The sequence below is a fragment of the Dysidea avara genome, chromosome 3 (assembly GCF_963678975.1).
Source record: "Dysidea avara chromosome 3, odDysAvar1.4, whole genome shotgun sequence".
In the NCBI taxonomy this organism is placed as follows: Eukaryota; Metazoa; Porifera; class Demospongiae; order Dictyoceratida; family Dysideidae; genus Dysidea; species Dysidea avara.
Window position 1 is genome coordinate 41,217,370 of NC_089274.1, and position 1,153,433 is coordinate 42,370,802.

General features: G+C 37.8%; 32 protein-coding genes, 5 long non-coding RNA genes and 1 pseudogene across 48 annotated transcripts in view; 18 read left to right on the forward strand and 20 right to left on the reverse strand.

Annotated features, from left to right (window-relative positions):
- Positions 1-9,094: 9,094 nt before the first annotated feature.
- LOC136251028 (E3 ubiquitin-protein ligase rnf213-alpha-like) lies at positions 9,095-185,072 on the forward strand. 2 transcript variants are annotated; one of them, XM_066043409.1, is made up of 54 exons: positions 9,099-9,500; positions 18,478-18,515; positions 19,024-19,164; positions 19,218-19,423; positions 23,085-23,380; positions 35,778-35,989; positions 40,275-40,511; positions 57,537-57,726; positions 59,130-59,203; positions 73,967-74,240; positions 77,502-77,615; positions 77,685-77,804; positions 78,894-79,056; positions 82,111-82,419; positions 83,225-83,820; positions 86,100-86,268; positions 86,330-86,541; positions 90,853-91,215; positions 91,279-92,114; positions 92,159-92,268; positions 106,804-106,878; positions 106,942-107,048; positions 108,480-108,618; positions 111,947-112,142; positions 113,108-113,354; positions 113,409-113,543; positions 113,596-113,695; positions 121,673-121,847; positions 132,914-133,091; positions 143,340-143,560; positions 143,676-143,867; positions 143,916-144,047; positions 144,102-144,222; positions 144,273-144,499; positions 144,552-144,634; positions 144,690-144,823; positions 145,931-146,011; positions 146,074-146,190; positions 146,241-146,410; positions 146,454-146,676; positions 146,734-146,949; positions 160,331-160,452; positions 160,507-160,653; positions 160,711-160,894; positions 160,947-161,014; positions 161,066-161,198; positions 174,847-174,954; positions 177,689-177,774; positions 177,825-178,004; positions 178,057-178,189; positions 181,824-182,155; positions 182,200-182,711; positions 182,772-183,200; positions 183,833-185,072. In XM_066043409.1, the coding sequence occupies exons 1-54, from the start codon at positions 9,222-9,224 to the stop codon at positions 184,144-184,146; spliced, it is 10,956 nt and encodes a 3,651-aa protein (XP_065899481.1). In that variant the 5' UTR covers positions 9,099-9,221; the 3' UTR covers positions 184,147-185,072. The 2 variants fall into 2 exon arrangements, with proteins under 2 accessions (XP_065899482.1, XP_065899481.1); XM_066043410.1 differs by lacking the exons at positions 174,847-174,954; positions 177,689-177,774; positions 177,825-178,004; ... (3 more) ...; positions 182,772-183,200; positions 183,833-185,072 and adding an exon at positions 161,266-161,369 and having other exon boundaries at positions 9,095-9,500.
- LOC136251034 (uncharacterized) lies at positions 23,462-29,702 on the forward strand. Of its 2 annotated transcripts, XR_010698884.1 has the most exons (4): positions 23,462-25,497; positions 25,554-25,756; positions 27,362-27,913; positions 27,967-29,702. It is a non-coding gene; the product is annotated as an uncharacterized lncRNA (long non-coding RNA). The 2 variants fall into 2 exon arrangements; XR_010698883.1 differs by having other exon boundaries at positions 23,489-25,756.
- An 11-nt stretch (positions 185,073-185,083) lies between the features above and the next one.
- Positions 185,084-220,325, forward strand: LOC136251030 (E3 ubiquitin-protein ligase RNF213-like). The gene is made up of 26 exons (XM_066043411.1): positions 185,084-185,286; positions 198,172-198,359; positions 198,412-198,511; positions 198,567-198,670; positions 199,111-199,350; positions 203,642-203,744; positions 203,802-204,254; positions 204,314-204,427; positions 204,484-204,591; positions 204,649-204,705; positions 204,770-204,967; positions 205,021-205,099; positions 205,153-205,187; positions 205,315-205,409; positions 205,464-205,614; positions 206,403-206,589; positions 206,641-206,784; positions 215,178-215,344; positions 216,972-217,101; positions 217,151-217,231; positions 217,285-217,465; positions 217,514-217,799; positions 218,884-219,072; positions 219,121-219,207; positions 219,262-219,437; positions 219,948-220,325. Exons 1-26 carry the CDS (start codon positions 185,221-185,223, stop codon positions 220,111-220,113), a joined length of 3,885 nt encoding a protein of 1,294 aa, XP_065899483.1. The 5' UTR covers positions 185,084-185,220; the 3' UTR covers positions 220,114-220,325.
- Positions 220,326-223,566: 3,241 nt separating this feature from the next.
- LOC136251027 (E3 ubiquitin-protein ligase rnf213-alpha-like) lies at positions 223,567-325,479 on the reverse strand. The gene is made up of 80 exons (XM_066043408.1): positions 324,892-325,479; positions 323,195-323,235; positions 313,840-313,977; positions 313,601-313,791; positions 305,608-305,912; positions 298,013-298,233; positions 296,332-296,568; positions 287,678-287,867; positions 286,740-286,813; positions 284,632-284,917; positions 272,034-272,147; positions 270,819-270,938; positions 270,614-270,773; positions 266,313-266,615; positions 265,664-266,259; positions 265,454-265,616; positions 265,203-265,402; positions 263,728-264,102; positions 262,738-263,633; positions 262,568-262,665; positions 261,989-262,063; positions 261,833-261,939; positions 260,088-260,226; positions 257,873-258,074; positions 254,020-254,278; positions 253,827-253,961; positions 253,455-253,566; positions 251,659-251,821; positions 251,415-251,595; positions 250,194-250,594; positions 249,942-250,133; positions 249,597-249,728; positions 249,429-249,549; positions 249,030-249,256; positions 248,896-248,978; positions 248,708-248,841; positions 248,574-248,654; positions 248,405-248,521; positions 248,164-248,354; positions 247,879-248,101; positions 247,607-247,822; positions 247,351-247,472; positions 245,665-245,808; positions 245,422-245,605; positions 245,304-245,371; positions 245,113-245,245; positions 244,020-244,127; positions 235,625-235,710; positions 235,402-235,578; positions 235,203-235,335; positions 234,818-235,149; positions 233,893-234,410; positions 233,395-233,841; positions 233,044-233,198; positions 232,780-232,992; positions 232,436-232,617; positions 232,282-232,381; positions 232,089-232,192; positions 231,787-232,023; positions 230,979-231,081; positions 230,481-230,933; positions 230,322-230,435; positions 230,156-230,263; positions 230,051-230,107; positions 229,795-229,995; positions 229,668-229,746; positions 229,575-229,609; positions 228,003-228,097; positions 227,800-227,950; positions 227,558-227,744; positions 227,360-227,503; positions 227,143-227,309; positions 226,725-226,854; positions 226,588-226,668; positions 226,356-226,536; positions 226,017-226,302; positions 224,408-224,596; positions 224,265-224,351; positions 224,039-224,214; positions 223,567-223,938 (listed from the first exon to the last, which is right to left on the reverse strand). Exons 1-80 carry the CDS (start codon positions 325,438-325,440, stop codon positions 223,758-223,760), a joined length of 15,396 nt encoding a protein of 5,131 aa, XP_065899480.1. The 5' UTR covers positions 325,441-325,479; the 3' UTR covers positions 223,567-223,757.
- On the forward strand, positions 279,914-282,330 carry LOC136248286 (zinc finger MYM-type protein 1-like). The gene is made up of 2 exons (XM_066040085.1): positions 279,914-280,214; positions 280,323-282,330. The coding sequence occupies exons 1-2, from the start codon at positions 279,924-279,926 to the stop codon at positions 282,267-282,269; spliced, it is 2,238 nt and encodes a 745-aa protein (XP_065896157.1). The 5' UTR covers positions 279,914-279,923; the 3' UTR covers positions 282,270-282,330.
- Positions 325,480-338,017: 12,538 nt separating the features above from the next.
- Positions 338,018-564,615, reverse strand: LOC136248518 (E3 ubiquitin-protein ligase rnf213-alpha-like). The gene is made up of 62 exons (XM_066040292.1): positions 564,101-564,615; positions 563,767-563,807; positions 563,602-563,708; positions 550,074-550,212; positions 538,818-539,019; positions 518,312-518,552; positions 512,782-512,916; positions 512,614-512,725; positions 507,247-507,409; positions 486,851-487,031; positions 462,765-462,822; positions 462,463-462,712; positions 461,677-461,868; positions 461,449-461,577; positions 461,092-461,212; positions 460,247-460,473; positions 460,115-460,197; positions 459,925-460,058; positions 459,222-459,302; positions 459,052-459,162; positions 458,859-459,001; positions 458,577-458,799; positions 458,290-458,508; positions 442,027-442,148; positions 441,836-441,979; positions 441,604-441,787; positions 441,485-441,552; positions 441,307-441,439; positions 429,624-429,731; positions 402,806-402,891; positions 402,587-402,763; positions 402,407-402,530; positions 400,907-401,238; positions 400,348-400,847; positions 399,845-400,291; positions 376,910-377,061; positions 376,638-376,856; positions 375,455-375,636; positions 375,285-375,384; positions 373,444-373,547; positions 373,106-373,348; positions 364,165-364,267; positions 363,652-364,104; positions 363,484-363,597; positions 363,326-363,433; positions 363,228-363,281; positions 362,985-363,176; positions 362,852-362,936; positions 362,752-362,786; positions 362,427-362,524; positions 362,224-362,374; positions 360,926-361,112; positions 359,383-359,526; positions 355,980-356,146; positions 355,791-355,920; positions 355,648-355,731; positions 355,412-355,592; positions 355,066-355,351; positions 340,223-340,411; positions 340,091-340,177; positions 339,865-340,040; positions 338,018-338,336 (listed from the first exon to the last, which is right to left on the reverse strand). Exons 1-62 carry the CDS (start codon positions 564,613-564,615, stop codon positions 338,189-338,191), a joined length of 10,404 nt encoding a protein of 3,467 aa, XP_065896364.1. The 3' UTR covers positions 338,018-338,188.
- Positions 481,724-485,299, reverse strand: LOC136251035 (uncharacterized). 4 transcript variants are annotated; one of them, XR_010698888.1, is made up of 8 exons: positions 483,662-485,299; positions 483,454-483,613; positions 483,227-483,331; positions 482,907-482,971; positions 482,818-482,846; positions 482,635-482,767; positions 482,157-482,221; positions 481,724-482,097 (listed from the first exon to the last, which is right to left on the reverse strand). It is a non-coding gene; the product is annotated as an uncharacterized lncRNA (long non-coding RNA). The 4 variants fall into 4 exon arrangements; XR_010698885.1 differs by having other exon boundaries at positions 483,227-483,613; positions 483,662-485,298; XR_010698886.1 differs by having other exon boundaries at positions 482,635-482,743; positions 483,227-483,613; positions 483,662-485,297.
- Positions 521,845-523,320, reverse strand: LOC136251619 (uncharacterized). Its single transcript, XM_066044077.1, has one exon. The coding sequence runs from the start codon at positions 523,318-523,320 to the stop codon at positions 521,845-521,847; it is 1,476 nt and encodes a 491-aa protein (XP_065900149.1).
- LOC136251032 (uncharacterized) lies at positions 530,104-531,434 on the reverse strand. The gene is made up of 2 exons (XM_066043413.1): positions 530,893-531,434; positions 530,104-530,817 (listed from the first exon to the last, which is right to left on the reverse strand). Exons 1-2 carry the CDS (start codon positions 531,360-531,362, stop codon positions 530,421-530,423), a joined length of 867 nt encoding a protein of 288 aa, XP_065899485.1. The 5' UTR covers positions 531,363-531,434; the 3' UTR covers positions 530,104-530,420.
- Positions 564,616-598,360: 33,745 nt separating the features above from the next.
- LOC136248519 (tigger transposable element-derived protein 2-like) lies at positions 598,361-599,032 on the forward strand. The gene has a single exon (XM_066040293.1). The coding sequence runs from the start codon at positions 598,361-598,363 to the stop codon at positions 599,030-599,032; it is 672 nt and encodes a 223-aa protein (XP_065896365.1).
- A 3,124-nt stretch (positions 599,033-602,156) lies between these two features.
- LOC136248520 (E3 SUMO-protein ligase ZBED1-like) lies at positions 602,157-604,131 on the forward strand. Its single transcript, XM_066040294.1, has 3 exons — positions 602,157-603,048; positions 603,417-603,761; positions 603,830-604,131. The coding sequence occupies exons 1-3, from the start codon at positions 602,157-602,159 to the stop codon at positions 604,129-604,131; spliced, it is 1,539 nt and encodes a 512-aa protein (XP_065896366.1).
- Positions 604,132-633,117: 28,986 nt separating this feature from the next.
- Positions 633,118-634,592, forward strand: LOC136248521 (uncharacterized). Its single transcript, XM_066040295.1, has 2 exons — positions 633,118-633,338; positions 633,548-634,592. The coding sequence occupies exons 1-2, from the start codon at positions 633,118-633,120 to the stop codon at positions 634,590-634,592; spliced, it is 1,266 nt and encodes a 421-aa protein (XP_065896367.1).
- A 27,967-nt stretch (positions 634,593-662,559) lies between these two features.
- On the reverse strand, positions 662,560-746,799 carry LOC136251031 (uncharacterized). Its single transcript, XM_066043412.1, has 13 exons — positions 746,230-746,799; positions 734,217-734,260; positions 720,007-720,147; positions 719,724-719,920; positions 719,305-719,600; positions 697,504-697,727; positions 690,104-690,322; positions 689,059-689,248; positions 687,796-687,857; positions 667,916-668,198; positions 662,936-663,049; positions 662,757-662,842; positions 662,560-662,695 (listed from the first exon to the last, which is right to left on the reverse strand). Exons 1-12 carry the CDS (start codon positions 746,740-746,742, stop codon positions 662,789-662,791), a joined length of 2,337 nt encoding a protein of 778 aa, XP_065899484.1. The 5' UTR covers positions 746,743-746,799; the 3' UTR covers positions 662,560-662,695; positions 662,757-662,788.
- Positions 746,800-756,562: 9,763 nt separating this feature from the next.
- LOC136248522 (gamma-aminobutyric acid type B receptor subunit 2-like) lies at positions 756,563-757,666 on the forward strand (the record flags this gene model as incomplete). Its single annotated transcript, XM_066040296.1, has 5 exons — positions 756,563-756,578; positions 756,868-757,000; positions 757,046-757,289; positions 757,344-757,476; positions 757,527-757,666. Coding segments are annotated over 5 exons (534 nt in total), but the record flags the coding sequence as incomplete, so codon positions are not given.
- Positions 757,667-757,689: 23 nt separating this feature from the next.
- LOC136251033 (gamma-aminobutyric acid type B receptor subunit 2-like) lies at positions 757,690-758,967 on the forward strand. The gene is made up of 3 exons (XM_066043414.1): positions 757,690-757,844; positions 757,895-758,041; positions 758,702-758,967. The coding sequence occupies exons 1-3, from the start codon at positions 757,695-757,697 to the stop codon at positions 758,813-758,815; spliced, it is 411 nt and encodes a 136-aa protein (XP_065899486.1). The 5' UTR covers positions 757,690-757,694; the 3' UTR covers positions 758,816-758,967.
- Positions 758,968-767,649: 8,682 nt separating this feature from the next.
- Positions 767,650-768,425, forward strand: LOC136251038 (uncharacterized). The gene is made up of 2 exons (XR_010698889.1): positions 767,650-768,243; positions 768,296-768,425. It is a non-coding gene; the product is annotated as an uncharacterized lncRNA (long non-coding RNA).
- LOC136251037 (PH domain-containing protein DDB_G0287875-like) lies at positions 768,375-769,744 on the reverse strand. The gene is made up of 2 exons (XM_066043415.1): positions 769,366-769,744; positions 768,375-769,305 (listed from the first exon to the last, which is right to left on the reverse strand). Exons 1-2 carry the CDS (start codon positions 769,622-769,624, stop codon positions 768,467-768,469), a joined length of 1,098 nt encoding a protein of 365 aa, XP_065899487.1. The 5' UTR covers positions 769,625-769,744; the 3' UTR covers positions 768,375-768,466.
- Positions 769,745-786,424: 16,680 nt separating this feature from the next.
- On the forward strand, positions 786,425-934,637 carry LOC136251039 (E3 ubiquitin-protein ligase rnf213-alpha-like). 4 transcript variants are annotated; one of them, XM_066043416.1, is made up of 80 exons: positions 786,425-786,984; positions 792,840-792,880; positions 818,364-818,504; positions 818,564-818,751; positions 825,615-825,919; positions 826,367-826,587; positions 827,432-827,662; positions 836,796-836,985; positions 838,107-838,180; positions 851,694-851,979; positions 852,508-852,621; positions 852,690-852,809; positions 852,860-853,013; positions 856,000-856,302; positions 856,407-857,002; positions 857,050-857,212; positions 857,273-857,466; positions 862,049-862,420; positions 862,508-863,406; positions 863,458-863,555; positions 863,625-863,699; positions 863,750-863,856; positions 865,504-865,642; positions 866,363-866,564; positions 867,844-868,090; positions 868,146-868,280; positions 869,165-869,276; positions 892,874-893,036; positions 893,097-893,277; positions 896,399-896,799; positions 896,896-897,087; positions 897,945-898,076; positions 898,123-898,243; positions 898,293-898,519; positions 898,566-898,648; positions 898,706-898,839; positions 898,896-898,976; positions 899,020-899,130; positions 899,174-899,364; positions 899,416-899,638; positions 899,693-899,911; positions 903,255-903,376; positions 903,428-903,571; positions 903,631-903,814; positions 903,874-903,941; positions 903,989-904,121; positions 905,351-905,458; positions 906,069-906,154; positions 906,200-906,376; positions 906,427-906,559; positions 911,443-911,774; positions 911,829-912,346; positions 912,398-912,844; positions 916,458-916,612; positions 916,672-916,887; positions 917,810-917,991; positions 918,056-918,155; positions 918,227-918,330; positions 919,007-919,252; positions 920,494-920,596; positions 920,645-921,097; positions 921,156-921,269; positions 921,320-921,430; positions 921,482-921,538; positions 921,590-921,790; positions 921,851-921,929; positions 921,986-922,020; positions 929,489-929,583; positions 929,638-929,788; positions 929,849-930,035; positions 930,104-930,247; positions 930,431-930,597; positions 930,645-930,774; positions 930,831-930,911; positions 930,967-931,147; positions 931,194-931,479; positions 933,637-933,825; positions 933,875-933,961; positions 934,018-934,193; positions 934,276-934,637. In XM_066043416.1, the coding sequence occupies exons 1-80, from the start codon at positions 786,469-786,471 to the stop codon at positions 934,463-934,465; spliced, it is 15,354 nt and encodes a 5,117-aa protein (XP_065899488.1). In that variant the 5' UTR covers positions 786,425-786,468; the 3' UTR covers positions 934,466-934,637. The 4 variants fall into 4 exon arrangements, with proteins under 4 accessions (XP_065899488.1, XP_065899489.1, XP_065899490.1 ...); XM_066043417.1 differs by having other exon boundaries at positions 930,834-930,911; XM_066043418.1 differs by having other exon boundaries at positions 899,180-899,364.
- Positions 812,257-813,963, reverse strand: LOC136248287 (uncharacterized). The gene is made up of 2 exons (XR_010697749.1): positions 813,817-813,963; positions 812,257-812,548 (listed from the first exon to the last, which is right to left on the reverse strand). It is a non-coding gene; the product is annotated as an uncharacterized lncRNA (long non-coding RNA).
- A 7,163-nt stretch (positions 934,638-941,800) lies between the features above and the next one.
- LOC136248294 (gamma-aminobutyric acid type B receptor subunit 2-like) lies at positions 941,801-956,581 on the forward strand. Its single transcript, XM_066040091.1, has 15 exons — positions 941,801-942,068; positions 942,165-942,311; positions 946,039-946,209; positions 947,593-947,700; positions 948,865-948,930; positions 951,348-951,557; positions 951,686-951,946; positions 952,129-952,192; positions 952,245-952,358; positions 954,365-954,497; positions 954,547-954,790; positions 954,845-954,976; positions 955,027-955,344; positions 955,395-955,541; positions 956,304-956,581. The coding sequence occupies exons 1-15, from the start codon at positions 941,856-941,858 to the stop codon at positions 956,415-956,417; spliced, it is 2,442 nt and encodes an 813-aa protein (XP_065896163.1). The 5' UTR covers positions 941,801-941,855; the 3' UTR covers positions 956,418-956,581.
- A 12,980-nt stretch (positions 956,582-969,561) lies between these two features.
- LOC136251041 (WD repeat domain phosphoinositide-interacting protein 3-like) lies at positions 969,562-985,716 on the reverse strand. The gene is made up of 10 exons (XM_066043421.1): positions 985,557-985,716; positions 985,427-985,501; positions 982,361-982,462; positions 982,215-982,302; positions 982,072-982,166; positions 981,593-981,780; positions 978,805-978,890; positions 975,299-975,400; positions 974,755-974,879; positions 969,562-969,795 (listed from the first exon to the last, which is right to left on the reverse strand). Exons 1-10 carry the CDS (start codon positions 985,630-985,632, stop codon positions 969,695-969,697), a joined length of 1,038 nt encoding a protein of 345 aa, XP_065899493.1. The 5' UTR covers positions 985,633-985,716; the 3' UTR covers positions 969,562-969,694.
- LOC136251040 (lysophospholipid acyltransferase 7-like) lies at positions 985,670-1,000,525 on the forward strand. Its single transcript, XM_066043420.1, has 4 exons — positions 985,670-985,933; positions 998,365-998,494; positions 999,021-999,739; positions 1,000,079-1,000,525. The coding sequence occupies exons 1-4, from the start codon at positions 985,722-985,724 to the stop codon at positions 1,000,440-1,000,442; spliced, it is 1,425 nt and encodes a 474-aa protein (XP_065899492.1). The 5' UTR covers positions 985,670-985,721; the 3' UTR covers positions 1,000,443-1,000,525.
- On the reverse strand, positions 993,426-994,983 carry LOC136251043 (uncharacterized). Of its 3 annotated transcripts, none has more exons than XR_010698892.1 (8): positions 994,780-994,983; positions 994,659-994,725; positions 994,502-994,613; positions 994,353-994,453; positions 994,064-994,303; positions 993,952-994,008; positions 993,839-993,900; positions 993,426-993,782 (listed from the first exon to the last, which is right to left on the reverse strand). It is a non-coding gene; the product is annotated as an uncharacterized lncRNA (long non-coding RNA). The 3 variants fall into 3 exon arrangements; XR_010698893.1 differs by having other exon boundaries at positions 994,775-994,794; XR_010698891.1 differs by having other exon boundaries at positions 994,659-994,983.
- A 674-nt stretch (positions 1,000,526-1,001,199) lies between the features above and the next one.
- Positions 1,001,200-1,007,857, reverse strand: LOC136248523 (uncharacterized). The gene is made up of 7 exons (XM_066040297.1): positions 1,004,499-1,007,857; positions 1,004,294-1,004,449; positions 1,004,165-1,004,246; positions 1,003,658-1,003,747; positions 1,002,135-1,002,389; positions 1,001,728-1,001,926; positions 1,001,200-1,001,285 (listed from the first exon to the last, which is right to left on the reverse strand). Exons 1-7 carry the CDS (start codon positions 1,004,531-1,004,533, stop codon positions 1,001,200-1,001,202), a joined length of 903 nt encoding a protein of 300 aa, XP_065896369.1. The 5' UTR covers positions 1,004,534-1,007,857.
- LOC136251044 (B9 domain-containing protein 1-like) lies at positions 1,005,232-1,006,953 on the forward strand (annotated as a pseudogene).
- On the forward strand, positions 1,007,503-1,017,202 carry LOC136251045 (lysophospholipid acyltransferase 7-like). The gene is made up of 4 exons (XM_066043422.1): positions 1,007,503-1,007,753; positions 1,015,533-1,015,629; positions 1,016,033-1,016,330; positions 1,016,673-1,017,202. Exons 2-4 carry the CDS (start codon positions 1,015,588-1,015,590, stop codon positions 1,016,741-1,016,743), a joined length of 411 nt encoding a protein of 136 aa, XP_065899494.1. The 5' UTR covers positions 1,007,503-1,007,753; positions 1,015,533-1,015,587; the 3' UTR covers positions 1,016,744-1,017,202.
- Positions 1,017,203-1,018,136: 934 nt separating this feature from the next.
- LOC136251046 (uncharacterized) lies at positions 1,018,137-1,025,439 on the reverse strand. Of its 2 annotated transcripts, XM_066043423.1 has the most exons (9): positions 1,025,285-1,025,439; positions 1,022,498-1,024,104; positions 1,022,290-1,022,445; positions 1,022,161-1,022,242; positions 1,021,663-1,021,752; positions 1,020,119-1,020,373; positions 1,019,712-1,019,910; positions 1,018,983-1,019,158; positions 1,018,137-1,018,843 (listed from the first exon to the last, which is right to left on the reverse strand). In XM_066043423.1, exons 2-9 carry the CDS (start codon positions 1,023,283-1,023,285, stop codon positions 1,018,229-1,018,231), a joined length of 2,361 nt encoding a protein of 786 aa, XP_065899495.1. In that variant the 5' UTR covers positions 1,023,286-1,024,104; positions 1,025,285-1,025,439; the 3' UTR covers positions 1,018,137-1,018,228. The 2 variants fall into 2 exon arrangements, with proteins under 2 accessions (XP_065899495.1, XP_065899496.1); XM_066043424.1 differs by lacking the exon at positions 1,025,285-1,025,439 and having other exon boundaries at positions 1,022,498-1,024,294.
- On the forward strand, positions 1,023,280-1,024,896 carry LOC136251047 (B9 domain-containing protein 1-like). Its single transcript, XM_066043425.1, has 7 exons — positions 1,023,280-1,023,426; positions 1,023,486-1,023,554; positions 1,023,606-1,023,717; positions 1,023,775-1,023,871; positions 1,023,928-1,023,990; positions 1,024,374-1,024,441; positions 1,024,654-1,024,896. The coding sequence occupies exons 1-7, from the start codon at positions 1,023,346-1,023,348 to the stop codon at positions 1,024,800-1,024,802; spliced, it is 639 nt and encodes a 212-aa protein (XP_065899497.1). The 5' UTR covers positions 1,023,280-1,023,345; the 3' UTR covers positions 1,024,803-1,024,896.
- LOC136251048 (centromere protein V-like) lies at positions 1,024,896-1,027,987 on the forward strand. The gene is made up of 3 exons (XM_066043426.1): positions 1,024,896-1,025,032; positions 1,027,549-1,027,618; positions 1,027,664-1,027,987. The coding sequence occupies exons 1-3, from the start codon at positions 1,024,938-1,024,940 to the stop codon at positions 1,027,907-1,027,909; spliced, it is 411 nt and encodes a 136-aa protein (XP_065899498.1). The 5' UTR covers positions 1,024,896-1,024,937; the 3' UTR covers positions 1,027,910-1,027,987.
- Positions 1,027,988-1,033,422: 5,435 nt separating this feature from the next.
- On the reverse strand, positions 1,033,423-1,037,131 carry LOC136251050 (thialysine N-epsilon-acetyltransferase-like). The gene is made up of 5 exons (XM_066043427.1): positions 1,036,835-1,037,131; positions 1,036,727-1,036,781; positions 1,035,252-1,035,428; positions 1,035,153-1,035,193; positions 1,033,423-1,033,763 (listed from the first exon to the last, which is right to left on the reverse strand). The coding sequence occupies exons 1-5, from the start codon at positions 1,037,003-1,037,005 to the stop codon at positions 1,033,578-1,033,580; spliced, it is 630 nt and encodes a 209-aa protein (XP_065899499.1). The 5' UTR covers positions 1,037,006-1,037,131; the 3' UTR covers positions 1,033,423-1,033,577.
- Positions 1,037,132-1,038,033: 902 nt separating this feature from the next.
- On the reverse strand, positions 1,038,034-1,047,015 carry LOC136251051 (thialysine N-epsilon-acetyltransferase-like). The gene is made up of 6 exons (XM_066043428.1): positions 1,046,949-1,047,015; positions 1,046,855-1,046,906; positions 1,046,752-1,046,806; positions 1,040,141-1,040,314; positions 1,040,051-1,040,091; positions 1,038,034-1,038,307 (listed from the first exon to the last, which is right to left on the reverse strand). The coding sequence occupies exons 1-6, from the start codon at positions 1,046,996-1,046,998 to the stop codon at positions 1,038,125-1,038,127; spliced, it is 555 nt and encodes a 184-aa protein (XP_065899500.1). The 5' UTR covers positions 1,046,999-1,047,015; the 3' UTR covers positions 1,038,034-1,038,124.
- A 2,750-nt stretch (positions 1,047,016-1,049,765) lies between these two features.
- LOC136251052 (thialysine N-epsilon-acetyltransferase-like) lies at positions 1,049,766-1,054,861 on the reverse strand. Its single transcript, XM_066043429.1, has 5 exons — positions 1,054,731-1,054,861; positions 1,054,631-1,054,685; positions 1,054,412-1,054,585; positions 1,054,319-1,054,359; positions 1,049,766-1,049,985 (listed from the first exon to the last, which is right to left on the reverse strand). The coding sequence occupies exons 1-5, from the start codon at positions 1,054,836-1,054,838 to the stop codon at positions 1,049,812-1,049,814; spliced, it is 552 nt and encodes a 183-aa protein (XP_065899501.1). The 5' UTR covers positions 1,054,839-1,054,861; the 3' UTR covers positions 1,049,766-1,049,811.
- Positions 1,054,862-1,055,200: 339 nt separating this feature from the next.
- LOC136251053 (transcriptional repressor NF-X1-like) lies at positions 1,055,201-1,066,718 on the reverse strand. The gene is made up of 18 exons (XM_066043430.1): positions 1,065,305-1,066,718; positions 1,063,004-1,063,283; positions 1,061,874-1,061,980; positions 1,061,349-1,061,469; positions 1,061,061-1,061,269; positions 1,059,967-1,060,064; positions 1,059,329-1,059,545; positions 1,058,973-1,059,092; positions 1,058,794-1,058,876; positions 1,058,504-1,058,737; positions 1,058,003-1,058,079; positions 1,057,509-1,057,601; positions 1,057,118-1,057,162; positions 1,056,969-1,057,058; positions 1,056,848-1,056,914; positions 1,056,241-1,056,383; positions 1,055,444-1,055,569; positions 1,055,201-1,055,383 (listed from the first exon to the last, which is right to left on the reverse strand). The coding sequence occupies exons 1-18, from the start codon at positions 1,066,557-1,066,559 to the stop codon at positions 1,055,305-1,055,307; spliced, it is 3,444 nt and encodes a 1,147-aa protein (XP_065899502.1). The 5' UTR covers positions 1,066,560-1,066,718; the 3' UTR covers positions 1,055,201-1,055,304.
- LOC136251054 (thialysine N-epsilon-acetyltransferase-like) lies at positions 1,066,623-1,071,075 on the forward strand. The gene is made up of 5 exons (XM_066043431.1): positions 1,066,623-1,066,870; positions 1,066,953-1,067,004; positions 1,070,455-1,070,628; positions 1,070,678-1,070,718; positions 1,070,780-1,071,075. The coding sequence occupies exons 1-5, from the start codon at positions 1,066,781-1,066,783 to the stop codon at positions 1,070,939-1,070,941; spliced, it is 519 nt and encodes a 172-aa protein (XP_065899503.1). The 5' UTR covers positions 1,066,623-1,066,780; the 3' UTR covers positions 1,070,942-1,071,075.
- An 836-nt stretch (positions 1,071,076-1,071,911) lies between these two features.
- LOC136251055 (uncharacterized) lies at positions 1,071,912-1,098,395 on the reverse strand. The gene is made up of 3 exons (XM_066043432.1): positions 1,098,261-1,098,395; positions 1,084,747-1,088,544; positions 1,071,912-1,072,180 (listed from the first exon to the last, which is right to left on the reverse strand). The coding sequence occupies exons 1-3, from the start codon at positions 1,098,266-1,098,268 to the stop codon at positions 1,072,075-1,072,077; spliced, it is 3,912 nt and encodes a 1,303-aa protein (XP_065899504.1). The 5' UTR covers positions 1,098,269-1,098,395; the 3' UTR covers positions 1,071,912-1,072,074.
- A 6,055-nt stretch (positions 1,098,396-1,104,450) lies between these two features.
- Positions 1,104,451-1,129,451, reverse strand: LOC136251056 (uncharacterized). Its single transcript, XM_066043433.1, has 3 exons — positions 1,129,369-1,129,451; positions 1,105,192-1,108,983; positions 1,104,451-1,104,686 (listed from the first exon to the last, which is right to left on the reverse strand). The coding sequence occupies exons 1-3, from the start codon at positions 1,129,374-1,129,376 to the stop codon at positions 1,104,614-1,104,616; spliced, it is 3,873 nt and encodes a 1,290-aa protein (XP_065899505.1). The 5' UTR covers positions 1,129,377-1,129,451; the 3' UTR covers positions 1,104,451-1,104,613.
- Positions 1,129,452-1,135,577: 6,126 nt separating this feature from the next.
- On the reverse strand, positions 1,135,578-1,146,319 carry LOC136251061 (gamma-aminobutyric acid type B receptor subunit 2-like). Its single transcript, XM_066043438.1, has 15 exons — positions 1,146,085-1,146,319; positions 1,145,788-1,145,931; positions 1,143,879-1,144,049; positions 1,142,988-1,143,095; positions 1,141,865-1,141,930; positions 1,139,584-1,139,787; positions 1,139,151-1,139,378; positions 1,139,000-1,139,063; positions 1,138,851-1,138,949; positions 1,138,220-1,138,352; positions 1,137,920-1,138,163; positions 1,137,722-1,137,853; positions 1,137,355-1,137,669; positions 1,136,576-1,136,731; positions 1,135,578-1,135,830 (listed from the first exon to the last, which is right to left on the reverse strand). The coding sequence occupies exons 1-15, from the start codon at positions 1,146,283-1,146,285 to the stop codon at positions 1,135,780-1,135,782; spliced, it is 2,316 nt and encodes a 771-aa protein (XP_065899510.1). The 5' UTR covers positions 1,146,286-1,146,319; the 3' UTR covers positions 1,135,578-1,135,779.
- A 6,385-nt stretch (positions 1,146,320-1,152,704) lies between these two features.
- Positions 1,152,705-1,153,433, reverse strand: part of LOC136251060 (gamma-aminobutyric acid type B receptor subunit 2-like) — an 8,641-nt gene continuing 7,912 nt past the window's right edge. The window contains exons 14-15 of the mRNA XM_066043437.1: positions 1,153,339-1,153,433; positions 1,152,705-1,152,970 (exon numbers count right to left, since the gene is read on the reverse strand). The exon at positions 1,153,339-1,153,433 is cut by the window's right edge and continues 64 nt beyond it. Of these exons, the coding sequence (XP_065899509.1) occupies positions 1,152,884-1,152,970; positions 1,153,339-1,153,433 (182 nt within the window). The 3' untranslated portion in view covers positions 1,152,705-1,152,883. The remainder of the gene's footprint in view (positions 1,152,971-1,153,338) is intronic.

A 1,153,433-nucleotide genomic window follows, 5' to 3' on the forward strand; every position in this document is an offset into this window, starting at 1 on the left:
TTTTAAGAAAGAACATCACATCATTTACATCAAGAATGTTCATCAGGGGTAGCATATGGAGATTAATAAGATGAGACTTGTAGTCAGTAGAGTAATCATTTAGAATGTATTTAGTTGCACGCCTCTGAACACGTTCGAGTTGCTGAATGTGCTTAAATAGGTGGGGTTACCAGATGATCGAGCAGTAGAAAAACTGGGATCTAACAAGAGAAGTATATAGTCGAGATTTGGCTTGGACATAATTTTGTAGGGAGAAAGATCTTCTTAGAAGTCCAAGTACCTGATAGGATTTGGAGATAATGTAGTTATAGTGAGCATCCCATGACAGGTCGCTTGATAACATAATTCCTAGATCTTTGTATGTATCAACACAAGAAATCTGGGAGGTGCCGATATTGTAAGATGTTGGAGATTTCCTTTTAAAAGATAGCAGAAAGATTTTTGATAGACCGAATAGAAGATTCCAGTGGGTACTCCAAAAGTTTAAATTATTTAAGTCTTCTTGAAGTTTAAGTGAATCTAGTGGTGACTTGTAATGTTCTGAATCTCTATAGTGATATATTTGCTTAACTCTCCACATGATGACTTGCTTCTTGCTGAACTGTCTATAAGATTAACTGTTTGCAGCTGAACACCCTACAGAATAACTTGTGATGTAATAAAATTCTATAATGGAGTAAATAAATTAGCCGAATGCTCTATTAGGGTGACTGTTCTATTAGAGTATCTCGATCTCGCATTTGCTACACGGAGTTGGCTTTAGAATCATAACTCAATGGTTTGTAATCCGATTCTTCTGTACTACTGCAAGGACTTTCTATGAAGATTATTCCAGCTATACACCGATTTTCAGCTCATTGCTCTAAGCGGTTTGCCTAGTAGGCGTGAAAACTAATACTTTTTTTATTCATAAAAATCGATCGTGTAATTGTGACACAGGTTGGGTTTTGTGTCATATCTCCATGGTCTTTATCTCGATTCCTTTCAAACCACCAAAAGGCACTCCTACGATGGTTACTCCATCTACATAGCAATTTTGAACTCATTCCATGAAGCGGTTTACCCTGTAGGCGTGACAACAAATCGATCTTGTTTTACGCGGAATAATCGGTAATAACTCCTGAACCATTCATCGGATTTGTACCAAATTTGATGCTAGGATTCGCCTTTGGACTCCCTTTCTGTGTGCCAAAATTCATGGCGATCGGAGTACGCGTTTGCTTGTTATAGCAATTTTTGAAAGTGTGCGAAAATACGAAGAAAAAAGAACGAAGAAAAAAATACGAAACTTTGGCAGCTCGTATCTCGGAAATGGCTGGAGCGATTTCCTTCAAATTTGGAATGTAAACTCCCCTGGCTGGCGGGAAACTGTGTAGCAAGTTTGGTTCCAATCGGATAAGTGATCACTGAGATACAAAAGTGTGAAAATGACGTTTTCGTTCTTCCTGTCAATATACTCACGGGTGTGGCGCGCCGGCTTCTTGGGCCGCACGATACATTACCGTGTGTCTTGATATGGATTTGCTTTTAGTCATAGTTTTAACTAATACATATTTGTCGCAGTACAGTTTCATTCTGTGCTTTGTTCCATCTGTAGAACATATGTGAACTCAATATAGTGTTGTTTTAGTAAAGCAGTGGCGGATCTAGAGGGGTTTCTTTTTTTAATTTAATTTAAATTTAATAATTGCTTTACAGAATTGGAATTACATACAGTAGAGGCTATAGTGATTACAGAGACATACAATTCTGAAGGACTACCAGTGTCCTGCACTGGTAGCCTAGAGCACTAACTACTTAACTACAAAAACTATACATGCATACATTTATATAATAGTTACAAATAATTATAGTTGGTTGGTGCAGGAGTCTTGGAGCAGCGGGTACAAGGACACAGGTAATGAAAAGTACAGGGGGTATTATCAAAGTTAGCTAAAAAATGATTCCATAAAAATGCTTTCAACTTTGGTTTGATTACATCTAGTGATTGAGATAGGTCAATTATTGGTAAAGAGTTCCATAATCTTGGTAAACGATAAAAATATGAGTTCATGATAGGGTTGATATGGGCTGTCTTGGGGTATAACTTTGTGCCAGCAGATCTTGTTGAACCTGTAGTAAAGTTGGTATAGTTCAAGATGTCAAATTTATCTGATGGATTTTTGATGGATTTGATAAAGAATAGTATGTCGGCAATTTCGTAAATGTACATTAGTGGCAACATACCAGTTTGTATTAGCCTTGTTTTATAGTCTGATTGATAGTTTGATAATATGAATTTGGTGGCTCTTCGTTGGACTTTCTCAAGTGATTCAATGTCTTTTAACAGGTATGGCCTCCACAGGGGGGAACAATACAGTAGCTTTGATCTAACTAAAGTGATAAACAGAGATTTTCTGGCCTGGGGACAATTGGAGTCCTTGAAGACCCTACGCAATAAGCCAAGAGATTTATAGGCATTAGAAGAAATCATTTCATAGTGTGCTTGCCATGTTAGCGAATTAGTAAAAACAATCCCAAGGTCTTTACAGCTGGAGGACTCATCAATTGAATGACCGTTGACATGATATGTAGAGTTGAATTTGCGATGGTAGCTCATAAACACAAACTTTGAAAGATTAAATGAGAGAAAGTTGTTAATGGACCAGTTGAATAATGAATTGATGTCTTCTTGGAGATGCTCAATGTCTAATGTTGATGTGATTTGTCTGAATAATTTTGTATCGTCAGCAAACTCAAATAGATCTGATGTGACAATTGATGGGAGGTCATTGATAAATATTAAAAAGAGCAAAGGACCCAGAATACTCCCCTGTGGCACGCCGGAGATAACAAGTAAAGTGCCGGATAGGTGGTTGCCCACAGAAACACACTGGGTTCTGTTGTGTAGATAGAAACTAAACCAATTCCATAAGGTGCCACACTGGGTTCTGTTGTTTCTGGGGTTTCGACAGAAACCCCCTTTTAAATTTGGCTCAGTGCAAGTCTAAATGCATAAACATAGTTGTACTGACAATTTGTAATATCAAACAACTATAATACCACTGTATTTCAGTAGCACGCATGCAGCTGCACTTAACTAACACCATTTATAGCTATTAAAACCTCAGCAACACTTCATTTTTCATCTCCCACTGCAGTAAAAACGATCGAGATACTCTAATAGAGCAGTCAAGTAACTACTCTAATAGAGCAATCAAAGCTACAGCTTATAGTCACCATTTTTGCCTTATAGTTAGCTATGGTATTCACGCATTGGATTTCTTGTAGCTAATTGCTAACTAAAAGTAGCCTAAAATCCAATCTCAGAGCTTCTAAAATCTCAAAATTTTCTGGAGAAATGTCATTAGATGCCTTATTCAGCTACACCAACTTTTAGAAACCCCCTTTTAAAAATCCTAGATCCACCACTGTAAAGAGTTTTAGTTTTAGCAAGAGTACATAATATATATATATTTAGTTATGAACTCTTGGTTTTAGTTATAACTCTTGGTTATAATTCATAGCTAGTTTCTTCAATAATTTTAGTTTTAGTTTTAGTTATAGTAATCTTTCTTAATTCATTTTAGTTATATCGTCTCTGTTGTTTTAGTTTTAGTTATAGTTTTATTGTGCATAAGAAAATCTTTTGGGTTTAGTTATAGTTTTAGTTATCTTTCTTAGTTTTAGATTTAGTTTTAGTAAATTATTCTGCTGTTTTTTAGTTATAGATTTAGTTTTAGTTAACTATTACATATTTGCCTTACTAAAATTAGTTTTAGTTTTAGTTATAGTTAACTAAAACAACACTAATTTGCAAGTGCAATTTACTTGTCATACCCACCACCCAAAATTGCTAATAAAAGCTAGTTTTATTTTCTTACAGACTTTGGAAAATTACAAGGTACTAACCCTTAATGACTGAATGGGAATCTTATCAAATATTAGAGAACTATGCCATGAAAACCAAACATATAGTAAGCATACACAATATACAATCGTGGAACTCTTACAAAGCATTACTATATTCTAATACAACAATCAGCAAATAGTTTGTCAAAATGAAGTTTAGTCTGGGAGTGTTAATTGCATATTGCGCAGCCACTGGACACTATGGATGCCCATAAAAATGTATTGAAGCCATTGGGAACGGACAATAAATTTTCTTTTACTTACAAAGTACACGGTATGCTCCCCCATGCTGGTGCATGGATAGAAACTGTTTCATTTCATGATTGTCTGCTGTTAACAGAATGCAGAATGAGCTAGTTATGGAGTTATAAAGTTAAAGATTTTAGGAAGCAATGTTTTCCATGGCTAAAGTTTCTACCTCAGAACTGAGCTTATTAATAGATCATTTCATTGTTCACATGGAATATGAATGTGTACAATTGACCAGATGGGCCGGCAAGCAAACATGATGTTTAGCAAGTCAGTAAACAGTATCCAGGTGATCCCAATGCTTGTTCTTGTTTCTTCAATTAAAACATAGAACTTCTTCATTTAAAACAGAAACAAATTTCTATTTGTGTGCTTCGACACCAGAAGGCGTTTTTGTCTGGTATTTTCAACTTCAGTAACTTGTAACTATCCAAACACTTTACGTATGATGAGCAGACAACCACCAAAATGTGTAAAAATCAATGTAGTTTCCAGTGATGCTTAGACAACTCGAGTATCTCTTTTAGTTTTCTGTATAACAAAGGTTTTAGTGTCCATATTCATGTTGGTTTCTGTGCATTTTATGGCTAACCACAACATCCAGTGGTTGCACAATAGCAATTAACAGAGCAAAATATTTCTGCTTATGATAAACTCCACTATTGATGCAACTTAAAAATTTTATAGTTCTGTTATTTATCTGGAAACAATAAATAAATCTAGTTCCCAAAGTTGGGCATTGGGGTTTGCATGTATAAATATGCCGAGTTACTGCAACCTCCAAAAAAGGCTAGTATGAAAAAGATGTGATAACAACAGACAACTAAATGACTCCAATGATGTTAATGTAAACAAACACTAGCATTTCTTGCAGACTGCATTGCTTTTTAGAAGCTTGGCCGTGTGGAGTAGTATAAGCACATACGTACATATAAATACCTTACACACTACAGAGTATATACTTTTAAATTAACTCTGGCAGTGTTTGATGAAAATAGTGTTGTTTTAGTAAGGCATTTGACTTTTAGTTTTAGCTGTAGATAGAAAAAAGTTTTAGTTAAAGTTTTAGTTACCATCATTAATATATTTTATTTACAGTTTTAGTTTAAGATGTTAGACTTTTATAGTTTAGTTAAAGTTTTAGTTTTAGTTGCCATCTTCAATACATTTTAGTTATAGTTTTAGATCTTAGATTTCAAGAGTTTTAGTGTCAGTTATCCATACGGTACCATTTAAAACAAGTACCATAGTACTAAATATGATCATTTGATCTTTTCTGGCCAAAAATATCACTGCTGCATGTATACCCACATGGCGTTTGGATTTAGATGCAAATATGTAAGTCAGTTTAAATGTTTGTTGCAATGATGTATTTAAATGGAGTTTAATGTTGGGAGGTATGCAATAATGTTGCTTACTGACAGCTTGTAGTTAATGACCAGGTAGATGCAATAGGGCAAATGGATTCCACAATGCAAAGTAGGCAGGAAATGGTGAGCATTATAATCAGGATAACTTTCAAAAGCATGTGACAGAAAAGAATGCACAGATGGCCACATGGAAAGTTGCAAAAGGTTTGTCCCCGCCCAAAGCCCACCCCTAGATCTAGGAGACTACATTCAAAATATGTGTATATATTGTGAATATATAAACAGTGCAAATAATAATAAAACAAACAAAAATCATAAGCTAAATTAATAAATAAATAATAAATAAATAAAAGATACATGTTAGGCTGGCAGAGTATATGCACCCACATGCAAGTCTCATGGGGTAGACTTTTACCCCATTCCCCAACTCAAAGGTTAGCTGGAGGTGTGATAGTGCAAGGTTTCATTAGGATTGGTAGGATGACGTTAGAAATTTAGGAGAACTATGGAACCCTGCACAACTTACCAAAACAACCACCATCACTAGACAGTGGTGGACAAGTGCCACATGGCAAACAGTGTTTGTGTTATATACTATTGACTATTGAGTGATATAAATTACACACCTGCAAATTTAAAAGCATAATAAGTCTGCTTGTTTGTTGCAGCAAAACATATTCTAAATGTTTCTGAAAATACAAGATACACAATGTGACAATTAAGGTTCCAAAACAGACATGGTAAGCACAAGATCAACAGAATGTATATACTAAGGTACCAAAATCAAAATAATTTGCTGTAGCAAGTGCCAAAACAATTGTTGTAAATATGAAGACTAATTTAGCAGTCAGTGCATACCACCCTTCAATAATTTGATGCAACCCATCGTGTTTAGTTTATGAATGCAGCAGCTTACCTGCATGATTCTTTTTCAAAGAACAAGTATAATACAGTGCACATGATTTCACTAATTTTAAAAGAGCTTTTATTATTAAACTCTGTGATAGTTTAAGTTAGCTATGTCCTGCTTGACAACGTCGCAGTAGAAGCTTTTTTAGCATTAAACCATTGTGATGATTATGAAATATCTTTATAGCAAAACACTTTTAGTTACTTTTATATACACTGGCAGATAGTATGTGTATAGTGATAATTAGTTACTACAATATAGCAAGGTACTTTTAGTTTTAACAACTTTTATAATTGTAGGTGGTAAGTACTTTTAGTTTTAAGTATTTGTATACTTGGCAAATACTTTTAGTTTTAGTTATTTGTAAACATTAAATGATATTTTAGTTTTAGTATAAGTTACTGCGTAAAAATTGAGGCACTTTTAGTTTTAGTCTTTTGACATATCAGAAAAACTAAAGTTTTAGTTTTAGATAACTAAATAAAAGCCCTAACTAAAACTACTTTTAGTTTTAGTAACTAAAACAACACTAAATGAAAACACAATAACTGACATCAAGAGTTCATAATATTATAGGGGGGAATATCCCACCATCAAGAGTTCATAAACTGTTTTGTAATATGTCACACCCCCTTCCCCACAACTCACCCACTTGTAATGTTGTACCACACACTCTTTTTGAGGTTCTGCACATTATAATATATAATAATATTATAGTGGGGAATATCCCACCATCAAGAGTTCATAATATTATAGTGGGGAATATTCCCCTATCAAGAGTTCATATAATATTATAGTGGGGAATATCCCCCTATAATATTATAAATTCTTGCTGACAAGTTGTCAACCCTGCAGTGGGACAGTTTGAAGAATAGATGAGTTCTATGTGATCTTTATATGGTTTACTAGATTTTTCACTCCCAGGGTGCATGATCAAAAATTCTCTTAATTATCACTAGAGGTCACAACAAAACATTCATTACAATATCCTCAACAGTTGATAGCTACAAGTTCAGCTTTTTTTTCAACCTCAATAAAATACTTTGCCAAGCAATACTGTCGACGTACCAACTCTAGAGCACTTTTCAACACTCATATTACACCAGCTGTAGTGCACGATCACTTACTTAACTAATAATTTTACTTATTACAAATTACTAATCATTGTATTATACTCACGTATAGGTTTACATATGTGACCAGATTTGCAAAAAGGGGTCTTCCACACACATCCAATTTATGACCTTTGACAATTCATAACTTGAGATTGGAAAAGTCATTGACTTGAAATTTAGTCAGAAGTGAGTACCAACATAGGTTAATGGATGGAGAAAATTTCAGGTTTGTATCTTTTTTGAACAGTAAGTTATGGTCTTCCAAGTTCATAGAATTGGATGTGCGTGGAAGACCCCTTTTCACAAATCTGGTCACATAATAATGCCTCATGTATGTATAGGCATAGGGGGCAGGGCTGAGTAAATTAAATTCCTGGCTTCATTACTAAGCTGGGATATAGCATGGTAGTTGCAAGTATTACAACCATAATTTGCTATATAATAATTATATTTTGGCTTGATTTCCTCCTTCTATGATAAAAATCTATGTGATATGGCAAGGTGGTTGTGATTTGAATATAGGGAATGTTCTTTGGAAAGTACCCACATATTTTGTGGTCAGTATTAAAAGAGCCAAAACCACCTGATATGTGGTTTTTAAGTTTTCTATTTCAACATAATCATATACTTGTAGACCATAATGATCTCACTTTGGAAGTGTCACTTCTATAATGGTTTTATTTTTATGTGACGCAGTCCTAATAATAATAATCTACAAGTACACAAAAAAAATTTGGAAATTTCAACTATCATAATGGAAATGCACCATAGGGAAATAACACTTCTGAGAGAGAACCATCATTATTAAATGAGGAAACATGTAAATACATTACAATATGATGAGCCCTCGATCTCGTGCGACCACAGCCAGACTCTTAAAAGAGATCTGTGTGAGCACGGCAAGGTTAAACAAACAAACAAACAAAAAAATGACCCCTAAACCTACATACAAAAATAGAAATTTGTTACATTATTACACATAAACTACGCTGTCCACTCACTGCAATTCCTGGTCCAGAAAATTTTCTATCTTTTATTGTATTTATCTGCTATTGTACTGTTTTATTTGTTGTTTTTGTATTTGTGTATTGTCCTTGTATCTTGTACTGTTTTGTCCTTTTGGGGAGCACGTTTGCAGGCTCAGCCTTTTGTGCAACCCTTGTCATTTGACTAAAATTGATAATAATAATAATTGAGCAGATTGAGTCAGCTATTCCCACATACTATTTCGTTACTAATGACAACCAACAAGAACCCACAATCGATCCTTAAATTCGTTTTATCTTTCTTGGGGTACGTTTGATCATAGATATACTATAGATATACTAGTTTAGTATATCTATGGTTTGATTAACTGCTGGAAGCGCCACCGATAACTTGTACAGCAATGGTAAGCTGTAAGCTTCAATTTGAGAAAGCATTCTGTTCCGTAGTTTAGTCCATCATTCCGTTCCGTTCCGTAGAATAGACCCCACCTATAAATCCACTTTACGTAATGCGGGGATTTCGGTGGTGACGGCAGATTCCCCTTCCAAAAGAAACTATGACCGCTATGTGTAGTCCTTTTCCATAAAAAGCATCAAGTCTATTAAATTATTTAGAATATGAACTGGAGTTGAATATTGCCGGTCAGTAATGATACTCTCTGGTGGAGTGGAAAGGGTGCTCACAATCTGATATAGAAATATGTCGGAAGCAGCTGCAAAAGCGGACGAAGAAGATTCATCGTCACTTACATTAAGTGTACCTACACAGGCTACTGATAGTGTAACCTTCACGGCTGTAATCCGCACACAGTCGCATTCTCCAGAGCGTCCTGCTGCTTTCTCCGATCATGTCATCACGGATGCAGGTCACGTAGCTACTGGTTTGTCTGAATTCACACCTCAAAGTCAGCAACTTGGTCCTCCTCAGAGTCCTTTGGGTGATTCACGTTTAGATACCCACTCTACTGTGACGGCCGAGGTACTTGAATGTACAGATATTATAACAGTACGACATCAGTGTTATAGATAGCTAGCTATCTCAGTGATAGCTATCTAACCGGGGGGTCCTTCACATACAAAATCCATCTTCGAAATGTGGAAATTTGCCAACCCAAATTTCTAATTTCTGGATAAATTTCTACCAAATTTCCGAAGTTTTGTCTTGGAAATTCTTGAGTGCTACGAAGTTGTAGCTTGAGTTGTAGTACATTCTGTGCCTTAGGCTACTGTATTATGGTTTCAGTATGGCCGGTTCACGCCGAGCCTAACGACTGATGATTCACTAGCGGTCTGGTAAGCCGTCGTGACTCCATATATGTTTGGGGTGAGGTAGGAATTTGAATAAAACACTCACCAGTAATCCATGGCACACCAAAACGACTTACACTGTGGCCTTTGCACTGTGGGAATCGAATCAGCTCGAAAGTATACAACAAATTTACGAAGCAGATTACGGACAAATGTTAGTGCGTATAGCTAATCTAGATGGCACTCAACTTGATGGCACTATACGTCTTCTATTGATAGTGACCCCTCTTCCTTGCATCTGGCCTCGTGTATATATACACACATAAATCCATGCAATGTAACTTACACTAATGAAATAATCAAATTCAATGCCAAACATTATAACATTTTTAATCGTACGGATTTATGTATTTAAAATTTCAGTTGATATTTCTGAATTCCCAACAAAAATTTCCACATTTCTAATAAAATTTCCAAATTTCCATGGTCATCGACGACATTTCTGGAAGTGAAGGACCCCTCGTATCTAACACTGATGTTGTACTCATCAGTATTAGTCTCGCACCGCCCGCCCCTATATCCTATTCTTTGTATAGGGGCGGGCGGCGCGAGACTACATCAGTATCAAACACACTTATACTACTTATACTAGCTGTAGTGTAGAAGAACGAGGAGATGAGTTCAAAACGTGCTAAAACTGACGGCTTGGAAAAGGAATTTTCCTACAGACAGCACACCTCCAAAACTCTGGCGAATTTTGGTGCTAGCCTACCTGCCTACCAGGGTGGGCTTGTTATTGCAGCTTGAAATGGTGGTCGTGTACTGCCTCTAGCTTTGTGACTGTGGTCAGTCAGTCAGGCAGGCAGGTAATCAGACAGGTGCATGTGCCCGATGACTGCTTTACCTTTTGTCTTCACTACCCCTGTAACAAGAATGGAATTCTTCTATTATGATTAAGCCGTCTTGCTCTTAATGATCAGAGCACACCCAGCTGAAATAATCTACTTTTTGCTGTAGAAAACTAGACATAGCAAACCATGCCCTATTGCACAACTCACTTGAGACAATCATGGAGACTGAGATAGTAGTCACAGTCACATGTTTATAACATAGCTATGCTAAAGCAAAGAGTCGACACACTAGTGCTATTAATTTAAAATGAACTAGGGTTCCAGTGATAAAAATAATGAACAAGATATGTGAATAATGGTAGCTATTACAACATAGCTATGTGGGAAAATCCCTACTTTGGCATTGAACACATGGTTTAGTGTGTACAAGTTGAGCTGAATCCTGAAAAACAGCTAAAAGTGAATTTTTTTCTCAACAGAATTAACATTTCAGCCAACCAGATGATTAGTGGTGACAGCAAAGGTGTCAACAACAGACATGTACGGTTTGGCTCCATTGCAAGTTCGGGAAAAGAATGTAATGGACACTGTACTCATATGGCTTCTCCATAAGAAATGTATTGTGAAAATTTTGATTGGCCATAAATATTATGTCAGACATTTGAACGAAAGATTTCAAAATTTTTTAGTGGGTCAAGTAGTACTACAAATGAGCCAAATTTCAAGATCATGTGTAATTGCATCCATGAGTTATTAAATGTTTTTGAGAATTCAGCTCAATGCGTAATACTATAGTATCATGCCAATGTAGGGATTTTCCCACATAGCTGTATTATAATAGCTGCCATCAAACACATACTGTTTTTATCACTGGAACCCTACTCCATAATAATTTTAATTGCACTACTTTTTGTCACATTATATCATGGCATTCAAGGCCACTCTGGGTTTAACTAGTCCATTGCTTGGGCAATATCTAGATTAGGGATCAAAGAATAAAAAAAGTAGTGAAACAAAGGAAAAAGTAGTGAACAAGACAGGTTTCCCATACCTGCAGATATACTGATGGACATTTAATCCCTAATAAGTTTAAACCATGACTGATTAGGAATTAAATGTCTAATCTATCAAGACACACGGTAGTGTGTCGTGCGGCCCAAGAAGCCGGCGCGTAACACCCGTGAGTATATTGACAGGAAGAAAGAAAACGCAATTTTCGCACCTCCGTAGCTCTGTGCTGCCTTGATGAAACAAGACGATTTTTGCTGTGGACACTCCCTCCACCTTCAGTACTTCACATTCCAAATTTGAGCGAAATCGCTTCAAGCGTTCCCAAGATATGCGAATTCAAAAATTGGCTTAGTTTCTTTGTTTTTTTTCTTATTTTTCTTCCTCTTTTCACACACTTACAAAAACTGCTATAAAACGCGAACGCCATATCCGATCGCCTTGAAATTTGGCACACAGAAGGGGGTATAAAGGCACATCTCTGTACCAACTTTGGCTGGAATACGATAAACAGGCAAAGAGTTATGAGCGATTATTCACGAAAAATAACACCAATATGTTGTCACGCCTACAGGGTAAACCGCGTATGGGAAGAAGCTGAAAATCGGTGGGTGAATAGGTTAACTATTGAACCTCAAACCTTTTGTGGTTTGAAAGAAATCGAGCTAAAAACCAGGAAGATACAACGAAAAAACCAACAGTGTGTAATAATTACGCAATCTGATTAGCTAATAAAAAACGACTGCTTGCCACGCCTACCAGGTAAACCGCTCGGGGTAATGCTTTGAAAATCGCTGTATAGAAGGAGTAATCATCTTAGAAAGGCTCTTCAATGGTGTAGAAGAATCAGACTTAAAGCCACGGAGTTATAACACAAAATCCAACTTGGTGTATCAAGTGCGAGATCGAGATACTCTACTAGAGCAGTCATCCTAACAGAGCAGTCATCCTAATAAAGCAGTCACCTGAAGAGAATTCAAGAGATCAGTGTAGAGACGTATAACTGAAACACTATATAGGTATTGTATGCTAGGCACTAGTTAGAATATATTGTTGTAAGATCACGTGAGTGTAGTATTGTCAGTACGCGTGACGTGAAATTGTATCCTTCTCCCCTACGCCAATCGCTTGTCGCAGTGGACGAGATTCATCACAGTCAACTCCGCCCATCCGTATATGCTGGTGCAGTGACCAGGGATTTTTATTTGCTGCCATATTTCTAACTGCTCACCCAGACGTTGTGGTACCGTCCGTGGCATTCGAACGGTACCTTCGAAGGCAAGCGAAATCCCTGTTAGTCCACTTGTTTGTTTGTTCTGTTTCGTAGGAAGAGATGGAAGATTTCAAGCACCTGTGCGACTCCCGCAAGGGCTATCGACTTCACATGAAAAAACTCGTTGCAAAGGCAAACGACATTGTCGAACATCACCGTAACAATGATAAGGAACTAGATCTGATCACCATAACTGATTTACGTGATCAATTGCAACGCAAGGACACAATCATATCGGAACTCAACTCTCAGATATCAAAGCTAATTACAGACGAAGAACAGCTTGTGGAAGAAATTTGTGAAACAGAAGAGGTAAAAGAGCTTCTCTCCACCTCTATCACTAGACTTGCACACATTAGTGAGACACTATCAAAGCAACCAGTCCACAGTGTAGCTGAATCCCACACAGAAACTGACAAAGATACTCAGTCATCAGCCAGTGCAACTGATACAACACAATCCAACACAGCTACTGCAGGTGAACAACCACCTCATGCAAATTCAATGGCCATTCCCAACTCAGGTTTTCAGAGTATTACTCACCTCCCTAAATTAAGCATACCATTGTTTTCCGGTAATACCTTCCAGTGGCAATCGTTCTGGGACTGTTTCGAGGCTGCAGTAGACCACAACACATCCATCACAGGGGTACAAAAGCTCAATTACTTGTGGGCACAGCTCCAAGGAAGTGCTTTAAAAGTTATCACTGGACTTCCACTAACCAACCCCAACTATGACCATGCTGTACAACTCCTCAAGAAGAGATATGGAAAGCCAGATAAGCTCATCGAAGCTCATATGCAAGCACTAGTGGAGCTAAACAATCCTAACAACACACTGTCCTCACTACAATTATTTCATGACTGTTGAAGGACACGTCCGAAGCCTGCAATCACTAGGTACCAGTCATGAACAGTATGAGTCATGCTTGTCCCCATCATCCTAAGAAAGCTACCTGCAGATGTCTGCAGAAACCTAGCAAGATCCCATGGCACAAACCAGTGGACCCTGAGTGAGCTGCAGGGTGAAATCCTTAATGAATTACACATCCTTGAGACAGGCATAGATCACACTAACAATCCCAGCAACTCTCACATACCCACTGCAGCCTTCCTGACTGGTGCAAGCCGGAAATCAACTCAGAAGCTTTCAGAGCAACAGAGACGACCCTCCTGTGTCTATTGTGGCGACCCACATGCATCCAACAATTGCAAATCCGTCATAGATCAGCAGAAGCGAATGGACATCATCAAGCGAGATAAGTTATGTTTCAACTGCTTGGGCCACCACAAGCTTTCCCAGTGCAAATCACGATATCGTTGCCGCCACTGCAATCGCCGTCATCATACCAGTTTGTGCAACAGTGCGATACAGACAGATGGTTCCACTGTCCCCACGGACTCTACTACACAAGGAAATACCAATCCCCAAGCAATGTCTGACACAGCTTCTCTCACAACTCTCACCTCCAATAAGACCAAAACAGCCAAGAATTCAACATGTTTATTAAAACAGCAGTTGCCACAATCACGTCCATCAAGTCAGAAGCTGAAGCCTATATTTTATTTGATGAGGGCTCCCAACGATCCTTCCTCACTCAGGAGCTAGCAGATACTCTGTCACTCCAATCACACCACCAGGAAAACATATGCTTGTCCTCGTTCGGCTCCACACACCCCCTCACTAAGAAGATGAAAGCTGCTAACATTCATATCAAGACTAGAGATGGAAACCTTCTACCACTTTCAGTGCTCATTGTGCCAACCATTGCTGCTCCTCTGCGGAACACTGCACAGACAGAAGTCACCAAGCTACCATACCTGAGTAGCCTACCATTAGCCCATCCTGTCATAAGTAATGATAGCTTCAAGATCTCACTACTGATCGGCACTGATCACTATTGGGACATAGTAGAAGATCACATTGTACGTGGACATGGGCCAACAGCCATGAGTTCCAAACTGGGTTACCTACTTTCCGGTCCCCTGCCAATTGACAAGACCACCGTACCTATATAGTGTTTCAGTTATACGTCTCTACAATCAGTTAGAAACAAGTAACCTGTATAGAGATCAGCTACAAACAAGTCACCCTGTAGAAAGATCAGCCACAAACAATTCACCCTGTAGAGAGATCAGCTAGAAGAAGTTACCTTGTAGGGAATTCATGCAACTATAGAAAGAGATGATTCAGCTAGAAGAAATCACCTTGTAGAGTTCAGCTACAAAGAAACCACAATGTAGAGAGTTCAGCTACAAACAAATCGCCCTGTGGAGAGATCAGCTAGAAGAAGTTACCTTGTAGAGAGTTCAGCTACAAAGAAACCATCATGTAGAGAGTTCAGCTGCAAACAAATCACCTGTAGAGAGTTCAGCTACAAACAAATCTCCCTGTAGAGAAATCAGCTAGGAGAAGTTTCCTTGTAGAGAGTTCAGTTACAAAGAAACCATCATGTAGAGAATTCATTTACAAACTAGTGACCCTGTAGAGACATCAGCTAGAAGAAGTTACCTTGTAAAGAGTTCAGCTACATAGAAATCATTCTGTAAAGAGCTCAGCTGCAAACAAATCACCTGTACAGAATTCAGCTACAAGCAAATCACCCTGTAGAAAGATCAGCTAGAAGAAGTCACCTTGTAGAGAGCTCAGCTACAAAGAAACCACCATGTAGGGAGTTCAGCTAGAAGAAGTTACCTTGTGGAGAGTTCAGCTACAAAGAAACCATCATGAAGAGAGTTCAGCTGCAAACAAATCTCCCTGTAGAGAGTTCAGTTAGAAGAAGTTACCTTGTAGAGAGTTCAGCTACAAAGAAACCATCATGAAGAGAGTTCAGCTACAAACAAATCACCCTGTAGAGAGATCAGCTAGAAGAAGTCACCTTGTAGAGAGTTCAGCTACAAAGAAACCACCATGTAGGGAGTTCAGCTAGAAGAAGTTACCTTGTAGAGAGTTCAGCTACAAAGAAACCATCATGAAGAGAGTTCAGCTACAAACAAATCTCCCTGTAGAGAGTTCAGTTAGAAGAAGTTACCTTGTAGAGAGTTCAGCTACAAAGAAACCATTCTGTAAAGAGCTCAGCTGCAAACAAATCACCTGTATAGAATTCAGCTACAAACAAATCACCCTGTAGAGAGATCAGTTAGAAGAAATTACCTTGTAGAGAGTTCAGCTACAGTAAAAAGAAACCACCATGTAGAGAGTTCAGCTGCAAACAAATCTCCCTGTAGAGAGTTCAGTTAGAAGAAGTTACCTTGTAGAGAGTTCAGCTACAAAGAAACCATCATGAAGAGAGTTCAGCTACAAACAAATCACCCTGTAGAGAGATCAGCTAGAAGAAGTCACCTTGTAGAGAGTTCAGCTACAAAGAAACCACCATATAGAGAGTTCAGCTGCAAACAAATCACCCTGTAGAAAAATCAGCTACAAACAAATCACCCTGTAGAAAGATCAGCTAGAAGAAGTCACCTTGTAGAGAGTTCAGCTACAAAGAAACCACCATGTAGGGAGTTTAGCTAGAAGAAGTTACCTTGTAGAGAGTTCAGCTACAAAGAAACCATCATGAAGAGAGTTCAGCTGCAAACAAATCTCCCTGTAGAGAGTTCAGTTAGAAGAAGTTACCTTGTAGAGAGTTCAGCTACAAAGAAACCATTCTGTAAAGAGCTCAGCTGCAAACAAATCACCTGTATAAAATTCAGCTACAAACAAATCACCCTGTAGAGAGATCAGCTAGACGAAATTACCTTGTAGAGAGTTCAGCTACAATAAAAAGAAACCACCATGTAGAGAGTTCAGCTGCAAAGAAATCACCCTGTAGAAAATTCTGCCACAAACAAATTGCCCTGTAGAAAGATCAGTTAGAAGAAGTTATCTTGTAGAGAGTTCAGCTACAAAGAAACCACCATGTAGAGAGTTCAGCTAGAAGAAATTACCTTGTAGAGAGTTCAGCTACAAAGAAACCATCATCTAGATAGTTCAGCTGCAAACAAATCACCTTTAGAGAGTTCAGCTACTAACAAATCTCCCTGTAGAGAGATCAGTTAGAAGAAGTTACCTTGTAGAGAGTTCAGCTACAAAGAAACCATTCTGTAAAGAGCTCAGCAGCAAAATAATCACCTGTACAGAATCCAGCTACAAATAAATCACCCTGTAGAGAGAACAGGTAGAAGAAGTTACCTTGTTGATAGTTCAGCTACAAACAAATCACCCTGTAGAGAGATCAGCTAGAAGAAGTTACCTTGAAGAGTGTTCAGTTACACAGAAACCACCATGGACAGTTCTGTAATAAATATATGTATTATATATATAATTCGTACATTTACTGATAAAATCAGAAATATTTAAGGTACATCTGCTTCATCTTTTCTTCTTCCTGTGGTAAAGAAAAAAAGATAGGTTAAAAAGTCCCAAAGCAGGCCATAGGCCGGCTTTGGGGTATACAAATACAAAAAGAAGTGAAATCTAATCCAAAACAGCCAAGCTGTATAAAAAGAGTGCGGCCCTCAAAAAAGGCTACGGTGAAAAAAGATGTGAAATCCAAGGTGGCGGCCAAGAAATGGCTCTGATGGTAGGTTAATGGTAAAAATTCTAATAACGACAATTCAGGTGAATTTTGTGCCAATTGACCAAGCGGCACCAAAATTCACCTGAATTGTTGTTATTAAAATTTTTACCATTAACCTACCATCACAGCCATTTCTTGGCCGCCACCTTGGATTTCACATCTTTTTTCACCATAGCCTTTTTGAGGGCTGCACACTTTTTTTACAGCTTGGCTGTTTTGGATTAGATTAGTATATCTGCAACCTCTCTTTGTGTCTCTGCAGGTATAGTCAACCTCTCTTGCCCACCTTAAGGCTGGCCTCACTACTTTTTATTCTTTGATTAACTTGACTTGTTTGTTTACTGTTTTAATATTTTTATAACATAGTTATGACTATAATGAACCCACACAGTACCGCATTAAATGGCACCAGGCATACCATATAAAATTAATTTTGCATTCGAACATGTGCCCCAACAATCAATTATACTGAAATGTGCAGTAGCCATTATGCTTTGTCTTCAGCTGTGTTCTGCTCATTATACAGTGATAGGGCTCCAGAAACACACCCTCCTTTGAAATTTAGATTTCTAAAATTTCAGCAGGAACCCAACACACACTGAGTTTGGCAGTGCAGCAGCTAATAGTAGCAGCATGCAATTTACAGTAGCATATAAAAGTTACATCCATGTAATTCTCAGGAAAGGATCCACAGATGGGACATAAAGTCATAAACCCTCTTGAGTGTTTTTAAAGTCAAGGTACTATAGAGCAGTCAAGTGTACTCTAATAAATCATTCATATAAATAGCCTTGCTTAACAGATTTATTAATGTGAGAAGTAACTGGAAATGATGTAGAGTGCTGAAGTTTAAGGGCTTTTCATTGAGGAAGGAGTATTTCTATACTTTGTAGCATTATAAATGTCTGCCACTCTATTTTAAATTATCAATGTCTTGTCAATACTCAATCATACTACTTGCATACCTTGTACATTGCATATATTCATGTGACACTTCTTCAATTACTTTATATAGCTGGATCAGATAATATCAAGTTTCAATCAGGAAAACCAGTAAGTGTTCATATTCGTTACTCCTGTATAATTAACCTGCATGAATAAGCTACCTCAGTAAACCGTACAGTTACAATAGTTTGATACCAGCCCTTCATTTCCTTCCATTTCTATGTACTGGCTTCTTTTAACATAAAATATTTGCCCACTTCATGACTTGCATGGGAGTGGACAGACATATTTAAAACATGTAAACGCAAACACACACACACACACACATGTGTTTCAGAAAACAATTTCAGGAAGTCAAGTACATAGCAACTATCAGCCAGCCTGAAACCACCTCTGAGCACACGCTTGGCCTTGGATAAAAATGACATATTAAGGCAAGCCCCTTCACCACCTATATAGGTTGTTTTTGGAGCTTGTAAATGCAACAACGACACAATACAATAGATCAATCTGTGAGTAAGATCTTCAAAAATATCTGAAGATGTGATATTATAAGTGAAAATTGAATTTTTTGCCAAGAACTTACATGGCATTTATTTTAGTTTCTTTATTTTAGCTTTCAGGTTACCATTCATGCCCTTATTCCATCTTTGATGTGGAATTGGCAAAACTATTCTCATCTACAACTATGGCACAGAGGCAATCAGAAAGTTAACTCTTGGATACAAATTCCACTTCATGATGCAACATACCAGCAGTATGTGTTGCTAGTCTGTGGTGAATGTTAATATTCATTGTGTACATTTACAGTAATGATAAATGCAATGCTGTTGAGGTAACAATGACTGTGAATCTTCCACTAGATTTCCTGGGCAGGAAAATTTCATACACCTATGCTGTTAATTATCATCAAAAGTCTCCAGGTGTTTGGGAACATCTGTATGATTTTCCAGGAAATTTCCATTTCAGCCGTTGTTTGGATTTTAGTGCTCAACATTCTACAAATACAAAACCAAGTTAGTTAAATGATATTCATGCAGTAGGTCAGGGTGGATCCAGGGGGTTCAAAGAGTTCCATGGAACACCCTGTTTTGGAACATTATTTGATGAACTGCTAACAAGTTTTTCTTACATTTAGTATAAAATCAGTTTACCAGTCAAAGAAGCACTTAATACTTATTGCAAATGCTTATAGTGGAAAAACACTTATTTTACCTCACTTCACTGCAAAATCACTCAAAACTGCTATCCCAGCACCTTCATATGAACACCTCTAATGTTTTGCTGTTTTGAAGTTAGGTATATACATCTAAAGGCTTCAGTTGCATTTCTAAATGTCTACTGGTAAGATTTAACAGTGAAACATTAGTCAAGAGTGATTATTTGCTATGAAATATTACTACCATGTAGCTATAGACTGGAACTACAATAAACCATGTTCCAAAGTAGAATCTCCTTTCCCCTTAGTATTTAACAGATTGACATACTCATCTAAGCATTTGCAAAAGTGATGATAAGTAATGAAGGAAATAGTTATCTCTGATAGATTTCTGTTATGCGAGGTTACCTTTAGTCACAGTTTACCAAATATTTTATAGTCAATTTATCATACATTACAATAGTACTGTATAGTGGGGGACCACAAAGGAGTAGGTGTGGCCCACGAAATAACATCACCCAAAAGCAGCCTCAATTTTCCCTGATGACGATGAGGCAGTATTGGATAGGTAAAACCAAGTCCAAACAAGCTTTCAGATAGACCCGAAACACTTTCAACAAGTTGCTACGGAATTTTAAAAACATTATTTAATGGAATTTTCTAGTGACTGACTGACTGACTGATGCCTTCAGGCAAGCGTAACTTGATAACGGCTAAGACTACGGGCTTGATTTTTTCACTGTTCGACATCGCTTCGGCCCGAGTGGTACCTTTTGGCATACCACAGTATGTACAATGCATTCTTCATGGACTTACCAGTGTCCTCCTTTGTGTCTCATTCATCTTTGCTGACAATGAAAAGTGTCAATTTGGTGGTAGCATGTGATGGCTTCCCTTTGTAATGGAAATCATCTGCATTTTTCACAGTGGCTATTTTGATTTCAGAGGTGCTTTTCAAACAGTTCTTGATTCATACTGTTGCATAATGGGTTGAACATAGCCGACAATGAAGCGTAGTGGATACTTCACTTTTCAGATGATAATTGATATAACTGAGGTGCGCAGCACCATTTCTTTCTTTCAGTATGCGTGGATTGCAGAGGTGCTTTTTGAACAGTTCTTGGTTCAAAATGCTGTGTAACGAGTTGAGCATAGCTGACAATGAAGCATAATGGATGTTTCACTTTTCAGACAATAATTGATATAGCTGGGGTGCGTGGTGGCATTTCAGATGTAGTATATGTGGGTTCACCAGTCATAATAATTATGTTAACAAACAAGTACACCAGCACGGTAGGGATATAACACTTCTTACTTCTTATTGTTTTACTGTGATTTAATATCATGCACTACTCCAGCTTGTTTCAGTACTTTTTATCGATGTGCTATGGTCCCTACTCTAGTTGAAAATTTCACATTTTTTGTGGAGGTGTACCAATATGGGTTTTTGGCATGTACTGATATCCGATATTGATGCAACCAAAAGAAGCCGATAACCGATAGTCGATCCGATATTTGCATTAATATTTTAAGCAAACAAAAGTGTACAACATGTGCATGTATTCATTGCTATACTCTGCCTGTGGTGGTATACAGCTTGGGTTTCTATTGTGTTTCTATTGTGCAATCCAGACAATTAGGTACCCACAAACATTTTTATGTATACTCCCATGAAGCCTTAAATGGATATTTCTGCATTACTCCGCGCATTCTAATGGTCTGTGAGAAAGCTGGCAAGTTTCCGTTATCCTGTGATCCTTCTTTTATTACAAAGGTACTCTATAACTGCTTCATTTGAAAGACTGTGATAAGCTTTCCAGCAACTAACTAGAATCGTGTGTATTTATATGGCTTCTCGTAGTGTAGCGCTTGTTGCAGAGTGAACAATAAGCCAGAGCCACATGGATAACGTAGAAAACCAATGTATAATCCGTTTATGTACAAACTATTGCTACTGTATAAATATTGGTAGCGATATCGGTCATCCTGCTGTTCTGTACCGATACCAATATTGGTAAAAAAATACCATACCGGTGGCCGATATTGTAGCCGATCCGATTATCGGTACACCTCTAATTTTTTGTGTACTTGTTATACACAAGTACTATTATGTTAATTAAAGTGTTGTGCAGATTAATGGGAGAGTAGCTAGCACTGCAGAAAAATCGTGCACTTTGTGAAGCATGAAACACATAGTCACTACACCTGATTACATGAAATTTGAGAGATGGAGCCATCACAAATTTGACCCATGCAGCATTTAAATTGTTTAAACTGGTCTAATCAATGTCTTTATCTTAGAAACAAGTTGATACTTAATGCAAGTCCATAGCTTATTTTATTACAAAGTTGCAGCCATTATTCACACAAAATTGAATGTCTATACAATTACTTAGATTACATTCATTGTATACATACATTCCTTGATTTTTAGTTAAATATCAAACATTATTTAGCTAACCATTTAGAATCTGTATAGGGAACCTGTGCAACTAGAGAGATTGAAAAGAAATCCAGGGGTTTGGCATAGGACATATGTACACCCTTCTCTTAATGTGTAGTTCAATGAAGGTCTGTATCATCAGTTTGAATCTAAAATCTGTGGTTGCTTATGGCTTAATTTACTTCTATAATAGCATATGATTTATAAAAGTCTGTAACTAAGTGAAGGCCACATGCTACTATACTTTTAGTGAAGGTTTTAGATTAATTAAATTTATCATCCTTTTAATGATTAGAATAAAGTTGCTTTGGTGAGGTGGCTAGTTTTGATGACTTCTGTAATGAACGCCTCTACAAAACTGTTCAGGAAATGATCGCGATATTTGTGATGCTATGGAGATGAAAGAACTCTATACATTGAGGCACCATAGAAACATCAATGTGTTTTTTGACTGTCACCTCATGACCTCTCATACATGAATTCATTATGATCTGTCCTCCATTTTCTTCTCCCTCCGTATCAGTTATGTTGGGTATGGTTTAATGCTAGCTACTCTGCCATAGATGCATACTACAATTCAACTTCTGCACACTTCCATTTACGTATGTAACATTCATATGTCGTTGTCATCAAAGTTAAACAGCTTTACTAGTGCTGCACTACCCCTTTAAGCTTGCATAAATATGTCAGCCTTTTGCAAATCCGGTCACATATCTTTCATTTAACACCCAGTTTGAAAATTTTGAGTGCTTTGTGGGTGATATATGAATAAGGGTCACTATAATGAGCTACAAGAACACCGAAAGTCATATTATGGCTCCACCTACCAAATTAATGTCATCAGGAAAAGTAACCATATGGAAAATCTCTCCTACACATTAGTCCTTCATGAAAATTTGTAGTAAGGAAAGTTTATTTAATTTGTCTTCAACTGATTGTTGTTTAGTTTCAAAGTCATGATTGATAATTGAATTTTATGTAATTATATATGATTGTTATAAATACCCACAATGCACATGTACATATACATGCTCACACATTTACACATGTATTATATTCATATCGATTCTTGCAGAGGAATCATGTCATATTTATGATGGCTTCATATTTCCACCTGAGACCCACCTTGACAGAATTCAGCGGTATGCTAAATCTACAGGAATTCACACTAAAAATTCATGGAGTTATGCAATGAGTGTGTTCTTGCATCAAGTAAAGGTGCTAGAAACAGAAGAAGATAAATTTGACATCTACGCTGTATGTGAAAATGTCATCGAAATTTATCATCATATGAAGCAGAAAAAGTTCATTCCTTCCAAGGGTAAAGATGAATCTCTTGATGAAATTGTACTCACAATTGGAGTTCAAATGGTATGTTGTTTATGTATGTACGTATATATGTATGTATGTATGTATGTATGTATGTATGTATGTATGTATGTATGTATGTATGTATGTATGTATGTATGTATGTATGTATGTATGTATGTATGTATGTATGTATGTATGTATGTATGTATGTATGTATGTATGTATGTACGTATGTATGTATGTAGATGATCAAGTATGAAAAATCAGCCTTTGCGATTTGGCTTTAATCACATGTTTGAACTTCACAAATAAAATCAAATGGCTGCGGGTTCGAGGCCACCCAGGTCCAGTCATGGATTTTTTTTTCACCTTTTCAAACACACTTTCTGTAACAACTTTAAATAGGACCAGGAGTCCTACAGACCTTCAGCACTTGTGCTGTAATGTCTTAATAAATAACATAAATAAATTTAAAAATCAGTTGTGTTTTCCTAAGTTTTTCTTTGAATAACCAGTATAAATCCTTTTAGTGGAAGCTTTAATTCTATGACTACAGGTTGATACTGTAATAATGCTGTCATAGTTGCGGATTCGATACCTTTGTAACCATCAACCAGCGTAATAGTCCCCATACCCCCTTCTTCTTTAAAATGTTTGTCCTCCCCATGTCACTCACCAACCTCATGAAAATGTACAGAAACCATTGACTTTCTATGTAGATACAATGATGATTAATGAATCAATACATAATGAGAGTGATACAGGATCGATTCAAATTTAACTGAATCAATACATCGATGTATTGATTAATCGATATTTAAGCATGCGCACTCGAACCAATTAATGTATTTGCTGAGTTGTTAAATATGGCGTCTGGCAGTGATACATGTGACAGAATAGTTCGAAACCCTACGGGGAAAAGCCACGTGTGGAAGCATTTTGGGTTTTTCACTAATGAAGAAGGGATTCTGGTAAGAGAGAAAGCTGTTTGTCGATTTTGTTTGGCAAAAGTTTTATATTCTAAGAATACAACTAACCTTTGTACTCATTTGGAACGGCGCCATCGAAATGAATACTCACTATTGTTAAAGGAGGAGGGAGTCAAAGACAAACTTTTAGAACAAGCGCAGCCAACGCTACTGAAGATTTTAGAACGAAGTCAGCCACTACCAAAAGACAGTGAACGATGGCAAAGTTTGGTTGAAGCAGTTGGTAACTTCATTGCGTCTGATATGGAACTGTTGTCCGTGGTGGAGAACGCTGGATTTAAACAATTGATGCACACAGCTGAGCCATGTTTTAAAATTCCATCAACCTTACTAAATTCCATTGCGACCTTACTTTACAAATACGGTGATTCCAGCTATGTATACCCATAAAAGAGAGAAAACTGAGAAATTGTTATCTTCTGTACAGTACTGCAGTGTGACTATGGATATCTGGACAGCTCAGCATAGCACAGAAAGCTATATTAGCCTCACTGTTCACTGTGTCACCTCTTCGTGGGAACTTGCGAGCTACTGTTTATCAACAAAGGAACTACCAGGAGAGCATGCAGCTACTAATATTAACACTGCAATTCAACAGACGTTGAGTGACTGGAACATCAACAATGAAAAATAGTGGCTGTAGTTACCGACAATGCCAAAAATATGATAAATGCAATCAGTGATCTGGATTTGTTCAGCTTACCTTGTATTGGCCACACGCTGCAACTTGGGGTGAAGAAAGCATTTGATGTGCCAAAAGTCCACTCGGCACTTGCTCGAGTTGGAAGACTAGTGGCCCATTTTCATAGGTCACCAAAATCTATGTCAAAATTAAGAGAGAAGCAAAAGCTGTTGGGCTAACCTGAACACCAGTTGATAAATGACTGCATCACAAGATGGGGTAGCACAATCCTCATACGAAATGTTAAAGGTCATCTCCAGTGGAAAGTTTACCTATCAATTTTATTGGTTTGATATGTTTGTATAACTGTACAATGCACAAAAAAACATTTTTAATATTAACATTGTTGTTATTCAGCGAGATAATAAGCCACAAAGTTGCAAAAACGTCACTTCCGAAGTTGTAACCACAGAACTCGTGACGTAACAGCGTGATCCGTAAGAATTGTTGTGATGCGAGTTGGGTTGAAGAGTAAGGTCTGTGACCATAACTTGGAACCGTAGATGGTAAGAATAGGATGTGGCGTTGCTTACCCACTTACAAATTTTTCTCCTCTGTGAAGCGTGATCGAAGTGCGCAAATTGTACAGGTAGTGATCGAGTGTCAGTGAAAATGATGGTCACCGCTCCCACTTTCCGTAAGGAATCTTCCCAGTCTAGAGCATAGAAAGGGACTTTGTGATTACTGTCAAGAGTTGCGTTGCAAAGGCAGTGGCATTGCTCCTATGGCGGAGTATAGACACGGACAAATTAAGGATATGTACTGGTAAGCCATATATTTTATAAGTGTAGCTACCGGTACATTTGTTATCAGTTGTTCTAGTATCGATTCAGGCAATATATGGCCACAGTGCCTTACGTAAAAAACACCCAATTGCAAACGTAACTTGAGAGAGAAAATGTAAGAGATTTCCATTGAGTCTAAATATATCAATCATTATATCATGAAAATTCAGGTATTGTGTCTTTGTCTGGATGCATATACTGGCTTGCTAAATGAGGAGGGGCTTTAGGTAACTGAGGTGGCTTTCTGTGCGACCCTTTATCTTCCTCTGCATTTGTTAAACATAGTTTTATTGCTTTCACCATCAATTCATTTGCATAGTCTGTAATGAGTATGTAACAAACAAGATGAATACTTTGACCAACTTACTGTAAGTTTTCGGCACTGGGACTACTTTGGGTGTGCATTCCCCTTGCTTTGATTTTGGAAAAGTCAGCCGTCTCCGCTTTTTCCCATCTCTTGTGAATGCCTGTGGCCTCTTATAATTTTCATTAAAATGCATTGCAGCAATCAATAACCTGTGATATTTATCACTTCAATTTTACTGTATATATACCATATAGCTACCTGTTCTTTACCTGAAATGCATTCCATGATAACAAAAAGCCATCAGTTTAGGAGCAAAGTGGTTGATTACACTGTGATAGCTCTCAATGCTGCTGGTCTGTTGGCTAGGGGAGAGCTTTTTAATATCATATATTAATTGAGGGTTTCCAATGATATCACTGAGTTTCTCCCATGCTTTAGTACCTGTTATACATGTGCAAGGTTGAGTTTAGTTTAGTTTTATTGTCTTTACCTGGTATAAACCACTTTTTATGCCTATTGCCCAGGTCATTAGTGTGGTAACAGTCTTCATGTTCATCACACAAATCATTCATCAAGGACTTCCAACAAACTGCCATTTCATTACCACTCGGAGCTGATGCTGTACACCAGTACATATGATTGGTTATATATACTTTTTATCCATTCGTTAATAAGCTCGCAGTCCTTGTATTTTGCTCCCTTGTTTAATTTCTTCTTTACCCCTATACATAATAAACTACATACAATTCTCCAGAGCAACTACCTTACCTTTTGACACATGCCACACATCATAGCAATGTTCAATGTCTGGATACTGCTTACTGATAAACTTATTGATTTGCTTATGCCTATCAGTAACCAATGTGCCCACTTGCAAAGACTTAGCATCTAAGAATTTAAGAGCCCTGGATAGTCCCTCTTTCTCCATGTGATTACTAGACGTTACTTGATTACTCTGGGAACATATCCAATCACATATGATATAAAACAGTGTGCAAATTTTATCTGGACTAGTTCCATGTGAATAATTTTGTTACTATCAAAATCAATAAGACTGTAAGAGCCGTACTTTGCTGAGTGTCCAGGGCTGTCAGCTCTCCCATCACCTCCTATAGGCAGGGCAGTACCACGATTTCTGCACTCTGCCAACAGCTTTGTTTGATGGCTTTCCCATACTGAAACCACTGCAGGATAAAGGTAAGCTGTCTGGTGGTTGTAGAAAGTACTGTCAAATACATGCTATTCGCATCTCATTCATTAGTCACAATATTTTTCCAGGAGTACTACCACTGAAGAGAATGGCAGCAGAAAGCATCACATTTCCAGCTGGTGTATCCTCGATCATTGGTTGACTCATCCATATCCTTTTGTGGCCACAATGGGAACAGAGCTGTTTTACACAGATAAATGTTCCCTTGGGTTGTGAGATGGTACCATTGCATATGTTGTGGCATGATGTACATGATGTGAATAGCTCCAATAGTGATGACTTAAAGACTATGTACTTTATCTCATCTAGTGTTGATCCTGGATCCATTTGCTGCTCAATTTCATCACTAAGGTGTGGATGTAATTACTAAAGGTGTGAGACTACTGTTTGCTTACTCTGTTGTGGTATCATCCTGTGTGATATGAAATGATGAGTCTAGATCAGTTTCCTCATGATCACCCATGTCAGTGTCTTCTGGATCAGTGGTAAATGACTCCTCAAGGGCATTTGGTACCTTTGAAAGTTTCTTCAGTGGTGGAGCAGCCAAGAGGTTACATTGTACCCCTATAGAATCCACGCCAGGCAGGTGCGTAACAGTCACAGGACCTAAGATTGATGTGGTTAGGTTTGCTGCGATTGTGTTATATTTTTACATCATTACTTTTGTGTGCAGGTGGCTCAGGAGTTGAGGACAACTGGATCGATGAAGACTGTGAATCTACACTTAACAACTGAGTCGATGAAGACTGTACACTTGACAACTGGGTCAATGAAGGTTGTGCATCTAGACTTGCTTCCAGTTCTTCTGTTGTTGGAGTTGTTGACATAGCTTCATAAACTAGCTATATTTTATTATATTAAAATTAAATTGACATGGTGTGTATAAATTACTACATTACTTGCTTACCGCTTTTCGCTGACACTTTTCAGCAGCTGGTCTAGGTGGTGGAGTACTGGAATGGCAGAAACGTCCGTGCACAGGTCGTGGAAATATTGTTGGGACAGCATCAGGTTTTAATCGCTTCTTTATTGGCAATCCCATTTCTTCGCAATACCGTGATCCTTCAATAGCAAAGCATTCAGGCTCGAAATGCTTAGAACAGAGCAGTGAGGTGGGTGTCGGGCCATCCCAATCCTTTCGCTGGCGTTTCACGGCCCTAGTCCATTTAGATCGAACGCCTTCGTCGCAGGGCCAACCATGAAGGCTATACCCCATTCCGCTGACCGTGTTGCAATCAGCAGCTACACACTTTCTTGGCATTACTGGAGAACAGATGTATACCTAAGAATCGAAGCAAAGAATACTTTACCATAGGTAAAGAGAACATTATTATAAAGCGTTGCACACCCGTGATTTAGATCACGATGTGACGTATAGTGATGCTACTTCCGGAATAAAACCACAACTTCATAGATCGTGAGCTGCTAGCTATATAATGCATGTTATGTTAAAATAATACACACCACTCTTCATTATTATCAATAAGATGTGTTTTAAGCAAAAACAAATTTTCCATTGGAGATGACCTTTAAAGAGGTTCTTAGAGCAACAACAAGCTATTTGTACTATGCTGTTGGAAGATGGAAATAATAGATCACTCGTGCCTTCTACAGATGAAATTGCTACCATGGAGGAATTGGTTAAAATCTTGGAACATTTTTACCAGGCAACAGAAATTTTTAGTGGAGAATTATACCCAACTATTGGTGTGGTATTCCCAATACTAAATGTCTTTTAACAGTGTTACTAGTTACAGACAGCAGTGATAAAGATATTACAAAGAAAATTAAGGAAAAATAAAGCAAGATTTGATAACCAGATACCAAGGTGATGAAATTGAAAATGTACTTCATGTATCCATGTACTTGGATCCCAGATTCAAACAGCTTCCAATGCTTACAGAACGACAAAAAAGGCGGTGCAAAGTGCAGTCAAGGTTGAGCTAACATCTACAATATTACAAGAAAGGGAAGATAACCTAGAGACAGAACAATCAGAAAATCAGTCTGAATCTACCACACGCTCTTGTGCTGAACAATTAGAGGAACCACAACCTAAGCGTACAAAGTTAGAGAAGTTTTTTGATGGTGCTTTTAGACCAAGGGCAGGAGAAAATGGTACTGCTTCAGAGGTTGCTGAAACAGAACTACAAAAGTACAAACTTGAGGAACCAGTTGGTTTAGAAAACAAACAACCTTTATTATGGTGGAAGGAATGCGAGTCATTATACAAATATCTCACCTTACTTGCCAAAAAGTTTTTGTGCATCACAGCCACTAGCGTACCTAGTGAGCGACTATTCAGTGCTGCTGGAAACTTGGTTTTTGAAAAAAGATCTCGTTTAACATCCAACAATATCGACAAACTCATTTTCCTTTTTTGAAAACAAAACTGCATAAACTGTCTAACATGTATATAGTAGTAGTAGTAGTAGTAGTAGTAGTAGTAGTAGTAGTAGTAGTAGTAGTAGTAGTAGTAGTAGTAGTAGTAGTAGTAGTAGTAGTAGTAGTAGTAGTAGTAGTAGTAGTAGTAGTAGTAGTAGTAGTAGTAGTAGTAGTAGTAGTAGTAGTAGTAGTAGTAGTAGTGTGATCACGTTTTCTTTTACATGCTTTTATTATATCATCAACAATTATCTTTAACTAGTGAAGATCATACATAATCATTATAGTGTTCTTTAGTTGATTCTGCTGGAAAAAGCTACTCATCCAATGTCTGCTAAGTTACTATATGAAAACAATAGTAATAAGTAAGCATGTACATAATACAAATATTACAAAAATGAGTGCACTGCAGCAAGTCTACTATATAGGTTACTAGTTGACCTTTGCAGTAGACTTTATCAAACTACATATGTGTATCGTGTGATATATTGCTGTATCGTGATATATCAGAGACAATATATTGATATGTTTATCTACCGTATCGTTGCAACTCTACAATCTAGTACTTCTATTGGTAGATCTATGAAATTGCAAACGTTTGATTATAAGCAGATTTCAATTAGAAAATTCATTTATAAAGCAGAAATTAAGTGAGGTGATCAGCCAAGGTAGCAGTGGTTCAGTGGTTAAGGATGCAGGTGTTAGGTATGGATCGAACTCTGGTAAGGTTTTTTCAACATTTTTTGTACACTTCTTTTACCCATGGTGACTGCTCTATTAGAGTATCTCAATCCCATATTATACATTTGTTTGGTTTTTGCTTTATAACTTTGTTGCTGTAATTCTATTGCTATTCAAACTATCAAAAGGCACTTCTACGATTATCAGCCTATCTACACTCCAATTTTCACCTCTATACTTGGTTTACCCTGTAGCCGTGATAGAAGCTTTTTATGTGAATAAATGCTTATAACTCCTTGGATATTCCTCAGATTCACAGCAAACGTGGTATGTGAATCCACCATTACACGCTCTTCATTTGTGCCAAAGATCGAGGCAATTGAGTTACATGTTTGCATTTTATAGCAATTTTTAGCAATTTTTGCAAAGCATGCAAAAAGAAAAATCGAAGCCCCCGTAACCCCCATACGCATAAGAAAAAAATGAAGAAATTAAAATGAAACTTTGAACACCCACATCTCACAAATGGCTGTTGCAAATTTATTCAATTTGCTGTGTGGTGTACCCTACCTGGCAGACAGCTATAATGCAAAAATGGTGTGCTTTGGGTGAGGGCTATGGAGTTATGCACGCATGAAAAAGTTATTTTCCTTCTTCCTGTCAATATACTCATGGTGTGGTGTACTGGCTTTCTTGGCTGCACGACACACTACCGTATGTCTTGATAAGTATTTTTTGTAGTACTCTGATAGAGCACACATATTTTCATCAGCACCTCTAATACAACACACAGAGTGTTCTAGAACAATGTAGAATTTTTCCACTGATAGATCTACAAGATTACAAACTTAATGTACCAAACTAGAACTTTCGTTAATAAGGTAGAAGTGAGTAACTAGCAGTAATGGCGGAGTGGTAAAGAGTTTGGGAATATAGGTGCGAGGTCCCTGGTTTGAATTGAACCCTGGAGAAATTTTTTCGGACATTTTTGCACACATTTTTACTTCTAAGTGACTGTTATGTTAGAGTATCGCAATCACTGACGCTTATTTCACATGTTACTTTTTTGCTTTATATCTCCTTAGCCAATGGCTACTCTCAGTACCTTGCAAGCCAGAAAAGATTTGCACTATGATATTACCTCATGTACAGACCGATTAGGCCTAAGTCAAATATACTCAAAATTTTGCCCAAAATCAAGACACATGGTAGTGTGTCGTGCGGCCCAAGAAGCCGGTGCGCAACACCCGTGAGTATATTAACAGGAAAAACAAAAATGCAATTTTTGCATCTCCGTAGCTCAGTGCTGCCTTGATGAAACAAGACAATTTTTGCTGTGGACACGTCCTCCAACTTCAGCACTCCACATTCCAAATTTGAGTGAAATCGCTTCAAGCGTTCCCGAGATATGCGACTTCAAAAATTGGCTTAGTTTCTTCGTTTTTTTTCTTCTTAATTTTCTTCCTTTTTTCGCACACTTACAAAAACTGCTATAATACTCAAACACCATATCCGATTGCCTTGAAATTTGGCACACAGAAGGGGGTATAAAGGCACATCTCTGTACCAATTTTGGCTGGAATACGATAAACAGGCAAAGAGTTATGAGCGATTATTCACGAAAATAACACCATTATGTTGTCATGCCTACAGGGTAAACCGCATATGGGAAGAAGCTGAAAATCGGTGGGTGAAGAGGTTAACTATTGAACCTCAAACCTTTTGTGATTTGAAAGAAATCGAGCTAAAAACCAGGAAGATACAACGAAAAAACCAACAGTGTGTAACAATTATGCAATCGAGATTAGCTAATAAAAAAAAACGACTGCTTGCCACGCCTACCAGATAAACCGCTTGGGGTAATGCTTTGAAAATCGCTGTATAGATGGAGTAATTATCTTAGAAAGGTTCTTCAATGGTGTAGAAGAATCAGACGTAAAGCCACAGAGTTATGACATGAAATCCAACTTGGTGCAGCAAGTGCGAGATCGAGATGCTCTAATAGAGCAGTCATCCTAATAGAACAGTCACCCTGAAGAGAATTCAAGAGATCAGCTAGAAACAAGTAACCTGTATAGAGATCAGCTACAAACAATTCACACTGTAGAGAGATCAACTAAAAGAAGTTACCTTGTAGGCAACTATGGAAAGAGATGGTTCAGCTAGAAGAAATCACCTTGTAGAGTTCAGCTACAAAGAAACCAGAGTTCAGCTACAAACAAATTGCCCTGTAGAGAGATCAGCTAGAAGAAGTTACCTTGTAGAGAGTTAAGCTACAAAGAAACCATCATGTAGAGAGTTCAGCTGCAAACAAATCACCTGTAGAGAGTTCAGCTACAAACAAATCTCCCTGTAGAGAGATCAGCTAGAAGAAGTTTCCTTGTAGAGAATTCAGCCACAAACAAATCACCCTGTAGAAAGATCAGCTAGAAGAAGTCACCTTGTAGAGAGTTCAGTTACAAAGAAACCACCATGTAGAGAGTTCAGCTACAAACTAGTGACCTTGTAGAGATATCAGCTAGAAGAAGTTACCTTGTAGAGAGTTCAGCTACAAAGAAAACATTCTGTAAAGTGTGAACAAATCACCTGTACAGAATTCAGCTACAAACAAATCACCCTGTAGAAAGATCAGCTAGAAGAAGTCACCTTGTAGAGAGTTCAGTTACAAAGACACCACCATGTAGAGAATTCAGCTACAAACTAGTGACCCTGTAGAGACATCAGCTAGAAAAAGTTACCTTGTAGAGAGTTCAGCTACAAAGAAACTATTCTGTAAAGAGCTCAGCTGCAAACAAATTACCTATACAGAATTCAGCTATAAACAAATCACCCTGTAGAGAGATCAGCTAGAAGAAGTTACCTTGTAGAGAGTTCAGCTACAAAGAAACCATCATGTAGAGAGTTCAGCTGCAAACAAATCACCTGTAGAGAGTTCAGCTACAAACAAATCTCCCTGTAGAGAGATCAGCTAGAAGAAGTTTCCTTGTAGAGAGTTCAGTTACAAACAAATCACCCTGTAGAAAGATCAGCTAGAAGAAGTCACCTTGTAGAGAGTTCAGTTACAAAGAAACCACCATGTAGAGAATTCAGCTACAAACTAGTGACCCTGTAGAGACATCAGCTAGAAGAAGTTACCTTGTAGAGAGTTCAGCTACAAAGAAACCATTCTGTAAAGAGCTCAGCTACAAACAAATCACCTGTACAGAATTCAGCTACAAACAAATCACCCTGTAGAGGATTCAGCTAGAAGAAATTACCTTGTAGAGAGTTCAGCTGCAAAGAAATCAACCTGTAGAAAATTCAGCCACAAACAAATTGCCCTGTAGAAAGATCAGTTAGAAGAAATCACCTTGTAGAGAGTTCAGCTACAAAGAAACCATTCTGTAAAGAGCTCAGCTGCAAACAAATCACCTGTACAGAATTCAGCTACAAACAAATCACCCTGTAGAGAGAGCAGCTATAAGAAGTCACCTTGTAGAGTGTTCAGTTACGAAGAAACCACCATGGAGAGTTCTGTAATAAATATATGTATTATATATGTATAATTTGTACATTTACTGATAAAATCAGAAATATTTAAAGTACATCTGCTTCATCTTTTCTTCTTCCTGTGGTAAAGATAAAAGATAGGTTAAAAAAGTCCCATATCCAGCCATAGGCCGGCTTTGGGGTATACAAATACAAAAAGAAGTGAAATCTAATCCAAAACAGCCAAGCTGTAAAAAAAGAGTGCTGCCCTCAAAAAGGCTATGGTGAAAAAAGATGTGAAATCCAAGGTGGCGGCCAAGAAATGGCTGTGATGGTAGGGTAATGGTAAAAATGTTAGTAATGACAATTCAAGTGAATTTTGGTGCCGCTTGGTCTTGGCACAAAATTCACCTGAATTGTCGTTATTAAAATTTTTACCATTAACCTACCATCACAGCCATTTCTTGGCCGCCACCTTGGATTTCACATCTTTTTTTACCATAGCCTTTTTGAGGGCCGCACTCTTTTTTTTACAGCTTGGTTGTTTTGGATTAGATTAATACTTTCAGAAATTTCCCAATATTTTCACCTATCATGCTCTTCAGTGTTCCCATTATGCTTGCATTATGCTCCTAGGTTAGCAACATTTCATACTTTTATCTTGGAAATTTTGATCTGCGAATGCTCTACTGCCGGTACATTATTGGCGTAGCAATGGCACAGTGATGTGTACACAGTATACCATATGAGCAGAAATTTTGGCATTGAATTAAAATTGGCAAACGCTTGCAAAATTGCCAAATTAAAATCTCGCCATTAGTGTTTCTAATATTTTAACCGATTAAATAGGCGAAAGATCAAGCAAGAAGCAAGGTGGTGTATCTAGATTGATGTACTACTGGAGGTCAGCCTGCAGTTAATCAAACAATTCTACGATTGTCTGTATAAATATCACAGGTCCTATACTATTTCGCCAAACAAAGATACCGCTTGAGGAAGATATACCTCAATAAACACACAGCATAGCCGAATCGTAACTAGCTACTTGTCATGGAGAATGTTCCCAATCACTTTGTTTCCTTTTGCTACACTGTCATGGATTCTCTGTGTCACATGAAACTCTCTCCAGTATGCGGGCCAACGAAGTAAACGTACATATATTTTTGTAAATGAGAAGCCAGCTATACAATTTGCTACCACATGGGACTCCACCTTGCATTTCCTCAAATTAAACTCTCGCCAAATAAAATTGTTAAGCAAATGCCAAATATTCTGCTCACCTAAATTCTGCTTATATGGTATATGCATACAAACATACAGGAGAGAACTATACATTATTGCAGTATTGTATGCAGCAATGCACTACAAGTGACTACTCTATTAGAGAGTATTGCTTGCTCAATAATTTGAAATATACACCTAATATGCCAGCATAGCACTCCAGCCTATTATGGTTTTTATTATGCTGGCTTATTTGATGCAGGCCTAAGACCAATTTTCTGTCAAGTGGATTACCCTGTAGCATGACAAAAAAATAACTTCTATGTTCTTACTGCCCCCAAAAATGTGAAGTCAATCAACTAAAGCATGCATTAATTATTGCGATTTTTCTAAAGTGTGTGAAAAAGAAGATTAAGAAGAAAAATACAAAGAAAATAAGACAAACTTTGAAGGCACATATTTCAGTAATGGCCAAGCAGATCCTACTTAAATTTGGAATAGGAGATTCCCTACCCTGAGGGTGCTTCCACAGCAAAATTAGTTAATTTACATTCAGGAACTACTGAGCTATGAATGTATGAAATGGTGTTTTCTTAGTTCTTTTAAATGCACACTTGTCATGTCACGTGTCTGCACTAGTTGTACTTGGCCACACAACACACTATAATGTGTCCTGATATAAAAAGTACTTGTTTCAAAATTGTACATGTTAAGTAAGTTTTTTGTTTGCAGTGGATACATGATGTCATCACTCGCCTCACTAGTCGCCAGCATGCTAATCAAATTTGGGGTGCTAAAGTTGTAATCGCATTAGCTATTATTATGAGTAGAACTGATCTTCCATGGTTACAAGAACCTGGTGATTTGAAAGTTGTGTTGAATTACTTATCCTTGGATAAGTCACTGTGTTGTTCTGTTGTTGGAAAAATAGATGACACGTTAAGGTAAACATATTTTGTAAACATGTTGCATCGGTTGCTTCACCAGCTAAACAAGCATATTGTATGTGTAATTGTGTAAGTACTGATATTTCATATGGGCACATTTCTTTAATTAATGTAAAATGTTCACCTGTGTATATTCTATACCAATCAACCGAGTTGTGCAAAAGGATGCAACCTTTAAAAAGCAAGGATTAAAAAGGTTTATAGGAGTCAAGAGTTGTTGCAATGTTGTGTGAACCTATTGACGGCTAGCAAATTGTGGCATAACCACTAACTTGCATCATATGCTTCTTGTGTTTACTATCACAAGCAAAAATAAATTCTCTGTCAATCACACCTGCCACAGTTGAAGTGAGTAAGTTACGTGTAATAGATAAATTTCATAATGAGGCATTATTATGCATAATAATAACCATTTCGTCTAGCAACTTTGATTTTATAGTGTTTGTAGGTGTCACTGTCTAAAGTAACTTCTCCTTTATTAAAAGGATACTGTATAGTGTGTTATTTCAAGGAGGAAAGTTTCACAGATTGGCAGCTATCCATGAAAATTTCCTATTTGAAATTCGCAGCTTTATCTAAATGACATTGTAAGTGTATCCTACAGAAGCCAAAAATTTCCCCCCCTCAACATTTTAGATGGTGGCAATCTGAAAAACTTCCCCTTGAAAAAACAAGATAGCATAAATAGGTCATGAGATATAACATTTTGAAGTTTATAGTTTTGAGTATTTAAAGTCCACTAGTATATCTGCAGGTATAGGCAACCTTCCTTGTTTTGCCACTTTTTAGCTATTCCCTTGTTTCACTGCTTTTTTCTTTTTTCTTTGATCCCTAATCCAACTTAAAACTCCTAATTTATCCTTCTACTTAAGATAGCATAATATATAGCTCATTGCTCCCACTCACATACATGATGTATGAGATTCGATAATATCATATCTTATGACCATATACACTACCCATTTAAACTTGAAGAGTCACATTCACACTTGCAAATAATGTAAACTTGAGATATGACATTTTTCGAATTTGTGATTTTTCCGTACATTTACTATCCATGTCCACTATTGCACCCTCATGCAGATAATGTATGGGTATAACCATGACTGAATCAGAGATTAAATGTCCACTAGTATACCTGCAGGTATAGGCAACCTTCCTTGTTTCACCAAAAGTGGTGAAGGGTGGTTCTATGTGTACCTTGTCCTTAGAATGCATCATCATTACATCATTGCGCTATTAAGTAGTAACAGTGGTGTGTAGTTAATAGTAGTGGTGGTATCATGGCTAATATATGTATCTTGGATAACATGGGTATCACTGGCAACACTGGTAACTCTGCTATTCACTACTTTTTTTCCTTTGATCCCTAATCCAACTTAAAATCCCTAATTTTACTACTACTTGTTTGTTTACTTTCTTTATAACATAATTATGACAAGTGAACCTACGCATACTGCATTAAAAGAATGACACCAGGCATGCTTTGAAAGTAATTTTGTTTCAGAACGTATGCCCCAACAATCAATTACATAATGGAAAGGGAAGTGGCCATTACATTTGTTTTCAGCAATGCACCACCCATTACACAGTGTTACAAATGAAGAAAAGTACAAGAAGTGTCTCTGCAATCAGTCCAGTTGCTACTGAAAATACAAGCAATAAGCATAATAGCCAACACAACCACAGGGAAGCCGCATCACGCTATCACAAATCGACATCTTGTGTTGTCAGCAAAAAGAACTTGAACACAAAGGAGGACAAAGGCAAGTCCATGATGTGTGTATTGTATATACTGTGGTGGGCAAAAAGGCACATCTCAGGATGAAGTGATGTCAAATGGTGAAGAAATCAAGCCCATAGCCATATCCATTGCTTGACTGGATGTATCAGTTAGTTAGTTGGTCGGCATAAAATTCTGTTGAATAGAAAAATTTTAAATTCCATAGAAAATTTTTGGAAGGGTTTGGGGTTGGTTTGGAAGACATTTTTGGGCTTGGCTGTGCCTACCAATGCTGCCAAGCTATCATGAAGAGAAATTGAGGGAATTTGAGGCTGGTTCTAGGGTGCTATCTTTGGCTGGAAAAGTCCAGTTCTTCATGATCCCCAATATACAGTACTACCATATTGTATGATTACAGAAGTTACTTTAGACACTGACACCTACAAATACAGGTTGCTAGGGACAATGATTATATTTATGCATAATAGTGAAATTTGTCTATTGTAGCAAACTTTGTACACTTTTCTTCACACTGTTGTAATGTTTAGCTCAGTATCTGACACGGTGTGTTTGCTAATTCTGTATGTCATCACATGAGCCAGCTTTACAATACATGTTACATCGTAGGAAACACATACTCATACCACACTCAAAAAAGAAGCAAAGCCTTTAGCTGCCATGCTAGCACTATGCAGTGAGTCAGCACTGGTGCTTTAAGTCAGCAAAGGCAAATAACCCACAAGAGTACCATGTCTCACAAGTGAAGGTGTGGGCACTGAAGTCCCACCTGGGCCTTCACCCACAATGCAAGACATGGACAGTTGGCATTTGTTTCCCCAGTTTACACCAAGTACCCATTGATGTTACAGCTGGGTGGGCTGCAATTCCAGTTGACACCAGGCCACTAGGTCCCCATTTAAACAGCTGGGTATACTGGGTAAAGTTTCTTTAAGGAACCCACCACAATAATTTGGTATAATGAGGTGTTGAACCTGGATCCTTTCGATTACTAGGCCGATGCTCTAGCACTTGGCTATGATGCCCCGATCACTCACTCACTCACTCACTCACTCACTCACTCACTCACTCACTCACTCACTCACTCACTCACTCACTCACTCACTCACTCACTCACTCACTCACTCGCTCACACACACACACACACACACACACACACACACACAGAGACAAACAAACAAACAAACAAAACAAAAATAGCTATAAAGAAATCAAACACTTATCACACAGGCATATACGTACATCTGTACCAAAATTATACAAACACTTAACAAAGAAAATGTTGTCCAGTTTAGCTTAATGGCAAATGGTGTTGCATCCACCTTGGTTTTTTGTTATTTGACCCAAACTTTGTGGAGCTAAAAGTGGCTCTGGCCATGTAGTTTCAGATAGTATGATTTGCCCTTCAAGTGTCAAAAATTTAGCTTTACTTTGGTAGACAAGTGCACACTCTGGGTTTGACACTTCATCTCCAGGTGAAACTTGCTGTCCTATTGTTTTGGTATTGAATGTTCTTCAGTAGAATCAAAATATGTTCAATATCAGATGCTGCTAATGCATTGGTAACAAGTTTCTTCTACTTGGAATTTGCAGCTGCAAGGGCCTACCAATCCTCAGGTTGATTTCCCAGACAATTTGATTTGAGTGAAACAAGTGAGGCCACCTACTCCTGCGGATGTTTAATCACTGTTTCTGTTTACACCTATAATTGAATTAGGAATGTCCACTAGTATATCTGCAGGCTACCTTGTTTCACTACTTTGTATGTCTATAATACCTAATCAAGTTAAAGTTCGTAATTTTTCCTTGTTTACCTTTCTGTAACATAGTTATGACTGGTGAGCTAGTGCGTACCACATCAAAAGAATAAATGGTGTCATACTTAATGTCTTCATTTGAACAATCACCCCAGGTGTCAATTACTGAAAAATAAAATAACAATTATGATTCACTTTCAGTTGCATTCAGCCTGTTACACAGCATTCAGGTGGGCAGGCAGGTAGGGCAGGCAGTCAGTCAATCAATCAGTCAGTCAGTGAAAAAAATAAACTATTTCAAAATTCCATAATAACTTATCAGAAGTATTTTTGGCCATTCTGAAGACAATTTTGGACTTGACTCTACCTAACCAAAACTACCAAGGTGCCATGAAAGTATTGTGAGGCTGGTTTCTTTTGTGAGAAAGTGCAAATCTCCATGATCCCAAATATACAGGATGATTATATCCCTACTGAAATGTGAAATTTCTACATTTGTTAGTGTACATTACCGAATCTCACTCATATGAGTGCATTTGACACATTTTATATTTAGTTCCTAAATAGAACCAAAAGAATATTTGAACAAAGAAATAAAAGGCTCTTCCCAAAAAGGAAAGCTTGAAGACTGGCCTACCTGGATCCATCTCTGCATCATTTTGATTAACTACAGCATGTTTAATAATGCACCACTGTTAAAGTTATTGATTTTACGTAATGAAAGTAGCCCACTATGTAGTACATGTCACATAAATTCATTTTATTTTTTGCTTTTTAACTTTAGGTTGGAAGCTATTAACGGTATTGAACATATCTTTAAGCTGTCAATGATAACTGATGAAAAACTTGGCTCACCTTATTGGGAATGGCTGGCACTTGTTCCACTTTATCACCAACTCCAGTCACAAACTGGAGGAATCTGTGTTAGTCAGGATACTGATCCTCAAAATCCTAACTGGTTTACAATTGGAATAGATGAAAAGAAATTAAAGGAGTTTAGAAATTATGCACAGAGCAAAAGGTACATGCACAGCATTCATACTGTATAAATTAATGAAATAGTTGAAAGTGATAAAAAGTAGTGAAAAAGAGATGAATGATGGTATTGCAGCATATATATACGTATATATATATATATATATCTAATCCAAAACAGCCAAGCTGTAAAAAAAGTGTGCGGCCCTCAGAAAGGCTATGGTGAAAAAAGATGTGAAATCCAAGGTGGCGGCCAAGAAATGGCTGTGATGGTAGGTTAATGGTAAAAATAACAATTCAGGTAAATTTTGTGAAGCGGCACAAAAATTCACCTGAATTGTCGTTATTAAAATTTTTACCATTAACCAACCATCACAGCCATTTCTTGGCCGCCACCTTGGATTTCACATCTTTTTTCACCATAACCTTTCTGAGGGCCGCACACTTTTTTTACAGCTTGGCTGTTTTGGATTAGATTTCATTTCTTTTTGTATTTGTATACCCCAAAGCCGGCCTATGGCCAGCTTTGGGACTTTTTTAACCTATGTTATTTTTCTTTACTACAGGAAGAAGTAAAGATTAAGTAGATATACTTTAAATATTTTATCAGTAAATGTACAAATTATATATATAATACATATGTGACCGGATTTGCAAAAAGGGGCCTTCCACACACATCCAATTTGCCAACTTTGACAATTGATAACTTCAGATTGGAAAGAGCTATTGCCTTGAAATTTGGGCAGTGGTGATTTCTTTGCAGCTGAACTCTCCACATGATGGTTTCTTTGTAGCTGAACTCTCTACAAGGCAATTTCTTCTAGCTGATCTCTCTACAGGGAGATTTGTTTGTAGCTGAACTATCTACAAGGTAACTTCTTCTAGCTGATCTCTCTACAGGGTGATTTGTTCGTAGCTGAATTCTGTACAGGTGATGTGTTTGCAGCTGAGCTCTTTACAAAATGGTTTCTTTGTAGCTGAACTCTCTAAAAGGTAACTTCTTCTAACTGATCTTTCTACAGGGTGATTTGTTTGTAGCTGAACTATCTACAAGGTAATATCTTCTAGCTGATCTCTCTACAGAGTGATTTGTTTGTAGCTGAATTCTGTACAGGTGATTTGTTTGCAGCTGAGCTCTTTACAGAATGGTTTCTTTGTAACTGAACTCTCTACAAGGTAATTTCTTCTAGCTGATTTCTCTACAGAGTGATTTGTTTGTAGCTGAATTCTGTACAGGTGATTTGTTTGCAACTGAGCTCTTTACAAAATGGTTTCTTTGTAGCTGAACTCTCTACAAAGTAACTTCTTCTAACTGATCTTTCTACAGGGTGATTTGTTTGTAGCTGAACTATCTACAAGGTAATATCTTCTAGCTGATCTCTCTACAGGGTGATTTGTTGGAGCTGAATTCTGTACAGGTGATTTGTTTGCAGCTGAGCTCTTTACAGAATGGTTTCTTTGTAGCTGAACTCTCTACAAGGTAATTTCTTCTAGCTGATCTCTCTACAGGGAGATTTGTTTGTAGCTGAACTATCTACAAGGTAACTTCTTCTAGCTGATCTCTCTACAGGGTGATTTGTTCGTAGCTGAATTCTGTACAGGTGATTTGTTTGCAGCTGAGCTCTTTACAAAATGGTTTCTTTGTAGCTGAACTCTCTACAAAGTAACTTCTTCTAACTGATCTTTCTACAGGGTGATTTGTTTGTAGCTGAACTATCTACAAGGTAATTTCTTCTAGCTGATCTCTCTACAGGGTGATTTGTTTGTAGCTGAATTCTGTACAAATGATTTGTTTGCAGCTGAGCTCTTTACAGAATCGTTTCTTTGTAGCTGAACTCTCTACAAGGTAACTTCTTCTAACTGATCTTTCTACAGGGCAATTTGTTCGTGGCAGAATTTTATACAGGGTGATTTCTTTGCAGCTGAACTCTCTACATGGTGGTTTCTTTGTAGCTGAACTCTCTACAATGTAATTTCTTCTAGCTGAATTCTCTACAGGGTGACTTGTTTCTAACTGAACTCTCTACAGGGTGATTTGTTTGTAGCTGAACTCTCTACAAGGTAACTTCTTCTAGCTAATCTCTCTACAGGGAGATTTGTTTGTAGCTGAACTCTCTACATGATGGTTTCTTTGTAGCTGAACTCTTTGCAAGGTAACTTCTTCTATTGATCTCTCCACAGGGCGATTTGTTTGTAGCTGAACTCTCTACATGGTGGTTTCTTTGTAGCTGAACTCTACAAGGTGATTTCTTCTAGTTGAACTATCTCTTTCCATAGTTGCATGAACTCCCTAAAAGGTAACTTCTTTTAGCTGATCTCTCTACAGGGTGACTTGTGTGTAGCTGATCTCTATACAGGTTTCTTATTTCTAGCTGATCTCTTGAATTCTCTTCAGGGTGATTGCTCTATTAGGATGACTGCTCTATTAGAGTATCTCGATCTCGCACTTGCCCGCACCAAGTTGGATTTCGTGTTATAACTCCGTGGCTTTAAGTCTGATTCTTCTACACCATTGATGAGCCTTTCTAAGATGATTACTCCATCTGCACAACGATTTTCAAAGCATTACCCTAAGCGGTTTATCTGGTAGGCGTGGCAAGCAGTCGTTTTTTTATTAGCTGATCTCGATTGCATAATTGTTACACACTGTTGGTTTTTTCGTTGTATCTTCCTGGTTTTTAGCTCGATTTCTTTCAAACCACAAAAGGTTTGAGGTTCAATAGTTAACCTATTCACCCACCGATTTTCAGCTTCTTCCCATGCGCGGTTTACCCTGTAGGCGTGACAACATATTGGTGTTATTTTTCGTGAATAATCGCTCATAACTCCTTGCCTGTTTATCGTATTCCAGCCAAAGTTGGTACCGAGATGCACCTTTATATTCCCCTTCTGTGTGCCAAATTCCAAGGCAATCGGATATGGCGTTCGAGTTTTATAGCAGTTTTTGTAAGTGTGCGACAAGAAAAAGAAAAATAAGAAGAAAAAAAACGAAGAAACTGAGCCAATTTTTGAAGTCGTATATCTCGGGAACGCGTGAAGCGATTTCGCTCAAATTTGGAATGTGGAGTGCTGCAGTTGGAGGGAATGTCCACAGCAAAAATCGTCTTGTTTCATCAAGGAAGCACAGAGCTACGGAGGTGAGAAAATTGCGTTTTCTTTCTTCCTGTCAATATACTCACGGGTGTTACGCGCCTGCTTCTTGGGCCGCACGACACACTACCGTGTGTCTTGATATATATATATATATGAGAAATTATATATATATATATATATATATCTAATCCAAAACAGCCAAGCTGTAAAAAAAGTGTGCGGCCCTCAGAAAGGCTATGGTGAAAAAAGATGTGAAATCCAAGGTGGCGGCCAAGAAATGGCTGTGATGGTAGGTTAATGGTAAAAATTTTAATAACGACAATTCAGGTGAATTTTTGCGCCGCTTCACAAAATTTACCTAAATTGTCATTATTAAAATTTTTACCATTAACCTACCATCACAGCCATTTCTTGGCCGCCACCTTGGATTTCACATCTTTTTTCACCATAGCCTTTCTGAGGGCCGCACACTTTTTTTACAGCTTGGCTGTTTTGGATTAGATTTCATTTCTTTTTGTATTTGTATACCCCAAAGCCGGCCTATGGCCAGCTTTGGGACTTTTTTAACCTATGTTTTTTTCTTTACTACAGGAAGAAGAAAAGATGAAGTAGATGTACTTTAAATATTTTATCAGTAAATGTACAAATTATATATACTGTATAATACATATGTGACCGGATTTGCGAAAAGAGGTCTTCCACACACATCCAATTTGCCAACTTTGACAATTGATAACTTCAGATTGGAAAGAGCTATTGCCTTGAATTTTGGACAGTCGTGAGCACCACTATAGCTGAATACGTGGTGAAATTTTCAGGTTAATATGTTACTTGAACACTGAGTTATGGTCTCCAACGGGTACGGAATTGGATGTGTGTGGAAGACCCCTTTTCGCAAATCCGGTCACATAATATTATATTGATTACAGAAATCTCCATGGTGGTTTCTTTGTAACTGAACACTCTACAAGGTGACTTCTTCTAATTGCTCTCTCTACAGGGTGAATTGTTTGTAGCTGAACGATCTAGAAGGTAACTTCTTCTAGCTGATCTCTCTACAGGGTGATGTGTTTGTAGCTGAATTCTGTATAGGTGATTTGTTTGCAGCTGAGCTCTTTACAGAATGGTTTCTTTGTAGCTGAACTCTCTAAAAGGTAACTTCTTCTAACTGATCTTTCTACAGGGCAATTTGTTTCTGGCAGAATTTTCTACAGGGTGATTTCTTTGCAGCTGAACTCTCTACATGGTGGTTTCTTTGTAGCTGAACTCTCTACAAGGTAATTTCTTCTAGCTGATCTCTCTACAGGGAGATTTGTTTGTAGCTGAACTATCTACATGGTAACTTCTTATAGCTGATCTCTCTACAGGGTGATTTGTTCGTAGTTGAATTCTGTACAGGTGATTTGTTTGCAGCTGAGCTCTTTACAAAATGGTTTCTTTGTAGCTGAACTTTCTCCAATGTAACTTCTTCTAACTGATCTTTCTACAGGGTGATTTGTTTGTAGCTGAACTATCTACAAGGTAATTTCTTCTAGCTGATCTCTCTACAGAGTGATTTGTTTGTAGCTGAATTCTGTACAAATGATTTGTTTGCAGCTGAGCTCTTTACAGAATCGTTTCTTTGTAGCTGAACTCTCTACAGGGTGATTTGTTTGTAGCTGAAATCCCTACAAGGTAACTTCTTCTAGCTGATCTTTCTACAGGGCGATTTGTTTGTAGCTGAGTTCTCTACAGGGTGTTTGTTTGCAGCTAAATTCTCTACATGGTGGTTTCTTTATAGCTGAACTCTCTACAAGGTGACTTCTTCTAGATGATCTCTCTACAGGGTGATTTGTTTGTAGCTGAACTCTCTACAAGGCGATACTTCTAGGTGATCTCTCTACAGGATTCCTTGTTTCTAACTGAACTCTCAACAGGGTGATCTGTTCATAGCTGAACTTTCTACTGGGTGATTTGTTTGCAGCTGAACTCTCTAAATGGTGGTTTCTTTGTAGCTGAACTCTCTACAACGTGACTTCTTCTAGCTGAACTCTCTACAAGGTGACTTGTTTCTAGCTGATCTCTCTACAGGGTGACTTGTTTCTAGCTGAACTCTCTACAGGTGATTTGTTTGTAGCTGAACTCTCTACATGGTGGTTTCGTTGTAGCTGAACTCTCTACAAGGTAACTTCTTCTAGCTGATCTTTTTACACTGCATATTTGTTTGTAGCTGAGTTCTCTACAGGGTGATTTGTTTGCAGCTGAACTCTCTGCATGAGAGTTTCATTGTAGCTGAACTCTCTACAATGTGACTTCTTCTAGTTGAACTCTCTACAGGGTGACTTGTTTCTAGCTGAACTCTCTATAGGTGATTTGTTTGCAGCTGAACTCTCTACATGGTGGTTTCTTTGTAGCTGAACTCTCTACAAGGTAACTTCTTCTAGCCGATCTTTCTACAAGGTGATTGAGTTTTTTGCAGCTGAACTCTTTACATGGTGGTTGCTTTGTAGCTGAACTCTCTAAAAGGTGACTTCTTCTAGCTGAACTCTCTACAGGATGATTTGTTTGCAGCTGAACTCTCTACGTGGTAGTTTCTTTGTAGCTGAACTCTCTACAATGTGACTTCTTCTAGCTGAACTCTCTACAGGGTGACTTGTTTTTAGCTGATCTCTCTACAGGTGATTTGTTTGCAGCTGAACTCTCTACATGGTGGTTTCTTTGTAGCTGAACTCTCTACAAGGTAACTTCTTCTAGCTGATCTTTCTACAGAGTGATTTGTTTGTAGCTGAATTCTCTACAGGGTGATTTATTTGCAGCTTAACTCTCTACAAGGTGACTTCTTCTAGCTGAACTCTCAACAGAGTGATTGATTTTTTTTTGCAGCTGAACTCTCTACATGGTGGTTTCTTTGTAACTGAACTCTGTACAGGATGATTTGTTGGTAGCTGAACTCTCTACAGGGTGATCTGTTCATAGCTGAACTCCCTATAAGGTAACTTCTTCTAGCTAATCTTTCTACAGGGCGATTTGTTTGTAGCTGAGTTCTCTACAGGGTGATTTGTTTGCAGCTGAACTCTACATGGTAGTTTCTTTGTAGCTCTACAATGTGACTTCTTCTAGCTGAACTCTCTACAAGGTGACTTGTTTCTAGCTGATCTCTCTACAGGGTGACTTGTTTCTAGCTGAACTCTCTACAGGTGATTTGTTTGCAGCTGAACTCTCTACAATGTTTATTTCTTTGTAACTGAACTCCCTGCAAGGTGACTTCTACTAGCTGATCTCTCTACAGGGAGATTTGTTTGTAGCTTAACTCTCTACAGGTGATTTGTTTGCAGCTGAACTCTCTACATGATGGTTTCTTTGTAGCTGAACTCTCTACAAGGTAATTTCTTCTAGCTGATCTCTCTAAAGGCCGATTTGTTTGTAGCTGAACTCTCTACATGATGGTTTCTTTGTAGCTGAACTCTCTACAAGGTGATTTCTTCTATAGCTGATCTTTCTACAGGGTGATTTGTTTGTACCTGAACTATCTACATGATGGTTTCTTTGTAGCTGAACTCTCTACAAGGTAACTTCTTCTAGCTGATCTCTCTACAGGGTGATTTGTTTGTAGTTGAACTCTCTACATGATGGTTTCTTTGTAGCTGAACTCTCTACAAGGTGATTTCTTCTATAGCTGATCTTTCTACAGGGTGATTTGTTTGTAGTTGAACTCTCTACATGATGGTTTCTTTGTAGCTGAACTCTCTACAAGGTGATTTCTTCTATAGCTGATCTTTCTACAGGGTGATTTGTTTGTACCTGAACTATCTACATGATGGTTTCTTTGTAGCTGAACTCTCTACAAGGTAACTTCTTCTAGCTGATCTCTCTACAGGGTGATTTGTTTGTAGTTGAACTCTCTACATGATGGTTTCTTTGTAGCTGAACTCTCTACAAGGTGATTTCTTCTATAGCTGATCTTTCTACAGGGTGATTTGTTTGTAGTTGAACTCTCTACATGATGGTTTCTTTGTAGCTGAACTCTCTACAAGGTGATTTCTTCTATAGCTGATCTTTCTACAGGGTGATTTGTTTGTACCTGAACTATCTACATGATGGTTTCTTTGTAGCTGAACTCTCTACAAGGTAACTTCTTCTAGCTGATCTCTCTACAGGACAATTTGTTTGTACCTGAACTCTCACATGATTGCTTCTTTGAAGCTGAACTCTCTACAAGGTGATTTCTTCTAGCTGATCTTTCTACAGGTTGATTTGTTTGTAGCAGAACTCTCTACAAGGAAACTTCTTCTAGCTGATCTCTCTACAGGGAGATTTGTTTGTAGCTGAACTCTCTATACATGATTTGTTTGCGGTTGAATTCTCTACATGATGGTTTCTTTGTAGCTGAACTCTCTACAAGGTAACTTCTTCTAGCTGATCTCTTTACAGGGTGAATTGTTTGTAGCTGAACGATCTACAAGGTAACTTCTTCTAACTGATCTCTCTACAGGGTGATTTGTCTGTAGCTGAACTCTCTACAAGGAAACCTCTTTTAACTGAGCTCTGTACAGGGTGAATTGTTTGTAGCTGAACTATCTACAAGGTAACTTCTTCTAGCTGATCTCTCTACAGGATGATTTGTTTGTAGCTGAACTCTCTACAAGGTAACTTCTTCTAGCTGATCTCTCTACAGGGAGATTTGTTTGTAGCTGAATTCTGTAAAGAGCTCAGCTGCAAACAAATCACCTATACAGAATTTTATAGGTGATTTGTTTGCAGCTGAGCTCTTTACAGAATGGTTTCTTTGTAGCTGAACTCTCTACAAGGTAACTTCTTCTAGCTGATGTATCTACAGGGTCACTAGTTTGTAGCTGAATTCTCTACATGGTGGTTTCTTTGTAACTGAACTATCTATAAGGTGACATCTTCTAGCTGATCTTTCAACAGGGTGATTTGTTTGTAACTGAACTCTCTACAAGAAAACTTCTTCTAACTGATGTCTGAACAGGGTGAATTGTTTGTAGCTGAACTCTCTACAGGGTGATTTGTTTGTAGCTGATCTCTATACAGGTTACTTATTTCTAACTGATCTTTTGAATTCTGTTCAGGATGACTGCTCTATTAGGATGACTGCTCTATTAGAGTATCTTGATCTCGCACTTGCTACACCAAGTTGGATTTCGTGTTATAACTCCGTGGCTTTAAGTCTGATTTTTCTACACCATTGAAGAGCCTTTCTAAGATGATAACTCCATCTGTACAGCGATTTTCAAAGCATTACCCCAAGTGGTTTATCTGGTAGGCGTGGCAAGCATAATAATAAAAATAATAATAAAAAAAAATAGCTAATCTCGATTGCGTAATTGTTACACACTGTTGATTTTTTCGCTGTATCTTCCTGGTTTTTAGCTCGATTTCTTTCAAACCACAAAAGGTTTGAGGTTCAATAGTTAACCTATTCACCCACCGATTTTCAGCTTCTTCCCATACGCGGTTTACCCTGTAGGCGTGACAACATATTGGTGTTATTTTTCGTGCATAATCGCTCATAACTCTTTGTCTGTTTATCGTATTCCAGCCAAAGTTGGTACAGAGATGCGCCTTTATACCCCCCTTCTGTGTGCCAAATTTCAAGGCAATCGGATATGGCGTGCGAGTTTTATAGTAGTTTTTGTAAGTGTGCGACAAGAAAAAGAAAAATAAGAAGAAGAAGAAGAAAAAAAACGAAGAAACTGAGCCAATTTTTGAAGTCGCATATCTCGGGAACACGCGAAGCGATTTCGCTCAAATTTGGAATGTGGAGTGCTGCAGTTGGGGGGCATGTCCACAGCAAAAATCGTCTTGTTTCATCAAGGAAGCACAGAGCTACGGAGGTGCGAAAATTGCGTTTTCTTTCTTCCTGTCAATATACTCACGGGTGTTACGCGCCGGCTTCTTGGGCCGCACGACACACTACCGTGTGTCTTGATATATGAGAAATTATTTATAAAAAATTTGTTCAATGAAAAAGTACAGTGTTGGGCCGCCACTTTTAAAAAGTAATGTATTACTTATTACTTGTTACTGCCACTGTGATGAAATGCGGTACAGTTATATATTACTTCAGTTTAAAGTAACTAGTAATGTATCATATTACACAATGTATAAAGGTACTTCGTTAGGTAATAATATTACAGTAACGCGCTAGTTAAGTAACGCGTTAGTGCTTTGTTTGGTAATAATATTATAGTAATACGCTACTTTAGTAATGCATTACTTACATTTACTTCGTTACTGCATTAAGTAATAATATTTTGCAACGTGTTACGCCCAACACTGACAAAGTGGCCACTGGACTATGCTGCAATACCATCATTCATCTCTTGTTTCACTATATTTTATCACTTGGATCTTTATTTCATTTTAAAATTAAGAATATACTACTAGTCTGTTTAGCATACATCTATGCACATATGACTGTTCTATTAGAATAATTATCATACATGACTGTTGTATTAGGGCAACTGCTGTAGTACAGTATCCCTTCGAGTTACCTTTTTGTCTACCAAGGGGCATGGTCACTATTCCATGTTTTCACCATGCTACCATAGGTAGACCAATATAAGGTGTGAGTTCACCATGTTTGAGTGATTGTCAAACAGTACGGTAGTACTGTTTAAGTAGGAACCCCCTGCCAAAAAAATGATGCATGCTACCTAAAATCTGCCTTCAAAAATCATTCTAGAGACATCTTACATAATGAAAGTCACCTTTACGGATAATATTAGTCCATCTAACATCAAATACTGCATTAAACACAAGAAAATACTAATAGACAGTTGGATATAGAAAAAAATGCTAAACTCAGATTTTAGTCTGACTGCCTGCCAGTCTGCCTGTCTGACCCCGTCATAAGGCTGGAGGCGAAACAAAGCAGCACACAACCACCATTTTACACCACGATAACAAACTCAACAGTGGGATGTGCTTTTGGAGGTTCTGGCGAGTGTGTGCCCTCTGCGCCTTGACTAGCTACACGTATTAGAAACAAGTTGATGTTGTGCTACCTCTGAAAGTCAGGTGCCCAGTTAATACTATCCCTGCAATTTTTACAGCACTTGTCTTTCCTTTTTTCTTTAATCAGGCTAACCTTCTTCCTTCTCCATGCAATGAAACCATATTGAGGCATTAATTTTTCCTATCAATGCTTTCTTTGAGCAGCATATTTAGACACTGCAAACTTATTGAAGTGCTTACGTAATTTCACAATAGATTCTATTAACGCAATCTTGGTTGATTTATAATGATCAAGCACTGACCCTTGACAATCTATCATGATGACACAACCCATTTTTATTGGTCTGTCACAATGAAATAGTAATACACCCCCTGGTAGGTGAAAGGCTGACTCGAGATACTCTATACTCTAATACAGCAGTCACTCTAATAGAACAGTCACACATGTATAGCTGTATGCCATATAAAAATGAAGTAGGGATCCAAGCAATAAAAGTTGTGAAAAGAGATGAATGATGGTGTTACAGCATAGCTTGGTGGAAAAATCCCTACTTTGGTGTTAGCGAAATCATTGTTATAACATGCCAATGTAGAGATTTTCCCTATGCTGTAATAACATCATTCATCTCTGGTTTTATTACATTTTATTGCTTGGATCCCCACTTCGTTTTCATATTAATAATTTTAAATATGTGACTGGGCTTGTAAAAATAGGGCATGTGGGCACAAGCTCAAATCTTCATGATCCTTACATATCAAACAGTATGGTAGTACTGTTTAAGTAGGGATCCCACAAAAATGATGCACGCCATCTAAAATTCCACCTTCAAAAATCATCCTAGAGACATCTTACACCACGAAAATCACCTTTATGGAATAATATTAGTCCATCTAATATGAAATACAGCATTTAAAACAAGAAAACACTTACTGGTAACCTGTTATAGAATTTTTTTTAAAATTGCCTAAACTTGAAATTTGGTCTGCCTCACTCACTCACTCACTCACTCACTCACTCACTCACTCACTCACTCACTCACTCACTCACTCACTCACTCACTCACTCACTCACTCACTCACTCACTCACTCACTCACTCACTCACTCACTCACTCACTCACTCACTCACTCACTCACTCACTCACTCACTCACTCACTCACTCACTCACTCACTCACTCACTCACTCACTCACTCACTCACTCACTCACTCACTCACTCACTCATTGACCACAGTTGCAAGCCTAGACGCCAAGCGAAGTGGTGCACAGCCATCATTTTACGCCACAATAATAAACTCAACAGTGGGATGTGCCTTTTGGGGTTCCGATGAGTGTAGGCCCTCTGTGCCTTGTTGTTTCTTTTATCTTCAATCAGGCTGCTTGTCTTCTTCATCCAATGAAACCATATCAAGGCATTAATTTTCTGTATCAACACTTTCTTTCAACAGTATAATTTAGATGCTGCAGAATTATTTCAGAGCTGAATTTCAGAAGCGCTTCAGTCCTGGTGTTACTGTAAGAGGTATACTAGCTAGATATCTGTAACTTCGTGATTGGGATCCCGTTCGCGATAGGTTCGTGACTATACCCATCAAATAAAGATCTAGGTGGACTAATGGTGTTAGAGTGTGGAGACCTCACCTCTTAACAATCTAGCTATTTATTTAACAGTAAACAAAATGACCTCACCCCTTATTGGTCTAGCTAGCTGCACACCCCTTTGTTGACTAGAGATACGCTAATAGAACAGTCATTCTAACACAACAGTCATATCTGATATTCTAATAGAACAATCACAAGTTACACTGTAACTAGCTATGCTACAACAAAAAACTTAAACTAGTAGTTTAAAAATTGTTAATTTAAAAATGAAGTAGGGATCTATGCAATAAAAGTAGTGAAACAAGAACTGAATGATGGTATTACAGCATAGCTCGGTGGGAAAGTCCCTACTTTGGCATAGGGACTTTCCCACTGAGCTATGCTGTAATACCATCATTCAGCTCTTATTTCACTACTTTTTATTACATAGATCCCTACTTCATTTTTAAATTAAAATACTAGTAGCACTATCATACCAGGAGCTCATCGAGTCCGTAGGATGAGGGAGCATTTAACTCCGCATACTCACAACGTAAACAGCAAAATTCAAACATGGCGGACATTTCTTAACATAGTATATTCCTTATATAGTAAAAGTTGTATCGTAGAGTAAAGAATTACGTAATAATCATGCCACAAATATGCAGCGCCTGGATTAATTCGTGAAAGAAAGAGATGGCAAGGAAGGAAACGTCGAGGAAAGGGCTTAACTAACGGAGTGAAATAGTGACAAGATGTTTTGAAGACTGCTAGGAAACACTCTTGCTTACCGCGCTTGAAAATCCATCCCTCCTGGAGGAGACTGAGTGTGGCGCTCGACTAGACATTGGGTGGCCTGCAGTTCGAATCCTGGGGTAGTAGGGATTTTTTTCCTTTCTTTGACCCTTTTCTGTTTCACCTTATTGTTAGCTAGGCCATGTAATCTTTAAGTCTCCAGTTCCAGTGTGTTAGGTTAGGTTAATCCAAAGGCTGCAGCGTATGTTGCTGTCAGACCTTCAGTGCAGGCCACTGTAAAGCTTTAATAATAATAATAATAGTAGTAAGTGGGCCGGCTATCAGTCCACGGCGGCAGCACAGAGCATCTGCAGTAAATACTGACGGAATCGAGTTTCATCGCTCACTGCTGGAGCAAGAAGACTACAGTATTGTGCCAGTAGTAATGGGTTTAGCGAGCATGCGCGGTATGTGTTTATCCTTATACGGTTACTGTTTAAATTACTGTTAATAAATTGCGACACCATGTTTGAATTTTGCCGTTTACGGAGTTACATGCTCCCTCGTCCTACGGACTCGATGAGCTCCTGATCATACTATATGATGTAAAATCCAAATTGATTTTGTGATACTCCTCGTGAAATTTACTGGCTACCAAGAACCACCACTATAAATTAATATTGAATCATGTGCATCATTAAAACTCTCAGGCCTAATCTATTTCGCGGACTGGACTCATGGACTGGACCTGCGGACTGGACCTGCGGACTGGACTCACGGACTGGACCTGCGGACTGGACTCACGGACTGGGCTCATGGACTGGACTCATGGACTGAGCTGGAAACAGCTTTTAAACAATTATACAGGCATTATCCATATCTTGCACACTGGAGACACCACTATCGAGCTACAGCTGTTGGTTCTGCTCTTTGTTACAAGTCATGAAATTAGCGCATACACTAATAAACTTACGATAAACGTGTACTAGTAGCGATAAAGCGTGATAGAGGTTATTGTTGTAGTGATATTTTCTTTTGTTGTTTTAGCACTGGTGTTAGGTCTGTAGAGATGAGCCAGTAAATATTCTTAGCAGGTATAGCCGAGGTGGCACCATCGGGCAAGGTGATGGGGCTAAGCAAACAATCTGGCTCATTATTACAGTCCTAACACTAGTGCTAAGTACTGAAGCAACAAAGGAAAACATCTACGCTACATCAGTAGCCTCTGTTATGCTTTATCACTGCTGGTTGACATGTATCATAAGTGCATTCTAATAAATTAGTATATCTGCTAGTTTCATGACTTGGAATGAAGAGCAGTACCAGCAGTAGTAGCTCAATAGTGGTGTCTCCAGTGTTGCAAGAGAAGGATATGCCTGTATTATTGTTTAAAAGCTGTTTCCAGCTCAGTCCATGAGTCCAATCCACAAAATAGATTAGGCCAAACTCTCAAGGGGCTTGGTTCTCAACTAAGGTGATTCATTAAGGATATCATGCTGTAAATTAATGCGTGATAGAAGTGATAAGTAGCTTGTTAGAATCATACTCAACACATGTGTATTGGCTGGTTTTAATGATGAAAGGGCTATAATACTACTGAATTGTATAGGGATCATGGAGGTTTACACTTTCTCAAAAAAATGTTAATAGTCTCACAATACCTTCATGGTACATTAACAGTTTTGGCTAGATAGAGTCAAGCCCAAAAGTGTCTTAGAGTGGCTACAAGTGCTTTCAATAAGTAGCTACAGATTTAAAAAAAATTATTTAACAGAATTTTCTACTGACTGACTCACTAACTGAAACCTGATGCCTTTAGATAATGGCTATGGCTACAAGCTTGATTTTTTCACTGTTAGATGTTACTTCAGCCCGACAGGTGCTTTTTGGCATACCACAGTAAGTACATTGTATGCTTCATGGACTTACCTGTGTCCTCCTATTTATCCCTTGTTGACATTGCAAGGTGTTGATTCACGGTAGCTAGCATGTGATAGCTTCCCTATGTTTGTAATGGAAATTGTCTGTAGTGACTGGATAGATCATGATTGCAGAGGCACTTCTCATAATGCTATTTGTTTGCAACACCGTGTAATAAGCTGAAACATAGCTAGCAAGATGGCTACTCCATTTTCAGTCATTGTTGGTTGGGGCACCTGTTCAAATAAAAGAATTAAGTACAGCACCATTTTTTTCTTTTGATGTGGTATGTGTTGATTCACCAGTCATAATTATGTCGTAAGAAAGCAAACAAACAAGTAGAAGGAAAAATAAGAATTTTTCTTTAGAGATCATAGACTCAAAAAGTAGTGAAACAAAGGGAGGTCACCTACACCTGCAGATATACAATGTACTAGTGGACATTTTTTCCCTAATTCATTCATTGATGTAGACTGTAATAGAGGGATTGCATGCAAAACGTGTTATGACGTATTTTTATAAAATACTTAACAACTGTTGCTTTTCAGACATTTGTGAGGTACGCGAGTGAAGGCTACAGCCATTCTCAAAGGTTCAGTGTAGAATGAAAGAAGTTTGCTAGGTTAGTAACTTGTATAAACAAAGATAGCCGCAGTCAATACTTTACAAAGTGTTAACATTCCTGACTAATCTATGAAAATTTGATATTATGCTTGTCCAGCTTAGAGCTACTATTTAATATTTGTTTCGAACCTTATCCTAGCTTTTGATAGAGATAATCATAGTTGGTAAAGCGTGGTGACCTAGTAAGTGTATTCGCCCCATTGCATACCATAGGAAGTATACCTCACAAATGTCAGACTAGCAACGGTTGTTATGTGTTTTTGTAATATGCGCCACAAACTATTCACGTGCAAACCCTCTATAGGGATTAAATGTTCATTTGTATAACTGCAGGTGTAGGCGACCTCCCTTGTGTCACTACTTTTCATTAATGGAACTTAAAATTTCTATTTTTTCTTCTACTTGTATATGTAGAAGGAAAAATTAAGAATTTTAAGTTGGATTAGGGATCAAAGAACAAAAAAGCAGGGAAACAAGGGAACAGCTAAAAAGTTGTGAAACAAGGCAGGCTGCCTATACTTGCAGATATACTAGTGGACATCGATTCCCTACTCTTCACTCTATAACCATGACTAAATTAGGAATTACATGTCCACTAGTATATCTACAGGTATAGGCAACCTCCCTTGTTTCTCAACTTTTTAGCTGTTCCCTTGTTTCCCTGCTTTTTTTTGTTCTTTGATCCCTAATCCAGCTTAAAATTTCTACTTGTAGTATATACTTTTAGTATATACAAGTAGAAGGAAAAATAGAAATTTTAAGTTCCATTAATGAAAAGTAGTGATACAAGGGAGGTTGCCTACACCTGCAGTTATACAAATGGACATTTAATCCCTATAGATGGTTTGCACGTGAATAGTTTTGTGGTGCATATTACAAAAACACATAACAGCCATTGCTAGTCTGACATTTGTGAGGTATACTTTATATGGTATGCAATGGGGCAAATACACTTACTTGGTCACTATGCTTTACAAACTATGATTATCTCTATCAAAAGCTATGATAAGGTTAGAAACAAATATGTGTCCACTAGTATATCTACAGGTATAGGCAACCTCCCTTGTCTGGCATCTTTTTAGCTGTTCCCTGTTCCCTTGTTTTTTGTTCTTTGATCTCTAATCCAGCTTAAAATTCCTAATTTTTCCTTCTACTTGTTTGTCTACCTTTTTAATAACACAATTATGACAACTGAATCCATGTGTATCACATTAAAAGAAAGAATGACACCAGGCATTCCATAAAATAATTTTGCATCTGAACATGCGCCCCAATAATCAATTACGCACTGAAAAATTAGGTGGCTATTACACTTTGTTCAACAAACAACAATCAATGCACGATAAGAAACAAAGGATGAGAGCAACGTAATACAAGCAACATACAAGCTTTAAGTACCAAATAATGATCAATGCATGATGAGTAACAAACAAGAAGCAACAAATTAATAAGTGGTCCATTACAAATGAAGAACAGTACAAGAAACTTCTCTGCAATGAATCCAGTCACTATGGAAAATGTGGGCGAAAAGCATGACACAGCCAGTGGGAAACTGTATCGCACTATTGAAAATTGACACCTTGCATCAGCGAAAAGAACTGGAACACAAAAAAGGACAAAGGTAAGTCCATGATACATGCATTGTACATACCGCGGTTGGCGAAAAGGCATGTCTTGGGACAAAGTGACGTCGAACAGAGAAAAAATCAAGCCCGTAGCCTTATCCATTGTCAAGTTATGCTTGGCTGAAGGCATCAGTTAGTTAGTTAGTTAGTTAGTTAGTTAGTTAGTTAGTTAGTCAGTCAGTCAGTAGAAATTCAGTTAAATAGAAAATTTTTTAAATTCCATAAAAACTTGTTGGAAGGGTTTGGGGTGACTCTGAAGGCATTTTTGGGCTTGGCTATGCCTAACCAATACTACCAAGCTGTTATGAAGGAAATTTGAGGCTGGTTTTAGGGTGATGCATTTGGGCAAGAATTTAAAGCCCAAAACTGCATAATCCCTAATATACAGTACTACCGTACTGTATGATATTTTGTTGATGCTTGATATTGTGAGTATTTGTGATGTGGTTGATGGATTTCATGATGTTTGTGGTAATTGATTATAAAATGCAATAGCTAGTATTTCACTGTGTGATAATTATTTGTATATGTTTGCAGGCTAATTAAGAAGTTGTTCACTGAACTTCACAGTCACTTAAAAGATGATAAATTGTTATTACGCTTGTTGGTGTACTTGAGTTCTGAAGATGATGCTGAAACTGTATTAGACCATGCACCAACGCATGTTTATGCTATTCATATCTCTCAAATATGTTGTGAGACATATCATATATTAACCAAAGAGAAGGTAATTAGTATAGGTATAATACTAGATGACTAAATATTAATACCTTTGATATGATTATTAATTATGTTTCAGTACAAAACAAAATGCTATCGTCAGGCTATAAAAATACATCTAGAATTTCAAACCAAAGGCCTCAGTTACTTTGATAGTGGCAAGAATAAATAGAATCCAGTCAATCCATAAAACTATAAGGATCTGTTGATCTGTTTGAGCATATTTGTGTGACCTCTTGAGTTGGTTGTTTGTAGGTACTCCAGCTATCAACAATGAGTCATTAACCTATATGTTGCAAATCGTGAATTGTCCCTCTTTTGTCTCATTTTCAACCACTTAATGTTATTTATCATTTTTTTCTGTAACACTATTATAATCAGACAGACGCAAACCTGGCTGCCTAATAGCTGACATACATGAACTTCATTGCCGAGCAGACCAGGTTCTTAAATGGCACATAGCTTTGATAGGTTGAGATCATTGTATGATTGGACTTAGGTCTATTTATGACCTTCTCTCTTTATAAAATGTATACCTTCTTCTTGTCTGTGATTATATGCTTAAATAGACAGTGCACAGAGTTTACTCAAACAGTATTCTTGGATTATGGTTTGAAATAATTGATAGTTTGCTGTTATGGTACTTCCCAAGCACTAATGTTTAATAAGTTAAGGCTTGTTGCTTAGTGTTGCTCTGTACAGAATTTTAATTTTTATATTGTGGTTGCTGTGCATATTCACCTCGGGGTTTATCAACAGTAAACTTCCTCTGACTTTGGGGCATACATAAGTGCTGTACACTAAAGTGAGCCATGGTTCATATAATATATACCATGTTTCTAAATTAACTACACAACATACTAACAACAACCCATACGTACACAAATAAACTTAATTACTTTGCTATAGTTTGGCATGGTAGACACATCGGTAGCCTTCCTCTCATTAATTAGCCTTCTTATAATGATAAGGAAATTGTGGTTTGAGGACTATATGCCAAAATATACACCTGGCGGTGCATTTGAAAGTTTCACATGGTTATGGTATATATAATTCTGTAAAGTTATTTGTCAGTACTAACTACATAGCTTCAACACCAACACCGTTCTAGCCAGTACCTCTCTTAAAATGTCGTGGGCTCATGTAGTGAGGTGTTATGGCTTTAGTCAGTTACGTAGTTCACATATTACAAACTTTAATGCTGAACATGTCAGTCAGTATGATTCAACACAGGTAAAATGTACAATATATCATGTATGTCAATAGAATATTTACATGTAAAATGTTTGCATGTGATATGAAAAGGTTTATGGGGAAATGTATTTAAGGATGACATGACTTTTCTTGATAGTTTTATGGTCTATGGTGGTATTTTTCACATAATTGTAAACATGTTCTATCCTATTATAGAGGGGCAAACTATGTAATGCTGTGGCTAAGCTTCTTCAGAGCACTGTGAAGTGTGTGGAACCAGATATCTTCAGGTAAAGTAAATATTTACTGAATGCTAAAGATGTGTGTTATTAAGCTATGATGTACACATGCTCAATAATTTTACTAAATTTAGATGATTTAGTAGGACTAATGGTCCTTAGATACAACCCCTGTCCTAGGATGGTGGTAAGTGTACAGGTTCCCAGAGTCCCAATGTGACACTTCCAGTGTTCTCAAAGTCCTTTCTGCCTTTCTACTGGTATAATACTGCAAACCTAAATACCACACTGGTTTCATTTACCAACCAACCTAATGGCTTGGGGATGACCTGTCCATATTTACTAGTGCAAACAAACAAAAGATTGTAGGAGGATTACCACAGCAAAAACCTATTGGGATCCTGTACTGTCACATTCCACAAGGCAATAGACAGGTTTGCAGCTAGTTGCTATGCAGCTGCTGACCTACTACAGCCTCATGGATGACCATATGACTGTATTCTTGTTTTACTCTACCGACATGTATTTGTGCAACTATGTTGCCATGCAACTGCAGTCCTGCGTATCACAGCTACACAGAACCTTTTTGTGTTGCTGGTATATACCGTATAGCGGAAAATTTTGGCGGGAGAAAATTTTGGCGAATTGATCATAGACAGAAATTGGCGAATAATAATTTGGCGAATACATGGCATTACTTTGCCCACGCAATTTTAATCTGACAGCGTTGGCGACGAACTTTGCGATGTCTACGTACAAAGTTCTACAGTTCAATGCCTCTGATTCGAATCGACGCACTCTTATGTTAATAGCTAGCTGAAATAAAAACAACGTGCAAAGTCAGTAATCGAGACTGGAACGCTGGCATGTGGCAAGCGAGGCAAGGCATTTGCACATGATGGGCACTGAGCTGAATTGCTCGAGTGAATTGCCCATCTGCCTGAACTATTAGTCTAATACTGGCTGTGGATACTTGCGGAAGATTAACTAGTCTCGCGTGGCCAGACCCTTTCCGCGCGGCCGCTTATCGATTAGAGATTATAAGTGGCGCGCTACAAGGTAACCACTCACCGCTGTAACAGTATTCACAGAATAAATTAATTCACTCACCGATGAACAGCGTCTACTGCACTTTCAGTGTTTATAAAAATGGCGAATAAAATTTTGGCGAATCCATGCATACTTGCCAAATTCGCCAAAATTTTCTCCTGCCAAAATTTTCCGCTATACGGTAGCTAGTTTTAGTGCATTATTCTAAGGGCTGAACGAGCGCACAGCCACTTGCACCTATGTTGGCATGAAGCTGCAGACCTACATACCACAGTTACACACAATTTTTGTGTAGCTGGTAGCTAGTTTTATTACATTATTCTATGGGCTGAACAAACACACAGCCAATGTTTCCATGCAGCTGTGGACCTACATATTATATACAATTTGTTTTGTAAAGTTGGTTCAATTCATAATTCTATGGATAAGTTAGCTGAGTGCACAATTATGCAAGCCATTTGCAGCTAGAATAGCAGCAAATAACACACACACACAACTGGGTAGCAGCAAATAATGAACAACAGCAAGTAGGCTCATGCAGTACCAGCATCAACATTAATAACCATTTAATATATACATATGATTTTGTGCCTGTAAATATACAGGTGTCATGCACTTATTACACATTATATATATGTATATATGTCTGGCATACATGCAGTTCAGCCATTATATTACCAAGCAGGTACCTAGGTAATTTGTTTTTTCCTTGAAAAACTAACAGCAGTGGCACACACAGAAGCTGGTAGCAGCACATGATGAACAGCAGCAAGCAACGTACATAGCAAATCAATAACCCTTTATATATCATTTGTGGTGTCATATACAAGTTCTGTGTTGCTATGTTGCCATGTAGCTGCAGATCTACCATTGATAAGCAACATACACTTATGCATAAAAATGCACACACACTCTGATAGTGGCAAGCAATGAAAAGTAGCATCACAAAATAGAATTCTAATTCTTTTTGTTTGTCTGTTGGCATGAAGCTATTGTTTTTCTTGTCATAAGGCAGATGCCATGATGAGACACACCACACGTATTATTGTAGTAACAGAAAACAATAGATAGACAGCTGCAGTAAAAAGTCTCTGTGAAAAATACTTTTATTATATGGAGAATATACATGCTATCATTGTGATTGCTGATCATACCTGTACACACATCTACTCAAAGTGTACCCACCTTCATGTAGCACTCATATATACACCTCTTTATGTACACATATTACCCAATGTAATCCATACAATACATCCCATACAACACAATATACAATAAAAATTGCACAACACCATCATGAAAGTGCCTAGACGAGTGAACTTGATAAAGCCCATTCATTAACATACAAAGCTGTGCTTGACTACTCTAATAGAACACCGATACCAAATTACTCTAATAGAACAATCATTTATATTGTTAGGATAATCAAGGGTTCAAATAACGTTTGAATGATCAAGGTCCCACTGTATTCATATGCCCTGTATATTTATTTATTACTGCTTTACGGCACAAGTGCTGAAGGTCTGCAGGACACCTGGTCCTACAGCCTGTTTAAAGACTTTAGCTACATAAGGTATGTTTGAAAAGTTGGAGAAAGGAGAAAAAATCCATCTAGGTAGCCTTGAACCTGCAGCCATCCGATTTACACTCAAACGCTTACAGGAGTCTACCAGGTGATCAGGATGCTTTCTCCTTGTTATTTTCATGTAATTATATCCATAGGAATTCTAGAGAGCAACTCATTATCTTTAATTACCCCAAGTAGAACCAAATGGACACTAGTTTATGTATTAATGCTTTACAGCACAAGTGTTGAAGGTCTGTAGGACACCTTGTCCTACAGCCTGCTCAAAGACTTTAGCTACATAAGGTGTGTTTGAAAAGTTGGAGAATATATTTGGCATACATACGCATTTCATATGTACTGTATGCTGTTAAATGCTATTATGATAAACATTTCGAAGTACAGGGTTTAAAGCTGGTGAAATGGGAGGTGGGTGGGCAGATCATGAGCTGTCTTTACTCCAGGCCACTGCTGTGACAGATGGTGGTACTTATATTCTAATAAGTGCACACATACACATGTATGCATTTGATGTAATTGCAATTAGTGACACTGACTCCCTCAACTGATGGATTACTGTTTAACTACAGCCCTACCGACATTAACTTGGTTTAAGGTCTTAAACTTCATTATTTCATAGTATAACCATTTGTAAACAAAATTACAATACCAGTAGTAGTCTCTAATCTACCTATACACTATAAAATTGTACTTCTTTTTAATGCATTAAAGCGGTGCTAATTACCACCCACTGCAACTTGCTATGTCTAAATATCCTCACAGTAGTGTGTCATGTGACCAAGAAATCCAGCTTGTCACACCGTGCATATATTAACAGGAAGAATAAAATACATATGCATATAGAGCTCCATGGTCACCATTTTTGCATTATACATATATAGCTGTCTGCAGGGCAAGGCAGGTCTCACTTCAAATTGAACAAAATCACTCCAGCCATTCCTGGCCAGAGCTTTCATATTTTTCTTGAGATGTCTATGGGGACATAAGTTAGATTCTCCTTCTTTTTGCACACTTCACAAGCAGAAACCCTTTACTCAATCACCTTAAAATTTGGTGCACACAGAGGATGTATAAAGGTGCTCCATAAATCTGATTAAAATCATAGTGTTATGGATGATTATTTACAGTAAAAATAATTAATTTTTTGTCACAGCTACAGGGAAAACTGCTAAGGTAATAACTTAAAGATAACTTAATAACTTTCATACATCAAACTCATTTAATGGCCATGACTTTTTTGAGTTGGTGTGCTTTTAACTGTTGAAAGCCTCAGAGGACTGGTCAGTTTTGTTTTCTTCACTTGGAAGTGATAAAGTGCAAGGAGAGTCCCTATATTGGACCTTTGGATTTCACTCATCTTCTTGCTTTATTTTATACTCCTACTTCTTTTAAGAAGTTTAATTACAACAACAACAATATATAGCTAATCAGAAGGTCAGAAGGTAATTATGACAAGTAGACAAAAGCATCAGGAATGCTTAAGTTGGATCAAAGATATATAAAAGTAATGAAACTAGGGAGGTCACCTACACCTGAAGATATACTAGTGGACATTTAATCCCTAATTCAGTCTATACCCATGACTAAATTATGGATTAAAGTTCCACTAGTATATCTTCAGGTGTAAACAACTTTCCTTTTTTATTACTTATTATTTCTTTGATCCCCAATTGAACTTAAAATTCCTATTTTTTATTTCACTTATTTGTTACTGTTTTGTTACATTATGATGACTGGTGAACCCACTCATACCACATTAGAGGAAAGAATGGTTCCAGGCTAGTTATTTTTGTCTGTACATGCACCACAACCATCAATTACCAAAATAGTAAGTGGCCATTATGCTTTGTTTTATGTTCATTCCATTGCACAGCGTTACAAACAAAGAACACTACAAGTAGGAGACCTCTGCAATCAATGGAGGGAACCCATCATGCAGTGCTCTCTGCAAATTGACACTTTGTGCTGTCAGCAAAGATAAATGGGACACAAAGAGGGCACAGGTAAATCAACGAAGCATGCATTGTATGTACTGCAGCATGCCAAAAGGTACCTGTTGGGCTGAAGTAATGTTGAACAGTGAAAAAATCAAGCCAGTAGCCTTAGCCATTATCAAGTTACGCTTGTCTGAAGGCATCAGTCAGTCAGGTAGTCAGTAGAAAATAATTTTAAAAAATGTAGCAACCAAATGGAACCATTTCAGGTCTTAGCCAGAAAAGCCCAAACCCTAATATTGCACTGTATGATAAGATCCTTGCTGACAAGAAGTAAAAGTTTAGGTTGGATGTAAACATATAGAGATTTTGCCAGCATAATTAAGGACAAAATAGGTAGGAAAAAGTATTGAGCAGAATGTCAGTATGATAAGTATAATTTTGTGTATTGGATATCAAAGGAGTTTCGCTTCCCATTGGTGGAATGCTATGCCATCCATTTCATCCTGTCATCTAGGACCTCCGTTATCAGCAATTCCGTAATGATTGTCATTCTTATTTACTTAATGTATTGTGGTCTGGATTGCACACTACGTAGTTATTTTTTTGCAAGTACTTATCTGGTGATGTGTATTTGTTACTGCTCTCTACTTCCATATTATTATTTTTTTTGTGAATGTTCCAGTTTACAGCCATAACTTACAAACCATGCATCACAATCCTTATAATCAAATCATTATGGTCGGTGTGAAACAAGGAATCAATAATTAAGTTATTTACACAATATTAACCACAAAATGATTATATAGTACATCAAGACACAAAAGCCAGTTTTACAGCTTACCAGTCTAATATGAGCCACAATATTAGGAATTGGCCAGAAATTTTTAAAACTCTCTAATAGAACGCATGTCAAAAGCAAACTTCTAGGTTCTCAAGTATGTTTTAAAAACTTTCTAAAGCTTTATTAAGGCTGAACAATAATCAAGACTCACGGTAGTGAGTCGCGCGGCCAAGGAAAGTAGGGCGCGTGACTACCTTGAGTTATTTACACGAACGACTAACTCTAATAGAACGCACACCTAAAACCTACCTTTAAAACTATTCTTTTGTAAAAAAAACCTCGTGATACAACAAAACCTTTGGTATATTGTTATATAAGTGTATTACTAAGTAAGTATTCCCTGTTATATTTTAGTAACACCACATGAAATTTTGCTGAAAATGTCATATTCTTCTCCTTCTCCTTCTTCTTTGCATACTTGTTAGCACGAGCCACCCATTTTGTTTACTCTTATATCTTAGACTGTAATAGTTCTACAGCCTTGGATTTGTTATCACAAGTTCTTTGGCTAGTTAAGTTTCTTCAGTAAAATCTTGGAACTCCACCTCTCTTACAAGAGCCACCATAAGAGATTTTCTCAAAGTTTGATTCATTCACTCTTGTACTTCGTGGGACAATCTTTGATATGTAGTTAAACATATGGAGTAGTTTCGCTTGATTATGACCTGCCGTTTTTCTGGAAAATGATGAGTTAATTTCCATACATGCGCTCATAGGATAATAACGTCGCCTACGCTAATTACTGATTTATTTTGCAGTCTTTTAGAACCCTATCTTAAATGTAAGACACTGCTAACTACAGTAGTGTTTATTTACAGTCGTGAACTCAGTGAAAATTCGGCCGTAAGCGTCAACGTTAGGTGAACATGATCTGTGTAATAAACTCACTGAAGTTGCTATCGCTCATGCTATTCTTGTAAGCGTTTGTTATTCAGTTGTTAGCTATTTAATAATGGGTCTGAAGTAGCTAACGCAGCCCACAATACAGCTTTGTTTGTGCATTTCAAGGGACAATCCAGTAGACTATAATAAGAAGTTTGGGGCACATTCTCACCTGCTGGGAAATGGCCTTTACTCAGTCTGTTCACTGATGGTTTTAATGGTGCCTAGAAGCCATCTGAGGTTGCAACACTGACAAGTACCTGCCTACTTGTACCAAACTACATTCTAGTGGTGTGCGATATCAGGATTTTCGTTTCGATATGATATCTATACGATAATAGGGTAAATATCGAAATTTCGATTCGATTTTTGTTAATTTTGAATTGTGTGGGTAGTGTAATTGCGTGGGCGGCCGAATTTATAAGTATGCTTCACATTCTTTGGTTTTGCCGCTTCATGTCCCAAGCTGTGATGCAGTACATGTAAAAACTGTTGAAGTTGTTGTGTTATCCAAAGGTGGCTTGTGTAAAACTAACTATTAGCTTTATGCATTAATTTTTTGGTCTTGCTCAGTGACAAAAATGTGTGATATCCTAAAACAAAAACAGCCTTGGGCTGTAAAAACAGGGCGCTGCCAAGCAAAATAGGATCAATCAAACAAGCTTATTCAACATGACTGGTAAGAACAAGGACTGATATCAAGTTGCCACCAAGTGAATGCAGCATTACCCATTCTCTTTGTATCTAGCTATAGCTATTAAGACACAAGGTAGTGTGTCGTGCGGCCGAAGAAGCTGGCGCGCTACACCGTGAGTATATTAACAGGAAGAAAGAAAATGCAATTGTCACACCTATGTAGCTCTGTGATCCCTAATCCAATTGGAACCAAATTTGCTACAGAAGTGTCGACCAGTTAGGGGAGTCTACATACCAAATTTGAAGAAAATCGCTCCAGTCATTTATGAGATACGAGTGAATAAAGTTTCATTTTAATTTCTTCGCTTTTTTTCTTCTTCATCTTCATTTTGCACACGTCACAAAATCCGCCATAAAACATGAATGCGTGCTCAGATCAGGCTGAAATTTGGCACACTTAAAGGACTCATTAAGGCGGATCTCAGTACCAACTTTGGTAGGAATCCGATGAACATTCACGGAGTATGACCAATTATTTGCATAAAATAAGGGTTGAAGGTCTGTCACGCCTACAGGGTAAACCCCTTGGAAGAATGAGTTGTAAATTGATATGTAGATGGAGTAACCATCGTAGGAGTGCCTTTTTGTAATTTGAAAGGAATTGAGATAAAGACCATGGAGATATGACACAAAACCCAACCTGTGTTAAAATTATGCGATCAATTTTTATGAATAAAAAACTATTAGTTTTCACGTCTACCAGGCAAACCGCTTAGAGCAATGAGCTGAAAATCAGTATGTAGCTGGAATAATCATCATAGAAAGTCCTTGCAATAGTACAGAAGAATCGCAGTACAAACCACTGAGTTATGATTCGAAAGGCAACTACATGTAGCAAATGCGAGATTGAGATACTCTAATAGAACAGTTACCCTAATACAGCATTCGGTTACGTTTATAACTTACTCCATTGTAGAATTATATTACATTGCAAGTTATTCTGTAGGGAATTCAGCTACAAACAGTCAATCTGATAGACAATTCAGCTACAGGCAAATCACCTTGTAGAGAATTCAGCTACCCTGTAGAGAGTTCAGCTACAAACAAATCACCCTGTAGAGAGATCAGCTAGAAGAAGTTACCTTGTAGAGAGAGTTCAGCTATAAAGAAAGTACCATGTAGAGAGTTCAGCTGCAAACAAATAACCCTGTACAGAGTTCAGCTACGAACAGATCACCCTGTAGAGAGTTCAGTTAGAAACAAGTCATCCTGTAGAGAGTTCAGTTACAAAGAAACCACCATGTAGAGAGTTCAGCTGCAAACAAATCACCCTGTAGAGAGATCAGCTAGAAGAAGTCACCTTGTAGAGAATTCAGCTACAAAGAAACCATCATGTAGAGAGTTCAGCTGCAAAAAAATCAATCATCCTGTAGAGAATTCAGCTATGAAAAGATCACCCTGAAGAGAGTTTAGCTAGAAGAAGTCACCTTGTAGAGAGAAGAGTTCATCTACAAGCAAATCACCCTGTAGAGAGTTCAGCTACATTTCAAGTCACCCAGTAGAGAGTTCAGCTGCAAACAAGTTATCTGTAGGGAGTAATTGACATGTAATAAATGTATGTATTATATATATATAATTTGTATATTTACTGATAAAATCTGAATTAGTAATTAAAAGGATAGGTTTAAAAAGCCCTAAAGCCAGCCATAGGCCAGCATTGGGGTATACAAATACAAAAAGAAGTGAAATCTAATCCAAAACAGCCAAGCTGTAAAAATAGGAGTGCCGCCCTGAGAAAGGCTATGGTGAAAAATGATGTGAAATCCAAAGTGGCGGCCAAGAAATGGCTGTGATGGTAGGTTATTTTAATAATGACAATTCAGATGAATTTTGTGCCAAGACCAAGCAGCACCAAATTCACCTGAATTGTTGTTATTAAAATTTTTACCATTAACCTACCATCACAGCCATTTCTTGGCTGCCACTTTGGATTTCACATCTTTTTTTACCATAGCCTTTCTGAGGGCCACACTCTTTTTTTACAGCTTGGCTGTTTTGGATTAGATATAATAAAACTAGAGCAAATACATATGCAACTGTTATTAGATTGTCATTTGGCCGCTTTTTTTTTTGTAGTGTGTGATATTAAAAAGCGGCCAAATGACAATTTAATAACAGTTGCATGTGTATTTGCTCTAGTTTTATTATACAGTTATAGCTAGAGACAAAGAGAATGGGTAATGCTGCATTCACTTGGCGGCAACTTAATATCAGTCCTTGTTCTTACCAGTTGTTTAACAGATTGATCATGGTAATTATCCAATCTACTTGGCTGCAACTTGATATCAGTCCTTGTTCTTACCAGTCATGTTGAATAAGCTTGTTTGATTGATCCTACTTTGCTTGGCAGTGCCCTTTTTTTACAGCCCAAGGCTGTTTTTGTTTTAGGTTATACATCAGGAGAGTGGTTTTAAACATTTTTTCGAACTTTCCAAAATAGTCCCAAATCCCCATCTTCTCTTTGTTTCGTGTTTCTACAGTTATTGAGTCAAATAGAGATTTGTGGTTTACATTGTTACCTCCTGTTACTTCTTGTTTATGCATTTATGATTATACAACTAACAATCCCTATTCTTCTTATACAAATTTACATTGTTTTGTTTCCCCAGTATAGTATTATTTACAAGTATAAGAAAAAAATTAGGAATTTTAAATTAGAGTAGGGACAGTGTATAGTGTTGCAATAAAAAGTGTTGTAACATGCTGGATAGGAGTAGTACGTAATGTCCAAATACTGTAAAACAATAAGAAGTGAATAAATGCACTGAATATCCCTACTGTGCTACACTAAATGCACAGTAGGGATATTCACTTCTTATTGTTTTACAGTATTTGGACATTACGTACTACTCTGATCCAACTTGTTTCAGCACTTTTTATTGCAGCACTGTACACTGTAATTTAAATTTTCTAATTTTTCTTAAACTTGTTTGTAAACTTTTTTTGCAAGCTCATGACCACTAAATAGCCTGCTTTTCACAAAACCAGTCACGATATTATGGTTAATCACAGCACTATTATACTAGATTATGACTCATACAATAACAACTGGTTAGTGGGCATTGACTCTACATAAGTCTGCAGACAGACGTAGATTCGTGATAAATGGGCGTAGCTACCATATGCCTACAGACAGTTATTTACATAAGTGAGTGTGGCTCATGAAAGAAACAAGCTATGCCATGATGTGTTACTACACGTCCATATCATTACACTAATTAATTTAGCATGTGATCCAATCCGGGTCAGACCCAGATAACCTGTAAAGCGGGTCCTAATGACCCGACTCAGTTTTAACGCTGTTACTATATTTATGTTTATTGACTTACATATGGCTAGTTCACCGCGAGTTGCTCTCACTGATCGATATCAACTACCAACTTCGTAAACCGCCACGTGTGTTCAAATAGTTTGGTGCAATGCTAAACTAACTACATGTATTCGAATAGTTTGATATACCTGTAGATGGAAGCCCTAGTGTAGTCTATTAACACTATCAATGGTAGAACCTTGACTGATGGCCGTGGTAAAGAAGATAAAAGGTAAGACAATAGTGCAAGCATTGTATGTTTATCAATATACCAAAGGTTTTTTCTTCATCGAATTAGAAACGTTTCTTTGAAAAAATTAAGGCTGTAGCTGTAGCCAGTTTTCCACTATGCTTGACTGAATGTGTCAGGTAGGCAGGAATTAGAAAATTCCGTTGAATAAATTTTTCTATAGCAACTTGACAGAAATGTTTCGGGTTGATCTGAAGACACTTTTGGGCTCAATTTTACCCAACCAATACTGTCATGTCATTGTGAGGAAAAATTGAGGCAAGTTTGTGGGTTATATTATATCACTGGCCACGCCCACACCTTCGATGTCCCTACTATACAGCACTATTGTACTGTATGATAATAGTGCAGTAAACATCTCAAACTTATGTAATTGTAGGATGATTATGTACAGCTAGTACTAAAATATAAGGGTTGGGCAATATTGAAAAAGTGCACCATGATATATCGTGAATGTATTTATCACGACATTCAATATTATCCCAAGTAGAAGGAAAAAATAGGAAATTTAAGCTGGATTAGGGGTCAAAGGACAAAAAAGCAGGGAAACAAGGGAACAGCTAAAAAGTTGTGAAACAAGGAAGGTTGCCAATACCTGTAGATATACTAGTGGACATCTAATCCCTACTCTTCAGTCTATAACCAGGGATTACATGTCCTAGTATATCTGCAGGTATAGGCAACCTCCCTTGTTTCACAACTTTTTAGCTGTTCCCTTGTTTCCTGCTTAAATTTCCTAATTTTTCCTTCTACTTGTTTGTTTACCTTTTAATAACACAATTATGACTACTGAATCCACATGTACCACATTAAAAGAAAGAATAGCGCCAGGCATTCCATAAAATATTTTTGCGTCTGAACGTGCACCCCAATAATCAATTACGCACTGAAAAGTGAGGTGGCCATTACGCTTCGTTTGTAGCTATGCTCCACTCGTTACACAGCATTACAAACGAAGAACAGTGCAAGAAACTTCTCTGCAATGAATCCATTTGCTACAGAAAATGCAGGCGAAAAGCATGACACAGCCAGAGAGAAGCCATATCATGCTATCCCAAATCAACACCTTGCATTGTCAATGAAAAGAACTGGAACACAAAGGAGGACAAAGGTAAGTCCATGATATGTGCATTGTACGTACTGCAGTTGGTGAAAAGGCACGTCTCGGGATGAAACGACGTCGAATAGTGAAAAAATCAAGCCTGTAGCTTTATCCACTGTCAAGTTATGCTTGGCTGAAGGCATCAGTTAGTTAGTTAGTTAGTCAGTAGAAAATTCAGTTAAATAGGAAAATTTTAAAATTCCATAGAAACTTGTTGGAAGGGTTTGGGGTGACTCTGAAGGCATTTTTGGGCTTGGCTATGCCTAACCAATACTGCCAAGCTGTTATGAAGGAAATTTGAGGCTGGTTTTAGGGTGATAGTTTTGGGCAAGAAAGCCCAAAACTGCATGATCCCTAATATACAGTACTACTGTACCGTATGATAATATTACATGAACTATGTAATATTAATAAGTACAAGTTTTTCTCTTTACTTGTATTGTTGAATCCATCCCAAAAACAATCCTTAAGCTATGCAAATTACATACAACATGTAATTTGCTGCATTTGTAAGACACAGGGGCATGTGGAGGGGCAGGGGCGGATCCAGGGGGGGGGGGGCTTTAGGGGCTGAAGCCCCCCCCCCCTTCATATTTAGGCTTTACTTGATCAATATGCTGAGTATTATAATGAAATTTTGTCTTAGCATAATTATATGATCAGTAATAATACAAATACTCATAAAACCACCTTATAAACATCTTTCCAAGGTATTAAGGTATTATCAGTGGATTTATGCTAAAGTTTATGCAACAAGGACCTGGGTCAGCATTGGAGGTGTACAAGATCAAGATACTCTAATAGAGCAGTCAGCTAACTACTCCAATAGAACATTCACTGGAAACATGTAGTTGGTTCTGTTATGGAATTTTTCCACTGCACCTATACATACAATGAAGTGCATTGGTCTGTTTAAAGGGCTTCATTCATCTACTTGTGTAGTTAATATGTATGGCAATACTTAATTCAGGTACACAATTTCCATTGAAAATGCTCTCAGATTCAATCTTGTATTGTTCAAATTTCAAAATTTTTCACTTTCAACATTATTATTCTAACATGCACCTATTCAGTGTTGTGCAATTGTGAGAGGGGTGCAGCATGTACTTGGTTGTCTGTGCCTACTCAAACTTTTCCATTAGCAAAATGCTTCAGAGAGCCATACCTATAACCTAAAGGCAGTATATAAAATATCTACAGGCAGAAAATATTATGAATTTTATATAGGAAATATCTCCAAATTGCAGTACTTTAGCATCTATTTTTCAAAATTTTCCTGGGGGGGCATGTCCCCAGACCCCCCTAGTTCCAGCATGTAAAGTGTACTTTGCACACCTCTACCCAAGCGATTAGTACCTTGAGTTAGCCCCCCCCTTTATAAATCCTAGATCCGCCCCTGAGGGGGGTTTCCAGGGGTTTCAGGAAACCCCTTTGGATTTTACACAGTACTTGAAACATTAAGAAATTGAAACTTCAGGTTTCCAGAATCTGGAATCTATCATGGAACAGGACACATTTTAACTTTTATCTTTGTTAAATAATAGTTTCTCACATGATAGCAACACTTATAGCATTGTTCTGAATTATGAATTTGGTGGAAAGATTGAGATACTCTATAGTATGTTCACGTTGAGCTAACCCTGAAAAACAGCTAAAAATTAAAAGTGGATTTTTCTCAACAGAGTTAACATTTCAGCAAACCAGATGATTATTGGTAACAGCAAAGGTGTCAACAACAGACACGTACAGTTTGGCTCCATTACATATTCAGGAAAGGGCCGTAATGGACACTGTACTTATATGGCTTCCCCATAGGAAATGTATTGTGAACATCTTAATTGGTCTTAAAAATTATGTCAACCATTTGAACAAAAAGATTTTGAAATATTTTTAGCGGGTCAAGCAGTACTACAAATGAGCCAAATTTCAAGATCATGTGTAATTGCACCCATGAGTTATTAAATGTTTTTGAGGATTCAGCTCAACGTGAACATACTATAATAAAATAAATAGTCAGGCAATTTAAACTACTCTAAACCCCTTTTCAAAATTCTTGTGTATGCACCTGAGACAGCTACATTAATGGTATTTCATTTTGTAAGCAATATATCACAGTGTATTCATGAACTCGATATATCACAATGTGTAAAAATATCCTCGATACAGTTATCATCTCATGCTTTTATCATGATAGCTCACAGAAGTTGCAGAGCACCAATGAACCGATGCTACAGATGTTAATAAGGCAGTTGTAGTGGGATTTTTAGTGTTAGCATCCTGCCATGAGAAAGCCTTCCTTCTTATCCTTCCATTTCAGCATGTATAACAACCAATTAAGGTGTAACTTAGGGTTGGGAAATATGTAATAGTTGTAACACAGGCATGAGGGCTTTGCCTGATATGTTTGCCTGACTGCCTGAGGGCTGCAGGCCCAAGGGCAGAGAGCATACTTACCAGGCAAAGCCTGAATTCCCCATGTTACAGCTAATATGTAACACTTATCAGGCTGATAGCCTGTACAAGGCAATCAATCACCCAAGCCAATACGAGTGCAGCCACTGGATGTATTATATATGCATACCTAAAATTTTTGATTATGGGTCAACAGCTAGTACGTTCTGGTTACGTTTGGTTACGATGAATGGACATATCCTAGACATATCACAGAGAATTTCAGTTATGCGAGTTTAATGCTTTAATCAGTGCTATTGAATCATTTATGAAAAATTATGAACTTCACTAAAGGCCTAGATAACTTCACTAAAGGCCTAGATAGGTAAGCTTGCTTGTAGAGTGGTTCTCCGTGCAGAGTGGTAGCTTCATGATGGGGGCATGTCTGCATTCAAAAATGTGTGGAAACAATTGGTGAATAAGCTATAGCACTAGTTCTCACCTTAGCCCAATGTTTTTCAATTCATAGAATGGCGAGGATAACAAAATGCTCTCTGTCTGAGTGGTTTTCATGGCAAAATCCAAGTCGTACATCCTAATCACATGAGTATTAATCGATCCCCACAATTGATTTTGGCCTCAACGTCTATATAATCACTGCCCAGTTGTAGCCCGGTCTACATACAAAATGTAGCTCGGGCAGCTCCTTTGATCTGAGGTGTGAAGGTGTTACATAACGATATATTATATGTATGTATCATTGGATACAGGTACATAATGGATGCTGTTAACAAGATGCTCTGTAAACTTTTTAATATTTGCAAGAACACCCTAGATGATACTGCTGTCCTCTTTGTTACCATTGAGCTTTACCTTTGTGCTTTGAGTGGATACTTCAAGTTTTCTCAAGTAGTCTCAAGAGATGTTCAGGAAACTATTACTGATGTCCAGATTCTGGTCATGAAATGGATACAAAAGCCTACACTTTTCTTTGGAGAATGCTTTGGTGGTAAGAATGGAGAAAATGCAAAGAATGAAATTCAGGTTTGTGAATTACACAATGTGTAGGGCGTGAGGTAATTGCTCTGGTTTGTGCAAAAATAGAATGACTGTTCTGTTAGAGTCAATATACGTGAGGCTAAGCAGACCCACTGGCTAGTTGTGGGACATGCTTATGCACAAAAACAGTTGATAAGAAAGGATGTGGTAATTATTTTGGCAGCTGAGAATTGGCTGCAACGTCTATATTTATTGACTTTTTTACAAAGCTGCAGCCATTTTTTGACTACCACATTTAATCCACTAGTGCAATAAAAATGTTAATCTAAGAATGAAACAGGGACCAAGCAATAAACAGTAGTGAAACAAGAGATGATGGTAGTTATGAGTGCATTGTAGTAATGTGGGAAAATCCCTAAATTGGCATGTTTTCACTATCTTTTCAATGCCAAAGAAGAGATTTCCCACATTTCTACAATTCCAAGTAAGAGATTATCCCTCATAGCTACCATAATCTCTTTTTCACATTTTCTGCCACTGTAACCTACTTCATTTTCTTAAATTAATTTTTTATTGGACCAGTTATTAACTTTTTTGTTAGAGTATAGCTATAAAATATGTGTGGTTGTGACTGCTGTTTTAGAGTATCTCAATCTCGCTACTCATCTACGTAGTAGATTAAGCCTGGGTGCTTAGTGCAATACCTTTCTTTTCTAGACTGTTGAGTGGTGTGGCCTCAGCAATGATTATTAGAGGTGTAGTGGCATGTTCAGACCATTTAAGGGGTATCGTTTTATAAGCCCAGCTTAGCTATGGCTTCCTTGCATGAAGAAGATGGCCATTAATAAGGAATGGCAAAGCACAGAAAGCAAACATTCATCAGAATCACAGAAGGCACATCCCACCAGTGAGTTTGTTGCTGTGGCAGAAAATGTTGGTCATATGTTGCTCTAGCCTTCTGACTGCAATGAGGCAGGCAGGCAGACCAAAATATAGGTTTTGACAATTTTTTTATTTTGAAATTCTATATCCAGCTGTGAGTGTTTTGTTGTTTTTAATGCTCAGCCTGTATTTGATGTTGAATGGAGTAAGACTATTCTGTAAAAAAGTGATTTTCATTGCGTATGATATTTCTGTGATGAGTTTTAGGTGCGGCATTTTTAGCAGTGCCTGTCACTTTACGGGGACCCTACTAAACTGTACTTCTGTACTGTTTAATTTTCACATCTGCAACGTTGTAAAGGTTTCATCTTTTCAAAACTCAATAAATCCATGATTTACCCTCCAGTACACTCATGTACTATGTGTGTTGAGTTTTGACTAAGAAATTTTGAAGCGCTAGTCAAGCAGTTTAGATCTGCAATGCACAAAATGCTGCTTATTTTCATGAAGTTCTGATATCTCTTCTATTAATTATTAAAAAGTTTGAAACTATGCTGCTCTCACAACACACTATGTATATCTTTATATATAATTATGGTAATATCACTGATTAAGATTATGCTGGCTTGAAACAAAATTTGTAACTATTCTATCATGCTACTAAAAATATGTCAATGCACCTTTAATACTTATGTTCACCACTGTACTACTGAGTACTACTACTGCCATATTTAGACTATTTCTCTCATATACTGTAACAAAATACAATCACCGACTGCTCTATTAGAGTGTTTCAGTAAACCGTTGCATTGAAAACAACAAGTAGAATAAATTGGATTAGGGATCAAAGAAAAAAGTAGTGAAACAAGGTTGGAATAGCTAAAAAGGGTGAAACAAGGGTGGTTGCTTATACCTGTAGAATCATCATATCCGTATATTTCAGTCCATAATAGTGCTGAAAAGAATTATTCGGTTATTCGACTATTTGGTCGATCATTATGACATTATTTGATTCAATAACACACTATTCAAATATTCATTTGCACTATAGTAAGCTGTGATCAGATGGATGAAGCCAACCTAGAAGCTTGAGACTGAAAAAAATATCCATTATAGAAGAGATAGAAATAGCTCTCATGCTTCACCTTACTTCCCAACAAAGATTTTGGTGCCTATTAATGCTTGAAGAATAATCGAATAATCAGTCATTTGTTCCCAACTATTCAAATAGTAAAAATGCTATTCGTTTCAGCGCTAGTCTATAACCTAATCTAGTTTGAAATAAATTTATCTAACCAAATGGATTTGGTCACAATGTGCTGAAATTGGTTGGAAAATTAAGTCAATCTCCAACTATTACTTGTATCACTGATATATCAAACAGTATGGTAGTGCTGTTTAGTAGGGTTCTCCCCTAAAATGAATGGCACCTGTCAAAAAATGCTGCCATTACAAACCACCCTAATATATGTATGAAAATCACTTGTGTGAAATAGTCTTGCATCATCTATCACAGCCACAAATGTATGTCACAGCTATGCTATATAACAAAATATAACAAACTAGTGCAATTAAGTTTAAAATGAACCAGTGATAAAAAGTAGTGAAACAAGATATTTGAGCTATCCAATGGCAATAATAGAGATTTTCCCTCTAAACTGTGTTGTAATAGCTACCTTCATCTACTTTTATCACCGGAACATGTTCAATTGTGGGGTAACTTAATTCTTACAGCCTACAACTACATATTGATTAAAAGTCTGTTGACCGGGCTACTTGGAGAAGGTTAATTGAACACTGCAACTACATTGGCTTACTCGTTATGAATCGATGAACAGCAGTGAGTCATGATCACGTCTCTGTGTTTCAAAATTCTTGCCACGTGTTTAATTTTGATTGTGGGTTTACTGCATTTCAAATAAATAAAAGAAAAAGAAAGTCTTAAAGCTCAAACTGTGGGCAGAGAAGCAAACTCTGCCCAATCCTGTGTTGAATGAAAGGTTTACTTATGTGAGTCATATATGGCCTGATACAAAATTTAACAGTGAATCGAATGGAAGTTGTTGCAAAGTGATAGGAGTAACCACCATCGAGTTATCAACCATTTTATAAAGGTATGTAAAGGTTTTTGCGTGTTTCCTTACTGAAAGTTATTTTGTGTTAGGGTAAAATCCTTGGTATCATTTTAATCCTTGTTGCATCACAAGTAAAATGACGTAAATTGCATAGCCATAGGATGGGAGCTTCAAAAGTTACAGCGCTTTGTGCAAGGCATGCATATTTATTAAGTTTAAATCCAGTTTTTTCTGGTTTAAGGGTTGATTGCATCTGTTGACCTTGTACATTAGGAAGTTTGTCAAACAAATTTTGCGTTGCATGGTTACCGTTTCATGTGTACCCTTTAAACTTTTCTTATGTACATAGCTCTGGGATGGGTTTCTTAAGTTGGCTGATTCTGATCACATCTCGAGTTGTATTCAACAAGAGTGGAAATTGCAGATACAACATCTTATAAAGGAACGTGTTTATCATGATCACGTAAGTTGAATGTAGCAAGTACCTGTATTACATTCTTTATTTTCATGCTCTCAATTTCTTTTCCCATAGATGAAAGTACCGGATAAAATCAAGCTTGCTATGGAAGTTTGTGATTATGCAAACAACTACAAATTAGATTCTATTATTTGTGATATCAGTTTTAAAGCTGTTGCAAATGTCATGGAAAATGTAAGCATTGCTAAGTGCAGTACTTCTTAACCCAGTCAAGTTGTGAAAAGGGTATCAGACATATGCGTGTGTCAAGCACTTAAGCACTTGTGCTTATAAGTACTTTAAGCATTCGCTGACAAGTGTTTGCAATTGTGCAGCATTTATGCTTGTGCTAGTACTAAAATATTTCATAAAAAATGTGCGCATAAGCACTTTAAAGTACAAAAGCTGCCAATGTTTTAACAGTCAAAAAGTGTTAGTACACAAAGTAGTAGTAGTAAGTGTTCTAGGAATTCCCACATCCTGTAGAATGATTATTAATATTGCAGGGAGGCTGTAGAGGTGCAACATCTTATGGAGTAATTTTTGTTCATTGTAACAATAAATACTTGAGACGCTAGGTTATTATGCTGATGTAAATTGCTCCCTAATTGCAAGCAAGAGTATATAATGTGGGAGGTCAGGCTGGCAGGTAGACAGACCCAAAAAAATGTTTTGGGTGATACTTTTAAAATTCAATATTAGGGCTTATACAGAGCTTATACGGCTTATACAGACAAACTTTTAAGTGAGGGAGCTAAGCAGGGTGGTGACTGGTTGGTACAATTTGTACAATGTATAAAGCTTTCTCAGTATGCAAAACACGTACTTTCTAGGGGGTCTGGGGCATGCTCCCACAGGAAAACTTAGCAATTTGAAATCGAATTTTGTAATAATTTTAGCTAAACTTTGTTTTATTTAGTACAAGACTGCTCTATTAGAGTATATCAGTCTTTAAAATGGAGGGGATAATCCCCTTCTAAAATAAGGGTGGGGTTCTAGCCCCCATAACCCCTCTGTTGCTATGCCTGTAGGTTTATATATATATATATGTATATATATGGATATGGTTTTTTATATAGGTTTAATCCTATATTCGATTTTAAAGATACCCTAAGACTCTTCCATAATGGTACTTTTTACCCCTTGAGATGTTTCTAGGGTGATTTTATAGGCAGAATTTTGGTGGGCAGCATTCATTATTGGGGTAATCCCTACTTGAACAGTATTACCATACTGTTGAATACTTTACTTATCTTTCACCATTATAATGTATTTGGTGTGCAGGATGCTGAAATAGAAGAAACAAGAAAGACATTGGCTACGCAGAAAAAGGAACCTCTTGGTGCCATGCTTAGCACTTTGCTGATGAAGTACTATGCAAAGAAGGATGATGAATTGTCGACAACACTCAGCTTCTGTTTGTGGCCTCAATATCTTCGGCATTATTGTAAGCATAGTTTTAAGTGTAATGCATAGTATATTATTAATGCTGATTTAAAATACTTTTACAGAAAATATCATAGACCCAGATAACATAATCTAAAGACCAACATGTGTGTATGTGTGCATGTGTGTGTGCATGTGTGCGTGCGTGCGTGCGTGCGTGCGTGCGTGCGTGCGTGCGTGCATGCATATGTGTGTGTGTGTGTGTGCATGCATGCATGCGTGCATATGTGTGTGTGTAAGTGTGTGTGTGTGTGTGTGTGTGTGTGTGTGTGTGTGTGTGCGTACATATGGCTAAAATGGCAGACACAAGGTACCCAAAGAAGCTGTTGTTAGTTTGGCTCCCTCAAAAGCATCCTACACATGGTGCTTAGCTTTGATGGAGGGACAAAGTCTGCCAAGATTCAAAGAAGTATGTATAAGAGATCATGCCAGATGGCATTCACTTTGTAATGAGGGACTTGACCTGCATGTGATGACATCACCTTTAAACAAACCTTATATATGCACCAACTGCCATCGCTCTTTTAGAAGACTACAGGATATTGCAATGTATAAGTGTGTGTGTGTGTGTGTGCGTGTGTGTGTGTGTGTGTGTGTGTGTGTGTGTGTGTGTGTGTGTGTGTGTGTGTGTGTGTGTGTGTGTGTGTGTGTGTGTGTGTGTGTGTGTGTGAGGCAGCATAGCCAAATGGTTAGGGCATTGGCCTGGTGATTGAAAGGTCCCAGGTTTGATTCCCAGTTATGCCACTTTGGTGTTGTTTCCTTGAACAAGAAACTTTACTCACATTTTCCAGCTGTAAAATGGGGACCTAGTGGCCTGGTATCAACTAGGGAAGTAGCCCACCCAACTGTAACATCAGTGGGTACCTGGTGTAAACTGGGGAAGCAAATTCCCAACTGTCCTTGTCTTGCTTAGTGGTGTTGAGGTCATTGTGGAACTTTGGGTTCTGCGATCTCTCTCCATGAGACCTGGATAACCTTCCTGTGGGTTACTAGTCCTAGACTCGAGTGCCTGAGTGGTGCACAGGCAACCAGTGCTGGCTCACTGGGTGGCAATAGTAGTGTTTCGCACGGTTGCCAGAGGCTTTGCTTTGTGTGTGTGTGTGTGTGTGTGTGTGTGTGTGTGTGTGTGTGTGTGTGTGTGTGTGTGTGTGTGTGTGTGTGTGTGTGTGTGTGTGTGTGTGTGTGTGTGTGTGTGTGTGTGTGTGTGTGTGTGTGGGTGTGATAAGGAAGCAAAAAGTAATATGAATAAACCTCAGGTAAAGGAAACCTTACCTGTCATTCTCCTTTTTCACTTGAATAACGAAGTGATCATGATGTAGTGGGATCTTGATTATCTGAATGTTGGTTATCTAAACCCTCGATTATCCGAACGATATAAGTGCTTGCTCTATTACAGTATTTCATTAGGTGAACGTTCTATTAGAGTAAGAGTTTGTTCTATTAGAGTAGTTAAATGGAATTCTATATAAATAAATAGGCTTCATTTATTTAAACAAAAATCACTATCTGAACACTTTTATGATTGAAATGGCACACAGGTATTTGGATAATGGATCAAGCAACAGTGATATGTTTATACATATAGTTCATAAAATGCAACCTTAGTTATCCAACCCCTGGGTACCAACTACAGTTCAGATAAATGAAAGGTCCATAACTTTGAAATTTTGTGTAAAATCATCATAATTTGTGAAAAATGAATGTTTTATAAATTCTAACTACTCTAGTAAAAGACTCACTACTCTAATAGAGGAATCAGTTTAGGCATCCAGTTGAAAGTTTGGATAACTTAAGTTTGAGATTACACTGTGTTTACTTGTAGTTTGTGCTAACTATTTCTTATTTAGTACGTATCATACAGTACTATCATACTGTATAGTAGGGACCACAAAGGAGTGGGCATGGCCCATGAAAAAAAATCACCCAAAACCAGCCTCACTTTTTCCCTGGCGACGATGAGGCAGTACTGGTTAAGCCCAAACAAGCTTTCAGATCGACTTGAAATGCTTTCAACAAGTTTCTATGGAAAAATATTATTAAATAAAATTTTCTAATGACTGACTGAGTAACTGACTGAGTAACTGACTGACTGATGTCTTCAGACAAGCATAGCTCGATAACGGCTAAGGCTACGGACTTTATTTTTTCACTGTTTGACATTGCTTCTGCCCAAAAGGTGCCTTTTGGCATACCGCAGTATGTGCAATGCATTTTTCATGGGCTTACCAGTGTCCTCCTTTGTGTCCCATTTGTCTTTGCTGACAGCGAAAAGTGTTGATTTGGCGGTAGCACATGATGGCTTCCCTTCGTAATGGAAATCGTCTGCTACTTTGATTCCAGAAGTGCTTTTTGAACAGTTCTTGATTCGTAATGCTCTGATGTATTCCTACTGTGCATGGTATCTCGAGCACAGTAGGGATATAACAGTTCTTATTGTTTTACTGTGATTTAGCATCATACATTACTCCAGTACTTTAGTACTGAAATCTTTAGTACTTAAAGTAGTGAGCTTGTTTCATTAATATAGGAGGTAGTTACTTCCAGGAATATAAATATTTTTGAAACACAAGTTCTATGCATAACTACCTCACAACATATACATTTTTCCTCTTTTGTGAGGTTGTACATTAAACTAAAAGTAACCTATCTACAAACCAAACTTCAACTTAACTTCAATGTGGTTTACCCTGTATGTGTGATAAAATCAGTCTTTTAAAACTTTGAGTATGGGTGGTAATATGTAACTCCATGACCACATGTTGAATTCAACGCCTCAAATTATGTAAAACTTGTTTATGAGATGTGTGATAAATTCAAAGGAAATACATTTTTGGAAGCATTCAATAATTATAATGAAGAATAAAAAAAAATTTAACTAAATTTTGAGGATTCATATTTCTGAAAGTCCTGGGGGAGGGTCTGATATGACAACGTAGGTCCTGGGAAGACTGCTGAATCAAAATATCAAAATATCAAAATTCCATTGATAAATTTTACTTAAGATATTTCACTGACACTTCTTTAGTACAGTATGTATTTTCCTGTTTTCCTGTAGTGACTCATGATGGGCTAGCTAATGAATACAGTAATGATGTTATTTTGAAGTGCAGAAGAGCATGCGTAAGTATCCAGGATGTTTCTAGAAGATTAGAGGAAGGAAAAGTTGCTATTCATGAGCTCAAAAGTCTTACTTCACACCAAGAAACCGTCATAAATTTATTTCCACAAGTTGTGTGTGGAAACCAAATGAATGCAGAAAGTATCAAAACACTTATTTACAAAAGAAATTCTGAAGTTGATAGTTTTAAAAAATACTGTTCAGCAGTGAGGCTGTTATTGCAGTACTGTGAAGATATTGCAGGAGGTAAGTACTTATAGTCTGTTATCCAACAATGTATGTGTATTGGTTGGGTATAATAAAGCCCAAATGTACATTCAGTGTAATCTGAAATGCTTCTACATTTGTGCCATGTGTAGAAATCTTTCTAGAGGTTTCCTACAAACTTTCTTAATATAAATCTACAAGTGTAGAAACCATTTCATACAAGCAGAAAATCCTTCTTAACACTTTATCCCAAAATTTTGCAGGTTATTTGCTGCTTTTGAAATTCAACACTTAATCAATTTTACCAGCTTCCTTAATAGCTTGTTCCAAGCTAGTGGGTTTATCACATGGTATTGGCCCAGTCAGGAATCTCTGGTGCGATTAGCTTGACTAAATAACAACTTCAAATCACCAACAGCAGCATACACAGTTTCATCATGCATATTCATGTGATGAACTTCTAACCAACTACCAATGGATTACAGATTAAACCCTCCTAGATCATCAGTACTTTTTTCCCTCTGGCTTTAATTGCCTCATTTAAATCTATGCAATGCATATATCTGTGATTATATACTATACTCTCCCGTGTGGGATATTTCAATCGTCAAACTTGTAGATAGGTGGTTTCATTGGCACTTTAACTTGCATGATGTTCTCAGCTGGATAGACAGATTACCATGTCTTAATCATAATAATTTTATCAGTATTCCATATGCTAATTGCATTATATTGTATATAAAAAATGTGCTCTAAACAGGCAATACAAATGTTTTATGTGCTTCTCACCTAGTGAATTCTTTTGTTGTGTGTTGAGCTGTACACATGCTTTGCATTCTAATAGGAGAGCATGTTGATAGGTTGAAAGATGGTCTAAAAACCATTGATTCAGAGGAGTACTTGGAACTAAAAATAGTTCAGTTGTGTGAAGTTGTTAATGGGATAGAAGTTCATCGTATATTGTGTGTAAATGAACAGGAGGTCATGGATATGCTGCATCCATTTTCATTCATAATGGAAGAAAGCAAAAGTGTTATATCTTCTACCATATGGAATCACCATATCACCAGTAAAACAGTTAAAGATGTTAAACTATCTTTATGCGATATTGCCACAAAACTCTGGGCCCCATGTCTCAAGGAAATCCAAGGAATCATCGAGAAATTTCATGACAGATCAGTTACTTTACAGGAACTTGATTATTATTTGAAAGAGATTTCACTTGAAAATTTAGAGAGTGAAGTTCTTGCATTGGTTGAAGGCTGTAATAAGTGCTTTAATTTAACAGCACCAACGACTTGGGTTTTTCAGTTTGTGATGTCTGTGGACAAATATAGGGTTGTGTGTCAGGCAGAATGTGCAGCTGAGCTTGTATTAAATGTAAAGGAAGCATTGATGTTAACAGGTGACTTCAAGAAATTAGAGAACTTTCAGGAGAAGGTACATATATATGCATAGTACTGTGCTTAGTCTGTAAAACTTGCCTTGAAGATTTCATCCATTTGTGCTATATACATCCTTGAAGAATGCATTATGTGCTCAATGTTGTGCTGCATAAAATCATCGTCATATTTAACACAAGAATTAAATTTGCACCAGCCATTTACAAGATATCGACATTCAAAATTTCAGGTTTTTTCTTCGTAAGCCGTAGGGAGTCTACGGGAGACAATTTCTTTTCATACACTTTGCAAAAATTGTTACAAAATGTAAATGTGTACTTTGATTGCTGTGAACTTTGGTGCAAATTAAGAGTATATAAAGGTGAACTAATGTTCTAAGTTTGCTATGAATCTGATGAATATCCACGGAGTTATGAAAATTTTTTTACATAAAAAAAGATCAAACTTTACTCACAGCTACAGGGTATGGGAATAACTTGAAAATTGGTGTGTACATAGGCTGATCATCATAGGAGTACCTTTTGATGGTTTGAAAAACAATGGAAGTACAGCTACAGAATTATAAAGTAAACAAGTGTAAAATCAAGGGATCAAGAGACTCTAATAGAGCAGTCACTGTGAGGTAAAAAAGATACACAAGAAATGTCAAAAAAAACTTACCAGGGTTCGAACCAGGGACCTCCATACCTAACATCCACATCCTTAACCATTGAACCACTGCTATCTTTGTTGCTTACCTCACTTAATTTCTAACTTGTAAATGAATATTCTACTTATTGGTATTCTAGGTTGTTCTAGAACATTCTATGTATGTTCTATTAGAAGTCCTCAAAAAAAAAACTGTGCATAAAAAATGTCGAAAAAAATCAACTGATCATGATCAGACTTTGAACCAAGAACCTACATACCTAACGTCTGCATCCTTAACCACTGAACCACTGCTATCTTGGCTGATCACTTCACTTAATCTCTACCTTATAAATGAACATTCTAGTTTAATAAATAAAACTGATCTATCAATAGAAAATCTAGATTGTTCTAGAACATTCTATGTGTGTTCTATTAGATGATTTCAGCGAAAGCAAAAACGTGCACTCTATTAGAGCATTAGCACCATACTATTGTTGCAACACTTTGAGGCTCAGTTTAGTAGCTATTTCATCAAATCAGAGCCATTTTCATATCAATCAGTGGTATACTTGTAGTATTAACTTAGTTTCGCCCCCAGGCGGTCTGTGAGCAGACTAGTGTGATCGACTTACACCAATCATCATCATCATAATCATCATAATAAGTGCTATACTAGCAAAACTTGTGATACAACAGCCTGGAAATCATATCCCAAGGTGCAGGATTTGCTTTGTTTAAAGTTGAGCAACTGCATCTTTTCATGTTTGCATAAAAAATTGAGATACTCTAATAGAACAGTTACTGTAAACTATGATTGAATGCTCTGATTGATTGATTTGTGACTGGGATAGGCAGCTTGTTGCTGATAGTACCCCAGGGACTGAAACATTACAACTCCAGTACAACAATGTACAATAACTGAATAGGTAGCTACACAAATAAGACATAATTATAATTAATATACATAAAATAATAAGTAGCTAGGTCCAGCCTTGGTTGTCAGTGAAAATAATCAGAAAATTCATGAGTGAATCAGATTCAATTATTCAGTGGGGTAATTTGTTCCAATCCCGGATGGTCTCTAAGGTCTATGTCATTAATGTATAGTAAGAACATTAGGGGTCCAAGGACAGTGCCCTGCATGGGGGACACCAAACAATACTTTCTTTGTGCTAGATGTGCAACCTTCAACTAAGACTCTTTGTGTTCTGGAAGTGAGCCAGGTAGATATCCACTTGCTCTAGTCAATGCTATGGCCTGACGTGCGACGTAGCATCAAAGCCTTGGTTTTGAAAATACAAAAAGAAGTGAAATCATTGTTAAAATTTATTAGCATTAACATCATTGCAGCAATTTTTTGACCTCCACCTTTGATTTCACAACATTTTTCACCCAGGCTTTTGAGGGCCGCACTCTTTTTTTACAGCTTGGCTGTTTTTGAGTGGATATACTATACCGTGCCATTTTTCATCACAAGATTGCATAACTTACTGCCCATCAAACAGGGTCAGAAGATAGTAACCAGAATCTGTAAATTTACATATTTTGATGGCACACATCATGCAAAAGTGGGAACTGTGCACACGACTTATGGTCCCTTAAAGTTATGATTTATTATTCATTATGTGTAAAGCTTTATACCAGTAATTGTTCAGCAAATTTTTGATATGAATCATTATTTCATAGATAATTGAGCACAAGACTATGTCATTAGAGAAATTTAAAGAGGATGGTTATTATGTGGAAGAGGTTGAGTGTTTACAGGAAATTTTGTCTAGCAATGACAGAATGGACTTTCTCAGGGTGTTGTCAAACAGTTATCCTATAATTGCTTGGTTGCGACAAGAGACAAATGGTAAATATTATACACTGTAAAGATAATGGTGCTTTATTTTGTACGTTGTATGTTGTTGTAGACGCTACTGAATTGCGTAACTTGATTGAGCTGTCAACATTTGAAGATAATGTTTGTGCTATGGATCGTATTGCACGGTTGCACACAGTAGGAGCACAAATAGCTCCACTGGTTTATGATTTGAAGGAGAACAGTGATTTTGATGCCTTCATGAAAATTTGTGAAGCTGTTTGGCTAGTTTTGAAAGCTAATAAAAGCCTTGCTAAGTCACTTGTAAGTTGCATGCTTGGAAATACATACATACCTACTATACTACCTTCATATCATGTGCATCACTGCATACAGGATTTGAAAAGTAGAAAAAAGTTAATGAGATGTGCATCTAAAAGAATCAGTAGTTTTAATACCAAGTGGGTGACTACTTTATTAGGGTACCTTAATTTTGTGCAACAACTGGATACCTGGTAGAAGCTATCCCACATTATACATCATACATCATTAAGAGGTGTGGTCATAGTGCCCTTTTCTGTAGAATATAGCATAAGCACTCCAAATAATTGATGACATCAATGTGCACATAATGCTTTAAAGTAAAGTGCCAATGAGAGCAATTTACATACTAGCATATTAAAAAATATTAATTTAAAAATGAAGTAGGGATCCAAGCGATAAAAGTAGTGAAACAATAGATGAATGATGGTATTACAGCATAGCTTGGTGGGAAAATCCCTACATTGGCATGTTATAGCAATAATTTTGTTCAATGCCACAGTAGGGATTTTCCCACCGAGCTATGCTGTAATACCATCATTCACCTCTTGTTTCACTACTTTTTATTGCTTGGATCCCTACTTCATTTTAAAATTAATTTGGGACAAGCCTGAGTGAGCCCCACACTAGCAAGTCAGCAGTGTAATGGACATGTTTACAATAAAACAATGAATTACGATATAAAGCAGATACCTTACACGTGCTTCCAGTGTTAAATTAACCATTTTCCTTATACGTTTTGCATGGATCTTTGAGCTTCCATATGAGTGCATGTAATGGTTCATGTCACGGATAATTTAATGGCATAAATTACTGCTTTGCCATATTTGGTATGTGTAATGGTTCATTTCACAGAGGAGTTAAATGGTTAAACATGTAGATTGCTGCATTGCCATATTTAGTATGCATAATGGTTTTCATTTCACGGAGGAGTTAACGGCGTAGATTACTGCTTGGCCATATTTGGTATGTGTAATGGTTCATATCATAGCGACTTATCGGCGTAAACTACTGTCTTGCCATATTTGGTGTGTGTAATGGTTTATGTCACCGGCGACGAGTTATCCGAGTAGATTACTGTATCACACGTGTCTATGATTGATGGTGCAGTACTAAATCCATTGCTCATAGGGAGGAACGCCTTTGATGTAGGAGGGAGCAGTAACATCTGAAGAGAGGTTGCATAGAAACAGACACTATATGCGATGTCGAAGGGCTGCATTGATGAGGCTTGAATGAACCTGACGAACCTTCTCTGTACAATCGTAAAGTTCCTTTGTTTGATGATCCCACCATTATTAGAACAATTTACAACAGCCTGATGTTCCTTCCGTCTGCCGGAGTTCAGGCGTTTCTATGAACGTCTTTAGAGAATGCAGTAATGATAAACATGTACCTGAATTATATTCAGGTGACAACAACATGGATCCATTCTGTAGGCAGCATAGTGATAGTGAAAATAAATGGCACAGGGGAAGCTTCTTGGAGGATGATGACCTGGACTCAAGTGGTGACCATGAATCAGACTGGATAATCTTAGAAGATGATGAGTTGCTAACAGTCATACACCTTGACTCACTACACCTGCGAATTACATCACTGTATTTTATTGTAATTATTGTTGTACACATACATGCCTATCTGTACCATATAAGCGCTAGTAAAACATTTTTGATCAACTTTTGCATGAACCTTTTATGTATGCAATTCATATAAGCAGATTTTTGTTGCTTTTTACTGCAGTCAATAAACTTCAAGAATACACACTCAGGCTCACCCCACGATGCTGTTAGCATGGCATCTGTCGTAATTTTAGTTTGTTTGGTGTTTTGTTATAGCATAGCAATACATGTGTGACTGTTCTATTAGAGTGATTGCTGTGTTAGAGTATCTCGAGTCAGCCTTTCACCTACCGGGGCATGTCACTATTTCATATTAATTTTTTTTTTACTGTGCTAGCATTATAAATGCAGCTAGATTAATATTAAGGGATGTGGTCATCATGATTGCATAAATAGATTGTTAAGAGTAGTCACTGTGCTAGATCCTATTAATTCATTAATGGGAATGGCCTCAATCCAATTGTATTGCTATGCTGTTTATTTCATAATTCATTGAATACATTATCATGCATCACTAATGAAGTGTAACTCGGACAAACCACTTTTAGCCACAAATTATACACAGAAATATTCTGAACTGTTGTATAGTTTGTCTATTTTGTTTTCATATGCACGTTCTATAGACAAAGCCTTATGGCTGCTCTTAATATTTTGTTTGCATACAAGGGGGACATGTCCCTTTCAACTCAAAAGGATACACTATTCCTGGTAGATTTCAAGGTCTGTAATATTGTTTTTTGGTCATTAAAAATGCCTGTTACAGAGTGTAGGTTAGCTCTCATTCTCCAAGCCACCCCTCTTGGTGGGGGGACCTATAAACAGTTAACTGTATCATGTATATGATGGAACACAGCAACCTTTAGAAACCTGTACTGACAAGAATGCACAAAACACTTATCCACACGTTGATGTACTACTGGCAAGTAATGATAGCATGGAAATATGCTGATCTTTACAAGCAGTAAGTGGGACAAATTTATAGTACAGGTATGTAATAGGACAATTGTGCCTGTTACATGTGGCCCCAATGTACAGTAAACAGCAAGTACCTCCCTATTAGCGATAGACAGAGTTTAGCTATGGTGCACAATTCAGCAGTAGTGAGGATATATTCCCAAGACCTGCTGTTCTTCAAAAATAAATCCTAACGGTTAAAAGTAACTTACCTTCATGTGATCAAAGATTTTGGCATATACACATAATCTTTCATGTTTTAGCTCAGTATTAGTGATGGTGATGGATAAACAATATCATTACTACATAAGAACCAGTAAACAGCTGATCCAGAGCTGCTATTGTTGGGAATTAATACTATGATGGCAATAATTCATAATATATATATATTTTAGGGAGAGCATCCAACACCTGTATTGCCCTTTCAAAGCACACTGCATTACAGCATTGCATCATATCCGATTATTTTAGTATAGTTTTAGTAAACTTCAGCACAAGGCTCCACCACAAAAGACCGGTTGATAGGCATCGATATATCAAAGGGAAGATCTGCTATCACTTTAAATGTGTTCTTTATTAGCTACTGCGCTTGTTGATAGTGCTAATTATAAGCCACAAACATTGTGCCACTGCAATCAAATGGCAGCTTCAATGACAAATCAGTGGAGGTGGGACAGATCAAGATTCAAATGGACAAGCATTTAGCAATGGTGATAATTGGCCCATTTCAGGTAAAGTACGTAGTGATTCATCTCCCGTACAAAACCTGTATGAAATAATTTCCATGTAAAGGGAAATAATTGCAAAAATTTAATTTACGGTATCTCTGTAACAGTTTCACAGTATTTAAAAGTTAAAGCATGCATGACTGAATGTGGATTGAAACCATGGCTAAGAATAGTAAATCCAATAAGTTGTTAATTGTTATACATACAGTTTTATTGATGATGGGAGGTCTGAAATTGCTATTCATAAGCATGCATTTATACTGCCATGAAAAAAAGTAAGGACTCACAGTAGTCATCTTAGCATAGCAACATTTACTGACTGACCAGTAGTGCTGCACTGTATCATCAATATTTTTGTTGACCATCGCTGTCAACACTGCAAGTTTAATAGCCTTAGCTGCAACTATGACATAGGAGTAGAGTGTCCAGTGAGGTTGATATCTTGATGCATCTCTTGAAATCAGACGGTGCCAAAATTCTTGTTGAGGCAAAACTATTGCTGACTGTTTCTTTGTCATGATAATTAATGACTGCACAGAGCCTCCTTGTCCTGGTCTGGAAAGCCCAACATCACTAAACATTCCCTGAGATCAGACAGATTTCCAGCTGTCTTTACTCAAACCCGCTGCTGTGACACATGGTGCCAATGATTGCACACATGTAATTCCAACAAGCACACACATGACATACTGCCATAGTTGTACTTTAAAGAGTTTGATACCAACATGAGCGCATTTCACACTGTAATAGTACTTCAGCATGTATTTGTCACCTAATCGTTCTGCTACAAAGTTCTATTATGATATTTGTAACACAACATCTATTTAGTAATGAATGTCATTTGTTTACAAAAAGAAATTGCATTTGCTTCTTGCATTTGGAGTGGGTTGAACAATGGTTTTTACATATTTCACAGACTACCACATACAATATTGACTTGTTTATATTTCTTTGCTGCATATAGTTATGTTTAAACTATTATTTACTTGCATATTATGTTTGGTGTATAGGAAGAATGTTGCCAAGACCTCCCATTTTTTAGACAAATCAAAGGACTACGTATGCCAGTTGAAACTGGTACATATGAACAAGTCAAGGCTATAATGGAAGGTGGAGAGTGTTGCATTGGTAGCAAAGTGCATTTTACTTTGTTGCGAGTTGAAGAAGTAGTGAAGATCAAAACTAAAGGGGCAAAGCATTCGTATACACTTATTGATTTAAAAGAATTGGAGAGTAGAGTTGTTCTTATCAGAGATCACAGCAATTTAGCCATGGACACTCCTGATATAGCAGATACTACAGAAATTGCAGGTGATCATTCTGCAGCTATTGGTGGCAAATTAATGTCAAAAGATGTAGAGAAATTCCTGAATGTAAGAAATATCTAATAATCATGAGTATTATGTATGTATAATGTGTTACTAATTGTTTTACAGATGTTACATTTTATTGTACACATTTCTGATACACTAATATGCCTCCAAAGAGCTGGAAATCCTCAATATGTGGTGTGGTTTGAATCATTTGCGTGTAACTTAGTAAAAGATGATGATTTGAAATGTTTAAATGAAAAATTGAAAAACGACTTGCAGGAATGGGTAGCAACAGTGTCAGGCCTAAGAAAAACAATTTACCCTTTAAACTATTTCACTTGTTTACAGTTACTCAAAATCAGTGGAGAATTTTATGATTTGGTAAGTAACTCAGAATATCAACTTAGCAAGGAAGTTTTATTGTTGTTGATGAGTATATCACCTGATTTAACAATTGAAGACATACGGAGTGTTATGTCTTCTTCTGATGCACACCGCCTTGTTTCAAAAAGCATAAATATTTCATCTTCACTTCCAACCCAAAATGAAGACCCTTCTATTGTTGGGGGAGTTGATGAAGAAGTACTAAAATTAACTGAGGAAGAGAAAACAATCTTTATTGCTGCAACAACAATTTATGAGTTTAAACCACATTTGGTGCTGGCAGCACTACGCTGCCATGGTGCTGATGTTGATGAAGACAGTGTGGTAGACTGGTGCTATCACAATAGTAGTGTAGAGGATGAATACATCACTGAAACCCCTAAAATTGATGGCGATAATTTGACTGTTAAAGAGTTAATTGAGTATGATTTTCCAAAGCAATTAGCAATAAAAGCAGTAGAAGAATGCGGAGAAGATGTGGTGAAATGCATGGATTATTGCACTCAATTTATCCTGGAAAAGAAAAATAGACATGACGAATCTCTCAGTGAAACTTCAGATACTTCATTGTCAAGGTACAGATTGCTTATCTTTTTAGTTGTGAATGGCTGTTGTTTAGGTCTAACTCTGTTGAGAATGTAGCACTTGACTTTTGTGAAAAGTTAAATTATATAGATATAAAAGGAACCGGGGAACTATTGAACTTACTGATGAGGAAAGTCCAAAGTTGTAAGTTCATATTAAAAGTGTATTAGGAGATTTAAATGCTACTATCTACAATCACAGCAATATAAAAAGTACTACCATAGTAGCTAACTACTAGTACACATCAAGACACATGTCATGCAGTTAAGTACAGCCAGTGCAGGCGCGTGTACAGACAAATGTATATTTAACAGGACCAAGAAAACATTGTTTTCACACATCCATAGCAGTAGTGCCTGAATGAAAATTAACCATGTTTTACTGTGGAAACTCCCTCATTGTGGGGTACCTCCTCTTTCAAATTTGAGATGAATTGCTCAGCCAGTACTGAGATTGTGTCTTCAAAATTTGTCTTAGTTTCTTCATACTTTCCTTCATCTTCTTTTTTTGGATTCTTCTTTTGCACCACTTAGAAAAATTGCTATAACTTGTGCATGTTTTAGTCGATTAACATACAATCTGAGTTTCATACACATACAATCTGAGTATCATACACATCAGACTAAAAATCATTGAAGAACAACCAACCAGGCATATCAACAGCATGATCAAGATGCTCTAATAGTCAGTCACCCTATTAGAACATTCATCTATGCTCAATTAAGCTACAATCACGTTGCCAAGTAGAGTCAACTATGAACAAGGCTGTAAAGAGTTTAGCCACGTAACACTGTCATTCTGCGGTGAATTCAGCTACATAAAAGTCACCTTGTACTAGATAGAATTCAGCTACAAACAAGTCACCCTGTATAAAGTTAAGCTTAGGGCTAGGTGATAGTGAGTTATTCAATGTCCAAATTATAATAGTATAATGATAGTGAAAATTCACCTATTTCATACTTATGGCCTTCAAAGTGAGATGCAAGGAGGAATGCACTTTTGGATATGTTTATGACTAGAAAAACAGCTTTTTAAACAATATTCTGATATGTTCATACTATCCCCCAGCCCTATGTTTCAAGTCACCTTTGTGAGAGAACAGCTGCAGCCGAATTACCCTGTAGAGAGTTCAGCTACAATCAAGTCACCCTGTAGAGCATTTATACATGTACAAGTCACCCTAACTATACATCTTTTACAGGGTTTACTTATGGGCAGTTTTGAGGCTTCCTTTCAACTTTTTTCTTTACTACAGATATGGTTGTACAAGAAGAGTTTTGTGTGCAACTATGTGTCTATTGTAAATTTGAAATGATTATCATGTAGCCATTAGAGTGATTTGTTATGTTAGGCCAGCTTTGGGGCAAAAATAGCTTAGGTGGTATGGTGAACTCATATATATATATATATATAGACAGTTTCAAGAGAAAGAATGGTGTAATAGGCTTAAACTTGCTTGTATGAGCAAACAAGTGCTACAAATATGAACTGATTATATAGTAAAGTAGCTAATTTTGCTGTTATGACAATGCTTCGCATATGAAGAGCAGTAAGTGAAGAAGTGAAACATGTGTGCAATATATTTGCTGCTTGAACTGTAAGAGAGAGAATTTAATTCCTGTTTCATTCTTACATGATAGTAAGGCCAATGAAACTTGATTAGCAGTTTCGCGTCATCACCCGCATGCTTTTGGTATATCCGCATGCAATTTCATTATTGGTATTTCAGATCGAAATACTCTAATAGAGCAGTCACTTTTACTCTAATAGAGCAATCAGCTATACTCTAATGGAAAAATCATTTGTTTAGGAGTTACAGAAATAGCTAAATATTCTTATATGGATTAGTAACGTACTTTAAGAGTAATCAATGTAGATCTCACTGTTTTTTTGGCAGAAATTTTCATGTTTGGGATGTGTGTTGTGCTTTTGGAAAATAATGAATAATGAATAATAACCGCCCGCCCGCATCAAATTTTCAAAAATCTGAGCGAGAAACTGGTATTCAAATTTCATTGGCCTAATGATCACAGCTCATCATTTTCGTACTAAAAGAGAAAAAATGGGGATAGCAATATAACTAGTATCCACAGTTTTACAGTACTATTTATGTATTATTAATCACTACCAGTGCTTTTACACTATATAGGTTCTGCACTATGCTAACAATAATAATAATAATAATTATTATTATTATACAACCAAGTACTAAGGATAATAAGAAATGCTGGGTTGAGATTGTGTCACAAATAGAATAAATAATAAATTACTGTTTGAGAACACTACAAGGTCTAGGGCTGTGCTCTAACCGGGATTATGATCTAAGACACAAACATATAATTATTGTGCTGGTGAGTGAAATGGTATGACGATTCTATTTAACACCCATCAAGATAACTTAGTATGTGACAAGCATTCCATAGCAGGAACATGTTCACTCCTTGGTTTGCTCATCAATCCAAGAGAGATGGCAGGTTCTAGATCTAGAGAGATGACGGGCTGGAAAGGAGATGTACAATGGGTTTAATTAGTCAGGTTGCATTGCATGTGTTTTATTGCAACTGGTTCTTTACAGGTGACTTGTTAATGCCTGGTTTTGCCAGTTCATCAGCCTATTGGAGAGAGGGTGCTTGCAAGATAATGTAAGAAGGCTGGAAATTAGTCTCTTGTCAAATACTGTACAATCCAGATACTCTAATAGAGCAGTCACTTAGCTGTAGTAGAGCATACACTTATACTTACCCAAACAGTGGTTAGTTAGCTGTATACCCTATAGTTCATGAAGTTATATCAGTTAAGGAATTAAAATCACTAAAGTAGCTAAGTTGTGTGTGCTCATTTTGCAGATGCACTCAGATTGATATACTCTAATAGAGCAGTCACTTACCCTAATATAGCAGTCAGTTTCAAACCCCTAATTCTGTTTAAGCAGTCACATCTACAGTTACCAACTTAGAAAATCATGCTGATCTATTGCAATTGCTTAATACGTACTGTTGCACCACTGGGAGTAGTTACCGTTTGTACTGTTACTCCTGACTGCAGTGTGCTACTGTACACTGTAGCTACACACTATATATGCCTTGCCCTGTTGTTAGTAGTGTTGCACCGATAGCCAAATTAGCTGATTATTCCGATAACTGATATTAAGCAACAGAATTAGCCGATACTGATAACCAATCCGATATATCAAGCGGCTCAAGAGCCGGCGCGCCACACCGTGAGTATATTAACAGGAAGAAAGAAAACGCAATTTTCACACCTATGTAGCTCTGTGATCCCTAATCCGATTGGAACTAAATTTGCTACAGAAGTGCCGGCCAGTTAAGGGAGTCTACATATCAAATTTGAAGAAAATCGCTCCAGCCATTTCCGAGATACGAGCGAACAAAATTTCGTTTTAATTTCTTCGTTTTTTTCTTCTGCATCTTCTTCATTTCGCACACTTCGAAAAATTCGCCATAAAACACGAATTCGTGCTCGGATCGGGATGAAATTTGGCACATGTAAAGGGCTCATTAAGGCGGATCTCAGTACCAAATTTGGTAGGTATCCGATGAACATTCCCGGAGTTATGACCGATTATTTGCGTAAAATATTAAGGTTGAAGGTCTGTCACGCCTACAGGGTAACCCCTTGGAGGAATGAGTTGAAAATTGATATATAGATGGAGTAACCATCGTAGGAGTGCCTTTTTGTAGTGTGGAAGGAATCGAGATAAAGACCATGGAGATATGACACAAAACCCAACCTGTGTCAAAATTACGCGATCGATTTTTATGAAAAAAACTATTAGTTTTTACGTCTACCAGCCAAACCGCTTAGAGCAATGAGCTGAAAATCAGTATGTAGCTGGAATAATCATCGTAGAAGGTCCTTGCAGTAGTACAGAAGAATCGGATTACAAACTACTGAGGTATGATTTGAAAGGCAACTACGTGTAGCAAATGCGAGATCGAGATACTCTAATAGAACAGTCACCCTAATAGAGCATCCAGCTACGTTTATAACTTACTCCATTATAGAATTATATTACATTGCAGATTATTCTGTAGGGAATTCAGCTACAAACAGTTCATCTGATAGACAATTCAGCTACAGGCAAGTCACCCTGCAGAGAGTTCACCTAGAAATAAGTCACCCTGTAGAGAGTTCAGCTAGAAGAAATCACCTTGTAGAGAGTTCAGCTACAAAGAAACCATCATGTAGAGAGTCAGCTGCAAACAAATCATCCTGTAGAGAGTTCGGCTACGAACAGATCACCCTACATGTAGAGAGGTCAGCTACAAACAATTCACCCTGTAGAGAGAGCAGCTAGAAGAAGTTACCTTGTAGAGAGTTCAGCTACAAAGAAACCATCATGTAGAGAGTTCAGCTGCAAACAAATCACCCTGTAGAGAGTTTCAGCTACAAACAATTCACCTTGTAGAGAGATCAGCTAGATGAGGTCACCTTGCAGAGAGTTCAGCTACAAAGAAACCACCATGTACAGAGTTCAGCTGCAAACAAATCACCTGTAGAGAGTTTAGCTAGAAACAAATCAGATCAGCTAGAAACAAGTCACCCTGTAGAGAGTTCAGCTAGAAGAAGTCACATTGTAGAGAGTTCAGTTACAAAGAAACCACCATGTACAGAGTTCAGCTGCAAACAAATCACCTGTAGAGAGTTTAGCTAGAAACAAATCAGATCAGCTAGAAACAAGTCACCCTGTAGAGAGTTCAGCTAGAAGAAGTCACATTGTAGAGAGTTCAGTTACAAAGAAACTACCATGTAGAGAGTTCAGCTGCAAACAAATCACCCTGTAGAGAATTCAGCTACAAACAAATCACCCTGTAGAAAGATCAGCTAGAAGAAGTTACCTTGTAGAGAGTTCAGCTACAAACAAATCACCCTATAGAGAGAAACAAGTCATCCTGTAGAGAGATCAGCTAGAAGGATCACCTTGTAGAGAGTTCAGTTACATCCTGCAGATAGTTCAGCTACAAACAAGTCATCCTGTAGAGAGATCAGCCAGAAGGATCACCCTGTAGAGAGTTCAACTACAAAAACAAATGACCCTTTAGAGAGATAAGAACTCTGTAGAGAGATCAGTAAGAAACAAATCACTTTGTAAAGAGTTCAGCTACATTTCAAGTCACCCAGTAGAGATCAGCTGCAAACAAGTTATCCATAGGGAATAATTGACATGTAATAAATTATAATTTGTACATTTACTGATAAAACCTGAATTAGTTAAAGTATTTAAAATCTGCTTCATCTTTTTCTTCTTCCTGTGGTAAAGAAAAAAAAGATAGATTAAAAAAAGCCCTAAAGCTGGCCATAGGCCGGCTTTGGGGTATACAAATATAAAAAGAAGTGAAATCTAATCCAAAACAGCCAAGCTGTAAAAAAAGAGTGTGGCCTTCAGAAAGGCTATGGTGAAAAAGATGTGAAATCCAAGGTGGCGGCCAAGAAATGGCTGTGATGGTAGGTTAATGGTAAAAAGTTTAATAACAACAATTCAGGTGAATTTTGTGCCAAGACCAAGCGGCACCAAATTCACCTGAATTACCGTTATTAAAATTTTTACCATTAGCCGCCACCTTGGATTTCACATGTTTTTTCATTATAGCCTTTCTGAGGGCCGCACTCTTTTTTTACAGCTTGGCTGTTTTGGATTAGATACTAATAACACTAACACTTATTCTCATCATACTCATATTAGTAACATAACCATTGATATACGGCTCATTCTAGGCTAAAATGTAAAGTTAGATGTATACCACAAGTAAAGTTACTCATGGCAAACAGGTTTTAAGTACATTTTACTACTGCTATACAGTTGAGACAAATGGCTGGTACAACATAGAAACCTAAAACCTCTGTTTACTGTTGGGCACGGTCTAAAACCTGACAGTTTATTAAGAGCATGGCTTGTAGTCACCGCTAAACCATCAACACATAACTTGATTAAAATTCCAAATAACTTATTTCTGGCCTCCCCCACATCATTATACTACACAGCGCAGTGGAGATTGACATTGGCTTTAGATTTAATCAACACTGATTAATCGGCTAGTAGCCAACATTGGCCTGATCAAGACACACGATAGTGTGTCGTGCGGCCCAAGAAACCGGCGCGCCACACCGTGAGTATATTAACAGGAAGAAAGAAAACGCAATTTTCATACCTATGTAGCTCTGTGATCCCTTATCCGATTGGAACCAAATTTGCTAGAGACGTGCCGCCCAGTTAGGGGAGTCTACATACCAAATTTGAAGAAAATCGCTCCAGCCATTTCCGAGATACGAGCGAACAAAATTTCGTTTTAATTTCTTCGTTTTTTTCTTCTTCTACTTCTTCATTTCGCACACTTCGCAAAATCCGCCATAAAACACGAATGCGTGCTCGGATCGGGCTGAAATTTGGCACACTTAAAGGGCTCATTAAGGCGGATCTGTGTACCAACTTTGGTAGGAATCCGATGAACATTCACGGAGTTATGACCGATTATTTGCGTAAAATAAGGTCGAAGGTCTGTCACGCCTACAGGGTAAACCCCTTGGAGGAATCAGTTGAAAATTGATATGTAGATGGAGCAACCATCGTAGGAGTGCCTTTTTGTGGTTTGAAAGAAATCGGAATAAAGACCATGGAGATATGACACAAAACCCAACCTGTGTCAAAATTACGCGATCGATTTTTATGGATAAAAAAACTATTAGTTTTCGTGTCTACCAGGCAAACCGCTTAGAGCAACGAGCTGAAAATCAATATGTAGCTGGAATAATCATCATGGAAAGTTCTTGCAGTAGTACAGAAGAATCGGATTACAAATCACTGAGTTATGATTCGAAAGGCAACTACGTGCAGCAAATGCGAGATCGAGATACTCTAATAGAACAGTCACCCTAATAAAGCATTCAGCTGCATGTATAATTTACTTAGTTATATTACATTGCAAGTTATTCTGTAGGGAATTCAGCTACAAACAAGTCACCCTGTAGTCAGATCAGCTAGAAGAAGGTACCTAATAGAGAGTTCAGCTACAAAGAAGCCATCATGTAGAGAGTTCAGCTCAAATAAATCACCCTGTAGAGAATTCAGCTACAAACAAATTTCCCTGTAGAGAGATCAGCTAGAAGAAGTTACCTTGTAGAGAGTTCAGTTACAAAGAAACAATCATGTAAAGAGTTTAGATGCAAACAAATCACCCAGTACTCAGAAAGTTCCGCTATGAACAGATCACACTATAGAGAGTTCAGTTAGAAACAAGTCATCCTGTAGAGAGATCAGCTAGAAGAAGTCACATTGTAGAGAGTTCAGTTACAAAGAAACAATCATGCAAAGAGTTTAGCTGCAAAGAAATCACCCAGTAAAAAGTTCCGCTATGAACAGATCACACTGTAGAGAGTTCAGTTAGAAACAAGTCATCTTGTAGAGAGATCAGCTAGAAGAAGTTACCTTGTAGAGAGTTCAGTTACAAAGAAACAATCATGCAAAGAGTTTAGCTGCAAACAAATCACCCAGTAAAAAGTTCCGCTATGAACAGATCACACTGTAGAGAGTTCAGTTAGAAACGAGTCATCCTGTAGATAGATCAGCTAGAAACAAGTCACTTTGTAGAGAGTTCAGCTACAAACAAATCACCCTGTAGATAGTTCAGCTAGAAACAAGTCACCCTGTAGAGAGATCAGCTAGAAACAAGTCACCCGTAGAGAGTTCAGCTAGAAGAAGTTACATTGTAGAGAGTTCAGCTACAAAGAAACTACCATGTAGAGAGTTCAGCAGCAAACAAATCGCCCTGTAGAGAATTCAGCTACAAACAAATCACCCTGTAGAAAGATCAGCTAGAAGAAGTTACCTTGTAGAGAGTTCAGCTAGAAACAAATCACCCTTGTAGAGGGTTCAGCTACAAACAAGTCACCCTGTAGAGAGTTCAGCTAGAAGAAGTTACATTGTAGAGAGTTCAGCTACAAGAAACTACCATGTAGAGAGTTCAGCAGCAAACAAATTGCCCTGTAGAGAATTCAGCTACAGACAAATCACCTTGTAGAAAGATCAGCTAGAAGTTACCTTGTAGAGAGTTCAGCTACAAACAAATCACCCTGTAGAGAGTTCAGCTAGAAACAAGTCACCCTAGGCCTGTAAAGTGATCAGCTAGAAACAAGTCACCCTGTAGAGAGTTCAGCTAGAAGAAGTTACATTGTAGAGAGTTCAGCTACAAAGAAACTACCATGTAGAGAGTTCAGCTGCAAACAAATTGCCCTGTAGAGAATTCAGCTACAAACAAATCACCCTGTAGAAAGATCAGCTAGAAGAAGTTACCTTGTAGAGAGTTCAGCTACAAACAAATCACCCTGTAGAGAGTTCAGTTAGAAACAAGTCACCCTGTAGAGAATTCAGCTAGAAGAAATTACATTGTAGAGAGTTCAGCTACAAAGAAACTACCATGTACAGAGTTCAGCTGCAAACAAATTGCCCTGTAGAGACAAACAAATCAACCTGTAGAAAGATCAACTAGAAGAAGTTACCTTGTAGAGAGTTCAGCTACAAACAAATCACCCTGTAGAGGGTTCAACTACAAAAAAGTCACCCTGTAGAGAGTTCAGCTAGAAGAAGTTACATTGTAGAGAGTTCAGCTACAAAGAAACTACCATGTAGAGACTTCAGCTGCAAACAAATTGCCCTGTAGAGAATTCAGCTACAAACAAATCACCCTGTAGAAAGATCAGCTAGAAGAAGTTACCTTGTAGAGAGTTCAGCTACAAACAAATCACCCTGTAGAGAGTTCAGCTAGAAACAAGTCACCCTGTAGAGAGATCAGCTAGAAACAAGCCACCCGTAGAGAATTCAGCTAGAAGAAGTTACATTGTAGTGAGTTCAGCAGTTTAGCTGCAAACAAATCGCCCTGTAGAGAATTCAGCTACAAACAAATCACCCTGTAGAAAGATCAGCTAGAAGAAGTTACCTTGTAGAGAGTTCAGCTACAAACAAACCACCCTGTAGAGAGTTCAGCTACAAACAAGTCATCCGGTGGAGTGATCAGCTAGAAGGGTCACCTTGAAGAGAGGTCAGCTACAAAGAAATCACCCTGCTTCATCTTTTCTTCTACCTGTAGTAAAGAAAAAAATGACAGGTTAAAAAGCCCTAAAGCCGGCCATAGGCCGGCTTTGGGGTATACATATACAAAAAGAAGTGAAATCTAATCCAAAACAGCCAAGCTGTAAAAAAAGAGTGCGGCCCTGAGAAAGGCTATGGTGAAAAAAGATGTGAAATCCAAGGTGGCGGCCAAGAAATGGCTGTGATGGTAGGTTAATGGTAAAAATTTTAATAACAACAATTCAGTTGAATTTGGTGCCGCTTGGTCTTGGCACAAAATTCACCTGAATTGTCGTTATTAAAATTTTTACCATTAACCTACCATCACAGCCATTTCTTGGCCGCCACCTTGGATTTCACATCTTTTTTCACCATAGCCTTTCTCAGGGCCGCACTCTTTTTTTACAGCTTGGCTGTTTTGGATTAGATACCAATTACTGAATCGATTATCAGTGCAACACTAGTTGTTAGGTTGTCCCGCTTGTATATGTACTTCATTGTATGTGACCCTGTCCTACTAGTATATGTTAAAGCATAGCCTTGCTCGTGCTATATGAAAAATAAAGTACTCGGCGCTTGGCCGAGATGCTAATAAAGCACTCGGCTTCGCCTCGTGCTTTATTAGCATCTCGGCCGCGCGCCTCGTACTTTATTTTTCATATAGCACGAGCAAGGCTATGCTTTAAATGATTTATGGAACTTTCTAGTCGTGTAGCTTCACCATACACTAGGACTCGTAATTAACAAGCGTTGCATGAACTATTAGCAGCCTGAACGCACACAAACTAGTTTAACAAAGTAACTCATGCGTATTTCATCATAGTTTGGCATAGTAGACGTTCATTGCGTCTTGGCAGGTTTTGCTCGCAACCCACAATCGATTCTATTGTGAGTCACATGGTGAAGTATTTCCGTGATATCTCCAGGACTTGTCCGTTTACATTAACAAACGTAACAGCAACGTTACCTTCTCCCACCCATTATCGAAGCATTTAGGTATGTCTATAAAAGCAATCCAGTGGTGGAACTCGTATTGTCTGGGGTGATTGATCATTCAGCGCGGCGAGGCTATCAGCCTTCACCGGCTTGAGTGATTAGTCGTACTGGCGCGAGCCCCGTAGGCTATTAGCCTACACTAAGGCACGTGGGCAACTGTGCTTTATTGCTCGCAAAGAGTACTTTATTGCACCGCAAAGAGTGCTTTATTGTGAATAAAGCACTCTTTGCGGTGCAATAAAGCACTCTTTGTGGTCGATGAAACAGTTGGCCGGCTGAAAGAGTGTACTTTATGAAATTTAAAGTACACTTTTTCCTTTGATCTCGCCCACGCAAAGTTCTATAAATAATAACAATGATAATGATAATGATAATAGCTTCTTTATGAGTAGCAGAAATTGGTGTCCACTAACTTCAGAAGACTGTTGTTCTACATGCTGCTACCATCTTAAGTAGACACATTGGTCTCCCTAATTCAAATCCAGTAGTATAGAGTTGCCCTTCAGTCGTTGTCGTGGTATGCCAGTTTGTGGTCTTTTTCCACTTCCTTTCTTCATTCTAAGCTCCCTCAGGAAAATCATGTCATCACTCAAGCGGTCCCACTGCTCTTAAAATGCCTGATGCATGTGTCGACCATTGCGCATGTGTGAACTCTGATTGTTGCTCACCTGACACTCTTATTAATGTCCAATGCACCTTTCATCACTCCTCCATTAACTTGGTTTTAAATATGCTATGTAAACCTTATTTACTAATATACCAAACCCACCACTATCAATTGACAGTGATGTATCAACTGATCAATGTTGAATATGTTGGAGGTAAGCAAACTACATTAATAATCCATAAATTCACCACAGGAATGTTTAATTGCTTTGAAGGTACATTTGTATACTTGTTGTGAAAGAAATGTGAGACTGGTTATTGATTGTTATTTGTTTTGTGGAAATAATGCAAACTTTTAATCCCTACTGTTATGTAATACCATCCTTAATGATACTAGTACAGTAGGCTGCAAAAAAAAGTTTACGTTTCGTAATTGTAACTACGCTGTAGTAGCGTAATTACAAAGCGTAATTACGAATTATGCTCTATTGGTAACTATGAATATATTGTATATATGGCTGGTGAAAAACTACTTTTTTGCATAATTACGGATTATGGTCAAAATGTAATTACAGTACAAACATGGTAATTACTTAGTAATCACACCGTAATTACAATTACGAAACGTAAACTTTTTTCTGCAACCTACTGTATATTAAAAATTATAAATTTAAAAATGAAGTAGGAATCCAAGCGATAAAAAGTAGTGAAACAAGAGATTAACAATGGTAGCTATTACAGTATAGCTCAGTGGGAAATCCCTACTTGGCATTAAACACAAAATAATTGTTATACCATGCCAAAGTAGGGATTTCCCACTGAGCTATACTGTAATAGCTACCATTGTTAATCTCTTGTTTCACTACTTTTTATCGCTTGGATTCCTACTTCATTTTTAAATTTATAATTTTAATACACTACTTTTTAAAGTTTTTTTGATAAAGCATATAGCTAGCTATAAACATGTGACTGTTCTATTAGGGTGACTGCTGTATTAGAGTATCTCGAGTCAGCCTGCAAAGATGTGTGCTTGCCCCAAAAGGGGTGTAGTCATCGTGGTTTCAATTGATTCATAGTATTAGACTAGAGTATCTTGAATCAGCCTACCAACTTGAAGGTGTGTGGTCACAAATACAGCTAGCGTAAAAGGGGCGTGGTCATTGTGGTCTCAATCGATAGATCGATAATACGTAGAATAAAGAATGGGCGTGATGTTGTGACCTATCATGGAGTACCGGTACCTCCGTACAGTAGCGTAGTCTAAGCGCCTTAAATAATTTTGTGGCCCGATTATGAAAGTGTTGATATGGAAAATTAACGCCTCGATATGGTTTCGTTGGATGAAGAAGAAGACAAGCAGCCTGATTGAAGATAAAAGAAAGGACAAGGCGCACAGGGCGTACACTCAATACCCATTGGAACACCAAAAGGCACATCCCACCGGTGAGTTTGTTGTTGTGGCGTAAAATGGTGACCGTGCGCTGCTTTTTTTGGGCTCTAGGCTTGCGACTGTGGTCAGGCAATGAGTGAGGCAGTGAGACTAAAATTGGCGATTTAAAAAAAATTTTATATCCGGCCATCTGTAAGTGTTTTGTTGTTTTTAACGCTACATTTGATGCTAGATGGATTAATATTATTCTGTAATGGTGATTTTCGTCGCGTAAGAGGTTTCTAAGTTGGTTGTTAAAAGGCGATATTTTTGGTGGCATGCGTCATTTCGGGGGGGGGATTCCTACTTAAACAGTACTACTGTACTGTTCGATGACAATAGCTTGTGCTTGTATCATATTATATGATATTGTTAATGAGTTTTACGCTCCAAATTCAAGATAAATTTTTCCATGCAAGACAGCCAAGCTGTATAAAAGGGTGCGGTCTTTAAATGCCTGGGTGAAAAAAGTGAAATAAAAGGTGGCGGCCATGAAATGGCTGCAATGGTGTGGATGATAATAAATTTTAATAATGGCCTTTGTGCATTAATAAAATTTATTATCATTAACATCATTGCAGCCATTTCATGGCCACCACCTTTGATTTCACAACTTTTTCACCCAGGTTTTTTTGAAGGCCACATCTTTTTTATACAGCTTGGCTGTTTTTGCATGGATTTCACTTCTGTTTGTATCAAATGGTATGGTAGTACCATTTAAGTAGGGATCGTGGTGAAAATTTTGCGTGCTGTCCAAAATTCCACCTTTAAAAATCACCCTAGGGACATTTTACACCACGAAAATCACCTTTACAGAATAGTACTAGTCCACATAATACATAAAGCAGCATTAAATGTAACAAAACACTTACAGGTGGCCGGATATAATTTTTTTAAAAATCGCCAAAACTCGAATTTTAGTCTCACTGCCTCATTGACTGCCTCACTGCCTCACTGACCACAGTCACAAGGCTAGAGGCCAAGTGAAGCAGCACATGGCCAACATTTTACGCCACATTAACAAACTCACCAGTGGGATGTGCCTTTTGGGGTTCCGACGAGTGTAGGCCCTCTACGCCTTGTCTTTTCTTTTATCTTCAGTCAGGCTGCTTGTCTTCTTCTTCATCTAACAGAACCATATCAAGGCATTAATTTTCTGTATCAACACTTTCTTTCAGCAACATAATATAGACGTCACAGAATTATTTCAGAACTGGATTTCAGAAGTGCTTCAGTCCTGGTGCTACTATAAGAGATATACTAACTAGATATTTGCAAGTTTGCGATTGGGATCCTGTTCGTGATAGGTTCGTGATCACACCCATCAATTAAAGATCTAGGTGGATTAATAGCGATAGAGTATGGAGACCATACCTCTTAACCAATCTAGCTGTTTATTTAACAGTAAGCAAGATGACCTCATCCCTTATTGGTCTAGCTAGCTGCACACCCCTTCTCTTGGCTGACTTGAGATATACTCTAATACAACAGTCACTCTAATACAACAGTCTCAAGTTACATTGTAGCTAGCTGTACTACAACAAAAACTAAACAAACTAGTATTTTAAACAATTGTTAATTTAAAAATGAAGTAGGGATCTATGCAACAAAAAGTAGTGAAACAAGAGATGAATGATGGTATTACAGCATAGCTCAGTGGGAAAGTCCCTACTTTGGTACATTAGCTGTAGCAATTATTTTACTCAATGCCAAAGTAGGAACTATCCCACTGAGCTATACTGTAATACCATCATTCATCTCTTGTTTCACTACTTTTTGTTGCATAGATCCCTACTTCATTTTTAAATTAACAATGTTTAAAAATACTATTTTAAATATATACCCAAAGCCAACCATAAACTGACCTTGAGGATATATTAATATGACTACTAATCAGATTTGCACCAAACTTGGTACGTGATTGTGCTGCAGTACATTCTTAAAGTGTATCAAAGCTCTAGAAAATCGAGTTACGCATTTGCACTTTATAATGATTTTTGAAAGTGTGTAAAAAGAATGATTTAAGTCCCCATCCCCCTGCTCCCCAATCCACCTAAACAAAGAAATTAAGCCAATTTCTGAAGGATTATATTTCACAATTGTGTAAGACAATCTTGCTCAAATTTGGTATGTGGGTGCTGAAGGTGGAAGGCATTTGCAGTATAAAATATTTCCAATTTGAGAAGGGAGCATGGAGCTACATATGCGTGAAAATCACATTTTGTTTTTTCCTGTGAATATACTCACAGCTTGACGTGCCAGCTTTCCTGGCTGCATGACACACTACCGTGTGTCTTGATATATGGATTATTGCTTGCTAATAACAAATATACCAAAAACAGTATCAAAACTCTTGCTGTTTTTCAAATAAGCAAATAAACTTTTAACTGTAGCATAAGTTTCATATGTTCATATTGCATTATAGCATTATTTCTACTTATATTTTATGTTAGCATCTAGATTCTCTTTGTTTCATTATGGTGTAAATTTATCACCACACAACTTTTTACTTGTACAGTCTTAATTTAATGTTGACTTGTTTTACACACATGTTAAATTTTACTAGCTACTGTTCCAATATCTCGACTATTTGCAAATTGTTTTGAAAAGGGAGCTCCAAATTTAGTGATTGTCTCACCTTGTAAGTTGAATTACGGAAGACATTAGTACTAGAAATTCAAAATATGTGCTTGCATATTTGTAGGTGATGTTTTGAATGCAGTGATTTCTCTTTATGTCCATGATATGCATTCACCTCTGCCTTCACTAGAAGAAGTACTTATCTGTAATCACAAAACTACTGTTGAAGAGGTATGTATATGTATGCATCTGTGTTAATATTGTTGTTGTACTTGTCATGATGTGCAGCAAATTTTAATGGAAACTTACCCTTACAATGCCAGAACGTTTGTGCAGTAGCATTAGTTATTGGCAATGCACTTATTTTGCAGTGATCAAATCCTAGCAAGATTTAAGATTGAAAGCTGGAATCAACAAATCCCTTATACACAAACAGCTGTAGAGTAGACACTCTAGATGCTCGAAATGTATACTGTATAGCAGGAATTTTAGCAGTGTCGAATTTGCAAATAGCAAAAAAAAACTTTGGCAAGTTGCCATGTTTTGTCACATGTCACTCACTACACATTGCATATAGCTAGCAATGGCTGGTAATATACTTTAGCAGAAAAACTTTGGTGAAATAAAAGACAATTTGCCAAATTTGCAATGATTTTTCCATCAAAGTTTTCTACTATACAGTAATCTGGTTATGAAAACATTAAAGATATTTTTAATTCTGCACTTTGACAAAGTTAGCTCCTACTGCTGCATGTTGTTAACACAGTTCAGAAAGACAGTATCAAACATTTCAAGAAAGCAAGTATAGGAAGCTACTCAATACCTGTCATACTGTTTAAAAGAGTCCCCCTATAATGAATGGCACCTGCTAAAATGCTACCATCATAAAAAAATATTATACACTACAGAAACAAAAATCACCTTTACAGAATAGTCTTAGTGCATTCAACATTTAATCCAGCAAGGAAACAGTTACAGAAGACCAAATATATATATATATATAATTGTCAAAACCTGATTTTTGGTCTGCCTGCCTGTCTACCTGCCTGCCTGCCAGCTGGCCTGCCAGCCAGCCAGTCAGCCAGCCAGCCAGCCAGCCAGCCAGCCAGCCAGCCAGCCAGCCAGCCAGCCAGCCAGCCAGCCAGCCAGCCAGCCAGCCAGCCAGCCAGCCAGCCAGCCAGCCAGCCAGCCAGCCAGCCAGCCAGCCAGCCAGCCAGTCAGCCAGCCAGCCAGCCATCCATCCAACAAGCCAGCCAGCCAGACCACAGTTGCAAGGCTAGTAGCCAAACAGAGCAGCGTATGACCACCATCTCACGCCACAATAGCAAACTCACATGTAACATGTGCATTTTCTTTACTTAAGCCTAATATACTCAAAAGTATGCAGACAAAATTGGAGACCTATAATTCTCAAAATTATTCTGGCATGTTAGGCGCAGGCCTAGTTCCAACAAGTGGCTTCCTTCTGCACTTTGCCTTTTCTTTTATCTTCAATTACATGATTGCCTTCTTCATCAGTCCTCCATCGTTTTCCATTGGGCTACTTTATTTCGCATGTTTTTTGCCCCAAGACATTCACATTGTGAAGCATTACAAATTATAATCATTGTACATTGTTGCTTATGATAATTCAAATCTGATACTAATGATTTTTATTGACAGCTCAGCTTGTTTTGGTATAAAGCAGTAGGAGATCCTGACCACAGGAGAATATTTTGTTTGGTTAATGGAGAGAAGCTATCATACCAAGTCTGTACTGAAGCTCTAGATGAAATGGATAGAGTTTTGAAAGGAGAAACAGGTAATTTTATTTACTTGTACTACAAGTGGTGCTCAGATCCCTTAGTGCAACTCTAGGCTGTGGCACTCATAGTTAGGGACTCGGCAGTGATTAGTTAAGTGTACAAACCTCATTTGTGAGTGCTATGATGACTAACATTTAGGTGCCTAATTTTTATGTTCCTAAAACTCAAATTCCTGCATGGAAATGAAGGTGGAAACACACTGTTCATGCTCAAATTTAATAGAAACAGTGAAGAGTGAGTGGGTAGTAGTTGAAAATCACTTTTATTAGCTACACTGATGTAAATTCTGTTGTTCCCAATACATATTTAGAAGTAGATCCTTCATCACTGTGAGTTGGCAATTGCAAACATGCAACATAAATTATAGTTCATAGCTGGTTCTTAAGTTCATTTCAGTTACTCAAGAGAAATACTTGTTGCCTTTTGTCTTATTGGAATTCAAGTGTGGCTTGAGCAGTATACTTTTACCTGTATACGAGTGCAACGTTGCATTAAATCTTACCATAGTTAAAACTAAGGTTTATCAGTTATAATCCTATGGTGTTCGGATTATGCAACCAAAATGGCATTTGGAATTGCTTTACACCAAATTTTTATGCCAAATTTCTAAAAAAGCTATAGATTATGAAGCACTTGTTCTTTAGCAAAGAAAACCCTGTGGATGAAAGAGGCTTGTGAGGATATTGGTATGTATCAAGACATGTAGTATGGCAAAAAGGCTGATGCATTACAGTACATCACTGTGTTATTAACAGGAATAATCATGCAAATGTAACTTTGTACTGCTTTTACTGTTTATAAAACGAGATATTTTTGCAGGAAAATTCTCTCTAGATACCATCAGTAGTTTAAAATCACTCCAGCCATTCCAAAGATACAAGCCTTCAAAATCAGCTTGTATCTATATTTTCATTTTTAAAAAAAATTTTCATCATCTTTTTTGCACACTAAAAAAGCTACCATTAAAATTTGAAGATGCTTTGAAATTTGGCACACATAAGGGGACTTTAAGGTACATCTTGGTTCCAAGTTATGGCTCAATATGTTAAACAATTGTGGAGTTACAGTATTAACAATTATCCATATAAATAGAATGGATATGTTGTCACTCCTACAGTGTAAACCACTTATGTATGGGAAGAAGCTGAATAATTGATAGGGTAATCATCATACCTTTTGTGATTTGGTGTAAAGTTAAGTTAAAAGATATGGAGTTATAATGAAAAACAAAGCACGAGTATCTAAAGTGTGATCAAGATTTGTAAGCAAGAATGATGTCATGCTACCTCTAAAAACCAGGCTCCCATTAATAGCTATAAATAGGGACTATCTAGTTATTTGCAAATTCCATGCAATTAAACATCTTAATATTAAAAGCTACCTGTTCAATTATTGTAATTAAATATATTATTTCATAATTCACTAGATATGCTGCTATGCACTGCTAAGGAATCGTAACTTGAACAAACCGCATATTATACACTTGAAGTTCTCAACTGTTTTATAGTCTGTCTATTGTGTTATCTCACACAAATCATTTTTGAGAAAGCCTTGAGGCTACCATTTATTTCTTTTGCATAAGAATTAACATGCCTCCTTTCAAGTGCTATCTAAATTGGTAGCCTACATTGCCAGCAATGTTGTTATTCAGTTGTTAAACATCTGTAAAATACAAAGGGAAGGTTCACAAAATCTGTAGAGAGTCACTGCACCCATATTTCAGACCACCGAAAAAGTTTAGAAGTTTTAATACAAACTTCATTTGACTTTCAATTCTTACATGCCAGCTGCTATTATCATTTAACAGGTTTGCTCATGTGGGTGTGTATGGACAAACATAGATAGGTATGTGCAAGTTGAGCTGAGCCCTCAATAAAATTTATTAACTCATGGATAGAATTGCACAAGTTCTTGATATTTGTAGTACTGATTATATCTATTTATCTATCTATGTATCTATGTTTGTCCGTATAAGCAAAACCATTAAATGGTAAAAGCAGCCTGCATGTTAGAAGTATAAGCTAAATAAAGTTTGTATTAAACTTCCACCTTACTCTGAGCTGATTTATTTTCGGCAGTCTGCAGTATGGGTGTGCTGACTCTCTTCAGACTTTGTTTAGCTATTTGCTATATTAGAGTATTTTATTCTACAATGACTGTTATATTAGAGTAGTAATATTGTATGACTGTTCTATTAGAATTTCCGACTGCATTATTAGACTATCTTAACGGAATTGTGCAATTTGCAGATATTCCCATTGTTGTAATCACCTAGTTTCCCACACATACTTATTGTTCCTGAAACCTTTCTAAACCTTGCCAGCATAATCGCCACATCCCTACATGAATGTAGAAAAGCCTTTCTTTGTTGACATGAGCCTGCATAGTGTAATCGAATACATGAGTAATGACCAGGAATAAAATACCTCTAATACATTAGCAGAAACGCTGTTTATAGTTATTTATAAACTTAAATAAATTTATTGGCTAGATATAGCATGTATTGGTCATGTATATTGCTATTAATATTCTATGGACTGAATTATATGTAATTAACAGTGACCCAACATATTAAACTACATACAATCATCTGAATTATTCTGTCCATTTATTTCTGATGTCCCAGTAGTAAAGTGGTCTATGTTTAAACTATATGTGCAAAACTTAGGTGCTTCAACCCCATTCCATGCAAACTAGTTATTGAAGTGATGCCTAAAATCAGAATCATGGAGAGGGTTACATACAAATAGATGCCTTAGAAACATAGTGCATGGATGGAAAACCAACCCACAACAGGTGAACTACCTTTCTATGACCATTTAAATTGATTTATTTGAAACCCTACAATAGCCTGTTTTACGTCTAAGTATTATGTTCCTCTGTAGTAGATAGACAGTTTACCCTGACTCAGTAGGCTTCCCTGCAGCTAGAACCTCCTGTACACCTGCCAAACAACCACCCAGTCATTTAATTGTGTACCAATATACTCCAGAGACTGCCCAATGTCCATGAACTGTGGTGGAGATGGCATGGATTAAAGCAAGGGGAAATATTTAATGAAAACTGCTTGCTTCCACTGATATGCATTGGTTTCTGGTGTTAGCCATTACTGAGTGGGTTACACTTGTCTGAAGGCATCACTTAGGTGTTGTCAATCAGTCAGTTAGTACATAGAAAATTCCAGTTTGTAGTTTATACAAAGGCTTTTTCGTTTACACTGACGAAAAGTGGATATTGCAACCTTTGTGATCCCTACCTTACTGTACTATCTTGCAGTACGATGATATATGCTATATTGGTTACATCTGCTTGTGTATTCTACAGATTATCGTTTGGTGGTAGTGTGCGGTAGTAAACACAAAGAGGAGAAATCTTACATAATAGATCATCTGCAGTTGTTCCGTAGGGATGCCTCAGCTGTCATAGCTAAAGATAATGTTATTTCTCGCTATTTACAGCAGAACATGAAGGCAACTAGCTATAATAAGCAAATTTTTGCTTCAGATGTAGATCCTGACAAGTAAGTTATGTGTCAGTGTAGCAGAATTCTTTGAAGGGACATCGTCACAAAGACAAGGTGTATTGTATTTAACATGGTATGCTAAAATCTAAAACTTCTGACAAACAAAGTCAATTACAAAAAAAGTCAACAAACAGCTTTATCTCTCAATGGAATTCCTTCTTCATTAGTACAATATCTGAAATGCTACCATGCATGTACCTGTAGGGTTAAATGCACTATACTGTCACAGGTGTCAGATGCCATTTTTACAATTCAACAAATACTATGAAATTAAATATGCATGTACAAATATTGATGTATCGATGCATCAATTCACTCAAATTTGAATCAATCCTGTGTATCACTCATATTTATATATCAGTTTATATTGATACAAATCCATGCAACTCTAATACACTGTAAAAAAAGGACTTGTCATTTTAACAAAGAACTTGTTATCCCTGCTGCAAAAAATGGCAAACACATCATTTGTTAAATTAACAATGGGGAATTTTTGTTGTTGTAACATCATTTTCTTGTTAAAGTGAAAAATTATCATTACACTAGCAGTTGCTTTTCGTTAAAACATCTAGAATGTTAAAATAGAAATTAACAGTTCTAACATATCCTTTTTGGCAATTTTTACAGTGTATAACATTAAGTTGTGCTAATCTGCAAGCTGTTTTTAATTATTCATACAGTCAACTATATAGTTGAAATTTCAAGTTGAAAAAGACACCCATAGGAAGATTTTAGGTGCTTTGAAGCCGTAATTATATAGGCTTGATTGTACTCAGCCAGGTCACCTGATGTATTATTTTGGTGGGATCTATACTTTAAAATTACACTAACATTCATTATTCTTACTATGTACTACTGCTGTTTTTGTATCATAAGTGGTATGACTCTGCATAGTTTGTATTCAAAACCAAATTTGAGAGACAGCGGCATCATACTCTTAAATATCTTGTTTGAAATTACAGATGCTGTGCTCGTATAGTAAGATCAGAAAGATCTGGAATGGGAAAATCTCTGTACATCAGCCGAATTGAAGAAGCATTGCAAAGAAAGCTTGACATGTCAACAGAACATCCAATTAGAATTACTATTCCAATTCATGGACCAGATGTAGATTTTGATGTCGTAATGACATGTTTGCAGGATCACCTGAGTAATATTGACCCAACCAATCCTTTACCACAAATTTTTCATTTTGATATAGCACCTTCTGTAAGATACATACCTGTAAATTAAATTTGGCTATATTGTGCTCATTTTCTTCAGGCACTCAATAATGCAGGTGCTCTTATTTTCAGTATGTTAGTTTTAAAAGGTTTTAGTGACAGTTCTGGCAAAGTGTGGAGGTGTTTCAAGCAACAGCTGTACATAATAGAGGCAACTTATGCAATAAATATTCAGGTATGATGTGCTGTCCTCATTGTGTGTGTTTTTTCATACCTTTCACATTTAGAATTCTGATTGGAATAATTCAAACAACACATATAATTTTTTAAAGTTTATTCCTACTGTTACATGCTGTAGTCCTAGAGAGGCTATGGTGAAACAGGATGGTATGTTTTGCTTTTATGCATGTGTTTTTGTCATGCTGACTTGAAGGGATGAGGCATACTTCTGTAACCTTTACATATGTACAAGTACCATCTACATGTAGTAAAAAACTTTAATGGTAAAAAAGTGTGACGAAACCCCTCTGTTGAAAAAATCGGCAGAAAAAAACTTTGGCAATTGAAATAATATTGCCAAAGTTTTTACTATACGGTATGGTAAGGATAACGACTAGGTGTCAACTCATCAGTTAAGTAGCGTATTAAATATATAGGTAGCTAGCATTGTTGTTGTTGTAGCAGTACTTTGTAATATCTAACAACGTACTAGCAAAGGCGTGCTTTGCTATCTCCTGCTATGCCCATGAGTGACCGCACGTATTTACTTTTTCAGTGAACTCCAGTAGCAGAGGTTATCATGTATGTCAAAGTATTGGTCAAATCCATCGTGAGACGATGAACTGATGTGCGAATGGGAAGTTGGATATGCTATCCGAAGGAGCCACGGTGCTTACAACTGTGGGACACATTCCTAGGAAGATCTCCAAAATCAGGTTGATCTTTATTGCATGGTGGTACGAGCTGACCTTCATCTCTAGTTCAATCTCAGTTTAGTGTACAAAATATCCATCAAGTGGCTCAACTCAACAACGTCAACCTAGTCACTCTTGTGTGATCATCTAAAATAATTGGTGGAAAAAACTTAGGTGAATTGAACGCTATTTGCCAAAGTTTTACTGCCAAAGTTTTTACTATACAGGAGAAGGAAAAATTAAGGGATTAAAGAATGAAAAAGAAATGAAACAAGGGAAAGCAAAAACGAAGTGAAAGGAAACAAGAGAGGTTGCTGATATATGTACATTTAATCCCTAATTTGGCCATGGCTTTTTTGCTTTCCTTTCTTTCACTACCTTTTTATTCTTTGTTCCCTAATCCATCTTATAATTTCTAATTCTACTTTCTTGTGTTACTTTATTGTGATGTGGTTATAACTAATAACCCCGCACATACTACATCAAAAGAAAGAATGGTGCCAGGCATACCATAAAATCATAAAGTATGATAGTACTGTATAGTAGGAATCACAAAGGTGTAGGCATGGCCCATGAAAAACATCACCCAAAAACCAGCCTCACTTTTTCCTAATGATGATGAAGCAGTATTGGTTAGCTAAAACTAAGCCCAAACAAACCTTCAGATCAACCCAAAATGCTTCAACAAGTTGCTATGAATGTTTTTGTAAAAAATTAATAAACGGAATTTTCTAGTGACTGACTGACTGACTGACTGACTGACTGACTGACTGACTGACTGACTGATGCTTTCAGACAAGCGTAACTCAATAATGGCAAAAGCTACGGGCTTGATTTTTTCACTGTTCTTAACAAACAAGCACACAGAAAAATTTGGAATTTTCAACTAGAGTAGGGACCATAACACATTGATAAAAAGTACTGAAACAAGCTGGAGTAGTGGACAATATTAAGTCACAGTAAAACAATAAGAGGTGTTATTTTCCTACTGTGCTCAAGATACAAATGCACAGTAGGGATATAACACTTCTTATTGTTTTACTGTGATTTAATATCGTGCACTACTCCAGCTTGTTTCAGTACTTTTTATTGATGTGTTATGGTCCATACTCCAAACTTTTTGTGTACTTGTATATTTTGCATTTGAACTTGCACCCTAACAATCAATTACTGAATAAGTAGAGTGGCCATTATATGCTTCATCTTCAGCTATCCACATGATATGTATCAAGAGCAATATAAAAAGTGTCACTGTAATCACTAAGTAGAAAATTCAGTTGAGTAGGAAATTTTTAAAGTTCCATAAAACTTGTTGAAAAGATTTGGGGCTATTCTGAAGGCATTTTTGGGCTTGGTTATGCTTACCCGATACTGCCAAGCTGTTTTAAGAAAACTGAGGCTGTTTATCAGGTGATTTTGAAGGGCAAGAAACCCAAAACACCATGCTTCCTAATATGCAGTACTACCGTACTGTATATGATCTTTTGCTGTTACAACGTTTATAAGAGTGAACACTTGCACTTGACATCGCATCAAAGTTTTGACTGGGAGAGCAGGATCTGAGATTATACTCTGTTAATGGTATTCTTTGTTGGTGAATCAACCTATAATGTTCTTGGCTTCTAGATCTAAAACTTTGGTTGACCATTCCTTTGGCTATCTAGATAAAGGCAATATAATAAAACAGAATTTGAAAATATAAGGTTCTTGCAGATCCGGTTACGTATTTGTTATACAGGTTTCTCAGTCTCTATAAGGGCCATGCATTATTACAATTAATTGGAAGGATGCATGCAACTTACATTACCATTTGTACTGTAAATCATGCAATATGCAAAAAAATGATTAATTCTCACACTAGAACAATTAAGCCTCCTGTTTTGTGGTAATTCAAACATCAGTATGATGAGCTAAACATCACCAAGACTACGCCTCCTAACAATCTATTTACTCGATCACAATCACACACACCCCATTATTATTGGCGTAGCTGTATTCATAATGCTAGCGTGAAATAGTGACACACTCCCTGGTAGGTGAAAGGCTGATTCAAGATACTCTAATACAGCAGTCACCCTAATAGAACAGCATGTGTATAACCGTATACTATAACAAAACCAAACAAACTAGTGTATTAATTTAAAAGTGAAGTGGGGATCCAAACCATATAAAGTAGTGAAACAAGAGATGAATGATGGTATTACAGCATAATATAGCTTGGTGAGAAAATCCCTACTTTGGCATGAACCAAATGATTGTTATAACATGCCAATGTAGGGATTTTACCACCAAGCTATGCTGTAATACTATCATTCATATGCATCTCATGTTCTATTACTTTTTATAGTTTGGATCCCTACTTCATTAATAATTTTTAATGTCAAGACATACATAGTGTGTCTTGCGGCCCAAGAAGCTGGCTCGCCACACCGTGAGTATATTGATAGGCAGCAAGAAAATGCACATATGTAGCTCTGTGATCTCTTATCCGATTGGAACCAAATGTGGTACAGAAGTGCCTGCACAGTAGGCAAGTCTACATACGAAATTTGAAGAGAATCTCCTCAGCCATGTTTGAGATACGAGCAGCTGAAGTTTTGGGTTTTTTCTTTGTTTTATTTTCTTCTACTAGAGATTTTAAACCTATCAAATTTTCATGCATGTTCGACAAGCTACTATTATAGTGTGATGTAGCCAAAGCTTCATACTTTGTAATGCACTTTACTGAATTAAATTTCATACAGTTTTTTTTTAAATATGTGAAATCAAAGTTGGATCCCCCATAGGGAGCCCATACAAAAATAACTGTTTGCAGAATTCTACGAGAGTTTATGGCACCATTTATAGTCAAAAGGTGTCGAGTTTTCTGTGAGTTTCTGTGGCCGGTGAAACTGAAAGAAGTGACCCTGGGCAAAGTAGATATGCTGATTTAAAATTTACCATCTGTTTTTGGTGAAAAGACGAGTCATTTTTCGGTGGTTTACGATGAAATTACGCCTTGTAAAAAGGTATACCACCATCTAGGATTGTTTAGAATCCTGCATAACAACCACCCTGGAATTCAAGGCATCCATCAGCATCAATCCAAGTGTAGTTTGAAAGTGAGCAGTGTGTTGTGTTGTGCGGAATTGCTTTATAGCATGCAAGGTCATGGATAACTGCTGAGAAAACAGTGTTTAGCATGTAATACAAACCTTGTAAGGCTTTACAACTACCTGTTGAGATATATTGATGTACCTACTCCTGTTATTGTCTATTTATTGTGGCTACAGTGACTGTATTTTTGGTTAGAGACAGTTTATTATTGCTCTTGATTATGTAGTGATGTCATCATAATTATATAATAATTACCATCCTCCATACTTTTATGTGGCAAATAAAGGAAAGTGGTATCCAAAAAATGCAACCTTACAATAATATTGAACTTTACTGATTGCATATGTTGTAATATGATTGTCATGTTTTATAACGTAGTTGTTAGCTGTGACCTGTGATGCCAAAGTTCACTCTGTTATGCAACATCACTTGTTAATTATCTCTGAATGTATGTCGTATACGTGTGTATTATGAATTCTACACAGAACATGCAGTATTCTTAGCAAAATCAAACATTTTTTTTATGTTTGTTAAACCTCATTTATACGTACAGTATACATTACTATGCACCACATCATAACATCATAATAGTTCTCTGAATGTCTTTTAAAACAATTCTCCATCCCCTACAGTCACCTTGTAACAGAAGCTCGGTTAGGATTAAGTCCCACAAAGTTACTATTGTTACTTGCCAACTACAGCGAAAGCGGTTCAACGTTCGAAAATTACAGGGGCTCTGAAAACAAAGATGGCTGGCCGGATCAAAACTGTATAGTCCACTAGATAATCTGTGTGCTGTTGTCTTAAATGATAGGCAGAAAGTTTGAAGGTTGCCTCGCCCTTCACCATCCAGGAGACGACATGTAAAACCCAAGATAGAGGCATTGCGATGGTCAGTCACATATTACATTTGGTCATTCTACAGAGAAGTGGTCATTCTTGAGAGGTTTCACCTAGCTCATGAATTTTACTGCACTAAGTGGTTCTGTGGTGAAAATTTCATGTCATTAGGAGTAGTGCTGGGTAGTATTGAAAAATAGCTAACGGTATACCTTCCATAAAAAGTATCACGGTATTTCTAAATATCGTGGTAGCCATTAGTATTAAAGTAACTGCCATTTACCTCAACAAAAGCACCAGATACCCATGGTAGGTCAGCAAACCTTAGGTACAAATTACCACAAACAAACTTGTTTATATAGTTTGGTTAGCTGACTACATCAGCACCCGCCTACAAACATTGTTACATGTCTGGTTGCCTTCTAAATATGGGATGAAACAAGTCCACAGTGTCCAGATGGTAAAGTGGTATTAAAAAAACAGGCGGTATCAAAACCAGTATGACTTAAATATCACAGATTACTAACAATACTAGTATATCGTCCAGCTCTAATTAGGAGTTTCATATTCAACTTTATGACACTTATGATATTGTACTTGGTGCCATATAATGTACAGGAAATCCCTGAAAATGCCGTATTCAAAAATCACCGATCTATCAACTTTTTTTGCTAATATCTCTTGATAGCAACCATCAATTGAAATCGGGCTTGTGCTAAAATGATTCTAAAAGATAGCACAATATTTGCCATAGCAAAGAATTTAAGGAATGCAAATATTTTAATTTGGTTGGAAATTCCTACTTCTACTTTTCGCGCACTTTGCAAAATCTGCCATAAAATAAAAATACATACTCTGATCAAACTGCAATTTGCTACACTTAAAGACCTCATTATAGCACATCTCAGTTCCAAGTCTGGTGGGAATCTGATAAAGAATCATGGAGATATTACCAATTATTCTCATACAATAAGATCGAACTTCTGTCATGCCCACAGGCTAATCCCCTTGAAGGAATGAATTGAAAATTGCTACACAGATGGAGTAACCATCATAGGAGTGCCATTTGGTGGTTTGAAAGGAATCCAGTTAAAGACCATCCACAAAACCAACCTGTGTCACAATTAAGCAAGCTAGTTTTATGAATAAAAAAAGCTACTAGTTTTCATGCCATACCAGGCAAACCACATTGAACAATGTGAAAATCAGGTTGTAGCTGGAATAATTATCATAGAAAGTCCTTGCAGTAATACAGAAGAATTGGATTATAAAACACTTGCAAAAGCCAACTACGTGTAGCAAAAGCAAGATTGAGATACTCTAATAGAACAGTCACCCTAATAGAGCATTCAGTTGCTGAGATATACTCTAATAGAACAGTCACTCTGTAGAGAGTACAGCTACAAATAATTTGCTCTAGAGATTCAGACCATTACAAGTCACCCTGTAGAGAGATAAGCTTGGGACCAATCACCCTGTAGAGAGTTCAGCCACAAACAAATCACCTTGTACAGAGTTCAGCTACAAGTAAGTCACCCTGTAGAGAGCTTAGCTAAAACAAATCGCCATAATAGTATAGAGAGTTTAGCTAGAAAAAATTCACCCTGTAGAAAGATCAGCTACGAACAAGTCACTCTGTAGAGAGTTTAGCTAAAAACAAGTCACCTTGTAGAGAGCTCATCTACAAACAAATCACCCTGCAGAGGGTTCAGCTACAAACTAGAGAGAACAGCTAGAAACATTACCCTGTAGAGAGTTCAGCTACAAACAAATCACCCTGTGGAGAGATCAGCTAGACACAGGTCATCCTGTAGAGAGACCAGCCAGAAACAAATCACCCTGTAGAGAGTTCAGCTAAAAACAAGTCATCTTGTTGAGAGTTCAGCTAAAATCAAATCACCCTGTGGAGAGATCAGCTAGAAACAAGTCACCCTATAGAGAGATCAGCTAGAAAAAGAGAGTTCAGCTGCAAACAAATCACACTGAAGAGATATCAGCCATGACATCAGCTAGAAACACGTTACCCCTGTAGAAAGATCAGCTAGAACCAAGGTACCATGTAGAGAGTTCAGCTACAAACAAATCGCTCTGTAGATGGAAACAAGTCACCCTGTACAGAGTTCAACAACACTTCAAATCAACCTGAGCTAAAAACAAATAATCCTGTAGAGAGTTCAGCTGCAAACAAATCATCCTGTAGAGAGATGAGCTAGAAACAAGTCACCCTGTAGAGATATGAGCTAGAAACAAGTTACCCTGTACAGAGTTCAGCTACAAACAAATCACCCTGTAGAGAGTTCAGCTACAAACTAGTCACCCTGTAGAGAGATCAGCTAGAAACTATTTACCCTGTAGAGAGATCAGCTTCATACAAATCATCCTGTAAAGAGTTCAGCTTTAAACAAGTCATCCTGTAGAGAAATCAGCTAGAAATAAGTCACCATGTAGAGAGTTCAGCTACATTTTATGTCATCACATAAAGAGTTCATTTCAAGTCACCCAGTGGAGATCAGCTACATACAAGTTATCCTGTAAAAAGATATGGCATGTATTGAATTCAAAATTTGTATAATTACTGATGAAATCAAAAATACTCTAGTTAATATAAAAAGGTCTGTTTTGAATGTCTTTCTTCTTTCTCTGTGGTAAAGAAAAAAACACAGGTTAAAATAACCCCAAAGCTGGCCATAAGACGGCTTTGGTGTATACAAATAAAAAAGAAGTGTTATCTAATCCAAAATAGCTAAGCAGCACCAAATTCACCTGAATTATACTTTTAAAATTTATACCATTAACCTACCATCACAGCTACTTCTTGGCCGCCACCTTTTGGTTGTATTGTTATTTGGTCATTAAACAACAGTTGAGCCCACTGGAAAGGATGACAGTTTTATGATCAACTATTCAGCAGTTTATGCTAAACAGGCACACCATCAGTTAAAGTCCACTGTAGCTACTGCCTTGTAAATACAGTGGTCCCTCATTATCCAGCCATTGATAATCCAAATTTTCTGTTATCCAAACTATGGAAGTGACTGTTCTATTAGAGTATTTTGCCTAAAGTGTATGTTCTATTAGAGTATTTTAACCGAGCTCTGTATGTAAATGTATGGATTTCGTTTTTCCAAACTTTTAACATAACTATGGTCTAATGAGTTTGGATAATGTAGGGGCCACTGCAGTTCAGAGGGATTCCATGCAGAACAGGGCATCATGTATACTACACATCAAATCAATACCTGACTTGTTCATTGTTCATTCAACATTATTATAGTACAGTTTGATCCTCAAGAGTACCATAGCTCTGAGCTAAAAAATAAGATAGATTTTTTTTAAAATTTGCCACTGTAAAGGGATACATCTGAAAGGGTGTATCTCCAAACCATCCAATACTCCCTGCCTATGCAGCTGAGGTATATTGTTTCCTTGCATAATAAATTTTTAATGGATGACAGTGTTAGTTGATGAGTGTTGTGTTTACTGCTTGTAATGATTTTGTGATTTTTCTTTGCAGATAAACATGGGATGATATATGGAGATACTGAAATGCTTTCATCTGAGCAATATCAGAGACCCTATCAGTATCTCTCAAGATTGACTGATCATACTGTTACATTAGATCGGTATTCGTATACACAAATGTTAGGAAACAATGCTGATTTTCATGAATTACTTCACATTGTTATACGGTAAGGCTATCAATATTGTGTGTTAGTGTATTCCATTTTATCTTGTGGCTGTGTGCATGTATCTGTTAAGGCTGAACCGTTTTATTATGATAAGTATATTATCTGATGTTTGTAGCATGGATTAATCATCAGTTTACAAAACACTTCAAGTGTATTTTGATGCACAATTATTACTATAGAACATCACAAGTACGACAAAAGGTAGATCTCAACCCATGCTCAACCTGATCCATGCTCAACCCTTGCTCTGTAATAATCACATATTTAATAATAATAGTACTTCCTCAGTATTTAGTACATGATCATGTGATGTTTTGTGTTCTGTGTATTAATGGTGTGTTTGTCAGTCCGTATGCATGTATGTGCAAGTATATATTTATTTGATTCTATCAAACAGTATGGTACTACTATTTAGTAGTGTCCCCCCCCCCCCCCCCCCCAAAGTGATGGGTGCCACATATAAAAACCATCATAGAAATATCATTTGCAATGAAAATCACCTTTACGAAATAGTCTTGCTCCATTCAACATCAAATACAGCATTAACAAAGGAAAACACAGACAGCCTTATATATCAAGACACATGCTAGTGTGTCGTGCGGCCAAGAAAACCGTCGACCACACCGTGAGTATATTAACAGGAATAAAGAAAACAGCTTTTTCATGCATGCATAGCTCCATGGCCCCTTCTTCAAAGCACACCATTTTTGCATTATAGCTGTCCCCCAGATAGGGTACGCCACACAGCAAATTTGATTAAATTCGCAACAGCCATTTGCGAGACATGGGCATTCAAAATTTCATTTTAATTTCTTCGTTTTTTTCTTCTTATGCCATACTGGAGCTACAGGGGTTTTGATTTCTTTTCTCACACTTTGCAAAAATTGCTATAAAATGCAAATGTGTAACTCGATTGCATCAATCTTTAGCACAAATGAAGAGCATGTAATGGTGGATTCATGTACCAAGTTTGTTGTGAATCTGAGGAATATTCAAGGCATTATGAGCATTTATTCACATAAAAAAACAGACTTCTGTCACGGCTGCAGGGTAAACGGAGTATAGAATTTACTTGAAAATTGATGTGTAGATAGGCTGATAATCGTAGCAGTGCCTTTTGATAGTTTGAATAGCAATAGTGTTACAGTGACAAAGTTATAAAGCAAAAACCAAGCAAGTGTAATATTGTGGGATCAAGATACTCTAATAGAGCAGTCACTGCAGTGTAAAAAAGGTGTGCAAAAAAATGTCGAAAAAAACTTACCAGAGTTCAAACCAGGGACCTCCATATCTAACGCCTGCATCCTTAACCACTGAACCACTGCTACCTTGGCTGATCACCTCACTTAATTTCTGTTTTATAAATGAAATTTCCAGTTGAAATCTGCTTATAATCAAACATTTGTAATTTCATAGATCTACCAATAGAAGTACTAGATTGTTATAGAACATTCTATGTATGTTCTATTAGAAGTCCTCAAAAAAACATGCATTCTATTTGAGTATTACAATACTATTATCAAATATTGAATTAAATCATGCAAAGAAATCTATATATATATATATAAAACTGAAAAGCCGTCTGTCTGTTTGTCCCTCTACAATTCTGATGGCATCCAACAATTTACTCACCAGCTGATACGAAGCATTTTTTGTGCCAAATGAAGTGCTCATCATCTAAGAATTACCTCGTTTTTAAATGAAGCTTCTAACTGCTGCCGTTCATCATTTGCAGCGCGATTAGTGCAAAGGTATAGACAAAAATTCGCTCAAATTCTTTCTGTAAACCACATGCAAACTGCAAGTAAACATCTATTCCATTCAATTTAAGCATGCCTTTATAAGCAACTTTTATAGAATTTTTGACCACAAGTGACATTCAGTCTATGTGGTAGAGCGTTAGGCTTAGACTGGTATCTATGTGGTAGAGCATTAGGCTTAGACTGGTAGAGTGTGAGTTCAAATCCCAGTTGTATCACTTTTTTTCTTTTTCCAAACCTTTTGGTTACAACTTTTCTTCCACAACCTTTTTTGTTACAACTTTTTTTTTGGCAGCTTTTTTGGTAACAGGTTTTTCTGTTATGTGTTCTTTCATGATTTTCTCACTCTACAGTAAAAGCTGTGTATTAGGGACTGACCAAAAGTGTCCTGATTATCAAGGTTTCCTGAATTTTCAGGTCAGTTACATGCTAAGAGATACTTTAGGAGCATTACCAAGTGTCCATATTATGCAGGTGTCCTCGTTTTCAAGTGTCCTGATTAACAGATTCCACTGTATTAGTTGATAATAGTTAGTAGTATAGCCACTAATTTTACTATACAAAGGTGATGATAATAGGTGATAATAGTCAGTAGTAGCTTACTCATACTGTACTGTAAATGTGGGAATCATGGAGGCTAGAGGTGATGACAATAGGCATAGGCTGTAGTAAAGAGAACAGGAGGGAGTGTTGTAGGATTGTTAACATATATACAAAGCTCAGCCTGCACCGTAGGCATGTACTGCACCCTACATTATGTAGTTTCTTTTTGTTGTCAGTAAGTTAAATGTCATATGTATGGTATACATGACAGGTACTATACTAACCTCACATAATAATTATGTAGTTTGTACCTGTGTGGTATTGACATAATATTATAGGTATGCACAGTAGTACAATATTACACTTGTCTTTACATATGTAGCTACACACACTTTGCTGTTTAAAATTATCTGTATGCTCACATCATTCCAGTGTACTTGCAGGATGGCCAGATGGTCTTTAAAAGTGACATTCATTATACATGCAACATAGTTGCATGAATTTTAATGCATGCGGGTTTCCATTACATTATGTGTCCACAATATAATATGCAATATGGCAACTTCTGCATTGTAGGGCAGGTACCAATAAATTAATGTCTTTTGTGGTCAATCTTTTATCAAATGATGCTACATGTATAGCCTGCATAATAGGACAGGTACCACTAGAACCATCCACAGTGTTCACACCTGTGTGCTGTAAGCATACACATCACTACAGTAGTTTAGCTATGGCAGTTCTGCAGGTTCAGGAGTACCTGCATGCTTCCCATGATTTTGGTACACTTTGCAAGATATTGGTATTAAAAATGATACCACCATGCATGCTGCAGGGCATGAATGGAACTGATGTTTAACGCTTGGTTGTTATTATAATGTGGTCCCTACATGTAGGACAGATACTAATGCTAGTGAATTTATGAGTCTGTCTTCAATAATCATCATTGTATCTACGTACATAGAATAGAAAAAATGTGAGTAAAAACAAACCTCAAAGTCAGCTATAGGCTGGTTTTGGAGTCTTAAAAAGAAGTGAAATCCACACAAAAACAGCCAAGCTGTGAAAAAATGGTGCGGCCTTAAATATCCTGGGTGAAAAATTGTGAAATCAAAGGAGGCAGCCAAGAAATGGCTGCAATGATGTTGATGCTAAAAAATTTTAATACTGGCTGTGTGCATTGTTAAAATTTATCAGCATTAACATCATTGCAGTCATTTCTTGGCTGCCACCTTTGGTTTCACAACTTTTTTCACCCAGGCTTTTGAAGGCTGCTCTCAATTTTTACAGCTTGGCTGTTTTTGAGTAGATCAAGACACACGGTAGTGTGTCGTACGGCCCAAGAAGCCGGCGCGTAACACCCGTGAGTATATTGACAGGAAGAAAGAAAACGCAATTTTCACACCTCCGTAGCTCTGTGCTGCCTTGACAAAACAAGACGATTTTTGCTGTGGACACTCCCTCCAATTCAGTACTCCACATTCCAAATTTGAGCGAGATCGCTTCACGCGTTCCCGAGATATGTGACTTCAAAAATTGGCTTAGTTTCTTTGTTTTTTCTTCTTATTTTTCTTCCTCTTGTCGCACACTTACAAAAACTGCTATAAAACGCGAACGCCATATCCGATTGCCTTGAAATTTGGCACCAAGAAGGGGAGTATTAAGGCGCATCTCTGTACCAACTTTGGCTGTAATACGATAAACAGGCAAGAGTTATGAGCGATTATTCACGAAAAATAGCACCAATATGTTGTCACGCCTACAGGGTAAACTGCGTATAGGAAGAAGCTGAAAATCGGTGGGTGAATAGGTTAACTATTGAACCTCAAACCTTTTGTGGTTTGAAAGAAATTGAGCTAAAAACCAGGAAGATACAACGAAAAAACCAACAGTGTGTAACAATTATGCAATCTTGAGATTAGCTAATAAAAAACAACTGCTTGCCACGCCTATCAGATAAACCGCTTGGGGTAATGCTTTGAAAATCGTTGTACAGATGGAGTAATCATCTTAGAAAGGCTCATCGATGGTGTAGAAGAATCAGACTTAAAGCCACGGAGTTATAACACAAAATCCAACTTGGTGCAGCAAGTGCGAGATCAAGATACACTCTAATAGAGCAGTCATCCTAATAGAGCAGTCATCCTAATAGAGCAGTCATCCTAATAGAGTAGTCATCCTAAGAGAGCAGTCATCCTAATAAAGCAGTCACCCTGAAGAGAATTCAAGAGATCAGCTAGAAACAAGTAACCTGTATAGAGATCAGCCACAAACAAGTCACCCTGTAGAGAGATCAGCTACAAATAATTCACCCTGTAGAGAGATCAGCTAGAAGAAGTTACCTTGTAGGGAGTTCAGCTACAAAACAATTCACCCTGTAGAGAGAGCATCTAGAAGAAGTCACCTTGTAGAGTGTTCAGTTACAAAGAACCACCATGGAGATTTCTGTAATCAATATAATATTATGTATTATATATATAATTTGTACATTTACTGATAAAATATTTAAAGTACATCTACTTCATCTTTTCTTCTTCCTGTAGTAAAGAAAAAAAGATAGGTTAAAAAAGTCCCAAAGCCGGCCATAGGCCGGTTTTGGGGTATACAAATACAAAAAGAAATGAAATCTAATCCAAAACAGCCAAGCTGTAAAAAAAAGTGTGCGGCCTTCAAAAAGGCTATGGTGAAAAAAGATTTGAAATCCAAGGTGGCGGCCAAGAAATGGCTGTGATGGTAGGTTAATGGTAAAAATTTTAATAATGACAATTCAGGTGGATTTTGTGCCGCTTCACAAAATTCACCTGAATTGTCATTATTAAAATTTTTACCATTAACCTACCATCACAGCCGCCGCCACCTTGGATTTCATATCTTTTTTTACCATAGCCTTTTTGAGGGCTGCACACTTTTTTTACAGCCTGGCTGTTTAGGATTAGATAGAATGTTCTAGAACAATCTAGGTAGATCTATGAAATTACAAACGTTTGATTATAAGCAGATTTCAACTAGAAATTTCATTTATAAAGCAGAAATTAAGTGAGGTGATCAGCAAAGGTAGCAGTGGGTATGTTGTTTTTTTTTGACATTTTTGCACACCTTTTTTACCTCGCAGTGACTGCTCTATTAGAGTATCGATCCTGCGATTTTACACTTGCTTGGTTTTTGCTTTATAACTTTGTCGCTGTAACTATATTGCTATTCAAACTATCAAAAGGCACTGCTACGATGATCATCCCATCTACACACCAATTTTCAAGTTATTACTATACTCAGTTTACCCTGTAGCCGTTTGATCCTTTTTTACATGAATAAATGCTCATAACTCCTTGAATATTCCTCAGATTCACAACAAACTTGGTACGTGAATCCACTGTTATACGCTCTTCATTTGTGCCAAAGGTCAAGACAATCGAGTTACACATTTGCATTAATTTTTATAGCAATTTTTGTAAAGTGTGCAAAAAGAAATCGAAGCCCCCTAGCCCCCCGTACGGCATAAGAAGAAAAAACAAAGAAATTAAAATCAAACTTTGAATGCTCATATCTCGCAAATGGCAGTTGCGAATTTAATCAAATTTGCTGTGTGGCGTACCCTATCTGGGTGACAGCTATAATGCAAAAATAGTGTGCTTTAGAGAAGGAGCCATGGAGCTATGCATGCATAAAAAAGCTGTTTCCTTTATTTCTGTCAATATACTCAGAATGTGGTCGCCGGCTTTCTTGGTCACATGACACATTACTGTGTGTCTTGATATCTTAATATTTTCTATAAACTTGTCAAAATCTGTATTTAGGTCTGCCTGCCTCACTGCCTCACTGACCACAGTTACAAGGCTAGAGGCTAGAAGAAGCAGCACATGGCTACCATTTTATATCACAACAACAAACTCACAGGTGGGATGTGCCTTTGTGGTACCAGCGAATGTCTACCTTCTGCAGTTTGTCATTCTTTTTATCTTCCTTTTAATCTCAATTAAATGGTTGTATTCTTCATGCCAGGAAACCATACCAATGCATTAATTTTTCATATCAACACTTTCCACGAAGAGGTATATTTAGACACTGGTATTGTAGTGAGATCAAGATACTCTAGTACAGCAGTCACAAAACCACACGTGTATTTTACAGCTATGCTTAAATTTAAAAAGTTAATAAACTATTGTAATAAATTTAAAAATGAAATAGGGTTTCAGCAATAAAAGTAGTGAACAAGAGGTAACAATGATTGCCATGTAGCTATGAGGGAAAATCCTTACTTGGTATTGTACCAATGTGGAAAAATCTCTAAATTGGCATCTTTTTAATGCCAAAGTAGGAATTTCCACATTGCTATAATGCCAAGTAGGGATTTTCCCTCATAGCTACCATCATCTCTTGTTTCACTACTTTTTATATCTCTGGAATCATACTTCATTTTAAAATTAATATTTTACAAGTATATCAATCAGCTGATTTGCTCTATATATCTAAAAGTTCAAGGAAAATTAGTTCAATTAGGGTTAATAGAAACAAAAAGCAGTGAATCACCTGCACTTGCAGTAAGGAGTGTGGTTGTCATATCTTGTTTGCAACGATATTTCAGTTGATTGCAGTTAGACCACTAAGGGGTGTGGATATCATGTTCTAATTGGTTCATCATGCTTTATTCATTTAAGGGAATGATTGCCATGTTCTGTTTTCAGTAGCAATTTGATTGCTTTATAAGTATACTGCAGGTATCTACTCCCTCTTATAGTAGCATTATAAGACTTTCAAGTAGTTTTGTGTTATCTAAGTCCACTTCTCCAAAGAAAAGTGTTAATGTGGATAATGTTTGCCTCTTGCATGAAGAAAAAGACGACCTTTTAATTGAAGAAAAACAGGAGGACAAAGCACAGAAGACAGACATTCTTCAGAACCAAAAAAATACATGCCACACATAAGCCTGTTATTGTGGTGTGAAAGGGGGTTCATTATTATACGGAACGGAACGGAATGGAATGGAACAGTTCCGTTACATTATTTTAGGGAATGGAACTAATTTTTGATCATGTGCTATAGATATGTTACGGGTAAAGAATATATAATCTATGGTTCTAATCTATAATCTATGTCCTAAAGTTGTTTGTCACTACATTTAGGACATGACTAACGTTCTTTGTAATTCACGACGGCAGTGTTGGGTACATCTGTAAGGCAGACTTCTGAATGGAACCATGATTCACATATTGTGCAACATATCATCTTTGGCTGCTTTGGAGCTATTAGCATTTGCATATGCAAAACACTTTCACATCTTCCTTGCTCACAATCTTCAAGCCATGACGTCATTTGCTTCTAACAGGGAAAGTAGTAAACTTCTGAGATTCTAGAAGTCTGATCAAATACACAAGCACAGATTTCTTCTGGCTCATCACTTTCAATATTGGCTATAGTTATCCAGTGATTCCGGTTATCATCATAGATTATTTGTATAAACTGGCTTGACTCAATTTCAAAATCCATAGTTAAGAATCCTGCACCAGAAGTACTGAACCAAGCCCCAGTAATTATAGTTGCTTTGTCTAAGTTTAGCAAGTTTTAGATTTTCCATCCACTATGCTGTGGTGGTCTATAACATCATTCTTTGTATTGGTTGCTTCTTCTTTAATTTTGGTAATGTTGCTTGATTGACAAAGGTGCACAGATTCTTACAATAATTGCTTTTGACTTTCTTGGGGAAGTTTGCCTTAGGAGAACTTGCACTAGAATCAGTGAATAGTACATCATCCCATAGTGGTACATCATCCCATAACCAATTACTGTCCATTACTGTGACTGTAAAAAGAAGCAATTATCACACAGATGTGGAGCACAAAAAGTAAAATGATGATACATGCCAAATTATTTGTCACTGATGGAGTGTGTGCACTGTTAAGTCAAGTTCCACTGCCTTGCCTTGTAAGCCAACTATAACATGCATGCACATCATGTTTTTTGAAAGAGATATTGACCAGATCACTGATCCAGGCATTGCTACTCTCGTGAGGCCCTTGTGCTGTACTGGGAGTTAGCTCACCTGTAGATGGGTTAGTCAGTATCTCTTGGTCAAATGAGTAGCTTCTTTTTGTGTGTGTCTGTGTGTGCACGTGCATGCGTGCATGTATACATGCGTGTATGTGTGTGTGTGTGTGTGTGTGTGTGTGTGTGTGTGTGTGTGTGTGTGTGTGTGTGTGTGTGTGTGTGTGTGTGTGTGTGTGTGTGTGTGTGTGTGTGTGTGTGTGTGACAGAGAGAGAGAGTGCGTGCATATACAATAGTGAGTATTACTCACCAAGCAATGTATCTATACTTCTCAAACAAGAGCATATTATACAGTGGTATATATAGTGGACCTTCAACAGCTGTGTTGTCAAATTGACAAAAATTTGTTCAGACTATTGAATTTGTTTACATTTGTGACCCATTGATTATGTACAGAGCTTAGTTCAATAATGCCAATAGATCTGTTGACAAAATATTCATAACAGATCAGTCATTTCTGCTGTTCAGATTAGTAAAACGTTTGGATTACTAGAGCTTGGATTAGTGAGGATCTACTGTATATAGCAGAAAATTAATCACACATCTCATCACAAGCCTCTGCAATCACAATTACCATGCAGTAAGCAGCAGGGCTATTTTCAACCATTATTCATTTAAGTTAAAAAGTCAGGCTTGTCTTCTATCACAAAATAAACATTATATGTACATACCTGATGGGCTTGGCCCATAAAGAGTGTTCCTGGTCCGCTGACAGAGGTTATAAAAATGTTCGCTTGAAAAACTAATGTAATGTTTCCCACTTCCTGAACAAGCAAGTTTTGTATCTTCATGAATTCTATGAGTAGCAGGTTAGTCAGCACCAAAGACCCTTAGTAGTTTTGACAAAAAAGATTCTCTAAATTTATCAAACTCTTGTCTGTCTAAGGAACTTGCTAAGACATAATTTCCCACTTTCTGAAGAGTTGTCCTTCCACAGGATTCTCATACTTCCATACATATGTATAAATCCAGACTGTCGTACCTCAACAACAACCCAGACTTCTAAAAAAGGAACATTTGTTGTCAATTCATAGTTTGTTCTTAATGTCTTGACAGCTTCAGGAACTGACAGGGGTTCTTACAAACTCTATATACATCAATATTACCTTGCCAGTAACTGCCTTGTGTTACTCACGTGCTAGCTCACATAGGTAATTTGCTGTTTTAGGCCGACTATGTGAAGAACTAACAGGTAACTGTGGTTTCATACTCGGGATGCATTACTAGTTTACTACTATACAGGCACACATTAAATTTTATGTTAAGAAGTAAGCACATGAATGTTCCGTTCCGTAAAATAATGTAACGGAACTGTTCCATTCTGTTCCGCTCCGTTTCATATAATAATGGACCCCTGTGAAAATGGTGGCTGTGCACTTCTTCATTTAGTCTCTAGCTTTGTGACTGTGGTCAGGCTGACAGCTGGGTAGCCAGTCACACAAAAATTGGCTTTTGGAAACTTTAAAATTCCATATTTGGCTATAGGATAGTGTTAATTTTGCAGGAATAATTTTTGGAGTAATAGGAAGGCACATAGAGCAAAATCCTGTCATATTAGGATGAAACTTTAGCAAAATGTGCTTGTACTTGAGAAAATTGGAAGTAAATGTGAAATAAACACATCAAACTATTACGGTAATCAAACCAAGACATGTATTTTAATTCATGCCTCCAAAGAAACATCAATGGAGATTGATAGTGCAGTCACAATTGCATTTACTCCAATACAACAGTCATCGCAAAACATCAAGAACTTTGACCAGCATGTGCTAGTAGTTAATGAATTCCATATAAAGTGCAATACTTCAGACAAAATAATGAGCACAGCAGACTAAAACTATCAGTGTTTTCTTGTTTTTAATGCTGGATTTGATGCTTCTTCCTTAAACATTACAAAACAGTATGTGCTGTTTATCTACCAATTGAATTTTCAATGCAACAGCTACAAAACAACCAATAGAGTTGCACACTTCAAAATGATAGGTCTGCAGTTCATAATGTTGATGTCAATAATATTGACGTGCCAGAGTTGCATTCAATTCTTTGACACACAACACATTCATGTCTTACAGCAGTGGGTCAGGTTTTCTGAATCATTTGGGTCACATTTTGTCCTAGTCAAATGGGTCTCGGTATCTTTATTGAATATGTAGGTCTGACCCAAATGAGATTACACATGATCATAAATTAAGGTCAATTGTATTGATGGAAATGCAGTTGTACATACTCAAGAAACTGACACAGCCACACCCATCATTCACCAATGTGTTATACTGTTTGTATAGGAATATGTGTAGCCTTGTCCACTTATTGGTATTGCTTGCTCCTCCCTGTCATGAGTATGCAAAGCGTCACTCTCACTTATCAGGATTGTGTGTTGCTGCTTGTAGTCTGATAATCAAGCAAGCCCAATTATGGAATTTGTGGTTTGTTATGTATTAGTGGAATGAAAATATTGACTGTTAATAATGTGTGCTAAGATACCCTTTGGTAGCTATTTTTTTTGCAGACAGTCTATTGTATAAACCAACTAGCAGAGCATAGGACTTCCCTTGATGTAAATTCTAAACAATGATCTATTTCCTGTTCAGAATTGCACCAATCATTGTGTATATATATATTAATGTAATATAACGTATTTCAGTTATTCGGTACTGCTCAGCTGACATCAGGAATTATACCTGACCATGCAAATGTCCTTATATCAAATGCTTATTTTTATGTAGGAATTTTTCTGATTGTGATGTACATGATCCTTCATGGATGGAATTTAGGAATTTTTTGTATTTCCTTAATGCTCAACTGGAAGATTGTGAAAACTCAGCATTTTGTAAAGTTGAAATTGAACGGGATCTACCTGGTTTTAAGACTTTTGTTGTACAGTTTATGCTTAAAATGGCAAAGGTATAGTTACTGCAGCAGTAGCACAGAACATTGGTACATTGTCTGTTTACTTAAATGTGAATGTTCTTTGCAAGTTATACACACTGCAAAAAATTATCATTACACACCGTGCATGTATTTACAGGAAGAAATAAAACATAATTTTCACGCATGCATAGCTTGTGTTGCCTTCTCAAATTAGAATCATTTTTGTACTTCAAATTCCCTCCACCTTCAGCACCCCACATGCCAAATTTGAGCAAGTTTGCCTCACGCAATCATGAAATGCAAGCCCTCAAATTCAGCTTAATTTATTTTTGTTTTGTTTGTTTGCTTGTTTAGAGTGCTTGGGGGTAGGAGGTGCTTAGGTTATTCTTTTTGAACACTTCACAAAAACTATTATGAAATGCAAATGTGTAGCTCAACTTTCTCGAATTCTGGACACTTTAAGAATGTATTGCAGCAAAATCATGTTACAGTACCAGGTTTGGTGCAAATCTGATAAAAGGTCATAGAGCTATGGATGATTATTTGCATTAGAAAAGGCTGACTTTTTGTCATGCCTACAGAGTTAACCGCTTATGGGAATAACTAAAAAAATTGGTATGCTTATTGGTTAACCATCTAAGCTCAACTTTAAAAAAATGCATTGACAGCTATAGAGTTACAAGGCAAACCCAAACAGCTGAAAATTGTGGGGTTGAGATACTCTGTCACCATGGGTTAAAAATGTGCATGAAAAATTCTGAAAGAACTTACCAGCATTTAAACCAGGAACCCCATACTGAACACCCAAGTCCCTAACCATTGAATCACTACTATTACAGCTGTTCACCTCACTTAATTTCTGCTTTATAAATGAAAACTATAACTAACAATAGTAAAAGTTTATAATTTATCCATGCAAAAAACAGCCAAGCTGTGTAAAAAGATGCAGCCTTTAAAAATCCTGGGCAAAGAAGATGTGAAATTAAAGGTGGCGGCCATGAAATGGCTGCAGTAATGTTTATGATAATAATGTACAAAGCCATTATTAAAATTTGTTATCATTAACATCATTGCAGCCATTTCATGGCTGCCACCTTTGACTCCACAACTTTTTCACCCAGGCTTTTAAGGCCACACCTCTTTTATTCAGCTTGGCTGTTTTTACATGGATTTCACTTCATTTTGTATTTTAAATATATACCCCAAAGAAACTGGATTTGAGGTTTGTTTTTACACAAATCATTGTCTTTTTTAATCATTGTTTTTTTTTAAATCTATGGATGCAATGAGAATGATATAACACAAACTAGTGTTCTACCAATACCTATCAATCCAATACTAAATCCAAAGAATCTATGTCAATACTGATAATTGCTCTATAATTTTGTGCTTGCTTGTTCATGGCTATATAAGGTTGTGTTATAGTGCCTGTATTTATTAGTAATATAGTGTTTAAAATTCCTTTCAAGTTAAGTATGCATGATTGCACTATTTGTCTATTGGAATTTTGAAGTGACTGCTCTATCACAGTATCTTAATATATATTTCATGCAAAATGTGACAAGCTGCAATTGCTAACAAAGCAAATCCTGCACCTTTTATGCTAGAATACAATTTCTAGCCTGTTGTCATAAGTTTTATTAGCACAGCACTTATTATGATGATTATAATGATGACACAAGTAGGTCTTAATAGTAGTGTACTACACTGCTAATTGGTACTGAAATGGCTATAATATCGGCTTTGATTTGATGAAATACTAGAGAAGTTACAATGGTATTGTATTGCAGAGTTTATTTGCCTACTTTTGTAATGCTCTAATAGAATGCACATTTTTTTTGCGGATTTCTAATAAAGCACATGTAGAATGTTCTAGATTTCCATTGGTAAATCTATGAAATTATGAACTTTTTGGTCATTCAGTATGGAAAGTCCTTGGTTCTAAGATTTTTTATGCATCTTTTTTACCGCATGGTGACTGTTCTATTAGAGTATTTCAACCCCACAATTTACAGATGTTTGGTTTTTGGCTTGTAACTCTATAGCTGTCAATGCGATTTCTTTTGAACCACAAAAGATTTGAACTATAATGGTTAACCTATATAAGTTATTGACATTAGTGTTTTACCATAGGCATGACAACAAGTTGGCCTTTTTTAATGAAAATGATTGTCCTTATCTCCATGACTATTTATCAGATTTACACCAAATTTGGAACGTGATTGTGCTGCAATACGTTCTTAAAAAGTACCAAAGCTCAAGTAAATCAAGCTATGCATTTGCATTTTATAATGGTTTTTATAACATGTTCAAAAAGAATAATCTAAGCCCATGAAAAAAAAAGAAGAAATTAAGCCAAATTTTTGAAGGCTTGTATTCACAATTGTGTTAGGCAATCTTGCTCAAATTTGGTATGCAGGGTATTGAAAATGGAGGGAGTTTGCTGTATAAAAATGATTCCAATTTGAGAAGGGAGCATAGAGCTATATAGGTGGAAAAATTGCATTTTGTTTCTTCCTGTAAATGAAGAGGCCAGTGGCAAAATGAGACAAGTTCCATTTGAAAATTTACATGAACACGTGGTGGAGATTAAACAGACTTTTGAGACATAATTGAATTATTGTAATATTTGCTAAAATTTTATTTGTGACTGCCATGAACTTTTAAATTCTGTTGTTTACTTAGCAACAGCATTATTCACATGCTTAAAACAAGCCATTCTAACTTTTAGAAAATGGAAATCGCAAATAGCACATGTCCCCTTTTCCACTGACCCTTTCAAATGTACTCATGGTGTGGCACACCAGCTTTCTTGGCTGCACAACACACTACCGTGTGTCTTGATACATAGATCTAATTTAGTTGTTCTATCATACAGTATGGTAGTACTGTATATTAGGGATCATGAAGATTTGGGTTTTCCTAGCCAGAAAGTTCACCCCAAAACCAGCTTCACAACTCCATCCTGGCACCTTGGCAGTATTGGTTAGGTACAACTAAGCCCAAAAGTGCCTTTAGTACGATCCTAAATGCTTCCAATAAATTGTTATGAAATTTAAAAAAAATACTCCATGGAATTTTGTACTGCCTGCCTGCCTGCCTGCCTGCCTGCCTGCCTGCCTGCCTGCCTGCCTGCCTGCCTGCCTGCCTGCCTGCCTGTCTGCCTGCCTGCCTGCCTGCCTGCCTGCCTGCCTGCCTGCCTGCCCCCTGCCTGCCTGCCTGTCCGCCCGCCCGCCCACCTGCCTGCCTGCCTGATGCCATCAGGCAAGCATAACTCAATAACAGCTAAGGCTATGGACTTGATTTTTTTACTGTTCGACGTTGTTTCGTCCCGAGACATGCCTTTTGGCATACCGCAGTATGTACAATGTATGCATCATGGACTTACCTTTGTCCTCCTTTGTGTCCCATTTCTTTTTGCTGATAGCTCAAGGTGTCGATTCGCGGTAGTGCAATGCATGGCTTCCCTACAGTACATTTGTAAACGGGAATCATCCATTTTTTCTATGGTGACTAGATCGATTGCAAAGACAACTGTAACACTATTCTTCATTTGTAATGCTGTGTAACGTGCTGAAAATAGCTGAAAGCGAAGCGTAATGGTGGCTGCATTTCGAGGCAGTAATTGATATTGGGGTGCGCAGATCATCGTATTTTCGTGGTGACTGGCTTGTTGCAGAGGTACTTCTTCTACTGTTTTTTTTTGTCTGTAGCACTTTGTAACGGGCTGAACATAGCTGAAAGCGAAGCATAATGGCCACTGCGATTTTGAAGGAAGCATTTGATTCTTGGGGCACGTGCCATTCAGATGAAAACATTTATTCTGGCACCATTCTTTCTTTTGATGCGGTATGCATGGGTTCACCAGTCATAATGATGTTACAAAAAAAGTAAACAAACAAGTTAAAGGAAAAATTAGGAATTTTAAGTTTGATTAGGGATCATAGAAAAATAAAGTAGGGAAACAAGGGAGGTCACCTACACCTGCAGATATACTAGTGAACATTTAATCCCTAATCCAGTCTTGATCTTGGGATATAGACTGAATTAGGGATTAAATGTTCACTAGTATATCTGCAGGTGTAGATGACTTCCCTTTTTTCCCAACTTTTTTTTTCTATGATCCCTAATCAAACTAAAAATTCCTAAATTTTCCTTTAACTTGTATAGAATATTTGGTTCTACTATAGTATAGTGGTACAACACAAAAATCATTCACTTTGTCATAAAACCGTGAAAGTTTCCACATAATATAGTACATACTCCACATGAAATGTATATTTTTTGATGTGGTGCCATTGCAGATTTGACCTTTGGTGACCTTTATGGCCATTTTTGTACAGAAATTTGATCATTTATGGCTTTGTCTCCCTGAGATAAAGGTCTTGTTGAACTAAACAATGTGGTTTTTATTTGAAGTTAATAGGATGATTTCATTCCAAAGTTATGATTATTTATTATATATTTACCACTCCACAGGTAATTTACACCTCAAGGGCAGTTAAACTCAAAGAATTTTGCAGCTAATAAAAGCATAACTTCAAAATGGAATTGCCTATTAACTTAAAGAAAACATGTTTGTTTCATTCAACAAGACCTTTACTTTGATACCAGATCAAGACACACAATAGTGTGCTGTGTGGCCAGTACAGCCAGTGTAGGCATGCAACAGACAAGTGTGTGTTTTACAGGAACCGCCGTATTCATGCATCTGTAGCTTGATAATGGCTGGATGGAAATTAACCATTTTTACTGTGGAAACTCCCTCAGGGTAGGGCACCTTTCATTCCAAATTTGAGGTGAATTTTCCCATCCATTACTGAGATACGTGCCTTCCAAGTTCGTATTATTTTCTTCATATTTTTCCTCTTAATCTTTTTCTTCTTTTTCTTATTCTTCTTCTTTGTCTCGCACACTTTAGTAATAACTCATGCATGCTTTGGTCAATTTACTTAAAATTTGGAGGGCTGTAAGATCTGTAAGAATGTAATACTGCACATTTACAATCCAATTTTGGTACAGATTAGAAAAAGAACAAGGGAGTTATCTGCGATTTTTCAAATATCCAAAGGCGATTTGTTGTCACACCTCCAGGATGAACCGCTTCACAGAATAACTTGAAAATCAGTCTATACATGGAGTAACTATCATAGTGTAAACCTTTTGTGGTTTGAAAGAAATAGTACTAACAGTCATGGAGTTATAAAAAAATGCCAACCATGTATAAAATCGCCTAAAAAATTGGAGAACAAATGTGGCTGAAATGTAATAAGGTTGAGAGCTATGCATCATCACACAAACTTATCAGCTGAAAGCTGTGTTGGTGTTCTCCACACAATGCCCTGCCAGGCCCAATGCAAAACTACTGGTAGCCATAGGTGGTGGAAAGGGGGGGGCTAAAGTCACCCTCGGTCTGCTGAGGGGGGAATGATATCACGCCGAAATTATCCTTCTTGGAGTGGGGCTGAAAACCGCAATAAAGATAGAGATACTCTAATAGAGCAGTCATTCTAATAAAGCAGTCACAGTATTAGAGCAGTGTGTAGTGAGCTATGTAAAAATTTTTATGTAGTTTATCAGCTATAAATGCATAGCTGGTGAGGTGGGCAACTATTGTCAGCTTGTTGTGACCTTTTTTTTTTTTTTTGGTCTCACCTTACCAAACCAGAGACAATGTAGTGCCTCATTTCCATAAGTCTGGGTCAGCCCAGCCCCCCTCATATCAACTACTTCCTCCGCCCCTGCTGGTAGCTGAGTGCCAGTACATCAATGGTGTGGCAATGGCATAATGATGCGTAACACAATACTGTACAATATACAGGAGATGCATATACAGGAGATGCACTTTATACTGTAGAACTTTATGCAACAATCTATTATTAGCACTGAACACTGGAGATGGAAATAATTCAGCTAGCTGAAGCCAGGTAAAGGATGAACAGAAGTATACAAAATGATACAAATACACAACAAACAAACAAATAATCTTGTTAACATGAAACCATACTTTTAACCTTGTTCATCACATGCAGAGCGTGTCCACTAGCATCTGGCATGGCGACTTGGAACTCACTGTGCACCATGAAAACAGCTTAGAAACATACTTGTAGTCTTGAGTAAAGTGGCCTCTGGCTCTCCTGCAATCACTCGCAGTGGTTTGCTAATCTTCTCCTTTGTGAAATCCGAAATTAAAGCAAGGGTGTGGTACTGGGCATTATATAGAATTACACGTATGTTTAAGTCATCAGCACAGACAGGTCAAACAATTATACATTTGTGCCAGGTGAATCAATCCCCGGTTAGTTTGTGTCTCTAGGCCTCATAGTTTTCTCAAACATTAATTTTTATTTATTTATTATTCATTATTTAGCTATTATTATTTATGATGTAATTTTAACCGCATTTCTTATTATCTTTAGTACTTGGTTGTATAATAAGGCTTTACAGCACAAGTGCTGAAGGTCTGTAGGACACCTGGTTCTACAGCCTGTTTAAAGTTGTTACAGAAAGTGTGTTTGAAAAGGGAAAAAAATCCATGACTGGACCTGGGCAGCCTTGAACCTGCAGCCATCTGATTGATGCTGGAATGCTTACAGGAGTCAGCCAGGCAGTCAGGATGTTTTCTTCTTGTCAATTTCATGTATATGTTTAATAGGGATGATAGAAATAAAAGCTATACTAGTGGACATTTATTGCCAGACATACATGTGACTAGCTAGCTCAGAAAAACTGGCCATTTTTGCACATTCCTCAGATTCCATTTTCTCTGTTATCTGTAGTAAAAAAAGAGTAGATAGCCAAAATTTCAGCTTTATATGATGGGTAGCACTAGACTGTTGGAACAGCAATATATATACAGCAATGATACGGCAAATAAATTTCATGTGCTTAGTTAATCAATCACAAATCATGACTGAAACAAGCTACAAAGATGGGACATGGCTCAATCTGTTCACTGTGAGCTGGCAAATCCAACAGGGTCTAGTGCTTTCCTTGTACTCATTCGTGTGGATAAAGAAGAAGGCCATTTTAACCAAGAAATGACACCAGTAAAGTTTAATTTATTTCTGCCACATTGCATCGTAAATAAGCACTCATAACTCATGTCCCTTGTGCTGTACAAACATGAAGATCTTCTTATTCTTTGTATTTGTACCCTAAGTTTACGTAAACATGTTTTTATAGCAAAATAGAATTTTGTAAAAACAACCTCAGCCCATCACATATTGTATGACTGAAGTAGGAATTAATGTCCACTAGTGTAGCTACAGATGTAGATTTCTTATTTTGAGTAAGGATTAAAAGCCGTAAACAAGAGATTCATTTACACCTGCAGCTGTACTGGTGGACATTTATTTAATCCCTACTTCAGTCATGGATTTATACTATTGTCAGTCTATTATGACTGAAGTAGTCATTAAATGTCTATTAGTATAGCTGCAGATGTTTCATATAGCTTTTCATTTCTACCATCCCAGCTGAAATTTGAATTTCTCATTCTTCTTTACACTTGTAGTTTTATACTGCACACATGCTTCATTTACAATACTTATTGCAATGACAGCAAGTTTGTTATTAGTAAGCACAGTGAGTAATGTTGGCTTCCAGAAAATTCTCTGTACATTTGAGCCTTGATATGTTTTGCCAGTTTGGAACACTATTACTAATTGTTGCATGCCTGAGGTATATATACGAAAAGTCAAAAGGTGAAGAGCAAGATATGCGAAGACAGAAGCTATGCAACAGAATACAGAAGCTATGTAACAAGGTCTCATGGATTTTTGCTCACAACAGATGCTTGGACATCCAGAGCTAACCAAAGCTACATGACCCACACAGTGCATTACATTGATGAAAACTGGAAACTTTGTTGTCTTGTCCTAGACACATGTAAAATCACAACAGTTCACTTTGCTGTAAATCTTGCTGATGAACTTCAAGAAAGTTTACAGAAGTGAGATCTTCCCAATAATATTGTGAACACAACAGAAAGTCTTGATTTTGGTGCTTTGCCCAAACATTGCAGTTGGGAGTTTGAAAAGTCATGCAGGTAGCACAAGTATCTAAAACACTTGGGTGTGATCACAATTTTACTAGTATCAGAAAAAAAGATTTGCATTCTGATGATCTTAGTTTAATCCAGGATTCCATTACTCATTGGAACTTATCCTATTACATGGTTGAATGTATCATTAAGCTCCAACAGCCACTATTTTCTGCCCTTATTGAGGTATGAAGAACCAACTTAATGCCAAGTGACACAGAGATATCTACCATGGAAATATTCATTGAAGTTCTTAAGCCAGTTGTGGAAATAATGGAGGTCATAGATAGTAAGAAGTCTGAACCATTTCAAAAATCAGACCACTTGGTTGAATATCTATCAGATACATTTCTTGCAAAAACACTAAATGTGTGATGTTGACTGATGTTAGAAATGGTATGCATAAAATGCTTTGATTTCTGGGAGATAATGAGGACTTTAAAATCCACTAAAAGACCTGCTATAGCAGGTTCTTAAAATGGTTACAAAAAAGACCTAAAAGCTTACTTTTGATCATTGATTTGCTATGCTCTCCCAAGTATATTACAGGCTAATTGCCTGCAGTGGGTAATGTTACCCAACAGGAGTTTGACCACTCCATTCCTTTTATATGCATGCCTAAAGCAAATCAATCATGGGAGGTACTGTTTAACGTTGTGGCTATGTTTGTCAGGATGAACAGAGAAGTCCAGCGATATCATGTTTAGTGCCAATCTGTTTTCTAGAGAGTGCTTTTTAGCATGTTTTGTCTTCAATTAAACTGTAAATGAACTTTACCAAAAAAGACATTGATGGGTAAACTTCTTTTTCTTTGTAGAATGGTTATTTTGCATTGTTTGTAATGTGGGTGTGGTCCATGTGTGAAACTGAGCATGGTCTTTTCTACTGCTGTTGCACCATAAATACTACGACTTGTCATCATCGTAATCACTCAAGCCAAAAGTTACATTAGTTCACCTGTTCTTCACACTGTTATGATACCATGGCATGTGCAGTGGCAGCAACTGGTCAGTTTCCTTGTCGAGGCAATTATCTTTACTGACATCCAGGCAGTGATGAGGTGCTAGCTTCAATTTCTCATCAGCTTTTCAATGAAAATCTGTTCCGTTTTTGCACTCATGTTAAGATAGTGTTGAAACAACATCTAATCCAATTCCATCTATGTGCCCATATAAAATGCTTTCATTTTTCAAGTTGGTTAGAGACCACACTTGTAGATCTTTGTGTTTTAAAAACCTTGGCTTCACCTTGGTTTTTAAGTCCACAAAAATCTTCTAATGTACACTTTAAGGCTGCCAAGATTCTAAACAAGATTTTCTAAACACAGCATGTTTGTTGGATCCTCTTTGTAAGGCACTGCCTTTTTTCCACATAAAGAATAATAACACCCCAGCAATCTCAGCCATTTCTTGAAGCTGATGTAGAAGTACAGCCTCTAGTAGTTGATGTACCTGCGGAAGGATCTGATGTCCTTACTAAGAGATGGAGTGAGGCCACCTGAAAATCCTCTTCTAGATCATGGGTGTCATTTTCCTATTCTGTCTTGTACTGCTAAGAAATGTCTTTGTATCTCTGCAACATGTCACACAAATTCACAATAATAAAGCACACATTTTCGCCTTTAATTTATATGCTTTTATCTGCACCAAATATTTAGACCATTAAGATAAGCATTTGTGTTTTGTAGTAATTTTTGCAAAGTGTGCAACAAGAAAAAATATTTGAACTCTCTAAGAGGAAAAACTAAAGAAAAAACTGTGGCTGCTCATATTTTGGGGGACAACTGGAACTATTCCAATCAAATTTGTCTGTCTTACCTGGAAGGCAAATAGAAAACAAAAATTTTAGAAGGGCCACTGAGCTATGCAAACATGAAAATCATGTATTTTTTCTTTCTGTTACTTTATCCATGACTTTTTTGTGCTGGCTTCCTTGCTGCATGACACACTATCGTTTGTCTGATTTTACATACATTCTATATAGAATCTAAAGTGTCCAAAAGACATATTATACTTTGGGTTGGATGCAAGAAAATGACAAAAAGAGTAATAGTAGTGTTAACATATATTGGGTTAACTTTGTAATTGTAAATTGCAAGTATTCAAGATATTGTAGCAGTGGGATGGTTACTTGAAATGTAAATTAACTTTTTTACATTTAAAAATTGTATACTCAATATTGATTTTCTTGAAGTACATAATCATACTGGTCTTTAAATTTTCCATTGTGTTGTATAGGATTTTGCTGTGCCATCATTAAACATTGCTATGAAACATGCTCAACTAGTTGGTAAAGATCTATTACCATATCTGCCAGGTGTATCACATCCTAATATTCCAAGTGACTTATTAAGCCGTTGGCTAGTAGAAAGAATGAGTTCAGATGTACCTGATGACACTGAAGACCACACAATAATTGAACAACTACAGTGTCATCCTAGTAGAGTGTGGGACCGAAAGTTAGTGTTCATTGTAATACATGTAAATTACTTCACATAATGTTAGAATGTACATTGATGACTCTTATTACTGGTACATATTATTATTATTATTATTATGTTTGTTCTTTTCTAGTTTTCACCCGTACATATTTTTCAACCAAGATCATGATTCTTTGACCTTTATTGGGTTTAGTATTACAGAAAATGGTGATTTAATTGATCCAGTCTCTTGGAATGTACTGATAAGAGGAATAGTTTCTCCTAAACTCAGTAGAAACCTGAGGGCTCAGGGTGTAGGAGTCTATGGCCATAACTCAGACAGGCAGTAAGTTATGCTTTTATTCCTTAACATTGCATAACCATATCATCATAGACGAACCTTGCTTGAGGAACTTTTCAAAGTGATTGGGATTGATACTGAAATGCTTTCCAAAAGTCCTGATGACTCATATGTATTGACACCTGACAATGCAAAGAAAATATTAGCCATATTGATGCGTTTTAGGTATGGTAACAGGTGTTTACTGACTGCCAACCATTAGTGTTATGTATCATGCAGGTGTAATATACCAGTCATATTAATGGGTGAAACAGGTTGTGGTAAAACCAGATTGATCAAGTACATGTGTGAGCTGTTGTCTCTTAGTTCACCACACAGCAACATATTACTGACATTGGAAGTAGGCATTTTAAACAGTACACTGCTCTATGTTTGTAACTGTATTATTAGGTACATGGGGGTGTTTCAGAAAAAGATGTAGTCAAGAAGATACATGAAGCACAGAAACTGGCTAGAAAGAATGAGAAAGATGGCTTAGAGACAGTGTTATTCTTTGATGAGGCAAACACATCTAAAGCAATAGGTTTGATTAAGGAAGTGATGTGTGATAAGCGAGTGATGGGTAGACCTATAAAAGAAAATATTAAGTTTATTGCAGCTTGTAATCCATATAGAAGGTAAGCTAAGAGTTACTATTTGTAACCAATTTGGAATACTACTGCACCACAGGCATTCTGAAAATATGATTAAAAAGCTAGAAAGAGCAGGATTAGGGTACCATGTTAAATCAGAAGACACTGAACAAAAACTTGGTAAAATAGATTTGCATTTATTCTAGCTGGTTGTTTGCATTTAATTTATACACAGGTGATGTTCCTTTGAGAAATCTAGTGTATCGTGTTCTAGATATTCCATCCAGTATGTGCTCACTAGTTTATGACTTTGGACAACTTAACAGTGAAACTGAGAAAGAGTACACTCTGATTATTGTCAGAAAATATGTATGTAGTATAATCAATCAATTAATCAATCAATCAGTCAATCAATCACTATTGTAGCAATCAGTATGTTTACAGATATTGCCCAAAATCACCCTTACCTTGTATTAGGTTGTTATAACAACATATAGCATTTTAAATGTCCTGAAATTCAAATAACTTTCTGCAAAATTTGGAATTTCTGAAGCTGCCCACTAAATTTATGCTATCAAATTAAAGTAACTGACTGTTTACCACTGATTGACTCACTATTGCTTGTAGAAATTGTTGAGAATGTTTTCCATTACTTAACTATTGTGATTTTGAAACATACATACTTTTGCATACTACAGTGAATAGAATATCTGCATTATGAATACAATACCTACTTTTCAATATTTGGTCAGAGGTGTTACAGGTTTGATGTACTTTTCTATGTCTGGTTGCTTTGAAAAATTTTAAGTGGATTTAATAGTAATGTAAATCATGATTAGTAAATGTCCTCTATAAAGTAAAGTCACAATTTATCCGCTAGCATTTAAGCTTACATCCATAATACTTGTTAGACCACAGCAAGATGAAATACTCAAATTTCATTAGTTACTTACAGGTATCTAAATCCTGTAGATCCTTTGTTTATATCATGCTGTCTCTCAAAACACGGCAATTAACATTGGTAATGCATGGGCATTTAACTGGACAGCAAGTGCTGTAGTAATTACAGGAAGCTGTAATGGGCTTATGAACATTACTCATTCTCATGTCATTAGCAGCTGTGAAGATACAACAATGAGCTGTAGTCTATATAAGTTAGACATGGAAACACAGGGTTCCACGGAAATTAGAAACCCTCAGGTCCTGTAGTAGCACCCTCACTTTGCTCGGGGGCCACAACACAGGGCCTTTCGGTTTACTATATAAATTCCATAGAACCCCATGTTTCAATGTCTAACTATTAGTTAAAGTCACTTCTTATTTATGTCTAAAACTAAGAATAAAAGTATTCATTCTGGCAGATACAGATAAATTTCTTACTTAGGTATTTGTTAATATTCCTTAATGATTATATACACAGCAATAAAATTAAAATTTCCACATCTGCTTACATATATTTATTATGTATGCATATAGGTGGAAAGAGATCTGTCTTATGACGCTCATGAGGTGACGTCAGTATTAACTGCTTGTCAGGAATACATGAGAAGTAGAACGGTATATATTATATACAGTGTTAAAGTTTAATGTAATGTAAAATTATTGTAATGATTTCATAGGATGAATGTAGCTTTGTCAGTTTAAGAGATATTGAGAGAGCTATGATAGTGTTGGAGTGGTTTAACTTTATATTACCTGAAATTGAGAAAGATCCTCTGTATCAAACTGATGATGTTGTATGTTACCATGCATAGTGGTTAATGCTATAATGATGCATTTTTTACAGTTGCAGAGATGCAATCGTCAAACACGAGCATTAATTTTATCTATAGCAGTGTGCTACTATGCTAAGTTACAGTGCAGGGAAGAATTTGAAGAATTCATCATTTCACAGTTGTATTCTGCACTGTACATGCCAATGCATGATGATGAAATTTTCAAAAAAGAAGTGATACTGTATGTTTTAGTGTTTATTCACATGTCTAAACTATACAAATAGGTGTCAAGAAGTGGTTTTAAACAACATGAAGCTGCCACCAAATATTGCTCGCAATGGTGCTCTAAGAGAAAATGTTTTCATGATGGTGGTTTGTATTGAGCTGAAAATTCCTTTATTCCTGGTGGGGAAGCCTGGCAGTTCTAAATCTTTAGCTAAATCTATTGTGGCTGATGCAATGCAAGGTGCTGCATCACGTTCGCCATTATTCAGAAAACTTAAACAAGTAATTATTAAATACCATAGTGTGACATTTTGTATATTTGTTAATGTTGCTTATTAGATTCAGCTGTTTTCATACCAATGCAGCCAGCACTCTACTTCAGAGAGCATATTGGAAGTGTTTAAGAGTGCTGCAAAATTTCAAGAGAAAAAAGAAAGTCAAAGTTCCGTCTCTGTAGTTGTATTAGATGAAGTTGGATTAGCTGAGGATTCACCAGCACTTCCTTTGAAAGCTTTGCACCCATTACTTGAAGATGGAACAGCTGGAACTGGTGATGTATGTTATTTATCTATAATTTGTATTAATGCTACTGATATACTCCAGGATATGTATATAGGTAACTAAAATTATTAATTTAAAATGAAGTAGGGATCTCTACAATAAAAGGCAATGAAACAAGAGATGAATAATGGAATTACAGTGTAGCATAACTTGGTGAAGTGTCCCTACTTTGGCATTGAACAAAATAATTGTTATAGCTAATGTGTCAAAGTAAGGACTTTCCCACCGAACTATGCTGTAATACCATCATTTATCTCTTGTTTCACTACTTTTTATTGCATAGATCCCTATAGCTACTTCATCTTTTTAAATTGACAAATTTTTAAAATACTAGTTTTTAGTTTTTTGTTGTGGGATAGTTAGCTACAGTGTAACCTGTGACTGTTCTATTAGAATATCATGCATGTATGACTGTTGTATTAGAGTGACTATTGTATTAGAGTATCTCGAGTCGGACAAGGGGTGTGCAGCTAGCTACGTAGATCAATAAGGGGTGAGGTCATCTTGTTTACTGTTAAGTAAATAGCTAGATTGTTAAGAGGTGTGATCTCTGTACTCTATTGTTATTAGTCATGCTAGATCTGTGTGGTCACGAACCTATCATGAACAGGACCCTGATTGCAAAGTTGCAGATATATCTAGCTAGTATACCTCTTATAGTAGCACCCATACTGAAATGCTTCTCAAATCTAGCCCTGAAATAATTCTGTGGCATCTAAATGTGCTGCTGAAAGAAAACGTTGATACTGAAAATTAATGCCTCGATCAAGACACACGATAGTGTGTCGTGCGGCCCAAGAAGCCGACGCGCCACACCGTGAGTATATTAACAGGAAGAAAGAAAACGCAATTTTCACACCTATGTAGCTCTGTGATTCCTTATCCGATTGGAACCAAATTTGCTAGAGACGTGCCGCCCAGTTAGGGGAGTCTACATACCAAATTTGAAGAAAATCGCTTCAGCCATTTCCGAGATACGAGCGAACAAAATTTCGTTTTAATTTCTTCGTTTTTTTTCTTCTTCATCTTCTTCATTTCGCACATTTCGCAAAATTCGCCATAAAACACGAATGCGTGCTCGGATTGGGCTGAAATTTGGCACACTTAAAGGGCTCATTAAGGCGGATCTCCGTACCAACTTTGGTAGGAATCCGATGAACATTCACGGAGTTATGACCGAGTATTTGCGTAAAATAAGGTCGGAGGTCTGTCACGCCTACAGGGTAAACCCCTTGGAGGAATCAGTTGAAAATTGATATGTAGATGGAGCAACCATCGTAGGAGTGCCTTTTTGTGGTTTGAAAGGAATCGGGATAAAGACCATGGAGATATGACACAAAATCCAACCTGTGTCAAAATTACGCGATCGATTTTTATGAACAAAAAAACTATTAGTTTTCGTGTCTACCAGGCAAACCGCTTAGAGCAACGAGCTGAAAATCAGTATGTAGCTGAAATAATCATCATAGAAAGTTCTTGCAGTAGTACAGAAGAATCGCAGTACAAATCACTGAGTTATGATTCGAAAAGCAACTACGTGCAGCAAATGCGAGATCGAGATACTCCAATAGAACAGTCACCCTAATAAAGCATTCAGCTGCATGTATGATTTACTCAGTTATATTACATTGCAAGTTATTCTGTAGGGAATTCAGCTACAAACAAGTCACCCTGTAGTCAGATCAGCTAGAAGAAGGTACCTAATAGAGAGTTCAGCTACAAAGAAGCCATCATGTAGAGAGTTCAGCTCAAATAAATCACCCTGTAGAGAATTCAGCTACAAACAAATTGCCCTGTAGAGAGATCAGCTAGAAGAAGTTACCTTGTAGAGAGTTCAGTTACAAAGAAACAATCATGCAAAGAGTTTAGCTCCAAACAAATCACCCAGTAGAAAGTTCCGCTATGAACAGATCACACTGTAGAGAATTCAGTTAGAAACAAGTCATCCTGTAGAGAGATCAGCTAGAAGAAGTTACCTTGTAGGGAGTTCAGTTACGAAGAAACAATCATGCAAAGAGTTTAGCTGCAAACAAATCACCCAGTAGAAAGTTCCGCTATGAACAGATCACACTGTAGAGAGTTCAGTTAGAAACAAGTCATCCTGTAGATAGATCAGCTAGAAGAAGTCACTTTGTAGAGAGTTCAGCTACAAAGAAACCACCATGTAAGAGAGTTCAGCCGCAAACAAATCACCTGTAGAGAGTTCAGCTAGGAACAAGTCACCCTGTACAGAGATCAGCTAGAAACAAGTCATCCTGTAGAGAGTTCAGCTAGAAGAAGTTACATTGTAGAGAGTTCAGTTACAAAGAAACTACCATGTAGAGAGTTCAGCTGCAAACAAATTGCCCTGTAGAGAATTCAGCTACAAACAAATCACCCTGTAGAAAGATCAGCTAGAAGAAGTTAACTTGTAGAGAGTTCAGCTACAAACAAATCACCCTGTAGAGAGTTCAGCTAGAAGAAGTTACATTGTAGAGAGCTCAGTTACAAAGAAACCACCATGTAGAGAGTTCAGCTGCAAACTAATCACCCTATAGAGAATTCAGCTACAAACAAATCACCCTGTAGAGAGTTCAGCTAGAAACAAGTTACACTGTAGAGAGATCAGCTAGAAACAAGTCACCCTGTAGAGAGTTCAGCTAGAAGAAGTCACATTGTAGAGAGTTCAGCTACAAAGAAACTACCATGTAGAGAGTTCAGCAGCAAACAAATTGCCCTGTAGAGAATTCAGCTACAGACAAATCACCTTGTAGAAAGATCAGCTAGAAGAAGTTACCTTGTAGAGAGTTTAGCAACAAACATATCACCCTGTAGAGGGTTTAGCTACAAACAAGTCACCCTGTAGAGAGTTCAGATAGAAGAAGTTACATTGTAGAGAGTTCAGCTACAAAGAAACTACCATGTAGAGAGTTCAGCAGCAAACAAATTGCCCTGTAGAGAATTCAGCTACAGACAAATCACCTTGTAGAAAGATCAGCTAGAACAAGTTACCTTGTAGAGAGTTCAGCTACAAACAAATCACCCTGTAGAGAGTTCAGCTACAAACAAATCACCCTGTAGAGAGATCAGCTAGAAGAAGTTACATTGTAGAGAGTTCAGTTACAAAGAAACCACCATGTAGAGAGTTCAGCTGCAAACAAATCACATTATAGAGAATTCAGCTACAAACAAATCACCTTGTAGAAAGATCAGCTAGAAGAAGTCACATTGTAGAGAGTTAAGTTACAAAGAAACTACCATGTAGAGAGTTCAGCTGCAAACAAATCGCCCTATAGAGAATTCAGCTACAAACAAATCACCCTGTAGAAAGATCAGCTAGAAGAAGTTACCTTGTAGAGAGTTCAGCTACAAACAAATCACCCCGTAGAAAGTTCAGCTAGAAACAAGTCACCCTGTAGAGAGATCAGCTAGAAACAAGTCACCCGTAGAGAGTTCAGCTAGAAGAAGTTACATTGTAGAGAGTTCAGCTACAAAGAAACTACCATGTAGAGAGTTCAGCAGCAAACAAATTGCCCTGTAGAGAATTCAGCTACAGACAAATCACCTTGTAGAAAGATCAGCTAGAACATGTTACCTTGTAGAGAGTTCAGCTACAAACAATTCACCCTGTAGAGGGTTCAGCTACAAACAAGTCACCCTGTAGAGAGTTCAGCTAGAAGAAGTTACATTGTAGAGAGATCAGCTAGAAACAAGACACCCTGTAGAGAGTTCAGCTAGAAGAAGTTACATTGTAGAGAGTTCAGCTACAAAGAAACTACCATGTACAGAGTTCAACTGCAAACAAATTTCCCTGTAGAGAATTCAGCTACAAACAAATCACCCTGTAGAAAGATCAGCTAGAAGAAGTTACCTTGTAGAGAGTTCAGCTACAAACAAATCACCCCGTAGAAAGTTCAGCTAGAAACAAGTCACCCTGTAGAGAGATCAGCTAGAAACAAGTCACCCGTAGAGAGTTCAGCTAGAAGAAGTTACATTGTAGAGAGTTCAGCTACAAAGAAACTACCATGTAGAGAGTTCAGCAGCAAACAAATTACCCTGTAGAGAATTCAGCTACAGACAAATCACCTTGTAGAAAGATCAGCTAGAACAAGTTACCTTGTAGAGAGTTCAGCTACAAACAATTCACCCTGTAGAGGGTTCAGCTACAAACAAGTCACCCTGTAGAGAGTTCAGCTAGAAGAAGTTACATTGTAGAGAGATCAGCTAGAAACAAGACACCCTGTAGAGAGTTCAGCTAGAAGAAGTTACATTGTAGAGAGATCAGCTAGAAACAAGACACCCTGTAGAGAGTTCAGCTAGAAGAAGTTACATTGTAGAGAGTTCAGCTACAAAGAAACTACCATGTACAGAGTTCAACTGCAAACAAATTGCCCTGTAGAGAATTCAGCTACAAACAAATCACCCTGTAGAAAGATCAGATAGAAGAAGTTACCTTGTAGAGAGTTCAGCTACAAACAAATCACCCTGTAGAGAGTTCAGCTAGAAACAAGTCACCCTGTAGAGAGTTCAGCTAGAAAAAGTTACATTGTAGAGAGTTCAGCTACAAAGAAACTACCATGTAGAGAGTTCAGCTGCAAACAAACAAATTGCCCTGTAGAGACAAACAAATCACCCTGTAGAAAGATCAGCTAGAAGAAGTTACCTTGTAGAGAGTTCAGCTACAAACAAATCACCCTGTAGAGGGTTCAACCACAAACAAGTCACCCTGTAGAGAGTTCAGCTAGAAGAAGTTACATTGTAGAGAGTTCAGCTACAAACAAATCACCCTGTAGAGAGTTCAGCTAGAAACAAGTTACGCTGTAGAGAAATCAGCTAGAAACAAGTCACCCTGTAGAGAGTTCAGCTAGGAGAAGTCACATTGTAGAGAGTTCAGCTACAAAGAAACTACCATGTAGAGAGTTCAGCAGCAAACAAATTGCCCTGTAGAGAATTCAGCTACAAACAAATCACCCTGTAGAAAAATCAGCTAGAAGAAGTCACCTTGTAGAGAGTTCAGCTACAAACAAATCACCCTGTAGAGAGTTCAGCTACAAACAAGTCATCCGGTAGAGAGATCAGCTAGAAGGACCACCTTGCAGAGAGGTTAGCTACAAAGAAATCACCCTGCTTCATCTTTTCTTCTTCCTGTAGTAAAGAAAAAATGACAGGTTAAAAAGCCCGAAAGCCGTTTATGGCCGGCTTTGGGGTATACAAATACAAAAAGAAGTGAAATCTAATCCAAAACAGCCAAGCTGTAAAAAAAGAGTGCGGCCCTGAGAAAGGCTATGGTGAAAAAAGATGTGAAATCCAAGGTGGCGGCCAAGAAATGGCTGTGATGGTAGGTTAATGGTAAAAATTTTAATAACAACAATTCAGGTGAATTTGGTGCCGCTTGGTCTTGGCACAAAATTCACCTGACTTGTCGTTATTAAAATTTTTACCATTAACCTACCATCACAGCCATTTCTTGGCCGCCACCTTGGATTTCACATCTTTTTTCACCATAGCCTTTCTCAGGGCCGCACTCTTTTTTTACAGCTTGGCTGTTTTGGATTAGATATGGTTTCGTTGGATGAAGAAGACAGGCAGCCTGATTGAAGATGAAAGAAAAGACAAGGTGCAGAGGGCCTACACTTGTCAAAATCTCAAAAGGCACATCCCACTGGTGAATTTGGTATTGTGGCATAAAATGGTGGCCATGTGCTGCTTTGTTTGGCCTCTAGCCTTGTGGCTGTGGTGTGTCAGTGAGATTAAAATTTGAGTTTTGGCAATTTTTAAAAGATTTCTATATCTGGCCAGCTGTAAGTGTTTTGTCAGATTTAATGCTGTATTATATATTATATAGGCTAGTACCATAAAGGTAATTTTCATTGTGCAAGATGTCTCTAGGATAAGTTTCAGAGGTGGAATTTTGGGTGGCATGTAAAAGTTTTGAGGCAATCCCTACTACCGTTTGATATTTAATGTATTAATTTAAAAATGAAGTAGGGATGCTAGCAATAAAAAGCAGTGAAACAAGCAATGAATTATTATTAAAGCATGCATGGGTGTGGTACTGGGTGTTATATAGAATTACATGTACGTTATAATCATCAGCACGAACAGGCGCACCAATCGTACAGTTGTGCCTTCATTCACAGGTAAATCGATCCCCGGTTAGTTTATGTCTCTAGGCCTCGTAGTTTTCTCAAACATTAATTATTAATTAATTTATTTATGTAATTTTAACTGCATTTCATATTATTCTTAGTACTTGGTTGTATAATTATTATAATACATGTACAGCAGCATTAGTACAGATGAAAAAAATTACTTGTGCGTGTATTGAAGGCCTACTGGCAACCAGTGCCAGTAGCCTGAGTGCAATTAATTTAAAAGTACATTATTTTGCATGTATGTAAGATTAACTAAAATCAGTTATTGGACCACGGTTACAACAATTAGTACATGGACAAAAATAATGATAGGTACAAGGGTTGTCAGAATCAAAATTAAGTACAAAATGATGCCATAAAACATTTCTAACTTTATTCTTAATTACATTGATTGGAAGGGATAGATCAATTGTAAGTAAAGAGTTCGAAAGTCTGGGTAATCTTCTGAAATAAAAATTCATTATGTAATTTCTTGGAGAGAAAATAGTCATTAATTTGTTGTGTGACGATGATCTGGTGCTGCTAGTAGTAAATGATACGTAATCTAAAATATTGAAAGCTGCACTAGGATTTTTTAAAGAGTTGATAAAGAAACAAATGTCATAAAAATCAAGTTGGTACATTAGAGGTAACATATTCAGGTTAAGGAGATGTTGCTTGTAATCAATAATGTAGTTATTAAGAATAAATTTAGTCGCTCTTCTTTGAAGATTTTTAATAGTAGTTATGTCTTTCAGTAAATAGGGATGCCAGACTTGTGAACAGTAAGTTAGTTTGGATCTCACAAATGAAAAATATAATATTTTCTTAGCATGAATTGGAAGGGAAGGGGAACTTTTGAATGTTCAATGGATAAGATTGAAACTTTTGTAAGCTTTACTAAGAATTTGGTCATAGTGTGCAGACCAGGATAAAGTTGATGTGACCATGATTCCTAGATCTTTATGAGTTGCTGTTGTGGCAAGTCCAGTGTCTCCAAGCTAGTATGAAGTAGGGGTCATTCCATGTCAAATCAACCAGGAATTTAGGGTCATCTCTCAGATTTTGACAAAACTTGGTGTGTTTGTAGTACCTGTGGTGCTTATCACCCATACCAATTTTTAGCCCCACACACCACATAGTTTCTGATTTACAATCACAAATATTTTGAATATTTCATGGTCCATCTGTAGATACAAAATCAATCGTAACTTTGCACTGTGTCAATATGTTTAAACACAATTTTCACTGATGGAAGACTGCTGATTGACCTTTCCAGTGATCCCTAAATTATGGGATATCTACTTAATTATGATTTGAAAACTTTAATCCTTTATATGTCAAAAATTGCTACTTGAAATTCTTCGAATTTTTTGATGAAATTTTTGTAGTGGGACCACAATGGGCTTAAGAGTTATAATAAATTATGTTGTTGTATGCAGTGGAAGTTTGTAGTCTATTATTGCTGTATGGGAGTGTACACCTCCAATAACCACTCACAACAAGGTCATGACAAGTTTGTCTTACAGAGTGAAGGTGTCTAGGTACAGTGCAGCCTGTATTAGTGACCACCTGTATTGAAAGACCACCTATGTGCTGCAGTTCTATAAATGGATATTAATGTATGGCACCAAAGTATCAACAGTTTCTAGCAAATCCAAAAATGGTCCTTATTAGACAGGTGGACTTTAAATTACAGATCTAACCACCATGTGTCCATATAACATAGCATGTGAATGTTACATGATCTCTTTAGAAATACCTTCTTAAGTTGAATCCCACAGTATTTAAGTTGCATATGTGGCTGCATAGGTACGTATACAACAGAACTCAAAAAGGATACCAGGACACCTTGATAACCAGGTGCCTGTTTATAGTCCCACTCTAGTAGTACAATAATATATATAGACCAAGATGCTGCTGTGGCTTCTGTGATATGAACACTTTATTATTATGGTCCTAGGAATGAAGTGGGTTTTACCGTATACTGTACATGCATTACTTGCACCTCAATATGTGAAATTAATTACTAACTTACTTTACATTCATGACCACTTTGAAGATCAAGTCATAAATTCATGTACATACTCACACAGGGGAGGTGAACATGTTGACCACATTTTCATGTGTATTTAACATTTGCTTGTACTGATCTTCAAAGCGTGAATGCAAAATACTTTGAAAAACCATTTTTAGTAATGACAGTACTATAAATCACACATTGAGACACTTCATAGTATAAAACTTCTTGGTACAAGTAATGAATCTACTGTATACAGCGTATTCCTTGGACCATAGATAAGGTGTTTATTTTTGAGAAACCACAGACTTTCCTTGGGTCCAATTGTATCTAGAATTATTAAGTGAGATCATGAACACATAAGGTGTCCGTGTATCCTTTTCGAGGAGGTCTGTTGTACCTACGCAGCCATGTACGTAATTTGAATAGTGTGGAGTGGGGCTAAGTATGTAAGTGCACTATGGTGGGATTTGACTTAATAAAGTATTTTCAAAGGGATATGTTTTTGGATACATCATTTAAAGTACACCTATCTAATAAGGACCATTTTTGGATTTGCTGGAAAGGGTTAATGCTTTGGTGCTGCACATTAATATCCAATTAGATAAACTGCAGATAGGTGGTCTTTCAATACAGGTGGTCACTAATACTGTACCAAGACACCTTCACTCTGTAAGACAAACTTGTCATGGCCTTGTAAGTGGTTATTGGAGGTGTACACTCCCATACGGCAATAATAGACTGCAAAATTCCACTGCATTCGACAACATAATTCATTATATATCTCTTGAGCCCATTGTGGTCCCACCACAAAAATTTCATCAAACATAGACCATGATCCAATCATTATTCATAAAAGAATTCGAAGAATTTCAAGCAGCATGTTTTTAAATATAAAGGATTAAAGTTTTCAATAAAGTACTTTCAAATCATAATTAAGTAGATATCCCATAATTTAGGTATCACTGGAAAGGTCAATCAACAGTCTTCCATCAGTGAAAATTGTGGTTAAACATATTTACACAGTGCGAAGTTATGATTGATTTTGTATCTACAGATGGACCAATTTTTCATGAGATATTCAAAATATTTGTGGTTGTAAATCAGAAACTATGTGGTGTATGGGGCTAAAAATTTGCATGAGTGATAAGCACCACAGGTACTACAAACACACCAAGTTTCGTCAAAATCTGAGAAGTGACCCTAAATTCCTGGTTGATTTGACAAGGAATGACCCGTAGGCAATTTAAGGTGGTAACGTAGTAAAAAACATTTGGGTACACCAAAGTATAACTGATTGTTGAGGCTCCAGTGGTAAAGCACATTTAGGTCCTCCTGTAACTTTGCAGAGTCAGAGGTGTTACATATCCTTCTGTGGCACTTGGTATCATCAGCAAACAAAAACATTTTGGTAACTTAACAAGCAATGGGAGATCATTAATAAATATAAGAAATAACAGTGGGCCCAATATGCTTCCTTGTGGCACTTCTGTGAGGACTGGTAATACATCTGATAATTGATTGTTAATTCTTACACATTGTATCCAGTTAGAAAGATAGCAGTGAAACCATTTCCATAGATTACCAATTATGACAATATTGAAGAGCTTTGCTAGAAGTTTATGCATGAGGAATATATTAACTATAAGTCTAGCATTGTTTGTGTGACTTCAGAGTGTTATCCCCGTATGTATATAGAGCTTCTCAAGACCCTACCTGTTCTATTGATCTAATTTTTAGCCAAATAAATTTATATTAAAGTATAATAGTTCTTGATATATAATTGGACTAAGTGACGTAATAAATACACCGGCAAACCTATCGACCAATTAATTTTCTAGATTAAATACAATTGGATGCTAAGAATCGCTCACACATTTTGGTAGAAATGTTACACTGTGTACAATATTGTAACACTAACTGAATCAAGATAGGAAAAAAATTTTTTATTTGAATAGAAATTTCTTGTGTAGGTAGCAAAGCTATGAATTCTATAAATTGAGGAAATTTTGTACATATGCAGTACTGTTTCTTTGTAGTCTATTTCAAATACATAGCAATAAATTATAATCTAATCCAAAACAGCCAAGCTGTAAAAATAGTGTGTGGCCCTCAAAAAGGCTATGGTGAAAAAAGATGTGAAATCCAAGGTGGCGGCCAAGAAATGGCTGTGATGGTAGGTTAATGGTAAAAATTTTAATAATGACAATTCAGGTGAATTTTTGTGCCACTTGTTTCACATCTTTTTCCACCATAGCCTTTTTGAGGGCCACACACTTTTTTACAGCTTGGCTGTTTTGGATTAGATTTCACTTCTTTTTGTATTTGTATACCCCACTATGGCCAGCTTTGGGACTTTTTTAACCTATCTTTTTTTCTTTACCACAGGAAGAAGAAAAGATGAAGTAGATGTACTTTAAATATTTTATCAGTAAATGTACAAATTATATATATAATACATATATTAATTACAGAAATCTCCATGGTGGTTTCTTTGTAACTGAACACTTTACAAGGTGACTTCTTCTAGATGCTCTCTCTACAGGGTGAATTGTTTGTAGCTGAACAATTTACAAGGTAACTTCTTCTAGCTGATCTCTCTACAGGGTGATTTGTTTGTAGCTGAATTCTGTACAAGTGATTTGTTTGCAGCTGAGTTCTTTACAGAATGGTTTCTTTGTAGCTGAACTCTCTACAAGGTAACTTCTTCTAACTGATCTTTCTACAGGGCAATTTGTTTGTGGCTGAATTTTCTACAGGGTGATTTCTTTGCAGCTGAACTCTCTACATGGTGATTTCTTTGTAGCTGAACTCTCTACAAGGTAACTTCTTCTAGCTGATCTCTCTACGGGGTGATTTGTTTGTAGCTTAATGATCTACAATGTAACTTCTTCTAGCTGATCTCTCTACAGGGTGATTTGTTTGTAGCTGAATCCTGTACAGGTGATTTGTTTGCAGCTGATAGGGACCCGCCGATTATGCTGGCATAATTATGAGCATAATAGGTGCCTGAAAGCATTGAGCATAATGCTAACATAATAGGTAGAATATTTGTGCAATAGTATGAATTCTTGCTTATAAAAATAGCTATCACAAAAAGATCGATATACTCTAATAGAACAGTCAGTAACCCTAATAGAACAATCATATAACTGACTGTTCTATTAGAGTATATCGATCTTTTCTGTGATATACATTTTGACAAGTAAGTTTGTGCTTCAGCCACTTATTATTTATCCATAAATTGGAAATTATTACTAGAGCATGGGAATTGAAGCATAAATAATTGGGCATAATTTGAGCATAATGGGTAAGTATTGAGCATATATTTAAGCATAATAGGTAAATTTTTGAGCAGTGCAGCATAGCATAATAGGTAAAATTATGAGCATAATCGGCGGGTCCCTAGCAGCTGAGCTCTTTACAGAATGGTTTCTCTGTAGCTGAACTCTCTACAAGGCAACTTCTTCTAACTGATCTTTCTACAGGGCAATTTGTTTGTGGCTGAATTTTCTACAGGGTGATTTCTTTGCAGCTGAACTCTCTACATGATGGTTTCTTTGTGGCTGAACTCTCTACAAGGCAATTTCTTCTAGCTGATCTCTCTACAGGGAGATTTGTTTGTAGCTGAACTATCTACAAGGTAACTTCTTCTAGCTGATGTCTTTACAGGGTCACTAGTTTGTAGCTGAATTCTCTACATGGTGGTTTCTTTGTAACTGAACTCTCTACAAGGTAACTTCTTCTAGCTGATCTTTCTACTGGGTGATTTGTTTGTAGCTGAATTCTGTACAGGTGATTTGTTTGCAGCTGAGCTCTTTACAAGATAACTTCTTCTAGCTGATGTCTCTACAAGGTCACTAGTTTGTAGCTGAGCTCTCTACATGGTGGTTCTTTGTAACTGAACTCTCTACAAGGTGACTTCTTCTAGCTAATCTTTCTACAGGGTAATTTGTTTGAAGCTGAACTCTCTACAAGGAAACTTCTTCTAGCTGATCTCTCTACAGGGAGATTTGTTTGTAGCTGAACTCTCTACAGGTGATTTGTTTGCAGCTGAACTCTCTACATGATGGTTTCTTTGTAGCTGAACTCTCTACAAGGTAACTTCTTCTAGCTGATCTCTCTACAGGGCGATTTGTTTGTAGCTGAACTCTCTACATGGTGATTCCTTTGTAGCTGAACTCTACAAGGTGATTTCTCCTAGCTGAACTATCTCTTTCCATAGTTGCATGAACTCCCTACAAGGTAACTTCTTCTAGCTGATCTCTCTACAGGGTGAATTGTTTGTAGCTGATCTCTCTACAGGGTGACTTGTTTGTAGCTGATTTCTATACAGGTTACTTGTTTCTAGCTGATCTCTTGAATTCTCTTCAGGGTGACTGCTCTATTAGGATGACTGCTCTATTAGAGTATCTCGATCTCGCACTTGCTGCACCAAGTTGGATTTCGTGTTATAACTCCGTGGCTTTAAGTCTGATTCTTCTACACCATCGATGAGCCTTTCTAAGATGATTACTCCATCTGTGTAACGATTTTCAAAGCATTACCCCAAGTGGTTTATCTGGTAGGCGTGGCAAGCAGTCGTTTTTTATTAGCTAATCTCGATTGCGTAATTGTTACACACTGTTGGTTTTTTCGTTGTATCTTCCTGGTTTTTAGTTCAATTTCTTTCAAACCACAAAAGGTTTGAGGTTCAATAGTTAACCTATTCACCCATCGATTTTCAGCTTCTTTCATACGCGGTTTACCCTGTAGGCGTGACAATATATTGGTGTTATTTTTCGTGAATAATCGCTCATAACTCTTTGCCTGTTATCGTATTCCAGCCACAGTTGGTACCGAGATGCGCCTTTATACCCCCCTTCTGTGTGCCAAATTTCAAGGCAATCGGATATGACGTTCGCGTTTTATAGCAGTTTTTGTAAGTATGCGACAAAAGGAAGCAAAATAAGAAGAAAAACAAAGAAACTAAGCCAATTTTTGAAGTCGAATATCTCGGGAACGCGTGAAGCGATTTCGCTCAAATTTGGAATGTGGAGTGCTGAAGTTGGAGGGCATTTCCACAGCAAAAATCGTCGTGTTTCATCAAGGAAGCACAGAGCTACGGAGGTGCGAAAATTGCATTTTCTTTCTTCCTGTCAATATACTCACGGGTGTTGCGCGCCGGCTTCTTGGGCCGCACGTCACACTACCGTGTGTCTTGATTTAGACACATATCTCTCTGTGTATTTTTCTTGTATAGAATTCAGAAAGAGTGGCTTTTGTTGGAATTTCAAACTGGGCTCTAGATCCAGCTAAGATGAACAGAGGAATCATGGTAACACGAGATGATCCTGGTGTGAATGAATTAGTTTTGAGTGCTAGGTGAGAGATAACAGTACATGAATGTTCAAATAATGAATTAATTTTAATTTTTAGAGGAATTTGCTGTTCAAGTGATAAAGAAAATGCATGCGAAATATTGGAGACTTTTTTTGAACCTTTTGCTACAGTGTACATGAAAATATACAGGGAACAAACAGAAAATGCTGCAAAGGAGTTCTTTGGACTTCGCGATTTTTACAGGTATGTACATCAGTGTGAAAATGAAGAGTTTAAATTAAACAGTTGTGTATTTCCTAGTTTAATCAAAATGATGTATGGAATAACTCAGAGAACTGGAAAGTCTTTGACTATGAACCAACTTCAACATTGCTTAAAAAGAAATTTTGGTGGAACTAATGGTGTAAATGAAATTGTTGAGCGGTTTCTGAAGAGTATTCCAGCTAGCTTAATAAGAACTGAGCATTATGCTAGTGATGTTGAAGTAATGTTGTATAACTGCATTTTACTTAAAGTGATAATGTACTCTTTTACAGAGCTATCCATGTGATTCGTATGAACTAATAAAAACTAGTCTTCAATTAAAAGATAGATCTTGGAATGGGTAAACATAACGTGATATATTTGACAATGTGTGCATACAACTTTTACATAGGGAAACTCGATATGTATTGTTTCTCACGGAAAACTATAGTGCACTGAGAATATTACAGCAAACTGATCTTCTGGACCATGATCCACTGATTCTCTTTGGTAGCAGTTTTCCAGAAGATGTCAGTTATACACAGGTAATTGCTTCATAGCCATATGCTAGTCATTCTGTGAACTGTATTTATATGACAACAAATTAAACAGGTTGTGAAAAGGGTGCAGCTTCTTCAAAAAACCAGGGTAAAAAAGATGTGAAATCAAAGGTGGCAATCAAGAAATGCCTCGGACTGTGATAGTAGGTTAATGGCATAAAATTTAATAATGACAAATCAAATACTGTAATAACAACAATTCAGGTAATTTGTGTTGCCTCCCTCAAGTTTTACTACTTTCAACACCAAATTCACCTGAATTATCATTAAAAATTTTCTATTAACTCACCATTTTTTGGCTGCCACTTTCGATTTCAGATCTTTTTTCACCCTGGATTTTTGGGAGGGCCACACACTTTTTCACAGCTTGGCTGTTTTGGTGTAGATATCACTTCTTTTTGTAATTGCACCTAGGTTTGGGGCAACCATTTTACTTGTTTTTTATCTTTACCACAGGAACAAGAGAAAAGATTTGTTATCTATTTTGCGTGTCTTTATTTGAACTGTTTTGTTGTCTATGTAATACATTAACCATGGCTATGAGGTGTATTACACTTATATACACCCCGACCCTGGAATCAGAGAAAGTTTACTATTGATAAACCCTGAGATGAAGCCGAGGGATTCATCAACAATAAATTTCCAATGACTGAAGAAGAGGGGTGTATATTTGTGTAATACACTAAAGTAAACTATGGTTCATATAATATATACCATGTGTCTAAATTAACCTGCACTACACATAGTACTAACAACCCATACGCATACAAATAAACTTAATTAAAAACTTACACTTAATTTGCCATAGTTTGGCATGGTAGACATTCTGGTAGCTTTCCTTTCACGATAGTTACAATCAATTGTGGGACTTAGCAATTTTCATATATCCTTAGAACTTGGACTTAGTAATCTCCATATATCCCTAGGACTTGTCCGTTCATATCAACAAATATAGGAACAATGTTACCTGCTGCCATTCATTATTAAAGTCATCAGGTATGTTTATAAAATGAATCCAGTGGTTGAACTCTTGCTAGTTGGGGTGATCAGAGTAGCAAAGGCTATTGGCCTGAGCTGGCTTTGACAATTAATTGTACTGGCACCCACCATAGGCTATTTGCCTACTTGTAGGCATGACAAGCATTTTTTTTTAAAGTTTGCCTTGCTCAAACAGTGGCGTGAGAAGCAAACTCTGCCCAATCCTGTGATGATGAAAATGTTGCTATTAATTGTGCAGGGGCGGATCCAGGACCTGGCAAGGGGAGGGGCACAAACGGGCAAGTCACTTGTAGGTGGTCACGTTTATAGGCCAGATCATCTTGTTAATTGCTGCATTTTTGGAGCAGCAAATAATACATCTCTTAGTAGTATCTCACTGTTGATTTTTTACCATTTTGGCCTTTGCAGAAGGCTGTGAAGTCTTTCTTAAACAACAGCAACACGATAATTATTTTTAGAGGCTCTTAGTACGCACAAAGGTGCTGGGTGACGCATTTCATAGTTAGTTTGACTTTGGTTCGCTTTAGTAGCAGGAGAATTCGTAATAAATGCTAGTAAAATGTGTATATTTCGTGAGTTTAATAAGCTGATCTTGCCTGGCATAAAGTTTAGTGTTTTAATCAGAAATATGGCTCCTCCACAAGGTGAGTGGGGGGGGTGCATTTGCCCCAAATGCCCCATCCTGGATCCGCCATTGTTGTGGACATGCATCGGTGCCATGTGCCTCAAACCACAGGTGAATATGCATAGATATTATATACTACATACCCAGGATTGCGTACTAACTTCATTAACACTTATCAACACACCACTTCACGTTGTACCTCAATATATGGTCTTCTTTTAGTTGTTGTAAACGCTTCCTGTGAAACTGTCTGCCTCCTGGCATTTTTATAATTTTAACCTCTTCAAAGTTTAGTAGCCAGTAAAAGGATACACTAGAACACCACTCAATAGATTGAATTACCATTAAAATGCTTGAAATAAAGCATGAGTGTTGTGAAAGTGATTTTACAAGCCCGGGGCCAAACTTAGTGATATTTCACCACCATATTTCATCAGGTAATGACTCAGAAAACCAGGCTACGATCATCATGGCTATCTTAAACTGTCCATCTGTATCCACTTAACCAACAGTGTCATAGTAAGTGACATCTTTAGCAATTTAACAATAGCTGAGAGCCCCAAACACCTTCCGAGCAACACGAAGTGGGTACCACTGTTGTACCATTCAACTCGACCCATTTACCGGCTTTGTTAGAGGGTAGCAGATAAGATGCGGTAAAGCCCCAGTACTATGCCACCTAGGAAAACTCACTTGAGCTGTAGACATATATACAAAGGAAGGAGTACAATGCGGAATGTTCCTTTGAAAACTGGTGGTACACAATCCCAGGTATGTAGTATAATCTATGGTATATATATATCTTACCTAACTGGAGGTGAGTATATATGTGAGTATATGCTCACCTGTTTCCAGGTAGGTGTAAATATATGTACTCACCCGTGGTTTGACCTAAATATATACCTGATGGCACGTTTGAAGTTTTGGTATGTATGTAATAGTTATACCACCAGCATGAGTGCTTTGCCTGATATATATGCACGTGCCTGAGGGCCGCAGGCCTGAGGGTAAGTGTGTATATACAGGCAAAGTACAAGTGCCGTGGTATAACTAATATGTTCTACTTTAACATGCAGACTTAACTATTTGACAAAATCTTTAGTTGTTATGCTCTCTTCTTATGTAGGGAACCAAGTAAGCTGTGATTGTGGGATTCAATTTTAATGCATCAAACAGTAGTTTGATTTTACTTTTGCTAATATAACAATTTTAAGAGACTAGTGTTATTATGTTACTTTAATTACTACATTACAAAAGTAGAAAAAAAACTACTGTTGATGTATTAAAATTGAATCCCACAATCACAGGTTTTTGGCAAAATTCAATCCCACAATCACAGCTTGCTTGATTCCCTATATAAGAGAAGAGGATAACAGTATAACATCAAAGAAATCCGATGATTTCTGGATATAGTGTGCACTCCTATTAGGTGTGCAATGTCTCAAGTTAACAAGATATCTAATCCAAAACAGCCAAGCTGTAAAAAGTGTGCGGCCCTCAAAAAGGCTATGGTGAAAAAAGATGTGAAATCCAAGGTGGTGGCCAAGAAATGGCTGTGATGGTAGGTTAATGGTAAAATTTTAATAACAACAATTCAGGTGAATTTTGGTGCCGCTTGGTCTTGGCACAAAACTCACCTGAATTGTCATTATTAAAATTTTTACCATTAACCTACCATCACAGCCATTTCTTGGCCACCACCTTGGATTTCACATCTTTTTTCACCATAGCCTTTTTGAGGGCCGCACACTTTTTTTTACAGCTTGGCTGTTTTGGATTAGATTTCACTTCTTTTTGTATTTGTATACCCCAAAGTCGGCCTATGGCCGGCTTTGGGGCTTTTTTAACCTATCTTTTTTCTATACCACAGGAAGAAGAAAAGATGAAGCAGATGTTAAATACTTTAAATATTTCTGAATTTATCAGTAAATTTACAAATTATATATATAATACGTATATTTATTACAGAACTCTCTGCATGGTGGTTTCTTTGTAACTTAACACTCTACAAGGTGACTTCTTATAGCTGATCTCTCTACAGGGTGAATTGTTTGTAGCAGAACTATCTACAAGGTAACTCTTCTTCTAGCTGATCTCTCAACAGGGTGATTTGTTTGTAGCTGAACTATCTACAAGGTAACTTCTTCTAGCTGATCTCTCTACAGGGTGATTTGTTTGTAGCTGAATTCTGTACAGGTGATTTTTTTGCAGCTGAACTCTTTACAGAATGGTTTCTTTGTAGCTGAACTCTCTACAATGTAACTTCTTCTAGCTGATCTTTCTACTGGGTGATTTGTTTGTGACTGAATTTTCTACAGGCTGATTTGTTTGCAGCTGAACTCTCTACATGGTGGTTTCTTTGTTGCTGAACTCTCTACAAGGTGAATTCTTCTAGCTGATTTCTCTACAGGGTAATTTGTTTGTAACTGAACTTACTGAAGTCTGTACAAGGTGCTTTTTTGTAGGTGATCTCACTGCAGGTTGATTTGTTTGTAGCTGAACTCACTAAAGGGTGATTTGCTTGTAGCTGAACCCCTTACATTGTGTCTAGTTTCTAGCTACTAGCTGATCTCTCTACAGGGTGATTTGTTTTGTAGCCAATCTCTCTACAAGGTGATTTGTTTGTAGCTGATCTCTCTGCAGGTTGATTTGTTTGTAGCTGAACTCTCTATAAGGTGATTTGTTTGTAGCTGATCTCTCTGCAGGTTGATTTGTTTTAGCTGAACTCTCTACAGGGTGATTTGCTTGTAGCTGAACTTACATTGTGTCTAGTTTCTAGCTGATCTCTCTACAGAGTAATTTGTTTGTAGCTGAACTCCTTACATTGTATCTAGTTTCTAGCTGATCTCTCTACAGGGTAATTTGTTTGTAGCTGATCTCTCTACAGGTTGATTTGTTTTAGCTGAACTCTCTACAGGGTGATTTGCTTGTAGCTGAACTCCTTACATTGTGTCTAGTTTCTAGCTGATCTCTCTACAGGGTAATTTGCTTGTAGCTGAACTCCTTACATTGTGTCTAGTTTCTAGCTGATGTCTCTACAGGGTGATTTTTTTTGTAGCTGGACTCTCTACAGGGTGATTTGTTTCTAGCTTATCTCTCTTCAGGGTGATTTGTTTGTAGCTGACCTCTCTTCAGGGTGATTTGTTTCTAGCTGATTGCTCTACAAGGTGATTTTGCTTGTAGTTGAACTCCTTACATTGTGTTTAGTTTCTATCTGATCTTTCTACAGGGTGATTTGTTTGTAGCTGATCTCTCTACAAGTTGATTTGTGTGTAGCTGATTTCTCTGCAGGTTGATGTGTTTGTAGCCAATCTCTTTACAGGGTAATTTGTTTGTAGCTAAACTCTCTATAAGGTGATTTGTTTGTAGCTGATCTCTCTGCAGGTTGATTTGTTTTAGCTGAACTCTCTACAGGGTGATTTACTTGTAGCTGAACTCCTTACATTGTGTCTAGTTTCTAGCTGATGTCTCTAAAGGGTGATTTTTTTTTGTGCCTGAACTCTCTACAGGGTGATTTGTTTCTAGCTTATCTCTCTACAGGTTGATTTGTGTGTAACTGATCTCTCTACAAGCTGATTTGTTTGTAGCTGATCTCTCTGCAGGTTGATTTGTTTCTAGCTGATCTCTCTACAAGTTGATTTATTTGTTGCTGATCACTCTAAAGGTTGATTTGTTTGTAGCTGAACTCTCTGCAAAGTGTTTTGTTTGTAGCTGATCTCTATACAGGGTAATTTTTTTGTAGCTGAACTCTCTCCACAGTGACTTGTGTGTAGCTGAATTCTCTAGAGAGTGACTTAAGAACTCTCTACAGGGTGCATGACTTGTTTATAGCTGAACTCTCTTCAGTGTGACTTGTAATGTTCTGAATCTCTACAGTGATGTATTTGTAGCTTAACTCTCCCAGGGTGACTTGCTTCTTGCTGAACTGTCTATAAGATTAACTGTTTGCAGCTGAACTCCCTACAGAATAACTTGTAATGTAATAGAATTCTATAATGGAGTAAATGAATTAGCTGAATGCTCTATTAGGGTGATTGTTCTATTAGAGTATCTCGATCTCGCATTTGCTACCCGGATTTGGCTTTCGAATCATAACTCAGTGGTTTGTAATCCAATTCTTCTGTACTACTGCAAGGACTTTCTATGAAGAGTATTCCAGCTATACACCGATTTTCAGCTCATTGCTCTAAGCGGTTTGCCTAGTAGGCGTGAAAACTAATACATTTTTATTCCTAAAAATCAATCGCGTAATTGTGACACAGGTTGGGTTTTGTGTTATATCTCCGTGGTCTTTATCTCGATTCCTTTCAAACCACCAAAAGGCACTCTTACGATGGTTACTCCATCTACATTGCAATTTTCAACTCATTCCATGAAGCGATTTACCCTGTAGGCGTGACAACAAATCGATCTTGTTTTACGCGAATAATCGGTCATAACTTCTGAACCATTCATCGGATTTGCACCAACTTTGATGCTAGGATTTGCCTTTGGACTCCCTTTCTGTGTGCCACATGTCAAGGCGATTGGAGCACGCGTTTGCGTTTTATAGCAATTTTTGCAAGTGTGCGAAAAGACGAAGAAGAAAAAAAAAACGAAGAAAAAAACGAAACTTTGGCCGCTCGTATCTCGGAAATGGCTTGAGTGATTTCCTTCAAATTTGGAATGTTGACTCCCCTAACTCTGCAGCAAATTTGGTTTCAATCGGATAAGGTATCACCGAGATACAAAAGTGTGAAAATGACGTTTTCTTTCTTCCTGTTAATATACTCACGTTGTGGCGTGCCTGCTTCTTGGGCCGCACGACACACTACTGTGTGTCTTGATATGTGCTGGTGGCAGTGAGTATATCAAGATATACGTACTGGTAGCAGTGTGTATATATCATTCACATTGTGAGTCAGTGCAATATGTGATATATGTGCATTGGCTTTCCTTTGATCTGAGGTGTGAAAGTGGTACATATATGTGACCGAATTTTGGAAAACCATCAATATATGCACAGCAGTACTTTTCAATAAAACGCATTTAAAAGCTATGGGCAAAAATGCAAGCTCCAGAAAAAAAATGCAAGTGTTTATTGCCTCGCTGGCAGTGGCGTAGCCAAGGGGGGGGCAAGGGGAGGCATTTGCCCCCCTGTCACTAAGTGATGTTTTTTAAAATTTCCGTCACAAGCTTTCCAGTAACTGACACGCATCCCAAATTACTGTTTGTGCGCTACTACACGAGTGCACACAACATTCAACTCGTTTGTGAATGGTGATAATAATACGATGATTTCTTGCGCGTTACAAGCAATTAATAAAACGATGCGCTAAAAATAAGATATGCCCCAATCCCCAGGGATTCCCCGTGTAGACTATGCTTTAAGGCGAACGAAAATATTAGACACAATTCTATATTTAGCCTACACTATTCACGTGATAGTGCATTTTTTGAATCTAAAGACAGATCAGGGATGACCCGCTCAAAGTGACTTGGCAAGAGTCGCAACTCAGAAGTGACAAGTCATATGCAATGATGCTACAAACCTACGAGGTGATAAAGTGTTAACTTTATTTTCCCGAGTTAATCACACTGGATCTTCGTACAGTGTAGTGACATGCCAGGTTAATTTTGTTCACTTTGTCAGTCAGTCAGATGATCCGTCACAAGTTTACAAATTCTGCTAACAGGAAAGGTATAGAGTTGGGATTTCGTGCCAATACATGGCGTTTGAATTTCGCCCGCTGAAGTGAGTGAGCTCGTCATACTATGCCAGTGTACTAGGACTGTAGCACAGACTATGGCTGACGTAAGTAACTGCGACACATTGTATTTGTACTAAAATATTCACAATATAGTTCTACTGGATTTTGGACGAATTTGTTGGAGTACAGTTGTGGCACGTGCGATGATGCTCGACGAAAATATTTCCATTGATAAGTGATAACTGCATGGTAGCAATCAGTAATAAAGTAGTTATGTAGCTAGTTACATAAGCTGTATAATAATACAACACCATATGTTGGCTAGCCCGTCATTGGGTCATTAGCCTTTTGTGCAATTATGAACAATGTCGAGTGTTTTGTGGGGGATGCCTGCCCCCCCACCACCGTCTGGCTAGCTACGCCCCTGCTCGCTGGTGGGCGAATTAAGCCACCAATGGATAAATCCTAGACATCATCATGTTCGCCTGCCCATGGAGAGTACAAAAATCTTTGTTTCATCTCCATATATGAAAAGATTCCAAAGTTACAGATGTTTGTTTACGTTGCAGTGATAAAAGAATTTAGTGACGATCGTTTTTCAGTGAATTTACCTTCCTTCTTGAACAAGGAAGTATGCCTGGGGCAAATTCATGGCAAACACAATGAGCCAAGATTCAATTCTGTATGTTGTTGTATCAGTAGGCTATGATGGTTTATGTAAGCGCCTGTAGATCCTTTTCTTGATAGCTTCAGAATCTGTACATATCAAATTATTTGCTCGTCCGGCTGTCTAGTGCCGTATTTCCAATGCTGCTTAACTTAGGAAGCTGAAACTTGGATAGTCCATTCCTCTGTCCCTGTAGAAAACAAAGAACAAATAAAAGTCATTTTGAAAATTGTGTGGATATCGACGGTTTTCTAAAATTAGGTCACATATATACAAGTACACAAAACATTGGAACTTTCAACTAGAGTAGGGACCATAGCACATCGATAAAAAGTACTGAAACAAGCTGGAGTAGTGCATGATATTAAGCCACAGTAAACCAATAAGAAGTGTTATATCCCTACTATGCTCAAGATACCATAATGGAGTAGGGATATGACACTCCTTATCGTTTTACTGTGATTTAATGCCATGCACTACTCCAGCTTATTTCAGTATCTTATCGATATGCTATGGTCCCTCCCTACTCTAGTTGAAAATTCAATTTTTGCGTACAGTGGAACCTCAGTTATCTGGACCCCACTTATCCGGATTCTCGGTTAACCGAACCATGGAAGTGACTGCTCTATTAGAGTAGTGACTGTTCTATTGGGTAGTTGAAAATATAGATATTTTCAAAAATTTTCTTCATACTATTATAAGGTTATTTATACACAGTTTCAGAGATATGGACTTTTCAGACTTATGGACTACCTCTGGTCCCAAGGGGTCCAGATAACTGAGGTTCCACTGTACTTGTTTGTTAACTTTTTTGTATAATAAAATTATTATGACTGGTAAACCCATGCATACCGCATTAAAAGAAAGAAATGGTGCCACATGCCCCAGCTATCATTATCATCTGAAAAGTGAAGTATCCATTATGCTTCGTTGTCGGCTATGTTCAACCCATTACACAGCATTACAAAGCAAGAACTGTTTGAAAAGCACCTCTGCAATTAAAGTAGCCACTATGAAAAATACAAACAGTTTCCATTACGAAGGGAAGCCATCACCCGCTGCTGCCAAATTGACACCTTTCACTGTCAGCAAAGATAAATGGGACACAAAGGAGGACACCGATAAGTCCATGAAGAATGCTTTGTACGTACTACGGTATGCCAAAAGGTATTTGTCCAGCTGAAGTGACATCTAACAGTGAAAAAATCAAGCCAGCCTCAGCTGTTATCAAATTATACTTGTCTGAAGGCATCAGTCAGTTGCTCAGTTAGTCAGTCACTAGAAAATTCTATTTAATAAAGTTTAAAATTTTATAGTGACTTATTGAAAACATTTTGGGTCGATCCGAAGACTTGTTTGGGCTTAGTTTACCTAACCAATACTGCTTCATTGTCATCAGGGAAAAGTGAAGCTGGTGATGTTTTTTCATGGGCCACGACCAAACCTTTGTGGTCCCTACTATACAGTACATATATGATACCATAATCATGTGGAACTTCAAACATGCCATGGCCACCAGGTGTATATTTAGGCATATAACCCTCAAACCACAGGTAAGTACATATATGCCTACTTGTGAGTATATATGTAGTAATTGTAACATGAGCACGAGTGTGGGCCATCATGCTCATGCGCATATTTTAGGCAAATCACAAGTGCCCATGTTACAACTAATATATTCCACTTGGGTGACTCACTTGCAAGTGTGAGAAACTGCAGTAATACTTTCCAAGTGTATCATACACTATGATAGTAGTGTATAGTAGGGACCACAAAGGAGTAGGCATGGTCCATGAAATAACATCACCCAAAAACCAGCTTCAATTTTCCCTGATAACGATGAGGCAGCATTGGTTAGGTAAAACTAAACCCAAACAAGCTTTCAGATCGACCCGAAACGCTTTCAAGAAGCTGTTACAGAATTTAAAAAAATAGTTTATTTAAGGTGGCGCTGAACCGATTAAGGGCAGCCGCACAAAGTTAATTGTACAGCATGTTTGTGGTAATGTGCGAACAAACGCGGAAATTCATAGACCACAGCAAAGCATCTTAGTTGATTAACAGAACAAGCTCTTTCAGACCACCCAGCTACTTTCGTTGATACAACTAACGTTATTCATGCTTTAAAACTATTAGCTTGTTACAACTCTGGTTAATTCACTGGCGAACGGCACCAGATGCCATCATGCGATTACTGTTATACGGACCGCGCCCTGATTAGCCACACCGTCTCCTTTCTCGCTAAATAACTTCAAAATTATGCACCACAGACCATCAAAATTTGGTATAGGCATTGGGTAAGCAATACTCTACAATAGTACACTTCGGAATTTTGTGATTCGGGTTTGATGGAGTTGTTAGCCAATGTTGTAGCCCACGGGTGTGCGTTTTCACTACTTTCCATGTTGTTATCAGTGAAAAGGAAAGCATAGAATTGTTCTACAAGGTGATAAATGGTTGGAACAGAAGTGGCTTAGTGCTAGGTTGTTCATTGGTCAAGTTATTTAAAAAAATTGGGTTAAAACTTCAGAATTTTATAGGTGAAAAATGAAGGCGTGTTATTTCATGAAACTTTGTATCCTAAACTAAAGCATCACAGGCTATCACAACAGCTTTTAAGGTGTAGATTAAGTTGTACACTAGCAAAGTTTTGGGCCACCCTAAAATAGCTCATTAAGTGTGTGGGTTGAAACAAATTGTTCTGTGCGGCTGGTCAACGCCACCTTAACAGAATTTTCTACTGACTGACTGACTGATGCCTCCAGACAAATGTAACTCGATAATGGCTAAGGCTACAGGCTTGATGTTTTCACTGTTCGACATCCCTTCGGCCTGAGAGGTGCTTTTTGGCATACCGCAGTACATACAATGCATTTTTCATGAAGTTACCAGTGTCTTCCTTTGCGTCCCATTCATCTTTGCTGACAGTGAAAAGTGTTGATTTGGTGATAGCACATGATGGCTTTCCTTCATAACGGAAATCATCCGTATTTGTCATAGTGGCTATTTTGATAGCAGAGGTGCTTTTCAAACAGTTCTTGATTCGTACTGCTGTGTAACAGGTTGAAAATAGCTGACAACGAAGCGTAATGGATACTTCACTTTTCAGATGATAATTGATATAACTGGTGTGCATGGCACCATTTCTTTCTTTCGATATGCGTGGATTGCAGAGGTGCTTTTCGAACACTTGTTGATTCAAAATGTTGCATAACAGGTTGAACATAGCTGACATACCATAATGGAAATGCACAGTAGGGATATAACACTTCTTATTGTTTTACTGTGATTTATATCGTCCACTACTCCAGCTTGTTTCATTACTTTTTATCAATGTGTTATGGTCCCTACTCTAGTTGAAAATTCCAAATTTTTCTGTGTACTTGTTTATTTGGGACTATGTGAATTTTGATTGTGGATAACAATGTAAGAGCAACAACAAGGCATTGCTGAGAGGTTGAACATAAGTGTATCGACACAGGCATGCAGATCGCTTCAATTGTGGGTATGCAATTAAACACAGGAAGCCCAAATGCGAGTTGAGCAGCTCATAATGAAGCTTAAGTGCACTATAAAGTACTTACTATACTAGCCATGAATAAACTAAAGAAGTGAATATGTTTACAGCACTATAATGGCCTAGTCAATTAAGCACCGTGCCCAGTCACTATGGGTGCATGCCAGGTATCAAAACAGCAATAATTATGAAGACGATTCGAGTGCACAAAACGACTTACTTTACTAGCCATGAATAAACTAAAGTAGTGAATATGTTAATTAAATGCTACACCCAGTGTCTGGACATTGCCACATGACTAGAATGTAATCAAAACAGCAATATAAGCTAACCTGTGAGCTTCTTCATTCAGTAAAACAGTGAACTATCTTCTTCTCCAAGTCTACAACTTATCTCAAAACTAAACCCACTATTGATCCTGTGAAGTGCCACTATATCAAAGCAGAGGAGATCACACAATTTCATCAAAGAAATCAGATGATTTCTGAGAATGCTTGGAATGCATTAATGAGAAATGGAGGCAGTTATGTCCCTCCTGGGAGGGATATATCTTGTATATACTACCTCCATTTCTCGTGGAGAGATATAACTTGTATATACTACCTCCATTTCTCATTAATGCATTCCTGAACACTGATAGCAGTGCTATTATACCACTTATACCCCTTCTTTTCCCTTTGAAATGAGATGTGAAAGTGGTATATAGATAAACTCACCTGTAGTTAGGTAAGTATTTATATATTCATCTGTGGTTTGAAGCACATGACACTAATGTGTGTCATTCCTATTACCAGGTAAATAGCCCGCAGCGGGTGCCAGTACAATTAGTTACCAAGCCGGCTCAGCCTTTGCCATGCTGGGCAATCAATCACCCCAGCCAGTAAGAATCCAACCACTGGATTCATTTTATAGACATATGCTATGACTTTGATGATGGGTGGTAGCAGATAATGTTGCTCCTATGTGTGCTGATATGAACAGACAAGTACTGGCTATATACGGGGATTACTATGTCCCACAATTGACTGTCACTACCATTTTGAGCAAGCTAACTCACAAGCAAAAGACTACTAGGGTGTCCATACCAAACTATGGCAAATTAAGTGTAAGTAGTTAATTTAGTTTGTGTGTATGGGTTGTTAGTATGCTGTGTAGTGTGGGCTAATTTAGACACATGGTAATATAGCTGAAATCTCTACAGGATGACTTGTGATAGAGCTGAAATCTCTTCAGGGTAACTTGTAATGTAGCTGAACTCTCTACAGAGTACTTGATAACACAGCTGTACTCTCTTCAAAGTGACTTATTCATAGCTGAACTCAGTATAGGGTGACTAAGTTGAACTCTGCAGGGTGGCCTGTATCATAGCTGAGAGTGACCTTTATGAAGTTGAATGCTTTAATAGTAGTCACTATTAATAGGATGACTCCACTATTAGAGTATCTCAATTACACACTTGCTACTCATAGTTGGTTTTGTAATATACGTAGCTCACTGATTTTGGATTCAATTCTTCTAAACAAGAAAGAATAGTGCCAGGCTTATCATTTTCACACCCCAACTACCAATTGCTGAAATAATGAGGTGGCCATTATGCTTTGTTTTCAGCTATGTTCAGCCCATTGCACAGCATTACAAGCAAAGAACACTACAGGAAGGACCTGTCTAGTCACAATGGAAAACTAGCCCATTACAAATTTAGAGAAGCCATGACATGGCATTACTGTGAATTTGCACCTTGAGCTATCAGCAAAAATAAATGGGACACAAAGAAGGACACAGATAAGTCCATGAAGCATGCATTGTACGTACTGCAGTATGCAAAAGGAACCTCTCAGGCTAAAGTGACATCAAACAGTGAAAAATCAAACCCCGTAGATTTAGCCATTATTGAGTTATGCTTGTCTGAAGGTATCGATCAGGCAGTCAGTCAGATAACTAGTAGAAATTCCACTGAATAAGAAAAATTAAAAATTATGTATCAACTTATTGGAAGCATTTCAAGTCAAACTGAGGAACCTTTGGGCTAGTCATACCTAACTAATACTGCCAAGGCACCATGAAGGTATTGTGAGGCTAATTTCTGGTTAATATCTTTTTGTGAGAATGTACAAACCTATTCTTTCTCTACATAGGTGTGTAGAAACATCAATCAGATCAAGTTTTGTATGGACACAGGGAGAACTGTGATACTTCTTAACCTTGAGCACCTTTATGAAAGTCTATATGATTTACTGAATCAGGTATATTATGTATAAAAAGTGTTATTTTTTAAACCAGACACTTGATCACAACCAATCACAGGATGACTATGGGCATGTGCCTGGTTTATTGACTAAAACTGTGTGTATGCGTGTAACAAAATTTTTGTCAATAAAATTAATGTCTGTCTATACACACAAAGTTTTAATGGCCAAAGCATTTAGTTAACCAAAACTTTATTCAAGTAACCTAAATCCATTCATAAACAGAACTCCTATTCAGCTACTCTAATAGGACATACCTTTACTCTAATAGAACAGACACAATATTATACAATTGAATCAGATAAGAGTCCATTGTGTACCATCCATATGTGTTCCTATCCCATCCTCTAAAGCTTATTCTCATACATGTGGAATATATACATACCATTGTATTGTGAACAAATGATAGGTTGTTTTGTCCCATTCAGTACTCATTGGCACTTTTTCAAACTCAGTGAACAAGCTCACTGGCACCTTTTCCTCTGTAATGCACTCGACCATTTAATGCTACAAAGGCACTGGTGGACCACTACATTGCCAATTCTGGGATACTAGTGGGCCCCAAAACCAAAGAGTGTCCATCATCAATGGGCCCCTCACCAGAGGTAGACATTAAAATTTTGCTGTTTGATACCAGCTACTACTTCAATGTGCCACTGTCTACAAGCTTCAAGAATCTAGGAACGGAGGTAAATGAGCTGATTGATTTCACAACTGATCCAATCAAATGAATAGTACATCAAATAAAGTACTTATTGTACTATGCTTTGCCATTTGAATTAGTGAATATGTTGGACTACTATTGATACCAGTGTTTCCTAGTGTCAATTACCAACCTGAGTAGCAAAAATAATGGTGTAACAACTATATTTGAGTTAATCAGTACAATACTTTATTGGCTTTGCTCACCTAGACATGTATTAGTCACATCAAGCATGTATCCAGCTTGGAACTTAAGCTAAACAGCACGCATTTCTTACATCCTTCACATTGCTGTCACACACCCATACAAATTGGGTAACATCTTCTTACGTAGAATTGCTTTTGAAGACTACCTAATTTAATGTGTATTATAGAAGCTGTGCTGGGTAAATACCCTCAACAGTTTTAGATGGGACATTTTTGTAGCTCCCAACACTAACAAGAAAAGCATTGATGCATGCATACAACCCAACAATTACACACATGGAAAGCACTCACCGGGTACTGAGATGATTGGTCAATCCACTGGCCTAGTATTGAGCAACTTATATCTCCAGACTGACCATATGTATGCTTCTGTTCACTTCACGGTGGCACTTATAACTTCCAGACTGGTCTCTCTGGAACTTTCCCACTTCACTACTCCTTTTTGTTCATCAATAAGTACTTGACTGACTTTTATTCCACCAGCCATACAGTAATTGATACAACTTATACATGCTGTATTTTTATGACGCTTTCCAATTAATACCTGCTGTTCTATACTGATAACCCTAGTCCTGTGATGCAGTGTTCTACTTACATGCCTTTGAATACTCTCTCATGCTTCTAACTGCAATACTACTACACACAGAATTAATGATCTAATATGTCCAAAAGCCAGCCTACAGTATTAGCTTTCCAGACTGCAGTCAAAAGATAGGAGCTAAATGCTGTATCACAGGATCTCCAGTTTACACAAACTTATATATTGAGTTTAACCTGTTAGACAAAAATGGAGGGAAATAATAATTTGTGTGTGCTTGCATATAGATTTGTTGATTTCTTATGGAAGGGTACCAATAAATTTTAGAGAAATCTACTGTTTCTACAATTGTCACAAAAGTTTTGTTGGCCACACAAATATACATACTTACATGCATACATACATGTGCATTCATGCTTTTTGTATATGTATGTATGTATGTATGTATGTATGTATGTATGTATGTATGTATGTATGTATGTATGTATGTATGTATGTATGTATGTATGTATGTATGTATGTATGTATGTATGTATGTATGTATGTATGTATGTATGTATGTATGTATGTATGTATGTATGTATGTATGTATGTATGTATGTATGTATGAATGTATGAATGTATGTATGTATGTATGTATGTATGTATGTATGTATGTATGTATGTATGTATGTATGAATGTATGAATGTATGTATGTATGTATGTATGTATGTATGTATCATGCATGCATGCATGTATGTATGTATGTATACATGCATGCATGTACATGAATACCTGTATGCATTTATACATCCATACATACCTGTTTATACATGCATACATACATACATAAACACATCTTGTCTTGTCTTGACACTGCTCATTTGGGTCACATGGTCCTCCACCACAGCGGAGAAAACAAGAACTTGTTGTCACACTGGTGGAACACACTTCTTTAGGTGGACTTTCAGGCCCCCAGCACTCTTCATCCATTGATGACAGTGTTGGTATTGAACAGCTCCATGCTGTTCAAGACATAAACACACACACACACACGCACACACACAAACACACACACCCCCCCCCACACACACACACACACACACACACACCCACACACACACACACGCGCACGCATGCACGCACGCACGCACGCACGCACACACACACACACACGCACGCATGCACTGCCATACTGCCATACTGTATGATAATAATTACAAATAATGTTAAATAATCTTTTTTGTGCAAGCATTTATGCTAATGATTTTGTGCCCAATTTTATTCTTTCGTGTTTTTTCCAGTATTACATCACCTTGTCAGACAGAAGATATGTTGACCTTGGTTTGCAGAGTCACAGAATAAAGTGCAGAGTTCATCCAAACTTCAAGTTTGTTAGCTAATTTATTTTATTTTTTTGTTTTCAGTTTGTTCATACAGATTAGTATTGATCGCTAATAAAGATAAAGTGTATGAAGAATTTCCTACACCACTAATCAATCGACTTGAAAAGCATTACTTGGTGATTTCAAAAATTTTGTCTACAAAACAAGAAACTTTAGTGAAGAAAATTGAAATATGGGTTGATGATTACTTACGAGTAGTATCCCCTATAACCATGTTAGTTTCTCACAATAACTTGCTTATGCCTTATCTGTTACATACCTTGTAGTGATGCTGGCAAATTTGCTGCAGGAGATAGTTTCGTTGGTTATCAGCTTGACACACCTGCCTCCATTGCTTTTAAAGTGTGTCAAGAAATAGAGGACACAAAATTGAATGTTGGCATTCAGTGGGAAAAGGAGGTTAGAATTAATTGCATTTGTGCCATTCTTACATGGTAAATCTTTTTCTTCACCTTTTTCTTTCGTTGTATCATTTAACTGCTCCATTGAAGAGGACACCTATGCACTAAATATATACTTCTTTATATTTCTTCCGGTGTAATATTATAGTGCGAGTTTTAGCCTAATATATATATATATTTCTTTATCTTATGTTAATTTTCTTTTCACACCACTTACAATAATTTCCATAACTCACACAAGCCTTGTTAGATTCATTTCATATTTGGAGGGTATAAAAAGAGCATAGTATGCAGATTTAATTTCCAATTTGTGTATATACAGATTGGTAGAAGTGGTAAACTACTGACAGAAACAACTTAATAATTGATATGCAGATAGGTTGACCATCGTAACACAAACCTTTTGTGATTTGAATGTACTGAGAGTATTAGCTAAGGATAAAGCAAAAAAAATAAAAAAATAAAAATGAAGCAAGCATGATCACAATGCTCTAACAGAACAGTCACCAAGAAGTAAAATAAGCGTGCATGAAAAACTGTTGAAATAAATTGTTCAGGGTGTGAACTCCACACATATACACCCAAACCTTTTACCACATTGCCACTGCTGTCAATTGCTCAGTCAGTGATTTGTTGTCACTCCTACTGGCTAAACCATTTATGCAACCTAGTTGAAATTTTTGCATGTGTCAGTAAACTATCAAGGTACAAGCATTCAGTAATGTAAAGGGAATCTATGTTAATATTAATGAGTTGCAATGTGACAACAAACCATACAAGCATGCATGTATCAAGAGTGTTTCAAGATTCCTTAATACATGCAAGATTTAGCAACTAATATAGTAAGCAACTGATTAATGAACAAGTTTGGTCCCTCATTGCAGGAATGTCCAACAAACTTCCAGTTTTCACCATCTTCTTTAATGGTCCTTGGGCTATCCAATGGTGACAGTGCAATTTTTGTAGACTGGTTGTTTAAACACTCTGCACACTTTACTGAAACCATGCAAACATGTATTATCAACCACCGACATGTGTTATCGACCACACATACATTGTACAAATGCTAATTACCTACCATGTGTTAATATCCAGTTACTGAATGACTCTGCCTCATTCTGCCATGGATGATGCAATTCAGCATGTAATAAAGACCACACCCACCAAGATTCATACTTTTAGCATGATTAATATATGCAATACATTCGCAACCAGTTTAAAACACACAAAGTATCAACTTTATCAATGAAACTAGAGCAAAACGTACTATATAGTCCTTAAATTTTTGTTGCCCATACTCCTCTTAAACATTGACTATATTTACATGGCTGCTTCCACTAGTTCATTACATGTGTATGCAGTTATGGGAAAATTCATTATTTTCCTTTAAATTGTCTAGTCGATATTAGATGCTGGTGAATAAATGGTTGCTTACTATATGAAGTTACAGAAATTACTTTCAAAATAGTACAACTGTCATTTAAAATCTATATAGCAATTCTTGTGCTTAAAGTAGAAAAATGATAGACAATAGAGCCTATATATATACAAATACAAAAAAATGATATTCAATCCAAAATAGCCAAATGGTGTGGCTTTCCAAAAATAGGCCTGTGTGATATCAAAAGTGGTAGCCAAGAAATGGTTGCAGTGGTAATTATCATGTCAATTAATTTGTAATGTCACAAATCAAGTGACATTATCAAACAGTACAGTAGTACTATTTAGGTAGGGATTACCCCAAAAGAGACATGTGCTATCTAACATTCTACCTTAAAAATCATCTTAGAGATGTCTTCCACAGTCCATCTAACATAAAATACACAAGAAAACACAGGCGGCCAGATATAAAATTTAAAAAATATCACCATAACTCAAATTTTCGTCTGCCAGCCAGCCAGCCAGCCAGCCAGTCCTGCCTGCCTGCCTGCCTGCCTGCCTGCCTGCCTGCCTGCCTGCCTGCCTGCCTGCCTGCCTGCCTGCCTGCCTGCCTGCCTGCCTGCCTGCCTGCCTGCCTGCCTGCCTGCCTGCCTGCCTGCCTGCCTGCCTGCCTGCCTGCCTGCCTGCCTGCCTGCCTGCCTGCCTGCCAGCCAGCCAGCCAGCCAGTCCTGCCTGCCTGCCTGCCTGCCAGCCAGTCCTGCCTGCCTGCCTGCCGGCCAGCCAGTCCTGCCTGCCTGCCGGCCAGCCAGTCCTGCCTGCCTGCCGGCCAGCCAGTCCTGCCTGCCTGCCGGCCAGCCAGTCCTGCCTGCCTGCCGGCCAGCCAGTCCTGCCTGCCTGCCGGCCAGCCAGTCCTGCCTGCCTGCCGGCCAGCCAGTCCTGCCTGCCTGCCGGCCAGCCAGTCCTGCCTGCCTGCCTGCCTGCCGGCCAGCCAGCCAGCCAGTCCTGCCTGCCAGCCAGCCAGCCAGTTCTGCCTGCCTGCCTGCCGGCCGGCCAGCCAGCCAGCCAGCCAGCCAGCCAGCCAGCCAGCCAGCCAGCCAGCCAGCCAGCCAGCCAGCCAGCCAGCCAGCCAGCCAGCCAGCCAGCCAGCCAGCCAGCCAGCCCTGCCTGTCTGCCAGCCAGCCAGCCAGCCCTGCCTGTCTGCCAGCCTGCCCGTCCACCCACCTGCTGGCCAGCCTGCCCACCCACCCGACTGCCAGCCTGCTTGCCTGACCACAATCACAAGACTGGAGGCCAAATAAAGCAATGCACAGCCACCATTTTATACCACAATAACAAACTCATATATGTACCTTTTGGGTTTCCGATGAGTGTGTGCACTCTGCACCTTGTCTTTCCTTTTATCTTCAATCAGGCTGTTTGTCCTCTTCTTCATGCAATGAAATCATATCAAGGCATTAATGTCCCTATCAACACTTTCTGTGAGCAGCATATTTAGACACCACAAAATTATTTATAGTGCTTATGCTTGGTAGATACCTGTAACTTTGCAATTGAAATAAGGCCACACCCATTAATGAATTAATAGTGATCTAGCATGGAGACTACTCCTCTTAATAATCTATTTTAGTGATCACGATGACCACACCCCTTTACTATTGATATAGCTGTATTTATAATGCTAGCACAGTGAAATATGAAATAGTGACATGCCCCCAGTAGATGCTGACTCAAGATACTCTAATACAGCAGTCACCATCACACTGGCATAGCTGTATGCTATAACAAAAAATCAAACAGGCAAAATTATTAACTTAAAAATGAAGTAGGGATCCAAGCAATAAAAAGTAGTGAAACAAGAAATTTATGATGGTCTTTCAGCATATAGCTCAGTGGAAAATCCCTACTTTGACATTGAACAAAATACTTGTTATAAGTTGCCAATATAGAGATTTTCTCACAGAACTATGCTGTAACATCTAAATCATCTGTTGTTTCACTACTTTTTATCACTTGGATCCCTACTTCATTTTAAAATATATTATAATATCATTACAGCCATTTCTTGGTTGCCACCTCTGATGTCACATCATTTTCACACTAGCTTATTTTCAAAGGCCACACCCTTTTCACAGCTTGGATGCTGTAAGAATTAAGTGAGCAACTTTACTTTTTAAGTACTGCAGACTGTGTAATTAATGATTACAAAGTATTGCTAAAATTAATGTGGTATAATGTCAGTGTTTCTTCTAAAGGCTCTATCAATAAGCAGAAAGTGCTTATTACAGCTTGCCACACCAGACTCCATTGCTAGGAGTAAACTTTCTAAACTTTCTGTAGATTGGGAGAATTTATTTACAGAATACTTCAAAATACATTCGTATTCTTCTCTGGATGGTTTATTGAAGAGTTGTCTTAGCCATTCCTCAGGGGAAGGTTTGGTGGTGCAAATAACAACACATGGCTCTCTGTTGCAACGCAAGGACTTAATGATTCTCCAAAAGAGCATTAATTTTGAAGTACATCAGATATCTTTTTTTTCACTCCAACAGTTTAAAACTGAAATGGAATTTTGCAACAAAATCAGGTATGTATGTTATGTTATTAGCAATAGTTTTACTCTTTTCTTAGGTCAGTATTCCGAAGAGTATCCCATGATGACCACTTAATAATTATTCAGTGTGATTCTGGTTATAAATATATTGATCTCATAGCATGTGCACGATATCGTGTACTTGATGAAAAAATTCAAGCTTCTCATCTGAACCGTATTACACATGTTGTGTTTATAATTGGCTTACCTAGAAGTAAGGGTGGTACAAAGTTTGTTGGCTTTCAAGGTGGTAGGTGGGACTCTTATCATGTGGATAGTTTACTACCACCAAAGGATTTATTCTTTACTGTGGAAGAAGCTCTCCATACCCCTGTCAATAAGTTACTGCTAGACTGCTGCAATCATAATGCTGAACTGTTTCTAAAAAGACTGCAGCATTGCAGTTCTCCTACACACCTTTTAAAGTCTAAGACAGGATCAGTTGATCAAGCTATAGAGAGATCTAATGTGCTTTCACAGTGTTTTATCGCAGTGGACCATGTGAGTAAGGATAGCCAGGGTTTACCTAAAGATTTCCCCCAGCAACTTTGTAAGTTTCACTTAATGGTATATAAATGTATAATCATGTATGTACATATAACATTTGTAGCAGTTGCAAATCAGGATAACTTTAGAAAAGCACTGTTACAACATATGATCAAATATTTCAAAAGTAAAGAGAAATTTCAGCTTCATTCTCGTAAACAACCTTGGGCAATTAAAGAAGCTCTGAATGCTGAAGCACTTCATGAAAATGGATCCTTCATTAATGCGCTTGTTCTTAAAATTGACAATGTTATTGCTGCTGCACTTAATAATATATTGGACATCGTAGACAGATATTGCAATATTCGTTTACTTATTACAGAAAAGCACACAATTACCACCATGTGGTTGAAAATATTTGAAGAAGCAAAAATTGTAGATGTGACTTTAGAAACAGTTTCTGATGTCGACATTTCATTTCAGTGTCAATTCCCATTCTTTTGGCTGCTCATTGACAATATTGAAAGTCAGTGGAAAATCTCAACAATTGAAAGTAAGAATTGTACATACAGTGTTTGTACACTTTAAATCGTCATTATAGTCAATGCATACTAGTTTGCTTTTACAGTGGAACCTGTTAATCAGAACACTTGAAAATGAGGACACCTGTGCAATCTGAACATTTAGTAATAGTTCCAATATATTTCTTAGCATGTAAACTGACCTGAAAAATGAGGACACCTTGGTAATCAGGACACTTTAGTTGGTCCCGAAGCATTCTTAATACACAGTTTTTACTGTAGCTTAATGTAAACTCTTACATCACTAACATGTTAAATTGATCCACATGTTTATTGTAGATTTATGAGTGTTTTTAATAGGTTTGCTGCATTGTTATTAGAGGAGTTTGTCTTATTTTGAGTTTATATCCCAGTGAAGCCATACTTCAAAGAATGTACCGGAATTCTATGGTAGTTATTGCTTGGACTCATGTCAGTGACTAAGACACCTGCTGTGATATAAGTATAACATACAAACCAGTTTGTAAGATAAACCTGCGCCTTATTTTATACAGCTTATTTTGTTTTGCCTTAATTCTTATATAAAATCTATTTTGTTGTTCAGTCAGCTGCTGCCTATCTGGAATTGTCATTGCTATTGTTGTTACATGTGTGTATCATTTAGGAAGCATTGATGTCTACACCATTCTCAAATCTAAGTCTATTGCCAAAATATTGCTGGATATTGATGACTCTGATAATGCATTCAAGTGTTATCTTCATGATTTCATATTGTTTTTCTCTGGTTTTACACAAGATGATGATGCTGCTGAGGTCATGTACCACTTGTTACTGTACATATCAAAAAGTTTAGAACTTTTACCGTACTTTATTATTGAAAAGCCTACGCCCCCAAAAATACGTAAATGCATAAAATGGTGCAAAATGACCGTGATTCTAGACTATTTTCGAAACGCTGGCAACATTGCGAAGGGATAACCAACTAATACGGATGGATTATTACTCACATACCTTTTGGGAATGCTTCACATGAATTTCACATTTGTAGCAGTAGTAGATATTCTGCTTTTTCACACTTTCCGCCATTGATTCATCAATTTTTCCAATGCGCAATGTATTGTGGGATTCACCTGTTACCAAGGCTATGGGAATTTAAACTAATAAAGTTTATGACCTAATACGGTCGGATATATCATATATATTGATTAATCATCAATATTTCGTAGGAATTGGACCAAGGCCTATTTCCTGGGGTCTGCTTTTTCAGTTTGTTTACAAGATTTACGGCTGAGTCACCCTTGAAACTATTGCAGGAGTTAAATTGTTGATGAAGATGTTGTTCTTGATTGTTGTAGCCCATTTCATTATGATTTATGTTTCCTAGAGTTCAGTTTGGTATGTTTTTGAGCCTTATTATGTGTGCTAAAATACGGGATCCCACTAAAATATGTAAAATTATCTTATTTTTATTAGTTTCGTAAATCCAATGGTTATTTTTGATATGGCTAATTAAGTGTAGACACAAAGAGTATTTGTATACTATAATAGAAGTACAAAGATTTTTAGGTATGACTGAATTAGGGATCAAACATCTACTTGTGTAGGCAGTTTCCCTTGATGCACTACCTTTTGTTTATATGATCCCTAGAATTCATATTACTTTTGTGAACCTATGGTTTATAGTTAATATTTTTTTTTGTGAAAAGGTACAACCTCCACACTTCTTAAGTATAGTACTTAAATACAGTAATATGGTACTGTGTTATATAATTTATGGACAATTTTTTTGTCAGTTTTCCTGATATTTGATATAAAGAACCATCAACATGTTTTCTATTGTATGTTACATAAACCTTTTTGCTACTTATTATGCATTTGTGATCCTTGCCCTTGAAATAACTTTTTGATGAACAAGCAGTTAATTGTGAACTTGAAAAAATTTCACAAGATGAAGATGATTCTAATATTGAGAACAAATTGCTCTATAAAATAATACTCTTGCATGAAGCATATAGGAAGATTGAAAACCAACTGCAGCGTTTAAAGCAAATTATGATTCTGAATCCTGCTATATCTAGTAGATTGCCAGCCTATTTTGACAAAACAGAGAGTGACATTGTAAGTTAACCATTAAATTCGATTCTCCTATATAATTGAGATGATGCACTCATTACAAACTCTATAGTCATAATACATGAACTGAAAATAGCATGTTATATAACTTACTTAATGATATTTAATGTTGGTCAACAGCCAGTGGCACAAGGCAATATGTGGTTCTCTTTTTAACCACCATCTAATGATGGTGGTATTTTGGTAGTTTGTGAGCGTTCCATGGTATTTTTACAACAGGACCCCTGATATGTATAGTTACAGATTGCAGGCCCCCTGATTGCATGAAGCTTAGAGGACAATCACTTGAGGATTCCCAACTTTGAAGCCACGTAGAATATGCAATCTATTAACATGACATCATTTTTTGGTTTATTCTTCAAGATTGCTAAACTAGTATCCAGAATGTCGCTTTCAGTTAATCATGCTGTGATAAGCCACTAAAGGCTGGATTGTATTTTATATTCCTAAAGTGTGTTAGGGGTCATCCATCATTTTCAGCATTTACGCAAGAGTACAAAGAGTACGCTAGGGGGGAGGGGGTTAAATCACACGTACGCTTATAAAATGATGAATAATCATTGTGTATATACTGTACATAGTATCAACATTTATACAGTATGCTTTGTGAAGGAGGGAGGGGGTTAGGAAAAAGAGTACTCTTTGTACGCTTGCATAAAGACTGAAAATTATGGATGGTCCCTTAGTTTTATTTATTGTGGTACTGTAGTTCGTTATTCTGTGCCCATACCAGCATAATTATTAGTATATGTAATAGGACGGATGGCTGTGGTATTTGGGATTAATAGTGCGAACATTGTAAACAGGAAGCACTATTTCCTTCCTGTTTACAATGCGAGAACTATTAATCCCGAATACCACGGCCATCCATCCTATTGCAAATTTATCCGACAACTATAGCAACTGTTACTAGGCAACAGAAATTCAAAAAAATAACTACCGCAAAAGATCAATCACGCTTAGCAACCGTTGCTTAGCAACTGTTGCTATGGTCTCAAAACGACTTTTACCTTAGCAACGGTTACCTAGCAACCCACATATTATTGTTATGCCTTGGGCATGTATCACTATGGTAACAATAGTTGTCAAGTTGGACATTTACTTCTAATATCAAGACACACGGTAGTGTGTCGTGCGGCCCAAGAAGTGGGCGTGCCACACCGTGAGTATATTGACAGGAAGAACGAAAATGTCATTTTCACACCTTTGTATCTCGGTGATCACTTATCTGATTGGAACCAAATTTGCTACACAGTTGCTCGCCAGCCAAGGGAGTCTACATTCCAAATTTGAAGGAAATTTCTCCAGCCATTTCCGAGATATGAGCTGCCAAAGTTTCGTTTTTTTTTCTTCGTTTTTTTTTTCTTCTTATTCTTCTTCTTCTTCGTCTTTTCGCACACTTGCAAAAATTGCTATAACAAGCAAACGCGTACTCCGATCGCCTTGAAATTTGGCACACAGAAAGGGAGTCCAAAGGCGAATCCTAGCATCAAATTTGATACAAATCCGATGAATGGTTCAGGAGTTATGACCGATTATTCGCGTAAAACAAGATCGATTTGTTGTCACGCCTACAGGGTAAACCGCTTCATGGAATAAGTTGAAAATTGCTATGTAGATGGAGTAACCATCGTAGGAGTGCCTTTTGGTGGTTTGAAAGGAATCGAGATAAAGACCACGGAGATATGACACAAAACCCAACCTGTGTCACAATTACGCGATCGATTTTTATGAATAAAAAAGTATTAGTTTTCACGCCTACTAGGCAAACCGCTTAGAGCAATGAGCTGAAAATCGGTGTATAGCTGGAATAATCTTCATAGAAATACCTTGCAGTAGTACAGAAGAATCGGATTACAAACCACTGAGTTATGATTCGAAAGCCAACTCCGTGTAGCAAATGCGAGATCGAGATACTCTAATAGAACGGTCACCCTAATAGAGCATTCGGCTAATTTATTTACTCCATTATAGAATTTTATTACATCACAAGTTATTCTGTAGGGAGTTCAGCTGCAGACAGTTAATCTTATAGACAGTTCAGCAAGAAGACAGTCACCATGTGGAGAGTTAAGCAAATATACCACTATAGAGATTCAGAACATTACAAGTCACACTGCAAGTTCAGCTATAAACAAGTCATGCACTGTGTAGAGAATTCAGCTACAATTAAGTCACTCTCTAGAGAATTCAGTTACACAGAATTCAGCTACACACAAGTCGCTGTGGAGAGAGTTCAGCTACAAACAAATTACCCTTTAGAGTGATCAGCTACAAACAAAACACTTTGCAGGGTGTTCAACTGCAACAAATCAATTACCTTTAGAGCGATCAGCAATGAACAAATCAACACAAATCTACCTGTAGAGAGATCAGCTAGAAACAAATCACCCTGAAGAGAGTTCAGCTACAAAAAATCACCCTGTAGAGACATCAGCTAGAAACTAGACACAATGTAAGGAGTTCAGCTACAAGCAATCACCCTGTAGAGAGTTCAGCTAAAACAAATCAACCTGCAAAGAGATCAGCTACAAACAAATCACCTTATAGAGAGTTCAGCTACAAACAGATTACCTGTAGAGAGATCAGCTACAAACAAATCAACCTGCAGAGAGATCAGCTATAAACACACAAATCAACTTGTAGAGAGATCAGCTACAAACAAATCACCCTGTAGAGAGATCAGCTAGAAACTACACACAATGTAAGGAGTTCAGCTACAAACAAATCACCCTGTAGAGAGATCAGCTACAAACTAGACACAAAGTAAGGAGTTCAGCTACAAGCAAATTACCCTGTAGAGAGTTCATCTACAAACAAATCAACCTATAGAGCAATCAGCTAGAAACAAATCACCCTGAAGAGAGGTCAGCTACAAAAAATCACCCTGTAGAGAGATCAGCTAGAAACAAATCACCCTGAAGAGAGGTCAGCTACAAAAAAATCACCCTGTAGAGAGATCAGCTACAAACAAATTGCCCTGTAGAGAGATCGGCTACAAACAAATCTACCTGCAGAGAGATCAGCTACACACAAATCAACTTGTAGAGAGTTCAGCTACAAACAAATTACCCTGTAGAGAGATCGGCTACAAACAAATCAGCCTGTAGAGAGTTCAGCTACAAACAAATTACCCTATAGAGAGATCGGCTACAAACAAATCAACCTGCAGAGAGATCAGCTACACACAAATCAACTTGTAGAGAGATTAATTACAAACAAATCACCCTGTAGAGAGATCAGCTAGAAACTACACACAATGTAAGGATTTCAGCTACAAATAAATCACCTTATAGAGAGTTCAGCTACAAACAAATCACTCTGTAGAGAGATCAGCTAGAAACTGGACACAATGTAAGGAGTTCAGCTACAAGCAAATCACCCTTTAGTGAGTTCAGCTACAAACAAATCAACCTGCAGTGAGATCACCTACAAAAAAGCACCTTGTACAGAGTTCAGCTACAAACAAATTACCCTGTAGAGAGATCGGCTACAAACAAATCAACCAGTAGAAAGATCAGCTACACACAAATCAACTTGTAGAGAGATCAGCTACAAACAAATCACCCTGTAAAGAGATCAGCTAGAAACTAGTCACAATGTAAGGAGTTCAGCTACAAGTAAATCACCCTGTAGAGAGTTCAGCTAAAACAAATCAACCTGCAGAGAGATCAGCTACAAATAAATCACTTTATAGACAGTTCAGCTACAAACAAATTACCTTGTAGAGAGATCGGCTGCAAATTAATCAACCTGCAGAGAGATCAGCTACACACAGATCAACTTGTAGAGAGATCAGCTACAAACAAATCACCCTGTAGAGAGATCAGCTAGAAACTAGATACAATGCAAGGAGTTCAGCTACAAGCAAAATCACCCTTTAGTGAGTTCAGCTACAAACAAATCAACCTGCAGTGAGATCACCCACAAAAACGCACTTGTACAGAGTTCAGTTACAAACAAATCACCCTGTAGAGAGATCAGGTAGAAGAATTCACCTTGTAGAGAGTTAAGCAACAAAGAAACCACCATGTAGAGAGTTCAGCTGCAAACAAATCACCCAGTAGAAAGATCAGCTAGAAGAAGTTACCTTGTAGAGAGTTCATTTACAAAGAAACCATCATATAGAGAGTTCAGCTACAAAGAAATTACCCCGTAGAGAGTTCAGCTGGAAGAAGTCACCTTGTAAAGAGTTTAGCTACAAAGAAACCATCATGTACAGAGTTCGGCTACAAAGAAACCACCTGTACAGAATTCAACTACAAACAAATCATCCTGTATAGAGATCAGCTAGAAGAAGTTACCTTGTAGATAGTTCAGCTACAACAATTCACCCTGTAGAAAGATCAGCTAGAAGAAGTCACCTTGTAGAGTGTTCAGTTACAAAGAAACCATCATGTAGAGAGTTCAGCTGCAAACAAATCACTCTGTAGAGAGTTCAGCTACAAAGAAACCGCCATGTAGAGAGTTCAGCCTCATACAAACCACCTTGTAGAGAATTCAACTACAACAAATCACCCTGTAGAGAAGAAGTTACCTTGTAGAGAGTTCAGCTACAAAGAAACCACCATGTAGAGAGTTTAGCTGCAAACAATTCACCTGTAGAGAGTTCAGCTAGAAACAAATCACCCCGTAGAGAGATCAGCCGGACGAAGTCACCTTGTAGAGAGTTCAGCTACAAAGAAACCATCATGTAGAGAGTTCAGCTGCAAACAAATCACCCTGCAGAGAGTTCAGCTACAAAAAAATCACCCTGTAGAGAGTTTAGCTAGACGAAGTCACCTTATAGAGAGTTCAGCTACAAAGAAACCATCATGTAGAGAGTTCGGCTATAAAGACACCACCATGTAGAGAGTTTAGCTGCAAACAAATCACCTGTAGAGAGTTCAGCTACAAAGAAACCATCCTGTATATAGTTCAGCTACATTTCAAGTCACCCAGTAGAGAGATCAGCTGCAAAAAAAATCCTGTGGGGAATAATGAGCATGTAATAAATATATGTATATAATTTGTATAATTACTAATAAAATCAAAAATAATTGAAGTACTAAAATTCTTCTTTAAGTTCTTTTCTTCTTCCTTTGGTAAAGAAAAAAACACATGGGTTAAAAAAGCCCCAAATCCAGCCATAGGCCGGCTTTGCAGTATACAAATACAAAAAGAAGTGATATCTAATCAAAAACAGCCAAGCTGTAAAAAAAGGTGCGGCCCCCATAAAGGCCATGGTGAAAAAAGATGTGAAATCCAAGGTGGCGGCCAAGAAATGGCTGTGATGGTAGGTTAATGGTTACATTTTAATAACGGCAATTCAGGTGAATTTTGTGCCGCTTGGTCTTGGCACCAAATTCACCTGAATTGTTGTTATTAAAATGTAACCATTAACCTACCATCACAGCCATTTCTTGGCCGCCACCTTGGATTTCACATCTTTTTTCACCATGGCCTTTATGGGGGCCACACCTTTTTTTACAGCTTGGCTGTTTTTGATTAGATAGATACACCACACTATTTTGGCCAATCAAATTAGTATTATAGATTTTTGTCATGGGACCTTGACAAACAAGTGTAATACTAATTCTATTGGCTAATCGCTTGACGTATTCAATATAATACGTCAAGCTGCTATTGAGAGTATTATATAGTTACACATTCAGTTGTTGGATTAATTTCATTTTATTTCATTACATGTAACACCTATGTGTGTTGTCATCCCCTAATAAGGATAGCTAATTTGCTCACTTGTATTTTGTCACATCATCATTCCATGTGTTTATAATATCCACTCAAAAACAGCCAAACTGTAAAAAAAGAGTGCAGCCCTCAAAAGCCTGGGTGAAAAAGTTGTGAAATCAAAAGTGGTGGCTGTAGGAACTATGTAATTAGAACATGAACAATGATAATCATAGATGCACACACAGTTGTACACATGTCCATATTGTATGTACTGTCACGTGATTTAATGATATGCCTCGTGTCAATCCTACATGGCGCCGCGAGCAGCTACGACTCTATTGTAACCAGCTGATTGATTCCCTGGTGCCGGTTAGAGGCACCCGCTAAAGTGAACCCATTGTATTAGACTGTGTTTTGGGCATTTCCTCTCCGCAGCATTCCACTGAGATGCCATACACCTTCAGACTTAGCGATCTCCCGAAGCTCGACCTCCAAGTGGACAGAGGCGCCGACTTCGTTGCTTGGAAGACCCAATGGAGCTCATATGTTAGTCTATCCGGATTAGGTGAGGAGTCAGCTGAAACACAAGTGCACGCATTAACACTGTGCTTCTCACGTGAGACACTTAGTATCGTCGATAATCTCGGGCTAACTACAGACCAGCGTAAAGACACGCAAGCTATTATCGCCGCTATTAAACGATACGTTGACGGCCACATCAACGAATCAGTCGAGCGTCGCAACTTTCGGAAACGGATCCAACAGCGTGGTGAAACCTTCGATGACTACCTGGTGGCTCTTCGTGAATTAGTTAAGACTTGCAGCTTTTGCTCACCCGCATGCACAGCAAAGAATATCCGAGACCAGATCATCGAAGGTATCCTAGAGGGTGACACGGTTGAACACTTGCTCCAGCGACAAGATCTTACATTAGATACTGCCATCACGACATGTAGAGCAGAAGAAGCTGCAAAGAAGCAACGCTCTGCAATTTCTCAGCCACAATCAGACACCATCCTTACCTTACGAAAACAAGGACCATATCACAAGAGAGCTGGCCTTCAGCCCACCAGTCCCGATTGTCCAGGATGTGGAGGCAAGCCGCACCAAGGAGGCCGCAGTCGCTGCCCAGCTTACTCTTCCACGTGCCACAACTGTCAGAAGGTTGGCCACTATGCACGTGTTTGCCACTCTAAACAAGTTCAGCCACCATCTCATCCTAGCCTCCCGCCATCAACAAGGCAAATTCAGGTACACACAAACACAGGCTTTGAGACGCAACCGTCTACGTTATCCACTATCAAACAGGTAGCCACCAATGACCCAGTTCCGACCATTCCTATTCACCTCACTTCACTGAATGGTTCTTGCTCGACAAACGTTCTGCCAGACTCAGGAGCAGATATCTCAGCTGCTGGCCCACCACTGTTAACTCTTCTTAACGATCATGTTCATAACCTCATCCCCTCGGATGTCGTCCCTCACACTGCAAATGGCCATAAGATGTATCCCCTTGGATACTTACCTGTCACTTTCACACTCGGCAAGAGACAATGCATTAGCAATGTGCACGTCTATCCAAATATCACTGGTACTATACTTTCATGGAGAGCTTCCAAGGACTTAGGGATACTACCAGACTGTTACCCACGCCCTAGTAATGTAGAGCTTCGCCCACAGCTGAATGTACATGCTACAACCTTCCTTCCACAGTCAAGTCAACCACAGTCGCAAACACTAATCACAGAATTCCCATCCATCTTTGATGACCAGATAAGAACCATGGATGGTGAGCAATTTCACATTAGCCTCACGCAAGATGCAAAACCCTTTTGCATTAAGACACCACGTTCAATCCCATTCGCTTACCGCGACAAGTTGAAAGATGAGTTGGACTTACTGTTGTCACAAAAGGTCATTGCTCCAGTCACTACAGTCACAGAGTGGTGTGCACCAATCGCGGTCACCCCTAAGAAGAACAGCGATCGCATCAGGATGTGTGTAGACTTATCTCACCTCAACAAGTTCGTGCGTAGAGAACGCTATCAATCGTCCACACCTGCTCAAGCTGTGGCCGATATAGCAGCAACAGATGCAAAAATATTCACTGTACTAGATGCACTGAAAGGATACGACCAGTGTCCACTAGATGAGTCCAGTCAACTCTTAACCACGTTCATAACCCCTCAAGGTCGTTTCAAATATCTCAGGGCCCCGTATGGCCTATCATCGATTTCTGAACATTATGACCGCAGAATGGCGGAAGCTTTTGCTGGTTTACAAGGCTTTCGTCGCATAGTTGATGACATTGTTATTTATGACAATAATACTTCAGACCATGCTGCTCATGTGAGACAGTTTTTACAGCGGTGCGTAGAGAAGAATATTGCCCTTAACCTGGATAAATGTCAGTTCTTTCAATCAGCAGTCACTTTTGCTGGCTTTCGGTTATCTTCTGATGGATATCAAGTGGACACAACGATTACTACGGCTATTTCGCAATATCCAAAGCCAAACACCAGAACTGACCTTCGCTCCTTTTTTGGCTTAGTAAACCAATTGTCCTCAAGCACTGACGCCCTAGCCGCACTCCTGACACCACTAAGACTACTTTTGAGTACTAAAAACGATTTTCTCTGGTCTAGCGATGATGATGAAGCCTTCGCAAAGCCAAGTACTGATGCCAGTAGACAGGGTCTTGGATTCATCCTCCAACAGCAATCCAATAACAAGTGGACCCTCATCCAGGCTGGGTCCCGGTTCCTCACCAACACAGAGTCTAGATATGCTGTTATTGAACTGGAGATGCTAGCTGTCGCATGGGCCATCCAAAAGTGCAAACTATTCCTTTCCGGCCTCCAGCATTTTTGCCTCTTGACTGATCACAACCCTCTAGTCCCTATTCTCAACAGCCGCCGCTTAGATGAAATTGAGAACCCACGCCTTCAACGATTGAAGTCTCGCCTGATGTCTTATAACTTTACGGCAAAGTGGATTAAGGGAAGTGTTAATGATGGCCCTGATGCTCTATCCCGCAATCTTGTATCTAATCCTCACAATAGTGATGCCCTTGCAGAGCATGACTCGCCTAATGAACCAGCCTTATCTATTACAGAGTTGAGAGCTATCACCACTGACGCCCACGAAAGCTTGAAATTGCAAGACGTCCGCTACCATGCTTCTCAGGATCCAGAATACCAACAGCTGTACAATATAATACTCAACGGCTTCCCAGATCACCGCGGCCAGCTTCCACAGTCATGTAGACCCTACTGGAATGCACGTGAGCACCTTTCCATTGATGACAATTTGATAGTTTACGGATGCCGTCTACTGATACCACCTTCTATGCGTCACACCACACTGTCACATCTTCATGAATCGCACCAGGGCACTGTACGCACTAAACAACAGGCGCGCCTTACGGTTTATTGGCCAGGAATGGACAATGACATCGACAACATGCTCACTTCATGTAAAAAGTGTCAAGATCTCCTTCCCTCCAATCCTCGAGAACCTCTTGTGTGCAAAGACAAGCCAAGTAGACCATTCCAAGAGATCTGTGCAGACTTTTGTTGCTATGGTGGTCAGGACTACCTCATCGTTGCTGATTGCTTTACAGATTGGCCTGACATAATCCCAATGGGCCACAACACTACCAGCTCCCACCTTGTTAGAGTACTGAGACAATGCTTTTGTCGCACTGCCGTGCCAGATATACTGTGGTCAAATGGCGGGCCACAATTCACTTCAAAATGCTTTCACGACTTCTCCAGACAGTGGGGCTTTATCCATAAAGTGTCGTCACCATATTACCCACAAAGCAACGGCAAAGTCGAAGCCATGGTAAAATCTATGAAAAAACTCATTGCCACTTCCTGGAACAAACGTTCTCTCAATGAAGATGCGCTTTGCCGTGCACTCTTACAGTACCGAAACACCCCATCTCGCAAGGATGGATTATCACCTGCTCAAAAACTATTTGGTACACCAGTGCAAGACTCACTCCCAGCTCACCACCGCTCTTTTCTACCATGTTGGCAAAAAGCAGTCACGGAAGCAGAAACACAGGCTACAAATTCATTGGAGCAAACACAAGCATATTACAATCTCCATGCCCACACACTACCAGACATTGGAATAGGCTCACGCGTTGCACTGCAACATCCACAAACGAAAATGTGGGACATTTACGGAACTGTTGTTGACATTGGTCCTCACCGCCGCTATTTTATCAAGACTCAAAATGGCAGAATCCTGACAAGAAACCGCCGGTTCCTACGACGCAGAACTGCAACATCCTTGCTCCCATCAACAACACCAGCACCCCCTGAACAACCACAGCAAACCTTTCCACAACAAAGTACCTCAGCAGAAGTCTGTTCAAGTCCACGACATTCAACTCGCACCCACCAGGCACCCAAAAGACTTATAGAAGATCCAAACTGGCCTTAATTATCGTCAGCATTGTGCCCCTCACAAATGCTTGGGGGGAGGTGTAGGAACTATGTAATTAGAACATGAACAATGATAATCATAGATGCACACACAGTTGTACACATGTCCATATTGTATGTACTGTCACGTGATTTAATGATATGCCTCGTGTCAATCCTACAGTGGCCAAGAAATGGCTGCAGTGATGTTAATCCTAATAAATTTTAACAATGCACACTGCCATTATTAAAATTTTTTAGCATTAACATCATTGCAGCCATTTTTTTGCTGCCGCTTTTGATTTCACAACTTTTTCACCCAGGCTTTTGAGGGCCGCACTCTTTTTTACAGCTTGGCTGTTTTTGAGTGGATTTCACTTCCTTTTATATTTTCAAAAACCAAATCCTGCACCTTTTTACTGGGATATGGTTTCCAGGCTGTTGTATCACAAGTTTTGCTAGCATGTAGCACATATTATGATGATTATGATGATGATGATTGGCGCCAGTCAGTCATATTAGTCTGCTCGCAGACCGCCTGGGGGTGAAACTAAGTTAATACTACAAATATACTACTGATCAATACGAAAATGGCTCTGCTTTGATGAAATAGCTACTAGATTGAGCCTCAAAGTGTTGCAACAAAAGTATGGTGTTAATGCTCTAATAGAGCGCATGTTTTTGCTTTCGCTGAAATCATCTAATAGAACACACATAGAATGTTCTAGAGCAATCTAGATTTTCTATTGGTAGATCAGTTTTACTTATTAAATTAGAATTTTCATTTATAAGGTAGAAATTAAGTTAAGTGATCAGCCAAGGTAGCGGTTAAGGATGCAGGCGTTAGGTATGGAGGTCCTTGGTTTGAACTCTGGCCATGATGAGTTCATTTTTAGACATTTTTTATGTACCTTTTTTTGCCCCCCCCCCCCCCCCCCCCCAGTGATTGCTCTATTTGAGTATCTCAATCCCACGATTTTACACATGCTCAGTTTTTGCTTTATAACTTTGTCAGAGATGCCAACCTCTCAACAATTTTAGGAGTGAGACCTCAAACACTACCAGCAAGACTCAAGTGCAGCTCCAGAATTTTTGGTAGTAAAGACCAAAAAAAAAATAATAAAAAAAGGTCGCTGCTTCCTCAAAGTACATAAATAAGCACAGGGCTGTCCAATTTTAAGCACAGGGCTAATGATGAAGCAGATCAGGCGTGAGAAATGCATGAGAACTAAGCTGAAAGAATGAGAAACAGATGGTTAGGCGTGAGAGCATGAGATTACTAGCCAAAGAGTGAGACTCACGCCTAATGCGTGAGAGTTGGCATGTCTGTTTTGTCTGTTACTGTTCTAACCACCAAAAGGCACTCCTACAATGATCAGCCTATGTACACACAAATTTTCAAGTTATTCCTCTACTCGGTTTACCCTGTAGCAATGACAAAAGTTTCATCTTTTTATGTGAATAAACGCTCATAACTCATTGGATATTTATCAGATTCATAGCAAACTTGGTACGCGAATGTACCTTTATATGCTCTTTACTTGTGTGCCAAATATCGATACAATGGAGTTACAAATTTGTGTTTTATAGCAGTTTTTGCAAAGTGTGCGAAAAGAAATTGAAGCCCCAGTACCCCCCTATGGTGAAGAAAAAAAAACAAAGAAATTAAAATGAAACTTTGGCCACTCATATCTCAGAAACTGCTAAGGAGATTTCCTTCAAATTTGGTATGTGGCGTGGCCTACCTGGCAGACACCTCTGCAGTAGTAAAACTAGTTCCAATTGGATAAGGGATTATGGAGCTACAAAGGTGTGAAAATCGTGTTTTCTTTCTTCCTGTAAATATACTCATGGTGCAGTGCGCTGACTTCTTGGGCCACACGACACACTACCGTGTGTCTTGACCTGTAAATATACTCACGGTGTGGCGTGTTGGCTTCTTGGGCCACACGACACTACTGTGTGTCTTGATGTCATAACCATTGAATGGCTTCATAAACATTTCTGTTGTCTGATGAAAGGAATGCAATAATGCAACTTGCTTTACTCAATTTATTTACTGTTTGAAGTATGCTGTATTTGGGGTTACAGGAGCACAGTTGGGAAAATATACAGAACAGTTGAAGCAATACAACATGTCTTACTCATTGTATAATATAGAAATAAAAGTACACTATTCACTTTGACCTCAAAAGTATGATAATTAACCTATTGTATTTACTGTGCATATCGTATTACTAAATTAAACAATGTACTGTATCCATCAAAATTAATAATAAAAGAAATCTAACTGAATTTATAAGGGTGTATGGTGCTACCAATGAGGAACCAGCACTTCATCACACCTCCATATGTGACCAGATTTGCAAAAAGGTACCTTTTTCACACATAAAATTTGACCCATTTTTTCAACTTTCAAACTTTGTAACTTTTGTATCATTGCAAGCACGTGTCTGTAAGTTTCCATGAGTATGCCTACAATATGTGGCTACATCTTGGTACAAAAAGAAAGTCAATCAGTGCACGGAGTCAACAGTTATGAGACTTTGTTTGCTGGTATGTCTAATGTGTGAAAAAGGTACCTTTTCGCAAATCCAGTCACATATTAAGATATACATACAGTTGAACTTAAATGGTTTCAACATGTGAAATTTATGTCACCACTATGTACCACAGTACTTTTAATGACATATTTACATTGAGTGCATCTATATGACCATTGAGCTTATATATATAGCTGTTATGAAGTTTCTTATAATAGGACGTTGGCTTATATGGTGTGCAAGAATTGCTAACCATTGTAAAGCCAGATTTTAAGGAGAGGGAGAAGTCACCAAATAAGTGTAGGCAATGGCTATCTACCATTCACAATTGTGAGAATACCATTGATGCTACCATCAGTGCAGCAGCGTCAGCTGTCCAAGGGTCATCTACCATCAAGCAAATCAGGTGTACCTAGCTACATTATAATAATGCACACTAATTATCATTACATTTTTAGAAGAAACTGGCAAATGTTGAAAGTTCTTCAAATATTTTTGGAACACACCCTTGATTATATACCAGCCAAAGCTATACAGTGTGCAGCAGTGATGCATAGGGTACACTAGTGGTAATCTTTGTTATTCTAAGTGTTTGAATCATAATTCATTTTAGCAACTGCAGCGCGACAATGATTTTTCTAAGTTTGAGGTTTATGACAGGATTAAAAAAAGGATTAACATGTATGCGAGTGATGAAACCATAGTATCTAAATTCAGGTTTGTTTTTATTGTACTGTATAGTTGCAATGGTAGCGGAAATTTTATAGCACAATATACATAACTACAAGTATATGCATGGAAATCATGTTATACTGACTGCTAGTGAACATACTAGCAGCCAAATTAGTTATGATACAAAATTAGTGATTGGGGAAGGATTACAGCAATTATGACAGGAACAATGAAAGTAACGAGTGCACAGATTGTTTTGGTTAATAAAGAATTCCAGGAGTGTTCATACTTTGATAGACTTAATTGTTGAGGATTATCATTTTTGATAGGGGAGTGCTTTCCACAATCTGAGGTGACAATTATGAACAACTAAAACATTCAAATTATGTCATTGATCATACTATGTCTTAACTTAATGTTTTGATATAATTTGAGTTACTGTGCTATATTCATAGATTAAAATAAGTTAAACTTTTATCTTTAAGAGATCAAGCCAGGGATTCCTGTGACCAACTTTTTATGGAGATAATATCAGAAGTGATATTTGCTGTATCATCAGCATCAGCAATGAATGATCCACCAGAAGAAAAACTTGTTTCTAAGCTGATTGAGACAGTTCTTCCTAGTACAGGGCCTACCCAAGAAGTGTCAGCCCTGAAAGATAATTTACCTGACACAATTCCAGTGATCCGATCATATGTTCTTCAAATACTTTTGGAGTACAAGTATGTAGATTGGTTTTATGTCTCTACCTGTAACTTTCATATTAAAACAAGCTTGAATTGTTGTAATAATAAATTTAAGCCAAAAATTTTGTGTGCACATTTACCAAGCAGCCAAACTGTGAAAAGGGTTGGCCTTCAGGGGTAAAAATGTAAATCAATCTGTCATAGTAGTTATGCTTCTGTGGGGCAGAAAATGTTTAGACTCTATTGGATCATAAATTTTCTTCACCTCAGGTTTGTTGAAGTTGTCGAACTTTGACCACGTTATTAGCAGCAAGGAATAGAAGTGCTCGTCACTTTGATCTGTGCTGGGTGATGATGTGTGAAACTTTGTTAGGAGTCCCATAATGATTATATCAACAAATCAACATACAAAAGCTTCATTCTTTCTCATTGTTTGGTAACAGTTGCTTTCTGAAATTGAGCCCAAAACAACCATTTCTTCCTTTAATACCTACCTGATGTTCAAATAACATTGACTGTGGTCTTTTCCAGCATCTGTTCTATATCCTGTGTAACTTTCATGGGGAATAGATCACCAGAAGCTGAGTTGTAACCTCCTGAAGGAGCCACACCATTAAATTTGCCCCACAGAGTTCAATTGCGCTTGAGCATTTTATTGTAATTTTGTGACGTAAAAATATATATAATAACACAGTGCATGGCTGCTTTATTTGCAGTTCATCACTTGCCCAGGCTAGAAGTGCATCGATATGGGATTTTTCAAATATACTGATAACCAATATCAAGAGTTATATTATGAACTCTTGCCAATATATTAGCTTTAAAATTACCAATCGGTTAGGTTGCATCTGAATGTTAGCAAGTTTAGCTTTATGCTCTACCCACAGTGGCTACAAGATCAAGTACACATAAAATTGTACTTTTAAGTGAAAAGTCAATACAGATATCGCGATATCGTTACTGATACCAATACCAATATTTATATCTGCACCTATAGTCCAGGCCACATTTGAGCAATGTAGTCTGGCTAGCCAATTATATAAACTTAAGGCTGAAATAGATTGTGAGAATTTATTAATACTGCCATTCAACTTGAATCTTTCCATGAAGCCAGTCAGGCAATCCATTTTTAATTCTTACTATAATTTGTTCACATACCTAAGCCCTAATTTGTTTGTTACATTGGCCAGCTGTCCAAACATTTAGAAACACTGTGAACTGAAACTGTTCATCAAAAAAGCACTTTGATATGGGCAAGAACAATCAATGAAGCTAAAAGAATACACACTCCTTAAACAACTCAAAAGCCTTGATTAAAACACTGACATCTTCAATTAAAATTTTCCATGCTGTCCTTAGGTCTCACAAGTTGACACTGAGATACTCTAAGAGTCACCTACTCTAATGCATAGAATAATCAGAAGAAGACTACTCCGTTACAATAGTCACTAAGCAATTGTATATCAGGAAAATTTTGAGGGAGAAAAGTTTGATGAATTTTGCAAGTGAGCAATGTTTTCCTGAACTAAAACTTGCCAAATCTTAAGTCCAATACAAATCTGTATTAGCTACTAACAAATTTGCCAAACTTTTTCTTGCCAATATCCTATCATTGCAAAGTTTCCTCTTGTGCTATAAGGAGGTGTCTAACAAAACAACATTGGTGCGGGGGATCAAGTCACCACTGGGTCTGGGATATTTTTCTACATTCTTCACATTTCAGCTACATGTTCCTGACTCCCTGTATTTACAGGCTGTAAGCCTTCTCACAGGGGATAGCATTCACAGAATAAAACTGTTTGCTGGTGAGAAGGCGATGTTTAAGTACAGGTTGAATGCAGAGAAGATCTCAAATCTCAGCTGTTGTGGCTTCTCTGGCGCATGCCTAGACTGCATGTTGTGGGGGATCAAGTCACCACTGGGTCTTGGAATTTTTTTTGCATTCTTGTTTCAGCTACATATTTCTGACTCCCTGTATTCACAGGCTTTAAGCCTTCTCACAGGTCCCTAGTGGGATAGCATTCACAGAATTTATATTGTTTCAAAGTCTTTCTAAGCAATTCGAATACAAATACAAAAACATTTACATGCACTGTTTTGAAATTACATTTTGTGAATAATGAATGCACAAGTCAACTTGATCAAAGAAAATGTAGAGTGATAATGAAATTTTGAGAATTCTCACTGGCCTATATAGTCAAGCACTTTTAGCAGCTTGGCTGATGTGGTATATAATTCTTTTCAAACCCTAAATTTAAAGTTTGTTTTATGTACATTTTGCTATGCAAAACAACTATCACCTTTGATAAAACTCTGAACAAGGATGAAAACAAGATGTATCGACTTGTACTATATGCCTGTTTTACCTTCTGGTTCTTTCCCATAATCTAGGGCCATATACATTAATTTTATTATTCAGGATAGTGTTGATCAGTGCTGAAAAACCATATATTTCTTTCTAACCATAAAACAATAATGTAGATTGCTTAATTTTGTGTGGAGAATTGCTCTTGATTAGTGCATATAGGTCTTATAATAGTTCTCAAGTTATTATATAATTGTTTAATTAATGACTCCTAACTGCATTTCTGATAGTATTGTACTTGGTCATGGGTGGCTCTAGGGGTTTTGGTGACTGGTTTCTGATCCAAAATTTTTGTGATACCAGAGCCTAGCTATACATTGCATTATCATGCAGAAAGGAAAGCATACACCAAGAGGAGGTTGGTCACGCATTACAATTCTGTGATATATGATTGTTATATATGCAACCAAGCATTGTTCCCGATGTTTAGGCTTGAGTCTATTATGCTCCAAAATTTGCCTATTATGCTTTTTGGCATTTCCCCAAATTTTTGCCAATTATTCCTGTTTTTATGCTTTTTAGAAATGCATTATGCTTTTATTTTGTGTGCTTTTTCTTTGTGCAGAGAAGTTCTTCATATGATAGAATGCAAATGGAGAATTGTCAATTCAACTGCAACATACAAATAATAGCAGTAGCTTGAAACTGGGATGTACGTTGGTAGGCATATTAGAGCAGGTGCTTATCTATAGTCCCTCAAAACCTATAAAGATTTTCTTGTCTAATATCTTTGTAGCTTTGTATGCAAATAATTATATATGCATGGTTTCTGATTGATCTTCTGATTCGTAGCAATTGGTATTCAAAGGACAGTAACTGCTCAGTATAATATGTGACTTGCATTTGCAGCTCCATGCCTAGTACATATTAGCCTCCCGGGGACAAACACTTTAATTGGTTCTTATTCTCTCTGTTGCATGCGATGACTGTTCTATTAGAGTATTTGACTGACTTCTATTAGAGAATCTCGATCATTTTGAAATATTTTCCTGGTTTGATATTTACCCCAGTCTCACTGGAGACCTGCAGGGACTTCACTATTTTCAATGTCCAGACATTTACTAGCTATACTGACTCACTAAACTTTACTATCATCAGAGCTTCTATTGTGTTGTCTCCAATTGAGCTTTCAATAATCATAATCATCATATTATCACATTTTATTCGAAATCAGACAATGAGGCGCTTTATATAACACCAAATACAATCACCTAAACTGCTTTGCCATGCCTTGGTACTAGTTGGCACATGACTATACATGTATCCTATAAAACTCAAACCCACAATGAAAAGCATTCATTCCGTCGAGTGCAAACTTGTAGTAGCTACGACCGTAGTGCATTTTTCTACTCGTTGTCAAAAATCACTTCACCATCCAAAATAGGTTAGCCATTGAATTTGTGACTGTTTTAGCAGAAGTTATACTTAGTGTGGCGGAAATTTTCCCATCATGCTCTTAATTATGCTCCATTATGCCAGCATTATGCTTTATGCTTTTCATCCCCTATTATGCCAAAAATTATGCTAGCATAATCGATGCAAGCTTACTGATGTTAAGGCTTGTGTAACAGCTAGGAAAGCAGCGTTGTACATACTGAGAAGGCTTGTGTAGGTCTTGAGAAGAATTGGATATACAATCCATCCTATAGAATATTAGGAAGTGTCAATGTTAAATTAGTTCAACATTCACTTCAACACTTCTTTGAGATCATGAGATAAATGATGACATGTGACCAACCTCCTCTGGCATACACTTGTATGCCAGTGTATATCTGGGGACTTAATCCTCTGAAATCAAAATTGAAAAATAATTTAACTATGCTTGACTGTTGTATTAGGGTGACTGCACTATTGGGGTATCTTGATCTTTCTTGATCAGTTTCTGGAAACGTCTCTCTAGAGCTGTCCTTGCTGGTTGTATAATTACTTGAGATTAATCTGTATTTTTATTACATATTATAGCATGGATCAAGTTAAAGTATATCTTCAACAATACTTCACAAAGTCATGTGACATCATTCAAAATGATATGGACTTCTGTGTATTGTGTATCCAGTGTTTTGAGGTATACATGATCATTGCAATATGCAAACAAATTTACATTTGATTTCATACACTTTAGGACTCTTTTCTCAAGAAAGCTAGACAGGGATCTTTTATTGATGCTTTGCAGTTGGCAATAGAGTCACTTGAGTTTGGCATTCGATACATATGTACTGACACGCCCGATTTTATGTCTTTAAATTATGTAGAAAGTGTTGCAAAAGTTAGGTATTCACTAGTCCTTGTGGGCAAAGTCCTTCATGACTATTATCTTAATTCAATGAGTCTTTCCAAGCTGTCTCAGAATGAGATCAAGAATGTTGACAGACTTTTAAACTCAGTTCAGAGAATGTGTTTCACAATAGAAGAAAATGCTAACCAGCATGAACTATTGGTGGTTGATTTTCTAGTGAAAAACATTGTTCGTAAATATGGAATATCCACTTTAGTGTCTGTTTATCATAGCAAGGAAATCGCAGATTTCTCATGGGTAATACCAAAACACTTGAGACAGTCTCAAAGTGAAGATAATGTAAGGTGTTACATATGCACGTATTTAGCAGTGGTTTTACGAATACAATTATCTTACAGGAAGGCACCATGGTTGATCCATTTGTGATTTATGGAAAGCGTTATACTGACTTACGAGACAGCATTACTACCTCTCTTGAGGAAGAAGAAATCACAGCATTTCAAATGTTTAATGTACGTTCACTATAAAAGTTGACAATTTTTATCACTACAATGTGTATACACAACAGCCTACACCAGATGATAATGTACAAGTGCTGTTAATATTATTACGTACAATCAGTCTGGGTTATTTGAATAATTTACAAGATGATGTATCACAAAGTTTTGATGTTGAGGTAAGCAAAATTTGAGCTAATCAATATACTGAGTAATGTTGATTACTGTTGTCACAGGTCTTGGAAAATCTCAAAGAAAATATCCAGTTAAGTATTTTTGATACTGACACTGAAGTATGGTTACATTTAGTTTTTGTAAACAAACTGCTATGCAAATGTTTGTTTTCGCAAACTTTAGCTTACGCAAATAGCAACTCAACTGATTTATAACTTCAAAGAATGCCCTTGTCCTCTACTGACTATTATGCAAGGACAGAGTCTCAGTGACCAGCAAATTCATGCCATTGTGGTGCACACAGCTGTAGTAGTTATGTGCAGTGACAACCCAATTTTGTCTCCACTGAAACACTTTGTGAAGTCTTCTGCAACACTGCAAGTAAATATACATGCTTTGATCATTACATTTGGCTACTATTTTGTAACTCTTAGGACATGTATATCCCTTCAATGCCACATGATGAACTATTTGAGCATGCAGAAGTTACAAGAAGAGCAGGAAGGATTTATAGTAAGTGGCTGTCTAATTAATGCATGCATTCAGAGTTATCATTTTTCCAACAGAGTGTAAATATGGTCATCCTTATGTTGTTACTGAGGTATGTTTTAGTGTGTATCACATTGGTTGGGCATCACTGATTTTTTTGCTCTGGTACATGCTGTAATTTTACACTAACAATAGTATTTTGGCATTTTATCATATAAATTATTATGATTGCTTTGCAGTGTGGAAATCCTGTAGAGACTAGACAATGTGAGGTGTGTGGTGAACCTATTGGAGGATCTTACAAACTAGCAGAAGGGAACACTGAATATAAAGGGTAACTATGATTACACCTTTAGCAATTATTCTATGCTCAACAATAAATTGTTAGAGAAGACAGCACTGAAACTGGACATCTGTTAGGGCCTGCTTCTCACCTTGGCAAACAGGCAACACCAGAAAGAGACTTGTCACCACTGTCATGTACTATTCTTAGACTTATCATACATGCTGCATTTACATGGACCAGTGTTTGTGTAACAGTAAGTGCATTTCTTGTTGGTTACATAGTTAACTTCAAATCACAAGGTTCTTGTAATTTTAGTAACCATATATATACAGTGGAAGATCCAAGGGGATCGAGTGCCCCCTCCCCTTCCCTTTCCAAAAAAAAATTGATACAACATCAAGATACTCTAATAGAGAAGTCAGTCAAATACTAACGGAACAGACTGAACAGTCACCATACATAATATCACTATTGAAAATCCTCCACATGCAGTTGCTGAGAATAAAACTTGCACTATCCCATGGGCACACTTAAAAATACTTTGCAAATGAAATGCACATGGTCCATTGTACATCATATATGAGCTAAACTATACTCATTCTCCTACAACTCTTAATCAATGCAATCCACTTAGAAAGCAATAGTACATAAAAACATGTAAAATACCTTTAGCTTCTTAGAGAGTGTGCCCTCCAGACCCCCTGCTTCATATACCTGTTACCCTGGTGTACCCACCCTGGATCCTCCCCTAATGCAATACTGTTTTTGCTCACCTACATAGAATGAGGACACTAATAATCCTGTGCCTGAAGTATGTATATACCCCATTAATCTGAATGTGATTAATTTAAACCAATGTCTTTTACAGCAGCAAAATTCTAGCAAATATTACCTAATACAGTGTAAACATGAATATTATGTAAATGTGGGAGGGTCCACTTTAGACAAGTCCAAATTTTAAATAGATTCAATTGAATAGCTATGGTCACTTTCATAACTACAACATGATACTATTAATGTAATGTATATATAATATTTTAGGATAGCACAGAGATCTTGACAAGAGTAGTGCATCCTTCTGTTACACCCGAACACTTACCACAATTTTTTTGGGAACATGTGGTACATGATGTTGAGGTGATTGCAGAAGTGCAAGGAATTAGTATAGATGATGCATATCTGATTACTCACTTGGTTTTAAATGAAATGCATAATCATCCCAAATTAGGTTAGCAAAGATTAAAATTAAATAATTGTAATTTAGTATGCATTGTTAAAGGATCATATTGTGACTTATTGTCTAAAGAATCCAGGAAAGAATGGGAAAGGAAATTTGATACACTATATATTCTTCCTGTAATTAATAAACTGACTTCCAAGTTACAATCTGCTCAAGATTTACTCATTAGTGATAACAGACAAGGTATATATTATAAAGGTGGCATTAATGTGTGTGTTTGTGTATGTAATAATTATCTAATCCAAAACAGCCAAGCTGTAAAAAAAGAGTGCAGCCCTGAGAAAGGCTATGGTGAAAAAAGATGTGAAATCCAAGGTGGCGGCCAAGAAATGGCTGTGATGGTAGGTTAATGGTAAAAATTTTAATAACGACAATTCAGGTGAATTTTGTGCCAAGACCAAGCGGCACCAAATTCACCTGAATTGTTGTTATTAAAATTTTTACCATTAACCTACCATCACAGCCATTTCTTGGCCGCCACCTTGGATTTCACATCTTTTTTCACCATAGCCTTTCTCAGGGCCGCACTCTTTTTTTACAGCTTGGCTGTTTTGGATTAGATTTCACTTCTTTTTATATTTGTATACCCCCAAAGCCGGCCTATGGCCGGCTTTAGGGCTTTTTAACCTGTCATTTTTTCTTTACTACAGGAAGAAGAAAAGATGAAGCAGGGTGATTTCTTTGTAGCTGACGTCTCTGCAAGGTGATCCTTCTAGCTGATCTCTCTACCGGATGACTTGTTTGTAGCTGAACTCTCTACAGGGTGATTTGTTTGTAGCTGAACTCTCTACAAGGTAACTTCTTCTAGCTGATCTTTCTACAGGGTGATTTGTTTGTAGCTGAATTCTCTACAGGGCAATTTGTTTGCAGCTGAACTCTGTACATGGTAGTTTCTTTGTAGCTGAACTCTCTACAATGTAACTTCTTCTAGCTGAACTCTCTACGGGTGACTTGTTTCTAGCTGATCTCTCTACAGGGTGACTTGTTTCTAGCTGAACTCTCTACAGGGTGATTTGTTTGTAGCTGAACTCTCTACAATGTAACTTCTTCTAGCTGATCTTTCTACAAGGTGATTTGTCTGTAGCTGAATTCTCTACAGGGAAATTTGTTTGCTGCTGAACTCTCTACATGGTAGTTTCTTTTTAGCTGAACTCTCTACAATGTAACTTCTTCTAGCTGATCTTTCTACAGGGTGATTTGTTTGTAGCTGAATTCTCTACAGGGCGATTTGTTTGCTGCTGAACTCTCTACATGGTAGTTTCTTTGTAGCTGAACTCTCTACAATGTAACTTCTTCTAGCTGAACTCTCTACAGGGTGACTTGTTTCTAGCTGATCTCTCTACAAGGTGATTTGTTTCTAGCTGAACTCTCTGCAGGGTGATTTGTTTGTAGCTGAACTCTCTACAAGGTAACTTCTTCTAGCTGATCTTTCTACAGGGTGAGTTGTTTGTAGCTGAATTCTCTACAGGGCGATTTGTTTGCAGCTAAACTGCTGAACTCTCTACAATGTAACTTCTTCTAGCTGAATTCTGTATGGGTGGCTTGTTTCTAGCTGATCTCTCTACAGGGTGACTTGTTTCTAGCTGAACTCTCTACAGGGTGATTTGTTTCTAGCTGAACTCTCTACATGGTAACTTCTTCTAGCTGATCTTTCTACAGGGTGATTTGTTTGTAGCTGAATTCTCTACAGGGCAATTTGTTTGCAGCTGAACTCTCTACATGGTAGTTTCTTTGTAGCTGAACTCTCTACAATGTAACTTCTTCTAGCTGAACTCTCTACAGGGTGACTTGTTTCTAGCTGAACTCTCTACAGGGTGATTTGTTTGTAGCTGAACTCTCTACAAGGTAACTTCTTCTAGCTGATCTTTCTACAGGGTGATTTGTTTGTAGCTGAATTCTCTACAGGGCAATTTTTTTGCAGCTGAACTCTGTACATGGTAGTTTCTTAGTAGCTGAACTCTCTACAAGGTAACTTCTTCTAGCTGATCTTTCTACAAGGTGATTTGTCTGTAGCTGAATTCTCTACAGGGAAATTTGTTTGCTGCTGAACTCTCTACATGGTAGTTTCTTTGTAGCTGAACTCTCTACAATGTAACTTCTTCTAGCTGAACTCTAAACAGGGTGACTTGTTTGTAGCTGAACTCTACAGGGCAATTTGTTTGCAGCTGAACTCTCTACATGGTAGTTTCTTTGTAGCTGAACTCTCTACAATGTACCTTCTTCTAGCTGAACTCTCTACAGGGTGACTTGTTTGTAGTTGAACCCTCTACAGGGTGATTTGTCTGTAGCTGAACTCTCTACAAAATAACTTCTTCTAGCTGATCTTTCTACAGGGTGATTTGTTTGTCTCTACAGGGCAATTTGTTTGCAGCTGAACTCTCTACATGGTAGTTTCTTTGTAGCTGAACTCTCTACAATGTAACTTCTTCTAGCTGAATTCTCTACAGGGTGACTTGTTTCTAGCTGAACTCTCTACAGGGTAATTTGTTTGTAGCTGAACTCTCTACAAGGTAACTTCTTCTAGCTGATCTTTCTACAGGGTGATTTGTTTGTCTCTACAGGGCAATTTGTTTGCAGCTGAACTCTGTACATGGTAGTTCTTTGTAGCTGAACTCTCTACAATGTAACTTCTTCTAGCTGAACTCTCTACAGGGTGACTTGTTTCTAGCTGAACTCTCTACAGGGTGATTTGTTTGTAGCTGAACTCTCTACAAGGTAACTTCTTCTAGCTGATCTTTCTACAGGGTGATTTTTTTGTAGCTGAATTCTCTACAGGGCAATTTGTTTGCAGCTGAACTCTGTACATGGTAGTTTCTTTGTAGCTGAACTCTCTACAATGTAACTTCTTCTAGCTGAACTCTCTACGGGTGACTTGTTTCTAGCTGATCTCTCTACAGGGTGACTTGTTTCTAGCTGAACTCTCTACAGGGTGATTTGTTTGTAGCTGAACTCTCTACAATGTAACTTCTTCTAGCTGATCTTTCTACAAGGTGATTTGTCTGTAGCTGAATTCTCTACAGGGCAATTTGTTTGCTGCTGAACTCTCTACATGGTAGTTTCTTTGTAGCTGAACTCTCTACAATGTAACTTCTTCTAGCTGAACTCTCTACGGGTGACTTGTTTCTAGCTGATCTCTCTACAGGGTGACTTGTTTCTAGCTGAACTTTCTACGGGGTGATTTGTTTGTAGCTGAACTCTCTACAAGGTAACTTCTTCTAGCTGATCTCTCTACAGGGCAATTTGTTTGCAGCTGAATTCTCTGCAGGGTGATTTATTTGAGCTGAACTCTCTACATGATGGCTTCTTTGTAGCTGAACTCTCTATTAGGTACCTTCTTCTAGCTGATCTGACTACAGGGTGACTTGTTTGTAGCTGAATTCCCTACAGAATAACTTGCAATGTAATATAACTGTGTAAATTATACATGCAGCTGAATGCTTTATTAGGGTGACTGTTCTATTGGAGTATCTCGATCTCGCATTTGCTGCACGTAGTTGCCTTTCGAATCATAACTCAGTGATTTGTAATCCGATTCTTCTGTACTACCGCTAGAACTTTCTATGATGATTATTCCAGCTACATACTGATTTTCAGCTCGTTGCTCTAAGCGGTTTGCCTGGTAGACACGAAAACTAATAGTTTTTTTATTCATAAAAATCGATCGCGTAATTTTGACACAGGTTGGGTTTTGTGTCATATCTCCATGGTCTTTATCCCGATTCCTTTCAAACCACAAAAAGGCACTCCTACGATGGTTGCTCCATCTACATATCAATTTTCAACTGATTCCACCAAGGGGTTTACCCTGTAGGCGTGACAGACCTTCGACCTTATGTTACGCAAATAATCGGTAATAACTCCGTGAATATTCATCGGATTCCTACCAAAGTTGGTACGGAGATCCGCCTTAATGAGCCCTTTAAGTGTGCCAAATTTCAGCCCAATCCGAGCACGCATTCATGTTTTATGGCGAATTTTCCGAAGTGTGCGAAATGAAGAAGATGAAGAAGAAAAACGAAGAAATTAAAACGAAATTTTGTTCGCTCGTATCTCGGAAATGGCTGGAGCGATTTTCTTCACATTTGGTATGTAGACTCCCCTAACAGGGCGGCACGTCTCTAGCAAATGTGGTTTCAATCGGATAAGTGATCACCGAGCTACATAGGTGTGAAAATTGCGTTTTCTTTCTTCCTGTTAATATACTCACGGTGTGGCGCGCCGGCTTCTTGGGCCGCACGACACACTATCGTGTGTCTTGATACCATGGCTGTGAGGGATTTTGCTGTTATATACACCCAATGCAGTCATGGTATAAGTGACATATATCACTCTAGGTACACTCACTTGATTGGTGAAAGAACTATAGAGCACTCACCCTGTTTATTTTGTATGTCAGTATCTGATAATCGAAAGTGGTTTAATTTTTAGCGTGGGCTAATAGCCTTCAGAACATTATTCATCAATGCATTACACACAATGCTGCAATTGTGGGATCTAGATTTTCAGTTTTACCATTTTGTGAGCCATTTTGTACTACATTAAGACTATTAACTTTACTATTGGGACAGTAATTAAGTTAATATACTAAGTACTTAAGAGTATAAGTTACTCACCGATTTAAATCTAGTAGTCCTCTTTGTGTTGTTCCGTGGTCTGCTCAATGAGTGACACATGGTGGGTAGAAATATGCATCCATGCACTGCCCAAACTATTTATTTTACTGTTGTTTAGTAACTATCAACTAATTGAAACTAAGCAACTACACTGAGCCTAGCCTAACCTATAAACCCAATGCCACAGTTTAACTCTCCATGTCGCTCAATATAACTAGTCAAAGCATATCATATCTTTGAACTAGCCATAAGCGAACTGTTTTCCTATGATATTGCCCGGGCAACATACAGTACAGTATTACTGTATATTAGGGATCATGCAGAACTGGGCTTTTCCAGCCAAAAAATATCACCCTAAAACTAGCCTCATTTCCCTTCATGACAACTTGGCAGTGTTGGTTAGGCACAGCCAAGCCCAAAAATGTCTTCAGACCAACCCCCAAAACCCTTCCAAAAAGTTTCTATGGATTTTAAAAGTTTTCTATTTAGCGGAATTTTATTCTGTCTAACTAACTGATGCCTTCAGCCAAGCATAGCTCAACAATGGATATAGCTATGGGCTTGATTTCTTCACTATTCGATGTCGCTTTGTCCCAAGATGTGTCTTTTCGCCAATCGCAGTACATACAATACATGCATCATGTACTTCTCATATGCACTGTGCTTCGTTTGTAATGCTGTGTAATGGACTGAAATAGATGAAAGCGAAACATAATGGCCACCATTCAACCTCAAGTAATTGAGGCTCGCGAATCTTCCATATTTTTTCATGGTGACTGGATTGATCACAGAGGTGCTGTTCTTTGTTTATAGAGCTGTATAGTGGGGTGAACATAGCTAATAGCAAAGCGTAATAGCTGCTTCACTTTCGAGTCAGTAATTGATATCTGGGGTGTGTGTGTTCAGATGAAAACATCAACTCTGGTGCCATCCTTTCTTTTGATGTGGTATGCGTGGGTTCACCAGTCATAGCAATGTTGCCAAAAAATAAACAAACAACTATAAGGAAAAATTAGAGATTTTAAGTTTGATTAGGGGCCATAGAAATAATAAGTAGGGAAACAAGGGAGGCCACTTACACCTGCAGATATACTATATAGTGGACATTTAATCCCTAATTCAGTCATGGGTATAGGCTGAAGTAGGGATTAACAATGTCCACTAGTATATCTGCAGGTGTAGGTGACCTCCCTTGTTTCCCTACTTTTTATTTCTATGATCACTAATCAAACTTAAAATCCCTAATTTTTCTTAAGATATTGCCCAGGCAATATGTGAGTTAGACCCCAAACAGCTCCTTTGAATGCCCACACTGAAGTGGTAAATGTAATATACAAGTAGAAGGAAAATCTAGTATTTTAAAAATTTATTAATGCTTTACAGCACAAGTGCTGAAGGTCTGTAGGACACCTGGTCCTACAACCTGCTCAAAGACTTTAGCTACTAGACTTTAGCTACTTAAGGTGTGTTTGAAAAGTTGGAGAAAGGAGAAAAAATCCATGACTGGACCTAAGTAGCCTCAAACCTGCAGCCATCCGATTTACGCTCAAACGCTTACAGGAGTCTACCAGGTGGTCAGGATGTTTTCTCCTTGTTATTTTCATGTAATTATATCCATAGGAATTCTAGGGAGTAACTCATTATCTCTAAGTACCCCAAGTAGAACCAAATGGACACTAGTTTATTTATTAATGCTTTACAGCACAAAAATTGTTAATTTAAAAATGAAGTAAGGATCTTTGCAATAAAAAGTAGTGAAACAAGAGATGAATGTATTACAGCATAGTTTAGTGGGAAGTTCCTACTTTTGCACTGAACAAAAGCACTGAACAAAATAATTGTAATAGCTAATGTACCATAGTAGGGACTTTCCCACTGAGCCCAAAGATCAATCCCACAATCGAAAGTTCCTGGCGTGTGTTGAAACATAATGACATAAGAGTAACGTTCTGAGAGCTATTTGCTTGTGCAATTGAAACCACAATCGATCATCAGATGCTAGTGTATAAAATAAATAGGGTGAGTGCTCTGTAGTTCTTTCACCTATCAGGTGAGTGTGCCCTGAGTGATTATATATCACTTATACCACGGCTGCTTGGGATTTTGCTGAATACTCAGGCTTTGTATATATCAGCAAAATCCCTCGTAGCTGTGGTATAACTATTAAATATACAGTGCAGCCAAGAAAGTCAGCACACCACACCATGAGTATATTTACAGGAAGAAACAAAACACAATTTTCATGCATACGTAGTTCCATGCTCCCTTCTAGCCATTCTTATACTGCAAATGCTCTCTACCTTCAATGCCTCACATAACAAATTTGAGCGAGACTACCTAGCACAATCGTGAAATACGAGCCTCAAGATTTGGCTTAATTTTCTTTGTGTAGAGGGCTTGGGGGGCTTAGAGTATTCTTTTCGTACACTTTACAAAAAAACCCATCATAAAATGCCAAATGCATAGCTTGATTTTCTTGAGCTTTGGTACAATTTAAGAATGTATTTCAACACAATCACATACCAAGTTTGGTGCAAATCTGATAAACAACCATAGAGCTATGGATGATTTAAAAAGGTAGACTTGTTGTCACGCAACCGCATACGGGAATAATTTAAAAATCAGTCTGCGTATAGGTTAACCATCATAACTCAAACCTTTTGTAGATTAAAGAAATCACATTGACAGCTATAGAGTTACAAGGCAAAATCCAAATAACTGCAAATCATTGGGTCGAAATACTCTTAATAGAACAGTCACCGTGGCGTAAAAAGGTGCATCAAAAATGTTGAAAAAAATTACCAGCATTCGAACCTGGGACCTCCACAAACTGAACACCCAAATGCTTAACCACTGATCACAGTTGTTCACCCCACTTAATTTCTACTGTATAAATGAAAATTCTAGTTAAAATTTACTCAATAGTATACAAAAAAGTTCATAATTTTATAGATCTACCAAAGGAAAATCTAGAATATTCTGTGTGTTCTATTAGAAATTCTTGAAAGAAATGTATGCTCTATTAGAGTATTACAAAAGTAATCAAATAAACTCTGCAATACAATACCATGTAACTTCTGAAGTATTCCATCAAAGCTGATACTATAGCCATTTTGGTACAGGTTGGCAGGGTAGTACACTACCATGACCTACTCATGCCACTTATCATCATCATAATATTCATAATAAGTGCTATGCTAATAAACTTGTGACAACAGGCATTCTAGCATGAAGTTGCTTTGTTAAAATTAAGCAACTGTAACTTGTCATGTTTTTTTGCATGAAAATCAAGATACTCTAATAGCACAGTCACTGCAAAATCCTAATAAACAAATGGTACAATCATATATACCTAACTTGGAAGGAATTTGCTTTCTTATATATATAACACTATTGCAAATATATGCAGGTACTATAATACAACTTTATAAAGCCATGAACAAGCAAGCACAAAATTATATATCAGTATAAATTGGCTTTGGTATCAGATCGGTACATATTTTTGTATTGGCAGATCACTAGTTTGTCTTATATCATCATAATTGCATCTGTAGTATAAGAAGAACAATGATTTGTGTAATACCTCAAAGCCACTTTATGGTTGGCTATATGTAATAAAAAAACAAAAAGAAGTGAAATCCTTGCAAAAACAGCCAAGCTGTAAATCCTGGGTGAAAAAAAGGTGAAAAATCAAAGGTGGCGGGCATGAAATGACTGCAGTGATGTTGATAATGAATTTTAATAATGCAGTGAAATCCATGCATGCTGTATAAAAGGGTGCAGCCTTCTGGGTGAAAAAGTTGTAAAATCAAAGGCGGTGGCCATGCAATGATGTTAATGATAATAAATTTTAATAATGGCTTTCACTTTACAACCTGAAACACTGTGCTTTTAAATATAATTGAAAATAAGTTTTATATATGATTCACATTAAATGAAATAATTATGGTGCATTGTTTGTAGTTCACAGTACATTGCTTCAAACTGTTTATGAGAAGAACTCAGATGATAATCCATCTACAGCAATGTGGAGATATCGACCTTATATTACAGTGGAACATGTCAAGTTGTTTATTGAGCGGCAAAAAGATAAAGGAAAGTGTCCCATGCTGAAGGAGTACTTAACACAGGTAAATTTATCATAGTTATCAATAGCAGGAACATTGCATGCAAGATTACTTAGTATTAGTGACATTGCTTTGTGAATACTGAATACTTGAAAAACGTTGTAGTGACTACAAAATCAACACTTGAATCACTCAATTTAATAAGTCACCAAAATATTTAGCAGTGATTTGATGGAACTTTTCACTAATAGTCTTCTTGCTAACTTTGTGTCCTGCACAACAATCTGCTAAAGGGTAGTAGTGCTGATGGTAGAAATTATGAAGGCTTGTGTCTTTTATCAAACCCTTAACAGATACCTTAAGCTGTTGGTTGGATCATGTTTAAAATTAATTAATAAATTAATTTGCTGGCAAGTGATTTCCTTTGTTCAGTACCTTTATTGCATCATACACTATGGTAGTACTGTATATTAGGTAGGGATCATGGAGGTTTGTATCTTTCTGGCAAAAAATATCACCCAAAAAGCCAGCTTCACAAATACCTTCTGGCATCTTGGCAGTATTGGTTAGGTATAACTAAGCCCAAAAGTGCCTTTAGTGTGACCCTAAATACTTCCAATAAATTGCTACGAATTTAGTACACAGTAGTACAAATGAAGAACAGTAGAAGAAGCTCCTCTGCAATCAATCCAGTCACCATGGAAACATGGACAATTTACATTTACAAAGTAGGGAAGCCATCATGTGCTACAGCATATCAACACCTTAAACCGTAAGCAAAAAGAAATGGGACATAAAGGAAGACAAAGGTAAGTCTATGATGTGTGTATTGTCCTTACTGCAGTATGCCAAAGGGCACTTATTAGGCAGGCAGGCAGGCAGGCAGGCAGGCAGGCAGGCAGGCAGGCAGGCAGGCAGGCAGGCAGGCAGGCAGGCAGGCAGGCAGGCAGGCAGGCAGGCAGGCAGGCAGGCAGGCAGGCAGGCAGGCAGGCAGGCAGGCAGGCAGGCAGGCAGGCAGGCAGGCAGGCAGGCAGGCAGGCAGGCAGGCAGGCAGGCAGGCAGGCAGGCAGGCAGGCAGGCAGGCAGGCAGGCAGGCAGGCAGGCAGGCAGGCAGGCAGGCAGGCAGGCAGGCAGGCAGGCAGGCAGGCAGGCAGGCAGGCAGGCAGGCAGGCAGGCAGGCAGGCAGGCAGGCAGGCAGGCAGGCAGGCAGGCAGGCAGGCAGGCAGGCAGGCAGGCAGGCAGGCAGGCAGGCAGGCAGGCAGGGCAGTAGAAATTAAAGCATAGCGTAATGGCCACTTCAATTTTGAGTCAAAAATAGATAGTTGGGGTACACGCTCAGACAAAAACATTATGCCATTCTTTCTTTTGATGCAGTATGCGCTGGTTCACCAGTCACAATTGTGTTACAAAAAGTTAACAAACAAGTTTTAGGAATTTCAAGTTTGATTAGCGATCATAGCAAAAAAGTGGGAAACAAGGGCTACACCTGCAAATATACTAGTGGACATTTAATCCCTAGTTATGGGCATAGACTGAAGTAAGGATTAAATTTCCACTAAATATATCTGCAGGAAAATGTAACCTCCCTTGTTTCCCTACCTTTTTGCTATGATATCTAATTAAACTTAAAATTCCTATATATTAACTACTGATTTCTTCTTGCACTTATATATGTATGTATGTCTTACAGGAGATTAAGTTAAGAGCAACACAATACTTGCCTGACATAATTCAGCTACAACAATTTCTGTTTAAACGATATAATTACAACCTCGATGAAGAAGAAGCTAGTCAGTTGACAGTGGAAGACCTGCTAAGTGGTAATTACAATTTAGTACTTTGTGCCATAAATTATTTGATTTCTTACAGAGGAAGGCAGTAAATTAAAAGAAATGGTAGAGAGCTTTTACAAGGCTTGGACATTAGTGAATCCATTTCTTACCAAATATGGTAAATTTAACTGCTATGACAATACTGTATTCTTGTCTTATCAAAATCCACAGGTGCAAAAGCTATACCTAAAGAACTTGTCATGGAAATACCTGATAATGCACTTAAGATTCCATTGGTGTATGTTATTCCAACCACAACTGGGAAGGGTGTGTGCAGTACTAGATTGGTAGACTTTCTAGTTACTACTCATAACAATTTCATTGATTTTTATCATGAAAGTAGTAAAATTGAGTAAGTTACTGTATTTCTCTAAAGGTGAATTTTATACTCACTTGGTAGACCTTCAAAACAAACCGTGCCTCTTAAGAATTTACAGAAATGCTACTTGGTAGCTGATGAGCAACAAGTCATGTCCGTTGTGATGAGTCATTGTCACTATTCACTTACACGTGGCAAAGGAACGGAAATAAATTATGACCTCCCAGCTCTAGAAAGGCATTTTCGAAATCGCTGTGTCCATGGTAGACCACTGTTTGATCTCAACACTGCTTGTGTGGTAATTCAACATAAAAACTTACATACTTCTGAAAATTTTGCTGCTGTCAGAAGAAATATATCACCACAGGTACATTTAATTTACCCTTTACATGTATGATGAAATTTTGGTTAAAATGGTGCCTGCAAGTGTAAAGACAATTAAACTTTTTGTAAGCTAGTATAGGTCATTACAGTAAAGACAAGAGAGATCATACCTGATATGAAATTCATATTATAACTAAATTGCAATGAATAAACTAGCAAGGTTATAAATTTGCATAAAGGTGATGATCTGCCATCTTTATCACATTAAATTTATTGTATTATCCCTACTAGCTTATTATGAAATACTTAATTTTTTATTGAGCTTGCTTGTTGAAGTTTTGTAACACATGTAGGTGAAATTCTGCATGCTGCATCAGGGGAAAATGGTGCCAGACATACAAGGCAATCATTAGCATGACAACAAATGTGCCTCCAACTTAGTTACTAGTGCGAAGAAAGCATTTTGCTTAGTTTTTGGCTATGCTCTAGCCATTTCACTGCCTTACATATGGAGAACAATGCGTGAGAATCAACCCACTTGATTCAACTGTTGTAGGCATGGTGCAAAAATAACAATTGTTTTATTCTTACATGAAAGAAAAGCACATGAAGCCATCAACACATTGAATAGACACAATCATGTAATTGTCACTGTAATTTCTTTCAAACTACCATGCTATCCTATGTACACACCAATTTTTCAAATTATTCCCAGAAGTAGTTTACCCTATACCCTGTTGCCATAACAAAAGTTGGCTTTTAATGAAAACTAACATCCATTAATACTTTGATTATAATTATCAGATTTTCTTTAACCTGGTGCATAACTTTGCCTTTATACACTCTTTATTTACACCAAATACAAGTTAGCAGTTGTGTTTATAACAAGCAAACTACACATAAAGTGGAAAATCTTGGTCCTTATAAACTCCTTAAAAAGAAGCAAAAATATGACCATCCATATCTTAGGAATAGCTGGAGCAATTTTGTTATGGGCTACCTACATACATACCAGGAAGCAATAATGTAAAGATTGCATAATTAGGAGAAGCGATACCTTTTCCACATATTTTCCTCAAGGTGTTTCTTTGTGCATTTTCTCTACAGTTTTTATTCTCTTGATGTAGAAAACAGTTGAATCCGAAACTAAAAGAGCAATTGTAGAGGAATTGTCTGATTCTACTAAGCTACGTGAAGTATTAGAAACCATAAACACTGTCCTAACCATTTTGGCTAACCTAACAACCAATGATGATCCAAAAAAGCCACTTGGTAAATATACTGAAGAGGTATTGAGATACAAGCTGCCACCAAAGGTGAAATATTGTGATATTATTTACAACACTGCATCACTTTTAAAATAGACCGGGGATTGTACAATAGATAATATGATTTCACTTTGGGAAACACTAGCAGTAGAACAAGCAAAAAGAGCTGTAAGCGATAACCAGGTATAATAATAATAATACTTTGAATGTACTGATCAACTACAAAATTTATGTTAGGATCCATTTAAGGACATCAGCAATAACTTTAAGAAAGAACTTCAATTATCAGCTGAAGAAGAATGCACATTTTATGCCTCATTGAACAGATTTCATACAGATCAACTACTGGGTTCACTGTATCAGTTCATTGTGATATACATTAGAGATTGTCCACTGCATAATCAGGATTGGCCGTAAGTGTGTGTGTGCGTGTGTGTGTGTGTGTGTATGTGACTACGTGTTGCATGTGTGTTTTGTGTAATGTTTGATGAATGTGTAAAGGCCTTAGTCAAATATGCTCAAAAGTTTGCCTAAAATTCTTTCAGGAGTTTTCCAAAATTTTCACCTATTATGCTCTTCAGTGTTCCCATTATGCTTGCATTATGCTCCTAGATTAAAAACATTATCTTGGAATGTTTTACTCATTGAATGCTCTATTAGAGTATTTCACTACAAAGTGACTGTTCTATTAGAGAGTATCGATCTAAGGAGCTATACACACACAATGCTTTGTTCAGTTTCCACTGTCTGCTCTATCAATATATTTTCATGGAATTAAGCTCCATAGTTTGAGATATCCATCTAATGTGCTAGCATTATGCTGACATAGCACTCCAGCCTATTATGCTTTTTAGTATGCTGGCATATTTGACGCAGGCCTAAATGTGTACATCCTATTGGTAAATCAAGTTTCCTTTCAATAGATTAATAGACACCTTTCCTCCATTTTTGGAAAAAGAAGAATTAGATGTACCTGGACTTGGTGACTTAGTTAAGGGCTCGATGCCAAAATCTATTACACTTTGTCATGTAGTAGATACCTTCAAGAAGATAGTCAAGAGTGAAGCTATTAAAAGAAGCACAAACTAAATAAAGAATTACTTTGCTGAAACTGCACATGTAAAACATTAGTTAGTTATGTTGAAAGCTGTACATGCACACATTATTATGTAGATGCTGGTAACTACTTGCAATGCATATATGTAAGTAAGCTTGCTGTAAAAGTTTTGCTTTTATTTACACAAGCATAAAATATTTAGATGATACAAAAAGAAGTGAAATCCATGTAAAAACAGCCAAGCTGTATAAAAGGGTACAGCCTTCAATAACCCTGGGTGAAAAAGTTGTGAAATCAAAGGTGGCAGCCATTTCCAATGATGTTGATGATAATAACTTTTATTAATACACAAAGCCAGCTTCAGTTGCCAACGTCCACTCCAAGAACCGTGCACGTCATGATTTACATCATACTCATGTTGATTATTGGTAATCAAAATTTGAGACATTAACTGTTCAAAATAATTTTTAGACATTGTCATGTCCTTTATGGAAGAGATTGATGTATGACCTCCATGAGAAACAGTTGTCCTTCTTGCTACATGCTGGTTGTGATACTCTACCTACTCCTATGAACCTGGCTAGGTTAAGCCTGTGGGAATTATGTCGGAATAAGTTTGGGTATTTTGATTGCAGAAGCTATACTGGAAGTATTCTAGCATAATTTGGGAATAATTACGAATAAATGAGAGAATAATCAGCACATTCAACTAAAATCAGACAAACTAATTAACAGAAAACAATACATTACAGTCATTATCAGCAGCATCTGAGTGAGTCTTTTCACTGTTGAAGTCTTATATTTCAACTCCCAGCAGTAAAGTTCATTTCAAGACTACATAGAGGTGTGCTTATTAAAGCTGCAGTATAATAGTTGTCAAACTTTACCTATGAGCAAATTGGATGGCTGCAGGTTCAAGCCTGCCCCAATCCAGCCATGGATGTTTTTCTCAACTTTTCAAACATACTTATTAATGAAGTAAATGTGTTTGTTTGTTAATGAAGAGCAGGCTGTAGGACCAGGTGTCCTACAGACCTTCAACAACACTTGTGCTGTAAAGCCTTAAAAATTATACTATTATGTGTATAATAATGCAGTTATTGACAGTTACATAAGAAATTAGTATGCAGTGTTTTGCTGGACTTCTTTGCATGTGTTAGACTGTTTTACTATGTTTTGGTGAATATACTAACTAACTGTAATTCAGTGGGGAATAATGATAAAATCAGAAGCATAAAAAGAATAAAAATGAACATATTGATGAAATTTTAGGAGAAATTCAGCATAGAATAATGATGGAAATTTGGAGCATAATTCCCACAGGGGTGGAACATCATTACTAACCCTAAATGTGCCCTTTGTCAAGCTCTCCAGCCACATATCTTGACTGGATGTCCTGTTGCTCTTGATCAAGCAAAGTATACCTGGAGACATAATTCAGTCCTACAGGTTAATTATAACTCATTTATGGACTCCAACAGCACTTACCAGACAATTTTAAACTCTATGCTGACCTTCCACGATATCTTGCTAGTGTCTGTCCGTCTGTCCTCCTAACACCATTCCAACCAATCTTTCCTCCACCCTTAGCAGACCTGACTTAGTATTAGTTTCCAATAATTCCATCTGTTTGTTTGAACTAACTATCTCCAGCAACATCAATCTTTTGGCTGCTAGAGTTCGGAAGGAAGATTGGTATGCATATAGCTGTTTACAATAATTATGACCTTCAGCTTTCTGGCTTATCTGTTATTAATCTCATTTCCATTGAGATTGGTTGTCTAGGCCATTTTATGCCAGACACAATTGCCCAAGTGGCAAATGCTTGTGAAGTGAAAAAGAAGACTATCAGATCCCTGTTTGAGCAGGCTGCTCGCATTGCTGTCTCCTGCTCATACTAGATTTTTATCTAATCTAGAACCTCCCCAGACTGGGATCTATTGGTTTGCCTAACTGAACTTTTCTGCATGCTATAATTATTTTTTTGTATTGTAATTTAAGAGGTAGTGTTGTTCCAGTATCAGCTAGTTATTACAGTTCTAGTTCTAGTTTTGGAACCATAATCTTTAAAATTACAGTTTTAGTTCTAGAACCATAACCTTTAGAATTACAGTTCTGGAACCATAATTTTTAGAATTACAGTTCTAGTTCCAGTTCAGGAGCCATGACATTTACTTGATATTCTAAGACAACACTTATTTTAACTCAAGTATTACCAAAAGCCCGTAATGAAATATGGAGACTGACTATAAACTAATATGCTACAGGTTTACTTGTTTCATATATGTAGCTAATACTGTATAGTATGTAGCCAATACTGTATAGTAGTTATCAGCATTATTACACTAACAACTATAACCCTAACACTCTATAGGGTGGTACTAAAAGACTTGTAGCTACATGTAATTATCAAACACTGAACCAGACATAACATGTGACTGAGCCAACATTTTGCATTCTGTTCTAATATTATAGCTTATCAGTTGTTTCAAGCAGTTTTTAGCACATTGATGTATACATGGTTGTAATACATACATCTTTTATGAAGTTATATACTACATTAAGTGGTTTTGTCTGCAGATAAATTCTGGTCTTATAAGAACATAAAATCTCATTGGCAAAAGCTGTATGGTTATGACCAATTCCAGTTCCAATACTTGATAAAATTTCTTTATAGTTCTAGTTCCAGTCTTGAAGAAAGTAAAATTATAGTTCTAGTTCCAGTCTTAAGAAAAGCAAAATTATTGTTACAGTTCCAGTTCTAGTTCTAGAACTAGAATAAAAAGGGCAGAAACTGGAATTATTTTAGTTCCAGTACTGAGAACTGGAACAACACTATTAAGAGGTATGTAATGGAAATGTTTTTGGCAATAATGCACATTCCTGAAAGTTGCCACTTTTGGAAACTTCTGGAATGTGCATAATTGCCAGATTTGGCAATTCCAGAAATTGCCAAAATTGGTAATTTCCCAGAAATGCTAAAATTTGGCAACTTTCAGCATGTGCACAATTGTCAAATTTGGCTATTCCTGTACAGCTTGTGGTAGCTTCACAAAGTTACCATTGGAACTTATAAGCAGTAGCTGAAAGTTTCCAAGTTTGGAATTTTACCTACTCTCTTTACATAATTCCTGATATAAAGAATTGATTGTGGGTTTTAGAGGTTACTGATCCAATAAAACTGTATAATGCAGATAACCACTAAACTATTTATAATTATCTTAGTACATAATGTGTATAATGTCATTTACTATTGGAGGGAAACAAGCAGCAGATTTAACTGTAAAGACAAAAGTCAGATAGAATTATATGTATGTCTGTATCTAGAAGTATACGGGAAGTAAATGGGCCTTTCTTTGCTGCTAAGAAAACAGCAAGTTCTACATGGCCTTGGTTGGCAAGCAGGATAACTGAAGGATCAGTCATGCAGAAAAACAACCATCTACATACAGTACAATACATTATTTACCCCACCCTGCATAAAATCAATGCAAATAGCATGAAAGGTGAATGTAAACATATCCATGCATGCAGGGTTGAATATTAGCTTTTGCAGCTATTAAAAATGTCTATCTCATAAAAAAAAACCATTCTTGCTTTTAAGTTCTAAATTATACTATAGCAGTCTCTAGCAATTAATCTACATGTATGCATAAACAGTTTTTATAACACATGGTTATGTGTGAAGACTGGTACTTCTTTTGTCAGTAGCTGTAGCCTTTGCCTCATTCTTCACTATCCTCTTAAACATGTCCACCACATGACAAAGTGTAATAGATTTAGGCATTGAGCTTTTGATCATGGCACCAAGCCCAAGCTGCTCTCGTTCTAAAAATTCTGGAAATGTGTCGATCAATCTGTAATAACAAGCAGCACCCTCAACATCAGTTGTTTTTTGACTATAGTAAGAATATACTTCAAAGAGAGTAAGCTAAAACTCAAAACAAGTACACTTACGGCCAATCCTTATACATCACAGGACAGCTTCTAATGTAGATCACGATAAACTGATAGAGTGAACCAAGCAGTTGATCTGCATGGAATTTCTTTAGTGAAGCATAAAACTTGGTTTCTTGCTTATCTGGTAAATTCAGTTCATCTTTAAAGTCATCACTAATGTCCTTGAATGGATCCTAAATGAGATATGGTGTTTTGACAACAGCTGGTAGCTATGCAAATATACCTGGCCATCAAGTACAGCTCTCTTAGCCTGCTCTACAGCTAAAGTTTCCCACAGTGAAATTGCATTGCTCAAAATGCAATTTTTAATCTGAAACAACAAAATTATTAATATTGCAAACTTTATAACTACATTCTACACCATACCTTTGATGGTAGTTTGTATTTTAATACTTCTTCAGCATATTGACCAATTGGTCTGTATGCATCATCTTTTGTTGTCGGATTGGCTAAGATTGTCAGGATGGTATTGACAACCTCTAGTACTTCACGTAATTTATTTGAATCACTTAGTTCATCAACAATAGCCCTTTTGATTTCTGGTGGAATGGTTTTCTAAAAACGTTATTAAAATATTACTACACAATTAATTTCTTTGTAAAGGTTCTAAACTAAAGTTGTGCGAGTGTGTACATTATAAGGCTTTATATAGCACATTCTGCAGGACAACTGGTCCTATAGCTTGTTTATAGAAATCTATGATTGAGCCTTGGCAACCTCAATCCTGCAGCCATCTGACATACACAAATTAAATTCTGTATCCTGTATGAAAGCTGACAAAAAGTGTAAAGATGTAAGATGTAAAGTAGGGCTGAAAATGTGTAGTATGAGCATATCAAAGTATCAGGAATATTCGGTCACCCATTAGCTTAGAAAATTTGTAGACATCACAAATGCAAAACTGTTAATTTTGATCAGACCAAAATATTTATGATTCAATAATAGATTTACAAATGGATTTTTGAAGGTTATGTATTATGTACTGCATAGCACAAAAACTTGAAGACAGAAAACTTTAATGAATTGGATGATCAAACATTTTGACAAGAATTTTGATCAAATATGTATAATATTGTATAAAAGATGTGAATTTTTGAGGGTGAAAATTGATTGTCAATTTTTTTCCCATTAGACTTTAGGTAAGGTACTTTACATCCAAAATAAAGCACTAGAAGTCAAAATTTTCCTATGATCTGATCTGCATGTTCTCTTTAAAACAATGAGTTGAATTTAATGACATTGAAATATACACCAGCGTTGTAAGTGGGCCGGGTCATCCGGGTCACATTTTGTCCGGGTCAAGTGGGTCTTATCCACTTCACTGACCTGGATGAGCTCACGTGTGACTATAAGTTAACAAGCTCGATTGTATTGATGGAAATGCAGTTGTAAACACTCAAGAAACTTACGTGGAGCCACACCCATCATTCAGGAATATGCTTTGCTGTCTGTGCGGCGTATGTAGAGCCACGCCCACTTATCGGAATTGTACCAGCATTGCTCTGTGGGCATGCATGCATCACCAGATCTGTGTTGCTACTTGAAATGTAGGTAACTAACTTCTGGAAATTCTGTAGCTGCATGTAAACTTACGTGGAGCCACTCCCACGTAATAATATGTACATGGAACCATGCCCATTTGATAATACATAGCTACTCACTTCTTGCAGACAATTTTTATAGTGTAAAAAAATGTAGGGCTGACTAGTGGAACTTGTGGACTTTTAATGTAGCTCTTGGGGCACGCCTCTATTTTAATTAACCGGGTCACATGTGGGTCAGCCATCCGGATTACTACTCGGGTCAGTGGGTCAACAATACTGACCCACTTACAACGCTGATATACACTACCAGCACACTACATTTCCTCTAATTTTGTTAGGTATAGAACTGGTTGAGAAGAACTGTGAGTTTAGACTCTACAATACTACTAATCTATGAGTAATATGGTATGATTACATCAACAAACTATTACCTGTGGAGCTATGTTTTTTCTGATGGCAGCAAAGTTGGTGGAGTTGTGTACATTTTTACGTTGAAGTACAACACAAGCAGTACTCAGATCAAACAGTGGTCTTCCATGAACAAAACGATTCAGGAAATGTCTCTCTAGTGCTGGAATATCATACTCCACTTCAGTTCCTTTCCCACGTGTCAATGAATAGTGACAATGACTCATTACGATGGACATAAACTGCTGCTCATCAGCTACCAAGTAGCATTTCTGTAAATCCTTCAGAGGCAAAACTTGCTTCAAAGCTCTAGTTGTTATATTTATGTAGCAACTTATATTTAATGATAACAAGTAACTTACTTTATCTTAATTGTGCCATGATAGAATTCAATGAAGTCATTGTGTGTAGTGACTAAGAAATCTACTAATGCAGTACTACAAATACCCTTCCCAGTTGTGGTTGGAATAAGATATGCCAAAGGAATGCTCTGTGGTTTATCTGGCATTTTTATGATCAGTTCTTTACGTACCCTTCTTCTTCCTATGTATGCATACCACATATGTATAAAGCCACACCAAAAAAAATTGTTACCATGGTTTGGAAGAAATGAGTTTACTAGTTTCCAAGCTTTGTGGAAACTCTCAACCAGTTTGATTAATGAAGCATCTTCCTCTAAAGTAAGATCAGTACTTAATTCATGTAGTAAGTTACAAAGCAATTTTATTTACCACTTTTCAAATCTAACACTGTCATCTTGCTGGCTTCTTCCTCATCAACGGTATAATTGTATTGTTTGTAAAGAATTTGTTGTAGTTGAATAATGTCAGGTAAGTATTGCGTTGCTCTTAACTTGATCTCCTATATGATACAGTTTAAGTACTTCCATTAATACATGTACATATGAGTGCATGGAAGGATCACAGAGCTATGCTAATAGTAGCTAAAGCACATACAATAAGCACTTAGAAATGCATCAAATTACTTATAACTAATCTTCCTTACCCTATTTGTGCAATATGACCAGAATCAAATTTTCCTACTATATTATTGTTAAGTGACAGTAATAGAATATATATGCAGTGATAATCAGCTTAATAGCCATGGTTCACCTGGAATAAACAAGCTGTTCTACTACAACATATTAACCTGTTTTAAGAATTCCTTCAATAATGAGCATTCTGTTTTGAATTTTTGCTGTTCAATGAAAAATCCAAGGTGCTCAATTGTGATTCGGGATCGATATCTCCACATTGCTGCAGCTGGGTTATCATCTGTGTTCTTCTCATATGCAATCCGAAGCAATGCATTGTGAGCTATGAAAAGCAAATTATACCATATAAATTATTTCTCAAAGATTAAATACCTTGTCCGCTATTGTCAATAACTAATTCTTGAGCCCCTTTTAGTTTTGAAGTCATGTCATTTAGAATAGGAAGGATATATGTTGTGCTAAACTGTTTTTCCCAGTTTTGCCTTGAATCTTTAGATAGCAAATCAAAATTTGATCCTGAAGATAGGGTAAATAACTTCACTACACCTTGTTATGTTCTTTAAAGCAAACCTGACTGTGGGAAATCATGCATTCCTTTTAATATCAAGTGAATGATCAGTGTGGCATCATCTGCACTAATTCCAAGTACTTTTGATAACAGGTCAAGACCATATGTCAAATGTTCCAGAAAATATTGTGGCAAGTTTCCAGGTGTTACAGCGGGATGTACCACTTTAATCAAAACCTCAGCACTACCCTGAAACAGTTCAGTGCAGTATGTATTCATGAATACAACACAAAGAAATTCTTACTGTTACACAAACACTGCTCCATGTGAGGGCAGCATGCATGATCAGCCTGGTGATAGTACAAGCTACTGGTGACAAGTCTCTTTCTGGTGTTGCCTGTTTGCTGAGATGACAAACAGGTCCTAGCAAATGTCCTGTTTGAGTTGTATCTTCTCTACTCGTTTAGCACATAGATAACTAAATAATTAAATTTCAAATTTAGTTACCTTTTGTATTCAAAATTTCCTGCTGTAAGCTTGTGACGCTCACCACCAATTGGTGCACCACATTCACAAGTTGTAAGTTGCATGGGTCGACCACACTACAGCATGCAAAATATAGTTATACAACATCATCACCACATTTTATGTGATACAAAACAGTCATACAGGCTTGTTAATGGCAAGTATCACAAGTGCTTCTAACATGCATGGGCAAAAGTACACTTTACACCTTTTAAAAACTTTTCTTTACAGGAGTCGATACATGCTTGCACATGCAGTACTTTATTGCATTTAGCTACAGAACTTTGTGTGAGTGAGATCAAAGGAAAATGTACAGTTCATATTCAATAAATAATACAGTTGAGGTGTGAAATGTACTTTATAGACCCCCAAGTGTACTTTTTCGCTGCTGATTACCGAGTTCCAATATTCTACCAAGCTGTCCTGGGAGTTATTGACAATAAACTACAGTATAATTACTGTCATCATCATAATTTCATAACTGTACTTTTTATATGCTGTGAGTGCTATACACATAGTAAAACACATGGTGCTTGACCAAGTACGGAATGCTTTATTATTTGTATAGCACAAGCATGGCAATGCTTCAAATTATTTATGCTATGCTGTAATGGATTGAAGCCTAGTACATAAATGGCAACGTATACCGGTTGTGAACTTACACTACTATAGCCCAGGTGAGTGTCCAGTTGTACATTATGGCTAGTGTTTCAGCTTCCTTGTAGTGAACAACAAGCGCCTGTTATAGTTATGGTAAAACTTATTGATTTTCTTTGTACGCTGGTGGGTTGTTGACAACAAGCCGCTGATGCCTGCATTTTAATTACTACTTAATGCATTAATCAATTCCCTGACATCTACACCTTCTCCTACCTCTAGGGCTTTCACAGAGGAACTCAAGTTTGATGAGGCAAAATAATTTTTATTGGGTCGATCATATCCCCTATATAACCCATATAAAGAGGTAGAGATTTAACCAGCTTCTTTGCGTCAGTACATTGTGTTTCAAATCCTTTGCATTGCACCACCACACCCAGGGGTAGGGCATAACATCAACAAGTGCATTATTAATTTGAAGTTTTATCAAGTACAACTGGTGGGGTCACACCTCAACTTTGCTTTCTGGAAAATAAAGTGAACTTTTTCTTATGACACACATTCTAATGAATTCTGTATTCTGTAAAATTGGCTTGTGCAATCACGTTTAATTTTCAGATATACAATCACACATACATAAAGTATAAGACATATGTGGTGGATGACATGTACAGTGGGTGGTGAACATATAGGACTAGCAAACACATGCATAGGTCATCAGGGCAAAACATTTTTAGCCGAAAAAGCTCAGTGTTTACAAAGACACTGCAGTTGCTAGTTTTAGAAAAAGCACCATAAATGCTGCTTTAATGAGTTATTTAAATGAGAGGCAACCCTGTGCAATCTGATGTCAGAGTATTACTCAAACCTACCAGCATAGTAGATATGAATATCAAACAATAGAAGTGAAAGTTTAATTAACAAAGTTCATGAATCTAGTAATACACAAAAATTTACCTCAGTAACAACAAAAGGGTGACCATTTTTACATTCTGAAAAAAAGGAACAACGTTATAGCTAGCATATTCACTATAGTTCACTGCCACTTACTGTATATCCTTCCAACCTTTCCAGTTATGTCTGCAGTTTCAAACAGTTCATCGTGTGGCATCGTAGGAAAGTACATTTTCTAACAGTTTGCACAAACTAAGTATGTACAACACAAAAATAAAATTACTTGAATGGTTGAAGAACAGTTTGCAAGATGATACAGTGGGCCCAGTAATGTGTTATTTCCACTGTACATGAGCACAGTGGCTGTGTGAACCACAATAGCACAGAGTTGCTGGTCAAAGAGTTCCTTCTTTGGTGTAATTGTCAGCAGTGGGGAGGAGCACCCTTGAAAGTTGTAGATAAACTTAGTAGCCAATTTTGCAAGCTAAAAAAGAACAGTAATAAAATGATTCTTGAATACATACTAAATGAGTGCATACATCAGAGCCAGTATCAAAAACAGATGAGCAAATATGCTCCTCGAGGTTTGCCAAGACCTGTGATGTACATAAAGTAACATACAGTTGTCTCTCACTGTCATTTACCTGAACATCAAAACTTTCTGCAGCATTAACTTGTGGGTCTGTTAAATGACTCAAACTAACTGTGCTAAATAGAGACAGTAGTACAGGTCCCCCATCATCACTTGTAGGCTATTGTATACATGCATAAATGACTATACAACATGACTAATAATGTTCATTGACATACCTTCAGTGCTAACAATGCTGTGATTGCATTTTCTTCACGGGATGTAGTTAAACTATCTCTGATGTCAACGTAGCGTTTCCCATAAATCAAAAAGGGATCAACTGCTTTACTATCCTATACAACATTAGCTAATAAATGTAACAGTCATTATTCTTTTACCTTCATTTTGTCACGATCCTGTTGTATATGAGCTGGCATTACCCATGAAAAATCTAGACTTTCAACTTTATTACAAAGGGTCATAAATGTAGACATTCCATATTTACGCACAATGCTTTTCAATAGAAATTCAGCTACAAGCTGTGTTTCTTGATTAGAATTTTCATCTATTGCTAGACACAGTCTTTGAACTGAGCTTAAAAGTTTACCAGCAATTTTGGTATCATCTTGTGAGAGTATTGAAACACTTGCTGGATCAAGATAATAGTCATGAAGGACTCGAGCAACAGTAACTAGTGTGTACCTAAACTTTGCCACACTTTCCACATAATTTAAAGCCATTACGTTAACATTTTCATGAAAAATGTATTCTTTGCCAAACTCTAGTGAGTCCAATGCTAATTGAACAGTATCAGAAAAGGAACCACGACTGGCTTGTTTATGAAGAGAGTCCTAAAAATATGTAATCAATTCACAATTGTAAATGGTTATAGTTACCTCGAAGCACTGGACACACAACACAAGGAAGCTGGTGCCTTCTTTTACAACATCACAGGAGTTAGTAAAGTATGTGTGAAGATATCCTCGGATTTTGTCCATACTAAAAATATGAGACAGCACATATATAGTAGTACTTTACTAAATTGTACTTTTAATAGAGTTATTGTTTTGTCACAATACACATTATTTCACATATAAAATGCAATAAGTTTTGGCGCCTTCCACTTATGTAAATGTGGCCAGCTGAGCAAAGACCTGCCATGTTCACACATTCCTCAAATTTCTTTTTATTAATGAAGAGCAACAAAGATGTGGACAGCCAACATTTCAGCTAATTATGTTTACTAGTCCTGGAGCAACATGAAATTTGATTGTATGTACAACTACATGGAATAATCAAACAATAATAACTCACCACCGTATCAGACTATATACAAAGATGGAACATGGCTCAATATGTTCACCATGAACATTCAGATTCGTCAAAGTGCACAAACGGCAGTTTGAACAAAGAAATGAAACTTTATTTCTACTACGTATAATTACGTATCTCACATGCAGTTGGTGTACAAAAATAAAACAAAAACTAGTTTAATAGTTTTACACTTCACGATATGATGGTATATCTATTTAAGCCTTGTTTTTCAAAGAATTAAAATGTACACAGTTTTTTTTCTGTAGCACATGTGCTTTTCCCTGCATGATTAATTAGCAACTTTGGCAAACATGGCAGGATTTTACTTACATAGGTGGTCACATACAATTGTTGAACCATAATAAATTATGACACTTTCAACTTCCTTACTCATAATCCAACAACAACTGTAGTAAATAAGATCGAATTACTGGAGTGCTGTCAGCTTTGTTATCTTTTAAAGGTGATATCTGTTGGGTAGACCCTGAACTAGGAATGACTGTCTCAATCAGTTCAGCAACAAGCCCATCCTCTGGCACTGCTGACGTTGATGATACTGCAAATATCACTTCTGAGACTATCTCCAAAAACAGCATGCAGCAGGAATTTCTGGCTGGATCTCTAATCCTATAAATGAAAGACTTTACTTATACAAAGTATGTCAAAGTGTATGACTATAGTATATATCAAACCTTAGATCAAGGTGTATGAGATCATCACATGCATAACAGTCTATTGTCTTTTTCAACTTGTTGTATACTTGGAGCTTTGAAAAATCATGATCCTTTTGTAGGAACTAAATGCAGAAAGAATACACTGCAGTAAGCTGTACTGTATAAAGATGTATTATACAAAAGTAGCTACTACAATATTTAATAACAGTACCATATGCATGCGCAATGCATATCGTATCGTTGCTGCTGGAACATAGTCAATAGTGTATTCTACAAATATTTGTAGCACTCTTAATAACTGCCAATCTTTCCTAATAAAAAAAAAGAGAAAGTTAGATAAATGTGTTAATTACATTAGTACTTACTTGATTTGAATGCTAGCAGGTGACGATGCATGATTTTGAACTGCAGCACTGATGGTAGCATCAACTGTATTCTGATAATTACTAATGCTACGCAGCCATTGTTTGCAATAATCTGATGATGCGGACTTGAAGTTTGGCTTTAGTAGAGCCAAGACTTCTTGAACTGCATATAAGTCAATTCCCTGCCATACACATAAATCATTGTTAGATAAATATTCCATACACCACACCTAGATACTAAACCCATTTTCTAGACCCTTGCTCTTATCAGATTTATGGATTATTTATAGACATTTACGTTATCACCAAAGCACCTATTAAATCGACCTGCCATTTGCACTTACAATGTCCATCTCCTTTGCAGTGAAGTATGCTTGCAATCTACTGGACACAGTATTGTTAAGGGTTGTGATTTGCTTTAGATGCTGCAGCTGATCCTCAATTCTGTGATAAGCTTCATGTAATAGTATAATCGTATGTAGCAACACATTCTCAAGATTAGGTAGCTCATTCTGGACCATTTTTTGATGTTCATTATGAACAATCTGTTCAATTAACTGTCAATGTATTGCAGATGTGAGATAAAGGACAACAAATAGAAGTACTACCTTAGTGTCATCATTTTCTTGTGACAACCCACAAGTAAACAAGACAAAGTCATGAATGTAACGGTTGAATACTCCTTGAATATCATTACTACCAACTGTCATCAGTTTCTCAGCAATGGGCTTTGATTTGAGAATATTGTAGACATCCAAACTTCCTATATGTAAACATGTTTGCATACATTGCTTAACTAGTAATGATAAAACTATACAGTGCATGTACTATGCAATGAGGCTACGGTATGTAGTAACTAAAGTTTGGAAGAATATTCTGATATTCTATGTAAATATTAAACTGCAGTATGCTTCATAAATCATTAAGTATATTTACAAGCATCACAAATATATGCTTACTCTTAACTGCTGAGATTTTCCACTGGCTTTCTATACTGCTGATCAACAACCAAAAGAAAGGGAATTGGCATTCAAATGTAGCAAATATAGCATTGTTACTGTCAGAGTCAGCAAACTCTATCACAGTTGATACATCAACAATTTCTGGATCTCCAAATATTTTCAACCAAAGTGTAGTAATGACAGTATCTTCTATTAGTAGTAAATGTAGATTACAATACCTGTCTACAATGTTTAAAATATTGCTCAACGCAGTAGCAATGACATGGTCAACCCTTAGGGAAAGGGTATTGATGTAAGATCCACTCTCATGAAGTGATTTAGCATCTAATGCTTCTTTGATTGCCCAGGACTGCTTATATGACTGAGGTTGTATATCCTTTTTAGCTTTCAAATATTTAAAAATGTGCTGCAACAATGCTTTACAAAAGATTTGGTGATCAGTTGCTACAACAGATATACATCACATGTAAAGTATGCACTAAGATATCAACTTACAAGTTTGCTGGAGTGAATCTTCAGACAGGGTCTTATTAATTTGGCTATCATCACTGATCTGACCTTCTTTAACTAATTGTGATAATACATTAAACCTTCCCATGGCTTGTTCGACTGAGTCATTGCTGGATGGCAAAAGATATGGAAGAGAAACACAATGTTGTAATCTCCTTTGAAGCAGTTCTGTGTCACGACTGTAGCAGTCTGATAACAACTCATTCATTGGAGTGGTTAGAGCCTGTTCAATGGTGAATAGTGAATCCTTTGGTGGCATCAAGCTGTCCACATGATATGACTCCCATTTTCCACCTTGGAAACTGACAAACTTGGTACCACCATTTCTTCTGGGCAAGCCAATTATGAACACAACATGTGTTGTGTTGTTCAGATGAGCTGCTTGTGTTTTTTCATCAAGCACACGATAACGAGCACATGCAATAAGATCAATGTTCTTATGACCAGAATCACATTGAATGATTATTAAGTGATCTACTCCTGATTCTCTCTGGAAAACTGCCCTAAATATTATGTAAGTAAACATTCAATGGTGATAATGCACATTTTAAAGAATTAATTGTTTAGTATGTATATGCTATACTGCCTAGAGGGGGAATTGCTGTGCTACAGCAAAAATTTATGCATACTGAGAAAACTTACAGGTGCTAACTGACTTTCAAATATCCCAGTTAGCTAATAGTGGACTTCATCAGATACGTACATACATACATATTTTGTAGTAACTCATCAGAAACATTTTGGGTTGTTCTGAACTCTGAAACCATGTTAGATCTTGATTGTAACAAATACTGCCAAGTCATCATGGAGGAAGGTGAGTATTTTTTTAGTGATATATTATGGTAGAAAGTGTAAATCTTTGATGAGCCCTACTATACAGTACTGCTATACAGTATGATAAAGAACTTACTTGACTTTGTTACAAAAGTCCATTTCAGTGTTAAACTGCTGGAGTTTGAAAAAAGAAATCTGTTCTTTTGTAAAGTTGATAGACTTATGGAATGACAATAAGTCTCTACGCTGTAGAAGGGCACCATGTGTTGTTATCTGAATCACTATTCCTCCATCTGAAGAACAGCTGAGACATTTACCTAATAAACCATCCAGTGAAGAGTAGGAATGTATTTTGAAGTATGCTGCAGAAATTTTGTCCCATTTTGTAAACAGTTTAGAAAATTTGCTTCGAGCAACTGCATCTGGTGTGGCAATTTGTAGTAAGTAGTCCCTGCTTTTCAAAAGAGCCTTTAAAAATTACAGTAAATAATATACAACAACTTTATATGCAGAAGCATTACCTCTTTTTCCCACTGATTATTATCACTGAACTTTGTAAAGTCCACTTCTTGAAATACTTTGAAAACAATGGAGGCTGGGGTGTCCGCCTGATAACCAACAAAACTATCTCCTGCACTAAATTTACTAGCATCTCTATGAAGTATATGTGTGAGAAAATTAATACATGTGCATCTTGAAGATGATACAAAGTGAACTTACATCATTGTAGTTGAAATTTGTAAAAACTCTTCAACCCAATTTGTAATGTCCTTCAGTAAACCTTCTTGTTTATCAGTCAATATGGTTGAAGTCACAAGGTAATGTTTCTCAAGACGATTAATCAGAGGAGTAGGGAATTCCTCATATACTTTATCCTTTTCAGCAATTAGGACCAATCTAAATAATAACTGAATAACAAAATACTAGCATACAAATAACAAACTTGAAATCTGCATGAACTCTGCACTTGATTCTGTGGCTTTGCAACCCCAAATCAACATATCTTTTGTCTGACAAGGTGATGTAATACTAAAGAAATAGAGCATGTAGCAACAGTAAGTGCATGTATGAACAGAAATGAGTACCTTTGAATGACTAGTATCATTCTACTGAAAATAGTTTATAGACAAATTAAATAAGTACTAGTGAGCTGGATAATTAATAAAATTACCAGTGTGATATGCTGTCAATTAGCTGAATTTAAGTACATACCTCTTTTAAAGAAATGAAATGAGATAAAAGATCAAGGAGTTATATGACCAAAACCAGACATACAGAACTGTTTTACTATTAAGGTACAGCATTTTAGGCAGCATGCATCACTTTTGGGAGGATCCCTACTTAAACAGTATGGTATTGATAAGCACATTGTGGAAGGAACTCTTACATAACATTATTAAAGTATAGACGTACGGTTACCATGAACGCCACTATAGTGGCTCTAAATAAACAGACATGTACAAACCTCTGTAATATTTGCATATTTCAATGTACAGAGATGGGGTAGCATTTAATGGAATTCTTGATGAATAAGCTTTCAAAAGTGTTAGTAATTGAGTGAAGGGGAAGGCAGTAAAGGCCATTAATACTGATGCGCGTAATTCTTCTTCGAAACATTGATGCCCATATATTCTGCATACTTTGGTGTATGGACTTAAAATAAAATTTAACTGATTTGCCATGTCAAGATGGCAGCTAGTTTCTTTTAATAGCCCCACTTACTGCCAAGTCATGGATGATTTTCTACAACTGTGTAAAATTGTAATGGCGGAAAGTTCCAAAGTGTTGCTGGCAGTGCTCAGGTCTCCAGACGACGGTGATAGTCTTTGAAGCAATGATTCTGTTTAAGAAACGTGTAACAATGGTGAGCGATTCAGGCAATACAGGGCTAAAACTAACAATATAACAAACCGGAAGTATTTTTAAAGAATTTCCCAGGAGCCACAGGGTTGCATATTGTGCAGCCACTGGACGCTCTGGATGCCCATAAATGTATTGAAGCCATTGGGAAAATGACAATAACTGACTTTAAATATTCCATTACTCACAAAGCATATGGTATGTTCCAATTTTCTGTAGATGGATAGAAACTACATTGATTTTAATTTCGTCTCATGGTTGTCTGATGAAGGATGAGTGAGTTATGGAATCAAAAATTTGAAACAATGCTTTCCATGGCTGAAGTTTCTTCTTAACAGAACTGATTGCCAAAGGTTTTTAACAGATCATTTCATTGTTCACAATGCTACAATCGACCAGATGGGCTGACAAGCAAACACAATGTTTAGCAAGCCAGTAAACAGTGTCCAGATGTTCTTGCTCTTAGATTCTCACAGGTCCCTAGTGGGATACCATCCACAGAATTAAAAAATAATAATAGAAACAAATTTTTATTTGTGCGCTTCGACACCAGAATGCTTTTTTGTGTTCGACTTCAGTAGCTTGTAACTATCCAACCATATAACATACGATGAGCAGACAAGCACTTGATACAAAAACATGCTTAAAATTTAAATTAGTTTTGTTATTCATCTAAAAACAAGTTCCCAAAATTGGGCCTTTTGGGCTTTGGGCTTGCATATTTATGTGAACGCATCTGCGAAAACCCAACACAATAGCGCAAGCCTAAATTTACAGTATAAAGCATTGAATGCAATGGGTGAAATGTTTGAAAAAAATTTCTGTAAATTTTTTTGAATGCCTCTTTTGTAATGAAAGAAGGGACTAACAATGAAAGCCTGGATATCAGCCTATTCACCTAGGAGTTGCAAATTCTTTGTTTCGTTGCAGTAGACCCAAGTTATGAGCATTTGTTTATGTCACGTTGAAGCATTTGTATGCAATCAATTTTTCTTCATAAATTTTGCCTTTGTATACAGTGAAAAAAGGTGATAAAAGAACAAACTTACCCAGTAAATGATTTCCCTATTCATGGCAAACACAATGGTGAAAAGTTCAGCCCAGTACGTCAATCCGTTCATAAGTTACAACCGTTTTAGTAAGCACCTGCAATTTATTATCCCTATAACCTTCAAAAAGGCTAGTATGAAAAGGATGATATCAATAAAGCAACAAAATGGCTCCAATGATATTAATGCAAACAAAAATCTATTTCACACTATTCTGTCTTGCAGACTATATTATTTTTTTAACACTTGGCCATTTTAGAGTAGTATATGCACATACGTACATATAAATACCTTACACACTACAGAGAGGACCACAAAAGAGTAGGTGTGGCCCGCAAAATAACATCACCAAAAAACCAGCTCAATTTTCCCTGATGACGATGAAGCAGTATTGATTAAGCCCAAACCAAGCTTTCAGATCGACCTGAAACTTTCAACAAGTTGCCACGGAATTTTAAAAAAAGTATTATTAAATTTTAACAGAATTTTCTGACTGACTGACTGCCTGACTGACTGATGCCTTCAGACAAGTGTAACCCGATAACAGCTAAGGCTATAGGCATGATTTTTTCACTGCTTCACATCGCTTTGGCCTGAGAGGTGCTGTTTGGCATACCATAGTACATACAATGCATTCTTCATAAACTTACCAGTGTCCTCCTTGTGTCCCATTCATCTTTGCTGACAGCGAAAAGTGTCGATTTGGTGGTAGCACGTGATGTCCTTTGTAATGGAAATCGTCCATATTATTCATAGTGGCTATTTTGATTGCAGAGGTGCTTTACGAACAGTTCTTGATTCGTACTGCGTGTAACGGGTTTAACATAGCCAGCAACGAAGTGTAATGGATACCTCACTTTTCAGACAATAATTGATACAGTGGAACCTCTCTTAATGGTCACCTGAGTTGGGCGGTCGCCTCAGCACAACAGCCACGTGACTATGGTCCCAACCAATTCCCAATCAGTTTGTACAGAAATAGCTTGCATTAAGCAGTCACCTCTATAAAACGTATAACAGCCAGCTTTTGGAGTCCCAAACAGCACTTCATTATACAAAAATCCTCTCACAAAGCGGCCAGCAATAGCCATGATGGTGAGTAAGGGATGGTCTACAATTATCAGCTTTTTTGCAAGCGTACAAAGAGTACTCTTTTTTCTGACTCCCTCCCCCTAGCCAAAAGTGTACTGTATAAATGTTGACACATGAATGTATTGTATAGCAGAACAAACACATGGATATTTGCAGAATTGATGTATGGTGTTTGTTTTGTCTTTTAGGCAACTTATCATTTAGATGCTTTTGAAGCTGATACCCTGAAGGAAATGTTCCTACACACAGCAGGCATTAGTATTAACTTGATGCACATTTGCAAATGTGTACATACACATCATAGAAACAACTTGTTCTTGGCTATCTTTGATGTGTTCATACAAAACCATATCACTGGCAGTAGCAACAACAGTACTAGTCTGTAGGGTATTTTCACCATAGTCTGAGGTGGACTGGAGTCAGATGTGGGTACACTCTGCAGACAGGTTTTCTCTATGGGCAACCCACAACTACAACTATGTAGTGTGAACATTAATTAGTACCCACATAATCCAGCCTCCCATACCCAATAGTATTCCTAAACCGACAACAACACCTTCTGCAGGTACAAAACAACAGCAACAACCAGTGCAGCTAGATGCTACTCAATTGTAATCGTTTATCAGTGTTAATTGCTAGACTAAGACTAAAGAGAAATAAGTAAGTACTGTTACAAAAGGATATAAAGCCTGTAGTATGTGTTATCACGCTGATAACTGTTCTTACCTGTAGTTTGAAACATGAGGTTTATCTTTGCTTCAGCTTATAAAACCTCATTTCATTGGTAGCTAGCTAGCTAGCCCTGGCACCGTTTTCCAGAGTTCGCCAAAGTACACGTGTTGGCTTAGGCCCATGCATTAACAACATGAGCTCGCTTAGTCCACTGTTTAATTGGACACTGAATTGCATTAAGTAGCAGTAGGGCTTACTAGAACCTTATCACTGCATTCGGATTTCTTGCCAACTCACGTGATCAGCTTTTTTAGAAAGCGTACATGTGATTTTACCCCCTCCCCCTAGCATATGGTTTGTATGCTTGCAAAACGGCTGAAAATTATGAACCACCCCTAAACTAGTTACACTACTTTATACTTCCATAACGTTTTTATCATACAATACGATAGTACTGTATAGTAGGGACCACAAAGGAGTAGGCGTGGCCCACGAAATAACATCACCCAAAAACCAGCCTCAGTTTTCCCTGATGACGATGAGGCAGTATTGGTTAGGTAAAACTAAGCCCAAGCAAGCTTTCAGATTGACCCGAAACACTTCCAACAAGTTGTTACAGGATTTTTTATTTAACGGAATTTTCTACTGACTGACTGAGTAAGTAAGTAACTGACTGACTGATTCCTTCAGACAAGCGTAACTCGATAATGGCTAAGGCTACGGGCTTGATTTCTTCATTGTTTGACGTCGCTTCGGCCTGAGAGGTTCCTTTTGGCATACCGCAGTACATACAATGCATTCTTCATGGACTTACCAGTGTCCTCCTTTGTGTCCCATTCATTTTTGCTGACAGCAAAAAGTGTCAATTTGACGGTAGCACATGATGGTTTCCCTTCATAACAAATATCGTCCGTATTTTTTATAGTGGTTATTTTGATTGCAGAGGTGCTTTTTGAACAGTTCTTGATTTGTACTACTGTGTAACAGGTTGAGCATAGCCGACAATGAAGCGTAATGGATACTTTACTTTTCAGACGATAATTGATATAGCTGGGGCGTGCGGCACCATTTCTTTCTTTCGATATGCGTGGATTGCAGAGGTGCTTTTCAAACAGTTCTTGATTCAAAATGCTGTGTAACGGGTTGAACATAGCTGACAATGAAGCGTAATGGATACTTCGCTTTTCAATTGATATAGCTGGGGCGCGCGGCGCCATTTCAGATGTGGTATGCGTGGGTTCACCAGTCACAATAATTATTTGCAAAAAAGTTAACAAACAAGTACACAAAGTTTGGAATTTTCAACTAGAGTAGGAACCATAGCATTGAGCACAGTAGGGATATAACACTTCTTATTGTTTTACTGTGATTTAATATCGTGCACTACTCCAGCTTGTTTCAGTACATTTTATCGATGTGCTTATGGTCCCTACTCTAGTTGAAAATTCCAAATTTTTTTGTATACTTGTACTCAGAGTTGTGTTCTGTATAGATAAGCTTATAGCCACTCCATGGCTTTGTCTCATCATGTTATTCTAATTATAAAGCTCACCTCATGATATGTTGATTTTCTGAATTTACAATTTTGTAGTTACCAGCTAACTGTCTTTCTAGTCTAAAATAACAGTTAAACCACAGCTTCCCTGGCTTTGTGGCAATTAAGGTAGCCTAGTGATAATGTCTCCATACAGTGGCTTCTGGCTCTTATTGCTCATCCTTTCCACTACTTTGTTTATGCTTGCTATGGGTTGAAGTGTAGGCATGTGTGAGGAGAACCTTTACAAGCCTTGGTTTGTGGCCTATATGGCTGCTTTATAGAGGTTATTGAGTTACGCTTTAGACAGATTCCACTGTATAACTGAAGTACGCGGCACCATTTCTTTCTTTTGGTACGCGTGGACAGTGTTGGGACAGTTACTTTTTAAAGTAACTAGTTACATATTACATGCAACCGAACTATTTAGTTAGTTACATATTACCCATAACTATAATAATATTACTTACATCCTAGTGCGTGGGAGTATCAAAGTGCCGCGCTGGGTTATAACTACCATACAGCTAGACAGAGCGGCGCTGCTACTGTACGATATATTAGTTATCACCCAGTGATAACTAACTTATCACCCTGTTGCGGAGCCACTCAGTCTCTTTCGTGACATCATAATAACCGCGAATGGCATTGTTTACCAATGGAACAAAGACCCAAATAAGGAAATATTGATACAAAACACACCAATACAGCACTTAAAACTAGCTAAATCTTACAAGAAAACTGTTAATCCTTTACACAATAACACTACAAGTTACCAATACGATAGTTTAACAAATGTCAAGAATAGTCCGTGACGATTTTCGCTTCAGCAATCACTCCCAACGGTCACTATGGTGAAGAACTAATTTCCTCTAGCTTCATCGTTCTATCTCGGACTATGGTAGCCACTTGTTGGTCTTTATTTTTCTCTTGCACACCACGCGACACCACCATACCAACTTCTGACGAAGGCGAATCGTACCTGGAACCGCTGCTTCATAACACCGCCCTTCGCTACAGTTTGTAGGCAGTATGTAAGGTCTCTCTTGTAGCTATGGAGTAGAATCTCCACACAATTCGGACGAAATCTTGAGCACAGTGACAGCAACTCAAACCGGAACTTAATTTACTATCCGTAAACTTCTGCACACTCCTGCGCACTGGGATATAAAATAGTTATATCCCGTATACTCGGATGATATCATTGTTATTACACTCGTCCTCGGCTCCGCTTCGGACTTGTGTAATAACAATGATATCACCCTCGTACCGGGATATAACTATAACATATTATATTACTTTGTGTCCACAGCCTTAAGTGGGTTATTGCAAAAAGCGGCCTTGTGGCCTTTGGCCTAGTGGCTTTATGGCCTTAGATCTTGGTGATAATGAGTACATTAGTAGAGTGTGATACAGCTACTATATATATGCATTATTGTTGCCTTGTGTAGGCTTGTGTTAGACTCCATGCCAGCATAGAACCATAAGAGAGATTGATACTCTCTATAAATGCACCTATCAATGTTAGGCCCCTACCCCCCCAGTACGGGCCGGGGCCATGTGGCGACAAGGTGGGGATTTGACACCCTACAAGAGCAATAACCCCACTACTGGGGCCTAAGTGTTTGTCTAATCCCCTACCTACCCCCTATATTCCCCGAGGTATTCCCCCACTCCATGATCAGTTGACCTTGAAATTCAGTAATATATAGTTTTAATATAGATATAGCACATGCATGTCAAATTACAGAGATACACTCTCTTCTGTTCTGCCATGCCTGCAGACAATACACGTTAAGGTTTGGCTACGGGTCAATGTCACGTGATTTAACTAAATATAGCTACACAATTCGATTGTTATAAAAATGCTTGTCAAAAGCCCCACCACTGGGGGTAACTTTGTAGGTGAACTCCCGTATAAACCCTCTACAATCCCCTATGGATCCTGCACTGGGGGTACTGGGGGTTACAATTGATAGGCGCATGATACAACAGTCACCTACATGGTTTCAATAAAATACTCTAATAGAGCATTCATAAGTTAAGCTGTATGGCTGCATTTATATATGGCAAGAAATAACAGCCTGGCTTGTTTACTCAGTTGAATACTGCTACTGTGACTACCCATAGGTTATACAATCTATGGACTACCTTACTGAACCTCTACAATCTACATACCATGCTCTGTAGCTAGCTACTAGATGATCCATGAAACAGGCAGGCTGCAATATGAACAGGCCAACCATATTGACTCTACGGCATGTGTATATAGCTAGGATTCTACGCAAGACTACATTAGAAATATCACATAGTCTGTATGTCATGCTTAATTTGCGAATGCTCTATTAGAGTTTTTATCAGTTATTAAAACATGTAGATGACTGTTGTATTAGAGAGTATCGATCTCCCTTATGGTTCTATGCTGGCATGGAGTCTAACACAAGCCTATGTGAGGCAACAATAATGCATATAGTAGCTCTACTAATGTTCTCGTGATCACCAAGATCTAAGGCCACAAGGCCATAAAGCCATAGGCCACAAGGCTGCTTTATGCAATAACCCGCCTTAAGCTGTCGTGTGAAACTACCACCTTATCACGTGACATGATTACATTATTGGACAATGTGCAAATCTTGGTTATAAGTAAGAAGCTGGTGAATAAGCTTCATTCAGTAGACTTCATTACTTTGTTGTGGCTAGGCGTTACTCAGTGGATCACTAACGAGATTAGTAACTTTGTTACTTGTACTAATAATTTTACGTAATATTAGACTCGTTACAGTAACTATATTACTTAGGTAATGCATTTCATTTGTAAGTAAAGTAACTTGAGTTATATTACCTGTTTTTATAGCATATTTTGTTATATTACTTAATTACCACAAAAGTAATAATATTACGTAACGTGATACTCCCAACACTGGCATGGATTGCAGAGTTGCTTTTCAAACAGTTCTTGATTTGAAATGCTGTGGAACCGGTTGAATATAGCTGACAACGAAGCGTAATGGATACTTCACTTTTCAGACAATAATTGATATAGCTGAGGTGTGCGGTGCCATTTCAGATGCGGTATGTGTGGGTTCACCAGTCATAATAATTATTTTAAAAAGTTAACAAACAGTACTGTTTACCTGATTTAGTACATCATACAGACTTTCATAAAGGTGCTCAAGGTTAAGAAGTATCACAGTTCTCCCTGTGTCCATACAAAACTTGATCTGATTAATGTTTCTACAAACCTGAGTAAATATTAAACAACGGAATGATCAAATTACAAAAGAAACTATACAAATACAACTTTTCATTTTTAGTATGCAATTACCGTAGAGTCGGGTTGTTAAGCGCATATTATTTATTAAGCGCATACACATTTCTTGTAATTAACCATAGACGTTAAGCGCACACCGCGAAATCGATGATAGAGCTGACACAGCAAGAAAACGGCTAGAAAAGCTGAAAGTACTGAAAAATCAATGTCTCCTCAAGTGCTTATGCCTCCCTTGAGGTTTCTCTTCACTATGTATACAGCAAATCAGCCATCTGGATTGTGATAATCTCGTTCATCATGAAGGATTTCACCCAGAACTGGAGTCAAATATCCTTACATTCTGGCATGGTGATTGGCACAAACTAGCAACTACTCAATCACAATGTAGTGATTCCATGCTACATTCACCATAATTATTTATTAGGCATATGCGCCTAACAGATAGTATGATTTTTACAATATGCTTTCTCCGAAAATTATAAGCACATGCATTTAACAACCCGACTTTACGGTATACCACAGTAATGAAAACCTTAAATAGTAAAATTTAAGCTAAGTCTGCATGGTGTTTGTAGAAGCCCATTGTTTGCAAGGGCATATAATGGTGGAAGGGTGTTAGAGTTGGGGGTGCCCAAAATTTGTTGGTAGTAGTAGGTGCACAACATAGCTATAGGGGGTCTGGAGGCATGCTTCCCCCCAAGGAAAATTTTGAAAATTAGGTGTCAGGATGTTTGAATTTTTCAGTGGTTTTACTTAAGTACTGCTCATTTTAATGCATGCTTGACTGTTGTATTAGAGTGACTGCTCTATTGGGGTGACTGAGTATATCTCAGACCAGTTTCAGGAAACATTGCAGTTCACGTGATGACTATTGTACAATCTTTGAATTGGGGGTGATGGAGCACCCCCACTGCCACCTCTTCCGCCGCCTATGATGTGTCCATACATGTGGTTACCTGTGTATAGTTTAAGTCTTCAGGAAAACTGCTACCAAACAAGATCAGTGGATCATGATCTAGAAGATTAGCTTGTTGTAATATTCTCAAAGCACTGTAGTTCTCAGTGAGAAACAATAAGTATCGAGTCTCTCTAAACAACACATCAAACTTAATGAAGCATGTATTAACACATAATAATTTCTTATTACCCATGCCATGATTTGTCTTTAGATTGGAGACTTGTTTTGATCAATCCATGTGAAGAACAGCTGTAACTCTGCAAAACAATGACAATAAACAAAGCAACAAGAATCAATCTTTATGTACTTCTATATCACTAGCATGCTGCTCAGAAATTATCAAGTTGGCTGGAATATTTATCAAAAATCTATCAACCATCTCATCAACATTCTCCTTTCCACCAAAATTTCTTTTCAAACAATGTTGAAGTTGATTCATAGTTAAGCATTTTCCAGTGTTCTGAGATATCCAGTACATCATCTTGATTAAACTAATATGTAATGACATAGAGATGTCAGCCCTGTATTGTACACAAACATGTAAACGTACCTGTAAAAATCACGAAGTCCGAAAAACTCTTTCTCAGTTTCTGCCTGTTTTTCACATATTTTTGTGTATGCTTTGGCAAATGGTTCGAAGAACCGTTCCAATCTTTCGCACACTTCGTCACTACCACTTGAGCAACAGATTCCCCTAAAATTACATTAATCACAAATCACCGCATAGCAGTACTTGTTAGTAAGAATCACAATAGTTTGCAATTTCCCTTAAAAGTTATCACTAGAACTCAAGTTTAACCCATTGACAGTTGAATTTCAGGCAACCTATAACCAAACTGTTTTAAAATACTCAGCACACATATCCTGCAATTATTTATCATAACCTATGGTTTATATTTTTACAACAAAGTTAGTACAAAACAAGCTCTAAAATTGGTATAACCGACATAAACAAACAACAGAATTCCAACTAGTTTGGGAGGGGTCTGATTATCCGAGAAATGGGACCTCTCTTGGTGTGTCAGTTTGAGTACTGCTATGAACCACATACATGAAACAACTTGTTCCTTGTGTGATCTATGATCCCACACGTCACCATATGATGGCTATACAACTGTTAAAGGGTTAAATCAACCATCCATCAGTTTGATGCTACTGTTGGACAAAATCAATTAAGTCCCACATAACTATCCAAAGAGCATATGTACATGGATTCAAAAACATCACTACTTCAATGAATGGACCTTCTAGCGTGACTGTCTTCTATACCGTATAGCGGGTTATTTTCGAAACAGAAATTTTAGCACAAGAAGCAAAATCTGAATTTCGAAAGATTTTAATTTCGAAGAGTGCATATTTCGAAGTCCGGATGGATTTCAAATAAACGGAAATCTGTGTCACAAATTATGAAGATGCGTGAATGTTTTCTGAAAACTGACTATACTGATGGAACAATCCCCATTCCTGTCCACCGGAGAGAAGACTGAGGGAGTCTCGGGTGGAGTGAATTCACTGGCACGATCACGCTCTATCATAGCTAGCTATCCTACCATAGATTTTAGAGCAGACGGCATCAATTCCCATTCTGGAACCTGTTTTCTGGTTATTGGTACAGTAATGATACAGTTTACCCATTATCATCAGCAATACAACTCGAAGAATACACGAATGAATCGCCGAAAGTTGGACGGTTGCTTTCACTTGTGGGAATTTATTTTCGGAAAACAACCGGACGTGGGAATTTATTTTCGAAGAGAAGGGCCTCTTCGAAATATCCGAAAATAAAAACCTTTCGAAAATTACCAGCTATACGGTATAACACAAAAAATGCTTAGGACTTAGCTTTCTCCACCTTTCGTGCCAACATGCACATTTTATTAAGCTATTGGCACAAGTTGTGTGCCAATAGCTTCATCAGTATTGTAACAAAAATAAATCCACAATTTGGACCACACTTACAGTTGAAACAAGTGCAGTGATAGCAGCTGTGTATCTCCATACCATATAGCAGGAATGTTTGTCAGTAGGAAACTTACGTGATAAGATTTTGGTGAGAAAAGGTTTGGCTAATTTGTTAGTAGCTAATACAGATTTGTAATGGACAAACAATTTTTAGTGTGGGGAAACACCCCTTACTTGCCACCAAACTTTCCTACTGTATGGTATTTATACATAGTCACATGCAGACGCTGTAGTTAACAATTACTTTTACACTTGCAATAAAAATATAGCCTACTTTGCACTTAAAACTAATTCCTCTACACCAGGATCATCTCTTGTTACCATTATTCCTCTATTCATCTTGGCTGGATCTAGTGCCCAGTTTGAAATGCCAACAAAAGCTACTCTATCTGCAATCTAATGGAAAGAATTACATTAAAATTAGTCTAAGGTTTCTGACAATTAAACACACTAACAATACAAATTTGGTTTTATAAATGAATGTAAATTGCACGTAATATAGTAGTAATGTATTCATTAAAACTTATTACATCATTAGATCCAGTGGTTCCATCTTCAAGCAGAGGGTGCAGAGTTTTCAAAGGAAGACTGGGTGAATCTTCAGCCAGTCCAACTTCATCTAACACAACTACAGAGACACAATTTTGTCCTTTCTTTTTCTCCTGAAATTTCGTAGCATTGTTAAACACTTCCAAAATGGTTTCTGAAGTAGAGTGCTGACTGCATTGATATGAAAACAGTTGAACCTAATTTATTAAGCATAAGAGATGATACAATTACACTTATTTGATAGCTCTTGTACCTGCTTGAATTCTCTAAATAATGGTGAATAAGATGCAGCACCTTGCATTGAGTCAGCCACAATAGATTTAGCTAAAGATTTAGAACTGCCAGGCTTCCCCACTAGAAACAAAGGAATTTTCAGCTCAATACAAACCACCATCATAAAAACATTCTCTCTCAGAGCAGTATTGCGAGCAATATTTGGTGGTAGCTTCATGTTGTTTAAAAACACCTCTTGGCACCTAATTAAGGTTATGAATTAACAACTTTTAATTAATATACAGTACAAACAATACACCAGTACTTTATAATTTCTTTCTTGAACACTGTATGTGGATCATCCACATTAAGAATGAACAAGGTAGTCATTAAAAATGAAGAAATTAAAAGCGGTGAAATAAAATCTTCAAATTCTTCCCTACGCTGTAATTTAGCATAGTAGCACACTGCAATTGATAAAATTAATGCTCTTGTTTGACGATTACATCCCCGCAACTGTGAAGTAGTTATATATGTTTATATTGGCATAAACCAATGTAACATACGATATTGTCTTTCTGGTACTGAGGATCTTTCTCAATATGAGGTAAAACTGAATGGAACCACTCCAACACTATCATAGTTCTCTCAATATCACGCAAGCTGACAAAGCTACACTCATCCTGCAACAGACAGTTGTATAGAAATAAAAGAATATACAAAATTTATTGTAACCTTTCGTTCTCTCATGTAGTTCTGACAAGCCATTAAAACTTCAGTCACCTTGGTAACATCAAGTGATTTAATCCTTGTTTTCTATAAATATTCTTCACATGATTCATGTACATTAATATACAAATACAACATACATATCTTTCAACAATTTTCTTAGTGTACTGTTGCTCAGTTTTGCTGCTCAGCTGACCAAAGTCATACACCAGTGACTGCATGCTAGATGGAAGGTCAAGAACACGGTACACCAGATGTCGTAAGGGAATACATCCTGTGAAACAGCTGAGCTTGAAAACAGGGAACATGGAATATAATTAAATCATACCAAGTTTCTGCTTTGTGTCAACTGACTGGATAAAATACCCTAAACCAGCATTTTCCAGTTTGGTAATCATATCTTGGGAGTGTCTGAAAAACAGCAGTATAATAAGCAACAAGCAGGTACATGGTACTGCTCACCTTCTATATGGATTACAGGCTGCAATAAACCTGACATTTTCTTCAATAGGTTCACCCCTAATTCGTTTATCACACATCACTTCCTTTATCAAACCTATAGCTTCAGTAGTGTTGGCCTCATCAAAAAACATTACAGTCTCCAAGCCATCCTTGACATTCCTCTTAGCTAGTTCTCTGGCTTTATTCACTTCTTCAATTATATCATCTTCTGTAACACCACCATGGACCTACCACAAACATTACAATGCAACTATCATAGATTTATCAGTCATGGTGGGCTTGATATGATGCACATTCAGTAAGCAATTTGAAAGTGTGCTCTTTCATATCGTAGGGACTGATGCTCCCAACCTGACCCGATCCCCTACACCAATACCAGGTTGCTACACCTACAATTACCTTCATTATCACTAATGTTCTAGAATCTGGGGAATTCAGAGACAGTAGTTCACACATGTACTTGATCAATCTGGTTTTCCCACAACCTGTTTCACCCATCAATATGACAGGAATATTACACCTATGGAAATATAAGCAAGTTGTACATATTTTCAAATATATACATACCTAAAGCGCATCAAAATGGCCATTATTTTCTTGGTGTTATCAGCAGTCAACACATAAGAACTGTCAGGATATCTGTAAAGTATTTCAGTGTTGATTCCCATAACTGTTAGTAGTTTTATCAGCAGCTCTTCCCTGTAGAGGGAGATATATACATCAACATAGACCTAAAGTGATTAATCATTGGTTATTACTGTTATTGTGAACAAAGTTTCTTTGTTGGTCAAAGTTAGCATATTACATCATATTTTGATAGATAAGGTACTGTATTGAAAATACTCCACATCCATCATATCTTTGAGTATTACACATTTTATGTAATTTTTGCTACCCTAGTACAGTACTTACTGATTGTTGGAGCCATCATCTTTAAAAGTTACTTGCTGTGCTCGAAGTCCTTTACTTAGGTCAGCAGATAATATTCCTCTGTGAAAGACTTCCTTAGTGACCGGGTCAATCAAATCACCTCTATCTGTGGCACAGAACCCAACAAAGGTAAAAGAAGTATGGTCTTGGTTGAAAAATATGTAAGGATGAACACTAAAAAAGGTACGAAAACACATTAAATTTTACCAATTAAACCACACTGTTCGTTCTCACTTGCGATTCCAAATTCTGCTAGGATGAAACTGCAACTGCTCAATAACCATTGTATTCATTGCAAAATAGTTTGCATCTTCAGTGTCACTAGATTCAGTTGATGCCACGCTGCTTGGAATAGCACTTAAAATACTTTCACTATGTGATATAGTTTCTTTATATTGATGTGAGTCAGCTGGAATAGAAATAGCTTTTGTTGGAGTAGAAGTGGAAAGCACTTCATTTTCAAATACCGAAGATGAATCTATTGAAACATTAGAAGTTACTATTGGGTCTATTGGAACAGTATCAGATGTTGATGGTACAGACATACGATCATGTGGAGACTGTTGGTAAAGCATACCAACACTGAAAACCTGGACACTCCTCATTGCGATTCTTAAAGATGGCACTGCAAAGTCCTAGTAATAAATATATTTGTTGGTATGTTAAACTATTTATTGAATATATTTCAATGTACAATTGTGACTGGATATGCTAAAACATTATACATAATAGCGCAAGATTAAATTTTACAGTATATGCGTATAAAGTATTGTTTACAAAGGTTAAAATATTTTTGGAAAAATAGGGCTGAAACAAGTACTGCAAATTCTCAAGTACTCATTAAGGAATTTGGTACTCAGATAATAAAATTGGTACCTGGATACTCTTTAAGATCATGTGACCCAGCTCACATGATGTATTTGTCACCAACAAGGCTGTAGAGTTTAATTGGTTTCTTAATAGAAACACTAACATCTAAGGATGCAGCTATAGGCAGGTGAAGCAACTACCTAACCAAAATTAGTATTGGAGACTAAAATGAGAAACTAAAGTTGGACATTTTAGATGCATTGAAACAAAGTTTATAGAAATTTATATGCTATTTAGCTCAACTTACCATATACATTAGTAAGAGTCCATCCAGGGGCAGCTCTAGGGTAAACTTATCACAAACTGGTAAAGCAAGATCGAGATATCCTAATAGAGCACTCACCCTAATACAACAGTCAACCACATTTTAATAATTGTTTTTTCAAAAACTGCTGCTCTCAACCTCATAAGGGTCTAACATTCACAATTTCTCTAAGGGAGCATACCCCCAGATCCTCTAGACTGATAGGTCTTACATGCTATATAACGTGATTAAGCATTTGTATTGCATACAACATTATACCATTCTTTTCAAGAACCATCATTGCACATCACTATACTATACTACATACATCGTCAAAATACCTTTGCCATCTTCAGCATAAACTCTACTACAAATTTCTTAAAGCCAGGTAGAGCATCTTTAATGTATGCAGCTTTGCAAAAAATAGAACTTTCACAGTCTTGAAGTTGTGCATTAAGGAAGTACAAGAAATGTCTCAATTCCATCCATGATGGATCATGTACACCACAATCAGCAAAATGCCTATAATATTAATGCCAGATTTTATAGCAAGATGGTGTTTAAAATTATGTAACTAATGTGTACCTTAGAACAGTGCCAAAAAAATGTTGAATGTCAATCTTCTTTGGTTGTGAGTACGAATATGTGTCTAATGTAGCAGGGTGATCAGATAGCTGTATCAGATATTGATATGGTCTTTGAAACTGTTCAGATGATATTTCTGTATCATCTTCATAAATCATCCCCTCTGAAACAGATTCCTCACATGCATAATATATACTACACACACTTGCTTGTGCACACACCCACATATACTACTACTACAATTATTAATTTAAAAAGTGAAATAAGGTTACGGCAATTAAAAAAGAGCGAAACAAGAGATGAATGATGGTAGCTATTACAACATAGCTATGTGGGGAAATCCCTACATCGGTATGTTACTACCATATGTTCAATAGGGATTTTCCGACATAGCTTTGTAGCAATAGCTACCGCCATTCATATATCTTATTCACAACTTTTAATTACAGGAACCTACGTACTTTATTTTAATTATATTAGATACACATACATATGTGTACATAAAATGAAAATATCCTAAGTTTTCCTTTTTTCCTTGTAGTTGTTTGTTTACTTTTTCACTGCATAATTATGTCTGGTGAACCAACACATACCACATCAAAAGAAAGAATGGAACCGGGCTTAATATTTTCTTCTAAACATGTTCCCTAAATATCGTTTAATGGGTGTGGTCATTATTCTTCATTTTCAGCTATGTTCAGCTTGTTACACAGAATTAAAAATGTAGAACATTATGAGAAGAGCCTCTGCAATCAATCCAGTCACTATGAAAAATATGGACGAATGATAAATAAATATGGATGATTTCCAGTACAAATGTAGGGAAGCCATCATTTGCTAATGTGATTGATACCTTGCACTGTCAGTGAGAAAAAATGGGACACAAAGAAGGACAAAGACAAGCCCATGATGCGTGCATTGTACAGTATGTACTGCGGTATGCCAAAAGGCACTTGTTGGGCTGAAGTGACATCTAAAAGTGAAAAATCAAACCTGTAGCCTCAGCCATTATCGAGATACACTTGTCTGAAGGAATCAGGCAGGCAGTAGTAGAAAATTCTGTTAAAAGGTGACCGTCTCAGCAAAAACCTGACTTATTCACACAACTTATGATTTTTAAAAATTTTACACGTATATCTACAGTGTCCAATGAATTACCAAAGCTTCAGCTTATTGTGGTGAGTAGTTCTGGAATTATAGCACCAGACAGTAGGAAGAGCAAGAAAATCGATTTGTACAGTGACTATACAGTGAATAAACAACAGGCACTTAAATTCACAGTCATAACTTCCATTTGTATTAGTCTACAACAGCTTAAAATGTTCACCATGGATTAGCAAATCAATCAAGGTATAGTTTTAGCCTTGTAGTCATTTACATATTTATATTTAGTTGAAGAAAAGGCAACGATCTTATTTACATTTATTTCATCATAAACAAATGTACGTGACACCCATACCGATGGGGCTACAAAATGAAACAATGAACTCTCCATAAGCAGGCAAATAAGATGGTATATAGCTATAATCGATTTGAGTATTCCTTCTCTGCCTGATAAAAACTTGCATGTTTTTTCTTTGCAATGTACAGCACTAGCGTACTGTATGATATTTAATCTGGAGACTTAAACTTTGTTGTGACGTGTTATGTTCACAAGTCACATGAGTAGTTTATACACACTAGTTTTTCTTATAAACAACTTCTGTAGTCAATTACTTCATTCAAACAGTTGTGTACTAAGGGAATTACAGTAGTATATGTACATTGGATTTTGTTTTAACAACTAATTAACAAACCTTCCTTTATTGCAGTCAAACTAGCTTGCTTGGGACCACAGCAAGTGATAGTAGGAACAAATTTCAGAAATTCCAGAGTGTTTGAATTCCTTGCATCATCAGTTTCTTTATTCTAAATTAAGAAATTTTAAAGCATAAAGTAAATCAACAAAATAAAAAATTAGAGGAATAAAAGTTGTCTGTTATGTATTTAGCTGTCTCTATAGTTTTCATCCTTGAATTTTGCATGCCAAAGGATTCACAATTTAACTTTTACAAACACTCTTGTTCTAGGTTCTAGCTGTCATACTATACGTATTCTGTATGTACAACACCTCTAGAGTGCATAATTTTACAATAAATCGCACTAGAGCACAATACATGCATGCATACCTGTTTTGTTAATCTATAGGTTGCCTCCACTAAATACAGCTGCTGGGGAAAGCACCTCCATACTTTTCCAGAACTATCAACTAAACCTTTTAGCACTAACATACTAAAAAGCAGAGCATCTACATTATCTAGTACCTGCATGGAAAACCACCTGATTTAGTACAGATAGCTCATACCTGTAAATCAGACTTACAGAAGGTGCTACGTCAAAATGAAAAATCTGAGCAGGTGGATTTATAGGATCAACATTGATCATGTGATGCTGTAAATGTCTTAGTACTGCATCAAGATCAACATCTGGTCCATGTATTGGAATGATCGCACGGAGTGGGTACTTTATTTCTTTCTTGTATTTTCTCTCCAACCTTTTCTCCAACTTTTTTTCCAGTCCACTAATGTACAGTGACTTCCCCATACCAGTTCTTTCAGATTTTATTACACGAACAGAACACCTGGAGGGATCAATGCATGTACACATCATTAACAGATACCTACCAAGGCTACTGCAAGAATCTCCCATGCTAAAAGCTTTGTAGTGTTAAAACTGACAACAATGTGGATATGTAGCTGGTTTGTTGAACACTACAAACAGTTTAATCTTACAATATGTATATACATACAGTGTACATGCATGTTAGAAATGTATCTAATCCAAAACAGCCAAGCTGTAAACAAAGGCTGTGGCCCCCCAAAAGGCCAGGGTGAATAAGTTGTGAAATCAAAAGTGGCAGCCAAGAAATGCTTCAACTGTCTGGTCCCCCCATCAAGTTGAAGATATAAACAGAATCAAAATAATCCAACGTCGCTCTGCGAGATTTGTGCATAACAACTTTAACAGAACAGCTAGTGTAACAACAATGTTAAACCAACTGAACTGGCCAACTTTAGAGCTTAGAAGAAACCAAGCTAAGCTAAACATGTTTTACAAGATCATCAATAACCTTATCTCAGTACCACATGACCATCTTACCCAGTCATCTACAACCACCCGGGGTCACAATAAGAGAAATATTCAGCTAGCAGCTAGGACAAACACATATCTGTACTCCTTCTTTCCATCTGTCATCAGACTTTGGAACTCCCTCCCTGAAGAAATTGTTAATTCGACAGACTTTATCAATTTCAAAACACTTTTAGAAATTCACTTGTTTAATTAGTTTTAATCTTTACATGTACGTTATACTCAATTCTGAGTTTTGTACATTATAAATAAATAAATAAATAATGACTGTGATGGTAGGTTAATGCAATAACAACAAATCAGGTGAATTTGTGTTGCTTCCTCCAAGTTTCAGCACAAAACTTACCTGAATTGTTACTATTAAAATTTTTTCCATTAACCTACCCATTCCTTGGCTGCCACTTTTGATTTCACAGCATTTACACTGGAGGCCACACCATTGTTTTTTACAGCTTGCAGGAATTGTTGAACAAGACAAAGAATTTTCTATGTATTTGTGCGTATAGATTTTTGTCTATTATTTAAAGCTGAATAAATGATACATAGGTAATAAGGTGACTTGTTACCTAACTGAACTGTAACTGAACTCTCTTTGTTTGCAGCTGAACTCTCTACAGGGTGAATTGTTTCTAGTTGATCTCTCTACAGGGTGACTTGTCTCTAGTTGAGCTCTCTACATGGTAACTTGTTTGTAGCTGACTCTCTACAGGATGACTTGTTTGTAGCTGAACAGTGTACAATATAAGGGAAAAATTATTGCTCGGACAGAATGGCCAATCAAAAGTAAAATTGATTAGCCATTTCTGAAATTGCATGGCCATAAAATAGAGGTGTACTATCCTGGTATGCGAAGTACACCCTGCAGTGTGAAGCACAAGCCTTCTAGGGGGGTCTGGGGGCATGCCCCCCCAGGAAATTTTGAAAAAGGATTACTCTGAGATTGAATCTGAGACCACTTCAGCTACTTATCACTGAACTTTATGCACATACATTTTACAGAGAATTAATTGTGTTTATTAGTAACACATGTACAAAATTTGTATTGCTGTATACATAATTTACAAAAAAAAACAACTATGAATCAATGTATTGTACAGCCAGTTTGCAGACATAGCTGGGCTAAATGCTTTGTTACAAGTGGCGTTGAGTCAACACACATTGAATTATAACTATCCGACTAGCTATTTCTCTTGTGAATTGCAATAGATCAAAACTTACTCTCGAACCTGCCGTGTGCAGAACACTTTTATCACCTGACTTTCATTCCACTCTCTCCAGCCAGTGCATTCCTTACACATTCTAACCACAAAATGGCCATCTTATACTTAATATCATACCTCCACTTTGCAAATATTACTTTCTTTTTTTCTCCTGGAAAGCAACACTCGTGTAGTCAGTGTAGTGATCGCTTCTTCACAACATAGACTGCAACCCACAATCGATAATTGGGGTAAACACGAGGTGTAGTGCTCTAGCTTACACATGCGCATCGACTCGATGCTTCGATGGGATCAAGACTTCATGCAGCGATTAAACAGCTTCAGTAAGGAAAAGTAATGATACGATAATAATAATAACTATCAAACGGTACGGTCGTACCGTTTAAGTAGGGATCGTGGTGAATGTTTCGAGCGCCGCCAAATTTTCCACCTTTAAAAATCATCCTAGAGATATCTTACGAGACGAAAGCCACCTTTACGGAATAGTACTAGTCCATATAATACATAAAACAGCATTAAATACAACGAAACACTTACAGGTGGCTGGATATAAAATTTAAAAAATCGCCAAAATCTCCAAATTTAGTACAACTGCCTCACTGCCTCACTGCCTCACTCACTGACCACATTCGCAAGCCTAGAGCCCAAACGAAGCAGCGCACGGTCACCATTTTACGCTACAATAACAAGCTCACTGGTGAGATGTGCCTTTTGGGGTTCCGACGAGTGTACGCCCTGTGCGCCTTGTCTTTTCTTTTATCTTCAATCAGGCTGCTTGTCTTCTTCTTCATCCAACGAAACCATATCGAGGCATTAATTTTCCATATCAACACTTTCTTTTTAAGCAGCATAATAGACGCCACAAAATTATTTAAGGTGCTTAGAATACGCTACTGTAGCTACGGAGGTACCAGTACTCCATGATAGGCCACAAGATCACGCCCATTCTTTATTCTACATATATCAATCTATGGATCGAGACCACACCCCTTTTACGCTAGCTGTGTGCTTGTCCAAAAAGGGCTCGGAAAAAGGGTGTGTTCATCGTGGTTTCGATCGATTATTAGACTAGAGTATCTTGAATCAGCCTACTAACTTGAAGGTGTGTGGTCAAAACCACGATGAACACACCCTTTTTCGAGCCCTTTTGGACAAGCACACATCTTTTACAAGCTGACTCGAGATACTCTAATACAGCAGTCACCCTAATAGAACAGTCACACGTTTATAGCTAGCTGTATGCTTTAACAAAAAACTAAACAAACTAGTATATTAAAAATTTTGAATTTAAAAATGAAGTAGGGATCCAAGCGATAAAAAGTAGTGAAACAAGAGATGAACAATGGTAGTTATTACAGCATAATTCAGTGGGAAATCCCTACTTTGGCATGGTATAACAATTATTTTGTGTTCATTGCCAAAGTAGGGATTTCCCACTGAGCTATGCTGTAATAACTACCATTGTTCATCTCTTGTTTCACTACTTTTTATCGCTTGGATCCCTACTTCATTTTTAAATTCAAAATTTTTAATATACTAGTAATAATACATGTTATAAAGACTGATAATAAAGAATTATAGTTGTGAAAATTTTGATCAGCACAAATGGCCAACCAACGGCTACATTGATTGTCAACAGCATCACTTGGTCGGCTGACCGTTATATTGTACTCTGAAATGTGCAAAAAAATTTCTTGGTTGGGAAAGGGGCCATTTTCTAAACCATTAGTTTGGCAAGGATATGTGAATTTTCTATTGACTTTTTTGGTGGGTTGTCTATAATCACCGAAATTCCCACTACAACACTCCACTACAATCACATACAAAACAAGACGTACATAGTCACAATGGTACAAGATACATACTTGTTGGGGTCTACATCTGAAGCAAAAATCTTCTGTCTTTCATATGTGACATTTTTTGACATGTGATGCTTCAGATAACTGTAAATAACATCATCTTTAGCCATAACAGCTGCAGCATCTCTATGAGATAACTGCAAGTGCTCCATTATGTAAGACTTCTCTTCTTTATGTTCATTGCTACACACGATCACCAAACGATAATCTGTAATGAACAAATGAAATGAGAAACATACACGGTAAAAATTTAAAATAAGGAATAGGGATTGCTAAAAAAACTCAACATGGTTCATGGTTGTAAACCCACAAATCCCTATTTTGACAATACCTACTTTCAATTGCATGACACTAACAAATGAGTAAAAATAGGGATTTGTGGGTTTACTTGATATAACCATGAACCTTGTCAGCAATCCTTTCTCGTTTCATGGGTTTTTCACCGATCCCTATTCCTTTTACAATTTTTTTTTGATATGTATATATTATAAAAATCTATTTATGGATTAACTTGTTAGAACTACAATAGCTTTAGTAAGGGTGCAACAATATATCGATATATCGCAATATTTTCTATCACAATACAATACAATATGTGTGATGAAACATATCGATATATTGTGTAATGCAATATATTGCTGTGTTACAATATATTGTGTAATATTGCAGGGTTGTAATGGGCTGTGGCTTGTGGATAATTAGCCTATTCAGCTGCCACCCTCCTGGAGGGCGGGCATCAAAGCCACCAGAATGTAACTGTTGATGTTTTAGAAGCCACACATCCTAAACAAACAGCACTGGTTGTAATACGGGTAGGTAAAAACAATGGACCCGGGACCCACGGAAATCCAACACTTCTTGGAATTTTATACACTGCACAGTATTCTATACTTGTACTAGGTACCTCTGCAAGTAGTCTTGCATTGCCAATCCACTTTTCCCCCCCTCGTGGCGTCTCGCACGATGTTTACACCAATTAGAAATTATGAGCGCCTCTGAAAAAGTGTCTGAAGCTGACTGCATTAATTATAGGTCACTCGCTATTTCCCCAGAATATTTGTTTGCACAATGTTTCTAAACTTTAGTAGCTAGGTGACATAATAGACTAGCATGCTCATTGTGCAGTAGGCGAGCAATTACTAGCTAAGCCAAGCTAAGCAAGTTCCAGCAGCTCTTCATACGTTATGGTGCATTTGCACAATGTTCCTAACTACTCTAGTAGCTAGGCAGCAAAATAGACTAGTGCAGCGGGCAGTGGCCTATAAATGCAGTGAGCTTCAGACACTTTTTCAGAGGCGCTTATAATTTCTAATTAGTGTAAACATCATGCGAGATACCACGAGGGGGGAAAAAGTGGATTGGCAATTCAAGACTACTTGCAGAGGTACCTAGTACAAGTATAGAATACTGTGCAGTGTATAAAACTCCAAAAAGAGTTGGATTTCCACGGGTCCCCGGGTCCACTGTTTTTACCTACCCTTGTAATACTGCCTACTTGTACTGTAATACCTATTTAATAACTGTTGGCCATTATAAGCAGCTTTTGACTGGTGGGTGTACACCACATGACACTAATGCTATCTGTTGTATCATATGAAGCTTAAATCCACGAGTTATTACACAAGTATAGCACTTCAACATCACCAAAGGCCCTAATCCAAATATTGTAATACAGCAATATATTGCAATATTTTTTAAGGCAATACGCAATATGGTATTTACCCGTATTGTTGCAACCCTAAGCTTTAGTATACGGAACTGTTCCAATGCAGTAGTGCAAAAGCAAACTTAGAAATGTATCAAGTGGTTAGCGATCTATGGAATACGAGTTTATCAATAGGCCACAGAGATGCAGAAGGACTCATTAAGCATGGCTTTATAGTTTTTATCATGAAAAAGTGGATCAATTTTGCTGTAGGTCTTTGAAACAACATGACAAATTTCAGTTTTGTCACAAATACGTACACATACTGTTTCCTTTTCACTTGATGCTCCTTCTATATTCATTGCACAAAAAACCATCAGAACATTGTTTTGAGTTGTTGGATGTTTTCCAAGGTGGTTTTTACATATGTGTTCTATTAGGATTTTTGCAGAAAAAACAACAAACATGGGCAATCCTTATTATGAACAAACTATTGTGGTTCATTGTATTACACCTATGCACATACATACGTCTATATTATAAACAAAATATCAAATTTAAAATATGTACAATTACCTGTTTCTCCTTTTATTGCCTTGTCCATTTCATCCAAAGCTTCAGTACACACTTGGTATGATAATTTCTCTCCATTGACCAAACAAAATATTCTCTTGTATTCAGGATCTTTTACTGCTCTGTACCACAGCAAACTGATCTATAAGTACACAGCACTTAGCACCATATAACTTTGGTACATACTGTACATACAGCATGCAAATGTGCAAACTATAGCTCTGTGTGTGTTTATGTGTGTGTGTGTGTGTGCGTGTGTGTGTGTTTATGTGTGTGTGTTTATGTGTGTGTGCTTATGTGTGCGTGAGTGTGTGTGTGTGTGCGTGAGGCGGTCCCAGGTTCGATTTCCGGTTGAGCCACTTTGGCATTGTTGTTGTTTCCTTGAGCAAGAAACTTTACTCACATTGCTGTGTCAACTGGGGAAGCAGCCCACCCAGCTGTAACATCAATGGGTACCTGGTGTAAACTGGGGAAGCATATGCCCAACTGTCCTTGTCTCGCTTAGTGGCGTTGGGATTGTTGTGGAACTTTAGGTTCCACGACCTCTCTCCATGAGACCTGGACAGTCTTCCTGTGGGTTACTAGCCCTACCCCAGGAGGATTTGCCTGCACAAGGCTTAAGTGCCTGAGTGGTACACAGGCATCCCAGTGCTGGTTCACTGGGTGGCAATAGCTATGTTTCGCATGGCTGCCGGAGGCTTTGCTTTGCTTGTGCGTCTGTGTGTGTGCGTGTGTGTACCATGTGATGAATAAAACAATGTTAGTGCAATTCTTGCGTAGCTGATTTTATTACAGACATATGTACATATGCAAAGCTGATACAGATTTAACACAACACTCCCTATAGTTCAAGCAGACCTGCTCAATGTTCATTGCTGGATATTTTCTCAGTGTTGAACAAGTCCATGTAACTCATGCAAGTACTAAAGTGATATACACTCCAATGCACAACAGGTATTGTAATTAAAATTTTTACATACAGAGAAGTGTTCATAATAAACTTGATGCATGAAGAAGCCAGCCAGAATATTCTAAAGATTATCGGCAAGCAAAGAAACTTATTTTGTATAGATTTCAGCTATGTTCAGCTTATTACACAGCCCACACAAGGACAATAATGTACAGTATACTGCAGGAAGTACAATGCACTCCCCGTTTTATTTCATCCCTTTTACATTCAGTACAATGGTGTCAATTCATAGTAGGATATGAAGACAGCGGCGGCTTTGTGTGCTGATAATCATTTGTCTCAACAGTTAAAGAAAAAGTAGACGTACTGTCTATAGCAAGTAGGTACAGTGTATGCATTTCTTTCATTCCATTTTATTCCATCCTCCCCCTTTTGCATTGAGTGTAAAGGTGTCAATTCATGGTAGCGCATGATGACAGTGGCGGCTTTGTGTGTTGATGACCATTTGTATCAAGACTCAACAGTTGAAGAAAGTGTAGTCTAAGGCAGCCCAAAGTAACATGTAACTTTGAACAAATTTTGCTTGTATTGTTAATTGAATCTGAAAGAATCAGTTACATCCAGTTGATAGACATTTCTGTAATCAATTTTTTTATTAATTTGTAGAAATTCTCAGAAGCATTCAAATTTCTTAGAGGCATATTAAGATTGATTGCACCCTATCAACACTGCCAAAACATTGTGAAGGTACAAGTAATGTGAGGTTGAATATTTTTGGTGGGAAATGCAAACCTTCATGATCCTTACACATATGTAGAAATTCATTTATCTTTGATACCTCTTCAACAGTAGTGTTGTGGTTACAAATAAACACTTCTTCAAGTGAAGGTAATGGTGATGTTTTGTCTCTGACATAAAGAGAGATCACAGCCTTGAAAACATCACCTACATATACGAATATTCAAACATTGCAGCTTTTTTTACATTAGCTTACACGAGGGAACACTGAGAAAGTTGGGAGTTCCCTTTTCTAGATTTTTTGGAAATGATCGAGCACTTTGAAGTTTGCCTATGAAAGGTAAGAAATATATTTAGCAAGGCACATCTATATATATTGTACAAACAATGCAGTGGCATTAGAGCTGAGCGATAGTTGTGATCTATCGATTATTGTGATAGTGAGTAACAATTGTGATATGATAGTCTACAATCATACTATCGTGATATATAAACACGTCTGTGCTTAGTCAAAAAGCATGGATAACAGAAGCAAACATGATAGTATTGAAGTTGAGGAAACTGTGCAAGTCTAGTTGATCATGCACAACAAAGATTACAATTGTAATACGTAACAATGTTTACCAACCAAGTGTTAAAAAAGCAGATACGCGGTATGTAATTGGATTATTTATGTGCTATTTACATGAGGTTAAGTGTCTTTGATAACTGCTAGTATTATCGTGATACTATAGTTATCGCGATATAAAAGTTACTATAAATCATGATAGTGATAGTTGTACTATCGCTCAGCTGTAAGTGACATTTCAGCTATACATGCGTACTGCAGACGTACCGGCAATTTTACCCAGTTCATTTAGTAACATTCCTGTGCCTTCCAAATCAATATAATTAGAGAGAACCTCTGGTGATAAATCTTCAAAAGAATTGGAGCTGTAGAAAGTATAGAGATGCAAAATATCCAAACAGCATTACTATTAGTACAGTTGCCACATACATACACACCTTGACAAAGAAGAATCTGTAGCATCATCAGATGTTGTATCTGCCTTTGTTGGTAGTTCTTCATTTGGAGCAGCATCTGTAGATTCACTAAAGCTTTTGTCTAGAATTTGAGTGCTACAATGATCTATGCATTTTTCAATATCTTCTCCACATATTTTCACAGCCTCAATTGCCAAGGCTTCAGAAAAGTCCATACCAACCAATTCCTTCACAGTTGAGTTCGATGCATCTATTGCAATATTTTCTTGCTCAACGATGGGAGGGTTACCAGTAGGGGGTTTTGCTTCATACAATTTGTCATTATCCATACACCATTCTATTACTGCATCTTCATCACAGCCTTTATGATGCAAGGCTGCTAATACTAGACGTGGATCATACTCATAAGTTGCCGTTGCTGTAGTAAAAATTTCCTTCTCTTCCTCTGACAATTTTTCCACCTCTACATCAACTTCTCCAATGATGCAAAAGCTATCATCTTGAGTTGAAGGCAGTGGGGCATTAAAACTCTTCAAAGCAATGGCTTGTGCTTCAGTGGAAGACATCACCTTCTTTACATCTTCAATGGTTAAATCAGGTGATATACTCATCAATAGCAAGAAGACTTCTTTGTTAATTTGGTGGTCTGAATTATTTATCAGATGGTAAAATTCACGACTGATTTTTAGCAACTGCAAGCAAGTGAAGTAGTTCAAAGCATATAATCTTTTTCTAAGACTAGATACATTGTTTAGCCAATCTTGTAATTCTTTCTTCATGAGTTGATTTAAATCTTCTAATTCCTTTTTGTCCACTGCACTACAAACGTATGATTTGAACCAGTCAGTGTACTGTGGGTTTCCAGCTCTTTGAAGGTGCAACAGTGAATCAGCAATGTGCACAACAAGATGAAAAATCTAGAAAAAGACATTTATTAACAGTTACATATATGTACATGCAAAACATTTGTATTGATCATACCTAAAGAACATGCAGGTATGTATGACTTACATTCAAAAACTTTTCAATATCCTTTGATGCCAATTTATCATTGATAATTGAAGGATGGTGATCAGAAGTCAACATCCCTTCTGTCACATCATGCTTTACTTTTGCAGCTGAAGAACTATGGTCCCTGATTAGAACCACTTTACTTTCTAACTCCTTCAAATCATTAAGAGTATATCTCTGCTTTGTACTTGAAGACTTCTTGATTCTAAGAGTCACTACTTCTTCTACACAGTGAAAGATACATTGCTTCTTGCTACCAATTTGATACTCTCCATCTTCCAATATAGCTTTGACTTGATCATAAGTACTAATTTCAACTGGCATCCGAAAATCTTTGATTTGTTTAAAAAAATGAAGATCTTTAAAGCAAGTTGCCTAGGTTAAAATAATATGCATGTAAGTAATAAAAGTTAGTTTTGGGGATTTCTTACATTTTCTTGATCAATATTCTAGACTTTCTAGTTCATGCTTTTGAACTAGTATGTACATAAAGATAAAAGCTATGTATCAATGTACCACTCTATGTGAGAAGTTCAAAGGTGCCGCCAGTGCCACAATTCATGTATGGTATCGCTGCACATTGCAGTGAGTACATTATAACTTATAACGCACTGGTTGCGGTGGAAAAACACTTTACAGTACAATTCTTTTATAGTCTAACATGCATTGGTTGATTGTGGGGCTGCTGTAATTATACATATGCATGTATAACTAAAAATTATCCATCATTACAAACTTCATAGTTTTCCACAAATATTATACACAATATTACCTAAGATCAAAATTTTGCCCTATAGCAACCATACATTTAAAGAGTAGCACTATAAGGGATACTTCCGGTAACCACCAGTCAATACATGATACCCAAGACAGTGAAGGCCGCTTCAGCAAAGAATGTTAAGAAATCTTGGTATTGTTCACACTGCACCTACAGTTGATTTGTTTCATGGATGTGAATGGGTGTGAGCAGATGTTCAAAAGGGTTTCCACAATTCCACTGCAACAAAGTGACTGTTCTATCACAGTAATCCATATTGTCTGACTGTTTAGTTTGGAGATTTAGTCATTGCTACATTGATAACTATTAGACTGATGCAATACACTACAACATTGATTTCATTAGAGAAACCACAGATAAAGTTTTGACATGCCTTCAGGATCCCAGATATAGGAATATTCAAAGTAGCTTGTGTGTAAAACTTAAAGATTTCTTCAGGAAATATACCTATACTGTATTTATCCACATAGATGCCTGGGCTTTAATTTCTTATCACCATTGCCTATAAATTAAGCTATTGTAATCTTGTATACAAGTCCTTGTATTTGGGAATTAGGACTTGGCATATATTTGTGCTTCGCTTTAATAAATACAGTAGTACCTAGATGCTAAATTTCTGTGTTTTATAATTACACAGTGAGACCTACAAATGTGAAACCTACATATTTTCATTGCTATATATCCTATCATAACTCACCAACAAAGAAGTTAGCTTGGCATTGATTTTTAATAAATTAAACGTCTCCAAGAACACATCAAGATTACTGTCTTTCTTTAGATCATACACTAGTGGAGCAATGGCTGATCCCACTGTGTGCAGCTGTGCAATTCGATCCATTGTACAGGCATCTTCTTCAAACATCGACAATCCAATCAGATTTTGCAATTCTATAACATCTACAAAAAAACATTAAATTAATATGAATGTATTGAACCTTGTAACATTACCAGTTGTTTCTCGTTGCAGCCACTCAATAAAAGATTTACAATTTGATAATACTTTAAGAAACTCCATCTGGTCATGGCTACTTGCAATACTCTCCAAACCTTCAATCTCACAATATCCCTCATTCTCAAACTTCTCCAAAGACAATACCATATGCTCTGATATCTGCAATACATGGTAAATGTCATAGCATAGTATATAAACAAAGGTACCTTTTCTCTTAGGTTTTCCAATTTATTGAAGTTGCCAGTCAACATTAATGCATCCTTTGCTTTTAGTACAAGCTCTGCTGCACACTGTGCCTGACAAATAACCCGATATCTGTTAACAGACATCACAAATTGTGAGATCCAACTGTTTGATGCTATTGTGTTCAAGCATTTATTGCAACCTTCTACCAAAGAGAGAACTTCTTGTCGTAGGTTTTGTGGTGAAATATCCCTCAGATAGTAATCAATTTCTTGTAATGTCACTGATCTAGCATGGAACTTTTCAACAACTTGTTGCATTTCTTGAAAGCACGGAGCCCATACATTTGTGGCAACCTCAGTAAGAGATACCTTAACCCCACTGACTTGCTTTTTAACATGATCATTCCAAACAGAGTGGGATATGATAGTTTTATAGTCCTGCATCATTATGGAAAATGGTCTCAACATGTCCATAACATTCTTATCCTCAATATTCAAAATGGCATAAACTTCTATTCCATTGACCACTTCATATAATTGGCATATTGCAAGTTGAGAATATTCTTCTTTTGAGTCAACTGTCCTACAGCCATCTTCTAAACTGTCTATTAGATCTCCTATCAGTAAAAGTGAACATGTGATTGAGTGTCAAAACTGTACATATACATACCTTCTGCAATATCTCCACAGTAATACAACAACAATTTTACAGTAGAATAATATCCCCTAAACATCTGAACATCCAAATTCCTCCTGTCAATCAATGCTTTAACACCATTAGCATCAAGTTTTGATGTAACAGCAGGTAATAGCTTCATTGCTTTGTCTTTGTGTAAGGTAAGCATGTGAAGTTCATAAATTGTGACATTGCCTTGTTCCAATTTCTCTACAACATCTTTTATGACCATAGAGGCCTCTTTACACTTTTTGTTAGATTCATCAGTAAATTCCTCAGCCAGCTCATCATTACACACTATTCAGAAACAAATTCTTACATACAGTGTTCCAATAAGACATATCTACACTACTCAAAAAAGACTAAGCTGGGTGCACAATGGATCTGTGCTGTACATAGTACAAATAGACAAAATATATACCAATAGGTGCGTACTGCCTCCTTACTGCATGAGTACATTAAGACACATGGCAGAGTACTGTGCAGTCCATAGCAAACAAATATACTACAGACCACAGCCAAATTTATGGGTATGTTCATACATACATATGTATATATATGTATCTCTATGCACATTGCCTCCACATATAACAGAGGAACTCCCTTTAGTGTTTAATAACTGAATTTCAGCAAACCTGCCTAAGGGGCATGTACATTCACATGCATTCATATATCAAGTTATGAAGTTTATTTAAAATTCCGTATTTCTATTCAACACTGAACAACTGTCATTCAGCCATAATAATCAATGTAATTTGGCACAAAGTAGATACATGCAAATACATGTAGACTCTCTATACAAACATATACCCTCAATGATTATACCAAGGCCGGAGGAGACGGTCCGGTTGGTCAGGCCTGAGCCGGACCAATAATCTGGAGTTGAATCAACTAGCTGACCAGCTCGAACTACATTACTCTCATGCAATCTTTGGACGATCACATCTACATGTAGCTACGTACATTTTACAGATGTTATTGAAAATACATGACACGAGTAGTTACCTAGTTTCTCAGCTTAACTATAGCACAGAACTACACGTATAGTACCTCCAATTACCTTACAGTACAGCATAGCATTCGTATCGTTTTGTAAAGAAATGATTGTGGGTTCTACGTACAGTATCACGTGTGCTGACAGTTGGCATTTATCACGTGTAAGGCAGGTGCCTTCTTTGATTCTAAACCAGCACACTTATATCACAATTCAATCTTCATAAAATAATCATTAGCATTCCTTGGCTTGTTTCTCTTGGCTTCTTTTACTGGGCGAAGGGCTGGCAGTGACAAACCAGATGACTCACCGAGGCTCCGCGGCAAGAAGCTGTACACCCACACATTACATGGTGGCCATCTGGATGAGATGTTGAGTAGAAATCACTCCTCTTCGACTACCCAATTGTCCTGTCGAGATACTGAGCAAACTGTCAGTCTCACCCACATCGCGCCATTTTCGAATACTGATTGATCTCGTGACTGTCCACCAGTATATTTACGTGATGATCCGTTCACCTCATACAAACCTGAATTCACTGTATAGTAATTATACCCTAGCTAAAGGGGGCCATGCTGCATGGGTTCCCTGTGAAATTTGGGGGGAAAGTTGCAAGTTGCTAGCTAGTTTTACTTTAAAATTTGCATCAATTTTAAATTTTAAGGCATTTTCAAGCCTTTAAATTGCAAAAATTCTGCAGCTCCTGGGGGTTGCACCCCCAGACCACCCTTGAACTTCTAATTGCTAGCTATAACTAAATGAACCATACAGCAAGTTTCATGCTGTGTCCCCTGTATGTCAGGTCTACAATTATACATAGTATAGAAAGTCTGAAGAACAACAGATAGGCTTGAGCATATTTATATGGCTAGCTAGCAGTGAAATATCACTAAAATTACATATCTGAGTGCCTAATTTTCAAAAATTTCCTGTGGGGCATGCCCCCAGACCCCCCTAGAATGTTCGTGCTTCGCACTTCGCAGAGTGTGCTTCACACACTGTGCAACAGCTCCTCTCTCATTGGCATGTATATAGTAGCAATTTCAACATTATAGTCAATAGCCTGACCAACTCAATTTTCCCTCCTCCGGCCTTGTATACACTAGCTGTCTCAACAACAGAAAGTTTTATACAATTCGAGCACAGACATATACATGCTACACTCACACTAGACATGCATGAATCCCAACATAAATGATCAACATCAGCAGCCATTTTTTGGTTACTATAATAATTCTAAAGTCATTTTGGTCTGTTCTTTAATCAAGACACTCTATTTTTTTTAAATTAGAGGAAGTTTAGTCTACTATTATATTAAAAAATTAGTAATTTAAAAATGAAGTAGGGATTCAAGCAATAAAAAGTAGCTAAACAAGAATGATGGTATTACAGCATAGAAAAGTAGTGTTGTACCAATTCCCACTTTTTAGGAAAAACCGATATCCGGTGTTTTTTTTACCCTATTTTACCGATAGCTAACCAATACTCGATTATAGATCTCTACAAGTTACACTTGTGGATACTCCACTAAAAGTAGAGCTAGTAAAGTGCTGTGAGGTTGTACAATTACCTCAACTCAAAGCTAGTCAGACAAGTGGGCTAGAGCTCCAACCATCACTGTTTATTATTGTGGTTACCACAAAACATAAACAAATTACTTAAGTACATGCCAGAGCATTTGACACCAGCCCTCCAGCTGATAATCTGCTGGCCACAGCCCATTACAACTGATTTCCAATTATGGTAATAATCACATAGTGATTTAATTTGCCATACATTAGTCTCAATAGTAGGAGTGCAATTAATCCCAAATCGCATGGCCTTGTTTCTGTAATTGCACTGTAAAGTAGCCAATAAAATAGCAGAATAACAGAAGCCTTTTAAGTGCAACAAGAAAGTGATATAATGAATAGCCAATCAAAGAAACTGACAATAGAAGTCTTTTAAGTGCAACATATGTAGTAGCCAATCAGAATTGCTGACATGTGAAGCATTTTAAGTGCAACAACAAATGATGTAATACAAAGAAGGATGATGCAATCACCTGGTAGAAGTTAATGGCCACATAGAACTGGTACTACAAACCACGAAGGGCGGTCACTATGTGATTAGTAGGCAATCACACGCATTTTCGTGCAATTATGGAATAGTTGTACTCGTAACAGCCAAAATTGCACTCAAATGTGTGTGATTACCTATACAAACAGCTAATTATCAGCTTCTATCGGATGATCATTGGTACAACTCTAGAGAAAATCCCTATCATTGCCATGCTAAAACAGTGATTTTGTTCAATGTCAAAGTTGGGATTTCCCACTGAGCTATACTGTAATACCATCGTTCTTGTTTAGCTACCTTTTATTACTTGCATTCCTACCTCACTTTAAATGACAAATTTGGTAATATACTAGTTTGGGTTTTTTGTTATAGCATGCAGCTTTATACGTGTGACTGTTCTAATAGGGTGACTGCTGTATTAGAGTATCTCAAGTCAGCCTTTCACTACCAGGGGGGGGTGTCACTATTTCATTGTGCTAGCATACAGATGGGCCAATAATAACGGGGTGTGCCACCATGATAGATTGTTAAGAGGGTATGGTCTTGGTGCTCGATCATTACTGATCAACCAGATCTTGTTAATTAAATAATAGGTGTGGCATTGAACCCATTGTGAAGTTACAGGTATCTACCGATAGTGAGCACTTTGATAAGTTTGCGGTGTCTAAATATGCTGCTCAAGGAAAGTGTTTTGGTGATAGGAAAAATTAACACCTCAATATGGTTTCATTGCATGGAGAAGGAAGAAGACTAGCCTGATTGAAGATAAAGGAAAGACAAGGAGCAGAGGGAACACACTCATTGAAACCCCAAAAAGCACATCCCACTGGTGAGTTTGGCGTAAACTGGTGGCTGTGCACTGCTTTGTTTGGCCTTCAGCCTTACAACTGTAGTCAGGCAGGCAGGCTGGCAGTGAGACTAAATCTGAGTTTTAGCAAATTTTTAAACTTCTATATCCAGCCACCTATTAGTGTTTTCTTGTTTTTAATGCTATATTTGATGTTAGATGAACTAATGTTATTCTGTGAAGGTGATTTTCATCGTGTAAGATGTCTCTAGGATGACGTTTGAAGGTCGCATTTTAGACGACATGCGTCATTTTTTGGGGGATCCCTACTTAAACATTACTACCATACTGTTTGATATATTATGGCAAACTGTAAAACAAGAACATAGAGTAATGCATCCATTGTTACTATACCAATAGGCTTATTTCATACATGTATATATTTCAAATCCATACCATAATGCTGAAGATATTCTGGCCACAGCCAAAAACCAAACAAAGTTGATAGGTTTATTTCCTTTGTTTCTAGGTATTTAACCAACAATGTGCTAAACATTACACCAACTTGTTTGCCAGCTTTTTTAGCTAATGTCCTAGCTTCCTTTATAGCAGCATCCTGTATGAAGCACATTGAATGATGAAACAACATACATTAACTCACATCCTCCATGCTGTCTCCAACAGACTTCCAAATAATGTCAGAAAGTATACCATTTAGCAAATGGTACTCCTTAGAATCACAAGCTTCTAATGCCATCTGAATTTTGGTAGTTATTCCCACCTTTGTATATAGAAGTTCCACTTATGATATGCAAATACATGTAATAGACAAATTTTATAATAAGGAAAATCGTAGATTAATTGTTGCTACTAGCAACCTAAATTTTACGCTATTTCTAAGTGTCAGTGTCTAAAGAAATTTCTCCAACTTTTAAAAGGATAGCATATACATATATATACACACACGACATTTTGAAGTCCCAAACAATTGCCTTTTTGTGCAACTGTATGGGATTCAAAAATGCCGTATGTATGTTATGACCTATATACACTATCCATTTAAAACTTGGAGAGTTTTTTTGGCATTTACACCTACCAGTGTTGGGACAATTACTTTGTAAAAGTAACTCGTTACACATTACATATTACTTGCAACTGAACTATTTAGTTACAGTTACATATTACCCATAAAATAAAGTAACTATAATAATATTACATATTATATTACTTTATGTCCACATCCTTAAATTGTCATGTGTGCAACTACTACCTTATCACGTGACATGATTGCGTTGCTGGACAATGTGTAAATCTTGGTTATAAGTAAGAAGCTGGTGAATAAGCTTCATCAGTAGGCTTCATTACTTGGTTGTGGCTAGGCGTTACTCAGTGGATTACTAACAAGATCGGTAACTTCGTTATTTGTAGTAATAATATTATGTAATATTAGACTCGGTACAGTAACTTCATTACTTAGGTAATGCTTTACATCTGTAAGTAAAGTAACTTAAGTTATATTACCAGTTCTTATAGCGTATTTTGTTATATTACTTAGTTACCACAAAAGTAATATTTATTATATAACACGTTACTTATGTAACGCGTTACCCCCAACACTGACACCTACAAATTGAAATATGACATTTTTTTAAATTTGCAGCTTTTCCATACATTATCTATTATGTGATTGTCCAGAAGGGGTAACTGTTACCCCCTCACATAGATAATGGGAAAACTACAAACTTCAGAACATCACATCCTTTTAAAATTGGAGGACATTGATGGCTACAAATAATGTAAAATTCAGGTTGCTAGGGGCAACTGTTATTATTAAGTACCACATAAATTATGAAATTGTCTATTTACAGTTGTTTACCTGTGCATGATAAATACGATCTTTAATAACAAGCTGTAGTTGAGACTGCCATTCTTGTTCAACACAAGGCATCACTTGATCAGAATGACTGACATTAAGAAGTTCATTCCACAACTGTGAAGTATACAAGTATGACTTAAATTAAAAATAGTACAGATCACTCCATTTAACAATATTTATGTGGGCCAGGTAATAGAACCACAACCAGCCATTTGTTTCAAGCTGATATTATATGACGGTGGTTGTTTTGGTAGGTGTACAGGGTAGCCACAGGTATTGGCGATCATTGCACAGTGCTACATAACTCAATCTACAGTAACATATGGCTTATCTGTTTTGACTGCATTACACCTATATCCTCCCCACACACACACGTATCTATTGTTTGCTCTTCACGCCTTGTTATTTCATGATACAGTACCTCTTTGATATGGATGGATATAAGTCCAGTTTTCCCCATTCCAAGAGTAGCTCTTCCATCCCAAGACTATAACTTGGGATGTGATAGTGCAGGGTTTCATAAGGATTGTTAGGATGGCCTTAAAAATCCGTATGGTGGCTTCAAAACCGAGAATCCACCCCCCCCCCCCCCCCAAGTCTGATGCAATTGGGAGTCACAATCTGTGGCTGATCATATCGCTGGTACTATTGCATACTCAATAATGAACATTCCTTATCCTTATAGCAATATAAATATAAGCACAGTTTTAAAAGTGGATATGTACACCCTCAACCATATCACATGAAGGATATCAGCAGTTTACAGAGTTTATGACCATCTGCCTAGCCAGGATTAAATTTTACAAGCGTCACATATATGGACATAATGAATGATCAAATGTGGTGATTATGGTATGTACGAGTGTCACATTTACGATGATGAACAAGACTGTGGTGGTCTAATGTACGTATGAACGTCACATAATATATGGATACCTACTAGTGTGCAGAATTCAGTGGCGTAGCCAAACCCGGGCAAGCCAGGGCATTGCCCGGGCATCAGACTTCTTTGCCCCACCATCAGCTCCTAGAGTAATTATAAAGACGTGGGCTGGATAGCTCGAGATTTTGCTAAAGTTACTTAACTAGTCACTGTACAAGAATAAGTATAGCACAACTTATACAACACTCACCATGCCATTTTCTCCGATGGTTTCCTTCTTTTGGCTAAACAGAGATGGGGTTATCCAAGGGATTTTCCCTACGAGTAACTTGATTGTGCACAAATAGAGGAGGCAATAAATAGAAGCAAGATCACGTGATTACAAAAACCGCGCAGCATTGTCGCAAGGAGTGAAAGACAAAGAATGGACGGTTTACATTTGGATTAAGTGATCACGGTAGCTATTGGTGTGGTAAAAACTCGGGAGGCAAAGCAGTCTAGAGGTATTTGTGAAATTAGCACTCATCTATCCGTGTGGATACTGCTCAGTTCAAACGGTATGGAGTACTTGTTCAGTCAGCAATTCTTTTCTTTTTGTTTCCACTTTTCTAGGCTAACAACTGTAGTGGCAGAGCATAGTCATCACGTGATAGAGCGCCTTGTGCTTTAAATCAAGAATCTTTGTAGTCTGGTATTAAGACACATGTAGCTAGATGTAATATGTTAGAAGGCCAATAGCTAGCTAGGCGTTCGCTTCTATTAGGTTGATATTAGTCATCTTGCATGCAGTAGTGTAGGATGATACATAATGCATTTTAAAAATGTTATATTGATGTCCATATGAAGATGGGCATGTGTACGTGTGTTGCATGGGAAATGGCTTGCCCACCCATTGCCCAGGCATGGCGAAAAGTCTGGCTACGCCACTGGTGCAGATTGTGCCACATTGCGACTAATCCAACTAATGTAGAGAGGTAGCATGAGAAGAGAGGCTAGGAAGAAGGAGAAAACGTGATTGAATAAGAGAAGCACCTGAACCAAGAAAGAGATGCAAGGTATAATGATATCACTTTACTCTAGTAGAGTTACTCAACCACTTTGTTATAGCTGATTTATTCCCATTTAGTTTTTTTAATTATTAATATAAAAATGAATTAGGGACTCAAGCAACAAAAAGTAGTGAAACAAGAAGTGGATAATAGTATTACAGCATAGTTTGGTGGGAAAATCCCTACTTTGACCACCAGGCTATGCTGTAATACCATCATTTCATTACTATTTATCACATGAATCCCTACTTCATTTTAAATTAATAACTTTTTTTTATTTTCTGGTTAGTTTATTTGTTTTATTTTGTTATAACATACAGCTATACATGTATGACTGTTCTATTAGGGTGACTGCTGTATTAGAGTATCTCGAGTCGGCTTTTCACCTACCAGGTCATTATTTCATATCTTCACAGTGCTAGCATTATGAATACAGTGTATGTGCTTGAGCAAAGATTGTTTTAAGAGGTGTGGTCTTGGTGCTTGATTGCTATTAATCAACCAAGATAACATTAGTCTTGAAAGTTACAGGTGTCTACCAGCATTGAAACCGGGTCACTACTGCTGACCCGGATGACCCATTGTGCTATCCAGGTCAGAAGAAGGGAAACTAGTGGACATGTTTAATGTCTTACAGTTTTTCTAATGATTAATGGGAAACTAGTGGACATGTTTCATGATCCTAAGCGTGTTCAAGTAATTGTTTTAGTGACTGAGCAAGGAGAGGAACTGTCATTGAGAGATATGGATGGAATATTCCTGGTCATTCCACCATTGTCTAAGATGGTAAGTAAGTCACCTACTCCTGGTGAGGGAAACTGGAGTGAGGAAGACATGGACTTAAGTATTGAACTTACTCAGTTACGCCACTTATTACAAGGTTTGGAGGAAGGAAATGTGGCTCTAAAAGTAGAGATAGAGTCAACCAAGGATGAAGTAGCTCGATTGAAGGCTGACCTCAGTAAGGCTAATGAACATGTATTGGAACTCTGGCAGGAAAACTGTAAGCAGCTGATAGAGTATGACAATGCTGTAACAGAGAGAGACAGAGAGATGCAACTAGTCAGGGAACAGTTGCAAGGGAGTTAGAGCTAGCCAGATTGAAGTTGTCAAACTTGGGAAAGACAGAACTCTCAAGTGAAGTGACAAAATTAAACATAAAGAGCACTGAGAGCAGTGGTGCATTCAGAGAAGGTTATCAGGAAAGGCCTGATATTTCATGTTCTCACCTTCCCATTTTAAGGGTTTCAACATTGTCAGACCATACTAGAGGTCATGTGTTTGTGCCTACAAGACCAACGACAACAACAGCTGATTTCTCACCTTTGGAACATCTGTCTACAACAAACATCACCTGATATTTTACCTTTACAAGGTGTGATCACAACTAGCAACCCTTTTCAAGGAGACAGAGATCAGTTATTGTCAACAATGACAAGCACCACTCAACCACTGATGACTAGCCATATACCACCAATAGATCAGAGGCATTCAAGAGGAGCTAATGTGCCAATTAAGTGTCAATCTAGCCAACAGGTAACCAATTTGAGTACATCGTTATCTGATGTCCTTTATGTTAGCAGGCCAATAAGTTCTACTGGAATAGCTAGTGGTAGCAAGTTGACCACTGAAAGTCAGGCTTGTGCTCCTCGTCGAGGTAAGGCACCACCGGTAGATCCTTTCACTGCTGAGGATGTGAGGATAACTTTTGACGACTGGCTACTGACCTTAGAGAGGGCATCCAGATGGAATGAATGGACACCTGAAGAGTCCTTAAAGCAGCTAGCTGGCTACTTGAGGGGAAGAGCAGCACAAGAATGGAAGCTACTGCAATCAGAAGATAAGAAATCATACCAGGCTGCTACTAAGGCACTGAAGGAAAGGTTAGATCCAGGTAACCAGACCTTAGCAGCTCTTGACTTTCGTCATATTTCACAACTACCTGATGAATCTGTTTCAGACTTTATAGGTCGATTAGAGCAAACATTTCAGATTGGGTTCGGCCACGAACGGCTATCCAATGAGACCAGAGAGATGCTTTTTTATGGTCAACTACAAGAAGGGTTACTGTATAGTTTGATAGAGTCACCTGCTGTTTCTGGTGCTCGGAATTACAAAGAGTTGTGCTTAGCAACTAAACGAGAGGAAAGAAGATTAAATGAGCTCAAGAAGAAACAGCAATACTTAATGAAAGCTGGGAAACCTCAGACCAATTTCCCTACCAAGTCTTATCCACCATCACAAAATTGGCGTACAACATATAGGAAACCAGGAAATAAGTTAGAGAAGGAGGAGATACAACAGAAGCAGAAACAGCTTAGATGCTACATATGTGATAGCCCAAATCACTTGGCTCACCAATGTCAGAAATCAAAAACAGAGTGCAGGTGGTAAGTTAACACAAACTAAGACTCCTTCTAAGACTTCTGGACCAGGTACCAATTACGTGATCAGAGATAATTCTCACAGCAATATTAAGAGTGGTTCCCGTTGTGTGCAAGTCAATATAGAGGGTGTTCCTATAAACGGTATTATTGATACTGGATCTGATATCACCATTTTGAGAGGAGATGCATTCTACAGCATAGTTTCAAAGTCTGATCTCAATGTACACAATCTCAAGGCTGCAGAGCAAGTTAAAGCTTGTACTTATGATCAGAAGCCGATATCTTTAGATGGACAATTGAATATATGAAGATCAGTTTTGGTGAGAAGGTAATTAATGCTACTGTTTACATCAAGCTAATTGCACCAGATCAGTTATTATTGTCAGAGGAAGTGTGTCACATGTTAGGAATAGTAAGCTACCATCCCAGTGTAAAGTTTGTTGATAAAAGTCAGCCGGTTGTTGATGTGAGTTGTGCTATGCAGCCAAAGGGGCCTATATCTTGTAATAGTGAAGCATCAGTGGGTGATCACAAAGAAGCAGTGAATTGGCCAATCACCAAGTATCAGCCTTGGATGGAAATAATTCTGATACTACCACTGTTAAGATTGCACTATCAGGTGAGGCTAGCAGACAGTTTGGTGGTGATGAACAAGCTTCTCTAAATGTGTCAAGCAAGGGAGTCAAGGTTACTCAGACTGCAGTGGTGAGTTTAATTAGAACTATACGTTTACCTGCATATTACTCAGCAGTTGTACCAGTGAAGGTTAAGGATATAAGAGGATCATCTGTTTTGGTAGAGGCAGACAAATCCCTTGATGATCGTCTACAAGTTGATGACTCATTAGTGATGGTTGATCAAGATGGCTTCTCAACCATTATGGTTTCCAACAACAGTAAATCAACATATCAACTGAAGAGTGGTATGGAGCTTGCAGGTGCAAGTGAGGTGGAGCCAGAGGTGACTAATGGAAAGGATGAAATGTTAGATCAGATAATTTCTTCCGAGGCGGATATTTCCTGCTCATATCAGAGCTCAACTGATGAACATGAGGTAGTTGTAAGGAGAGAGGACCCAAGTAATCATGAGACAGCACAGGGACAACTTCCAGAACAGTTGAAGCTTTGGATGGTAACTCTGTCAAATGACACTGATTGTTCTGTTGAGCACAAAGAGTGGCGTCAACAACAGCTAAGGAAAACCTTTATTCAACCCAGGAGACAACTGTCAGAGGAAGAATCATTGCAAATGAGTGAGTTACTGGGAAATTATCATGATATATTTAGTCTAAGTGATGATGAAAGAGGAGAAACAGATTTGATGGAATTTAGCATTGACACTGGAAGTGCAAGCCCAAAGAGACAAGCTGCCAGAAGAATTCCATTTGCAGCTCACCAGGAAATAACCAGCCAACTAGATAAGATGCAAAGAAACAATGTGGTTAAGCCATCAGAAAGTCCTTGGGCGAGTCCTGTTGTATTAGTAAGGAAAAGGGACGGAACACTGAGATTCTGTGTGGATTACAGAGCTTTGAATTCAGTAACAAAGCCTGATCTGTTTCCACTCCCCAGGATAAATGACTTGTTAGATCAACTTGGGAAGTCAAAGTTCTTCAGTACACTTGATCTAAAATCAGGATACTGGCAAATTAGGGTCAGTGCTGATAGCCAGGAGAAAACAGCTTTTATTACTCACCAGGGCTTGTATCAGTTTAGAGTCATGCCATTTGGGGTAACCAATGCCCCAGCTGTATTCCAAAGGTTGATGCAGCAAGTTTTAACTGGATTACAGACTTCATCTGGAAATGATTTTGTATCTGTATACCTGGATGATGTGATAGTATTTTCAGAGACTTTACAAGACCACACTGAACATCTTAGAGCAGTTTTTGACCGAATTAGAAGAGCAGGATTAAAGCTTAAGCCAAGTAAATGTAAGATATTGTGTGAAGAAGTGCAATCTAGGCCATATTGTAACACCACATGGACTGCAACCAAATAACTGTAATTTGGAGGCTGTAAGAAGTTTTCCCCAACCTTCTAATTTGAGGCAGTTGCGTCAATTCTTGGGCTTGACATCGTATTATCGTAGGTTCATTCCAGCTAGGGTATGCCAAGTTGGCACATCCATTGCATGCCCTTACTAGGAAAAGAGCAATGTTCAATTGGTCAACAGAATGTGAGATTGCCTTTGATACATTAAGAGACAAATTGTCAACATCACCTCTACTAGCTTATCCTAACTTTAATAGAGACTTCACATTAGAAACTGATGCAAGTAAGCTTGGACTGGGAGCAATATTGTCTCAATATCAGGTAGATCAGAAGCTTCATCCAATTGCTTATGCAAGCAGATCTATTTCTAATGCTGAAGCCAACTATGCTGTCACAGACTTGGAAACTCTGGCTGTTGTGTGGGCAGTTACACATTTCAGATATTATCTTTATGGTCACAGTGTTACCATCGTTACTGATCATACCGCAATTAAAACCATTTTAGGAGCACCAAACCTTACTGGAAGACATGTAAGGTGGTGGAGTAAACTTTATGGCAGTGGCATTAAACAGATTGACATAGTTCATCGTTCTGGTAAGATGAATCTGCATGTTGACTGTCTTTCTAGACAGCCAGTCATGACTATTCCTTCTGATGAAGATTCCAATACTGAGGTTCAGATAGCACAGATGTCCTGTGATGCATCAGATACCATTGACACTTTGTTACAAGAAGAGCCTAGAGCAACTGATTGCTGTAATGATGAAATTTCTGATGAACAGTTCAAGGATCCTGAACTTCAGCTAATGATTCGTTATCTTATAGAAGGGGTACTACCAGAAGACACCAAGTTAGCCAAGAAAGTTGTAACTGAATCTGTTATGTATGCCATTGTCAATGATATACTTTATTATGTAGGTCCCAAACAAACGGAGACCTCAAGAGTTGCAGTACCACAGCAAATGCGTCAAAGAATAATGCAGGAATATCATGATGGACGGCTGGCAGGTCATTTCTCAGGTCCTAAGCTTTACAAAACCTTGGTACGAAGCTGGTGGTGGCCACGAATGTATTCTGATGCTTTAAAGTATGCTAACAATTGCCCTCAATGTGCCATTGTGCAAGGTGCAGGGAGACGACAGAAGCCACCACTATATCCAATTTTTACTGAGCGTCCTTTTCAAATAGTCGGGGTGGACATAATGGAATTACCCATTACTTCCAGAGGTAACCGCTATGTGATTGTATTTCAAGATTTGTTTACAAAATGGCTGATGGTTTTCCCCACACCAGACCAAAAAGCAATTCGAATAGCTCAGTTGTTGGTAGAAGAAGTTATACCTACCTTTGGGGTTCCTGAGGCATTGCTATCGGACAGGGGTACTAACCTCTTAACATTTTGATGAAGGACATTTGTAAGATGTTGGGAATTAGCAAATTGAATACTACTGCAAGTCATCCCCAAGGCCGGATCTAGCAGTACAGCCGGTACGGTTTTGGCCGTACCAATTTTTGGACAGGCTGTATTAAAAAAAAAACCTGCACGTGCGATTAATAAAATGCACACGTGACTTTGATGGTGAGCCTCGTGTCAGTAAGTTCTTCCTCCAGTTCGTCGTCATCATCGGTGGATTCACGTTTTGATTTGCCAGATATTCCCTTGCAGCCACACCAGCCAACTAATTTTTCTTTTCCGAAAAGACGTTTCGGCCAAACCAAGGTTGTATATCGATCATTTCAGCCGTCGTGGTTTCGACAGTGGCCATTCCTCCATTACAATGAAACCAATGACACTGCTTACTGCCATACATGTGTCACAGGATTTAAGGAAAAGAAAATAAGAAGTCCTCATGCTGATGCTGCCTTCGTGAGTTGATAAAATTAACTTGTAATCTGTACCTTTGCTAGCTAGCTATAGCTGCATCAGTTAGATTCATGTTACCTGTCTGTAATAATATTTATATATTATTAATAGGTTTCAAAAGGATTTTCAAATTGGAAAGATGCAACTGTTATTTTGAAAAAGCATGCAAATAGTGCTTGCCATCGTGAGGCTGTTGAAGTTGTGATCACTCTCCCAACTACTACTGGAGATGTTGGTGAACTGATTTCTGCAAATCATTTAAGAGAAAAGCAGCAGAATAGTACCATTTTGATGAAATTATTGTGCTCAATTCGCTTCTTAGCTAGACAAGGCATGGCGTTACGAGGTAATGGAACAGAAGACGATGGAAACTATTTACAGCTATTACAGCTTTTGTCTAGTCAAGATCCGTTAGTAGCTGGATGGTTGCAGAAGAAGAGGTACAGATACACTTCACACAAAATCCAGGATTATTTCTTAGATTTAATGGGGAAGGAAATTTTAAGTAACATTTCATCCCGTTTGCAGCAATCCAAATTTGCTACATTGATGATAGATGAAACAACTGATGTGTCCAATGCCTCTCAGGAAGTTGTTGTGCTGCGATATGTGACAGATGTCTTTGATGTTTATGAAGATTTAATAGGTCTTTATAAAGTGCCATCAACTGATGCAGCTACTCTTGTTGCTACAGCCAAGGATGCATTGAAAGATGCTGCTCTACCAATCAGTAAACTCCGTGGCCAATGTTATGATGGGGCTGCAGCTATGAGAGGAATAAGATCAGGTGTAGCTAAGCGAATCCTTGACGAAGAACCTAGGGCAGTGTATACTCATTGCTACGGCCATTCTATCAACCTTGCAATGAAGGATTCAATAAAGGCCTGCAAGCCTGTCAAAAAGTCCCTGGAAGTAACTCACGAAGTCACGAAATTGATCAAGTACTCCCCACGCCGTGAAGGTATTTTTCAGCAATTGAAGGACAACCATGACATCTCTGTTGGTTATCACACACCTGGAGTAAGAGTGTTATGTCCAACAAGGTGGACAGTATGTGCCAATGCTCTTGCAAGTGTTATTTCGAACTTTGAAATTTTACTCAACACATGGGACGAGGCTGCAGAAATAGTTTCAGACACAGAATCTAAAGCAAGGATTAATGGAGTTGCATCTCAGATGAAAACATTTGAGTTTATGTTTGGCGCCATTCTTGGTGAGATGATCTTGCGTCATTCTGACAACCTCAGTCAGTGTCTTCAGAAGAGAACTATATCTGCTGCTGAAGGTCAGCATGTAGCCAAAATGGTTACTGACACATTGCAAAGTATTAGGACTGAAGAGTCTTATGACTTGTTCTGGCAAAAGGTTGTTCATTTCTGTGAAGATCACAACGTGGAAGAAGTAACATTGCCACGACCTAGAAAATTGCCAGCCCGTTCTGATGATGGCTTGTCTAGGGGACACACTGTTTCCTCACCTAAGGACCATTATGGACAAATCTACCATGAGGCTATTGAAACTGCAATTGGCTGTTTGTTGAATAGATTTAATCAGGAGGGGTATAGAGTTTATCGCAACCTTGAGGACTTATTGATCAAGGCAAGTCTGAAGGATGAATTTGACCAGCAATTCCTATTTGTGTGTGAATTTTACAAGGATGATATTATTCCAGATGACTTGCATTCTCAACTTGTCATATTTGGAAACAGTTTTCAAAGTATCCCTGACAAAGAGAAACCTACATCACCTACAATTTTTGACATCAAAGATTACTTTGCAAAACTATCAACAGCTCAAAAAGATCTATTGGGGCAAGTTGGTTTACTTCTCAAGCTTATTTTAGTAATGCCAGCCACCAATGCAACATCAGAACGTTCATTTAGTGCTTTACGTCGAGTTAAAACGTATTTGAGAAGCACAATGACACAGAATAGGCTGAACAACCTTTTGATACTTCATGTCCACAAGGAGTACACGGACTCATTGGATTTAAAGAGCATTATCAATAGGTTTATTGCTGATTGTCCAGTAAGGCGTACCATATTTTCTACAATGTAGTTATAATAACAATATAATGTACAGTGTATACACAAATATGATCTTGAATTTTACATTATTCTCCAATAATCACTGTATAGTATTTAAACATCATGTTTTGATACTGAAAGTGCTCCAGATGCCATTTCAGAGCACTCAATTTGCAAAAATTTCCTGGGGGGGGGGGGGGGCATGCCCCCAGACCCCCCTAGCTTTAGCCTGCTTGTGTTCTTCACAGTACCATTTGAGAGCACTAAGTTCTCAAAAATCTCCTGGGGGGCATGCTTCTACATTCCCCTGCTTCACAGCTCTATTCCTTCAAAACAGCTGCTTGTATTCTGCTCAGATGGCCTGACCACCATTAAAATGCTAGATCCGGCCCTGATCCCCAATGTAATGGAGCAGTTGAGAGGTTCAACAGGACTCTTAAGATGATGCTAAGGAAACAAGCAGCAAGGTTTGGATTGCAGTGGGACCAGTACATCAGTGGTGTTTTGTGGGCTTATCGAAACACACCCCACAGTTCAACAGGCGAAAAACCATCTTTTTTGCTGTTTGGCTTTGATTGTCGGTCACCAACAGAAGCAGCCTTGCTACCAACCAAGTCAACTAAAACTACTGTTAACATTAATGACTACAGAGAGCAAGTAGTCTTGTCCCTTTCGTCAGCAAGACATTTAGCAGAGCAAACTACTAAAAAAGCTCAGAGACAATACAAGTACCAGTATGACAAGTCAGCAACAACAACTAAGTTCAAGATTGGAGACTGGGTACTAGTTTACTTCTCACAAGAAGAGACTGGAAAGAATAGGAAGTTGTCTCAACCTTGGCACGGACCCTATCGGATAGTATCCCTTAGTGATCCAGATGTTGTAGTGACAGATCTATTTTCCTGAAGACCAACAGTTTCAGGTACACCAGTCAAGAATTCAACATTGCCCACCATCATTCCCAGTTGGATTCTACTGGTATGGCAATAAAAGAACCAGGCCTGGCAGGCCACCCAAGCATGTCCTCAACCATTTGGCTGCTATACAAGCAGACATGCACAAGTCAACTGAGACAAGTGATTATAATCAATCTTTACAGGCAGAGACACAAGACAGTGATGAAACATCTGACCATTCAGGATCTAATATGACAGATGATCAACAGACTAATCATCAGGACCAAGATATATGTCCCTACTCCTTGAGAAGCCGGCAGGCTAAAGAAAATGCTCGGGTCGAGCTCATTCAAAGGGGGGAATGATGTGAATCAGAGACCTTACAATTACTTTAATTATGATGTAATGTAATTATGATGTAATTTTGGACTATAAAAACAGACTTTTTGATTGTAATTGTGCTGCTGTTTGCTGCTGTGAATAAAGATTGTTCTCTGCCTGTGTGTGTTAAAAACTGCACTTTAGAGACTATCCTACCAGGAGAACCCCTTTTACATAAGGATGATTTTAAAGGCAAAATTTTAGATGGCGTGCATCACTGTTTTTGGGAGGGAGGGGGGATCCCTACTTAAACAGTACTACCATGCTGTTTGATAGGAGTATAACACAGAGCAATAGAAAGCCAGAGGTCCAATTTGGGCTCTCCATGGACTCTCTAATCATTTCCAACTCAGTACAGAAGAATGAGCTCTCCATGGCTCCTGAGCTCATTAACCACCATTCCAACAAAGCCATGGCCATTGAATGACACTAACCTCTATTTGTGGTTTTCACAGAATATGAAAACTTCTACTACAGAACATAGAGGAATATGGTAATTCTTCTGTTAAATAAAAATGAATTGGTTGACAAAAAATTGAAATTGAATTTGTACACTACAATCAGCTTTATTCTAAACAAAAGTGTGCTTGTAGCAATGAACAGAACTAAACTTCATCGTATAAATTTTTAGTGACATAATCTTTGTATTATCACCAATCAAATCATAACCATGTGCTGAGACTAATGGCAATTACATGTTTAATGCCATGGGATAAAGAACAATGAAGATATGTAAGACCATGAAAATTACTGGTGTAGAGTAACTTGTGGAAAAGGTTCTTTCACTGGGCAGAGATGTTCTTCAAACATAGCGAGCTTGACATCTAAATAAATTCATGGTGAGTAACATGGTGATAGCAAATACTTTCTAATGTTAATGATAATAAAGTTATGGGAGTTTATGCAAGTCCATGCAAATGTTTTGGACATTGGCAGTCAAAAAGTTAATGCTATTCCACAAGGGACATGTGAAAAGTAATTTGATATTAAATACATGACATGTAAAATATTTCTACAACAGGTTTTAATGGAGGGGTTACAGGTTACATCTTCTTTGCAAGGGGGAGGGGATCCTTACTATGCAGTACTACATGGTAACACATGATTTACACAAACCTTAATCTCCTCCTTTGTTTTTTTACCATTCTTGCCTCCAAAGTAGTCACCCAGGCCTATTTCAGGCTTAAGCAACCATCTTATCACACAAACTTGAGCATCAGTGATATAGCTAGTCAATTGTACATCATTATTAACTAGTTGAGAAGATTTGTAGTAAGCACTCAATGCAGAAAGGTACAGCTTAATGGTCATCAAAAGGATTGCTGTATGATCAAAAGTGTTGTAGCAAATCTCCACAAGTTTGTTAAGAATGTTACTTGTTGCAAACATTAGGCAATGACACCTACACATATGTACACACATAAACTCATAAATATAAACAAACTCAATACACACAATATTTCACTATTACCCCTATAAATATCTATAGCAACACTATTTGATGTTCTTGTGTTTAGTACATCATACAACAAACAGGCACCCAAGTAACTACTAAGTCTATTATCAATTACTAAACAGTGTATTGTATTGATTGTGTAGTCTACTTCCCAGCAAAGAAAAAAAATTGAAAACATGGTTTAGCAAAACTGTTTTTGTATAAGTGTGTGTGTGTGCGTGTGTGTGTGCGTGCCTATCTACGTATGTTTGTTCATATACACCCACGCAATCAAACCCATTAAATGGTAAAAGCAGCCGACATGTAAGAATTGAAAGCCAAATAAAATCTGTATTAAATTTCAGTACAGGTAAACTTTGTTCTACAGGTGTGGGCACTCTCTGTAGACAACCTTCCCTTTGGGTTTTACAGATGTTTAAGAACTGAAAAACAATGTTGCAGGCCTTGTAAGCTACCAGAGATGGAATATCCTTTGAGTCAAAAGAGGGCACGCCCCATACTTATGGAATGAAAATGAAGGGCAGCCTCAAGGCTTTTCAAAAATTTCAGGTACTGTAGCTATTATTACTAAAACAGATGATTCCATTGTATTTGTAAATAACCAAATAGTTGATTAATTCTTTATTTGGCTATGAAGTAACTGCATGGGCACCTGGTTTTTAGAAGTACATAACTTGTTTTTGGTTCTAAGGTACAAGAACTAAAAGTACTTTTAGTACAGCAAGTTCTAGTACACTAAAAATTATGAGGTGTTTGGAGCTTGTTTGACTCTTGTTTCTTTACCTTTTTCAATGATCTCTATTCTCATGTTTTAATTTTTTAAACTACTTTTACACTAGTTTGTTTACTCTTTATAAATCCATTTATGAATAGCTAACCTAGATAATAAGAGGTGGTGATGGTGGTGCTTGATATTACACAGTACTAAACATGTATATCAAGTTAGTTATCATGTACAGTAGCTGTTAAGTAGTCAGCTAATATTATCAGAGTTAGCAAACACCAGCGTATTGTTTCCTTAATATGAATGTACTTTGTACTACACAGCTTTGACATATCCAACTATAGGCAGTGTATAGCATGTACTGATCAGCAATAGTATGGCTTCTGATTTATCATATACACATGCACACTTGTGCAGCATGTGATTACAATAAGTCAAATCTGCAGTGGTACACAACAACTTTGCTGCTCTGGTATGAACATAATGTAATGTGGTTAAATGTAGGCAATGATATAGGGTTTCTAAATGAACATGTTAACATATTTGTTTGAGAATACTGTAGGTGTTATCATTGTAATATGCATTTAAAAATAGGTCATGAATGTGAAGAAAGATATAGGAAGAAAAGTTATGTAGTTTTTATCCTCAAAATTACTCACATAAAAAAATATAAGATGAGCAAAAATGGCATATTCCAGTTATTTTAAATATATTTTTATCGGTTCCTTTTGACTTTACATTATCCAGTGGATTTATACTTCTTCCAAATTAACTTCTACGGCTTCTTTTGTGGCTAGGGGAACTTCCTAAGGTGGTGTTTAGGTGTGTGTTCTATTAGGATTTTGGCAAGAAACATAGGCAATCTCTATTATGAACCATACCATGGTCCATGCTAGTACATTCTAAAAGACAAAGACCACTACCAATTATCACAATTTATTGAAGTTGCATGTCAGCAAGTGAAGTCATAAAAATCTTCATACACTTTGTTGATACCCATTTTACCTTATCCCAACAGTCATTACACACTAACAAATAATTCACCAGAAAGCATTCAGGTCCACACACTCAGTGACACTCTGAAATAATTTCGTCACAACGTAGTTAAGCTTGTCCCTCTATAGAATAAATAAAGTATGCACACATAAACATGTTGACACCATATTACTCTACATACATACTTATACATATTTATGATACACGTGTTTAGGAGGATTGCAATGCCAGAAACTTCCACAAGTGTAAATATCCTTATGCTCATTTATAATAGAATGGTTCATTGGCATAAGCAAATCTCCAAGATACAAATGTGACTGAATTTGACAAAACCCGGCTTCGACGCACAAAGCTTCATTAGGAGATATGGCGATTTTAAGTAATCATTGTGTAATAACTTCCCAGTGCCTACAGCTGTGCAAACAAAATTTGCACCAATTATTCATCTATGTACTAGCTATCACTGAGTGGGTGTATAACTTTCTGATACCCAAATTTGCCCTGTTTTGGGCAGCTTTTTATGAGCGGGTAATAATATCACAGGTGGTAGTAATAGGGTGGGAGGTGATGGGTGGGCTTAATATAAGAGTATAAAATGAAGTAAGAAGACGAATGGAACCCAGAGGCCAAGTTGGGCTCTCCATAGCTCTCCATGGCCCTCAAATCACTCCAAATTGACTGAGAACACTATTGGCGAGCTCTCTGTGAAGTCCCAGCTCACTACACACCATTATCACAAAGCCATGGCCATTTAATGGCACCAATCTCCCACTCATGGCTTTGATAGGGTCGGAAGAAAGCTGCTACAGAAACCAGACTTGCCAGTCCTGAAGGAAGCACAGTGTGGAATATGATAGTGTATTAGACCAGCAATCCATTTCTGGTGAAAACATAAGTTTGATTTTGTGTGTGTGGAAGCCTGGTTATATGAAATCCGGTCACATATAAACATAAAAATTGACAGTTGAACTACATGACTTTATTACCTTATCTTTAGATAATCTGTCGTAACTTCCACAGCATACTTTAGAGATATGAATAGCATAAAAATGTGCAGGTGCATGATCTAACACGATTTCAACATCATCTTCAGAACTCAAGTACACCAACAAACGTAATAACAATGGATCATCTTTGATGTCAACTTTAAGGTCAGCAAACAATTGCTTAATTAACCTACACAAAAATTTAGACTGTATACCACACAAAGTTTAGGACTGAATATGTAGCAGAGCACTATCTATGTATACTTGTGATGAAAATAACAATTTTACCTAGCATGATAAAAGAACTAAAGCTACTGTACTGTTCATTAACAACAGTTAAATGGTAAACTTGTGACAAAATGATCGAACATGGTTATCATGCTCATAAAATTGCACTATGGTTTTGAACAGTGCTCAAAAATCACTATTATGTTTGCTGGAAATGTCTACAAGTTTATGCCACCACCTATTATCAATAATTTAATGTGGTTTCTGGATTTTAGCATTTGTGACCAGATCTGCGAAAACAGGACATAACTGCATATTTTTCGAATTCCTGTTCATTAAATATTTATAATCTACTTAGCCAAGTGTACCCACTGGCAAAGTTTCAGCTTCATACGCCACTAACTTTGGGAGTTACAGCCCTACAAAGTAGGAACAACAGAAAAATCAATTTGTACAGCAAATATAGGGAAAATAAATTATAGGTGCTTACAAAAACGGTTGTAACTTACCAACGGATTGAGGTATGGAGCTAACAGTTTCACCATCATGTTTGCCATGAACAGGGGAATCAATTACTGGGTACCTTTTTCGTTTACTCACCCTTCTTCACTGCATACAAAGGTGAAATTCGTGAAGAAAAATTGATTGCAAACGATCGCTTCAACGTGACGTAAAAAAATATTCATAACTTACGCATCCCTGGGTCTACTGCAACGAAACAAAGATTTTCTAACTCCTCTTGAGCAGGCGGATACAATGATATCCAGGATTTTTATTGTTAGTCCCTTCCTTCACTAAGAAAGAGACGTTCAAAAAATTTACAATTTTTTTTCAATAATACGCAAGTATTTTACCCAATGTATTCAATGCTATATACTGTAAATTTAGGCTTGTGCGATTATGTCCTATTTTCGCAGATCCGGTCACATTTATGGTGAGGTTTTAGACAGTTACTATATTAGAGTGTTTCATTTCGTAAGTTTGCATAAGCCACTATATGACTGCTATATTAGAGTAATCCATCACTGCATTACTATTCTTGATTGCAGAACAATCCACTAAAACATTTGGTTTGATTACTGCATTGTACCACTGCTTCTAATCAAGCCAGGTCACCATGGCCAAATCAAGAATTCATTATTAGAGCTTACTAACAAGAATAGGCTGTTGTAAAACTAACTTGTGTACTGTAATTTGAGTAATACGAAGGCTTTAACTAGCTATGGTCTTTTAGTTTACATTACTACTTTTGGTGGTGTCTGTTAATCTTGCAATTCAGATTAGTTGCAAAATATGGTCACATTAAATGCTACCACAGACAAGTATAAGAAAAAATTAGGAATTTTAAACAAGAGTAGGGAATATAGCGCATCAATAAAAAGTACTGAAACAAACTTGAATTATTATATTATGACAACACAAAAAGAAGTGAATTCCATACTGTGCTGTGGAGTTTACGTAATTGAAATGCACAGTAGGAATATCCATTTCTTATTGTGTTACAGTAATTTGCTGTCAACTCAAGCTTGTTTCAGTACTTTTATTGTCGCACTATATTCTAGTTGATCCCTACTCTAGTTTTATACTTGTTTATGTTCTTTTTATAGAACTAGTGATCAATCTACGAAACTAGTTTGTTTCATAAAGATGAATTGATGTAGCTATGTGAAGTCAATCAAAGAAGACACCATCAATTTTTTCGTTGAACATAAACTATAATTTTGCACGTAGATTGGCATACTGATATTCTACAACAATTAACAGTGTTCATAGAATGAAATATCTTAGGATTAAACCATGTCAACTAGTCAGCATGTTCCTGTTCTACTTTGCTATGAACGAGTTCTTATTAGTCCAGCCTGCCAACAGTTTGATCATGACATGCTGGTCCAAAGCACCAAATTTGGCACACTGAGATAATGTGCCACTCTGGAATCCCTTGGAAATCCCTTGGTTCCACAGCCTAAAACGTGTTCAACCGCGAAAATAAAACCCGCTATATTTATCATACCCAAGCATTGTTCAATTTTCCCTACCATACAAGCAGTGTCATTATATTATTTGTAGCAAAAGTATCCAAGGTAAATAGTGTAGTAACATAGTTGTAATTCTTTCAGTAGGAACACAAAGCACAAGTTTTAGCAAAAATTAAAACCACTAAAATTAAACACAATGATAGCTTGCTAGTTACTTCATTTTCTAAAACCGCATGCACATTTTCCACTACATTGGCAAAGAGCTGAGCAAAGCAGGCCTGCTTCATGGCATTTGCACTTCCTAGAACACTAAGACTTCACTTTGCATCTATACACTTACATAGCATGTACAAGTTGAACTGGATCCTGAAAAACAGCAAAAATTAAAAGTGCTCAAGGGAGTTAACATTTTCAGCCAACCAGACGATTAGCGGTGACAGCAAAGGTGTCAACTACAGACATGTATGATTTGGCCCCATTACAAGTTCGAAAGAGTGGTAACGGACATAACACTTTTATGGCTTCCCCATAGGAAATGTATAGTGAAAATTGTGAATGGCTGTAAATACAGTATCAGACATTTGAATGAAAAGATCTTGAAATATTTTTAGCGGATCAAGCAGTGTTACAAAAAAATAAATGAGCAAGATCCTGTGTTATTGCATCCGTGAGTTACTAAATGTTTTTGAGGATCCAGCTCAACGTGTACATACTATAATCAAATCTCAACTGGTGTTCGCTATTTCTGGAAGTAGTATTCATACTAGTACTTTGGAAATGTCATTTCTTTTCCATCCAAATCCTTCTGGGGATTGTACTGTTCCAATGCTTACCTGGTATAGTGTGTTGTAGAAGAGTGCACTTTTTGAAAGAGAAAAAATAAAGATAAATAAATGTTATTTTTACCTGTGTTGGAGGAATGGCCTCCATTATCTTTTACTCCTTTGCAAAACAGTTTTTTTCTTAGTTCATTCACAGAGCTTAACGGTGTAGTTTTATCATGTACGTAGCACACACACACGTATCTTTTCAGCATTTCCATTGCAGAGGAGCCAAGTTTTAGCACCTGGAATGGATGTTCTACAGCATAAAGAAAGGCTGTAGTAACTTAGTAGCTGTGTTTCTAACTTCGAAATCCTTAGCAATGTTTGGTTCTTTTAGAACTTTCTTCGACTCTTCATTAGAAACAATCAAACAGTTTTTTCCATCAGATTGCTCTTGACACATGCCAGAGAAATGATCAAGTAGCTGCTTGTTTTATTCATACTTTTACCAATACTAAAAAATTGCAACGGTTTTTGATATAGGCGATAGTTTAAATCATTCTCTACAATATTTTCAGTATAACACACAAGCTCAGCTAATGGTCTAGCCAATAGCAGCTTTTCTTCTTCATTTAGACTGCTGAAAACCCGCTAGTGGCAATTCTAGACCTGACTTACAGGGGGGCCAAGTTATGACTATTGTTATATGGCTGTAATATAAAGTAGGATTTCAGAGAGGTCTGGGGGTGCAACTCCCAGAAGCTACAGGATTCTTTCAATTTGAAGGCTTGAAAACAGCTTAAAATTTATGCTAAAAGCATGAAAAATACTAAAAATAACAATGCCAATCTATACTGCAACTTTTCCCCAAGATTTTCAAAACTTATTTTTCAGAAGAGGAAGGGGGGAAAGGCTCCCCCCCCCCCCCCCCCCCTTTATGCTATAATTGTAGTAATCTTCTATGATGACCTTTAAATGGTGAAACGCACACACATTTGAAGTGATAGTTGGCTTCAATTGTTTTGCAATTAAGGCAGAATCTTGTAGATCTTGTGCCATTTTGCGAAGTTCGTGATTTAGTTCAATTGATGTAATTTACCAAACAGATATTATATGCAACATTGTTCATTTGTTAAGAAATGACGCTTAGACTTAATGACCACTAGATCCACATTCAAGCTTCCCGGCTCTTTTTTTGCAACTCAACTCTCACCAGTTTGGATGCTGAGAATTATAAATGCTATTATTTGTGCCATTTGGTTTTCTTTTGGTAAAACAACCCTGCAAGATTATCGCCCTCAAAATTCATATTGACACGCAATGTACCTAAATTACACAAAGTCTTGAGCATTTTCAAGAAAGTTGCTATATATAGTTATTTCAGTTCCATTATTTAAATGGCTATCAACAGGGCACTTTCATCATCATGCTTATTGCATATAATGCATGAACTCCAATCTATGCTTTCCACACTTTCTAATCAGTGTAAAATTTAAGTCTGTAAACCGTAGAGTCGGGTTGTTAAGCAGATGTGTCTATTAAGTATCATTTGTTAAGTACATACATATTTCTTGTGATTAACCATGGCTGATAAGCGCACATGGTCCAATGCAAGGCTTACATGTGACAAAGCTACGCACAGGAAGTAAAGCTGGAAAATGAATCTCTCCTCAAGTGCTTATGTCTCCCTTGAGCTATGTATACAGCAAATCAGCCTTCTGGATTGCAATATTCTTGTTCATCACGAAGGATTTCACCCAGAAAAGGAGTCAAATATCCTTATACACTGGTGTGGTGACCACAAACTATTCTATTACAACGTAGTGATTCAGTGTTAGGCACACCATAATTATTACTTAGGCATATGCGCCTAACAGATAGTATTATTTTTACAAAAGTTTTCTCCAAAAATTATAAGTGTATGTGCTTAACAACCTGACTTTATGGTATAAACAGCTAGCTCAAGTAGTGAAGAAATCAAGCCTGTGGCTATAACCATTGTTGAGTTATGCTTGGCTAAAGGCATCAGTTAGTCAGAATAAAATTCTGTAAACAGAAAATTTTTAAAATTCCATAAAATTTTTTTGGAAGGGTTTGGGGTTGGTCTAAAGACATTTTTGGGCTTGGCTGTGCCTAACCAATACCACCAAGTTGTCATGAAGGGAAATTGAGGGTGGCTTTAGGGTGATATTTTTGGCTGGAAAAGCCTACTTCTGCATGATCCCTACTATACAGTATTACCGTCCTGTACGATATTAAAAGGAAAAATTGCTTAGGGTTCAAAGAAAAAAGTACTATACAGTATTACCGTCCTGTACGATATTAAAAGGAAAAAATGCTTAGGGATCAAAGAAAAAAGTAGTAAAAGGAAGGTTGTCTATACCTGCAGATTTACTATTGGACATTAAATCCCTATGTATATACCCATGATTGAATTAGGGATTAAACGTCCACTAGTATATCTACAGGTGTAGGCAACCTTCTTTGTTTCACCACTTTTTAGTTCAGTGTGCGAAATAATGTTCGGTCACTGGACAATTTCCAGTCAATTACACCAGGTGTCAGCCTATATTTGAATTTGTTCGGAAATACTTTCCTTTCAAAGTTTATAGTGTTAGGATTGGGCTAGGAGGGAGGCCAGACATGATGGTATTGATATGTAATTAAGTTATGTGTTTTTGGTTTGTACTGACTACAAAGGCATGCCCAATACTATGTTGTGCCAGCCTACTTGTATCAGTCACCTGTAGTGCAGTAGTAAAATGTATTTATAATCTGATTGCCATTAGTACTTTTACTTGTGGTATTCATGATATCACCTGCACAACCAGATTTTAAACTAGAACGAACATCAGTGCATCTGTTCATATTAGAGATAGAGCCACTATATATTCTAAGCCTAAGCTAAGTTTGACCATACACAGGGTAGCCGTATCATTCAAAGGCAAGCAGAAGGCCTTGACTGAAGTCCTTATGACTCCTTTCCTACAAAGGCCCAATTGATTCCATAGAAGCCCTTTCATGTGGCCAGTAGCTACTCTTTAAAATGCTGTACTATCAGTATCAGTGAGTGTTTGACAAGTAATCAGCTCTACAATACATTGGTGGCCCCAATGTTTGAAACAAACATACAAGTGGTAGAAACACAGGAAAGGAGAAACAATAAAAGTTAAAATGTCCGGTCAAATTGCTTGATGTCCACTCACATTTCATAATTCTCTGACAGTACGACAGGACACGTCTGAAAAGTTATTTCGCACACCGTAGTTATTCTCTTATTTCACTACTTTTTTTTCTTTGATCCCTTAAAATTCCCTCTACTTGATTAATTACGTTTTTATAACACAACGATGACTACAGAACCCATGCATATCACATCAAAGAAAGAACACTTGCACCAAAAATCAATTTCGTACTGAAAAGTGAGGTGGCCATTATGCTTTGTCAAATGAAAAACAGTACAAGAAATATCTCTGCAATCAAAACAGTCGTAATAGAAAATACAGGTGGTAAGCATGATAAGTAGAAGGAAGCCATATCATGCTATTGCGAGCACTGTCAGTGAAAAGAACTGGGACACAAAGGAGTACAAAGGAAGTCCATGATGTGTGTATTGTATGTGCTGCAGTTGGTGAAAAGGCATGTCTTGGGATGAAGCAATGTTGAACAGTGAAGAAATCAAGCCCGTAGCCTCATCCATTGTTGAGTTACAATATGTTTTGCTGGAGGCATCAGTCAATCACTTAGCAGAAAATCTAATAGAAACCTGTTGGAAAAGTTTGGGATCGGTCTGACTCTGAAGACATTTAGGGCTTGGTCATACTTAACCAATACTGCCAAGCTGTCGTGAAGGAAAAGTGAGGCTGGTTTTTGGGTGATATTGAAGGGCTAAAAAGCCCAAACCTTGCATGATACATTTTATATCACATTTCTCATTATTACATAGCTATAGTATACAAAAACTTTACAGTTGAGTAGAAATCATAGAAACAAAAAGTAACACCAGCAATTACATATACTATGGACATTTAATGCCATATACATACAGCCTGTCCACAATATAGCCATGACTGAAGTTGGGAGTATAATTGTCCATTAACATAGCTGATGACCTCACTTCTATGATCCCTACTCAAATTTAAAATTTCCTTATATCTGTTTGTTTACTGTTCTGTAATAATATAATTCGTTACCAGTAAAATACTACTACAAAGGAAAGAATAGTGACAAGAATTAATAGCATAACTCCCTACTATCAATTGTTGAAATGCAAAGTGGCCATTCCATTACATTTTTACTATGTTTCACCAGTTACACAGTGATACAAATGAAGAATGGTATGCTCTGCAATCAATTTAGTCACTCTATGGAAATTACAGCGCTGAAGCTATGACATACTACTGTGAATCAACACCTACGTGGTAGTGGAGAAAGAAATGGGACAAATAGTAGGGCAAAGGTAAGTCCATGATACATGCACTGTGATTGGTGAAAGGCTTATCTCAGGTAAAAGCGAGATTGAACAGTGAAGAAATAAAGTCCGTAGACTTATCCAGTTGAGTTATGCTTAGCTAAAGGCATCAGTCGTCAGTCAAAAGTAAATTCAGTTAAATAAAAAATAGACACTTGTTGGAAGCCACTCTGCAGGCTTGATTATACATACCTAACCAATACTGCCACACTGTCATGAAGGAAAACTGAGGCTGGTTATAGGGTGATATTTTTGGGCCAGAAAAGCCCAAACCTTCGTGATTCCCATTACCATACAAATTACATTTCATAGTCTGCATAAATTATAGCTACAGTGTTTGCTTGCATATGTCAGACTTGGGGTCAAATACAGTGCATAGTGACAAATACAAATAACAGAAAATTTTCCAAAATATAATTGCAAATACTTTTGTCAGGACATTATTTAAATAAATACTTTCCAAAGTATTTAAATACAATTTTAAATACTTAAATGCTTTGTTGTTATTAGTTATTCAACTTATATAAGTATCTATCTACACTTTATGCATGTTATCTTCTGATCTATGCACATAATATCATTATTTTTGGTTAAACATTAAATTATAAGGCAACATGCTAGCTCTATGTATGTACCCACGGTGTATGTGTATTGTACGCAATTGATTGCATCTAATGAATATCAATCTTTTATCCGTTAGCCTGCATCTCTCGGATTGAAATATTTCTGTACAATACTGAGAAGTCTTTCAATGGGTGCATACGAAGTCAGCACACACAAAAATTGGGTTGCTAGTTTAGTCAACAGGAAATATTTAATTTCCATAACCTAAGTAGATTCTTTTCTTGTGGTAGCATGGTGAGTCAGTAAATATTTTTCGACCATTGAAGTAGATGCTGCATGTCTCACCTATAAATTGTTGAAAAATGTCACTTTCTTGGTTGGAGGCTCTAACTCCTGACATTCAAATGACATCACTTATGATCAAAGATTCACTTAATATAATAACCTTATTTTGATAAAAGCATTTGAAGTATTTAAATATATTAGGAAAGTATTTAATTACAAATACAAATACATCCAGTTTCTAAACTACTACAAGTACAATTACAAATACAAGTACTCAAAGTTGGCATTTAAATGCAATTAAATACAAATACTCATGTATTTGACCCCAAGTCTGGTCTAAATGGCATTGTGAAGCTACATACTTACTTTTTGAATTGCACAAAATTTCTAAACTCCCAAAGTCTATCTCTGTTCAATCCATTCATACCCCAATCAGGTTTTACAGGATCAATATACATCTGATCAACCTGTGCTTCATCTGATGACTGTAGTTGATGTAAAAGTGGAACAACTCGCAACCACTCCCAGTATGGTGTACCAAGTGTTTTGTTAGTGGTCATGGACATGGAGCAGAGGTTTGCAATACTAAGAGCAATTTCTTTCCTGCATTGTAAACAAATAGACAATAATTAAAACACAAATAAATGCATGCAAAACAATTAGTTATATGTGCTTTGATATGCCATGCACTTTTTGGCAAACACATTCCATTTGCAGACCTAAGATTTTCAAAAGGAGGCTTTTGAAAATTTAATGAAGTAGCATTTATAACTGAGGAATTAAAATGAAAGGGTTTGGGAACATACCCAGAATGAATTACTGTGTAAAGAGTTCAGCTACATTACAAGTCACACTGTAGAGCGTTCAGCTATGTAACAAGTACCTGTAGTAAGAGAGTTCAGCTACAAAACAAGAACGTTCAGCTACATAACCAGTCACCCTGCAAAAAGTTCAGATGCATAAGAAGTCATCCGTTAAAGCATTCAGCTATGTCTTGTAGAGACTTTAGCTATGTAGCCAGTCACTTTGTATAGCATTCAACCATATGTAACAATTCACTATATAGAGTTTAGCTATGTAAACAGCAGAATTCAGCTACGTATAGCCAGTCACACTGTCAATGTCTAAGGTGTGGTCATATGTTGTGATTTAATCATTATAAAAGGACAGCTCCATACATGGACTCAGTGTAACTCACCATGGTACCTTTACTCTTTAACATGATGTGTGCAAGACTAGAAGTTACTGTGACTTCTTTGGTCTACTTCCTCGTACAGTTATGCTTGTACTCAAATACTTTTGTAGCATCTAAGTATTTTTCTCTAAGGAAAGTGTCAACACGGAAAGTTCATGCCTTGGTATGGTTCCTTGAGATGGCTATGTAATTGAAGATAAAGGAAAGGCATAATGCAAAAGAGAGACACTCCAGAAAGCACATGCCACACATGAGTTTATTATTGTGACATGAAACAGTGGAAGGGGACTGCTTTGCTTAACCTCTAACCTTACAACTGTAAGGCAGACAGGCAGATACGTAAAAAAATTGGGATTCTTTTTAAAGTTAATTGTAATAAAAGTGAGTTTCATTGTGTATGATACTTAACAGCAGCATTTGGTGGGCACCCTTCATTTTGGGAGGGAACCCAGTACTACCATACTGAATGATACTGTATGATATCTGGAATTTCAATTATTATAGATGGTCAAAAATGCACCGGACAATGTCCTACTGAAATTGAAATAGAGATAAATACCCAGCTATGAGAGCACTAGTAATAAGCATTAGAGTAGCATAATTTTAGCAAATACAGTAATTATTGTATTCTTAAACATAACCACAAATGCTTATGGCGTACAAAACAATGAAAAGATACACTACATAGTAACAATCAATTCAATCAAACACTTCACCAGTACTTGCAATTATTGTAACTCATGATTTTTTTACATTATACCAGCTATTGCTTGAGTTATTTGCATTTGGTACATGTTAAATTAAAGAATTCTTAACAAATTGTGTTGGGAGTTTCATTTATGTACAATTAACCTTAACGATTCATCCATGGTAGCGACAACATGCTCACGCAGGTGTTTTTTCAAACACAAATAAGTCAACATCATTTTCAGTGCATTGGATTCAGATGGAGGTGAGACATCAGTCTTTCTCATGATAGTAGCAATTGCCATAACTACCCGAGCAGCCCAAACTTTTGTGTAATCAGAGTGGTGATGGTGACAATTGAGATATTTCATGGTTACCAGTATCCACTACATATAACAAAGCAATACATAACACATAGTATTACTTAGTGTAATGTATTTCGCGGACTGGATTCATGGACTGGACTCACGGAATGAGCTTTTAAACAGTAACCCAGGAATTATCCATCTATTACAACACTGGAGACACCACAATCAAGCTACAACCAGTGGCACTGCTTTTCCTTACCAGTAATGAAAGTAGCACATGCAGTAATTAATTAGAATACACTTACAATACACATGTACTAGCAGTGATAAAACATGATAGAGGTTATTGGTGTAGCGTAGATGTTTTCATTCTGTTAAGGCTGTAGAGATGAGCCAGCAATTATTCTTAGCAGACAGGCACTGACGAGGTGATGGGGCTACACAAATAAACTGGTTCATCACTACAACGCTAACATTAGTCCTAAGTATTGAAGGAAAACATCTATGCTACAAACAATAGCCTCTATCATGCTTTATTACTGCCAAAACGTGCCGTAATTTTATTCTAATTAAATAGTGCATGCGCTACATTCATCACTTGTAAGGAAGAGCCCGGAAAGAGCAGTACCAGCAGTCATAGTTCGATAGTGATGTCTTCAGTGTTGCAAGAGATGGATAATGTCTAGATCATTGTTTAAAAGCTGTTTCCAGCTCAGTCCGCTGTTTCCAGCTCAGTCCGTGAGTCCAGTCCACGAGTCCAGTCTGCGAAATACATTAGGCCATATTACTTATGTCAAATAGAAACTGTATATCCTCAACAGTTTCTATCATATGAAAAGAACAGTGGGTGCTGGAGGTAATGGATGGATGTAATAACTAATCTACTCCTACTTTCCATCCAAGTGATGCTATACCACTAGCACAACAAGCACATGAGCATTGACTATTAGCATAAGAAAAAACATCAACAGTAATACATACAGGTGTAGAAGAGGTCACATAGGAAGTTTGATGTATTATACCTAATGGAGATCAAATAAAATGTATTCTTCAGACAAGAAATCAGAATTAAGCAGCGTGCTCTTTGTTGTATTGTTTATTAATCATGCAACTCTGTGTGATTTGTATATATGTGTATGATGGATTTATGGTACTAATATTTCTAATGTTGTGTGATATGGAAAATTTTGTATATTGCCTATCACGATTATTGCTCCCTTCTTTTATCACGATACGATATACAAATTGCATGAAGTTATGGTAATAAATTGCTATAGTATTTGAGTATAAACCATGTAAAATAGTCCCTTACATGCACTTTCCTCTGCAAGTACGTAAGTCTGTTTTAAAGAAATTAATACTGTCTTGAACATCATTTTCTGATGAAATTGCTACACCATCATATATCACGATATAACAATATTAAAAAAAAAAGTATCACGATAATCAATATAATTGATATAATACACATCACTAAATATTTCTAGTCTTTAGATAGTCTTTTTCATATAAAGTTAGAAGATCTGTCATTTTATGGGTAAAAGGTGCAGTGTCCCTAACTGAAAGTGAAAGATGAAGCTCAAGAGTGAGAAAGAAAGTAAAGTCACAGCCTCTCCTAAATTGTCCAATATGACATCACAACGGGCTACAATTCATGCAGTCACTGTCACCATAGGCACCTGTTATAGAGGCTGCTACATAGCCTGGTAAAAGCAACTACCCATGGAAAGTAAACTGCCTATATATCTTTGGCAAAAAGATTTACAGTGAAAATGGAGAGAGCATTAGTAAAGCTCTGGATTGTATTTTAAAATGGTGATAAATTTATAGCAGTTTTTGTCCTCACATCCCCAGTTCTGGTACACCCAGTCATTAAGCATAAATTGCCAATTACTGATAGGTACCATTTATCAGTGCCTGTAAAGTATACAGACTATGGAGTATATAGAAGCTACCTATTAACACTGTGGGCTGTTATACCCACCATAGATAATAGACATTCCTAACTGGATTGGAAGCACAAGTATAGTGCCCATACAAAACTACGGTTCTATCCGCGTTTCGCGCCTGAAGTTTTCAAACACTCTTTTTCATTCGAAGATTCTGTTTTACTGTCTGGATACAGCTGGGTTGCTTTAACTAGTAAGTTTAGTAGATTGTTTTTGGGTGGCGATTGGCCTATTACTGGTATAGACGCTTTCCGTATAAAAAGTATTTGAACATGTTTGTGAAAATGGCGGCGGGGTGAACAAGTTTAGTTTAAGGCTGATGCTTATTACTAACTAATGCTACGTGTACTGGTATGTGTTTCATGGTATATTCGCTCCAGTTTAGTCAAGAATCAACCTTTCGCGCTTGTCAAACTTCTAGCTAATACACATCAGTACACCCACTATGAATAGGCCAAACCTTATATTCCATAGCAGTAGGTTTACTACTCACCAGTAAGCAAAACATGTTCTTATAAAATATACTCCCGGTACTGTGTACAGTATAAGGGGCGCGAAGTGCGGATAGATTAGGTGGCGCTTAGAAGTTTCCAATCCAGTATGGGGTGTCTATTATCTATGTACCCGCTAAAACATTTCTTACAATCACTTTCATTCAATTATCAAGACACATGGTAGTGTGTTGTGCGGCCCAAGAAGCCGGCGCGTAACACCCGTGAGTATATTGACAGGAAGAAAGAAAACGCAATTTTCGCACCTCCGTAGCTCTGTGCTGCCTTGATGAAACAAGACGGTTTTTGCTGTGGACACTCCCTCCAACTTCAGCACTCCACATTCCAAATTTGAGCAAAATCGCTTCAAGCGTTCCCGAGATATGCGACTTCAAAAATTGACTTAGTTTCTTCGTGTTCTTTTTTTCTTCTTATTTTTTTTCCTCTTTTCGCACACTTACAAAAACTGCTATAAAACGCGAACGCCATATCCGATCGCCTTGAAATTTGGCACACAGAAGGGGGGGGGGGGGGGGGGGTATAAAGGCGCATCTCTGTACCAACTTTGGCTGGAATACGATAAACAGGCAAAGAGTTATGAGCGATTATTCACGAAAAATAACACCAATATGTTGTTACGCCTACAGGGTAAACCACGTATGGGAAGAAGCTGAAAATCGGTGGGTGAATAGGTTAACTATTGAACCTCAAACCTTTTGTGGTTTGAAAGAAATCGAGCTAAAAACCAGGAAGATACAACGAAAAAACCAACAGTGTGTAACAATTACACAATCGAGATTAGCTAATAAAAAACGACTGCTTGCCACGCCTACCAGATAAACCGCTTGGGGTAATGCTTTGAAAATTGCTGTACAGATGGAGTTATCATCTTAGAAAGGCTCTTCAATGGTGTAGAAGAATCACACTTAAAGCCACGGAGTTATAACACGAAATCCAACTTGGTGTAGCAAGTGTGAGATCGAGATACTCTAATAGAGCAGTCATCCTAATAGAGCAGTCAAGAGATCAGCTAGAAACAAGTAACCTGTATAGAGATCAGCTACAAACAAGTCACCCTGTAGAGAGATCAGCCACAAACAATTCACCCTGTAGAGAGATCAGCTAGAAGAAGTTACCTTGTAGGGAATTCATGCAACTATAGAAAGAGATAATTCAGCTAGAAGAAATCACCTTGTAGAGTTCAGCTACAAAGAAACCACAATGTAGAGAGTTCAGCTACAAACAAATCACCCTGTAGAGAGATCAGCTAGAAAAAGTTACCTTGTATAGAGTTCAGCTACAAAGAAACCATCATGTAGAGAGTTCAGCTACAAACAAATCTCCCTGTAGAGAGATCAGCTAGGAGAAGTTTCCTTGTAGAGAGTTCAGTTACAAAGAAACCACCATGTAGAGAATTCGTTTACAAACTAGTGACCCTGTAGAGACATCAGCTAGAAGAAGTTACCTTGTAAAGAGTTCAGCTACAAAGAAACCATTCTGTAAAGAGCTCAGCTGCAAAAAAAATCACCTGTACAGAATTCCACTACAAACAAATCACCCTATAGAAAGATCAGCTACAAGAAGTTATCTCATAGAGAGTTCAGTTACAAAGAAACCACCATGTAGAGAATTCATTTACAAACTAGTGACCCTGTAGAGACATCAGCTAGAAGAAGTTACCTTGTAAAGAGTTCAGCTACATAGAAACCATTCTGTAAAGAGCTCAGCTGCAAACAAATCACCTGTAGAGAGTTCAGCTACAAACCAATCTCCCTGTAGAGAGATCAGCTAGAAGAAGTTTCCTTGTAGAGAGTTCAGCCACAAACAAATCACCCTGTAGAAAGATCAGCTAGAAGAAGTTACCTTGTAGAGAGTTCAGTTACAAAGAAACCACCATGTAGAAAGTTCAGCTACAAACTAGTGACCTTGTGGAGACATCAGCTAGAAGAAGCTACCTTGTAGAGAATTCAGCTACAAAGAAACCATTCTGTAAAGAGCTCAGCTGCAAACAAATCACCTGTACAGAATTCAGCTACAAGCAAATCACCCTATAGAAAGATCAGCTAGAAGAAGTCACCTTGTAGAGAGTTCAGCTACAAAAAAACCACCATGTAGGGAGTTCAGCTAGAAGAAGTTACCTTGTAGAGAGTTCAGCTACAAAGAAACCATCATGAAGAGAGTTTAGCTGTAAACAAATCTCCCTGTAGAGAGTTCAGTTAGAAGAAACTACCTTGTAGAGAGTTCAGCTACAAAGAAACCATTCTGTAAAGAGCTCAGCTGCAAACAAATCACCTGTAGAGAGTTCAGCTACAAAGAAACCACCATATAGAGAGTTCAGCTGCAAACAAATCACCCTGTAAAAAAATCAGCTACAAACAAATCACCCTGTAGAAAGATCAGCTAGAAGATGTTACCTTGTAGATAGTTCAGCTACAAACAAATCTCCCTGTAGAGAGATCAGCTAGAAGATGTTACCTTGTAGATAGTTCAGCTACAAACAAATCACCCTGTAGAAAGATCAGCTAGAAGAAGTCACCTTGTAGAGAGTTCAGCTACAAACAAACCACCATGTAGAGAGTTCAGCTACAAAGAAACCATTATGTAAAGAGCTCAGCTGCAAACAAATCACCTGTACAGAATTCAGCTACAAACAAATCACCCTGTAGAAAGATCAGCTAGAAGAAATTACCTTGTAGAGAGTTCAGCTACAAAGAAACCACCATGTAGAGAGTTCAGCTGCAAAGAAATCACCCTGTAAAAAATTCAGCCACAAACAAATTGCCCTGTAGAAAGATCAGTTAGAAGAAGTTACTTCGTAGAGAGTTCAGCTACAAAGAAACCATTCTGTAAAGAGCTCAGCTGCAAACAAATCACCTGTACAAAATTCAGCTACAAACAAATCACCCTGTAGAAAGATCAGCTAGAAGACGTTACCTTGTAGATAGTTCAGCTACAAACAAATCACCTTGTAGAGAGATCAGCTAGAAGAAATTACCTTGTAGATCGTTCAGCTACAACCAATTCACCCTGTAGAGAGAGCAGCTAGAAGAAGTCACCTTGTAGAGTGTTCAGTTACAAAGAAACCACCATGGAGAGTTCTGTGATAAATATATGTATTATATATATAATTTGTACATTTACTGATAAAATCAGAAATATCTAAAGCACATCTGCTTCATCTTTTCTTCTTCCTGTGGCAAAGAAAAAAATATAGGTTAAAAAAGTCCCAAAGCCGGTGCCGGCTTTGGGGTATGCAAATACAAAAAGAAGTGAAATCTAATCCAAAACAGCCAAGCTGTAAAAAAAGTGTGCGGCCCTCAAAAAGGTTATGGTGAAAAAAGATGTGAAATCCAAGGTGGCGGCCAAGAAATGGCTGTGATGGTAGGTTAATGGTAAAAAAATTTAATAACGACAACTCAGGTGAATTTTGGTGCCGCTTGGTCAATTGGCACAAAATTCACCTGAATTGTCGTTATTAAAGTTTTTACCGTTAACCTACCATCACAGCCATTTCTTGGCCGCCACCTTGGATTTCACATCTTTTTTAACCATAGCCTTTTTGAGGGCCGCACACTTTTTTTACAGCTTGGCTGTTTTGGATTAGATTATTATTCCTAAAGCACTCTACAAGCTATGCTAGCTAATCATGAAGTTGTGTAAATAAATGCAGATAATGCACAAACTTCCATTTCAGGCTAATAGCAATATGATTGTAACCAAGAGTATATAATAGAAACTAAGAGTGTTGAACAGTGCATTAGCCCGTGATTAATGTAGCGAGTAACACGGATATTTCAGTAATTGTTTGTTTACGAGAAATGGTAATTTGAAATGCGTACATGGCAACAGGTCTTTGTTCGCCAATTTTCCATGTTATTCAACCAAGTATTCAACAGTTATTGTATAAAGAAAGTGTAGTAAGGATCCAAGATAACTCCAGCTCGCTAAAACAATGGTTGTACAAACAAGCGTGTTGCCACGCCTTCAGGGATCCGCTTGGTAGTGCCAGAACTTTAACATTAGCCAATTCCCTTTAACGCCATCATGTTTTTGTTAGGTTTAGTGGCCGAATTGGGCTAAATACAGCAACCCTTAATGGTAATGAAAATGAACAATTACTGAAATATCCATGTTACTTTACGCAATCATTAATTACGTGGTAATACACCCGTTTGATAGTCTTGGTTTCTATTATATACTCTTGGTGGAACTACTGGATTTGTTTTATATGCTTGCCTGAAAGATTCGATTATGGCTAGGTTGCACGTAATGTTGTAGCTGTGTTTGTTGTAATGAACAGACAAGTCTTAAGGACATCACAGAAAAAGTTGAGTTGGGAGAATCTCGGGAAATTTGTAAGTTTTAATGCTATTACATTGTTTAAAGACTAATTACAATGTATCTAAGGGTAAACTTCATGTTATCTGTAATGTTGGTGTGGTACGTGAATGCACTATAAGACTAGTTCTCACCTTTAACTAATGTTTCCCAACTCATAGAATGGCAAAGATATATACTGAAACGCCTTCATCTGTGTGCTTCTTGTGGCAGACTCCAGTTAGTGATAATAGTCACATGAGCATTAATTTATTCCAATAACTGATTTCAGTCTGAGTCTTTATATAAACAAACAGGGCGGTACCACTGTACCTCATCCACGCTTGTATTGATGAAAGTGGCTTGCTCTTTTGAATTGCAACCACTTTCCCGGGATACATCTCAATGTACACCAGTGTACATTTAGTTGTATCTCTGTGAAGAGATATACATGGCAAACGTATCCTCTGGAATTTGGTCTGAGGTGTGAAAGTGTTACCTAGTTGAATACATGTGCAGTGGCAGCAAACAACAAAAAGGAACTTTGTTATTATTTGAGACCTTAATGTAAAATCTGTTATAGCATAATTGAGACCAGAATTTAATCTTACACAACTTTAATGTTTCATTCATTTACTGCTTATACGTTGCAGTTCTTTGTACAGTATAACACATAGAGCTAACACATCACAAACCTTTCGAACACCATTGTTGAGATGCTCAGTATCAGAAAGTGAGATAGGTTTATTTTCACCTTGAAAAGGCAGGAAGCTTTTATACTTTATATGAAAATAAATATCACAGATGGTTTCACATGTTCCAGAGATATCAAAGTCTTCTGTTTCAAAGTGGTTTAATTTAAAATGCTGCAAATATATGGTCAGTGCATTTCCCCAAGCATTTTTTGTATTAATTCCCGTGTTGCTGGTATATTGATGTATCCTTTCCACCCACTTCTGGGATGGAAAAACAAATCCATCATAAACATGGTAGGATTTTTCTAAAATTAAAAAAAAATACACACACACACACATGATAAATGCTAGTAGTTGTGTATGCACACAGATACAGTATGTAGGTAAGCTCAACGCATCATTGTAAACAACATACACATTCAACTGGACATTATGCAAATTCTAAAACTAGCTATTGTATGCCAATACAGTACGTATAAACTTCATGTGTACGTATACAAACAAATTAAGCCTACATATGGCTATGAATAGACATGCGAACATAACATTTTCCATAACATTTTTAGAAAACCAGCCCACAAGGTGTACAACTAGCTCAAAAAATAAGAGCAAAGCAAAGAAAACCATATCAAAAGCAAAGTAAAAATGAGGCTCATTATATATAATCCCCAAGCCAATTTCACCAGAAACCGTTAAAAAATGTAACCTACTTATTATAGTTAAACGCCACTGCTTGTACACATGAGTACAAAAAGTAGTACCTAATGGTGATGCACCGATACCAATACTAGTATCGGTATTGGCCCTATTTTGGCAGGATCGGATTTGTATCGGTAAAGTTATTAATGCCTGATATCAAAGGTTGTTTGGTGACTTTAGTCCACTTTATTGGCCCAAGTGAAATATTGCTACAAACGTGTTTCTTGTGTTTATTCATGCTTACATTCAAATGAATAAACTTTTCATCCGCTTAAAGTAGCATTACTTTATGAAAATCGCAGGAGTAACTAATAAATGCTTGATGTACGAAAATCTTCTTAGCATTTGACTTAGTACAATAATCAACGGCGAAGAAGACCTTTAGACAACTACTAAGCCAGTTTTTCAGGTGTATACTTCATCAATGCACACCTCCTGGGCCAAGTAATGTCACCAGACAACCTTCACATGATCAAGTGTGTGGGCAGCTGGGGATGAGACAAGTGAGAAATGCCTGTGGGGCAAAGTATTAGTATTGGATCAGTATCAGTCATTTCCACCTCAAATGTATCAGTACCAGATCGGTAGTGAAATATTCAGTTGAAATTTGATTAACATATACTGTACAGCTCACAGGTAACATCGCGAGTATACACATGCGAGTAATGCTCATGTCTTCTCGAGGGATCGTTATTTTGCAATTTACTATAAAGACCTGTGGAACACTGCATGGATAAGCACTAGCCATGTGAGAAACTCACCGCGCATGAGAACACACGCCACTGATTATACAACACTTAAATTACATAAACATTTGTGACCAGATCTGCAAGAATCTCATATGTTCTTGGAAGCCTAGCTAGCTAATTTTACTATAGAATGCAATAAACGCACGGCCTGCAGAACGCAATGGGTGAATTACAGCTTCCGTTTGAACATTTGCGTATTGCGGTAACATGATTACATTATGTGTAACATGGTTCACTCAATATGCAAGTGTTCAAATGGAAGCAAAAAGTTTGTATTTACAAAATTGAAAAAAAATCCGTAATTTATAAATATCTTGTTTCACAATGAAGGAAAGTGGTAACACCAAAAATATTGGTAGCATCATGATCCCCAAAGCAAGAGGAGTTCCAAAATCTTTGCTTCGTGTCAGTACTCTCAAGGATATGGAAGATATGAGCAATAGTCTGCCTTGTGTTGGAGAGCAGTTCACTATTGCTTTTTTCTCACGTTTTTACCTTCACTGGTTCACCCTGGTCATACGAAAGGTCTGGAAGACACAAATTACCCAGCAATGGATTTACTTGTTCATGAAGAATCCAATGGTGTAACTTGCATCTTGGTAGAGGACTGCATTCATAAGTTATGATCATTTTATTAAGCGCCTGTAATTTTTATGGTTGCTGCATGTACAAATCGTTGTTGCCACTTTGTAGCGCTGTCGAGCAAGTGCTGTAGCTAACTTTGAAAGTTCATGGCTTCTAGGGCTGAAATTTCGGTTAACTATTACGTGAGTCCTGATATCTTGTCTTGCGTGACGCTAGTTTGCTATCGTGGAGCATTACCGTAGCCTTGCTGTATCCACGCGGGTCACTCAAGTACACCTCACGTACGTCGTGCGTGTACATGCGACATTACCTGTGAGCTGTACTGTATACTGAGCAAAAACCCAACCAGCTTGCATAATTCTGCGTTTTGCATTGAATCCATTAAGTAAAAAACATGTTGTACAAACACTGTGCACATTTCAACTGCTTCAGTAAACAATAAAATAATACTTGGATTGAAATATCTAATAAAACACAGAATTTGCCTCTTCATGTAGAGTAAGAATATTTTTGTTTCTTTTCTCATGAAACAAATGTGAGTTATGTGTTTGTTGACATAGCAGTAAAACGCTATTGTTGCCATTTCTCAGCCTTCCTTGCTTGAAAGCATGTGTGAATATAAGCCAAAAACTGCACCTTAATGAATTTCCCAGTTCATGGTGAACATAATGAGACAAGTTGACCCAACTCCATAACTTGTTGCACTTGTGACTCATGATCGATTAAATGAGAGCCTGTAGTAGGGATCTATGCAACAAAAAGTAGTGAAACAAGAGATGAATGGTGTTCCGTATAATCACTGTACTAATCAGTGAAGTTCGAGAAAAATAGGTATATGCAAACTAGTCAGATGAAGAAAGAATGGTGCCAGAGTTAATGTTTTTGACTGAATGCACGCCCAACTATCAATTACTGGCTCAATAGATTACAATCACATATAGTCCCACAGAGCAAAACCTGACATGCACACATAGTTTTCTTTATCAGTTCTTTAGTCATCTATTTTAGGTAAGTAGTACAATAGGACAATTATCTGAACCCTCAATTTTCTGAACAGTAGCAGTGACAGTTCTATTAGAGTATTTTGTCAACAGGTGTAGGTTCTACTAGAGTAGTACATTAGAGTAGATAAACACAGCTCTGTATATAATCAATTGTCTGAACAAATTCACTTATTTGAACACTTTTGTTATTTAACTGGCATACAGGCATTGGAGGTCCCACTCACAAGGTCAACTTTGTGATTATCATACTTGAAATGATACTTGCCTTTCTTGATAAAATAGCTGCATATAAGAACAGCAAATAGTTATGTGATTAATTAATTGGCAAATACACTAACAATAAGGCTTCCTCGTTTCAGGAGCTATTTACATAGTAAAGTAGTCAAGTAGAAAATATATGGTGAGCATTATATGGAGTTTACACATGTGAAACATTCAACATAGTGACTCATCACCCAGGGAGAAATGACTTGCAACGCTCTTGCAAGACATGCAAGCGGCTTTCAAGAAAAGGGACATTTTCCATGCAAGATTCTTGAAAATAAGACTGCAAGTTTCTTGCAACACTGCCAAGAATCTTGCAAGAAAAGGGACATTTTCCATGCAAGAATCTTGCTTGCAAGACTTGCAAGTCTTGCACATTCATTTCTCCTAGGCAGTCTCCTTTCTTTTGTTGACAGCCCAAGGTATCAATTCGCAGTAGTGTAATGGCTTTCTTTTGTTTGTAAATGGGAGTCATCCGTATTTTCCATCGTGAGTGGCACTTCTGCTGTTCTTCATTTGTAGTGCTGTGTAAAGGGTTGAACATAGCTGAAAGCATAGGATAATGGCCACTTCACTTTCAAGTCAGTAATTGATAGTTGGGACACACATTCAGACAAAACATTATTCTGGCGCCATTCTTTCTTTCGATGTGTTAAGCGCGAGTTCACCAGTCATAATAATGTTACAGAAAAGTCAACAAACAAGCATAACGAAAATTTTTAAGCTTGATTACGGATCATAGAAAAAGGGTAGGGAAACAAGGGAGGTCACCTACAGATTTATCCATAATTCAGTCATGGGTACACATTGAAGTAGGAATTAAATTCCACTAGTATATCTGCAGGAGTAGGCAACCTCCCTTGTTTCTCAACATTTTTCTATGATCCCTAATTGAACTTAAAATTCCTTATACTTGTATAATATATTTAATGTATGATACCATCTAATTTCAAAGGAGAAGTGTGCTTTGTTTTCTATAATGTTCCAAAGTGTGCTGTACTTTCCACAAAAAAAGTGTGCTTGCTTTCCTTTGTACGGCAATAAACCTTGCGTGAACATGACAGAACATAAACACAACCCACACGGAGGCATTGGAATGATCACAATCACCCCCAATAACAAAGCTGTTAATAATTTACCATTGCAATTAAAACAAATTAATAGCTGTGCATACAAATGTTAATAATTGGACTAAAATAATTATATTGCTTAGTATTAAATTTTTCACTAAATTGTCCACCATTGTACTGTATATCCAGAGAATTTTGGTTAGATTCAGTGGCCGCTTGATATTGATGCCTTAAACTTCACAGCATCGATGGCCACACCTCAGACCATACTCGTGAACAATTATTAGTGAGCTGTACAAACTGTCCATTATTCAAATACACTGTAACTAGTCATTCTCCTCATCACTACTAAACGAATTCTGGATCTCAAATTGTGTGATAACTTGACTACAAATTAACCTTCTGCTAATCACAAGTAGGTACTAGCTTTCTTGCTACCATCATGGAATTCAGGTCATTGTATTAATTGCTACTTTCTTCTTGATCACAACTCCAGATTTATACACTAAACCAGTAAAAGCACCACGAATGGTTGTGCACTATGGAAAATATGGCATTCGGGTGTGGTTTCAAGCACTCGGTTTTGCCTTGTGCCATATTTGTCGGTATTGCACTATCTGTAGTGCTTTAACTAGTATATATATATATATATATACATGCACACACAATAATATCCAACACTTCTATGCACCTGTACAGTAAAGCCTGTGTACTATGAACATGATTGGTCCTGATTATTACCCAGATAATCCCTTATTATTTAAACTGGCCTGGGAAACCAGGATACCTTAGGTGTCAACATTAACAGATTTCACTGTACTTCACTGAAGATTAGTCTAAACTCTATTCTTGTACTCTAGCTCTTTAATTACAAAAGACTCATAGAAATACTTGCCTAAAATACTGGCTATTGGAGTCCAAGGCTAATGCACAACACAAATCAAGATACACGGTAGTGTGTCGTGCGGCCCAAGAAGCCGGCGCGTAACACTCGTGAGTATATTGACAGGAAGAAAGAAAACGCAATTTTCGCACCTCCGTAGCTCTGTGTTTCCTTGATGAAACAAGACAATTTTTGCTGTGGACATGCCCTCCAACTGCAGCACTCCACATTCCAAATTTGAGCGAAATCGCTTCACGCGTTCCCGAGATATGCGACTTTAAAAATTGGCTCAGTTTCTTCGTTTTTTTTTCCTTCTTATTTTTCTTTTTCTTGTCGCACACTTACACAAACTGCTATAAAACTCGAACGCCATATCCGATTGCCTTGAAATTTGGCACACAGAAGGGGGATATAAAGGCGCATCTCGGTACCAACTTTGGCTGGAATATGATAAACAGGCAAAGAGTTATGAGCGATTATTCACGAAAAATAACCCCAATATGTTGTCACGCCTACAGGGTAAACCGTGTGTATGGGAAGAATCTGAAAATCGGTGGGTGAATAGGTTAACTATTGAACCTCAAACCTTTTGTGGTTTGAAAGAAATCGAGCTAAAAACCAGGAAGATACAACGAAAAAACCAACAGGGTGTAACAATTACGCAATCGAGATTAGCTAATAAAAAACGACTGCTTGCCACGCCTACCAGATAAACCGCTTGGGGTAATGCTTTGAAAATCGTTGTACAGATGGAGTAATCATCTTAGAAAGGATCATCAATGGTGTAGAAGAATCAGACTTAAAGCCACGGAGTTATAACACGAAATCCAACTTGGTGCAGCAAGTGCGAGATCGAGATACTCTAATAGAGCAGTCATCCTAATAGAGCAGTCACCCTGAAGAGAATTCAAGAGATCAGCTAGAAATAAGAAACCTGTATAGAGATCAGCTACACATAAGTCACCCTGTAGAGAGATCAGCTAGAAGAAGTTACCTTGTAGGGAGTTCATGCAACTATGGAAAGAGATAGTTCAGCTAGAAAAAATCACCTTGTAGAGTTCAGCTACAAAGAAACCACCATGTAGAGAGTTCAGCTACGAACAAATCACCCTGTAGAGAGATCAGCTAGAAGAAGTAACCTTGTAGATAGTTCAGCTACAAACAAATCTCCCTGTAGAGAGATCGGCTAGAAGAAATTACCTTGTAGAGAGTTCAGCTACAAAGAAATCATCATGTAGAGAGTTCAGCTGCAAAGAAATCACCCTGTAGAAAATTCTGCCAGAAACAAATTGCCCCGTAGAAAGATCAGTTAGAAGAAGTTACCTTGTAGAGAGTTCAGCTACAAAGAAACCATTCCGTAAAGAGCTCAGCTGCAAACAAATCACCTGTACAGAATTCAGCTACAAACAAATCACCCTGCAGAGAGATCAGCTAGAAGAAGTTAACTTGTAGAGAGTTCAGCTACAAAGAAACCATCATTTAGAAAGTTCAGCTACAAACAAATCTCCCTGTAGAGAGATCAGCTAGAAGAAGTTACCTTGTAGAGAGTGAAGCTACAAACAAATCACCCTATTGAAAGATCAGCTAGAAGAAATCACATTGTAGAAAGTTCAGTTACAAAAAGAAACCACCATGTAGAGAGTTCAGCTACAAACAAATCACCTTGTAGAGACATCAGCTAGAAAAGTTACCTTGTAGAGAGTTCAGCTACAAAGAAACCATTCTGTAAAGAGCTCAGCTGCAAACAAATCACCTGTACAGAATTCAGCTACGAACAAATCATCCTGTAGAGAGATCAGCTAGAAGAAGTTACCTTGTAGATAGTTCAGCTACAAACAAATCTCCCTGTAGAGAGATCAGCTAGAAGAAATTACCTTGTAGAGAGTTCAGCTACAAAGAAACCATTCTGTAAAGAGCTCAGCTGCAAACAAATCACCTGTACATAATTCAGCTATGAACAAATCACCCTGTAGAGAGATCAGCTAGAAGAAGTTACCTTGTAGATAGTTCAGCTACAAAAAAATCTCCCTGTAGAGAGATCAGCTAGAAGAAATTACCTTGTAGAGAGTTCAGCTACAAAGAAATCATCATGTAGAGAGTTCAGCTGCAAAGAAATCACCACTGCCCAAATTTCAAAGCAATAGCTCTTTCCAATCTGAAGTTATCAGTTGTCAAAGTTGGCAAATTGGATGTGTGTGGAAGACCCCTTTTCGCAAATCCGGTCACATATGTATTATATATATAATTTGTACATTTACTGATAAAATATTTAAAGTACATCTACTTCATCTTTTCTTCTTCCTGTAGTAAAGAAAAAAAACATAGGTTAAAAAAGTCCCAAAGCTGGCCATAGGCCGGCTTTGGGGTATACAAATACAAAAAGAAATGAAATCTAATCCAAAACAGCCAAGCTGTAAAAAAAGTGTGCGGCCCTCAGAAAGGCTATGGTGAAAAAAGATGTGAAATCCAAGGTGGCGGCCAAGAAATGGCTGTGATGGTAGGTTAATGGTAAAAATTTTAATAACGACAATTCAGGTGAATTTTTGTGCCGCTTACCTGAATTGTCATTATTAAAGTTTTTACCATTAACCTACCATCACTTGGCCGCCACCTTGGATTTCACATCTTTTTTCACCATAGCCTTTCTGAGGGCCGCACACTTTTTTTACAGCTTGGCTGTTTTGGATTAGATAATATATTACACACATACATGCACAACACAGCATGCCACTAACTAACTTGATGATGAGCTTTGATGATCAAATTCCAAACAACGATTAAACAAGCCTGGAAGATTATACAAATATTCCCAATAATGAATTTGAAGAGAAGGATAATGAATGTTATATTTGTATGGAAATTTCTTGCTTAGGAAACATATTGGAAGCTTCACCCAAGCTGTCACCTCAACTGCTTGAGAGTCAGGATCACTGTAAAATTATCATTTAAAGTAATACATTACCAAAATATATACTTACAATTGATACCGCCATCCATTAAAGAAAACAACTTCCCACTCCTTATTTTCATAGTATCCATGACGAATGCTCAGGCAACAATGGTCATTCCAGTTCCAAATGTAACTTGGAACAAGCAGGTGAAAAGTTACCTGAAAACTAGAGAACAAAACAGCCACTAAAGTGTGTATAGTAACAGTTATATTAGTTGGGTCAACAGATCACTAGCACATATTAAATTTTTAAGTTGGATTAGGGATTAAAGTTTAAAACAAAAGAATAGCAAAAAAAAGTAGTGAAAAAAGAGGGGTTACCTATAACCTATCTGCAGATACACTAATGGATATCTATATCTAATCAAAAACAGCTAAGCTGTAAAAAAAGGTGCGGCCCCAAAAAGGCCATGGTGAAAAAAGATGTGAAATCCAAGGTGGCGGCCAAGAAATGGCTGTGATGGTAGGTTAATGGTAAAAATTTTAATAACGACAATTCAGGTGAATTTTGTGTTGGTGGCCTTTTTGGGGCCGCACCTTTTTTTACAGCTTAGCTGTTTTTGATTAGAGTTCACTTCTTTTTGTGTTTGTATACCCCAAAGCTGGCCATAGGCCGGCTTTGGGGATTTTCTTTTCTTTACCACAGGAAGAAGAAAAGATGAAGCAGATGTTAAATACTTTAAATATTTCTGATTTTATCAGTTAATGTACAAATTATATATATATATATATATATATATATATATATAATACATATATTTATTACAGAACACTCTACACGGTGGTTTCTTTATAACTGAACACTCTACAAAGTGACTTCTTCTAGCTGATATTTCTACAGGGTGATTTGTTTGTAGCTGAACTCTCTACATGATGGTTTCTTCGCAGCTGAAGTCTCTACATGGTTGTTTCTTTGCAACTGAACTCTCTACAAGGTGGCTTCTTCTAGCTGATATTTCTACAGGATTTGTTTGTACTGTAGCTGAACTCTCTACATGATGGTTTCTTTGCAGCTGAACTCTCTACAAGGTAACTTCTTCTAGCTGATGTCTCTACAGGGTCACTTGTTTGTAGTTGAACTCTCTACATGATGGTTTCTTTGTAGCTGAACTCTCTACAAAGTAACTTCTTCTAGCTGATGTCTCTACAGGGTCACTAGTTTGTAGCTGAACTCTCTACATGGTGGTTTCTTTGTAACTGAACTCTCTACAAGGTGACTTCTTCTAGCTGATCTTTTTACAAGGTGATTTGTTTATAGTTGAACTCTCTACGTGATGGTTTCTTTGCAGCTGAACTCTCTACAAGGTAATTTCTTTAGCTGATCTCTGTACAGGGTGAATTGTTTGTAGCTGAGCTCTCTACAAGTGACCTCTTCTAGCTGATCTCTCTACAGAGCGATTTGTTTGTAGCTGAACTCTCTACAGGTGATTTATTTGTAGCTGAACTCTCTACATGGTGGTTTCTTTGTAACTGAACTCTCTACAAGGTGACTTCTTCTAGCTGATCTTTCTACAGGGTGATTTGTTTGTAGCTGAACTCTCTACAAAGAACTTCTTCAAACTGATCTCTGTACAGGGTGAATTATTTGTAGCTGAACTCTCTACAAGGTAACTTCTTCTAGCTGATCTCTATACAGAGTGACTTGCTGGTAGCTGAACTCTCTACATGGTGATTTCTTGTAGCTGAGCTCTCTACAAGGTGACTTCTTCTAGCTGAACTCTCTACAGAGTGATCTTTTCGTAGCTCAAACTCTCTACAGGGTGATTTGTTTGCAGCTGAACTCTCTACATGATGGATTCTTTGTAGCTGAACTCTCTACAAGGTGACTTCTTCTTGCTGAACTCTCTACAGGGTGAATTGTTGTAGCTGATCTCTCTACATGATAGTTTCTTTGTAGTTGAACTCTCTAAAAGGTAACTTCTTCTAGCTGATCTTTCTACAGAGCAATTTGTTTGTAGCTGATTTCTCTTCAGGATGATTTGTTTGCAGCTGAACTCTCTACATGGTGGTTTCTTTGTAGCTGAACCCTCTACAAGGTGACTTCTTCTAGCTGAACTCTCTACAGGGTGATCTTTTTGTAGATGATCTCTCTACAGAGTGATTTGTTTGCAGCTGACCTCTCTACATGATGGTTTCTTTGTAGCTGAACGCTCTACAAGGTAACTTCTTTAGCTGATCTCTCTACAGGGTGAACTGTTTGCAGCTGAACTCTCTGCAGGGTGATTTAAACGCTTTACAGGGTGATTTCTTTGTAGCTGAACTCTCTACATGATGGTTTATTTGTAACTGAACTCTCTACAAGGTAACTTCTTCTAGCTGATCTTTCTACAGGGCGGTTTGTTTGTAGCTGAATTCTCTACAGGGTGATTTATTTGCAGCTGAACTCTCTATAGGGTGATCTTTTCGTAGCTGAACTCTCTCCAGGGTGATGTTTTTCAGCTGAACTCTCTACATGATGGTTTCTTTGTAGCTGAACTCTCTACAAGGTTACTTCTTCTAGCTGATCTCTCTACAGGGTGATTTGTTTGCAGCTGAACTCTCTACATGGTGCATAGTTTCTTTGTAACTGAACTCTCTACAAGGTGACTTCTTCTAGCTGATCTCTCTACAGGGTGATTTGTTTCTAGGTGAACTCTCTACAGGGTGACTTGCCTGTAGCTGAATTGTCTATCAGATTAACTGGTTGTAGCTGAATTACCTACAGAATAACTTGCAATGTAATATAATTGTTTGATGGAGTAAGTTATAAACATAGCCGAATGCTCTATTAGGGTGACTGTTCTATTAGAGTATCTCGATCTCGCATTTGCAACACGTAGTTGGCTTTCGAATCATGACTCAGTGGTTTGTAATCTGATTCTTCTGTACTACTGCAAGGACTTTCTATGATGATTATTCCAGCTACACACCGATTTTCAGTTCATTGCTCTAAGCGGTTTGCCAGGTAGGCATGAAAACTAATAGTTTCTTTATTCATAAAAATCGATTGCGTAATTGTGACACAGGTTGGGTTTTGTGTCATATCTCCATGGTCTTTATCTCGATTCTCTTCAAACCACAAAAAGGCACTCCAACGATGGTTACTCCATCTACATAGCAATTTTCAACTCATTCCTTCAAGGGGTTTACCCTGTGGGCGTGACAGACCTTCAACCTTATTTTACGCGAATAATCGATTATAACTCCGTGAATGTCCATCGGATTCCTACCAAAGTTGGTACTGAGATCCACCTTAATGAGCCCTTCAAGTGTGCCAAATTTCAGCCCGATTGGAGCACGCATTCGTGTTTTATGGCGAATTTTGCAAAGTGTGCGAAATAAAGAAGTAGAAGAAGAAAAAAATGAAGAAATTAAAACGAAATTTTGTTCGCTCGTATCTCGGAAATGGCTGGACCGATTTTCTTCAAATTTGGTATGTAGACTCCCATAACTGGCCGGCACGTCTGTAGCAAATTTGGTTCCAATCGGATAAGGGATCACAGAGCTACATAGGTGTGAAAATTGCGTCTTCTTTCTTCCTGTTAATATACTCACGGTGTGGCGCGCCGGCTTCTTGGGCCCCACGACACACTATCGTGTGTCTTGATCTGCAGGTAGGCAACTTCTCTTGTTTTGCTACTTTTCTGCTATTCCTTGTTCCACTACTTTTTAAAAAACTGTTTGATCTTCAACCTTTCTAATCTTTCCCTCTACTTGTTTGTTTAATTTTATAATTAGTTATGACTAATGAACATTATATGGCATCAAATGAAAGAATGATGCCAGGCACTCCATAAACTTAATTTAGCATGAGTGCACCTCCAACAATCAATTACTAAAAAGTGCAGTGACCATTACGCCTCATTGTCAACTATGTTCCACTCGTTACACAGGGATGCAAATGAAGAACAGTACCAGAAGTGTCTCTGCAATCACTAAGGGGAATATGAGTGATAAGCATAATAGCTACTACAGCCGCAGGGAAACCATATATTGTCCTACTGTGAATCAACATCTTTCATTCTCAGCAAAAAGAAAAGGAGGACAAAAGTAAGTCCGTGAAAAGTGTATTGTATGTACTGCAGTTGGCTAAGACACATCTCAGGACGAAGTGACATGGAACAGTGAAAAAATCAATGCCCGTAGCCTTCGAGTTATGTTTGGCTGATGACATCAGTTAGTTAATCGGTTATTCAAGAATTTTTTAAAATTTCATAGAAACTTGTTGGAAAGATTTGGGGTTGCTCTGAAGACATTTTTTGGCTTGGTTATGCTGAACAAATACCACCAAACTGTTTTGAAGGAATACTGAGACTGTTTTTTTGGGTGATTTTGAAGGGCATGAAAGCCAAAACTACACGATCCCTAGTATTAGGTATTTTAAACTAGAGTAGGGACAATGTAGTACCGATAAAAGTACTTAAACAAGGCTGGATTGGAGTAGTACGTAATGTAAAACAATAAGAAGTGAATATCCCTACTGTAATACGGAGATCCTATAATCAAAACACACAGTAGGGACCAGCGTTGAAACCGGGTCACTACTGCTGACCCGGATGACCCACTGACCCGGATAGCAATCCGGGTCAGACCCGGATTTGACCTGGATGTTACCCGGATTAATTAAAGCCGAGGCGTATGATAAGAACTATGTTTCAGCTAGTCTTGAGCGAGCAAGCGAGACTACGTTTTGAGCATTTGATTCGTGTTGAGTAAACAGGGCGGATCAAGACTTTTAAAAAGGGGGGTCAGGGGCGGATCCAGGAGCTGGCAAGGGGAGGGGCACAAACAGGCTAAGTTGCAGGTGGTCGGGGAGAGCCAGATTCTCTTGTTATACTTGCTGCATTATTGAAACAGCAAATAATCACCTCTTAGCAGCATCTCACTGTTGACTTTTATCGTTTTGGCCTTTGCAAATGGTTTTGAAGTCTTAACACAATAAGAGGCGTTTAGTATGCACGAAGGTGCTGGATAACAATTTTTCACAGCTAGTTTGACTTTGGTTTACTTTGGTTTCAGGTCAGTTTGTAATAAATGCTAAATAAAATGTGCATATTTTCATGAGTTTTACAAACTGACTCGGATCTTGGCCTGACATAAAGTTTAGTATTTTAATCAGACTCAAGTATGGCTGGCTCCTCCACGGGGGGGGAGGGGCATTTGCCCCAAATGCCCCATCCAGGATTCGCCATTGGGGGTTCCACTTTGGAATTGCAACTTCACCCTAGCTGTAGGATGAAGACCAAAAAAAGAAGAAAAAAAAGGTCATCACCTACTGACAATAACTATCCCTCACCACAGATACCCTCAGTTTCGTGCTACATACTGCACTTACTAATAAATGGGCATGGCTGAGCGTATGTTGGTAATGCAATAAGTGGGCATGGCTCACGAAAGAGCTACGCAATAGCATTTATAAGTTCCCACGTCGTCAAACGAACAATTTCATTTCTCACGTGATCCAATCCGGGTCAGACCTGGATAATTTGTAAACCGGGTCGGACCCGGATGACCTGGAAAAAATGTGACCCGACCCGGTTTCAACACTGGTAGGGACATTCACCTCTTATTGTTTTATAGTATCTAGACATTACATACTACTCCAATCCAGCTTGTTTCAGTACTTTTTATTGTAGCAGTGTTATATTGTCCCTACTCTAGTTTAAAATTCCTATTTTTTCTTACACTTGTTTGTGAACATAGCTACCCACACATATGTAATACAATTCTAGTTTTAATCATATTCATGAGTGAGGTCATGATCTGCAGCAATCATGAATCTAATAATCCAATAGTGTGAATTCATGATTAATGAATAAGAATTAGACAGATAATGGTACAGTGGGCATGTACGTTATTTAGCAGATTTCACCATGGATTCAGACATCAAAGACAAAGAAAATACCATTTTTTAATGTGAAGAAGACATACCGGATTCTTCCTTGGGTGGTCAAGATGTAGCAGCATCCAAATTGAAGCGATGATTACGGTGCAGAAGAGCATCAATAAAGGCTGTTTTAGTGATAAGGTATGGTTACTAACATGTATAATTTGTGCATTACACATATACTAGATGTTTCTGATGAAGTACTTCATCACCTAGCTGCAACAGAAGGTGCTTGTGTGCCATATGGTTCATAAGCTGTATGAATACTATGTGTACTGAAAATAGTCTTGGAAAGCTTATCATGTTGTTGGGTGTTTATTTAGGGTGAAAGCATATATAGAGAATGGATGGGCTCACCATATAATAAATCCAGATGGCCACAGTCAAAGCAGACAAACATCAGCTGAAGTTGACTGCAGTGTTTCACCACCGATAACTGGTTGGAAAAACATCAAAACTACATTTCATTCATCTACTGAAGTGCCCAACTTTTCTATCAGCAACACTGAATTATTTCATTAAAAGGACAGCTGTCGATGGTAAGGCTACCAATGACTTCAAATCTATGAACTCTGGTGAAGGTCTATTCTGATGTCGCCATGTGAAAGCTTTGTCAGTTACAGACAAGGAGGGTTAGGGCTGATTGCCATCCTGAGATGGAGAAAGCCAAGATGTACAAAATGGTGATGTCACTTTGCAGAGGGTCTTGGAAGGTTAATTCTGCTATTTGTGGTTGCCCAGCTGGAAGGGGACCTGCAAACATGTAGGAACCTTGTGCTATGCTGTAGCTAACTTCAGTTTATTTTGGACAGTTACCAGATTTTTTGGCCAGTAAGGTGTAAAGCAAGCCAGCCCCAAAGAAACACACGCCAATAACTGTTGACCAACTCAAGCTCACAAGGAGAGATTTTAAGCAAACCACCCAGCCAATACCTGGTATGTACAATCTCTGCCCTCTTTCTGTCCTTCACTAAGGGTGGTTAATCCTCAGGACAGTGTAAATCTACGCTTATGTTTGTTAGAGATTGATCATTCCTGTGACATACTTCAACAGCTAATTTCATCAAAAGTGTACTCAAAACATGACCACACCTGCTGCCATGTTGATTTAGAAAGACTGAATGATCCCCCTCCCATAAGTGACCCAGTTGCAGTGAGTCCAATACCAGCAGTGACAACTGAATAGACAGCCAGTTCTATTGTTACTGCATCAGAACATTTGAAAATTGAACGTTTGAAGATTAAATCTTTAACTCAAAGTCAATCTGACTATGGAATGAAATACAAGCAAAGTGCATCACTGGTTCCAAATGTGGTAAAATACGTACTCTGCCAATATCCTAAAACAGATGCACTTTTGAAGTCAGTGCTGTACCCTAGTCTCATGATCAACAAGCCAGCTCCAATAAAACAAGTAATCGAAAATGAAAAGGTAGCTAGAAAGTAACAAGGACACAAGGGATGATTGTGGATTTATTATAAGCGTATCAGTAGTGGATATATATGTATGATATTAATTCACAATCTGAAACGTCAAGCGTGAGGTTTCTAGGGTATCTGGGGATATATTACACCATAAGGATTTGCCTGATATACACACCCAAGCCCAAAGGCTGCAGGAAGGGTGTAGGCAAATGACATACCACCCGGGGCTGATTACTAACCTAATAGGTGAAAGATGATTGACCCTATTAGTTTATACAAAAGTATCTAAACATCAGTTGTTGGATAAAGGCGTGGGCTATGGTACTCATGAAACATTTTTCATATGCTATACAACCTGTAAACAATGCTTTTCTAAACAAGCAATCATGGGTTTCACTAGAATGGAAACCGGAAACGGAGAGTGGAAATGGTCGAATTGTTATATATGTGTATCCTAGAGTAAAACCTCACATAGCAGTAACCTCTTAAAGACCACCTTTTTACAAATATCACCTCTGTACAAAGACCACATTGTAATTGGGTTCTAAAAGATAGTTAAGGCATATGTGATGATTAGACCACTTCATGGTCACCTTTATAAAGTCCATCTCTTTACATGGTAATATTCAAACATGTATTTCGTCACTCACAGAAAGGGGTCGGGCAGTTGGAAACTGGAAATGGAAACGAAAAGTGGAAATGGAAAACAGAAATGGTTGAATCATTATCTCACATGGTGGTAACCTCTTAAAGACCACCTTTTTCAAGACTACCCCTGTACAAAGACCACATTGTAATTAGGTTCTAAAAGATAGTTAAGGCATACACTATGATTAGACCACTTCATGGTCACCTTTATAAAGTCCACCCAGCCTTTTCACAAAGACCACCTCTTTACATGGTAATATTGAACCATGTATTTTGTACTCAGGGTCACCCATATTTTGGTCCACACTTCACTCAAGTCATCGCTTAGTTTGTACCAGAATGTGTCATAACAAAAATAGTCCATGCAAGGGAAATATAGCTAGTCACTACAACCTACTGATCAACAAAAAAGAAGCCTCATAAGAAGATGATGACTTTTAGAATTATTTTAGCTGACCTATCATGAAATGACTGATGTTTGGAACTTAGCTATTATTACAATGTGAAAAGGTGGTCTTTGTAAAGCGGGTGGTCTTTATAAAAGATGACCATGAAGTGGTCTTATAAAGTCAGTATGCCTTAGCCATCTTACAATGTGGTCTTTGCATGGAGGTGGCCTTTAAGAGGTAGCCGCTAAACAAGGATTTCACTCTAGGGTACATTTACATGACGATTTGACTATTTCCGGTTTCCATTTCCACTTTCAATTGCCTACCTATTACTGACCTGGAGATATCTTGTCACGTGGTTGAAATGTGCTATATAGAAAAATGATCCCCTCATTGTGAGAATGATTACTCAGTGATAAACTATGAATACTAAGCCACATAAATACTTATTCCTTCAAGAGAATGCTATAATGGGACTAAACCTAAACCCAAACCCAACAATGTAAAACCTTAAGCAGCACAATGTATTTTATTGGTTTACAGGTCCACTGGTATCTTGTACCATATACAATCAAAGGCGGCTAATGCTTGGTGCTTCAACATCAAAGGAATTTGTGGGTCAGAGCAGTATTATGATATCACCCTGTAGTCAGGGAAATAAAAAAAAATTATGTGAAATATAACCCTATGGTTTCCTTTGATCTGAGGTGTCAAAGTGATATGATACGTCAAGATGCAAAATTACAAATATGAATGGAAATAATGATCAAGAGTTTACCTGTAAAACACAGAGTACGGAAGTGTACTTGCTTGTGGACACATGTACGCACGCACAGTGACTGACTCACACACACACACACACACACACACACACACACACACACACACACACACACACACACACACACACACACACACACACACACACACACACACACACACACACACACACACACACACACACACACACACACACACACACACACACACACACACACACACACACACACACACACACACACACACACACAATCAAACTTAATTATTATGCTTACTGATTTGTCACTCCACTTTGACACTGAACAGGTATATGAACCTAGAAAATTAAATTTTAAAAAAAACAAAAAAAACATAAGACACGTTATTACCTTATAGTTATAATGTATAATGTAAGCATTAATGCAGATCCATGTTCAATGTTGCTTGCTGCATTAATGTTGAGTATCCATATGACATCACACTGTACAATTTCCAGGTTATCTTTGTGAAAATGGGAGAACCAAAGAGCTCTGGCAGCAAGAAGAAAGTTATGCTACCATTTTCGTGATCAGCCATAGTAGTGGCACAAATGGAATAAACAAGGCCACTAAGTTCATTGGTTTGTACTAGAGTTGCAATGATACAGTGTTTAGACGTATCGATATATTGCCTCTGGTGTATCATGATACAGAGATATATTGCACGATACAAAGTGGATTCTAAACAATGGTCTGTATCATTTTTTAAGGACATAAGTGAGTTTTTATTTCTTTGAGAAGCATTACATACAACCATTATGTACAATATTTTGATTGTAAGCCATGTTAACAAGCCATGGTATGCCGATATATCACGATATGCGATATATCGATACGGTTTGACTTTGTATCGATACAGCAATATTGTCTTAAAACGATACGATACGCGATATATTGTTGCATCTCTAGTTTGTACTGCTGAGTCAACTCAGCACCCTTTATTCCACTCTTCAAATCAGTATAGCACAATTGCATAGTTTCATTTCCCTAATTGGGGATCTTCAAGGTTTTCCTCAAAAACATGACATCTAGTAACCATTACTACTTTAGAGGAAATAAAAATACCACCCTGACCTGAGGTATACAGAAAAGAGAAGCTCGCATAACGAGGGGTAGCCAACGCCCATGCAAAAACTCTACATGCTATATGAGAGTCACAATATTCAAGTATTTCAAAAATTAAAAAATATTCGCATATACAATATAATTCTAATTTTGATTATCATGTTTTTGCTAATACTTGTGCAGAAAACACCTAAGAGAGTAGCTGAAAGATCAGAGGAACTTTAGAAGAGATGCAGGTGTACTTTGCACTGTTGATTTGAACCATTGTATAGAGCAGTGGCCGTAATTGAATTTATGAAGTGATGGAAAATGCAAGGTTCGGGATTTAATGGATTTCTAATTGGATTTCTCAGATAGTGTACGAGAGTCCCAAGATGCCTCATCTAATTTTTTTCCCTGGCTAGATGGACTGCCCTAGCCCCACCACCCCCAGCACTAGGTGTTAAAGTACTGGGCAGCTGGAAACACCAGCAATCAAACAAGGCCACCAGACTCCAAAAAACCCTCGGAGCAGGCCAGATCAATATTTGATGGTGATGGACCACAATTCGAAGAGCGATGACCTCTCAAGCACATCACTGAAGATCTTAAATAAGTAATGCTATGTTTCTCAGCCAATATAGAAGCAAGCTTCCTAAAAACTGCTGTAGCAGTGGGCCCCATGCCACCAGTAGCTGCAAACAACAATGGTGAAAAGCAAGCTCTCTCAACCCCTCTAACACGCTCATCATATGCCCGTCGTTTCTCATGTTCATGAAGCTGATAACGTCTGGACAATTAGGAATGAAAATGGGAGCGCTCAAAAAGGTTAAACACCCGGACATCAAAAAACGCATGCGACCCCAAAAGTCCCTGGCGACAACATCAATAATTATGCATTCAAATATTACCTTGTCATCATCACTAGTTGCAGTACTCTCAGGGTGGCTTTTCCCATTTCCTGTAGTTGGTGAACTTGAAGGATGAGATGCTGTACTGTTATCATGACTACTAGTGGGTGGAGGCGACATGCCAGATTGCTGGGTGTGTTTCACACCAGTATCATGCCCAGATTGAGATTGTGACAATGCCACTGAATACAATGAGGGAGTTGAAGTACTTCCCTGTTGACCTCCATCTGAAGGCACAACGCTCGTGTTCGTTTCAGAGTTTGGTACAGACGAAGTCGTGACAACAGGTGGTGCTTTATTTAATGCATTACTTGAGACTTCTTCATTGCTCCCAATCGTGCTCTCAATATTAGAGGGAACACAGTCAGAAACTTGTACTGGCGGATGAGGTTCGCTATCAGCCGCCTTGCTAGCTGGTCCAGTGGGCTGGGTAGTTGAGGGCTGGGTGACGATGGCTAATGGTGCTGCGCACTCACAACAAAACTTTTTCCGTGGAACAAGTTCTTTACACCGGGAACAAGTTATTAAATTATCTGTTTCTTCAGACATTTTTATCCTATCGCTACCGTTTAACAGAAGGTCTTCCGAGTATCCTCCATTCCGGTACAAAGTCTAGTTTTGGGAATACCCTCCAAACTTCCTAGAATTCACGTCAAATTCCGACAACGCAATACGATGTCATCACTTTCATTAAAAAGATCAACATTCGTTTTACGGTAATTTTAACCTTCATTTAGCCATATGATTTAGCAGTCAACTTTAAATGTTATCACTTGTAGTCTGAAGATATGCTAGACAACTCCATAGGTTAATTACCGGTATGATTGTCTTGATAGCTAGCATACACAGTTCAGTAGTAGTCTACGTAGCTAAACTAGTCAACCAGAAGAAATCATGATTGATGAAAATATGAAAAGTGTGAGCATGTGAATCCTTGGGCAACATGCAATCACAATCAGGACTATGAATGGAATCAATGTGGGCATGGCAAGGAAGAACAAAATACAAAAATATATCATAAGCTACAATATTATACATACGTACTTAATTAGTGTGCCACTCTTTACATTCCCTTGCTAGAAGAATTCTTCTAGAAGCCATTATACTGGCAGAGGCAGCATCAATCATCTAGACATTTCTTGATGGTAGACTTTGATGTATTATCTTAAAGTATATGGAGCGCTGGAGTAGTGTACGGTATTGAAATACAGGGTGATTAGCCTTAGCAGTAGGCTATTGTTTTGTTCACCCATGTAGAGTCCATAAGTATGGTGGCCGGTTCCAGGATATTTCTCGGAGATTTCTTGAAACTTTCTCAAAAATTTCCCAAAACTTTCTCAAAAGTTTTACAAATTCTCGAAAGTTTCTCAAAACTTTCTCGATTTATAAATCACTTCCCAAAAGTTTCTCAAAAACTCCTCAAAAATTTCTTGCTCTTTACTGGGCAAATAGCTATGAAATGTAGGGAACAGAGAAACGACCAACTGACAAAAGTCATCTTGCATCTTTGCAGCATTGCTCAGATCCCTTCCCCTAAATGTTTTTGGAAGTATGTCAGCTCCCACTTTCAGACTAATTTCCCATTAAAGATTTGACTAAATCTGAAGGTTGTGTGGTTGAATCCGACAGAGACAAAGCTAACACCTTTAATAAGTTTTTTCCAAGTGTTATTACTGTGGAAGACTGCAGTTCATTTCCTGAGTTTAGCATAAGCATTGATGCTCCTGTTTTAGAATATGTACCAATCTCACCTGAGGTTGTGTATACAAAAATACGTGACTTAAATCCAAACAAGGCTGATGGTCTTGATAACTGGCCACCCAAAGTCCTCAAGGAAATGGCAGATCAGTTATGTATTCCTCTGACCGTATTATTCACTAAGTGTCTAAGTTCATCCACACTACCAACTTCATGGAAAAGAGGTCATGTTATACCCATCCATAAGAAAGGAGACCATCATCTGGTTGACAACCACTGTCCTATAACGTTGACCTCAATTATTGGTAAGATATTAGAATTCATCATTAAAGATCATATCCTTAACCATTTTATTAATAATGATGTATTTACATCCAACCAACATGGCTTTATGCCTGGCAAGTCTTGTGTTACACAATTACTTTATGTTATGCAACTCAGTGACTTTGGACTAAATTTCTTGACCTTGGAAATCCAGTTGATGTGATCTATTTTGATTTTCGGAAAGCTTTTAACTCGGTACCTCATGCTAGGCTTCTATTAAAACTTCAAGCTTATGGAGTTAGAGGTAATCTATTGAAATGGATCGAAGATTATTTGGCCAGTCATCAACAGAAGGTGATTGTGAGAAATGAGGAGTCAGAGTGGTGCGATGTGATTAGTGGCATCCCTCAAGGGTCAGTTTTGGGACCTCTTCTGTTTGCTATCTATGTTAATGATTTACCCGAGACAGTTAAGAGTTTAATTTTTCTTTTTGCTGATGACGCTAAACCTGGTCCAGCGCCTAAGCCACAAAACCATTCACTTTTTGATAAAAACACCAATTTTCTTATGGGATTGTAGCACGTGTACTAAATGATTTTAGAAGGAGAGGCATGTAAAAAGTCCTTTGGAACCATATTTTTTGGACCTTGACAATAAAACTATTAGTTAAGGTGCTAAGACCTTTTTTTGTGCACTTTTGGATAAAAGCATGAAACTTGCCACATAGTTTGTATGTATCATAAAGGTTAATTTTTGATAGGGAGCCACCTCAGATTTGACATTTGGTGACTTTTACACCCAATTTAATGCTTTAAAATGGTCAGTTTTTTATCTGTCTCACCTATAAATGGTTCAAAATTCACAGACTTGGTGTCAAATTAGTGCTCTTGCTCTGAAGAGTATACACTAAAATTTAAAGAAAGTCTATAGCTTTTACTATTGCAAAGTTATAGCCATTTATAAGAGCAAAAAGTAAACTTAATTTCTCCTGTCCACACACATCATGCAGTATGGTATTTATACATAGTGCATGTTTGTATTTACAACATAATTATTAGTTGCTGAGTTAGATATGTGATATCATTTACAAATGTAAGATGGAACCTGTCATATAGTGACCACCTAGCTTTGTTAAAAGACTAAGTTAACTTCAAGATATAGAATACAGTAAAGCACACTGCATACTTGTCTACATAAGATAGAACACTTGGCTAAAATGGTGCTGATGCCTATGGAATATAAAATAGCCAGTAGCTACACTGAAGCATGCAGTAAATGTTTAGTTGTCACCCTATAACAATGCCCCATTCTATGTGTATTCTTAACACCAAGCATTATTTTGGTGTGTTGTGATTGGTAGTACAAGTAATGCTTACTATATAACCTGATGCAATAAGATAGTAAAGGATATGGTGGTTTATTTAAAATAGCAGTATAAACATCACTATAGCCAAACAGCATTATAATATCTGCACATATTGATCACTCTGCACATATTGATCACTCCTATTGACATTACATAGTAAACTGTACAAATAAGAATTAAGAAAACTACTAAGTTACTACATTCCAGACAATTTATTTTAAAATGTACACCATAAATAGTCACACTACTTTAATTTTGGATAAATGTTTTGATTTTAAAACTTGCACCATAACCAGTACCTATATATGGTATGTATGAGCAATAAATCAATTTTACTTCATTTAGTTGCCTGTGTAGAATTTTCCTGTTATATATCAGTTACCGTATCACCCATTATTTTGCTCAAAAACCTGTGTGCGGATGTTGGATTATCAAGCAATATCAAACAGACAAAGTCTTATTTCATTGGTGCAGCAAACGGTGTCAGATTACAGAGATATTCTGGATTAGATACAGGTGTTGAATTAGAGAGGTTTCACAGTAATAGTTTTAAAATATATAATAAGAACAATGTTTATATAGTATGATATGCACTAATATACGTACTAAGTTGCTATTGTCAGGGGCGGATCTAGGATTTCAGAAGGGGGGTGCTAACATGGACATTTATATATGTGGCAAGAAAGTTGATACAACTAGTGTGCAAAGCACACTCAGCATGCTCTATCTAGGGGGGTCTGGGGGCATGCCCCCACAGGAAAATTTTGATAATTTGGCCTACTGAGATTGAATTTGGTAGTAATTTTGAGTGAAAAATGATGTTACTTTGTTTATGTGATACAATCAAAGGGAACAGCCAGTAGATAAAATTCAATCTTAGTCTAACATCTTAAAGAACTAGTAGTGGAAACGTATGGGTATCAACTGCACATGATCAAATTTAGTGTTTTGAAGCAGCGTTGAAACCGGGTCGGGTCATCCGGGTCAACCGGGTCACATTTTCTCCGGGTCATCCGGGTCTGACCCGGTTTACAAATTATCCGGGTCTGACCCGGTTTACAAATTATCCGGGCCTGACCCGGATTGAATCACGTGAGAAACGAAATTGATCGTTTGACGACGTGGAACCTATAAACGCTAGTCGCGTAGCTCTTTCATGAGCCACGCCCACTTATCGCGTTACAAACATACGCTCAGCCACGCCCATTTATTAGTAAGTGCAGTCTGTAGCATGAAACTGTGTCCGTTTCTGTCTGCAAGCTTACGTGGAGCCACGCCCACTAATCGATTAATGTATGAGTTGTATGTAGTCTAGGTCTAGTCTTGATTATGATTATGATGTGATTTGGGTTGAGGCTTAGAAGCCTTTACACCCTACACCCATTCAATTACATATATATATATATATATATACATACATAAATTAGATGCAATGAACAAAAATTAACTATGAATATAACTTGCAGCAGGATATTAAGTACTTTTGTGAGCCACACCCATTTTAATATATTATTGGGAAATTGCAATACTAAGTATGTATGAAGCCACACCCAATTGCTGTCTGTAAACTCACAGTAGCTACGTGGAACCAAACCCACTGACTGATTTTAAATTATAAACTTACCGGCTTAGTTATCACATAACTACTCGTTTACTCAACACGAATCGAACGCTCAAAACGTAGTCTCGCTCCCTCGAGAATACCCGAAACATAGCTCTTATCGCGCGCCTCGGCTTAATTTAATCCGGGTCAATCCGGGTCACATCCGGGTCAGTGGGTCATCCGGGTCAGCAGTAGTGACCCGGTTTCAACGCTGTTTTGAAGTATAGCATAATTTACAGTGTCATGGCTCAAACTACACTAGCTGCCCAAACAGTAGAGAGGGTAAGTATGAGTGGAGAGGGCAAGTAGACTCACTAGTGTGTGGGGTGCATGTGCACTCAGCATGTATAAAATTCTCCGGCTAGGGGGCTCTGGTGACATACTCCCCTAGAAATTTTTGGAAAATGGCTATCACAAGATTGAATCTAGAAGCTATTTTTAACCAAATTTGGGTACAAGATGAATGAGTTCAGTTGGACGTAATTTAACTAATTTTAAATAAAAAAACATAACTATACATGGTTTCTTGCTATTGGATTTTAAGAAAATGTATAATAGTGGCTTGCATGTCAAAGAGTGTGTAGTTAATTGAATGTAAAGTCATGGAGAATATTTCAAACACAGGATTCAATATAGCCACTGTTCTAGATCTGCAGTGCAGGTTGCTATTTCAATCTAACTTTTAAAATGACGGATCCATCCATCACCATAATTGTTTTGCAACTAGTCTACAAATACAACTAGTTATTGGCCACAACTAACCCCTTTTTAGCACACAATGATCATGAAATTAACATAAATGCTGCAGTATCATTTGAGCTTAAAATTGATCATGAACTTCAAGGGATTTGATAGTGCAAACTCCAGAAGCTGCTAGATTTAGATAAATGTAGCATGGGATTTGATCAAGCAAGGGGAATGAAAACAAACAGCTCTCAGATGTAGGGATGCGGCGATTATGCCGGCATAATTTCGGGCATAATAAGTATGTGTGGGAATCAGGAATTATGCTAGCATTTTGAGGTGATTATAAAGCTTTAACAGTAGGAACATCTGCAGATTGCACAATTCCGTTAAAAAAGATCGAGATACTCTAATAGAGCAGTCAGAAACTCTAATAGAACAGTCACTGAATATTATTTACTCTAATAAAGCAGTCACATTGAAATGAAATACTCTAATACAGCAACCAGCTAAAGAATTCAAGACTATTGAAGCTTAAACATCAATGAAAATGGCCTGATACAGCAATGAACTGGCATTATTAGCCAATTATAGTGGCATAATTTTGGGAATAATGGGCAATTCTCAAAAGCATAATAGGTGATTTTTTGAGCACTGCTCAAAAGCATAATGCTCAATTTTTGGAGCATAATAGCCTCATGCCTACTCAGATGTCACAGCCTTGTGAACGTTATAAATGCTAAGAAATTTACTATTACATAAAACTATTGTTTTACTTGAAAGAGAAGCATTTTAACCAAAGAATCAAGTTTGTAGCAGAGCCTGAAAACACTTAAACTATTTGACAGAAAAGGTTGTTTTCAGAATAGATTTTCAAGTAATGATGTTTATACAATTTAGTACATACATTAAAGGTATAAATCTTTTACCTAAAGTGATTGGTATATGGCAAGATGTTTGGTACAATGGTGAGGGTAGCAGTGCACAGGTCTAGAAGAATAGCTTTAATTTTAGCTTACACTCTGGTAACTTCTTGAAATTATAATTCTAATGCTGGATGTTCTATTAGAGTAGTTGACTGTTCTATTAGATTATTTCGATTTTAGCAGCTTCTAAGGTAAGACTTACTCCAAAAGTATAACATTGAACCCTTCTTAGTAATTCTTGGATATAAGATTAGCTATTCCCCTTGCTCTTTCCATCTTTTCATTACCCATATATGTGTATAAAATGCAACTGCACCTGTACTACAGCTTCTGGAAGCTTCCTAGCTTGCTCATTGTAATATTTTGGATGGGGGGTGCTTCAGCCCCCAAGCACCCCCCTAAACCCACCCTTGATTGTATAGGGTGGTTTCAAATAATCATCAGTGATAGATACTAAACATTAGTGATACTAAATATTCATATTAAATCTAAATAGTCTACAGCAGAAATTCTGCAATTGCGAACTTTAGTCTACAAAGCATAAGCAATTGTCTTCACTATGACAATTCAATAAAAGTAGAATCCAGAAAGCTTAGTCAAAATGTGTGAATTCATACAAAAACATGCAGCTAAAATTTAATGGATCAAGAATTTGCAAAATTTACAAAAATTGTACCTCGTACATAAACCCGCTATTCAGAATGATGACCTGCATGGGCATGTAACCCATGGCAGTCAATTGATCTATCCCTAAGTATCATGCCTATTTAACATGTCAAATTGTTATACAGAATAAGTACACTTTATGTAACAACTTTAAACAGGGTGTGGGACCAGGTGTTCTACAGACCTTCAGCACTTGTGCTGTAAAGTCTTAATAATGTCCATTTGGTTCCACCTGGGGTACTTTGAGATAATAAGTCACTCTCTAGAGTTCCTATGGATACATATACATGAAATTGAACATCCTGGCTGCCTGGCAGACTCCTGTAAACGTTTGAGCATTAATCGGATGTCTGCAGATTTGAGGCTGCCTAGGTCATTCCTGTTGTTTGAAAAGGTGGAGAAAGGAGAAAAAATCCATGACTGGATTCCAGTCATTGATTTTTTCTCCTTTCTCCACCTTTTCAAACAAAACAAATTTCAACAGGCTGTAGGACCGGGTGTCCTATAGACCTTCAGCACTTGTGCTGTAAAGCCTTAATAAAAAAATTAAAAAAAGTATTGATAAAGTAAACCTTTTTTCTGTACATATTTCAAAATTGTGCATGGGTGGGAGACAATAGTGGCTTATTTTAGTTTAGTTTAGTTTACCACAAAAAAAAAACATTTTAAATTTAGAACAGAATAAGCTATAGACTTTCTGTAAAAACCAACTTATTCATTAGGGCCAATGCTTCACTTTGACACCAAACTTGTGGATTTTGGATCTTACAAACATAAAATAGAGACAAAACTGACAGTTTTTAAACATTAAATTGCCTGTAAAGGTCACCAAAGTTCATATCTGAGGTGGCTCCTTATCAAAAAATAATCTTTGTCATATGCACAAACTTTTTGCCAAGTTTCATACTTTTATCTAAAAGTGCACAAAAAGGCCTTTTTAAAGGCTTACAACCCTGACTATATTTGTTTACATGAAAAACAATCAAGTTTAAAGGCTGGATCTAGTATTAGCTAGTCCAGTACAAAGCCTGCAGCTGTGACATGATGGCCTATTAAAATTCCACATGAAACAAATTGTTTTCTCAGCCTGGCAGTAAACAAAATGACTGAAAATGCTATTTTCAAGGGGTTTATTAAAGTTTTGTATTTCCAATGCACACAATTCTGTAGTATTATGTACAAGGATCATCTTGATGTGTATTGTTTCTTTTCTAAGGTGTATAAAAGTTTAATTGGTTACAGGTGGACATAAAATTATTGAAATCCTGTATATGCATAAATCAAGCAATTATCCTTGCAGTGTTGATCAAGTCTAATTAGTATTATCCTTGTTGTTTGGTCTATACTCTGATATTCCAATGATTTTATGTCCACCTGTAACCAACTAAAACTTTATCATTTGATAACTTTTGTTATACACCTTTGATAAAGAAACAATACACATCAAGATGATCCTTGTATATAATACTACAGAACTGTGTGCATTGGAAATGCAAAATTTTTATAAAACCCCTTGAAAATAGCGTTTTCAGTCATTTTGTTTACTGCCAGGCTGAGAAAACAATTTGTTTCATGTGGAATTTTAATGGGCTATCATGTCACAGCTGCAGGCTTTGTACTGTCTAATACTAGATCCAGCCTTTAAACTTGATTGTTTTCCATGTAAACAAATAGTTTTGTTGTCAAGGTCCAATAAGTAGGGTTCCAAAGGACATTTTACATGCCTCTCCTTCTAAAATCATTTAGTGCACGTGCACAAACCCCATAAGAAATTTGGAGCTTTTATCAAAATGAAAGATTATTTCAATTAGAGGGTCTTAGGCACTGCACTAACTGTTTCAAAGTATCACTTGTGACTTAGATATTATTGTTCAACTTCAAGCTGATGCTGACAACTTTTTTGAATGGTCAAAGACCTGGTTATTGAACATTAATAACAGCAAATGTAAAAGTATGAGAATTGGGTTATCAAGTGGTACATCTCACGTACTTTATTGATGGCAAACCCCTTTGTAGCACTACTGCTGAGAAAGATTTGGGAGTAATGGTTGACCAAAATCTCAAATTTCACCAACATGCTGCAGCTGTAGCTACTAAAGCTAATCGTATTCTGGGACTTATTAGTAAGTGCTTTGAACACCTTGATGTTGACTCTTTACCAATTTTATATAAGACTCTTGTTCATCCTATTTTAGACTTTGCAAATTCTGTTTGGGGGCCTGCATTATATCACAGATCAGAAAATGTTAGAAAAAGTATAGAAGAGAGCCACCAGACTTGTACCTTCTTTGAGGGAATTGCCTATGCTGAGTGCTTATCACAACTCAAATTATCATCCCTGTACTATAGAAGGAAGCAAGGAGACATGATTTTAGAGTATCAGACATTACATGGTCTAGTTAATGTTGATTCTTCATTTTTCCTCTCCCCAACTACTTACACAAATACAAGAGGTCACAATTTCAAATTACATAAGGAGAAATTTGCAAAGGCTTACACATTTTTGAACAGGGTAATTGATGACTGGAATAGTTTACCTGATTACATTGTTAATGCTGATTCATTAACTCCATTCAAGAATCTCTTAAATAAATATTGGACTGATTATCATTATTTTTACAATGATTGATTTGTATGTATGTATTGAGCAGGATTCACAGGCTGTGCCTTTTTCCTGAAATTAATACTAATACTAAAGCAATCGAAACACTCTATTAAAGCAGTCACACTAAGGTATATACTCTAATAGAACAGTCATGCACTCTGCGTGAAAATACCCTAATAAAGCAGTCACTCAGTACTAAAATATTCTCAGTCACTCTGGCAGTCTCTCTGCACTACTTACAGTACTCCAATTGATCAATGTTCATCATAGTTATAGGGCATGCAGTCAATATTACCAGCCAGTAGAGATTAGTACACTGGTTACTCAGCCAGTCTAGACAACATAAATATTTAACAATAACAGTAAGCTATGCTAGCATGGTTCTTGATTCTCCAATCCACAACACAATATAGTTATCACACATGTTGCAAGAACACCTTTGCCTAACCTGCAAACTTGTCATCTCTCATCTACTAAAAAGTTTTTCCATTTATCTTCCACTTCTTGGTGAATTCTCTCACTGCTGCCAAACGTGTTACTTGTAATATAATGAATCATTTATATCTTCTGTTAAGGACTTTTACTTCAATAAGCTGGTGAGGTGTAGCTATTTTGTACATGTAACTATGTTTAGCATGGTTGTGTAGTGGTTGTTTTTTGTATTGTGTTATATATTCATGTGACACTTTATTATTTCATCTAAAGTTGCATGCTAGTAAAATTGTATTCTGTGTACAGCTAGTCATAGTAGGGGGACCAACTCCAGGAGGTTGTAATCAATTACAGCACTATCCATGACATGCAGTAGCTGAATGTCTATAGATTATCAGTGTAATTATGCCATGTACAAATTAATGTTAGTTGGAAGTACACTAAAGATGTATATAGTAGAAATGAAATTACACAGTGACATTAGAATAATACAGCAGATGTGGATGCCATTCTGAGGTCTAGGGTCATACTCTCCTGGAATATTTTAGATTATATATAGAAGGTCTGTTATAGCATTTTAGACTGTGTTTTTACAAACACATTATTAACTACAGCTTTTAAAAGGAGATTTCTGTTAGTGGTATTAGAACAGCCAAAACTGCTCTAATAGAACATTCATATAATGAAATCTGAAAATATAATTTAAAATGGGCTTTGATGAATAACATAAATTGTAACAGCTAAATCAGTTTTTCATTTCATTGGATCACTACAATGTCTGGCCAGCCATAAAGCATAAGGACTTAAAGGGAACCAAGCATGTAAAAAATGTATTTATGCCATCCATGAAATCATAAATTTGAAGCATTTTAATGTACATAATTATTGGCCAGCAGCTGGGGACTGCACACGCAAATCCCTGCACCTATAACTTGTACCTAAATCTGGAAACCATGCACCTTTAAAAAATTGTGTATACATCTGCTGCTTCTAAAAATGGTCAAAATGCTTCAGAAAAAATGGTGCTTTTATCTGCTTCATAATGATTTTGATGCTAAGCTACCTTACTATAACATCTATTTGCTCAAAAGTCTTGGAGCACAACATATACCACAACATTATAATTATGAACCATTTAAACAGTAATAATAGAGATTCATAATGGATTCATTCCTGTGTCACCCAGTAACAGAAGACATATAATATGCCCTCCATCACAAGAAACAAATTTACATAATCCTTCTTGATTTTGACAAGTTAAAGGAAAAATTTGAAATTTTTAAGTTCGATTAGGGATCAGAGAAAAAAAAAGTAAGGAAACAAGGGAGATCGCCTACACCTGCAGATACACTAGTGAACATTTAATCCCTAATCCAGTCTTGGTCTTGGGGGTATAGACTGGATTAGGGATTAAATGTTCACTAGTGTATCTGCAGGTGTAGGCGATCTCCCTTGTTTCCTTACTTTTTTTCTATGATCCCTAATCAAACTTTAAATTTCCAATTTTTCCTTTAACTTATTTGCTTACTTTTTTTTTGTAACATTATTATGACTGATGAACCCACGCATACCGCATCAAAAGAAAGGATGGTGCCTTAATTAATGTTTTCGTCTGAGCGTGCGCCCCAGCTATCAAAACTGCTTCGAAAGTGCAGTGGCCATTACGCTTCGCTTTCAACTGTGTTCGGCCCAATCCACAGCGTTACAGATGAAATACAGTAGAAGTGCTTCTGCAACAATCCAGTCATCTCGAAAATACGATGATTCGCGCCTCCAACTATCAATTACTACCTCGAAAGTGCAGCGGCCATTACTCTTCGCTTTCAGCTATGTTCAGCCAGTTACACAGCGTTACAAGTAAAGAACAGTGTTAGAATCGTCTCTGCAATCAGTATGTTCACCACGGAAAATAAGGACGATTCCCATTTACAAACGTACTGTAGGGAATCCATGTATCGCGCTACCGCGAATCGACATTTTAGGCTGTCAGCAAAAAGAAATGGGACACAAAGTAGGACAAAGGTAAGTCCATGATGCATGCATTGTACGTACTGTGGTATGCCAAAAGGCACGTCTTGGGACGAAGCGACGTCGAAGAATGAAAAAAATAAAGCCCATGCAATTGCAGGCAGGCAGGCAGGCAGGCAGGCAGGCAGGCAGGCAGGCAGGCAGGCAGGCAGGCAGGCAGGCAGGCAGGCAGGCAGGCAGGCAGGCAGGCAGGCAGGCAGGCAGGCAGGCAGGCAGGCAGGCAGGCAGGCAGAGTGAAGCGTGATGTTGGTTTCATCTGCCATGCATGCTGAGTTCACGTGATTTTTTTCTTCAGAAAAGTGAAATTGTTGACCCGCCGCATCCAAGAAACATAAAATTGTGATGGCTTCCTTTCCTTCACTAAGAAAGAGCTGAGGGTTATAAAAGATAAGGAATTTTTTTTATTTTTTCAATAATATGCAAGTATTTCGCCCAATATTATTATTCAATGCTTTATACTGTAAATTTAGGCTTGTGCGATTATGTCCCTTTTTTGCAGAACCAGTCACATATTATTCCATCATCTCAGACATTTGAAGAGAGCTTTATGCTTATATAAAAATCTTGGTCATTACCAAAAGGAAGTTATCAATGAATAATGGAGTCTATGGTGATTGCGAATATACATCTACACACTGTATCATTGCAACTCTACTACATAATGTACATATGCTATTGAATAATTGATGCATATAGCTAGGTAATTAGGAAGTATAGTACATACTTAGTTGCTTGCAATAGTTAGATGCATGTGTAAGTTAGCTAAAATAATTTTTCAACCAATGCTAATTTATAAAATGTCAATGTGTGCTTTAGTTTCCTTTGTATGGTACACTAGTAACTTAGCACATATATACTTTTACTCTTTCAAGTGCCAAATGTTATAGTATAAAATCACAATTACAAACTCATTAAATAACAATTTCGTATAATAGATACGGTATCCTCAGTATTATCACATTTTCTAGAATATATATGTGCGCCCTAGATGTGTATGCATGCAAATTATATGTTTCAGCAGAGAATTAGCGTTCATTCTTGACTATTGTGGTGAATGTGTTCACTATATGAGACAGAGCGATAGACTTGTGCATTGAGGTTTTAATTTTATCACCGAGCCCAGGTACATCCAACTCCTCTTTCTCCAAAAATGTTGGAAATGCATCTCTTAATCTAAATAGACATAATAGGACATAAATAATACATGAATCTAGATAGCAGCTTTTAATTTTACATATTATGCTATGATGCAGTCAGTGTTGGGAGTAACGCGTTACGTAATATTATTACTTTTGTAGTTACTAAGTAATATAACGGAATACGCTATAAAAATGGGTAATATAACTCAAGTTACTTTATTTACAAATGTAACGCGTTACCTAAGTAATATAGTTACTGTAACGAGTCTAATATTATTACTACAAGTAACGAAGTTACTAATCTCGTTAGTTATCCTCTGAGTAACGCCTAGCCACAACGAAGTAATGAAGCCTACTGAATGAAGCTTGTTCACCAGCTTCTTACTTATAACCAAGATTTTCACATTGTCCAACAACGCAATCATGTCACGTGATAAAGTGGTAGTTTCACACGTAACAGCTTAAGGCTATGGACACAAAGTAATATAATATGTAATATTATTATAGTTACTTTATTTTATGAGTAATATGTAACTGTAACTAAATAGTTCAGTTGCAAGTAATATGTATCTAGTTACTTTCACAAAGTAACTTGCCCAACACTGGCTGTAGTGTTCAAAAGTTCTTCCTATTATATACTCATTATCATGCTCAAATTCATGCTGTGTTTTACTATAAATTTACATATTGAATGGATAATAATAGCTTTTGACTACTGTTTAAATTTTTTAGAAGTGCGTAGATTAGGCACCGGCCGATTATGCCGGCATAATTTAAAGCATAATAGGTGACCAAAAGCATCAAGCATAATGCCAGCATAATAGGGACGATGTTTGAAAAATTAATTAAATGCGCAATACGCGCGCCTGAAAGAAAGCAAATATTCACTGCCAATAGTATTATTAGTGCATTTTATAATAAAAACACGTAATATAACTTATTAAACCGTTTCTTTGTTGGTTATTCACACTTTGCAGAAATAAGATCGAGATACTCTAATAGAGCAGTCACTTACTCTAATAGAGCAGTCAGGAAAGGCTGATATACTCTAATAAAACAGTCACTTCTAGAGCATAATCTTGATTTTGAAAGTATAATTTTGAGCATAATAAGCTTAATTTTTGAGCAATGCTCAAAAGCGTAATAGGTAAAATTTCGGGCATAATAGGCCGGTGCCTAGCGTAGATCATTACAATGAATTTTTAATCAAATTGGCTGCTTCATGAAACATATATGCTTAATGAAACAGTTGCATCAAATAGCTACCTGCAAGTTGCACAACTGTGTTAAAACCTAATTGAGCAGTCAAAAATTCTAATGGAGCAGTCACACTATTTATACTGTAGTCAGATAGGTTGATGAAGCAATGAAATAAAAGGGAAAAAAGTTGAAACATCAAATAAGTGACATATAAGTGACATTACTGATCAAATAATTTTAGGAACAGGAATTTCTTGTGAGCACAAGAGGTGCATATTATTGAGCACTGCTGAAAAGTGTAATGTTCAATTCTATGAGCATAATAGCCTCATGCCTATATTGAGAAGTATTCAAATACTTACAGCCAATCGCGACTGTCAACAGGGAAGCTCCTAATACCGATTACAATAAACTGATATAAGGAACCAAGTAGCTCATCAGCACGGAACTTCTTTAGCGAAGCATGGAAAGCTTTGTCTTCCTTAGGTGGTAGGCACAACGGCTGCTTAAAATGGTCACTGATGTCTTTAAAAGGATCCTATATTATAGATAGAACGCTGATTATACTGTTATCAATACAGGACATACCTGGTCATCAAGTATAGCTCGTCTGGCTTGTTCAACTGCTAAAGTTTCCCAAATTGATATCAAGTTGTTCAAAGAGCAATTTTTAACCTACATAAACAGTTATTTACAGTTGTATATGTTCCAAGAAATTACCTTTGACACAACTTTCTGATTTAATATCTGATCAGCGAATTCTCCAATTGTTCGTTCAGACTTATCCTTTGCTGTTTGATTGGCTATGATAGTTAAAATGGTATTCACAATCTCTAACACTTCATTCAGTTTATTGGAATCGCGTAGTTCATTTATTATCGTTCCTTTCACTTCTGGTGAAATAGTTTTCTGTAATAATGCAAAATACTTTATGATGTGTGTACATGTAGTATGTGTGCATTTAGTGAGTTTGTGTGTGCATGCATGTTGCTTATAAGATACACTATATAGAAGATATTAACTGGTTGTATCAGTTATGATTTACATATTTGCCTATACATATGTAACTTCACTAAACCAGTACAAAGAAAATTAGAAATTCTAGTATAGATTATAGACAAGGGAGGTCGCCTACACCTTCAGCTATACTAGTGCATATATTTATTTTATACTTCAGTCTTATAGCTTGACAACTGATTTAAGTAGGGATAAAGGTCCACTATAGTATAGCTGCAGTTGTAGGTGATTCAATTTCTATCATTGGCCTACTTGAATTAAAATTCTTTATTTTTCCTTGTTTACTTTCTTTGTAACATAATTGTGGCTGGTGAATCTGCACATACCACATCAAAGAATAGAATGGTATCAGACATATCATAAAACTAATTTCATGTCTGAACATGTGCCCTGGCTATCAATTGCTGAAACAAACTGGCCATTCCACTTTGTTTTCAGCTATGTTCTGTTTGTTACACAGTGCTACAAGCAAAGAGCAAGACAAGAATTGTTCAATCTGCAATCAATTCAGTCACTACAGAAATTAATTATGATTCTGATATAAATGTGACAGTCAGCACGAGAAAGCCATTATGTACCACATGCAAATCAACATCTAAGCAGTACAGCGGAGAAAGAAATGACATACAAAGGAGGACAAAAGTAAGTCTATGATGCAGCTAGCTACTGCAGTAGGTTACAAGGCATATCTTGGGCCGAAGTGACACCAAAGCATGTTTGCATTTGATTATGCTTAACCAATACTGCTGAAACTGTTGACTGGTAGACAGTGTATTGTCATTTTGAAGGTTCACTAAAATATTGAAAACTGTCCAAGTATTATCCCCCAATCAATTATTGACTTGAAAGTGAAGTGGCCATTATGCTTTGCTTTCAGCTATGTTCCTCCTATTACACAGCATTACAAACAAAAAACAGTAAGAGAAGAACCTCTGCAATCAACCCAGTCTCCACAAAAAATATGGATGATTCCCGTTTGCAAATGTAGGGAAGCCATCATGCTACTGTGAATCTACACCTTGGGATGTCAGCAAAAAGAAATGGAACACAAAGGAGGATAAAGGTAAGATACGTGCATTGTATGTACTGCGCTATGTCAAAAAGCACCTGTCAGGCTGAAACAACGTCAAACAGTGAAAAAATTAAGCCTGTATCCTTAGCTGTTATCAAGTTACAGTTGCCTGAAGGCATCAGTCAGTCAGTCAGTCAGTGGAAAAATTCCACTATAAAATTTTTTGTTGTTGCAACTTTTGGAAGTGTTTGTTTCAGGTCATACTTAAGGAACTTTAGGGCTTGCTTTAGTACTATAAAGGTGCTATGAAGGTATTATCCCATCGAAAAACAGCTTATAGCTGTAAAAAAAGTGCGCGTCCAAGTAAAGCAGAGTTAACTGCGGCAAAAAGTAATGATATCATAATGTGGCCATGTGTGAGGTGTGCAAGTTGTAAAATTAATATTAGCTAATCAGATAATACAATGTTATTGTTAAAGTGTTAATGAGAACTATGTGATGCAGCTAGTTTTTAAGTGTGTGAGCATCTTCATAAATGCCACATAAATTTAATTCTCAATTAAGCAATGTGTATAGATTCTCTGATAGCAATAAATAGTTTGAGTTTGGCCACCTTTCCTTTGTTCGTAGCATTGCCGTATACAGGAAAGGCGGCCAAACTCAAACTATTTATTGCTATCAGAGAATCTATACACATTGCTTTATTGAGAATTAAATTTATGTGGCATTTATGAAGATGCTCACACACTTAAAAACTAGCAGCATCACATAGTTCTCATTAACACTTTAACAATAACATTGTATTATATGATTAGCTAATATTAATTTTACAACTTGCACACCTCACACATGGCCGCATTATGATATCATTACTTTTTGCTGCAGTTAACTCTGCTTTACTTGGACGCGCACTTTTTTTACAGCTATAAGCTGTTTTTCGATGGGATTTCAATACTTTTTGTTAGAATAAGCATGCACTGTTGATAACAGTAGGTGAGTTTCCATAGTTTTGACAGAAACCCCAGATTACAGTGACAGAATATTAAATAACAGCAATTTTAGTGGCCAGGGTCACCCACATGGGGGGGGGGTAACTGGGGTATTTTGCCCCCGACTCCAGCCTGAAAAGGGCCCCAGGAGGCCCCTTGAATACCTGTTTAAAAGAAAGATCAATATACTCTAATAAAGCAATCAGTATCTAGATACTCTAACAGAGCAGTCGCAGTATTCTCCAGAGGAGCAGTGTAGCAAGTTAATTAAGGAGATATAATTGGTGATGGGAAGCTATTGTCATTGTCAGCATGTAATGACCTTTTTTATGGTCTTCTACTTACAGTTAGGGTGAAGTTGTGATTCATTCAGAGTGGAACCCTTCCTTGCCCCTGGGCCCCCTTTTAACTCTTGCCCTGGGCCCCCTAATTTCTCTGGGTGGCCTTGTCAGTGGCATGCAACTGCAGTCAACTAACACCCATTTTAACTAGTAAACCCTTAGTAACACTTTGCCTTTCGTCTTGTGCTGCATCAAGAAACTCTATTAGAGCAGTCACAAAACAGCTGTAACACAGCAATCAATATTTAGCATAGTTACAACTTCTGCCTAGCATCGGATTGTATAGTTTAAATTACTAGCTACTTACAGACTTTACAATATAAAAATATAGCACTTGTAGAAAAGTGACTGTTCTATTAGAGTATCTCGATCTACTTCAAGCAATGACTAATTCAAGCAAAGAAGCCACGCCCCTTCCCATATCAATAAGAGATCTTGTGAAATGAAATGAGAATAGTAAAGAAAAGGGAAGTATGTACAGAGACAACAGAGGGGCATGTAATTATGTCCTGTTGTAAATAAACGCCCTTAAAATTTATATTACTACTAAATAAGCGCACCAGAATAGGCTTGCGAGGCTGCTGTCTCTTGCTTTTCTTTACGTGTTAAAGGGATTTAGTCACAAGTGGTGAGTTTAACTATACATGTATTTGTGTTGTAAAACTTAATTGTGTAAAGGCGATTAGCACATATCATGATAAAACATGTATTTGTTGCAGGGTAAAAATTTATGGCTATATTTAGAGGTTGTAGCGTTTGTATATCTTAGTATCTTAATAAATAATCCTCCATGATCACTAATCACTAATAGTACAGTGAGAACTGGTCATTATTCAGGCCGTAGCGTCAAATTTTTCTGACCTAGCTTATTAAAGATGTAGCTGCATTTTGCGGCCTTAAAAAAGGGTAAGAAGCATGCTGTTCTAACTGGCTATGGACATGGATTTAGTGTGTGACAACGTATGAGACAGTGAGTACTGGCAGCAAGGGGGCAGCCAATCTGTTAGAGCACCAAAGGCACTGCTTCAGACGTAGGCAGTTGGCTGTCAGCCCAAAGTGTAAAAAAGCTTCACTATTGGTCCTTATAAGCTCCTGATGAAGAAAGTGATGAAGTCATTATCCATAGGAAATATATTTTTCACAGTATCCATTTCAGTTCTACAATATAGTAGCCAAGCATAAGATGAACATAACACAGCATACCAGTGGTTTAGTGGCGATCACAACACTGCCTGAGTTAAACTGTGGTGAGATTTGAGACTACCAGAAGCCCTGAAATGCCTTCAACACATGAAATACCAAATATCTAATGCCTGGCTTTCATCCACAGTGGACCTGTCTTGGTGGCAACTTGTACAGAAGGGAAACAGCTGCCACACAGTCTTGCGAGCGAAACAGCTAGTTGCCACACCCCTTAATTATCAATTTTAAAATCTTGAGCAAAATTGTGTGTGCGAGCAAGTGTGATGTTGCGCATCGGCAGTGCCATGTATATGGTTGCTGCCTAGCAGTGACACAACATGAGTATTGAAGTCACAATACGTTACTGTATCATCCATCTAAATACAATCCCTGAATGTGTCATTTTGTGTAGAGAGCAATCTTCCACAAGAAGTGACCTGCAGGTTTCAGTGTATATTGTTAACCATTAATATTGTTCACCATTGTGAACTGTATGTAAAGTGAAACCTCACTTAGCGCCCACCTCTTTAATAAGACCACCTCATTATATTGGCCACCTCTAGTAGGTCCCAAATATAGCTATATATAAGCATTACTGTATGACCTCATAAATAAGGCCACCTTGTTATTCAGGCCAAATTTTTTGGTCCCACAGCTGGCCATATTAATGAGGTTTCATTGTACTTATGTGAATTTTTATTTTTCGTAACTTTTCTTCAGGTTTACTGATGGGCACTATGAGGCATTGTTGACTGGTAAATGCATAATGTGGTGACTTGAAATGCTAAAACAGTACGTAGCATGACTTGTATGTACATGTAATGTGTTGTAATGTGTCCATAAATCCACACATCTTAGAAATAAATATAATTGTATTCTCTATAAATACTCAGTTCCATTGTGCCACTGGGTCATAAGTGGGTTGAGTATGGATCATCCAGGACTTTTGAGTCACATATTGTCCTGGCCAAGTGGATCTCATCCACTGACAGAATATACAGGATCAGATCATGTGTATAAACTACGGTGGAACTTGTTTATTGCCACCTTCACTCAATAATCAGGTAACAGTGTATAAATTCTCAATTGGAATTGGCTTTTCAAGAGAGGTTGTCTTTCTATACTGGTGGCCATTAAGACAGGTTGTACTGATAGAGTGTACATACTAGAGATGCAACAATATCCTCCACTTAGTGTCGTTTGATAGTGATGCAATGGAGACTATGTATTGTTGCATTTAAATACCATACTATTATATTGCAACTCTAGCATGTATTTATAACAGGAATGTTTGTTAACTGTTTAGATGTACTGGAGTCACACCCACTCATCTGGATTCTACAAATGATGGAGTCATACCAACTTGTTGTCATCGTACTTACTCGTTACTCCCATTGTGTTTGGATGAATATACATGCCGTCATGTGAGACTTGCTACCATGGCGGGCCACTGGAAAACATTTTCATAGCAGTTATATTACAGTCATTATTGTACAATTCTTACACTATTGTTGTGAAAAGTGTTTGGTATTCATGTGTCCTCTGTATGTTGTAAATACATGTGTAATTTTGTGTGGGGGTGCTATAAAACGCAATAATGCATGGTGACAATTGTAAGGTGGTTTTGCACACTTCCTTTTAGGCTAGCTACATGTGCTAATTACTCACAGCTTATGTCAACAACTGGTAACCACAGTTGTACTTTGTGTCATTCTTTAAGCCGCGTCCTTAGAGGGACAAATTACGTGGGGGCGACTAAGTTCAAATTTCAAAACGAACGATGATATGCAGCACCATAGATTATATCTATAGACTATATTCTATGGCAGTACACTTCTTTGTGGTTATATGTACTGATTAACTACATAGAGAGCCAGTTCATCAATATCCATTGACCGCAGTTGTGCTCTGCATCATTCTTTAAATTCTGAGTAAAATTCTTACAGAGAGCAAATTATGTGGGGGCGACTAAATTCAAATTTCAAACTAGCCATTCTTGAAAACATATGTTTCAATCTGAACGAAACTTTTAGAATAGTTTAAAGACACATTGCCCTACATGCCAAGCGAGTATTGCAGAAAACAACAATCTGGGTTTTGTATTTGGCCTCTAGGTCGACTGAGGACAACTGAAACTTCGTTTGTTGCTGAACTTATGACTGTAGGGTAATCATGTATGATGAAATCGATGATGTGAATCTTGAGGCGATTGAGTGAATACTGAAGCGATAGCAGGACAATCAATGTTTGGAATGCACAAAGGAACGCAAGGCATACACCTGCGGTTGCGTCTAACCGCATTCGGAAAAAAAAAGAGAAACTTCCCCTTTGATGTCGGCAATCTCGATCACGAAACAGTCGGCATGGATTTGCTTCACTGCTTGTGTGGTAGATACTAGTGACACGATGAGTTCAACTCTAGAGTTTCAGAGGGATAGCGTAAGTGACGGGTGAGTTAAAGGAAGGCCGAATTTGACAACGTTTGTTCCTGTAAAATCCTCACCTGTAGTGGTCGCGTCATTTATTGTCTGCGGCGTGCGTTTCTGCTTTACTGGCTGCGCTGATGAGTCTAGTTTTAGGGTGATATTTTTGGCCAGAAAAGCCCAAACCTTCATGATCCCTAATGTACAGTACAGTAGTATGATACCTTATACAAACTGATGAAAATGCTAACAGTGAACACACATATATAACAAGACACATGATAGTGTGTTGTGCGGCTAAGTACAACCAGTATGGGAACATGACAGACAAGTGTGTATCATACAAGAACCAAGAAAATTTCATTTTCACGCATTCATAGCTTGAATGGAAATTAACCATATTTGTTGTGGAAACTCCCTTGGGGTGGGGCACCTGCTGTTTCACATTTCAGTTGAATCTGCCCACCTGTCACTGAGATATGTACTCTCACAGTTTGTTGTGTATTTTTTCATCTTCTTTTCACAACACTTAGGAAAACTGCTATAACTCTTGCGTGTTTCAGTTGATTTACTTTATATTTAGAGTCCACATCGGATAAATAACAAGATAGCTATGTGCAAATTTTGAAAATACGAAAAATCGTTTTGTTACAGCCACAGGGTAAACTGCTTGAAGGAATTGCATGAAAATTAGTCTGTATGTGGAGTAACCATCGTAGTGCAAAATATTTGGAAATTGCACTGATAATCGTGGAGCTATAATAAAAATGCCAACCATGTGTAACAAATGCATGATTAAGTTTTATTATTAAAAAGTATCACTTACCATGCCTACAAGGTAAAGCAGTTAAAGGAAAGAGCTGAAAATAGGTATATGTAGGTAGATTAGTGGTTTGCAAGGAATCGGATTAAAAACCACTGTATTATACTATGAAAGTCAACTAGGTGTAACAAGTGTGCTTTTGAGATACTCTAGTAGTGCAGTCACCTGTTACTATGCAATAAGTCACTCTATTAGAATGTTCATCTACAATCAAGTCACCATGCAAAGAGTTCAACTACGAACAAGTCACCCTGTAGAGAGTTCAGCTACAATTGATTCACCATGTAGATAGTCCAGTTCCATCACCTTGCAAGTCACCCTAGAGATGTCAGCTAACAACAAGTGAGAATTTAGCTACAAAAAACTCATCCTGCTGAGTTTAGCTATGATACAAGTCACCCTGTAGAGAGATCAGTTACAATTAAGTCAGTCCAGCCACAAACAAGCTACTCTGTAATAAATTAAGCTACAAACAAGTCATCCTGTAGAAAGTTCAGCTACAATCAAGTCACCATGTAGAAATTTCAGTTACGAACAAATAATCTTGTAGAGTTCAGCCATGCTACAAGTCAACCTGTAGAGAGATCAGCTACAATCATCTCACAATATAGCGAGTTCAGCTACAAACAAATTATCCTGTAGTCGCTTCGACAGACAATGGAACAAGACTCAATTGATTAAACCTAATTGTATCCAAAACACCATACTAACTAGATTTAATATGTCATGGTCTTGACTTGATTTATGAAAACAGTTTCAAAGCACTACTTTGAATCAGCAAAATAAATACTTGCAAGGATCACACAGTTTAGTATCTTAGTAGAATATTATTGTTTATTACCACCTTGAGCAGTAAACTGTATCCTACCATCATTAACAAATCATGTGGTCCAGATAAATTCCACCCATGGGTGCTGAAAAATGTAAAAGATGGACTTATTGTACCACTTTATTACCTTTACAACAGATCCTTAGAAGAAGCAACTTTGTCATTAATCTGGAAAGAGGCTACAATAACACTAATATTTAAAAAGGGTGACAGAAAGCTCCCAAACAATTATTTCCCTGTTAGTCTAACCACCATCTTCTGCAGAATTTTAGAAGCCATCATTAGAGACAAGATAATGCCATACTTTGCATCTAGTAACCAATGAACAGTTTGGATTTAGAAGTAAAAGATCCTGTGAAACTCAATTGTTGACAATTATGGAACATTGGAGTAGAATTATTGAAGATGGTACAAGTATTGATGTAATCTATTTAGATTTTCAAAAAGCATTTGACACGGTGCCACATAGACATTTAATGACTAAATTGAAAGCTTACGGGATTCAAGGTAGTGTGCTTAATTAATTAGAAATATTTTTGTCGAACAGGAAACAAAGTCTTAGTTTGTGAATCTTTTTCTGACTGGACTAATGTAATTAGTGGTGGTCTTCAAGGTAGTGTTTTAGGACCTACCATTTTCATCATTATACAGTACGATAGTAACTGTATAGTAGGGACCACATAGGTGTGGCCCACGAAATAAAATCACCCACAAATCAGCCTCAATTTTCCCGGATGACCATAAGGCACTATTGGTTATGTAAAACTCAGCCCAAACAAGCTTTCAGATTGACCCGAAACACTTTCAACAAGTTGCTATGGAATTTAAAAAAATTTATTCAACGGAATTTTCTAGAGACTGACTGAATGACTGATGCCTTCAGACAAGCGTAACTCAAAAATGTCTAAGGCTACAGCCTTGATTTTTTCACTGTTTGACGTTGCTTTGGCCCGAGATGTACCTTTTGGCATACTGCAGTACATACAATGTATTCTTCATGGACTTACCAATGTCCTCCTTTGTGTCGCATTCATCTTTGCTGACAGTGAAAGGTGTCGAATTGGTGGTAGCACATGATGGCTTCCCTTCGAAATGGAAATTGTCTGTATTTTTCATACTGGCTATTATGATTTCAGAGGTGCTTTTCAAACAGTTCTTGATTCGTACAGCTGTGTAACGGGTTGAACATAGCCGACAGCGAAGCGTAATGGATACTTCACTTTTCAGACGATAATTAATATAATTGGGGTGCGTGACACTATTTCTTTCTTTTGGTATGCGTGATTGTAGAGGTGCTTTTCGAATAGTTCTTGATTCGAAATGCTGTGTAACGGGTTGAACATAGCTGACAATGAAGCATAATGGATACTTCACTTTTCAGACAATAATGCGACCCAAGAAGCCGGCGCGCACACCGTGGGTATATGACAGGAAGAAAGAAAACGTCATTCTCACACTTTTGTATCTCGGTGATCCCTTATCCGATTGGAACCAAATTTGCTACAAAGTTGCCTGCCAGCAAGGGGAGTCTACATACCAAATTTGAAGGAAATCGCAACAGCCATTTCCGAGATACGAGCTGCCAAATTTTTGATTTTTTCTTCGTTTTTTTCCTTCGTGTTTTCGCACACTTGCAAAAATTGCTATAAAACGCAAACGCGTAATCTGATCACTTTGAAATTTGGCACACAGAAAGGGAGTCCAAAGGCGAATCCTAGCGTCAAATTCGGTGCAAATCTGATGAACGGTTCGCGAGTTATGACCGATTATTCGCGTAAAACAAGATCAATTTGTTGTCACGCCTACAGGGTAAACCGCTTCATGGAATGAGTTGAAAATTGTATGTAAATGGAGTAACCATCATAGGAGTGCCTTTTGGTGGTTTGAAAGAAATCGAGATAAAGACCACAGAGATATGACACAAAACCCAACGTGTGTCACAATTACGCGATCAATTATTATGAATAAAAAAGTATTAATTTTTACACCTACTAGGCAAACCGCTTGGAGCAATGAGCTGAAAATCAGTGTATAGCTGGAATAATCTTCATAGAAAGTCCTTGCAGTAGTACAGAAGGATCAGATTACAAACCACTGATTTATGATTCGAAAGCCAACTTCGTGTAGCAAATGAGAGATCAAGATTCTCTAATAGAACAGTCACCCTAATAGAGCATTCAGCTAATTTATTTACTCCATTATAGAATTCTCTTACATTTATTCTGTAGGGAGTTCAGCTGTGAACAGTTAATCTTATAGACAGTTCAGCAAGAACAAGTCACCCTATAGAGAGTTCAGCTACAAATATATTGCTGTAGTGATTCAGAACATTACAAGTCACACTGAAGAGAGTTCAGCTATAAACAAGTCGTGCACCCTGTAGTGAGTTCAACTACAAGCAATTCACTCTGTAGAAATTCTGCTACAAACAAGTCTTCATGCAGAGAGTTTAACAACCAAAATCCACCATGTAAAGATTTCAGCTTTACTAAAAAGTTACTCTGTAGAGAGATCAGCTAGAAATAAGAGAGAGCTTAGCTAGAAAACATCACCTTGTAGAGAGTTCAGCTTCCAACAAATCACACTGTAGAGAGATCAGATAGAAGAAGCCACATTTTAGAGGGTTCAGCTGTGAAGTGATCACCCTGGAGAGAGTTCAGCTACAAAGAAACCATCCTGTAGAGAGATCACAAGTCACCTGTAGCGACATCAGCTACAAAGAAACCATCCTGTAGAGAGTTCAGTTACAAACAAATCACCCTGCGGAGAGTTTGGCTACAAAAAATCACCATGTAGAGTATTCAGCTACAAACAAATCACCTTGTAGAGTGTACAACTAGACACAAGTCACCCAGTAGAGAGATCAGCTACAAGAAGTTACATTGTAGAGAGATCAACTAGAAGAAATCACTTGCAGAGAGTTCAGCTACAAAGAAACCATCCTGTAGAGAGTTCAGCTACAAACAAATCACCCTGTAGAGAGTTCAGCTACAACCACATCAGAGTTTGGCTACAAAGAAACCATCATGTAGAGAGTTCAGCTGCAAACAAATCATCCTGTTGGGAATTCAGCTATAAACAAATCACCCTGTAGAGAGATCAGCTAGAAGAAGTCACCTTGTAGAGAGTTCAGCTACAAAAAACCATCCTGTACAGAGTTCAGCTGCAAACAAGTCACCCTGTAGAGAGATCAGGTACAAAGAAACCATCCTGCAGAGAGTTCAGCTACAAACAAGTTACCGTATAGAGAGATCAGCTAGAAACAAATTATCTTGTAGGGAGTTCAGCTACAAACAAATCACCCTGTAGACAGCTCAGCTACGAAAAGATCACTGCGTAGATAGCTCAGCTATAAGAAGTCACCTTGTAGAGAGTTTAGCTACAAACAAACCACCCTGTAGAGAATTCAGCTACAAATAAATCGCCCTGTAGAAAGATCAGCTAGAAGAAGTTACCCTGTAGAGAATTCCGCTACAAAGAAGCCATCATGTAGAAAGTTCGACTAAAAATAAGTCACCCTGTAGAGAGATCAGCTAGAAGAAGTTACCTTGTTGAGAATTCAGCTATATACAAAGAAACCATCATGTAGAGAGTTCAGCTACAAACAAGTCACTGTGTAGAAAGATCAGCTAGAAGAAGTTACCTTGTAGAGAATTCAGCTACAAAGAAACCATCAAGTTGAAAGTTCAGCTACAAACAAGTCACCCTGTAGAGGTTCAGCTAGAAGAAGTTACCTTGTAGAGAGTTCAGCTACAAAGAAACCATCATGTAGAGAGTTCAGCTACAAATAAATCACCCTGTAGGGAGATCAGCTACAAACAAGTCACCCTGTAAAGATATCAGCTGGATACAAGTTACCTTATAGGGATCAGCTACAAACAAATCACCCTGTAAAAATATGTGTTGGAAACAAATCACCATGTAGAGAGTTCAGCTAGAAACAAGTCACCCTGAAAAGAGTTCAGCTACAAACAATCAGAGTTTCAGCTACAGTTCAGTTATGTATAAGAAGTCACCTTATTACCTACAGTATGATCTTCTTTCATTGTTAAATATACAAATATTTTTAATCAGACAAAAAACTGTACACAACATTTCTTCTTTTGTTCCACAGTTCCTGCAGAAAAGAAAAAAAAACAAGTTAGAAGGAAGCACCAAAGCCAGTTAATGGCTGGCTTTGTGGCTTGCAATACAAAAAGAAGTGATATCTAAACCAAAACAGCCAAGCTGTAAAAAAAGAGTGCAGCCCCCAAAAAGGTCAGGATGAAAATCCTTGGCACCAAATTCACCTGAATTGTCGTAATTAAATTTTTGCCATTAACCTACCATCACAGCCATTTCTTGGCCGCCACCTTGGATTTCACATCTTTTTTCATCCTGGCCTTTTTGGGGGCCGTGCTCTTTTTTTACAGCTTGGCTGTTTTGGTTTAGATTGATATAGCTGGGGTGCACAGCTCCATTTTAGACGCAGTACGCATGGATTCACCAGCCATTAAAAAAAAAGTAAACAAACAAGTACATGAAAAAATTTGGAATTTTCAACTAGAGTAGGGACCATAGCACATCGATAAAAAGTACTGAAACAAGTTGGAGTGGTCCACAATGTTAAATCATTGTAAGAAGTGTTATATCCCTACTGTGCTCAATTTATCGAGTATGGATATAACACTTGTTATTGTTTTACTGTGATTTAATATCATGGACTACTCCAACTTGTTTCAGTACTTTTTATCAATGTGCTATAGTCCCAACTCTAGTTGAAAAATTCCAAATTTTTTCGTGTACTTGTATATGTTGAAGACTTGCCAGATGCTATACTAAGTTTCTTAGGACTGTTTGCTGATGATACCAAACTATATCGTCCTATCACCTCAACTGTTGATATTGATCTGTTGCAACAAGATTTAAACTTGTGCTTGAGAGGTGTGGTACTTAGCTGTCATTTCTAAATATCCTTAAGTGTAAGCATGTGAGTATTGGCCCCAAATCTACATCAAGGCAGTATTACTTTTATGTTGCACACCTTATTAGTACTGTTCAAGAGGAGAAAGATTTGGGTGTCACATTTGATAAAAATTTACATTTCAAGAGACACATATCAACCAAATAATACACAAAGCCAACAATGTGTTAGGCACCACTAAGTGAAACTTTAATTCCAGAGACCCTGTTGTAGTAAGATTACTTTACACCACACTTGTAAGACCAATAATTCTAGATTATGCCTCTACCACATGGAATCCTCATCAACTGGGAAACATCCGTGAGCTGGAAAATATTCAAAGAAGAGCCACAAAGTTGATACCTACCCTTCAAAACTTACCTTATTCTGACGGACTACAAAGCCTCAACTTATCTAGTTTATCTTACCGTCGAAATCATATGGACTTAATTATGACATATAAAATTTCGAATGGAGTAGTATTAGCAGATAAAGAATACAACTTTACAATGAATACCAGTTACAGTCTAGATCTCATGGATTTAAGATTTATAAGAAAGTTAACAAGACTTCAACATAACTTTTACATTTTCTGGAATTCTTTACCCTATGAAATTGCCACTTCGCCTAATGTATTAAGCTTTAAGACTAATTTAGATCCATTTTTTGTATAATCAATATTTTTCTTATATGTATGATTTGATGGAGATTGGTTTCATAAGACTCTGTCTTCCTTTTGACCAATTATACATACGTATAACATCTATCAAATAAGTGTGCCTAGTTTCCTTGTCCTGATCTAGTTTTAGTTGACAATGAAACTAAGCACACTTATTTGATAGATGTAGCCTGTGTTATGGATAGGAACGTATTGACCAAAGAGAATGAGAAAGTGGAGAAATATTTAGACTTAAGTATTGAATTACAGCATTTATGGAACATTAATGTGCAAGTCATACCCCTTATTTTTGGGGCTCTGGGGTCAATTTCTAATTCAATTACACTTATCTTGCTACTCTACAAGTTGCAGAAATTGGTGTCCACCAGCTTCAGAAGGCTGTTGTTCTACGTACATAAGAAGACACATTAGTCTCCCTAGTTCAAGCTGAACTCAAGAAGTAATACCTATTTTTGTAATTAATCCCATTAATGTATGGTGCTAATGAATAAATAATAATTACACCACTTTGCTTTAGTGTTGATGGTATACTTGGCGGTGAAGCAAATTTCTTTTTAAAGTGTATAGCTAGGGATGAGCCTATTTTGCTTTTTTTCCCACCTATTTTTCTTTCCAGCAATTCTTTTATTTTTCACCTATTTTGCTCAATATTTTGCTCGGGTTTTTTCTATTTTGCTGAGCATCAGTAAAAATTAATTGCAGTATCTCAAGCTTGCAAGCATGTGTGACTGCTCTATTAGAATATTTTGTACATAGTGACTGCTCTATTAGAGTATCTCGATCTTTTGTCACCATTTCCTATGAGCTCATGTTATCCTAATTATGCTAATACCATGCGTGACTGTTCTATTAGAGTATCCCGATCTTTTTCATACAAAATGTGCTAAGCTGCCATTCCTTGGTGCCCATTTTTCCAATTTTCCACCTATTTTTCCAGCATTTTGCTCTTTGCTTTTACCAACGTATTTTTCCAAAAAATTTGCCGGCAAAATCGGCGCATCCCTATGTATAGCTGATCATTTGGCTGCTAAGTGGGAAAAGTCATATAGTGTTGTCATGGGCTGGGTAAAAGAAAGACACTCCTTTGAAATCCTTCGTGCTACTATGCTTTGTGTTTGGGGCTCTTGGGAAAGATGGTGGTCATTGGGGGTGGTTGATGGAGCGTCTATGTCTGAAGCACTGTAACTGAACAATTTATTTCTTATTGCTATGTTTTAGCTTTGTTGTAGAATAAAAATAATAAAATAATAATAATAATAATTAGCAATAGTTTAAAACTGTATGTAATCTCTTCTACATGTGTATGCTTAGTGATATGCAAATTACCTGTGAGATGTTTCTTCTAATGGCAGCAAAATTTTCAGAATTGTGTAAGTTTTTACGTTGAAGTACAACACAAGCAGTACTCAGATCAAACAGTGGTCTGCCATGAACAAAACGATTCAAGAAATGTCTCTCTAGTGCTGGAATATCATATTCCACTTCAGTTCCTTTACCACGTGTCAATGAATAGTGACAATGACTCAATACAATGGACATGAACTGCTGCTCATCAGCTACCAAGTAGCATTTCTGTAAATCCTTTAATGGAAGAGTTTGTGGACTCAAAGCTCTATTTGGTACAAACATTATTAAACAGTATATTTGATGTACCTTTATATGTATAACTTACTTGATTTTATTTGTGCTATGATAGAATTCAATGAAGTCATTATGTGTAGTGACTAAGAAATCCACTAATGCAGTACTACAAATACCCTTCCCAGTTGTGGTTGGAATAAGATATACCAAAGGTATGCTTTGTGGCTTATTTGGCATTTTCATAATTAAATCTTTAGGCACCCTTTTTCTTCCTATGTATGCATGATATATAAGTATGTAGCATTCCACAAAGAAAAAAATTGTTACCGTGGTTTGGAAGAAATAGCTTTACCAATTGCCAAGCTTTCTGGAAACTCTCAACCATTTTAATCAACGTGGAATTTTCACCTTCTAAAATAAAGACAGTGTCTACAATACACTATAGTTAATTTAAATAAACTTTGAATTACCGCTTAGTAAAACTTCCACTGTTAAATGACTAACTTCATCCTCATCAACAATGTAATTAAACTTTTTGTAGAGAATTTGTTGTAGTTGAATAATGTCAGGTAAGTACTGGGTTGCTCTTAACTTTAACCCCTACAAGACAATCATTTTAATTTGTTGACAAAAATAATGCTAAACAGTAGAATATTAACCTGATTTAAAAATTCCTTCAATATAGGACATTGTGTTTCATACTTTGGCTGGTCCATGAAGAGTTGAAGGTGTTCAATTGTAATTTGAGATCGATATCTCCACATTGCTGCAACTGGGTTTTCATCTGTGTTCTTCTCATATGCGATTTCAAGCAATCTCAAGTGAGCTAATAAATGCATAATATGCAAGCAATGGAGATTACTACTAATGCACATGGTAATTCACAGTTCCATTAGATACTGAAAAATAGCAAACGGTATACCTCCTGTAAAATATACTTTAAGGTACAAATTACCCCACAAACTTGTTTACATAGTTTGGTTAGCTGGCTACAGTACATCAGCACCTACTACTTTTGATTTTACACCCTTGTGTTTTTAGAGACCACATATTTTTCACAGTTTTGGTCAAGATATCACTTCTTTTAGTATGTGTAAAGTGCTAAAGCCAGCTTGTGGCCAGCTTTGAGGCATGCTTTTGCCAAGAGTATATAATGGGGTGGAGAGTGTCAAACTGCGCTATGTACTGTGAAAAATGAGCCTGTGAAGCCTGTGAAGTCCTACAGAATTGTTCAAATGACTCAGTGGTTTGTGTTGATTGCTGACTAATTATAAGTGTAGTGGGCACATTTTGTGGTGACTCCTGAGTGAAAGAATGGTGTACTCAAGAAAAGTATAGCACATCGTGCAGAGGTACTTGCCATGCAAACAGAGCGACACATGTAGCTAACCTGGAAATCAAACATCATGAGATTTCATCATGATTGAGAGATGAACCATCATTATTGAATATTGAGACACCACAAATGAGTCCTTAGTCGCATGTGAACACCAAACAGGGTTTACATGTATGAATGTGCTTTAAGATCCCTATTTCAGACCAATTCAGGCATATATGTAACTTTTGCTAGTAGAACTGATGAGGCAGGGGATGGTGACCATGATGAAATCTTGACCATGACAAAATCTTGAAAGAAATGTCACTTTAACATTTGCAACTATTACAAAACTCTCAAAGTTAGTGTTTTGGGCCACTATCACCATTTTGTGTAAGGAACCTGCTATATTTTATACACCAGGATACACTAGTGTCAAAAGCAGCACTAAAAAAAGTTCTGGATGACGCTTCATGGCAGTGTATTACGGCTTTCCAAACAATATTTATGGCTTGGAATTGTTGCAAGTGGCTCCCGACCTCCCCAGACTGACTTTCTTTGTAGTTTAATGTACATGCATGCATATTTATTTATTATTGTATTCTCTTCAAGTTTTGCATAGATACAAATCTTTTTAGGAGTGCTTTTAAACAGCAATACACTGTCATTCCTAATAGTAGTCTTCAATATATGTACCAATACTGCGACAATTTTAGCTATGTTGTATTGATAGCTAAATATGCTTGTAGTTATTGCACTGAAAATAAAATATTGCACACCTGTCCACTAATTCCTACAAAGTAAACCTGCAGTTGTATAAAGCAATTTGATTTGGATACAGATAGTCCAATGACTTTCACATATCTGAAACTATTGCGGTTACATACACTAGATAAAAATGGATCAAGTTATTAAACAGTATGGTAGTACTGTTTAAGTAGGGATCCCCCCAAAAGTGATGTACAAAAATATCACCGAACTTGAATTTTTGCCTGTGTGCATGCGTGCGTGCGTGCGTGCGTGCCTTCCTGCCTGACTACAGTTGCAAGGGTAAACAAAGCAGCACACGGCCACAATTTTATGTCACAATAACAAACTCACCAGTGGCATGTGCCTTTTAGAGTTCCAATGGGTATGTGCCCTCTGCACCTTGTCTTTCCTTTTATCTTCAATCAGGCTGGTCATCTTCATCCTAATGAAATGAAACCATATTGAGGCGTTAATTTGCCCTATCAATACTTTCCCTTCCTTGAGCAGCATATTTAGATGCCACAAAATCACTTAAAGGGCTTACGCTCAGTAGATACCTGTAACTTCATGATAGCCTTGATTCTATCAGGAATCTACTAATTGAGTTTGGTAGCCGATCATCTTATTTCATGAGGACAAAGCTGTTCTCTGCCAATCTTACCAGATGACATCTGAGCTTCACACAGAAATTATTTTGCCATCAGGCTACCAATTTTAAAGAGCAAATTTCATTCACCAACTTTTATAATGACTCAAGGGTTCACTTCGTAAAACTTTAATGTTTGATCTGTATTTACTGTATTTTTTACTGTTATTTTTTATTGTTGTTACTGTTGTATATTGTGCTGTTTTTGTTACTGTACTGGTGTTGTTCTTTTTATTGTTTTTTTGTACTCTAACAAGGAGGAATGGCTTTATCCGATTGTTGTGAGTTTAAATTATAAATCAATCAACAGGTTCAGGTAACCATGTGGTGGGTATTAAACAGAATTTTGGGACATAATTAAATTATTGTAATATTTACTAAAAAAATATTTTGAGACTGCCATGAACTTGAAAATTTCATTGTTTACCTAGTGACAACATTATTCACATGGCTAAAAAAGCCATAAATTGCCCTTTTCCCACTGATCCCTTCAATTGAGCACGGGAACCATACCTCTTAATAATCTATTTACTCGATCACAATGACCACACTCGATTATTATTAGTCTAGCTGCATTTATAATGCTAGCGCAGTGAAAATTTGAAATAGTGACATGCACCATGGTAGGTGAAGGCTGACTCAAGATACTTTAATACAGCAGTCACCTTAATAGAACAGTTACAGTTGTATAGATAACAAACAACCAAACAAGCTAAAAATTTAGGAATCCAAGCAATAAAAAGTAGTGAAACAAGAAATGAATGATTATATTGTATTACAGCAAAGCTTAGTGGGAATATCCTACTTTGGCATTGAACAAAATGATTGTTATAACATGGCAATGTAGGGATTTTCCCACTTGTAATACCATCATTCATCTCTCGTTTCATAACTTTTTATTGCTTGGATTTACTTCATTAATTTTTAAAATATGCTAGTAGCTGTGAGTCTCTGAAAATAAAATGTTATACTTTATATATTATTACTATAATTACATATACATGTGTACACATGTATCATTAAATTGTTGAGAAAGTGTATATATACAAAACACAAAATACTTGAAAATGGAAACAATTGACCTACACTGCTTTATGACCTAAGAACTTACATAGCAAGCATCCCTTTCAAAAAACAGTAATATTTAAAAAAAAGTTGTGGCAAATTCTTCATGACAATATATTATTTATCACCATTTACATTCATTGCAACCATTCCTTGGCTGGCACTTCATTTGTAACACACTGCTCTTTTGAAAGTAATCACTTAAAAATTCTATGGTAATTACTTCAAGGTATGCATATCAATTCTGTGCGTGTGCTACTATTTTCTAATGTTGCGTCTCCTGTACCTTGCCTGTTATCACTAACAATCAGATCTTGAGCAGCTTTCAATTTGAAAGGCATATCAGTTCTTAGACGGTGGATGTATGACTCACTAAACTGTTTTTCCCAGTCTTTACGACATTCCTTAGACAGTAAATCAAAACTTGATCCTGAAATTGAAAGGTATAGCAATCTAATATTCATACCAAATTAGGAACATTGATTACAGCAATTGATGCACTATGGGATATAGCATATTCACATGCCATTATTGCTAAGAAAACATTACTGATAAATATTAATATTTATACAGAAGTGATTCTTCAATTTTATAGTATTAGGGGGATATCAACTCAGTAAAAATATATGCAATCATGCTCATTAACAAACAGCATAAGGTAGTACTATTTAAGTAGGGATCCCCCCAAAAATGATGTACGTCGCCTAAAATTCTGCCTTCAAATATCATCCTAGAGACACCTTACGCCATGAAAATCACCTTTACGGAATAGTAGCAGACTATCTAACATGAAATACAGCATTAAAAACAAGAAAACACTTAATGACGACTGGATATAGAATTTTTTTAAATTGCCAAAAACTTGAAATTCGGTCTGCCCACAGTCACAAGCCTAGAGGCCAAATGAAGCAACGCATGGCCACCATTTTAAGCCACAACAACAAACTCACCAGTGGGATGTGCCATTTGGGGTTCCGACAAGTGTAGGACCTCTGTGCCTTGTCGTTCCTTTTATCTTCGGTCAGGTGCTTGTCTTTTTCTTCATCCAACGAAACCATACCTAGGCAATAATTTTTCGTACACTTTCTTTCAGCAGCATATTTAGATGCCACAGAATTATTTCGATTTCAGAAGCGCTTCAGTCCCGGTTAGCTAGATATCTGCAACTCCACGTTTGCATGGGATCCCGTTTGTGATAGGTTAGTCACCACACCCATCAATTAAAGATCTAGGTGAACTAATAGCAGTAGATTGTGGAGATCAGACCTCTAACAATCTAGCTATTTACTTAACAGTAAACAAGATGACCTCACCCCTTATTGGTCTAGCCAACTGCACACCCCTTGGCTGACACAAGATATTCTAATAGAACAGTCACTCTAATACAACAGTCATGTATGATATTCTAATAGAACAGTTACAAGTTACACCGTAACCACTGTAACTAACTGTGCTACAACAACAAAAAAAAGAGTAAACAAACTAGTGTTAATTTAAAAAAAATTGTTAATTTAAAAATGAAGTAGGGATCTATGCAATAAAAAGTAGTGAAACAAGAGATGAATGATGGTATTAGAGCATATTTCAGTGGGAAACTTCCTACCTTGGCATTAAACAAAGCTAATGTGCCAAAGTAGGGACTTTCCCACCGAGCTATGCTGTAATACCATCATTCATTTCTTGGTTCACTCCTTTATATTGCATAGATCCCTACTTCATTTTTAAATTAACAATTTTTAAAATATGCATACGAGTAATTATGCACTATTTATCTAGTCACTGTGCTGCAATGTGTTAAACAACCTCTGTTAGATATTAAAAATACCAACCTGAACAAGGTTTGTCATTCATTTCTTTTAGTATGAGATGTACAATCAGTGTAGCATCATCAGTACTTATCTCCAGTATCCTTGACAACACACTGAGGTCACGTGTCAAATGGTCCCAGAAAAACTGTGGCATTTCTTCACGTTCCATAGCTGTATGCACTACATCTCTTAAGACTTCCAAACTGTTCTGTAAAAAGCATACAAGTACATACTTATTATGTCTAAAACTTATTTGTTGTCCTATTGTGCTCAATTTTTACCCATTATTTTGAGCAGCATTCAAAAATCAAGCCTAATATACTCAACATCATCCTTTCAAAATCAAGATTATGAATTGGTTGACTAATTAGAGTACATTAGTTATTCCTAACTGCTGTATCAGATTAAGTGACTGCTCTATTAGAGTATCTCAATCTTATTTCTGTGAAGTGTGAAAAACCAACCAAGAAATGCATGTTTTTAAATATGAAATGCAGTAATAATGATTATTATTTGCTTTCTTTCAGGCACACACATGTGCATTTAAATTAATTATTCCCTATTATAATTAAGTATTCCCCATTATGCTGGCATTATGCTTGATGCTTTTAGTCACCTATTATATTTTAAATTATGTCAACATAATCGACTGGCTCCTAATCTGTTGTATCAGAGAGTAGGACACAGAGTAAATTGTGACTAAATGTGACAAAACCTGGCTTCAACGCACAAAGCTTTGCTAGTAAATATGACAGTTTTAAGCAATTATTGTATACATGCATTTAACTTCCCAGTGTTTGAAGCTATGCTAATAACTTCATACCAAGTGTCTCATTATTTATTAGCCGTCTTTTGACACCCAAAGTACACCCTGTTTTGGGCAGCTTTTTTATGCGGGTAGTAATATTACACGGGGTACTTATGTGGGTAGTAAGTGGGGGTGGGGTGGGTGGGCTCCTTGTAGGAGGAGTATAAAATGGAGTAAGAAGGCGAGTGAAGGATAGAGGTCAAATTTGGGGGTCTTCATGGACTTTGCTTGTGCCCTAACTGAATATAACAAAACTAAGTACCCCTTCATGGTTTCTCCAGCTCACTTAAACACCATTCCAGCAAACCCTTGACCATTTAATAGCGCCAAACCTCCAATTCATGGTTTTCACAGGGTCTGAGGTCCAGTTCTGAAGAGAGAGCTAAGTCTTTTAGACCAGCAATCTGCTTGTGGTTTAAGTTTGTGTGTTTGAAAGTTGGGTTATCTCCAATTTGGTCATGATTACAAAAGGTGAATGACTTATGAAGAATCTATTAGGTAACAAGCTTACAGTAACACACAGACTACTCCATGTGAGAGCAGCGTGCATGATCAGTCTGGTGATAGTACAGACTACTGGTGATAAGTCTCTTTCTGGTGTTGCTTGTTTGCTGAGGCGATGAGCAGGTCCCAGTAAATGTCCAGTTTGAGTTGTATCCTCCCTATCAACAAGATTATACGTAGTAATAAAAATTCAAACAAGTACACAGTTACTTTTTGTATTTAGTATTCCCTAACACAAGTTTGTGTCGTTCACCTCCAATAGGCACACCACATTCATGACAGGTTGTTTTTTCCCATGGCCGACCACACTGTGAAAATAACAAATGTACAATTAACACTTATACATATAATGTGTTCCACTTGGGAATTATTGGGCAAATCCATCAATTTATATAAATCAAGATTTTTTACTTTCATACATAGGTGGAACTTGAAAAACAAAATTTAAAAATACATTAATTATGTCACTAATAACCTATTCAAAGACTTGAAAAACAATGCATGCATGCACCCATGTACTATTTAACAGTTATACCTCAGTTATAACAAAAGGATGTCCATTTTCACACTCTAGTAAAAAACAATATAATCAAGTAATATATACTCATGATATGACTGTACAATAAATAACTTACCATACATTTCTCCAGCATTCTCCGAGGAAAAAACTTCTGAAGTTTCAAATAATTCATCATGTGGCATTGTAGGAAAGTACACATTCTAAAGAGATTTTGTTGCATATCTTGCAAAATAGTCTTGTTTACTTACCAATAAAGCTCTGGAAGGATTTGCAAAGTGCTTCAAAGGAGATAACAACAGGCTGTTGCTGCATGCAAGTACAGCAGCTGTGTGCACAACAATGGCACAAAGCTGATGGTCAAAAACACCTCTTAAAGGTCTAACAGGTAGTAATGAACTGTAAAAGTTGTCAATCAGTTGAGATGCCATTTGTGCTATTAACTACAGGAGAATACACATATTCTTTTAGAAACATAAAGACAATATGCATACATCGGAATCAGTAAAAACAGATGAACAAGTGTACTCTTTGAGACTTGATAGGACCTACAATGAATATATTAGGCATTTCTTTAAGTACATTCACTTACCTCAGGAGTAAAGTGTTCTAAGCCACTAGCTTTTGGATCACTCAAATGACTCATAGTGACTGTACTAAACAGTGCTAGCAATATTGGTACATTGTCATTATCTGCATGCTGTGTAAAGTTAAATTAAGTATATGATCCAGCACTTTTCACATGCATACCTCAAGCTTTTGATATGTTGTAATCACATTTTCTTCTTGTGAAATAGCTAAACTGTCTCTCACATTGGAGTATGCATTTCCATAAATCACAAATTGATCAATTATAGCATCCACCTATACATAAAAGTATGTACTGATTATTGTTATCCACGTGTATACAAGTCTTACCTTCATTTCACTTTTATTCTGCAGCAAATGTTTTGGCATTATCCACGATAAGTCTGCATTACTACTATCTTTGTTGCATAGGGTCATAAATGTGGACATTCCATATTTCCGGATGATAGTTTTTAGTAGAAAATCAGCTACAAGCTGTGTTTCTTTGTTAGAACTTACTTCTATTGTTAAGTACATTTTTTGTACAGAGATTAACAGTTGACGAGCAATTTGGATTTCATCTTTTGAAAGCAATGAAAACTTTTCTAGATCAAGATAAACATGACTGATCCTAGCAACTATTACCAGTGCATATCTAAGCCTTGCCACACATTCCACATAATGCAAGGTCATAACATTAACATTTTCAGAAAAGATGTGCTGTTTGTCAGATTCAATCTGCTCTAATGCTAAATGGACCGTGTTAAAAAAGGTACCACCATTGGATTTCTTGTGAAGAGAGTCCTAAGGTAAGTAGCAAACATACAAATAGCACATATATCACAAATATTGCATGAACTGTACCTCAAAGCACTGGACACATAAGACACAAAAGTCCATGTCCATTTGAACAATGTCACGTGAATCAGTGAAGTACTTGTCAAGATGAGGTTTGATTTTGTCCATGCTATATAACACATTAAAAAAAACAACTTAACATACGTATTAAATATCTACTTTCGCATTACAGTGTCTACAATATTCAATAAGTGCACTGTACTATTTCAAAACTAGAATGTATGACCTTGCAGATTCAGTTATAACTATACTCTCCAACAATAATAAGCACACTTACATGATTAAGAACCCTAAAATTGCCACAAATAATTTGTTTCCTATGCTGTACAGCATCTAATTCATTAGCACATAGCAATTTTTATCTGGATATGCCTTTTGCCTACCGCAGTAGCTACATTATATAGTTATACAATGGCCACGAGTGCTCTGCCTGATATAAACGCACGAGCCTGAGGGCCATTAGGCTGGAGGCAAGTGCGTTTATACAGGCAGAGCACGAGTGCACGTTGCATAACTGTTATGTACCACTCACCTAATAGGTGGGGAGAGTCTCACAAGACAGCTGTAACACTTATAAAGGCCAGGTTTCTAACATCGATTGTGGGTAACCAAGCCGGATGTTGCGATGACGTTCCCCCTGCAGTACTGCAGCCACCTGAGATATTGAAAGCTAGTACGCTATGGGTTATATCACTAACCTGCATTCGCTGTTCGACTCTCATCATGTAGTGTTCAGCATGCCATATAGACTAAGCACCAGACTAATCGCCAGTGATTCTCTTGAGCGAAAAAAAAGCAGCTAAATAGACGGTTTAAGTAAACAAAACCTAACTACTAAACGATACTAGTCTAATTCTTACTATTCACACTGGCTAAACTCGAATCTGGTGGCATGACAAAACTGGTTACCACAATCAAACGTAAAGGTTAGTATTATTTACAATATGTTTGTTTATTGAGTCATTGTCGAAGTGGACTACAGTTTAATCTGGGCTAAGATGGCACCAGACTAGTAAGGTGTATAAGTACGTTTATATATATGTAGACTAGAGTTGTGGCCACCCGCGTTGGCTTTTTCGATCGCCATTGGCTGCTTGTAAACATTATACGTATTGGTGACGTTATGGTCCACAATCGACCTTTACATGTCAGGCTATGAAAGTATTCGAGTGATCTGTGAAGTGTCTTTCCACCTATTAGGTGAGGTGTCGTAGTGGTGTTCGCCACCGGCACTTGCATGCTGCACAAAACCACAGCCAGTGCAATATCTGTATATTGCACTGCGGTCGGTGCATTATAACTTATAATGCACTCATTGTGGTCTACAAAACCACAACCAGTGCGTTATAAGTTATAATGTACTCGCTGCTGTCTACAGCAGTGCAATATACAAATTATGGCACTGGCGGTGAATTTGAACTGCCCACGCAGAGTGGTACATATCTTGATTTTACAATGCAATCTGTTTACAATTAGAGGGGTGTAGAAGGAGGGTGGTCAGGTATCAAACGGTACGGTCGTACCGTTTAAGTAGGGATCGTGGCGAATGTTTCGTGCGCTGCCCAAAATTCCGCCTTTAAAAATCATCCTACAGACATATTACATGGTAAAAATCACCTTTACGGAATAATACTAGTCCATATAATACATACAACAGCATTAAATACAACAAAACACTTACAGGTGGCCGGATATAAAATTTTAAAAAATCGCCAAAACCTCCAATTTTAGTCTCACTGCCTCACTGCCTCACTGACTGCCTGACCACAGTTGCAAGCCCAGAGCCTAAACGAAGCAGTGCATGGTCACCATTTTACACCACAACAGCAAACTCACCGACGGGATGTGCCTTTTGGGGTTCCGACCAGTGTATGCCCTGTGCGCTTTGTCTTTTCTTTTATCTTCAATCAGGTTGGTTGTCTTCTTCTTCAAGCATCAAAACAATACCGAGGCATTAATTTTCCGTATCAACACTTATCTGTAGATACCACAAAATTATTTCAGAAAGCGCTTATGCTGCTGAAAGAGCGGGATGCTTATAATTTCAAGTGTTGCATGTGAAACTTTAAGGCTGCTGAGTTGTCATCTCGACTTTTGCCAATGCATGGACTGCAATCGACAAAGAGATTTGAGATGAACTGATACTCGACGACTTGTTCCTTTGAACACACTAACTCAGCCACTCAGTGCTGGACGGAGAGATCAGCAAGTGATTCATGTGATTGGATAGTACTTGAGTAGAAATTGTATTACTTCATCCTGTAAAACTTCATCCTGTATTACTTCATCCTGATAGGATATTACTCGAGTGGAAATTGTATTACTTCATTACTTACTTTTTCTTCATCCTATTACTTCAGCCATTAGGGCTGGAGGAAAAACAAATAACTTCATCCTGTTAGTTGAGACTAAGCTCCAGACAACTGAAAGAGCCTGTTCATTCAAACAACTTCCGGCCGGGGTGAAAAGAATGCGGACCATTGAACTGAGACAGGTCATAGATTTGAGCACCACTGCTACTACAATCAAAGGTAAGCTATGCACGCTGCTATGGGCCTTTGTGCTTCCAATTTTGGCACAGTACGTACTTTAATAAGCTGTAACTAGCTAGCTGTGCGCTACTTTAAAAAAACTAAACAAACTAGTATTTTAAAAACATTGCTAATTTAAAAATGAAGTAGGGATCTATGCAATAAAAAGTAGTGAAACAAGAGATGAATGATGGTATTACAGCATAGCTTGATGGGAAAGTCCCTACATTGGCATATTAGCTATAATTTTGCTTAATGCCAAAGTAGGGACTTTCCAACCGAGCTATGCTGTAATACCATCATTCATCTCATGTTTCACTACTTTTTATTGCATAGATCCCTACTTCATTTTTAAACTAACAATTATTTTAGAATACTATTGTTAAACTGTTACAGAAACCTGTGTGGTGTGTGTTGAATGTACATATGCTGTTGTAGATCTTACTGTCAAACTACATAGTAGCCATTTCAACTTCATTTTAACATTATACAATCGAAGCACAATATGAGAAGTATGTCTACAATCAGTCCAATCACAACAGAACTGAAATAAATACCCAGATACCAGGAATAGAACTAATAAAACTCCCCCTAAATTGTACTTCAGTAATTGATAGTCAGGGAGAATGTTCGGAAACAAAAACTAACTTTATTGTATGTCTCCCTTCCTTTGATGTGGTATGCATGGAAACTTATGTTACAAAAAAGTAAACAAACAATATAAGGAAAAATTACAAATATGGGTAGGGATCATAGAAATAAACTAATGATCCCTGGAACTGTAGTAGTGGACATTTAATCCCTACTTCAGTCATGGTTTATACCATCAGCAAACTACAGTACATGTATCAAATGGTTTGGTTAAGTAGATATCCCCCAAATATGATGTGTGCCACCTAAAACGCTGCCTTCAAAAATCATCCTGGAGACATCTTACGCGATGAGAATCACCTTTACGGAATAGCAATAGTCCATCTAAAATTAAATACTGCATTAAAAACAAGAAAACACTAATAGGCAGCCGGATATAGAATTTTTTTTAAAAATGTTAAAACTCAGATTTTAGACTCACTAGCTGCCTGACCACAGTTGCAAGCCTATACACCAAATGAAGCAACCTACGGCCACAATTTTATGTTACAATAACAAAGCTCACTAGTGGAATGTGCCTTTTGGGGTTCTGACAAGTTAGTGCCATCTGTGCCTTGTCTGTCTTTTTATCTTCAATCAGGCTCATCGTCTTCTTGTTGTTGTAATGAAATCATATTGAGGCACTAATTTTCCCTATCAACACTTTCCTTGAGCAGCATACTTAGACACCACAAACTTATATAGGTGTTTACACACCTGTAACTACCTGTAACTTCACAATAGGTTCAATGCCATGCCTATTAGCTAATTAGTTAAACGCAATCTTGGTTGATTAATAATGATCAAGTACTGAGACCACATCTCGTAACAATCTATCATGATGACACACCCCAATATTATTGGCCTAGCAGTATTCATAATGCTAGCACAACGAAGATATGAAATAGTGGTACACCTCCCGGCTGACTTGAGATACTCTAATACAGCAATCATCCTAATAGAACAGTCACACATATATAGCTGTATGCTATAACTAAAAACCAAACACACTAGTATATTAATAAAAATGAAGTAGGGATCCAAACAATAAAAGTAGTGATGAGAATGATGGCATTACAGCATACGAAAACACCTACTTTGGCATTGAACAAAATGATGTAATAATATGTGACCAGATCTGCGAAAACCGGACACAATTGCTCAAGCCTAATTAAAGCAATGAATACAATATGAAATACTTGTGTATTATTGAAAAAATTCCCTAAAATTTTTGAAGGAAGGGGCTAACAATAAAACCCTGGATATCATCCTATTCGCCTGCTCAAGAGGGGTTGGAAAATCTTTGTTTCATTCAGTAGACCCAAGGATATGTACGTTATGAGTGTTTGTTTATGTCACATTGAAGCGATCGATTTTTCTTCACGAATTCCGCCTTTGTGTGTAGTGAAGAAGGGTGAGTAAAGGAAAAACTTACCCAGTAATTGATTCCCCTGTTCATGGCAAACACGATGGTGAAAATGTTAGCTCCATACACCAATCCACGTGTCAGTCAATTTTGTTGGTAAGTTACAACTGATTTTGTAAGCACCTGTAATTTATTTTCCCTATTGAGTTGTTTCAGCACGTGATCCAGGTTACGTAATTCTTGTAAAAACCCACGCATCCGCCATTTTGGTGCACATATGTAATGCAAGCACGAGCGAATCAATAGGATCAGTATATTTGAAAGACGTGTAGAAGCATGAGATCTAAGTACACTGAAGGCTTGGAGAAGGAAGCAAAGGATCTTTAGAGAGAATCTTGCTGATAAACTGATGGAGTGACCCACTTTTCCGAGCCTAGTGAAAATAAGCCGGGATCCTTTCAACTTGGAATTCATCCTGCCAGTGATTGTGACGCATGTGAAAGACTGTTCTAGTGTTATTTCTTGTTCTTAAGGCTAGCTTTATAACTATGGCACAGTTTAGAGCCATGCAGGAATAGTCTCGCGTGGCCAGACTGCTTTTTTCTGTGTATTGGGTGGGAAAAAAAGGATCTGGTGCAACTAAAATAGCTGTCTACTACTAAGCCAGTCTGGGGATGCTAATTGAATAACATTGGCTGCAAAGGAGGCGCTATGACGTTAGTAAAACAACGAAATATTTGTACACTCTGAAATATTTGTACACTCCTGCTCCGGTTGTGAGTCTTGTTACACAATGAGGATGAACTTTAAGACACCATAAAAGACATCGGAGCAAATTAAGATTCATTTAAAGGATAAGCAGATTGAAGCCATCTTGAGTTTACTTACTGACGTCATCGGCACCTCCTTTGCAGCCAATGTTATTTAATTAGCGTCCCCAGTGTCTGGGGATGGCTCAGAAGTAAACAGCTATTGGAGTAGCACCAAACCCTTTTCTCCCCACCCAATACATGGAAAAAAGCGGTCTGGGTATGTGAGACTAATGCAGGAAAGGCTTAGAGGCATACAGCCAATTACTGTGGTCGGATCAGTGTAGTTAAGCACAAGAATGACTCAAGATATTTAGTTGTGTCTGCATAGGCTTGTCATTTTCAGCAATGAAACTAGCTTTGCAAACAGGCCAGGGTGAAACTGGTGTCCATGTTGCATTGCTGATTCGGAGGCAGGAACTACAGTGTGATAGTCTAACTTACTGTTCCTTTTACACAGATTGATGCATACAAGCTTAGTTTCTTTCCAGCTATCATTACATCATGAAACAAATTACCAAATGAAATAGTTAACGCCAACATATGATACTTCAAACTATAAATCCATATCACTTCACAAAGGGTATACGGAAACCTTTTCATCCACACTGTCTAATGTTTCTTCACTGAATGATGGTGCACATCACAGATTGACATTTACAGTAAATTTCTTGTTCCATTTCACACGAATTACTTGAGTTGTATGTCTCTAAACCTTACCTTGCTTTAAACTACCTTACCATAGTAATACAACTAGTCTTAAGGTCTTAAGAACAAGATATGACACTAGAACAGTCTTTCACCTGCTTTCACTGGCACTGAGGATGAACTCAGTCCGAGTTGAAAGGCTCCTTTTCCACTAGGCTGGGAAAACAGGTCAATCTCATCAGAGATTCTCTCTATAGACCCTTTGCTTCCTTCTCTAAGTCTTCAGTGTACTTAGATATCATGCTTCTACATGTCTTTCATTCTATTGATTCACTCGTGCTTGCATTACGTATGTGCACCAAAATGGCGGATGCATGGGTTTTTACAAGAACTACGTAACCTGGATCATGTGTTGAAACAACTCTATACTTGCTATACAAAAAGATTTTTCAGTTGTTGCTTTTTTGTAGGGCTGTAACTCCCAAAGTTATTGGCATATGAGGCTGAAACTTTGCCAGAGGTACACTTGGTTAAGTAGATTACAAATATTTAATAAGGAGCAACTTGAAAAATGCATGATTGTGTCTGGTTTTTGCAGATCTGGTTACATATGCCAATGTACGAATTAGCTATGCTGTAATACTATCATTTATCTCTTGTTTCACTATTTATCGCTTGGATCCCTACTTAATTTTTAAATAAATAAATAATTTTAGTGTAATAGTTATACCAGGTATACACACCTGAAGCACGGGGTGCCAAAGGCAGCTAAGGGTGTATAAATCAGCAAAACCCGGAGCAGTTGTGGTATATACATATCACTCTTGGCACACTCACCTGATAGGTGAAAGAACTACAGAGCACTCACCCTGTTTCTTTTATACATCAGTACTTCATGATCGATAGTGGTTTTAATAGCGTGGGCTAATAGCCATTAGAAAACATTGTTCATACATTATTATGCTTTACATACAGCACCAGAAAAATTGCGATTGTGGGATCCAGCTATTTTTTAGTATTTTGTACTACAGTGAGCCTACTAACTTTGCTATTGGGACAGTAAGCTAGTAGAGTTAAGTAGTTATAAGTTACTCTACCTATTTAAATCTAGTTGTCTTCTTTGTGCTGTTCCGTGGTGTGCTCAATGGCTGACATGTGGTAGGTAGAAATATGCATCCCACACATTGCCCAAACAACTATTTTACTGTTCATTCATTGATCAAGACGCACAGTAGTGTGTCGTGCAGCCAAGAAAGCCGACAACCACACCGTGGGCATATTGACAGGAAGAAAGAAAACAGCTTTTTCATGTGTGTATAGCTCCATGGCCCCTTCTCCAAAGCACACCATATTTGCATTATAGCTGTCCCCCAGGTAGGGTAAGCCACTCAGCAAATTTGATTAAATTCGCAACAGCCATTTGCAAGATATGGGTGTTCAAAAATTTCTTAGTTTTTTTCTTTTTCTTATGCTGTACAGGGGCTATGGGGGCTTCGATTTCTTTTCGCACACTTTGCAAAAATTGCTATAAACTGCAAACATGTAACTTGATTGCCTCGATCTTTGGCACAAATGAAGAGCGTGTAACGGTGGACTCATGTACCAAGTTTACTGTGAATCTGAGGAATATTCAAGGAGTTATGAGCATTTATTCATGTAAAAAAAGATCAAACTTCTGTCACGGCTACAGGATAAACCGAGTATAGAAATAACTTGAAAATTCGTGTGTAGATAGGCTGATCATCATAGCAGTGCCTTTTGATAGTATGAATAGCAATGGAGTTATAGCGACACAGCTATAAAGCAAAAACCAAACAAGTGTAAAATTGCGGGATCGAGATACTCTAATAGAGCAGTCACCACGGGGTTAAAAAGGTGCGCAAAAAATGTTGGAAAAAAACCTTACCAGAGTTTGAACCAGGGACCTCCATACCTAACACCTACATCCTTAACCACTGAACCACTACTACCTTGGCTCACTTAATTTCTACTTTATAAATGAAATTTTCTAGTTTAAATCTGCTTATAATCAAATGTTTGTAATTTCATAGATCTACCAATAGAAGTACTAGATTGTTCTAGAAAATTTGATGCATGTTCTATTAGAAGTCCTCAAAAATGTGCACTTTATTAGAGTATTACATTAATATTATCAAATATTGAGTTAAATTATGCAATGAAATACATTTATAAGTCTGTCTTCACTAATCATCATTGTATCTACATAGAGAAGGAGAAATGTGAGTAAAAACAAACCTCAAAGTCAGTCATAGGTTGGTTTTGGGGCTTTATAAAGTACAAAAAGATGTGAAATCCACACAAAACGATGTGAAATCCACACAAAAACAGCCAAGCTGTGAAAAAATGGTGTGGCCTTAAAATACCTGGGTGAAAAAAGTTGTGAAATCAAAAGTGGTGGCCAAGAAACGGCTGCAATGATGTTAATGCTAAAATTTTTTAATAATGGCTGTGTGCATTGTTAAAATTTATTAGCATTAACATCATTGCAGCCATTTCTTGGCAGCCACTTTGATTTCACAACTTTTTTCACCCAGTCATTTTAAGGCTGCACCATTTTTTCACAGCTTGGCTGTTTTTGTGTAGATTACTATCAACTAGTCAGAATTTGGTAACTACTAGCCTAACCTGTAAACCCATATATATCCATAATTAAATGTTCCATGTTGCTTCAACGTGTATTGTATCTTTGAACTGGTTGGGAATCAAAGCCATGAGCAAACTGTGTTCCCATGATATTGCTCAGAAAATGTATGAGTTAAACCCTGAGCTGTGCCTTTGAATTCCCACGCTAAAGTGGAATATATACAAATTAAATATAGCTGCAAGTGCAGGTTCATTGCTTTTCATTTACGATCCCAATCAAATTTAAACTTTCTGATTTTTTTGCATGACTACAACCAACATGCATCCAGTGCATAAAATTCTATCTAAAAGTGACATACTTGTAATCCAATAACATTTGCAATAAATTAGATCGGACTACTGGAGTTTCATCAACTATGTTGTCTTTTAGGGGTGATAGCTGTTGAGTAGAACCTGTGTTTGGAATTACAGTCTCTATTAATTTAATTATAAGCTCATCCTCTGGTGGATCATTAATGGCTGATGATGATGATGACACAGCGAAGATCACTTCAGACACTATCTCCAAAAATAGCACCCGGCAAGAATTCTTGGCTCTGTCCCTGGCATTGTATTATAAAAGACAGTAAACAATTAATGAAAAATTAATGAAAATTTACCACCTAAGTTCAAAGAGAAAAAATATAAACATATGTACCTGTTGCTTCGGCTAATGTCCTTGTCCTTTGAATAAGCATCTATTGTCATTTTCAGTTTGTCATATGGGGCAAGTTTGGAAAAATCATGATCCTTTTCTAGGAACTAATATAAAGCAAGTAGTGTAATAAGTAACTACCTAACATACTGGTTATATACATGATATTATTACAAGTAGAAGGAAAAATTAGGAATTTTAAGCTGGATTAGAAATCAAAAACAAAAAAGCAGGGAAACAGCTAAAAAGTTGTGAAACAAGGGAGGTTGCTTATACCTGCAGATATACTAGTGGACATCTAATCCCTACTCTTCAGTCTATAACCATGACTGAATTAGGGATTAGATGTCCACTAGTATATCTGCAGGTATAGGCAACCTCCCTTGTTTCACAACTTTTAGCTGTTCCCTTGTTTCCCTGCTTTTTTGTTCTTTGATCCCTAATCCAGCTTAAAATTTCTAATTTTTCCTTCTACTTGTTTGTTTACTTTTTAAATAACACAATTATGACTGCTGAATCCATGTGTACCACATTAAAACCCTTCGAGGAACGTATTAATTTTCAAGTATGGAGGAACGCGTAACTCTTTGTTATAAGGAAGGCAGTGGTCTTCTGTAAAACGAAGACGGATTATTGTTTGGCATTGACTTAACAGTAATTCCATACACAACAATAATATCATAACAGTTTTGTTCTACACAAAACAGTACTTGTGATATGAAGCAATGAACGGGCGATGTCATCTCCACTGAATGTCTGCTTCATTATTTCTTTATCACAAATTCATGAGATAGTCATGTGATCTTTTGTATACAAATTGAATTGCCATCATGTGCTAAGTCTAATGGCGTTTAATTTGATGCGCTAGGACAAAGTGCTACCGAGATATGGCTGATCAAAGTAGCAGGTGTAGAGTAATGGTGGACGATAATGGAAGAGCTACTTTTTCTTGGCAGCCTGGCAGTGGAGATTGTCCTCAAACAAAGCGATACTCGGTGTGATTTTGTCAGGAATTTTATGGTGAGTATCATGGTGTTAGCGAATTCTTTATACTGTGTACTGATACGTAGTTATAACGGCTTATACCAGCCCATGTACTTGCGCCCAATATATTGGGCTTTGGTCTTCGAAGGGTTAAAAGAAAGAATGGTGCCAGGTATTCCATAAAATAATTTTGCGTCTGAACGTGCGCCCCAATAATAAATTACGCATGAAAAGTGAGGTGGCCATTATGTTTTGTTTGTAGTTATGTTCGGCTCGTTACATAGCGTTACAAACAAAGAACAGTACAAGAAACTTCTCTGCAATGAATCCAGTCACTATGAAAAATGTGGGAAAAAAGCATGACACAGCCAGAGGGAAGCCATATCATGCTATTGCAAATCAACACCTTGCGTTGTCAGCGAAAAGAACTGGAACACAAAGGAGGACAAAGGTAAGTCCATGATACGTGCATTGTACGTACTGCAGTCGGCGAAGAGGCATGTCTTGGGATGAAGCGACATCGAACAGTGAAAAATCAAGCCCATAGCCTTATCTATCGAGTTATGCTTGGCTAAAGGCATCAGTTAGTTAGTTAGTTAGTCAGAATAAAATTCTGCTAAATAGAAAATTTTTAAACTTCCGTAGAAACTTGTTGGAAGGGTTTGGGGTCACTCTGAAGGCATTTTTGGGCTTGACTATGCCTAACCGATACTGCCAAGCTATTATGAAGGAAATTTGAGGCTGGTTTTAGGGTGATATTTATGGGCAAGAAAGCCCAAAACTGCATGATCCCTAATAATATACAGTATTACCGTACTGCATGATCCCTAATATATAGTACTACCGTACTGTATGATTACCTTATGCATACGCATTGCATGTCGTCTTGTCACAGCTGAATCGTATTCAAAAGTGTGCTCAACAAAAATTTGCAACACCCTTAATAACTGCCAATCTTTCCTATACATTCAACAAGAATACTAAAGTTATCAACATTGACTGTCACATTATAGCACAGATATATACATACCTGATCTGAACACAAGTTGGTGATGGATCATGAGTATTAACAGCAGCATTAATTGTGGCGTCAACAATATTCTGATAATTGTTGATCTCATGTAGCCACTTACTGCAGTCTTCAGGTGACCAGTTTTTAAAGTCTGGCTTAAGAAAAGTAAGCACTTCTTGTATAGCAAACAGGTCAATATCCTACATAATATAGTACATTGTACAATATCTGACAATAATCCACACTATACAGATCACACATGGTGCAATTATAACAATTCACAATCATGTAACTCATATTATGTATACCAAGCTTCTATTGAGCGATTCAAAGCATAATGTAGAATCCTATGAAATTTTGTTGCATAATTCCACAAAGTAATTAATTCTCTTAGGCAACTTATACATGTGTTAATTATGCTAGCATTATTTGGGGCATTGTATAGGCTGATAAGTATAATGTACAGTTGTTTGTAAACTGGATTGTGACATCCTTGTACATTTTGCATAAGTGATTGAGGTGCTCTAACAAATAGTTCCATGCTGTCCAAGAGGATTTATATTGTACTATATTGTAAAATATCCTAATAGAATGGTCACACATATGCCAGTACTAAAAGTGTACGTTAGATTTAATCCAAAAATTAATTGGCATTAATATCACTGCAACCATTTCTTGGCTGTTACCCTTTGTGATATCACATCCTTTTCAAACTAGACTGTTGTTCAACAGATAGCCGCACTTTTTTCAACAGCTTGGTTGTTTTTGGATTCAATGTTATTTATTTTGTAATCATATAAGCAAGCCCCTAAGGAAGCCTATGTGCTGCAGCTGTTGCAGATATCTGCTACTGTGGCTGTTTACCACTACTGTTGAGTGCTTGCTGCTTTTAAAAGAAATATTGCTGTATCCTCTAGCTGCTGCTGTAGCACTTGTTTTCTCCCAAACCGATTTCAGGTAAACATGCAGGTGTGCCCATAGTCAGATTATGGCAAGTTGTAGGTACATGTCTGGTTTAGTAAAAACAAGACATATGTACTGCCTGAAGCAATAGCCTCCTGTGTTCTCCACCTTTGATAGCGACAATAATTTTCATTATCACTTCCATCAAGTATCACTTCCATTAAGGGCACAAGCACACATTCAGCAATTGTAACAACATAACATATTAAAATGCACTGCAGTATATAAATAAACTTACAATATTCATTTCTTCATCAAAATATGGAAGCAATTTTGTAGTCCAGGATAGTTCAGACTTGAGGGATATTATTTGCCTCAGACGTTGTTGTTGGCTTTCAATTCTATGATGAGCTTCATGCAATATTATTATTTTATACAATAGCATGTTAGAAATATCATGCAGTTGATCTTTAGCCAGAATCTTTGCATGTTCATGATAGACCATCTCTTCAAACATCTGCAGTAGCATAAACTAAGCGGTTATGGAATATATGTAAGTAACTAGCATACCTTTGTATTATCATTTTCTGGTGACATTCCACAAGAAAGCATGACAAAATCATGAATGTAACCCTTGAATATTACTTCATTAGTATCACCAATTGCCAACAAATTTTCTGCAAAAGGCTTTGATTGAAGACGCTTGTAGATATCCAAACTCCCTAAACAATTGTAACAGATGCTAGGTATGAACTTAATATATCATGGTTAAAATATCATGAACCACGATAGTGGGTTCATAATAGGGATTGCATATTGCAAAAACTCTAATAGAATGCACGCCTAAAATCACCTTGGAAAGCATCCTCCAACTCAAAACCACCCTCTTGTGGTTATTTGCAATGAGTATTGGTACACTAGTAAGTATAAAGTGAAAAGGTAACAGTATGTGTATTTGGGACAAAACTGAAATTTGCTGTTTTGTTCATCTTCATATTATTATTATTCTCATTGTGTTTCACTCATGTACAGCAAAAGTTATCTGCTTTTTTGTGCTAATAACTATATAGCCATGCTTACTGAGTCCTTCCGCATGTCCATGACCTATTAATAAGGCCGTATTCCACAGATCGCCAACCACCCTACACCTCAAAATTCTCTCTTCGCCATTCACTATTAGCAACAGCCCCATATACTAAAGAAGCCATATAACAACAAAATTATGGGATTCTGTTGTGTGAGCTTCTTTGGGCTTTGTTGTAGCGTTCAAGGTAGCATTAGTCAAGGCTGAAAGCTATAACAGCACTTCATACACTTAGATTGCACATAGCGTCTCTGCATGGTGAGTCAGTCTACTTCTTCCTGTAAGCACATGATTGCAATTTGCTACAAGCGACCATAAAAGTGCTCTCTCAGAGACATAATGAAGTGATAGCACTGATACCAGAGATTATTCATTGCTATGAATATAGTTTCTACAGACACTTTCCTACTCCTTACAATTTCGGTAAACGTCCAAAGTGAAAAGTGTGATCATGTGACAGTATGGGTGATGTTTGCTTGGCATTTATAGTACATATTTTTCGCACACGAGTGAATATAAGGACATCTGATAATGAGACAGCTTTAAGGGAGGCGAGGAGTATGGATAAGCAAAGATGTTTTCATGAATTGCACTTTATGGAATTAAATTGCAAGTTGTAGAAAAGTGTCTGTATAAACCGTATTTCCTCACGCAAAGCCTAAAGTTGGGTGGAGTCAGTATTAGTTTTGTTAAAATTAAAACTAGCTATTTGTGAGAGCCATAAATGTCTGACCACATTGTGTAAACAACATGGCTTCATGTTGCTGATAACCGCTGGTTTACAATAGACATTGCAGCTACACAGTATCTGACTTTGTTGATTTGAATGATGTGTGTGTGTGTGTGTGTGTGTGTGTGTGTGTGTGTGTGTGTGTGTGTGTGTGTGTGTGTGTGTGTGTGTGTGTGTGTGTGTGTGTGTGTGTGTGTGTGTGTGTGTGTGTGTGTGTGTGTGTGTGTGTGTGCATGCAGATTAGCTACTGTACAGTTTACAAACTAACTGTATATGATGTAGTATGTGCAATATATTTATTTGTAGATGCTACATATTGTTTGTGTGAAGCTATATTATATATGCGTTCATACATGTCCACAGCATAGATTTCAGTGTGGTATACCCAATGGATACAATACAACATACTCTGTATTATGTATCTCTTTTCTGACATTATATCTACTGTACACCATAATTATTCTCAGTATAATAATTGTAGTCCATGCACCCCAGGAAAATCTACATATGATTCTTATTGTGTGCAGTCTTGGCTGAAATGATAAATGGACAAACACTGAATGTTTAACTTATAATAGTCAATTTCCACGCAAGCTAAAGTATTTGCAGAATCTTAATTAACACCAATTTACACGGATTGCACAACAACTGGTGTACTTCAGGAGGCCCTAAAATGTATTGAATACTATGAGCTTGAAACCTTAAGTATTCTGGGTGCTCAAACTGTACCGTTTTTCTTAATTATAACAAGTATTGATAAAGCGATTCATGGACGTGTTGTTCATCTTTGGATGGCAGTGATGGGACGTTCCAGTAACCAGAAAGTTGCGATTTCATGGGGGCTGTGTACGTTTTATTAGTTGCTTGTATATTTGTATTGATTTGTGTTCTTGCATTGCATGATGCCTGGCCAGCATTGTGTTGTGTGTGGCAAATAACTTACAAAAGGACCCGGACTGTTCATTTCATCGATTCACAACAATTGCAGTACAACAGAAGCGCTGGCTTCCACTGTTAGAAATGACTGAAGAACAACTTACACCTCATTCTCATATATACTCTCGACATTTTCTGGGTGGAGATACCAGCAAGAGCCACAACTAAACTTGGGCAAGTGGTTTTCATCTCCTATTAAAAAGAAACTACCAAGGGCAAAGAAAGCAAAAGCTAGAGAAAGTAGAAAAGAGCTTTCCACTATTAGCACTGCATCTAATATTGTTCCAACACCTGCAGACACAACACCTGCAGACACAACACCAGAGCATCTTTCACTCACTGCTATGACAGGTGAACAATTCTGCATTGATTACAAAGTACATGAGTTGTCAAATGAAAATGGTGATGGTTTGTCTGATGTACAGTCTACTTCGGTGCTTCCATCTGATATTTCATCTCTGATTGAATCTGCATCTTCGGTGGAAATTGGTACATCAAATGCAGAGGTGTTGGTGAACACAGCCTTGTTGGCTAGGATTGAAGTACTTGAAGCAGAAAACAGAGCTCTACAGTGGCAACCAAGAAATGGCTGCAATGATGCTAATGCTAATCATTTCTAATGATTATAGAGCTGAACAATAGTACAACTATCACTATTCACGATTGTAGTAACTTTTATATCACGATAGTGATAGTATCACGATATTGCTACTAGTTGTTAAAGATACTCATGAATAATCCAATTACACACCATGCATCTGCTTTTCTAACACTATATTGGTAATGTATTACAGTTGTGATCTTTGTTGTACATGTTCTACTGGACTTTTGTAATTACTTTAACTTTAACAATATCATGTTTACTTCTGTTTTACTAAGCACAAATTATCACGATAGTATGATTGCATACTATCATAATCACGATTGCTGCTAAATATCACGATAATTGATAAATCACAACTATCGCTCAGCTCTAAATGATTACATCATTATCATTAAAAATGAGTGGCAATAGTATGATTGCAGCCATTTCTCGGTTGCAACCTTTGATTTCACAGCCTTTTCATCCAGGTGGTTTTGAAAGCTGCACCCTTTTTTCATAGCTTATGTTTTTGTATAGATTATATTCATAATCTGATAAGTAAGTGTGATAAAATTTAACACTTTCATACCTCAGATCAAAGGAATTCCAGAGGGTATGTTTGCCATGTACAGTAAGTTGGAAAAAAAGTTTATGTTTCATAATCAAGACACACGGTAGTGTGTCGTGCGGCCCAAGAAGCCGGCGTGCCACCCGTGAGTATATTAACAGGAAGAAAGAAAACGCAATTTTCACACCTATGTAGCTCTGTGATCCCTTATCCGATTGGAACCAAATTTGCTAGAGAGGTGCCGGCCAGTAAGGGGAGTCTACACACCAACTTTGAAGAAAATCGCTCCAGCCATTTCCGAGATACGAGCGAACAAAATTTCGTTTTAATTTCTTCGTTTTTTTCTTCTTCTTCTACTTCTTCATTTCTCACATTCGCAAAATCCGCCATAAAACACGAATGCGTGCTCGGATCGGGCTGAAATTTGGCACACGTAAAGGGTTCATTAAGGCGGATCTGTGTACCAACTTTGGTAGGAATCCGATGAGCATTCACGGAGTTATGACCGATTATTTGCGTAAAATAAGGTCGAAGGTCTGTCACGCCTACAGGGTAAACTCCTTTGAGGAATCAGTTGAAAATTGATATGTAGATGGAGCAACCAGCGTAGGAGTGCCTTTTTGTGGTTTGAAAGGAATTGGGATAAAGACCACGGAGATATGACACAAAACCCGACCTGTGTCAAAATTACGCAATCGATTTTTATGAATAAAAAAACTATTAGTTTTTGTATCTACCAGGCAAACCGCTTAGAGCAATGAGCTGAAAATCAGTATGTAGCTGGAATAATCATCATAGAAAGTCCTTGCAGTAGTACAGAAGAATCGGATTACAAACCACTGAGTTATGATTCGAAAGGCAACTACGTGTAGCAAATGCGAGATCGAGATACTCTAATAGAACAGTCACCCTAATAAAGCATTCAGCTGCATTTATAATTTACTCAATTATAATTTATTACATTGCAAATTATTCTGTAGGGAATTCAGTTACAAACAAGTCACCCTGTAGTCAGATCAGCCAGAAGAAGGTACCTAATAGAGAGTTCAGCTACAAAGAAACCATCATGTAGAGAGTTCAGCTCAAACAAATTGCCCTGTAGAGAGATCAGCTAGAAGAAGTTACCTTGTAGAGAGTTCAGTTACAAAGAAACAATCATGCAAAGTGTTCAGCTACAAACAAATCACCCAGTAGAAAGTTCCACTATGAACAGATCACACTGTAGAGAGTTCAGTTAGAAGCAAGTCATGTTGTAGAGAGATCAGCTAGAAGAAGTAACCTTGTAGAGAGTTCAGCTACAAAGAAACCACCATGTAAGAGAGTTCAGCTGCAAACAAATCACCTGTAGAGAGTTCAGCAGGAACAAGTCACCCTGTACAGAGATCAGCTAGAAAAAAGTCACCCTGTAGAGAATTCAGCTACAAACAAATCACCCAGTAGAAAGATCAGGTAGAAGAAGTTACCTTGTAGAGAGTTCAGCTGCAAACAAATCCACTGTAGAGAGTTCAGCTAGAAACAAGTCACCCTGTAGAGAGATCAGCTAGAAACAAGTCACCTTGTAGAGAGTTCAGCTAGAAGAAGTCGCATTGTAGAGAGTTCAGCTACAAAGAAACTACCATGTAGAGAGTTCAGCTGCAAACAAATCACCCTGTAGAGAACTCAGCTACAAACAAATAGCCCTGTAGAAAGATCAGCTAGAAGAAGTTACCTTGTAGGGAGTTCAGCTACGAACAGATCACCCTGTAGAGAGTTCAGCTACAAACAAATCACACTGTAGAGAGTTCAGTTACAAAGAAACCACAATGTAGAGAGTTCAGCTGCAAAAATATCAATCACTCTGTAGAGAGTTCAGCTGCAAATAAATCACCCTGTAGAGAATTCAGCTACAAACAAATCACCCTGTAGAAAGGTCAGCTAGAAGAAGTTACCTTGTAGAGAGTTCAGCTACAAAGAAACTACCATGTAGAGAGTTCAGCTGCAAACAAATCATCCTGTAGAGAGTTCAGCTATGAAAAGATCACCCTTTAGAGAGTTCAGCTAGAATAAGTCACCTTTTAGAGAGTTCAGCTACAAAGCTACCACCATGTAGAGAGTTCAGCTGCAAAAAAATCAATCACTCTGTAGAGAGTTCAGCTAGAAGAAGTCACCTTGTAGAGAGTTCAGCTGCAAATAAATCACCCTGTAGAGAATTCAGCTACAAACAAATCACCCTGTAGAAAGATCAGCTAGAAGAAGTTACCTTGCAGAGAGTTCAGCTACAAAGAAACCAGAGTTCAGCTGCAAAGAAATCACCTGTAGAGAGTTCAGCTAGAAGAAGTCACATTGTAGAGAGTTCAGTTACAATGAAACTCCCATGTAGAGAGTTCAGCTGCAAACAAATCACCCTGTAGAGAACTCAGCTACAAACAAATATGCCCTGTAAAAAGATCAGCTAGAAAACAAGTCACCTTGTAGAGAGTTCAGCTAGAAGAAGTCACATTGTAGAGAATTCAGCTACAAAGAAATCACCTGTAGAGAGATCAGCTAGAAAACAAGTCACCTTGTAGAGAGTTCAGCTAGAAGAAGTCACATTGTAGAGAATTCAGCTACAAAGAAACTACCATGTATAGAGAGTTCAGCTGCAAACAAATCACCCCGTAGAAAGTTCAGCTATGAACAGATCACCCTGCAGAGAGATCAGCTAGAAACAAGTCACCCTGTAGAAAGATCAGCTATAAGAAGTTACCTTGTAGAGAGTTCAGCTACAAAGAAACCAGAGTTCAGCTGCAAAGAAATCACCTGCAGAGAGTTCAGCTAGAAGAAGTCACATTGTAGAGAGTTCAGTTACAATGAAACTCCCATGTAGAGAGTTCAGCTGCAAACAAATCACCCTGTAGAGAACTCAGCTACAAACAAATATGCCCTGTAAAAAGATCAGCTAGAAGAAGTTACCTTGTAGAGAGTTCAGCTACAACAAAACCATCATGTAGAGAGTTCAGCTACAAAGAAATCACCTGTAGAGAGTTCAGCTAGAAACAAGTCACCCTGTAGAGAGATCAGCTAGAAAACAAGTCACCTTGTAGAGAGTTCAGCTAGAAGAAGTCACATTGTAGAGAATTCAGCTACAAAGAAACTACCATGTATAGAGAGTTCAGCTGCAAACAAATCACCCCGTAGAAAGTTCAGCTATGAACAGATCACCCTGCAGAGAGATCAGCTAGAAACAAGTCACCCTATAGAGAGTTCAGCTAGAAGAAATTACCTTGTAGAGAGTTCAGCTACAAAGAAACCACAATGTAGAGAGTTCAGCTGCAAACAAATCACCCAGTAGAAAGTTCAGCTATGAACAGATCACCCTGTTGAGAGTTCAGTTAGAAACAAGTCATCCTGTAGAGAGATCACCTAGAAGTATCACCTTGTAGAGAGTTCAGCTACAAACAAATCACCTGTAGAAAGTTCAGCTACAAACAAATCACCCTGTAGAGAGATCAGCTAGAAGAAGTCCCCTTGTAGAGAGTTCAGCTATAAAGAAACCACCATGTAGCGAATTCAGCTGCAAACGAACACCCTGTAGAGAACTCAGCTACAAACAAATCGCCCTGTAGAAAGATCAGCTAGAAGAAGTTACCTTGTAGGGATTTCAGCTACAAACAAATCACCCTGTAGAGAGTTCAGCTACAAAGAAATCATCAAGTAGAGAGTTCAGCTGCAAACAAATCATCCTGTAGAGAGTTCAGCTATGAAAAGATCACCCTGTAGAGAGTTCAGCTAGAAGAAGTCACTTATTAGAGAGTTTAGCTACAAAGCAACCACCATGTAGAGAGTTCAGCTGCAAACACATCACCCTGTAGAGAATTCTGCTACAAACAAATCGCCCTGTAGAGAGACCAGCTAGAAACAAGTCACCCTGTAGACAGATCAGCTAGAAGAAGTTACCTTGTAGAGAGTTCATCAGCTGCAAACAAATCACCCTGTAGAGAATTCAACTACAAACAGATAACCCTGCAGAGGTTCAGCTAGAGTCAAGTCACCCTGTAGAGAGAATCCTGTAAAGAGTTCATCTACATACAAGCAGATCACCCTGTAGAGAGTTCAGCTACATTTCAAGTCACCCAGTAGAGAAATCAGCTGCAAATTATCCTGTGGGATTAATTGACATGTAATAAATATATTCTCTCTTTTTATATTATGAACTCTTGATATATGCATTATATATATAATTTGTACATTTACTGATAAAATCAGAATGAGTTAAAGTATTATAAAATCTGATTCATCTTTTTCTTTTTCCTGTGGTAAAGAAAATATATAGGTTAAAAAGCCCCAAAGCTGGCCATAGGCCGGCTTTGGGTATACAAATACAAAAAGAAGTGAAATCTAATCAAAAACAGCCAAGCTGTAAAAAAAGGAGTGCGGCCCTTGAAAAGGCTATGGTGAAAAAAGATGTGAAATCCAAGGTGGCGGCCAAGAAATGGCTGTGATGGTAGGTTAATGGTAAAAATTTTAATAACAACAATTCAGGTGAATTTTGTGCCAATTGACCAAGCGGCACCAAATTCACCTGAATTGTCGTTATTAAAATTTTTACCATTAACCTACCATCACAGCCATTTCTTGGCCGCCACCTTGGATTTCACATCTTTTTTCACCATAGCCTTTTCAAGGGCCGCACTCCTTTTTTTACAGCTTGGCTGTTTTTGATTAGATTGTAATTACAATGGGACGCATGTTTGCACTGTAATTACATTTTGAGCGTAAACCATAATTTTATGCAAAAAAGTGGTTTTTCACCAGCCATATTTACAATATATTCATAATTACCAATAGAGTATAATTCGTAATTACATTTTTTGTAATTACACTACTACAGCGTAATTACAATTACAAAACGTAAACTTTATTTGCAGCCTACTGTATACCTCTTCACAGAGAGACAACTAAATCTAATCCAAAACAGCCAAGCTGTAAAAAAGTGTGCGGCCCTCAGAAAGGCTATGGTGAAAAAGATGTGAAATCCAAGGTGGCGGCCAAGAAATGGCTGTGATGGTAGGTTAATGGTAAAAATTTTAATAATGACAATTCAGGTAAATTTGTGAAGCGGCATAAAAATTCACCTGAATTGTCGTTATTAAAATTTTTACCATTAACCTACCATCACAGCCATTTCTTGGCCGCCACCTTGGATTTCACATCTTTTTCACGCATAGCCTTTCTGAGGGCCGCACACTTTTTTTACAGCTTGCTGTTTTGGATTAGATTTCATTTCTTTTTGTTTTGTATATCCCAAAGCCGGGCCTATGGCCAGCTTTGGGAATTTTTTAACCTATGTTTTTTTCTTTACTACAGGAAGAAGAAAAGATGAAGTAGATGCACTTTAAATATTTTATCAGTAAATGTACAAATTATATATCTAATCCAAAACAGCCAAGCTGTAAAAAAAGTGTGCGGCCCTCAGAAAGGCTATGGTGAAAAAAGATGTGAAATCCAAGGTGGCGGCCAAGAAATGGCTGTGATGGTAGGTTAGTGGTAAAAATTTTAATAATGACAATTCAGGTGAATTTTTGTGCCGCTTCACAAAAATTCACCTGAATTGTCGTTATTAAAATTTTTACCACTAACCTACATCACAGCCATTTCTTGGCCGCCACCTTGGATTTCACATCTTTTTTCACCATAGCCTTCTGAGGGCCGCACACTTTTTTTACAGCTTGGCTGTTTTGGATTAGATTCATTCTTTTGTATTTGTATACCCCAAAGCCGGCCTATGGCCAGCTTTGGGACTTTTTTAACCTATGTTTTTTCTTAACTACAGGAAGAGAAAAGATGAAGTAGATGTACTTTAAATATTTTATCAGTAAATGTACAAATTATATATACTGTATAATACATATGTGACCGGATTGCGAAAAGGGGTCCAATTTGCCAACTTTGACAATTGATAACTTCAGATTGGAAAGAGCTATTGCCTTGATATTTGGGCAGTGGTGAGCACCACTATAGCTGAATACATGGTGAAATGTTCAGGTTAATAATTATGTTACTTGAACACTGAGTTATGGTCTCCAACATTTACGGAATTGGATGTGTGTGGAAGACCCCTTTTCGCAAATCCGGTCACATATATTGATTACAGAAATCTCCATGGTGGTTTCTTTGTAACTGAACACTCTACAAGGTGACTTCTTCTAATTGCTCTCTCTACAGGGTGAATTGTTTGTAGCTGAACGATCTACAAGGTAACTTCTTCTAGCTGATCTCTCTACAGGTGATGTGTTTGTAGCTGAATTTTGTATAGGTGATTTGTTTGCAGCTGAGCTCTTTACAGAATGGTTTCTTTGTAGCTGAACTCTCTAAAAGGTAACTTCTTCTAACTGATCTTTCTACAGGGCAATTTGTTTCTGCAGAATTTTCTACAGGGTGATTTTACAGGGTGATTTCTTTGCAGCTGAACTCTCTACATGGTGGTTTCTTTGTAGCTGAACTCTCTACAAGGTAATTTCTTCTAGCTGATCTCTCTACAGGGAGATTTGTTTGTAGCTGAACTATCTACAAGGTAACTTCTTATAGCTGATCTCTACAGGGTGATTTGTTCGTAGTTGAATTCTGTACAGGTGATTTGTTTGCAGCTGAGCTCTTTACAAAATGGTTTCTTTGTAGCTGAACTTTCTCCAAGGTAAGTTCTTCTAACTGATCTTTCTACAGGGTGATTTGTTTGTAGCTGAACTATCTACAAGGTAATTTCTTCTAGCTGATCTCTCTACAGGGCGATTTGTTTGTAGCTGAATTCTGTACAAGTGATTTGTTTGCAGCTGAGCTCTTTACAGAATAGTTTCTTTGTAGCTGAACTCTCTACAGGGTGATTTGTTTGTAGCTGAAATCCCTACAAGGTAACTTCTTCTAGCTGATCTCTCTACAGGGTGATTTGTTTGTAGCTGAACTCTCTACAGGTGATTTGTTTGTAGCTGAACTCTACAAGGTGATACTTCTAGGTGATTTCTCTACAGGATTCCTTGTTTCTAACTGAACTCTCAACAGGGTGATCTGTTCATAGCTGAACTTTCTACTGGGTGATTTGTTTGCAGCTGAACTCTCTAAATGGTGGTTTCTTTGTAGCTGAACTCTCTACAATGTGACTTCTTCTAGCTGAACTCTCTACAAGGTGACTTGTTTCTAGCTGATCTCTCTACAGGGTGACTTGTTTCTAGCTGAACTCTCTACAGGTGATTTGTTTGTAGCTGAACTCTCTACATGGTGGTTTCGTTGTAGCTGAACTCTCTACAAGGTAACTTCTTCTAGCTGATCTTTTTCACTGCATATTTGTTTGTAGCTGAGTTCTCTACAGGGTGATTTGTTTGCAGCTGAACTCTCTACATGGGAGTTTCATTGTAGCTGAACTCTCTACAATGTGACTTCTTCTAGCTGAACTCTCTACAGGGTGACTTGTTTCTAGCTGAACTCTCTACAGGTGATTTGTTTGCAGCTGAACTCTCTACATGGTGGTTTCTTTGTAGCTGAACTCTCTACAAGGTAACTTCTTCTAGCCGATCTTTCTACAAGGTGATTGAGTTTTTTGCAGCTGAACTCTTTACATGGTGGTTGCTTTGTAGCTGAACTCTCTAAAAGGTGACTTCTTCTAGCTGAACTCTCTACAGGATGATTTGTTTGCAGCTGGATTCTCTACGTGGTAGTTTCTTTGTAGCTGAACTCTCTACAATGTGACTTCTTCTAGCTGAACTCTCTACAGGGTGACTTGTTTCTAGCTGATCTCTCTACAGGGTGACTTGTTTCTAGCTGAATTCTCTACAGGTGATTTGTTTGCAGCTGAACTCTCTACATGGTGGTTTCTTTGTAGCTGAACTCTCTACAAGGTAACTTCTTCTAGCTGATCTTTCTACAGGGTGATTTGTTTGTAGCTGAATTCTCTACAGGGTGATTTATTTGCAGCTTAACTCTCTACAAGGTGACTTCTTCTAGCTGAACTCTCTACAGAGTGATTGATTTTTTTTGCAGCTGAACTCTCTACATGGTGGTTTCTTTGTAACTTAACTCTCTACAGGGTGATTTGTTTGTAGCTGAACTCTCTACAGGGTGATCTGTTCATAGCTGAACTCCCTATAAAGTAACTTCTTCTAGCTAATCTTTCTACAGGGCGATTTGTTTGTAGCTGAGTTCTCTACAGGGTGATTTGTTTGCAGCTGAACTCTACATGGTAGCTTCTTTGTAGCTCTACAATGTTACTTCTTCTAGCTGAACTCTCTACAAGGTGACTTGTTTCTAGCTGATCTCTCTACAGGGTGACTTGTTTCTAGCTGAACTCTCTACAGGTGATTTGCTTGCAGCTGAACTCTCTACATGATTGTTTCTTTGTAGCTGAACTCTCTACAAGGTAATTTCTTCTAGCTGATCTCTCTACAGGCCGATTTGTTTGTAGCTGAACTCTCTACATGATGGTTTCTTTGTAGCTGAACTCTCTACAAGGTGATTTCTTCTATAGCTGATCTTTCTACAGGGTGATTTGTTTGTAGTTAAACTCTCTACACGATAGATTCTTTGTAGCTGAACTCTCTACAAGGTGATTTCTTCTATAGCTGATCTTTCTACAGGGTGATTTGTTTGTACCTGAACTATCTACATGATGGTTTCTTTGTAGCTGAACTCTCTACAAGGTAACTTCTTCTAGCTGATCTCTCTACAGGACAATTTGTTTGTACCTGAACTCTCACATGATTGTTTCTTTGAAGCTGAACTCTCTACAAGGTGATTTCTTCTAGCTGATCTTTCTACAGGGTGATTTGTTTGTAGCAGAACTCTCTACAAGGAAACTTCTTCTAGCTGATCTCTCTACAGGGAGATTTGTTTGTAGCTGAACTCTCTATACATGATTTGTTTGCGGCTGAATTCTCTACATGATGGTTTCTTTGTAGCTGAACTCTCTACAAGGTAACTTCTTCTAGCTGATCTCTTTACAGGGTGAATTGTTTGTAGCAGAACGATCTACAAGGTAACTTCTTCTTACTTATCTCTCTACAGGGTGATTTGTTTGTAGCTGAACTTTTTACAAGGAAACCTCTTTTAACTGAGCTCTGTACAGGGTGAATTGTTTGTAGCTGAACTATCTACAAGGTAACTTCTTCTAGCTGATCTCTCTACAGGATGATTTGTTTGTAGCTGAACTATCTACAAGGTAACTTCTTCTAGCTGATCTCTCTACAGGGTGATTTGTTTGTAGCTGAATTCTGTATAGGTGATTTGTTTGCAGCTGAGCTCTTTACAGAATGGTTTCTTTGTAGCTGAACTCTCTACAAGGTAACTTCTTCTAGCTGATGTATCTACAGGGTCACTAGTTTGTAGCTGAATTCTCTACATGGTGGTTTCTTTGTAACTGAACTATCTACAAGGTGACATCTTCTAGCTGATCTTTCAACAGGGTGATTTGTTTGTATTTGAACTCTCTACAAGAAATCTTCTTCTAACTGATGTTTTAACAGGGTGAATTGTTTGTAGCTGAACTCTCTACAGGGTGATTTGTTTGTAGCTGATCTCTATACAGGTTACTTATTTCTAACTGATCTCTTTAATTCTGTTCAGGGTGACTGCTCTATTAGGATGACTGCTCTATTAGAGTATCTCGATCTCGCACTTGCTACACCAAGTTGGATTTCGTGTTATAACTCCGTGGATTTAAGTCTGATTCTTCTACACCATTGAAGAGCCTTTCTAAGATGATAACTCCATCTGTACAGCGATTTTGAAAGCATTACCCCAAGCGGTTTACCTGGTAGGCGTGGCAAGCATAATAATAATAATAATAATAAAATAAAAATATTAAAAATTAGCTAATCTCGATTGCGTAATTGTTACACACTGTTGATTTTTTCGCTGTATCTTCCTGGTTTTTAGCTCGATTTCTTTCAAACCACAAAAGGTTTAAGGTTCAATAGTTAACCTATTCACCCACCGATTTTCAGCTTCTTCCCATACGCGGTTTACCCTGTAGGCGTGACAACATATTGGTGTTATTTTTCGTGCATAATCGCTCATAACTCTTTGTCTGTTTATGGTATTCCAGCCAAAGTTGGTACCGAGATGCGCCTTTATACCCCCCTTCTGTGTGCCAAATTTCAAGGCAATCGGATAACGCGTTCGAGTTTTATAGCAGTTTTTGTAAGTGTGCGACAAGAAAAAGAAAAATAAGAAGAAGAAGAAGAAGAAGAAGAAGAAAAAAAAAACGAAGAAACTCAGCCAATTTTTGAAGTCGCATATCTCGGGAACGCGCGAAGCGATTTCGCTCAAATTTGGAATGTAGAGTGCTGCAGTTGGGGGGCATGTCCACAGCAAAAATCGTCTTGTTTCATCAAGGAAGCACAGAGCTACGGAGGTGCGAAAATTGCGTTTTCTTTCTTCCTGTCAATATACTCACGGGTGTTACGCGCCGGCTTCTTGGGCCGCACGACACACTACCGTGTGTCTTGATATGTGACCGGATTTGCGAAAAGGGGTCTTCCACACACATCCAATTTACGAACTTTGGCAGTTCATAATGTCAGATAGGAAAATAGCATTGCCTTGAAATTTGGACAGTAATGAGTAACAACATAGGTTAATGCATGAACAAAATTTCAGGTTAGTATCTTCTTTGAGCACAAAGGTATGGTCATTCAAGTTCATAGAATTGGATGTGTGTGGAAGACCCTTTTTCGTAAATCCGGTCACATATAATACATATGTGACCGGATTTGCGAAAAGGGGCCTTCCACACATCCAATTTGCCAACTTTGACAATTGATAACTTCAGATTGGAAAGAGCTATTGCCTTGAAATTTGGGCAGTGGTGATTTCTTTGCAGCTGAACTCTCTACATGATGGTTTCTTTGTAGCTGAACTCTCTACAAGGTAATTTCTTCTAGCTGATCTCTCTACAGGGTGATTTGTTTGTATAGCTGAACTATCTACCAGGTAACTTCTTCTAGCTGATCTCTCTACAGGGTGATTTGTTTGTAGCTGAATTCTGTACAGGTGATTTGTTTGCAGCTGAGCTCTTTACGGTTTCTTTGTAGCTGAACTCTCTACAAAGTAACTTCTTCTAACTGATCTTTCTACAGGGTGATTTGTTTGTAGCTGAACTATCTACAAGGTAATTTCTTCTAGCTGATCTCTCTACAGGGTGATTTGTTTGCAGCTGAGCTCTTTACAGAATGGTTTCTTTGTAGCTGAACTCTCTACAAGGTAACCTTTCTAGCTGATGTCTCTACAAGGTGACTAGTTTGTAGCTGAACTCTCTACATGGTGGTTTCTTTTTGTAACTGAACTTTCTACAAGGTGACTTCTTCTAGCTGATCTTTCAATAGGGTGATTTGTTTGTAGCTTCACTCTCTACAAGGTAACTTCTTCTAGCTGATCTCTCTACAGGGAGATTTGTTTGTAGCTGAACTCTCTACAGGTGATTTGTTTGTAGCTGAATTCTGTACAGGTAATTTGTTTGCAGCTGAGCTCTTTACAGAATGATTTCTTTGTAGCTGAACTCTCTACAAGGTAACTTTTCTAGCTGATGTCTCTACAAGGTGACTAGTTTGTAGCTGAACTCTCTACATGGTGGTTTCTTTTTGTAACTGAACTTTCTACAATGTGACTTCTTCTAGCTGATCTTTCAATAGGGTGATTTGTTTGTAGCTTCACTCTCTACAAGGTAACTTCTTCTAGCTGATCTCTCTACAGGGAGATTTGTTTGTAGCTGAACTCTCTACAGGTGATTTGTTTGTAGCTGAATTCTGTACAGGTGATTTGTTTGTAGCTGAACTATCTACATGGTAATATCTTCTAGCTGATCTCTCTACAGGGTGATTTGTTTGGAGCTGAATTCTGTACAGGTGATCTGTTTGCAGCTGAGCTCTTTACAGAATGGTTACTTTGTAGCTGAACTCTCTACAAGGTAATTTCTTCTAGCTGATCTCTCTACAGGGAGATTTGTTTGTAGCTGAACTCTCTACAAAGTAACTTTTCTAGCTGATGTCTCTACAAGGTGGCTAGTTTGTAGCTGAACTCTCTACATGGTGGTTTCTTTGTAACTGAAATTTCTACAAGGTGACTTCTTCTAGCTGATCTTTCAATAGGATGATTTGTTTGTAGCTTCACTCTCTACAAGGTAACTTCTTCTAGCTGATCTCTCTACAGGGAGATTTGTTTGAAGCTGAACTTTCTAAATGATGGTTTCTTTGTAGCTGAACTCTCTACAAGGTAATTTCTTCTAGCTGATCTCTCTACAGGGAGATTTGTTTGCAGCTGAACTATCTACAAGGTAACTTCTTCTAGCTGATCTCTCTACAGGGAGATTTGTTTGTAGCTGAACTCTCTACAGGTGATTTGTTTGAAGCTGAACTTTCTAAATGATGGTTTCTTTGTAGCTGAACTCTCTACAAGGTAATTTCTTCTAGCTGATCTCTCTACAGGGAGATTTGTTTGTAGCTGAACTATCTACAAGGTAACTTCTTCTAGCTGATCTCTCTACAGGTTGACTTGTGTGTAGCTGATCTCTATACAGGTTTCTTGTTTCTAGCTGATCTCTTGAATTCTCTTCAGGGTGACTGCTCTATTAGGATGACTGCTCTATTAGAGTATCTCGATCTCACACTTGCTGCACCAAGTTGGATTTCGTGTTATAACTCCGTGGCTTTAAGTCTGATTCTTCTACACCATTGATGAGCCTTTCTAAGATGATTACTCCATCTGTACAATGATTTTCAAAGCATTACCCCAAGCGGTTTATCTGGTAGGCGTGGCAAGCAGTCGTTATTTTTATTAGCTAATCTCGATTGCGTAATTGTTACACACTGTTGGTTTTTTCGTTGTATCTTCCTGTTTTTTAGCTCGATTTCTTTCAAACCACAAAAGGTTTGAGGTTCAATAGTTAACCTATTCACCCACCGATTTTCAGCTTCTTCCCATACGCGGTTTACCCTGTAGGCGTGACAACATATTGGTGTTAATTTTCGTGAATAATCGCTCATAACTCTTTGCCTGTTTATCGTATTCCAGCCAAAGTTGGTACCGAGATGCGCCTTTATATCCCCCTTCTGTGTGCCAAATTTCAAGGCAATCGGATATGGCGTTCGAGTTTTATAGCAATTTTTGTAAGTGTGCGACAAGAAAAAGAAAAAGAAAAAAAAAACAAAGAAACTGAGCCAATTTTTGAAGTCGCATATCTCGGGAACGCGTGAAGCGATTTCGCTGAAATTTGGAATGTGGAGTGCTGCAGTTGGAGGGAATGTCCACAGCAAAAATCGTCTTGTTTCATCAAGGAAGCACAGAGCTACGGAGGTGCGAAAATTGCGTTTTCTTTCTTCCTGTCAATATACTCACCGGTGTTACGCGCCGGCTTCTTGGGCCGCACGACACACTACCGTGTGTCTTGATGTACATCTGTGTACATTGAGATGTACTTCAAAACAGCAAGCCACTTTCATCAAAGCAATATGGTATGGAGTAGGCATAGTGGTACCGCCCTGATTTTTTTTACAAAAGCTCAGACTGAAATTGATTATGGGAATAAATTAATGTTCATATGACTATTATCACAAATTGGAGTCTTGCAACAAGAAGCACTCAGATGAAAGTGTTTCAGTATCCTTGCCATTCTACGAGTTGGGATATGTTAGTTAAAGGTAAGAACTATTCTTATACCACATACACAAACACTCCGGCATGTTTTCAAATTTGGACCACACCCACATTACAGATAAAACAAGTTAACCACTCTATTTTACCCTTTAGTATAAAAGAGATAGCATTAAAACACTAGCAAATTCCTTGAGATTCACCCAACTCAACTTTTCCCGTAATACCCTTAGGACTTGTACACTCACTATAACAGACATAGCTACAATTTTGCATGCTGCTTAGCCATAATTGAATCTTTCAGGCATGCATATAAAATGAATCCAGCGGTTATACTCATTTGGCATGGGTGATTACTCACCTGGCACAGGATATTAGCCTAAAACGCAAGTGATACATGTTAGCTGTAATATGGGCACTTAAGATTTGCCTGATATGTATGCTTGCAGTCCTTGGGCCTCAGGCTTTGGAAATACATATCAGGCAAATCCTTCATGCCCATGTTACAACTATTACATCAGGACACATGATAGTGTGTCGTGTGGCCAAGTACAGGTGTGACAGACAAGTGTGTATTTTACAGGAACCAAGAAAATGCTGTTTTCACGCTTTTGTAGCTCAATAGTGCCTGAACAGAAACCAATTTTGCAGTGGAAACTCCCTTAGGTAGGGAACGTTCTATTCCAAATTTGATTTGAACCTGCCCAGCCATCACTGAGACATGTGCCTTCAAAATTTTTATTTTTCTTCATCTGCTTTTTTCCCCTTCTTTTCGCTCCACTCGCTATAACTTGCGCATACTTTAGTTGATTGATTTCAAATTTGGAGGGCAGTAAGAGCATAATATAGCACATTTACAGCCAAATTTTCATAGACATTGAGCTAAGAACAATGGAATTATGCACGATTTTGAAGTAATTTGTGTGTTGTCAAGCCTACAGGGTAATCTGCTTGACGGAATAACTTGAAAATCAGTCTGTACTTGAAGTTACTATTGTAGTACAAGCCTTTTGTGGTTTGAAAGTATTAAGAGTATTAGCTAAGGAGATATAAAGCAAAACAAAACATATGAAAAACACGATTGAGATACTCTAATAGAACAGTCACTAAGAAGTAAAAAAACATGCACAATAAAATATCCTCCACGTTTTGAACCAGGGACCTCCAGAGGAGGTAGGACATGACGTCACAATAATTGCGTGACGTGTGCATACTGTACATTTTAAGCACAGGGTATAGTTCTAGTAACCTGTGAAGTTTAGCGCTGGATTGATTGTCAGAAATGGTAATTCACTAGTGTAGAAATCGTTTCATGTGATGAGCTTCATCAAGCTCCAGCGATTTTAAGATGGATTTTGCAATAGAGCGTTATTTAGACTACATTCTGATCTTATTTTCAGGTACCTGTGTTATTGGTCATTGTATTCTTAGTCACTAGTAGTAAATGCAATTGACTTCGGCGTCTACAATGATGTATGTAGCTAGTATCCCCCCAAAAACACCTTTGCTGTAAAAAAAGGTGCATCCAAGAAACTAAAAGTACCTGTAACCCCATGTAAAACAGATAAGTTGTAGAAAAACACTCCATGAAATTAATGGGTAACTGAAAGAGCTGATATTTAGAGCAGCCAAGAATCAATAATGTCACTACAACTGACTATGATTACCAAAGAATACCTTGGCTGTAAAACAGGCAAATAAAAGTAACTGGCAACCAAAACAGCTGATATCTGAAGCGGCCAAGAATAAAAGTTAAGTTGATACAACTTACTACAATTATAAACTTGCAACATTGAATTCTAATCATTCAACTGTGTTCTATACATTCACCCTTGCTACATCCTAAATTAATTCTTTGTAGCTCTAATTGGCTGGTAATTTGGCCGCCTTTTTTTCTTTACTCTGACTATTGAAAAAGGCGGCCAAATTACCAGCCAATTAGAGTTACAAAGAATTAATTTAGGATGTAGAAAGGGTGAATGTATAGAACACAGTTGAATGATTAAGATTCAATGTTGCAAGTTTATAATTGTAGTAAGCTGTATCAACTTAACTTTTATTCTTGGCCGCTTCAGATTTTAGCTGTTTTGGTTGCCAGTTACTTTTATTTGCCTGTTTTACAGCCAAGGTATTCATTGGTAATCATAGTCAGTTGTAGTAACATTATTGATTTTTGGCTGCTCTAGATATCTGCTCTTTCAGTTACCCATTAATTTCATGGAGTGTTTTTCTACAACTTATTTGTTTTACATGGGGTTACAGATACTTTTAGTTTCTTGGACGCGCCTTTTTTTTTTACAGCAAAAGTGTTTTTTTGGGGGGGGGATATCACTAATTTTTGTCAGTTATATAATTTACAGACCCAATGTTCAAGCCATGGAGGGTGTATGATGAATTCTGGCTTGTAGAGGTGTTGCAACCAAACACAAATCTGCTGATAGGTGGTGAGCATATAACATACATTCCTATGGTAGCTGTTAATTTTTTATTAGGACAAGGGCCAGTGGAAATTACTGGTCATGCCAAGCAATAATGGCTACAGTCAGGGTTACCAAAGATGTGTGTAAAGCACTTATTTGCAAACCATGTTTTTCTAGGTGATCTTGGGGAATGCCACCATCTTGAAATAGCAACTCTGAGATTGCATCTGGGATCTGGGAGTGTTTTCAGACAGAGATGTAAATATTCAACTATATTGTTCAATGACTGTTCTATTAGAGTATTTATTGCTTGACTGTTCTATTGGAGTATATCAATCATTTCGTACTTGTCAATGAATAAAACCTGCTATGACCACTGCCATAGTGCCCTGAGGACGACCTATCAACTTGGTTTGCCACTTGTAGAGCTAGATGCTTTGCTAAGGGTTATGAAAGAGATCACAAACATCATACTATTATTTTTATTTCACTACATACAAACACACGCTTACATCATATACAAGCACAAGACGCATACAAAATGTGTAAACACTATACACACATGTTCACAAACATACACCACATATTGGTTGTACTCAAGTTAATATCACATCTCTTGTGAAATGCTCTTGTAGGAGAGATGGTATTGCCTTTACTTGGTGCTAAAAAGTTCTTGCAGAAAAAAAAATTGTGTTGTAGATACTGTTTAGTGCCGGTTAATTACACATGTCACTCCATAGTTAAGCCATGAGGATATCCAAGCAAGTGTCTTTGGTGTTGCGACTGATGTTCCAGGTTAGTTGCATGTGTGTTTAATTTAAGGTTAAGTTCAGTGCCTGCTTGTTCTTTTACAGGTCTCACTTAACCTTGTGTCATCATGCAGACATCTGAATATTGTGCAAGCTCTGTGGAACAACCCCAACTCATATACACAATCATTGGCAACCACGAACCACATGCATATGTACATTCAAGCAATCTGTTACAAAAGTTGAAAGTCACAACACAAGCTCATACCGGCAAACCACGAACCGCATTCCAGCAATTTGTTACAAACTTTGTTGCACCATGGTATGTGCATAATGATCAATTAATGAAAGCTACAACACAAGCTCCATGGTGCATTAATGGAAATAAATAAGTTTCACCTGACTGACAATTATCACGTGACCTATTTAGGGGATATCCCTTGGAAAGACCCTGCACAGTAACACTTCAAGTGAAAAGTGAACACACTTGATACGTGATTTATATTATTATTGATGGCAGTCCATGTCTTGAGAGGGAAGCATAATATTATTAAACTCTAAAATACATTAAAGTACGAGTACCTACTTGTAGAGCCATAACTAAGAACAAGTTCCACTTGACTGACAATGATCACGTGGTCTATTTAGGGGAAATCACTTGGAAAGTCCCTGTAACACCTCAAGTGAATACACGTGATACGTGGTTTACATTAATTATTGATGGCAGCTAATGTCTTGAGAGGACTGAATGCTACTAAATATTTGTTATATTGTAACTGGATTTCAATGGAGTGGCGAAGTGTGGGTAATGCTATGTAACAAGCTGGTTTGAGCACCACCAAAACACACAAGTTATTTTAATACACCATGTGTGGTGTGGCAACAAGAATTATGCTTGGAACACCTTCTCTAGTGACACTACGTTCTTGACGCTTTCACACTTGTTTATAAGACATCTGCCAATTATCAAGGCATGGCACTAAATGGAGTTTAAAAGATTTCTACTTAAAACACCTTCCCTAGGGAACTTACGGTTCTACACGCTTTTACAATTTGTTTATCAGACATTAGGGCTTGTGTCCACATTGTGTCTTTAAAAGTTATTGTAGGGATTAGAGGTTTGATCGAAGAAAATACGCATATGAACAAACCAGGATTAGATAATGTCAGTGCTAGATGGACTGTACAAACATGGGTAAGTTGACTGGTATAAGGTGATGCTAGGTGTAACACAAAGTTGAGAAATAAAGTGAAATATGTCTAAATACGCATTTTAATACCGGTCGCAAGAACACTACTACGAAAAAAGTTTTTTTTAATATGTAATGCAATACAAACTTATTGAGAGATGTTGGGCTAATATTGCAAAACCGTCCCTATACGTAAATAACTCACAGTAGTGGCCACGCGTCTTTTAATTGGGCATGCACTTTGTAGTTTCTTGGCCGCACCTCATTACCGTGAGTCTTGACATTAGTTTTTCACCATGCAATTATCATTGAAATTCAATTACATTACACAAAAATTGTATGCATTATGACCTCCACACCTATATACCCAAGCCCTTACCACTCTGCCACTGCTGTCAGTTGCTCACCCCACTTAATTTCTACCTTATAAATCCCTACTCTAGTTGAAAATTCCAAAGTATTTTGTGTACTTGTTTGTTAACAATAAAATTATTATGACTAGTAAACCCATGCATACCGCATCAAAAAAAAAATGGTGCCACACTCCCCAGCTATCAATTATCATCTGAACCATGAAGTATCCATTGCACTTTGTTGTCAGTTATGTTCAACCCGTTACACAGCATTACGAATCAAGAACTGTTTGAAAAGTACCTCTGCAATCAAAGTAGCCACTATAGAAAATACAGACGATTTCCATTTCAAAGGGAAACCATCACGTGCTACCGCCAAGTCGACACTTTTCACTGTCAGCAAAGATGAATGGGACACAAAGGAGGACACCGGTAAGTCCATGAAGAATGCATTGTAAGTATTGCAGTATGCCAAAAGGCACATGTAAGCAATGTTGAACAGAGAAAAAATCAAGCCCGCAGCCTTACCCATTATCAAGTTATGCTTGTCTGAAGACATCAGTCAGTCAGTTACTCAGTCAGTCAGCCAGTAGAAAATTTAATATTTTGTTTTTAATTCTGTAGCAACTTGTTAAAAGCGTTTCGGGTTGATCTTGGGCTTAGTTTTACCTGACCAATACTACCTCATCATTGTAAGGGAAAAGTGAAGCTGGTTTTGGGGTGATGTTTTTCATGGGCCACACCCACACCTTTGTGGTCCCTACTACACAGTACGATATATGATAACGTTAATAGTAAACATTTTCATGGAATTCATATATGTCACAGGATGGTTGGCATGAAATTCAGGATTAATAGCATGAGCACTGTTACCAGGAAGATCAATATAATGTATATAGAATGTTCTAGAATTTCCGTTGATAAATCTACAAGTTATTCTAGTGTACTAAACCAGAACTTTTACCATAGCACATCAGTAAAAAGTACTGAAACAAGCTGGAGTAGTGCACGATATTAAATCACAGTAAAACAATAAAAAGTGTTATATCCCTACTGTGCATTTCCATTATGGCATCTTGAGCACAGTAGGGATATAACATTGCTATGATTTAATATCATGCACTACTCCAGCTTGTTTCAGTACTTTTTATCGATGTGCTATGGTCTCTACTCTAGATGAAAATTCCAATTTTTTGTGTACTTGTTATTAAGGGGGTAATTATGTAGTGCTGCATCATCTGTATATACGTACAAGTAAATAACATATATGTATGTAAACATAAAACAGACTGCATATCTTACCACTATGTGGTGGAATTTTCCACTGGCTTTCAATACTATTAACAAACAACCAAAAGAATGGAAATTGACAATTAAATGCAGCAAATACAGCACTATTACTATTAGACTCGGCCGGCTCTATTCTAATATTTATATCAACAATGTCTGTATCACCAAATATTTTCAGCCATAAAGTTTTGATTGTAGAATTTTCAGTTAATAGTAATTGCAAATTGGAGTATCTGTCCACACTGTCAATAAGATGGTTTACTGCATCTGCAATGGCATGATCAACCTTAACAGAAAGTGCATTAATGTAAGATCCACTTCTGTATAGAGCATTAGCATCTAGAGCTTCTCTAATAGCCCAGTCTTGTGCATAAAACCGTGGCTGGATATTAGTTTTAGCCTTTAAGTAATTGATAACATGTTGCAACAATGCTTGGCAAAAGATGTGCTGATCTGTAGCTACAAATATCAAACATACATTACATGTAAGCTTCCATTTTGTATTAGACAAATACCTGTGGAATCATCAAGAAGGCTCTGATGGTTCGTAGGTAACTGAGTCTTCTTCAACAACTGTGAAAGCACGCTAAATCTTTCCATTGCCTTTTCAACCAATTGATTATTGGATTTTAAAAGAAACGAGGGTGAAATACATTGTTGTAGTCTTTTGTAAAAGAGCTCTCTATCGTGATTGTAACAACATAATAATAAATCATTTTTAGTCATTTTTAGTGCTTCTTCAATGGTAAATAGTGAATCTTTTGCTGGCACCAAGCTGTCTACATGATATGATTCCCATTTTCCACCTTGAAAACTGACGAACTTTGTACCACCATTTCTTCTTGGTAGGCCAATTATGAACACAACATGTGTTGTGTTGTTTAGATGTGCTGCTTGTGCTTTTTCATCAAGCACACGATAACGGGCACATGCAATGAGATCACTGTGCTTGTGACCAGAATCACATTGAATAATTATTAAGTGATCATCTGCTATTTCTCTCTGGAACACTAGCCTAAATGTAAATTTAAGCAACCATATGTACGTATACACAAATCAATATAGTATAAATACCTAATTTTGGAGCAAAATTGCATTTCAGTGGTGAACTGCTGAAGTGGAATAAAAGACACCTGGTCTTTACGATACCCAGTAGACTCTTGGAGAGATATCAAGTTTTTGTGCTGTAATAGTGTACCGTGTGTGGTTATTTGAATGCACATGCCTTTATCTGAAGCATGGCTAAGGCATTTATTCAGCAAACCATTCAGGTAGGCGTAAGAATGCATTCTAAAATAAATTTCCGAAACTTCTTTCCAATCAGTGAGTTGCTTGCTAGATTTACACCTCACCACTGAATCTGGCGTGGCGATTCGCAGTAGGTACTCCTTACTTTTTGATAAAGCCTACAAAGTACATAACATAGGTTACAATTATGGCACATATATTCACTATATGTACGTATATGTACTTCCATAATATATGTGTGAAACCTACATAGTTTGCACCAGTAGTAAAACAAAACATGAAACTATAAAACGGATGAAATTATGCATGCTATAAAATATACAAGTATTACTCAGAAAAGCAAGGTCTCAAGTCAATTAAATGTTATTTGACTGCTCATGGAGAATTCTAATATTTTGTTTTGTTCTCATGGATTCAAAAGTAAGCATGTTACATGTGTTTGGTTGCGCTATAAAAAATTGTCAACTGAAATACCTTCATACTTGTATGCACAAGTGAATGTGTGGCTACAACTATACTTTGGTGGTTTAGTCAATTCTTCGTGAACATTTTTAGCAAAATGTCAACAATGTAGAACAACATAAACAAAATTTATGTGACTGCAATTTTAAGCATGTAGTTTATTTTCTGTATACAGTGGAACCTCAGTTATCTGAACCTCTTGGGTCCATAAGTCTGAAAACTCCGTATCTCTGAAACTGTGCATAAATAACCTTAAAATAGCATTAAAAAAACTTTTTTTTAAAAATATCAGTATTTTTAACTACCCTAATGGAACAGTCACTACTCTAATAGAGCAGCCATTTCCGTAGTTCGGTTAACCGAGAATCTGGATAAGTGGGGTCTGGATAACTGAGGTTCCACTGTATATAGTTACTGCACAAATTGATCTTTTTGCTCTAGTGCTACACTGTAATAGTAAATTTCACTGCTAATTTCTGCCACAACATGCACTATTTTTACATAGTGATATTCACTACTTTTGTAGTGACCCTCACTACATAGTAGCGATTTTCACTACATGGTAGTGAGGGTCACCACAAAATTAATAGTGAACATCACTACACTAAAATGGTGAGTATTGTGGCAGACGTTAGTAGTGACCTTTACTGGTTGTGTATAATTTCACCACAGTAGGATGAAACTTATTCCTTGATAAAAATACTGAGATAATAAAAAAAATCCGGCAATTGTGTGATATACATATACTATGTCTAAGAGATATTGCGCATTTAATAAGGTAAAGAATACATAATAACATAGGGTAACCATATACATGTGTGTAATAGATGTGTACTGTTTTGTACAACAGTTATTAAATTATACCTGTTTTTCCCAATCATTGTCACTAAACTTGTCATGATCTACAACCTGACATACTTTGAAAACGATAGATGCTGGTGTGTCAGGTTGATAGCCAACAAAACAATCTCCAGGCTTGAATTTAACACTATGATAGTAAAAAAAAAAAGTAAGTGAAATTAATTAGATGATGACACAACTTACGTTTTGTCGGTGGACACTTTAATAAACTCTTTAACCCAAGAGTCAATCTTTTCCATTACAGTTTTTTCTTCATTGGTCAATACAGTTGAAGCAACTAAATAATGTTTCTCAAGACGATTAATTAATGGAGTAGGAAATTCGTCATACACTTTATCTTTGTCAGCAATTAGTATCAATCTAAACATGACATAAAATTATAAAATGAATGATGCAACAGACCTGAAATTTTGATGAACTCTGCATTTTATTCTGTGACTTTGCAATCCCAAGTCAACATATCTTCTATTTGATAAAGTCATGTAGTACTAGTAAAGAAAAGAGAAGATAAATGCCTTATATGTTACCAATCTGCTTAAATGCTATAAGAGTATGGAGTACAGTGCACATAACACATTTATGTCCATGTTTAAAATACAAATTTACCTAGTAAATGAAAAGTTAACAGATCAGGCACTTGATGGGGGGGCATGGGGCTGTATATGAGAACTAACAAGCGCATCCTAACTGGAATGTACTAATGAGGTATTGCATCATTGTCTGTGCACTATGGGATAGTGGCCCCCACTGAAAGTCCCAGCTGCTTCTACAGTAGTTTGGCAAGTCAACTGCTCCTCTTCTCCAGTTGTCTCTACTATAGTACACTTAGTACTATTAAATTCTGTGCTTTCCCAGCGTTTCAACTATACTTACAATGCTGTAGACTTCCCATTTACCATCTGCTGATGAAGCTATCAACAAAGTGCAGTACTCAATCCAGCAACTCACACGGCTGTCAGCCGAAGTTCTACAACTCCACATAGTTAACTAGTTAAACATCCCAATACCTTGGCTAGGTGTGGGATCTCTGTACCAGTTTTAAATAGTAAGTATATATGCATATCTTCCATTCTACATAATTATATGGCTGTGTTGCTTTACGCTGGATTGAAAACCAGTTACCAAAAATTCTTTTGCAACTTAGCTATGAATGAAAATTATGTGTAAACAAGGCCAAAGGATCCAAACATATAAAGGTGCCTCACTTGGGCAATTTGAAACAGTGGAAATTAAAACAGAAATAGAAACACAAAGTGGAAGTGGTCAAATCTTCATAATAATGTATGTTTGTTGCAGTAAAACCCTTGTGCACCCCTGTACACATGTTGGAGTAAAATCCACGTCTAGTGGTAACCTCTTATAGACAACCTTGTTACAAAGACCACACTCTTTGCAAAGACCACACAATAATGAGCCTGTAGATCCCAGACACATAATTCACGTCTTATTGATCTCATTAATAAAAACCACCTCATAATTATTTATGTCAAGTAGACCCCAAACATACCTAATATTTACTTCATGCGTGACTTTAGTATTAATTACAGTGTATAGTGACTATGTCAAATGTAGCAATAAAAGTGTGTGGCGAGGTTAAGAATTTGAGGATATGGAAGAGATGTGATCTTGTCCATTGAAACAAGTTGACTATACTGAAAAAGGCTGCTGGAGGGGCAAGTATACAATATTGGCAAGACAAACGTAAGTGACATAAAAAGAATGAAGATAGGTTAAAGAAGTTTAAATTCTTCAATTACGTTGCTATGCACTGCTAAGGACGTGCCTGTTAAACAAACTGCTCTAATGCACAAAAGTATCTTCTAAACTGTTTTATAGTTTGACTATAGTGTTTTTTCCCACAAATTCTCTTGAAAAGCCTCAAAGCTACTCTTCATTTTTGTTCGCATATGTTGGGGATACGCTCCCTTTCCAACTCGAAGGGATAGGCTATTCCTGGTAGTTTACAAGACCTGTACTGTTGTCTCTCAATTGTTAAACGCCTGTAAAACGCGAAGGGAAGGTAATTCACAAAGGCTGAGGAGAGTCGCCACACCCGTATTTCAGACCGCCAAAAAGAAACCACCTCAGAGCAAAGTTTACCATTGCGTAAGTTAATACAGACTTCATTTCGCTTTTATTTCTTCAGTAAAAGCTGCTTTACCATTAACGATTTTGCTCACGTGGGTGCGTACGGACAAACATAGATAGGTAGATAGATAGGTAGATAGGTACACACACTTCTATGAAAACAATTTCAGTAAACCAGGCGTGTGCCCACAGCCAGCTGTGTATAACTGTGATGAAATTGATGTGTACTATCAAAATTTGCCAGCTAAAAGTCTTGCAGCACCATCAGAGAAATGAGCTGCTGAGATGAAGAAACAAAAGGACCATGTGACATTAATGGGCTGCAATAATGTTGCAGAAACTCACAAATTTCCACTGATGGTAGTGGGTGAGGTTCTTAACCCAAGGTGTTTCAAGCATGTCAACAAAAAGACATTGCCAGTTGTTTACTACAACAAAAGGAATGCTTGGGTTGATTGTGAAATGGATTTATCGCCATTTCATTCCAGGTATCAAAAAGCATTTACAAGATCAAATCCTCCAGTCAAGGCATTGCTGTTGCTTGATAATGCTCCAGCTCATCCTGAAGCTGAAAGTCTGATGAGTGATGATCACTGTATAAAAGCTATGTTTCTATTACCCAATACAATAGCACTAATTCAGCCAATGGACCAAGGTGTACTTGAGGCTCTAAAGAGAAGGTACAGAAGATGTTTACTACTGTTGGAAGACAAAGGTGGGCAGTCAGTGTTTGAGTATGCCAACCTGAAAGATGTGGTTTATATAGTGGCTAGTGCAAAGGTCAATATTTCTGCATCAACTTTCAAAAAATCATGGAATAAATTGTTGAAGTTTGGAAAACAAGGCAAAGATCAAGGAGCCACTGATACAGCAATAACTTCACAAACTGATTCTGAGGAAGTAGATGCTACCACTGAGAATGATCATGCAGCATGCCAACAGATGTTGCATTTTCTAGTTAATGATATATCAGATCAGGAGATTTCCAAATGGTTGAGTCAAGATTCTGATGACCAAGGATATCAGTATCTTACTGATGCAGAAGTGATTGATCAAATCATGACCACTCCAGAAGAAATGGTGGAAGCTGATGTGACTCTTCTCGTTCTCAACAAGTGATAACATATGAAGAAGTGACCAGACTTACGGACAAGTGTTTAACTTGGTATGAACGCCAAGATGAGTACACTGCCACATCATTAATTGTCTTAAAGAATGTAGGGACTTAGCTGCACAAAAGATTTTAGTAATTCTAAGCAACTTACTCTTGACCACGTTCATTCAAATTAACTCCAGAATCATACTCTAAAAGCTCTTTGCCATGTTAAGACCACATAGTTATATATACTTAGTTATTTGATGATTCGCAATCTGAATGTTTCACCAGCCTTTAGTCCCATGGGGACAGATTTGTGAGGGTCCACTGTACAGTATTTTCAAGATCTCAGTGTAGAAAGATACTTGATAAAACTGCTGGAGTATCTATTATTACCTCTAGAAGAGTATGGTTGGTAGAAACATAAGACTTTTTCTTTAAATGTTGCTGTTTGTTTTTTTTTTGTTTTAAGTTTTCTCCTTGCCATGCCCACCTTATGGTTTCCATGTTGTTGCTTCATGTGTCTGAGGATGCACCACAATTTAGTTTCTGTATGTCGTACATTACTTTCATCATCAATGATGGTTCTCTCTCTAGACACCCTGAATTTTCATATTACTATTTAGGTGACTGCTCTATTAGAGTGACTGCCCATAGCGTATCCCAATCTTGTTTCTAGAAACCATCGTTGAGCTGGCCTTGTCCATCCACTGTTACTCTACATGTAGCTATAGTAGGGAATCCTGACTGTAGCCCTGCTTTCCCTTGTCCCTAGTATCCACTTTCACAGTCCCTGTCCTGGTTTTACCTCTCTTGTCCCTGTCCCCGTCCCAGTTTTATTGTACTCCTCTGGTTGCAGGAGGGTGGCAGTATTGACGATTGTTGTCACTGGAGGTTGGTGATGGCTCTCGGTGTCTGATGACGGAGGTGGGCAATAGATTAACGCTATGTAGAGAAGTATTGCTTACTGAAGTGGTGTTATGCAGCAATTGTGCCATTAGGGATGATAGTTGGACCTGCTGTTTGGTATTCAGGGTTAACAATGGTGCAGCTGGATTGGAGGGCAATGGAGTAGCTAGGACACTGCCTTGAGTTGGTATAGGAGCAGACGACTGGGTAGCTGATGCTGACATGTAGGTGGGTGCAACAGTAGTTGATGTAAGTACTTGTAGGGGGTGTTATGAATAACATTGTAAAGATGGTGAGCCATGATGGCCAAGGCGTCAGCAGTGACGAGATGGCATGATGATATTGTACAATACTTGAGTAACATCGCAGAATATTAAAAGTCCCTATCTTTTGAAGCAGTGGTATCACTGTATCATCTAAATCCAATGTCTTCAACCATTTTGAAAGTCAAGAGCAACAGAGCCCAATGCACCAACAACTATGGGAACTATAAAAATTGGCATGTCCACAACTGTTGAATCACAATCTGTAAGTCACGGCAAGCTTTTCTGTAGTTTTCATCTTTATATGGGAATCACCAGGTATGGTAACATCAATAAAGTAGCCTTTGTTATTCTGCTTATCTACAACAACAATAACTGGGCGATTGTGGCAGATGGGTTGATCAGCAATAACAGGCAAATCCCATAAATCTTACAACTAGAATTTTCTACAACTGGGTTTGGCTGATGTTTCCACCAACAACTACAACATTGTAGTTAGATGATAGTTTCCAATGGATGAACTGTGCAACTTTATCATGCCTATGTTTCTATGCAGTTTGAGCAATGAAGGAGCAGGAACTTGTTGAGTGGTCTATTGTTTCATCTGTTTTCCCACACTACTGACAAAGTGGGGAAATATCTGTCTGCCCACAATTTTGTTTTTAATAACATTAGTTGGAATTGCTTGCTCTTGGGCAGCAAACAGAAAATGCTAATAACATGGCTCTTAGTTCACCTTCTCCTCTCTTGGTTCACCTTCAACTTCATTGTTTTCTGTTTCATCTGCTGTTAACTCTACAGCAACTGGTGAAGCTACAGGGATATCACAAAAGGCATCTGCTAAATTCACAGCATCTGTCTTACCATTACCATTGTATAGGTCAGCAAATGTCTCTGGGTGGTTTACTTTCAGCCATTCCATGTACTTTTCATCACATAAATTGTACCCTCCTTCAAGCCTTCGCTGGTAACATGACAGTGTTTCTGGTGACATGCTGGATGAGGTACTAATGTGTTGCTGAATTTCTCCACTGCAGTATGATCACTTGTTACTACAGTATTCTCCTGTTGCAGGCTAGCCTCAGAGTTAACAACACTGATGCTACAATCAATGGCATTTGGGCTAAATGGGTACATGCCACATTTTCGAAACCCATGTGGCTGGATTCACTGTCATATCCCAAGCTTCATTGAGAAACCCAAAAAATTGGTATTTTGTTATAGCCAGACTAGGACTTGACTAAGTTAAATGATGGCATACTTGCTGCCAATTCTGCTTGAGTGATTTGAAAACATTTGCATCTAGAGGCTGGCTCTCGTGTGTGGTGTGCGGTGGCAAGCAGAAAACGAAGACTCCATATTCCTTAGCATATTCTATTAGTTGTGGCTGATAGTGGGAACTATGCCCATCCAGAAGCAAGAGGATGGGTCGAGCACCAACAGCATGAAATGCTATACAAGCCAGCCTCAGAAAAGTTCTGAATCCACCCAACCTTTAGTGCTTAATCCATATGCAGTCCCTACCACTTCATCTTTCCTCCATTCTATGTGTAGTTGCTTCGCATCAAATAACACGAAAGGTGGAATGCAATGACCACTAGCACTGACACATGCAATCACAATGATTTGACTTTTATTTCCACTGGTTCTGTATCTCACTTTCTTTTGTCCTTGTTCAGCAACTACTTTAGGAGCATGGCCATCTAAGGTTATGCCTATTTCATCCACATTGTAAATGAATTCAGTAGTCTGTTCTCTGTGAGCACATCCGGAAAAATAATCAGATATAGCTTCTTTGTTAAGTAGTTCATTCTTACATTTGCTGTGGGATCATCCATATGGTATGATAGTTGCAGCTGCTGTTGCAAAAACCTTGAAACCATCCATGTGATACTTCTAGTGTATTCTTTTTTCCATTTTGTCAACAGCTACATTCCCTGCAATGTACCGTACTTCTTTTCTGGTCTTTCCATACCCAGCCTGTGCTACCTCCACCAAAAAGTTTGCAAACTCGACTACTGACAGCAATGGCTTGGGCCCTGGTTTGACACCATGGCTTACTTTACCAGAAATTCTGTCATGCAAAGTGGATTTTGGGACACCACGCTTCTTCAGCTTGTAAAATAGGGATGTTCTCATCAGTCACTGCCTTCATTGCAGCCTCCATATTCTTGTCTGTTCATTGTTTCCACTTTTTACCATGCATCTCAGTGTTGAAAGCTAGAGGTGCTGATCTTTTTAGTGGTATACCTTGTCTTCTCTCATTATTCTTTGGCAGCAAAGGTTGGAGCGGTGGTCAAGATCTAAATGTTACTATTTCTGGTGGTGATGTTCCCACAACCATTGCTATAGCCTGACAACAGCCCTTCCAAACACTATGATAAAGCAGTTACACTTACTGACTAGTCATAGTTTTATTACAAACCTTATCACAATATCAGCTGTAGTTAAAACAAACCAATGCTGAGGTCAATGTCAGTCATGTGCTTGCCAGTTATTAATACACGCAATGATGTCAGTTACTGTAGTACAACACGCATCCAATATTTGAAATACTCATTGCTGTTTATTGAGTCATTCCGATAATTGATTACTTATGCCACTATTATTATATTTAGGGTGACTGCTCTATTAAGGTGACTGTTCTATTAAGGTGACTGCTCTATTAAGGTGACTGCTCTATCAGAGTAACTGTTCTACTATGGTACCTCGATCTTGGATGGTTTCTGATAAAGGATGGATGGAAACCACTCTAAAACCATCCTTGAACCAGCCCTGTCCACCCACTGTCACTCTACATGTAGCTATAATAGGGAGTCCTTAGCCTGCTTTTCTCCTGGCCCTAGTATCCGCTTTCACCATCCCCTGCCCCATCTCGGTTTGACCCCTCTTGTCTCCACTTTCATCCTGATTTTACCCCACCCCCAACAATTGTCAATACTGCTCTACAGCAATCAATCGACCATGCCTCTCAGCCAATCATCAACACTTCTTCACAACTATCTATAGCAACCAGCCACGCACTGATGATGACTGTCCACACCTTTTAGCAACCACTGATGATGATTGCCCACCACACCCCCTTCCCCCATTGGCGAATGCCACTACAGCAACTACCTATCTCCAAGCCACCTTCCCCTGACTCTGCAAGCAACCGCACCATTAACTGCTACTGTACCAGTGCTGCCATCCATTGTGCCACACCCACCATATTGCCACCTACCTACCCAGCAAGTTACTTGACCACCGCACCACAAGCCTGCCAACTAGTCAGTGATAGTATGCCACCAGTACCCACACAGCTATGCCAAAGAATACTGCGAGGTGAGTTTATTGTGTTGTTACATAAGGCCTCGTTCCTGGATGCTAGTGCTGACCCCTCCACATCTTTGCAAACCCCCATTACAAGGATTTCTTCCTTCACCATGTGAATGGAAGCATGGAATATATATCTATCTGTTATAACTAGTCACAACCTCTCCAGGGCTCTAGAGATATTATCATATCAATATTATGATTAGCACAGCTAACAAACTGCTGTCTCTTCATAGCTGGCGTCAATATGATGCCAAATTCTGCACATTAGCAACTGCCCAACCTTCCACCCAATGGGACTGCAAACACCATGACTTTTGGATGGAAGGTTATTTTTCAGTTAGTAACCACCAACAATGGCATTGGTCTTGCCCATTTCTGTAGGTCAACTTCCTATTTTCCTGAAAACTGCCCTAAGTTTCCCTTTCGTGATGGCAAACCAGCTTCTATACCCTCAACCTTCTGAACATGAATGACCAATACGTGGAGAATTCAATGGGGGACATTGCACAAGACCTGTCCACAGGTATTGCCATGTCTGCCTGTCCTACAAGGGCAATCATCTCCAGGTTATAGATGTCCTAGAAACCAGGTTCTGAGGCTTCTGGATGACCACTCACTCTCGGGTGTGAATACAGTGATAGACAATTGCATAATTTCAGCATGCCAAAGCAGACATCAAAATTATGCACAGCACAAGATAGCATTGTCACACAATCCATGCACACACCCTGCAAAGCACATCGTTCCAAACCAATTATTAGGGCTGTACCGTTACTGATATTATATCGGTATCGATGCCAATATTACGAGTATCAGAATCGGTTAATTGTCTACAATACAGATATTTCACTTGTGTTATATGCATCATTAAAAGTAGTATAAGTACCATAAAAGTGCCTTATTGGTTAAAGTGACTTAGTTGTCAAATGGTAAAAGACTCTCAAGTTACACTGTCACCTAGCGAAAGTTGGCCTGGATCCAAATCCCAGTTTGGTCAAGACCTTCTATTTCTTTTACTGAGGTTTTTTTTTGGTTATTTAGTGGTTGATGTTTTTAATACCATGGACAGAAACAGACAAGTTTGGATAAAAACCTTTTGTGAACAGTCATAAGTACCAACGAACAAAAGGATTAGATTGTTGAAAAGCATATGAATTGTAGTAATTTACCACAGCCATATATATCTAATCAAAAACAGCTAAGCTGTAAAAAAAGGTGCGGCCCCAAAAAGGCCATGGAGAAAGGTGGCACAAAATTCACCTGAATTGGCGTTATTAAAATTTTTACCATTAACCTACTACCATCACAGCCATTTCTTGGCCGCCACCTTGGATTTCACATCTTTTTTCACCATGGCTTTTTTGGGGCCGCACCTTTTTTTACAGCTTTGATTAGATTGCACTTCTTTTTGTATTTGTATACCCCAAAGCCAGCCTATGGCCGGCTTTGGGACTTTTTAAAACTATCTTTTTTATCTTTACCACAGGAAAAAGAAAAGATGAAGCAGATGTACTTTAAATATTTTATCAGTAAATGTATACAAATTATATATATGTGTGACCGGGACTGCGATAATAGGGCACGTGGGCACATGATTTTTGCCCATTGTTTCACACTTTCATCACTCATAACGTCTTGTACCATTCTGCTATGGCATCACAATTTTCGGCTCTTAATAAGCATTTAAGTGACATCATGATGCAAGTTACAGAATGCAAATATACTATTCCAGTACTGAGATACGACCTGTAGAGTGATGGGGTGTAGCTTGTGCCCACATTCCCTATTTTTGCAGGCCGAGTCACATAATTATATAAAATACATAATATTATATTTATTACAGAACTCTCCATGGTGGTTTCTTTATAACTGAACACTCTACAAAGTGACTTCTTCTAGCTGATATTTCTACAGGGTGATTTGTTTGTAGTTGCACTCTCTACATTATGGTTTCTTTGTAGCTGAACTCTCTACAAAGTAACTTCTTCTAGTTGATGTCTCTATAGGGTCAGCTGAACTCTCTACATGGTGGTTTCTTTGCAACTGAACTCTCTACAAGGTGGCTTCTTCTAGCTGATATTTCTACAGGATTTGTTTGTACTGTAGCTGAACTCTCTACATGATGGTTTCTTTGCAGCTGAACTCTCTACAAGGTAACTTCTTCTAGCTGATGTCTCTACAGGGTCACTTGTTTGTAGTTGAACTCTATACATGATCGTTTCTTTGTAGCTGAACTCTCTACATGGTGGTTTCTTTGTAACTGAACTCTCTACAAGGTGACTTCTTCTAGCTGATCTTTCTACAAGGTGATTTGTTTATAGTTGAACTCTCTACATGATGGTTTCTTTGCAGCTGAACTCTCTACAAGGTAACTTCTTTAGCTGACATCTGTAGAGGGTGAATTGTTTGTAGCTGAGCTCTCTACAAGGTAACTTCTTTAGCTGATCTCTGTACAGGGTGATTTGTTTGTAGCTGAACTCTCCACAAGGTAATTTCTTCTATCTGATCTCTGTACAGGGTAAATTGTTTGTAGCTGAACTCTCTACAAGGTAACTTCTTCAAGCTGATCTCTCTATACAGGGTGATTTGTTTGTAGCTGAACTCTCTACAGGTGATTCGTTTGTAGCTGAAATCTCTACATGGTGGTTTCTTTGCAACTGAACTCTCTACAAGGTGACTTCTTCTAGCTGATCTTTCTACAGGGTGATTTGTTTGTAACTGAACTCTCTACAAAGAACTTCTTCAAACTTATCTCTGTACAGGGTGAATTGTTTGTAGCTGAACTCTCTACATGGTGGTTTCTTTGTAGCTGAATTTTCTAAAAGGTAACTTCTTCTAGCTGATCATTCTACAGGGTGATTTGTTTGTAGCTGAACTCTCTACATGATGGTTTCTTTGTAGCTGAATTCTCTAAAAGGTAACTTCTTCTAGCTGATCTTTCCACAGGACGATTTGTTTGTAGCTGAATTCTCCACAAGGAAATTTGGTTGTAGCTGAAATCTCTACACGGTGATTTCTTGTAGCTGAGCTCTCTACAAGGTGACTGCTTCTAGCTGAACTCTCTACAGAGTCGTAGCTGAAACTCTCTACAGGGTGATTTGTTTGCAGCTGAACTCTCTACATGATGGATTCTTTGCAGCTGAAAACTCTATCTAATCCAAAACAGCCAAGCTGTAAAAAAAGTGTGCGGCCCTCAGAAAGGCTATGGTGAAAAAAGATGTGAAATCCAAGGTGGCGGCTAAGAAATGGCTGTGATGGTAGGTTAATGGTAATAATGACAATTCAGGTAAATTTTGTGAAGCGGCACAAAAATTCACCTGAATTGGCGTTATTAAATTTTTTACCATTAACCTACCATCACAGCCATTTCTTGGCCGCCACCTTGGATTTCACATCTTTTTTCACCATAGCCTTTCTGAGGGCCGCACACTTTTTTTATAGCTTGGCTGTTTTGGATTGGATTTCATTTCTTTTTGTATTTGTATACCCCAAAGCCGGCCTATGGCCAGCTTTGGGACTTTTTAAACCTATGTTTTTTTTCTTTACTACAGGAAGAAGAAAAGATGAAGTAGATGTACTTTAAATATTTTATCAGTAAATGTACAATTATATATATAATACATATGTGACCGGATTTGCGAAAAGGGGCCTTCCAAACATCCAATTTGCCAACTTTGACAATTGATAACTTCAGATTGGAAAGAGCTATTGCCTTGAAATTTGGGCAGTGGTGATTCGTTTGCAGCTGAACTCTCTACATGATGGTTTCTTTGTAGCTGAACTCTCTACAAGGTAATTTCTTCTACCTGATCTCTCTACAGGGAGATTTGTTTGTGGCTGAACGATCTACAAGGTAACTTCTTCTAGCTGATCTCTCTACAGGGTGATTTGTTCGTAGCTGAATTTTGTACAGGTGATTTGTTTGCAGCTGAGCTCTTTACAGAATGGTTTCTTCATAGCTGAACTCTCTACAAGGTAACTTTTCTAGCTGATGTCTCTACAAGGTGGTAGTTGGTAGCTGAACTCTCTACATGGTGGTTTCTTTGTAACTGAACTTTCTACAAGGTGACTTCTTCTAGCTGATCTTTCAATAGGGTGATTTGTTTGTAGCTTCACTCTCTACAAGGTAACTTCTTCTAGCTGATCTCTCTACAGGGAGATTTGTTTGTAGCTGAACTCTCTACAGGTGATTAGTTTGAAGTTGAACTTTCTAAATGATGGTTTCTTTGTAGCTGAACTCTCTACAAGTTAACTTCTTCTAGCTGATCTCTCTACAGGGTGATTTGTTTGTAGCTGAATTCTGTACAGGTGATTTGCTTGCAGCTGAGCTCTTTACAGAATGGTTTCTTTGTAGCTGAACTCTCTAAAAGGTAACTTCTTCTAACTGATCTTTCTACAGGGCAATTTGTTTCTAGCAGAATTTTCTACAGGGTGATTTCATTGCAGCTGAACTCTCTACATGGTGGTTTCTTTGTAGCTGAACTCTCTACAATGTAATTTCTTCTAGCTGATCTCTCTACAGGGAGATTTGTTTGTAGCTGAACTATCTACAAGGTAACTTCTTCTAGTTGATCTCTCTACAGGGTGATTTGTTCGTAGCTGAATTCTGTACAGGTGATTTGTTTGCAGCTGAGCCCTTTACAAAATGGTTTCTTTGTAGCTGAACTCTCTACAAGGTAACTTCTTCTAACTGATCTTTCTACAGGGTAATTTGTTTGTGGCAGAATTTTATACAGGGTGATTTCTTTGCAGCTGAACTCTCTACATGGTGGTTTCTTTGTAGCTGAACTCTCTAAAAGGTAACTTCTTCTAGCTGATCTCTCTACAGGGTGATTTGTTTGTAGCTGAACGATCTACAAGGTAACTTCTTCTAGCTGATCTCTCTACAGGGTGGTTTCTTTGTAGCTGAACTCTCTAAAAGGTAACTTCTTCTAACTGATCTTTCTACAGGGCAATTTGTTTGTGGCTGCATTTTCTACAGGGTGATTTCTTTGCAGCTGAACTCTCTACATGGTGGTTTCTTTGTAGCTGAACTATGTACAAGGTAATTTCTTCTAGCTGACCTCTCTACAGGGTGATTTGTTTGTAGCTGAATTCTGTACAGGTGATTTGTTTGCAGCTGAGCTCTTTACAGAATGATTTCTTTGTAGCTGAACTCTCTAAAAGGTAACTTCTTCTAACTGATCTTTCTACAGGGCAATTTGTTTGTGGCTGAATTTTCTACAGGGTGATTTCTTTGCAGCTGAACTCTCTACTTGGTGGTTTCTTTGTAGCTGAACTATGTACAAGGTAATTTCTTCTAGCTGACCTCTCTACAGGGTGATTTGTTTGTAGCTGAAATCTGTACAGGTGATTTGTTTGCAGCTGAACAGAATGGTTTCTTTGTAGCTGAACTCTCTACAAGGTAACTTTTCTAGCTGATGTCTCTACAAGGTCACTAGTTTGTAGCTGAACTCTCTACATGGTGGTCTCTTTGTAACTGAACTTTCTACAAGGTGACTTCTTCTAGCTGATCTTTCTACAGGGTGATTTGTTTGTAGCTGAACTCTCTACAATGTAACTTCTTCTAGCTGATCTCTCCACAGGGAGATTTGTTTGTAGCTGAACTCTCTACATGATGGTTTCTTTGTAGCTGAACTCTCTACAAGGTAACTTCTTCTAGCTAATCTCTCTACAGGGAGATTTGTTTGTAGCTGAACTCTCTACATGATGGTTTCTTTGTAGCTGAACTCTCTACAAGGTAACTTCTTCTAGCTAATCTCTCTACAGGGAGATTTGTTTGTAGCTGAACTCTCTACATGATGGTTTCTTTGTAGCTGAACTCTCTGCAAGGTAACTTCTTCTATTGATCTCTCCACAGGGCGATTTGTTTGTAGCTGAACTCTCTACATGGTGGTTTCTTTGTAGCTGAACTCTACAAGGTGATTTTTTCTAGTTGAACTATCCCTTTCCATAGTTGCATGAACTCCCTACAAGGTAACTTCTTCTAGCTGATCTCTCTACAGGGTGACTTGTGTGTAGCTGATCTCTATACAGGTTTCTTATTTCTAGCTGATCTCTTGAATTCTCTTCAGGGTGACTGCTCTATTAGGATGACTGCTCTATTAGAGTATCTCGATCTCGCACTTGCTGCACCAAGTTGGATTTCGTGTTATAACTCCGTAGCTTTAAGTCTGATTCTTCTACACCATTGATGATCCTTTCTAAGATGATTACTCCATCTGTACAACGATTTTCAAAGCATTACCCCAAGCGCTTTATCTGGTAGGCGTGGCAAGGAGTCGTTTTTTTATTAGCTAATCTCGATTGCATAATTGTTATACACTGTTGGTTTTTTCGTTGTATCTTCCTGTTTTTTAGCTCGATTTCTTTCAAACCACAAAAGGTTTGAGGTTCAATAGTTAACCTATTCACCCACCGATTTTCAGCTTCTTCCCATACGCGGTTTACCCTGTAGGCGTGACAACATATTGGTGTTATTTTTCATGAATAATCACTCATAACTCTTTGCCTGTTTATCGTATTCTAGCCAACGTTGGTACCGAGATGCGCCTTTATATCCCCCTTCTGTGTGCCAAATTTCAAGGTAATCGGATATGGCGTTTGAGTTTTATAGCAGTTTTTGTAAGTATGCGACAAGAAAAAGAAAAATAAGAAGAAAAAAAACCCGAAGAAACTGAGCCAATTTTTGAAGTCGCATATCTCGGGAACACGAGAAGCGATTTTGCTCAAATTTGGAATGTGGAGTGCTGTAGTAGGAGGGCATGTCCACAGCAAAAATCGTCTTGTTTCATCAAGGAAGCACAGAGCTACGGAGGTGCGAAAATTGCGTTTTCTTTCTTCCTGTCAATATACTCACGGGTGTTACGCGCTGGCTTCTTGGGCCACACGACACACTACCGTGTGTCTTGATACAAGGTGACTTCTTCTTGCTGAACTCTCTACAGGGTGAATTGTTTGTAGCTGATCTCTCTACATGATAGTTTCTTTGTAGCTGAACTCTCTACAAGGTAACTTCTTCTAGCTGATCTTTCTACACAGCAATTTGTTTGTAGCTGATTTCTCTACAGGGTGATTTGTTTGCAGCTGAACTCTCTACATGGTGGTTTCTTTGTAGCTGAACTCTCTACAAGGTGACTTCTTCTAGCTGAACTCTCTACAGGGTGATCTTTTTGTAGATGATCTCTCTACAGAGTGATTTGTTTGCAGCTGACCTCTCTACATGATGGTTTCTTTGTAGCTGAACTTTACAAGGTAACTTCAAGGTAACTTCTTCTAGCTGATCTCTCTACAGGGTGAACTGTTTGCAGCCGAACTCTCTGCACGGTGATTTAAACGCTCTACAGGGTAATTTCTTTTCAGCTGAACTCTCTACATGATGGTTTATTTGTAACTGAACTCTCTACAAGGTAACTTCTTCTAGCTGATCTTTCTATAGGGCGGTTTGTTTGTAGCTGATTTCTCTACAGGGTGATTTATTTGCAGCTGAACTCTCTATAGGGTGAATTCTTCTAGCTGAACTCTCTACAGGGTGATCTTTTCGTAGCTGAACTCTCTCCAGGGTGATTTTTTTCAGCTGAACTCTCTACATGATGGTTTCTTTGTAGCTGAACTCTCTACAAGGTGACTTCCTCCAGCTGATCTCTCTACAGGGTGATTTGTTTGCAGCTGAACTCTCTACAGGGTGACTTGCCTGTAGCTGAATTGTCTATCAGATTAACTGGTTGTAGCTGAATTACCTACAGAATAACTTGCAATGTAATATAATTCTTTAATGGAGGAAGTTATAAACGTAGCCGAATTCTCTATTAGGGTGACTATTCTATTAGAGTATCTCGATCTCGCATTTGCAACACGTGGTTGGCTTTCGAATCATGACTCAGTGGTTTGTAATCCGATTCTTCTGTACTACTGCAAGGACTTTCTATGATGATTATTCCAGCTACACACCAATTTTCAGCTCATTGCTCTAGGTGGTTTGCCTGGTACGTGTGAAAACTAATAGTTTTTTTATTCATAAAAATCGATTGCGTAATTGTGACACAGGTTGGGTTTTGTGTCATATCTCCATGGTCTTTATCTCGATTCTTTTCAAACCACAAAAAGGCACTCCTACGATGGTTACTCCATCTACATAGCAATTTTCAACTCATTCCTTCAAGGGGTTTATCCTGTAGGCGTGACAGACCTTCGACCTTATTTTACGCGAATAATCGATCATAACTCCGTGAATGTCCAACGGATTCCTACCAAAGTTGGTACTGAGATCCGCCTTAATGAGTCCTTCAAGTGTGCCAAATTTCATCCCGATTGGAGCACGCATTCGTGTTTTATGGCGGATTTTGCGAAGTGTGCAAAATGAAGAAGTAGAAGAAAAAACGAAGAAATTAAAACGAAATTTTGTTCGTTCGTATCTCGGAAATGGCTGGACCGATCTTCTTCAAATTTGGTATGTAAACTCCCATAACTGGCCGGCACGTCTGTAGCAAATTTGGTTCCAATTGGATAAGGGATCACAGAGCTACATAGGTGTGAAAATTGAGTTTTTTTTCTTCCTGTCAATATACTCACGGTGTGGCGCGCCAGCTTCTTGGGCCGCACGACACACTATCGTGTGTCTTGATATAGATCATATCAGTTTCCTTAGCATGAATAGGCTTACTCTGCGCTTTTTGTCAATAAGCTTAACATTGATATCTACTCGAGAACTCCTCTAAATATATAGTGGAACTACAGTTACATGTGTACCAAGCAATGGTAAAAGTTAGGACTGTACTGATACCAATACTATATTGATATTGGTACCGATATTATGAGTATCGGTATTGGTCAATTGCAAGTCTATAGTACAGATACTTCACTTGAGTAGTGTAAGCACTAGTAAAAGTACTATAAGTAAGTACTATTAAAAGCACCTAACTAACTATAATGATTTTGTAGACAAGTGGAAAGATCCTGGACTACATTATGAGTAGCTCTGAGTTCAATTCTCCAAGTGATTACGCATTTTTTCATTTTTGAGGGGTTTCGGCACCACTTTTTTGGTAAAACATTTTTGTTGTATGATACTACTCTGACATTATAAAAAACAGACAAGTTTGGGTTTTGATCATTGTTTAGTAAATTCAACACAGCCATATAGTGATTACGCTATATAATCTTATTATGCTATATCTCACAATATTACAATTATTAAGTATCGGCTGAATATTTAATATCAGTTTATTAGAAAATCTGTATCGGAAATAGACAATAAATATCAGATATCAGTATCGGCTGTAAAATGTGGTATTGGTACAGCCTTAGTAAAAGTGTTCAGATAAGTGAATTGTTCGGATAACTGAAGCCCATAGATTTATATACAGAGCTCTGTTGAAATACTCTAATAGAACATACACTTGTACTCAAAATACTCTAATAGAACAGTCATTTCCAATTTCGGATAAACAAGGGTCAGATAACTGAGAGTTTACTGTACATTCACTTACTTCTAAGCTTATGACCCAACCTGACCACCATTTGTGCGAACATTATTACACAACCTCATAGATGGCTGCAACATAGTCCAGGCAATCTGCTAACTACCAACCAGCTATCCCTTGATGCACCTATCATAGAAGAAAGTCAAGCAGGCTGAATTCTTGGTCCCCTTTTGAGAACCCCCACTCCCCTGTTTCACTTATCAGGCTTTAACTTAGTCTTTAAACATGACAGTGGCTGGAAAATCATATGCCACCTTTCAGCACTGTAGCCTGGACAATGCATATGCAATCATCAACTCTATTGGCCCAGGTGCCCTCATGAGCAAAATTGATCGAAAGAATGCATCCCTGTTCATCCCCAGGACTGGCACCTCTTAGAAATATGATGGAGACAAGTTTTACATAGAAACATTTTTACCTTTCAGTCTGACGCTAGCACCATAACTCTTCAACCAGTTCTCTGGTGCTCTGCACTAGATATTCCAACACAGTTATGCCATCCACTGCATATTGCACTATCTCAATAATTTCTTCACAGCTGGTTCACCTGCCACCCAGGAATGCCTTGCCACCATGTTTACAGCTTGTAATAAACTTACAGTAATGCACCTGTTAAGTCCTCAAAGATATTAGGACCCATCACCTACCTCACATTCCCGGGAATTATAATTTACATGGCTACTGAGGATGGAAACAGGACCTAATCAATTCACTGAAATGTCTGCTGCAAAATTCATTACGTAAGGACAAGAACTACAAAAATGGGAGCCATTGGTAAATTTTCATTCGCATACAAGGCGATACCAGTTGTAGAATTTTTTTGTGTAGACTTATTGGTAAGAGTTGCTTAGTGTCCTGTCTTCATCATCAGCCAAAGAAGCCAACCTAGACATTTATTGGTAGCTGCAGTTTTTGCCAGGGTGGAATGGCACCTCTCGCATCTTAAAAACTAAATGGACTGCTTCAACATGCAACCATGCAACTGTTCACAGATACCTCTGGTTCAGGGTGCCTTTTTGATGGATCCAGGAACAATGGTCAGCTGAACACCTCCACAGGATAATCATGTGGAAGGAGCCGTATACCATCACAGCAGCAGTCAACACATGGAGCCACCTATGGGAGTGCAAGAAGATGCTTGCTGTGACAGTGAAGTAGTTTGCACCATACAAGGTCTATCTTTGTGGAGTATACTTAGAACATCTGGAATGTGGCCACCATGATCCAACCAATGACCCTCTCCTGCACCTCTTGTGCAAAGGAATCAAGCGTTCTCAAGGAAATGTCTTCACAGTCAACTTATTAAAGTTATTGAAAACTCAACTACATGATAATAATGATTACACAGTTGTTGAGAAACGGCTCCTCTGGTCTGTTTTTACATTAGCATTCTATGTGGATACTTCAGTGCAAGCAAATTCACATCCAGCAATTTACAGTGGTCAGACATTCAATTTATACCAGTGTCAATCACATTACTTCTAAGACAATCCAAGAGTGACCCATTTTGATGTGGACATTCCATAACTTTTCAAGATACATCAACATCCACCTGTCCAGTGAGAGCAGTAATTGATTTGCTGAATGGTCCACAGACAGGAGTGGCATATTGTATTCTGGTGGTCACTTCAACCCTTTATCTCAAGAGCAACTAACATGTGCAGTATGCAGCCTCCTACAAGGTGTTGATTATGAACAACATTAATTATATCATGAAATTTATCAAGAAATCCTGGGGAATTGGACACAGTATAACTACTTGGTAACTGCTTGAAAATATTGTATTACTGAGAGGCTTAACCATTTCTTAGTTGTAACAGATCAGTTAACTGAGAGATCAGCAACGATTTTCTCCATAAACAATCACATTAACCAGGCACACATACCCTGCTTTCAGCTGGTTGCAGGGCATGTGCCTGCTTAAAACAGGCATAATGGCACAAAATAATTAAGGACGATGATTTTAAATATGGTAGGTACACTACACACACTGATTCGCAGCCAATTAAACATGTAGGTGCCTGAAGCAATAGTTCTATGCTAGCATAATAGCAGCATAATATAAATCTATTCTTGTGTGATGGAAACGATCAGCATACTATAATACAGCAGTCAGAAACTGTAATAGAGTAAGTCAGGAGTATAGTGACTTGACTGTTTTACTAGAACATGTTAATCAATGAATTTTCCAATAGGTAATGATATCATTACTTTTAAACAGTTTCTCAGTTATTATTATCTAATCAAAAACAGCTAAGCTGTAAAAAAAGGTGCGGCCCCAAAAAGGCCATGGTGAAAAAAGATGTGAAATCTAAGGTGGCGGCCAAGAAATGGCTGTGATGGTAGGTTAATGGTAAAAATTTTAATAACGACAATTCAGGTGAATTTTGTGCCAAGACCAAATTCACCTGAATTGTCGTTATTAAAATTTTTACCATTGATCTACCATCACAGCCATTTCTTGGCCGCCACCTTAGATTTTCACCATGGCCTTTTTGGGGCCGCACCTTTTTTACAGCTTAGCTGTTTTTGATTAGATTTCACTTCTTTTTGTGTTTTCTTTTCTTTACTCCGGTAAGAAGAAAAGATGAAGCAGATGTTAAATACTTTAAATATTTCTGATTTTATCAGTAAATGTACAAATTATATATATATATAATACATATATATATTACAGAACACTCTACACGGTGGTTTCTTTATAACTGAACACTCTACAAAGTAACTTCTTGTAGCTGATATTTCTACAGGGTGATTTGTTTGTAGCTGAACTCTCTACAAGGTGGCTTCTTTTAGCTGATATTTCTACAGGATTTGTTTGTACTGTAGCTGAACTCCCTGCATGATGGTTTCTTTGCAGCTGAAATCTCTACAAGGTAACTTCTTCTAGCTGATGTCTCTACAGGGTCACTTGTTTGTAGTTGAACTCTCTACATGATCGTTTCTTTGTAGCTGAACTCTCTACAAAGTAACTTCTTCTAGCTGATGTCTCTACAGGGTCACTAGTTTGTAGCTGAACTCTCTACATGGTGGTTTCTTTGTAACTGAACTCTCTACAAGGTGACTTCTTCTAGCTGATCTTTCTACAAGGTGATTTGTTTATAGTTGAACTCTCTACATGATGGTTTCTTTGCAGCTGAACTCTCTGCAAGGTAACTTCTTTAGCTGATCTCTGCACAGGGTGAATTGTTTGTAGCTGAGCTCTCTACAAGTGACCTCTTCTAGCTGATCTCTCTACAGAGTGATTTGTTTGTAGCTGAGCTCTCTACAAGTGACCTCTTCTAGTTGATCTCTCTACAGAGTGATTTGTTTGTAGCTGAACTCTCTACAGGTGATTTGTTTGTAGCTGAACTCTCTACATGGTGGTTTCTTTGTAACTGAACTCTCTACAAGGTGACTTCTTCTAGCTGATCTTTCTACAAGGTGATTTGTTTATAGTTGAACTCTCTACATGATGGTTTCTTTGTAGCTGAACTCTCTACAAAGTAACTTCTTCTAGCTGATGTTTCTACAGGGTCACTAGTTTGTAGCTGAACTCTCTACGTGGTGGTTTCTTTGTAACTGAACTCTCTACAAGGTGACTTCTTCTAGCTGATCTTTCTACAAGGTGATTTGTTTATAGTTGATCTCTCTACATGATGGTTTCTTTGCAGCTGAACTCTATGCAAGGTAACTTCTTTAGCTGATCTCTGTACAGGATGAATTGTTTGTAGCTGAGCTCTCTACAAGTGACCTCTTCTAGCTGATCTCTCTACAGAGCGATTTGTTTGTAGCTGAGCTCTCTACAAGTGACCTCTTCTAGCTGATCTCTCTACAGAGTGATTTGTTTGTAGCTGAACTCTCTACAGGTGATTTGTTTGTAGCTGAACTCTCTACATGGTGGTTTCTTTGTAACTGAACTCTCTACAAGGTGACTTCTTCTAGCTGATCTTTCTACAGGGTGATTTGTTTGTAGCTGAACTCTCTACAAAGAACTTCTTCAAACTGATCTCTGTACAGGGTGAATTGTTTGTAGCTGAACTCTCTACAAGGTAACTTCTTCTAGCTGATCTCTATACAGAGTGACTTGTTTGTAGCTGAACTCTCTACATGATGGTTTCTTTGTAGCTGAATTCTCTAAAAAGTAACTTCTTCTAGCTGATCTTTCTACAGGGCGATTTGGTTGCAGCTGAATTCTCCACAAGGTAATTTGGTTGCAACTGAACTCTCTACATGGTGATTTCTTGTAGCTGAGCTCTCTACAAGGTGACTTCTTCTAGCTGAACTCTCTACAGAGTGATCTTATCGTAGCTGAAACTCTCTACAGGGTGATTTGTTTGCAGCTGAACTCTCTAAATGATGAATTCTTTGTAGCTGAACTCTCTACAAGGTGACTTCTTCTTGCTGAACTCTCTACAGGGTGAATTGTTTGTAGCTGATCTCTCTACATGATAGTTTCTTTGTAGTTGAACTCTCTAAAAAGTGACTTCTTCTAGCTGATCTTTCTACACAGCAATTTGTTTGTAGCTGATTTCTCTACAGGATGATTTGTTTGCAGCTGAACTCTCTACATGGTGGTTTCTTTGTAGCTGAGCTCTCTACAAGGTGACTTCTTCTAGCTGAACTCTCTACAGAGTGATCTTTTCGTAGCTGAAACTCTCTAAAGGGTGATTTGTTTGCAGCTGAAATCTCTACATGATGGATTCTTTGTAGCTGAACTCTCTACAAGGTGACTTCTTCTTGCTGAACTCTCTACAGGGTGAACTGTTTGCAGCCGAATTCTCTGCAGGGTGATTTAAATGCTCTACAGGGTGATTTCTTTGCAGCTGAACTCTCTACATGATGGTTTATTTGTAACTGAACTCTCTACAAGGTAACTTCTTCTAGCTGATCTTTCTACAGGGCGGTTTGTTTGTAGCTGAACTCTCTACATGATGGTTTCTTTGTAGCTGAACTCTCTACAAGGTGACTTCTTCTAGCTGATCTCTCTACAGGGTGATTTGTTTCTAGGTAAACTCTGTACAGGGTGACTTGCCTGTAGCTGAATTGTCTATCAGATTAACTGGTTGTAGCTGAATTCCCTACAGAATAACTTGCAATGTAATATAATTCTTTGATGGAGTAAGTTATAAACGTAGCCGAATGCTCTATTAGGGTGACTGTTCTATTAGAGTATCTCGATCTCGCATTTGCAACACGTAGTTGGCTTTCGAATCATGACTCAGTGGTTTGTAATCCGATTCTTCTGTACTACTGCAAGAACTTTCTATGATGATTATTCCAGCTACACACCGATTTTCAGCTCATTGCTCTAAGCGGTTTGCTTGGTAGGCGTGAAAACTAATAGTTTTTTTATTCATAAAAATCGATTGCGTAATTGTGACACAGGTTGGGTTTTGTGTCATATCTCCATGGTCTTTATCTCGATTCTCTTCAAACCACAAAAAGGCACTCCTACGATGGTTACTCCATCTACATATCAATGTTCAACTCATTCCTCCAAGTGGTTTACCCTGTAGGCGTGACAGACCTTCGACCTTATTTTACGCACATAATTGGTCATACCTCCGTGAATGTTCATCGGATTCCTACCAAAGTTGGTACTGAGATTCGCCTTAATGAGCCCTTCAAGTGTGCCAAATTTCATCCCGATTGAAGCACGCATTTGTGTTTTATGGTGGATTTTGCGAAGTGTGCGAAATGAAGAAGTAGAAGAAGAAAAAAACGAAGAAATTAAAATGAAAGATTGTTCGCTCGTATCTCGGAAATGGCTGGACCGATTTTCTTCAAATTTGGTATGTAGACTCCCATAACTGGTCTGTAGCAAATTTGGTTCCAATCGGATAAGGGATCACAGAGCTACATAGGTGTGAAAATTGCATTTTCTTTCTTCCTGTTAATATACTCACGGCGTGGCGCGCCGGCTTCTTGGGCCCCACGACACACTATCGTGCGTCTTGATCCATGCAGCTTACTCATAAATAATATACTAGGCATAATTATAAATACACTTTACTATAAATTAAATAATAGGCTGGTGCCTAGTTCTGGCCAAAGGCAATGATTTTTTTTTCTGTAAAGAAGTAGTATGATAATGTAGAGGTGGATTTGAGCTCTAAGAGTTTAACATTTACTATATTTGTTACTTTTAAGCTGCTTCTGTATATGTAACAGAATTTGTGAAGAGGGGTCTTCCACACACATTGAATTTACCATCTTTGAACTTTATATGAACACCCTAATTCACTTTAAATTTGGTCAAAAGTAAGCCACAGCACAGCTTAAGAAAATTCAAATTTGTATGTAATTTTGCAATGGAGTTATTGGCTTTTAAGTTCATAGAATTGGTGGATGTACTTTGTTCACAAACCTGGTCACATACATAATGTTGATGGTAGTTTACCGAATTAAAAGAGCATATGTATATAGGGTCATTCCGTGTCAAATCAAGGAATTTAGGGTCACCTCTCGGATTTTGACGAAACTTGATGTGTTGTAGTACCTATGGTGCTTATCACTCATGCAAATTTTTAGCTCCATACATTCCATAGTTTCTGATTTATGACCACAAACATTTTGAATATTTCATGAAAATTTGGTCCATCTCTTGTTACAAAATCAATTGCAACCTTGCACCATGTAAATATTTGTAAACACAATTTTCAGTGATGGAAGACTGTTGATTGACCTTTCCAGTGATCCCTAAATTATGGGATATCTACTTAATTATGGTTAAAAAGTACTTCATTGAAAACTTTAATCCCTTATATTTTGAAAAATGCTGCTTGAAAATTTTCGAATTCTTTTGTAAATAATGATTGGGTCATAGTCTATGTTTGATAAAATTTTTGTGGTGGGACCACAATGGGCTCAAGAGATATAATGAATTATGTTGTGGTATGCGGTGGAATTTCTAGTCTATTATTGCTGTATTGGAGTGTACACCTCCAATAACCACTCGCAACAAGGCCATGCCAAGTTTGTCTTACAGAGTGAAGGTGTCTAGGTGCATTGCAATCTGTATTAATGACCACCTGTATTGAAAGGCCATCTATGTGCTGCAGTTAAGTTATACTTCTGTAATGTATAGCACCAAAGCATCAACCCTTTCTAGCAAATCCAAAAATGGTCCTTATTAGACAGGTTGACTATAAATTACAGATCTGACCACCATGTGTCTATGAACATCATGTAAATGTACCATCTCTTCACAAATACTTTCTTTATTAAGTTAAATACCACTGTAGTGGACTTAGCCATATTTAAGTTGCGTATGTGGCTACATAGATACATACAACAGAACTCCTTAGAAGGGATACCTGGATACCTTGATAACCAGGACACCTGTTTATACACTGTACTCCCACTCTAGTGGTGCACATACATTTAGACCAAGATACTTCTGTGGCTTCTGTAATATGAGCACTTTATTATGCTTCTAACAATGGAGGGGTTTTACCATACATGCATTAATTGTACCTCAATATCTGAAATTAATTACTACATTACTTTACATTCATGACCACTTTGAAGATCAAGTCATAAACTCATGCACATACTCACATAGGACATGCTGACCACATACTTAACATTTGCCTGTACTGATCTTCAAAGCGTCAACCCAAAATACTTTGAAAAACCATTTTAGTAATTACAGTACTATAAATCACACATTGAGGTGCAAGCAAGTGTTAATAATATAAAAACTATTGGTACAAGTAATGCATCTACTGTATATAGTGTAACTCTTTTATTCCCTGGACCATTGATGAAGTGTTCATTTTTGAGAAACCACAGATTTGACTTGGGCCCAAAATGTACGTACAATTATAAAGTAAGATCATGAAGCTATTAAGGTGCCCAGGTATCCTTTTTGAGGAGGTCTATTGTACCTATGCAGCCATGTACGTAACTTGAATAGTGTAGAGTGGGGATATGTATGTGAGTGCACTACGGCAAGATTTTACTTAATAAATAAGGTATAACTGAAGAGATGGTACAACGTTAATGTGTTTATGGATGCATGATAATCTCATTTATAGTCAACCTGTCTAATAAGGACCATTTTTGGATTTGCTAGAAAGGGTTGATGCTTTGGTGCTATACATTAATATACAATTAAAGTATAAATTAGCTGCAGCTTATGGTTTTTCAATACAGGTGGTCATTAATACAGGTTGCAATGCACCTAGACACCTTCACTCTGTAAGACAAACTTGGCATGGCCTTGTTGTAAGTGGTTATTGGAGGTGTACACACCAATACAGCAATAATAGACTGTAAATTCCATCGCATACCACAACATAATTCATTATATCTCTTGAGCCCATTGTGGTCCCACCACAAAAATTTTATCAAACATAGACTATGACCCAATCATTATTCACAAAAGAATTCGAAACTTTCAAGCAGCAGTTTTCAAAATATAAAGGATTAAAGTTTTCAATGAAGTACTTTTGAATCATAATTAAGTAGATATCCCATAATTTAGGGATCACTGGAAAGGTCAATCAACAGTCTTCCATCAGTGAAAATTGTGTTTAAAAATATTTACACAGTACAAAGTTGCAGTTGATTTTGTAACAAGAGATGGACCAAGTTTTCATGAAATATTCAAAATATTTGTGGTCATAAATCAGAAACTATGGAATGTATGGAGCTAAAAATTTGCATGAGTGATAAGCACCATAGGTACTACAAACACACCAAGTTTTGTCAAAATCCGAGAGGTGACTCTAAATTCCTTGTTGATTTGACATGGAATGACCCTATAATCTTTGACAAAGCAATAATAGGATGTGTACACTTTGCATTTCTCCATTTTTTATTTGGCCGGCTGTGGGCGTGCGTCTGGTTTACTGAAATTGTTTTCATAAAAAAACATGTGTGTGTACCTATCTATCTACCTATCTATGTTTGTCTGTACGCACCCACGTGAGCAAAATCGTTAAATAATGGTAACAGCAGCTTTTACGTAAGGAGTAAAAGCGAAATGAAGTTTGTATTAAACTTCTGTACAGGTCAACTTTGCTCTGAGGTGGTTTCTTTTCGGCAGACTGAAATACGGGTGTGGAGACTTTCCTCAGACTTTGTAAACTACCTTCCCTTTGAGGTTTTCAGGCGTTTAACAACTGATAAACAACGGTGCAGGCCTCGTACACTACCAGGAAAGCCTATCGCTTTGAGTTGAAAGGGGGCGTATCCCTTACGCATGCGAATGTAAATGAAGAGTAGCTTTGAGGCTTTGTCAAGAGAATTTGTGGGAAAAAACACGATAGTCAAACCATAAAACAGTTTAGAAGATAGTTCTGTGCGTAATATGCTGGTAAATGCGGTTTGTTTAACAAGCGCTTCCTTAGCAATGCATAGCAACATAATTGAACGAATTACAGAAATTTCATGAATTATGAAATACGAGAATTAGCTAATAATATTATTGCACAACCCAAAATTACCCTATTGTAAAATAGTAATACATAGTTGTTAATTCATAGTGGCATATACTATCTATGGTTAATCCCAGATGAGTTAGCTAGCTGCATGGGGCCTGGTTTTTAGAAGTAGCACAACATCAACTTGTTTAAATCACAATAAATTTACAAATACATTGCAGATATACTACTAACATACACTTACACGCAGCTACATACATTCATACACACCTGTGCACCTCAGAAACGTAAAATTGCTTGTACAAGACAATCTCTAGACCTCCAGGTATGTCCCAACTACCCAGGGGTGTTGAATAACCTGTTAGTAGGCTTCAAATTTAGACCAGGTGAGAGAACTTCAGGAGTTTGGTTAGGCTATGAACAATATAGCAGGGCTCTGGGTCTAATGAACTGCATAGCATACTTAAAAATAACTTTAAAACCCAGATGTGTAGAGCACACTTTTTAAATTGTGCATGCAGTTTGTATACGTACATGTGGCCAGATACAAAGTTTGCAAGCTTATTTATGATTCAGCTTTGCGTTTGCTAATTAATTGTTTTAATGTTGTAGTGAACCTATGTGTAAACTGTAAAACACATGACATGGTGATGAAACAAACAGCTTAAAATAATTGCTGTTGAACATGTTTACCTGATTCAGTACATCATATAGACTTTCATAAAGGTGCTCAAGGTTAAGAAGTATCACAGTTCTCCCTGTGTCCATACAAAACTTGATCTGATTGATGTTTCTACATACCTGAAAATAACATACATACAGTTTGACAGTCATGCAATTATTAGGGAGAGAAACCATCCATATTGATGAATAACAAAGTTATGTTACAAAAGAAATAGATAGCTAACTAGTGAGTGAGTCCTCGGACACACACAACCACGGAAAAGGCAATAAAATGCTATTTTAGGCATTGCATTTTACAACATAGATACTGTAATAGAATACATTGTACTTCAAAAACATTATACAGTGGAACCTCTGTTAACAGACACCCCCTGAATGGCGGACAGCCTCTCTATAACAGACAATTAATAAAGTCTCAAATGCAACTTCCAATACCTGTGTGTACTAAACAGCGGACACCTCTATTCCGTAAACTGGACACTGCACGATTCCCAGACATGGCAAGCACTACAGTACAACACCTCGCTAATTGCGGACACAAGTAAGAAAGGTTCATTGCCAGTTACAACAAAAGTGTGAGACAAAGTGCTGAAGTTATGAGAAGCCATACAAATACACATACAAGTTAATGTTCTTACCCATGCCAGGTCTTCTTAAAATAGTAGCTGGTACACTGTCAGAATAAACTGCACAATAGGATAAACTACATAATCTGTATAGCTAACCATCTTGATAACTAATCAAAATACGGAGTAATCCGGACAAGTCTTTATGTAGCATGTATAAAATTTTTATGGTGCCTAATTGTCTGGCTAGTGTAATAGAGTCCACACACCATAGGTAACCCATGCTCAATGGACTTTATCCACAATGATGTCACGAACACAAGATGGCTGCGTTATTTGGGTACTAATGCACAGGCGCCTATGGAGAAATTCTTTCGATCGATCATATTTCAGCCAGGCAAGAAGATCTAAGCAACAGGTATGGTTACAAGACAATACAATAAACAATTTGTATCGCATTCTGGAAAATTTTTGAGATAACGTTGTGTGCAATAGTTTTTGTTATTTTATACCCATACCTGTTGGCTACTGGTTGGCATCTTGCTTCACAAGTGAAATATGATCGATCAAAACAATTTCTCCATAGGTGCCTGTACATTAGTATCCCAAATAACGCGGCCATCTTGTTGTGCATGACATCATTGTGGATAAAGTCCATAACATCACTTCTGTTGCCACATGGTACCATAACCCATCTTGTTCCACCACTTGGTCTGGTCTTGTTGTGCATTAAAACTGACAATTAAAAATTTTTAGAAAACCCCTTAAATAAGGACACCTCCATATAAAGGACATATGTCATTTCCCCAATGGTGTCCGTCTTAGAGGGGTTCCACTGTACTTCAAAAACAATTAGAAGCTCAATATTCTGACACCACCATATCTACAATTGTACCATATTTGGCTGGTATGAGAGTGTGTATATTTTCTCAAACAAAATTGTGCATGTGTATATATCCACATCCACATTATGTTTAAAGCAGCCAGTAAGCAACAAAATGATGGCAGAATAGATTAATTAATTTCATCAATTTTAATGCTGAATTTGTAGAGAGTGTTCAATCTACTGCTTCTAAACTATCATAATTTAATCTGTACTTTTACAACAAACTCTAACCACCATTTTTGCTTTTGTAGACTATTTAGACAGTGGAATTCCTTACCCCTATTGTGGCAATTAATTTAACAATGACAATACAATTCATCTTTCCTGCTTTTTTTTTCCGGGCTAGATGGACTGCCCTTGCCACCACCCCCAGCACTAGGTGTTAAAGTGCTGGACAGCTGGAAATACCAGCAATCAAACAAGGCCGCCAGACTCCAAGCGACCCTTGGAGTAGGCCAGATCAATGTTAGTAGTTGATGAACGGCCAACTGAAGAGCGATGACCCCTCAAACACATGTACAAACAAGACTCACCCTTCCCCTTTTACTCCATAAGTAGTAGTTAGTATAGGTAATCACACACATTCATAGGGGTGGTGCCACCAGCCAGTTGGCCAGGTTTCAACCTGATCACCTTTTGTAAAGATTACGATAATCTAATGGAGCAGTCATTTACTTTCTTAGATACTGTGATTATTCATCAAATATACTCCAAATTCATTCATAAACTTGCTCTTTTGAAACCTGTTCCTATGTTCAAATTAGAGCTGGAGCATGCTACACATGCTGCGTAAGCTCTTTACACTTTGTCCTACAATGCACCTACTTTACAATAATTGCAATATATACCACTTTAGTGTGGGAATTCAAAGGTGTCGCTTAGGATTTAACCACCATATTGCCCAGGCAATATCATGGCAACATGGTTTGCTCATGGCTTAGATGGCTACCAGTTCAAATATACTGTATGATACGTTTTGACTTGTTATATTGAGCATTTAATTATGGGTTTGGGTTTACAGGTTAGGCTACACTCAGTGTAGTTGCTAAGTTTTGACCATTACTAAATGACAGATGATCAGTAAAATAATTGTTTGGGTAATGTGTGGATACATATTTCTACCTACCACATGCCAGCCATTGAGCAGACCATGGAACACTGAACACAGAGGACAACTAGATTTAAATGGGTGAGTAACTTATAGTCCTAACTGTTTAACTTAATAATAATTAAGAGTGTTGCGTTTTTAATTTTAGCATCCTTTAAAATGCTGAAATTAAAAAACAAACAAACAAACAAACAAAAAAAAGAATTTCACAATTGCAATTTTCTGGTGCTGTGTGTAAAGTATAATGATGTGTTCTAATGGCTTTTAGCCAACACTATCAAAACCACTATCAATCATCAGATATTGATGTATAAAAGGAACAGGGTGTGTGCTCTGTAGTTCTTTCACCTATCAGGCAAGGATGCCTAGAGTGATATATCACTTATACCATTACTGCATCGGGTTTTGCTGATATATACATCCTTGGCTCTTGGCCCTCGTGCTTCAGGTTTATATATCTAATCCAAAACAGCCAAGCTGTAAAAAAAGAGTGCGGCCCTCAAAAAGGCTATGGTGAAAAAAGATGTGAAATCCAAGGTGGCGGCCAAGAAATGGCTGTGATGGTAGGTTAATGGTAAAAATTTTAATAACGACAATTCAGGTGAATTTTGTGCCAAGACCAAGCGGCACAAAATTCACCTGAATTGTCGTTATTAAAACTTTTACCATTAACCTACCATCACAGCCATTTCTTGGCCGCCACCTTGGATTTCACATCTTTTTTCACCATAGCCTTTTTGAGGGCCGCACTCTTTTTTTACAACTTGGCTGTTTTGGATTAGATTTCACTTCTTTTTGTATTTGTATACCCTAAAGCTGGTCATAGGCTGGATTTGGGACTTTTTAACCTATCTTTTTTTTCTTTGCCACAGGAATAAGAAACGATGAAGCAGATGTACTTTAAATATTTCTGATTTTATCAGTAAATGTACAAATTATATATATAACACATATATTTATCACAGAAATCTCCATGTTGGTTTCTTTGTAACTGAACACTCTACAAGGTCTCTCTACAGGGTGAATTGTTTGTAGCTGAACGATCTATAAGGTAACTTCTCTAGCTGATGTCTCTACAGGGTGATTTGTTTGTAGCTGAACTATCTACAAGGTAACATCTTCTAGCTGATCTCTTTACAGGGTGATTTGTTTGTAGCTGAAGTATCTACAAGATAACTTCTTCTAGCTGATCTCTCTACAGGGTGATTTGTTTGTAGCTGAATTCTGTATAGGTGATTTATTTGCAGCTGAACTCTCTACAAGGTAACTTTTTCTAGCTGATGTCTCTACAAGGTCACTAGTTTGTAGCTGAACTCTTTACATGGTGGTTTCTTTGTAACTGAACTCTCTACAAGGTGACTTCTTCTAGCTGATCTTTCTACATGGTGATTTGTTTGTAGCTGAACTCTCTACAAGGAAACTTCTTCTAGCTGATCTCTCTACAGGGAGATTTGTTTGTAGCTGAACTCTCTACAGGTGATTTGTTTGTAGCTGAACTCTCTACATGATGGTTTCTTTTTAGCTGAACTATCTACAAGGTAACTTCTTCTAGCTGATCTCTCTACAGGGAGATTTGTTTGTAGCGGATCTCTCTACATGATGGTTTCTTTGTAGCTGAACTACTTGCAAGGTAACTTCTTCTAGCTGATCTCTATACAGGTTACTTGTTTCTAGTTGATCTCTTGAATTCTCTTCAGGGTGACTGCTCTATTAGGATGACTGCTCTATTAGGATGACTGCTCTATTAGAGTATCTCGATCTCGCACTTGCTGCACCAAGTTGGATTTCGTGTTATAACTCCGTGGCTTTAAGTCTGATTCTTCTGCACCATTGAAGAGCCTTTCTAAGATGATTACTCCATCTGTACAGTGATTTTCAAAGCATTACCCCAAGCGGTTTATCTGATACGCGTGGCAAGCAGTCGTTTTTTTTATTAGCTAATCTCGATTGCATAATTGTTATACACTGTTGGTTTTTACTTTGTATCTTCCTGGTTTTTAACTCGATTTCTTTCAAACCACAAAAGGTTTGAGGTTCAATAGTTAACCTATTCACCCACCGATTTTCAGCTTCTTCCCATATGCGGTTTACCCTGTAGGCGTGACAACATATTGGTGTTATTTTTCATGAATAATTGCTCATAACTCTTTGCCTGTTTATCGTATTCCCGCCAAAGTTGGTACTGAGATGTGCCTTTATACCCCCCTTCTGTGTGCCAAATTTCAAGGCAATCGGATATGGAATTCGCGTTTTATAGCAGTTTTTGTAAGTGTGTGAAAAGAGGAAGAAAAATAATAAGAAAAAATAGACGAAGAAACTAAGCCAATTTTTGAAGTCGCATATCTCGGGAATGCTTGAAATGATTTCGCTCAAATTTGGAATGTCGAGTGCTGAAGTTGGAGGGAGTGTCCACAGCAAAAATCGTCTTGTTTCATCAAGGCAGCACAGAGCTACGGAGGTGTGAAAATTGCGTTTTCTTTCTTCCTGTCAATATACTCACGGGTGTTGCGCGCCGGCTTCGTGGGCCACACGACACACTAACGTGTGTCTAAGTCCCTTGCAGCCATGATATAACTATTAAATTGCAACCTGATCACTGTAAAATTCATTGCTCTGGCTTTGCACACATTGGAGTGCAATTAGGGAATACCTGGCAATTGTACAAGCAATAGTCAAAATTTCACAAGAGAAATTGAGTGCAATTTTAGCTGTTACAAGTACAACAGTTCTCTAATTGCATGAAAATGTGTGTGATTACATACTAATTATCAGGGGGGTAGGACAAGCCGACGTGAATTCGTAATGGCATTATGCAAGGCCCTTAGCGCTACTAAAATATATTCAAAAGAAAACAGATTCTTCTACCCTTCTATAGGGATATATCCAACACGGATGATTGTTTGTGGTTGTTTGATGAATGCGAGACCGTTAGTGGCAAATTGGTGATCACCACGTATCGTCATTTCGGAATGCTAATTTCTTCGTAACAGTTTTGTATTTCTTCACGGAAATCACACCTTCGTAAGTACAAACATGGTAGAACTCAAATATCTATCGAACCTTGTCGAACCTCTTCATCAATATTTTGTACAGTAACCATTCGCTCACGTGAAATATTTTCAAGCATCACTTACGTGCATTGCGTAATGCATGTGGGCTTGTCCTACCCCCCTAACTAATCATATTGTGACTATCCTTCATGCTTTTTAGTGAACATAATTCAGTGCAGTGTGGCCATTTAATTAATTAATTAATTAACTTCTAACTGGTGATTGCATCATATGCTCATACTTTTGTACTTAAAACACTTATGATATCATTACTTATTGCCCTTAAATGTCTCCACATATTAGCAAACCTGATTATGTATGCAAACTATCATTATTTGTTGCACTTAAAAGACTTCTGCTGATTTTGGCTAATTTGATTGGTTATTTATTGTATCATTTTCTTAGATTATTCACTTGCTGCTGCCACTTTAGTTTCTGCTGGATTTTTTTGTGGCTTTAGCTACAGTTGTTTTAGCCTCTTCACTTGTTGCTACATGGTGGCAATTCCTACATAGTGGTTACTACTTTGAATTGGCTATGCTGCTGATATTTCAACTTATTTATAACATTATTTGTGACCGAATTTGACAAAACAAGGCTTACACACATATCCACTTTTATGGCTTTGAAGCACCATAACACAATGTAGGAGTATGCCATTAGTTTCAAATTTTGACCTGGTATTTTACAATGCTATGGAAGAATTGTGTGAAAAGTTTAGGTCAATAGCTTAATGAGTAGTCAAGTTACAGTTTGTTGAAGCATAGATAATACACGTAATAAAGGATTGGCAACGCGCATAGCAACTATTAGACAATCCTCGTTACGGTCGCGTGACTTATTATGTAACTTATGCGCGTCTATTGTCATAGATACGGCTACCCGACATGAATGCTCCGCTTTATCGTTCCCAATTCTGCTGTTATTTCGCTATCCAGTAATAGAGAGGAACTACTCATGTAACCAGTATCGATTGTAGTGAGCTATCAACCAGCGGATTTTGGGCGCGGCAGCAACTTGGTGAGTCGTGGAGTCTTACCGTTTCACATGAGCATCGAAGGATTCGATGCGCTCCTGGTAGCCAGCTACAGTAGGTCATAATAAGGATGGACTATGTAAACCAGGATTTAAGCCGATTGTATGCTCGTTTAGGACTTCAGCAGCAAATACCTTATGTATCCAGTGGCAATGTTTTTTAATGGAGAGCTCGAGATGGGTATTGTATGTATATTGGGAATTTACTTCACCAGTAAACGCCAGGTACCCATTGATGTTGCTGTGACAGCTCACCAGGTCCCCAACTGTATACAGCTGGAGCAATGTGAACAAAGTTTCTTGCTCAAGGAAACACATAGTCAATCATATTGTAAAACATTTTGTATGCATGTTTCATATGTGCGTTAATCCTCAAACTGAGGCTGCACATTTTTGGAAAATAAATAAATAAGCTATTTAAAAAAAACACTAAATTTGCAAACCCAGGAACCAAACCTGGAACCTTTCAATTACCAGGCTAGTGCTTTAGCCACTTGGCTATGCTGCCTCAATGTCCTTGTCCCAACTTAGTGGTCGTTGTGGAACTTTGGGCTCTGCGACCTCTCCCTGTGAGATCTATATAGTCCCAGGAGGATTCTGCACAAGACTATAGTGCCTGAGTGGTGCACAGGCATCCCAGTGTTGGTTTTTTGGGTGGCAACAGGTACAGCTGCCGGCTTAGGCTGTGTGTATGTGTGTGGTGGAGGACAAGAACACTCCATTCTGTTTTTATCGTGTTGTTCACATGTGTGTCGTATTGCGTGGGTGACTAGGGTCACCAATGCCAGGGGTCAGTCACTCAGAAAATCCTCGAAATTCAGCTATCTTAATAATGCATGTGCTGTTGACAACTGTTACTGTGTGCTATGACCATGTAAAGTGAACAACTAAATAGTGCATTAAGCAAATTTCAATGGTGAGGAACATGGAACATCCATCAGTCATTTATCTAGCTAACTCCAAGCCATCCTGGACCTGGAAGCCTCACTGATTTTGTGTGATTCCAGAGTTCAGAATTTAAGATTTCTTTATGAGATTGTGTGTAAGAATCCCATGTCATTTCTGACTCTGAGGGTTGTGATGTTGCTGCTGTTTTATCTGATATGAATACTACTACTAGTGCTTGAATTCAATGAATGTAACACAGTCATAATTACCTTGACTGCTATACACTGGGATGTGGGACCTACTGGCAAATGCTCCACAGATGTACAGTGGAATCTCAGTTATCCAAACCTGTATGTCAAAATTGAATACTCTATTAGAGTAGCGAGTGTTCTATTAGAGAAGTTATTTTCATACTTTGCAATTGACTAACATTGTGTAAAGAGATTTTGTACAAACTTCAGGTATCTGAGCCGCAGGCATAGGTGGCGGAAAGGGGGGGGGGGGGGGGGGGGGGGCTAGGGGGCTGAAGCCCCCCCTCAGAATGATCTTGGAGTGGGGCTGAAAACCGTGATAAAGATCGAGATACTCTAATAGAGCAGTCACTCTAATAAAGTAGTCAGTGTGTAGCGAGCTATGTAAGGATTTTTATGTAGTTTATCAGCTAGAAATGGTAGCTGGTGAGGTGGAAAGCTCTTGTCAGTTGGTTGTGACCTTTTTTTTTTTTTTTTCACCTTACCAAACTATAGAAATAAGTGTGGGTCAGCCCAGCCCACCCCTCCCCCCCCCTCATATCAACTACTTGCTCCGCCGCTGGCTGCAGGTGGTGCCTAGGAGTTCAGATAACTAGTATAATATCTGTCCATTGTTTGTATCAGTTATTATAACAAAGTGAACTAGCTAGACTTAGTCCACATTAGTTTCCAGCACTTTAAGGGAATGTCTATTTTTGTGACAAAACACAAGGACGTCACTTGATATCCAGTGGATGGTATTTGCTGTGAGCTGCTACATTTATAGATATGCTCATCATTCCCTGTCTAAGCTTGAAGTCATGGTACACTACTCTTTACCACCACCAGCTCCTTCATGTTGATGATATGCTCCATTCCACTACACCTTTTATATCCCATTTTCACATACTTTGATGGCTAATGCCACATCTGAATTTGAGCTCATGCATATTTGCATAACACCACCATAACAATGAGCTCTCTTGTGCTGAATAGTAACTTGATGCTTCTCCTCATGGTACCACGACAAAACTCCAAAACCCAGCACAATGAAACAGCTTCAAACCATACTTTGGGTAAGTGGTACGCCTACACAAAACAAAGCATGACACTCTACTAATGGTTACGATTAATTCTTTATATATTGTTTGGAAAAAAGCACTTTAGTGTCCTTGTTAAAACTCCAAAACTGTGAAAAGCCATGAAGCAGTGGGCCTTATCTTGCGCTGGGTTAAAACTGACAGTGCGTTTCACTATTTTATTACATCAGATACTCACCTTAGTAGTTGTACGTTCGTTTGAACTAAACTTTACGTCTTTACTCAGTAGTACCCTGCTACGGTACAAGGAATGAAACAGCCTATTGCGTTTAGCAACGGGTGAGAGGGCGCGTTAACTGGATGACGAACCGTAACGAGGATTGTACGTGACGTCACTACAGGTTTAATAGGCGCGTTGCCAATCCTTTATTACGTGTATTATCTATGGTTGAAGTCAGAAAATTGGATGTGTGTGGAAGCCTTGTTTTGTCCAATTCAGTCACATTTGATTAATTGACATTAATATCACTGCAGGTATTTCTTGGCTTTAAATTATCCTGTTTTGAATAGCCGCACTCTTTCATCACAACTGAGTTCGGTATCATTTAATTTTGTGATTGTGTATGCAATCTCCAGAGACTTGTTTTTGTCTATCTTTCAAAATTTTGTGAACTAAAATGATCTTGGATTAAAAAAAATGATCTGGTGATAATATTATATCTTCACTTATGGCTTCATAATATTTGTTACATGTGTTTGGTTTACGTGTTATAAGTCTCTGCATGATTTTGATCTGATTTCCATACTGCCTAAACTGTTATGTAAACTAGTTAATTTTTACTTACCTTGGTAAACTATTTTCATTTCAATGGAATAAATATGACAACAAATTCCACTATTGACTGTTCTGTTAGAGTATCTTAATAGTAGAGCTGAGCGATAGTAGAAAATTCACTATCACGATAGATATTGAAGTATTATTCACGATACGATAATATCACGATAATTACACTTTGAATGATCTTCAGTCAAGTTCCAAGTATTCAATGTATGTTAAGAATAATTGACATCATCATTGATTACTATTTGCTTGGTTTTCTTGTAAGTGCATCAAATAGGTAATTAATTGTAATTAATTGTGTGGGTAGACAAGTAGTTATAAAACAACTAAACCAGCTTCTCAAGCAGCATTTTTAGTCCCTTTGCAAAATGATCGACTAATTGTGTGAGCGGCCGATAAATATACACAACCAAACATTTCGTGAATAAGCATGCCTAAAGAGTTACAAAACAGTTAAATAAACTTGGTAACAATGTTTCTAGTAATCTTACAACAATATCATGATAGTAAGCTGTAATTATCATATCGCGATAATGATTTTTTGATTACGAGTATCGAACTATCAATATTATCGCTCAGCACTACTTAATAGTACATTGGTTACATAAGCTTGGTTTTTGTGCTATAAATATTTCACTGACTGTTGATTAGATTTTCATGCTGTAAAAGAAAATTTGTGCCTTGATACTAATTAGTCTGAAATCTACAAGAAACTCAGCTAGTTGTTTAAGCAGTAGGCATGACAACAAATGGCATTTGTGATATTTGAATAATTGCATATTTCTTTATCTAATCTAAACAAACTTAAGAATGTACATGCATTCTAATGTGCTAGTACTACCTTCCAAATTTGAAGTGAATAGTCCAATTCCACGCAAGCTAAAGCATTCATGGTATGGTAATGAATACTAATTTATTACACGTTGAACAACATTCGGTGTCCTTTGGGAGGCCTTAAAATTTATTGAAACCTATGGGACTAAGACTTTTACACTTCACGGGAGCCCAAACCATACCGTTTATTCTTATTATAAGAACATACTTTTATAGCAGCCACTATACTACAACAGTGATGTGAAAATTGGAAAGATACGCTGTGTTGTGATTGAGAAATCAGTGATCTTGTGTCAAATGGTAGTGATATCTTAAGTTTTAAAACCTGCATCTTTCCTAAAGCAAGGTATTTTTACTCTTATAAGTATAGAGGATCGTTAGGCAACAAAACATGGCCACTAAACTTACTGTAACGGGTTAAATAATTGCCTAGTATTGATAGAATCACAGCGATGAAAGATCGCCTATTCCTGTGATAAAATTTTGCATAGCGTTGTTCCCAGCCTTGTAAAAACGTAGTAACAAAGTTTATCTTACTAAGTAGACTTTCTAGATGCTGAAAACAAAGTCACTAGAGTCTTCTGCCATGCTAAAGTCGATTCTTTCCGCTTTACAATATAGCGAATCTTCTCAAACTATATACCATCGTAATGCTAACAACCTGAAGATTACAATTTTGTTCTTATAATAAGAATAAACGGTACAGTTTAGACTCCCATGAAGATTTCTTATCTCACTCCCATAGGCTTCAATACATTTTAAAGGACACCGGATGTTGCACAATCACAATTATTAACCACCACATTCCTTAGCCCTTGTGTGAAAATGGGCTATTGAATAAAGCATACATGAATTATGGTGATTTCTCAAAGTGTTGCGAAAAGACAAAGAATAAGAAGATAATGAGAAATACAAACAAAACAAGACAAATTTTGAAGGCATGTACCCAGTGGATTCAACTCAAATGTGGAATAGTAGGTACTCACCCCAAGTGAGTTTACACAGCAAAAATGGTTACTTTTGTTTGCGATAGGGATATGTGAACATGAAATTTACTTGGTTCCTGTATAATACACATTTATTTGTCATGCATCGCACCACCATTTCTTGGCTGGTGGACACACTATTGTGTCTTGACAAAAGTTTCTGTGATGAAAAAAGCATTGCAAAGTACAAAAAAGGTTCATCATGCTGTGCACATACTAAGAATTTACCTGTGTATAGTTGGAGTCCTCTGGAAAACTACTACCAAATAGAATTAACGGATCATGATCTATAAGATCTCTCTGTTGTAAAATTCTCAGAGCATCATAATTCTCTGTGAGAAACAATAAGTATCGTGTTTCCCTACAAATAATGTTCAATAAATTATTTTTATACACAATATTTTACCCATATGCAGAGTAGGCTTTTGACTGTAAACTGGTTTTGATCAATCCAATAGAGGTACAAGGATACTCCTGTAATATAGCTCACATATCATCAAAAACAAACAGATATATAATATTTACTTCAAAATCGCTGGCAGTCAGCTCAGATTCTAACACATCTGATAAAATGTTTCTGCGAAATATTTGAATTGTTTTGTCAGTATCAAGTCTTCCACTGAAATTTCTTTTTAAGCAATGTTGCAGTTGGTTCAAAGTTAAACATTTTCCAGTTTTCTGAGATATCCAGTATGTCATCTTAATTAAACTACACAAAAACATTTTAAAGTCTCACATTAACCCCCTTTATTCTAACCTATAAAAGTCACGAAGGCCAAAGAATTCCTTTTTAGCCTTTGCTTGTTCTTTACATACTTCCAAGTATGCTTCAGCAAATGGTTCAAACAAATCTTTCAACCTTTCACACACTTGATTATCACTACTTGAGTGACAGATACCCCTAAAAGGTATGTTAATTCACACTTTGTGGCACAAAATAAACCTCACTTTGCACTCAAAACTAGCTCCTCCACACCAGGATCATTCCTTGTTACCATTATTCCTCTGTTCATCTTGGCTGGATCTAATGCCCAGTTTGAAATTCCAATAAATGCTACTCTATCTGCAACCTAATGAAAAATATCATTGCATAATCAAAATGAAAATGACTATCACACAAGGTGAGTAAACTCAACAAAGATATCTGCATTATAATAACACATGGTGAGTCTAACAAGCTGTAAATATAGTGAGTGTGAGTATAGATTACTAGTGCAATGCAAATTATTAATTAAAAATGAAGTAGGGTTCCAGTGATAAAAAGTAATGAACAAGAGATGATGGCAGCTATGATGGAAAATCTCTACTTGGCATTGTATCACTGTGGGAAAATCCCTAAATTGGCATTTTTTCACTATATGTGACCCAGTCTGAGAAAACCGGTCTTATCGCCCATGCCAGCAGATTTGATTTTTCACCCAGGACACAAAGCTACATGAATAAACTATCTAATTCCACAATCAAAATCAGCTAGACTTGAGTGGTCTGGTTTTGCTGGCTGCTTTTCCCAAGCCCAGTGGCAATCTGTACGTGCGGTGTGGGGCCTTAATGGAGCTCTGGTCAGCCTGGGGATGACTGTATGTGGCTGTACAGCTCTGTGGTGTTGAATAAGTAGCTCTGTGGTGTTGAATAAGTACCTCTGCTGTGAACTTCCTTCCATTTTAGCCAATTTTAAGACCTCAATGGTCCAAAACTTGGCCTACTTCATGCCTACACCTTCCTTTTCAATTCTTGAACACTGCCTTCCAGGCCCCACCTCCCACCCATTTTGCAGCTCGCCTGATACAGTCAACCTCGGTTTAAAACTATCTAAAATGGCGGGAAACTTAGTTGTTGGCTACTTGTACAGTGGATGCTGTTGAAGGTAAGGAATTGGCATAAAACGTGTGAAAATTTGGTACAGATAGCTTCAACCATTGGTGAGCTACAACACACTAAATACTTAAAACCGACCTTTCTCGATACTTTTAATAGGCGATAAGCCCGGTTTTCCCAGACTGGGTCACATATTTTCAATGCCACAATAGGGATTTTCCCACATTGCTACAGTACAATGCCAAGTAAAGATTTTCTATCCTACTATCATCTCTTGTTTCACTACCTTTTATCACTGGAACCCTACTTCATTTTAATGATAATTTTAAGAGGTTGTGACTGTTTTATTAGATCCTAGCTTAATCTAATACTGAAGCCTCCCACAGCACAAGGAAAACTTGTTAAGCTATACATCACTAGCATTCAATTTGGCCTATTACAATGAACCATTGTGAAACAGCCTGCTCAACAGGTGTAGTGGGTGTCGATTGTGTGAGTTACACAATTACTGTGGACTTTGCAAATGGCATGTTTGACAAAGCATTCTGTAGGAGTTTCTATTCCACAAGAGCTTGTATTCAGGGTTGTTATGTATTCCCTATACCTGAAACACCACAACAAGGATTAACACAACAAAGCACCTCCACAATTATCGTGAAACTAAACATCGAGTTACTGCACATATTATAATACTTTTACTATATTTGGATCAATGAGTAAATGAAATAACAGGCCACTACATACTAGTAGCATACCACAATGGTACGCATAGTATGCTTTGAAGTTTGGTCGTTAATGAGGTATTTAAAATCCAATAGTTACCGCGGGTAGGTATCTAAACTGGTTAGATACTTGTGACAAATTTTTTTGTCACATGCGTCATGTGTTTAGCTGGATTCCAGTCACAACAGCCATCAGAAATCATCACTAGAGTGTGAAAAAACACCACTGGATAATAGAGATGATTGCAGTATCTAGGAAGCCTACCAGTGGGTTGTTTTAACACTAATTCGATCAGAAAGCCGCCATTATTGGTAGTGACCAGAGCCAAATGAGCCATAGTCTAAATTAGTTATCGCCCAAATCCACGGTATCTTCGCTATTTTAGAGACCTTCAGAATGGCACATAATCACCTCAGGCTTCGCCCTTGGTGATTATTGTGCCATTCCTCAGGTCTCTAAAATAGCGAAGATACCTTGATCTGTGCGATAACCTACACATATGTACTTACTATTACTGCATATATTATTTTGTGGATATGAAACCCAGTGATAGACTAATGGTAGAACAAATGAAGGAAAAATTGGTAAGGATCTCTCAAATTGTTATAGTGGGCTTGCAGAAGCATATGGTAAAGCCCCAGTTTCCTGTTGTAATGCTTCAGCAAATTTTTTACTAGCATGACCCTATAATATAGCTACTATGTCTAAGTAAAGGGATTGATGATGATGCCAGTTGGAGTCAATGAAATGAACAGTAAAACTCATCAATGGACTGTTGGAATTGCTCGTCCACAAATCAGTAGTTATCGCAAACCAAGTGGCTAGTTCAAACTTTACTTTTCCTTCACTTTATTGAAGTAAACTATTTTCTTCCTGGTAGCTCATACATACCTTGCCACCAGTGCTCTAAATCCTGGTTTTTCAACCGTATATATGGCCACTCATCTGTAACAATGAAATAACCTGATTCAGCTCTAATGCTCATGGTGGCTTAGCACTGAATTTCTTAGTGATTTGATCCATCACTAATAGTTGGCTGATCAGGCAGTGGCTGACTTGAACTGGCTGACTGTGAATCTTGGCATGATAAATTCTCTTTCTGTGCTGACAGAGCTTCCATAATACTCTACATGGTAAAATGATTCATCAAGTTGCTAGTGTTGCTTCCCTGTGCAGGTATGCAAATCAAACAAACTAACTTGTCTGCTTCTGAAGTTACTGTTTCATTTGTCTTTAGCCCAAAGTAGTTCCACACTATGTTAACTGAATGTGATTCTTTAATCAACTGCAGCAACATGTCATCTTGGCTGTTGGTTATGTTTAATAAACTGTTCACGTGCATTATACTCATGCGTAGTTCAATTGTCATCCCAACATTGTCAATACTGGTTTCATGGTTTATCAGAAACTTCTTTGGTATATATCAGCTATTGTGGACTTTAGCACTGTTGCAAACCATCACACTGGTATACCGTACAAACCTACTGCTGTGGCTGCACTAGATAAAGGTGCACCCACAAAACTAAGTAATCATGCATGCTATTGGTTTATTACACAACTTGGCTTCATAGGTTATTAGGTTCTAATGTCAAGCGCATGTTATCTGTTTGACTGCCACCTCAAATATAATGTGTCACAATGGTTTCTTGACATAAAGATGAAGAGCATTCCACTATTTTATGCCACAACCACAAACTAACATGTAATACATGTGTGCCTTTCAGGGTCCAATGAATGTATGTCCTCAGTGGCCTGAAGTTTTCTTTCATCTCCAATTTTATTAATCATAATCTTTATGTGAAAAAAACAACAACATTATATTTTAGGTGGCAGTCAAACAGACAACAGGCCCTTGCCATTAGAAACCTAATAACCTATGAAGCCAAGTTGTGTAATAACCCAATAGCATGCATGATTACTTAGTTTTGTGGATGCACCTTTATCTAGAGCAGTCACAGCAGTAGTATAGTATACGTATAGCCTCTAGCATTGTGCTTGTGGTTGGCAGACCAAATAGAGTATTTTGGCAATTAAAAATTACTAGATTTAATGTTAATGTTAGAGATACACTAACACTCTTCTGTGAAGGTATTATTCATTGTTTAGAGTATTTCTATGATGATTTTTATGGCAAGAATTTTGGGGACACCATATTGGATCTGTACTACCATAGTGCATGACTATGTAGATATTACTGATAAAGTGCAACATCTCTGTACAATACGTATACAAAAGTTAAGGCAATGCTCTGAGTGCTTCATGTGAAACATAGCTTGCAAAAGAGTTGGCAAGTGACAAATAAAGCATGTGAGTTATATTTTGTCTTGAGACTATGAGCAACATGCTTACTGGATATTATTACACTGTGTATTAGGGGTACTGATGAAACCCGGAATGGAACGGAACGGAATCAATCAAGGCGCGCGCCAAGTTTAAAAATTGAGATTGTGTACTGTTTCCAACTGTCACACAATAACTAGAATTGAGCTAGAATTAGTTTGCTTCTGTTTATAGGTATGCTAGTAATCGTTCACTCGAAAGTCCTATTAAATGCCCACCATGTGGCAAGGTGTGTGGAAATAAAATCTATCCAGTTCAGTTTAATCCTGATGTATAAGTACTTCCTTACCATTCCAAAAGGTAAACTACTGTAGTATTTTCATGTTGTAGCAGTATTCAAGCCTTTTTTAATACAAGTGTCGCTGGTTTTATGAAGCAACTATAATTCTACCATTATTGGCAGCGATTTACGAGAGTTAGCAAACTGCAGTATGTTATATTAACAGTGCTTACAAAAAATAGGTTAACAGCTTAGCTAAATGATTGCTGTTCAGCTTAGGCGATTGTACAACGTATTCTTGCAGTGGGTATTAAATAGAGCCGTCGAGCAAATGACTTCTAGCATGTCTATAGCAGAAACAAACTAATTCTAGCACAATTCTAGTTATTGTGTGAAAGTTGGAAACAGTGCACAATCTGTTCAAAAAGATTTTTTAATTTGGCGCGCGCCCCTATTGGTCCGTTCCATTCCGGCTTTCATCAGTACCCGTGTATTAGTGGGTAGGTATTACTGCAAGGTATATGCCAACATTGATAAATGCTGAAAACAACAGAAAGAAAACAATTATACTATAATCACAACAGAGTTTCTAGGATTTGGTTTCTATGGTATATTATTAAAACTTTAAGGTAAATGATAATAATTTGAATGTTAGTAGGGATCACAGGATTTTATCATACAGTATGATAGTACTGTATAGTAGGGGTTGATAAGAAATCATATGGTTTCGGGGATTTTCGCACCTTAAAAAACGGCCTTGCAATAAGTTTTACCCGAAAAAACCACCTGGAATGCATTAGTACTGTTATAATGATGCTGTACCTTGGGTAAACGAAGCAAAAAGTCAAATATTTCGATGTGCAGTGAGTTTTAAAAATTTTGAAACTCACCTACATTTCGTCTGCCAGCCTGCCTGCTGTAAGACCCGGTAGCACTAGGTGTATGGCTCCAGAAATTTCAGATAGTCAAGGTAATGACAGTGGATTCATGAATCTGTTGTTCCGATTACTTTCTGTCCAGTGCACCATGCAGTTTGCTTTCATCATTCATTGGCTTCTTTGTTCTTCTTGAAGGATAATTAATAGTTGTGGCACTTAATATTTGCGGCACGCACCACAACTCAAACTAGAGATTTTAACAAAGTGTGAATACGTGTGTGTAAGATGAGGGTGAACGGGTGTAGTACCCAAGGACTTGTCTCTAGCATTTGTTAATGCTGGGTAGTCATTTTATATAGTCTTAATTTCCAGTTTAGCTGTTTTGTGAGGTAGCTAGCTAATAAACGTGGATCCACATCGAGATCCAGACTTCTAAAAGCGAGGGTTCCACTCTTATAATGGTGGACTCTCCAGCAATGTTTTACTGTAAAATCATCAACATTTAGGCCATTAGAAATGCAGCTGAAGCCTTAAACAGTTGCTGTAATAGCTTTATAAGACAAGAAGATAATTATTTTTAGAGGCGCTTATTGAGTACAAAGGTAAAAGATAGCTGTTTCGAGTGATATTTATACTATGTGGGAATCAAAAAGAGTATAATATAACTAACTAGCTAGACCAAAAAAGTAAACAAACTAGCTATTTAAAACATTTCAAATTTCAAAAGGAAGTAGGGGTTGATATAATATAACATGCTACAAAAAGTAAGGAAACAAGCTCAAAAAGGTTACAACTGAAATGAGAAATGATCCAGCAGTAAAAAGTAAGGAAACAAGATTAGACAACTACTTGCTAAAATGAAACACACTATAATCCCTACTTTTGGCTAATTTGATGGTCTCATTTCAAGATGCTAGCCAATAGTAGGGATTAAAGTGTGTCTCATTTTAGCAAGTAGTCGTCTATAATCTTGTTTCCTTACTTTTTACTGCTGGATCATTTCTCATTTCAGTTGTAACATTTTTGAGCTTGTTTCCTTACTTTTTGTAGCATGTTATTATTATATCAACCCCTACTTCCTTTTGAAATTTGAAATGTTTTAAATAGCTAGTACAACACTTTGAAGACATATTTAATCTCCACATCAGTGAGTTCAGTCACAGCAGTTACATGACTGAGCTATGGATGGTGCCATGGCGATTTAATTAGCACTATGACAAGACATTTTTGATCATTGTTAGGACACATTTGGGTTTGATTGCACTTATACCAATTCCACCGAATCGCCATGGTGAATATTTGAAACCACAGTTGATATTTTCTGGATGTACATCGTAAAGCTTTGTAATCCCACGTTACTTAGTGCTAAGTCCTATCAAACTAATGGTACCTGGAAAAGTAATCATGAAGATCACAGTATTAAAGAAGAAAGAGGACATACTGAAGAGAGAAGTAGCAACTTGAAAGCCAAGCAAAAGTAAGCACAGTTAATACTATCCCTACTACATGTATTGAATTAATTGAATTTGATCTTTTAAAACTATGGTATTATTTAATTTCTATCCGACTGAAGCCATACATCAAAGTAAACAACTGGGAGTATATGGTAGTTAAACCCCAGTGCATGGTAGTTAAACCCCAGTGCATGGTAGTTAAACCCCAGTACATATATGAAAATTACACATTAAGGTAAAAGAACTGCAATCAAAGCAAATTGAAGCCATACACATTATAAAACTACATGTTCAGCAAAAATTGAAGCCATACCATTGCAAAAACTACATTTTCAGCAAACAATTAAGCCATACACAACTGACATGCTTATAAAAACATTGTTTATGAACTTGACTACTTCAAAGTGTGGGATAGAAGCTAGTTAAACTCCACCTGCACTCGTAGGATATCTAGTTATCAACACCACAGCTTCGCCTCAGGTTGATAACAACGATATCCTACTCTCAATTTTCCTTGGTTTTGTATAATTAAAAATGCTTCCATGCATTTCAATTCTTTTATAGTCACCTTTTTTGGAAGTGTAACTCAAACGAACTACTACCAATGCTCAGAAATTTCGTATAAAAATTAGCTGCAAGAGTATTTATGCAAAGGGGTGTGTTAATGTTATCTCTCTCACATGCACATGAATTGCATAGTGGTATTGCTTATTTGATAAATGTGACCAAATTTTACAAAACTGATCCAAATCGCACATCAGGCAAAATCAAACTAACACCTCCAGTGGATAGCTACACTATTTACTAGTAGTTTTGACACTCAGTACCACTCAAAGTACTCAAGGCTGGTTTCAACAGACGTCTTTTCTGGGTGGTGTGTAGAGCTCGAGTGGCAGTTTTAGGCCTTGTGAAGGACCTGTGCTTTTACTGGTGGACAGCCTGATAATGTTCGCCAGATGCTTTTCTGTGGATTTTGCTACATATCAGCCACTAAGGAGCTGGCCAGCACAGCCCTGTAATCTCGTTTCTGGACTCCAATCGTGATCTGCCACCATTTTGAGATCTAACCCTTGCCCACCCTGCCACCCTCCACCCCTTTGTGAGCACTAGTGATACTACTTTGCTCGTCCAACTGCTCAGATTTTTCTATCTTATTTTACTACTTCACTCGTCCAACTGCTCAGATTTTCTATCTTATTTGGCGGGAAACTCTACAAGTAGCTACAAGTACAGGAAGTGGCCTGAAAGGTAATAGATTGATGCATCTTTGTGTAAATTTCATACGCGTACTTGTTATCCTTGGATAGTTGTGCTGGCTTGAATTCTTTAAAACCGTTTATCTTGAAACTTCTAATGTGCGATTTGGATCGTTTTTCCAAAATCCAGTCACACATTATAGTCTAACCATGCTAATTTCAATAATCAATAATCTTCTTAACTGTTTTATTGTAGTTTGTATGGTGTTTTCTGATAAAAATCTCAACAAAGCCTTGAGTCTGCTTTTCATTTTTGTATGTAACAGCCCCTTTGGTGCAATTTATGGTAGCCCACAAAACTCTCGCTGTAATTTTGGTTGATACAACACCCATACAATCTATTAGGAAACCTGTTTACACCATATTCAGAATAGGGCTGAGCAATACTGCCATTTTAGTATCACGATCGATACTAAAGCCACTATTCACGATACTGAATAGTTCACGATACTTACAAATAAGTCTGCATTGCTCAGCATTCCTGCAGGAAGTCCTTATAGGTGATAGCAAACTAGCCACTATCATCCTTGTTTACAGTAACAGTTATTGTAACACATGCTTTGAGTTTGTTATGGTGTTCACACCTCTCTGCAGGGGAAACCAGATGGGTGGACTTTATCATTTACAAGGATTCTTGGCCAACTACTGCATAACAAATGGATTTTTAATGACAGTAATGTACAGGCATGGTATCACGATAGTTAATAACAAAATATCGTGATATCGATACTTTCTAAATATTGCAATATATCGCTAAAACGGTAGTATCGCTCAGCCCTAATTCAGAAGCCAGTTTCATGACTATCACACTTGCTGCTTTTAACATACAGCTACTTTGGTGCACTAGTGTGGGTGTTGACATACAGACATTTATATATAACACACATACACACGGTTAGTGCCAAACCAATTTAGGAAACTTGTGGGTGTATGTCTGGTAGTACATTATTCAGCAGTAGATGTTGTTTACTCTGTAAATAAAAGTTAACATCATTGACTATTACGGGGAACAATGGGTCATGTGCACCATGCAGCGTTACTATTTAAGCTATGCATGTGCGCACTCAACTCAAGGCACAGACGAAAGTATTGGAGTCGCAGATTTTGTCCAGCTCTATCAATTGAATAGCAGCCCATCATGCCGAAAACATCGAAGAAGTCCAAGAAGTCCAGTTCTTCAGCTGACCAAGACCTAACACAGGCCACTATTGCCCAACTCGCCAGGCTGACAGCAGAAGTGCTACGTCTGCACCTGGTTTCTCACCACTTGGTCACAACTGGAACAAAAGCGGCAATGGCTCAACGACTATACAACGCCATTCACGCACCGCAAGACTTCAGCATGGAATTGCAGTAGCAGAATCCCAATCCATCGTCTACATCCCAGCAGCAAGATGGAGTTCCAGCGTCCCACCAGCGGTCCATGTCGCAACAGCAAGGAACCCACCCTGTGCCGCAACAGCAAGGAGCTCCTACCTCCCAACAATCCTCGCTGCCACAGCAGGTCGTCTCCTCATCATCAACTACAGCAGCCCAACAGCAGATCGTCTACTCGTCGCCTATTGCAGCAGCCGCCCCTTCGGAGCTTGTGAGACTGTTTGATCAGTTTGTTTGCCAGGCTGCTTATAGCCAAACAGTACTTTCTACCAGACCAGAACCTGCTCCCCTCTCTCCAGCATCAATCGCTGGCTTCGCCAACGGACTACCTGTAGCCACCCTGTCACTCCAACAGAACCCAACACTCACTGCCAGTGCTACTTTCCCACCACCCTACACCCAACTGCAGCAACTACAGCCGCAACCACAAGTACAGCCACGACCACAGTAAGTGCAGCCACAACCACAGCAGGCACAGCCACAACTGCAGCAACTACAGCCACAACTGCAGCAGGTACAACCGCAACTGCATCAAGTACAACTACAGCCACAACCACAGCAGGTGCAGCCGCACCTGTAGCAGGGGCAGCTACAGCTACAGCAAATGCGGCCACAGTTGCAACAATTATAGCCACCATTTCAGCAATTACAGCACCAACTACAGCCTGTACAGCTGCCACCACAACAGCTCCAACAACTTCAGCTACCCCACTACATAGCCCAGCAACTGTCAGTGCCAGTACCAACCCATCTGCAGCAACAGATCCTCAGAGGTGAGTATGTTGATTTCTCTGTACTGCTTGACAAGACATCATTTGTTGATATTACACACACCACACCACACAGCATGCACAAACCTCCACCAATATCCTCATTTTCCATGTGAATGCAGGCATGGAACACCTACCTGACAGTTATTCTCACACACAACCCTGCACGTGCCCTTGAGCTGGTCGGCTAGCAGAGAATTATCACCTCTGCCAGCCAATTCCTTCCCTTAAAGGCTTGGCTCAGGTATGACGGCCAATTCCGCACCATGGCTGCCTCCAACCCTTACCTTAGGTGGGATCAACGCCTCCCAGATTTATGGCATGAAACTGTTACCAGCACTACTAATACTAACACGCAGCGTTGGCCATGTCCCTATTGTGGTGCCAAGAACCATTTCCCAGACAACTGCCCTCACTCGCCCTTTCGTGACAGCTTGCAATGCACTAGACCACCTAATCGCAGAGAACCCGGACCTCCAATATGCGGTGACTATAACAACGGACAGTGCTCAAGAAACGCTTGCACCTATCAGCACATCTGCTTGTCTTGCAAGGGCTGCCACCCCCGCGTCTCCTGTCCAGACAGGAGACCAGTTACCCACAGACAGTGAGGCCATGCCTGGCCATGCATACACAACATACACTACAACTTTGGAACACACTCCGTGCACTGAAGTTATAGGGTATACATGCACTAAACTTTCACAACACACCTTATGTAGTAGCACTGTAGACAGTGGCCACAATGCATCATACATTGAACCTTTAGAATACAACTCATCCATGGGAGACTTACTCCATGTACACACCCCTTATACTAGTACTTTGGGTCATAACTCCTACATATTCACACACTCTCGAACTAATACACACTCATTGGGCACAAAGACTCCCCAGCCTAAGCACATACCATTCACTAATCCCCCAAAGTCACCAAGCACCCCTGCAGAGCACCTGCCACTACAACTACAGAATCTTATTACAATTAATACATAAGGTACACAGAACCCCAATCAACATACATAATCTCCATAGGGAACTTCTATCTCACCCCAATCAAACATATGTGCAAACTCTTATTTACAATCTCCAACACGGCTGTGACATTGGCTACACTGGACCACACTTTACGCATTTTAGCAACAACCTTGCCTCCGCATCCCAGCAACCAGACAAACTAGATGCTAATATCGCCACAGAATGTCAAGCAGGTCGCATTTGGGGTCCTTTCAGAACCCCTCCACTCCCCAACTTCCGTTGTTCAGGACTGGGCTTGGTCCCCAAGCACGATGGGGGCTGGCGCACAATTTACCACTTATCTGCTCCTTATGGGTCCAGCATCAATGATTCCATCAAATCGCAGGACTATACGCTATCTTACTGCTCAGTGGACGATGCATTTGCAATAGTATCCACGTTAGGAAGGGGTGCTTTAATGGCCAAGATAGATCTCAAGAATGCATTCTGCCTCATCCCAGTGAGACCACAGGACTGGAACCTCCTTGGAATTAAATGGCGTGACCAATTTTACATTGATACCTGTCTCCCATTTGGCCTCCGATCTGCCCCCTTCCTCTTTAACCAACTACCTGATGCTATTCACTGGTCCCTCCAACACAACCATGGTGTGCGCCATGTTCTACATTATCTGGACGATTTCTTTACTGCTGGCTCACCTGGCTCAACAGAATGCTCACACAACCTGCAAGCAATGCTTTCACTCTGCACAACCATCAACGCTCCTGTTAAGACCTCTAAAATTGATGGACTCTCAACCGGACTCACATTTTCTGGGGATTGTCATAGATACTGAGGGGATGACTGCCGGTATCTCACCAGAAAGAAAGGCAGACCTCATCTTATCAATTCAGTCGCTTAGGCGAAAGGACAAATGCGCCAAATATCAACTACTTTCCCCGGTAGGAAAGCTGTTATTCGCATGCAAAGTAATCCCAGCTGGTAGAATTTTCCTCTACCACTTGATAGACCTTAGCTACACAGTATCACGAATGCATCACCACCTCCACTCATGTACAGATGCACACTTAGATCTCGATTGGTGGCTGGCCTTTCTCCCCATCTGGAGTGGAACATCATGCATCCTAGAGAGCAGCTGGCCCACCTCCCCATCAATGTCTCTGTATACGGACGCTTCCGGCATCTTTGGCTGGGGGGCTTACTTTGGTCTGGACATTGGATCCAAGCAGACTGGTCACCTGACCAAATAGGCAGAGACATTGCATGGAAGGAACTATTTACCATAGTGTCAGCAGTCAACACTTGGGGCCACCATTGGCCTCGAAAGATAGTATTATTGCATTGTGACAACCAAGCAGTGGTAGACATTTGGAAAAAATGTTCCACAGTTTGCTCGCAAGTTATGGCCCTTGTCCGCATGCTTTATTTCTGTGCAGCACAACACAACATACATATCATAGTTACTCACATTGATGGCACTAACAATTGCATTGCTGATGCTCTCTCCCGTTTCCAGGTACAACGTTTTCACAGACTTGCCCCGGAAGCAGCCAACAACCCAGATACCATCCGTGCATGGCCGATCCAGCTCTTACGGGACACTATCAATCCTTAGGGGTTGCCGCATCAACCAGGAGAACATACCAAGCTGAAGTTAAGGCACTTCATCAATTCTGGGCTCACTACGCTACTGTAGCTTTCCCAGCCTCATCACTCACCCTACAATACTTCTGCTGCTATATGGCTTGCCAGGTATCGTATAAAACCATCAAAGTATACCTTGCTGGCATCCGTCTGGAACACCTAGAGAGAGGCTTTGCAGACCCTACAAAAGATGAACTGCTTCACCTGCTCTGCACAGGAATCAAGAGGTCACAAGGCATATCAACTCGCACCCGCCTACCCATTACCATCAGCGTCCTCCAAACATTAAAATCACGACTCCGCATCGATTCTTCTTTCTCTCCTTTTGAGAAACGTCTGCTCTGGGCAGCATTTACCATGGCTTTTTATGGGTTCTTGAGAGCCAGTGAATTTGCAACTCCATCTCTAACCTGGCAGCATGTGCAACTGGTTGGCAATAAGTATACAATTTTCATTGAGCAGTCTAAGACAGACCCCTTCTGTTGTGGCCATACAATCACCATTCACATCCACCTGCCCTGTCAGAGCACTGGAGCTATGTGTTGAGACAGTCCTCCAACCTTGGGACAATTAGCAATACACATACACTGAGCATGATGAGCAGTACACATGTCGAGCAATACACATACACTGAGAATGATGAGCAATACACATACACTGAGCATGATGAGCAGTACACATGTCGAGCAATACACACACACTGAGAATGATGAGCAGCACACATGTCGAGCAATATGCATACACTGAGCATGACGAGCAGTACACACACACACTGAGCATGACGAGCAGTACACATACAACGAGCATGACAAGCGGTACACACACAATGAGCATATCGACCAGTACACATACACTGAGCATATCGAGCAGCACACATACACTGAGCATGACGAGCAGTATCAAGCATACAACGAGCGTATCGAGCAGTACACACACACTGAGCATGACAAGCAGTGAGCATATTGAGCAGTACACATACAATATTGAGCAATACACATATACGATGAGCATATCTAGCAGTACACATAAGCTGATCATGTCGAACAGTATACATACAATGAGCCTATCTATACACATACAGAATGAACCTAGCTAGCAGCACACATACAGAATGAGCATATCAAGCAGTACACATACAACGAGCAGAGCTAACATACCATTATGAGGAACTGAGATTAACCTTCAGAGGCTGCTTTATTCCCACTGGAAATGTTGGCATGGGCAAGGAGTGCTGGTACTGATTGTAACATCTGTGGAGGGGAGTGTATGTACAGTTGGCAAGCATTACTGCTCCATCTTCCAAGGACTTTGATGAGCCAATCTGGTATGCCTGCTGCAGCAACAGTGGTCGCTGCAGCAACAGTGGTCGCTGCACCACTTCTAAAACTGTGACTAGAGTAGATCTGCTGGCTGTAGCTTGTGTCCTGCAGAAGGCGACGAATGACGTTTGTGAGCTGCTGTCTGTTTAATGGGGAAAATCTGCTGCCTTTAAAAACTGGCACATCATGCTCAGTGTACGTGTATTGCTCATCATGCTCAGTGTATGTGTACTACTCGACATGCTTAGTGTATTGCTCGATAGGCTCATTGTATGTGTATTGCTTGATATGTTCGTTGTATGTGCACTGCTTGATATGCTCGTTGTATGTGTATTAATTGATATGCTCGTTGTATGTGTAATGCTCAATGTAACGCTCGTCATGCTCAATGTATGTGTACTGCTCGACATGCTCATTGTGTGTGTGATGCTCGACATGCTCATTATGTGTGTGATGCTGGATTTAGCTTATTACATGTGGGGATCCTAACCCACCTGCATGTGTAATGTGTTATTGTGCGTGTATAACCTTGAGTTTGTTGAAATTGGGTGCAGTGAAGCAGAATGATGCTCGCTACTTAATAGCTATGGTGATGAGATCACGTCATTAATGCAGAATGCTGTGCACTAACTTGGTCAGGCACTTCACTCAGCCATGTTCTGGACTGCCCAATGTTCTCCCAAATTAGGCCAATCATGCACCTGAGCTTGGGTAAGCTTGGCTAATACAATAAGATGTTAATGTGTAGTTAATGTAGCTCAACAAAACTAAATCAGTTTCTTATTGCAAAGGAATTGCTCTCATTCCTAACTGTTTTCATGAAACACAAAAAATGTGAAAAAATCTGTACATTGAGGATGTAGACATAGTGAATCTGCACAATGTGACACACAGATTATTGAAATAAGCATGGTTAGGCTATAATTTATCAAATAAGCAATACCACTATGCAATTCATGTGCATGTGAGAGAGATAACATTAACACACCCTTTTGCGTAAATACTCTTGCAGTCAATTTTTATACGACATTTCATTTAAGGAAGTTAAACACAGTTCATGTTACACTCAAGTAACCATGTAACACATCATGGATATGAAGTGATAAGCTAGCACATTAATAAGAATAAAGAATTCACTTTAATAACGATAACGCATGCACAGTAACATGCTCCACATGACATCAAAGCAAACAACCTACTCACCCCTATATTATTCCTCCCTAATGTTTAATAGGTTACATTGTCAATTATTTCACCAATCAAGTCACCAATGATTGTTTCACATTAACCAATACTCGTACATAAAATATTATGTGCTACTCAACTTTGAACATGTATACTCTTTCTCATGTACATCTAGTTATTGCTAAAATGCAAATATATGCAGGAACTGTGATCATCTCAATAATTTGTAATGTGTGCGCATGTATCCTCTCTAGTTCTTCCAATGCAGATGATGCTAGAGATGACCACTGATAGCTATGTGTGAATGTACTAATTTTCTCTGTGTAGTCCGCCTACTGTACCTGCCCAAATGCAACCTGGCAATTGTGTGATGACCATACATGACCAGTGCAATCAACCTGGGTACTGCCAGTGAAATCCAGCTGCAGATGACTGCTAATCAGCCTCGCTTGAAGAGTTGTCATGCAGATTACAGCAAATATCTGTTAATTTCCACTGTGGTCCTAGTATGGCTGCCATATCACGGCAAATACTGGTGATCCTTTTTTCCGCTCCCGTTATATATACTAGCACTGACAGTACATCATGCAGTACTGCAATGGTTTTACTATTGCACATTCTCACTGCTTATAGTACCTCCATTCTCTTCTAAAAGAGAATGTGACAGTACGGGACTTCACTTACGATGATCACTGCATTTGATTAAATCAAGTTTCTAGTGAAAAGGAAATTGTGGGTGAGAAACTTCCCTCATGTCCAATTCTTTCTCACACCCAAGCAGGGGTGGTGGAACAGGTCACAAAGCCACCTTTGACAATGAAATTTCAAGCATACAGTACAACAGATATGGTTGTTATTCTTGGAGATCTGGGGGCTTGCTCCCAGGAAAATTTTCATATTTCAGAAGTTCTGAGTTTTAGACTATTGTACAAATGCTTTCAAAGGAAATGTAAAGAGGTGACTGTTCTATTAGAGAAGTTTACTGCTCTATTAGCAATCTTTCCTTGTAAGTATTGTTTAATAAGGTTGGGGATTTCCACCACCTATGCACCCAAGCATAGCTATGAAGTTTGTACTTTGGTCACGGTACTTCCATTTTTACTAGGCTTCCCATGCAGAGGTCAAGACCCTGTATGCATACAAAGGGGACTTCCAGCTCATGATAACGACAAACACAAGAATCTGCAAAGTAATGTAAGTTAGTATTAAACATTTAACTGTATCTAGTTATATCAGTTTTAAGAATATTTACGTTATTAGATCCAGTAGTGGTTCCATCTTCAAGTAGAGGATGTAGGGTTTTCAATGGCAGACTAGGTGAATCCTCAGCCAGTCCAACTTCATCTAACACAACTACGGAAACACAATTTTGCCCTTTCTTTTTCTCCTGAAATCTTGTAGCATTGTTAAACACTTCCAAAATAGTTTTTGAAGTAGAATGCTGACTGCATTGATATGAAAACAGCTGAACCTAATATGCAAAGTAACAAAAAATTCTTGAAATACTGCTTTTATATTATCAACTAATTACACGTGTACCTGCTTTAACTTTCTAAACAATGGTGAAGAAGATGCAGCACCTTGCATTGAGTCCACTACAATAGATTTAGCTAAAGATTTAGAACTACCTGGCTTCCCCACTAAGAACAAAGGAATTTTTAATTCAATACAAACCACCATCATAAAAACATTCTCTCTCAAAGCATTATTCCAAGCAATATTAGGTGGAAGTTTCATATTCTTTAAAAACACTTCTTGGCACCTAAAAATGTATGTATATCCATTTTAGAATGAATTCACGCCAGCAAATGACAATACTACCTTTTAATGTGATCAGTGAACAGAGTACATTCTGTATTAAGTTTCCCGGAAATCATTTTTTCAAAGTCCTCACGATTCCGTAGTTTTGTATAATAACAAACTGCAATTGACAAAATCAGTGCCCTTTCTTCAGTATCACATGACTACGTAATTGCAAAAATTAAATACATGTATTTAGCACAATGTAACATACAGTATCACTGGGTGGATAATCTTTTTCAATTTGAGGAAGAAATTTATGAAACCAATCCATTACTATCATAGCTCTCTCAATATCACGTAAACTAACAAAACTACATTCACCCTGACAATGCATTGTACATAGTCATGTAAATGCTACAAATTATACAAGCACCACAGAACCTTTTTGTTCCTCATGAAAGTTTGACAAGCCATCAATACTTCAGTGACTCTGTTTACATCAAGAGGCTCAATTCTTGAAGACTATAAGTGTAACAGGTATTATTATTACAATAGTGAAGAGGCTACTTAATTAATATAATATATATGTAACACTTTCACACCTCAGCGATTATATAGATGCTAAGGCCAAATCAATTGTGGGTCTAGGTTAAGGGAGAACTAGTGCTATAACTTATTCAGCATGTTTCCGCACATTTCTGAATACGGACCACACCCCCATCATGAAGTTACCACTCAGCACAAAGTAACCAAGCAGGCTTATCTATCTAGGCCTTTATTAAACTCCATGATTATTCCATAAACGATTCAATAGCACTGATTAAAACATTAAACTAGTGTAACCAAAATTCTCCGTGATATCTCTAGGATTTGTATAATTGATTGTAACCATAATGTACTAGTTGCTGACCCATAATCAAATTTTTTAGGCATGCTATCCAGTGGTTGCACTTGTATTGGATTGGGTGACTACTCGCCCTGTGCAGGCTATCAGCCTGATATGGATGGGAAGTGTTACATATTAGCTGTAACATGGGGCATTTTGGCTTTGCCTGAAATGTATGCCCTCTGCCCTTGGACAGTCGGGCATACATTTCAGGCAAATCTCTCATGCCTGTGTTACAGCTATTACGTATATACGTACATATTTCTCAACTATTTTGTTAGTGTAATCTCGTTCTGTTTCACTGTTAAGTTGTCCAAAGTCATATACCAGTGATTGCATACTAGATGGAAGATCTAATACACGGTATACCAGATGTCGGAGAGGAACGCTACCTATAAGATGAACAAATAGGAAATCACAATAGTCATCATACTATTAAAAATCATACCAAGTTTTTGCTTGGTATTAACTGACTGAACATAGTATCCTAAACCAGCTCTTTCCAGTTTGTTTATCATCTCTCGAGAGTGTCTGTGGAGAACAGCAGGATAACAGGCAAGGTTAAGCATTGCAGTTTTACCTTCTATATGGATTACAAGCTGCAATAAACTTAATGTTTTCCTCAATGGGTTCACCCCTGATACGTTTATCACACATCACTTCTTTTATCAAACCAATAGCTTCAGTAGTGTTGGCCTCATCAAAGAACATCACTGTCTCCAAGCCATCCTTGGCATTCTTCTTAGCTAGCTTCCTAGCTTCTTTCACTTCTTTTACAATATTTTCTTCAGAAACACCACCATGAACCTACAGTGCATAAAGTATGCATAATACATTTTGGAAAATCTAAATTTCACATATGTAGCTTTGAAATAAATAGTACATAGAAAGCAATCTGATTATGATTGGCAAACATAGGTATGAATTTTCACCAAAGATGCATCACATTATCACTTTTAAAGCATTCCCTATACACTACTATGCAATTTAGCTATTAGGTGTATTGTGAGTTCCCATACTGCAGTGGAGAATGGTGGTTGGAGGGTTAGATTCCAGTAGGCTTTAAGACAAAGAAGGATAATGATTGAAGGCTAGGGATGAAACTATGCATGGTCCTGTAAGGTGGTGGCTACATTGCAGCATAATAAGCACAGAAAAAGTTGTACAAGGCCATCCACAAACATCATATTTGCAGCCAGGTACTTGCTATAAGGCTAGAAGAAGCCATTCTGACTTGTTACATTGCAAAGACATTACAAAAACCAGCCTTACGTAGTTTGATAAACGCTGAGGTTTAAAGTAGTAGTTTGCTATACCCAATGGTACTTCGCTTTTGTCTGTTGTGTTGCTTGAATCAATTTTGCAAACGCTGGTTACATTACTACATACATACAGGAACATTGCATGACTTAATAGTGCAACAACCTTCATTATCACCAATGTTTTACAGCCTGGAGATTTCAGAGATAGAAGATCGCACATGTACTTGATCAGTCTGGTTTTACCACATCCTGTTTCACCCATCAGTATGACAGGTATGTTACATCTGCATAGATGAGAATGTAATTTAACACCTACAAATTTATCACATAGCCAGGGATTTTTGAGAGACAAAAAAAACAACAGTTGAAACACCACCCTTATGAAACAAACTTATATTTTAATAGTGCATCATTGATTTAGCGCAACAAAGCATTGAGCTATATAGCTTAGTATACATTATACAACCACATACCTTGTCCATCAAACAAAAATTTCTAGCTATATGGCACATATACATACCTAAATCGCATTAATATTGCCAAAATCTTCTTTGTGTTATCTGCTGTTAAAACATATGATCTATCAAATCTTTTACATTCCTCATCATCTACTCCAATAACCATGCAAAGCCTTCGTAATAGCTCTTTCCTACAAAATCAAAACATGAGATTACTCAGTATCAAACTCACTTACATGCACTCTGATTTAAATAGTTATTATTTTTATGCATCTTACACAGTAACTTACTGGCCAATTGGGCCATCATCTCTAAAGGTCACTTGTTGAGCACTCAATCCTTGCATGAGTTTTGAATCAATTATTTGGCTATACAAAACTTTCTTGGAAACAGGATCAATTAAATCGCCACCTTTATTAGCACAAAATCCAATGAAAGTCATAGAATTTCGGTCATGATTGAAGAATATGTAGGGATGAAAACTAGCAGGAAGTGTACAAAACAATTAAATCATGCTTACATTCATTAAAGTACAACACATAAATTTAAATATGAAGAATCGATACACCACATAATTTCATTTGTATAAACTTGCTGAATATTCGATGCTTTGTAATTGGCTAAAGTTTTAAAATTGGTTCTTGTAGTTCCTGCCTGACCTTCAAGGGAAAGATCACTTAATGTATGGTGTAACTGAAACTGTTATCATGTTTGACTTCTAAATAATAATAATAAAGCTCTGCCTTAGATTTTAAATTCCTGTGCAAACCTCAATTATTGTTTCTACTAATTAGTAGCAATAATATCTTGATGCTCGTGTCACCACCTTCTTATGTACAATTTCACATGGTGCTTTTCAAATATGTGACTGCAGGGAAGTCACAAATAATACTTAAAATACATGGTATCATGTTTACAACATTGTGGTAATGCTGGTGCCGATATCATTGGAACTAAAGACACTTACTACGTAGTCCAGTACATAATTTTATTTCCTTTTTCCATTTTTTTATGCATTACAGTACACACATAGATTTCTGACATGGAAGTATGATGTACTGGGCTACAATACTAACTTGCCATCCCATACTCTGCTAGAATGAAACTGTAGTTGTTCAATTTTTGTAGTTAGATGGCTATTGTCTTCATCACTACTGGACTCAACTGAAGTCAAGCTTTCTGTATGTGCTATTAAGCTACTGCCACTATCAGTGTGTGGTAAGTAATCTGAATGTTCATGTGAAGTGAAACTAGTTTTTGTTGGAGTAGAAGTAGAAAACAATGCAGCATCTCCAAAAATCTTTGAAGTCATTTCTGCTTTTGTATCTAAAGGTGTCAAATAGTAATCGTTACAGTAAGTGTTGTTAGATCAGCATACCAAAATTATCCTTTGGTGTATTCTTCAAAGCAATATTCAATGATGGTACCGCAAAGTCCTGTAAACAAAATCAATTTTCTATATGTGCACGTTCTACACTAAAAAAATTAAAATCTATAGCAGCATAAACAGCCTTGCTGTGAAGAAAGGGTGTGGACTCCAATAAAGCCAGGGTGAAAAAAAGTTGTAAAATCAAAAGTGGCATATGGCTGCAATAGTGCTAAATTTGTCATTAATAATATATTAAAAAATTATTAATTTAAAATGAAGTAGGGATCCAAGCAATAAAAAGTAGTGAAACAAGAGATGAATGATGGTATTACAGCATAGCTTGGTGGGAAAATCCCTACATTGGCATAATCATTTTGTTCATTGCCAAAGTAGGGATGTTCCCACTGAGCTATGCTGCTGTAATACCATCATTCATCTCTTGTTTTACTACTTTTTATTGATTGGATCCCTACTTCATTTTTAAGTTAATAGTTATTAATATATAGCAATTCTAGTTCTGCATGCAGGACATGCACAGGTTCCAGTCACTATCTATTACTCGATCTACTTGAATGCATGACATACCCTAGGGCAACTAATTGCACAATAAAGAAATGATCAACTCCAGTAAGTTCGAAAATACTATAAAATGTTGGGTTCTTTTTGAAACAGGTAGCTAGGTACAGTAAGAGAATAAAGGTACAACATGAAAAGTAACACATGTAGTGAGGGAAAAAGGTAACATAAAAAGAAGTAGTTAACAGTAAAAATGTTGCACCTAAAAGGTTGATAATAAGAGAAAAAGTATGCATGAAAAAGTACACACAATCGGGAACAAGTTGTAACTAAACAATAAAAATTGAACCATTGAAGAATCAAACCCACTACCTCATGATTAGATGGTACCCACTGTAACTACTAAGCTATACATCACATACAGCCTTGTGGTAAGTAAAATTTGTTTACAACAACAACAACAACATGCATATATATGTTGAACGGTTTGGGCGTTTACCTGTGGTTGCATACATATGTGGTTTACACAAAGAATCTCAGCGAGTTCACTCTACATCCTTGCATTCAACGTGCCACAGATGGTAATGGTAGTGATTAGAAACTTGTTTTTTAAACAACTTGATGAAGCCAGGTGATGAGCACTTTGTGAGGCCCAAAAACTGCTTCAATACTCTCAGTGGTTGGTGAGATAGCCAACTGATCAGCTACCCACACAAAGTGTGCGTTACTAATACTCCCCATACATACTATGTGGGACACACACAAATGGAGTTTAACCTGTTAAACAAAATTTAGTGGAGGGAGATAATTTACACGTGTTTTGTGTAACAGACTGCAGCTAGCAAGCATTAGAGAGTATACGTAAGTATGTAGCACACCTGTATCACAATGCTAGTTGTAGTATAGAACAGTATAGATATTAATTGGAAAACATTATGAATGCATGTGCAGGGAAAATATTGTGTGTATGGGCTATTCCAAATGTGTAACTGGGTGGAATAAAAGTCAGTCCCCTCCCAAAGCCTACCCCATAGGACTAGGAGGTTATGTTGGAAATGAGTACATACAAACCAATTACATTAACGTCGCTATAAGAATGATAATAAGATAACAAAAAAAAGAATCAACTTTATGGTATGTGATTACCCTATCAGGGGAGGAAATGCACAGACAATGAAGGGAGTCTTGTGTGATAGACTCGAGTCCAGTGTTTTCCCATCACAAGACTAGCTTGGGGTGTGATAGTACAGGGTTTCATTGGGATTGTTAGGATGGCCTTAGAAATTCCTGTGGCTTCAAAGTTGGGAACTCCCAGGTATTTTGCCCCCAAGCCTCATGCAATTGGGAGCCACAATTTGTGGCTGATCATATCACTGGTTCTATTGCAAAATCAAATAGCGCAAAGTAAATTACATTTAGGCCCACTATATTACACTTCATTACCCCCATTCATTTGTATATGAATCATACTCGTGGGCCTACAAAAAAATGTGTAGTGTGAATGACAGGTCTGCAAAAGAAAAAAAGCATAGCGTGAGTGATTTGCTGTTATTGCTTCTTCTTTTTGTGGTTTTTTAGCTACGATGTGTGCTTACTGTTGAATATCTTGTGGATTTGTGCAGCGATGAGTGTGGAGAGTATTTCTTTCTATGAGATAAAGTGTTCTATGCCCATTTTCGACTTTGCTGTAGAAAGGTCACCATGATGGAACTTTTGGTATTCTAGTAACTGAATGCCAATACGCTGTGAATATCTCAGCATTGTTACTTCTGTGTGGAGACATGCAGGTTAACCCGGACCAATTAATTATCCATGTGGCATTTGTAATAAAAAGGTAATGAAAGTCCAAAGGCCATTTCGTGTGATCTTTGTGAGTGCTGGTTCCACATCAAATGTGTGAATATATCTGCTAACTGTTAGAATTACTCATGTGAACAAACAATTACTTGTGTGAACAAAGGGCAGTGCTCTAGGTGTCTGTTCAGCCATTTACCTTGCAATGATATCAGTAATGAGACCTTCGCTAGTTGTCATTGTGAACCATGTTTAAACATTCCAATGACATCAGACATTTTAGCTTCATCGTCAAACGGTATTCGTTTGATTCATCACAATGTTCAAAGATTGATTTCAAAGGCTACTGAACTTTGTGAATGACTCCACATGTTTCAAAGTGTCCCCAAAATATTATGCAGTTCTGAAACTTGGAGAAATGATACATGTCTTGTTATGAATTGTTGAATTTTATTCTCCTGTTCTTGCCTGGCTGCAGTCCAGAAAATTTCTTCTGGGATCTTGTTTATTTCCTCTGTTCTTTCTTCAGGGCAAACTGATCTTTGTAAGACTGTGCAGAGTAACTGCTCAGTTTTGAACATTGCTTGTAGTTTTGTTTCATATAAGTCTCATAAAATTGCAACTATGTCTGTGTATATCGATCTCCATCTACTTCTTCAAGAGAAGCTCTAGAAGACATATGTTCTACTTTTTTTGACATTATTAGGCTATACTAACCATCTCATTGTGGCTGGAGATCTCAATATTGATTTACTATCTGATTCACATATCAAGGATGAGCATATGAGTTTATTATCAGATTATTCCCTTGTACAACATGTGGATGGTCTAAGTCGTGTTACAGAGAGTAGTTCAACTTTAATTGATCATACTGTTACTACTAGTCACACTTCTGTTCAGGAGGTTGTGCAGACTTGTGGTTTGAGTGACCATTGTGTGCAGATTGCTACTTTGCAATATCTCACAGTTAAAACTATGCTTAGAGCTTACTATATTCGTTCATTTCGACAGTGTGACTGGGACCAACTTCGTAATGTTTTAAGCAATGCTCCTTGGATAGTTATGTCAATATTTGATGACATTAATGATAAGTGGTGTTTTTCACACTCTGTTACAATACTGTCATCTTTTTTATCTCTAAAGCCTGTTTATTCTAAGAAATCAAAGAGACCAACTCTATGGTTTACTCCTGAGGTTGCTGATACAATCAAACTGAAGAACAAAGCAAAGCACATTTTTGAGAAAACTCAGCTAGTATCTGTTAAGGCAAGTCTTAAAATCAACTATTCATCTGGCTAAGATTGATTAATTGAAGTCATCACTATCACAAGTAAAGTCTTCACCAAGGATGGCTGCTCAGATGTGGCATCAAATCAACTCAAGTATTGGCAGACCAGCTCATCCTACGTATTCGGATGATCTAACATCGCCTTTGGACTCAATCAATGACTTCTTTCAGAATGTTGCTATAACAGATCATCACAAGTCAACTGGACATTTTAATGTGCCTACTGTTAGTCCAAGTAATGCTTATCAATTTTGGGAGTTATCTGTTGATGTTGCCTTATCACATTTGACATCATTGGATACATCTAAATAACTGGACCACATGGTTTGTCAGGCTGCTTCCTTAAGGAAATAGCTACTGAAATTGCTTAACCTTTTACACTCAGACTGTAAAATGAATCTCTTCAAAGTCGTATAATTCCACTAGAATGGAAACTTTCTCACATGACACCTGTTCATAAGGGGGGCTCACGTGATGACCCATCAAACTTCTGGCCAATTGTTGTTGTCTCAGTGATTACAAAGATCTTAGAGAAGTTGGTCACTGGTCAGTTGTCTGCTCATTTACAATCTAATCATAAATTACACCCACACCAAGGCATGGAAAATCAACATCTGACATTCTGTTAGTTGCACCAGACTCAATTACTACAAAGGTGATTCAGTATGTGCTGCATTCTTGGACCTATGTAAAGCATACAATTCACTTTATCACAGCATTCTATTGGAAAGATTGTCAGACCTTGACCTGTCCTGTTCTGTATTGAAATGGTTTAAAGATTACCTAACAGCGAGCAGTGTTGGAACAATTACTTTTAAAAAGTAACTCGTTACATATTACTCTTTACTTGCAACTGAACTATTTAGTTACAGTTATTACTCTATGATAAAGTAACTATAATAATATTACAAATTATATTACTTTGTATCCACAGCCTTAAGCTGTCACGTGTGAAACTATCACCTTATCACGTGACATGATTGCATTGTTGGACAATGTGCAAATCTTGGTTATAAGTAAGAAGCTGGTGAATAAGCTTCATTCAGTAGGCTTTGTTACTTCGTTGTGGCTAGGCATTATTCAGTGGATTACTAACAAGATTAGTAACTTCGGTAATAATATTATGTAATATTACACTCATTACAGTAACTTCATTACTTAGGTAATGCGTAACATTTGTAAGTAAAGTAACTTGAGTTATATTATCAGTTTTTATAGTGTATTTCATTATATTACTTTGTTACAACAAAAGTAACGTGTTACCCCCAACACTGATAGCGAGACATTATCGTGTGAAATACAATAATCAGTTCTCATCTTGGAACTTAATGAAGGAGGGTATTCCTCAAGGTAGTACCTTAGGACTTTAATTTATGTGAATACGTTTCCTTCTGTGATTGACAATGGTGTATTGCTACAATATGCAGATGACGCCACACTAATTTGGTAAAACCCCAGTGGAAGCTGCTTATAAACTTAATTGTCAACTGCAATTTATTAGTTCTTGGTTGGCAGATAATAGAATGCAACTTAATGTCAAGAAATCCTGTGTTATGTGGTTCAGCACCACTCGACATAGAACCTCAAAGCCCTTTCCAGATATTAAATTTGAAAACATCACATTATGTACTACTAACTGACAAAAATATCTTAGGTTAGTGTTTGATAGTCAGCTAATTGATGGAGCGAACAAGATGTCATATTATATCCACCTTGTAAATTGCAACAAGAAGGAACGTTCTGGTGAAATCATAGTTTTTAATGAACTTAGTTATATCCTCTTATTTGTAATATGCTTTGCCTGTGCGGGACTCCTCCTTGCTTCAATGCCACGTGACTCGAATTTAGTGGTTACAAAATCGTGCCATTCATTTAATCTATCATCTACACAGATATGACCACAATACAGAATATTATAATTGTTTATATTGGATGAAGCTCCCTCACCTTATCAAGTTTAGCTCTGATTGTACTGTGTTTCACTCCACAAGAGGGATTCCACTTCTTCCTCTGATTCAATTTGGCAATAAGACTATAAACTACAATACTAGGACTGCACCATATTTTGCCAACCCACTCAGATGCAATTAAGTTTTACTCAAGGATTTTTTAGGTACAAAGCCACTCATTTGTAGAATTTCTTGCTAGCTGACATTACAGAACTTCACTCTTTTAGAGACTTTTGAGACTATGCGAAATCTATTTAATCCAGTGTTGTTTGTGTGTGGTGTAATGTTTGTTGGCTATTGTCTTGCTTTGTGTTTATATATGCATGTATGTTTAGTTCATTGTTGTTGTTTTTTGTATCACTTCAAGGAGGAACAGCATTGTGCTGAGTAAATCAAAATCAAATCATTCAAACACTCTACTAGAGCATACATATACACTTACTCTATTAAAGCGCAAACTTACAGTGAATAGTCAAATGAATAGTGAGCATTCAATAAGGGTGTCAGGATGGCATTTATAGTTCCTTATCACCATCTGCTGTATATTTGTCTAAGACTTAGTAATGACTTATATTTAAACATTCTTATATGACATACAATAACCCTAATAGAGCGCACATATTTAATTATGGTGTAATACTCTAAATGAATTTACTGTGCTAATGGAAAACAATATATTTCCTGTATATTTATTTACCTCTGATTGTGTATTAAATGAAGTGTGGAAATGATGTGCAAGTGTCTCTCATGGACTGTCTCCACTTACACTTGTGTAGGCAGGAGGTATGGTTTCTTGTCAGCAAACAGCATAGTGACATGCAAGTGTGTCCTGTTTCTTAAAGGTGTCTTGTCTGCAAACTCTATCAAGACACACGGTAGTGTGTCGTGCGGCCCAAGAAGCTGGCGCGCCATACCGTGAGTATATTTACAGGCAGAAAGAAAACGTCATTTTCACACCTTTGTATCTTGGTGATCCCTGATCCGATTGGAACCAAATTTGCTACAGAGTTGCCCGCCAGCCAGGGGAGTCTACATTCCAAATTGGAAGGAAATCGTTCCAGCCGTTTCCGAGATACGAGCTGCCAAAGTTTTGATTTTTTTTCTTCATTTTTTTTCTTTTTTTCTTCTTCGTGTTTTCACAAACTTGCAAAAATTGCTGTAAAACGCAAATGCGTACTCCGATTGCCTTGAGATTTCGCACACAGAAAGGGAGTCCAAAGGCGAATCCTAGCATTAAATTTGGTGCAAATCCGATGAATGGTTCAGGAGTTATGACCGATTATTCGCGTAAAACAAGATCGATTTGTTGTCACGCCTACAGGGTAAACCACTTCATGGAATGAGTTGAAAATTGCTATGTAGATGGAGTAACCATCGTAGGAGTGCCTTTTGGTGGTTTGAAACGAATCGAGATAAAGACCATGGAGATATGACACAAAACCCAACCTGTGTCACAATTACGCGATCGATTTTTATGAATAATAAAGTATTAGTTTTTACGCCTACTAGGCAAACCGCTTAGAGCAATGAGCTGAAAATCGGTGTATAGCTGGAATAATCTTCATAGAAAGTCGTTGCAGTAGTACAGAAGAATCGGGTTACAAACCACTGAGTTATGATTCGAAAGCCAATTCCATGTAGCAAATGCGAGATCAAGATACTCTAATAGAACAGTCACCCTAATAGAGCATTCGGATAATTTATTTACTCCATTATAGAATTCTATTACATTATAAGTTATTCTGTAGGGAGTTCAGCTGCAAACAGTTAATCTTATAGACAATTCAGCAAGAAGCAAGTAACCCGTGGAGAGTTATGCTACAAATATATCACTGTAGAGATTCAGAACATTACAAGTCACACTGAAGAGAGTTCAGCTATAAAAAAAGTCATGCACCCTGTAGAGAATTTAGCTACAATTAAGTCACTCTCTAGAGAATTCAGCTACACACAAGTCACTGTGGAGAGAGTTCAGCTACAAACAAATTACCTTGTAGAGAGATCAGCTACACACAAAACACTTTGCAGAGAGTTCAACAACAAACAAATCAACTTGTAGAGAGATCAGCTAGAAACAAATCAACCTGCAGAGAGATCAACTACAAACAAATCAGCTTGTAGAGAGATCAGTTACACACAAATCACCTTGTAGAGAGATCAGCTACAAACAAATCACCCTGTAGAGAGATCAGCTAGAAACTAGACACAATGTAAGGAGTTCAGCTACAAGTAAATCACCCTGTAGAGAGTTCAACTAAAACAAATCAACCTGCAGAGAGATCAGCTACAAACAAATCACCTTATAATGAGTTCAGCTACAAACAAATTACCCTGTAGAGAGATCAGCTACAAACAAATCACCCTGTAGAGAGTTCAGCTAAAACAAATCAACCTGCAGAGAGATCAGCTACAAACAAATTACCCTGTAGAGAGATCAGGTAGAAGAATTCACCTTGTAGAGAGTTCAGCAACAAAGAAACCACCATGTAGAGAGTTCAGCTGCAAACAAATCACCCAGTAGAAAGATCAGTTAGAAGAAGTTACCTTGTAGATAGTTCAGCTACAAACAATTCACCCTGTTCAGACATCAGTTAGAAGAAGTTTTCTTGTAGAGAGTTTAGTTACAAACAAATCACCCTGTTGAAAGATCAGCTAGAAGATGTCACCTTGTAGATAGTTCAGTTACAAAGAAACCACCATGTAGAGAATTCAGCTACAAACTAGTGACCCTGTTGATACATCAGCTAGAAGAAGTTACCTTGTAGAGAGCTCAGCTACAAAGAAACCATCATGTAGAGAGTTCAGCTACTAAGAAATTACCCCGTAGAGAGTTCAGCTAGAAGAAGTCACCTTGTAAAGAGTTCAGCTACAAAGAAACCATCATTTAGAGAGTCCAGCTACAAAGAAACCACCATGTAGAGTGTTTAGCTGCAAAAAATCACCTGTAGAGAGTTCAGCTACAAACAAATCACCCTGTAGAGACATCAGCTAGAAGAGGTCACCTTGTAGAGAGTTCAGCTACAAAGAAACCACCACATAAAGAGTTCAGCTGCAAATAAATCACTTGTAGAGAGTTCAAATCCCCCTGTAGAGGATCAGCTAGAAGAAGTCACCTTGTAGAGAGTTCAGCTACAAAGAAACCATCATGTAGAGAGTTCAGCTACAAACAAATCACCCTGTAGAGAGATCAGCTAGAAGAAGTTACCTTGTAGATAGTTCAGCTACAAACAATTCACCTTGTAGAAAGATCAGCTAGAAGAAGTCACCTTGTAGAGTGTTCAGCTATACAAAGAAACCATCATGTAGAGAGTTCAGCAGCAAACAAATCACTCTGTAGAGAGTTCAACTACAACAAATCACCCTGTAGAGAAGAAGTTACCTTGTAGAGAGTTCAGCTACAAAGAAACCATCATGTAGAGAGTTTAGCTACAAAGAAACCACCATGTAGAGAGTTTAGCTGCAAACAAATCACCTGTAGAGAGTTCAGCTAGAAACAAATCACCCCGTAGAGAGATCAGCTGGAAGAAGTCACCTTGTAGAGAGTTCAGCTAGACGAAGTCACCTTATAGAGAGTTCAGCTACAAAGAAACCATCATGTAGAGAGTTCAGCTACAAAGAAACCACCATGTAGAGAGTTTAGCTGCAAACAAATCACCTGTAGAGAGTTCAGCTAGAAACAAATCACACTGTAGAGAGACCAGCTAGAAGAGGTCACCTTGTAGAGAGTTCAGCTACAAAGAAACCATCCTGTATATAGTTCAGCTACATTTCAAGTCACCCAGTAGAGAGATCAGCACAAAAAATATCCTGTGGGGAATAATGGGCATGTAATAAATATATGTATATAATTTGTATAATTACTAATAAAATCAAAAATAATTGAAGTATTAAAAATCTTCTTTAAGTTCTTTTCTTCTTCCTGTGGTAAAGAAAAAAACACATGGATTAAAAAAGCCACAAAGCCAGCCATTGGCCGGCTTTGCAGTATACAAATACAAAAAGAAGTGATATCTAATCAAAAACAGCCAAGCTGTAAAAAAAGGTGCGGCCCCAAAAAGGCCATGGTGAAAAAAGATGTGAAATCCAAGGTGGCGGCCAAGAAATGGCTGTGATGGTAGGTTAATGGTTAAATTTTAATAATGACAATTCAGGTGAATTTGGAGCCAAGACCAAGCAGCACAAAATTCACCTGAATTGTCGCTATTAAAATTTAACCATTAACCTACCATCACAGCCATTTCTTGGCCGCCACCTTTGATTTCACATCTTTTTTCACCATGGCCTTTTTGGGGGCCGCACCTTTTTTTACAGCTTGGCTGTTTTTGATTAGATATTCTTTTCAGTGGAAGTGTCTGTTGCTCCAATGCATGTGTCTAGCTATAAATTAGCTATCACAGCACTCCAGATCTCTCCTTTTACACTGGCCAGCATGATTGCCAGATGATATTGTATACACCTTATCACATGATCTATCTACTTTGTGATTGGTTAAATTAGGAAAAAATGATTGATTCTCTTTTAGTGAAAGCTTTTAGATAAATATAATTGCTGACATCATTTGATTTCCTATTAGCAATGCGTATGTAGTGAGATGCCATAAAATATTTCCGTAAACATTTAATGGAGATTTGCTGAGAAAATTAACAGAATGCAAGGTACTCCCATATGGATGGAAACGAAAACCATCTTATGACACATTGATTTGGGAGGCTAGTAGTCTTAGAGAGTTTGGAGCAAATCGATAACGAATTATAGGAGGAGTCAACTAAAGGGCCAGGCAAGACAAAACAAAGGTACCTGGAGAAGGATAGCACCACAATCAGAGCCTCCAGCAAGTTTCAGTGTGGTCTGTGGCTTTTCCTTGTAGTAGTAACTGTTTAAAGCCAAACATCCATGAGCAATGGATTGTCACCTAACCTCCACAAAAAGATGTGCCTTCAAACGTAGATTAATGGCATACTCCTCCAAAGTGCATCTGCCCATGAACCAAGATGCTATTCTTGAAAAACGTTTGCATGGGCAATTGGGAATTATGATATATATATATATATGCGTATATTTTATAGTTATAACATGCTTAAAAGGGATACGTATGACTATAATATATGTATGATTCACGAGAGCACGCATACTTAGTCATATCCCAAGTATTTGTGTTATAACTGTTATATTCTACACCCCGGTAGTTGAAACGATTATAGAAACAGTACCTCCTGGAGATTGAAAGATTTGCCTACAGCCGCACAAGACATGCTATCAATGAATATAATTATGAGGGACAAATAAAGAGCAGGTTCTTGTATACCCTTTACTTATCAACGCCACTTTAAAAGCACAGTTCCTTAAAAGTATATATTGTCAAAATCACATTATCGTTGAAAATTTGAAAAGCTATGCAATAGGTACAAGAATACATAAGCAAAAATGGCTAGGTAAGATCCAGTTCTTTTATTCTACAAGAGGAGGTAGGAAATTAGTAAGCATTGTACATACAAAAAAGATTTGATTAATGCTATGGTGCATAGTATTAGGAATGTCATGAAGTATTTGATAGTTTTTAATACATTCGATTGCTCGTTCGACATGTGTCCTGACCGATGCTATTCTACGCATAGTAGCACGTTCAGTCTCAGTAAGTTGACCAGTTTCATTTAATCTAGGAGGTACATTTAGTGAAACTCCAGGTGGTAAAATATCTTCAATAGTAAACCCTCGATCTGCCATGATAGAATCACCAGACTCAAAGAGCTTTAATATACCACAGTCTACAGTAAGTTTTTTATCAGATATATTTCCACCATAAAGATCTGAAATAAAGCACACTGCTCCAGATGGTGTTATTCCTATGAACGCTTTCAGGGTATTTCGATTTTTATAGTTGGAAAAGGTCAACTGCTGAGCTGTTAGATTAGCTGGCATTTGTATGTAAATCTCTGTGGCATCAATAATACACCTGGTCTTGGGATAGAGACTACGAAAACTATCGGGCATGTAGAAATCAATTGACTCCCGGCTTGGCCATATTGGTACTTTTTAAACTTACAAAATAAGAAGTTGACCCAAGTAACAATAATGCGCAACACAGTTGTTTGAGAAAGCTGGAATCTGTAGGCCAAATCCTGTTCATGTAACCATGCTCTTAGTCGACAGAGAGTAAGGAAAAATTCAATGAGTGGTGTCAGAGATCGATTACGAACTTTAAAGGTTGGCTCTTTTTCACAACTATGTGCATTGTAGCGAAGTGTGGTAACTGCTGGCCCCAGAAAATGATAACAAACCATCAACTGTAAAAATGATGCAAATCCTGTATAAAATGTCAACTCCTTTGCATCATCTTTGATTACTTCAAGCCTCAAAGGTGGTATCTCTAACTGAGTTTCATCGGTCATTACACCAATACCAAATACAATCTTTGGCGTCTGTGAACTAACATCTTTTGTACACGGTGATGCTTGAGTTTCTGTATCTATGGTAGTAACTGTAGTTTTACTCCCACTCTCTAATGTAAAAGGAACATTCTGTATCTCAATATCTATATCCAGAAAATGACACGTATTTGTGCCACAGTCTTTTTTCTCAGGAACACTGATCACAGGTTCTAGCACACTTGATGATTGTTCATCATAATATGATTCATAGTTGGGTACTATAGATTCCAGTACAGAGTTTTCGTATTGCTGAGTGTCATCCTGAACTTCAAGCACATTTTGCAAAACAGTATCAATAAACTCATCTAGGTGTTCAGTTCCAGAAACTTCTTCAAGCATTCTTTCTAGGTAACCATCAAAGGGTTGTGATACTGGACATATTTCATCACTTCCATCATGCACTACCTCTGGATTAGGGGCCTTGTTTCATAGCTGATATTTATTTGGAGGGCGAGATGGTTTTGTCCAGGAAAATATAACTGATATATCATTTTTTCCACATCTATGACCATTCAAAAAATGACAGCCGCAAACTCTTAAATTTTCAGTAATAGGTGTGTTTACTCGACGAATTTTCACTAACCACTCCTTCAGTAGAACTGGATCGTCCAGCGGCAGTCGATGAAATGATATTCCTGGCATGTCAGAGTCATTGTCACACTCTGGTACGATGCAGGTATGAGGCATAACCTATAGAAAGCAGCACAAATATAATAATTTCGTATTCTAAATAAAGCGTGTTGCTAAATAATAGGAGTATAACAGTAATGATCGAAACTGTAGCTGAAACAGTTTTATTATGTTAAACCAATACCATACCTGCTACTTTAACACGGAGGTTATCTAGAAGGTATGCTTTTGTCTAGCCCAATACTCGCAATACAAACTACACCACCAAACTTGAATAATAACGTTTCGCTTACGTTTCCGTTTACGGATGGGATATAGTGTCATGGCTTTTATATGGCTTTGCCGATTTATGCATATGGGCCATTACTCTAAGGATTACATTTCTTAAGTTTCTTGTACTGATTTAGACAGTGGCCACTTGAACCCTTGGAGCTGTGCACTACAGTGGTGTGGAAAGCCCTTACTTTTTTATCATGATTTTACTTCAAAAGCTGTGTCACTATAGCATAACACCCTGGCAGTTTTACTGCCTAAGGTTTTTACATGTGGGGTGCTAGAACGTTAGAAACCTTGCAGATATGGATAGTGGTATAAGACTACTACTGTTTCATCCAGTTTCTGTTGACAAAAATTAACTTTCTGGTATGAGAGCTGAAACACTTCCATATGAGTGTAGTATGCATTAGTGAGACCAAGTGGTTTGGTGATGATGTCTATGAAATAGATGGATTGATGGTGCTTCATTCAGATCGTTAGTCTGGTGATGTGAGAAGGAGTTGCTATAGTGTTGGATCCCTTGATGGCATGAACATGGAGGGATTCAAGAGGGATTTAGTCAAGAATTGTATCTGCTTGTGTTTAGGTGACTGTAAGAAATTGAACACCATCATCGTTAGTGTTTATTCCCCAAGTCATCGGGCACCTGTCGAGATTAAGGATCAGTTCTTTGATGATCTGCAAGCTGTGATCAGTTCAACCTCTTCTGATGATCTTTTGCTGAGACCTTTATGTAAGTATGGAGAAGATGTAGATGGATGGAAGTAAGGGGTAGGTTTGGTATTGGGAAAATCAATGAGAATGGAGAGAATCCATTTAATTTCTATGTAATGAATGAGCTTTATATAATGGACAAAGAAGAGCATCCATCGGTATACTTGACAACATCCAGGAACCAAGTGTAGCATTGTATTGACTACATATTGATGTGACAGTCATAATGACAGCATCGCACTGATGTTACAGTGTATTGTTCAGCTGAGTGTTGGACTGATCATAGGTTGGTTATTGAGACTTGCTCCAGTTTTCAGTAAACAGACATCATGTGAGCAGAAGAGTTTAATGTTGGCTTCTTGTGTTACTAACAGAGAGTTTGTGTAAAAGTTTGTACATCATGTGACTGAACTATTAGGTAATGTATATGGGATGAGGAGGCTGATGGACAGACACAGTGGTCTGTGATTAGGGACTCTATGTTGCAGACCTGCAGTGAGATGTTATAGGGGTGGACCTGACTGGTTTGTTGCTGCAGAGAGGTAATGACCTCTGACGTATGACTAGTGTGGTGGGGCAGAATATTAGGGCTATTCATGAATGTAGGACTGGTATTCAGACAGTCTGGTGTTGTAGTATTAGGAAGAGAAATGGAGAGCTGTGTGTTGGATCTGAAGAAATTTTGTGTAGATGGAGTAAGTATTGTGAAGGGGTTCTATATGTGATAAGTTCCTTTGAGCAGATAGTACTTGATGATGTGGATCAATTGCCATCAAGGAGTGAGCTCCTAACAGGGATGAGATATTGGGTGCTCTTGGATGACTTGCAATGGGTAAGGCTGGTGGTATCAATGGTTTTTTGCCTGATGTTCTGAAGTGTTGTGGTGGGCATCTATGAGACTACATCCTCAGGTTGAGAGATGCATGCCCTCAGAGTGGAGAGATGCTCTGCTAGTTCCTGTGCCAAAGAAAGGAGACTTGTCCTACAGGCATTAGCCTCTTGAAGTGATGGGAAAATTATTTGCCAGGGTGCTAAATGGCAAGTTGCAGTTAGTGGTAGCTAAGATTCTCAGTGTGGGTTCAGGGCTGGTAGAAGTTGTATTGATATGATATTCTGAGTTCATCAGCTAGTGGAGAAAGCCATCAAACATAATACTATAAAGTGTTTTTATTATTTGTAGATTAAGACATATGTAAGGCCCATGGTTTTGTACCCAGAACAGCTCTTTGGTGCATGTTGCAGAAGTATGGTGTACCTAATGTTGTAATTGAGCTTGTATGGTCTCTTCATGATGGAATATCTGCTACAGTGATGGTTGGAGGTGGAAAATCAGAGACTTCTCAGTTCAGTCCAGAGTGTACCATCACTCCCACTCTGTCTATCCTGTATTTTGGATTAGTGAGATGGTATCAATCAGCAGATGTGAAAGTGAAGTTTACGCTGGGTGGGAATCTGATTAGTTCTTTTGTACTTTCAGAGAGTTTGTTTGCAGATGATACTGCTCTGGTGTACTCTTGTAGAGAGGATATTGTCTTGGCTGAAGTAGCTGGTGAGCTTGGTCTCACTAACGATGACTTAGTTCCATAGGTATTGGAGTGGAGGTGTAGTAGAAGTGGTTGAAGAGAAGTGCCCTGCAACTTCCATTGGAAGGACAAGGTCTATCAGGATCTGAAGAAGTGTGGAGTAGATGAGTCATCTTGGTACAAAGAAGCCCAAGATCATACCAAGATGGAGATCTTTTTGTAATGAAGGACTTGATCAGCACATGATGACACCGCCTAACTTTAAATAAACCATTTATTGGTATCACCTGCCATCAGTCTTTTTGAACGAAACAATGTATTACAAGACACAAATGTGATACCAGCCATTCTTGTCATTGACAAAAAAAGAATGAAGGTATCAACTGCTGGACAGCATCTTCCCAGGATCGCTGGCTTCAAGTTCAAATTCATTTATGGTGTTTTGATACAGGTAGGAAGATATACACAGTGAGACAATAAAGTTATATACATACAAGTAAAAGAAAAAAATTGGAATTTTAAATTAGATTAGGGACAGTGTATAATGCTGCATAAAAAGTACTGAAACAAGCTGGATCAGAGTAGTACGTAATGTCCAAATACTGTAAAACAATAAAAAGTGAATATCCCTACTGTGCTACACTCAATGCACAGTAGGGATATTCACTTTTTATTGTTTTACAGTATTTGGAGATTACGTACTACTCCGATCCAGCTTGTTTCAGTACTTTTTATGCAGCATTATACACTGTCCCTAATCTAATTTAAAATTTCAATTTTTTTCTTATACTTATTTGTGAAGTATTTTTGCAAGCTCATGACCACTAAATATCTGCTGAGTTACTCACAGCACTATTATACTAGATTATGACTCATACAATAACAACTGATCAGTGGGCGTGACTCTACATAAGCCTGCAGACAATAATGGACGTGGATTCGTGCATACCTACGGACTGATGAATGGGCGTGGCTACCATATGTCTACAGACAGTAATTTACATAAGTGGGAGTGGATTCGTGCATACCTATACACTGATGAATGGAAGTGGCTACCATATGTCTACAGACTGTAATTTACGTAAGTGGGCGTGGCTCACGAAAGAAGCAGAGCTACGCTATGATGTGTAGTAACACGTCCACATTTAATTTAGCACGTGGGATCAGACCAGAATAATCTGTAAAGCAGGACCTGGATGACCTGACTCAATTTAACATTGTTACTAAATAAACTATATTTATTGACTCACATATTGCTATATAGTTTGCTGTGAGTTGCTCTCTCTGATTGATATCAACAGTGAATCACATACGCGTGTGTTTTTGGTGCAACCGGCGACCACGTGTATTCGAATAGTTTGATGCAATATACACTGGTATGGAAGCCATACTGTAGTCTATTAACACTCAGCGGTAGAACCTTGACTGATGGCCATGGTAAAGAAGGATAAAAGGTAAGACAATAGTGCAAGCATTGTATGCTTATCAATATACCAAAGGTTTTTTCTTAAGCGAATTAGAAACGTTTTTGCAAAAAAATTAAGGTTGTAGCTGTAGCCACTTTTCCGCTACGCTTGACTGACGGCGTCAGGCAGGCAGGCAGGCAGGCAGTAGAAAATTCTGTTGAATAATCTTTTTCTAAATTCTGTAGCAACTTGACGCAAACGTTTCGGGTCGATCTGAAGACACTTTTGGGCTTGGTTTTACCCAACCAATACTGTCATGTTGTAGTGAGGAAAAATCGTGGCAGGTTTTTGGGTTATATAATATCACAGATCACCCCCACACCTTCAATGTCCCTACTATACAGTACTATCGTACTGTATGATAGCATGACATGAAAGGTTCATAATAGATAACAGGTTAACAAGTTGCACCAAAAGGCTCACAATATCAGAAGTATGCACATGAAAAAGAGAAAAAGAGTTGTCAACAAAATGGTAAAAAAGCTGTTTCATTGAGGAATCTAACCCACCACCTCACAACTAGAAATCAAGCACTCTATGTTATACACGCCACATGGCTTTGAGGTCAGTAAAACCTGCTTATAAAGGCTTGTATATAAGTTGAATGTCACAGGTGTATACTTGTAGTTGGATGAGGTTTACAGATAGAACTCAAGCAATTTTTGCTCTCCACCCTTGCATTCAATGAACTGTAAACCACAAATGATGGCAGTTAGAAGCTTCATTTAAAAGCTACTTTACTCTTTATAAGTACTTTGTTTGGAGCAATAACTGCTTTGATACATGTAGCTAGTGGGAAGAATGCATGAACTCAAATGAATGCAAATGGACAGACAACTTTTCATCTTTATAAGACGTATGTATGCATGTATGTACGTATGTACTTGCATACATATTACCTTGCCTTGAGGACTATTGCGTTATTTTTATTGGAATTTGAACATGGGTCAGGCAGTATACATGTGAGTGCAATGTTGCATTAAAACTCTACCATACATACAAACATATACATTGTTATTAGTTTTTTAATTGCTCTGTCATACATGACGATTCTGCAATATATGCATATGTACCACTTTCACACCTCAGATCAAAGGAAAACCAGTGCACATATATCACATATTGCACTGACTCAAAATGTTAATGAGATATATGTACTGGTGCGTATATCTAATTACTCACTACTTTAACTAGGTATACTCGTTAAGGAAGTGTGTATATCTCGTTAACTTGAGACACTGCACACTTAATAGTAGTGCACACTATATCCAGAATTCGTTAGATTTCTTTGATGTTATATTATTAACTCTCATCTCTTATATAGGAAATCAAGCAAGCTGTGGGATTGAATTTTGCCAAACAAGCTGTGATCGTGGATTCAATTTTAATACATCAACTGCAGTTTGCTTTTTACTTTTGTAAATGTAGCAATTACTTAACACTAGTGTCTTAAAAGTACTATATTAACAAAAGTAAAATCAAACTACTGTTTGATGTATTAAAATTGAATCCCAAAACCACTTGGTTCCCTATGTAAGAGAAGGGTATAACAACTAAAGACTTTGTCAGTTAGGCAAGTCTGCATGCTAAAGTAGAACATATTAGTTATACCACGGGCACTCATGTTTTGCCAGTATATATGCACTTGCCCTTGGGCACGTGTGTATATATCAGGCAAAGCACCTGTGCCTGTGGTATCAAGACTCACGGTAGTGAGTCGTGTGGCCAAGAAACTACAAAGCGCACGCCCAATTAAAAGACGCGTGGCCACTACTGTGAGTTATTTACGTGTAGGGCTGGTTTTGCAATATTAGTCCTAGATTACGCAACATCTCTCAATAGATTTGTATTGCATTACGTGATAAAAAAATCTTAGGAGTCGTCATCATCATCATCATAGTTTTCTTGCGACCTCGCTAAAATAAAAAAGTAACCATCTAAAAATAAAAAATAGGCGTATTTCACTTTATTTCTCTACCTTATGTTACAACTACTGTCACGTTATACCAGTCAACATAGTCGTGTTTGTATAGTCCATCTAACACTGACATTATCCAATCCTGGTTTGCCTATACGTGTATTTTCTTCAATCAAATCTCTAATCCCTACAATAACTTTTAAAGGCACGACGTGGACACAAACTCTAATGCCTGATAAACAAGTTGTGACAGCGTGCTGAACTGTAAGTTCCCTAGGGATGGCGTTTTAAGCAGAAATCTTTTAAATTCCATTTAGTACCACACCCCATGCGAGTGTTTATAAATCGCCAGTTGTCTTATGGTGTGAAGAACAAAATCACTAGCGAAGGTGCTTTAAGCATACTCTTCAATTCTCTATTTACATGTAATTTTTAATAGATTAACCACAAAGGCCGACAAGGTGAATACAAAAGGTAACAAGCCTTTAGGGGTTACCACCTCTATGTAGTGTGTACCATGTAGCTTGTGTTGTGGCTTTCATTAAGTATTATGCACACACAAATGGTGCAACAAAATTTTGTAATGGATTGCTCGAATGTGGTTGGTGGTGTTGCGGCTCGAATGTGGTTCGTGGTTTGCCAGTGACCATGTATGAGTTGGGGTTGTTCCACACAACTTACACAATATTCAAATTTCATGATGGCCATGAAAATTTCTTGCCATATGGTAAACATACAACAATGTGTAACAACGTTAATCAACATCACATCAAGACTTGACTAAAAATAGTTCCAACAATAGTGAGGATTTCTTGTATGTCAGCATGATGATACTGAGACCTGTAAAAGAATAAGCAGGCACTGAAGTTAACCTTAAATTAAACACTCATGCAACTGACCTGGAACATCGGTTGCAACACCAAAAACACTTGTTTCGACATCTGATGACACAATCCAGCAGGCACTGAATTAAAAGAGAATGTACAAAAAATCAATATGCCGGGCTGTATCAATAATAGCATGGATAATCAAAATGAACAAAAATTATATCCCAGGCTAAGTGAATGAATAACATAACTGTTGGGTAAGCATGTCAAACCTGAACATTAGGACATTAGTCAAACAAAAGTACGTTATCACAACTTGGTCATAATACAATATTTGTACCACTGGACTTCACACTGGTTGTCCAAAAATTGTGCCATTCCAGGACAACAGCATAATTATGAAACAAATAGTTACTACAACATACTTACTGTTGCACTGTCTACACTGATATACCATAATTTAAAAACATAACAGGTGGGCATTAAATACAATACACTTAACATCTGGGTACTAGGAAAAAATCACTAACATCACAACATGTAAACTGACCTAGAAATTAACACCCTTGATGCCACTACAGTCTACACTGGATATTTGTTTGAACCCATCAACACTATACCCGATACATCTGAGTAGACTGACCTGGAAATTCACATCCCTAGTATACAGTGATAATTGATAACTACAAAAACAACAATTGCAATAATACAATTCTTCTGTACGTCAACTGACCTGAAATTCATGACACTCGATACGGAGACCTGTAAAAGAATAAGCAGGCACTGAACTCAACCTTAAATTAAACACACATGCAAACTGACCTGGAACATCGGTCGCAACACCAAAGACACCTGTTTCGATATCTGACGAAACAATCCAGCAGGCACTGAATTAAAAAGAGAATGTGAAAAAAATCAATATGCCAGGCTGTACCAATAAAGGATGGATAATCAAAATGAACTAAAAATATATATATCCCATATGCAGGTTAAGTGAGTAACATAACTGTTGGATAAGCATGTAAACCAGAACATTAGGTCATTGATCAAACAAAAGTACGCTATCACAAACTGGTCACTGATAATTGATAACTACAAAAAGAACAATTGCAATAATACAATTCTTCTGAACGTTAACTGACCTGAAATTCATGACACCTGTATCTTTGTTCTTGCATGGTCTCAACTTACATATGTACCATGATCACATTCAACTGCTAGTGGATAAACCAGTATGACCAGATGGCCTGCAAAAACCAACAAGCAGGTGTTAAATACAATACACCTAAAGCCTGGAATATGAAAAATATTATATAAGCATTATTCCACACTGATATAGTAATAGATTATAGGATGTTGTGGAACTTGCCTAAACGTGTAAACTTGAACATGAGGACAACTGCATAATCTGGACACTTGGAATTGTCCAATACCTGATGAACAAGTTAGTACTAATGACATTCACTTCAACATTTTATCCCAGCTGGGTGAATCTCTTGTAACTGAGTAAAAAGGTGTTTATTTTCCACCTGCAACCAAAGTTCTACATTTCTGTGGTTGAGTGTACATAAACTGACCTGGAAAATCAGTATGCCATAGGGGTATGGAAATGGTTCCTTTCCTTCTGTTGTGACATTACTTACAGCTGACTGGTAAATGATCATCGATGTCCCCGTGGACCCCAACAATGAGTATATCAATAACTTCACAAGTTGGAATGAATTTCCTTTCAACATGTGGTGGAATGAATTTCCTTTCAGCATCTAGTGGACAGGTCTATAAACCCTATCGCACAAACATGGTGAATCAGTGTGTGGCGATGTGACACGTTGCACAAACTTCACTCCTCGTTTCGTTAGCATTCAAGACCGGCATATATCATAGAGAACCTCAGTATTCTTGACTCTTACTTCTTCTAGCGTTGCTCAAGCGATGTAGTTTCTCACGAGGGGCTCGAGTTTCTCATTAAAGTCGAGCCGATTAAAGTACGCCTCACCATCTAGTTACACTCTTAAACCATTCAATTTAAAACCACGTATCACGAGTGTCCGCTTAAGGTAATTAGGGACTTTCCACGAGATTTCCCCTAAATAGATCACGTGTTAGTTGTCAATCCGGTGGATTCTAGTGGTATACATGGTTCAACAATGCGGTAAGTGTACTTTAATATAGTATAAGCTGTCAATAATTGTTTGTGCACTGCTAAACTAAGTTATTTTTGTGTGATAAGCATGCTTGAGGAAGGGTGTGGGGGACGACACTAATGTTTTGACAGCAGTTGATGATGGCTGGGCAAAGAACTGCGAGAAGAACTACTGTGATAGTGTGATAGTAGGGAAAAATTTCCACCCCTATAGCTCTGCCTAGGGGCATTAACTAGCATTATCTACAGCTACTGTATTATGTTGCCGATATGTACATCCGGACCAAGAATAAAGGTGAAAGTGGTAGTAAGGCTCAATCCTATTATTCTGCTGAACAGGCAAGGGAGTCTGGGACTCTGGGGGCATGCTCCCTCAGGAAGTATAAGTACTACAACTTTTTTGTTTTAATTGCTTCATCAAGTATAAAAATTTCAGTCAAAAGGTGATGATCGAAGCTCTGGTCTTATGCACTGGTTGGGGTGGTTGTATCGATACTGCACTGTGACATCCTTGAGGGGTTAGTGCTGGCATTATCCTTGGCAATAGTATTCAATCTCCCCGAGTCTTGATGATTGAGTCCTCCATTCCTTTCTCTGCTGCTCCAATCCTGAAGTTGTGACCACAGTCAAAAGGTGACGATCGAGGCTCTGGTCTTGCATCTATACTGTATTGCAACACCCTTGAGGGGTTAGTACCGGCATTGTCCATCGCAATACTGTTCCATCTCCCATATACAAGTCTTGATGGTTGAGTCCTCTATTCCTTTCTCTGTTGCTCTAATCCTGAAGTTGTGACCAAAATATTAAAAAAATGGTTATAACATGATAAATGATTATGGTGATAACAATTACAAATGTATTTATAGCTGTGTAGCAACTGTGAACTAATTAGTCACTTGCAAGTTTAATTAGGTGTCTGAAGCATTTAACATGCACAGATATGAGATATATTCGTCACATGCAGGCAATTTACTCTAATAGAACAGTCATACTGCACCGTAAATTCATACTTCCGAATTTACGTTGTTATGAAACAATCATTATTATGTATGGATTTTACTGACGCTCCAAGATAATATTCTGCATTAATGTTAATTGCTCATTTCCAAAAAAAATTACCTTTTAAACCAAATGTAGAGTCTATCACTGACAAAAATGAGTGATATCCACCCCAAAAACACCTTTGCTGTAAAAAAGGCGCGCCCAAGAAACTACAAGTACCTGGAACCCAATGTAAAAAAACAAAAAGAAAAAACAGCTCAGCTGAAGTGAAAAGTAACTGGTAACTTAAAGAGCTGATATCTGAAGCGGCCAAGAATACAATTACTAAGGTTTAATCCATGCAAGAACACCTTGGCTATAAAACAGGTGTGTACATGAAAGTAACTGGCAACTGAAATGGCTGATATCTGAAGCGGCCAAGAATGAATGGTCATATACAACTAATTCAAACTGAATCTTTATAATTCAGCTGTGTTCTATATTCACTCTTGCTGCATCGTAAAGTAATTTCTTTTAACTCTAATTGGCTGGTAATTTGGCCGCCTTTTTTTTACACACCTGTTGTATAGCCAAGGTGTTCTTGCATGGATTAAACTTTAGTAATTGTATTCTTGGCCGCTTCAGATATCAGCTCTTTAAGTTACCAGTTACTTTTCACTTCAGCTGAGCTGTTTTTTCTTTTTGTTTTTTTACATTGGGTTCCATGTACTTGTAGTTTCTTGGGCATGCCTTTTTTACAGCAAAGGTGTTTTTGGGGTGGATAACTATTACATGTAACACTTTCACACCAAAGATCAAAGGAGTCACCTGGGCTACAACTGGGTAGTGATTATATAGACGTCAAGGTCGAAATTGATTGTGGGGATCGATTAATACTCACATGATTACTTGGATTTCGCTAGGTAAACCACTCATACAGAGAGCGTTTTGTTATCCTTGCCATCCTACAAGTTAAAAAACGTTGGGTTAAGGTGAAAACTAGCGCTACAGCTTATTCATCAATCGTTTCCGCACATTTTCGAATATGGACATGCCCCCATCACGAAGCTACCACTCTGTACGGAGTAACTACTCTACAACAAGCTTACCTGTCTAGGCCTTTAGTGAACTCTATCCCTTTTCCATTAACGATTCAATAGCACTGATTAAAACAATAAACTCGCGTAAATGAATTTCTCCAGGATATGTCCGCTCATCGTAACCAAACGTAACCAGAACGTACTAGCTGCTGACTCAAAATCAAAAATTTTAGGTATGCATATATAATACAGTCAGTGGCTGCACTCGTATTGACTTGGGTGATTGATCACTCTGTACAGGCTATCAGCCTGATAAGTGTGACATATTAGCTGTAACACGGGGCATTTGGGCTTTGCTTAATATGTATGCCCTCTGCCCTTGGGAAGTCGGGCATACATATCAGGCAAAGCCCTCATGCCCATGTTACAACTATTACATATACGTACGTACATACATACATACATACATACATACATACATACATACATACATACATACATACATGCATACAGACATACGTACGATGGTCATCATATGTAAAAAGTACAAAATGTGTGCAATTCTGACATCTAAACTTTAAGCACAGTAGATCAATGCATACCTTGGCCATTTTCAACATAAATTTTATTACAAATTTTTTAAATCCAGGAAGGGTATCCATAGTATAACTTCCTTTGCAAAAGACTGATGTTTCACAGTCTGCAAGCTGAACATTGAGAAAATGCATAAAATTCCTCAATTCCATCCATGAAGGATTTTCCACACCATTATGAGCAAAATGCCTACATACACACAGAATAACAAAATATATGCATCTAATGCCATTTAAAGGTCCACTGAAATGGTAACATACACTTTAGCTATTATAAATCCTTGCTACTAGTGGGATAGGCTGATGTATGCGATTGTGATTTGTTTAGTAGATGAAATAATTAACTTTTATCATACCAAGGAGCTTCAGTACATGTGATGCGTAAAAAATGTCCATTTCAGTCCATGTACAGCCAGTTTCAATTTAGTTTCAAGTCGTACTAGCCATAAAGATTTGAAATATGGTAAGAACATTTAGATACAAGTCTACTGGTGATAGTGTATTGAGAATGCTCAAAAAATGGCCGGCAAATAGCAAAACAGTGGTGGGAGCAAGCAAAAGTTTGTTTCTTGGCTGTTTTGAATATGCATAAGGGTATATCTTTCACATTACAGTGGATGGAGGTAGGGAAATGATTGTTGTGGTACCACTTTCACAGGATATTAGGCGATGCAACAGGATAATGGCCTTGAAGAGTGAATCATGTAAGCCTAATGAAGTTACCATCATTTGTGTGTATCGTGCTGCTAACCCAGCTTTGTAAACAAACTGAGGCAACAGCCTGAGAAGTGCCAAGGAGAAGGTAAGCTTTGATAGCGCAAGCACTACAGCAACAACATTACTGTAGTTTACCAGCAGAACTCTTCAACATGCTATGATGTTGAAAAAAGGAACTTGTATCGTCACATGTACTGTAAACTTTTACAAGTTTATCAGTCTTTCCCATTATGAAGTAGTAATTCCAGTTCTATCACAATGTGACATAGCTAGACTTTGTGGCTTAATATCTTAGCACAAATAATCGAACCATTAAAATGTGCATTGCATGATATAGACTACCTATTTCTTCAATAAAATAAGAAGTGAATTTCCATTTCAATGGACCTTTAAAGGTAGTTTATGTGATATACAGCTATATATATACATAAGTGGTGTAAAGAAATGACAAAGGGACTGAGTTCTCCTAGTTAATTGTGGGACTTAGTCCCTAAAGAAGGAGATATGAGTTTGCTTTTGATGATGTTTGTAAGCATGTTATAGAACACTCACACAACTAGCTATAAAAGACTGTTAATTTTAACCCCTAAACCCGCACAGCCCAGTAAACTCGATAGAAACTTAATAAATATGCATGCCTTACACAAAACACTGAAACTTTTGAAGTGTACATCCTATGGCTACACAATCTACATCATTCTACTTGTGATGTAACAAAGATTAAACTTGGTCAACAGTGTCTTTTCTTTTAGTAATACTATTATCTTCTTAAGCATGGCAGCTCTTAGACGTGCTTGGGTTATTCTGTTTCCAATTTTGCTTACGTACCTGTGCAGTAATTAATTAGCATATGCTAGGATGGGCAAGCAACTGCAAGAGAACAAGCAACCGAAGGAGAAATGAGGTATACAGGATAGTGTGGAAAAATTGCCTGCTCTGCACAGCTGAGGTGCAGCGGCCACATATGTATGTTCAACGGCAGAAAGTTACTGCAATGTAACTAACTGGTGGCAAATTTCACAATATTAACCACTAAACTTTCATGCTTATTTGTACACGTATACCTGGAACAAACTGGTTATGGTTAATTTTTATTCTGTTCAGTATTAACTTGCGTTCCTTCGGTTGCTTATGTAACTTGTAATATCTCCAGTATACACTAACTGTTGCATACTTATAGCTCAATGGCTGTTACTCTTTGCAGGCTTGCTCCATGTCATGCATATGCATGTCCATTGGTGGCTACATGCAGTTAGGAGGTGCGCATATCTATTCCAAGGTTGCATATCCCTTCTCCATGTATATAATAACCTAAACCAAAACAGCAAAGCCGTAAAAGAGTGTGGCCCCCAAAAAGGCCAAGGTGAAAAAAAGATGTGAAATCCAAGGTGGCGGCCAAGAAACAGCTGTGATGGTAGGTTAATGGCACAAATTTCAATTATGACAATTCAGGTGAATTTGAGTTGCCTCCTCCACTAGGATTCGGCACCAAATTCACCTGAATCATGGTAATTAATTTTTTTGCCATTAACCTACCACCACAGCCGTTTCTTGGCCGCCACCTTGGATTTCATTCACCTTGGCCTTTTTGGGGGCCGCACTCTTTTTTACAGCTTGGCTGTTTTGGTTTAGATATCACTTTTTTTTGTATTGCAAGCCACAAAGCTGGCCATAAACTGGCTTTGGTGCTTACTTTTAACTTGTTTTTTTTCTCTTCACTGCAGGAAATTGGGGAACAAAGGGAGTAATTGTGTGTATAGCTTTTTGTCTGATTAAATATTTGTATATTTAACACTGAATGATTATCACATACTGTAGTTAATAAGGTGGCTTCTTACATAATCGAACTGTAGCTGAAACTCCCATTGTTTTTAGCTGAATTCTTTTCAGGGTGATTTGTTTCTAGGTGAACTCTCTACAGGATGATTTGTTTCTAGCTGAACTCTCTACAGGGTGATTTGTTTGCAGCTGAACTCTCTACATGGTGGTTTCTTTGTAGCTGAACTCTCTACAAGGTAATGTGTTCTAGCTGAACTCTCTACAGGGTGGCTGAACTCTCTACAGGGTACAGAGTGATTTGTTTGCAGCTGAACGCTCTACAAGATGATTTGTTTCTAGCTGATCTCTCTATAGTGTAACTTGTTTGTAGCTGAACTCTCTACAGGATGGTTTCTTTGTAGCTGATCTCTCTACAGGGTGACTTGTTTCTAGCTGATCTCTCTACAGGGTGACTTGCTTCTAGCTGATCTCTCTACAGGGTGACTTGTTTCTAGCTGATCTCTGGAGGACTTGTTACTAGCCGATCTCTCTACACGGTGACTTGTTCTAGCTGAACTCTCTATAGGGTTATCTGTTAGTAATTGAACTCTCTACAGGATGGTTTCTTTGTAGCTGATCTCTCTACAGGGTGACTTGTTTCTAGCTGATCTATCTACAGGGTGAATTTGTTTCTGGCTGAACTCTCTACAGATTTGTTTGTAGCTGACCTCTCTACATACAAAGCAACTTCTTCTAGCTGGTCTCTCTACAGGATGACTTGTTTCTAGCTGATCTCTCTCAAGTCTGCAGGGTGACTTGTTTCTAGCTGAACTCTACAGGGTGATCTGTTCATAGCTGAACTCTCTACAAGGTGACTTCTTCTAGCTGAATTCTCTACAGGGTGATCTTTATTCATTTATTTATTTATTTATTATTATTGAGCAGCCAGCACTGCTGATGTGCTAAGGAAAAAAAATCATCAATGTACATTATTACAATAATTAGAAACGATAACTGAGAATGAGTCAAAGTCATTTAAATCAATTAGGAATTGAGTTCCAGATCTTTTTGTAGCTGAACTCTCTACAGGGTGATATGTTTGCAGCTGAACTCTCTACAATTTGATTTGTTTGCAGCTGAACTCTCTACATGGTGATTTCTTTGTAGCTGAACTCTCTATAAGGTGGCTTCTTCTAGCTGATCTCTCTACAGGGTGAATTGTTTGTAGCTGAACTCTCTACAGGGTGATCTGTTCGTAGTTGAACTCTCTACAGGGTGATTTGTTTGCAGCTGAACTATTTACTAGCTTTTAAAAAATTTTCAAATTTCAAAAGGAAGTTGGGGTTGATATAATCTAAACCAAAACAGCCAAGCTGTAAAAAAAGAGTGCGGCCCCCAAGGTGAAAAAAGATGTGAAATCCAAGGTGGCGGCCAAGAAATGGCTGTGATGGTAGGTTAATGGCATAAATTTTAATTACGACAATTCAGGTGAATTTGTGTTGCCTCCTCCACTAGGATTCGGCACCAAATTCACCTGAATTGTTGTAATCAAAATTTTTGCCATTAACCTACCATCACAGCCATTTCTTGGCCGCCATCTTGGATTTCACATCTTTTTTCACCTTGGGGGCCGCACTCTTTTTTTACAGCTTGGCTGTTTTGGTTTAGATATCACTTCTTTTTGTATTGCAAGTCACAACGCTGGCCATATGACTTTGATGCTGCTTCCTTTTAAGTTGCAAGGAATTGTGGAAGAAAGGAAGTAATTGTGTGTATAGCTTTTGTCTGATGAAATATTTCTATATTTAACATTGAATGATGATTATCACTTATTGTAGTTAATAAGGTGACTTCTTACATAACTGAACTGTAGCTGAAACTCTCATTGTTTGTAGTTGAACTCTTTTCAGGGTCATTTGTTTCTAACTGAACTTTCTACAGGATGATTTGTTTCTAGCTGAACTCTCTACAGGGTGATTTGTTTGCAACTGAACTCTCTACATGGTGATTTCTTTGTAGCTGAACTCTCTGCAAGGTGACTTGTTCAAGCTGAACTCTCTACAGAGTGGCTGAATTCTCTACAGAGTGATTTGTTTGCAACTGAACTCTCTACAAGATGATTTGTTTCTAGCTGATCTCTCTATAGTGTAACTTGATTGTAGCTGAACCCTCTACAGGATGGTTTCTTTGTAGCTGATCTCTCTACAGGGTGACTTGTTTCTAGCTGAACTCTCTGTAGGGTTTTCTGTTTGCAATTGAACTCTCTACAGGATGGTTTCTTTGTAGCTGATCTCTCTACAGGGTGACTTGTTTCTAGCTGATCTCTCTACAGGTGACTTGTTTCTAGCTGATCTCTGGATGACTTGTTTCTAGCTGATCTCTCTACACGGTGACTTGTTTCTAGCTGAACTCTCTATAGGGTTATCTGTTTGTAATTGAACTCTCTACAGGATGGTTTCTTTGTAGCTGCTCTCTCTACGGGGTGACTTGTTTCTAGCTGATCTCTCTACACGGTGACTTGTTTCTAGCTGAACTCTCTATAGGGTTTTCTGTTTGCAATTGAACTCTCTACAGGATGGTTTCTTTGTAGCTGATCCCTCTACGGGGTGACTTGTTTCTAGCTGATCTCTGTACACAGTGACTTGTTTCTAGCTGAACTCTCTATGGGGTTTTCTGTTTGCAATTGAACTCTCTACAGGATGGTTTCTTTGTAGCTGCTCTCTCTTCGGGGTGACTTGTTTCTAGCTGATTTCTCTACAGGCTGAACTTGTTTCTGGCTGAACTCTCTACAGATGATTTGTTTGCAGCTGAACTCTCTACATGGTGGTTTCTTTGTAGCTGAACTCTCTAAAAGGTGATTTCTTCTAGATGATCTCTCTACAGGTTGATTTGTTCGTAGCTGAACTTTCTACAGGGTGATTTGTTTGCAGCTGAACTCTTTATATGATGGTTTCTTTGTAGCTGAGCTCTGTACAAGGTAACTTCTTCTAACTGATCTCTCTATAGGGTGACTTGTTTGTAGCTGAACTATCTGCAGGGTGATTTATTTGTAGTTGAACTCTCTACAAGGTGATCCTTCTAGCTGATCTCTCTACAGGATGACTTTTTCTAGCTGAACTCTCTACAGGGTGATCTGTTCATAGCTGCACTTTCTACAGGGTGATATATTTGTAGCTAAACTCTCTACATGGTGGTTTCTTTGTAACTAAACTCTCTATAAGGTGATGTCTTGTAGCTGATCTCTCTACTGGATGACTAATTGTTTCTAGCTGATCTCTCTATAGAGTTATAACTTTCTCTATAGAGTTATAACATGTTTGTATAGCTGAACTCTTTACAGGGTGGTTTTTTGATTGGTTGCTGAACTCTCCAGCTACACGGTGACTTGTTTGTACTACAGAGTGACTTGTTTGTAGCTGAATTGTCTACAGAGTGACTTACTTATAGCTGAACATTGCATAAAATAACTTGTTTGTAACTGATCTAGATGAGCTCTCTACTGGATAGCTTTTTTGTAGCTGAACCCTTTACGCAGTGACTTGTTTGTAGCTGAATTCTCTACAGAGTGACTTGTTGTCTCTACAAGGTGACTTGTTTATAGCTGAATTCTCTTCAGTGTGACTTATAATGTTCTGAATCTCTACAGCAACATATTTGTAGCTGAACTCTCTACAGGGTGACTTGCTTGTAGCTGAATATTCTATAAGATTAACTGTTTGTAGCTGAACTCCCTACAGAATAACTTGCAATGTAATATAATTCTATAACGGACTAAGTTATAAACGTAGCTGAATGCTCTATTAGGGTGACTGTTCTATTAGAGTATCTCGATCTCGAATATGCTACACGTAGTTAGTTTTGGAAGTGGAACTCAGTGGTTTGTAATCCTATTCTTCTGTACTACTGCAAGGACTTTCTATGATAATTATTCCAGCTACACATCGATTTTCAGCTCATGCTCTAAGCGGTTTGCCTGGTAGGCGTGAAAACTAATAGTTTTTTAAAAATAAAAATCGATCGCGTAATTGTGACACAGGTTGGGTTTTGTGTCATATCTCGATGGCCTTTGACTGGATTCCTTTCAAACCACAAAACGGCACTCCTACGATAGTTACTCCATCTACATAGCAATTTTCAGCTCATTTCTTCAAGTGGTTTACCCTGTGGGCGTGACAGACCTACGACCTTATTGTAAGCAAATAATCGGTCATAACTCCATGAATGTTCATCGGATTCCTACCAAACTTGGTACTGAGATTCGCCTTAATGAGCCCTTTAGGTGTGTCAAATTTCAGCCCAATTGGAGTACGAATTCGTGTTTTATGGCGGATTTTGCAAAGTGTGCAAGAAGTAGAAGAAGAAAAAAACAAAGAAAAAAAACCCAAACTTTGGCCGCTCGTATCTCGGAAATGGCTCGAGTGATGTTCTTCAAATTTGGAATGTGGACTCCCCTACCTAGCCGGCACGTCTGCAGCAACTATGGTTTCAATCGGATAAGGAATCACGGAGCTACAAAGGTGTGAAAACCGCGTTTACTTTCTTCCTGTAAATATACTCACGGTGTGGCGCGCCGGCTTCTTGGGCCGCATGACACACTACTGTGTGTCTTGATATACATGCTACAAAAAGTAAGGAAACAAGCTCAAAAATGTTACAGCTAAAATGAGAAATAATTCAGCAGTAAAAGGTAAGGAAACAAGATTAGACGGCTATTTGCTAAAATGAGACACCCTTTAATGCCTACTTTTTGCTAGTATCTTGAAATGAGACCATCAAATTAGCCAAAAGTAGGGATTAAAGTGTGTTTCATTTTAGCAAATAACCGTCTAATCTTGTTTCCATACCTTTTACTGCTGGATCATTTCTCATTTTTGCTGTAACATTTGTGAGCTTGTTTCCTTACTTTTTGTAGCATGTATATTATATCGACCCCTACTTTGTTTTGAAATTTAAAAAAAAAGCTAGTTTGTTTTATTTTTTTTGTCTAGCTAGCTAACTATATTATACTCTGTTTGTTTCTACATAGTATAAATATCACTTGAAGCAGCTACCTTTTGCCTTCGTACGCAATAGGCATCTCTAAAAATAATCATCGTTTTGTATTTTAAAGTTAATGCAGCAACTGTTTAAGGCTTCAGTTGCATTTCTAATGGCCTAAATGTTTATGATTTTTGTAGTAAAACATCGCTGGAGAGTCCACCATTATAAGAGTGGAACCCTCGCTTTTAGAAGTCTGGATCTGGATCCGCCCCTTAAAGGTATTATTAGCTAGCTACCTCACAAAAAAGCTAAACTGGTAATTAAGACTATATGAAACGACTACCCAACATTAATAAATGCTAGAGACAACTCTTTGGGTACTACACCCTCATCTTACACACACGTATTCACACTTCGTTAAAATCACATGTTTGGGTTGTGTTGCGTGCCGCAACTATTAATTATCCTTCGAGAAGAACAAAGAAGCGGATGAATGATGAAAGCAAACACCATGGTGCAGTGGACAGAATGTAATCGAAACAACAGATTCGTGAATCTACCGTAATTACCTTGACAGTCTGAAATTTTTGGAGCCGTACACCTAGCGCTACCGGGTCTTACAGCAGGCAGGCTGGCAGACGAAATGTAGGTGAATTTTGAAAATTTTAAAACTCCCTGTACATGGAAACATTCAACTTTTTCTTTGCTTACCCAAGGCACAGCATCATTATATCAGTAGAAATGCATTCCAGGTGGTTTTTTCTAGTAAAACTTATTGCAAGGCCATTTTTTAAGGTGCAAAAATCCACGAAACCATACGATTTCTTACCAACCCCTACTATACAGTACTATCGTACTGTATGATATGATGGTTTCTTTGTAGCTGAACTCTCTACAAGGTAACTTCTTTTAGCTGATCTCTCTGCAGGGTGACTTGTTTGTAGCTGAAGTGTCTGCAGGGTGATTTGTTTGTAGCTGAACTCTCTACAAGGTGATTCGTCTAGCAGATCTCTCTACAGGATGACTTGTTTGTAGCTGAACTCTATAGAAGGTGATCCTTCTAGCTGATCTCTCTACAGGATGACTTTATCTAGCTGATCTCTCCACAGGGTGAATTGTTTCTAGCTGAACTCTCTACAGGGTGATCTGTTCGTAGCTGAACTCTCTACAGGGGGATTTGTTTGCAGCTGAACTCTCTACATGGTGGTTTCTTTGTAACTGAACTCTCTACAAAGTGATGTCTTCTAGCTGATCTCTCTACTGGATGACTTGTTTCTAGCTGATCTCCCTATAGAGTTATAACTTGTTTGCATAGCTGAACTCTTTACAGGGTGGTTTTTTGATTGGTTGCTGAACTCTCCAGCTACATAGTGACTTGTTTGTACTACAGAGTGACTTGTTTGTAGTTGAACTCTCTACAGAGTGACTTACTTGTAGCTGAACGTTGTATACGGGAACTTGTTTGTAACTGATCTAGATGAACTCTCTACTGGGTAGCTTTTTTGTAGCTGAACTCTCTACACAGTAACTTGTTTGTAGCTGAATTCTCTACAGAGTAACTTGTTGTAGCTGAACTCTCTACAGGGTGACTTGTTTATAGCTGAACTCTCTTCAGTGTGACTTATAATGTTCTGAATCTCTACAGCGACATATTTGTAGCTGAACTCTCTAAAGGGTGACTTGCTTGTAGCTGAATTGTCTATAAGATTAACCGTTTGTAGCTGAACTCTCTACAGAATAACTTGCAATGTAATATAATGGTATAAGTTATAAACATACCTGAATGCTTTGTTAGGGTAACTGTTTTATTAGAGTATCTCGGTCTCGCATTTGCTACACGCAGTTGGCTTTGGTATCATAACTCAGTGGTTTGTACTCTGATTCTTCTGTACTACTGCAAGGACTTTATATGATAATTATATTCCAGCTAAACACCAATTTTCAGCTCATTGCTCTAAGCGGTTTGCTTGGTAGGCGTGAAAACTAATAGATTTTTATTCATAAAAATCGATCGAGTAATTGTGACACAGGTTGGGTTTTGTGTCATATCTCAATGGCCTTTAACTGGGTTATTCCATCTACATAGCAATTTTCAGCTCATTCCTTCAAGGGGTTTACCCTGTGGGCGTGACAGACCTTCAACCTTATTTTACACAAATAATTGGTCACAACTCCGTGAATGTCCATCGGAGTCCTACCAAACTTGGTACTGAGATTCGCCTTAATGAGCCCTTTAAGTGTGCCAAATTTCAGCCCAATTGGAGCACACATTTGTATTTTATGGCAGATTTTGTGAAGTGCACAAAAAGAAATAGAAGAAAAAAACAAAGAAAAACCCTAACTTTAGCTGCTCATATCTCGAAAATGGCTGGAACGGATTTCTTCAAGTTTGGAATGTGGACTCCCCTACCTAGCTGGCACTTCTGTAGCAAATTTGGTTTCAATCGGATAAGGGATCACGGAGCTACAAAGGTGTGAAAATCGCATTTTCTTTCTTCCTGTTAATATACTCACGGTGTGGCACGCTGGCTTCTTGGGCTACCGTGTGTCTTGATACCTTACTATAGTGTATCCCTGGTCTAATGGTAGGATAGGTGTCATTGTCTAGGACCCCTTTACAAGCTTTACATGCCTTTACAACCTATCTACATTCTTATGCAATTAAATATTTCGTCCGGTTGCTAATGTAATTGTAATATCTCCAGTATACACCAACAGTTGCATACCTATATAGCTCAATGGCTGTCGTTTCCGCAGGCATGTTCCATACTCAGGCATATGCATGTTCATTGGTGGCTGCATGCAGGTAGGAGGCTGGGTGCGTATATCTATACCAAGGTTGCACACCCCCTCTCCATATACATACAATAATACCTTGCTATAGTGTTTCCCTGGTTTAACGGTAAGATAGGTGTCATTGTCTAGGGTTCTTTGCTTAAATATTTACCAGCTTGTTTTGGGGGTACATATCTCCAGTCCTCAGTTGCACTTGCCTTCGTCAGTGCATGCACAAGAGTCTCTTGTACTTTAAACTTGAAAGCATCTACATACAATATAAACTGCTACATGTCAAAAATCATTGCAGGCTTATATACTACATATGTAACCTTTAGCTCTAATTGCAAGTTTACTCATGCTTACCAATATCTGTATGCATAGTACTTAGCCATTTTCAAACTTTGAATACAACTGTTGCTGCTGCGTATGGCTTTTACATTTAAGTTCTGCTTACATGCTTGCACAAAAGGAAAAAAAATTGCTGCATACAATGCATATCAATATTTGCAGACTCACTTAATGCTCACTAACGCGTGTGTACATTTGTTGGGTAGCCGACACTTGCATACAATCAATTGGCAGACCTACTGTGTACATGCATTCATGCCATATTTACACACTCTTTTATACTTATGTTATATTTGCACACTCCTTGGTACTCATAGGTTCGTCCCTGCTGGTCCTGCAACAACTCTGCTGAGTAAGATGCTTACCGCTATCGGTACACATACAGGCTCACTTAGTTGTATGCTCATTTGGTATTGTCATAATTTTCTATATATCATCGGGATGTGTCATATACTTCATGCATACCTGTGCTATGTGTGGTTATTATAACTAGCTACAATAATATTACTGTCTGTGTACTATCATAATATTTATGGAGTACTACAAGCTCGGGCAACTGGGGAAATTTGGAGGAATTTGGGTGAATTAGATGCTAGTTATGTAGCTGTAATGCTTTATCAATTGATGCCAATATTAATGCTCGTGACTTAGCTTTGTCTGTCATTTTGGTTGCTATTGATCAATTGCTGCGATTCGATGTGTCTTAGCAGTTTGCTATCATCACTTGCAAATGCTATGTTCATTCATCTACCCTATTTATGGAAGAACTTACTGCCCGCCCTATGATTTCCTCAGTTGCCCGTTATTCATCCAAACTCATCCTCTCTATATCATATATTATATGATCTATATATTGTCGTGTCATGCATGATCTCATATACGTATAATCTCAATTGCTATTATGGTGTCATTGTGTTCTTGTTGCATGATTGTTGAACTTGTGTATTGTCACGTACACTGCTGGCTTTGTGGGAAAATGTTATGTGATTAGCATTAGGAAAAAGAGTAGGCAATGTAGAGCTTCGTACGGTGGAAGGGTGGATAGCTAGATAAATAAATGTATATATATGTATATATATATGAGCACATGTGTGTAATAGATGGTGGCTGTTGCCACTATTCCCAGGAGTAGGCCCCAGCAATCAACATGTTAAATGGGGGTTTACTGTAACGCTAAATGGTGAGGTCAAAACTAGCCATGTAACTTTTCGGTAAGGAAATATGCAAACCCTTTAAAATAATTTTAAAAATGGGGTTTACCCTAACACTAACACTAAACGGTGATGTCAAAACTAGCCAAGTAACTTTTCAGTAAGGAAACATGCAAAATCCTTTACATACCTTTATAAAATGATCCATAACTCAATGGTGTTTGCTCCTATCAACTTGTGTTTGTCTCACCATTAAATTTTCTATCAGGCCATATATAGCTCATGTGATTAAACCCACAATCAAAACTAAACAACATGGTGCTGTTGTTCATTGCTCTGTAACAAGTAAGCCACTGTCATTTAAACTTCTCCAAGTAGCTCAGTGAATAGACTAGTAATCAATGTGTTGTTTAAGCTATAGCAGCTAAGTTATCTCACCTAATATTGCCATGCATGTCTGTATATTGTAAACATGGATTCACCAAAAAGTTAATTCAGTACATCTTGAATATAGTACATACTGAAGAACAAAATTGTATACAAATTACAACAGGGTTTAAGTCTGGCATTTTTTTCTTGTTTTAAGTCTTATGTGTATACAATTTTGTTCTTCGGTATGTACGAAATTTAACATTTTTAATGGTAACCACCAATATAAATATGTAAGTACACACGTAATATGGTGGCTTCTTTTTCACTAAATTCAAGATGTACTGAGTTTAGTAATGCAGAACTATCTGCCTTATTTCCTCTTTCAGGACATCCTAAGACTTACCAATCTGGATCTACAAGAGTTGATTTAACAAAGTGATTAATAACTTACATTGTAGTTTATTACATTGCCTACAAAATCCACCATTTATCTTTATTTAAACACCACACTAGTGTTGCAATTACATTTAATTTAAAATGAAGTAGGGATCCAAGTAATAAAAAGTAGTAAAACAAGATGATTGATGGTATTACAGCATAGCTCTGTGAGAAAATCCCACATGTGTATAACAATTATTTTCTTCTATGTCAAAGTAAGGATTTTCCCACCAAGTTATGCTGTAATACCATCTTGTTTCACACCTTTTTATTGCTTTGATCCCTACTTCAATTTTAAGTTTATTATAGCAATACACTTGTGACTGTTCTATTAGAGTATCTTGAGTAAGCTTCTCACCTACCAAGGGGTGTAGTCACTATTCCATATTTTCAGCATGCTATCATTATAAATACAGCTAGGCCAATAAGGGGGTAAGGTCATCGTGTTTGAGTACACAGACAGGTGTGGTCTTCACACTTGATTGTTATAGACAACTGGTTACGTGATTTGCCAGCAATGTTTAGGTATGGCTGAAGCAGTAAAAACAATGAGCATCCCTACACAGGTGCAAGAAACCAGTAGCTATATTTACAGGAGTGTTTACTATATGCTAGCTCAGTAACTAACATGCAAGGTGTAAAGGAAAGGTGTATGGTCAGAGCAAAAGTAACTTAATGTAATATATTAAGTTACTTTTAATTTGGAGTAATATGTAACTGTGACTTATTACATTGTCCAAAAGTAAAGAGTAATATGTAATATATTACACTGACAAAGTAACTTTCCCAACACTGTATAATACACAGCAACTGTACTAGGATATATACCATAGTCAACAACACACTCTGGAAGCCTCATCATAAACTAATTGTGTTGTCACAGTCTACCACAACATTCCCCACAACATTTCACTGTCTTAACTAGCAGCCTAATTTGGTGAAAAGCTACATAATATTTTATATTGCTAGTTTCTTTGACACCCTTTTTTTTAAATTTGTCACTCTGTTTGCAAAAGTCAAATGACTTTCTACAAGGAGCACTGCAAAAATGCAAAGAAATCATTCACAGAATTTCATACCTACATATTTAGAAGAGATAGTCCATTGTTCCTTGAGTATGAAAGCAGTACTCACATCCGTAATTCAAATAAATGAATTCAGAGCTGCACTCAATTGCTCTAACAGAACATACAATGACATTGGAATGGTATCTAATTAGTATCTAATCGATCTTGGTTGACTAGAGGTGTGAAATAATATGGATAATTTTATTATAGGGGATCGGGACAGTAAATTATTGTAGCCACTAAGCTGTTGAGTAATACTAATTGGTTAGTAATGGACTTAGTAATGTGTTATGAATATCGTTACACGTTGCTAATGAACTGTCATAGTAATGCAATACAATAACATGTTACTTTCGTTACTAAAATAACAAACTATGGGTTCTTTGAAAGTAACTTGAGTTATATTACTAGACTATGAATAGTAACGCATTATATGTACTAGTAATAGCATGGCATGCTATTCCCTGTTAATACCATACTCGCTGCATATATGCATGCTGTGCATTAGCGTTGCCATGTACGCAATTTGTCACTATGTACTAAACACGCGTCAACACTAATTGGCGCTACATTGTTAACATAAATTCTAGCCAATGAAATTGCAATTACAACCTTTTCACTGCTGTCAGTGAAATACGGGATAAATTTCACTGCTACTATTGGGACTTTTGTATGGACAGTGAAACAGGTATGGTATTATACTTGAAATCACAAAATGTAATAACTATTACGTAACGCATTATTTTAATAACGCTTTATTCCCTACACTGTGTATAAATTGCTAAACAATGGTGAGTGGTTACTTGCAGTGCTACTGGCAATAATTATGAGTAATTAGAGAGATTATTGAGTTTAAGCCACCTCAACTTCGTTGCCATGCTGACCGCCACTCCTGTATCATACAGTATGGTAGCTGCTTAGTAGAGTCTCCTAAACAAAACCCCAAACTTCTGCCACCAAAAATCATCATAAAAATTGTGCAAAATAAGCATCATTACTGAAGCGTTTTAGCATTTCAAACATCAAATCTGCTGTTAAAAAATCCTAATGAAAGGCCAAATATTGAATTTTAAAATACTGTATTTCCTCGGTTAAACTAAGGTAATAAATGCTGTGGCATTTAACCAAGTAAATACAATAGTCCCTATTTTTGGTCTGCCTACTTACCTACCTATTTGCTTGACCACAGTTGCAAGGCTAGAGGCTAAACGATGCAATGTATCGCCACCATTTTACACCACAATACTTAACTCATGTGTGGCACCTGACTCTTTTGGGTTCTGACAAGTTTGCAATTTGCCTTTTGTTTTATCTTTTTTATTCAATCATACTGGTTGTTGTCTTCTTCGTGAAACAAAATCATATTGAGGCAATAATTTTAACTCCGTATCAATGTTTTCCTTGAGAAGTGTATTTAGATGCCACAAAATTATTTGAAGCGCTTATGCTACTGTGAAAGACAATGGACACCAAGTAGATACCTGTAGCTACGTGATAGGCTTGACAATGTCCCTTAATTTTTCCTTACTTTGGCCCCTTTTCTGCTACACCTTATTAGCTATAAGTCATTTAAGTCTCATTTAAGTCTATTTAAGTCTGAGTCCTTGTAATTAGGTTAGGTAATCCTAAGGCTGCAGCACAAGTTGCAGTTAGACTTTCAGTGCTAGTCACTGTAAAGTGTTAACAATAATAAATACTTTAGGTTTAAGGAAGAAAATTCATCCCCCCTGGAGGAAGACTAAGACTAGACATTGGGTGACCTGTAGTTCAAATTAGCGTTGCACTGATATGCATTTTTACCGATACCTGCCTATTTCTGTAACCGATATGCTGATATTTAGTGATAATCTTCAATTCTTCACAACAAGGGAGGAGGAGGAGCAGAAAATCACCTAAAGTTTATGTGTATAAACTGCATTTGAAATGATAATGTAATCAATGTGATTAATTGCGTGGGTGACAAACTTTTACAATGTTTTCTACAGTTTTGCCACTAACTCCTTTCATGGAAAAGGAAGCCAAGTAGTTATAAAACATCTAAGCTAGCTTAACAAACAGTGTTTTAGTGGGATTCCAGACCCTTTGTGAAGAATGATCAACTAATTGCGTGGGAGGCCGATAAATATACACAGCCTACTATAGCCTTGCAACCGTACTTGTGCAAACAAACAAGCCAAAACAGTTACAAAACAGTTACAGCAAACCACTTACTGCTACATTCACCACCTTCTTCTGTTCATTGCTGTCATTAACGATTGATTGTGGGTTTCGGTTAATCGGCAAATTATTTCTGCTTCGTAGCCGATACCGACACTTGTAAAATTAGCTAATATCGTCTGTTACCAATAATTCAACCGATTATCGGCGCAACACTAGTTCAAATCCTGGGGTTGGAGGGATTTTTTCCTTACTTTGGCCCCTATTTGGTTACACCTTATTAGCTATAAGTCATTTAAGTCTCAGACCTTGTAATTAGGTTAGGTAATCCTAACAAGTCGCTGTCAGACCTTCAGTGCGGGTCACCGTAAAGTGTTAATCTAACCCAAAACAGCCAAGCTGTAAAAAAAGGAGTGTGGTCCTCAAAAAGGCTATGGTGAAAAAAGATGTGAAATCCAAGGTGGCGGCCAAGAAATGGCTGTGATGGTAGGTTAATGGTAAAAATTTTAATAACGATAATTCAGGTAAATTTGGTGCTGCTTGGTCTTGGCACCAAATTCACCTGAATTGTCATTATTAAATTTTTTACCATTAACCTACCATCACAGCCATTTCTTGGCCGCCACCTTGAATTTCACATATTTTTTTACCATGGCCTTTTTGAGGGCCGCACTCCTTTTTTTACAGCTTGGCTGTTTTGGATTAGATTTCACTTCTTTTTGTATTTGTATACACCAAAGCTGGCGGCAGGCTTTGGGGCTTTTTAACCTATCTTCTTTTCTTTACCACAGGAATAAGAAAAGGATGAAGCAGATTTTATAAATACTTTCACTAATTCTGATTTTATCAGTAAATGTACAAATTATATATATAATACATATATTTATTACATGTGAATTAATCCCTACAGGATAACTTTTTTTGCAGCTGATCTCTCTACTGGGTGACTTGAAATGTAGCTGAACTCTCTACAGGGTGATTTGCTTGTACGTAGATGAACTCTTTACAGGATTCTCTCTACAGGGTGACTTGACTCTAGCTGAACTCTCTGCAGGGTTATCTGTTTGTAGTTGAACTCTCTACAGGGTGATTTGTTTGCAACTGAACTCTCTACAAGGTAACTTCTTCTAGCCGATCTGACTATAGGGTGAGTTGTTTCTAACCGATCTCTCTACAGGGCGATTTATTTTTAGCTGAATTCTCTACAGGATGATTTGTTTGCAGCTGAACTCTCTACATGGTGGTTTCTTTGTAGCTGAACTCTCTACAAGGTGATTTCTTCTAGCTGAACTCTCACAGGGTGATCTTTTCGTAGCTGAACTCTCTACAGGGTGATTTGTTTGCAGCTGAACTCTCCACATGATGGTTTCTTTGTAGCTGAATGGTCTACAAGGTAACTTTTTCTAGCTGATCTTTCTACAGGGTGACTGTTCGTAGCCGAACTCTTTACATGATAGTTTCTTTGTAGCTGAACTCTCTACAAGGTATCTTCTTCTAGCTGATCTCTCTACAGGGTAAATTTTTTGTATCTGAACTCTCTACAGGGTGACCTGTTTGTAGCTGACCTCTCTACAGGGTGATGTGTTTGCAGCTGAACTCTCTACATGATGGTTTTTTTTTGTAGCTAATCTCTCTACAAGGTAACTCTTCTAGCTGAACTCTACAGGATGACTTGTTTGTAGCTGAACTATTTGCAGGGTGATTTGTTTGTAGCTGAACTCTCTACAAGGTGATCCTTCTAGCTGATCTCTCTACAGGATGACTTGTTTTTAGGTGAACTCTCTATAGGGTGATTTGCTTGTAGCTGAACTCTCTAAAGGGTGATTTATTTGCAGCTGAACTCTCTACATGATATATGGTTTCTTTGTAGCTGAACTCTCTACAACGTAACTTCTTCTAGCTGATCTCTCTACAGGGTGACTTGTTTCTAGTTGATAGGTGATTTGTTTCTAGCTGAACTCTCTACTGGGTGATTTGCTTACAGCTGAACTCTCTACATGGTGGTTTCTTTGTAGCTGAACTCTCTACAAGGTGATTTGTTTGCAGCTGAACTCTGTACACGGTGGTTATTTTGTAGCTGATTTCTCTACAAGGAAACTTCTTCTAGCTGATCTCTTTACATGATGACTTGTTTTCAGCTGAACTCTCTACAGGGTGATCTGTTTGTAGCTGAACTCTCTACAGGGTGATTTGTTTGCAGCTGAACTCTCTACATGATGGTTTTTTTTTGTAGCTGAACTCTTTACAAGGTAACTTCTTCTAGCTGATCTGTCTACAGGCTGACTTGTTTCTAGCTGATCTCTCTCCAGGGTGATTTGTTTGTAGCTGAACTCTCTACTGGATGATTTGTTTGCAGCTGAACTCTTTACATGGTGGTTTCTTTGTAGCTGAACTCTCTATAAGTTGACTTCTTCTAGCTGAACTGTCTACAGGGTGACCTTTTCGTAGTTAAACTCTCTACAGGGTGATTTGTTTGCAGCTGAACTCTCTACATGACAGTCTCTTTGTAGCTGAACTCTCTACAAGGTAAATTCTTTTTTCTAGCTGATCTCTCTACAGGGTGAATTGTTTGTAGCTGAACTCTCTACAGGGTATTTGTTTGCAGCTGAACTCTCTATAGGGTGGTTCTTTGTAGCTGAACCCTCTACATGGTGACTTCTTCTAGCTGATCTCTCTACGGGGTGACTTGTTTCTAGATGAATTGTCTATAAGATTAACTGTAGCTGAACTCCCTACAAAATAACTTGCAAATGTTAAATAATTCTTTAATGGAGTAAGTTATAAACGTAGCTGAATGCTCTATTAGGGTGACTGTTCTATTAGAGTAACTCGAACTCACATTGGTTACATGTAGCTGACTTTCGAATCATAACTCAGTGGTTTGTAATCCGATTCTTCTGTACTACTGCAAGGACTTTCTATGATGATCATTCCAGCTACACATCAATTTTCAGCTCATTGCTCCAAGCAGTTTGCCTGGTAGGCATAAAAACTAATAGTTTTTTTATTCATAAAAAATCGATTGCATAATTGTGACACAGGTTGGGTTTTGTGTCATAGCTCCATGGTCTTTATCTCGATTCTTTTCAATCTACAAAAAGGCACTCCTACGATTAGGGACCCGCCGATTATGCTAGCACAATTATGAGCATAATAGGTGCCTGAAAGCATTGAGCATAATGCTAGCATAATAGGAGTGAGCCATACTACAAATCCTTGATGGTCAAAATACATATCGCAGAAATAAGATCGATTTACTCTAATAAAACAGTCAATAGAACAATCAGGCAACTGACTGTTCTATTAGAGTATATTGATCTTCTCTGTCACATTCATTTTAGATGTGCCCATAACTGCAAATTTATTAGCAAAACATAGGAAATGAGGCATAAAGCTTGAACATAATTTGAGCATAATAGGAAAAATTTTTGAGCAGTGCAGCATAGCATAATAGGTAAAAATTTGAGCATAATAGGCGGGTCCCTACCTACGATGGTTACTCCATCTACATAGCAATTTTCAGCTCATTCCTTCAAGGGGTTTACCCTGTGGGTGTGACAGACCTTTGACCTTATTTTACGTGAATAATCGATCATACCTCCGTGAATGTTCATCGGATTCCTATCAAAGTTGGTACTGAGATCCGCCTTAATGAGCCCTTTAAGTGTGCCACATTTCAGCCCGATTGGAGCATGCATTCATGTTTTATGGTGGATTTTGCGAAGTGTGCGAAACGAAGTAGAAGAAAATGAAGAAATTAAAACGAAATTTTGTTCGTTCATATCTCGAAACTGGCTGGAGTGATTTTCTTCAAATTTGGTATGTGGACTCTTCTAACTGACCGGTATTCCTCTAGCAAATGTGGTTCCAATCGGATTAGGGATCACAGAGCTACATAGGTGTGAAAATTGTGTTTTCTTTCTTCTTGTTAATATACTCATGGTGTGGCGTGCCAGCTTCTTGGGCCACACGACACACTACCGTGCGTCTTGATAATAATGATCTAGCAGGACTAATATAATAATGATCTAATACATAATCAAACACATCTTAATGGCCTAATTGCTTGAACACTTGGTGACCACATCCCTTAATGATCTAGTAGTACTTATGTCACAGTGACCATGCCCCCATATTGGGATAGCTGTTGGTGATAAAAGTGTTGTGACCATGTCCCTTTAACTCAAGATGCTCTAATAAAGCAGTCATCCTAATACAACAACCATGTATGATACTTCAATAGTACAGTTACACGTGTATATCATAGCTATATGCTATAAACAAACAAACTAGTATATCATTACAAAGTAGGGTTCCAAGCAATAGAAAGTAGTATAATAAGATATGTGAATGATGATATTACAACATATGTAGCTCAGTGGGAAAATCCATACTTTGGCTAAACAATTATGACTTGCTAATGTAGGGATTTTCCCATTGAGCTATGTTATAATATCACCATTCATATAGCTTGTTTCACTACTTGTTTTTCCTATTTCCTTTTTAAAAAACAATTTTAAGTTTAACATGAAGGAAAGTATAGTATGCAAGTAGCCCTGCGATGACCACTTTTTACAAACAAATTATATTAACCACAGAGCCTCTAATAACATTTCATTTAATTACAACTCATACGTACTCAAGTGCAACTGAGAGCACACTTTCACCATCAGCCTTCTTCTTTGATGAATAAGAGTATTTGTCTAATTTAGAAGGTGGGCTTTTCAACTTAATCAGATATTGATATGGTCTTTGATAGTGATCAGATAATATTTCCACTTCATCTTCATAGATTTCTTCAACTACAAAGTTATAACAGAAGATAAAGTATTAAACATACTTAATGTATCATAAACCACGATAGTGGTTTCATAATAGGGATTGCTCATGTTTTATTTGCAAAAACTCTAATAGAACGCACGCCTAAAAACCACCTTGGAAAACATCCTCCAACTCAAAACAACCCTCTAGTGGTTATTTACAATGAGTATTGGTCACTAGTAAGTAAGTATCAAGTGAAAAGGAAACAGTACTGTACGTATGTGTATTTGAGACAAAACTGAAATTTGCCGTTTTGTTTATATTATTCTTTTGTTTCACTTATGTACAGCAAAAATCATTCACTTTTTTGAGATAAAAACTATATAACCATAGTTACTGAGTTCTTCTACGTGTCCATGACCTATTAATGAGCCTGTATTCCACAGATTGCCAACCACCCTACACCTATAAGTTCTCTTCTCCATTCACTATTAGCAGCAGTTCCGTACATTAAAGAAGCCGTATAACAATAAAATTACAGGATTCTGTTGTGTGAGCTCCTCTAGGCTCCACTAAAAGCTGTAACAGCACTTCTTACACTTAGAAGATCATGCATAGCATTTCTGCATGGTGAGTATAGTCTACTTTTTCCTGTATGCGCAAGATAGCGATTTGTTACGAGTGACCATACAAGCACTCTCTCAGAGACATAACAAAGTGATAACACTGATACCAGAGACTATTCATTGCTATGAATATAGTTTCTATAAACCATATTTCCTTTCCACACAAAGCCTAAAGTTGGGTCAGTGTTAGTCGTGTTAAAATCAAACCTATTTGTGAGAGCCATAATTGTCTGACCACATGGTGTAAACGGCATGGCTTCATGACATTGCAGCTACACAGTATCTGATTTTGTTGTTGTGAATGATGTGTGTGCATGCAGATTAGCTACTGTATAGTCTACAGACTAACTGTATATGACGTAGTAGCTATGTGACATAATTTATTTGTAGATGCCAAGCACATATTGTTTTTGTAAAGTTATATGCATTCATACATGTCCACAGCATAGATTTCACTGTGGTATACCCAATGGATACAATACAACATACTCTACACAAACTATATTATGTATCTCTTTTCTGACATTATATCTAGTATACACTATAATTATTCTCAGTATATTGTAGTCTGTACACTCCTGGAAAATCTGCATATGATTCTTATTGTGTATGATCTTGGATCAATGATAAATGCACAAACACTGAATGTTTACTATATCCTTGTCAGAGTTCCGTGTCTTGTGACAAGTAACTAGCTCAGTATTATACCATCTGGTGAGTATTCATGAACACTGCATGAAGATAGTACAATGACTAAGTGTCTTGACACATGTAGCAAGACAACAGCTGCTCAATATTAGGAATGTGTGTAATGTACATGTATAGTCTTGTCCACAGCCAAGAGCAGTCATGTAAATACTCTAATAGTCCAGCAGACGGCAGGGTCACCAGGGTGAAGTTCGCAAAATGGTCTATAGTTTATTTTAATGCAGTTTTGGGTTGTCCTGAACACCTAAAGCAATATTTCACCTGCTGGACAGGTGTCAGCATTGGGCATATCACCACAGCAACCAAAGTTTAATTAGCTGCATAGCAACCATGCCAAATTTACAAAATAGCTCCTTGTGGGTTTAAGTTTTACCCAAAATTGCTTGATAACCTGACCATTTAACAAATTTGAAGTATTACAATTGATGTCAGAAAAAAACTGATCAACTAAATTAGTCCCATAAACCCCTGAAGGCATCATTATGCATACCCACAGTTATGTATGTTTCAAAAACTGTCATCACTTGCTCCCTTGACTTTCTTTGGTTTCCTTATTTTAATAACTTATTTATTTCAAGCTTGATAAAAGCTACCATTATTTTAGACCTGAGAGAACAAATGAACAATAGCTCTAATACCAGATATTTAATTACAGAAGCACTACAGTTTTCCGGTAGGGATTTCATAAACTACTTTAATTCCGATCTTTTCCAGTTGAATGCTTCTCATTGTGCTAAATAATTATGATAGAATCAAGTGTCTCTTGACTCTCTGGTGATGATGGTTTGTCTCTTTTTGGCTTTGCCACTTTGGAAAAAGCTATACACCCTTTCTCTAGCTAAAGTCCATGAAGTGTAAACAATTTATTGGGTACAGTATTAGCAAAGTGCTCATAATCTGACCAAAACGGTGCTAAAGATAGAATTTGACTTAAAGAAGTTGATGTGGATGTAGATTGTCAAATGAATACACAAACAACTAGTACTTACTACTAGCCGCAATTAGGGGTAAGGATAGAATTTGACTTAAAGAAGTTGATGTGGATGTAGATTGTCAAATGAATACACAAACAACTAATACTTACTACTAGCCGCAATTAGGGGTAAGGTGACAAAACACTTAATATACAATGAATATTATGTGTTCTTTTTATAAGCTTATTAACTGCCTACCTCTTCATTGATATTTATGTACAGTAAATAGCTAGACCGTGACAGGCCCTAAAAAGTTGCATTGTTGACAAATTAATGATCTCAATCACTTCTATATAAAAGTGCTCAGTAACCAATTTTACAAGAAAGGTCTTCCACACACACCAAATCTTACCAACTTTCAATAATTAATAACTTTCGAAAAAAAGATATTCACTGAAATTTGGTGATGAAGAAAAATTTACATTTGTATGTTATTTTGAAACAAATTAAAGTTATTCATGCAATTGCACTTGGCCATGGATGTGTATGAAAGATACAAATCCAACCATTTAGAGCATCCATCTCACTATATTGCAAGCGTGATTTGCAGTCATTTATTTAAAAGCGTTTGACATTAACAAAATTTGACTTAAGTCTTTCCTGCTTCCACTTATTTGGCTCCACTAACCAGTGTTTTCCTATTTATTCAACAGCACCAGCAATAGCATGCCGTATGTATGTGTGTGGCACACTGCAACTGTATCGTTTAGAGTTATAAACTAAAAAAAAAGTAAAAGTGTTGGTCTAAAAGCTGCAATCTAATCAGTGCAGCAATTTCTTGTTTGCTGGTTTTGATTTAATATTAAAGTCTGGCTATTCTGTCACAGCTTGGCTAATCTTTCACAGCTTGGCTATTAATTTTGGCATCATGGATCCCAATGGCATCACTCACTACTTTACATGTGTTCTAATCAGGGTCCAACAGGGAAGCACGTAAAGCTGATGTCGAAAAAATAACTTATACTGTTTACTTATATCTAGTTAATGAGATTACTTCTACAAATTTACTTAATCATTAAGCATAAAGATAATAGTGAACCTGTACACTCTGTATGGTCACCTTTGGGCTTGCCTTATATATTAAATAGGTGGTTGAGTCATTGTGTACACAGATGGTACAATTAGGAAGACTGTTACAATGGTCAGTTTAAATCAGGTGATGTTGTTGTACAGTGGTCCAATTAGACAGGTTTCACTGTATATTAAAAGTACTGCACAATCACAAATGCAGTAAAATATCTACAGTAAATCAAACAGCCATAACACGGAATGTGATCAAAGGAATTAAATGAAACTTGGTGTATGACTTTGTGACATGATGCATTGTCTTTGTGCCAATTTTGAAGAAATTCTAAAAGAGTAGGTGAACATTTTTAAATTTCTCTGATAATTTAACATGGAATGACCAAAATACTAGAATTTCCTGAGCTAATATCCCAATTTGCCCAATGCTGATGGAGGTCCAGCAGGTGGTTTTGAGTAGTCCATAGTATGGAGAAATATTTTGTGATAAAATAAACTATAGACCATATTGCAAGGTTCAGCTAAAAAAGCCCCTTCTTCTACCGGACTATAAAAATGCAGTCAAGTGTGTCTGATAACAATAAAGCTTACACTGAGTTTGACAGCCACTAATGTAAATTGCTATACGTACATACGTATCTACAACAGTTATCATTATCAATAAAACAAATCCATTACTGGATTAATAAAATGTACACAAACTACCTACCATATAGTAAAAAACTTTGGCGGTTAAAGTTTGGCAAAAACCCACTATTGCAAAATTGGCGAAAAAAACTTTGGCGAATGGGGCTTCTTTATGATCTATGACTGTACCGCTCCAATGCAACATCGCTACACGTGAGTGCAAGTGATTAAATTACTCGCCTATTAAGGGGGGTGGGGGGGCAGCTGTTTCGATCACAAATGCGACGAATGACGACTTGCGATGGAAATGGCTGCCACCCCCTTAATTGGCAAGTCGCTTTTACTAGCATGTAGTGATGTTGCGTTTGTGTGGTAGCTACAGTACAAGTGTAAGCATTGTTCGCTGGTTCTTATAATGTCGAGAGCTATGTTCACATTTTTATGAACTCTTGTGGAACGATGAACCATCAACTGCCTGTGGACCCACAGACCAGAGGAAGTAACAGGAGTTTAGCAATTTGACCCGATCCTAAACCGGCACTGCTATTGTACCTCCACAAAGGTATCGGACTAAAAGGGGAGATATGGAGACTTGGACTGACAATTTATAACATACTGTCATTTGATTATAATCACTTGTGATCTTACCATTGTAATCTTATTGGGCCATGATGTAATTGTGTGTGCACGTGTTCTTGTACTGTAATTAGAGCTGTAACATGTGCTCAAGTGATTTATTATGATTGTTGATTAGTCGTAATGCTACAATATCTAGCTTAGTTAATAATAGCAATAGCATGAATATAAACTGAATTATATACATGGTTGATTAATACCTATTTAGTTAGAATGGATTAGTATTCACTGGTTTTTAATGTAGCATAACATCAACTTGTTTCTTTACATGTGGTATGTGTGGGTTCACCAGTCATAATTATGTTACAGAAACAAGTACAAGGAAAAATAAGTTCAACTTGGACCATAGAAGTAATACAAGGGAGGTCGCCTACACCTGCTGGATATTTAATCCATACTTCAGACATTGAATTCCTCTTGTCCATCATCCTCTATTGTGCATTTGTTTGCTTGGACCATATAAAGTTTTCAGTATATATATACATATTATTACTATGATACACCAACAATTTGTAATGGTCCAAGATTTCCTATCATACGTACAAATATGATTACATCTCCTAAGCATGCAGTATTATATGTAATTAAACATTTACTGTCTGTAAGTTTGCATAGTACAGTAGCAGATTACAGATGTAAAACAGTCCATACCATTTTTTGTTTTAGATGATAAAGCTTGTTTAGGACTACAGCAAGTGATAGTAGGGATGAACTTCAGAAATTGCAGAGTGTTAGAATTTTTTGGACCATCAAATGTACCACTCTAAATGTAATGCATCACATATCTGTTATTTAATGAGTAAGACAAAAAGTTTATACCTGTTTCACTGATGTAAATGTTGTTTCAATTAAATACAGCTGTTGAGGGAAACACCTCCAAACTTTTCCAGAACTGTCACTAAAACCTTTTAACACTAAAATACTGAAAAGAAGAGCATCCACATCATCTAGAACCTGTAAAGATGCAAAGAGTTCAACTTAACTCTCTACACACATATCAATCTTTCATGGATTACTTACAAAGGAACAATGTTGTGCACAGTAAGTGATTGCTAGGTTATTCTACTGAATCAACTGGGAGCACAGGCTAAATACACTGTTGTTAAGAAGTAATTTTAAATTTGAGTTAGTGTTATATTGATAATCGGTTCAAAAACTGGCATCGGGTCAATACTGGCTATAGCCAATTAATCGGTTTTGATTAATTCAAAGCCAATGTTAATCTCCACTGTACTGTGTAGTACAGTATAATGATATGGAGGAGGCTAGAAATAAGCTATTGGATATTTTAATTAAGTTATGTGTTAAAGGTTCAGTGGTGACTACAAGCTAGAAATCGTCAGGTTTTAGGCCATGCCTAAAGTAAACTGAGGTTTTACTTTCTATGTAGTACCAGCCACTTGTCTCAACAGTAGTAAAATGTACTTAAAACCTGGGAGAGAATGAGTGTTAGTGATATTACTGTATATTGGGTTGGTTATCAGCTAATTCTGTTGTTAATATATATCTGTTATTGGAATAATTGGCTAATTTGGTTATTGGTGCAAGCAACACTACATAATTTGAGTAGGGATCACAGATATTAACAAGATGATGTCTAAAAATCAGGTGTCCAAGCAGCTAATACCATATCCCTTGCTAAGCAAATGGCTAAAATAGGCATTTAATAAACTATGTACAAAAAGGCTATGCTACCTATTTCGTTAGCCATAAACTTTATAATCTAATCAAAAACAGCCAAGCTGTAAAAAAAGATGCGGCCCCAAAAAGGCCATGGTGAAAAAAGATGTTTTTGGCACCAAATTTGTCTGAATTGTTGTTATTAAATTTTTTACCATTAACCTACCATCACAGCCATTTCTTGGCTGCCACCTTGGATTTCACATCTTTTTTCACCATGGCCTTTTTGGGGCCGCACCTTTTTTTTACAGCTTGGCTGTTTTTGATTAGATATCACTTCTTTTTGTATTTCTATATTGTAAAGTGGGGCTTTTTAAACCCATCTGTTTTTTTCTTTACCACAGGAAGAAGAAAAGAACTTAAAGAAGATTTTTAATCCTTCATCTATTTTGGATTTTATGTATATAATATTTATTACATGCCAATTATTCCTCACAGGATAATTTTTTTGCAGTTGATCTCTCTACTGGGTGACTTGAAATGTAGCTGAACTATCTCCAGGATGGTTTCTTTGTAGCTGAACTCTCTACAAGGTGACTTGTTTATAGCTCATCTCTCTAAGTGGTTTGTTGTAGCTGAACTCTCTGCAGGGTAATTTGATTGTAGCCAAGCTCTCTACAGGCTTCTTTCTAGCTAATCTCTATATAGGATAACTTGTTTGTAGCTGAACTCTCTACAGAGTGGGTTCTTTGAAGCTGAACTCTCTACAAGGTGACTTCTTATAGCTGATCTCTCTGCAGGGTGACTTTTATCTAGCTGAACTCTCTACAGGGTGATTTGTTTGTAGCTGACCTCTCTACAGGATGGTTTCTTTGTAGCTGAACTCTCTACAAGGTTACTTGTTTCTAGCTGATCTCTCTACAAGGTGACTTCTTCTAGTTGATCTCTCTGCAGGGTGACTTGTATCTAGCTGAACCCTCTACAGGGTGATCTGTTCGTCGCTGAACTTTCTACAGGGTGATTTGTTTGTAGCTGAAGTCTCTACTGGGTGACTTTTTCTAGCTGATCTCTCTACAGGGTGATTTGTTTGTAGCTGATCTCTCTACAGGGTAACTTGAACTCTCTACAGGGTGATTTACTTGTAGCTGAACTCCCTACATTGTGTGTATAGTTTCAAGCTGATCTCTTTACAGGGTGTTTTGTTTGTAGCTTAACTCTCTACAGGGTGATTTGTTTGCAGCTGATCTCTCTACAGGGTGGCTTGTTTCTAGCTGATCTCTGGCTTGTTTCAAGCTGATATCTCTACATTCAGAATAAATTCTTTGTGGCTGAAATCTCTGCAGCTGAACTCTCTACAAAGTGACTTTTTCTAGCCGATCTCTCAACAGCATGATTTGTTTCTTACTTGAATTGAACTCTGTACAGGGTGATCTGTTCATAGCTGAACTCTCTACAGGGTGATATGTTTGTAACTGAACTCTCTACGTGATGATTTGTTTGTAACTAAACTCTCTACAAGGTGACTTCTTCTAGCTGTTCTTTCTACAGGGTTACTTGTTTCTAGCTGTTCTTTCTACAGGGTTACTTGTTCCTAGCTGATCTTTCTACTGGGTGACTTGTTTCAAGCTGAGCTCTTTCTAGGGTGATCCTTTTACAGCTGAACTCTCTACTGGGTGACTTGTTTCTAGCTGATCCCTCTATAGGGTGACTTGTTTCTAGCTGAACTCTCTACAGGGCGGTTTATTTGTAGCTGAACTCTCTACAAGGTGACTTCTTCTAGCTGATCTCTGTAACTTGTTTCTAGCTGATCTCTCCACAGGGCGATTTGGTTGTAGTTGAACTCTCTTAGGGTTTGTAGCTGAACTCTCTACAAGGTGATTTGTTTGTAGTCGAATTCCCTGCTCGGTGATTTGTTTGTAGCTGAATTCTCTACAGGGTCATTTTTTTTTTGTAGCTGAACTCTCTACAGGTTGATTTGTTTGTAGCTGAACTGATTTGTTTGTAGCTGAACTTTCTGCAGGGTGTGATTTGTTAGTAGCTGAACTCTTTACAGGGTAGTTTCTTTGTATCTGAACTCTCTACAAGGTGACTTCTTCTAGCTGATCTCTCTACAGGGTGACTTGTTTGTAGCTCGTTTCCTCTGCAGGGTGATCTGTTCATAACTGAACTCTCCACAAGGTAGCTTTTGGTAGCTGAACTCTCTACAAAGTGATATCTTCTAGCTGATCTCTCAACAGCATGACTTATTTCTACTTGAACTCTTTACATGGTGATCTGTTTGTAGCTGAACTCTCTACAGGCCTAGGGTGACTTGTTTCTAGCTGAACTCTGTACAGGATGGTTTCATTGTAGCTGAACTCTCTACAGGGTGGTTTATTATTTGTAGCTGAACTCTCTACAAGGTGACTTTTAGCTGGTCTCTGTAACTTGTTTATCTCTACAGGGTGATTTGTTTGTAGTCGAAATCTCTACATGGTTATTTGTTTGCAGCTGAACTCTCTACAGGGTGGTTTCTTGTATAGCTAAACTACCTACAAGGTAATTTTTTCTAGTTGATCTCTCTACAGGGTGTCTAGCTGAACTCTCTACAGTGTGATTTGTTCATAGCTGAACTCCCTGCAGGGTGATTTGTTTATAGCTGAATTCTTTACAAGGTGACATCTTCTAGCTGTGAACTCTCTCTTGTTTCTAGCTTATCTCTCTATAGAGTAACTTGTTTGTATAGCTGAATTCTTTATAGGGTGGTTTTTGCATGGTTGCTGCATGAATTCTCCACACAGTGACTTGTTTGAGCTGAATTCTGTAGAGAGTGACTTGTTTGTAGCTGAACTCTCTACAGGGTGCATGACTTGTTTATAGCTGAACTCTCCTCAGTGTGACTTAATTGTAATGTTCTGAATCTCTACAGCGATACATTTGTAGCCGAACTCTTTATAGGGTGACTTGGCTTGTAGCTGAATTGTCCATAAAATTAACTGTTTGCAGCTGAACTTCCTACAGAATAACTTGTAGTGTAATAGAAAATTCTATAATGGAATAAGTCATAAACATAACCAAGTGCTCTATTAGGGTGACTGTTCTATTAGAATATCTCGATCTTGCATTTGCTACATGTAGTTGGCTTTCGAATCATAACTCAATGGTTTGTACTCCACTTCTTCTGTACTACTGCAAGGACTTTCTATGATTATTATTCCAGCCATATACCGATTTTCAGCTCATTGCTCTAAGCGCTTAGCCTGGTAGGTGTGAAAATATTGGTCATGTTATTCTCGCGGAATTGTTACACACCTTTGATGTCGTGTCATATCTCCATGATCTTAACTTCAATTGTTTTCAAACCACCAAAAGGCACTCCTACAATGGTTGATCTATCCACAAACTGATTTTGAACTCATTCCATGAAGCAGCTTATCCTGTAGGCGTGACAACAAATTGCACTTGTTTTACGCGAATAATCGGTTATAACTCCTGAACCATTCATCAACTTTGCACCAATTTGATACTAGGATTTGCCTTTGGACTGCCTTTATGTGTGCCAAATTTCAAGGTGATCTGATTACGAGTTTGTGTTTTATAGCAATTTTTCAAAGTGTGCGAAAAGACGAATAAGAAAAAAATGAAGAAATAAAAATGAAAATTTGGCCACTCATATTTCGGAAATGGCTAAAGCAATTTTCTTCACATTTGGTATGTGGGATGGCTTACCTGGTGGGCACCTGTGCAGTGAAACTGGTTTCAATCAGATGAAGGATCACGGAGCTACAAAGGTGTGAAAATTGTGTTTTCTTTCTTCCTGTCAATATACTCACGGTGTGGCATGCCGGCTTCTTGGGCCGCATGACACACTACCGTATGTCTTGATGTAATGTACTTTATAATTAATTAATTATTTTGTAATTTGTTAATTATGTTACTAAGGAAGTGTAACTCGAATGAACTACTGCAATCCACAATCCACAAACACACAGAAGTATCTTTCCAACTGTTTTATGGGCTGTCTATATGCAAATTCTCTACAGAAAGTCTTGGGCTGCTCTTAATTTTTGTTTGCAAAAGCATGAAAAACACCCTTTTCACCTTGAAGGAATATGGTAGTCCTAGTAACCTACAAGGCTAGATATGTTTGTTTTACGCACGTATAGCCTACTTGTTCACAGTGTCTGCATTTCAATTTGGCACAGACAGACCACCCCAAAGCAAAGCTTACCTACCTGTGGGATAATACAGGCCTTCATTTATTACATACAGGCTGCTTTTAGTATAAAATATTTTGCTCACATGCATTGGTGCAGAAAGACAAATGAATATACAAATACACATGTTAAATTCTTGTGGTTGTCAATTCTCTTGTTTGTATTTTACTGCATTTCTGTGCATAGATATGTACTGAAATATGAGTTGTTTGGCTATATGCAAAATATTCAAAAACATTTTAGGGAAATCAAGCACACACCTTGCAGCCAACTGTAGTTGGTATAAAAATAAATGGAACAAGGGAGATTACCTATACCTGCAGTGTACATTTAAATTCTACTTCAGCTATACTTATAGCTAGTCAACACATCAGGATTAGATATCCACTACATACGTACATAAAGCTGCAGGTGTAGGCAAACTCCATCTATTTTTTAAATTTAAAAGTTTTTACTTTTATTCATAAACAATAATATATGTATGCATGTAATGCATATATGTATCACTGTCATGTCAGAAATTAGCTGCTTACAGAAGGCGGTATATCAAAATGAAAAATTTGAGGAGGTGGATCAACAACATGGATCAAATGGTGTTGTAAATACTTCATCACCACATCAAGATCAACACCTGGCCCATGTATTGGAATGGTGATGCACAGTGGATAATCTGTTGGCTCAGTGAGTTTTTGCTGCAATTTCTTTTCTAATTTGGTGACACAAAGAGACTTTCCCATTCCACCATAATCAGATGTTATTACTCGAACAGAGCATCTGTAATACAATACATGTACACCATACAGGTAGATACTCTTAAACCAAGTATATGGAAACATTTAACTGTAGCTGTGCAGACAGTGACAGTATTTCAATATTGTATGACTACAAATAGTTGCTGTAACTATTTATGATAGCAAAAAGTTGTATACATAACTAGCTAATTTCTGTACACAGAAGGCATGTAACTTTTTGAAGGTTTCATCTGTGATGTGATTTACAGTTTTAGGCCAACACAAATCCCCTGTTTTCCTTATGCTACTTACGGTTGTATCTAAGCAGAAGCACCTACCCTTTATGTTTTATGATAATCTCTTCTGGTCTCATCAAGTCTCTAAGGTGTGCCGATCAATGTCATTATATTTGTTGAATAAATAGAGGTTGATCTTTAAGTCAAGTTTGCTGAAGCTGCTTATTAAAAGTTTGGTATTTTCTTATCTACTTTATTGTTTGGGTCCTCTCCTTACAACTACAGATATCAATCATTTAAAGAGTATGCAACATCAATTTGTCCTACTGTACATGGGACTTCGTAAGTATGATCATGCCTTGCATCATTTCCACACTTTACAGTGGCTACCACTGGTCAGTATGATCCAATGCCGTTCACAATGTGCAATGCATTTTCTGCCCTAACATATCCCATTAGTTCCACCCATATCATTTGGATTCAATACCAAGATGTCACTCGTACTACACAGCTGTTTGCTCAGCCACCAAAATTTCCACTCAATGTTTTTTCAGATTCCAAGTCACATAGTGGTGGCCAAATGATGTTCTAGAATCAGCAACTTTTCAAGATGATTTAACTATTATTTGTACTGTATGTGTAATTGTTGATGAAAATTGAGTTTTGGTGATGTTTTAAAATTTCTATATCCGGCCACCTGCAAGTGTTGTTTTTAATGCTACATTTGATGTTGGATAGACTAATATTATTCCATAAAGGTGATTTTCGTCATGTAAGATGTCTCTAGGATGATTTTTAAAGGCGGTATTTTAGGTGGTGTACATCATATTTAGGGGATCCCTACTTAAACAGTACATTTTATAACATAATTCATCATTAGTTAACTTCTATGTATAACAATCACATCAAAGGTAAGAACAGCACTAGATATACTGTATGAGGCTATAATTGCACAACAAATCACATGCCTTTGTACTAATTACTAATAAGCAAAGTAGTAATTTTGTTTAGTTCGGCCTGCTACACAATGGGCCTTATTCATAAGTCACAAAGCCGTTTAGGGTCAGAGTACACTCGCTACATTAATCAGAGGAGTATTGGAAGAGGTTAGTTATCTTCGTTGTGAATATGTTTATGGGTTTGTTGAATAGATACGTTTATCTTTGTGGGAATAATAAGTTCTGGTGTGGTTTTAAATAACGTTTAGGTATGGCTGGGTTGTTTTAAGGCAATGGTGCTTTATTTAGAATATATTTGCTATAGTGTTTTCCATCAACAGTTTGTGCCAAGAGAGCCTAGTAACTCTTTGGAAGGTATTCTCTTATGGATGATGGCACAGGCTAGTAGGAAAGATCCACAGACTATGAAAGTTGCTGAGTTGAAATACTGGCTCTCCCAGAACAGTTTGTCTATGAAAGGGAAGAAGGCAGATTTAGTGAAGAGGTACAGCAAGAGTAACACTGAAATAAAGTAAACTTATTTGGTATTTTTAGAGTTCAGGAGCACTTGGAAACAGGGTCATATCATATGAATGATGATCTAATGGAGTTAAATAGTCCAGTAAATGATTCATCGTGGAGCAAAATTTCTGAAGACCCATTTAAAATGTGGACCTTCACAAATGAAAACTTGACAGATTACTTTGTGTTTTCTAATGAAAAGCATGGCCTTGAGAAGCAAGACTGGAAAAGTTTAAATGCTGGTGGATATAAACTTTTTGCTGAGGGTTATGTTCAAGACACATGCGTATGTACCAGAACCGAGGAATGTTTGGTAAAAGCACTATGCCTTCCTGAGATTAAGAAAGATATTACCTATAAATTATTGAGAGATCAGGCAAAGTTAAAAAAGCCAGCTGCAAATGTCCTGCTGGACGTGGACCAAGGTGTAGCTGTAAACACATTGCAGCTTTTTGTTATAGTCTTGCCAACTTTGTGAAGACAAGGGAGATAGAATTAGAGTTAGGGGAAGATGCTTGCACTTCTATGCTTCAGAAGTGGAATCAGCCATCTAGAAAGGGGAGACTTGACCCTGAAAAGGCAGAAGATATTTTATTTAATTACCCAGTACCCCCTCACTTGGAGAAGCCAAAGAAGAGACGTGAAAACTACGGATATGATCCACGGCCATTGACAATGCAGAAAACCACTGTAGGAGATTTAGAGGAATTGTGTACAAACCTTGAACAGTTACCAACAGTAAGTTGCTTTTTGCACTTGTTACAAAAGCATACTTTAGTGAGAAACAATTCCAATGATGATGCCTTTAATGCCTTGCCTTTAATACCAAAGAGTGTGCAATGTCGAATCAAAGATAAACTTTTTAAGATTCCATTACCACCGATACTTGCAACACTTCAAGACCTTGGACAAGAGTTTATTGATTTGTTAACACTAACTGAAGAACAAAAAGCTGACATTGAGAAAAAAACTCGCCTACAAGTAGAGTGTCAAAGATGGCACGAGGAACGCTACTGTAGGCTAACTGCATCAAGGTTTGGCTCTGTCATTAACTGTAGGTCTGCTCATAATGTACTAGCCAAAAATATTGTAGATGGCCAGAAGATACCAGAGACTGTGAGAGCAATTAAAGGGGGGCGAAACCATGAAGCTGTTGCTTTTGAACAATACCGTTCACAAATGTCAATCTGTCACCCTAGCTTATATCTACAAAAGTAATTGGAGAACCATCATTTCTGGGTGCCAGCCCTGATGGAGCCCTTGTAGATGAATCTGGCAAGATCCATGGCATAATCGAGATAAAATGTCCTTATTCAGCAGCTGGATTAACAGTGAAGGAGGCTTGTAAGCAGTGTAAAGGATTTTATTGTTCAGCAAATGATGATGGTTTAGTTACATTTGATTCAGGTCACATGTATTATTATCAAGTGCTGGGAACCATGGCTATAACTAAAGCAACATTCTGTGACTTTATAGTATGGACTTCTAAGAGTATGGAAGTAATTAATGTCAAGTTTGACGAAGGCAAGTGGACATCTACTCTTCCACAACTGACTAGGTTTTATAAACAGTATATGCATATTATAGTAAATTTGTACATATGAAATGTTTGAACAACTATGTACAAGGGGTCAAATAGCTATTGTACAAGGGGCGGAAGAAAATTTGTCAACGTAGCACATGCAAAAAAAATTTGGTTAGCACTATTGTGCATGTTGTTTTCCATACGATGAAGTATTTCGTAGTTCTTGATACGTTCTATGGCACGCTCGACGTGTATTCTAAGTGATGCTATTCTTCTTGTAGTCATTCTTTCATTTTCAGTGAGTTGTCCGGTTTCATTCAGCATGGGAGGGATATTCAGTTCAACGCCAGGTGGTAAAATGTCTTCTAATGTGAAGCCTTTATCAGCCATTATGCTATCACCAGCTTCTAGCAGCTTTAAAAAGCCTGATTTCACTACAATCTTTTTATCTGATATACTTCCCCCATACAGGTCAGATATGAAAGAAATTGCTCCAGATGGTGTTATCTCAATGAGCACCTTTAGAGTATTATGGTTTTTGTAACTTGAAAAGGTAAGCTGCTGGGCAGTTGGGTTTGATGGCATTTGGATGAATATTTCGGTGGCATCTATTATACACCTTGTTTTAGGGTACATAGTATGGAAGCAAGCTGGCATGTATTCATCTACAAGTTTCCGGCATGGCCAAATAGGCACTTCCTTAAACTTCACGTAAAGAAAATTAATCAATGTGACAAGGATCCTCGAAACCGAAGGCTGTGATATTTGGAACCTGACTGCCAAATCCTGCTCAGGAAAGCCTTGTCTAAGCCGACATAATGTCAAAAAAAACTCATTTATGGGAGATAGAATATGACCATGCCCCTTTCCACATGAGGTAGCAGCATCTTCTATGACTCTGCTAGGGTCGTATGACAAAACAGCTTTTGCAGCTCCAAGAAAGTGATAGCACGTTGATAATTCTAGAAACGTTGAAAATCCTGTATAAAAGTTAATGAGCTTGTTATTGTCCTGGATTTGTTCAATCCTAAATGGAGTAATACTCATGATCGGAACAGTTTGAGAACTTTTGTGAACGTAAGCAGGTAAATCTGGTGTTGTGGCTTTATTACACATCTTCACACTACACTGGACCCCAGAGAAAGTAGAATACTGGGTACCACTATCAACCATGATAACAGTATCTTCATTACTAGGAGTGGTACCGGTAATCTCTTCAGGATATGCACTGGTTCCTTCAGGATTTGTGCTGGTCTGTTCAGGATATGTGCTGGTGTGTTCAGGATTCGTACTGGTCTGTTCAGAATAGGTGCTGGTCTCTTCAGGATATGTGTTAGTCTCTTCAGGATTCGTACTGGTCTGTTCAGGATATGTGCTGGTCTTTTCAGGATATGTGCTGGTCTGTTCAGGATATGTGCTGGTCTCTTCAGGATTCGTACTGGTCTGCTCAGGATATGTGCTGGTCTCTTCAGGATTCGTACTGGTCTGTTCAGGATATGCACTGGATTGTTCAGGACATGTACTGGTCTCTTCAGCAGAGTCAATTATTACTGCCTGACATAGGCCATTTGTCAGGCAAATATCATGCATGGCCGACCATAATGGAACCTGCCTGACAAAATGTCAGATCAAAATAGAAGAAAGTTGTAGAGTTTTTTAATAGTGAAGCATTGTCAATAATAGCAAACACAATTTGACAACAATGATTGTATTATTATTTTAGGTTGAGTCACTCTATTCTATCAATGTATTTCTCTATTATGATGAATTGTGTAAAACAGTAGCATATCAATGTCAGGTAATGCTTTAGGTTGCCTGACATTTTCACTGGGATTTGAAAAAAATTATAATTGTCTCTGCTCTTCAGGATTATTGGTCTTTTCAGAATGAGTACTGGTCTCTGCATGACATGTGCCTCCAGCTTCATGGTTGCCTGTGTCTTCGTGACAAGTGTCTAAGACTTTATGAAGAGTGTTAGATTTGTGATCATTTCTTCCTAGGTTGTCAACTGCAAAGCAGCCCATCAAATAGTACACAGAAAATGCTCTACTTACCAATAGCAGTTGTGTGAGACTTTATTTCAGGATTCCTTCTTCTCTTCGGTGCAGCTCTGGAAGCTTTTTTGGTCCATGCAAATATGCATGGTACATTATTCTTTCCATTCTTTTTTCCACCCTTAAAATGGGCACTACACACTCTGGAATGTCTGGTTAGTGGTGGGTTTTTTCTCTTAATCTTTATAAGCCAAAGTTTAAGCAGCTTCAGTTTAGTCAATGGCAGTTTGTGGAACAACAGACCGGGAATACTGGAGATATTCTTGCATTTGGGTATGATGCAGTAGTGCGGCATATATCCCTAAACAAGATAATAAAACAAAATGTTAACATTTCTAAATAAAGCGCTATTGCCTTAAAACAACCCAGCCATACCTAAACGTTATTCAAAACCACACCAGAACTTATTATTTCCTACAAAGATAAACATATCTATTCAACAAACCCATAAACATATTCACAACGAAGATAACTAACCTCTTCCAATACTCCTCTGTACAAAGTATACCACACAGCGCTGCGTAACACGGAAGTAACGTGACTAATGTAGCGAGTGTACTCTGACCTTAAATGGTTTCGTGACTTATGAATAAGGCTCATTCTACACAACCAATATGCTTACTTCAGCTATTGGAAGCATAGTGCAAAAATTACAAACAATTCCAATTTATTCTTACATAACATGAGCCGCCACTTCCAGATCAACACTTTGTGTATTGTAGCGACTTAATGGAAGTAAGTGTTTGGGTTGCACTGAAAGCATGTTTGGGCTTGACTATACCTAAAATCAATGCTTCCAAGGTGCCATGAAGGTATTGTGAGACCAAATCCTTATGATCTCTATATACTACTGTACTGTATGATTAAAGCTCTGTGTAAAATGGAAATACCAAGACATTTGTCTCAATAAGAGCTGTGTAATTAGTTTACTGTACATATTGTACCAATGTTTATGAATACTTCAAGTTGCAGGTGAAATGTGAAGTAAGAATTTTACTTTGAAAAGACAACTAGTAAAGTTATTGTTCCTCTACATATCGACGGAAATTAACACTTACAACAAACCACTAAATAATCAGCCAATTTCAGCTTTAAACCAAGAATATCAAACAAGACCTTCCGTGCTAGTATATGACAATTAGGGCTAAAATGAATATACCGAATATTCAAATTCGTATTCAATTCGAATTCGTTCGAAGCACTTATTGTAATTCAAAACTTCGAAATTACAGTAAAGATGGTGGACACTAGTAATGAAGAATCTTTGTCAGTCTCTACAACTTCAACAACATCAGACACTGCACTAGAGATGTACTGATAATCAGATTGTTGATCGTGAGGGTGATCAGATCGGTTGCTGATATGCCTTCCATATGCCTTCCATATTCAGTAATAATGGGCACAAACGCTCTATGAATCGAATAGTTTGCATGGCCAGCTATGAAAAGCCTTTTTGCTCTCTACAAACAAACAGAAAGCCCCTCTACACTATTCTATAAAATGCTAAGTTATGAGAAGCCATAGGACTGCACATGTAAGTACTGCTATTAGTGTTAAAATATTCTTACCCAGAACAGTAGCTGTTAGCTACACTTAAGAATAAAAAACTGTACTACAAGAAAACTAAAGTGATCACCTGTGTATAACGAGGTGGATAACAGCCATCTTGGTAATCAATCAAAACACGAAGTAATTAGGACAAGGGAGGATGTATTAAAATATTTGTGGTGGCTAATTGGCTTGGTGTGTGTAATAAAGGCCACACCACCATAGGTGGCTGTGCATCACTTCTCTTTTCTCAATGCTACAAATCATTAGAATATACATCATGCAGTAGTAGCTACACCTGCAGTTCTATTTGATTTACACTTTACAGAATATACAATAATTTAATCAGTATATAATCAGTATCAGGTACAAATTAATTGGATGTCAATACAACTGAAAAATCCTTATTGGTACACCTCTAGTAGCTACATCATCAGACACTTTAATTTCATTTCAAAAGCTGCCTACTGAAGTTTTAAGATATCAAATTTTGTGTGTGTGCTCTATTTAGTGTTTTCGACAACATAAGCAATTCTTATTATAATTAGTACTGTGGTTCATGAGAGGAAAATGGTAATGCTGAAATTGATTAAGGTGGCACTAAGTTCAACCGCACAAAACAATTTGTTTCAACCCACGTGCTTAATGAGCTATTTATGGGTGGCCCAAAACTTCATTAGTGTACAACTTAATCTACGCCTACAAAGCTGTTGTGTTAGCCTGCGGCGCTTTAGTTTAGCACACAACTAGCATTGGTACCAGTCCTACGTGCAGGACCATGTCACATTTTCACATTAACCACAATAACCTACATCAATAATATTATGCAATAGGAATGAAGCATTAAAGATCATGTTCTAAAGTAGTGATATCTTTGCAGGAACCTTATCCCACCATCATGCAAGCTTAATAATGTGAACATGGGGTTAACTAAACAGCAGAATTGCATGTAACTTAAACCAATAATTACAAGACATGTGCAAATTATGTGGTGCTGTCCTATCATGCAAGCGCTGTACTAACGTAATCAACAAAGAGTAGTTGTAGCTATACTGCAAGCAAAGGTTTGACTTAACACACAGGTGCATAGTTCCTGGCTAATTGTTTTTATAATTTAGGTAACATTACAAAGAATTGGAGTTACAAAGAGAAGGCACTTACTCTAACAGAACACATTAGACAAACACACAGACAAACAAACATACACCCAGTTTTGTCAGACCACCCAGCTATTGTTGTTAATACAACTAACGTTATTCACACTTTAAAACTATTAACTTGTCACAACTCTAGTTACTTCACTGGCGAACAGCAACAGCTGCCATTGTGTGATTATTGTTATACAGCCTGACTAGCCACACGATCTTCTTTCTCACTAAATAATTTTAAAATTATGCACCACAGACCATCAAAATTTGGTATAGGCATCATGTAAGTGTTACTCTATAATAGCACGCTTCGAATTTGTGATTCGAGCTTGATGGAGTAGTTGGCCAATGTTGTAGTCCACAGGTGCGCGTTTTCTCTACTTTGCATGCTGTTATCAGTAACAAGGAAAGTGTAGAATTGCTCTACAAAGTGAGAAATGGTTGGTACCGAAGTGGTTTAGCGCTAGGTTGTTCATTGGCCAAGTTATTTAAAAAGTCGGCTTGAAATTTCTGAGTTATATAGGTGTTAAGTGAAGTGTTATTATTTTTCACGAAACTTCGTATGCTAAATTAAAGCACCACAGACTATCACAACAGCTTTATAGGCGTAGATTAAGCTGTACACTAGTGAAGTTTTGGGCCACCCTAAAATAGCTAATTAAGCACGTAGGTTGAAACAATTTGTTTTGTGTAACTGGACTAATACCACTGTAGCTATGTACATATTTCTGGCTGGTAAAGAAAATATCAAAGACAAATGCTGCTAAAGGATCAAGAATGATATATGCTATAAAATAGGAGGAAGCACCCCACACCAAAATCAAAAGACTGAGATAGGTAAAGCAACTGAAGTTCAGAACTGGCATCTCTGCAGATATGGTGGAAGAGCATCAGCATTTGGTTTTTCCTTTCCACGTCTCCATTTGTGGCATAATGGATCACTCTTAATTTTAGTAGCAACTGACAAATCATGCTGTCCACACTACAAGAAACATGTTGAATGTTGTAAATTGGAAACTCCAGTTAATGCTCACCAGTCTTTCTAACTAATGCCTCCCTAACTACTTTACTAGCTTCTACAGTAACTTAGTTTAAATGTGCATGTAAATCAAATTTAATCCCAGGCTTTTCTGAAGGCTACACCTATATTTACAGCTTCTTTTGGTACAGATTGTTACTAAGAGGGTATCAATTTATAATATACCTGTGCCTGTTACAGTAACTTGAATTAGATTTTCAAATTTTTGTATCAAAACGGTACGGTAGTACTGTTTAAGTAGGAGCCACCCCAAAAATTTTGCATGTTGCCTAAAATTCCAACTTTACAAATTATCCTAGTGACATCTTGCATGATGAAAGTCACCTTTACAGAATAGTACTAGTTCATTTAATGTATAATACAGCATTAAATATAACAACACTTATAGGTGGCTGGATATAGAACTTTGCACAGCCACCATTCTATGCCACAATAACAAACTCACCAGTGGGATGAGCCTTTTGGGGATCTGACAAGTGTAGGCCCTCTGTGCCTTGTCTTTTCTTTTATCTTCAATCAGGCTGCTTGTCTTCTTCTCCATCCAACGAAACCATATCAAGGCATTAATTTTCCATATCCACACTTTCTTTCAGCAGCATATTTAGATGCCACAGAATTATTTCAAAGCTGGATTTCAGAAGCGCTTCAGTCCCAGCGCTACTATAAGAGGTTATACTAGCTAGATATCTGCAACTTCGTGATTGGGATCCCGTTCGTGATAGGTTTGTGACCACACCCATCAAATAAAGATCTAGTTGGATTAATAGCGATAGAGTACAGAGACCATACTTCTTAACAATCAACAGTAAACAAGATGACCTCACCCCTTATTGGTCTAGCTGGCTGCACACACCCCTTGGCTGACTCGAGATACTCAAATACAACAGTCACTCTAATACAACAGTCATGTGTGATATTCTCACAAGTTACACTGTAGCTAGCTGTGCTACAACACAAAAAACTAAACAGACTAGTATTTTAAAACATTGTTAAGTTAAACAAAACAGGGATCTATGCAATAAAAGTAGTGAAACAAGAGATGAACGATGGTAGTACGGTGGGAAAGTCCCTACGTTGGCACATTAGTTATAACAATTATTTTGTTCAATGCCACCAAAGTAGGGACTTCCCACTGAGCTATGCTGTAATACCACCATTCATCTCTTGTTTCACTACTTTTATTGCATAGATCCCTACTTCACTTTTAAAAAAATAACAATGTTTTAAAATATAATATTTTTCTAGCATAGATTGCTCCTCAGCCTCCTCACCTTGATATTTATGCAGTAATAGCATGTACATATGTACAATGAAGTTTAACTTGTTAATAAAGTTAATGGAGGGAAATAATTTGTGCATGCATGTGTAGTAACATTGCAGCTAGCAAGCATAGGAGAGTATATAAAGGCTATGCACCATGTATGTAGGATGCCTGCTTCACAGCGCTAGTGGTAGTATAGAACAGTAAACATTACTTGGAAAGTGTTGTGAATGCATCAGCAGGAAAATACCACTGTACTGGTTACTTTAACTGTGTAGTCAATAGAATAAAACTCAGTCACCTCCCAAAGTCCACCCCCTATAGTCTGGCTGTTAAACATCAAAAAAGGGTCAAACCTTGAAGAAATTGGTATAGAAACAATTTTGGTATCAAAAGAAGTGGAATGTTTCAGACAACAACATATCCAAAATCCACCACAATGGCATTCGGGGAATTTAATTTATGACTATTTATATTAATTAGCCTGACTTCAGTTTTTCAACATGAACTTGCACCCATACTTGACTTGTTTCATCAAAAATTCCAGCATTAATGTACAATTTGTTTAACATTATTGCAAAATGTCAATATGCATCTTTCATCATTATTATTTTAGAAGATACGTAGCTACCACGTGTGTGGCTAAAAGATATGACATAATGGCCTATGTATGTGTGGCATAGCTGGAGTGCTCCGCATGCAGGTCGGCTATACCAGACTAGTACACACCTAGCAATGGTGGAGTTTTGTTTTGTAATATTAGGAAATGATGTATGATTAATTACTACAAGTGGAACAAAAAATTAGGAATTTTCAATATGAGTAGGGATCAAAGTAATAAAAAGTACTGAAACAAGAGAGATTATCTACCACCTGAAGTCATGCTAGTACACACGTAATCGCTACTTCAGTTGCCAAGATTTAAGATATAATGGCACTGAAGTAGGGATTACGTGTGTACTAGCATGACTTCAGGTGGTAGATAATCTCTCTTGTTTCAGTACTTTTTATTACTTTGATCCCTACTCATATTGAAAATTCCTAATTTTTTGTTCCACTTGTTTGTGTACTTTTTACAAACATTGCATGAATCTTATTTTTTTATGTGCATGCAGTTTCTATTACACAGGACACTAAAGTTACTATTTCTTCAATGTCCATGGTTTGCTAGCTATGTTATAGAGTCATTGCTTTGATACCACATAGCCTAAATATTTCAAGGGGGGAATTTCAATTTTTGCTGATTTTGAGGTTTTGGAGGGTTATCAATGAAAACTTCATCCTTGAAATATTTAGTGCCCTATAGCTACATTACAATTGAGATCAAAAATATTCCCTCCTCAAAATATTTAGGCTATGCAGTATCATACAGTTATTATGATAATATTTTTTGATGTTCATGATCACTGCTTCTCTTAGCACTGTAGATGTTAGCAAGCAGGTTGCGTATGACAGGATGGTGAACTGCAGCCTGCCTTAGAAGCCTCAGACGACTATTACAATATCCAGAAGCACATGGTAGGGGATGGCCCATAACATTTTGCACTCCCACTTCAGAGGCATCACCGTCATCATCATTACTTTCTGTTGCCCATCCATCATGAAGCGTTTTCATCACAAGACATCATGAAACGTTTTTGTCACAAGTTATCATGGTCAACAATTGTAACCTCTTCAGGAGCTGAGAACTTGTAGGCAGTCTCATAGTAGTATGGCTCAGAAGCTGAAGAGTGTAATTGTATTTCCAAGTCATCTTCACTGACTAGTTGGATACCTGAAATTTTCCTAAGACTTCTTAAAAGTACCCCAACACTGGTTTTCCTAGTTGACAGTGCTTCATGCATGAGCTTTCTGGATACTATTCTACAAGCAGTCTTTTTCCTGGTGGTAAGTGACATTTCATCTACAATGGAGTAAAACAGTTCTGTAAATCTATTGACAATTGCAGAGCATGTTTCCTTCTGCTGTAAGAGACCCTCGATCATGCTATCCACACACGAATGCATTTGAGATTCAGTTGGCGGCTTAAGCAAGTACCTATAGCAACAGAAAGAATACATAAAAGTGACAAAAAAATTAAATTAATTAAGGAATTAAGTGAAACAACATTACCTGTGTTTAGATTCTTTGCACAGTTTCTCAATATTAGAAAAGTAGTACTTGCTGGTTGAGGATCTAGTAGCAGCACGGGATTTGGCAACATCCTTGCGGTAATGTTCTTTAGTGCTCTCTGCAGAATCCACACGAGAATTTTCCAAGTCTTGATGGTAGTGTTCCCTTTTCTTTTTTGCAACTTCAGTGCGAGACTTTTCCAAGTCTTGATGGTAGTATTCCCTTTGCCTTTCCGCTGACTCAATGCGAGACTTTGCCAAATCTTTGTTAAATGATGTTTTGGTGGCTTCAGCTGATTTCTCACGCGACGCTGTTACATTTTTGTAGTACTCATTAGCATGACGCTGTGATCGGCATTCACTGCTGTACTTGTCCTTTCTCTCTGAGAGTATAGACTCTCTATGAGCTTCATAGTACGCCCTGTTATTCTCCTTCTTTCTACTCTTCCGCACCGCTTCCTTCGAAGGCATTGCCACACCCAATATTGCCTCAGAGAAAACACACAAAGCAATAATAACCACAATACCCGTAGCTAACGCTATTTTGCTACGGATTATTTCTAATATCGCTCAAATACTTGAGGTAGATACGTTGTTTACAGCAAAGAAATGCGTTTACAAACGTAAGCAATATTAATTTTGCCGGTTAACTTTGCCAGAAACAAAAGATATAAGTCGCTAAATATATTCACTTACACGTACAAAGCTTCCCGGTTGTGAACAGCTCGCTCTTCCTGCTCAAAATCAACTTCGAACTTTCAACCACGTGTATTCGAATATTTTACCACGAAGATTATGATTACTCTATTTAGCGAGCACTCTTATTGAAACGGACGGCGCCGTACATTGAAGCCATTTGTGGAGTTATTAACACTACCTGTAGTGAATCCAGGACGATGGCGACATTAAAGAACGATGAAAGGTAAGACCCTAGCGCAAGGATTGTATTTCTATCGGTGTAGGAAAGGTTTAATCTATAGGCAAAGCGAGCCGTTTTCATGTAAGAAGTAGGACTGTAGCTGTTGCCATCTTCCCGCTAGGCCTGGCTGAAGGCATCAGTTAGGGAGTCAGTCAGTAGAAAATTCGATCAGATAGAATTTTTTTTAAAATTCGTGGAAACTCATAGGATGCATTTCGTGCCGTTTTGAAGGCGAAATCGTGCTTCACTTTTGTAATACAATACTGCTGAATCGCCGAGATGGTTTTGCAAGTCTGCTTTTGGTGCGTAATTTTTTGGCGGGAAATCATGAACCTTGACGATCCCTACCATTAAGTACTAGCGTACTTAATGATAGATATAAGGCAGCCTTACAATGTTAAAGTGACTCTATTGCTGTGTTAGGTCTTTTGTTTTTGTAGTCTTCCATCATGCAATAAAGTAATTCAGTTTTTGCAGTATAAATACAGAGCGCAATTTGTTGTTTGTATTAAGTGTTTGAGTTTAGTCCTTGACGATCCCTACCATTAAGTACTAGCGTACTTAATGATAGATATAAGGCAGCCTTACAATGTTAAAGTGACTCTATTGCTGTGTTAGGTCTTTTGTTTTTGTAGTCTTCCATCATGCAATAAAGTAATTCAGTTTTTGCAGTATAAATACAGAGCGCAATTTGTTGTTTGTATTAAGTGTTTGAGTTTAGTTGAGCTTATTAAAGTGCTTCAAACTTCTGAGAGCTACACCAGCTTAGCACTTGATCACTGACCTAAAGCTTTTATTGTAAGGTAAGCTGCTGACTATTAACTATCTATGTAGTAATGATCATTAATTAAATCTGCTCTTAGTGCATGTTGCTAGTTTATTCTACCTGTAATTTTGTATTAATTTTGTATTAATTTTTGTGTTATAATCAACAAGTAAACTGCATTAAAATTTAGTAGCTGGTTTGAAGTTGTGTACATTTTGACTGTTGATCAAGTTTTATCATACTTGAAGAGGGATCTTCAGGAGCAGTTAGCACAATTGAAGTAGACAGTTGTGTCATATGCAAACAAGGATTTTAAAATGATAAAGCTATCACAGTGACAGAAAAGGGTATGATGAGCCTTATCAGTTTCAGTAAAGTTGAACGCTGCATTCCCACCTTACTGAATGTATTAGTCAGACTCCTATTGGAAAAGTCTTAGTACATAAAAGCTGCGGTCGAGATTATACCAACCAAAGAAGGGTCACTTGTTGCAGGAGTGTTGAGGAGGATCAGCTTCCACAAGGAAAGAAAACTGCATGCTATGTGGGGAAAAAGCTAAAGTTGATGCTCACCACCCAGAGAGAAACAAAATACACAATGTTACAACACTTGCTATGCATGATAATCTACTAGAGTGTTGTGACAAAAGGGGTGATACATGGGCATCTGAGGCTCAAAGACGTCTGTACGGCTGTTTTGACTTAGTTGTAGCAGAGGCAAATTACCATGCAAATTGCATGTTATTCATGATTTTTGCTAAATAAAGGAAACACTTTATCAATAGAAAGTGTTCCAGGTAGGTCTGAGGACAGAAGGATGTTGCATTGGTTCCACATGTTGGACCAGTGGCTTGAATCAGAGGCTGATGCCGAGCTCTATACACTATATCAGAATTGCATGACAAGATGAGAGAATTTTCTGGAGGATCTGACATTTACACTTCTAAATGGCTAAAACAAAAATTGCACAAACATTATGAAGGCTGCATATTCTTTGCAGAGGTTGAGGGGTGTGGTTCTGTTTTGTGCTTTAGAAACATGGCAGGTTATACTATCAATGACAAATGGTATTCGGAAAAGAAACACAGAAGAGGAAACACAGCGCTTGGTAAGTGCTGCAGTTAAAATCGTAAGGGCTGAATTTAGGGAAAGAATACATTACACAAATTAAATCATACCCCACTAATGAAGATATTGCTAATGTTATTTGAATGGATATCATGCCATCTGCAAACATTCCTGGCGATTCTTACTTATACAATCTGAGCATAACAGCATTGGTCATTCAATTATACAGCCTGCGAGACCAAAATCTGTTACAACCCTACACTATTTGGCATTGGTGTTGAGATGGACCATGTGTTTGGGTAAAGGTGGCTTGTAAATGAACTGTCACAGCTAGGTTACTCCATCAGTTATGATGAGGTAAACAGATACAAACAATCTGTTACTCAGAGTGAAAGCCTGGATAACTCGTTTGCAGAGTACCTTCCCGGTACTTTTAGCCAGTGGGTTGCAGATAATTTTGACCACAATGTAGCATCATTAGATGGTAGTGGTAGCTTGCATAGTATGGGAATTATCTATAGCTGTTTCAACAATCAATGAATTACAAACTCCATACACTATGCCATTACAGCTATACTCTAATCTTCTCTGGCACTGTGGACAGACATTCAGCCATACTTAGAACAACTTGGTCAGGTTTTATGCAGACAGACAACCTTTTCTAACTGCCATGGTTCTTTTTCGCAGATCTGAGGTGCTCCTTCTGCTCATTATTGATTTGAACCCATCTGATGATAACTGCATTACATTCCACATTGGTGTACATCCAAAGTCAAGCTGAACAACTGAATATCCCAACACCATGTGTAACATTTAATCAGCCATTGTGGCTCAAAGCAGTTGAAATAATACGAGCAAGATCACCGAATATAGTTTGCAGGCTTGAACATTCTGCCCTGATGCTATAGACCTCGCCATTTAGACATGCTATAGCTTTCTTCATATGTTAAACCAGGCGCAAATCCTAAAAACATGGGAATATGGGTAAATGATTCCTTCGCGCACTATTCTGCATAACATTATGTAATTGTCTGTTCATCTGTGGTGTGTTTCTAGCATACTAAAGAGATTTTTGAAACGATAACCATGTAGTCTACGCAAGAGAAGGATAAGCAAAGGTAGGAGGTTAGTTACGAGATTGTAGTGCAACTTTTCTATAAGATGGACTTTTAGGCCATGTGTGTGTTTGCGCATGCGTAGTTGTAAAGCACCTGAAAACCAGCCCTAATGTATGTTGCTTCAATTATAAGAAGACTAGCAGTGTTTATTGTATTATAAGGAACATTAGGACAGTGTTTGCTAGTGTTACAATGTTCTCACAAAGCTGACAGTCCGATTTTTACTAGTTATGGCTTTTTTTATTTATTTATTTATTAATGCTTTACAGCACAAGTGCTGAAGGTCTGTAGGACACCTGGTCCTACAGCCTGCTCAAAGACTTTAGCTACTTAAGGTGTGTTTGAAAAGTTGGAGAAAGGAGAAAAAATCCTTTATAAGATTCTTGTGGTTACCGTTAGGCAAACAGAAACTGCATAATCAAATTCCTTAGACAATAGCAAACAATAGTATATATAGTTTTATGGTAATTCATTTTACAGTTTGTGAAATATATAGAATAACATGGTCCCAGAAAATGTTGGCAGCAAAAATTTTTAATAAGGAATAAAAAAATTTCCCCAAAGTGGTTTTTGGTGGACTTTGGATATGTCATTCTACAAAAAATTCTGCTTCTGTTGATACCAAATTTTCTTCTATACCAATTTCTTCAAGGTCCAACCCTTCAACAGCCGGACTAATAGGATTAGGAGACTACATTGGAAAAGAGTATCTAATCCAAAACAGCCAAGCTGTAAAAAAAACTGTGTGGCCCTCAAAAAGGCTATGGTGAAAAAAGATGTGAAATCCAAGGTGGCGGCCAAGAAATGGCTGTGATGGTAGGTTAATGGTAAAAATTTTAATAACGACAATTCAGGTGAATTTTTGTGCCGCTTGCCTTTTTGAGGGCCGCACAGTTTTTTTACAGCTTGGCTGTTTTGGATTAGATTTCATTTCTTTTTGTATTTGTATACCCCAAAGCCGGCCTATGGCCGGCTTTGGGACTTTTTAAAACTTTTTTTTCTTTTTTTACCACAGGAAGAAGAAAAGATGAAGTAGAAAAGATGAAGTAGATGTACTTTAAATATTTTATCAGTAAATGTACAAATTATATATATAATACATATATTGATTACAGAAATCTCCATGGTGGTTTCTTTGTAACTGAACACTCTACAAGGTGACTTCTTCTAGATGCTCTCTCTACAGGGTGAATTGTTTGTAGCTGAACGATCTACAAGGTAACTTCTTCTAGCTGATCTCTCTACAGGGTGATTTGTTTGTAGCTGAATTCTGTACAGGCGATTTGTTTGCAGCTGAGCTCTTTACAGAATGGTTTCTTTGTAGCTGAACTCTCTACAAGGTAACTTCTTCTAACTGATCTTTCTACAGGGTGATTTGTTTGTAGCTGAACTCTCTACATGGTGGTTTCTTTGTAGCTGAACTCTCTACAAGGTAACTTCTTCTAGCTGATCTCTCTACAGGGTGATTTGTTTGTAGTTGAACGATCTACAAGGTAACTTCTTCTAGCTGATCTCTCTACAGGGTGGTTTGTTTGTAGCTGAATTCTGTACAGGTGATTTGTTTGCAGCTGAGCTCTTTACAGAATGGTTTCTTTGTAGCTGAACTCTCTACAAGGTAACTTCTTCTAACTGATCTTTCTACAGGGTGATTTGTTTGTAGCTGAACTCTCTAAATGGTGGTTTCTTTGTAGCTGAACTCTCTACAAGGTAACTTCTTCTAGCTGATCTCTCTACAGGTAGAAGTTTGTAGCTGAACTCTCTACAGGTGATTTGTTTGAAGCTGAACTCTCTAAATGATGGTTTCTTGTAGCTGAACTCTTTACAAGATAACTTCTTCTAGCTGATGTCTTTACAGGGTCACTAGTTTGTAGCTGAATTCTCTATATACATGGTGGTTTCTTTGTAACTGAACTCTCTACAAGGTAACTTTTTCTAGCTGATCTTTCTACAGGGTGATTTGTTTGCAGCTGAATTCTGTACAGGTGATTTGTTTGTAGCTGAGCTCTTTAAAGAATGGTTTCTTTGTAGCTGAACTCTCTACAAGGTAACTTCTTGTAGCTGATGTCTCTACAAGGTAACTAGTTTGTAGCTGAGCTCTTTACATGGTGGTTTCTTTGTAACTGAACTCTCTACAAGGTGACCTCTTCTAGCTGATCTCTCTACAGGGAGATTTGTTTGTAGCTGAACTCTATACATGATGGTTTCTTTGTAGCTGAACTCTCTGCAAGGTAACTTCTTCTATTGATCTCTCCACAGGGCGATTTGTTTGTAGCTGAACTCTCTACATGGTGGTTTTTTTGTAGCTGAACTCTACAAGGTGATTTCTTATAGCTTAACTATCTCTTTCCCTAGTTGCATGAACTCCCTACAAGGTAACTTCTTCTAGCTGATCTCTCTACAGGGTGACTTGTGTGTAGCTGATCTCTATACAGGTTTCTTGTTTCTAGCTGATCTCTTGAATTCTCTTCAGGGTGACTGCTCTATTAGGATGACTGCTCTATTAGAGTATCTCGATCTCGCACTTGCTGCACCAAGTTGGATTTCGTGTTATAACTCTGTGGCTTTAAGTCTGATTCTTCTACACCATTGATGATCCTTTCTAAGATGATTACTCCATCTGTACAACGATTTTCAAAGCATTACACCAAGCGCTTTATCTGGTAGGCGTGGCAAGGAGTCGTTTTTTTTTATTAGCTGATTTCGATTGCATAATTGTTACACACTGTTGGTTTTTTCGTTGTATCTTCCTGTTTTTTAGCTCAAACCACAAAAGGTTTGAGGTTCCATAGTTAACCTATTCACCCACCGATTTTCAGCTTCTTCCCATACGCGGTTTACCCTGTAGGCGTGACAACATATTGGTATTATTTTTTGTGAATAATTGCTCATAACTCTTTGCCTGTTTATCGTATTCCAGCCAAAGTTGGTACCGAGATGTGCCTTTATATCCCCCTTCTGTGTGCCAAATTTCAAGGCAATCGGATGTGACGTTCGCGTTTTATAGCAGTTTTTGTAAGTGTGCGACAAGAGGAAGAAAAATAAGAAGAAAAAAAATGAAGAAACTGAGCCAATTTTTGAAGTCGCATATCTCGGGAATGCGTGAAGCGATTTCGCTCAAATTTCGAATGTGGAGTGCTGCAGTTGGAGGGCATGTCCACAGCAAAAATGGTCTTGTTTCATCAAGGAAGCACAGAGCTACGGAGGTGCGAAAATTGCGTTTTCTTTCTTCCTGTCAATATACTCACGGGTGTTACGCGCCGGCTTCTTGGGCCGCACGACACACTACCGTGTGTCTTGATATAGAAAACAAATACATTGTTATAAGAACGATAATAAAATAACAATTATCATCAGGGAAGGAAATGCACAGGCATTGTAGACTCGAATCCAATTTTCCCTCTTCCAAGAGTAGCTATTCCATCCCAAGACTAACTTGGGTGTGATAGTACAGGGTTTCATTGTGATTGTTAGGATGGCCTTAGAAATCCCTGTGGCTTCAAAGTTGAGAACCACCAGGTGTTTCACCCAAGCCTCATGCAATTGGGAGCTACAATTTGTGACTGATCATATCACTGATCCTAATGCATAATCATATAGAACCATGGAACCTGCATGCTTACTAAAACAACCACCATAATAGGGCTCTCAGTTTTGATTAATTTATTAATTGATTACTCATCGATTACTCGATTAATCCATATGTAGCAAACACCATGCATATAGCATCAGCTACACTTAATCTTAACTGTATACAATGACGTGTTACTACACGATTAATCGATTAAAAAATAAAACGCCGATTATATTTTCATCGATTAATCAATATTATCGATTAATCGTGAGTGTTCTACACCATAATTGGATGGCAGTTGACAAGCAAACAATACCAGCTTGAGACAAATGTCTGATTGTGGTTCTATTATTTACCGACCAACATTAACATACATATAACATTTAATAGCAAAAATTGCTATTATAGCCAAAAAGAAAATGTTCACCTTAGAAGGCATTAAACCAGCCAAGGCATAAATGTACTGTAACTGGCTAAGTTCTTACTTTGCAGGATCTACAACTGAAGCACAACTTAGGTCCTGATGTGAGACATTTTCTGACAAAAAATGGTGCTGCAAGTAGCGCTGAATTTTATCATCTGTAGTGATCACAGCTGAAATATTCCTATGGTATAATCGTAAATGTTCCATGATGAAAGACTTTTCATCTTTGTTTTCATTACTACATAATATCACCAAACGGTAATCTGCAAAACACAAATGTTTTATACAGCAGTTTCAAAGCTTTATACATACATACATACATACATACATACACACATGCATTATAAACAACATAAAATTTATAACAACATGAAAGCTCAATACGTGTACTTCTACATACATACATACATTCACAAATAATCTACATTACATAAAATATTGGTTCGATATAAGAAATATGTAGTTGCAACACAGTTACAATGGATATGACTAGATTTCTGCAATACATTGCATTTTGCACCATCAATAAACTGTTTGATACGATACTGAATCGTGATACCATAATGAAGTAGTCATGGCCAGTTATCACTGGTACTAACTAGTATAACCAATCATTTCAGCCAATAGTTGTACCGATATCTAAAGAACCGATACCAATTCTACATTCACTGTGTATACAAATTTGTATATTTGTATGCGCATGCAATGAATGTAGATAAATTGTATTAAACAAGTTTAAGGAAAATTAGGAATTCTAAGTTCGATTAGGGATCATAGAAAGAAGAAGTAAGGAAACAAGGGAGGTCATATGTCTGCAGATGTAGGCAACCTCCCTGGTTTCCCTACTTTTTTTTTCTATGATCTCTAATCGAACTTTAAAATCCTAATTTTTGTTTCTTTACTATTTTTGCAACATTATTATGACTGGTGAACTCACGCATACCGCATCAAAAGAAAAGACGATGCCAGAATTAGTTTTTTCATCTGAACGTGCACCCCAGCTATCAAATACTGCAGTGGTTACTACGCTTCACTTTCAGCTATGTTCAGCCCGTTACGCAGCGCTACAGACGACAAACAGTAGAGGACGTGCCTCTGCAACAATCCAGTCACCACGAAAATATGACAATTCGCATGTCCCCAACTATCAATTACTGCCTTGAAAGTGCAGCAGCCATTATGCTTCGCTTTCAGCTATTTTTAGTCTGTTACACAGCGTTACAAACAAAGAACAGTGTTAGAATCGCCTCTGCTATCAATCCAGTTACCATGGAAAATACGGACGGTTGTTTACAAACGTACTGTAGGGAAGACATGAAATGTACTATACTGTGCTACCATGAATCAACACCTTGGGATGTCAGCAAAAAGAAATGGGACACAAAGGAGGACAAAAGTAAGTCCATGATGTGTACAATGCACGTACTGTGGTATGCCAAAAGGCATGTCTTGGGATGAAGCGACGTCAAACAGTGAAAAAATCAAGCCCATAGCCTTAGCTATTATTGAGTTACGCTTGCCTGAAGGCATCAAGCAGGCCAGGCAGGCAGGCAGGCAGGCAGGCAGGCAGGCAGGCAGGCAGGCAGGCAGGCAGGCAGGCAGGCAGGCAGGCAGGCAGGCAGGCAGGCAGGCAGGCAGGCAGGCAGGCAGGCAGGCAGGCAGGCAGGCAGGCAGGCAGGCAGGCAGGCAGGCAGGCAGGCAGGCAGGCAGGCAGGCAGGCAGGCAGGCAGGCAGGCAGGCAGGCAGGCAGGCAGGCAGGCAGGCAGGCAGGCAGGCAGGCAGGCAGGCAGGCAGGCAGGCAGGCAGGCAGGCAGGCAGGCAGGCAGGCAGGAAGTTAGTCAGTAGAAAATTCCATTGAATATATTTTTAAAATTTTGTAACAATTTATTGGAAGCCTTTAGGACCATACTGAAGGCACTTTTGGGCTTGGTTATACCTAACCAATACTACCAAGGTGCCAGGATGGAGTTGTGCAGCTGGTTATTGGGTGAATTTTTAGCTAAGAAAACCAAAATCTCCATTTCCCCTAATATATAGTACTACCGTACTGTATGATAATTTCATAGATTGTTCTAGAATATAGTATTTTTTTAAAAATTGTTAATTTAAAAATGAAGTAGGGATCTATGCAATAGAAAGTAGTGAAGCAAGAGATGGATAATGGCATTACAGCATAGCTCAGTGGGAAAGTCCCTACTTTGGCAATGAGCAAAATTGTAGCTAATGTGCTAAAGTAGAGACTTTCCCATCGAGCTATGCTGTAATACCATCATTCATATCTTGTTTCACTACTTTATATTGCATGGATCCCTACTTCACTTCTAAATTAACAATTTTTTAAGATACTAGTTTGTTTAGTTTTTTGTTGTAGCACAGCTAGCTAGTTACAGCTTATTAAAGTACGTACTGTGCCAAAATTGGAAGCACATAGGCCTGTAGTAGTGTGCATAACTTACCTTTGATCGTAGTAGCAGTGGCGCTCAGATCTATGACCTGTCTCAGTATGATGGTCCGCATTCTATTTACCCCGGCTGGAAGTTGTTCGAAGGAACAGGCTGTTTAAGTTGTCTGGAGCTTAGTCTCGACTAACAGGATGAAGTAATACAATTTCCACTCGAGTACTATCCAATCACATGAATCACTTGCTGATCTCGCCGTCCGGCACTGAGTGGCTGAGTCCGTGTGTTCAGACAAACAAGTCATCGAGTATCAGTCCATCTCAAATTTCTTCGTCGATTGTAGTCCAGGTGTTTGCAAAAGTCGAAATGACAGCTCAGCAGCCTTAATGTTTCACATGCAACACTTGAAATTATAAGCGTCCCACTCTTTCAGCAGCATAAGTGCTTTCTGAAATAATTTTGTGGTGTCTACAGAAAAGTGTTGATATGGAAAATTAATGCATCGGTATGGTTTCGATGCTTGAAGAAGAAGACAACCAACCTGATTGAAGATAAATGGAAAAACAAGGTGCACAGGGTGTACACTCATCGGAACCCCAAAAGGAACATCCCACTGGTGAGTTTGTTGTTGTGGCGTAAAATGGCGACTGTGTGCTGCTTCATTTGGGCTCTAGGCTTGCGACTGTGGTCAGGCAGTGAGTGAGGCAGTGAGTGAGGCAGTGAGTGAGGCAGTGAGTGTTGCAGTGAGTGAGGCAGTGAGTGAGACTAAAATTGGAGTTTTTGGTGCTTGTTTAAAATTTTATAACCGGCCACTTTGTTGTATTTAATGTTATTTTATGTATTATATGGACTACTACTATTCTGTAAAGGTGATTTTCGCCACGTAAATGTCTGTAGGATGATTTTTAAAGGTGGAATTTTGGGCGGTGTGCGAAACATTCACCACGATCCCTACTTAAATGGTACGACAGTACCATTTGATTCTATGTGTGTTCTATTTGAAATTCTCAAAAACGTGAGCTCTATTAGAGTATTACAAAAGTACTCTGCAGTATAATACTATCATAACATGTCTAGTATCTCATTGGATCAAAGCCGATGTTATATATACCATTTTGGTATCAATCAATGTTGGTAGTGCACTACGATTAAGACCCACTTGCACCAATTGTCATCATCATAATCATCATACTGTAATAAGTGCTATGCTAGCAAAACTTGTGACAACAGGCTGGAAATCACATTCTAGCATAAAAGGTGCAGGATTTGCTTTGTTAATAGTTGAGCAACTGCAACTTACCACGTTTTGTGAGGTAGTACTCTAATAGAACAGTCACTGCAAAATAAAAATCCTAACAGACAAATAGTACAATCATGCGTACCTAACTTGGAAGGAATTTACTTTGTTATAAAACACTATTGCAAATAAATACAGGCACTAACAATACAACTTTATATAGCCACAAACAAGCACAAAATTATAGACCAATCATCATAGATCATCTGGCTTTGGTCTCGGACCTGTATGTATTTTTCTGGTAGAGCACTAGTTTGTCTTATATGACAATAATATTTGTTTACAAATATTATGAACTCTTGCTTATACCATAATCACTGTAGCTATTTGTAGTAGTGTTGTTCCAGTATCAGCTAGTTATTATAGTTCTAGTTCCAGTTTTGGAACCATAATCTTTAAAATTACAGTTCCAGTTCTAGTTCTGGAACCATAACCTTTAGAATTACAGTTCTAGTTCCAGTTCAGGAAACATGACATTTAATTAAATTTCTAGAACAACAGTTATTTTAACTTAAGTATTACCAAAAGCCAATAATGAATTATGGGCACTCACTATTAAGTTATATATGCTAGTCTTGCCAGGTTTAATTGTTTCATGTATGTAGTAGTTATCAGCATTATTACACAAACAACTATAATACTGACACTATAGTAATATAGGGTGGTACTAAAAGACCTGTATCTATGTAATTATCAAACACTGAGCCAGACATAACAATGTGACTGAGCCAGCATTGCATTTGGCATTCACTTTTAATATTATAGCTAATCAGTTGTTTCAAGCAGTGTTTTAGCATGCTGTTGCATACATGGTTGTAATACATACAGCTTTCATGAAGTTATATAGTACATCGTGTGCTTTTGTCGCAGATAAATTCCGGTCTTGTAAGAGCATAAAATCTCATTGGTAAAAGCTGTATGGTAACAACCAATTCCAGTTCCAGTATTAGTTCCAGTACTTGATAAATTTCTTTATACAGTACAGCTCAAGGGTAACGTCGCATGTACACGCATGATGCGCATGATGCGCATGATGCGCGTGACGTGCGCTCGAGTGACCCGTGTGGATGCAGCAAGGCTACAGTAATGCTCCACGATAGCTAACTTTACTCGAGAGTGTCACGCAAGACGAGATAACAGGTCTCACCTATGGTCTTGGGAGGCGACACTGGCTCAGTTCCGCCAGCTGTGGTCTCCTATTGCAATGCCTGTGTTCTACCGAATACTCGGTAACTTAGCTACTGACCTGACCTCGACTCTGTCACGGACTACAGTCAGTACTGTAACTAGCAGTAGGCGTAAACCTAGATGGATTGGTCGCCAAGTAATGCCACAGAACCCCAGTTAATGCATTTTTCTAATTTGTATTTTCTTTATCTAGATAGTTAAAGGAATGGTCAACTGAAGTTTCAACTCTAGAAGCCAAGAAATTTCGAAGTTACAGCGCTACGAAGGGGCTTATAAGTGCTAACAACAAAAAATCGATTTGTACAGTGACAATAAACTACAGGCGTTTAATAAAACGATCATAACATACGGATGCAGTCCTCTACCAAGATGAAACTTGCACCATCGAATTCTCCATGAACAAGCAAATCCATTGCTGTGTAAGTTTTGTCTTCCAGGCCTTTCATATGTCCACGGGGTACCGGCGAAGGCGAACGAATGTGAGAAAAAGCGATAGTGAACCGCTCGTCAAACGAAAGGCAGACTAACGCTGACATCTTCTGTCTCCTTGAGAGTACTGACACGAAACAAAGATTCTGGAACTCCTCTTGCTTTTGGGATCACAATGCTACCTAGGTTTTTGGTGGTATCACCTTCCTTCATTGTGAAACAAGCGCTTTAGAATTTACAGATTTTTTTTTTCGTTTTCGTAAATATTCGACCCATTGCGTTCTGCGGGCCCAGCGTGCGTTTATTGTATTCTACTGTATAATTAACTAGCTAGGCTTGCACGAACATAACTATGGGACTGATCACAAGTGTTTATGTGATTTAAGTGTTGTATGAAGTTACTAAACTCAGTAGCGAGTGTTCTCATGTGTGGTGAGTTTCTCGCGCGGCTAGTGTATATCCACGTGATATTCCACAGGTATTGTACAGTACATTGCAAAATAATGATCCTGCGAGAAGATGCGAGCATTACTTGCATGTGTATACTCGCGACGTTACCTTTGAGCTGTACTGTAGTTCTAGTTCTAGTTCCAGTTTTGAGGAAAGTAAAATTAAAGTTCTAGTTCCAGTCTTAAAGAAAGCAAAATTATTGTTCCAGTAAAAGGGTTGAAACTGGAATTATTTTAGTTCCAGTACTGAGAACTGGAACAACACTAATTTGTAGATAAGAACAATAATTTGTGTAAAAACAAGTCCCAAAGCCATATTATAGTTGGCTTGGGGTAGCAAAAAGAATTGAAATCTGTGCAAAATCAGCCAAGCTGTATAAAAAGGGTGCGGCCTTCAAAAGCTTGGGTGAAAACAGTTGTGAAATCAAAGGTGGCAGCCATGAAATAGCTATAATAATGTTAAATTTTAATAATGGCTTTGTGTATTATTAAAATGTATTATCATTAACATCATTTTTTGCCATTTTTATTTTTCTGAACCCTTATACTGAACAGTGTAAAAGAAAGATGATCTACCGTAAATTCCCTAAAATTTCGGCATCTCTAAATATTCGGCACTCCCAGTGTCTTGAATGCAATGTGCTCTAAATTTCAGCAAGCGCAAGGAAAGTTTCTAATTATAAGCACGCTAATTTTTCGGCATTTGGAGTACTAGTTGACGAAGGTCTCTTGAGTACTGAGGATTCCCAGTGACCTCACACAATATGCTACCTTGATGCTGGGTGAAGCACCAAGTGTGAAATTGTTCAGGGAACGTGCCCAACGATATCATCGTGTGACATCACATGCGGCTACCACAAAACGATCTTCGTTTCTGTTCACAGAATAACATCTCTCCTGGAGCCCACAAACATGATACACTTTCAAATAATGCTCTGTTAAGTCATGGAACACTTCATGCAGCATCTGGTAGTGAGATTTAATTAACTATCACAAGATAGTTTAGTGATAGTATTGATTGTGGTTTCTATTTTTAGTAGTTGAAATCCTTAATATTGCGTCGGAGTGATTGTATTCAAAAGTGATGTAGTAATAACATTGATCATCTCTCCTGGATAATGTAGGCAATCACGGTATATAAGTTAATGCTGCAGCCAAGTGAGCATTGTTATAATTTTTAATCAAAATAGCCACAATGAAACAATTTCTGTTATGGAGGGAAGCCATCACATGCTACTGCCAAATCGACACTTTTTGCTGTCAGCAAAGATGAATGGGACACAAAGGAGGACATTGGTAAGTCCATGAAGAATGCATTGTACATACTGCGGTTTTCCAAAAGGTACTTCTTGGCCAAAGTGACACCGAACAGTGAAAAAATCAAGCCCGTAGCCTTAGCCGTTATCAAGTTACACTTGACTGAAGGCATCAGTCAGTCAATTACTTAGTCAGTCAGTAGAAAATTCCGTTAAATAAATATTTTTTTAAATTCCGTAGCAACTTGTTGAAAATGTTTCGGGTTGATCTGAAGGCTTGTTTAGGCTTAGTTTTACCTAACAATAACAGCCTCATCGTTGTCAGGGAAAATTGAGGCTGATTTTTGGGTGATGTTATTTCGTGTGCCACGCCTACTCCTTTGTGGTCCCTACTATACAGTACTATCGTTCTGTATGATAAGAATGATTTTGAAAATAATGAGTGATTTTGGGAATAATGAATTCAAAACTTAAGGTCAACCTTTTTTTGTAGAAATTCAGAATTTAAAACAACACTGAGCAAACATAATTTTCACAAGCCTAGTATTAAAAAATATGCAAATTGCAAGCGAAAATTTATATGCAATTCTGTAAACTTATACAGCTCAAACCTATACATACTGCACCAGGAGAAACTGCACATATAAAGTATGCGTACATATACTGATGGCGTATCCATGTATACTTTAAAACACATAGACTTTAGTTGCAATTACCATGTTCTAGGATAAGGTAATGTAATGATGTAATCAAATAAAATTCTGGAATTTTCGAGACTGTGATATATGATGTCATTAAATTGTACTATAAAATAACTGTTTTTACATAATGCTTTCTCTCTAGTCACTGTACGTGCTGTGCTGTACAATACTCGCTTGTTTGATCTTTGAATAAAGATATAACTGACCTGTTACAGTAAGTACATGGTTGTACAGTAGCTACAGTATAACAACCTATGTACGTAGTGTTGTATGTGGAAAGAAAGCAAATAATCACTCCTTAGTAATGTTTCACTACATATAAATCTTACCCTTTAAGCATTTGCATAACCAATTGAAGGATTTTAAAACACAGCAACTGTAGAACTTAACATCAACAACACAATCATTACTTTTAAAGTGTGCATGAATATGTTGGAGTAGCAATTTCAAAGACTCTGTAAAATTATTGCTTTTGCCACTTCAAGTGCAAGTATGTTTTTCTTTTGAGTGGTAAGTTTTAAATAATGCAAGTAGCAAGTGATAAGGCTTTTTCAAAAAGGGGTTCCATGGAATCCTTTGAACTTAGCAATGCATAGTCCCTACAGATGTTTCTTTGTTATGTCTATGCTCCAAATAGAGCTGATTTCCATGTAATGTAGTGCTCTATCTCATAAAAAAAGACTCATAGGATGTTAAGTGCTATCCCACTAAGGACCTGTGAGAAGGCTAAGCCTATAAATACAGGGAGTCAAAAACCCAGGTCCCTAGTGGGATAGCACTTAATATAAAAACCTTTGATGGTGAGAAGTCAATGTTTAAGTAGTGGTTGAATGCAGAGAATATCTCGGATCCCAGCTGCTGTGGCTCCCTTGGTGCATGCCTAGATTGCATGTTATCTCGGATCCCAACTGCTGTGGCTCTCTTGGTGCATGCCTAGATTGCATGTTGTGGGGAATCAAGTCACCACTGAGTCTGGGATTATTTTCTGTATTTTTCACAGTTTCAGGTACATGTTTCTGACTCCCTGTATTTTACAGGCCTAGCCTTTTTACAGGCCCCTAGTGGGATAGCACTTCATATGTTCACATATGCGAAGGAACTGAACCGGCAGTTTTAATCAGTGTTATTGAATTATTTATGGAATAATTACGAAAGACCTATATGGGTAAGCTTTCTTGTAGAGTGGTTATTTAGTGTGGAGTGGTAACTTTGTGTTAACAGTATTTTGTGTGTGTGATCCATATTTGAAAACACTTGCACTAGTTATCACCTTAGACCAACGTTTTTCAACTCATAGGATAGCAAAATGCTTTCCATCTGAGTGGTTTTCATGGCCCAATCCAAGTTGTGCATAATTTAACCAAAATTGTCTGTGATATCTATAGGATTTGTCAATTCATCATAGCCAGACGTAGCCAGAGCATACCAGCTACTGACCCATAATCGAATCTTTCATGCATGTAAATATTTATTCCCCCCAAAAAACACGTTCGCTGTAAAAAAAGCCACATCCAAGAAACTACAAGTAACTGAAAGAACAGCTCAGCTATAGAAAAAGACTAGCTGGCAACTCAAAGAGCTGATATCTGGAGCAGCAAGAATCAATGTTACTACAACTACCAAAGTTTTACCAAATTCATGCAAGAATACCTTGGCTGAAAAACAGATAAATGAAAGTAATTGGCAACCAAAACAGCTGATATCTGATGCGGCCAAGAATAAAATGTATGTTGATACAACTAACTACAGTTATTAATGAAGTTGTAACATTGAATCTTAATCATTCAACCGTGTTCTATACATTCATCCCTGCTACATCGTAAATTAATTCTTTGTAACTCTAATTGGCTGGTAATTTGGCCACCTTTTTCAATAGTCAATATAAAGAAAAAAGGCGACCAAATTACCAGCCAATTAGAGTTACAAAGAATTAATTTAGGATGTAGCAAGAGTGAATGTATAGAACACAGTTGAATGATTAAGATTCAATGTTACAAGTTAATAATTGTAGTTAGTTGTATCAATTTAACTTTTATTCTTGGCAGCTTCAAATATCAGCTGTTTTTGTTGCCAGTTACTTTTATTTACCTGTTTTACAGCAAAGGTATTCTTGTATGGACTTGGTAAAACCTTGGTAATCACAGTCAGTTGGAGTAACATTGATTCTTGGCCACTCCAGATATCAGCTCTTTCAGTTACCAGTTAATTTCATGGAGTCTTCTTCTACAGCTGAGTTGTTTTTACGTGGACTTGTAATTTCTTGGATGAGCCTTTTTTTTTACAGCAAAGGTGTTTTTGGGGGGATATAAACATACAATGTACAAGCGGCCCAGCATATATGTGCACACACCGTATTACCTCAAATTACTACCGGTCTTGTATAAATGCCTAGTCCTGTTTAGTCGCCGGGGGTATACAGCAAAAATAAAGGCTGGGTCTCGAATAAACGTCCAGTGCAGTCATTATTTTTAACAATTACAGGTGGTGTTATAAACGATGAAGCGAAGAATGTTTTATAGAGTTCCTTTTTAGCTTGAATCTGTGAGATATAGAGAGTCCAGGAGAGTACAACACCAACATATGAAGTTGACTCATGAATGCTGATCAGGTACATAAATTCCAGTCTTGTATAGTCACCAGTCTTGTTTAGTAGCTGGGATAAAAAGTTGCTTGAAAGAAATAAATGAACGCCTGGGGCGTAATTCGAGACAATACGGTATATCTAATCCATATCCAAATTGTGGGGGGGGGGGGGGGGGGACTTTTGTTTTAGTAGGCCATTCACCTTTCGAGAACGTGGTGTTTCGCGTGACCCAATCCTGTTAAACCAGTTGCAGATTACATAATACTTGAACCATTTCAACATTACTACACACGCTCAGGGCATAGTGCACCCTTAGGTCACAGCAATTATATGCCAGTCCTTATATTTCTACCTCTGCAGTATGCATGTTAACTTCAATTTATTGTATTACATTTTATGTTATTGTGATTTTTTTAATGAATGTTCTATATAGGGTGACTGTTCTATTAGAGCATCTTAATTGCATATTTTTATGCAAGCTTGATTTTTCCTTTTATCTTTGTACCTGCTACTGCTGTCAGTGCTTCCAAGCAGATGGAAGGTATGAACATCATAGTTAAGTGTGTGATTTACTCCTGTCTTTTTCTCACAGTTTTTGCTTTTTCTCTAGTTGTAGGAAGGAACTATAAGCCAGCAATGGATTTGCCTGTTTGTGGAGAAAGTGATAATGTAAGCTAGATCTCCATACAAGACTGCATTTGTAAGTTATAGCAATTTTATTACACAACTGTAGTTTATTTTCTGCATTATCACTGTACAAATCAATCTTTCTGATAATAACACTTTGTAGTGTTAAAGCTCTCAGTTTCTAGGGCCCATTCCTTTGACTATATATCTAGATAAAGGAAATGTAATAAAATGGAATGAAAATGTATGCACATGTGGGGATCCAGTCATATTTGGTTATTTAAGAAGATATTAAACCCTCTATTAATAATACAAATGGCCCAACTTGCACAAGGGGGCTGGATCACTACAACATACATTTTACATTATTAAAAGAGATTCTATTACCTGTATTTCCTTTCAACACTTCATCCATTGCACTCAGTGCTTCAGTGCATACTTGATAAGGTAGCTTCTCTGCACCAACCAAGCAGAATATTCGCTTGAAGTCAGGATCTTTTACTGCTCTGTACCACAACAAATTAATCTGTTGGTAAAAAATAAAACAGTGTACTATTACTAGACTATTCATGCAATTATACTCAAATTTGGTTTGTGGGGTGCTGAAGGTGGAGGATGTTTGCAGTAATATAGTCTGTTTGCGTTCACCTAAGCCCTCGTTTCTTATTAATAATTCTTGTTACAAGGGCCAGCTGCTCAAACATTTAGTAGCATTGTAAAGCCCTTCAAATGCTGGAACTGTTTATCAAAAAACACTTTGATGTGGGCAAGAACAAGTGAATTATGAGGCTTTAAAAATATCCCATACATTAGTATGGACGATTCAGGCGCACAAACATGTTTACAACATGAAAACATGCTTGTTCCAGTACAAAACTATTGGGAGTGAACACATGTTCACCCCTTTGATATTACTATATTTGGCGGGCTCAGGTGAACGCGTACCGACTATAAATCGAGAAGGGAGACATACAGAAAATCATATTTTCTTTGTTCCTGTAAAAATACTCACAGTGTGGCGCACCAGCTTTCTTGATCACACAACACACTATCTTTTGTCTTGATAACCCCCTCTATCTTAGCATACACTCTACTCTTTCTAAAGTGCTGAAAATAATTGATGATCACTAAGTATCTTGCCAAATAAAAGTAGCTTTCCTAAAACCCAACCTGTATGCTTTTTAAACTGTTGGGTCTTAGTAGCACCATATAAGAAATAATTCACACTACTGTTTGGGTGAAATGTTAAAGTTAAGTTACAGTTGCAGTCTGAATGACTGCTGGCTATGTATCCAAGTAATCTACTTAAGGCTTCACTATCACATTGCCTACCATATATATTCTGACAATGAGTATATGCAGTGTGGAAAACCAATACTGATTGTTCATATATCAAGACACACGATAGTGTGTCGTGCGGCCCAAGAAGCCGGCGCGCCACACCGTGGGTATATTGACAGGAAGAAAGAAAGCGTCATTTTCACACTTTTGTATCTCGGTGATCCCTTAACTGATAGGAACTAAATTTCCTACGGAGTTGCCCACCAGCCAGGGGAGTCTACATACCAAAGTTGAAGGAAATCGCTCCAGCCATTTCCGAGATACGAGTTGCCAAAGTTTCGATTTTTTTTCTTGGTTTTTTTTTCTTCTTCGTGTTTTCGCACGCTTGCAAAAATTGCTATAAAACACAAACGCGTGGTCCGATCGTCTTGAAATTTGGCACACAGAAAGGGAGTCCAAAGGCGAATCCTAGCATCAAATTGGTGCAAATCTGATGAATGGTTCGGAAGTTATGACCAATTATTTGCATAAAACAAGATTGATTTGTTGTCACGCCTAGGGTCAACCACTTCATGGAATGAGTTGAAAATTGCTATGTAGATGGAGTAACCATCGTAGGAGAGCCTTTTGGTGGTTTGAAAGGAATCGAGATAAAGACCATGGAGATATGACACAAAATCCAACCTGTGTCACAATTACGCGATCAATTTTTATGAATAAAAAAGTATTAGTTTTTACGCCTACTAGGCAAACTGCTTAGAGCAATGAGCTGAAAATCGGCGTATAGCTGGAATAATCTTCATAGAAAGTCCTTGCAGTAGTACAGAAGAATCGGATTACAAACCACTGAGTTGAGTCAAAAGCCAACTCTGTGTGGCAAATGCGAGATCGAGATACTCTAATAGAACAGTCACTCTAATAGAGCATTCAGCTAATTTATTTACTCCATTATAGAATTCTATTACATTACAAATTATTCTGTAGGGAGTTCAGCTGCAAACAGTTAATCTTATAGACAATTCAACAAGAAGCAAGTCACCCTATAGAGAGTTCAGCTACAAATATATTGCTGTAGTGATTCAGAACATTACAAGTCACACTGAAGAGAGTTTAGCTATATATAAACAAGTCATGCACCCTGTAGAGAGTTCAGCTACAAACAATTCACTTTGTAGAAGTTCTGCTACAAACAAGTCTTCATGCAGAGAGTTTAACAACCAAAATCCACCATGTAAAGACTTCAGCTAGACTAACAAGTTACTTTGTAGAGAGATCAGCTATAAATAAGAGAGAGTTCAGCTAGAAAATGTCACCTTGTAGAGAGTTCAGCTACAAACAAATCACACTGTAGAGAAATCAGATAGAAGAAGCCACCTTGTAGAGGGTTCAGCTGTGAAGTGATCACCCTAGAGAGAGTTCAGCTAGAAAAAAATCACCCTGTAGAGAGTTCAGCTACAAAGAAACCATCCTGTAGAGAGATCAGCTAGAATCTAGTCACCTGTAGCGACATCAGCTACAAAGAAACCATCCTGTAGAGAGTTCAGCTACAAACAAATCACCCTGCAGAGAGTTTGGCTACAAAAAATCACCCTGTAGAGTATTCAGCTACAAACAAATCACCTTGTAGAGTGTACAACTAGACACAAGTCACCCAGTAGAGAGATCAGCTACAAGAAGTTACATTGTAGAGAGATCAGCTAGAAGAAATCACCTTGCAGAGAGTTCAACTATATACAAAGAAACCATCCTGTAGAGAGTTCAGCTACAGACAAATCACCCTGTAGAGAGTTCAGCTACAACCACATCACCCTGCATAGAGTTTGGCTACAAAGAAACCATCATGTAGAGGGTTCGGCTGCAAACAAATCACCCTGTAGGGAATTCAGCTACAAACAAATCGCCCTGTAGAGAGATCACCTAGAAGAAGTCACCTTGTAGAGAGTTCAGATATAAACAAGTCACCCTGTAGAGAGATCAGCTACAAAGAAACCATCCTGTAGAAAGTTCAGCTACAAACAAGTTACCCTATAGAGAGATCAGTTAGAAACAAATCATCTTGTACAGACTTCAGCTACAAACAAATCACCCTGTAGAGAGTTCAGCTACGAAAAGATCACTGTGTAGATAGTTCGGCTACAAGAAGTCACCTTGTAGAGAGTTCAGCTACAAAGAAACCACAATGTTGAGATTTCAGCTGCAAACAAACCACCCTGTACAGTGGCGGATCTAGAGGGGTTTCTGGGGTTTCGACAGAAACCCCCTTTTAAATTTAGCTCAGTGGCAGTTTAAATATATAAACATTGTTGCACTGACAATTTGTCATAGCAAATAACTATATACCATTGTATTTCAGTAGTATGCATGCAGTTGCACTTAACTGACACCATTTATAGTTATTAAACCCTCAACAACACTTCACTTTTCATCTCTCACTGCATTAAAAATGATCGAGATACTCTAATAGAGCAGTCATGTAACTACTCTAATAGAGCAATCAAAGCTACAGCTTGTAGTCACCAGCTTTGCCCTATAGTTAGCTATATAGGATTTATTTAAAGCATTGGATTTATTACAATTGGTAACTAAAAATAGCCTAAAATCCTATCTCAGAACTCAAAATTTTCCGGAGAAATGCCTTATTTAGCTACACCAACTTTCAGAAACCCCACTTTAAAAATTCTAGATCCACTACTGCTGTAGAGAATTCAACTACAAATAAATCGCCCTGTAGAAAGATCAGCTAGAAGAAGTTACCTTGTAGAGAGTTCAGCTACAAAGAAACCATCATGTAGAAGGTTTGACTACAAACAAGTCACCCTGTAGAGAGATCAGCTAGAAGAAGTTACCTTGTAGAGAATTCAGCTACAAAGAAACCATCAAGTTGAAAGTTCAGCTACAAACAAGTCATCCTGTAGAGAGATCAGCTGGAAGAAGTTACCTTGTAGAGAGTTCAGCTACACAGAAACCATCATGTAGAGAGTTCAGCTACAAACAAATCACCCTGTAGAGAGATCAGCTACAAACAAGTCACCCTGTAGAGATATCAGCTAGATACAAGTTACCTTATAGGGATCAGCTACACACAAATCACCCTGTAGAAATATGTGTTGGAAACAAATCACCATGTAGAGAGTTCAGCTAGAAACAATGGGAGTTTCAGCTACTGTTCAGTTATGTATAAGAAGTCATCTTACAGTATGATTATCTTTCATTGTTAAATATACAAATATTTTTAATCAGATAAAAAATTGTACACGACATTTCTTCCTTTGTTCCACAATTCCTGCAGAAAAGAAAAAAAAATGTTAGAAGGAAGCCCCAAAGCTGGCCATAGGCCGGCTTTGGGGTATACAAATACAAAAAGAAGTGAAATCTAATCCAAAACAGCCAAGCTGTAAAAAAAGACTGCGGCCCTCAAAAAGCTATAGTGAAAAAAGATGTGAAATCCAAGGTGGTGGCCAAGAAATGGCTGTTATGGTAGGTTAAAGGCAAAAATTTTAATTACGACAATTCAGGTGAATTTAGTGCCGAATCCTAGTGAAGGAGGCAACGCAAATTCACCTGAATTGTCGTAATTTAAAATTTTGCCATTAACCTACCATCACAGCCATTTCTTGGCCGCCACCTTGGATTTCACATCTTTTTTCACTATAGCTTTTTGAGGGCCGCACTCTTTTTTTACAGCTGGGCTGTTTTGGATTAGATAATCTTTACAGTATGCTTTTGAGTGGGGGGAGGGATAAATAAATCAAGTACTCTGTGTGATTGAAAAATTGTCGAAAAATATAGATGATAGGGGCTCTACTATTTACCAATATTATAAGTATCAAAATCGGTCAATTGCAAGTATAAGATCACATATTTCTATTTAAATAGTACAAGTATACTATAAAAACTACTAGAAGTGCTATTAAATGCACTCCAACATCCCAAGTGACTTAGTAGCCAAGTGGTGAACACCTTGTGCATGAGTGCAAATCTCAGGTTTTCTTTTTGTTTCTGAGGGTCTTTCATACCAATACTTTGGTGGCCTACTTTTTATTCTGCGATATTGCACCGACAAAAACATACAAATTTGGATATAAATACTTTGTGAACAGTCATACTGTAATAGCTGCAAATAAATTTAAAGGATTACATTGTTGGAAAGTATACCGTATTAGTAAACTTAAAACAGCCCTAGTGATCCTGCTGTATCTCAAAATAACAAATATCAGTTACACTTTTGAAGTATGTATACTACTATCACCTTAGACTGGTGCTACCTATGCTGTCAGTCTCTACCACCACTGACAGAAGTGACCATCCCTATCCACATATCCACCACTGTGGTTTAACAGTGCATCCGTATTAATACTGCATCCTACTGTGAAATAACAGTGCATCCACTACTGTGGATTAATACTACATACACTGCTGTGGATTAATACTGCATCATTCATGAACAAAATGATTGTTATAACATTCCAATCCCATTGAACTATGCTATAATACCACCATTCATCTCTTGTTTCACTACTTTTATTGCTTAGATCCCTACTTTAATTTTAAATTAATAATTTTAAAATATACTAGTGAAATTATAGTATCAGATATCATAGCTACATTCATTCAAATTTAAAGTAATTAAAGTGTGTTTAATTGTAATAATTTCACTCACCAGTTGTTGTTTTGTTGGGATGCACTACCTGACTGGAATTCCTTTTCAAGTATCTCACACAGTCTATTGATTGCGGAGTTGCTTTGGTAAATGTACAAAACCTCGACTGTGATGGGTCAAATATTTTGATACTTTTTCAGTGGTCAAATAGTAAATGTAAAGATTTTTGGAGCAAGACAGGTTCTGTCCCTCCAAACATCTTTCAAATTATGCTAAACATCTAATTCTATGAGACATTTGTGACAAACGTTGAAGGAGCATGCTCGTGTATAGATTACTGTACTGACAGTGGCATATGATAATGGTACTGGTCCACAGTAGTGCAGGTCCTTGGCAGTTGATGTAGTAAGATCCACAGCAGTGAATGCATTATTTGATGCAGTATCAATCTGCAGCAGATTCCAAAGTAGGGATTTTCCCACCGAGCTATGTTATAATACTGTCATTCATCTCTTGTTTCACTACTTTTTATTGTTTGGATTCCTACAGGTACATACTTCATTTTTAAATTAATAATTTTTTCATACATTATTTTGTTTGGTTTATTGTTACACAGCATACGGTTATACAAGTGTGACTGTTCTATTAGAGTGACTGCTGTATATTAGAGTATCTAGTCTTTACCTAGTTTGTCACTATTTTCACTGTGCTAGCATTATGAATGCAGCTAGACCAATAAATAAGGGGTGTGGTGATTGTGATTGGATAGATAGATTATTAAAAGGGACCAGATTATTAAAAGGTATGGTCCCTATACTCAATCATTATTAATCAACCAAGATCAATAATGGGCGTTGTCTTAAACTCATAGTGTAGTTATCGAACATAAGTACTTTAAATCAAGACACACGGTAGTGTGTCATGCAGCCCAAGAAACCGGTGTGCCACACTGTGAGTATATTTCACACCTATGTAGCTCTGTGATCCCTAATCCAACTAGAACCAAATTTGCTAGAGAAGTGCCAGCCAGTTAGAAGAAAATCGCTCCAGCCATTTCCGAGATACGAGCGAACAAAATTTCGTTTTAATTTCTTCGTTTTTTTTCTTCATCTTCATTTCGCATTTTGCAAAATCCGCCATAAAACACAAATGTGTGCTCCAATTGGGTTGAAAGTTGGCACATGTAAAGGGCTCATTAAGGCGGATCCCAGTACCAACTTTGGTAGGAATTCAATGAACATTCGCGGAGTTATGACCGATTATTTGCGTAAAATAAAGTCGAAGGTCTGTCACGCCTACAGGGTAAACCCCTTGGAGGAATCAGTTGAAAATTGATATGTAGATGGAGCAACCATCATAGGAGTGCCTTTTTGTGGTTTGAAAGGAATTGGGATAAAGACCATGGAGATATGACACAAAACCCAACCTGTATCAAAATTACGCAATCGAATTTTATCAATAAGAAAACTATAAGTTTTCGTGTCTACCAGGCAAACCGCTTAGAGCAACGAGCTGAAAATCAGTATGTAGCTGTAATAATCATCATAGAAAGTCCTTGCAGTAGTACAGAAGAATTGGATTACAAACCACTGAGTTATGATTCGAAAGGCAACTACGAGTAGCAAATGCGAGATCGAGATACTTTAATAGAACAGTCACCCTAATAGAGCATTCAGCTGCGTTTATAATTTACTCAATTATATTACATTGCAAGTTATTCTGTAGGGAATTCAGCTACAAACAAGTCATCCTGTAGTCAGGTCAGCTAGAAGAAGGTACCTAATAGAGAGTTCAGCTACAAAGAAACCATCATGTAGAGAGTTCAGCTACAAACAAATCACCCTGTAGAGAATTCAGCTACAAACAAATTGCCCTGTAGAGAGATCAGCTAGAAGAAGTTACCTTGTAGAGAGTTCAGTTACAAAGAAACCATCATGTAGAGAGTTCAGCTGCAAACAATTCACCCAGTAGAAAATTCCGCTATGAACAGTAGGGCTGAGCGATACCGCCATTTTAGTATCACGATCGATACTAAAGCCACTATTCATGATACTGAATAGTTCACGATACTGTCAATCATAGCTGGTGCTACATAGTGTATTCAGTATTCCTGCAGGAAGTCTTCATCACTGTCAACTTTGTTTACAGTAACAGTTATTGTAACACATGCTTTGAAGTTATGTTATGGTGTTCACGCCTCTCTGCAGAGGTAACCAGGTTATGACTTACAAGGATTCTTGAGCCTAGTACTGCATAACAAATGGATTTTTAATGACAGTAATGCACAGGCATGGTATCATGATAGTTAATAACAAAATATCGTGATATCGATACTTTCAAAATATCGCAATATATCGCTAAAACGGTAGTATTGTTCAGCCCTAATGAACAGATCACCCTGTAGAGAGTTCACTTAGAAATAAGTCATCCTGTAGAGAGATCAGCTAGAAGAAGTCACCTTGTAGAGAGTTCAGCTACAAAGAAACCACCATGTAAGAGAGTTTAGCTGCAAACAAATCACCTGTAGAGAGTTCAGCTAGAAACAAGTCACCCTATAGAGAGATCAGCTAGAAACAAGTCACCTTGTAGAGAGTTCAGCTAGAAGAAGTTACATTGTAGAGAGTTCAGCTACAAAGAAACTACCATGTAGAGAGTTCAGCTGCAAACAAATTGCCCTGTAGAGAATTCAGCTACAAACAAATCGCCCTGTAGAAAGATCAGCTAGAAGAAGTTACCTTGTAGAGAGTTCAACTACAAACAAATTACCCTGTTGAGGGTTCAGCTACAAACAAGTCATCCGGTAGAGAGATCAGCTAGAAGGATCACCTTGTAGAGAATTCAGCTACAAAGAAATCACTCTTCCTGTTGTAAAGAAAAAAATGATAGGTTAAAAAGCCCTAAAGCCAGCCATAGGCTGGCTTTGGGGTATACAAATACAAAAAGAAGTGAAATCTAATCCAAAACAGCCAAGCTGTAAAAAAAGAGTGCAGCCTTCAGAAAGGCTATGGTGAAAAAAGATGTGAAATCCAAGGTGGCAGCCAAGAAATGGCTGTCATGGTAGGTTAATGGTAAAAATTTTAATAACAACAATTCAGGTGAATTTTGTGCCAAGACCAAGCGGCACCAAATTCACCTGAATTGTTGTTATTAAAATTTTTACCATTAACCTACCATCACAGCCATTTCTTGGCCACCACCTTGGATTTCACATCTTTTTTCACCATAGCCTTTCTGAGGGCTGCACTTTTTTTACAGCTTGGCTGTTTTGGATTAGATAATCTTTTGGTGTCTAAATATGCTGCTCAAGGAAGACGTTGGCACAGAAAAAAATATTGTTTGATTGTATCAAGAAGACGACTAGCTTGATTGAAGATAAAAGGAAAGACAAGGCGCAGAAGGCACACACTTGTTGGAACCCCAAAAGACACATGCTACTGGTGTGTTTGTTATTGTGACATAAAATGGTGGCTGTGCGCTGTTTCATTTGGCCTCCAGCCTTACAACTGTGGTCAGGCAGGCAGGAAGGCAGGCAGGCAGGCAGGCAGGCAGGCAGGCAGGCAGGCAGGCAGGCAGGCAGGCAGGCAGGCAGGCAGGCAGGCAGGCAGGCAGGCAGGCAGGCAGGCAGGCAGGCAGGCAGGCAGGCAGGCAGGCAGGCAGGCAGGCAGGCAGGCAGGCAGGCAGGCAGACAGACAGGCAGGCAGGCAGACAGACAAAAATTTGAGTGTCAGTGATTTTCCAAAAAATCTATACCCAGCAGCCTGTAATAGTCAGGGTTGTAAGGCTTTAAAAAAGGCCTTTTTGTGCACTTTTGGATAAAAGCATGAAACTTGGCAAAACGTTTGTGTGTATGACAAAGATTATTTTTTGATAGGGAGCCACCTCTGATTTGACCTTTGGTGACCTTTACAGGCAATTTAATGCTCAAAAACTGTCAGTTTTGTCTCTATTTCATGTTTGTATGATCCAGAATCCACAAACGTGGTGTCAAATTGAAGCATTTGCCCTAAAGAATAAGTTGGTTTTTACAGAAAGTCTGTAGCTTATTCTGTTCTAAAGTTACAATGATTTTGTGGTAAAATATGTCAGTAGTCTCCTGTCCATGCACAATTTTGAAATATGTACAGAAAGTTTACCTTTTCAATACTTTATTATATAGTTATACAACGGCCACGAGTGCTCTGCCTGATATAAACGCACGAGCCTGAGGGCCGTTAGGCCCAAAGGCAAGTGCGTTTATACAGGCAGAGCACGAGTGCACGTTGTATAACTGTTATGTACCACTCACCTAATAGGTGGAGAGAGTCTCACAAGACAGCTGTAACACTTATAAAGGCCAGGTTTCTAACATCGATTGTGGGGTAACCAAGCCAGACGTTTCGATGACGTTCCCCCTGCAGTACTGCAGCCACCTGAGATATTGAAAGCTAGCACGCTATGGGTTATATCACTAACCTGCATTTGCTGTTCGACTCTCATCATGTAGTGCTCAGCATGCCAGCGTGCCATATAGACTAAGCACCAAACTAATCACCAGACTAATCACCATAGTGATTGTCTCGAGCGAAAAAAAGCAGCTAAATAGATGGTTTAAGTAAACAAAACCTAACTACTAAACGATACTAGTCTAATTCTTACTATTTACACTGGCTAAACTCGAATCTGGTGGCATGACAAAACTGGTTCCCACAATCGAACGTAAAGGTTAGTATTATTTAGAATATATTTGTTTTATTGAGTCATTGTTGAAGTGGACTACAGTTTAATCTGCGCTAAGATGGCACCAGACTAGTAAGGTGTATAAGTACGTTTATATATGTAGACTAGAGTTATGGCCACCCGCGTTGGCTTTTTCAATCGCCATTGGCTGCTTGAAAACATTCTACGTATTGGTGACGTTATGGCCCACAATCGATCTTTACATGTCAGGCTATAAAAGAATTCGAGTGATCTGTGAAGTGTCTTTCCACCTATTAGGTGAGGTGTCGTAGTGGTCTTCGCCACCGGCACTTGTGCTATGCTGCCCAAAACCGCAGCCAGTGCAATATCTGTATATTGCACTGCGGTTGGTGCATTATAACTTATAATGCACTCATTGTGGTCTACAAAACCGCTACCAGTGCGTTATAAGTTATAATGCACTCGCTGCGGTCTGCAGCAGTGCAATATACAAATTATGGCACTGGCGGTGCCTTTGAACTGCCCACGCAGAGTGGTACATATATTTTTATTAAGGCTTTACAGCACAAGTGCTGAAGGTCTGTAGGACACCCGGTCCTACAGCCTGTTGAAATTCTTTGTGTTTGAAAAGGTGGAGAAAAGAGAAAAATCCATAACTGGAATGACCTAGGCAGCCTCAAGCCTGCAGCCATCCGATTAATGCTCAAACACTTACAGGAGTCTGCCAGGCAGCCAGGATGTTCAATTTCATGTATATGTATCCATAGGAACTCTAGAGAGTGACTTATTATCTCAAAGTACCCCAGGTGGAACCAAATGGATGTTACTATATTTATTAAGGCTTTACAGCACAAGTGCTGAAGGTCTGTTCTGCAGAACACCTGGTCCTACACCCTGTTTAAAGTTGTTACATAAAGTGTACTTATTCTGTATAACAATTTGACACATTAAATAGGCAGATACTTAGGGATAGGTCAATTGGACTGCCATGGGTTACATGCCCATGCAGGTCATTATTCTGATGGCAGGTTTATGTACGATGTACAATTTGTGTAAATTTTAAAAATTCTTGATCCACTAAATTTTAGCTGCATGTTTTTGTATGAATTCACACATTTCAACTAAGCTTTCTGGATTCTACTTTATTGAATTGTCATAGTGAGGACAATTGCTTGTGTTTTGTAGACTAAAGTTTGCAATTGCAGAAATTTCTGCTATGAACTCGCAAATATTTAGTATCACTAATATTTAGTATCTATCACTGAAGAATATTTGAAACCACCCTATACAATATCAACTCAGTATAGTAGTGTATATCATACTATATAAGCATTGTTCTTATTATATTTTTTAAAGCTATCACTGTGAAACCTCTCTAATTCAACACCAATATCTAAACCAGAATATCTCTGCAATCTGACACTGTTTGCTGTACCAATAAAATAAGACTTTGTCTGTTTGATATTGTTTGAAAATCCAACATCCCCACACAGGTTTTGAGCAAAATAATGAGTGATACGGTAACTGATATATAATAGGGAAATTCTACACAGGCAACTAAACTAAGTAGAATTGATTATTGCTCATACATACCATATATAGGTACTGGTCATGGTGTAGGTTTTAAAATCAAAATATTTGTCCAAAATTAAAGTAATGTGACTATTTATGTTGTACACTTTAAAATAAATTGTTCGGAATGTAGTAACTTAGTAGTTTTCTTAATTCTTATTTGTACAGTTTACTATGTAATGTCAATAGGAGTGATCAATATGTGCAGATATTATAATGCTGTTTGGCTAGTGGTGTTTATACTGCTGTTGTAAATAAACTACCAATTCCTTTACTATTTTATTGCACCAGGTTAGTAAGCACAGCTTAATGCTAGTTCCTTGTACTACCAATCACAACACACCAACATAATGCTTGGTATACTGTACAGCTGAAGGATACACATAGAATGGGAAATTGTTACAGGGTGACAACTAAACATATACTGCATGCTTACGTGTAGCTACTGGTTATTTTTAGGCATTGGCACCATTTTAGCCAAGTGTTCTATCTTATGTTGACAAGTATGCAGTACGTTTTACTGTACAAAGTACATTCTATGTCTTGAAGTTAACTTTTATAGAAATGTGGTCAGGTGGTCACTATATGACAGGTTTCACCTTACAATTGTAAATGATATCACATCATCTAATAATTATGATGGAAATACAAATCTGCACTATGTATAAGTACCATACTGCATGACGTGTGTGGGCGGAGAAAATAGGGCTACTTTTTGTTCTTATAAATGGCTATAACTTTGCAATAGTAAAAGCTATGGACTTTCTTTAAATGTTAGTGTACTCTTCAAAGCATTGACACCAAGTTTGTGAATTTTGAACTATTTATAGGTGAGACAGATGAAAAACTGACCATTTTAAAGCATTAAATTGGGTGTAAAGGCCACCAAAGGTCACATCTGAGGTGGCTCCCTATCAAAAAATAACCTTTATGATACCTACAAACTATGTGGCAAGTTTCATGCTTTTATCCAAAAGTGCACAAAAAAGGTCTTAGCACCCTAACTATAAGTGTTTTCTTGCTATATTAGATATTAGATGGACTAATATTATTCCGTAAAGGTGATAGTTTTTAAGGTAGCATTATAGGTGGCGAATGTCACTTTTGGGGGGATCCCTACTTAAACAGCACTATCATACTATTTGATACTGCATTTGTGACTGGACTTTGGAAAACCAAACTAAACCACACATCAGTAGTTTGAGATCAATGGATTTGAAGAACTTTAATTTCATAACTTGTCAAGTGTGGGTGAGCATGAGATAAATACATGGTACAGATGTATTGGTTTTGGATCACTCCCAGTTCTTGTATGCAGCTGTTTGTACAGCTTTCTGCTAAGTAAGATTAAAATTTTGACGAGTTTGATGAACATGGTAGTATGGGGTGGAGGGGCAACAGATAGACTTTAAAATGGACAGGGCCCCCAACACAATGTTACAGCCTCTTAGTGGCTGCTAATAGGCAGAAGAATCATATGTACACTACCAGGCCTTTTCTTTAAGCCTTAGCATTTCTCAAACTACTTGAAGTTGGTTTAAGAGCTGTCCTTTCTAGGCAGCGGACAAACAGAAAATTAATTTCTAAGGACCTGGCTTGATAAGAATCAGTATTTCACTGGTGGATGGCCTGTTATAGTTGACCAAAGATTTTCTATGTGCTACACACTGCTGGTGTTAGTTTGATTTTACTGATGCGCAATTCTGATTAGTCTTTGTAAAATCTGGCCACATTTAATGTACAGGACATGATAAGGTATATTTTGTTCATAACTAGTATACACACCTCTTCAACTGTAGTTTTATGGTTACAGATGAGCACTTCATCCAGTGAGGGCAAAGGTAATGTAATATCTGCCACATAAAGAGAAATCACTGCTTTGAATACATCACCTGTAAAGCAGAAAAAAATCAATGACTGAATCTTAAATGTTTGTACTGTGTAGCTTACAAGGTGGTACACTAAGAAAATTTGGTGTCCCCCTTTCAAGACTTTTAAGAAATGTTCATGAACCTTGAGCATCTAAAAACAAAATGAACTACGCATAAACATTAAGTACATATATGTACATAAGTATAGTAGATTATATATTTACATATGATGGTGTCTCAAGATAAAAAACTTACAGGGGTTTTTTGTCAAGTCATCTAGCAATAAAGCTGTGCTTTTAAAATCAAGGTAATTTGACTCTTCATCAACTTCTTGAGCTGAATCATCAGCTGAGTCAGAGCTAATAATAAGCAGAAAGAAAAGCACATAAAATGAAATGACTACCCTTATGTACCTCGATAATAAAGGCAATGAAGCATCACTGTCTGGTGTAGCACTGCATGAATTCTCTTCCACATCGACGCTTCTATCACGAAGTTGGCTGGTACAATAATATTGGCATTTGCATACATCTTCTCCACACTCTTTAACAGCTTCTATTGCCAGTTTTAAAGAAAATTCCAGCTCAATCAACTCTTTAACAGTTGAATTGTTAGCATCTATTTTTGATTCCTCTGGTATGGCAATGGAGTTTTCACTGATGTCATTACCATCAAAGATATGACCATTTTCTATACACCACCCTAATACTAAATCTTCATCAGGACCACACTCATGTAATGCTTTCAGTACTAAATGTGAATCATAGTCTACATCTTTTACAGACATATAAATATCATATTCTTCTGTTGTCAACTTTTTAACTTCTTCATCAATTTCATCAATACTGCAAACACTTTTATCTTGAAAAGAAGCAGACAAAGCATTGCTACTCTTTGAAGAAAATGATTGCGCTTTGACTGAAGACATGACCTCTTTTATGTCATTAAGGGTTAGATCTGGTGATATACTCTTCAGTAATAACAAAACTTCATTACTGATTTGGTGTTCAAATTTGTTTATTACCTGATAAAATTCCTTACTAATCTTTAGTAATTGCAAGCAAGTGTAGTAGTTTAAAGCATATAGAGCATTTCTCAACTCAAACATGGTTTCTAGCCATTTCTTCAAATCTTTTCTCATCTTTGAATTTAAAGCTTCCAGTTCTGTTTCGTTTATTGTATGACATGCAAACAGCTTGAACCACTGAATATACTGTGGATTTCCAGCCATTTGAAGCCGTAACAGTGCATCAGCGATGTGCACAATGTGATGTAACACCTGTGTGTAGAACAATAAGGTCACATTTTAATAACATTCCACAATACTTGCACCTTACTACTTACATTTAAGAATTTTTCAATATCCTTTGATGAAAGTTTAGAGTTATCGGTGATAGATGAAGAAATGTAATTGGATATCTCTGTAATCTCCATTGTATGGTCATCTTTTCCAACTGAAAATGAACTATGGTCCCTTATCAGAACAATTTTACTTTCAAGTTCTTTTAAATCATTTAGTGTATACGTTTGATTTAATCTTTTTGAATCCTTCGTAGGTTTCAGACTCACCATTTCATCAATTCCATGAAATATCATGTGTTTTTTACTACCAATGTGATACTCTCCATCCTCAAGTATAGCTTTAATTTGACCATATGTACCAATTTCAATTGGCATCTGTAATTCCCTGATTTGTTTAAAAAAATTTAGATTGATATGGCAACTTTCCTAGATAAAAGCAAGTTATAACATACATTGAAATTGCTGCTTGAACAAAACAAAACATTTATTTATTTATTTACAGATGAGATAAGTATATTGACACCTTAGATCAAAGGAAACCACAAGGCTATATTTCATGTATTGCCTTGTGCCTTGTGGGTGATGCATGACATAAACCACTGCCTTTGCCCATCAGTTCCTTTTGATTATTTATATAGAGCTGCTTAAAGTTTTGCATTGTGGGTTTGAGTTTAACATGTTGGTTTAGCTAGGCTAGGCATTATTTTAAAAGAAAAATAATTGAGTGAGTCAGCATTGCATAGTTCAGTTACTAGGTATCACCAAATAATTGTTTTTGCAATGTGGGGATCATTTTTCTACACAGTACAGGCTCAGACATTCTCAACCTATACTTTATTATTATTATTAGCACTTTACAGTGACCAGCACTGAAGGTCTGACAGCAACATGTGCTGCAGCCTTAGGATTACCTAACCTAATTTCAGGGACTTAGACCTAATGACTTGACTTACTCACTGACTGATAAGGTGTAACAGAAAAGGGGCCAAAGTAAGGAAAAAAATCCCTCCAACCCCAGGATTCAAACTGCAGGTCACCCAATGTCTAGTCGGGGCCACACTCAGTCTTCCTCCAGGATATACGTCTAAGTATTTATTTTAGCACCTTAAGTTACTTCAGGCATCACAAAGTGGTTATTTGGTTTAAAATGGTATCCTACAACCAGCAAAACCCACAATCATTTCTTTTTGTGCCCACAATTTAAACCAACACTTGATGTTTGCAAACCTCTGTATAAAAGTAATGTGGTGAATGCAGGTTTGTCTTTCTTCACCTATTAGGTCTTCACCTATATAGGTGAGCATATCTGAGTGTCATACAGTACGACGGTGCGGTATAGTAGGGACAGCAAAGGTGTGGGCATGGCCCATGATATATTATAACCCAAAAACCTACCTTGATTATTCCTCACAACATGACAGTATTGGTCGGGTAAAATCAAGCCCAAAAGTGTCTTCAGATCAACCTGAAATGTTTCTGTCAAGTTGCTACAGAATTTTTTAAAAATTTATTCATTTATTATTGGTGCCGAATTCTAGTGAAACTTGGAGAAAGCAACACAATTTCACCTGAATTGTCATTATTAAAATTTTTGCCATTAACCTACCACCACAGTCATTTCTTGGCCGCCACCTTTGATTTCACATCTTTTTCATGCTGGCTTTTTGGGGGTTGCATCCTTTTTTTCACAGCTTGGCTGTTTTGGTATAGATAGAACATGCATACCCTACCCTACCTGGTGGACAGCCATAAAGCAAAAATGTTGTGCTTTGGAGAAGGGTCATGGAGCTACTGATGAATGCAAATGGCATTTCTTTCTTCCTGTCAATACACCCATGGTGTGGCATGCTGGCATTCTTGGCTACTCGACACACTACCATGTGTCCTGATATGGTACAAATTTAATGCAAGATTGCATTTGTGAAGGCAAACTTGTAGTAAAAGAGTTTTAATTTCAGTAACAGCAACCTACAGTATTTATTCCAGGCATACAAAGCTCATTTTCTTAGCAGTGGTGTAGATTTCAGTGAGTTTTTAAAAATGAATTACGCACACCAGACAATGAACCTAATCAACAAAAACATTTGCAATTCACCCCAAAAAAACTTATTTGATTGATTTATAAAATGGTAGTAAAAAGTAGAGGTGTGAACTGAGAATGCTTGATGTCTCTAATTCATTGTTCATATTCCCTTCTCTTCTTCAATGTCGAACTGGACAGGTTGGTTTGAAGGAGCACTTGGGTTAAAAAAATATATATAATAATAATATCAAAAACGACCTCTCAAACCTCATCTCATGTACATGCTTGCAAACTTTCTTTCACAATTGAACATATCCTTGGGGTGGATTTCCTTCTTTATGATGTAATGAAGTGACAGCTAGCGTGATGACTAAGGTCTGCAATAATGTTGAAGAGTTGAACCCCATCTGCAGCCACTTTCTGGCGAATACCTTGCTTTCAAAATTGTTGATTCAGATCCTGGTGCACAACTTGACATTGCTTCTAATGGATTTTTTGGGGCAGGGAGGGGGGGGGAGAAGCTGATGGCATCCAGTGATAACACAGGGCAACAGCATCATGGATTATAGCGAGTTACTTGTTTGAGTGTTACTGTAGCTTACTAAGTGCTTGCATGAGTTTGATTGAGTGCTTGATGTAATGCAGCTTGAGTGCTCAACAAAAATATTGAGTGGAAATGATCAAGCATTCAAGTAGGACTGTTTGCACTCATGTTGAAGTGTGATGTCGCATTTACATAGCCATAACATAACCATAACATAGCAGATTCTGCAATAATTGATTAACATACAAATGAAAAATAACTTACAAGTGACTCAGAAAGTTTGGGAGTAACTTCCAGCAATTCCCAAATAGGTTGACAGGCTTTCAAAAATTCATCAAAATCAACATTTCTGTTCTCCTTATATTTATAAACCACTGGAGATATTGCAGATCCTACTGTGTGTAGCTGTGCAATACGATCCATTGCAGCAGCATCTTCTTCAAATGCTGATAGCCCAATAAAGGTTTGCAATTCTGTAACATCTGCACAAAAAATTGCATGCAATGCAAGTATCCAAAATCAACTCTGTACATACATATGTATACCTATACAACATTAGTAATTATTAAGGTTCAAGGTAAGAAACATATATTCAAACTAGTTATTCATACTTAGAAAACAGTGAATACATTAATTAACTTGTAATAAAAAATCAAAATATGCTACATTCTTATTAACTACTTGTAAATGACACAATGACACTAAGTCGTATGTGTTTTTCTATGTCACAAGAAATATAAACTACCATAGATTCCCTAAAGTTTTGGTATCTCTAATTATTCAGTGCCCTCTCATGTATTAAGCACAACATGCTCTTAAATTTGGCTAGAAAGTTAGAGTTTCTAACTCAAAATTTTCTTCCTTGATCTCTCCCAATAACTGGAGTCCAAATATCCTTATAAAATGTGATATTGATGTGGTCTACGGTTAGGTCATACAACACTCCAGTATATACCTGATGTCCGATGACACCAGATTACGTTTAATTAGCTACAGTATTTCTATATTTATAAACTGTCAAAAATATTCCGTCGAAGCTGGCATCCGACAAAAATTAATTATGCAAAAAATTTTACCAACGTAATATTAGAGAAGTTGAACGAATTTGGCTAACTGCTGTCTGGCCACCTGCATTGAGGCTTGGCCGTTGGAATGTCTGTCAAGCATATGTCTTTGCTGCAGTATTTTAAAACAAGGGACTCCCTCATCCTAGGGGAGAGCTGTCCTCGTCTATTTTGCTGCTGGCACGAAGTGATAACGTGATAGACAGCTATTACAGGACACATTAAGTGAAAGTATATATGTGATCATCTTAGTTTGCACAACCTACGATTTTTTTTAAATTTCTCAGCATTATCTGCATTGTCCAAGGAATGGTTCACCAAAGTTTCAGCCTTCTGTGGTGAGTAGTTTTGGAATTACAGCGCTAGAAAGTAGGAAGAACAAGGAAATCAATTTGTACAGTGACAATACTAACAATAAACTACAGGTGCTTGCATTCGCAGCCATAACTTCCGTTTGGATTAGTCTACAAAGTTAGAATTTGGCTTACAATGTTCACCATGGATTGACAGATTAACCAAGGTATAGTTTAGCCTTGGAGTTACTTGCACGTATATAGGCATATGAAGGCGGTTTTGTTGAAGAAATGGCGATAATTTTGCTTACGTCTACTGCTTCGTAAATAAATGCATGTGACACGTAAACCATTGGGGCTATAGAAATGAAACTAAGATTTTCGGCATCCCCATGAGTAGGCGAATAAGATGGTGTATAGTTTAATCGATTTGAGTTGAGTACTGGCCCGATAAAAACTTGCATATTTTTATGAGTAATTTTACGAATTATTTTTAAATTTCGATTTTCTCAATACGCATGCTTGTGTGAACTTGACAAGTTTTCGCTGAGACAGTCACATATATGGAATGAGCTTCTAGCTACAGCAATTCCACTCCAGTCCATTGCTTGATTTGTTACGGACAACTTCTGAATCTGGGGTGCAGCCTCCATGGAACAGAGACGTCACACATCAGTTTCACTGCAGTGTCATTCTGCTCCTACAGTAGGTTGCAGAAAAAAGTTTACGTTTCGTAATTGTAATTATGGTGTGATTACTAAGTAATTACCATGTTTGTACTGTAATTACATTTTAACCGTAATCCGTAATTATGCAAAAAAGTAGTTTTTCACCAGCTTTGTAATTACGCTACTACAGCGTAGTTACAATTATGAAACGTAAACTTTTTTTTGCAGCCTACTGTATATACAAAAAAAGGCTGTATAGAATTAATAAAGTTACATAATTCATTGTTAAAATATTTTTGTCACTTGAGAACGCAGGTGAAAATTTCTTAACACAAAATTTAACTCATGAAAATTTCTCACAGCTTATATTTATAGAAATACGGTATCATGTGTAATTGTATAAATTAAGACAATTGATGATTGTGGTTGTTAATTATTTCTGAGTTGTTTGGTTTATTGTGCAGAAAAACAATATCCGTGGCTCAATGACCATAGTAATCAAAAATCAACCTCCTGGGTTGATGATTCCTTTGATAAATGGGTGCTGTATTGGCACACGTAGCAGTGCGCCTGCTTGCCTGTTCTGTAATCAGAAACCTAATAAAGTAGATAATAGTTAGCATTGAACTAATAAGAAACAACAAAGTCACATAGCATCCAACAAGAGCACCAGTTGTGTACATATTTGTTCAGCAGGACACACACACACACGAAAAATATTCTATTTCTGTTAAACTTTTAGGGAATCTATGGTACTACTCATTGTTTTCTTAAAAAGGCACATGCTTGGTTTTTTAAAGTTGTGATATAAACATCGTATATTCCTGCACATGTACCTGTACCCGTGTGAGTGCCACATTCGAATCAGACTCAAATTATTTCAGGGGTACTAAAACCTGTTGGGTGCATGGGTTGAATACTTATTGACAATTCTACAATTTGAAACATTGTTTGTGAGAGGGAGTTGTGAATAATGTGTCTAGTTGCTGAAGTACAGCTGCAATATGACTTAAAAAAGCTTTTGTGGTCACACCAATATTTAAAATTCATACTATAAGTGCTAGAAACATTATTTCTTACAAGTGGCCCTGGACAAGAAACCACACTAGTAGCTTGGTGTCGTCACAGTCTAACCAAAACATTCTACTGCCTTAAACGAAAAGGCCTATTTGGTCACATATTATGAACTCTTGTTTCTGCTGTCCATATAGTCAGCGCTATTATTTTCCCAATAATTTATGCCTGTTACCATCTGATACACAACACAACACCAAGCCTACCTCAAATATGTTATAAATTTTTTGTTCGACAGTTCTCACTATCCCTTAACCTTAATGCTCACCATTTCTATCAGTGATGTACTGATTCAACATTTGTGAACTATTCTGATTTCGATCCAATCCAACAAATTTATTACTGATCTATCGATATATTGTACTGATCTGACATCAACTATTATCATATGTTGTTCATGTATAGTTTATTATAATTTTTTAGGCTTGACCTACTACAGGTATCATAGGGATTTACTCAGTGTCTCAAACTATTATTAGGCATTCATTGTAAGCTGAATATTGACCAAAGTGTTGTTACAAGAACTATAGTGCCAATTGTGGTGTGGCCTCAATTACACAACACGGACCTCAAAAATATTTTTAATGCAATCTCCTACCAAGACTTAAGCCTGGAATACTCCGTGTTTGAATGGCTTGTAACAAAGTGTCTTACTTCATTTAGTGTAACACTATTCATTGCTTCCTAGAAGTTTGGTAAGTTCCAAGTTTCACTGCATGAATAGTACAGTAAATGAGCATGTAGTTGTATGGCTTTTTCGTAACGTAGCCAGCAGAAAAGATAGTTTTTTAGTCTATTTCCCCTGACATGAAGAAGAGAAATGATAGAGTAAGCTCAGTATGCTTGAAGACATGGAGTTAGATTTAGCTATGAATCGAATCGGTGTTATACACAAAAAAATAGGTACTTCCGATTTTGCTCAAATCGTCCAGATCAGTTGCTAGATCGGTAGGTCGGTACATCTCTAATTTCTACAAATGTACACCTAACGTTAGGACCAGCGTTATACATGCACATCCAAATATAAATTGTTCAACTATCCCTGTAGGGACCTGCAGGGAGGCAGCAAATCAGTCTGTGGCACAGGGAGTCAGAACCTTGAAAACTATGCTGAATGCAGAAAAAATCCCAGACCAGGCAGCAACTTGATCCAGACAGCTTGAAGTTACATGAAAGCCCGCCATCATACACGTACACCCAAGTGTATAGGCAGTAAATAAAGAGCTCTATCTTTACAGTATTTGAAGCTACAGGCTTTAAATAAAGACCATTTTGTTTGCTATTAGTAGGCGATTCAGCTAATACACAATGACAATATGTTACGCAAAACTAAGCTGGCCTTGTAATGAACACTATATTGCATTTACACACCAATAAAACTACCCTTGTGGAAATTGCCTCATATTTTCATCTCTGATGAACCGGTTTTATTGATTCAACAACCATGGTGTTCTTTAATTAGAGCTGAATATTTGGTATATAAGATCACGTGATGGGGCACTTCAAAAATAGATGGAGCTACCAATGTTACTCAAAAATGGTACATTCTACACACTTACGTGTAAGTTAGTAAGTTAGATAATGCTGTTTGCTATTGATAGGCAACTTTTCCACTACAATTATTATTTCTTCTTGGAGTTTTGCAAACACCACAAACTTGCTGCTTTCAAGTGCATGGCATGGCTAGCTAGTTACAGTTGTTAACTCTTATGGGGTGTATGCATATAGAATAATAGCTTATCAGTCTAGAATTGCTCCATACTAGTCTCTAACTACGATGCAGTCTCAACCATGATGCATGTATCGATTGTGGGACTTCAGCACCACGTGCCACAAAACCCACACATACAGATGCTCAACTCATATTGAATAACACTACTAAACCGATAGATTTCTTGTACTGATTCGTATTTGTGCGGATCACAAAATTGTCACGACACCGGTTCATCTACTCAGTAGGGGAACCATTTCCTGTAACCAGCTGCCAACTCTACCACACCCTGCTGAGTGGTCTTAAAGACAAAGAATTGTACTACATCAGTTTTCTCACGTTGTTCCCTTGACATTCCTTCGTCGTAGTTGTATCACAATAAATTCGGACACTGATTATACAGCAATACCTGCTGAAATCAAGTAGCCAAACAGCTAGCTGTCTTGAGTATTTTCAACTTCATGCAGTCTGTATACAGGCAAACTCCAAACTATCATCACTTTGATGCGACAACAAATTGGCACCATTTGTTTTGGGCAGGCACATCTCCGTTTTTCAGATTTAAACATAGTAACTTGTAATCTATGGGGTTATTATTAGAAGTCAGATTTAATTAAACATACAGTGCATATTTTCATGCAAGAATTCGCTGAAAGGGTTTGTTACAATTGATGGCGCTGTAGTGGATAGAATCGTAATTAAATTGTGAACAGTATATTTTTATGTGTGGCTGCTGTGCCAGAAGATTTTCTGATGCCCAGAGAAGGTGAGTCGATGCCTGGGCAAATGCGCGGGTGTAGCTACACCACTGTTTCAGGGTAGACATTGCATAAATTTCTGTGGTCCTAAAAGGGTTATTAATTAAGGATGGGATCTAATTAGTGCAATTGAACTAAGCACATACTACGTAGATGCTAGATTCTAGACTATCTTTTCTTATAAAAATACAAATACATGTATTAATGCAAACCTCTTTAATTTGCATACCATTTGTTTCTTGTTGCAGCCATTCAATAAAATCTTGACATTTTGATAATACACTAAGAAATTCCTTATTTACATGATTTTCTGCAACAACAGTTAAGCATTTGACTTCTTCATAGCAATAAGCAGTCTCAAAAATCTCCAAAGAAAACATCATGTTATCAGATATCTGAAATATAGAAAAGTACATATATGAAGTGCATACATAAATGACAGTATAGTAAATATATATGTATTAGTATATTTAAAAACAAAGTAGGGATCCAAGTGATAAAAAGTAGTGAAACAAGAAATGAATAATGGTATTACAGCATACGTAGCTCAAGAAAAATCCCTACTTTGGCATGTTATTTTGGTTGAATCTCAAAATAGGGATTTTCCCATCGTGCTATGCTGTAATACTATCATTCATCTATTGTTTCACAACTTTTTATCACTTGGATCTCTACCTCATTTTTAAATTAATAATTTTATAAATACACAGTTTTTTTTGCTATAGCATACAGCTATACATGTATGACTGTTCTATTAAGGTGACTGCTGTATTAGAGTATCTTGAGTCAGACTCTCACTTGTTGGAAGCCCAAAAGATGCATCCCATTGGTAAGTTTGTTGTTGTGGCATAAAATGGTGGTTGTATGCCACTTTGTTTGACCTCCAGCCTTGCGACTGTGGTCAGGAAGGCTGGTAGACAAAATTTTGAGTTTAGGTAATTTTTAAACCTTATCTAATCCAAAACAGCCAAGCTGTAAAAAAACAGTGCGGCCCTCAAAAAGGCTATGGTGAAAAAAGATGTGAAATCCAAGGTGGCGGCCAAGAAATGGCTGTGATGGTAGGTTAATGGTAAAAATTTTAATAACGACAATTCAGGTGAATTTTTGTGCCGCTTGGTCTTGGCAAAAAATTCACCTAAATTGCCGTTATTAAAATTTTTACCATTAACCTACCATCACAGCCATTTCTTGGCCGCCACCTTGGATTTCACATCTTTTTTCACCATAGCCTTTTTGAGGGCCGCACTGTTTTTTTACAGCTTGGTTGTTTTGGATTAGATTTCATTTCTTTTTGTATTTGTATACCACAAGCTTTGGGACTTTTTTAACCTGCCTTTTTTTTCTTTACCACAGGAAGAAGAAAAGATGAAGCAGATGTACTTTAAATATTTCTGATTTTATCAGTAAATGTACAAATTATATATATAATACATATATTTATTACAGAACTCTCCATGGTGGTTTCTTTGTAACTGAACACTCTACAAGGTGACTTCTTCTTGATGCCCTCTCTACAGGGTGAATTGTTAGTAGCTGAATAATCTACAAGGTAACTTCTTCTAGCTGATCTCTCTACAGGGTGATTTGTTTGTAGCTGAACTCTCTACAAGGTAACTTCTTCTAACTAATCTTTCTACAGGGCAATTTGTTTGTGGCTGAAGTTTCTACAGGGTGATTTCTTTGAAGCTGAACTCTCTACAAAGTAACTTCTTCTAGCTGATCTTTCTACAGGGAGATTTGTTTGTAGCTGAACTATCTACAGGTGATTTGTTTGCAGCTGAACTCTCTACAAGGTGACTCCTTCTAGCTGATCTTTCTACAGGGAGATCTGTTTGCAGCTGAACTCTCTACATTAAAGTTTCTTTGTAACTGAACTCTCTACAAGGTGACTTCTTCTAGCTGATCTTTCTAGAGGGTGATTTGTTTGTAGCTGAATTCTCTACAAGGAAACTTCTTCTAGCTGATCTCTCTACAGGGAGATTTGTTTGTAGCTGAACTCTCTACAGGTGATTTGTTTGCAGCTGAACTCTCTACATGATGGTTTCTTGGTAGCTGAACTCTCTACAAGGTAATTTCTTTTAGCTGATGTCTCTACAAGGTCACTAGTTTGTAGCTGAACTCTCTACATTATGATTTCTTTGTAACTGAACTCTCTACAAGGTGACTCCTTCTAGCTGATCTTTCTATAGGGTGATTTGTTTGTAGCTGAACCCTCTACAAAGAAACTTCTTCTAACTAATCTTTCTACAGGGCAATTTGTTTGTGGCTGAAGTTTCTACAGGGTGATTTCTTTGAAGCTGAACTCTCTACAAGGTAACTTCTTCTAGCTGATCTTTCTACAGGGAGATTTGTTTGTAGCTGAACTATCTACAGGTGATTTGTTTGCAGCTGAACTCTCTACATGATGGTTCTTTGCAGCTGAACTCTCTACAAGGTGACTTCTTCTAGCTGATCTTTCTACAGGGAGATCTGTTTGCAGCTGAACTCTCTACATGATGGTTTCTTTGTAACTGAACTCTCTACAAGGTGACTTCTTCTAGCTGATCTTTCTAGAGGGTGATTTGTTTGTAGCTGAATTCTCTACAAGGAAACTTCTTCTAGCTGATCTCTCTACAGGGAGATTTGTTTGTAGCTGAACTCTCTACAGGTGATTTGTTTGCAGCTGAACTCTCTACATGATGGTTTCTTGGTAGCTGAACTCTCTACAAGGTAATTTCTTTTAGCTGATGTCTCTACAAGGTTACTAGTTTGTAGCTGAACTCTCTACATTATGATTTCTTTGTAACTGAACTCTCTACAAGGTGACTCCTTCTAGCTGATCTTTCTATAGGGTGATTTGTTTGTAGCTGAACCCTCTACAAAGAAACTTCTTCTAGCTGATCTTTCTACAGGGAGATTTGTTTGTAGCTGAACTATCTACAGGTGATTTGTTTGCAGCTGAACTCTCTACAAGGTGACTCCTTCTAGCTGATCTTTCTACAGGGAGATCTGTTTGCAGCTGAACTCTCTACATGATGGTTTCTTTGTAACTGAACTCTCTACAAGGTGACTTCTTCTAGCTGATCTTTCTAGAGGGTGATTTGTTTGTAGCTGAACTCTCTACAAGGAAACTTCTTCTAGCTGATCTCTCTACAGGGAGATTTGTTTGTAGCTGAACTCTCTACAGGTGATTTTGTTTGCAGCTGAACTCTCTACATGATGGTTTCTTTGTAGCAGAACTCTCTACAAGGTAACTGATGTCTGTACAAGGTCACTAGTTTGTAGCTGAACTCTCTATATGGTGGTTTCTTTGTAACTGAACTCTCTACAAGGTGACTTCTTCTAACTGATCTTTCTACAGGGTGATTTGTTTGTAGCTGAACTCTCTACAAGGAAACTTCTTCTAGCTGATCTCTCTACAGGGAGATTTGTTTGTAGCTGAACTCTCTACAGGTGATTTGTTTGCAGCTGAACTCTCTACATGATGGTTTCTTTGTAACTGAACTCTCTACAAGGTGAATTCTTCTAGCTGATCTTTCTAGAGGGTGATTTGTTTGTAGCTGAATTCTCTACAAGGAAACTTCTTCTAGCTGATCTCTCTACAGGGAGATTTGTTTGTAGCTGAACTCTCTACAGGTGATTTGTTTGCAGCTGAACTCTCTACATGATGGTTTCTTGGTAGCTGAACTCTCTACAAGGTAATTTCTTTTAGCTGATGTCTCTACAAGGTTACTAGTTTATAGCTGAACTCTCTACATTATGATTTCTTTGTAACTGAACTCTCTACAAGGTGACTCCTTCTAGCTGATCTTTCTATAGGGTGATTTGTTTGTAGCTGAACCCTCTACAAAGAAACTTCTTCTAGCTGATCTTTCTACAGGGAGATTTGTTTGTAGCTGAACTATCTACAGGTGATTTGTTTGCAGCTGAACTCTCTACAAGGTGACTCCTTCTAGCTGATCTTTCTACAGGGAGATCTGTTTGCAGCTGAACTCTCTACATGATGGTTTCTTTGTAACTGAACTCTCTACAAGGTGACTTCTTCTAGCTGATCTTTCTAGAGGGTGATTTGTTTGTAGCTGAACTCTCTACAAGGAAACTTCTTCTAGCTGATCTCTCTACAGGGAGATTTGTTTGTAGCTGAACTCTCTACAGGTGATTTTGTTTGCAGCTGAACTCTCTACATGATGGTTTCTTTGTAGCAGAACTCTCTACAAGGTAACTGATGTCTGTACAAGGTCACTAGTTTGTAGCTGAACTCTCTATATGGTGGTTTCTTTGTAACTGAACTCTCTACAAGGTGACTTCTTCTAACTGATCTTTCTACAGGGTGATTTGTTTGTAGCTGAACTCTCTACAAGGAAACTTCTTCTAACTGAGGTCTCTACAGGGAGATTTGTTTGTAGCTGAACTCTCTACAGGTGATTTGTTTGCAGCTGAACTCTCTACAGAGGTATGTTCCTGAACCATTGTTGGCAGGTTTCAAAAAGTAGGTTTACTAAAACCTGCCAAAGATGGCTTGTGAACATACCTGGAGCGAGGCTCTACATGATGGTTTCTTTGTAGCTAAACTCTGTACAAGGTAATTTATTTTAGCTGATGTCTCTACAAGGTCACTAGTTTGTAGCTGAACTCTCTACAAGGTGACTCCTTCTAGCTGATCTTTCTATAGGGTCATTCCATACCAAATCAACCAAAAAAAATCCTGACCCCTTTGGATTTTCATGAAATTTGGCATAGACATGGACTCTACTAAGAAACTTTCTCACACCAAAATTTGGCCAATTCTATTGATCTCCCTTTAAGATATGACCGCTCAAAGTTTATTAGAAAATTTTACAGCAGCTTACACAGGTTTAATAAAATGGCCATAACTTTGTCAGTAATTACCACACAACCTTTCTGTTTAGAATTTTGAAATGCTTATTAAATTCTCTTTCAGGTGATATATAATTTAATATAATTACTCAAAGGAAAGGTGAAACCACAAAAATGTGACTTTTCCCTTTGATCTTAGTTTTTTCAAAAACGGATATTTTAATTGCTTTCATTTTTTGCTGAAATATTCTTCTAATATCTTTCTTTCATGACAGTAAGTTTGAAATTGGGATGGCAAAGGGATCATGAGTTATGGCTACATACGTAATTCTTATTGATGTTTACATGCTACAGGGGTATAACTATGAACTTTTAAATTTAATTATAGTATGGAAGCTCATTAGAGTGTGGTCAAGTTGTAATACACATACAGTTGGAGGCATAGTATACAGGTATAATCACAAGATTAAACAGAAGTATCAATACTCTTCATTGTCGAAGGCACATCAATATGTGACCCAGTCTGGGAAGACCGGTTTTATCACCTATTTGAAAGTATTGAGAAACACCAGTTACCTTCCAGAGCATCCACTGTGCAAGTAGCCAACAACTAAGTTTCCCGCCATTTTAGATAGTTTTTAAACTGAGGTTGACTGTATCAGGCGAGCTGCAAAAGCGGTGGGAAGTGGGGGGGGGGGGGGGCTGGAAGGCGAGCAAGATGGTGTTCAAAAATTGAGGTCTCAAAATTGGCTAAAATGAATGGAAATTCACAGCAGAGGTACTTATTCAACACCATAGAGCTGTACAGCCACATACAGTCATCCCCAGGCTAACCAGAGCTCCATTAAGGCCCCACACCGCACGTATGGATCACCACTGGGCTTGGGAAAAGCAGCCAGCAAAACCAGACCACTCAAGTCTAGCTGATTTTGATTGTAGGATTAGATAGTTTATTATGTAGCTTTGTATCTTGGGTGAAAAATCGAATCTGCTGACATGGGCGATATCTCAGACTGGGTCACATATACCCATGTTATGTATATCAATGCAGTTATGATAACTGGTGCAAATAACATCAAAAGTCCATAATAGAGATTGTTTGCCATATATTGGGAAGGTTTGGTGATAAATTATCTTATGGTACTGTAAATTTGGTAAGGGAAAAAGTTAGACATAATTGTGAAACTTCATAATAGGCCTCCATTAAAATTGGAGGGTTTTAATTTTCATTACTGCCAAACTTTTCTGTTGTTCCGTAGCGTCTCTGACATGTATCATTTGTTTTGTAATAGCTATCTGTATGCAAAGTTTTTTTTTGACATATGTATGTAACAACTATATTTCATAAAATCACAAGAAAGTACCAGTGCAAAGAAAACTCCAGGGGGGGGATAGTGCACTGTTCCAAAACCTAGTAATGGTTTTAAAATTTTGTAACTCAGTAATAGAATGTGCTATGATCATGAAATTTGGAGCAGTTACATACAATTGCAGGGGTGGCTCCAGGGGGGTTTATGAGGTTTCCGGAAACCAGTCACGTTCAGATCAAGATACTCTAATAGAGCAGTCGATCACTCTAATAAAGCAGTCACAGTATTCAGAGCAGCAATGTAGCAAGCTTTATAGCTATAAGTAAGGATCTTTATGCACTACATCAGTAATATTTTATATAGTTAGTAGAGGGCAGTTATTCTGAGCAGGTGATCACCTTTTTTTTGGTCTTTACCCAAAAATTTAGCAATGCTCTAGATCAGAAACCAGTCACCAAAAATCCTGGATCCGCCTATGAATTGGGCACCGATAATGTAAACCAATTTTCATTAATTTTTGAGTTAAGTATGCATGAGTAGTAAATTACTGACCTATAACTCCTGATTTTTCTAAGATATCCTACAGTACATATACAACATTTAGTGGTAAAGCAAAAAAATTCACAGGGCATTTTTGATTACTGCTTTAGAATAAGTTATGCAAGCAATTATGTGAAAAGCTAAATATGCATCAACTACTACATACTTACATAGGGATCCAAATTCTTTTCGCTATAATATACGTACAAAGGTTACTTAGCATAGCTTGTTTGATTGGGTACTCTGCTTAATCTATGCAGACTAAAATTTTATAATTTTATCAATTGTAAAAATATGATAATCTAAGCTAAGTGGCCTAAATTTCATTCTTTAGTTCATGAAAAGCAACACAAAAAGTATGTGAAATGGTAAGGATTTGTTGAAAATACAGTCATATTATGGATTCCATTCATTGCTGGACATATATAGTACCACTGTCGGGTTGTACAATCAACTAGGATTAATCAGAATACTGAACTGCTACACATATGTCCAGTAATGAATGTAACCCACTGATATACTAAGTTTCAGACAATGAAAATATTCTTTTACAGATTTATCTTTTGGTTTTGAAATATGCAATGATGCTTTTGTCTATTCCAATGTCCATATATGAAGTTTTCCAGTGGTGCAGCTTCTAACTGTTACACATTTTTGAAAATTCATGCCAATGTACAGAATAAATATATAGAGGTTTTGATCTCACAGACAGTCTATACTCTACCACCTAAATTGCTATAGTGTCTGTGATGACAAGGAAATGCTAATGTCTGTGTTGTTCCCCATCTGAAGTTTTCCTTGTGATTTTATGAAGTATAGCTGTTATGTCAAAAAACGTTACATACAGATCCTGCAAAAGAAATTATACATGTCACACAAGGACTGTATAGAATAATAACAGAAAAGTTAGCGGAGAAATTGTTTGGTCAATTTACCAAATTAAAACCCTCCTATTATGAAGTTTCACAATTTTGTCGAACTATTTTCCTCACCAAACTTAAGCACCAAACCTTCCCAATGTATGGTACAAAATCTCTATTATGGACTTTTGACAGCATTTGCACCAGTTATCATAACTGCATTGATATACTTAACATGGGTATATTGGTGTGACTTCAGCAACGGAGAGTATTGATACTTCTGTTTAATCTTGTGATTATACCTGTATACTATGCCTCCAACTGTATGTGTATTACAACTTGACCACACTCTAATGAGCTTCCATACTATAATTAAATTTAAAAGTTCATAGTTATACCCTGGTAGCATGTAAACATCAATAAGAATTACATATGTAGCCATAACTCATGATCCCTTCGCCATCCCGACTTCAAACTTACTGTCATGAAAGAAGGGTATTAGAAGAATATTTCAACAAAAAATGAAAGCAATTAAAATATCCGTTTTTGAAAAAACTAAGATCAAAGGGAAAAGTCACATTTTTGTGGTTTCACCTTTTCCTTTGAGTAATTATATTGAATTATATATCACCTGAAAGAGAATTTAATAAGCATTTCAAAACTCTAAACAGAAAGGTTGTGTGGTAATCACTGACAAAGTTATGGCCATTTTATTAAACCTGTGCAAGCTGCTGTAAAATTTTCTAATAAACTTTGAGCGGTCATATCTTAAAGGGAGATCAATAGAATTGGCCAAATTTTGGTGTGAGAAAGTTTCTTAGTAGAGTTCATGTCTATGCCAAATTTCATGAGAATCTGAAGGGGTCAGGATTTTTTTTGGTTGATTTGGTATGGAATGACCCTATAGGGTGATTTGTTTGTAGCTGAACTCTCTACAAGGAAACTTCTTCTAACTGATCTCTCTACAGGGAGATTTGTTTGTAGCTGAACTCTCTACAGGTGATTTGTTTGCAGCTGAACTCTCTACATGATGGTTTCTTTGTAGCTGAACTCTCTACAAGGTAATTTCTTCTAGCTGATCTTTCTACAGGGTAATTTGTTTGTAGCTGAACTCTATACAAGGAAACTTCGTCTAGCTGATCTCTCTACAGGGAGATTTGCTTGTAGCTGAACTCTCTACAGGTGATTTGTTTGCAGCTGAACTCTCTACATGATAGTTTCTCTGTAGCTGAACTCTCTATAAGGTAACTTCTTTTAGCTGATGTCTCTACAAGGTCACTAGTTTGTAGCTGAACTTTCTACATGATGGTTTCTTTGTAACTGAACTCTCTGCAAGGTTACTTCTTCTAGCTGATCTCTCTACAGGGTGATTTGTTTGTAGCTGAACTCTCTACAAGGAAACTTTTTCTGGCTGATCTCTCTACAGAGAGATTTGTTTGTAGCTGAACTCTCTACAGGTGATTTGTTTGCAGCTAAACTCTCTACATGAAGGTTTCTTTGTAGCTGAACTCTCTACAAGGTAACTTCTTCTATTGATCTCTCTACAGGGCGATTTGTTTGTAGTTGAACTCTCTACATGGTAGTTTCTTTGTAGCTGAACTCTACAAGGTGATTTCTTCTAGCTGAACTATCCCTTTCCATAGTTGCATGAACTCCCTATAAGGTAACTCTTTCTAGCTGATCTCTCTACAGGGTGAATTGTTTGTAGCTGATCTCTCTACAGGGTGACTTGTTTCTAGCTGATCTCTATACAGGTTGCTTGTTTCTAGCTGATCTCTTGAATTCTCTTCGGGTGACTGCTCTATTAGGATGACTGCTCTATTAGAGTATCTCGATCTCGCACTTGCTGCACCAAGTTGAATTTCGTGTTATAACTCCGTGGCTTTAAGTCTGATTCTTCTACACCATTGAAGAGCCTTTCTAAGATGCTATACAGCGATTTTCAAAGCATTCCCCCTAGCGGTTTATCTGGTAGGCGTGGCAAGTAGTCGTTTTTTTTATTAGCTAATCTCGATTGCGTAATTGTTACACACTGTTGGCTTTTTCGTTGTATCTTCCTGGTTTTTAGCTCGATTTCTTTCAAACCACAAAAGGTTTGACGTTCGATAGTTAACCTATTCACCCACCTAGTTTCAGCTTCTTCCCATACGCGGTTTACCCTGTAGGCGTGACAACATCTTGGTGTTATTTTTCGTGAATAATCGATCATAACTCTTTACCTGTTTATCGTATCCTAGCCAAAGTTGGTACAGAGATGTGCCTTTATACCCCCCTTCTGTGTGCCAAATTTCAAGGCAATCGGATATGGCGTTCGCATTTTATAGCAGTTTTTGTAAGTGTGCGAAAAGAGGAAGAAAAATAAGAAGAAAAAAAACAAAGAAACTAAGCCAATTTTTGAAGTCAAATATCTCGGGAACGCGTGAAGCGATTTTGCTCTAATTTGGAATGTGGAGTGCTGAAGGTGGAGGGAGTGTCCACAGCAAAATTCGTCTTGTTTCATCAAGGCAGGACAGAGCTACGGAGGTGCGAAAATTGCACTTTCTTTCTTCCTGTCAATATACTCACGGGTGTTGCGCCGGCTTCTTGGGCCGCATGACACACTACCGTGTGTCTTGATATATTATTATTATTATTATTTGTTTACTGTACAGAAACCTCCATATGGAGTATATAGTACAACAGATTAAATTAAGAATAAATTGTAGTGATTGTACTTAGCTATAATTAATACATTGTTTAAATGTACTTAGCTATAATTAGTACATTGTTTAAATGTGTTATATTTAGCTGTCTGTAAGTGTTTTCTTGTTTTTTAATGCTGTATTTGATTTATATGGACTAATATTACTCCATAAAGGTAAATTTCATCATGTAAGATGTTTCTATGATGACAAGTACACAAAAAAATTGGACTAGAATAGGGACCATAGCACATCGATAAAAAGTGCTGAAACAAGTTGGAGTAGTGCACAATGTTAAATCTCAGTAAAACAATAAGGAAGTGTTATATCCCTACTGTGTTCAAGATACCATAACGGAAATGCACAGTAGGGATATAACACTACTTACTGTTTCATTGTGATTTAATATCATGCACTACTCCAGCTTGTTTCGGTACTTTTTATCGATGTGCTATGGTCCCTACTCTAGTTGAAAATTCTTAATTTTTTGTGTACTTGTTTGTTAACTTTTTTGTAAAATAAAATGATTATAATGACTGGTGAACCCATGCATACCACATCATAAGAAAGAAATGGTGGCATGCGCCCCAGTTATATCAATTATCGTCTGAAAAATGAAGAATCCATTACACTTTGTTGTCAGCTATGTTCAACCCGTTACACAGCAGTACTAATCAGGAACTGTTTGAAAAGCACCCCTGCAATCAAAGTAGTCACTATGAAAAATACAGACAATTTCCGTTACGAAAGTAAGCCATCTCGTGCTACTGCCAAATTGACACTTTTTGCTGTTAGCAAAGATGAATGGGTCACAAAGGAGGACACTGGTAAGTCCATGAAGAATGTATTGTATGTACTGCGGTAGGCCAAAAGGCACCTCACGGGCTGAAGCAACATCGAACAGTGAAAAATCAAGCCTGTAGCCTTTAGTTAGCCGCTGTTGAGTTATGCTTGTCTGAAGGCATATCAGTCAGTCAGTCTGTCAGTGAGTCATTAGAAACATCCATTAAACAATTAATAAGAAAAAAATCTGCAGCAACTTGTTGAAAGCATTTTGCCTAGCCAATACTCCCTCATTGTTGTCTGGGAAAAGCAAGGCTGGTTTTTGGGTGATGTTTTTTCATGGGCCACGCCTACTACTTTGTGATCCTTACTATACAGTACTATCGTACTGAATGAAAAGGCATTATTTTAGGTGGCACGCGTCATTTTAGAGGGGATCCCTACTTTATAGTAGAGTGGTCCCTCTACAGGGTGATTTGTTTATAGCTGAACTCTCTACAGGGTGATATGTTTGTAGCTGAACAGTATACAGTGTGATTTGTTTGAAACTGAACTCTCTACAGGGTGAATTGTTTCTAGTTGATCTCTCTTAGAGGGATTTTTTGTAGCTGAACTATCTACAGGGTTATTCGAACTCTCTGCAGGGTGATTTGTTTGATTTGTTTGTAGCTGAACTCTCTACAAGGTGATTTATTTGTAGCTGATCTCTCTACAGGGTGTAGCTGAAGTCTCTACAGGGAGATTTGCTTGTAACCGAAGTCCCTACACTGTGTCTAGTTTCTAGCTGATCTCTCTACAGGGTGACTTGTTTGTAGCTGAAATCTCTACAGGGTGATTTGTTTGTAGCTGAACTCTTATCAAGAACCAGAGATCACCTATGTTTTTTTATAGAACACTCAACTAAACACCACCTTAGAAAGCTTTTCCAATCTCAAAAGAAGCCTTAGAAGTTAATTTGGAAGACGTTTAAGTCTACTAGCAAAGATGAAGTCAAAAGGACTTACTTTTTTAAAGAGCTGAAATTTGCCATTTTGAGCCATTTTGTTCATCTTGTTATTTTTTTCTCATTGGGCTAGAGCAAAATGTGAGTACTTTTAGGGGATAAAAACTACATAACTTTCCTTCCTATGTCTTTCTTCATGTCCATAACCTATTTTTAAATGCATATTACAATGTTAACATCCACTTTCAAGCAAATTTGCTTCTTTTAGGTTCACCTCGCCATTGATCTTCTGATTTAGTCTCTGCAAGGGTAACCAACGTGTTAATATCACATTAACACGTTCATTTGGAAACCTAATCATTACCTACATTTTATTAACTACAGTATGTTATGAGCAACAATGTTGTCGTGTACCACTGGGTACTTAACTTCTTGTGATCACCTAACTAAAGCCATACTACTGCTACCTACAGCATTCTATATGTTGCTTATACGTAGTTGGATATATCAAAGCTGTGTAGTACAAAGTATACATTCAATAGTAAGGAAACAATACATCGGTGTTTGATAACACTGATAGTATTAGCTAACTACTAATGTACATGATGACTGGCTTGATACTGAGTAATATCAAGCACCACCAGCACCTCTAATTATCATGTCAGGTATCCAAAGTAAACAAACTAGTGTGAAAATAATTCTAAAAAAATTAAAACATGGAATAGAGATCGCTGAAAAAAGAAAAGAAACAAGAGTCCAACAAGCCAGCATGTTAAACACACAGAGATCTCTATTTAGAGTCAAATAAAAATTTACACAGAAGCATTCTCAGTACTTATCTGCCCCTAATTTATGGAGAAACTACTGTTTTTTTCTTAGTTTCTACCATATCCATTGAGTCCAAATAGAGATCTCTATGTGCTTAACATGCTGGCTTTTTTGACTCTCATTTCTTTACTTTTTTCAGCAATCTCTATTCCCATGTTTTAATGTTTTAAATTATATTTACACTAGTAGGGTGTATTTACACTAGTAGGGTGATTTGTTTGTAGCTGAACTCTCTACAGGGCGATTTATTTGTAGCTTGACTCTCTACAGGGTGATTTGTTTGTAGCTGAATTCTCTGCAGGGTGATGATTTGTTTGTAGCTGAACTCTCTACAGGATGGTTTCTTTGTAGCTAAACTCTCTACAAGGTGACTTGTTTCTAGCTGATCTCTCTACAAGGTGACTTCTTCTAGCTGATCTCTCTACAGGGTGACTTGTAACTAGCTGAACTATCTACAGGGTGATCTGTTTGTGGCAGAAATCTCTACAGGGTGATTTGTTTATAGCTGAATTCTCAACAGAGTGACTTGTTTCTAGCTGATCTCTCTATAGGATAACTTGTTTGTAGCTGAACTCTCTACAGAGTGGGTTCTTTGTTGCTGAACTGTCTACAAGGTGACTTCTTCTAGCTCTATAGGGTGACCTGATCTCTCTGCAGGGTGACTTTTATTTAGCTGAACTCTCTACAGAGTGATTTGTTTGTAGCTGAACTATCTACAGAATGATTAGGTTGCAGCTGAACTCTCTGCAGGGTGATTTGTTTGTAGCTGAACTCTCTACAGGATGGTTTCTTTGTAGCTGAACTCTCTACAAGGTGACTTGCTTCTAGCTTATCTCTCTACAAGGTGACTTCTTTTAGCTGATCTTTGGTGACTTGTATCTAGCTGAACTCTCTACAGGGTGATTTGTTTGTAGCTGAAGTCGCTTGATTCAAGCTGATCTCTCTGTAGGGTAACTTGTTTGTAGCTGAAATCTCTACAGGATGGCTTCTTTGTAGCTGAACTTTCCACAGGCGAATTATTTTTGTAGCTGAACTCTCTACAGAGTGATTTAGTTGTAGCTGAACATTGTATAAAGTGACTTGAACTCTCTACAGCAGTACTTGTTTGCAGCTGATCTCTATAGGGTAACTTGTTGTATAGATGAACTCTCTACAAGGTAGTTTCTTTGCAGGTGAACCTCTCAACAGTGACTTGTTTGTAGCTGAATTTTCTAGAAAGTGACTTGTTTGTAACTGAACACTCTACAGGATGCATGACTTGTTTATAGCTGAACTCTCTTCAGTGTGACTTATAATGTTCTGAATCTCTACAGCGATATATTTGTAGCTGAACTCTCTACAGGGTGACTTGCTTCTAGCTGAACTGTCTATAAGATTAACTGTTTGTAGCTGTACTCCCTACAGAATAACATGCAATGAAATAGAATTCTATAATGGAACAAGTCATAAACTAGCTGAATGTTCTACTGTTCTATTAGAATATCTCGATCTGGCATTTGCTACACGGAGTTGGCTTTCAAATCATATCTCAGTGGTTTGTAATCCGATTCTTCTGTACTAGTACAAGGACTTTCTACGATGAATATTCCAGCTACATACTGATTTTCAGCTCACTGCTCTAAGCGGTTTTCCTGGTAGGTATAAAAATTATAGGTATGTTTATTCATGAATCTCGATCCTACAATTGTTACACACTTTCGGTTTTGTGTCATATCTCCATGATCTTTATTTCCATTGCTTTCAAACCACCAAAAGGCACTCCTACAATGGTTTACCTATCCACAAATCGATTTTCAACTCATTTCATGAAGCAGTTTACCCTGTCGATCTTGTTTTACGCGAATAATTGGTCATAAATCCTGAACCATTCATCGGATTTGCAGCAAATTTGATATTAGGATTCACCTTTGGACTCCCTTTATGTGTGCCAAATTTCAAGGCAATCGGATTATGTGTTCGTGTTTTATAGCAAATTGTACAAAGTGTGCGAAAAGACGAAGAAGAAAAAAAAAGAAAAAAAAACCCAAAACATTGGCAGCTTGTATCTCGGAAATGGCTGGAGCAATTTCCTTCATATTTGGAATGTGGATTCCCCTAGCTGGTGGACAACGCTGCAGCAAATTTGGGTCCAATCAGAAAAGGAATCACTGAGATACAAAGGTGTGAAAAGTACGTTTTCTTTCTTTCTGTCAATATACCCATAGTGTGGTGCGCCAGCTTCTTAGGCCGCACGGTACACTATTGTGTGTTTTGATGTAGTGCCTGTACTTATTTGCAATAGTGTTTTGTAACAAAGTAAATTCCTTCCAAGCTAGGTATACTATTTGTCTATAAGTGACTGTTCTATTAGAGTATCTTGATTTTTTGTGCAAAATTTGATAAGTTGCAGTCGCTCAATTTTATTACAAAGCAAACCCTGCACCTTTTATGCTAGAATGCAATTTACATCCTGTTGTCACAAGTTTTGTTAGCATAGCACTTATTATGCTGACTATGATGATGACAGTTGGCATGAGTAGTTCTTAATCTATACAAGTTGTGAAAAAAGGGTACGGTCCCCAAAAAAACAAGGGAGGAAAGAGATGTGAAATCAAAGGTGGTGGTCAAGAAATGACTGTGATGGTAAGTTAATGGCAAAAGTTTTAATAATGACAATTCAGGTGAATTTGTGTTGCCTTTTTTAGGATTTGGCAGCAAATTTGCCTGAATTATCGTTATTATAATTTTTATCATTATCCTACCATCACAGTCATTTCTTGGCCACCACCTTTGATTTCACATCTTTTTTCAGCCTAGCTTTTTGGGGGCTGCATCTTTTTTCACAGCTTGGCTGTTTTTGTATAGATATCACTTCTTTTTGTATTCTTTTTGGTGTTTAGATATTACTTCTTTTTGTATTCGTATACTTCAAAGTTGGCCAAAACTCCAAAGCCAGCCTGTGGCCAGCTTTGGAGTTTCTTTCACTTGTCTTTTTCTTTATTGTAGAAAGGAGGAAGACAAGACCTGAATTCTGTGGATATATTTGCATTTCTTTTACAAAAATTAATACTGTATGAAAATTATCACATGTCCTCTTCCCTACAGGTAGACTAGCTCATAGCAGAAATCTCTACAAGGTAACTGGTTTGTATACACAGTAACTTCCAATGTAGCTTGCAGAATGACTTGTTGTATAGCTGAACTATCTATAAAGTGATTTGTTTGTAGCTGAACTCTCTACAGGGTGACTTGTTACAAATGAATTCTGTACTGGGTGAATTGTTTGTAGCTTTGTAGCTGAATATTCTAGGGGGTGGAATGTTTACTATGCTCTTACTTGTTGGTGGCTGAATTTTCTACAGGGTGATTTATTTGTAGCTGAACTTTCTTCAGGATGACCTGTTTGTGTGAATTGTTTGTAGCTGAATTCTCTACAGGGTGACTTGCTTGCAGCTGAGTTCTATAGGTGACTTGTTTGTGGCTGAACTCTCATAGTTTACTTCTCCACAGGGTGATTTGTTTGTACCTGATCTCTCCATAAGGTTATTTGTTTGTAGCTGAAATCTCTACATTGTGACGTGTTTATTACTGAACTCTTCACGGGTCATTGTTTGCAGCTGAAATCCCTACACGGCGACTTGTTTGTAGCTGAACACTCTACTGGGCGACTTGTTTGTAGCTGAACACTCTACTGGGTGACTTTTGAAGCTGAACTCTAAAGTAATTTGTTTGTGGCTGACCTCTCCACAGGGTGGCTTGTTTGTAGTTGAACTCTCTACATGGTGACTTGATTGTAGCTGAGCAGTCTAATAGAGAGACTTCTTCCATAGCTGAATGTTCTATTAGTGTGACTGCATTGCTGGAGTATCTCGATCGCACACTTGTTACACATAGTTAACTTTCATAGTGTAGCTCAGTGGATTTAATCTGATTCCTTGTAAACCACTGAAAGATTATTCTAAAATAATTTATGTACCTATCTACCTATTTTCAACTGGTTCTATTAACTAGTTTGCCTGGTAGGTGTGGCGAGTAATACTTTTCCATTAACAAAACTTGATCGTGCGCTTTTTACATGTAGCAATGTATTCACAACCCTCACCGCAATTCACGTGATGTTTACCATTCTTAACATCTCAGCTCATGGACATACAATAAATGTTCAACTTGATTTCAGACACACTTGTGTTAGTGCCGGCGAAGTTGGGCAATTCTTTACTGTTGTCCATGCCCAGCCAGTTAGTCATCATTTTTATTCCCTAAACTTGAATTATGATTGTGGTTTCCATTTCTTGCTTCCTCCTGTCACTATCAACATTTGTTGACAATTGTATGAACATCAATACTCTAATAGAGCATTCAACCACTCTAAAGGGTCACAGGCTATTTTAAACTTACTCTACAACAACAACGTTACAATGAAAATAGTCTACAATAGTCTATATCATTCTTAGTAGCTTAACTCTTTCTTCTAGCCAATCAAGAACAGACACACCCTTACTGATTCCACTGATTATTCCCGTGAACGTCCAATAATTCTAAAATTATTCCTGTAACCATTCTATTATTCTGGAATTATTCTCACGAAATTTGTGACCTATTATTTTCAAAATTAAGCCGGCATAATAGGCACAGACCTAAACCTTTTGTGGTTTGAGCACTAACAGTCATGGAGTTCTGCATGCATATATGTTTGTTAGTTTGTACGTTTGTTTGTTTGTTTGGTACACTTCAATACAATCACCAAATCTTTGTTATATTCAGGCTGGTAAACTGAAAGGGATGAACAAGATTGGAATGCAGAGTCAGAACATTGTCAACCAATTTTGGTTCTGTTGTCGAACTTGTGATGGGGATCTAACTGATTTGAAAGTAACACACATGCACTGTATTCAGACACAATTTTGTCTGTTTTTCAATTTTTTAAGGCACTGTGATCATGGAAAATCCTATAAGTGATGGTGCTTACAGTGAAACTTGTTAATCAGAACACCTGTCTATTCTGGACACTTGGTAATGGTCCAAAGTGTCCTTAGCATGTGTAAACTGACCTAGAAAAATCAAGACACTTTCAGTTGGTCCCAAGGTGTCCTTTTCATACAGGTTTCACACTGTATATGCTTTTTTTGCTGGCCCGGTATGTATTATTATGTAACATCTCTGTGTATATAGGAAAAATGGTGGAGTGTTCTTCATCACGTTTGTAATGTCCATGAGTAGTATCGAGGCCAATGTGAGCATGATGTTCATACGGAACCACCTATTAATGTACATGGGGTCCAGATATCATACTTTTCTCATGGTGATGCTAATTTCTGCAAAACTTTTAACTGATAGAAGATGGATGATATCATTAAAATATTTCACAAAGTTCAGGTACCGCGAGCATTATTTCTCAAACAATTATCTTTAGCTTCAGACTGCATACCTATCCTAGGGGATGTGCCCACAGTGGTCGGGACTACTCAACACTCAATTAAAACAGTCACCACTTCTTATGCCCCACACATTTTTCTAGATTTAACCCTGTTTCTTAGCACCACCACTGTCCCTAATAATAATGTGTCTATTTATAAATTTTCCTTCATACAGACATACTGGGATGTTGGAAAACCTCCATAACATGTTATTATCATACTGTCCGAAAAGATTTGCATTTGGGTATTTTGAGCAATTTAATAATGTGTATTTATATAAACAATTTGTAGAGATTCAGCCTATCAAGCAAGAATCAAATTAGCTATTCTGGATCACAATGCTCATGTTGACCGCAATCCTAAACGTCACACAGATAGCCAGGAGCTTCAGTACCATCGACGTTACAGAAAACAGACACATAACTGGAATGCTGTGAAAGTCATGGAATCTAAAGAGCACAAGTATATAGCAGATCTCTCCGATAAAGTGTTGAAGTACTGGAATCAATCAACATTTACTATGAAGAAATGCAGTACAATTACTGCAGATCACCCATGCAACATTCAACCTACAATTGCACACACCCAACCACCTGAAACGAACACAATTGTCAATAACAAGAAATGTAGATTTACATAATAATAATAACACTATAATACTTGTCCATGAAATGTACTAATGGGCTCTAAACCCTTGATAAACACCATCTGGTGTGGGGTAGTTGTCACAGATTTTCCAGACAGCACACAATAGTTCAACCTTGCTGTTTCCCCTCCCCAAATATCCATGGTGTAACATTATGCACTGTCGATAAGCAGCTTTCCTGTAATTTATTCTATGTCATCACCCATGTAGTCATTCCTGTTGAGTATGCTAACAGCCAGAACATTCCTATTTAGGCAGATGTCATGGAACACCTCAGTTGTAGTTGTACACGGCCTATTTTTGCAGCAAACACGTTCCTCGGCTTTCTCCATGTGCCTGCATTTGCTGCACTTACACCATGGTGAAATTTCTTGGGGTGGTCTGCCATTATTGTCACCATTGCTACCACCATCATCATCACAGGTATTATCAGTACTCCTTTGAAGCATGCACCTAGCCATAGTAACTTCGCCTCGATCCTTAAGAAGCTCTATTAGCAGTGACTCCTGCTGCTCACTATCAAGAGATTGAACTAATGTCTACATTAGTAAGAATGTGTATATTTCATTGCTTGTTTTACAAAACAGGCATTCTTACTTTAACTTCTTCTCTATTAGCTTGCATCATTTCTTCAATTTGCGAGGACGACGACTCCTCTGTTATTAGCTTGTTCTTACAAGGCCAGATTTAGATCTACATTTGCACAGGATTGTGCAGAAATGGCCCTTTCCTTTGGAAGGGCATTGCTGCATTTTCTGACACGTGGACTTACATTGGCAAAACTACAACATACAATGGGAAAAGTAATAAGAGGCTGAATCAGACTAAACTAAATGCCTGATATTCTTTGTTGCTGTCCGTGTTATGTTCTTCATGATTAACAGAATCTTCTTCCTGCTCTTCGTCCCAGCACATCTCGGCAAAACGCTCGGCCATTATTGAGTCCAGCAGTACGCATGCGCTTAAATTACGTAACAATAACAAACACGTAATAATTATTGTGTACAAAACTTAAATGGCTTCGATCATAGCATTGTCCCTTTAAATTAATGTCCACTAGTATATCTACTGGTGTAGGCAACCTCCCTTGTTTCCTTACTTTTTCTATGATCCCTAATCAAACTTAAAATTCCTAATTTTTCCTTATACTTGTGTATATTGTGTTACACTGAAATTTACATTTGAGACAACAAGTACACAAAAACATTATGAATTTTCGACTAGAGTAGGGACCATAGCACATCGATAAAAGTACTGAAACAAGCTGGAGTAGTGCATGATATTAAATCACAGTAAAACAATAAGAAGTGTTATATTCTTACTGTGCTCTTCCTTGTGGTATCTTGAGTACAGTAGGGATATAACACTTCCTATTGTTTTACTATAGTACACTACTCCAGCTTGTTTCAGTACTTTTTATTGATATGCTATGGTCCCTACTCTAGTTCAAAATTCCAATGTTTTGTGTACTTGTTGTTAACTCTTTTTTGCAAAATAAAATTATTATGACTGGTGAACTCATGCATACCACATCAATAGAAAGAAATGGTGCCGTGTGCCCCAGCTACCAATTATCGTCTGAAAATTGAAGTATCCATTATGTTTTGTTGTCAGCTATGTTCAACCCGTTACACAGCATTACGAATCAAGAACTGTTCGAAGAGCACCTCTGCAATCAAAGTAGCCACTGCGAAAAATACGGATGATTTCCATTATGAAGGGAAGCCATCACATGCTACCACCAAATCGGCACCTTGCGCTGTTAGCAAAGATGAATGGGACACAAAGGAGTACACTGGTAGGTCGATGAAGAATGCATTATACGTACTGCAGTATGCCAAAAGGCATGTGTTCAGCTGAAGCAACATCAAACAGTGAAAAAATCAAGCCCGTAGCCTTAGCCGTTGTCGAGTTACGCTTGTCTGAAGGCAACAGTTACTCAGTCAGTCAGTCAGTCAGTCAGTCAGTCAGTCAGTCAGTCAGTCAGTCAGTCAGTCAGTCAGTCAGTCAGTCAGTCAGTCAGTCAGTCAGTCAGTCAGTCAGTCAGTCAGTCAGTCAGTCAGTCAGTCAGTCAGTCAGTCAGTCAGTCAGTCAGTCAGTCAGTCAGTCAGTCAGTCAGTCAGTCAGTCAGTCAGTCAGTCAGTCAGTCAGTCAGTCAGTCAGTAGAAAATTCCAAATAATAATTTTTTTTAAATTTCGTAGCAAATTGTTTAAAGTGTTTCGGGTCAATCTGAAGGCTTTTTTGGGCTTGGCTTTACCTAACCAATACTGTCTCATTGTCGTCGGGGAAAACTGAGGCTGGTTTTTGGTACGGGTACAACAATATATCGATATATCGATATATTGCAATATTTTCTATCACAATACAATACAATATGTGTGATGAAACATATCGATTATTGCTTATTGCAATATATTGCTGTGTTACATTATATTGCATAATGCTGCAGGGTTGTAAAGAGCTGTGGTTTGTGGATAATTAGTCTATTCAGCTGCCGGGAGCCTGTACTCCACGGAATACGGAATAACGGAACAATGGAATAGCGGAATAAACGAAAATACATTCTAAACCTTTTGTTATTGTTTATAACCTCTATAGCGTTTTATATATATATTCCTCACCTCATAGCAACTCTTGAGAGAACGCAATCACAATGGCACTGATCCCCAGGGTGATCTTTAAATATACTGCAGGATATGCACAAAGCTATTCACTCCATGCAGAACAATCTAACTAAACTAACTACTATCAAATACACTTCACTACACAATCACTAGAAAACTAGAAGTTCTTTGTGCTATACTCGCTCATACCAGCTGTCACACACAAGTAACTGCCCGAATTTATTAGAGTTATACACAAAGTGTTGGGACTCTCGTGTTGGGAGCTGAAAGCAGTATTTATCTTACGAATTTAATTGAAACACGTTCGGTGATGGCAACAGAGTTAGCTATAAGAAAGGTCAGATTATTCCATACATGCAGGGTGGCTAGCTAGGGGTGGATTGTTTTGTCCTAAATTTGGCCAACTAGCTAGCTAGCTACTCGTATGTGATAGCTGGTATGAGCAAGTATAGCAGAAAGAACTTCGAAGTTTTCTAACGATTGTGTAGTGAAGTGTATTTGACAGTAATTTAGTTTTGTTAGATTGTTCTGGAGTGAATAGTTTTGTACGTATTCTTAAAGATTGCCCCCGATATAGTGCCATCGTGATTGTGTTATCTCCAGAGTTGCTGTGAGGTGAGGAATGTATATTAAAATGCTATAGAAGATATAAACGATAACATAATGTTTAGAATGTGATTTTCGCTTATTCCGCTATTCCGTATTCCACGGAGTACAGGCTCCCTCAGCTGCCACCCTCCTGGAGGGAGGGCATCAAAGCCACCAGAATGTAATTGTTGATGTTTTAGAAGCCACATATCCTAAACAAACAGTGCTGGCTGTAGTACTGCCTACTTGTACTGTAATACCTATTTAATAACTGTTGGCCATTATAAGCAGCTTTTGACTGGTGGGTGTACACCACATGACTAATGCTATCTGCTGTATCTTATGAAGCTTAAATCCATGAGTTATTTACACAAGTAAGCACATTAACATCGCCAAAGACCCTAATCCAAATATTGCTATACAGCAATATATTGTAATATTTTTTAAGTCAATACGCAATATGGTATTTATCCGTATTGTTGCATCCCTAATTTTTGGGTGATTTTTTCCATGCGACACGTCCACAATTTTGTGGTCCCTACTATACAGTACTATCGTACTGCATGATACATAGCTATTTACAATAACACATGTTTTACATGATTGCATACCTTTTCTTTAAGATCTTCCAATTGTTGAAAATTTCCTATTAACCTTAATGCATCTTTTGCTTTCAGCACAACTTCAGCTGCTTCCTTTACCTCACAGATACCCCTGTATTCTTTAACAGACACAACAAATTGAGGAACCCAAGTAATTGGTGCTACTGGTTGAAAGCACTTATTACAGCCAGTCACCAATGTATAAATTTCACTTTCTAAGTTTTCTGATGAAATATCCTTCAAATAGCAATCAATGTCTTGCAGTGTGACTGATCTGTCATGAAATGCGTTGACGACCTGTTGGACCACTTCAAGACACGGAGCCCACACTTTCGTTGCAATTTCTGAAAGAGATAATTTTGTAGATGTCTTTACCTGTTCATCAACATGGTGCTTCCATAGAGCAGTGAATATATCAGTTTTGTTATCATGCATCATTATAGAAAATGGCTCCAGCATATTTAAGACATCTTTATCTGCTATATCCAATATAGAATAAACTTCCATGTCATGAATGACATCACACAACTGGCAAGTTATAAGCTTAGGGTATTCTTCTTCTGAGTTAACTGTTCTTAGGCCATCTTCTAAACCATCTTTGAGATATCCTAATGCAAATAGCAAGTGTGCATAACATTATGAGTCTAACCATATTGCAATATGTACACATTTGTAGTATACAAGTTCCCTTTTATACAATACAGTTTTAATGCAATGTCACACTTAAAAGGGAACCAATTGCAAGTGTGGGAGCACTTGAGTAATTTATACTGCTTGATGCTTTCGAGTTGAACATTTGCATATTGCAATTCGAGTTTCATTGAGTTCAGCATTTGTGTATTGCAAGCCAAGCTTTTGCCCTTCAACAATAAATTACTGAAATAGCGAAGTGGTTATTGCACTTTATTTTCAGCTATGTATGTCCAGCCACAGCATTACAAATGAAGAGAAGGACCTCTGCAAGCAATCCAGTTGCAGCGCGTCAAACATATAAGGAAGTCATCACACATTGCTACCACTAATCAACATCTTGTGCTGTTAGCAATAAGAAATGGGACACAGAGAAGGACACAGGTGGGTCCATGAAGCACGCATTGTACAGACTGTAGTATGCCAAAAGGCACCTGTTGGGCTAAAGCAACATCGAACAGCAAAACAATGAAGTCCATAGCCTTAGTTGTTATTGAGTCCCAATTGTCTGAAGGAATCAGTCAGTCAATGTGTCCTTTTTAAACCATAGCAACCTATTGGAAACATTTCAGTCATACTTAAGACATTTTTGGGATCTAACCAATACTGCCAAGAGGTATTGTGAGGCTGGTTTTAGGGGGATATATTTCAAAAGTGCCTTCAGTACAACCTGATATCCTTCCAAAACGTTGCTACAAAATTTCATTTAGTGGAATATCTACTGCCTGCCTGCCTGACTGACTGACTGAATGAATGAATGAATGACTGATGCCTTCAGACAAGCGTAACTTGATAACAGCTAAGGATATGGGCTTGATTTTTACTGTTTGGCGTCGCTTTAGCCCGACAGGTGCCTTTTTGGTATACCATATGATACATGCATCATGTACTTACCTTTGTCCTCCTATGTGTCCCATATATTTTTGCTGACAGCCCAAAGTGTTGATTTGCGGTAACTCAATGACTTCCCTACATTTGTAAATGGGAATCATTCGTATTTTCCATGGAGATTGGATTGATTGCAAGGCGCTTCCCTTATCGTTCTTCATTTGAAATGCTGTGTAACAGGCTGAACAAGGTTGAAAGTGAAGTATAATGGCCACTTCCACTTTTGAGCTAGTAATTGATAATTGGGGTGCCCGAATTGTCCGTATTTTTTGTGGTGACCGGATCAATTGCAGAAGCACTTCTCCTACTGTTCTTTGTTTGTAGTGCTGCATAACAGGCTGAACATAGTTGAAAGCGAAGCGTTATGGCTACTTCACGTTCAAGTCAGTGATTGATAGTTGGGGCATGTTTTCAGGCAAAACATTAACTCTGGCGCATTCTTTTTTTGATGTGGTATGTGCACACTCACCAGCCATAATAATGCTACAAAGAGTATACAAACAAGTACAGTGGATCCTCAGTTATCCGACACCTCGATTGTCCGAATTCAAAAACTTGAATCCCACAATCGAAACTATTTTATATACGAGTAATAAATGGCAGCGTTATGAGCGGGACTCAAGGTGGGAACACGAAGAAGACTGGAGAAAAGAGAAAGAGAGTTGTTCTTTCAATCGAAAATAAGCTAAAAATACTTAAGCTCATTGATTCCAATGTTTCTTACACTGTTATCTCGCAGCACTTCGACATTGGACGAAGCACAGTGTGTGATATAAGCCGAAAGAAGGATGAATTATTACAATTTTCACAAAAGATGGTTGATATGGGTGCGAAGAATGTTAAAACAATGAAAGTAGGTGAATATGAGGAGCTGGATGAAGCACTGTACATTTGGTTTTGCCAACAGCACGAAAAGAACGTACTGGTGAGTGGCCAGCTTCTTATGGAGAAGGCCAGAATTTTGTTTTTAATGTTATACGGTGATTCAGACAGAAGTTTACAGGGAGTACTGGTTTTTAGTGGCGATTTTGCAAGCGACATGGAATAAGGAATCTGGCTATGCATGGGGAAAAGGCTTCAGCTGATAGTGGAGTAGCAGAAGACTTTCAACAAGAGTTTCCATCATTTATTTCTGGTTATAGCCTAGATCAAATCTTTAATTGTGATGAGACGGGGTTGTATTATCGTTGTCTCCCTGACAAAACCCTCGCAAGTGCTTTTGAGAAAAGGGCTGAGGGAAGAAAGAAAGCCAAGGATCATGTAACAGCGAATGCTTGTGCGAATTTAACTGGTTCTATCAAGCTGCCTCTGTTGTTCATTGGTAAATCTAAGCGTCCTCGATGTTTCAAGAACACCTACATGGATAGTTTGCCTGTCATATATAGGAATCAGAAGAATGTATGGGTTAATACAGAAATATTTTCTTCGCGGTTCCATGACCAGTTTGTTCCCTATGTACAAAGAGAATTGAAGAGCAAAAGTTTACCACCAAAAGCATTGCTTACCCTTGATAACTGCTCTGCACATCCTGAAGAAGATGTTCTTGTGTCTGATGATGGTTTAGTCATTGTAAAGTTTTTTCCTCTAAATGTGACTTCTTTATTAATTCAACCAATGAATCAAGGTGTGCTCGAGTCTATGAAAAGGCGATACAAGAGATCCCTTCTTCAAGATGTTTTGCTTTCTGAAGATTTGATTGATTCTACAACATTACCAAGTCCATTACAATGAAAGTAGTTGTAGAAAAGATATCTCTTGCTTGGGATCAAATTACACGTCACTATTCGCCGTTCCTACATAAAGTTGATACCTTTGGCTGATGCAATACCATCAAACAGTGACAGTGAGCCCACTGCAATAGAATATATTGATGTGTTTGAGTAAATGGAACATGCATTAAGTGAAGATGAGGTTACAGAGTGGTTGAACAATGATCAGAATGATCCAGGTTATGAACATTTGCATGACGACGAAATTGTTTCTCATGTTTTGGGAGGTGATGACACAGCAGATATTCGAGAAGATGATGGTGACAATGAAGAGGAGCCAGATGTTGTAGCATGTCCAGTAACTCATGCTCAGGCCATGGACTTGTTTGAAAAGTGTATCACTTGGCTTCAGTATCACTTGGCTTCAGGTCGCCTACACCTGCAGATATACTAGTGGACATCTAATCCCTAATTCAGTATTGGGTATAACATGAGTAAGCTATATGACTGAAATAGGGATTAAAAGTCCACTTGTACAGCTGCAGGTGAAGGCAGTTTCACTTGTTTTTATTTTTATCATTCCTACTCAAGTTTTAAATCTAATTTCCTTGTACTTGTATATATTCATTTGTGTATGAAACCAAGTATAAAGAAAGATTAAAAATTTTACATAAGAGTAGGAAGAGGATGGTCATCTACACCTGCAGTTATAATAGCAGACATTTAATTCCTACGTCAGCCCGTCAGTATTAAATTAGGAATTTCAAACTAGAGTTGATATGTAGCAGTAGCACCCCAATAAAAAGCATTGAAACAACCTGGACTGGACTGGTGTGGAATGCCCAAACAGTATAAAACAACAAGAGGGTAAAGCAACAATAAGCAAATACCTTTATAGTGCTGTGTAAGTGCACAGTAAGGATATTTACTTCTTACTGTTTGGACTTTATGCATTACTCCAAATAGGGCTGTGTGATAATAGTAAAACCTATATCTCGATAAGTGACAACCATTTTATCTCGATAATCGATATTATCTCAATAATAATGTAATATTGTAAACACAGTTTTACATATTTGTTGACATATAAAGTCCTTGTCAAGTGAGAAATTTTACCTGTTCCTCATTTAATTTGATATCTTTCCAAAGGTTTTTCATCTAACTGTGGTTGATATACACTAGATTACGGAGATTTGCTATTATCTCGATAATGAAAATCATTATCTAATTTACGATAGGTGATTTAGGTATCTAGATTATCTTTTAATCTAAATTAACTCCCAGCTCTAACTCCAAACCAGCTTGCTTATTGGGGTGCTTCATTGTCCCTACTCGAGTTTAAAATTCCTTATATTTTTGTATGTGAACTTTTTCTTGTAAATTCATGACCAATACCTTGCATATGCATCTCACAGTTTTAATTTTAATCATACTCATAATCATGATCTGCAGTGAATAATGCAGTTATATTCATAAAAGCGCAAGGGCTGTCCACTTACATTCCAGCTGCACCTACTATTGATACAGAATAGTGGCTGGCAGCTATGCCAGACTAATTCATTTACCTATACACTCACGGTTGCTGTGTTGCAGCTGACAGTAGTCTACTTTGCACACATGTATGCTCCATGCTACCATTCTACAAGCAATCAATTTCTTGGTGGCACCTGCCTGACTCCTTGATGATTGACCTGGATGTGCACTAGGGGCATCTCAATCCTTAGTTTTGACATTTTACAATCGTTTTTGTCTTTGTTTGTAATAAAAATATTTCTTATTTTATTCATGAGTTGTAAAAAAATTTCCTGGTGGTAGGTAGTATTTCGTCTACAACAGAGAACAGCCCATCAGCTGAACATTGAGAACACATGTATTCTAATATGCTGGTGCATTAACACTGTGTAATGGTGTGTACACCCGGTGATGGAAGACATATTGTGCTTGATTGATGGCTGTTAAAGCAATGAAGGATAAAACTAAGATAATAGCACACTATTATCATCATTATTATTATTACTAGGCCTGGGGCACATACAACCAAGTACAACCACCAATGGGGCAATCTACAAATGGGGCAATCTACAAATGGGGCAATCTACAAATGGGGCATGTACAACAGTGCATGACCAGCACAGTGTGTGTGGAGGGAAAAGATGCGCATACAGTAAACACAAGTGATATATGCAATTACAATCATGAGGGTCTGCTACTATTACGTTGTTTATTTTTTTTTTTTATTAAGGCTTTACAGCACAAGTGCTGAAGGTCTGTAGGACACCTGGTCCTACAGCCTTGTTACAGAAAGTGTGTTTGAAAAGGTGGAGAAAGTTGTGTTGAATACTTGACCATGGAAGACCACATAATGCATTGTCACCGCCCCTCCTGCATGATTCTCACAAGTTGAGGTGCAAGTGCATGCTCTAATATCTACGGTATTGAATCTCATGCCTGCAAGCAATGAAGCTTATAACATCTATTAAACAGTCCTAAAATTATAATGTTTAATGAGGATGAATCAGGGTACTGGATTAAGACATGTATGGCTGCTGATGTTTCCAAGAGCAGACGTCAATGATAAAAGAAGTAGGGTATTTCACTAGAAACTGTTATCTGAGTTTTTTTGATATGAGTTGGGCCATATATCCTAAAGTGATAACATGCATACTACAAAATGAAATATAGGAGATACACAATATAGGAGATACAATGCAGGTGATATACAATACTGTATGCAAGCCAACAAAGGGAGACAGCCAAGCCATCCATAAGCCAGGAGACTGCTACGTAGGTGATGGCAAAATGTACAACACAAGAAAACATTAAAACATACCATGCTCTTTACAATACATTTACAAACACTAGAGATGGCCAGGCCAACTAGGGCTGGGCAATAGTGCATACATATCGATATTGCTACGATAGCATTTCTTCAATCGTTAGCGATATTTTAAAAGCACACCTATTGATACTGTAAATATCGATATTTGGACGATAGTAGTAATAGTGATAGCTGTCTGTGAAATGTGTAGTGCTTTCTATGCTGACGCACAAGAGCAGTTATCGCTTAAGCTAACTCTCCTTGTCATAGACTTTCAATCCGGTGTGATGCCACGAGTTTCTATAAGCATGCGCATTATAAATAAAATATGGCGGATGAACACGAGGAACCTGTAGAACTCAGTTCTGAGTCTTCTGACAGCAAAAGTGATGTGCAAAGTACGAGTGGAAACTTACAGCTACTTGAGGGAACTACTAGCGTCATCTGGAAATTCTTCGGATTTGAAGCGGACGATGACAGAAGGATTTTAGTTGCTGACAAAAGGAAACGTAGAGCAGTGACTTGTAAACGATGTAAAAAGAAGTTGAAATATACTGGTGGCACTAGCAACTTACATTTTCAGTTGAGAGAACATCACAGAAGTGAATATGAAGGAGCATTACAGGTGAGTACGGAGGAAACGCCTCAATGTAGCACGAAGCGGGTCGTGTCCGCACCAGTTACCCCACAAATTACTATCCAAGATAGCCTTGCTAAAGCGATGTCTTTACCGCATAATTCAGAAAGGTACAAAAAGCTTACAAAGGCTGTTTGTTATTTTATATGCAAGGACCAACAACCTTTTGACACCATTAATGACAGTGAGTTTAGACACATGTTGCGTGTATTTGAGCCTCGTTATACTCCTCCGGACCGGAACACTATTGCATTGAACCATATTCCTACCATGTACGATGCTGTCAAAGCAGATAATACAAAACAAATTGCTGATGATGTCCAGTACTTCAGCATCACAACAGATCTGTGGTCTTCACAAGCTAGACACAGCTACATAGCTGTTACACTCCATTATTTGACAGTGTCATTTGAAATGAGGTCACATTTGGTTGAGACAAAGGAGTTTGCAGCAGCTCATACCGGTGAATTGATAACTGAGGCATTGGAAGAAGTGCTGCCTGAATGGAATTTAAGTCATGAAAAGTTAGTGGCTGTAACCACAGATAATGGGCCCAATCTTGTTCGTGCCATGGATTTATTAGGTTGGACACATATCAGTTGTTTCAACCATACAATTCAGTTTGCTATTGAAAAAGTTATGTGATATTCCACGAGTAAGTAGAGCTGTTGCTTGTTGTAAACAGTTAGTGGGACATTTCAATCATTCTTCAAAGTCATCATACCTATTAAAGCAAAAACAGTATGACTTGAAACATAACCAACATCGTTTGATCCAGTCTGCATGTGGCCACCAGATGGAATTCTTCTTACTATATGATGGAGCGCATCTTAGAACAGCAGCAGCCTCTCTCAGTCACCCTATCACAGCTATGAAAAAGTGATCTTATGCCTACAGATTCAGAAATTAGCACAATGTATGATTTTGTCCAATTCATGAATCCCTTTGTAGAAATTACCGAAGCCATTGGGAGTGAGAAATGGGCCTCCATTTCATCAGTTCGACCACTTATTTATCAGATAACAAACATATATTTACTCTGCTCTGAGAATGACAGTCTTTTGATGAAACAAATGAAACAACAAATGATAACCAAGGTGAATGAGTACTATGGAGATGGTTGTGACTTGGAAGTTTTAAATAAATGTATGCTACTAGATCCTAGATTCAAAAATGCTTTATTTGCATCTAGTGACATTCTACTTGATGAACTAACAGAAGTAGCCAGAAACAGAGTGAGTATTGCTGCCACTGCTTCTAGCTCACACGTACCCTCGTCAAGTGCCACCACCTCTAGTACTCCTGTGTCAAGGCATAAAGAAGGAAAGCTAATGAATTATTAGCTGACATTGTTCACACTCCAGATGATTCTCTTACTAACCCTTCAGAAAAAGCTAAACTAGAATTACAGAGGTACTTGTCTGATGTCATCACAGATCAATGTGATGAAAAAGGACAATTGGATCCTTTGAAGTGGTGGCAATTTAATGGTGTTCGTTACCCCTGTGTTACAGTACTTGCTAGGAAGTATTTGTCAATACCAGCTACGTCTGTACCATCAGAGAGAGCGTTCAGCTTGACTGGCCACTTAGTCAATGAAAAAAGAGCAAGTCTTTTACCAGATACAGTGAACATGCTGTCTTTCTTAGCTGGTAATTTAAAATGACATTGTGATGCTTGTTTGTTTTTTGCTGTTGTTAACACTCACCTTGTAACTATTGGGTACTTTTTTGTCAGCAACTTGTTCTGTGTAACTTATTACAGTTTTGAAAATTATGTTAAGTGTGATCTAGTAACTATTGCAGTACTATCGCCTATCGTGAACATAATGTTTATTATCATTTGGACATGCAAAATGTTACTATCGCTTAGCACTAAAGCCAACTAGAGCCTAGCAGGCCAGGTGGAAGTACAAATAATACAAACAAACATACCACTATTAATCCTTTTCCTGGTCTTGTGCAGCTAGCATGGTGAACTTCCTTCGTGTTGCTGTGGTGGGCGTGGCCGCCTTAATTACTTGCCTTCATGTGGAGCGCATCCACTGGCAGCTGGCATGATGACTTGAGACTTGTTGTGCCAGCTGGCAACAATTCCAAAAACAAATGATCAGTAGTTTGTTCGTCTAGATCGCTGTTTGAATCCGCCTGGTAGATTAACTGCATTGTAGTGGGCGTCACATGCTAGCTATTTTGATAGGCATTAAAGAATAGTCGTATGGTTTCTATCACCTCCACGAAAACACCCGTCCATTATACGATTGTCTTTTCATAAAACATGGATTCTATTCCTGGTGAGTGCGAAGCCTTAGGCCTTGTAGTTTTCTCAAACATTATTCATTAATTATTATTTAATTATTCATTATTAATTATTATTATTATTTGTTAATTGGTACAAGGAAAGACAAAGCCTTATAAAACCAATCTCAAATACATCTAAATAAAATCAAACCGGCGGTCATACAAAAATACATCTAATTTAGCCTTAAAGATCAGTACATTAGGTGTAGATACAATTCCGTGGGGTAAGGTGTTCCAATCATTGATGATTCTCTATGAAAAACTATGACTCCTAATAGCAGGGAAGCAATTTTTGTAAAGTTTGACTAATGACATAATTTTAACCGCATTTCGTATTATCTTTAGTACTTGGTTGTATAATTATTACTAGGTCTGGGGCAAATGCAACCAAGTACAATCACCAACGGGACAACCTTCTAATGGGACATGTACAAACAGTGCATGGCCAACAAAGTGTGTGCAGGTAGAAAAGATGCACAGTAATACAATTCTAGAGGAATTGACTGGCACATATACATAAGGGATACAATTACAATCAGTGATTATCTGACCATGGAGATGTGAGAATGTGAGATTGCACTTTAAATTGTGAGAATCATGGTATTGAATCTGATACCTACAAGCAGTAAAGCTTAAACATCCAACGAATACTTATTACATTAATTTTATGCAATTGTACACAATTTGTGGTACATGATATGTTTAAATGAGGATGGATTAGAGTGCTGGATTAAGACATGGCTGGAGTTGCCAAACCATGGTAAGATTGGGATAAAAGCAGAGTATTTCAACTGTCTGTCACCTACAACTGATATCTGAGTTATGTGTATATTTAACATGAGCTGGGTCTATATTTAACATGGGCTGGGCCATTTGTACTAAAATGATCACATGATGCTGTGGATATGCTGCAAGACCAAAAAAAAAAATTTGGAGAACAAATATGGCTAAAATGCATACCAGAATTTCATGGATATGTCAGTGTGCACAAGTATGTGGAGCATTGCTGATGGCGCAGACTGTAGCTACATATCAAGACACACGGTAGTGTGTCATGCAGCCCAAGGAGCCGGCGCGCAACAACCGTGAGTATTTTGACAGGAAGAACGAAAACGCACTTTTTGCACCTCTGTAGCTCTGTGCTGCCTTGATGACACAAGATGAGTTTTGCTGTGGATACACCCTCCAACTTCAGCACTCCACATTCCAAATTTAAACGAAATCACTTCAAGCGTTCCTGAGATATGCAACTTCAAAATTTGGCTTAGTTTCTTCATTTTTTCTTCTTATTTTTCTTCCTCTTTTCGCACACTTACAAAAACTGCTATAAAACGCAAATGCCATATCCGATTGCCTTGACATTTGGCACACAGAAAGGGGGTATAAAGGCACATCTCGGTACCAACTTTGGCTGGAATATGATAAACAGGCAAAGAGGTATGAGCGATTATTCACAAAAAATAACACCAATATGATGTCACGCCTACAGGGTAAACTGCGTATGGGAAGAAGCTGAAAATCGGTGGGTGAATAGGTTAACTATTGAACCTCAAACCTTTTGTTGTTTGAAAGAAATCGAGCTAAAAACCAGGAAGATACAACGAAAAAACCAACAGTGTGTAACAATTATGCAATCGAGATTAGCTAATAAAAAAATGACTACTTGCCACGCCTACCAGATAAACCGCTGGGGGTAATGCTTTGAAAATTGCTGTACAGATGGAGTAATCATCTTAGAAAGGATCTTCAATGGTGTACAAAAACCAGACTTAAAGCCACGGAGTTATAACACGAAATCCAACTTGGTGTAGCAAGTGCGAGATCGAGATACTCTAATAGAGCAGTCATCCTAATAGAGCAGTCACCCTGAAGAGAAATCAAGAGATCAGCTAGAAACAAGTAACCTGTATAGAGATCAGCTACAAACAAGTCACCCTGTAGATAGATCAGCTACAAACAATTCACGCTGTAGAGAGATCAGCTAGAAGAAGTTACCTTGTAGGGAGTTCAACTACGGAAAGAGATAGTTCAACTAGAAGAAATCACCTTATAGAGTTCAGCTACAAAGAAACCACCATGTAGAGAGTTTAGCTACAAACAAATCGCCCTGTAGAAAGATCAGCTAGAAGAAGTTACCTTGTAGAAAGTTCAGCTACAAAGAAACCATCATGTAGAGAGTTCGGCTACAAACAAATCACCTGTAGAGAGATCAGCTAGAAGAAGTTACCTTGTAGAGAGTTCAGCTACAAAGAAACCATCATGTAGAGAGTTCAGCTACAAACAAATCACCATGTAGAGAGCTCAGCTACAAACTAGTGACCTTGTAGAGACATCAGCTAGAAGAAGTTACCTTGTAGAGAGTTCAGCTACAAACAATTCACCCTGTTCAGAGATCAGTTAGAAGAAGTTTTCTTGTAGAGAGTTCAGCTACAAACAAATCACCCAGTAGAAAGATCAGCTAGAAGAAGTTACCTTGTAGAGAGTTCAGTTACAAAGAAACTACCATGTAGAGAGTTCAGCTACAAACAAATCGCCCTGTAGAAAGATCAGCTAGAAGAAGCTACCTTGTAGAGAGTTCAGCTACAAAGAAACCATTCTGTAAAGAGCTCAGCTGCAAACAAATCGCCTGTACAGAATTCAGCTACAAACAAATCACCCTGTAGAGAGATCAGCTAGTACAAATTACCTTGTAGATAGTTCAGCTACAAACAGTTCACCCTGTACAGAGCTCAGTTAGAAGAAGTTTCCTTGTAGAGAGTTCCTGCTACAAACAAATCACTCTGTAGAAAGATCAGCTAGAAGTCATCTTGTAGAGAGTTCAGCTACAAAGAAACCACCATGTAAAGAGTTCAGCTGCAAACAAATCACCCTGTAGAAAATTCAGCCACAAACAAATTGCCCTGTAGATAGATCAGTTACAAGAAGTTACCTTGTAGAGAGATCAGCTACAAAGAAACTATTCTGTAAAGAGCTCAGCTGCAAACAAAATCACCTGTACAGAATTCAGCTACAAACAAATCACCCTGTAGAGAGATCAGCTAGAAGAAGTTACCTAGTAGATCATTCAGCTACAAACAATTCACCCTGTAGAGAGAGCAGCCAAAAGAAGTCACCTTGTAGAGTGTTCAGTTACAAAGAAACCACCATGGAGAGTTCTGTAATAAATATATGTATTATATATATAATCTAATCCAAAACAGCCAACTTGTAAAAAAAGAATGCGGCCCTGAGAAAGGCTATGGTGAAAAAAGATGTGAGATCCAAGGTGGCGGCCAAGAAATGGCTGTGATGGTAGGTTAATGGTAAAAATTTTAATAACGACAATTCAGGTGAATTTTGTGCCAAGACCAAGCGGCACCAAATTCACTGAATTGTTGTTATTAAAATTTTTACCATTAACCTACCATCACAGCCATTTCTTGGCTGCCACCTTGGATTTCACATCTTTTTTCATCATAGCCTTTCTCAGGGCCGCACTCTTTTTTTACCGCTTGGCTGTTTTGGATTAGATTTCATTTCTTTTTATATTTGTATACCCCAAAGCCGGCCTATGGCCAGCTTTAGGGATTTTTAACCTGTCATTTTTTTCTTTACTACAGGGAGAAGAAAAGATGAAGCAGGGTGATTTCTTTGTAAGGTGATCCTTCTAGCTGATCTCTATACCGGATGACTTGTTTGTAGCTGAACTCTCTACAGGGTGATTTGTTTGTAGTTGAACTCTCTACAAGGTAACTTCTTCTAGCTGATCTTTCTACAGGGTGATTTGTTTGTAGCTGAATTCTCTACAGGGCGATTTGTTTGCAGCTAAACTGCTGAACTCTCTACAATGTAACTTCTTCTAGCTGAACTCTCTACGGGTGGCTTGTTTCTACCTGATCTCTCTACAGGGTGACTTGTTTCTAGCTGAACTCTTTACAGGGTGATTTGTTTGTAGCTGAACTCTCTACAAGGTAACTTCTTCTAGCTGATCTTTCTACAGGGTAATTTGTTTGTAGCTGAATTCTCTACAGGGTGATTTGTTTGCAGCTGAACTCTCTACATGGTAGTTTCTTTGTAGCTGAACTCTCTACAGTGTAACTTCTTCTAGCTGAACTCTCTACGGGTGGCTTGTTTCTAGCTGATCTCTCTACAGGGTGACTTGTTTCTAGCTGAACTCTCTACAGGGTAATTTGTTTATAGCTGAACTCTCTACAAGGTAACTTCTTCTAGCTGATCTTTCTACAGGGTAATTTGTTTGTAGCTGAATTCTCTATAGGGTGATTTGTTTGCAGCTGAACTCTCTACATGGTAGTTTCTTTGTAGCTGAACTCTCTACGGGTGACTTGTTTCTAGCTGATCTCTCTATAGGGTGACTTGCTTGTAGCTGAACTCTCTACAGGGTGATTTGTTTGTAGCTGAACTCTCCACAAGGTAACTTCTTCTAGCTGATCTTCTACAGGGTGATTTGTTTGTAGCTGAATTCTCTACAAGGCGATTTGTTTGCAGCTGAACTCTCTACATAGTAGTTTCTTTGCAGCTGAACTCTCTACAATGTAACTTCTTTTAGCTGAACTCTCTACAGTGTGACTTGTTCGTAGCTGAACTCTCTACAGGGTGATTTGTTTGTAGCTGAACTCTCTACAAGGTAACTTCTTCTAGCTGATCTTTATACAGGGTAATTTGTTTGTAGCTGAATTCTCTACAGGGCGATTTGTTTGCAGCTGAATTCTCTACATGGTAGTTTCTTTGTAGCTGAACTCTCTACAATGTAACTTCTTCTAGCTGAACTCTCTACAGGATGACTTGTTTCTAGCTGATCTCTCTACAGGGTGACTTGTTTCTAGCTGAACTCTCTACAGGGTGATTTGTTTGCAGCTGAACTCTCTACAAGGTAACTTCTTCTAGCTGAACTCTCTACAGAGTGATTGATTTTTTTGCAGCTGAACTCTCTACATGGTGGTAGCTTTGTAGCTGAACTCTCTACAAGGTAACTTCTTCTAGCTGATCTTTCTACAGGGTGATTGAGTTTTTTGCAGCTGAACTCTTTACATGGTGGTTGCTTTGTAGCTGAGCTCTCTAAAAGGTGACTTCTTCTAGCTGAACTCTCTACAGGATGATTTGTTTGCAGCTGAACTCTCTACATGATGATTTCTTTGTAGCTGAACTCTCTACAGGGTGATTTCTTTGTAGCTGAACTCTCTACAAGGTGACTTCTTCTAGCTGATCTCTCTACAGGATGACTTGTTTCTAACTGAACTCTCTACAGTGTGATCTGTTCATAGCGGAACTTTCTACTGGGTGATTTGTTTGCAGCTAAACTCTTTGCATGATTGTTTCTTTGTAACTGAACTCTCTACAAGGTAACTTCTTCTAGCTGATCTCTCTACAGGGCAATTTGTTTGTAGCTGAATTCTCTACAGGGTGATTTATTTGAGCTGAACTCTCTACATGATGGCTTCTTTGTAGCTGAACTCTCTATTAGGTACCTTCTTCTAGCTGATCTGACTACAGGGTGACTTGTTTGTAGCTGAATTCCCTACAGAATAACTTGCATTGTAATATAATTGATTAAATTATAAATGCAGCTGAATGCTTTATTAGGGTGACTGTTCTATTAGAGTATCTCGACCTCCCATTTGCTGCATGTAGTTGCCTTTCGAATCATAACTCAGTGATTTGTAATCCGATTCTTCTGTACTACTGCAAGGACTTTCTATGATGATTATTCCAGCTACATACTGATTTTCAGCTTATTGCTCTAAGCGGTTTGCCTGGTAGACACGAAAACTAATAGTTTTTGTATTCATAAAAATCGATCGCGTAATTTTGACACAGGTCGGGTTTTGTGTCATATCTCCATGGTCTTTATCCCAATTCCTTTCAAACCACAAAAAGGCACTCCTACGATGGTTGCTCCATCTACATATCAATTTGCAACTGATTCCTCCAAGGAGTTTACCCTGTAGACGTGACAGACCTTCGACCTTATTTTACGCAAATAATCGGTCATAACTCCGTGAATGTTCATCGGATTCCTACCAAAGTTGGTACGGAGATCCGCCTTAATGAGCCCTTTAAGTGTGCCAAATTTTAGCCCACTCCTAGCACGCATTCGTGTTTTATGGCGAATTTTGCGAAGTGTGCGAAATAAAGAAGAAAAAAACAAAGAAATTAAAACGAAATTTTGTTCGCTCGTATCTCGGAAATGGCTGGAGCGATTTTCTTCCAATTTAGTATGTAGACTCCCCTAACTGGGCGGCACATCTCTAGCAAATTTTGTTCCAATCGGATAAGGGATCACAGAGCTACATAGGTGTGAAAATTGCGTTTTCTTTCTTCCTGTTAATATACTCACGGTGTGGCGCGCCGACTTCTTGGGCCGCACGACACACTACCTTGTGTCTTGATTTGTACATTTACTGATAAAAGCAGAAATATTTAAAGTATTTAACATCTGCTTCATCTTTTCTTCTTCCTGTGGTAAAGAAAAAAAGATAGGTTAAAAATCCCCAAAGCCGGCCTATGGGTACACAAATACAAAAGAATAGAAATCTAATCAAAAACAGCCAAGCTGTAAAAAAAGAGTGCGGCCCTCAAAAAGGCTATGGTGAAAAAAGATGTGAAATCCAAGGTGGCAGCCAAGAAATGGCAGTTAACGGTAAAAATTTTAATAACAACAATTCAGGTGAATTTCGTGCCAAGACCAAGTGGCACAAAAATTCACCTGAATTGTCGTTATTAAAAGTTTACCATTAACCTACCATCACAGCCATTTCTTGGCCGTCGCCTTGGATTTCACCACATCTTTTTTCACCATAGCCTTTTTGAGGGCCACACTCTTTTTCTACAGCTTGGCTGTTTTGGATTAGATAATAATAGCAGTTAATAGCAAGCACAACCGTGCACTCAGCCTAAGGGCACATTTTGTATATGTTGTGTTTGTTCTCTCCATCAGCGTTCAGTACGTGAGATACAGTTTGGCAGTGAATATTTATGTAGTTTTCTCAGGGCCCATATCAGTGATCAATCTGGGCACTCCTGGCACTAAAAGGCTTCAGGTGGAGACCTATGCATCATCACACAAACTTACCAGCTGGAACTACACCTTCTTCGCACAATGGCCTGCCAGGTGAGGCTTTCTCCTATCCCATACACGAGTGAAGATACCCTAGTTACGTGAGACTAAAGAAACAAGACTATCAAAGTGTTTTACCAACACAATCCAACCTCCAGCGATTAGTAGCAACTTCCAATCATGTTGTTTATTAAGCAAGAGTAGCAACCACTCGTCTTCCTATCGAAATAGTCACTGTCGCCCACTTTCAAACACAAATGAACAGTAGTTCATTTTGTCTAGAATCCGTCTGGTCTATTAATAGTGGGCGTTACGTGCTAACTGTTTTGATCAGCGTTAAATAGAGTCGTTGTACGTTTCTATCACCTCCATGAAAATACCTGCCCATTATACGATTGTCTCTTCATACAACATGGATTCTATTCCCGGTGAGTGCGAAGCCTTAGGCATTGCAAACATTATTTATTTATTTATTCATTCATTATTAATGACGTAATTTTAACCGCATTTTGTATTATCTTTAGTACTTCGTTATATAACTAGCATTGGTACCTGCTTACATGCAGGACCATTTTCACATTTTTTTCAGCAACATAATTGTAATGGTAATGGTATGCTATTAACTTGAAACATCACCCCCAATTCATGTATGCACCATGCATGGTAATGTCACTTTTAACGTATATGAGTGTTGAAATGATGTGAGTGTGCAAGTAAGATACTGTATTGTGTTTAACACACATGACCTGTTTAATCAATAACTTAGTGACAAAATCACTAAGCAATAAACTTTGCAAATGTAATGGTAAGGATCTAACACTTATTTGAAATGGCTGTGGGCATACTATTGGCACAAAATATTATTCTACATCACACTATTGCCTGTATAGTCTGCTCATCTATATGTACCCAGTTTGTCCTGCCTATTAAAATCAACTTGCTTAACCCTTAAACGCGCACGCAGGTTTTGAGAAATGCGTGTTTACCAAAATTGGTTTTATATTGAAAGTGGATAGAGTTTGCTAAACTGAATTAGCCTAACACCTTATATAAACAGAAAGTTTATTCAATAGGCTATCAGGGGAAGTTTAAATAACCACTGTAACAACAGGCGCTCACTTGTTATGAAGCGATGAAGAACAGCGTCTTGACTTTTCGCGATTTCGTATTCCTTCCGGTGGCAGCCATATTTGTAATTGGCTGAGTCACGTGACCCATATATGGCCTGAGGCATAATTGAATGGCGAATCGATCGGCGTTTATTGCAGAACAATAGAATGAACTGGGAAGGAGATACGAGTCTTTTTCCAAAGGTATGTAAAAAGTTTTACGTGTTCATTTAGTAAAAAGTTAGTTTCATGGCGAGTTTTGGCCCTGTGTTTCAGTGTAGGGTAAAACCCTACGTATCATTTCATTCGCTATTACATCACGAATTAAATGATGGCAGTTGCGTAGCCATAGGGACAATGGTTCGGAAGTTACAGCGCTTTGTTTACTGCCATGCGTGAGGGCCACTATAATGGCCTTTGCGCGTTTAAGGGTTAAAAGTTAATACTCAATGACATTTATTGCAAGTACAAAAGAAACACTAAAAAGTGTTAGTGTGTGTGTTTATTTTTTGAAAATGGTATGTAAGTGCACAATGAGAAAGAATGGTGCACTGTGCATGGCATGAAAAGTCATACACAACGTGCCAGAAATAACGGTCGGCCATCAGCCATTGTCCAAGCAAATTCCCATTTTGATCGACCATTTGGTGAGTTGTTTGGTCGAATGTCCAACCAGCAGCAGAAATGAGAGCAGAAGCCATAGTAAAACTCTACCTACACAATCAAAAGTAACAATTTACCATTGCCAAATAATGAAATGAATAAAACTCGATCAGGCTATAACCAGTGTCACGCCAAAATTAGCTATTCAGCATCGTGCAGGGATCACGTGATCATGTGTAAGGTTCTAATACTACAGTCTGTGAGGATGGAATTCTGACTGTGTGTGTTGCCCGGGGAAAACAAAGGCATAGGGTGGAAAGAGTGTACAGAAGATTTATACCAAGCAAAGGAGTTTATAAGTGACTTATCATATGTCTGGTTTTGGTGGGCTGCAGTTAGAATAATGCCAGATTCTACCTCCTCAGGATATATAGAGTGATTCAAATAGTAATCTTGAAGAAAATGGTAGAAAACCATCAGACGAGGATTCATGGATAAGCCAACCGCTGAACCGGAAGACGTGATACCTGGAGACATGGATGATATAAAAAGGTAGGTAGTAGTTCAGTCTTGCTGTAGCCATGTCACTATTGTGGTAGTACAATTCATTTGAGCCAGGTGTGGCTATTACATGTATCAAAGTTGTGGCGTTTAATATAGTACACCCTGTAGCTAAATAGTTGTAGCTCATGAGTAAGATACATTATAGCATACACAGTATAAATTAATGCACACATTTTTGATTAACAAAATTTAGTAGGAGCCCATATGAAAATAGGCTCCTAAAATCTATGTGGTGGAGTCAGAAATGTTTCTAGGTATTACCAGGAGTGCATCGAGTTCTATGGACAAGGGAGCGTGTAACTCCGTACACTACCAATGCTACGGGCAAAATTCAAACATGGTGTCCAGTGTTACTATGTATACAATTGGTTACATCATTCTTACGCACCACAGGAATACACCTCCATCTTCTAGTGTGAAGGTAGTAAAGCTGCTTTGATAGGAAGATCGTCGAGTTGAAAGTAAAGCTTGGAATAGTCAAACGGAGTAATTTGCGTGATAATCGACTGTAGAAAGACTGTCCTGCTAAGCCTGTACTATTATTTCTCCGTCGTGCCATTGAATTTCGTTTCCATAGCTTCGCTTCGTCGCAGCGGAAACGTGACGTATTCAAGCATGCGTCTCCACATAATATCCTAATTACAAAATTATAAAAGTTACTTATTATAGTACATGGCAGTCATGTTTGAATTTTGCTCTTATGAAGTTACATGCTCCCTTGTCCATAGGATTCGATGCGCTCCTGGTGATACATGTGTTGGCGATTTCACAGCGGTGATTGTTCCTGGTGTCTACTAGTATCCTATCTGTCACTGAAACTCATCAGCTGCTGTAAAACTTTCATACACATTGTAAAGAGTATTCCCAATGATGCAGGATGACCAACCAAATAACCAAATCTGGAAATGACCTAGCAAATTTAGTTTTGCTAGGACATTCAACCACGCAATACCAAATGCTTATTTCTGGCACTGTATACAGTGAAAAAGTAAGTCATACAGTAACTGCCCTATATACACTCTATCACTATAACTACTTAACTTCAGTAGCAAAAAGTTAAGCATGAAACTATGTGCTGAGGTGTTTGGTAGCCATATATAAAGTGGTTATGGGAACATGGGTACAGCTAGTGATAGTGACATTCCCTTAAATAATACTGTACATCACATGTATTTCAAGTGAGCTTAATACCTGCTCAATTAAGTAATACCTGCACTCCTGCTCTATATCCTATCTATACTATAGTAAAGAGCAGCACAGTGAAACCAATAGTTAACATAGGAGAGGTATTATTAACCCTTGGTGATCATGACACAGTAAAACATGTGGTGTTTTGAAAAAGGAAGGTGCACAATGAGAGATAAGGGTGTCATAAAAAGTTACAATAAAATGTTCAATAAGAGATGAGGTGTCATCTAGCTTCACAATAATAACAGGGGGGAAAACGTGTAACAGAAAGATTCTGAAAAAAGAAGGTGCACAAAAAGGATGGCTCAATGAAAAAAAACATCAAAAAGAAAAAGAACCTGAATCTATGTGGATTTAAACTCACACCCGCACACAGCATTTGGATTATGAAGCACATGATTTGACCACTAAGCCAACTGCACATACTGGAATGTAGTCAGCTAAAAGTGTTTATAAACCCATGGGTAAGTTGAATGGCATAGGTGTTTACTTACGGTCATGCATGCAGTTTATAGAAAGAAATTCACTAAGCTTTGGCTCGACACTCCTGATTTCACGGTACTATAGAGAATGAGCAAGAGCACATTAAGACACACGATAGTGTGTCGTGCGGCCCAAGAAGCCGGCGCGCCACACCTTGAGTAATTGACAGGAAGAAAGAAAACGTCATTTTCACACTTTTGTATCTCGGTGATACCTTATCCGATTGAAGCCAAATTTGCTGCAGAGTTGCCTGCCAGCTAGGGGAGTCTACATTCCAAATTTGAAGGAAATCACTCAAGCCATTTCGGAGATACGAGTGGCCAAAGTTTCGTTTTATCTTCTTTGTTTTTTTTTCTTCTTCTTCGTCTTTTCGCACACTTGCAAAAATTGCTATAAAACGCAAACGCGTACTCCGATCGCCTTGAAATTTGGCACACAGAAGGGGAGTCCAAAGGCGAATCCTAGCATCATATTTGGTGCAAATCCGATGAATGATTCAGGTGTTATGACCGATTATTCGCGTAAAACAAGATCGATTTGTTGTCACGCCTACAGGGTAAACCACTTCATGGAATGAGTTGAAAATTGCTATGTAGATGGAGTAACCATCGTAGGAGTGCCTTTTGGTGGTTTGAAAGGAATCAAGATAAAGACCACGGAGATATGACACAAAACCCAACCTGTGTCACACATCGATTTTTATGAATAAAAAAGTATTAGTTTTCACGCCTACTAGGCAAACCGCTTAGAGAAATGAGCTGAAAATTGGTGTATAGCTGGAATAATCTTCATTAAAAGTCCTTGCAGTAGTATAGAAGAATTGGATTACATACCACTGAGTTATGATTCGAAAGCCAACTCCATGTAGCAAATGCGAGATCGAGATACTCTAATAGAACAGTCACCCTAATAGAGCATTCAGCTAATTTATTTACTCCATTATAGAATTCTATTACATTACAAGTTATTCTGTAGGGAGTTCAGCTGCAAACAGTTAATCTTATACAAAGTTCAGCAAAGTCACGCTGTGGAGAGTTAAGCTACAAATATATCACTGTAGAGATTCAGAACATTACAAGTCACACTGAAGAGAGTTCAGCTATAAACAAGTCATGTACCATGTAGAGAATTCAGCTACAATTAAGCCACTCTCTAGAGAATTCAGCTACACACAAGTCACTGTGGAGAGAGTTCAGCTACAAACAAATTACCGTGTAGAGAGATCAGCTACAAACAAAACACTTTGCAGAGAGTTCAACAACAAACAAATCAACTCGTAGAGAGATCAGCTAGAAACAAATCAACCTGCAGAGAGATCAGCTACATACAAATCAGCTTGTAGAGAGATGAGTTACACACAAATCAACCTGTTGAGAGATAAGCTAGAAACAAATAACTCTGTAGAGAGTTCAGCTACAAAAAATCACCCTGTAGAAACATCAGCTAGAAACTAGACACAATGTAAGGAGTTCAGCTACAAGCAATCACCCTGTAGAGAGTTCAGCTATAACAAATCAACCTGCAGAGAGATAAGCTACAAACAAATCACCTTATAGAGAGTTCAGCTACAAACAAATTACCCTGTAGAGAGATCGGCTACAAACAAATCAACCTGCAGAAAGATCAGCTACACAAAAATCAACTTGTAGAGAGATCAGCTACAAACAAATTACCCTGTAGAGAGATCAGCTAGAAACTAGACACAGTGTAAGGAGTTCAGCTACAAGCAAATCACCCTGTAGAGAGTTCAGCTACAAACAAATCAACCTGTAGAGCGATCAGCTAGAAACAAATCACCCTGAAGAAAGGTCAGCTGCAAAAAATCACCCTGTAGAGAGGTCAGTTACAAAAAATCACATTGTAGAGAGATCAACTACAAACAAAACACTTTGCAGAAAGTTCAGCTACAAACAAATCAACCTTTAGAGCAATCAGCAATAAACAAATCAACTTGTAGAGAGATCAGCTAGAAACAATTCAACCTGCAGAGAGATCAGCTACAAACAAATCAGCTTGTAGAGAGATCAGTTACACACAAATCAACCTGTAGAGAGATAAGCTAGAAACAAATCAGCCTGTAGAGAGTTCAGCTACAAGCAAATCACCCTGTAGAGACATCAGCTAGAACTAGACACAATGCAAGGAGTTCAGCTACAAGCAATCACCCTGTAGAGAGTTCAGCTAAAACAAATCAACCTGCAGAGAGATCAGCTACAAACAAATCACCTTATAGAGAGTTCAGCTACAAACAAATTACCCTGTAGAGAGATCGGCTACAAACAAATCAACCTGCAGAGAGATCAGCTACACACAAATCAACTTGTAGAGAGATCAGCTACTGTACAAACAAATCATCCTGTAGAGAGATCAGCTAGAAACTAGACACAATGTAAGGAGTTCAGCTACAAACAAATCACCTTATAGAGAGTTCAGCTACAAACAAATTACCCTATAGAGAGATCGGCTACAAACACATCAACCTGCAGAGAGATCAGCTACACAAATCAACTTGTAGAGAGATCAGCTACAAACAAATCACCCTGAAGAGAGATCGGATAGAAACTAGACACAATGTAAGGAGTTCAGCTACAAGCAAATCACCCTGTAGAGAGTTCAGCTACAAACAAATCAACCTGTAGAGACATCAGCTAGAAACTAGACACAATGTAAGGAGTTCAGCTACAAACAAATCACCTTATAGAGAGTTCACCTACAAACAAATTACCCTGTAGAGAGATCGGCTACAAACACATCAACCTGCAGAGAGATCAGCTACACAAATCAACTTGTAGAGAGATCAGCTACAAACAAATCACCCTGAAGAGAGATCAGATAGAAACTAGACACAATGTAAGGAGTTCAACTACAAGCAAATCACCCTGTAGAGTGATCAGCTAGAAACAAATCACCCTGAAGAGAGGTCAGCTATAAACAAAGTACCCTGTAGAGAGATCAGCTACAAACAAATCAACCTGAAGAGACATCAGCTACAAACAAATCAACTTGTAGAGAGATAAGCTAGAAACAAATCACCCTGTAGAGAGTTCAGCTAAAAAAAAACCACCCTGTAGAGACATTAGCTAAAAACTAGACACAATGTAAGGAGTTCAGCTACAAGCAAATCACCCTGTAGAGAGTTCAGCTAAAACAAATCAACCTGCAAAGAGATCAGCTACAAACAAATCACCTTATAGAGTGTTCAGCTACAAACAAATTACCCTGTAGTGAGATCGGCTAAAAAATCAACCTGCAAAAAGATCAGCTACACACAAATCAACTTGTAGAGAGATCAGCTACAAACAAATAACCCTGTAGAGAGATCAGCTAGAAACTAGACACAATGCAAGGAGTTCAGCTACAAGCAAATCACCCTTTAGTGAGTTCAGCTACACACAAATCAACCTGCAGTGAGATCAACTACAAAAACGCACATTGTACAGAGTTCAGTTACAAACAAATTACCCTGTAGAGAGATCAGGTAGAAGAATTCACCTTGTAGAGAGTTCAGCAACAAAGAAACTACCATGTAGAGAGTTCAGCTGCAAACAAATCACCCTGTAGAAAACTCAGTTACAAACAAATCACCCAGTAGAAAGATCAGCTAGAAGAGGTCACCTTGTAGAGAGTTCAGCTACAAAGAAACCACCACATAAAGAGTTCAGCTGCAAATAAATCACCTGTAGAGAGTTCAGCTACAAACAAATCCCCCTGTAGAGGGATCAGCTAGAAGAAGTCACCTTGTAGAGAGTTCAGCAACAAAGAAACCATCATGTAGAGAGTTCAGCTGCAAACAAATCACTTTGTAGAGAATTCAGCTACAAAGAAACCGCCATGTAGAAAGTTCAGCCTCAAACAAACCACCCCGTAGAGAATTCAACTACAACAAATCACCCTGTAGAGAAGAAGTTACCTTGTAGAGAGTTCAGCTACAAAGAAACCATCATGTAGAGAGTTCAGCTGTAAATAAATCACCTGTAGAGAGTTCAGCTACAAACAAATCTCTCTGTAGAGAGATCAGCTAGAAGAAGTTACCTTGTAGAGAGTTCAGCTACAAAGAAACCACCACATAAAGAGTTCAGCTGTAAATAAATCACCAGTAGAGAGTTCAGCTACAAACAAATCCCCCTATAGAGGGATCAGCTAGAAGAAGTCACCTTGTAGAGAGTTCAGCAACAAAGAAACCATCATGTAGAGAGTTCAGCTACAAACAAATCACCCGGTAGAGAGATCAGTTAGAAGAAGTTACCTTGTAGATAGTTCAGCTACAAACAATTCACCCTGTAGAAAGATCAGCTAGAAGAAGTCACCTTGTAGAGTGATCATGATCAGTTACAAAGAAATCATCATGTAGAGAGTTCAGCTGCAAACACATCACTCTGTAGAGAGTTCAGCTACAAACAAATCCCCCTGTAGAGGGATCAGCTAGAAGAAGTCACCTTGTACAGAGTTCAGCAATAAAGAAACCATCATGTAGAGAGTTCAGCTACAAACAAATCACCCCGTAGAGAGAGATCAGCTAGAAGAAGTCACCTTGTAGATAGTTCAGCTACAAACAATTCACCCTGTAGAAAGATCAGCTAGAAGAAGTCACCTTGCAGAGTGTACATGATCAGTTACAAAGAAACCATCATGTAGAGAGTTCAGCTGCGAACAAATAACTCTGTAGAGAGTTCAGCTACAAAGAAACCGCCATGTAGAAAGTTCAGCCTCAAACAAACCACCCCGTAGAGAATTCAATTACAACAAATCACCCTGTAGAGAAGAAGTTACCTTGTAGAGAGTTCAGCTACAAAGAAACCATCATGTAGAGAGTTCAGCTGTAAATAAATCACCTGTAGAGAGTTCAGCTACAAACAAATCCCCCTGTAGAGGGATCAGCTAGAAGAAGTCACCTTGTAGAGAGTTCAGCAACAAAGAAACCATCATGTAGAGAGTTCAGCTACATTTCAAGTCACCCATAGTCTGGTGCCTTATGGTTTTGATCGTGACACGGCGGACCAAAGCACCAAATTTTGCACAGTGACTCCTTTAGATATACAAAATAATTTCAGAAGGGGTGCCACTTCCAAATCACCCTGCACCCCTTGGTACGGTACCCAACTTCACCAAACCGCGAAAATTAAACCCACTATATATACCTATTCAATTTCCCATACATAAAAATATTGCTAATGTTTTATTATGTCATGGAGTAGTCCACAGTAGTCAGTTAAGTAGCTTACCTACACAGTTATGAGTTCAACTGAAACATAGAGAGAGTAACAATTACTTTAACTACCAGCGAAAATTAAAAATCGCTAAAATTAAAATATTGACAGTTATATATAAAAGTGGCTGTTCTCTTTTCTACAAGACATCTCATGCACATTTTCCACTACAATGGCAAAGAGCTGTGTAGGGGAGGCCTGCTTCTAGAGATTTGCACTTCCTAAAGCACAGAGGCTCAACCTTACAGCCACACTTAATAAGATCTCTGCTAGCTTTAGCCACTTCTGGAAGTAATGTCCAAACTGGTACCCAAGAAACTTCATCTACCTTTTTCCACCCAAATCCTTCTGGAGATGGTATTGTTCTGTGGGACTGCAGGCATGTTGTCCAGATACTTGCCTGATACAAAGCTCTTTTAGCATGTTGTAGAAGAGCACACTATACGAAAAGGCAAAAATGAGAAAAAATTTAAATATGCATTATATTCTTACCTGCGTTGGAGGAATCGCTTCCATTGTCTTACTTCTTTTGTAAAAAAGCTCTTTTCTTAGCTCATTCACAGAACTTAGTGATGTAGTTTTATCATATAAAACACACACATATCTCTCCAGGATTTCCATTTCAAAAGACTCCAGCTCTAGCAGCTGAAATGGATGATCTGTAGCAAACATAAATGCTTTAAAAGCATCTGGATAAGCTTTACAGGATTCCCAGGCTGATTTCTTTCCTTTTCCAAGGAATTGTGAGGTGGTATCACACCCTGTAAAAGCATGGAAGTAAGGCAAAGCTTGGCATGTTTGCACACCAAGATTTTGGCAAATAGAATTGATGTCATAATATCTGAAATGATTGCCAGCTCCAAACCCCACCCATATATTAAAATCAGAGAATGCACTGTGGAGTTGACAGTAAATGCTTACTAGCAACACAACAACATCTGTATCTACTGTACTGACTTAGATGTTGCGAGCCCCCTTTTTGAGAGCATCATTGACATGTACACATATTTTTGTGTCGGCTTCTTCCTGATGGCAACACTGCATAGGCTGGTCAGTTCCCTTGCAAATTACTGTGTTACCTACAAGAAAGGTTACGTGACTAATGTGTGTAGCTAACACCTACTACAGTATACTAACCAGAAGTAATGTAGACCTGCTTGCCACTGAGGTAGTCATGCATAGACACCTTCTGTGTCAAAAAATCAAATAACTCGCACTTGTTTGCAGTATCTCTGAGAAAATCTGAGAAGTTGGTAGGGAGCTTTGCCTGGGCTTGAACCTTTCGCCTCATGCCTTTACCTCTTTTCTCTCTAGTTGAGTCTTTTAGACTGCCAGCTACATATCGGTCCCATATGATATCAATTCTGTCACAATTAGAAAGTTGCTGGTTTGTCCAAGGTAAGAATACTTCATCTCCGTACTTCTCAAATGTGCTGGCTTGCTTGGTTGACCGGGAATGGACTATGGCAGGGCCATCAAAAATCTTTGCATGAAAAATCATTGGAGCCTCCATAGTAGATTCACCCAAGCAACTAAGTAAGTCTGACTTTTTATTTGGTAGACGGAGCTTTCCATGTTCTGAAATGGAAGGAGGCCATGGGTGATTCTCATGTGAAAAGAAGTCATCTAAATTACCATCACAAAATTTGCTTGCAATAAAAAGGTGGCTAAACAGATCACAATCACTTCTCAAACTAGCCATCTTTTGTGAGTTTTTAGTAGTAACTTTAGAAGACTGTCTCTTCAACAACGGTAAAGAATTACTCTTTATGGGCTGATGGATTGAAACAGACCTGGTATTGATGACATCACTGACATATTTCTGATATTGAGTGTTTCCAACTGACTGAATTGTCTGCACTGTTGTAACTACACTATCAGCAGCACAGTTACGAGAATCCAAAGCTAACAGTTCAGGACAATCATCTATAAAAGGATTACCCATGCTTGTGATAGTTTCATACAGGCTATTTGAATGTATTTTAAAGAGATCTTGTACAGGCAGACTTTGCTCATGATGTTTCCCTTGTGCATTCTCCAGAGCCATAAACTGACCTTCAAATTCAGTCAAAAGTCTAGCTTGCTCTGGTCCAGCTACCATCCACCTTCTAAAAGCCTTAGGGTTTTCTGTTAATCCAACTGCTCCACCACTTCCCTTTACCAGCTCATTTTTCTGCTCATGAGCTTGGTCAATTGGAATACAAGAGAATTTGTTATGGGTTTTTCTAAAGTACCCAACAACTTAGAAAGTCATCCTTGACATCACTTGAAAGTGACTTCATGTCTCTAAGGTGAATAGGAACCCAGCGAGCATAATTGGTATGATCTAGAGCAAAAAACCATGGAGTTAGAGCTTCCAAGGACTCTATATACACCTCAAAATCATTTACACGATGAGAACGAACAAATATCAAGACGAGGATCTCAAATTCAATGATCATATCCCAATACTGAAATGTTGGGTGCTTTCTTATCATTGTCTGATGCCATTCTTCAAATAAAACCTGTTCATCGGTGGTTTTAGATCTCATTGTGCTCTTCCATGCATCTTGTTGAAGCTTACTCAAAACCAGTGCTGTGATTTGATGACTGCATCTAGTCCTAGTAAGGTGTGACACCTTTAAGAAGGAATCTGCTACTCCAGCTGTTGCTACTCCAGCTTCACACAAGGCAGTTGTCCAACCAGACTGATCAAGAAAATCACCAACAGTACTCCACAGGGCCATTTCTATGTGAAGTCCTCCAAGCATAACTACAAAGCACTGTTCTCCAAGAGACTGTGGCCAAGACCACTGAACATATTTATCTAGAGCAAGCAGTGGCTGATCAAAAGCCATAACCGGAGTCTGACCTGGGTTGAGTTAATTGGTGATGTTTCTCAGGTATTCCATGCCATGTTTGACCATGGCAATAGTTGCAGATTTCTCAGGAAACAATGGTAAAAGTGCTATCACTGAAATAGGATCTACAGGATCTGACTGAGTTGCTGCATGAAATGCAGCCCAGGAAACACTATCACCATCTTCAAACTTATTCTTTGCTAGCAATTGTACAGCATTTTCAATCCATTTCATTTCTTCTGCTTTAGCTTCTTCCAAGTGGCCATTAAAATCAGAACATTTGTCCAGAGGCAAAACTAATTCCTTCACTTTACAGGTGACAGCTGGTACATCAGTGCAACTTCCTTGCAAAGAATAATCGGTTACACTTTTGTCAGGTACTATCACAATTGGATCTCTACAAATCCCAGAGTTATGAACAGTTGGAAACTGAAAAACACTTATTCCAGTTCCATGAAAGGAACCTTGAGCTGTGGTGGATGTTAAGTTGTGATCAATGTTATCTAGTGCTCCAACAGTAAATAGATTCTTGCGCATTTGAGATGGACACACTACATCATCATCTTCAAATCTTGTGCACAACGTGGTGTAGTGTAGTGTGTGTGGTGTAGTGTAGTGTGTGTGTGGTGTAGTGTGTGTGTGTGTGTGTGTGTGTGTGTGTGTGTGTGTGTGTGTGTGTGTGTGTGTGTGTAGTGTAGTGTGTGTGTGGTGTAGTGTGTGTGTAGTGTAGTGTGTGTGTGTGGTGTAGTGTGTGTGCAAGGCAAGCAGCTGCCAATAGTCTTGTTAACATGTTTACAACATGATAAACAGGTGTAAGTGAACAAATCACCTAATTAAGCTGATTATGACACTTGCTCTCCTTTTTGGCCTTTTATTACGGGGTGCAAGGTAGTTAGGAGATGGCACCCCTTCTAAAATGGTTATATGCATGCTAAGGAATATGTGTACCAGGTTTGGTGCTTTGGTCTGCCGTGTCATGATTTTGCCAAAATTTTGACATAAGGCACCGGACTACCAGTAGAGAGATCAGCTGCAAAAAAATATCCTGTGGGGAATAATGGGCATGTAATAAATATATGTATATAATTTGTATAATTACTAATAAAATCAAAAATAATTGAAGTATTAAAAATCTTCTTTAAGTTCTTTTCTTCTTCCTGTGGTAAAGAAAAAAACACATGGATTAAAAAAGCCACAAAGCCAGCCATTGGCCGGCTTTGCAGTATACAAATACAAAAAGAAGTGATATCTAATCAAAAACAGCCAAGCTGTAAAAAAAGGTGCGGCCCCTAAAAAGGCCATAGTGAAAAAAGATGTGAAATCCAAGGTGGCGGCCAAGAAATGGCTGTGATGGTAGGTTAATGGTAAAAAATTTAATAACGACAATTCAGGTGAATTTTGTGCCGCTTGGTCTTGGCACCAAATTCACCTGAATTGTCGTTATTAAAATTTTTACCATTAACCTACCATCACAGCCATTTCTTGGCCGCCACCTTGGATTTCACATCTTTTTTCACTATGGCCTTTTTGGGGGCCGCACTTTTTTTTACAGCTTGGCTGTTTTTGATTAGATAGTGATTAGTAAGAACAAACTTGAGAGTTGCTAGATGATGTGTGCTTAACTTTGTGGAAGTGTCATGTTGATACATGTTTGGGTTATTGAGTTAGTGGCGTTACGAGGGAGGAATGTAGACACAGACAGCTTTTCAGCTTTATACATATATAAATTATTTGCATACTACAAAAGCTACTGTAAAACACGAATGCGATATCTGATTGCCTTAACATTTGGCACATAGTAGAGGGGTATAAAGGCACATCTTGATACCAAGTTTGGTTGGAATACAATAAACAGTCAAGGAGTTATTAGTAATTACTCATGATAAATAACACCAATATTTTGTCACAAAACCACTTATGGGGAAAAGCTGAAAATTGGTATGTGGATAGGTTAACTATTATTGAACCTCAAACTGTTTGTGGTTTGGAAGAAATTGAGTTAAAGATCATGAAGATACAGCAAAAAAGCAACAGTATGTAATTATGCAATCAAGATTCACAAATAAATAATGATTACATGCCACACCTACCATACAAACCACTCAGTGAAATAATTTGAAAATCGGTGTATAGATGGAATAATCATCTTAGAATGGCCCTTCAATGGTTTAGAAGGATTAGATTTAAAGCCACAGAATTATAATGCAAAATCCTACTCCGTGTAGCAAGTGTGAGATTAAGATACTCTAATAAAGCAGTCATCCTAATAGAGCAGTCAGCTAATAAGTAAATTATGCTATGAAAACGTTCAACTATGAATCTAACTTGGTTGTAGTATGGTGCGTGGGCAGATCAAAGGCTGCCACCAGTGATACAAATCAGTTGTAAACCGGTTTACAAATAATTGCAACATGGCTAAGTACCTCCTTTTGGCCACACAGTCTGGCCACTAATTACTTCAAAGACTTCGAACGGAACCAAACAACAGACCAACACAGGAAGTCACAATGAAAGGCTAATAATATTAAGGACTGACAAGGAGGTAAATCACTCTGGAACGAATGAACGCACAATGCTGCACTCGTCTGAATGGATGGGAAGCAGTACAACCGCTGGGCTGAGTTAGTATCTAATTTGTAAACACGACACCCAAGAGCCTGTGGGTGGAGTTGTTTACAAATCAGATACAAACTGAATGGGTGTGTTCTAACTGATTTGTGGTATGGGGTGTGCGCAGATCAAAGGTGCCCATTTGTAACATGGAAGGAAGAAGAACGCAAGGTTAATATTGGCTACCGCTGAGTGCTACGTACAAGGAACGGTTTTACTCACTAATTACTATATGGTTAGATAATTCATTGTTAGTTAGTTACGAACACCAGGTGCCATCATCGAGGCCAATCACTCCGGTCATTGTACTGCTTTGCATCATTTAGACGGGTGTAGATGAAGTGCCTGATATTCATTGTTGAGTGGTACAGCACTTTAATAGCCTAACTACTGAGCCCAGCTCCACTCAACTCACCCTCGGGCCTGCGGCCCTCGGGTGTCGTATTTACAAATTAGATACAAACCTCCTGGGTGTGTTACAACCATTACTTATAAGATACCATGCATTGAGTTTAACTGCAAAAATAGTAGAGCAGCTTAGCTAGCAAAAATGAGCAAATTGTGCCTCTGTGCAGAAAGTACATGAAACTTTGCACACAGTATCTACCTACCATGAAGTGTAGTTTGAGATGTGGAGCCATCGCAGATTTGACCTTTGGCATCCTCTACAGTTCATTTTATGCTCAAAAATAGTGACCTTTGTCTATATATCACCCATACAACACTCAATTTGTTCAAACTAGGTGCCACATTGAAGATCTTTATCCAAGAAACAAGGTGATACTTGTTGCAAGCTCATAGCATATTCCATTTCAAAGTTATGGTAACTTTTACCAGCAGAAGATTCATATAAATCCAACCACCCACGCAACTACACTCTTCATCTACATTCTTGTTTGCCGCTAGAGCTGGGTGATATACCGGTATTGTTAGTAATCTGTGATATTTAAGTCATACCAGTTTTGATACCGCCTGTTTTTTTTATACCGCCATACTGTCTGGGCACTATGGCCTCCCTGTGGGCTTGTTTCATCCCATATTTAGAAGGTAACCAGACATGTGACAATGTTTGTAGGCAGGAGCTGATGTAGTCAGTTAACCAAACTATGTAAACAAGTTTGTTTGTGGTAATTTGTACCTGAGGTTTACTGAGGTTTACTGAGCTACCGTGGGTATTTGGTGTTTTTGTTGAGGTACTGTAAATGGCAGTTACTTTAATACTAATGGCTTTTACATTAATACCGTGATATTTAGTAATACCGTGATACTTTTTATGGTATGTATACCGTTTGCTATTTTTCAATACCGCCCAGCTCTATTTGCCACTCAATTTTTGTATACATTTTTTGCTAATCATGAGCACTGCAAGTTGCATATACAACCAAAGAGTGGAGAGACATCCAGGGGGGGGATGTACCCTTCTCCGTTGTGGTAAGTTCATAATTATATGTATGTTGCTGTATCAATATTTTTAAATACAATGCGGGTTCTGTAATAGTTCATTTGGGGGAGGGGTGCTTTTGTACTCCCCTTTTACCCTCTTTGACAAATGAACTCCTTAATCTATAAATAAATCAAAATCTCAGTGAATATGTTAACAACAACTGTAATATTGAATGAAATACATGACATGTGTTTTTGCCTCGTACAACAGCCCAGAACTGTACCCGAGAATACAAGCATGAGATTACTTATCATCATTCTCAGGTACTGTAGGTCATTCTTAGGTACTTTAGAGGTTGTAGTTGAGAATGTACCCGAGGGAGTCTAAAATATCCTGGGTACATGGCATGCTCCTTTAGATGCAATGTGTGTAAAACTAGCTATGAACACATAGATCTTTATACCATCATCCCCCATTACTCTCACTGTGACTCCCCTTTAGTCATTTCCTAGATGAAGGTCTGACTGATAGTACTGTTTCTAAAACCTGTATGCTAAATTTTTTTGCTGTAAAGCTTTGGAAAATACTTTTTTTGAAGTTGTTAGCTTTTAGCTATACTTGCAAACATGAAACACATTTTGCTATATAGAACCAAATTGTGAAACACAAATTGTCAAGTTGGTTATGCCCTCAGACTCCACTACATCCAGGGTGTGTGTGTCTCTCTTAAGGCAAATAGATATTTTAAGGGGATACAAGATGTAGGTATAGTTCAGGACCATAATCTCCCTATAGCCAGTTTGCAAAATTAGCTATCAATACGGTATGTTAGATACGTATAAGGCTTTTCAGCAAACGTGACTGATAGTAGCATGTATAACCTTAGAGTTTGATGCATTAAAATAATATTGCTATATTTATATACAGAAGCAAATTATAGTCATGAACAACCTCAAATTTGAGTTTAATCTGACGACAAATAATAATGACGTTTGTTGATTTATCTCACAGGAGTATTGTACATAACCCCTATGCCTCACTCCTCTATTCTCCTCCATGTTTTAGTTGTATATGTAACCTGCAGTGCTCATGGTTGGATTAAAAAATAAATAATTGAATGGCAAACAAAGAATGCAGATTAATGGTGTAATTACGTGGGCGGTTGACTTTATATGAATTTGCTGCTGGTAAAAATTACCATAACTTTGAAATGGAATATGCTATGAACTTGCAACAAGTATCAACTTATTTATTGGATAAAGATCTTCAATTTGGCACCTAGTTTGAACAAATTGAGTGTTATATAGACAAAGGTCACTATTTTTGAGCATAGAATGAACTGTAGAGGACACCAAAGGTCAAATCTGCGATGGCTCCACATCTCAAAATACACTTCATGGTAGGTAGGTACTATGTGTAAAGTTTCATACTTTCTGCACAAAGGGCACAATATTTTGGCTAAGCCGCTCTATTAAAAAGGTCACCCTGTAGAGAGTTCAACTACAATCCAGCCATCATGTAGAGAGTTCAGTTAAATTAAAAGTCTCGCTGTAGAGAGCTCAGCTACAAATAAATCACCCCATAGCTAGAAACAAGTCACTCAGTAGAGAGTTGAAGTCACCCTGTAGAGAGATCAACTGTAAATAAGTCACCCTGTAGAAAGATCAGCTAGAAACAAGTCTTGTAGAGAGATCAGTCACCCTGTAGAGAGTTCACCTACATTCCAAGTCACCTAGCAGAGAGTTCAGCCAGAAGCAAATCATCCTGTAGAGAGATCAGCTAGCACCTTGTAGAGAGTTCAACTACATTTCAAGTCATCCTGTAAAGAGTTCAGCTAGAAACAAGTGCTAGTCCAGTTACAGCAAGTCACTCTGTACATACTTGGAAGTCACCTTTTGGTGTAGAGAGTTCAGCTACAACAAGTCATCCTGCAGAGAGTTCAGCTACATAAGAAATCACCCTGTAGAGAATTCAGCCACAAACAAGTTGAGAGTTCAGCTACGTATAACAAGTAACCTTGTAAAGGATTCAGCTACAAACAGGTTATCAAACATGATAACCTGTCTAGGAAAGAGATTTGTGATAAATTTGTACAATATTAATTGTTAAAAACTGTTACTGAACTGGAGTTGTGGACATGTTAAAAATTCAGTTCTTTTCCTTCCTGCAGTAAAGAAAAAAGACAAGTGAAAGAAGCTCCATAGCCAGCCATAGATTGGCTTTGGAGTTGCTCAGACACCGCACGTACAAGTTCACATACATTCAGCAGGTGGAACTAAATACAGAATGAAATTCTACTAACATCCAAACATCAATATATGCTATAGTTTGTGACTTAATAGTAGTTTAGCTAAAACTAAAAGTACTTTTAGCAAGACAAGTATGCATTAGTTAAGTAAAACTAAAACTATTAACTAAAAGCAAATCTGCATTAATAGTACCTCTTGCTTTTTAACTCTCCTCTACCATAGTGCTTGATAGATTTGGAGGATGCAAACACTCGGTCAAATGAATGGGTTATGATTCCTTATTAGTTTATAATAATAATACAGTGAAAATATGGAATAGTGACCATGCAGGCGAAAGGCTAACTCGATATACTCTAATACATCAGTTACCTCAATAGAACAGTCACATATGTATAGCTGTATGCTATAACCAAACTAGTAAATTGTCAGTTTAAAAATGGCGCAGGGATCTAAGCAATACAAAAGTAATGACACAAGTAATGAATGATGGTATTACAGCATAGCTTGGTGGGAAAATCCATTGGATAAAATAATATACCAATGTAGGGATTTTCTCAAATAGCTACGTTGTATCACTGTCATTTTCTCTATTTTATTTTCAAATTAATGTACATACCTTTAGCAATTTCACCACAATATTGTAATAAAATCTTCACTTTAAAACAATATTTTTGAAATTGTAAAACTTCAGCATTTCTTTTGTTAATTAACTCTTCAATGCTCTTATTGTTGGCTTGCACTTCAGGAGGAAATAATTTCATTGCTTTTTCTTTGTGCGAGGTAAGCACTTTAAGATCATGAACTGTTACTTTATTCTGCTCCAATTTTTCAAACACATCTTTTATAATCTTGGATGCATCTTTACACTTCTTGACAGATTCATCAGTATATTCATGAGCAAGCTCATCATTATCTCCTGCAAGAAGTAGTTAAACAGTACACAAACAAATGTGACTGGATCTGCAAAAAGTGGTTTTATAGCCTTTCCAAATTTCCAAGTTTGACGAGTCATAACTCATCATATGTTTAACTCGTTGTCTTAAAATTACATACAGGAATAGTGCTATGATAGGAGTGTAATGTGACCACATTTCAGGCTGGTACCATACACACAAGTCAAGTTATGGATTGCTAAGTACATGCAATTGGAAAGGCTTAAGACCCCTTTTTGCAGATCCAGTCACAAATATATCTAAAAGTAAACATATGTACGCAGTAGTGAACAAACAATAAGCTGTACTATTGCTCTTTGAGGATTGATGATGTCTGCTCCTCCTCTGTGACTAACTAATTACTCATTAGGCCTAATACTCATGCAGCAAAATTCTGTGAATATGAAATACGTACAGTGTACTGGGCTGTAATTATGCAATTGAACTTTAAATGCATATTTGAACTGATAACTGAAGAGTTCACAACAACCTAGACAAAACAGCAAAGTGGAGAAAAAAAGTATGCCCCCTCCCCCCCCCCCCCCCCCTCCCAAAAAAAGCCAGGGTGAAAAAAGATGTGAAATCAAAGGTGGTGGCAAGAAATGGCTGTAGTGATGTTAATGCTTATCATTTAAAATGATCACACTCATCAATAAAAATAATAGGCATTAACATACAGACTGAAGGATCAAGTATCCTTCAGACCTTCAGCACTTGTGCTGTAATCCCTTAATAAAAATAATAATAATAATAATAAATAAATAAACATCACTGCAGCCATTTCTTGGCCATCACCTTTGATTTCACCCTGGTTTTTTTTTTAGGAGCTGCACCCTTTTCACAGCTCAACTGCTGCTAAATGCCACATGTCAAAAAGTGAATTCTGTTCTATCATTCTATTGCTGCAACCTAAAGCATTGTCACAATAAAAAGTTAAAATAAATTCTTATAATTCGTTTGTCAAACCAATAAGGAATTACGTTAAATTACCATAAACGGGGAAAGTTTCACTGGGCAAAAGTTTTGCATTTTTCACGGTTTCAAAGAAAACCGCGAAAGTTTCCACGCTAAATCAATAATTTACAGTGTACTATATTGCTATGTTTAAGCTCTACCACGAAACTTTCACCATGAATAGTCTCAGTAAGCCTTAACCACAAAACTTTAGCCCAGCAAAACTTTCCCCATTTACGGTATGTTTTTTAAAGATAGTTTGTAGAATTACCCACACCAGATTATATCATATTAGCACCCACACTCACCCACAGAAACAGCCTCAAATTTGTAATGCCTTCAATCACCGTGAACCCCTACAAGTTTAGTTTCTTCCCAAGATCAATCAGTAAATTTAACAAATCACCCCCTTGTGATTGCTCCGTAGATTGTAACAGTTTTAAGACCATGCTAAAATCAATGACTGAAGTCATTTAATTATACTCATTTAAGAGGCTTACAGTTAATAATTACAAGTATAAGAGGAATTTTAGGTAAACTTACATCATAAATAATAAGTAAATAATTAATGTTCTCAAATACTACGAGGCCTACAGGCATGTACTAACTGGGGATAGATTCGCCTGTGAATGAAGGCACAAACATATAATAATTATGCCTGTTCATGCTGATGACTTAAACGGACATGTAATTCTATAAAATGCCCAGTAAAACACTCATGCTATATGTAATTCCAGATCACAAAATTAGCAACCATCCATGGAGTGATTGCATGAGACCCAGAGACCACTTCACAAGTAAATAGCAAGATTACAAGTATGTTTTAATGTCGGTATTGTTCATGTATGTAACAGTTGATGATGATAAGTCATAATTAGACAATTAGATTTACAACATAATTACAAGGGGTCAGGAGTCTAGTGTCACGGTTACTAAGTTACTTTAAAAAGTAATAACAACTGGAGCCCTGGAAAGACAAAAAATTTAATTGTAGCTAAATATCAGCCCGTTCACACTAGCACGATAGCACGGCTCGATACGGCACGGCTCGGTTCGGATGAAAAATACCGCGTGTTCACACCGCTTGCCTGGCATGCAGCCTAGTTTGGTTTTTGGGCAAGTGCGTGTAATTAATTATGCAATAATTTTACTGCTGCGCTTAATTCGTAATGTAAATGGAGCTTGCGACAGCCTTTTCCCTGTTCTTTCTGATTAAATTCTATGCAGCAAGAAGACTGAGAATGCAGAGAAGGCGCCGTCAACTGGAGAGAGCACGGAAGCGAGTTGACACTGTGCGAAGAACGCTGAAGAAACAGCGAACACAGTTGTTAACACTAGCATTTTCGTTGTGTATGTCCCCGCCAATTGAACGGCGATTCTGGGTGTCGCCATCAAGGTACTTATCTAGTTTCCACTGTCACACCCAGATCATAGCAATGAACTGTATCTTGTGTAGCTACAGTAGCTGCCAGCTAGATTAATGTACCTACACGTTTGTTAACAATAGGATGACTTCACATCCTGTAATAATACTGGTGTATGTAGAATGTGAGGTATAACAGTAGCCAAATTTGTTTATAGTTCATGTTATGGTGTTTTTTACAGGTCTGATGTATGGTGGAATGCTGTAGTAATGAGGACATTTACACATCAAGATTGGCTTGAAAACTTTCGTATGTGCAAGGATACCTTTATGTACATTTGCAACAAGTTGTCACCAGCTCTGAGAAGGACTGACACAGTTTTGCGAAGAGCACTCTCTGTTGAACGTAGAGTAGCAGTTACACTGTGGTGTTTGTCTACTCCTACAGAATATCGCACCATTGCCCACTTGTTTGGCATAGCACGCTCAACTGTATGTGAAATAGTTCACGAAACATGCCAATGTATTATAGATGTTCTGATGGTGGATTATATTAAATTTCCTTCTGGTGACAGGCTCAATCAAACAGTTGATGAGTTTAAAACAAAGTGGGGAGTCCCCCAGTGCTTTGGAGCTATCGACGGCTCTCACATACCAATATCAGCACCAGACCTTTTACATACTGACTACTATAACCGTAAGGGATGGTACTCAATGCTGATACAAGGTCTCGTTGATGCAAACTACCTCTTTCTTGATGTGTGTGTGGGATGGGCTGGTAGTGTACATGATGCCAGGGTTTTAGCACACTCTGCATTGTACAAGGGCATCGAACGCCGTCAAATTCTACCAAACAAGACAGAGTGTATTTGTGGCGTGCACGTACCACTGTACATGATTGGTGATTCGGCTTACCCTCTGAAATCGTGGTTGATGAAGCCATTTCCACACAATACACATCTGAGTGAAGGACAACGGACTTATAACTATAGGGTGTGCAGAGCCAGAATTGTATCTGAAATTGCATTTGGAAGGCTTAAGGCAAGGTGGAGACGATTACTGAAGCGTAATGAAATGAGTGTTGAGAATGTACCCAATGTTATTACTGCTGCTTGTGTCCTTCACAATATCTGTGAAACTCACCATGAACACTTTAATGAAGCATGGATGCAATCCTCTAATGAAGAGTATGTGCAATCTATAACAACAGTGGCAAGTAGGGATCCTCCCTTGGGACCACCTCAAAACATCAGAAATGCACTGGTTCAATATTTTCAACATAATTAATGATTGTACAACTGTATATGTATTCATTTAAGAAGTGTACAATGATTATTGATAATTGCTACAATGTACCTGTGTATACATCATTCAGCTATAGAATTGATCTGGGTCATAGTGCTTCCTGGGTTGCATCTGGGTCATACTCTGCACCTCCAAAGTTAAAGGAGGAGTGTAGTCCAAAATGTGGCACTGGTGGTGGTGGAAGATGGCGTGGTGTGTTTTGTTGTGCCAGCATCTGTACCATTTGTAACTGGAATTCCCTCTCCTCACGTCTCAGTTGGGCTTCCAGCTCCATCTGTCTCTCTTCCATTTTTGCCCTCTTCTCCTCCAACGTATACAGCATCTTATCGCTATTCTCTTGCAGTTTAATCATCTTTACTAGTAGAGCATTTGTTCCTTCTAGTTTACCCCGCTTACGCTTCCTTGCTTTGCTGTCAGATTGCTGAGATTGCTGTGTCTCATCCAGCTGGGCTACTGATGATGGGCTACCGCTGGACACTACTGGGCTGGGTACAGGGTAATTTGTTTGTAGCTGAACTCTGTACAAGGTGCTTTTTTGTAGTTGATCTCACTGCAGGTTGATTTGTTTGTACCTGAACTCACTAAAGGGTGATTTGCTTGTAGCTGAACTCCTTACATTGTGTCTAGTTTCTAGCTGATCTCTCTACAAGGTGATTTGTGTGTAGCTAATCTCTCTACAAGTTGATTTGAGTGTAGCTGATCTCTCTGCAGGTTGATTAATTTGTAGCCGATCTCTCTACAAGGTAATTTGTTTGTAGCTGAACTGTCTATAAGGTGATATGTTTGTAGCTGATCTCTCTGCAGGTTGATTTGTTTTAGCTGAACTCTCTACAGGCTGATTTACTTGTAGCTGAACTCCTTACATTGTGTGTAGTTTCTAGCTGATCTCTCTACAGGGTAATTTGTTTGTAGCTGAACTCTCTATAAGGTGATTTGTTTGCAGCTGAACTCTCTACATGGTGGTTTCTTTGTTGCTGAACTCTCTACAGGGTATTTTGCTTGTAGCTGAACTCTCTACAGGGTGATGTTTCTAGCTTATCTCTCTACAGGTTGATTTGTGTGTAACTGATCTCTCTACAAGCTGATTTGTTTCTAGCTGATCTCTCTGCAGGTTGATTTGTTTCTAGCTGATCTCTCTACAAGTTGATTTGTTTGTTGCTGATCGCTCTAAAAGTTGATTAGTTTGTAGCTGAACTCTCTGCAAAGTGTTTTGTTTGTAGCTGACCTCTCTTCAGGGTGATTTGTTTCTAGCTGATCTCTCTACAGGGTGATTTTTTTGTAGTTGATCTCTCTTCAGGGTGATTTGTTTCTAGCTGATCTCTCTACAGGGTGATTTTTTGTAGCTGACCTCTCTTCAGGGTGATTTGTTTCTAGCTGATTGCTCTACAGGTTGATTTGTTTGTAGATGAACTCTCTACAGGGTAATTTGCTTGTAGCTGAACTCCTTACACTGTGTCTAGTTTCTAGCTGATCTCTCTACAGGGTGATTTGTTTGTAGCTGATCTCTATACAAGTTGATTTGTGTGTAGCTGATCTCTCTGCAGGGTGATTTGTTTGTAGCCGATCTCTCTACAAGGTAATTTGTTTGTAGCTGAACTATCTATAAGGTGATTTGTTTGTAGCTGACCTCTCTGCAGATTGATTTGTTTTAGCTGAACTCTCTACAGGGTGATTTGTTTCTAGTTTATCTCTCTACAGGTTGATTTGTGTGTAACTGATCTCTCTACAAGCTGATTTGTTTGTAGCTGATCTCTCTGCAGGTTGATTTGATCTCTCTACAGGTTGATTTGTTTGTTGCTGATCGCTCTAAAGGTTGATTTGTTTGTAGCTGAACTCTCTGTAAAGTGTTTTGTTTGTAGTTGATCTCTCTACAAGGTGATTGTTTGTAGCTGAACTCTCTTCAGGGTGATTTGTTTCTAGCTGATATCTCTATAGGGTGATTTTTTGTAGCTGACCTCTCTTCAGGATGATTTGTTTCTAGCTGATCGCTCTACAGGTTGGTTTGTTTGTAGCTGAACTCTCTACAGGGTGATTTGCTTGTAGCTGAACTCCTTACATTGTGTCTAGTTTCTAGCTGATCTCTCTACAGGGTGATTTGTTTGTAGCTGATCTCTCTTCAAGTTGAATTGTGTGTAGCTGATCTCTCTGCAGGTTGATTTGTTTGTAGCCGATCTCTCTACAAGGTAATTTGTTTGTAGCTGAACTGTTTATAAGGTGATTTGTTTGTAGCTGATCTCTCTGCAGGTTGATTTGTTTTAGCTGAACTCTCTACAGGGTGATTTATTTGTAGCTGAACTCCTTACATTGTGTGTAGTTTCTAGCTGATCTCTCTACAGGGTGATTTGTTTGTAGCTGATCTCTCTTCAAGTTGAATTATGTGTAGCTGATCTCTCTGCAGGTTGATTAGTTTGTAGCCGATCTCTCTACAAGGTAATTTGTTTGTAGCTGAACTGTTTATAAGGTGATTTGTTTGTAGCTGATCTCTCTGCAGGTTGATTTGTTTTAGCTGAACTCTCTACAGGGTGATTTATTTGTAGCTGAACTCCTTACATTGTGTGTAGTTTCTAGCTGATCTCTCTACAAGGTAATTTGTTTGTAGCTGAACTATCTATAAGGTGATTTGTTTGTAGCTGATCTCTCTGCAGGTTGATTTGTAGCCGATCTCTCTACAGGGTAATTTGTTTGTAGCTGAATTCTCTATAAGGTGATTTGTTTGTAGCTGATCTCTCTGCAGGTTGATTTGTTTAGCTGAACTCTCTACAGGGTGATTGCTTGTAGCTGAACTCCTTACATTGTGTCTAGTTTCTAGCTGATGTCTCTACAGGGTGATTTTTTGTAGCTGAACTCTCTACAGGGTGATTTATTTGTAGCTTAACTCCTTACATTGTGTGTAGTTTCTAGCTGATCTCTCTACAGGGTGATTTGTTTGTAGCTGATCTCTCTACAAGTTGATTTGTGTGTAGCTGATCTCTCTGCAGGTTGATTTGTAGCCGATCTCTCTACAGGGTAATTTGCTTGTAGCTGAACTCTCTATAAGGTGATTTGTTTGTAGCTGATCTCTCTGCAGGTTGATTTGTTTTAGCTGAACTCTCTACAGGGTGATTGCTTGTAGCTGAACTCCTTACATTGTGTCTAGTTTCTAGCTGATGTCTCTACAGGGTGATGTTTTGTAGCTGAACTCTCTACAGGGTGATTTGTTTCTAGTTTATCTCTCTACAGGTAGAGTTGTGTTGATTTGTTCATTGCTGATCGCTCTAAAGGTTGATTTGTTGTAGCTGAACACTCTCGAAAGTGTTTTGTTTGTAGCTGATCTCTCTAAAGGGTAATTTGTTTGTAGCTGAACTCTCTCCACAGTGACTTGTGTGTAGCTGAATTCTGTGTAGCTGAATTCTCTAGAGAGTGGCTTAATTGTAGCTGAATTCTCTACAGGGTGCATGAATTGTTTATAGCTGAACTTTCTTCAGTGTGACTTGTAATGTTCTGAATCTCTATATAGTGATATATTTGCTTAACTCTCCACATGGTGACTTGCTTCTTGCTGAACTGTCTATAAGATTAACTGTTTGTAGCTGAACTCCCTACAGCATAACTTGTGATGTAATAAAATTCTATAATGGAGTAAATAAATTAGTCGAATGCTTTATTAGGGTGACTGTTCTATTAGAGTATCTCGATCTCACGTTTGCTACATGGAGTTGGCTTTCGAATCATAACTCAGTGGTTTGTAATCTGATTCTTCTGTACTACTGCAAGGACTTTCTATGAAGATTATTCCAGCTATACACCGATTTTCAGCTCATTGCTCTAAGCGGTTTGCCTAGTAGGCGTGAAAACTAATACTTCTTTTATTCATAAAAATCGATCGCGTAATTGTGACACAGGTTGGGTTTTGTGTGATTGATTTGTTTGTAACTGAAATCTCTACAGGTTGATTTGTTTGTAGCTGATCTCTCTACAGGGTGATTGTTTGTAGCTGATCTCTCTACAGGGTGATTTGGTTGTAGCTGATCGCTCTACAGTGGGTGATTTGTTTGTAACTGAAATCTCTACAGGTTGATTTGTTAGTAGCTGAAGTTTCTACACGGTGTTTTGTTTGTAGCTGATCTCTCTACAGGGTAATTTGTTTGTAGCTGAACTCACTGCAAGGTGATTTGTTTGTAGCTGATCTCACTACAGGGTGATGTGTTTGTAACTGAACTCTCTAGTGGGTGATTTGTTTGTAGCTGATCTCTCTACAGGGTGATTGTTTGTAGCTGATCTCTCTACAGGGTGATTTGGTTGTAGCTGATCTCTCTACAGTGGGTGATTTGTTTGTAACTGAAATCTCTACAGGTTGATTTGTTTGTAGCTGAAGTCTCTACACGGTGTTTTGTTTGTAGCTGATCTCTCTACAGGGTAATTTGTTTGTAGCTGAACTCACTGTAAGGTGATTTGTTTGTAGCTGATCTCTCTACAGGGTGATGTGTTTGTAACTGAACTCTCTACAGGGTGATTGGTTTGTAGCTGAACTCTCTACGGGATTGTTTCTTTGTCACTGAACTCTTTACAAGGTGATTTACTTCTAGCTGATCTCTGTAGACGGTGACTCCTTCTAGCTGATCTCTCTACAGGGTGACTTGTATAGCTGAACTCTCTACAGGGTGATCTGTTCATAGCTGAACTCTCTACAGATTGATTTGTTTGTAGCTGAAATCTTTTGTTTCAAACTGATTTCACTGTAGGGTAACTTGTTTGTAGCTGAACTCTCTACAGGATAGTTTCTTTGTAGCTGAACTCTCTACAGAGTGATTTTTTTTTTGTAGCTGAACTCTATATAGGGTGATTTGTATGTACCTGAACTTTCTACAGGATGATTTGTTTATAGCTGAACACTCTGAAGGGTGATTTGTTTGTAGTTGATCTTTCTACAGGGTTTCTTTGCAGATGAGATCTCTACAGGGCAACTTCTTCTAACTTCTCTCTACAGAGTAACTTGTTTGTATAGCTGAACTCTTTATAGGTGGTTTTTTGGTTGCTGAACTCTCTACACTGTGACTTGTTTGTAGCAAAATTCTCTACAGAGTGACCTGTATGTAGCTGAATTCTCTACAGAGTGACTTACTTGTAGCTGAACATTGTATAAACTATAAAGTGACTTGTCTGTAGCTGAAATCTCTACAGGGTTACTTGTTTGCAGCTGGTCTCTATAGGTTAACTTGTTTGTATAGATGAACTCTCTACAGGGTAGTTTCTTCGTAGCTGAACTCTCTCCACAGTGACTTGTTTGTAGCTGAACTCTCTAGAGAGTGTAGCCAAACTCTCCACAGGGTACATGACTTGTTTATAGCTGAACTCTCTTCAGTGTGACTTATAATGTTCTGATTCTCCTGAATCACTACAGTGATATATCTGTAGCTGAACTCTCTATAGGGTGACTTGCTTCTTTCTGAACTGTCTATAAGATTAACTGTTTGCAGCTGAACTCCCTACAGAATAACTTGCAATGTAATAGAATTCTATAATGGAGTAAATAAATTAGCTGAATGTTCTATTAGGGTGACTGTTCTATTAGAGTATCTCGATCTCGCATATGTTACACGTAGTTGGCTTTGGAATCATAACTCAGTAGTTTGTAATCCGATTCTTCTGTACTACTGCAAGGACTTTCTATGATGATTATTCCAGCTACACACCGATTTTCAGCTCACTGCTCTAAGCGGTTTGCCTAGTAGGCGTGAAAACTAATAGTTTTTGTATTCATAAAAATCGATCGCGTAATTGTAACACAGGTTGGGTATTGTGTCATATCTCAATGGCATTGAACTGGATTCCTTTCAAACTACAAACAGGCACTCCTACGACAGTTACTCCATCTATATAGCAATTTTCAGCTCATTCCTTCAAGCGGTTTACCCTGTGGGCGTGACAGACCTTCGACCTTATTTTACGCAAATAATCGGTCATAACTCCGTGAATGTTCATCGGATTCCTACCGAACTTGGTACTGAGATTCGCCTTAATAAGCCCTTTAAGTGTGCCAAATTTCAGCCCGACTGGAGCACGAATTCGTGTTTTATGGCGGATTTTGCAAAGTGTGCGAAAAGAAGTAGAAGAAAAAACGAAGAAAAAAAACCCAAACTTTGGCCGATCGTATCTCGGAAATGGATGGAGCGATTTTCTTCAAATTTGGAATGTGGACTCCCCTACCTAGCCGGCACTTCTGTAGCAACTTTGGTTTCAATCGGATAAGGAGTCACGGAGCTACAAAGGTGTGAAAATTTCGTTTACTTTCTTCCTGTAAATATACTCACGGTGTGGCGCGCCGGCTTCTTGGGCCGCACGACACACTACCGTGTGTCTTGATATTTGTAACATTTCAATTAATATACTTAATCATGCATCATAATACAACGATTACTAGTGTTGCCAGCTAACTACTAATCATAACTACCTACCAATTGCTGCCATTCCTTCAACTCTCCTTTTACCACTATATAATGTCATTCTGGGTGGTGTGTAGACTACCACTACTATACTGTGTACAGTATTGATTAAGTGTGGCTGATGCCATATGCATGGTGTTCACTACATATAGATTAATCAACAAATCAAGTAATCGATTTATTAATCAATTAATAAATTAATCGAAACTGAGAGCCCTAGTGTATGCATATATATATCTAATCAAAAACAGCCAAGCTGTAAAAAAAGGAGTGCGGCCCTTGAAAAAGCTATGGTGAAAGAAGATGTGAAATCCAAGGTGGCGGCCAAGAAATGGCTATGATGGTAGGTTAATGGTAAAAATTTTAATAACGACAATTCAGGTGAATTTGGTGCCGCTTGGTCAATTGGCACAAAATTTACCTGAATTGTCGTTATTAAAATTTTTACCATTAACCTACCATCACAGCCATTTCTTGGCCGCCACCTTGGATTTCACATCTTTTTTCACCATAGCTTTTTCAAGGGCCGCACTCCTTTTTTTTACAGCTTGGCTGTTTTTGATTAGATTTCACTTCTTTTTGTATTTGTATACCCCAAAGCCGGCCTATGGCCAGCTTTGGGGCTTTTTAACCTATATATTTTTCTTTACCACAGGAAAAAGAAAAAGATGAAGCAGATTTTATAAATACTTTAACTCATTCTGATTTTATCAGAAAATGTACAAATTATATATATATAATGCATATATCAAGAGTTCATAATATAAAAAGAGAGCATATATTTATTACATGTATATTAATCTCCACAGGATAATTTGCAGCTGATCTCTCTACTGGGTGACTTGAAATGTAGCTGAACTCTCTACAGGGTGATCTGCTTGTACGTAGATGAACTCTTTACAGGATTCTCTCTACAGGGTGACTTGACTCTAGCTGAACTCTCTGCAGGGTTATCTGTTTGTAGTTGAATTCTCTAAAGGGTGATTTGTTTGCAGCTGAACTCTCTACAAGGTAACTTCTTCTAGCTGATCTGTCTACAGGGTGACTTGTTTCTAGCTGGTCTCTCTACAAGGCGATTTGTTTGTAGCTGAATTCTCTACAGGGTGATGTGTTTGCAGCTGAACTCTCTACATGGTGGTTGCTTTGTAGCTTAACTCTCTAAAAGGTGACTTCTTCTAGCTGAACTCTCTACAGGGTGATCTTTTCATAGCTGAACTCTCTACAGGATGATTTGTTTGCAGCGGAACTCTCTACATGATGATTTCTTTGTAGCTGAACGCTCTACAGGGTGATTTGTTTGTAGCTGAAATCCCTACAAGGTAACTTCTTCTAGCTGATCTTTCTACAGGGCGATTTGTTTGTAGCTGAGTTCTCTACAGGGTGTTTGTTTGCAGCTGAATTCTCTACATGGTGATTTCTTTATAGCTGAACTCTCTACAAGGTGACTTCTTCTAGCTGATCTCTCTACAGGGTGATTTGTTTGTAGCTGAACTCTCTACAGGTGATTTGTCTGTAGCTGAACTCTCTACAAGGTGATACTTCTAGGTGATCTCTCTACAGGATGACTTGTTTCTAACTGAACTCTCAACAGGGTGATCAGTTCATAGCTGAACTTTCTACAGGGTGATTTGTTTGCAGCTGAACTCTCTACATGGTAGTATTTGCAGCTGAACACTCTACATGGTGGTTTCTTTGTAGCTGAACTCTCTACAAGGTAATTTCTTCTAGCTGAACTCTCTACAGGGTGACTTGTTTCTAGTTGATCTCTCTACAGGGTGATCTGTTCATAGCTGAACTTTCTACAGGGTGATTTGTTTGCAGCTGAACTCTCTACATGGTAGTTTCTTTGTAGCTGAACTCTCTACAATGTGACTTCTTCTAGCTGAACTCTCTACAAGGTGACTTGTTTCTAGCTGATCTCTCTACAGGGTGACTTGTTTCTAGCTGAACTCTCTACAGGTGATTTGTTTGTAGCTGAACTCTCTACATGGTGGTTTCGTTGTAGCTGAACTCTCTACAAGGTAACTTCTTCTAGCTGATCTTTTTACAGGGCATATTTGTTTGTAGCTGAGTTCTCTACAGAGTGATTTGTTTGCAGCTGAACTCTCTACATGGGAGTTTCATTGTAACTGAACTCTCTACAATGTGACTCCTTCTAGCTGAACTCTCTACAGGGTGACTTGTTTCTAGCTGAACTCTCTACAGGTGATTTGTTTGTAGCTGAACTCTGGTTTCTTTGTTGTAGCTGTACTCTCTACAAGGTAACTTCTTCTAGCTGATCTTTCTACAGGGTGATTTGTTTGTAGCTGAATTCTCTACAGGGTGATTTATTTGCAGCTGAACTCTCTATAAGGTGACTTCTTCTAGCTGAACTCTCTACAGAGTGATCGATTTTTTTTGCAGCTGAACTCTCTACATGGTAGTAGCTTTGTAGCTGAACTCTCTAAAAGGTGACTTCTTCTAGCTGAACTATCTACAGGGCGATCTTTTCATAGCTGAACTCTCTACAGGATGATTTGTTTGCAGCTGAACTCTCTACATGATGATTTCTTTGTAGCTGAACTCTCTACAGGGTGATTTCTTTGTAGCTGAACTCCCTACAAGGTAACTTCTTCTAGCTGATCTATCTACAGGGCGATCTGTTTGTAGCTGAGTTCTCTACAGGGTGTTTGTTTGCAACTGAACTCTCTACATGGTAGTTTCTTTGTAGCTGAACTCTCTACAATGTAACTTCTTCTAGCTGAACTCTCTACAGGGTGACTTGTTTCTAGCTGATCTCTCTACAGGGTGACTTGTTTCTAGCTGAACTCTCTACAGGTGATTTGTTTGCAGCTGAACTCTCTACATGGTGGTTTCTTTGTAGCTGAATTTTCTACAAGGTAACTTCTTCTAGCTGATCTTTCTACAGGGTGATTTGTTTGTAGCTGAATTCTCAACAGGGTGATTTATTTGCAGCTGAACTCTCTACAAGGTGACTTCTTCTAGCTGAACTCTCTACAGAGTGATTGACTTTTTTGCAGCTGAACTCTCTACATGGTGGTTTCTTTGTAACTGAACTCTCTACAGGGTGATTTGTTTGTAGCTGAATTCTCTACAAGGTGATACTTCTAGCTGATCTTTCTACAGGATGACTTGTTTCTAACTGAACTCTCAACAGGGTGATCTGTTCATAGCTGAACTTTCTACTGGGTGATTTGTTTGCAGCTTAACTCTCTACATGGTGGTTTCTTTGTAACTGAACTCTCTACAGGGTGATTTGTTTGTAGCTGAACTCTCTACAGGGTGATCTGTTCGTAGCTGAACTCACTACAAGGTAACTTCTTCTAGCTGATCTTTCTACAGGGCGATTTGTTTATAGCTGAGTTCTCTACAGGGTGATTTGTTTGCAGCTGAACTCTCTACATGGTAGTTTCTTTGTAGCTGAACTCTCTACAATGTGACTTCTTCTAGCTGAACTCTCTAAAGGGTGACTTGTTTCTAGCTGATCTCTCTACAGGGTGACTCATTTCTAGCTGAACTCTCTACAGGGGATTTGTTTGCAGCTGAACTTTCTACAAGGTTACTTCTTCTCTCTACAGAGTGATTTGTTTGTAGTTGAACTCTCTACAGGTGATTTGTTTGTAGCTGAACTTTCTACAAGGTGATACTTCTAGCTGATCTCTCTACAGGATGACTTGTTTCTAACTGAACTCTCAACAGGGTGATCTGTTCATAGCTGAACTTTCTACTGGGTGATTTGTTTGCAGCTTAACTCTCTACATGGTGGTTTCTTTGTAGCTGAACTCTCTACAAGGTAACTTCTTCTAGCTGATCTTTTTACAGGGCATGTTTGTTTGTAGCTGAGTTCTCTACAGGGTGATTTGTTTGCAGCTGAACTCTCTACATGATGGTTTCTTTGTAGCTGAACTCTCTACAAGGTGACCTCTTCTAGCTGATACAGGGTGACTTGTTTCTAGCTGATCTCTCTACAGGGTGACTTGTTTCTAGCTGAACTCTCTACAGGGTAACTTCTTCTAGCTGATCTTTCTACAGGGTAATTTGTTTGTAGCTGAATTCTCTACAGGGTGACTTGTTTCTAGCTGATCTCTGTACAGGGTGACTTGTTCCTAGCTGAACTCTCTACAGGTGATTTGTTTGCAGCTGAACTCTCTTACATGGTGGTTTCTTTGTAGCTGAACTCTCTACAAGGGTACTTCTTCTAGCTGATCTCTCTACAAGATGACTTGTTTCTAACTGAACTCTCTACAGTGTGATCTGTTCATAGCGGAACTTTCTACTGGGTGATTTGTTTGTAGCTGAACACTTTGCAAGATTGTTTCTTTGTAACTGAACTCTCTACAAGGTAACTTCTTCTAGCTGATCTCTCTACAGGGCAATTTGTTTGAGCTGAACTCTCTACATGACGGTTTCTTTGTAGCTGAACTCTCTATTAGGTACCTTCTTCTGGCTGATCTGACTACAGGGTGACTTGTTTGTAGCTGAATTCTCTACAGAATAACTTGCAATGTAATACAATTGAGTAAATTATAAATGCAGCTGAATGCTTTATTAGGGTGACTGTTCTATTAGAGTATCTCGAACTCGCATTTGCTACACGTAGTTTAGTTGCCTTTCGAATCATAACTCAGTGATTTGTAATCCGATTCTTCTGTACTACTGCAAGGACTTTCTATGATAATTATTCCAGCTACATAATGATTTTCAGCTCATTGCTCTAAGCGGTTTGCCTGATAGACACGAAAACTAATAGTTTTTGTTTCGTAAAAATCGATCGCGTAATTTTGACACAGGTCGGGTTTTGTGTCATATCTCCGTGGTCTTTATCCCGATTCTTTTCAAACCACAAAAGGGCACTCCTACGATGGTTGCTCCATCTACATAGCAATTTTCAACTGATTCCTCAAAGGAGTTTACCCTGTAGGCGTGACAGACCTTCGACCTTATTTTACGCAAATAATCAGTCATAACTCCGTGAATGTTCATTGGATACCTACCACAGTTGGTACAGAGATCCGCCTTAATGAGTCCTTTAAGTGTGCCAAATTTCAGCCCAATCCGAGCTCGCATTCGTGTTTTATGGCGGATTTTGCGAAGTGTGCGAAATGAAGAAGTAGAAGAAGAAAAAAATGAAGAAATTAAAACAAACTTTTGTTCGCTCGTATCTCGGAAATGGCTGGAGCGATTTTCTTCAAATTTGGTGTGTAGACTCCCCTTAATGGCCGGCACCTCGCTAGCAAATTTGGTTCCAATCGGATAAGGGATCACAGAGCTACATAGGTGTGAAAATTGCGTTTTCTTTCTTCCTGTTAATATACTGACGGGTGGCATGCCGGCTTCTTGGGCCGCACGACACACTACCGTGTGTCTTGATATATACAGAGATGGGGTAACGCGTTACGTAATATAACGCATTACGTAATATATATATTACAATTCACGATTCTGAGTAATATAACGCGTTACTTTTGGAAATGCAGTAATATAACTTTAAGTTACTTTTGGAAACTATAATTCGTTACTAGTAACGAAACAAGTAATATTATTACGTAACGAGTAGCTGGAAGCGAAAAGTAACGAGTAACTTTACCGCGATGTAACGAGTGATACTACGAGTAAAGATGAACAAGTAATGCATTATAAATGGATTTTACTGCCAATCATCCATTCCACTATTAATTAATCACCTTAATCCATTAACCTTTCTTCTATAATGGTGCTCAGGTGTTGCACGTACTCGTGACTGATGTGCATCACGTGACTGCACGTGGTTTATATGTTAACTTTAACTTAGCTGTCTTAATAAAAAAGTAACTTAGCATTAGTAACTTAATATTTGTAGCTAATATTATTAAGTTAGTAACTTGATATGTAATATTATTAAGTTAGTAACTTAATATGTAATATTATTAAGTTACTCTTTATTCTAAGTAATATGTAACTGTAATATATTATACTAATATAAAAGTAATATGTAATATGTAATATATTACTTTCATGAAGTAACTTCCTCAACTCTGTATACATGTATATATCAGCAAAATTCCTTGCAGCCATGGTATAACTATTACATATACACTGTTCCCAGGTACGTGGTATATACTAGTGTAAAAATAATTTTAAAATTTATAATATGGGTATAGAGATTGCAGAAAAGGCAAAGGAAACAAGAGAGTCAAAAAAGCCAGCATGTTAAACACACACAGATCTATCTATTTGGACTCAATAATTATGGTAGAGACTAAGGGGAAAGAACAATAGTTTACATAAATCAGGAGCAGATAAGTACTGAGAATGCTTCTGTAGAAATGTTTATTTGAGTCCAAACAGAGATCTAACATGCTGGCTTGTTTGACTCTTGTTTCTTAGTGATCTCTATTTCCCGTATTTAAATTTAAATATTATTTTACACTAGGTTGTTTACTTTTTATAAATTCAGTAATGAACAGCTAACATGATAATAAGAAATGTTGGTGTTGCTTGATATTACTACACAGTACTAAACATGTATATCAAGTCAGTCATCGTGTACAGTAGCTCTTGAGTGTTGAGCTAATATTATCAGAGTTAACAAATACCAGTGTATTGTTTCTTGAATGTACTTTGTACCTATATACAGCTTTGGTATAGGATGCTGTGATCAGCAATGTGCATTTGGGTATGGCTTCTGATATATATGCACACGTGTGCAGCTCTGTGATCACCATAAGTCACGTATGCAGTGGTAGCAGTGTTAAGTGTTAATCTACCGTGTTAATCTAACATTTTACACTTAACAAGTGTTAATTCCCCTTGCAGAGACTAAGTCAGATCAATGGCAAAGTGAACCTACAAGAAGCAAATTTCTTGAGAATGGATGTTATCATTGTAATATGCATTTAAAAATAAGTCATGGACACAAAGAAAGTCTAAGGGTTTTTCTCCTCAAAAGTAAATAGATTTTGCTGTAGGCTTGTGGAAAAAGAATAATAAAAGATGAACAAATTGCATATTTCAAGATTTTAAAAATACTTTTTTTTGTTCCTTTTGACTCCATATATATATATCTAATCAAAAACAGCCAAGCTGTAAAAAAAGGTGCGGCCCCCAAAAAGGCCATGGTGAAAAAAGATGTGAAATCCAAGGTGGCGGCCAAGAAATGGCTGTGATGGTAGGTTAATGGTTACATTTTAATAACAACAAATCAGGTGAATTTGGTGCCAAGATCAAGCGGCACAAAATTCACCTGAATTGTCGTTATTAAAATGTAACCATTAACCTACCATCACAGCCATTTCTTGGCCGCCACCTTGGATTTCACATCTTTTTTCACCATGGCCTTTTTGGGGGCCGCACCTTTTTTTACAGCTTGGCTGTTTTTGATTAGATATCACTTCTTTTTGTATTTGTATACTGCAAAGCCGGCCTATGGCTGGCTTTGGGGCTTCCTTAACCCATGTGTTTTTTTCTTTACTACAGGAAGAAGAAAAGAACTTAAAGAAGAATTTTAGTACTTCAATTACTTTTGATTTTATTAGTAATTATACAAATTATATACATATATTTATTACATGCCCATTATGCCCCACAGGATATTTTTTTGCAGTTGATCTCTCTACTGGGTGACTTGAAATGTAGCTGAACTCTCTACAAGGTAACCTCTTCTAGCTGGTCTCTCTACAGGGTATTTTGTTTCTAGCTGAACTCTCTACAGGTGATTTGTTTGCAGCTAAACTCTCTACATGGTGGTGTCTTTGTAGCCGAACTCTCTACATGATAGTTTCTTTGTAGCTGAACTCTCTATAAGGTGACTTCGTCTAGCTGAACTCTCTACAGGGTGATTTTTTTGTAGCTGAACTCTCTGCAGGGTGATGTGTTTGCAGCTGAACTCTCTACAAGGTGACTTCGTCCAGCTGATCTCTCTATGGGGTGATTTGTTTCTAGCTGAACTCTCTACAGGTGATTTGTTTGAAGCTAAACTCTCTACATGGTGGTTTCTTTGTAGCTGAACTCCCTACATGATGGTTTCTTTGTAGCTGAACTCTCTACAAGGTAACTTCTTCTCTACAGGGTGATTTGTTGTAGTTGAATTCTCTACAAGGTGGTTTGTATGAGGCTAAAATCTCTACATGGTGGTTTCTTTGTATCTGAACTCTCTACAGAGTGATTTGTTTGCAGCTGAACTCTCTACATGATGGTTTCTTTGTAACTGAACACTCTACAAGGTGAATTCTTCTAGCTGATCTTTCTACTGGGTGATTTGTTTGCAGCTGAACTCTCTACATGGTGGTTTCTTTGTTGCTGAACTCTCTACAAGGTGAATTCTTCTACCTGATCTCTCTACAGGGTAATTTGTTTGTAACCGAACTCTGTACAAGTGCATTTTTGTGGGTGATCTCACTGCAGGTTGATTTATTTGTAGCTGAACTCACTAAAGGGTGATTTTGCTTGTAGCTGAACTCCTTGCATTGTGTCTAGTTTCTAGCTGATCTCTCTACAGGGTGATTTGTTTGTAGCTGATCTCTCTACAAGTTGATTTGTGTGTAGCTGATCTCTCTGCAGATTGATTAATTTGCAGCCGATCTCTCTACAAGGTAATTGTTTGTAGCTGAACTGTCTATAAAGTGATTTATTTGTAGCTGATCTCTCTGCAGGTTGATTTGTTTTAGCTGAACTCTCTACAGGGTGATTTACTTGTAGCTGAACTCCTTACATTGTGTGTAGTTTCTAGCTGATCTCTCTACAGGGTGATTTGTTTGTAGCTGAACTCTGTACAAGGTGCTTTTTGTAGGTGATCTCACTGCAGGTTGATTTGTTTGTAGCTGAACTCACTAAAGGGTGATTTGCTTGTAGCTGAACTCCTTACATTGTGTCTAGTTTCTAGTTGATCTCTCTACAGGGTGATTTGTTTGTAGCTGAACTCTCTATAAGGTGATTTGTTTGCAGCTGAACTCTCTACATGGTGGTTTCTTTGTTGCTGAACTCTCTACAGGGTGTTTTGCTTGTAGCTAAACTCTCTACAGGGTGATTTGTTTGTAGCTGAACTCCTTACATTGTATGTAGTTTCTAGCTGATCTCCCTACAGGGTGATTTGTTTGTAGCTGATCTCTCTACAAGTTGACTTGTGTGTAGCTGATCTCTCTGCAGGTTGATTTGTTTGTAGCCGATCTCTCTACAGGTAATCTGTTTGTAGCTGAACTCTCTATAAGGTGATTTGTTTGTAGCTGATCTCTCTGCAGGTTGATTTGTTTTAGCTGAACTCTCTACAGGGTGATTGCTTGTAGCTGAACTCCTTACATTGTGTCTAGTTTCTAGCTGATGTCTCTACAGGGTGATTTTTTGTAGCTGAACTCTCTACAGGGTGATTTGTTTCTAGCTTATCTCTCTACAGGTAGATTTGTGTTGATTTGTTCATTGCTGATCGCTGTAAAGGTTGATTTGTTGCAGCTGAACACCCTGCAAAGTGTTTTGTTTGTAGCTGATCACTCTAAAGGGTAATTTGTTTGTAGCTGAACTCTCTCCACAGTGACTTGTGTGTAGCTGAATTCTGTGTAGCTGAATTCTCTAGAGAGTGACTTAATTGTAGCTGAATTCTCTACACAGTGCATGACTTGTTTATAGCTGAACTTTCTTCAGTGTGACTTGTAATGTTCTGAATCTGTATAGTGATATATTTGCTTAACTCTCCACATGGTGACTGTCTTCTTGCTGAACTGTCTATAAGATTAACTGTTTGCAGCTGAACTCCCTACAGAATAACTTGTGATGTAATAAAATTCTATAATGGAATAAATAAATTAGCCGAATGCTCTATTAGGGTGACTGTTCTATTAGAGTATTTCGATCTCGCATTTGCTACACGGAGTTGGCTTTCGAATCATAACTCAGTGGTTTGTAATCCGATTCTTCTGTACTACTGCAAGGACTTTCTATGAAGATTATTCCAGCTATACACCGATTTTCAGCTCATTGCTCTAAGCGGTTTGCCTAGTAGGCGTGAAAACTAATACTTTTTTATTCATAAAAATCGATCGCGTAATTGTGACACAGGTTGGGTTTTGTGTCATATCTCCGTGGTCTTTATCTCGATTCCTTTCAAACCACCAAAAGGCACTCCTACGATGGTTACTCCATCTACATAGCAATTTTCAACTCATTCCATGAAGCGGTTTACCCTGTAGGCGTGACAACAAATCGATCTTGTTTTACGCGAATAATCGGGCATAACTCCTGAACCATTCATCGGATTTGTACCAAATTTGATGCTAGGATTCGCCTTTGGACTCCCTTTCTGTGTGCCAAATTTCAAGGCAATCGGAGTACGCGTTTGCTTGTTATAGCAATTTTTGCAAGTGTGCGAAAAGACGAAGAAGAAGAAAAAAAAAACGAAGAAAAAAAAACGAAACTTTGGCAGCTCGTATCTCGGAAATGGCTGGAGCGATTTCCTTCAAATTTGGAATGTAGACTCCCTTGGCTGGCGGGCAACTGTGTAGCAAATTTGGTTCCAATCAGATAAGTGATCACCGAGATACAAATGTGTGAAAATGACGTTTTCGTTCTTCCTGTCAATATACTCACGGGTGCGCCGGCTTCTTGGGTTCTTGGGCCGCACGACACACTACCGTGTGTCTTGATATATATTTACTACTAGTGGACCTATATAGACTTCTCCCAAATTAACTTCTAAGGCTTCTTTTGCAGTTGGGGAAGCTGTTTATAAGGTTGTGATTTAGTGATTTTGGCAAAACATAGGCAATCTCTATAATGAACCATTCATGATGCACTTACCAGTGGTTTGAGGATTATACGCCTAAAAATACATACAATTGGTGGTGCTTATGAAGTTTAATTCACATGATCATGGTATTATATAATTCACCGATGATAAACTGTTTTAAAAAGTTAGCAAACAAATGTATCAAGGAAACAGAATAAGTGATTAATAAAATAAAAGGTGCAAAAACAAGGGAGATTCTCTGTTGTTTTATCATGAACCACAGTAGTGGTTCATAATAGAGATCGCCTATGTTTTTTCTAAATTTCTAATAGAACACCCATCTAAACACCACTTTAGAAACTCTTCCAACCTCAAAAGAAGCCTTAGAAGTTAATTTGGAGAAGTTTAGGTTTACTAGCAAATATGAAGTCAAAAGGACCTGACAAAAGTATTTTTTTATTTAAAGAAATGAAATCTGCCATTTTGTTTATATTCTTCATATTACTAGTGTAAAAATAATTTTGAAAAATTAAAAACAAAGGAATAGAGATCGCTGAAAAAGTAAACAAACAAGAGTTAAACAAGCCAGCATGTTAAACACACAGAGATCTCTATTTGGACTCAATGGATATGGTAGAAACTAAGGAAAAACAGTAGTTTCTCCTTAAATCAGGGGCAGATAAGTACTGAGAATGTTTCTGTATATAAATGTTTATTTGAGTCCAAACAGAGATCTTGGTGTGTTTAACATGCTGGCTTGTTTAACTCTTGATTGTTTACTTTTTTCAGCGATCTCTATTCCCTTGTTTTAATTTTTCAAAATTATTTTTACACTAGTTTGTTTACTTTTTATAATGGATAGCTAGCTAACATGATAATAAGAGGTGCTGGTGGTGCATGATATTTATTATTCAGTAACAAGTCAGTCATCCCATACATTAGATATTAAGTAGTTAGCCGGGACTAGTAATTATAGTCTAATCCAAAACAGCCAAGCTGTAAAAAAAGTGTGCGGCCCTGAGAAAGGCTATGGTGAAAAAAGATGTGAAATCCAAGGTGGCGGCCAAGAAATGGCTGTGATGGTAGGTTAATGGTAAAAATTTTAATAACAACAATTCAGGTGAATTTGGTGCCGCTTGGTCTTGGCACAAAATTCACCTGAATTGTAGTTATTAAAATTTTTACCATTAACCTACCATCACAGCCATTTCTTGGCTGCCACCTTGGATTTCACATCTTTTTTCACCATAGCCTTTCTCAGGGCCGCACACTTTTTTTTATAGCTTGGCTGTTTTGGATTAGATTTCACTTCTTTTTGTATTTGTATACCCCAAAGCCGGCCTATGGCCAGCTTTAGGGCTTTTTAACCTATCATTTTTTTCTTTACCACAGGAAGAAGAAAAGATGAAGCAGGGTGATTTCTTTGTAGCTGACCTCTCTGCAAGGTGATCCTTCTAGCTGATCTCTCTACCGGATGACTTGTTTGTAGCTGAACTCTCTACAGGGTGATTTGTTTGTAGCTGAACTCTCTACAAAGTAACTTCTTCTAGCTGATCTTTTCTACAGGGTGATTTGTTTGTAGCTGAATTCTCTACAGGGCAATTTGTTTGCAGCTGAACTGCTGAACTCTCTACAATGTAACTTCTTCTAGCTGGTCTTTCTACAGGGCGATTTGTTTGCAGCTAAACTCTCTACATGGTCAGCTGCAAACAAATCGCCCTGTAGAGAATTCAGCTACAAACAAATTACCCTGTAGAAAGATCAGCTAGAAGAAGTTACCTTGTAGAGAGTTCAGCTACAAACAAATCACCCTGTAGAGAGTTCAGCTACAAACAAATCACCCTGTAGAGAGATCAACTAGAAACAAGCCACCCATAGAGAGTTACGCTAGAAGAAGTTACATTGTAGAGAGTTCAGCTACAAAGAAACTAACTCTCTACATGGTAGTTTCTTTGTAGCTGAACTCTCTACAATGTAACTTCTTCTAGCTGATCTCTCTACAGGATGACTTGTTTCTAACTGAACTCTCTACAGTGTGATCTGTTCATAGCGAAACTTTCTACTAGGTGATTTGTTTGCAGCTAAACTCTTTGCATGATTGTTTCTTTGTAACTGAACTCTCTACAGGTCATTTGTTTGTAGCTGAACTCTCTACAAGGTAACTTCTTCTAGCTGATCTCTCTACAGGATGACTTGTTTCTAACTGAACTCTCTACAGTGTGATCTGTTCATAGCGGAACTTTCTACTGGGTGATTTGTTTGCAGCTAAACTCTTTGCATGATTGTTTCTTTGTAACTGAACTCTCTACAAGGTCATTTGTTTGTAGCTGAACTCTCTACAAGGTAACTTCTTCTAGCTGATCTTTCTACAGGGTGATTTGTTTGTAGTTGAATTCTCTACAGGGCGATTTGTTTGCAGCTGAACTCTCTACATGGTAGTTTCTTTGTAGCTGAACTCTCTACAATGTAACTTCTTCTAGCTGAACTCTCTACAGGGTGACTTGTTTGTAGCTGAACTCTCTACAGGGTGATTTGTTTGTAGCTGAACTCTCTGCAAGGTAACTTCTTCTAGCTGATCTTTCTACAGGGTAATTTGTTTGTAGCTGAAATCTCTACAGGGTGATTTGTTTGCAGCTGAACTCTCTACATGGTAGTTTCTTTGTAGCTGAACTCTCTACAATGTAACTTCTTCTAGCTGAACTCTCTACGGATGGCTTGTTTCTAGCTGATCTCTCTACAGGGTGACTTGTTTCTAGCTGAACTCTCTACAGGGTGATTTGTTTGTAGCTGAACTCTCTACAAGGTAACTTCTTCTAGCTGATCTTTCTACAGGGTAATTTGTTTGTAGCTGAATTCTCTACAGGGCGATTTGTTTGCAGCTGAACTCTCTACATGGTAGTTTCTTTGTAGCTGAACTCTCTACAATGTAACTTCTTCTAGCTGAACTCTCTACAGGGTGACTTGTTTGTAGCTGAACTCTCTACAGGGTGATTTGTTTGTAGCTGAACTCTCTGCAAGGTAACTTCTTCTAGCTGATCTTTCTACAGGGTGATTTGTTTGTAGCTGAAATCTCTACAGGGTGATTTGTTTGCAGCTGAACTCTCTACATGGTAGTTTCTTTGTAGCTGAACTCTCTACAATGTAACTTCTTCTAGCTGAACTCTCTACGGATGGCTTGTTTCTAGCTGATCTCTCTACAGGGTGACTTGTTTCTAGCTGAACTCTCTACAGGGTGATTTGTTTGTAGCTGAACTCTCTACAAGGTAACTTCTTCTAGCTGATCTTTCTACAGGGTAGTTTGTTTGTAGCTGAATTCTCTAAATGGCAATTTGTTTGCAGCTGAACTCTGTACAATGTAACTTCTTCTAGCTGAACTCTCTACAGGGTGACTTGTTTGTAGCTGAACTCTCTACAGGGCAATTTGTTTGCAGCTGAACTCTGTACAATGTAACTTCTTCTAGCTGAACTCTCTACAGGGTGACTTGTTTGTAGCTGAATTCTCTACAGGGCAATTTGTTTGCAGCTGAACTCTCTACATGGTAGTTTCTTTGTAGCTGAACTCTCTACAATGTAACTTCTTCTAGCTGAATTCTCTACAGGTGGCTTGTTTCTAGCTGATCTCTCTACAGGGTGATTTGTTTCTAGCTGAACTCTCTACAGGATGACTTGTTTCTAGCTGATCTCTGTACAGGGTGACTTGTTCCTAGCTGAACTCTCTACAGGTGATTTGTTTGCAGTTGAACTCTCTTACATGATGGTTTCTTTGTAGCTGAACTCTCTACAAGGTGACTTCTTCTAGCTGATCTATCTACAGAATGACTTGTTTCTAACTGAACTCTCTACAGTGTGATCTGTTCATAGCGGAACTTTCTACTGGGTGATTTGTTTGCAGCTAAACTCTTTGATGATTGTTTCTTTGTATCTGAACTCTCTACAAGGTCATTTGTTTGTAGCTGAACTCTCTACAAGGTAACTTCTTCTAGCTGATCTTTCTACAGGGTGATTTGTTTGTAGTTGAATTCTCTACAGGGCGATTTGTTTGCAGCTGAACTCTCTACATGGTAGTTTCTTTGTAGCTGAATTCTTTACAATGTAACTTCTTCTAGCTGAACTCTCTACAGGGTGACTTGTTTGTAGCTGAACTCTCTACAGGGTGATTTGTTTGTAGCTGAACTCTCTACAAGGTAACTTCTTCTAGCTGATCTTTCTACAGGGTGATTTGTTTGTAGCTGAATTCTCTACAGGGTGATTTGTTTGCAGCTGAACTCTCTACATGGTAGTTTCTTTGTAGCTGAACTCTCTACAATGTAACTTCTTCTAGCTGAACTCTCTACGGATGGCTTGTTTCTAGCTGATCTCTCTACAGGGTGACTTGTTTCTAGCTGAACTCTCTACAGGGTGATTTGTTTGTAGCTGAACTCTCTACAAGGTAACTTCTTCTAGCTATCTTTCTACAGGGTAGTTTGTTTGTAGCTGAATTCTCTAAATGGCAATTGTTTGCAGCTGAACTCTCTACAATGTAACTTCTTCTAGCTGAACTCTCTACAGGGTGACTTGTTTGTAGCTGAACTCTCTACAGGATGACTTGTTTCTAGCTGATCTCTGTACAGGGTGACTTGTTCCTAGCTGAACTCTCTACAGGTGCTTTCTTTGCAGTTGAACTCTCCTACATGATGGTTTCTTTGTAGCTGAACTCTCTACAAGGTGACTTCTTCTAGCTGATCTCTCTACAGGATGACTTGTTTCTAACTGAACTCTCTACAGTGTGATCTGTTCATAGCGGAACTTTCTACTGGGTGATTTGTTTGCAGCTAAACTCTTGCATGATTGTTTCTTTGTAACTGAACTCTCTACAAGGTAACTTCTTCTAGCTGATCTCTCTACAGGGCAATTTCTTTGTAGCTGAATTCTCTACAGGGTGATTTATTTGAGCTGAACTCTCTACATGATGGCTTCTTTGTAGCTGAACTCTCTATTAGGTACCTTCTTCTAGCTGATCTGACTACAGGGTAACTTGTTTGTAGCTGAATTCCCTACAGAATAACTTTCAATGTAATATAACTGAGTAAATTATAAATGCAGCTGAATGCTTTATTAGGGTGACTGTTCTATTAGAGTATCTCGATCTCGCATTTGCTGCACGTAGTTGCCTTTCGAAGCATAACTCAGTGATTTGTAACCCGATTCTTCTGTACTACTGCAAGGACTTTCTATGATGATTATTCCAGCTATACACTGATTTTCAGCTCGTTGCTCTAAGCGGTTTGCCTGGTAGACACGAAAACTAACAGTTTTTTAAATCATAAAAATCGATCGCGTAATTGTGACACAGGTTGGGTTTTGTGTCATATCTCCATGGTCTTTATCCCGATTCCTTTCAAACCACAAAAAGGCACTCCTACAATGGTTGCTCCATCTACATATCAATTTTCAACTGATTCCTACAAGGGGTTTACCCTGTAGGCGTGACAGACCTTCGACCTTATTTTACACAAATTATTGGTCATAACTCCGTGAATGTTCATCGGATTCCTACAAAGTTGGTACGGAGATCCGCCTTAATGAGACCGTGAAGTGTGCCAAATTTCAGCCCACTCCGAGGACGCATTCGTGTTTTATGGCGCATTTTGCGAAGTGTGCGAAATGAAGATGAAAAAAACAAAGAAATTAAAATGAAATATTGTTCGCTCGTATCTCGGAAATGGCTGGAGCGAGTTTCTTCAAATTTGGTATGTAGACTCCCCTAACTGGGCGGCACGTCGCTAGCAAATTTGGTTCCAATCGGATAAGGGATCACAGAGCTACATAGGTGTGAAAATTGCGTTTTCTTTCTTCCTGTTAATATACTCACAGTGTGGCGCGCCGACTTCTTGGGCCGCACGACACACTACCGTGTGTCTTAATACAACCAAGTACTAAAGATAATACGAAATGCGGTTAGAATTACATCATTATTAATGAATGAAATAATAAATAATGTTTGAGAAAACTATGTAGCTTAGAGACATGAACTAAGCGGGGATAGATTTGCCTGTGAATGAAAGCACAACCGTATGATAAGTATGCCTGTTCGTACTGACGACTTGACTGTACGTGTAAATCTACATAATTCCCAGCACCACATCCTTGCTTAATTACAGATTGCGCGAAGGAGAGGATTAGTAAATGTCTGCGGAGTGATTGCAGGAGAGCCAGAAGTCACTTTACACGTAAGTAAAAAGATTACAAGTATGTTTAAATGTTTGTAACTGTGTATTTTGTATGCAGGATATGCGCTCCAGGCGTCAGTGAACAACCAGCTGATGGCCAGCTGGGATACCAACTGATGCGCTCTGAACAACCAGCTGATTCGCTCATAAACAATCAGCTGATGCGCTTGTGAACAACAAGGTTGGCTTTGGAGTATACAAATACAAAAAGAAGTGATATCTATACAAAAACAGCCAGGCTATGAAAAAAGAGTGCCTCCAAAAAAGCCAGGATGAAAAAAGATGTGAAATCAAAAATTCTAATAACGACGAATTTGTGTTGCCTTCTCCTAGGATTTGGCACCAAATTCACCTGAATTGTCGTTATTAAATTTTTTGCCATTAATCTACCATCACAGCCATTTCTTGGCCGCCACCTTTGATTTTTATCCTGGCTTTATTGGAGGCCGCACCCTTTTTCACAGCTTGGCTGTTTTTGCATAGATAAAAACTACATATGTAGACTTTCATGTTAAGTGTTTCTTCACGTCCATGACTTGTATATTTTTAAATGCATATTGCAATGTTAACATCCACTTTGAAGCAAATTTGCTTCTTGTAGCCATTGATCTTCTGACTTAGACTCTACAAGAGAAACCAATGTGTTAATACGTATGTGTTAATAAATATCCAATCTATTCACATTAACGCATTCATTTGGAACCTTATACATATCTTTACCTATATTTTAACCACAGTATATTAAGTTCATATCAGAGCAGCAATGTTGCTGTGTACCACTGTGTACTTGACTTATTGTGATCAACTAGCTACACAACTGTGCATGTATATCAGAAACCGTACTACTACTGACCACAGCATGCTATACGTTGTGTATAGTTGGTCATATATCAAAGCTGTATATTACAAAGTACATTCAATTGTAAGGAAACAACACACTGGTGTCGCACCACCAGCACCTCATCATGAACCACAATAGTTGGTTCATAATAGGGATCGCAGTGGAATTTTTGAAAATCTTACTAGAGCAGTCACCTAAAACCAGCCTTAGAAAGCAGACTCGAGCATAAAACAACCCTCAGAAGGCTTATTATCAAACACTGAACTCAGAAAAATTGTGATATAGCAGTAAAAATGGTCTAGACGAAATTTGGAAACATTCAAAAATTGTGAATTTTATGCAAATTGTTCATATTATTATTCATAATATTATTATTATTATTTTGTTTCACTCGTGTACAGCCCAAGGCTTCCATTTTTTCACGATAAAAACTACACAGCCTTACTCACTGAGTCCTTCTGCGTGTCCATGACCCATTAATTAACCCGTACTCCACAGATCGCTAACCGGCCTCCACCTCGATAAATTTCTAAGTTCTTCTTCGCCATTGCCTGCTGTTCCATATACTGAAGAAGCCGTAGAAGAACAAAATTACGGGATCTTGTGTGCTGAGGGATGCGTATTGTTCGACTATAGTATTTATAACGTTAATAGATAGAAGATTGAAGTTGTGCAGCACTCTTTTACCTTACAAGATCGCCATAATAGGGTCTCTAGTAAGCTTCCCGTGTTCACTACGAGAAGCCGTTCAAGCATGCATGTAAGGTATCCGTTTATTCTCTTCCTAGCCATCACAGTGAGTGCTTTGTTTGTCCATTATAGGGGGTAGAATGGTAGCGCTGATACTATGGCTGCTTTTCACACACAGAAAGGGTTGGGTGGGGTGTTCATTACAACCCTACCATTTAAAAATATTTTGTGGTCTAACCACATATCATCAACAACCCTCCCATATGGTAGAAAGTGGTATGCATAATATGCAAGTGGTATGCATAATATGCTTTGATCTTTGGAGGATAATGAGGTCTTTAAAATCCACTGAGAGACTTGCTAGCAGGTGCATAATATGAAAGTGGTATGCATAATATGCTTTGATCTTTAGAGGATAATGAGGTCTTTAAAATCCACTAAGAGACCTGCTAGCAGGTTCTTAAAATGGTTAGAAACCTGCTAGCAGAAAAGATCTCAAGCATCACAAATCTCACTTTCGATCATTGATTTGCAATGCTCCCTCCAAGCATAATCAGGCTGATAGCCTGCAGTGGGTGACCAGTCACCCAGGCCAACATGTGCTTAACCACTCTATTCATTTTATAGGCATACCTAAGATTTCGATTATGGGAGATACAATGTAGCGTTGTACGTACGTTTGTTACGATGAACGGAAAAGTCCAAAAATATCACGGAAAATTCTGTTAAGCGCCCATCTGTTTCAAGAGTGTTTTATGGCTGTTTTCGTCGTCTATTAAATTATGGATGGACTTTACCAAGACCTAACTAGGTAAGCTTCCTTGTAGAACGTTACTTTTCGCTACGTGTAATGTGGGTGTGGTCCATATTAGAAACCGTGCCTATTCTTCATGCTACTGTGGCGCCACTGAAGGCACAACTTGTGACAACTCGTTCCCATCGTATAAATCCACACAAGCTGCTTCTTTGACACACGTGTTCTTTACACTGCTGTGATGCCATAGCGGCACTGGCTATTGGCTAACCCGGCTCGACCGTTATCGATCACTGCCGTTTCTCAGCTGTGCCAGATCCTAAATTGTGAAAGGAAGCGGTGCGAACTTCAATCTTTTTCAACACTTCAACAAAAACATGTTCACTCCTCCGTGATTATTTTAACATAGCACGACGATTTCAGTACGACATTTAACCCAATCCCACAATGACTCCACCTATATGCCCATATATATATAATGCATACATTTTCTAAGTCAGTTAGAGACCATGCCCTCGGATCTTCGTGTATTTTAAAAACCTTGCTTCGCTTGGTTTTTAAAATCCACAAAGATCCTAGTGCTAGGTCTCTAACCTACACATAAACAACTTAAGGGTGTGAAGCCTGACAGTCTTATATGGGAGGATTGTGTACTACTGTGCTTATGTCACTGTAACTAGCTACTGTGTTCTTACTCTAGCACATTCTCCGATCAGCTAGTGACATTGACAGTTGCAAGTATTTATGAACACATGCTAACCAGACTTAAATTTGCTGACTATACTTATGGTGTTCCACTTTATGACACACTGCTGCTAGCAGGCTACACCTAGGCTTTCCAGGGCTAGAGCCCAGTCTAAGTCCCTGGTAATTGGAACTCAATATGCCAGTTTAAAGTAGTCCTGCATGGGTACTATGACTGCCAAATCCCTGGTAATCATGTAAGACTGGCTACGCCACTGGCCACTAGTATAGTGACATTGTGATTTGTACATGCAGACACCGGCATAGGAAGACTTTGGCCAAGCCTAGCCATCTCCTCCTATTTAGCTTGATTAACACCAACTCACACGGTTGCTGCTGCATGCAGCCTTGCATGTTCATACGTGCAACTCGTACATTTATACAAACGTGTTGTAAGTGTCATCACTACAATAATAACACTACAGCTACAATGTATAGCTATCTCTTCACTACCTATTCTGCTAGACAACTCTACACCTATAATGCACATGCTTGATGTATGCATCGTTCTTCTTTTTTTTTTAAATGGAATCTACAGGAATTATAACACTAACAGTTACCATTCTTATAACTTGTATCATAGAGTTTCATTCTTTTCCTTCTGTTAGAATAAACACCTAAGACATCTTGTTCTTCTTCAAGTCTCCTGTGCCGTCATCAACACTGTCTCCTGTATGATAGGTGCACAATCAGTAATTCTTCTGACAGGTAGCTAGCTCATATAGCAGTGTGTTTTCAGCAATGGCACAAAGTGTGACGATGGTGGCTGAAACACTGAGTAGACTAGGAATTACCTTATTATTTTGTGCGTGTACAAATCAGAATGAAAATATAGTCTTTATCATAGATTACAAATTAATATTGCATTAAGATATCTAGTTAATGAGTTAACCTTTTAAACTGAGGAATCTCTGTTAGCTTAGGCTACACTATAATGTGCCAATTAACTTATAATCCATAAATGGATTTGGAAAAAGTACACAAACTAGACATATTAAAATTTAAAATAAGAAATAAGGATCGCTAAAAAAAGCCACGAAACAAGAAGGGATCGCTGGGGTGGTAATGTAAACCACAAATCCCTATTTTGACTACCTATAAATGCTCCATTTGAGTATAAAGGGTCAAAATAGGGATTTGTGGTTTACATTACCACCCCAGCAATCCCTTCTTGTTTCGTGGCTTTTTTTAGCGATCCCTATTTCTTATTTTAAATTTTTAATATGTCTAGTATTATCATGTTAGCTACGTATTCATAATGGGATTCACAAAAAGTAAATAAATAGTGTAAAAATAATTAAAACATGGGAATAGAGATCGCTGAAAAAAGTAGAGTCAAACAAGCCAGTGTGTTAAACACAAAGAGATTGCTATTAATTTTGGACTCAAATAAAGTTACATTTATACAGAAGTACTTTCTCAGTACTTATCTCCCCTTGATTATGGAAACTACTGTGTTTTCCTTAGTATCTCGAATAGAGATATGTGTAAGGATAACATGCTGGTTTGTTTGACTCTTGTTTCTTTACTCTTTTCAGCAATCTCTACTATGTTTCATGTTCATGAGTATGTACTTACTATAATGTTGAAGGTATTCTGGCCATAAAGGAAAACTGAACAGTGTTGATAGGTTCATGTCTTTCGTTGCATAGTACTTAGTCAGCAAAATGTTTAGCAGTGCACCAATAGAAGTCTTTTTGCTATCACTCAACGCCTTCCTTAATGCAGCCCCCTACACAATATTAATTTACCTAAAGTGCATACATATACGTATAACATTAACTTCAACTTACATCCTCCATAACCTCTGCAACAGAATTCCAAATTATTTCAGAAATGACAGGATCACAATGCACTTTGGAATCACACACCTCCAAAGCTAATGCAATTTTAGCAGATACATCCATCTGTGTATGTTGAGACATTTCAAAGTACACTACAACATAACATCATTACACTGTCACATACATACCTTATCATGATCAACACGAGACTTAATAGTCTGTTGCATTTGCAACTGCCATTCTTGTTGAATACATGGTATCAAGTGCTCAGAATGAACAGTCTTCAAAAACTCACTCCAAACCTACATGTGTGAGGAATGTTGTTAACAGATAATACCCTTTTACAGATTTCCTAATAGGCTGTACAGGTGTCGTAACAACTGAAATACAACAGCATAGGCTTTACAGATCACCAGAAATTGCATAACCTTTTCATATCAAAAGGGGCATGCCTCACTCTTACATGTATGAAAATGAAGAGCAGACTCAACACTTTGTCAAGTTTCAAAAACACCATACACAAAAACGAAAAAAGTTAAAGAGGATGACTCATAAGGCTCAAATGAACAGTAGTTTTCTGTATTGGAATATTCGCTTAGCTGATACATAATTATTTGGATGTTCAGTGTTTCATTGTTACACTGCTATGAATGCAATCCAGTAATTAAGGCGGCCACTGCCAGGAAGCCTATAAATAACCATTTGTGAATTCATGAATATATTAATGAGAAGAAAAACGTAGCCGTTACCGAGTTATGCAGGTCTGATGGTATCAGTATAGTCAATCACTCAATCAGTCAACAAAAATCCACCAAATCAAATATTTTGAAATTTTGTAGCCACTTATTGGAAGCATATAAGTCACACTGAAGGCACTTTTGATAATACTTAATATTACCAAGTTGCCATGAAGGTATTATGTGGCTGATTTCTGGTCACATTTTTGTTGGTCACAAATGACCAGATTTGCAAAAATGGGTCTGCAAATACATCCGATTGAGAAACCACAACTTAGTGTTCAAGTTGAATATCACTCTGAAATTTTCTCCACCTAATAAGTGATGCTGGTGCTCACTACTGATCAAATTTCAAGTCAATACCATTTTCCAATCTGAAGTTATGAGTTGTCAAAGTTGGTAAATTGGATATGTGTGGAAGATCCACTTTCCTGAATCCAGTCACATATGCCTCAATACTAAATTGGCCATAAAAAAATTTTCCCGAGGTGGATTTTAGAGGATTTTGGATATATTATTCTATGAAAAATTTGCTTTCTAATGATACCAAATTCAGCTTTCTTCAAATTTTTTCCGGGTTCACCCCTTTTTTCAGTTATATCTACCAGACTATTAATAGCCGGCTTTTCACAAAACTAGTCACAATATTTTAAAAGAGTTAATCACAGCACTATTATACTAGATTGTGACTCGTACAATAACAACTGATCAGTGGGCGTGGCTCTACATAAGCCTGCAGACAATAATGGACGTGGGTTTGTGCGTACCTACGGACTGATGAATGGGCGTGGCTACCATATGTCTACAGGCAGTAATTTACATAAGTGGGCGTGGATTCGTGCATACCTACACACTGATGAATGGGCGTGCCTACCATGTCTAAAGACAGTAATTTATGTAAGTGAGCGTGGCTCACAAAAGAAGCAGAGCCGGCTACATTATGATGTGTAGTAACACGTCCACATTTTATTTAGCACATGGGGGGCTGAATGATACTACCGTTTTAGCGATATATCGCGATATTTGAAAGTATCAATATCGCGATATTTTGTTATTAACTATCGTGATACCATGCCTGTACATTATTGTCATTAAAAATCCATTTGTTATGCTGTACTAGGCTCAAGAATCCTTGTAAGTCATAACCTGGTTACCCCTGCAGAGAGGTGTGAACACCATAACATAACTTCAAAGCATGTGTTACAATAACTATTACTGTAAACAAGGATGACAGTGGCTAGTTTGATGCTACTTTTAAAGACTTCCTGCAGGAATACTGAGGAATACACTATGTAACACCAGCTATGATTGACATATTTGTAAGTATCGAGTATTGTGAATAGTGGCTTTAGTATCGATCATGATACTAAAATGGCAGTATCGCTAAGCCCTAGGTCAGACCCGAATAATCTGTAAAGCAGGACCTGGATGACCCAACTCGGTTTAACATTGTTACTAAATAACTATATTTATTGACTTACACATTGCTATATAGTTTGCCGTGAGTTGCTCTCTGATCAATATCAATAGTGAGTCACGTACGCGTGTGTTTTTGGTCCAATCGGCGACCACATGTATTTGAATAGTTTGATGCAATATACACTGGTAGATGGAAGCCGTACTGTTACTACTGCAGTCTATTAACACTCAGCAGTAGAACCTTGACTGACGGCCATGGTAAAGAAGGATAATAGGTAAGACAATAGCGCAAGCATTGTATGTTTATCAATATACCAAAGGTTTTTTCTTAAGCGAACTAGAAACGTTTCTGCGAAAGAGTTAGGGTTGTAGCTGTAGCCAGTTTTCTGCTACGCTTGACTGAAGGCGTCAGGCAGGCAGGCAGTAGAAAATTCTATTGAATAAATTTTAAAAAAAAAATTCTGTAGCAACTTGACGGAAACGTTTCAGGTCGATCTGAAGACACTTTTGGGCTTGGTTTTACCCAACCAATACTGTCATATCGTTGTGAGGAAAAATCGTGGCAGGTTGTTGAGTTATATTATATCACGGATCGCCCCCACACCTTCAATGTCCCTTCTATGTACTGTATGATGTGGAGTCCACATACACCTACAAACACTATCACACAACAGGAGCCACACTACCTACAGTATGGTGAGGTGAAGCTTCATAAATTTTCATACGATAAAATTTCACGGTAGTCTTACTAACCACGGAAACCGTGAAAATTACATACTGCAAACATTTCCGGGTATACGGTATACCAGATATCAAAAGAAAGTTTATTTATTGGGCTACTAGGGGAAAGCTAAATACCCAATATGCCAAAAGTTTCTCATTTTATGCGTTTCTGTGAAAGAAGTAGGGCTGTAGCTGTAGCTACTTTTCCACTATGATTGACTGAATGCATCAGGCAGGCAGTAGAAAATTCTGTTGAATAATTTTTTTTATAATTCTGTAGCAACTTGACAAAAACGTTTCAAGTCGATTTGAAGGCACTTTTGAGCTAGATTTTACCCAACCAATAACTGCCATGTCATCATGAAGGTAGGTTTTGGGGTGATATTTTATCATGGGCCACGCTCACACCTTCGTTGTCCCTACTATACAGCACTATTGTTCTGTATGATGCAAACTGTATACAAAGACATATACATCAAAGTACCCATTATTTTGATAGGCTTAAGGAACTTAATTTGCTACCCATAATGTATACCTTTGAACTTAATGAAATTGTGCTGAAGTTACTTAAGTATCCCTCTCCTTCCTTCGACGTCACAAACTACATCAGCTTTGCTAATGGAACTACTAGTTTCCAACAAGTGGTAAAATAAATCATGTTCGGAACAGTAGTAATATATGAAGTAGTTTGTGTGAAACAACAGCTAGTCTTCAATGCTAAACAGACTCAAAAGTATATAAATGTACAGACGAGTGATGGATTAAGGTTTTCGCAAGCCCTATACATCTACTTAACATGGCAAAAATGTCAATAAGAAATAGTTGTCAATAAACAAGTTTCCAAGCCTTCACCAATATATTTAATTAGTTCATCACTATTTCTAAGCCCAAAAGCTTGGCTGGTGTTGGGATTTGCTTCTACTTGATTCATGAAAAAGATATTCAAGACAACTACTTTTACTCTTTCCATATTTAGTTATGTACATACATACGTACACATATTAAATTTGTTACATTTACAACATGATCCACTAAATAGAGTGTGACTGTTCTATTAGAGGTATGTTGATCAGCTTGCTACATACAATTAGCTTTCAAAGTTGCTATGCATAATATTTTCAGTGAACATTATACTATTAATAATAGAACAGTCACTTACTTATTTGCGGTGGAGATCTGCGTACACTCACTTTATAGGCTATACTTTTGAATTGCATTTATAAATGACAACTAAGGTGTAGCTGATAGAGGTAGGTAGTAGTTGCAACCCTGAGTTTTATAATGCGGAATATCTTGGTTCAAATCTCATCTAAGTTGAATGTTCCCTCAAGAGTACTATTCTGGGTTGCTACACATGTTTGAGTTTTACAATATATAGTGGTTAGACTTTTGCAAGTACACGAAAAAATTTGGAATTTTTGACTAGAGTAGGGACCATAGCACACTGATAAAAAGTACTGAAACAAGTTGGAGTAGTCCATGATATTAAATCACAGTAAAACAATAAGAAGTCTTATATCGCTATTGTGCTCAAGCGGAAATGCACAGTAGGGCCAAATCAACACCTTTCGCTGTCAGTAAAGATGAATAGGACACAAAGGAAGACACTGGTAAGTCCATGAAGAATGCATTGTACGTACTGTGGTATGCCAAAAGGCACCGCTTGGGCCAAAGCGACGTCAAACAGTGAAAAAATGAAGCCTGCAGCCTTAGCCCTTATCGAGTTATGCTTGTCTGAAGGCATCAGTCAGTCAGTTACTCAGTCAGTAGAAAATTCCGTTGAATAAAAAATTAAAATTCCGTAGCAACTTGTTGAAAGCAATTCGGATCGATCTGAAAGCTTGTTCGGGCTTAGTATTACCTTAGCAATACTGCCTCATCATCGTCTGGGAAAATTGACGCTGGTTTTTGGGTGATGTTATTTCGTGGGCCACGCCTACTCCTTTGCAGTTCCTACTATATAGTTACTATCGTACTGTATTATTAACTTTATGTTATACATTTGTAAAGATATGAATAACTATTCACTTTAAAAATTGATCTGTACATCACACATACAGGGTATACTGTTTTTAAAGTTGAAAGCTTGTGTCTTGGGATTATTTGAGGAAATTCTACTAATAGGTACATATGTATAATTATGACCAAAATTTCACCCACTACTGTATTTAGGGAAAGAGCACGACACTACATATGCATTAAAATTGTGTAAATAACACACTGGTGTGCCATACTGGATGCTGGGCTGCGCAACACTGCCATGAGTATAATACCTGATATAAACATTACCTTCAATTCATCTTTTATCTTATTGGCATTCTCACCACCAAACGTTTCTCCCAGACCAACTTCAGGTCTTTGTAACCAAAGTATCAGAAAGATTAGAACATCAGTAACACGCTGTTTGGCACTATCACCACTTGGCTTTTCAGCAGAGTTGTAGAATCCACTCAGTGCACAAAGGTACAGTTCAACAGTCAAACAAATTACGGCAATATCATCTGGTGCTGTGCCACAAACATTCACCAATTTATCAAGAATTCGTTTGACAGCAATCATCATGCAATGAAGCCTATAAGTAAAAGTACTTACATATATATATGCATGCTACACATCCACACACATGTACATACGTACATATTAAAGAACATTTCATACATAAGTACAATGTTTATATCACTTATTGTTAACTTAATCTTTTTCACATCCCCTGCACACATTGCTATGTCTCACCACCTAAAATTTGGTATAATTAAGACATGCAAGTTTTCACCATTATTTTATCATCTCTGTGTTGAATGATCGTATGGGAGTAGTAAGCTAACATACTTGCATAGCTAGGTATAGAGGAAGCCAACCTAGATCGGCTGAAGACCCACCATAATGTCAAGGAAGGATGCTTTAACCCTTTTCACTTCTCTAGATAGCAGGATAGCAATCAATAACAAATCTAAAATTCTAGCATTCAGCTAACTCTAATAAAACAGTCAGTCAGATGTATGTAAGATTGCAATGAATAATGAATAATATCTGCCCACCTGTAGGTGATCTGAAACAAAAAAAAATTAACAGTAGAACTTATGGGTATTTAATGGTTTCAATGGTACAGACTTTGAATAGTACGTATCTAAATAGAACTCAAATTTAGATTACCACTGCTGATTTACAATAATTGAAGGTCAAGTTAAAGTACTATTGCTTATATCACACCATTTACGTACCATTAAACAAGAATAAGTAAACATTTTACAATTCAGTAGGGATAAAAAGCAATGAAACAAGGGACACCTGCAGCTATGCTTTTGGAATGGACATTTAATTCCTACTTCACCTGGTCAATAATTTAGCCAATACCGAAGTAGGGATTAAATGTCCATTAGTACAGCTGCAGGCATAGATGACCTCCCTTGTTTCATTGCTTTTTATTTCTACTAGGGAAACAAAAAAAATTGGAAATTTGAACAAGAAAATTATATTTCAGAAGGCTCAGTGATATCAACGGTTGACAAGACCCTGTGGATATCCGATATTGTACTTGCCACAGAACATATCCCAGGGATTACCAATTATGTGGCAGATGCCACGTCCAGGACTTGGATGGACATGAGTCTTTTACACCAATATATTCAGGAAAATCAATCAGCAATGGGGTCCACTATAGGTGTACCTATTTACAACCACTCTGTTCAATCAGCTGCCACGTTTTTCTTCAGCTGGAGACTGGACCCATTGACAGAAGCAACAGATTCCTTCAGCCAACAACGGGGTCTCCGTGGTGCCTAGTAAGTGGAGTTCTCTCTCAAGCTCCTGTGTGGAAGGGACAACCATGTTATCCAGTACTGTTGGGAATGTTATGCAATCGGGACACATTTGAGGAGTAATCCCACAGAATTCAGATGGAATTCCTGCCACAGCTGGCCATGTGGCCTATCACCGGCAGTCTGGAAGTACAAACTTTTCAGACAAAGCTAAATAGCTCCTCTTTGCTTCTTAGAGGAGTAAAACCTCAGATCCTACAATTTTCAATTCAAGAAATGGTTAGGCTGGTATACCGAAGAGGGTTGTGATCCCACTTCAGAACTTCCTTCTGATGCAGTTAATTTTTTGGCTGAGATACACTCACAGGGATACCAGATCAATTCTCTAAATGCTTACAGGTCAGCAATACCCAGTGTTCATGACAAATGGATGTGGGAGTAGGCAAGCACCCAGAAAAGACAAGTCTGGCAAGTAGCCAAACTTCTCAAAGGGGCATTCCATGCAAGACCACCACTACCTACATATAGAATGTTCAGTTGGTACTTGACAATATGCTAAAATGAGGTCACACTGTTACATCATCACAAAAGCTTTAAACATTCAAACTGGTAATGCTGAAGTCACTGGCCAGACCATCTCGTTCTGCTGATTTGGCATCTCTATGCTTGGACAACTGTCAGTTCAAGGAGTAGTATTTCTATCATCTACTTTGGCGACAGGACAAATTTTTGACTGATTATTATTTTGCCAGTTTTCTTGACAATATACAACTTTGCCCAGTGGAGACTCTACGTTAATAGAAACATGGAACAGCACCACTAAGGAAAGGAAACAGTCAGTTATTCTTATGGTATGGGATATTGCCAAGCCTTGTAATCCAGTAGCTCCATGCACCATTGCTCGGTGCTAGAAGTCCTTAGGATATCAGGTACTGATGTTTCTATATTTACAGCACAAAGGTGCTTCATCCTTAACTGCTGCTGACTCTGGGATTACTACTGGTGACATATTGAAAACAGCTGACTGGAGTACAGAGTCTGTTTTCAGAAAATTCTGTTACAATTTCAGCCGTGATCACTCCTATGTTCAAGCTGTACTATCTTGCAGGAGCAGTGAGACCTAATTATGTGTAGTAATTGTCTGTCAATTTTTGTGCTTACCCATTGTGGTTCAGTGTGCTATACTGTAGCATAGCATCATGCTTCACTCCACACTTAATACAGTAGGTTGGTTGTGAACTACCAACAACACCATTGATATGCGGGACTGAGCCTTATGAAATATAATTTCCAAATGGTTCAGATTGAATGCTATTTGGGATTATACTGTATGAAGAAGGTGAAGTCAAACATATCAATAGTACCACTCACCCATGCCTTCGCACTTACCTCGCTTTCAAAAGGCCAAAGGTATGAAAGCATGGCAGATTTTATATGGATGCTTTGTGCATATGCAGCAGCACACATGCTTCATATTGTTATAGAATCAACACTACACCATGCACAACTCTAAATAACGTCTCTACTCCAAATCCACAATCAGTTACATACGTAGCACTCCTCCCTTAAAAAGGAGAGTACCTACTACATACAATAAATAAACCTATAAAATTGTAAGTCACACACACAATATTATCTACTATTCCTTTGAAGCACGTGATAAAGCATCCACTAACACATTGTCTCGTCCACGAATGTGAGATATCTTATCTTAATTAACATTGTAATCTTGTAACAGTAGACTCCAACAAACTCTCTTGTAACAACACTGTGCCGGCACCGTAATTGCTGGCATCTACCTGCAGCTTAAAAGACTTCACATAATCTGGGGTCATCAAAACCGGAGTATCAAGCAGCAATGTCTTGATCTTCATGAAAGCTTTGTGATAGTCTTCATCCCAATGAAACATCTGGTCCTTCCGCAACAAATTAGTCAGTGGAGCTGCCACACAAGAGAAATTCTTGCAGAATTTCCAATACAATCCTGTCATCCCAAAGAAATGCATTAGTTCACACTTATTAGTGGGCATTGGGAAGTCTGCTACTGCTTCCAACTTAGCAGTTACTGGCTTGACCTATCCCTGACCCACAACATGGCCCAAAAATACAATGTGAGTACAGCCAAACTCACTCTTGACCAAGTTCGCTGTATGGTTTGCTTCAGCTACAGGGTGTAATCTGCACATCAGAACCTGAATCTGGGTCAAGTACTGGCTCCAAGTATCCCTATACACCACCACATCATCAATGTATGCAATGCAACCATCTAGTCCTAATATCACACCATTAATAAGTCACTGAAAGGTTGCTGGTGCACTTTTCATGCCAAAAGGCATGACCTTGCACTGATATAGGCCATCTGGTGTGCCAAAAGCAGAGATCTAGAAGAAAGTGGTACCTGCCAGTACCCTTTTAACAAGTCTAATCTAGTAACATACCGTATAGAGGGAAACTTTGGTGGGGGAAAACTTTGGCGAATTTAGCAATTTGCTACTTAGCAATTTGCTACAAATTCATCAACGTTTTAGCCAGCCAATTACTAGTAGTGCCTCACATTAGCATCTTTTAAACTAAACATTGAGCTTGAATTCACCAAAGTTTATTTCACCAAATGCAATTTAGCTTGCTATTCGCCAAAGTTTACCCCTGCCAAAGTTTCCCTCTATACGGTATCTTATATTGCTCACTCTATCAACACAGTCAATTACACAGGGTACTGGGTAAGAGTCCGATCTAGTCACATTGTTAACTTGACGGAAGTCCGTATGAAGTCCGTATGAAAGCGGTAGGTTTCATCTCATTTAGGGACCAGGAGACAAGGAGAAATCCACTCACTACTACTCACTTCAATCAAGTCATTCTACAGCATATACTCAACTTCCAGTCGCATTATCTTCAATTTCAAGGGATTCAATCGATAAGGATGCTGTCTGATAGGAGCAGCATCTCCCAATCTACATCATGAACCATATGGCTAGTCCAAGTGGGAGTGTCAGGAAACAACTTGACAAACTCAAATCTAAGTTGCATTATTTCACTTTGTTCTGATGGAGCCATGAGAAAGCTTCTTTTCTTGCAAGTTCTTCAACGCATGTGATGTTTTTCCATTTTGGACATCCCTCCAAGATGTCTTCTGTTCCTCCCAGCTGTACATTGATCATCTTATCCGTTGTACATACCATCACTGTTGCTACTTCCTTTGCTATCTCTTCTGGACATTCATGATATTTCTTTAGCATGTTTACATGACACAGCCTCTGGGTCTTCCTGCGTCCCGGTGTGTCCAAAACATAGTTGACTTCCTCAACTATCCTAATGACCTCATACGGAGGCTTGAAGTGGCTGGGTTGGAATAGGCAAAAGTGCCAACATCTTTTCCCTTACATCGAACTGCCTTCTCATAGCTTTTTTATCATACCAGGTCTTCATTCTGGTCTGCGACTCCTTCAAATTCTTTCTTGCAATGTCAAACGTCTCTGAAGTTTGTTGACACAACCCACTTACATAGTCCAACAATTTAACAGAACCATCTTCCCCCAACCAAGCTTCCTTGAGAATCTTCAGAGGTCTATGAACTGTTCTACCAAACAATAGTTCAAAAGGGCTAAAAGCCCAATGACTCCTGTACAGCCTCTCAGGCTGCAAACAGTTCCCTCATCCCAGTATTTCCCATGTTCCATACAATACGCATGCAGCATGCTCTTCAGTGTCTGGTGGAAATGTTCCAGAGCAACCTGGGACTCAGGGTGGTATGCTGTTGACCTATAGTAGCGGACAAAAAAAAGTTCCCGTTCTGTTGGCATTCCATTTCCGTTACATGCAATAGAAGGCTAAAAAAACGCTTACAGAACAGAATAAAAATACTAGCATCAGTCTTACTGTTTTCGAAGCGTTTGTGAAATTTGCAAACAGTTGTACAAGCCATTGCCAAGTTATTTGAGACAATGAATAATACTGTGCACCATTGGCCAGCAAAATCGTTGCTATGATGCTCCAAAACTCTGAGATGGAAGCTACATGTAGCTGGCAGTTAAACTTTTGCATCAGCTTAAACAAGCCAAAATAACACTAAGCGGAATAAAAGAATTGTGATATCGCCTACAGAAGGTTAGTACAATTGCTAAACAATTAGTTTTATTGTTTTTTTAATCACAGGTTTGTTGCTATGAAGCCATCATGTGCCAGAAAGCAAAGCCAGCCAGGATGCTGCTATCTCTACTAACGTCTCCTTTTCTAAGTTATACTTTAATGTATGATATATACTTTAACTCACTTTTGTCGATGGCACGCTGTTGATTTGTTAAATATCCTTCTATTCAGATAAATAGGTAGTGAGCATTAATTAGGGAGAAGTGTAATAGTACAGGTGCCAGTATTTTAGGCAAAGTTCGCTCGAATACTTGTTGCTATACACAAATATGAATTAATAAACAATAGAACAGTTCGTTATAGGTCTTCTTCGCCATTTGTCATAGTCAGCTACTTTCCGTGAGCCTCGCCTCTTGTAACAGTAAGCAGTAGTGTTCTACGTAGAGAAAAGACATGCAGTACACATACATTAGTGTGTTAGCATTAGTTAGTATTCACTTACTTTTTAGCAACTCTTCATTCACTCCATTTCCTTTGCAAATAAAACACGCATTCTTAGCAATAATTAAAACGCTAGCAAAACAGAAACGCCTCACCAAAAACATAAAGCACAAATGGAACGGGAACTTTTTATTTGTCCGCTACTGTATATACTGCTTTATACCCAACTGAAACATGACTTGTTTGCATTACACCTGACATAAAATTACTGCCTTGGTCAGACTGTAGTGACCTGGCAAACGCACTAAGCTGAAGAACTTGACTAAATGTTCACTACATTATGGGTTTTGATATTACTCAGTGGAATGGCCACAGGGAAGCGACTTGATGCTATCAGTACGTAAGTATTGATTTCCACTCTTTGTTTTAGGGGAGGGGGCCACACAATCAATGATTACCGTGGAAAACGGTTCCTCTAAAGCCAGTATAGGTATCAGTGGAGCCTTCGGTATCTGTTGGTTTGGTTTCCCAAACATCTGACACACGTGTCTACAGTAGCTAACAACATCTTTCTGCAGCCCCGGCCAGAAAAAAATGAGACAACGCCTTTTGGTATGTTTTATTCACTCCAAGGTGGCCTGCCAATGCTGATTCATGAGCCACTCTAAGCACATTCCTAAGTTTAGTCATGATAAACAGTTCTCCAATGGTCATTAGTATTAGTATCTCTAGGCCTCCATTTCCTCATGAGGACTCTGGACTGCTTAAAATATCCTTCGGGATTTATTTTCATTTCTTCCTCAGTCATACCCTCTGTAGTCAGCCTTACTAACTTGGTCACTCTGCTGTTCCATTATCAGCCTGTCTCTCTCAAGGACAATCCGGACAGGATCATCATTATCACTATTGATAATAGATTCTATACTGTTAAGTGGCGGGTTATCATGAGACAAAAATGTTTCATTTAAATTAACTGGAGGGTTCGCACTCTTGGCCATGGCTCTAGTAATAGCACAAGCTAGGAAAACTTCTGGGCTATCTTCACTTTCCCCCTCATTATTCATGTAATTCACATCATTCATCACATGCAAATTGGGTGCCACATTTCTCCCAGCTACGCAAGTCATTACCCGTGACACTCCTTCAATTGGCAGGGTACGATGAACTCCACAACTACAGTGCCACAGACTATATCTGATGTGAGATGTACCTTGTGTAGGGGCACTGGTGTTACCCTTAACCCTACTCCCTGTATTATCACCTGAGAACCAATGGCTGTATTATCTGACAAGGGTAGTACATTCTCTACTAACAGGGATTGCGTGGCACCATTGTCCCATAATATACGAATTGGTATTGGCTAATTATCACCACTTATTGACACATAGCCTTCTGAAATAAAGCAATTATCTATTGTCTCCCTCCAGCAACTGTCTTCCTACTCTTCACCTCTGGGACTATAATTATGGCATCTGGCTTGGCCTTCTTCTCTCAAACTCCCAACACTCAGACATGATATGGCCTCTGCACTTGCAATAGTAGCATATGGGAACACTAGGTTTGTATTGACGAGGTCCTCCAGGTTGACATGAGCCTGATATTTGTCAAGTCACTGTAAAGTGCTAGTAATAAGTTGTCCTGCCACCCCCATCGTTAATGATGGCCGGTGGTAAAACTGCATCAGCATATTCTTCACAGCACAGGAACCTTCATCTTCCTTTACAAATGTGCTCTTGTGAGTTAAGCAATAGTCATCCACCATTACTGCAGCTTGGTACAAATTGTCCACCTTCAGGTAAGTCTTCACCTGTGGTGGTAGACAAGATTTGAACTCTTCAAGGAGAATTAACTCACGAAGCTTGCCAAAATCACTGGTCACTTCTTTTCCCTAGCAAACTCTGTATTAGTTTATAAGTCCTGTTTGCCGCTATTCCAAAACTGTTGCCTATAATCGCCTGGCACTAATTCATAGGCCTTGAGTATTGTACTCTTGACCGCATCATATTGAGAGCCCTGCTTAACTGACAGTGCGGCATAGACTTCACAGGCCTTCCCTGTTAAAACACCCAGGAGCAAAAGTGTACATGTCTCATGAGGCAATTCTTAGCTAGTGGCAATCTTTTCATAATGTAAGAAATATTGGTCTACCTCCTTTTCCTGGAACAGAGGGACAAACCGTGTGTGCTTACTGATATTAAATTGGGTTTGGATTGGTAGGTCGCAAGGTGGTAGCATGTGGGGCTTCTACTTCTTTTTTCGTAGTTGGATAGATAGTTCTTTCTCCCAAATAACTAACTCCTTAAGTTTAGCTGGCTCTCTCTTTATCTTTCCTTATCCTGGAGTTCAAGTCTCCACAATTCTAAACTGTTTTGATCTGTTCCAGTAGGCACAGCTGGTGATTCAACTTAATCCTCTGACACAATTTCCTCTTCCACTAAATGATCAATAACTAACTGTTTAATTCCACTCTTCCTTATTGTACTACCAATTTCCAGCTTGTAATGTTGGGCTACCACTACTAACTCGGCCTTCTTCAACGACTTGACAACTTTTAGGGTTGGTTCCTCCACAAAACTTTCAATAGTGAACGCCTCCATAGTGGCTATACAACATAAATTAGAATGAAACAACTGTCAAATTCTCTTCATGAGTGCAGGAAAACTATGCAATGTAGTTGGCTGGAGCTTGGTGATAAGCAACGACGATGACAGCCAAGCCCTGTTAACAAACAAAGCGAGAAACACAGCAACACAATCTTATGTGTACACTGTAAAAACAACGGTGTTCAATTACACCCTAGATAGGGTATTATGCTACGCCCACACCTAATGACACCTTTAGGGGTGTTTCTTCACGCCCATGGGGTGTTTTTGTCAAAAATAGTGAAAACCCGCAATCAAATGTGATGCTTGGTTGTTAGATTATTAATACAAAATGGTAACCATTATAAGTAAGGTACAGTAAAGCATTAAATGTAATTGTGATCCCCCAAAAACACCTTTGCTGTAAAAAAAGGTGCATCCAAGAAACTACAAGTATCTGTAACCCCATGTAAAACAGATAAGCTGTAGAAAAACACTCCATGAAATTAATGGGTAACTGAAAGAGCTGATATCTACAGCGGCCAAGAATCAATAATGTTACTACAACTGACTATGATCACCAAAGAACACCTTGGCTGTAGAACAGGCAAATAAAAGTAGCTGGCAACCAAAACTGCTGATATCTGATGCTCGAAAAAGGCGGCCAAATTACCAGCCAATTAGAGTTACAAAGAATTAATTTAGGATGTAGCAAGGGTGAATGCATAGAACACAGTTGAATGATTAAGATTCAATGTTGCAAGTTAATAAATGTAGTTAGTTGTATCAACTTAACTTTTATTCTTGGCCGCATCAGATATCAGCTGTTTTTGTTGCCAGTTACTTTTATTTGCCTGTTTTACAGCCAAGGTGTTCTTTGGTGATCATAGTCAGTTGTAGTAACATTATTGATTCTTGACCGTTTTAGATATCAGCTCTTTCAGTTACCCATTAATTTCATGGAGTGTATTTCTACAGCTTATCTGTTTTTACATGGGGTTACAGATACTTGTAGTTTCTTGGACGCACCTTTTTTTACAGCAAAGGTATTTTTGGGGGGGATATCACTATTTTTTGTCAGTTATATAATTTACAGATCCAATGTTCAAGCTATGGGGGGTGTATGATGAATTCTGGCTTGTAGAGGTGTTGCAACCAAACGCAAATCTGCTGATAGGTGTATAACATACAATCCTGTAGTAATGGTTAATTTTTATTAGAACAAGGGCCAGTGGAAATTACTGGTCAGGCCAGTAATGGCTACAGTCAGGGTTACCAAAGATGTGTGTAAAGCACTTATTTGCAAAGCATGCTCTTCTAGGTGATCTTGGGGAATGCCCTCATCTTGAAATAGCGACTCTGAGATTGCATCTGGGATCTGGGAGTGTTTTCAGACAGAAAATGTAAATATTCAGCTATATTGTTCAATGACTGTTCTATTAGAGTATTTTATTTCCTGACTGTTCTATTGGAGTATATCAATCTTTCTGTACTTATCAATGAATAAAATATGCTATGGTCACACTGCCATAGTGGCTGTAGTGTCCTGAGGACAACTTATTAACTTGGTTTGCCACTTGTAGAGCAAGATGCTTTGCTGAGGGTTATGAAGGAGATCACAAACATCATGCTATTATTTTTATTTCACTACATACAAACACACGCTTACATCATATACAAGCACAAGACACACACAAAATGTGCAAACACTATACACGCATGTTCACACACATACACCACATAATATTATTGGTTTTACTAGATGTAAACAAGTTAATACCACATCTCTTGTGAAATGCTCTTGTAGGTGAGCTGGTAGTGCCCTTACTTGGTATTAAAAAGTTCTTGCAGAAAAGAAAATTGTGTTGTACATCCCATTAATTACACATGTCACTCCATAGTTAAGCCATGAGGATATCCAAGCAAGTGTCTTTGGTGTTGCGACCGATGTTCCAGGCAAGTCGTATGTGTGTTTAATTTAAGGTTAAGTTCAGTGCCTGCTTGTTCTTTTACAGGTCTCACTTAATCTTGTGCCATCATGCAGACATCCACGAAATTTGAATATTGTGCAAGCTGTGTGGAACGACCCCATCTCATATACACAGTCACCGGCAAACCACGAACCACTCTGTTACGCAAACTTTGTTGCACCATGGTATGTGCATAATGATTGATTAATGAAAGCCACAACACAAGCTCCATTGTGCATTAATGGAAATAAACTGACTGATTATCACGTGACCTATTTAGGGGATATCTCTTGGAAAGTCCCTGAACAGTAACACCTCAAGTGAAAAGTGAACACATGTGATGCGCGATTTATATTATTATTATTATTGATGGCAGTCCATGTCTTGAGAGGGAAGTATGAATAATAATTAAACACTAAAATACTTAAAGTACGCGTACCACATTGTAGAGCCACAAGTTCCACCCGACTGACAATGATCACGTCACCTATTTAGGGGAAATCTCTTGGAAAGTCCCTGTAACACCTCAAGTGAACACACGTGATACGCGGTTTATATTAATTGTTGATGGCAGTCCATGTCTTGAGAGGGAAATGCGAATGATAAACATTTGTCATATTGTAACTGGAGTAGTGAAGCGTACTTTAACTGATTTGAAACTAAAATACGTACACCACTTGAAGAAGTTGAATGGATATTAAGAGTCATCGAGAATACTGATGCACTCAGCTCTTCGTGGAGGTTCAGTAACGAAAAGAGGAGTGGAGGTTCAGTAACGAAAGGAGGAGTGAAGAAAGATGAGGCTAGTGTATAAAGTGCCACATCGCCTCACACTGATTAACTGTGTGTATGCGATTGGTTTTTAGACTGTCAGACGTCTGCACTGACTAGTGCACATTCTCTGAGACCAAGCTGAAAACTTCTGTGATGGTACCAACTTGAGTAGCAGCAAATACCAGTAGTATCCGGCTCATGGATGGATTGTCAACAAGGTGTACTCGTACAGACCAAACAGCTTTTAGTATTGTCACTCTAGTCACTGCCAATTTAGAAGTCCTGGAACTGTAGGTGGAAGAAGTAAGGTAATGTACATGTTGCTTAATTGTACAAAAAAATACTCATTCACACTGCATACTAGTCTAAATAACTAAATTTATGTACAGTGAAACCTGTGCACTGTACAGTAAGGTCACTGCTGGGCCAACTTGTGAATCCTCAAATGTGTTATTTGTGTAAAAAGTTACATATATTTTGGGTGTGTTGTATTTAATGCCCGCCTGTTGGTTTTTACAGGTAAACTGGTCATAGTATGCAGTAGCAGTTAGATGTCGTCATGGTACATACATAACTTGGGACCAGGAAGTCATGAATTTCAGGTAAATTTACATACAAAGGAATTGTATTATCTTGTGTGTTCCTTTTATAGCTCTCAATAGTCCATTTTCACGCAAGCTAAAGTATTCACGGTATGGTAATGAATACTAATTTATTACACATTGTGCAACATCCGGTGTCCTTTGGGAGGCCTTAAAATGTATTGAAACCTATGGGACTAAGGTCTTTACACTTCATGGGAGCCCAAACCATACCGTTTATTCTTATTATAAGAACGTACTTTTATAGCAGCCACTATACTACAACAATGACGTGAAAATTGGAATGATACACTGTGTTGTGATCAAGAAATCAGCGATCTTGTGTCAAATGGCAGTGATATCTTAAGATTTAAAGGCTACATCTTTCCTAAAGTGAGGTATTTTTACTCTTACAAGTATAGAGGATCGTTAGGCAACAAAACATGGCCACTAAACCTACTGTAACGGGTGAAATAATCTCCTAGTATTGATAGAATCACAGCGATGAAAGATCGCCTATTTCTGCGATAAAATTTTGCATAGCGTTGTTCCCAGCCTTGTAGAAACGTAGTAACAAGGTTTATCTCACTAAGTAGACTTTCTAGATGCTGAAAACAAAAGTCACTAGAGTCTTCTGCCATGCTAAAGTCGCTTCTTTCTGCTTTATAACACAGCGAATCTTCACAAACTACATACCATCGTGATGCTAGCAACCTGAAGATTACAATTTCGTTCTCATAATAAGAATAAACGGTACAGTTTAGGCTCCCGTGAAGATTTCTTACCTTACTCCCACAGGCTTCAATACATTTTAAGGGACACCGGATGTTGCACAATCACAATTATTAACCACCACATTCCTTAGCCCTTGTGTGAAAATGGGCTATTGTCAACTGTACATGGATCGACTGTATAGTGACATCAAGGGTGTAGTGAATTTCCAGGTATGTCTATGTATGTACTAAGGAACATAGTTGTTTATTATTTCTGGATCAGGGGTACTGTTATGATGGCACCCCCCATGTCGTGCTTATAAAGATATTTTCCAGTATGCAGATTGTAGGCATATTGTATTTAATGCCCACTTGTTGATTTTTGTAGGTTGATTGTGTTGTCAGATATCCAAGCAAGTGTCTTTGGTGTTGCGACTGATGTTCCAGGTTAGTTACACGTGTGTTTAATTTGTAAAGTTCAGTGCCTGCTTGTTCTTTTACAGGTCTCACTTAATCTTGTGTTGTTATGCAGACATCCAAGAAATCGTCACTGGTATTAAACTATTTTTTTAGTAATGTCTTGATGTTGATTAAAGTTGTGTTACATGTTGTAATAGCATTGTTGTATGTTTACCATAAGGCAAGAAATTTCATGGATTTCGCGGCCATCTTATATCCATGAAATTTGAATTGTGCAAGTTGTGTGGAACAACCCCGACTCATATACACAATCACTGTCAAACAACAATCCACATTCCAGCAATCCGTTACAAAACTTGAAAGCCACAACAGAAGCTCATGCACAGTCACTGGCAAACTACATTCCATCACAGTGCCATGGTATGTGCATGAAATCCACATCACAAGCTCGATGGTGCACGCTACATAGAGGTGGTAACCCTATAGGCTTGTTGCCTTTTGTATTTACTTTACCTTTGTGACTAATCTATTAGAAGAGTCTTAAAACACCTTTCCTAGTGACTTTGTTCTTCACACCTTGTTTATAAGGCATCTGGCAATTATGAACCAGCTCTTCACACCGAGCTACACACCTTGTTTATAAGACATCTGGCGAATACAGACTGTGGCGAATATAAACGCTCGCATGAGGCATGGCACTAAATAGAATCTAAAAGATTTCTGCTTAAAATGCCATCCTAGGGAACTTACGTTTCTGCACGCTTTCACAACTTGTTTATCAGACATTGGGACTTGTGTCCACATCGTGTCTTTAAAAGTTATTGTAGGGACTAGAAGAAAATACGCGTATGGGCAAACCAGAATTAGATAGTGTCAGTGCTAGATGGACCGCACAAACATGGGTATATTGACAGGTTAACGTAATGGTAGGTGTAACATAAGGTAGATAAATAAAGTGAAATATATGTAAATACGCCTATTCATATTTTAGCGAGGTCGCAAGACAATGATGATGATGACGACTCCTAAAGATTTTTTTATCACGTAATGCCATACAAATCTATTGAGAGATGTTGCATAATCCAGGACTAATATTGTGAAACCGACCCTATACGTAAATAACTCACAGTAGTGGCCGCACGTCTTTTATATGTGTGTGCATTTTGTAGTTTCTTGGCCGCGCGACTCACTACCGTGAGTCTTGATATGTATTGCACTATGATTTCATTTCAATAGTTAGGCTTCCTTTGAGGACTTTACATTAGAGATATGATCATGCTTGCACCTGTGAGACTGACCCCCAATACCCTCCTTTCACAGGTATAGAGTTTTTGTATCCAGTGTTACCAAACACCCTAGTGAGAGTTTTGTAGCACCCTAATGGGTGTAACAAAACACCCCTGAGGGAGCCCCACAAAAATGGGCGATACAACACCCCTAAAGGTATTTAGAAACACCTTTGTTTTTACAGTGTACCTCTTCGGATACCATTAAGGGTGCTCTGTGCAGTTCCACATATGGCTTCCTGTAAATTGTGTTTTCAGCTATAACTTACGAATGGATTAAACCATTCCGCTAAACTCTTTTTATTTGCAATAAGTTATCACTACTGCACATTTAGTCCAAATCCCATGTCTTAACTCACTGTAGAAGGCGAGTTATCACTTCAAACTAGAACTAGTCCCACAGTTTACACCCTAGAGACTTGATTCTTTAAAAATACATTATTGAAAACTGTACGAACAAACGTGCATTTCTATTTTTGTTCCTTGGCTTCTCAGTTATCAGATACTCTTCTTCCACTTTTGTGCTGGCACTAATCAGTCTTCTTTACCTCCACGCCATTCCTCGCCAGGAGGAGCTATCAAAAAATGACAAACGCTCTTTTAATGCATAAATACCATGGTTTCCCATCTGAAATTTTCGTGCCTATCGGGTCTAAAATGACGAACTAGTTCTAATTTTAGTATCAAGATGTAGAAAGTGAGGCGCCCGCAGCTGTTCTATGACCACAGTTGTTGTTTCTTAATTGCATAACCAGAAGATAATCAATCAATTACGGATCGCTATATTCATTATACCACGATGAAGAAGATACAACACTTACTTCGCTTTCTTCATGTATATCGCTCTTCTTTTTTCGTTTGTGGCAGGTTATTTCATCATAAAAGACATTTTCTAGTTGGGCGCGCCACGCATTAAACTAATTAGATAACTACTGTAGACCATGGGAATCCATTAATAAACCCCAGCTGTGCTAACCTAAGAAGCCATACGCGGACCTGTACAGAGCACCCTTAACCTGGTACAAAGGAATCTGAGCCTGGGGTTAAGAAAACAATATGGCGGCTTTGTTCAATCTATCGGATGCTCCACCTTCCGTATGCACAACCGCGTTCACAACTGTTCAGAATATCCCTGGTCGTAATCTGCTTGCTTCCTTGACTTAACCACCTCTGCTGTCTCTCTCCCGGGTTCTCTCGGACAAACTCCCAAGTTGTTATAGGCTCAACATCAATATAATGTCTCTACTCCAAAGCCACAATCAGTTACATAACAATATCCTAATATTTTAATGTCTAACTAGCTCTAAACCTTTCACCTTCTTCTAATAGCATGCAATCACTAAGTCATTGGAAAATAAGAATTAGTTGTAATCATGAAAAAACTTCACAACAAGAAGTAATAGGGATGGAGAAGGAGGTGGTAATGTAACCACAAATCTCTATTTTGACTTAACTGTGACTGCAAAGCCAAGGGCCTCAACTTCTGCTACAAACAATAGTCCTGTCCTTCACTGATGAATGTTAGAGATAGTATTATCTAATCCAAAACAGTCAAGCTGTAAAAAAGAGTGCGGCCCCAAAAAGGCTATGTTGAAAAAAGATGTGAAATCCAAGGTGGCAGCCAAGAAATGGCTATGATAGTAGGTTAACAGTAAAAATTTTAATAACGACAACTCAGGTAAATTTGTGTTGCCTCCTCCAAGTTTCACTAGGATTCGGCACAAAGTTCACCTAAATTGTTGTTATTAAATTTTTTTGCCATTAGCCAACCATCAAAGCCATTTCTTGGCCGCTACCTTGGATTTCACATCTTTTTTCATCATAGCCTTTTTGGGGCTGCACTCTTTTTTTTTTTACAGCTTGGCTGTTTTGGATTAGATATCACTTCTTTTTGTGTTTGTATAGGCCAGCTTTGGGGCTTTTTAAAGCTGATCTCTCTACAGGGTGACCTGTTTCTAGCTGATCTCTCTACAAGGTGACTTGTTTCTAACTGATCTATCTACAGGGTGATTTTGGTTGTAACTGAATCTTATACAGGGTAATTTGTTTGTAGCTGAACTCTCTACAGGGTGATTTGTTTGTGGCCGAACTTTCTAGGGTGGTTTGTTTGTAGCTGAACTCTCTACAGGGTGGCTTGTTTATAGTTGATCTTTCTACAGGGTGAATTATTTTTATCTGATATCACTAGGATAATTTGATTGTAGCTGAACTCTTTACAGGGTCAGATTTTTCTAGCTGAACTCTCTACAGGGTGACTTTTTTCTAGCTTAGCTCTCCACAGGGTGACTTATTTGCTTGTAGCTAAACTCTGTACAAGGTGATTTGTTTATGGCCTAACTCTCTACAGAGTGAATTGGTTTCAAGCTGATCTCCCTACAGGGTGACTTATAATGGTCTGAATTGCTAGAGCGATTTATCTGTAGCTGCATGGTGACTGTTCTATTAGAGTATCTTGGCAGGTGAATGCTCTATTAGGGTGACTGTTCTATTAGAGTATCTTGATCTTGCTTTTGCTACACGTAGTTCGCTTTCGAATTATAACTAAGTAGTTTGTAATCCGATTCTTCTGTACTACTGCAAGGACTTTCTATGATGATTATTCCAGCGACATACCGATTTTCAGCTCATTGCTCTAAGTGGTTTGCCTGATAGGCGTGAAAACTAATAGTTTTTAAATGATAAAAATATATCGCATAATTGTGACACAGATTGGGTTTGTGTCATATCTCCATGGTCGCTATCTCGATTCTTTTCAAACCACAAAAAGGCATTCCTACGATGGTTACTCCATCTACATAGCAATTTTCAGCTCATTCCTACAAAGGGTTTACCCTGTGGGAGTGACAGGCTTTCAACCTTATTTTACGTGAAAAATCGGACATAACTCCGTGAATGTTCATCGGATTCCTACCAAAGTTGGTACTGAGATCCACTTTAACGCGTCCTTTAAGTGTGTCAAATTTCAGCCAGATTAGAGCATGCGTTTGTGTTTTATGGCAGATTTAGCAAAGTGTGCGAAATGAAGAAGAAAAAAAATATGAAGAAACTAAAACGAAATTGTGGTCACCGTATCTCAGAACTTTCTGGAGCAATTTTCTTCAAATTTGGTATGCAGACTCCCCTACCCGGCTGGCACTTCTGTAGCAAAGTTGGCTCTAATCAGATAAGGGATCACAGTACTACATAGGTGTGAAAATTGTGTTTTCTTTCTTCCTGTTAATATACTCATGGTGTGGCGTGCCGGCTTCTTGGGCTGCATGTGTGTCTTGATATGTAGGTATTGTCACCACAGAAGAAGACAAACCATTAATACTCCAAACATGGATGAAAGATGATGACAAAAAAATTTTTGAAGAGTTGTTGGATGTCTTTTAGCCACTACAAGAGTTTATTCTCACAATCAGAGAAGAGTTAACTTAACCTACATGCGTACAAAAACCAGAATTGTTAGAAGATATCATTACTGGTTGCTGAGAGCAAGCGGCTTCTCATGGAAAACAAACAATTACAAGAATAACTTTACCTCCACTTACACAAGAATAACTTTACTTCCACTTCCAGTTTTCAGAGTCTTAAGAAAGTATTGCAATTAAGCATGGAAAAAAGTTAAGGAGTTGTGGAAGACAGTGTGTGACCAAACAAGAGAGTTTTGCTTAATCAAATTGGAAAAGGATAATGAGTTAGAATCTATAAAGTAGTAGTTGGAGGGTAAAAGTTAGCATATCCATCTTTTGTGCTTCTGTAATGACTTTCTTATTTTTAATGCTATGTTTGATGTTAGTCAGACTAAGACTCTTTTGCAAAGAAGCCTTTTGTTACATATGATATTTCTTTGAAGGCAGCGTATTGGTGCGTGCACTACATTTTGGGGGGAGGGATCCCTACTAAACAGATGCAGTCTTATAATTTCTGGACAAGAAATATTTTTTCAAACTATTAGAGGAGTTGCGTACATTTATATGCAACACTTTCACACCCCAGATCAAAGCATCCGCCCGGGCTACATTTTGTATGTAGCCCAGTTAGCCGGGCTACAACTGGGCAGTGAATATATAGACATTAAGGCCGAAATTGATTGTGGGGATTGATTAGTACTCACGTAACTAGTATGCATGACTTGGATTTTGCCATGACAATTAACCATTCAGACAGAGAGCATTTTGTTATCCTTGCTATCCTATGAGTTGAAAAACATTGGACTAAGATGAGAACTAGTGCTATAGCTTATTTACCAATCATTTCTGCATGTTTCCAAATACGGACCACACCGTGACAACCAAATGTTAAGGAAATTTCCACTGTAAAATCATTAGTTTTGGTTTAGATAATGTAGTAAGAATGTAAATCATTTATAAAATGTAGCAAGAATGTATATTCATTTACAATCATTGTCTGGCTTTTTGGTAATGTCCATAGCATAAGTATGGCACTCACAGTGAAAACACACACGCACACGTATATATATACCACTTTCACACCTCACTTCAAAGGGAAGAGAAGGTGTATAAGTGGTATAATAGCACTGTTATCAGTGCTCAGGAATGCATTAACGAGAAATGGAGGTAGTATATACAAGTTATATCCCTCCTAAGAGGGATATAACTTATATATACAAGTTATATCCCTCCTAAGAGAGATATAACTTGTATATACTACCTCCTATTCTCATTAATGCATTCCAAGCATTCTCAGAAATCATCTGATTTCTTTGATGAAACTGTGTGATCTCCTCTGCTTTAATATAGTGACACTTCACAGGATTGATAGTAGGTTTTAATTTGTAAAGTGAGCCAAAGCATAGATCATGGACTTGGGGAAGAAGATAGTTCATTGTTTTACTGAATGAAGAAGGTCACAGGTTAGTTTATATTGCTGTTTTGATTGTATAGTCACGTGGCGATGTCCAGACACTAGACGTAGCGCTAAATTGATTTGGCCATTAGTGTTAACAATATTACTCACTACTTTAGTTTATTCATGACTAGTAAAGTAAGTACTTTAGTGCACTTGAATCTTCTTTATATTGCTGTTTTGACACCTGGCACGATGTCACATGCATGTAGTGACTGGGCGTGGTGTTCAATTTACTAGTGCTATAAACATATTTACTACTTTAGTTTATTCATGGCTAGTATAGTAAGTACTTTATAGTGTCACTTAAGCTTCATTATTAGCTGTTCAGCTCTATTTGGGCTTCCTGTGTTTAATTGCGTACCCACAATTGAAGCGATCTACATGCTCGTGACGATACACTTACGTTCGGCCTCTCAGCAGAGCCTTGTCATTGCTCTTACGACGTTATCCACAATCGAAATTCACATGGTCCCATATAAATACACTCGCAAAGCATTCCTGCAATTTCCATGTACACTTGCAGGTGAGTCACCCAAGTGGAATATATTAGTTGTAACATGGGCACTTGTGATTTGTCTGAAATATACGCACTCGCACTCGGACTGTGCCCTTATTGCTTGTGCATATATTTCAGGCAAATCACTCGTGCCCATGTTACAACTACTACATATATACATACAAAAGTAACAAATACACCATACCGCTTAGCATTTAAATCTAGTTTTTCATGTAGTTTAGTAACAACATTGCAAAGCTTTTTCCTCTAGAAAATAGACATACATCAAAATACAAAATCTGTACAAATATATAATACATATGTGAGTCACACAAGTAAAATTCAAGTATTATTTCTTTTAAACAAATCTGAAAAAATGCAGCTTAAAATTTTGCATTATGATGTCATCATTATGACTTCACCATGCATAAAATTTATCAAAATAATATGTTGATATGACATTCACCACGGACTAAATTATGTAACTGTATTTAAAAAAAAGATTTGAAATATGGCAATAATATGTACTTTTGATTTTACTTGAACCACTCACATATGTACATGTGCATGTACGTATGGATGTACATAATGTATCTGTATGCATGTGTATATGTATGTATGTGTGTACATATATATGCAGTACATACATACATAGAGGCTATATGTTATTGGTATGGCACATGACATATGTACATATTATGTTGTTGTAATACAGATTCCACTTCTTGTATGCTGTAAAAATAGTAGCTGAAATTGTTATAACCTTTTATATATGCTTTAAAGTTAATGTACAAAAACGTAATCAAGGAACAGTTTAGGGGATAATTTTAGCACAGCACTTGTGTTACGCACACTAAGAAGATTGCATTTGATGTAAGTAGAGTGATCAGAGCATACATAGGTCTTAGCACTTTTATTATACATAAAGTGAAGGGAAACTTAATCAATATATTTCCTTATTTATAACTCCACACGTAGCCTGGTATGCTGCAGTCACTGCTCCTCTTAAGAATACTGTGACTGCTTTATTAGAGTATCTCAATCTTGACTGCTCTATTAGAGTATCTCGAGTAAGAGAGGCTCTTTCAAAGGGGGTTCCATTGAACACTTTGAACCCCTCTGGATCCGCCCCTGCCTAGCCGTCATTGAGTTACACTGACCTGAAGGCGTCAGTCAGTCAGTCAGCCAGTCCGTCCATCAGTCAGTCAGTCAGTCAGTCAGTCAGTCAGTCAGTCAGCCAGACAGACAGACAGACAGTCAGTCAGTCAGTCAGTCGGTTAGCAGAAAATTCTACTGAATAAAAGTTTGTTGTAATTTATTGGATTAAACTGTAGACACTTTTGGACTTGGTTATACTGTAGAGCAGTGCACCCAAAAAGGAATATAGGAGCAGGACAAAGATATTAATTAGTTAATTTATAGAGTTACAGTGATGGGGTTAATTTATACAACACTTATGATTACATACCGCATCTCTGGTCAGTTTTTCATTGTTTTTATGGCATATCTGAGAGACATGAATAGCAAAGTAATGTGCTGGTGCATGTGATAACACAACATCAACATCATCTTCAGAACTCAAATAAACTAGCAAACGCAATAACAATGGATCATCTTCCAAATGACATTTTACTTCTGTAAATAGTTTGCTGATCATTCTACATGAAATGATATACATATGCGTACGTCCAATATACTACACAAGCCAATTACTGCATCTACAATATGTAACATAAATGAGCAATGAATACAATCTACTCACAAAAGGATCATTTACTATTGATCACCCATGGGTATAACTTTCTATCATAAAAGTATACGTGTATGTAGCTATGCATATTGCCAATTCACTAGGCTAACATTCAATTGATTTAGCTGGTTGCATAAACGTACGTTTGTACGTAGTTAGAAATAAAGTAAAATGACTTGGTATCAAGAAATGATTAATAATTAGATACAAAAGTGTGTACATGTTATTACAACCAGAAAACAGGCATTAGAGCAAGTGTACACATACGCATAAACAGATGAAGCCACCACTCTGTGAATTTTAAAAATGAATGAAGTACATTCTGTACCTTACTAACACATATTATTTGTTTCTAATGTTACATACTACTTCAAGCATTCATTCTAACATCCTAACTTTGAAATCAAACAGTCATTCCATACAACTATATCATTATTCATATACTTTTATGGGCTATAGTGAGCTAGGTATCCTGTTTTACTTTATGAACGTACATGGCATAATTGTACTAGATGCCAAATCACTACATGCTTTTCAAAGTTTCAAACTGTTCAACTCCTTATTTCATACCTTTTATCTGAGTTAACAAATAGTAACACATATGGCATCTACAGCAATGCAAGAGTTTACAAATAAAGAATAAGGAGACTAGAATATGATAGTTTGTGGTAAAAGTTCTATAATTTGTAATTTTATACTGTGAAGACACAGCTAGTATATAGTAAAAACAGATTTACAAATATAATTTTGTTAAGTAGCCTACTTTTTGTTCTGTACATATTTTCCAAACTCGTTCAATTTATCTTGATCTAATGCACTTATCCCCCAATCAGGATTCTCTGGGTCAATATCATGTACTGCTCCATCAGATGACTGTAGCTGATGAAGAAGTGGAACAGTTGCTAGCCATTCTAAGATAGGTGTTTTGGTAATGGCCATGGACATTGAGCAAAGGCGTGCAATGCTAAGAACAACTTCTTTCCTGCAAAAAAAAGATAGATATTGAATTTATATACACATATATACATATACATACTAGTATATTTAAAAATTAGGGATCCAAGCAATAAAAAGTAGTGAAACAAGAGATAAACAATGATATTACAACATAGCTTGGTGGGAAAATCCTACACATCAGCATTGAACTAAAAATGAAGTACATAGGGATCCAAGCGATAAAAAATAGTGAAAGAAAAGATGAGTGATGGTATTAAAGGCAACAGACATGGGCACGAGCACTCATACTTAAGTACACTTAAGTGCAAGTTGGAAAGTACTTTACTTAAATACTTTCTTAATTAACCCAATGTACTTGTACTTATACTCAAGTATTTTTGCTTGTATATACTTGAGTACTTAAAGAAGTATATTTATCCCACATTCACACAATTCCCATATGTAGTTTAATATGTTGAAGTCAAAGTTCACGCATGGACACATTTAACCAATTACTACTCCACTTCAAGAACTTACCAGTACCCACATCAATGCCATAAAGTCTTCACACTAAATTCAACAATAGCCACGAGATACTGAACCAGCCTGATTAAGTAGCGTAGCTCATGTGCAAAATTTTGTTCAAGTTTGGTCAGCTTCCTACATTGAAACTTCTGATTACTGCTTAATTAACTAGCGACAGCATATAACAATAACACAATATTAATATTTGCAATAAAAGAGAGCTGCAGCGTGATGATTCAAAGTCTCCTCAGCACGCCTTAAGTTGATGACACTGAAGAAGGGAGGGTGTGGCGAATTGGAAGCTTAGTTGTCATTCTATAGCAGCTTAAAAGCAACAACAACAGGTAAAAGTGAACACATGCTTATAGTGTTTATCAGTCAGATGGGCTTTGGAAGACGTTGCAAAAAGGAAGATGTTGCTCTAGCTTTAGGACACGCTTGTAAATATGTGCCATGCATGGTGTACAGCTTATGTGTGGTAGTATTCCCTGCCACACATGGTGTTATTCCCATCCACACGTGGCAGATCCCATGTTGCTGTGTGGCAACATGCATGGCCATGTGAAGTTATAAGTGGACTGTACTGTAGCATCTTCTACGGTACAGCTTCAGGGCAACTTGATGCTCGCACACGGGTGACTTGGCCATAAAGTACAGGCAGTGATCACTCATAGGTTTCTAGTAGGGTACCCTATATGGACCAGACATATTTTGGTGGTATGAAATCCTCCATGACAAATTATGCCTCTGGTAGGCTAGCCCTTGAGTTAGTCCGTTAGGAATTAATTTTAGAAATACAGTCACACTACACACGAGCATGGAAGAAACACTTGGAAATACAAACAGTGAACTGGGAACAAGGTAAGCAAGCCACCTATATTCAGTACATGTTGATATAACTTAGAAGATGGCATATACGTAGTACTTCTATATTTAACCTATTAACAGCTGAATTCCTGGGGGAATTAAAAAAAAAGCACGACTCAAGATAAGCCTAGAGTAAACAATAAGCTTAAACCCCTTGGCAACCATATGTCACTATGTTGCTCATGAGCCAAGGAATACAGCCATATATGTACAATAGCCCATTTTCACACAAGGGTTAAGAAATGTGGTGGTCTATAATTGTGATTGCACAACATCCAGTGTCCTTTAAAATGTATTAAAGCCTATGGGAGTGAGGTAAGAAAATTTTATGAGAACCTAAATTGTACCATTTTTTTATTATTATGAGAACAAAATAGCAGTATTCAGGTTGTAAGCATCACGATGGTAAAGTAGAAAGAAGCGACTTCATCATAGCAGAAGACTCTAGTGGCTTTGTTTTCAGCATGTACGTAGAAGTATACTTAGTGAGAAAATTGTTACTATGTTTCTACAAAGCTGGGAACAACACGATGCAACATTTCACCCCAAAAAAAGGCGATCTATCATCGCTGTGATTCCATCAGGTAGAAAAATTACTCCAGATGCTCTTCCATCACCAGGTATGGTCCCATGTCACTATGTCCTCTGCAATGACCACCTCTTCTGCTAGGACCACCTCCTCTAGCAAGACCAGGTATTTTGCTACAACCAGAGATGGGGTAACGTGTTACGTAATATAATGCGTTACGTAATATATATTACAATTTGCGAGTCAAAGTAATATAACTGCAAAACGCAATAATCCAACTTAAGTTACTTTTGGAAACTATTAATTCGTTACTATAGTAACAAATGAAGTAATAATATTACAGGGTAACGAGTAGTGATAAGTAGCGATAAGTGCGATGTAGCTAATGTAGCTAACAAGTAATACTATGAGTAACAATAAGCCAGTAATGCATTACAAATGGCTTTTATACTGCTATTTACTATCCATTAAACTATTCAGTGATCCATTACCTAACCTTTTACCTATTAACCCTTAAACGCGCAAAGGCCATTATAGTGGCCCTCACGCATGGCAGTAAACAAAGCGCTGTAACTTCCGAACCATTGTCCCTATGGCTACGCAACTGCCATCATTTAATTCGTGATGTAATAGCGAATGAAATGATACGTAGGGTTTTACCCTACACTGAAACACAGGGCCAAAACTCGCCATGAAACTAACTTTTTACGAAATGAACACGTAAAACTGTTTACATACCTTTGGAAAAAGACTCGTATCTCCTTCCCAGTTCATTCTATTGTTCTGCAATAAACGCCGATCGATTCGCCATTCAATTATGCCTCAGGCCATATATGGGTCACGTGACTCAGCCAATTACAAATATGGCTGCCACCGGAAGGAATACGAAATCGCGAAAAGTCAAGACGCTGTTCTTCATCGCTTCATAACAAGTGAGCGCCTGTTGTTACAGTGGTTATTTAAACTTCCCCTGATAGCCTATTGAATAAACTTTCTGTTTATATAAGGTGTTAGGCTAATTCAGTTTAGCAAACTCTCACCACTTTCAATATAAAACCAATTTTGGTAAACACGCATTTCTCAAAACCTGCGTGCGCGTTTAAGGGTTAAAGACACTGCCCGGTCCATTAGACTGATGTGTACCACATGACTACATAGAGTATTGCTATTGATGCCCACTGTCTGTGTGAAAACATGTTGTTTGCATGCATATAATTTTTATGCTGAAGTGTTAAGCATTTCACAAGTAACTTAATATAATATTATTAAGTTACATTTTATTTTAAGTAATATGTAACTGTAATACATTTCAATGTGTAGAAAGTGCTATGTAATATGTAATATATTACTTTGAAAAGGTAACTTCCCCAACTCTGGCTACGACTATGTCCCCTACCACAACCACCTCAATGCAACGTACGCCAGGTGCTCCTACACCAGGACCAACTCTAGTGGTACCCTGCCTTCGTTGACTGCTCCTTAAGCTGTTGTAGTGGCATGTGTTGGTTGACTATGTCATGCTGGTGTGGAGTCATTGTCAGAAGAGTCACTGTTAGTAGTACATATGATTACACATTATGTGCTTGTATTCCTTTTGCAGCATTCTTCCAGTTTGGAACACCGAAGTTCTCCTAAGCAACAATGACTGATCCTAGTCACTTATATATTTTAGTAACCCACAACTTGTATATTTACTTATTTTATATGTGTTTTCTATTCGTATGCTTATATCCATTGATATCTACACATGTTTATCATCACCCATTTACAGTGATCCCTCCATTATCTGGCCATCGATTATCCGAATGTTCTGCTATACAAACTGTAGAAGTGCTAGCGGGCAACTCTGCAGCAAATTTGGTTCCAATTGGATAAGGGATCACCAAGAAGTGTGAAAATGACGTTTTCTTTCTTCCTGTCAAGTCAATATACCCATGGTGTGGCATACCGGCTTCTTGGGCTGCATGACACACTATCGTGTGTCTTGATAATAGCAGTTAATAGCAAGCACAACCATGCACACAACAATTATCAGCCTAAGGGCACATTTTGTGCATGGTGTGCTTGTTCTCTCCATCAGCGTTCAGTATATGGGATGCAATTTGGCAGTGAATATATATGCAGTTTTCTCAGGGCCCATATCAGTGATTAGTCTGGGCAATCCTGGCACTAAAAGGCTTCAGGTGGAGACCTATGCATCATCACACAAACTTACCAGCTGGAAACTGCACCTTCTTCGGCCTGCCAGGCGAGGCTTTCTCCCATCCCATACATGAGTGAAGGTACCCTAGTTATGCAACACTAAAGAAACAAGACTATCAAAGTGTTTTAACCAACACAAACTAACCTCCAGCGATTAGTAGCAACTTCCAAACATGTTGTTTATTAAGCAGGCGTAGCAACCACTCGTCTTCCAATTGAAATAGTCGCTGTCGCCCACTTTCAAACACAAATGAACAGTAGTTCGCTTGTTTAGTGGGCGTCACGCGCTAACTGTTTTGATTGGCGTTAAATAGAATCGTTGTACGTTTCTATCACCTCCACAAAAACAACTGTCCATTATACGATTGTCTCTTCATACAACATGGATTCTATTCCCGGTGAGTGCAAAGCCTTAAGCCTCGTAGTTTTCTCAAACATTATTTATTAATTATCAAATGATACAGTCGTAGCGTTTAAGTAGGGATCGTGGTGAATGTTTGTGCGCCGCCCAAAATTCCGCCTTTAAAAATCATCCTACAGACATTTTACGCAGCGAAAATCACTTTTACAGAATAGTACTAGTCCATATAATACGTAAAACAGCATTAAATACAGGGGGTGTACAACAAAACACTTACAGGTGGCCGGATATAAAATTTTTAAAAATCGCCAAAAACTCCAATTTTAGCCTCACTGCCTCACTCACTGCCTGACCACAGTCGCAAGCCTAGAGCCCAAATGAAGCAGTGCACGGTCACCATTTTACGCCACAACAGCAAACTCACCGGTGGGATGTGCCTTTGGGGTTCCGACAAGTGTACGCCCTGTGCGCCTTGTATTTCCTTTTATCTTCAATTAGGTTGGTCGTCTTCTTCAAACATCAAAACCATACTGAGACGTTAATTATCCGTATCAACACTATTCTGTGGACACGACAAAATTATTTCAGAAAGCGCTTATGCTGCTGAAAGAGTGGGGCGCTTATAATTTCAAGTGTTGCACGTAAAACATTAGTTGTCACTTCGACTTTTGCCGAAGCCTGGACTGCAATCGACGAAGACAGACTGATCCTCGACGGCTTGTTCCTCTGAACACACTGACTCGGTCACTCAGTGCCGGATGGCGAGATCAGCGAGTGATTCATGTGATTGGATAGTAGTCTCGAACCCAGATCACAACGAGACTAATTGAATAGTACTTTGTATTATACTTCATCCTGTTAGTAGAGACTAAGCTCCAGACAACTGAAAGGGCCTGTTCGTTCGAACAACTTCCGGCCGGGGTGAATAGAACGCGGACTGTCGTACTGAGAATGCAGGTCATAGATCTGAACGCCACTGCCACTACAATCAAAGCATAGGTAAGCTATGCACGCTACTACGGGCCTATATGCTTCCAATTTTAGCACAGGACGTACTTTAATAAGCTGTAACTAGCTAGCTGTGCTACAACAAAAAATTTAAAAAACTAATATTTTACAAAATTGTTAATTTAAAAATGAAGTGGGGACCTAAGCAATAAAAAGTAGTGAAACGAGAGTTGAATGATGGTATTACAGCATAGCTCGATGGGAAAGTCCCTACTTTGGCACATTAGCTGTAATTTTGCTCAATGCCAAAGTAGGGACTTTCCCATCGAGCTATGCTGTAATAATATCATTCATCTCTTGTTTCACTACTTTTTATTGCATAGATCCCTACTTCATTTTTAAATTAACAATTTTTAAAAATACTAGTTTATTTATATTATCAATGACGTAAGTTTAACTGCATTTCGTATTATCTTTAGTACTTGGTTGTATAACTATTCTTATTGTTTTTTTCTCACAAGGCTATAGCAAAATGCGAGTACTTTTGGGGATAAAAATCACATAACTTTCCTTCCTATGTCTTTCTTCACGTCCATGACCTATTTTTTAATGCATATTACAAAGATAACACCCATTCTCAAGCAATTTTGCTTCTTGTAGGTTCACTTTGCCATTCATCTTCTGACTTTAGTTTCTGCAAGGGTAACCAGCGTGTTAATTGTGTTAATAAGTATCCAATCTATTCATGTTAACACATTCATTTGGAAACCCTGTATCATTACCTATATTTAACCACAGTATATCAAGTTCATACCAGAGCAACAATGTTGTTGTGTACCACTGTGTACTTGACTTATTGTGATTACATGACTGCACAAGTATGCATGCCTATATCATAAATCTGAAGCCATATATCATTACCTATGTTTAACCACAGTATATTAAGTTCATACCAGAGCAACAATGTTATTTTATTTATTTATTTTCATTAAGGCTTTACAGCACAAGTGCTGAAGGTCTGTAGGACACCTGGTCCTACAACCTGCTCAAAAACATTAGATACAAAGACATTAGTTACATAAGGTGTGTTTGAAAAGTTGCAGGAAGGAGAAAAAAATCCATGACTGGACCTAGGTAGCCTCGAACCTGCAGCCATCAGATTTATGCTTACAGGAGTCTACCAGACGGTCAGGATGTTTTCTCCTTGTTATTTTCATGTAATTATATCCGTAGGAATTCTAGAGAGTGACTCATTATCTCTAAGTACTCCAAGTAGAACCAAATGGATATTAATTAATTATATTAAAGCTTTACAGCACAAGTGCTGAAGGTCTGTAGGACACCTGGTCCTACAGCCTGCTCAAAGACATTAGATACAAAGACATTAGTTACATAAGGTGTGTTTGAAAAGTTGTGGGAAGGAGAAAATATCCATGACTGGACCTACCTGTATGTTGTTGTGTACCACTGCCTACTTGACTTAATTGTGATCATATAGCTGCACAAATGTGGACACTACAGCCATGGTATAGGCTCGCAGCCATGGTATAACTATTACATACTCAATTCATAATTTATATTACTCTCCAACATTTGAAGGCAATTTTTTAAAACTAGGTGCATGTGCTGCTGGCCAAAAGCAGCTGTAGGTGCTGCACACATGTATTCCTTAAACAGATGTGTGCAAATATGTGGCTGTCACAATAACAAGTTTTTTATAGCAACTGATTAATTTAACATGACTATTACACAGCTACTCTAATAACTACTATAGTCAATCACAAACATGATTTACCTTAAAGATCCCTCCATCTTAATGACAACATCAGTGCACAGTGATTTCTCCAAACTCAAGCTTGATAACATTATTTTTAAGGCATTGGAGTCAGATGGAATCAAGACCTCAGTTTTTCTCATTATAGTAACCAGGGCCATAATCACTTTGGCAATCCAAACTCTTGTGTGATCAGCAGTAACATTTCGGTGATTACTTAGGTAATCAATGGTAGACAGTATCCACTGTATGTAAACACATTGAACAATACAAAACCTAGGTGAACTGCATACGTATACACACCTGAATACATACATATAAAGCAATGCGTAGGGAAATTAATGGTAAATATTATCATATACACCATGACATCATACTTCAAAAGAGTTGTTGGTTGCATATTAGGCATATACCTACCTGGGAGCAGGTACGTAGGTACGTACATATAAGTATACAAGTACAAGGAAAATTAGGAAATTTAAGTTCGATTAGGGATGATAGCCATAAAGTGTAGGGAAACAAGGGAGGTCACCTACACCTGCAGATGTACTAGTGGACATTTAATCCCTAATTCAGTCATGGGTATAGACTAAAGTACTTTCATTTCATGATGCCCTGTTTTTTTTTTGTTTGTTTTTTTTTGTTTTCCAGCCGGCTGTGTGCGCGCCCAGTCAAGCCCTGGTTTACTGAAATAGTTTTTATAAAAACGTGAGTGTGTGTGTGTGTGTGTACCTATCTACCTATCGATCTATCTATCTATGTTTGTCCGTACGCACCCATGTGAACTAATCCTTTTAGTGGTAAAAGCAGTCAGCCTATGAAAATTAAACACTAAATGAAGCCTGCGTTAAACTTGAGCATAGGCAAGGTTTGCACTGAGGTGGTTTCTTTTAGCCGGTTTGAAATACGGGTGTAGCGACTTTCTACAAACTTCGTGAACTACCTTCCCACTGGGCTCTTCATGCATTTAACTACTAAAATACACTGTAGCAGGCCTCTTAGGCTACTAGAAAATGCGTATCTCTTCGACTCGAAAAGGGGCGTGTCCCTATATGTACGCATACGACAATGAAGAGTAGTCTTGAGGTTTTGTAGAGAGAATTTGCAGGAAAAAACAGTATCTATAAAACGATTGAGAAGATACTTCTGTGTGTAATAAATTGTTGAAAACGGTTTGTTCGAAAATCGCTCCCTTAGCAATGCATAGGAATGTAATTACAGAATTACAAAATAATTCACCAATTACAAAATCCAAAATTACAAAGCTATGCATAATTGCATTATTAATATATATTTCCAGCTATACATCTAGCACCTGGTTTTTGGAAGTAGCACAACATCAACTTGTTTTTTTTTTACAGCCAAGTTGTGTTTGCATGGAGTTTCTGCACTACGAATGCAAGGCAAATTGTTAGGAGACTGGAAAAATTATCAGTTTTCAATTCGTACAGTACATTAGAATACTTGATATCAATGTTGTAGGGTGAATGGGTTGAAGCCCTTGTAATCATGACACGTTTTATAAGGCATGACTAACCTCCTATGATTTTTAACCATGTACTGTCTGTTAAATGTACTTATAGTGCATGTCATCAATTTGTTACCACAATCTCTTTGACTTCATAATTAAAGTGCTGTTTTGTTGGAAAATGTTGCACATTTTAAATATTAGCTATTCGGAAGATATGCTACGAGTCCAGGACAACTGATGGTTTGCCACTTGCAGCAACTAAGTGGTATGCATGGGCACATATTTGCATTTCATTACACACACCATACATCCACACAAGCACTGCATTGTATTCAGAGCCCACTTGTTATTTACAAATGTGTTTCTCAGTAATGTGGGGATGTGTAGTGTCAGTCGTAGATGTCACTAGTCGTGGAAACTTTGGCACCAAGCAGCAGTCTCTTAGCTATGAATGTGCCCAGTATGTTAATGTGCAAAGGGATGATGTTGATGTAGGAGCATGTTTAAATGTCCACATTGTGTGGATGTCATACTATTTATGCCAGCTTGTTATTTTTTACAGATCAATTAATAGTAATGGTACTAACCACCATTTATGTATGTGCTAAGGAATATTTGTAGAATTTCTAATATAAACTAAAACAGCCAAACTGTGAAAAGGGGTGCGGCCTCCAAAAGAGCTAAGGTGAAAAAGATGTGAAATCAAAGGGGGCGAACAAGAAATGGCATGGCTGCAATGATGCTACAATGCCAATGATTACACTGTCATTAGAAATGATTGGCATTAACATCATTGCAGGCATAATGATTTCTTGACCACCACGTTTGATTTCACAACGTTTTTCACCATAGCTCTTTTGGGGGGCTTCACAGCTTGGCTGTTTTAGTTTAGATATCACTTCTTTTTGTAATTGTAAATTATTAGTCTCAAAACTGGCCATAATGTGGTTTTAGGGCTGACTTTTACTTGTCCTTTTTTCTCTTCTTTCTTTACTGTAGGAAGAAGAGAACAAGAGAATAATTTTAATCAAAAAAATTTTTAATCAAAACACTTTTATTGCTGTGATAAAATGTGTAATATATTATCATGAACCAAAAGGATAACTTGTAATACTCATGCAGAACTCATGCATAGCTCATCATGAACTCTATAGTGGTCTCAGGTGACTTATTGCTTGGGGTTATTAGTAGGATAGCTTAGAAAAATTATTGTTACAGGGTGGATAAAAGCACCCTTTTTGGTTATGGTGTATTTATCAATATTAGAAGGGGTGCCCACCAAACCTAATTATGTGTGGGTTGAAAACAAAATAAAATGGCCATCAAGTAGTCCCAGTATAGTACATCACAGTATATCATGCACTTGAATATGGAGTGAAATACTCTTATGTAGTTTTCCTATTTTATATTTTGCATTCAATATATGTACAGACTTGTCAAATGAATTATCAAATGGCACTGTAAGTTAACTTTTGCATGTGTGCAGTTTGTGTAGTCTTCTTAGTGGCAGTTAATACCAATGTTTAAGATGCATGTTCACAACCATGCTGTGGTCAATGCATCAACAGACAATTGTACTAGTTAATAACACACAAATTTTGGCTCAAGCTACAGTGTATTGGTAATGACTGTTAACGTTAAACCTGTAAAGAAGACTATACTCATTACAATTGCATACATGCAAAAGTTAACTTACTGTACAATTTACTGATTCATTTGACAAGTTTGTACATACTGAATGCCAAATATAATTCAATTAAAATAACTCCACATTTAAGTGTACAGTATACCGTAAATGTGCTACTTGATGGCAATTTTGTTTTCAACCCACACATAATTAGGCTTTATACCTCAATTGTACTTCTCCCTGGACAAGGAGACAAGGACAGACGCAGGCGCACGCATGCGCACTCTCTAGGAGTCCATGTTCGATTAACGTGGCATGTGAGGTGGAGTAAAAGTCTATTATCATTTACAGTAATAGCTAACTTATAAACCAGCGATGTCCTCGTGCTCTTCTTGCAGGAAAAGCCACAAGGGGAAATCTGTTCACGAGTGGAAACAAAGATTGTATTGTTTTGCAGCAGGAGAAAAGTTTGGCAGGGGTGAGAATCCTATGGGACAGGGCTATTCAACGGATACTGGCATGTCCCAGTCATGAAGACCGGAGTAAAGAATGCGTTTGCTAGTACCATCAACTTGTAAGCAGCATTTTGTATGGGGCCCTATAAATCATACATACATTAATTAATAATTATAAATCTGTTTGTATAACTATGTTTATGTGTAGCTATCTCTCTGTGTATTCACAGAGCCAACCTACATACTCTTCTACTTTTACCAGTCAATCTACTGGTCAAGTTGAACAGGTGTCTTTAAACCCTGTATATTGTAGCAGTACACCTTTCTTATGTATACTGCTATAATATTTTGTCTTCACAGGGTTTAAAGAAATCTACATTAGTGGTATCTCCCAAAGTGGTGGAGGGAAAGGTGATTCACCAAGTCTGAGTTTCCATCCTGATTTATATATGATACAGGACACCCAAGAGTCTTTAGTCACCCCTACTGTTTCCACTGCAATCATGACTGCCACAAGTGTCACCATGCTGTTGCCATCTGTTTTTACCTATAGCTTTGCAGCAGTGAAATTAGTTAGTCAGTGTGCCTGAGCATAAAACCGTGTTGGTACATGAGACACATACCTGCCTTTCTGATGGCACCTGTCAGCAAGTTGATTCTTCACAACATTTCCATGCAGGATCCAGCAATTATTTAATTGCAAAAAGCAGAGCTACATGCTATACATGTACATAGCTATTTATTTTTGTTAACAATAATGTCCCAAATGGAATGGTTGATTAAACAAATTGCTGATAACTAACCCAGTTGATTATCAGTCTATCTGTGACCTTATCATGAACCATGATAGTGGTTCATAATAGGAAAAATGTTCAAAACTCTCTAATAGAACGCCCGCCAAAAGCAGCCTTCCAGGTTTTGGATGTGTTTCAAAAACCTTCCAGACCTTCCTCTAGTGTTGTAAAGACTGACCTTGAAGTATAAAACACAAGAGAAGTGGTTTTGGGAGTTTTTTAAATTTTCCAAAACCGTCCCAACTCTCCATCTTCTTCTTCTTCTTTTTTCGTGCATCTACAGCTAGATATCAGCACTAAAAACGTATGGCGTATTTTAAAATCAGGTCTGCGTGATATTAAAATCTTTGATTTCTAAGGCAATTGTGAGATATAGAGCAAGAGTCATGGCTTTGAGACGCCATTCACCCATGAAGCCATAAAAGCAAAAGTACAGCAGTTTAAAAAATACCATTTGAAGGAACGAATGGGACTAAAACTCATCAAGATGTATTAAACTAAACATTAAACATAAATGCTACTCAACTGAAATTTGTTTCAGAACATTTTAGAGTTCTTCAACTCATGTCAGTGAAGGGGGTGTGGCCCATAGCCCGTCACTGAAACCGCATTCCGGGAACTTTCCTAAGGGCTGCTACAGCTGTTTATCAGTCAAGAATCAACATAACAAACCTCGTAAGCTATCAGAAATAGCGTAATCCTTTGAAGGTGTGTCCCCTTTTTACGTGATCAAAAATTAAGGGCAGCTCTGAGGCTTTGGGGAAAGAATTTGCGCAAGAAAACAGTATCGCCTTCCAGTATATGTATCAGGCCTTATAAGCTACCGGAAATTTAATTCAGAAGGTTGCTATTAGAGATGCAACAATATATTGATATATCGTGTATCGTATCGTTTTAAGACAATATCGCTGTATTGATACAAAGTCAAACCGTATCGATATATCGCGTATCATGATATATTGACATATCGTGGCTTGTTAACATGGCTGACAATCAAATTATTGTACATTGTGGTTAAACTAAATAGTATGTAATGCTTCTCAAAGAAAAATTTACTCACTTATTTCTCTTAAAAAAACAAAAAAAATCCATTAAAAACAACATAGACCATTGCTTAGACTACAATTTGTATCACGCAATATATCGCTGTATCGCGATACATCACAGGCAATATATCGATACGTCTACACACTGTATCGTTGCAACACTAGTTGCTATTGATGTTCAACATGGCAATGCTGCTTCTGTAATGGCAACAATTCCATCATCACAGGATTGGACAGAGTTTGTTTCTCTGCCCACCGTTTGAACGTGAAGACCTTTTCTATTTTTTTGTTGATTTATATTATCATCTTTTATATTAAACAAAAAAAAAACTTCCATCATAAAAAAAAACAGAATTCAAAAGAGGGCGTGTCTCCTTCGTACATGATCGAAAGATTGAAAGCAGTTTCCTTAAGGATCTGCATGAGAGAAGACTAAATAATAGCTACAGATAGCTACTTTTTACAGATTGGTAGGGTAATTATACAATTTCAATGCTATCAATGCCTTTACTGTTGTGGACCAAAGCATTTAACATGTTGGGTGAATACAGCCTGTTGCATGAACATGCCTTTTCAGAGTTTATAGCTATTCCATAAGACTGATCATGAGTACACACTCTACCTGTAGCTAGTAGACAGATGCTTGAGTATCATGGAGCAAGCCTTCATATACGTATTACTACAGTACTATATATTACATCAGTACTATATTACTGCATGCAGTGCACACCAGCCATAAAATTGTGTTGTCCATGTGCATGGACATGAAAATGTTTCAGAAACTAGGGGGGCAAAAAATTTATAAATTTAAACAAGTAGAATAGGGATCGAAGTTGTGATTCTGAAACAAACTGAGTGAACAAGAAGTGATAGGGATGGTGATTCACAATACTGCTTAATACATCAATACAAGCCAAGCAGCTTGATTTGTGTACATTGAATTTAAGAATCCTATTTCGGCTTTTTATTTGAAGAGTCAAAATAGGATTTACTTCTTGTTTACGCAGTTTTTTTTTCAGAATCACAGCTTCAATCCCTATTCTACTTGTTTAAATTTACAATTTTTTTCCCCCCTAGTAGGATATGTTGCATTGCAATAATTACAAAATTAGCTTAAAAATTCAAATAACTAAAGTGTCATATATGCAAAAATTAACAGGGCACATATATAGCTACAGACAAGCAAAGAAAAACTTGATCTCATGATAACTACAGAGCAATGATGATGTGTTGTATGACTTGTATCCTGTATAATTACTTACACACATTTGACATATTAAAACATGTACTACATAGGTGAATTACACTTGTTTATGTGATAGTATTTTGGCAATGTTATTTATCGTGAGGTTTGGTGGCTATTTCTACACTTTGCTGTGTGACATGACTGTTGGAGTCTTGCTCAGGCTACCAGATGGAATACATTAATATGTTGTTTGATGCAATAAACACATACTTAAAGTGTGACTCTAATAATTTTGTTAATCTGTAGAATGCATTGAGTGGCTACCAACCTCGGAGAGGGATGGTACCAGTATTGTGGACAGTATAGTGCTTCCTGTAAACATAAGGTATATTTCTTTGTGTGATTTTCATGTCCCCATTTGTGATTGTTAGTTTGTACATAAGAAAGCCATTGCTAAATATAGGCCATTGCTGAAATGTCATTGGCAGTACTTACATACATGATGTGCAAACTCTAGCTTCATAGCTACTAGCTGTCACTTGCTATATACCTGCATGACATTGCACTGCAGATCATTCATTGTCCATACTATTATAGGTAGAGCAAGGCAACCTGAGTAGTACTGGGACATTTATTGAGGTAAATAAATATGTAAGTAGCTCAGCAGACACGTATTGATAATGCATAGCAAATTGTGCCATGGTGGAAATCATCTGTTGTTAGCGTCACCATCATTAACACTGTGACTACCTCAACTCTAACTACTGTCACTGTTGTCAGTACAGGTACTTACTCCAGCCACTCTGCATCACTAGTCACTACTGATGCCCTCTCCACTGTGATTGTAATGCTTGCATATAGAAGCATACGTATATTTTATGTTACTAATATATAGCCCTGTCATACCCACATGTCACTTACACAATGTGAATTGGCTAACCAGCAATGTCCAGTACAGATTGGCTTGTCATTGAGTGCACTAATCATGAAGAATTTTATGCAGACTTCTGTTTCTGTCTCCATATCTTTTGCTCGTGTCTCTCAATCTTTTGGTACCACGCAGTTATCCATGGTCTACTCACCTCATCACCATGGTAGCGGTAGTTCCCCGAAGTCCCCACCACAATGGAGGTACATATTATGGAAATGCTATAACCATATATGCAAGAGTGCTATTCATTGCAGATGACATCAGCATTGAAAGCTTCCCAACCTGCAACAGCCGGTCATAATTGTGGTCCTAAGCTTAAGACCCTGCTTTTACAGTAACTGGATTTGCAAGAAACTGACAATATGTTCTCTTCCATATTGAATGTGTAGAAAGAGATGGACTATCTCCCAGACAGTTGGAGATTCAAGGATGAAAAGAATCCAGCTCTGGAAACAACTTCTAAACTGAAGATATCCGGAACTGACCAGCAGTGGATTGGGGAGACTTTGTTTGTAGGGAAGAATAAGATCAAAGATGATGCTGAATCTATACTGTGGTGGCGGCATCCGCTATCTCCCAAATTCAGTATAAACCAGAAGCCACAACCTGACACTTACGTTACCCACAGGCTATTTCTGTGGATGCCTGTCAGGAACTGGAAGGTGGTATTCAAGCATCCAGTTTGTAACATTGGGACATTAGTGTAAGAAAGCATTTAAACAGAATCAACAGAATGTATTAGTAATTGTGTTGTTATACACTACAGAATGAAGGATCTTTACAAGAAGACTTTGTGGAGGGTTGTAGACTTCAGCAATAATTACTTTATGGCCACTGAAGAACTCAAGTGCAACAATAATTACTGCAAGAAGTAATACCAGAGCTGGGATGAATGGTAAATTGCTCCTGGATTGATTCGTTGATAGCTAAGTGTTCATTTTTTTCTTGAAGTTTGATCCATCACCTGGCAACAGAAAGAGGAACACAGTTTCCTGCCATCCTAACTAAAAAGCGAGCATGTGCCATTCCTGTGGTGATTCTTTGAGGAGTCGGACTCTGGGTAACAGCCCCACAGCACTTCGAGATAGAATATTAGAGCAACACACTGAGGAATGGACAAATTGTCAGTTCAAGTAATATGGTGACTGCAAGCTATACAGGTATTGCCACATGCACACCTAGTACATGTAATGCTTTTCAATCTTACTATAGTGAGGGTTTAGCTAATCGGATGACTGGAACACAAACTCCTCTTATGTTTGATCAGCCTCTACGAATCGAAACAGTTGGAAGTGCTAGGTATATATGTGAGAGGTTCAAGTAAAATCCAAATTTTATTTCTTTAAAACAAATCTGAAAAAAATGCAGATTAAAATTTAGCATTATGATGTCATCATTATGACTTCACCATGCACAAAAGTTATCAAAAAAAGTTATTATGTTGATACGACATTCCTCACAGACTAAATTATATAATTGTATAATACGGCAATAATACTTGGATTTTACTTGAACCACTCACATATACTCTACAAATACTGGCAAAGTTTCATATAGCATTTACATATGTCATGGCTACCCAGCTGGTTTCTGAAGGTGTATGCCAAAGACATCCTCAGGCGACTACCTCAAATTCTTACTACCTGCACTTCAGTCTTAGGAAATGTCTTGAAGATAGATTCTACTAAGAAGGTGTGCAGGAAATTACAAGGAAAGTCTGCTGGTACAGCATCTTGGTGTACTAATGTGGGGAATGAAAATGGGGAAGTGCTAAAATCAGTCTTAACTGAATCAGAGGGGCTGGAGGGCCTTCAACCAATGGCCTTCAACCAATGGCCTTAGGATTAATTCAAAGGATATTTAATTGGCCAAATAACCTCTTACAATGTGCTATATTGCTTTCAGGTATGAAAAGGCTGGACAGGATTCCCTAGTTCTATTACACACCAACACCGACTGCTGCAGTCCTGGTGGAACAGCTCGGTGTGCACAACTCTTTAAGGAATGGAGTAGATTGCAAGTATGTATATACTTTTATGCTGCAAGGATTTTAAATTGCGACATGTGCAGGTAAGGCTAGACACATGGCACTTCATGAGAAGACTCGGCCATGGATGCACCTCTGAATCCCATCCCCTCTATGGGAAGTTTATGGCTCATCTCTCAGAGAGAATCTTTGAGTGGGATGCAGAAGATTACCAGTAAATGTGCAGTTACTTGTTGTGCTTTAATATTAAACTGCGGTGTTTCAGTAATCTGTGTGATGCCAAGAGGCAGTGTTTGCAGCAGCAGGGGGTGATGGAGCCTTCCATGGATGCCATAGAGAAGGCCATCAACAAGAATGAACTAGCTAGGCATTGTAAGAGGAAGACAAGAGGAGCTGAGTTGACTGTACAGCTCATTGAAGAACTGTTGTTAGAGATGGGAATTTCCACCGACTCCCTTGGTACACCTGTATTCAATGACCGGATTCTCACCTGTCCATCTGGGAAGAAACAAAGCATGTACCATGCATTCAAGATCCCCCAGATGTCTCTGTACACAATCACAGGTCATATAAAAAAGGTATATGGAGTTGCCAGTGTATCGGTGTGCACGTGGTACCACATCTTTAGAGTCGTTCATCTTCATCTGGCAAGGTTATGACTACACATGTGTAACTGGCACTGATTGCATGTTCTCTTATATTGTTGGGTTCATTCCAGGCACTTCAGCTAGCATTGTGCATTTTCAGACATAGAGACTTTTGAGATGGAACCAGGCACGGGCACTCGCAATGGCACAGCAGCAGAGCAAGGATTATCGTACCTTCACCCTTGAGCTTGTCTGCAAGGTAAGTTTTATTGCGATACTACATACACAAGCTATCATATATATGCCAGGTCAACCAGTTCAGCATGTCCTTTCATGGCTACAAATTGTTTCCACACCACCATGCACCACCTGCCATCATGACAGAGAGTACTTTGAGGTGGAATATCTGCTTTGCCATTCTGGAGAGAAACTACCATCAATTGAGGAAGTTGAGGAGAAGGATAATGATGATGATGATGATGATGATGAAGTCCAAGATTCCTCAATGGATGAAGGCTTCATTGATTCAAGTGTAGATACAGTGTGTATGTCACCACTTGAAGAGCAAGATTTGATGATTAGTGTGGAAACTCTGGGAGATGAAGATGAGCCAGGTGAAAAGGACACAGACAAACAACATGAGGAAGAGGTGAGTTCAGTGCTATTTGTAAGAAACTGTGTATAAACTGAGAGAAATTAAGTAGGAAGTAGAAGCCACCAGAAGTTCTGAAGTCAATGCTTCTATTTATACTGCAGATCCCAAAGGAATCCTTGGCTGGGACAAGGTTGGGCAGCTAGCTGAGGTGCTGGTAAGATCGGCTGGAATAGCAGTATCCTCTGATGAAGTGGCCCTTATCAAGGCCTTGTACAATGCTCTGGACAGCTTTGATAAAAGATTGATGCTATCCTCAGAAGCTTACTCCAACCTAGAGAACGATTCTGTAGGTACAGGAAAGCTGAGCATTCACACTCAGAGCTTATGGCCAGGTGCATATTTTATGCATTGAAATTTCTTTCTAAGTGTGTAACACACAGATCCTTTCTCTCTGGATATTCAGTACCTCTCAGTCCTGGTGACAGTCGAATTGTTGAGGGAATTTTCATTCTTCTAACTAATTGCTACCTCAAGGAAGGAAAAACCTCTAGTACAGGTGGGATGACAGAGTAATGGTCATCACAAACAAAATTATGCGTTACTACTTTAGGTGGACAGAAATGAGCTTACTTATCCAGGTGGCAGTTAATACTAAAGGATTATAATGCTCTTTACTCTTGATTGTACTATTCTCAGAGGAAACAAACTTGGCTCTCTATCCAGTTAACCTAACATCATTGGTAATTATTCTGTATTGTCAGAAGCTTATTATTTTGAATGCTCTAGCGAAACTGGGACAAACACAGAAGAAGGAGTTTTGAGGCTTCATTTGGTATGCAGGGAATGATTAGTCACCAGCCATCACACCATGGAGCCTCTGACATACAGCCAGCACGGCAGCTTCCTGAAATTCCTCTTACTCCTCCAGGACCAGCTCACCAATTTCCTGAGCCAGAGGACTGTTCTGGGAAAGCAAGAGGAAGAGTTACAGCAAACACAAGTAGATGTGTGGGACCACAAGTTGTTGTGACTATGGGATCAGACATTAGTATACAAATACGTCCTTTACTAACTACTAGTAGCAGTATATTAACACCTTATAAAGGGATTGGATGAAACAACAATAATGTGTGGAGATGTGTGGAGTAGAAATAGGAGTGGAAGCAGGTGTTTTTTGCATGTCTATAGACAATTAGATAATTGGTCTGTAGAAGGAATGTCCAGCACCACTACATTTCAGCAGCAACGAAGAAAACTGCAGGAAGAGAACACCGGTAGCTCACAACTTCCTCCTCCTAAGAAGAAATCATATACTTGTAAAAAGTGTGGCAAGCCAATGAATTGTAAGTAATATAGTATTACATCATTACACATACTAGGGGTATTTAATTTTGTAGTGGAGAATGGACACATGCAATACTATGGCATTAACTACTGCCCCGATGAGCCAGGACAAGTATCATTGCAGACCTGGATGGCAGCAAGAAGGGAGGAACAACAGCGGGCCTTGCAACAGTCCCAACAGTTGCAGCAGCAACCACACCAATCACTGCCGGCCACCACAAATTAGGGCTGAGCGATACTACCGTTTTAGCGATATATCGCGATATTTTGAAAGTATCGATATCGCGATATTTTGTTATTAACTATCGTGATACCATGCCTGTACATTACTGTCATTCAAAATCCATTTGTTATGCAGTACTAGGCTAAGAATCCTTGGAAATGATAAAGTCCACCCATCTGGTTTCCCCTGCAGAGAGGTGTGAACACCATAACAACCTCAAAGCATGGGTTACAATAACTGTTACTGTAAACAAGGATGATAGTGGCTAGTTTGCTATCACCTATAAGGACTTCCTGCAGGAATGCTGAGCAATATGCTATGTAGCACCAGCTATGATTGACTTATTTGTAAGTATCGTGAACTATTCAGTATCGTGAATAGTGGCTTTAGTATCGTTCGTGATACTAAAATGGCAGTATCGCTCAGCCCTACCACAAATACACCAATTATCACCATCAGAGCCGTGCCAACCTACACCACCATTCCTCCAACCAAGGCCATCAACACTGCAAGTTTTAAGGCCTAGGCAACCATCTTTCCAGCCCAGGCTGCCAACTGTACATGTTCAAGTGTTGAGGTCTGAATTGCCATCTTTTCAACTAAGGCCACCAAAAACACAAATACTGCATCCTGTGCCGAAGTCATTACAAACAAGGCTACCAGCAATACATGTCCAGTTGCTGCAGCCTGAGGTTAGCTGATATCATGAACCACGATAGTGGGTTCACAATAGGGATCACCCATGTTTTTTGCAAAAATCCTAATAGAACGCACACATAAAAACCACCTTGAAAAGCATCCTTCACCTCAAAACAACCCTCTAGTGGTTCTTTGCAATGAGTATTGGTCCACTAGTAAGTATCAAGTGAAAAGGAAACAGTATGTGTATTTCAGAAAATACTGAAATTTGCCATTTTGTTCATCATACAGTACAATAGTACTGTATAGTAAGGGCAACAAAGGTGTGGGCGTGGTCCACGGAAATAAATCAACCCAAATCATCTTCGCAAATCCTTCACGGCCACTTGACAGTATTGGTCAGGTATAATCAAGCCCAAACATGTCTTCAAAACGACCTGAAGCATTTTCGACTAGGTGCTACGAAATGTTTTAAGAAAAATTATTTTTGCAAATTTTCTACTGCCTCATTGCCTGCCTGATGTGTTCAGCCAAGCGTAGAGGAAAATTGGCTACAGCTACAGCCTTACGTCTTTCACAAAAATGCTTAGAATTTCATGGAGATGAAACCTTTAGTATTTTAAATATCCTACAATGTATGCACTATTGTCTTACTGATTTTCCTTTGATCCTACTTTATCGTGGCCATCGCTCATCAGTAGGGCTTCCATAATCATACCGGTACATTACGCAGTAATATATTGGAATACACGTGTTATCGCACCAAACTTTTAGAATATGCTTGTGATTTTGACGTTTGGTTTATACGGGACCTATCATACGTCGTCAACAAAATACACGAGTAAGACATCTTGTTTAGTATTAGTGTTTGTTGTTAGCAAAGTTAAGCAGATAGGTTTAACTGCTTGCATTTCTAAATGCATTTCTTTGCGACTAACATATTCTTCGCTATTACAGTATTAGCCTTGCTAAACCCGGTTGTTACATATATGTGTGTGAAAAAATACAATTGAAGGGTTTTATTGTCATTATTGCTTTGTGTGTTTTTTCTGAGGTAATATTCGGAGTGATAAAGCCAGCGGCATGGAGGAATAGAAGGAAAAGTAAAATTAAGGCCTATTATGAAGCCCACAAAGATGACATATTCTTAAATAAAAGGAAAATTACAGCAGTGAAGACAGATCACAGCGCCATCTTGATGAATATTACAAACATGTGACAGGTTCACGTATGAAATCCGCTGAAAGCACCAAAGCATCATATGACAAAGATGTGGAGAAATCTCGTAAAAATACAGCTGACCATTCTAGAGCATGCTACTATAAACATTTGGAAAAATCCCGGGAAGACACAGCTGAATGCTCTAAAATGTGGACGTGTTACTACACGTCATAGCATAGCCCTGCTTCTTTCTTGAGCCATGCCCACTTATGTAAATTACTGTCTGTAGACATGTAGTAGCCACGCCCATTCATCAGTCTGTAGGTATGCACGAATCCACGTACATTGTTGTCTGCAGGCTTTTGTAGAGCCATGCCCACTGATCAGTTGTTATTTTATGAGTCATAATCTAGTACAATAGTGCTGTGATTAACTCTTAAAATATTGCGATTGGTTTTGTGAAAAGCAGGCTATTTAGTGGTCATGAGCTTGCAAAAAACTTCACAAACAAGTATAAGAAAAAATTAAATTAGAGTAGGGACAGTGTATAGTGCTGCAATAAAAGTACTGAAACAAGCTGGATCAGAGTAGTACATAATGTCCAAATACTGTAAAACAATAAGAAGTGAATATCCCTACTGTGCATTGAGTGTAGCACAGTAGGGATATTCACTTCTTATTGTTTTACAGTTTTTGGACATTACGTACTACTCTGATCCAGATTGTTTCAGTACTTTTTATTGCAGCACTATACACTGTCCCTACTCTAATTTAAAATTCCTAATTTTTTCTTATACTTGTATTAATACTAGGACCGCGTCACACACAACCAAGTACATACACCAACGTGACAGCCCCCTGGTGAGGCTATTAGGTGGTGAAGGCACGATCCCCAAATCAACTCAATATGTCACAGTAGTGACAGATACAACACAATAGTGGCATCGTAACTAAAGGTCACCAGTAGCTAAGTGCCAGTACTCATTGCTGTGGTAATGGCACAGTGATATGTACACAGTATATGACACAGTATATGTATACAAAACATACAGGAGAGAACTATACATTATTGCAGTATTGTATGCAGCAATACATTATAGGCAACATCAACAGATAAAAAACTATTAGCCAATATACAGCACAGTGTCAACATCAACTAAGGTTCATCAGTGGTGTAGCAATGGCACAGTGATGGGTGACACACTATAATTATGCATACACAACTTGCAGGAGATAGCTACACAATACTGTAGGAGTATGCAAGCCAGATGAACCAGACAAAGGAAGACAGCCAAGCCAGCCAGAGCCTACAGTAGTAGCCAAGTCAGGTGAAGGCAAAAAAGATTAAGCATGTATTGAATTGCCTGACACCAACACAAAGGTAGTTCGCCATGCCAGCTACACAAGACAAGATTGTTTACTTGTATTTTATATGTAACTGTATTGTAAAGAGTGTGGCATGTGTTTTAATGTTTTCTTGTATTGTTTAATTACATATTTTATGTGAATGAATCCACTGGCAGCTGGCATGGAGAAACATAAAAACTTACTTGTAATCTTCTTGTTTACGTGTAAAGTGGCCTCTGGCTCTCCTGCAGTCACTCCATGGACATTCGCTAATCTTCTCCTTCGCGCAATCTGTAATTAAGCAAGGGTGTGGTATTGGGCGTTATATAGAATCTAATCAAAAACAGCCAAGCTGTAAAAAAAGGTGCGGCCCCCAAAAAGGCCATGGTGAAAAAAGATGTGAAATCCAAGGTGGCGGCCAAGAAATGGCTGTGATGGTAGGTTAATGGTTACATTTTAATAACGACAATTCAGGTGAATTTGGTGCCAAGACCAAGCGGCACATAATTCACCTGAATTGTCGTTATTAAAATGTAACCATTAACCTACCATCACAGCCATTTCTTGGCCGCCACCTTGGATTTCACATCTTTTTTCACCATGGCATTTTTGGGGGCCGCACCTTTTTTTACAGCTTGGCTGTTTTGGATTAGATATCACTTCTTTTTGTATTTGTATACTGCAAAGCCGGCCTATGGCTGGCTTTGGGGCTTTTTTAACCCATGTGTTTTTTTCTTTACCACAGGAAGAAGAAAAGAACTTAAAGAAGATTTTTAATGCTTCAATTGTTTTTGATTTTATTAGTAATTATACAAATTATATACATATGTTTATTACATGCCCATTATTCCCCACAGGATATTTTTTTGCAGTTGATCTCTCTACTGGGTGACTTGAAATGTAGCTGAACTATATACAGGATGGTTTCTTTGTAGCTGAACTCTCTACAAGGTGACCTCTTCTAGCTGGTCTCTCTACAGGGTGATTTGTTTCTAGCTGAACTCTCTACAGGTGATTTGTTTGCAGCTAAACTCTCTACATGGTGGTTTGTTTGTAGCAGAACTCTCTACATGATGGTTTCTTTGTAGCTGAACTCTCCATAAGGTGACTTCGTCTAGCTGAACTCTCTACAGGGTGATTTTTTTGTAGCTGAACTCTCTACAGGATGATTTGTTTGCAGCTGAACTCTCTACATGATGGTTCCTTTGTAGCTGAACTCTCTACAAGGTGACTTTGTCCAGCTGATCTCTCTACGGGGTGATTTGTTTCTAGCTGAACTCTCTGCAGGTGATTTGTTTGCAGCTGAACTCTCTACATGATGGTTCCTTTGTAGCTGAACTCTCTACAAGGTGACTTTGTCCAGCTGATCTCTCTACGGGGTGATTTGTTTCTAGCTGAACTCTCTGCAGGTGATTTGTTTGCAGCTAAACTCTCTACATGGTGGTTTCTTTGTAGCTGAACTCCCTACATGATGGTTTCTTTGTAGCTGAACTCTCTACAAGGTAACTTCTTCTCTACAGGGTGATTTGTTGTAGTTGAATTCTCTACAAGGTGGTTTGTTTGAGGCTGAACTCTCTACATGGCGGTTTCTTTGTAGCTGAACTCTCTACAGAGTGATTTGTTTGCAGCTGAACTCTCTACATAATGGTTTCTTTGTAACTGAACACTCTACAAGGTGACTTCTTCTAGCTGATCTTTCTACAGGGTGAATTGTTGTAGCTGAACTATCTACAAGGTAAATTCTTCTAGCTGATCTCTCTACAGGGTGATTTGTTTGTAACTGAACTCTCTGCATGATGGTTTCTTTGTAGCTGAACTCTCTACAAGGTGACTTCTTCTAGCTGATCCCTCTACAGGGGGATTTACTTGTAGCTGAACTCTCTACAAGTGATTTATTTGCAGCTGAACTCTTTATGTGGTGGTTTCTTTGTAGCTGAACTCTCTACAAGGTGACCTCTTCTAGCTGATCTCTCTACAGGGTGATTTGTTTCTAGCTGAACTCTCTACAGGTGATTTTTTGCAGCTAAACACTCTACATGGTGGTTTCTTTGTAGCTGAACTCTGTACATGATGGTTTCTTTGTAGCTGAACTCTTTACAAGGTGACTTCTTCTAGCTGAACTCTCTATGGGGTAATTTCTTTGTAGCTGAACTCTCTATATGATGGTTTCTTTGTAACTGAACTCTCTACAAGGTAACTTCTTCTAGCTGATCTTTCTACTGGGTGATTTGTTTGCAGCTGAAATCTCTACATGGTGGTTTCTTTGTTGCTGAACTCTCTACAAGGTGAATTCTTCTACCTGATCTCTCTACAGGGTAATTTGTTTCTAACTGAACTCTGTACAAGTGCGTTTTTGTGGGTGATCTCACTGCAGGTTGATTTGTTTGCAGCTGAACTCACTAAAGGGTGATTTTGCTTGTAGCTGAACTCCTTGCATTGTGTCTAGTTTCTAGCTGATCTCTCTACAGGGTGATTTGTTTGTAGCTGATCTCTCTACAAGTTGATTTGTGTGTAGCTGATCTCTCTGCAGGTTGATTAATTTGTAGCCGATCTCTCTACAAGGTAATTTGTTTGTAACTGAACTGTCTATAAGGTGATTTATTTGTAGCTGATCTCTCTGCAGGTTGATTTGTTTTAGCTGAACTCTCTACAGGGTGATTTACTTGTAGCTGAACCCCTCACATTGTGTGTAGTTTCTAGCTGATCTCTCTACAGGGTGATTTGTGTGTGGCTGATCTTTCTACAGGTTGATTTGTTTGTAGCCGATCTCTCTACAAGGTAATTTGTTTGTAGCTTAACTCTGTACAAGGTGCTTTTTTGTAGGTGATCTCACTGCAGGTTGATTGTTTTGTAGCTGAACTCACTAAAGGGTGATTTGCTTGTAGCTGAACTCCTTACATTGTGTCTAGTTTCTAGCTGATCTCTCTACAGGGTGATTTGTTTGTAGCTAATCTCTCTACAAGTTGATTTGAGTGTAGCTGATCTCTCTGCAGGTTGATTAATTTGTAGCCGATCTCTCTACAAGGTAATTTCTTTATAGCTGAACTCTCTATAAGGTGATTCGTTTGCAGCTGAACTCTCTACATGGTGGTTTCTTTGTTGCTGAACTCTCTACAGGGTGTTTTGCTTGTAGCTGAACTCTCTACAGGGTGATTTGTTTCTAGCTGATCTCTCTACAGGGTGATTCTTGTAGCTGACCTCTCTTCAGGGTGATTTTTTTCTAGCTGATTGCTCTACAGGTTGATTTGTTTGTAGATGAACTCTCTACAGGGTAATTTGCTTGTAGCTGAACTCCTTACTTTGTGTCTAGTTTGTAGCTGACCTCTCTACAGGGTGATTTGTTTGTAGCTGATCTCTATACAAGTTGATTTGTGTGTAGCTGATCTCTCTGCAGGGTGATTTGTTTGTAGTCGATCTCTCTACAAGGTAATTTGTTTGTAGCTGAGCTATCTATATGGTGATTTGTATGTAGCTGATCTCTCTGCAGATTGATTTGTTTTAGCTGAACTCTCTACAGGATGATTTGTTTCTAGCTTATCTCTCTACAGGTTGATTTGTGTGTAACTGATCTCTCTACAAGCTGATTTGTTTGTAGCTGATCACTCTGCAGGTTGATTTGTTTCTAGATGATCTCTCTACAGGTTGATTTGTTTGTAGCTGAGCTCTCTGCAAAGTGTTTTGTTTGTAGTTGATCTCTCTACAAGGTGATTTTTTGTAACTGACCTCTCTTCAGGGTGATTTGTTTCTAGCTGATATCTCTACAGGGTGATTTTTTGTAGCTGACCTCTCTTCAGGGTGATTTGTTTCTAGCTGATTGCTCTACAGGTTGGTTTGTTTGTAGCTGATCTCTCTACAGGGTGATTTGTTTGTAGCTGATCTCTATACAAGTTGAATTGTGTGTAGCTGATCTCTCTGCAGGTTGATTTGTTTGTAGCCGATCTCTCTACAAGGTAATTTGTTTGTAGCTGAACTATCTAAAAGGTGATTTGTTTGTAGCTGATCTCTCTGCAGGTTGATTTGTTTTAGCTGAACTCTCTACAGGGTGATTTATTTGTAGCTGAACTCCTTACATTGTGTGTAGTTTGTAGCTGATGTCTCTACAGGGTGATTTTTTGTAGCTGAACTCTCTACAGGGTGATTGCTTGTAGCTGAACTCCTTACATTGTGTCTAGTTTCTAGCTGATGTCTCTACAGGGTGATTTTTTGTAGCTGAACTCTCTACAGGGTGATTTGTTTCTAGCTTATCTCTCTACAGGTAGATTTGTTCATTGCTGATCGCTCTAAAGGTTGATTTGTTGCAGCTGAACACCCTGCAAAGTGTTTTGTTTGTAGCTGATCACTCTAAAGGGTAATTTGTTTGTAGCTGAACTCTCTCCACAGTGACTTGTGTGTAGCTGAATTCTGTGTAACTGAATTCTCTAGAGAGTGACTTAATTGTAGCTGAATTCTCTACACAGTGCATGACTTGTTTATAGCTGAACTTTCTTCAGTGTGACTTGTAATGTTCTGAATCTCTATAGTGATATATTTGCATAACTCTCCACATGGTGACTGTCTTCTTGCTGAACTGTCTATAAGATTAACTGTTTGCAGCTGAACTCCCTACAGAATAACTTTTGATGTAATAAAATTCTATAATGGAATAAATAAATTAGCCGAATGCTCTATTAGGGTGACTGTTCTATTAGAGTATCTCGATCTCGCATTTGCTACACGGAGTTGGCTTTCGAATCATAACTCAGTGGTTTGTAATCCGATTCTTCTGTACTACTGCAAGGACTTTCTATGAAGATTATTCCAGCTATACACCGATTTTCAGCTCATTGCTCTAAGCGGTTTGCCTAGTAGGCGTGAAAACTAATACTTTTTTATTCATAAAAATCGATCGCGTAATTGTGACACAGGTTGGGTTTTGTGTCATATCTCCGTGGTCTTTATCTCGATTCCTTTCAAACCACCAAAAGGCACTCCTACGATGGTTACTCCATCTACATAGCAATTTTCAACTCATTCCATGAAGCGGTTTACCCTGTAGGCGTGACAACAAATCGATCTTGTTTTACGCGAATAATCGGTCATAACTCCTGAACCATTCATCGGATTTGTACCAAATTTGATGCTATGATTCGCCTTTGGACTCCCTTTCTGTGTGCCAAATTTCAAGGCGATCGGAGTACGCGTTTGCTTGTTATAGCAATTTTTGCAAGTGTGCGAAAAGACGAAGAAGATGAAGAAGAAAAAAAAAACGAAGAAAAAAAAACGAAACTTTGGCAGCTCGTATCTCGGAAATGGCTGGAGCGATTTCCTTCAAATTTGGAATGTAGACTCCCTTGGCTGGCGGGCAACTGTGTAGCAAATTTGGTTCCAATCAGATAAGTGATCACCGAGATACAAATGTGTGAAAATGACGTTTTCGTTCTTCCTGTCAATATACTCACGGGTGTGGCGCGCCAGCTTCTTGGGCCGCACGACACACTACCGTGTGTCTTGATTACACATATGGTCAAGTCATCAGCACGAACAGGTGTACTTATTATACGGATGTGCCTTCATTCACAGGCAAATCTATCCCCACTTAGTTCATGTCTCTAGGCCTCATAGTTTTCTCAAACATTATTTATTTATTCATTCATTATTAATGACATAATTTTAACCGTATTTCATATTATCTTTAGTACTTGGTTGTATAATTATTCATAACGTTATTATTCTTTCATAGGCATAGCGAAATTTACAAGGAGAATCCTGGGATAAAAAGTAGCAAGGCTTGCTGAATGGATCATTGTGCGTGTCCATAAACTATTTTAGAATTCGTCAACAACCCAAGCTGGGCTGTTTCTTCTTGCCAAAATGCCATTATGCACGAGAAGCCATACAAGATCGCACTCAGAGTTAGGTTTTCTGGTGTGCACTGCTTGTTACTAATAGAATCTGTCCTTGTTAAACTCCAGGAAGCTTAATCGGTACTGAAAATTTTGTTGCAAGGTGGTTTTTTCATTATATGTGGGCGGGTAACCAAGATTAAATACTCTAATAGAGCAGTCACATAAATACTCTAATAATGCAGTCAAGTGCACAACAGCAATCCTTGCACTGAATTTGATAGCTATTAAAGGCACTAGTAATGTAAATTCTAGCGCATATTAGGAGACTCTCAGTCTGTTTGCACATTGCAATTTGATCACTTTCATGTGTGTTCTAATTGTGGCATGTACTTCGCAGTTTCTCAACTGCATATCTCACTACTGTGAGTCTTGATATCATCAGTTATATCCCTTGTTTCACTTTTTTTTCTTTGCTTAGATCCCTACTTCAATTACATGTAAAAGTGCTGCATTCACAAGGTAAGCTGTTAACTAGTTAATGTCATGCATATGTTTTGTACTGTATACGTATGTACATATGTATATGTGTACATAAACTACAAACCTTTTGAATGCCACTTCTGAGTTGCTCAACTTCAGGAAATACTACAAATTTACCCTTAGCAGCAAACCTTTTATGCCTTATATGACAATAAATACCATAAACAGCTTCATATAGATTGGCAATGTCATAATCTTCTGTTTCCTTTTGTGTTAATCTCAAACGCTGCAAAAATATGTTCATTGCAAATCCCCATGCATTTTTTGTGTTAATTCTTTGTGTTTTAATTAAATGAAGAAACCAGCCTGGCCACGTTTCAGTTGGAAAGATAAAACCATCATAAACATGATGAAGCTTTTCTAAAGGAAAAAGATTATTTAAGTATAGTATAATATGAACAACAATCATTACTGCATATGCCTATTTACATAATGCATTTGACACTCAAAACTATCTATAACAGTCAGATTTATCAAACTAACTTGGCCTTATGTCTGATGATGCTTGGTCATCAAATTCCAAACAGCGAGTACCTCCACTTGCAAAGTCATAAAATGATTCAAACCATGGATTGTAATCAGGATGTTTTACAACATATCTGTATGGATGCTTCTCATTTAGAAAATGCAGTGGAAATTTTGCCACTGCATTTATCTCAATAGTTTGAAATCTACTATTGCTGTAAAAATAGGTAAGTATTTGTGCATGATTACCATATTGAGTTGCATGCACGTCATACATATTAAATAACTATACAGTACGTACCATTCACGGTGCTGTTCAGTAAGAGGTACCTCACTCCATGGTTGTGATGTGTTATCATAACCATAGCGAATGCTCACATGACACAAGTCAATCCAATTCCAAGCTTCAGTTGGAACAAGAAGATGAAAAGTCACCTGGAATCTGAAAACAAATTTATTGTTTTACTTACGTAAGCTTCTCCAAGACACTAACAATTATTGAGAGACACATGATTACATTTACACACATATACAGGTGTATATGAGGCATTGACCATAACATGACAAGCAGTAGGAATTTTAAGTTCAATTAAGCATCATAGCCATCAAAAGTAGTGAACAAGGGAGGTCGCCGACACCTGCAGATACACTAGTGGACATTTAACCTATACCCATTACTGAATTAGGGATTACATGTCCACTAGTATATCTGCAGGTGTAGGTAAACTCTCATTTCACCAATTTTTATGGCACTTAAAATTCCAAATTTTTTCTTTTACCTGTTTGTTTACATTTTTGTAACATAAATATCACTGGTGAATACCACATCAAAAGAAAAAAATGGCACCACACTTGATGTTTTCGTCTGAACACGCCCCAGCTATCAATTACAGAAAAGTGAAGTAGACATTACACTTTGTTTTCAGTTATGTTTTCGGCCTGTTTGCAAATGAAGAACATTATGAGAAGCGCTTCTGCAGTCATTACAGAAAATACAGACAATTTTCATTACAAACGTAGGGAAGCCATCACACGCTACCTACTGCGAATCAACACCTTGCACTGTCACAGAGAAGAAACAGGACACAAAGGAGGACCAAGGTACCTGTAAATCCATAATGTGTACATTGTACATACTGTGGTATGCCAAAATGCACCTGTCAGGCCAAATTAACATTTAACAGTGAAAACATCAAGCTCGTATCCTTAGCCATTACTGAGTTACGCTCGCCTGAAGGCATCACGCAGGCAGGCAGGCAGGCAGGCAGGCAGGCAGGCAGGCAGGCAGGCAGGCAGGCAGGCAGGCAGGCAGGCAGGCAGGCAGGCAGGCAGGCAGGCAGGCAGGCAGGCAGGCAGGCAGGCAGGCAGGCAGGCAGGCAGGCAGGCAGGCAGGCAGGCAGGCAGGCAGGCAGGCAGGCAGGCAGGCAGGCAGGCAGGCAGGCAGGCAGGCAGGCAGGCAGGCAGGCAGGCAGGCAGGCAGGCAGGCAGGCAGGCAGGCAGGCAGGCAGGCAGGAAGATAGGCAGGCAAACAGTTAGTTAGTCAGCCAATAGAAAATTCTGCCAAATAATTTATAAAAAAAAATTCTAGACTAATTTTTCAGAAGAGGTTTTAACCATTCTAAAGACACTTTTGGGCTTGATTTTACCTAACCAAAATAGCCAAGGCACCATGAAAGTATTGTGAGGCTGGTTTTTGGTTAAAACGTTTTTTGTGAAATAGTGCAAACCTCCATGATCCATAATATACAGTTCCTACTGTATTGTATGACAACTTCAACAAGTATAAAAAATAGGAATTTTTATTTCGACTAGAGATCATAAAAGAATTAGGGAAACACGGGAGGTCACCTACACCAGCATGCAGATATACTAGTGGACAATTAATCCCTGATTCAGTCATGGGTATAGATTGAAGTAGGAATTAAATGTTTACTAGTATATCAGCAGGTGTACAGGCGACCTCCCTTGTTTCCCTACTTTTTCAATGATCCCTTAAAATTCCTAGGCATGTGCCCACAGGCTGTGGGCACACGCCTAGTTTATTGATTTTTTTTTGTTGTAAAAATGTGTGTTGTGTACCTATCTATCTACCTATGTTTGTCCAAACACACCCACGTGAGCAAATCCTTTTAGTGGTAAAAACAGTCAGCCTATAAAAATTAAACACTAAATGAAGCCCACATTAAACTTCAGCATGTATAGGTACAGTGTAAGCTTAGCTTTGCAATGAGGCAGTTTCTTTTTGCCAGTTTGAAATATGGGTGTAACAACTCTCTACATACTTCATGAACTACGTACCTTCCCATTGTGCTCTGCAGGTATTTAACTACTGAAAAACATCGTAGCACACTTCTCAGGCTACTAGGAAATGCACATCTCTTCAACTCAAAAGTGGCATGTCCCCTACATGTGTGAATGAAAATGAAGGGCAGCCTTGAGGGTTAGAGAATTTGGGGGGAAAAGCACTATAGAAAAACTATAAAACAGTTGAGAAGATGCTTCCGTGCATAATAAGCAGTTTGTTTGGATAGCACTTCCTTAGTAATGCATAGCAATGTAATTAGATAATTACAAAATAATTCACCAATTATAAAATTATAATATTTAATAATTCTGATAACTGCATTATTACAAAACAGAAGCCTTTTAAGTACTACAATATTACATTGTTGATTAATTCCTATGTAACTGGTTTAGAAGTAGCACAACATCAACTTGTTTTTCTTTATATTTGTTTGTTTACTATTTTTGTAACATTATGATTAGTGAACCTGCACATACCTCATCATAAGAATGCCAGAGTTAATGTTTTCGTCTGAACGCGTACCCCAACTATTAATTACTCACTGGAGAGTGAAGTGGTCATTACGCTTCGCTTATAGCTATGCGCAGCTTGTTACACAGTGCTACAAATGACGAACAGTAGGAGAAGCGTCTCTGCAATCAATCCACTCACCTTGAAAAACAAAGATGATTCGTGCACACCAATTATCAATTACTGACTCGAAAGTGAAGTGGCCATTACGCTTTGCTGTTCAGCCTGTTACACAGCATTACAAGCAAAGAACAGTAGGAGAAGCACCTCTGCAATCAATCCAGTCTCCACAGAAAATACGGACAATTCCTGTTACAAACGTAGCCGGGAAGCCATTGTGCTACTGCGAATTGACACCTTGGGCTGTAAGCAAAAAGAAATGGGACACAAAGGAGGACAAAGGTTGTTAACATTCCAGAACCAGTGCAATACTGGCTTTTCCCTTCAATTTTAGGTGTGAAAGTGTTACGTGTACATATACAATCACTTTTAATTGAGTATGAATATTATGGATATTTATACAAAAACAGCCAAGCTGTGAAGAAAGGGTGTGGCCCCCCAAAAAGCCAGGGCGAAAAAAGATGTGAAATCCAAGGTGGCAGCCAAGAAATGGCTGTGATGGTAGGTTAATGGCAAATTAACAACAGCAATTCAGGTGAATTTGTGTTAATTAACTTGGCTTCTCCAAATGAAACTAGGCTTTTTGAGGGGTGCACCCTTTTTCACAGCTTGGCCATTTTTGCATAGATACCATAGAGTCTGGTTGTGAGGCGCATACGTCTAATAAAGTTTGCGAAAAAATAATGTGATTAACACATAGTTGTTAAGTGCATGCGTCTAATAAATAAACCTTGCTCTGATTCATTCTCTTAGGGTGGTGTGGATTGCAGCATTACATGTACCAATATTTTGAGTTCAGTTTTTATGCAATGAATCCTTCGTGTGGAGCATGCTACAGAAGACCACTTCACTTGGTAAGTATAGTAAAGGCAAATATTTTGGCTTTGTACTTCGTGAAATTTTGCACTATACGCTATTAGCAAACTTCCAGCATTTCTGCTCTTACATAACTTCATCTCACGTTGGAGCTTCGTATTCATCCACATGTACTTATCAACCATGATTAAGTATGAGAAACGGGTATGTGCTTAACAGCTAATATGCGCTTAATATACAGTAGGTTGCAAAAAAAGTTTACGTTTCATAATTGTAATTACGGTGTAATTACTAAGCAATCACGCATGTTTGTACTGTAATTACATTTTGAGCGTAATCCATAATTATGCAAAAAAGTGGCTTTTCACCAGCCATATTTACAATATATTTATAATTACCAATAGAGTATAATTCGTAATTACACTTTTGTAATTATGCTATTACAGCGTAATTACAATTACGAAATGTAAACTTTTGTTTGCAGCCTACTGTATACATGCACTTAATAATCAGACTCTACAGTATCACTCCTTTTGTATTTGTATACTCCAAAGCAGGCCTGGGTGCTAAGTACAACATGGCAAAAGTACATAGGTGTATATAAGTTAACTACAAGTATGCATACATCTCCAAAATGACATTGTTATTAACAAAAGAAAAACGAAATCATCAAACCAAACAGGAGAAGAAAAAAATTCACATAGCTCTAGACAATGCATCTGCCAGCACACTGTCTCGTCCTCTAACATGGTGTATTTCAATGTCATACTCTTGAAGGGTTAGGCTCCACTGAAGCAATCTCTGATTGCTATTCCTCATCTTGCTGACGAACACTAAAGGATTGTGATCCATGTACACTTGAACAGGAACTACTGTAGGACGTAGATAAATATCAAAGTGCTGCAGTGGAAGTAGTAAAGCTAAAGTCTCTTGAATAGTTACATTGATGAACATCGAACTTTTTCGAAAATAACATACAGGGTGATCAATCCCTTGTAAGTCTTCTTGTAGTAAGACACCACCCACTCCAATGTCACAGGCATCCACAAACAACTTGAATGGCTTACTGAAATCTGGTGCGACCAACACTGGTGCTAACAACAACACTGACTTAATCTGGTCAAAAGCACTCTGGCAAGCTGGTGTCCAAACAAACTTCCACTTCTTCTGAAGAAGTGCTGTGAGCAGTGAAGCTATCGTGGCAAAGTTATGACAAAATTTCTTATAGTATCCTGCCATTCCCAGGAATCTCTCTTATCACTAGGTACTGGGTAGCTTTGAATAGCTTCAACCTTAGCTGCAACAGGAGCAACCTGGCCTTGACCTACAACATAGCCTAAAAACACATGTGCACAACAGAATTCACTTTTTACTAGATTCACAGTTAATTTAGCATTACGTAGGCAGCACAACAGATCACGGAACTGTACAAGGTGCTGTTCCCTATTGTCACTGTATACTACCAGATCATCTATATATGCACCACACCCTTTCAGACCTGAAACAACTTTATTTATCATTCTCTGGTAAGTAGCTGGGGTGTTTTTCATCCCAAAGGACATTACAGTGTATTGATACAGTCCGTCTGGTGTCACAAAAGCCGAGATCTCTCTTGCCTGCTCAGTTAAAGGCACTTGCCAATAGCCTTTTAACAAATCAAACTTACTAATATACTGTAAATGGCCTATTTGATCTATACAGTCGTCTACTCTAGGAACCGGATAGGAATCAGATCTGGTCATAGCACTGACTCTTTCAAAATTGGTACAATATCTAAAGGTACCATCTGGCTTGGGAACCAGAACACAAGGGGAGCTCCATTGACTCTGACTCTGTTCAATGATGCCATTACGTAACATATATTCCACTTCAGTTCTCAAAGCAGCTAACTTGACATGATTTACTCGGTAAGGGTGCTGTTTTACAGGGCGAGCATCACCGACACCAACATCATGACAGGCAGCCGTGGAACATCAGGAAACAAATCGGAGAACTCCTCTTGATTACAATCCTCTCATTCTCTGGGAGATGTTTCAACTTGTCACTTGATGTTAGAGTTGTGCAGCCTCATACCCTTCTCCACAGCACTAGGTGTAATTCCATCATCAGGAGGGTGACTGCTCATAGTGGTTACATTAGTTACAGTTTTGCAGTATCCTTACCATGGTAAGACTTCAACATGTTGATGTGGCAAAGTCATTTCAACTTCCTTCTATCTGGAGTATTAATAACATAATCAACATCACTGGTTTTCTTCTCCATTGTATATGGTCCACAGTACCGAGCTTGGAGGGGACTAGCATGGATAGGCAGCAACACCAACACCTTGTCACCAGGGTGAAATGTCCGTACTCTAGCCTTTCTGTCATACCATGTCTTCATCTTTCCCTGGCTCTCCTTCAGCTTCTGTTGCACTAAGTCATTAGCCCTACACAGTCTGTCTCGTACATCTGAAACATGTGTGAGGATGCCATCTGACGAGTCCTCGGTTAACCACACTTCCTTGAGGAGTTTCAATGGGCCACGTGGAGTATGACCAAACACTAATTCGAAAGGACTAAACCCCAACGATTCCTGTACAGACTCATGTACAGCAAACAGAAAGAGTGGAATGCCTTCGTCCCACTCTATTCTTCTTTTGTAAACAGTAACCCTCAACATGCTTTTCAACGTCTGGTGAAATCTTTCTAATGCACCCTGTGATTGAGGATGGTATGCAGTTGACTTCATTTGCTTGATACCAAGTTGAAACATGACCACTTGAAATACCCCAGACATGAAATTAGAACCCTGAACTGACCAAGGAAGCCCCACCAGTGTAAAAAACTTAACCAAGCCTTCACTATGTTTGGTGTCCTAATGGTGTGGAGAGGAATAGCCTCTGGGAAATGGGTAGCTGCACAAATTATGGTGAGGATAAACTGGTTACCACTCTTAGACTTGGGAAGTGGTCAAAACACCATCTATAAGTACATGTGAAAATGGCTCACCTAACACTGGGATGGGCTTCAGAGGAGCTACCGGTCACTTCTGATTGGGTTTTCCCACCATCTGACACACATGGCATGCACGAATGAAGCTCTTCACATCTCTGTGAGCTCTAGGCCAATAGTAGTGATTTAACACTTTATATAATAAGTTTCTTGACACCTAAATGATCAGCCATAGGAGTTTCATGTGCCAGACTCAGTACAGTACTGCGATACTTCTGTGGGAGAACAATCTGGTACAAAGCCTTGCATCCAACACTAGCAGGAACCTCTGGTGACCTCCACTTCCTCATAAGCACACCTTCTTTCCAGAAGTAGTAATTCGGTACTATATCAGCTTCCTTCTCACTAACAGCATACTGACCAAGTGACTGTAGCTCAGAATCACTCTCCTGTTCCTTGATGAGATTCTGTTGAGACAAAGCATGGTTAACATCTAACTCAATTACCTGCTGCTCTGCTGGAGAAGTGGAAGAACTAAGAAACGAGTCTCCACAGAGAAAAGTTTCTGTTAAATTCAGCTGCTGATTGTCCACATACAAATTCTGTATAGCATCTTGGCTTTCACTCTGTTCAACTGAGGAATTGGAAGATGATCTAGCTCTCGCCATAGCCCGTGTGACCGCACAAGCAGGAAAAACTCTGGCATCTGTGTCCCCGTACCCTCCTCACTACAGTTCATCTGTGGTACTTCAGACACTTGAGGGTTTTCTACTACCCTTCCTCCAGCTACATCATTCCTTAAAAGGACAGTGATTCCTCTAACAGGCAGGGAGGGCATTACTCCTATTACCACTGGGCCATTCGCCAAGTTACATCTCAAAAATAGCTGGTGCAGGGGTACATTCATAGAACCTAGTTCCACCCCTTGCAGCAACAGACTAGTTCCTGGAGCTGACTCCTCAGAAAATGGCAGTACATCTGCTAGTATAAGAGATTACGAGGCTCCTGTATCTCGTAATATTATCACTGGACTCTCCTCCAACGAGCCAATAAGGGATACTGTTCCCTGTGATACAAAAGGCTCGTATTCCACTAGTATCTTCTCTGACCTTAGATCTATTCAAGCATCCTCTGGCTTCTGGGGGGTCACAACAGAATTGGCACGAATCTTACTGCTTTTCCTCTCAAGGGCAGGTCATTCAGCCTTGACATGTCCCTTCCGCTTACAATAAAAACATGTGGGACCAGATGGAAACCTGGGTGTTCCCCTATCATGAGGAATCTGTGGACCTGTTCCACTACCGTGATCATGCTTCACTGTTCCTGAAGTTTTAAAAACAGGGTCTGAACGGACGTCAGGCTTGATAAAACTACCTCCATGTGTCAATGCATAATCATCAGCCTTTGTTGCAGCTTGATGCAAGTTATTCACCTTCTGCTAATCTAGATATGTTTTTATCTCTGCAGGAAGACAGTTCTTAAAATCTTCTACTAGGATGAGTTGCCTGAGTTTTTTGAAGTCACCATTTATTTCTTTTGAGGCACACTATCGGTCAAACAAGGTCTGCTTCTCCCGAACAAATTTTAAATACGCCTGTGTTGTACCCTTCTTAGTGGATCGAAACTTTTGGCGATATGCCTCTGGTACTAGTTCATATTCCTTCAGGATGGCTGTCTTTACTGTGTTATAAACAGAGCTTTGATCTACGGATAGAGTTGAATACACCTCCCGAGCTTTACCAACTAATGTGCTTTGCAGCAACAAGATCCAGACTTCCTTAGGCCATTCTAAACTTGTTGCGACCTTTTCAAAATGCAGGAAATACTTGTCTGGTTCTGTTTCCTGAAAAGGAGGGACAAATCTTATGTGTCTTATCATGTCAAATTTCACTGGGTGGTTTTGCAGCACTAGCAAGTTCTAATTACTTAACCTTCAATTGTACAGCAATTTCTCGCTCCTTAATCTCAAGTTCTTTCATTCTGAATTGTGCCTCACGCTCTTTTTCCTTTTCTTGTAATTCTAAATGCTTCAATTCCACTGGGTCGCTAACTCCTTCAACGGTCTCTTCATCGTCTAACACAATGTTTTCATCAACTAAATGATTACTGACAAGTTTCCGCACATCTCCCTTTCTCATCGTACCAATAATCTCTAGTTTATAGTGGTTTGCCAGCACTACTAGTTCTGATTTCTTCAGCATGGCTATTTCATTCAACATAGGGGTAGATACGAAGGCATCAATACTGAACGACATTCCAACAATTCGTGATGATAGTCCACAAAACAATCCACGAAGTGAGAGTCCAATAACAATAATATTCACCACACAATACAATCCACAGAAATTATTCCAATTGTTGCTCACCATAAGGCTACCATGCCATACACAAAGATCACTGTCTACTGCCAGGCAACGAACAACTAGCCTAGCACAAAGAGAAAAGACACAAAAGCGGCTCAACAATAAAAGTCATACCTGTTTCGGTACCATTAACCCGGTACTAAGGACTTTGAGCTTAGGCGGGATGACCTCCGCAGTGACTTCTCCACTACGACGACGAAAGTTCAAGGTGTCATACAGTAGTTCTCTCTCCCGGACAAGCACACACTTGTTACAAGACAGGATTGATGGTGAAGCAATGGATCAATCGCCAGCACGCGTATCGCAATCTCTTAATTACCACTTTTCTAATTAATGCCTTTTACGCATGTGCAATATATACACCATCATAACAACACTTATTTGTCGCACGCCCGCACTGGCTGTACTTGGCTACATGACACACTATTATGCGTCTTGATTTGATAATACTGAAAGTATACGTTGAAAATGTATCTTGATTTGATAATACTGAAAGTATATGTTGAAAACGTATGAAGACTAAACCATGCATACAAAATGTGACTGGGCCTGCGAAAATAGGGCATGTGGGCACAAACTACACCCTATCACTCTACAGGTAAAATCTCAATATTGGAAAAGTATATTTCCATTCTGTAACTTGCATCATGATCCCAATTAAATACGGACAAAGACCTGAAAATTGCAATGCTATAGCATAATAGCACAAAAAGTTATGAGTGATGAAACTTTGAAAAAGTAGGCAAAAATCATGTGCCCACATGCCCTATTTTTGCAGGCCCGGTCACAAATATGGAATATACACGTTGCATTATTGTCTACATATGTATATACAGTGAAACCTCGTTAATAGGGCCACCTATGGGACCCATGATAAGTGGCCCTATTACTGAGGTGGCCCTATTACCGAAAACCTTATTAATGCAGCCATAAAACAAAATGGCCTTATTATTGAGGTTTTCAACAAACCAGCAACTGTAACATCAGTATACAATTGATCTAACTAAACACACTATGTAGAGTTTATCACAGAGAAAGGTAGGAGCATATGATGTACGTACCAATTATTCCAGCAATACTTGAGACATAATGGCTGGAAAAGCATGAAGTATACTGCCAGAATAATGGGTACCGCTTTCAGTAGTTAAAATGTGCACTTAAGAGCAGCAACTTTTGCAGTGATACCTTGACTGCCTGCTCAGCTGGTCTCTTTACTGAGGGAACATTGTATTAGTTTTACCAGTTTGGTCCAGTGGTATGTGGCCACTGGCTTTTATAATGAGGTGGCCCTATTAACAAAATTAAATAAAGGTAACATAATGGAAAATACGTTTGGACTTGCTGGACCAGGCCACTATAATGAGGTGGCCTCATTACTGAGGTGGCCACTAAGTGAGGTTTCACTGTACATACGTACGTATATACATACGTATATACATACGTATGTATATTGATGCCAATATAGTGTTCCACAATGACGGTTACTCTTTTTAAACATTTTAGATCCCACAGCCTTAAAGCATGTGTCCTGCATCCAGCTGTGAGCTTTTGTGAATCAGTTTCAGAGCTAGAAGATTCAAGGTATGGATGCACGTACATAGATGACTTCATGCAAAAAAAATGAAGCATAAAGCATTTTTTGTCTTTTCTAGGTATGTGGCAAATCTTTGAAATCACATATATTTATGTAGATTTTTCTAAATGCTGTACAGGTTTTTACATGGGATACATAACTGTTGCTATACATAGCCTAAAATTTTGGCAAAGACACTTAAATTTACATACTTTAATGGCAAGTGTACAGTGTAGCAATCAAAAACCACTTGGAGCTTAATTATTATAACTATAGAATGCTGGATAAAGGATTTAAGCAAATTAAAAATCTGGGAACATCAGCAGAGCTTCCTGCCCAGTAATAATAAATAAATAAATAAATAAAACAATGCATATAGGTGTCAGTATTGTTGTATTTCTTATTATCAATACATCCCCTGACATTAAATACATGACACATCTTTCCAGCTAATTTCTAGTGGTAAGCATATACGTACACTCTGAACAGATATATGAACAGATATATGTACCTGTGCTGGTAGCTACATACATGCAATAATGTTGTAATGCTTTGATTCCTAGGAGAGTTACATATCAAGACGCATGGTAGTGTGTTGTGCGGCCAAGAAGCCAGTGTGCTGCTACAGTGTATCATTAACAGGAAGAACAATAGCTTTTTTCACATACAGTGCTGCACATACAGTAGCTCTGTGTTACCTTTACGAAACAATATTAATTTTTGATGAGGAAATGCCCACCTTCAGTAGTCCAAAAATGCTTAATGTGTTCTTGAGACACAAATCCTCAAAAATTGGCTTAGCATATTTACTTGGTTAAATGCCGTGGTGTTTATTACCTTAGTTCTAAAAATCGATGCGGCGGTTATTCAAATTTGACCACCACTCGATGCTCAAAAACGGTTCATTTTCAAAATCCACTGTGGCACCACTCAAGTGTGGCTATAATTACTGAAGGTGCAGAATTTAATCAAGTAAATATGGTATTTTCTTAGCTTCTCTCTCTCAAAAATTGGTTTATTTTCTTTGCTCTCTCTCTCTCTCTCTCTCTCTCTACTGGGTGACTTGTTCTGAATTCTATACAGGGTAACTTGTTTGTAGCTGAACTCTCTACTGGGTAATTCATTTGTAGCTGAAGCTCTATAGCATGGCTTATGACAAAGAATTTTCAAGTGACAGACCAAATTTCCTAACAAACTTGCAGCTGGTTGGACAAACTTGCAGTTGGTCAGACAAACATGTAGTTAGCTGGACAAATACACTGTATGGACACAAATGCACTGCACTTTGCCTGTTGTGCTACCAAGTAGCCTGAGTGTTTGTCATAACCAAATGTTGTGAAATGAATAAAATACCAAGTAGAGTTGGGTCCCGGTGGGTCCAAGGTCCTTGGTCCCCATCCACTGTTTCCTTAGTCTCTAACATATCCATTGAGTCCAAATAGAGGTCTCTATGTGTTTAACATGCTGGCTTGTTTAACTCTTGTTTCTTTACTTTTTTGGCAATGGCAATAAATTCCACCACACTGTACCCTGGTGGCAAAAGAAGTGCTGACTAAAGTTCTTTTTGTATCAAAGAACTTGTTATGTAGCTGAACTTACCACAGGGTGACTTGTATGGTTGCTGAACATTCTACTGGGTTACTTTTCATGCAGCTGAACTCTCTACAGGGTGACTTGTACAACGACACTTGTAATGTAGCTGAACTCTCCACAGGGAGACTTTTAATGTATCTGCAGTCTCTACTGGATGACTTGTAATGCAGCTAAACTCTCCACTGGGTAAATTTTAATATACGTAGCTGAAATCTCTTGTAATATAGCTGAACTCACTACAGGGATACAGATGAACTCACAACAGGGGTACTTGTCACACAGCTAAACTCTCTACACTGGGTGTAGCTGAACTCTCTACTCTCTGAAGGGTGACTTGAACTTTTTAAAGGGTAAGTTGTTTGTACCTGAACTCTCTACAGGGGTGACTTGCTGGTAGCTGAACCCTCTATAGGGTGAATTGTAAAATGTAACTAAGTGCTCTAATAGAATATGCAGCTGAATGCTCTAATAGGGTGAGATTGCACTATTAATGTATTTTTAATGTGCACTTGCTACAGGTAGCATTTTAACTCACAGGTATCATTCTATTCCACTAAAAGGCCTTCTTAAGATGATTAAGGTAGCTCAGTTAAGTTTTCATATGGCTTCACCATGAAATTTGCAGAGCCTGAAACAAGCAAGCTATCACCATAGAACACTTTGTACTAACAGAAATCAATGAAGCATTTCATTCTCTTACACCAAACAGGAACTCTCTGGGATGCATGTAGTGCGATTTCCAAGTTTAGCGTTTCAGAACAAATACTTCCTCTACGCTTGCCACAATGGCACTGGATTTGCTGTTAGACACTATTTACCTGATAATCTAACATTGTGCGGAGCTACTTTTCTTATCAGGTCTTTAGTTGACGTGTTAATTTTACCCATATCACACAAAGATTTGAAATGGCTTCTTTTTTTAAATTTGCCACTACTGGGCAGAGGTGAGTATTAAAAAGTGGCTTCTACACAATTGCAGCTTATTTACTACTGCTTGCCCATCCAAAATTTGACAGTCATACCATATAACAGGAATGATTTGTGGAAGCAAACATTCGCGAATTTTGTGATTTTTGATGCATTCACAGAAGTTTTCTTGCATATTTTCTGATCATTATGTCAATGGCATAAAAGTATTTTGGACATAAGATTATTGGTGCTAAAACGTTAACATGACGCAACATGCTGTAGAGAGTGTGACAAGACAATGGCGTTGCTTACTCAAATGTATCTATCGTGACTGTTGTCTTCCACACATCAGAGCTTCGTCCATAAATGGTATCCAGAAGTGTTGCTATATGTGATACCACAACTAGTTACACTAGCTTCCAGCACCTGATCAGCTAAATTACTTTATAACATAAATTGCAAAATGTTTTCCCACGAATAATAAAACAAGGGTACTTCGCGAATGCAAATCATTCCCACATTTTGAAAAACCAGCGACTAGTTCATTATGAGTACTCATTCAATTTTATCCCCGTTAAATACTGTGATGATCTGTGCTTGCTCAACATAATTATATTCATTTGCAAATGACAGGCGCTGGTGGTCAACCACAGTAATGATTACTCACAGTTAATGTGATTGCTTGCATAACGCTGTTGAAGCCTCACAAAACTAGATTGCTTGCCTGATACACATGGTTGCCGTTTTGTTATAACTCAATGTGGTCTTTATCTCGATTATTTTCAAGCCACTAAAAAGTATCCCATGATGCTTAATTTATCTACAAACCAACTTTCAATCTGTTCACTGTGGTGGTTTTTTACCCTGCAGCTATGACAAAAATATCACTTTTGCATTTTTTGAAATTGTGCATAACTCTTTTATCTAATCTATATAAAAATTGAACTGTAAATGTGCTGTATAACAATTCTACTGTGAGCATGCACAAGTCGTAGCGATTTTCTAAAAGAAGAAAAATAAGAATATGAAGAAGAAAAGTACAAAGAAAATAAGACAAACTTCAAAGGCATATATCTCAGTGATGGCAAGGTGGATTCAGCTCAAATTTGGAGTTCCACCACAAGGGAGTTTCCACAACAAAATTGGATAATTTCTGTCTAGGAGAACTATAGAGCTACGGAAGTGTGAAAGCTGCATGTTCTTGGTTTCTATAAATATGTACACAGTTGCCTGTTGTGCATCCACACCAGTTGTACTTTGTCGCACAACACATTATCATGCATCTTGATCCTCTTCCCATACTATTGACTTATGGTATCACATACATGGAAGTTTTAAAAGCACATGCATAAATCAGGTTGAACATGGAACTATAAACAGTTAACTTACGAATTTTCTGTACTGTTTTGACGCTGAACAGACGGCTCATGAGCCTGTAATGCAAATATATACGTATATACATCACATTGTGTGTGTACAGTGGTATGAATTTGATAATAATTATTACTACTACAATGCATGCTCTATCATAAGTTTAGAAAATTATTTTGGGAGAATTGTGTGGAATGTTCAAAGGCGCTGCTAGAGGTTTAACTCCATGGCAATATCATGGGAATGTGGTTTGCTCATGAATTTGATGCCCAACCAGTTCAAAGATATGATACACTTTGACTCGCTATATTAAGCAACATGGAACATTAAATTGCGGGTTAAATATAGTTTCGTCTAGTTGATAGTTACTAGATCAGGAAAAATAATTGTTTGGGCAATACATAGATGCATATACCGTATTTCTATATTTATAAACCGTTAAAAATATTTCGTTGAAGCTAGCATCCGACGAAAATTTATTACACGAAATTTTTTTACCAACGTAATATTCGAGAAGTTGAATGTCTAAATGAATTCGGTTAACTGCTTTCTGGCCACCTGGATCGAGGTTGCTGCGGTCTTTTAAAAACAAAGGCCTCCCTCATCCTAGGAGACTGAGAAGGGAGCTGCTGATCTATTTTGCCGCACATTGGTAATGATGCCATCTGATTCTGTGATAGACAACTAGCTACTACAGGACACATTAAATGGAGTATATATTCACAAATATGCAAGTTGATGAAATGAGCTTATAGCTACAGCCATTTCACTCCAGTCCATTGCTTGACTTGTGACAGACAACTTCTGAATCTGGGGTGCAGCCTCCATGGGCGGAACGGAGACGCCACAATTCAGTTTTGCTGCTTGTCATTCTGCTTCTCCTGTATACAAAAAGGCCTCGAAAAAGGCCGTATAGAATCATTAAGTTACGTAATTCACTGTTAAAAAATTTTCGTCGCTTGAGGACACAGGTGAAAATTTTTTAACACGAAAATTTAACTCGTGAAAAATTCTCGCAGCTTATATTTATAGAAATACGGTATTTCCACCTTGCAAATGTCAGCCATTGAACAAACCATGGAACAACACAAAGTCCTACATACTTAACTTAATGTATTAACTTACTGTCCCAATAGCAAAGTTAGTATGCTTAAAGTAATACAAAATAAAACTAGATCCTGCATCACAACTTTTCTGGCATTGTGTATAGAAGCATAATGACATATGAATAATGTTCTGCGGGCTATTAGCCCATGCCGCTATTGATCATTAGATACTAATGTATAAAACAAACGGGGTGAGTGCTCATTAGTTCTTTCACCTATCAGGTGAGTGTGCCTAGAGTAATATATACCACAACTGCGTCAGGGTTTTACTGATATATACATGCTTTTGAGTATATATATCCCTCGCAGCCATGGTATAACTATTACAGATACACACGTACGCATACTTACATGTGCCTTATGGTCCCCGTCATTCATGAACATACACATAAATGTCATAATTATATATGTAAGTAATTATATTATGACACGCAATAACAGCAATCACTGTTTCATAACTATGCAGTTTAGCATCATTGGGCAAACTGTAATAAAGTATACTCAAGCAACTGCTCCTATAAAACAATTGTTACACCTCTGCCAATACTGATAATCCAATTCTCCGAAGTTTGATCAATTATACAGTGTAATGTCTAATGTCATTTAACTACATATCAGTTTGAAACTACTCCAGGAAACAGTGGTAAATAAGCATTGTCCATTGTCCTAACTGTCACATTGTTGCCTTCTTCATAAGTACAGTTATCAGTGGTCACTTCCATGCAGTCAAAATGGAGATAGTCAATTTTAATCATGCATGTTGGTTGTTGATAATATGTAAGTTGATGCTATGCTAGGTCAGTAACACTATCCTTGTTTAGAAAGTATGCACGTTAGATCAGCCATAACTTGAGAAAAGCATTTTCACTGCAACTAAACGCAGAGATGTATCTATGTACTTGCCTGCTTTACAGTTTGTTTACTATGCAAAACTTCTCCAGACAACTTATACCTATATTTTGAACTGGCACAAAGTAACTGCTTCAGAGTAATATTTACCTGTCTGTAACAGTGTTTATGCAGCCTTCATTCTCTCACACTAGTTACATTAATTATTGATACTTGAACCTTTATACACTAGTTTTTTTTTAAAAATGTTAATTTAAAAAGTGAAGTAGGGATCTATGCAATAAAAAGTTGTGAAACAAGAGATAAATGATGGTGTTACAGCATAGCTCAGTGGGAAGTCCCTACTTTGGCATTGAACAAAGCTAATATGCCAAAGTAGGGACTTCCTGTTGAGCTATGCTGTAATACCATCATTCATCTCTTGTTTTACTACTTTTTGCTGCATAGATCCCTACTTCATTTTTAAATTAACAATTTTTAAAAATACTAGTTTGTTTAGTTTTTTGTTGTGGCACAGCTAGTTACAATGTAACTTGTATTAGTCCACTTGTATTTTTCATATCTGTAGGTATGGAAAAGGCAGATACCATCGCTTATAAACATCTTGCTCATTTGCTCAGTGAGAAGTGGAGTTCCCATATTCTGTGGTTATGGGCAGGCTTCGCTGTAGTTTGGGGTTCTCCTTGCTGCGCTCTTCAATAATGTGTATCAGGAGATTGCATTCTAGATCCAAGCATCCCTGTGTGCCTCCAGCTGTCGACCTAGCTGCTGCTGAGGGGCATCTGTCTCCTTTAGTCTAGAGCAATAATGTTTTTGTATTGTGATTGCTTCTTTTTCTTATACAAATATATATGTCTATCAGAACAATGTAACTTGTAACTGTTTTATCATACATGACTGTTGTATTAGGGGGAAATAGCTAGATTGCTAAGAGGCGCGATCTCCATACTCTTTTGCTTTAGTCCACCTAGATTTGATGGGCGTGGTTGCGAACCTATCACGAACGGGATCCCAATCACAAACTTGCAAATATCTAGCTAGTATATCTCTTATGGTAGCGCCAGGACTGAAGCGCTTGTGAAATCCAGCTTTGAAATAATTCTGTGGTGTCTAAATATGTTGCTGAAAGAAAGTGTTGATACAGAAAATCAATGCCTCCATATGGTTTCATTGGATGAAGAAGACAAGCAGCTTGACTGAAGATAAAAAAGAAAACAAGGCGCAGAGGGCCTACACTTGTCAGAACCCCAAAAGGCACATCCCACTGGTGAGTTTGTTATTGTGGTGAAAAATGGTTGCCGTGCACTACTTCATTTAGCCTCTAGCCCTGCGACTGTGGTCAGTGAGGCAGGCAGTGAGTGAGGCAGGCAGTGAGTGAGGCAGTGAGTCTAAAATTCGAGTTTTGGTGATTTTTAAAAATTCTATATCCGGCCACCTGTAAGTGTTTTGTTATATTTAGTGCTGTTTTATATACTATGCGGACTAGTACTATTCCATAAAGGTGATTTTCGTTGCGTAAAATGTCTCTAGGATGATTTTTAAAGGTGGAATTTTGGGTGGTGCGTGAAATTTTCACCAGGATACCTACTTCAACGGTACGTATGCACTACCAACTTAGAAATGTTCCTTTTTATATAACTACATACATATGTAATTGCTTACATAGACTTTATATATGTACAACGTGTTGCAATGAAATTGTATACAATTTTTTAGGTATAACCAAATTAAAAAGGGCTTTGCATGTACATGTATATGGCCTGCAAGTGTATATTTGATTATATTACCATGCACTTTTCACCTATAAAGCCCATCACTTTTGTATGCATTTGGCTTACAAGAAATCTGTAGTACAAAGGTACAAATACCGTAAAGTCGGGTTGTTTGGAGAAAACTTTTAGTAAAAATCATACTATCTGTTAGGCACATACGCCTAATAAATAATTGTGATGAGTGTAACATGGAATCACCGCGTTGTGAGAGTAGTCAGTAGTCGCTACGCCAGTGTGTAAGAATATTTGACTCCATTTCTGGGTGAAATCCTTTGTGATAAACAAGATTATCACTAACCAGATGGCTGATTTGCTGTATACATAGCGAAGAGAGACCTCAAGGGAGACGTAAGCGCTTGAGGATACATTAATTTTTCAGTACTCTCAGCTTTTCTTGACGTTTCTTGCTGTGCGTAGCTTTATCGTCGCATTTGCCTATGTGCGCTTATCATCCATGGTTAATTACAAGAAATGTGTATGCGCCTAACAAATAATATGCACTTAAGGTTACGGAATAGTTTAAATGCGTGGGCGGAACAAATTACAAAACCTGCTTTAAACCACACAGGGATAAATAATTTCAACAACTGTGTTGTGTTAGCAATACAACTAATTGTGCTTGTTTGTTTTTACTACAGAACAACGACTGTTCTTGGGTGTGTGGTCCACAGTAGAGCGATGTTTTAGATGTTTTATACGGTCTGCCAAAAACCAGACTAACAGATTACTGAATCCTTATAATTTCAACACAAGTGACTAAACAACTAAAATATCTAGGTCCTGTGGAAGCGATTTTTTAAGTTACTAGTAGTATAGACGTTTTATTGGACTTTTAGTAGTTTTTCGAGTGAAACAAGCTCTTTGAAGGCTTGTATCTGAGTCGCTGGGAAGAAACACACCAAAAACGCTTCCACAGGACCTAATAAATTTAATATACAGTATCACTATGCCCCAGAAATGCCAATAGACACTATCCAAAACCACGCCCACTTTTCGGACGCCATTTTGAATGGGGCCAATTTCAATAATCACTAACTGCACTGCATAAAATTCAGCGATGAAGAAAGCTCGAACTAAGTGGTATTGTCAAACAATAGTCCATGAAAGCTTTTAATGCTGCAAATTCTTTGTTCTGGCTAAAGGCAGGTGATTATCAGGTGATGAACAAGGTGCGAAGCACTGACAACACTAATTCCCTTGTTTACCTGTACAAGGAGCGCCTGGATGGTCAGCCGCTACTATGGTTACTATCACAAATAATTTACTATCACAAATAATTTACCGCAGTAATGGATACTAAAATACTATCTATTTGCTTCGCAGTGCTTCCTGTGTGGGCCAACAAGGCAATTTGGGCTGTCGATGCTTCGCGCCTTGTTCAACCCTGATAACCACCTGCCCCTAACCAATTTACAACCTCGAAGACTTCCACGGCCAATTGTTCGACAATACCCCCCAGTTAGCTTTATTCATCATCGGATTTCAATGTAGCGCAATCGTAATAATTGATACTGGCCCCATTCAAAATGGCGGAAAGCTGTTGCTATGACAATTATGTAGTTTTGGATTGTGTCTATAGAGCCAACAGCTTTTGCTGTATTTGGCGGCGGAAAAACATGGTAGTGACAGCTGGAGCTGAGCGATGTACTACAACAAATAGACTCTTTCCAAAAGTACGTCATTGCTATGGCAACACCTTTCCGCCATTTTGAATGGGGCCACGGTAAATAATCTCGATTGCGCTCCATTGAAATCTGGTGTTAGCAGCAGCTTGAACAGAGCCGTATTGTTGAGGGACAACCCATCAATACCTTTGGGGTGGCAGAATCAGTGTTTCTGGTTAAAGGCAGCTGGTTATCATGGCTGAACAAGGCATGAGACATCGACAGCAGTCAACAACAGTAATTGCTTTGTCAGAGGTTTTGTCAGCCCATACAATCAAGTTTGCATGATCAGCTGCCGCTACAGTCACTATTATCAGTACAAGAGTCAGTGAGGAGTATAAATGGTTAATATAATTCACTTGGGTCTTCAGCTTATACTGTTTCAGCTAGTTACTGATATACAAGTAGCTACCATAGTGATGTGGTTATTGAATATAGTCAAAATGCAAAATTTTAATTCACATGTATATACTCATTTCAGAAGTATTATAAGGGGTGTGCAACAACAGTTTCAGAATCAACAAACTTTGTACTTTTAACAATTGTTTGTTTTTATCTGCTTTACCAGTTAGGCACTGGAGGCAAAGCCTGTACGAGGTGTTTACCATGAGACAGGGAACTTAGACGAAAATTGTTGACTAATGTGAAACAGGACAAATACATAGAAGAGGTTTTAAAAAATCTATCCCTATAGCCTGACTTTGATCTGCAGGCCACTCGGATACTGGCCAAGTGCCACACTCCACTGGACAATTGTTGAAGCGGAAGTACAATTAACCTATTACAATGGTACCAATCACCTAAAAAATGTTTGCCAGTACTCCCATTTGTATATACACACATTTAAACTCTCAACAAATTAGGATACCCCTCTACTAAGGATACCTTTCCATGGTCCCATTTGTATTCTATTCAGTTCATCCCAAGGTGTTCATGCGATCACACCTAGTACTTCATATGAAAAGAATTGCGGCCAATGAGATCCAAGTATTTTCACTGTATAGTACAACATTCACATGTGACTGCTAGATACATGTCAGATTAAAATGTGTGCTATACAACTATCAAATACTACACTTTACAAATCTGCTACAAGTATATAATGTTGGCCATACTGATTCATGCAAGGTCCCTGATTATCAACAGTAAGTCATATTATCAAAGAATATAATACCAGTGGAGTGTTTTCTCATCAAAATGTTTTTAAGGTCTATATGGTACTGTATCAAGGATGACATCACTGGATATCTCTTTGGATTAAACTTAACACTGAGTAACATAATAATATGGTTAGAATTTGTGCAATGAGGGTATCCATTCTGAGAGAGAAAAGATATCTAAACTAATCAGTCTAATTGGACTTTATGTCTGTAGCACAGCCACTAGTAACTGAGTCTAGTTAGTCAGCCACCACTGTGCTGGAAGATACATACTAACGTATGAAACTTTCACAAACATACATTATTGTATGTATAACGATGTCACATAAGGTGATCATGCCACATTATATAAGCTACGTACATGGAATTGTGATTTACCAGTTCTGTATGTGTTTACAAATGCACAGTTAACCACTGCACACTAGTTACAATGCCTTAGTTACTTAACAAGCCATATTATCTGAAATGATGTACCCACGATACTGTTTGCTGAGGCAGCAGTTTCACCTCAAATGATGTTGTCTTTGTCTCAGAAATTCAGTTTACAGCACAACTCAGCATCTGTCTTATCAGGAGCTCCCGGTCTCCATCCCTATCCTTTAATAGTAAGATCAGATGGGTTGCACTGAATTGATCTGCCAGATTGAAACTTCACAAAAAGTAGTATCTACGGTCTGTACATTCCACTCCTTGTCCTTACTCACAATGATTGTCACGAGTAACAATTTATGCTCATAACAAAGCCATGGGGAGTGGAAATTTGACTGAAAATTTGACTGAAATTATACTTGCTAGAATCCAAGAATCATGGCCATCGTCTTAAATTTCGTCAGAAGCATCCGTGGTTCCCTTTTCCTACTTCTTTTCTTTAAAATACACGAAACAACTTCACTGCAAAGACTGAATACACCGGAGAATACGCCATGCGCATGGCATAGTAGCCCCATTCAAAATGGCGGCCGGAAAGTGGGCGTGGTTTTGGAAAGAGTCTATTGTAGTACCTGTGTTACTACAACAAATTGTAGTGTTCCACCTGCCTCAAACTACACTGTAGCTACATAAAAAACATTAAATATGAAAGGCTTCACCTTCATTTAAAACTTTTCACGCTGCTAGACTAGTTTTGTGGGCTTCTCAAAAAGAATCGATAGGCATTCAAAATTTTGAATGATTGCCCGTGACTATACCGTAACCTTAACAGATGTATGCGCTTAACAACCCGACTACAGTATAATTTAAAGCATGACATATCCTATGGATTAACAGAGAAGTATCCTTGAGTCTTTTAAGTAGTATGGAAACTTGTACTTTTTTAAACATACATGATATACCTTTTACCAAAAAAGCAATGATATATGTGCATCACAAAATATGCTATGTACAAAAATACAGTATGAAATGTGTATCTACATGACTATCTGACCTTACGCAGTAACAAATTAAAAGGAGCATGTGAAAAATTACACTTAGATGTTTGGAAGCTTTTATACTATTACAAAAACCTGAGGTTCGGTTAAATAGTTAGTAACCTGTGGTCTTTCCTGTGATTGCTTACTATAATAATTGATCAAACAAAAATTGACCAACTTAGTCTTAATTACTGCTAGCTTACTTTCTGATACTGGGAGAATCATTGGTATTGGAACACTAATATTGTACCAAATTAACCCTTGATAATATCTGAGGGGAAATCTAATTCTTTCTCTCCCTCCAGCAAATATTCTAACACACTTAGAATATGAAACAAGGTTTCTGCACAGTTTAGAGACCTAAAGACAATCTGGGTGTAGACAAATTAATCCCTGAAGCCAACACTTATCAGGACATCACTCAGCTGTAAATTATAAACATGTACAGTGGAATCTCTATACAACAAACACTTGGGACCAGCTGATTTTGATGAAATTATACTGTCATAAGGAGGTTGTCCCTTTTCAGAGGTAAAACTATATTGCTAGTGGTCTACATATAGGGATCTCAGAAACTGTCCTTTATAAGGAGGTTAAATCTACAGTGTCCTTTAGGGAGGGTCCGTTTAAGAGAGGTTCCACCATGTGCTTCCTGAATAAGAAGTTGCATGTGTGCATGTGCCAGCATGAGTATTTGTTTTATTGTATGTGTGTATGAATGCTGCTTCATAGAGCCCTAACAATTAGCTCGTGGCGTCATCCACTAATACAGGAGATGGCAGTGAAATACGCCACATTAAGCTAGAGTATAACAATTGGCTCATATAGTTATTATTAATCAAATATTTCATAGAGTGTACTCATGTGAGATTCAAAAAGGTGCTATTATTTGAAATGGTTCGTCTGATTTAGGGGTATGGCACACTACCTCATTCTCCATTGACAGGCAGTTACCATATAACCATGAAGTGGTTGTTCAGTGTATCCATAGTGGGCAGAAACACGCATGGTAAAATTTGTTTCATTTTGGCCTATGGTTTGCTAACACAAGCAAAGAGAAAAACAAAGCACATACACCATGGCCAATTATTTGCTAGCGTCTATGCACCACCAAGGCATATCCACTACTGATATAGACTACTTTCTTTCTTTTGGAGCATCTTGTGATACTTTCAAACAGTTGCTATAATATCATTATCAAAGATCACCTATATACTCAAGTTTACCAAGACTTCTCTGTCAATTTAGTAAACTTCTATATAATGTCCAGCATCACGGGATAACAGTTTAAGATTTAAGTGGTCAAGAGTCAAATGTGTGCTGCAATTTGGTACAACTGCTGAGTGTACAACAGTACTGGAGTAATTGTTTTATTAAATGGTATACTGATGAAAAATGGGCAAAAGCCAATCAGGGGTGTAGCCAAGGGTGGGCATGGGCGGGCATGTGGGCATGGGCGGGCATTTGCCCAACCATCACAAACTTTTTCCCAACCATCACAAGTAGCTTAAGATTCACGCGAGGATTCACAGCAGCACACAAAACCACCCTACTTTAATACTGTAAAGCATAAACATGTACCTCATTTGTTGAACCATGACTTCGAAGAAGGAATCAAGATAGATAGAGTATCATGTGACCCATTACACGGAAAATCCCTTTGGAAGTTCCTATAATTACACTTCATGTACACGTATGTGCCATGCTCCTTGGCACAGTTTAAATTCGAAATTGAAAATGGAGTCGAAGCGTGGTACACTATAGTCATGGTTCTGTATCTCTAAGTCACAGTGAGTGATAATCGTCAGTAGGATTCAGTGTGGATGGTGCTGGCAGCAAAAGATCAGGATCAAAAGATTTCGTTTCAGTGGACTTGTCAAGCATATTTTTTGATAAGGAAAGTACCGTATAGCCTAACTTACTGCTGATGAAAGAAAACGGGAAAACGTAGTCTTCTAGATAACAATAATGGCATATGCAAATGGAACTGGAAATGGAGAAAAGGTCATAAAGTGTCACGTGTACAATTTGTACTGATTAACCGAGTTGTGGTTTACACCAGATTCATGCAAAATGTACATTGGCTGCTATAAGTCTGGGACGAAGCTTTCTGGCATGCTGATATTTGTGATAATTAAGACTCATTATAGTTCATAAATTAGCTCCCCCAGCCTTCATTTGGGGCCATACAGCGTTTACTTGAAAAAGCATTACATATCGCTGTGGTGGTTGGTCTGTAAGCTATACTGCCAGTTGATTGTAGTAAATATGTGATTAACTGTTTACATTGTTCTTGTAGGTTCAGCAGTTTGATGTCACATGATGCTCAGCTACGACGATCATCGGTGGATGCCTGCCCTACAAATAGCATATACCTAGTAAATGTTTGCATGCATGCAAGCAGCATTTGTTTACACTATAGCACAGGCCTTGTGTGTGTGCATACACTTTTCATAGTTGTCTTTGATAATGTCTCACATGAAAGTGAGCGTGTTTCTTGTTTGTAGTCAAGTTAATGTGTTGCCCAACCATCAAATAATGTTTGGCTACACCCCTGAAGTCAATACTAACCGTTACTGCCAGTTATGGATGAGGAGTAGAAGAGCTAGTATGGTGCCCATCTTACTGGAGACGAGGCTAAGGAGGATCATTGTTTCTCTCAATGTTGGTTATAAAGTACATCTAAAGTACTATATGCAAGTAGCAAAGACAGAAGGGTGAAAAGGAGTCAATACTGCAACTGGAGCTGTGATAGCCAAGTCAGTCTGCCTTTTTTTTTTCTGTATTATACACGCTGGCAACAGCAGCTTAGTCTAGTAAGCTGTACAAACAGCAGTGTGGTAGCTAGCTAAGTACATGCATGTACTGTTTTTCAAGTCCACAGAGATGGGCTCCCATTTCTTGCTTGCAGTCAGACCCTGTGCCCAGACAATCCTGAAAGCTAGTTACACCATGTGCATGCACAGTAAATGCCTACTAATGGACAATGAGGTACTAGAAACACAAGGATATAGTAAATCTACTTTCTGAAATGATCGGTGTTAATCACTATGGAACCACCATGCAGGGACAAACAGATGGGCCATACATACTGTTATGATATTAGAAATTATGAGGTCATGCTTCTGGTAATTATAAACAATTCATAATTGCCTATAGTCATCAATCGGCTGTTCCTGTACCAGGTCTGGTGGATAGAAAGAAAATGTGATTTTTTTTTTGTGTCATTTTGGTTTTTATCCCACATGTAATATGTAACAGTTAACCATAGCTGCGAGGAATTTTGCTGATATATACACCCAAACCCCAAGGGCCACAGGCCAAAAGGATAAGGATGTATACAGTACATCAGCAAAAACCTGACGCAGTCATGGTATAAGTGATATATATCACTCAGGTCACACTCACCTGATAAGATAGGTGAAAGAATTACAGAGCACTCACCCCATTTGTTTTATACACTGTTATTCCTACTTCAACACATACCAGTAACTTTCGATTGTGGGATTGGTTTTTGGGATATAAAGGATCTATGGTTTTTAATACGTACTAGCTATATAGTAGCAGTAAGTAAGTTAATACATTAAGCACTTAGGACTATAAGCTACTCACCTAGTTGTCATATTCTTGTTTCGTGGTCTGCTCACACACCCCGTACAGTGGGTAGAAATATGCATCGCTCAAGCGATCGCTTTACAGATCATTAGTCTTAGAATATATTATAGTTTTAGTTACTGTCAAATAATCTAAACTTAACACTACACTGAGCCTTGCCTAATGGGAAAACTAAAACCCACAATAAAACACTCCATGTCGCTCAATAAAACAAGTCAAAGTGTTTCATATCTTTGAACTGGTTGGGCATCAAAGCCAAGAGCAAACCGCGTTTCCATGATATTGCCTGGGTAATTAATCCTGAGCAGCACCTTTGAACACCTATGCTAAAGTGGTATATATAACTATAGGTGCCTCGATCGGCTTACTGGAATAAGATTTGTCAAATATTCCAGTTTACATACATACAGTGATTAGACACTATACCCTTATAGGGCACACGTAAACACAGTATACCTTGTTGCTAATTGTGTATTTGGCACTACTCGGTTGACCATTGCCAGAACTTTGACCTGCATTGGGACCAACAGTAGGTGAATCAGTTGATGGTACAATTTGTTGAGCGGGCTGTTTGTCTGTACTTGCTCCCTTTTTAATTTGGGGCTGTGGTTGCAATTGCACAACTGTCGAATATGTAGGTCTAGTAGTAGAAGGTCCTCCATCATTGGTGGGTGTTTGATCACAACTCGGATCACCAGAGTGTGTGTGCGACGATGAAGTCACAGTTGAATTCTTGGGTGTGCTCCTTTCTTGTGAGACCCTCTCAGTTTCATCATTAACAGTCGGGGGAGTAGAAGAATCAGATACTTGAACTGGCTGAGATGGCTTTGGCGTAGGGTAATTATCGCTAGAAGGTTGCGTTTGTTTAGTTCCACATTCACCACAAAACTTAGATGAAACTTGTTGCTGGCAACACGGACAGATTGTAGTTCTGACTACCGACATCTCCTGGGACATATCCTCGGACATATCAGCCTTGACCTCGGCTGAGGCGTCACCACCCCTTGAAATCAGTAGCCGCGTGATCTCACGTGAACCATACTACTAAATTCCTTTTCTTGGAAATACAAACCTCAGAATTCCCCAGTTTGGTTTTTTGAGTCAGATACTTGGGAGAAGTTTATTAGATGGTAGCAAGAGAATAACGATGTCTGGAGCTGGAGTAGCAACAATTGATGAGGTCGTTTGCCCCCAATGCACCCTGCAATGCAATGAACGTGTGCAGAAGAAAAAGTTCTGCTTTGAATGCGGAAAACCACTGGCCATCGTCAAGCAACCTACTTTCTCTCTCTTGCGGTCCTCCATACAATGCATCCGCGGAGCCCGCTCATCTATCGGTCACAATGTTAAGACTCCCCCAATTGTGGAGCTGATTCGGGCAGAGTCTCAGTTTGCCGTGGACTAAGAAAGTCCCGGTTTGTCCAGCACAGGCCATTTATGTGCTGGGGGTGGTAGGCAAGGGCAGTCCATCAAGCCCGGGGAACTTCCAATGAGACGACTGATAGCGGATCGAAAATACCGGTGCAAATATATGACTCTGCTCTCTCAGTTGTTGGAAATACGATTACGGATGATAAAAAAGGAAACTTGAGTATATCGCCCAAAAATTCATCTGTTGCTCTGACGTCTGCAGCAACCACAGAAACAACCATTGTTCTCACTGCAGATAGAAGTCCGAAGGGGAGTCCTACTACTACAAGTGCGTCGTATTCAGTAGTAGTATCACAATGTCAACCTGAATCAAGCGGAAAACACGCTGCTAGGCCGCCAGCTGATGCTAGTCCTGATAAAAGTGCAGGGTCTTATCCTTAAAACTCACCGAGCACTGGAAATGGTAAAAGCAGCACAGAAAGCAGTGTGACAAATGATAAGGTAAGGTTTCAGCTTGTCTGTATGTATGTATGTACAATATATGTACAAAGTCAGTTTTTGGTATATTTTAATGCTAATTGGGGAAATTTTGGTGGAGCTATTAAAAGGTTTATAATTTGTTGGGATTGATTTTGACGAGGACATGTTTAGTAATCTATGATCAGTTTTGCATTGGATGGGAATGTTATTTGACCAAAGAGTATTCATTTACCATAAAAATTTCCTGTGATAAAGCCATATCAAGAAGTTTGCGGAGATTTACCCAGCTGCACTGATTTGTTCACTATTAGTTGCATAGTTTCTATTGTACTGACACTTTGTACTTTTCACTCAAAAGATGAATTTCAGATTCGCGAGTACCATGAGAAAGAGCAACTCTTGGCGAACAGGATGGTACCAAATGAAGCTCAGTACACGAAAAATCCGCTCATCATTTTCACAATAAAGGAACACAATCATCTGCAATACATTTCCAATGGGCATTTTGATGATTCTAATAGATTCATTTATATCTCGTGACATGTTTGGATTATCCCGGATTCGCAGCTAGATTCTTTTAGCCTATTCTTGAGCGATTCCAACAAGACATAGTGAACACTTATAGCGTAAACTATCACTCGTCAAAGCGATAAATATGTGCGTGATTCTGAGTGAGATTATTACTTTGATTTGGCGTGGACTCCGTCTGGCTAGGTCTGACTAGTAACACACAGCAAGGCTTTAACTATAAATCACTCCTTAGAATTAATACAGAGCTTTAAAACGATTTTATTAAAGAAGTTCTATTTGCGTGCTAAAGTTCTAATGTTCCAGTACACCTGTAATGAATATGCTATACACAGCATAGACAGTCTGTGACGACTCCTTTAAGCAGAAATGTCTCAAAACCTACAAAAGTGAAAAAACAGCAACAGTGAAGCCTTTAATCAATGAAATATAACAAGTTAAAATAATTGCAGCTGCTAAATTGCTTTGTTTATAATTGGACTAATCACTTGCAGCTGGCCTCAAACTTCCGTTTTTGAGCCAAACTTCCTGATATGAGTACAACCTCTGGATCAGAAACACAAGTAGTTGATAATTGTACCAGCGTTGAAACTGGGTCACTACTGCTTACCCGGATGACCCACTGACCCGGATAGCAATCCGGATCAGACCCGGATGTGACCCGGATTAATTAAAGCCGAGGCGTGCGATGAGAACTATGTTTCGGGTAGTCTCAAGCGAGCAAGACTACGTTTTGAGCGTTCGATTCATGTTGAGTAAACGAGTAGTTATGTGATAACTAAGTCGGTAAGTTTATAATTTAAAATCAGTCTGGGTTTGGTTCCACGTACTGTAGCTACTGTGAGTTTACAGACGGCAATTGGGTGTGGCTTCATACATACCTAGTATTACAATTTCCCAATATGTTAAAGTAGGTGTGGCTCACAAAAGTACTTATCCTGCTGCAAGATTAGACTATATACAACTCGTACAATAATCGATTAGTGGGCGTAGCTCCATGTAAGCTTGCAGACAACAATGGACACAGTTTCATACTACAGACTGCACTTACTAATAAATGGGCATGACTGAGCATATGTTTGTAATGCGATAAGTGGGCGTGGCTCACGAAAGAGCTACGTGACTAGCATTTGTAAGTTTCCACTTCGTCAAACGAACAATTACCTTTCTCACGCGATCCAATCTGGGTCAGACCCGGATAATTTGTAAACCGGGTCGGACCCAGATGACCCGCAGAAAATGTGACCCAGATGACCTGCTGAAAATGTGACCCAGATGACCCGACCTGGTTTCAACGCTGAATTGTGCCCCTAGCAGTGGGCTGGATAGTACAAAGGGTACTCCTTTTGTGTACCCTTCAAGGTAGCTATGTGCCGCATAATATCCAAGACAACAATATTCCAAGACAGCAATATTTGAAAACCACTGCTATATTTGATTGAAATATATACTATTTTATCTGATGCACATAATTATGAAGAAGTTTGTGGAGATTTGCTATGGCAAAATTGCCAGCTAGTACAGGCATGTCCAATACATTTTGTATTAAGCAAAAGGACATTATTAGTTGTGTACCACCTACCTTGTGACCATCAAACTTGTAGTTTTCAGGGTGTGATATGTGTGGAGGATATTGTCTACAAGTACAATGATGCCAGGGGAATTTTGGTATATAGTATAGCGGCACAACGCAAAAATCGTGTACTTTTTCATAAACACATGAAACTTTATTCCACATAAGTTGTAATCCCCAAGACATAATTTTTTTTGATATAGTGCCATCACAGATTTGACCTTAGGTGACTTTTATGGCCGTTTTTGCCCAGAAATTTGATCAGTTTTGTCTTTATTTCCATGAGGCATTAATCAACTCACTAAAACATAGTACCAATATATAGATCTTTTTTGAATGAAACAACTTAGTTTTTATTTGAAGTTAATAGGTAGTTTTATTCCAAAGTTATGATCATTTACATTACCCATGACTTTTGAGATAATTTACCTCCCCATGGGTAATTTACACCCCAAGGGCAGGTAAACTCAGAGAATTTTTTAGATAATAAAAACAGTCATAACTTCAAGATGGAATTACCTATTAAAAGCCAAGTTGCTTCGTTCAACAAGACCTTTACTTTGGTACCATGTTTTAGCATGCCAATTAATGCCTCATGGAGATAAAGACAGAAATGATCAAATTTCTGGGCAAAAATGGCCATAAAGGTCACCACAAAGGTCAACTCTGCGATGGCACTATATCAAAAATGCATGTCATGAAAAATCAAGACACACGGTAGTGTGTTGTGCGGCCCAAGAAGCCGGCACGCAACACCCATGAGTATATTGACAGGAAGAACGAAAACACAATTTTCACACCTCCGTAGCTCCGTGCTGCCTGGATGAAACAAGACGATTTTTGCTGTGGACACGCCCGCCAACTTTAGTACTCCACATACCAAATTTGAGCGAAATCGCTTCAAGCGTTCCTGAGATTTGCGACTTCAAACATTGGCTTAGTATCTTCGTTTTTTTTTTTCTTCTTATTTTCTTTCTCTTTTTGCACACTTACAAACACTGCTATAAAACGTGAACGCCATATCCGATTGCCTTGAAAATTGGCACACAGAAGGGGGGTATAAAGGCACATCTCAGTACCAACTGTGGCTGGAATACGATAAACAGGCAAAGAGTTATTAGCAATTATTCATGAAAAATAACACCAATATGTTGTCATGCCTACAGGGTAAACCGCTTATGGAAAGAAGCTGAAAATCGATGAGTGAATAGGTTAACTATTGAACCTCAAACCTTTTGTGGTTTGAAAGACTAAAAACCAGGAAGGTACAACAACAAAAAACCAACAGTGTGTAACAATTACACAAAGATTAGCTAACGACTACTTCCCACACCTACCAGAAAAACCGCTTGGGGTAATGCTAATGCTTTGAAAATCACTGTACAGATGGAGTAATCATCTTAGAAGGGTTCTTCAATGATGTAGAAGAATCAGACTTAAAGCCACGGAGTTATAACACGAAATCTAACTTGGTGTAGCAAGTGCGAGATCGAGATACTCTAATAGAGTAGTCATCCTAATAGAGCAGTCACCTTGAAGAGAATACAAGAGATCAACTAGAAACAAGTAAGCTGTATAGAGATCAGCTACAAACAAATCACCCTGTAGAGAGTTCAACTACAAACAATTCATCCTGTACAGAGATCAGCTAGAAGAAGTTACCTTGTAGGGAATTCAACTACGGAAAGAGATAGTTCAGCTAGAAGAAGTCACCTTTTAGAGAGTTCAGCTACAAAGAAACAACTATGTAGAGAGTTAAGCTACAAACAAATCGCCCTGTAGAGAGTTCAGCTACAAGCAATTCACCCTGTAGAGAGATCAGCTATAAGATCTTACCTTGTAGAGAGTTCAGCTACAAAGAAACCATCATGTAGAGAGTTTAGCTGTAAACATATCACCTGTAGAGACTTCAGCTACAAACAAATCACCCTGTACAGAGATCAGCTAGAAGAAGTTACCTGGTAGAGAGTTCAGCTATAAACAATTCACCCTGTACAGAGATCAGTTACCTGTAGAGAGTTCAGCTACAAATCACCCTGTAGAAAGATCAGCTAGAAGAAGTTACCTTGTAGAGAGTTCAGTTACAAAGAAACCACCATGTAGAGAGTTCAGCTACAAACTAGTGACCCTGTAGAGACATCAGCTAGAAGAAGTTACCTTGTAGAGAGTTCAGCTACAAAGAAATCATCATGTAGAAAGTTCAACTACAAACAAGTGACCCTGTAGAGACATCAGCTAGAAGAAGTTATCTTGTAGAGAGTTCAGCTACAAAGAAACCATCATGTAGAGAGTTCAACTACAAAAAAGTGACCCTGTAGAGAGATCAGCTAGAAGAAGTTACCTTGTAGAGAGTTCAGTTACAAACAATTCACCCTGTACAGAGATCAGGTAGAAGAAATTACCTTGTGGAATGTTCGGCTACAAACAAATCACCCTGTAGAGAGTTCAGTTACAAAGAAACCAACATGTAGAGACACCTGTAGAGAGTTCAGCTACAAAGAAACCACCATGTAGAGAGTTCAGCTGCAAACAAATTACCTTGTAAAGACTTCAGCTACAAACAAGTCACCCTGTAGATAGATCAGCTAGAAGAAGTCACCTTGTAGAGTATTCAGTTACAAAGAAACCAGAGTTCTGTAATAAATATATGTATTATATATATATATATATATATATATATATATATATAATTTGTACATTTATTGATAAAATCAGAAATATTTAAAGTATTTAACATCTGCTTCATCTTTTCTTCTTCCTGTGGTAAAGAAAAAAAGATAGGTTTAAAAAGCCCCAAAGCCGGCCTAAGCTGGCTTTGGGGTATACAAATACAAAAAGAAGTGAAATCTAATCCAAAACAGCCAAGCTGTAAAAAAAGAGCACGGCCCTCAAAATGACTATGGTGAAAAAAGATGTGAAATCCAAGGTGGCAGCCAAGAAATGGCTGTGATGGTAGGTTAATGGTAAAAAAAATTTAATAACGACAATTCAGGTGAATTTGTACTAGTAATAGCATGGGTAGCAGTGAAATTTGGGATAAATATCACGAGTGTTGTATTGGAAATGGGGATAAATTTCACGAGGCGAAGCCGAGTGAAATTTACCATTTCCAATACAACAAGAGTGGTATTTATCCCAAATTTCACTGCTACCCATGCTATTCCCAGTTAATACCATACTCACTATACGCATGCTGTGCATTAGCGTTGCCATGTACGCAATTTGTCACTATGTACTAAGCACGCGTCGACACTAATTGGCGCTACATTGTTAACATAAATTCTAGCCAATGAAATTGCAATTACAACTTTTTCACTGCTGTCAGTGAAATACGGGATAAATTTCACTGCTACTATTGAGACTTTTGTATGGGCAGTGAAACAGGTATGGTATTATGTGCCAAAACCAATCGGCACCAAATTCACCTGAATTATCATTATTAAAATTTTTACCATTAACCTTCCATCACAGCCATTTCTTGGCCGCCACCTTGGATTTCACATCTTTTTTCATCATAGCCTTTTTGAGGGCCGCGCACTCCTTTTTTACAGCTTGGCTGTTTTGGATTAGATACTATTTATGTGGAAAGTTTCATGCTTTTATGAAAAAGTATGTGATTTGGCTAATTTTGGGGGCTACGCCGCTATAATGACCTAAACATTCAATGTAGCAATTTCCCTATACATTTAAATTGGGCATTACAGGGCCATATATAATCGAAACACATGATGAATACCACAGATTCCAGATCAGATTTAGAAAGTGCAATTTAGTATAGCGGCGTAGCCCCCAAAATTACCAAATCATGCACTTTTTCATATATGAACTTTTTGCATGCATAAATGAATGTGGGTCTCAGGTAGTGAGCCAATAAAGGTATCCTATTACTGGTTCTTGTGGAAGGGTAATATTAGGATTAGTTTTTATGTATACATAATTACAAAATGATGGGTGTGAGTGATAACATGCCAATGCAGGGTTTTTCCCAGAGCTATGTTGTAATGCCATCATTCATCTCTTGTTTCATTATTTTTTATCACTCAAATCCCTACTTCATTTTTATATTAATAATTTTTAATGTACTTGTCTAGTGTGTATAGTATTCATATCTGTGACCACTGTTTACAACCCATGAGAGACAGACCATAGCCAGGAGTTGAGCAATGTTTCCAATGCAGAAACAGTGCAGCCAGTTATAGTTTGACAGTTAAGGATATTTCACATACAAAAATTTATGGTCCGATGAGCAAGCAACAAAATATTTTTACCACAAGTATCCATGTTATGTCTTGTCAATGCTTTTGTAATTCCTTATTTATTCCAATAGGTTTGTATACCTGTTCAGTTCCAAAGTGGTCTAGGAGATCAGTAAGTATACTGTAGTTGTGATCTTTAATGTATACGTGTGTGTTCCGTGTAGATATGTAAGTAGACGAATCATTTGTCATACGTAGGTTATGTACACCAACCCGCCTGTTTACTGTACTGTAGTATCATTATAATATACAGTGTCCTTACAGCCTGTTTATATTACAAATCGCTCTAGGTGAACCACTTTTATACTATAAAGACTTGGCCCATTCTGATCAGCAAAAAAAACTTGACAAAAAGAATCATAATTTTCATCAAAATAGAGGTGGTTGATGGAGTTGAAGGATTACTGCTCCAGGTCCTATTATTGTCAGGTTGATAGAGAGTCTTAAATGTTGGCAACAACCTCTTAAGTGATTAACTGTTTATTCATATGCGTACATGTTTAGTTTTGAGCCCTCATGTTGTTCTCAAGGCTGTTCTTCCAAATTGTCACCTTAATACCTTGCTATTGCTTCGCTTCATCGATACAGTCACCATTTTACCATATCTTCATTTTGCCACATTGAGTGGCTGGGTCACAACTGTTTATACTGGGTAATTTGAGTGAACTCCGACATCCCTATCAAGCCCATTTCAGAGTGGTTTGGCTTGATATGGTACATGTTTACACTAACTTGGAAGTTGCTCTGATTCAAGACTAGACGGCTTGTGGCATTTATGAAGATGCTCACACACTTATAAACTAGCAGCATCACATAGTTCTCATTAACACTTTAACAATAACATTGTATTATCTGATTAGCTAATATGAATTTTGCAACTTGCACACCTCGTACATGGCCGCATTATGACATCATTACTTTTTGTCGCAGTTAACTCTGCTTTACTTGGACGTGCACTTTTTTACAGCTATAAGCTGTTTTTGGATGGGTATTAGTTACTCTAATAAAGCAGTCACATTGAAATGAAATACTCTAATACAGCAACCAGCTAAAGAATTCAAGACTATTTGAAGCTTAAACATCAATGAAAATGGCCTGATACAGCAATGAAATGGCATTATTAGCCAATTATGGTGGCATAATTTTGGGAATAATGGGCAATTCTCAAAAGCATAATAGGTGATTTTTTGAGCACTGCTCAAAAGCATAATGCTCAATTTTTGGAGCATAATAGCCTCATGCCTAGTAGTGGTCATGGTGCAGGTTTTAAAATCAAGACATTTGTCCAAAATTAAAGTAGTGTGACTATTTATGCTGTACATTTTATATTCCATAGGCATTAGCACCGTTTTAACCAAGCGTTATATCTTACGTTGACAAGTATGTAGACTAAGTGCGTTTTACTGTACAATGTACATTCTTCGTCTTGAAGTTAACTTTTATAGAAATGTGGTCTCTTAACACAGGTGATCACTATATGACAGGTTCCACCTTACAATTATAAATGATATCACATATCAAACTCAACATCTAATAATTATGTTGGAAATACAAATCTGCACTATGTATAAGTACCATATTGCATGATGTGGAAAAATAGGGCTACTTTTTGCTCCTATAAATGGCTATAACTTTGCAATAGTAAAAGTTATGGACTTTCTTTAAATGTTAGGGTACTCTTCAGAGCAAGAGCATTAATTTGGCACCAAGTTTGTGAATATTGAACCATTTATAGGTGAGATAGATGAAAACAGACCATTTTAAAGCATAAATTGGGTGTAAAGGTCACCAAAGGTCAAATCTGAGGTGGCTCTCTATCAATAAGTAATCTTTATGATACATACAAACTATGTGGCAAGTTTCATGCTCTTATGCACAAAAAAGGTCCATAGCACCCTAACTAAATATATGTACCTTAACTTGGAGTGGGTGGTCAGCTTTCTCTATTGGTTAATTTTATCTGTAACCGACACATCAATATAATGGTGTGCCGGTTATTGATAAAATCAACCAGTAGAGAGAGGGATAATTATATAAAGACAGTCAATATTTCCTAGTCTACGTGCGCATGCGCAGGTTTGAATTCCACAAAGAGTAAATTTCATTGGCTGTACTGTATCAGTTGAAGCTGTGTACTTGGTATAGTACGTGACGTAGAAAGACGATGGTTGGAAATGTTGTTCTTGTTTTCATGTGTTTGTGGTTCACGAATGCGCATGCAAAAGAAACTCTTCGTCTTGGGGCGCTAATCTCTCAAAAGGGAGATCTGGATTTTACAGGGAGTTTGGTGGCCTTTCATTTGGCATTGCAGACAGTCAACAATGACCCGTCACTACGATATGCATTTGAAGTCACACTCAATGATTCAAAGGTGAGGTAGTAGCTATATTTGTTATTGACTAGCTATAGCTAAAACCAGCAAGTTTTAACATGTTATACTTTTCCAACTGCAGCGTCTGGGAGCAGTTAGCTTGCGTAGTTTCATTGACCAAATATTTTTATCATCTTCTGAAAATCAAATTATGTTAATTGGATCAGATTGCTCTGTAGCTACAGAGCCAGTTGCTGAACTATCTCATAATTGGAACCTTGTGCAGGTCAGGAAATCAATGTAACTAGCTATAATGCAGGCATGTGGACTGATGGTTTGAAACTTCACATGATGCACAGTAACAGGGGTACATGATCCTAGAAAATTTGCTGACTGGTTTCCAACCAGAAAATAGAAGAGCAACTCATGCTTTATTGATTTTGATTAACTATTTAAACGTATGACATTTCCATTGAAAGCTTTATAAGTCAGTATGCTTGATCTTATGTAGATAGTTCATGCAAACATTGTCATGTGAAGTTTGTGTTACTAGGCTGTATTATCTATTTGTACAGGTGGGATTACTGTGGATGAAGAATACATTCATATTGACCTACCATTGTTTGTTTTTTATACTGCGTTGGCTCTGTTTGGAGTATTCTTTGCTGCAGCCTGTTTACTGTTCAACTTATGGTGTAAAGATATAGAGTATGTTACTCTGTACCATGTATGGTTAATCATTCACACATTTAGGCTAGTGAAGCTTACCAGTCCATATGTCAATGTGATGATTATAGCTGGAGCAGTTATATTTTACATAACAGTGATTTTGTTTGGAGTGGATGAAAATGTGGCATCATCTTCAACAGTAGATCATCTGTGTCAGACAAAAATTTGGCTAGTAGCATTTGGGTTTAGTTTGTTGTTTGGAACTATCTTTGCCAAAGCATGGCGGATATATTACATCTTTAAACTAGCCGGACACACTTCCAAATTTGTGAGTATGAAATTAAAACGTACACTATGGCTGCTTATAATATTAATTCTATAGGCAGTCAAAGGCATATACCTGTTTGCAATTGTTGCAGTACTTGTTCTAATAGACACTATAATAATGTTACCATCAACAGTGATCTCAAGTGCTGTGTTAAGAAGGGAAGAAGAAGAAATCGAAAGAAAAAAATGTTGGTACTGTGTAGTGAATGGAATATTCTATTTTGTTGTTTTCATTTAGGGTGTTGATTTGCCTCAAATAGTTAGGGTCTGCACATCTGATCAGTCGGTAGTTTGGCTACTAATACTTTTTGGATATAAAGGATTTGTCGTATTAGTTGGGTTATTTCTTGCCTTTGAGACATGTAAAGTGAAATACTCGGCATTAAATGAGTCTTGATTTATTGCAATGTCAGTTTATGGAGCAGTTATAGTATCAATAACTCTTACTCCAATTGGATTTTTGCTGGAAAACTTCCCAAATGTGCAGTATGGGGTGGCTGGAATAATGATGCTGTTGACTACAACAGTGATATTGGCATTACTTTTTGTTCCAAAGGTAACCAATTACTTGCTAAGTATTGAGAGTAATATTACCTCATGCTACAGATGTACAAGGTTTATAATGCGAGAGAAGTTTATGAGAATAACAACACTAATGCAAAGACCAGCGTTGACTTACCTGAGGATAGATACAAGAAGACAATAGAAAGTTTAAATGTGGAAATCAAAACACTAACCAGGCAACTACAAAAGGTATGAGCATACATTGAGAAAAATACAAATAGTATAGTGATATAGGTTTATAATCCATCTTGCAATTAAAAATGTCCATCTCTACTAAACTAGTTGAACTAGTGTATTTATAAAACATTATGTATGGTATAAATACCATCAAAACATGTTGGTATAGTGTTGAGCATAACACATGTCAATATCAAGCGTATAATATTTCCACATATTAAAATTGGGCATATGCACAAAAATTTTTTAACACTGTATAAGTGAAAATTTCTCCCAAGTGATGACAGCCTCATGAAAATAGTGATAGGTTACATGTTCTGATTGTTTCAGAAATTTCACAAAAATATGCCAAATTATCTTTTACATATTTATTTCTATACCTATCACAAAATTGTATATCACAACCATGTAAGCAACATGGCACCATGTATGACCTAACAATTATGCAGAAGCACAATCACTTCAGATTGTCTCACATTTGCTTTTTTACTTAACAAATCCTGTAGTAAAACAAATACTTTATGTTCCCAGCTTCAGCCACCATTCACACTCTAAAAACAGTTATAAATGACATGACAACCAACGTTAAAAAAAATTACTAGTATGCCATAATATCCTGACATTGCACTACACTTTTCATACCTGATCACACATCTCCTTTGCTGTTAATAGTTAAGAAGTGGCCAGTTAAGTGAAGATGATACAGCCAAGAGTACTGATGACTTGAAAGATTATGAGTTGGATAATGTCTCATCACGAGATAATCTGCACAATGAGGATAGCTAAACTTCAAACATTATTATACATAACAATGCAATGGTCACAGTTCATGCATACATATACACACTAGTCATGTCATGCAGGCTATTTGTTGTGCTTCTGTAAATTTACATGGAGTCCCTTTTGTGAAGAGACTTGTCATTATAATTTTCACCTTCTTTATAGCTATACTGAAGAGAATTTTTCTGTATAACTAACTCATTTTTACCTTTCTCTGTTGCAAAAGCAGCTGTGAAAGCCATCCCAACACTCTCACAAATACTAAAAATTATTGTCATGTTGTTGTTTACTTTTTTAAAACTTCATCTTTCTACAAAGGACTAAATGTGAAAATTCAAACATTGCTGATGAGTGGTTATTTACTATCGTACTGTATACAACTTTCAGATGGTAGCTATAATTACTATGCTTTTGATTTATAGCCTGGATTTTGGCTGGTATAATCAGATATATACCACTTTGACACCTCAGATCAAAGGAAATCACAGGGTTATATATCACACATTGCCCTGACCACAGGGCAATATCTAGATATCGCCCTGTGGTCAGGGCAATATCATGATATAGCCCTGACCACAACTGCCTTTGATGCTGAGACAGCTACAAAGCATCATTTCCCTTTGGTTGTTTATATAGAGATGCTTAAAGTTTTGCATTGTGGGTTTGAATTAGAGCTGCTTAAATTTTGCATTGTGGGTTTGAGTTAAACATGTTGATTTAGTTAGGGGCATTGTTGTGAAGTAAAAAGAATTGAGTGAGTCAGCATTGCATAGTTCAGTTACTAAGCATCACTAAATAATCATTTTTGTAATGTGGGGATTGTTTTTCTACAGAGTACATTTCAACTGCATGAAAAGATGCCTCAAACATTCACAACCTATATGTCTAAGTGTTTATTTTAGCACCTTAGGTAACTTTATTCATCCACAAAGTGGTTGGTTTAAAGTGGTATCACTACAACCAGTGAAACCCACAATCATTTCTTTTTTTGCCCACAATTTAAACCCACAATCGATTTTTGCAAGCCTCTGTATAAAAGTAATGTGGTGAATGTAGGTTTGTCTTACTTCACCTATTAGGTGAGCATGCCAGAGTGGTAGAAGCCGGCGTGCCACCCGTGAGTATATTAACAGGAAGAAAGAAAACGCAATTTTCACACCTATGTAACTCTGTGATCCCTTATCCGATTGGAACCAAATTTGCTAGAGAGGTGCCGGCCAGCAAGGGGAGTCTACACACCAAATTTGAAGAAAATCGCTCCAGCCATTTCCGAGATACGAGTGAACAAAATTTCGTTTTAATTTCTTCGTTTTTTTCTTCTACTACCTTCTTCTTCATTTCGCACATTTCGCAAAATCCGCCATAAAACACGAATGCGTGCTCGGATCGGGCTGAACTTTGGTACACTTAAAGGGCTCAATAAGGCGGATCTCTGTACCAACTTTGGTAAGAATCCGATGAACATTCACGGAGTTATGACCAATTATTTGCGTAAAATAAGGTCGAAGGTCTGTCACGCCTACAGGGTAAACTCCTTTGAGGAATCAGTTGAAAATTGCTATGTAGATGGAGCAACCATCGTAGGAGTGCCTTTTTGTGGTTTGAAAGGAATCGGGATAAAGACCACGGAGATATGACACAAAACCCAACCTGTGTCAAAATTACGCGATCGATTTTTATGAATAAAAATACTATTAGTTTTCGTGTCTATCAGGCAAACCGCTTAGAGCAATGAGCTGAAAATCAGTGTGTAGCTGGAATAATCATCATAGAAAGTCCTTGCAGTAGTACAGAAGAATCGGATTACAAACCACCGAAACGCAACTACGTGTAGCAAATGCGAGATCGAGATACTCTAATAGAACAGTCACCCTAATAAAGCATTCAGCTGCATTTATAATTTACTCAATTATATTACATTGCATAGGGAATTCAGCTACAAACAAGTCACCCTGTAGTCAGATCAGCCAGAAGAAGGTACCTAATAGAGAGTTCAGCTACAAAGAAACCATCATGTAGAGAGTTCAGCTCAAACAAATTGCCCTGTAGAGAGATCAGCTAGAAGAAGTTACCTTGTAAAGAATTCAGTTACAAAGAATAACCTGTAGAGAGTTCAGCTAGGAACAAGTCACCCTGTTCAGAGATCAGCTAGGAACAAGTCACCCTGTACAGAGATCAGCTACAAACAAATCACCCTGTAGAAAGATCAGCTAGAAGAAATTACCTTGTAGAGAGTTTAGCTGCAAAAAAATCACCCAGTAGAAAGTTCAGCTATGAACAGATCACCCTGTTGAGAGTTCAGTTAGAAACAAGTCATCCTGTAGAGAGATCACCTAGAAGGATCACCTTGTAGAGAGTTCAGCTACAAACAAATCACCTGTAGAGAGTTCAGCTACAAACAAATCGCCCTGTAGATAGATCAGCTATGAACAGATCACCCTGTAGAGAGTTCAGCTACAAACAAATCACCCTGTAGAAAGATCAGCTAGAAGAAGTTACCTTGTAGGGAGTTCAGCTACAAAGAAATCACCCTGTAGAGAGTTCAGCTACAAAGAAATCATCATGTAGAGAGTTCAGCTGCAAACAAATCATCCTGTAGAGAGTTCAGCTATGAAAAGATCACACTGTATAGAGTTCATCTAGAAGAAGTCATCTTTTAGAGAGTTCAGCTACAAAGCAATCACCATGTAGAGAGTTCAGCTGCAAACACATCACCCTGTAGAGAATTCAGCTACAAACAAATCGTCCTGTAGAGAGACCAGCTAGAAACAAGTCACCCTGTAGACAGATCAGCTAGAAGAAGTTACCTTGTAGAGAGTTCAGCTGCAAACAAATCAGCCTGTACAGAGTTCAGATACAAACTAATCACAGATTAGCTGGAAACAAGTCACATTGTAGAGAGATCAGGTAGTATAAGTTACCTTGCAGAGAGTTCAGCTACGAAGAAACCACCATGTAGAGAGTTTAGCTGCAAACAAATCACTCAGTAGAAAGTTCAGCTATGAACAGATCACCCTGTTGAGAGTTCAGTTAGAAACAAGTCATCCTGTAGAGAGATCACCTAGAAGTATCACCTTGTAGAGAGTTCAGCTACAAACAAATCACCTGTAGAGAGTTCAGCTACAAACAAATCGCCCTGTAGATAGATCAGCTAGAAGAAGTTACCTTGTAGGGAGTTCAGCTACAAAGAAATCACCCTGTAGAGAGTTCAGCTACAAAGAAATCATCATGTAGAGAGTTCAGCTGCAAACAAATCATCCTGTAGAGAGTTCAGCTATAAAAAGATCACACTGTAGAGAGTTCAGCTAGAAGAAGTCACCTTTTAGAGAGTTCAGCTACAAAGCAACCACCATGTAGAGAGTTCAGCTGCAAACACATCACCCTGTAGAGAATTCAGCTACAAACAAATTGTCCTGTAGAGAGACCAACTAGAAACAAGTCACCCTGTAGACAGATCAGCTAGAAGAAGTTACCTTGTAGAGAGTTCAGCTGCAAACAAATCACCCTGTAGAGAATTCAACTACAAACAGATAACCCTGCAGAGAGTTCAGCTAGAGTCAAGTCACCCTGTAGAGAGAATCCTGTAAAGAGTTTCATCTACGTACAAGCAGATCACCCTGTAGAGATTTCAGCTACATTTCAAGTCACCCAGTAGAGAGATCAGCTGCAAATTATCCTGTGGGGATTAATTGACATGTAATAAATATATGCTCTCTTTTTATATTATGAACTCTTGATATATGCATTATATATATAATTTGTACATTTACTGATAAAATCAGAATGAGTTAAAGTGTTTATAAAATCTGCTTCATCTTTTTCTTTTTCCTGTGGTAAAGAAAAATATATAGGTTAAAAAGCCCCAAAGCTGGCCATAGGCCGGCTTTGGGGTATACAAATACAAAAAGAAGTGAAATCTAATCAAAAACAGCCAAGCTGTAAAAAAAGGAGTGCGGCCCTTGAAAAGGCTATGGTGAAAAAAGATGTGAAATCCAAGGTGGCGGCCAAGAAATGGCTGTGATGGTAGGTTAATGGTAAAAATTTTAATAAGGTGAATTTTGTGCCAATTGACCAAGCGGCACCAAATTCACCTGAATTGTTGTTATTAAAATTTTTACCATTAACCTACCATCACAGCCATTTCTTGGCCACCACCTTGGATTTCACATCTTTTTTCACCATAGCCTTTTCAAGGGCCGCACTCCTTTTTTTACAGCTTGGCTGTTTTTGATTAGATTACTTATACCATGGCCACTCTGGATTTGCCTGATATATATGCCCTCGCCCTCGGGCTTGGGCATATATATCAGGCAAATCCCTTGTGGCCATGGTATAACTATTAAATGTGACCTGTACTGATTGCCTGACAATAATAGACTTTCTGACTTATATATAGAACAAACAATCAGCAGTCTACACTGGAAACTATTGCCAAGTTAACTACTAGAGTATCACTTGGTCTACATCACAAAGCAATTTTCTTGTCCACACACAAAGTTCTATAAATACATCCAGGAGAATGGAACAGATAAGTTTCTCTATATCCATGAACCATCATAGCTGTATCTGATAAGGTTATAATTCCGCAAATATAGCATTATCCCCTCCACTTTCAAGCTTTATTTATGTTAAATAGCTATAATTCATTAAGGCAGATGCAGAGGGGCACAAATAATCCTACCCATACCCTAAGCCTTGCAGGTAAGGATCATGAGTTAACAACAATAGGCAACCAGTTGTGATACTCTAGTAGAGCAGTCAATTTGTTTAAGTATATTTTTTGTATGGTTAATGTTGTGTTTTTTGTTGTTTTGTTTTATTCTTGTGCATTTTGTATAATCTTGTGTTTCTCTGAGTATGTTTTCTCCTGATTTGTTCACATACAGCTACAGATACACCTAGTAATATGTATTTCAGTTTTACAGTTAAGTGTTTTAAGTCTCTCCTTCTCATCTCTAGCTATCATCTTTTCAAAACCATGTCAACTTTACAAAATGAGTTTAATATAACTAAATCCAGCTGTAGACGAATTTTTGATTTAGCAGTCAGAGTATCAGTTTCTTCTTCTAGAAGAATCTTCTTGACTGGGGATTACCCATAGTGGGAATGTTACAATGTCGCTATCTATTATTCAACTTAATGCATGTATGAGCTTTTTCCTCATCCACTTGTCAGGCAATTACACCCCTATCATTCAAAGGGTGTGACTTATTTGCATGATGGTAGTAGGCAGAGAATTGCCCTATCTTAGATCATCACTGAAGGTGGCTAATTTTGAGGAAAGCTGCTGAAAGTATCTTGAAGTGCCAGCTGCAAATACAAAACTGCATATCTTACTGTCCCAACTTTCATCTGCTACTACTGTATTGCCCATCCAACAAGCTCTAGCTCTACTGCAATCAGCTACATTGTGTCTTTGTGAGCTAGCTACATTTTTGTATTTTCTCTGAATATCATAATAATACTAAACTAGCCATGTGGAATGCATGGATATTAGGGGTTGCATGGTGCATGATCATGAGTCAGTGGTATATATATATATATATTGTGCATTATCGGATTCAAATTCAACAAGATGTGACATGTATACGTACACCAACAACTGAATGACATCATGGTCAAAGTGAGAGGAAGCTGTAGATTGATTGTTTATAGTTCAACTCCAGTACTCAGACTAGCTATTCTGGTTTACATTGTTCATTTAAAACTTGAGTACAGACATACAGACACACAGTTTTTCCAAATCATTTTCAGGAAACCAGGTACACACGTCTAAAGTTATGATAAAATCTATGTAGGCATTTCCTGCATCCAGGATTGTTTCAAAAGTAAGAAATAGATGCATTAATGCCACTTATTGTTAATTTATGTTTCAGATCAAGCAAGTTAACCTAAACGAATGTGGGCAGGAGGTTCACTATTCATTACAATCATGCATGCACCTGACTGTTTTATTAGTTAGCTACATGTATGCTCTATTAGAGTATCTCAATATTTTTATCTTAACTTATTGAGAAGTGAAAGAGTTAATTATACCCTACTCCTGATATTGGGTTGGTCTTTAGCCTTCCTTTCTCTATACCCAGATATGTATATGTAAGTTAGCCTATACAATACATACAGCAATACAGGTGGGAATCTGAAACATAAATTAAATTTAACAATAGATGGTCTAATATATAAACACCACCCCCCAACCAATCTGTAGCTTACTATGTAGGACAATAAGGCACACCCATGACAAATAATCCTACACTAATAATATAATATTGATAGCTATGTGCACATAATGACTAAATTTTAATGGGTTCATCAGTATGTGACCGGATTTGTGAAAAGGGTCTTCCACAGACATCCAATCCAATGAACTTGGAAGACCATAACTTAGTGATAAAGACAGTCACATATCAACCTTCATCTATTATGGTACGTATGTTGGTGCTCACTATACTGATCAAATTTCAAAGCATTCAAAGTTGGTAAATTGGATGTGTGTGGAAGACCCTTTTTCACAAATCTGGTCACAATTATTACAGTGAAAACCTCCATAATAAAGACAAATATTTGGATCCAACAGGTCTGCTTCCATTTATATATTTTGCCTCTGAAAGAGGAAATCTATATTGCAGTAAAAATTAATGCAGTGTTCCATCTCCATTGTAAATATATGGCTTGTGCAAACAAACAATATGGACAAGCACACATCACATTGCTGTAGATTGTTATGTAGATTTGATACTTCAAAAATCGCCAAATGTATATCAATTTTGTGTATGAAATGACCAGCTTATAATGCACTATGAGTCACCTGCTTAACAAGTTTTGCCCCAATGTGACTAGAATATATAAACAAGTTTTACTGTTACAGGATTATTACACCTATATACACATTGAATATCACAGGCTCATAACCAGAGGTGTTCAAGGAGGTTACATTGCTGAGTGAAGATATTGAACCATGCCAGTCTGCAGTTACTTAATAATTTACAGTTGTTTGTCAGCATAAATGCTACAGTCACTTCCTTGAGCCTCCTATCAAATAATTTTGCTGTTGTGTGAATTTTCTAATTTGATGCAAAACTAATTATCTCATGGTGGTGGTGTCTGCAGCAAATGAATCTGATTGCCATGCATAGTAGCAGTGAGTGAGCTAGCTACAAGCTGACTAAATCATACGACTAATTACTGTATAAAGGCTATGTAATTATTCAGTGAATAGTTATCCACATACAGAGGTACTCAACCTACAATCTGAAAATATAATTTAAAATGGGCTTTGATGAATAACATAAATTGTAACAGCTAAATCAGTTTTTCTTTTCATTGGATCACTACAATGTCTAACCAGCCATAAAGCATAACTGCATGCATGCATTTAGGACTTAAAGGGAATTGCAAGCATGTATTTATGTCATCCATGAAATTATAAATCTGAAGCATTTTAATATGCATAATTGGCCAGCAGTTGGGGACTGTACCCCCAGATCCCTGCACCTATAACTTGCACCTAAATTTGGAAACCATGCACCTTTAAAAAATCGTGCATAGCGTAAGCGATCGATTGTCGACCAGCATCCGCTTACCTTCGGCGGTGCCCGTACTATACCAGGCGCACTACGATTTATTAGTTTTACAATACCTTTAGGCCACTCCAAGTCATACCTTAGTTTCTGGTCACTCCCTAGCCAACAAAAGGATGCGGGCGGGCGGATGATCAGGACTTCAGGACTATCGTAGACTCTTACATATACACCAGTAATACTGTAATGTTATTAATTTTGCTCAATTTACCCATTTCATATTGAGTTTACAACCAAGCTTAACCAACATTCTTATAGCATAAGTAGTTAATTATGCTTCTGCAAAGTGCACCAGGAAAATTGTTGATGGCTAGCTACACTGCTGAGCACAACAATGTGTAGCTAACACTAAGGAAAGGTCTGCTCATGTAGCTACTTTTGCTTTACAAATGAAATGTTTCATTAGCTATGTCAGGAAATTATTATTTATTAGCTAGCTAATAATAATCCAAAACTATATTAACACATCAGAAACTCTTTCAAATGTGAAGTCTTAGTCAACTATATATGCATGTGTTTCCAGCCTTCTATACAGTAAACCTTCAGTAAAGTAGCTGTCAAAGTTTTGAGTTGAGTTGTTGAGTGCTCCAGGCTATAGTGTTTTTCAGTGATCATGTGGGAAAGCTAAGTTAATGTTTTAACTAAGGGATGCCATGCACTTGTTAATTTAGGACCATACTTGCAATTATTTAATCATGGAAAAGTTGAAGTTTGAGCTCACCAAATGTTACCGGATTTCTAGTCAGTATATCAGTGATCAGTGATAAGGAAGTCCAAGTTTAGATCCACTAGAAGAGTTACTAGATTAATCATTAGAGGACCACATCTGAATTGTTAGGAAAGTTTAAGCTGTGGTATATCTGATCATTAGGATAGTGATCAATGCTACATACATACTGTACTGAAGTTACTTACTGGCAACAGAAGCATTACTAATAGCTATATAGCTAATCAAGGACAAGTCAAAAACGTTATAGTAGTATCTGTCTATTCTAGTATTAAAGTTAAGGGTAGTGTGACTGCTCTATTAGAGTATCTCGATCTTTTGCAGTGTTTAAAAATCGCTGTCCTTGGTCACGTACACTTAAGCGCCTGTAATATTAATAATAGTCCTCATAAACTGGGGTTCCAGTTTTCCATGCGGGCGGGTGACCAGAAACTAAGGTTTGACTTGGTGTGGCCTTAGTACAAGCATAGTCTCTGCCTGTACTTAAACAACAGTTTCTATTTGTATTTGTATTTGTATTTTAAGGATAAAGGCTTATGCCTGTACATCCATAAACAAAATTAATAATTATTATGTACTTAGCTATTCTAATTACTATACAAAATCAAATAAGCAATTACTATAGTGTCTGTCCAGCAGTGTTTTAAAATCATTGACAGAGGGAGAATCAACAATAGATTGGGGTAATGAATTCCAGTCATTGATTACTCTGTTACTATAAAAATTAGATCTTGTATACGAATTAGTGTGATGTTTGAATAATTTCCTTGTGTTTCTACGTGACAAAAAGTAGTGACAAGCGATTTCCTTTCTCTCCATTTGTTTCCATTTTCGACCATGGATATATTAAGTCGACCGCTATACATTTTCCAATATCTCAATGTCGACCACCCTGGTTTTCCCCTTTGCCATAGTAATTACATGTACGGAATTTCACTATTATTCATACTATGGTGTTCTATAAATAGTAAGGTGTAAGTCCATATATAGTGTTACTAAAAATAGTGTTGTGTTAATATTGTATTCTAGAGTTTTCGGGAGTCAGCTGTTGTGTGAACGCGAAGGAGACCTTCGCCTTCGTTCAGATGATCTTTCATCGCCAGATTAACGCAGCTACTATGAATTAAGTAAGTGTAATAGTCGCTATAACCACTTCCTTTAATTTGAGGCTCCCCACAGCGTGATTCCCGGCCTTGTTAAGCTTCCTGTATCCCATTTCCATTCAGATTGTCACAACCGCAGCACATGTTGACATTAATTAAGCAGTGTGTTTTTATTATAATGTTATAAACAATATGTACAACATGTATCAATGGAGTATTCTAACACAAGAGTGTAGGGTAAGCAATACTACATGAGTAGGGTTCCACAGGCATAACAAACGTACACACCATCACAATTTTCAAGACAATCGGTGTGGCTCCACACATTGCAATCTTCATTGGTACACCTCAGCCACTCGACTTGTTCTGGGTCCTCTTCGTGCAGCCCAAAGCAAACAGCACATTCATCCTCTGAAATCTCACAATGCTGAATACCACTTTCAGGACAATTGTCTTCTCGTTGCCGTTTCGCTGCTCTCTGACTGTGTGATGATGCGTTTTGCCTTTTTGATCCAGAATTGTTTCTTTGGTCCAACCTTCTTTGCTTTTCAGCCTTCTTCTGCTCTCTTTCCTGCACTTTGCGCTTCTTTTCTTCATCTCGAAGAACTTTCTTTGCCTCTCTTTCTTTTTTCTTTTTGTCTTTTAAGTCTATTTCTTCTTGCTTTTTACGGGCTTTCTCTTCCAGCATAGCAATAGATTTTGCACTAGTCAAAACCCGGGCACAGCTCTTTGGTTTCGATTTCCTTTGTGTAGGAGTTGGATATACGAGGAGCTCTGAAAAAGGAGATCTTGCAGTTGTAGAGCTAGTAGCAGTACCCACGGTGCTTGTAGAGCCAGTAGCAGTACCCACGGTGCTTGTAGAGCCAGTAGACATACTCACGGTGCTTGTAGAGTCAGTAGCAGTACCCACGGTGCTTGTAGAGCCAGTAGCCATACCCACGGTGCTTGTAGAGCCAGTAGCAGTACCCACGGTGCTTGTAGAGCCAGTAGCAGTACCCACAGTGCTTGTAGAGCCAGTAGCGATACCCATGGTGCTTGTAGAGCCAGTAGCAGTACCCACGGTCACAACATCAGCATCCAAAATCTCTACAGCACCAAAGTAAACATGTACATACATAATCACACAGAATGCAAAGTTGTACTAACCAGGAGGGAGATGGTCAGGATGATACATCTTGTTGCCATGAATAACTCGCCCAGACAACCTGTCTTTCAATGTTGTCGGTGGTATTTTGTAATCTCGTGCTGCCTCATTAACGCCAAGAATGCCAGACTGTACGGCATTCAATGCGCGTACCATACCATCATCAGTCCATTGTCGTAGCTTCGATGGCCTTTTACTGGCCGGTTTTTGTACATTATTCAGGCGTCTTTCTCTTCGCTTCTTCTTCCTCTTACGCGCCATAGCCTTTTTAATACGCGCCAATTCAAGAGCAGTAAATTTACGGATAACTTCAAGTCATTTCTGTGGTCGACTTTGTAAACACCTGTGGTCGACATAAGATACCGGTCGACATTCGGTCGCTTACGCTACACCCCTGCTCCTTCTAAAAATGGTCAAAATGCTTCAGAAAAAATGGTGTTTTTATCTGCTTCATAATGATTATGATTATGATTATATACTGGGTCGAGACAGCATAGCTGATAATTGACCCAGGTAATTACAAACAGAAAAAAAACATTTAACACATACATGCATACATAAGATTATTTATTGTGTGAAGACAAGGTGGTTGGTAAAAATTTCTGTGGATTGCTCTTCAATAAAGTTGTTAGGTAAAGTGTTCCATTCTCTTAAAGTATTCGGAAAGAAACTTTTCTGATACGATACAGTGGAACTGATGAATCGATGTTGATGAAGCTGTCTAGTTGGATACTGAGTTGGTAAGAAATAAGATGGTAGCTGTATGGAAGGAGTAAGCTGATGAACAATTTTGTGAAATTGGCTTAACCTATTAATGTGTCTTCTCTCTTGTAGGGTTGGCCATTCAAGGAAATTCAACATATCTGTCACACTACTGTACCAACTAAAATCAGAAAGGACCCATCTTGCAGCACATCGTTGGATTTTTTCTATGTCATATATTAAGTATTCATGATAAGGGTCCCAGACACAAGCTGCATACTCTAACAATGGTCTTATAATGGTAATGTAGGCATTTTGCTTGACATTACTACTACATTTACTTAAGTTGCGCCGAAGAAAATTTAAGGATCTGTTTGCTTTAATGCACATAGCTTGAATATGATGCGACCATTGCATGCTTTCATGAAAAATAAGTCCCAGGTATTGATTTTATTATTATTATTAGCACTTTACAGTGACCAGCACTGAAGGTCTGACAGCAACATGTGCTGCAGCCTTAGGATTACCTAACCTACAAGCACTGTGAAAAAAGCTCAGAATAATAAGGTCTATAACAGTCTTATTATGTTAGTATTGGAATGAAATAGTACAGCATATATTAATAGATTAGGATTTTACTATAACAAGTTTATTGAATACATTTAAGACAGCCATATATTAGAGATTAAATCACTAGTATAGTGCAGTGTATTATCAGACTATACTAAGCCTATTTCAACCATATATTGGCTACTATACTACTGTACTTTTTTACTTTCCTATAATCTGTGGCTACCTTAATTAAATAATTTCTATAATTATATTTGTAATGAATTAAATTCTGTAAATATATTAAAACCACAATAGGTACAGCTAGTAAATCAATGTCTCCTTGGCCGGCCATGACAGTATCAAATCAATTTTGTCATTTATCAGTCTTTATCCAACTGCAGCAGGTACGACAGTAAATACAATTCACAAGTTCCATTACAAATTACCTGTATTATCATCACTATGTAGAACTCTGTGACAATCTGTTAGTTGGCTTGGTAGAACTGTCCCACAGCTCTAATACAAAGATGGTAAATATAATGTGTATTCTGGACAATCGTTGGACTTACAGTTTGTAACAATAAGAATCTCATAAAACCGAGACCTTGTCTGGAAACCTAGTATTACCATGTAGAATGGTGGCTAGGTCCCACAACTCTATTAACGATGGTAAATATAATGTGTATACTGAACAATCATTGTACTTACGTATACAGTTTGCAACAATCTTTTAAAACTGAGGCCAAGTCTGGGACCGACAATCCATGTACAACTAAAACAAGTCTGATAAGACCAGGTCTCACAACCCTAAATGGAGGCAAACATAATTCATATTCTGGATTATTTGGTGTACTTACAGTTGTTATCAGTGAGTCTAACCAGACATAAAATAGCCACTTAGTATGTGACTTTGTTGGGCTAACGTGTTATGTAAGCTCACAAGAAGCATCTGATACACTGATAACCAAATCCAAGAATCTTGTAATCACTAAGTACAACTGAAACAAGACTAAATATAATATAATTTGCATACTCTCAGTGAACTTACTTTTGTTAGCAATACGAGCATGGTCAGTGAAATAAGGACAAACAAGATGGAACAGGTTCTTGAAAGTATTCAACTTATTTACAGTGCCAGACGAGGTAGCAGCAGTCAACTGTTGATAAAAAGTATGAAGAAATGAGACCGGTTCCCAGAAGAAATGAGACCAGTTTCCACAAACCTAAACGAAGGTAAATATAAATTGTATACTGGACACTCTCAGTATACTTACTTACAGATGTTAGCAATAAGAAGAATTTCCTAGAACTGAGACCAAGTCTGTAATTCCTAAAAGAAAATGAATAAAAACACAATCAGGCTTAATGCACTTACAGCTGTAAGTATAATTAGAAGATGACGTTGAACAACTCCGTGAAAAAAGAACAAAACTGTCCACATGTGGTCGCTACCAGATTCTTTAAAGGAAGCAGCTGCCATTGAAGGAAACTAACACTGCAGATGTTGTACACTGACAGCCTGTAGAACTAAGAGGTTCGACAAGAAACTGTACCACTGAAGAGATAATATACAAAATCATAAGAGCAGACCATGCATACTCTTACCGTTGATGGCTGATGAACTGTGTCCACTCGTCATCCGCCATAAGCTGAGATAACAGGATATAAAACATGTAATACGTACACAGCAACACCAAAGTTGAATCATTTACAGGCCATTGTCATACAATACACAATAAACAATTTAATACGGCTAAACCTATCGTACAAGCTATCATTTTAGTCTAATACTTACTCATCTAGAGCTGTTTTTGATTGCTGCCATCGAAGGAATTGTCCACTTGGCCGTGCCACTTCACCACTGGCCGAGCCACTGGCTACAGCCAGCAGGGATGTACAGTTGTGGTCCATAACTATCATCGTGGCTCATTGGACGATGGCGCCGATAGCGCACACTCTCTCCGCGAGATACACCGTCATATCACTCACATTTACAACCTCTGATAAAACAATAGCGACAAAGATGGCGACTTAATTGCATCTAATACGCATGCGCACACCACTGACCCTTTCAATTTTAAACAAGCATTACTACGAACTTTTGCAGGTGTGCTAACTGTGCAAGAAAATCTAGATTTGTATGACTCTTAGATTGAATAATTAATTTTTCTGGTATTATATGCTTTGCTATATGAAAATGTGTGCGTATGAAATTATCACAACAAACTGAAGCTAGTTAGCTAGCTATAGTGATTAACAGAAGTGTAGCTACTTATTGTAAAATCATCATGACTTTGTTTGGTACAGTAAAAAAAATCTTAAATCACATGAGATGGTGAAGCTAAAAATAATGAGATCTGATGGTGAAGCTAAAAAGTTATCACATTTAGTTAAGTAAACAAAGCCATACAAAGAATGTGTATTAAACTAAAGTATAATCTGTTTCCCATAATATAAGATGGGGTTTATACTAAACTATAAGATAGTTAGTATAATGCAAGACTATACTGAGATTATTTGTATAGTTTAAGCCATTAGATATACCATCTTATATTCCTCTTTTTTCACAGTGAAGGACTTAGATCTAGTGACTTGACTTACTGACTGAACTGACTGAATAAGGTGTAACAGAAAAGGGGCCAAAGTAAGGAAAAAAATCCCTCCAACCCCAGGATTTGAACTGCAGATCACCCAATGTCTAGTCGGGGCCACAGTTAATAATGTTGTTCTGTTACTTGAAAAAAATCCCTCCAACCCCAGGATTCGAACTACAGGTCACCCAATGTCTAGTCGGGGCCACAGTTAATAATGTTGTTCTGTTACGTGATGTTGTTCTGTTACTTGAAGAGTTTCGTCATTTAAATTATAGTCATAATTAATGGGAGATGTTGATCTTGTACACCTTAATACTACACATTTGTCAATGTTCAATTGCATCTGCCACTTTTTAGTCCAGTTAAGAATGCTACTGAGGTCTCTTTGAAGGCACAGTGAATCTTCTAAGGAATCAATTATCCTATACATAATGCAATCATCAGCAAATAGCCGAACAGTTGAGGAAATATTTTCATCAATGTCATTAATGTACATCAAAAACATGAGAGGTCCCAATACGATTCCTTGTGGAACTCCAGACTTTACGGGTAGTTTACTTGACACATGATTTTCTAGAGTTACTTGTTGGTTTCTTTTAGTCAGCCATTGCTCTATCCATTTAACAAGGTTACCAGTAATTCCAGAGTGTTTTAGTTTGTTTAATAGCCGTCTATGTGGTACTTTATCAAAGGCTTTGCAAAAATCTAAAAAGATCAGATCTACTTGTTTCTTTTCGTCCATAGCTTTAAGAATGTCATCGGCTAGTAGCAGTAGCTGACTTTGACAAGAATGAGAAGGCCTGAAACCGTGTTGATGCTTATTAATGATGTTATTGTTGTTGAGATGTTCCATTATGAAATGAAATACAATATGCTCCATTACTTTACAACATGTAGATGTAAGAGAAATAGGCCTATAGTTGGATGCCAGGTTTCTGTTACCCTTCTTGTGGATCGGTACAATGTTAGCAGATAGCCAGTCTGTAGGAAGTGTCTGATTTTTAAGGCTTTGAGTGAAAATTACCTGTAGTACTGGAGCAATGATTGAGCTACAGAGTTTTAGTACAAAGTTAGGGATACAGTCAGGTCCAGGAGATTTATTAATAGACAGATTGTTTAAATCCTTTAGTAGAAAAACTAAGACTTCCAATTAGTGGAAAAGTGGTTTCTAAGTTTGAGAATGAAGTATTTTCATCTGTAAAGAAAGTAAAAAATTGGTTGTTCAATGTTTCAGCTTTCTCTTGTGGAGCGGTAATGCATTTCCCATCAACTTCTAAGGATGTTATGCTGGAGAAAGTCTTTCCGCTGATGTTTAATCAGTGACCAAAATCTTTTACGATTATTAGTATGAGAATTATCAAATAGATGTGTACAATAATTATGATAGGCATCTTTCATTAAGTTATTAACCTCGTTTCTCACATGCCTATATGCGGACCAATCTGATCCTACTTGTGTGCATTTAGCATGAACATATAATTTGTTTCGGAGTCTCATTTTTTGCTTGATAAACTGATTTAGCCAAGGAACATCTTTATGAGGCTTAATTACTTTAATAGGTACAAATTTCTCGATGATATCAATAACACTAGTTTTAAAGAGATGCCAATTATCTTGGATAGTTCGACGGTATGGATCGTGTTCAAAGAATTTTTCACAAAATTCATGCATTTCCGATATAATTCCATCTTTGTCAGCTTTATGAAATTGGAATATTTTTCTTCTTTGTATTTTGTGCTTTTCTAAACTAGTGAGCACTTCAAAGCTTACAGCATCATGATCTGACATACTTGGAATTGTATCTATTTTATTTATTGTATTGGGTTGGGTTGGGATACAAACACCAGATCTAATATGTGATTTTCTCTAGTACATTCGTAGACTTGCTGTTCAAGTCCAAATTCATTTACTATATCTAGAAACATACTATTTACTTCTCTACCATACACTGGGTTTACTCCAATTTGTCCAATGCCATCTTTCCATATTATGCTTGGTAGGTTGAAATCTCCAGCTAGGATTATATTGTTAACGTTGGTTACCATACTTAGGGCTGTTTTGAGATCTTCCATAGGATTACCATTATTGTCAGGTGGTCTATAAAATGAGCAGATACTTATGGGTTCTCCATGTACTGGGAAAATGTTTGCCCAGATCATTTCTGCATTAGTAGTCATTGACACATTAAGGAAAGGAATACTTTGAGATATTGCCAGAAACACTCCTCCACCTCCACAACATCGATCCTTTCTAATGATGGAATAACTTTGTGGGAACACTTCACTACTCGTATATGTTTCATCTAAGTGAGTTTCACAACCTATAATAATGTCAGGCTTATGTTCATCAACCATGGCCTTCAATACAGCTCTCTTTCCTAAACTTCTTAAGCTACAACAATTTAAGCTGATTATTTTTAGAGAAGTTAAACAGGGTGGGTCACCTGAGGGAGTACAGTGATTTTCATAATCAAAGGAAAGGGGTTTCGGATTATTTTCCTGATCAGATATGTGCTCAACATTGTTATCAAAGTCCAGGGTATGGGGGATCCGTGCAGGGAGGGGAGCTAAAATTGCCCCCTCCGCTGCACAATCTTGCCGTTTTTTATCTGGTATCGGTTTCCGTCTTTGTTTAGTTCTTTCACGTCAAGCCGCAACTTCTTGTTCAGTTCCTGTTCCCTAGGTGTCATATCAGGTGAGATAAATATGTTCTTGGTTTCTTGTTCTCTACGCAACTTGAATGTGTTTCTTAGTACATTAGCCTTCTCAGATTCAGTGGAGACAGTGATTCTTAGTAACCTTGGTCTATCTCCACGTTTCCCAAGCCTGATTGCATTAGTTATAGAGGGAGTCACTTCCACATGTTTTTGAAGTAAGTCATTGATCTGTTTGATGTCTTCCTTCTTACGTGTGGCACCATCTTCAGAAGATGGCTCCTTCAAATTGTGCACAATAAGGTTTAGTCGTCTTTTAGACTTCTCTTTTTCCTCATTAAGGTATGATGAAACAATTGTTGCGATGTGATCATTTGGTGGTGAGGTTACAGAGCTTGGAGGAGCAGGAATTGGTTGAGAACTTATGTTACTAACTGTAGCAGAATCATAACTTATATTTGCATTGGTTGAATTTTTAGTCTCGAGTTTTAACTCGTTGTTCTAGGGAGGAAATGATAGATTTCATGTTGTCTACTACTGATTCATAACTGGCAAGTCGACAGTGAGGACAATGATATGATTTCTCTGACTTAGCAAGGGATTGAAACAGAGACTTTGACAGACCTGCGCATTGGCGATGCAGCCAAGAATTACAAGTACCCTCACAAAAGATAGCATCATGACCATCCACCTCATTGGTATTCTCAATAATGATATCAGTACAAATTGGACAAATATACCAGCTCCTCACCTTGTTTTCTTTTCTTAGGAACGTCTTTACTTTGACTATTCACTTTATCTGGTGACTCGGTTGGCTGTCTCCCTCGTTTTACAGCTCCATTATCCATGCTTAGCGACCGCAATTCTGATTAATGCCCACTATGACTAAAGACAAACAGAGAAACAAACGCATGTACTGAAATAACAAACAACTGGTCTTTGGTGGTACCGTTAAAAATGCCACGGTACAACAGCTGGAGAGCTTAGAAGTCGATTTTACGAGTTGAGAATGAAGAGCAAATTTCACGCAAACCATCGATCACATGACGGTTATGATAGTTTCATAACGATTTTCCAAAAGTTCGATGCTAAGCTACCTTACTATAACATCTATTTGCTCAAAAGTCCTGGAGCACATCATATACCACAACATTTATAATTATGAACCATTTAAACAGTAACAATAGAGAATCATCATCCAGGCCCAGTTAGAGTAAATGGTCATTCAACGGACACCATCACATGGACATCGTTATATCAGCCGGACCAGGATACTAGCTGAAATTGAAACTGCACTACTTTGAACATAGATAATATATACTAAGGTATATATTATCTATATGCTTTGGAGTACTTGTGTTCTATACCATATGCATATTTTGTACCGTACGCGTATGGTACGATTTTCCGTACCATACGCGTACAGTATAGACATACGCATATAGTACGTACCATATGCGTATTATGCCTTTTTCTCAGTGTCTTCTAGCCTTGCCATCACCTAGCTGGGCTGTCTTTACAAGCATTTCTAGCTGAGTAAACTTAGAACACAACATAATAATCTACTTACTACTGAGCTGTAACTATAAATTTATTCATCAGCACACACATGCATTTTATCCTTGCCATGCCCATGCATTTCCCACTATAGTCCTATACTGATGTACCTAAATCTTATGTACATGATCTCACTTTGTCTGCAGAATTTCACATGAATGATACTGTGCATGTATGTTACTTTATAGCTATCAAAAGCATGCAGATGGTCTTATATACTCAATTATAAGTGTGGATAACTGACAATTTACAACACAGTTGGGTAAATAAGCAAGGAGAGCAATTACAACGTGCATGGTAGCTAGTAAGTTCTAACTGAATTATACATTATACTGCTTGTGCAAAGCTAATAACTTGAAAAATGAACTTCGTAAGTGTCATCAGTTGTGCAACATGGCTCCTCACTGTGTTTGTATTTTTATATACTATGTACACTCTTCTTCTTTTGAGGATCGAATTTCTTGTTTACATACTTTTCTTGTTTATACATACTGTAAATAGTACATTCATCACACTGGACCTACAGCACAAATTAATGTGGATGTTGTTAACTTTAAAGAGTACATTCAGATAAGAGTAGCTAAACACATTGTCTTCCCATCCACAAGCATGACAGTAGGTAGTGAGTAGCTATACAACAACTTAACAATTAAACAATGCTAGATAATATACATTCCTTACTGAATTATTCATTAGAACTCATAAACTCACCGGCTATTAAATCTCTGTCGTGTTCTGTTTTCCTACAGTATACTTCAACTCAGTAGGCAATGCACATGCCTCATTCAATAGCAATGATTTAGTAAACTACAGTTTAAAAAGAATTTATTGCACAATTAATTACTATGCACATCAGTCTTAGAGTATATAGCATGTCTAATATTGCTATAAGCTACAGCCATGCAGGTTTACGTTAATTTGCAAACTGAAACATTACTTTCTCTACAGTTATATCTCTTTGCTACCTCCCTCAATGTTATTGTATCAGCATTCTCCAGGTCTTCCTCTGTTTGAGCAATCACTACATTGTACTTCTCGAGCTCATCCGATTTGCCAATGGATGCAAATTATTTATTTTTAACACTTTACAGTGACCAGCACTGAAGGTCTACAGCAACATGTGCTGCAACCTTAGGATTACCTAACCTAATTTTAATATGGTTGCTATGTTTTAACCAATCAGAATGGAGAATTTTAATGTGTATTTATATGGATAATTATATCAAAATCTTATGTTTATAATTTTTTATTTAGTTACAATGCTACCTCTACTGGCTTAGTGTTTATATCACTATGCATTCCAGTGATATTCATTGGAAAATCGTGAATATCAATATGCTGGCACAGTTCTACTGCCTAACAGAAATCAATGTCTTTTGTCCTAAATAATGCTTTAGAAGGTCAAACTTCAAATTTCAGTTTCTGAGTAAGGCAAGGAGCATACTGCTCTCGTTTTATGTTGAAAGCATAATTGGGCACCTTTAAACCCAAACACATTTTTACAAAGTTCATACAAGTATAGAGAAGCCCCTAGTAGAGTTTTTGGGTAATATCGCTCTATAGCTTTTAATTATTGTACTAATCTTTGACTATCTTCAGGTGTATTTGTAAACACATATGTATGGGTATTGTTCTAATTGTAGGGAAGCATAGGCTCTTGGGCAGACCGTTTATAGGCAAACCAGACCACTGTAAATAATATTATTAATCAATAACTGAACGTACACAATAACAACTAACTCTTACAACTACAGTACACAATATTAATGTTAAGAGTATGCATAAATTACATTATATTACATCATGTCACATCATTACATTACATCATTAACTCTATTAAAGATATGAAGGAGGAGTAGCATTATGTAATAATGGCCTAGTTTTTTAATTTTCATTGTATCAATTAAACAATGTTATGGACCATGAATCCAATAGGAAGCAATATATGTGTAGCAATTGCAGCCACAATGTACTGTGTGGAAGAAGAAACAAAAATTAAAATTTACCATACGTTGTCATTGTGTGCAGTTGCTATGCAACAGCTAGATAATTTGTGACCAGATTTGCAAAAAGGTACCTTTTTCACACACAAAATATGACCCATGTATATTTTGAACTTCGGGGTTTCATAAGTTTTTAAACATATACCTTTAATACTGTAAGTTATAATTGCCTGCAATTATCCATGAGTGTACAGTAGCTACTAGTATCTAGCAGCATTTTGATACTAAGAGCAAGTTCATCAGTGTAAGAAGTCAAGTGTTACACCATTTTGCTTGCTGGTATGTAAAATATGTGGAAAAGGAACCTTTTCACAAATCCAGTCATTTTAATTCAACTATTCTAAAGAAAGTACAGTATACCAGCTTGTCGTGTACTTTCAAATCAATAGCATTTCCACTGTGGAGAAATGAAGTCATTTATTATAAAAATTCAAGATGGAATCCATGATAAATAAGGCAGTAGACAGCCAGATGAGCCAATAAATCAATATATGTGCAAAAGTCAGAAGACATCAAGAAAATAATCTACAGGCGCTTACATAAACCATCATAATTATATTGGTGCAGATGGCACTACTGTATTTTGTGGAACTTTCAGATACTTTGATGAAATGAAATGTTAAACAGACAACGAGATACATTGTTATAGATTATACACCAATGACTATGTATAAATCAAGATATATTATATTTAACCCCCTTCCTTTGATTTATACTTTTCAGACTTATACTGTATGCAGCTAGGTGATATCATGTTTTTTGTAAAGCTTCCAACCCAGACAATTGATTTTGACTATGTAGAATTCCATCAGATCCTACCAGATCAGCAGGACTTAACACAATTCAAGACTGGATCTGCCAACAGTGTGATGAATTCATGATTGTTTTTATCATATATTGTTCTAAACCAAGATGTCAGTTTCATCACTTATATAATAGTCATGCTAGATATCATGCCATCAATGTTCTTTTATTTTAAGGAATGCTTTATTTTAAATAGGTTTGCATCATGATGTAGCTAAAGCAAATTATATCTTCATCGCAGCAAAACTAAATACATCTCAGCTCTACAGAATAGAATAGCTAATCAGATCAAAATATGATTGCCCTATTAGCAGGGCCGCTCACAGGGGGGGGGGGGGGGCAACTGGGGCATTTTTCCCCGGGCCCCAGCCTGAAAGGGGTCCCAGGAGGCCCCATGAAGGGCCCCCCGAATACCTGTTTAAAAGATCGATATACTCTAATAGAACAGTCAGATTTAAATACTCTAATAGAGCAGTCACAGTATTCTTCAGAGGAGCTGTGTAGCAAGCTTATAGATAAGGAAAGGAGATATGGTTGGTGAGGGTAGTTATTGTCATTGTCAGTAGGTTGTGGTTGTGACCTTTTTTTTTTTTTTTTTTTTTTTTTTTTCTTTCTTTTTTTTTGGTCTTCAACTTACAGCTTGGATGAAGGGCCCCACTTTAACTCTTTGCCCTGGGCCCCTTAATTTCTCTGGGCGGCCCTGCCTATTAGAGTATCTCGATCTTCGAGAAACCGCTAACTCCTCCCTCTTCCCCGAAAAGAAATGAAAGCAGAGTGCCATCCGGCGTAGTCAATAGGGACGGCAGTGCAAAAACCTTCTGCTTGATGCTATACGCATAACAGGTTAGCTATACTCATAACAGGTTAGCTATACTCAGATGGTACAATTTTCCGTACCATACGCGTATGGTTGTACCGTACGCGTATACGCATATGGTATTGTACCATACGCGTATGGTACAAAATACGCATAGCTATATATATGTTATAGAACATTATTACGGAGGACTTAAAAAAGTAGAATTTTTGCTGATAGCTATATAAACCACAAAAAGTTTCCTCTTTGGTCTATACGGTAACATAGTAATGTGTCGTGCAGCCAGTGTGGGCATACGACAGATGTATTTATCATTTATTGATTATTGCTGGGCAGGTAGCTCTACTGATGTGCCAAAGGAAAAAAAGGAATTTACAAAGATTTACAAGTATTAGTCTAGCCAAGACTGAGTTCATAATATAAGTATATCTAATCCATGCAAACAGCCAAGCTGTAAAAAAGAGTGTGGCCCTCAAAAAGGCTATGGTGAAAAAAGATGTGAAATCCAAGGTGGCGTATTGGCACAAAATTCACCTGAATTGTTGTTATTAAATTTTTACCATTAACCTATCATCACAGGCATTTCTTGGCCACCACCTTGGATTTCACATCTTTTTTCACCATAGCCTTTTTGAGGGCCACACTCTTTTTTTACAGCTTGGCTGTTTTGTATTGAATTTCACTTCTTTTTGTATTTGAATACCCCAAAGCCGGCCTATGGCCGGCTTTGGGGCTTTTTTAACCTGTCTTTTTTTTCTTTACCACAAGAAGAAAAGATGAAGCAAATGTTAATACTTTAAATATTTCTGATTTTATCAGTAAATGTACAAATTATATATATAATACATATATTTATTACAGAACTCTACATGGTGGTTTCTTTGTAACTGAACACTCTACAAGGTGAGTCCTTCTAGCTGATCATGACCTCTCTACAGAGTGAATTGTTTGTGGATGAACTATCTGCAAGGTAACTTCTTCTAGCTGATCTCTCTACAGGGTGATTTGTTTGCAGCTGAACTCTCTACAAGGTAACTTCTTCTAGCTGATGTCTCTACAGGGCCACTTGTTTGTAGTTGAACTCTCTACATAATGGTTTCTTTGTAGCTGACTCTCTACAAGGCAACTTCTTCTAGCTGCATGATGTCTCTACAGGGTTACTAGTTAGTAGCTGAACTCTCTACAAGGTGACTTCTTCTAGCTGATCTTTCTACAGGGTGATTTGTTTATAGCTGAACTCTCTACAGGTGATTTGTTTGCAGCTGAACTCTCTAGTCTCTACATGATGGTTTCTTTGTAACTGAACTCTCTACAAGGTGACATCTTCTAGCTGATCCCTCTACAGGGCGATTTGTTTGTAGCTGAACTCTCAGCATGGTGGTTTCTTTGTAGCTGAACTCTCTACAAGGTGCCTTCTTCTAGCTGAACTATGTAGTTGAACTCCCTACAAGGTAACTTCTTCTAGCTGATCTCTCTACAGGGTGAATTGTTTGTAGCAGGGTGATTTGTTTGTAACTGATCTCTATATAGGTTACTATTCCTAGTTGATCTCTTGAAATTTTTTCAGGGTGACTGCTCTATTAGGCCCCTATTCGGTGATTATTAGTTTCTCATCCAGCCTTTCTAATTATTATGATGCGGGCGGGAGGGTATTACCATTATACCATTATTTTATAATATTAACACACTGATGTACAGACCTTGGCCTTGTCCAAATTGTCTTTTTTTCTTACTACAAACATTTCCTTCACTACTTTTCGTGATCGCCAACTGTTTTTTGACAGTCAACTGAAAGCCTGCTTTGATGAAGTCGATAGAGCACGATTGCAACTGGCACTGCAGCAATTTGCTAAGGAAAACAACAGTTCTCCTGGTGATATATAGCGCATTGTAGCGTTCATCAACAAAAATTATAACAGTTTGGTATCACGTGTTCTTCTGAGCATGCGCAGAGTAAATAATGGCTTACCATGCGGTAGCTTAAGAAGGATGCGGTCGGTGGATGAGAAACTAATAATCACCAAATGGGGGCCTTATGTACGCTTACACTCGCTTGTCGAGTCCTGCACATTACATATAATTAATTAATTAATGCACCATATGTGGTTCCATATCTAGAATACACTATTTCATGATAGACAGAGGCACAGTCGGAGTGATCCAGATTTAAGGTAAATGCATTAGTTGTGCATATAACCATAGCAGAAGGGCAGAAATCCCTCCACTCTTGGTCAACAAGGTGCATGCATGTAGTCCGGGCAGCCTTCAAGATACTCTAATAGACCCTTTGCAGGTGAGCTGCTCCCAGCAACATCCACCATCTTGGAGTACAAATCGTTTTTGCAACCCTGATTGCGTCGGTTTCCAGTATATAAAACAGTAATACAGTACCAGGAAGTAGAGCTACTTCTTCTGCATTCTACGGCAAAGGTTGACCCAGTTAAACCTACGCTCTCTCCTACCTTATTGACGGGTTATACTCCAAAATGGCGGATGTTGCTATGGCAGCTGCTCACCTGCAAAGGGTCTATAGCAAGGGGTCAGCTACATCAATCGCCTATGGGGTTTCAAAATCTTTAGATTTTACCAAAGATTTCAAGATTCCTGGGAAGATTTCTAAAGATTTCAAGATCCTTGTGAAGATTTCTAGAGATCTTGATATTCAGTGAAAATTTCAAGGTTACTTGTGAATTTTAAGAAATAGACATATAGATTTTAAATTGATTTCTATATACTTGCAGTATAAAAATAAAAATTTCAATTAGTTATATGCTTGATGATTATTGTGTTAGTCATTGGCTAAATGTAAGTATTAAAAAGCAATGATTAAATTGGCTAGAGAGCAAGTCTGGCAGTACCACCTGTCTTAGCTTTTGCATAACTTAGGTGAAACCATTCATTGCGTTTGTCGCAACACACCATTGGGCTTCCATCATCTATTGATCTGCATAGACAATAGGCACCAACTTCACCATCATCACCATCAAACTTTCAAACACTATAGCTAAGTTATAATTAGTTAAAGTAATTATAACGTATGTATAACTTGTGTTTTTAGGCTGCAAGCACCAGTTGCTTGCAGACCCTTGACATACTTGTAATAAAGTAATAATAAATAAATAAATAAAATCATGTACCTTGAATTTCCTCCTCTTCTTGCCTTGATCACTGGAAAGGGAGTCATCTTTGTATTGGACAAACACTGCTCTAAATGTTTTCTCATAATACTTCAGTTGATTGTACACAATTTCAAATGATCCAGGATCTTGCCCATGTGCCAGTGCAGTGCAATATGCAGCGGCAAACACGCAATCACGATCAGCCATTTCTCCAGCCAGCTTCAGTGGAGCATGCAGCCAGTTTCAAATTTTGAGCTAACTGTGTGCAAGTATAATTATGCTAAGTATTAAGTTAACAGCTACATAATTCTATATTCAGGCTGATAAAGAATCCCTCGGAGAATCCCAATTAGCTCAGTCAAGAATATCCAGTAGAGTTGTTATAGCTGCGTGTCCCAGCCAGCTGCTTGTCCTAGTTCGTGTCCTAGCCAGCTGCTTCTCCAGCTGCAGCCACTCAACTCGAGCTCAGTTAGCTTTGGTATGAAACGCCAAGACACTAATATAGTAGAGTAAATCGTAGCTACTACATGTAGCTACATGCTATGACTTACCGAGGAGCCGAATCCGGCCGACTAATGTAAGCAACCATTGCCAACTCAGTTCGTAACGGGAAACCATGCTTTTATACAGGTGTAATATCCGGACATGTCCGAAAATTTCCGGAAACTTTGAAGTTATAAGATTTCAGATTTCAGGATTCCGGGAATTTGTAGTAAAGATTTCAATTGTGGACCTACGAGATTTCTAGCTTGTTGCGGGCCCCTCGGTCTATAGAGCAGTGAGAGACAAGAGTCAAGTGTATTATTAATATAAGAGAGAGAAACCATCACAAATGATGAAAATATGTCCAAATAAATACGCATGTGGGCCCTAGGTCAACATGCAGCACTTGTGCTGTAAAGCATTAATAAATAAACTAGTGTCCATTTGGTTCTACTTGGGGTTCTTAGAGATAATGAGTTACTCTCTAGAATTCCTATGGATATAATCACATGAAAATAACAAGGAGAAAACATCCTGACCACCTGGTAGACTCCTGTAAGCGTTTGAGCGTAAATCGGATGGCTGCAGGTTCGAGGCTACCTATAGGTCCAGTATGGATTTTTTCTCCTTTCTCCAACTTTTCAAACACAGCTTCTGTAGCTAAAGTCTTTGAGCAGGCTGTAGGACCAGGTGTCCTACAGGCCTTCAGCACTTGTGCTGTAAAGCATTAATAAATAAATTTTTAAAATGCGACCACAAAAAACTAATGTGGGCGTGGCAAGGGAAAATACAAAAAAATAATAATCGCCTCCCACCCCCGCATCAGTTTTTGATCCATTGGGTGACGGGAAATAAACATGATGGCCTTAGAGCATTTCACTGACTGCTCTAACAGAGTATTTCAATCTTGCGTAACCATTTTTTGGGAGGGGCTGTCCCCCCTGATGTTAGTCTCGCGTATCCAGACCTTCTACGCGCCAGGCGCTTATCGATTTTTAGATTATACGCGCCGGCTGTAACGCGCCAGGCGCTTATCGATTTTTAGATTATAAGCGCCGGCTACTATTATTATTATTATTATTAATGCTTTACAATGCAACATACAATTACAATTATACATGTGTAGGTGGGTATAGATGAAGAAAAAGTTGCATTGATGGTCTGCCAGCAACCTGTGCTGGCAGCCGGGAGTTAATTAAACTTATGTAGTAAAGTTAATTGTCAGTCCAGAATCATAGCACTTGCTGCATCTACAGCAGTAATGATAGGTGTAGGGATTGTCAGGAGAGAAATTTGTGGTGAAGTGTTGCCATAAATAGTTCTGAATAGTAGCTTTGATGACTGGTAGGGACTGGTTGATGTCAATGCAAGGTAATTGGTTCCATATCCTGGGAATTCTATTAAAGTAAAAGTTTCTGGCATAGTTACTATTAGTGCGGACATGATTTAGTTTGTTAGTAGACGAAGACTACAGGCGCTTATAATCTAAAAATCGATAAGCGCCTGGCGCGTAGAAGGTCTGGCTACGCGAGACTACCCTGATGTATAGTGTGTACATGATGTAGCTATTTTTTGTTAGCAGCACTATGGCCTGGGCTTTGCTTGCTACTGACAATATTAGTAGGGGCCTCCTGAAACCCCCTCGGCACGACCCTGGGTGGCCTGAGGCGCCGCGTCCTAAATCAATAGCTTGCGTGATCTCTCACGTGAACCATAGTATTTTCTTGGAAATACGGACAAACAAAATTCCCCAGTTTGGTAATTTTTATTTTTTGTCAGAAATGGAGGATAAGTCCGTTATATGGTAGTAAGAGAATAACGATGTCTGGAGCTGGAGCAACAACGATTGATGAGGTCGTTTGTCCCCAGTGCAATGAACGTGTGCCGCGGAAAAAGTTCTGTTTTGAATGCGGTGAACCACTGGTCATCGTCAAGCAGCCTACTTCCATTGAGACGACTGACAGCGGATCGAAAATACGGGTGCAAGTATCTGACTCTGTTCCCTCAGTTGTTGGAAACATGATTACGGATAGTAAAAAAGAGAACTTAAACACATCCCCCAAAAATACTCCTGTTGCTCTGACGTCCTCAGCAACCACAGAAACAACCATTGTTGTCAATGCAGATAAAAGTTCGCAAGGAAGTCCTTCCACTACTACAAGTGTGTCGTCGTATTCAGTAGTAGTGTCACAATGTCAACCTGAATCAAGTGGACAACACACTGCTAGACCACCAGCTGATGCTAGCCCTGATAAAAGTGCAGGGTCTTATCCTTCAAACTCACTGAGCGCTGGGAATGGTAAAAAAAGTACAGAAAGCAGTGTAACAAATGACAAGGTAACATTTCGGCTTGTCTATATGTATGTACATATGTATAATAGAGGTCTTCAGAAGAATCCGAAAACACGTATATTTATGGAACGCCATTACGTCTGACCTAACATCATGTAATAGTCGACAACCTATGAGAATATTGGAAACGTGTAAATAATAGATGCACTTCAGAATTCTGGACATATGAATTTTTGTAACTTGATGGTTGTTAGAGACTGTTTAAAGAAACAGTGAAGGATGGATGTTTGTCAGTATGGTAAAGATTATCTAGCACTTTATTTTGAAGAAAAGTCAGTGACTATTTATGCTTTAGTCACTAAAAATTTTGGCCAAATGCGAAATTCACCTCACCAGCCACAGTTAAGCACCTTTAGCCACAATACTCCACAGACAATATGGGTATATAGTGATTAACAATATATTTGTTCAGTAGCCAATTCACACTGGTGGTTTTCGAGATGCTAATAGAATGTCACATGCTTTATACACCCATAGTGACCTAGGTTCCATAAAATATTGGAACTACTACATGATGTAAGTTCAAAAGTAATGGCTTTTTGCAAATATACGTGTTTTCGGATTCCTGAAGGCCCTAAGGCATGATCCAGTACAAAGTTGCTACAGATTCATATTTCACAATGACTTACAGGGAATTTCAGGGGAAACCAATAACAAAAGTATCAAGCATTTTATTCCAGAAACCCTCCCTAAGCGTAATAACTTGCCATGGAACAAATATATTATGTACTTTTACCTTGTAACCTACTTTTAACAATACTACTTGTGTTTCAGTACAATCACTCCGCATTACATTTTAAAAGAAATTCCTAACATAGAACAAGTACGTTTCTTTACCCTCAAAATATGACGGGAGCACTATTTTAACGGTGCAATATAGCACCACGCTTTAGTGCACACATGGTCTATACATACAAAGTCAGTTTTTGAATATTGCTTATTAGGCAATATTGGTGTGGGATTAAAAATGTTTAAGAAATTTGTTGGGATTGATTTTGACATGATCTGGATGGAAATGTTATTTGATCAAAGAGTATTCATTTACCATAAAATTTTCCTGCGGTGATAAACTGGATCAGAAACCACAAGTAGTTGTATCCATAGCAGTAGATTGAATAGTACAGAGGGAATTCCTTTTGTGTACCCTTCAAGATAGCTATGTGCCTACATGTGATACATAATATCTTATTATCTGAGACAACAATGTTTGAAAACCACTGCTATCTTTGATTGCAAATGTACACTGATGCACATATGAAGAAGGTTGCGGAGATTTGCTATAATATGTTCATGACAAAGTTCCCACCTATGTCCATTACATTTTGTATTAAATAGAAGTACATTATTAGTTGTGTACCACCTACCTCGTGACTGTTAGACTTGTAGTTTTCAGGGTGTGATAAGTGTGGAGGATACTCTCTGCAATACAATGATGGTAGAAGAAGGGGATTTTTGGTACATAAAATGACATAAACAACCAGATGTAGCGAATTTCCTCATAGTTCATACTTTTTAAATTGGGCATGTCGGGGACATGTATAATAACAATAAATATACACAAAAAATTAGGAATTTTCAACTAGAGTAGGGACCATAGCACATCGATAAAAAGTACTGAAACAAGTTGGAGTAGTGCACAATATTAAATCACAGTAAAACAATAAGAAGTGTTATATCCCTACTGTGCATTTCCATTGTGGTATCTTGAGCACAGTAGAGATATAATACTTATTATTGTTTTATTGTGATTTAATATTGTGCACTACTCCAGAACTTTATCGATATGCTATGGTCCTTACTCTAGTTAAAAATTCCAAAAAATTTTGTGTACTTGTTTGTACAAAATAAATTATTATGACCATGCATACCACATCAAAAGAAAGAAATGGTGCCACATGTCCTAGCTACCAATTATCGTCTGAAAAGTAAAGTATCCATTATACTCCGTTATCAGCTATGTGCAACCCGTTACATAGCACTACGAATCAAGAACCGTCCGAAAAGCACATTATGAAAATACAGACGATTTCTGGTATGAAGGAAAGCCATCACATTCTACCACCAAATTGACACCTTTCGTTGTCAGCAAAGATGAATTGGACACAAAGGAGGACACTGGTAAGTCCATGAAGAATGCATTATACGTACTTTGGTATGCCAAAGAAAAGTATCCGGCTGAAATGATGTCAAACAGTGAAAAAATCAAGCCCGTAGTCTTAGCTGTTATCAAGTTACGCTGGTCTGAAGGCATCAGTCAATCAAAAAACAATCAGTCAGTAGAAAGTTCCATTTATTAATTTAAAAAAAAATCCGTATCAACTTGTTGAAAGTGTTTCAGGTCGATCTGAAGGCTTGTTTGGGCTTGTTTTTACCTAACTAATGCTGCCTCATCATCATCAGGGAAAAGTGACGCTGGTTTTTGGGTGATGTTTTTGATGGGCCACGCCCAAACCCTTTGTGGTCCCTACTATCGTACTGTATGACACATGATGAATACCACAGATTCTGGACCAGATTTAGAAAGTGCAATTTAGTATAGTGGCGTAGTCCCCAAATTTAGCCTAATCGTGTACTTTTTTGTATACAAAGTTTGTGCATGAGTAATTGAATGAATGAATGATTGTGGGTCAGAGGTAGTAAGCCAATAAAGGTGCCCAATTACTGTTTCTTGTGGTAATATTGTTGATTTGACATGAAATAACCCATGTGACCCACTCTCGATAGTACTTGTACTAAATCTACTCAACTGACCATTAGGATGGTATGGAGATAGCACTTTTCTTTCCAAGGAGAAAGTGTTGATTAGTTTGTGTATATACATAATTACAAAAAGAGGGAGTTTGTAAAACGCGAAGTAACGGAATTGCGGAATAAGCAAAACTTATCTTTTGCAAATTATACAAATAATATATATATAATCTATAATAATTATATTTTCTTTACCTTGCAACAGCTCTGCATGGCACGTCACGGTGATGAACGAACAGTAGCTGGGTGATCATTAAATAGGATGAGCACAGAACCAATCATCCTAGAACGATCTACTTTCGCTAAACTTGCTTATCTATTCTCCTTTAATGATACTGCTACAAAACGCTAAGACCTAGTTCTATTCTTAGGTCAAACTAGCTGGCCTTCACGTGTATCTGACTGAATTTATTAGAATCACACTATCGAGGAGTTCAGTCTGGGACAACTAGTGGATGTGGCAGTGGGGGAGCTAGGTGTAGGTAATCGAACAACAGGGAGAGTAGTATTGGATACCAGGCCTGAGCTTTCCAAACAGGTGCTAATATTATCACATCTGCTTGTTGCTGGCTGATTTCCGAGAGATTGTGAGCATGAGGCCCCACGGGGGATTGGCATAACATATCTTCCCAGACCATGTCTGAAGAAAGGCTGTCGCATAAGGATCTGGTCTCCAGCTGAAACACTCTGGTAGTTGATGTGTCAACCTGGATGTAAACAGATCCACTGATAGTGGTCCCCATTTCTGATTGATCTTCTGGAAAATATTGGGGTGTAATTGCCAATCCCATCTGTCCTGCAGAGTTCAAGATTTTCTGTCTGCTGTTGTGTTCAGGTGGCCTGGTAAGTGATTGGCCACTAGTGTGATGTTCTGAGACATGCACCACTCCCATGCTTGTTTGGCAAGGTTGCACAGTGGGGGAGATGATGTTCCTCCCTTGTGATTGAGATAAGCTATGGCTGATGTATTGTCCATGTTTAAATAGATGGTCAATAGACAAGGATGATTTTTGGTAAAGCACTGAACTGCTAGAAAGGCAGCCAGTAGTTCTAGATAGTTGATATGATAGCTGGTTTCCATCAGGGACCAAGGGCCACCAGTTGTTACTCCCTGGCAGACTGCCCCCCATCCCCACATGGAGGTATCTGTTGTAATCTTGAGAGTATGGGGAGGAGTCAGTAAGCTCCGGTGATTCCAAAGGGTTGCTTGATGTATCCACCAGTTCAACTCCTCTCTGTTGCTCTCTGACAGTTGAATTGAAGTGTTCAGCCCCCTCCATCCTTTGAAAGTGGTGTTTGGTTCTCTGGAGGGATCTGTAGAACAGGGGCGCTGGTGGTATTGCCACTGCTGCAGCATTGGCTGTGCCACACCATCCTGATCCATGGGCAGCTCGACATTGCTGTTCTCTTCAGTAGACATCCTTGTTGATCCTATTAGACTGAAAGACACTAGTACATTTAAAAGAATTGAAGCTAGGAAAAAAGCTGACAGGTGATCTTAGGCAGGGAATATTATGTGACCGAATTTTGGAAAACCGTCTATATACGCACAGCAGTACTTTTGTAATAAAACGCATTTAAAAGCTATGGGTAAAAAATGCAAGCTCCAGAAAAAAAATTACGCAAGTTTTTATCACCTCGCTGGTGGGCGAATTAAGCAGCCGATGGATAAATCCTGGGCATCATTGAGTTCGCCTGTCCATAGGGAGTACGAAAATCATTGTTTCATCTCCATACACGAAAAAATTCCAAAGTTACAGATGTTTGTTTACATTGCGGTGACGAAAGAATTTACTGACGATTGTTTTTCAGTGAATTTGCCTTCCTTCTCGAACAAAGAAGCATGCCTGGGGAAAAAACTATACCGTGGTGGATGCAAAAATTCCTGGCGAACACAATGAGCCAAAATTCAATTTCGTACGTCGCTGTATCAGGAAGTTATGATGGTTTATGTAAGCGCCTGTAGATTCTTTCTCGATAGCTTCTGTACATATCAAATAATTTGTTAGTCCGGCTGTCTAGTGCTGTATTTCCAACGCTGCTTAACTTAGGAAGCTGAAACTTGGCTAGTCCATTCCTCTGTCCCTATAGAAAACAAAGATCAGATAAAACGCGTTTTGAAAATTGTGCGGATATCGACGGTTTTCTAAAATTAGGTCACATATAGGGTGGACATTTTAACACTTTTCTTTGTTACTGTGTATGCTCTATTGACACTTTCCTGTGATTTATGCTTATAAGAGCTGTTGTAAATAAGGAAATGAAGCAATGCAAAGTTGATATGAAAACCGAATTCTTCGAAATATAATACGCAAATATTTCACACATTGTATTCAATGCTTTATACTGGAAATTTAAGCTTGCACTACTGTGTCAGGTTTTCGCAGATCTGGTCATATATGTGAATGTTTGTAAACTGTGTATGTGTATATTGTATGTTTTTGTGTATGTGTGGGCTCCAGTGCAAAAGAACAACTAGTCCGAGCACTGGAGTTTAAACTAATAATCAATCAGTCACCCTAATACAACAGCCATGTTTGATATTCTAATGAAACAGTCACATGTGCATATCATAGCTGTAGCTATAACAAAAAAAAAAAACTAAACAAACTAGTATGTTAATTTTAAAATGAGGTAAGGACCTAAGTGATGAGAAGTAGTGAAACAAGAAATGAATGATGGTATTACAACATAGCTCTGTGGAAAAATCCCTGCTTTGGCATTGAACAAACTAACATGCCAATGCAGGGATTTTCCCACAGAGCTATGTTGTAATACCATCATTCATCTCTTGTTTAATTACTTTTTATCACTTAGATCCCTACTTCATTTTTAAATTAGTAATTTTTAATATGCTAGTCTATATAGTATTCATATCTGTGACCACTGTTTACAACCTATGAGAAACAGACCATGGCCAGGAGTTGAGCAATGTTTCCAATGCATAAATAGTGCAGCCAGTTGTAGTTTGACAGTGTCATGTACAAAAAAAATTTATGGTCACGAGCAAGCAACAAAAATTTTGTGCCACAAATACAGTATCCATGTTATGTGTCGTCAATGCTTTTATAACTCCTTGTTTATTCCACTAGGTTTGTATACCTGTTCAGTGCCAAAGTGGTCTAGGAAATCAGTAAGTATACTGTAGTTGTGATCTGTAATGTATATACATGTGTGTTCCATGTAGATATGTGAATAGACGAATCATTTGCCATACTGTAGGTTATGTATGCCAACCCACCTGTTTACTGTACTGTAGTATCGTCATAATGTGCAGTGTTGTTACAGCCTGTTTATATTACAAATCGCTCTAGGTGAGATTGCTTCAGTACAACCCAGATCAATTTTTAAGACTTGGCCCATTCTGATCAGCAAAAAAGAACTTAAACCCACAATCGTAATTTTCATCAAAGTAGAAGTGGTTGATGGAGTTGAAGGATTACTGCTCCGGGTGCTCCCTATTATTATCAGGCTGATAGAGAGTTTTAAATGTTGGCAACAACCTCTCAAGTGGTGAACTGTTTATTCATATGTGTACATGTTTGGTTTCGAGCCCTCATGTTGTTCTCAAGGCTGTTCTTCCAAATTGTCACCTTAATACCTTGCTATTGCTCCATTTCATCAATACAGTCACCATTTTACTGTTTTTCCATATCTTTATTTCGCCAAATCGAATGGCTAGGTCACAACTGTTTATACTAGGTAATTGGAGTGAACTTTCACATCCCCATCAAACCCATTTCAGAGTGGTTTGGTTCGATATGGTACATGTTTACACTAACTTGGAAGTTGCTCTGATTCAAGACTAGACGGCAAGTGTAAACAGACTGTATCTTAATTACAAATGTTTGTTACAATTATAGATGGTTACACATCCGTTTAATTCGGGATGTATATTATGGAAAGTGGATGAATTCCTGGTTGAAGGGCATGCACCTATTGAACTATTTTAAGTTTTCAAGTGTACAGGCCCTTCAATCCCATAAGTACATATGTAGAAATGCTTGCCAAATGTTTTGGTTGATAGCATTGTAAGTGGGTTAGGTCATCTGAATTACAGGTTGCGTTTTGTCAAGTGGGTCTTGTCTCATTTGCTTTTTTGAATATCCGTGTCTGGCCCAGATGAGATCACATGCGGTCATTAGCAAGCTTATAGAAATGCAGTTGTATGTGCTCAAGAAACTTATGTGAGCCACACCCACCATTTTGGAATGGGTCATTCCATGTTAAATCAACTAGGAATTTAAGGTCACCTCTCAGATTTTGACAAAACTTAGTGTGTAGTACCTGTAATGCTTACCACTCATGCGAATTTTTAGCTCCATACACCCCATAGTTTCTAATTTATGACCACAAATATTTGCATATTTCATGAAAAATTGGTCCATCTCTAGTTATAAAATTGACTGTAACTTCGCACTGTGTAAATGTTATTAAACACGATTTTCACTGATGAAAAGCTGTTGATCGACCTTTCCAGTCCAGGAATATCTACTTAATTATGGTTCAAAGTACTTTATTGAAAATTTTTATATTTCAAAAAAGACTGCTTGAAATTCTTCAAATTTTTTTGTGAATGATTGGGTCATGATCTATGGTTGATAATTTTTTTGTGGTGGAACCTGACCACAATGAGCCCAAGAGATATAATGAATTATGTTGTAGAGTTAATAATAGTAGAGATGCGATCTGGCTTCTTTCCAGACGTGTTGATTGCATGAAAGGAGACGCGGAATGTGGCATGCCGCTGAAACACGATATCGATATGTATCACTAAGCCTGAATCTCGTGATCCACTGATCCAAATACGGTACTAGTACAGCATGTCGACTTCAGTAGTAGAACCCCAACCTAAGAAGAAGAGAATGGTGACGAGAAAAAAAGAGTGGCAATGAAATACAGCCCAAAAGTGGACCACAGAAGAAGAGAACGACCGGAAAAGAAAAAGGAGTGGCAATGAAATCCAGCCTGAATTTGAACCACAGACTAAGAAGAAGTGCCAAATTAGTGGAGAAAACTAACTCTGGAACTTCCTTTCTTCACTGGAAACCAGGCATTCTAATTGAAATGCTCTGAAACTAGCTGCTGCTTCCAGGCTTTCTGTGTCGCTCAAGTCTTCTCCAAATGTAGGATGCATTAATTCTTGAAGCGGCTGCCTTACTGAAGATAATTCTTTGAGACTTTTTGTACTACTGGAGTCTTTCCACTAGAACTTGGGTGGGTCGATTCTCAAAGGAGCTGTACTGCAGACGATCAATACTTCCTGACTCTTCCGTAGCTTAAATATTGCACTGGAGTTGCCATCATAACATCTCACATAACATCGTTGCTACTGCCTTGGCTACCGCTAACCACCCGACTGCTGACTATCAATTTTACGAGGTCATACAAAACGTGTGTAATTCAGTTGTTAACACCTTTCGAAACTACGAAGGAATACAGAAATACTCCGGGTGACCTATGCACTCATTTTATACAGGCCTAATAGGTGTTAGATACTCTCCCTCCCTACAATTATTAACTCTTGGTTGTAGTATGTAGTGGAATTTTGTAGTCTATTATTTCTGTATGGAAGCATACACCTCCAATAACCACTTGCAAAAAAGCTATGCCAAGTTTCTCTTACAGAGTGAAAGTGTCTAGGTACAGTGGAACCTGTATTAGTGACCACCTGTATTGAAAGACCGTTTATGTGCTGCAGTTAATTTATACTTAAGTAAAAAACCCACCCTAGTGCAACTACATACTAGTGCTGGGTGATATAGATTTTTCTTATGTCATATGTTATGACAAAATTTATTCACGATATGAATATCAAAAAAACAAAATTTATTAGTATTAACATCATTGCAGCCATTTGTTGGCCGCCACCTTTGATTTCACAACTTTTTTCACCCAGGCTTTTTAAGACCACACCTTTTTTCACAGCTTGGCTGTTTTTGTGCGGATATCACTTCTTTTTGTAATTGCAAGTTCCAAAGCCAGCCTACGGTTGACTTTGATAATTCATTTTAACTTTTTTCCCCTTTCTACAGGTATCATTGAAGACTGCTTGGCTGAAATAAGATGAATTTTGAAAATGCGTAGCTATACCCCCAACGACTCAAACTAAGAATGGGAGATGCCCTACCCTGAGGAAGCTTCCATTGCAGAAATGGTTAATTATACCATTCTAGCACTTTGGAGCTACAGATAAATGTTGTTTAGATTTTTTTATTATTCTCAGGGTTAACAACACCTCTTGCCTCCACCCTGACATCACAGAACTATATGAAACTACTCCTTCTGAAGAGAGACAAGGAGAGCAAGTCTTCTGTAAAATACAGCACTGAGCAGCATGACCCATACCACCCATTAATGTTGAAAATACAAGTGGGGTAAAAGAACCATCTCAACTTTATTTCCGTTACTTCTCACATTCAAAACATCAATAAACTATCATGGGTGAGGATACTTGGGTACCACGATATGAAGGTGCAATAGCCTTAACTTTGACATTAAAGAACGCCTTCAGATGTTTGCTTACCTCCCCAGAATCCTGAAGCATAAATGTTTAAACGAGTTCCATCATTATTATTAACTGTTGCGTATCGAAGGCCGGGTCTCACCTGTAAAGGATGCATGAAAACGGTGTTTCCTGGTTCCGTAAAACGAGTATGTCGTCCGCCCACACAGGCTGTACTTGCCGGGCCGCACGACACGGCTGCTTTCATAATTTTTGTAGAATGTTCTAGAACTACCTAGCTTATCCATTGGTAGATCCTGAAAGATCTATGAAATTATGAAACTTGATTATTGAGTAGATTTTACCTAGAATTTTCATGTACAAAGTAGAAATAAAGTGAGGTAATCAACCGTGATAGCAGCGGCTCAGTGGTTAAGGATTTGGGTGTTCAGTATGGAGGTCTCTGGTTCGAACGCTGGTAAGTAACTTTTTTTTCGACATTTTTAATGCATCTTTTTTTTACCCCGCGGTGACTGTTCTATTAGATTATTTCGACCCTGCGACTTACAGTTATTTGGTTTTTGCCTTGTAACTCTGTAGCTGTCAATGTGATTTCTTTTAAACCACAAAAGGTTTGAGCTATGGTGGTTAACCTACGTGCACACTGATTTTTAAGTTATTTCCATAAGTGGTTTATCGTGTAGGCGTGACAACAAGTTATCATTTTTTAATGCAAATAATCGTCCATAGCTCTATGAATATTAATCAGATTTGCACCAACCTTGGTACGTGATTGTGCCGCAATACGTTCTTAAAGTACACCAAAGCTCAAGACAATTGAGCTACACACTTGTGTTTTATAATGGTTTTTGTAAAGTGTGCGAAAAGAAAAATCTAAGCCCCCTGAGCCCCCTAAACGAAGAAAAAAAAAACCAAAGAAATTAAGCCGAATTTTGAAGGCTTATATTTCATGATTGCGTTAAGCTATCTTGCTCAAATTTGGTATGTGGGGTCCTGAAGGTGGAGGGCGTTTGCAGTATAAAATGGTTCCAATTCGAGAAGGGAGCATGGAACTACGTATGTGTGAGAACCGCATTTTGTTTCTTCCTGTAAATATACTCATTGTGTGGTGCGCCAGTTTTCTTGGCCACACAACACACTACCGTATGTCTTGATATGTCATGACATATACCATTATTTTAACTTGAATGTTTGTTTTCTTTTTTTCAGATGGTTTTCAACTATGTACTACTACACTGTACACAAAACACAGGATAAGATTATTTATTAGCTAATACATCATATGCACTTATATAGCTAGTTAAAATGAGAATTAAAAGAAATGTTGATTTGCATACTGGCAAGTTACAATACTTAGTCTTCCGGTTTATCTATAAGTTAATCTGTGATACCTTCGTCATCTTGATCTTTTATGGTATTTAGAGATTATCAGTTTATAATAACTACAGTACATGTGCAAAGTACATGCAAGCTAGTAGGGCATGCTCCTAGGGAATTTTTAAAAACAGATGGAATCTGGAGGCTTTTTTCCCTTTCTTTAATATCAAGATAGCTTTACCCAAGCAGTATAATTAGAGTAATGGTTATATATTCCACTGACTGTTCTATTAGAGTATCACACTGACTGCTCTATTAGAGTATTTCGATCTTTTTACAGATTCAAATTAGAGGTGCACCAATATGGAAGTTTTCCAATATACCGATAACTGATATATTGGCTACAAAATTATGGATTCCGATATAGATACTGATATCTGAACATAAAGGTTTTCAATATGGACACTACCATAAACATTTTAAAAATGTGGTAAAATCTTAAAAGGTGCCGATATCTGGCAACATTACCCAAAACACCATGCTGTACAAACTACTATATGGAAGAGCAATGTACATTAGGCTATATTACTTGAACCATTGGGCTCTTTTATTAAAATAGCCAAACCATAATAAAGCGCTCATATTACAGAAGTATATTAGTCTAAATGTATGTAGTGTTATAGTTACTTTACATAAGTAATGTGTTACTAAAGTAGCACATTACCGCTCGTTACTGTAATATTATTACTTAATAAAGTACTAACGTGTTACTTAACTCAACTCGCTTTACTGTGATGTTATTGAATAGTATTACCTAATGAAGTACTAACACATGTTACTTGTTTCTGCAATATAGTGGAACCTCTCTTAACTAATTCCCTGAATTAAGGATGCTATATTACAGCAAAAAGTGGCCAAAAATTCTGGGTCCCAAAACGTCCAAAATAGAGAGGTTCCACTGTATTATTACCTAACAAAGTACCTTTATACATTTTGTAACCTTTAACATTGTGTCATATGTAATACAAGTACACAAAATTTTTGACTAGAGTAGGGACCATAGCACATCAATAAAAAGTTTTGAAACAAGTTGGGGTAGTGAACAATATTAAATCACAGTAAGACAATAAGAAGTGTTATATCCCTACTGTGCTCAAGATACCATGCACAGTAAGGATCAAGACACACGGTAGTGTGTCGTGCCGCCCAAGAAGCCGGCCGCACAACACCTGTGAGTATATTGACAGGAAAACCGAAAATACAATTTTTGCACCTCTGTAGCTTTGTGCTGCCTCGCTGAAACAAGACGATTTTTGCTGTGGACACGCTCTCTAACTTCAGTATTCCGCATTCCAAATTTGAGCGAAATCACTTCAAGTGTTCCCGAGATATGCAACTTCAAAAATTGGCTTAGTTTCTTTGTTTTTAAACCAGGCGCACGCCCACAGCCGTGCACCTGGTTTACTGTAATGAGCCTTATCCGCAATTACGTCACAACGCGAAAATAACGCAAAAATGGCGAAAAGTGTGGGGGTCAAGTGGGATACTTTGTATGGAAGGGATAACGTTTCGAGATGTTCAACGTGAAGAAAGCATGAGAAAACTCTGGTGAGGCTTATTAACTATCTTACTATGTAGGGGCACGCATTTTCGTACTTCTCGAGTAGTCCTACGGTCTGCTTTTGGTTTCTTCCCAATGGCTCTCTGTACAAAAGGCCCCTACACTTTTCGCCATTTTCGCGTTGTGACGTAATTGCGGATAAGGCTCATTGTTTCCGTAAAAGTGTGTGTGTGTACCTATCTATCTACCTATCTACCTATGTTTGTCCGTACGCACCCACGTGAGCAAAATCGTTTAATAACGGTGAAAGCAGCTTTTACGTAAGAAGTAAAAGTGAAATGAAGTCTGTATTAAACTTCTGCACAGGTGAACTTTGCTCTGAGGTGGTTTCTTTTCAGCGGACTGAAATACAGGTGTGGTGACTTTCCTCAGACTACCTTCCCCTTGCGGTTTTCAGGCATTTAGCAACTGAAAAACAATGGTGCAGGCCTCGTACACTGCCAGGAATAGCCTATCGCTTCGAATTGAAAGGGGGCGTATCCCTTACGTACGCGAACGAAAATGAAGAGCAGCTTTGAGGCTTTGTCGAGAGAATTTGTGGGAAAAAACACGTTAGTCACACTATAAAACAGTTTAGAAGATAGTTTTGTGCGTAATATGTTGGTAAAAGCGGTTTATTTAACAAACGCTTCCTTAGCAGTGCATAGCATTAAGAAACGCGCGTATGCTCAGTGAGGAGGAGCATGCCTCTTTTACCCCCCTGGTAATGTCTGCCTCTGGTGGTCTGGCTCATGAGGCTTCTGTTTTTTATCAGCGCTTGGCTCATCAACTTTCAATTAAGTGGGGCGATGATTACTCTGTTGTCATGGGGTGGTTAAGGTGCTGTCTATCTTTTTCTCTCTTGCGGTCCTCCATACAATGCATCCGCGGAGCCCGCTCATCCATCGGTCACTATGTTAAGACTCCCCCAATTGTGGAGCTGATTCGGGCAGAGTCTCAGTTTGCCGTGGACTAAGAAAGTCCCGGTTTGTCCAGCACAGGCCATTTATGTGCTGGGGGTGGTAGGCAAGAGCAGTCCATCAAGCCCGGGATAAAAAAAAAAAATAGCAACGTAATTGAATGAATTACGAATATTTCATGAATTACGAGAAATAGCTAATTATATTATTGCACAACCCAAACTACCATAATTATTGTAAAGTAGTAATACATAGTTGGTTAATTCATAGTAGTATATACTGTCTATAGTTATTCCAGATGAGTTAGCTAGCTGCGTGGCGCCTGGTTTTTAGAAGTAGCACAACATCAACTTGTTTAACAAGCGCTTCCTTAGCAGTGTATAGCAACGTAATTGAACGAATTACGAAAATTTCATGAATTTCCAAAATACGAGAATTAGCTAATAATATTATTGTACAACCAAAACTACCCTATTGCAAAATAGTAATACATAGTTGGTTAATTCATAGTAGCATATACTATCTAATCCAAAACAGCCAAGCTGTAAAAAGGAGTGCGGCCCTCAAAAAGGCTAAGGTGAAAAAAAGATGTGAAATCCAAGGTGGCGGCCAAGAAATGGCTGTGATGGTAGGTTAATGGTAAAAATTTTAATAACAACAATTCAGGTGAATTTCGTGCCGCTTACCATTAACCTACCATCACAGCCATTTCTTGGCCGCCACCTTGGATTTCATATCTTTTTTCACCATAACCTTTTTGAGGGTTACACTCCTTTTTTACAGCTTGGCTGTTTTGGATTAGATTTCATTTCTTTTTGTATTTGTATACCCCAAAGCTGGACTATGGCTGGCTTTGGGACTTTTTTAACCTATCTTTTTTTCTTTGCCACAGGAAGAAGAAAAGATGAAGCAGATGTACTTTAAATATTTCTGATTTTATCAGTAAATGTACAAATTATATAATTATATAATACATATATTTATCGCAGAACTCTCCATGGTGGTTTCTTTGTAACTGAATACTCTACAAGGTGACTTCTTCTAGCTGCTCTCTCTACAGGGTGAATTGTTTGTAGTTGAACGATCTACAAGGTAACTTCTTCTAGCTGATCTCTCTACAGGGTGATTTGTTTGTAGCTGAACTCTCTACATGATGGTTTCTTTGTAGCTGAACTCTCTACAAGGTGACTTCTTCTAGCTGATCTGTCTATAGGGTGATTTATTTGTAGCTGAATTCTGTGCAGGTGATTTGTTTGCAGCTGAGCTCTTTACAGAATGGTTTCTTTGTAGCTGAACTCGCTACAAGGTGACTTCTTCTAGCTAATCTTTCTACAGGGTGATTTGTTTGTAGCTGAACTATCTACAAGGTAACATCTTCTAGCTGATCTCTCTACAGGGTGATTTATTTGTAGCTGAACTCTCTACATGATGGTTTCTTTGTAGTTGAACTCTCTACAAGGTGACTTCTTCTAGCTGATCTGTCTATAGGGTGATTTGTTTGTAGCTGAATTCTGTACAGGTGATTTGTTTGTAGCTGAACTCTCTACATGGTGGTTTGTTTGTAGCTGAACTCTCTACATGGTGGTTTGTTTGTAGCTGAACTCTCTACAAGGTGACTTCTCTAGCTGATCTTTCTACAGGGTGATTTGTTTGTAGCTGAACTATCTACAAGGTAACATCTTCTAGCTGATCTCTCTACAGCGTGATTTGTTTGTAGCTGAACTCTCTACAAGAAAACTTCTTCTATCTGATCTCTGAACAGGGTGAATTGTTTTTAGCTGAACTCTCCAAGGTAACTTCCTCTAGCTGATGTCTCTACAAGGTCACTAGATTGTAGCTGAACTCTCTACATGATGGTTTCTTTGTAGCTGAACTCTCTACAAGGTGACTTCTTCTAGCTGATCTGTCTATAGGGTGATTTGTTTGTAGCTGAATTCTGTACAGGTGATTTGTTTGTAGCTGAGCTCTTTACAGAATGGTTTCTTAGTAACTGAACTCTCTACAAGGTAACTTCTTCTAGCTGAACTCTCTACAAGGTGACTTCTTCTAGCTGATCTTTCTACAGGGTGATTTGTTTGTAGCTGAACTATCTACAAGGTAACATCTTCTAGCTGATCTCTCTACAGTGTGATTTGTTTGTAGCTGAACTCTCTACAAGAAAACTTCTTCTATCTGATCTCTGAACAGGGTGAATTGTTTGTAGCTGAACTCTCTACAAGGTAACTTCTTCTAGCTGGTGTCTCTACAAGGTCACTAGTTTGTAGCTGAACTCTGTACATGGTGGTTTCTGTGTAACTGAACTCTCTACAAGGTTACTTCTTCTAGTTGATCTTTCTACAGGGTGATTTGTTTGTAGCTGAACTCTCTACAAGGAAACTTCTTCTAGCTGATCTCTTTACAGGGAGATTTGTTTGTAGCTGAACTCTCTACAGGTGATTATTTTCAGCTGAACTCTCTACATGATGGTTTCTTTGTAGTTGAACTCTCTACAAGGTAGCTTCTTCTAGCTGATCTCTCTACAGGGCGATTTGTTTGTAGCTGAACTCTCTACATGGTGGTTTCTTTGTAGCTGAACTCTACAAGGTGATTTCTTCTAGCTGAACTATCTCTTTCCGTAGTTGAACTCCCTACAAGGTAACTTCTTCTAGCTGATCTTTCTACTGGGTGGATTGTTTGTAGCTGATCTCTCTACAGGGTGACTTGTTTGTAGCTGATCTCTATACAGGTTACTTGTTTCTAGCTGATCTCTTGAATTCTCTTCAGGGTGACTGCTCTATTAGGATGACTGCTCTATTAGGATGACTGCTCTATTAGAGTATCTTGATCTTGCACTTGCTGCACCAAGTTGGATTTCGTGTTATAACTCCGTGGCTTTAAGTCTGATTCTTCTACACCATTGAAGAGCCTTTGTAAGATAATTACTCCATCTGTACAGCGATTTTCAAAGCATTACCCCAAGCGGTTTATCTGGTAAGCGTGACAAGTAGTTGTTTTTTATTAGCTAATCTCGATTGCATAATTGTTATACACTGTTGGTTTTTTCGTTGTATCTTCCTGGTTTTTAGCTCGATTTCTTTCAAACCACAACAGGTTTGAGGTTCAATAGTTAATCTATTCACCCACCGATTTTCAGCTTCTTCCCATACGTGGTTTACACTGTAGGCGTGACAACATATTGGTGTTATTTTTCATGAATAATCGCTAATAACTCTTTGCCTGTTTATCATATTCCAGCCAAACTTGGTAACGAGATGTGCCTTTATACCCCCCTTCTGTGTGCCAAATTTCAAGACAATCGGATATTGCGTTCGCGTGTTATAGCAGTTTTTGTAAGTGTGTGAAAAGAGGAAGAAAATTAAGAAGGAAAAAAAAACGAAGAAACTAAGCCAATTTTTGAAGTCGCATATCTCGGGAACGCTTGAAGCGATTTTGCTCAAATTTGGAATGAGAAGTGCTGAAGATGGAGGGTGTGTCCACAGCAACAATCGTCTTGTTTCATCAAGGCAGCACAGAGCTATGGAGGTGCGAAAATTGCGTTTCTTCCTGTCAATATACTCATGGGTGTTGCGTGCCGGCTTCTTGGGCTGCATGACACACCGTGTGTCTTGATCTATAGTTTATTCCAGATGAATTAGACAACTGCATGGCGCCTGGTTTTTAGAGGTAGCACAACATCAACTTGTTTTCTTATTAATTTTCTTCCTCTTTTCGCACACTTACAAAAACTGCTATAAAATACGAACGCCACATCTGATTACCTTGAAATTTGGCGCACAGGAGGGGGTATAAAGGCACATCTCTGTACCAACTTTGGCTGGAATATGATAAACAAGCAGGGAGTTATTAGTGATTATTCATGAAAAATAACACCAATATGTTGTCATGCCTACAGGGTAAACCGCTTATGGGAAGAAGCTAAAAATTGGTGGGTGAATAGGTTAACTATTGAACCTCAAACCTTTTTTGGTTTGAAAGAAATCGAGCTAAAAACCAGGAAATCAAGCTAAAAACCAGGAAGATACAACAAAAAAAAAACCAACAGTGTGTAACATTTATGCAATTGAGATTAGCTTGCCACACTTACCAGAAAAACCACTTGGGGTAATGCTTTGAAATTCGCTGTACAGATGGAGTAATTATCTTACAAAGGCTCTTCAATGGTGTAGAAGAATCAGACTTAAAGCCAAGGAGTTATAACACGAAATCCAACTTGGTGTGGCAAGTGCGAGATCGAGATACTCTAATAGAGCAGTCATCCTAATAGAGCAGTCACCCTGTAAACAATCCAAGAGATCAGTTAGAAACAAGTAACCTGGATAGAGATCAGCTACAAACAAATCGCCCTGTAGAGAGTTCAGCTACAAACAATTCACCCTGTAGAGAGATCAGAAGAAGGCTGCTTCTGAATCTGGCCTCCAGCTGTAGAAATGAGGAAGTTGCCTTGTTAATCAGGATGCAAACAGGTCTATCTTGAGTGGTCTCATCACTGTCTCTATTCACTGAAAATTTGTTCTGTTGCGCATCCAGTCACAGCGATTCTTCATGATCCTGGATTCCTCATCTGCCTGTGAATTCAGATGGCCTGGTAAGTGCTCTGCCATCAAATATTTCTTGCGTTCGCTACACCAGGTCCACAGCGATATAGCCAGTTGACATAGCAGTTTGGAGGTTGTACCCCCCTTCCAATTGATGTAACTCACTGCCGTAATGTTATCTAGCTGAAGAAGAACTGTGATCTCCTGCCAGTCCTTCCCAAGTGCCTTGGTCACCAGGAATGTTGCCAGTAACTCCAGGTAGTTGATGTGATAGGTTGCCTCCTTGCTCGACCACAGACCCCCGTCTGTGTGCAACCATTGAGCACTGCTTCCCAACCCTTTCCAGATGCATCTGAGTGCCCCAGTACTGTTGGGTACATTGCATATTGGTGCTCCTAAGGGAACCTTCTCTAGAGAGGCCCACCAACTGAGATCTTCCTTGCAAGCTGGGATCAGTGTCAGGGTTGTATTGTACTTCCTGGCAATCTCCTCCTGAGTGTAGTCTAAGGGCATGACAGAGTTCATCAACATTTGTAGGGCCCTGTAATGCAGAGGGGCTAAGGGGATTGCTCTTCCGGTGGCAGCAGTTTTCCCCACAAACTGGGTTATCTCCCTCACTGATGTTATCCGCTGATCCAGAATTTTCCTGGCAGCTTGTTTTATTTTCCTTAATTTCTCTGAGGGGATGGTGAACTTCATTGAGATAGAGCACACTTGAAAACCCAGAAATTCCAACCTTTGCACTGGTGTTGTCATAGACTTTTTCTGGTTCACCATCAGCCCTAGATTCTCCAGTAGACTGCAAACCAGGTGGGTGATCTGTTGCAGCTGTTCTTTGTTCTGGTGCATCACTAGAATGTCGTCTAGATATATTATTAGGCGATAACCAATTTGCCTCAGGAAACCCACCACTGGTTTTATTAGTTTCGTAATCACTCTTGGGGCTGACGATAGGCCAAATGGGAGGGACTTGAACATGTATGTATGGCCTTCCCACTGAAAAGTTAGGAGGTGTTGGTAGTCTGAATGAATTGGGATCTGAAGGTAAGCATCCTTCAGGTCCAATTTCACCATCCAGTCCAGTGGTTGTAGCAGGTCAGGGAGAAGGTGCAGACCCTCCATCTTGAAATGCTCGGTTTTTACAAAGTGAATCAGGCACTTTAGATTTACTACTAGCCTCTGTCCCCCATCCTTTATTTTCCACAAGGAATATCTGAGACACAAAACTATATGGAATGATTTGAGTCTCCACAATTGCCCCTTTGGTTAAAAGCTTGGATACCTTGGTGGTAATTTGAGCCAGGCTTTCTTGTGAGGCCTCTATCTGATGGAGTACCCTGGATTGAAAGGGGATTGTTGTTAGTTCGAGGTGGTAACCAGCTATGGTTTGTAGAACCCAGTGGTCCTGCGTTAGTACTTCCCAGTTTGACTGGAAGTGTAGTACTTGCCCAGCCAATTGTGGACACTGTACTGACTGGTTCATCTGGTTGATGAGTACTTGCAGGTGATGTATTTATGCATTTATAACATGGGTAGGCATAACAACTTTTAATGAAGTCTTTACACAATGAGGTACAGGTACAGTCAGCTGAGTGCTGGTGTCTAGTCATTTCTTTTGGCCTTTGAAGGCTCTGTTGCCTGAGGCCTGCCATCCCTAGGTTGATCGGTACTGACTGCTGAACTGGCCGCCACCCCTGCGGCCTTGAGTCTTCTGGGGGTGGCCTCTCTGAAAACCCCTTTGACTTCCCCTATCAATGTACGCTGTCTTCTTCAGAGCTGTTACCATGCCCAAACGCTGCTTAGCCAGAGAATCAAAGTTGTCTCCGAACAGATATGGTGCTGAGTCCTTGAAATCAGCATCATTAAACAAAGGCTTTAGTCGAGGATTGAGCTGGGTTAAGAGGACGTTCCTACGCGAAACTAAGTTGTGGTAATTCACTTTGCCCATGAGTTGTAACGAGGTCTGGATGGAAGTTATCACCTCTGCCGGAATGTCCAAGTCCTCCACTTTTTCCAAAATCATTACAAGCGGTGTGACTGCATCGAGCCAAAACTGTTGTAGATGGCTCACCCCTCTATCCACCTTCTGAGCAGCTGGGGAAACATTTGCTGCCACAACTGCATCAATCTTTGGACACCTGATCCAACGGGAGTCTGGAATAGTCGCCTTGGTTTTCCTTTTGTTATTGCATAACTTGGCGCTGAAGGCCACCTCCAGGAAGGTGGCGGTAGCATCTGACAGAGTGACAAATTGCCCTGAAGGTTCCAAGTCTATTTCATAGTCTTCCTCGTCAACTTCTTCTAACTCTTCGTCCTCGTCAGCTCTGCTTCTCTTGGGGGGAGGGAGTTGGAGACCGGCACCAAGGTCAGCAAGTTCACTGCATTGCGAACCGGTCTGTTGTAGACTCACGCCACTGTGTGTGGCTCCACCCTTTAGCATCGTAATGTCGTCCTGACGCTATCAGACAATAAAGAAAGTGCTTTCGCCAACTCTTCATTGCTTGTAGATTCTGCCATCTTTGACAGCTGTCACAGCCAAATAAAAAGCCAATGGAAATCGACCCCATGCTCCTTTTATAAAAAGAACTTTTTTGACGTAATCACTCATGTGACTCTTCAAAATGGTTGCCATATCCTTGTAATTATGCCAATTACATGTTAATATGAACAAAGCCTTCTGATTTGTAATAAAACTTGTGACAACAGGCAAATTGTATTATGAAAAGTGCAGGATTTGCTTTGTAAAAATTGAGCAACTGCAACTTATCACATTTTGCATGAAAAATCAAGGTACTCTAATAGAACAGTCACTGCAAGATCTTAATAGACAAATAGTATACTTAACTTGGAAGGAATTTACTTTGTTATGAAACACTTTTACAAATAAATACAGGCACTACATACGTATGTATTACAACTTTATGCAGCAATGAACAAGCAAGCACAAAATTATATCGAAACCTTTGACTCTGCATCACTTTACAATCACATTTTTGCACTTGTAATTAAATCACTCTTTTTCGTGTGCATACCAGCAGGGCTGACTGTTCAGTATAAATAATAAATAAATAAATATCACTATAAATTATCTTTAGTATCAGATCAGTAGGTATTTTCTGTATTGGTGGAGCACTAGTTTGATCATATATCATCTTCATTGCATCTGTAGGTATGAAGAATGATTTGTGTAAAACAAACCCAGCCAGTTTATGGTTGACTTTGAATACATATTTAAACTACAAAAAAATGTGAAATCCATGCAAAAATAGCCAAGCTGTATAAAAAGGGTATGGCCTTCAAAAAGCCTGGGTAAAAAAAAAGTTATGAAATCAAAGGTGGCGGCCATGAAATGGCTGCAATGATGTGGATGATAATAATTTTTAATAATAGCCTTAGTGCATTAATAAAATTATTTATTATCATGAACATCATTGTAGCCATTTCATGGCCGCCACCTTTGATTTCATAACTTTTTTTTGCTACGTTACAAATCTCTTTGTAGAGAGTTTGGCCGCATTACAAGTCACCCAGTAGAGAGTTTAATTACATAACAAGTCTTGCCATAGAAAGTTTAGCTACAAATAAGTCACCCTGTAGAGAGTTCAGCTACAAAAGTCACTCTGAAGAGAGTTCAGCTACATTAGAAATTACCCTGTAAAGAAGTCAGCTACAAACAAGTCATCCTGTGAAAGTTCAGCTACAAACAAGTCACCCTATAGAGAGTTCAGCTGCAAACAAGAGAATTTAGCTGCAAGAGAGTTGCACAATTTGCAATCTAGATAGCAATTATTATTAATTTACTACAAGTACACGAAAAAATTTGGAATTTCAACTAGAGTAGGGACCATAGCACATCGATAAAAAGTACTGAAACAAGTTAGAGTAGTCTATGATATTAAATCACTGTAAAACAATAAGAAGTGTTATATCCCTACTGTGCTCAAGATACCATAACGGAAATGCACAGTAGGGATATAACATTTCTTATTGTTTTACAGTGATTTAATATCATGGACTACTCCAACTTGTTTCAGTACTTTTTATCGATGTGCTATGGTCCCTACTCTAGTTGCAAATTCCAAATTTTTCGTGTACTTGTTTGTTAACTTTTTTTGTAAATAATTTTATTATGACTGGTGAACCCACGCATACTGTATCTGAGAAGGCACCGCGCACCCCAGCTATATCAATTATTGTGTGAAAAGTGAAGTATCCATTACGCTTCGTTGTCAGCTATGTTCAACCCGTTACACAGCATTTCGAATCAAGAACTGTTCGAAAAGCACCTCCACAATCCGCACATATGGTATGCGTGGATTGGGGTGCACTGCACGATTTCTTTCTTTTGGTATGATACCAAAAGAAAGAAATCGTGCCGCACGCCCCAATCATATTAATTATCGTCTGAAAAGTGAAGTATCCATTACGCTTCGCTGTCGGCTATGTTCAACCCGTTACACAGCAGTACGAATCAAGAACTGTTTGAAAAGCACCTCTGCATATCAAAATAGCCACGATGAAAAATACGGACGATTTCCATTTCGAAGGGAAGCCATCACGTGCTCGCGCCAAATCGACACCTGTCAACAAAGATGAATGGGACACAAAGGAGGACACTGGTAAGTCCATGAAGAATGCATTGTACGTACTGCGGTATGCCAAAAACACCTGTCGGGCTGAAGCAACATCGAACAGTGAAAAAATCAAGCCTGTAGCCTTAGCCGTTATCGAGTTACGCTTGTCTGAAGGCATCAGTCAGTCAGTTACTCAGTCAGTCAGTAGAAAATTCCATTGAATAAAAAAATTTTAAAATTCCGTTTAACAACTTTTGTTGAGAGTGTTTCGGGTTGATATGAAAGCTTGTTTGGGCTTAGTTTTACCTCACCAATACTGCCTCATCGTCGTAAGGGAAAATTGAGGCTGATTTTTGGGTGATATTATTTCGTGGGCCACGCCTACTCCTTTGTGGTCCCTACTATACAGTTACTATCGTACTGTATTATAGCGTTACAAGTACAGTAATTTTTCCACTGTACATGTAGTGCAGTGTTGTATGCTGAATTTTTGAAAAGGACCTCCTGAGTCCTTATGATTCCTTTGCATCATCTGACTGCCATATTAAAGTACAGGTGTATTTTAATCATTTTGAAGTACGTATGTCAGTGTGCAAAATAACATCCGGACACCGGACAATTTCCAGTCAATTACATCAGGTTTCAGGCCATCATTGAATTTGTCTGGAAATAGTGTCCTTTCAAAGTTTATAGTGTTAGCGTTAGGCTAGGAGGGAGGCCAGACATGATGGTATTAACATAATTAAGTTATGTGTTTTTGGTTTGTACTGACCACAAAGACATGGCCAAGTTAACCTCTGAGCTTAACAGTTTACAATGTTGTACCAGCCTACTTGTATCAGTCACCTGTACTGCAGTAGTAAAATGTATTTATAACCTGATTGCAATTAGTGGCTTTTACTTGTGGTATTCATGATCACCTGTACAACTAGCTAGAATGAACAAGGCATCGGTACATCTATCAAACGGTACGGTTGTACCCTTTGAGTAGAGATCGTGGTGAATGTTTCGCACGCTGCCCAAAATTCTGCCTTTAAAAATCACCCTACAGACATTGTATGCAGCGAAAACCACCTTTACGGAATAGTACTAGTCCATATAATACATTAAATACAACAAAACACTTACAGGTGGCCGGATATAATTTTTTTTTTAATTTCCAAAAACTCCAATTTTAGTATCACCGCCTCACTGCCTCACTCACTGACCACAGTTGCAAGCCTAGAGCCCAAACGAAGCAGTGCACGGTCACCATTTTATGCTACAACAACAAACTTACCGGTGGGATGTGCCTGTTGGGGTTCCGACAAGTGTACACCCTTTTCCGCCTTGTCTTCTTTTATCCTCAATCAGGCTGCTTGTCTTCTTCATCCAACGAAACCATATCGAGGTGTTAATTTTCCATATCAACACTTTCTTTAAGCAGCATAATAGATGCCACAAAATTATTTAAGGTGCTTAGAGTACGCTACTGTACGGAGGTACTGATACTCCACAATAGGTCACAAGATTATGCCCATTCTTTATTCTACGTATATCAATCTATCTATCGAGACCACGCCCCTTTTACGCTAGCTGTATTTGTGACCACACACCTTCAAGTTGGTAGGCTGATTCGAGATACTCTAGTCTAATAATTGATTGAAACCACACCCTTTTTGGGCAAGCACACATCTTTTGCATGCTGACTCAAGATACTCTAATACAGCAGTCACCCTAATAGAACAGTCACACGTTTATAGCTAGCTGTATGCTTTAACAAAAAACTAAACAAACTAGTATATTAAAAATTATGAATTTAAAAATGAAGTAGGGATCCAAGCGATAAAAAGTAGTGAAACAAGAGATGAACAATGGTAGTTATTACAGCATAGCTCAGTAGGAAATCGCTACTTTGGCATGGTATCACAATTATTTTGTGTTTAATGCCAGAGTAGGGATTTCCCACTGAGCTATGTTGTAATAACTACCACTGCTCATCTCTTATTTCACTATTTTTTTATCGCTTGGATCCCTACTTCATTTTTAAATTCATAATTTTTAATATACTAGTTCATATTAGGGATAGAGCCACTATATATTCTAACCCCCATGGCAGCTGCCAGCATAAGCAAAGTGTGACCATATAATTATATCATTCCAAGGCAAGTAGAAGGCCTTGACTGAAGTCCTTATGGCTCCTTTCCTACAAAGGCCCAATTGATTCTATACAAGCCCTTTCATGTGGCCAGTAGCTACCCTTTAAAATATAGCTGTACTATCAGTATCAGTGAGTGGTTGATAAGTAATCAGCTCTACAGTACATTGGTGGTCCCAATATTTGAAACAAACATCCCAAGTGGTAGAAACACGGGAAAGGAGAAACAATGAAAGTCCAGTCAAATTGCTTGATGTCCACTCAAGTTTTGCAATGCCCTTACAGTACGACAGGACATGTCTGAAAAGTTATTTCGCACACTGCTATGTACATAATTCCTTATCAAGACTCACGGTAGTGAGGCGCGCGGCCAAGAAACTACAAAGCGCACGCCGCAAATAAAATGCGCGCGGCTACTACCGTGAGTTATTTACGTGTAGGGACGATTTCACAATTTTAGCCCTGAATTACACAATCATTCCTATTAGAAATGTATTGCACAACGGGCGCCGGAATTGTAAATGAGTGGTTATCTTGTCGCAACCGCAAAAATAAGACCAAGTTCACTTCATTTCGCTGATAGCTCAGCTTGTGTTAGCATTATCGCCATTATTATCATTGAATGTAACTGCCTTTTGTGGAGTAATACTGGCACAGGAGTTTTCTAGTACTGGATTTCCTGTACAGCGGATTTTGTTTACCAAATGCCTAATCCATACGATAACTTTTAAAGACACGGCGTGGACACAAACCCAACACTCATATAAACGTATTGTGAAAGCGTGAAGAACATAACTTCCCTAGGGAGAGTGTTTTCAGTATAATTCCATTTAGCGCTACCCATGTAATATCACGTGATTGCTTTCATTCGTGTAGACATTGTCACTCCCAATTCATACTTAACTTTCTGACGAAAAGATGCTCATGCACAGTAAAGCCAGACAGCTAGTGATTAACATCACATGTCACATAAGCTAATAATTGATACATACAACAATACAGTATTTCACAAAGTGCACTTTTAAAATAAACCACTGTCCCATGTTGGTAGACAACTAAGAACGATTATTGGCTTTGCTTCTTAATGTTGGATCTGCCATTGTGTACTTGACAGGACACCAATCCTCAGTGCTGCCAAGAAGGGGATGGGGGTGGGGTGCAACTAAGGCAGTCTGCGAATCCTCCATTTGTCATCTGGCCAAGCTAATGGCATGCCTTCTTCCAATAAACCAATGTCTGAATTTCACTGGACCTGTCAAGAAACACAACACGTTAATTGTGTGGTCAATCTAAACCTAGGTATCAAGTTTGGCATGCACTATAAAACACATTAACCATCAGCCAAAGGTTCTACAAAATCTCATTGCATATCAACAAGAGTTAATAATAAGAGAGGAGAGTGTCTAACGCTGTATTGGCCTGTAATAGATGATTGCGCAGAAGTTAAACGGCTTCCTTTCCGTGTAACGTACAGGCTTCTAGTATTTGTTCGTTTCCTTACCGCAATTAGTTTAGCCGCACCGTGATGAATCCTCGAGAATATTCGAAGACTGAGCTAAAGTCTGAGCTGTATGTACAGGGAACAGTGCTCCTTCAATTGAAGAATGCTCAAAGGTAGGGTAACATGGCGACGCAGTGAAAATTCGAAGCGATACTCCGCCTTTGGTTCAGTGTTTATTGGTTTCTCAGACGCTCTCCCCCAGAGTTATCTTCGAGGTTAACAGCAACACTTCTTTACGCAACAGAGCGATCCTCTTCGTGGTGAACTTGAACATGGAGTTGAACGCACGCCCTTGTGTCTGGGATAGCCTTTGTGGTTAAATGCGAAAATATACTAGCCAGTCTGTCGTTATGCGGAAAAGAAGCCGTTTAACTTCTGCGCAATCATCTGTTACAGGACTATACGGCGTTAGACACTCTCCTCTCTATATTATTAACTCTTGATATCAATATACCTGGAAAACCAGGACACCTTCATAATCAGGGCAGTCTCATGATCTAGACACTGGTGGTTAGAGCCATTACTAGTAATTAATCTGTAAAATAACTAGTGGTGGGACAAATGTCTGAAAATTTGAACATTTGTTCATTAAGGAGATATGTGACAAATGCATTTTACCAACAAACATTAGTTACCATGGTTACTATAGTATATAAGCATAGTAACATTTGAGAAAAAAGATTTAGATTACATTGTAACACTATCTCAATGACAACAGTACATTTCTGCAAAAATATATGAATGCATATTGCACTGAAATATTAGAAACACACCTTCTAGCATAAATTTACAGAACCTTCGAATGTGATCATGAAATACACATTCATCCCAGAACTAGGTAGGGAAAGAAAACGGTCTGACTATTAGATCTGTGAAACTATCGGGACACCAAACATCTTACATAAAGTAACATGTGCCTGACTAAAACACAAATAAATCCAATCATTTAGACCATTGCCAGTCAACACGCAGCCAAAAAGCCTTATTCATACAAATATTCACTTGTGTTTATCTTTTACCGGCAGCTAAAGTTCCTGGAAATTCCAGTCAAGACTCACAACTATAGTGACATCTATAACTGATATATTCCCACACTACTGAGAACACATCTGTAAACAGCAAGTTGGCAAAGTGGGCACTACAAAGACAAAAATATGGACCCTTAACACTCAGGATACTCAAACACGAGTTCCAACTGACTTGGAGAATCATGATGCTATAATCACAATACATGTAATCATTGGTCTCAATCTGCCCATAACACAGACGTTTGCAATATGGTGTTGATGATGCAGTACACCACAATAATGAGACCTTGAAAATGCAGGATAATGTGACGCAGTTAAGACCTCATAGTATAAACAACAAATTATGTAACAGGAGCACATTTAATGCATCTATCAATGTAATGCCCGACTACCACAGGTACGGGCTGAAGGTGGGGGAAGGTCGAGTTGGTGAGGGAATGGACCATTAAGTTTCCTGGTGGGGATTTGTCATTGTCCAAGAAACACACCGATGCAGCATTTCATGGATGCTGACTTACTATTTGTCATCACTAAACCTGCTTGAAATAACTTGCAACTGGAATAGCTACACTGTGACAGACACAATGGGTGATTGTGCAAAGCCCGACTAACCCCGGGTTTTGCTACTGGGAGATATGTCAGGATATGTGGGGCAATGTTGTATCACCAGTACTTCCCAGTAGGTGGGGAATAATTTTCAGGGTTGAAATCCCCACCTCAGCCGTACCTGTGGCAGGGGTGTAGCTAGCCAGAAGGTGATGGAGGGGCAGGCATTCCCCCACGAAACACTCAAAATCGTTAATGATTGTAAAAAAGGTTAATAACCCAATGATGGGCTAGCCAACATACAATGTTGTATTATTACACAACATACAATGTTGTATTATTACAACTTAAATAACAAGCTACGTAATTATTTCATTACTGATTGCTTATCACTTATCAATGGAGGTATATTCGGAGGTATATTCGTCAAGCATTATCGCATGTGCCACAACTGTACTCCAACAAATTCATCCACAGTCCGGTAGAACTATATTGTTAATATTTTAGTGCAAATACAAGTTACTTTACATTAGCCACAGCCTGTGCTGCAGTCCTAGCACACTGCTGACAGGATAACGTGTTCACTCACTTCACTTGGCGAAATTCAAATGCCATATATTGCATGAAATCCCACCTGTCTTGCTAGCAGAACTTGTAAGCTTGTGACTAATCCACCTGTCTGACTGACAAAGTAAAAAAAAAATTGGCATGTCACTGCACTGCGTACAAAGATCTAGTGTGATTGACTCGAGAAAAGAAACTTGGTACATTTAACCGGACTTTATCACCTCATAGGCAGTTTTTCGTAGCATCATCTGGTCTCCTTTGTCAATTGTGAGTTGCGACTCTTGCCATGGAGAAGTCACTTAGAGCGGGTCACTCTTTTTAGATTCAAAAATTCTCTACCACGTGAGTAATCATAGAAGTGTGTCTCTAATATTTTTGTTTGGTGGATTCACGAGCGAGTTGAATGTTGTGATAGTGTGTGACTGTGTGTGCGCATTTACTAGCAACCCCTGGTGTTACCGCATAGTGGCGCACATAATTTAGTCATTTGCGTGTCAATTTAATACTGATAAGCTTGTGATTTGTGACGGAGGTTCAAAAAAAAAAAAAAACACTTAGTGATGGGCTACGCCTGACCTGTGGTAGTGGGGCTTTACATTGATAGGTGCATAACAACTATATAAAGTAGCAACCACCATCTGAGGTTCCTCCTAATATGCACTCAACTGATAACTCTAATTAATTCATTCAAGTTCAGCCAAGACTGAAGAGAAGGACTGAAACACATGCACCTTATTTACACACATACAAAAACATTTTATAAGCGATATTAACTTACAGTTTGATCTACACACTTTTGCAAAGTAGGTCACAATCAAGGTGATGCGCTATTTCTGTATTTGGTAATACCACTTGTGCTAGTAGGGGAAGTCCCTTTCACACCTCCAGTAGCGCACGTGAACACTTGTAAATGTACGTCAATACTCTTACGGATCGTGAGTTTTGTGACCGTGTGTCCTTTAACCACTGAACTATATGTGGTGGCACTCATGATGGGAGTACACTGGCAATTAATGTATTGAGGAATCCACCGCACCGAGCATCGCGGTGGTCTGTCTTATGATGTTGTCTCCTCCCCCAGTTTTCCATCTTAGGTATAATAATTGTTCTTAGTAGCTTTTGTATGGAAGAACAGTTATGCCGAAATATTTGCACTAAAAAATCATCCATGCAGTTAACCAAATCGGTGCTGTTAAAAATCTTACTTGATTCAATTTCAAAGGGAAATTCTTTTAAAAGCTATCCTGTAAGGCATATGCATACCCCAGCAAATCCCCATAGTTGGCATGTCTGCATGTAAAAAACACACTAATGTGTACGTCCTCATATCCTCAGGTCCCTGCTGTCACAAACATCTGGGCTACGGCCATCCTCCCTTCTAAAAGTTGTTTCAGTCCTCTGCCTCATACCAAAAGAAGCAATCATATTGTGGGATAAATCATGTACACATTATACATAAGCAACTAATATTGATTTCACATTGCAACAATTATCAGTTGTGATTGAATATGATGTCTGATAATCCTTAATTCACTAGTCTCCAGTACCTCTGTTTTGAGCACTGCAAGAACTTTTTAACACCAAGTACGTAAGAGCACTACTGCTACCAGCTCACCTACGAGAGCATTGTGATATCAACTTGCTTACATCAAGTACAACCAATATGTGGTGTATATGATATGTGTGTACATGGGTAGTAGTATGTATAGTGTTGGCATATTTTGTGTGTGCCTTGTGCTTGTATATGATGTATACGTGTGTCTATGTATTGAAATGAAAATCTGGTGTTCACACATTTGTGTGATTTCTAAAATAGACCCTCAGCAAAGCATTTTGTGCTGTGACTGGCAAACCAAGTTGCTGAGTTGTCCTTATGGTCTATATGGCAGTGGCCATAGCAGGTTTTATTCATGGAAAAGTATTGATATATTCTAATAGAACGGTGAGATAAAAATACCCTAATAGAACAGTCATCAAACAATATAGCATAAAGTGTTAAATTTCTACTCCCAGATGTAAATCACGGAGTTGCTATGTCATTTTTCAGATTTGGTATCCTCCCAGACAACCTATAAAAGCATGCTTTGCAAATAAGTGTATTGCACACATCTTTAGTGGTAACCCTGACAGTAGCCATTACTTGACCAGACCAATAAATTGCAGTTTTCACCAGCTCTGGTTCTAATAACAATTCACAGGTACTAGGAATGTATGATATATGTTCATCACTTTGTGTTTTGTCTCAACACCGCTACAATGCAGAATTCATCATACACCCCCATGGCTTGAGTCTTTAACTGATAAAAATTAGTGATATCCCCTCCAAAAACACCTTCGCTGTAAAAAAAGGTGCGTCCAAGAAACTACAAGTACCTGGAAAAAAAAACAGCTCAGGTGAAGAAAAAAACTAACAGGCAACTGAAAGAGCTGATATCTGGAGCGGCCAAGAATCAATGTTGCTACAACTACCAAAGTTTTACCAAATCCATGCTCAAGTAAAATGAAAGTAACTGGCAACCAAAACAGCTGATATTTGAAGTGGCCAAGAATAAAATTTATTTTGATACAACCAACTACAATTATTAATGAAGTTGTAATATTGAATCTTAATCATTCAACTGTGTTCTGTACATTCATCCCTGCTACATCGTAAATTAATTCTTTGTTACTCTAATTGGCTGGTAATTTGGCCGCCTTTTTCGATAGTCAGTATAGAGAGAAAAAAAAAGGTGACCAAATTACCAGCCAATTAGAGTAACAAAGAATTAATTTACGATGTAGCAGGGATGAATGTACAGAACACAGTTGAATGATTAAGATTCAATATTACAACTTCATTAATAATTGTAGTTGGTTGTATCAAAATAAATTTTATTCTTGGCCACTTCAAATATCAGCTGTTTTGGTTGCCAGTTACTTTCATTTTACTTGAGCATGGATTTGGTAAAACTTTGGTAGTTGTAGCAACATTGATTCTTGGCTGCTCCAGATATCAGCTCTTTCAGTTGCCTGTTAGTTTTTTTCTTCAGCTGAGCTGTTTTTTTTTCAGGTACTTGTAGTTTCTTGGATGTGCCTTTTTTTACAGCGAAGGTGTTTTTGGAGGGGATAAATATTACTAATCAGTCATGGTGTGAAACATTGCTGGCATGCAGCCTCAGGTAAACTTAGGAGGCCTCAGGTCTTTATGTTTCAAGTGCGTAATCCAAACTTGCTGCCCTATAGTGGTCATGAGTGTTTTCATTATGAAATGCACTTTTTACCCCTGTACTTCTATTGGCCATGCAATTAAGTAACTCCATGAGTCTGTGTAATAACCATGATCACACCTTTTTGATTGTTCAGAATTTTTCTTACAGTATGTACGTACTCAGTGCTATGCTGATTAAACTGTATGTTTAGTTGCTTAAATGTAACTGTTGATTCAGTTTTCAGGTTACTTTCCATCTCCTTGTTCCAAGTCAGATGTGGAATTGGAATGATCACTGTCGTCTGAGTATTCGTCATGGATTTAATACAAACAATAAGGATTTCGAAGAATTATTTTTTGATACTTGGCATGATCAATAGTACGTAACAATATCGGTAAATTATACTGAGTGGTGATATTATCATGTGCTTTTTGTAGTAACCAGTTATATCAAGCTGTTGAGATAAGAGCACGAATGAGACTTCCAGTGTACTTCCTAAACAAGAAGCGTGCATACAAATATACTGTTCATCATTCTACTAACCAGTGTGTTTATTGGGAATGGTTATATAATCTTCCAGGTCAATACAATCGTTGCTTGGAATTTGATCAAAACTCATCAATAAGTTAGTTGGTAACTAATGTGAAGTGTTATGTTTTGTCCAGTGTATAAATAATTGAAGATAATTAGCTGTCTCACAAATCTACCAAATTTACTTTCTTTATCTGAAATGCCACAGCCTCAATTCATAGTTACAGTTATTGTGTCATGTATTACCGTATAGTGGGAAATTTCCGGAGGGTGAAATTTTCGGATGATGATCATTGTGAACTATTTCGGAAATAAATTTTCGGATAAACACCACAATCAGCACTTCATGGAAATATACAGAATCGTGCTCTGGCAAGGCAGGTGAAGACTTCTGTGCGTCATCAGGTCATGGATTACATCGTGATGGACTCCGCCATATGTAATGGACTTCGCGTAATGCCTAACTACACTGAGTAATAGTGGCACTAATCCCGTAAACAGCTGCTCTTTTCGTTCACTATTTCTGCCTTTTCTTTATGCATACACCTGAAATTCACCACGTGGCTTCCGCTGGATATCTCCATCATTCTGGTGACATTTGAATTGGCAACAATAATTGCAAAACTAGGCATTTATTTAGCTAGCAGACCGTTGTACTGGTATCGCCACACTGTTTACACACCTTGAAGTACTTGAGGAGTGCTATGACAACTCACGATTTTTACCTAAATGTAGACTATGTATGAATAAACAATTTTGGAACTTATTTTCACTAATTATTTAGTTTTCCAAAATATCCGAAAATTACACCCTGTGGAAATTTCCCGCTATATGGTAGAATAATTACTCAGAAGTTCAAGTGCTGCACCCTGCTCCTATAATATTTTATAGTTGTAATATGTGCAGCATGTCATTGAGTGGTAAAATGTATACCTGAAGCCCTAGTAGTAGAGTGGCATTGTGCTAAAATTTTGACATAATTCCACACAAATTGCACTCATTATGATATTTATTATTTATATAGTGCCATCACAGATTTGACCTTTGGTGACCTTTACAGCCATGTTTGCATTGAAAATTCATCCTTTTCTTCTTGAGGCATTATTTTACATGGTTAAAACATGGTTTCAAATTATTAAAATAACAATTTGAAGTCAATAGGTGATTTTGTTTCAAAGTTATGACTGCTTATATCAGCCATGAAATTATATAAAGTTACCTACTCATTGGTAATCCAAGGGTAAATATATTCCAAGAATGTTGTCGCTTATAAAAATGGATGACCACAAATGTTCATGAAAAATTTGTCCATCATTCAAAATTAACTAGAACTTTACACTGTGTTTATATTTTAAAATAAAGATTTCACAACTGTTAACAGATTGAACTTTCAAGTGATCCATAAATTATGGGATATTAGCTTAATTATGGTTCATTGAAAACTTTAATCATTAATGTTTCAAAAAATCTGTTGTTTTTTCCTCGAGCAATGGTGGTAGAATTTCAATATAACTTTACAATCAGTCCTCAAAAATATGTTCAACTACTCAGCAAAAGCATCAAAATAAAGCATGCTTGATCATCTATCACTGTTTTTGGCAGCAAAGAATGCATTGTAGAGCAGCAATAACTTTGCACATACAAACTATCATTTTGCGGAAATACAAACCACATAAATTTACTATTAACTTGTTTATTGCACTTATTGCTCGGTTTGTCATCTTGTCCTGCTGCTGCTGTTTAGCAGTGTTTAAGTGGAGGTTGCTACTAAGAGTGTAATCTGGCTGCAGGAAAGTCAATGGCAGTACTTAATTGGCATACCTTTATTGATGAATGGTCATTGAGAAATGTATTGGAGACTAGTGGCGGACTCTTTTCAATGGAATTCATGTAGCAGGCTGGTGAGGAACAGAAAGCTATTGCTCATTTTAAGGACAACAGATACGATATACCTAGGATCACTGTGATTGTAGATAGTAGCTGGAACAAATGTTCCCAAAAGCATTCATATAATTCCAAGTCTGGTGTAGGCATCATCATCATAAAGGAGGCTGGGAAGATCCTGTTCATGGGAGTGAGGAGCAAGTATTGTGCAGTATGTCACAATGCATTTGGGGTGGGGGTACTATACCTGAGCATGCTTACTTTCTCATTTGGGACTGGTCTTCATCAGCAATGGAGGCCGACATCAGTTCCACCAGTCAGAAATACAGCATGGCCTCCATTCGATGGAGATGGTGACAGTTCAGTTCACCCTACCCTTGTCAGCAAAGTACATGTACCACATATGGCACCTTGATAAAGAAGGTGGAATGTACAGTACTTTTGATATCATCCAGTCCTTCATTGTCAGTGGCATCCCCACTTGAGAGATGATTACATCAATCATACTTGGGTAAGAAGAGGGTGATGTGATAGTGTTTGTAGTAATTGTATTGATCATAACTGATGTGTGTTGTTGATTGTGTCATTTGTTGCATCTTCCGCTATATTTTTGGCCATTGCTCCAATGATACCCTGTTGTGATGGAGGTGGCGGTTGTTGTGGTTGTTCCTGTTGTTTTGCTGTGGCTGTTCCTACTGTGGTGACTATCCCAATTCCTGTGTTTGTTTCCAATAACCACTACTGAGGTAGACCAACAGATGATATGTGATATCCAGCAATCAATTAGCAGACTAGTAGGGAAAGCGCCTCAGTTACTTGGTAAAAATGAAAACATATCCCATCAATTGTATAAACTTGCAATATGCGCTATCAATCTGTGTGAACATTGGATACGCTTACAGACCAAGTTTGATGGTGGCAAGCAGATCAATAGAAACTAATCTGGATCATGGGGTGGTTGGTGTGCTGGTGGTGGTCTACGCTATAATGAAGGAGCTGTATGCGGACCATCAAAGTGGAAGAAAGCTGTGTATGCAATGCATTCAAGCTTGCTGCAGCTGATGCTGTTAACTGTATACCAACAATGATTGGAAGTGTAAAGTTTCAGTTACTGCAAAGCTGCCATGCAAGAAGGCATGGTGCAGCACAACGTCAATGGACAATAGCTTGAGCTCCAGAATGGCATATTCCAGGAATGAAAAGTATCATGCATTGTTACCATTGCATACCTTTATAACTACAGATATGATGGTTGTATTGAAGCTCTAGATGTTCCAACTGATGTTCCTGCCAATCAACTGAAGGAAATGTTCATGAGATGTTATATGTAAATTAGAAGTCATGGTGTACAGCTTCAAGACCCAGTCAATTGAGGTAGCAACAAGGAATCACAGTTACAATGACGATGAATCAGTAGTTTGGCTCATCAAGAGGAGGATGAGACTAAGGCCCACCCGATTGCTAAGTGTGACTCATCACATCTGTAACTCGTATGGTATATACTCCAGTTGTTGTACTTGAGTAACTTGTAGGGATGCACCAATACTACTTTTTACTAGCTGATCTGATACATTTGTGGTGGAAAATTTGCTGATACCTGGCCGATACCAATACTTTGCCATAGAGGCATTCTTTACAAGAAACAGGCAGTATCTCCACTTTGTTTGATAAGCAACACTTGCTAATGTCTTATAGCACTGCTTGTTGGTTTTGTGGCCATCATGCATCATTGAATCATGATGATCAATCAACACATATGGCTTCAGTGAATCTTGTTTCACAGCTTACTGCCCATTCAACTGTACTAACTATCATAATCACTGGCTTCTTTAGTAATTCCTTGGTTATATAATAGTCCATTCCACTTGCTATGTATGCTGCCATCTTGAAAAACAATTAAATGATGTCATACAAAGTATCAGTTATGGTATCAGTCACCTAAACCGTAGCCAATACCAATCCGATACCACAAAAATGGTCAATACCAATAAAATATCAGTATCAGTGCACTTGGCCACCAGGTGGGTGGGGGTCTACAGCAAGAACAACACAGTGTGGGTGTGTACTCCTCATGGCTACATGATAGAGGATCACCTAGTCCAACAGTCAATATCAGTTTAATGCTGTGCGTTAGTGAAAACTTTACAGTCCGAATGATAGTAAGATTGTGTTCATGATAGCTGATAGTATCACAATAGTTAACTTATTATAGGATACAACTTACGAGAACATAAAAGTGGTATAATCCAGCTGTAAATGAAGACAAGTAAGATAAGCTACAAAAAAAAGACAAGTGATAAAATAAGTATAGTGATATATTTACTTTGGATTTGCTCCTAAAAATTGCAGCATGTTGACTGTTTTATGTAACAGGGAGACAACTTCTTGTATCTTTCCGAGGTCACAGAGTAGTGGTGTCGAACTCCTTGTAATTGTTCAGAACTCAGCTCAGAAGCTACACTTAGTTAAAGGAGCTGAAGAATGTCCACTATTGCTAGCTTCAGTGGCTTGTTTTGACAAGGCTTGTGTATACTCAGTCAAATGATGCTTCTCAAGATGATACCTTATGTTACTAGTATCTCTAGTGTATTTAATATGTGCATAACGCTTGTTGCAGTATACTTCTGTATGATTTTGCTTATCTAGTTCCAATATCTTTCCATCTTGGCCTGCCATAAATCTGAAAAATTTCCATACAACACTAGTAATATTTTCTAGCAGCTGTAATTTCTTTTGCCTACCTTTAGAACCGTGTTCTCTGGAATCTTTGCTTAGTTCTTCTTCACTAGACTCTTCATCATCACTTAACTCTATAACATTGTCCTTGTTATCCATCATGTTGTTATTTGATTTGTGCATGCATTTTTTAAAGATAGGAGTGGCCAATAAAATCGAAAGTGATCTCTTTTAGTGATTCGGGTATGTTAATACAAACATTAAAGCGATGATGATGATGATCATTATTATTTTTATTGTAGAACGTTGTTTGTTAACAAGTAAACAATTGACCGTAGAACTTTATTTATTATTACTATCAATACTCAAATGTGTAAATATCACGAACAATATTCCAACTTGAGTAATTAAGCCCCATTTCACCATAACGTTCGATCGAGAACCACACTGTTGCAAACAACGAACAAAATAGAACTGAAGTATATATCGTGCCTTGTTGGACCCCTTCCTCTACTTTTGTACAGAGACTATTGGCTCATATGAAATTCTTTCAGTGTCTGTGTGCAATACTATTGTGAATTCACATGAGCTTGTGCTGCCCCCTGCACAGATACTTTCCTGTGACATGTGGCCTTTCATGTGCAAGCAATACATAAGTAATTTTACATGCGAGTTATTACAACCAAAAACATTATTTTTGGAATTTGAGGGTATCCCGTATCCTTAAAGTTTTCAACTTTAAATAAATATATGGATCAGTTGAAGGTTAATAAATAGTCTTAATTCAAACAGCAAAGTTTTTATTGCATAGTACAAAGTTACAGTTGAATTTGTAACTATATTTCTTTAAATGGTCGTAAATAAGAAACCATGTGGGTATATGAGGATAATAATTTGTGTGAGTGATGAACACCACAGGTAATGCAAATCACCAAGCTTTATCACGATTGGAAAGGTGACCTTTTGATTTGACACAGAATGAACCATGTATATATTACATGAGTGATTGCTACCCATTTATAATATGCTGTGTTCCTGACAGAATATTATTTACGTGTGATATACCTGAAAGAGCATATATCTGTACTTAATAGCTGTGTAGTCACTGATATGACACATGATATAGTACAGTTTTCTAAAAGAGCCCTCCCTAAGTGCTGTTAAGGGATGTTAATAAAATTTGACAGCTGAGCGCCACCTATTACCCCCATTGAACTGTTATATAACAAGTTTACAAAGGGTCCAGGAAAGTGGTAAGCAACCCAGTCGCACTGTTATAGTATGGACAACTGCATAATAATAACTACTATCCGTTTCAGCTCTAACAAAGAACCATTATACTATATAACTTCAAGTGGGGGAGGAGTGACTGGTTCAATAATCCATTTTGGCTGGTGAATGGTTCAATAATAACACTGAAGTATAGCTAACTATTGGTATCCCGTGCAGTACTATATTTGACATGAAGGAGTGTGCTAACTGGAACTGCTTGCTGACAAAGTACACATTCGTTGCAAAAAATATGCATTTTTAATAACAGTTGTCAAAACCGCAATGATTTTTTGAATAGTAGTATAAATGAATCATTTGGATATAATAATATATAGTTAGTTGTATACTAAGCATATAATTCAGTCATTTGAATATTGTTGGTTATTAGGGTATACACTGTAGTACAAACTCCTATACTTTCCAGTACAACCATTGTTTAAACTATAACTAATCAAAAAAATATGTTAATGGCAGCTTCCATTGCTCAGTGTGCTTAATAGGGCTGAAATTAATGGAGAAGTATAGAGAACACCCAAACCATCTTGAGATCGGAAACCAGTCAGGAACTTTCTAGAACTTGCCTGTCCACCACAATCGTTAAACAAGGTGAAGCTTCTAGAAAAGAAAAGGCACCTGAAACAATCGGGTGCAGTGATTGCTAATTGTGCCAGGCGCCAGGAACTCCTATGTTCACTTGTTTATAATCATATTTTTTGTACATATAAACAACTGTTCCGAAAAGGAACAAACTCACCGAGAAGCACTAGCGGCAACAACGAATATTATCTGCTATTGATGCTATCGTGTTCAACATTAACTTAGTTTAAAGATACTTAAACTCCTTTTATAATACATAAATGCACAGAAGGTGGATAATTTTTCATTGTTTAGTACCAGCTATTATACTGCACTGTTCTTATAGAGTCTAGAAAATTGGTAAACAACCAAGCTACACTTTTAACTTTTATAAAACCAGATCTTCATATTTCCATTATGCAATACAATTGGAGTGTTACAATATTCTATATGTATTGCACATCACTACAGAATACACAATGTATATAAAGTATTTCACTTATTTGCCTTCATTATTACATACATATGTATTTCTGTTGTCATTTGTAGGTACTTCATATCATGTTTATGATGGTTTTGTTTTTCCGTCTGAGAAACGGTGGGATAAAATATATCACTATTCCAATTCTACTGGAATTAATACCAAAAATGCTTGGGAGATTGCTCTGGCCTTATTTCTACAAAAGCATAAAATAGTATACACCGAAACAGAAGATTTTGACATCACAGGAATGTGTGAAACCATCTGTGGCATTTATTTTCACATTAAACAGAAGACGTTTATGCCTTTCAAAAGTGAACATAGACCCATTTCTATGTCTAATTCTGAACACCTTGACAATGGTGTTCGAAAGGTTGGTGGTATCACAGTACAACAACTATATTACTAAGATAGCCACAACATATATAGTTATAGTGTGTTGTTGTATGACTACAATGACTTGTTAGACTGCACTGTAAGTGCTATAGAATAACTGTAACCCTACGAAATATAATGCTATAAAGCAGTAAGCCTTTTCAATTGTATAACTGCAGCAAGGCTTTTAAGGACAGTTCATACTTTTTTCTCCTAGAATCCTAACTAGGCTTACTGTCATAGCTGGGTGTGGCCAGTGTTAAATGCCTGGTTTTCTTCAGACACCGTGTGTGTTTGTGTATTCATCTGTGTGCATGTCTTGAATGATCTCCCAAAGTAAGTAAGGTACATGCATGCTATAGTATTGACAAGACACATCTAAAGTACTGACTTTGAAGGGACTAATAGCTGACTAAGCATTGTGTCAACTTATGCTTTCATATAGTGGATACTAAATATTGTCAGCTATCTCGATCATCATCGAAGTAGCTCCTATTATGCAAAAGTGTGGTCAGCTAAAGTGGTTATGGCATTGGCTACTATTATAAGAAAAACTGCAATTTCACCCCCATCCGAGTCTGATGCACTGAGAAAAATGCTGAAGTACTTGCAGCTGGAAAAGCCACAGTACGAACATGTTGTTGCCACAATGGATGAATCATTGAGGTAAAACTTGCTTTGTTATGTACGCATTTTATTTTCTATAAATCATTTCATATGTGCTGCCAATGTACGTATGAACCATTTTAGACATATGTATGTACGTATACGTATATCAGATGGTATATACGTAGTAGAGTTATATCAGGCAAAGTGTTATAACTAATATGTGCCATGTGTTAATCTCCTACACATGTAGGAAACTGCTGGCATGCTTCACATATTGGGCTATGTGAATTTCAATAGTAGGCACTGGTAACAGTACGACAAGGTGTTGCTGTGCTAAGGGTTCAAACGTGCTCACCATGGCACAAGCACACAAAAAGCTTGATTGTGGGTTTATACAGTGAGCAAGGAGACACAGGACATCAAAACATGACTTGATAATAATGGTTTAGTGCTGTTTATGTGTTAATAGTTTAGTGGTGACTACAAGTCATGCCCATAGTAAACTATCAGATTTTACACAATTTTATTCATTAGTATGATGTAATTTGTTCTTAATGCATTTTATGTATTGTATTTCATTGTTCAAGTACGTACATTGCAAAGATATAAAATTTAAATGCATGCATCTCAGACCAATTTGGAATGCACCTTGTTTTACTAGAAAAATTTCACTGTAAAAAAAATTTCACTGTAAAATATGGTGTGGGCATGATTAAGTCACGGCCACATGAAAATTGCATTACATTAGTCCCTGTGTTACGTAAGTACACTTGTCTATCACATACGTACGTACATGTGTACATATCCTTGCATTAATTGAATGACACATACACTATTCTGTGTCTTGATGTCTATAAAGTCGTGCATGTGTCCTGTTTCATATTTCTTGTTTACTACACAGGGATGATGTTGCTCGTAGTATTGCTCACCTCTGCTCAGTATCAATGGCCACAAACAAAGCACTTGGTACACCACTCTGGGAGTGGCTACTAGCAGTTCCACTTTTTCACCAGCTACAGTTCCCCGAAGGTGTGGATCACATGTACATTGATCCTGAAAAACCTGACTGGGGAATGAATGGACTAGATAGAGATAGAGTGTGGGGGTTTAGAAGCATTGTGCAATTCCAAAAGTAGGTACATACTGTATGTTTTTGTGGCTGCACATAAATTATACAGACAATTACCTGTTTGTACTGAAAAAAAGTTTTTACAGTAGGACCTTGATTATCTAAACTTCTCACAGTAGCTGTGACTGTTCTATTAGGGTATTTTGTCAACAAGTGTACTGTAAAGTTGGGCTGTTAAGTGCATGTGCTTATAATTTTTGGAGAAAACTATTTGTAAAAATCATACTAACTGTTAGATGGAGGCGCATATGTGCCTAATAAATAATCGTGGTGAGTGTAACATGGAATCACTACGTTGTGAGAGTAGTAAATAGTTTGTGCCAGTCGCCATGCCAGTATGCAAGGATATTTGGTTCCATTTGTGGGTGAAATCCTTCGTGATAAACAAGATTATCACTATCCAGATAGCTGATTTGCTCTATACATAGCGAAGGGGGAGATGTAAGTGCTCGAGGAGACATTAATTTTTCAGTACTTTCAGTTTTTCTTGCTGTGCGTAGTTTTATCATCGCATTTGGCCATGTGCACTTATCATCCATGGTTAATTACAAGAAATGTGTATACACTTAAATAATATGCACTTAATGGATACATGCGCTTAACATCCCGACTCTGCGGTATGTTCTATTAAAGTATTTTGTCACAGGTGTATGTTCTATTAGAGTAGTTCAACAGAGCTCTGTATATAGAATTCAGGGGCTTCCCTAAAGAGCGGTAGAGCAGTGCAGCACTGCTCTACTTTACTCAAAATTCTTCTGATGTGGTAAAAAGAATGTATATAATTAACAAAATGACTTTGATATTGGTAGCAAATTGACAGTTTTACCGCTCTACTTTATTTTGCTGGGGAAAACTTTGTAGATTAATGGGCTCATTTATCTGAACAAATTCACTTATGTGAATGCTTTTGTGATTCAGCTGGCACACAGGTGTTCAGATAATGGAGGTCCTACTGTATTAACTTTTTGAAGATACTTATATAGAAGCCAGTTAAACCCCACCTGCACTCGTAGGATATCTAGTTATCAACACCTCAGCGTCAGCTTTGCCTCGGTCTCAGGTTGATAACTATGATATCCTACTCATGGTGGGATTTAACTATAACTTATTGTTTTACTGTGATTTAATATCATGCACTACTCCAGCTCGTTTCAGTACTTTTTATCAATGTGCTATGGTCCCTACTGTAGTTGAAAATTCCAAATTGTTTGTGTGCCTGTTTGTTGGCTTTTTAGTAATGACTGGTGAACCCACGCATACTGCATCAAAAGAAAGAAATGGCGCCACACCCCATTATAATCTGAAAAGTGAAGTATCCATTACGCTTCATTGTCAGCTATATTCAACCCATTACACAACATTACAAATCAAGAACTATTCAAAAAGCACCTCTGCAATCCACGCATACACATTAAAAGAAAGGATTGGTGCTGCGCGCCCCAGTTATATCAATTATTGTCTGAAAAGTGAAGTATTTGTTATGCTTTGTTGTCAGCTATGTGTTCAGCCTGTTACACAGCAGTACGAATCAAGAACTATTTGAAAAGCACCTCTGCAATCAAAGTAGCCACTATGAAAAATATTACCGATTTCCGTTACGAAGAAAAGCCATCACGTGCTACCGCTAAATCGACACTTTTCGCTTTCAGCAAAGATAAATGGGACACAAAGGAGGGTACTGGTAAGTCCACAAAGAATACTATTGTACGTACTGCGGTATGCCAAAAGGCACCTCTTAGTAGGGTCAAGAACTGTGGTTTCGTGACCAACCTCTGGCTAACAAAGTTTGGTGGTTAATATTGTACTTTAGGATATGTTAAACAAAATGAGCTCCCATGCCACTTTTTAAAGTCTGGGGAAAGTTCAGTAGAACCAAAAGTCTAAAATGGCTACTAACTGACATGTGCAAAAATAAAATAATGATAAAAATTCAAATAAAAGTTCTTTTTAGACTAATTTGGGGTCAAGGAATCCAATTCTGATGTTGTTTTTGTGATTGAATGTTATTATAACCAAGAAATTTAAGTTTGGTAGCTACCAGAACAGACAACTAGCTAGCTGTTTACAGTGATTAAGCCTTGTTCTTTCAGCTCCACAGTCAGTAGCACCGTTCTTGACTGTGCACAACCTCTTGACAGAGTTAGCTGACTAAAACTAGCTGACTGTCAATTCTTTGCAATGAGAAGCAATTGATGGCTGATACCAAAAATTGTCAACATTGGTCGAATTCAAGCTGCTCGGGTGAATAGAAAGCAACTCTCTCAAAAGCATAAGGAATATACTCCAGCACGTATGCGCGGAGTTGGGCAAGCTATACGAGATTTAACATCATGCTTCCACTTTGCTTTCCATTTGATCCAGCATCACCTGCTCTAAGACCCTTACAATTAGCTATTCCAGCCACACCTGAGCTCATTTTAGATTTCAAGAAGGCCAAGCAAGATGGGGAGACCCAGCCAATAAAAATTTTCATGGATGAGTGCATCTATTCTAAAGAAAAGTCCATCCATGATCGCATAAAACATAATTCGCATCTCACCTTTGCAGGGATTCCATCAACAAAAGTCTCTGAAAAGACACTAAAAATAAAACGAGGAAAAATGGATAGTAGGACACTAGCATTCGTGTTGATGTCAGTGGTCTACTGTCTCTACCTGAGCTCATGAAACATCGTATATATGAAGAATACCTAACACTGTTTAATCCCAATGGTACTTTCAGAAAGACTCAAAAGAGCAAACTTCTGTAGAATATAGCGTGTTCGATCACGTGACTCAGTATTCTCTATTAAAGCACACCATACAGACACTTATGTTTACAAACATACGTACAGGAAATATATACAAATGTCTACATGTCACATCTCCCCTCTTTAAGCATTTGCTTTAGTATCGTAGGTGATCTGGGGGATGGATAGCTGTTCCTGTTTGTAGGCGAGTAACAGGTCTTGAATAGTTTGTTGAAGTAGGGGCTTCTGTAAGTTGGGAATCAGGTCGAGTTCGTAAATGTGCTCGATTTCTTCTAAGTTCTCCAGAGGGTGTCTCAACAACAAACGATCGAGGTGTAGTAGCAGAGTGTGACACTTGTGCTGGTATCAGTCTTGACTGAACTCGGCTATCAACCCACACAGGCTGGTTTTCTGGTAGCTCTGGTAGGTTTCTTACTCTATGCCGTCAGTCATAGTTTTCTTTCTGTGCCTGCTTGTATTTTTGATCTAATGTTCTAAAGTGTTGAGTGTGCTCCCAGTTCGGCACAAGGTGGTCATTCACTTGGGAAACATCTGTCCTTATCTTCCTCCCCATTAGCAATTCTGCTGGACTAAGTCCACACCAAGGTAGGGGAGTTGCTCGATAACTAAGTAGTGCCTTGTAAGGGTCCACTGTATGTTCCAGTAATTTCTTCACTGTCTTAACCATTCTTTCTGCTAATCCATTAGCTTGAGGGTAATAAGGGCTTGTTGTTGTATGTTGGAATTCATACACCTGAGCAAATTGCTTCATCTCCAGTGAGTCAAACTGAGGTCCATTATCAGTCACCAGAATCACAGGGATGCCGAATCTGGCAAAAATAGCTTTTAAGTGTGTTATGATGCTGGAGGAGGTGGTGGATGTAAGCTTCTGCACTTCTACAAATCTCGAGTAGTAATCAACTACCAACAAGTAATTACAGTGTTTTAGCTCGAAAAGATCAGCAGCAACTCGTTCCCATGGATAGCTGGGTAGAGGTGTTGTTAACATAGGCTCTCGGGGTGGAACCGTAAGTTTCTGGCAGGTTGGACATGACTGAACAAACTGTTCTATTGCACTAGTGACTCCTGGCCACCATACTGAAGTAGCAACACGGAGTCTACATCTTTGTATTCCCTGATGACCAAGGTGTCTCTTCTGTAGTGCTTGCTGCCTCAAACTTGATGGTACAACAATGTGAGTTTGGTACAGTAACAATCCATTGGTGAGGGTGAGGCTACCCCGATATCTCCAGTAATCCTTCAATTCTCTACTTAGTTGGTTTCTACTTGGCCACCCTGATGTGCAGAATTCAATCAGTTGTACACAGAGTTTGTCAGTTGCTTGAGCTTTGGCATACATTTCTAACCGTTCTTCACTTGCAGGAAAACTTGCTGTGATAGACTGTACAAACTGCTCTGTCTCACTGGGGATTAGACCAGACTTGTCTGCTGTTTCTTGAAGGGGAGCTCTAGACAGCGTGTCTGCAGTATACAATGATTTGCCTGGCACATGATGAATAGTGTATTGAAATCTCATGAGTCGGAGTCTAAACCGCAGGACACGGGGTGGTAGGAGGTCTAAGCTTTTCTGCCCTAGAAGAGGGATGAGGGGCTTGTGATCCGTTTCCAGATGAACAACTTTTCCCAGCACATACTCTGAGAATTTCTCTAATGCCCATGTTAATGCCAGTGCCTCTTTCTCTATCTGGGCATAGTGACATTCTGTTTCACTCAATGAACGGGAAGCAAAAGCAACAGGTCGCCATTTATCTTCTTGCTGCTGTAGGAGAACGGCTCCCAAGCCGTAACTAGATGCATCTGCAGAGATTTTGGTTTTTGCTGCAACATCATAAAGTGCTAGTTCTCTGGTAGAAGAAATTTCTTCTTTAAGTTTCCTAAAGGACTCTTCTTGGGAATCAGTCCATGCCCAGGAATTCTTGGTGCTTAGTAGGTCACGAAGTGGCTTAGAAATTTGAGCAATGTTTGGTGAGAACTTAGACATCTGATTAACCATCCCCATGAATCTCCGGAGCTCTGTGATGGATGATGGTGGCTTCATGGCTGAAATAGCTGCTGTTTTCCTTGGGTCTGGTGAAATTCCCTGCTTGTCAATAACATGGCCAAGGAATGTGATTCGTGGCTGAGAAAATTTGCATTTCTCACCATTCAGTGTAATTCCAGCTGCTTTAATCCGTTCCAGAGCTGCCTGAAGTCTTGAGTCATGTTCATCTGAAGTATTCCCAAAAATCAGTATGTCATATATGTGGCATAGTACACCTGGAAGATCTGAGAGGACTTCATTCATTTGACATTGAAATACTTCTGGTGCACTTGTTATACCAAATGGGAGTTTATTAAAACAGAATCGCCCGTATGGTGTTATGAATGTTGTTAACAATCTGGACTCTCAGGCTAAAGGGATTTGCCAAAATCCACTATTAGCATCAAGTTTGCTAAACATTGTTGCACCTGTCAGTTGTGCTAAGGTAGTGTCCACCTTTGGCATGGGGTGTATTTCCCGTAAAACATTCTCATTAAGAGGCTTCATATCCACACAAATTCTAACTGCACCTGAAGCCTTTGGCACAACCACCATTGCTGCACACCAAGGGGTAGGTTCTTTGACATGGGATATAACACCTAAGCTTTCCATGCGCTGTAATTCTGCTTGTACCTTTGGCCTTAGTGCAAGGGGGATATTTCTTGGTGTGCTTAATGCATGTGGTTGAGCATTAGGCTTCAAGTTGATCTTGTACTCATGTGAAAATGTGCCCAGGCCAGTAAACAATGATGGGTACTGTGAAACAATACTAGTACTATTATCAACAGATTGTACATGTGATAACAACTTCAAAGCCTTGATGGCTGGAAATCCTAACAAATTGTTTGTAATGTTCTTTACAACGTAGACAGGTTGTGTACAACAGGATTCTTTGTGTGTAAGAGTAAGAGATATCTTACCCAAAACTATCAGTCTGGTCCGATCTGGGCCGCAGAGTGTTGTGTCTGGTGGTTGCAAAAGTTCTATCTGGTTCAAACTGTTCCATGTGGCTTCAGACAATACCGTAACTTCAGCTCCTGTATCCACTTTGAATTTTATCGAGTTCTGTCCAATCCTCACTTGCAATTCCCACATGTTACCATTGGTATTCTCCACTGTATCAAGGTACTTGACGTCTTCATACTGCTGAACTTGTTCATTAAGTGGCCGTTCTGTTGTGACAGAAATCGTGGCAATGGTGTTTGAAAGACATTGGGAGCTGAAGTTCCCATGTCTGTTACATCTAAAGCAGGTCGCCTCCTTTGCTGGGCATGATTGTCGAGGATGTGCTCCTGTGCCACATCTTCGGCATTTGTTGAATGTGGGTTTATCTGAGGTTGGTGGAATTGCTGGCAACTTTCTCCTGGTGGGGAACTGTTTTACTGCATCCAGAGAACTGCTTTCTTGCTTGATAAGCGGTCGTTGCAAGATATCTTGCTGGGTTCTGATGGATTCTCGTTGGCGAATTAACTTCTTCGGTTTGTCCAGAGTAAGTTCTGGTTCTAGTTGCAAACGCTCTGATAGGGCGGAGTCCCGAATCCCTACGTCTAAGCGGTCGCGGATTAACTCATCCTTCATTCCTCCAAACTCACAGTTCTCAGCTAACCTATGAATTTCTGTAATGAAACGGTCAGCCGGTTCCCCTGGAAGTTGGCTGTGCTGGTTAAACCGAGCGCGCTCATAAATTACGTTTTTCTTCACCTTGAAATAACTGTCAAACTCTTCAATAACTTTCTGATACTTCTTTCTATCATCAGTTGAGATACGAGTAGTGTCCAATACTTCCTCCGCGTCTTCTCCCAGGAAGTATAACAAAGTGCTGACTTGGCATTCTTCGCCTTTCTCTGCTAGCCCTGACGCCTGACGATACTGCTCAAAGTGCCGCTTCCACTTCGGCCATTCTTCGCTGTTAGCAAACGAAAACGGGGTTGGAGGCTGTAGATTCATTATTCTGACACCATGTAGAATATAGCGTGTTCGATCACGTGACGCAGTATTCTCTATTAAAGCACACCATACAGACACTTATGTTTACAAACATACGTACAGGAAATATATACAAATGTCTACATGTCACAACTTCTGCAGAAGTTAGCATTACAGCCCTTTGATGTCAACTCCTACACACCATTAGTAGACATGATGTAGCACCTAACATCACCTATGGGTCAAGAGTGATGGGTCCCCATACACTTGGGGTGACTACACCAACAAAATAGAGTCTGTGATCCTGGCACAGCATGTCAGTGCTACCACCATCATCTGCATCAATGATCCCCATGACTATGCTGAGTCCACCAAAGATGATGAGTGTGAATTGCGCATTCAGGGCCAATGTCCCATATCCAATGTGTATATAAAGCCAGCTAATCTGTTTCCCATGGCCTGCAAATTCAAGACAATTCTCTGCACTGCTGGCAATAAGAAACGCCTCCAGACTCTAATCAAAACTCATCAGCTCTCAGAACTGTCTAAGTCTATCAATCAGGAACTAGTCTACTCAGTGGGTGAGGACTGTGTGAGTCTGTCAACTGGTGACACCAAAGAAAGCCTGAGCTTTAGTCAGGGCGAGGCTGACACAATAATGCTATCTGTTTATGCAGCTCTAAGATCGATATCACCTGGTTATATAGCAATCTCATAGTAATTGATGCAGAAGACACAGTGTGTACATTCAGGCTGCAGTCATTTCACATAACATTTCAGGTATTATAATACCTCTAAGAAACAGTTGTTGTTTTTTTCTGCAGAGGCATGTGTACTGATGATTTTGCCAAATCTTTTATACCTTTTCATGTCTTGACTGGCTGTGATGCCAACAGCTGTTTTTCTGGGCACAGCAAGATATCCCTCTATGAGAAATTGTCAAAAAGTACTGAGGCCCGTAGCCTCATCTCAAAGTATAGAGAAGGCCTTCTGCTGAGTGATGATGTCTTGAATGACCTAAAGTCCTTTGTTATCTGCTACATGTACGGAGACACATTAAATTTCTCTCTGAATCTAGCCCGTGCAACCAAGTGGAAAAGACTAAAGAAAAAATCTTCAATGTGTTTGCTTCCTGATGATGACAATCTTGAGCAGCATATCAAATGTTCCAATATGTTAGCCTATGTTCAGTGTCACCCTGACCTGAGAAGACATCCCTCTCCTATAGGTCATGGTTGGGAATTGGCGAATGACTGTTGCAGACCAGTGCGCCACACAAACCTGCCCTTCCAATTTCACTTTCAGTGCCATCAGTGCAACAGGATGGCTATGACTGTCAATTCAGAACTGAATCTGAAGCTGCATATGAATCTGATTTTGATACTGAACCCGAATCATCAAATGAGTTGGAGTCATTGGATGAACCTTGAATTAGACTTAACACACTATTTATATGCATTACATCTTATTGAGCAAAATTCTTAAAATTTTACGTTAACAAAACATCCAATCACAAAAATAACATCAGAAATGGATTCCTTGACCCCAAATTATTCTAAAAAGAACCTTTATTTGAATTTTTATCATTATTTTATTTTTATGCATGTCAGCTAGTAGCCATTTTGGACTTTTGGCTCTACCAAACTTTCCCCGGACTTTAAAAAGCGGTGTGGGAGCTCATTTTGTTTAAAATACCCTAAAGTACAATATTAAACCATCAAACTTTGTTAGCCAGAAGTTGGTCACGAAACCACAATTTTTGAACCTGCTATCTTGGGCTGAAGTGACGCAAACAGTGAAAAAGTCAAGCCCAAATCCTTAGCCGATATCAAGTATACTTGTCTGAAGGCATTAGTCAGTCAGTTACTCGGTCAGTCAGTAGAAAATTCTGGTAAATGTTTTTTAAATTCCATAGCAACTTGTTGAAAGCATTTCGGGTCAATCTGAAGGCTTGTTTGGGCTTAGTCTTACCAAACCAATACTGCCTAATCATTGTCAGTGAAAAGTGAGGCTGGTTTTCGGGTGATGTTTTTTCATGGGCCACTCCCACTCCTTTGTGGTCCCTACTATACAGTACTTTTGTACTGTATGATGTAGCTTCATGTATACAGTTTTCACAATGATATTTTCCAAACTACACTACAGGGTATTGCAATGTATCTGTACACTATACGTAAGGTTTTCTACTGTACGTAAGGTTTTATGATTCACAAAGACTATTAGTGTTTTTTTTTTAGTTTCATGATACAGAGAAGTTGAAATGTTTTGTATGCTGCTACTTTTATGTATATGCTTTGTACACTCATCATTATATGGGTTTGGGGTTTGTAATATTACGCCATATGAGCTATTGCAATTGTATAATACTACTTATAGATCATTTCATTTGAGCATTTCAGATTAATTAGGTTATTCTTTCGTTTGCTTGTTTGTTTACATAGGATGTTCCACAAATTATTTACTAATTTACGAGCTGCTGCTGCAGATGATCCATTGTTATTGCGTCTACTAGTTTACTTGAGTTCTGAAGATGATGTTGATGTTGTATTATCACATGCACCAGCACATTATTTTGCTATTCATGTCTCTCAAATATGCTGTGGAACTTATGAAAGATTAACTAAAAATAAGGTAAGGTTAACTACAGTAAGAGAAGATAAAAGGTGATATGTAGTGTGTATGTAGTGTGCATGTGTGGTGTGTGTTGTGTTGTGTGTTTGTATGTGTGTGTGTTTGTATGTGTGTGTGTTGGCCATCTGTGCCAAGTGGTTAGGGCATCGGCCTGGTAATCAAAAGGTCCCAGGTTCGGTTCCCGGTTGAACCACTTTGGTGTTGTTGTTTCCTTGAGCAATATTGCTCCAGTCTACCCAACTGTTTAAATGGGAACCTGGTGGCCTGGTGTCATCTGGGGAAGCAGCCCACAGAGCTTATGATAACGTCCGGACACCGGACAAAATCTGGTCAAATAGCATAGATGTCTCACCATATTGCAATTTGTCCAGACACAGTGTCCCATCAAAATACAAGGAGGGAGCCTAAGGGCTCAGCTGACATGCTATCAACAATAACAGTCACTTGGTTGCCAGGAGATAGTATACATTCCTACAACCAAAAGGAGTGACCACAAATATACCATTACCAAACCTCTGGTGTGCTGTAACCACATAACAGCTGCAGTAAGGCATGTGACATCTTACCACTATAATGTTCATTTGCTATACTACAGTGGACTTATCTTCCACATGTCCAGTCAATTTTGGCAATTGTCCAGCCAATTTTGGTTTGCCAGGACATTGTGGCAGGACAACAGAGAATTCTTATCATAAGCTCTGAGCCCACCCAGCTGTAACATCAATGGATACCTGGTGTAAATTGGGAAAGCAAATGCCCAACTGTCCTTTTATCGCTTAGTGGTGTTGGGGTCGTTGTGGAACTTTAGGTTCCTCTCCCCATGAGACCTGGGCAGTCCTCCTGCAGGTTACTAGCCCTGCCCCAGGAGGATTTGCCTGCACAAGGCTCAAGTGCCTGAGTGGTGCACAGGCATCCCAGTGCTGGTTCACTGGGCAGCAATAGCGGTGCCTCGCATGGCTGCTGTAGGTGGGCAGCAATAGCGATGCCTTGCACGGCTACTGTGGGCTTTGTTTTTGTGTGCGTATGTGTATGTGTGTGCGTGTGCGTGTGCGTGCGTGCATGTGCGTGTGTGTGTGTGTGAAGGTACCTTTACATATACATTTGCCCTCTTATTGTTATAGATGGACAAACTTAATAATGTTGTGACAACATTGTTTCAGAGTGTTGCTGAAAATGTGGATCTGAATCATTTCCGGTACTGCTTATTTATAGGTGTTGCTGTTGTGTGGTTACTGGTAAATATTTAATATATGTACCTAAGAATGATGCTGGAAGGTTGGCATCGGAAAGAGTACACACATAAGTAATTAGGTTTAGCTGTCTAACACATACTTATGTAACTAACCTTTATATAAGAAAAGTTTGGAATTTTAAGTTGGATTAGGGATCAAAGAAAGAAGTAATGAAACAAGGGAATAGCTAAAAAGTGGTAAAACAAGGAAAGGTTGCCTATACCTACAGATATACTGGTGGACATTAAATCCCTAAACTTCAGTATATCTCCATAACTGAACTAGGGATTAAATGTCTACTAGTATATCTGCAGGTATAGGCAACCTTCCTTGTTTTATCACTTTTAGCTATTCCCTTGTTTCACTTTTTCCCTTTCTTTGATTCTTTATCTAACTTAGAAAAAATATGCTTTGATCTTTGGAAGATAATGCTTTATGAGACCTACTAGCAGGTTCTTAAAATGGTTTCTAACTAACTTTGTTAGAGACCTGCCAGCAGGAAGATCTCAAGCATTGTAAATCTCACATTTGATCACATTTGATCATTGATTTGTTGTGCTTTGAAAGAAAGAATGGCACCAGAAATGGCATAAAAGTAATTTTGCGTCAGAACGAGCATCCCAACAATCAAATATGTAATGGAAAGGGAGGTGGCCATTACGCTTTGTTTTCAGCTATGATTTGCCCATTACACAGCATTACAAATGAGGAAAAGTACAAGAACCATTTCTGCAATCAATCCAGTTGCTATGGAAAATACAGATACTTAGCCAACATAGCCACAGGGAAGCCACATCACGCCATTGCGAATTGACACCTTACAATATCAGCAAGAATAAATGGAACACAAAGAAGGACAAAGGTAGGTCCGTGATGTGTGTATTGTACTGCAAAAAAGGCACATTTTGGGACAAAGCAACATCAAACAAATCAAGCCCGTAGCCTTATCCATTGTCGAGTTATGCTTTGCTTAGTTACTTACTTACTTACTTACTTAATTACTTACTTAATTACTTACTTAATTACTTACTTACTTACTTACTTACTTACTTACTTACTTACTTACTGACTTACTTACTTACTGACTTACTTACTTATTGACTTACTCAGTTAGTCAGTTAGTTAGTTAGTTAGTTAGTTAGTTAGTTAGTTAGTTAGTTACAGTAGTTAGTCAGTCAGTCAGTCAGCCAGCCAGCCAGCCAGCCAGCCAGTCAGTCAGTCAGTCAGTCAGTCAGTCAGTCAACATGAAAATTTAAATTTTAAAAACTTATTGGAAGGGATGGGGTTGGCAGTGGCGTAGCCAGGAAAAATTTTTTACTAAGGCAAAGTTTATACATTGAAATAATTGAGAGAGTAAGCCTCTGACTTAACTCATTCATGCGCACTGGGTGGTACAGCATTTGCAGGTTGACTCTCTGGTTGGATGGAAGAAATTGTTCCAGAAGACTCTGAGCATTTTCTACATGGCATAAGTAATGTTCCAGCTTAGTTAATACTACAGTATATGCATACCATGCTTCAATTATTAATTGCACTCAACACAAAAACTGAATTAGACTACTCTGGAAATATTTTGAGTGATCAGGCAATCATGGACTGCAATGGAGATCATAGTCATGTACACTACTTTTTCAGCATTGACCTGATATGGTGTTTAAGTCAGAGATTATCTCTTTGATGTGATGTTCAACTGCATGTGCTAAGCATGTCAAGCTAGGCAGTCTAGGGGGCATGCTCCCTTAAGGAAATTTTTGAAAGTATATGCTTTGAAATGGCACGTGAAGGCTATTTTTTTAATTGTAACTGCTAATACATGATATGCATGATAAATTGATTAACATAAATGTAAATGATTTAGACCAAGCAGTGTAATAAGAACAGTGGCTATAATTTGTACTGAATTTTCTATTAGAGTATATTACTATGACTGTTCTATCAAGACACACTACCGTGTGTCGTGCGGCCCAAGAAGCCGACGCGCCACACCGTGAGTATATTGACAGGAAGAACGAAAACGTCATTTTCACACCTTTGTATCTCGGTGATCACTTATCTGATTGGAACCAAATTTGCTACACAGTTGCCCGCCAGCCAAGGGAGTCTACATTCCAAATTTGAAGGACATCGCTCCAGCCATTTCCGAGATACGAGCTGCCAAAGTTTCGTTTTTTTTTCTTCGTTTTTTTTTTCTTCTTCGTCTTTTTGCACACTTGCAAAAATTGCTATAACAACCAAACGCGTACTCCGATCGCCTTGAAATTTGGCACACAGAAAGGGAGTCCAAAGGCGAATCCTAGCATCAAATTTGGTACAAATCCGATGAATGGTTCAGGAGTTATGACCGATTATTCGCGTAAAACAAGATCGATTTGTTGTCACGCCTACAGGGTAAACCGCTTCATGGAATGAGTTGAAAATTGCTATGTAGATGGAGTAACCATCGTAGGAGTGCCTTTTGGTGGTTTGAAAGGAATCGAGATAAAGACCACGGAGATATGACACAAAACCCAACCTGTGTCACAATTACGCGATTGATTTTTATGAATAAAAAAGTATTAGTTTTCACGCCTACTAGGCAAACCGCTTAGAGCAATGAGCAGAAAATCGGTGTATAGCTGGAATAATCTTCATAGAAAGTCCTTGCAGTAGTACAGAAGAATCTGATTACAAACCACTGAGTTATGATTCGAAAGCCAACTCCGTGTAGCAAATGCGAGATCGAGATACTCTAATAGAACAGTCACCCTAATAGAGCATTCGGCTAATTTATTTACTCCATTATAGAATTTTATTACATCACAAGTTATTCTGTAGGGAGTTCAGCAGCAAACAGTTAATCTTATAGACAGTTCAGCAAGAAGACAGTCACCATGAGGAGAGTTAAGCAAATATATCACTATAGAGATTCAGAACATTACAAGTCACACTGAAGAAAGTTCAGCTATAAACAAGTCATGCACTGTGTAGAGAATTCAGCTACAATTAAGTCACTCTCTAGAGAATTCAGTTACACAGAATTCAGCTACACACAAGTCACTGTGGAGAGAGTTCAGCTACAAACAAATTACCCTTTAGAGTGATCAGCTACAAACAAAACACTTTGCAGGGTGTTCAACTGCAACAAATCAACCTTTAGAGCGATCAGCAATGAACAAATCAACACAAATCTACCTGTAGAGAGATCAGCTAGAAACAAATCACCCTGAAGAGAGTTCAGCTACAAAAAATCACCCTGTAGAGAGATCAGCTAGAAACAAATCACCCTGAAGAGAGGTCAGCTACAAATAAATCACCCTGTAGAGAGATCAGCTACAAACAAATTGCCCTGTAGAGAGATCGGCTACAAACAAATCAACCTGCAGAGAGATCAGCTACACACAAATCAACTTGTAGAGAGTTCAGCTACAAACAAATTACCCTGTAGAGAGATCGGCTACAAACAAATCAGCCTGTAGAGAGTTCAGCTAAAACAAATCAACCTGCAGAGAGATCAACTACAAACAAATCACCTTATAGAGAGTTCAGCTACAAACAAATTACCCTATAGAGAGATCGGCTACAAACAAATCAACCTGCAGAGAGATCAGCTACACACAAATCAACTTGTAGAGAGATCAATTACAAACAAATCACCCTGTAGAGAGATCAGCTAGAAACTACACGCAATGTAAGGAGTTCAGCTACAAATAAATCACCCTGTAGAGAGTTCAGCTAAAACAAATCAACCTGCAGAGAGATCAGCTACAAACAAATCACCTTTTAGACAGTTCAGCTACAAATAAATTACCTTGTAGAGAGATCGGCTACAAACAAATCAACCTGCAGAGAGATCAGCTACACACAATTCAACTTGTAGAGAGATTAGCTACAAACAAATCACCCTGTAGAGAGATCAGCTAGAAACTAGACACAATGTAAGGAGTTAAGCTACAAGCAAATCACCGTGTAGAGAGTTCAGCTACAAACAAACCAACCTGTAGAGCGATTAGCTAGAAACAAATCACCCTGAAGAGAGGTCAGCTACAAAAAATCACCCTGTAGAGATATCAGCTAGAAACAAATCACCCTGAAGAGAGGTCAGCTACAAAAAATCACCTTGTAGAGAGATCAACTACAAACAAAACATTTTGCAGAGAGTTCAGCTACAAACAAATCAACCTTTAGAGCGATCAGCAACAAACAAATCAACCTGTAGAGAGATCATCTAGAAACAAATCAACCTGCAGAGTGATCAGCTACAAACAAATCAGCTTGTAGAGAGATCAGTTACACACAAATCAACCTGTACAGAGATAAGCTAAAAACAAATCAGAGTTCAGCTAAAACAAATCAATCTGCAGAGAGATTAGCTACATACAAATCACCTTATAGATAGTTCAGCTACAAACAAATTACCTTGTAGAGAGATCGGCTACAAACAAATCGCCCTGCAGAGAGATCAGCTACACACAATCAACTTGTATAGAGATCAGCTACAAACAAATCACCCTGTAGAGAGATCAGCTACAAACTAGACACAAAGTAAGGAGTTCAGCTACAAGCAAGTTACCCTGTAGAGAGTTCATCTACAAGCAAATCAACCTGCAGAGCAATCAGCTAGAAACAAATAACCCTGAAGAGAGGTCAGCTACAACAAATCACCCTGTAGAGAGATCAGCTAGAAACAAATCACCCTGAAAAGAGGTCAGCTACAAAAAAATCACCCTGTAGAGAGATCAACTATAAACAATCACCCTGAAGAGAGGTCAGCTACAAACAAAACACTTTGCAGAGAATTCAGCTACAAACAAATCAGCTTGTAGAGAGATCAGTTACACACAAATCAACCTGTAGAGAGATAAGCTAGAAACAAATCACCCTGCAGAGAGTTCAGCTACAAGCAAAACACCCTGTAGAGAGTTCAGCAACAAAGAAACTACCATGTAGAGAGTTCAGCTGCAAACAAATCACCTTATAGAGAGTTCAGCTACAAACAAATCACTCTGTAGAGAGATCAGCTAGAAACTGGACACAATGTAAGGAGTTCAGCTACAAGCAAATCACCCTTTAGTAAGTTCAGCTACAAACAAATCAACCTGCAGTGAGATCACCTACAAAAAAGCACCTTGTACAGAGTTCAGCTACAAACAAATTACCCTGTAGAGAGATCGGCTACAAACAAATCAACCAGTTGAAAGATCAGCTACACACAAATCAACTTGTAGAGAGATCAGCTACAAACAAATCACCCTGTAGAGAGATCAGCTTGAAACTAGACACAATGTAAGGAGTTCAGCTACAAGTATATCACCCTGTAGAGAGTTCAGCTAAAACAAATCAACCTGCAGAGAGATCAGCTACAAATAAATCACTTTATAGACAGTTCAGCTACAAACAAATTACCTTGTAGAGAGATCGGCTGCAAATTAATCAACCTGCAGAGAGATCAGCTACACACAAATCAACTTGTAGAGAGATCAGCTACAAACAAATCACCCTGTAGAGAGATCAGCTAGAAACTAGATACAATGCAAGGAGTTCAGCTACAAGCAAAATCACCCTTTAGTGAGTTCAGCTACAAACAAATCAACCTACAGTGAGATCACCCACAAAAACGCACTTGTACAGAGTTCAGTTACAAACAAATCACCCTGTAGAGAGATCAGGTAGAAGAATTCACCTTGTAGAGAGTTCAGCAACAAAGAAACCACCATGTAGAGAGTTCAGCTGCAAACACATCACCCAGTAGAAAGATCAGCTAGAAGAAGTTACCTTGTAGAGAGTTCAGTTACAAAGAAACCATCATATAGAGAGTTCAGCTACAAAGAAATTACCCCGTAGAGAGTTCAGCTAGAAGAAGTCACCTTGTAAAGAGTTTAGCTACAAAGAAACCATCATGTACAGAGTTCAGCTACAAAGAAACCACCTGTACAGAATTCAACTACAAACAAATCACCCTGTATAGAGATCAGCTAGAAGAAGTTACCTTGTAGATAGTTCAGCTACAACAATTCACCCTGTAGAAAGATCAGCTAGAAGAAGTCACCTTGTAGAGTGTTCAGTTACAAAGAAACCATCATGTAGAGAGTTCAGCTGCAAACAAATCACCCTGCGGAGAGTTCAGCTACAAAAAATCACCCTGTAGAGAGTTCAGCTAGACGAAGTCACCTTATAGAGAGTTCAGCTACAAAGAAACCATCATGTAGAGAGTTCGGCTACAAAGACACCACCATGTAGAGAGTTTAGCTGCAAACAAATCACCTGTAGAGAGTTCAGCTAGAAACAAAATACCCTGTAGAGAGATCAGCTAGAAGAGGTTACCTTGTAGAGAGTTCAGCTACAAAGAAACCATCCTGTATATAGTTCAGCTACATTTCAAGTCACCCAGTAGAGAGATCAGCTGCAAAAAACATCCTGTGGGGAATAATGGGCATGTAATAAATATATGTATATAATTTGTATAATTACTAATAAAATCAAAAATAATTGAAGTACTAAAATTCTTCTTTAAGTTCTTTTCTTCTTCCTGTGTTAAAGAAAAAAATACATGGGTTAAAAAAGCCCCACTTTGCAGTATACAAATACAAAAAGAAGTGATATCTAATCAAAAACAGCCAAGCTGTAAAAAAAGGTGCGGCCCCAAAAAGGCTATGGTGAAAAAAGATGTGAAATCCAAGGTGGCGGCCAAGAAATGGCTGTGATGGTAGGTTAATGGTTACATTTTAATAACGACAATTCAGGTGAATTTTGTGCCGCTTGGTCTTGGCACCAAATTCACCTAAATTGTTGTTATTAAAATGTAACCATTAACCTACCATCACAGCCATTTCTTGGTCGCCACCTTGGATTTCACATCTTTTTTCACCATGGCCTTTTTGGGGCCGCACCTTTTTTTACAGCTTGGCTGTTTTTGATTAGATTAGAATATCTCGATCTTTTTACAAATTCAAGTAGCTGAAAAGTGATCCATCCAATGCCGGACGGTGTCACTATGGGTTCTGACCCTGCTTAGTACTACAGCCATAGATACTATTGTGTGTGGTACAGTAATGCTGTCTAGTATCTAGTAATGTTTGAGTAGAAAATTTAGGGTGCCAAAACTCAGGCCTGCTCAGCCTGTTCAGTTGAGCATTTTTTACCGAGGTAACTGCCTCAGTTGCCTCAATGGTAGCTACGCCACTGAGTTGGTCTGAAGACATTTTCTGCATGATAATGGAAATGGATTGCCCACCTGCATGCAAATATGCCTGAGTGGAGGATAGGAAACAGAATTTATTTAACACTGGTAACAAGGTCAAAAATGTGATGGGTACAAGGTAAGTTGGAGTTGAAAAAAGTAGTGAAATGTTCCCAGAAATAATTAATGAGTTGTTGCTTGAGCTGACGAGTTGAGAGAGACATGTCCATAACAGGTACATAGGTGATTCCACAGTCTGACAATTCTGTTGAAAAAGAAATGTTGATGTGCAGAAGACGATGATTAGAATGTACTAGCTTGTGAGAACTTCCAGATCTTGTGGAGCTTGAAGCGAATTTTATGTTGTAAATTTTCGCACTGTAAAAAACTTGCAATACATTTTTCCAGAAGAAAAAAAACCACCTGGAATGCATTAGATGTATTTTTTTGCATCATGAAGTTAACATGCATGCTGCAGATGTAAAAATATTAGAACTTGCTCATAATTGCTGTAACCTAAATGCACGCTATGACCTAAGGGTGTGCTATGACCTAAGCACGTGCAGTAATGTTGAAATGGTTTCAAGCATTATGTAATCGACAAACTGGTTTAACAGGTTTGGGTCACATGACACACCACGTTCTCGAAAGATGAATGGCCTAGTAAAAGAAAAGTTCTAAGTGAAACAGCACTGTTAATGGTACGTGGCCTGCTATTGCCATGCCAGGGACAGTGGTCGGTGACGAAAAATGTACCACTAAGTGGTGTTTGTATGAGCAGACTTACCATGGCCGGAAATTCTTCCACAGTCATTCCAGTCTACAGAATCAGTTAAGATGGTAACAAGAAACAAGGTCATCATCGCTGGAGGTTTATTATAACCAGTGAGCTCATTAATTGGGACACATGTTGCATGTGGCATACTAAATTGAATAAAACTGATCGCACAATTGTGATAAGATGAATGGCTATTGTGGCGTACTGACCAAGTTCTCACACATGTTCCAGGGGCGTAGCTAGCCAGAAGGTGATGGAGGGGCAGGTATACCCCCACGAAATGCTCAAAATCATTCATGATTGTAAAAAAAGGCTAATAACCCAATGGTGGGCTAGCCAACATACGGTGTTGTATTATTACAGCTTACACAGCTAGCTACGTAACTATTTCTGTACTGATTGCTTATCGCTTATCAATGATTCAGTGGAGGTATATTCGTCGAGCATCATCGCACGTGCCACAACTGCACTCCAACAAATTCATCCACAGTCCGGTAGAGCAATATCGTTAATATTTTAGTGCAAATACAAGTTATTTTACGTTAGCCACAGCCTGTGCTGCAGTCCTAGCACACTGCTGACAGGATGACGTGTTCACTCACTTCACTCGGCGAAATTCAAATGCCACGTAGCTATTGCATGAAATCCCACCTGTCTTTCTTGCTAGCAGAACTAGTAAGCTTGTGACTGATCCGCCTGACTGACTCAGTAGTAAGTAAAAAAAATAGACTGCACTGCCGCAAAGATCCAGTGTCATCAACTCGAGAAAATAAACTTGGTACATTTAACACTTTATCACCTCGTAGGCAGTAGGTTCGTAGCGTCATCTGGTCTCCTTTGTCACTTGTGAGTTGCGACTCCTGCTGCGGCTAGGTCACTTAGAGCGGGTCACTCTTTAGATTCGAAAATGCTGAGTAATTTAGGCTAAATATAGAAGCGTGTTTCTAATGTTTTCGTTTGGTGGATTCACGAGCGAGTTGAATGTTGTGTGTGCGCATTCACTGGTGATACCACATAGTAGCACACTTTTATAGTCATTTGCGTGTCAGTTTAATACTGGTAAGCTTGTGACGTAGATTTTAAAAAAAACACAACATTTCGGTGATGGGGGGGGGGGCAAATGCCTCGCATAATGAGCAATATCCACCATGACGTTTCGGTTACGTTTCGTGTATACCTATGATGTCACAAAACAAAATGGCTGTTGTAGTGTGGGGACTATGTACAGGGAGGTATTGGGCAATATAGTTTGATACAATTGATAATGTTTATAAATTCGAAAAGAGCGAAGGTGAGGAATATAATATATAATGCAATATAAATATGCCTATTTGTGTCTGAATTCAAAATTTTCGGTCTGCTTTTGTCATCGGAGTGTGTTTTGCACTGTCACAGTACAAGTACTACTTCTTACTTTTATTACCTCATGGTTCCATTGTAAAACACTACGGACAGCTTTCATTTCAAATACTGTGTGCCAAAGTCTCTGAAGCCCTGCACTAACATGGCCATTTTGTCAATTATGACATCAAATTTCATAATCGCAATGTCAAGAAACATCCTATCAGATATCGTTCATTAAAGTGCTTTTATATTGCTCATTAAAGCACTTAGCCTATTGTAATGCCCATTAAAGTTACGCTGAAATGGGTTCAAGTCTTGTCATTAGCTTTCAAGCTTCTCCATTCACGTTTTATGATCAGCTTCCAGGCTTGTCTGTTTAAGTTTGTCATTAATCCCTGGGCTGTCTATTCAAGTGTTGTCAGCTGTTGGGTTTGTTTGTTTGTGTTTGTCATCATCCTTTGTTTAATTGTTAAGTACAATCAAGACACATGATAGTGTGTCGTGCAGCCAAGTACAGCCAGTACGGGCATGCAACAGACAAGTGTGTATATTACAGAAACCAAAAGAATGCTGTTTTTACGCATCCGTAGCTCAAAAGTGCCTGGCCAGAAATTAACTATTTTTTGCTGTAGAAACCCCCTCAGGGTGGGGTACCTCCCATTTCAAAACTTGCTCATGCTTTAGTCAATTTTTTTCAAATTTGGAGGGCAGTAAGAATGTAATGCAGCACATTTACAGTCCAAGTTTTGTACAGATCAGATAAAGAGCAAGGGTTTATAAGCGGTTTCGATATAAGCGGTTTCAAAAAAATGTGATAAAGATTTTTTGTCACTGCCACAGGATAAACTGCTGGAAGGAATTACTTGAAAATTGGTCTGCACATGGAGTAACCATCATGGTGCAAACCTTTTGTGGTTTGAAAGAAATTGCAGTAACAGTCATGGAGTTATAACGAAAATACCAACCATGTTTTAAAAGCGCATGGTTGAGTTTTGATAATAAAAAAGCATTTACTTGCCACACCTACCAGGCAAACTAGTTAATGGAATCAGTTGAAAATAGGCAGAGAGGTAAATTAATTATTTTAGAATGATCTTTCGGTGGTTTGCTAGGAATCAGGTTTAAAACCACTGAGGTACACTAGGAAAGTGGACTAGGTGTAACAAGTGCATGATCAAGGTACTCTAATAGTGCAGTTACCCTAATAGAACAGTCAGCTACAAAATAAGTCTCTCTATTGGAACATTTAGCTACAATCAAGTCACCATTTAAAGAGTTTAGCTAACATCAAGTCACCCTAAAAAGAGTTCAGCTGCAAACAAGTCACCCTGTAGAGAGTTCAACTACAAACAAGTTACCCTAAAGAGAGTTCAGCTGCAAACAAGTCACCCTGTGGAGAGGTCAGCCACAAACAAGTCACTTGTAGAGTTAAGCCACCCAGTAGAGTGTTCAGCTACAAACAAGTCACTGTGTAGAGATTTCAGCTACAAATAAATCAGCCTGTGGAGAGTTGAGCCACAACAAATCACCCTGTAGAGAATTTAGCTACAAACAAGCAAATAACACTGTAGAGAGATCTACAACAAACAACCCTGTGGAGAGTTCAGCCACATGCAAGTCACCCTATAGAGATGTCAGCTACAAACATGGAAGGCTCAGCCACAAACAAGTTGCCCTGTAGAGAATTCAGCTACAAGCAATTCACACAACAGGCCACCCTGAAGAGAGTTCAGCTAAAAAATCAACCTGTGGAGAGATCAGTTACAAAAAAGTCACCTGTGGATAGTTTGGTCACAAACAAGTCACCCTGTAGAGGGTTTAGTGAACAAGTCACCCCCTAGAGTATTCAGCTACAAACACACTCTATGGAAAATCACGTAGAGAGTTCAGCTACAAACAACTCACTTGGTAGAGAGTTTAACTACAAACAAGCCAACCTGTAGAGATGTTCAGCTGCAAGCAATTTCCCATTTGGAAGGTTCAAGCCACCCCTACAAACAAATCACCCTGTGGAGAGTTCAGTTACAAAAAATCATCCAGTAGGGTATTTAGCTACCAACAAGTCACTCTGTAAAAAGTTCAGCTACAACTAATCGCCCTGTGAAGAATTCAGTATTAAACAAATCACCCTGAAGTGATTTCAGTTACAAAAAGTCACCCATTAGAGAGTTCACCTACAGAAAAGTCACCCTGTAGGGCATTCAGCTGCCTGTGGAGAATTCAGTATTAAACAAGTCACCATGAAGAGATTTCCGCTTCATAAAGTCACACTTTGAGAGACAAATAAGTCACCTGGTAGAGAGTTCAGCTACAAAAAGTCACCCTGTAAAGTATTCAACTACCAACAAGTCACCCTGTAGAAAGTTCAACTGCAAACCTGTAGAGAATTCAGATTAAACAAGTCACCCTGAAGAGATTTCAGCCACGAAAAGTTACTCTTTAGAGAGTTCAGCTACAAACAATTCACCCAGTAGAGAGTTCAAGTCACCCAGTAGAGATTTCATGTACAATAAAGTCACGCTGTAGAGAGTTCAGCTACAAACAAATCACCTGGTATAGAGTTTAGCTGCAAACAAATCACCCTGTGGAGAGTTCAGCTACAAACAAGTCATCCTGTAGAAGAGTTCAGCTACGAACAAATCACCCCGTCTACAAACAAGTCTCCTTGTAGATAGTTCAACTACGATAAATCATCTGAAGAGAGTCCAGCTATATTGGAAGTCACTCTGTATACAAACAAGTTACGTTGTAGAGATTTCTGCTGCAAGCTAGTCTACCTGTAGGAGAGAAAACATGTGATAATTTTCATACAGTATTGATTTTGTGAAAAAAATACATCATTATAAATATATATATATATTTATAGAACTCAGAGAACTCAGTTCTTGATGTCTTCCTCCTTTCTGCAGTAGAGAAAAAGAAAAAGAAAAATTTCAAAACTGGCCACAGGCCAGCTTTGGAGTATACAAATACAAAAAGAAGTGATATCTATACCAAAAATAACCAAGCTGTGAAAAAAGGGTATGGTCCCCAAAAGCCAGGGTGAAAAAGATGTGAAATCAAAGGTGGTGGTCAAGAAATGGCTGTGGAGGTAGGTTAATGACAAAAAATTTAACCCTTAAATCCACAGAGAACTTTTTGGAAATGCGTTTTTACACAATATGGGCACACATGGCAACATTAGGTGGAGTAACTTAGTTCTTACAGCCTACAAATATGCATAAATTAAAAGTGTGTTCACTGGGCTACTTGGAGAAGGTTAAATGAACACTGTAACTACAGTGGCTTACTTGTTATGAAGCAATGAACAACAATGAGTTGTGTCTCTGTGTTTCAAAACTCTTGCTACGTCTTTAATTTTGATTGTGGGTTTACTAACGTGAGTCATATATGGCCTGATAGAAAATTTCACGACAATTGATTAGAAGTTGCTGCAAGGTGATAGGAGCAACTACCATCGAGTTATCAACCATTTTGTAAAGGTATGTATAAAGGGTTTGCGTGTTTGCTTACCGAAGAGTTATTTCCACGGCTAGTTTTGGCCTAACCATTTAGCATCAGGGTAAAACCCTAGGTATCATTTTAATCCTTGTTACATTGCAAGTAAAACAACATAAATTGCACAGCCATGGGATGGACGCTTCAAAAGTTACAGCGCTTTGTGCAAGGCATGCATATTTATTTAGCAGTTTTCTGGATTACACAGGTTTAAGGGTTAATAACAGCAATTCAGGTGAATTTGGTGCCAAATCCTTGGAGAAGGCAACACAAATTCACCTGAATTGTTGTTACTAAATTTTTTTGTCGATTAATTGATCATTCAGTCATTTCTTGGCTGCCACCTTTGAATTCAGATCTGGCTTTTTGGGGACCACACCCTTTTTTTACAGCTTCACTGTTTTTGTGTAGATAAGCATGTGCAGCTGTATGAGCAACACACTACTTAGAAATAGATGACGAACACAAAAGTTTGGTCGTGCCATTTCATTCTGAATTCCAATTATTATGTCTTGCTCCCCCTACTGTAGCCATCTCCTGTGTTTTCACAAATATAAATATATATATATATATATATATTTTACACTGGACATTTTTGAAGGTCTTGCTGTTTTCATAGCTTTGCTGTTTTGCATTATATGTAGTGATTTGTATACTTCTTAGATTTTTTATGGTAGTCTGTATGTGCATCCATGTTTAGGTGTCATTGCTTGATGCTTGCTACAAATAAAATTCTTGGCAAACTTGCTGAAATTTGTGACAACACTCCTGATCACACAGCCATCCTCCTGATGACCATTAAGCTGTACCTATCTGCATTGAGTGCTTACTACAAGTCTTCTCAACTAGCCAACAATGATGAGCAAGTTACAAATTGTGTCACCGATGCTCAAGTGTGTGTGATAAAGTGGTTGCTTAAACCTGAAGTTGGCCTAGGTGACTACTTTGGAGGCAAGAATGGCAAAAAGATAAAGAATGAGATCAAGGTTTGTTAATGTAGTACGTATGGACTCTGACTTGCTAGATGTAGATAAATAATGTGCATGGGCAGATAGTTTACAACCGAAGATATCCTGCTATGTAGTTGTAGTTTTTATGTGTGTTTTGGTCCTATAAAATGTGCAACCTTTATAAGAAAAATTTCTCTTATGGTTTGGTTTTTTTATTAATGTACTTAATCAGTAGGAAAAATTTCTCTTATGGTTTGGTTTTTTTCTTAATGTACTTAATCAGTAAGTCAAAAAACAGTTATTAAAAACCACGTAGATAAATTAGGAAATTTAAAAAGGGGAATAAGGATTACACAATGTTATAGCTATTATTATTTCAAAGTGCTATATAGTTTTAATATTGTATGTTATGTGCATATGTAATTTAGAATACAAATTAGTACATCAAATTCAGCAATCAATAAGGTAGCTTAGTGACATCATGTGGTTGAGTGTACTATGTATTGTATATCTGAAGTTTGTCATTCAATTTCATCATTTGCTAATCTTTTTATGCACATGCAGCTATGGAATGGATTTCTGGGTGTTAGTCATACTGATCAAGTGTTGCCTTGTATTCAACAAGAATGGCAAAAGCAGCTACAGCACATTATTAAAGAACGTGTTCATCATGAACAGGTAAACGTCTACTGTTTACTCACCACACGTACATACCTTTTAATTGACTATGAATGTAATACACATAGATGGAAGTATCTACCAAAATTCAGCTGGCTGTGGAAGTTTGTGATACTAAAGAGTATCAGTCTATAAATCCTATTCTTTCAGAGATAATTTGGAAATCTGTTGCAGACAGCATGGAAGATGTAAGTTAATTATATATTGATACATTACTCAGTGTTTGCACTGTGTGTAGGATGCTGCAATTAAGAAGGTGTTGCCTAAAAAGGCTAACAAGTCTGTTGGTATGATGCTTTGCACACTATTGGGAAAATTCCATGAAAAGAGGGAAATAAACCTGACAACAATGTTCAAGTTTTGGCTGTGGCCAGAATATCTTCAGCACTATGGTAACCACATGATTGTATTTTAAAAGATGCATGCAATGTTCCATTATGGCAATACACCATAGTATTATCATTCATGCCTCTATACTATCTCTGTTTGAACACAAACATCTTCATCTACTTTGTCACTGCACTAGCTGATATGTGCACTGATTTTACAGATGTGGACAGAAAAGTTCCTTTTATGTTGGCATTTGTATTGAATTCACTTGTGTTTGCATTGTGTTTTTTAAGTGGAACATTTGCATTCCTACTAGCATTACATCAGCAGTACATTTGCATGTATCGACATTGTCAAATTAAACTTTTTGCTTGTGTATGGAGTATTGGAGAGAAGGAAGGGGCTAGACCATGCCCCCTTAGTCTACGGGGGGGTGGTGAAAGGGGCAGAATGAGATTTTAATGAAGTGTACTTTTAGGAAGCCATGTAAGGAGATTGATATATTATATTAAAATATCCTAATAGAGAAGCACTTCATGACAATTGTATTTCTATTGCATAGTAGTCTAAAACCCAGCAAAAACTAGTGTAACGAGGGAAATCCCTACTTTGCATTGCAGCAATGTGGGAATGTTCCTAACTTGGAATTGAAAAGATGGTAAAAATATGCCAATTAAAGGATTTCCCACATTGCTACAATGTCAAGGAGGGAATTTCCCTCATAACTACCATCATCTCTTGTTTCACTACTTTTTTTGCTGGAACATCCTACTTCAGTTTTATTACACTACTTTATTAACTTTTTTTTGTTAGATCATAGCTATAATATATAATACACATGTGGTGATGACTGCTGTATCATACAGTACGATAGTACTGTATAGTAGGGACCACAAAGGAGTAGGTATGGCCCATAAAAAATCACCCAAAGACCAGCCTCACTTTCCCAGACGATGATGAGGCAGTATTGGTTAGGCAAAACAAAGCCCAAACAAGCTTTCAGATTGACCCGAAATGCTTTCATCAAGTTGCTACGGAATTTTTAAAAATAATTATTTAACAGAATTTTCTCCTGACTGACTGCTTGACTGACTGACTACTTGACTGACTGACTGATGCCTTCAGACAAGCGTAACTCAATAATGGCTAAGGCTATGGGCTTGATTTTTTCACTATTCAACATCACTTCAGCCCAAGAGGTGCCTTTTGGCATACCACAGTATGTACAATGCATTCTTCATGGACTTACCAGTGTCCTCCTTTGTGTCCCATTCATCTTTGCCGACAGTGAAAAGTGTCAATTTGGCGGTAGCATGTGATGGCTTCCCTTCGTAATGGAAATCGTCCATATTTTGCATAGTGACTACTTTGATTGCAGAGGTGCTTTTCGAACAGTTCTTGATTCATAATTCTGTGTAGTGGGTTTAAGATAGCTGACAACAAAGCGTAATGGATGCTTCACTTTTCAGGTGATAATTGATAACTGGAGTGCATAGCACCATTTCTTCCTTTGATGCGGTATGCGTGGGTTCACCAGTCATAATAATCATTTACAAAAAAAGTTAACAAACAAGTACACTAAAAATTTGGAATTTTCAACTAACGTAGGGACCATAGCACATCAATAAAAAAGTACTGAAACAAGCTGGAGTAGTACATGATATTAAATCACAGTATAACTAACAATAAGAAGTGTTATAATATCCCTACTGTGCATTTCCGTTATGGTAACGTTTGAAGCATCCATCCTATGGCTATGCAATTTATGTCATTCTACTTGTGATGTAACAAGGATTAAAACGATACCAAGGAATTTTCTTAACGCTAAATAGTGAGACCAAAACTGCCCTGTAAATGACTTTTTGGCAAGGAAACACGCCAACCCTTTACAAACATTTATAAAATCTGTATCTTGATGGTGATTGCTCCTATCAACTTGCAACAAGTTCCATTTGTTTCACCATAAATTTTTCTATCAGGCCATATATGACTCAAGTGAGTAAACCCACTATCAAATTAAAGACGTGGCAAGATATTTAAAACATGGAGATGTGACTTGCTGTTGTTCATTGCTGCATAACAAGTAAGGCACTGTAGTTACAGTGTTCATTTAACCTTCTCCAAGTAGCCCAGTGGACATATTTTTGAACAATGTGTTGTTTTAGGCTATAAGAATTAAGTACCCTCCTAACATCACCATGCGTGCCCATATTGTGTAAGCACATATTCCCCAAAAATTCTTTGTGGGTTAAAGGATTAGCTATAAAACGTGGTCAAGAGCATACCAAATCCTATGGACAACGGAACATGTACGTAGCTCCATAAATAGTGAAATTCAAACATGGCAACCAAATTCTAATAATTGTATTTCCTTATACATAAGGATTCTTGTGTGCACTTTTTGATATTGTTGAAACTTACATTTTCATCTGCCTGCCTGCCTGCCTGCCTGCCTGCCTGCCTGCCTGCCTGCCTGCCTGCCTGCCTGCCTGCCTGCCTGCCTGCCTGCCTGCCTGCCTGCCTGCCTGCCTGCCTGCCTGCCTGCCTGCCTGCCTGCCTGCCTGCCTGCCTGCCTGCCTGCCTGCCTGCCTGCCTGCCTGCCTGCCTGCCTGCCTGCCTGCCTGCCTGCCTGTGTTTCTTTTGGGTTTCAGATGAGTCTGTGCCTTCTTCGCCTCATCCTTCCATTTATCTTAAATTAGGCTGGTCATTGTGTTCTTCACATGCAACATGTATCACATGTAGTATTAAAAGATCAACTAATTATGGAATTTTATCTAGGCCACAAACATTCCAGCTGTATAAAGAGGTGTAAAGTTTTCTAGTATGTAATTACAGAGATGTCGTATTAAAGGTATATATGATCATCAGATTTGTTCACATTAACACATTGCAGTCTCATACATTTTCCATCACCATGCATATACAAGTACATATATCACAAGTAATTTACACTACCAAAGTTTTGAAGGCTATCTTTTTTTACAATTGAGCTGTTTTTTAGTCTAGGTAGCTATCAATATTGGACATTATGCACTTTTTATCTTGTAGCATACAATGATGACCTTGCCCAGGAATATAATGATGAATCCAAGAAGAAGTGTAAACAGGCCTCCATAATTATCAAAGATTTGTCAGAAAGACTGGAGCATGGGAAAATTACCATTCATGAACTTGACATGCTGACTAAGGACAAGGACAAAACAATAAAGTTGTTGCCCTCTGTTGTATCAAACCTCGATGCTGACAATGTGGAAAAATTACTAAATCAAAGAAATTGTGATGTTAAAAAGTTTGTTGAATATTGTTCTCTGGTGAAAATGTTATTGTGTTATTGCAAAGATATTGCGAAAGGTATGAATGTACTGTATACACAGCTGTATGATTGTGTGCTTATATTTCACTAACAATGTATTGCTTTGGATCACTCAAATATATTCTGGTTTTGTGATACACAGGTGATCTTATAGACAATTTAGAAGATGGTCTTAGAACTGTTGACTCAGAAGAAGAATATTGCCAGCTAAAAATATGCCAATTATATGAAGTGATCAATGGAATAGAAGTTTATGCCATTTTGAATATAGAGGATAAGGATGTCTTGGACATGTTGAAGCCATTTTCTATAATGATGCGAGATAATAAAACTGTCATAGCCGATGCTATTTGGAATGATCATGTTAGAAAGCAAGTGAGTGGTATTAAGTTATCTCTCCCTGAGGTTGCCACAGTTGTATGGTCTCCATGTCTTATGGAAATTCAACAAACTGTTGAGAGGTTTCATGACAGATCAGTGACACTGCAAGAAGTTGATCACTATCTGAAGGATATTTCAACACACAATTTACGGCAAGAAGTTTTCACATTTGTAGAGGGTTGTAACAAATGCTTAAAGCCAGCGGCATCTGTCACTTGGGTATCCAATTTTGTGGTATCTGTTGAAAGATATCGGGTTGTCTGTCAGGCGCACTGTGCATCTGAGCTTGTATTAAAAGCAAAGGATGCGTTGATGATAACTGGGGACTTTAAGAAACTGGAAAGCCTTAAGGAAAAGGTACTGCTGTTTAGCTTTTAAGTTACATTTATTATAGCATTGTTTAGATATCTAAACATATGACAGTGTCTTTGAAGAAATTTGAGGATGAAGGCTATCATGAGATTGAAGGTTTAGAAAATATAGCAAGCAGTCAAGACTACATGAAATTCCTGAAAGTATTATCAAACAGTCGATCTTTTATTGAGTGGCTGCAACGAGAAACAACTGGTATGTATGAATTACAAGATGTATACATAGGTAACTACATATGCTATGTTTATTGTATAGATGTTATAGAGTTACAAAATTTGATTTCAATGTTTGAAGAGGATGTTTGTACAATGGATCGAATTGCACAGCTGCATACAGTGGGATCAGCCATAGCTCCACTAGTGTATGATCTTAAGAAGGACAGTAATCTTGATGAGTTTTTAAGGGCATTTAATTTGTTAAAAATTGATGCCAAACTTTCTGCATTACTTGTAAGTTAACCTTCATGTAATCATATATACAGCATGTCCCTAACAATATTTAGTGATGTGCGATATGCCTGAAAGGGTATATCTATCTATCTCGCATATCAATATTTGATTGTGCATTCATGGAACTATGAAGGTGTGATTTTTTGCAATTTAACAGTGTAGCTTGGTTGTTTAGCAGTTTTCTAGACTCTTTAAGCTTGTAATATAACAGTGCAATGGAGTAATATTGCAGCTGGTAGTGAGTGTTAATCGGATGGCTGCAGTTTCAAGGCTGCCCAGGTCCAGTCATGGATTTTTTCTTCTTTCTCTTCCTTTTCAAACACACTTTCTGTAACAACTTTAAACAGGCTGTAAGACCAGGTGTCCTACAGACCTTCAGCACTTGTGCTGTAAAGCCTTAATAAATAATAAAATAAATTTAATTAAACTTACGTACTATAGAAGTCTAGCAGTATAGCATGGTTTGCTAGACTGTGAACCATCCAGTGTGTTATATAACAGTGCCACAGGGTAACAGCTGGTACACACGATTATGAAAAGTTTTGGCTGCCTACATATTTAATTGCACTTAGAGTTCTTTTACAACTTTGTATGGTATATTGCGTAGCATATGCATATCAGTGTTGTGATACAGCTTGAGCATTGTGATATTTCAACATAGCGATATGTATTGCACATCACTAATAATATTCAACTGCCTTTAATTTTGGAATACTTATTGCACAAATATGCAGTTACATTAACAAGCTTATATTTAGAAAATGTGGTTAAATATAAAATCATAGTCCTATCAGAAGCATATCAGGTCACTGTGAATGTGCATTTGGGCTAGATTATACGTACCAATACTGCTAAGTCATCTTGAATAAAGAAGTGGCGCCTTCTGTAGCTTGCCCCTATCACTCTTTACTAGTTGTCATCTTCTTCATGCAATGCAGCCATACTGAGATGTTAGTTTTGTGTGTCTCAACACTTTCTTTTAGTGGAGAAGCATATTGCGATGCCACAAAATTGTATGAAGCACTTACACTACTGTAAGAGGGAGTACACTTATAATGTTCTGTGCATATAGTAACCTTGCCCCTTAATTGCCTAGCTGCACTTATAGCAATTTGTTTCACTACTAAATTGAGTATGGCAGCTACACCCTTTAATGATCTAGCTGAATTTATGACAATTACTTTCAGTGCAAAAAACAGGACACAACAATATTGCCCTTGACCTGCTAAGGAAAGATTGGGATACAACAGTCACCCTATAGTAACAGCTGTGTGCAACCTTCTACTAAAACAGTTGCATGTGTATGTCATAGCTTTGCTATTACAAATAAGTTGATTTGTTACTTTTAAATCCAGAAAATAACTGTGTATGACCATTCTATCAATTATTTTAGCTGATTAATTTTAGTTTTTTAATACGGCATCCAAGTTGTTAAAATTATTAATTACATATTGTAATTTTTATTTTCGTGCAAAAATTTTTCATGGTAGAAATTTTTGTGTAAAAATATTTTCATATGATTTATGTGAATATTATATAGAGTAGTTCGATCTTATGTAAAAAAATTTTCGTGTAAGAATGTTTGCGTACAAAAATTATTTTACAACAAACAAAAAAGAGTTAATTACAATAGTGATTTGGTTTGCCATACATTAGTTCCACTTGTAAGATTGCAATTAATCCCAAATCGCATGGTTTTTATTTCGACATCTGGTATTACCATAGATGTCCTATTGCATGGCAACAATGTGGTTGCTTAGCAATGGTTGCCTAGTTGCTAAGGTAAATGGTTGCTATACAACAATTACTAAGCCTTTTGCAGTGGTCTATTTGTGTTGCCTTTCTGTTGCTTATTTATTTGTGACTGTATGTTGGAAAAAAAATCCAAATCACATATTAGGAATTTCAAGATAAACAGTTTCAAGTCAGTATAACTTGCCAAGGATAACAAGCATGCGTATGAAATTTGCACGAGAGATGCATCAATCTATTACCTTTCAGGCCACTTCCAGTACTTAAAACTGCTTGACGGTTTCCCACCAAATAACACAGAAAATCTGAATGAAGTAGATCACGTGTGCTCACAAAGGGGCAAAAGGTGGGGGTGGTGGAGTGGGCAAGAGATAGACTTCAAAATGGAGGCACACCGCAATTGAAATCCAGATACGAGATTACAGGGCAGTGCTGGCTTCTTAGTGGCTGATACGCAGCGAAATCAACAGAAATAACATTTAGCTAACCATATCAGACCATCCAGCAATACACCACTGGTTCTTGCCAAATCATGTCCTTCACAAGGCCAGAAATTGCCATTTGAGCTTGCCACATCACCTAGAAAAGATGTCTCTTTAAACCAGTCTCGAGTAGTTTGAATAATGCTGAGGGTCAAAACTAGTAGTATGATAGTATAGCTACCCACTAGTTTTATTTTTCCTAATGTGCAATTTGGATTGGTTTTTGTAAAATCTGGTCACATTTATTTATTTTATATTTATTTTATTAATGTACAGACTCAGATATGAGTATTGTCATACATGTGTGTATGCAGATGTAATACATGTAGTAAGTAAGTCTAAATAATGTAGATTATATAGTCTCTCTCCGAAGGTTGGTTAGTCAGGTGAATTTATCAGGTAAGGTTGGTAAGCTTAGTAACAGTTGGTAAGCTTGGTAAGCTTAGTAATTAAGTTGCTATACCATAAATTATGCACAGAAGTGTCTCCTCAACTGTTTTATAGTGTTTTCTTTAGAAGATTTTCTAAGCTAAACCTCAAAACTGCTCTTTATTTTTGTACACATACAAAGGGGACATACTCCATTTCAAATTGACAGGATATGCTATTCCGGTAGCTACATAGTTTTTCACTTGTTAAACACCTGCTACAACACATAGGCAAACCTTCTTTTAAACAGTTCCAAATTCGGACCCTCGCAAATAAACATGGCCAATTGGTTTACAAGAAAGCTAACCTTCAATACAGTCCATAAACATGCTTATTTCACATAGTAAAGGTTTTTTCTGTAGCTTTAAGCTTTTTTGCTCACATAAGTGTGTGGACAGACACATACACATGCAGATACATGTTTTTCATAAATCAATTCCAGAAAATCATAACATGCCTACAGCCGGCCTTTCAGCCAGCTGAAAAGGTGTATACTTACTTTAAAGAGTAAACAGACTAATGTATTTCAATTTAAGGGACTTAAACAATAAAAGTACATGTAGCAAACAAGATATTTAAATGATAGTATCACAAATACGTACGTAGCTACATGTGTATGTGGAAATTCCATACTTTGGCATTAGACAAATTGTGATAGCATGTCAATGTATGTATATAGTAACAATGTTGTAATACCATGCATCATTCATATCTCTTGTCTCACTATATAGTTCATTGTTTGGATCCCTCTCTCCTTTTACATTAAATATACTAGTCTTTGCTTGAACCTTTTGTTTTATTGCTTAATTAGCATTGGTACCTGCCCTGCATACATGTAAGGCCATGTTCTGCACTTGCAGTTTTTGTATTAACTGACCTTCCTGCAATAACCTGATCTAATGGACCGGAAAGCAAGCGCTAAACATTAGTGATGCCATTATATTATGAATGTTTTAATATCACAATATCATGGGACTTGCAGCAAGATTGAGATACTCTAAGTAACCCAAATTCAGCAGCCCGGTACCATATTTTGATAGAACAGTCACATGTGTATCTCATAGCTATTCTGTAACAAAATCATAATTATCAAATAACAATATTCAAGTGATAAAATGTAGTGAAACAAGATATAAATGATGGTGTTACAACTAGTGATGTGCAATATACCGAAAAATTACCGACATTTCAATATTTTTTCAATACCGATACCATACCGAATCATTATATTGAATAATATTTTGATAATTTACAACGTTTGGTGTGTGGTAGTGTACTCACAACAGAAGTGAAACTCAGTTTTGTACAGTTTAGCCATTTTACAAGGCATCTACCAGTTTCCAAGGTTTGTTATTAGCTTCACCACAAATTCTATTTAAAGCATAACTGTAAATATTTGACTGCTAATGCAATTAATCAAAAGGAAAAAAATACCAAAAAAGTATCGAAATTTCAATATTTTATGAAATATCATACCGATACCGTACCGAAACCAAAATCCTAATATCGCACATCACTAGTTGTAAGTTGAGATTATCCCTTCAGTTAGTTTCATTGGTATAGCTTCAAGGCTGATGGACGTTCTTCGCACAATCTTTTCTCCTCTTCCACTCAACGGTTAATCCATACTCATGAGATTGCACATTCAAGCAATCAGTGACACTCCAGCAATTCTAGTCTTTCACTCTATACTACTTGTGTGACTACACATAGTGACAATGTACTCAAGAGACTGTGTATGTCAAAAGAGTGACAAGTCCTTGATCTTCATGTATTAATTCTGTATTCTGGTGCTAATGACAAGCACATGTATTAAAAATGTGTGTTGGCATTGGGTAGAAAATAAATGCATCATTATGCCTGAGCAGTACACATGCGTGCATAACTATACCATCACTTAAGTTCCTGTTTTAATTTAGGCAATTTGTTCTAAAGATCTTCGTTTTTATAAGCAAGTCAAAGATTTTCGAATGCCAGTTGAAATTGGTACATATGATCAGGTTAAAGCTATTTTAGAGGATGGAGAATATTTTATTGGTAGCAAGAAGCAATGTATCTTTCATCGTGTGGAAGACATAGTGACCCTTAGAATCAAGAAGTCTGCAGCAAAACAGAGATATAATCTTAACGATTTAAAGGAGTTGGAAAGTAAAGTGGTTTTAATTAGAGACCATAGTTCATCAACCACAAAAGCACAGCATAGCATAGCAGAAGGTGTGGTATCTGCTGATCACCATTCCTCAATTGTCAGTGATAAACTAGCATCAAAGGACATTGAAAAGTTTTTAAATGTAAGAGGTATACACAACTAACATCTGTATATTCAATGCAAAGGAGTAATGTGTATGTATATATGTGACTTGATTTTTTTTATGTAGATACTTCATCTTGTTGTTCACATTGCTGATTCACTTCTGCACCTTCAAAGAGCTGGAAATCCACAGTACATTGACTGGTTCAAATCATGTTCTTGTAATACAGTGAATGAGAAAGAACTGGAAGACTTAAATCAACGAATGAAAAGAGAATTGCAAGACTGGCTGACTAATGTATCCAGTCTAAGAAAAAGATTGTATGCATTAAACTATTTTACATGCTTGCAGTTGCTGAAAATTAGTTGCGAATTTTACCAGTTGATAAATAATCCAGAGCACCATATTAACAAGGAAATTTTCTTGTTATTGTTGAGTGTATCGCCAGACTTAACTGTTGAAAGTGTAAAACAGGTTATGTCTTCCACTGAAGCACAGACAATTGCTTTAAAAAGTGTTTGCTTTAACCCACTGCCTTCAACTCAAGATGAGACATTTTACATTATTGGAGAAATTGATGTTGAAGTAGAGAATTTGTCTGAGGAAGAGAAAGAGATTTTTACTTCTGTAACTACAGATTTTGAATATGATCCACATTTGGTGTTAACAGCATTGCGTCATAAAGGTTGTGATGAAGAGGCTGTGATAGACTGGTGTATGGATAATGCCAAAATGTATGAAATTAAGTCTACTAGTGATAATCTTCCTGTTAACAAGCCAGAGAGTATTGAAATAGATAGCTCTAATTCAACTGTTAAGGAATTGGTAGATTTGGAGTTTTCTGAAGCTGTAGCAATAGAAGCAGTGAAAGCATGTGGAGAAGATATAGGAAAATGCCTAGATTATTGTAGCACACAGATTCTATCCAAAAGCTTTAGGGAATCTAATAATGGTCTTCCAAATGAGGAGTTATCTATCGAAATGGATACAGCATCTGCTGACAACACTGATTCTTCATTGTCAAAGTATGCAAAAGCCACTTCCTGTTAATTAATGTTTTGTGTGCTCTTTCACAGCTCCAATTCTATTGAAGATTTATCACTTGAGGTTTTCTCTAATTTTATTACTTTGGAAGGCACAGGAATGTTACTAGATGAACTGGCTAAAGTTGTCAGTAAGTCTACGTAAAGCTCTTTGTATAAGTATATGTGAATGTGTATTTCCTTTGGTTGTCTTTTTATAGGCAAAGTTCAAAGTCCTCGACCATTTCCAAGCAGTCTAGAGAGAGGGACTCCTAACTTTCTTAGTGTTGCCCCATGTGAGTCAATTTAGAGGTGTATATTAAAGTAACTCTAAATATCTGTATAGGTGAGGTTTTCAAAGCTGTGGTTTCTCTTTATGCCAGAGATAAAACGTCGCCATTACCTTCACTTGATGAAGTGCTTATTTGTAATCATGAGACCACTGTAGAAGAGGTGCAAAACTACATGCATGCATTGTGTTTGTTGATGTGTGTATACATATTATTGTGATATATAGTGTGGTATTTATGTAATTGTGCTTATTTCACTGCAAGTACAAGGAAAAAATAAAAATTGTACATTTGAGTAATGATTATAGAAATAAAACAAGGGACACAACTGCAGCTTATACTAGTGCGCATGTAATTCCTACTTCAGTCATATACAGCATAGCCATGGTTGAAGCGCCCACTAGTATAACTACAGCTTTGGACAACCTCCCTTCTTTCATTGCTTTTTATTTCTATGATCCCTACTCAGATATATAATTTTTATACTTGTTTGCTTACTATTTTGTATTAACATAATTCATTGTTGGTGAGCCAGCACATACCGCAACAAAGTAAAGAATAGCACCAGGCAAATATTAACTGCACGAATGTATGTGCATCCCAACTATCAATTACTGAAAAAAGATGTGACAATTTTGCTTCATTTTCAGCTATGTTCCACCCATTATGTAGTGATACCTATGTATGGATGATTCTCTTGATAGCCAACACTGAAGCTATGACACCTTAACATTAATCAACATGTGATTCCTACAATGCAGTATTACTGTACTGTATAATACTTTTTTTGTAATTTACATAATACATACTTTATCATACATTATGTATTGTATTGTATTCATTGTATACCATTGTATAGTGTTATTATTATTGCCTTGTAATTGTTACATTATGTAACAATTACAAGGGAAAATTAGGAATTTGAGTTTGTAAATTTGATTAGGGATCAAAGAAATATAAAGTAGTGAAACAAATGAGGTTGCCTATATCTGAAGGTATACATATTAGTGGACATCTACGTAGATCCCTAATCAAACATAAAATTCCTAATTTTGCCTTGTACTTGTGTATTATGTCTGGTGAACCCCATGCATATATTGCATTAGGAAAGAATGGCACCAGGCTTATTGTTTATGTTTTATGATTAATCTACCTATATACTGACTTTTGGTTAATTCCTTTAAGTGATTGGACTGATAGGCATGGCAAGCATTCAGTTTTTATTTAGAAGACTTGATTGCTTAATTTTAAAGTGTTGGTTATCTTCATGGTATTTCTTCCAAACCACAAAAGGTTTGCAGTTTGATAGTTGACCTATCCACATACTGATTTTCAGCTCTTTCCCATTAATGGTTTTCCCTGTAGGCATGACAACATATTGGTATAATCATTAATAATTATGAAACTAGTTATTGGAAATCAGATAATGCATTTGAATTCATGGCAGATTTTGTAAGTGTGCGAAAAGAAGAAAGCCAAATTTTGAAGGCTGGTATCTTGGGAATGCTTGGAGTGGTTTTGCTTGGATTTGGTATGTGGACTACTGAAGGTGTAAGCACTTCCACAGTAAAAGTAGTCATGTTTTGTTAGGGCAACATGGAGCTACATGTGCGTGAGAATCACAATGTTGTTCTTCCCACCAATAGTGTGCTTCTTGGGCTGCACGACACACTAGTGTATCTTGATAGTAGGCAGTTACATTGATCTAAATGTTGCTACACCATACAGATTTGTCCATGCATGTATGTAGGTACCAGTGGTTACCTATCATTCACAGTAATTGACTCTACTTATGTTTACTTATGTGCAGATCAGTTTGCTGTGGTATAGAGCAGTGAAAGATCCTGACCACAAACGAATATTTTGTTTGGTCAGTGGAGAGAAATTATCATACCAAGTGTGTACTGAAGCTCTGGATGAAATGGATAAAATATTGAAAGGAGAAACAGGTATACAATCATCATTGCAGGGATCCAAGCAATGAAACAAGATATATGAATAATGGCATTAAAACATAGCCAAGAAATGACTATGATGGTAGCCAAGAAATGACTATAATGGTAGCAAAAAAATTAATAGCGACAATTTTGTGCTGAATCCTAGTAAAACTTGGAGGAGGCAACACAAATTTACCTATTAAATTTTTTTGCCATTAACCTACCATCAAAGCCATTTCTAGCTACTTTTGATTTCACAGCTTTTTTTCATTGGGGGCTGCAGCTTGACTGTTTTTAGTAGTAGTATTATTAAAATATGGGATAAAAGGCTGACTAGTCTGTAAAACTGATTTATAACAAAACACATGAGCTTATTAGTTATTATGGTGTGAAGTGATGGCTGTAAGCTGTGTATAGTTTGTCCTTTAGCCTTGCAGCAGGCAGGCAGACGAGCATACCAAACATGAGATTTTAAAATTGTTTATTTGTTCCTCTGTAAGTGTTTTCTTGTTTTTAATGCTATATTTGATGTTAGATACACTAAGACTCTTCCATATAGATGCTTTTCACTTTGTATAATATTTCTATGATGATTCTTGATAGCAGCATGTCAGGAGGCAACATTCTGTTTTAGGGGCTATCTCTACTATACAATACTATATGATATTTCTTCATGCTTATATCGTAATGCCTTGCTATAACATCACTAGTGCATACTAATGTTCATAACAGGTTATCACTTGGTGATTGTGTGCAGCAATGAGCACAAAGAAGAAAAGTCTTACATTATGGAACATTTGCAGTTATCCTATAGAGATGCTGCAGCAGTCATAGCCAAAGATGATGTTATTTATAGTTACCTGAATCATCACATGTCAAGGAATGTCACATACGAAAGTCAGAAGATTTTTGCTTCTGATGTGGATTGCAAAAAGTAAAAGGCTTGTGTAGTTACTGTATTTTTTGTTGTAAATGGAATTTTAAATTTGCTGATTCTTAATAATTGAGTTTTGGTGTTATGTGGGAAAGGTAAAAATTATATACCAGTTTCAGGTAATCCATCATGTCAACTTGATGGACTGAAAAATACCCTCAAATTTTTACCTGAAGTGCTTCCAAAAGCTTGTATACTAAACAAATCATTCGCCATTTTAACAAAGTTCTACTGGCTCTTTACTAACTATCTACTTAACCTGAACAACTGACTGACCCTCATACAACTAAAAGTAATCCATATTATTGAAGTGGCTGTGCATCAAAAGCCATAGCGAAACTTGTAGTAGAGCGGCTAACTGAAAAAATCATTCACTTTTTGATAAAAGCACCAATCTTGGTACAACATTTGCTTAATTTATACTATTTTATATTAGATATAGTGCCATTAAAATTACCAATCATATCATGCTCAAAGAACCTGAAAAGTAAAAGCAATAGAAAATGTATTAAGGAAGCCATAAAAGTGCATTGAGCTGGCTCTATAGGAAATATACTGAAACTTTACATCTGAATAGACAAGCAAGGAATGGCCATTTCCAAAAGCTGATCAGGGGAGTTGCCCATCCAGGTCATTAGCTTGTCATGTTAAGAAGCACAGAGGGTCATAATGTATGAAGCCGTAGATGTGCAATACATTGTTTTCTGTTGGATCATACCTCTACTTTTAACACTGAAATATTGGCTCCATTAGAAAGGTTTAAAAACAGGTCATTTTAACACATTTTGAAAGATTTTCTGTAAATTTGAGATACATTCATGCTATTTAAGCAAAAGGATTTTGTGTGCACTTGTATGGTTTCCTGGCTAGCTAGAGATGGGCTTATAACCTAGTTATAAAGTTTCAAAACGTGCCCTAAGGCAATGATATTTTGATGTGGCACTGTATCTCAAATGATATAGTATACTTTACTCAACTTCCACAGAAAATTTGGTGCTTTATCACAAAGCAAAGGATTTCATCAACATTTTTTGCTTAGCCGCTCTACTATTGAAAACTACATAGGTGTACACCAATCCTGTACAGTCAATTTTGTGGTCGAGATATGTCTATTTATGTGTCAATGTGTGCAGTAGTACTCAATAGTAAACACCATAGAAGTTAACTTTTTCACCACAATGAGAAATTTCCAGTTCAATCGTATTGAGTTTATAAGATGTAGCTGCTTCAGCACATTGTACTGGTGTGATCTCCATAAAGTATTTCTGTTCCACTACAGATGCTCTGTTCGTGTAATAAGATCAGAAAGAACTGGGATGGGGAAATCACTATATATTAGTAGAATGGAAAGGGAATTAAAGAAAAAGTTCAAAAAGGAAGTAAAGCACCCAATACGTGTCATCATTCCAATACATGGACCAGATGTTGATCTTGATGCAGTAATGAAACATTTGCAGCATCACATGACCAATGTTGATCCTATCAATCCACCAGCTCAGATTTTTCATTTTGACATAGCACCTTCTGTAAGTCTGATTTGCAGCAATAAACAATGTGTACTAAATCTGTCTGTTGTTGCAGGTAATAGACAATGTGGATGCTCTGCTATTTAGTATTTTAGTCTTAAAAGGCTTTGTTGATAGCTCTGGTACAGTGTGGAGGTGTTTTCCTCAGCAGTTGTATTTAGTGGAAGTAACTTATAGACTAAAAAAACAGGTACGTACATGTGCATACACTGTACATCACTTAGTATTATATGTACAAATTTAAGGGCATAAATTATTTACAGATCAACAACACTAGGTGTATTTTTGAAGAATACTTGTTTAATGTACAGTATACCCTAATGCATTATACAGAGTGAACCCTGAAATTCTACTATAAATATACCAGAGAAAAAAGTTTTGATGTAAAGTCTCTGATTCCCTACTATATACACAAGCTTTTTTGTCGGTAGCCATCTTGCAAATCCTTATAGTGGGATAGTGATTAATAAATATGTGAGTCAATCTAAAATAATAGCATATTTTTTCAGATTATTTATTTACTGTTGGAGTTACAGAGTTACAAAGTAGTAGCAACTGAAAGATCAATTTTTGTCCTGAAACTATTTGGAAATAAACTAAATTACAGGTGCTTAATGTAGCTTACAAATAATATTATAATGATACACAGAGTTGAAACTCATACCATCATGTTTACCATGGGCAGGCGAATCCATTGCTGTATCTGCATATCTTTTCTTCACCACAAAGTTGAATCCAGAGAAGAAAAATCAACACCTTACTATCTTTCTGAGATGATGTTACCACACCTTTATATCTCGCTTCTCCTCCAATGTACAAAAACATAACATGCTCCTCTTGAGTAGGTAAATAGGATGATATGCTGTCTTCACCAAGAGCAACTGTTTTAAAATAATATGCACGTGTACACTGTACCCATTGTAATAATACTGTAAAATTTAGTCTTGCACTATTATGTCAGGTTTTGCAGATCCAGTCACATACAGAGAGTCAATGAACAGCAAAATTGATGTCCCTTACAAATATGTTCATGTATGGCATATATGTCATTTAATTATGCTTTATGCTATTTAGGGCAAAGATTTTGATGATACAAAGAATTCCAACACTCTGGAGTTTCTGAAATTTATTCCTACTCTTACTTGCTGTAGTCCTATGCAAGCTAGCATAGCTGTCATAAGCAGAGGTTTGTCAAGTGTTTGATATACTAGCTATTTAAAAAATTAAAAATTTCAAAAGGAAGTAGGGGTTGATATGATATACACGCTACAAAAAGTAAGGAAACAAGCTCAAAAATGTTACAGCTGAAATGAGAAATGATCCAGCAGTAAAAAGTAAGGAAATAAGATTAGATGACTACTTGCTAAAATGAGACACACTTTAATGCCTACTTTTGTCTAGCAATTTGAAATGAGACCATCAAATTAGCCAAAAGTAGGGATTAAAGTGTGTCTCGTTTTAGCAAGTAGTCTAATCTTGTTTCCTTACTTTTTACTGCTGGATCATTTCTCACTTCAGCTGTAACATTTTTGAGCTTGTTTCCTTACTTTTTGTAGCATGCATATTAAATAGCTAGTTTGTTTACTTTTTTTGTCTAGCTAGCTAGCTAGCTATATTATACTCTTTTTGTTTCCACATAGTATAGATATCACTTGAAGCAGGTGTCTTTTACCTTTGTATGCAATAAACGCCTCTAAAATAATTATTGTCTTGTCTTTTAAAGCTATTACAGCAACTGTTTAAAGCTTAAGAGTGGAATCCTCGCTTTTAGAAGTCTGGATCCCGAAGTGGATCCGCCCCTCAAAGACATTATTAGCTAGCTACCTCACAAAAAAGCTAAATTGGTGTAATTAAAGCTATAAAACGACTACCCAGCATTAACAAATGCTAGAGACAACTCCTTGGGTACTACACTCGTTCACCCTCATCTTACGCACACGTATTCACACTTCGTTAAAATTGCGTGTTTAGATTGTGATGTGCGCTGCAACTATTAAGTGCTGCAGCTATTAATTATCCTTTGAGAAGAACAAAGAAGCGAATGAATGATGAAAGCAAACAGTGGACAGAACGTAATCGGAACAACAGATTCGTGAATCCACCATCATTACCTTGGCTGTCTGAATTTCTGGAGCCGTACACCTAGCACTACCGGGTCTTACAGCAGGCAGGCTGGCAGGCGAAATGTAGGTGAATTTCAAAATTTTTAAAACTCACTGTACATCAAAACATTCGACTTATCGCTTCATTTACCCAAGTCATTATAACAGTACTAATGCATTCCAGGTGGTTTTTCGGGTAAAACTTATTGCAAGGCCATTTTTTTAAGGTGCGAAAATACACGAAACCATATGATTTCTTACCAATCCCTACTATACAGTACTATTGTACTGTATGATTTATTTTACATCAAAGAAAATTGGACTATATAGGGTAGTTAAACCCCATAATGTTCAAAAGCCTTGAAATAAGAGGACTTTACACATCAGTTAAAAGTATTTAAGTTTAGAAATAATTGTATGTGTCAGGGGCAGATCCAGAAGCTGGTAAAAGGAGGGACACAAACAGGTGGTTGGGGAGAGCTCTTGTTAATTGCTGTCAGTGGCTTTTAAGGAGCAAGCAGTCACCTCTTTGTAGTGTCTCATTGTTGATTTTTGCTATTTTGGCCTTTGCAGATGGTTGTAAAAGGCTATAATGTCTTAAACACCAGCAACACAATAATAATTTTTAGAGTGCATGCATGTATACAATGGCGCAGTTTGACAGCTTCTTTTACTTTGGGTTTGCAATACATATAAATGGTAGTACTATGCATATTTTCATAAGTTATATAAATTAATTTTGGCCTGACAGTTTAGTATTTCAGTTAAAAGAAGTAGCCAGCCATGCATGTCTTCTCCACAAAGGGAGGGGGAAGGAGCTTTCAAGGAGCATTTTCCCCCAAATGCCCCATCCTGGATCCATAATTGTGTGTGGTAATATTACCACTAGCTGCTTGGTAGTATTTACCAGATCACAGAATATTTTGAGAAATAATGCTAGAACTGGTAATATCAAAGGCTTATCCATGTTATCATATCTATTCTATCAGTATTCCAGTACCTCATATGTACCACCATCAATTGCACCTATTTCAAACCCTATGTCATTTTTTTAGTCAACACCTTTAATGTTACATATTTTGACCATGACCTACTAACAGTCTCTTATGTTAGCACCATATAATGAATATAAAAAATTGGAAATTTTAAAAGAGGAATAAGGATTACTGAAAAAGCCACAAAATGAGTTAAAGGATGTTTTTCAAGGTGGTTTTAGGTGTGCTTTCTATTAGGATTTTTGCAAAACACATGGGGGATCCCTACTATGAAGCCACTATTATGGTTCATGATAATTGGTGGCAAGTCATTGAATATAGTCAGCCAATAATTTGCCATTTTTATGCCTAATGGTTTCTGTAATGGTAGAATTGTTATTTAGGATAGTTACATATCATTAGTATTACAGAATTATTCAACTAAGTGTGCACCGTAGTTGGCTGTAGGCTGGCTGGGTACATGTCTAGGTTTTTAACTAAATCATGGTTTATTTGTGTGGGTGTCTACATCAACTTGTTTGTCTTGTTATATTACATTTCAGAAGGCTCTGTTTCATATCGACATGTATTTGGTACAAATACAGGCAATGACAGCCATTTTGAAGAAAATACACGTGACAAAACAACTAAAATGACATAACGTGACTGTTCTCCTATAAAAGGATCACATTGTCAGGTTTCATCGGTTTGGCTCTGACAGTCTACACACGGTGAGACGTTCAACAGAAGAAGAGACAAAGAAAGTCATCGCCAACGTGTGCAATAGCGTCAATGCCATGCAGGCTGAGATAGAGACTCTTAAGAACAGGGCCACATACAGTGGTGATAACCTGGCTTGTTTGCAAAACAGTGACATAGTACCTGGCAACAATGCTTCTCCCAACAAGAGGAGAAGGATTGTTTCTGAAGTAACCAACAGTGGTAACAAAGAGGAGGAAAATCCGTGTGTGGACTTTCGTGTGACTGGCGGAAATGACGGATCAACGAAGCTTGTTGAAATGTCTAAGGAGGCAGCTGCTTTTATTGAAACAGTGTTCAACTTGAAGCTGAAGAATAGTGAGAGGGTGGAGTGCACCAAAAATTTGGAGTTCCTGACTCACAGTGGTTCAAATTCCCCGAATTAGACTGTGGTCGCAGCTACGATCCCCGTTACCACTCATAAGGCAAACAGAGCTGCAAGTCGTCTAGCAGAACTTCTGGATAGACGCAGTAAACCTGCTGGTCTACATATATGTTGGAGAGGGAAGAAGAGTTAGAGCTACCAGCCGAAGTGATTATGGTTATACAAACATCCCTACAGTTGTTAGGAAATGCTAGTGCCCAGAACACTATAGACCAGAGGAAGGCCATTCTGACTCAGACGAATTCCCAACTGAAAAGCCTTGTGAGGGATTATGATTTCAAGGAGGCTGCTCAGAGACAACTTTTGCTACACAAGCAAAGGAGAGACTGGAGGCTGCATCAGCACTCACGAAGACCCTGAATGTCAACAAACAACCTTGACTGGATTTTCAGAAAGGTTACCCCCAAAAGTTCTGGGGCTCTGCCACTACAACAGTGGCCACTACAAACAAAGAGAATGGCAACCCAGCAGAAATTAACATGCTGATTGGTGTGGCATCACCCTGGGCAGTGTGCAATCGGCATATTCAAGCAGTGCACACCCTCAGGGTGCAATCACCACTTACCATGTATTTAGTATGTGTGCATATAAAATAGACATGACTATATAATGTTTTCCTAGCTATACACACCACCCTTCTACCGCACCTAGTTCTATTGCCTACTTTTTCCCTAGTTCTAACCACAACAACATTTTCCACAAAGACATAAAGTGTATGCAACAACACCAAACAAACAAACAGTCACGCAAATATCTACCACATAACATTACACAGTTGCCATAAAATATGCATAACAGCACATGTCAAAGCACAAATAACATTCATACAGATATCTATACACTAGGACTTTGGGGAAAGGGCAACTGAGGAAAATGTTGGAGTAGGACGTAATGACTTGCACAAGCCACACACGACAAGCATTGTGGATATGGAACAATACATAACTGGATTTACAGTTGACCATGAAGCAAATATGTCTTCCAATTAGTACATGATTACAGCAACGCACCATATTTGCATAGCAACACAATGTGAAAGCAGCAACCAATAAATAATCATATAAGTTAAATTTAGTGTAATCATTAAGTACGGTAGTACTTAATGGTAGGGATCGTCAAGGTTCACGATTTCCCACCAAAAAAATACGCACCAAAAGCAGACTTGCAAAACCATCTTGGCGATTCAGCAGTATTGTATTACAAAAGTGAAGCACGATTTCGCCTTCAAAACGGCACGAAATGCATCCTATGAGTTTCCACGAATTTTAAAAAAAATTCTATCTGATCGAATTTTCTAGTGATTGACTCCCTAACTGATGCCTTCAGCCAGGCCTAGCGGGAAGATGGCAACAGCTACAGTCCTACTTCTTGCATGAAAACGGCTCGCTTTGCCTATAGATTAAACCTTTCCTACACCGATAGAAATACAATCCTTGCGCTAGGGTCTTACCTTTCATCGTTCTTTAATGTCGCCATCGTCCTGGATTCACTACAGGTAGTGTTAATAACTCCACAAAATGGCTTCAATGTACGGCGCCGTCCGTTTCAATAAGAGTGCTCGCTAAATAGAGTAATCATAATCTTCGCGGTAAAATATTCGAATACACATGGTTGAAAGTTTGAAGTTGATTTTGAGCAGGAAGAGCGAGCTGTTCACAATCGGGAAGCTTTGTACGTGTAAGTGAATATATTTAGCGACTTATATCTTTTGTTTCTGGCAAAGTTAACTGGCAAAATTAATATTGCTTGCGTTTGTAAACGCATTTCTTTGCTGTAAACAACGTATCTACCTCAAGTATTTGAGCGATATTAGAAATAATTCGTAGTAAAATAGCGTTAGCTAAGGGTATTGTGGTTATTATTGCTTTGTGTGTTTTCTCTGAGGCAATATTGGGTGCGGCAATGCCTTCGAAGGAAGCGGCGCGGAAGAGTAGAAAGAAGGAGAATAACAGGGCGTACTATGAAGCTCATAGAGAGTCTATACTCTCAGAGAGAAAGGACAAGTACAGCAGTGAATGCCGATCACAGTGTCATGCTAATGAGTACTACAAAAATGTAACAGCGTCGCGTGAGAAATCAGCTGAAGCCACCAAAACATCATTTAACAAAGATTTGGCAAAGTCTCGCATTGAGTCAGCGGAAAGGCAAAGGGAATGCTACCATCAAGACTTGGAAAAGTCTCGCACTGAAGTTGCAAAAAAGAAAAGGGAACACTACCATCAAGACTTGGAAAAGTCTCGTGTGGATTCTGCAGAGAGCACTAAAGAACATTACCGCAAGGATGTTGCCAAATCCCGTGCTGCTACTAGATCCTCAACCAGCAAGTACTACTTTTCTAATATTGAGAAACTGTGCAAAGAATCTAAACACAGGTAATGTTGTCTATAACATAGCTAGCAAACCATGGACATTGAAGAAATAGTAACTTTAGTGTCCTGTGTAATAGAAACTGCATGCACATAAAAGATAAGATTCATGCAATGTTTGTAAAAAGTACACAAACAAGTGGAACAAAAAATTAGGAATTTTTAATATAAGTAGGGATCAAAGTAATAAAAAGTACTGAAACAAGAGAGATTATCTACCACCTGAAGTCATGCTAGTACACAGGTAATCCCTACTTCAGTGCCATTATATCTTAAATCTTGGCAACTGAAGTAGCGATTACGTGTGTACTAGCATGACTTCAGGTGGTAGATAATCTCTCTTGTTTCAGTACTTTTTATTACTTTGATCCCTACTCATATTGAAAATTCCTAATTTTTTGTTCCACTTGTTGATTTGGTTTGGCCATGCACAGATAATTAGCACTTCATCCACCCAAATTCTCTCCAAGCTTCCTCAGTTCCCTACCACCCCATTATAGCAACACTACCGTATTAGTTGGTATTGCACAGACATGGAAGGGGAAAATGCATATATCCAATGGGCAAATACCTATAAAATTTATGCTTTAACAGAAAGGAGGGTACATGCATGGTGAAATTATATGCATTGGTTATATGTTACAGTCATAAATGGTGCTTGTTGCAGCAGCATGTGATTTATGTGAAGTGAAATGATAAGTAGCTCTTAGTTCAAACACATTTCATGGCAAAAAGTGTTTTGTGAAGGCCACAAATAACAACCATGAATTGGCGACACAAAGAGCAGAGAGTAAACCCATCTGTCTAACCTAGAAAACACAGTTGCTAGCCATACATGCAGTGTATATGTAGCTGGAAATATTATGTTTATATTTGAGAACAAACTGCAGTGAATGGATCGTTATTGAAACAATTGACAAAATACCATGAGACTACGTTGCCTGGTAGGATGTAGCAAAACAAGCAAACAGCTGGAGATTCCTGCAAGCAGGATCAAATATTAATGTCCTAGTGATGTAATTCATAGCATTGTATGCATGGAAGTAAACAGATTATCAGAGCATCACACATTCCAACACAAATGCAGCAAAACACATGACAACACAAACGCAACAGCACACATGCAACAATATGCACGCAATGACATGCCTGCAATAACACACCTGCAATGTTATGCATGTAATGATATGCTTGCAATAACACTACTGGAATAAGCTATAGGAATGAACATGTAGCATAGTTCACAAAAAAATTACACATAATTCAATGGCCATTCTGACTCGAGACGGATTCCTGGCTGAAAAGCCTTGTGAGGGATGTTTATTTCAAGGAGGCTGCTCAGAGATAACTTTGCTACACTAGCAAAGGAGAGACTGGAGGCTGCATCAGTACCGATGAAGACCCTGAACATCAACAAACAGCCTTGACAGGATTTTCAGAAGGGTTACCCCAAAAGTTCCGGGGCTGCAATAGTGGCTGCCACTACAACAGTGGCCACTACAAACAAAGAAGATAGCAACCCAACAGCAACAAATCTGCCATGAAACAAAAGAAATGACAATTAGCAGTCAGTTGTGTGCACAATTCAACTCATGTTGTAAGTCATTTATTAAATCTTGTGACCAATGTTCAATTGCAGGGTTCACAAGCACATCATATATAGGCCCTCATAAACAATGTGGACCTGTTAATAAGCTGCCCAAAGGTGGCTGGGCGAGTCACACTTCCAAACAAATTGGGAAGTGCTGACTCCAAATCAATGGGTCCTCCAAACTGTGGCTGGTTACCAACTAGACTTGATAAATGTACCATACCAGACTCACATGCCACATCAAATACAAACATCAACAGAGAAGCAACCCTAATAACAGCAGAGGTTGCAGAGTTGCTATCCAAAGGGGCAGTTGTAAAGACTCAGCTCTCTTTAGACAACTGTGTCCCAGATATTTCTGGTGGAGAAGAAGGATGAGTGTCAGAGTCCAGTAATATATGTGAAGGGCCTCAATCAGTTTGTAATGAAACAGGGAGTGCCCCAACTGATCACCCGGCTTATCTCAAGCAACCCTACTCATCACAGGGTTTTCCTTCAGAGGCTTTGAGCCTTATGCTCACCTCGTGAAAAAACAAAACCAACTCCAACTATGGTTCCTCCTTTGCTAAATGGGCTATAGATGGTGTAACGAATGGGGGTAGAGATCCCATTTCGAGACCTATAGCACATGTCATAAACTTTCTTGCTGACCTTTCCTCTCAGGGCTACCAATGTCTTAATTGTTACCACTCAACAATATCTTCAGTGGATGGAGTCAGTGTAGGATTACATCCTGCAGTTGCAAGGCTGTTGAAGGGTGCTTTCATCAAACACCACCCATACCTAGATATTCATCCTTTTGGGTAGAGTAATTAACTGCCTCAAGAGTTTGGGTAACAGTGAGGGACTGACCCTTAGGCAACTAACACTAAAGTCTGTGATGTTGTTGGCTTTGACTAGACCATCTCAATCAACTGACCTGTCCAATACACTGAAGGTCTTATTGATCAGATGGGGTGACATTCTGACTAACTCATTTAGCAAAGCAGAACGGGTCATCTGCTTCAAGGATGACCCTATATTATGCCCAGTGTTGACACTAAAGGCTTATGAATAGTATACCAAAGAATTTAGAGATTTTCAATCGTCTACACCAAAAATTTGTTTGTTTCTCTCTTGGATTGGGAAGCATAACTCACCGTTACCTCCTCTACAATTGCCAGGTGTCTTAAGGAAACCATGAAGAAGCTATTATTTCCATACAGCACTGAAAGGAAATACAGCACTGCGTACAGAAAATACAGCGGTGTGTAACATTGTAAATTGCCAGAAGTAGCCAAAATGATGCTGGTTTAAACTTGTACTATATAGACACTTACCAATTGTCTGATCAGAGTTGGGGTAGTTACTTCAGAAATGTAACTAGTTACTAGTTACACACTACTTTTATCCCATGTAACTTAGTTACAGTTACTTTTCAAAAGGTAACTAAGTACTCTAGTTACTAGTTACTTTCGTAGTATAAATTATGACTTGTTTTTAGCTTTTGTAACATGAATTTTGCTCAGATATGCATCATTGAGGGATGCAATACATATGTGCACTTAAAGTAACAATTCTGTGGCTTTTTCAGGTCAGCTTTAATTATTGCTATTTCTGTTACTCAAGTTGAATCATAGAGAACAGTACGCAGAATCTGTCTACTTAATGTGGCTGTAGCATATATGGCACAAAAATTGAAGTGCTCTTGCTTTTAAAGCATAATTAATTATAGTTACAATGTAACTAATGTAACTATTGTACTTAGTTACTATTGTAACTTAGTTACTTTTCAAACAATTACTCCTAGTTACAAGTTACTAGTTACAAAGCAAGTAACTAGTTATATTACTAGTTACTTTAAAAGTAATTAGTTACGTAACTTAGTTACAAAAGTAACTAGTTACCCCCAACTCTGTGTCTGATGACTGAAAACTGATGCGGTTCAAGTCTAAAAAATGAATGCTCCGATCAAAGATGACCAGAAAGCACTTTAAACCAGATAAAGTGCCACCATGCTCCTGCAATATAAAAATAATAGCACTAAGGCATGGTCTCAAGCTGAATACAGCACTCAGCCTTTTGCCTTGTGTATAGTCTCTCACCCATGCCCTCATTTCATATTGCAGTCATGGCAGTACTTTTACTAGTGTAATTATATGGTGTGGTAATACTGTATAGTAAGGATCTCCCCCAAGGTGTCGCACTTCTCCCAAAATTCTGCCTATAAAATTTATCCTAGAAATATCTTAAAATTACTGACTATTTAAGGGTGCTCTGTACAGTTGCGCATTAGGCTTTCCATAAATTATGTTTTCTGCTATAACTTACGAACGGATTAAACTATTCTGCTAAACTCTTTTATTTGCAATAAGCTATCACTACTGCACAGTTAACTCACTGTAGAAGGCGAGTTATAAATTTTTGCTTCAAACTAGAACTAGTCCCGCAATTTATGCCTTAGAGACTTGATTCTTTAAAAATACATTATTGAAAACTGTACAGTGGAACCTGTGTTACGATAACCTGGATTAAGCGGTCACCTTTACATAACGGCCACGGTCACAAGGTCCCAGATATTTTCCCATACAAATGTATGTATTGTGTTCTGCATTAAGCGGTCACCTGTCTAACTCGTATAACGACCAACCAAGAATTCACCTATGAATCACTGTATACATAACTTCATCCTTCGTATAGCGGTCGCTTCCTTTTATGGTGGCTTGTTAAGCCAATAGTCTGACACCACGGCACCATTTCAATTAATGTGCAATTATCACACTTCCTGCCTTTCAATGAATGCTATACAAACTATCAGGCTTCATTGCTTAAACATATTTAATAGCTATAACCAACATTCATAACAAGCTCATCTTGCCCTTTCTGTATAGAGCTTATGCAGGGGACATGGTAATTATCTCTAAGCGCCCAGCTCTTACACGTGTTAGCACCGTTCCGCCATTTGTAGGGTAGAAATGTTACTTAGTGAAACTGCTCATGGATAGTGCACAACACGTAAACCAGGTGTTTTCTTATTCACAGTATTATTTAGAACAGTTAGGAGACACCAAGGATCGATATCTCGATAAATTGAAGTTGATTTGTTGCGAGGAAGATCCTTTTTTTGCGACCTGGAGAATCCTTCATCGTTTTCAGAACGCGCTATTGAGTGGAATGAATGGCCAGATGTGATGTACGGAGATGTATATAACTACCTAATACTGACACCTAGTCTTTACACACATGAACAACTTAAAACTTACAAAAGTCTGGAGGCTTTCAATCAAGTCGTGAATGGATGGGTGAGTGATGTTATTTGCAGTGTCAGTCGATCCAGTAGTACCAAGCTTTACTTGTTTACAGCACTTGTTAAACATTCACAAAGCCTTTCATTACCCTCACTGAAGGTATGGGTTTCAGTTAAACAGAGTGGTGAAGTGTTGTGTGCTCACTGTACATGTATGGCTGGTGCTAGAGAGGCTTGTTCACACATTGTTTCTGTGTTGTTTATGTTGGAGTTAAATACTCAGATGAAGCAGCTTTCGTGTACATCATTGCCGTGTTCATGGCTACCAAGCACTTTTCGAAGTGTCCCATTTTCTGAAATTGGTAAAATAGACTTCACTATACCAAAGCATAAGCACAAACAAACTGTCACTGAAGGATGTGGAGACCCGTCTACGAAAAGCAATAAGTTTTCTATTCCTAAGTCTACTGATTCTGATTTAGCCACTTTTCATAATGAATGTCTCAAGGGCTGGGGAAACCAGTTGTGCTGTCATTGAAGGCTGAGTGTAATGATTCTTATGTTCCAGAAACAGAATCTGGGGTTTTACCCAAACCTCTAACAGAGTTGCATGATCCGATGGCAATGGAGCTGGCATATAATGATCTTTTGACCAAACGTGAAGATATTTACGAGACTGTGTCTTTCACATTTAATCAAGCTATCATGGTGGAGGAGCGCACAAGAGAACAAAGTAAATGTCGAGCTTGGTTTGAGCAATGTGCGGGTAGGATAACAGCTTCTAAGTTGCGTGAAGCTTTGCATACTAACCATTTTCAACCATCTGTTTCCCTAATCAAGGCTATATGCTATCCTGAGCAGCGTAAATTTACTTCTTCTGTATGCCAGTATGGGTGCAAGCATGAAGATATTGCCAGGGTAGCATATACAGAAAAAATGCAAGCTTGTCATGAGAATTTTATGGTAATACAATGTGGCCTTATTTTGGATCCAGAATTTCCATTCTTGGGTGCCACACCAGACGGTCTAGTCTACTGTAAGTGTTGTGAGAGTCATGTTTTAGAAATCAAGTGTCCTTTCTCCTGTAAGAATAAAGCATTTTCAGAAGCCATTCTTGATAATTCTTTCTTCTTTTTAGAAGACGACAATGGCAGACTCGCACTTAAGGAAGATCATATGTATTATTATCAAATCCAACTACAGATGAAGCTATGCCGCATGAAACATTGTGATTTTGTAGCTTGGAGGGAAGGTGAAATATTTCACCAGATGGTAGAGCTGGATTCTGATTTCATTGACTCGGCTATACATGACGTTGAACCATTCATTAAATTGGCCATATTACCTGAACTAGTAGGAAAGTGGTTCAGCAAGCAACCAATAATGCCACTGCAGTCATCAAGCAGTACAGCTGCTAGTGGTTTGGCAAGCTCCAGTACTAGCGTGTCTGTTGATGCACGTGTAAACCAGGTGGATTCCACAGACTCTCACATTACTAAGGTGGATGCTACTGCAGGCTCGAGGAGCAATGATGTCCATAATTCAAGTTCTTCAGATGAACAGGAAGGATACTGCTATTGCGATAAAGGAGAAGACTATGATGACATGATTTGCTGTGATAACAAGGATTGTTTGATAGGATGGTTTCATTTTTCATGTTTAAAAATGACCAAAAAAGATGTTCCGAAAGGGAAATATTATTGTCCAGACTGCCACAATCAGAGGAGCTCTAAGAGATCAAAAAAGGCAATGAAACATCATTAATATACTGTACTGTACATGCACTTTCATATCCTAAATGTAAATAAAATGAATGTTATGTAAATATCAACAATATTATTTATTACAATGACAGGTACAACTTAGTAAATAATTAATGTAGTGCACAAGCATCACACCTACTTACCTTATCTTCTTGTGCGCTGCTTCAACTTCACTGGGCACGACACCACTATCGATGATTGTGGTGGGTTTGGTAGATGTGCCGGAGTTTTACCTGCCGGGGGAGTTGGTAAACCTTGATACTAGTTCTGAGCCTGGCAATTAGGTGTTAGGTTACTTATGACGTCCATTGGTTAACCTGAGCACCCCAAATGACCACTAAATAGCTTGGGTGAGTAGGCCACAGAAAGGCAGCTTGGGCTGTCTTTTCACCCAAGCAGAAGATGAGTGGTAAGGAATTATAAAATGGGGAGCATAGAAGTATATGTATTTGTGTTAGCATACAGTTGCATAAACAAATGTGCTTTAGCTGTCATGTGAGTTAAGTTGCTTGGACATGGTAGCAAATTCATTAGGGGTTATCCTGATATATCTTTGGTAGGCATCACTCCTCCATCTACCCAAGGCCTTGATCTGGAGGGGGGTTAACCCACTTGATTGGCTGAAGTAGCTGCGCCGATGCGAAAGCTATGTGTATTATACAGTTCAGGGGTCAAATTCAGGTTGCGCAGAATTCTTGCCAGTGCTGATGCGAAGAGATTTCTAGTGAGCATGGTACCATCTGGCCAAACAAACAGTGGTCCTTCCCGTTTTCCTCGTACAATGAGGTAGTCCACAATGGCACAAACTGGGCATGTGCCTCTGTTGCTTTTGGAGAGAAAAATGAATGCTCCTTCCCTGAAGGGATCGGTTTTGGATTGTTTGATGTGTAGCTGTACTACTGTTGGCAAGCATCGGCTGTTTAATGTCAGGTCGGCAAGAGAGAGATGATAAGCTTTATCATAGCTGTGTTGGGATGGAACAGTGAACTCGCTTATGCAGAGGAAGTCATAGAAGGCCACACAACAGGCTGCCCATAGCAATTTGTCCTGGTACATTGAAGGCTGCTTGTTAAGATGGTGCTTGATTTTTTGCATTATCTTGAGAGTAATTGGAAGACGTTTTCTGGGCCGTCTAGTTTTGGAAGTTTCTTTGTGAATGCCTCTTATGAGTTGCTGAACTCTAGGAGTGAAGTGAGAATCAAAGGCGTCATGGTATCCCACTGTAACATGTGAATGCCGGACTGCTGACAAGTACACTTTGATTGTGGCATAAGTTAAACCACGTGTAGCTAGGTGGGTAGCAAACAGTAGCAGTGTCTTTTCTGATGTAGGGATGCTGGGAAAGGAGGATTTCTGGCAGAATCTCATGTACTGTCTGGTACCTGCCTTGTAGGATCTTCGGGTAGCTGGGGCTGTACCTTGGGAGTAGTACTTTCTCATAGCTGTATACAGCTCTGGCGTTGTGACACCTATAGTATGAGAAGGCAAGGGGGTCACATGAGGTGTAGATCTAAGCCAACGTACGTATGTATGTGTTTTGTGGACAAGAGGTGTTGAATAAATGTACGTCATTATGATGTGAGGCATGAAAGCACTCGCATTATTTATCACAAAAATTAATAAGTACAGTTAGTGTAAAATTACAATACATGGTAACCAAATAAAAGCTGGTTTAAACTACTTGCAACAAAGTGTTTCTGAAGAGTTTTCTGAATCGTGATGAAGTCCAATCTGGTCCAGACGGGGAAAGAATTTTGTGTAATGATGCTGGGATGGGTGCTGGTATCTGGCAGCTCCTGGGTTTGCTAGGTGAAATAGAGACATCTGGTTTCGTGAAAGTTGATCAGCTGCGGTGTTGGTGACGCCCAGGATGTGTGTGGCTGTCAAAGCTATGTCATAATGGGCTGTAAAGAACCAAAGGCTGCGAAGAAGGTGCATTACAAGTGTTTGCTTGGCTGTGCCTTTGTTAATGGAGGTCACCAGGCTGAGGTTATCACACTGTAGTAAGATACTTTGTTTGGCTAATAATGGACCCCACACAGCCACCATTATGACAACAGGAACAAGCTCCTTTGCCATGATATCTTGGTGCATCCATTCATCTGACCACCTTAGTTGAAGCCAACGGTGATTATAAACTGCACCACAACCCCATGATCCTGAAGCATCGGTCTGGATGGCAATTGGGGTGCTAGGCACCATGGCAGGATCGCGTAGGATACTTAAGCCATTCCAGTGGCGTACAAATGTGTACCACCAGGCTAAGTCAGATCGAAACTGTCTGTTCAGCCGAGTATAAAAATGTAGTTTCTTGAGTTTAGCTGCAGTTGCATACATTCTGGCTGTAAAGGTACGGCCACACCTCACCACTTTTGAGGCATGCTGAAGGTGGCCGAGTAAAGAAAGGATCTTTCACTTAGTAGCCTTTTTTTTGCCAAGCCACTGCGAGAGCATTTCCTGTATTCTGGCTAATTTATCCTTTGGAAGTCTCATTTCCATTCGGGATGTGTCGATGGTGATTCCCTGAAAGGAAAGTGAAGTTGTAGGACCCTCGATTTTCTCTGATGCTAGAGGGATCCAAAGATAAGAACACAGCTGGATGAAGGTGTCGAGGTCCTGCTGGCAGTCAGATGAGTGTGGTGGGCCCATCAGAAGGAAATCATCACGGTAGTGTAGCATGCATGAAACTCCATGTTGACCGGCGATCCAGGAGACTAAGTCTGCTAAAATGTTAAATTACTTAGGAGCGGAATGTAAGCCGAATGGTAAGCATTTATCTATATACACTTGCTTACGCCACGGCATTCCCAGCAGGTGCCTATCAGCTGGGTGAACTGGAATGAGTCTAAAGGCACTTTTGATATCCACCTTAGACAAGAGGGTATTAGGCCCATACTTCAGAATCCTGTGAATTGCATCATCTATTGTGATGTATTTGAGACTGCAAAGGGGTTTTGGAATGGAATCGTTGATGCTGCAGCTAGATGGATGTGAAAGATCTACAATTAGGCGCCATTTGTTTGGCTGATGGCTTTTTGGAATCACTCCAAACCGGCTGATATGAACTCCCTGGCATTGGGATGGTGGAAATGGTCCAGCTATTCTGCTATGCTCTAGTTCCACTTGAAGATATTCATCGACTACTAATGGTCGTGCCAAGGCTGAGGACATGTTTCTTTTAGCTGAACGCAGATGTACAATGGTAGTAAGACCTATTCTGAAGCCGTTAGTCAACCCCGTGATGAAGTACTGGACAAGTTCTTGATTTGGATATGTCTTCAGGAAATGATGCCAGTTCTGTGCTTGGAGTGGCGTGGTAATGTGCTGGGCAGAGGGGGGAAGGATAGTGTGATTCGGGATATGAACAATGTGTTTCTTCCACAGTGGTAGCCAATCTTCATATGACTGTGGGTCTGTTAAAGGAGAATTATATAATTATATAAAGCTGAATTGTAAAATATGGTGTCTATATGATACAGTAATAGCATCAATGTATAAAGGAAAACAACAAATACATAATCTAATTGATTGCAAACATGTTCTATGATCAATGACACATTGTTAAATGTATAACAAAATTTTCCTGAGCTAAGCAGTTTTGTTTGTTTAGTTAATTACGTGAGGAGGAGGGTCTTGGACCACTATTTCCTGGGAAAAGTGGCTGTATTGGTCCGCGAGGTAGAGTAGCCCGCTGAGGACAATTGATGGCTTTGTGGGCTACGCTAATGTTTCCTGGGTCTTAAGCACATATGTAGCATATGTGGTCATATTTACAGTTGGGAAAGGTACAAGTTGATTCATTCCAGCGAAAATAGATCTTACGAGTTGTTTGGCTGGAGGTGCGTGGTTGATCAGGGCTAAGCTCACAATCGGCGGAACGGTGGGAAAGGCTGAAGCAGTAGCTGCACCTGGAGACTTTTGCACGACCTGTGAAGGCCAACGACCACAGGGTTGAATCATTAGTAGACCAGGTAATGTTGGGGCGTGATGCGGCCTGCTGACGAAATCTTCGGTCATATCCAGCCCAACAGTCACCCTTGTATTCCATAGATGCCTCTATGATTAACGACTGGTAGCCCATGAGGTCTGCGATACGCTCGGGGTGCTTCCTTGCCACTACCGATACATATGTAGAGAAACACTGAAGCCATTCCAGGATGGTAAGTGACCGTTTCTGGCGCTTGGTCCTGTGGGCATCTTTTTGTTTTTCGCCTAAACGTTCTGGTAGAAGGTCTGCCACTTCTATGAATGCTCCTGACTCAATCTTTTTGGCTAACCATAGAGGGACTGGTGGGCGGCCGGCCCCGATGTTGACATAAGATGAAGCATTTATCCTCTTGTAGTGTTTGCTTAACATAGTCCCAACATGGCCCAGCTGCTCCGTGAGGTCCTCATCACTGTCTGCCGCTGCAATGAATGATGAAAGATGATGGAAGACAAGTCCATTTTTGATTTGCGCTACCATATAACATATATATATGTGAAATCAGCACACTACTGTGCTTAATTAGTGGGGGGGGGGGGGGGATTCCTGGGGAAGTATGGGAATGTGTCGGGAACAGAAGTGGCCCTGCACTGGCAGGGGCCGTGAGACGGGGGGAGGTAGGGGTATGATCTTGGGAAAGCACGGGAATGTGAGTCGTGAACATAAGTGGCACTGCACTGGCAGGTTGGTGGAGGGGTGGGGGAACCAACAGGCAAGGTTAATCATATAAAGACATGCATAAACGTAACATGCACAAATGCTTATGAATATTATACAAATATCTAGCTGAGTGACTAACACATATTGCGTGTTAAGTACAACGTCCTTACTAGAGAATTCCTCATCGGCTGAAGGATCCTCCCAAGAGACACTAGAATCTTCGTCTTCAGAGTACACTTCCTCGTCCGTGTCCTGGATCTTACGTCGACGGCGGCGTTTGTCCTGAGCTTCAATAAAGGCGTCCACTATCCGTGGGATGTCCGCTTCAGTTAAACTTTGTGATTGCTGGCGTTGCTTAGCAGGAGCGGCACGGGGCGTTTGTTGCTGTTCGGAGCGATTGTTGTCGGGTTGCTGCCTTGTGTTCTGAGCGTTAGCTCTAGTTCTAGTTGTAACACGACCGTTAGTTGTTTCCTTGGGGTTCTTCCTTGGTCGTTTACTGGTAGGTTCATCCGCTTCTCTTGTCCTCTTTCGGCTAATGGAACGATTCTGTTGTCGAGTCTGATGTAATCCGCGGGGTGGTGCTCCGTCGCCCTTATCTTGATTTGGGGGTTTCTGGCGTGTCCCTTTTCTGCGTGTAGTAGACGTCTTGGCGATTTTCCTTGGCATCTTAAGACTTGAGTGCTGTCTAGTGACCTTTGGCGTGTCCCTCGTGTTGACTACAGCGCATGCATGATTATTCCAATAAGAGCCCACTAACTCTACAAGTGCTCACGTGCATGCTCCATTAACTAGGTTTAAATCAACAGATTTAAACTCTTATTTAAAATGGTACTACAGAGTCACAACAGTTACATAGCGCACAACATATTACAACTATTTTATCAACAGGAGACACACCCTCTTCGTCACCTTTGAGCATATTAATAGACAGAGTTGATTGTAATATGGAATATTTTTGCCTTACTAGCCCAATAACTCTTTCAACATGAATTCTAACTTGAGAAAGCTGGCGAGCAGTGTCAACTTCTAGCTTACTTAACTGCTTTTTCCCTCTCGTAAAGGGAGGTACCTTGACTTCTGCACAATACATTCCTGCAGCCTTATCTATTGTGAAGCCACGATCTGCTAAGATGACATCTCCAGGTAAAAGTTTTGAGAGGAGACCACAGTTCTCAGTTAAATGTACATCAGATACCCTTCCACCCCAGCCTTTAGATATAAACGATACTGACCCCTGAGGAGTGATGCTTATTAACAATTTGCATGTGTTGTGCTTCTTATAGTTTGACCATGTTTGAGCCCTTGCCATCAATGAAGTTGGCCTGTCTATGAACACTTCAAAACAGTCTATAACAATCGCACATTTCCGAAAATTTTTCCTGAAACATGTTGGCATTGTCTTCCGTAACTGATTCCTCTCTGGCCAATAAATCAACGGTGATAACTTTACATGAAGTACATCTAGCCACTTGGTAATGCATCGGGAAACCGTAGATTGGTTTACACCAAAGCGATACGCCAAATCTTGATCAGGAATATTAAGTCATAGCTTAATCAAAGTAATCAAGAGCTGATCAAACATGGGACAGCCAGAAAAATGACATTCAGGTAGACCCTTTATCACCAAATTGTATATGGCTAGCAAAACTGCAAACGATGGTAGGCCTGTATAAATTTTCACTTGCTAATCGTTCTCTTCTAAGCTCTGTTGACTTACTATCCTTGTCTGCAACTCATCAACCTTTGTATTCAGTTTAGCTTCTCTTGTTCTTAGCTGTTCAAGCTCTTCTACAGCTTGGTTGTATTTCAGGAGTAGGTCATCATATTTCTTGAGTAGTTCATCATACTCTAGTCGTGTCTCTTCAGCTTGTTGCAATCTGTTCATTTCATCCAACCTCTTTTGTTTGGCATCTTCAATCTCCTTTCTTTGTTCAGCTTCTCTCCTTTCTTCTTCTCTCAACAATCTTTCCCTCTCATCTTCTTCACGTCTTTTCCTCTCCTCCTCTAACCTTTGCTGCTCTTCTATTTCTTTCAGCCTCTGTTCTTCTTCCTCTTGCCTTTTGCTAGCCTCAGCAAGCTCTTGCATTCTGCTTTCCTTTGCCTTTTTCTTTTGCTGATCAGTGATCTCGGTCTGCTCTATCCTCCATTTTCTGGAAGCTGTTCTTCGAAAATCCGCGACCTGAGCTTCTATCTTTCGTTTCATAGGACTGTCAACATGTTGAAAGATTGTAGGGGTATAGTTCGGTGCAAACTGGTTGTTACTCTTTTGTCCATCAATGAAATGTTCACTACATATTACCATGTGCTCGGTTGGGTACCAGTTCTTCTTGTTTACAGCAGCAATCCATTTATTTCTTTGATCTAGATCCGCTGGGAAAGTATAAAAACTGAATCCACTCCCTCTTACACACAAATTGGAACAATTCACAGCACAACACTCCTTTGGCATCTTGTACCTGTATACCCTACAAATGGCGGACTGGTCCTAACGCGTGTCTTAAATTGGTAAGAGCTAGGCGCTTAGAAATAATTACCACTCCCCCTGCATAAGCTCTATAAAGACTAGTAAAATTATACTCTATTGCGGTTGGCGCGAGCCTCTTAATAATAATTATTCATTGATAACGGTCATAGCCACTAAAATGCTGCAGACTACCATATGCAGGTTTTTCTACAACCACCTGTATATAAAGGCCAGATATATCTGGTCCCAAGGTGACCATTATAGACAGGTTCCACTGTACAAACAAATATGCATTTCTATTTTTGTTCTCTGGCTTCTCAGTCATCAGATACTCTTCTTCCGCTTTTGTGCTGGAACTAATCAGTCTTCTTTACCTCCACGCCATTCCTTGCCAGAAGCAGCTATCAAAAAACGACAAACGCTCTTTTAATGCATAAATATCATGCTTGCCCATCTGAAATTTTCATGCCTATTGGGTCTAAAATGACGAACTAGTTCTAATTTTAGTATCAAGGTGTAGAAACTGAGGTACCCGCAGCTGTTCTATGGCCACAGTAATTGTTTCTTAATTGCGTAACCAGAAGATAATCGGTAAATTACGGATCACTATATTCATTAGACCATGATGAAGAAGATACAACACTTACTTCGCTTCCTTCATGTATATCGCTCTTCTTTCTTCGTTTGTGGCAGGTTATTTCATCATAAAAGACATTTTCTCGTTGGGCACGCCACACGTTAAACAAGCCACAGACTAATTAGATAATTATTGGTGACCATGGGAATCCATTAGTAAACCCCAGCTGTGTGCTAACCTCAGAAGCCATACGTGGAACTGTACACTGTGTACAGAGCACCCTTAAGTTATGATAATATTCTTGTCAGAGTTCCATATGTCTTGTGAGAGGTAGCTATAGCTCAGTGTGTGTTTTTATTAACTATTAAAAGTTTATGGTATTTGCATTGAGGATGTTAGTGTGACAACCATGACCAAGGGTCCTGAGACTATGTACAGTACACCCTCAGTAATCCGAATCCTAATGTGTCTCAGGGAATGGCAAAAGTGTTCAGTTAAGTCGGATATAACTGAAGCCCATACGTATATGTACAGAGCTCTGTTGAAATACTCTAATAGAACAGTCATTTTCAATTTCAGATAAAAAAAGAGTGAGGGTTGGATAGCTGAGGGTCTATTGTAGTATGACAACAGCTGCTCAATATTAGGAATATGTAATGTATAGTCACATGCCCAGCCACCTTGTTTGTGTTATTAGTGTGGTCCCGGTTAGACACAAGACTATGTAATAGCTATATGCCTTAAATACTGTGTGCTTAAAACGTGTCAGAATATTTACACTTTATAGGCCTAATTTTAAACAGACAACATATAAAATATTTAATAACCTGATATTCTGGGTAATCCTTCACTCTAATGAATCTCTGCTATACCGAGGTGTCTAACAAGTTAATCCATACTGGATTTAGAAAATAACTACATAAACTAGGCATATTTAAATATTTAAATTGATAAAATAAAGAATATGGATTGCTAGGTATGAAACAAGAAGGAATCATTGACACGGATCATGCATGATTACATTAAGTAAACCCACAAATCTCCCTCTCTCTATATATATATATATCAAGACACACGGTAATGTGTTGTGCGGCCAAGAAAGCCAGCACGCCACACCGTGAGTATATTTACAGGAAGAAACAAACACGGTTTTCACGCATACTTAGCTCCATGCTCCCTTTTCGAATTGGAACCATTTTTATACTGCAAATGCTCTCCACCTTCAGGACCCCACATACCAAATTTGAGCAAGATTGCTTAACGCAGTCATGAAATATAAGCCTTCAAAATTCGGCTTAATTTCTTCATTTTTTTTTTCTTTTTTCTTCTTTGTTTAGGGGACTTGAGTAGGGGGGCTTAGATTTTTCTTTTCACGTACTTTACAAAAGCCATTATAAAATGCAAATGTGTAGCTCAATTATCTTGAACTTTGGTGCACTTTAAGAACATATTGCGGCACAATCACGTACCAAGTTTTGTGCAAATCTGATTAATATTCATAGAGATATGGATGGTTATTTGCGTTAAAAAGGACAACTTGTCACGCCTACAGCATAAACCACTTATGGGAATAATTTAAAAATCGGTATGCATGTAGGTTAACCATCATAGCTCAAACCTTTTTTGGTATAAAAGAAATCACATTGACAGCTACAGAGTTACAAGGCAAAAACCAAACAACTGTAAGTCACGGGGTCGAAATACTCTAAGAGAACAGTCACCACAGGGTAAAAAGGTGCATTAAAAATGTTGGAAAAAAATTACTTACCAGCGTTTGAACCAGAGACTTCCATGCTGAACACCCAAATCCTTAATCACTGAGCTGCTGCTATCACGGCTGATCACCTTACTTATTTCTACTTTATAAATGAAAATTCTAAGTAAAATCTACTCAATAATCAAGTTCATAATTTCATAGATCTACCAATGGATAATCTAGATTGTTCTAGAACATTCTTCAAAAATTATGAAAGCAACCATGTCGTGTGGCCAAGTACAGCTAGTGTGAGCGGGCAACATACTCATTTTATGGAACCAGAAAATGCCATTTTCATGCATCCTTTACAGGTGAGACCCAGCCTTCGATACGCAACAGCTAATAATGATGGAGCTCGTTTAGACATTTATACTTCAGGATTCTGGGAAGGTAAGCAAACATCTGAAGGCATTCTTTAATGTCAAAGTTAAGGCTATTGCATCTTCATATCGTGGTACCCAAGTATCCTCACCATAGTTTATCGATATTTTGAATGTGAGAAGCAACAGAAGTATGAACAACGAAATTGAGATGGGTTCTTTACCCCACTTGTATTTTCAACATTAAGGCATAGTATGGGTCATGCTGCTCAGTGCTGTATTTTACAGAAGACTTGCTCTCCTTGTCTCTCTTCAGAAGGAGTAGTTTCATATAGTTCTGTGATGTCAGGGTGGTGGCAAGAGATGCTGGCAAGAGGTGCTGGTAACCCTGGGAATAATAAAAAATCTAAATAACATGTATCCGTAGCTCCAAAGTGCTTGAATGATATAATTAACCATTTCTGCTGCGGAAGCTTCCTCAGGGTAGGGAATCTCCCATTCCTAGTTTGAGTTGGATCTTCCCAGCCATCATTGGGGGTATACGCACCTTCACAGTTCATCTTATTTCAGTCACGCAGTCTTTGATGATTCCTGTAGAAAAGGGAAAAAAGTTAAAATGAATTATCAAGGTCAACCATAGGCTGGCTTTGGAACTTGCAGTTACAAAAAGAAGTGATATCCACACAAAAACAGCCAAGCTGTGAAAAAGGTACGGCCTTAAAAAGCCTGGGTGAAAAAAGATGTGAAATCAAAGGTGGTGGCCAATAAATGGCTACAATGATGTTAATACTAATAAACTTTAAAAATGGCTTTGTTAAAATTTATTAGTATTAACATCATTGCAGCCACTTGTTGGCTGCCACCTTTGATTTCACAACTATTTTCACCCAGGCTTTTTAAGGCCACACCTTTTTTCACAGCTTGGCTGGATATATATATATAAATTGTATGACTCATTTGGAAGTGTTAGCTAAATTAAAATTTATAGTTGAGTCAAGTAGGATTTCTTAATGAAACCATGATCCTTGTCAATTTACTCCAGCAATCCCTATTCTTTTTTTTAATTTTTGTTTTAAAAATGTATATAATATGTGACCGGATCTATGAAAACAGGACATAATCACATATTTTTCAAATTCCTGTTTATTAAATATTTATCATCTACTTAGCCAAGTGTACCCACTGGCAAAGTTTCAGCTTCATATGCCAATAACTTTTGGAGTTACAGCCCTAGAAACTAGCAACAACAGAAAAATCGATATGTACAGCTAGTATAAGGAAAATAAATTACAAAAACAGTTGTAACTTACCAACGGATTGAGGTACAGAGCTAAAATCTTTACCATCTTGTTCGCCATGAACAGGGGAATGAATTACTGGGTAAGTTTTTCCTTTACTCGCTCTTCTTCACTACATACAAAGGCAAAAGTCATGAAGAAAAATCGATCACGTACGATCGCTTCGACATGATGTAAACAAATGCTCATAACTTATGTATCCTTGGGACTACTGCAATGAAACAAAGATTTTCTAACTCCTCTTGAGCAGGTGATATCCAGGTTTTTATTGTTAGTTCATTCCTTCACTAAGAAAGAGGGATTTAAAAAATTTACAGAATTTTTTCAATAATACGCAAGTATTTCACCCAATGTATTCAATGCTTTATACTGTAAATTTATGTTTGTGCGATTATGTCCCTTTTTCGCAGATCCGGTCACATATATCTCTGCAGGTGTAGTAACCTCCCTTGTTTCATCACTTTTTGTAGGTCCCTAAAATTCCTAATTTTTCTTGCACTTTATATCATATTTATATGTGCATTCCATATTGTATTACGTATACATTCTATTCTCAGATGACATGATTTACCAAGATAACAAGGAGCTATCTTCTAAACAGTATCAAAGACCTTTTCAATATCTGTTGCAGTTATCTGATCATTCTGCTACACTAGACACATACTCATATTCTCAGCCAAAGAATGTTGATTGTCAGCAATTTTTTAACACTGTACTAAGGTATATAAGTTCTGCATTGTCATGCAACAACTTGTTATAAATATAGTGTTAACATTACAGGCATTTTGCTGATTGTGGGGTACGTGATCCTTCATGGATGGAATTGAGACATTTCTTATACTTTCTTAATGCTCAACTTGAAGACTGTGAAAGTTCTATTTATTGCAACACAGTGTTCATCAAAGATGCTTTACCTGGTTTTAAGAAGTTTGTAGTAGAGTTTATGCTGAAAATGGCAAAGGTAGTAATACTACATATGTATTCAATAATGCAAAGCAAAGCTGTGCACATACATGTATTAGTGTTTTTCTATTATACTAGAACTAGAACTAAAAGTAGTTTTAGTACAGCCTTTTCTTTTTAGTTCTAGGAACTAGAACTAAACTATAATTCCATTACAATCTAGTTAAAAAACTGGAACTGTACTAGAAAAATGTTGTTTTTAAGTTTTTGAACAAGAACTAAACTAAAATTAATAGCTTTACAGTACCAATACTAGAACTAAACTACAACTTTTAGTAATACAACTACTACTGCAACTGTTGTTTGAGATTAATTTTAGCAGGAACCTGATTGATGAACTGACTATAAACGTACATATCTGGCACATTAAAGCCTGACTTTGAAGTACATATTAACATAAATAGCTTTATAGTACCAATACTAGGAACTAAACTACAACTTTTAGTATACTACAACTACTTCTGCAACTGTTGTTTGCTGATTGATGAACTGACTATAAACGTACATATCTGGCACATTAAAGCCTGACTTTGAAGTACATATTAACATAATTATAAGATGATAATATAACCTTTGTAAGAACAAAAGCAACTTTCCATTACTATCTTGAGTGGCTTATGACATTTCAGCAACCACCGCTTGGGTGGAAAGAATATTTTCTTCTGGTGGAGAGGTGACAAGGGGGAAACAAAATGCGTAAAAGACAGTAACTTAGAGAGACCTTCTTACGTAGAAACAAGAAGTATATTGTTTAGGTAGGATGTTATTTAAATCTTTAATTAGGTTCTACTTCTCAAAGTGGTATAGGAAATACTTCTAATACAACTAGTTTGTGATCAATTTTTTGTAAATGCAATGAATAAGTATGGCAAAGTTAGCATCAGTACTATACTATAACTAATACTAAATTGCAGGTACTATAATACTATCTAAAATTGTTTCAGTCATGGATACTAGAACTAATTAAACTATTATTGTTTCTAACAAGGTATACTAGTAATACTAACTAAAATTGTTTTAAACAATGAATACTAGAACTGATACTAACTTAAAAATTTCTGGCAACTGAACAAGAACTAGAACTGTACTAGAACATTATACCTGTACTAGAAAAACACTACCATGTAGCACTTAGTGTGATACCTTTGCGATTAACTGATACCTTTGCGATTAACTGATACCTTTAAACGAGTACACTGTATCTAAACTTAACAATGGAGGCTTGATTTATTATTTTTAGATATTGCCTGAGCCTGACATGAGCCTATGTACTGCAGGAGATACAATGCTGGCATCATGGATTCATTGTTGTCTTTGTTTATGTCCCATTTCTATCATATTTGCTTCTAGGCAAACATGTTAATATGCAGATATTAAACAGTATAATAGTACTAGCTGTTTAGTATGGTATCCTTTAAAATAAACAGTGCCTGCCAAAGTGTTGCCATTTAAAACTGTCATAGAAATATTATACATAACAAAAGCACAGAATCTTAGTGCAATTAGTGCCAAATCCATTTTTATTATTTTTTTTTTTTTTACGCTTGTTAAACATACAGTATACAGTTACTATGCACCACATCATAACATCATAATAGTTCTCTGAATGTCTTTTTAAAACAATTCTCCGTACCCTACAGTCACCTTGTAACAGAAACTCTGTTGGGATTGAGTCCCACAAAGTTACTATTGTTACTTGCCAACTACAGCGAAAGTAGTCCAATGTTTGTAAATTACAGGGGCTCTGAAAACGAAGATGGTTGGCTAGATCAAAACTGTGTAGTCTACTAGATAATCTGTGTGTTGTAGTCTTAAATGATGGGTGGAAAGTTTAAAGGTTGCCTCGCCCTTCACCATCCAAGAGACGACATGTAAAACCCAACATGCATTGCGACGGTCAGTCAAACAGGGAAACGTATAGCTGCACATAATCTCAATATGGGATTGAAGGCTGTCCAAACAACTTGCATTAGACAAAGCTGCACTTGAATACAAAATGGAACCATACTCTAGCACAGGACGGATCCAAGATTTATGAAGTGAGATAATATCTTGACATTCAAAAATTATCGGCAGCGATATAACTGACCTAAACATTGTCATCCACAGCTAAAAACATTGTCTATATGCCTTTGCCAAGTGAAAGAGGAGTCAAAAGTAAATCCCAGGAATTGACTTTTGGAATTCATTATTAAAAACACAACAAAAACTTCTATAGAAGGCTTAATATTCTATTTTTAAAAGCACCAAGACCGAATTTTTGGCCTGCCTGCCTGCCTGCCTGCCTGCCTGCCTGCCTGCCTGCCTGCCTGCCTGCCTGCCTGCCTGCCTGCCTGCCTGCCTGCCTGCCTGCCTGCCTGCCTGCCTGCCTGCCTGCCTGCCTGCCTGCCTGCCTGCCTGCCTGCCTGCCTGCCTGCCTGCCTGCCTGCCTGCCTGCCTGAACACAAGTCGTAAGACTAGAGACCAAATGAAGCACTGCATGCATGGCCACTATTTCTCGTCACAATAACAACTTCACCTATGGCATGTGCTTTTGTTCCCAACAAGTGTCTGACTTCTGCCTTTGCTTTTCCTTTGTCTTCAATTATATGGTCATTTCTTCTTAATGCGAGGAAATCATGCATACTGGGGCATTAATTTTCTGTGTCAACACTTTCCTTAGAGGAGTATGTTTAGTTGCCACAAAACTATATGCCATTCTGCAAAGAGAAGTTGATATGTAAAACAAGCGCATCGTTGTCCTCGTTGTGCCCTTACCCTTAAGCAATCAGGAAACGCCTCAACCCCTTAAACTATCAGACTATCAGAGCTTGGTGGCCATACCCCTTGACAATCTACCTGCAATCAGCTACATATTTGCTGTAGAAACAAGATCCAGGAACCATGCTCCTTAATCTATTGTGTAGCTCACTTGAGACAAGTAGGAAGATTGAGATACGCTAATAGCAGTCACAACCACACATGTGTATATCATAATTATGCTATAACAAAAATGTTAGCAAACTAAAAGTACAATTAAAAATTACTAATTTAAAAATTGAAGTAGAGTTCCAACAATTCAGTGCATATCATTGAGTGCCATCTCCATGCTATTATCTGGTATTGTGTGTAATCAACAGGACTTTGCTGTGCCATCATTAAAAGTTGCTATGAGAAGTGTCCAAGTTTTCAGTGTTGGTATGCTATACCAACAGTCTCCACATAGTCATCGATCTGTATCACCTGATGCTGTTCCAATTGACCCAACTGTAACTTCCAATGTTTCAATGGATCCATCTGGAGCATTTGAAGATGAAATTTTCTCTACTTCTACACCATCAAAAGCTATTTCCATTGCTGCAGAATCTGACTTGCATCAATACACAGATACAGTGTCACACAGTGAGAGTACAGCTAGTAATATCCCAAGCAGCAAAGCATCTACAGAATCTAGTGATACTGAAGGCATTAATTGCCTAGCAGTGGATACAATGATTATTGAACAATTGCAATTTCATCCTAGTAGAGTTTGGGACCGCAAGTGAGTATAACATTGCTTACTTTATTTGATTATACTATAATTGTTTCTGAGTCTATGTAGCTATAGTTTTAATTTGGATTCTATTTCATTTTTCAGTGTTCATCCTTACATATTTTTCAACCAAGACCATACTTCTATGACATTTATTGGGTTTTTTGCTACAGACAGGGGTGATTTAGTTGATCCAGTGACTAAGGAAGTCTTTCACAAAAGAATCTTAACCCCTAAGCTCAGAAATGGTTTGAAAGCTCAGCAAGTGACTTTTATGGATGATGACTCCAACAATCAGTAAGTACCTTTAAGAGCTATGGAGTAATCACTATACCATTAAGTGTCATTGTGTTTTACAAGCTAGGTACATACATGCACCCTTCTCCCCTCTACTTTTCCTTCTCATATAGCAGTATGTATACCTGGTCTCACTCATTGTTTCACTACCTAAACTTCCAAAAAGTAAGTCAGATTCATTTGTTTTCCTTCTTGATCGAGAGGAGGGAACAACTGTGCATTGACGTTAACACTTACTGGTGTAACAATCTACACAAATTGTAAAGGGAAGTATGCCACTTTGACCTGTGGTCGAAGCACATAATGCAGTTCAGAAGAAGTATGTATGCAACACTACTATCAATCATCATAGAGACACTGTTTAGTGAAACACATCCTATATAGCTACTGCTGGCTTGCTCAACATGGTTGCCAAATAGTCAAAAAATAGTAGTGCTAAAGAAGCGCAGCCCAACATAGTCTGTTATCACTTCAGTACTACCAAGAGTCCAGCTGAGGAGGTTTTTGTAGCTACGGAGAAGTGCATGGTGTTTTGGTGTAACTCACATCAGTCAATCATCCAGTTGAGCTTTTTGATGAGACCTCACAACAAAGTGTTTGTTAATCGCAAATGACAAATTGTTGCACTCTTATTTGACCAACCTAGCATGTTTTACTGCGATAAATGTAATAAATGACCTTGCATTCGTGATCAAAATAGACATACAGTACTATTAACCATTTCTCGTGACTACTGACTAATACAAACATTAATATGAATATAAATAGCTTTATTGTTGTCAGTACATAGGTATACAGTACATATTTATAGTCATTCCTTTTATCTGTATAGTTTAATGACAATTTTCACCCTGCAGGGAAGAACTGCTAGTAAAACTACTAACGGTCATGGGAATCAACATGGAAATACTTTACAGACATCCAGACAATTCATATGTTTTAACTGCTGATAACACAAAGAAAATAATGGCCATTTTGATGCGCTTCAGGTACACTCAGCCTATGTATATGTTTACTACAATATGACTTGTACAGGTGTAACATACCCGTCATATTGATGGGTGAAACAGGATGTGGAAAAACCAGATTGATCAAGTACATGTGTGAACTACTGTCTCTGAATTCTCCAGATAATGGAACATTAGTGATAATGAAAGTAATAGCACTATTGAACCATATCATGGATATTATAATTTGTGTTGTAGGTCCATGGTGGTGTTACAGAAGATGATATAATCAAGGAAGTAACTAAAGCCAGGGAACTAGCTAAGAAGAATGCCAAGGATGGTTTAGAGACAGTGATGTTTTTTGATGAGGCCAACACTACTGAAGCAATAGGTTTGATCAAGGAAGTGATGTGTGATAAACGGATCAGGGGTGAACCCATTGAAGAGAATGTCAAGTTCATTGCTGCTTGCAATCCATATAAAAAGTAAACAGTACTGTTACTTTGTCAAATATACTTCTGTTCTCTATAGACACTCTCCAGAGATGATACGTAAACTGGAAAGGGCTGGTTTAGGATACTATGTTCAGTCAGTTAATACAAAGCAAAAACTTGGTATAGTGTAAACACATATGTTCTGTGCTTCCTGGCTCAAGTTTACATACCTCACAGGGATCATTCCTCTACGACATCTGGTCTACCGTGTTCTAGACCTCCCATCTAGTATGCAATCACTGGTTTATGACTTTGGGCAACTAAGTAGTGAAACTGAGCAACAGTATACTAAGAAAATTGTTGAAAGATATGTACGTATAGTGTATAGTGACTATAGAATGACCTGCATACTGTGATGAATATGTAGGCAAAAAATATCCAATCACTTGATGTTGACAAAGTCACTGAGGTGTTGACAGCTTGCCAGAACTACATGAGAGAAAGAAAGGTAGTGACTTTGTGTGTTCATTTACTATCTACTGCTTTTGCAGGATGAGTGTAGCTTTGTCAGTTTGCGTGATATTGAGAGAGCCATGATAGTTTTGGAATGGTTTCATTCAGTTTTACCTGATATCGAATCTCAGTATCAGGGTGACAATATTGTATGTTACTGTGTTTTGTAACCAGTGTGATAATACTTCACAGTTGCAGGGTTGCAATCATCAAACACGAGCATTAATTTTATCAATTGCAGTGTGCTACTATGCTAAATTACAGCGTAGGGAAGATTTTGAGGAATATATTTCACCACTCTTAATTTCTTCATTTTTCATGAACACACTTTTCATGCTTAGAATTGATGATGCACGTACAGTGTTCAAAAGAGAAATTATAAGGTAATTTTTATTTGTTTATTAGTATGAACTGATTCATAAGCTTCAAATTAGGTGCCAAGAGATATTTTTAAACAACATGAAGCTGCCACCAAATATCGCTCGCAATACTGCTCTGAGAGAGAATGTTTTTATGATGGTGGTTTGTATTGAATTGAAAATTCCTTTATTTCTAGTGGGAAAGCCAGGCAGTTCTAAATCTTTAGCTAAATCTATTGTGGCTGACTCAATGCAAGGTGCTGCATCTTCTTCACCATTGTTCAGAAAATTCAAACAAGTGTGTTGCTAATTTTTAAATATTTTCTGTTACTATATGCATGTAATGTATCAGGTTCAGCTGTTTTCATATCAGTGTAGTCAGCACTCTACTTCTGAAACCATTTTGGAAGTGTTTAACAATGCTACAAGATTTCAGGAGAAAAAGAAAGGGCAAAATTGCATTTCTGTAGTTGTATTAGATGAAGTTGGATTGGCTGAAGATTCACCTAGTCTGCCATTGAAAACACTACACCCTCTACTTGAAGATGGAACTACGTCTGGATCCAGTGATGTAAATAATAATTGCATACAGTATTGTGTATCAATGATTATGTGATACTAGAGGGTACATATAACTAGTTAGATATATACATTCAGATATTTCTAAATGAGGTGCTTACTTCACCAGATACATCCATAGCTGGCTGCAGGCCAGGTGTGGATGGTAACTCGACAATAGACATAACTACAGGCTTGATTTCTTCACTGTTCGTTGTCGCTTCATCCCAAGATGTGCCTTTTCACCAACCGCAGTATGTACAATACACGCATCATGGACTTTCCTTTGTCCCCAGTTCTTTTCACTGACAATGCAAGGTGTTCGTTTATTCATGATAGGGCTTCCTGCTATAATTTATTTAGTACATGCTGCTTGACTTTCTGTGCTGGCCAGTATGTTTGTTTCTTGTGTGTTTGAGTTCAACTGATTGTTCCAGACGATGGGTGTAGAATAAGAATTATTTTTAGCAAAGTAGAACAGGCACATGCTGAGTAGTTAGCATGGTTTAATCACTTACTTTCCTTAGCACACTGCTTTGCTGTGTAAGTTGTACTAAGGTATTTTATTATTAATTGGTTGTTTCTCATGTGTTTGAGTTCAACTGACTGTTCCAGTTGACGGGACTGTTCCGATTGACAGGTGGATAAGAACTCCTTCCTAGCAAAGTAGAACAGGGACATGCTGATTAGTTGGTACAGTTTAATCACTTTCGTTTCTCAACACACTGCTTGCTGTGTAAATTCTTTGTGCTAAGGTGTTTCATTTTATGAAAACTGATGCACTAGCTTGTATGCCCAGCTTATTACAAATGAGATTGGTTGGTTAGGGCACTTTACACCTGTGACACATAGCACTTTGCACCTGTGATGCTGACCAACATATCTCGTGCATGCAAGTTACCTATTAAACCATTGTTTGATCAAGTTGCCAGAATTGCAATATCCTGCTCATACAGAATTTTCAATGCTTGCTCCTCAGAACTGTGGGATCTGTTAGATCTGTTAAATTGATTAAATTAACTAATAATTGTTGTATGAGTGTGTGTGTTTTTTTTTCTTTTTTTGTGTGTTATGGTTTAAGACAAGTGTACAGAAATAAATAAGGGGCTAGATGCAGGGGTACCAAGATGCTTTAAAGCCAGCTGGAGCTCTAGCAAGGCAAATACACAAGGCGTATAAATCAATCAATTAAATCAATTGTTGTAGAATATCAACACACCAATCTATGTACAAAATCACAGTTTATGTGCAACGAAAAAATTGACACCATCTTCTTTGATTAACTTCCCATATGGTAGAGTCGGGTTGTTAAGCACATGTGTCTATTAAATGCATATTATTTGTTAAGCGTATACACATTTCTTGTGATTAACCATGGCTGATAAGCGCACATGGTCCAATGTAAGGCTTACACACAACAAAGCTTTGCACAGGAAAAACTGGAAAATTAATGTCTCCTTAAATGCTAATGTCTCCCTTGAGGTCTCCCTCGCTATGTAAACAGCAAATCAGCCTTCTAGATGGCAATATTCTTGTTCGTCACGAAGGATTTCACCCAGAAATGGAGTCAAATATCCTTATACACTGGCGTGGTGACCACAAACTACTCTATTACAACGTAGTGATTCAGTGTTAAACACACCATAATTATTAAATAGGCGTATGTACCTAACAGATAGTATTATTTTTACAATAGTTTTCTCCAGGAATTATAAATGCATGCACTTAACAATCCGACTCTACAGTAGCTACATCAATTCGTCTTTATGAAACAAACTACATAGTTATGTAGATTGATCACTAATTCAAGTGTAAGAAGAAATTAGGAATTTTAAACTAGAGTAGGAAAATGTAGTGCACCAATAAAAAGCACTTAAACAAGCTTGAGTTAGTATATATATCACAGTAAATTACTGTAACACAAGAATATCCCTATTGTGCATTTCAATTACAGAAACTCCACAGCACAGTATGGATATTCACTTCTTTTTGTGTTACTGAAATTTGTTGTCATAGTATACTAACTCAAGGTTGTTTCAGTACTTTTTATTGGTGCACTATATTCTAGATGATCCCTATACTCTAATTTAAAACTCCTAATTTTTCTTATACTCATATAGTATTAACCGTATATCTGGTTTTTAGAAGTACCTCACTACCGCAATGCTATCAAACGGTACGGTCGTACCGTTTAAGTAGGAATCCAGGTGAAATTTTCGTGCCGCCACATTTTCTTCCTTTAAAAATCATCCTAGAGATATCTTACGAGACGAAAATGACCTTTACAAAATAGTACTAGTCTATATAGTACATAAAACAGCATTAAATACAACAAAATGCTTACAGGTGGCCAGATATAAATTTTTTTTAAATTGCCAAAACTCGAATTTAAGACTCACTGTCTCACTCACTGACCACAGTCGCAAGCCTAGAGCCCAAACGAAGCAGCGCACAGCCACCATTTTACGCCACAATAACAAACTCACCAGTGGGATGTGCCTTTTGGGGTTTTGATGTGTGTGTGCCCTCTGCGCTTTGTCTTTTCTTTTATCTTCAATCAAGCTGCTTGTCTTCTTCTTCATCCAACGAAACCATATAGAGGTGTTAATTTTCCGTATCAACACTTTCTTTAAACAGCATAATAGACACCACAAGATTATTTTAAGACGCTTAGACTATGTTACTGGTTGGAGGAATAGAGTATATTCCTTACTGATATAATCTATGACGGAGGGTATTGTACGGAGGTACTGGTACTAGATAGCTTCACAATAGGTTACAAGATCACGCCCATTCTTCATTCTATGCATTATCGATCTATCGATTGAAACCACGATGACACACCCCTTTTGCACTAGCTGTATTTCAGTGACCACGCACCTTCAATTTGGAAGGCTGACTGAACATACTCTATAATCAATCGAAACCACGCCCCTTTTTGGCAAGCGCACATCTTGCAGGCTGCCTCGAGATACTCTAACACAGCAGTCACCCTAATAGAACAGTCACATGTTTATAGCTAGCTGTATGCCTTAACAAAAAACTAAACAAACTAGTATATTAAAAATTATAAATTTAAAATAAAGTAGGAATCCAAATGGTAAAAAGTAGTGAAACAAGAGAAGAACAATGGTAGCTATTACAGCATAGCTCAGTGAGAAATTCCTACTTTGGCATTGAGCACAAAATAATGGCTATATCATGCCAAAGTAGGGATTCCCACCGAGCTATGCTGTAATAGCTACCATTGTTCTTCTCTTGTTTCACTACTTTTTATCGTTTGGATTCCTACTTTATTTTTTAATTTATAATTTTTAATATACTATTTTGTTTAGTGTATAATGTTTCTTCATTAGGTTGCAGATAGAGTAGCTTTCATTGGTATTTCAAACTGGGCACTAGATCCAGCAAAGATGAACAGAGGAATAATGGTAACAAGAGATGATCCCGGTGTGGAAGAGTTGGTATTGAGTGCAAAGTGAGCTGTATAGTTTATAAACACAAATGTGATCATTTATTGTACATTCAGAGGAATTTGTTGTTCAAGTGATGGTGATCAAGTGTGTGAAAGATTGGAACGCTTCTTTGAACCATTTGCTAAAGCATATACAGAAATATGTGAAGAGCAAGCAGAAACTCAGAAAGAATTTTTTGGACTTCGTGATTTTTACAGGTACCCTTGCAATACAAGCAACAAACTCACTGTATAGCATTGCTTTTTTAATCTCTTAGTCTAATCAAGATGATGTATTGGATATCTCAAACTACTGGGAAGTGCTTAACTATGAACCATCTTCAACATTGCTTAAAGAGAAATTTCGGTGGAAAAGTCAATGTTGATGAAATGGTTGAACGGTTTCTAAGAAATGTTCCAGCTTATTTGATAGTTTCTGAGCAGCGTCCTAGTGATGTAGAAGTGCGTATGTATATAGTAGTAATTCGTACAAATTACATATCATTATTCTTAATTTGCAGTACTATGATTGTACCTCACATGGATTGATCAAAGCCAGTCTCCAATCTAAAGATAGATCTTGGCATGGGTAATGATAATATTACACTTATGGCTACTTTTTAATGTGTTGTTTAGAGAGACTCGATACCTGTTGTTTCTCACGGAGAATTACAGTGCACTGAGAATATTACAGCAAGCTAATCTTCTAGATCATGATCCACTGATTCTATTTGGTAGTAGTTTTCCTGAAGACTTAAACTATACACAGGTAACTTCAAGTATGTATGTGCGTATAATGTTACAACACTTTAATGTGCTTGCGAATTACGATTTTCTTTTTTCATTTACATTAGCAACTACAAGTGGCATGTGTACACAGCTGTTGCACTGCCACATGTAGCACGGCAAAGGAGATACATACTGTAGCATAGTATACATAGAATAATATGATAATATGTCCATTGATGGACCATGGTCATTATATACTGTTAAGGCATATATAATCATACAGAACAGTGAGCCAAGAGGTAGTACTGTATATTAGGGATCATAAAGAACTGGACTTTTTAGCCAAAATTATCACCTTAAAGCAAGCCTCAATTTCCTTTCATGACAGTTTGGCAGCATTGGTTAAGCACGACCTAGCCCAAAAATGTCTTCTGGACCAACCCCAAACCCTTCCAAAAAGTTTCTATGGAATTTTAAATATTGTCTATTCAGTAGAATTTATACTGACCGACTAACTAACTGATGCCTTCAGCCAAACATAACTCGACAATGGATAAGGCTATGGGCTTGATTTCTTCACTGTTCAACACATCCAGAGATGTGCCTTTTCGCCAACTGCAGTGTGTGCAATACACACATCATAGACTTGCCTTTGTCCTTTGTGTTCTGGTTCTTTTTGCAAGGTGTCCGATTCACGATAGCGTGATGTGGCTTCCCTATAGCTTTGTTGGCTCTGCTGTGCTTATTGCCTGTATTTTCTGTAGCAACTGGATGGATTTTCAGAGACACTTCTTATACTGTTTTTCATTTGTAATGCTGTGTAATGGGCAGAGCATAGCTGAAGACAAAGCATAATGGCAGCTTTCCCCTCCCTTTTCATTACGTAATTGATCATTGGGGGACGTGTTCTGCTAGAAAAATTGGTTACTTTTATGGCATTCCTGGTGCCATTCTTTCTTTAATGTAGCTAGTTCATAAGAAAGTAAACAAACAAGTAGAAGGAAAAATTAGGAATTCTAGTTGGATTATGGATCAAAGAAAAAAATAGTGAAACAAGGGAATAGCTAAAAGTGGTGAAACTATACATCCTATGCATATGACAGTGTTTTTTTTTGGGTAAACCAGGCATGCAATATTAAAATTTTCTCCAAGAGTTACTTATTTACTATCTTAGGCTACTGTATAGATTAATCACACTTGCCACACACAACTTGCACTCAAGTGGAAATTGCTGGAATAAATGCATAAAGAGTTCCAATTTTCACTTAGGTTTGTAGAAACATCAATCAGATCAAGTTTTGTATGGACACAGGGAGAACTGTGATACTTCTTAACCTTGAACACCTTTATGAAAGTCTATATGATGTACTAAATCAGGTAATTATGACTGTATTATACATCTCTCTGTAGTTGTGAGTAGGGCGCTCATAAAGGATGTGGCATTCAGATAGTACAATTGGTACTCATGTACTCATTGTGATCATATAATCCATAGCTACATGGGTATTTTATTAATTACAGTATCATTATAAAGCATGTCAGCTACAAGTAGCTGGTGTGAATACTAAAAAGTCTGTGATCATTTCAGTCTGTGAGTGCAAAGAAATAGTAACATCTCTAATTATTCCCGGCATCACTTTATAGTAAGACAATATGCATATGCAATAGTTAATCTCTGTAGAACCATTCGTTTAGTTGTTTAAATTTCTAAATTTATAGTGAGTCATAGTGTCATGTATATATATATATTGATCTATCAGCTTGAAATTTTACCACATGATTGTGGCTTTACAATGACCAATCACTAGCTCATTTACAAGCCACATTATCAGTTGTCAACTTGATGCAGTTTACTAAATTGGTTTTCACAGAGATGTCTGCGCATACATTCACTGTTTGCCCTTTCAACAGAATAATAGTTCCTATTCCATCTTTAATACATAGCTGGTGATTATAACTACTCTAAACTACTTGTTATTTTCTTTAGTATTACATCACCTTGTCAGACAAAAAATACGTTGATTTGGGATTGCAAAGCCACAGGATCAAGTGCAGAGTTCATCCCGATTTTAAGTATGTTGATTTTGCCTTAGTGCTTTGCTATTATTTACACTTTAGATTGGTCCTAATTGCCGAAAAGGATAAAGTATATGAGGAATTTCCTACTCCTCTGATTAATCGTCTTGAGAAACATTACCTTGTGACCTCAACCATATTGACTGATAAACAAGAAGTACTACTCAAGGAGATAATAAATTGGGTTGAAGAGTTTTTACAAGTTTCAACCACCATGATGTAAGTCACTGTTGTATATTTGGTGTACATGTATATACTAATTTCCATAGAGATGCTAATAAATTCAGTGCGGGAGACAGTTTTGTTGGTTATCAGACTGACACACCAGCCTCCATTGTTTTCAAAGTATTTCAAGAAATAGACTTTGCTAAGTTCAGTGATAATAAGCAGTGGGAAAAGGAGGTACAACCCTAGTCTGCATTAAGGTGGTGCTGAAGTAATTATGTGAAACCGTACAATGCCCATTTGTCACAATTAAAATTAGCCCACGTGCATAATTAGCTATTTTAGGGTGGTGGAGAACTCCGCTTGTGAACCATGTAGTCTACGTTTAAAGGGTTCTTATGATAACCTGTAATGTTGTAGCCTAGCATGCCAAGTTTCGTGAAATCAACCACTTTAATTTCGTGGTTATTAAACTCTGAACTTACAAGCCGATTTTAAAAATAACTCACCCCAGAAACAACCTAACTCTAAGCCGCCTTGGCTCTTATGGCTTCTCACCTTGCAGAACAACTCTATGAAATCCTTTTTAACGATAACAACGTGGAAACTGGTTAAAACGCAAACCCGCATTTTTCAACGTGATATCACGCCTGTCAACAGCGAATCGCGAAAAATCGTTCCATAGCACTGTAAAGAACCGCTTCACCAGTACCTCTGCCAAATTTTGAGGGCCTATGGTACATAAATATGGAGTTATTTCACGAATTGTAAGACAGTGTAACTGGCCAGGTCGCGCTCCGTAAAGCAGTAATCATGCGATGTCAGCTGGTGTTGTTCGCTGTGAAGTTACCAGAGTTTTGACAAGGTGACGAAGTTAGCACGTGAATATCGTTACTTGTATCAGCAATAGTAGCCTGACAGTCTGATAGAGCTGGTTCTTTCAATATTTCAAAGCGCTTCGCGTTGTTCTATTAGTTTTCCGTGTTTTTTTTGCGTATGGCCACAAACATTATGTTCCATTGGCCTTATAAGGCTTCATTTGATTACTTCAGCACCACCTTAATTTTTTTGTATCCAATTCTGAATTATTTATCAATAAGTACAGTGGCAGACAAATTATACAACAGTTAAAAAGCACACAGTATCACCTGTATATGAATGTGGAAATACAGTAGATTAAGTATCATGTCCTCTCTCAAAAGCAATCACTCTAGTATATACAGCAGTCAGACAAATTTTATTGATACCCTAGTGGAACAGTCAATACATACATGCTATATGAAACAAAATTGAAATTGCTGTGGGTGGAATTAGGCCAAAGTTGAGATAATACCAGCACAAAGTTACTGCACTGTCAAGTCAACAATTTCCATACTAAACTTACCTTCAAAATGTCAGGTCTGCTTTTAGCAGCTGGTTTTCTGACAGCCTATATAAACATACCAGTTGTGGCTACAGCTCTGTAAAGGCCAGGGACACACTCGAGAGGATACAAATACCGTGGACAGATAATCAGAGTTCTAGATGTGTGTCATACTGTACATATGTTTGTTTGCTTGTTTTGTGTAACTGAAAGTTGTTTTGTGGCCTGATACTTTCAAATACCATCCCTGTCCATTTTAAACTGTAGGTTTTGCCTGTTTTTTTTGATTTTTTTACAATGTATCTATATGAGTAGGTAATTTTCCTATGTTCAGTCACAATTAAAGCCACGGCTACCTAGTATCTTTTACAGCAGGGACTTGAAATCTTATTTTTAAGCTAAATCAAGACACACAGTAGTGTGTCATGTGGCCCAAGAAGCTGGTGCGCCACACTGTGAGTATATTAACAGGAAGAAAGTAAACACAATTTTCACACCTATATAGCTATATGATCCTTTATCTGATTGGAACCAAATTTGTTACAGAAGTGCCGGTGAGGTAGAGGAGTCTACATACCAAATTTGCAAAATATTGCTCGAGATATTAGCGGCCAAAGTTTCGTTTTCTTCTTCATTTTTTTCTTCTACTACTTCTTTTTGCACACTTTGCAAAATCCACCATAAAACACGAATGCGTACTCCAATCAGGCTGAAATTTGATACACTTGAAGAGCTCATTACTGTGGATCTCAGTACCAAGTTTGGTAGGACTCTGATGAACATTCAGAATTATGACTAATTACTCTCGTAAAATAAGGTCGAAGATCTATCATGCCCGCAAGGTAAACCCCTTTAAGAAGTGAGCTGAAAATTGCTATGTAGATGGAGTAACTATCGTAGGAGTGCCTTTTTGTGGTTTGAGAGGAATCCAGATAAAGGCCATCAAGATATGACACAAAACCCAACCCGTGTCACAATGACGCGATTAACTTTTATGAATAAAAAAAACTATTAGTTTTCACACCTACCAGGCAAACTGCTTAGAGCAGTGAGCTGAAAATTGGTGTGTAGCTGGAATAATCATCATAGAAAGTCCTTGCAGTAGTACAGAAGAATCGGAGTACAAACCATTGAGTTATGATTTGAAAGCCAATCCGTGTAGCAAATGCGAGATCGAGATACTCTAATAGAACAGTCACCTAATATAACATTCAGCTACATTTATAACTATAGAATTATATTACATTACAAGTTATTCTGTAGGGAGTTCAGCTACAACCACTTAATCTTATTGACAATTAAGCTAAAAGCAAGTCACCCTGTAGAGAGTTCAGCTGCAAATATATCGCTGTAGAGATTCAGAACATTACAAGTCACACTGAAGAGAGTTCAGCTAAAAACACATGTAGAGAGTTCAGCTACAAACAAGTCACTGTGTAGAAAGTTCAACTACAAAGAACTACCCAGTAGAGAGTTCATCTATATATAAGTTAGCTACCCTATAGAGATCAGCTATAAACCAGTTACTTTATACAATTTTCAGCTACAAGTAAGTCATTCTGTAGAGAGTTCAGCTCTGTAGTACAAACAAGTCACCACGTAGAGAGTTCAACATCCACTCAAAAAACCACCCTGTAAAGAGTTCAGCTATACAAACAAAAATTAAAATTATCTCTATAGAGAGGTCAGCTAGAAACAACAGAGAGCTCAGCTACAAACTTAGCAGATCACACTGTAGAGAGTTCAACTAGAAACAAGTCACCCTGTAGAAGTCAGAAAGAAACAAGCCATCCAGTAGAGAAATCAGCACCTTGTAGAGAGTTCAGGTACAAACAAATCACCCTGTAGAGAAATCAGCTAAAAGAAGTTACCTTGTAGAGAGTTCAGCTACAAAGAAACCATCATGTAGAGAGTTCAGCTGCAAACAAATCACCCTGTAGATAATTCAGCTATGAACAGATCGCCCTGTAGAGTTCAGCTAGAAACAAGTCACCCTGCAGAGAGATCAACTAGAAACAAGTCATCTTGTAGAGAGACCAGCTAGAAGAAGTCACTTTGTATGTAGAGAGTTCAGCTACTAAAAACCACCCTGCAGATAGTTCAGCTACAAACAAGTCACCCTGTAGAGAGATCAGCTAGAAGAAGTCACCTTGTAGAGAGTTCAGCTATAAAGAAACCACCATTTAGAGAGTTCAGCTGTAAACAAATCACCCTGTAGAGAATTCAGCTACAAACAAATTGCCCTGTAGAAAGATCAGCTAGAAAAGTTACCTTATAAATATTTCAACTGCAAACAAATCACTCTGTAGAGAGTTCAGCTACGAAAAGATCACCCTGTAGAGAGTTCAACTACAAAGAAACCACCATGTAGAGAGTTCAGCTACACAAAAAAAATCCCCCTTGAGAGAGATAAGCCAGACAAAGTAATTCTGTAGAGAGATAAGATAGAAACAAATCACCCTGTGGAGAATTCAGCTACAAATTGCCCTGTAGAAAGATCAGCCAGAAGAAGTTACCTTGTAGACAGTTCAGCTACAAAATAAAAGTATCATGTAAAGAGTTCAGCTGCAAACAAATCACCCTGTAGAGAGTTCAGCTATGAAAAGATCACCCTGTAGAGAGTTCAGCTACAAAAACAAATCACCCTTTAGACAGATAAGGCAGACAAAGTAACCCTGTAGAGAGATAGGATAGAAACAAATCACCCTGTGGAGAATTCAGCTACAAAGAAACCACCCTGTAGAGAATTCAGCTACTGTGTAAACAAGTTACTGTGTAGAGAGATCGGCTAGAAAAAAAGAGAGATCCGTTAGAAACAAATTACCTTGTAGAGAGTTCAACTACAAACAAGTCAACTGGTAGAGAGATCAGCTAGAAACCGGTGACCTGTAGAGAGTTCAGCTACAAAAACAAATCACCCTTTAGAGAGATAAGCCAGACAAGTAACTCTGTAGAGAGTTCAGCTAGAAACAAGTCATCCTGTCGAGAGATCGGCTAGAAACAAATCACCTTGTAGAAAGTTCAGCTACTAACAAAATCACCCTGTAGAGAGTTCATCCACAAGCAAATCACCCTGTAGAGAGTTCAGCTACATTTCAAGTCATCCAGTAGAGAGATCAGCTGCAAACAAGTTGTCCGTAGGGAATAATTTACATGCAATAAATGTATGTATTATATATATAATTTGTACATTTACTAAAGTATTCAAAATCTGCTTCATCTTTTTCTTCTTCCTGTGGTAAAGAAAAAAAGATAGGTTTAAAAAGCCCCAAAGCCAGCCATGGGCCGGCTTTGGGCTATACAATTACAAAAAGAAGTGAAATCTAATCCAAAACAGCCAAGCTGTAAAAAAATGTGTGTGGCCCTCAAAAAGGCTATGGTGAAAAAAGATGTGAAATCCAAGGTGGCGGCCAAGAAATGGCTGTGATGGTAGGTTAATGGTAAAAATTTTAATAACGATAATTCACGTGAATGTTGTGCCAGACCAAGCGGCACCAAATTCACCTGAATTGTCGTTATTAAAATTTTTACCATTAACCTACCATCACAGCCATTTCTTGGCCGCCACCTTGGATTTCACATCTTTTTTCACCATAGCCTTTTTGAAGGCCGCACTTTTTTTTACAGCTTGGCTGTTTTAGATTAGATTTATTTATACAGTAGTTTGCGTCTATGTTCAAAGTTCATTATATATATATGCATACATATCATGTATTTACAAAAAATAATGTTTAAAATTCTATAATGCATTTTGCAGGCACTTTCAAAAAGCATTGATTACTTATTACAAATTGCCACACCAGATTCCATTGCTAGAAGCAAGTTTTCTAAATTGTTCACAAAATGGATTGAAATTTCTGCAGCATACTTTAGAATACATTCATACTCTTCACTGGATGGTTTGCTTAGTAACTGTCTCGGTCATGCTTCAGATGGAGGGATAGTGATTCAGATAACAACTCATGGTGCCCTTCTGCAGCGTAGAGACTTACTGTCACTTCATAAGTCTATCAACTATAAAAAGGAGCAAATTTCTTTTTTCAAACTTCAGCAGTTTAATACTGAAATGGATTTTGGTAACAGAATTAAGTAAGTTATTACTCACATGTACATACATATTAATGTGTTGACTACACAATTCAGGGCAGTAATCCAGAGAGATTCAGCAGATGATCACTTAATTATTATTCAATGTGATTCTGGTCACAAGCACAGTGATCTCATTGCATGTGCTCGTTATCGTGTGCTTGATGAAAAAACACAAGCAGCTCATCTGAACAATACAACACATGTTGTGTTCATAATTGGTTTACCCAGAAGAAATGGTGGTACAAAGTTTGTCAGTTTCCAAGGTGGAAAATGGGAATCGTATCATGTGGATAGCTTGGTGTCACCAAAGGATTCACTATTCACCATAAAACAGGCTTTAACTACTCCCATAAATGAGTTGTTGTCAGACTGCTATAATCAAGACACAGAACTGCTTCAAAGGAGATTACAACATTGTGTTTCTCTTCCCTATCTTTTACCATCCAGCAATGACTCAGTTGATCAGGCAATGGAGAGGTTCAGTGCACTATCACAGATGGTTAAAGATGGTCAGATCAGTGGTGATAGTCACATTAACCAGAGCCTGCTTGAAGATTCATTTCAACAAATTTGTGAGTGAATGTTTTAGTAATTGTCATGTATGTAATAATGAATCGTTGCAGCTACCAACCAGCAAATCTTTTGTAAAGCCTTGCTACAGCACATTTTCAAATATCTGAAAACTAAAAAGGATATTCAACCTCAGTCATATAAGCAATCCTGGGCAATAAAAGAAGCACTTGATGCTAAATCACTTCATGAGAGTGGATCTTACATTAATGCCCTTTCCCTTAAGGTTGACCGTGTCATTGCTACTGCATTGAGCAACATTTTAAACATTGTTGACAAGTACTGTAATCTGCAATTACTGCTGACAGAAGATACAGTTATTGCAACCCTTTGGCTGGGTATATTTGAAGATTCAGAAATTGTAGATGTGTCTGCAGCAATGGAGTTTACTGATTCAGATAGTAACAACGCTTTATTTGCTACATTTCAATGTCAATTCCCCTTTTTTTGGCTGTTGATCAACAGTATTGAAAGTCAGTGGAAAATCTCAGCCATTAAAAGTAAGATGACAAACTTTTTGTTATCTATAGGTGTATCATATCATATATTGTCTTTAATGTTGGTAGTAGGACAAATGGTCCTTGGATACAACCCCCGTCCTAGGATGGTGGTTGGGTTTGGTAAATGTACAGGTTCCCAGAGTCCCACTGCAGCACTTCCTGTATTCGCAAAGTCCTTTCTTCCTTTCTACTGGTATAATATTACAAACCTAAGTACCACACTGGTCTCACCAACCTAATGGCTTGGGGATGACCTGTCCATATTTACTAGTGCAAACATACAAATAGATTGTAAGAGGATTGCTGCAGTAAGACCCTATTGGGATCCCATACTGTCACATCATAACTCAGTGGTTTGTAATCCGATTCTTCTGTACTACAGCAAGGACTTTCTATGATGATTATTCCAGCTACGTACTGATTTTCAGCTTGTTCCTCTGAGTGGTTTTGCTTGGTAGACACAAAGACTAATAGTTTTTTTATTCATAAAAATCGATCCCGTAACTTTGACACAGGTTGGGTTTTGTGTCATATCTCCATGGTCTTTATCCCGATTCCTTTTCAAACCACAAAAAGGCACTCCTACGATGGTTGCTCCATCTACATATCGATTTTCAACTGATTCTTCCAAGGGGTTTACCCTGTAGGCGTGACAGACCTTCAACCTTATTTTATGCAAATAATCGATCATAACTCTGTGAATGTTCATTGGATTCCTACCAAAGTTGATACTGAGATCCACCTTAATGAGCCCTTTATGTGTGCCAAATTTAAGCCTGATCCGAGTACGCATTCATGTTTTATGGCAGATTTTGCGAAGTGTGCGAAATGAAGATGAAGAAGAAAAAACGAAGAAATTAAAACAAATTTTGTTCGCTCGTATCTCGGAAATGGCTGGAGCGATTTTCTTCAAATTTGGTATGTAGACTCCCCTAACTGGCCGGCACTTCTCTAGCAATTTGGTTCCAATTGGATTAGGGATCACAGAGTTACATAGGTGTGAAAATTGCGTTTTCTTTCTTCCTGTTAATATACTCATAGTGTGGCGTGCTGGATTCTTGGGCCGCACGACACACTACTGTGTGTCTTGATATGGGTAATATATAAAATAGTTCTGTTGCAAGTAATATGTAATATTTAACTAGTTACTTTTAAAAAGTAACTACCCTAACACTGTTGTCTGCAAGCTTATGTAGAGCCATGCCCACTAATTGAGTATGAGTTGTAGTCTTACAGCAGGCAGCTTCTGTCATGAGCCACACTCATTTGCATCCATGAAGCCACGTTAATTATTAGGTGCGTTTAATAATTATCCCCTTCACCGCCAAATTTGTAGAAGCTCCAATCTACTGTTTCTAAACTGCTATAACTTACACACCATACCATATAATCCTATAAAACTATATATCAATTTACTCGCTATAGAACAAGGAATTCGATTATGAAGTTGTTGTTTACACGAGAGCAACCACAAATCCATTATATAACTTATGAAAATCGATCTAAGCAAAACTAGACGTGAAATTTCACTACTTTACAGTCTAGCACTGTTTATAATAACACAATAAATATCACTAACCAGTTTACAGTTGAAGCGATTATCTCTAAGTCTGGTTTTCCAACATTTGAGCAAGTGCACATGCGCATACAATCACGAGGTCACTGTTTCGAGGCATACAAAAGTAGCAACATGCCACTCCAACCTATATAATCCCTCTCCTTACTGTTTCTCTTTATTAGTAGTGCCATTATCATGTCGAAGAATCGTCTACAATGCTTGTTATCAACGTTCCGAAAGTACGCGATTGCATCATCTAACCGTGCAATAGTGCGCGAGAGACCAGTTATCCCTGCTCTCGTTCACTTAAGGGCGTGCCCACTACAGGATAAGCGCAGGGGCTACTAAAACGCTCGACCGAAGTTACAGAGCATTTAGAATGTGATGCTACAAGCATTTATAATCGAAACCGCCATATGGCGGTTGTGGCGGTGAGAGGGTTAAGTAGTATCCACAAAGCCACACTTGGTTTGTCAAAACCTACTATCAAAAGCTTGGACACAAGGCATGAATATAACATTGACGAATATTAAATTTAACAGTTTAGTTACAAATCACCAATTCTCCAAATTTAGTTTATTGCCAAGTTTTGTTTTATATACGGAATATGCTGCATGGCTATTATTTAAAGAATAAAACACTTATTATTGGCCTCATATCAGCCTCAAAGTTGCTACTTTTAGGTCTGCACAAACTTTGAAGACTAAGTTATCATTTTAAATACTTTTACAATTTGTTCAACGTTTAACTCACTTTTACAAGACTTGCAATAAGGACCTAACCCCCTCAGCATTATTTAATCACTGCACATCCATTAGTACACACAACAGAATCCCATGATTTAATTGTTTTCTTTAGTATACATACATAACTGTTGACAACAATGGCTAAGAGAACTTTGAAATTGATTAAAGTGAAGGGTGGTTGTGGAATGTGAGTTTATTAATTGGTCATGCATGGACACGCAGAAGGACTCAGTGAGCATAACTTTATAATTTTTATCATTGAAAAAGTGAATATATAGCTTTTGCATTCTAACATGGCGTTCTCTTTTATGAACTCACTATATTGTGGTTCATGACCTGACTGTTCTAATATGAGACTGCACTATTGGAGTATCTCATTGCATCCTTTATTTATTGATTTATTAAGGCTTTACAGCACAAGTGCTGAAGGTCCTTATTGTTTTTCCCATTATAACTAAATCTGATTATTCAGTAAACCACTGGAAGGCCTTTCAATGATGATTATTATTAATACTAACTTATGGCTCATTTTTTTAAGTGGTTTGACTGGTAGGCAGAAAGTAATTGTTTTTTAAAGTAAAATGATCACACAATTGTTACACACTGCTGAGTTTTGTACTGTATCTTCACGATCTTATCTTGATTTCTTTCAATCCACAGAAAGTACGAATTCAATACATAACCTACCCATGTACGGATTTTCAGCTTCTTCCCGTGATTGGTTTACTCTGAACATGTCGGTGTTATTTTCCATGAATAATTGTTAATAACTCCATGACTGTGTATCATATTCTAACCAAATTTAGTCCCAAGATTCACTTTTAAACCACTTATGTATGCCACATTTTAAGGCAATCATAAATTATGTGCATTTTATGGGAGCTTTTGTAAGTGTGCAAAAAACAAAGAAATTTAGCCAATTTGTGAAGGCTTTATGTCTTGGTAATTGCTCAAATTTTGTATGTAGGCAACTAAGGTGAAGGGTATTTTTATAGCAAAAATTGACATGTTTTGCAATAGCAACATGGAGCTATGTATGCATGAATATCACATTATTGTTCTTCGTGTAAATAACACATTGGTATGCACTACACAGTACCGGGTGTCTTGATGAAGGTGTATTTAAAGAATATAGTTGTAGTACAGAAATAGCTATGCTTTAAAATTAACCTAAGTGAAATGCTGTATTGTGATTGTACCAATAATAGCTATGTGTAAAAAATCCAGCCAAATAATATTCTTGATGCCATAGATCTCTACTCCAATAATAGATTTGATACACTAATTTAAGCTGAGTATGCATGTATAGGAAGTTTGGATGTCTATAACATTCTCAAATCAAAGTCCATTGCTGAGAAATTGATGATAGTTGGCAATGATCATATTCAAGAAATATTCAAGTGTTATGTTCACGACTTTGTCCTGTTTACTTGCGGATTGGCGCAAGAAAATGATCACACTAAGGTAGCACATAGAAGGGTTGATTTGATCATATTATTCACAAATTTTGCATTTTTTTACAGCTAATTGAGCAGATTGTTCACAATGAACATCACAAAATGATGACCCAAAATGAGCTACCTGATCTTGAAAATATGTTGCTACATCAAATAATACTATTACACGAAGCTTATCACAGACTTGAAAGTCAACTGCATCATTTGAAACAAATCACCACCATCAACACTAGTATATCCAGTAGAGTACAAACATATTTTACTGCAAAGGAAATGGATATTGTAAGTTGCTGCTTAAATTTCTAAACTGAATCTACACAACACATGATAGATTAATGCTATAACCAGTATATACCCCAAAGCACTATCACTGAAAATCATTATAGAAACAATTTATTTATCTTTACAGAAGAGTCTTAGTAAATGTCAAATCTGTCGTTAGTGCTGCCTGCCAAACTGACTAAGCTAGATGCTAAATTACACAGTGCACTACCTCATTTCTAAACCACACTGACAAACATCTGCCTTCTGGGCTTTATTGTTCAAGCTTGTATCAACACTTGTCCAAACATGTACATAGATGCTGCATATTTAAAATGGAGTAGACTGTTTTGCTACAAAAAAAATTGAGCATGATGAAAATACAACCTGTAGTAATTTATTTCATGAATAGCTCAACCTCAAAATGTTCTATTATGGCTTCTTCATTGACTTTAATCTCATCTTCAGAGCCTTTGTCTGGCACCACTAAGTCAATACCTGCTGCAAATGTATGTCGACATCTACACAGTTACACCCTCAACCACTTACTAAGCAGTGGGTTTGTTGTCAACTAATCAGCCGTAAAATATACCACCAGTAGAAGTCTGAGTGTTTTAATTTCAGTAACAAAAACTTACAGGATTCAACCCAGGCTCACAAAGCTGGTTTTATAACTTTTGAATAGATTTTAGTGAGTTACTTGTTCGACTATTATTGTAGCCTATTGATTGAGTGCTTGCACAAATGCTCAACAAAAATGTCAAGTGGAAATTATGAAGTGTTTGGGCAGGATTGCTCACATTTCTGTTCAAGTGCAATGTTGCATTAAATCTCTGCTCAGTAAAGTGGTGTACTCTTAAGGTTCATCAATGCATATCTGGATTGGGTACGATACTGTAGTGATGTACAAATTAAAATATTTTATTTTGTATGTGTATCACAGGGAATTGACTTGTATGCTGTTCAAGAAATGCTTACTATCCTTAAGCCAAATTTCAAATCTGCATCACCAGAATATTGCAAGCAATGGCTACGTAGCATTAATAATTGTCAGAATACAGTTGATGCTACAATCAGTGCTGCAGTTAAAACTCATGGATCATCTCCCACTAGTATTCAAATCAAGTAAGTACAATAATTGTACATATATGCATTCAGCATGTCACATGTTACTTGTCTTGTTATAAAGGAAAGACTGGCAGTTATTGAGAGTGCTGCAAATATTTGTAGAGCACACCATTGACTATGTTCCTGCTGTGACAATAAAATATGCAATGCGCATGCACATGGTACGTGCGGTTAATAACAAATTATAGTCTTTAAATCAGGGAAATGTTATGTATTATTTTCTGTATTTTAGTACCTACAAAAAGACCATGACTTTTCAACACTAAAAGTATATGACAGGCTGAAAAAGACAATAGACTGCTATGCTTGTGATGATAAAATACAATTTGATCTAAGGTTTGTATATTATAGTAGTGTTGCATATCCTGTTATGCATGATTAAATTATGTGAATACAAAAACCTGACTAGTTTGCATAATTCTGTTGTTTTTTTGCATTGATTAAAAATGCATTTTACAAAAATAAGTTTATGAATGTTTTAATGACGTCAGTAAATAGTGAAATGAGGCTCAAATTGATATATTTTATATTCATACCATCAGATTTGCCTGTTCATGAAAAGTGATTTGTTTTATTTCTTTACCATGCAGCTAATGTGAAGATTGCTTATGTTGCAGTAAAATGTAACTTTATTGTTGCCATTTCTAAGCTTAAACAACCTTCTTGCACATCGGTGGACATAGGCCCAAAACTGTACCTTAGCATATTTCCCAGTTCATGATGAACACTATGACACAAGTCCTAATTAACTCCATAGCCTGTAGCACTCGTGCATGACCAATGATCAATTACATGAGCACCTGTCATTTCTTTTCTGTATAGCTATACAGTCACTGTACAAGTCAACTGTTTTATTTGCTCTTACTGATGTATATTGCTATAACCCCAAAGTATTCACCTGAAACTTTAACAGCCCATCTATTTTCTAATAATAAATGTATTATTCTTTTGAAAAAAATGCTATTGTTTATGTATATTGAATCACCTCTTTGTTAATTTGTTGTGTAAATAGGATTAGTGATCCAGCCAGGAATTCTTGTTGCATGTTATTTTTGGAGATAGTCTCAGAAGTGATATTTGCTGTATCATCAACATCAGCAGTGAATGATCCACCAGAGGATGACCTTGTTGCTAAACTGATTGAGACAGTCATTCCTAGTACAGGGTCTACCCAACAAATATCACCTTTGACTGATAGCAAGGCTGATAATACTCCAGTGATCCGATCATATTTATTGCAGTTGTTGTTGGACTTTAAGTGAGCAAAATTTTAATATTGAAGTGATGTAATCTCTTCTGCTCTAGTACATGGGTACATAGGGTGCTACTATGCAATGAAAAAAAGTGCCGAAATAATTGTGACCATCTCCACCTAGTTTGCACAAGCATAATTACTAGAAAAAAAATGAAATTTAAAAAGAAAAATTGGTGGGATTATACATACTACAAGGAAAAATACACAAATTTTAATCAAGCTATTACTCAAGGAAGATAGTCTCAAACTAATCAAACCTATACACCATCTCATTCACCTGCTCATGGAAAGTTCAAATATTTTTGTTTTGTTTTCATAGTCCCATTGTATGCATGTCACATATGTTTGTTTACAATGTAGTAGACGTAAACAAGATTGTCATCATTTTTTTTGCCTTCATATGTGTATATGCAAGTGACTACAAGGCTAAAACTATTCCTTAATTGATAAGTCGATTCATATTAAACATTTTAAACCAAATTGCAACTCTGTAGACAATACAAATGGAAGTTACGTATGGCTGCAAATTTAAGCACCTCTATAGTTGCTGTATAAGTCAACTTGTTTGCTCTTCCTACTGTCTAGCACTATTATTCCAAAATTACTTACCACAGTTGGCTGAAATTTGGGTAACCCATTCTTAAGACACTGTAGAAAAATAAAAATAAATTCAAAAGTTGTGTAAACTGGGCGAGATTTTGCTGAGATGGTCACTTTGCTACCTACAATAAAGCTTTAAACATGGTTCCAAATGCTGATTAGCATTAAGTTAAAGCAATTATGTAAGTATCCCATTCCTAGTTGTTAAAATTACTAAGTAAGTGTTAGTTCATAAGGGAGTGGTTCCATTATTGTAACTGAATTGGTAACCTCAATTGTATATACACTGCTAAAGCTATTTTGGTAAAAATACGTCAGTTTCATGTTTGTATATCAGTTTTGGCTATGTGCAAGTATGTGGAGAAAGGAAAGCTATTATGATCCACGTACATTAGCGAAGTTTTGTTGGTTTGACTTGTAAAAGTGTCATTTCTTCTGCTATACATTTCCAGTGTAATATGAGGTACACTTTAACACCTCAGATCAAAGAAAGTCACAGGATTATATTTCACATATAATCCTGTATTCACGGCATTGTCCTGTCCTGGGCTTTTATACATAGAACATTGAAATGCCTAAATATGCTAAGAAGGAATACATCTAAACAGCTAGCTAACTTACTCTGCTGTCTTGTTATATTCTAGTGTGGGCAAAATCAGAGATCATCTTCAGACATACTTTTCAAACTCTTGTGATGTGATGAAAGAAGACACAAGTTTCCTTGTCTTGTGTGTCCAGTGCTTTGAGGTATGTAACTTGTTGACTATTTGTAGTTATGAAGTCTTTATATTTTAGGACTCTCTTCATAAGCAAGCCAGTCGTGGTTCCTTTTCTGATGCTGTTCAGTTAGCAATAGACTCACTTGAGTTTGGCAAACAATACATTTTTGCTGAAAACATTAATGTAGTGGCTTTGAATTATGTAGAAAGTGTGGCTAGTTTTAGGTACACATTGGTAACTGTTGCTAGAGTCCTTCATGACTACTATCTTGATCCGGCAAGTGTTTCAATGCTCTCACATGATGATACCAAAATTGCTGGTAAACTTTTAAGCTCAGTTCAAAGACTGTGCCTAGCAATAGACGAAAATTCTAATCAAGAAACACACTTTGTAGCTGATTTCCTATTGAAAAGCATTGTTCGTAAATATGGGATGTCCACATTTATGACCCTTTGCACTAAAGTTGAAAATCTAGACTTTTCATGGGTAATGCCAGCATATATACAGCAAGATCCTGACAAAACTAAGGTAATAGATAATAGACAAATGATTCTTATTGTATAAGTGGCATACATACCTTTTACAGGAAAGCAAAGCAGTTGATCCATTTTTAATTTATGGAAAACGCTATGTTGACATAAGAGATAGTTTAATTACAGCACAAGAAGAAAATGCAATTTCATCATTTCAAATACTTAAAGTATGGATGGTATGTATTGTTTAGTCGTGTTTTATACATACATACAATAGCCTACAAATGATGATGGTGGACCAGTACTGTTGTCATTGTTTAGTACAGTTTGTTTGAGTCATTTGTGCGATCCACAAGTTAATGATTCACCACAAGATTTTGATGTTCAGGTAGCTAAATAACTGTCAGATATATTGTGAGGTACAATCTCTCTGTTACAGATTTTAGCTAACCTTGAAAAGCATATCTGTTCATCTGTTTTTGATACCAGCTCAGATGTATGCACATACTTTTAATATTAAATCAGATTAACTCTCGCTCCATTTTAGCTTGCTAAAGTGGCTAGTCAGTTAATCTACAACTTTCAAGGATGCTCCTCTCCACTGTTGACTATTACACCAAAGAAGGAACTTTTTGAACAACAATTCTGTGCTATTGTGGTACACACAGCTGCTGTCCTCATGTGCAGTGATAGTAACACATTAATTGTCCCACTACAACATCTTGCAATGTGTTCTTCAACCATTCAGGTAATTGCTTCTTACCAATCACACTTCCACAAAATGTTTATTTGTTACACAAACTCTTAGAAAATGTACTTTCCTACAATGCCACATGATGAACTGTTTGAAACTGCAGACAGTACAAGGAAGGTTGGAAGGATCTATAGTAAGTGGAGGAAAGTGTGACACAGTTACTGGTTTTAAATGGTGTTCTTTTTTTAGAATGTCAAAATGGTCATCCTTTTATTGTTACCGAGGTAAACATCTAGATATTGTGTGAACCTGTGTGGTACTGTTGCACATAATAAAAGAGGTGTCTACAGAGTTGTGTACAGCAAGATTTGTTGTCTAGGAACATCTTGCTACTGAATATCGGCTGGTTTATTGCTATGTATATATCTGTATTTTAGAACCACATATGCTGTTGAAGACTTCCTTAAACCTACCTATAACATTGGCTTGCCCTCAACTTGCTTTCTAAAACACTTTTTTTGTGCAAACACAGTGCTTTTGTAAACATCTTATAGCATAGTAACCTTCCTAGACATATTGCAGAAAAAAGTTTTATGAATAGAAGATATTTGGCCTTGACTTTATTACACAAATATGTTCATGAATTACTAGCTATCCATCCACACATTAGAATGCATCAAATTTTAGTAAGGCGCTTATGAATGGTGATAATAGAGTGTAAGTAGCCCATTTACACACTACACACACACACACACACACACACACACACACACACACACACACACACACACACACACACACACACACAACATGCACACAGTTAAAATTGGGTCAATACTGCTGACCAGAATTACCCTTATCCCAGATAGCGATCTCTGGATCCGACCCAGATGTGACCAGGTTTAATTAAAGTAGAAACATGCTTTAAGAACTACATTTTAGTACTCCACTAGTAAATTCGCACTCTAACACAAAGATAAGTTTTATGATCATCAGTCAATTAGTGGGCACAGCTCCACGTAAGCCTACAAACAGTCCAACATGTTTCCTGTAAGGGGACATGGTTTTGTGTATACATACAAACAACATGTCGTACTGATCAATAGTGCTGTGAACCTGCAGAGTTTACTAAAACTGGTTATTGGAAGGTGAATAATTGGATATTGACTGGTTATTGTCTGATTGTAAATTTGCAGACATTATGGAACAGACATTGTGGTACTAAACATGCCTGTTGGAAGCCTTAGGGTGGTACCAAAGTGACCATCAACACCCTGCTTTACAATAACAGCTATTACAATCACATGTTTATACATGCTTTGAGGTTATGTTATGATGTTAACACTTGTCAGCAGGGGTAATTTATGGTTTACCAAGTGGGTGGGCAAAACGGGTTTAAAGGCTTCTTAGCCAATAATTGGCTTGACCTAGACAATACCGGTTAATAACCGGTTTTTCCATACTGGTTCGCAACAATACTGATCAATGGGTGTGGCTCCATGTATGCCTATAGACAGCAATGCACATTCTTGATAAGTGGGCATGGGCCATGACTAGACTAAGATCAAGAGTTAATAATAAGATAGGAGAGTGTCTAACGCTGTATAGGCCTGTAATAGATGATTGCGCAGAAGTTAAACAGCTTCCTTTCCGTGTAACTTATAGGGTTCTAGTATTTGTTCGTTTCCTTACCGCAATTAGTTTAGCCGCACCGTGATGAATCCTCGAGAATATTCGAAGACTGAACTAAAAAGACTGAGCTGTATGTACAGGGAACAGTGCTCCTTCAATTGAAGAATGCTCAAAGGTAGGGTAACATGGCGACGCAGTGAAAATTCGAAGCGATACTATTAACTTTGATTCAGTGTTTATTGGTTTCTCAGACGCTCTCCCCCAGAGTTATCTTCGAGGTTAACAGCCACACTTCTTTACGCAACAGAGCGATGCTCTTCGTGGTGAACTTGAACATGGAGTTGAATGCACGCCCTTGTGTCTGGGATAGCCTTTGTGGTTAAATGCGAAAATATACTAGCCAGTCTGTACGTTACATGGAAAAGAAGCCATTTAACTTCTGCGCAATCATCTATTACAGGACTATACGGCATTAGACACTCTCCTCTCTTATTATTAACTCTTGCTAAGATGTTATGTACACTCCACCTTGTCATTGCATTACCACACAAATACCTCGGATACTTTATAACGCTGGAGTAAATGTGACCTGACTTCCCTCTCACACACACGCATGTACACACGCATGTGCACGCATGAATACAAGCATACATTAAATTAAATATACATATTCGTAGTATACCTGTATGAAAAGCACTGCTAAAAAGTCATAGTAAAAGTGCTTCCTGGTATTGTCGGCTTGCATTCACCCGAGCCTTGTTTTATTCTTGTTGCTTGGGCCAGCTGCCCAAACATTAGCACTGTGAAGAAGCCCTTTAAATGCCAGAACTGTTTATCAAAAAAGTGCTTTGATACACAGGCAAGAACAAGTGAATTATGATGCTTTAGAAATATCTCATGCATTTAGTATGGTGTGCAAACATGTTTACAGCATGAAAACATGCTTGTTCCAATGCAAAACCATCATTAGGAGTACACAAGTGTTCACCTCTTTGACGTTAACAGGGTCTCAGGTGAACGTGAACCAAACATGCCCAGGTATACATAATAATTTATGTTGTACACAAACTAGAGACATTAGTGGTTCTGTAGTCATTTTCATTCAGAATATCTATACATTAATGTAATTTGCTCACCTCTAACATACTTGTCACCAATCTTTCTCCCACACAGGTGTTACTAGTTGGTTTATCCACCACCGTCATCTGATGGTGGTGGGGTTGATAGTTGTACAAGGACTCTGTCTGCCGTGGGAAAACATAACCAAAATTGTAGGCTGGGACTTAAATTGGGGAGTTATATTAGATGGCTTGGTGAATACTTTTGAATAGAAAAGGGGATTTATCAAACTTTTGACATAGTTTGGGTGTATCAGGCATCACTTAGTATACAGGGAGGCAAACCCTATTAGAGTCCTTGCACTATCACATCCTGACTAGTTAGGATGGAGATGCTGGATCATGGGCAGGTGCACACCTGCCACCTTGTATTCAGCCATGCCTATACTCATACTTAACTCTGACACAGGATACTGTTCAGGCATATAGGGAAGTATTAGCACTGACAGGCTCCTGCCAGACTACATTTAAGACTAGTAAATTTTGTTTATACTCTGACAGTGGATACTTTTGCTGGCACATAAAGGGTAGCATTAACACTGACAGGCTCCTGCCAGACTATAAATGCCACTGGTAGTACTGCTTCTGTGACTTTGGGTAACATTAGCACTAACCAACTATTGCTAAAAATTGCATCACACTGTTAGTACTGCAGTGAATAGAAACTAACACATGATAGATATATAAAGATCAAGACACACGGTAGTGTGTCGTGCGGCCCAAGAAGCCGGCACGTAACACCCGTGAGTATATTGACAGGAAGAAAGAAAACGCCATTTTCGCACCTCCGTAGCTCTGTGCTTCCTTGATGAAACAAGACGATTTTTGCTGTGGACATGCCCTCCAACTGCAGCACTCCACATTCCACATTTGAGCGAAATCGCTTCACACGTTCCCGAGATATGCGACTTCAAAAATTGGCTCAGTTTCTTCGGGTTTTTTTCTTCTTATTTTTCTTTTTCTTGTCGCACACTTACAAAAACTGCTATAAAACGCGAACGCCACATCCGATTGCCTTGAAATTTGGCACACAGAAGGGGGATATAAAGGCGCATCTCGGTACCAACTTTGGCTGGAATACGATAAACAGGCAAAGAGTTATGAGCGATTATTCACGAAAATAACACCAATATGTTGTCACGCCTACAGGGTAAACCGCGTATGGGAAGAAGCTGAAAATCGGTGGGTGAATAGGTTAACTATTGAACCTCAAACCTTTTGTGGTTTGAAAGAAATCGAGCTAAAAAACAGGAAGATACAACGAAAAAACCAACAGTGTGTTACAATTACGCAATCGAGATTAGCTAATAAAAAAAATGACTGCTTGCCACGCCTACCAGATAAACCGCTTGGGGTAATGCTTTGAAAATCGTTGTACAGATGGAGTAATCATCTTAGAAAGGCTCATCAGACTTAAAGCCACGGAGTTATAACACGAAATCCAACTTGGTGCAGCAAAAACGAGATCGAGATACTCTAATAGAGCAGTCATCCTAATAGAGCAGTCACCCTGAAGAGAATTCAAGAGATCAGCTAGAAACAAGAAACCTGTATAGAGATCAGCTACACACAAGTCACCCTGTAGAGAGATCAGCTAGAAGACGTTACCTTGTAGGGAGTTCATGCAACTATGGAAAGAGATAGTTCAGCTAGAAGAAATCACCTTGTAGAGCTCAGCTATAAAGAAACCACCATGTAGAGAGTTCAGCTACAAACAAATCGCCCTGTGGAGAGATCAATAGAAGACGTTACCTTGCAGAGAGTTCAGCTACAAAGAAACCATCATGTAGAGAGTTCAGCTACAAACAAATCTCCCTGTAGAGAGATTAGCTAGAAGAAGTTACCTTGCAGAGAGTTCAGCTAAAAGAAACCATCATGTAGAGAGTTCAGCTACAAACAAATCTCCCTGTAGAGAGATCAGCTAGAAGAAGTTACCTTGTAGAGAGTTCAGCTTCAAACAAATCACCCTGTAGAAAGATCAGCTAGAAGAGGTCACCTTGTAGAGAGTTCAGTTACAAAGAAACCACCATGTAGAGAGCTCAGCTACAAACTAGTGACCTTGTAGAGACATCAGCTAGAAGAAGTTACCTTGTAGAGAGTTCAGCTACAAAGAAACCATTCTTTAAAGAGCTCAGCTGCCAACAAATCACCTGTACATAATTCAGCTACAAACAAATCACCGTGTAGAAAGATCAGCTAGAAAAAGTTACCTTGTAGAGAGTTCAGTTACAAAGAAACCACCATGTAGAGAATTCAGCTACAAAACTAGGGACCCTGTAAAGACATCAGCTAGAAGAAGTTACCTTGTAGAGAGTTCAGCTACAAAGAAACCATTATTTATAGAGCTCAGCTGCAAACAAACCACCTATACAAAATTCAGCTACAAACAAATCACCATGTAGAGAGATCAGCTAGAAGAAGTTAACTTGTAGAGAGTTCAGCTACAAAGAAACCATCATTTAGAGAGTTCAGCTTCAAACAAATCACCTATAGAGAGTTCAGCTACAAACAAATCTCCCTGTAGAGAGATCAGCTAGAAGATGTTACCTTGTAGAGAGTTCAGCTACAAACAAATCACCCTGTAGAAAGATCAGCTAGAAGAAGTCACCTTGTAGAAAGTGAAACCACCATGTAGAGAGTTCAGCTACAAACTAGTGACCTTGTAGAGATATCAGCTAGAAAAGTTACTTTGTAGAGAGTTCAGCTACAAAGAAACCATTCTGTAAAGAGCTCAGCTGCAAACAAATCACCTGTACAGAATTCAGCTACAAACAAATCACCCTGTAGAGAGGTCAGCTAGAAGAAGTTACCTTGTAGATCGTTCAGCTACAAAGAAACCACCCTGTAGAGAGATCAGCTAGAAGAAGTTACCTTGTAGAGAGTTCAGCTACGAAGAAACCACCATGTAGAGAGTTCAGCTGCAAAGAAATCACCCTGTACAAAATTCAGCCACAAACAAATTGCCCTGTAGAAAGATCAGTTAGATGAAGTTACCTTTTAGAGAGTTCAGCTACAAAGAAACCACCCTGTAGAGAGATCAGCTAGAAGAAGTTACCTTGTAGAGAGTTCAGCTACAAAGAAACCACCATGTAGAGAGTTCAGCCACAAAGAAATCACCCTGTATAATATTCTGCCACAAACAAATTGCCCTGTAGAAAGATCAGTTAGAAGAAGTTACCTTCTATAGAGTTCAGCTACAAAGAAACCATTCTGTAAAGAGCTCAGCTGCAAACAAATCGCCTGTACAGAATTCAGCTACAAACAAATCACCCTGTAGAGAGATCAGCTAGAAGAAGTTACCTTGTAGATCGTTCAGCTACAAATAATTCACCCTGTAGAGAGAGCATCTAGAAGAAGTCACCTTGTAGAGTGTTCAGTTACAAAGAAACCACCATGGAGATTTCTGTAATCAATATATGTATTATATATATAATTTGTACATTTACTGATAAAATATTTAAAGTACATCCACTTCATCTTTTCTTCTTCCTGTGGTAAAAAAAAAGATAGGTTAAAAAAGTCCCAAAGCTGGCCATAGGCCGGCTTTGGGATATACAAATACAAAAAGAAATGAATTCTAATCCAAAACAGCCGAGCTGTAAAAAAGTGTGCGGCCCTCAAAAAGGCTATGGTGAAAAAAGATGTGAAATCCAAGGTGGCGGCCAAGAAATGGCTGTGATGGTAGGTTAATGGTAAAAATTTTAATAACGACAATTCAGGTGAATTTTGTGCACTTTTTTTACAGCTCGGCTGTTTTGGATTAGATATATATATATATATATACACATGTACACATTCCTATGTGACAATGGATACACAAATTCTTACAAATTAGCTGAAGGTATTATATTGTGTTTTTCTTTTCAATTTTTTTTATTTGTGTGACCCCATTGCTATTACGCACATATGTCTACAGTTATTCATGCATGGGCTGTGGTTAATGTTCACTGAGCACACTAGGGAATGCCTCCCATTTTTTTTCCTGCAATAACAATCTATACATATAAACATGCAACCACATATACATAAGAACAAAACACATCAGAGATAAGGTACGCTAGTACGCGATCATGATTTTTTCAACTGGGGGCCCATTTGGTGACAGACAGAGTAACCCTGGTACAAACCAGTGGGATGGAAGGGAAGGCATTCTCCCTTTTGTCCTCTTTGTCCGTGGCATGATGGCTCACCCTTAACAACCAACGAGTCACGCTGTTTACACTAGGAAGCACGTGTTCAATGCTGTGCATGTGCAAATTCCAGTTAACGCTCACTAATATTTCTAATTAATGCCTGCACAACTAATAGCTCCTTGGTTTAAATGTGCATGTAAGCCTCATTTGTCACGGGCGTCAGAGTAGGTGCGACCAGTGAGGCCAGAGCCTCTCCACTTTTTATCTGGAAATAAAATAAAAAAACTTTGAAGCCAAAGCACAAAGTAGCAAACATGCAATACTTGTAGAGTTTATTTATTGTAACAATTGACAGAAACAACACTTACCTAACCTGTCTTTCACTCAGCACAGCTTCAAGTCGACTTAATCCATGTAAAGCGCCTCTAAAAATAATTATCATTATAATTAGTTTTTTCTTTTTTCTCTCTGTAGCTGTTTTGAAAATATTCCTTACAGTTTCTCTTAAGTAACAAACTCAAATGATCAGTTTTAAGAATTTAACAGTATTATGAGGTGCTTTTTGGCAGTGTCCTGACACTAGTCCAGTTAGTCATGAACACTTGTCAGGTAGCTCAAGCACCTAGCATACAGCTACGGTGTTAACCAAAATTTCCTCCAAATAGCATTTCAAAATGTAGAATTTCAGTGGGGGAAGAGGTGGGGGCATACCCCAGACTGACCCTTACCACTTTTACTCTGACGCCCCTGTTTGTACAACCTTTTCGTAAATTCTATCCAATAGCAAGTACAGTCTACGTACATTCAAGTATGCCATGTTTCCCCACAATGTTAGTGTTCATGTAGCTACATGGTAATACATGCTGTAGTGTGGTCGACCCATGCAACTTGCAACTTGTCAGTGTGGTGCACCAATTGGTGGTGAGCGCCATAAGCTTACAGCAGGAAATTTTGAATATAAAAGGTAACTAAATGTGAAAAGTTATAATGCTTGATTTAACTAGTGCTAAATGAGTAGAGAGGATACAACTCAAACAGGACATTTGCTGGGACCTGTTGATCATCTCAGCAAACAGGCAACTCCAGAAAGAGACTTATCACCAGTAACCTGTACCATCACCAGATTGATCATGCATGCTGCTCTCACATGGAGCAGCGTTTGTGTAGCAGTAAGAATTTCTTCTATGTTGTGTTTACCATGATATTTAATGTTGGAACTGTTAATACAGGATGGTGCAGAGATTTTGACAAAAGTGGTACATCCTGCGGTAACACCTGCAAACTTGCCACAGTTTTTTCTGGATCATTTGACACATGATCTTAACCTGCTGTCAAAAGTATTGGGGATTAGTACAGATGACACTGCATTAATCATTCACTTGATATTGAAAGGAATGCATGATTTCCCACAGTCAGGTTTGTTGAGGAAAAACTGCAATAGCTAAACTGTTAATGTACTTATGTGCATTTTTTTACTCTGTAAGGATCAACTTTTGATTTGTCATCTAAGGATTCAAGGCAAACCTGGGAAAAAAAGTTTAGTGCATCATATATTCTTCCTATTCTTAAAGAAATTACTTCAAAACTAAAAAGTGTTCAAGAGTTAGTTATTGACGATAGCAGACAAGGTATGTATATGACTGTAAAATAATGCAAACAGTAGTGTGCCCAGAGCGGTACAATTTTATTTGGGCAATGATAAGTACTATGAATGTGCAGTCATGCCAGTCAGTTATTTGTTGATTATAAGTAAAACCCTTATACAATCATAGACCAGGTACTTTATAATGAATATAATTTGCTTTTCATAGCTCACAATGCATTGCTTCAGATTGCATATGAGAAGAACACAGATGATAACCCAGCTGCAGCAATGTGGAGATATCGATCCCGAATTACCATTGAACACCTTGGATTTTTCATTGAACAACAAAAGTCTAAAGTGGAATGCCCCATATTGAAGGAATTTTTAAAGCAGGTCAGTTTCCATAGTAATCATAACCTTGCCAACAACAAAATCCCTAGGAAATCAAGTTAAGAGCAACGCAGTACCTACCTGACATTGTTCAACTGCAACAAATTCTTTACAAACAGTATAATTACACTTTTGATGAGGAAGAAGTTAGCCAACTTACAATACAAGATTTGCAAAGTGGTAATTTACACAATAAGTACTTGATGTATATATCAAGAACAATTTTCTTGCTTTAGAAGAAAACTCCACATTGAAGAAATTAGTTGAAAGTTTCCATAAGGCTTGGCAGTTAGTAAGATCATTTCTTCCCAACTATGGTAATAATTCTACTTTTGTCATAAAGTCAAGTTACATACATTATACAATGCATAGGAAGGAGAAGGATACCTAAAGAATATATTAAGGAAATGTGGGATAAACCTCAAAGTATTCCTTTGCCATATCTTATTCCGACTGCAACTGGAAAGGGCATTTGTAGTACTGCTCTAGTAGACTTCTTAGTCAGTGCACACAATGACTTCATTGAGTTCTATCATGGAACTATTAAAAACAAGTAAGTCATGTATATAAAGGGAGAAGTTATGGCATACATCAAACAGAGGATTAAAGCAAACTCTTCCATTGAAGGATTTACAGAAATGTTACTTGGTAGCTGATGAGCAGCAGTTTATGTCCATTGTGATGAGTCATTGTCACTATTCATTGACACGTGGTAAAGGAACTGAAGTGGAGTATGATATTCCAGCACTAGAGAGACATTTCCTGAATCGTTTTGTTCATGGCAGGCCACTATTTGATCTGAGTACTGCTTGTGTTGTACTTCAACGTAAAAGCTTACACAACTCCACCAACTTTGCTGCTATCAGGAAAAACATAACTCCACAGGTATGTACATTTTATTCTTCACACTGATAATTCACATGAGAAAAGCACAACTATGTATAGCCATCCTTGAATAATTATAATTATTTGGAATTCGTGTCTGAAGTTCTCTACCAGCCTAAAGTTCAAATGCTTTCTCATGCAGTTCTCAAACTCAGGTGCACTTGCAATGCAACTGCCAACACCCTTCACTACTTTTCTACTTTTGTTTGGTTAGAATTAAGCAATCAAGAGCAGTTCTAGAAAAGTAATTTTAGTTACTCGGTTTCCAACTTCCTAGCCCTATAGCAATGAGTGAAAATTACCCCACAATTTTTTTCATAGTTGAATCATATCAAGGCACACAGTAGTGTGTTGTGCAGACAAGAAAGCTGGTACGCCACACTGTGAGTAAGTATATTGACAGAAAGAAAACAGCATTTTCATATGTGCATAGTTCCATGGCCTCTTCTCCAAAGCACACTATTTTTGCATTACAGCTGTCCGGCAGTCACACAGCAAATTTAATTAAATTCACACCAGCCATTTGCAAGGTATAAATGTTCAAAGTTTCGTTTTAAGATGCTACGAAAATAATATAAAACTAGTTTTTCTGGCTGATTTTTCTGATGGGAAACTCCAACCTTTATAAGTCCTACTATTTAGTGTTATGATACTAAATGATACCACTACAGACACAATTTATCTCTTTGATGTGTGGCATTTTTTTCAAATAATATTCCTTTGGTGTTTCAACAATTAAGAATGTAACTTACCATATAGCCTAAATGTTTTGAAGGGAAAATTTTTCACTGATTTTGCAGTTTTGGAGGTTATCAAATTTTAGCCTTGAAATATTTAGACCTCCATATAATCTAATACATTTTGGAAGTGTTTGCAAATTCGCAAAAAAAATTGTGTTTAGCAACATTGCTCGACCTCAAAATATTTAGGTCATATGATAATAGCATAGTAATGTGTAACTCTGCAAGTGTAAGTGATCCTAATTGATATCTGCATTGCAGTATGTCAGTGAATGCAGTAGAACATCTAAACATCTCCAGTACATGCAACACTAGAAAGGTTTCCTTGAAACTGCCAGCCTTTCCAGTATTGCTAATATTTGACCACAATTTCTTTTTTTAATATTCTTTCATGCAGCTGTATATTGTCACTGTCACCTGGTTTTAGTGTCAACACTGCCACCTATAGAATGTTTCTGCCTGCATTTAGAAACAACTGTTTTTAGTTTACTTTTGCAGTATTCTGATCACTTACTTTGGCAACATGAGATCTTGCTTGGCTGCGTAGTCACAATTGGGATTTGTATACAAGGAGGCCAGACATCTATGCACTATCATGCAGTTCACAGTTTTCATGACTATATACCACCATGCTTTGTAAGGATTTTATCATCATTAAAATAATTTTTAAGAAATTAATTTTTTGACTGCAACTTTTCAGACTTATGGTATTTTGAAATAGTGCATTGCATATGCAGGGTATTGTGAGAGCATCGTTCTTGATACAGAGTATTGCTCCCTCGATTATCCAACCCCCTTGGGACCAAAATGTGTTCAGATAATTTTTAAAAAAGTTCAAAGCCCATTTATTTATGTACAGAGCCCTGTTCAAATACTCTAACAGAACATACATCTTAAACAAAATACTCTAATAGAGTAGTCATTTCCTCTGTTCAGAAAACCGAGTGCTTGGATAATAGAGGTTTGGATAATCAAGGGGGAACTGTACATATATTTTTAATGTTGGCAGTATGTGCAGCTATAGTCAGTTCATGTTCACCTGAGCCCCCACCAAAAATGGTAATATCAAAGAGGTGAACATGTGTTCACTCCTAATGGTTTTGTATTGGAACAAGAATGTTTTCATGATGTAAACATGTTTGCGCACCTGAATCTTCCATACTAAATGTATGGGATATTTTTGAAGCCTTATAATGCACTTGTTCTTGCCAGTAACAAAGCACTTTTTGATAAACATTAATTTCCTGGTGCTACCAAATGTTTGGGCAGTTGGCTCATGTAACAAGAGTTATTAATGAGAAACGAGGCCTCAGGTGAACACAAACAGGCTAATATAATAGCTATTTTCCTCAAACAATCATTTTGGTATGTGGTGCCGTAGAAATCTCTGGATCATTTTAATTGTTGCTTTGTTTAGAAAACAATCCCACTGGAAATTAAACGAGCCATCATTGATGAACTAGGGAATTCTAATAGATTGCGTGAAGTATTAGAGATCATAAACACAATTCTGACAATCTTAGCTAATCCAACAACAAAAGATAATGCATACAGACCAATTGGTCAATATGCTGAAGAAATATTGAAGCACAAACTACCAGCAAAGGTAACATGTATAAGATGTGTCATTTCTTTAGTATCATTTGTTGCACTAGATTAAAAATTGCAATTTGAGCAACGCAATTTCATTGTGGGAAACTATAGCAGTGGAGCAGGCCAAGAGAGCAGTACTTGATGACCAGGTATATACATGCACACCATCTAGTGCATCACATTAAATATTCTGTATGTCTGTAAGGATCCTTTCAAAGATATCAGTGATGATTTTAAGGATGAACTAAATTTACCAGCTGAGCTAGAAAGCAAGTTTTATGCTTCACTAAAGAAATTCCATGCAGATCAATTACTTGGTTCACTCTATCAGTTTATTGTGATCTACATTAGTAGCTGTCCTGTGATGTATAAAGACTGGCCGTAAGTCACTGAATGGTCACCTGTATGAAGAATTTTTCATGTGAATTATTGTATACGCATTCATGGTTATTTGTTATTACAGATTGATAGACACATTTCCAGAATTTTTGGAACAAGAGGAGCTAGATGTACCTGGACTTGGTGCCAAAGTCAAAAGCTCGATGCCTAAATCTATTATGCTTTGTCATGTAGTGGACATGTTTAAAAGGATAGTGAAGAATGAGGCAAAGGCTTCAGCTACTGACAAAAGAAGTACCAGTCTACACACATAACTATAATATGTGGTGCTATAAACTGCTTATTACATACATGTAGATTAGTTGCTAGTTGCTAGAGAAACAATTTATTGAGGCTAGGATGTTTTCCAAATTTGTGGTGTGTTCATATTACAATTATATACGAAAGAATTAGGAGTTTTAAACTAGAGTAGGGATCAATAGTGAACCGATAAAAAGTGCTAAAACAAGCAGTAGTGCATATTATAAATAAGAAATGTTCTACATCCCTACTGTACTACAGATACCATAAGTGAAATACACTGTAGGGATACTGCACTTCTTATTGTTATGTACATTATTGCTTGTTTCAGTACTGTTTCTCGATTCACTATAGATCCCTACTCTAGTTTAAAATTCATTTTTTGTATACTTGGTTAATTAGTTCTTTACCTCGATATCATGGTTCCTGAATGGTTTTCCTGTATATAATGTGATTGAGTATTTTGCATGTAAAACCAGCTGCTGAAGCAATGCCAATATTGTTATATGCATGCAGTTAGGTTTCAGTCAAGCGTCCTCTACTGACTGACAACCTATTTGTTATGATCTACAATGACAGTGCTATATAAAGGGATAGTTTAAGTCTGATTGCTGTATAAACTCTAAAACACACATGCATACTGCTGGCAACTGCATGTGGGTGACTACATGACACTAAGCCATGTCATATTGGTGACTGTTATGCTTGACTGACTGCTCTATTAGAGTATGTTTTGTTTATATTTTTGAAAAGGGGGATCAAAAGGGACACTAGTGCCCATAACGAATTACACGAATTAAGAACCACGTGCAAATGCAAAGCAATGCAATGTTCAGAATTATATGTTTAAGAATATAGGTCATGCATTACTCAAACTTCGCTTCACTGCGTATTTCGTGGAGGTCAGTGCGTTTTGATCAAGACGTTGAACTAGTACTGACTGGGAAGCTGATAGTGGAGATTTCATTGGGGGGACCATCTGCAGCAACTTTACATGGTCCGGCCGGACTACTTGAGGCGCGGTAGTTGGTCAGGCCGGACCACCTGCAGCGTGACAGTCCCCTGCCGTAGTTATGTCAGGTCTACAATTATACATAGTATAGAAAGTCTGAAGAACAACAGATAGATCTGAGCATATTTATATAGCTAACTAGCAGTGAAATATCACTAAAATTGCATATCTGAGTGTCTAATTTTCAAAAATTTCCTGTGGGGGCATGCCCCCAGACCCCCCTAGAATGCTCGTGCTTCGCACACTGTGCAACAGCTCCTCTCTCATTGGCATGTATACAGTAGCAATTACAACATTATAGTCAATGGCCTGACCAACCCAATTTTCCCTCCTCCGGCCCTGCACACTGCTCTAATACTGTGACTGCTTTATTAGAGTGACTGCTCTATTAGAGTATCTCGATCTTGGTATGCTAAAAATTTTTGGAGGGAGGTCAAGAGCTCCCCTTGACCCTTCTTCCCCCCTGTATCCGCCTCTGCACCTAGCTGCATGGATTATATGGCATCCAGTTCAGTACCTGCATGTGATATCTGATGTCCCCCAGAGCACAATCCTCAGCTCTCTTATGTTCTTGTTATACATAAATGACATAATTACTGATATAAAATCACCTTTACAAATATTTGCAGACTATTGTCTTATATACAGAATTATTAACTCTCCAGAAGAACACCATCATTCTCCAGACCAAATCTCAAAAATAATTATAGCAACTTAAATGTGTATTAATTCGATGCAGCAGATCTCTAACACCAATAGTTCACCACTATACACTTAATAATTCTGTCCTAAAAGGAGCTGATGGCTCATGCTGAATAAAACATTCACATATATCAAACATAGCAAAAAAGCATCTAGCTAATACTTTAAATTTTCTAACACATGACTTTTCAAGTGAAATAAGTTTAAAGCACAAGCATATCTTACCATGGTAAGACCTCAAATGGAATTTGCATCAGCTGTTTGGGACTCCTTTTATAACACCAATGTGTACAAATTGGAAAGATCCAGCTGTCAAGCAGCCAGTCAACTGTCTTGCTACCCTGCAGACACAATGGAAGATATCCAGACTGCAACTATAAAGAAGCTCCACCAAGAAATATCTTTCATATTATCAACCTGTGTAGAGACAAGCAAAAACAATATCATCCCTAGCATTTTATTCTACCCACACAATCAGCAACATCATAATAATATCAACAATCATATTATTACTCAAGACTAATCAAAGAATGGAATCAATGAGTTACGTACTTGTATTTAAGGTATGATGAATGTACAATCACTTCTCACTAACAATAATTATCACTACACTGTTAATTATACCTAAATCTCTTGATTCTTTCTGGGTGCTAATATAACTTCCCAGTAATCATAAATAAAATAAATAAATAAATAAAACAGCTTGGTTGACTTGGCTATGCATAGCTGGGGTACAGATCAGCCCTATCTCAATTCCTATATAGCTAGTATTAAAGAGTTATAGCTACTATTTTCTGTAATAGTTGAATTTGTAGTTGACTTATGATCATTATCTATATATGTGTGCCGGTTCAGGGGCGCTTATGTGTCCCTCTATTATAGAAAGTACTAGTGACATGTCTGCATGGGCATTACCACTAATTATAATCTCTCGTGGTCAGATCATATTAGATGTATTTGCAATAAAGCTAAATCTACACTTGAATTCCTGCAAAGAAACTTAAGAACACAAGCATACTTCAGTTATATCAGACCGATAATGGAATCCACATCGACAGTATGATCTCCACACACCATGACAGATATTCAGAAACTTGAAATGATACAGCATAGAGCTGCTCATTTTGTTTTTAATGATATGCTGGTGTAACTAGTATGATAAAAAGTATGATAAACAAGCTAAAGTGCATGGACAACACTTCAGATATTGATAGATAATAATATGCTAACTGATCATGTTAGTCTGACTTTCAGAGCTATCTACATCCAAACTTATCCAGTACACGTGGTCATAATTTAGGTTACAGGCAAGTCCCTACCAGAATTGATACCTTCATTCCTACCTATCCTCAACCATCCAGCTATGAAATTCACTACGCTCTGATATTGCACACTCACAATCTTTTTATCAGACTTTCAGAACAATCTATCTATATGTGCATTATAGCTACTCAGTAATTGAGGTCTGTACATTACCCCCAAACTAAATTTGCCCTAACCAACTGAACTCATTTTAAGCTATGCAACGTATACTGTCTACCCAATTACCAGCATCTCATCATTTAGTTTCACATTACTACCAAGGTTCCTGCTTTCCATTAATACAGTGGTCCCTCCATTTTCCAAACTCATTGGGTTCTAGGTGTGTTTGGATAATGGAAAAGTTCAGATAAACAAAGCCCATACATTATACTCTAATAGAAAATACACTTTAGGCAAAATATTCCAATAGAACAGTCATTTCCATGGTTCAGATAACAAAACATTCGGATAATCAATGGCTGAATAATGGAGGGACCACTATAGTCTGGTGGTGCCCACTCCTTTGGATTAGCAGCAAGAATTGTACATTATTATAATTGGTTAGCTAATTAAATGGGCAGACAGCTGAGGCTGATTAGGCCCTAGAATATACATGCCGTACACATTACAAACATTCCATTATGGCTTCTGAAAACTTGGTTAAATTGTTCACTTCAATCATTGATGTTGGCAGTGCATTCCATTCTCTAATTGTCTTTGGGAAAAAGATTGTCATATATGTAGTGGTGCTTGTAGATTGTACCATCATGTGGATTGGATGATGTTGTCCAGTATGTGTGGTGGTGAAGTGATAGTAATCAGGTAGAGATAAGCCAATCATGCCATACATTATTTGGTAAAAGATGTTAAGTCTTTGTTACTTCCTTCCTTCTTTTCAAAAATATAGCAGTGACACTACTGTGATAGCTGTAGTCAGAAAAGACCCACCTTGCAGCACACCTCTGAACTTTTTCTAATAGTGATATATATTTGTGCAATGTTATGTGGGTCCCAGACAATACATGTGTATTCCATTAACAGTCAAACTAATAATAAGTATGTAGATGCCTTGATATCAGTTGAACATTTACTAAGGTGGTATTTGAGAAAGATTGACATCAACATCCTTTTAGCTTTATGGTAGACCATGACAGGTGATCATCCAACATCACTCCAAGGCAGGGGCGGATCTAGGATTTATAAAAGGGGGGGGCTAACTTAAGGTACTGATCTGTTGGGTAGAGGTGTACAAAGCACACTTCCCAGCATGCGAAGCATGCTGGAACTAGGGGGTCTGGGGGCATGCCCCCCCAGGAAATGTTTGAAAAATAGATGCTAAAATACTGCAATTTGGAAACATTTCCACATAAAATTCATAATATTTTCTGCCTGTAGATATTTCATATACTGCCTTTAGATTATAGGTATGGCTTTCTAAAGCATTCTGCTAATCAAAATGTTTGGGTAGGTACAGACAACCAAGTACATGATGCACCCTCTCACAATTGCACAACACCAAATAGGTGCATGTTAGAATAATATAATGTTGAACGTGGAAAATTTTGAAATTTGAACAATACAAGATTGAATCTGAGCATTTTCAATGAAAATTGTGTACCTGAATTAAGTATTGCCATAATATATATTAACTACACAAGTGGATGAATGAAGCCCTTTAAACAAACCAATGCACTTCATTGCATATATGTATAGGTGCAGGCAGATTTGTAAAAATTCCTTAACAGAACCAACTACATGTTTCCAGTGAATGTTCTATTAGAGTAGTTAGCTGACTGCTCTATTAGAGTATCTCGATCTTGTACACCTCCAATGCTGATCCGGGTCCTTGTTACATAAACTTTAGTATAAATCCACTGATAATACCTTGGAAAGATGTTTATAAGGTGGTTTTATGAGTATTTGTATTATTAGTGATCATATAATTATGCTAAGACAAAATTTCATAATAATACTCAGCATATTGATCACGTAAAGCCTAAATATGAAAGGGGGGCTTCAGCCCCCAAAGCCCCCTCCTGGATCCGCCCCTGCTCCAAGGTACATATGTTGATGTGTTCTAGATAAGCTTTTATTGTTATTAGCACTTTACAGTATTTTTGGTGGGGTCTATTCTACGGAATGGAACGGAACGGAATGATGGACTAAACTACGGAACAGAACGCTTTCTCAGATTGAAGCCTGCAGCTTACCATTGCTGAAACTGCCCTTACAAGTTATTGACAGGGCTCCAGCGGGTGATTAAACATACCCTCAAAAAAGATAGAAACAATTTAAGGACTGATTGTGGGTTCTTGTTGGTTGTCATTAGTAACGAAGTACTTATTGTGGGGTTAGCTGTCTCAGTGATGCTTATCTCTGGATTTATCAAGAAGGGTACTTAATGCATTGCTTATATTTTCACTAAAGCTAATAGTATGTGAGTTGTTTATGTTTACTTTGACTTTAGGCCAATGAAACTTGATTACCAGTTTCTCGCTCAGATTTTTGAAAAATTGATGCGGGCGGGCGGTTATTATTCATTATTCATTATTTTCTAAAAGCACAACACCCACCCCAAACATGAAGATTTCTGCCAAAAAAAACAAGGAGATCTAGCTACATTGCATTAAATTGCTAAAGTACGTTACTAATCCATATAAGAATATTCAGCTATCTAAACAAGTGATTTTCCCATTAGAGCTGATTGCTCTATTAAAGTAAAAGTGACTGCTCTATTAGAGTATTTCGATCAAAATTACCAATAATGAAATTCCATGCGGGTATATAAACAGTATGCGGGCGATGACGCGAAACTGCTAATCAAGTTTCATTGGCCTTAGAGGGCCGGCATTTCAATCATAAATCAGTGCACTGAATGTATGTTACAAAGAAAGCAAGCAGGAATGCAATGGTGGCAAGAAAGAGTCAGCCGAATTAATTCAGTCTAAAACTTAAGGAATTTTGCGCAGTGTGTGAGGAGCAAACATTCTGGCAGACCAGCTGGGCTGTGTGTCACAAGGAGCTGTATTCTGTGAACATCAATAAAGTGCATGGATTCATTAACAATTAATGCAGTGGACTAATTCCAGCAGTGGGTGAATTTTTCTGAGTACAAATTAAAGGACTTGTCGAGTCTTGGACTGGTAGCCTTGAATGAATACTTGAGACCATAAGATCATCCAGATCTCTTAAGCCTCTCATGCATGTGCCATACTCATAGCCACCACACCTTGATTTGGGCCAAGATGTGCATGATGTCAGTTCATATATGCTCATGTTAATTACATATAGCCAACAGAACCCTAGGATTTCTTTACCATAACATTTCACCTGCTTCTCTCCATGCAAAGAAGCTAGCATGTACTGTATTCATTTGTCCCCCACTTGAATATGCTGCAACAATGTGGCCTGTGTGGGTACCCAGGCAGTCTACCTTGAAATCTTTACTACAGCTGATCCAACACAGAGCAGTGCACTTTGTAACAAATACATGAACTTGTGATCTCGCTGGACCAGCTGGACTGGGAATCACTCAAAAAAGGTAAACAAATTCAAGATTATCATCTATGTTGTACACAACATGATGATTTGTACACCCACTTTGCAAGAACAAGAAATTCTGACCACCCTTTTAATCTCTAACCCTTACCATCATCCAAGACCCAGCTCATACCAGTCTCTCCATCTACAATTTTCGCTTTCAAACTATATATCAAGCCTAGCCAAATAGTCTAATTCACATCAATTTTTTTTATGATTTAGCTACCCTATTGTAATTGTACTAATTTTATTAATTTGTCTGCATGTTTTTCTTCGTTTGTAAAGGTGTAAAATATAGGTACTGTAAATAGAAATATAACTTTCCCTTGTAATACTCCCAGCTAGGATTTCTATTGACTGAGAAAAAAATTGAAACTGAGAAGACAAAAAGAGTGAATTAAGTGATTATGATACACAGTCAGTTTGCTTTTGGATATTTAATGTCTTGCAACCCAAAAACCTAGACTCTCACATTATAAATCGTCTTTGACAGTGCTGTCTAAAAGATTCCTGTTTATACTATAAGCACCAACAAGATCATCAAACTCAAGTGTAGCTACTTGTAACTAATACATACTTTATGATAATTAAGTAGCACATATATTAATTAGTACATAATTATAATTGCGTATATAAGGCTAGAATTTTTGAGGTTGCTTGATACTATTGGCACGATCGTATAATGTATGTACAACACAAGTAACCAATGAAATTTACTCTTTGTGAAATTCAAATATGCTGCTCAAATTTTATTGGCTAGTTACTGCACATGCGCGACGCCTGAGTAGTCGTGTGTCAAGCAACCTCAAAACCTCCGTGTCATGATACTCGGCATAATGCCCAGATAGATGATGGTTGGAAATGTTGTTCTTGTTTTCATGTGTTTGTGGTTCACGAATGCGCGTGCAAAAGAAACTCTTCGTCTTGGGGCGCTAATCTCTCAAAAGGGAGACAGTCTGGATTTTACAGGGAGTTTGGTGGCCTTTGATTTGGCATTGCAGACAGTCAACGATGATCCATCACTACGATATGCATTTCAAGTCACACTCAATGATTCAATGGTTAGTAGTATATTTGTTATCGACTATAATAATTTGAGTATTGACTATATATAATAAAACCAGCAAGTTTTAACATGTTTACTTTCCCAACTGCAGTGTCTGGGAGCAGTCAGCATGCGTAGTTTTATTGACCAAATATTTTTATCATCATCTTCTGAAAATCAAATATTGCTAATCGGATCAGATTGCTCTGTAGCTACAGAACCAGTTGCTGAACTATCTCATAACTGGAACCTTGTGCAGGTCAGGACATGAATGTAGCTACAGTATAGGTAGGGCATTATAATGCAGGCATGTGGCCAGCAACTTGAAACTTCACATGATGCACAGTATAGCAGGGGTGGTCCTAGAAAATTTGCTGACTGTTTACAAGTAGCAGAGCAGCTGCTTTACTGATTTTGATTAATTGATTTTTGTTTAAACTGATGACATTAATTTTGGCATAGCTATGCTTCCATACCTGAATACAACATACTACACAAATATGCAATTGCAAAGAACACACATATATAAGGACAATTATATACAAAACAGTAACAATTACATGCATGCACACTTTAATTATCACACAGATAATAAGGTTTTATAGAGGGACAAAGTCTCCGTGTTGATGAGGCACTTCAAATGGAAAGTTGTTCCACCAGTTTAGATCATAGCCATGGTCAGGAAGGTCATAGCTATAGGTATAGCCAACTCTGTTTTATGCTTATATGCAGGGCCGCCCAGAGAAATTAAGGGGCCCAGGGCAAAGAGTTAAAGTGGGGCCCTTCACCCAAGTTGTAAAGTGAAGACCAAAAAAAAAAAAAAAGGTCACAACCTGCTGGCAATGACAATAACTACCCATCACCAACCATATCTCCTTATCTATAAGCTTGCTACACTGCTCCTCTGAAGAATACTGTGACTGCTCTATTAGAGTATTTAGATCTGACTGCTCTATTAGAGTATATCGATCTTTTAAACAGGTATTCAGGGGGCCCTTCATGGGGCCTCCTGGGGCCCCTTTCAGGCTGGGGCCCGGGGCAAAATGCCCCAGTTGCCCCCCCCTGTGGGCGGCCCTGCTTATATGCAAGATCAGAGTCCTGTTCTGATACAATGGTACTGGATACAGACATCACAAAAGGGAGATTAGCTAGTTATGAGTAACAATCACCCACAACATTATTACAGGTGATCATTAATCTTGCCATTTGATAAAACATAAATTCTAAAGTTTAGTGCAAATGGAAGCAAGCAATCTATGAGGCTTGAATAGCTAACTTTACATTGTGCAGCATGTAATATGATTACTCTGACTGTTCTATTTGAGTAGTTTTTGATAATTTGATGACTAGTTTTTGGAACTGCTGAAACTCCATACCTGTAGAGTAGCAGAAGAGGTTGGTCATGCATCATAGTCCCACCCATAGCCCTATAGTGCACCAAGATATGAACTTCCAAATTTCACATTTTAACCGTAACTTTAGATTAAGAGTATGTATATTTATTCTGTTTTTGCATATGATTATATTCACAAATTTTTATTAGTCATTTCCATGGCAATTTAGTGTTGTTTAGTACAGGTTTTCATTTTAGTTTAGTTTTGGTTTAGTATAGTATACAGAAAGTAATTTATGCTTACTAAAATAGGTTTTAGTTTAAGTAACACTACTGCAATTATGTCGTGATATACATATTGATCCGATTTACTCAATTCAAAACTAGTCCTAGACACTTTTGAGTTTTGCCAAACAATTTTAGGTGATGAATACTCTCATTGCACCCAACAATTTATAATGACCGATTTTGAAATTTTGTTTTTAGTGGAAGGTTATATCCATTTTTCCTAATTTCTGTTATTTGCATACTTAAGAATTTGAATTTGACTTCATTAAGAAGAATGACCACAATAAAACTTGTAGTGACAGTTTTTTGATATTCAATTTACTTTTTGTTTTATGGTGGCTTGGGAAATGAAATTTATGAAATATCACTGTCTTTAAACATGTATGTAGCAACACCATAGACAAATAAAAACACTATTAAGTAGTACATTATAGTATACTAATGAGCACGGCACAATATAAAGGGTGTATCCATTCACTGGACTGGATTACTGGACTGGACTACTGGACTCTTTTGTTTTCTTGCCAGACTTAACTAAAATTAAGTATCTTAGAAACTGACACCATTCACCACGAGACATAAAACTTGCATTGTACATTGATCACAAAAACTACACTAAAACCTTAGTGCAGTTCATTATCGTAATTAGCCTACTGCTAACAATGTTTCGAGCAGTGTGCACTGTTAACACTGCCATCTTATCTATTTAGCCTTCTTTTGTAAAATAGCACACCATATATATGTTTTACACCATGCAATTACACTATGATGTAGAAATTACTTGTAGTCTGTGCATTCACTCTAACTTTGCCGGCTCTTTGGTTTATGATGTTTGTAAATAGCAACGAGTATGCAGTGTTAAAGAATTGTTTCCCAATGCGCACACTTTCAAACAGGAAGGTAAGGTTACACAAAAATACAGTGAGTGTAACAGGGGTATAGACCTCCAAAACTGTATAGCACCTTTTTCAAACATACTTAATATAACATCTTTAAACAGGCTGTAGGACCAGGTATCTTACAGACCTTCAGCACTTGTGCTGTAATGCCTAATTTTTAAAAGATAGACTACAGTTAGCTGTATATGCCTCTTTTTAAAAAATATGTAAAGACAAGACATGGAGAGGAAAGCCCTAGCTTCAAGTGTGGTGTACTACTCTATGACATCACTTTTAGTGGTTGAAAAAGGTGTTTGTGGTTGAAAAATCTGTTTGAGAAAATTTGTGAGTCCAGTAGTCCAGTCCAGTAGTCCAGTCCAGTGAATGGATACACCCCAATATAAAAGTATAATAACATGTCTAGTTAAATGTGTGTGGGCGGGCAAGTTGAATATAATTATTTTTGGAAGTTTATGTCTTGAAGCACTATAGAGTAGCTATTCACAACTGTATCCATGTAAGTATATACAAGGGGAACATGAATATTCATGGTCATACTTTGCAGAGGACTTCAGTAGGTCTCGGAAACAATCCCACAAGCCTCAAAATTATAATAAAATACTCCAGAGTCACCACTGAGATCTGGTAGCATGTATATCAAAATTGTAAATCAACACAGCACATTAATAGCCATATAGCTATCATATGACCAGCTTAGGTTTTGCAACCTTTGTCATGCATTCATGCAAGATCTGTTACTATTGCTTCTAGACCATATTTATATGTACGTATGTTGTGTGTAAACAATTATGTGCAAACATGCACACACACGCATAATAATAGAAGCTGTACATGTTGGTTTATTTAATCAAATTTGTCTATTCCAGTACTTTTGTATTATTGAATGCATACTGAAATATGTCCTTATTATTAAATTGTAATGACAGTTATTCATCGTGTTCTATAATTGAAATTAAAACATTTCAACACAATTATAGTTCACACAATAGCACAACAACCTGTTTGATACTTTCATGTACACAACTGTAGCTACATAGCATAATTATTTGAAGCAGGCTGTATTGTGTGTTTCATTCACATAGTATATGCACAAGAATATTTGAGTTAGTTCTATAATACCCATCCCTGGTTTGATTAGCCTAAATACATGCTTGCTTGAATTGGCATAACATTTAGTTTGGATAATTGCCTAATAGTATGCAAAATTTGCTACAAAACAATTCATTGCATTCTATCACGTGCAGTAACTACAAAATTAATGTAATTTATTGCATCATAATAAACTGAGGTTAACATACTTGCTGTGGGTGTAGGATATGACCTAAGTACAGTGACATTAGATTGGTCAAGATACACATCTCGTAAATTAGTTTAACAAGTTTCAGTCATGTGATATGCCATGCCATCAAAGATTGAATAGTCTTGCTGTACACTTAAGCTATACTACACTATGTCATCCTTTTTAGATTTCATCACAATCAACATCACCTCATCTTTCTGATAGCAAAGTGTTTCCACTCTTCCTTAGAACAGTACCAAGTGATGCAGAGATCACTGTAGGAATTACACAAGCCATGAAGCAGTTTGGATGGTCTAGGATTGCTGTTATAACAGAGTCAGCAAACATTTTCACTTTTGTAAGTATATCACTATGATGGTGACAAGTTTATGTGGAAGAAGCAGGACAAATGACAACTATACAAGCATGTACAGTACAGCCAAACATAAGTTTTTTTAAAAATTACATATCAAAAGTAAATTCTATAGGGGTTTAGGAATGAGGGCTTGCACCAGGTGTAGTCAAGCAGGTGTCTGGGTCACAATTCCCCTGAAGTTTTAGGCAATTTAGTAATTTTAGGTATAACAATAAATTATGCTTTCTGAATGTATTATATTCTGCTATAATTTTGTATTGGAAATTAATGTTTCAATTTCATTGACTTCTAAAAGGCAATTTTGCAAAAAAAATGTATAACAGTTTCAAAAATTAATGAATGGAATTATCATAACACGCTTCCTAAACAATTCCCATGAAGTAAATTACTTTAAGACTTGTTCAAAAGATTTCAGCATTTATCTGTGAAAAATCATAAATATGAAGTAACTTTTCTATTTTGTATGCACCACAAAAACCTCCATTTCAACATGAAAGCCTCCATTTCAACATGAAAGCCTCCATTTCAACATGAAAGCTTCCATACTGTAGTGGACACTTCCCCTGATTCACTTTAAAAAGTGTCAAGATATACAATGGCAGATCAAGGGGGTATACATGGAGCAAGCACAGGATACATGACCTCCTTTTGCTTCTCCCATACCCTTACTCATGCTCAAATCAAAGAAGTGTTTTATACAATTGCATACTCTAACAGAATAGTCATCGCATGCAACACAGAGGATCCTCCATATATATCCCAAATTTCCTATGAGGCTAAAGTATGTGCTTAGCATGGTGCTGCTAAAACAAGTAATTGTACTGAACAGTACCTGTCATTTGTATTTCATAATCACTGACATCCCTATAACTGAGGACCACAGTTTTAAACTTCTGGCTAAAACACTAAAATTATTACAAGATGAGGTTCTTAAAATATCTACTAATTAATGCATATTTCCAAGGTGCAAAAGTTAGGTGATATTATACCACTAAAATTAGGAACATAATGGAAAAATGTGACAAAAGTCAATTTTTTGGTGTTGCTTTCATGCTCTAATATTAATAAAGCTACTTAGGCATTATACAAATATCCTTAGAACAAATACAATGCTATCTAAGGTTTGGATGATTGTCAATTTAATAGGAGTCTATGCACTTCATTAACTGATAGATATTAACAGTCAATGGTACCTTTTGTACACATTCACAATTCCATGTACAAATTGTGTACATGGAAATGAGAGCATTACAGTTAATATGTGCACGAAAGCATCTATTAATCTTACACATTCACATCATAATGAGTTCACCTGTGTTATGATTTACTGCATAAACAGTGCTCACTCATTTTATACCTTTCCAGATCTCACCACGACTTAAGTCTCGTACTTCACAAGACAAAATTAAAATAACAAGAGAATTTAGATTTAACACTTTGAATGATATACCTGCTATAATCAAGCAGTTGAAAGTGAGTATTTAATATGTGTATATATTTTGTATCACTAGCTACAATTAATAATTATATATGTTCAGGACTAGCTAATCAAATAAATTTTGGTATTTCTGACTGAATTTCTCAAAATTCAAATTAAACACTATTTTAGAGTGCATACCAGAGTGTGTGTTATTGTATATGTACTTTGATCATTGCTGTGCAAAAAATGGATTCAGGGGGTGCTTTAGGGTGCTGAAGAACTTCTGCGTGCTATCCTGGAAACTAGTGAAAGCCACAGGTGTAATTGCACAGATAATGAAAAGATATAGAAGAGCAAGGGAAAAGGCTAAATTCCTTATCAAATTATGTTTAGAGAAAGCTTAAAGTCAACTACTCTATTAGAACATCCAAAAATGATTTCATTAATGACCTAAAGTTCATTAAATTGAGGTTTTAGTTGCAAAAGATCAAATTTGAAGCTACCACTAAAACTGAAAATGTGAAGTCAGCCATATTTTCAGAATCATTATTCAAAAGCACTGATGAAGTATTCATTTTTGTAGTTCAATAACATATATAAGCAATTTAAGCAATTCGTATGGCAGGATGTTTGGCACAATGGCGAGATAGCAGTACACAGGTCAAAAAAAGGTTCACTATCAACACACGCACACACACGCACGCACACACACACACACACACACGCACACACACGCACGCACACACACACACACACGCACACACACACACACACTGGTTATAGTTTAGAAGAGTTTGCTTCCAGGGATTCTATGCCTGATCAATCTCCACTAAAGTTATACTGTGTACGTATATATGTATATCCATTCTACTTTTGCATTTGAGGGAATGTAAGTTCATGTAAAGTTCTTTACCAACATAAACAACTGTGATTGCACTTTTAGTGTATTACCACCACTTTTTGCTAATAAAATTACAAATATTGTTTTAGCTCCTGAGGATTGCAGCATCAGATTTCATGTGGGGACATACCCACAGACACCCTAGCATGATTCGCATGCTAAGTGTACTTTGCACACTGTCCAAGTTATCAATAATCCCCTGCTTTAAATTTTATTGCATTGTGAAATCCTATAGATCCACCCCTGAATGGTGGTCTTACTAAGGATGTGTTTGTAAGTATAATGACATAACTTAAGTATGTATGACCATTTCTAGAATTCTCCAGCTAGAATAATTTATGCCAACATGTATGAACACAATGCAGTAGAAGTGATATGCTTGGTAAGTCCATACATGTAACAGCTAATGATATATATATCTAACTTAAAATTGAGAATGGAATATCTTTATGGTAATGTGCTGTGTAGCCAAGAAAGCTAGTACATCACACCAACCATGGGCTTATTGATAGGAAGAAAGACAATGGGGTTTTTGTACATGCGTAGCTCCATGGTCTAAACTGCACCATTTTGCACTGGAGCTGTAGGACAGGCTACACAGCAAACTTAATCAAAATCTCTCTAGTCATTTCCAAGATCATAAGTTACAATTTTTTCATTGTTGTTCATTCATGGGAAATAGATAGACATAACTTCTTTTTTGCGCACCTTACAAACATTACTATTAAAACAAACGCTTTACTAGATTGTCTTACACATGAACAGTGTGTGAACTCATATAAGTGCCAAGTTTGAAACTTGTCAGATCAATATTCATAGTGAAGTAGATGGTAAACAGAGGATCTTATGGCTACAGCTTATGGGAATGACTTGAAAATTGTTGCGTTCATAGATAAACTATCGTAGTGCAATTGTTTCATGGCTTTAAAAGAATTGGAACAACAGCTACAGAGTTACAAAACAAGCATCAAAGTGTAGGATTGTTGGATCAAGATACTCTAATAGAACAGACATCTAAGGAAAAAGTGCACTAAAATGTAACATATAAGCTGTCCAGAATTCGAGTCCAGGATCTCAACACCAACACCCTAACTGTGAGGCACTACTGTTGTAGCACTATATAGATGTTGCTATGATCCATTTGTTATACTATACAATCATACAGAACCAGTCTCACATAGGGAACAGCCAAGAAATGATTGCAATGATGTTAATATTAAAAACACACAGCCATTATTAACATTAACATCATTGCAGTCACATGGCCAGCACCTTTGATTTCACAATTTTTAACCCAGGCCATATACTTTTTTCACAGCTTATTTGTTTTTGTGTGAATTTCACTTCTTTTTGCACTTTAAAAGGTCCCATGCAAATCAAATTTTTTACTCTTGCAATTTTGAGGACTATTTCTAGTACAATGTACATAGAATGTTCTAGAACAATCTAGAGAATTTCCATTTTATATGAAATTACAAACTATTCACTATAACCATCATATATAAGGCAGAATTAAAAATTAAATGAGGTGAATGGCCATGATAGCAGTGGTTATGGATTTAGGTGTTAGTTGTGGAAGTCCCGCATTCGAATCCTATTAACTTTTTATGTTTCCCTCATGCACTCTTGGTGACTGTTCTATTAGAGTATCTTCGCCTTACTTGTTTTGTTTTTGCTTTGTAACTCTATAGCTGTTGCTCTAATTTCTTTCAAACCATCAAAAGGTGCTTCTATGATATTTAACTGTATGCAAGGCAGAGAAGGGGGGGCAAGGGGGCTGTACCCATGTCAAAAAGATTATGGAGGGGCTTATCCCCCCTAAAATCATCTATAGCTGTCTTTGATCGATTGTGCTGATTGTATTACACCAAATAGCTGATCAACTGAATCAAGATTAATATACCCTAATAGAGCAGTCACCCTAATATAACTGTCAACAAATATAATATTAATGGTGACTGCTAAAACCATTCTCAGATTCAATTTTGAGAGTCTAAATCTCAAAAATTTCCTGGAGGGAGAGCGGCAGCTAAAATCACTCCCAGATTCAATCCCAGATGGCCTAATTTTCAACTTTCCTGGGGGGCATGCTCCCAGACCCCCTAGATTGGCTAAGACATGTCATCCCCTGGATAAGCCTAGCTACACCCCCCATCCACTAAATAAAGGTGTCTCCTCTGCCCCTGATGATAAATATTCATATTGTTATGGACATTTATTCACGTAAAAAAAGACCAATCGAACTTTTTTATGGCTACAAAGTAAACTATATCTTGAAAATTGGTATATACATCCATATGTACATACCAATTTTCAAGATATAGTTTACTCTGTAACCATAATTTATAAAAAAATTAATCTTTTTTACGTGAATGAATGTCCATAATTCTATGAATATTTATCAGATTCCCAGGAAACTTGGATGTGAATTTTCCTCTTTATCTGCACTGAATAAATGAGTCACATGTTTGCATTTTATAACAATTAATTTTTTTGCAAAGTGTGCAAAAAGAAGAAGGAAAATCTTGACCCCATAAACCCTTTAATAAACATCAAAAATTGGCCATTTGGAATGGCTGGAATGATTTGCCCTATACCTGGCAAGCAACTAGAATGGTGTGCTTTGAAGAAGGGGCCATGGAAGCTACATTTTGTTTTTTCTTGTCAATATACCCATGCTGTGCATGCCAACATTCTTGGCCACACAACATGCTACCATGTATCTTAATGTGTTCATTATTTATAATTGCATAGTATTTTAAAATGACGTTAAAGACTCTTGTCGATCACATCTTATAGGCTGCTAGAAATGGAATGGTCTATCCTAAGTACCAATGGATGTTTATAAACTGGTACTCAGATGACTGGTGGGTTAAAAGCAAACGTACTTCTGATAATTGCTTAATCAGTGATTCAGCTTTGCAAGATTTAGTAAGAAACTCGTTAACTTTTGATTTCTATCCTAAAGTAGAAAAGGAAGATGAAAATCGACCAAATGTGGGAAACATAGTACGTTATTTCATATAACTGAAATACTAGCTTATATTAAGTATGTAATAATAGTAGATGATTACATTGGATTGTGTCTGTCATTGCTTGATGTGATATTATGCACTGACCTCTCTCCTTATCTACAGACTTGGAATTACTTTAGACAATATTTTGATGAAAACCTTGAAAGATACAAAATAAATAATACATCTCGACTGCTGGGAATACATGATAGTGCCTTTATGTTTGATACAGTCTGGACTGCAGCACTGGCAATCAACAGTACTGCATCTAAACTACCCAGTGGTGTGACTTTGAAAAATGTTACATACAATGGTCCATTTTCTAAAAATATCTCCAGACTTTTATATGAAGAAGCACTGAAAGTAAAGTTTTTTGGACTGACCGTAAGTTACAGGGTATAATGCTGTGTTTTAATATACTATTTATCTATGTTCTTTACCCTCCTGTCTTGTTTTTTGTTGGGAAATGTAATTGTATACATGCATACATGGTTTTGAGTGTATGTAGAATCACCTGCATCATTGTTATTAATGACTGGTCATACTTGTTGCACTATACCTTTCAGGGAGATGTTTCTTTTCATGAAAATGGTGACAGGCCAGGAAAAATAACATTCTTTCAGTACAGAAGTTAGTATATATATATATATTTTATCTGACAATTAAACGTTCCATGTAACAGCTATTAATTCAGATGATTACAATTCCAGTGGTTTAACCAAAGTACAATATGCTTCATTACGAAATGATATCTTTATGTATGACGATGGAGAAAGCAGTAACACAGTTTTTCCAGGTTACATATGTGATGATAAGACATTAAATTTTTATATGCATGAAATACACTAACATCAACTTGAAATGTGATTATCTTGTACTGATATGTATGCACTGAATTAAGTACTCTCTTTTACAGCATCCGCAAGGTATATACACAAAGTGGGCTGTCCAATTCTGCTCCAGCAGCAGTAATAGTGCCCATATCTGTAGCTAATTGAGCCTAAGTTTTGATTCAAAGAAGTGAACAAACTACACCTTTGGCTACAAACAATCTAGCCCACCATCTAGGAAGAGGAGCTTCATCTTTGAGATCAGACATCTTACCAAAAACAAAGACTAGCTGCACAAACTATACAGTAAACATTAGAGAAGTTTGTACATAGCAAACTGGTTCAGTATTGCATATTGAATTAAATCATGCAATGCAATACATTTTTAAGTCTGTCTTCAATAATCATCATTGTGCCTGCATAGAAAAGAAGAAATGTGAGTAAAAACAAACATCAAAGTCAGCCATAGGCTGGTTTAGGGGCCTTATAAAGTACAAAAAGAAGTGAAATCCACACAAAAACAGCTAAGTTGTGAAAAAATGGTGCGGCCTTAAAAAGCCTGGGTGAAAAAAGTTGTGAAATCAAAGGTGGTGGTTGCAATGATTTTAATGCTAAAAAATTTTGTTAATGCTAAAAATTTTTAATAATGGCTGTGCAGTGGCAGGTCTAGATGGGTTTCTGGGGTTTCGACAGAAACCCCCTTTTAAAATTAGCTTAGTGGCATTCTCAATACAAAAACATTATTGTATTGACAATTTATCATAGCAAACAACTATATACCAGTAGCATGCATGCAGTTGCACTTAACTAACACCAATTATAGCTATTAAACCCTCAACAACACTTCACTTTTCATCTCCCACTGCATTAAAACGATCGAGATACTCTAGTAGAACAGTCATGTAACTACCCTAATAGAGCAACCAAAGCTATAGCTTGTAGTCACCATTATTTGCCCTAAAGTTAGCTATAGTACTTAGTAACTATTTACAGTTTAAAGCATTGAATTTATCGTAATTGCTAACTAAAAATAGCCTAAAATCCGATTTCAGAGCTTTTAAAATCTCAAATATTTTCTGGAGAATTGCCTTATTTAGCTATACCAATTTTCAGAAACCCCCTTTTAAAAATCCTAGATCTGCCACTGCGCTATGTACATTGTTAAAAAATTTATAAGCATTAACATTATTGCAGCCATTTCTTGGCCACCACCTTTGATTTCACAACTTTTTGTCACCCAGGATTTTTAAGGCCACACCATTTTTTCACAGCTTAGCTGTTTTGTGTGGTTATATTATGAGCTCTAAACCTGCTACTATACCTTTGTCAACTATAGGTAAGCCTTCTCCAGTTGCTAACATACATATTTAAACTCATGCATATTCAAAGTTTATCTATGCAACAGTGGCCCTTAGGTAGCTACGATCTCTTTTTTAACATTTGTTTAAAACGGCCACTGTTGAACATAACTTTATACCATCTAATGTGTAGGTGCATATCTATCCTATTTTAGTTAGGTTGAAGAAAATTTGTTGTAAGGATAAAATCACTCATGTATGAAAATAAGCACTAGTAAAACATCCTGTCTGATGGTATGCTTATACTTTGCACAGTACAGTTGAACTGTAAGTATGGATGTATATATACCACAGATCAAGAAATTGTATATATGTATCTCTTGCCTTCATCTAATTGCTTCATGACATAATCCTGACTAACATTTCAAGCTTAGAAAATATTGATACTATATAGCTGGGTATTAGACTATTTTTCTAGATAGACTCAGCATTTTTTCTAGACATCACCAGTAAACATAAATTGATAGTCCTATATATACTTTTTACTATGTTTTGATTTAACTGAAAGCTTTACAAGTCGGTATGCTAGATCTTATGTAGATAGTCCATGCAAAGATTGTCATGTGAAGTGTGTGTTACTGGGCAATATGCACTTGTATTATCTATTTGTACAGATGGGATTACTGTGGATGAAGAATACATTCATATTGACCTACCATTGTTTGTTTTTTATACTGTGTTGGCTCTGCTTGGAGTATTCTTTGCTGCAGCCTGTTTACTGTTCAACTTATGGTGTAAAGATATAAAGTATGTTACTGTGTACCATGTATGGTTGGCAATTCATTTACACATTTAGATTAGTGAAGCTTACCAGTCCATATGTCAATGTGATGATTATAGCTGGAGCAGTTATATTTTACGTAACAGTGATTTTGTTTGGAGTGGATGAAAATGTGGCATCATCTTCAACAGTAGATCATCTGTGTCAGACAAGAATTTGGCTAGTAGCATTTGGGTTTAGTTTGTTGTTTGGAACTATCTTTGCCAAAGCATGGCGGATATATTACATCTTTAAACTAGCTGGGCGCACTTCCAAATTTGTGAGTATGAAATTAAAACGTACACTATGGCTGCTTATAATATTAATTCTATAGGCAGTCAAAGACATATACCTGTTTGCAATTGTTGCAGTACTTGTTCTAATAGACACTATAATAATGTTACCATCAACAGTGATCTCAAGTGCTGTGTTAAGAAGGGAAGAAGAAGAAATTGAAAGAAAAAATGTTTGTACTGTGTAGTGAATGGAATATTTTATTTTGTTGTTTTCATTTAGGGTGTTGATTTGCCTCAAATAGTTAGGATCTGCACATCTGATCAGTCGGTAGTTTGGCTACTAATACTTTTTGGATATAAAGGATTTGTCTTATTAGTTGGGTTATTTCTTGCCTTTGAGACACGTAAAGTGAAATACTCATCATTAAATGAGTCTCGATTTATTGCAATGTCAGTTTATGGAGCAGTTATAGTATCAATAACTCTTACTCCAATTGGATTTTTGCTGGAAAACTTCCCAAATGTGCAGTATGGGGTGGCTGGAATAATGGTGCTGTTGACTACAACAGTGATATTGGCATTACTTTTTGTTCCAAAGGTAACCAATTACTTGCTGAGTATCGAGAGTAATATTACCTCATGCTACAGATGTACAAGGTTTATAACAAGAGAGAAGTTTATGAGAATAGCAACACTAATGCACAGACCAGTGTTGACTTACCTGAGGATAGATACAAGAAGACAATAGAAAGTTTAAATGTGGAAATCAAAACACTAACCAGGCAACTACAAAAGGTATGAGCATACATTGAGTGAAATACAAATAGTATAGTGATATAGGATTATAATCCATCTTGCAATTAAAAATTTCCATCTCTACTAAACTAGTTGAACTAGTGTATTTATAAAACATTATGTCTGGTATAAATACCATCAAAACATGTTGGTATAGTGTTGAGCATAATACATGTCAGAATATCAAGTGTATATATTTCCACATATTAAAATTGAGCATATATGCACTAAATTTTTTTAACACTGTATAAGTGAAAATTTCAAGGGATAACATTTTCCCAAGTGATGACAGCCTCATGAAAATAGTGATAGGTTACACGTTCTGATTGTTTCAGGAATTTCACAAAAATATGCCAAATTATCTTTTACATATTTATTTCTATACCTATCACAAAATTGTATATCACAACCATGTAAGCAACATGGCACCATGTAAGCAACATGGCACCATGTATGACCTAACAATTATGCAGAAGCGCAATCACTTCAGATTGTCTCACATTCACCATATTGTTTACTTAACAAATCCTGTTGCAATACAAATACTTTATGTTCCCAGCTTCAGCCACCATTCACACTCTAAAATATATGACAACAAATGCACAAAATATAGGCATATAAAATCTCCTTGCTAATCAGATTATACCTTTCATGTGTGTTCACCTTCATGTTATAAAAATCACTAGCATGCCATAATATCTTGACATTGCACTACACTTTTATACTTTCTATTTGATCACATGTCTCCTTTGCTTTTAATAGTTAAGAAGTGGCCAGTTAAGTGAAGATGATGTGGCCAAGAGTACCGATGACTTGAATGATTATGAGTTGGATAATGCCTCATCACGACATAACCTGCACAATGAGGATAGCTAAACTTCAAACATTATCATACATAACAATGCAATGGTCACAGTTCATGCATACATATACACACTAGTCATGTCACGCAGGCTATTTGTTGTGCTTCTGTAAACTGTTTGATATAATTACATGTGAGTCCCTTTTGTGAAGAGCCTTGTCATTATAATCTTATTTCATTGATGCTCAAATCACTTTTTTTATAGCTATATACTCAAGAGAACTGTTACTGTATAACTAACTCATTTTTACCTTTCTCTGTTGCAAAAGCAGCTGTGAAAGCCATCCTAACACTAATACTAAAAATTCCTCCACTTTCAAGCTGTATTTATGTTAAATTAAGGCAGATGGGGCACAGATAATCCTACCAATACCCTAAGCCTTGCAGGTAAGGGTCATGAGTTAACTACAATAAGTAACCAGCTGTAATACAGTCAGTCTGTAAAGCAGTCGATTTGTTTTGGTATATTTTTTGTATGGTTAATGTTGTTTTTGCTGTTTTGTTTTTTTTGTTGTGCATTTTGTATAATCTTGTGTTTCTGTGTGTATGTTTCTCTCCTCATTTTTCACATACAGCTACAGATACGCCTAGTAACATTTCAGTTTTACAGTAAAGTGTTTTAGGCCACTCCTTGTCATCTCTAGCTATCATCCTTTCAAAATCATGCATGCAAAATGAGTTCAATATAACTAAATCCAGCTGTAGACGAATTTTTGATTTAGCAGTCAGACTCTCAGAGTATCAGTTTCTTCTAGAAGAATCTTCTTGACCGGGGATTACCCATAGTGGGAATGTTACAATATTGCTATCTATTATTCAACTTTATGCATGTATGAGCTTTTCCTCATCCACTTGTGGGGTAAATATACTCCACTATCATTCAAAGGGTGTGACTTTTTTGCATGATGGTAGTAAGCAGGGAATTTCCCTATCTTAGATCATCACTGAAGGTGGCTAATTTTGAGGAAAGCTCCTGAAAGTATCTTGAAGTGCGACTAAAACTGATGTAAATAGAAAATTGCATAACTTACTCTCCCAACTTTCATCTGCTACCACTGTATTGCCCATCCAACAAGCTCTAGCTCTACTCTAATCAGCTCCATTGTGTCTTTGTGAGCTAGCTACATGCTTGTATTTTCTCTGAATATCATAATGATACTAAACTAGCCATGTGGAATGCATGGATATTAAGGGTTGCATGGTGCATCAGTCAGTGGTATATATATATATATATATATTATGCATTATCGGATTCAAATTCAATAAGATGTGCACATATGCATACACAGGTACACATGTCTAAAGTTATGATAAAATCTATGTAGACTTTTCTTGCATCCAGGATTGTTTCAAAGGTAAGAAATAGATGCATTAATGCCACTTATTGTTAATTTATGTTTCAAATCAAGAAAGTTAACCTAAACAAATGTGGGCAGGAGGCTCATTATTCATTACAGTCATACATGCACCTGACTGTTTTATTAGTTAGCTATTTGTATGCTCTATTAGAGTATCTCGATCTTAATCTTAACTTATTGAGAAGTGAAAGAACTAAAGTCCTACTCCTGATATTGGGTTGGTCTTTAGCCTTCCTTTCTCTATGCCCAGATAGGTATAAGCAAGTTAGTCTATACAATCATTAAGCAATGAGATGCTGGAATGTCCCATGATCTCATAATAATGACCAAATTTAGCAGTGAGACATATAGAAATACAGGTAGGGGATCTGAAACATAAAATTAACAATAGGTGACCTAATATATAAACACCACCACCCCAACCCATCCATAGCTTACTATATATAAGAGTAATAATTACTTGCTATTGTGTAAAATAAGGCATACCCATGACAAATAGTCCTACACTATATAGCTATGTGCAAGGTATAAACCCTAACCCTTAACAGTTTCATCAGTATTGTAGATATATGTGACTGGATTTGTGAAAAGGGGTATTCCACACACATCCAATTCTATGAACTTGGAAGACCATTACTTAGTGACAAAGACAGTCATATCAACCTGAAATTTTCTCCATCTATTATGTATGTTGATGCTCACTACTGACTAAATTTCAGGTCAATATTTGAGTATTCAAAGTTGATAAATTGGATGTCCTTTTTCACAAATCTGGTCACAATTATTACAATGAAAACCTCCATAATAAGGACAAACATTTGGATCCAACGGGTCTGGTTCCATATATATACATTTTTCTTCTGAAAAAGGAAATCTACATTACAGTAAAAAGTAAAGCAGAGTGTTCAATCTCCATTGTAAATATTTGGCTTGCACAAATAAACAATACAGACAAGCACACATTACATTGCTGTAGATTGTTATGTAAATTGGATACTGCAAATATCACCAAACGTATCATATCAATTTTGTGTATGAAGTGACCTGCTGCTTAATGTACTATGAGTCACCTGCTTAACAAGCAGGGGCGGATCCAGGGGGGGGGGGGGGCTTTGGGGGCTGAAGCCCCCCCCTTCATATTCAGGCTTTACTTGATCAATATGCTGAGTATTATAATGAAATTTTGTCTTAGCATAATTATATGATCACTAATAATACAAATACTCATAAAACCACCTTATAAACATCTTTCCAAGGTATTATCAGTGGATTTATGCTAAAGTTTATGCAACAAGGACCCGGATCAGCATTGGATCGAGATACTCTAATAGAGCAGTCAGCTAACTACTCTAATAGAACATTCACTGGAAACATGTAGTTGGTTCTGTTATGGAATTTTTCCAAATCTGCCTGCACCTATACATACAATGAAGTGCATTGGTTTGTTTAAAGGGCTTCATTCATCCACTTGTGTAGTTAATATATATGGCAATACTTAATTCAGGTACACAATTTTCATTGAAAATGCTCTCAGATTCAATTGTTCAAATTTCAAAGTTTTCCACGTTCAACATTATTATGTTGTACAATTGTGAGAGGGGTGTATCATGTACTTGGTTGTCTGTACCTAGCCAAACTTTTCGATTAGCAAAATGCTTTAGAGAGCCATACCTAAAATCTAAAGGCAGTATATGAAATATCTACAGGATGAATTTTATGTGGAAATGTTTCCAAATTGCAGTATTTTAGCATCTATATTTTTCACTGAAAAATTTCCTGGGGGGGCATGCCCCAAGACCCCCCTAGTTCCAGCATACTTTGCACACCCCTACCCTAGAGATTAGTACCTTGAGTTAGCCCCCCCTTTATAAATCCTAGATCCGCCACTGACAAGGCGCAGGAAAGTTTTGCCCCAATGTGACTAGAATATATAAACCAAGTTTTACTGTTACAGGATTTTTATACCTATATATACACATTGAATATCACAGGCTCATAACCAGAGGTGTTCAAGGAGGTTACATTGCTGAGTGAAACTATTGAACCATGCCAGTCTGCAGTTACTTAATATAAGAATAAAATTTACAGATGTTAGTCAGCAGCAATCAATTCCTTGAGCCTCCTATCAAATAATTTTACTGTTGTGTGAATTTTCTAATTTGATGCAAAATTGATTATCTCATGGTGGTGGTGTCTGCAGCAAATGAATCTGATTGCTATGCATAGTAGCAGTGAGTGAGCTAGCTACAAGCTGACTAAATCATACGACTAATTACTGTATAAAGGCTATTTAATTATACAGTATATAGTTATCCACATACAGAGGTACTCAACCTACAATCTGCTACTAGTTAACTTATGCCAACATTATCCATAGAGCAGCTGAAGGTATCAACATTAAGTAACTAATACAATATACAGTGAATGATGCTGGTTAAATGAGACAACTAGGCTTGAGCAAATTATGCCTTGAAATAGCCTAATATCAACTCAAAATATACTTTCAAAATGACTATGCTTGAGAGCTGATTGGTATATTAGTAATTGCTGAATTGCATTAGAGTAGGTGACTGTTCTATTAGAGTATTTCAAATGTAAACTGTGAATGACAGGCCAATAAACAACCCATTGCTTGATATGAAATATGAAATACAGTAATGGATGAATAGTATGTTGTTCATTGTTGGCATCTTTTTGGCACACGCATTGCACAATTTAACAAATTATAATCCTATTATTCTGGTTAGCCCATTATGCTCAAAATTATGCCAGTATAATTGGTGCAAGCCTAAAAGACAAGGTTGAAATAATTTCTGTACAATGAATCATATTATTAATGCTCATACAAACTAGGCCACCTGCTATGCTCCAGCCTCAATTAAGACCTCAATTTCTATGTGACAAAATCTTTTAGGACAACGTTTGGGAAATTCTGGTTACAGGCCTGAAGTAACACACTTGTATAATTTGTGCATTGCAAAAAACCAACTTGATGGATGTGCATAGCTAAAATAGCAACAAACCAGTGAATAAAACAACACACAACATGCACATGTATAATATAGTTAGTGTCATGCAGTATGTGAGAATCTCACCATTGTTTATTCTGTGAACAAGAAAGACAGCATTATTCTGCTCATATTGGTAGTAATGCATAAACAAATAGAAAGAACGTTAATTTTTACTTGCCTGATGTAGAAAATAACTTTGATAGCAATATTTTCTCCTAAGATTAGCCTCAAACACTATTTTGATCACACAATAAAGCAATGTTTAACTTCAATGAATTTTTTATGAACACCTTTAGCTGTGATTGCTGCTACTCACGGATCAGGCCACCTTGAGCTGATATTGACTCCATGAACTTATCAGGAAGTACATGGCATCCTTTGACTTAATGAATAATTGCTCCAAGTCATTGTTGTATTCTATTGAGGACAATGGAATGAACAGTGTGAATTAAAATTAACTGACTGTCCTATGAGACACTTCAATTGTTTACAGCCAGTGGCCACAATAGTAGGATCTACTATTTGAGTATCTCAATTGACAAAGTGAAAGAGCTGAAAATCCAAAGAACATGGCAGCTACTGCTTTAGCCCACATAACCACCTTTCTACTCCTATGTATAAGCTACATGGATGGCTCCAGGAATTTTAGTGACTGGTCTGCAATCCAAGCCTTTTAAGGTTCCAGTGATTATCTACGTATTAGCATCATAGTAAAATTGCATATAGAGGAAGGCATGCACTGTACACTAGTGTGAGAAGCCCACTAGCATGTAAACCATGTCAATCTTATGGAGTTTGGAGGCGTACTCTACCAAGGAAATCTTTAGATACTGTTGTTCTAGGGTAACTGACTAACTGGACTATAAGGTGATTGTTATAAGGGTATCTTAATCTTGCTTGATCAGTTTCTGAAAACCTCAGAAATCCATCTGGAACCACCCTAGCCCAATTATTGTGAAAATGGGTGCTCTATCCAAGATAATGAAAATTTGGAGCAATCTTTAAATACCACAATAAACTGTGAATTAATTTTGCTTGGCTTTAAAAGTTAAATAAATGATCTAATAAAGCAGTCACCTCATTCAATATAATACAGACAGATATGTCTAATAGTACATGATCCTGCAGCAAATTTTCATGCTAAGCAGTGACTGTTTAATAACCAAGCCCCATTGACAGTTCTGACACAGCCACCTCTTAATCCACTCAGAAATTACATGCAATGACTTACTACAGTGTACATAAATACTACCATACACAAAAAATCAATCATACAATTAACAAAAGTATATGTATTGTCTTGGTTTGTATATACTCTAGTTTATGTGGCTGCAAGCACAAGTGAGCATAACTGACTAAGGTCGTACAAAGTTAATTATATATGTTTCTGGTCCTACCAATTTCCCAAAATTGACCAGGTGACCAGGCTTTTAAAATAATTTTTTAATGCAACTTTTGGATGTGGTACACTACATTTGACATAGCAGTACATGGAATTGTGGGGAAAAACAAAGTTATTGTAGAAAGTTAGTGCACTTTATAAGGAAAGAGTGTTTACAAGACATGAAAACATCTAAATATTTCAAAATTATTGTATGGTGATTGTGCAATTTGTTCAGCAAAAAAAAATTACCAGGAAGGGAACCAGAAACATATGGTTAACTTTTCGTGACCTAATCTGTGATATTTGCTACAGTGTACATAACATATATTATGTGGTAAATGTATTTACTTTGTGTGTTTCTATTAAAAGCTAAAAGGATGTCTGTCACTTCTCTGTTGCACCTTGCCAACTGTCAGACGTATTTTGTCAGACTGAGTGCTCATCTTCTGAGAGTAGCTATATAGAATTGTTTAAACGTTTCTAGCAGCTATATTTTTGCTGTCTACAGCACATTAAAGAATGCTGAGGAAATTTGCTAAAAAGTCACTGCCATATTCTTATTATTATTTCAACCGCTGGTTAAACTGTGATGGCTTTATAATAATTAACTTGTAGAAATACATATGTCCTGCGATTTGTGGAATTCCAACTTAAGATTTACTTTTATTTTGGGTAGTGGTTAAATGAAACTTATTTTAGGAAGTGGATCCACACATCAATAATTCTAATAACAGCACATATCTCATCCTTCAAGTAGAGAAGGGGTTTAGTAGCATGCAAATGCAATGAACTCACCAACAGAATCTGGAACCAACTTTCTTCTTTCAGTTCGGAGGACCACATGACCCAATTGGCAGTGCACAGGCAGACAAAATGTGTGAGCATATGTGTGTTTGTGCATATATATGTATGTATGTACGTTTGTGTGTGTGTGTGTGCACGTACGTACTATTGTATGGAGGAGGGGAGCCTTGTTTGTTTGAATCATTATCACCATCAATGTATTAGGACTATTCTTGGGATAAGCAGGAAGAAGTAGTTGGAGCAGCATATCACTTCTGAAGCAACCCATCAGATGTGGAGTGATCCTGAGACCATCAGTGGGAAACTGATTAGGCATTGGCTAGAGTGGTTGGGACATTTAGTAAGAATGGGAGACAGCAGGACTGAACATTATATTTATTTGGGTGGTTACCCAAGAAATGACCATCTGGTGGACCAAGAAAGAGATGGAGAGACAGACCTTCAGACAGTGGGACTATTGGATACTTGGTACACCTCAGCACTCCACAGAGATCAATGGGACAACCTGTATAAAGGAAGGGTAAGCTAAAAATGCAGTCAACTTCTAACAAGAACAGCTTTATCAACAGCGCAGTGTATATACAGTGTGCAGCAGGACCTTCCATAGGGAACAGGATAAGGCAAGGCATAAATGTACAGAAGAAAGACTGAAGCCAGTGCACCAAAAGGTAGGTACAATTCTTTGAAGCTATCAAATTACTGTAATTTCAATACATCTTGTACTTGAACGCATCCTCTCTCCCTTGTTCTGCTACAGTCTTCTATCAATTCTTATAGACACTCTTTCCTTGTGAACACTGTTTTTTATGGAACACTCTACCGTGTGATGTATTTGATCTCAAGTTTTGCCAAGCTGTGTATAAACTGTTTTGTTGTAATTAATTTATATGTGTATGTGTTCTTTCTTGGTTTTTGCAGCTGTGTTTTTCTCTGTATTGTCCCTTAGTTTTGTATCTTTTAGGGAAACACCCTTGTACAGGCTCTGCCTTTTGGTGTCACCCTGTCTCTTTTGACAAATAATAGTAATAATAATACCAACAGCAGAGTGTACTGCAATGTGCTGTTTGTGGAAGATGGTTTAAGAGTAAGGGTGGTCTTGCTGTACATAATTGTAGTGAACTCAATCTAATCAAGCACAATATAATTGAACATGTACCCAATTCCAGCAGTGGAGAATAGAATACTATGTTCTGTATGTGAAAGATCTTTTAGCCAATCTTTTAGCCGGTCTCTCGGGTTTTCTTTTAAGGATACACAACTTTTGGGCACTTAATACATGAGAAAACAAAGCCTTTTTAACATCACCACATATGTCATCACTGTTTACAATTTCATCACTTATCTTCTGGATATGTTGAAGATAACTCAGTCTTCCTCCCAAGCTAGTAACTATATAATTTCTTTGCTTTATCATGTGTAAAACCAATTTGTGTTAAATACTCAGTGGCCTTGTCCTCATCAACATCACCTACTTCGTAATTAAGTCATGGCAAAAATGTCTTTTACAAAGGGCATAATAGTGTCCTTACTGCTAACAAGAACTAACTTAAGAGTCTTGTTGTTCATTAGCTTGTTTGTATGCTGTACAAGAGTAGCAACCAATCTCTTATTATGTTTTACTAGTATGTCAATGCCATCAATGAAGAGTACTGGAATTTCTCCATGTTTTTCTTTGTACTCTATAGCTGAATGTTCCAGCACTTTGAAAACCTTCTCAATACCATCAATTTCACTCCATGGCAATACATGGTAACAGCAGTAGTCTCGGGAAATACACCTCAAGACTCCATCAAATACTGAGTGACTTGTCTTCATTCCTATCTCTTGGCTAATCTCAGTTACAAAGGCATGTGGGTTGGTTATTTCATAGTAAAGCACTCCTTGGGGATATTTATTGCACAATTCCCTCACAGCATGTGTTTTGCCACTTCCAGTAGGACCCTTGATAATGCTCAAAGTAGTAAGACTATTCTCTGGTTCTGGGAGGAATCTCTTTGCCATATCCTTTTCAACTTGAGGCCTGGGTATCACTGTTGTAGTGTGCTGGAGATCTGGCTTTGACCCTGACAACAATCTTTGGTAGACAGGAAACTGGAGTTCTGTCTTGGCTCTTCTTCTTAGGTGTATATCAATGAGAGGAGATAAACCAATGCCAAAGGCACAAGCAGATTTTATAGGGTTTGATAATACCCACTTCAGCATATTCTCTCTAGAGCAAGGGAACTAACTGTTCTAACATACTGTTCTTAGAGATACAGACAGACTATTTATGCTTATCACAGTTAAACAAGACAGGCCTCTATCTGTGCTGAGTAAGTGAGTATGCTGATTTTTATTTTGCACTTCAAGTTTTTACAGCTCATCAACACCTGCTTGTGAATAGTGACCAAAACACCAGTTGTGCAGTGCCACTAGTGTTTGATATTGACACATTCTTATGAACTTTAACTACTTCAGAGAGGTTCACAGGATGATCCAGGCCTCAGGCTTTGAGTTGCCAATGAGTTAGTAATACTCTTGATAGATTCCTATACTGTTACATACATATTGGTGGCTTTTAGGCACTTGGTATGATTTTGGCAAAATGCATGCAACTGAAACTGTAGTACATGTATAGTGTGATGTACTAACTTTGTCTGGAAAATAGAGTAAAAAAGTGAACAGTCAATGACTTAGGTTTGTACTATATTAAACACATAGATCAACATTTACAGTTGAAAGAAAAGATGTATTCTACTACATGTGCTAATGAATCACTCATGTATTCACCAAATACAATATTAGCGCACTATAAAAGCTGTTTCAAACCCCTCCACAAGTTGTTATCAAACTGCATGAGGATGAGCCAGATGAAGGCGAAGCTAAGGTAATAGCACAATGTCTGTATGAGCTGGTGCATGCTGGTTTATATCACACATATTAAAGCAGTTAAGATGATCATAAACAATAAGCACGTAAGACGTGTGTGTGCTTCTAGTATACAGTATGATGTGAATAATCTTAATTCACAGCTAGCTTTTTCAACTAAGTAACTTATGCTCTTCCATATCAGGCCTTCACTTCCATTCCCAGAGTTCAACTACTCTGTTGTACAGAATACAGCTTATACCACTCAAGAAATATATATCAATGCCGTAATTTAATTAAGAAAAGGTGATCTTTACTACCAACAAACTGTGCCAGGGCCCTTCTTAGAATGTAATACTGAGAAATTTCATCACAGCTGATTGACATGTGGTTTATCATCACCAACAATATGATTTAAATGCATCCTATATGATCAAGTAATGCTGCACAAAACCTTTCCTTGAAAAAGATTAAGATATTCTAATAGAGCAGTCAAGCACTAATAGATAATTTTACACGTAACAAAGCATTGTCTACAGCATCACCTCCTGACATCTTAAAGCTTTACTTTGGGCTCTTTATATATAATAGCATACATCAAACATCACCATGGTAGATGTATTTTTCATTGTCCCGCTATACTCTGTCCCTGTATTAGTGAACAGAAACTCATGGTAGTATTGCATTTTTTCTTGTGGAATAAGAATTATTCTATGCAGACCACATTATAGCTGTAGTTTCAAAACATATGCCACATTCGAAAGGACGAATCACCTCCACCTTCAGTTGGTGCCTTTTTTTTGAAAACCTTATGTAGGTGGTAGTGTAAAGTAGGGCTGAAACAAATACTGATACTTGATGAGTACTTGTTAAGGATTTAGGTACTCAGATAGTAAAATTGGTACTTAAGTGCTTGTTAAAATCACATGACCCAGCTCACATGATGTATTTGTATGTTGATTGGCATAATTTTTTGTCAGGGGCACTACCATCAGTACATACAGTATGTGCATCATTGGAAAAGCTGTCTACTGTTTCAGGTTGGTATAAAACATGTCAAAAGGGCGTATGACTACATGTAACTAGTATCTAATCCAAAACAGCCAAGCTGTAAAAAAGTGTGCGGCCCTCAGAAAGGCTATGGTGAAAAAAGATCTGGAATCCAAGGTGGCGGCCAAGAAATGGCTGTGATGGTAGGTTAATGGTAAAAATTTTAATAATGACAATTCAGGCAAATTTTGTGAAGCGGCACAAAAATTCACCTGAATTGTCGTTATTAAAATTTTTACCATTAACCTACCATCACAGCCATTTCTTGGCCGCCACCTTGGATTCCACATCATTTTTCACCATAGCCTTTCTGAGGGCCGCACACTTTTTTACAGCTTGGCTGTTTTGGATTAGATTTCATTTCTTTTTGTATTTGTATACCCCAAAGCCGGCCTATGGCCAGCTTTGGGACTTTTTTAACCTATGTTTTTTTTCTTTACTACAGGGAGACGAAAAGATGAAGTAGATGTACTTTAAATATTTTATCAGTAAATGTACAAATTATATATATAATACATATGTGATCGGATTTGCGAAAAGGGGTCTTCCACACACATCCAATTTGCCAACTTTGACAATTGATAACTTCAGATTGGAAAGAGCTATTGCCTTGAAATTTGATTTCTTTGCAGCTGAACTCTCTACATGATGGTTTCTTTGTAGCTGAACTCTCTACAAAGTAATTTCTTCTAGCTGATCTCTCTACAGGGAGATTTTTTGTAGCTGAACTATCTACAAGGTAACTTCTTCTAGCTGATCTCTCTACAGGGTGATTTGTTTGTAGCTGAACTATCTACAAGGTAATTTCTTCTAGCTGATCTCTCTACAGGGTGATTTGTTTGTAGCTGAATTCTTTACAGGTGATTTGTTTGCAGCTGAGCTCTTTACAGAATGGTTTCTTTGTAGCTGAACTCTCTACAAAGTAACTTCTTCTAACTGATCTTTCTACTGGGTGATTTGTTTGTAGCTGAACTATCTACAAGGTAACTTCTTCTAGCTGATCTCTCTACAGGGAGATTTGTTTGTAGCTGAACTCTCTACAGGTGATTTATTTGTAGCTGAATTCTGTACAGGTGGTTTGTTTGCAGCTGAGCTCTTTAAAGAATGGTTTCTTTGTAGCTGAACTCTCTACAAGGTAACTTCTTCTAGCTGATGTCTCTACAAGGTCACTAGTTTGTAGCTGAGCTGTCTACATGGTGGTTTTTTTGTAACTGAGCTCCCTACAAGGTGACCTCTTCTAGCTGATCTTTCTACAGGGTGATTTGTTTGAAGCTGAACTCTCTACAAGGTAACTTCTTCTAGCTAATCTCTCTACAGGGAGATTTGTTTGTAGCTGAACTCTCTACATGATGGTTTCTTTGTAGCTGAACTCTCTGCAAGGTAACTTCTTCTATTGATCTCTCCACAGGGCGATTTGTTTGTAGCTGAACTCTCTACATGGTGGTTTCTTTGTAGCTGAACTCTACAAGGTGATTTTTTCTAGCTGAACTATCTCTTTCCATAGTTGCATGAACTCCCTACAAGGTAACTTCTTCTAGCTAATCTCTCTACAGGGTGACTTGTGTGTAGCTGATCTCTATACAGGTTTCTTGTTTCTAGCTGATCTCTTGAATTCTCTTCAGGGTGACTGCTCTATTAGGATGACTGCTCTATTAGAGTATCTCGATCTCGCACTTGCTGCACCAAGTTGGATTTCGTGTTATAACTCCGTGGCTAAGTCTGATTCTTCTACACCATTGATGAGCCTTTATAAGATGATTACTCCATCTGTACAACGATTTTCAAAGCATTACCCCAAGCGGTTTATGTGGTAGGCGTGGCAAGCAGTCGTTTTTTTTATTAGCTGATCTCGATTGCGTAATTGTTACACACTGTTGGTTTTTTCGTTGTATCTTCCTGGTTTTTAGCTCGATTTCTTTCAAACCACAAAAGGTTTGAGGTTCAATAGTTAACCTATTCACCCACCGATTTTCAGCTTCTTCCCATACGCGGTTTACCCTGTAGGCGTGACAACATATTGGTGTTATTTTTCGTGAATAATCGCTCATAACTCTTTGCCTGCTTATCGTATTCCAGCCAAAGTTGGTACCGAGATGTGCCTTTATATCCCCCTTCTGTGTGCCAAATTTCAAGGCAATCGGATATGGCGTTCGATTTTTATAGCAGTTTTTGTAAGTGTGCGACAAGAAAAAGAGAAAATAAGAAAAAAAACCGAAGAAACTGAACCAATTTTTGAAGTCGCATATCTCGGGAACGCGCGAAGCGATTTCGCTCAAATTTGGAATGTGGAGTGCTGCAGTTGGAGGGCATGTCCACAGAAAAAATCGTCTTGTTTCATCAAGGAAGCACAGAGCTACGGAGGTGCGAAAATTGCGTTTTCTTTCTTCCTGTCAATATACTCACGGGTGTTACGCGCCGGCTTCTTGGGCCGCACGACACACTACCGTGTGTCTTGATTCATGAGTACTCAATCATTACTCTAGAGAGTACTCGAATACTACATAATCATGATCGTTTCAGCCCTAGTGTATAGCTGTAAATGTAAATCAACTTTGCAACAAAAAAAAAAAAAATTGAACTCAGCAACTAGCACTCAGAATACTATTATTATACAGCTTGTGCCCTTTGAGCCTTTGTGCTGCTGAATCTCATGCCTTATAATCTGTTCCCAAGTTCTGTAAAAACATATGAACATGACAGTAAGTATGATTGAAAAATCAAATTAAAATTCAAAAAAAACATATATTTAAAATACATACAAAATAATGTACTACTTACTACAACAACAAATAAATAGTTAAAAACATTTAGCACAACAACAACAACAACAACAATTATTATACATCTGTCATTTGTAGAAATTTACAATAAGCATCTCGGTGGCATTCTCCATTAGAATTAAAAGTGTACTTGTAGTAGCTACCATCTGCTCCAATTGCTAGAGGAATAGAGATTTATATCTTTTTCGTTACTTTATTAGAACATACACCTAATCTAATACAAACAAGAGTATATAATAGGGAGAGTGTGTTGAACTGCACTATACGCTGTGAACTAGTAAAGTCCTATGGCACCATTTAAATAGCTTGGTGATTTGTGTTGATTGGTGACTAATTATTAAGTGTAGTGGGCACACTTTGTGTATGCGACCACTAAATGAAAGAATGTGTACTTGAGAAAAGTATGGCACATCATGCAGAGGAAATCGTCATACAAAGAGAAAGACACAAATAGCTAAAAACATCAAGGTTTTATCATGATCGCCATCCTCTACTTGACAGTTCTACTAGCGAAAGTGACACATCTAGATGGAATTTCAGCCATTGCAATTCCATGCGGAACATCTGTCAAACTTTTAATTATATCTGAGTAATCAACAGCGATCAGGTTTATGAGAAGAAATGAAGGTATTCAAGTTACTTTACAGGCTCAGCCTATAGCACAGTTTGATACATTCCCTTCCCATTATATACTCTTGATACACATCACTAGCATAAGCTGCCAATTATCAGTTAGTATGTATTATCGGCACTTTCTGTTCCAATTAACAGCAGTAATAAAATCTAGCGTTTTACAAATGATTACAGAGTAAATTGCTAAGTATATTCCTTCATGCTTGCTTTATTGCATAGAGATACGTACTTTTATCTCTGCACATCATCCTTATCGATTGTCTGAAGTTATTAATATTAAGTGTACAGTGTTACCAGTTAGCTGATTTTGTTGTGTACAACTGGTTTTTTTTTCAGGCTATGCCACGTGGACAACCAAATTTGACTTTGCAGATTTATTGAGGATATAAAAACAAATTAAGCGTATTGTGGAGAAAGCTGTAGCTGAGAATAGGATGTTAACTTTTACAAAACAAACTACATCATCTTAATGTGCAATCCGTACCCTGTCACCCCCACTGTTTGCTTATGTATTGCGACTTTTGAGGCTCACATAAAATTTCAAGCCAAAATATGTAATTAAGATAATATTTTAAAGTAGCGCTTAAATCACTGCCAACCTCCTCTGCCACTTGACCATCAGTCCCAAATGTTTTGACAAAGAAGATAGATCAGGGCTTATGATAAGAACTTTTATGAGGTTTCAGTACAGCAGAGGGGTTGACAGTTGTTTTGCTTCAACATCATCTTTATTAATAACCAAACGACCCACAAAAAATTTGGTGTCATAGAAAACAATACTTGAAAATATAAGAGCTAGTATCTCAAATAGAGGATCATGTGACGTCATTATGGAAAAGGCTTATTGTGTTTCATAACATTATTGTATTGGTAGAAACTTGTAGAATGCACTGTAAACCATTTTTACACTTCAGCTTGACACTGTAAGTTTTTTTAAAAATTTTAATTATTATTATTATTATTGAAAAAAGCCACCTGAACTAATTTTTTCCTCAAATGTGTCTGGGTGAGGTGTAGGCATGGCAAGTGTCCACTTGTAACATATGATTTAATCCACAAGTGATGATAATTGGCCTATGAGTTTGTTTTTATAGGACAACAGCAACTTGAACTACTATAGAACAAACAGATGAAGACCGGCAGTTCATAGATCTTACCACATATGTGATTGTGCAAATTCATGTTGATAACTGGCAGCTTATGCTATTGGTATTCAGATAATATTTCCTGTAGACAATCCACTCTTCAAACTTCAGCGTACGTACAGTACAAAGCAGCCCTCAAAAAGGTCAACCATAAGAAGAAGAGAGCCCTATTTCCAAAGAGTTTTATTTGCCATCAGACTGAGGCTCAAATGATTAGCCGAATATTCGGATTAATATTCGTTTGCATTGTAGCCAAAAATAATAAAATTAACAAACGATTATTTGCACAGTGATCATTTATATTTTGACACGTGATTAGCTGTCAGTATTTAACGAAGCAAAAGACGATGCTAATGAAAGTAACAAAAAGGGAAGGACTATGATGATAAAGTGAAGAGTAGTAATAGAATTAGGCAGCCACTAATTGGTAAAGATGTACTAATTCCACGGTGAATCGCCATAAGCGCAAGACTTTGTACAGATTTGTGGCTTACTCCAGGTACTTCTACTTTGTTATTATCACAGTATCGCTGTGATAATCCTTTCAGAAAGGGCATAACAGCATCACCTTCTTCTCTGTAAGTTATTCATATGAAGCCACAAAGCTGTTTGTGGTTATTTGTAGGCTTCTTGGTAGTGGCTGCCTTAATTACTGAATTGCATTCATAGCAATGAAACCTTACACCAATTATTCGACTAATTTTGCTAGAGCTGAGCGAATATTCGAATACAGTAAACCACTATTTGTTTGGGCCCTACACCAGACACATAGTAGTGGTTAAAATACAAATATAATAGAAAGTTGATTTCTAGACTCTTAATTGATATCCCAGTTTAGGATATTTAAAAAGAACATTTCAACATTTACTCTAATAGAACAATCACAACATCATTCAGTGAACAGGAAACTGGTGTTCAGATAACAGATTAATGTAGTGCAACACGTAACTGTAGTATTGCACCGATAATCGGATCAGTTCAATAATCAGTATCGGGTGATATTGGCTACTAGCCGATTAATCGGTTTTGATGAAATCAAAGCCAATATTAATCTCCAGATATTAATCTCCACTGTGCTGTGTAGTATAATGATGTGGGGAAGGCTAGACATAAGTTATTTGGCATTTTAATTCAGTTATGTGTTGATGGTTTAGAAGTGACTACAAGCCATGCCCATAGTAAACTGTCAGGTTTAGGCCATGCCCAACAGGGCAATTGGAAACAGTGGAAATGGAAAGCAGAAATGGAAAACAGAAATGGTCAAATCATCATATAAACGTATCCTAGAATGAAAGCCTTGTTTAGTGGCCACCTCTTAAAGACCACCTTCTTATAAAGACCACCTCCATACAAAGACCACATTGTAATTAGATCTCAAAGATAGCTGACCTTATAAGATTTCAGGGTCCGCTAAAAGACCACCCTTTTTTAAAAAGACCACCTTTTACATCGTAATAATAGCTAAGAGTCCAAGCATCTATTCCATGACTATCAAAACAGCTAGGCTCTTATGGTCCTAGGGTAAAACCTCACTTAGTGTCACTTTTAAAGACCACCTCTGTACAAAGACCACTTCTATACAAAGACTACATTGCAATTAAGTTCTACAGACAGGTAAGGCCACTTCATGGTCACCTTTTATATATAAAGACCACGTCTTTACATAGTAATATTTGTTATAGAACTTTGCGTGGGCGAGATCAAAGGAAAAAGTGTACTTTAAATATCATAAAGTACACTCTCAGCCGGCCAACTGCTTCATCGACCACAAAGAGTGCTTTATTGCACCACAAAGAGTGCTTTATTCGTTCAATAAAGCACTCTGCGGTGCAATAAAGCACTCTTTGTGGGCAATAAAGCACAGTTGCCCACGTGCCTTAGTGTAGGCTAATAGCCTACGGGGCTCGCTCCAGTACGACTAATCACCCAAGCCGGTGAAGGCTGATAGCCTCGCCGCGCTGAATGATCAATCACCCCAGCCAATACGAGTTCCACCACTGGATTGCTTTTATAGACATACCTAAATGCTTCGATGATGGGTGGGAGAAGGTAACGTTGCTGTTACGTTTGTTAATGTAAACGGATAAGTCCTGGAGATATCACGGAAATACTTCACCATGTGACTCACAATAGAATCGATTGTGGGTTGCGAGCAAAACCTGCCAAAAGATGCGATGAACGTCTACTATGCCAAACTATGGTGAAATACGCGTGAGTTACTTTGTTAAACTAGTTTGTGTGCGTTCAGGCTGCTAATAGTTCGTGCAATGCTTGTTAATTGCGAGTCCTAGTGTATGGTGAAGCTACACGACTAGAAAGTTCCATGAATCATTTAAAGCATAGCCTTGCTCGTGCTATATGAAAAATAAAGTACTCGGCCACGCGCCTCATACTTTTTTTTCATATAGCACTCGCGGCTATGCTTTAACATATACATAAGCTTCAAACATGTATTTCATGACTCATAGAAAGAGGTCAATGTCATCTCCCATATTTTTGGTCCACACTTCACTCAAGTCATCTACCATTATCACTTAGTTTGTACCAGAATGTGTAAGTCCTTAGTCCATGCAAGTGAAATGTGGCTAGTTCACTACAACCTACTGTATCAAAAAATGAGGTATCACAAAGAGATGATGACCTTAAGATTATAGTATTTTTAGCTGACTTAGCTGTTTTGATAAGTCATGAAATAAATGTTTGGAACCTAATAACAATGTAGAGAGGTGGTCTTTATAAAGGTGACCATAAAGTGGTCTTGTAAGGCCAGAATGCCTTAACCATCTTTGGGTCTAATTACAAGGTGACCTTTGTATGGAGGTGGTCTTTAAGAGGTGGCCACTATACAAGGTTTTACTCTAGGGTACATTTATATGATGATTTGACCATTTCCACTTTCCATTTCCACTTTCCATTTCTGGTTTCCGTTTCCACTGTTTCCAATTGCCTTGCGCAACAGTAAACTGAAGTTATTGGTTTCTATGTAGTACCAGCCACTTGTCTCAACCATATAGCAGTAGTAAAATGTACTTAAAACCTGTTTACCATGAGTAACTTTACTTGTGGTATGCATCTAACTTTACATTTTAGCCTAGAATGAGTTTTATATCAATGCTTATGTCACTAATATGAGTCGTTTAATAATGATGAGGATCAGTGTTAGTGTTATTAGCGTATATCGGATCAGTTATCGGTATTGGCTAATTCTGTTACTTAATATCGGTTATCGGAATAATCGGCTAATTTGGATATCGGTACAACACTACGTAACAGGGCAACTGTGATAAGTAATGGTAGTTGACATGTGTAACACACAAACTGAAGCATACATATCCTCACCTATTACAGTGTTATCATCTGATCCAAATGCACAAATACAGTGTAGATTGCCTGGCACTTGGAACTTGGTAAAACTCCATATGGAGCTGAAGTACTTCGGTAGAACACCCTTGACCTTCACCAAACTGTAAGAACATTATCAAGAAAAGTTAATGATTGTATACTTAATTGTGTTCAATTTTTAAATTTTTATTTACTGGACAGACAGACAGACAGACAATGCATCCATGGGACCAGACCAAATTTAGCTAATATAGAGCAATTGTCAGAAATTATGTAATGAATGCATCATACATTCTCTATTCAAAAGCACAACCTTAGAATCTTTGTAATGTTAGCACACTACAGTGGGACCCAAGAAATATAAAGGATATATATCAGTCAAGGTTTGCAACAGTATTAGTAGTTTCCATATCCCTTAACTAAGGGTACCTGTGTACAACAAATTTCCTTTACGTACAGGATTCCATTGTGGGCACAGTGTGCACCATACCCACCAGAGTGGTGCACTACTACATATAGTAGTCAGGCTAGTCAAGCTCACCTGGAGGTCTTGTTCTTTTTGGGGTCCTCAATGGCAAAAATGTGTACTGTACCATGATCACTTGATACACACATCAATGATGAGTCATGATTAAAGTTGATGCTACAAAGAAGACAGTACAAAATAATAGATCACAATCAGCATATTACAATATGATACATGTTAGGTTCGCCTCATATTGTAGGCAGTAGCTAGTAGCATTATATCTGAAACAATTCTAAGTGTAGGTTAGAGATCTAGCACGAGGATCTTTATGGATTTTAAAAAGCGAGCAAAGTGAGGTTTTAAAATCCACAAAGATCCAAGGGTGTGGTCTCTGACTGGCTTGGAAAATGTATGCATTTTATATGGGCATATAGGTGGAGTCAATGTGGGATTAGGTTATATGTTGTACTGAAATTGTCACACAATGTTAAAATAATCACGGAAGACTGAACATGCCTTTGTCGAAGTGTTGAAAAATCGAAGCTTGCATCACTTCCTTTCACAAGTTAAACTTGGATCTGGCACAGCTAGGACAACGGCAGTGATTGATAATGTTGAGTTGGGCTAGCAGTAGCCAATGCCCATGGTGTCACAGCAGTGTAAAGAACACGTGTGTCAAAGAAGTAGCTTGCGTGGATTTATATGATGGGAAGGAGTTGTCACAAGTTGTGCCTTCAGCGGCACCACAGTAGCATGAAGGGCAGGCATGATTTCAAATATGGACCACATCCATTTTACACGTAGTACAAAATAATGTTTCTACAAGGAAGCTCATCTCATTTAGGTCTTTAGTAAAGTCCATCCATAGTTTAATAGAATACGAAAAGAGCCTTAAAAACTCTAGAAACAGATGGGCACTAAACAGAATTTTCTGTGATATTTCTGGGCTTCTACGTGCATTGTAACAAACGTACATACAACGTTAGATTGTACCTCCCATAATCGAATTCTTTTAAGCATGATATAAAATGAATAGAATAGTTAACCACATGTTGGCCTGGGTGACTGGCTGCCCACTGCAGGCTATTAGCCTGAATATGTTTGGAGAGGGAGCATTGAAAATCAATGATCAAAAGTGTGATTTGTGATCTTTCTGCTAGCAGGTTTCTAACCATTTTAAAGGGGCTATGTGCTTGATGAAGCCGTTTAATATTATACTGCTAGTGAAATCATGAACAATACATAATATTTCATTTTAATACGTAAGATGATGTCAAGCCAATAGCTGCGTGGGAGAGTAATGCCAAAAATCACCAAGGTTAACATTGTACTGCTGCAAAAGGAATAAACAACCAGCTGAGGACTAATTAACACTACACAACAACTTGTGTTTTTGTATCGCTAGGCGTGTTATAAACAGTTGTAAACAGCGATGTTAACTCAGGAAACATTCTAAGCTTGCTCACCTGGCTTACAATCGGTGTACAAGGCCAGCAAAAACGCATGTGTTTGTGTATGTGTTTGTGTATAATGACGTGTTTTGTTATGATTACGTCATAAACTTAAACGGCTTCACGATGTCAACAAATTGAGCGCATAGCCCCTTAAAGAATCTCATTATCCTCCAAAGATCAAAGCATATGCATACCATTTTTCTAACAGGTATTTTGATTCAAGATAGACCCATCATCAATACTTCTTTCATTGTAATTACAAAACATCATACAGTACGATACTGTATAGTAGGGACCACAAAGCAGTAGGCGTGGCCCACGAAATAAAATCACCCAAAAACCAGCCTCAATTTTCCCTGATGACGATGAGGCAGTATTGGTGAGGTAAAACTAAGCCCAAACAAGCTTTCAGACCGACCCGAAACGCTTTCAAAAAGTTGCTATGGAATTTTAAAATTTTTTTATTCGACGGAATTTTCTACTGACTGAGTAAGTAAGTAAGTAACTGACTGATTCCTTCAGACAAGCATAACTCGATAACGGCTAAAGCTACAGGCTTGATTTTTTCACTGTTCGACGTCGCTTCGGCCCGACAGGTGTCTTTTGGCATACCGCAGTATGTACAATGCATTTTTCATGGACTTACCAGTGTCCTCCTTTGTGTCCCATTCATCTTTGCTGACAGGGAAAGGTGTCGATTTGGTGCGAGCATGTGATAGCTTCCCTTCGAAATGGAAATCGTCCGTATTTTTCATAGTGGCTATTTTGATTGCAAAGGCATTTTTCAAACAGTTCTTGATTCGTATTGCTGTGTAACGGGTTGAACATAGCCGACAGCGAAGTGTAATGGAAACTTCACTTTTCAGACGATAATTAATAAAATTGGGGCGCAGCACCATTTCTTTAGATTGTAGAGGTGCTTCCGGAAAAGTTCTTGATCCATATTGCTGCAGTATGCGTGGGTTCACCAGTCATAATAAAATTATTTACAAAAAAGTTAATAAACAAGTACACAAAAAAATTTGGAATTTTCAACTAGAGTAGGGACCATAGCACATCGATAAAAAGTACTGAAACAAGTTGGAGTAGTCCATGATATTAAATCACAGTAAAACAATAAGAAGTGTTATATCCCTACCGTGCATTCCCGTTATGGTATCTTGAGCACAGTAGGGATATAACACTTCTTATTGTTTTACTGTGATTTAACATCATGGACTACTCCAGCTTGTTTCAGTACTTTTTATCGATGTGCTATGGTCCCTACTCTAGTCGAAAATTCCAAATTTTTTCGTGTACTTTAGTATTATTATTTTGAACATTTTTTCTTGAACATCAAATTTGCAAAACACTTTTACATGTCAGGGTGTTATTTTAAAAGGGCCACAATGTATTGTGACCATCCTGAATACCGAAAGTGTACAGATGTTGGCTATGGGCTTGATTTCTCCACTGTTTGATGTTGCTTTGGCCCAAGACATGCCTTTTTGCCAACCATAGCAGCTACAAATGCATGCATCATGGAGGTAATTACCCTTTTTCTCTTTTGCATCCCATTTTCTTCTATACTGCCACATAGTTGTTGATTCGTAGTAACATGTAGCACAGCTGGCTGCTATAAGAATGGTCTGTGATTTCCGTAGTGACTGGATTGATTGCAGAGGCACTTTTCATATGGTTCTAGGTTTGTAATGCTATAATGGGTATAACAAAATAGCGGAATAACCGTTCACTTACCACTTCATAGTACTGTAATCTGCTTTATTTTCGTGCAAAAATTTTTGTGTAAAAATATTTTCGCATGATTTACGCAAATGACTGCTCTATTAGAGTAGTTTGTTCTTGCGCAAAAAATTTTCCTGTAAGAAATTTTTGCACAAGTACTTGCATACGAAAATTATTTTACAACAACAACAAAAAGCTAATTACGGTATAGCCATGACTGAAGATAAAATGTCCACTATAGTATAATGCAGGTGTCAATGACCTCCCTTGTTATGATCCCTATTCAAACGGTAAAATTTCTAACATTTCCTTATACTTGTAGGTTGTACAAAGGATCCACTGTACACAATGTACCAGTATATACACAGTGTATATGCACACATACACACAACAATGCCTCACCAAAATACATTAGCAGAGCTGAGACCTCTTCTCAACTCGTGGATTAAGTTAAGTGTTTCTGTGCAGTATAACCGTATCAGTGTACCCTACAAGAAATTGTTTAGTAATCATAACAAAAAGGCCAAGAAAACACGTAATGACTTACACAGTAACTACTATACAACAAGTTCAAATTATTAGTTAACAGTTTAGTAGATGCCTAGTATTTTTTTTCTTTTGTAAACCTTACTGTTTCATACAGTTAATACAGAGTCTTTGCATGTCTTTTAAAATACTCTTCCATCCATTGTTTCTATCTAAATACAACAACACCAACTTGTGTTAGTGACCTTTGTAATTTCTGTTACACTATATTGTGTGTTGGCAATTGAGTGAGCTTGCAATAGATTTAGTCACTGTTGCATCGTTGGCAGGAACTTTGCCACAACTAGTTGTTTCTTCTATAAGGTAAGATCGAAGTTATTTCTTCAGCAAGTTATCACTGACAACTCTACAACTGTATAAAGCCATGAAACACTAGTTGGTTATTATACATGTAGCAGTTATAAACCTGTAAATTCAGATAAACACTTGATGATGTAATGTCCATTAATACAAGCTGTCACTACTTCAAATGCAAAATAACACCTAATCATTCTATGATGAGCACGGTGGCACACCATGGTGACTTCAATTCAACAAGCAATATCAGTTCCAAAAACACATAATTCTACTACGAACAGTACTGAAGTCAGTCACAAACGGTATAGCTACAAGGAATCCAATTGTAAAACTTGTAACCCATGCAACCTAGATTTGCATCATTTCTAAAATGATGCAAACTAGGGAAGGTCATTGCATTGCTATGGATATAAATAGCCTGCGCAACTGTGTGTTAGCAAAGATTTCTGGAAGCCTTATATTGTGCTTTAGTGCTAATATGCTGAACTGGGTATTGTCAAATCCTATTAAATCTTCGTGTGCCTTTGGCATTGTTGGATCTCCTTTCATTGATAGTTACCTCAGAAGAAGAGCCAAGAGAGAACTCCAGTTTCCTGTCTACCAAAGATTGCTGTCAGGATCCAAGCCAGATCTCCAGCACTCTACAAAAGCAATACCCAGGCCTCAAGTTGAAAAGGATATGACAACAAAATTCCTCCCGAAACCAGAGGACACTTTCACTGATTTCTGCTTTATCATAGGTCCCTCTGGGAGTGGCAAAACACATGCTGTAAGGGAATTGTGTAATAAATATCCCAATGGAGTGCTATACTATGAAATAACCAACCCACATGCTTTAGTAACTGGCATTAGCCAAGAGATAGGAATGAAGACAAGCCACTCAGTATTTGATGAAGTGTTAAGCTGTATTTCCCAAGACTACTGCTGCTACCACATTCTACCATGGAACAAAACTGATGGTATTGAGAAGGTTCTCAAAGTGCTGGAACATTCAGCTATAGAGTACAAAGAGAAACATGGAGAAATCCCAGTACTATTCATTGATGGCATTGACAAACTAGTACAGCAAGATGAAGAACTACTTGCTACCCTTGTACGATACACAAATGAATTGATGAACAAGACTAACAAGACTATCAAGATAGTTCTTGTTAGCAGTGAAAACACTATTATCCCCTACATTATGAAAACTGGTTATTCCATGAGGGCTCTGATTTATGAAGTAGATGACATTGGAGAGGATGAGGCTACTTTGTATTTAATGCAGAATGGCTTTTCACAAGATGAGGCCAAAAAATTATTTGGCTGCATGGGTGGAAGATTGGATTACCTACAAGGCCTTCAGAAACCGAGTGGCACAATTTCAAACAGTGGCGACATATGTGGCAATGCTACAAAGGCTTTGTTTCCTTTGTTCCATTTCCAAATGTACAACCAACAGCTTTGTATTACCAGCGGAAAGCCTGACAGTATGTTGATCATACGTAAACTAGTCCAGGGTGGAAGTGTATCACTAACAGATCTATTCAAGGATGCTAAGGACAACAAGAGGATGGTTGCAGTTATAGAAGACATGATTGATGCAAAGATCATTAGGTATGACACAAAAGGAGACATAACATGGTTCAGCCGAGTACAAGAACGGGAACTTTCAAAGCTAGTTAAGTAGGACAATTGAGACAAACATCTTTTAATGTCATTGCTGAAACTGTGATTATCATATACTGTAAGTATTTATTTACTATTTCATGATGTACGCTATATAGGCAACAAATACTCTAACATAACAATCGCTTTAAAACCTTAGAAATCTTATAAAGAGCATTGACTGATCACATTAAAGTATTAATTATAGCATGTTGGGGGAAGTACCTACGTATAAGGTTTAATCACTAACTAATAAGATACTTATTATTGTAACACTACTTTAGTCTTCTTTGCAGTGTTCATCTTAAGCACTTGTTCAGTTCTCAGCCATCAGACCATTAGTAAGCAACCAAACAGCTAGTCTGTTTTTAGACATGGAACCAGCAAATAGGATTAGTTTGGCTAGTTTTAGTGATTTAAAAAGTGTAACGTATGCGATTAAACTAGCTGTTTATCTGTAAATACTAGACTGTATAGCTATGCTCAATCCGCTGCATAACTGTTCTTTATTAGTCATGAAGAACCTTTGTTAATTTATGATTATATTATAAAGTGCTTTGGCATTTTGAATCTTTGATCCTCCCATACATGATACCATACTGATTTAAAAAGAACACATTTTACTGTACACATCTTTAACCACACTGTACATACACACATACATACATATACACATAGCATTTCAGCACAAATTACAAACCTTTTCAGATGCAGTGGCCAGCCATGTCCCCTGATGATTGAGTGAGATACAACTTAGTTGTGTTTCATGAGCGGCAATCTCAGAGGGCAACTTGTCTGAGTTTAGATCAACAAGTTGTACTCGGCCAATGATGTGCCCAGGGAATGCCAGTAGAGCACATGTGGGACTGGGGCACAGCCCACACAGTCCTAAGGATAGAAAAAAATACAACACAGATGGGTGTAAGGCATCTACATTGATGTTCGTTTAATTTCTGGGTTAAGTTAATTTTAATTTATATACGTAGAGTTGTTTCTCTTTCACATCGACTTTACTATGGTTCATGAAAACATTGTCAACATGGCAAACACAAAATAAAAGAGTCCCAAAAATAGAATATTACAATTGGACAGCACATACATGTAAAAATACAAGGCTACCATTTGCCGACTATTATCGAACACCACAAAACTCAACTTCTCACTAAACACATTCATTACCTTTAGGATTAGAAGTGGTATCAAAAGATGCTACCTGCTTCGGTTGTTGCGTAAACGTAAAAATCTTTACCAGTAGTTCCGATACGACAATTATCCTGTACGCAACATGTACACTGCACATGGAGTGGATGACTTAATCTTACTTGTCTCTCTTTAACTTAACTGCTTTCACTTGGGTATCAAACTCCAGCTCAAAAACAGCTTTCTTTTTCAAATCATCCCACATCACCACTAACATAAATTAACAGTTATTAGTTACTGCTGGCATTACAGTCTATTACTAGCTTACCTTTGTTGGGAGGGAAGGCTGGCCGTGGTCCTCCACCCACCAATGCCAGATAGTTGCATCGGAACAGCATTTCAACACAACCAAGACCTCCATTCTGAAAATCTGCAGTGAAAATGACAGCTTAGTATATTATCATAGTAAAACATTACTGGAAGTAGAAACAGAGTTTGTTGAGTGATAACTTGGTGAGTAGAAATGATATATTTCCACATTGCATGTGTAGGGAGGTAAAATATTCAGTAACTTCATGTACACTTAATTGAGTGCAAATACATTCGACAGAAATCTGGTTGAAATGCTATGACAAACTGCAATATATATAAAGTAATATCAAGAGTTCATAATATGTGACCCAGTCTGGGAAAACTGGGCTTATCGCCTATTTAAAAGTATCTGGTTTTAAGTATTTAGTGTGTTGTAGCTCGCCAATGGTTGAAGCTATATGTACCAAATTTTCACACGTTTTATACCAATTCCTTACCTTCCACAGCATCCACTGTATAAGTAGCCAACAACTAAGCTTCCCGCCATTTTAGATAGTTTTTAAACCCTGTATCAGGCGAGCTGCAAAATGGGTGGGAGGCGGGCAAGATGGTGTTCAAAAATTGAAAAGGAAGGCATAGAGATGAATTAGGCCAAGTTTTGGGCCATTGAGGTCTCAAAATTGGCTAAAATGAAAGGAAATTCACAGCAGAGGTACTTATTCAATACCACAGAGCTATACAGCCACATACAGTCATCCCCAGGCTGACCAGAGCTCCATTAAGGCCCCACACCACACGTATGGATCGCCACTGGGCTTGGGAAAAGCAGCCAGCAAAACCAGACCACTCCAGTCTAGCTGATTTTGATTGTGGAATTAGATAGTTTATTCATGTAGCTTTGTGTCCTGGGTGAAAAATCGAATCTGCTGACATGGGTGATAAGACCGGTTTTCTCAGACTGGGTCACATATATATATACTGAGGAGAGTATCCTACTCTCGTACAAGGGCATATGACGTAATGATAAGATGCTGCGGTTTGCGACGTATGGGAAGCCATAAAAGTGCAAGAATCATTAGCGCCGTGGTGCTCGGGATAGCCGTATTCGCGAATGGCCTAGCAATAAATGCCTACGAAGCGGTCTTAACCCATGAAGGGACGATTGTAGTTTGGTGAGAAACGCTTAGAGCTGGAGTTAATTTGGTTGTTAGCGACATTGTTAGGCACGCGTTCAATCGATACCATGTTCAACTATAATGACATCATTAATTATACAAAGAAAAATGGGCGAACTCTACGTCATAACTTCACGATACGCCCTTCTACAGGGATATATGAGAGTAGGATACTCTCCTCAGTATATATATATATATATATATATATTATGAACTCGGTAATATTCAAATATATGCTCACTATTACTACCATCTTTGCTATTACTCAGGCAACAATATCATTATATATATTTGGATAGGTAGTAAGACCTCATAGTGGGACATAATCACATCGTTAATACTGCACAAAACAGACAGGGCTTACATATTGATAACAAACGCTGAGCGGGACTTGAATACTGGCCAAAAGAAAATGAATTTCCTCACACAGTGTTAAAAAATAAGTTGGAGAAATGAGTAGCAACTAAAAGCCAAGTCATTTGAGATAAAACTTGTGTACTTGACAACTTGCTAACTATGTGGCCAAGCGTCACTGTGCTACAAGTATAGTGCTGGTATTATGTACAGGCAAAGTAACTAAGCTTATGTCAATAGTTTGGTTGGTAACTGGAACTATGCATGAAAGTACTGCAGTTCTGATTAAACCACACAATTAGCCATAAAAGTCGACCCAACATTATTATCTGCATGTTACCACAGGGCCATGGCAAGCATTTGAGTTCACTTTCCAGATAGTGACTGGCTATCATTTTCATCACAATATTTCGGCCCTCTAGGTATCATCTGTGGGTGTATCCATTCACTGGACTGGACTACTGGACTGGATTACTGGAATGGACTACTGGACTGGATTACTGGACTGGACTACTGGACTGGATTACTGGACTCCATAAAACTAGTACATTAATCACAAAAACTGCACTAAAACATTATTGCAGTTCGTTATCAAAAATAATTTGTCTACTGCTAGCAATGTTTCAGGCACTATGTACTGTTAAAAATAATTTGTCTACTGCTAGCAATGTTTCAGGCACTATGTACTGTTAATGCATGTCTATCTTCTCTAGCCTTCTTTTGTAAAATAACACACCATATTGTACGTTTTACAACATGCAATTACATTACATTACTGTAACATAAAAATCGCCTATAGTCTTGCTGGCTCTTTGGTTTATATTGTAAATAGCAATGAGTGTGCTGTGGTACATTTAAGCTTCCCAATGCACACACTTTCAAACAGGAAGGTAAGGTCACACATATTTGCAAAAATGCAGTGAATGTAACAAGAGTAAAAAACCAATGTCATACCATTAAACAGACCACCAAAACTATAGCACTTTTCCAAACATACTTAATAAAGCCTTAATTAATAAAATTTTAAAACAATGGACTGTGCGTACCTCTTTGTTTTTTGTTTTTTTATGACAAGAAATGGAGAGCCTTAGCCCCATGTGTGGCTATGTAATCACTTTTAGTGGTTGAAAAATTAATGTGTTTGAACAAATTTTATGTGAGTCCAGTAGTCCAGTCCAGTAATCCAGTCCAGTGAATGGATACACCCATCATCTGCTGCAGGTATTGCATAGCTAACTTTTAACATGTGCAAGATGAATCTGTGAGCACCACAGAATGATTTAAAACATGCTTTAAGCTATAAGCATACTATTCAAATATTTGCACTTTTACCAGTTAGCAGTCTGGAAAATTGATATGTACTGGGCCATCGTAGTAATATACAGTTGATTTGCATTATCAACTGAAGTATCCCTGGCCACAGACACAAAATAAATGCTTGAGTGTTTTAAACACAAGAGTAGTTTTGGACCAGTATGCCATGCCTCATTGAATTTTGTATGGCATTAAACGACTAGACAAAACATTATCATTAAGAACATGTACACTCCAACCTTCCCGCTCTTTTTCTTTCAGTGGGTCACAGTTGTAAATTCTGAATCCATTCTCCATCCCGCAGGCGAAACAACCTGAAACACGTAATGTGCATCATATAGAAACAAGGTAATCGTCACACCATTTTACCATGATCTTGATTCCAACCCACGTAAAGAAGACCATTTTTATCCAGCGATGTTCTATTCGCTATAACATTACTCATAGCTGGGGTGTTATTCAGTCAACATTTTCCGTTTCTATCTAACGCCCATCACTTTACTGGAATCTAGTATATTGTCCGGATGCTACACAATGGCATGGGACGACTATGTGTACATTGCGTTGATCCTAGCGAACATTCCGCTAGGCTTTATTGCGAAGCACATCAATGGATACACTAATAGACTATTGTATTGTGGCTTGGTGGGATTCGCGTTAGCATTGGTAGCCTTTCAGACGAGAATATGGCACTCGTTATTTACAGTCGTGGGCTCCTATTTTATTATCAAGTTTTGCAGTGTCAGGTGAGAAAGTGTGTGCATGCATTGTTGTAGTGTGTGGTAATTGTGGCCACCGCTTCGTGCTCCCATCAACAAGCCCTCGTCACTGTTAGTGACTTTACGAGGATTTGCTGGTGATAGCAGAGTGGTGGCCATCCAGTGCTCCCCACCACCACTTAGCACCCTCTAGAGGTGACGGCGTGGTCGCTGCGGTGAGTCACACATTCAGGCCGGTTGAGGGGGAAGGGGGGGAAAGTTGAGAAGTTCTTCGTAGCTGTAGGCAGCTACAAGGAGCGAAGTAAGCGTTATTTTCTGTAACCACAGTTGCACATGTCGAAGTAAGCGGAGGTCGAAATTCTCCAAGGTGCCATTTGGACTGACTCCCTGGTGAACACGAAGACGATATGCGAAGGGCTCGTAACTTTTGCCAGCAAATCTGTCACTTTTATACCTCCCTAAGTGATGTAATGTTGTATTATGTCAGTAATAAATATAGAAATTGCTGATTTCATCTATCTTGTGGCATTAGTTGTCTTACTATTATGGACTGGTATGTGACTGGCAATAACTTGCCCCAATGGAATTCATCTCATCTCCATTCCATTTAAGGGAAAGATTATTACTATTGTGTGTTTAGGTATGATATTCCAGAAGCTTCTGGAAGAGTTGGATAGTAGTGTTGATTGCAGGATATTGATGACCTGTCAATTATTATTGTCTTGAGGAGTTTCATCCTTATTTTTCTTTAAATGGCTTCTAACAACCATTACTGAGGTTGTGTTAAAATACTTCATGCTGGGGGTTACTATGAGGTAGTTGGAAAGGGCGGGTATGGTCGGACACAGACATTTTCAAAATACACTTTTGCATTTATATAACAGTTATTTTTCATACCTAATGTTGTTCTGTACAGTAGTTTTCTCTTCCACACACAGATATCCAGTGCTCTCAATTTTCAGTATAAGGTGTAGGCACTTAAGTCCTGGCTTGTGAGGCTAAATTGGGGCATGCCAGTTGAATTTCTGTAAGTATGCATTAGATTTCTATACCGTGTGTACAACAGTATATGATATATGGTACTCTGTAGCGTGTTAGCCTATCCTCTGCACATGAATTTGCTCAGCACATGTCAAGTCAGAAGATTTTATCTTCAGTGAGTTTAATATTGAAACTGAAAGACGTCATCTAAGGAGTACTGCTGTTCCATCCATATTTCCATGGACAACAGAACGTTGTCGTACATCAATTACTTTGCAGATTGCCTGTTCTTCCAAACATCGATGTGAAGTAGTAGTACCTGTGGATGAATTTGATGTGAAGAATTTTGATGATAATTTTTGTTGCATATCTGACACAAATGTGGGGTCAGATATTGAAGATATTATTGAAGACACGACTGATGAAGTGGCAAAGTTAACTACCACTGTTCAACAGTTGTAAGAAACAATCACAGAGCTATCTGGAATGCTTCAGCAATCAGAAGATGCTATGAAGAAGTCACATTTTCGTTATGAAAATATCAAGGACAGAGATGACTTAGTGAAGTTTTCTACTGGATTTCCAGACCATCTAACACTACTGGCATTTTATGAAGAGATCCTGGAATCTGATGCAGAGGTCATGAGACAGTGGGATGGAAAACAGATTATGACGAAGTGAAGACTGGCCGCATGTGTAAGCTTCCACTAATGGAACAATTTTTTGACATTAGTACGACTTCGCCTTGGTCTTCCTGAGTTAGACTTGGCTCAACGGTCCAATGTTTCACAATCATCAGTCTCCCGTGTAACACTAACATGGATTAATCTCATGTATCACAGTTTAAAGAAAATAGAGTGCTTCCCACCGTGGCATGTAGTGAAGAAGTACATACCTGAGGCTTTTTAAGCCAATATTTTGGCTTTGGTTCTTTAAAACGAAAGTTATTATACGTGTTTTGACATATAAATTTGGGCTCCTGTTTCTCCATGTAAGAACAACCTATTTCTTCATGGTTTGTGTTAAACTACTCACGAAGGATAGATCTACAACATATAACTTTTACTAACCTTCTTTATTCCGTCTCTCCTTTATGACAGGTAGTATCGTAGCAATTATCGTCTTAAAAACGGCCAAAAATTCTTTCAAACACATATTGGCCTTACTTCACGTTCAATCGTGCTACAATGTTCGGATAAAGCTTAGGGTATTACCCATTAACCACAGAGTAGCGTGGTCCAAACCGTATATTCATAGGGTATTTCGTTTACGAGATATGTGCGTTTGAACGCATGCGTGTAACAAAAGCCAATATATTGGCTTTCGCATTTAATGGAACACTTCTTTAATAACATAGGGGCCAAAGGGATAAATTATTAAGGCAGAGTACCCTAATACCAGAATAATTTTAGATGCCACAGTAAAGTCGAACGTCCTTCATCACTGTTGGTACGATCTACCACCTTTTCTGCTTGCAAGAACACCAACACAGTAAAGGTTTTAGTAGGTATTACTCCCAGCAGTGCTGTATCATTTCTATCACCAGCTTATGAAGGATCAATTTCTGACAGGAAGTTTGCTGGATAAGTTGGAGACTGGAGATGAAATAATGGCAGATAAAGGTTTTGTTATATAAGATTTGTTGACTCCTATTGGTGTACGGCTGAACATACCTCCCTTCTTGGATTCTAAAACACAGATGCCAGCTGATGATGATCTGTTGACTAAGAAGATAGCCCAATTAAGGGTACACGTCGAGAGAGCAATAGGACGTATTAAAGAGTACCATATTTTATGCAGTACCCTTCCAGCAGCAATGTGGGATTCTATTGATGAAGTCATTTACGTGTGCTGTATGATGACTAACTTTAGTCCACCATTGGTAAGCTAATTTGTCTTTCGCATTTGTATATATATAAACTGTTTATAACGAATCATTATGAATAACATAGAAATTATAGATCAATAACAGAGGAGTTGGACTCGTGGAGTTTCATTGCTCACATAACTCGTTACTAGTTAGATCCCTCCCTTCATTTTTGGTGAGAGTGGTGACTGACAAGGAAACCTCCTTACATAGCAGCTATCAAAACTATCCAATGTAACTACAGCTATGTCTCTTTGTATGCCTATGGCCAATAGTCGTAGCTCCAAATCTCCGCCCCATTCTGATGGCTGCAAAATTGTCATTTTCTTTTGCAGCCACTGTACTGCTGTGAGGCCATCTTCAACCCTAACTGCAGGCTGCTTCGTCATCATGTTTAAAGCCAGCTGACGTAGCTGAGAACTGATGGTGATATCACCTCTACTGTTTTTGCTGATAAACCCAGCTTGTTGAGCAACTGCATGATACAAACAGCTGCCATCTCCATTTACCAAGTGACACTTTACACTCTGTTCTTTGAAGACAGCATTAAATGGAAGGGATTAGCGTATGTGTGATCCAGTGACCTCCAAATCAGCAGAAGTTGCTGGGCACAGTGCATTGCTTAGGTAGTGGTGTAGAGGAAATTCTCGTTTGTGTTGAGGAACAGTTGTAAACGAAATTGTTACTGGTGTAGAGGAAATTGTTACTGGTATAGAGGAAATTGGTACTGGTGTAGAGGAAATTGGTACTGGTGTAGAGGAAATTGGTACTGGTGTAAAGGAAATTGGTACTGGTGTAGAGGAAATTGGTACTGGTGTAAAGGAAATTGTGATATTTCAGTTTCTGAATTAGTTGTATTTGTAAATGAACAAGAGATGTGGTGACTATTAACTCCAGGAACAGTTGGCGATACCACGATGCTAGGTATCACTGATGGAAGAAACTTGTCAAAATAAATAAAAATTACGTGCTTTTATTATAGCAGTGGTCATAAAACCAGCATCATATGACACATGTTGCACAAAAGGTTCCTGTGTTGGTGACCATACAACGAAATCACACCAAGGAAAATGAGTTGTGTGCATCTGTGTTTGAATCTGGTAGTGATATCCATGTGATTTGGATAACTGTATTCGACCATCACATTGCACAAGACAAAAGCCAGTCACTGACTTGCAAGCATCTGCAAAAGCTGTTTTCTCACATACTAGTGGACATTTGACTTCCAGGCACCCTTTGTTCTGGCTACTCAAAGTTGTTTCAACAGCAATTCCATCTGGGCTAGCAGCTAGCCATGGTTCTGATGGATCAATAAATAGACCACATTTACTAACGTTCACTATTCTGTCATCCTTCATTAGGCAATTCACACATGCCTTGATGGCTAATTCTTCATTGCTCTTGCTGTAACGAACTGCTTTGTTGTCAATTTGGCATTAACTTCCTCTGGATGAAAGCATGGCAACTTGTAGTATCCTTGCGATGAGACACTTCCTTCATTATTGAAGCTGTTATCCTAAATTTTCTTTCATTGTGCCAAGCTTCGCAACAATGCTGTAATTGTGTAGACCTTTCGAGTTCAGTTACCTTCCCAGGATCTAAACAAACGTGGCTTTGGAAGAATTGATCTACTAAATCTCTAGAAGCCTGCAGTTTCTTTCCTTCATCATTAGCATCACCTACTGAGGAGCTGTAGCAGTGGTCCAAGTTTAGATGCAGCAGTTTAGCAGACAATTCATCCTGAAATTTCTTCTTTTTTGCTGCTGCTAAGGCCAGTCTTTAATATTTCTGATCTATTTTCAACAGGTGCAGTTTCATTATCCAACTACTGGAGAAAGCAAGAAGTTCCATATCTTTCAATCATACACTTACTTCTATAAGCTTTCTTTTTCTCAGATTCATTTGTAGCTGAAAACAAAACTACTTCTGCGGCATCAGCCTTACTTTGCTGAACCACACAGAGTCGCTCTCGTAGGGATCTAGCTTTGTTGGGATTAACAATCCTTCTTGACATAGGATGACAATCCCACTGATTAACAGAGTGCAACTTTGCTCTTTTTTCCACTCCATACACATGTTTCGTTAGCTTTACTTCATCTGTTGGATGAGGATCAACATTAGGTGGTTTAGACTGACTCCATACCTGCTACTTTTCTGTACAACCTTTTTCCTCATCTTCATACAAACGTTGACTAATATAATCTTCCAGGCAGTATAGAGTAGCTGATATATGGTTACAATAACCTGCGAGTCCTGCTGGGCAGGAACAATAAGCAGTAGAAACCTTGATCGATGTCTCACATATAACAATTACAATTTTGTACATCTGGTTTTTCTTCATGGAAGGCAACACCTTCGCAGTAATACAAATATGATCATTCTGCATAGGCATTGGGTGGTACTTCACTTGCTGTACATGGCCATCTTTATAAAAACGGTATGCCTTTTCAAGTGTTCTTGCATACTCAACTGGAACACCCAACAATCTGTCATTGCTTAACTTGTGTGTGTCTTTCTCTGTAGAGCTATGAGTATCTTCCTCTTGATTGGCTAGCATATCAGCTCTTCTGTCAGCAATACTCTCCAAATTGTACTTAGGAGTTACAACACAAGGGATTTATTGTTCTGCAACGGTGGCTGAATGCAGCCATTCAGCACCTTTTAAAGTAGCTAGCTAGAGCAAAAATACATTCTAAGTTTCCAGTTAATAAAAATAATATAAACAAAATCTGTCCTCCTACACTGCTATCTTCAGCAATGGAGGATGAGATACTAATAATTTAGTTATGTGACCTAATAAAAACTTACACAGCTAGCTAACCTTTGTATAAGTTCCGGTTTTCTTCCACTTAATGGAGTACCTGGCAAGCAAGCCAGCTTTTAAACTGACCAACAGTCAACTGGGAAAGCTTTTTCCCATTAACGAAGCTCCAGGAACATCACATTCTTCCAGCATGACTATTTTGTCCACAAAGAAATCGTTGGCTCCTTTATCAACATTCTCCGTTACATTGTCGAACGTATTGTTTGATTCAGAGTCACTTTTAACAAGAAAACCATCTGGAAAAAAGAAAAACCTACATAGGTTTCGTAAAAATAGTGTATATAAACATACCTGCTGAGTGATCCATACTAGTTCGCTATACAACTTCAGTATAGCTTGAATCTTCTATAGCCTACATAAGTGCGCACACAAACGTCCCCACACTACATCCTCCATTTTGTTTTGTGATGTCATTTCAAATAAAGCCCACTAACGCTCGAACGCTTACAGGATCGAGTCTGCCAGGTGGTCAGGATGTTTTCTCCTTTTCAATATGTATCCATAAGAACTCAGAGAGTGACTTACTAGTTAACTATGGCTGCCACATTACCTGCAGCATTACAGGGTAAGAAGTACCGTAAGTGCTGTCAGTTACACATGATTGTCATAAAGAACAGTAGCAAAATTAGTAAGACATTTTTTTTCACATATTCCACTACTCATATTTAGTGTATAGTAGCAAGCTGCAGGTTCCCAAAGGACCCTTAACCAGCGAGACCAAGACTGAGTAATCCAATCATAGAACCAAAATATATATCAGCCTAGTGTTCCAGTCCAGTCCACTGAATAGTAACGACCCTTCATACTTTCAACACTTCCTGAGTGTAACTAATATTTCACACATTTTCCAAATCACTTGTGACTATTCACATGACAATGATATATCTTGTGAATATCTCACATTTTGGATTCTTCTGAGGATCTCTATAGGTTTAGCAGTAAATTCCACTGGTATTTTGTGTTTATTAGCATGATGTATCTAATATGTATATGCCCACAATGGTTCTGCTTCTGTTCCTTTGTGCACTATTGTCAGTATGTGACCCATTTTCTTAGGAGAGCTGGATGTTTCTTTGAGTCGATGCTGTTGTTTTGTTATACTCTGAATCTTTTCTGATGCAAAAGCTGAAAGATAGTTGAGTGTTTTTTCCCCCTTCCTTTTAAGAATGTTGTGTGGTGTTCACAAGTGTGTATGTGGATGTGTGAGAAGTAGACAAGGAGGGAACTACTAAGGGTTCAAGAGATTAATTAATCTATAGGTTCCATGGCCACACTGTACCCGTATAAATGCAGCCTTAGACCTTATTTACTCGGCGTTCGTTAAAACCCAGACCGGACCAGAATTTTATTGTTGAGGAGTGTGTATCCAACTAAAATAAATTTAGGTGCGCTTGAAATGGATGCAGGATGTGGACTCTGCTCTTCATTTGCACTGAAGGCACGATTCTCCACTGATCACCAGAGTGATTGATGGTGATTTCGAAGCACATATAGTTGTATATATATGCACGTTTGTGAAGCGGAAATGTAGTGTATTATAGTACGTTCGCGTTGAGCTGAACCCTCAAAACAATTAATAACTTACGATTGCTATATCGCATGGGCCTCCTGTATTGCTCGATACGTAGCGCTTCTCGATCTGCTAAAAATGTATTAAAAGCGCTTCATTCGAATGTAAGACACTCCAGTTATGACACCATAAAGTTTTGCCATACATTTTCAATGGGGAAGCCTCTAAAGCGCGGCCCTTTGATGGTCATGTTGACACATGTTTGTGGCCAAGCCAGACGTCACACACCCGCCCTCAACACGCATGATTTCACCATCCGTTATGTAAGAGGCTGTAATAAAAATAAAACAGATTTTGTGTGTGTAAAACAGAGTTGCATAAGTAGAAGAGCTGGGGCCACTGTTGCACTATTTAGAAGATAAGTGGCCTGCTTATATTCAGGTAAAAAACTTCTTCAGCCTCAAAAGAGAAAAAAACCAAATTATAACAGCTCAAAATCTGTTATTCAGCATTGGTGTTCCTGCAAGTGAGCCAAACAACATGTATTTTATTTCACATTCACCACAGCTGACTATCGTCTTCTGTTCCCATTTAGTCAATTTGTCATTTTAATCCTTTTCTCATCACTTCACCACACATGTACACAGTTTTTACAGCCAGCATTTTGTTTTTGAAGTTACATTCCCAAAAAACTCTAAAATTTTCAACAAATGAAATAATACTGTTTGTATGAATTTGGGCTGATAGTACCTGTAATGACTTCCAAACACTCCTGCACTGATTTAATATACAAGGGATGGTATGTTCAACTTCTGCTAGCACAATAAAGCAATGGTATTTTTTATTAAAGTGCACACACTTACACTTCATCTGTATTTTCATGTACTTCACAGAGTTTAATCCCAGCTACCCGATGACTCCTGGGGAACAAAATCAAGTTGTAACACCAATGCTGCAAACATCAAACAATCTTACATCAGATGAAGTAAGCCCAGAAGAAGACTTGGACCCGTTGCTGCTAGTGGAAGATTCATTAATACCGCCATCACCATCTTCACTATCACTGCTGATTTGGATGAGGAATTGCTCTAGAAGTTCTTCATTACCCAAGTCTCATCCAAATACACAACCGGTCTTCCTTCTGTTCTGTTGCACCTCGTTCATCTTTAATATTTATGATGCTGATGGACTGTGCAGGGCTGCTCATAACATACCCTGCATATACATGTAGTGACATTAAAGCACAAACAGTTTCATTGCTAACCTCTTGTCATTAATCGTCTTGTACTTAAATCCCATATCACTCAACACTCTTTAAAGCAATGTTCTACCCCCAGAGAAAACACCATCATTCTTAAGTTTGGCCTAAGACGGAGTACGTGACAAAGTTGCAGGTTTCAAACTTTAACTTACCAAAATCTTTGAGAGTGATAGATTTCCTTCCTTCCATACAATGAATGGATCTTGTCTGACAGTATCTGGGTCAAAATTGTCTGCATCAACATGGACTCGTGAACATTTGTACCTGACGATTACAGTTGAGCGGGCTTGTGCAAAGTGCATTTTGTACCTTTTTCTTGGCGTAAATAAACCACCTTTCTTGCGGTGCTCCATTCTAATAGATGTCCTTGAAATCCCTGCGTGGCATAATGTATGCCAAAACCCAGCAAAGAAGGCATTACATACAATACCGGTGGCCTTCGAGATTTTCTCCATGATGTTGATAGAAATTTTACATTTCTTCGCTTCTTGCTTAAAGTACTCCCATAGTTTCATAAGTAGATACTTCGTTTGGCTGTTTAACTTCTTTCCAAGGGGGGTTCGCTCCGCACTCGCTGACGGTGCACTGGACGCCATATTCACAACAATTAAGTGCGCACCCGTAACATGGGCTTACGAATAAATGCATTATGTTTAAAGCCTTTGATCTTGTATGGCTTCTTAATCAACAACCCAGGATTCAGCTCAACGCGAACGTACTATTATAGCTACATAGACTCGATACTCTCACCATAGCTAACAATGATGGCGAGATACAAGCTAGCTAAGACTGGTCACAAATAATATACCTGGACTGATGTATATACCGTATGCAAGAAAATTTAGACGTAAGAAAAATTTTATGAATTTGACGAATTGGTTTGATTAGTCTAATGTTTCTTACGTCTTAATTTCCTTGCATACGGTATGTAGATCAGTCCAGGTATATTATCTATGACCAGTCTTAGGTAGCTTGTATCTTGCCGCCATTGTTAGCTACGGTGAGAGTATCGAGTCCGAGTAATTTCTGCTTCACAAACGTGCATATATATATATACAACTATATTTGCTTCGAAATCACCATCAATCACTCTGGCGATCAATGGAGAATCGTGCCCTCAGTGTAAATGAAGAGCACAATCCATGTCTTGTATCTGTTTCAAGCACACCTAAATTTATTTTAGTTGGATACGCGCTCCTCAACAATAAAATTCTGGTCCAGCCCGGTCCAGTCCGTTCCGGGTTTTAACGAACACTTTATTTACTCTATAGTTGGATTAGTTTCCTCTTCCATCATTCTTTCTAATGTAGTAATGACAAGCAGCCTAATCTCTTGCACACCATGATGACCGTATATATTAAGCACCTTTATTATATCATTACATGTAAAGAATATATACTCGTTAGTTAACATATGCACTTATATTATTGTGCCTGGAGATGTTGAGTATATCAGAAACAGGGTGAGATTTGTATTAAACCTGTAAATGTTCTGTAAATGGATGAGATTACAGCTGAGCCGTGGACTTCATTTATAATTTGTGTCTTATCCTTTCTAGGAATCTATTGTTTACAAAGTGGTGTTTAGCTGAGTATCATTACTTGCTGCAATGGATGTTGTGTGCACTATTCAGTGGCCACCACTTCGTGCTCCCATCAACAAGCCCTCATCACTTTTAGTGACTTTACGAAGGATTTGCTGGTGATAGCAGAGTGGTGGCCATCCAGTGCTCCCCACCACCACTTAGCACCTTCTAGAGGTGACGGCGTGGTCGCTGCGGTGAGTCACACATTCAGGCCAGTTGAGGGGGAAGGGGGAAAAGGTGGAAGTTCTTCGTAGCTGTAGGCAGCTACAAGGAGCGAAGTAAGCATCACATTCGATAGTCACAGTCACGCATCACGAAGTAAGCGGAGATCGAAATTCTCCAAGGTGCCATTTAGACTGACTCCCTGGAGAACACAAAGAGATTTGTGCGAAGAGTTCGAAATTTACCAGCAAGTCCATCACTTTTATACCTGACTAATGATGTAATGTGTAAAATTACATCATTACCAAATATAGATTGTATAAATTATAACAAATGATGATATTCCAGAAGCTTCTAGAATCAGGTAGTATTGATGACCTGTCAATTATGACTTCATTTTGTGCAAACAAGATGTATTGAGGTAAACTGAGAGCTGTAGTAGACATTAACAGACTTGTATTGCTTTAATAGCTTGTTTATCAGTCTTGTTTTTCATCAAGTCCCACTGTGGAGTGAATACTTTCTTTACACTATTGTTCTGTTATGTGTCTTCACTACTTTCTAATAGTGTTGAAGTGATGTCATACAGTGACACCCCTCTAGCCCAATTCCTCTGTAATCCATATAACCTCTACAATCTCATACTGTTTGCTATATCACTAACTACATTGATATTCTAACATCTTCACTAATCTGACACAATTTTTTGAATTGTGCTTTCACTGTATTTGAGTGATTATTTACATTGCTGCATATTTCATCATGCTTCATGGCTGTTCCTCGTATCCTTTCTAAGAAACTATTGATTATCAAGTAGTGCTCTGTGTGACTTTGATCACTTTATTCAATGTGATAACTTTCTATGAAACTGTAAATTGTTCTACTTTTTGTGTTGTGTGCATTCTTTTGTGGCCACTGCTTTGTGCTCCCATCAACAAACCCTCATCACTTTTACTGATTTTACAAGGAATTTGCTAGTGATAGCAGAATGGTGGCCATCCAGTGCTCCTTAGCACCCTCTAGAGGTGATGGCATGGTCGCTACAGTGAGCCACACACATTCAGGCCAGTTGAAGTTGATGGAGTGAAGTAAATTATTTGAAGCACATTTCGAAGTAAGCAGGGATCGAATATCGCCATGGTGCCATTTGAACTGACTCCCTGGTGAGTAAGATGAGGGTTGTGCAAAGGGCTTGTAAATGTTTCCTGCAAATCTATCACTTTTGTACCTTCCTGATCGATGATGTAATGTGTATATTTCATCATTACTATAATAGAAAATATGAGCTGGCTGTTTTGTGGCATCTTGTGGTATTTTCTTTCTTGACAGACTATCCTGTCACAGTAAGTGATTTATCAGTCATGGTGTTGTACCGACCTTTCTGCAAGTTATACATTATTTTGATCTATTAGATTACTTGGCAAAGAAACAGGCTAGGGTATTTAATGCTAACAAAGCAGCATGGTATTAGAAGTGTAATGTACCCATATGCTTCGTAGCATCTATATGACGAGAGTTAACTTTCAGCAAACACACTGCTTACAATCTCTTTCGGGTCAGTTGATTCTTAGAATACAGGTTAGTTCTCGTCAGTAGTTCTTAGAGCTGTAGTGCAAGTTCTTGTTTATCTTTTATACAGTAGGGGCCTATACTAAATTGTAGAGGTCTATATGTACAGTACATTGTTTATTCTATGCATGTTAGGTCCTTACTTTCATAGCAGAAAATTGAGTACAGTGTAGCCTAACTCACATGGAGCACCTCTTTGTGGTGACCGCTGCCAGCACCCTTTCTGTGTTTTGTGACTATGTGGCCACCACTTCGTGCTCCCATCAACAAGCCCTCATCACTTTTAGTGACTTCACGAGGGATTTGCTGGTGATAGCAGAGTGGTGGCCATCCAGTGCTCCCCACTACCACATAGCACCCTCTAAGGGTGATGGCGTGATTGATACGGCAAATACGCTACAGAAGGTAAGCACCTCTTTATCAGAGGGCTGTTAAAGATCTGTAGGCATGTACGCCAAGACATGGGTTACACCTTCAGACCATTCGGTTTTCACCAAGGTGCCATTTGGGCTGACTCCCTGAAGACTTGGACGAAGTGCTCACAGATTCCAGTAAATTTGTCACTTTTATAGCAGTAGTTCATTATGTAATGTTATGTTTATAGTATATTACATCATTGCTAAATTTAGTACATGAGTATTGTTTGTATATATGACTACCTGTGTGGGTTCCATTCATTGTTTGTTTTCTCCTCCACAGATATTGCCATGTGGTTTCTTTGGTGTTCAACTTTGGCTACTTGGCCTTCTTCAGGATGGCGAGCTATCTTGGTTTTGATGAGGTTTCTACTGGTACTCCTAATGCAGTCCAACTGATTTTGTCATTAAAAGTTAGAACAAATGATTTTTGTGCTTGGGACCTATTAGCAAAATTGATGAATTGTAAAGTCCACTAGTGGCCCTGTAGTGCATAAACTGTCCAGGAATATCAGGTACCATACACTGTCGTGTGATCCCAACTCCCAATGTGTTGGTTATGCTGTAACTGGCTTTATTGACTGGTTTCTTTGCTTGTTATGTACAAGTTAAGTTCTTACTGTAGAACTACTGAATTTAGTTACTATGATGTGAAAGTCACCCTATCTTTGTATATTTGTTACTTGTTATATGCACAGTCTCCGTGATATTGTTATTGTGTTGAGTATACAAAGGTGTGTTTGTGGGTGCTACAGTAGGAACCACTGTATGTTAAATGTAAAAGTATGTAACCATTTTGTTATCCATAGATGCCCTACATGTAGCCATAACATCAATAGTTTATAATGGTGTAGGTATAAACTCTTGATAACATGTATTGTGTTTTTATTTAGTATCTTGCATAAGTCACGGTATTTAAGTATTTCCGTTGTATTTCAGTTGATTTCTATTGCATTTGACCTGAGGGATGCAGTTCTACGGGAGGCAGATGGCAAGAAAGATGATGACAAACCCCCTTCATTTCCAGCAGATGCCATGAATGTTGGTCCTCTAGAGTTCTTCGGCTACAGCTACTGTTTTCTGGGCCTCTTTACTGGCCCATTCTTCCGTTACAAAACATTTCATCACTACCTAAATCAGCCCAACCTCAGTAAACTACCCACGGCTAAGAAAGCCTTACAAGAACTCACCTATGTCCCTTTTTACGTATTCGTATTTATTGTCCTGCAAAAATATTTCCCAGTCGAGTACATAGCTACTGATGAATATCTTAATCATCCTGGAGGAGTTTTGTATCGTGTATTGTACAGTTACCCCTGTGTGATGTGGTTTAGATGGAGGTTTTATATTGCTTGGCAGCTGGCTGTGTGTGGCTTCACGTTGGCAGGATTTGGAGCTTTTCCAAAGGATTGTGATTGTAGATCAGGGCTTGGTCCATCAAAGATGTCACAGAAGTACAAGAATAATGTCCTCACTGTGGATAGCCAGACTGGAGAGTTTGGTGAAGATGATGTAGACTTCACTACTGTCAAACAACTTCGTGTGTGGCAGATTGAGACTATTACTCGTATTGGTGGTGCCTTACCACACTGGAACATGTCAGTACAGTTCTGGATGTATCATTATGTGTCACAGAAGTTTCCAATTAGACAATTCAGGTTTGTGTTTACGCATGTGTATATTGTTTGGATCGATGTACGTATCTGTTACAAAACTCCTTGGGGTATAGTGGAAAGGTTGTTTTTACAGCATATATGTATAGTAAGTCCTCACAAGCTGTTACATAGCGTTGGTGCTTCAGGAACTGTATTCTTGCCCTAACAACACTGCACAAAAAAAAATCAACAAACAGCATATTACTAGCAAGTTGTAGTTAATGCCACTAGACTTCTTTCAAGCTTTTCTCATTTGTTCTCACTTTTGTCACTAAATTGACCCAGTTTGTAGTGCCTGCTTGTAGCAGTTATTGTTACTATTTTTGTTGTGTTCCATGTTAGACGGTTTGCTGTATTTGTCACTGGAGCATACTGGCATGGTTTACACATGGGCTACTATCTCGCATTTTTGATGTTCTTCTTCGTCATGCTCGGCCAGGAAGGATTTGTTAAAGTGACTGGCCCCCTTCGTAGAATACCTTCAAAATGGATTGAGTATTTCTGGAATGTTGTAGACTGGAGCATTTCATGGCAGGGCTACCTATACAACCAAGCATCATTCAGACTGCTTAAAGTAGATGATACCCTGCGTGTGTGGGCGTCACTATATTACTATGGACATGTACTGACTATATTGTTTATATTTCTGGGACTAATATTTCCTAGTCCTAGGAGCAAAAACAAAGATGACAAAAAGAGTGAATAGCAGTTATATGTTTTGAATTTGTATATAGATAAGTGGAGTTTGTATATTAGGTTTTTAAAATATTAAAAGGTGGATAGCAATCATTTATGATGCAGATGTGTGTTTAACCATGTGAGATATGCTAAATGACTACACTTGGTGACTTTTACTTATGAACATAATTGGAACTGACACTACAAGAATGCTGACCTGTTAATTTACCTGTGAAGCCCTGCTAAACATGTATGGCTGTAGTCAAAAGCTTCCAAGAATGACAACAACCTGAAAATATAATTCTGTCTACTATTGTTGATGTTACCTCAATATTTATAGATAAGGCACACCCTTTCACTAGAAATATCTCAAAGAAGTATTTTTCCTCCTGAAAAATTTTCCATGGCTGACAGTTATGTAGGTGGATTGTGATTTCTGTACAACATTGTAGACAGTGTTTCAACTTTGTCTTAGCAAGCAACAGTTCCACATAAAGTTATCACATACACTCAATACTTAGTTATTATCACAACATCCTTTAACTTGGCCATAGTACATCACTGAGTCGCTGCACACACTCACACACACACTGACAGGGTATAGCCATACCAGCAAGAGTCCCCATACAAATATTATGAACTCTTGATACCAGCTAAGTCTTATGGTACAATTGCCACCACTTCGTGCTCCCATCAACAAGCACTCGTCACTTTTAGTGACTTTACGAGGGATTTGCTGGTGATAACAGAGTGGTGGCCATCCAGTGCTCCACACTACCACTTAGCTACGATTCGTCATCAGCCAGTCCACGGGTCACCAATAGGTCACACAATTTGTTAGTAGTGAGAAACTGTACCACTTCATCTGTAACTAAAACATTCAATACAATAAACACCTGGAACCTACACAACAGGTGGCTCAGCTTCAATGTGACTACTGTAAGAATAGTGTACTCTATACCTAAATCGTTGCTACAGACAGTACACTTTGTACTTGGTGTATTCAATGTTGAGCTTTGCCTTACAAGGTAACTTAGAGGAGTGATCAGTTTGTGTAGTGTAGCCAACATAGACACCACACAATGTCAACTAGTTTACTGTGACAGTGTTGTAATCAGAACTGAAACAACACAACTATGCTGACAAGAACAGCTGAGCAGACATACACAAACTATGACTGTGTTGAACTGTATCCCTAGCAACATTCCCTCACTGGCAAAGTAGCTTGCAATAACAATAGAATTAAGTTACAGATAATTGTGGGACATTTTTGTGGTTAATTTTTCTCCTTTATTCACATACTTAACATATACCTTGTTCAGTTGCCATAAAACCAATCAGTTCCATGTACGAGTCCCTTATCTCCCAATTGACATCCATGGTACACAGTTGCAGTGATTCTGCTATCCTTGATAACAAGCCACACCTACTTCCTGAGTCAGCCACACCCACTTTTGTCTGCAGAAGAGTTGTCAGGACTTGACCAATCAAGTATAGACCTTTACAAACTACCTAAACGAGAGTCCATAAGAAAACATTGTAATGGTCATAATACATGCCTACAATAGTAAAAGTTGGTCAATGGTTTTAGCATTTTGGTAACGTTGAAATATTTATTCTCTCAACAGAGAAGTCACTACCCGCCAATAAAATGCCTTAACATTTGACAAACATCTAGCACTGATCACTAACAACACTACATACATACAATCATATATACCTGCAGTGGAAGTGACCTTTTCTTAACTAGCTCAGCTAAACAGTTACCAAATTGCTCTGTTACAGATGGTGATGTTAAATGATTAGGGGCATCACCATACACTTGTGAGAGTATGACCAGTAATTCAGTAATGATTTTATGTCTACCAGATGAGGATAGTGATCCGACCACAGGGAGGGTGTTGATGCCACTACATGTTCCAACCAGGGTGATACACAGTTCCATAGCTAGCAAACAATCACTGCCAAATTGTTCCTATAAGGTGACAACATGAATTATACAATACACTGATTGAAGCTTCACTTAGCAGCTAATGAGACTATTGCAGTGACCTTGTCAAGTACTTCATGACCTCATTAACAAGACCATCTCTTCTAGTGATGTGCAATAATGATTTTGCTATTATATCAATTACTACGATACTTGCATCATGATACAATAGTTTATCATGATTGTAGATCCAAAGAATAAGTTGCATAATTTTTATTGTTCCTATGCCATACCGAAATGTAACAATTGTTCCTACAGAGCAAACCTTCAGAAATACGGCAAATTTTGTGAGTCAATTAAATTATTGCAATAAACCCAACAAACACTTCAATTGTAAGAGTATTTTGAGATAACAATATCTGATTTGCATTCACGATAATCACAAGCTATTATCATATCATGATAACGGACTACTGCAATACGATTATCACACTATCAATATATTATTGCACATCTCTAATCTCTTCATTATAGTGACAATGTCAAGTGGATCTCATACACACCTAAGAGTCTACTGTACTTCATCTGCCACATGTACCAACAACAGTGATTATCAGTATAACTTCACTGTTAAAGGTTCCTGCTGCCGTCATGCATGGAATGAGATCAACTACTCTAATAGAACAATCACTCAGTTCAGGTAACACATGTGCAAACTTTTGAGGTATGTAATTTTCCCAGATTGACAAATGTTAGTAGTTTCAGTTTCACTCAGGCTATCTGTTATTTAGCATACGGCTAGTCTTGATTTTCGAGGATGAAAAATTTGCAGAACCACAAAAATTAAGTTTTGAAATTGTCGTCTTTGCACACTACATAATGTTTCCAGATAGGACTTCTCTTCTGACGTGAGTCTGCCATCTTTAATTACATCATAATTAGCTAATCACGTAGGCTACACATAATATGCATTTTAATCTAATCAACCAATACCGACATTAGTGATATTGATACCAATACAGGATCGGTATCGGTACAGGCATAAAAATTATGTCCCTTGAAAATTTGCATGAATACAGTATGAGTCATTGGAGGAGTTTGTAAATGCCTCGTTGGAGCACTTCTAAGCTCACAGCACTGCACACTTGCCATCAATGACCATTAGCACATTATCTCACAATACACGACAACTTGACAACCTCTCTTGAAAACAAATGGTCTACTGTCTGTGTATACTAGAGTTTTTAAAGTACACATGGACAGTATCTAAATACTCTAGAACACAATAGAAGGACCAAGCAAGCCATACATACCTTAATAATACAATTGACATTCTTTAGAGCTGATAGAAGAATCTGTTCAGTGTTCTCCAGTACTTGTTGTCTTACTGCCAAGACCACCATCTAAATAATAACAATAGTAAACAAAATTAACAGATACGACTGCAATCAAAAAGTATTGTATAAATGGTGAGAAACAAAGCAGAAAAGACTGCTACTTGTAAAACACATGTGAAAAACACAAGCAGTTTTCTACAGGGGCTTCCCCAAAGAGCAGTGTAGCACTGTTCTACTTTACTCAAAATTCTTTTGATGTGGTAAAAAGAATGTATATACTGACTTTGATGTTGGTAGCAAATTGATGGTTTTACTGCTCTACTTAATTTTGCTGGGGAAAGCTCTGTTTCTATATAATACCACTTTGCATATATGACCTGCAAAACCCACTGTCCACATGAAAATATGACATCTATAGACTTTAGCAGAAATATTTGCAAACTTTAAAAGTCTGAACTATAGAACTATTGTATAGTATTATACCTTATGACAATCTAAGTTGAGGTGATCATTTCGCAGGTACACCATTAAAGGGTACATTGACAGCTTGCACAAAGTCTCATAGCTGAAACACAGAATAATGAAGTACACGAGATAAACAAACTAACATACTTTTGGATGTTTATTGTGCCTGAAGATGGTGACAGCACTGATACGGCAACTCTGAGTAGTCCCATAGCAACCAGGCTCATATCTTGCTCACATAGTGAAGCAACGTGCCCCATAATACAAGAATCATCAGCAAAAATTCCTTCTAATAAATTAGCACTACCAAAAATATCATAAATTATTACAGGAACATAATCATATATCTTACCAGTCATTTTGGATACAGGTTTCAAAAAAGCTCATTGTTAATTGACACTGTTTAGCTGTGCAAGTGGCTAGCCCACCCCACCAATTACTAAGTGACCAGAAATTAGTGAATAAGTATTGTATAACTTCAGCTGGTAAACTAGTACTGAGAGTACGAGAGGCTAGTCTTATTATTGTAGTAAACGATACAGTGTTAGATTGTTGAGCATTTTTCACTACTTCTTCAATATTGAGGTGATCACCTAAATCATCTAGACAGGTTTTACACAATTCCTTTAACCCTGCCTTTTCCTCAAAAACATTCTCTACACAAGTCACTAGAATTTAGTGTATAACTTCTTCAGCCATGCGTGCCACAACTCAATCGGTTGAGGACAAGTATATGAATCCTTTCCTCCAGCAGCCAGTATAGTCCATCACATTCAACTACAATAATCTTTAGCACACCCAACACTGCACACACAACATTAGGAGCTGCATCACCCAGTGATTGCTTCAGTAGTGAAGTGTAGCATTGGTATGACAGCCTCTGGTGTCTAATACACGGCCCCAATAATCGTATACCAAGTTCATACTTGCTGTCAACTGTGGTATGATTTCTTCTATGCTAGGTACATATTGGAATAGTGTACTTAAGAAGTTACCATCCACTCTACAAACTTCACATAAGGTGTCTGTTATTTTGTCGAAGCTGGAATCGTCCACAATAGCAGATGGGTCATTTCTAACTAACTCCAGGACTGATTGAAATGTTGCCTCCATCTCAAACTAAAACCCACAATCGAATTTGTACAACTTTCTTGTTGGCGATATGGCTGCGAACCAATCCTCCCGTTAATTTAAGAGATGCGTTCTTTCTAGTAATGGTCTCTGGTCAGATCGAATCAGCAGAGGTAGGATATGCCGCTACGTTATAACGCGAGGTGCTAACTTTGCATGTGTACGCATACATGCACACACAGAGTTTCCAGAATTTGATCAGTTGTACTGTACTTATTCGTATTCTCACGGACAATTGTATCAGTAAGTGACTAACTATTGTAGTGTTGTATTGTAGCACGGTCACTGCCACAGGGTCTATCAGAAGGCATCACTCAGACTTCTCAGAGAGGCTCTGGATATGAAAAGAACTTTGTGTGGAATTTTCCCATTGACGTGACGTTCAAGAGCACCAATGCATTTGGCTGTAAGTCACTTAGTTGTCTGATAAAATCCTCTACTTGTGTCTTTACATATGCGTCAGGGCCTCAGATAGTGATCATTGTCTATGGAAACAACATATTCGGTAGAGACGAGGTAAGAGGTTATGGAGCAATACATCTGCCAATATCTCCTGGAGAGTAAGTATCAGCCCAACAAATACATGTATCCATTTAGTTGTGTAATGATTACACAGACATATTCTGGATGTGGACATGTTCGTACCAGAACCATCATCCCAACTGCAGAAATTGGCAAGGTACAGTATATGATGTGTTGATGACAGTTTGCAATGTATGGTTGAGCCTCTCAAATTAGATCAAGATATTAACTTAGCTTGTATGAAACCTCCGCTGTTAAGTTATGAGTTCACCTGTTTAGTTAAACATTATATTGCGTGATTAAGAAGAAAACTGTGATACTTTCAAGATTTTGTTCAGCTTATGAAAAATGCATTTTTTTTCCAAATTCATAAGGTATTTGGTTGTGTATCATACATTACACAATGCTATACCACTGTTACCAAAGTGAGTGAATATTCTGTTGTTTCTGTTCTGCTCATTAATTAGTTGGCTGATTGGTCCAAGACCAGAATTTGTTGATCCAAGTTTTGTAGCACAGGGAGAAGGCAGACAAAGTTAGTTGAATGTAATAATGTAAATACTCTAATAGAACATACAGCAAAGTATGAGGACATGAATAAAACAAACCCATACCATCATGTGTACTTAAGAAATTAGTGTTAGGCTTTTTTAGTACCACAAAACCTGACCAGCCTGCAACACATTGTTTCAGGATTTCCTAGTTACTAAAAAGACGTAGAAGATTCCATGCATGTGATTTATAGCTGCATCATACATGAACATTGGCAATTCTTTTCGGCCACATAACATTGTAAGCCACCCCCAATGGTACAAAAATCATTGATGCACTAATGACAATGTGTGTGGAGACAAGAAATTATTAACCTGTGAATATTGATGCCTTTGTTAACAGTCACCAGAGTGCGGTCACAAGGAAAAGTCAGAGTTAAAGTTAACCAAGGACATGTGGAAACATGGCTTCAGAAATGGAATGGCAGAACCATCATATGTCACTCACTCACCAACAAGAACACAAAGCCAAGATCCTTCTTAAAAATCACTTTTTTATCATCATTTTTGTTACATAATATGTATAAGCCTATATACCATGAACAGAATTGTATATTCTCCGTGATCTATGCGTCTTTCCAACTTTTGATCACATGTAAGATACCATGTCTGAGTTGGTGGAGCATAAAGGCAGTTGTCACTGCAGGGCTGTGAGGTTTACTGTTCTTGCTCCTAGCAACTACAAGCGGTTGACTGCAAGTGAGTGACACATGCTTGAACGTGCGTACTCGCGCACGTGTACAAGCTTGATTTTTCATAATATAGAGCAAACGAGGATTCCAACTGGTAGACTAGTTTCTGGTCTCAGTTTTTTTTGGCCATGTCTAATATTTGGTATTGTGCATGCATTATTAACGAGTAGTGTGGGACCTGCCCTTCATGCAGCCATACATGTATTTGGATAAACATCTAATACCCTTGCTGAAAAGCTGTCCATGTCCATGATCCTACTAGTTCACCAACAACCAATGCTGCATATACTCAAGTTTATAGTCTACTCTTGAACATTGATTGCTTCATGATGCACATTGATACATGTGTGCATCTGTACAATTAAAAATGGCTTGTCAGTTTACCACACACTGAAGGTACAGGTAAGTTGCCACGCTGATAACTTGGGGCCTTAAGGCGTGTCATCCATCTCAAAAACTGATCTACGAATTAGCAGCTTCCATAAACTTCCATCCTGGCAGTTGTAAGGAACGTCACTTTCTTTCACCGCATACACTACACTCATGCCGCATAGGCTTTATTGCAAAGCACATCCATGGATACACTAATGGACACACTAATGGACTATTGTATTGTGGCTTGTTAGCATTGGTAGCCTTTCAGACGAGAATATGGCACTCGTTATTTACAGTCGTGGGTTCCTATTTTATTATCAAGTTTTGCAGTGTAAGGTGAGGAAACGTGTGCATACATTGTTGTAGTGTGTAGTAATTGTGGCCACCGCTTCGTGCTCCCATCAACAAGCCCTCGTCACTGTTAGTGACTTTACGAGGATTTGCTGGTGATAGCAGAGTGGTGGCCATCCAGTGCTCCCCTCCACCACTTAGCACCCTCTAGAGGTGACGGCGTGGTCGCTGCGGTGAGTCACACGTTCAGGCCGGTTGAGGGGAAGGGGGGAAAAGTTGAGAAGTTCTTCGTAGCTGTAGGCAGCTACAAGGAGCGAAGTAAGCGTTATTGTCGATAACCACAATTGCACATGTCGAAGTAAGCGGAGGTCGAAATTCTCCAAGGTGCCATTTGGATTGACTCCCTGGTGAACACGAAGACGATATGCGAAGGGCTCGTAACTTTTGCCAGCAAATGTGTCACTTTTATACCTCCCTAAATGATGTAATGTATTATGTCAGTACTAAATTTAGAAATTGCTGATTTCATCTATCTTGTGGCATTAGTTGTCTTAGTATTATGTGACTGGCAATAACTTGCCCCAATGGAATTCATCTCATCTTCATTCCATTTAAGGCAAAGATTATTACTATTGTGTGTTTAGGTATGATATTCCAGAAGCTTCTGGAAGAGTTGGATAGTAGTGTTGATTGCAGGATATTGATGACCTGTCAATTATTACTGTCTTGAGGAGTTACAACATCCTTATTTTTCTTTAAATGGCTTCTAGTAACCATTGCTGAGGTTGCGTTAAAATACTTCATGCTGGGGGTTACTATGAGGTAGTTGGAAAGGGTGGATATGGTCGGACACACATTTTTAAAATACACTTTTACATTTATATAACAGTTATTATTCTCGCTAGTTAAGGGCCCCTAGGGACGCTGCAGCCCACTACTACATGCTGAATACGAGCAGTGAAATATACAAAAGCTGTCTTTTAATACGATTTTGCTATGCTACTACAGAGCACTTACTCTGCAGAGTGCAGAGAATGTGACAGTGATAGTTAACCAGTGATGACCTCCTTCAAGACATCCTTAGTAAGTTTCGCATGGCCCTAGGCTTCTATTTCAGCACAGGAGCTTACCAATTAGAGATTTTTCAGCGAGGGTGCTTACAATACAATCTTAGCCCCTGTGTTGATATATAGGCCTGGCCACACAAGACTAACTTGCTTCTTTAGCTTATCTTGAAGGATATTATCACCTGATCACTATTTAAAAAATATATATATTAAGGCTTTACCGCACAAGTGCTGAAGGTCTGTAGGACACCTGATCGTACAGCCTGTTTAAAGTTATTACAGAAAATATGTTTGAAAAGGTTGAGCAAGGAGAAAAAATCCATGACTGGACCTGGGCAGCCTTGAACCTGCAGCTATCCAATTAACGCTCTAACACTTACAGGAGTCTGCCAGGTGGTCAGGATGTTTTCTCCTTGTCAATTTCATGTATATGTATCCATAGGAACTCAGAGAGTGATTTACTAGTTAACTATGGCTGCCACATTACCTGCAGCATTACAGGGTAAGTAAGTGCTGTCAGTTACACATGATCGGCATAAAGAGCAGTAGCAAAATTAGTAAGACATTTTTTTCACATATTCCACTACTCATATTCAGTGTATAGTAGCGTATAATCTGCAGGTTCCCAAAGGACCCTTAACCAGCGAGACCAAGACTGAGTAATCCAATCATAGAATGTGTAAAAACCAAAATATATATCAGCCTAGTGTTCCAGTCCAGTAGTCCAGTCCACTGAGTAACGACCCTTCATACTTTCAGCACTTCCTGAGTGTAACTAATATTTCACACATTTTCCAAAATCACTCATGACTATTCACATGACATAATGGTGTTTATTAGCATGATGTATCTAAAATGTATATGCCCACAATGGTCCTCTTTGTGCACTATTGTCAGTACAATTTCTTAGGAGAGTTGGATGTTTCTTTGAGTTGATGCTGTTGTTTTGTTATACTCTGAATCTTTTCTGATGCAAAAGCTGAGAAGATAGTTGAGTGTTTTTTCCCCTTTCTTTTAAGAATGCTGTGTGGTGTACACAAGTGTGTATGTGGATGTGTGAGAAGTAGACAAGGAGGGAACTACTAAGGGTTCAAGAGGTTAATTAACCTATAGGTTCCATGGCCACATTGTACCCGTATAAATGCAGCCTTAGCCTTAGACCTTATTTATTCTGTAGTTGGATTAGTTTCCTCTTCCATGGTTCTTTCTAATGTAGTATTGACAAGCAGCCTAATCTCTTACACACCATGGTGACCGTACATGTTAAGCACCTTTATTACATCATTACTAGCACATAAACGAATGTACTGCATTTGTTCAATGGTTCAAAGGGTGCATCATTTGAATGACATCAGCAAAATTCGGATTTTGCGCATGCGCAACCTGGTCATATCAGCAAGCAGAAGACCGTAAGAATTCAACTGCTCATCACGCCACGAATAATTTTCGCATGGGCAGTTATGCTTGAGACACTAGAAAGTAATGGAAGGTGGTTGTACTAGGTGTCTGACAAGTTAATTAATTCGCACCATGAGTGGCCACGCCCACCACTAATCATGAAGTGCAGTTGGGACAAGCTGTAGGGGAAGAATATTCCAAGTTGTGTACTACTGTAACGTCTTTTAGCAGCAACTACATCTTGTTTTCAATGTTTTGTATTTTCTCCAGCTGCTATATTAGTCTCGCGTGGCCAGACCGCTTTTTTCCATGTATAGAGTAGGGAAAAAGGTGGTCTGGCCATGCAAGACTACTGCTATATCTTGTTAAAAAGATGAATAATAGTGTCAATGTGAGAAATTCCATTTGCCAAAGGGAGCCAAAACAAAAACTGGATTAAGCTCAAAATTATGCCATGCCGGCACCAACATAATAATTATGTAGCTATAGCACCATACAATATTTATCAAACCTTCGAATGTTGCATTCAAACCTTCGAAGCATAAAATCAACATTCGTTTATGCACTAATCATTACATGTAAAGAATATATACTCGTTGGTTAACATATGCACTTATATTTTTGTGCCTGGAGATACTGAGTACCGTATGGCTCCAAATTTTCGTAGTATAAAAATTTCGTAAAAAGCCATGTTTTCATCAATAAGTAAATTTTCGTAAAAATAAATTCGTAATTTCAAGCCCTTTTGTAATTTAAAATAAAATCGTGACGTTGCACGTACGTGCTTTTACGGTAATATGTGGAACACGAGTTACATCGTCGCGAAGTAGAATACTTGTGAAGACAAAACCAGAAGAACGGATGCTTAATGGATGGATGAGTACTGAGAAAAAAGCATCATACTTGTGTCAGAGGTTATTAAGTGTACCAAAAACGACTGGACAGGTAGTACGCCGAGCATCATATTAAGGTCGAAGAGTAATAATAATAATAATGATAATAATAGTAAATTTCATGTGATAGTAGCCTACTTGGAGATGGTATTTAACAAACTCCTTTTACACCAACACTATCGTATAGCTAAACCCTCACAAGCCTCGTGCTTTAACTATCGGTGGCTCGATTTCAATGCACACGAAAATTTTGTAATAAAAATTTTCGTAATTACAGTGCAATTACGAAAAATACGAATTTTTTTTTGCTACGAAAATTTGGAGCCATACGGTATATCAGAAACAGGGTGAGATTTGTAACCTGTATAAATGTCCTGTAAATGGATGAGATTACAGCTGAGCCATGGACTTCATTTATAATTTGTGTCAAATATCCTTTCTAGGAATCTATTGTTTACAAAGTGGTGTTTTGTAGAGTATCAATACTTGCTGCAATGGATTTTGTGTGCACTATTCAGTGGCCACCACTTCGTGCTCCCATCAACAAGCCCTCATCACTTTTAGTGACTTTATGAAGGATTTGCTGGTGATAGCAGAGTGGTGGCCATCCAGTGCTCCCCACCACCACTTAGCACCCTCTAGAGGTGACGGCGTGGTCGCTGTGGTGAGTCACACATTCAGGCCGGTTGAGGGGGAAGGGGAAAAAGGTGGAAGTTCTTCGTAGCTGTAGGCAGCTACAAGGAGCGAAGTAAGCATCATATTCGATAGTCACAATCATGCATCACGAAGTAAGCGGAGATCGAAATTCTCCAAGGTGCCATTTGGACTGACTTCCTGGAGAACACGAAGAGATTTGTGCGAAGAGTTCGAATTTTGCCAGCAAGTCCATCACTTTTATACCTGTATAATGATGTAATGTGTATAATTACATCATTACCAAATATAGACTGTGTAATTGCATTTAGTGATATTCCAGAACCTTCTGGAATCTTGTAGAATCAGGATATAGTGGTAGTACTGCTGAAGTAAGCAGGATATGATGAGATTGTCAATTATGGCTTCATTTGTGCACATAAGATGTATTGACTCTATTGAGGAGTTAAAATAAAACAAGTTAACTGAGGGCTGTGTAGGCTAGTAGAGGTAAAGATTGATTGTTACTTGAGGGGTATTAACCTTGTCTTCTTTGCTTTCATCCATGCTGAAGTAATGTCACATATGAGTGATTATTTACTTTGTCACTGCTTCATGGTATGAACTACCATAAATAATATATGCCTTACCTGGAACTACCAACATGCTGAAAGATTATAAAAGGTCTTAGCAGTTACATACTGTAGACTCCAGTTATTAGGCACATGTGCTTATAATATTCAGAGATAAGCACATGCACTAATTAATGGTGCCAAAGAGTGTGTACTAGAAGGGCATTATTCGAGCAATTTAGATAATAAATAGTTTGCTTCAGTTAGGAAATGGCAATCCTGAGAGGTTGGGTGTAGCTATTGTTATTACAGGTGGTAGTATTTGCTAGACACGTCAATGCATCAAGTGTGCTGTAACACTTCTAATGGCCATGTACTGCAATCGTGTGTAGCATGAGGTTGCAGCAATGATCTCAACTACTGTATGTACTTACTGAGTATACGCTTAACTCTTACTAATGGTGAGAGGTCTATAAAGCATACTGTATTGTGGTTTTAAAAGGACACCTTTGAAGCCTTACCATTTCTGATTTCATTTTAGCTAACTGCATTAATTTTATTGTTTACCAACTATAGTATGTTTGGAGCTGAATCCTGAAAACAGCTATAAATTAAAAGTGGATTTTTTTTCTCAATAGATTTAATATTTCAGCCAACCAGATGATTATTGGTAACAGAAAAGGTGTCAACAACAGAGACATACGGCTTGGCTCCATTACAAGTTCGGGAAAAGGCAGTAATGGACACTGTACTTATATGGCTTCCCATAGGAAATGTATTGTGAAATATTTGAACAAAAAGATTTTTAGCAGGTCAAGCTGTACTACGAATGAGCCAAATTTCAAGATCGTGTGTAATTGCATCCACGAGCTATTAAATTTTTTTGAGGATTCAGCTCAACATGAACATGCTATAGCATTTGTGACTTGTATCATGGTACCCTCTTTATATGTATTCAAACTTTCAATATATAAGTATAGAAAAGTATTGTCTGGGTAGAGGACTATAAACCATTCTTCCTTCCCTTATAAAAAAATATACACATCTAGTGCTGTTGTTTTGCTTGTATACTTGTGCATGTATGCAACTCGACGGTATTTGGGCCAATTGCACACATGCAGTTTTAAAGTTGTTGCATGTAAACACTTGCATGTATGCTATCTCATGTGTGTACCTTGTGAGCAGAGTGGCAACTGAGCAATTGCATGCATGCAGTTTGCAAGCCTTTACGCTTTGTTTCATATTGTCCTGTACTACCACCACCAGTAGTTGCCAATATCCAATAGATTTTCAAAAGCAACAAACAGTTTTGATGCAATTTTTGAATTACCATTTGAAATTGATGTGATTGGTAGTTTCATATTGTGTACTTATGCATGTATGCAGAAGGCCATAAACTGCATGCGTGCAGTTTGTAAGCAAAACAAACAGTAACTACTACTTTCATATCTGTACACATGCAAATCACCAGCAACACAATGCTGTTATATGAGAGCAAACTGCACACATGTAATATGACAGCAACTGAACAGCAGGAGGATGCTGTCATATGATAGCAAACTGCACACATGCAATAAAGCAGCCAAATAACTTGCTGCTTTGTTGCTGTTGAACTGTATGTGTGCACAATATATGCAAACGTTGTGGTGTTGTTTTGCGATCAGTTTGTGGTCAATTTAAGAGCACTGCACGCATGCAATTGCAAAGTTGCACTCAAAATTTTCATAAGGGTTTGTGTATTATACTACATTAGATGTTGCAATGGATACTGTGTGCATCATTTTGTGGCCACCACTTCGTGCTCCCATCAACAAGCCCTCATCACTTTTAGTGACTTTACGAGGGATTTGCTGATGATAGCAGAGTGGTGGCCATCCAGTGCTCCCCACCACCACTTAGCACCCTCTAGAGGTGACAGCGTGGTCGCTGCAGTGAGTCACACGTTCAGACCGGTTGAGGGGGAAAGGGGAAAAGTTGGAAGTTCTTCGTAGCTGTAGGCAGCTACAAGGAGCGAAGTAAGCATCATATTCGATAGTCACAGTCACGCATTACGAAGTAAGCGGAGATCGAAATTCTCCAAGGTGCCATTTAGACTGACTCCCTGGAGAACACGAAGAGATTTGTGCGAAGAGTTCGAATTTTGCCAGCAAGTCCATCACTTTTATACCTGACTATTGATGTAATGTGTAAAATTACATCATTGCTAAATATAGACTGTATAAATTATAACAACTGATGATATTACAGAAGCTTCTAGAATCAGGTAGTATTGATGACCTGTCAATTATGGCTTCATTTGTGCACACAAGATGTATTGAGGTAAACTGAGAGCTGTAGTAGACATTAACAGACTTGTATTGCTTTAATAGCTTGTTTATCAGTCTTGTTTTTTGATCTTCTCATCAAGTCTCATTGTGGAATTGATTGTGCCTTATGTGTCTTCACTACTTTCTAATAGTGTTGAAGTATTGTCATACAGTGACACCCCTCTAGCCCAACTCCTCTGTAATCCATATAACCTATACAATCTCACACTGTTTGCTAAATCTAACATCTTCACTAATCTGACACAATATTTTAGCACCAACAAATATTGAATTGTGCTTTCACAGACTGTATTTGAGTGATTATTTACATTGCTACATATTTCATCATGCTTCATGGTTGTTCCTCATATCCTTTCTAAGAAACTATTGATTATCAAGTAGTGTTCTGTGTAACTTGGACCATGGTACCCGCTTTATTCGAAGTGATAACTTTTATGAAACTCTAAATTGTTCTACTTTTTGTGTTGTGTGCTTTCTTTTGTGGCCACCACTTCGTGCTCCCATCAACAAGCCCTCGTTACTTTTAGTGACTTTACGAGGGATTTGCTGGTGATAGCAGAGTGGTGGCCATCCAGTGCTCCCCACTACCACTTAGCACCTTCTAGAGGTGACAGCGTGATTGATACGGCAAATACACTACAGATGGTAAGCACCTCTTTATCAGAGGGCTGTTAAAGATCTATGCCAAGACATGGGTTACACCTTCAGACCATTCGATTTTTACCAAGGTGCCATTTTGGGCTGACTCCCTGAAGACTTGGACGAAGTGCTCACAGATTCCAGTAAATCTGTCACTTTTATAGCAGTAGTTTATTATGTAATGTTATATTTATAGTATATTACATCATTGCTAAATTTAGCAAACGAGTATTGTTTGTATGACTACTTGTGTGGGTTCATGTGTGTTATTCATTGTTTGTTTTCTCCTCCACAGATATTGCCATGGTGTTCAACTTTGGCTACTTGGATGGTGGGCTATCTTGGCTTTGATGAGGTTTCCACTGGTACTCCAACTGATCCTATCATTAAAAGTTAGAACATATTGTGCTTGGGACCTATTAGCAAAGTACACTAGTGGCACAAACTGTCCAGGGACATCAGGTACCATACGCTGTTGGGTGATCCCAACTTCCAAGGCATTGGTTATGCTGTATAACTGGCTTTACTGACTGGTTTCTTTGCTTGTTAAAAGTTATGTACAAGTTAAGTTCTTACTGTAGAACTACTGAATTTGGTTACTGTGATGTGAAAGTCACCCTATCTTTGTGTATTTGTTGCATGGTTTGTGTTAGAATAATTCTGATAATTGTATTGTGTTGAGTTTGCAAAGCTACTGATGAATATCTTCATCACCCTGGAGGAGTTTTGTATCATGTATTGTACAGTTACCCCTGTGTGATGTGGTTTAGATGGAGGTTTTATATTGCTTGGCAGCTGGCTGTGTGTGGCTTCACGTTGGCAGGATTTGGAGCTTTTCCAAAGGATTGTGATTGCAGATCAGGGCTTGGTCCATCAATGATGTCACAGAAGTACAAGAATAATGTCCTCACTGTGGATAGCCAGACTGGAGAGTTTGATGAAGATGATGTAGACTTCACTACTGTCAAACAACTTCGTGTGTGGCAGATTGAGACTGTTACTCATATTGGTGGTGCCTTACCACACTGGAACATGTCAGTACAGTTCTGGATGTATCATTATGTGTCACAGAAATTCCAATTAGACAATTCAGGTTTGTGTTTATGCATGTGTATATTGTTTGGATTGATGTATGTATCTGTTACAAAACTCCTTGGGGTATAGTGGAAAGGTTGTTTTTACAGCATATATGTATAGTAAGTCCTCACAAGCTGTTACATAGAGTTGGTGCTTCAGGAAACTGTATTCTTGCCCTAACAACACTGCACAAAAAAAAAATCAACAAGCAGCATATTACTAGCAAGTTGTAGTTAATGCCACTAGACTTCTTTCAAGCTTTTCTCATTTGCTCTCACTTTTTGTCACTAAATTGACCCAGTTTGTAGTGCCTCCTTGTAGCAGTCGTTGTTACTATTTTTGTTGTGTTCCATGTTAGACGGTTTGCTGTATTTGTCACTGGAGCATACTGGCATGGTTTACACATGGGCTACTATCTTGCATTTTTGATGTTCTTCTTCGTCATGCTTGGCCAGGAAGGATTTGTTAAAGTAATTGGCCCCCTTCGTAGAATACCTTCAAAATGGATTGAGTATTTCTGGAATGTTGTAGACTGGAGCATTTCATGGCAGGGCTACCTATACAACCAAGCATCATTCAGACTGCTTAAGGTAGATGATACCCTGCTTGTGTGGGCGTCACTATATTACTATGGACATGTACTGACTATATTGTTTATATTTCTGGGACTAATATTTCCTAGTCCTAGGAGCAAAAACAAAGATGACAAAAAGAGTGAATAGCAGTTATATGTTTTGAATTTGTATATAGATATGTAGAGTTTGCATATTAGGTTTTTAAAATATTAAAAGGTGGATAGCAATCATTTATGATGCAGATGTGTGTTTAACCATGTGAGATATGCCAAATGACTACATTTGGTGACTTTTACTTATGAACATAATTGGAACTGACACTACAAGAATGCTGACCTGTTAATTTACCTGTGAAGCCCTGCTAAACATGTATGGCTGTAGTCAAAAGCTTCCAAGAATGACAATAACCTGAAAATATAATTCTGTCTACTATTGTTGATGTTACCAGATAAGGCACACCCTTTCACTAGAAATACTCACATCTCAAAGAAGTATTCTTCCTCCTGAAATTTTTCCAAGGCTGACAGTTATGTAGGTGGATTGTGATTTCTGTACAACATTGTAGACAGTGTTTGTCTTAGCAAGCAACAGTTCCACATAAAGTTATCACATACACTCAATACTTAGTTACTATCACAACATCCTTTAACTTGGCCATAGTACATGCATGTATGTGCTCGTTATACACACTCACTGAGTCACTGCACACACACAATTGACAGGGTATAGCCATACCAGCAAGTTATTATGAACTCTTGATAAGTCTTATGGTACAATTGCCACCACTTCGTGCTCCCATCAACAAGTCCTCGTCACTTTTAGTGACTTTACGAGGGATTTGCTGGTGATAGCAGAGTGGTGGCCATCCAGTGCTCCCCACCACCACTTAGCACCTCTAGAGGTGACGGCGTGGTTGCTGATGTGGAGTACTCCTTCAGGCCGGGGTATTCTTCGTAGCTGTAAGCAGCTACTAGGAGCGAAGTAAGCATCAGATCATCTTGGAGTAACTGTACGGTGTATGTGTGTCATAGTAATCAGATGTTGACATTCTCCAAGGAGCCATTTTGGTCTGACTACCTTGGTGAACCAGAGACCTTCTCTGCCTTGCTGATGTATCTTTCTCCTTTTTGTACTAGTTGATGATGTAATGTTTTTAAAATAGTATATTACATCAAGGATTACTGAGCAGGTTGCTTAACCACAATTACAGGGCACTATATAGTATGTATAGACACTTTTGTTCTGTATTTAGAATAATTAAAATGTATTTAATCAGCATACTAAAAAATGTGGTTAGGTAACTCTATTTACACTTGTGTGCGTGTCAGTACAGTGACAGCTAATAGCAGTCGGTTAATTTTAGTTCACTCTCTTCACACTTGGCAGCCATCAAGATTTCCTGTAGCACATCAAGGAGAATTTCATTTGGTGATTTTTCCTGTTCTGCGATGCACTCAGAATCTCTAAGTTGTGAAAGTTCAACCAAATGAGCATGACATTTTGGATGGCTACATTTAAGAGAAGTTTCTAACAAGTCCACAACTGTCCTGGCTCTCTCCCTGACCAAATTGTTGTAGTCTGTAACAGCTTCTTTTAACACTGTGAAGAAGTTGACAGCAGCTAACTGTTCACAATGTGTGTCACTGTCACCATTGCAGCACAGTGCATACTCTGGTGTAGACAACTCTTTAGTTAGTGACTTACAAATAAGTGACAATGTTTCCACAATTTGAACTTTTATTTCCCAGTTATCATCAGTAATATTGAGCGTTAGAAATTTCTGTAAGGTGGTGGTAATATGAGAGTTGATGGGATGGTTTAGTGTGTCCAGGAACATCTTGTTATTCTTGTACATGATGTTAAATGCCCTCCAAGCAGCAATTCTCACTGTTGCATCATGTAAGCTGGGGTCAGTGTGCTCTAGTATAGTCTGAGCCATGCCCACTTGATCAACCTATGTACCAACAACCATAACATGATATTCTAGTAACTTACAAACAGAACAGGCATATAGAAGTTATAGCTAAACAACATGCAGTAATATTTTACAAGCAAATGCAAGGTTTAAACAGATTGAATGTTACCACACTCACTAGTTGACTGGTGTGTTGTTGGGAGTGTTTCTCTGCCAGTTGAGGTGTGGTCATCACAGAGGACAATGCTAACATGGCGGATGCCTTAACACACGATTCATCATCAGCCAGTCCACGGGTCACCAATAGGTCACACAATTTGTTAGTAGTGAGAAACTGTACCACTTCATCTGTAACTAAAACATTCAATACAATAAACACCTGGAACCTACACAACAGGTGGCTCAGCTTCAATGTGACTACTGTAAGAATAGTGTACTCTATACTTAAATCATTGCTACATGCAGTGCACTTTAAGTGTGTACTGTGGTGTATTCAATGTTGAGCTTGCCTACATGCAATGTGAACTATGTCTCTTTGAGTTACAGGAACAAACTGGCCCATCATCCCACAAGTCAGCAAATACAACACTTCTATGAAAGTAGTTGGAGCTTTGCCTTACAAGGTAACTTAGAGGAGTGATCAGTTTGTATAGTGTAGCCAACATAGACACCACACAATGTCAACTAGTTTACTGTGACAGTGTTGTAATCAAAACTGAAACAACACAACTAAGAACAGCTGAGGCAGACATTCACAAACTATGACTGTGTTTGTTGAACTGTATCCCTAGCAACGTTCCCTCACTGGAAAAAAAGTAGCTTGCAATAACAACAGAATTAAGTTACAGATCTTGTGGGACTTTTTTGTGGTTAACTTTTCTCCTTTATTCACATACTTAACATATACCTTGTTCAGTTGCCATAGAACCAATCAGTTCCATGTACGAGTCCCTTATCTCCCAATTGACATCCATGGCACACAGCTGCAGTGATTCTGCTATCCTTGATAACAATCCACACCTACTTCCTGAGTCAACCACACCCACTTTTGTCTGCAGAAGAGTTGTCAGGACTTGACCAATCAAGTATAGACCTTTACAAACTACCTAAACGAGAGTCCATAAGAAAACATTGTAATGGTCATAATACATGCCTACAATAGTAAAAGTTGGCCAATGGTTTTAGCATTTTGGTAACATTGAAATATTTATTCTCTCAACAGAGAAGTCACTACCCGCCAATAAAATGCCTTAACATTTGACAAACATCTAGCACTGATCACTAACGACACTACATACATACAATCATATATACCTGCAGTGGAAGTGACCTTTTCTGAACTAGCTCAGCTAAACAGTTACCTAATTGCTCTGTTACAGATGGTGATGTTAAATGATTAGGGGCATCACCATACACTTGTGAGAGTATGACCAGTAATTCAGTAATGATCTTATGTCTACCAGATGAGGATAGTGATCCGACCACAGGGAGGGTGTTGATGCCACTACATGTTCCAACCAGGGTGATACACAGCTCCATAGCTAGCAAACAATCACTGCCAAATTGTTCCTATAAGATGACAGCATGAATTATACATTACACTGATTGAAACTTCACTTAGCAGCTAATGAGACTATTGCAGTGACCTTGTCAAGTACTTTATGACCTCATTAACAAGACCATCTCTTCTAGTGATGTGCAATAATGATTTTGCTATTATATACCACGATACTTGCATCATGATACAATAGTTTATCATGATTGTAGATCCAAAGAATAAGTTGCATAATTTTTATTGTTCCTATGCCATACCGAAATGTAACAATTGTTCCTACAGAGCAACCTTCAGAAATACGGCAAATTTTGTGAGTTATTGCAATAAACCCTACAAACACTTCAATTGTAAGAGTATTTTGAGATAAGAATATCTGATTTGCATTCACAATAATCACAAGCTATTATCATATCATGATAATGGATTACTGCAATATTTACGATTATCACACTATTAATATTATTGCACATCACTAATCTCTTCATCATGTCAGGTAGGTCTCAAACACTACTGTACCTCATCTGCCATATGTACCAACAACATATGTGACCGGATTTGCGAAAGGGGTCTTCCACACACATCCAATTGTATGAACGTGGAAGACCATAACTTAGTGTTCAAGAGAGTTAAAAACCTGAAATTTTCTCCATCCAATAACCTATGTTGGTGGTCACTACTGACCAATTTCTAGGCAATAACTTATTCTAGTCTGAAGTTATGAATTGTTGGTAAATTGGATGCGTGTGGAAGACCCCTTTTCACAAATCCGGTCACATATGGATAACCTCACTGATGAAGGTTCCTGCTGCTGTCATGCATGGAATGAGATCAACTACTCTAATAGAACAATCACTCAGTTCAGGTATCACAAGGTTCCACTGTATACGTGCAAACTTTTGAGGTATGTAATTTTCACAGATTGACGAATGTTAGCAGTTTTATTTTCATGGTTCACTCAGGCTATCTGTTATTTAGCATACGGCTAGCCTTGATTTTTGAGGATGAAAAATTTGCAGAACCACGAAAATTATGTCCCTTGAAAATTTGCATGAATACGGTATGAGTAATTGGAGGAAGAGGTTGTAAATACCTCCTTGGATCCTTGGAATACTTCTAAACTCACAGCACTGCACACTTTCCATCAATGACCATTAGCACATTATCTCACAATACACGACAACTTGACAATCTCTCTTGAAAACAAATGGTCTACTGTCTGTGTATACTAGAGTTTTTAAAGTACACATGGACAGTATCTAAATACTCTAGAACACAATAGAAGGACCAAGCAAGCCATACATACCTTAATAATGCAATTGACATTCTTTAGAGCTGATAGGAGAATCTGTTCAGTGTTCTCCAGTACTTGTTGTCTTACTGCCAAGACCACCACCTAAATAATAACAATAGTAAACAAAATTAACAGATACAACTGCAATCAAAAAGTATTGTATAAATGGTGATAACCAAAGCAGAAAAGATTGCTACTTGTAAAACACATGTGAAAAACACAAGCAGTTTTTACAGGGGCTTCCCCAAAGAGCGGTGTAGCACTACTCTAAAATTCTTTTGATGTGGTAAAAAGAATGTATATACTGACTTTGATGTTGGTAGCAAATTGATGGTTTTACTGCTCTACTTAATTTTGCTGGGGAAAGCTCTGTTTCTATATAATACCACTTCGCATATATGACCTGCAAAACCCACTGTCCACATGAAAATATGACATCTATAGACTTTAGCAGAAATATTTGCAAACTTTAAAAGTCTGGACCTATAGAACTATTGTATAGTATTATACCTTATGATAATCTAAGTTGAAGTCATCATTTCGCAGGTACACCATTAAAGGGTACATTGACAGCTTGCACAAAGTCTCATAGCTGAAACACAGAATAATGAAGTACACGAGATAAACAAACTAACATACTTTTGGATGTTTATTGTGCCTGAAGATGGTGACAGCACTGATATGGCAACTCTGAGTAGTCCCATAGCAACCAGGCTCATATCTCGCTCACATAGTGAAGCAACGTGCCCCAAAATACAAGAATCATCAGCAAAAATTCCTTCTAATAAATTAGCACTACCAAAAAAAATATCATAAGTTATTACAGGAACATAATCATATATCTTACCAGTCATTTTGGATACAGGTTTCAAAGAAGCTCATTGTTAATTGACACTGTTTAGCTGTGCAAGTGGCTAGCCCACCCCACCAATTACTAAGTGACCAGAAATTAGTGAATAAGTATTGTATAACTTCAGATGGTAAACTAGTACTGAGAGTACGAGAGGCTAGTCTTATTATTGTAGTAAACGATACAGTGTTAGATTGTTGAGCATTTTTCACTACTTCAATATTGAGGTGATCACCTAAATCATCTAGACAGGTTTTACACAATTCCTTTAACCCTGCCTTTTCCTCAAAAACATTCTCTACACAAGTCACTAGGATTTGGCGTATAACATCCTCAGCCATGCGTTCCACAAAATAGCTTGAAGTTCTCAATTGGTTGAGTACAAGTATATGAACCCTTTCCTCCAGCAGCCAGTATAGTCCATCACATTCAACTACAATAATCTTCAGCACACCCAACACTGCACACACAACGTTAGGAGCTGCACCACTCAGTGACTGCTTCAGTAGTGAAGTGTAGTGTTGGTATGGCAGCCTCTGGTATCTGATACACAGCCCCAATAATCTTATACTAAATGATGCTGCTTTGGAGTTCATACTTACTGTCAACTGTGGTATGATTTCTTCCATGCTAGGCACATATTGGAATAGTGTACTTAAGAAGTTACCATCCACTCTACAAACTTCACATAAGGTGTCTATTATTTTGTCGAAGCTGGAATCGTCCACAATAGCAGATGGGTCATTTCTAACTAGCTCCAGGACTGATTGAAATGTTGCCTCCATCTCAAACTAAAACCCACAATCGATTTTGTACAACTTTCTTGTTTACAAGGTCTAGGCGATATGGCTGCGAACAATCCTCCCGTTAATTTAAGAGATGCGTTCTTTCTAGTAATGGTATCTGGTCAGATCGAATCAGCAGAGGTAGGATATGCCGCTACGTTATAACGCGAGGTGCTAACTTTGTACGCATACACACACAGTTTCCAGACTTTGATCAGTTGTACTGTACTTATTCGTATTCTCACGGACAAGACTGGACAATTGTATCAGTAAGTGACTTACTATTGTAGTGTTGTATTGTAGCACGGTCACTGCCACAGGGTCTATCAGAAGGCATCACTCAGACTTCTCAGAGAGGCTCTGGATATGTAAAGAACTTTGTGTGGAATTTTCCCATTGACGTGACGTTCAAGAGCACCAATGCATTTGGCTGTAAGTCACTTAGTTGTCTGATAAAATCCTCTACTTGTGTCTTTACATATGCCTCAGGGCCTCAGATAGTGATCAGTGTCTATGGAAACAACATATTCGGTAGAGACGAGGTAAGAGGTTATGGAGCAATACATCTGCCAATATCTCCTGGAGAGTAAGTATCAGCCCAACAAATACATGTATCCATTTAGTTGTGTAATGATTACACAGACATATTCTGGATGTGGACATGTTCGTACCAGAACCATCATCCCAACTGCAGAAATTGGCAAGGTACAGTATATGATGTGTTGATGACAGTTTGCAATGTATGGTTGAGCCTCTCAAATTAGATCAAGATATTAGCTTAGCTTGTATGAAACCTCCGCTGTTAAGTTATGAGTTCACCTGTTGTGTCAACATTAGTTAAACATTATGATTAAGAAGAAAGCTGTGATACTTTCAAGATTTTATCCAGCTTATGAAAAATGCATTTTTTTCCAAATTCATGAGGTATTTGGTTGTGTATCATACATTACACAATGCTATACCACTGTTACCAAAGTGAGTGAATACTGTTGTTTCTGTTCTGCTCATTAATTAGTTTTTTTTTATTTTTTTATTAATAAGTTTTTTTTTTAACAAGCAGTATTTTTTTTTCTTTTTTTTTAAATTAGTTGGCTGATTGGTCCAAGACCAGAATTTGTTGATCCAAGTTTTGTAGCACAGGGAGAAGGCAGACAAAGTTAGTTAAATAATGTAAATACTCTAATATAACATACAGCAAGGTGTGAGGACATGAGTAAAACAAACCCATACCATTTCATCTTTTCATGTGTGTTTCAGATAGGCTTTTTAGTACCACAAAACCCTGCATAACATTGTTTCAGGATTTCCTAGTTACTAGAAAGACATAGATCTGTGAATATTGTTTACCTTTCGCGCCTTTGTTAATAGTCACCAGAGTGCGGTCACAAGGAAAAGTCAAAGTTAAAGTTAATGTGGTCACCAAGGACATGTGGAAACATGGCTTCAGAAATGGGATGGCAGAACCATCATACGTCACTCATTCACCAACAAGAACACAAAGCCAAGATCCTTCTTAAAAATCACTTTTTTATCATCATTTTTGTTACATATGTATAATGCCTCTGTCACTTATTCCGTTATACCATGAACAGAATTGTGTATTCTCCGTAATCTATGCGTCTTTCCAACTTTTTGATCACGTGTAAGATATCATGTCTGAGTTGGTGGAGCATAAAGGCGGTTGTCACTGCGGGGCCGTGAGGTTTACTGTTCTTGCTCCTAGCAAACTACAAGCGGTTGACTGCAAGTGAGTGACACATGCTTGAACGTGCGTACTCGCGCACGTGTACAAGCTTAATTTTAAACGAGGGTTCCAACTGGTAGACTAGTTTCTGGTCTCAGTTTTTTTTGGCTATGTCTAATATTTGGTATCGTGCATGCATTATTAAGGCCCCTATTTGGTGATTATTAGTTTCTCATCCAGTCTTTCTATTTTATGATGCGGGCGGGAGGGCATTACCATTAGGCCATTATATTATTAATACACTGACGTACAGACCTTGTCCAAATTCTCCTTCTTTCCTGCCACAAATTAACATTGGTTTTTAGTTGCAATCGTTCTCTATCGAGCTAGCAGGATTTCAGTTGACTTGAAAAACAGTCGAAAATAGAATCCACTGCAGTAATTTGCCAAGGAAACAACACAACAGTACTCCTGGCATACTGTAGCATTAATTAAAAACGTCATCGATGACGGTTTGGTATCACGTGTTCTTCTGAACATGCACAGGGTAACTAATGGCTTACCATGCGGTAGCCTAAGAAGGATGCGGGCGGTGGATGAGAAACTAAAAATCATCAAATAGGGGCCTAACGAGTAGTGCGGGACCTGCCCTTCATGTAGCCATACATGTATTTGGTTAAACATCTAATACTCTTGCTGAAAAGCTGTCCATGTCTATGATCCTACTAGCTCACCAACAACCAATGCTGCATATACTCAAGTTTATAGTCGACTCTTGAACATTGATTGTTTCATGATGCACATTGATACATGTGTGCATCTGTACAATTAAAAATGGCTTGTCAGTTGACCACACACTGAAGGTACAGTTAAGGTTGCCATGCTGATAACTTGGGGCCTTAAGGCGTCTGTATACTTGTATTCCAGTGTCATTTATCTCAAAAACTGAACTGCAAATTAAACTTCCATCCTGGCAGCTGTAAGAAGCGTCACTTTCTTCCATCGCAACATGAAGATTCCATAATTTCCACATTTTGGTAATATTTGTAATCTTGTCATGTTATGGTTTCATCACGAAATTGAAAGGTTAGTTTCTTAGTTACGGATATGAAATCCACTGCAGAATAAGCTATTTGAAATATATAGTAGGCTTATGGAGTCTGAAATGAATTACTGATGAAGTATGGGAGTAGTGAATGCCAGAAAACATTACATCATATTCTAGAGGAAGAAATTACCATCAATGGGTGTGCCTTATGATGTAGATCAACAGTGTATAGCATCCCATTTAGTAAGAAGTAGCTGGGCTGGAAAAACCTGTTTGCAAGCTTGCAATAATGGCAATTTTTCATCTGTACAATGGTCGGTCCCTACAGTTTGAGAAAGGAGAGTTAGCTGGATCATAGACAGACAGCTTTATATAGCAGATGGTCAGAAGGTCTTTAATACAGGTTTTAAATGTAGCAGAAAATTGATAGGAAGAATAGGCGAATGGTTCCTTTTGCTCGCAGGGGCCCGCGCTAATCATGCACAGACTGCACTCTAGACTACCCAAGCGATAGTCATGGCAGCTCGAGTGATAGCTTCAAGTATTGCAACTGCATCTAAGGCTGAGGTTACCAAGTACAATTGTAGCTACGGTAGTGATCTGAGATGTATCGGTACTATTCACTAAGTAGGAGAGTCAATTAGTAGGAGAATGCCTTGCAGGTGCCTGTGGCTCAGCAGCTCGTTTCCAAAAAAAAACTGAAAGGCACAGAGAAATGCTTGGCTGCATGTGGGACCATGCTCAGTGTGCAATTAATATTGGCTATATGTTTGTCAGAATAAGCTGCGTAGGTTCACAGGTCTTTTACCATGTTTTTGATCTCTATAGCTGGATATTTGGAAGATTTAAATTTGATAATGCCAGTGAAAATTTGCCAACCGCCAAATTTAATTCCTTGTCGAATTTTCTGCTTATACAGTGTATACTTAAGTTATTACTTATGTTAGTGAAATGGTTTAGGATGGAGCAAGCTTAACTACTTGTTTCTCATCAAAATTTGCTTGCATTTGAGTGGAAAGTCATTATTCAAACAATCTGTATATATAAGCATTCAAGGGGTGGGGGAATGTTTTGCAATTGACATTTCGTTCATTAAATTTTATACCAATTTTTACTACGGTGGTCTCTCCATTATCCGAATGTTCTGTTATCCTAACTGTGACAGTGACTGTTCTATTAGAGTAAGCGTATGTTAATATTTTAACTGAGCTCTGTATATAAGATGTGGGCTTCGTTTATCCAAACTTTTCCATTATCCGAACATAACTATGGTCCAATGAGCTCAGATAATGGAGGGACCACTGTAGCTAGCTATTCATTACACTATTGTAGGCTGTTAGTATGAACATTTATCGATTTATACCCTGAAAAATAACCCACCATATAGTATAGAGTATAAATCTTAGCTGACACAATCAAGGTAAATATTTCATGATCAAACTTTGTAAATACTGCCACTGACATTATGATAGTGACTAGCTACTTGAGCAATTTATGATTTACTTAATTGACTTACTATTCCTCACCATAGTTGCAGCATTTGTGTAAAGAAACAGAACAGACATTTTATTGTTCCAAAGAGTCACTTCAATTTAATCCAAGTAAGCTACAAGTCTTACTGTGTGTGGTATTACTAATGTTATTAGGGTGCTGATAAACTGACCACTTACACCTTCAACACTCACCAAGCTAAACACACCTTCTGTAAGATTTGTGGTGTACAGAGTTTCTACACACCAAGATCAAACCCTGATGGATATGGCATTGCTCCACACTGCTTGGACAAAGGAACAGTCACAGAAGTGAGCGTTGAAGAATATGATGGTGAAAACTGGGAACAAACCATGGCTAAAGACCCATCCATTAAAGAGAGGTCAAAATTAAAAACATGAATTCGGTTTTGTAGTGAAAAATGTCTAAATTCTGAACTTGTTTCATATCATTGAATTTGTTTGATGCATGTTACAGTAGTAAGGTTTCTTGTGGCGTCTGACAATATACCAGCCAGTGTATTCAACAGTCATTGGCTGCTGCTACCTGCAAACTTGAGTAACACCCAACTGGAGTGGGAACCAGAGTCTACTATATTAAAGTGTCTTGTTTATACCCTTACTGTAATTACATGTGTCTGACTGTTTTAATAGAGTAGATATCTTAGTTGGTTTGTACTATTGCTTAGTTCTAATAATTGTCATGTTTTAAAAGTTAAGCCAACTGATCAGGCTGGATCTAAATGGTATGTTCTCTCTGTACCCTTAATGTCGTCAGTGTAGAGTCCAGTTGGAATGCAGCAATTATGGTGGCATGAATAATTATTGAGAATAGCGGAAGACTTACTGCATGGCATAGATGTAACATGTAGCTCTTTTTGGCACAGTTTAAAAAAAGTTTCATTGCCGAAACAATCAAAATAATCCTTCATCACCTTGTTTACATTTGCAACTGTGCCTACCACAAACATAGGGGGATTACAAAGAGTGAAGATCAGTATATTGTAGGTATTGACTGTACAATGATAATTGAGTGTGTTCACTTCTTTGCATTATTTTGTAACCGCCCACACAGCAAACTCTATGACAATGAAATTTCTGCTCAAATACACCTAAAAACTTGGTAAGTACTTTGTCGGACATTCTTCTACCATCCACATCATATATACATTTCAGCAGACAATGAAAAGTTATCAGTTTGGGAGAATTTTCTATTAATACACTAATACCCACCACAGATACTGATGCTACAGACAGAAACACATGTACCAGTCCACCATGAGCTGAAATTGAACTCATAAAGGTATCGGGGACATCACAAGTCTTTGACACAATGTATAACTGTTCTAGGTTGTGATTTGGTAGTATTTCAGATAGTGTCAATGGGGTATTTACCACAGAAGTACAAATAATTCTTAGGAGTTTAAGCTTTTTACAGCTACTGGTAATATCCTGCACTGATGTAGGATAGCAGTTAGCAATATTTGAGTGATGGAAAATGACATAGAATTATCCAGTCTTTTTTCGCTAAGACATAACAACTTCTACAACCATGCACCAAACTCAAGGACTGTATTGCTAACAAGTCCAAACATTTCTTATACAAAGAAATTATCATTTCCTCATACTCAGCACTAGCAATACATGGGCTTATAATACAGAAATCTGCTTTGATGTGGGTTAGTTTTAAGGTGCTCAGTATCTCCCAAAATTGAATTTGGCTCTCCAACTCTGTAACTGCTATACCTGATATGTCTAGTCCTTGTAAGTTGTGGCAGTGACTGGCAATGGCACGCATACCTTGTAGGCTCTTCAAGCATTGAGAACAATTTCGTAAGTTGAGCTGCTGAAGATTGGGACATGAAATAGCTAATTGCTGTAGATCACCAGGAAGAAGAGATTGATAATTTACCAAATCAACATGGGTCAAAAACTTAAGATCAGTAATAACGTTACTGAATGGACAACTTAGTAAGGACTTAATTGCCTTGTACATTGTCTTGCCACTAATACAACAATCAGTTAATAGTAAATAATCTACTGATATACCACACTGTTTAGCTTGCACAAGTGGAAGAACAGCTGTTTGGCCAAATTGCAGTTGAAAGCCTGGTAGAACTGGGCAAAGATCTAGTGACGTTTTGACTCGCGTGTACAGCTTTAGGTAAGCAATGTGGCCAACTGGCACCATAGCATTCCATTGCTGCCAATTTCCCACTAGATCTCCAAAATCTACACAATTTGCAGCAGTGAAGACAACGTTTAACTTTGGTGGTCTAAACCCCATCTGCACCCACGTGTGTACAGAAGCAAGAAATGACTTAGACTTATTACTTGCATACAATGTCAGTTCTATTAAGTTTGATCCCATCAAAAGTAATGGCTTGATGTAGTCAACATTCCAACCAATATCTAGCGTGTGTAAATGTTTCATATGTTGTACAGCCTCTCCTAGTTGATCAGGACTCATTGTCATTACTACTGGTAGACTAACATGTCTTACATTATTGCAGTATTGCAACATCTCATCTAGCTTTGGTGTTAAGTATCCGGGAAAGGCTAGTCGTTTGATATTTTCTTCACACCTCTTCAACACGTTCATCACACAAAGCTCCTCGCGAGGGTTGTAATAATCCCACAAAAATTCATGCCATAGTGACGGTGTTTCGCTGACAATTCGCAAGCTTTGTGAAATATAACGTAGCTTGGCTCTATCACGTGATGACAAGTACGACATGACGATAACTAGTAGTTCACTAGGAATAGTTAAGATAGAAACTTCCATAACGGACTGGTCGCCAAAAAAGCGCGTGCTTTGCGGCGCCTGATTAGATCAGCTTTATGATGCGCGTTAAGTTAGTATAATAATAGCTACTAGCAGAGCAGCAGAGTCTAGTGATGGATGCTAGAAAATAACAAACAAACAAAAAAGAACCGGAGAAAATCCAACATCACATTCCTCAAAAAAGAATTATATAATCAGTTCGGCTCCTTTAGCTACTTGATGACTATATAGTCCCAGCATCAAAGTTCCTGCATACATTTTCTAGTGGAATCCATATTAGTTATATATACCCATAACATGCACTTTGACTCTGATATAAGGGCATTTCGGCTCAAACATGTAGTGTCAAAACTGCATGGCATGTCAGGACGGATCCATGGAACCGACCCCTCCTATTGGGAAATGGGCTTGACCACTTTTTGGATTGAAATTTATTGATGCCGGAATTTCATAAGAAATTTTAAACTGTTGCCCCTAGCAACCTGAATTTTATATTATTTTGTAGGTGTGAATGTCAAAAGTGGCATCACCAATTTTTAAAAGGATACCATATATAGGTGATGGGATATGACATTTTAAAGTTTGCAGTTTTCCCATACATTATCTATGGGAGGGGGTAACAGTTGCCCCTTCTGGGCAATCACATGGATAATGTATGGGAAAACTCAAAATGTCATATCTCACGATCTACTATACTCTATCATCTTAAAATTTGGAGAGGTTAATTGTAAGATTCACACCTACAAATAATGTTAAATTGAGAAATGACATTAGTTGAATTTTTTCCACACATTATTTTTGTGATTGCCCAGAAGGAGCAACTGTTGCCCCCTCTCATAGAGAATGTATGGAAAAACGACAAACTTTAAGATGTTATATCTCATGACCTATATTATATATGCAATCCTTTTAAAATTTGGACATGTTACTATAGCCATTTACCCCTACAGATATTGTAAAATTCAGGTTGCTAGGGGCAACTTTTATTATTATGAAATTCATCCATTGAGATCAGTATGATGCAGAGGGTAAAACTGCGGCCTGGCTTTTCAAGTGTCTGGGTCTTCCCATGTGTCTAGCTAGCTAGCTACACTGTGCATGTCATCACTATCATGAATTTTATCTTTATAAAAAAAAAACTCCACTTATTCTTTTTGAAATGAACTGTTTGCTCGGAAACTAGCACAACATTAACATAGAACATACATGGTGTATGGATCCAGTATTTCATAGGGGTGCATGTGCAAGTTAATATATTGTGTGTGTGTGTGTGTGGGGGGGGGGGGGGATCATATTAGCTATATATAGCTTTCTAATTGAATTTGGTAACAATTTTGAATGAAATAAACATATCATACATTGTGAGCCACTTCATGATCATCATTTTACAGCGGTGACAATACTACTTTAAATCAATCGGCATACAAAGGGCACAAATGCAGCAGTATTTCAAGGGGCCAGAAGCTTATAATTGTATTAGTTTGAATTGCCTGTAGTTATGCATGGCTAGCTATGTGACAATTATTGGTCTGTATAATGCACCTATCAAAGTTTTGCCCTGCCTACTCCCATACGGGCAAGGAGGGGATTTGTCCCAGCTCTAAGTATAATTTCCCTACCCTGGGGCAAAATCAGTTGTAGGTCCAATCTCTTCCTTTCTCCATTTGAGTATCTCGTTCGTTTACAAAGCATTGCTACACCCCCATACCTGGGGCATAACTTTTGATCTAATCGCCTTGTTATGCCCCCTCTTTTTCCCACATGGGGGTAGGTGGGGCAAAACTTTGATAGGTGAATAATTATCTATTTCACTAGGGGAGGGCAAATTATATAGGTATATAAGGCTAACTCATTTGTATGGTCAGTGGTTGAGGATGCATATAATATGGTCAGTTGCTTATGTCGGTAAAGAGCTCTATGTGAACCTATATCTCCTTATATGTGCATGTGGAGCTCTTATTGATCAAGTATAGAAATTCTGGTAGTGGGGATCTGACCATCTGGAAGCACAGCCCTCAGATGCTGTAGTCTTGTTAGCTTTAAGGATGTTGCAATTATTATGGCAGGATGTTTGCCACAATGGTGAGACATCAGTACATAGAAGAAGAGGTTTAATTCAATACCTCACATTCTACCTTATAACACAATGAAATCATTTTGGATGACCTATTAGAATAGTTGCCTGATCTATTAGAATATTTCAATTTTGCGATATAATCCTTACTTCTAAAATATAAATTTGACCACCTCTCTTTAATAGCTCACATTTTATCTTATAACTTACTATTAGAATAGTTGACTGTTCTATTAGAGTATTTAAATTTTGCAATACAATCCTTACTCCTATAAAATATAAATTTGACCGCCCAGCTCTCTTTAGAAGAGATTTACCTTTCTCCTTTCTCTTTCTATCCTAAAATGCAATTATCTTTGTAGCTTATAGTATACACATTATAAAACTTTTTGGAAGGGGGTGCTTAAATCTGCCCTTGATCATTTGTGATTTTTACATCATACTCTTTTCAGAGGTCTTTACGTACAATAATAGTAATAACTCCGACCAGTGTTGGAGGATAGCTACAGTATTTTAGTAAGCTACACAGCTAATGCTTGGAAATTTTCTGTAGTTGGTTACATAATTTTTGCATACAAAAATTATTTTACAGCATAAAAAGTGAATATCCATCATTACACTACCAAATGTTGATATATAGATTGTTCAGCATTAAATTCCTGCATGCTGCAAGTCATGTACAAGTTAAAATTTCTATATGGACTTCCTTCCCTCTGCCCTTCTCACTCCTTTTAAAGAAGTCATGACTGCTCCATTAGAGTGACTCACTTCCACTTTCATATTTAAGCTAATTGCACTATAGCCTCTTTCTGATTACCAAACTTTGGCATTAAAAGTATTTTTTCAGCCTGCCAAGCGTTTAAAACACAAATATAAAAATGGATTTCCAGAATTGTTGGAAATGAAGTGAGCAATGTATTCATTACTAATGGCCGCACTATACTAGCAGCATTTATATTTAAATGCTTCAAACAATCACTTCAACTTACTCCATGCACGTGGTGTGTCTACACACCAAGATCAAACCCTGATGGGTAGGGCATCACTCCATACCAATGAAATGCATGCTGAAGCATTTGATGGAGAAAGCTGGGTACAAACAATGGCTAAAGAGTAAAGATGCATCCATAAAGAAAGGCCACATGAATTAAATATAGAAGAAACATATCAGTTGGAACACAATATAATTATGTCATTTAATTGTGGACTAGTTACACATTTGTATCATCATCCAGATCATCATTTGATGCATGTTTCAATAAGGTTTCACGAGGCATTTCGCACACAACATATTCTGGTACACGTTTACTACCCCATTTTTCGTACATTGCGAAAGCTTCTTCATTCCAATCAAATACCAGCCACTGTATCCGATGACAATCATTAGCTGCTGCTACCTACAAACATGAGCAAGACACATGTAATTACAATACACAGTGCTGAAACCAGGAAGGGCATTAACAGGATTTTTAATAGTGGGCTCAGGTAGTTAGGTGACTGCTCTATTAGAATAGACAATGTTGTTTGATTGTTTTAGAGTGAGTGTATATAGGCCTTTTCATTTAAGGCAGTGGAATGTTGCGTGACAACATAATTGCTCCATGATGTGGCTTCCAGAGTGTGATGTTGCCTTCAATGACTAATACATTACCATTGATATTGGCGGTGTTTGTACCAGTGCAGGTGCCGTATATATCGCTAACAATTTCGTATGAATAGGTAAGCGTTGGTGAGTGGTGGATCGTTACTTGCAGTGCTAATTTGCGAGTAATTAGTGACACTATCAAGTTGAAGCTATCTTAGCTTTGTTGCCCCGTTAGATGAATGCTAGTCCTATATCATTCACTGAAACAGCATGAAAGGAGAGTACTGTATCCAGCGATGTAGCCTAGATCAACAGCGTGGCACTCACAAGCTATCCAAGAGCTACGGTAATAGCGCCAGATAAATTCCAGCAGTGTGTAGATTTCTAGCATCACTGCCAGCTATTTTTACATTCTTTAGCCTCTCTAGTACGCTGGTTTCTCTATACAATAACTATCATCAAAGTTTGGGAACAGTACACCGGTCAAACGGCACCTTCACCATTGCTCCAGGTATGTCATTCACTATAAGACCACTATTTTCTGTTGTTGCTATCCTTAGCCTGGATTGAATGGCTGCTAGTGGCAAGAACAGTGGTGAACTATCATTAGCACTACCAGTGGCTTCATTAACTACAGCGTAAAACGAAGCGATTAAGTACATGAACAGCCGTTTATACAACTTTTGTAACTTGAAGACAGGTTGTTGAAATGAAATGAGACAACATTTTCCCGAGAGAGGAAGACCACATCTAACATTTAAAGAAACTTGGGATGCATATACAGTAGTTTTAAAGTTTCAGCTTTAAAAAAATGTATTTTTGTACAGGAGTCAATGGGAACTGCGAGTAGTGGTTAGCAATATCACACTCCGGAAAAGTGAAGGAAGTAATTAATACTAATGACATATTTTGGTTAGTTAAACGAAAAGACCTATTGGTTGGGTTTGCAAGCTTATTGCAATTTGATTATACTGTTTTACAAAATCATTAAGTAACATTGCCTTGAGATAAACACCTGATATGTAGATTTAATTCCAGACACAAGGCCATTGTTGTTGCAATCAGATAATAGCATCATTGTCCAATGTTCATGACTACTTGAGATTGATCAAGTCAACAAAACACTTTGTGCTCACTGTCTGAGGAACACGACCTTGGACTGCATACAGTTACTGATAAACTCTATATACACAACACAAACCTTGCATATTTCATTCTTGAATAAAGTAGCTACACCTTTTCCTACCATATCACACAAATGGTATCACATCACAAATATAACTATTATTATACAGATTACCTCTGTATTCAGGTTCAACATATAGGTCATCCACATGTAATACTCTTCTTCCTTTCCAGGTTGAATAAGTAAAGTAGTATATTGTAAATCCAATGGGTATGACTTTATCAGTGGTGACATATTCAGGTATTAGACAATGAAAGTATTGGCGGTCTCCAAACCCATCACGTAGTAAATCTAAATGTTTGAATTGATAACACAATAAAAACAGTCTATATGTCCACCTTACAACAGTGTAAACAAGATTATAAATTAACTTATTAACAAATTTCCATCCCATTGTTCTACCCAATATCACGGTACCCCCTAAGCATAACTATCCTCTTTAGATGTAGCTACATATAATTATCTGATCAGTTCCACTTGAGGATCAACTTCTTACTTGTAAACTTCATTGTACCAATGTTTCACATTCTCTTGGCTACAATGCGCAAGGTAGCTCCTGTATGAGTACAGCAATCTTGAAAACTTAACTGCACATCCTCAATATTTGGATAATCAGGTGAAATAATGGTTAAATCTTTAATAATGGGGAAATATGTGTGGCAGTAAAAAATGCATGAGGGTGCTGATGAAAAACAGAAAATCATTAAATAGTGACCTTATATGTTAGGCTGTCAGCTGTCCACTCACAGAAGTTCCAGGCTAATCTCATGTAGCCAGACCCTTTTCTTTTTTTGTGTGTGGGGGTGGGAAAGAAAAGGGTCTGGTGAACATAGTATAGCATCGTCGTTGGCCTATCCTGAGATTGTTGTTTGGTGCAAATGACGTAATCTGCTGCATTTGCATCCTGTTACCATAGATATTTCAGTAGTAGCTATGGTAACAGGATGCAAATTACGTAAATATTAGCAAATCACGTCATTCGTGCCAACCAGCAATCCGGAAGCTGCACAGCAGAATCCCTACAATATCAAGATGTAAAGCATTAATAAATAAACTAGTGTCCATTTGGTTCTACTTGGGGTACTTAGAGATAATGAGTTACTCTCTAGAATTCCTATGGATATAATTACATGAAAATAACAAGGAGAAAACATCCTGACCACCTGGTAGACTCCTGTAAGCGTTTGAGCGTAAATCGGATGGCTGCAGGTTCGAGGCTACCTAGGTCCAGTCATGGATTTTTTCTCCTTTCTCCAACTTTTCAAACACACCTTAAGTAGTTAAAGTCTAAGTAGCTAAAGTCTTTGAGCAGGCTGTAGGACCAGGTGTCCTACAGACCCTCAGCACTTGTGCTGTAAAGCATTAATAAATAAATAAATAAAAAGATAGGCCAATGACGATGCTATACTATGTTCACCAGACCCTTTTCTTTCCCTGCCCCCACACAAAAGAAAGAAAAGAGTCTGGCTATGCTAGACTAGTTCCAGGCCAGATGAAAATCTTTTGAGAACAGGTACATGCATAATTGTACCAGTTGGGTTTTCCCCCTGGGTGCACCAGCTGAACTGATATTAAATCTAGCATCTCACCTTTCTCGCTAACTCTAAGACTTGAAACAGGTTGCTTTTCAAACACCGCCAAGTCCTACATGCCCCAACTAGCTCGTGGACAGCAAAACAACGAAGTTACCGGCTTACTGTGAGGAATTTCAGAATAACTGGTACATCATTTGGTGTGGCTTTTCTTATCCTGTACACTGGATAGCTAGACGAGGTCCTGCTGCAGAGGCAGTGACGTAGCCAAGGGGAGTTCAGATACTTCGGACGAATCCACCTATTCAGTGAAGGTTTTAGAAAATTAAACATCATGACAAACTTTAGCCAGTAATGACAATCCCTCCACCACTCGCACGAAGGATCAATACGGAATCACAACAGCTGGAATATTCTCCTCCCATGAGGTGAATCACGTGATCACTATGCTAGTATCAGTATGTTAGTTGTAGACTTGCGGATTTACGGCCATCAAGCCTGTTGAGTGAAGTGTGCAGTGATGTTGGTGTTGAGCCTGCTCTCCAGCCTCTTGATGGTGAACCATTGCAATTTGCTACTGCCAATAGTGAAGATGGTGGGGGTCGCAGCGTGCGTTTTTCGATGTCAGGGTTTTCAACCCTTTTGCGCGCTCTTATTTTCGCTCCCAATTGTCCAGATGTTACCAGCTTCATGAACGTGAAAAAAGACGGGCATATGATGAGCGTGTTAGAGAGGTTGAGAGAGCTTACTTTTCACCATTGGTGTTTGCAGCTATTGGTGGCATGGGGCCCACTGCTACAACGGTTTTCAGGAAGCTTGCTTCAATGTTGGCTGAGAAGCGTAGCATTAATTACAGCAAATGCTTATTCTGGCTGCGATGTAGGCTTTGCTTAACTTTTCATTGTTGAGATCTGCAGTGATGTGTTTGAGGGGTCATCGCTCTTCAGTTGGCCGTCCATCAACCATGTACTAATATTGATCTGGCCTACTCAGAGGGTCGCTTGGAGTCTGGTGGCCTTGTTTGATTGCTGGTATTTCCAGCTCTCCAGCACTTTAACACCTAGCGCTGGGGGTGGTGGCAAGGGCAGTCCATCTAGCCCGGGGGGGGGGGGGGGGGGGGGGGGGGGAAGAAAGCCTTATAGACATGCCATGAAATGCTTAGCAGAATGTATGGTTTCGTGTACTTGCAGGTTTGCATATAATTGCTTCATTGGGGCCAGTATTCTACGGGGGTTTTCTGTAATAAATAGTGGTAGTCTAATATTTAATACAGTCAGCCTACATTCCAGCTTTAATAGCTTCACAAATTTGAGATTGACTAGCCCTCAATCTATAACACTGTCTACTTACACCTTTGATGCTCACCACGTTAAACATCTTCTGTACGACTGATTGCATTATACAAAAGATCAAAATAAATCATGAATTAAATTAATGTCTTTCCTTCTTCCAATGTTATGTGTCTGTGCTGTCATCATCATCAGTTGATACATGTTTCAATATAGTGTCTTGGGTCATACGATATGTAACCCAGTCTGGCAAGGAGTTTCCGCCCCATTTGTCATATGCTGTGGCTGCATCCTTGTTCCAATCTAGTACCATCCACTGGATCCGGTGACATTCATTGGCCACTGCTACCTAGATAAGAATAGCACAATTAAACTGTTGATACAAATGCCCACATAGATATAGAGGGATATACATGTAACACAATATAAACATTAGCTATGTGAATTACAGCTTTGTATTTAACAAGGTCAGTAGGCATGAAGCCTCCGGCCAAATGCAAAATTTATACTTTTAGTCACTAGGATATACAATATTGGGTTGAAACTGGGTCAGTACTATTGACCTGACCTGGGATGACTGACTGACTGATCTGGATAGCAATCTAAATGAGTTAGACGCATGCATCAAGAGCTATATTGGAGAAAAAGGTAAACAGGTAGCCATATGTTAACACTACCAACTGTAGGTGTGCTTTTTTGTATTAATTTTCAATTGCTTGCTTACTTGTATACAACCAGCACCACAAGGCGGCACTTATGGGCTCCTGATGCAACATTAATGGTAAGTGAATGTTACTCCATGTACAAGGACATAACCAGGGGGTTCAAATAAACCCCCCCCCTTTTCATAGGCAAAATTAAATATCACACCAAACTCGCTTGCACACCGGCACAGCCCTGCACTACTACTTTTGAGGGTTACTTTGTACTAATGCTGTATCACCAATGACGAATCAAGTATTGCATTATGTGATTAACTGTGCTTGTGATGTAAGGTGGAGGACTAACATGAAATTGTTAGCACAAACTATTAAATAGCTACATTGTGAATGTTTATGTGGTGGGTACGAGATGTCTTCAGTATATCGAAGTACAAGATGTCTGAAGGTGCTTCACTGAAGGACCGAGAATAATGTATATACTCCGAAGAAAGTTTTGCCAACTAGCTACTGAGGGACTCAAGTGTTGAGGGTACTGGTGTGATAGAAAATATTAAGTTGGCCATCATTTTACTGTCTGGAAGTATTACAATAGGTTTATAATAAGCTACACAAACAGCAGCATGTAGGTTTTAGCTAGTAAAGCACACTTTTAATGGTACTATACCTATAAGGGAACATTTTGTGCATGAATTCAAAAAGGTCCATGGGAAGCACCCACCCAGTCCTCCATCCAAGACATTTCACTTAAAATCCAAGTTTCATATATAGCCTTCCAGAAAATCCTGGCTACACCCCTAAGTCTACAAAGAGCAGCATGGATTTCTGATTGCTCAAGAAATTGTTCATGATTTGAAACTACTCCTGGATTTAAGCTCAACTAGTCTTGTCCTACAGTTCCCATTCTTTGAATGGGCACTTATCAGTCAGAGGTCATAAGTGAAGATACTTATAGTCTCTAAGTTCTTAAGCACCAACCGGCATGGAGGAATACACTAGAGTTCATGAGCTGCTTTGAAACTGTGACTACATAAACTTGATGCTTGTACTGCCACATCAAGCATGATATCAGGCAATATTAATTTATCATCCATGTGACCCAATCTGAATACCTGGATATTCTGTCACCCACTTGAACCAGACAAAACGTGACCATGCAGATGACACAACCCAGTTTTAACCCTGGTTCAAAGATCTAGCAAACCATAAATTATTGTGGTAGCTCAAACTTCATATAATACCATATAGTCTAAATATTTTGAGAGAGAAAACTTCCTTTGCTGATTTCGAGGTAAAATTTTATCCTTGAAATATTTTGACCTCCATATAGTCCAACACATATTTTGTGATTGTTTGAAAATTTAGCTACATTGCTCAACCTCAAAAATATTGCCCCTTGAAATATTTAGGCTATATGGTACAACACTTCAAACCTTGCATAGCTCCTTCATCATTAATGTAGCTACACCTTTTCCTATACCACCATACCATAGCCAGTATGTTGTAAACATAAAATAACTTACTTCTATGTTCAGGTTCAACAAATATATCTTCCAAATATAGAATTCTTCCTGTCCGAGTTGAGTAGCCAAAGTAGTATAATACAAATCCGATGGGGTTGGTATTATCAAAGAGAACATGTTCTGTTATAAGGCAGTGAAAATATTGGTGGTCTCCAAATCCATCATGAAGTAATTCTAAATGTTTGAATAGGTAACAGTGTACATAGTGCACCTATCAATGTCACGCCCCACCTACCCCAGGTCAGACAGCGGGTGGGGATTTGTAGGGGATTCATCACCCTAACTTGTCCCCAGGGTAGGGGCATTTGCAACACGAATAGCCATACTTGGCCATATTGTTAGTGATTTCTGGGATAAATAATACGAATTAGTAGGGGATTTGTAATCGAAGCTGTCTCCAGGGGTGGGGAATTTGTCATCTAGCATTTGCAAATTCCCACCTCTACCCGACCTAGGGTAGGCGGGGCTTGACATTGATAGGTGCATAGTACAGTTCATAATGTAATAGAGTAGTACTATAACTAACTGAACAGCTATTATTATTATTATTCTGTATGATGTAATTACTATATTGTGCATGCGTGAGCTCTTTAATTAGAATATGACTTGTGCCTGAATGTGAGCGCGCCGACAGTGGAGGTCCTACCGAGATCCGAACGTACCGGGACAATCCTGCAGTGAAGCGTCGTTGGAGGACAAGTCAAGGAAGACTGAATGTTTCTTTCCACTTGGACGCAAGATCTTGGATAAGATCAGGCTGATTCTCACCAAACACGTGCCGCTCAAGGTGTGACTCTTCTGATTTTCACGCAGCAAGTCTGAGCGAAGTTAGCCGTGAGTAACTGTGAGTTTGTCATATTCTCAAGCACTATTTTAACAGCAATGAGTAATGAAAGTGCATCGGTAACAGGCGTGGTAGATAACACGCAGGGGGCGGGGTCAGGACGAAACCCTCGTACCCATGTGCACGTAGCTCTTACTTCGGTGCGACTCAAAGCTGGCCAGCTACGCAGTCTAGGCAAGGCACTAGGTCTGCCTACGTCAGGGTCTGTTGGTGATCTGAGGCTCATGATTGAGGGGAAGATCACGGAGCTTGGCCGTGACCCTCGCAACGTACAGGTTGCAATGTCCAGAGATAAGGACGAAAGGAGCTTCACGCTGTCAGACCATGAGGGAGTGTTCCTCACAGTTAATCCGGAAAGTGATGAGCCGGATGAACAGGACGACAGCAGTGAACACACACGTGGTCACGAGCCCTCACATTCACCCATGCCCACAGACAAATCCAATGAGCTGGAGACAATTCGTAACGAGAGAGATGAGCTACAAGCCACAGTAGATACACTAACTCAAGAGAAGGCTACTTTACAAGAGCAGCTACAAGCAATGCAACAGGCACTAGAATCCAGTAAGACAAGAGTGAAGGAGATTTGGAAGATGAGCTGTGAGCAAGTAGAAGAATTTGATGAAACAACAGCTGTCAAGTATAGAGAGATTGCAGAACTGAAGCTAAGATTGGCAGGGCAAGTGACAGAGGGAGGTCACTCACCCACACCCAGCATTGATGGCTCAACAGAACTGCCCATAGCTTCTCGACAGTCGAGAAGAGGGAAAGCACCTCCAGTAGAAATGTTCTCAAGAGAGAACACAGGTATTCGCTTAGATGACTGGCTATCTAGTTTGCGTCGTGCAGCGAACTGGAATAACTGGACAGAGGAGGAGCAGTTAATACAATTTGCTGGACATTTGAAAGGGTGAGCCCTGGCAGAATGGAATCTCTTGACAGCTGAGGAAATCTGTACCGTAGAAAGAGCAGCTAAGAGCATGAGAGATCGTCTTGATCCATGTAGTAAGGTCATGGCAGGCCAAGATTTTAGATGAATAATGCAGAGAGATGGAGAATCTGTCTCAGATTTCATCTGTCGACTTGAGAAGCTTACTCAATTGCTTATGGTACTGAGAAACTGAGTAAGGAGACGAAGGATGTAATGTTATATTGACAGCTACAGGAGGGTTTGCGTCTGTCAATTGTGAGGAGTCCTAGTGTATCAGGTGCTCTCTCATACAAAGAGCTTTGTATGGCAGCAAAACATGAGGAGAAAAGACTTGCAGAGGTTAAGAAGCATCAAGACAATGAGAAGTCCTTCACAAACACTAAGTATAGATCTGACAGACAAGTAAGTGGGTCTGGTGCAAGCAGAAATAGTAGTGTGAGCTCAAGTCAGGCAGTAAGTAAAGATGTCAGAAGGTGTTATATTTGTAACAAATTAGGCCATGTAGCTAAGTTTTGCAAGGCATCTAACAAGGAGAAGGAGGCAAGTGGAAGCCTCATTAAGAGTGATGACAAAGCCAAGCTTCCAAACTCACAATATACTGGTAGTAAAGGTACTAATAAGCAAGTGAGTATGAAACCTTTAAGTGTTACACAGTCAGAGCCTTCTAGTAGTAGAGTTAGTGTGGATCTTGTGCCGCTATTGTATTCCTCAGATTCAGAGAGTACGGTCAGAGTTTGTGACCAAGGTAGCAGACCACAATATGTGAATATTGAGATACAAGGTGTACCTACATCAGGTGTGATAGACACCGGAGCTGACATAACAATTATGGGTGGTGAGCTATTTAAGAAGATTGCTAAAGCAGCCAGGTTGAAGAAGAGAGATTTTAAGCAAGCAGACCGTACTCCATGTACATATGACAGAAAGCAGTTTAAATTACATGGAAGAATGGATTTACAAGTAGCATTTGATGGCAAGATGTTAGTCACCCCAATTTACATTAAGATGGATGCTCACGACCAGCTGTTGCTGTCCGAAGGGGTCTGCAGTCAGCTAGGTATCTTAGAGTACCACAAGAATGTGTGGCCAGGTCGTGAACTATTGTCAGATTCCCCAACTAGTTCAGGTGGAGCAGCAGTCCCATTGGTAAGAACTTTTCGTGTTTGTCTTTCAGAGCCAGTGACCATTCCTGCTAATAAGAGCACTGTAGTTTCTGTGCATGTGGAAATGGACAAAGCTGCCAACCCAGTTTCACTGTTGTTGGAAGGGAATGGAGCTGTATGTAAGAACACTGGTCTGATTATTGATAGAACTCTCCTTCAGCCAAGTGATGATGGCAAAGCTTGTTTGAAAATTCACAATATTGGAGGCTTTACAGAACGGATTGAGGAGGGTGCCTTAGTGGGAGATGCAGAAGAGACCTGTGTGATGATCCCACCTGAAGACGACTGTGCTGTACCTGGAGAAGTTAAGCAGATCAGAATGGAAAGTATCCAAGAGAACCAGAGCCGTAGAGGTAGACTTATGGAATTGATCGCTGTTCCGAATTTGCCAGAACCAGAGAAGACTTTGTTATGCGAGTTCTTGATGGACCATAATGATGTTTTTGCCTTAGATGAGATCAATAGAGGGGAGACAGACTTGATACAATTAGAGATTGACACAGGAGAGGCATCACCTATCAAACAGTCATTTAGAAGAATGCCGTATGTCGCACGAGAGGAAGTTGTCAGTCAGTTGCACAAGATGAGGAAGTTGAATGTCATACAACCATCAAAATCTCCCTGGGCAAGTCCAGTGGTGTTGGTAAAGAAGAAAAATGGTTCCTTCCGATTTTGTGTTGATTATAGGAGTTTGAACAGTGTTACCAAGTCTGATAATTTTCCCTTACCTCGAATTGATGACTTGCTTGATGAACTTGGCAAGGCAAAATTCTTCTCAACGTTAGACCTAGCATCTGGATTTTGGCAAATCCGTGTTCACAGTGATTCTCAAGAGAAAACTGCGTTCTCAACTCCATTTGAGTTGTTTGAATTTTGAGTTATGCCATTTGGGCTTAAGAATGCACCAAGCGTGTTTCAGAGACTTATGCAGCAAGTCCTGGCTGGAGTAAACCCAGAAAATGGACCAAGTTTTGTTGCTGCTTACATTGATGATCTTCTGATATTTTCAGTTACTTTACAGGAACATTTGGATCATCTTCGCCAAGTTATTCACAGACTTAGAGAAGTCGGGCTTAAGGTCAACCCTGGCAAGTGTCAGTTTATTAGAAGTGAGGTAGAGTATTTGGGACATGTGATTACGCCAGAAGGATTAAGGCCCAACAGTAAGCTAGTTGAGGCAGTCAGAGACGTACTCTCCTCCCAAGAATGTCCAAGAGTTACGAAGATTCTTAGGTCTAACATCATATTACAGACGATTTGTCAACCACTTTGCAAAAGTAGCAGAGCCGCTTCATCGTCTTACTTGCAAGAATGCTGCATTTGAATGGTCCCAGGAGTGCCAAATTACATTTGATGAGCTCAAGAGGAGGTTAGTTACACCCCTTGTGTTGGCATATCCTAATTTTGATGTAGACTTTGTATTAGAGACAGATGCATCCCACCAGGGGCTAGGTGCAGTGTTATCACAGAGGCAGGAAGATGGCAGACTTCACCCTATTGCGTATGCCAGTTGTGCTTTGTCAGGGGCAGAGAAAAACTATGGGATAACTGACCTCAAGACTTTGGCAGTGGTATGGGCTATTTCTCATTTCCACTATTATTTGTATGGCCACTGTGTAACGGTGTATACGGACCACTCTGCAGTTAAGGCTGTGTTAGAGACTGCTAGTCCTTCAGGTCGCCATGCCCGCTGGTGGACCAGAGTGTTTAGTAGAGGAGTCAAAGAGGTAACTATTGTGTATCGTCCTGGAAAGGACAATGTCTTGGCTGATGCACTGTCACGCAATCCTACTGGTAGTGCTCCTGTGAATGGTCTGGCAGAGGAAGAAACCCAAGTTGCAGCTGTGAAATCTGCTCCAACTACAATAGATAGTGTCCTCAAGATGATCCCAGCAGTTGGTTGTTCTAAGTATGGCCTGGTGGATGAGCAGAGTAAGGATCCTGATGTGAAACGTATGTTAGATTACCTACGAACCAATGTGCTCCCTGAGGATCAGAAGGAAGCCCGTTGTATTGTGGCCCAAGCACCATCATTTTGTATATTTAATGGAGTGCTGTATTTCATTGATAGCCGACGAGGGAATACGAAGAGAGTTGTAGTACCACAGTCACTGAGAAAACTTATCATGACTGAGAACCACAGTGGCCCATGTGCTGGACACTTTGCAGGTAATAAACTGTACAATATGTTGGTTAGACACTGGTACTGGAGAGGTATGTATGAGGATGTTATGAAGCACTGTCATAACTGTCCCCAGTGTGTTTTCGTGTCAGGAAGTGGCAGGCATGTAAAGTCACCACTTCATCCAATACCTGTTAATAGACCATTTCAAGTGTTAGGGGTGGACATTATGGATCTGCCAGTGACAGAAAGTGGGAACAAACATGTGGTAGTGTTTCAGGATTACTTTAGTAAGTGGCCCCTAGTTTATGCAGTACCTGATCAGAAGGCAATTAGATTAGTTGAATTGTTGACCAAAGAAGTTATTCCTCTCTTTGGGGTGCCTGAAGCCCTTCTTTCAGACCGAGGCACAAACTTATTGAGTCACTTGATGTCAGATGTGTGTGCAAGGTTAGGAATTATGAAGTTAAACACAACTGCATAGTGCATACCACCCGGAGTGCGATGGTATGGTTGAAAGTTTCAACCGAACCCTGAAAGCAATGCTACATAAGCAAGTCAGTAAATTTGGTACACAGTGGGATAAGTATTTATCGGTGTTCTGTGGGCGTACAGGAATACACCCCATGATACCACAGGCGAAAAGCCCTCATATTTGTTCTTCGGGATAGATTGCCGATCACCAACTGAAGATGAACTCACACCTCCTACAGAGTGGAGTCCCATCTCAGTGACAGATTACAAAGAAGAGTTGTGTTGTTTTTATCACTGTCCTCAGCAAGACAACTTGCGGTGGAAACTATTCAAGAGGCTCAGAGAAAATATAAGGCTTATTATGATCAGAAAGTAAAGGCAGACAGATTTCGACTTGGGGAGTGGATACTTATTAAGTTCCCACATGAAGAGTCAGGGAAGCAGAGAAAACTCTCCAGACCATGGCACGGTCCATACAGAATCATGAAGTTGACTGACACAGGTGTAACTGCCATCAAGATATACTTCCCGGAGGATGGCACCATCAAAGTTCATCAGAATCGAGTGTCACCATGTCCAATGGCTGGTTGCTACTGGTATGGGGAAAAGCATAAATGCCCCAGTTTGCCAAAGTGGGCATTTTCATTATTCCAGGAGCAGGTTGACAGTACTGAATTGCATCAGACACCAAATGATTCTGTGTGTGAAGAACAGATACAAAGTGATACTACAGAGCAGAGATATGATACTTCTCAGTCCCATTCATCAGTGAGTGGTAAGAACCTCAATGATAGCAGTCAATTGTCAAGAGCACCCAAAGCTCCAACAAAAAGTGATGTTCCCTTGCCAGCTACAAGGAAAACTCGTACCAGGAACATTGTTCTTCCAATGAGATACAGAGATCAGCCCAGGTGTGCTGATAATGAAGGGTAGGGGTGATGTAATAGAGTAGTACTAACTAACTGCACAGCTATTATTATTATTCTGTATGATGTAATTACTATATTGCGCATGCGTGAGCTCTTTAATTAGAATATGACTTGTGCCTGAATGTGAGCGCGCCGACAATAACCTCACCTTTCTTGCTTATTCTTACAGCTGAAACAGGTTCCTTTTGATGTACTGCTACGTCCTACATGCACTAATTCATGGACAGCAAACAAAGAAGTTTCCGCCTCACTGTGATGAATTTCAGAATAACTGGTACGTCACTTTGAGTGGCCTTTCTTATCCTGTACACTGGATAAGGCCATGAAACACTGAGCAAGTCTTACTTGATTGTTCCACTTTGATCACTGCACTTCGTCATCGCGGCAGTCTTCATACTTATCACGTGACTGAAGATTGTTTTCCAATGCGTACGTAAGGACACGCCCCTTTTCCGAGTCGAAAAAACGCATTTCCTAGTAGCTTAAGAGGCCTGCTACAGTGGTTAAATACATGAAGAGCCCAATGGGAAGGTAGTTCACGAAGTTTGTAGAGACTAGGCACCAGTAGGCACCGGCCTATTATGCCCGAAATTTTACCTATTATGCTTTTGAGCATTGCTCAAAAATTAAGCCTATTATGCTCAAAATTATGCTTTCAAAATCAAAATTATGCTCTAGAACTGACTGTTTTATTAGAGTATATCAGCCTTTCCTGACTGCCCTATTAGAGTAAGTGACTGTTCTATTAGAGTATCTCGATCTTATTTCTGCAAAGTGTGAATAACCAACAAAGAAACGGTTTAATAAGTTGTATTACGTGTTTTGATTATAAAATCCACTAATAATACTATTGGCAGTGAATATTTGCTTTCTTTCAGGCGCGCGTATTGCGCATTTAATTAAGGTAAATGCGGGTATTTCCGGACAGCGCACAATTCCGGACACTTTATGTATAGCACCCAAGAATGGATCAACTAGAACACACTTTTCGATTTTTATAATCCCTATAAGAATAGCTATTCACACCAGAAATTTCAAGGCAATCCGTTGTTTCGTTCCTGAGCTAGCTTGGTAAAGGTGCCAAAGTGTCCGGAATTGTGCGCTGTCCGGAAATACCCGCATTTACCTTAATTTTTCAAACATCGTCCCTATTATGCTGGCATTATGCTTGATGCTTTTGGCCATCTATTATGCTTTAAATTATGCCGGCATAATCGGCCGGTGCCTAGGCACCAGCCTATTATGCTTTTAATTTTGCCTATTATTATTATTATTTTTTTATATATATATATATAAATTAATGACATAAGATAAAACAGTACATAATAAACAAAAACAAATTATCTTACATATGGGCCTCTTTGCCTATTATGCTATGCTGCAGTGTTAAACTTTTTTGCCTATCAATATGCTCATAATTATGCTCAAAATTTTGCCACAGTTCCGATGTTTTGTTGCTTTCTATGGATAATGATAAACTTTGGCTTTTGAACAACTGGCTAAATGTAAAAAGTACTCATGCATTAAAAATTTGGCTGCATTGTAAACTGTAATAACAGTCGTGTCAGATAACTACTGACTTAATACCATATCAGTGGCATCGACTGTTTTAATATTGTAAGTCAACCTTTTTCTGTGGCATGCATTTTTGCCTACAGTATGACAATTATTCTGCCTATTATGCTTGATGCTTTCAGGCACCTATTATGCTCAAAATTATTCCAGCATAGCTAATAGGCTGGTGCCTAGTAGAGTCTCTACACCTGTATTTCAAGCAGGCGTAAAGAAACCGCCTCAGATAGGTACACACACACGTTTTTACAAAAACAATTTAGGGTAGGGTAGTCTTGAGGTTTTGTAGAGAGAATTTGCGGGGAAAAAACACTATAGACAAACTATAAAACAGCTGAAAAGATATTTCTGTGCGTAATAAGTTGTTGAAAGCGGTTTGTTCTACTTTCTTAGCAATGCATAGCAAGAGAATTACAAAATAATTCACCAATTACGAAATCCGAAATTACAATAACTGCATTATTACAAAACAGAAGCTTAGTTAAAAAATATTTCCAGCTATGCAACTGATGCCTGTTTTAGGTTAGAAGTAGCACAACATCGAGTCAACTTGTTATGAAAACAATTTCAGTAAACCAGGCATGCCTGGTTTTAAAAATGAATAATTAATCCATGTATATATGCAGACACATATAGATTGTCTCTTCAGTACATAAACTGAGCTGGAATTAGGACACCATCTTTATAAGTAATTTGTTTACGCTACATCACATTTTTGAAGGCATCCATCAAATTAGTTATATAATCCATGCACTTGCACTCACCATTTTTGGCAGAATTACAATAAAATTATAAGTGAAACACCGTGAAAGAGATATACAACTGAGGTAAAATGCTATTGCTCTGCAAACAAGTGATTGAATGCTACCAGATTTCACACACAGGATCAAACATAATATGTACAGTATAGTTCTCCTGGCTGGTGCATCTCTCATACAAAGCAAGAATCCTCATTATGCATCTTCATGCTTTTATTTGATGAGTAAAGTGCATGCAAGTACTTAGTACTACAACTTAGTTCACCTTGTAGCTTAGTGGTATTTAATTGCTAGAATGCACTCTGCCATGTATCAAATTGAAGTGATTCTTTGGAATAACAAAAAGTGAATTAAATTAAAGCTAATAAAAAGTAAGGTCTTTTGTACATGTTCTCTTGTGTGGAGCATTTTCGAGTCTAAATGTGCAAACACATTTGCTGCCAACCTGTAGCTAGGTACCTTTATCTATTATGCCATCCTCAAAATTCTACCAGTTGTGCTCAAAATTATGCTGCCCTCAACAAATATGCACTTTCTTAATAGGGATAATAGTATCATCAACTAAGTTAAGATACCGTTGGCACCTTTTACAAAAAAAAGTGACTAGTTACTGACTGTTCTATTAGATAGAGTATGTCAATCTTTTCTAAAAAATTCGGCCAGGACTTACAGTATGACATAATTATTCTACCTGATTGTGCTTGGACCCCCTAGAATGACACCCCTTTCTGTTGTAAGCTTCTCTCACTCCACTGTGTAAAATTCATTCATAACCAAGTCAGTCCTCTTATTCTTTGGACTGCTCCACTGCCCCTGGATGCCCATTAAAATGTCAAAATATTTTAAACATAAATAGAATAAATAAATATGTATTTGAGTTACATATCTGTATCATCAGTTGATGCATGTTTCAATATGGTGTCTCGGTCCATACGATATGTGACCCACTCTGGCAAGGGGTTACCACCCCATCTGTCATATAGTTTAGCAGCTTCTTTATTCCAATCTAGTACCTGCCACTGCATTCTATTGCAATTCTTGGCAGCAGCTACCTAAACAAAAACCACAGCGTACTTATTATACACCCGAGTCAAGACACACAGTAGTGTGTTGTGTAGCCAAGGAAAGTGGGTGTGAGTGACAAGTGTGTCATGACTTTCATACTTTAGTACCCTATCCAATAATGAAGTTGAAAATTCCTCAGAAAAGAGCAAGCACAGGCTTACAAAAGTGGCAAGTGCAAAGTAAGTGTCATCAATGGTGGTGGCTATGAAATGTTTGAAAGGAAAGTAACATAAACATTACATGTAGCTACTACACAAGTACAAGGAAAAAATAGGACTTTAAAGTATTAGTTAGAACAAGCCAAAAAGGTTTTTACACTATTTAGAGGACCTGAGGACAAATTTTACAGCCTCAGTAATTAATTGTGGGTAGCCAAGCCCGCATCGTCTGAGGGGCTCTAAAAATAGTGTAGAAACTGATGTTGGCTCATTCTAAGTGATTTAGAAAACTTTCCTGAACAAAGTAGGGCATGCTAGCATAGAGATTTATCCTTAAGTCAGGTTGATCGTGTTAGTACCACTGCACTGGCATCATTTATAGCATTATGTAACAATAGTGCCAGTATCAAGCAGTTACTATGCTGGGCTAGATTGACACTTGTCTTGTCCAGAAAGTAGGTTATTAATAAGCAAACTTTGGATACTAGCATCCAGATTTATCCTTCGAGTTCATTGTGTCAGCACCACACCATGACATTTGTGTTTTGAATGTCTAGATCTGAACACTATCGATGTTTGTGTTGTCCAGAAAGTAAGCTACAAGTAAGGACATTTTGTTTTTGGCTTTGTTGATTTTTGTCTGATGATTGTAGTAAACAACCATGCACCAGCGAGACCACAGGTTACTCCCCGCCACAGGATTTAGTAACCTCAGACATCAAAGGAAATATTATGTACAATTTTCTAAGTTCAATTATAAGATCATATAAACAAAAAGCAGTGAAACAAGGGATTTTACCTACACCTGAAAATTGTACTACTGGATATTTAATCTCGTGGGTATAGAATGAAGTAGTTTTAAATTTTCACTAGTATATCTTCAGATATAGGTGAAATCCCTTGTTTCACAACTATTTATTTGTATGATCCCTAAACAAACTTACAATTTCTAATTTTTCTTGTACTTGTTTATTTATATTTGTAACATAATTATGCTGCACATACCACATCAAAAGAAAGAATGGCATCAGACTTAACATTTTTGTCTGAATGCATGCCCCAACCATCAATTACTGAAAAGTGCAAAGTGGCCATTTATGTTTAGCTGTGTATTCATTTTATTTTCAATTGCTTTACAGATACACATGCGGAATTACAAAGATGGTGAGGTACAAAGAAGATAAGACAGAATACAATTAAAAGTGATCTGAAGGACAAATGGCAATCAATAAAACTAACTACAACATAAAAAGTATAATAAATGTGGCTAACTACAGCTTAAAATTAATTACAATAAATGATAGTTACGAGCTTAGCACAACTACAACAAGGGCATACAAAATGAAAAGTACAATTATTATTTGAATTAAATTTAATTTAAAAATGATCCCAAAAATAGTTCTTTAACTTTTGTTTAATTTTGTCGAAGGAAAGGGTAAGATCAATTATTGGCAGAGCATTCCATAATCTGGGAAGTCTATAAAAACAGGAGTTAGCACATCTTAGGATGCTTTAATGATCTTATGAAAAATATAGAATGTCTTGTAGTTCGAATATGTACATCAAGGGTAATAATTTAAGATCAATTAGTCTTGTCTTATAATCCATAGAAAAATCATTTAAATGAATTTAGTGGCACATCACTGAATTCTTTCCAATATCAAAATATCCTTAATGAGATTGGGCTGCCACAAAGGAAGAACAATACAATAAAGTTGATCTGACTAAGGTTAAATAAAGAGATCTTTTGTTTGTATTAATGAAGTATTTTTGAATGTTTGCCATATCAAACTAATTGATTTGTACTCTTTAGTTGTAATGGCTTCGTCACCATGGGTATGTGTTGTACAGTTGATTATCTGCAGTAAGTTAGACTGAAATACTAAGTCACACAATTGTGATGAAAAAGTAGTTGACCCAGTTAAAGTGATCCAATTCACATCTGGGACATTGAAATTGTCCATTATGACAAGTGGCATGGGATCAGCAGTTAAGGTTCTCTAGATATGATATTAGATTTTGTCTATAGTTAGTAGAAGTATTAGGAGGGTTATATAGTAAGCAAATTCGAATTGGATTGTTTAGTCCGACGAGAAAAAGGATCAATTCTAAGTTATCAGGGTAATCTACAAGTTGGCTGGAAACAGAATTGATAGCTAAAAGTACTCCTTCACCTCTAGCGTTCCTATCTGAACGATATGTAGTAAAGCCAGCAGGAAGAATTTCACTATCAGCTATTGTAGAATTTAACCACATTTCAGTTATTTCTATAATGTTATAGCTAGAAGTGTAGACAAAGTTTTGAAATTTTATCAACTTATTTACAAGGCTTCTGTAATTATGCAACACAAATGTAGATCTTTTTTTTAATCAATTGGAATTGTCTGTAGAATCTCCGTCCACAGACATAGTCGGTGACTAGCATTCACAGAGTGGAAGACTAAATTAGAAACATACCCAACTTTCTTACCCTTAATGTAAATAGCACCTGACCCGATCTTGACATCTGCTTTGTTAACACCAGACTGCAGTAGCGACCACCTTTCTTTGAGTAATAAAGCTTCCTTTTTGTTATTCATCTGAGGTCATGTCAACTTTGATGGAAATTGACTTGTCCTGGTTGGCACCCAGGTTAGAAAGGACAGAAATCACATCTAGCTATGGCTTGATTAAGTTTTAACAAAAGTGGACGAGGACGATTCTGATCTTTATTGTATCTACCTAATCTTAGGCAGTCCCTGACTAAGTAGGAACTGATGTCATTGTTAACCTTGGATAAAATAGAAACGGACTTGTCCATGTCGTGCTTCACTCTGTCTGCCTGACTAGTTCCATTAGGACACTCACTAATTCCATATACTACCAGGTTAAATTTTCGGTTAACTTGTTGCACTGTTGCAGTAGCAGTGTTTGCAGGTTGTGTAGCAGGTTGTGTAGCAGCACTTGGAGACAAGCTTACAGGTGATTGTACAGTAGAATTCCCATTAGCCGGTTGCACCGGTGTGAGAGAATTGATTTTGTCAGTAAGTTTGGTGATAACTTGTTTAAGATTCACTATTTCTGAGTTTTGTTTTAAACAGAGTGCAATGAACACAGAAACAAGGTAAGTCAGCCTGCCTGAATTGTTCCTTAGTCAGGCTTGCGCATTGCCAGTGAAAGAACTTCTGACAGTCACCATCACAAAACATACTCTTGCCCTGGTTCAAAGGCCTGTTCGCAAATAGGACAAGACGAGTTGAGACTCTTAGTCTTCTTCAACATATCCGTACCATCTTGAGACGTCGCGGGTCTCTTTTTACCTCTCCCCATTCTGGTGTTGTGGCCGGTCACCCAGAACTCATGTATTATTGAAAGAATCGCAGGAAATGGAGAAGGAATAATCAACAAAAAAATCATGCAACGAATCCCACAATCAATTAAAAAAATATATTTCAACAGCATTACAAAAGAACAGTATGAAAAGGGCCTCTGCAATCAATCCAGTCTCTACAGAGAATACGGACAATTACCGTTACAAGTGTAGGGAAGCCATCATGTACTACTGTGAGTTAGCACCTTGGGCTATCAATGAAGAGAAATGGGATGCATGCATTATATGTACTGACGCACTGAAGCAATGTCTAACAGTACAAGAGCCATTATTGTCTGAAGGAATCAGCCAGGTAGGCAGGGTGAGTTACTTTGTAGAAACTTCTACTGAATAAAAAAAATCATAGTAACCTATAATTGGAAACGTTTTGGGCTGAACTGAGCTCGAGGGCACTCTTGGGCTTGGGTATTGTGAGGTTGGTTTCTGGTCAATACTTTTTTATTGCGAGAAATTGCAAACCTCCATGATCCCTAATATACAGTACTACTGTACTGTATTTTATCTTTTGCCACCACCATAAAGCTATGACTAAAACCTCAGTAACAAAGGACAAACCAGCAGGCAATCTTCATTTGCATTGCTGACGACCACACAACCATAAACAGAAACTCAAATAACTTCTTGATCAATGATACAAAAATTGTTGGGCGGATAAATCAAAAGTGGCCAGGTGGAATAATAATACCACAACTTCTGACACACCATGCTCTGGCAAATTGTACTCTATACTTGGTGATGTGTAGATTTGATAATATTCAGAGTTCTGTTGCTTTTTTTGTGCAACAGACAAACCTTGGCACACTCAATCATCATTAATGTAGCCAGACCATTGCCTGTAATACACACACTACATTAGAGAGAATATCACAGGCTTAAGCCACTCACTTCTGTGTTCAGGCTCAATGAACATGTCCTCTATATACAGAACTCTTCCTTCCCAGGTTGAATAGGCAAAGAAGTACAATCCATATCCGATGGTGGTTGTTTTATTAGAGGTGACATGTTCAGGTATCAATCCGTGATAGTATTTGTCATCTCCGAATCCATCACGGAGTAATTCTATATTAGAATGGTTTTCAGAATGTATATAAAGGTCTCTCTAACCTTCCTCTCGTATTTTAACTACTGAAGGCGGTTCCTTCTCGTACACTGCCAAGTCCTACGTGAAAACTTGACCACGAGAACAAACGAGACAGCTTCTCACTGTAATGTGTTTTAGGATAATTGGCACGTCCTCTTCTTTGGCTTTTCTTATCCTGTACGCTGGATAGCGAGTTGATTGTGAAAGCGCTCTCGAAGCACACCTCAACATTTTTAATATCACGTGATACACCATCTCCCATAAGCTTCCTAGTTTCATGATACCATAAATAATCTATGATGATACAGGGGGTACCAGGTATAACAGAATGTCGTGGTATATAAGCTAGCTGCAGACTTGAAGCTTCTTCTGATTCTTAAAGGAAGCTCAAGATGATGCCAGCCCCACGTACACTGCAGTTTTGCATCACTTCATCGTTTAAACAGTCCAACATTCCACAAGTACATTTGCATCTGGTAGAGTACAATACCAAGACCGAGCTTTGCATTAAATTCACAAAATGACTGATTCTAACTGTTGACGTATGACTGTAGTTCTCTCGTAATTAACCCACACACTGGAATTTAAATTACTCAATCAGCAATGGGTGTACATTGATAGTGGCTCATGCAATATAAACCACACATGACAAAATATTATTGACGATACTTGTTTAAAAATTGTGTAACTGATCAGTTTACAAATCAACATCATCAGCAAAGTAGTCCACTGCCTTTGTACTCTTATCAGTAGTAGGTTGTGTAGTATTGACATCTCTACAAACAGCAAAACAATATTCAGTAAGCCCCTGAATCATGAGAAAGCATTATTCTCACCTGTTTTTAGTCAGTGTCACCATTGTAGAGGTGGGCTGTTCACGAGGGATATTCTTCACTGGTGCTGGCATCACCTTCTTCATCTGAGCAGCTTGCGACAACATAACTGTCGGGATTGTTGACTTCCTGAGAAAATAATATTTAACCTAGTTGTACTCATTGAGAAGGTTGCTGTAGAAAATCTTGGCAAATGAACAGCTAAGGTAAGCACCTCATAAAAGTATTAAAGTAGACATACCGTACAATCTGGTTGCTAAGCACATGTATATATTAAGCCCGTGTTATTTATTAAACACATACTAATTTCTCGTACTTAATCATGGTTGATAAGCACATGTGAACAAAAAACACAAAGCTCCAATGCGAGGTGCAGCCATACAAGAGAAGACATGCTTGAGGTTTGTCAACTGTGCAAGGCCAATAATAAAATGGAATTCACTATGATCATCAATTGAAACAGTCCTCTGCAGTATGGAACTCGTGCTCCACACAAAAAGATTTGCAAATGGACTCCAAATGTTGGTATACATTGTGACTGCATATCACCCCATACCAAGAGATTGAAACCCATAAACACTCAAGACAAGATTTGTTTTATCAGGAGCTCATAAGTGCCGGGCTTCTGGTTTTATTAGGACATATGCTTAACAAATACATGTAACAAATACTGGGAAATTATATTAAGCGATGTACCTAACAGCCAGACTTTACAGTATAGCATAAGGTGTTATTACTAGCTCACAGTAACTTCACACGAGTTCCTTGCGAGTATGGTGAATCAAGTTGTGTATACTCACTTGGTTGCTATAGCCACCACATTCCTCAGTGGCTCAGGGTCAAGACTATAAGTATCACATGTGAAGTATCCAGCTAGTTCATGTACCATTCTTCTCTGATTGGACTTCATCACAGAAAATGACACCTGACCAGTTGTGTTTGTCTGTAGGGAAACATCTGCTTTATCATTATTACTAACAACAATGATATCCCAACTATATAGGTATGCAGTAACAGTGCAACAAAGGGTGGAAATATAGCTATCCAGATATCAGTTTGTGTAGATATAAACTGAACACTAAGATGATTTGTATTTCAATTGTTCTATAAGAGTTATGTATATTTCTATTATGAGGAAATCACTAGTACATAATGCATATTTCCACATCATACACAGAAACAGTTGCCAAATACTCTAATAGAACATACAGTTTACTCGCAAATACCCTAATAGAGCAGTCGGACACTGTGTGCCATACTGCAGAGCTTAAACTTTGCAACACCGGTGTAACTTCTACAGGAAAACAGCACTTGTAAACAAAACAAAATTCATTATTACAAATTCATCAGTCTTTAATTTTACGACCAATTAGGATGTACGTCTCACAGTACAGCACACATATGTACCTTTAGTGTATTCTCAACTAACGTCTTCAACTTGTCTTCGATTTGGAGAACAAATTTAATATCAGTTCTAACAAAACACATACTGTCAGTCCAATCTCTCTACAAATGGTTTTATTCTTACTTGGCATAGTCCAGTAGGAATGGTGAATAATGTAGATTGGTGTCAGCAGTGACATCGGGATTTTCAATCTCCAGAGCTTCAGCAAGTTTCCTGCACAGGTAAACATACAGTATCATACAAGAGTAAACAAGCTGAAGGTCTTCTTATACCTGTTTCTCTCTTCCTGAGCACAAGTCTCATCACATTCCAGTTTACTATACAAGAACACAAAGACTCCAGTTAAGCTACAGTACCGGCATAATATGTAAAAACTTGAAGAGTGTATACAACACACTCTTAGCTCTGTCGGTACGTTTATCCAAAGAGAACAATTAAATTAAAGAGAACATGACAGCACAAAATCACTAAATGTGTGCAAGTAAGGAAGCACAATAGAAAAAGTGGCTGTACCACTTTGCTGAAAACAGTAGCCGGGATACCCACAGGGATGGTAGTCAGACATTTATCAGAACACAATTGGGCAATGCCTACACTACAGTGGTCATTGCCCCATACACTACGGTGACTGTACTGGGGTATACATTATCATACTGTACTTACTGGCCATGATCTCCCAATGTAATATCATGAATACTAATGGTCTGTCCTGACTGTAGGTCCATCATTATATTGTTCAGCTGCTCACTACGTAAACTAGGATATAAAGTTAAAAAGAAAATGGATGTAATTCAGTTATCATCATACAGCAATAATGATAAAGTTAACATGTAACTTACCTAAGAAGCATGCTAAATCATAATTAGCAGGCAATATTTAAGTGGTGGACTAAACAAAATGTTTTAAAACACAGTAAACTTTAAACACATACATGTCAGTAAACTTTAAAAGAAATTTGTCTATTTGTTGTATACTGGCCATTTTCAAGTACACAGTGGTGGCCACTTTGGTGACTGTCAACCAGTGTGGGTACTAGGTGGAATCTTGAATCAATGACTCAGACCACTAAAACTTTTCAGTTTAGATCGACACAGTAGAAGCACACAGTTATTGAAGGGATAAACTATGTCACTATTAACTGACTTTGCCATCATTACCTTTGGTAGGCATGTCCCTCATCTACCGAACATTGAATTTTGGTACACTTCCTGCCACATGGACACCTGATGGTGACCTAAACATAAGAGTATCATTGTATTTTGACACAATAAACACATCTGTGTGTGTGTGTGTGTGTGTGTGTGTGTGTGTGTGTGTGTGTGTGTGTGTGTGTGTGTGTGTGTGTGTGTGTGTGTGTGTGTGTGTGTGTGTGTGTGTGTGTGTGTGTGTGTGTGTGTGTGTGTGTGTACAACATGCACATAAGTGTCAGGGAAATCAGGGGGCATGGTCCAAATTGACATCATAGTAGGTATGCTCATTGTAAGGAAGCCTGGGGCATGTCCTCATTGGAAAATCTAATAATTCTGATGAGACTGTTCTATTAGAGTATTTTGATTATTTGGGGTTTCTATGCAGACACGCGCACGCACGCACACGCACATGCGCACGCACGCACACGCACATACATGGATGCATACAGAAATGCCACTTTCTCTTACCATTGCTTTACACTTTGTAATAGGACAAGGCTCATTAGGATGACAAGGAGCTGCACAGATATGCTCACACAGTGTCCTCTGCTTAACACATGGCTGCTGGCAGACTTCCCCTTCAGCTAGACAGGCATCTTTGTGGCAGACACGTTGACACTTGTGTGCCCCACATGGCAAATCTTTCCCACAGGGTGTACCACAAGACACGTCAGACATGTGACATGGAATATTCTTCCTTGTCTGTAAAATAGACAATAAGGTAAAGAAGTACAGGGTGAAGATTTTAATGGCTGTACCTCATGGCCTCCCATACATCTCTTTTCAGTGAGAACAGTACAAGGTGGACATGGCTCATTGTCAGCATGGCAATCATGAATAACTGTAATGCCAAACACATCAGTGGGATAGCTGTGCATACACACATTTCTCTACATACAAACATGCACACAAACTACACTATACTACACACACACACCTGGATGGTCACACGGATGTAGCCTACTACAAGGTCTGGAGCACACAGGAGGGACAGTACCACAAGGAATTGGTGGGAACAACACTTCAGCTCCACAATGACAAGTCAATTCATCGTAACCTATTGTGACAAGTGGGAACAAGTACATGTACATGTATGTAGAGTACATACGTACTACCCAGTAAACAACTTTAGCACACTATCTGATTTATGGTAAAGAGTAAATATAGCTTGATATTAGCATCTATGGTTGCCAAACACTGTGTTACGTAGTCATTTATACTGTATTTTTATTTACAACTACTGTACCATTTTACAGTTGTACAGTGCACTATAATACACAAAGTTATACTGACTTATTTCCCAGCATCGTTCACAGTGGCCACCATGACATATGTTCTGACAGAAGTGATGGCCACATTGTAACCGCTTCCCACATGGTCGATCACACACATGCTCCAAGTCAACACAACACTTGTTGCTACACCTGTGCCGTCCACAAGTCAACTTCTTGTTGCAAACTCGATCACACTCAAACCCTCTTCTCTCTTCTAGCAGTCGACAAGGAATTGTCTAGAAAGAAAAAAGAACAGTTATGAAAATTTTTTCCACTTGCCAATACAGTCCATTCTTAAGTTTATCTTTGTCCTTGAACATTCAATTGTGACTTTAATGAAGTGGTTGATTTTAATGCATAACTTTAACACAACAATAGAAAATCTACTTCATTAACAAACTATTCTAATAGAACAGCCACTAATTACTATCCTGTGAGAAGGCTATGCAGGAAGCTAGAAAGAATCTTTACAATAAAATCACATTGACTGAAGAAAAAAATCTGTAACTCTGTTTGACAAAAAGAGGCAGAGTTTAGAAGATGTGACTACGTGGTAATTTCTTTCATAATCTTATCTACATGTAAACACAGTAACAAACAGTACACAGTAACCACAAGAGTTCATAATAGTGAGGAGCTATGCACACAAAAATATACCTCAGCTGTTTTGCCGCACTTGCATGTGATGGTGGACTGCTTGTCACAAACAGCACAGTCATCAAGGTGACACTTATCTTCACAGTGATGAGGGTCATCTGTAAACAAAGACCATTTTTAATGTGACAAGAGTACACACAAATATGATTTTAAAATGTAATCATCTGCTGGTATTCAATTGGATCAAGTAAAGTTCAGTTTTGAAATGTCTACCTTCAAATGAAGAACACCTTTTAACTTTTTTTTTGTAAAACACAGTTTCTGAGGTCCATATAGACAATAACCTCAACATGGGAGAGCTCAGAGGCACAGCGGTCAAGTTTCTTAAACCAGCTGGAAATAATCAGTTCTTAAGAGCCTTTACTTTTAATCTCTGTCTTCTAATAAGAAACTGCATTATGTGTAACACTACCAAATCAGTATAATGTACTCAGTATAATGTACAGTGGACCCTCGAAAATCCGACCCTCTCTAATCTGGATCCTCAGATAATCCGAACGGGTCATGTAGCTAGCAAAAAAAAAAAAAAAATCTAATTAACGCCCAGCAATAAACGCGTTTTTAGCGAGGTTAAACGTATGGCTGAAGAAAAGCAAAAACGTGTGACCTTGTCAATTGAACAAAAGTTTACTATATTGAAAAAGATTACTGTAGGAGCAACATTGCTAAAGATTAGTAAAGAATACTGGCATTGGCAAATCAACTGTAAGTAAGAATGAAGGTAAGCTAAAGTGAAGAAGTGACTAGACTTATGGACAAGTGTTTCACTTGGTATGAATGTCAAGATGAGTGCACTACCTCATCACTTTCAGTAATGCTAAGCAACTTACTCTTGACACTTACTTTCATTCAACTTAACTCCAAAAACGTATATATATTGTACTGTAAAACATGATGTATGTGAAGACCTCTTATATACTTATTTAGTCAATAAAAACTTAAAACACAGTGTTAATTGATGATTCACAAATCCGAACATTTCAGTAATCTGAACAGCCTTTGGTCCCAGGGGAGGTCGGATTAGTGAGGGTCCACTGTACTCAGTATAATGTACTCAGCAAAATGCACTTAAGTAAGCCGTACAAACACAGTACCTGGTGTTGAACAAGGTAGTAGTTTACCACACAATGATGTACAGGTAGGTATGGGGTCCAGACAAGATGTCCTCTCAGATGTCAAAAGTTCCATCAGGGGAGTGGATCCACACGGACAATGTGTCACATGATCCGGTAACAGTGCACATGACTTACATGGTCCTTCGTGACACACCCTCTCACAGATATGGTTCTCACAATCAAGAAGTCTACGTAAAAACAGACATGATCTTTGACATTTCTTACAGCAATACATACAATGCACAATACATATGGTCCTGTATGTACCTTGAACATCTTTTCCCACAAGAGTATGAATCACTCAGTTCTTCTCCACAAATGGATTCTCTGGAAGCTTTGCGACAATGGCAGTGAAGAGTTATGGGCTGCCAACACTTGGGACAAGGACCTGAACAGATCATAATGATAGCCAATTATGACATAGTCAACCATACACAGGGCAAACTCCTGTTTACAACACTCAGGAATGCAGGCCAATATTTGTGAAGTCTTTTAGGATGGCTAGCTTAATAAGCTTATCACAATTAAGGACTATGTATCCTACAGTAAAGTGTGTATAGACTACCTATAGACATGCCTAACCAATGATGAACCCTGAGACATACAACTGTCATACTAACATGTATTTAGTTAGCACTACTGCACGGCACTGTTTGTCTTTCAAATGCATACACCCTATATATTGGTGCTTCGGTGTGGTTGGCACGAAAGAAAATACTATTGGTATAAAAAGAATATGTAATATCAAAGAAGAAAGAATGTAACACTAATACAAATACAGTACACACATACCAGCATGACAGAGTTCCTCACAACGATGTCTACCACACTCTAACACCTTGTCACATGTGCTACCACATGATGGTACATTGGTTGTGTTGCTACAACGAACTTGTACACTGACAAGAACAGTCAAGGAATGAATTATTACTGCATACATACATACATGCACACAAGCACGCATGCCAGGAGCTCATCGAATCCTATGGACAAGGGAGTGTGTAACTCCGTACACTACCAATACTACGGGCGAAATTCAAACATGGCGTCCAGTGTTACTAAGTATATAATTGGTTACATCATTCTTACGTGCAACAGGAATACACTGAATGGGCTGCTACTCTATCATCTTGTGTGATGGTAGCAAAGCTGCTTCGATAGGAAGATTGTCAAGTCGAAGGTAAAGCTTGGAATAGTCAAGTGGAGTAATTTTGTGCGATTAGCGACTGTAGAAAGACTGCCCTGCAAAGCCTGTGCCACTATTCCTCCGTCGTGCCATTGAACTTCGTTTCCATAGCTTCGCTTCGTCTCAGCAGAAACGTGACGTACTCGAGCATGCGTCTCTGCATAATATCCTAATTAGGAAATTTTAAGTTATTTATTATATAGTACGTTCGCGTTGAGCTGAATCCTCAAAAACATTTAATAACTCATGGATGCAATTACACATGATCTTGAAATTTGGCCCATTTGTAGTACTGCTTGACCCACTAACAATATTCCAAAATCTTGTTGTTCAAATGTTTGACATAATATTTACGGCCAATCAAATTTTTCACAATACATTTCCTATGGAGAAGCCATATAAGTACAGTGTCCATTAGAGCCCTTTCCCAAACTTGTAATGGAGCCAAACCGTACGTGTCTGTACTACTAATAATCATCTGGTTGGCAGAAATGTTAACTCTGTTGAGAAAAAATCCACTTTTAATTTTTAGCTGTTTTTCAGGGTTCAGCTCAACGTGAACATACTATAGTACATGGCAGCCAAGTTGAATTTTGTTGTTTACGGAGTTACATGCTCCCTTGTCTGTAGGATTCGATGCTCTCCTGTATATACATACATACATACATACATACATACGATACGATATGTACTTATGATACATACACACATAAACACACAATACAGACAAGGATACGGCTTTTTTCCACATGGACAGTATGTTGACACAGTTACAGGGCAGGGCGGACAAGGTCCAGGATGACACAACAAACGACATTTGTGCATACAAGCCATCGACTTGTCTGTTGCTAGTCTCTTCCCACACAATTCGCCACAACTGTGTGGCACCTGAAACTTGTTAGATGGTGTCCACAAAGGATCCACTAACTTGCCACAGAAACACTTGTAGACAGAAGGGACAACTGATGAAGGTGTCCTACAACCTGGACACCTCCAGCCTTCCTCTTTAGGAACATCTAAGTATCAAAAAGCAATTTAAATAATTTCTAGTAAAATGCATTGTTTGCATACTGTGTATGCACCTGCATGGCTACATACATCAATAAAATATTTTAATTATGCCAAGCTCATCAAAATACAGGTAGTACACTGCTAATTTTTAACAAGTACACAGAAAAATTTGGAATTTTCAACTGGAGTAGGGACCATAGCACATCAATAAAAAGTACTGAAACAAGCTGGAGTAGTGCACAATATTAAATCACAGTAAAACAATAAGAAGTGTTATATCCCTACTATGCATTTTCCATTATGGTATCTTGAGCACAGTAGGGATATAACACTTCTTATTGGTTTACTGTGATTTGATATTGTGCACTACTCCAGCTTGTTTCAGTACTTTTTACCGATGTGCTATGGTCCCTACTGTAGTTGAAAATTCCAAATTTTTGTGTGTACTTGTTTGTTAACTTTTTCTGTAAATGGGAACCCATGCATACCGAAATGGCGCCACGCTCCCCAGCTATATAAATTATCGTCTGAAAAGTGAAGTATCCATTACGCTTCATTGTCAGCTATGTTCAATCCGTTAGACAGCATTTCGGAACTGTTCGAAAAGCATCTCTGCAATCCATGCATACCAAAATAAAGAAATGGTTCTGTACGCCCCAGTTATATCAATTATCATCTGAAAAGTGAAGTATCCATTACGCTTTGTTGTCGGCTATGTTCAACCCGTTACACAGCAGTACAAATCAAGAACTGTTCAAAAAGCACCTTTGCAATCAAAATAGCCACTATGAATAATACGCCAATTTCCGTTACATTACGTGGAAGGAAAGCCATTATGTGCTACCGCCAAATCAACACTTTTCACTGTCAGCAAAGATGAATGGAACACAAAGGAGGACACTGGTAAGGCCATGAAGAATGCATTGTATGTACTGCGGTATGTCAAAAGGCACCTCTTGGGCCAAAGCCACATCGAAAAGTGAAAAAATCAAGCCCGTATCCTTAGCCATTATCAAGTTATGCTTGTCTGAAGACATCAGTCAGTTACTCAGTCAGTAGAAAATTCTGTTAAATAAGTTATTTTTAAATTCCGTAGCAACTTTTTGAAGGAGTTTCGGTCAATCTGAAAGCTTGTTTGGGCTTAGTTTTACCTAACTAATACTGCCTCATTGTCGTCAGGGAAAATTGAGGCTGATTTTTGGGTGATGGGCCACGCCTACTCCTTTGCGGTCCCTACCATACAGTATGATGATGGTGTTCTGACTGAAATATAAACAACAGTGGTCCTATGTTAATTTGTATGTCACTTGAGTCACCGCTCAAGCACTGGATAAAACCAGTAATAATAATAGCACACAACCACAAACACCACAACACACATATTGTACACAACTGAAAAGCAAGTATTGATCGAATTCCCTATACTGAAATTATCATTTTGGGTGCTCCATTTACTGGTATTAATGGCTAAGCATTCATAAAACTAACTACATTACCATTTTTATCTTGTTTGCCAGACCCTTTCCTGTGCAGGTCTTATCACTTGCAGTATAAACACTCATGCAGAAGGGAGTAGAAATTCTGTTACAGAATTTGGCTCACAGATTCCCTCAAACTCTCCATACAGGTATTTTATGTAGAGCTGTGCGATTATCTAGATATATCCAATTACTGAAATATCATAAAACTTATCAACATAAGGATGATAGGTTATTTATCTAGATTATAGTAAACTTCCATTAACTACTTGTGTATTTCTTTATACTCTTCAAATTATAATTTGCTGGTTACACTATTGGCAGTTAATATTTGGTTCATATGTTAGATAATCAAAAGAAATATCGAGATATGTCTAAATTTGTTATCACACACCTGTAGTATTATGCGTTGCAAAGTAAATAATATCCTCCTTAGAAAAGTGCCTGATTTGTATGCAAACACTATTATACTACATCCAAACAATGGTATATGACTATGTGTTCACGTGTGCACACAGTACAGAAGAAAACAAACACACATACTGTACCATTTTCCAAGTTGGTCGGAATCTTTGCCCACTTCTTGATGCACTTCAAATGGAATATGTGATAACACGTGGAGCAACTCCACACGGGGTCCTTCACTCTTACTCGCTCACAACACACCATACATTCATACTGACCACTAAATAGTTGTTGAGATAGTACATCACTTTGTATTGAGGATGCTACTCCACCGTAGTGTTTAACAGGTCTAAAATTCTTTGCTTTATAATCCCTTCTTTTCTGACCATGGCTTGTATTACCAGATATTGTCTTTGTATCAATCTGGTTGTCCTCCTCTACATTTGTAGTTCTTGTAGTTGACTTAAATGTGCTCTTTTTAAGGTGATACTTCCCTGGAACATTCACTGTAGAGTCCTTGCCATCAGCTCCTTTACCTTTGTCCTTATCTGCTTTGTTATTCTCATTGTCTACAACTTCATTCTTTTCAGTTCTTTCTTCTTTATGAGTTGATGAGCTTACTTTTACTTTACTGTCTTGTTGTTTCTTTTTATGACTATGAGCTGTAGTGGGGTGGATTGCTGTACTAGATACAGCTTTAGTAGTTTCCTCGTATTTCCTAGTGTTTGGAACTGACTTGTATCCACTCTTCTTTAGACGATACTTTCCTGTTGAACTTACAACAGTGTCCTTATCTTTATCACTAATGGGTTCTGTGTTTTCTATCTTCTGAACAACATCACTATGTACAGTGGCTGCCTTTTCATCTGTTTTGTGTTCTGGTTGTTTTTCAACATGGTCTACTCCAGTTTCTTTCTGTCTGCCTGAAGCCCGTGAGTTACTTTTATCTTCACGTGAAGACTGTTCATATCCTCTTTTCTTACCACTCTCTCTACTTATGTCTGATTTATAATCAACAGCACTACCAGTCTTTCTACTGTTCTTATTACCTCTGTAGTAATAATAATACCGGTACTCACCATCTCTATATGTGTCAGTACCGTTGGTCCATTGTTGGTCCGTTCTCCACTCCCAGTTGTCATGACTCGCGTATCGGTGACCTTTGTATCTCCCTCCACCCTGAGATGGATAAAAACCTTGGTCTCTGTGATAGTCCGTGTGTTGAGGGTAGTGGTGTGGGTTGTATGCTGCCGCTTGCTTGTGTCTTGGCTTGCCCATTCGTTCTTGAGCTACCTTTCTCTTCCCTCTTTGCTCTTGTTCGGTTGTTTTCGCCTTGATCGAAGTCTCTTCAGGTTTACCTGTGTCTTCAGCAACGTCGCAGGTCACCAATTCCGCCATTTAACAGAAAAGTTCTGATACTGCTACGTATCTCAACTTTTTATTTGATTTCAACAAGTCCCACAATCGAAATTTGCTACAGAACGTAGTCGATTGCGCAAAATTGACTTGTAACTTGCAACTCGGAAGCAGCAGAAGCCACATGCAGCCTGACTTAGCAGTTTAGTTAAGTCGTGTGATATAAGCAGCAAGTATCCAGATTTCCGATTTCGCACATTAACATGGCCACACCCTCAGCCTCAGGGCAACCTGTGTACAAAATTAGAAAAGGGGAAGAAAAAGACGTGCCAGTTATCCTTAAGTTCATTACAGTGAGTATAGTAGTGATTGTATCATTGACATTCCTACGTGTGGATACCAATGCTCCAATGCATACGAGTACTTGATATGTAGGACTTAGCAACATCTTTGAAGAAGGCAGACCCAGTTCTGATAGGAGAAAAAGGTAACTATGTATTTTTGTGGCAACTTAGTGGTGTGTGGAATTTTATATAAGTTTAACAATAAGATTCTTTGTTTCCTTGAGGAGAACAATCGGACGGGTGGTTGTGAACTAAAATTTCATTATTTTCAGGGCCTTCATGGAAAATTTACTGTCTGCATTAGCTAACCAGCATGTTCCAATTGCCCTAATGGCACTCCCTGCTAACCTCACGTCTCTAGCTAACCTAGTTTAACAAACTGAAAGCAAAGCACCTATGTGGACTGACTTACAAAGCACTATATGGATTGTTCCTCAAACAGGGAAAAGCCCTGTAGCCTAAAACTGAGTAACTTAGTTTCTCAGAAAGTGCTTTTTTATCATCTGTTATATACAAGCTTCCATTGTGCTTGTGGGCAGCGTATATTTTCATCAGACCCTTCTGCTTAATTCAATCTGTGTTCAGGATCAAGCCAATTGCTGTTGACTCCTGTACTACTTCACGGCTGCTGGCCATTCCCTGTGATTCGTTAGACCTATCCATAGTATGCATGTCCTCCCAGTAGTTTGTATGTTCTTTCTGTTACTGGCTTGGTGCCCCTGTCTACTTTTCCAGTTCACTGCCCTTGTGGTAGTGTTGTTGATCAATGTGGTGATCACCTCCTTGGCTGTGGACATGTACCTAAGCTTATTTGTAGGCATGATGATTTGTGTGATGTGATATACTATGCTCTGCAGTCTTCTTTAGGACAACACTGGCTGCCACAAAAAACAGTGGTGTGCTGGCTCCCATTTGGACTGGGTGATGTCTTTCACCCTGGCTTTGTGTATGGGAGACCTGCATACTTTGATGTTGCTATGCAGGAATCTCTGTTGGGTTGGTCTGCATTCTCCGCTGGCGTGGCTGCTACTAGAGGAGGAGATAAGTATGAGCAGGGCTGCAGGTTGCAGGGTGGTGTCATTTTCCTTCTGATGGTTGATGTGGTCAACGGTCAGTCGTCCTGTCTTACAGGACATTGCTGCAAGGACAGCCACCAAGAGTGGCATTTCTCAAGGCCTTGTCCTTCATCATCTGCTGGAGTAAATCTCTGCTTGTCTGTGGTGCCACAATGCTTGAACTTTTTAAACAACTGTACAGCTTGTTGCCTGGCAATCCTCTGTCCTACTCTCACTCCCTGCAGTGTACAAAACAACCCATTTTGGATGAGTTTGATCTATAAAAATGCCTCTTAATTAATAAATTGTGACTGTCTCTGGGAAAACCGGTCTTATCATCCATTCAAAAGTATCGAGAAATGCTGGTTTTAAATATTCAGACTGTTGTAACTGGCCAATGGTGGTAGCTATGCATACCAAATTTTCACACGTTGTACAACAATTTCTTACCTTCCAGATTATCCACTGAAGAAGTAGTCAACAGCTAAGTTTCCTGCCATTTTAGATAGCTTTTAAACTGAGGTTGACTGTATCAGGTGAGCTCCAAAAGGGGTGGGAGGTGGGGGGCCTGGAAGGTGGGCAAGATGGTGTTCAAAAATTGAAAAGGAACGTGTTTGGATGAATTAGGTCAAGTTATGGGCCATTTAGGGCTCAGAACTGGCTAAAATGAAAGGAAATTTACAGCACAGGTCATTGTCCAATACCACGGAGCTGTACAGCCACACACAGCTATCTCCTGGTTGGCCAGGGCTTCATCAAGACCCCAGACCACTTGTACTGCTCACCACTGTTCTTGAAAAAAGCAGCCAGCAAAAGCAGACCACTTTACTCTGGTCGACTGTGACAGTGAAATTTGATAGTACATTCATTAAGCTTTGTGTTTGTGTGAAAAAATCAAACTTCCTGTCTTGGGTGATAAGACCGGTTTTTGCAGATCCAGTCACAATTATGCTGTACCAAAATAACCAGAATGTTAGCCAGTGGCTGGCTGCTCTATTAGAGTATTTCAATCTTTAACATCTAAATCTTAATTGCAACAATGACTACCAATTTGGGAGGGGAAACTGTATTATGTGAGTTGGTGGCAGGAAACAAGGAATCAGTAAATGTGGCACTAGAATTTTGGTGAGTAGTTGAAATCACACAGTTATAATTTCCAGGTGATAGTCACGATCCTATAGGTCTAGTAGCTACACTTGATCACCAGGATCAAATGCTTAAATGCAGTCAAGTGATTGATCAAGTACCCCATGAAATAGATTATTAAACAGCTTATTTCACTTCAATAACATTGATAATGCAACTGTTAGTGGTAATGCTATCATGATCAGTTGTTTATTATTGTATTGATGATGTTTGGGATGGGGGGGACCTAGATATTAATAGTATTGACATTTAGTTGAGAATACAGGAACACTGAAATTTAACATAGTCAGAAAACACAAATCACATTGAATGAGCCCAAGTTCAACTGTTCACTCAACTCTTCTTCAATTTCTAAACCCTCGGAATGTTTGCACTCCCGTTTCTTGCGGGGTATTCCATGTGTAGCTCATTTGTTAAACTTACTCTGATGGAATGGCAACGATTTCATATTGCAGTCTAGATGTTTAAAGTCATACACAAACTTTGTTCATCTTATTTGAGGGATTGGTTTATCAATGCAGAGGTATATACAGGATATGGTGGGCGTAATAAGCACTGTTTCTTTATTCCACAAATTAACACTAACATTAGTAAAATGGATTTTTTTTATCATGGAGCAGTGATTTGGAATACCCCCTGCATTTTATGGAATAAATGGTCTATTGGAGAAATTGTATTGTTAATTTTTTTGTACTTTCAATGTGTTGTATTTCCATGTTAATGTTGTGTGTTGTATATGTTTTTGTTGCTTTGTTGTGCTTGTAATTTGTTTTTTTATTGCATCTTATTGTATGCTATTTGTAGGGCACTGCTAAAAAAACAATTTTTCTATAGGCACTTGCCTAGACTGCAAGCTGTCTATGGATCAAATCTGGTCTGGGATTTTTTTTGCATTCAGAATAGTTTTCAGGTTCATGTTTCTGACTCCCTGTGCCACAGGCTAATTTGTTGCCTCCCTGCAGGTCCCTAGAGGGATAGTTGAACTATGATGATAACTGAGGCAGTCTCCCATTAAATCATTAAATCAACTTTACATCTACTCCAGATAATAACTCTTTTGATCGCTGTTGTATCAGTTACTTGTGCTTCATCATCATTCCTAGCATGTATATAGTAACAGTGGAATCTATAATTTACAGAGCATCAAAATGATTGTTTTATTAGAATAGATGAATCCCCTGTTATTGAGATAATACGTCACTTCTGCAGATGTTATGGAATTTTTGCGAATGCTTCAGATGTTTATTTGGGTTCAATTTTACTTCAAACACCTCACACACTGATTATTGGACAAATACGTGACTATACAATAGCTGTATTATGTTTACTGCGGTATTATCTGTGCATACATATTACATAGATTCGCCCCATTTACCTATACTGTACATTTAGAGCTTCTTTGTTATGGATTTGGGGAGCACAAGGTGTACAGTAGTGTCATTGTTGAATTTGTCACCACTACTGAAGCCATTCCTGTTGGCCATGGCTTGTACTATTTCACCTTTTCCACCTGGATGGGAAAGTCACTGTATTTAGAAGATATCTACTTGATACCAAAGCATCGCAGTAAGTATTCAAGCTTTTTCAGGTACATAATCATGAAAATGTTTTATAGACAAGAGATTAGGGACATTAGTGATGAAAGAGTTGGCCAAGGTGTAGTTATTGTATATGTAGTTGATCTGCCATAGGTCCTGGTAGTTATGTGCTACTTTAGGTGGCTGTTGCTGAGAATTGTAATCAAATGAAGTGGCAGGCAAAGAATGAGGAAGAAGATGCTATCAGGTTGTATGAACGATGGGGTAGTCATAGAATAGAAAATTGGATTACATTTTCGATGGACAAGAAAACTTTGCTAGAACACACATCAACAAAATAAAATTGCTCATTACCAGAATTATATAATGTGATCATGTGTCTAAACTCAACCATTGCTGTATACAGTGTTTACCAATAATATTGTAGAAAACTTATGAATTTCAGATTAACTTTTTACAGTATTAAGGCAACAAATTTGACAAAAAGGCACTTCAGTTGCTTTACTATTTGGGTACTTTTGATTAAAAAATAAAAGTACAAAGTTTTATATCAAGGAATCAACATAGAGGTTCACTTATATCAGTTCTTTCATCTTAGCTCCAGCCAGCACTATTACTGTTTTGGACATTGTTGTACATGTCTTGTTCAATTCATTGTTGTACATGATCCATGCATCGCCTTCAATCTCTGTACAGTAATAACCACATTACTAACTTATTTCCATCGTAGATTGTATATGCCATCAATTGCAACTTATAGTAATTTTGGTCAAGGTCTGTAAAGGAGATGTTAGGCAGATTCATTCCATTCACGATCACTTTCCATGTACATGTAAATGAATCACTTTACAGTATTTTTATTTTTGATTACAGTTAAGGATACAACAGAATGTGGATATAATGCATTGTGCTATACATATGCATAGATAGAGTAAAAGGTTTTAAATCACATGAAGTAGTGGGCACCCCATGGCAACAATGAACAAATAGTTTTCAAAAATGGAACATAAGGTGGCCACCCATGCTAACAATAAATTAAGGCAATCACAAAAATATCAATGTGACAACACACACCTTGACTGTAGCATGCATGATAATATTATTAAACTTGTTGGTCATCTTAATTGTAAAGCAGTTGCATATGTGGCACTTTAAAGACAATGGAACCTCAGTTATACGAACCCCTGAGGACCACTAATAGTATATTAAACTGAAAAGTCCATGTGTGAAAGGTCACCCTGTACAACAATCAAACAAATGCAGTTCGGTAGTACAATCATTTTTAGTGTTGACTTAACTGAAAGTTCGAGGTTCCACAGTATTATTACTATAAAAAAATAACTTGTACACATCTATGTTGCCTTGACCGACATTGAAATGATGCAGTTATTAACATGTATAGCTAATTAGTGACAAAAATTAACATGAAAGCTGTGTAGCTACAGGTTTTATGTCTCTTCAGCAGCCAGCTACGCTAGTCTTGATAATAAAATAAAGACTCCTGGAATTTGGTCATATTGCGATCATCATCTTCTTCACTGTTATTATTATTAGTATTAACACTGCTGGACCCTGCAATTCTGTGTAACAAAACAGCATGTTGTATATACACATAATTAAATGATGTTGATCTATAATTATGGAACATGTGACAACTGTTATATAACAGGTATATCAAGAAAAACATGTCAGTGTCTATAGGAAAATCATAACAATTTCTACATACTTTATTGGATTTTGGATACATGTGTGACATGCAACATGTAGTAAAATAGTAACTAATAAGTATTAGATCCAACAGTATAACTGTATAAATCGTATGTTAAGATCAAGATTGCATTGTTATATAACAAGCCAAATTTTTGGCATGTACGATAGTACCGTATAGTAGGGATGATGAAGGTGTGGGTGTGGCATGTGATAAAAAATCTTTCTCAATTTTTCCTCACAACGACGTGACAGTATTAGATGGGTAAAATCAAACCCAAAAGTGCATTCAGATCAACCTGAAACGTTTTGTCAAGTTGTTACAGAATTTTAAAAGTTTCTATTTGACGGAATTTTCTACTGCTTTTTGACACATTCAGTCAAGCACAGCAGGAAACTGGGTACAGCTACAGCCCTATATGTCTTTCACAAACACTTTTCAAATTCACTTAAGAAAAAACCTTTGGCATGTTGATAAACATACAATGCGTGCGTCTTTGTGTTGTCTTTCATCCTTCTATACCCGTGAAGGTTCTTCATCGATAGTAGGGTTTCTGTCCTATACAACATTATGCAATATAGTATTGCATAACGCGTATGGCCGTGGACATGTATTGTAGATGTTGCAGTGCTGAGTGAGCTGTCCAATATCGTCAGAGACAAGTATTTGTGTTTAGCAGCTACTAGCGTTTCTGCACATTTGCTGTCTGTTCACTACAGGCACAGATTCAGACTTCTAAAAGGGAAAGTTCCTCTCTTTCCCAGCAATGTTTCACTGTTAAATCTTACTGTTTAGGTATTTAGAAATGCAACTGAAGCCTTAAACAGTTGCTGTAATAGCTTTAGAAGATAAAGAAGATAGAGGCACCTATCACAGAAAGATAGCAGTTTCAAATGATATTTGAAGTATACAAAGGTAAAAGTAAGTGTTTTGTCATATAATCAGTGTTTTTTTGACTGAAAAGCTGAGTTTAGTTTTGTTGAATTGAAGAAAAACTTGTCAGCAGTTCTCAGTCAGTCACCTGCCAAAGAGGGGTTCCATGAACCCTTTGAGCACCCTCCCTGGATCTGCCCCTGCACTAGCTGTTTCTCTTGTTCGCTTCATCATTATTCGGACTGGTAGCATGGATGACTTTCTTTGTGTTTCTTCACATGATGTACATCAACCAAACCACATGTAGCTATAGTTAAGTGCGACTAATAGCATGTAAACAAAGTTAGTGAGTGAACCTTGTGTTAAGCTAGATAACTTGATCAACTTCTTTGTGAATACATGCAGTTTAGCAATAATATGTGGTGTGCTATACTTTTAACTAAACAACAAAGATTTGTTGACTACTTGCATATACCCATATAATTACAGTGCTGCCATTAATTATAATTGTGTAATATTATGACCGTTTTGTGAAAAGGGGTCTTCCTGTGTGTACACCCAATTTGCCAACTTTAACGATTCACAGCTTCAGACAGATTAAAGGAAACTAATGACTTCAAATCTGGTCAATAATTAGTGCCAATATTGCTAAGTGGATGAAAAATTTTAGGATTATATATACAGCTCCTATATGGATGAGTGTTGAAGACCTATTTTCAAAAATCCAGTCAGATTAATTTGCATCATTATACAGTGTGTTTAGTGGTCATGAACTTGCAGAAAAAGTTCACAAACAAGTATAAGAAAAATTAGGAATTTTAAACTAGAGTAGAGATAAATACACACAAAAACAGCCAAGCTGTGAAAAAAGCTGCGGCCTTTAAAAGCCTGGGTGAAACAAGTTGTAAAATCAAAGGTGGCAACCAACAAATGGCTGCAATGATGTAAATAATAATAAATTTAACAATGCATACATCAGTGGCGGATCCAAGGGAGGGCACAGGGAGTACGTGCCCCTTCCCCCACCCAAAAATAACATAAACAATCGAGATGCTCTAATAGAGCAGTCAGTTAAATACTCTAATAGAACATTCACACACAACGTTATTGAGAATCCTCCATAGTTGCTGAATATGAAACAAACTAGCACTATCCCATGCATGCATGGACACATCTAGCTTGCTAAGGATATTTTAATGTACATGGTCTTGTGTATGCCATTCTTTAGGTTCATCATACATAATAGAGTACAATAGTACTACATAGTAGGGACCACAAAGGAGTAGGCATGGCCCATGAAATAACATCATCCAAAAACCGGCCTCAATTTTCCCTGACGACAATGAGGCAGTATTGCATGGTTAGGTAAAATTAAGCCCAAACAAGCTTTCAGATCGACCCGAAATGCTTTCAACAAGTTGCTACGGAATTTAAAAAAAATTATTTAACGGAATTTTCTACTGACTGACTGAGTAACTGACTGACTGATGCCTTCAGACAAGCATAACTTGATAATGGTTAAGGCTACGGACTTGATTTTTTCACCGTTCGACGTCGTTTCAGCCCGAGAGGTGCCTTTTGGCATACTGCAGTACATACAATGCATTCTTCATGGACTTACCAGTGTCCTCCTTTGTGACCCATTCATCCTTACTGACAGCGAAAAGTGGTAGCACGTGATGGCTTCCCTTCTTAACAGAAATCGCCCGTGTTTTTCATAGTGGCTATTTTGATTGCAGAGGTGCTTTTCGAACAGTTCTTGATTCGTACTGCTGTGTAACGGGTTGAACATAGCTGACAACAAAATGTAATGGATACTTCACTTTTCAGATGATAATTGATATAACTGGGGTGCATGGGTATGCATGGATTGCAGAGGTGCTTTTCAAACAGTTCTTGATCTGAAATACTGTGTAATGGGTTGAACATAGCTGACAACAAAGCGTAATGGATACCTCACTTTTCAGACGATAATTGATCTAGCTGGGGTGCGTGGCACCATTTCAGATGCGGTATGCGTGGGTTCACCAGTCATAATAATTATTTACCAAAAAAGTTAACAAACAGGTACACAGAAAAATTTGGAATTTTCAACTAGAGTAGGGACCATAGCACATCGATAAAAGTACTGAAACAAGCTAGAGTAGTGCACGATATTAAATCACAGTAAATCAACACTTCTTATTGTTTTACTGTGATATAATATCGTGCACTACTCCAGCTTGTTTCAGTACTTTTTATCGATGTGCTATGGTCCCTACTCTAGTTGAAAAATTCCAAATTTTTCTGTGTACTTGTAATAATTATATAATATAGCTATAGATAGCTGAATTAATCGTGACTGCACTTATCTCTACACAACTCTTGATCAATGTAGAAAGCAATATGATTTAGATATTTGTACATAAAACTACTCTACATAAAAACTTTCAATCCTGAAACATATCAAATAGTTATTAATAGATTCTGGGGGACTGCATCCCCAGACCCCCTGCTCTATCTTCCTACTACCCTGGTGCATCCCACCCCTGGATCTGTGTAAAGAAAGTTAGATTGATTGATGTAACTATATGATGTAATGACTTGTGTGTGATGTAATGTATCACATGTGGTTAGATTGCTTTAATGAAAATTAGTAGTTGGAGCGTTGAATAGAGAGGGCAACTTAGAGCTACGTGACAAATTGTTGGGCAGTTAACACCTGAGTGGATCAAATCAAGTTAATTGTTACAATAAGTGGCGCCCAACGTGGGGCTCGATTATCACCAATCTAAACCCGAATTCCTTGGTGCCGGGTTGATAGGCACCTGTAAAGGTAGTGCAATTAGCTGTAATTGAACCCGTTTTTCTCCTTCTACATTGCTCTTAGAGATTGAAACCCTGAAATGACAGATACATCATCCACAGTCAGTTTGGACCGGCTTAAAGCAGTACGGGGAGGCCACCGGGGAGTGCTCACCAGATTAACCAATGAATTAGACGAATTGTTGTCTCTTCCTCCCGATGAAGCTAAGGACAAGGTGGGTAGATTGAAAATATTGAATCAACAGTTGCAAAACAAATTAACAATTTTACAAAAATATGATGATGATATATTGGTGTTTTGTAATATCGACGAAATAGAACACGAGATCAAAGAGTCTGACACTATTAACCTCAAGGTGCTAGATTACAAGACACGAATTAATGAATTTTTAACCTTGACCACTAATCCGGTTAGTCCATCTACACCAACTGTCATGCCACCTGCAGTTCCAACTCCCTCACCTGCCAAAGCAAGGCTTCCCAAATTAGAACTTCACAAATTTAAGGGCAGTGCGATGTCTTGGACTCCCTTTTGGGATACTTTCAAATCAGCAGTGCATGAAAATCTGAGTTTATCAAAAATTGAGAGTTTAATTATTTACACTCGCTATTGGAGGGAGCTGCGAGTCGAGTGATTCAAGGTCTGCCACTGACAGACAGTAATTATGATACTGCAGTTTCACTGCTTCAAGAAAGGTTTGGTGATCCCCAAACTATTATATCAGCACACATGGATGAGCTATTGAAGCTACCCGAATGCACAGTTGACCGTCAACAATCGTTGAGAATGCTCTTTGACAAATTAACCGTGCGTACACGCAGTCTAACATCATTGGGAATCAATATGCAGGAATATGGCAGTTTGTTAATTCCTATTATCATGCCAAAACTCCCAAATGAAGTACGATTACGAATAGCATGAGACTCATAGGGGGAGGTTTGGAAATTAGAAACCATCCTTGAAACTATTAAGGTTGAAGTAGAGGCTAGAGAAGCCAGTAACATGAATAAAGCTACGATGATGAAACAACACATCCCTCCTAAGTCTCCATCAACCTCTTCCGCATTGTTTACTGGTAGTCAGATACCAAAATGTGTTTATTGTGAAGGTGAGCATTACTCCTCCTCCTGTCAAGTTGTAAAAGATCTCAAGGAGAGACGTGCTATTTTAATGCGGGGAGGGAGATGTTTTGTATGCCTTAAACCACAGCACCGTGCTAAGGACTGTGATCCTAACAAGAACTGTAGGAGATGTCATAAACGTCAGCATCAATCTTTATGTGACACCTTGGTCAACAAGCCATTAACAGCAGATACAAAGGAACCACCTGTTGATAAAGCAACTGCAGCAAACACCACTAACTCCATTAAGGACAAGAAAGCCATACTTTTGCAGACAGCTAGGGCTGTGGCTTCTGACTCAGATGGAACTAAGGAGGTCAACATTCGCATTCTTTTTGACAATGGTAGCCAGAGAAGTTACATCACTGAAGCCATCAGAAGTAAGCTGGGTTTAAGGTCAATTAAAAGAGAAAAACTACATTTAAACACCTTTGGTGACAACACAGACGTGTGATGCAACTTGGTGGCAACGAGGTAGTCAAAGTTGAGGTTCTCTGTTTTCCCACAATTTGCACACCTTTACCCCCCATTCTAGAAGTAAATCAATACCCATGTTTACGTGAGTTAGAATTAGCAGACAATTTTGCGGAAACCAGTGATGCCATTGATTTGCTGGTTGGATCAGATTATTATTGGGCTTTTGTTACTGGGGAAGTGATACGCACCAATGGAGGACCCACTGCTGTGAGCAGCAAACTAGGTTGGTTACTATCTGGTCCTACAGATGGCACTCATACTATGGCTACTCATGCTAACCTGTCCATATGTGAGGGAATACAACATCCAATAAGTTTCAAACAAGATGATGCTCTTTTGTCTTCCCTCAAGAGTTTTTGGGAGTTGGAATCAATAGGAACACAAGATACCAAGCAACCTACGCTAGATCCTCCCGAAGAGATGTTTTTGACAAAGCTGCGATTCTCAGGCACACAATATGAAGTTGGCTTACCTTGGACTAGAGATCCATTTGATATGCCTGATCATTATCAGATGTGTTTCAACAGACTGATGTCACTGCAACAAAGACTCCTGAAGGAACCTCAAATTATGTCAGAATATGACCAGACCATTCGTGAGCAAATGAACAAAGGCATTGTGGAAAGAGTGCCTAAAATCACAATGTCAAACCAGCAGCTTCACAATCCTGTCCACTACATGCGCCTCACCTTCCTGTAATCCGAAAGGAAAGAAGTACGACTAAAGTTAGGGTTGTCTATGATAGGTCTGCGAGGTCAGCTGGAAACAATTTATCACTGAATGACTGTTTACAAAAGGGGCCTAACCTGGTACCCAAGTTGTTAAATGTTTTGATACGATTCCGCAATTACCCTGTGGCATTAATTGCTGACATTGAGAAGGCTTTTTTGATGATAGGGATAGATGAGAATGACCGTGATGTTTTACGTTTTCTGTGGTATCGAGACCCTTTCAACCGAAACAGTGAAGTGGTACATTTAAGATTTACACGGTTGGTATTTGGTCTCCGTCCCTCGCCTGCTATATTAGGGGCAGTGATTGCTCAACACTGTGAAAAATATAAGAACCACCACTCAAACTTGACAGATAAGCTATCTCATTCCTTGTATGTTGATGATTTAATTACAGTTGAAGAAACCGTAGAAGGTGCTTTTGAACTGTACCAGCAAGCCAAACAAGTGATGTCTGAAGGGGGTTTCAACTTAAGAAAATGGAACACCAATTCAACACAACTGATGATGAGAATTAATGCAAGTGAAACCACACAGATTGATAAGGCACCTGAGAGACAAGATATTCCAAGTGACAACATAACATCAGAGTCAGAGGATCAAGTTACTCTATCCAAACTGCTGGGCATCACATGGAACAGTCAAACTGATGAGTTTATGTTCAAGCTAAACAGTTTGAAGGTGGGTATTGATGAATCAAATGTCAGTAAACGGTCACTTTTAAGAATCACTGCAAGTATTTTTGATCCTTTGGGTTTCTTGAGCCCTTTTATCATCAGACTCAAGATATTATTTCAAGTACTCTGTACCAACAAGATTGACTGGGACGAACCGTTAACTGGAGATGATTTGGCTTCTTGGGCTTCTATGATGGCAGAGCTTCAGTTACTATCCAATTGTAGAGTAAAACGGTGCTACTACGATATCGGTTCAGAAGTGAATGAGGTTGAACTTCATGGTTTCTGTGATGCCTCTGAACAAGCCTATGCAGCTGTTTTGTACCTGCGGTCAGTCTACTCTGATGGTCATGCAAGCACTCGTTTGATAGTTTCCAAGGCACGAGTTGCACCCATTAAGAAACAAACCATACCAAGATTGGAGTTGCTGGGAGCCCTGATTCTTTCACGCTTAGTTAACACTGTGTCACCCTTGATTCCTCAGATCAAGAACATTTTCTGTTGGACAGACTCCATGACTGTACTACACTGGATCAAAAACAACCGATGTTATAGGCAATATACACAGCACAGGGTAGATGAAATACATCAATTAACATCTAATGCTATCTGGAGACACTGCCCTGGCATTAACAACCCAGCAGATTTGCCATCTAGAGGTGTCAAAGCTGAACATTTGATTAATTCACATCTGTGGTGGAATGGACCCTCCTTTCTTCAAGAACCTGACAGTAAATAGCCTGTAAACTCATTGGGTGAGGTTACTGAATCAGTGAAGGCTGAGATGGTACGCAATCCACCTGTTGTTATACATTCTTTGGTAAGTAATGCGGACATAATCAATGAACACATGTACACTGGCATTGCTGAAGTAATGCGCAAGCGAACAACTACAGTTCCTTCACCCGTCTACTGAGAGTGACTGCTTATGTTTTGAGATTCCTCCACCATCTCAAGATGGTAGTTGCTGGCAATTCTGTTCTTAGCTCAATCAACTTGCAAGCTGAAGAGTTAATTCAGCTGAACAAGTATGGATTCGATCTATTCAAAATCAAACATATTACAATGAAATAAGATTCCTGAAACACAGGATTTATCCACAGCCAGTCACGATTAACCAATTTGGGTTATTCTTAGATGAAAAACACCTTATTCGATGCAGAGGACGAATTAATAACTCTTCTTTGATTAACAATAGCAAGAATCTTTTACTGCTTCCTAATAAAGATCCTTTTGTCAGACTACTGATTGAACATGTACACAAGAAAACCCTTCATAGTGGAGTTAGAGACACCTTGACCACTTTGAGAGAACAATACTGGATACTGAAAGGCAGGCAAGAAGTGCGCCGTGTAGTACATTCCTGTGTGAGGAAGGAGTTCCCTACTCAGTAACTTGTTCTCCTGACTTACCCAATTTTAGAGTATTGGAAGATCCTCCATTCACCCATACTGGTTTGGATTTTGCCGGACCACTGTTTATTCATGATGAGAAGTTGACTGAATCAAGTGAGTTACAAAAGGTGTATGTCTGTTTGTTTACATGTGCTTCAACCCGAGGAATACACCTTGAATTGACCAACAGCTTGGATGTCACATCATTCCTACTTGCTCTACGCAGATTCTCTGCCTGACGTGGTATGCCTGCTACCCTAATTTCTGACAACACCAAGAGCTTTAAGGCAGCCTCCAAAGAAGTTGTCAAAATAACCAGGTCCACAGAAGTTTTTCATTACCTTACAAACAACAGGATTACATGGAACTTTATAGCTGAGAAGGCTCCTTGGTGGGGTGGTTTTTGGGAAAGAATGGTGCGTGGGGTCAAAAGATACTTGAAGAAGTCTATAGGAAGAACCAACTTAAGCTTTGAAGAATTACGAACACTGATTGTTGAAGTTGAAGCAGTGATTAATGCTAGACCTCTAACGTATGTTCATGATGACAGTGAAAGGATTGATTATGCTTTAACTCCATCTCACTTGATCTATGGAAGGAAGATTACCTGTTTACCAAACAGCAACCATTTTGAAGTGGTAAGTACCTATGAAACACTGACTTGAAGAGTGAATAATCATAAAACCCTGCTTTGGAATTTGGTCAAAACCTGGAGAAGAGATTATCTATTGAATTTAAGAGAGTGTTATTCAGTCAAGCAGAGAGGTACCAGAGACTGTAACATTGCTGTAGGAGACATTGTAATTTTGAAAGATGACTTGACCAAGAGATTGTTCTGGAAGTTAGGAATTGTAAAAGAATTATTGAGTGGAAGGGATGGACATGTCAGAGCTGCAATGGTGCAAGTTTCTTCTACAGACTTAAGCGACCTACTCTACTAAGACGTAGTGTAAAACATTTAATCCCCCTAGAAGTTAGAAAAGAACTGAATTAGAACTTAGCTATTTTTTTTTTTGACTTTATTTAGCATTTCATTTTATATTTAGTATTTTTTGAGTTATTGTACTTTACTGTTTGATCACTAATGAATCAAACACGGGGAGTATAAAGAAAGTTAGATTGATTGATGTAACTATATGATGTAATGACTTGTGTGTGATGTAATGTATCACATGTGGTTAGATTGCTTTAATGAAAATTAGTAGTTGGAGCGTTGAATAGAGAGGGCAACTTAGAGCTACGTGACAAATTGTTGGGCAGTTAACACCTGAGTGGATCAAATCAAGTTAATTGTTACAACAATCTGCCCCTCCACAGCCATTAGTGTTGCACTGATAATCAGTTCGATAATTGGTTCAATAATCAGTATTGGGCCGATATTGGCTACTAGCCGATTAATTGGTTTTGATGATTAGGCAACTGATCAGTTTTGATGAAATCAAAGCCGATGTTGATCTCATAGTATAATCAAGAGTTAATAATAGTAGGGAGGAGAGTATCCAATGCTCAATAGGTATGTGTAAAATGAGCATGTAGCTTCTTGGCCAGACCTGTTCACAAAATCAAAGTGTAAGAGAGCCTTTACGGGCCACCGCAAGTAATTGATACACAGAATCGATATCAAGTCTTGATGTCTGTGCGTGTCTCGTTGGGTAACAATCAGTATCTATTTGTTGTTGTCGAGCGCGCATACTGCAACACTGGATGAACTTTGGTTCTTCGACAGCACACACTCGTTTCAATTGAAGGTGCACTCGATTCTTGGACAGCCGGGTATTTCTTCCTCCACATAACAATAGGAGATGCTTCTACTGATGATGTTGGTTGAAAGCAAAGCTCCCAGCAATCTTCATGAGCACGCCAATAACTCTTCTTTTCGCTCTTCTCGAGATGGCCTTTCACTTCTCTCGTCACTACTCAAGAGGCTTGGATACACGTACTGGAGTAGATATGTGCCACAGAGGTATGGCTTGAGAAAATACGAATAAGTACGGTGATATCTGGGTTGCTCTTACACGCTCATTTAACACAGGCCTATTGGGCGTTGGATACTCTCCTTCCCTACTATTATTAACTCTTGGTATAATGATGTGGGTGAGGCTAGACATCAGTTATTTGGTAGTTTAATTAAGTTGTGTGTTGATGGTTTAGCGTGACTAGAAGCCATGCCCATAGTAAACTGTCAGGTTTTAAGGCCATGCCCAACAGTAAACTGAGGTTTTTAGGTTTCTATGTAGTACCAGCCACTTGTCTTGCAGTAGTAAAATGTACTTAAAACATGTTTACCACGAGTAACTTTTACTTGTGGTATATGTCTAACTTATATTTTAGCCTAGAATAAGCTGTATATCAATGGTTATGTCACTAATGTGAGTCATTTAGTAATGATGAGGATGAGTGTTAGTGTTATTAGTGTATATCAGACCAGTTATCGGTATTGGCTAATTCTGTTGCTTAATATCAGTTATCGGAAGGAACGACTAATTTGGATATTGGTGCAACACTAACAGCCATTATTAGCATTGACATCATCGCAGCCATTTGTTGACCACCAACTTTGATTTCACAACTTTTTTTCACCCAGGCCTTTTAATATCACACCTTTTTTCACAGTTTCACTGTATTGTGTGGATATCACTTGTTTTTGTAATTGCAAGTTCCAAAGCCAGCCTATGCTTGGCCTTGATAATTCCTTTTTAACTTTTTCCCTTTACTACAGGAATCATCAAAGACTGTATGGCCATATGAAGAACTGAAATAAGACGAATTTTGAAGGTGTGTATTCCCCAATGATAGCTGGGCAGATTTGACTCAAACTAGGAATGGGAGATGCCCTACCCTGAGGAAGCTTCCACAGCAGAAATGGCTAATTATACCATTCAAGCACTATGGAGCTATGGATACATGAAAACTTTTAAAGATTTAAAAAAAAAAATTATTCCCGGGTTTCCAGCGCCCCTTGCCTCAACTCCTAGCACTAAAGATGTTAAAAGTACTAGACAATACTAAGATCAAATTCCAATCAATGAGCTGGAGCCACCTGACCCTCAGCTAGTGCAAGGCCATGTGCTCTTAGTGAGAGTGGACAGCCCTGATGTGATCTAGCTCCTCTCAAACACATAACAGCTGAGCATAACAAAGAATAACTAATCCTACTAGAGTAGGGACAATGTATTGCCACAATAAAAAGTACTGAAACAAGAGTAGTAGGTAATGTCCAATTGCTGTAAAACAATAAGAAGCAACTATACATTCAAATTCCCAATTTTTTTATACTTGTTTAACAATTGCAAGTATTTCGGAGTTACATTATGTAAAAACGGAAAAATTAAGAAGTTTGATTAGGAAAAAGTAATGAAACAAGCGAGGTTGCCTACACTTGAAGATATACTAGTGAACATTTAATCCCTATAAATCAGTCATGGGTAGACTGAAGTAGGTAATAAATGATTAGTAGGGATTGTATTTATTTGTATAGATTTATTGCACGGTACTACTTGTATTATTTGCACTAGTGTTTCACAACTCCTTCCAAGATAGCTACATCAGTAGTTCTATTGGTTCTTTTAGAGTATCAAAAATCAATTTTTTAATGCAAGTGTGAAAGCTCTGTGACTTAATGTTTCACAAAACAAATCCTGCAGTTGTTAAGCAACAAATATGCTTAACTCTATTTCCAGCCTGTTATGCCCCTAATTTTGCTAGCATAACACAACGACACGACAGTGAGTTTATTAAGTAACTTAACAGTGATACTGCAAACTCAATACTGATACAATTATTGATGGAACACTAGTAAAAAGTGGTGAAAAAACACATCTTGGGCCTAAGCAACATTGAACAGTGAAGAAATAAAGCCCATATATAGCTTTAACCATAATCAAGTTATGCTTGGCTGAAGGCATCACTAAGCCAGGCCAGCCAGGTAGTCTAAACAATGAAAGTTTGGCGTGACTAGAGTTTGGTGTATTTGGCAAATTAAAGGAACTTTGTATTAGCAATTAGTTAATTGTTCAATATTGCCTGTGCAGTAAATTTGCTAAACATTTAACTACAAACTTGCTTCATATGCTGATTCACCAAATTTAAGTCACGCCAAATTAAAACTTTCATTGTTCACAGTAGTAGAAAATACAGTTAAATGAATAAAATTAGTTGGCAACATTTAGGACTGTTCTGAAAGCAAGTTTGGGTTTGACAATGCCTAACCAATACTGTGAAGAAAAATTGAAGATATTTTGGACAGAAATACTGTGATAGAATGTTTTAAACTGCATGACAGCCAATAAACTCCAATCTTCTCACTACGGTACATAAATATCATATCTGTGAATTTAGTACACAATAAACATTCCTTACCTTTCATATGTCATGTCACCATTTCTCTCTTTTTGATCATTTTGGTCATCTTCATATCCTTGAAGTTGATCATAATCATAGTCTAATTGTCTACTTCTTGATCTGCAGTAAATGATCAGCTTCTTGATGCCAGTGATACAAAACAGCAGCAGGGGAAACACCACCAGAATTGAAATGATTTCAGGAGTCGCAGAAGACAGAAAAGCAAAGGTGTTAACATTGACAACCAAAACAAGTGTTAGAAGAATGACCCCGTCCAATGCATTGAGAAAGTTATCTTTGTAAGGCTGGATCCAAATATGAATCATGGCAATCAAAACACAAGCTGTTTGTAGGTAGTACAACATGTTATAATAGTTACTGTCACCAATAAACACAATTAAGATCATCACTAGTCGACATATCAGGTAGTATGAAGCAAAGTAGCGATACTTGTCTTTGTAGCAACTTTGATATTGGTCAAGTAATGGCATAATCTTGATGAAATTTACCCTAGAATTAATGAATGGTTGCAGTAGCAACAACAATGGCATACCAATCACAACGATCAGTCCACACAATGCAGCAACAATGCCATAGAACGCATGACGATCTCTGAAATATTTGTGGCTTGGAGACAAATACACATACACCTCATCAACACCTGCGAATGTTAGTGGCTTTAGTAGTTGCAGTGAAGTGGATGCTAGCGATGTATAAGCAAGTAGCAACAAAAGACACATAACACGTATTATGCAATGGCTAACATAGTAGGCAATCCTTGGATAGTATCTTGCTACATAAATGATGATCACTAAGAACAAGGAGATAGCTACTGCATGTGAGTAGTGAATGAACTGTTGATCAATTCTAGTCAGTCCTTTTACAAAGCACAGCTCACCAAATAATTGTGGTGTTAGTTTAGCAAAACTAGATAGCACTGCAACTAACTGAAACACTTCACTACCAATATAAGGATTATTATCCAACACAACATCCACTATACTGTAATAATAAATTATCCCATACAAATACCCCAGTGATACTTGATACTTGTGGAACATCAAAGCAAACACAGCTACCACTATGGCAATCCAATACAGGACAGTCAACACTACCACTAATACTGTCATTACTGGAAGACAATGGTGGCGGTTGATACAATCAGGTGAATCATATGGTAGAGTATGTCCTGAACTACATTCACCACAAGCTACTCCTGTCCTGTGTGGTCTACACTGATAATCTAATTTTTCTGGTATCATACAGTAACCTTGTCTGGTTTCCTTACGACTATTACCAAAGTTACAGTATCGTTTAGGACACAGTGATACAGTAGTGTTATGTTCAACTACACCAAACCAATAGCCCTTCTTAATTTCATTGTAATCACTAAAGCACTCTACAATGTCTTGATGGTGATAACAAACACAACAATTACAAGACTTGTTGTAATAGTACCCAGGAGTACATGGTATTAACTCTACTACAACAGAGACGGAAATCTTTTCATTGAATGTCTCAAGAATAGAAGTGAGCCTAAGACTGACATTACGTCTATCAGTGACAACTTTTTCACCAGTTAAAGTAAGACTGAGTGTTGAAACATTATCAACAAGTACACGATTATCAACCAGTTCAATATCAGTACAGTTATCATAACACTGTACATCAAACTGAGTTGGTGCAGCAGAATTATTGAAATAATCAAATACATGCCCACCAAATAAAATTGGATGACCTAAAACCTGACCTTGAATGTAGTATGTATTGGCAAGAACCTGAGCATTATTAAAATATAACATCAGTGAGTGAGGTGATGAGACAATTGCTGTTGATTTTGACTCATCATATTTGAATTGGTATGGAAGATACAGTATGGAATTGTTGCTTTTGGAATCAGGGACTATCTGACAGTGTTGGTGAACATTGAAGTACATTGAATTACCAATTACACCAGCTGAGTTATTTGTAAAATTGACATGCAGTAAACGCATATTAGGAGAGTTGGAAAAAAATAACACACCATGTTTAGAGCAACTGGAACCAAGGTCAATGTATATTGCACCACCATACTGAGCAGCCAAATTGTTTAAAAAGTAGGTACTGATATTTGTGTACTTGTTATCAAAGTTGATTTGAGTTCCTTGTTCAAGATACATTGCTCCACCATTATTGGCTGAATTGCGATTAAACCTAACATCACTATTGATTGTGACATTAGAGGATATCAAGTGTAAAGTAGTGCCAGTGTTACTGACGAAATTTGTTGCAGAAATAAACAGTGTAGTAAATATAGAGCCAGCTGAGATGTACACAATACTGTTACCACCAGTGTTGTTGATAAAATTTGATCCTCCGTAAATAGTTATACGAGTTTCATACAAAGTCCCACTACTTCCAGTGTTAGCATCTAGGAGGTAAAATGCTGCACCTTCTCCTGTAGCAACATTCTCTTGAAACAGACAATTTGTAAGGTAGACATCATTCTCTGTATTAGCAGTTGCAACATAAAGAGCACCTCCAGCTATTCCTGTGTAATTATTTGATATAAATTCTGTATCAGTGATACGTATTGTGTTGTTCATTAAACCACTGAGAATAATAGACACAGCTCCACTGCCAGTAGGACTGCCCATAGTATGACTACCCATCACCAGTACATCATCAATGAATACTAAATTGTATGACATTCTACTCTCCGTGGTAAAAATGCTTACAGTTCCATTGACGTTGTCTAAAAAGTTACAGTGTCGTATGGACAGGATATAAGTACTACTGTCCATGGTGGCAATATGAAAGCCTACCACATTATTAGTATCAGCTAAGGCACTGTTGTTTGTGAAGTTAGAATACTGTAGTGTGATATTAACTAGATGATGTTGTTCTTGGCTCAGAACAGTACAAATAATCCCACCATCCCTGTTGTTGGTAAAGGATGAATTAGACAGCATCAGGGAAACATCAGTATGGACTGCATCCAGTGATGGGAACCAAATACCTTGGTTTGTGTTGTTATGAAATATCAAATCAGATAAAACTATCGGTGCAAGGCTAGCAGCATTAATGTAGACATATGCTCCTCCAGAATTAGACAGAAACTTGGTTCTGTATATGGCTATGCTGTAATACAACAAAGTATCATCTGCACTTTTAACAAAAAGACTGTAATATGATTGGTTTTGAAGGATGTCAAAATAACCATTGTTAGCAAAGGTGCTATCTGATATCACAATACTTGTGTTACTGGTAGGAATTATCTTTAATCCACTTCCATCAAAATCATTTGATAATTTCTTCATAACATTAAACTGAAAAGTGGTATTTTTGACAACAATATCAGAGCTTCCTGGATTTAGGCTTATTGGACAAATTTTAAATCCCTGAAGATAACAGTTCTCTATTTTAAAATTGTGTACGTCAGTGAAGTTTATTCCAGCCACCACATTATCCTTGTTAGGGTCACCACATTGGTCCCAAGTGATCCCCTTAATGATGACATCACTACATGACTCACAGTACACACCTCCACTATTGTTACACATGATAGTAGCACCATTACCAGTTATTGTAATGTTGTGTAGGTTTCCTGATCCTATTGGAGTGGTAGTGTGTAGTGTAACTGATTCTGATGTGATGTTTATAATGGCATTACTTGTCAGATTTTGTAAAGCTAAGTGTAGAGAGTTACAAGGACATGTTCCATTCACACAACATTCAGTGGTGTTGGTACCATCATTGTTAATGATGATCACTTTGCTGTAAGTGGGTTGATCAGCCATTATCAAGCATAACCACATGGCCAATACCATCATTAACCTATACAAGAAAAATCAAAGACAATATTAAAATATGTTCTAACTTCTCTAGTTTATGACAACATTATGTCTGAAAATTACTTTGCAAATTTGAGCTCTCCAGCAGTCGTATTATGCATCATACAGTACGGTAGTACCGTACATTAGGGATCATGCAGTTATGGGCTTTCTTGCCCAAAAATATCATGCTAAAACCAGCTTCAGATTTCCTTCATAACAGCTTTGCAGTATTGGTTAGGCATAGCCAAGCCCAAAAATGCCTTCAGAGTGACCCCCAAACCCTTCCAACAAGTTTCTATGGAATTTCCTATTTAACAGAATTTTTAACTAACTAACTGCTGCCTTCAGCCAAGCATAACTTGACAATGGATAAGGCTTTGGGTTTGAGTTTTTCACTGTTTGACATCGCTTCGTCCTGAGATGTGCCTTTTCGCCAACTGCAGTACGTACAATGCATGTATCATGGACTTACCTTTGTCCTCCTTTGTGTTCCAGTTCTTTTCGCTGACTATGCAAGGTGTCAATTTGCGATAGCACGATACGGCTTCCCCCTGACTGTGTTGTGCTTTTTGCCCGCATTTTCCGTAGAGATTGGATTCATTGCCAAGAAGTTTCTTGTACTGTTCTTCGTTTGTAACACTGTGTAACGAGTGGAACATAGCTACAAATGAAGCGTAATGGCCACCTCATTTTTCAGTGCGTAATTGATTATTGGGGCGCTCGTTCAGACGCAAAAGTATTTTATGGAATGCCTGGCGCCCTTCTTTCTTTTAATGTGGTACACATGGATTCAGTTGTCATAATTGTGTTATTAAAAAAGTGAACAAACAAGTAGAAAGAAAAATTAGGAATTTTAAGCTGGATTAGGGATCAAAGAACAAAAAAGTAGGGAAACAAGGGAACAGCTAAAAAGTTGTGAAACATGGGAGGTTGCCTATACCTGCAGATATACTAGCAGACATGTAATCCCTAATTTCGTCTATAACCATGACTAAATTAGGGATTACATGTCCACTAGTATATCTGCAGGTATAGGCAACCTCCCTTGTTTCACAACTATTTAGCTGTTCCCTTGTTTCCCTGCTTTTTTGTTCTTTGATCCCTAATCCAGCTTAAAATTCCTAATTTTTCCTTCTACTTGTATATGTAACACCCTTAGCCATACAGATACTTGTCGAACGTAAAATTTTACACAAAATTAAATGCATATACGTACAATAGACCAAGTCACAGTAGGATTTCCAAAGAAAAACCTGACATGTACATCAAGTAAAATATTACTGTATCATGAGGGACAATTTTTAAAACCCATTATAACTGACTGCTCATTTAACACATTACTTATTGGTGACTTTTGTGTTGTCCAAATAAAATCTCATATAGCTTTGACTTTGTAATAGGAAGCTAATAATCAAACCAATAAATCCATTTAACCAGTTAGAGTTTACAAGAAGTGCTTAATTGATATTCAACAGCTAGATTGATTCAGTTTCACATTAGTAATATCAACAATTTAGTGATGAAATAGTAGTAGAAATAAAGGCCACAACCAAAATGGTTGGAGAGTATTATGGCAAGGTAAAATATATAATCACAGTTTTTTTATTTACATTTAGAAAATGGTATGCATAATATGCTTTGATCTTTGGAGGATAATGAAGTCTTTAAAATCCACTAAGAGACCTGCTAGCAGGTTCTTAAACTGCTAGCAGAAAGACCTCAAGCATCACAAATCTCACTTTCAATCATTGATTTGCAATGCTCCCTCCAAGCTGATAGCCTGCAGTGGGTGACCAGTCACCCAGGCCAACATGTGATTAAGTACTCTTTTCATTTTATAGGCATGCCTAAAGAATTCGATAATGGGAGGTACAATCTAACGTTGTACGTGCATTTGTTATAATGAACAGAGAAGTCTAGAAATATCACGGAAAATTCTGTTTAGTTCCTATCTGTTTCTAGAGTGTTTTAAGGCCATTTTCGTCTTCTATTAAACTATGGATGGACTTTACTAAGACCTAAATGGTAAGCTTCCTTGTATAAACATTATTTTGCACTACATGTAATGTGGGTGTGGTCCATATTTGAGACCATGCTTGTTCTTCGTGCTACTGTGGTGCCACTGAAGGCACAACTTGTGACAACTCGTTACCGTCGTATAAATCCACACAAGCTGCTTCTTCGACACACGTATTGTTTACACTGCTGTGATGCCATCGGCAGTGGCTACCACTAACCCGGCTAGACATTATCAATCAATGCCATTCCCAAGCTGTGCCAGATCCAAGTCTTAACAAAACTTTAACTTGTGAAAGGAAGTGATGCAAGCTTCAATTTTTTTAACACTTTGACAAAAGTACATTTAGTATTCCGTGATTATTTTAACATTGTGTGATGATTTCAGTACGACATATAACCAAATTCTACATTGACTCCACCTATACGCCCATGTAAAATGCATACGAAGTCAGTTAAGAGACCACGCCCTCAGGTCTTCATGGATTTTAAAAACTTCACTTTGCTCAGTTTTTAAAATCCACAATCCATCATGCTAGGTCTCTAACCTACACACAGATATTAGTTTAGTGCAGTATGTGAGTCAATGCACATTACTCTGTTGCAGTTTTATCACCAAAGTATGTTGGATTAGAGTATTTAATTTACACAAATCATTTCTGATTTTCACTTCTGACAAATTCTTGAAAGTTGCATATAATAAAGTAAATCACTGACCGTTACCACAGAAACAAAGTGATTAAAAAGACATTTTATGTTTGATGTAGTAACATGTTAATAATTATATAACAGTTCATTATAGTAACAAATTGATGGTACAATTTAGTTCTAAGAACAGCAAACTGAGGTAATCACATATTTCAACATCCATTCATTAATTGTTGGAAAAGCTTGTTTTCCTTTCACTCATTTCTATTCACGGTATCAAGACACATGTAGATTGACAGTGTGTCATGTGACCAAGGAAACTGATGTGGGTGCAACACAAACAGGTGTGTACTACATAGCAATTTTCATGCATTTATATTTATTCATGCGAAATATACCATTCTGAGGTGAAATTTCCTTGGGTTGGGACACCTTCTATTCCAATATTAATCTAGCTAGTCACTAGAGACACATGTGCCTTTCCATTTTTTCACATTAATATTTTCTTTATATTGCGTTTCATAAATTTTTGCAACGTTTTAAAAATTACCATATGCTTCCTTCAAATTTATAGGGTAGCAAAACCGTATTACTATAGTTCAATTACCTATTAAGTTTTATCCAGATTGGGTTACCAACTGGAATGTTGCACACAAATTCCATGAAAAATCACAAGGTAATTTGTTGTCATGTCTATAGGATAAACCATTTATAAGAAATTAGACAGTATGTAGTAGAGATGATGCAACAATATATCAATATATCACATATTGATTGAGGCCATGATACTATCGATACGAAATTAGGCTATATTGATATATCCTGTATCGTTATATATCAATACAACGGTAGTACTGTATATTATATAAGGATCATGCAAAACTGGCTTTTCCAGCCAAAAATATTGCCCTAAAACCAGCCTCAATTTCCCTTCACGACACCTTGGCAGTATTGGTTAGGCACAGCCAAGCCCAAAAATGTCTTCAGATCAGCCCCAAACCTTTCCAAAAAGTTTTTATAGAATTGTAATATTCTATTTAACAGAATTTAACTGATGCCTTCAGCCAAGCATAACTCAACAATGGATATAGCTACGGGCTTAATTTCTTCACTGTTGACATCGCCTCATCCCGAGATGTGCTTTTTCGCCAACCGCAGTATGTACAATACATGCATCATGGACTTGCCTTTGTCCTCCTTTGTGTTCCAGTTCTTGTTGCTGACAATGCAAGGTGCTGATTCGCGATTATCATAGCACAATGTGGCTTCCCTGTGGCTGTGTTGGTATCTTACCTGTATCTTCTGTAGCGACTGGATTGATTGCGGAGACGTTTCTAGTATGTACTGTTCTTCGTTTGTAATGCTCTTAGGAGACTGAAATAGGTGAAAGTGAAGTGTAATGGCCAACATTTAATCTCGAGTAGTTGGGGCTCGCAAATCGTCCATATTTTTCGTGGTGACTGGATTAATTGGAGAGGTACTTTTCCTACTGTTCTTCGTTTATAGCATTTGTGAACATAGCTGATAGCGAAGCGTAATGGCTGCTTCACTTTCGAGTCAGTAATTGATACCTGGGGTGTACATTCAGACGAAAACATCAAATCTGATGCTATCCTTTCTTTCGATGTGGTATGTGTGGGTTCACCAGTCATAATAATGTTACAAAAAAGTAAACAAACAAGTATAAGGAATTTATAGTTTGATTAGGGATCATAGAAATAAAAAGTAGGGAAACAAGGGAGGTTGCCTACACCTGCAGATATACTAGCGAACATTTAATCCCTAATTCAGCCATGGCTATAGGTTGAAGTAGGGGTTAACAACGTCCATTAGTATATCTGCAGGTGTAGGCAACCTCCCTTTTTTCTCTACTTTTTATTTCTATGATCCCTAATTAAACTTAAAATTCCAAATTTTCCTTATACTTGTGGACATAAGAAATGTACTACATTTTAATGGCTGACATTCTCGTGAATCAAATTATTGTATACTGTAGATGCCATCTTCATACTTAAATGATTATTTAGCATTTTGGAAAAGAAAAAAAGGTTTTGTTATTTCCAAATAAAGTAACAAACACCTATGTTTACACTCCACTTTGTACCTTGTGATATATCACTGTATCATGATGCAATGGAGACAAAAAAATTGTAATAAAATTTGCAAAAAAAAAGGCATGATTCCAACAACATGCCTAAACTGACAATCTATCTCTAACCACTATACCACTGCTGCAAGTTGCTCAACTTGTTTAATTTCTACTATGTTATACCTTGAATTTATCCATGATTCTCAAAGGCGGCATTCTAGGTGGCACACATCACTTTAAAGGTGATCCCTACTAAAACAGTACTACCATACTCTTTGATAAAAATTCTGTATTGTCACACTACTACCAATCCCATTAATACAAGTCAACTATCTACCAATAACTGCAATAACTTATAATACAGCTGTATCTAACCGGCCAGCAACTTTATAGCTATCATTTCTTTATATCCTTAGGCTAATAACATTGGTTTTCTGTGGGTGATTCACAGGTATGGCATTTGGATAACCGGTATGATTAATATTCCACACTTGAAGGTGGTTGAAGGTTTTGGCTCTTCTGGCCAACAACACCACCCTAAAACAGCCTCAAATGGCATCTTGGCAGTATTAGTTAGATATAACCAAGCCCAAAAATGCCTTCAGTATGATCGACCCAAAAAACTTCCATAAAGCTGCTACAAAATTTTTCAAAAATTTCTATTTAGTGGAATTTTCTACTGACTGACTGACTGACTGATGCCTTCAGACAAGCATAACTCGATAATAGCTAAGGCTACGGGCTTGATTTTTGCACTGTTTGATGTCACTTCAGCCCAACTGGTGCTAGCAAGCCCAAAAGTGCCTTCAGTACAACTGAAAACACTTCTAAAAAGTTGTTATGAAATTTTAATTATTTAGTGGAATTTTCTACTGACTGACTGACTGACTGATACTTTCAGACAGGGATAACTCAACAATGGCAAGGCTATATGGGCTTGATTTTCACACCATTCAATGTTGCTTCAGTACGACTGGTGCCTTTTGGTATACTGCAGTACTTACAGTGCATGCTTCATCGACTTACCTGTGTCCTCCTTTGTGCCCCATTTATCTTTGCTGACAGTGCAAGGTGTCGATTCGCAGTAGTGCCGCATGATGGCTTCCCAATGTTTGATGGGAATCATTCTAGTTTTCCGTTGTGACTGATTGATTGCAGAGGTCCTTCTCCTAGAGGTTCTTTGTTTGTAATGTTGTGTAATGGGCTGAACATAGCTAAAAACAAAGCTTGATGGCCACTTTGTTATTTCAGTAATTGATAGTGTTCAGACAAAAACAATATTCTTTCTGTTCAAATGGGGTATGTGTGGATCATAATAATGTTGCAAAAGTTAACAAACAAGTATAAGGAAAAATTAATAATTTGAGCTCGATTAGGGATCATAAAAATAGAAGTAAGGGAGGTCGCCTACACCTAAAGATATACTAGTGGACATTTTATCCCTAATTCAGTTGTGGGGTATAGACTAAAGTAGGAATTAAAATGTCCTCTAGTGTATCTTCAGGTGTAGGCGACTTCTCTTGTTTCACTATTTCTACATGTATGATCCCTAATCGAACTTCCTTATACTTGTACTGGTTAGAATTTACACACATTCAGTATAACTATGTACTATACTAAAGCAGTGACCTGGTAACTATGAAAATTAGAATAGTAACAGTTACTACAGCTGCTTGGTAACCAATCTATGATTATATTAATAAATATACCACTTTTAAAGAACCTTGGAGTGAAGATCAAAGCAAAAAAATAGTGCTATATTTGCCGTACAGAACAGTTTATGCATGACCACAGTGCTATATTGGTGATCACAGTGCTATATCGAGGTAGTTATAGCACTGTGCATGGGCAGAAGACGATGAGTTACATGGCGCCCGACCCTAAAATTGAGAAAACAAGGACAATTAACTAGAAGAAAGCACCCCAGAGGCAGAGGAAAAAGCACTCCAGAGGCAGAGGAAAAAGCACTCCAGAGGCAGAGGAAAAAGCACTCCAGAGGGACATCCGTATCCAGAGCGAAGTCGATTGTTTCATTGAAGTCTTGCTTGGTGAGTTTCAAATAGTTTCATGCATGTTTTACTCAAACTCCAGCTCGAAACTTGGAAGTTCTTTAAATCAGTTAAAGCATTGCCTTGCTTGTGCTATACAAAAATATAGCACTAAGAGTGGTCTCAAGATGAAATATAGCACTTGGCTTTTCCTTGTGCTATATCTGTCTCTTGCCCACTCTTTTCGTGCTATATTTTTCGTATAGCACTCATGGCAATGCTTTTAACTAATACAACATAAATGCCATATAGCACTACTATCGGTGCTCTGGAATGCATTAATGAGAAATGGATGCAGTATAAAAAGAAATGTAACCCTCCTAGGAGGGAGTACCATATTTACTCTGCACCTTCAATCAACAATTGATTTTGAAAATAAGGGCTTCTACATCATTTTCAAGCATTGAGTGGTAGTCAAATTCGAATAGTTACTGCACATATTTTACAACTAAGGTAGTAAATGCTGCGGTGTTTAACCAAGTAAGTAGAGTATATTTTTTGGTATACTACCTCAATTTCTCTCCAGGCATTCTCAGAAATCACCAGATTTCTTTGATAAAACTGTGCGGCATCTCCTCTGTTCTAATATAGTGACACTTCACAGGATCGATTATGGGTTATAGCTCTGTAAAGCCGAGCCAAAGTTAACCTGCGGACTTAGGGAAGAAGATAATTCGTGAATGAAGGAGGTCACAGATTAGTGTTTGGATTGATTATAGACACTTGGCGTGATGCCACGTATAGCACTGGGTGTGGCACTTAATTGATTTGGCCATTAGAGTCGTGAACATATTTACTACTTTAGTATACTTATGGCTAGTAAAGTAAGTACATTAGTGCACTTAAATGAGCTTGCATTTTTGTCTTTATATTGTTGTTTTGTAGACACGTGGCATGATGTCATAGCCATGGTGCCTAATTGATTTAGTCATTAGCGCTGTAAACATATTCACTACTTTAGTTATTGATAACTAGTACAGGAAGTACTTTAGTCTTAAAACATCATTATGAGCTCACATTTCAGCTTTCTGTGTTTAATTGCGTACCCACAATCGAAGTTATCTGCATGCTTGTGCCGATACACTTACTCAGCAATGCCTTGTCCTTGTTCTTACGTATGTTATCCTCAACTGAAGATCACATAGTCCCATATAAATACACTCACAAATCATTCATGCAGTTTCCCACACTTGCAGGTGAGTCACCCAAGTGGAATATATTTTCATGAGCACTTGTGATTTGCCTGAAATATATGTACTTGCACTCGGGTCTAGCGGCCCTCGCGCTCATACATATATTTCAGGCAATCCATACCATCTATTACTTCTAGGCCTAGCATTCAGTGTAACAATGCAACCTAAATAACAATACTTTCTGTATTGACTTTCAGCTTTCTCAGAGGTCCCTAGTGAGGAAATAGTCTTACCCATTAAGAGTGTGGTATCACTCAATACAATGCTGAGTCTAGTGGAAGCTGTTTTAAGATAGAGACTTCCAAAATCATAGGTCACCAATGAGATTTAGACGAGTACAGAAATGAAGTTCTCAACACTTCACAATTGCTGAAGCATGGAAAGTCAAGGATGGCTTATCGGCATTATTGAGAGATGTTTATTTGGAACACTTTTGTGGCTTGCATGATTTAATTATTTATGTAGTCACAAGCAATTACTGTACAAATAATGTAGGAAAGATTTCTAGTGTACTTGGGATTGGATTGAGTGATACCAGACCCTTTATGGGTCAGGCGTGTGAGACTAGTGAGGATAGTACACATACAAAACAATGACCTTACAAATCAACTAACTAGACAGTTATAGTCACTAATAGATTAATTTTTACCAAAACTTGTGATTTTAGAAAACCCGACCCAAAAACAAATCATAAAATAACACCAGTGCAGTAACGCACAAAACATTATATCTACAGGTTGCTTGAAAATGAGATGGCTACAATACTAGTCTAGCAATGCTTTAAACTTATCAAGGTATGCTTTCTGGAACTGAAGTTCCTAAAGCTCACTGATATGAGTGCCATTGGCAAGTACATGATGTACTTTAGTGACTGGGCACAATACTACTATTAGCTTGGCCTGCTGCACAACACAAAATTTGTACATTTTGTGCTATTACAGCATCTCCATAGCTCCAAGGAGATGGTAATTTGACCTGGGACTTACCAGTTATTATTTCCCTTGTCCATATTGAATGCTAGCTGGTGCTCACTCTACCACCCTACCCTTTATACAGCTACCGTTGTAAAATAACAGGACTAGGGAAATTGTATAGGTTACAACTTATAGAGGTTTTCAGAAGAATATGAAAACATGTATATTTACGGAAAGACATTATGTTAGAACTTATGGCATGTAATAGCCACAATGTTTTATGGAACCTAGGTCACTATGGACGTACAAAACGTTCTATAGCATCTCGAATACCATTAGTGCGAATTGGCTACTGAACGAGCAGTGTTGGGAGTAACGCGTTACTTATGTAACGCATTACACAATTGGAAATTCAACATCTACATACATCTTGCTCCACCTTGTTTTCGGGCTACATCTTGTTTTCGGGCTATAAATTATTTATCAAACCTCCTAAACCTTTCTCGGTAGGTGAGGACTTAGTTCTTTGTCCTAGTACTAGAGAATTAGATTTGTCAAATCCCCTCTCTCTCTATGTGTGTGTGTGTGTGTGTGTGTGTGTGTGTGTGTGTGTGTGTATGTGTGGGGGGGGGGGGGGGGGGGGGGGCCGTCCTCAGGGAGAAGCGAAGGGAACACCCGCCCCAGCGCTGTGGGTATCAACATTTACAAGCTACACCTTATAATATACTGACTGCCATCCGCACGTCGGTACGCGTACACGGTTAATTAAGTAACTTGAATGCTATACTCTACACTATGTAAACGCTAACCTCGTCATTTCTCTTGTTTCTTGTGGTCACATACACTTGCTTGTATAGACCTTGGTCCAAGTTGCCTTGGTCTCAACCTCGGTTTAGACTGCGTAGACTAACAGGGTCGGATTTTAACCGCGCACTCTAATTAAGAGCTACACCGCGATGTCTGGTAGGAATCCTTGCTCGGAGTTAGAGAGGGAACTCCTCTCCTTACTATGTCGTCTGTGAGGTATGAACATACCCAATCCCACTAAGTATTCTGATGCTCAATATTCTGGTTCTAGGCGGATCAGTGCTTCCTTGGCTTCCATGCGGCTTAAACAACATCTGTTGCTGATTCTGTCAAGTCTCGTCTGGATCCTTGTAATGTTTGTTGTTCTCTGTTTTTGTATCTTGTGTTTTTGTAGGTGTTACTCCTATAGGCATTTGCCTTTTGTATTTACCTTACCCTTATGCACTTGTCAATTTCATGCCCCACCCCACCCCCGGGCGTCCCCACACCCCAGGTGGGGATATGACATTACTTCTTGTCCCCACCCCTGGGGCAATTGACCGTTGTCCAATTCACTGACTGATTTTCGCTAGTTGCAATTCTAAACAATAAAATCGCACTTGCTATAATTTCACTAGCTACAGGGCAGGTTATTACTAGTCGCATGCATGAAATATGTGTGTAGTCATCCTTGAGGTGTTGTCAAATCCCCTACTGTGGGGGTGGGGATTGGACAGCCAATTTTGCCCCAGTAGTGGGGAATTTGACACAACGATTTGTCAAATCCCCTGTATTCCCCCACCCTCCCCAGGGGTGGGGGGGTGGGGCATGAAATTGACAAGTGCATTATGGTTAAACCATAGATAATATATACCTTACCTATTATCTATGGTTAAACAAATAAAAATAAAATAAGATCCCTTGATGCAGAGGATCGTTGGTTTGAATAGTATGAAGTATTCTTCCCTGTGGCTGACAGCTCTTCCTATTCAGGAGCAGGGATTCTACTTAAATAAGCACGAGTTTCGGGATGCTTTAAGTCTTAGATTTGGCTGGCAATTGTATGATGTCTCCAGTCACTTTGTTTGTGGCACCCCCTTCAGTGTAGATCATGCTATGGTTTGCCGCCATGGAGGCCTTACCTTTATTCGTCATAATGAACTTCGTGACTTGACAGCTGGATAGTTACAAGAGGTCTGTTATAATGTTGTAGTGGAACCACCTTTGTTACCTCTTGTAGCCCGCCGGAGATCATTCCTCCTGTTTTTGCCATTCGTAATGATGAAGCCCATGCAGATATTCGTGCAACTGGATTTTGGGGTAGACGCCAGGGTGCATTTTTTGATATAAGGGTTTTTCACTCCAACGCACCAAGCTACCTTAAGACTCAGCCTGTATCACTTTTTCGAAGGCATGAGTTAGAGAAGAAGTGGGATATGGTGATAGGGTTCGCAGTGTGGAGTGTGGTGCATTTCCCCCTCTTGTTTTTTCTACATTTGGTAGGGAGGCAACTATATTCTATAGCTGTTTAGCTGATTTACTCTCTAAGAAACATGGCACACCCTATACCAAGACACTTTCACTAATGCGATGTTCCATCTCTTTTTCTTTACTCCGTTCTGCCATCTTGGCTATCCGGAGCAGTAGGACCATGATACCTGTACATGTGGAGCTCCCCACTACCTCTGCTGAACTGCACTTGGCAAAGGTTCAGCTTGACTCATCTGTTTAATGTGTTTATTTTATTTTGTATCTGTTTAATGTGTTCGTTTATGTGATAACACACAAAAAAGTGTTATGCGTGTATTAAGAGCCTCACTCACTTGACTGTTCGAACCGCTCAACTCGAACTCATTAATTTGCAAAAACCATAGATAGTATATGATAGTATGCTTACATATGTAACAATGTCTAGTCATACCCCGAGATTAGTATACATGTATCTATGGTGTCAAGGCTCGTGTCATAGACATAGAGAGCGCTTCAAATTCGTGCATGCCCTATTACGGTTTCCAACTCAAAATAGGAAGGTGCTTCCTTTTGTTGTTTCTGAAGATTTTCACACAAGACTTACCTTTAAGATAAAGCAAACAAGTGCTAATTTATTATTGGATTGCTTGTGGCATTGAGTATCAGCATAAGTTTAACACATATAAAAGTGGCCACATGACCAAAAATACTATAATAGTTACATTGGACAGCTTTTTCAAAAATCTTGGCATTTAAGGTGATCTAAGTCACAATCAGTGACAGACTTCTACATCTTGCAACACTATAGCACATCTTGTATAGCTGTAATGGGATTGTTGGCTACATGACCACATTTTGAACTGCACTGATATCGAAAGCAATACACAATTTAATAATATATATATTAGCACTTGTTCATTTTATCTTAAGGTCAGTCTGTGAAAATCATCAGAAAAAATGAAAAGAACTGAGGCTTCATCTATTTTGCAGTGGAAATCCTATATTAAGGGTTTTTTGGTCACGTGACCACTTTTTGGATGTTTACGTATGTTAAAATTATGCTGATACCCAATGCCACAAACAATCTAATAACAAATTAACTTTATTCTAAAGGTAAATCTGTATGAAAATCTCCAGAAACAACAAAATGAAGCACCATCCTATTTTTAGTGGAAACCCTACCTAGTATCCGGACTACTATCTCGGTTACTATCTATGTTCATGTCGTCAGTAGCTAAGTTGTTCTTGACATGCCACAAAGAATACTAGTACTGCTAGCTAGCTATTATATTGACAATTTTGTAAGTGGCCTCGTCCCAAAGTTGAGGGAATTTCCCCTCAAACTCAGACTAGGCACCGGCCTATTATGCCCAAAATTTTACCTATTATGCTTTTGAGCATTGCTCAAAAATTAAGCCTATTATGCTCAAAATTATGCTTTCAAAATCAAGATTATGATCTAGAACTGACTGTTTTATTAGAGTATATCAGTCTTTCCTGACTGCTGTATTAGAGTAAGTGACTGCTCTATTAGAGTATCTCGATCTTATTTCTGCAAAGTGTGAATAACCAACAAAGAAACGGTTTAATAAGTTATATTACGTGTTTTTTAAATGTGAAATGCACTAATAATACTATTGGCAGTGAATATTTGCTTTCTTTCAGGCGCGCGTATTGCGCATTTTAATTAAATTTTCAAACATCGTCCCTATTATGCTGGCATTATGCTTGATGCTTTTGGTCACCTATTATGCTTTAAATTATGCTGGCATAATCGGCCGGTGCCTAACTCAGACGTGGTGGTGGTGTGTAGTATACACCAGGGTATACACATGGTATTTGAAGTAAGTATACTTTTGTGCTGTATAAATAGCTATATATAGTGCGAGACATTAGAAATGACCAAAAATGAAAAATATCATGTTAAAATTTCTACATTGTAATGATATGACCTCAATATAGCTAACCCATTAGGACATACATAAACTTAGTGAGTGTGGTTCGGACTGGTTCCATATATGGATATATTTAGAGATACAATTGATTTAGTATTGCGTGGGCGGTAGCAAAAATATGAATGTCATCATAAATGCTCTTTAGATTTGATTTTAAGAAATCTGTCTTACCAAATTTTCACATATCTTGGACATATTTCTGCACCAAAATGTGAGGCATTACTCTGCATGGTTACTGAGAAAAAGTACACTCAGTATTTTTGAATTTTTCTCTATATACAAATACAGAATAAAATTTAAATTTAAAATTCTGTCTTACAAAAATCTAGGCTGGGCTCTTAACAAAAGGAACCTTCACTGTAAAGTCAGAGCCAATAAGTAAAACCAAATTTCTAAAAAGTGTCAAAACATAATACTCTATTAAAGTATACATCAAACTCCCCCAAATTTAGGGGGTTCAGAATTTTGATTTTAAAACTTCAATATATTATTCACTGAATTAATTTTGTAGTGCTTATAACCCGTTGCGAAGGAGTTGTCCACCAATGTTTGCCATTTGCAGTACCTAAACCATGGTAACATCACAATTCTCCGCCAAATTCACCATTTGCAGTACCATAACTATGGTAACATGATAGCAACGGTCGTGCTCGCCCAGTTTTAGAACTCAAAATGGCGTCTGAAACACTATCAACATGGTGAATGTGGACCCTTGTATGGCTTCGCGTGACATCAGAGGGCGCTTACTGTTCTAAATGAATAAGGTCTATATACAAGGAGTATAACTGGTGAAAAATTGGTGGTTTTTTATAAATCACAGCTGGAGTTATTCTCAATTGTTTGTGGGGGTTCGTCATTTCCATCTTGTCTATACGTTGCCATGATTGTCCAAACAGTTAAGGGCTTGTATGACAAAATGCCAGTAAAGAGGAAAACTGATTTCTGACTAACTAGTGGGGTCATAGCCAGGGAAACATATGTCCGCCAAGACTGAATGATTGAGATATGGACTGAAGCAATTATAAGAAAATAGCAAGCTGAAGGGACAAAATTTAAAATAAGAGCTATGTATTGTATAATTACGCACATGCAAGCCTCATTTTATTGGATTTTAAGGCATTTTCTATCTGGAAGAAAGATGATCATTTATCAAATTCTAGTTGGATTGAAAAACAATATAGTTTAATCAAAAGATCTAGAGTAGCTAAACCACGAAATGGCCGAAAATGACTATCTCAAGATAGGATCTTGAGGTACTTTTAGACAAATCCCTGAGTAAATTGTAAGATGAAAAGACATATAGCTTTGAGTTTATACTTTCTGCAGTGCAACTGGCTATTTTTGTCAAAGTTTGTGTTAAATTTGTACGAAGTTGCTATTGTTCCAGCAGCCGGAAACATTTTGTCAGGGGCAGTCCACTAGATTTCTCACTATCAAACACACTAGTTGTATGCTATGCCCCGAGTATTCAACTTTAGGGCTCGTGTCTAAGTAGGTTGCCCCAAGTATTCGACTTTAGGGAACGCGTCTAGTAGGTTGTCCTGAGCATTCAACTTTAGGGGATGCGTCTAGTAGGTTACCCCGAACATTCAACTTTAGGGGATGCGAAAAGTAGTTCTAGTGTTAGGGGTAGGGTCGGGTTCAGCTTTGATTTCTCCTTCACCTTCAATATATTATATATTATATAGAAGATATTCCACTCGGAGACATATAAGGTAGAAACTAAAGGAGTTGGGTAGCTGGGAGCCACGTAACACAATGGTTAAGACTCTGGGCTCAAGCACTGGAGGTCCCCGAGGTTGATTCCCGCTCAAGGCATATTGTTTTTCTTTTTTTTCATTTGAGGACCTTTTTCTGTCTAAGTTTTATTCACGTGATTGCGGGAACAATAGCAACGGCCAAATTTGTATGTATCCTGTTTGTATTTATGTGTATAGCTAGTGTATAGTTATTATTTTAGAAACTAATGTACTTTTTGTTCAGCTGTGTTTTGTATTTGTTTCTGCTTTAATTTGTTCTTTGTGTTGTTGTACTGTAATTCGCTTTATTTTCATGCAAAAATTTTTCGTGTAAAAATAGTTTCGTATGATTTACGTAAATGACTGCTCTATTAGAGTAGTTCAATCTTGTAGACTGCCATGATTTTGATTGATTTGATTGAATTTTTGTTAAAACTCATGACATTCAGCATTGCCGAGGGCGTTCTTCCATGCCAGAGTACATGTACAAAGATAAGGTACAAAAACGAAGAACACACAAAAGTGATCAAATACAAAACTACAAAGTTAGACATTTAAATATATATATACACATACATTAACTATTGTTAACTCAATCACAGCAATCAATCAAATCCAATCGCTCAAAATTTTGTGGTCATAGCACATTTTATTACTGAGTCACAGACTTTTGATCAGATTTTGGAAATTTATACCTTGGTGCACTGTAACCAACTACACTTATCTAGTGTCCACATCAGTTTTCAGTGAAAAGGTTATAATTAAGAATTGTATTTCTGAGCACAATATTTTCTACTTGGTTACATAATACAGAAGTGATTTGTAGTAATACATTGTGGCAACTGCTATATACTATAAGCTGTTTTTGGATGGGATATACTGTACAATTAAGAGAAACACATTTTGTTTTTTGCATGCACCAATAGAAAACACATGGAAATCTCAATATTAGCTAAACAAATTTCTCAAGAATTTTTTTGGGATTTTGGATGTTGTTCGACATAAAAAAGGAGCTTTCAGACTTTCTTCTGTACCATTATTTTCCCGGCTAAAATCTTCATCTACCATGCAGACTGTAATGATGATTAATACATTACAAACCTACATTGTACATGTAAACAATATGAGAGATATTAAAACAAGCATGTATGTGAACTATTTTAAAACAAAAGTTAATACAAGGTCTACTGTGATGGAAGTTGAAGTTACTCATTAATCATCATCATCATCGTGATCATCATTGTCACCATTGTTGGTAGCATTAACACTACCGGATCCCACAATCCTATGAAACAAACATATCTTGGATAATACCGTAAATGGTCTGGCTTTCAAATGCCAGAGTTTAAATAATCAAATGGAGTGGCCAAGAAACAGCTGTAATGATGCTAATGCTAATAAATTATAATAATGATGGCCATGCTTTTTGAAAGCTACACCACCTCAGTTGGTTTGGGATGGACAAACTGTGAATAGAAGTAGCATAATATTACACTGTTTGTATGAAGACGTAAGCAGTCTAAGAACGTTACAAAATAAAATAAATAGTATACTATACCTGGTGTGTTGAATAGTTGTGTGTAATGTAAATTTGTCTATGCTATAATTAATAGAACTATAAGCATGGATCCACAACTACTAAATAATATTGTCAGAATATATTGACACACAACAGTCTCCTATTAATAATTAACTACACTTTACAAATCTAGGGTACATGCACGTTTCTAACTAGTATATACAGAGGAATACAGTTATGACTACAAGTACACAACAAGGACACCTCTTACCTTTCGTATGTCATATCACCATCTTGACAATCATCATAACCTTGAAGTTGATCATAATCATAGTCTGATTGTGTTGACCTTGACCTGCAGTAAACGATGAGCTTTTTGATCCCAGTGATACAGTACAGCAGCAGAGGAAATACCACCAGAATTGAAATTATTTCAGGAGTTGCAGAAGACAAGAATGTGAAAGAGTTAATATTGACAATGAGAACTAGGGTTTGAAGAATAACTCCATCTAGAGCATTCAGAAATTCATCTTTGTATGGTTGGACCCAAATATGAATCATTGCAAAGACAACACAAGCTGTTTGTAGGTAGAACAACATGTTATAATAGTTACTGTCACCGATGAACACAATTAAGATGATAGCTAGTCGACATATCAGATAGTATGAAGCAAAGTATCGATACTTGTTTTTATAACAACTTTGAGCCTGGTCAAGCAACGGCATAATTCTAATAAAATTTACTTTAGAACTAATGAATGGTTGTAGCAGTAGTAACAGTGGCAAACCAATCACAACAATTAGTCCACACAATGCAGCAATGACACCATAGAATGCATGACGACCTCTGAAATATTTGTGGCTTGGAGACAAATACACATACACCTCATCAACACCTGCATACACGTGTGGCTTTAATAACTGCAAAGAAGTGGATGCTAGTGATGTATAAGCAAGTAGCAACAAAAGACACATGACAGGTATTATGCAACGCTTGACATGAAAGGTAACCCTAGGAGAACATCTTGCTACATAAATGATGATCACTAAGAACAAGGAGATAGCTACTGCATGTGAGTAGTGAATAAACTGTTGATCAATTCTAGTCAATCCTTCTACAAAGCACAGCTCACCAAATAATTGTGGTGTTAGTTTAGCAAAACTAGATAGCACTGCAACTAACTGAAACACACCACTAGTCACATACGGATTATTATCTAACAATATGTCCACTATACTGTAATAATAAATTATCCCATACAAATATCCCAGTGATACTTGAAACTTGTGGAACATCAAAGCAAACACAGCTACCACTATGGCAATCCAATACAGGACAGTCAACACTACCACTAATGCTGTCATTACTGGAAGACACTGGTGGCGGTTGATACAGTCAGGTGCATCATATGGTAGAGTATATCCTGAACTACATTCACCACAAGCTACTCCTGTCCTGTGTGGTCTACACTGATCATCTAATTGTTCTGGTATCACACAGTAACCTTGTCTGGTTTCCTTACGACTATTACCAAAGTTACAGTAGCGGCTGGGGCAAAGCGATACAGTTGTTTTATTGTGATTATGAACTTCTACAATACCAAACCAATAGCCCCTCTTCATCTCACTGTAATCATCAAGGCATTCCACAATGTCTTGATGGTGATAGCAAACACAACGATTACAAGATGTGCTGTAATAGTACCCAGGAGTACAAGGCATTAACTCTACTACAACAGAGACTGAAATCTTTTCATTAAAAGTCTCAAGAATAGAATTGAGGCTAAGACTGACATTACGTCTATCAGTGATAACTTTTTCACCAGTTAAAGTAAGACTAAGCGTTGAAATATTGTCAACTAACACACGATTACTGGCCAGTTCAATATTAGTACAGTTATCATAACACTGTACATCAAACTGAGTTGGTGCAGCAGAATTATTGAAATAATCAAATACATGCCCACCAAATGAAATTGGGTGCCCCAAAATTTGTCGCTTAACATAGCAACTATTGCCATCGATTGCAACATCATCAAAATACAACACTAGTGAGTGAGGCGATGAGACAATTGCTGTTGATTTTGGCTCATCATAGTGGAAACTGTATGGAACATGTAGTATAGATTTGTCGTTTTCAGAATCAGTAACTACTTCACAGTGTTGGTGAACATTGAAATAGATTGAATTACCAATTATGCCAGCAGAGTTATTTGTAAAGTAGATGAACAGGGTACTCAAGCTTGGTGAATGTGAATAAAACACCACACCATTGTTCAAACAGCTAGAGCCCAGGTCTACATATATAGCACCTCCATACTGAGCAGCCAAGTTGTTACAAAAGTGAACAGTAATATTATCTCTGTGTTTGTCATGAAAGTAGATTTGAGTGCCTCCTTCAAGATACAACGCTCCTCCATTGTTGGCAGAGTTGTTATTAAACATTACATCATTACTAAGTGACAAAGTTGAGGATATCAAGTGTATTGCAGTGCCAGTATTCTTGGTGAATCTTGCTGATTCAACTAATATGTATGCATGAATAGAACCAGCTGAAATGTATATAACACTGTCACCAGCACTGTTGTTGATAAATGATGATCCATCTTCAATAAATATTTGAGTTTTTGAAAAAGTTCCACTGCTTCCAGTATTATCATCTATAAGATAAAGTGCAGAGCCTTCTCCCAAAGCAACATTCCCTTGAAACAGACAATTTATAATGTAAACATTGTTTTTTGTATTAGCAGTTCCAACATAAAGAGCACCTCCAGCTATTCCCACATAATTGTTTGATATAAACCTTGTATTAGTGATAGAGACCGTATTGTTCTGTAAACCATTAAGATCAATAGACACGGCACCACCACCAGTAGAGCTACCCATAGTTTGACTACCCATCACCACAACTTCATTGAAGACTACCGCGTGTGATGAAAACCTATTTTCTGAAGTACCAATATTTATAGTTCCATTGCTGTTATTTATAAAACTACTATGCTGTATGGAGACAATATAGTCAGCACGATCAATAGCAGATATTTGTACTAGTATTGCACTGCTGGATATGGTATAGGCACTATTATTTGTAAAATTAGAATTTTGAACTACAATATTAACTGCATGCCCTTCATTTTCACTAATAACTATGCAAACCATACCGCTGTCTCTGTTGTTGGTAAAGGATGAATTTGAGAGTATCAGAGATGTGCTACTGTGGGCTACGTCCAATGATCTAAACCAAATGCCTTGATTACTGTTGTCAGAAAAAGTCAATTCAGACAAGATTATTGGTGCAAGAATAGAAACATCAATGTAAACATATGCTCCTCCAGAATTGGACAAGAACTTGGTTTTGTTAATAGTTAAACTGAAATATAGCACAGAATTGTCTGTAGCTTCCACAAAAAGACCGTATGACTTAACATAACTGTTAGAAAAATAACCGTTACCAGTAAAGGAGCTGTCTGATATCACAATACTTGTGTTACTGGTAGAAAGTACCTTTAATCCACTTCCATCAAAATCATTTGGTGACTTCATCATAACGTTAAAATCAAAAGTGGTATTTTTAACAATGATGTCACCACAACATGGATCTAAGCTCAGTGCACAAATTTTAAAGCTTTGAAGATAACAGTTTTCTATTTTAAAATTGTGCACATCAGTCAAATGAATTCCAGCTACCATATTGTCCTTGTTAGGGTCGCCACATTGGTCCCATGTAATCCCCTCAATGATGACATCATTACATGACTCACAGTACACACCTCCACTATTGTTACACATGACAGTAGCACCATTACCAGTTATTGTAATGTTGTGTAGGTTTCCTGATCCTATTGGAGTGGTAGTATGCAGTGTAACTGATTCTGATATGATGCTTATAATGGAATTATTTGTCAGATTTTGTAAAGCTAAGTGTAGAGAGTTACAAGGACATGTTCCATTCACACAACATTCAGTGGTGTTGGTACCATCATTGTTAATGGTGATCACTTTACTGTATGTGGGTTGATCAGCCATCATTAAGCATAACCACACACCCAACACTGTCCTCAATCTGTCATACATCAAATACAATTATTGTAATACACAGAGTTAAACTCTACAAGTGTATGCATGCATGTACGTGTTGCTGTGTAACATAATTCCTGGCATATTATATGTATGACTCAGATCATATATCTAAAATTGGGTCAGTAATGCTTTTGAGGTAAAATAGCTAATACTATGATTCATGTGTTCTCCTTACAAAATTGCTATGCAAACAACTATAATATGATTTACACAACAACAATTAATTAAATAGACCATATACCTCGGTACACATATACATTTATAAAAATGGGTAGTCTGATACATCAACTAATCATTTGGTAAGTCAGTGGTATTTTCTACTTAATTACTGATGGTTTACTGTTTGAGCTTTACAGCTTGATATCCATTCAGTGATGTCTGGAGTACTGGGTATTTCAATTATTCAAGTACCGTATTTGACCAGTTAATAGCCATGGCTTGTATAATATCCGCCCCCGGATAATAGCTGCTCCACAGCGTAGAATTATTGTCATAAGAACTGCGGCTTGTATCTGAACATACTGTTGCAAGTGTTAACTAGACACGTTTGAAGTAGAAACCAGGCAAAGGAGTTGTTTTAAGCCAGGAAATAGCGTTTTTGAAAAAATTTAAAATAAATGACAGTATTGGCAGATGAGTAAACAAGGTCAATCACTCGTGAATCCGTATTAACGCCGCGGGTTGCTGCCACACAAGCTCATAGTAGCCGCCCTCGGGTAGTAGCCACTTTTGCATAGTAGCCGAAGGGTTTTGCTTACTGAAAGTTATAGTAGCCGTGGCTATTAACCGGTCAAATACAGTATCTGTAGTGCTAGGCGATATACAGAGATTTTGAAGTTGCTTGATACACACAACTACATCGTGTATGTGCAGTAACTAGCCAATGAAATTTAAGCAGCATATTTGAATTTCACGAAGAGTAAATTTCATTGATTACAGTATATCTGTTGCACATGCGTAATACGATCGTGCCAGCATTATCAAGCAACCTCAAAACTTCTGTATAGTGCAATTATCATAATACGACATCGATAGTAAAAAATTATCATGTGTAATGATAGTGCTTAAGACACAACCAGCTTTATGGCCTTAAGAAATTATATGTACCTCCACAACAAAACACAATTTTGAAGTGAGGTGTTTTGCTCCTAGTCATTATGAAACAGTTCCTCTGTTGTGAGATCTTGCAATCCACCATGACGGATAAAAGCCATCATCTTGACAAACATGATCCAGTGGCATAGCTAGCCCTGAGGGATTGGTTGGGAACCCTTGGCAAGCTGCAGTAATCATGATGTGTTAGGGAGTCTGGGGGCATGACCCCCAGGAAATTTTTGAAATTAGACTCTCTATAGTTGAAGATGAGAGCATTTAAGCAGTTTATCATTCTAGTATCATACTAATATATGTTTGACTGTTGTATTAGGGTGATTGCTTTATTAGGGTGACTGCTCTATTAGGGTATTTCGATCTAGTGTGGCCAGTTTCTGGAACTGAGTTGGTAGGGCACTGAAACTGATTAGTTGGACCTGTGTCCTACCAGTACCCACCTTAGCTATGCCATTGACATGATCAACACTAAACAAAGTTCCACAAACACAGTGACTTGTTACATTAGTCAATTGGTAGCCATACCTCAAAACTCCTGCTAGAATTCAAATGATTATCCTGTTCTTAAACTCAGGGATTTTTCTAGGGGGGGGCAAAGGGGGAATTCCCCCCCCCCCTGAAAATGATCCCCCCCCCCCCCCTGAACTCTGCCTCAAGCAGCCCAATGATGAAACAATGATAAACTGATTTGAAATCATAAAATTTGCAGTCAATGGCTAGCTAGGTACAATAAAACAAAAGACATTAAACACAAATTCTTTTTGGCTTTCTACTCCAAACGCCAACTTGTGCTTAAAACACAATTGAAGTGAAAACACCTTGTGTTTGAGTTTCTACAACTATTTTTTTAGAAGTAAGAAAGTATTGTCGTTGCACTGTATGATGTACATATCAGTAAACACAGCCCGAGTAAACAGGTGATTTAGCCTAATTTAAGTTCTGCCCCCCCCCTCAATTTCTGAAAAACTCAGATTGCCCCTCCTGAATTTATTTTCTAGAAAAAATCCCTGGAACTGGAGGAGCACTTAACTGAAGCAAGAATATGTACATCACACTTAGTAAATCAATTAATGGTAGGCTGAAAGCCCACATGAGACTTAATACCATCTGGGCTGGAAGTTAGCATCTGACATCTGAACTTGGATCAGGGAATCCGATCCATTAAGCATAGAGAAAATGGTGGTGAGTAACTTCCTCAAGGGGTGTACCAACTAGCTTAATACTATACATCACATAATTCCAGTGATACTGGATTTGAGAATATTAGATATAGCAATAATGCTTTCAGAGCACATCTGTCATTTAAAGACAGTAAATTACTTTGTTTTGATAGCAGCACCCTAAGTATCCTAGTACCTTTAAAGATTGTCCATGCTGAATCTAGATGATCTGGTTCTACCATCAGATAATGTATTAGAAAAATAGCCATAGAGTGAGCTATATGCCAAATATGTATCCAATTAAGGCTAAGGGGGTTAGTTACTTAGCCTTTTGACATCATCAGCATTCCTGACCAGTAAAATATCAAGACTGGAAAAAGAGAACAACTTAGTTAGGGGAATGGGTAATAGTCATAAAACATATATTGCCATAGCAAGAGGATCACCTTGTGTTGTGCCTTCTGTGGAAGATAATTCTCCAGCAAGTAAAAATGTCTAATGGGTAACCCAAAGGTACTCTTTAGTAGGGGTGTACCGACATACCGATACATATTGTATTGCGATGGCCAATATGGAGATTTTGCCAATATCAGTTGGTTCCAACATAGTTACCAATAACCAATATGATATACCAATATAAAACTGAATTTCCTTTGCCATGATTGAGCTACATTATACTCTCTGTCATACAGCAAACAAGGCAGTAGTTTCTAAGCGCTATGCTACAGAGAAGCCATAGAAATACACGTGCAGCTAACTTTTGGTGTTCCAATACAAACTATTAAAATACGGAGTAATGCAGACCGATCTTAGTAGGTTGGAGCATGTATTAAAATATTTGTGGGTGCCTTACTGTCCAAGCACTGCCAGTAATTGTTGGGTGCTGGAAACAGTGGAAATGGAAACCAGAAACAGAAAATGGAAACGGTCAAATTATCGTATAAATGCATCCTAGAGTAAAACCGTCATTTAGTGGCCACCTCTTAAAGATATAAATAAGACCACTACATGGTCACCTTTTATAAAGACCACCCTATTTACAAAGACCAGCTCTTCACATTGTAATAATAGCTAAGTTCCAAACATTCATTTCACGACTTTATCAGGTCAGCTACAAGGGTTAGGTTCTTAAAGTCTTCATCTCCCAGGGGCGGCGCAACCGGTCCGGTTTTGGCCTTACCAATATTTGACAGAGCGGGCGGCGCAACCAGTCGGACTGTCCAGCTTGGTCTTACCCAAGCAAGAGCAGAGCTTTACCACACAGCTGAACTATAATAAATCTGAATTGCTCACATAGCAGCTGTCGACAGTCCTGACTCCAGCCCCACTCATTCCGAACTTCGGCTCCCACAATCGATTTTGTGTATAGCCAATTGATTGTGGGCTTGACACGTGCTGCCATGGCGATGATGCGTTAATGAGTTCCTCTCTTTCCTTCGGAGAAGAAAGTGGTATTCCACCCGTTCCTGAGTTTCCTCATCATCCTAAAGAAACAGAATCGTTCAAGTTTCCGAAGCGCTGTTTCGGAAAGACGAAGATCGTCGAGTGGTCCTTCCAACCTAGCTGGTTTGACAAGTGACCATTCCTGCACTATGATGAAGTTGCGGATCGAGTGTTTTGCCACACATACATGAATGCATTTAAAGAAAAGAAGATAAAGTCTAGCAAAAAGGCAGATCCAGCATTTGTTAGTTGATTTCAGATTCTGTGTGAATTTTATTTATATATTATCATTGTGATAAAGGTTATAAATGGATATTATAATTGGAAAGATGCTACTGTTGGATTTCGAAATCACGAGTTGAGTGGATGCCATCGAGAAGCAGTAGAAGTTATCATTATTTTACCAACTACTACTAAAGATATAGGGGCCCACTTTTCTAACCAGTATGTGCAGGAGAAAGAGATGAATAGGAAGATGCTAATTAAGATACTATCATGCATTCAATTCTTGGCTAGGCAAGGTTTGCCGCTGCGAGGTCATGGAGATGATAGTGATGGTAATCTGTTGCAGCTGCTGAAATACCAAGGTGGTGATGAAATAAAGGATTGGCTGCAGAGAAAAACTAACAAGTATACTTCTCATGAAGTACAAAATTCCTTTCTCAACATGATGGCTTTGGATGTGCTAAGAAATGTCAATGAAAACTTCAAAAATCCCCATATTTTACCATCATGATTGATGAAACAACCGATGTAACCAATCAGGAGCAAGTTACTATAGTCTTGTGAAGAGTAGATGACAATTTTGAAACACATGAAGAATTTGTTGGCCTTTACATGGTTTCTTCCATCGGAGCTGAGGTCCTTACCAAGGTCATCAAAGATACCATGATCAGGTTAAATCTGTCAATGCAGAAACTCCGTGGGCAATGCTATGATGGTTGTAGCACTATGAGTGGCACCAGAACTGGAGTTGCCAAAAGAATTTCTGATGAAGAGCCACGTGCTGTGTTCACTCATTGTTATGGCCATTCTTTGAATCTTGCTTGTAGTGATACTGTGAAAAAATCAAAGCTTTTGAAGCAAGCCTTGGAAACAACGCAAGAAATTACAAAACTCATTAAGTTTTCACCAAGGCGTGATGCAGTTTTCAAAAAGTTTAATAAGGCTGAAAGTGATTCTAAATTAGAAAGCAAAACCATGGGTATTCGAGTTTTATGCCCCATTTGCTGGACTGTGCGTGCTGATTCTCTTTTCAGCATCATTGAAAACTACTCTGTCCTAAATAACACTTGGGATGAGGCTTTAGAAATTTCAAGAGATACTGAAACCAAAGCACGGATCCGAGGGGTCCAGTCTCAGATGGTCAAGTTTGATTTTTTGTTTGGTGTCGTCTTCGGAGAAATGATCCTTCGCCATACTGATAATTTAAGTAGAGCTTTGCAAGCCAAGGTGATCTCTGCAGCTGAGGGGCAGCAAACTGCTGATATGGTTGTTCATACACTGCAGAAATTAAGGCAGGATCGGGAATATGATTTGTTTTGGGTGAAGGTTGGCAAAATGGCAGAGTCATTGGAAGTTGAGAAGTACCTCGGAAACGTAAAGTTCCTAAGAGGTATGATTATGGTTTGGTTGAGGGAGAGTTTCATGATGATCCAAAATCATATTACCGACAGCATTATTTTGAAGCCATTGATTTGGCCATCAACTGCATACAAGGGCGGTTTAAGCAACCAGGGTATCAAATCTATTGTAATCTTGAACAATTATTTTTAAAGGCTTCCCTAGGAAAAGATTATGTATCTGAATTTGACCACACCTGTTCATTGATTTTGATTTGGATGTGTTGTGTGGTCAATTGCAAATATTTAACAATGAGTGTCAGCGCCAGCAGAAGGAAACAGGAATTTCATTTACTACAGTATTTGACATTAAAAATTTCTTTTGCACCCTTACGGATAGCCAGAAATTGTTACTCTCTGAAGTCTGTAAAGTAGTAAAGCTTATTTTGATTATGCCTGCAAGTAATGCTACATCTGAGAGGTCATTTAGTACCCTTCATCGAGTGAAAACCTATTTACGCAGTACAATGGGTCAGCAGAGATTGAACAATTTGATGGTCTTGCATGTACACACAGATATGACTGATGCAATTGATTTACAGAAACTTGCTACTGACTTTATAGGAGATTCAGAACATAGGTTAAAAATCTTTGGAAAGCCTAAAATTGATGCATGTATGTGACTGAGTTATTGTATATTAGTTACTGTGTACTTTGTAACATAGATAGCAGAACTCAAGCGGTGTATTGTGCAATATTAATGACGTGAGCTACAATAATGGCTACATTCATGCTATACATTTAAAGTTATAGTTCAGTCAGAAATGCCCCAAAATTCAATCTTCTGGCACTTAATTTTCAAAATTTTCCTGGGGGGGCATGTCCCCAGACCCCCCCCTAGAAGGAGAGCATGCTTTTCTGAGTGTGTTTTGCACACTATAAGTGTTTACCCACAACACCTCCACCTTTTAATCTTCCACCGAATAAATGGCCTGACCAATTATTGATTACTTGTGCCACCTCTGTCTCCTTACATGAGACCTCATTTTTCTTTATTATAGTGTACTAGTTGTACTTTACTTGCATGGACTATTTTTGCAATGACACATTCTGGAACAAACTAACCAATAATGGTATGAGATGACTTAAGTGAAGTGTGGACCAAAATATGGGAGATGGAATTGACCCCTTTCTATGAGTCATGAAATACATGTTTGGTGGAATTTATCAAATATTACTATGTAAAGAGGTGGGCTTTGTAGTAAAGAGGTGGTCTTGTAAAAGGTGGCCAAAAAGTTGTCTAATCAATTAGATTTATAAATATGCCCTTAACTGTCTTTAGAACCTAATTACAATATGGCCTTTGTAGAGATGTGGTCTTTGTTAAAAGGAGGTGGTCACTAAGTGAGGGGGTATATGTATAGAATGATTTAACCATTTCAGTTTTCCATTTCCACTGTTTCCAGTTTCCCATAATTGTTAGCGCTTTGAACCACTTTACTAGGTGTATCAAACAGTATGGTAGTACCGTTTAAGTAGGGATCACCCTGAAAATTTCACACGCCTTCCAAAATTCCGCATTTAAAAATCACCCTAGAAACATTTTATGCGACAAAAATCACCTTTACAGAATAGTGCTAGTCCATATAATATATTAAATTTAACAAAACACTTACAGGTGACCAGATATAGAATTTTAAAAAAATTGCCAAAACTCGAATTTTAGTCTCACTGCCTCCCTCACTGACCACAGTTGCAGGGCTAGAGGTCAAACGAAGCAGCGCATGGCCACCATTTTATGCCACAATAACAAACTCACCAGTGGGATGTGCCTTTTGGGGTTCCAACGAGTGTAGGCCCACTGTGCCTTGTCTTTTCTTTTATCTTCAACAGGCTGTTTGCCTTCTTCTTCATCCAACGAAACCATACCGAGGTGTTAATTTTCCGTATTAACACTTTCTTTCAGCAACATATAAAGACGCCACAAAACTATTTCAGAGCTGGATTTCAGAAGCACTTCAGTCCTGACGCTACTATAAGACTAGAAATGTGCAAGTTCGCAACTGGAATCCCGTTCGCGATAGGTTCGTGACCACGCCCATCAATTAAAGACCTAGGTGGACTAATAGCGATAGGGAGACCACACCTCTTAACAATCTAGCTGTTTACTTAACAGCAAACAAAATGACCCCACCCTTTATCAGTCTAGCTAGCTACACACCTCTTGGCTGACTCGAGATATACTCTAATACAACAGTCATGTATGATATTCTAATAGAACAGTCACAAGTTGCATTGTAGTTAGCTGTACTAAAACAAAAAACTAGTATTTTTAAAACTTGTACATTAAAAATGAAGTAGGGATCTATGTAGCAAAAAGTAGAGAAACAAGAGATGAATGATGGTATTACAGCATAGCTCAGTGTGAGAAAGCCCCTACTTTAATTGGCACATTAGCTATAACAATTATTTTGCTTAATGTCAAAGTAGAGACTTTCCCACTGAGCTATGCTGTAATACCATCATTCAACTCTTGTGTCACTACTTTTTGCAGCATAGATCCCTAATAAATTATTTAAAAAAATACTATCTAAACTAGATAGGGTATAAATAGAGAGAAATTAAGTTTCCTCCAAATTAAATGGTTATTATATTGATAATATCAGATCGGTATCGATGTTTAGACTCTCAGTATATCAGATTATATTGGATTGGTTTAAAATTTCTCTATCAGTACACCTCTAATCTTTAGCATGGTGGTCGTCTATAGTGTGGGGCTCTTGAAACAATTAACTTGCGTGAATACATTACTGACATCGACTAACAAAACAGCTTTGTGTTATACAAGGTGTCAAGGAGGAATTGTATACTACACGCTCAATAACAGGTTGAACAGTTAGCCTGGCATTATAACCACTCCCAAACCTGCCAGGCAGACTGCAGGCAGGCACACAAGCCCGACCTCACTTGTACATTCCAATAACTAAAAGGGAGGCAGTATGTACATCCACAATAAACAACTAGAAGAACTGTTGCTATTTCTACCAGGAATAAGTAAATTTCTGGGAATGGGACAGGAATGGAAGTGGAAATGGGAGTGACAAACAGAAAATGCCTGATAAGAAGTGATGCAGTAGCAGTATCAGACTTGTATCGGTAAAGATATATCTAATCCAAAACAGCCAAGCTGTAAAAAAAGAGTGCGTCCCTCAGAAAGGCTATGGTGAAAAAAAGATGTGAAATCCAAGGTGGCGGCCAAGAAATGGCTGTGATGGTAGGTTAATGGTAAAAATTTTAATAACAACAATTCAGGTGAATTTGGTGCCGCTTGGTCTTGGCACAAAATTCACCTGAATTATCGTTATTAAAATTTTTACCATTAACCTACCATCACAGCCATTTCTTGGCCGCCACCTTGGATTTCACATCTTTTTTCACCATAGCCTTTCTCAGGGCCGCACTCTTTTTTTTACAGCTTGGCTGTTTTGGATTAGATTTCACTTCTTTTTGTATTTGTATATCCCAAAGGCGGCCTATGGCCGGCTTTAGGGCTTTTTAACCTATCATTTTTTTCTTTACCACAGGAAGAAGAAAAGATGAAGCAGGGTGATTTCTTTGTAGCTGACCTCTCTGCAAGGTGATCCTTCTAGCTGATCTCTCTACCGGATGACTTGTTTGTAGCTGAACTATCTACAGGGTGATTTGTTTGTAGCTGAACTCTCTACAAGGTAACTTCTTCTAGCTGATCTTTCTACAGGGTGATTTGCTTGTAGCTGAATTCTCTACAGGGCGATTTGTTTGCAGCTAAACTGCTGAATTCTCTACAATGTAACTTCTTCTAGCTGAACTCTCTATGGGTGGCTTGTTTCTAGCTGATCTCTCTACAGGGTGACTTGTTTCTAGCTGAACTCTCTACAGGGTGATTTGTTTCTAGCAGAACTCTCTACAAGGTAACTTCTTCTAGCTGATCTTTCTACAGGGTGATTTGTTGGTAGCTGAATTCTCTACAGGGAAATTTGTTTGCAGCTGAACTCTCTACATGGTAGTTTCTTTGTAGCTGAACTCTCTACAATGTGACTTCTTCTAGCTGAACTCTCTACGAGTGGCTTGTTTCTAGCTGATCTCTCTACAGGGTGACTTGTTTCTAGCTGAACTCTCTACAGGGTGATTTGTTTCTAGCTGAACTCTCTACAAGGTAACTTCTTCTAGCTGATCTTTCTACAAGGTAATTTGTTTGTAGCTGAATTCTCTACAGGGCGATTTGTTTGCAGCTGAACTCTCTACATGGTAGTTTCTTTGTAGCTGAACTCTCTACAGGATGACTTGTTTCTAGCTGATCTCTGTACAGGGTGACTTGTTCCTAGCTGAACTCTCTACAGGTGATTTGTTTGCAGCTGAACTCTCTTACATGGTGGTTTCCTTGTAGCTGAACTCTCTACAAAGTGACTTCTTCTAGCTGATCTACTACAGGATGACTTGTTTCTAACTGAACTCTCTACAGTGTGATCTGTTCATAGCGGAACTTTCTACTGGGTGATTTGTTTGCAGTTAAACTCTTTGCATGATTGTTTCTTTGTAACTGAACTCTCTACAAGGTGACTTCTTCTAGCTGATCTCTCTACAGGATGACTTGTTTCTAACTGAACTCTACAGTGTGATCTGTTCATAGCGGAACTTTCTACTGGGTGATTTGTTTGCAGCTGAACTCTTTGCATGATTGTTTCTTTGTAACTGAACTCTCTACAAGGTAACTTCTTCTAGCTGATCTCTCTATAGGGCAATTTGTTTGTAGCTGAATTCTCTACAGGGTGATTTATTTGAGCTGAACTCTCTACATGATGGCTTCTTTGTAGCTGAACTCTCTATTAGGTACCTTCTTCTGGCTGATCTGACTACAGGGTGACTTGTTTGTAGCTGAATTCCCTACAGAATAACTTGCAATGTAATATAACTGAGTAAATTATAAATGCAGCTGAATGCTTTATTAGGGTGACTGTTCTATTAGAGTATCTCGATCTCGCATTTGCTGCATGTAGTTGCCTTTCGAATCATAACTCAGTGATTTGTAATCCGATTCTTCTGTACTACAGCAAGGACTTTTTATGATGATTATTCCAGCTACATACTGATTTTCAGCTCGTTGCTCTAAGCGGTTTGCCTGGTAGACACGAAAACTAATAGTTTTTTATTCATAAAAATTGGTCGTGTAATTTTGACACAGGTTGGATTGTGTCATATCTCCATGGTCTTTATCCCGATTCCTTTCAAACCACAAAAAGGCACTCCTACGATGGTTGCTCCATCTATATATCAATTTTCAACTGATTCCTCCAAGGGGTTTACCCTGTAGGCGTGACAGACCTTCGACCTTATTTTACACAAATAATTGGTCATAACTCCGTGAATGTTCATCGGATTCCTACCAAAGTTGGTACGGAGATCCGCCTTAATGAGCCCTTTAAGTGTGCCAAACTTCAGCCCAATCCGAGCACGCATTCGTGTTTTATGGCGAATTTTGTGAAGTGTGCGAAATGAAGAAAAAAACGAAGAAATTAAAACGAAATTTTGTTCGCTCGTATCTCGGAAATGGCTGGAGCGATTTTCTTCAAATTTGGTATGTAGACTCCCCTAACTGGGCGGCACGTCTCTAGCAAATTTGGTTCCAATCGGATAAGGGATGACGGAGCTACATAGGTGTGAAAATTGCGTTTTCTTTCTTCCTGTTAATATACTCACGGTGTGGCGCGCCGACTTCTTGGGCCGCACGACACACTACCGTGTGTCTTGATATGCTTGATGCCAACCATTACTTTGAATGACGTCATTTATTTGCTTTACAAGATGGCTGAATACATAGTGCATTGAACAGAGTTGAGCAAGAGCTGATATAAACCATGAATTCTTTGAAACAAGCCAGCTATTATGGTGCCAAGTTTGGTGCAAATCTGCCAGCTATTATGGTGCCAAGTTTGGTACAAATCTTGAGGAGTTATGATCAATTATTTGCATAAAAAAGATTGATTTGCTGTGATACCTACAGGGTAAACTGCTACAAGGAATAAATTCAGTTTGACTACTTAACCAAAGGTTATATCAGATTCAGCTGTAAATCATATCAAATCTCCAACCTTTTTGAGACTTAAAAATTGATTTGTAGATATATTAACCACTGTAGGAGTGCCTTTTAATGGCTTGAAAGGAACCGAGATAAAGACCATCAAGATATAAAGCAAAACCAAATGTGTGTACTGATTGCATGATTGAGTTTTGTGAAATAAAAAGAACATTAGTTTTCATGCCTATTGATAGCCACTGAGATATAATGTGTCATCCAACTAAGGCCACTTTAACTTGTTTAGTTGTTTCATGGGCAAAAATCTTGAGAGTATAGGGTCGGTAGGTCAGTGTATAATACAACATGAGCACAACAATAACTAAAATACAAGTAAGGGGCATGATCTCAATGTAATGACAACCCATTCTGAGCTGGGTTTTGAGAAGATATGTGCAGGTAAACTGTGAGGCTTGTACTCAGGGTTTCTAGCGCTATTTTAGTTTCATTTTCACTTATGGAAATTTACTCTAATTTTACAATCTATGAAAAAGGTGGGTTGGTCAGGCCCATGAGACAACTAATCAAGTTGACATGGCCTAAGTGTAGCAAGTGCATGATTAAGATACTCTAATAGTACAGTCACCTTATTAGAACAGTCAGCTGCATTATATTAGAACTTTCAGCCACATACCGTACCAAATCATCCTGTAGAGAGAACAGCTACAAACAAGTCAAAATGTAGAGAGTTCAGCACCAACCTGTCAAACGTTCAGCTATAGCAGAAGTCACCCAGTAGAGAGTTTAGCTATGTAAGAAGTCATCCTGTAGACCTAAGTAACAAGTCGTTCAACTGCATCAGAAGTCACTAGAAGAGAGTTCAGCTACAAACAGTCACTCTGTAGAGAGTTCCACAAGTCATTCTGTAGAGTGTTAAGATACGTAACATTCTATCAAGTTACAAGTCACCCTGTAGAAAGTTCTGCTTTGTAACAAATCATCCTGTTAGTCCAGTCATTTTATGGAAAAAAAGGGGTCAACCTTTAACTAATTGCAACACAAGCTTTCTTAACAGTTTTTGGCACAGAAAAATGTGCTCTATAACAGATCGAAAGTCTTAAGGAATCCCATTAGGGGAAAGTGACCTTTTGGTGACCTTTTTTTGGCAAAAATTGAGATTTCTGTCTATATTTCATTCATATATCAACCAAATTTGGTATCAAGTGAATGGTCTCACTGAAAGGAACAACATGACATTTGTTTGAATTTAATAGCTCATTTCGTTCAAAAGTTATAGCCATTTTTCTGGTCAAAATCGGCCCTACCCACGCACATAATTAGTTTTACAGTTTTCAATGTAGTGGTGCTTTTTTGTTGACTGAAGCACACTTTATGTTGTGAAAAAGGACATATTTCCTGGAAAAGGAGTTTGTGGCACTTTCAGACTTAAATGTTGCCATGGAAACCAGAGTGTACCATCAGTTGTTTGGAGCAGAGCAGTCATTCTACAGAAGGCTGCACAGATCAACTAATTGTATCGCAAACTGTATACTTATATTGCTATGTGAATGTAGCTAGTGTAATGGTAAGTACAAATAAAGTTATATTCATACAAATGGCATCCAGCTGTCAGCAAAAAGCTCAACTCTAAAGGTCTTAGATTTAATAATTGTTGTTCAACTAACTAGTGTTGCACTGATAATCGGTTCAATAATCGGTATCGGGCCGATATTGGCTACTAGCCAATTAATCGGTTTTGATTAAATCAAGGCCGATGTTAATCTCCACTGTGCTGTGTCGTATAATGATGTGGGGGAGGCTAGACATAAGTTATTTGGCATTTCAATTAAGTTATGTGTTGATGGTTTAGTGGTGACTACAAGCCATGCCCATAATAAACTGTCAGGTTTTAGGCCATGCCCAACAGTAAACTGAGGTTTTTAGGTTTCTATGTAGTACCAGCCATTTGTCTCAACTGTATGGCAGTAGTAAAATGTACTTAAAACCTGTTTACCATGAGTAACTTTTACTTGTGGTATACGTACATCTAACTTTACATTTTAGCCTAGAATGAGCTGTATATCAATGGTTATGACACTAATAAGAGTCATTTAATAATGATGAGGATGAGTGTTAGTGTTATTGGTGTATATCGGATCGGTTATCGGTATCGGCTAATTCTGTTGCTTAATATCGGTTATCGGAATAATCGGCTAATTTGGATATCAGTGCAACACTACAACTAACTGCAGGACAATATGTCTGGCAACTTTTCTAGTAGTATAGAGTTACTGATTATTATCATGATTATAGCTGGGTAATAATGTTCCAATAATTGTTGCCATGATAACTAATGTTGGTATTATAAAGAAAAGAAACAGTGTCTTTCTTTGTTGCTGTACAGAATATTGAAGAATAACACGGTAGGTGTTTAATAAATGCTGTGGTTTTCTGCTAAACTTTTATATCCGTGTTACTATGATCTAATCCAAAACAGCCAAGCTGTAAAAAAAGAGTGCGGCCCTCAGAAAGGCTATGGTGAAAAAAGATGTGAAATCCAAGGTGGCGGCCAAGAAATGGCTGTGATGGTAGGTTAATGGTAAAAATTTTAATAACAACAATTCAGGTGAATTTGGTGCCGCTTGGTCTTGGCACAAAATTCACCTGAATTATCGTTATTAAAATTTTTACCATTAACCTACCATCACAGCCATTTCTTGGCCGCCACCTTGGATTTCACATCTTTTTTCACCATAGCCTTTCTCAAGGCCGCACTCTTTCTTTTACAGCTTGACTGTTTTGGATTAGATTTCACTTATTTGTATACCCCAAAGCCGGCCTATGGCCAGCTTTAGGGCTTTTTAACCTATCATTTTTTTCTTTACCACAGGAAGAAGAAAAGATGAAGCAGGGTGATTTCTTTGTAGCTGACCTCTCTACAAGGTGATCCTTCTAGTTGATCTCTCTACCGGATGACTTGTTTGTAGCTGAACTCTCTACAGGGTGGTTTGTTTGTAGCTGAATTCTCTACAGGGCGATTTGTTTGCAGCTGAATTCTCTACATGGTAGTTTCTTTGTAGCTGAACTATCTACAATGTAACTTCTTCTAGCTGAACTCTCTACAGGGTGACTTGTTTCTAGCTGATCTCTCTACAGGGTGACTTGTTTCTAGCTGAACTCTCTACAGGGTGATTTGTTTGTAGCTGAACTCTCTACAAGGTAACTTCTTCTAGCTGATCTTTCTACAGGGTGATTTGTTTGTAGCTGAATTCTCTACAGGGTGACTTGTTTATAGCTGATCTCTCTACAGGGTGACTTGTTCCTAGCTGAACTCTCTACAGGTGATTTGCTTGCAGCTGAACTCTCTTACATGGTGGTTTCTTTGTAGCTGAACTCTCTACAAGGTGACTTCTTCTAGCTGATCTCTCTACAAGATGACTTGTTTCTAACTGAACTCTCTACAGTGTGATCTGTTCATAGCGGAACTTTCTACTGAGTGATTTGTTTGCAGCTGAACTCCTTGCATGATTGTTTCTTTGTAACTGAACTCTCTACAAGGTAACTTCTTCTAGCTGATCTCTCTACAGGGCAATTTGTTTGTAGCTGAATTCTCTACAGGGTGATTTATTTGAGCTGAACTCTCTACATGATGGTTTCTTTGTAGCTGAGCTCTCTATTAGGTACCTTCTTCTGGCTGATCTGACTACAGGGTGACTTGTTTGTAGCTGAATTCCCTACAGAATAACTTGCAATGTAATATAACTGAGTAAATTATAAATGCAGCTGAATGCTTTATTAGGGTGACTGTTCTATTAGAGTATCTCAATCTCGCATTTGCTACATGTAGTTGTCTTTCGAATCATAACTCAGTGGTTTGCAATCCGATTCTTCTGTACTACTGCAAGGACTTTCTATGATGATTATTCCAGCTACATACTGATTTTCAGCTCGTTGCTCTAAGCGGTTTGCCTGGTAGACACGAAAACTAATAGTTTTTTTATTCATAAAAATCGATCGCGTAATTTTGACACTGGTCGGGTTTTGTGTCATATCTCCATGGTCTTTATCCCGATTCCTTTCAAACCACAAAATGGCACTCCTACGATGGTTGCTCCATCTAAATATCAATTTTCAACTGATTCCTCAAAGGAGTTTACCCTGTAGGCGTGACAGACCTTCGACCTTATTTTACGCAAATAATCGGTTATAACTCCGTGAATGTTCATTGGATTCCTACCAAAGTTGGTACGGAGATCCGCCTTAACGAGCCCTTTAAGTGTGCCAAATTTCAGCCCGATCCGAGCAAGCATTCGTGTTTTATGGCAGATTTTGCGAAGTGTGCGAAATGAAGAGGTAGAAGAAAAAAAACGAAGAAATCAAAACGAAATTTTGTTCGCTCGTATCTCGGAAATGGCTGGAGCGATTTTCTTCAAATTTGATGTGTAGACTCCCCTAGCTGGCCGGCACTTCTCTAGCAAATTTGGTTCCAATCGGATAAGGGATGACAGAGCTACAGAGGTGTGAAAATTGCGTTTTCTTTCTTCCTGTTAATATACTCACGGGTGGCGCGCCGGCTTCTTGGGCCGCACGACACACTACCGTGTGTCTTGATTTGTGATGCACTATTAAAAAAATTTGACATACTCATAGACTTTTATAATTTAGGCTGCTTAAATACCTTTTAATTCACTTGGAACAGTCATAGGGAAATCAAATTAGTACTATAGCTACGCACATGACAATCCTTGCACCTTTCTTGCTTTATTGTATGGCAAGGTTTGTGAGACAATTGAAGTGGCTAAAGTGTCATCCTCTGATCTCAATGGATAAGAAATGGAGGTGCCAGAAGAGTGTGTTATTTGCAATCGACCTATTGAAGCATTATCCAAAGTTACCCTAGGTGAAAAGGTATATGCAAGTATCAACAAAGCTAGTGAAGAAAGAGGAGATGCTGTGCATTGTGTACCTGGGCAGTTGGTATGTCAGGAATGTCGTCACCAGTACAGAAAAGTAGATCAAATAGCAAAAACTTTAAGAGCGAAAGAAGGAGAACCAGGCACAGCAACAAATACAAACACTGGCAAGGGTATGCTTAGGTCAACACAAAGGGATTTTAATTTTGACACTGACTGCTTTTTTTGTGATGAACCAGCTATTGTTGACAGAAGAGAAAATGTTCAGAAGATATAGCCGTAAGAACAATTGACATAATTCTAGCAGTGTGTCATGAGAAAGGAGATGATTGGGCTGGCAGATGCAGTACAGGCAAGAATATTGCATGTTCATGATCTTCATACAGCAGATGCAGTCTATAATAAACTGTGCAGTGTCAATGTTCGTATCATGAAGCAACAAGCAGCATTTCATTAATATGCTTGGTAATCACTTAGAAAGAAGGAATTGCAAAGTGTATTATTCTCCAGGAGATGCTGATGTGATGATTGTACAGAAAGTTGCAGAATCAGCCACAGTAACAGACACTGCACTAGTAGATGATGACTCTGACCTTTTAGTATTGTTATGCTATCATGCCTGCTTAAATTCTCATGCCATATTTTTTAAGCCTGAGCAAAAATAAACCACTAAGAAACCTAGAGTGTGGAACATAGCACTGTTAAGCAGAAACGTGGTCCTGAGATATGCAAAAACCTTCTGTTCCGTCATGCTATACTTGGATGTGATACTACTTTGCAACTGTATGGTACTGGAAAAGGTGCTTCACAGCACTTGTGCTGTAAAGCATTAATAAATAAACTAGTGTCCATTTGGTTCTACTTGGAGTACTTAGAGATAATGAGTTACTCTCTAGAATTCCTATGGATATAATTACATGAAAATAACAAGGAGAAAACATCCTGACTGCCTGGTAGACTCCTGTAAGCGTTCGAGCGTAAATCGGATGGCTGCAGGTTCGAGACTACCTCTAAGTGCAGTCATGGATTTTTTTCTCCTTTCTCCAACTTTTCAAACACACCTTCTGTAGCTAAGTCTTTGAGCAGGCTGGCTGTAGGACAGACCTTCAGCACCTGTGCTGTAAAGTATTAATAAAAATAATAAAAAAATTAAAAACTTAGGTCAAGTGAACACTTTTGAGAGCAAGCAGAAGTCTTTTATGCATCATCAGCTATGCCAAAAGACATGATTACTACAGGTGAGCAAGCTTGGTGACATTATACAATAGAAAACCAGGAGAAACATTGGACTATTTACATCATAAATGCTTCTGTGAGAAAGTAGCTACAAATACTAGGTTTCTTCATCACCTACTAGCTGCCAAATCCCACAGCTTCTGTGTATACTTACAAGTACAGGAGTGAAAGTGTATACTTACAAGTACAGGAGTGAAAGTGTATACTTACAAGTACAGGAGTGAAAGGACACAGCAGTGAATTTCAGCCACTTGAATGGGAGTGGAAAGAGCCTGACGGGACTTTAATGCCATTTAGCACCGGCTCCAGATGATCTACTCAAGATGAAATTGTGTAGCACTACGAGGTGTACATGCAAGAAGTATAATGCAAAATGTTCTCCTGCATGTGGCAATTGTAAGGGAACAGCTTGTACCAATGTTGATACTTTTATTCTCGAGGATGACGATAATTGAAGTACACTTTCTGTATTTCCTTACAAATTATTTACCATGTTTATAATTATATTACATTATTGCGAATTCCAACAGTGATTTAGTTTCCATGACAACATACCAACACTAGAGGATTCATAGTTACCCCTTGCCATCAACCATGTTTCTTACTATGGCTAAATCATTTATTTTTCAGTGCTATAACATAGAAAATAACAGCAGAGCAAAAATTATTAAGTATTTGCATGGGCGGGGAAATTTTGATCAGAAAATGGCTATAACTTCTGAACGAAATGAGCTATTAAATTCAAACTAATGTCACATTGTTCCTTTCAGTGAGACCATTCACTTGATACCAAGTTTGATACTAATTTGGTTGATATATGAATGAAATATAGACAGAAATCCCAAAAAATGGCTTTAAAAGGTCACTTTCTCCTAATGGGATTCCTTAAGACTTTTGATATGTTATAGAGCACATTTTTCTGTGCCAGAAACTGTTAAGAAAGCTTGTGTTGCAATTAGTCAATGGTTAAACCATAAAATGACTGGACTATGTAGAGAGTTCAGCTATGTTTCAAGTCACTACATAGACATTCCTCTTCTTCCTACAGTATGAAAAAGGCTAGTAAAAAAGCAATTACAAAAAAATTTGATGTCTATACCAAAAACAGCCAAGCTGCAAAAAAGTGCGTAGCCCTTCCAAAAAAAGGCCAAAGTGAAAAAAGTTGTGAAATCAAAGGCAGCATCCAAGAAATGGCTGTGATGGTAGATTAATGGCAAAAATCACACAGTATGGTAGTACTGTATAAAGTGGAACTTCAGTTATCTGGACCCCACTTATCTGGATTATTGGTTAATCGAACTACGGAAATGACTATTCTATTAGAGTAGTGACTGTTCTATTAGGGTAGTTAAAATACTGATATTTAATAAAAAATAATTTATGGCTATTTACACACAGTTTCAGAGATACGGACTTTTCAGACCTATGGACTACCCCTGGTCCCAAGGGGTTTAGATAACTGAGGTTCCACTGTATAATCACCCCCAAACCAGCTTCTCAAACATACTGACACCTTGGCAGTATTGGTTAGGCATAACCAAACCCAAAAGTGCCTTCAGTACGACCCTAAATGCTTCCAATAGATTGCTACAATTAAAAAAAATTATTCAATGGAATTTTCTACTGACTGACTAACTGCCTGCCTGATGTCTTCAGACAAGCGTAAATTGATAACGGCTAAGGCTACGGGCTTGATTTTTTCACTGTTCAACGTCGCTTCAGCCTGACAGGTGCCCTTTGGCATACCGCAGTACGTACAATGCACGTATCATGGACTTACCTTGTGTCCCATCTCTTCTTACTGAAAGCCCATTTGTGGTAGCTCTATGGCTTCCCTACGTTTGTAAATGGGAATCTTATGTATTTTCTGTGATGATTGACTACAGAGGTGCTTCTCCTACTTTCTTCGTTTGTAACACTGTGAAACGGGCTAAACATAGCTGAAAGCGAAGTGTAACAGCCACTTCACTTTCAAATCAGTAATTGATAGTTGGGGCATGTGTTCAGTCAAAAAGTTACCTCTGGCACCATCCTTTTATTTTGATGGAGTATGCGTGGGTTCACTAGTCATAATGTTATAAAAAAGTAACAAACAAGTATATGGATTTTAAATTCGATTAGGGATAGTAGGGAAACAAGGGAGGTCACCTACACCTGTAGGTAGTGAACATTTAATCCCTAATACAGTCATGGATATAGACTAAACAGGGATTAAATGTCCACTAGTATATCTGCAAGTGTAGGCAACCTCCCTTGTTTCCCTACTTTTTTCCTATGATTCCTAATCAAATTTAAAATCCTTATGCTTGTTTCCTTAACAACAATTTAGGTGAGCTGGTCCCCTGGATGCATCAGATAGACATTGTCCGTCTGTCCAGTAAGTTAAAATAAAGCTGCATCTCTTTGATCGTCAACTTCACCTTTCAAATGTACAAAATTAAAAATTTCAGACAAAACTGATTTGATCTTTCAAAATAAGAAATACGCAATTACTGACTACCTGAATTCTTTTTTTTTTTTGCCATTAATCTACCATTATGGCCATTTCTTGGTTGCCACCTTTGATTAACTTTTTTTCATTCTGGCTCTGTAGGAAGGGCCGCACCTTTTTTACAGCTTGGCTGTTTTTTGGTATTGATACACTTTACGGCGTAAGGGAAATTTCCCAGCATGCCCTAGCTATGGGTTCTTGAACTTGTGTTTATTCATGGAGCACCAAAATATCAGGCCCATAATCCAAACCATTATGATCGTACGCTGTAGTTTAGTCTAATACGCACTGTGTCCATATCGGTTGTTCCGCGTGTTGCAGTCCGACATGTAGTTAGTTATTAATCTTCTACAACCGGCCCTCAATTATTACAAACGTACGCACTATGGATAAAAGAATACCTCATCATTCCTCCTCGAGTTGATTTTGCTGGTGATCCAAACAGGTTTGTACTTGAAGCGCACTCTAATTAGACTAATAAGGGCAATCCTAGGAAATAAGGATCACTCCGTAAAATAATGCACTACTAATTTACGGACGCATTACGAAAAAGTGGATTTTTTTCTCAAGAGAAGTAATATTTCAGCCAACCAGTATTAAAGGCAGACATGTGCGGTTTTGCTCCATTATGCAGGAAAGAGCTGTAATGGATTGTGCACTTTTATGGCTTTCACTAGTGATTTCCAACCTACCAATTTTTAACATTTTTGCTACTTAAATTATACACCTTCAATAAACGTTTCACAAGCTGCCGTTCCAGTAAATGGTAGCCAATGCTTCGTACTTTGTATTGCACTTTACTGGATTAAAATCCATGCGGTATTTATTGAAATACAGCAAATCAAAGTTTGAGAAATAAAATCCCCATAGGGAGCCCATACAAATAATTGCGTACGTAATTCTAATTGGAAGAATGTGGCACCGGTGATAGCCGAAGTTTCCGAGTGTTTCCGCGTGAACCTGCTGCTGATGAGGACGAAGAAAGTGGTTCTGGGCAACCGTATATACTGATTTCGATTTTCCATGTGTTTTTTGATTGGAGGGTGTTGGATTACGATGGAAATATGGTCCTTTTATAAAAGGTAAATCGCCATCTAACACTGCTCAGAATTCAGCATTACAATCACCCTGGGCTTCAAGGCATCCCCCTGCATCAATGCAAGTATAGTTTGAAGGTGAGCAGATTGTTGTCTTGCGCGGAATTGCAAAATAAGGTTCAAGGTTGAGCATAATCTTTTCAAAAGTGGAGACTGGCATGTGATACCAACCTTACATGGCTTCACACTTATCTGTTGTTATATTCTGGTGTATTTATTGCTGTTTTGATCCATTTTATAGCAGCTTCAGTGATTGTAATTTTGATCAGAAACTATTTATAATTTCTCTTTGTAGTATAGTGATGTCATTGTGTTATATAATAATCATCATCCTTAGTGCTTACAATGTGACAAATACAGCTAAACAGTGTCCAAACAAATCTATTTTAAAAATAATGTTGCTCTTACATTGTGTTATCTGATTGCCATGTTTCCGAAGTACGTGTTAATTGTGACTTGTGATGTCATTACTTGCCATTTATAAAATATTACTGATTTTTCTAGTTAGTTATCCTTGAAAATGCATTAGGTACCTGTGTATACTTAGATTACACAATACACAGAGTTTTATTTGTGAATCGCTTGCTTTATTCATGTAATATTCTGAGTGGTCAGTCTACAAAGAAGTGGTCACTTTTGAGAGGTTTTACTTAGTTAATATGCTGTTCTTCATAAAATAGATATGTGGTGAAAATTTCATGTCGTTATTAGTTTCCTATCTAGATTTATGACACTTTGAATATTGTGTTTGGTGCCATGCAATATACATAAAAAGCATTGAAGTGCTGTACACAAAAATCATCACACTGTCAACTTCTTTTCCTTATATATTTTGATAGGAACCACTGATTGAGGTGGGGTTTGCACTAAAATGACCCTGACAAAATGCACAATATTTGTCATACCAATGAATGTATGGAATGTTAATTATTTAATTTTGTTGGAAATCTCTACTTTCACATAGGAAACATATTGGAAATTTTGATTGACTGTGAATATTGTGTCATGCATTTGAACAAAAAGATTTTGAAATATTTTTAGTGGGTCAAGCAGTGCTACAAATGAGCCAAACGTCAAGACCATGTGTAATTGCATCCATGAGATAATTATTAAAGATTTGGCTGTTGATATTTAGCCGGTCATTGCAATTTAAAAAAAAAACTTAGAAAAAGTCGTGACACAAAAAGGTTTAAGAAACGAAGAAAAAGGTGTGACGAAACCTAGACTCGAACCCACACACTCAGGTGTGGAGTACCAACGCTCTACCACTGTACCACCGGTGCTTGCCGGCTACTCTTCTTGTTTTTGTACTATTTAAATGTACCAAATATAAAATACTATATAGTCTAGCACTAGTGAAAAAGAAACCAAAGCTGAACCCGACCCTAACCCTAACGCTAACCTGACGTTTGCCTGTTAAACGTAATGATGGCTTTCACTGTCTGTATGAAGGTAAGTTTTTGGGTGAGTTCGAGGCAAGCTAGGGTTGGCCTGGCTTCACTGGGACGCTCGCTTCACTTGCTCCAACCCTAGCTCGCCTCGAACTCACCCAAAAACTTACCTTCATACAACTAGTGTGTTTGATACTAGAGTTATAGGTGATACTTCCCATCAAACGACCGGCTAAATAAATATTTGCACCGTGGCCGGTGACCGGCTAAATATCCACTTCGTAAATGACTGTTTTTAAGTATCAGCCAGCTCAACGTATACTATTATAATAGCTTGTCCTGAGTAGCAAGTATTTTGGATGATGCTGCCTGTGCACAGTGTTGGGAGTAACCGCGTTACGTAATATTATTACTTTTGTGGTAACTAAGTAATATAACGAAATACGCTATAAAAACGGGTAATATAACTCAAGTTACTTTACTTACAAATGTAACGCGTTACCTAAGTAATATAGTTACTGTAATGAGTCTAATATTATGTAATATTATTACTATAAGTAACGAAGTTACTAATCTCGTTAGTTATCCTCTGAGTAATGCCTAGCCACAACAAAGTAACGAAGCCTACTGAATGAAGCCTATTCACCAGCTTCTTACTTATAACCAAGATTTGCACATTGTCCAACAGCGCAATCATGTCACGTGATAAAGTGGTAGTTTCACACATGACAGCTTAAGGCTGTGAACACAAAGTAATATAATATGTAATATTATTATAGTTACTTTATTATATGGGTAATATGTAATTGTAACTAAATAGTTTAGTTGCAAGTAATATGTAATATGTAACTAGTTACTTTTACAAAGTAACTTGCCCAACACTGCATGTGCCTGTGCAGCCTTAGTCCATGCAGAGAGAATATTTTTGGCTTAATTTTGCATGGTGCTGGGCCGGGAACATTAGATAAGTGCGCCTAATTACTAACTCCGGACACTTCAAATACTTTGCATAATTATGTATAACTATGTACACTCTGTCAGATATCATGACAACATATAAAACAATAAGCTATAATAAAGTCAAGCAGGAAGTGGGACAATGGGTGTGGAGGGGAGGAGTGGATACAGGGTGGACAGGGAGAAGTGGGGACTGGTAGCTACTATAGAGGCACAGTTTGATGATTGAATGAAACCAAGAGTTCATAATACAAGTAAGGGAGATCCCTTACTTATATTATGAACTCTTGATGAAACCATTAGTACATGTGTAGTTCATGAATGGCTGAGGGGATGGTATTACTTTCATCTCTGGCAAGAAACTATCAGTAACTGAAAGAATTTGATGATAATGTTGAAGACCCTGAAGGTGCGCAAATTGGGTTGGATGAGGTGTTGGGGTGAAAGGAAATGGTTGCTGATGTGCAGAGTAAAATGATGTATCAAAGTTACTAGTAAGCAGGGGGAATAAGATCAATAAAACTGTTCTTAACCATAGGCTGAAAACAAATTGGAGAATTCAATGTGTGGTGAAGTTCTTGATAACTAGAGTTTCCCAGATGATGTAGTCATCCATTAGCTGAAGTGCCAGTAGCAATATTCTCAGCAACTAGGGGTACTACATTTGGTCCAACTGTCTGCTCCTCAGCAGTAGCAATGGTTTCATCAAGCAACTCTGAATCAGTTGGCCCTTGCTTCCCATTCACAGCAACTGCTTGAGCAACCGTGTGTATGAATTGTCCATAACCAGTGTTGGGAAAGTTACTTTTTAAATGTAACTAATTACATATTACATATTACTTGCAACTGAACTATTTAGTTACAGTTACATATTATCCATAAAATAAAGTAACTATAATAATATTACTTTGTGTCACAAAGGTTAAGGTGGTAGTTTCACAAGGCTGTCACGTGTGAAACTACCACCTTATCACGAGACTTGATTGTGCTGTTGCACTGCTTGAAGGTTCTTAGTTTACTAATTTGTTAAGATGCCTTACTGTAGTTATACTGATAGTAAAGTGTCAGTAAACTTAAGTATATGGAACATAATTATTTTACTAAGTTTTAAACTCTCAGTAAAACATCAGTGAATGCGGGTTTACTGAAAAACTACTAAAATACCAAACAATTAACTGTTCCATATACTGGGGATATACCACTGTAGTAAACTAAGATACTTCAAGCAGTGTTGGACAATGTGCAAATCTTGGTTATAAGTAAGAAGCTGGTGAATAAGCTTCATTCAGTAGGCTTCATTACTTCGTTGTGGCTAGGCGTTACTCAGGAGATAACTAACGAGATTAGTTACTTCGTTACTTGTAGTAATAATATTTCGTAATATTAGACTCGTTACAGTAACTATATTACTTAGGTAACGCGTTACGTTTGTAAGTAAGTTATATTACCTGTTTTTATAGCGTATTTCGTTATATTACTTAGGTACCACAAAAGCTGGTAATAATATTACATAACGCGTTACTCCCAACACTGTCCATAACAACTTCATGGGGATCTGCGTCTTCAGATTCCAAAGGCACAAACTCAACTGTAAGTGAAGAAAACCTATTGTTGACGGGAACCGCAAAATGACAACTACCACAAGACACTGTAGTATCATAAGACACTGGTTAGTATCACAAAACACTGGTTATATTAGTACCACAAGACACTGGCTAGTACCAAAAGACACTGTGGTATCATAAGACACTGTAGTAGCAGTCTAGCAGCAGTGTTGGGCAAATTACTTTGTAAAAGTAACTAGTTACATATTACTTGCAACTGAACTATTTAGTTACAGTTACATATTACCCATAAAATAAAGTAACTATAATAATATTACATATTATATTACTTTGTGTCCATAGCCTTAAGCTATCACGTGTGAAACTATCACGTGACATGATTGCGTTGCTGGACAGTGTGCAAATAGTAAGAAGCTGGTGAATAAGCTGGTGAATAAGCTTCATTCAGTAGGATTCGTTACTTCGTTGTGGTTAGGCGTTACTAACGAGATTAGTAACTTCATTACTTGTAATAATATTACGTTGTATTAGACTCGTTACAGTAACTATATTACTTAGGTAACGCGTTACATTTGTAAGAAAGTATCTTGAGTTATATGACCTGTTTTTATAGCGTATTTCGTTATATTACTTAGTTACCACAAAAGTAATAATATTACATAACGCGTTACTCCCAACATGGGTAGCAGACATGGAAGCCAGACACTGCTGCTGCCAACTTGGGGGATTCAAATACTTTTTGATTTGATGTCATGTCTCCAAAACTATCTACAGCATTTACTTGAAATTTTATCATGTGATTAACGCTTCATGTACGATGATAGCTAGTATGGTCTGGCTAAAAAAAGTAGTCCTGCATGCTAGCTTTAGTTTAATTTTCTAAATGAGGTGAAAGCAAAAAGTTCAAGCAAAAGTCACAAAAGTAACTAGTAACGTAACTTTAGTCACCTTTTAAATAGTAACTAACTATTACGAACAAAGTTACATGCATGTATAATTGCCACAAAGCACTCCTTGTGGCACTAAGGGCTCCTGTGTGTACATGAAAGGGTGCAGGATGTTTGCAATGGTCAGATAACAGTGCAGAATGTGAGGTCAAGAAGAAAAGATTCTATCTAACACTCTAGCCTATTTTGTTTCAGTACAGTCTAGCAGAGCTGCTTTAATGAGATCTTTCTGCAATATTTTTTTAGGGATTTTGATTATTCTAGTCACACAACCAATCTCAAAGTTTACTCAATGTACGTGGTAGTCTCATCACTTTTGTTGCATCCCCATGCTTAAATAATCCTCACCATAGAAAAAAGCTTCTTTTCCAATATATACTAATAATTATCTACTCTAGACAACTTTCCCTCTGTGATTTCATGATCACATATAATATATCTGGTGGTAGTCGCATCTCATACCCAGGTCAGACCCTTTTGTATTTGTGTGGAGGAGAAAAGGGATACACCAACAGCTAGAGCTATATAGCTCTCACAAATATTATTTCCCAAAACTATTCAAGATTAAAACTCCTTATCATTGCAATTGAGGCCACCATGCACATTAGATATCTTTCATATCAGCGCTGTAACTTTTTAATTTATTTCTGTGATTATTAAACGTCAAGTAAACTAATTCCTGCCTATTATGGCAAACAATAAAGAACAGCTATATGCATGTATATAGCATATACATCATTATGCCCAGCATAATTGTACTACAATATATAGCTACATCACTACATTAGAGTTTTCAATAAGTAATTACTAAGCAATGCATTATACTGAGTGCACTATAGAATGCAAGTACAAGTCCTATGGTGCTGGCTCCAGTTGTACTTCATTGGATGGTTTATCAGATCTAAACTGTAATAGCAAAAGGCAATTGTTACTGTATATACTGTGTTGTATTGACAACAATGTGCTATAACCATTTCAAAAGTCAATTCAGTAAGTAGCTATATGTATAGACATATCACACAGCTTTGAGACATTAGAGCTGTAGTCCAGGCACAGTTCTAATGAGGTTTCACCAACCAGTCAAATTTTAAAATGAAAATATCTAATGTATTATTCTCTAATTGAACAGTTGATGGAATCTGAAGCCAGAATTCTTACTCTGGGCTAATTAAGTGAATGACTAAATAAATTATCTATTGTAAAATTTACCCTCATAAAAAGCTTTGATGAAAAATAATAAAGTCACTCAAAACTGCTTCCCTGGCACCTTCAAGAGTATTAGCACCTCTAAAAATAATTATTGCATTCTGACCTCCTTGTTTCACTTCTTTGATCCCTGATCAAACTTAAAATTCCTAAACTTTCCTTGTATAGCATAAAAGATTAAACAAAAGTATAGACTATTAAAATTGGACTAACAAAGCTGAATATAAAATGTGGAAATAAGTACAACTTCAAATGACATACATAAAAATACTATAGCTAGTTGCTCCACTCAAATACGTAAAACTGTCTGCTGAATGGGCTCTACAATGCATTATGGTCACTACAGTAGCAGCTGGTAGGGCAAAAAGCACTTTTTTGTGACTATAAGCTCTTTTTGTAAAGTGCAGGTGTAAAGTAATATTTAATGTACATTAAAACCACATACCACTGTTAGCTCCCCAGTGAGTGCTTTGATTTCTGAATTCAGTTTCTCTATTCTTTTCTGGTAACTTTCTTCCATAAACATTACATAATGAGAATCACTTTTGTCACTGTTATCTAGACTATGTAGACCTTTTGGATCATGGTAGACTTTGTACATCTATATGCAATAAAGTGGTAAAAAATTAATAGTTCACTTTACAATGGATGCAGTATGGGCCATTTGGGGCCAATGTCTTTATCCCCTTAGTTATAGCAGCTATTAAGGTGAATGGCAAATATACACAGCATTCACATGCAGAGAATCTGTGTTTACACCAATCATTAAGGCAGATTTCCAAGGTATTCTACCCATGACCTTTCTTTACCAGGTAACTACGCCAAAGAATTTTATAGGTATGTAACTAATTGACATACACTATAATAGAGCAGTAAACTAATGAACTAATACTCTGTGTTTGGATTTTGATTCAAGTTAAAGTCATATAGCAAGACCACAAAACATATGCTGGTCAGATGCAATAATGTCATCCATTAATTATAAAATTGAGTACACATTAACATTATAACCAGGGAAATTTTATTCCCTTATCTTTACCTAGATGTGTTCTTCCCCAGGTTCCCCTTGCCAGCACTGTCCTTGTAGTTACTTATCAGCGATTATTATAGTATCTGGCATAAGACATTTGGGTGTATGAATTTTGGTGGTCAGTTCAGCAGGGTGCTTTATACAATACTATTTGCAAATTACTTAATTATTAACTTAATTACAAAATTACTTACTTTTGAAGCAAACACTAAGCTAAGTATAAGAGTTATACTCAACAGTATAACACATCCAGATATTCCATATTGCAAATTGGGATAGTTCTGCAGCAATAGTACAACCGGTGTAAGTGCTATAGAAGTTATTACTGCTCCATAAATTGATGCAGCAATGAAACGAGACTCATTCAGAGTAGTATATTTCACTTTTCGTGTTTCAAATGCAAGGAATAGTCCAGCTAAGAGGACAAATCCTTTGTAAGCAAGAAGAACTGGCAACCAAACCAAATTATCTGATGTACAAACTCCGGTGATTACAGGTAAGTCATTCTCCTGTAAAAGATAATATAACTTCATATGAATTAAATAAATTTTTGACAATTACATTTTGCCCATCATTTTCTTCTTCTCTTCTTCTCAAAATAGTATTTGGTAAAACTGTTGGTGGGATCAAAATGACAATATCAACTGTGATAAGCAGTCCGATTATTGCAAACAAATAAATGTCTTTAATTGCCTATAAAAGAGTAAAATCACAGTTGCAAGGTTTTAGTGCATCAATCTATCAATGATCTATACTTACTAATTTAGCATTGGGTTTAGAATGGCTAAAAATGTAATATATCCTCCACGTTTTGGCAAAAATTGTCCCAAACAGCAGACTAAATCCGAACACTACCAACCATACTCTTGTCTGACACAGACGATCAACTGTTAAAAATGATGCCATATTTTCATCCACTCCGAACAAAATCACTGTTATGTAAAATATAACTGCTCCAGCTATAATCATCACATTGACATATGGGCTGGTAAGCTTCACTAGCCTAAATGTGCGAAACAAGTTCATGGTATCTAAACAATAGTTGCATTATAGCCTTACTTTTGTTCTCTGAACCACAAGTTAAAAATGAGGCACACAAAAGCAAACATTATTCCAAGAATAGACAATGAAGTATAAGTCGCCAACAATGGTAGAACAATATAACTATATTCTTCATCTACTGTAACTGCACCTATTCACAGATAAACAAAGTATGCAGAATGAAGAAGTGAGCTAAATAATATTGTTATGATATTTGTATTGTTTAATTCGCATGTTTGCCAATATACTTAGCAATTGATATTTTTGCACTAATATATGCTTCATGCAACTGTGGTTTCTGCATTGATGGTGATAATTACACAGTGATGTTATCATAGTCATCTTTGTACACAGCTGTGCATGTACTTAAATTGGTCGTAGAATGATGTAAACAAATTGCTATTGTACGTGTATTTACCGTGCATATGTAATCATTCATTGCATTCTAACTGTCTGCTTACCTACAGCTAATGCTATCAAAAGCTATTATATTTACTTCTACAGAATTGTTAAGGAATAATACCTCTCATATCATGATAAAAATAACTTCCACACAGTTTTAATATAGTTGATACTATTCCATAATCATTTCTCTTTTATGTTGGATGCAATCAGCATTGTGCTGACTTTCCAATTGTAATAGTCTAACCTTGGAACACAGTACTACTACTCTCTCCATCTTGAAATACAAGCATATCTGTTTCCAGTCTCCCAAACTGCATTTTAGTTAAGTTTCCTTGGTTATCACCTACAAAACATAATAATTTGAGTGTCTGTAAACAGGAATGCATAACTAACGCCTGTACTGAATCAGTCGAACTCTTCCTGGCCTGTCACCATTACTGCGAAAAGAGACTTTACCCTATAATAATTATTTTTAACATGGTGCACATCAATAATGGATAGATGTTTTGCATCCATAGAAAAGGGATTCAAAGAATACACTTACAGTTAATCCAAAGAAATTCACTTTCAATGCTTCTTCATAGATGAGTTGAGACATCTTCCTATTCTCATATGTAAAATTCCTCAGTGTTACACCATTGGGTAGCTTAGAGGCTGTGCTGTTAAGAGCAAGTGCTGCTGTCCAAATGGCATCAAAGACATATGCACTGTCCTCCAACTGAGATGGAACACTGGAATTTTCATTATAATACAAAGCAAAGTCATTCCATGTCTACAGAAAGACATTATAAATGAACTTTTACTGAGTGGCTACATACTTAGCATTATAAAAAATAAATACATGAGTGACATTGTAAGCTTAAGATATGTTTAACAGGTACCACTGTATATATTTTCTCTTGGTAATAATATATATATACACACACATGTGATCTGGCTATATAGCGAGGGACTACTGAACATGCCATTATTCTTACTATGTTTCCCACATTCAGCTTGTCTTTATCTTTGGTGTCAATTCTGGGATAATGATCAAATACTAAAGCAGTCTCCACTATAGCTTCTAATTCTTTTCTTATGGATGGATTGTTAGCTGCACATCCAGCATTCAGCCAATCATCTGTGTACCAGTTGAAAAGCATCAATTGATAGGTAGGATGGACCATCTCCAATTGCAGTGCCTTTTACAAATGAAAAACAAAATTGCTAATACTACTGTCTACTGTCAGTACATTTAAATATGCAATCATAGTGCATGAAGTAGGTAGACACTACTGTTAAATTGATTATACAAGTGTATGTAAGGAAATTCTGTCTTTGAGTAGGGATCATAGCAATGAAACAAGAGAAGGTATTTCCTGCAGCAATCAAGTGGATGTTTAATTTCTACTTCAGTCATATTATGTAGAGTATAGCCATTAACTGAAGTAGGGATTAAATGTCTACTAGTATAGCTGCAGGTGTAGATGACTTCCTTTTATTTTTATGATCCCTACTCAAATTTCTAATTTTCCTTGTACTTGTTTTATTTTATGACTAGTGAACCAATGCATACATCATGAAAGGAAAGAATGGTGCTAGCCTAACATAGTGACTTAACATGTGCCCTCACAGGCGGCGGAAAGGGGGGGCTAGGGGGCTAAATCCCCCCCTCAGAATGATATCACGTGAAATTATCCTTCTTGGAGTGTGGCTGAAAACAGCGATGAAGATCGAGATACTCTAATAGAGCAGTCACTCTAATAAGCAGTCACAGTATTAGAGCAGTGTGTAGTGAACTATATAGGGATTTTATGTAGTTTATCAGCTATAAATGCATAGCTGGTGAGGTGGGTAGCTATTCTCAGCTGGCTGTGACCTTTTTTTTTTGGTCTCACCTTACCAAGCCAGAGACAATGCAGATCATTTCCATAAGTCTGGTCAGCCCAGCCCCCCCTCATATCAACTACTTCCTCCACCCCTGTGTGCCCTGTATATCAATTACTGGAAATCATGGCTAAAACAAATACTACAATACTTGAGTACTCCTTAGGAATTTTGGTACTTGGATAGTAGTCAAATTAATACTTGAGTACTCATTAAGATCACTGGAAAGTGATGTGCATGGCCTTTCCACTTTGTTTTCAGCTTTGTTCCACCTGTTATGCATGTATGAAAAGTGTCTCTGCAGTCAATCCAGTCACTATGGAAATTATGGTCAATTCAGCTGGCACTGAAGCCATCAGGCATTATGATGCGAATCAATGCTTACATAATAGTTGAGAAAGAAATGAGACACAAAAAAGGTCAAAGGTAAGTCCATGAGACCGTGATGTATGCACATGAGCAAGGGCATGTCTTGGGCCAAAGCAATGTCGAACTGTGAAAAATCAAGCCCTAATTGTTAACCATATTTGAGTTATGCTTGGCTGAAGGCATCAGTTAATCAGTTAGTTGGCTTAGTTTGTGCAAAAATTGTGCTTTTCATGATAAAAGCATGAAACTTTGTACAGTAGTACATCATATATTACTTCATATTTTTGGATATAGGGCCATCCAAAATTTGACCTTTACAGCCATTTTTCTACTGAAAATTGGTCACTTTTGCCTTCATCTCCCTCAGGCATCAAGTAAATGTTTAAAATCTGCCATAGAATCAAAGATCTAATTCTAAGAAACAGCTTACATTTTGTTTGAAGTCAATAGCATGTTAAAGTTACAATCAGTGGTGATTTGTAGACCTGACCTACAGGGGATGGAGGCAAGTAGGGAACATGTTGTATGGCTGTAATATAAAGTAGAATTTCAGGGGGATCTGGGAGTGCAACCCCCAGAAGCAGTGCAGGATTTTTGCAATTTGAAGGCTTCAAAATAGCTTAAAATTTATGTTAAAAACATGGAAGATACTAAAAATAACAATGCCAATGTATACTGCAACTTTTCTCCAAGAGTTTCTAAAAGTTATTTTTCAGCAGGGAGAGGCCATGCCTCCCCCAGATCCCTATAGAATTGCTTATGGTTACAATTGTTTTAAGTTGTTGTACAGTGCTGTCATTTCATCAGCCCATGCACTTAATTGAATAAGGATGTGAGGCTTGTTTTCAATGCTTTAATGCTAAAATTTTTACCATTTAGACATGGTAATCCTTATAGATCATATATTCATTGCTATAGAAACTCATATGTTTATCTGTTGCTATGGAAATCTAATGACCTATTTGATTTAAAAGAATTCGAAATGCATGCTATAACATTACTTTATGCTAATTACATACTCACCATACACAGCACTTGTATTGCATGCTCCTGATACATGTTCAAGAAAATAATCCTGGCTGGAGAATTCTACATGAATAGGCAATATAACTAACTATACATGCATTGCTCCTATATTTACTGTAGTTCTTGCATACCATAATTATATAGATATATAATAAGGATCAAACCATTCAGAAAAAGCATTCGCAAATACTGTATTTACTCGATTAAACAACACAGCATTTACAACCTTAGTTCAAAAAAATCTATGTAGCGATTATCAACCACTACTCAATGCTCAAAAATGATGGTAAAGTCAAAATTGATTGTGGCACCACTCAAGTGCAGCTACTTAGGTGTTTAACCAAGGAAATACGGTAATTGACAGACTTTGTAAGTACTGCTTTGTAAGATGCATACAGTGGAATGTCAGTAGTTATCCAAACCTTTGGGGGCCACCTTGTGTAAGTTGTGTTCAGATGACTGAAGGATCCATACTCTGAAATTGTGTAAAAAATCACCTTTAAAGAATGTATTTAGCACTTTTGCAGACAATAAATTTTACGAAATAGCAACTGTGCCCTAATAGAACACTCACTACTCAAATAGAATGGTCATTTTTGGAATTCAGTTCACTGCAAGTTTGGATAATTGGAGTATGAATAATAACATTCCACTGTACATGAATATTCTAGCAAGTGTGCATGTAAAAATCATGATGGGTTGGTTTGCAGCATCTTGGAGATAACTTTGTACATAAAAGTCACATAATACTGAAATACTATTGTACATGCACTTTTGTGTCCTGTGAAAATTGTATGAATGCATAAATCTGTGCTATGACAACTGTAATGCCTGTAAAAACTTTCTACTAGTAAGTGAAACATTTTCAAGGGATTTCATTATTGCTCATGTACCAGTATATAGGCAATACTGAAGTTCTCAAGGTACATAAATTACCTGCTGGCACTCATTAAGTGTTCTACTAAAAACAGTTGTATATGTGAATTGAACAGATATGTAGAATTATATATGTGTATCTGCTCTCAACACTTCATGAGTAAAACTGGTTAAGAACAACAACAACAACAATGGTAGATCATTACTTTGCCTTCTTGATTATGTTAGCTAATGTATAACTTACTCTCAAACTATCCATTGCTAATGAAATATTTTCTCCTGTGTTAAAGGTATACTCCTTAATTATTTTCAAATTTGAATCATCAAGGTGACTCTTGAATTGCATTGAAAACTGCATATGTGGAAAACAGTATCACTTACAATAAAGGGTTGTATAGGGGTAGCTACTGTATATGAATTTCATATAGTGTGCAAATTTAATAAAATTACAACTAAATATATACAACATTTAGACAAGTAGCACAGTATGTGATAGTACACGTTTTAGTACTTGGGAAACATTGAGGATACATTTATCACCAAGAGGCAAAACTATAACAAGTGATTAAAATGTCTGTTTGGGACCTCCTGAATAATTTATGCACATTTGTGCACTGTACTTGACCATATTCAAAAAAATTCATTTTAAAACTTGTGGATTTAATTTTGGGCTTCAAAAATTTCATTAACCAAGTGCTGAGCCATATTTTAAGTTAGACCATGCATGCACTGCATAGGCAGCTGCAGGATTTTTGGTGACTGGTTTCTGATCAGGAGCATAGCTAGACTTTTGGTAAAGACCAAAAAAAAGTAGCTGCTTGCTGAGAATAACTGCCCTCCACTAACTATATATTGATATAAAGTACATAAAAAATCCTTATTTATAGCTACACAGCTTGCTACACTGCTTGCTACACTGCTTCTCTGAATACTGTGACTGATTTATTAGAGTGATTGACTGATCTGAACGTATTGTGCTTATGTAAATCAATGCAAAATATATTTTTAATTGGTTGAATATACTTGATCAGCTTCTGGAAAACTCAGAAACCCCCTGGAGCCACCCCTGCACTGCCTGAACAAATCCTTTTTGTTTGGTCTATAACTAGATATACTTGCCTAAGAGTATACTTACAAATGTGAATATGTTCTCTGATTGTGTTAGTAAAGCAATTCTGGACCATCCAAATTCCTTCATGGCTGCTGTTATTCCTACAGCAATTTCTGCATCACTTGACACTGTTCTTAGAAATAGTGGAAATAACTTGTCATTAGAAAGACGAGGTGATGAAGATCCTGGTGATATCTAGAGTAAAAATTGTAAACGATTTCAGCCACGTATGATACTATATTTTGGGAAAACTGTGGCATATATTACTTGACAACAAATCATGAGATACATAAAGCAGATTGGTAAAATATGTACAAGTGCAAGGAAAAATTATATACTTTTAAGTTTAATTAGGAATGAAAAGTAGTGAAAGAAATAATTAAGGGAGGTCACCTACACCTGCAAATATACTAGTGGAGATTTAATCCCTAATTCAGTCATGCATGGGTATAGGGATTAAATGTCCACTTGTATTTATGAAGGAAGCCATCATGTGCTACCATGAATTGACACCCTGCAATGTCAACAAAGAGAAATGGGACACAAAGGTAAATCCAAGATGCATGCATTGTACAGTGTGCATTCTGCAGTATGCCAAAAGGCACATGTCAGGTTGAAGCAACATCGAACAATGAATAAAATCAAGCCCAAAGCTTTAGCCATTACTGAGTCATGCTGATCTGAAGGCATCAGTCAGTCAGTTAGTCAGTCATGCAGTCAGTTAGACAGTCGGCCAGTAAGTCGGTCAGTCACTTATTCAATCAGTCAACAGAAAATTCCACTGATTGAAATTTCATAACAACCTATTGGAAGCATTTCAGGTTGTACTGAAAGCATTTTTGGGTTTGGTTATATCTAACCAATACTACCAAGGTGCCATGAAGATATTGTGATGCTGGTTTCTGGTCAATATTTTTTTGAGAAAGTGCAAACATCCATGATCCCTAATATCCAGCACTATTGTACTGTATGATAGATATGGTTACAATTAAAGCATATATATAGAGGCTGACAGGAAACAAATTCATTGTTGGCAAAGTTACTATGATCATGATGAGGTGGCTGATAGGAATCATGGCAGGAAGTACATACATGAACAGCTTATTGCATAACACCATTAATTTAAGAAGATCATGGGTTACACATCAGAAGCCATATTTATAAAAAGTTCATTACAATGTTACTAAACTTTTGTAGAATTTCATCAGTTATTGTGGTGAATGGTTCAATTCTAATTAAGTTACATGTGGGTAACGCATGCATTTCTATGAATTAGATTGTTCACAAAGGAGTCAGCATATAAGGGTGTGAGAAAGTGTTAAGCAAGGACAGTACAACTATACCCATGTATAACACTTGAATGGGGTCATTTCCTGGGACATGTATCTATATCTATTCACAAGATATATCTGCAGGATTGAGGCTGCTTACATGCATGGATGTTCTCTTTCTGCAACTTTTCAAACATACATAATGTAACATCTTTAAACAGGCTGTAGGACCAGGTGTCCTACAGACCTTCAGCACTTGTGCTGTAAAGCCTTAATAAATAAAACAATACATCGCTTAGCTATTTATGATATTGGCTTTTGTCGTACTTAATGTCCTTCTTATGCTTAACTGCAATTCTTCTGATTATTTTCACATGTACTTTCATTATCACATCAGTGTCAGCAAGTGAACTGCCAAAAGTAGGACTCATTACTTAGCTGCTGGTTATAGAAGGTGCACTATATGCCCATGGCCAATAACTCCCATTTCATTTATTTGCTTATATGATCAAGATAGTAGTTTGCACACTTCTGTTTACTACACACATGCACACGCACACACACACACATGCCCACACACAACACACACACCTTAATTATTTATTTGAGAGATTTTAGTTGCAAGGGGCTAAATTTTTTATTCTATATGAGGATGAACATACTTGTACCAGGTTCCAGTTGTGTGCAAGCTCAGCAACAGGTTCAGTGGCAACGGAACAATCTGCACCAATCAGCATTATTTGGTCATCATCCGATGAAGTTGTAACTTGATCAATAAAGCTGTACAGACTAGATGATGCTTCACACTATATAAATACAATTATTATTTAGCTAAATACAAGCCGTAGTGAAATTTATGGCATATATGTACGGATTATACATACCGTAGTAGATGACTACCTCAAGAAGTAGCTATATAGCTCGGCTATCTAGCTGCAAAATTGATAAAGTATGCTCACCTTTGAATTGTTAAGTGCTATAGTAAATCCGTACTGGAGAGACGAGTCATCGTTGACAGTTTGCAAAGCGTAATTCAGAGTAGATAGGTACCCTGAATTATCGATTCTTCCATCTTGCGAGTCCCCCGTGGAGATCAGCACACCGAGGCGTACAGTCTCTTTTCCCGCTATTCCAGTAGTTAAAAATCTAACGCTACTCATGATCAATGCAAGCAACCAAAATCTTCTGACTGAAATCATGTTTAACTGCAAAACTATCGACCGTAAGACCGCTCAGATATATACATGCATAACTAACTAATGCGCATGTGCAAAATAACGCTGACGCAGCTGCAAAGCATGCAGAACATGCTCTATCTAGGGAGGGGGTCTGCATGGGGCATGCCTTCCATAGGAAAATTTAGTCTACTGAGATTGAATTTGGTACTGATATGTCACTTTGGTTTATTAATAAGGTCTTTCAGTGGATATTATAAAGACCTCATTAGGCCACATAAACTTAATTTATTAATTATTAGTTTCTCATCCCCGCCGTTTTTCTTACTTCATTACGGATTTTTTTACACCACTGGTGGATGAGTGTAGCTATTTATTTATTTATTATTTGTACTGAGCAACCCCCCCCCCCCCCCCCCCCCCCAAAAAAAAAATCTATTTATATAGCTCATGAAATTAAAGCTGCATATTACCTGAATTTATTACAAACTCACCTAAAGCCATAGTTAAAATAACTGTCGAAGTGTCACGCAGCACTTTCGTACGTATTAAGCGCCTCTAAAATAATTAACGTAATGCTAGTGTTAAGACTTTCGTGCTAATCATAGCCTTTAAAACAAGTTCATAATGAAAAAAATCAGCTTACTAAGGAGTGATCATTGCTACTTAAAATTACAAGAGAATCTGCTCTCCCCAACCACCTACAACTTTAGTCTGTGCCCTCCCCTTGCCAACTCCTGGATCCGCCCCTGATTTGGTTAGTAAAAAATAAAATAAAAATCCGCCCTCCCGCACTGCTATTTTGAGTAGCTACAGGAGGATGAGAAACTGATACCTTCTAAACTCTGTATAGCTAAACACCCTTCTTTGTATTAGGAAGTCATGATAAAATATTAGTAAACACAACTTACACACATCGATATCTACATCATCATGGAATGCATATGGATGAATGCTTAAAGGAAAGGAAGTGACAATTGTAAACTTTGAGATTCTGAAAAGGAAATGTCTTACCAGGCTTAATGAATAAGGTATAAGGAAATATAAGTTTGACTAGGGATCATATAACTAAAAAGTAGGGAAACAAGGGCACCTGAAGATATAGCTATTACTGTAAAAATTAGAAAAATTTAAACATGGGAATAGAGATTGCTGAAAAAGTAAAGAAACAAGAATCAAACAAGCCAGCATGTTAAACTCTATTTAGACTCAATGGATATGGTAGAAACTAAGGAAAAAACATTAGTTTCTCCATCAATCAGGGCCGGGCAGACAAGTACTGAGAATGCTTCTGTATAAATGTTTATTTGAGTCCAAATAGAGATCTCTGTGTGTTTAACATGCTGGTTTGTTTGATTATTGTTTCTTTACTTTTTTCAGTGATCTCTATTCCCATGTTTTAATTTTAAAATTATTTTTACACTAGTTTCAGTGTTTACTTTTTAAAAATCCATTTATGGATAGCTAACATGATAATAAGAGGTGCTGGTGGTACTTGATATTACACAGCAGTATATCAAAGTCAGTCATCATGTACAGTAGCTGTTAAGTAGTCAGTTAATATTATCAGAGTTAGCAAACACCAGTATATTGTTTCCTTATTATTGAATGTACTTTGTACTATACAGCTTTGACATATCCAACTATAGGCAGTGTGTGGTCAACAATAGTGTGGCTTCTGATTTATATACACACTTGTACAGTTGTGTTATTACAGGAAGTCAAGGAGGCAGTGGTACACAACAACATTATTGTTTAATATATACACTGTGGTTAAATATAGGTAATGATATAAGGTTTCCAAATGAATGTGTTAACATGAATAGATTGGATACTTATTAACACATATTAACACATTGGTTACCCTTGCAGAAACTAAGTCAGAAGATCAATGGCAAATTGAACATACAAGAAGCAAATTTGCTTGAGAATGGGTGTTATCATTGTAATATGCAGTAAAATAGGTTATGTATGTGAAGAAAGACATAGGAAGGAAAGTTGTGCAGTTTTTATCCCCAATTGCAAAAAGTACTCATGATTTGCTCTAGCCCTGTGAGAATAAAAATAACAGATGAACATATTTCAGTTATTTTAAAAGTACCTTTACTGGTTCCTTTTGACTTCATATTTTCCAGTGGACATATGCTTCTTCTAAGGCTTCTTTGTGGCTGGGGAGCTTCCTAAGGTGGTGTTTAGGTGTGTGTTCTATTAGGATTTTGGCAAAAAACATAGGCGATCTCTATATTAAGAACCACTACTGTGGTTCATGGCTAGCAGACATTTAATCCTTTATTCAGTCATTTTATTTTTAATCTTTACTTCAGTCTATACCTATGACTGCATGGACTATAGGGATTAAATGTCTACTAGAATATCCTCAGGTGTAGGCAAAATCCCTTGTTTCACTACTTTTTATTTCTGATCTCTTAATTCTTCTTTGTTTTCTGCACTCTGGCCATGGCATATTCCTCTTTGGTAATGCACACTGTAGCAATGTACACTGAAAATTTACTTACTTTCAAATCCTGAACCACTGTAAATGCACTATCTCCCGTGATAAAAGTAAACTCCTTGACATTTAGTGAAGAATTTTGCGACTTCAGTGAATGCTCTATTAGAGCATGTAAATACAGTCTTCATGGATTCATTGATATACAGAACACCTTCAGAATGCTTGTCTGTAGATAAAATTCTGCACACATCATGTGGACCAATGAATTTACTTTAGTAATGGATAATATTTAAGAAACCAAATATGTCATCCCTGTCTCATTGGGGTGTATAAATATACTTTGTAGCTAGTTGTAACAATTTCATCACAACTACAGTGTAATAAAGATCGCAATATAGAACAACTTACCTTTGTTTTTGGTATACAATAACAGTTGTTTTGAATATCTCTAATAAAGTAGTCAACCAGGTTTGGATTTCATTTTTAACAGTGAACAGTAATTGTTTGAAGGAAAATTGAAGGGTTTGCCTTTAAGACAATTGTTATATTATGTGTGCTGTATACATGAGCTAATGAATTCTCTGAATCATATTTAAGAAAATCAATATTACATAAAAAGGCTTACTGTCACATATTACCATATGAATATAATTTGCAGTTGTATGGATTTCATTGGTTAGATAGGTAACTGATCAACAACTAAAGATATCTGTGTACATCAATCAGCTCTCAGTAAAGCCATCTCTATTATGTTGTAGAAAGGTCTTCAAACATTCTAATAAAGCAGTCTGTTGATTTTTTGTATAGAATTCTTTGTAATTAATGTGATGACTTTCAAATTTGACTATGCAAGATGATCTTTTACTTGCCTAGAAAACTACTGACAAAACGCCAGCTATTTGGCACTAACAGTGCTAATACTGACATGCATGAAATAAAGTGCTATGTGCAGTTGAGTTGTATTGGTAATTGGAAGTATACATACAGCTTAAAACTACACCAGTTATAAACGATTGTACAAAATAATTTCTCCATCCATGCATGTAACTCTATAATGCCATGCTTTCAACTTACAAATGTAAAAACACTTTCTGATTGTGTTATTAAGGCAATCCTGACCATTTTAATTGCTGTTATTCCTACAGCAATTTCTGCATCACTTGACACTGATACTGGAAATAACTTGCATGTCATTAGAAAGATGGGGGCATGAATATCCTGGTGATATCTGGAATACACTATATGATTTGTTTTCAATGTAAATATGCCTATAGGTGCATGGATGGTCAATAATATGTATTTATATAGTAACAGCTGCAGCTTCTCACAGGTCCTTAGTGAGATAGTTATATAGCACTTATGATAATCGATAATTGCACTCTTTGTCTCCATCTATGTCTACATGTAGCCACAGCAGTGGGAGTAAATACAGAGAACATAATTGTGTAATGCTTACTATACAGTAAATGTATTTTTAGTAGATGGTATATAGACCTACATATCTAATACAATTGTAGGCCAAAAGGTAGCTGTATTAGACAGGCAAAGGAATGGAATATTTAGGGATTCTCAAGATGATTAGACAGATTACCTTATACTGATAGTGGCCAGGCTTTTCTGTAATATTAAACCATCAAAGTTAGCAATCATGTACATGTATGACAGGAAGAAGCCAGCTAATAAATAGTTATTTGTGTATAGTACACCAGAAGCCGTAAACTGAACATAATTATATCAGTTAAGTACATCTTACAGCAATGTAGTTAATATAAGTACACATTGTAGCCTGGAGTTACACAACATTGTTTTCCCAGCTTACTCAAATTTTTATTCTACAAATTTGGGAAGGTTAGTTTCACTAATGATTTTGTATATATCTTCTTATGCTTCTTACATCTATTCACTGAATATTTGCTGAACTGAAGTGTACACATAAGAAATTAACTATAATAACTTTTCTCACTAAAAACTGTTTGTTTTCTTGTTTGGCACAAAAGAGCATGTACAGATGAACGGCAACATCTGTATATATGGCACCTACTATAACATAAGTAAAAGGTTGAGATAAAACTGGCTGGGTTAAATATGACAAACAACTACATAAACTGATGAAAAAGTCAACCATGCTATTATAGTACACAGCAGCTACATTGACATTGCATAGGCTTGTGAACTATGTGAATGTCACAGCTAATACATAGCTATACTAGTAGAATTTAGTCGAGCTTGAAGCTGCATGTAGTGATTTATGTTTGGCATTATAAACTTAACAAATAGTCTTTATGAATAAAGTTGGGAAGTGGTAAGTTGACTGGATATAAGATATGCTAGTACATAGGTTTTACGTGTTCCTAACATGTGCAAGCTCAGCAACAGGTAACAGAGCAATCCGAACCAGTCAGCATCAACAGATGTAGTATAGCTTGGTCAGTAAAGCTGTGTAGACTAGATGAGGCCTCACACTGTGTAATTCATATAAACAATTTATTCAGTTTTATTTATATACAAATATTGTGAAAACTTAACAAGGAAGGATACACAAGGTGTATTAACCTAATTATGGAACAGCATAGTAACATAAGCCATACCATACCAAGTTACCCAAATGAAAAATGTTGTGCATGCTGTCAAGAATACATTCAGTAGCATATATACCTGTTCAATAGACTGCTTCACCCCTGAACAGTGAAAATAATTGAAAGCAGAAACTCAGTCAGTGAAAACTGAAATGGGAATCTGAAATAGTACCAGAAAAACTACCTTTTAAAGAGACCGTGCACTTCTCTTGATAATAGGGCTGAGCGATAGTGAAATTTTCACTGTCCGAATGATATCAAGACACTGTTCACGATAGACGATAGTAAAACGATAGTGATAATTCACCTATTTCCTATAAGTTGCCTTCAAAGAAAGTTGTAAGGAGGGATGTACCCATGCATGTATTTTGTATAAGATATTAAACAGCCTTTTAGGCTGATTCTTGTTCCAAAAAGTTATTATTTAAAGTATTTTGCAGATATTTCTCTGTATTTTACTTGTTAATTACTGTCCGATAGTAAATTTTCAAGCGATATAGGCGATACCGATAATGATACTATCCCGATAGTCCGATATGCACATACTATCCCCCAGCCCTACTTGATAAGAGCGCATTTTCAATAGATCATGTACATTACAACAATGAACATGTTAAAGTACTATAAGTCCCAATCAGCGACCAGGTGCAGGTCAAATAAGTCCCAAGGAACTTGTGGAACCTGAAGTTGTCCCTTATTGAGACGGTACTTTATTGACATTCTACGGAATCTACGTACATTGATTGAATGGAGGAAGTTCAAATCCCCACAGAAATCTGTACAGTACCTTTGTTACGGTATAGTACAGTGCAACCTCATAACTTGAGTGAAACATGGACCAAAACTGATGTCATTACTATACAGCCAATATGATGAGGATATACAAATCTTAACCAGGTTTGACATGATGATAATTATCTTAAAAGAGGTAGCCACTAAGTGAAATTTAACTGCAACATAATATTATGAAGTTTTTGCTAATCCCATTTCAGGTCTCCATTTCCTCAACATCTTTCTATCACCAGTATTATACTGTAGTACATCTATAGTTAGTAAAATTGATCAAATGCTGAACTTATAATGTAGTGTACATGTTTGGTATACAAGGCTACATTAGATGCCATCCCAACGTCCCTTAGTTTCTTAATTTATTGATATTGTGGTAGGAACATAACCACACAAATAATATACAGTGCAAAAGACTTTACCACATAATTACAATTTGATATTAACATGCCACTGTCATGTGCCACTAAATTGCTAAATTATTACTGATAAAATTCATAGTGGCATACACACAAGATTATTATCATTATTACTACTTTACAGTAAAGTGACCAATCCATTTAGTGCTATACACTGCAAGTCAACTCAGTCCAGCCAAAATATATTGATTAAAAGTCAATAAAAACAACGTAGTTTGGATGTACACAACAATTACAAGTTTAAGTATCACATATATATATACTTATAAAATTTTACAACACAATGTTTTGCAGCTCATGACATGATGTAAAAGGGTAGGGTACGTATGTAAAATAATTATGTAGATTAGTTATTGGCATTCCATCATATCAATTTTGAAATTGTCAGATGTTGCCAAGCTATCTCTGATTCGGATAGCATATTCTCCACTCCTCAACTGCAAGAGAAAAAATTGTTGTACTTATATAATTGAATGTGACAATACTATAGCTGTAACAGTACATTAGTTACACAAGCAAAGTAAAGAAAGGATGTAGAATTAAAGTAAATTAAAGTTATATATGTACCAGACAGTTAGCAGAAATATGCTTTAAGGTATATCTAATTATAAAGTGCAGAAACTTTTACCGTGGCAAAAAGCAGTTGAAATATTGACTATAAGGCTAGAAATTTCAAGGAGTAAACTATTATTGAATCTATATACTTGTTGAGAGGATACACAAATGGACATTTAACTTCTTAGAAACAGATTAAAAATATCTAATAAACTGTTTCATAGAAGTGACATTGTCAAAATATTCTTACTGTGTCATTAAGGGCTTTGATTTCTACATTAAGACTTTCTATTTTCTTTTTGTAATCTTCCTCAACAAAATCAACAGCACTGTTCTTGCGTTTTG

Excerpts from the sequence above, each read along its gene's own strand:
- LOC136251028 (XM_066043409.1), top strand. The coding sequence starts at position 9,222 with ATGTCGGAAGCAGCTGCAAAAGCGGACGAAGAAGATTCATCGTCACTT. Across the intron at positions 40,512-57,536 it reads AATTATGCACAGAGCAAAAG|GCTAATTAAGAAGTTGTTCA; the intron begins GTACATGCACAG and ends ATATGTTTGCAG. Across the intron at positions 57,727-59,129 it reads ATATATTAACCAAAGAGAAG|AGGGGCAAACTATGTAATGC; the intron begins GTAATTAGTATA and ends ATCCTATTATAG.
- LOC136251030 (XM_066043411.1), top strand. The coding sequence starts at position 185,221 with ATGATTCTGAATCCTGCTATATCTAGTAGATTGCCAGCCTATTTTGAC. Across the intron at positions 185,287-198,171 it reads ACAAAACAGAGAGTGACATT|GACGTTGGCTTATATGGTGT; the intron begins GTAAGTTAACCA and ends TTCTTATAATAG. Across the intron at positions 215,345-216,971 it reads TGAAGGAGTACTTAACACAG|GAGATTAAGTTAAGAGCAAC; the intron begins GTAAATTTATCA and ends TATGTCTTACAG.
- LOC136248286 (XM_066040085.1), top strand. The coding sequence starts at position 279,924 with ATGGTGAGCCTCGTGTCAGTAAGTTCTTCCTCCAGTTCGTCGTCATCA. Across the intron at positions 280,215-280,322 it reads CTCATGCTGATGCTGCCTTC|GTTTCAAAAGGATTTTCAAA; the intron begins GTGAGTTGATAA and ends TATTATTAATAG.
- LOC136251027 (XM_066043408.1), bottom strand. The coding sequence starts at position 325,440 with ATGTCTGAAGAAACAGATAATTTAATAACTTGTTCCCGGTGTAAAGAA. Across the intron at positions 263,634-263,727 it reads ATATTGAAAAGTTTTTGAAT|ATTTTTCATCTTGTTGTGCA; the intron begins GTAAGTCATACA and ends GTCTTTTTCTAG. Across the intron at positions 229,747-229,794 it reads ACTGTTCTTCAACCATTCAA|AAAATGTACTTTCCTACGAT; the intron begins GTAATTTTATTT and ends GCAAACTGTTAG.
- LOC136251619 (XM_066044077.1), bottom strand. The coding sequence starts at position 523,320 with ATGCATGATATTTGCCTGACAAATGGCCTATGTCAGGCAGTAATAATT.
- LOC136251032 (XM_066043413.1), bottom strand. The coding sequence starts at position 531,362 with ATGCCTTCGAAGGAAGCGGTGCGGAAGAGTAGAAAGAAGGAGAATAAC. Across the intron at positions 530,818-530,892 it reads TGCAAAGAATCTAAACACAG|GTACTTGCTTAAGCCGCCAA; the intron begins GTAATGTTGTTT and ends CTGTTGCTATAG.
- LOC136248518 (XM_066040292.1), bottom strand. The coding sequence starts at position 564,615 with ATGTCTTCAGTCAAAGCGCAATCATTTTCTTCAAAGAGTAGCAATGCT. Across the intron at positions 539,020-550,073 it reads AGTGTTGAAAGGAAATACAG|ATTACCGTTTGGTGATATTA; the intron begins GTAATAGAATCT and ends TGTGTTTTGCAG. Across the intron at positions 512,726-512,781 it reads CATTTACATCAGTGAAACAG|AGTGGTACATTTGATGGTCC; the intron begins GTATAAACTTTT and ends CATTACATTTAG.
- LOC136248519 (XM_066040293.1), top strand. The coding sequence starts at position 598,361 with ATGCATGGGGAAAAGGCTTCAGCTGATAGTGGAGTAGCAGAAGACTTT.
- LOC136248520 (XM_066040294.1), top strand. The coding sequence starts at position 602,157 with ATGGCGGATGAACACGAGGAACCTGTAGAACTCAGTTCTGAGTCTTCT. Across the intron at positions 603,049-603,416 it reads TCGTGCCATGGATTTATTAG|AAATTACCGAAGCCATTGGG; the intron begins GTTGGACACATA and ends ATCCCTTTGTAG. Across the intron at positions 603,762-603,829 it reads GTCAAGTGCCACCACCTCTA|ATGATTCTCTTACTAACCCT; the intron begins GTACTCCTGTGT and ends TTCACACTCCAG.
- LOC136248521 (XM_066040295.1), top strand. The coding sequence starts at position 633,118 with ATGGAGCTTGCGACAGCCTTTTCCCTGTTCTTTCTGATTAAATTCTAT. Across the intron at positions 633,339-633,547 it reads TTCTGGGTGTCGCCATCAAG|GTCTGATGTATGGTGGAATG; the intron begins GTACTTATCTAG and ends TGTTTTTTACAG.
- LOC136251031 (XM_066043412.1), bottom strand. The coding sequence starts at position 746,742 with ATGTCCGAGGATATGTCCCAGGAGATGTCGGTAGTCAGAACTACAATC. Across the intron at positions 720,148-734,216 it reads CAAAACAGTACAGAAAATTC|ATTCCAGGTGACTTTTCATC; the intron begins GTAAGTTAACTG and ends ATTTGTTTTCAG. Across the intron at positions 690,323-697,503 it reads AAGATGGAGGGATCTTTAAG|GAAAGAAGTTGTTCTTAGCA; the intron begins GTAAATCATGTT and ends TTTTTTTTGCAG.
- LOC136251033 (XM_066043414.1), top strand. The coding sequence starts at position 757,695 with ATGTCAGTTTATGGAGCAGTTATAGTATCAATAACTCTTACTCCAATT. Across the intron at positions 757,845-757,894 it reads CATTACTTTTTGTTCCAAAG|ATGTACAAGGTTTATAATGC; the intron begins GTAACCAATTAC and ends CTCATGCTACAG. Across the intron at positions 758,042-758,701 it reads TAACCAGGCAACTACAAAAG|TTAAGAAGTGGCCAGTTAAG; the intron begins GTATGAGCATAC and ends TGCTGTTAATAG.
- LOC136251037 (XM_066043415.1), bottom strand. The coding sequence starts at position 769,624 with ATGGCGCGTAAGAGGAAGAAGAAGCGAAGAGAAAGACGCCTGAATAAT. Across the intron at positions 769,306-769,365 it reads TCCTGACCATCTCCCTCCTG|AGATTTTGGATGCTGATGTT; the intron begins GTTAGTACAACT and ends TTGGTGCTGTAG.
- LOC136251039 (XM_066043416.1), top strand. The coding sequence starts at position 786,469 with ATGTCTGGAGCTGGAGCAACAACGATTGATGAGGTCGTTTGTCCCCAG. Across the intron at positions 825,920-826,366 it reads TTGACAATGGTGTTCGAAAG|TGGATACTAAATATTGTCAG; the intron begins GTTGGTGGTATC and ends GCTTTCATATAG. Across the intron at positions 857,003-857,049 it reads TGGAAAGCCTTAAGGAAAAG|ATATCTAAACATATGACAGT; the intron begins GTACTGCTGTTT and ends AGCATTGTTTAG.
- LOC136248294 (XM_066040091.1), top strand. The coding sequence starts at position 941,856 with ATGATGGTTGGAAATGTTGTTCTTGTTTTCATGTGTTTGTGGTTCACG. Across the intron at positions 951,947-952,128 it reads TAAAGTTTTTTGGACTGACC|GGAGATGTTTCTTTTCATGA; the intron begins GTAAGTTACAGG and ends TATACCTTTCAG. Across the intron at positions 952,359-954,364 it reads CAGTAACACAGTTTTTCCAG|ATGGGATTACTGTGGATGAA; the intron begins GTTACATATGTG and ends CTATTTGTACAG.
- LOC136251041 (XM_066043421.1), bottom strand. The coding sequence starts at position 985,632 with ATGAGTAATGTTATAGCGAATAGAACATCGCTGGATAAAAATGGTCTT. Across the intron at positions 982,167-982,214 it reads GTTAAGTTAAAGAGAGACAA|GATAATTGTCGTATCGGAAC; the intron begins GTAAGATTAAGT and ends TGTTGCGTACAG. Across the intron at positions 969,796-974,754 it reads AGATGATAACACTGTAATAG|CAATTGGAGCAGATGGTAGC; the intron begins GTGAGGATATGT and ends CTATTCCTCTAG.
- LOC136251040 (XM_066043420.1), top strand. The coding sequence starts at position 985,722 with ATGGCATGGGACGACTATGTGTACATTGCGTTGATCCTAGCGAACATT. Across the intron at positions 985,934-998,364 it reads ATCAAGTTTTGCAGTGTCAG|ATATTGCCATGTGGTTTCTT; the intron begins GTGAGAAAGTGT and ends TCTCCTCCACAG. Across the intron at positions 999,740-1,000,078 it reads TTTCCAATTAGACAATTCAG|ACGGTTTGCTGTATTTGTCA; the intron begins GTTTGTGTTTAC and ends GTTCCATGTTAG.
- LOC136248523 (XM_066040297.1), bottom strand. The coding sequence starts at position 1,004,533 with ATGAGCTTTTTTGAAACCTGTATCCAAAATGACTG. Across the intron at positions 1,004,247-1,004,293 it reads GGCACAATAAACATCCAAAA|CTATGAGACTTTGTGCAAGC; the intron begins GTATGTTAGTTT and ends TCTGTGTTTCAG. Across the intron at positions 1,002,390-1,003,657 it reads ATGTCAATTGTATTATTAAG|GAACAATTTGGCAGTGATTG; the intron begins GTATGTATGGCT and ends GTCACCTTATAG.
- LOC136251045 (XM_066043422.1), top strand. The coding sequence starts at position 1,015,588 with ATGAGGTTTCCACTGGTACTCCAACTGATCCTATCATTAAAA. Across the intron at positions 1,015,630-1,016,032 it reads AACTGATCCTATCATTAAAA|CTGGCTGTGTGTGGCTTCAC; the intron begins GTTAGAACATAT and ends ATTGCTTGGCAG. Across the intron at positions 1,016,331-1,016,672 it reads ATTCCAATTAGACAATTCAG|ACGGTTTGCTGTATTTGTCA; the intron begins GTTTGTGTTTAT and ends GTTCCATGTTAG.
- LOC136251046 (XM_066043423.1), bottom strand. The coding sequence starts at position 1,023,285 with ATGGAGGCAACATTTCAATCAGTCCTGGAGCTAGTTAGAAATGACCCA. Across the intron at positions 1,022,446-1,022,497 it reads ACCTGTATCCAAAATGACTG|TGCTAATTTATTAGAAGGAA; the intron begins GTAAGATATATG and ends TTTTTTTGGTAG. Across the intron at positions 1,022,243-1,022,289 it reads GGCACAATAAACATCCAAAA|CTATGAGACTTTGTGCAAGC; the intron begins GTATGTTAGTTT and ends TCTGTGTTTCAG.
- LOC136251047 (XM_066043425.1), top strand. The coding sequence starts at position 1,023,346 with ATGGCTGCGAACAATCCTCCCGTTAATTTAAGAGATGCGTTCTTTCTA. Across the intron at positions 1,023,555-1,023,605 it reads AAGACTGGACAATTGTATCA|GGTCTATCAGAAGGCATCAC; the intron begins GTAAGTGACTTA and ends TCACTGCCACAG. Across the intron at positions 1,023,718-1,023,774 it reads GAGCACCAATGCATTTGGCT|GGCCTCAGATAGTGATCAGT; the intron begins GTAAGTCACTTA and ends CATATGCCTCAG.
- LOC136251048 (XM_066043426.1), top strand. The coding sequence starts at position 1,024,938 with ATGTCTGAGTTGGTGGAGCATAAAGGCGGTTGTCACTGCGGGGCCGTG. Across the intron at positions 1,025,033-1,027,548 it reads CTACAAGCGGTTGACTGCAA|TTGCAGCATTTGTGTAAAGA; the intron begins GTGAGTGACACA and ends TCCTCACCATAG. Across the intron at positions 1,027,619-1,027,663 it reads GTCACTTCAATTTAATCCAA|GGTGCTGATAAACTGACCAC; the intron begins GTAAGCTACAAG and ends TAATGTTATTAG.
- LOC136251050 (XM_066043427.1), bottom strand. The coding sequence starts at position 1,037,005 with ATGATGTTTAATTTTCTAAAACCTTCACTGAATAGGTGGATTCGTCCG. Across the intron at positions 1,036,782-1,036,834 it reads TTATTCTGAAATTCCTCACA|GACTTGGCGGTGTTTGAAAA; the intron begins GTAAGCCGGTAA and ends TGGGGCATGTAG. Across the intron at positions 1,035,194-1,035,251 it reads TGTTGAACCTGAATACAGAG|GAAAAGGTGTAGCTACTTTA; the intron begins GTAATCTGTATA and ends GTGATATGGTAG.
- LOC136251051 (XM_066043428.1), bottom strand. The coding sequence starts at position 1,046,998 with ATGAAGACTGCCGCGATGACGAAGTGCAGTGATCAAAGTGGAACAATC. Across the intron at positions 1,046,807-1,046,854 it reads TTATTCTGAAATTCATCACA|GACGTAGCAGTACATCAAAA; the intron begins GTGAGGCGGAAA and ends TAGTGCATGTAG. Across the intron at positions 1,040,315-1,046,751 it reads TGTAAGAATAAGCAAGAAAG|AATTACTTCATGATGGATTT; the intron begins GTGAGGTTATTG and ends TCAAACATTTAG.
- LOC136251052 (XM_066043429.1), bottom strand. The coding sequence starts at position 1,054,838 with ATGTTGAGGTGTGCTTCGAGAGCGCTTTCACAATCAACTCGCTATCCA. Across the intron at positions 1,054,586-1,054,630 it reads AGTTAAAATACGAGAGGAAG|AATTACTCCGTGATGGATTC; the intron begins GTTAGAGAGACC and ends ATTCTAATATAG. Across the intron at positions 1,054,360-1,054,411 it reads CATTGAGCCTGAACACAGAA|GCAATGGTCTGGCTACATTA; the intron begins GTGAGTGGCTTA and ends TGTGTATTACAG.
- LOC136251053 (XM_066043430.1), bottom strand. The coding sequence starts at position 1,066,559 with ATGGCGGAATTGGTGACCTGCGACGTTGCTGAAGACACAGGTAAACCT. Across the intron at positions 1,061,270-1,061,348 it reads TGTGGGAAAAGATGTTCAAG|ACTTCTTGATTGTGAGAACC; the intron begins GTACATACAGGA and ends GTTTTTACGTAG. Across the intron at positions 1,058,738-1,058,793 it reads GATGTATGGGAGGCCATGAG|ACAAGGAAGAATATTCCATG; the intron begins GTACAGCCATTA and ends TCTATTTTACAG.
- LOC136251054 (XM_066043431.1), top strand. The coding sequence starts at position 1,066,781 with ATGGCCACACCCTCAGCCTCAGGGCAACCTGTGTACAAAATTAGAAAA. Across the intron at positions 1,070,629-1,070,677 it reads CTTGATACCAAAGCATCGCA|ACAAGAGATTAGGGACATTA; the intron begins GTAAGTATTCAA and ends AATGTTTTATAG. Across the intron at positions 1,070,719-1,070,779 it reads TGATGAAAGAGTTGGCCAAG|GTGGCTGTTGCTGAGAATTG; the intron begins GTGTAGTTATTG and ends GTGCTACTTTAG.
- LOC136251055 (XM_066043432.1), bottom strand. Across the intron at positions 1,072,181-1,084,746 it reads GGTGACATGACATATGAAAG|AATTGCAGGGTCCAGCAGTG; the intron begins GTAAGGAATGTT and ends TTTGTTACACAG.
- LOC136251056 (XM_066043433.1), bottom strand. Across the intron at positions 1,104,687-1,105,191 it reads GGTGATATGACATACGAAAG|GATTGTGGGATCCGGTAGTG; the intron begins GTAAGAGGTGTC and ends TTTGTTTCATAG.
- LOC136251061 (XM_066043438.1), bottom strand. The coding sequence starts at position 1,146,285 with ATGAGTAGCGTTAGATTTTTAACTACTGGAATAGCGGGAAAAGAGACT. Across the intron at positions 1,139,788-1,141,864 it reads CAATACAAGTGCTGTGTATG|GCACTGCAATTGGAGATGGT; the intron begins GTGAGTATGTAA and ends CATTTGTAAAAG. Across the intron at positions 1,135,831-1,136,575 it reads TCACTGGGGAGCTAACAGTG|TTTAGATCTGATAAACCATC; the intron begins GTATGTGGTTTT and ends TTGCTATTACAG.